The sequence below is a fragment of the Phasianus colchicus genome, chromosome 11 (assembly GCF_987193195.1).
Source record: "Phasianus colchicus chromosome 11, bPhaCol1.hap1.1, whole genome shotgun sequence".
NCBI lineage: Eukaryota > Metazoa > Chordata > Aves > Galliformes > Phasianidae > Phasianus > Phasianus colchicus.
The window spans coordinates 11714166-12833377 of NC_143446.1; the positions used below are offsets into that span (position 1 = coordinate 11714166).

Consider the following 1119212-nt stretch of genomic DNA (forward strand, 5'->3'; position numbering starts at 1 on the left):
TTGCTAGAGGAGGCAGTTGGGATGATACCCAACATTACCTGCTCTTGAAAACACTTTGCTTTTTCTTTCAAGGTTGTGTTTAATCATTAAGATTAAAGAGTCTAAGGTGTGATATAATTACCCAAGCTGCTAATGCAGTTTAGTACTCTGCAGGAATGGGCATTGCTCTGGCCAGCAGTTGGATGGCACTGACCAATTCTGTGTGTACAGCAAATAACAGCAAAGCAGAGGTCAAAGGTCTACGTAGATTAAAAATGGGACTAAGGTAATTTGTGGAGGGTAGGTCCATTTGTGATTGTTAAACACAATAACTTTGTTGTGTGATCTCCCAGTCCAAAATTGCTAATTGCTGGAGAGTAGGAGAATATCCCTGGGGAAGAATTGCTCTACATACACACCCTGTTTCTTATTTTCTTTACCCTACTATAGAAAACAATACACTGGGCTAAAGGGAGCTGTCAGCTGACTCAGCAGGATTGTTTTTACACTCTTATGTGTTCCAGGTTCTTGGAAATTTCTGATTTCTGACACAAATAGCATTATTAATCCTTCTTGTATTGCATTCAAAGCCACACAACCCTTCTTAAACTCCCTAGCTCCTGTCTCAGCATGTCTTCTGTTGAATTCTCAGGATGGTTGGCCTCTAGACGCTACCAAATCCACACATAAAATTCTCATTTCCCTGAGTCCGTGACAAACCTTCAGTGGGACTGGAGATTCACTGGAGATTGTTCAATTTCAACAGCAAAAAAAAAAAAAAAAGTTCATTAATCTTCTTAGCTGTCTTCTAGCTCTCTCCAAAATGCTTTGGCAACAGGCAGTTTTGTGGTATAAAACTGAAATATGGCTATGAAGTGATGTACTCAAGATACAATGGAAAGAATTGTGAATGAAAATTAGGATTATGTACACATAGCAAATGAAGTTTCTGGGCAAATAATATATCATTTTCTGAGGGCTTCTAAATCATGTAATATTAAGGATCATCTTTACAGCAACAGGCAGGTTTGTGATCAGCAGAAAAGATGTGCCTGCTTTCTTCCTTTTCTTTTCTTGAGCTGTTACAATTCCTAGTCTAATATATTAAGAGTCTTTAGCTAAATTCAGTTTATATGAGCAAAACAGGCTGTATTGTGGGATATCTGAATAGGACTACATGTACCATTCAGTCCTGCCTGTTGTGGGACTGGTGAACTCTGTTGCAAAAAATGGAGTAAGCAGATAGGAATTGTAACTGCTTCATCTCCCACAGCTCCATGCACCCCTGATCATAAGCAAAAGACCTTCTGATAGAAAATCATTTGGGAGTGGGACAGATTCATCCCATAGGATAGATACAGTCTGTAGGCTGTATCGCTTTGTCTTATCTAGATATCACAGAATCACTAAGGTTGGAAAAGACCTATAAGATCATCCAGTCCAACCATATCCACAGTATTCAGGCCTATCTGGATGGCCTTAAACATGCTAATTTTTCTTACTTATTCTTGTTCATTTTCTGGTAGTGATTAGAAGCCATAGCTGAGATTGGGGCTCAGCTATGTTACGTGTGGTGCTAATATACACACAGTGTTCCCTTCTCAGGCTGTTCTGAGTTAAGCAAGGAATATTGAAAGGAAAATGGAAATTAAAGGTAAGGGGGGATTGCTGATATACATTGTCATTGCTCCAATGAAAGCAGTGGATGTTGTCAGGTTTGTGTTTAACCAAAGCATTCTTCTCACTTTTCGAAATAACTTTAGATGTGTTTTTTTATCTGTAATACTTATGAGTTGATATAAATCTATCTTCACATCAGAGCTTGAAATTAGATAAGTGATCCTAGCATGATTCTTCAACTCTGAGTGGGAGAATTGAGTTGCACTTTATCCAGAGCTGTTTTCTAAGTTTACTCTAAATAGATGTTTAAAAACAAGTGACCTCCTGAAGGCCTGAGGATTCAAAGAATAACTCAGAAGTGTCCTATAGGCTCACGTGACTGAAAGAATATCTATTACTCATTCTTCTTCAACTCTAAGATAGCAGTGCCTTTGTGTGCACGTGTCTCTGGTGCTTTTTTTTCCCCTGCAACTCGAAGGCAGTAACAGGACCTGTGGCTTTGTTCCATGCATGTCACTGCTTGCCAAGAACAGCAGGCAAATGAATACTAATATTCCTCCTTTGAAATTCTAACCTTGAAGTGAAATTAATGAAAATCTTTACCACGAAAAAGAAGAATCCAGCTTTGTAGAGAAGCAAAGGAAGGTTTTAAGTGTAGATTGGTTTACCCTATTTTCAATTGCTATTTGCGACACTGCTACTGTAAAAACTAGAAAACCTGAGGGAAAAGGAGAAGACGACCTTAAGAAGGCAAAAAGTGTGTATCTTCTGGCAACTGATTAGAAGCAAAGCTAGGCAGGACAGCAAAATACAAAAACCAGACATAAAAATACCTCTCCAGTCTCTGATGCTGAAAGAGTCAATGGTACCAATTTCTGCAGCTAAAACTAGGAGGTTTAGAATGGGACTTTGTAAAGGCACTCTCATGAAAGAACAAAATCCATTCACCACCAAGCTGCTATACTAATTCTTCAAGGGTAGGAGGTAATCATATAAGCAGGTTCTACAGTGCAGAGGAAATGAATTGCAAAATGATTTGCTTCTTTCTTGTTAAGCAGTGTTCTCCACTGTTTTGGTGGTGTTATCATCAGGCAAGTATTCTCTTGTAAAGTTGATACCTCCCAAGCTACTTCTTATTAGTAATGTAATAGCCATGTTGAAGTCATGGTGGTCTAAGGATAGAATAGAAGCTAGGCATTCATAAAGAGATGATATCTTTTATTACTTACTTGTATGCACATTCTGCCTTCCCTGAGAGACCTTAGAAGAATCCAGTAGACAACTTTATAACATAGACTGATGAATGGAAGGAATTCTTTCTCAGCCTTATACTTCTTACTGAGCACAGTGCAAGAATGATAGCAGGGTAATGTAAAGAAACTTCCACTATTGTCTTCTGCACTGCATTTGCTATGTGAATAAACAAAGGACTTCAATCTCTAGCAGTGTTCTTGCTATAGTGACTGCTTTGTAAATGCTGATGGATGAATAAGGGTGTAAAGATAAAAGTCTGACATCTTGCCAGTACTGAGTTCGTATATGGATCAAAAGTGAAGTGTAATTACCACCCAGATCAAATTCTTTCAAGAGCCAGAGCTGTCTAGACTAACAGCAGATATTTATTTTTAGGGTTGATCTTCGTGGGTTTTATTAGCAATGCTGCTTTCCCTGGGGTAAAAGCGGGGGAGAGAAGAACACTAAATCCTCTTGAGCTTCCATTGTTAAAAGAAGCTATGTAAAGCTTATAGGAGAAGCCCTAATTCTGAGAGCAAGCTTTATTTTTGAGATAAAATGGCTCGAGGTATTGAAGAATTCAGAGAAAATAAAGTTTGAAATTCAGGTAAAGGATATATTTTTTTTTTCCCTTCTACTGAGACAATTCTGAGCAGCTAATTTCACTTGTAGTCGTGATGTGTAGATAATGAGATTGCATGTTAACTTATTCCTAGGTTTGGTTCTGTTAACTTCAGCAACGGAGAAGGCAGCATTTGGACCCATTCCACTAATAGTACCTCTTCATCAAATTGGTTAGCCACTGCTAGATGCTGTTAGGCCTTACCTCTGTATTTGGGTTTGCACTTACAAAACACCTGCAGACAAGTCTTTCAGACGTAGGAAACATTGGCCTCTTCATTATGTTCAGCTGGATTGTGGGGAATGAGCAATCAGAAGGTGTGTCATGAAGTTTTCCAAGCAGGTTACTCAAATTGGAAAGCAGCAGACAAATTTGAGTGTTTTGTTAAACAACTCTTCTAAAGAACCTGGAGTGGGATCCTAACAGCATGATTTCACCACCTGGCTGTGGGCGGGTGTTAGTATTTCTCTTTGTCAGCAGGAGGGAAATAAGGCTGCCTCAAGTCTTTCAAGATGTACTAGGGGTCTCGTACAGAACAATCTCTATACAAAATTAAGTTTTTATTTCTGCAGCATTTTGTATGTGTTCTGCCCAGCAAAGCTTGGTAACTGCCTATTCAAAACGTGCTAACATCCCAGCCCTGGAAATTACTTGCACTTAACGATGCTGAATCACTGACCTCCAGCAGTTGCTCTGAAGAACCTTCCAGTTAAGGCAGAAGTAAACACATTTATTTCCAATACCCTCTTCAAAGTGGGCGTATGGGGGAGGATGAAAATAAAAAAGAACGAGCAGCATGGAATTCCTGCTTGGTATCTGAGCAGCTTATAAATGGAAGAAGCAAGTTCATTTTTAGTTACAGGTGGGTGGCAGCTTTTTTCCCCTCCATACCAGCTCCTTAGCACTGCAGCTCAGGCGTTGTAAGAGTAGTCAGTTCCCTGCTATCCAGACTCGCCTCCGCTAGATGACGGTGTTGCACAAAGACTGAGAAAGCCTGTGCCCGGCCCTCCTGCAGCCCTGTGGGCTTCGCTCGTGATACTTGGAGCAGAAACAGGTCTCCTGTATTAGATACGGGCTTTGTCTGGTGGGTTTGCTGTGTAATTGTACAGTTGGGTACTGAGAATGTGGAGACACTCATAGATGTGCTGAGAATGTGTCAACTGGCTGATGTGGGCAAAGAAACGATTCCGGATTCCCACATGTCAGTGGAAATTTCTATACTGGGAGGAATACTTTCAGTTTTGCTGTGATGCTTTTAGTAACAGCTCAGAGTGCACAGCTGCATAACACAGAGTTCTCTGTGTTCCTCTCCATGCATGTATATTCCCATATGTATACACACACAGATCTGTTGTTGCTTACATTTGGCTCACATACTACAATGAGCTGTCTGTAGATTTGAAAACACAGACATTTCCCTCCAGGGAGAAGGCCTTAGGTATTAAGCAGATGTGGCTTCCCAGGCATCAGTAAAGAGCATTATCCATGTTCTCAACATGGGGAATGGGATTCAGTGGCCAAAATTAGGATACTGGAGTTTCTGGCTGCTGATCCAGTGGAGATAAAAATAGAATAGAATTTATTTGGCTTTTTTTTCCCCCAATTACATCAATGCCCTTTTCTTCTGACATGCTGCTTCTATCATTTCTGAACAGTAAGGTTTGTATGTAATGACAAACGATATAACACAAGTGGATCAAGAGCTTCTATCCTATGTCTCAGGACTTATAAATAAATGTACATAACTTTTTGAAAGCTGATGAATTTATACTGGATAAAAGGAAATACTTTTAGCCCCATTAAACAAAGATATTTATTATACAGCATGGAAAATGTTGCAGGGGATCTTTCTTATTGCCAGGTTCTTTGGGATAAATTACCACGTAAAAGAAAATTTTGCAACTACATTAGATTCTGTTTACATTTTTAAGAGTAAGGACTTTGTAAAAGCAGTCTTTCAGGAGCATGCATGTGTGGAATGGTATGATTCTGTCTCAACCACGTGTTTTCTTACCACCTCGTGAATATTCTGTTGTTTGTATATCTGACAGTTTACGAGCAGGCAGCTTGGGCGACAATGCAAATACGAATGTTTTGGCTGTGTTATGTGAAATGGCACCTGGACTATTGATCATCTGTGGCTTCACAGGGTGCAGCTGAGGCAAATCTCAGGGTGATGCTACTACATTCTACGACTGCAGGTGCAGCTGTATGATTTGTCTGCTTTGAAAATGAGATCTTCCACATGCATTCTGAGATTTCTCACCTCTTTATGTCTCTGCTTTTCCCATGTTCCCTGTGGGCAGTTGGATGGTAGTTGTTGCCATATAGCTTCTTATATTTTGATTGATACTAAACAAAGGGTACACTTTTCATATAATACTCCTCTGTGGTGCAGATGTTCCCATTGCTTTTCGTTAGGTTTTCTCCTGTCCACCGTTTTGATGTGGTTGGAGGTGAAGTAGGAAGTATAATGAGAAAGCTTGAAATGCTTCAGACATCTCATGTTCCAATCGGGCTGCATCCACTCCTGCTCCATCCTGTCCCATTAAAGATGTCTCATCCTTCTGATGCATCTCTTCTGTCCTATTCCTTGAGTGTAGTTCCACAGGGAAAAATACGTGTTCTGCTCTGTATTACCCAATATGCTTAGGAAAACCTATACCTACCACATTTATTTTAATTATGTTGTCCTCTACATTTACCAAGAATAAGTAGAATTTAATGGCAGGATTCATGTTCCAGTATTTTTAAAGGTCAAGATAATGAAGAGGTCCACGGAAGCACTCCCCATCTTAAGGAGAACAAATCACAGTAAAAGAAGGAAAGAAGAACTAACACTTGATTAGCACTGAAATTCAAGAACATCTGAATCCAGATGAAAAGCTGTGGTCATTTTTCTTCTCTAAAAAGAAATGAATCCAGATACCCTTGGACTTTGTGTTGAGCCAGTTTTGGAAGCCAGCACTTCTCTAATCTTTATTGACCTGTGCCCCCTTCCATGGGGAGAATTTGGCATTCTAACAAAGTGGCTAAGCCAAACACTCAAAACTTGAAGAAAAGCGAAAATGGAACTTGTTGCTACAAATTCATATAGTCTTTGTGTGCATGCAGTATGGTATTGTCTTCATTCACAGGCTCGTGTGCTGTTAAACAACTGCTTCGTTTTTAAAGTGCAGGATGGATGCAGCTCACTTAATGAGCAGCTATTTAATATTTTATATTCATTGTTCAGTGTGTACCCCAGGGCTTATTTATTGCACACTATTCAAAGCCTTTTCTCAATACAGAATTATTAATTTTCTTGTGAGCTTTCCCTCAGCAGTCATCATTATTGTATCTGGGTGCATCACTGTCATGAAATAACTTATTTTCAAAATGCCTCGATGAAGTGAGGGGATACTGCAACCCCACTTGGACAGATGGCAAACAGATACAAAGATGAAGCAAAAACATTGCCAAAGATTTTTGAATGTCTGGGACTTGTTTTTTGTTTCTTGGGTGGGTTGTCGGTTTTTTTTTTTTCTGAGTTCATGGCACTGCAAAATATTTTCTATATTCAGAGCATAGTTCCTAGCAGTATCAGTTGTAGCTGTGAATGCTCAGCACTTTTGCAGATCAGACTCTAGGATCTCCTGCTGAGCATCTAAGAGGATGACTGACATGCTCCAAAAATGTGGATTAACTGATTTGCTTAGCAACATGTATGAAGCCTGTGGTGTGGAGGGTAGGATAGAGTTCAATTCTGCAGTAGTAGCTCTCACCCATCCTTAACAGAAACCTGGACTAATAAGTCCATGAAGAGATTCTCTTCCCCTCTTCACAGATGGTTTCCCAAGCCCCACTCTCCAGATGAACCCTGGCAATGAATCTTCTCTCACCTTTGCCTTTGCATAGACTCTCTTCCATAAGGTCTAGCTTTACCTTCTGCAGGCTCGCTTCCCTAGCAGAAGGGTTTCTTCAGAGAGTGACTCAAAGCAGGAGCTTAGTTTGGTCCCCCTGACCAGCAATCCAATGGCACAAGAGCTTTCTCCATTCGATGAAGAGAGACCTAAAGGAGAATATCTTCACTAGGCTGAAATTTGGTGTAAATGATCTACCTGTGTGATCTACTGCTGCTATGTGTTCCTAAGCCCCTCTCAGTGCATTTCTGGCCTCTCAGCTTCAACAGCTGTTGTCCTCTTCTTTCTTCATCCCCAGTTCTTACTTCAAAACAGCCCTAAACTCAACTTTTGGCCATCCTCTAGTCTTTGCCTTTCCAAACTCTGTTTCATGCAGTTTCTTTCCCTTCCTCCCAGTCCTGTACTTTTAACTTTCTGCTTCAAGTCAGTTACCATCAGTACTACTGGCTTGGTAGCAAATTGGTCATTAAAAACACTGGAGAGTTATAGACCTTCCCTTTCCTTTAAAGACTGGGATATATCTCAAACAGATACGAAGGAGAGTAGACAGGGAAAAACAAAACAGGCAAGCAAACAAAATAAAAAACTCCCAGCTCCAACAACATTGTCCTGAATGCTGTGTGCTCAGCTTAGAGGGAGAAGTGAACGGGTGCACCCAACCATACCAGTAGGTGCTGCTGGGGAATGGAGTTCTTTACTGAAAATGAATTTTATTATATTCTTGCGAACTTTAACCTGCTACTGCAGATGTTTTCCCCTACAAAAAATACTAATTAAAGTTTTTGAAACAATTTCTGAGTTTTGCAGGAACAGCACAAGGCACATATTTAACAAAAACTCTCTTCTCCTTCAGGAGCTTTGGTGAACTGTACAGATTTCCAGATTTTTGCTTTAAACATAGTGAAAGCAATGGATTTTTCTCCAGTTTTATTCTTGGAATAGGCAGAATGTTTTGGCTAAAATTTCTCTTTAAGTAAATAAATCAGACTAAGAGAGGCACTCAGCATGGAAAATTTCAGCCTGGCTAGCTAAAGGTTGGCAAAGTTTTCAGCAATTGAAAATAGGATTTTATAATGAATAGGAAATGTCAAGCAACTTTTGTAATAATTGATGCTACCAGCCCTTGCTTATAAGAAGTGCAATTATCAAATGTTTCAGTAAAATCATCTCTGCCCCAGAAAGAAGCTCCATTTTAGTGCCAAATCCTTCAGGCTTAATACCTTTGTTACTAAATGGAGCCTGCATTGCCAACTCCTAAGTACTTAGAAAGGAATGTTCTACTTAATTCCCATTCATAGCTGTAATTCACGACTAGTCTGAACTCTCAGTGCACCTGTAAAGGCGCTGTTTGTGTGCATTGTATTGCTGGCAACAGTGACTGTAGTAAAATATATGGAAGAGATGCCACAATTAAAGCGTTTTCCTAAGATAATGGCAATGTTAGTCAATTAGAGCAATCCAATCTAGATCAAAATCAGTAGACAGGTAGGAAGATGAGGTAACTGGCACTGCTATTACCTGCATAGTGTTTTCTGGTGAAACAGAAAGTGTCACTCACCAGTCTTAAGTAACACTAATCTGATGGTGAGAATATTAGCAGTGAGAATGAACACAGCGTATCTGTGGGTAAAAGTTACTGAAAGCTGAGTCTGTCTTAATTTTGAGGGTGTGTGTGGATATGTGTAGGTGACGATGACTTCTGAGATTGATTTTCAGATAGAATTCAGAGACCAACTGCAAAGAAACCAAATCAGTCACGAGCTGTATTCAGTTAAAATGCAGCTGTCTTGTATGTGGGTATGACAGGATGGGACCTTCTCACTCAGCTAATTTCTGGACAGAAATTACGGGCTCAGTAAAAGCAAACATGTTTTTTCTGCCTTTTGCTGTATTCTTTCTTTAAAAGCCAAAGCAGTGCATAGAGAATGGGGCAGAATTCCTTCTTTACAATTCTGTTTATTAAGGATAGGGCAGTGGCACAGCTGCCCAGAACTGTGGGTGCCCATCCCTGAAGGTGCTCAAGACCATGGATGGGACTTTGGGCAGCCTGAGCTGGGGGGGGCAGCCAGCCCACGGCACGGGGTTGGAGCTCTCTGGTCTTTAAGGTCCCCTCCAATCTGAGCTATTTTATGATTCTAAGTTATGATTGGTTTCACTGTGATAACAGTAGGATTTATTCTCAAGACATAAGAAGTGGATGACTGTCTTTGAAAGGCTGGTTTCGCCTGCAGAATCTTTGCAGATACTGAGAACAAAAGGATCCAGTCAGAGTCCAAATGTTGCACAGTCGATTTGCAGAGCGAATTAAGAAGTTATTTATCCAGCATTTCTTTTCTGATTTTGCTTTTAGGAAAAAGAAATGAAAACCAGTAAGGAACAGCTTACAAGAGAAACTCTGCCTGCAAAACTGCATTCATAGGTGTGATGCAGACCATGTATCTTGACACTTCATCAGATCCTTAACTTAATTTCATTTCTGCAACTTGTGGCAACATGCCGGGGTGTTTATTTCCCATGAGCTTTAGTGCTGAATCTAGTGTATATGTATACATATATAGAAAAAGTCATCTGATGAGAGTAAAGAAAGTCAAAACAGAAACACAACACAGTAGAAAAGAATGGTGAATTAGGAAATTTGCTGTCTGTTGTCCTCGCTGTTTGCCAGCAGTTGGCAGAAATATTTCACATAAACGTTCCCTTAAACTGCTTTAAACCCTGGGAACAGCGGTTTTGTTGTCTCTACCTACCAATTTCATGTGATCTTAACAAAATATTGACTTCAAACACAATCTTTGTCCCTGCGTTGTACTTCCCTGACATTTGGTCTGTGACTCCTGCATTCTAAGTATGTTGTCTCAGAGCACTGGATCTGATCTTCATCACATGATAACAGTGATAATTATTTAGTTCTAGGAAAATGCTAGTTAACAAAAATCAGTGTATTTTGCCAGTACTTCATCAGGTAAACAGGAATCAAGAATGTCCCTTTGTAAAAGTATTTAAAAGAAGCCACTTCAGATATGTTGTCATTTTCCTGTTCAAAAGAAGCTTTCTTTTACCCTACATGGGTCATAACTGGAATTATTACTTTTCTCTCACTGATCTTCAACCACTTCTTAAAAGAAGGTAAGATGCAGGGGTTCCTGACCCTTTGTTTAATATCCTTTCCATTTGACTATGTGGCTGGTACTCCGCTTGTCAGTAAAAAAGTCCAAATGCCACGTGTTGTGCTATGGGAGATTACATCTACTTTTCACTGGCACAAATCAGTCAGGGTCAATTCTATTCTCAAAGAGTACAATGGTAACACACCCAGTGAGGGGCAGTCAGTCCTGGGAATCATTTGCTTCACCAAATATCTGTTCAAATTGCTCTCTAATGTCTCCAAATATATCCCTCAGTTTCATCATGCTGTTTCATCTGTTGCCTCACTACACATTCTCCTGCAAGGACAGTACCAGATCTCTTAAGATACTTGTAATCCCATTGCAACATTGTGCTGTTTTTAACTCTGTCAGTAGGAAAAATGGTATATTTACTGGATGTGTGTAGCCATATCAATCTATTGTTTGTAAGAGATCTCTGCCTTCTTATTTTATCTTCTTCCCTGGACTGTGCTCTGAAGCATTCTAGTGTTCTTAACTATACATTACTTGTTCTCTGTTTGATTGGTATTAAATATAATACTGCAGCTGTCAGTGAGCTGCTTGTGGGCAGGGCCTCATTTGCAAACCAGTTTAGTATTGGAAAAATTGCTAATATTTAAATCAAACCATTCATCCATGAGCAAGAGAAGGCTTGGAAATCTATAAATCTCTTCTCTCATTCCTTTCTGTATTTTTCAAAAAGTAATACTGTATTAAAGAATATCAGAGAAATTATTTGTAAACCCTTAATAATGCAAGAGACAAAGCACTTAATGTTCTCCCTCTGTGGCTGATTGAGTCAGCCCATGTGAGGTAGGTTTACAGATGCCACATAAGTATGTTCAAGAGCAATCCAAGGTTTTCATTCTCTTATTATAAAAAGTATATTTTCTTCCTTTAAGCTAATTCTTGAGTGTAACCCATATTACACTTCTAATGTTCAATTTTCTCAGTAGCTACAGGGAACCCTAAAAGTGTGAATTACTCCCCATGTACTGCTTGTCACTGTGATGCTTTCTAATATCATCTCAGAGCCATTACCTGCAGAGTTTGGAGCTGGACACCAACACTGTCCTGTATTATGTCATGTTCTGTCCTTGTTTGTAGTTACCCTAAACTGTACCCAGTGCCAAATGTCACCTAGAAACACGTTGCTAGGAAGGGTTTGAGCACAATATTTAGCTTTCGTAACTATGATTCTTTTTTAAATCTGCTTTGGATTGATGTAGGGCATTTGTAGTATTTCAAGGCCACATCTTTCTAGGGAAAAAGCGAAGATAGTGATATGGCTGAGCTATAACCATTTGTAATACGTGACGTAAGTAAATAAAACTGAGCTGTTTTCCAAGAAGTGCAAGTTTGAGGACTGAATCCTGTAGCTAATGAAGGAATCCTGTGCATCATTTGCAGCTTACACTTGTATACTCAGCCATCTGCATTTGAGCTGCATCTCCACAGAAATAAAAATCCGATGACTTTCTGAGACTTATGGCTTCGAGTCGCCTTCTATAAACAAAAGAAAAACTTAGCCAGTCTAGAATGGTCTGAGCCGGATGAAATAAAACAAAGACATCATCAACAGAACAGTGCTTTAAAAAATTAGTTTGAATAGACTAGTGTGTTATCCTAGATTTATGGTGATTGTGCCCCTTGAAGCAATCACCAAGTTTATAGGCAGTTTGTGTGTGGTTTTTGAATGCTTGGCACAAAGTGACACTGAGAGGTTTTTTTCACATGTTCTGCTTCTCCCGTTAATTCTAATTCCCTGGGGCTCCTCATAGAGTAATTTCAGATATTGTTAGCTAATGTGTTCATCTGCATAATTTCATCTTTAAGATTTTCTCCCTCTTAAGTATGTGATCAGTATGAATGTTTTGGGGAGGCCATTATCTGAACTGTGATCTTACTGAAGAGGACTAAGAATTTGTGTGTACATCTTGAAGAGCTCCACTGCAGTGCTGTGATATTTAAGAACTGCCTAAGGCAGTTTTGTGCCAAGAGACAAAGTGAATGATTGCAGGAAGAAGAGGTAAATCAAAGGGTCCAACTGTTGCTTATTATGCTCAGGTCAGGGTGAAACAAAAGGTTACCTAAAGAACATTTATTGCATTTGGAACATTTTGTCTTTGACTGACAGCAAGAGAGCTTCCATCATCAGAGCTATTACACTAATTACCTCGGTTTTAAAGATAAAACCTGCCTTAATTTGTTAAAATCCAAGTGTAAACTGCGCTTTCACTGTGATCACAGAATTGTAGGGATTGGAAGGGACCTCTGGAGATCACAGAATCCATCCCCTCTGCTAAAGCAGAGGCCTCAGATATCTTTGTAGCCCTCCTTCAGTAGTTCCCTGAGCTGGGGAGCTCAGATGTGGCCCCAGCAGAGCAGAGCAGAGTGGGAGGATCGCTTCCCTCACCCTGCTGACCATACTCATTTTAATGCACCCCAGAATACCACTGGCCTTCTTAGCCACAAGGAGCCATTATTTATACAAATAAATTAAATAAAATAGATGCTCTCTAATAGAAAGACTGAGTCAGAAATGTTTTTTTTTAAAAAAAAAGTCATAGCATTTAACTTGGATGACCCAGGGACAAGACCCTATGCCTTACCCAGGCATTAGCAAGGGCTTGGATTTGTGTTTCTCTCATTTCTGGTGAGTGCACAGAGTGCTGAGCAGGTGGAATGCTCTGGAGATCAGTATTTTCCTTCTGCTCCCGGCCTTGACTGCTGCAGTTTGTTTTTGAACCCCTACAAAGAGAAGGCTTTGCTTTACTTCTGTTTGTGCAGTGCCAGGTACAGTGAGACCCTGACCCTGATCGGGACCTCTGGCTGAAAATGCAGCACATCACTGGCAAAGTGTGTTAATGCCCTCTGGAACTGAGAGTTTGCCAGCAAACAGCCACCTGCTATCACTTGAAGAACTTACCCTACAGCTTCAGCGTAAGAGAGCAATCCAAATATCCTCTAGCAGACTTAAGAGCATGGTAACACACTGGAATACATGCAGGATGATACAGCCAAGGGACTTTGTATGCCCAGACAGAAATCTGTTGATTCTAGGGAAGAAGAGCAAATTTTATCATACTTGAATCTCTTCAGTGGTTCAGACAACAGAATACTGAGAGGGAGAAGGAACAAATTCAAAGTAAAGAACCTAAGAGTTCCTCATTTTTGACCCACATCATTTGTTTTGGCAGGCTGGAATTGATTGTACTGTAGGATAGGTTGTTAATTTGGGCTTTCCTTTTGAAAGGCAAGTGATCAAAGAGGCAAATGAGAAGGGCATCAGCAACTGTCTTTCAAATTACATTCCAGTAAAGAAATGGAGAACAGTACTCAAAGAAAGGGAGAAAGTACCAGCTGTATATTGCACAGGGGAGATTTCAGTGAAGCTGAAAGATTAACAGTGTAAAAAGGAGGGCAAATCCTACCCTGATAAAAATGAGATGATTTGGAGTGAGCGGCCTGACATTCCTTGTGCTGCTGGTGAAATTGCAGCCCTTCTGTCAGCTGCATCCCATGTAATTATGAATGTTGATTGTGAGGTTCAATATTTTGACCATTTGGACTGACATCATAAATGGCACAAGTTTCTCAGCGGCAGTTATTCACAGAAGTGTAAATTGCCTGCAACATTAATTTAACACCAACAACTGAGATGTCTCCTTTGCAATCTCATCAGAATGGGAAATGGGTTGTAGTTGTAAGTTTGGAGGGAGCTGAAGTAGCACTGTTTAATGTGAAATTTTAGCGGGGAGCAGCTTGGCGCTGGTCTAAAAGTTATTGATTATGGCATTTAAAATGTGAAATTCCATGGAAAGCTATTCCAAAGAAAGTTGGTTTGTGAAAACCATCAGCACTTTAATATGTTGGGATATAACAGAAAAATGGTTTCAAAGCAAGCCCGCAAGGAGAAGCAACAATGTCTCTTTACATGGAAAAATTGTTTCGGTGTAAGATCACAGAGACCTGTAACAATACTGTATGGGTGGGAGATTCTATGGGAAATGAATTTCAGAACCACTGTGTTAAGCTGAATAAGGTCATTAGATTATGATGAGAAAATCATTTGAAGGAAAGAAAGCTCAAACAATAGAAACAGAACAGATCATCAGCATCAGTAAGCTTTCATTTGAGGCAGCAAACAATCCCAATCTTTCCTGTCCTTAAGCAGCACAGACTCAGGCAGGGCTCCCAAAGGAACTGTGGATTTTAAGCACTTGGTGATCTCACTGGGTCTCTGGGATGGCTATGGAGCAGGCAGAAGTCTGGGCATTCTCCTTTACCTCCCCATTCCTGCCTGCCCCCCATCTCTGTCTCTAGGATGGGGAGTGCACAGATCTGTTCAGAAATCCTTAGCTACTGCTCTGGGGCAGCTACCAATCTGTTCTGCAAACTCAGCTACACAAAACAGCCCAAACAGGTGCCATGGAAACAAATAATGTCAGGGACGTTGTTTTTTTTTTTACCTCATTTTGTCTGTGTACAGTTGTAGCAGGCCCAGTGGGGCAGGTTTGATCCAGGTTTGTTTCAACAGCCCATGCTGCATCACACAAGTCCGTCACTCACTGTGCCTAAACATAATCACAGTTTAGAGAAATGTGAGCTCAAGTCATCCTGGCTGCCTACAATCTTAGGATTTCAACAGCTTATAAGATAGCTGAAGTTTGCATTCAGATCTAGATTTCTCAGTTCCAGCCAACTGCTTCAGCATGAAAATGAACCAAAATAAGATTTCCATTTTAAAAGGAGAAGGACAATTTCCAGGCAAGTGATTCACCTTGAGTCCTGTAAGTGCAAATTCTTGGAAGACAGCATCAAGTGATGTTTTTAACAGATGAAGTTATGATGAGACAACTTGAATGTTCTTGTGCATTTCCTATGCATGTTGTATACAGAAATAACTTTTAAGTACCAAAGTCATCAGCACCCAAGAAATACCATAAATAGTGGGGGAACAGGTTTGAAAGAATGGTCGTATTTTGAGAATATGTTCTGTAAAGCCAGATTTTATAAAACTTTTAGGCAGGACCCTCCATAATATAAAAAGCTGTTTGAAAATCTGGTGGTGCTTGTTGTATTAGCATAAAGGTTACTAATATGACAATAAAGTAAAGTGTTACTGACTTGCTGGTCAACGTGCAACCTTTTCTAAAGTGACAGCTTTGCACAGTCCTGCTGTGCTCAGCAAATCATGGTTGGCTTCTCTGACTGAAGCTTGCTTAGCAATCTCTTCTAAGGCAATCCATCTGTTCACCAGCTCTTTCACCTTCCATTCCAGTGAGACAGCTAAATGGCTTTCATTTGTCCTCAATTGCTGTATAAAATTATCCGTATTCTGAGTAAGTGATGTCTCTCTTCCAAAAATTCACAGCAAAAGTAATCATTGTGCAGATTGTCGAGAAAGAGCTATTTGTCTGAAAGGGAGAAATCAACATCTCTGAGACAAGCCCCTGTCACAACTGCTGTCTCACTGTGTGCTGCACAGTATAAAGGCAGGTCCAAATTTGGAAGGAAATTCAGATGTAAAAAATCAACTTGCATACATCTTTGGTTCTCAGTAAATGTTGCTGTGAAATTTAGGGAAGGCACTGTTTGCTGGTTTGTTGGGTTTTTTTGCTCTGCAGAAGCAGTAAATCACATTCAGAAGCATGTAGTCATGTCAAATGACTCAGTTCCTTCTCTCGATAAGAGCAGAGGCTTCAGTTCCTGTCTTACAGGAGAGCTGATTGATTTACAATATAACAGCTTCTCTTTCAGGCTTCCCACTAGCTGTGTGCAAATAGATGTGGAATGGGAACTGATGAAACCCAAAGATAAGGGAGATTGTGATCTTAATTGCTTCTGAGAATGGATCTTTTCAGATTTTCTAGATTATAAAGGAGGAAAAGCTAATTTATAAAATCTTTTAACAATTCTCTGGAATTTTTTATCGTTGTTTGAATTAATCATCTGCCTATCATTAATCTTGATCCTTTGGAGAAAATGAAGAGTCTGTGTCCCATTATCTTCCAGCAGAGCTCTCTGGGCTTTCAAACTTTCTCTTGAAAGGGCAGAGGAAATCTTATCTGTTGCATTTCATCACAGCCATGCTGGCAGAGGATCTTGGGGAGGTTCACAGCATGGTTGGAAGTAACTTAAAAGCAGAGCCCCTTATTATTATAGATGCTTTGGTTTTAGATGTATCCTCCCAAGATCTTGGAGCAGCAGCAGCTTATTCTTGCTTTGATCAGCCTTGAGTTGATTCTTGCATCTTGAGTATGGGAAAGCAGCAGCAAATCTGCTTTCCCTGGGGATGTATTTAGAGGATTCTGCATGTGAGAACCCTGGGAGATTTTCCTCCCATGTACTTGGAGGCACTGGGCCTCATTTACACAAAGGGTCATTCTACTCAGAGAAACTGTAGAGACTGAACAAAATAATTTCCCCAAATCCCTATTGTAGGATCTCTGTACATGGATGTACTTACACTCATTTGGTTTAACTGAGTAACAAATCAACTGCAGTTTAGCAGAGTCTTGCCAAAGGAAAAATGTTTCATAAAAAAATAGTCTATGTATTTTTGTACAACAGTTGGGATTGTAACCCAGATTCTGTTTGCCCTATCTTCACCCCAGATCTCTTTGTAATTAAAGGAGTCAAACTGAATTTACATCCAAAGAAGAGTAGGAACAGAATTTAGTTCCTTCAGAATCCCTCGTTCTCTGTTGCTTGATTCCTCTGTTTCTGCAGTGGATCAGCATTAATCTCTTACCTTTAATTGTTTATTGCTCTTTATTTTAATACCTAGTTAGCCTATCCTTTTGTAACACACTATATTGGGAAACATTTTATGCAACGTTCTGCTACTACTAAGAAAAGTGAGTGAAACATCAGTTATACCTGTTAGTCAATTAAGAGGGAATAGAAATAAATTGACTTAGGCTGTAGCAAGGTAATTTAAACTAAACATTAGATAAACCTTTACATAGAGTACTTTAGCTGTGGATCAAGATGCCTAGGGAAGTTGTGGAATTGACATAATAAGAGATCAGAACTGATTGGACACCTGGATCTTAGGGGATACTAGGAGAAATAAATCAGTTGTGCCGCATGTGATGTAGTGCTTTTTGATTAGATGCCAAGCTACTATTTCATTTCCGTCCAAATGACCCTATATCCACTCCTCTGCAGAATAAAATATCATTTGTGGAGTCACTGTGCAGAAAGGAAATCAGGTGAACAGCTGAAATTAGCAGATTCTCTCAGTACTGGAAAAGTTCTGTTTCCCCTTCCTCCAAAATACACACATGAGAGGAATGAGAGATCTACTCTTTGATGTTAATTCAAATCTATACAGTCTAGAGCACAAATACAAATCAGTAATCCTTTGTGATTCTCAAGCACAGATTTCTTCTCATTTCTCAGCGGTAGAACAAAGAATCCTGGTGCATGTCAGAGACCCATCAGAATGGACTCTACAGATCTGACTTCTGCTGTTCACTGAGTACCACACGCAGACCATCACACTGAGAGCACATGCAACCATTTCTTTCCTTAAAACAGCTAGCATTATTTTATTATTCCAGAGACTTACATAACTGCGTGGTGAAAATGAGAGCACAGATCTGGGCCGCAAAGCGTTCCAGCAATTCTCATTGCAAAAGAACTATAAACTTCAGCATCCATCAAACAATTCTCTCTCCAAATGAATAGTGAACATATAAACCCACCATCTCAGCTTGAGTTCCTTTGCAAAAGAAAGCCCTCTGGACTTATTAAAAATAATAATAAAGTAATCCAGACTCCCAGCAGACAGCATTTGAACATCATGTCAAGTTCCTATGAAGTAGCAGCAACACCCCCTTTTACTAATTTCCCTTAATCCCTAGTGGCGTCCTACTGCCACAAATTAATGTTACATTCCTTTCTGTAAACCTAGCAAGAACTGCAGTCTTAGTGCCCCCCTGTGCACAGCTCTTTGAGGTTGGATGCTTTGGGTTGTCTGGTTGTTCCTCAGCCCTCCCAACGCAATGCCCAGAATTTCCCTGCTCCATCATTTTCCCAGCACCCCACAGCTTGTTACAAATGGCTATTCTTCTGCAAGATGTCTTGGAGAATGACTTTGTCAGGACAATGTAGGGTCATTGACAGCATCAGGAGCGTGTTGAGTGATCTCAGAGAGAGGGAGCACTGTTCCACTGAAGGGAGCAGTCTTCTGCCTTTCAGTTTAATTGGATCTTCTCTCTGACAGGTTGGCAAAGCCCAGCCCAAGAACTGTGCTGTGCAGATGTGGTCATCTGTATTCTGTTTCTCTTTGTAATTCTCTTTAATCTCAGTTTTACTTTCTTCTGTTCATAATTTCCTCTTTATTTCATTGTTACCCTCTTCTTTGCATGTACCTTATCAGCCTCTTCTGATTCCTTACAGGAATGCCCCTTCCCTGGAGGAGTTCAAGGCCAAGCTGGATGGGGCTTTGAGCTGCTTGATCCAGTGGAATATTTTCCTTTTGCAAACAGTACTTCATAGAGTGCACTATTTCAGTGATAGAGACCAGTGGCAGTGTTGAGAATCAGTATGAGAGCAGCATGCTTTCAGGGTAGGTTTGGAAGTATCCATTTTTTTATCAGCTTGGGAAATTAGGTATACTGACTAGAACTAGAGATGGCAGCATTCCTGTTAGGTTCTGCTCTATTTTCTCCACCAGTGTCTTCTGCAGAAATGTTTCATTTTGCTATAGCTCATTTTTTCCACACTTGTCTTCATAAAAATAAAGAGAAATAAATCTCCCCCCCACTTTCTGAAGCATTGTCATGACATTGGATGAAAGACACAGTACCAGCATAAAGTGTTATGGTCATTACTATTCATTCAGTGAGCACACTCAAGGGAAGTTTGTTTAAACCAGTGTTGCTTTGCCTGGTTAAATAGTCAGCTGTGAATGAAGCAATCAGAGATGGATCTTTGGCCTGGTGCCACGGTCACTAGGGGTCAGAGCAAGGGCAAGCAGGGCTCCTCTTTCCCCATGCTAAGGTGCAGCATGGCAGTGAGCACTGATCAGAGCTGAGCATTTCATTCACAGGCAGGTGGCAAAAGTATGCAAGAAACCCAGCTTCCAGGACAGCATGGTGTCAGAACCCTCAGGGACAGGACAAATATTTAAATTTGAAAGTAAGGAAATCAACAGAAAATGTTACAGACACTAGCATTTAGAATTGGTGGTGGCACAGTTATAAGTGAAACTGCAGGCCTAGAATAAGTTTACTTGTATTTTCATACAGAGCACAATTTGCAAGTGAAGCAGGGAGAGGCAGTGCCCAAACAAGATTCCCCTTTCTTTCTATTCGCGACAGGTATATTTACTTACTACTCTGTTTTGTTTGTAGAGGCTTCTAGATAAAGCCTGGTCCTGTGTGAGTGTTAAGTGAAGGCAATGGACCTTCACCATCCTTCTGACCACTGCTTATAGGCTCACTGTGCTCCTACCACACAAAGCTCTGTTTTGTCAGCTGTAGTTATTGCTTCATCTTTCTGCTCTAGGCCTCTGGAGACGTAAATACAGTTACTCTACAAATGCATTAGCAGTGAAGGGTGTCTGTATGTCTCCTCCTTCCACCTCCTCTAGCCTTCTTGACATAGGGCAGGACTCACTTTGATCCTATAGCCCCAAAGCTGATTTAGCATGTGAAGCGGCTCCTGTTAGATTTTTTTCCTGGACAGATTCCCTAGTCTGACTTAGGTGCCCAGAATGTGTGTCACAGGTTCAGCAGATCCCATGCAGGCAGTGATTTAATCTGACAGCTATACTTATTCATGGTGACATCCCGAGCAGCCTGTAGCCACACAGAATGTACAAGCAGTTTGGGGAGGAGGACATGGGATGGATGGGTGCCACCACAGCCACCTGCAGAATTCTCTGTCTCCAGCATGTTCCCTTCCTTTGCCCGCGCTCCTCAGAAAGGAGGTGGGCTGCCTGTCCATTTGGCTGTACCAGTCCAGCTGTAGGCAGACAGATACATACTCAGTAGGCTCCCCCATGCAGAGTAAATTGTGTGCTTGGAGAGAAGGGGGAAACAAGTGCAGAACAGTCAGCATGATGGGGCTGTTGCCTGGCTGCTCTTTTTAGGATCACAAGTGTCCAGTCAGCAAGAAGAACTAGGACATTATTCTTTGCCCTAAGATACCCACTGCAAGTTCCCACTGGGAGCCTGGCCTTGTACCCTGTTTTCACACGCAGACAGCTTCACTGCAGAGTGAAGGGCTGCAGGGTTGGGAAATGGGGTTGTGGTAGGCCATGGCAACTGATCAGGGAGACCTCAAGTATCTTGAAGTAAAAATGGGACTTCCAATGTAGGTGTGTGTGGCATGAACATGCCTGTCTTCCTTTGGGCCCACGATGCAGGCCTGTGAGTGTGTACACAGCACATATTTCCCTTGGCATCAACAAGAGAGAAAATGTTCTCTATGGTTCTTCAGGGCCTTGGTCTGAACACATGATGTTAGAGTTGTCAGGCATCTATTTTAAATTCATAGAAATGGTGCTGCTTTGCTAAGAACAATTACAAGTTTGATAGAATACTTTTGCTTCAATAAAAGACTGATTTGGCATGAAAGTAGGTCAAGCTTCCTTTGCTATCTTTTCTTTTTTGGGAATTGGAAAGAAAATGTATTTTTGATATTAGAAATACAAAATTGTATCTTGCTCTGGCATTGATTGGTTGTTCTTAATATTTATTGAACAAGCAATCTAATTTCAATTTCCAGAATTCATTGCAAAACTGCCACTTCAAACTTTGCTGGAAAGTGAGCAATTAAAAATCATGTGTTTTATTCCAGTTGAATTATGATTACTGGTAGTTAGGAAAGATGCCATCTCAGATATTAATACAATAATGCCTTATATGTTTAAATAGATACCCTAGAACTTTCCAAAAAAGATTTGTCTTCCTTAGAAAAAAATAAAAGCAGATGGTTAAGATGAGCTAAGATCCTACTGAAGAGGACAGAAAGATTTTTCCTATTTGTGTGTTAACAAGCCAAGTACAAATGGCTGGAGCCAAAGCTATGTCATGACTGGTTGATAGGTGATAATTTCAAACTGCCTTCTCTGCAGTAAGATTTTTCCATGTGAGAAGATTACACATGGCTTTATGGAGGAGAGTGAAGGTACATTAGGGAATACACGTAGTGTCTACGTTAGACTGCTGTAAACATACAACACAGATTTTCAAGGATAAACATTGGCTCTTCAGGAATCACTGGAGAAGGAGCGGATTAAGCTGTCCTGTGGTGAATTGAAATGGTCCGATGAACTTGAGAGATGTACCCAAAACAGTCTAAATGATCCAATGCAAGTGTTTTCTAGGTGCTGCTTTGTTCTTCATGTTATATTTTGGTTATGTCAGTTTACACATGCTAGCAAACCCCATCTTACGCTGCAGCTTTGTCACGTGTTGCTATATGTGCTGCTGCTCAAATGCTGTGACATCCCTAGTGTCCATGTGAGCATTCCTGCTTGTCTGAGTGTGGAACCTGTGCCTGCAGACTTGGCTGGAGATCTAGAGTAAAGGACATGTTGCCCTTTCAGCTCCACTCCTAATTGCCACTTTGGAATAGGGAGGCATGTGTGAAGCCAACAGCTGTCCAGGCAGTAAAATATATAGCAGTGGCTCAAGCCTGCTCTTGGTGAGAGCCATCACCAGAGCTCATTCCAGCATCTGCAGGGCCTGCCCACAGCTCCGTATCTGTCCCTCAGAACCAAAGGTTCAGAGGTGAAAGCAGAAAACAATAAAGCAGATCTCCAGATACAGCTCTGTGCGTCACAGCCCACTGCCCAGCCTCTGTGCTCACAGCTGCCCTCGCGCCAGCTGGTCCAGGGGTTAAGGCAGAGCCGCTGCGGGCAGAACACATTTTGTGCCTTTAAGAGGTTTGGCTTATCCGGGCTGGGACTTGTGGAGCCGTGTGGGCTGACAAAGAGCGCTTGTCCCTTCCCCCATCCGCGCGCTGCCAGAAAATGAATTTGTGAGACACAAGCTCCTGCCTCCAATCTGCTGCCATGCGGGAGCCCAGCGCTCGCGGGCACCGGGACACATGCACACACACACGTGCACACACACGGGTCCTCTGAAGCACAGCTCCTCCGGCAATGTGCGAGCTCACGTGGAGCGGGGTGAGCAGCCGGGCCTGCAAGCCTTGCTGCCACAGCGGGTCACCCAGCAGCCTGACCCTGCATGTCACCCAACTGCTTGGCCTTGCATAGGGAGCTCCGACCAGTGAGGTGCTGCTTGTGGCCCTGGGCTGGGTATCACAGTGTTACCCTGAGAGCACTTGGGTCCTTCAGAGGCATAAACAGTGGGGTTAAAGGAGAGCCTGGTTATGCAAATAGCCTGGTAGCCCCAAGCGTGTTTGCTGACAATGTCTGTCAGCACAAGGACTGCTGGAGCTCAGTGCATTGCTGTCTGCACCTTTACTGGTATGGGTGCTGCTGGGATGGCAACAGCATGTTTCTTTGGTTTCACTGGGACGAAATGGCACCTGGCTTTCCTCATCCCAACTTCTTAGCATGTGATGACTGGTCAGGTGCCTTGGGATCACAGAGGATCTATAAGCTCTCACAGGGCCCTGCTTGATGCGGGCTGTGTGCACTGCTTGTTCCCTCTGCTTGCGTTGGCAAGATGATGGATCCAAGCACTTCCAGCTCCTGGACACAATATGTTGTTTTCCCCTAAACTGAGTTAGTGCGGCCTGAGCCGAATCTTTAATCTTTTCTCCGGAGTTGTTCTAAAAGACATTATCTTTCATCTGGATTACTATTGACTATAGGACTGAGCATTTTACTTTGACTCAAAGGCAGCTACTCCCCATCAAAGCTCTATCAAAGCAATTCAGGAGGGGCTGTGGCTCAAAGCTTACATTCGAGGATATGATTTAAGTCTATGCAAAATCATCTGCTACAGAAAGAGTTAATAGAGAGGGGTGTGGAGAGGGAGGGTCTGAGGAAAGTCACAGTATCAGGTTTTCCGCTAAGGGGCTCTCAAATGATCCCCAGCCCTGCCAGAAGCTGTACACCTCCTCAGTGAAGTCCAGGGTGTCTGTCTTTTTGACTCAGCTGCCAGAGTCATGTTGCAGAATTTGATCCTTCTGCCGGTGTCCCTTCTCCCCTCTACTGACCAGCCTCTGCCCACTGCTTTTCTGAAGCCTGTAAGATTTCAAGACCATGAAAGTGCAAAGCGATTTCATCTGGCCTTGTGGGCAGTGCAGCAGGTTAGGTTCTCTCTTCTGGTACGATACAGTTTCAGCCTTAGTGCTGTCCTCTGCTGTAATGCTAGATGGGCTGAACAGATGGGGAGGTACTGTGGCAGGGCTCAGGGCTGACAGCTGCTTTGCAATTATAAATCTGGAATGCGATTTGAGGGGTCTAAGATACTTAGTGCTGGATCCTTAGTGCAGGAGCATATATCAAGTAGGTCAGTCTCTGCACCAGAGGAGACCAGGGAGTGCTGTGTGACAGGTTCCAGTCCTCCCTTATAGAGTTTATGTTTTGGTGTCATTCTGAACACTGAGATTTTAATGGTTTTAATGGTTGTTGGGTTTTTTTGTTTTTCTTTTTTCTTTTTTGGCTATTTATTCATGTCTTTTTTTCCTAGGTGTAACATAGTAATACCAAATGCTTCTTAAACGTGACTCTGAATTTCTCAGTGATTTTACAACTTAACGCCAGTTGGTCACACTTGATCTTGGAGCTTAAGTGAACTACATGTAGCTTCTTTCTGAGGAAAGGCAGCATTTATATCCTAGTTTCTTATGTGGGAAAACAGAGATTTCCAGAGATGGAGATCAATGGGTTTGTTCAAAGCTTGGCCTCACTGGAAATTCACACGGAATTAACCAAAGAAACCAAAGCATCTTCCTCCTCCTCCCTGTAGGCACATAGATTTTAGACTGATTCAGGGTCTCCCTAAGCTTATATGAACTTGATTTTGCACTACAGAGGAGTAGTTGTGAAAGGAAACTAATGGTATGTCTGCCTGGCATCTCAGTTAGCTCCATCCATGCTAAACCACAGTGTGGACGTAGCATGTCAGGTGTCAGTGAGCTGAGGGATCTCTTCATGGTTCCTCATTGCATGGCATAGATGCTGGGCACAGGCATCCTGCGGGTGGGTGCAGTTTGCATTCAGGGACCATGGAAATAGGACAGGCTGTTTTGTGACCGTGGGAAAAAAAAAAGAAATGTGAGATCTCAAAGCCAAAAAGCTATGCAAAATGGGCAAATCACGAACTCTAGCACGTTGAAGCTATGTTAGAGAACATGATAGTCAAACATATTTTTCTATTTTCATGCAGCAGCTGAGATAATTTACTGCTGCTTCCTCTATATGGCTCTTCAATTTTGGAACAATCATGTAATTATGACTTGGTTTGTCTATGGATGGTTTTGCTTTGTCTGTCCTGTTACCTCAGAGAGGTTACCAGGGACTTACATATGACAGCATGATATATGCTCTCTTGTCTTTCACAGGTAAAGCTCATTTATGCAAACCCAACTGTATCTATATTCAGCTGACATGGAGTTTTCAAGCTTCCATCCCTGTGAGCTCAGTGTGTAACTGATCTCTGCCACTGGAAACACTGTTACATAGTCTGAAAAACGGCTGTGGGCACTAATTGAATAAATAAAAAAAAAGAAAAAACATGACACAGTAAAAGCAAGCTACACTGAATGCATTGTACAGGTGGAAGTAATTGGTTGAAGGCCTTTTGACAAAGGGGTCACAGCTCTGTCTTCTGATGTTCTCTAACTTTGCAAAGCTCCTTTTATAATGAGTCCAATGGTGTGGCATGACTACGTTATTTTCCAGCTTCCGTAAGACAGACATGAGGGATGGGAGACGATGCCCAATAAGGTATCCTGGTGTAGCCTCATGGTCAGAGACGACTGGGAGGCCAAAATTAGAAGACTCTGGTTTGGATATTAGTTTCACGATCTCTCCCTTGTACTGTGATATACTTCTATTTCCAAAAAGTAGTGATAAATCAGAGATCCGGAGGATTTTCACTGCCATACTTAGACACGGAAGACTTGTGATATTCTACAACCACTGCCTCTAGCACAGGGCAGGATTAGTGCTGCAAAAAAACGTGTATGAAGCAGGAGCTCTTTTGGGAAATGTTTGTGAGTGTCATCCTCAAATCTTCCTTGTCTGAGATCTCTGAGAGAATGGGCTTTGGATTGCCTGGAACTGCACATACCTTGATGTTTCCATCAGACCTAGAAATAAGCTCGCTTTTACTGGAGGAATGTTCTTGCCCAAGCGGTGATTTACAAAGTACGGTTCTGATATTAGTAAGACCACCTAATTTCTGGACTTTAAATAAAAAACAACAAACTCAAAGTTTGAGAATTTTTGCCTTTGCATGTAAATATTTTACCCTTCAAATTATGGTAAACATACAGAGCAGTTAGATTTCTCAAGTGGAGAGTCTCCATTCTCCAAGTAAAATTCTTCAAGGGGAGTGTGTGGGAGACTAATGTGATCTAACTTAAGGGGAGAATTTGGCATGTTGCCCTTAGCCTACATGAATATATATTGCTATCTCATAGTAATGGCATCCCTAGTATTACCAGTCTGAAGCATTTAAATACTTTATATTGGGTCTTTCCAAATGCTGGAAAGGCATAAAAAGCATCTTTTTTTTTTTTTTTCCTTTTTTTTTAAGCATGTTTTGTTATTTGTCTTATAACAACTTAGTTGTTTTTTCAAGTTTTTTTCCTGATCTTTTGGAAAGGGAAGAGGGAAGGGGAAGGGGAAGGAGAAGGGGAAAAGGGGAAGGGGAAGGGGAGAAGGGGAAGGGAAAACAGAAGGGAGGAGAGGAGAAGGGAGGAGAGGAGAGGAGAGGAGAGGAGAGGAGAGGAGAGGAGAGGAGAGGAGAGGAGAGGAGAGGAGAGGAGAGGAGAGGAGAGGAGAGGAGAGGAGAGGAGAGGAGAGGAGAGGAGAGGAGAGGAGAGGAGAGGAGAGGAGAGGAGAGGAGAGGAGAGGAGAGGAAAAAAGAAAATTAGAATTCATAGATTCACAACTTTTCAAGATCTGGAACTGACAAAATGGAAATGTTGACACTTCTGTATTATTTCTGGTCATGTCTTGTTTGGTAGGCAGTACCAAACAGCAGGTGTGCAAAGTGCTCACCTTGGACCCTCATCCTGAACTTCATGTTTACATATAGGAGGGGATCTCTTCAAAAGCTTGAAACTCAGGTCAGGTTTATGATAAAGTTATGGGAAAAAATCCAAATTTTTCGGTGATGAGACAACAAATTGGAGCATTGACCTTTTATTGTGAGGTGGGCAAAAGAATAACATGTGTTGCAAGAAATGCTGAGACTTTCAAAACATGTGTGCAAACCTTGGCCTAGCTGACTGTGCATGGGCCAAATCCAGCTCTGTGGTGCTCAGCACCACCATGCAGTTATTATGCCAGCACGGCATTATGTATGGTGTGATCAGCTCTGCTTCCAAATTGAATCTTTGCCTGCATCCTCAACGTGTGCAAGGGTCAATTTTGCAATATCCCCTAGAGTAGTGACTACCAAATTGGGTGCTGAGTTATGTCACTGCCCAGCATCCCTGCCAGTGCCCCTTACCCTCAGATTGGGAGAACAGTCTTTGTAGTGTAAATATAGTAAGCAGATCTACTGGATTTTTTGCCATAAGGAACAGCAGATGGTGCCAAACCTTGCTACTCAGAGGCTTCCCATCTCCTGCTTGGGTATTCAGGAATTTCCACTTAGAAAATCTGCATCAGTTTAGCCATGGTGTTAATGCCATCTTTGAACCTACCTGATCCAAAGTATTTTCCATAGGTGCTCAGCAGCAATCTAATCTAAATGGCTGGTGGCTCCAGAAATGTGAGTACTAATTTGTGAAGTTAAGTAACTGTCAATCGCAGTGTTTCAGGTCCAGCAAGAAAAACAGCAAATCCCTGGCAGTGTGAAAGACAGCACTTTATAGCTTTATATATTTCCAGCATGTGTGTGAACTGTATGAAACAGTAGCTGCTTACTCAGCCTTACACGCAAGGCGGTTTGCTTTCCAGTATCATAGGAGAAGTTCATCTCAAATTAGACTTCCTACGTTAGCACAAGTGCAGGGTGACCAATTTCCATGCCTTTGAGATGCGCCTTCCCTGCAGTGTACCATAATCCTGCAGTGCCAGCCTCCGACTCTTGCTGCACACAGAGCTGTCTGTGACAGGCAGGGGACACAGGCAGTGCCAGCCTGCTTGGTGCTGGCTGCCCTGCAGAGCTGAGCTGCTGTGAGACAACAGGAGACCTAAGGGGTGATGGTTACTATCGCTAAAGGAGGTCTCTGCTTCACCTCTTGTCCTCATAATTTTTCCATCTCTTGGGCAGCAGCCATCCATGCCTTCATGGTGTTGTGGGCAGACACTGAAGAAATTGTCCATTCAGGTTCCTGTTCCTTCAGGCATTCCCTTCATCCCAAGAGAAAGGCCAGAGGGATGCATCCTGGAGCTCACTGCCTGCTCTCTGCCCCTGTGAGGCCATCCTACAAGCAGCAACATCAAACCTGTCCTTTCCACTTTCTGTTTGTAGATCGTTTGCCTCCACCTCCATTCTTTTTCTCACATTAAAAGCACAAATATGGTGATTTCTTTTTGCTCTGTGTAAGGGGGGAGCATGACACCTGTGTGGGACCTCTAAGAGCTTCTACTGGTGCTGGTCAGAAGTAGGTCATGTCACACTAGGTGAAGTCAAGTTCTCAGATTTGCTTTCTACACTGTTGTTATAAGGTACCCTTCATCTTTTGGACCCCTCTTTTAAGCATTTTTTCCCCATTCTCAAGAGACCTCTACCTTGTATATCAAATCCAGAGAGACTGGTTCTGCTCAGCATCCCCCTCCACCATGGAAATCTGGAGTAGCTCCATTAACTTAAACGAATATGCTCATGATTTGCATTGATATAACTGAAGCAAGTCTGGTCATTGAGCTGAACTGCAGTTCCCATGGCAACAGGCAGTTTTGGAAGCTAAAGCAGCAGGCAGAAGGGATGCTGTGTTAGCTGGGGGACTCCTGCATTCAGATTTCGGCCATGGGATGGGAATGTAGGCTATATTTGGAGCACGAGCCCAGGGCTCAATTTCTGACTGTACCAACGAACCCTTGGGAAAATCTCCTCCCGCTGCCATAATTTACCTTCCAGTAAAATGGGGATAGCATTACACAGGAGTGTTTTGAAAATTGATTCAGCCTCCTAAAATGCTTTGGGAGAGATCCTCAGATGAAAGGCGCAGTAGATCACACACTATTAATAATATCCCTTTCTGCCAGCATCAAATAAGTGAGGCTGCATTGTCAGTGAGTAAGTTCCTATACAAATGTAGGCATTTCCAAGGCACTGCAGGGAATGAGAGCACGACATGGGAAGTGGAGAGGAGCTTTTGTTCAGGTGTGCTGACGTATCTCGGGTTATTTCCATCTGACCCAATGGAAGGTTTGGACACAGTTTAGTCCCAGCTCAGGTTCAGAAGCAGCCAATAAGCGACCTAATTGAGCTCCAAATCCTCCTCTTAAATTGGATAGAGCTCTGAGTATTAACTGGGCCCTCTGAATCCTTGTCTAACACCAGGAAGGAAGCAGTAGGGTTGCAGAAGTATTAACAGCTGAGGGCTTAAATTCATTATGAGAACAGTATAAAAAGCAGTTCAGTGAGGAGGCTGGTCCAGTTCAGGTCGTGCCAAAGGTGTGACCTTGTCAGAACCAAAATAAAAATGCCTGAGTCGAGGATTTTGATTTGTATATTCACAAGAGAAGCAAGCAAACTTTGTGACAGATGACATGAAAAAAAAATAATAACCTTGCCTTGCTCTGGGCATGCAAAGATCTGTTTCCATGGCTCTGGGAAGGCACAGCTGAAGGATTTCAGAGCGTGTGCTTTTCCTGTGTTTTAGTTACAGCAAAGATTTGTGGTAACAAAGCTCTCAGTAATTGCAAAAGGGAAAAAGGCAGCAGTAGTTTCCAATGAGTAGATTCTGTAGACTCCTGAGTTTTAATATCAGAGGATATTAATATCAGAGGATTGTGACTTCCCACAGAGCTTCTGTCAGAGAACTGTGCTGCTATGCTTCTCTCACCGGTGCTAGAAACACTTTTACAACATTTCCTGCCATTGTTGAATTTACCTGAGCTCCCTTTACTTGCAGCATTAAAAGCTTTGTGGTAACTGGAAAACTTGCCTGCTCACTGTTGTACTGGGGTTTTGTTGTATTGACACTGGTCTGAGTTACAAAGGGAGGATTAAATTTTTTTAAGACCTTAAAGGGTTTATTTTCTTAGATTTTTAAAGACATTTTGAATTTAAGAAAAACAAACCCCAGTTAATTTCAATCTGATGAAGAAAATCATCCTCTGACCTTTTTGTTTTTTACCTTCCTCCTCTTGATCAAGAAAAAGACAGGTGAGTGGAGAACGTACTTTTTTTACTCAAAAAAAAAAAAAAAAGTAAACAAGAAAAACAAGATTTTCCTGATGAAAATGTAACTAAAAATTTGATTTTTTTTTTTTTAATTTAAAAACATCATTTGGAAGTGCTTACTCAAAAGAAGCACATTTAAAAAACACAAAACCACTTTTCAAACACATTTTTGACCAGTCATAGTTAGATGACAAGTGCTGGTGCCAGACCATTTGCTCTAGGGTTCCCATTGTTAACACTGCTGGAACTGTACTGGTAACAATGGTGGAAAATATGTACTAAATTCTATTAATGAGAAGGCGACATTCTCACACAGTCATTTTTTAACATTTAAAAGGACATTCAAAAGCACAATATATAAAGCAAATTCCAAAAAGATTTATCCTGGGAGAGAAGGCTGAAGCAGAGAAGAAAGGCTTTTCATTCCACCAATATTAATACAGAGAAATGCATTTGGCATCAGGATTAAAAAGTTCTGAATATCGAAGAAGTAGTGCAACATTTTTTCCCAAGAGAAAACAGTGTCAGAGCAGCCAGGCCAATTAGTTTTAGTTTTCCTGTTTCAGAATATAGTGTTCTTAAAACCAAAAAGCATTGTTTTGGATTGTCTCCCTGCATTTCCAAGGTATAAGGTAGGTGAAGGGCTATCCTCCATCACTGTGGTCCACACTCATCTGTTTGTGGAGGTGAGAGGTCCCTTGCACTATGGGTACAGAGTGGGGAAGGTGGAGGGCTGTTTGGTATATGCATCTTGCCTCGTGGTATAGCAGCTGAATAAAGTATGGTCAATAGAGTTAGTACCCATGGCCTAGCTCTACAAGATGATTAAAAGGTGATTTGGAAACCATCTGGCAGTGTTTGAAGGGAACTGGCTCTACGAAGGGAAAAAACTACTGATAAAAAGGAGAACAGAATTCAGGGCTTGATTTCGAGCAAAGGAAGACTCATGCTGGGCACCAGAACCTTGCTTTCTGCACAGGAAAGGAAGATTAAACAAAGACAGCATACCTCTCCCTAGCTGTCAAGTCCAATCATTTAGTCCCACTTCCCTGTGGATTTGTAGGCCGAAAGCTGCTCCACTAATTCCTCTGCTGCCTTCAGCTGGGATCTTTCTGCACATCAGATTCACCTGCAGAGCCCAGGTCCTGGTTTTCCTAGGTGTGGCTCCTCGCACTTTGTTTGGAAAGGTTCCTGCAGTGGCACTTGTGGAATGCAGAGCAAGAGTACCACAAGCAGCAACAAAAAGCCCTTTCAGCATCAGGCGCTCTGATGAGACATGGACACTCAAGTATGGCTGCTTCAGCAAGTCATTGCTAATGACAGGTGTTATTTATTTTTAGAGCCTGAAAATGTTCCAATACATTTGCTTGCAAATCCTGCCTCTGAATCCACAGGTGCAAAAAAGCCTACAGACACGAGGGCACCAGCATGTAAGGGCAGGCAGCAAGGGCAAGGCAAGAGCACCTGTAGGGTAACTGCCAGCACCCCTAAAGTGTGCTTCTGGTCAGGTGCTCACTGCAGCTGGCATTGGAAAATGACTCACAGCATCTTTTGTCCCTGCTGTGGACCATGGTGGTATCAGACTGGGAATGGTACCCACTCCCTGACAGCCTTACTCCTGGGACTGGAATTATTTCCCCTCTGCCTCTGGAGTTCACTTGTGCCCAGGATAATTAGCTGGGCCAGTAGCATTTAAAAGCAAGCGCACGTGACTGCATCTCTGATAATGACCCTAGAAAAGTAATGGAATCTAATTATAATTAGAAAACGACCCCAGCAACACCCCCAGCATCACAACAACCATCCTGACTTTGCCACAACAAGAATAAAAATATAGCAGCATATTTATAGCTTGGCATCTCTGCATTTGCAGCCCAGTGACAGGCTTCCTCCTGCCCTATTCTGTGTAGCCTGCTGTGCTGCACGAGTAGCAGATAACAGAGTGATGTTTGTATGGTGCCCACCACCCACAGATCCCTGCCTTTTTTTTCAAATTACAGCTTTATCTCAAATCTGCTGGATCTCAAAGATCTATAAATTGATATATATTATTAAAAAAGTCTTATAGGACACCACAGCAAGCCAGTCTGAGAGTCACTACAGGAATCCTAAGGTGCTTTGAGCTCAGAGGTGGAAGAGGGCAGTTGCTAGATATCCACATGTAGATCCCAGAGCATCTCCTGAGCTCACAGGTCATTTTTTGGTGTCTTCATAAAACATTTCATTGTTATAAAATGTTAAACACAAACTAGTTAAAAATTTAGAAGCATCCCAAGATCTTTGATGTGTTTCCTCCTAGAACCTTTATTTTCATATCACAAGTTATTAAACTGACTGCATGGAAATAAAGGTCTGTCCTACCACCCTGTCCTATATAAGTGATCCCTAAATTGTTGCTGGAGGTTTGCTGATACTTTTTCTTGGAAAGATGTCCTCAGACACCAGTGGTCAGATTCTTGGTTATCTAAGTGAGTTAGATCAAAGTTTGGCTCATGGAAGAAGACAGACAAAAGTAACATCAGCTTCTTAGTGATGTAATTGATATCTGAATCTGATGTAGTGAATATACCACATCTCAGGTGTTGGTTTTTTTTTAATTGCATAGTAAAGGTCTGACTGCATGTGAAACAATTTCTGCCTGTTCTCAATCAGCTGTCTCTATCAGCACTGTTGTTGGAAGAGGCTGATTTACTCTTAATAAACTTGAGCCAGGTTAAAGATGAATTGCAGTGGTTCAGAACTAGGCATTTTAATTCCAAAGTAGGAGTGAACAGAGAGGGAATTAATTGGGATGAACTGTTCTGCTTTTAATCCATACCACTTGAAACCAAATTAACCTCTCTGTGTGCACAGTCCTGAAGGATTTAGCTGAAATTGCTGAAAAGCCTCCAGATTTGCATGATAATTTCAAAGGGACTATTTCTCTGATCAAATGGCCTGCAGAGTTGAGTCACAACTCCTCCTCTGTCCACAAATACCAATCTCCCTTCTTGTCCTTAGTACCTTTATGTTCATTTTTGATGTTAGAGGCCGTTACAGATCAAGTATGTCCCTGAAATTTATTTTCTGCCCATACAGCCTACAGGAAAAGCTGTCAGTTGAAACCAGCCTTTGTACATGATGAAGTAATGCTAATGCAATTACAGCATGAGACTGGACACAGCTCTGGCAGATGGGGATCGAGGGAGCTTCCCCTGTTCCCTCCTGCCTCCGGACCAGCTGCTGTGATGCACACTCTGATGGCAGCTGAGGAGGGGCCAGCTGTGCTGCCTGGCCCTCACCCCGGCCTGAACAGGGTAGGACTCACTTCTGCCTGGTTCTCAGCTCAGACTCTCACTGCTTGAAGATGCAGGGTTGTCAAATGGACTGCAGCGTTTGTGTTTACACTGTGTTGAGGCAGCACCCCTCCGCTCCCACATCCTGTGCATCTGCTTCAAATGAAGCTTAGTTTGGGACTCTTGTCTGGTCAGCTTTAGGCTGTCATCCCCAAGTCAAAGAATCACAGAATGGCTCAGGTTGGAGGGGACCTTAAAGACCACAGAGCTCCAACCCCGTGCCGTGGGCTGGCTGCCCCCCCCAGCTCAGGCTGCCCAGGGCCCCATCCATGGCCTTGAGCACCTCCAGGGATGGGCACCCACAGCTCTGGGCAGCCGTGCCACTGCCTCACTGCCCTTTGAGTACAGAATTTCTTCCTAACATTTAACCTATATCTCCTCTCTTTTACTTTAAAGTCGCTTGCTGGAGATGGCTCCATACAATACAGCCTGAGCGCTCATTTCCTATCAGTTCATACAGCACAGTGGAGCCATGGGTTTGTGTTGTAGAACAGTTGAGAGTAACACATAACCAATACTGATAGCAAATAGCTTTCAAGCACTACAGGCAGGGAGATCTGAAACATCAATCAATATGGGAAAAGCCTGAAACCCTTAAGTACACAATTTCCTATTTTATGAAAGTAGAGGCAAATATGGATGGACTTACACAATGATTTGCTTTGCTCTGTTCGATCTCATACAACTTTCAGAATCATTCCTACTAGCCAAAAGTCAGCTCAGAAGCAGCCTTCACACACCGAAGTGAACTCACTGGGGTGAGTTGCTGAAAGGGAGGGAATGTAAAAGCTGGGAATGTTTGCAAATTCAGTCATTCTGTGTTGTTCGTGTAAGACATTCCCCAGATTTTGAGGGTAGAGGTTATGAAGGGCTCAATAATAAAAGTTCTTAATCTAAGCAATCAGGAGCTTTGCCAAACAGGAACAATTCTGGGAAATAACCATTTTATCTTTGGTACCTAACTGTATTTAAAAAAAAAAAAAGCCTTTTATTATGATTAATTTCTTGTGCTCAGGAAGTTTATGCAGCTGTCCTTGATGTGGGGTGCTTGTCCCTTGGTTTTTCAGATCCTGTGAAGTCCAGCACTCAAAGAAAAATGTTTTTCAAGTGGAGCTTTTTTTATTTCTCCTCTGGGCACCTTAACTCAGTGGCAGAATTAACCAAAGGAACTTACTGTGAGAAATACAGAATCCTGTAAAGGGATTTAGAAGGATTTGGGAGGTTTAGAGATTTTTCATCATCATGATTTGGAATGATCACATTTTTTTTTATTTTATTTTTTTAAACATATTTTCCCATGTTAAGCTCTTGAAGAATATGAAAATCCTATTAGAAGGGTGAAGCAGCCATTTCTGTTCTTACAGGATGCAAGAACCCACCTCCCCTAAGGGGTGGGCTGTGAAGGCTATCCCATTTCTCTTGCTTCACCCCTTCCATTGGAGTCACCAGGTTCCAAAGACATCAGCCAGCCCTTCTGTGTCATTGCCTCACTGAGACAACTACACCTTAGCCCAGCTTTCAGCCTGTGATGCAGCTGTTGGCACTGTGCAGAGTGTGGCACAGACTGAAAGTGTTTGGCTGTAGAACACCTCCTCTTTGTCCTCAAGCCACTGCTCACTCTGCAGAAAGCATTCCCTTTTATTTTGAGTCCTTTACTTATTTTATGTAGATCAATTCATTTTATTATCTACTGTTTATTATACTTACTACCTCTACTATTTATTATTTAGTGTCTATTTTGTTAATCTATATTCCATTTGACTGGAAGGGATAAGAAATCCTTCAAGTTCTCCATCCAGGGCAGCTCAGTAAACTTCCAAACAATCTTGGTTTGAAATAAAATCCTCCAAAACATGGCATTGTTTTTCCCCTTCACGAGACGAGTGAAGCAGCAGCCATTGCAAGGAGACTGCAGAGAGCTCCTGAGCAGGGCAGGAGCAGGAAGCAGGAAGCAATCAGAGAAGCCAAAGCCAGAGAGAAAAGGAGCTAGCAAAGTGAGCATGAGTCTTAGGAGCAAGGAAAGAAGAATGAGTGATTTTGATCAAGACAGCTGCTAGACTGAGGGATGCAAGGAAAATAGGACAGGAATGAAGCCTAGGTAACAAATGAATTGGCAGTGCATCATAAACTGTACTTCTGTCCAAAACTGGCCCTGTGTTTAAGCCATTGAAAGAGCTGTAGAGTGAAACAGAGTTTCTGTGCTCTTGAAAACCACAGACCTGGTGGTCATGACCAGATGCAAACAACATGCTTTACCAGGGGATGGGTCCCCAGTCACTGGCCATTAGTCCCCTTTGCATTCCTGCCATGTCCTGTTTATTCCCCTACCAATTACGAGAGGCTACAAAAGCCTCCATGGGATTTTTGCGTATAGCATCCAGCAATGCCATGGCTTGTCCCTGTAACTTCAGGTCATGTTGGGCTGTGGAGGTGAAAACACCTCCATGTGAGATGCTCACGTGGATTGAGCAAGGTGCATAGAACTCCTTAAATGAAAGGTGTGACACAAGCACCAACAGGTATTCTCACTTCTTGAAGAGAAGAATGTGTGTATGGGGGTGACACAAAGGCAAAAATTGTTTGAGGGAACCTGTTTATCTGAAAAACATGCCTTGCTGTTCCAGCCTGAATTGTTTGTCTTCCTTGGAATGAAAGAATGTAGAACATGGAGGGGAGGCTGCCAGAAAAGCCCTTTGGAATTGCAATGAAATGGCCATGTTTGTGCTCAGAAGGGTCTCAGGCTCGTGCTCACATCTGCTTTAAGTTATCCTGATGTTGTTTTTTTAATTTTTTTTTAATTGAGTTTAACATACTGAGAAATGCACAAAGTTCTCTGGCCCCCAGGCGCAAGAGGAAAAACCTCAACAACATCCACTGACCCCGCCACCATGTGCTTCCCAACAAACATTCCCAAACAAATGCTGGCGATGACAAATCAGCCTGGGAGCAACGCGATGGCGGGTGCTTAATTGTGCACTGCAGTGCTAGGCGCCGCGGAACGACGAGGGAGGAGAGCAGATAATGAGGGTCAGATTTGCTAACAGTGGGCATCGGCCGCAGCTGGCAGGTTTGGGGAGCATGGATGGAGGCAATTAGCACGTTTTGCTCGGTGATGGATGCTCGGCTGCTAACCAGGCCCAGCGTCCCGCTTCTCAACAAAGGTGGCTCTGAGCTCCTATATCTTCAATTTTGTATTATTTCTGGGCTGAACTGCCAGCAGTTCTCTGCGGTGCCTTCTGCACACACCAGGTTCCCATGGGGCAGGAAAGGAACCAGCCGTGAGCCAATCTGCTCTGGCCTAAAAATACCAGAGGTTTTCACTGGGGTGGTTCCTACCCAGTTCAAAGAGAGAGAGCACAAAAGAGATTGGGCCCTGTGGGTGTTGGTTGGCCTAGACAACAATTCAGTTGGCATGGCTCTGGTCTGCGAACAGCAGTTTTATCATGTGAGCCTAAAAGATGACAGGGGCAATGGTAGTGCCTAGATATCCCGGTGGAATCGCAGGATCTCCACCCTTTCCTTTTGCACATGAATGCCTGTGAATAGAGACCCTGGAGGAAGGAGACCAATGGCTGCAGGTCTGTTTTCATGTGCAAATATCTGCTTGTTTGCATGCAAGCATGCACAACAAGAGGGCACCTACCTGTGTGCATGTGTGCACTGTGTAACAGGGACCACGGTTTTAACTGTAAAGCAGATATAACGCCTTCACCTTTCCAGCTTTGTGGAGCTGCTCCACAGCTGCCATGCTTTCAGGTAAAACAATTCTGAGTTTGGGTGCCTGGAAGCATCAGGTTGTAAAGTGCAGGGGGATTTCCCGAGCAGCTGAGCAGGGATACAGCAGGCAGAGCAGAGAGCTGTGCAGCGTTCCCAGCCCACATACAGCAGTACAAAGTTGGGGGAGGGTCACCCCTCCCCCCCCCAGCTTCGAGACTATGGGGCAATGGGGTCAGCTGTAAGCACAGCAGACGCTGTGCATGTGGATATGCACTACTGGCGTTGCTATTGCTGCCTGACTGCCAGGGATAGTGCTTTAATTAAATCAAACTGTGCAAAGCCAGGTGCCTGGACAGGGCTGGGCACAGCTGTGCATGCACTCACAGAAGAGGACTGTGAATGTACTGTGGCACAGCCGTACGTGAGCATCTCAGTGCACACAATCTCACTGTGTCCAAACTGCCCCCACAGGCTCCTCCTGCATGCTTTTACACATTATTGGACTCGCTGGGCTGCTCTCAGGTGTACTGAGTGCTTGCCAGTGAAAGAGGCCTTCTAGACATGTCAAGCTGACCAGCTTCAACTCTCGCTCAGCTCCAGGGGGGTTATCACAAGTCTGGGACAGGCCTTATCAATAAAACATTTTCTCTGCAGGAGGGTAAAGAAAATATGTAGCAGATGATTCAAGCAAGGTCTGTGGGAGAAGGGGAGCGCTGTCTTCCTGTCCCAGCTCTGATGTTCTGTGCCAGCAAGGTGCCCATTGCTTCTGTCCTGGATTATTTGTTGTTAATGATGGTTTACTTTTAGATAGAAAAATCTCAATCTGCGATGGAGTTTTATTTTTGCTTGTGGGTAAAGTCTGCTTTTCTTTTGGGGAGGGCTGCAATTTAGCATTAAGCTCTTTTGGCATCTGAGGGACAAGTTCAGTTAAAAAAAAAAAAAAAAGAAAATGCCACTCTATCAGCAAATAAAGCAGGAGGTTATGTAAGAGGAATAATACGGACCCGGCCTCAGTGCATCTCCCCCTCCTTAGGTGATTAAAGGTTTCAGCGCTCCCAGGGAGGGGGCTGGCATTGCATAAGAGCCTCTTTGCTTCCAAGCTTTTCCCCTCTTAAATCTAAGAGACCCAGTGGATTTATGACCAGCCTGAGCTTTTTAAGCAGATGGCTGGGTTTGTTATCATTTTGTATGAATGATGATAACACTGCAAACTGAGAGGATTAATGCAAGAAATGAAAAGCAGCAACACTTCTTTTATTTTCTTCCTGTGGTGTTTTCCCACATTCAAGGGGCAAAGCACACAGCACCAGGTCTACAAAGTGTAATGCAATAGGTCTGCACTGACAAGTGCCATAGGGCTGGCTGTGGGTTTCCATAGGATGAGGACTCCTTTGTGGAGTGCAATGAAACCAGAAGTATACTGGGATTTGATTTTTAAAGGGTATAAGCATATATATGAACAACTCAAGCCCTGGTTACCTCAGAGAAGACTGAGGACAGCTAGAGAACTAATAGAAAAGTTATGATCTCCAAGAGAAGAGAGCTATATTGAGTTTATATTTTCTGTTTGCACTAACATCTCCCTTTGTTCATAGACCCATAGAATCTTTTGTGTTAGAAGGGTCCCTTAAAGGCCATCTGGTCCAACTCCCTTGCAGTGAACAGGGACACCCACAGCTCCATCAGGTGCTCAGAGCCCATCCAGCCTGACCTTGGCTGTCTGCAGGGATGGGACACCACCACCTCTCTGTGCAGCCTGTGCCAGTGCCTCACTGCCCTTATTGTAAAAAACTTCCTTCTCACAGCCAATCTAAACTTTTCCTCTTTTAGTTTGAAACACTTTCCCCTTGCCCTGTCACAACAGGCCCTGCTAAAGAGTCTGTCCCCTTCCTTCTTATAGCTCCTCTTTAGCTATTGAACAGCTGCTCTCAGGTCTTCCAGGAGCTGAAACAAAAAGATGAAATAACAATGTTTATTTGTCACATGGATTTGGTTATTGGGAGTGTATGAACACCAGTAGATTTTAGAATCTTGTGACAGAATGGGGGCAGCTGCCAACACTTTTGAGCTCTCCAAGCAGCTGAGAGAATCAGAATCACAAGCAAGGAGTCATTAAGGTTGGAAAAGACCACTAAGACCATTGAGTCCAACCATCTACCCACCCCCTCCATGCTCCTGACCACATCCATCAGTGCCACATCTCCACGGTTCTTGAACACCTCCAGGGACAGTGACTCTACCACTCCTTGGGCAGCAGTGCCAGTGCATCACCGCTCTTTCTGAGAAAAAAAAAAAACATTTCTAATATCCAGCCTGAATGTCCTCTGGTGCAATCTGAAGCCACTACCCCAGAAGAGTATCTTGGCCATGCCTTGGACTGAAAACCAAGCTGAAGGTGAAGACCAAGCTGAAGTGAAGCTGAGGTGGAAAACAAAATAATGTTTTAGAGCTTTGTTATAAATGCTGGAGAAGAAAAAGAGAGTGAATGAGATAGAGAAACAAAACCACAGCCCCAGTTTAAAGCATGCCTCCTCTCCATGAGGAGAGGCACTCTATGAGGCTGCTCTACTGTCCCACCAAGCTGCAGAAAGGCCACTGTGTCCTCAGGGACTTACTCAGAGGCAAAGGCTGGTAAAGAGCTTTGTGTGCCAGGTTGGGAGAGGGCACTGGGGCTGATTCTAGGCATCACGGCTGACTCATGGGTAAAGTTTGCTGGGAATTCTCTGACAAAATGTTTTCTTCATCAGAAAGCACTGATTAATTGAAAACAAACAAACATTGTTTCATCTGAATGAATAAATTTCCACTGAAATACAGGCTAAATTCCCCTGGATCTGTTCCTGGTTGCTAGTAGGGCTGGCAAAAAGCCACCATGCACTGGGGGTCTGCAGCTCCCATGTAGCTCCAATGTGCTGAAGTGGGAACCTGGAGCTCCCTAGCTTCCATTTGCACATCCAGGAGCCCAGACAGACTTGTGAGGCCTGCAGCTCCCAACGTAGGCTTCAATATTCTTCCCTGGAGCAACAGGTTTTCACCAATACCAAAAAATATCTTGAAGTGTTTCTGAAGCGTTACATAATGTGATGAATGCTGGGTAGCACTCTGTTCAGACACTGTCCTCCAGCAGAGGGAGGTTGGCTGGTTTATTTGAGCTATCACATCTTGCTTGGAAAAGAGTCTTTTCTTCACCAGGGTGTTTTAGGCACAGGCACTTTGCAAAGACGGATTTAATCCTGTGAATGGCTCAGCTCCAGAGGCAGAACATCTTTGTGGGGCAGCACCTAGATAACCTGTCTTCACAGTGCTTAGGAGAGCCATGAGGATCCTGTGGCACCTCCATCACATTTTCTGTAGGATAAGGTTGAAACAAAATTTACATAATTTGCTCTTTGTTACTGCTAAAATGTTGAACATATTTAAAACTCTTTGAATTCCCATGGTGAAAGGTATTATGAAAGCAGTGTTCATATTTATTATTAGAATGAGGTTAGCAAGCAATCTTGCCTGCACAGACATCTGGCAACAAACCCATCTGAACTGAGCGGAGGCCACTTACTAATAAAGTTTCTAAGTAGGGAAAGGGACAGGGAGTTCTAAAAGATCCTGTAGCTGGAATTAAAACAGGGACATTGAGCTTATCTGGTATGATTTACCTGTTTCACTTCAGGACCTTTCCTGGACATTATTATACATATAGCTGAGATCATGTAGTAATCTAGTATAACCTTAGTTCCAACTTATGGAGCTAAAAATGAACTGCCTGCACATGGTCCAGGAGCGTTCTGCAAAGGTGTTGCCAGCAGCCTGAACATTTCTTTCCTTCCAGACATCAGAGTGGATAATCAGAATCAGTTCCCTGCTGGCTGTAGGAGTTATTCCATTCTCTCTTTATATAAGCTGGTATGGGCGATCTACTTGCATATGAGCCAACAGTCAGCAAACGGAGTTGGTTGGAGACAAAGATTTTTTTTTCTTCCTTCTTATTTTGAATGAAGAGAGGAAGAAAAAAAATACAAGGGTGGCAGTAGAAGAGGGAAATCAAAGCATCAGTGCTTTGATGCAGAAAATTGTGGGTGCATTTAGTTGTTTTTTAGTGGATACTTAACATAACCTATCTGTACACGATGGATGGTGGAGATTACTAGAATGTGTGCTCCAGGGCTGATCCAAACATGAAGTAGGTATCTTGTGATGATAGCAAATGTGGCAAAAAACACAGCGTGCTTAACTGACTCTCCAACCACAACTTTTGAGAGATGTGATGCATAAATTACAGGTTAAAAAAAAAAAAAACAAACAACCTTTTTTCATGAATCCGTCACATGAAAGAATAGAAAATATGGCACTTTTCCTTAAGATGGAGGGAGGAAGCAATGAAGAAAATTATCAGACTGCAATAGCTTCTAAGGCATTTAGAACAGTTTTTGAGAAAAAGAATAATTAAAGACAATAATTAAAGAAAGTAAAGGGAAATCAGAATGAAATACAAGTGTTTATCAAAGATAAATCATGTCTGACTAACCTCATGGTTTTTGTTTGTAAGATCTTGACAAAGGAGATAAGGTGGATCACATCTGTCTAGACTTCAGTGAAACAGCAGAAGTTTAACAGTCACAATGGTGATTTTTTAAGTTAAAAAGCCATCATTTAAAATGTTAAAATAACCTTCTCTTATTATACCTAAGAGTAGGAGGCCAAGAGGGGATGTAATTGTTCTGGCAACACAGAACTGGGATGTTAGAACCCTTCCAACTTGAAGATAAATTTTGGCAATGAAATGGAAGGGTATGAACTGGCCAAGAATATTATTATATCCTACTGAAAATACGTTTAGCCTGGAAATTAGAAGTTTTCAAGCTTTCAGAAGAGTGCAGTTCTGCAGTGATTATTCAGTAGAAGTAAATAATCCATTTCTGAGATGACATTTGGTCATTTTATGAAAGGATTTTTTTCTGATGCATGAAGACTGTTCCTGTCCAGTTGTCCATCTTTTCTGTCTTTGTCTCTCCTCCTGGGAGAGGGAAATTCTGAACAACTTTGGGTCACAGGGGCCTGGAAACATTCCTCCATTTACTGGTGTGTATTAGTTCACTTCTGACAGCGTAGATATGAGTCACATGCAGTGTATCTGGGAAATAGAGCCCTGGGACACAGGAAATCTGGGTTTCATTCCCATCCTACTCCGACTTGAGTCGGAGTAAGGATCACCCAGTAAGGATTTAAGCACCTGAGTAAGAATTTTGGTGAGGTGAAGACTCCTGCTGCCTGCTGCAGGTCACCTAACAGATGGAATCATAGAATCATAGAATCACCAAGGCTGAAAAAGACATCTAAGATCATCCAGTCCAACCATCCTCCTATCACCAATAATTCCCACTAAACCATGTCTCTCAGTACAACATTTAAATGTTTTTGAGGACCTCCACGGTTGGTGACTCCACCACCTCCTTGGGCAGCCCATTCCAGTGCCTGACCACTCTCTCAGAGAAAAAGTATTTCCTAATGTCCAGCCTGAATCTCCCCTGGAACAACTTGAGGCCATTCTCTCATTCTATTGCTAGTTACATGGGAGAAGAGACCCACCTCACCACAACCTCCCTTCAGGCAGCTGTAAGGAGCCGTAAGGTTTTTTCTGAGCCACCTCTTCTCCAGTCTGAACAATTCCAGCTCCCTCAGCCACTCTCCATTGGACTTGTGCTCCAGACCCTCACAGCTCTGTTGCCCTCCTCTGAACACACTCCAGGAATCGTTTAAACCTCATCTTCTCATTTCATCTGAAAGCACCTGAGATACTTTTTATAAACGTGTTCCCACTAGAAGACCTCATGACCCATTTTCCATTCCTGCCAGTCACATATTAAGTACTTGCCAGCATTCTCCCACACCTCTCCTAGGTGAGTTTCATGTTCATCACACCAAACTCCAGGAATGAAACGCACTCACTTTGACTTTGTTATAGCGCCTATTATACAGCCTGGCAGGTTACAGTGTGCCTCCTCAAGGCTGGTGGAATGTTGATACTCTGCTTTTAGGCTCCAGATGTCCTGCTTATCTAGACATAAAAGCTTTCCCAAGGCAGAATGTCTGTTTGCTGAGAAATATGAATTAATTGCTGAAGGCCTTGCCAGGTATCACTGAGAGAATTTTTCATTTGTAAGCTGGAGGGAAAGAAAGAAGGTAAGAGCCTTGAAACACTGGTGAGATGGGCAGTATGTGCTCTGAACCTCTGGGATTGATCCTCACAATGAACTAAAAGAATAATGCTATAACCTCATCTGGGAAAGCTCCAGCATCTTGGGTCTCTCACAAGACACTCACCTAGGATAGGATCTCTTCTCAGCAAAGGATAAACTCATTTTCCAGAGAAAACTTACACAAAAATAGTTGCTGAAACCTTCCTTTTTTTTTTTTTTTTTTTTTTTTTTTACTTTTTTCTTTGTCTTGAATTCCCACAAGCTTTTCCTGAGGTTTTTGTTTCTGAAGTCCTCCTCCCTACTAAGAATTAAGAGCATGTGTGAGGGCTGCCCTCTGAGCTACCACATACAGCAGGGGAAGCAGCTTGCTTTGGTCTCTGTGCATTGCGCCGAGGAGGCTGAAGAAAGCAGCTGTTCTAGCTGTGGTCTTTCATTTTGGTCCCCATGCTCAAAACAGAGTCTGTGATTTCCTCCAAGTCCAGCTAAACACTGGATCTGAATGACAAACCATGCAAAGAATAGGACGCTCACAGAATGTTTTTGCAGCTGCCAGCTTTAACCTAGAGCAGATGACAGTCAGGCAACTCAAATCGCTTGGTAGTGGGACTACAAAGACCCCATCGTCCTCTCCTCTTCCAGACTGCGTTGGCTTGCTTGCATTGACTGCTGTTTGTACTGAATGCACACTTGCCTTGGCTGTGGAGAGTCCTGCCACACGTGGTTCTCACAAGGCTCCCAGACAGCATCCCATATCTGTCATCTTCATTTGTCCTTTGATCAGTGCCATCATGATGGTCATGGTTATCACTGTGGAATCGGTCACATGGCAGCTTGCTGCTCCTCTCTGAAGTCTGCCACTCTCTTTCAGGTCACTTGAGATTATGTGCTGCCTAGTTTTCTTCAGGAAATGCTGCACCATATAAACACTTAGATTTGCAAATTCTTGTGTACACAGTGGCTGACAAGGCTCCCAAAAACCTTCTGAAATGTTAACCTCTTTCTGTAGCTGGGAACAGCAAGACCAGGGTGGGATTCATCTCAGGTTCTCAGCCAAGTTTATGTAGGCACATTATTACTAAGCTGAGAAGTACTGGGCTTTACGATATCAATTATACTTCTCTAACCATTAGGCTAATCTACAAGGAATTTGAGGTCAGGCATTAGAAATAAATTGAGGGAATGCCCTCTAGATTTTGATTATTGACTGACTACTCTTCTGCAATATTTAAGGCTAACACACAATTAAAGACACCGATTGCTCCTGCTTGAAAACCTACCAGCTTGCCTAAGATGTGATTCAGAACCTCAAGAAAAGACAGCTATGACAGAAAGCAAGTACTTTTTTGCTTGTATACTAAACGATGTAGTGAGGGTATGTGGACATCAGTGAAGCCAATGCACACATTTCAGAGAATGAATTCAGAGAGAATAACAGAATAACATTATGCAACATAATTGTGTCCTCCTAGAGCCAGGAAGATCCATGCACTCTCAGAGTCACAATTAAAGAAGGCCACCCAAAAGCTCATAGCAAACATCCTTCTGGAATGATCTTGTGTCCTGGATTCTCTCTTCCTTTCTCCCCCTATTTTTTTCTCCTTTCTTTACTTTTTTCTTCATAGATTTGTTTCTATCAAGGTAAATCTCCAAGAATTGCAGTCTTGGTTTCATCCATATGGGCCTCCTGTTAAAAACACAATTACACAGCTGTATCCAGAACAGAGAACTCAGGGCCCTGCTGCACTTTAACCAGTTCCTTGCTAATGATGAGCAACATTTTCAGAGAGGATTAGGATTCTGGGTGCCCAGACACAAATAAAAGGCTTTGTCAGCTATACAGTGTTCCCAGAAATTGAATTCCTTTGCCAGCGGCTTCAGCTGGGGCATCATAGATTAGAAAAAGTTTTGAGAAGCTTTTTCCAGGAAGATTGCAATAAATAATTAATCTGCTTTTCACAGCTGAGTCCACAACACATATACTTTTATCAGTTATCTGCAAGAGAAAAGGAGAAATTAAGATAGCTTTTCCCAGTTCATGAATAACCACATGAATCTGCTTCAAAGATGATCTGGCTTTGTCTAAGAATTTGATTTGCTAGGAATATGTGAACAGAACATTGTATCAGTATGTTTCTTCTGCTATATATATATACATGAGTATGAACAGAACAGAGGAGCAATGCCAAGAAGTCCATGCACAGCACTTCTGGACTGCAATCTCATTTGTGCCACTGTCTTGCTGTAACACCTTACGAAATTCCAATTAATCCCACTGCTTCTGTAACAAAAGAGTTCAATTACAACTGGAGAGTTCTATATAGTGTCAGTGGTCACAAAGCTTCATAAATGATGGTTTGCAGAGCTCAGAGGGCCTGGATGCTGGAGGCGTTGAGAGCTTTGGCCATGCAGTACGCATTAAAAAAGGCAGAGAAAGAGATTCCTGTGTTTAGTGTTCATTTATACAAGCTGAGATGAAGACAGGCAAACCAAGTGGAGCTGCACACTGACCACGAAAGCGGTGTGGCCTGGGAGGAAGCACAGGGAGCCTGGGATTGATTTGTCCCACGGAGGAGACAGGCTGGCTGCACTCAGATACATGAAGAGATGTTCTGAGGGAGAGCACACATCAACAATCCTCATTAGTAAAATGACAGAAAATGCTGTTATGGCTTGAGGCTGCAGCAGGGAACATTTAGTATAAATATTAGGAAAAAAACTTTATAATTCCAAGAAGAGTTACTGCAATTGGAACAAACTATCAGGGGACGTTGTGGAATCACTTTTAAGCTTCCAGCCATCGCTCTGGGAAGATTAAATAAATCCTGGTCTATGACAGTGTTTGGGGTGGTCTGCACGATCCCTAGCACTCCCTTCAGCCCTAATCTATTCTCTGGATGGAAGCAATGGTTCGTTTGTAGAGCCCACAGCTTGGGCAGCGCACCGACCGCTCTCGCAGTGACACACGGCACTGCAGGGCAGTCTCGCATTTCTCCCTGCCTTTGGAAGGCACCCAGCACACATTAGGCAGCACCACAATATAAATAATAACAACCACAGTCCCCCACAACGGGACAGGCGTTTTCCTCAGCCTTCCTCCTGTGCTGTGAGCTGCAAGGCCAGACAGTAGCCTCCTCCAGCTGAGCACTCATTTAAGAGTCAACCGAAGGGCAAAATCCCATGGGTACAGCACACATCACGCAGAGTTGATGTCAACACTGCTCAATAACTCTCCATCCCCTTCCCTTTGCTTCTTCTCTAGCAGGTAGCAGCCCTAAGAATAGGACTGTCACTGTCCAGAGGACAATTGCTACCTGACCTGGGACTCAGGGCACCACCTGAAGCCAGAGCTTCTCTCATTCACACCAAGAGGAACAGAACAGCCAGCTGAGAACCTGCAGGGGTGCCAAGAAAGAGCATGCCCAGGGTGCCTGGCTCTGCTGCAATCATTGCATAGATGGAAGGTGGCTCTGCAGCATTGTGAAGCTGCCTTTGGCCCCATCAACTTGGACAGATGTTCCTTGCTCTCTCACTTCTCTCTGTAAAGGGGCTGTTTTCCTGTGGTAAGCAGTTTTCCAGAGTGCTCTTCATGCTAGGAAAGAAAGTAAGAGTGGTAGCTGGTCTTGGCAGGGGAGGAGGGGAAGACTGAGAACACACAGACACCTCCATTGACTGCCAAGTACATCTCTGCTGGGTGTCGGGCTGGGGAGTGCTAATACACATTGTCTCCTGGTTATTTTTCACTCTTTTGTTTTAACGCTTGAGCAGGAAAATTCATTTAGGTTTGGGGAGATGCAGAAGTCCCTCTTCAGGTCCTGAGTGGCTCCATCAGGTGTTCAGTATGCCACATCTGTCCAAGTGAATTACTCCAGCATGTGTTCCCAAACTGGAAGCAGAGCGGGGAGCTCTGCACATTTTTTTGACACTAATTCCTACTGCAGAGTGTCTGCAGATTTATAGAACTGTTGCTATACTATAGCAATAGTATTGGCCACAAAACAATACTGGCTATAGGACACACTTACACTGATACCTAATAGCTTCAAGCCAGAGAGAACGTTCCCAGGAATGTCAGTAGAATCTCATTTCCTAGTTGGAAGGTGTTGAATGACTTACAGCTTCTGACACTGGTGCCAGCAGATAATTCCCAAAAACTCAGGTTTTCAAAGCACTGTGCAGACATCATTCCTCCTCCACCCCCTGCAGAGATGGAGAACTGGACTTATTTTCAGTATGAAGAAGATGGTCTTCAAAAGGAAAAGGTGCAGAAACACGTACTGATTTTCTCCATGACATCAGAACGATGCCTTACCAAAATATGAAGAGCACAGCTGCAGTGAAGAGTTGTCCTGAAGCCCACCCCTGCAGCCCCCAGGTCACGGTGGGGAAGGTCAGAGCTCACTTGATCAGCCCCACAGGCTGCACATTACTGGCCTCGTTAACCCTATGAGGTACAGCTATAAGAGGCCCTGCCCAGGAAGCTTTTGCTTCTCCCACCAAGCCTTTGCAATTTTTGTTTGTAAATGTGGTTGAAAGGCAGATATACCAAACAATGCCACTAAACAATGAAGTGGCTGTGTTGTGAAGGGTGAGTGGTGCTGAGAATTTCCTATGTTTTATTTATTTTCTTAGAAAAGCTGCAGCTACATGTTATGTGTTTTGAGGACAAGGTGTTGCAGAGCCTGGTAGCTGGCTGTGTATTTCTAATAAGCAGAAGATCAGTTGCCTAGGAACTGGGAAGAAACTGATGGCTGTGGTGAGGCCTTTAAAAATTGTCTCTTACCATGGCAGCCTGCAGCAGCTTTCTTCTTCTGCAATGTTAAAGGTGCTGCAGCCTGAGGCTCAGGTGTGAGTTCATTGCCTTTTGTATTTTCCTGCTTTCTGGGGTTTGTTAATGTGGGATTGTAGTGTTGCTGCACTTTGTTGTATTGATAACTTGTGTTGATCTCAGCCTTTTTAACTTTCAGATATTTAAAAAAAAAAAAATCTAAACAGAAAAATCTTCATACTGAAGTCTCCCAGCAAAATAAAGGGAAAGTGCTGTTTGGGGTTTAGGGCAAGATGTTAGGGCTTATGTTGCTGGGGAAGAGGTTTTGGTGGGATCCCAGTGCAGTGGATCCTGCAGCATGCTGTTTGCAGAGCTCTGAGGGCAGTCAGGAGGAAGATGGTAGGATATGGTAAAGGGAGAGCTGACCTTATGGTGTGGATGAGCTGGGGTTTTTTGTTTGCTTGCTTCTGGGCTTGGGGCTTCTCATTTATTTACATCTGCTCCTACTGAAATGTATCCACAGCTCACTCTTCATCTCCGTGGGAGCGAAGTTAAACCAGTTTTGCAGATCTCAGCCTTCCTGGTCACTTCACATGAGCACTGTTATGTAGCTTTGTTCCCTCTGAAGTGAGGAGGTACCACCCTGGACAGCAGATCAGGGAAGGTTGTTTAGGTTTGCTTTTCCTTGTTAGACCTTTCTTATTCTTTTTGTTGTTCTGAAAGACTCTGTGGCAGATGTTACTGTTCATCTCCAGCTTATTAATATTCCTATACCATTCAGTAACACGTTCTGCTGCTGCAGTGCTGCCTGACAGCTTCCACTTGCAGTACGCCGAGCCAAGATGCGTACAAGTCCTGTCTGGCTCTGCTCCTTCCTTATGGCCTGATTCAGAGGGAGGAGGAGAGAGGAATAATTATGCCAAGACAATGTGTTTGGCAAGAGATTGCTGTCTTCCTCCCATAACAACTACATGAAGTGTTTGTAAGTGAGCAGAAGTATTTTTTTCCTATTCAGGCATCTTCCTTTCTCTGGATCCTTTTCTGCAGAGGGGATTAAGCAGAGTGTGTTTTTCTGCTTCTCATCAGGAGCACCAAAGCTAGGGCTGGTGTTTCCAAAACTAGGGGGGTGTTTTTGCAGGGCAGGATGCTGGCTTTGGAAGACCTGACAAAGGAGAGCCAGCTGACTTGGCTATCCACCTTATGCCAGGCAGAACAGAAATAGCTAAAGCATCTGGACGTCTTTCAGAAGTGCCATCCTTCTGAGTGACAGCTTGGAGCTGAATCCAGCATGAGGGTTGAGGAGGAAGAGGATCAGAGCTGTGCTGGGTGTAGGGGGGAAGCAAAGCCAAAGGGAAAAGTTCTGCTGGTGCAGGAGGTGAGCTGGGAGGGAAAGCAGAGGTGCAGGAGGACTTTTCTGGGCCTAAACTGCTGGTGTGCATCTGAGCCTCCTCTATGCACTCAGTGCTGGGCAGCTGGCGTGGGGCCACCGGATCTAATTCTGGAACACTTCTCAGGTTTTCTTGCTTTCCCAAATTTCTCAGGAGAGGCACACAGGCATCTATTAACCTTGGGACAACTGCCGCTTGCCAGTCCCAGCTGTGCATCTCATTAGCAGAAACAGCCAGACTGCTGACCCTTTGGGCTGAGGAAATACTCGTGGTCTGATGACATGATCCCACCTCCCAGCACCCGGCCAGTCGAGAAATGGAAACATCGCTGCAGCTGAGGCTGTGCGGACACGGATCCGTTTGTTTGTTTGGCTTTCCTAACTCCTGGGCAGAGCTGCCTGGGCCGGTTGGTGGTTCAGATGAGCCCCAAAGAGGGAGAAGGACCTTGAGGGTTGACTTCCTTCCAACTGACCCGTCGCTTCCAAGAAACAGAAACTTTCCATGCTGTATAAAGCAACTGGCCCTCTGCTTGTTTACAGGCTCTCGTGTAACTCCACACATTGCACTTTATAGGATGTAAATCAAAAATACATAGCAGGCTTTCATCTCTGGGCTTGTTGGGTAGCACTGCCACGTGGACCTGCACGGGGAACACCTATCGTGTTCAGTAGGAGGGGGGGGGTAGAGAAGTAAAGAGAATAAGGCAGAATTAGGGCTGATTTAAGGCAGAGGTTATTAGGTGAATTTATTTGCATGTTTTAGGCTTAAGATGATATCTGTGAGTAGGTCTTAGAATCATAGAATAGAATCATTAAGGTTGGAAAAGACTTCTAAGATCACCTAATCCAACCATCCACCTACCCTCAAGATTGCCCACTAATCACATCCCTCAGCGCTGATCTCCACATTTCTTAACACCTCCAGGGATGGTGACTCCCTCACTTCCTTGGGCAGCCTGTGCCAATGTCTCACCACTCTTTTGGAGAAGCTTTTCCTAATATCCAACCTGTGTGTCTGCTTTACCGTGTGTTGGATGACACTGCAGTGCTCCTTGAGACATACTTACTGTATGTATGGATATGTACATACAGATGGGAATGAACGGAGGGGATGAAGAAAAGTGGTAGAAATGGAAAGAGGAAGTGAAGGCTGGCTGTAAATAAATAAATGGGAAAAAAAATTGTATGAGAGATGAAGAGAACTTGTTACTTCAAATGCTGTAGCTTCAAGTCTGCTGTGTCTGCTTGAATTTTGCTGGGAAAAAGGTTGCTGCTGAACCCCGTGATCGAAAAGGTGTTTTATCTCTGCAAATGGCATTGGATTTTTTTTTTTTCCATTTATGAATAACCACATTAAAATGAACATACTATTCAGTCTGAGAGAATTTTTTAAGGTAGGCTGATACTCGAGAAGTGGAGATCCAAGTAAACACTATTGATAAGGGAGACTTCTGCCAGAAAGAAAGGTGACAGATCCTTTTGGAAGGTGGTGGCTGCTGGATCTCTGATGTCTCTGACCAACTAACTCCTTTTTCCTCGTATAAAGCAGGAGGGAAGGCTGCTTGCCCTTGAGGCTGTTGCTCACTGCAAGTTGGCTAGCTTTGGATGTAAAATCAAACCCAGTGGGTTTGGTCACTGAGCAACATTGATTCAACATCTCCTTGTGCAAGCAACAAAGTTGGCAGCAGATACCTAGTGCCTCTCTCACCATCTCACAGTCTCTGTGGGTTGGGGTGGGAGGAATTATATGTCAGCACTCTTTGACAGCTGTTTAATGGCCTGCAGAAATAGAAATATTGGGCATGGTCCAGTTTCTGTGCAGTCATATGTCAGCAATGCAGATCTTCCCATCACGACTGACGCTAATTGTCACCCCACTGGCATTCTCAGCAGGATGGCCAGGGATGAGGGAAACCTTGATGGCTAAAGTTCAGGTGTGCTGGCAGAGCAGTGTGGTAGAAGGGTAGAGTTGCTTCCTTTGCTGTAGTTATTTCAGTAGAAGGTAGGATGCTGTATTGCTAATCTTGTATCTTGGGTCTGTCCTGTTTGATGGACTGCAAGGTGTTGATAGGAATCTTGGTTCAATTCTGGGTGCTGAAATAGGTAACATGCCTGGAGCAGAGTAAATTTCATTCCCAGATCTCAGGATACAGGTAGAGGCTCTTAAGAGAATCTCTTATTTTCTGGAGCAATGAAGTTTGATTGCAGGTGTTAAACAGGTGACTGTGTTCAGTTCAGCTTGTTGGGAAGGGGTGATGGAGAAGGTGAGCAGGGTTTCCAACTCCACCATGGCCTGATAGAACACTTCCTTCTTTGTGAAGAATAGTATGATGTGGGTTTAATGGCTTAGATGCTTAATTTACATGTGGATTTACCAGGACCCACAATCAAACTGGATAATTCGGTTTGCACCATTGAATGAATTTAAACTGTAAATTTACTGTTTAATTAACTGTATGTAGCAGATGGTGCATATGGTCAGTTCAGACCTTTGGTGCAGAGGGTTCTATCACAGAGAACTGCAAAGTTGTGAGGTGAGGAAGCTGTTGATTTGGCCATTAATTGTAATATCACTGCAAGAGGGAAAAGCAACGTATGGCCAAAACCTTTGGTGTTGCATACAGAACGGCACCATTTTTATTGGGAAGACATGCTTTCAAGAGTTTGACATGAAAGATCACTTTCTGCTTCTATTTGCATGAAAATCTTTATAAGATCCAAAACTTAAATATCATACAGTTCTCCTTTTGTGACTAACGTCATTAAAGCTGGGTATGTTTTGTACTCCTAGGCAGATGGGGGCAAAAGTTTGTAGAGAAAGGAGGACAATTTACATGCAATTATTTGCAGGAGACCTAAAATCTAGCATTTCCTGACAGTGCATCACTTTCAGTTGGAGACATGCTGAAGGTTAGTTGTGCTTCAAGTGCAATTTTTCTCCTATCTATTGGCTGGAATAAAAGTGCTGTGCTGAAATACCTATGGGCCTTGAAAATAAATACCTGGTGCTCGTATTCATACCACACTTTAACATGGCTGATTTTGTACTTCCATGCTCTAATAATATTTTACCTCCCTTCAGGAATATAACCCATCTGCTTTTTTTAAAACCAGGTACTTATGAGCAACCTTACAGTCATAAAACTCAGTGTGCAGCAACCATTATTGAACAAAATGCTGTGTGCTCTAGAACAGCTCTGCCATAAAAACCCAGTTCATCTGGAAAGTGTCTGTGTGGTGATGAAGTGCAAACACCTTAGGAAGGAAGCAAATAAGTTGTTGGTTTTGGCCATAAAGAAACTATTAGAAACAGGAATACCTTTTAAAATAATTTTAATATGTTTTGGTGATGCTTGAAAAAGGCCATAAAAGCTGGGGTAGTGTGGGGAAAGCTCAGTGAAATACTGTCCTTTGGTGACTTCTTTTTTTTTTAAGTCATCTGCCCTCCTGTGTCCTGCTCTTCAGATGTTCTGTGAAGGTGCTGTACCCTCTGCATGGTGTTAGCTCGAGGGGCTCCAATGTTATAAGACTCTGAATCCAGTGCACTTAACTTAAGCCCTCTAAAATCACCATCGACCAAAAGCGCAGAGGGATTTGATAGGCATGACGTCATAGAACCAAATTTACCCTGACCCAAATTGCAAATATGGAATACAGTGTGGCCATGGGTCAAAATGGTCTTCTCGCTTCTCACACTGTGCAGTTCTGATCCTCAGCATATATAACATCTTAAACCTCAGCTCTATGCTAATTTTGATGTCAGTCATTCTACTCCATAGTAGTAGAGATGCCAAAATCTTAAGCAGCAGAATATCCTAGTGTTCCCATCTAATGTGATTTGTAACTTGTGATCTATTCCAAGCAAAGAGATTTGTTTCACAAAATAGGGACCAAACAGGAGAGATGTGCTGTCTGTCACTGACAACATGCTGTCAGATGCTTCCTGGCTCTTGATGCAAGTCCATGTCAAAACAGTAAATATTCCTGCAAGAGGGAGAAGGAAGCACAGAAAAGAACAAGAAGTGAGGGTGGAGGAAGGTCCTATCCATGTTTCTCTTTCAACATGAGATAGTGGCACTGCCCACTAGCAGCAATTTTGGCAGAAGCATTTGGGAGGTGTGTGCATAGCCTATCATAGCATAGCTTGCAAAAAGACCACCAAGATCATGGAGTCCAATCATCATCCCACCCCCACCATGCCCACTGACCACATCCCTCAGTGCCACAGTCCCTCAGTGCCACTTCTCTACAGCTCCTGAACATCCCCAGGGATGGTGACTCCACCACTCCCTGGGCAGCTGTTGTCAGTGCCTCACCACTTTCTGAGAATAAATTCTTCCTAATGTCCAGCCTGAACCTCCCCTGGTGCAACTGAAAGCCATTACTTCTGGTCCTATTGCTAGTTAGCTGGGAAAAGAGGCCAACCCCGACCTCAGAGTTCGTTGCAGCTTTCTGTAATTTCACCTTCTTTGCCAGTTAAGTTCTGCCATGGAGCTGAAACTGACATTGCTGTTCTAGAGCAGCTTCAGCACCAGCTGAGACCTGGAGCCCTGGGGAGCCTGGGACTGCAGAGATGGAAGGGCACAGCCAATTCATTAGCTGGACTGGGGGTAATGAAATGAAGCCTCTCATGTGTCTGAGCTGAATTATGAGCTTTGTGCTCTCTGGGCTGCTGATGCTGCTGAAGGCACTGGACTCCAACAGTCATATCGAGTGTAAAACTCCATTTTTAAGAAAAACTTTGAAATATCATAGAATGGCTTAGGTTGTAGGGGACCCTAAAGATATTTCGGTTCCAGCCCCCCTGCAATAGGCAGATTTGCCAATTACTAGCTGATCATTCTAAGACCAAAGCAAAGCAAGGAAAGCTGCCAGTGATGGGGAAACAGCTGATCCCAGGTTAAGATACACTGATCTTCCAGGAAGAGCTTAAAACTACTGTGGAGCCCTTGTGTTGACATGACTCAGGAAAGATGCTTTGGAAGGAACAGGGAGAGCAGGGAAGCAACACAAAGCTGGCTGGCTGTTATTTTTGGCTCTTGCTGACAAAGCTGAGATCCATGCTGGAGCCACGTGTGGACTGTTCTCCTCCCTCCTGCCCACCATGTGTCACAACAGGGAATTTACTGCAGGGGTGACCCAGGCTGGACACCCACAGCAGCAGGAACCTGCTGCCTGGTCATCCTGCTGCAGTGACTGCTACTTCCTTCAGGCTGGCTCACACCTCTGCTGGCAGATTTATGGAGAAGGCAAACCTTGGCTCTTGAGGAAAATCGCTGCTTTTCTTTCCTAGATCTTTTTTTCTTTAACCTGGCTACAGGTGCCTGGACAGTTACCATCACTGGGGCTGCAATCCTGACGCTCTGACCAGTGGGATGGTTAATTAAGATCTACCAAATCCTGTGTTTTTGGAGTGGTCCTTTTAAAAGGCCATCTTATCTAGCCTGCAGTCACAGGGCACACAAGCCATGTGTGGTAGGGATGACTCTGCTTTCAGGCTGAATTATAACCACATTACATGCCACGCAATTCTTGCTGAAATTAAGTCAAGTTTGAGTCTTTAAGTTGGAAGGGAATGAATAGACCACATCTTCGGGGAGTCTGGGCCAGCCAATGGCTCAAGAAACAAAACAATTAAAAACAAAACAACAACCCAACGTACCAAAACACGCAAAACACAGCCAAGGAACTCCAAACCTACAGTGCTTTGTGTACAAAGACTGAAAAGATAATTTGAAGTGACTTGTTTAAAATCCCTTCATGGCATGGGTAGCTAAGAGCCATTGGGTATTTTGTTTACTTGCCTATACAATATGATTCTGTGCAGTCCTGGCACTGCTTGCTGCTGCTTGTTTAAACGTGCTTAGGAAGAGAGGCAGTGTGAAAACACTCTTTGAATCAATAAAAATAGTTGTAAGACTGAAGAAATGCTCCGGATTAGAACAGTCCACGATCTTCAGGATCAAGATGTGATTTTTTTTTTAGCTGATTGTGGATCTCTGCACCTACTTTGATTGGAAAATATGCATGGTTGTGAAGGGGAAAAGGGAAAACTGACCTCTGCTCCCAGAGAGTGCAGGTGTAAGGCTACAATCCGCTGCTCAGTGGGTTTGTTACCTAACAGAAGTATTCTTCTCTTTAGGGAAAGTTAGGTTTTGGAATTCTTAATGTAATTTGTTTGCAGACGCATTCAAAGTGTTCTGTTTTTTTTTTTCCACACACTGGGATACTTTCAGGTATTTCTGTGTTTGAAACATTCAGGTTTATCCTATGTTGTATTCGTCATTTTCCTCATACTGAGGTTTGCGTGTAAAAGATGAAGTTACCAAGTAGGAGAAAACGAGGAGATGGATGAAATAGTCCCTTCAAACATGATGCTGTGTATCACACAGTGCTGGCCGGGCCCAGCCATTGATACAAGGCTTACAGTGCTAAATCCCAAAGCTGCAAAATTACTTTCAGTTTCTTCCTGCTCCCCTCCCGGGAAGAGTCTGAGTGCTGTATGCCATCATGCCCACCTGGAGTGCAGACCTGGGCAAGTCTTCATGAGCAGCCTGGGCAAATAGCGCTATGGGAAATGAAACAAAGAACAAATGAGGAAAAATGTCATATCTGTATTGCTTGTAGTGAATGGGCAAAATGCAAAACCAAGTCAGTGTCATTTCTCCACACCTATCACCTTTTGGCTTTTACCTACAATAGGAGAAATATAAATTCCCTGCATGTAGAAAGCACCTTATTATGAGAAGAACAGCTTGGTCATCTTCCAGTTAAAGCTGGAAGGTGTCCAACCCAATTGGTGCATCTCCTGCCGAGTATAGCACTGCTACAATGCAGTGTATTTTGGAAACAGCTCTTGATTAACAGTGCTCACTGGAGTGGAAGTGAAAATAATTAGAAAACATTTTAAAGCTCCCTTTGAATGTAATCTGTGGACAGTGATTTTACGTGACCTGTCAGCTTCGATACTCTTGGAGATGACTCATGCAGGGATCAGTTCAAGGGTAGCAGTATCACACAGCACCTGGTAGCTGCTGCTGAGGGGAGGTGATTGCTGGGCCTTTAGTTCCCATGTGCTTTCTTTCCCAGGAGCTGTTACTTGTCTTTTCAGCTTGTGTTAAACAAACACAAAGAAAGCACTTAGCGTTAGATCCTCAAGAGGTGAAAAAAAATCTTATCTGCACTGATTCATTTCAGCTACAGATGTTCTGCAATGCAGGGTTTGGGCTTTGCAAAAGCGCTGGCCTGCTTCCAGTGGTGTTTCTGCACGGACTCGATGGTGCTAAGCATAGTGTCAGTGTGTGCACATGTATGCGTGCACACAAATGTATGCATGTACAGATATACTTACAGCCTGTATAGATATATTTGTCTTTGGTTTGAAGCCAGGTTTTGGAAAAAACAAAGGCTTTGCCCCAAGCAGTCATACAGTTCAGCCCTGAGTGGTCTGCATGTGCTGGGGAGAAGCAAGCCATGAAAATACCCATACAGGGTAGAGCTCAAGTGGGAATCTTCAGCCATGAGATTTGGATATGAGTCCAACTTCATCTGTAAGCACCCAGGCCCTGCTTCTTGGAGCAGCTGGCTCCTTGATATCGACTGGATTTTGGAGGCTCTTACTATAATTCGAAGTGCTGTGGGACCTCATGTTATATATCAGAACTGCACTTTTTTCTCATGTTTTTTATATGGATTGGGTAGTTTTGGTTAAGCTCATTGTGAGAGCCTGTGTGAGCTGTACAGATGCATTTAAATATGAACATGCACAAGGGAAGATGATCTTATCATGAAACATGTCAGCAGACAGGATGGAGCTGACTGCTTTGAGGACAACTGCTGGTGGTATTGAGGTCACATCACCCACAGCCAGTATAGGACCTGATCCCCAGAGTTACTGAGATCTGTTGAGTTTATGCCTTTAATGTGTGCTTTCCTCTCAGTTTTATTTGTATGTTCCATACTGTGGTAGCTGCCATGTGATAATGATTTAGTCTTGTGTGCTGTTCCTGAGTGTTTGAAGTCACTCAGTGTGCGCTCGTGTTTTTTACACTGATTGTTGCTTCCTGGAAGTGTTCAGAGTTGTATTTGTGTGACACCAAGTGACCAAGTCCTGTGGCCCTTGCAGCCTATTGCCTGACAGAGCATACGGATCGTATGTTGTCTGGTGTATAGTACACAATGCTATGGGAAATAGGTCTGCTCTCCTGCTTTTTTTCCTTGCAAGGCTGTAATGCTTAGGTAGTGTTTCTTTTTCTGTTCCTAATGTGATAACTTTGGATAACTGCATCTATTCAAACTCAAAATTTCAGAGTGTGTTTAAATAGACAACCCTTAATTTAGAGTATCTGAAAGGAAAGGAAGAGGAATGTGTACTGTGTCTGTCATGAAGCAACTGATCGATGGTCCAAGTGCTGTAGGAGGCTGTGATGGTTCCCAGGTCCTGCTTTCTGCTGGAAAATGTTTTGATGCCTGCATAGCACCAATCTTTGTCCATCCTCTTCAAAGAATGGCACTGTGCTAACAACCAGCAACTATTGGTCAAATGGTGGTGGTATTCAGGAAAGGAGACTTGCTCAAATGAGTAGGATGAGGGTAAATAAGTATCTCTGTGAAAAGAAGAGCAACTGGGGCTGCTGGAAGCTACTTCAGGGGCTATGGAAGTTGGGGTGAGTGGGGCACAGACATAGCCAAGGACCCCCTGTTTGCGGTAACTGATCTTTCTTTGGTCAGAGAGGGTTTTGAAAATAGAAATCTGCTCCTTAACTCAGTTCTTAGCAGCCTGGAGCACAGGGTTGTTTTCAAGCACTCAGTAAGCGTAATCAGATCCGTGGCCATAGATTTGCTTTCTATGCCTTTGCTGTGAGGAAAGGTCGGGAAGGAATCGCTTGCTGAGTTTCTGCAAGCAGCCCCGACAGATCCCAATCCCGGTGGCCTCAAGCAGTGACCTGTGACTTGCACACTGCCACGTCTCTGCCATCACAGACACGTGCTTAAGGCTGCCTAAAGGTTTCAGAGAGGACTTAGTCATCAGAGTACTTGAATGGAGTCCCGCTGACGTTCATTCCACTTTTTCCAAGCCATGCAAGGGGTTACCTTTAGCCAAGCGAGCCTCTCACTTATTCCACTCCACCTGCTTGGTGTGAGTGGAAAGTAACCAGCAACCTCAGTAACGCTGGGAGAGCAGCCCGAGGGGATCTGAGTTACTGAGAAAATGTGATCCCGACTTCCTCTCCGTTTCTGGATATGCAAAAGCTGTCTCTTGGAAGAAGTGTGGTTCTGTGAATATGACTCATCAGTACTTGAGAGATCCAGGCAGGCTTCCATCACTTATCTCTCTTTTTATGAAAAAGATGAGACTCTCCCACCTTAACTAGCAATCATTGGCTTTTCCCGTCCCTCCCCTGTTGCCTGTTTGGGCTGTGAGCATGCAAGGCATGGCTTATCCGCGTGACGTGTTTGTGTAACGCGCTGCCCGTGGTGACATGTCCACATCTGTGCCCGATCTGTGGAGGATATTGGTCTGTTATTGCCCCCAGCTGCTGTCCTGGCCTCCTGCTCCCAGCCGCAGAGCCCTGCTCTCATTGTTCTGCCAAGGACAATGATTTCTGCCAAGATGGCATCTGCCACATTTGCACAGAGCAGGGCAAAACTGGCCCTGATGTCTGTGCAAGAGACTGTGGCAGTAGAAATAATGGGAGCAAAAGCAGAGAGTGGGAATCTGGCCTGTGAGGCATGACTTCTACAGATCTCTGATGGAAGCGTGTATCATCCACTCTGCCAAGCGGTACTTTTCCAGCATACTTCACTACTTATTTTTCTTTCCCCTTATCACTATTGAGCTGCATCTATAGGAATTCCCTCCCCTTGTCTCTGTTGCTCCCAGACGCCGGCTCATCCCCAGCCCCTTTGATGGGCAGCTCCTTTTGTGCTTGCTCTCTCGGGCTTACCATTCCAGCAGAGCAGAATGCCAGTGTTGGTTTTCTTGCTGGGAGTGACTCAGTATAGGATTTGTGTGTGGCCAGGTGCCAGGCAAGAAAACACACTGTCAGTGTACATTAGTGCAGTGCCAAGCCCTTCCTGGGCACGGTAACTTTCCTCTCTTGGGGCTGTGCCTGCCAGGAGGGGAAGACACTCTGGACGAAGGAGGAAGAGGCAAATGGCAGTGAGTCGTTCTAAAAACTGACCTGGCAGACTTGGATGAGCTGCGTGCCCTTCTGCTGGCACCAGGAGGGCATTTCTCCAGGAGGCAAATAAAGGTCTCTGCACTGTCTGGCGATTGTTCACGTTCCACCTGGTAAATGCTGTGTCTGCAGATTTCATGACAGATACCTTTATTCTCTCCCACATGCACTTGCAGGATGCTGGGGTGTTTTAGGTAGAAAATAAATTCTACACATGAGAAGAGAGGCTGTTGTACTCCGAAGGAAGCTGAGCATTTTCACTCAGTCCAGTTCTGCGTGCCCAGGACTCATGGATGGATGGGAGCAATGCAACAAGTTTTATGGATGGTCTATGCAGAAAAAGTGATCTGTGGGGCAAATGAGGCATTGGAATTTTGTCTGGTGAGAGTGGCAGACTTTTACCCTTCCTGTCTGTGACACATGGAGAAGACACCATTGGGTTCAATTCTTTTCTCAGCACTGTGTAAAGTGGTGTAGTTTCCTACCATCCCCACTGTGAGTTGTGTATCTCAGAAGTAAGGTAACTCATCCTAGTTCCTCTTCTTATCATTCTGTGGATCCTTGGTCTAAGATGCTGAAGGGGCTGTATGCTCATGTTTATTATAGGAAGCATAACTGAGTTTAAATGTTTTCCTTGAGGTTAGTCTGTCCTTATGTGGGTCTCAGGTGTTTGGCATTCACTCAGGGCCAAATTCAGTAACAGAATACCATTTATTGCCTTGCCTTGCTGGCTCTCTTGGTGCAGTGATGAGAGGTATGGGCAAGCAGTCAGGATGGAGGACACCAGAGGACACCACTAGCAGCTGCAAGTGAACAGTCTTAAGAAAAAGAGCATTTCTGAAATAGGAGCAAGTTGTATTTTCAAAGACTGATAGATATTAGTTGTGGTGTCCATAGGTACCAGAGAGACAAACCTTAGGGTGAGTGGTAGGGATAAAAGTGGGGCTGCTCACAAATGCATTATAATGGACAGGCAGCAAAAATGAGGGTATATGCTTAGCTTGAGTGTTCTTCATAAATACCTGTGATGCAGGTGAGATGTTAAACCACTTGATGATCCTCACCTTGCACATACTGAAAAAAGATGTCCTAACATATACCAGCTTCAGGGATGGTGAAACTTAATTATGTTTTCAGAGCACTTAAAAATCTGCAGGAGGAATGTTGCCATGTACATTCCTCATATAGAATATCTTGGCAGGAGAGAATGTGTGAAATGTTTGGCTCCACTCTGATTTAAAGAAAATTTACTTACAGGTCATCTCTGGTGTCCAACAAATAGAAAAGTGAAGAAGGGAAGCAACTCTGATACCAATAGAATGTGGTGCAATAGATTCTAAGAATCTAACAGTGTCCCTGCTGATGGCTGAGATGTCTGGAGTGAGCAGGGTGATCTGGCCAAAACTGCAAACCCTTCAAGACCCCCTGCAAGAGCAAACAGTGAGGATTAGGTTGCCAACTTTGTGTCTGAGTCAGAAGCCCTGTGGGTGAAGTGCAGGCAGGCCAGCACGAAGCCTGGCTGGTTGGGTGGACAAAAGGAGCCACATGTTTGCACTCCAAAGTCCTATCGATCAAGAGATGAATAATAATTGCAAATGGCAGATCGTCATTTTCATGCAGCTGCAAATACTTGTTTCTCACACACTTTCATCTCATGACTGGTTTCAGAAACAAGTGTTTTCCAAAGCTGTTCTCCATCTCATGCAGAGAGGAAATGCACAGTGTGTTTTAGAAGCTGGCTGTAGGAAATGTTCTTAGCTTTTTCCTGCCTTTTCCCCTTGTGGCTTCTTTCCTTAGCATCCAAGTCTGTAAGAAACACTCAGATTCTAATGTAACAAAAATATAGTTCCACTCTATTTTTAGGAGTTACATAGATTACACAAACAAGTCTAATGAACAGAGTGACTGTGTTCAGGGAATTCAAACTGCCTTTGGATATTGAGCAGAAATAGATTTGGGCTTACCAACCTAAGATCCCTTGGAGCACATTTCTTTCAATCTATTTTTCTCTTTTCCTGGAACTATTATGATTTCAGGATTTTGGGATCATGTATAAATAGATCTGGCCAGCAGACCTGGCCAGAGGTTTGGAAAGATCGTACCATGCACTTCTTTGGATAATGACTAAAATTAAGCACTAGAAGTTTTACTGATAACTGTAAAATATTATTGGCTGATCTTTTTTATTTTTATTTTTTTCCAAAGTTTCCTAAACACTGAGCTAAGATCCAGTAGTCACTGGAACATCCAGTTTCCCATTCCGAGGAGGACAAAGAAAGCCTAAAAACACACTGAAGAACAAACAAGAGCAGAAGGGCATTTTCAAGGGGAAAAAAAGCAGTGAAAGCAATACATAAGATGTTTTTTGGCAAAGTCTTTCTTGGTTGTTTGCTTGGTCCATCTAAACTCAAGGAGCTTTGGTGTTTGAGGCACTGAAAGCCAGCACAAGGCTTAGGGGAGAAGAAAAATAGTGCAGAGGGTTTAGAGGGAGGATGTTGTAGGAGCCAATAGATGTTCCTCCATTTCCAAGATAGCACCGCCCTTGGACCAGCTCGCTGGTACAGCTCTTCCCAATCTCAGCAAAATGCTGGGGTGAGTAGGATGTTCCCCTGCCAGGAAGCTATCATCTTAGCTGATAAAAGCAAGACCTGAGAGTGTTAGGTTCCTGATCCCGCTCAGTTTGCAGGCCTTTAGATTCTACTTAAACAGAGATATTGGTCTCTAGGAATTGGTGAAGTGTGCACTAAATAAAAAGGATCCTGTGTCAGCTGCCAAAAATATAATAGATGAGAAAGCCGAGGGAGGTGGTTCAGTGTTTTCTTTGGTTGGTACCAGAAGTGCTGGGTTTGCAGTGGGACACAGGCTTTGCTAAGTACACACACAGACACTGGAAAGCTGGAATCAAGCCCCAAGCCTAAGCTGGGAAACTCAGGGTTGAATTCTGCTTTCCCACATCCTGTAGCATGCTCTTGCCCGCAGTTACTGGCTGACCTGGGGACAGGAGCCAGGCAGTGCTTGCTCTCAGCACTGTTCCTCTAGCTGGCGTTTTGTGGCAGGCCCAGCTCTGGGATTTTAAGCAAGCATCTCCTTTTGTAGGTTTTAAAGGAGTGTCTGAGGTTTCTCGGCAGGTCTGTGGTGTCACATTTAAAGCATGTGTAACAGCAGAAACTCGTGTACCTATGGTGGTTGTTGGGTACAAGCAGACACCCTGAATGCTCCTGAGCTGGAGCAGGCAGAGTCATACAAGCTGAACTGACCCCTAAATGGAGAGACTATTTATACATATGCAATGAAAGAGAATAGGCTGTACTGTATGTAACAGCTTTACAAAGTGTTTGAGATATAAATACATTCATTCCTTTGGGTCCTTCCTCCCAATGACAGCTTCCTGATGAAATCTCTGTTTGTGTCAGGGCCTGGAGCTCAAAGTCATAGGTATAAAGGTTAGATCAAGGTTGCATTTGGAGAGAAAATTCCCTGCTTGGAGACTTTTGGGAAAGCGAGGTCAGATGAAGGCTCCTTCTCTTAACTAGTGTTCAGTTCTGGCATCCTTAGCCTCAGAGATGCTGTCTTGCTGCAACACTGATTCCCTCAAGAGGACACAAACACATCCATGTGCACATCATGCACCCATGGATGCTCAGTAGGGGGAAAAAAAAAAAGACTTAGTAGTTTGTGCAAAAAAGGTGCCAGGCAAGCTCCTCCTCAGCTGTTAGCAGGTACACTTTTGTATGGGACCCCTGGGCACTCTGAAAAAAAATGCAAACCGAATTCACTGCATCAGGTGATGTGGCTCTATTAACAGGGAAGATAAGCTTTTCAAACCCGTGTTTTATGCCTGCCATGTGTGTGCAATATTAGACAGATGTCCTCTGCGTGCTCTTGTTTGTGTTAAGCAGAGGAAGGAATCCCAGGGCAAGAGTTCTTGAGTCCTCCTTGAAATTGATATCTCCTCTGTCTCCTTACTTAGTCATAAGGAGATGCTGGGTTTGTCAGGAACTTGGGTCTTAAATTATTGAAAAAGTTTTGAAGCCCTTGATAATGTACTTGATCGATATCAATAAAACACAGTTTGTTTATCCTCATGATGACAGGAGGCTCCTTGGCCTCTACTCATGCTACTGAGCAGTATCATGATGTATTTATTCTACGCCAGCATAAACAGTATTTTCCAGATAGCTTCACCACTTGAGCAAAAAAGATTTTGAAAGCAGAAGCTAAAATGTTCAGAAACATCCTTTCATTCATCTGAAACCTGCCACTGGTCGTTTCATGTCATGTCAGTATAATCTAAATATCCTGAGGACAGAATGCTAATGGATAGCTTGGTGCCAATGTCCCAGACTCCTGATGCAGATTATGAAGTTGGCTGACCTGAACGAGGAGTTCTCCAAGTTCTCTGTGGGTTAAGAAGGCTTTGAATAAGCATTGGGGCTTCTGTAAAAACAGCTCATGAAAGAGGAGAATGAAGAAAGGGCAGAGAACTCTGTTTCTCAGCACTCACAATGTGGACCAGTTGATAATTCAGAGCCTTCTGTCAGAGATGCTACCTACCTGGCTGATCTCATAGGGACACCACATATGTGGCAATGACAGCTTTCTCCCTGCTGTTATCTGCTCTGTCTAGTTCTGTCACATCCTCTGGAATTTGTCTTAACATTGAACTGCCTTTGTGTGTAGAAATCTCTTACATTCTCAATGCGTATTTCTAGACTTCCCAGGTTTGCTGCAGGGCTGGAATGGGATATTTTGGGCAGGAAAATATATTAGTAAGAATTAAAACTTTTAAATTTAATACAGTGATAAATTTAACTAGACTGCTAGACAGCAAAGAACCGAAAGGAAATAAATCCCAGCAGTTGCAATAGTTTGTACCAATTGTATTTGTTGCTACCAAGCTTATAACCAGATGGGATCAATTTGGTCAAATCGTTTCTTTCATAATCCAAATGGAGACACAAGGTTGTGCCTTGGACGAATCTGCTATATGGACCCAGACAGCTCTGCAGCTGGTGAGGTGTCTCTGTCTTGTATGTTTTCCTAGTTTCTTTCAAACCACTTTCCTAGATGCCACATTTTTAATGGAGGAGGCTAGAAAAGCTCGCATCACCAGTGTGAGTTGTGTTATGTACACTTAAGGATCTTGGAGAGATGATTTTGTGGAGAGGGAGTGACTGCTGGGAAATCCCCCATCACTGTGCACAGGGTCAGTGGATGGGCACACACCTGCTGTGAAAAGAAGGAACATGCAGTTACGTGGTATGTTTGGAGCTGAAGTGGATGAGGATTGCTGCTAACAGCAATTACATTTTCCTACAGATACATTAGCCCCAGATCACTGGCTGAGCATGCAAAGACAGTACCTACTCACAGCCTCCAGTCCTCTGCATCATCCTCCCCAGGTGTTCTTCCTCCTGACAGTGTGTTTTGAAGGGCATGTGTATTAGTCCTTTCAGTAGGAAAAGTAGCTCTGCAACCTGTCAGAGTGCTGCTTGGAGTCCCTCTGACCCCCCAGCCCTTCCCCAGGGGCAGCCTGGGAGGTGCTGGACCTCCATTCTCCTGCTAACAATGGCTGGGCTCTGGCAATTCTCTTTTGGGTGACAGCCATTCTCTAAAAGGAACATTTTCGTGATTAAGGCCAGCCTAATCTAGTCAGAGTTTGTTGCTTTAAAATATGCAGCGTGGATTCCTCACATGTTATGAATTGTCATGGTGGTATCCAAGTCACATTGCCAATCTGGGCAATCTGCTCCAAGTGGTGCCCCTTGGGTTTGTGTCCTTGATTTACAAGTGTTCTGTGGATTTTAGTCCTGACCTTCTGGAGTTATAGAGCTTTGATTTCACCATCAGCCTGCTTTAGCAGCAGTTGTCTTTGTGTGACTGGGGAAACTCGCCGCTGCTCTGTGAACATGCCCATTTGCCACCCTCCTGGGAGCATCTGCCAACAGCAATAGTAAAAACCAGCAAGGGGAAGGAGTCGGTCCCTCTTGCCAAACTCTAGGTCACCTTTCCCATCCTTTCACTTTCGATGGATTCATGGCTTCTCTATCCATTCATGATTTCATTTCTAGTTAGCCTCCTGCAGCAGGTAAAGCTGAAAATAATTGACGGTCGTCCATTTTTTCACTGGGCTTTGAAACCAGCCCTGCTTGAAGACTCGGTCCTATTTTCAGGAACCAGGCTGAGTTATCTGTGGATGTTGGAGAACAGAGACACACTTGGCTCCAGTACCAGGCACTGCTGCTGGAAAAAACTTCGGGGTTTCAGAGTGCCTTCCAGTTTGCAGGGAAAGGAGAAATGATACCAGAGCCTGTAGGATGGGGCAACCCTACCTGTACCCATCTGGGGGATGTGGAGTGACTCCCAGGGCATAGGACAGAAATGCTTGCTGAGTTCAGATAAGTGGAGAAGCATCCTAACACACTGCCTTGACCCAGGCAGTATCACACATTCCTTTACTTAGGAATCTCCATTTTGTTTTGGGAAAGTCAGTTCCTCCAAGCTATTATTTTGGCTGTCTGCATTATTTTTGTTAGGTTTGTATTTGGATTTTGGGCTCAGAGTTAAAAAGAAAAAGAAAAAAAGAAAAAAAAAGGGCAGTTATTCACTGAGCCCCAACTCCTATGTAGATGCTTTTTTCTTTAAGGGGAGTGAAGTCATATTTATGTGCAGAGGTAACCCAGAAATGTGAGCTTCTGCCAAGACATCTGTTTACCCAGAGCTTAAGGGAGGTGATGTTTATGTGTGTCCAAAGCTTGAGCAACCACCTTACGTTAGAAGGAAGGTAGCTAATGTTTCAGCCCTGATCCTAGGAAGAGAAAATCTCTTCATTAGCAGAACGAGTATCCCTTGCCATCCCGACGTGCCTGGCAGCACACACAGCTCAGCCTTGTTGCTGTAAGTAACAGTTTGAGTTTCTGTTATGTTGTCCAGCTGAGATGGCAGAGTACTTTAAAAACACCTTTTGAACTGTTTCCCTTCCATTCTGGCTAGCTTGTTTGGTATGACTATCTTTGTTTAAAAGAAAGAAAGAGAAATCAAAACAAATGAGAGTACTATGCAGAAGCTGCCCCGGAAGTGTGAACAAGGCTGTTGACTTTCTGGCTCTGTCCTCTGTTTTATAACCACAAGAACTTTGTTCCTTTTAACCACTGTTTACCTTGATATATGGCAGCAGAGTAATAGGAAATACACTGCACTGTCTGAACAGCCAGAGGCCTTCAGAAATTATTTGTTAGAAATACGCTTTGCTTTACTTGAGTTATATTATTTCATTAGTGAATAAGAGGAAAATGGCATCTAACCCTGATTATAGTTGTTCTCGTTATAGCTTTGTTGGTATTTTACTACTGCTGTAATCAGTTCCTTGAAGATTGATGTGTTCAAACAGTGTCTTTCTTGTATTGCTATTATCTGTGCCACTATTTTATTTGTCCAGCACTTCAAAACTGGGCTAAAAAATCAGTGATGTTCTCCTTACCTTACCACTGGCTCTAGATTACTGTAATGTAGCATCAAAGACATAGAGCTTGATTTTTCAGCTAGCAACTGACAAACGATAATGAGTGATTAATTGTTCTGTTTCATCATCAAGATTCTGTCAAATTCTTTAATGAAACCATTAGAATTAGGGAACTCTTCAAAAGGAAAAGAAATCCCTGGTGGTCATTACTTGCTCCATTTATGATTGGACTACATGATCTTACTCTCCCAGCCTTACTGATTCTGTGAGTGGCCGTGGTGGTGATGAGTTAATGTTGGACTAGATGATGTTAGATGTCTGTTCCAACCTTAATGATTCTGTGATTCTTTGAAATCACCCCACGGGGTCAAGCAGGAAATAATTATCTCAGATATTCACCTGGTCAGGAACATGCCAACATTTACTACTGAGGTGAACAGAAATACTGGGACTGTGAAGGCCATTTCCTCTGAACACCAGGGCTTTGAAGACTCATTACACAGCAACTCTGAGGCCAAACCGTTAACTCTACTCCCTTGCTGACCTCAGCTTCTCAAACCCTGTTCTCAGCATAAACAACTCCAGGAAAAGCAACTTGCTCAACAGGAGTCTGTGTTCACCAACTCAGTGTCTGCCCTGGCACCCATTGCTTCCTTTCTGGTGAATGGAAAGGATGCTTTGCTGGGAGCTTAGTGGCCTGGAAAAGGCAACGTTCTGGGCACTTGAGATGTGTCAACTACTCCATACTTAAATATGGCAAGTTAATTTCCAGCCCTTCCTAATGTCAAGCTGGTTTTCCTAGCTCATCTACGTGACCCTCAGTCTGCAGAACCCACAGAGGCAAAGCTGTCATTTAGGAAGTGGGTTTTCTGTAGGGGAAGTAAGAGTGGATTTCATAACTTCAGTGCTCACACGCTGTTTAGCTGCATAGCTGCAGATAGTTGGAAAGCACTGAGGTTACAGTCTGAAAAATGGCATGAGAATCTTCAGATCATTTTCCTTATTTTCTCCTTCCCTCCTCCACCCCAAAGGCTGAAAGTGATAAAGATTTCTGGGTTTTTTTTTTTTTTTTTTTAAATGAATATTTCAGTATTATTCAGATTAAAAGAAACACTTCAGCTATATGCTGTAGAGCACTCAATGAAAAGAGAATGGCACTTAGTCAGGGAACGTTCAGCAAATAGACTTTTTACTACAACAGAAAGCTTTAACGGTAGGAATATAGGTTTCTAATCAGAGTAGGAAGCAAAAAGGTGAAATTTTGAACTATATAACAAAAAAAACAATATTCCAAAGAGATTTTTCAAATAAGTACCACGGTATTGTAAGGATTGGAAGAGACCTCTGGAGGTCATCAAGTCCAACCCCCCTTCTGAAGCAGGTTCCCTACAGTAGATTGTGGTATCAACATAAAATGCCAACATTTTCTATGAAAATAAACTCAATATATCAAAGTAACTATTTTCATTTTGAATTGACATTTTGAAATGTAAAACACTTCATTTTGAGATGCTGGCTTTGCTCCAAAGCTTTCTCAATAGGAAAATTTAATAAAATTGATGTTTTCCTTTGGAAAAACAACAGTTCAATATAACCTATGTTCTCTGAGGGAACAACTTCTATTATGAAAACTTCAACTACTGTTAGGTGGGATACAACAAGCTGCCTTTTCTGCTTGCTTTAGTATCTGTGTAAATACTTCTGTCTTCCTATGGTATTAGCATTTGGAATTGATTTTGTTTCCAGAGTTACAAGTATGTTTGAGAGGAGTAACGTTCAGGTGCTCTTGTGGAATTTTTGCTCTTTTTCCTTCCTTCTTCATGCCCTAAATCAGAGTTCATTGCAAAGCAAACGTCTGTGCCTTGCCGCTCTTAAAACGAGCTTTTGCGTGGACTTTAAAAGGGAAAAAGGGAACCGAATCTCCAGATGATAAATACAAGTAGCGCCTAGTGGAAAAAGTCAAGGGGGGGAAGAGGAAATAGCTGTGAAAACACTTTTTGAACAAATAGCTGTGCTTTAACTTTGTGTTGCAGAGTTGCCTGGATACACTGGAAGAACAGGGATCTGTCTATATATATTAGCTAGTTTAGTGTTTACTGCTGGAACTTGGAATGTAACTCCAGGCACTATTTACAAATGTTTGGGATGAAGTAGTTCCAGAAAACCAAACAAAGAGTGGAGAGAGGGAAATCATCCCCAAACTCTGTTTCTGTTTTCTCCATCATGTTGCTATGCATAATCTAAAAGAGTTGGTAGGTGGCAGCTTATACAAGCTGAGGTGGAAGAAGGGGGAGATTTACGGTGGGTGTTGTGAACCTAGAATAGATGTGCATGGAAAGGTTTGTGCAGGAGGCACCTGGAGGCACACGTGCCTGTTGGATGTCCTCCATCCTCTCTAAAAAGGGATCTCCTAATCAATCAGGAATGCAGATAATGAAATCTTTTTGGAGGAAGAAGGGAACAGTCCTTTCCCAGCTCCGATCTGGGATGCTGTTCTCTTTGATGGATGCTCGGAATCCTTTTAGTTACGTTCTGCTCTGCGATTGCATCTAACTGTGGAGAGGAAGGGAGGTATATCTGAAATGAGATACTCTTTTTGATCTTGGCATCATTTTTCTTGTGCTTGGAATTGCTCCACTTCGCATTTCGTTTAATGTGTTTTTATTGACTGATCTTCCTTGGTGTGAAAAGGGAGTTCTTCCATCTAGCTCTTAAATTCACACTTGAATTGAGACTTTTTTCAGTGCTGATACACTTGAAAAATGTCAGGGTCATGAAGAAGCTTCACAATCAGTTCTGTGCTATATATCATAGCCATGCACATCTTCCAGCGAGCAGAACCACACAACAGATGAATTCCTCATGCTCTGAAGCCACAGATCCCCACCAATCCAGCCAGGATGAATCACCAGCAGCTTTCTTCCTGCAGTGCATTATAACATATGATGGAAGATGCTGATTCTGCCCAGAACAACGATGCGTGCTCACTGATTGCTTTGCTGCAGCTTCTGGAAGTCTCTGGGAAATATTATTGGTAGTCAAGTCAGTGAAGAGCCAGTGAGATGTTTACCTCTGACAGGAGAGCACATGCTGCAAAAAGTAAACTTCATCAATGTTGTCTTTGTGGTCGCAGCCAAAGCAGGAAGATGGTTTTTGTTTGTCTAAGCGTGCCTCGCCTACATACCTTCAGCATATCAGTGCCTGCCTGTGCTGCAGACTGCAGCCTCACGTGGAGGTGCCCAGGTTGGCCAGGCATGGCACGGAGCTCACCGTGACCTCACGTACCCCACACCGATGGCTGCAGCCCAGCATCCTGCAGGGCTTTGATGGCTCCCACACCAGTTGGCCCCGGGCTTCTGGTATACAGCATCACAGGTAAAGTGATACCGCCTTGGTGGGCAGGGTTCAGTTGGCAGATGCTTATGGAGTGGGTGAAATTATCCTACCAAAAGTCAATCTTCAGTGGTAGGCATTAATGCTGCAGGGCATGGAAATGAACGCAGAGAATGGGATGGTTTCAACAGATCAATACAAAGCACAGCTTTGATATCACCAGATGCACTTATTCTGTGATGCCATGCTGCCAGGGATGTGTTCTGGCACCTGATGTCTTGGCTGATTGCACTGGTAATTAAGTGTTTCTATTTTCATTTCATTGTGGACATTTGTGGCATGCACTATCCCAGCACTAGGAAAGATCATCCAATAATTAAACGTAATACACTACAGAAAGCATTTCATTAATTTTTGTAGGGACATTGAAACATTATAATTGGTTTTTCTTCCACAATAACTTAGTGTTTGGACACAGGAGGTAAGGGCACTGGCAACACAGGTTTAAAAGGCTTCAGGCAGGTTGGGGAAATAATCAAGAGAAAGGTGAACTGCTATGAACGGAGCACGGAGGCTCCTGTTCAATGCCTGGGGAATTGCTTTAGTCAGATTCTACTCTTCAGTTTAATTCTCTGCTTTTATCTAAACAGCCTTTTCTGTATCAACTGAAATGTTTGCCTCCCTCGCAGTTCACATCACCTCGAGAGCAAAATCACCCAGAGAAATCTTCAGCCTCAGCCAAGGCAGAAGGAAAGGAAAAAAGAGGGGGAAGAAACTTAAAATAGAGAATGAAAAAGGAATATGTTTGGGGAAACTCAGGGGAGTGTTCTGTGTGTTAGCCAGTGAATCTTAAACAATATTAACTTCTTAGCAACAATGATTCTGTTTTGTTTAACTAACAAAGGATACTGTAAGCAAATACATGCATCTGGGGCAGATAAGGTTTGCGTTGGACAGTTCTTTTATTGGCCTGGCTTTTGACAATTAACTCAAATTTAGCAGTAAGACAAGAATTATGCATATTTTTTTCTGAAGCAGAGGTTAGAGGTAAGGCTCCCAGAGATTTTCCATTCCTTGCTAAATTTAAATCTTAATAGAGTGGGTCACTGCCCGTCATCTGTATTCATGCCAATTCCAATGGAGTGGGAATGAAAAGGAGGAATGAAACCTGTCTCTTCCTCTCAACAGGAGTGTGATGCAAATGCTTCCATCTCTTTTACATCTAAGCAAGTGAGAGGAAGCTGAAATATTCCCTTACATCGATGGACAGCCAGGTTCTTCTTGCCAGTGAAATCCTGTTCTATTAAAAAGGAGGAAAAAAGTCATTTTTCTGTGCTCACCAGTGGAAATGAGTGGAAGACATTTTGTAGAAATGAGCTAAATGAAGGTAAATACGTTACATAAAGCTGAGGAGACAGAACTTGAGAGTCTAAGATTAGTTATTGAAGTGCTGTGTTAAATTCCAGGGTTAGGTACAAGAAGGATGTGCCTCTCATGGGAAAATACCTCTTAGGCTGCCAGTCCGAGGGGTGAGAATTCTCAAAATGGAGAATTTCTCTACTGTCCGTGTGCCACACACCCAAATTTTACTGAGTCACACCTGGACCAACTCCAAAACTTCCAAAGCTGAGCTGAAACAGAATTTTCTTAGCTTGCCATCCCAACCCTGTCAAACCACACTCCTCCCACAATCTCAGCATGGATTTCCATGAAATCCTAAATCCCAATTTGTCTGGTGGGTTAGGTTGTGCTTCAACGTTCAACATGATGTTGATCTGTTTTCTGCTGACATGAAAGCCAATTGAATGGGAGAGCATCAGAAGATGTCTGACTGAACATCAGCTCCTGAGGCACTGACAAAGCACCTAGGCAGGCGCTGGGCACTCTCACTGTTTGCTGAAATACATCTAAAGGGTTTATATTAACATATCTCACCAGGTTTTTGTGAGGATTAGTTAATATTTGCAAGGTGTTTGCGGACAGGCAGCATATTAAATATTGTGAGCCAGTTCCTTCCTACTTACCTCACATGACCTGAGAAAGGATTCTGGTTTTCCTCTCCACTCTATGCATTCTAATACAGCAACCTTCTGCTTTGCTTCTTGTAACTTCAGCAGCTGGACAGGAATGACAGTGCCTCAGCCCTGTTCTTCACAGAGATTTGTCTTCTTAAAGGTGGAGGAAGGGAAGCCTGTGCAGAAGAAAGCGTGCAATGCAGTTCAGGCCCTGAAACAAGCAGAAAATTGCCATGCACAGGAACATGGAACAAGGAAGGTGGGAGTTCACCTTTCCAAAAAGTGCATTTCTGAGCACGGATATAAAGCTCAAGCAGCCTTCCTAGCCTAGGTTAGGGGCTTCTGCTTCAGGGGGGTAAAAGGGCTTGTGTGCCTAAACACAACGTTTGCTTTTCCATTTGTATCAGCTGATATGCTATAGTTGTTATTGTTCCTTGAGTGTGGTATTTCTAGTAGTTTGTGAAATAATTATGTGACTCAGTCACTGAAGAGACCTGCCAAGGAAAAGGGTTTTCAACAGGGCTTTTATTTCCTCGTATGCTGTATGATGCAGTGTCAAAGGGTGAATTTGCTCCCTGGCATTGATCACAATTGATTTGTATCCCACCACAATAAGATTTTTACCAGTCCTTATATTTTTTTCTTCGTACAAAGTTAAATGCTTCTTCTGACTAACCTTGAACTGAGTTGAGCTGGATCAGGATTTCAGCCTGATATCTCCCCCCAGTCAACACTTGCCTTACTGAATGAAGTGAAGGAACTGAAATAATTGTAATAAAATAATGAAAGTATGAATAAAATAATGAATAAAGCATCACGTACAGAAATGATAATGAAGAATATGCACTGATGTTTCTACGGCTCTTCAGCCCATTCCTGACATACATCAGCCATCAGTGTTACTTTCTTGGGGGCTATATTTCAGACCAACATATTTCTATACTACACCATTTTCTTTCTGGACAACAATGCTATTTCTTACTTCTTTTTTTCCTTTCTTTTTAAACCCCCAGAGCTTGACTCCACTTATTTAATTTTGCAAATTCTTCTTTCATAGCAGCTTTGCTTAGCAAGCTCTTGCCAGCCTTTCTGCTCCTCCTCCTGTCCATCTGCCTGTGCCACTCACATTTAGTCCTTTATATCTTTCCTTATAAATCCATGAATCTTTGAGTTTCCTTTTACCCTTTGGCTGTACTTCTGGTCTGTGGCATCCTGGAAGAAAAACTGAAAGTGGAGGTGTGTCTGCCTCTGTAACAAACTTTGTTTCTTGAAGTTCTGCTTTCATTTATACAGTATTCTACTTCCAACTTTTATCTAATTTTCTCTCTACAGACTGTTTAACATCAAGGGTTTGCGATGATTCTACTATAAAAATATCTTTCATGTTCTTCTCCTTCTCCCAAACATTTGTTTGCACCCTCACAGATTTTTATATACTCTTTTCTCTCCTCCACTCAGTCCCTGGGTTTATGAACTCCTTTTGAATTGTGCTCTCCTTGTGCTCTCCCTGTCCTCCCTGATGTTCACAGCACCTCCTGATTTAGATTAAACATCTCTGAATTTAATTAGTGTGCTCTTTACTCTCATTCAGATCATTAAATTGGTCCACTAGGAGCAGAGTGAAAGGATGAGCCTGGAGCAATGTATGCCTGTGCAGAGGATCAGACAAATGAGCAGCAATAAGCATTAACAGAGAAATTGTTAATATCAATACACTGCTTTCCTGGGGAGAGTGTTGATGGGATCTAAAGCCAGGCAAAATGATACATGAATGTTTAGTCTCAGGTGGCATTTTTTGCAGATAAATTTGGATTAAGCTGCAATAAATTCATGGTCCTGCCTGTTAAAGCTGTCAGCAAAGTGTGAGGAGCCCAGCCAAGATGTAACACAAGAATGGATTAGCATCTCTCAGTCTCCCTGGGATAATGCAAACTAGAATCTAGCTGCATTCCTGGGATAGAAGTAGGACATCTGAGTGATGGAATACAGTTTGTCATTTAAGCACGAGCATTGATTAAAGGTAGCTCTCAGGTTCTGGAGCAACATACATGGATGCTCTGAAAACCATCTGAATGGGACTGATAGAAGAGGTAGAGGCTGGAAGATTCTTCACTGGGATTTGGTGTGTGTTTTGGTCCTTTGGGCCCTGGCCAGGCTACTGCCAGTGCTAAGAGATCTGTGCTGTGATCAAATTCGGTGACAATCAATAGTTTACAAGAGCACATTTTTATGTTCAGCAAAATAGCAGGTGCCATTTGTACCTTCTATCCACATGTGCTTGTTACATGTTCCATTATTTATGTTCTTCGCAGACAGATCAATAGAACTATTGATCTGCTAAACAAGTATATTTGTTTTCTCCTCATTATCATAATAAGACTTGGCTGTCTTTATTGTTGTTTTTCTGTGCAATATTTTTAACTTAAACTTCATTCAGGAGTTAAAACAGTAGCTAATTCAAGCTCATCTGTTTTCACTTGGAAGTTTTGAGCATCTATTTTGTGAATGAAAGCACATAACCTAACAGATAACCTCACGTGCCTCCTGATGTCTACAGGAGTTATCTCAAGTGCAGCACAAACAGTCCAATGTCAGCAGAATATAAAAATATGGGCCACAGGGACATATTTCTAAGGATGCAGATCATGGCCTTGCCCTTTAAATATAAGCAAGAATAGTGAGAATATGAAGTCACACAAGAAAACCCCAATGCACCTGTTTTTACAGCCACCATCCATTATACCAAAGTTGCTCTTGCTTTGGGAGCTCTGTTTTTGTTTCCATCTGCTTTGGCAGCAGCAGACACTAATGCTATGGCTCAGGGTTAGCAAAAGGAGAGAACTGGCTTACTCCATTGTGTGGGGTGGAGGAATGAGGGTCCTAGAGGCCTGTGGAAGTAGTCAGTTAAAGAGAGATTATTCAAGGTAATAGTAGAGGTGATATCACTGAGGCAAGGAAAGAACAAAAAACTTTGTCTGTTCCGCATGGTTGCCTGGTGGGAATGACCAAGGAGTGTGTTCTATGCTCCTCCGCAGAAAGCTGTAGTTAAAGCTTGTGGCTTGTTAGAGGTTCAAGTGAGGGGAGCAAAGGATTCTTTTTATTCTGTGGCTGTGATGAGGGAAGGATTTGGCAGCAAATGGGCATGTGGTAAAATTGCAAAGTGATGGAGACAAGACTGGCAACACAGAGTGAGTTGAAGGAAACTTTACTTTAGGCTTAGACTGAAAATATGGAATGGAAGTTTAACAGTCTCTTTTGTTTTATTTCTAAAGTGGATTATTTTTTCCTCCAGAGATTCTGCAGAAGATGAGTAGATTGAATTTGCATGAGTAGCAAATGCTCCAGTTGCAAATTTAGAGGGCAAACTGTCTACTTACTCTACAACTTATTCTACAACCAGCACTTCAGTTCCCATTCTTGGAGAGAAATTGTAAGGTTTCAGCATATCTCGTTTCCTAACTTACCATTGGAGGAAGCTTCCTAGGCTGGGAATTCAGTTTGCAGCACAACTGCAACAAGAAGAGGAAAGTGTGATGCATACAGACAAGATGAAACAAGCTGAAGGCTTTCCACCTGCCTGTTATTAGCTTGCATTCTCAAGCAAAATCAAACCACTACCAACACCTAGAGACTTGCATCCTTCAACACTCCCCCCCAGATTTTTGGAGAGGCTGCACCTGACCTTTGTATGTGCTGACTCTAGACGTGCCAAGCAAGCAGTTCAGTAACCAGCTAAGTGGAAGTAATTATTTTAATTAGTGTAATTGGATTACACCAAAGTATTTCTGAGGACTGCTGTTCTGCTTCAAAGAAGTTGTTCAAACTGTCCTGGTTCCATGTCGCTCTTAAATCAACACATTATGTAAGGGTTTAGTCAGGAAAGGGAGATCGGTTGGAAAAAATGCTCAATTTTCTTCAGAATTAATATTTAATAGCACAATGAACGTTGTATAGACTGCAGTAAGTTTTACTAGGACAGAATACCGGTTTTTGTAAGCTATCATCATGCGTGCCTTTCTTTCTCAGGAAGTCATAAGGTTATAGGTATTTTCTTAACCTTTGTTTCTTGCTTGTCATCAACAGCTGAAATCCCATCAGCATCAACTGTGGGCATCCAGAGCAAAGCGGCTGTTTCTGTGGGACCTCACCTTTTAGAAGGAACAGGTCATCGATCAGCTGTCTAGAATGTTGAATGTTCTCAGTCAGCTCAAATTATAGATAGCAGGGACTTGAATAAGACATGCCTGAAAATTGAGGTATTTTTCTTTTGTAGTGAAATAGTTGCATCTTGGAAGGTATTTCACTGCAACTGATTACATCTGCTTCCAATTAGCAGAGGAAATAACTAGCAAATCATTGGAGTTATTTCCTTCTGCAGCAGTTTTCTCAGGCAGTCTTCTATAACATTATGTACTCGGCAGCATATTTTAGCACTAACACTTGGTATGACTGTTTCTACTCCTGAGAAGGAATGTGATTGTCTCTAAGGAAACCTACTGAATACAATTAATTAATTTACTGTAGCACAATCCATTATGTCTCAACAGATCAGAGTTTGCCACTTGTCCTTGATGGCTGAGATCAGTCAGCATCAACTGTGAGCAAACCCAGCAAAGACTTGGTTTCGTTCCTTGGCTTCTGTCTGTGCTGTTCATGTTGAGATTGAATTTGACTTTCATGTGTGCAGTCCTCTCATTCCTGTAGATCCTCTAATGGGTGACACAGCTAATACCTCCTGACCTCAGTGATGTTGTACAGCTTACTCAAGTTCTACCTGAAAGGCAGTTTGCAATGGCCAGAGTAAACATTTGGTGATGATGTGTAACTCGCTGGTGAATATAAATCCCTGCTGGTTATTGAAGGAAACGCAATAGGGAAAACCTGCTGGAGGAGTTGTAAGAATGGTTTATTCATACAGACATACAGTATTATATTAAACATGCTACATTGGGTGTACTCTGTGGCCTCTCCTTTTGTTATACCCTTAACAGTGAAGTGAACATGGTTTTAGAAGAGCGGAATGTTTTAAGCAAACATTGCTGACCTAGATTTTCAAAATGGGTGAGCTTGAGGACACTGCCTTCATTTCATGCCTCGTTAACTTAGCCTGTTCTTCAGTTTCTATGGAAACTACCTCTTCTTTGGTGACAGATAGAAACTTTTGATGGTTCAAGTAAGTAGAAAGTAGCACGAGGCAGTAGGGCAGAGGATGTGTTACAGGGCTCTAATGGAAAAAGGCAATGAATGAACTCTGAACATAAACAAAAGAGTGATAGCAGAAGACCATAAATGTCAGCACAGTGACAGCTAAGATGACTCAAGTTACTAAGGGATGTGAGAGCACAAACTTAACACAACGTGACCCTGTTCTGATGGTTAACGCAGTTAAGCTGGGCTCAGGATGCAATAACAAATCTGTCTGACTTTTTTGTTATGGACGAATGAGCAGGGCTCCAACCCAAAATTTCAGATATGTTGGTGCTGAGGGAGTATTCACATTGCACTAAGCCTGATTCTGCCTTGTACATAGCACACCTGAACGCACATTTATGTTAAAGTGTTTTTTTTCCTCTGGTTAAATAAACAAACCCTATCTTTACAGTTTCAGACTAGAATTTTTCCATTTTGCTTGAGAAAACTTTACATTGAGAAGCATTTATTGTACTTTTACATCTTACTAAGGCGATCTCATAGTTTATAAGCCAAAAGTGATATCAGGCATTTAGATTCTTGTCACAACAAAAGATTTCAGCAGAGCCAGACTGAAAATTATGCAAACAGTTGGGCATTAGTTAGAGAATAGAGCTGTGGATGTGATTCTGGGCTTTACTGCTGTGGGATTTTGACAAGCTACCTGATAATATTCTCAAGCCTGTGTTTTCCAATCTGAAAAGCAGTATGATGATAACTTTCTTTTTATATGCAATTATTTAAGGTCTAGGAGTTGAAAGGTCTGTGTATGTACTACGGTTTATCTTGAAGAAATTATTACTAGCCAAACAGTTGGACTAACTCAAGTCAGAGGCACTTGAGTGACACTGTGGTTCAGCTATAAATTAACCCTACTCTTTTGCTTTCTGTCTTAAGAGCCTTTTATATCCTGAATTTAGAACGCATTGTAAACAGAGCGACATCAGGCTGCTGTGTTATTTCATGGATCATTCAGAGGTCACCTCCAGTTCCAGGGAGCCCTCTGCTCACTGAAACAAAACCCACAAACCTGAAGGGTAGTGTGAGGAGTTTGGGGCAGGATGCCATTTCTACTCTGTTCTGTCTGTACCAGACTAGGAGGCATTTGGGGAGCTTGGCAGATGCCGTGCCAGATCAATCGCCCTTTTAGTCCGGTGGCCAGACCTCTGTGCTGTGTATCGGTTCATTCACTTATAAAGTTATCTGGGGCTAACTGGAAGCACACAGTAACAGAACTAGGACCAGGCTGCCTGAGATAGTCTCGTGAAGAGGGTAACCTGCTTTAGGGAGAAGTTTCCTGCAGCCTTACACTGTCTGGCCTCACACTGCAAGGGTTTTTCCCTTGCCTGTTCTTTGATGTAGTGCAGACAGGATATTTCAGGGGATTCTTGTTTTGGAGCTTTCAAAAGATCACAAGAACACACTATTTAGTGCAGAGGTAAAAAATAGCCTGCACTCATTTAATGTTACTGAGTACATGGAATTGCAGAGTTACCTGGGCTGCATGGAAGGGCTTCTGTTCACGTTTTCATAATTTCCACAGTTATTTGTTAAGCTCAAATGCTGTGTGCAGCCTTGAGGATCAGATGCTGGCTCTGCAGTGCTTAAGCTTAATTAAAACACTGTCAGGCTGATATGTTAAAAATGGTGCTGAAGCTGCTCTGGTACTGTAGCGATGCACCTAGATGTGAGAAGGAGAGAGAGACATGAATGCACAGTTAAGGGGAATGCTAGGCTGGGGCACTGCAATGACAGTTAAGGTGCTCTCAGTGTACTTGTTGCCATGTATGTTTTTCTTATGTTCTGAATAAGCCATTTCTACCTGAGCACAGTCTTGGCTTGACTACTGCCCAGCATCCTCTGGCTGCTGGTGCTTCAACTTCTGCATCTGATTGCAAAAGGTGGATGTTTTCAGGGACCATCCCTTCTTTCCGCGGGTGGGAACTAACAGTGCTCCGAGTTCTTGGAAGTCAGGCTTGAGGTGCAAGAGGATTGTGAAAGAGAACCTGGAACATGCTGTTTTACCAGACCTCCTCCCTGTCTTCAGCCCCATCCATAGGCTTCTAGAAGGGATCAGGAACCACACTGCACCCTTCCCAGCCCTGCGGGTGGGGGCAGTGGGATCTTGCAAGAGCAGGAATTGGTTAGCACCAACGCCTCTGCAGTGCAAACATCTACTGCCCAAAGGCTATTTAGGAAGAAGTCGGTCATGATTGTAAGTGAATATCAAAAACATCTTATGACCAAGTATTATGAAATCAGCAGACCACAAGAAAAATAGCTGTAGTTGCTGGGGCAGATTCCTCCTTTGCTTTCATGTGACTGTATCTAATCTACCCTGACCTGCCAAATTATTTGAAAGGATGTTAGTGTGTAAGCTCAGAACATAAATATTATAGCACCTCTCTGTATTTGCTAGTGTGGGTACAGTAAGGAAATCATACACCAGCAGGAGATTGGTGCTGGGAAGGTAATTCACTGTTATGGCTCTTCAGAGGCAGAGCTCGCTGTAATGATCTTGTCTGAGTTTTGAGAAGATTAAATCTAGGAAGCCTTTAGGAACTAGACAAGGCTTTTTTTATTATTATTAGTTCTGAGAAACAAGTACTTACTATTAATGGGAGCTGCCTAACTTCATCACATCTGACAAGGAAAGAGTACCTGACCTTCTTTGTAAGACGTGTAATGCAGAGATTATCCTTAATTATCCTCAATATTTGGCCTAGATATTGTTCTGTGGAAGCTCCAGGCGTGCCTGAGGCTGTGGTGCTGGATGGGGTGCAGGGAGGAGTGCCCCACAGGCACACTTCCCTTGGGCAGCCCTGGGAGGCACTGTGTGCCCACGGCAGCTCAGATGGACTTTGAGGTCAAAATCCCTCTTCTGCTTTCCACTCTGCCCTGAGATTAGTAACCAAGTGCTGAGCTTTGCCACAAATAATCCAATGCTATCACCTGATGTCTCGCTCCGGTCAAGCACAAGGCAGGGGCCAGGACTGCCCTTCGCTCTCTTGTGCCACAGGGGATGAAGGCCAGTTCCTGCGCCCAGCTCAAGGTCCAGAGGTGGGTGAGGAGGAAGAAGGAGTGCCATGTTTCCCCATACTCACCCTGCGAGTGGAGAGTCCAAGTAACAAGTGAGCAATCGCAGCTACCCCCAGGCAACTTGATCATTTCCCAAAGCTCGTACATAGTGATTAATTATGTGATAAGGACAGAAAATAGATCAGAAGAAAGCAATAGCTTTGTGGGGTCATTAACCATGTAAGTATGTCCTTTGCATGGCCCACACCTCTGATGTTCTTCAGCTGCCACAGACTTGTGTTCTCAGGGACTCCACTGATACCAGGGTAAGACAGGGCCTAACGTATCTCTGAGATCTAAACTTTTGGACTTGGTGTTGCAATTTCCGATAAGCACACTGTATCTTGCCTTTCTTTTTCAGGCTGAGGTGGTTTCAGAGTAGGGCTGTTTACATCTGGCACTACCAAACACCCACTTAAGGGCCAAAGTGGACGGAAGGTGGTGACAGGCAGCCAGAAGTGAACGTGAGTTGCAATCATCACAGTGATGTCATTGTACTGCTTGTAAAGATTACAGAGATAAGCAGATTTGTTACCTTTCTCAGATGGTATTTCAGTAACCGAGGAGTCTGGCTTGACACATTCAATTTCCTGGAGGTAGAATCTCACCTGACAGTAGATCCACCCTCGTCAAACATCTGTCTTCTCACATAGCTGTGGTTGTTTTAGAAATGTCCTCTCCTAAGCCATCAGGAAAGCATCTTTCCTTTCATGTCCAGAATCCAGCCCTGTCCTGTGCAAGCAGAATCCCATTCTGCAGAGCCGCAAAAGACGTTTTATTATGAGTTTACATAACTTGAAATACTGAAGAAATAATAAAGGGGCCTAAAATTGGCAGTAGGGAAAACTTTGCAGTGTTACAAACCAGCCCTTCAGCACACAATTCTCCCCATTATATGACCTCACAGGGCCAGCAAGCAGTGCACAGCTCTATCAGTTTTCATGATCTTTTTGGACAACATAATGAGTTTACCAAGAAATAAAATATCACATCTTCAACCAGGCAGAGGTATTTTAGACCAGCTTTGACACAAACTTAAGATTCTCTGTAAACTCTGATTTTCAAGTGGAACATGGTAGGAAAACAGGTGCCACTGCTCTGTGAGGAAATGAAGTTTAACTGAAGTTCAACTGGCTTAAGGTATTCAAGCTGTCCTTTCAGACCTGGAAATCAAAATCCAGCCGTCAACCAGCAATTGAAGTACAAGCTTTCAAGGGCAAGGGGAATTTCTTTGTCTTCCTAAAGCAATTGCTGTGTGCACTGAAGCATGAGGTGGTCTTATTGGGTAATTCAGTTTTTATTAAGATCCAGTAATTATACCCAAATCCACTGTTTTCCTCTTAAGGAGTTGACTGAGCAATTTCACCAAAGCTTGCTTCTACCTACCAAGCTCCCAGGGTAATTTTAATCAAGTTCTCCATGTCAAATTATTTTGCAGATTGTTTCTGTGTGAAGGTGTCATCAAGTCCATCTGTGCCATGCCACCTGGGAGGTACCCATGGCTTTAATTTGGGAAGAAGGTAGGGAGCATAGGATTTCTTGAGGAAGCAAGGATTGTACTGTTCTGCATTCATGTGTTCTGGGACAAACAGAGCTGGGGCTGGAGTAGCCACACCTTACGTTGTGTTCTGGAAGCACCAGTGCTAGAGTAAATAAACACCATCTGGTAAGCCTTGGTGAGGGAGATGGAAGCAGAAGGCTTAAGAAAGGTACATTCTTCTCTTCTCAGTGCAGGGAAATTGCAAGGGGCACAGGATTCCAAGATACCCTTCTGGGTCACCAGTTCAAATTCATCCTTTATCACTATTTCCCCAAAATAATTCCCCTCTTTACGCACGGTGCCACTGCACCATCCCATATCATGACTGGGGCCTGTGAGAGCCCAGTCCCCAGTGGCCCCCATCAACTGCTTCACAGCTGACAGAGAGCACCTTCTCCTCCTCAGAAGTTCAAACTGAATAATCGTGAAGGGACACGAGGGTCTGTCCACACGAGTTGATACTGTGGCCCAGGACCATGCCAGAAGCACTCTGTGTCCCTTGCTGTGCGTTAGCTCACAAACCCAAGGCAACCCTCAAGGCAGTCCCCTCAGATCAGCTCGATGTGCGTGCGCTGGCAAAGCATCATGGATGCTTAGGCAACTCTTATCAGATCTCTGTTTATAAATACAAGATTTTGAATTTGGCTTCAGTGCTTAAGCTCACTAGCAGGCAGGCTCTCCACCACCACCAAACAAAAGCACAATAACAACGACCACGAACAATCGCTGTTTCACCTCTCCCACATTAGCTATTAATAATGTTAATTTACTTCCTTTGAGAGATACCATATGTTCCCCTTCCTGATCCCTCTACAGGCATAAGAAAAAACTAAGGAAATTAGAGAGACTCCATAACACTGATGGCAACATCCAATGTCTTATCAGGCTTCCTGTTGTTGGGAGTATTGTTTTCCTTTAAAGATTAATATTTACAATGGTTACTTAGTTATCTTAGTTCATTCGGTGGCCATTAAAGATTCCAGCCCTGAATGCAATGAATGAACCTCCTTTTATTTGTCCTTGATGACTTATTTGTCTTGTGCCTCGTCTGGCTGAAAATCAAGGAAAATAATAATTGGGTTGGGCTTTTACTGCCATTTCATATGAGGGCTCAAAGTGCATATCTCTGTTTATTTTAGAATGGGAGCCCTTACCCAATGTTTCTGCTGATGTATGCATATTTAAGAGTATATCTTTTGCGATTAGAAGCAAAGTTAAAATAGATATTTTCCACTATTTTTCTTAAGTTGTACGTCTGGTTTTTGTGCTCTTTGGGAAGAAAATGAAGGTGTTGTGCATGTCGTCCATGAGCGCAGCAGTAGCCTGGTGGGTTCACTGGAGCAGTCTTGAGTGGAACAGAGGCAGCACTGTGTGCCTGGCTGCTGGGCATGGACTGCAGAATCATAGAATTATTGAATGGCTTAGGTTGGAGGGGATGTTAAAGATCACGGAGCTCCAACCCCACCAGCTCAGACTACCCAGGGCCCCATCTAACCTGGCCTTAGGCACCTCCAGGGATGGGGCTAAAGAAGTAACAGTCCCATCCAGTCTGGCTCTAGTTTTCTCCTCTGCATCATCATGAGAGGTCATTCTCTGCAAGGGGAAAAGACACAAACATTTTTCTTTTTTCTTTTTTAATAAAAGCCCAAGCACAGATGATTGAGCAGTCCCTCAGTGTGATACAGATCACGGTCTCAATCTGGCCACCTGCTTCCGGAGGTGCAGAAGTATTTCTAGGCCTCTTCTGGGCACCAGGGATTTTGAGGTCACCTTGAGCTGTCCTGGTCCCTGTTAATGAGGAGCACAAAAATATCTTCATATTCACAGGGGTCTTGGACCCAGCCCCAAAGAACAACAGCAGTGGCAACCATGGCCCACATTACAAATCACTGCATTGGAGATGTAAGCCACGTGCAGCACTGCAGCAGGGATGCACTGTGGGCCCATGGGCTGCTTTCAACCTGCCCTATCTTCCTCTTCAGTGTGGATGAAGGATGCACCTTGACTACCCTCGAAGCTGAACCCCCCATCAGCTCATTATCACCTCCCCTTAGAATAACTTCATTTCCATCTGTGAGCCCAGCGTCTCCCGTAAATGCACTGCTGCTGCTGACCCCCACACTGTCTCCCTCCCATGCAACCATTCTCCCTGTTTTCTCAGCTCAGATCCTCTGACCACAAAGCCCAGTGCTGTGCCCAGCTCTGGCTGCAGCCCACAGGAGCACAGGGCTCTGCATGCAGCGACATGATGCTCATTTTGTGGAACGTCTGCATGCTCTGCATGTGAACCATCAGTCCCCCACCAGCAAGCCCATTCTCAGACACATTTGGCTCCTAGAGAAGGGATAATTTATAATTGTGACATTTCCAAGGTTTCTCTCTTTTTCTCTCCTTCTCCCAAATGGTTAAAAAAAAAGAAAAAAGAAAAAAAAAAAAAAGAAAATGGGCCAAACCATCTGAGCTTTAATAGGGGCAGTGTGTGTTTCTGCTTTCTTTGCAGACTGCTGTCTCATCCTGAAACTGCACATTTGATGTGCTTTTATAATGAATTCATTTGCGCCCTGACAGATGTTTTTGATACGATAAGGAACGTGGCCCAGGGGCCAGCGGCGCTGTGGAGCCACTCGTGTTCCTCACCTGCATTGCAAATGAGCTATCGCTTTCTTATCAGTTAAAAAACATGAGCAACTGCACATATAAATAATATGCCACTGACTGCCAGCTGTTGGTGCCAATGACATTCTTCATAAAAGAATAGATCCCCCCCCATCATCTGTTCTCTTCCCTCTCGCAGAAAATCAGGAGTTCTTTTGCAAGCACAGCAGAAGAGAATTTTCTCTTCAAGCTTCAGACAGAGCAGTGAAAATGTCACTTTAAAGTAATTATATATTAGCAAAAAAATAACTTCCATATTTGACACAGGTAATAGTTGATTCTGGGGAAGGGGAGTTAATTCATCATCCTATTTCTGCATATGTCTGTAGGCAAGTGTCAGTGCTGCTTTCTGTTTCTTAGGGATTCCTTTTTAAAGAGTTTGGTGTCTTTCAGTGTTTTCAGGGTTTCCATTCTGAATTCTATGGAATAATGTTACTCTGCTTAAAAACAGCCCCTTCTTTCCACCCTTTTTCTCTTTTCTCTTCTTTCCCCCCTTTTCCCTTTCATTCTCCTCTTTTCCCCTTCTTTCCCTCTTATTCCCCTTCTTTCACCCTTTTTCCCATTCTTTCCCATTCTTTCCCCTTTTTTCCCCTTCTCTCCTCTTCTTTCCCCTTCTTTCCTCTTTTTCCTTTTTTTTCTTTTTCCTTTGTTTTAAATCTGACGGATAACACTAAGTCACCTTTGTCTTAAGGTTTCTAAAAGATTGGGTTTTTAGCTTTCTTTTATTCAAAGTGAAGTTAAAAACACTCTTAGAATCTCAGACACAGAACCTTCATTACCAAATATTGCAATCAACAGAACTTAAAAATACTGCAAGGTAAAATTGTTCTGGTAATTGCTTTGCTCTGTGTAAAATTGAAAAACACTTTTCAGCATTTTGCCAGCTACAGGCAGAGATGTATTTCTCTTGCAAATGACCTTCTGGGAGAGCCTGACTGCAGGGACATGATTCATTGGCAGCGTGCTGGTGACAGGCATGTTCCCATTGTTCTAAAAGTCTGGTTTCACATTTCTCCTGTTAGATAAGCTGCAACCATTAACTACACAGCGAGCTACAAACAAAGTGTGATGTAAGAATTCAGCTTATTATCTGATTGGCAGCATGGGGCTGCTCTTCCAGGTTAAGGATTTGAGCAGATTTTTTGACAAAACTCTGCCTTTTCTTACAGTTCAGAAAGCATTGTCCTCCCAAAAGATGAAATATGCTTTTGGAAGCTGCAGTGTATATATATAGTGTGAGCTATAAATAGTCCTGGGCTCGTTCTGCACAGTACCATGTGCACAAGTATTAAGGATTGATTCTGAACTTCGGTTCCACTGAGATGCACCACTTAAACGCTGTGGCTTTTGGACTTAACTCAGTGAGTTGAGATTCACAGCAAGATCAGAATCTGGTCAGGGGGTTTGAATGTGTTTTGAGGAACAAAGGAGTTCAGAGGCCTTAGTTTAATCCTAGTTTTAGTTGGAGATTACATATCAATTTCAGGAGCTGTTATTTGGGCCTAATACAAAGGCAAATGGATTCGTTCCTAAATGAGGAACAGCTGACTATCATGCCAGCTGAAAAATAGTTCAATCTCCTCCCACAGTTCAGCTACTGTAAATGGATGTATGGAAGGATTTGGAAATGGTTGCTGTTAGGATCCTTCTGAGGGTAAGATGACTTTCAGCAATGGAATGATTTATGATGATGTTGATATTCACACAGGCTATTCATCTGACCACGGTGGCTGATGGGTCTCTGTTTCCTTGGCCATAAACTGGTTACAGGTGCTGGAAATAGGTCATCTGGTGAAAGCATTATCTTCCCTGCTGCAGAGGCATGAGGGTGAAGGGGGGAGAATAAAAGTACCTGTTTATAATGGGTTATCGACTGTGTGTTATCTCTTCTACTGTAAAATCTTAGTGGGACAAAGCTTGGTAGTGCTACTAAGGGCATGTGAGGCAGGGTCAATGCCAGAGTATTAACCTTACTTAGCAAATTGGTGATAAACTTAATAGGTCTCTTGTTTCTGCAAGGAATTTTACAGCTCCTGGTCATGCATTAGAACTGATTGCCCTCCCTTGTAGCCTCGCATTTTAACAGTGAGGAGAAGGGCTGTTTGCACCTCTCGTTTGTGCCCTTTACTTCTGTGCAGTTTTGAGACCTAATTCTGGGTGCCTGTGTTGATTGCAAGAGTTATAGTCAAGACAATGGGCTGCAGGATTTGGCAGAGTAGCTCTTTCACATCAGTAACTTCATTGTGGCTTTTGCAGTATTTGCTTGAGGTCTGTGATGGTCTTGGACGTACCTGAAATGAGGGCAGTGCTGGGGTAGGTGAACGGTTGGTTGGACCAGATGACCTTAGAGATCTTTTCCAACCTTCGTGATTCTATGCTTCATGATGATCTGTTCTGCAATACCACGCTCCTTTTAAAGGAAAGACATCAGCCCTCCCAGTCACCTTTACCAGCCTGAGTAGGCAGTTTATCTAACAAACCTCTTAGTCACTCTTGGGGCAGGACTTGATCCCTACTTGTGGTTAATCCGATGTCCTGACAGCTCTCCGAGTCCGTAGAAAGGGGGCAGGAGAGGCACAAACAACTCGTTCTGTAGCTCCTTTAGGGAGCACTGCCACTGGGTCAGGCTGAAACACTCTGTGGTTGGGCCCATCGTTGGCTGTGGGGATCAGAGCGCATTTCAGAGCTGCTGCAGGATACTCTGATTCATGCCAGACGGAACGAAGGGACCTGAAAGGGTCCAAAAGTTGCTTTCTGCTCTTTGTCTCTCTAAAAGTGTCCTGTCTTCTTTTTTTTTTCCCCCTGTATTTCTCAAAGCAATAGTTCAGTAATAATCCCAGCAGTCCCTTCCATTTCTGCACCCTAGCCTTGTGAATATCTTTACTTGTTTACTTGTTTTAATCCATGGACTATTTACTCTGGCCATTCTGCTCGTTAGCAGTAGCCTTCGAGTTCAAGTTCACAGGTGAGCACCTTTCATCCTTAGCAGCAGCTCTGGTGCTGGCTGTGGAAACATCTCCCCCTATCTTCAGTTTGTGCCAGGCAGAGAAGGGAGCCTTAGTGAGAGGCACAGCTCTATTTATCTGGCCAAGTCCGAGCACTTTCCCAGAGAATTTGTGAAATACTGAATGACCAATGGCATGAGCATGTGACTACAAGTCACTGGATAGCAAGCTATGTAAAAAAGCATCCACTAAAGAAGAAAGTCTGAAAGACTATCTGGTGATAACACTCAGTTTAGAGAAGTGCCTTCCTTGTGAGTGAGTACTGAGTCATAAGGCAGTATCACAGCTTTCCTCAAGGTTCCTCTTTTGCTTGCAACCAATCTGGGTAATACTTCACTGTAAGTAAACATGTTCAGATGCAGCTTCAAATACCCATGGCCTATGGTCTCTTTTTCCTGGCTGCTTGACCCCAGCATCCCTGGGCTGCCCTGCTGAATCATCCTCCTGTGCAGTTCTAGTTTCAGGTTCCCTGGTTTGGCAATTGTGCCTTTCAGCACATTAAATGAAAGTTTTCTCAGTTCAGCATGGGAGTTTGCAGAGTTGTCATTTCCTAGATGCGGATGCAACATTTCAATCTTTGAACCTGTGGACATGGTTTGATCAGTTACCATTATAAAATACAGTTAAGCTTATTTTGAGAATTGGTGGAGTAAGACTTACTCTCAAGTAGATGTCAGGTGGCACTTGTTTTTCCTGGGCTGGCTTAGGCAATAATGTGCCACTGAACATCAAGAAATAACAAACTGACGTGAATTATTCCTTTTCCATCCTTCATTTCAAGGAGTTCATCCCTGCCTTTCAATGACTATAGGGATTTATCAGTTTTCACTAACAGGATCCTATTTTGACTAGATCCTTCGTTATTTAGTGGTTACAAGATGATATAGAGGAGGCCCCTTGAACCTTGTTAGCCATTTTTATTTGGAATTACAGCTTTTCAGCGAATTCCCTGTGGTACTTTGCCAGATTCTCTCACCAGCTGTTTTTCCCCCAACCATTATATGGTTAATGGGCACAGATTCAGAACTGAAATGAGTAAAATGAGCACAGATGGTTATCTTTCTTGTATTCAGCTGAACAGAATGTGTCCCTCAGTGTCACTCGATGTACAGTGCTTGGCAGTGGGAACTTTACCAAGAAATGCCAGCTCAGCTCTCCTTCCTCTGGGAGGGCAAGCAGAGGAGCCTGTAGAGCTTGCTTTAGATTTTCTCCCTTGCTTTGCTGTTGCTATTATTGCGTGCAAGGTTTATTCGGCTTTTCTGTGACTGAAAATCTTGAATGTATTTGACATGGAATCTACCACTTTCTAACAATTCCATGTGCTGTTTGGTTTCTTTGGATCCACAGGAAGAGCCCAAGTGTTAGCCAAATTGTCTTGACATCTTCAAGAGAAGAACCTCTGTTCTAAGCAAGGGGAGACTTATTAAAAGTACAGTTCTTCCTTTCCACAGAACAGTGTTCACAAAGGTAGATGTTTTCTGTCTGTGAGGTACAGTTAATACCTGCAGATTCAGGATCTGTCTGATGCTCCATCCATTCTGGGAAAAAAAATATTGAACCAAATCTGAATTTATTTAATTAAAATAAAAGTTAAAAACACCCAAAAACTTGAAATCACCTGTTTTTCTGAAACACCTGGATGAAACTGAATGAGTCTGGCAGCAAATTCCCAAACTGTACAGCAGCTCTGTAGCAGAAATCACGCCAGCTTCTTGAACCTCACCCCTTTTATATCTCCACTGGCTTTCCATTTTTTTAACAGCACAGAAGAAGGCAAACCTGACCTTGGTGAACTCTTGTAAGCAGTGTGTCAACAGAACAGGAAAAAAGAGAAAACCAGCCCCAATTCAGCAGGAATCAGCAACCTTTCTGAAAGTGCTGCATGCTAGAAGAGGGGTGATCATCTCATGCAAATCACTGCAGGCTCTAACAGGAACTTCTCAGTGCTGCTGTTATGCTCTGGCTCTCAGTAAGTTTCATTCTAACAAAGAATGACTTGGTTTTCTTCATTTGCTGACTTTCACTATTAGTCTGTGGGTCTTCGCCCTCATATTTGAGGGAAAGAGAAGCCCTGATGTTGGCTTCAGTGGTTGCCTTTCATGATGAAACATTTTCAGCCTAATATATTTTATTGGCAGCAACTGAAGTCAGATGCTTAAACCTCATATGGAGACTGAATATTTGCAAAGAGGGGTTGTACCCAACTGCCTCATGTACTTGCACATGTCGGAATGGCAGTAAGCCACAGACCCCAAATGTTTTTTCTCTCTCTGTCTTCTGGTCTTCAGTAATTTAATCCCTCTACTGCATGGATGGTGGTAGGTTCTTTCAGAAATTCATATTAACCGGTCCCCCTTGAGCTTGAGATTTCTCTTCTGTGTCTTCCCATGGCAGGTATGAAGGCTGGCTGCTTCCAGGTGCTGCTGGCACTGCTTAGCTTCCACTTCACATTCCCCAAATTCCATCCTGGGGTGTCTAGGCAGATATCTCTTGGCTGCTTAAATTGAAAAACAATAACATTCAAATGCACAGGGGTCAAACAGAAAGCCAGGTAGGAGAGATTCTGCGAATAGTAAAGCTAAAAGGACTGGCCTTGAATGCAGCAGTGAGGGAGCAGAAGCAGCCCTACAGAGAGACAAATAGTCTGAGCATGGATATGATGTGAAAATGTGAGAAACAACTAGGTGAAGCAATTTCCAGTAGTTTTAACTCCAAGGAATTGGAGAGCAGGACTAGCAGTAGCACAACCAAACTGCAAACATTCAGAAAGTTTTGTATTTGAGGTAGTGTTTTAAAGATCTCTGCCTATTTCGCTTTTGTTTTTTCTCACCCTTTTACCAGTGAGTGTAGATGACAAGCAGAGCTGGAAATCACAATATTAAATTCTTTACTAGCCACAAATTCTCTATGGCTATATAGAGAAAGACAAAGTGATGTGAAGAAAAGAGGCCACTAGAGTTCATCTAATGACAGGCATGTGTGAGGCAGTCAGGATGCTCTGTGTAGTAAATGAAACCACGTTACTGTATAAGGAAAGATTTGGGTATAGTGACTGTTATATCTGAATGATCATGGCATGCAAGTACAGAAGACAATGATCTTTCCAGAGTTTGTGGAGAAGCAAATCCTTGCTTTATCTAGGCACAATTGAACTTTGCAGACAAGTGCATTAATGCCTCACCAGGTCAGCAGGGCTATAATTGTCTCTAACCAGAACAGTCAAAAGTTGCAGAGTTCACTCTCTGCTGGGTGAGTGACACCCAGAAATTCTTTCTAGACTTAAAAACAAGCAAAGAGACAAGTCTGAACCTGAACTTCAGTGTAATCACGCCACTCAGCAGCATAAACAAACATGGCACCGATTGGAAAATTATTCTTGAGTAGTCAGTTTTGACTGATCCAGATAAGAAGTTCCCAAAGTTAGGGTCATGCCCCTGAGGAGTGCTGAAGGAAGAGAGGTCACAAGCCCGGAAAGGAGGTTTCAGGCTGAAAATCTTGGAAACTGCTGATCTAGACAAATGAATGGTTATGCCAAGGGGGTTCCCCTAGAATATCTCTTTTCCATTCTCCTGCCTTGCAAGCAATAACTGGAGGGACTTTTAAAGCTGGCAAGGCTGGCCTGTTTGTAACATGCTGATGTATTTCTAAAAGCAGATCTCTGGAAATGAGCCTGAGATCAGGGAGATGAGAGCAAGGCAGGCTCTTGAGGGAAGGATGTAGAACAAAGAGAAGGGTGGGAAACAGGATCTGCAAAGGAAAAATAAGATTGAGTGGAAGAGATGGAGGCTTGTTAAGGTTGTAAGACAGCTTTGTAGTCTAACTTGGAAGGTTACATTAGTCTCACAACAACTTTGAGCTGCATACCATCATGTGGAAGCTAGTGTAATTTTTGGTGGAATTAATGTGTGACCAGAGTAAAGTGTGTACAACTGATGCATACACAAAAATAAGGCAACATCTTTGAGTCTCCAAATGGCTGTCTTTACTCTCCTTGTGCTTTGAAAGCTACCAACACCAGGCTCTGAATTGACTTACATCAAGAGAAAACCACTGTTACTGGGAACTTCTGCAGATTAGTTTATAATGAAAAAATTGGAAAATACAAGCAGACCAAAAAATTAGCATGGCTTACACTCTTCATTTTGTCTCATCATTATTTAAAAAAAAAAAAAAAGTTTTAGCAATATTTGGTAAAAGTCTCTAAACATTGAATATTGGTGATTTGTTTTGCCAGCAAAGTGGTAAGTAGTTGTTTGTGGCAAAGATTTTCAGCTCAGCCAAGGGCTGAAAGTGCAAATTTCTCAGAAAGACCCACAGAACCTTTCAGTAACTAAAGGAAGGCTGTAAGAAAGAAGGAGACAGACTCTTTAAGAGGGCCTGCTGTGATAGGACAAAGGGAAATGGTTTCAGACTAAAAGAGGAGAGACTCAGATTGACTATAAGGAAAAAGCTTTTTACAGTAAGAATTGTGAGGCACTCAAGATCAGGCTGGATGGGCTCCGAGCACCTGTTGGAGCTGTAGGTATCCTTGTTCATTGCAGTGGAGTTGGATCAGATGGCTCTAAGGGTCCCTTCCAACTCAAATGATCACATCAGGCTGCTGTCACAGTCCTGTGCTGAGGTCTCAGCAGGCCGAGTCTCCTTGCAGCTAAGGTTTGTGGGAGCCTGCTGAACTCTCCCCTGGGCTCTGCAGAAAATAAACAGAGCACCTGCAAGTCATGTGGGCTTTTATAATACCAAATTAGTGTAAGGATAAGAGGGGTGTTGGCACCATGAATTGGGCATTTTGAACAATTTTGTCTACAGCACCCTACTTGCTACCCAAGGGCACGGAGGATGAAAGCAATAGATTTGGGGCAATTAGGAGGGAGTAGAGCAATCATGCAAGTTCAAGTCAGGGACGAGAACTAGGCCTGGAGGTTAGTAAGCCAGCACAGGTCATCATCATAAAACAAACATCAGGTCTGTGTGGTGCAATACCTAGCTGAGGCTATGTGCTAGAAACAATGCAGAGGTAAAGTCAATAACATTGTGTGGTATTTATTTAGTAGCGTTATGTTGAGAGGTATTAATGGACCAGGAGATCTTTGCAGGGGTTGCCTGGGTGCTGTATTTCAGATCTAAGATGGAGCTGGCCAGGCCTGCTCCCGCGCAGAGCCCGCAGTGCTGCAGGGACGAGGCCGCAGGGCAAGGCGGGGACAAGTTGCCCTGCTGCTCCAGTTACTGCTGCAGGAAGCAGTGCTGACCCACAGCCATAGGTGCTAGAGGAAGCCCAGAGGAGGTGTTGTGCTGAAGACCCTGAGAACAAGGGAAGGCAGGCAGTCCTGAGCCTTAACCACACTACTGGGGTGGATTCTTGAGCAAGGCAACTCTCTTCTGCTGCTTGTTTTTAGCCAGAAAAAAACTTTGCGAGCCTCTTTGTGATTAAACGAACATATACCAAGACTGAACCTGTACAGCTTTGAATAGCAACAAATTGGTCACATGAATGATACCTAAATTTCAGGCCTCCGTGTCAAGAGCCATGGACACTTTGCTCTCGAAAGAACCTGATTTTGCAGGATGCTCCAGACTGAATTTGTCGGTAAGACTTAAGACTTCTGTGTGCTTATCTCTCAAGTGCGGGAATAGTTTTAGTGAAGCCATAGCAATCATTCACATATAAAGTTACAGGCATGCTTCAGACAAGACCAGATTGGTGCAGAACCAGTCCTTATCTCCTGTTCTGGTGATCCAGTCAGGACCAGTCCCTACAAGTTTCTCTTCAGAGTTTAAACTAAGCCTTTGGTTTGAGAATTGTGAGGTTTTATTTTCATAATTACCTTTAGTTTCAGAGCTGCCCTTGAGGCTATTTGGAATCCATTGAAATATGCTGAATTCTAAATCAGATGTTTCTGTATTTCGTGTCAAAAGCACAAATACGAGGTTTATGATACCTTTTGTTTGATGCTGTGCTCAGAATCTATCATTCCAGCCAGGGTGATTTTTTTCTTTACATCAAAGCATATGACTTTGGTTTCCCAACTATTTCCTCAAATACCTTTTCCAGTTTTCAGAATAACTGATGGGGAAAAAAAGTACATATATCATCATGATGCTCAAAATTGTCATAGTCTTAACATGTGACTAGTGACCATACAAAGTAAAGAAGGGGTCCAGGTTCATGTTACAGGACATTCATGTTCATCTTACACCTTGACTCCAGTGGTTGCTGGCTTTAGTACATTAGTAATCCAGTCCTATAGCTGGTCCAGTTCATCACTGTATGTGCATTTAAGTTCCAATGTATTTCTGGTAGTCAGATTGTTTTCATGATGCTATCCATAACCATCTCAAGATACATGGCATTCTTTTTGCAAAGGAAGTTTTCTAGAGAGCAGACAGGAATTTTTGGTTCTTATATTCTTCTAAATATTCTTCATTCTTCCTATTACTGCTGATTATAGAGCTCATTTCTGTGATACCACCCTTAAATTGTTTGCAGGTTCACATGCCAGTTGCTGAAACATAACATAAGGGCTCATTTATACCCCAATGGAGCTCCTGTGTACTGAAGGGAGCTTTTCCTGGACAAAATATGTTTTCAGCCTATCCAAAATCTTTAAGTCTTCAGAAAAAGTCCTTTATGTGAAATGTAATGCTCTCACTTGAAAGCTAGGCATGATAAAAATACCAGAATACAAGATGGGAGGGAGGAGGGGGAAAAAAAAAAAAAAAGGATTTTCTTGCTACAGACTATTGGGGAGTATAGCTGTAGGAACAGATGAATTCACTTAATGAAGCAACTTTGGAGTATAAGTTTTCTATCTGTAGTCAAAAGACAGTTTTTATATTTCAGTAGTAACAGAGTGTTTTCTAAGAAGCTGTGACCTTTAATATCATTATGTATGAATTTGTGTATGTGAATGTGATATACAAATATGTTAATGAATCAAACAACTTGGGGCCTTCCAAGTTGATGAGCTGATGCAAATTTCTGAGTCATCGCACCCAAAACCATGTTCTAAATTTTTACACTATTTTGGGATGCAGAGGGAACATCAGATATTTTATCTGACTGATACCATCAAGTGCCTTCCATTAAGTTTCCTAATGTATATTCTAGAGACAGCCAGATGCACACACACACCTGGAAACGAATGGCACTGAAATAAAGTGGCACTTATTCAAATTTATCAGAGATGCGAAGCAAGTCAGCTAACTACAGCAATTAATGTGTAGCAGAATAAGGCTTCAACAAGTATTCAAGCTTCAGTTAGTTTGCATCATCTCAACATTTCTCTTCTTCCTTGCTCTTCCCTTGTGCTGCATTTCCTAGTTCATACATACACTGCTACATACAGATTCCTGTATGGAACTGGGCAGATTCCTGGCAGATCCAACCAAGGACAGTACTGTCAGCACAGAGAGCATTTGTGGAATGGCCTGGGTGATATCTAATGTATTGTAGTTTCTGCTGAATTCTTATTCCCTTGTTTCTAATCCTATATAATAGTGACAACTAAGTCCTGCTATTCTGGAACATTGCCTTTAATAATAGGGAATTGAAAAATGGCAGGAGAGTGCTTTCCGGTCCTGCATTTCTTCAAAGTGTACTTTAACAATGCACAGTATTTCTCGATGCTGCATAATCCTATTTCTGAATTCCAGCTGCAGTTCAGGCTTTCTTCTTGGTCCTGCTGGAGTTGCTGGCATTGTTTCATCTGATATGAGGGGGAGTATGTTCAAAGAAGAAAAAACACACAAAAATGTGTTTAAAGCATTTCCATCCAATCTGAACATGATTTTTCAAGATCTTGCAGTGTCTGTAGCATAGGCAGCTACAATATCAATAGCATTTTACTAACAATGTACCAGAGCCTTGTAACTCTCCTATAATAAATGAATTGTAAATAACACTCTCAGCACAAACAATTAACAGGATCTATATTGCATTCTCTCTATAAAGACTGAGTCAGTTCCCCCATGCTCTGAGCATGCTGAAATTCTCAGAGAAACTGCAACTGAGTGCAGTTGTTATTGGATCTAAGTATTTTTTGTTGTTGATGATGTCATCATAAATGATAAAATGTATGAAATTTCATACCTTCGTGACAGCACATCCAAGCTTTACAAAGGTAGGCTGTGGCTGAGTAGTGCAGTTTTTAATGTTTAGCATAGGTTAGGAGGATCATTTGCATGAACATCAATTTCTGTAGGGCAAAAAGTTTACTAAGAAGCACCTCACTTTTGGTTTCCAGAAATGAGAAAGTGAAATTCTGACATATGTTTACAAGAATTGGAAGCTGAACTTCAGGAAGTCACATGATTTCCAGTTACACCCCATATATGGGCATTTAGATCATGAAAGCAATAAAAAAAAAACACTTGCTGTTACAAGTCTGAAGCTGACATGCATTATCTCTGTGTAGCCATGTTCCCATGCGTATGGCATTAGGTTCTTCCCCCCTTGTTCCAAGAAATTATACCACTAGGTAGTTCAGAGAAGTCACAGTCCCAAACTGAATGTGCAGTGGCTGATATGGGGAGGAGTTTTCTTTGGAAGCTCAGAAGGACAGTATCCAGTAGAAAGAAAAGCACAGCCCCTTGTTTGACTGTCAATAGCTGAGTAAGTAACTCCCAGGCAAATAACCGCGTGCGCGGGGGAAGAACCTTGAGGGGCGTGACTTAGTGGGCATGGTGGTGATGAGTTGATGGTTGGACTATATGATCTTAGTGGTCTTTTCCAACCTTAATGATTCAATGATTTAACTTTATCTGAGTAAGAAAAGTAGAATCCAAGAAAGGAAAAATCTACTGTTAGCTAAACTCACAGATGTGCATTTTCTACCAACTTTTCCTCAGTGTCTACAAACCCTGCTGCTTCCATCTCCTGTAGAGAATGGAATGGTTCAGAAGAGGTGTATTGGATATATAATACAAAAATATATTTTTTGTTGTTGTCATTAACTTTGCCTGCATTGGTTGAGTTGTTCACCTCCAATAAAACAAGTTAACTCCCTAGATTTAGGCTACTCCTGGTGCCTCATCTGACTTTTCCAAGGCAGCTCTGAGTCAGATCTTTCTTTCCCCTTCTTATTCCTCAAGTGCGTGTGCTCTCTTTCTATTTGGACAACCATAAATGCAGCATGGGGAAAGTGTTTGTGTAGCTGAGGGTAACTTAGCTGACTCCCTGGGCAATGGCAGTTAAAGGAGAATTCAGAAATTTGGAACAGAATCATTACCTCAAATATGTTCCAAAAGTGCCGTCTATTTTCCCTCCAGAGAAGGAAACTGAGCTGAATTGCAATAGAAGTAACTGGGATTTTTGGAAGACAGTAAATGGAGTAAGGATAAATCTATGTGTTGCAAGTGAGTAGATCCGTCCTATGGGTACCAAATTCTTGCATTCTATACAGCAACCAGTTTCTTTAGCCAGAAGCTGCAAGCTTCACCCCAAACAGCAAGAAGTTCCTGCTATTGTAGAGCCCAAAAAGTATCCTTAGTACCATAGAAACCCCTCTGTTGCTTATCAGCATAAATATAATTAGGATGCCTTTACAGTAGAACATTTGCTAAGAGAACTGGAGTTCAGTGCTGCCCATACTCTGCTTTTCTGGTTTGGTATATTTTTGCGTGATGAATCTTAACCAAAATCCATATTCAAAGATTTCCTCCAGACAAACCTTGGGCAGATGACCTCTGAGGAGGAAGGAGCCTGATCTATGTAGAAGCAACAGCATTGACTGCAGGATGCAAAGTAACATCTGAAATATAAGGAAGACCTTATATCAATGTGTGATGAGGCCTTTCTGTTCCTATAATTAAGACATTTACATGGTTGAGCTCCTCCTTTCAAAACACACCCCTGTGATGACTACCAAAACCACTCCTTCAGAGGTCTGCAGACAGTTACCCAGGTAATGAAGAAGGGCAGGGTGAAGGAGGAGGAAGATTAGGCATGGATAATAGAAAATATATGTCAGTGACCTTGTGACTATTCAGGGTGTTCATCTTTTATAATGTGGGAAGTGCATTTCCTTAGAGCACCAGGAAAATGCTGGCAGGTGTGAGATAATCAAGCACTGGCCATGTTCGTGATATTATTTTGCTGTTTTCTACATTAAAGCATCCATTGTCAACCAGCCATAATCAAAAGTGCTGCCACGTTGATATTCTTCCACATATATTCTAATTATTCACTGGATTTGGAGGTGGTCTTAGCATAAGTTACCCTATGTAATCTAACATGTAGTATATATTTTTATAATATAAAATACAAGGGTAACACTGACCAGGAAGTGGAGATGCTACAAAACTCTTTGCAGTGCATAGGAGTGCAGCTCACAATCATCTTTTGAAGATCACTACACTGGCAGTGGAAAAGACTTATTTTCCTGTCAGTAGAGACACTCCTCCGCTGTGACCTAATCTCACATTTTATATTGGCTCATTTATTCTTTCTAGAAAGAAAAATAAAATGTCCTATAGTGATCAATACATCTTGAGTCTGTAGCACTGAGTCTTTCATGATGGTTTCTAAGATGTGTTGATGGAGGACTTTCACGGTTCTTGTAACAACTGTGCGTCAGCTTTAGGATTTGAATCTGCAGGCTGAAATCCCTTACCCCAAAGAAGAGGCAAACCCTTCCAGAGGCACTCAGCAGTAGCTGCAGGATCAGACCCTTCCTGCCTGATTCAGCACTGTTGATGCCAGTGTAAGTTTTACCCAGGATTTCACAAGGCTCCTAATCAGGCCTGAGGACTGTGGTCCTTTCTTTGCTCCATCTCTTTGCGCAGTTAATGAGCTTACACTTACATAAGGTGTGTAAGAGGGGCTTCGTGCCATGCGTGATGGGAGCTTTGCCCCAAAGCACTGACAGCGTGAGTTTAGATTTGGCACAAGGAGGGAAAGTTATAAACAAAACGTGTCATGGCAGTGAGATCAAGGGTTGCTCTAGTTTGGTAGGTGAATATCCTGATGGCCACGCTGATTAAATAGAGTGAGTCACAGCTGTAGGCTGGGAGGAAGAAGTGGGGTGGCAGAATGATGTGGCTGTGCAGAGACCTGGTGAGCAGAGATTAGGAGGGCAGTTTGTGCCCAGAGAATAGCTTGTCTACTGGTGTCATTGTTTTAGGCATTTAAAACAGACTGGGTTAATCACTAACAAAGATGCCCAAGGGAACAGTGCTGTATCGGTTATCTTCCTGAGAGTTTGGCTGTTTTGGTTCTCTTTATTCTATACAAAAGAGCTTATTCATCTTTAGTTTGAATGTCTCTAATTTGGACATCCATTTAATTTGGAAGGTTTCCACCAGACACCAATGAGACCGTCTGATTAAAGTCATGACTTACAACCAAACTCACTCCATGTTGCTGACCGCAGTTTGGTTATGAATTGTGAAAGAATGTTAAAATCCAGTGTATTTTTCTCTCTGTGTGCTCTGTTTGTTTTTAACATTTTGATTGGGCAATGAAAAATGTCAGTGATGCTAGTTGCATGTCTTTAGGTACAAATTTGCCTTTTAGCTATTGCATGGGAGTGATTATTTGCTTTTAGAGACTACATCTGTGGATTTTTAGTTCATTCTTCTTAAGTCTCTGGAAAAAAAATATGGCATTGCATAAAAGCCTGCAGTATGAAAGGTAAAAGCAGAGCCAATATGGGGACTGCAAAATCTTTTCATGTCTCTGACTTCCAGAGAGCAACAGCAACAATCTGACTAGAGGCTGATAGAAGCAGCATTATTGCTGCTTTCTCCTGAATTCCTTTCATCAGCCTAGTGACTGCATGTGTCCTGATGACACATTTCTGGGTCACATGTCCCCAAAAGATGGGCTATATGGAGACACACAGCATGGAAAGTATTCTGACCAGAGAATAGTTATGTTGACAGGTTCCTCGTGTGACGTACATTTCTATATTCCTCACATGGACTTTATTAATAGCACAAGGCTGAGACAGGGAGAGCCAGTTATTATTCTTTATGTAAATAAAACAACAGAAATAAATACTCTCTTGTTCCTTATCGTATTAAACCTGCAAATAGCTTATCACTGTATAAGGCAGCTTAGGCTGGCATATGAGAGCGCTGGAAAACACAGAGCAGGCGCCAAGATCTGCCCAGCCAAGTTGTGCAGGAGAGGACTGAAGGCACAGTCCAGAGCTGAAGGAAGAATAGGAGGCTCAGGTAATTACTGTAAAAGCCACTCTCAAGCATAACCAAGCTGGATGCTTGTTTTGGTTTTGGTCCAGTGGAAATGTTGCAATGAAAGAGCTGGATAGTTTTCTTCCTTGACAACATCAGAGATGTTGCTGCTTTTCCCAGTCAACTGTCTCCCATTCATTGGGATCTGGACTACCCACTCTGCAGGACAGTGCTCTGGTTAGGAGGTCAGAGACAGAACATTCTGCAAGTGTAAGCTGTTCTTATTCAGATACTTCTCAGGCTCATCAGTCACTTCTACTGAAGTAACAGTTCTTCCAGCTAGCAGTAGCAGAAAACTGTTGCCCTGGTGTTATGAGTTAAATACATGGAGGTATAAAGCAGCATTAGAGGTCGTGTATCCTGTCCTTTCCGTTAGTGTTTTCTTCCTGACACTGAAAAAAAACACCAATCTGGGCGGGAAGAACTTTTATTAGTTGTGACTCTTCCATCCTGATCGCAACCAGTTCCTTTTATCTTCATCAACATGGAGAAGTACGGAAGGCTGTTGCAGTTTGACAGAGGATGAAGCTATAGCTCACATGATGAATTTCAACTAAACCTGGAATTCAAAAACACGCAGGGCCTTCAGCCTTGCTCTGAACTCATCATTGATAACTATTAAAAGGGATTGCATTTTTACAGGTTCTCTCCAAGATATAAATACTTTTCATATGTAACATTCAGAAAATTCCTCTGTGTTCTTAAGTTCAAATGATGGAAATAAATTATAGAAATGCTGTTTAAGTGCTAAGCAGGATGTGGCAATAGAGTTATTTCATTTACATCTGCACTGTGAGCAAGAAATTCATCATAAATGTACCAGGTCAATGTGGTTTTCCACCATGCTTATGAGGGTGATTTACCTCCTGTGCAATCAAAATAAAGACACATTAGTGGCTAGGAATATTTTCTAAGTCATCCAAGTTGACATGTTTTAGCTGTAGGGGAGAAATTGATTTTGAATTCTTCTGATTTCCTTTCCTTTATGTCTCAGTTAAACACACCACAAAATAATTTCATGAAAATTTTCTGCCGCTGTTACTTGTAATGGCTCGGAAATATCAGAATATCCTTGAAGTAGAGCAGCCTTCTCCAAAGCATTTTGCATAGCTTAATTAGTGCAGATCTTTCTTTCTCTGTGCCTTCTCTGAGGGATTTCTTCACACCAGATGTTTCTAGGTATTGAGAATCAGAGCCAGAGGTCAACCGATGAGCTGCTGATGGCTCAATCTGAACGTGACGTAATGCATCGGCTCACAAGAGCCCCTTTCAAAGAAACTTCATCTTCGTGTATGTGGTGCTGCAGACAATCCCTTTTACCAAGTGAAGCCTGATAGCCATGTGTGTTGATTCAGATTCAGGACTCCACAAAGCCTCTATCTATGTCTGCCTGCACTGTCTGTTTGCTGCAGCTTTCCCTTTATCAGATCCCACATATACATGCTGTAGGACCCTGTTTTATTAGTATTCCATATAATGACATCATGCAACAGGATGTTGGGTGCAGAGGCACAAATAGCTGTGGAGTGGCAACCAACGAGGCAGGGATGTACTACAGTATGTCAGGTAGGGGAACAGTCAGCTGTGGGATGCTGCTTAGTGGACAGTGCAATCTGGAGATTTCAGAGGATTGTGAAGTGTAAAGGTATTCCTAATCCTAAACTGGCAGGCTGATAAAAAACAAACAAACAAAATCCAGCCAATAGCAGACGATGCATCTTTTTGCTGTTAAGGGCAGACAACCCCAACACCCAGTCCTCAGCACATCCTTTTTTTAATCTAGTCTGGTTCCTGTCCACGTTTCACAAGTGCTCCCGTTGAACTTCCTATAACAGCATGAGGTACTTCTCAGATGCTGTGCATCTGGGGGTTGCAGAGTCCTTCCTGGCTGTAACAAAGGGAAGAGATGTTGTGTGGATTCTTAATCAAGTCAAAGCGGGGAAGAAATTGACCCACTGCATTCCTTTTAAATATACGTGGGCAAATTGAGGTTTAGGCAAGGCCATGTTTTGACCTAGGAACAAGGAAGTCGCCTAGAAAACACTTAGGAAATAACCCAAGAAATTCCCCAAGTACAGTAAAATAATAAAGTTCAAGTCTGAGCCTTCATCCTGTGAGTTGTCTGCAGGACCCCCACTCACTTGTATGGCACACACACAGCTGGATTGGTCACCGAGCGCTTTTTGGAATGAGTGATTTTAGAAATAGCCCTCTTGGTGAGTTTAGGCAGAGGAAGGCAATTGCTCGCTGCTCCATGTTCTGCCTTGGCCGGGCTCTGCGTTGCTGTTTCGTGCGATGCGTGATGTTACATGCAGAGGGGTGAAGGCTGGGCGCGGTGCTGCCAGCAGTGCCGGGGCTGTGCTGCAGCTTGTTGGGAGGATTGTTGCCATTCCTACCACTTCTCTCTCTGTGGTCTTTCTGATACAACACAAGCATAATGGTTGTGTTATGTAATTCATTTAAGAGGGAAAACTTGCTCATAAAATTTATGGTCCCATTCTCTTTGAGACAACCCAAGAGATGAGACCAGACAATGAAGACAAAAGCAAACGAGCTGAGAATTCACTGGGATGCCATCACCCATCCTATGGTCATGGCACGACGCTTCAGCCAAATCTCTGAGCTCTGCAAACTGGCTCTGAGTTGTGCAAAAGCACGGCCCTGTGGCTGGGTGTGCCCAGGCTGCGTGTGGATGGTGTGGCACTGCAGCAGGTGTGGAAGCATCCCTGGATCATGACTCTACCTGCACTCCCAGGTGCTGCAGAGCACTGTCTTGAGAGCTAATGAAATGGCCTTCCCCCCCAAAATAAATACCAGGCAAAGCGAATACTTATCTGTTGGGGCCTGCTATTGAAAAACGGATCTCTGTTCACATAAGCAGGAAAAAGACATGGAGACTTATTTGTATTTCTGCCCCTGAGCACAAAGGGGCTAGAAAGCAGGCGGCTCCCACCGATTGTGTGCTCCTCCTGTTTGGAGATGTAATCGGAGTCCACATACTGTGCCACTGCCTTTCCTCATCGCCAGGGGTTGGGGCTGGGGAGGGTGCATGCAGGGGTAGAGGACTTCGGCATCAGGGCAGGGAAAAGCCCCAAGCTGCATCCGTCCCCCTTCTCCTGATGTGCAGCTCGGTGCTAAGAGGAGTGCTGATGAGGACAGGTGGAAAACAGACTCACCGTATTCACTCAATCCCAACTCACCAACTAGAGAAATATGCTGTCTGTAAACAGTGCAAATGAAACGGATGTTTCACTCTGCTGCTGATAAGTTTATCAGCACAGGCAATGCACGCTCCAGACCCCTAGGAAAATACACAGAAAATGTGTAAAGAAAGAGAAACTGAGGGTCCTCAGCTAACCTCCAGCTTTACCACACCCCAGCTATCAGTGTTTGTGCTTTAGGGCATCGCTCCAGTCCACGTGACTGCAAGGTTGGGACTTTGTGAGTATAACCATGAGGCCCAATCTTACCTGGATTCTGTGTGTCCTACGTGCTATCAGGTTGGACTCTGTAAAAGTGAACACATAGCAGAAGGAGGCCATGAGAGCACTTGCTCATGTGGAGCAACATAGTAAGGCTGTGCTGGATGTTGGGTAGGATGTGAGGCAGGGGCCTCTCCAGCTGGTATTGTCCCTGAATAGGCCATTGTCCTTTGCAAGGAGCAAATAGAAAACTGCCTCTTCTGCAGTGGCACTGAGCCAGCACTGCCTCACACTGGGCTCCACTCTCCAGCCTGGAGGTCTCATGGCTTCAAAGTGCCTCACCCGCATTGCCTCAAGCTCCTGCTCTGGCATCCTGTTACACACAGGGCATTCTGACCGGCTGGATTTTGTTCCCTGCAAGTGAGTGGCTGGGAAGTAGGTGTGTACCAAAGAGCCTATAATAGAAAGCTTGCTTTGACCTCCACAATAGAGATTAGCACCATTCCAGAATGATACAGTATGCGAGGTTTTTTTAAGGGTCCAAAGGTAATTCCTGTTTACAGAACTACTATCTGCAGAACTGAAAGAGCTTCACAGCATTCAAGCTAGGGCAGCGGCTGTCAGGCCACGGAGATCCCTTCCCTATTCCTGCCTTTTTGCCCTGCTGAGGGAGAACTTGAAATGCCCTATGGATGGCTGAGCTTCCTTTAGTTATTCAGCTCTGCAAATGCAGTCTTAAATGCTTTGATCCATTTGCCAATCCTGGTTAGGATTCCCATGTCCATTGGCATGTGGGCCCTGAGAACTGGACCTGTGGTTCTGCACCCCCCAAGCCTGCTTTGTCAAGAAGCATAAGGTCTCTTCTTATGTCTATGAGGAACTTGATGTAAGTCAGTCAGCTGAACCTCAGTGAGCCAGTGGAAAGTCAGAAGAAGCATTGTCTTGGCATATTTACTTGTGCAGTCTTAGAGAGAAAACACAACAAGGTCATAAAGCCAATGGGGTAAATTCATCACTTCGCTGATAGCTGGATTGACCTGATTCTGCTATGTTGTGACTTGCCTTCTAGCTTGCAGCATGTTCCTCTGAATTTTATTTGTCCCTTCTTGACTGATACCCTATTTGAAATGTTGTTGTTTCTCCAAACTGCAGCACCTGATCTGAGCTGCATGCCTGAGTTACGCACGGACCCATTTCGAGGGCCAAAAAATGTAAGGTGGTTTTTAGAAAATTGGCCTTTTCTAAAAGAAAAGTGAGTTTTCTTATATAATTGTAGTCTGACACTCAGTGGCCCATGGATGCTCCTCTTTGTGACATGTATTTAGCTCACTATTAGCTACTGCCTTACAAAAAGATATTTCAATTCATGCACGTCAAGGTATGTGAACATGGAAATCAAGCACCTGGGATCTTAACAGCATTGGACTCTCTAAAAGGAAAGTGAGGGACACACTTGGCACACACAAAGCTGTTTTATTTGCCCCAGAAAGATCATGCTGCTGGTTGATGACACACCTTCCTTCCCCCCTCTATTTCTCATTTTCTGTACATCTATGCCCTCCAATCCCGGAAACTATTTACATCTCCCTTGCAAACCATGATATCCTTTTCTCTCAGTCTCTTTTTTGCACAATCCTTTTTGCGCGTCTTGTCCTGTTGACCTCGACCCTCTCCCACCAAGCACAGAAGTGGTGATGGTACAAATCACCACTGCCTTTCTTGGTACCTAGGCTAACACCATCCAGCTGCTGTCTGGGATTTTCCAAGGGATCCTGCAGGTTTCAGGCCGATTGAGACATGTTTGGTGGTTCAGCAGAGTTTGCCACAAGGGGGGGTGAAGAACAGAACCCAGCTGTGGAAATTTACTGACTCTCTGCAGATCTCATGACTTCTTGCTAAATCTGAAAATTCCCTGAACAAGAACAATTTTGTTCCTAAACCGCCTGTGCGGCCTTTCATCTTTCTGTGATTACCTGAATGTTGCATGGTCACTGGCATTTTTCCTATAGGCTCCAGGCAGCAGTCCATCATTCACTGAAAGGGCAGAAGATAAGGAATTCATTAGTGAAGCCACTAGTTTCTGGTACAAAGAACTTCCACGCAGATGGTGAATTAAAACATCTATATATTCAACAAATTAGCAAACGGTGTGCCAACATTTGTGGAATATATGCACATTAAGAGTGTGAGTGGCAGCAAATAAGGTTGGGAAAAATCTTTCTCAGCTTCTGTTTTCAAACAGCAACTTGCAAAGAAGTCTACTTCTCTTGACTGTGTTTTAAAGGTAAATATGTGCAAATTTCTTTAAATCGTCTGAAGTGGATGATGGTTATGACTGAAAGATAAGGAGGGATTTGTCTGTCTGACAAACTTCCCCTCCGTTTTCATAGGGCTGGTATTTTGAGAAGTGGTGAAACACTGTTCAGTGCAAAACATGGGGCACATTGTGAACTGGAGATCTGCCAACTGATGGGCTGAGCAGAACTGTTGAAATGCAATGTGCTTCAGGGCTCAGCTCTGTTTCCTGCCCTAGAAATCCTCCCCAGTGATGACTCTATGTAAAGATCTCCGTCTCCAGCCCACAGGAGATCAGTATAATGCTTACTACAAAGTCAATAGGAATTTTCCATTAGTACAATCAATTGTTTTTAGTCATCTTTACACTGGACCATATCATCTGCCCATCAGAATTAATATTATTTATTTAAAATGTCGAGGAGGAAGAGTGGAAGAAACCAGAGAAAAATACCCTGAGTTTGTGCCGGATGGGGCACAAAGTAAATCTGAAATAACGTAATTTCTGGACAAGCCATGGTTAGACATAGAAACAGCAACAGTGATAAGAGATGACCAGTGCAATCAGCTCAAGCACCACTGGAGGTAGCAGCCCAGTGCATGGTGCAAGGCCCTGATACTGCCAGTAACGCCATGCAGTCTGGTTTTGCTCTAGTGTTATCAATATGGCTTTGTACAGACAAACAACTCACTCACACACAGCTGTACTGCAGGAGTCCATGCAGTCTCCATGCAGACCAGGAGATCTGCCTACTTAGAGCTGCTTTTAGGCTAGGGATGAAGCAGTGAAATAAGAAGCTGGGGCATCCATTTTCACGGAACCATAGAATCGTTTGAGTTGGAAGGGACCCTTAATGGCCATCTGGGCCAACCCAATGAACAGGGACCCCTACAGCTCCATCAGGTGCTCAGAGCCCATCCAGCCTGACCTGGGTGTCTCCAGGGATGGGACACCCAGCACCTTTCTGGGCAAAGATGTATTGAAATAGTAATTCAAATAGTAGCAAAGCCACAGCAGTTTTGGGTGGCAGCAGGGCATTTGCAGGTGGATAATTAGCTAACTCAATAATGATAATCCCTGTTATGTACAGCCAAAATCTTTGTACAATACAGCATTCCAACATACTGAAAATTGACATAATGAAAATTCTCTGTGTCTGTGCAGGAAAGGGTAAAGAAGGTGATCCCAAAGACCCCAAGAAAATTTAAAAGAAACACAAGATCTGAAAACAAAACCTGCAGAGAAAAGCAAACGCATTAAAGGCAGCAAGACTGCAGTGCTGCAAGTCGTACAAAATGAATGCAGTTCATCGTGCTGAACTGTTCGTGCTCAGACCATATATGTTCAGTTCTTGACAAAGTAATCTCTTTGCAAAGCTACATAATGCAGCAGAGTCAGCGAGGAACGAGTTATAAACAAAGAACCTATTCAGCTGTCAAAGCAATTTTCAGCTATATTAAAACAGAATAAGATGGGACAGATTCTGCAGAGCCTTCTGCTGCGTGCTGCCCCGTGAAGCCGGTGGCGTTGCATGTGTGTGGATGGTGCAGAACAAGGCAGTGCGTGCGTGCACAGGCAGGCGCCCACGCGAACACATGTACACACACGTGCACAGGATAATCACCCACTGCCTTTCTGAGCTCATGTTGTAAATTGCAAAACACTTATTCAAATTGCATTTTCGCTCTGCACTTAGGGATGTCACCAAGTTCTGGCCATTCCAATGACGTGTTTTGTTTCCATAGAAACCCATGTACTTTGGAGTGGGAAAAGCAGAAGGAGACTGAGAAAAGCAGAAAAATAATGCAAAATAAGGGATGTGTGTGGTATGAATAGATCATCTGGATTGCAGGGCTTGTAACAAAGAGACTTGCCTCTTCAGCAGGGAAATGCCTTATTTATTTGTCACTTCGGAACATTCACAGACTCAGATTTGTGCCAATTAAAAGAATGCACCATCCTATTTTTTCCATATATGCTAACCACCATTAGATGAACTCAATCTGTATTGGAGAAGCCAGGCTTTCAGCGTACTTTCTGCTGACGCATGGCTTTTGCTGTTTGCTATGTCTCTGGTGTCATTAGCAGGTGTTTCCTATCTTCATCCCCAAACTGGGGAAGGAGGCGGGGCCTGGGAAACTGCAGACTTCAACTAAGGTTCAATGAAATACCTGTCAAGTCTCCTATAAATAAAAACTGTGTATGATCTGTACCTCCCAAGGGGTGGGTAGGGAGAGGCATGCTGGAGCTATTCTATGATTCTTTCCTTCTTAAAACAGCCAACTTGCCATTGAATCATTTAATCGCTAATTAAAAATCCTGGATAAAACAAGCTGTCTACAGCTTTCTGGCAAACATCCTGCTGACTTTGGTAGGGCTAAGATTTTACCCTTTCCTTGACTGCAGAGCTTGCTTGTTGTCACTTCTTTTCCTTAGCTATTCTGTGTCTCACACCAGATTTTTCTTTCCCTCTTAATTATTCAGTTTCTTTCCCTTTTAATCATAGAATCATTCAGGTTGGAAAAGACCTCAAAGATCGTCGAGTCCAACCATGACCTAACCATGCTACCCTAACTAACAGCCCTCCACTAAATCATGTCCCTGAGCACCACATCCAAATGGATTTTAAACACATCCAGGGATGGTGACTCAACCACCTCCCTGGGGAGCCTATTCCAGTGCTTAACAACCCTTTTTGTAAAGAAGTGTTTCCTGATATCCAACCTAAACTTACCCTGGCGCAACTTGAGGCCATTTCCCCTCATCCTGTCACCAGTGAGAAGAGACCAACCCCAGTCTCACTGTAAGCACCTTTCAGATATTGGAAAAGAGCAGTAAGGTCTCCCCTCAGCCTCCTTTTCCCCAGACTGAACATCTCCAGAAATTTTCTCAAACATTATTTCACTTCAGCTCCAAAATATAGGGTCTTAACATGATGGACCCCAACAAGCAGTCTGTGACCAGGCTAGTTGTGTTTTACCCACATCCTCTTCCTCTGTGGTCTTGAAGAGGACAGGGAGTAGTTAAGAGGATATTAAGTGTTTCAGCAGCTAAAGACTTCCTCTAGCTGTGTGTGGTGACACGTAGACCTACAGGTCCACATTATCGGAGCTATGTGTTGCTTCTGATGTCTGACCAGATGGAAAGAGGTTGGACCTGGAGCATCCAGCCATGTGTGCCAGGACTGAATGCTGGGAGAAAAAGCAGAGTCTTATATTTTAGAATGCTGTCAGTAATGTAATGAAATTACTGTTCTGTTTCTGAATATTCTTCAGTGTATATTTGTCATGTCTAACCATTTGGTATTTACCAGTCATATCTTCTGCAATTTTGCATTCAGAGTCTACATTAGAAGAGACCTATTCTGATTTTGCCTGGAGCTGAATAACTCTTCAATGTACCTCCACTGTCACCCCTGCTGGCTCCCTGCTTTAAGGTAGGAATGTGCCAAGAAACCATAGCTTCCAGCAGGTTTTTGGGCAAAGTGCATTCGAATTTCTACTGTGTTCTTCATGAGAAGCTACTGTGGGTCACACAGGGCCTTAAGTTAACTGAAATTGTGTGGACTTACTGCATTCTTTGGGTACCAGAGTACAAAAATATGGCTAGTAACCAAATTCCTTACCAACACGTGTTGCCTGTAATGTTGACATGATTCAAGCCCATACTCATCAGTTGATCTTTGTTCAACCAAATCCATATCTAACACCCAGTACTGACTTGTAAGAGTCTTGTTTGCTAAGTAAAGGAACATTTGACTTTGCTGATCAGCTCTTACCTTGGTTGTTTTCCTTGGCTTTAAACTTTGAATTTTACAAGTTTTACAAGATGAATGCTCTGTTTCACTTCTTTGTGTACAGATAGAAAGAAGAAGTTTGTAAACCGTGTGCTTTGTAGGTAATATTTTTCTCCTCTGGAGTCCATCAGTGATGATGCTTACCATAAATGTATGAGACCCCATGCAGATCTTTAGGCTAGGATCTCAGAGGTTCATTCCCTTGCACGTCTTATTCTTAACATTTATTATTCTGTGTCAGAACAATGAAGAGGGCTTAGCTTGAACTTCAGGCAAATCTCACATCACTCTGCAAATGGGTTGCACGCAGGACTCAGCAAGATTTCATTCAGCCTTTTCTGTAATGTTCGTTGCAATTCTCTGGAGGCGGGATGAACAGGGAAAATTCTGTTTGGCTTTAATGTTCTGTATTAGTTAGTGTTTTGTTTTCCTTGTTCCAGAAGCTGGATGTTATCTTTGATAGCATGCCATTGAGTATAGCAATCCTGAGTGACAGAGCATCTCTTGCATGTGCTGCTGCTGATTCATTGTGTGTACTTCCTGTGAGGTAATGAAATACCTCAATCACATCAAAACTGCTGATTTTTAGATAGTAGCTGTTATGTAAATATTATATATAATGTGACAAGCTTGAAGGCCAGATTTGGATCGTAATGTTCAAGGGTGATGTTGGTGCACAGAAAAATAATCTTCTGGAGGTCACTGTAACTTCATGCAAGAGTAAGGAGAATTTGCATGATGGTAAGCTCAACATTGAGCTCTTAGAATTATTCAAGTTCAAAAATGAATAAGAAAGGTAGGAAAAAAAAACCAACCCAAACCCTACTAACAATAAATCTGTGCAACCTTAGTGTACTATTTATTATCTTCTTGTACCAAAACAAAGTTGGTGATGTACTTTGCCTTGAGCAAGCATTGGTATTTTCCAGACTCAGCAATGTGGTACTGGTTTTCAGCTTCTCTGGTCTTGCTGTTTCCTGTCTTCCTTTCCCAGACTTTGAAGTTTTTCACCTTAATTTTCCTCTTTTGCTTTTAATGGAAAAGCAAAATAAAGTTTGTGATCAGAGCCTTCTCCTGCACTAGAGGATTTTAAATTCCTAGATGAGGCTCAGCAGGAAAAGATGATAGTGTAATTTCCTTAGAAATTTTATAGTTTATAGAAGCATTTATAGTAATAAACCTTTGAACACTGAGACTCTGAAAGAGGTATCTGAACCAGCACGTTTTGAAAAGTGTTTCCTAGATAGAAACCCAGGAGGAGGAAGAGTCGCAGGGAGCACAAGCAGTGCAATCATATAACTGAGACATGTAATTTTAAGCAAAAGAATTTCCTTGTCACATTTAGTGTTTTTGTTTCTTATGACAAATTGTTTGTGTAGAAAATAAAGTTGTTCAGTCTCTGTACTGTTCCAAATTTTAAGCCTTTGGTTTTCTTGATGTGGGTTTTTTTTTTTTTTTTTACATCACTTGGTGGTGATGAGTCTATGTTCACTTGGCGTGATTGGTTAGCTCAGCCACTCTTAATGAGTTTGACCTTATAAACTATATTTGACTCAGAAAAGTCTCATCCTGTTGTTGGAAGGAGAGTCTGCCTAATTACTCAGCTGCTGAAATTTACTTCTAATGAAAAAGGTTTTGTCACAGTAGGATTCAACAGGACTCAGGTGGTACACGTTACTTATGCTTTTCTGTTTCACTGGGCTGAATCCTGCTCTTAGTGTGTCTTTTGAGTATGACAGCCATGAGTTTTTGCTTTTTTACAGGGATTGTTGTCTCTTTCTAAGTAAGAGAGCAGGCCTCAATGCATAGGTCAGAGGCATCCTTTGCAGCAGTCAGTTGGTATAGTTGGTCCAAGCTACCTTGTAGTGTAATTCATGCTGTTAGTGCCACTCGAGACTTAGTTTGAATTCTTGTTGGATGATAGTTTCTTTTATATAATGGTGGTGAGATGTTTCCCTGCTCTTCAGAGAATCTGGGTTATACTCAGTGATTGCTTGTTTTGCTGAAAAGTTAGAATTCTCATAAAATCTTTATCAACAGGTAGCTCCTTCTTCAAAAACCTGGTGCTGTCTCCCAGGGTGGAGATACCCTCTAGTATCTAGCAGATTAAAAGCAGCTGTGGTACCATTTGTTTTGTATGAACACTGGTGGGTCAGCTGTTTGCAGGAGCTTCCCACTGCAAACAAAGCCTGTGAGCTATGTTTTGCTTTTTAAATAAGTAGTTTTTTTGCTGTTAAGGAATTGCTGGAGACAGCCCTGTTCTCTTTCAGTAATAACTATAATTAATCTTGGTTATCATGTAATCCTGATACAAAATGCATCATTGCACGTTGACAAATGAAGTATTTGGCACCAGTGGTGTTTACACTTGCATTGTTGCTGTACTCCTGTGTGTACTGGAAGGTAAGGTGAAGTATTTCCTAGATTTCGAGATTATTCCTAAGAAAAGATTCATCATGGAGCTGAATTTCAGCTCCACTCTGTTTCAAAGGAGGCTTCATAATCAACACAATTACAGCAGTGTTTTATTGGATGTCAGTGGCTGTTCTTTCATTATCTTCACACTGGTTATACCTTGATTTCCTTTTATTACAGGGCTTTCCAAGTTTCTACTGTCTGAGCACTTCACGAACCTCTTTGTGCTCCTGCTTTGTGTGAACATCCATCCATCTTAAGAAATTTCTCTGTCCAAATGAAGTAGTGACAGAAGTCACAGCTGGTTAATTCACCCCACTCACTATCTTAGCTCAAGTCACTAAATGATACACAAATATTATTTATTTTTAGTACTCCTCATGGCTGTATATGTTGCTTCCACTCTTCCTATGTTCCTGGTGCTTCAGTAAGAAGAACTTAGAAAATGGTGAATTTTAGGATGTGTTGAGAAACTTGTATGGACCTTGCTTCCAGGAAGAACATACTTTGTGCTGATAAATAGCAACTTATCTAAAAAATACTCAGGAAAGTATTTCTTAAATAAGAGCACTTCTCTGGAGCTGAGCACTTGGTAGCTGGCTGTTGGGCTTTTTTTTTTGTTTGCTATTTGTTTTAGTATTTCAGCGCCCTGCTGATAGTGTTGTGAAATCCTTGCTGGGTGTTTGCCAATTAACTGAATAAACTTTTACTTGCTTGATGATTTTATAACTCCTCTGTATGAAAAAAGTTTGTCATTTGTTTGACTTCTCTCCTGCATTTTGTGTAAAAATGCTCTCACAAAGAAAGACTTTGAGACTTAAATTCTTGCAGAGTTATCAAATACAGCAATCAGAGTCTGAGCACTTAACAGAGCACTCATAATATTTTTTGTGATATTTTTAGTATTATTAAAGATAATTACTGTTGTATTATTAAATACATCAAGCTCTCTTATATTCTGTAATGTAATTTTCCACTTCACTTCCCCTATTTTTACATGTATTAATACATCTTCCAGTTAAGGTCTTTTTTCATTGCTCATTGTCACACTTCAGAAAACAACTGAGATTTTGCAAATTGGAGTCCCATAAACTGTCCTTCTTTCCAGTGGCCACCCAGCCCCTAGAAGCCAAGGGGTGGGTGAAGGTCAGAAATATGACAGTGACACCAAAGACACCAAATTAATGAGCAGGGATATTTTTTTTTGTTACCAAAGGATTGAATGGGAACAAAAAATATTCCCCACAAACTGCAGACATTTCCACTCTGTGATTGTTGGTATTATGTTAGATATTTTCAAGCATTCAGGTAATAGATACAAAATTGGATGTATGAGATAATGTATAGAAATGATATCTGGAGGCTACCTTAGCTGTGAGAGAATGGAAGAATTCTTATTCAGTACAGATGAAATAAATTTCTATCCACAGGGCATAGGCATTGAGAGGAAAATAACTTATTTGAAACCAAGGGCTATAACAGCCTAATTTTGTTCTCTAGACCCAGGTAAATTTCATCCTAACACAATAAATAAATACATAATATAAAGTACAGTGCTATTTCCTGATTCATGATCTTGTTAGACTCCAAATAAACATATATCATGCTGGAATTGCAGTAACACAGGCTAAGTACATAGATGGGGAATTGCATCCACCTACTGAACATGAGGTAGGCATACCAAAGGCAAATAATTTAGAGGAGAATGGAATTCTCCTTTAGACTCGGTGATGATTCTGTTGTGTTTTCCCTTGGAAGATGGTCCTTCCCATGTGCAAGTACTTTTAGATATTTCTTAAGCAAAAAAAAAGAAAAGAAAAGAAAAAATAAACAAATTTCAGATATTTTGCTATACATTATTGTTATTCTATAAGCTGAAAAGCAACTTCAACAAAATAACTTATTAGGATTGGATTGGGATTTAGAATTAGCAGTATTACCCACAGGGTTCTTAATCCAAGGATGGAAGTTGAGCTAGAAGGCATCAGTAAGCAATTTATGGAAAACAAGCACAAATCAGCAAGCCAACACCATAGCAGTCATAGCACAGCCTTTGCAGGGTTTGTGTGGAAGGGATTTAGCAGATGAGCCTTGGGTGGCTGAACAAGGTTTAGGGTTTGGGCCAAATCTGTAAAACTGCTTCTCACCCAGCCTTAAATCTCATTTAAGACCTTGAAATATATTCAGGGGTATTATGCTGAAAGAGTGATTTTCACACATCTAGAAAAATATCACAGTATCATGTGTTGAGTTACAGTAGGGCTCAAATGTTGCAAGTTGAGGAGGAAGATGAGAAATAAATGGCCAGTGGCTCTTTAAGAATCCACAAGAGCAAAGCAATAAAAACGAAATACAATAACTCAGATAATAAAAACATTATCTTACAGATTTCATACAAACTTTGCCTTAGGGAAGCCACCTGGTTTGTGTTTTACTGATACAGCTGTTCAGACTTTTTTGCCTTTTGCTACATGAAAAGTAGAGGAATTTGAACAGCTGTCTGGGTTAATTTTTTTAATGCCTTCAGTAAGTAAAAATAAAGGCAAGTGACATGAATAAGTGATGTGAGATTGCCTCTAAAGATGCTTTAAAAACTTTCCAGAGTAATTCCTGGACCTCATGTGCAGTGAATGAAGTTGTGTGCTCAGTAGGGGCTGAGCAGGGTAGATGCTGCTGGACAGTTTCTCCTCTCTCCATGCAGATGAGAGTTGCTCAAATTGGGGCTAACTGGCAAACTCATTTATACTGGAATCTGCCCAAGGTAACCCCGTTGGCTTCACTGAAATTGCTTAGAATTTCCATAACTGAAATTAAAATAACTCAACAAACCCAAGCAACAAACCGAGCCAACTAATTTTGCTGAAAAGCATCCGTAATTCTGTTGCTTTCCAGGGATGTACTCCTCATTGTGAAGGGAGAAAGTGAACAGAAGTGGTCAGGATGTCTGAGCAGACATCATTTCTCAGAGAGGAAGGTTATTTTTGCTCTTTTCCAAATTGCAGTGTTTTGGTGGGAGGAAAAAGCCAGTGCTGATCCGTGCTCCCTGCTGACACACAGCACACGAACAGCATCCCAGCAGGTTGAAGTCTGGTCCAGTTTGACCAGGTGATGGAATGAAGCAAGTGGGAACCGCTTTGCTTTTTGTTGCCCAGTGTTTCATACACCTCTAGCAGCAAACCCTCTTTGTTGCCAAGACAACCCCAAAGAAATCCGAAATCCAGAACAATACCCTGTGCACGAGACGCCTCGTATTCGATAGTGCGTGCGTTCATTTTGAATGTCGAGAGGAACACTGCGCTCCACATCACCCCAGGTAAGTCCAGGTGAAGGTGTAGGTGCTGTCTGGAAGGTGATAATGGCTTGCATTTATAGATTCTTTTGTCCTAGCGGCTGCCAAAGCTCCAGGGCTGGCACTGAGAGCCTGCTCAGTGTAATTCCTGCACTGCAGCACTACCTGAAGCTTGCTAGGATGCTTCCTGGGGCTGTCCCAGAAATACTCCAGGGCAGGAGCACTGACTGCTCTCCCCAGCCCCTGCTGCATGTGAGGGTGTTGCCATGAGCACCAGGCTGTCATGATGTGCTTTTGCAGTGGTTTCTAAAGATTTCTCAGGCAGCTGAATGCAAGTTAGTGCAGCCATGAAAGCCTTTTCACTTAATAATTGGGACTGGACAGAGCTGTGCTTGGCCTCTAGGTCAAAGGAAATGTACGTGTGACTTAAGCCTCTTTGCGTAAGGTCTTGGCTCCATGCAGGACAGTGCTAGAGCTTTGGGTTTTTTAATGCTTATTTATTTATTTAACCCTGGTGAATGTAAATTGGACAGAGGTCCAAGAGGTCAGATTGAACACCTCCATTGACTATTAGGGTTAAGAGATTTTTCTGTTTCTTTTTCTGTTTCTTAGAGAAATGCTACGTACAGTTTGAAAACATGTCTCACTTTTCTGAATTCTCTCCAGATCATCTTTTCCCATTTTATTGTCAGTGGTAGAAAATAAGAGAGTTTCTTTTCTTTTCTTTTCTTTTCTTTTCTTTTCTTTTCTTTTCTTTTCTTTTCTTTTCTTTTCTTTTCTTTTCTTTTCTTTTCTTTTCTTTTCTTTTCTTTTCTTTTCTTTTCTTTTCTTTTCTTTTCTTTTCTTTCCTCTTCACTAGGAATGGCTGTGTATTTACACACACAGGTGTAAATAGGTTGACAACTGGACTAGATGATCATAGAGGTCTCTTCCAAGCTTTTTGTTTCTATGATAGCATCGTAAGAGCAAACCAGCCAGTGCTTAACAGGGAATGTTGCATATTGACCATCACACTGAGAAGCTCAGAAGCAGAGCTGGTTCTGCTTTAATGGCTCTGTCAGCTTGTCCATGGCTTCTACTTTCCTGTATGGTGTAATTTCTCCCTGGCTGTGCAAGGAGCCCTGTAGATGAAACGTGGGGATGTACTTCAAGCAGCAATGCTGGAAGCAACAGTTCTGCCCTTGTTTGCCTGTGTGAAGTACAAACTCCACAATGTACCGAGAACCATCTCACCTCCATCTTCTTGAAAGCCAAATCCCTTTGGTTTCAGATGAAGCATCCCTGAGCTCAGGCCGCTGTCTGCTCCTGCTTTAACACCTCATAAACAAGGAACAAAGGAGGCATGTGAAAGAACTGCAATTTCATAAACCGTCGAGTGGGAGTTGGAGCTGTTATAGAACATCCCGTTCCAAAAGGAAACAAATGATGGTCTGATGCTGCCGGGTAGTAGTGACGTATGTGGCTGCAGTGTGAGTCAGTCAGTGTGAGATTCAGATACGGACCAAGAGGGAAAACATTTGTGGCAGCGGGACCAATCACATGCTCATAGATAGAATTACCTCAGCTCATTTTTCAGTTGGGTATTAATATATTTGCTGCGCTTCTTGGGCAGAAGGCAAATAGCACAGAGGAAAAAAGCACGTGTAGGAGCTGTTCTATCTGTCTCTTCTTGCAGCCTTCCACCCACACTCCTGCACAGGCAGTGATAATGTATCATGAGTGTTTTGGTATATCACTGTTTTGTTCAGTAAAATGGAATGCCTTGATGTTGTTATTTGTGTTCTTTGGAATCCCAAAGCATTCCCCATTCCAAAGGCACAGGTCCATGAATGGGGCAGCTAAGCAAATTCTGGGGAAAATATTTTGTTTATTGCCAAAGTGGTGTCTTGTTTTAATTGCTTACAGCTCGGTCGAATGCTTATGGTCGTTTAAAAATTAAAACTGAAGCGTAAGGAACCTTTTAAGGCTCTAAAGGAGTCTGTAGAGCTGATTTTCTGGTATGTGGGGGATGTGTCATGATGTACAAATTGTGAAATGAATTGGCTGTTTACTGGAAAGTTACCATTATCTCGTGGGTAATGTCAATCAGAGATAGGAAACTCTGGCCGCGGACTGAAGACAAGGAAGCTTCTGTAGTAATAGTACCTGGAGGTGTTTCCATCCCTGATGTTTTCACCAACATTTCGCTCTAGCACAGATCTCTCCCAGTTGTGCCCAAATAACAATTTCTGTGACTGCAGCGAGCCATACCAGGAACTGATAAGGATCAAAAACCATGAACAAAGCACCCTGTAAAATAGGAAGGACCTTCTTCTCTTTTCTTTTCTTTTTCCAATTCATTTCAACTAGCTCGGTTTCCTGATCAGCATGGCTTTAAAGAGCCACTGCACAGGCCTGGCCAAAGGGCCCAAGAGTTGTGTGGCAGAGAGGCTGATGGTGGCAACCCTGTGACAGCCACCAAAATCTGCAAATCAGTAGACTAGCTGATGAAACCTTACTTCATTCAGCAGTGTGTCTAGAATTCAGCTTCTGTGTGTCTAGAAGGAAAAAAATAAGGGGCTGTTGCTTGGCTACAGATTGTCTTAGCCAGGGTTGGAGGATAGGAAGGATTTGGGTTTAGGCAATAGAAGTGTTGTGAATAAAAAAAAGGTCTCAGAAAGCCATAGGAGCCATCAGGCTCTTGTGTAGGAATCTCAAAAACGTGTTTGACCTTTTCATGGAGGTTTAGTCAAATCTAAAGCAGAACTGCAGGTTGGAGTTGTATTCTAAGCCAAAATAGTGGGCTCTGAACAGTGTTTCAGAGAAAAAGCAGAACTCTTCTCACTGGAACTGAGATGTTTGGTTTGTGCCTCTTGACCTGTGATTGCCTCATTGTCTTACTTGTGTTCTAAAGCAATGTCAGATGGAGGGAGTTCACCTGGCACCCTTCCTTGCTGGACACTGAGATGGCTGTGCTTTTTGACACCTGGCCCTGGTGGCAAACCCCTCTGCGCCAGCACTGACCTACAGCAATGCTCAAAGAAGCAAATGGGTAAAAAAAATGCTTCACTGCAAACGTTGTCTGTAGCAAAGCACTGGCAAGCCAGGCTGGCTGCTTCTGCCACCAGGGGAGGGGACTGGCCTGAAGTGTGTACAGTGCCTATCTCCTGAAACGGCAGCACCAGAGCTGCACGAGGCTCCCCAGCTCACCATTATCTGCTGCATCCTTCTTCCCCCCTGCTCTGCCCTGGCACGGACACCCTCCCCTCTTATCACTGAGGTGGCAGCATTTTGTTTGTACAGCTGAGAGCTCTTGAGCTGACTCTGTGTGTCCTTCAAGGTCATAAAGGCATTTGATCTCCTGACCGAAATACCTGTGCCAGCCTCTGGTCAGAGCTATGGGGCTGCACTGCTGCCGGTGGAAGAGCTTTCCTGCGGTACTACAAAGCAGCTTTCCTGGAAGAGGGAATTGTTCACCGGTATTGCAGAAAGGTAATTTCAAGCCCATAAACAGCTCTTTTTGTAATCTTGGAACACAGCCGCACCCTCTGTGCCCTGGCCTCAGGTGGAGCACCAGCCCCATGGAAGGAAGAGGTGTCTGCAGCATGTGCTGATGTTCCACCACACGGTCCTGTCCCTCATACCCAGCACAAAGCCCCAAACAAACCCTTGGCCTGCTCGGCCCCACCGAGGGCTGATGTCACCGTCCTGCAGCCTGCTGGCATGACTCACAGGAGAACACAGAGGGTTCTTCATGGGCCGCAGGAAGGCAGGAGCCGCGTGGGAGGCTGTTGCTGAGGGAGGGGTGAAGAGAAGGTGCTGGAATGACCCGGGGTGCTGGAGTGGGGGGCCACACCTCAGCCCCCACCACCCAGGGTTGGAAGGAGGTCAGCTCCTGGTTGGATTTCTTTTCCCTGGGGATGTTCTGAACAGTTCTGCCCTTGTTTTCTCACAGGATTGGGGTGGTGTAGGAACGGTTTTATTTTAGAGGAGTTTCCCGTGACTCAAGCTGCCTGAATTAGTCAGGAGTAAGGGAGGGTAGCACATAGCCAGAAACAGAGCCCGGGCTCCATGAGAGCATGAATGGCCACGGCTGAGGCATGTCATTTCATTAAGGCACCTTTTTGGGGTGTCTCGCTGCCCTGAGTCCATTGATGTCTGTTCTGTGTCAGCAAAGTTGATGGAGGCATGTAGCACAGGGGCAGCGTTTCCAGCAAGGTCAAGGTGATGCAAATTACGTGAATGGGCACAAGTACAAACTAAGCTGCTGCTGTCACCAGGGGCGGGAGGCATCTCTGAGTGCCTGCCAGAGCTGTTAGGATGGGAGGATGCTCGGGCTTTGCTGCAGTGCTGACTGCCTCTTGGGAAGGACCTTATAACTTGTGACGTCCAGTTCCTAGAAGTGATGGCACCTGTGAACACACTGACATGCATTGTGGTTCCTGAGCATTTTCAAAAGCCTCTGAGACTGCCCAACAAAAAGCATTGACCACCGATGATGATAGAGTATATTATATCTAAATACATGAACCCTGGAATCAGTTATTTCCCCTTTCTTCCATCATTCTGATATAATTGGAAGCAGGAAGGCACTCACAAATTAAATGTTTCTGTGAACCAATCCAGATTTTTGCTGAGGATTCAAAACCAACAAATTGAAATAACTGGACAGACTTTGGCTTACTTATATGAAATCCTAATTTACCACTAGCACTGATTTTTCTTAGTGGTTCTTTTATGTCTGCAAGGAACCAAAGAAAACCTCTAGATTTAAATATCATTGAACAGTGGGAATTTGGAAATCCAGATTCAGCAGTGGATGTTTCAAAGCGTGATGTTAAGATTTCTAGTGTGAGGGCACATACTAGGAATCAGGATGAATAGCAAACATGCAGATTCAGTATTTAATTAGGAGTCAGATGGAATTAAAATAGACAGCTAGTTACACTAATAGAGAGGCAGACAGAAGCACTGAGCGTGTTTTCCTGTGGGTGTGAGGTCACACTTGAGTAAGTTGATATGGCTGTCAGAATGTTATGAAAATGCTCACAAATTGCAAAGCTGCCCAAATTTTCTTATGACCAGAGGTTCACGCCATGTTTACTCTTTGTGATTCCCTCCTATCACTGTCCTCTGACACAGTCAAGAAAACAGTGTCAGGTGGCTGGTATGATCGATCACCATACCAAGTGAGCAGCCAGGACTCAATAGCTGGACCAAAGGGGCAGTGAATGACTCAGAAAGTGGTGGGCCGTGATTTTTTCTGGATAACAAGTTCCAAAAATGCCCACTTTAGTTTTCAGATGATTTGCTTACTAAGATAGTGTGCTAAATTTGCAATTAATATTATTTTTTAAAGAATAGATCAAACAACTCTAGTAGATTTCCTTTAACTGACAAGTTCCATTAAACAAGAAAGCTCATTCTTAGTAGGAGATTTTAATATAACACTGAGAACAGGGAACAAAACAATGAATGGAAACATATCAGCAGTCAATTTCCTGAGTATTCAAGCCTGCATTATACTTTGTTCTTTGCTACAGCCACAGCTCTGTAATTATCAGGCGTATTCATGGGACTTTTTCCTATTGACACTCAGCGTGAGTGTGGCTGGAAAGAGATTAAGCTTTTGTGGCAGCCATTTGAATTTGTCTAACTAAAAACAACCTGCGAGGCTATGGGGAACTGTATGTCTCAAGGGATTTGTGATGGTCTGCAGAACCTATGGGTCACAGGTTCAAATGCATGTGCTGGTCAAAGAGGACACACAGCTCTGAAATGACAGACTGACAGCTGGCAGGCAGTGGTGCTTGCTGGCAGATGTGGCACAGTCATGAAACAATGGTTGGTGATGGGGAAGATGCTGGAAGCTGTTCCTCTGTTATGTGACTAGGATGTTCTTGGTGGGCAGTGGATAGGAATGCTGGACAAGCCACTGCCCACTATCTTTTCTTGGAAAAGAAGCTTTGTTGATCCAGGACTTCATGGAATCATAGAGTGGCTTAGGTTGGAGGGAACCTTAAAGACCTTACCAGGTTCCAATCCCCCTGCTGTGGGCTGGCTCCTCGCACCAGCTCAGGCTGCCCAGGACTCCATCCATGGCCTTGAGCACCTCCAGGGATGGGCACCCACAGCTCTGGGCAGCTGTGCCACTGCCTCACCGCCCTCTGAGTACAGAATTTCTTCCTAACATCTAACCTGAATCTCCCCTCTTTTAGTTTAAAGCCATTCCCCTCTTGTTCTTCACCTAGTAGTTCCCACAGGCACAATAGCTGCTGCTTAGCTGATACATCAAGGTCACACCAGCCAGGTTATCCCTTACCTGTATTGTCAGTGTCATTTTACTGTTAACCATTAGCTTCATACTTCGTGTGTGCCCTATGGTTGGGAATTCCTAGCAGCATGGGAAATGGACTTTCCATAAACCAGTCTGTGCACAGCTTTCCATGCAGGCTTGCCTCTCCTTGCAGCAATGCAGAGAGGAGAGGTGGCAGTGGGGAGTCAGGAGGAAGGTATAGGAGTGGATCCCACAAAGCTGCAGAGTGAGCTGGGAGCACATCCAGCCTTCAGGTGGGTTCCCCATTACTTAAGTAAACAGAACCTTGTTTTTATTTGCACTAACATGGCGTTTCCTTTCTGCAGCCGAACAGTGCTATGCTGGCACACAGCTCCACTGTTCAGGCAGGAAGCATTTCCTCCAGGTAACATCACGTCTCTTGGCCACTCAGTGCCAGTATGGGTGGGAATTCAGCTCCTCAGCTCGCAGCGCCAGTTTGTTCCTCAGAATTGAGCACACCCCATGTCTTCTTACACAGCTCTCTGTTTCTGTGTAAACAACCATTTTAGCCAAAGATGGAAAACCAAAATCCTGTTTACTTAGGCTCTTTCACAGTCCCATAGAGCAGGAGTGTTAGTGTTGGTGTACTGGCCCAGCTCCAGCTCAGGTAATTACCGTGCATTCTGCCCTACTTACGCACCCCCTGTAGTTTCAATTAGAGCAATTGTTTCCATTTTTCTTTCCTGCCCTGTCAAGTATTAATACAGTTGCTGGTAAGCTGCTCATGTGGTCCCTTGCTTAGGTGTTGTGTTTCCATGGTAAAGGCAGGCATCCTCACACACATACCTGGACCAAATCCTCATTGGCAGAGACTGAAGTAATTCCATAATGGAGCTGTGCCAATTTACACCACGTGAAGATATGGCCTTCCTATGTAGACCATACACTATTCTATCTATTTAAATGCTCTGTAAGAACATTTTAACATATGCTTCATTCATTTTTCTACTTGCTCTTCAGTTGGGTTTGCAATTAACCTGAGGTTTGTGCAGTCATTTACATTTATGGTCATAGTGGTGGTATGTAGAGAATACAGCATACAACTTTTGCGTGCGCTTTTCTCCAGGTGTTCAAAAATAGATCTACAGGGATATCTGAGCTCTTCCAGTCTTGGCTGTAGTCAGATAGAGAGAGTTCACAACGTGTGATGCTTTATCTTGTGAATTGCTGGAAAATGTGTTCTCTGGAAAAAAAAAAAAAATCCTTCCAAATTTACTAAGAGAATTACATGAAAGGATGCCTGAAAGCTATACAGCAGCTTAAGCCACCTGGTGCATTGAGTATTCATGTTCACAGCTGAGGGCTGTGAACACTTACTGTGCTGTTTATCTTATCAAGAGAGCCTTCCTTTCATCTGGTAAAGAACTTGGCCTGAAATTGCATGTATTTGTGCTGGTGGGCTATGAGACACGCAGTGAGGTGAGTTCTGCTGTCTGATTCTCCAGTCTGTCACGTGGCCCATCACATACGTGTGCTGAATGAATCAACAGTTGGATGTGTGCAGCCTGGAGTAGTTTGGGTGCGTGGCACAAGCTGCTCAGTAGTTTAGGGCCATGGGAGCTGGAGTAATGGAGACTTTTTAAGTGATCTCTCTGAATGTTAGGCCCTCATACAGAGACGCAAATAGTCTGTTTATGATATTCTTGCTGAAACAAGCACACATTACCTTTCCAAGAGCTCCTGTTGGGCAGTTTTTTGAAATGCAAAATTCTCTGGGAATATCTGGATGCTGACCCTTATGTATCTGGCCCTGAATGACACACTGTGATATATTACAGTGCCTCCCTGTGTCCCACATGCGCTCCATCCATCCCTAAAAGAGGATGTTGGTTTCCTGTAGGTCCTGCATTTCATCTGTCAGCCCCATGCAGGTGTCTCAGGTGACTCCAGGTATTTAAGATATTTCCAGATGTCTGTATTCAGACACCTCAGGCCCACCCACGGTAGAGTCCAGCATGTTGTGATGAGTGCATTGCAGTGATACATGAGGTCCCTGCACATTTCCTGGTCCCATGGCAAGTGCAGATCAGCTAAGCTCTCCAGTCCAAGACCTGTGTTTCATTTTTTCTGAACTACAAATTGTGGTGATTTCAGCTTAGCCACCGTGTCTTCACCTGTTCTCTCACACTATTTTTTCTCTTAGTAATGTCCTTTTATCTACATAGGGAAACATTTTGTCTCTTTAACACTTTCCCAGGCTTCTGAATTTCTAAAATGAAGGTTGCACTGCAGGTTTAAAATGACAGCGTGACCCCGGAGCTGACTGCCACTCTCTCTTCCTTGTGCAGTGGCAGTTTGCAGAGTCAGTGTAATCCTTTATGTACATTTTTTTTTTCACCCCCTTCATGCAAAACAAAAGGGTTTGGTTGTTTTTTCCAAAGCAAACAGTCTGTGTCAGCTGTGTCAGCTGTCTCTCTCTCTCTCACACACACAAAAAATACCCACAAGCTTTTGCAGCCATAAGTGCTAAGTCGCAGGTTCCCTGCAGCAGTGATGGGGAAGGTAAAGAGCTCAGAATGCGTCGTGTTTGCCATGCCATTCCACAGTGCAGCAAAAGCTATCTCCAGTCTTTCATGCTCTTACACAGCAAGTCATATTCTGCTTTGTAAATAGCAGTTGATCGTCCTGCGTTAGGCTTCTGTTACAGCCTTCCCAAGACTTTGGGTCTTGCATTAAAGTCCTGTAGGAATTCATCCATCGTGAGCTAAGTCAGTGGAGGTTTTAAATCTTGGCAAATCAAATATGAAGGAGTATGCCTTTGGTATCATGTTCTTCCAGAGAAAAAAAAGCTTTAAGGAGACTAAAGCAGGAGTGCTCTTCTTTTCTTTGTGCTATTCTCTATGCAGCCAGTTATTACCCTATTAATTGTTTGTGCAGCCACTGTTGACACAAGAATATGGCATATTGGAACATGCACTGGCAGCTTGTGTCCCCTGATGTGCCCAGCAGAAGCCCATTGCTCCCTGGCGCTCCCATCTAACGTTTGCAAAGGGTGTCATTGCAGTATCCAGCTTTTGTGCAGGCTTTAGCAAAGAACAGGCAGATGGAAATCAGGTTTAAGCTACCCACGCCTCCTTGCAATCACTCTTAAGAGAATTAACTTACCAGGTAGTGAGTGGGCAAAGTGCTCAGCACCGTAATGAGTCAAAAGATTGCTGAGAGCAGCAGGGAAAGGGACAGTGTTGAAATCAATTTGATATCTAACCAGTTGCCAAGGTAGTGGTTTTAACAGAACGGGTGAGACTGGCCCTTCTTAAATCCTGCCGGCCGCGTTTCACACCATCTGGAGTTTGTGCAGAGCCCGATGTGGGAAGCTGGCCAAAAAAGAACTACAATAATCTAATCTTGCCATGATAGAAGTGTGAATAACCATTTCAGAGTCTGACTGGAAAATTACCACAACCTGTCAATGTGCCTTAGGTGGAGGCAGGAGAAGAACCGATGACACACTGAAAAGCACTTCTTAGAAGATAAACAGGAGTTGGCTTGTACCAGCCTCTGAGCTGAGAACAGTCACATTTCTATCAGCCAAAACAAAAGGCAGAAGGAGAACGTAACTGCTGAGCTTAGGAGAGGTACCAGCCCCATCCACACTCCCCATAGCCACCAAGGCACTCAGCACTTGTTGAGAGGCTGGCTGTGTCTTATGGCAGCTGCTCCAGACCCACAGTACCAACTGAGCCTCTGCAGCAGTCTCTGCTGGAAACCATTGGTTTCACACTTTCAGTTGTTCCTCGAATGGGATGAGAGTTGGCCTAGCCTTTTTTTCCAGCCTTGTGGAGTTCCTAGTGGCATTTTTTTTTCTCCCACCCTGAGAATGGATTGCCACATAGTTTTTTCCGTGTTCTTTACATCTGGTGAAACGGATGGCTTCTAAAAGTGGACACTAAAAATTTTAAATGGCAGCTTTTGATGCTCACTGGCACCTGGGAGGTATTTGCTGTAGTGGTGCTCATGCATTTAAATAAATCTGCTTTTTAGCATCACCTCGGCAAAAGTCCCGGTCTCACTAATGTGAGCAAGAGCCCCTAATGTGACACTTGGCCACCTCCAAATCTCTGCACTGTGCTTTATCTTCTCTCATTTGGGTGCATTTGGATGCTTTCTATTTCTGTCATGTCTCCTCTTTCAGTCTGGCTGCTACAGAGTCAAGAAAAACTGCAGAAACCTGTTTGAATAAGAAATCTGCACTTCATGGTGCTTTCAGAAAAAATCTGCCTCTTTTTTCAAAAGATCTTCCCAGAACAGACACAATTTGAGACAAAAAGGAATGATTCTGATTGACACACAGAAGCCTTTATGCTGCTCTGTGGTACGGAAGAATGATGTTCTGAGGCCCTCTCACCCCAACCTACAGGTGAAAAATGTGGCCAGCAACTTGCCCAAAAATCTACTTATCCAAAGCTGGCCAGACCTGGCTCCATCTCCAAGTAAGTGTTTCATTTTCTATGTAATTCCACAGCAGCTGCTGGATAATTATCGTGAAAGGGTCCCAAAGCAAGGTTTGATGTTTCTCCCTGTTTAAGTTAAGGGTTTTTCCCTGTTATTACTGGCACTGAGCTGTGTGGTTGCTTCCAAGGCAGGCTGCTCCACACACAAGGTGCAATGATGCACGCTGTGGGTTGATGGAGAGCCTTGCTGCTCCCCACTCAGTGCAGGAAAGGGACCGTGTTTCAGCTGCCTGGAAGCTGTTGTGGGGTGAGGTACAAGGACACAGGAGTAAATCACTAACTTCAGTGATTTCAGCATTATTTTGCACCTCTCCCATTTTTACTTCCATTGCCATGGCCTCTCAAGGCCATCTTTTAGGCAGTAGGTTTGCTAGGGCAGAGATCCAACCAATTTTTACAAACCTCATTGTGTGGTTCAAACCAGAACTAACTTGACTTTAGCTAGTTCAGTTCAGAGCAGTTACATCCCCAAACCAAGGACAATTGGGATGAGAATAGCCACTGCAGCACACGCTCTCTGCAGCCCTTGCACAGGGATGAGAGTTATAAAATAATTCAGGTGAAGTTTTCCAGAGAGCTTATCATCCAGTCACGTACAGAAGGGCTGATCATTTAAATCCATTTTAAAGTGTGGCCTTTAAAGGAAACAGCCACATGGCCAAGGTTCTTAAAAAATATCATCGCTTGATGCCCAAAAGCCCAGTGGCAAACTGCCTGAATCCTTTACGTAAGAGCGTGCAGAGCAGTCACCATCATTTAAACTGCCCATCTTGGACCACTTAATGCTTCAGAAAAGGGCAGTTTACACACATTGCCTGGAGACAGAGGATGAGCCCTGATGTGCCATTCATAACCATTGGTGTGGCCTTTATGGATTCAGCTGTAGGCAAGGGCTGGGGTGAAACATGTCGTGGGAAGGCAGATAACGCAAACATGAAAGCAGCACAAAACATGAGAGCCTATAAATAGCAGGAAATAAAGAACAATACTGTGATAAAATCCATAAGACAATAAAGACCAATGTGGCAGAGACCGTTTCCCCCCCACCCTTCTCCAGAGTTTCTCTTATTTCCCAAAGCTGCAGAGATCATCTGACTGCTGTGTGGTGAAGTCCAGTCAGTTAAGCACCATCTCATGTGCTTGGAGCCTTACACAAAGTATTTCAAAATCCTGTTTCTTTTTCTTTCTTGATGTCCTGCCATGGATATTGTGGTATTTTAAGCCATTCCCTACTCATCAGCTTGTCAGAGCAAGGAGAAAAGAAGGAAGAGGAAGGGAGAAAAAAGTCTTATGGAGATTTAGACTCATTAACGGACTTTATAGGGTTTCAGACATTTTTGTGGTACTTCTTTGGAAGGGACGTGTCCATGACAAGCTAGGGTTTATTTTGCCACTGGCATAAAAAATGAAACTGTCTCCAAGAAAATGTTAGCTATTTACCAAGGAGGGGGCAAACGTAACTAGAAAATGGCAACGGATGTGAAGTAGGAACCTTGTTTAAATTTAGAGTAATTACCAGCTCCTGACCTGGCCCCTTTGAACTGGATTGAGAACCAAACAAGTCTCTGGCTGCTCCTCCATAAAGTTAATCTATAGCAATGTGGTGGGCACTGCAAAGCTCCCTCCCTTCTCTGGCAGCAGCAACAGGAGACGGTTAATTATTTGGAGAGATATCCATCTTCAGCCTGGATCTCAGAGGAACATGTCCTGTCAGGAGGTAACCACTCTGTGGGCCTGAAAAATCATGAAAACAGCTCACAATTACATGTCTTACTGTTTTGGCTTGCAAGCATCTCTGGGGATGAGGTTTTGTTGCTTATTTCTGCAGGACCCGGCTCCGCGGTGCTCCAGTTTTTGTATTAAATCTTCAGGTGGTGTAACACTGACTTACATGAAAGTTGTTAGGCTGATTTATGGCAATGGAGGATTGAAGCCTTACAGTGGGAAACAAGAGGATTATACTGGCTTCAGAGTTCGTGTTGGAGCTGGGACTGAAGCTCAGGAGTTACTGAACATGTTTCTAAATTGCTTTTGTTAGCATAAAAGATGTAGTTGTGCTGAGGAAACCCTCCAAGAATATCTGTTTTAATGGCAAATCCACTCATTTTGTTCCCATGGCTGGTTATGATGCCTGCCTGCTAATGAACACGGCTTTTAGTGCTCAGATAATGACTGTTGCTCCTCCTGGCCCACCCAATCCTCTTACAGGATCCCACCAGGGAGATGTGAGGACAAGATCAGGGGATGCAAAGGCGGTGACACCATTTCCAGATAACTGCTCCAGTTCACAGAGATCAGAAATGACAGTGAGGTCAGAGCAGCTCTACCTGAAAAGTTCATTCCTCCACACCATGCTCCAGAGTGAGGCATTTAGAGGAAATCATCCAATTCCTATCTGACTCAGTGCTTTAACCTATGCCGACCCTTTCTCCTGTACTGCTGCAATATTTGTAAGGGTTCCTGGCATCCAGACATTTAACTTCATCTGAAGTATGAAATTTTGCTTGTTCTACCTTAATTGATCATTATCTCTTGAAGCAGCTTGAGTGCTTTTCTGTATCCAACACTTCTTTCTGCCTTTTTTTCCCCCAGTGTTTCCAGAAGGACTTGTTCCTTAGAACAGATGAACCACATACTGAGAAAATGAACAGGCCAGATTGTCTGGTGCTCAGCACCCACCATTGAGAACAGATTTTCCAGGGAGCTCCGTTTCCAAGGAGGCATCTAAATAAATGACAGATACTAAAAGGTGGAAATGTACCTCCTTACTTTGGCGCTCAACTAGTGCCACAGGTGCTTCAAAAAACTTGCTCTCCTGTGGCTGTTCTCCTTAGCTTACCCTACATGACTCTGTTGTACTCTATTATGTCCTTCTTCCATGCTTACCTTCTTGCCACTCCATCCCAGAGGTCTGGACTGGCCTCCTCCTGCTGGTTGCTGTGTCCTTCTGCCATCATCAAAAGGTCAGCATGTCCATACACTCACATTTCCTCCAAGGGGCCCTTCAGGGCTAATGCCTCCAAATGTAGAACATATGTGTGACATAAATTAATTGTTAAGGCCAGTGCTGATTGAAGTTTGGTAATTCAGCCTGCAGGATATACCATATGTTTGAAGTGTATTGTCCAAGTTTAGATTTTAAACTCCCAAGGGCAGGGACCACTCCTTCTTCTATGTTTACATAGCATCAATAAGACCAACAGTGCTTGAGTCTGAAATACATTAACCTTAGCCAATACATTGTTAAGTTTAATAATGACTAGTTAACATTAAAACACAATGGATAAAATATATAGACAAAGACATATTTTGGCAGAGATTTTGTCCTGTTTCTTATGCCAGATTCCTACCCAAGTGAATGGTTGCTGGTCATCTGAATCATAGACATTGTCTTGGAAAACTCACCCTTTGTATTGCACCATCCTGGTTTTCCCTTGTTCATCAATTGACAATAAGCCATGGACCAGTATTTAGGGTAACTTAGCCAGAGTCCACATAAGTGAGAAGTCTGGAATAAGAAGGCACCTAAATGAGATGCCAGACACTAAGCTTTGGCAATCATAGAGCCAGGGTGTAAATAAGCAAAGGAAAGCAAAGGTTTCGAAAAGGGAACTTAAGTGTCCTTCCTTATTACTTATCTCATTAATTTGTAGTCTCCAGAAACCACATTCAAAGGTTACTGTGTGCAGGCCCTCCAGTGGGAGCATAAGAGAACTATAGGAATAAATCCAGAGGCCATGTGAGCTGGCAGGCTGTTTTTCAGTGCGAGTTATGCAACATGTTAGTACCTCTAGGTATAGGACCAGTGGGATTTAAACTTGTGCAGCAGATGGTCCATGCATCATTGCTGGAATGTGCCTGCTGACCTTAGGGCAGAGTCTGAATGGACTTCAAAAGAGAGACTGAGCATGCTTCAAAGTGTTATTGTTTAAATGTTCCACTAAAAGGGGACTCCGGAACAAAATATCTAGCAGAGGTCAGTTTGAAAAATGTCAACACGCATAATGAGAAAACAGCATGTCGTGTGAGAAAGAATATTTCATGGGGATATTCTGACTATTTTGAGTTGGGAAAGCACTTCTATCATGTGTGTCAGCAGGTTGTCATAATTAAGTGTCTTTCCTCATGAGCTGGGAGCCGCATTTACTTTTGTTGGAAAGAGCAAGGCTGTTACACGAAGGTCATAAAGACTTTTGGAAATGTGGTTTGTGGGCAGGCAGGTACGCTGGGAAAGCTGTTGGAGCAGAGGGTATGACGCAGGTGTATTGCAGTACAGCACTGACAGCCTCAGCAGCCTCCATCCCACTCATTTTGAAGGGAAGCTTGTAAGACCCAGAGTCTGTTGTAAGAGCGCGATCCTGCATTATATAATTGTGTACCATTCTCTGTTCTGTTCCTTCCAAAGCCCATAATGCCCACTCTTAGCATGTTCTTTCACTGGTGTAATCCACAAGGTTTGGCTTCTCCTAACTCAATTCAGTGGGAATTTCAGTAGAAAAAAAGATTGGGCTTGTGTTCCAGTCATTAGGACTAATATCATGAAGAAAGTTTTCTCACGAGACAAACTTAATGAGATCAAGTCTTCAGTGAGAAACTTAAGATTTTGCCTTTGTTTTCATCATTTGGCTGGGCTGCATCTTAGTCTTAAGTACCAGTGGTCCAGCAGCTTTCATTTGGCAGAAGGGTTTTGCATTGGCTACTGGCAATTCAACATGGGTGGCTGAAAAATAATTTCCTTTGCTAGAAGCTAACAGCAGCAACCTGAACTTTCACAGCACCTTGTCCTGCTGAGGCATGCCTCTGTCTTGATGGAGACGTGTTAGAATAACACACAGATTAAAGGCTAACCCTCCCTGCAGACATAATGCTCATCCAGTGCCGGGAAGAGCAAACAAGACCCAAGTTCAGTCAAAGGAAAGCTTGTTCATGTCATAGAATGGTAGAATTTCAGGTATTGATACTCATTGCAACCAGCTGGCTTGGCAGTCTGGGATGAGAAGGCCATCACACAGTGTGAAAAGCTAAAGGGCTTTGGAAACATCTGAGAAAGTGAGGTGTCCTTAAATCAGGAAGATAACTCGGGCCTGTTTGTTGAGTCTCTGTATCATGGTAACGTAACTGACACAAAATGTGAAAAGCAGTCACTTGAAGTGGGTCAAAAATAGCATCCACACCCACTCTGGAGCCCTGGTTGTTCCTCTGGGTATCACCAGTCAGCTGTTAGCTGTGGCCAGATTAGGGAAAACTGCAAAAACGTGCTCAACCAAGTATGAGCTCAGCAAAGCGTTCAGGCTTATGCTTATCTTCAGTGTATGCTTAAGTTTAGCAAGTATAGAAACTCTTTGTTCAGTACGACTTTCAGACTGGCAAAGAACTGATACAAAATCATTCGATGTTTCACCTTTTTTAATCTGTGTGCTGACTGCTAGGAATAGCTGATCTCGGTGTGTAAACTGTTGCAGGTATTTAGTTGTCAGAACTTAAAGTGTGTCAGTAAGCTAAAGGTAACCTGTTATCACACCATTCCCAAGGCAGAGGAGTTACAACACATTTCTGATTAACATAATTGGTTTTAGGAATCCTGGTTCCCTGGAAATGATGTCCCATTTTCACCAACACAGATACACTCTGCAAACTCTCCAAACTTCAGCTGTTGCAACTGTTAATGGGGAATAAAAACTCAATGTGAAATGAATTTGTTTAAAAATCTGGATAAAATTTTGCACAACAGGGAAATAAACTCAAGTAAACCAAAGGAGAAGATATTACATCCATTACTCAGTTCACATTTTTTACTCGAGTATAATAGGACTATAAACATTTTCTGTCAACAGCTTACAAAGAAACTTGTTCTAAAAGCGATGCATGGTGAGAACTTGCATCTAAATTGGGTACATCTAAATTAGACTCTGAATACAGAACATTCCCAAAGGTAGCTTTTGGTTGGAGCTGGTTGAGTAATGCAGAAAAGAATTCACAAATACTGAAAGAAGAAACACCCCCAAACATCACAGGAGTCCTCCCCACTTGTGTTCATTGTGCAGAGTATTTGGGGGAGGCCGCAGGGCAGTGCCCCGGTCTTACAGAACACATGCTCTTTGGTATTCTGCTTTTAGCATGCAAAATGTGGCCAAGTGTTTTGCTGAACAAGGAAGGACTTATACATGCACTGGGTGAGGCCTACAACACTGCAGTTCTCGGCTTCAGTAGGTGGTGGAGATTCTTTACATTCTCTTGCTCATTTACATTAAACAAACAAACAGAATTCCCAAACCACAAAGCCCACAAATTATGTATGTAGCTAGTCTACGTAATCACAAGTTCCTTTATGGTTACTTTTATCTTCCATCTCTCTCAAGCTTTCCTCTGCCTGTATTGCTGCTGGTCTTTTGAAGCCCCACATTCTGCAAACATTTATGTACGTGATTTGCTTTATGCTCCTAAGCAGAGATTTCAATAGCTGTTAAATAGATAATGAACTAGAACATAATAGAACTGCATATCTGCAGAGACCAGACTGAGGCAAGTGTAGTTTCAGCTGTACAAAAAGTTCAGCACATGGGCAAGAGTTTGCAAGGCCTTCATTTCAATGATCTCTACCAGAACTGGCACTGGTTCCTATGCAGCTCCTGGCACAGTGGGGCTCCGAATCTGACTGTGATCCCTGGATCCCAATGTGCTGTAAGTAAGAGCTGCTATAATGAATACAGCTGGGCACCAAACATCAAGTACCCAAAGTTCAGGAAGGCTGTAGCACAGGGTATTGCCAATACATCTGCTGATCACAGAATCATAGAATCATAGAATCATTAAGGTTGGAAAAGACATCTAAGATTTTGTAGTCCAATCATCCACCTACCACCAATATTGTCCACTAAAAAACGTCCCTAAATGCCACAAGAGCCTGTTTTGGGAATGCTAAATGATTTCCACCACCTATCAGCTGCCACCTGATCTCTTTAAAATAAACTTGTCTTAATGGGCATGTGGCAGGATCGCCAAAGAAACTATCAAATTTGGCACCGTGCTGCAGTGGGGAAGCCAAGTCCGGGTGGGAGCGATTGCTCTACATTCTTACTCTCAGATACCCTATCACCAGGCCAAGGTTGTGCACAGTGATGTGGGGCACCAAGCCCTCCGCCCATCCAGTGGATAACTCATGGTTATTCCAGCCATTTGTCACAAGCTCACCCTCATTATGTGGGGGTACACTTAATATCAAGTAAAGGAAAGGAGAATGGCCGTAAGCACTTTGTTGAGGCTTTAGTGGATATTCAGCAGCGACAGCGGCATGCCAGGCTGAGAGGCACAGCCAGCAGCTGGCAAGGAGTGTGTTATGTAGCTTTGTGAACACAGACTGTGCAAAAAGATTCAAAGGATGTTCCAGAGGCAAATTGGTTGCAGCTAAATTTGCCCGCCTACTCCTGAACTTGCTTATTAGAGCCCTTAGCTTGGAAATTAGCTGGAACTGATGAGCTGAGTCGGAGCTGACTAAAGAATCTTTGCATATTAAGGAAACCAGAGCACGATTTAAATGTGCTTGTGTCTATGTGGCATGGAAATTCAGCCCTCAGTGCCTCCTCTTGCTACTCCCGAGAGGAGAGTTCACAGCTCTGTAGAGGGCTCCAGCCGGGAGCAGGGGAACTATTTTGCCTTGGATTTGTAAGCTAGGAAAGAGTGAAAAGATAAGTTCTCTCTTCTCTCATTGTTTTTGAGCTTTGTACCTGCATTTTGTTTTTCATGCACAGGCATTCCCTGGCAGTGACCTCACACCTGTTATATATTCCATTACCAAAGGTGAATAATCCAGGCAAATATGAAGAATGAGAGAACTATGTGCTTGCTTACTCAGATAATGAACTTAAAGGATGAAATCACCTCAGTCTTGAATTCAAAACAACCTTTTGGGATCCTGTTATGGTGGTAAAAGATACCGGAGGAAGGTGGAGTGTGTTGTGTCAATGGCAGCAGCACTTTTGCTTCCTTGGACTTCTTCCCTTATAAGGGCAATCATTGAAACCTTTCTATCACTTGAATATTGACTTTATGCCCTAAGAAAGAAAACTGCGGCTTGAGCAGTGGTTTAATGCCATCTGCCTAAGACCACTGGAGCAGGTCTGCTCAGCCACGGGCTGACTGCACATTTCCCCCATCTGCATCCATCTCTACCATCATTTGAGAGAAGCGGCTCTGCCACCCCCTGCCTCTGTCACCGTGTGCCATATGTCAGCTCGGCTCAGGCTTGCCCTTACGGCAGCCACACTGCGCCTGACCCCTGCATGGGTGTACAAAGGTGGGAAGAGGGTGGGCCGTTTCCTGCTCTTAAACAACTGCACGCTGTTAGCTCGGGGACAATTGAGCCTCTGGTGTTTATACTGTCTTTGTCTGCACTGACTGTGTGGATGCAGTCCCGATGCAGCCGCTGGGAGATTTTCTTGCTGATTTTGATGGTGCTGGCATTTCACCTCTGATGTTTGTTTAGTCATCCCCTTCTTGAATCAATATCTCAAGCTTCTTAAAACTGCATCGTAGCTATGTTTGGGTTTATTTGCATTTCTTTTTTTTTCTTTTCTTTTTCTGAGTAAACGTAAATGGGGAAGTCTTATAAAATACAGTCTTACTTGGTGCCCTACAGCAAGTAAATGTCACCTCCTTGTGACACATTCAGAGATCCCTTTGCATAGTCTGCTCACATAACCAACATGAATGTCCCAAGTGTTTGCCCTCCCAGTGCCACCTTCCAGGATCCAAGCTCTCAGCTCAATGTAAACCTCAAAATGTTGCTGGACACTCAGAGACATTCAGCATCTTGCACTTTAACAGAACCCAGACGTATTTTGTGCACAACAGCTATAATGCAAGGAGCTTGTGTCAAATGGAGAATTTTTCTTTTTCAATCTCCAGCTTTTCTATTTGCGTTACACTGATTGGGCTCCAGCTGTGAGGAAACACAGAAAACTTCTTATTTAATAACTTTTTGATAATCCTAAAGAAATTATTTGCCCCTGCTGGAATGGCTTAGTCTGCATGTCTTCAGAAACATCTTGATAAATAACACCAGGCACTGAAAATATTTTTTCAACCCTGTAGAGCTGGAATACAACTCATAGCGTAGCTGCATTGACATTCCGTCAACACACTCACTGTTTATAGATTCCTCCTTTCCTTATTCTTGATGATGTCTCGGATCTGCTAACACAAGAGAAGGTCCAGTAGAGGTGAAACCATCTTGTATTCGGGAGAGACTGAGACAGACCTGTCTGGATTTCTTGCTTGCCTTGCATTCAATTTGAACATCATCCTGGGTCTACATGCAGTTTTTCACTCTGAAAAACATCTGGGAAAAGTGCTTAGGAAAAACAGCAGATTCAAAATAATAACAAGCCCTACCAAACAAACAAAATCCTGTATTTGCCCCTAGATCTTAGTGACTGAAAGATGATGACATAGAAGGTTCCTGGCTTTATCCGTTCTCAAATAGCTTTTTTTTCTTCAATAGCAGTTATACTCCTGAGAAAAAAAGTCAGAGTTGGTCAGATTTAGCCCTGGCATCTTTGAGCAGATTATTCCTAAAATAAAGAAGCATTTCCAAGCCTGGTGGTTTCGGATGTTATGATCAATGTTTATTCATTTGTCCTCTCTTTCCATGGAACTGGCAGTGACTGCTATTTCTCTATCCAATACCACTGTTATGTCTGTAGCTCTAATCTAGCTACTTATATGGTCTCCACCACCATAATGTTTGAGAACATCCCAAGAAATTAAAAAAAAATAAAAGAATAAAAACTCTAGAACAATAAATAACAGACTCTTCCATCCTTCCCAGCTTGATTTTAAAAGCCTTGAGTCTTCATGTTTGTATGTGCGTGAGGAGAAGCTGAGCTGAAGAAATGGTTTCTACTCTGGGCAATGAGAACAGTGTGGGGGAAGCTGCCATGGGAGAGGCACACGAGTGACCAGGGCTGCTCCAGGAGCTGCAAGTACTGGATGTGCTTCCCCTCGGTTTTCTCCTCGTTAACCCCTGGCTCCATATTGTTTTACATGATTCCTGGAATTCAGCAAGTCATAAAAGTTCTGAGAGGCAGAGGGTAGATGCGGGTTTTTCTTTTGATAGAGAAAACTATTCTTTCTGTCTGGAAACAAGTTCCCTGCCCAGCTTCCAGTGGAGGTGTTCCCTCTATTTGTTCTGAACTCATTTGGACTTAGGTCAGAGTTTCTGTGTCTCTTCTCTGTGTTTGCTTGGGGATTGTTGTCTGCTATTCCTGTGGACCCTGAAGTCGTCCGAGCTGAAACTTCGGCTTCTGGTTTAGATAGTTTTCCCTCTAGAAGACTGACTAGCTACTAGTGGGTTGCTGGGAGCCCAGCCTTATCTCCTCACCCACTGCCCAGTTTTGGTGCTCTGGACTTGCAGCCAGGGCAAGGAGAGGCTGCTGAGCCTTCAGTCTGTTGGCTCTGGACCTCATTTGTGGGGAAGAAAGCAAACCCTTTTGCACAAAGTGGGCTAGGTCTGTGGGAGATTCAAAGGAAAAACCTCCTACCTGAATAGAAACAAGCTAAAATTCTTGCCATGTTCTTTAAATCCAAGAGCAGCAAATGGACAAATTACCAATGTATAAAAATACAAGTAAACACATGCCAACATTAATTGGAGGAACATGTCCTTCCCTGTGACCTTAGCCTGTGTGACCGTACTTCTGCTATAAGGGACCTGAACACTTGCTTCCTCCCCCATAAGCAGCAGACAGAAACCTCATTTCCAGCTGCAAAATTAAACTGCACGTGAGGAAATGATTGAGTACATTCTTGACACACCTTTTTTTTTTTAAGACCTGGATCAATGAAAAGAAGTATCATGATGTCTCATATTTGGGCTGGAAAATAAGCAATCTGCGTACTTGCAGGAACGAGATACAGTCGTCTCCAAAGCTTTTGTTGGCAGGAGGACAGGCAGCTGTCAGCGCTTCAGTCTAGAAGTAGATGCAGCTCATTAGGACGGTTGGATATCATCAGATTAGCTGGGCTTGGAGATAGGGTGAGACAGGAAAACACATGACAAGAACTGGCACCTCAAACCCTCTCCCTTCAGAAATACTACCTCAAAACCAAGGAATGTTGTAGTCGATTGTAGCCAATATCAATAGGATATATCCTAATTTATGGGCAGACTCGCCAAGTATTTCAGCATGGATTTCAGTGCCCCTGGTACACATAAAAGTTATGGCACCAGTTCTGGATTAGTTACTGGGACTCTGGTAATGATGTTCCTGGCATAGCACTCCTTGCAAACACGTACTTTGGAGGAGTTCCCATACATTTTTTTATTGTCCACCAGAGCTTTGGTGGTAAACTGTATGAAATCAATCCAGAAAACTGGAAAAAATCAAAATTAAATTGGGGGGAGGGGAACCAAGTAAAGATGGCAAAGCCTTTCTGGTGTAGACTTAAAACAAAGCCAGGAATCAAATGGCTGTGGCTTGACAATACTGAAGTCATGAAGGAGGGAGTTTTAGGCTTTCTTTCAGTGCCCTTAGAGGACTGCCTGAAATGCTGAGTTCAGTTCTGAAAATGCTTGCTGACTAGAAACAACTCACAGGTGAATGGCAACAAAAGCAACGACAACAAAAAATAGCTGAGGGGCAGCAGGGACTAGTTTTGAAGAAAGATTAAATAGGTTTGGCTGGGTGACAGACAAAGGTAGCCAAGGTCCTTGACAATACTCCATGTGTGTTTGAACGTAAACAGCAGGAGGCAGATAAAGTGTTTGTCAACATGCACGGCCACGGTTTGTTTTTGTGTTCAAAACCTCTTTGTTCTCAGCACACTTCTCCTTTCAGAGCTTGCACCTCAGTTTCACAACCCAAGCAGCAGGGATACCACGCGTTTCTTTGGCGCTTTTCATCCCACGATCCCCAAACACTTCACAGAGGTGAATTGAAGGAGCCTTGGATAAAGCCAACAAACAGAACAATTAATTTATTCCTCCCAAAATGCAGTCAGCTGTGGTGTAAAGTCAAAGAGGACCTGGATTCTCTCTTTATGTTACCGCAGAGTTGCAAAGGATGTGGTATCCGTGCTTCGCCCATTTCTGGGGACACTGTGAGCAAAGGCACAGTGAGAGTGCACTGCAGCAGGCAGTGCTGAGACTAGAAATTTTATCCGAGGAGATGGAGGAATAAAAGAGGCAGAATTGCAGTTTCTTTCCTTCAAGGATATTGAGTTTGATCAACTTGTCTCAGCCTTTGTTCTTAACCATTATGAGGATGTGCAGGCAGAGCTGGCTGTTATTTCTCTGCTGAGCAGTGCCTCTGCTTACTCAGTACTGATTGAAGGTTGCTAGAGCAACATTAAAACCACTTCCTATAGAGAGATGTGCTCTGTTGGCCTACACAGCTAGCAGAAGTTATGAAATTTCATGGAGGAAATACAATGCAAAGAACTAAGTGGTGTGGAAACCTTAAATGGGGATGTAACTGCAGCCACTTCTTAGTCAATGCTAAGGGAAAATAGGAGTGTAATGCCCTTGTATTTGAAAATCTCTTTATTTTTGAGACAACTTTTATTCTGTTTGTCATCAGTGCTGAAAGAGGAAGCTGATAAAGAAAAGAAACAGTTTTCCGATGATTAAAAACTGTATGAATGGCTTCTACTTTATCTGATTACTGGATATTGTCAGATGAATCCCGAGGGCTTTGCAATAAGGAAGATCTGCACTACTTAAATTATGATTCCAGGGGTAAAGTTAAAATAGGGTGTGAAAACTAGCATTCATTAGTATTCAGACAATTCTCAGTGCAGAGCATACCTTCCACAGGTAATAAATGAGGAACTCACATCTGGGCTATTTACTAATAAAATCCCCAGCCATTTCTGTAGAATTTGATTTACTACCCAATTATATTGGTGTGGTCCTGGGAAGGAGAGTTCAAGATATCCTTATTCTGGATGTTCCTTTCCTGTACACTTCCTTCTGAGTTCTGTGAATCAGAGGTTGTTTGAGCAGTGTTCCTGCTGGAAAACATTTGCAGTGCTTTTGATGCAGACCTTTTGCTTCATTGCCTACTCCATGTCCTTGGCTGTAAAAATAATATAGCAATTTCTTCTGGTTTCCCCTCATACTCTTAGAATAATTCAGGGCATAGGATATGCCAAGAGAATTGTGAAAGCCTGGACCAGGATTTTGTGGCCACAATTCTGCAAGCAGAGGCAATGACATTACTCCTGAAGTATTGCAGCTGGTTTAAACATCACCTTGCTAGAAAGTGTCAGCAAACAGAGAGAGAGAGAAAGCAGCAGAGCTTCAGAAAGTCACCCATGATGAAAGATTAAAAGTCTTCTGACTTTTGAACCAGAAAAGAAGTGGGGGTTTTGGCATCATCATGAAAACTAAGGTCAGTGTGGACTATAAAATACAGAAACGTGAAAGATCTCATTCACTTCATAGCTCTAGCAGAGTCAAGGGAAGTAGTTACAACACATTTATCCCCAGATCTAGACGAAATATGGCCCAAAAGATGTGTTGTGTAGCTGGGATACAGTGGGGTCAGAGTCCCTTACAGTGACTTAAACCAGTTCCTGGCACCAAAGCTCCCTTGGTACCCCTATGTAATGCACCAAGAGGAAGGCAGCTGTCTTTCTCTGACCCAGCAGCAGCTGAATGAAGGTGCTGGGCTAATGGCATGACATTGGTGACAAGAAATAGCCCTCTGACTATTAAAAAGGCAATTTCAGCAGTGTAACCTATGAGGCTGGGAAGCGGGTACCATGCCATGCCCCACTGCTAACAGGTGGGCTGCCTCTAAAACTATATTGTGCAAAATACTAGAGAATGTGCAGTTTGTAGGAGCCTGGTGCAGGTAGCGAGGCAGCTGACCTGTCAGATGATGGGGACCTGCAGAAAGCTGCATTGGTCTTATGCTTCTTTTCCATCTCTGATTTCTGCCCTGCTGATGTTTGAGCACATTACTGTCCAGTCACGTGGTTTGTTTTATAACCAAAGGGGACAGCTGAGTTCCTTCTACAGCAACACTGGGTGGTTTTTTTTTTTGTGATGCCAATGCCATGACCTTTATTCATGAAAAACAAAGTACGAATGGGGAAAGCAGGGTGGAGCTCCATCAGAAATGTGATGTAAACAGCTGCAAAGATGTGGCTGTGCACCTCCAAAGACATTTCCCATCAGGTATGAATCTGAGCAACACGGATTGCAAACACAGCAGAGATTCTATCTGATATTTTGTTAAGCTAATTGCCTATATCTAAAAGCAAGGTCTAATAAAATTGCCAAACTGAACTCTCGGTCTAATTAGACAACAATAGCTTCCAAAGGACTTAATGGAAACAAATGCCCATTCCAGGTACATGCTGACATTTCAGAAACGCCAACCTCTTTCCAGCGTTCAGGAAGGTAACAGGGTCCATTCACCAGGAGAAGAGCTCCTTTTTAATGTGAAAACCCATTCTCCCCAGTACCCTTGAAATCTCATCCTGAGGCAAGTTTAAAATAATTCACGCTTTCCCTCTTACAAAAATATTTTCATATTTGAAGCAAACAGCTGTGATGCTGGTGGAGAATGGCAAAAATATGACCTGGAACAGGCTGCTGGTGCCTAGTGGGCAGGAGCCCACGCGTTGCTTCCCTGTGCCATGGGAGCAGTGAGTGGGTGCCTGGCAGGGAGAACACGCCCGGTACACGTGTGGTCCCAGTGAGCGTGTAGCTGCCAGACGGAGAGGATCCCGGTGTGATCTGGGTGGGTGGATCCCTGTGAGGCAAGCATCCCTGTTGTCAGCACTGTGTGCTGTGCTTGATGTAACAGCTGCAGAGCCAAGTGGGGCAAAGGGGCTGGGGGCACCCCATAGACCTGAGACAAGGTCACTGAGGGTCCTGCGCTCGTTTTGTGACTGGTTTAATGTTAACACAACTCTGTGATTACATGCTACGCTGTATGGACAGGAATTTTACATGAACTGTTAGCACAGTGAACTGCATCTAAGGGGGAGATTTATGTTGGATATAAGGAACAAGGTCTTTACAATAAGTGTGGTGAGGCACTGGCACAGGCTGCCCAGAAAGGGGTGGGTGCCCCGTCCATGGAGACAGCCGAGGTCAGGCTGGATGGGCTCTGAGCACCTGATGGAGCTGTGGGTGTCCCTGTTCACTGCAGAGGGGTTGGACCAGATGGGTCTGTAAGGATCCCTTCTGACTCAAATAGTTCTATGGTTCTATAGAACATGGTGGTGATGGGTTGATGGTTGGACTACATGATCTTAGTGGTCTTTTCCAACTTCAATAATTCTGTTTCTATTATGATGATGTGGGTGGATTTCTGCCTAGCTTTGCTCCATGGATGTATGGCTCCTGGTGGGTTTTGCCCCACACAGGCAGCCCCTTCTCTCACAGGCTCCTTACCAAAAGCTTGAAAAAGATCAGAGCACACATCCTGCTCACTCCAGCTTCTCGTCCCCTTAAATGGGTCAGTCTTTCAGTAGGTGGGGAGGAAACATCTCATAAAAACACCGTTGTCAAGGCTGCTTCTAAACAACAGGGCAGATACGCACGCCATTAGCATACAGGGACATGCAAGAAACTCCCTCAAATTCTGCCCTTGCTGACAACACCACCGTGAGTCACGTTGGCTTGGGGCCAGGCCAGGAGCAAGCTGCTGGGAAGCACCCGGGCAAACTTTCCACAGCCGACGCCTGCCCAGGTCAGGAACCAGCGTCAGGTATCCATGCAGGGATGCCGTGCTGAATGCTGCTGACTTTATTTTGGGCACTGGAGATTCTGGCTGAAAGATCATATGAGAGCGTGCCAAAGGCCCAGAAAAGGTAACTGCTTAGGAAGGCTCAAGGTCACCCAAGCTGCCCGCCTCTCCACAGTGACATCGCTGCCCTCCGGAGCAGCACTGCCGCAGCGGTGGAAGCCCAAGCATCCTCCACAGGGCACGTGGGGATGGCTCCAAGTGTCTGTGCCCAAGGGCAGTGGGCAGGGACGTGCCAGGAGCTGTGTGACATTCCGCAGAAGGGCAGCACAGTGCTCTGTGGGTTAACCACGAAGCTCCCTGTGCCGGCTCCCCTGCCCCAGCCACCAGACGCAAGCAGTTTGTTTTGCATTTGGGCTGGTAGGCTGGAAAACCAAAGTGCTGTGTTTTTAAGTTTATGTTACAGGCTTGCGTTCCAGTTCTGTTAATTAAAATCATGTAGCTGAATGAGCAGTCGCTGGATAGCTCGCGGGGTTTATTTTAAATTTTCTCTCTATTTTTTCTGGATGCTCGAGCATTTGATGCTCTTCCTCTCTCTGCTTGAAGCGCATTAATTCACCTACGTAGAAACTCTATCTGTCTGAACCAGTAAAAGTGTGCATTTGGGAATGGTTTTGTTTCTTATGGTATTTTCTGTTAGTGTTTGCCTACAGCTGCCAGTGTAATTTGTCAGAATAAACTAGGTACTTCAAAATCATTTTTTATACACTCTTCCTAAGTGTTCCACCATCATTTGAGAGGGAAGGGAGCAAGGGGACCCCCAAGAAAATAGAAAGGAATATGAGCATGCAGGAATATACTTGGGTGATCACACTTCTTCCTCTTAGTGGGTGTGATCCATCACCTTGCCTGGATCAGTGGCACATAGGTGGGCTCACCACCATGCAACTCAGCACTGCCTTCCCCTGCAAAGCCTACTGTCACCTGGCACGTGGTCAGGGCAGCTCAGCATGGTGACTGGTTGCAGATGGAATGGAAAGGGATCTGCACAGCAGCCTCAGATCCTGCTGACTTTTTTATTGCTGTCAATGCATCTGCCACAAGTTCTTCCCCGTCTCCTAGCCTACGTCCTCCCATGACTTCTCATCTTTTGCATGGCCTTTGCAATGCCCCGTAACCGCCCCAGCTTTGCAAGAACTGTTCTGCTTGCAAGGCTGAGGAAATCTCTCTGCAGGCAGAATACAATGGCAGAGTACAGTGGGAGTCCAATATTTTAGATCAGCTGTGTCATTGCAGCCCTGTTCTGCTACAGGGCAAACAGCATCACCTTCAAGCACACCTCATGCCACTGGTGTAGTGCTGGTGCAGGACTCACTCCACCAGGGGAATGCTGCTTAAACTGCCCAGAATTACAGTGTTGCTCTCAGGACTGCAAACTCAAAGTGTAGACATGCAAAAGGCCGTGCCAATACAAGCACAATTTACTTGGTCTGCACACAGAGCTCCTTGCAGCTCAGCTCTGCATCCACATGCTTCTGTCACGCAGGATTGAGCATCACCTTAACCCAGCAGAGCCCTTCTATGCAAATCTCTGCCTGCTCTGCATTGTGCAAAGTATTGACTCCAGAATTAGATCCAACAAGATGACATTTTTCTGCAGCAAGCACATTCAGACTTAGTCTTTTCAGGCCTCGTATCTCGGTTATTAATAGTATTGTTTGCCTTCTTTTGGAAAATTGAATTCATGTGATAAAGAGGAACTTTATATATTAAATTCTGATGCACAACTTCTGGTATGAGTGCTCTTGCAAAATACAGAAGTGGAAAATGTAGGTTATGTGGTGGGAAGTTGTTTTCTTTTTTGTTTGTTCATTTGCTGCTGTTGTTGTCTTTTATTTTGCAAATTTCATATGACAAAGCCAGCAAAGAAGAATAGCAACATTTAACAAATCCATTACCTGTCAATCTTGTCCCATCCAATCAGGTGACAAATTCAGGTGGGCATTGCAAGGTTTGATAAGAGCTCTTACATAGCAATTATTTCAGGCAAAAAAGAAATGATTAAAAGATGTAAGCAGTACAACTGCCAGTATACACATAGCTCTAGGTAAGCTTAATTAAAATAGAAGAACTTTCTGGGAAGCGCAGCCATTGGATTTCCTTCTGCAGCAGTAAGTGAAACGAAGAGCACAAACGTGGATTTTTGCACAGGACAAATGTTGCAGAGTATTTCTCAGGGACCAGTTCTCCCCTGGAAAAGAATGGTCAAACAGAAGCAACGCATCCTTGTTGTACTTCATTGCTGTGACTCTGTTAGCCCAGCATTTAGCATGTGGGACGCAGCTGAACAAAAATGGGTTTCTTGAATTTTTAGTGACTGACTGAAATCCACACATGTACCGGTTATTTTAATTTAAGGAAAAAGGATTTTGTTTCTTTATCCTGTTACATAACTCTGGATCTATTCTCCCTTGAATACACAAGTGTGTTTATCATTAATCTTAAAGGGAAACAGTCACCCTTCAAAACCTTTGCTGAGTTTATATGTTTTTTAATGTTGGATCCCAAATGACCGGCTGTGAATTAAAGATGAAAACACATTGTTTATTTTCTAAATCAGATTACTTTAACCTCATTTTATGCACGGCTCTTTTACTGCTTTTCCCCAATAGCAACAGCGAAGAAAAAAAAAAAAGATCATTCTTTTGGACATGACTTCCAAAATGCAAAACATACAGCTCATGCAGCACCCAGCAGAGCTGAGTCCCTGTTATTGCTTTTAGCTCACTTTTATGAAGCCGGCTGCCTTTCAGCTTGAATACATTCTTTAATAATACCTATAGCTTTCATTCTATGCCACATTCCACTCAAGGGTTTTAAATTGCTCAGGAGCTCTTGAAAATCCTATGGGCACAGGAGAGCTTTTTTATTTCCAAACAGCTGTCAGTTAACCTGAGACACCAGTGTGACCACTGGCGCCCAGTTTGGTCCCTCTGGGTTTGCCCCTCGCTTTAGGGATCAGCTCCTGTAAAGGAGGAGGCATTTCTAGACCTGCCTGGTGTTTTGGAAAGGCTTCAGCCTTTCCGATTTGCAAAGTGCCTCAAATTAACATGTAATTACCTTGACGTAAAGAAACGACCAGCGGAAGCAAGCCTGTAATGGCCAAGCAGTTTCAAACATAAGCAAAATAGGCCACCAGTAGTATTAAATCACATTCCTAATAGAATGGAAAACCATTGAGGCTGCTTTTTAAGAATTCCCGTGGCTTTTAGTTTCCTGGTGTGCATTGGTTCCATCATTGGCAGATTCACATGATTGGGGTGTACCAAAATCACAGGTCGCGCTTTGACTTCTGTTTGATATTTTATGTATGTATGTATGATTTAAAGAGATAAACTAAGAAAAATTAAATGCCCAGGCTTTAATTTCATCTAAAACAAATACAAACTAAAACTGCAACAACTGAGTGGATTGCATGGATTAGTGAAATATCCCAGTACATAATAGCAATAGAAACAATTCTATTCCCTGATTCAGTAATGCTTTAAATCTGCAATGCGGAGTCACTGCATGATGCTTAAATCCCCCACCAAATCTGCTACCCTTTTTTCAAGCTCATGGTCCTTTGCCATACAGAGGAACCCCGAAGGCTGCCCTTCTATAGGGGTATTTATACAGGAAATCTTTGTTTGGAGACTTGTTAATGCACTGGGCTTACTCAGAGCATCTTTTTACCATTCTTACCTCCGTCCTTCTTTACAGATAGTGAGTGCTCTTAGAGTTCTGCCTGGAATAAATTTTGCGCTTTTTTAATTTTAATCTTTATATGTAAAATCTTTCCAATCCTTGCAAACCCTGTCTCTTGTTCTCGCCTTGGTCCTGAGTTACATTCCCCTGAGCAGGCATAGGAGAAGAAACAAGGTTTTTTTCCCTTAAAAAGGAAATCCACTTCAATTTTCAAGGTTTGCTGATGAGCGTATCTGAGATCCTGGAGTGATATCTCCCCTCCATCCCCCTCACATGATAGAAACATGATCTACCTCTGCCATACACTTGCGTTAATACGCATCCATGTGCGAAATGAGGCAGTCCCATCACTGCCCCTTGAGATCTCCTTCCCATGGTGCAGACACAGCGAATCTCTCCCGACTTCTGTGCCATCTCAGTAGATTTCCACACGCCGGAGCCAAGCTGGGGATTTGGCCCAGTGTCTTTTTTAAAACCTGTGACCCAGACGTGGAGATTAAAGACGAGTTCTGTTATTGGATTAAACAGATACAAGAGGTGCTCACAACATCAGCACCTAACACCTTAAAACTCCAGTCGGGAGATCTGCGTGCAAATGGGGAATATGTTCTGTAGGAAGGAGGCAGAACGCAAAGGAAGAGCACTGCTAAGCTGTGCCTTGGACAGGTGTGAAAAACCCAGCCATGCTGGGTGATGTGCAAAGCACAGCAGCGTTGTATCCTGGCTTTCTATAGGATCATACTACTGGATATGCTGTAGGCCTGGTGTACAAGTCATTCAGACTATATTTACCTGTAACCAAAGCAGTTTGGGCTGAATTTATTTCAGTTTGAATGAACATTTTCATGGTTGAAGGGGAGACGCTTGGCTCTGCTATTCATGGCACCACCACCTATTGAAATGAACGGAACTGAGGAACTAAAAATAGCAGTAGATTAAAGCCAGACCATCAGTAAAAGGACAGTAATTTAAGGCACTGTTTACATGCTTAATATGATGCACATGCTTATGCTTTGCAATTTGGGCTCTGACTTGTGATGTTGGTTACATAAGAGCTGGAGGAGGCATTAGTGGTGCCATTCCCCAAACACTCTCCAAGCTCCATCACAGAAGTTGTGTTGTCTCATATTGAAACAGCAGGCAGCGATGCACATATTTATGACACTAAAGTATTAATTAATATCATTGTTCCCCTCAGTTCCAGGTACTGTTTACATGCTACTGATTTCAAAACAGCTTGGGCTGTTTTTTTTCCTTCCCTCAAGCATTTTTTTTTCCCCAAACACAGCGAGCAGCCACGTGCTGCGTGTGGCTGATTTATTTTTTTTTTCTAAAGAACGAGGAACAACAGAACAAGAGAGAGAGCCAGAGACAGAAAATACAGGCTTTGATTCCTCTAGAGAACTTGAGCAAAATGTTCCGCTGCTGTCAGTGGTACAGCTGTGCTGGCAGGAGCTGCGGTACAGATGAGGTTCCAGCCACTACTCGCGTTTTGCTGCTGCTTCCTCATCGGCATCGAGGCATCCTCGCTGCAGCTGAGCAGGTGGGAAATGCTCTGCCTCGTTCCCCAGCACGGCCGTGGCTGCCTGGGTTTGCGGTCCCTCGTGGAGTCTCACAGGGATGCGCGCGGATGCTGAGCTGCAGTACAAGAAACCTGATTCATAAGGCGTAGGTGGCAGCATGCACTACATCGTGTAATTAGTTTAAACCAGTCTGTCAGAGCAGATAGCTTTTCAATTAGCTGAGTCTATCTTACACCTGTATCTATCTTTCAGTTTGAGGTCCATTCATTTTTCCCACCAGCTCGGTGCTGGGAAATCAGGGAGCGCTCTGAGTTGTGATGCTGTGGCTGTGGCACACTGCACCTGGTGTCCTGCCTGCAACCAGTGCATCTCCCCGAGCTTCTGCACGAACCAGCCGAGGAAATCAGCTTTTCCTAGAGATATCCCTAAGGCTGATGTGATGGAATTTGGTTCCCTCACCATCCGGGCAGTAGGTGAGAGGCTCCATAGGTGTTACTCACCCAGCACCATCCTAGTGGTGTGGGAAGATCGGGTCAGTGTCTGGGAGAGCCTGACAGCAGGGCTGGGGGGAATGTTTGTTCCTTTTGGCTCAATCCCTGCTGCTCGCAGCGTGCGAGGTTAGCACAGAGGGATCTCTTTATCTGCTGCTCTGCAGCGTGAACGGTATTTTACAGTGCAGTGCGTCTCAGTTCTTTGCAGGGGCTGTATGAAAATGCTTAGCGAGCCTATATGCTGCCGTACCCTTTATTCACAGAACGACAGCAGATGAGGGTAGAAAAGCAGAGAGACATCTCTGAGCCACATCCCCGTCCGACTCCATGAGGAAAGCACCGCAGGCTTTCGGAGAAACGAGAGCCAATGCGGGACAAACCGTTGCTCCGCTCCTTTCTCCTGCGGCCGCCCCACCGCACTTTGTAGTGCGGCGAAGCCGGGCGGGGAGGAGGCAGAGAGCGGTGCCGCCGGGTCCGTGCCGCTCCCCAGGCACCTGCCGGCCGCGCTTCCCCCAGCAGGAAAAGAGTCGCCCCGAGCACATAATGCCCCCCAGCCAACTCGGAGCGACACCGACCGCGGAGTCCGAGCGCCCGTCGTCCTCCCGGGTAGCGCGGCCGGATGCTTTGTCTGAGAGAAGGGCTCTCTTTGTGCGGGGATGGAAAAATAGCGACAGACGAGAAACGAAACCCTCGCGCGGAGCCCTCGGGCAGCGGGTGAGGCTGCGGCCGCGAGCGGGGCGGAGCGGGGGGGGGAACCGGTCCCGGCCCCGGGCGGCCGCAGCCGCTGCCCCGCACCCGCCCGCCCCTCCCCGCCGCCCCGCGGCCGCCTGCCAGCCCGAGCTCCGCCGCCGTGTCTGCGGCATGGCCCCTCCTCCCCCACACCCCTTCCTTTAGGCTCCCCCCTCCCCAGCAAAGAAGAGGCCGTGCCGGTGTTTTTCCACTCAGCAGGATGGGTGATGCTCAAAGCTCCCTCATTAGACAACAGACACGAGAGGTCAGGAAGAAAGCGCTTATAAATTACCGTTTCCTCCCGCTCGGCGCTGTTAGTCGCGCCGCACCGCTCCGCCGGACGCTCCGCACGGCCGCAGGGGCGCAACGGCGCGCAGGCACCGCGGGCAGCAGCGGACGCAGGTAGCGGCACCTCCCGGGAGGGCGGGCGGTGGGGCCGGAGCGGAGCTGCGAACAAAGGGCAGCCGAGCTGAGCCGTGCTGCGCCGCGCTGCGCTGTGCATCTCCGAGCGGAGCGGAGCCGAGCTGAGCCGAGCCGAACCGGGCCGGCAGCGCCCTGCCTTTGTCCGCGCTGCCTGCGCGTTCCCTTCCCCCTCCGTGTATTTATTTGCTCTTTCTTCGTCTCTTACCACCTCCCCCCCCCCCCCTTCTCTCCCTAGCTGTCTCGTTACCCGAGTGGTTTTATTTCTTCCCCAGCGGTTATTTTCATCCCCCCTCACCCCTCCCCATCACCACCTTGCGTTAACTTTTTTTCGAGATAACAGTTTGTAGCGGTGTAATTACCCACTTACTGGCGGCCCTCCAGCGCATCTACGGAGCACGCTGCTCTTTTTCGCCCTTTTTCTCTCGCCTCCCCCTCCGCTCCCACTCTGCCCGCTGTGTTTTTTCTGGCTGCCGTGCACTAACCTCGAGTTCAGAGGCTGGTACAGGCGATGCTGCATCTGATGCTCGTGGGCCTACCTGGTGGGTAATACCGCTGCTGCTCTTCCTTTGCTTTTCCTCATTTTTTTTTTTTTAATTTTTTTTTTTTTAGTTGCTCCTTGGCGAGCTCAAATGAAAGTTGTGATGGGTTTGGGGCTGCACAGGGCAGGGTGCGGAGCTCAGTGTGGGGCGGTGATTCTGGAGTGAGTGGGATCCACGTTTCCCCCAATGGTTTTAGGATAACGGCTGCCCATCTCGCCTCTACCAGGCAGCGTGTGAGAGGATTTGTGAGGTTTCCATATAAGAACATGGGAGAATTTATTTCACACGGGTAAAGAAATGTACGGATTGTGTGTTATTTAGGAAACAGAAGGCAAGCTGTGTTGTTCATAGGCAGCTGTGAGAGGGGCACAAGTTTGTATTCAGAAACTGTAAAAGCTGATTTCTGCTGTTTAATAAGAGCTATGTTTAAAGGAAATTGCTGATGGAAAAAGTAGTGGGGAAAGATGCAGATAAATGTGGAGAAAAAGCTCCACATGTATTCCAGCATGGTTTGTGCCGAGGTGTAGAGATGGAGTTTTGGGTTCGTTCTCATTCTTTTAACCGTATTGGGAAAGGCATTAAGAAAATGCTGCGAGAGGAGCTGGTTACGTTGGAAGTGCTATTTTGGTAACTGCAGTATTTTTTTGCTTGCATGACAAAATGTTTTGGGTTTTGTATTAGCAGGAAAGCGAGGCAGCCCTGTCTGTAGGCTTGTCAGTGTAAGTTGGTGCTTGGGTGACAGTTGCTACTGGTTTAGTTTGCATGGGGTTGGGTGTAAAATAGCCCATTAAAACCTGCTGCTGTGGAGTTTAGAGGGGAGAGGCTTTGGTGAAAGCCTTGATTTTTCTGATAGCTGGCTGTTTACTTCAGGGTTAGGATTTGGGTGAGCTCACTGCTTATTCTCATTGTCTATTTTTGCATGAGTATTGCAGAGAGATTTCCCTGAAGGCTGTCACAGAAGTGCAGTGGTGGGGTTGCCCAGAGTGTAGTTTGGTTTGTTTTTTATTAAAGAAAAATGTGAGTAACGGGGGCAGGCAGAACCAGGACAGAGTCACTCATCCACAGTGGGAGGGAATATGGTTGAGGCTGAAGCACTGAGTGTGCCTGGAGGATGTCGTTGTTGCCTTGGTTGGGCTGACACTGGAAACTTTATTTTTGGCACTTTCAGAGATAGCATCTTTGTATTTCCTCTTCAACTGTCTCTTTCTTTTCTCTGCTTTGCATGTATTTTTTCTCTTCATTTGCCTGCATCTCACCTTCTCTTTTCCTTCCCCTTCACACCTGCTTTGCATTGCTTTGAGGCAGCACCCACTGGAGGGCGACAGACACCTGTCCCCGCGCTGCCCCGCGTGGGAAGGGAGCGGACCCCACAGCCCGGGGGACAAAAGGCCGCTTCTCGCTGTCATTTATTAACCCACATCTTTTATGTGTGGTGCCAGGGGTGTTTGCTGCCACACTTTGCAAAAAGCGGGAGCTCGCAGGTGGCACTGTGACGTTGGGAGGTACTGGGAAGGTGGCTGTGTGCTTGGGGTGCTGGGTGAAATAGCCTGGGGCTTCGTCTGTGGGGATTTTGGTCTGGAGTTCAGCAGAAATTCGGAATAATTCAGGTGCTGCTATGTTTGCTTTTATTTGACTTTGCTGTAGCTGAGAGCAAAATGCTGTTGGCAGTGACTAATTTATAGCTTTTGGGGGGTTGTTTGGATGTTTCTTATATGGCAGAGGTGAAATGTATGGACTGTGGCTGGAGGCTTTGGTGCATTTTAAATCCTGCATGGGAAGAGGTGCAGCACTGCTAGGGAAGAGAGGAAGGCACTTTGGGTTGGCTTGCTTTTTCTGCACAGAGTTATGGAAGCCCCGTGCCTGAGCACAGCTGTTTTAAAGCCTCAGGGATGGATTTGTCTTACAGGTGATCATTGCACATATTTCAATGAGTTTCCTCTTAAATCAATACTCTGCAGAACCAAGACTGAGCTACATCTTGGTGGTCTCTAGCCAAGTCCTGTTGGCTGAGTGTCTCCAAAGAAACGCTCAGGCAAAAGCCTTTAAACAGGCTGCTGTGTCTCTCAGGCAGTGATGTCCATAGTATTTACCCTAACACTCAGCAGCAAACCCCTGTTATTTTAATTTTGTCCCTTCTCAATTTTCCAGTACCCTTGGTTTGGATAGAAACTGCCTGTTCCATCAGAAGGGTTATCCCTTTGCACTGGTGCCCTACCCAGGCATTTAATCATGTTCTGAAAAGCTTATGCTCATTTGTTTCTTTTAAATTTAACCATATTGCAACACATGAGAATGGATGGGAAAGCAGTGGTAGTTAAGGCCTTTTGCAAGTAATGCTTGTTTGATTGCTCATACTAATAAACTGTAGATCATTGAAGAAGTGCATCTTAGAATAGATTAACTACTGGGATTAGTGCATTTGACTTCTCATCATTGACTTCACTCCTGTGAAGGGGGACTGCTTGCAGGGCTGAGTCCTCATTTGGAAGAAAAGCTTGAGGATGAAAATTCAGTGATTTAACATTTGTTGAATTTCTCCCATAAATGCATACTTACTTGAATCCTCAGCTGTTGTAGTGCCATGGATTTAATTGATTTGTGCTAGCTGAGTATCATCCCAAGGCATGTAAACTCTAGGCGATACTCTTTAAATTACTTACAGAGTAGCTAATATTGATATAAGATAATGTGGTAGAAATTAAATGAGGGTTGCCATTGTGCATTGTTCTTCCCTTCCTCCCTTTCCCCCGAGACAGCCGTTGGAAGGTCTACCATGCTGCCAGGCTGTGATTTGGAACTGTGTCTGGAGTCCTACAGCATCTGCTGCGTTTCTGTCAGACTCATTTTTGTGTGCACGTCTAGATTCACACAAACAAAAAGCAGATCGGTACCGACTCTAAACCCTGCTCCAAGAGCATCCACAAATCCTCCCAGCTTGGCTGCTGGAAGGGGAGAGTGAATCAAATTCTGCAGCCAGCTGTAGGTGGGAAGCAGCAGGCAGATGGCATGCGGCTGTGTGAGGGTGGCTGGTAAAAGCCATGTGCTGCTGGGCATATTTGTTCATTTCAGCAGTTACTGGATTTCCTGTTGTGGTTCTTTGTTGCCCAGCCCAAAGGAGTGCCTTTGGCTGCAGGACGTGGGTCTGAGTGCAGCTGGTGCTTGAGTGCTGGTGTGGAGAAACGATGATGCTGTGCCAGAGTGCAGCAGCAGCAGCCAGGGCTGGGGTGTGGGGTAGGTGGGCTGCACACAGGTAGGAGAGCATGAGAATGTAGAGCCGTGGGTGTTGGTCAGCTCAAATGTTAAAAGCTCCCTCTTTTTTTTGCTTCAGATCACGTGGCATTTGCATTTTATTTCACTGCTGCAGTGTAGTTCCCTTACTCTTGAAACTGATCTAGGCAAATTTTCTGCAGTGTTTTCCATTGAATGAAACAGATGAGAAACAATCTGATTTGCCACTGTTACTGCCTTCATTGTCCTGATGTTCTTCAAAACTAAGCTCACACAGAAGGAATTCAGAAAACTCTATGCATGCTAATATTATAACATGCCTGACTTGTCTTCCCGGACCCTTTTTTTCTTTTCCTTTAAAATATTTTTTTTGCTTTTTCTTTTTTTATTTCCAAACAGGAAGAGAAAATCCACTCCGGAGAGACTCTTCTTCACGTAAGTGTTATTTACGCTTGTTTATAAAATTACAAAAGGCTTATAAAGATGATTAAAACGTTCCAATTCTGAACATTTGCCATCTGTTCATAGAAACCAAGTGTAGGCATGTAAAGATAGGCTGTAGTTACGCTGCAATAATGCTCAGCAACTGTTACCTTTAATCTATCTGTGCTGTTCTTCTGTGCATATCACTGCAGAATTTAGAAACTCTGCAGTCATTTAAGTAGCATGCCTGTAAAGTTGGTGTGTAAATCCTGAAGGGGCAATATTACAGTGGTAGTGGAGATCGATGGGTGAGAACTCATGTTAGCACCTCAGAGTCCCCGACCTCCAGACTCCATGACAAGAATCAGCTTCTCTACCTTGGATTCAACAAAATCCAAGTTCTGTCTGTAGAGCCATTTGTGTGTGTGCACGTGTACTAGCGTGTGCATGTCTCTGTGTGAGTAAGAGAGAGTGTGTATATGTGTATTTGGCCTCAAATAGCATATAGAGGTATTTCAGGCCTTTTCTACAACCCGTGGTGATACCCGTTAAAGTCACACTAAATGCCACTGTTGATTGGTGAATACTGTTGCAAATGTTTTGTGAAAGCATTTGGCTCCAGACTGGACCCTCAGTCTGGAAGAGCCCAGTACAGTATTCTTTGTGGGGCAAAGAAAGCTGCATGTCGTAAAGATTAAACAGTTTTCTCCACACCACGTAGTGGTTTGGTTTCCTTGCAGATGTCTGATTTGAAAACTCTGAGTAGCCTAGTTAAGCTCTGCTCTGGTATTTCTTCCTAGTAAATAAATCTGATTAAACGTTTTAAGGGGCTGCATAGATGAAGAGTCTCATTGCTTAATGCAAAATTAGCTTAGCAAGGAAAATGACTGCATTGTTCCCAATGCAGGGCCCGCTTTGCATAACCCCAAAGCATGTACTGTGTCAAGTGGCATGGCAAGCCCACGAGCGCTCACGTCAGGCTGATTTCCCACAAATCAACATTTTTTTGGAAAAATAACATACATCTCTGAATTGCAGCACTCCATTTATGCTTGCATAGCAACTGCTGGTTAATATGTAGCAAAACGCGGTGTGGTAACAAATGTTTTTTTGCTATTGTTGAGCTGGAATGTTAGTTCAGCTTCTAGATAAAAGTGGCTTGCGCAAGGCGCCCTGATAGACCATGATTTCTGTGGCTTGTATGGTAGTTCTGTAGGCAACCGTGGTCTGCTGTTCCCCTCCCCTTGCTTCCCTTCATTTTCCATGTCAGAGAGGTGGGGTTAGGTGAAGGCAGAGAGCCGGCGGCCCTTTGAACCCAGCAGAGCACGAGTGTGCGGCCCACTGCCAGTCAAGCATCTGCAGCAAGCACTCTTTGTTCCAGTTGTGTTTGTAGGAGAAAAGTCGTAAGGCGCTTTAATTAATAGCTTTGAACAGTAAGTGTTCTTTGGCTGGTTTTATGGATATCATAGGGCCATCTTTCTGGAAAGAATAAAGTCAATAGTAAGAGAAAGGAACCCCCAGAAAGAACTAAGGGATCATCCTTTCTTATGGCTTGAATCCTAACTGAGGTTAGTTCAGGGGGCTGTGTGTTTGTCAAGGTACATGATCATTTTTTAAAGGCAACGGAGAAGAAAAAATTCCAGAAAGCTTTTTATTATCATTAAGATTAGTATTTCATTCTAGCATAGGAAATTAAAATCTCCAAATGTTTTCCAGAGATTTTATGGGGAAAAAATAAAGAAAGGGAAAAAAAAAAACCCAAAACCCATAATAAAAACCCAAACTAACAAAAAATACCTTTAAAAAAAGAAGCTCCCTACCAGAGAACCCAAACAGGTGAACCCTGCAGAAGTGGCTGTATGGTGCCTGGAAACTGCAGAATGAGTGTGCAGCCCCATGCAGCACAAGTCTGAAGAGTTTTCTCTGGACATGGCAATATAATAAATAATCAGGAGCCTCCTAAGTCCAATACATGTGCTCCAAAATGAATGAGCAATGAAAGGTTTGTGGTCCATAGGCCATTTGTGGTGCAACCTTCCATCACCTGCTGTGGCTTTTTGACAGCTAACGGCAAGCTTTAAGCATCAGAGCCTCTCTCTTCTGGTTCTGTGCATGAAATATTACGACTTTGACTCAATAACTCTACTTGTGCCTGTCTGTGCATCGGCTCCCTTTGGCTTCTTCAACTGTGTGGGCTTCTGAAAGAGTTAAACCCCAGGGATGGGCCTAGCAAGGCTGTTGCAAGATGGTGGCCTTAATGGGCAGCCATGCTCCTCCGAGCCTAGTCAGATGGGGCCGACTCCTGAGGCACCGAATGCACTGTGGGGGGTTAGCCCTCAAGACAATCACTATGACAGAAAGGACTTTTTGTGCCAATAACCAGCCTTATGTAGTGGTAATGATAAGAAAGGGACCATCTTATTGTAGTCACTTTGCGACAAATACTACCACAATTCATTACTTTCCATCAGTGCCTCATCCTATGGAGGAATCACCACTGCCCATCTACATTGAGGAGGGGACAGAAGTCCCGATTGGTGAGTGCAGTTGGGATGGGATCTGTTTAAGGGGGGGTATAATGGTACTTGGGGTTTATATTCCTCACGTTTGTGTATACCCATTTGTCTTTGAAAAATTCTAAGGCTTGTTGCAAATGTTTTGTTTTTATTTTCTCAATGCAAGTGTATTTTAGAGCTCCTGAGAATTGACAAATACGACAAAGTGTTCCCATTCAATCATAAGACAAAGCATGTGATTTATGCAGCAACTTCCATGCAGATGTCTTAACACAACACTGGGGATGGCCACAAATATCAGAAAAGGTAGTGCCCACATCAGCCTTCGACCTCAGCACTGAGATATTCAGAATATTTCAGAATATTCTGCCAGTTGGGTCAGCAGTTTTTGTCTTGCTCACACTGTCCTGCCTGCAGACTGACATTGCATATCCTGCTGAAAAACCCAGAGAAGAGTTAGATACGTTTGCCATTACCTGTGCTGCACATCAGAGTGCTGCACACCCCCATGTCTGAGGTCTGGTGCAGATGTATCATCACTACGTGTATACCTAGGTTCAGTTTTGTTCTCATTTTATTTTGTTGTGTTAGTGGATTTTTTGTTTATTTCTTTGTTGTTTGTTGGGGTTTGTTCTGTTTTGTTTTCAAATACAAAAAAGCAGTCTTTCATATAGTCCATTAAGAAAGATACTAAAAGATCAGTAAGTTGGTCTGTGGTGATCTGTTTGGACTATAGAAGGCTGAGACTACATCATTTCTCATAGCCACTTATTCTTGGATGCATCCAGTAAGTGTGCCTTGGCCACCACCTGCAGAATCTGTTCTGTTGAGCAGTTGTGTCTCTTCAAATAACTTTTTCTTACTGTACATCCTGAATGTTTCCATCCCAACACTTAAGCAATTGCTCCTTGTCCTACTGTCTTTTGAGCTAGATTAATTATGTGCCTCTACACATAGTGCATTGAAGGTATTTATAGGTGGATCGCAGCCCAGGAGTCTTCTTATTTATAGACCATTTTAATTTATCTCCCTTATGCTCTCCTTAGATCATTTTTTGTTGTCCTTACTTGTATTTTCTTTACTTTTTCTATCTCCTTGGTAATCTGTGGAGGCTGAACAGTTCACACTATATATCCTATGCAGTTGTTTTGACATTGCAGTATGCTTTAGATTTCTGTATCACCCCTTCATATGTACAGATCCAAAAATAGCCTAGCTTTGCTCCTTCTGCATCATTCAGAAGCACCACATATAGAAACTGAATTACATGGCTAATCTTACCTGCAGTCACCTTTAGGTCTTTCTTGGGTTCACAGCAATGTCACTGCTCTTCTGAGATGTAGGGCTTTTTATTAGCAGCAAAGCCCCATCCCATTTCATGCTACTTGGTTATTTTACCTCAGATTGATTTAAGACAGTCTGCCTACATATTGATATTAATGCTCTGGGATTTTTTCATTTTAAAAAGAAGTTGTTTCTGTTCTATGATTTACAGAGCAGAGAAATACTAACAATTTTGTAATTTGATACGTATCACATCTGTCTTCTGCAGATTACCCTAGGCTCATTTTCCAGCTCCATCATTCCTGTTTGCATACTTTCCCCTAGTTTTTCTTCTAGTTATAAAAATTCATAAAGTAAAAATGGACAGGTCTAGCTCTCTCCTTTCCTTCATGTTGTATGTTTTCTTCTTGTTAAACAGCTGAGATGTTGTTACTGTGTTCCTTTTGTGTATGGTATAGTGTGGCCTTTCCTCGTCACAATTAACTTTTTTCTCACCTCCTCTGGGATTGCACTCAGCTGAACAACACTGTCCCCTCTGGTAGAGCCATCTGGTAGAACTCCTATGGTTGAACCATAAAGCTAAGTTCTGTATTGGACCACGATATTGTCAGCTTGTCTGCCCCACTGCACTGAGGAAATGTTGATTGCTGAGGTGTTGGTGTCTGCACAAGATAAAAACAATAAGGTTGATGAATGACAAAAACAACCAACCAAAAAAAAAAAACCAAAAAAAAACCCAAAAAACAGTGAAACCCTGAAAAACATCCCTGAGAGTGGAAAACTTTTAAGAGGATGTTTATTCGGTGTTTCCATGAAGGAAATTTTGTTGGATCAGGATCTGTGATGCAGTAATAGCTGTGAAGTGCCCAGATTGGGTTGGGAGGTGCATCATTTCTATTTTAAATACGTATCTGGACTGTCAACAGTGCAAGTTGTAGTTGAGGGAGAATGATTGGAAAAAATAAATGATACAGAAATGAGAGGAAATCACAAGCTCTGGGTTTGGAATTTGAATACCTGGCATGGGTCAGGGCTTTTATAATAGTTGCACACAGTATAAATGGTCAAGCTAGGAAGTCAGCTGCAGAAGTCTGCTCTGGGTTTGGGTCTCCGTTCGTGTCCTGCTTTCCACTCAGCTTGCTGGAATGATCCAGGTTCAGGGTATCTGTTCACACTTGTGTAGATCAGAATAGGAGCTAAAAGAAGCCATTCCTGAGTTCAGGCTGCAGAAAAAGAACACACAGTGCAGTTGTTAAAACTATTTAGCACAGTTGTCATTTACTTTTAAAGCATTTGTTTGGAGAACTTAGATCGTTTCCTCATCTGAAACACATTTTGGATAGTATACAGCATGCTATGCTATGCTGTCCCAAGCCGGACCAGTAGTTGTAGAGGGCTTTGTAACTTCTGTATTTATGAAAAAAATGGAGAAATCAGTTCTTTCCAAGTGTAAATTTAACAACCCTAATTATTTCAAGCAATTTAAAAAGGAACATAAATCTCACTTGTTTATTACAGCTGCTTCTTGAAAACAGCAGCCAAAAATAATAGCTTATAATGAAAATCCAGCTAACGCTATCATGAAATAACCAACAAAATATCTGGTATATGGGATCTGGCCAAAGGCAGCATTTCATTCTCTGGAAGGAGGGTGTTTGCATTGAGGAGAAGGTGGTTATTACATAAATGCTGTTTTTATCTCCGTGTGTGAAATGAAGATATCAGCATCTCAGCATAAATGAATAAATCTTCCGATTGGAAGAAGGTCTGAGCTCTGCACACTTTCTGCATACTTTTAGCAGTTTCTCAAGTACATTCCTAGAGAAAGGTAGGTAAGCTAGGTGCAAACAAGCATCCCACTAAAAGATAAGCAGTTCAGAAGATTTTAGGTGAATAGGTAGAACAGACTATTGTTCATCATGGCTGGTCAATAGTGGGAAATGGTTTCAAACTAGAAGAGGAGAGGTTTATAAGGACTGGCTATAAGGAAGAAGGTTTTTACAGTAAGGGCAGTGAGGTGCTAGCACAGGCTGCCCAGAGAGGTGCCCCATCCTTGGAGAAAGCCAAGGTCAGGCTAGACAGGTTCTGAGCACCTGATGGAGTTGTGGGTGTCCCTGTTCATTGCAGGGGGGTTGGACCAGATGGCTTTTAAGGGTTCCTTCCAACTCAAACGATTCTATGGTTCTTAGGTTCTAAAGGGGAAAAAAAAAAAAAAAAAAAAAAAGGGAAGAAAATATTTGTACTGGCAGTTGCTGTATTTGAGCCATACAGAACATCACTGAGGGAGTAATTGCCTCCTCAGGGATCAGGGAGCAATAGCGCTGTAGGTTGAGATGTTTGTTTATGTTATTCCTTCCAAGTCACATTTTGAGATCTTAGTGTTGTTTAATACTGCCTGTCAAATTAGCTGCAAAGGCACACAAAATCAGAATCTAATTCTCCACTGATTTACTCCAGCAGAGCTTTGTTGATTCCAGCAGCATTGCTATTGCTTTATCACAGTACAAATAGAGTCAGAGCCAGTTCCCCTTGTTCAGGGATCAGTCCTGCTGCCCTTGCACCCTGAGGCATGTCTGCAATAGATCTGAGTCCCTGCGCAGGCAGAATCCCAGCTCCTGATCTTACTGATTCACTTCTGCTAATGACAAGTACTGCCTGAGCGGACTTATTTAAAATGTATACGAGTGTTACATAGAACTTGTCTATGTAGGATATTTTCCACCATTAAATCATCTCACTGTGATGGAAAACCCCATTAGCACTATGAAACCATATTCTTCTGGTGGTACTCAGAGGTCATGGTGTAGCCCAAGCTCATTTGAGTGATCTTGATTAGGGAAGAAGAGTTTTCTTGTAATTGCACATACTTTCTTGTGCTGCTGCTCAGTCCCTGCTTTTAAGCATCTCTGATGTCTCATTAGTGGTAAAATCTTTCCTGCATTTCCAGTGTCTTCAGACTCACTGAAAGATGCTTTGTTATTTTCATTTCATCCCTTGATAAGACAGTTTTGTGGGGTTATTTTTAAGCAGTCAGCACAGGAGATGAAACTTTCTCAGGCAGGGAGAGCGTTCAGCACCTTGAAGAGAGTTGGCAATGTCTCCAGGAGGTTGCCTTCCCTTGTTAAGGAAGAGAACCATTGCTGTCATACACACTTCTGGGTTTGCTCTTTCACGGGGTGCTGGCACGTGGAAAGCTTGATTTTTTTGCCAGGTACCAAGTGCTTTCTGCAAGGTATTGAGTGCCCTCCTGTCCTTTGCAGCCAAAAAAGAATTGATTGCTCTTGGCATCGGGCAAATCTGGACTCAGAAGACCGCAGGTAGTATTCACCAGTTATTTATGTGCTTTGCATGCCAGAGTTTGTCTGAATTGATTTCCCTAGAATACAAGAGACTTCAGGCATTAATGATGCTTGCCACTAAAACCATTATTTTATATTTTGAAAATAATAATACAATAATAAGCATGAAAATTATTACATTGCCACAGGGAAACTAGTTGTTTTTTTTTTTTTTTTTTAAATCAACTACAGTCCAAGTAACTATTAGCTCTTCAGATTCATTGCAAATGTGTGAGTTATACACCCTGACTGAGCAACATATTCCAATTTACTGTGGCACAGTGGGTCGCAGGACACACTATGGAAAGCAATAACTGGCATGCATTGTTCATTTGGGTGTTTTTGTTTGGTTTTCTTCAAGGAATGTGTTTTTAGCCTGACCATAAAATGAATATTTTCAGCTGTGGTGTCAGTAGGGACCGTTGCTTGTTTTGTACTTGGCCTGGAGCTCACTCATTTGTTGCTCACAGCACACACCCTCTGTATCTGCTTCTTTCTGATGACCTGTGTTGTATACATGCAGTGTCAGAATGTGAAGGCTGAGCTTTCCACTCAGTATTTTCACTTTTCACTTTGTGTCAGTCCTCTTCTTCCTTTAAATTCTAGTCTTCTTTCTTACCCCAATAGGAAAATTCAGGCTTTATTAGGAAAAAATTGTTCACCTGGGAGGAGGGAAGCACTGGGACAGGTTGCTCAGGGGCTGTACTGGCTGCACTCTTGGAGACTTCAGAGCCTGACTGAACAAGGCCAGCTGTTGGCCCTGCTTTGCTAAGAGTCTGCTCTGCACGTCCTCCGGAAGTCCCTACATCCTAATTATTTTATGGCTCTGTTCAGTACCCACTTCCCGTTCTGATTCAGCCATGCTGATACACGTGTCATTATCTCCTAGTGAAGGTCAGTGAAGTCACAGAGGTTTTACTCACAGGTGATCAAAGCCAAACCTCCAGTGAGGTTAGTAAGTGAAATTCAGGTATCTCTGTGATTAGTTCAAGCAGCCTTAAAGAGAATTCTGGAGTATCTGGGATTTAGCAGTCACCAAGAGCCCTCACTCTACCAGTACGTGCTGCTCTCCTCATGCAGCCAGGGCCACGTGAGGGACTTAACGCTGCACAGAGCATCTGCTTCTCAGCTCAGCGCCTTCCCAGCCCTGCAGCTGTCTGCCAAAGAGCTTGTGGTGTGCAGAGAGCTGTTGGTGAGCTCCATAGGACAGCAGGTTTCCATGTGTCAGTCCGTATGCAAGCAAAAGGTGCCCTTTCTCAGAAGAGCGCTGTGCTCCCTAGCAGCAATGAACCAGATCTTACCTACAACATGTGAGAGACCTCCAGTTGCTTAAAAAAAAAAAAAAAAAAAAAAAGAAAGAAGAAAAAACATGGAAATAGTCTTATAGAGTTGCTCTTTCCATACAACCTACCTGGATAATGTGATTTATTTATTTTTTATTTTTAATCATCAAGATTCTCTCTATTATGCATCCTCCTTAACTGATGTAGTGGGTTGCTCTTTCCAGTGTGCAAAAGGGCCTTGTGCCATGCAGAGGCATCCAGCAGCATAACAAACCACACTTGATCAGTAGAGTTGAGGATCTTTCTCCATTCCTCCCACAGTACACAGACAACAGATTGCAGTTCCTACAACATTTGCATAAAGAATGTGACTGAATCACCAGGCTTTCTGCTCCTCCTAAACTTAGCTAGCACGAAGATCCACTGGAGGATGTCCTCCTGCTTTCTACTGTCAGTTTACATATGGAGAGTTTATGTGGCTCTCTCAGCTGTTTGCCATGCACACATCATTTATGGTGGAACTGCAAACAGTTTCCCACCTGTCTATTTTTAGCTCTTTTGCACATGAAAGAAAGTCATGAAAAACAGTTGTTGTCATGATGAAAACAGCTTTGGATACTAAAGGTTAATGTGCCACGTTTGTTGTAAGCATCTTTGCTGATGTGAGATTGCACTAAGAAAGCATTCGTCCTCAGCGGTTCAGCTTTATGAACTGTGTCTGAACTGGTAAACAGGAGTAGGGTAGGTTTACAGTAGTGAAGATGGAACTATAAAAGCAACGTGCAATGAAAGCCATCAGCCAGATAAGAGCTGGAGAAAACTGCTCAGGTTGTTTGTATATTGTCATGCTCTGTTGGGGATGCTTACCTGCAAAATCCAGCAGAAAAGCAAGCAGCTGTAGTCCACGGGAGTGACAGCGGTTGTGCTGCAGTACCTGTGTCACATTGTGTCAGCTTTGCTCATAGGAAATTCCCTGCAGGGGCAGCAGTGCCAGTGTGAGTTCAGAAGGGCTGTTGTCCCAGAGCTGTGTGGGATCAGGGCGTTGTTTGTGCTTGGTGTGGGCTCGGCACTTTGCAACCCGTGGTATGCAGAAGTGGTTTGTAAGTTCTTTTCCCTGGAGAAGTGGAATATTTGTTCGGGTGCTGTCTGGTTTTCATATCTCTTGATGTAAAAAACGAACTGAGCTGATGTTAAAGATTGTCCGTGCTAAACAGAACCGAAAGTACACCCTATTGGAAATCAGCCCGAACCTCATGGTGTTTCAAAGCATGCTGGTTTAGCGGTCGATACAGAAGTACTTACTTCAAAGAATAGATGAGGAGTGATCAAAAATGTGCGGATTTTGATCGGATCCTGCCCACCCAGAGGCCTGTAGGAACCAGTGGCCCTGCTTCTGACGTGCCCTACGTGCAGGGGCTGCAGCTGGAAGCCGTGCCAAGGCTGGGCTGCATTTGCACAAACCGTGCCAGCGTCCAGCCTTGCAGGCAAGCACCTGGCACCAGCTGCACAAAGCAAGCAAACAGCACAGCGTCTGCACAGCTTTACTTTTTCCTTTTTTTTTTTCTTTGTTTTGTGCTTGTTAATAGACCTGTTTTTCAAAATTGAGTTCTTTCTGAGCTCGTTCATCAGTGCTGTCACTTCTCTTTTTAGCGTATCCTCAGCAGAAATCCCCCGCTCTCTGTTTTGCCCCACCATATCAAGTAGCTTCAGATTCATTTCCGCTGCGAAACTTCATGTGTCTCAGGTTTCTGTTCCATTTATTTTTTCTGGAGGGGAAGCAAACAACAACAGTATATTAAACCTCCGGGTGATTAGGAAGTGTTATATGGCTGAAGCCCTTGCATGGTGATTCTCAGCTCAGACACTGCAGCCCCTCAATTGTGGCAGTAAGGGCTGCTGCCCCATCTCAGCCCACATAGACATCTCCTGCTGGGATGTAGGTTGTGAGAGGAGAGGACTGTGGGACCTGCTTAAGGAGATGCCACAGGTGGGCTTAGAGATCTATCCTCTGCTGTTATTGAATTAAGATGAATGGAGAGAAACAATGAGAACGCAACCTAGTCTTTGTATTGAGGTGTCCTGTGCAGATAAGGCACAGGATCTGTGAGCAGATCAAAGCCTTCAGTGGGTATGGGAAAGAGCTCATTTTTCCAAAAATGTGTTCTCTTACACATATATGTATTTCCCCCTATTTAGGGAGCATACTGAAAAAGTGCAGCAGTCTTCAGTTAAGAAAAATCTGACCACCAGCACTTTTACTAGTCAGTAAATTAAGGCTAAATTTAGAAGTAGTTGGGAAAAAAAAAAAAAAGCACCAAACCAAAATAATAATTAAAAAAAAACAGGTGAGAATGGAACGATTTATTCCCCAGAATAATGAAATAATGAATTCATACATTGAATTGTTCATTTTCTTCACTGAATGGCTACTTTATTGTTTCTCCTCCATGTACTGGGGCACTGCTCTACTGTTGAGGCACGGAGATGGCTCTCAGACATTAACATGCATTGTAAGTGCCTTGCAGATGTGTCACGTACAATCAATACGTTATTAATTGCATAGAAAAAATTCAATAGGCACAGCACACAACACTGACTATCCAAGTTCATAAGCTTTGTGTGCTTTCAGATTTTTTCTTTTTTTATAGGAGGATGAGAGACATGTCTTCTTAGGTTTTTTGTGTGGTTTATTAGTGGTAATAGAACTTGTTTAATTAACACCAAGACTTACGTGAGAATTGCAATCCTCCAAGCAACAGAGCTTTTGAATCAAGAATAAGGCACAGAAATGCTTGTTCCTTTAGTTGAAAGTTGAGTAAGTGCAGGATGCAAGCTGGTTGAAAAGATGAAGATGCGCAGAGCTCATTGAGTCATCTTTACAATGCCCATCCTGCCTGCAAAGCCATCACCTTGGATACACTTGGATACACTCCTGTGTTTTGTTAAGAGCCTTCTCTTAAAGATTAAGGCTTTGAGAGGTGGTATCACGCAGAGAATTAATGTTTTTTCACTTTGACAACAGGAGAGCTGCTACAGCAGAGAGCTCAGAGGGAAGCAGCAGGGTGCTGGTGCAGCTTTCCATCCTCCTGACAGCCAGGAGCCTGCTTGCTGGTGTGCTGGGGGGCATTAAATTAGGTCAGCAGTTGGCTTCACGTGAACAAAACCAAGTGATCACTGGATATTTTCCCACACGTAACTACCAGTGCAGGGTGCCAGGGGTGAGCACTTTCCATTTGTTCTCCCTCCTTCTGCCAACCCTCACATTCTTAGACTCCTCCATGTGCCTTCTTGTGATTTGGTCTTGGGCTTTCTTCTTTGAGGGGTGGACAGAACAGGAGGAAAGCAGCTCTCTGGTGCAGAATGCTTGGGTTTGGGCTACAGGAGTGCTGCAGCTTCTGGTTTCCATCTCTCTGAGGCTGGGCAGCATCACCTCTGCCTCAGTCCCAGTGTGTAGGGACTGGATCATGTTCCTACTGGAACCAATTGGGGTTTGATCTCAGTGGGTCTTCACTCTTCTTCTTTCCACCCCACACAACAGGAAGGGAGATTTTAGTTTTCTCCCATTGAGCATATCCCCTGGGTTGGTTGTAACTGTTCTATTCTTTCATATAAAGAAAGTATAGCAAAATGAGTATCTAGAGCATTACATGATGACAAATTTTCTGCTGCTGAAATCCCAGTAAAGATTCCAAATTTTACAACAGCTCTGAGCTGTAAATAAGTACCTATTTGAAGTATTTGAAGAACCTGAATAGAAACATCACAGAGAAAAAGAGTGTGTGGGAAGAAAGATATCCCTTGTCCAAATCACTACTGATGAAAAAGAAATTGCATTAAGCCTTGGGCTTTCCTTTCAGAATAGACCTCAGCCTTATGAAGGAGTGCGTTTTCCTCCTGGAAGATTTTCAGTAGCAGATTTTTCAGTTCAAACTTAGAAAACCAAAAAATGTGTGGTAGTGATAGAAAAAGGAAAGATGAATAAATGAAAAGGGAGCTGGCGAAAGCTGGAGGGAAAAGTGGGAAAGAGGAAAGATGAATTGATAGATGATTAAATAAATATGCTTACCCAGGGAAAAACAACCAGGAAGAGAGGAGTCCATTAAAGACAAGGAGATTGAGTGAGAGGGAGCTGAGGCACTGCTAGTGTGTGCACTAAAGGAAACGATACCATTTTTCAGAAGGCAAAGATATTTTGTTCGATGAAGGAACTTGGATATGAGTTAAGGACAATAAATGAAATCAGGTGCTCTTTAGGTACCAGTGTGGCCTCCAGGGCTGCCAAACATGCAGGCTTTTTCTTTTCAGGAAAACTTGCACTAAGGCCATAAGTTTGATCAAGGGGCTGTTTATTTTAATCACGTATTGATTGACTTAACCGCACTGCTCCTTGAGGGGGGGAAAGCTGTCAGCATCAAAATTTACAGCTTTCAAAGTTCCAAGTAATCCTAGGAAATGAGCCAAACATAATAAATGCGGTTTTATTCGGACCTGGTCCTACTACTGTTGAATTCAATACCAGCTTTTCCCTAGCTCTCAGCAAGAGTTTGAAGGTGCTTACTCAAAGAGCAACTCCTCTGATCCAGCAATCAGGGCAGCTGGTTCCGAAGTAATCGTGAGTATCAATATGAAACTCAAAGAAAGGTACTGACCAGCAGATACTGGAAAGCTCTGTTTTTAAGGGAGCATTATGTTGATTTCCAAGATAGGAAAGAAAAAATTGGTAGAAAAATTCAAGAAATGATGATGTCCAAGGAGGTAATGAGTAGGGTTAGAAAAATTAATAATAATGTGATAAATAGATGTTTTTCAAAAAACATTGAGATAGAAAAGAAGGAGAGAGCATTGAGAAGCTCAAGGTACACAGTCTGCACAGGCTGAACTTGGTGGAAGAAGGTCCTTGAAAGTAAAAGCAGTGCATCACGCTGCAAAAATAGTCCCAAAATCAGCCGTACAGACGTGCAGTCATTGCTCAGACAGAATTCCCATTAAGGTCAGAGCTACTCTGAGTATATACTTTGCTTTTAGTTTTCTAATGAAAGAAGGAGCTATAAAACAAATATTCAGTTATGATTCTAGTCACAAATTGAGTATATCCAATCCCTATTCAAAGTTTATAAGCAGTGACCGAAAAAGAAGTAGCTCCTTTGCTGTGGTTTATGAACTGCAGATACAAGACAAGACATGCATTTTTAGCACGCACAAATATTTACAAATGCCTATCTGTGTGTACAGGCAGACTTTGATTTCTGTGTATCCATCGGAGCTTGGAAAACCACTTGTTTGAAGACTTGATTTGTAAGGATTATTGAGTGAGGTAAGCTCCGTGATGAGTTTGTCCTTGGGGCTCCTCCTGGGAGGTGTTACCCTACGTCGGTCTCCTGTCTCTGGCTGTAAGAAGCTTGGAGGGGATCATTACTGTAATCCCAGAGCAGAAATCGAACGGTGTATTTTCAGATGTGTGATCTGGGGGTTGTCTATCCAAAAAAGTTGGTGGTTCAGCAGTAATGTGAGTTGTGTCATTCTGACAACCAACAGGTCGTGGTGGCCTTCCTCCATGTGCATTGCTAACTATGAGGCCCCTGCCCTGCCTCCCCCTTCCACTACCCCTCATTTTTTGCATGTTACAAAGGATTACATTTCAATGCCAGTGTTTTTTAAAGGGTATGGGTTATCTGAGGCACAGGCTGTACGTGCAAAGATACGATGGCTGTATCACGGCAGATGACCCAGGTCAAGTTAGCTGTGAGAGCTCTCTCCTTATGGATAATCTCATAGTATTTTCAGGGACTGCCATGGAGGTCAGCAGGAGAGCTGGGGTTGGCACAGGGGTGTTTCCCATGAGGAAATCCTTGCCGCAGGCACACAGGGCAGATGTGTGATTCTCCCGAGGAGTCCTGAAGATCTTCTGGCCATGTAGGGAACAGACATTTGAGATGTGCAACGAGGCCATGCTTGCTCCCTTGTTCTGTTTTTCCACATTTTACCAGCATCGATTTGCTAATCAATAACTTTATCCTCAGTTAATTAGGATTTGTATCAGTGTACGTGAGAGCAGACTCTGGGCCTGGCTCCCTGTGCTGTTGGGTCAGGCTCTGGCTGTTGGGCTGCCCTCAGCCCAGCAGCACACTGCAATGGGCAGGCCTGACTGCTGCTCTTTATTTATCCCTATTAAGTTCATCAGATGCAGACAGAGCTTCCTGGGGCCATCCGAAGCTTCCTGGAGGGGGTACTCTCACAGGCAGCCGTGTCTCTTGGAGGCAGACGCGTGTCTCCAGAAGGCAGACATGTGCCTCTAACTTGGATCGCTCCTTTTGGACTATGTGGTTCTAAGAGCATTTTCTTACAAAATATTTCCTTGGGGGATCAGATGGACTTAGATCTCGGATACCATCCCCACTAAGTGATACAGTAAAAATAACCTATTATTCTCTGGTTCTGACCTGGGCGGTGACAACATATTGTTTCAGCATCTCTGTCAGACTGTTTCCCTTAAGAGCCATTTTAACCTCACCCAGTGGGACATAGCTAAAGGAAATGAAACTCCAACCCCATTAAGGAAAAAGACAATGCCTTTCACTAAACAAACTTTATTTTCTTGGCTTTTCTTCGCCAAGGAGAATCGCCCGTACCCCCCACCCTTGCAGCCTTTGTAGACAGTTCCTGTAATTGGGAATGGCTGGGTGGACACCAATGGTTGGCAGCAGAGGGGGATAAATCCGACATCCCTTGAACGTGACATGGACTGGGACTGCAGTCCCAGGTGGCTGCTTATCGTCAATTCCTATGGTACTGGTCGGCAGTACGTGCCTGCCAGCCACAGCTGCCGGCCCTCAAAACACAATTGGGTTTTAGCAAGACTAGATAAGAGATAGAGCAAAGCTGGGCCGTAGCTAATTTTGTGCAGGCGTTAGATCACTACTGTGCTGTGGCCCGCTAGCCACAGCTCGTGACTTCCAGCAAAACTGTGGTGGTCTTCTGGCATCAGGTGAAACAGCCACCCCAAAAGCAAACATGGGTTTGAGGATTTGCCATTTGCATGCTAAGAGAGGGATCACTTCTGTCTTCACCCTCTAGCTAAGGCTGATACAAAATTTACACTCAGTAATTACGTTTATGAGCATATCCATTAACCTGGGGTGTTTTAAGACAAATTACAAATCTCTTCTTAAAAACTGCAGTCCCATGCAGTTACAAAGCAGGCGTCTGAGAAAGCGCCTTTTCACACGTGGTGTGCAGCTAATTATGACGAACCACAGGGCGATCAGCTTGTCCCAGGGAGAGTTAGGGTTACAGGCTGAGAAATGCTGCACTTTCTGTGCAGCACCAAGTAGCATTTGGGTCAAACTCAATCTGCAGTGAGGAGGATTAGAGCTGGTAAAAAGTAAGTAAAGAACTCTCTATTGCAGGATAAAAGTTGATTGCAAAAAATTGCAGCCCAGGCACAGTTTTTCATCTTAGAGGTGGCTAATATCTGTATTTCCCTTGTTTTCTGACATGCAGGTTCTCAACGTGCCCAGTGCCCTGTTTCAGGATATTTCCAGTATCAGTCCCCATGGGGAGCAGCTAAGCTCCAATTTCAAACCTTAATCCTGCAGGGATCTATAAATGTATGTGTCTCTTTGCCCCATTAAGCAGGTTTATGGCTATCCCAGCAGCTCACCAACAAATTCTGACAAACTAAAGAGTGTCCTAAGCACTAGGTGTGAGTTGTGCTCTTTTATATGCTTTCTTCCTCTGCTGATGGGTGCTTCAGTAACCCCTGTGAAGAACAGCTTCTGTGAGAGCTCATATGGCCTCCTTTCCTGAACCCTGAACACTCAGTTGCCTGATGGTTACGCCATTCTCCTGCCAGATGAAAGATATGGATTTGAGCAGCACAGGCAGCAAAAGGAAGTGAAATTAGATTTTCTCCATGCCAGCTTGATGTTCCATTGGGGGCAACATCGATCACCTTGTCAGTGCCTCCTTGAAGAGGAGTGTGTACACCTCCTTTTTGATTTCTCCCACAAGTGATGACTGCAGGGGATGCTGCCAGGTGAAGCCTGTCTGGGGCTGGCAGTGAGGTGCCAGTGTCCCAGGGAGGTGTAAGCTGGTGTGGATCCCTCTTGGCTGAACCTTGCCCAATACTAGGAGCATGAGTTAGCTGTGAGACAATTCCCCAAAGCAGCTAGGTGCCTGAAGGCTCTTGCAGAGCTGGCTTTACCGTTTGCATTCAGTCACTGCACTGCTTTGCCCCATACCTTGTCTCTAGCAGGAGTCAATAGGAGTTGTTGGAGAGGACCCAGTGTCAGCCCCATACCCATAGTAGGTGATGGAGATCCACCACTCTGTTGGTAACTTTCTCCTCCTGTGAGCTCTCTCTGCTGTTAACTTAGAGGCATTACAGTTGCTTGTAACCGCAGTCAGCAGTGGCCCGTTTTAAAAACAATAGAAAGTCATAATGATTAGCACTGGGGAGATTAAAGTTCCTTTTTAGATCATGGCCTGATAGGCAGCTGCTGTCGCAATAAGCGCTTTGCGAAGCCCACAGATCTATCAGTGGGTGAACGTGGAGCTGCTGTGGTGCTGAAATGTTAGCCTTCTGAATCTTTCCGTGGTGCATGGAAAGATTTACGGGTACAGTGATGCATATCTATCTCAGAATCATGTTCGGATTAAAAACTTCCTGCAGAGCTAATGTCAGCACAGGTTTCAGGTCACTGCTACAAGCTAAATCAGGTTAGAGATCAAAACCAGCAGGCAGGTAGGAGGCTTGCAGCTATCAACTGGGATAATCTGAAGCATGATTTTTTATGACTGCACCTGTAATGACATGTACAAGCAGGGAATGGTTGTGGTCTGGAATAAACTTGCTGGCTTGCCTGGATCTGGTGAAAATTTCACATGCTTTTCAGCATCAAAATACTATGCAAAAATAGCTGGTTGAATCCAGCTGAAGTCACTTGAGTTATAATGAAGAATGAATTGGCCTCGTATGCCTGAGTTCAGGTTTAACATAGAAACTACAAGCTGTTCCTAAATTATTTTCATTAGGCAACCTGTGTAAAGAGACACTTGTTAGATATAATAATTCTAGCTGTTATTATTTACGCAACCTCTGACTTTTGTCTTTTACAAATTAAATATTTAAATCATAAAGTAGGCAACTGTTTAATATGGTTTGAGTTTTGCATCAGGTGACTCATGCCACTGGATTTTTAATTAACTAACAAGCCATCGTTCTTGGCCAATTGTTCAGTTGCTGCATAGGTGTGATAATTGAATCTAGAGGTTTATTTTTGTCCATTTATTGATGCCGAGGGAAAACAGCACAGTTATGAAAATGGAATAAACTGCAAAGGTTTGTTCAGTTCCTGCAGGCTGATTGGGACAAATGACTTTCCATTCCAGTTTTTATGAATATAGAGTTTTCTGAAAGCTTTACAGCGCTACAGGGAAAGGAAATTGCAGGCAATAAATGATGCAGGATGGTTCAAGTTATTGGGAAATAGAGGTTTTATCTGAAAATGTGAGAGGTACTGTTCTGCTGTATTTCACTTTTTTGAGCAGGGATCAGATGCAGTGATTTGTACCTTATTATGGACATGGAAGCAGCTTGAGACATTTGCCTGTATTGCAGACAAAATCTATAGTGCAGTCAAGGCTCAGTGCAGCCATTTGCTGTGCAGCTTTGCTGCACTGTTGTCTGTGGCCAGCAGGTAGGCAGTGGTGTCAAGCCTTTGCTGTCCCCTGCATTGCAAGGACAGCAAGGAGGTGGCCACAGAGTCCCATGATGGTTTGTTTATTTGTCTTGGTCAGTGAAGGCAGCAGGTGTACGTGTTTCCATACCTCAGTTTGATAAATAACACTGTTTTTTTGTGGAACTCAGTTTGAGTAAACAGCTCTTGCAGCATCAGACAACCCTACCTGGCAAGACTTTTTAATGAACCCAGCGTATTTGTTTTTTTCTATGTAGAAAGCAGAAACATGGCAACAAAGGAAAAGCTTCAGTGCTTGAAAGATTTCCACAAGGACATCCTCAAACCTTCCCCCGGCAAGAGCCCGGGGACGCGGCCTGAGGATGAGGCAGAAGGAAAGCCGCCCCAGAGGGAGAAGTGGGCGAGCAAGATTGACTTTCTGCTGTCCGTGGCCGGGGGATTTATTGGCTTAGGCAATGTCTGGCGGTTCCCGTATCTCTGCTACAAAAACGGCGGAGGTGAGTATTTTTTTCCTGCTCGTGAATCAGTCTCCCTGCCTCACACTTGCTCTTTTCAGTGCCTTCTTCCCATTTTTAAATAGAGTCATTCAGCATTTGTTTTCTGCCTTTTTCACCAGTCTTTGGGAGAGACTGTTTTATTACTAAATAGATTTTGTTAAAACTTATGGAAAACCAACAGCAATTTGAGTTTCATACTGCTCAACCTTTTGTACTCTTTTGTTCTGCTGCTATTGAGCCTGACTCTGATACGCTATTATCATAGACTCGTATTCTGTTCTACAGTGCAAATAGAGTTACACAAGCTAAGAGAGTGACTCAATGTTAATAATCAGACTAAACATCAAACAATGGTTTCTGTTGGATTTCAGAGTAGGAGCATTCTGAGTCACGTGAAATTGTTGTGTGCCTAACCCCATTGTTATTGCAGATTTTCGTCTTAAGAAGGTAAGACAGTGCCCTTCCATTTGCATGCACCCATTGCACTTGCAGTGTATGAATATGAGAAAAATACCTCTGAATCAAAATTGTTGAATACTGATATTAAAGTATCAAATATGTTTCTTTGTTTATATATGTCTGTTAATAATTTTTAAACTATTCTGTGTAGTCACTCACTGTATCTCCATTTTATGCTGTTATATTTTCTCCACAGGTGCATTTCTTATTCCTTATTTCATTTTCCTGTTTGGGGGAGGTCTTCCCGTTTTTTTCCTGGAGGTGGTGCTAGGACAGTATACCTCTGAAGGTGGAATTACATGCTGGGAAAAGATCTGCCCTATTTTCACTGGTTAGTACCTCTAATTGTCCCTTACTGCTTGAAGACACCTCTGTAAATCAGAAAGAGCAATGCAGTTCCCCTTATGTCCATTCATTCAGCTATTTGCTCTAGTAATTGAAAATACAATGTTGGTTCCTGGAAAGGCAGAAGTCAGAGAGTCTGAAGGACAGTGTTGTATTGATTTTGATGCAATCATCTTGTTAACTGGCACAACTGCCAATAAGCGAGAAACAGATTGCATATTTTGCCTCAAAAAGGCAACTGCACGTTTTATTCACTGGTATCAGACAACGCGTTGTTTTGGAAAGCTAGCACCTTTTACATGCCCTTCTGCAAAAACATCTTCAAAACATTATTCTGGTCTGGAAGTCAAAATGCTTTGGCCGTGTGAGAGCTTATCACTGGCGTCATTCGTCTCTTACTGATAACACCAAAACCTGCATGGCATTTTGTGCAGGATTCAGAGACAGGACTCATAAGACTCATAACTGAGGTTGTCCTGGCAAACAATCTCTCCTGTTATTCAAGGGCTTTTGCTGGCAAATGAAGAATCATTCAGTGCTCGCAGGAATTATATGAACGCTGCTCTGAAAGTTAAATAGAATGAAAAACAAAGGGCAGGTTAGCAGAATTACTGGGAGTGCTGCCTTATCTGTAGATTCCCCTCTGCAGCCTAACAACACAGGTAGAATTATGAGGAATAATTGCATTAAGTAGTGGGGCACTCTTCCCAATTACATTCAAAAAGAACAGGCATTTCTCACTGACGTGTCTCTGGCTCTGCCACTGCTGCTGTTACAGACATCCCCCAGCCCTTACATCACTCCGTGCAGCAGGGAGGACTTTCTGCAGGGCTTACACTCCCACCTAATACTCAGAATGCTACTGAGCTCTATGTACAGTGCTGCTTTAGCTCCATTTTCTTCTTCTTCCTCCTCCTCCTCCCACTTCCATGAAACCTTTTCTCTAAAGGAGGAAGAATGAATGTTCCTAGCTTAAAGAGCAATCTCCCATGCATCCATAACAAGACACTGTTGCTCTAGAAACGTGGCTAGCTGTGTATCCTGAATGAAGTGCAACTGTGTGGAATAAATAGCACTTGCTCTGATTGCTTTCACCTAGCATAAAGATGATCTCTGCTGGTAGTGACTGCTGTTACAATAAGGTTTGAAACTATGAACACGAGGTAGATAGCCAGGTGTTCTGATAGCCACTGGGATGTTGTTAAAGGGACCCTCATTGGCCTTTCATCCTTTTTTGGGAGTCTGCTCTAAGTTTTTGTAAATGAAACCTTTTTTTTCCCTGTCGTTCCTAAGTGCCAAACCTCCCTCCTGGAGGTTAATATGTTATATACTATAGTATAGTCTATATACTAAAAGATTTTAAGAAAATGAGGCTTCTCAGAGTTCTTTCATTTTGTATTTACAAAAATAGTGACTGCTTCTGACTTAACACATAGTATGGATCTGCCAGCAGGACTTAACTGCCAAGGTAAAAGAGATAGCAGCTTCAGGAGAACAGTTGTGGTATTTAATTAAAGCCTCCACCGGAACAGCATTCCACCACCTCCCTAAGTTGTATAGCACTCGGCCTTATCTGCCTATGACCCTGCTTTTAAAAACAAACAGGGAACATTTTTTTATCGTCAAATATTGATAGCAAAGTTAAACATTGATCTAATTAACCATAAAAGCTACAAATATCGTGCTTCTTTTGCACAAGTGAAATTGGGGCAGAAATAGCAGCTTTCACTTCGATAACTCTGGAAATTTCCTTTTTAACTCATTCAAGAGTTGTCCTTTGTTGCACGTATACAGAGCTGAGCCAGTTGATACGAGTGAGTGGTGCCCGAATGCATGGCCAAGATGTGAGATTGTGTAGCTCTCAAATAAATTAAGTGTGATGCTTTAACTTTCTTGCAATAGAGCCTGAAACAGCTGGGTTACTGTAAAATCGGGTAGATTCCCTGCGTTTCTTCCCCTTCAATCTCAGCAAGCCATAGCTCAAAGCTCAGCCCTGAGTGCCAGTAAAGTCAAAGACAGTAGCAGTGCTTATGTGTGAGTTCACTTTCCAACAGCAGTGTGGGAGAGAGGGATACAAGTCCACAATGCAGGAGGAACTGCAGTAGCAACAGGTCCTTGACCTCACAAGGCACCCTAGCAAGGACCACATATCACATCTGTGCCTATTTCCTTTCTCTTCCCTCTCACCAGGAATTGGTTATGCTTCCATAGTGATTGTGTCCCTTCTGAACGTGTACTACATTGTGATCCTGGCCTGGGGACTCTACTACCTGTTCCAGTCGTTCCAGAGCGTCCTGCCGTGGGCACACTGCCACCAGAAGTGGAACACGCCGACCTGCGTGGAAGACACTCTCAGGAAGAACAAAACCCTCTGGATATCACTGAATGCCACTAACTTCACCTCTCCTGTCACAGAGTTCTGGGAGTAAGTACTCCATCTTCATGGCACCTTTGGGATGCTGTGGGGAATGTCAATGGTCATGCCTGAGATTTTGCAGAAGTTTAATGGGGAGTGCTAGATAGGAGAAGAGAATGGCTCTGGATATCACTCATTTGACAGACCGATAAGTCTGGGAGTAGTGGAGGAAGTTGTTAGATGTATAACCACACTCCGCCTAGAGAATATGGGGAGCCCAAACAACCCAGTCCAGTTTGTAATTTGGAGGAAATCCTGTTCATTTCTTCTCTGGGCTTCTCCAAATTCAGCAAGAGAATAGTAACAAGTCACTTCAGATGTCCTGGTGGCAGGGATTTAAAACAGAAGCAGTGACAAATCACCACTTCTGTGGTTGCCTCTTCCTTTGTAGTTGTCATCTGCAGTGCACTTTGTGAAGCTATAGTGTATATAACTTTGACAAAGATGCAAGGCATGACCTCATCAGTAAAACTGACAGAGGTGTTGTCCCGTATTGTAAGTTTCTCTGGTCATCTTTGTTCCATCGTTTTCTTCTGCAATCCTTGAGGAGTTCTGTTCTACTTGATGCTTGGATTTTGTCAGGCTTAAGCTTCTTATTTCCATTTGTCTGTTATTTTTCAAGTTTAAAATTATATTGCATAACTTATTTCTGAGCAGGCACGACCTCAAATCTCTGAGTGTTTATACAGTTGTCAAAACATAGCAGCAGAGGAAGACACCTGTAGGGAAACTTAAATCCAAAGGTTCTATATATAGCTTGGGAAGAAAATCATTCTTTTTTCTTGGCTTGATGTGATAATTGATTAGCAGTAGAATAAGTTTCTGATCCAGCTTATCTTTCAACATGTTTAAATTCTGTTTGGTTCCCTGATGAACTTGTACCTACTTCTCTATTTTTAAAAGGAAGCTTCAGCCAATAGCCCCAGCGGGAATTATGTTCATGCCAAATGTATCTGGCATGCATTAGGTTTACAAAAAATAGTATTACGAGCTGTGCTAAAATTTGTAATGCAAGAGCCAAAGTACAAAGTGCAAAGCAGGTCTTGATGAGCAGTTTGTCAAAATACACTGGAGATCAATGTGAAGGATGGGGTGCAGGCTGAAAGAGCAGCTGTTTTCCCCATGCCATAAGCACTGCCTTTCCTTGCTGACTGGCTGATACTTTCCCAGGTGTTTTCCTCCCTTGTGAGTGGAGGAGAAAGTAAGGAAAGATTTGGTAAATGGCATCTTTGGATACTTTGGGAAACTTGAAGGCAAATTATGGGAGAAGAGGAAGCAATTCTTACTCCTTTGTACTCTCCCACTCTGGTACTCAGGGTCTTGAATCCAAGTGAACAGGTGTTTTTGTAGGATGTTCAAAGATTTCAAGGCCTTGGTGAGAAGCACGTACTGCCATGACATACAGTTGCTCTCCCAGGATTTTAGGAGCAGTGTGTCCATCTTAATTTTGTGCTGTAAGTTTGCTCACTGATCCTCTTGTACCATTCATGAGTTTAGGAGCTTTCTGATGAAGCCGCAGAATTGTCCTGCTGTCCCAGGAACTTCTGTTTCTGGAATGCACAGACTTAGCAACTAGCTTGTCTCCATGAGGCCCCAGCTGGTATGTTTTCTTTAGGAGACTGAGAAGGTAACTGATCCCATGAAGAAGAGGGAGTAGGGCTTGGAGTGGGAAAGTGAGTGGTAAAAGAAGCAGCATGATAAAAGATTGAAGAATCCAGCAAGGTGGAACAGTAGTAGGAGGTAGGGCAAGTTAAGATGGGAAATGAGCTCAAAGGCAGGAGAGCAACAGGGTGTAAAGAATATGTAGAGAGCTGGTGGGCCCCTTCAATGGGATCCAAAACTTTGGGGGACACCAGACACCATGGGTAACCCTACAGCAGGTACAAGGTGGCAGGGCAGCCTGCCTGTGGGCTGGGGGAATTATGTCCCGATGGACGTGGAGCTTTTAGTTAAGTTCCCTTTACAATAAATCAGGTTTTTGCCCTCAAAACTGTGAAAGCTGAGCCAAATCCTCCAGTAGGCACTGCCTACTGCATGTAGTCATGCTGGGGGTGCCCAAAGCCAGAGAGGAAATTCTCAGTTCTCACAGTGCTTTCCCTTTCCTTCCACCTTCCCCAGGCAAAAAGGTTTGTGCCCCCACATTTCTTTAGCACAGTAGAGCAAAGGTTGTTCAGCAGCCAGTGCTTGTGCAGGCAGCTTCCCACGTACTCTGCAGTCACTTTAACTTTTGTCCTCAAATAGCGGTTTTAAACATCATGAACTAAACTCCTCCCTGGAGTTGTGCCAGGAAGGGATTTGGCTCCATACTACTAATAATACAGACATACTGTCCATAGCTCAGAGTTTCATCACGAGCAAACTGTCCTTAACAGATCGAGCTGCCTTCGGGACTCATTGCTCTTACAGAAGTATTAAAAATAGCTGTTCTCTCTGCATAAACAACTATTGGTGTCTTCAAGTAAGGACAGAGAGAGATCACTCAGCGCTGCTGTCATTAAAGTAATGTAGATTTTACAAGGCCATACTACTATACTTTATGGTTCTGAAATTAAAAATAATCTCAAGAACTTTATGAGCACTTTGCCATCATAGACAATGCCAGCTGCCAGCCAGCCAGCTACCCGCATTGAAAGGACAGGTCAATAAATAGCCTTTAACTGAAGATATCCATCTGCTTTGTGGCACAATTAATTCCAATTTAATTTAGGGGTTTCAGTATTTGGTTTCTGAAACTCAATGCTGTTTTTATTGTGGGAGATTTATGTAGTGTCCTCATCACTCCTGCTTTGTAAGGCTAACGCTGCAGAGATATAATTGACCACACTGCTGCATTAACCTCTTCGTGTTGAAGAACACGTGTCCTTCTCAGCCTGGCTGGACATATAGTACAGCCTGACATTTCAGTTCATTTGAATTAATGTTCTGTACAAATCACATGCTTGCTTGAGCAGCAATAAAAGGGGGTTAAGCAAATCTGGCTTTGTATCAGGGACTTACCTCTTGGTATCACATGCTTCAGGTCTTATTTCTGAAGATTTTATTTTAAAGCCCCAAACCTTAAAAGCTTACACACACATTAGTGCATAAAGGATAATTGTTATGGGGTAATTATCGTTGAACAAAACCTCTGATTGTCTGGTGCTGGCCAAGTGTTTATAAATATTGGGTAATCAGCAGACTTTATTCGTCCAAATCCCAAGAAAGACCATCACATGCTAATGGCATGTAATCTTGAGGGGAGCAACACAAAACGAGGTAAATTGAGGGCAGCTGTCTCTGCCTTTGGGGGTAAATGGAGAATTTTAACAGTTGTTTCATGTTCTCCCTTGTAATAGCTTTCTGGTACATACTGCTTCAGTGTTAGCTATTCATGTCTGTCAGGGTGCTTCACCTTTCCTGGTATGTAAGTTCTGGCTGCATTCACTTAATTAATGAGCTGGAATATCCTTCAAGGATTGCATAACTCTCCTTGTTTTGTTTTTGTTTATGTTCTAAAGCCAGTTGCTGCTCCTGTTACATTTCCATGCTACACATCACTAGAAGATTCAGGAGCATGAACAAAGTTCAGGGATTCATGGTTGCAAAGAACTCGGCCACAGGCTGTTGCCCCACTGATATAATATTAAAGACAGTTAATGACAGCATCATGACTATAAATTATAATTAGCAACAACTTCATGAATACATAGTATGAAGTGAGTTGAGAGAGTGAGGTGAGTGAGCTTGACTCAGTCTAGGCAGCACTGGGTTGTGTAACGAAACTGAAGAGCTATTGTCATAGCCTGGCTCCTGCTGCTTCCTGAAGTTGAATTTTCAGGACATTGCAAATTCAAGTTGAGTGTTTTTTCTGCAAAAAATGTTGGTTTAGGTTTCATGAAACAGTTTGAACTCTGACACCCCACTGGTAATTCTGAGTGGTAACTGAGCTTTTGTGAGACCAGATAATTCAAGAGAGAGAAAGGCAGCACATCACTTTGTGTGCTTGCTGCCAGGCCACAGAGAAGTAACATAGCTGGCTCTCAGTGACCCATGGGGTGTCTTCCAGGAGAGCTGGACAGGGCTGCTGGAGCATATTCTGGGTGAGACAGCCATTCATTTCTAGTTCCCCTAATAAAAAGCAATGAAGTCTTAGCTGAATGCATTCATAGATATCCTTATCCCAAAATGTGTTTGCAGTTAATTATTCATTGCTTCCTGAGAGCTAGCTCTATAGACTGCCTTTTAAATTTTAGTATGATCTGCCTGCAAATTGGAAAATTGGCATCTATTTCTTAAAAAGCCGTGACAGGTTGCAGCAAAAATTTGTCTTATAAATTTGATTTCTTCTTTTGTGTATTCACACTGAGTTTTCCTTGATTTCTTTAGTCTCAGGTGAAGCAGGACTGCAACTCTATGCCAGACATTGATTACTAAGGGGTTTTTCGTAACTGTTGAATAGCTGTGCTGATTAGGGCAGACTTAGCATGTCTGGTGCCATTAGTCCTTTTCCATAGCAAAATGCACACACATTCAGGGAGAATAAAGTGTTTGATGTGAGAACACATTCACACAGGTAGTCTGAGTGAATTTGGCAAACAGAGTCACAAAAACAGATGGATGAAGGTTTGAGTCCTATTAAGCTAGTCAGTTCAGGTTTTTTTCCAAAAACGTAATTGCAAATTTTCCATCAGTGACTTCATTCATTATTATTTCCTTTCTAGTTGAAACAAACAAAAATGTTTAATTAATTCAAGGAAAAAACTGGCCCTGGCCCTGATCCTTAAGACCCATCTTAAAACAGGAGTCTCTTTTTATTTATTAACCTAAGTGACAGAATACAGTTCAGCAAATAGTTTGTGCTAGTTCAGGCTATGGAAGTGGTCACTGAGTGCAGGCAGTGCTTGTGTGCAGGGCCATGGGGGGTAATGGAAAGAAGAAAAAGGGTGTAGGATAGTAAGAAATGTCTGTGGTGGAGCTAGGAGTTAGGCAGTGATGGGGTGAGTTTATCTTCAAGTCAGCAAGTGCAAAAGCCACACTGATTTCAGAATAGTTTCTTACCTCATACTGAGGTAATTGTGGGCTGCTAAAAGAGCTTAAAATGAAATGCTGCACAAACGTATTAAACAAAAGAGTGCCACAAAGCTAGGGGAGATCTAGGCATGCAGAGCTTAGTTTTGTTCGCTTAAGCTGTTCTGAATTAGCAGGCAGAAGGCTGAGATCTACCCATGCATGTGCTGCCCCAAGCACCATCCTGTACTTGCAGACATCACAACAAGACTCAATATCACTCTGCTCATGCATCTTTCTCTTCTTTTGTTTCCTTTCATACACTCAGGCGCAATGTACTGAGCTTGTCCTCAGGGATTGAAGATATTGGTATTATCAAGTGGGATCTGGCACTGTGTCTCCTCCTCGTCTGGGTGATATGCTTCTTCTGCATTTGGAAAGGAGTCAAATCCACTGGGAAAGTAAGTGCTCGTTCACCCTTTTAATAATCACTGTAGTTAGTAGACGGCAGGGATACAAAGTAATGTTCTTCTGAAATATGCTCATAATTTCTTTGCAAATAGTTGTATTTTTGCACTGAATAAAGCAGGGATTTGGATTCAACTGCCACTGGAAAGCTATTGCCGTGCCCAAAATGCCTGTGAGTCAAGTAGCTGTTCCTGGATTGGCATCAAGAAGCAGACACTGGCATGTTTTGCTTCTCTGAGGACAAGCATCCTACTGATGCACGTAATGAGCTTGGAGAGTCTTAGGCTTATGATGCACAGAGCTCTGCACTCCCTGCCCGTGCTCTCGCACCAGCCAAGTTCATTCTCAGTGTAATGGGGTGGATGTTAACATAGCTGTGGTAGGGATGTTTTAAGCCAGTGGAAAATGCTGGATGCATAGCATTTTTGAAATGCCGCTTGCTTACTTAAGAGCTCTGTGTAGACAGAGAAGACTAAACTTAGGTGCTTGTTTACAGGCACTGTCCTTAACAGAGATCCTGAATATTCTTTTGATTTAGGCTTACTATGTGCTCTTTGGAGTCATGTTTTTCTCTAAAGGATAACAGTTACATCATTCCTGCACCTCATCCTACTCCAGTGCAAGAAACAAATTATAGCATTCTTGGCCAATCGCTAAACAATTTGAAGCATGATGTTATTTATCCCCTTGCATACAGTAGTGCTTTTAATCCTAGTTCCCTGAGAAAACGCTGCTGAAGCCATGTCACTCTCTCCTAACTTTCAAACCTGTTGGTTGAGTCAGTTTTTTGGGTAAATTAACAGAGATAGGGAGGTCTCAGGATATGAAGCTCCACACGTTTCTGGTCAGCTGGATGGAAGGGAGCAACTCTATTTGTGTCCCAGCTGAGAAGAAGGTAGAGTGTGAACTCATCTTTTGTTAGACCTTAGGGAAGTTGAGAGCAGAGAGCAAACGTGAGCTCCTCAACTGCAGAAAACGTGTTATTTAGCAGTTTTATCTCCTTTTGTGTTGCAGAATGAACAGGGAGACAAAATTCTCTACGAAACTGGTCCTTATTAGTTCCACTGTTGACTAAACTGCTTGTTTTACTGTCGTTTCTGTGTTGCTTTCTGTGATTTTATCACGGAGCCTCATTAAAATCATGCTGGTGCCTTGTTCTGGATTCCTGCCAGTTCTGTCCACACCTCTAAAGTACATGTTGACAAAAATGTTTGCTTCTCTGTTCCTGCTGATTGATGTGACCCGATGAGATGATGGTGTAAATTTAACAGTAAAGGAGAGCGCAATAAACCTCCCATAGCAGCAGAGCGGAAGCACACGTTGCTGCAGTACTTTTTGTGAGCCTGGTTTCTGCTTGGTAAAGGTTAAGGTAGCTCTGAGGGATTTTCCAAGTTCCCTATGGCACATATTATTTCACATCCCTGTGAATTTAACAGGTTGAAAACGGGTCTGTTAAAATGAGCTATCGGCAGGTTTTACTTCGAGTAAACCCAGCAAAATTTTCATCTTCTAAGACAAAGTTTGCGGTAGGAATTCACTGCCTCCTTCCCACAGTGCCTGAGCTCATGGGGGAGTGGAGCCAAAGCCCAGCAAAGCCATTGGAAAGTCTCTGGTTGACTCCATTAACTTTGGGTCAAACAAAAGTAAACCGTAAACTCTAATGGAGCACTTGAATTATTTGAGAAGTCTAGTTTACTTTAGCAGATCACTGTTTATAGCACTTCCCTGGGTTCCAGTGTGTTAATGGCTCTTTGGAGAGTAGGGGGAAATAATTTAAATCCCGTAGTAGCATGTTGGACAAATAAACACTAAATTATGGGGAAAAATAATAGTTGTGTTTGATCTCAAAAATTCCTTCAGTGTTACAAGAGAATCCTTACCTGGAGGGCAAAGGCCACTTTGTAAGTGCTGTGTGTTCAGCTCTTGTGAACACATATGGGGATGTTTTTCTGATAAGAAAACTTTAATTTATTATAGGCCTGGATCACGTTAAAAATTAGAAAGCAAAGAAAACCACCTATTATCCATCAGCTTTGGTGAAAGTGGGCTAATGTGTAAGGCATATTATTTGTCAGGGGCAAATATACAGAGATTTCAAAAGAGGGATTTTAAAAAGGCCTGTGTGAAAAGGTTTCCTTTCATTTTACAAAACCAGTCTGTCACCATGAATTACTATGGCCATGGAGGCTTTGAGTTCTCCTGGTTGCTCTCAGAGGACACACTTAGAAAGAAAAATGGTGCATCCCAGGAGCTTTGCTGTAGCTAAACAAATTCTGGAAAACAAAAATATGTTTTAAATCAAGTCAGCAAACTGCAATTACCTGGGGGGATCATCTGACTATGAAAAAAGACCTTTCATGGACTGTAGCGGTTCTTCACTGTAACACAGCAGTTATATGAAAAATGAGAGAAAACACTGATGAGCAAAGAAAACAAGATTTAGTGGTCAGAAAGTGTGGGTCTAAAGATAGAACTGTCCAAATGCATGCTAAATTAACCCTCGTGCTGGAGATTAAAGCAAAGGGCTCTTTCATCAAATAAACAGATAACAAAGAAAAGAAGCAGGCTGTTATTTAAATAGAATAAGAATGCAAGTTAAAGATAATGAAGACATTCTCAAAACTGGGTGAATGGAACCTTAGTTTACAATAATGGTGTTGCTGAGTAAGCAGCAAGGGCAAAAAAAAAGTTATGGGACTGGAAATTACCACTGTTGAGGCTGATGCCAATCTGAAGAAGGGTTTAATGTCTTCAAGTTGAAGGGAAGGGAGATGCAGGAGCACAGACCAAATTATCTTCATCCAAATGAAGCGCTCCTTGAAATTGCCTGTAGGAGTGGTGGTGAGGCAGCACAGCAAACAGGGTTAGCAGCAGAGCCACGCAGCTGGAGAAAACCAGAAATGGTCCCTGTATTGAATTCCTGTTGTTGGAGGTGTAGCATCAAGTGCCACAGACTAACCGTATGATTTCTTTGTATTCCAGGTAGTGTACATCACTGCCACGTTCCCATTCATCATGCTCCTTGTTCTGCTCATCCGTGGTGTGACCCTGCCTGGAGCTGCAGAGGGCATCAAGTTTTATCTTTATCCCGATATCTCACGGTTAGCTGACCCACAGGTATGGAACCAGGAGTGGGGAGCGGGATGATTTCCTGCACAAAGAGGGATGGTGGAGGGTAATGGTGGTGATGTAATGGCAATAGATTTTTTCCGCAGTCTTTTGAGGTCCAAATATAACATGAACATTAATGCTGGGTTGTATTTTCCAGAGATCTGCTTGAGAAGGTCACTTGTTATATGTGTTAATGCATCTTTCCATGTGTATGTATGTGTGTGTGTGCATGTGTATTTTTCTTTTTGTGTCAAAGGACTCTGAGGCTGTAAATTCTGTCCTGTTATACAATCTCAGCTTTCTTATTGGTAAGGTAAGGGAGATGCATTTTTTTAATGAGCGTAGTCTAGTTTCAAAGGAGAGAAACATGAGCTTCACAGATGGAGCAACAAACAGCAACTGTGAGTACCAGTGTCACCTTAGTACCTACTGCTCTGAAGGAGGAGATTGGGAAAGACATAAATGAAGTAATATGATGAGGTGGAGAATAATGCTTTCTGAGGGGCAGAGAAGATAGTTTGCCTTGGTGAGTGGCAGCTAGACTTACTCCATTTTTGTAGGCTATGAAGGTAAAGAGTCCGTGCTCACAAAGGGCAAGTATGGGGACATTTCAGCACACCAGCCTATAGGAATCATGTGAGAAATACAAAAGAAACCAACCCAAAACTAAAAACAAAGTAATACATTTGTCCCTAACCAAAAATAGAAAACTAGGTATCCTTGAAAATAATGAAGTGATTATCACAGTGAGATAGAATGATGTCTTTCCTTGCTATTTCTTTCTACTGAGTATTTGGTTAAAATAAAACTCCAATGGTAGGAAAATAACTGAAGTAGGAAAAGTGTAATTGAAAGAAACACTGTGGAAATTTGTTTCATTCTCTAGTCGTGCCCTCTACATAAGATACCTTGTTTATAGGAGACATTATATTTTATGAATGCATCATCTTTTATGGGACTCCATCATTTTTATGATCTACTATTAGCCTTAAACCCAGACTATTAGCTGATAATGTAAAAGAGATTTGTGTGAGCTGGCAGGTCCCCTCCCTCAGTCTAGCACAAGCATCATCTCCAAGGAGATACCACCAGTCAGGAGGGTTCTGGAAAGCAGTGGTGGGGGGGAGAAAATAATGGTTACAGTCTTGATTCTTACTTATTCCATTTCTTTGGTGGTTTCTACTGATGTTAGCAGGCTTGCGTTTGCAGAAAGAAGTGAACAGATGTAATTCAGTGGATGCAATTTGATGTCTTTCTATGTATTTACTAAGCTAGCTCATATTGTAATGTTATTTAATTCTGTATATGTTTTTAAAGTATAATCAGAAGAAAGAATCATGAGACCGAGGTCAGATATGCATCTTATACAGTGCATTGTACTTTGCTTGTTTTTCCCCCACCCCTGTGGCTTTTTATCTTGCATTTGAACAGTTACAAAAACAGCTAGAAAATTAAGAAAATAAACAAAGTAAAAGAAAGTGTTTCTCAAGCTTTTCACATCCTCAGTTTAGTCACTGTCAGCTGATTCTAATTGAAAGGACTTAAAACAGAAATGAGCAGTTTTATAAATACTTCTGCATTTCCTATTGCTCTGAAGCACAGTTATTGTTGCACCAACAGGAAGGATCAGCTGAATGACTAAGAGACCAGAAATATTAAGCCTCTCTGGGGAGGGAATATTGGAACTGTTGAAGAGTTGATGTTCTTCTGGGCTGTGATGCTAACAATTCTCTTTTCCCTTCAAAAGCCAAGTTTGCAAATGTGATGTTCTCTTCCCCACCCTCCCTGATCCCATAGCTATCACCCTCATTGGAATCAATTATTTTGTTGATACTGTATAGTTTGAACTGTGTATTTGTGCTGAGGGTTGCAATGCAGCAGTGCTGTTAGTAACAGTCTTTCTGTCTTTCCCTTTAGGTCTGGATAGATGCAGGGACACAAATCTTCTTCTCATATGCAATCTGCTTAGGAGCAATGACTTCCCTGGGGAGCTACAACAAGTACAAATACAACTGCTATAGGCAAGTTTCCATCTAAGGGGGTTTAGTGTTTTAGCTAAATGATGTAAATAAAGTAGGGACAATGGGTTAATTTTTTTTTAATTAACTTGCTCCATGACATATGTGTGACTTAGGGACTGTTTGCTGCTGGGATGCCTGAACAGTGGTACCAGTTTTGTGTCTGGCTTCGCAATTTTTTCCGTCCTGGGCTTCATGGCACAAGAGCAAGGGGTGAACATTGCTGATGTGGCAGAGTCAGGTACGATGGTATTGGTGGCAGTGGTGGTGGGCACTGCCGCCTAGCGTGTGAGCAAAGTTCTGCAGACTCAATCAGCTAACATCTAAGCAATAAAAACAGAACAAGATTTCACATAATCTCCAGAACAATAAGCACACTGTTGATTTGGGCTTTCATCGAGGGCAGTGATGGTTAGTGGGGTTGTATTAATTACCCTCTTGATTAACAGAGCAGTGATTATATTTCCTAGAATGTTCTAATCCATTTGAGTTGAGATGAGAGGTACAATAACCACACCATTATCTAGGGTCCAGAATGTTCATTGACTCAAAAATGTATTCCATCCTTCTTTTCAGACTACCTTTATTTTCATTCAAATGCAAATAGCCAGTACTGATGCATTTTTCATAGCTTACTTTTGCTTGCTCACAGTGGTGGGAGTATTATCTTGGCTTTTGGAAGGGACATACATGCATATATTCCTGAGTCTCACTGAAAGGCAGAGAAACTGGAGAGCTCCTTCTCCTGTGTTCTGTGGATCATGTCATCCACAGGAACTCTAGCTGTCACAGTCCTGCACTTGTCCTCTGTAGCTCCAGGATGAGGTTGATAAAACTGTGAGAAGTTCTTTCTGGAACTGGATGTACACTTTCATTCTTCCAATATTTCAGAAGTGTTCTCCCCATTAATGTTCAGCCACGCACGTGCAGCTGAAGGAGGCTAAATCCTCACAGCTTGTGACATTTGTGACAGATGATGGTTTTTCCCCACGCATGTCTTGTCTGTGAGGGCAGGCGTAGCGATGTACTTCACACAGCACAGGCAGGTTAGATGGGAATTACAACTCAAATATAATGAACAGCCATGATGCAATCTTAAAGCTAATCGGATTCAAATAACAGTAATGTCATTTGAGTGCACCTTCGACATTTCTTTCTCATTCTTTTATTTTTTTCTTTCAATTTTAATTCTCCTGCGTAGTATTTGAAAGCTTTTCTCTGGAAGCATGCTCTTATGAAGAAAAATTCAATATATCTCCTAATCGTATGACTCCAGGAGTTAAGTCTTTAAGAAAAAATCTCTCAGTTGACAAAAGCTAATGAAAAACGAATGACATTGGTGGCACCACTGGATTCTTGGGTGGCTGCAATTGGCAAACCTCTTGCGAGTGCAGTTAGTTAACGCTTTTGGCCACAGTGCTTATTTTGATCCCGAGCTGATTGCTTTGTTTGAAAACAGGAAGCAAGGGAATAATCCCATTGAATGAATCATAAACAGCACATTTTATTTTATTTTATTTTTTTAAGATCTAGGTGGACCAGTTCCAAGAGTAGCATTTTGAAATGGTTGTAGGTTGTTTTTTTTTTGGTCAATATTTATGCTAATTTTGATTAACTAAACCTCTGATGAACAGGCAGCAATGTTCCTGTTGCTTGGCATTTTTAAAAATTAAACAATTTTGTAGCAGCATTGAATTATTAACTAATTTTTTTAAATGCAAATTGACTGTTAAACTTAGTGACTACCTAGTATTTTTCAAAGAAGATCAGTATGATAATCCCATTTTTATAGCTGAGACGATGAGGGCACTGATTGGCTTCTAAACTTTGCTTTTGGTTTCTTGATTATTTTTGTATTTATTCCTTAAGGTTTTCTAGTTCATTTCAGTTCAGCCCTAGTTGCTGGTGGCCGGGCATTGCAACCACCTCAGCAGTTCATTGAGTTGTCCATCATCTCTAGCTGAGCTTTGGCTAAATAGTAAGCCACGTTTTTACATGATAGTAAACATTACTGAAATTATCCAAACCACTTCCCATGGCCTTCTTTGCTGCCTTCCTCAGCAAAAGTCTGGTGTGGAGGTGCTGCAGACCAGTTAGTTCCCCCGTGACAAGCATCCCAGGCCATGGAGGAAGCCACATCCAGGAGCTGGGGCAGACTTCTCAGAGCAGATACATTCAGCAGGTGGTTCAGCCTCTTTTTTGGGCCTTTTCTTTTTCGATTTTTCATGACACGAGGTCAGAACCACTCCCTTGGGTCAGAAAAAAAGGTGAGCAGAGGCACTGCTGTTTGGCTCTAGCACTGGGGAGAGGATACTGTCCACAGTGGCAGCGCCTGCTGCTTGCCCTCATCTCTGCCCAGAGTGTTAAGTCCCCTGTGACCTGTGCATGACACTGTTTATTTCCTTGTTTGCCCTTCTGCCATCCAGGGAACATCAATAAATTTGCTAGCAGAAGAATCTCATGGCCACATTTTTTTTTTTTTTTCACCTGTGCCAAATTCAGCCTTGTAGCAGTGTTCCCAGCACACCTTGTAATCAGCAAGGAGTGGCTCCTGCTGGCTTCCACTGGCTTTAATAGGCTTATACCAGAGTTAAATTAAACCCCCTTTGGCTTCCCAGTGAAGTCAGACCTTTAATAAATAACATCTGATTTTAAAGGGAGAAAGCAAGGCATTGTAGGCACAAAAATATCATAGTGAGTCCAGTTTAAATTATCCTGCATTTCTAATGACTGAAAGAAATACTTCACCACACGTGCAATAACATAAAAGCTGAAGAGAGATTAGGGCACTTGTTACTTGACTGTAGTGCAGTACAGGGACACTTTTAATGGCCAAAGCATACAGAATTGCAGCGGGTTTTGAGGAGAGCAGTTTTACATCTGTCTCATCAATTGCACAGATCAACTGCAAATGCCATCTAGTAGCAGTTCTGCCTGAGGGAGCATCTCCTATGGCCACTGAGTTGGGAGAAAAATACAACTTCTCCCCCCCCCCCCCCAGTTTGATACATTCACCATTTTTTGGTATCTTCGGTCATATAAAATCTTAGCAGTGTTTCATTTTAAATAAAATTAGTTGCTTGATTGTTGGCTAATTTGTATTTATTTCTGTTCAAATATTTTCAGTGACTTAAAGTTTTCTTTAGTTTGAAAAAAAAAAAATCATCTTTTTTTACCTCTTTTTCTTGCTTTTTCCATCTCTCTTGTTGGAAAGGAAAAGTGGGAGGTAGGAAGAGCAGTCTTACAGATTTTTCTGTACAGGTCAGAGATCAGAGTTCTGTCCCCACACTGCAGCGGTTAAAAAAACAAATCATTTTTAGCTTTGAAAATTACTTAAATCCACTTCAAAATTGGGAAGTGTTAAATCTTCAAGGCTTCTTAAAGCTGAGCTAGGTATTTCTGGGTTTAATCTGTATTTAAATCTGCCCTCAAATGCAGTTTCTACGGCCAATTTGAGAGCTTGCCATAAATGCCTGCTTCCCCTTGTTCCTGTCTCCCACTTGGAGAGGGCTCCTTCTCTCTCAGTAGAAGCTCTCCCAAGCCATAGCTGAAAGCACACAGCTCCACGCCGATCCTTTGCAGATCAGTATGTGAGAGCACTGCATGTATGCTCGGTGTGTGGGTGTGAGTGGTCCATGGTGCAGCAAGAGCCAGTCTAGGAACAAGCATTCAACAAAAAGCCTTTGGTTTCCAGGGCAGAAAAGCCAGACTCTAGTCCCAACCCCCTGGTGACCCCAGACTACATCAACTCATCCTATAGCTGTGGGTCATGTTACTCATACTCAGTGTCACTATGGTAGGTCTGCCTAAGCTGGCAGAAGGCATTTGTTTCAGGAGCTTCAGCTGATAGAACTAGAACTAGCCTGATCAGTGCAGCAGTAAAGGTTTGCAGAAGCAAAGGAGCAGTGTGAGAGTGCAAACCCCACTCTAGAAAAGCTGGTTTTGGAAGTTGTGTCTGGAGTGAGGCAGTGGTTGCCTTAGTGAAGGCCCCTGGGAATTTTTGGAGCAGAGTCCCTTCCCTGCATACAAAAGGGTTTCATCATCATCACCTTCATCACGACCACGTGGGCTAGCTGTGAGGGTTCTGCCATTCCCCTGGGTCACCCCTTCTCCCCCCAGCCCCAAAACTGACCTGTGTCCCTGTGGGCAGGTGTAGGAACACCTTCATTACTGACATGTTTGAAACAGATGTTAAAACTGGTGATCAGTTAGCAATGCCTCGGGGGTTGGCCTATGGTTTCTGCTTTAGTCATGCGTGCTTCGTTTTCAGATAAAAGAGCCAAACTGTTTCACTTCTGGTATTTCCAGCCGCGTTTGGATTTATCTGAACGGAACCAGGCATTCCTGCATTTGAGTGTGCTACCTTTACCAGAGAGCTGGTACTTACTGTTTTTCTTCCCTTCCCCTCCCCCTTTCCTATTTTCTCTTTCTCTAGGTCCAGGCCTGGCCTTCATTGCCTACCCAAAAGCTGTGTCCATGATGCCACTGCCCACCTTTTGGGCAATCCTTTTTTTTATTATGCTTCTGTTGCTTGGACTGGATAGCCAGGTCAGTATGGTGGGTAAGAGGTGCATGGCTTCTCGTCTCATTGCTGACTGGGCAAAGCCAGTTATACTGGCATGAATTATGGAGGAGAATTCCTCTAATGCTGCCCATGAGGAATTCATCTGTGTTGCTTTTTGATGCAGGGACTATGTGTGATAGATCTGTGGCTGTTGACTGATAGTCAGCATGATGTTGCATAGCAAGTCTTTGCCATCAGGAGCTGGCTGAGTGCAAGAGGGACAGTATTTTCCTACTTTGGAGAAGAACTTCCTGAGTTTAGGAATTTAGAATCATTTGAGTTGGATGGGATCCTTAAAGGCCATCTGGTCCAACTTCACTGCAATGAACAGGGACCTACATGTCCATCAGGTGCTCAGAGCCCATCCAGCCCGACCTTGGCTGTCTCCATGGACAGAGCACTACTATCTGTCTGGGCAATCTGTGCCACTGCCTTGCCGCCCTTATCACAAGAAACTTCTTCCTTATATCCAAGAAGACTGCAATCTGTTCCACAGAGTATTTTGTGCCCTTGTGATCTTCTGCAGTTAGTATACACCACCATGGAAACGCTCTGTAAGAATTAACAGCTTCATGGAGTACTGACTTCAAAAGTTACTAAGAGTCAGAAAACCTCCTCTAACTGCAGTGTCATCATGAGACACAAAAAGCACAGAATGTCTCCCTGTGTCCATGGTGGCATCATAAACAGTCAGAGGGCAAAACCACTCCGTTTTTTGGAGGTCTTCTGCTCAGAGGTGCCAAGCAGCTTGGGATCCTGCTGACTTTCACATCATGCACATCAGTGTGCATTCAGTGTCTCTGAATGGTACTCCAGTAAAAGCTTCTGAAAAGCTGAAAAGCTTCCAGTGTACTCATTGCATAGCACGTGCTGTTACTAATTAGTGACCATGAAAAAATCAAAAAGTTTAGTCCAAGAAGTTATGTTACTTTTCTCACTGGTCACTTATAGGAATGTTGAACTAAATTTCCCAAGTGAGCCTGTAAATCATTTCTAGATGGTTCACTCCAAGGAAATATATGTGGCAAAGGATTATGCAGTAACTGCACATTCAAAATTGCTGAAGTTTTCAGGGCAACAGACAGCTTTCTGCACTCAAATGGAAAACAACTGAGATTACAAAAACTCAATTGTTGAGGGTGAAATGTTTATTTGTCCTCTCTTGAATGAAGTAAATATTTAAATAGATTTTTAGCCAGTTGTTCTCTTACATTTTTGATACTCTGGCCCAAATCGCTATTTATGTTTTAATCTTTGAACTCTAGTGAGCAACTTTCAATCACTGCAAAGTGAATTTACAAGTTCCCAATGCTGTCGTTCAGCAAGCCTGTGCTTATGCAAATTGGAAGCTGTCTGGTAATTTTAAAAAGCTCTTCAGTGCATAGAATGATTAAAACTAATTGGAGCGCTTAATTTCTCTCCTCCACCCCTCTGGTTTGTTGGGTTTTTTTTGGAGTGCAGTCAAGCAGGTTTCTGGAATGCCAGAGCAGGTTAAGATCAAATCAGACCAAAGGGTTGTGTTTAGGAGGAAAACCAGTTTTCAGAAGTCACAACAAGACAGGAGGCTACAAAATCTAGTGGAGTTATTGCTGGACAGCTGTGTTTTCAGCAAGATGTTTCAGCTCATAGTCAAAGAGGGAGAGTTGCTATAAGGCACTTCTCAGTCTTAGATAGATACTGGGTAGGAAAAGATACCTGTTTTTGACAGAATGCTATTTCATAGACTCCCCATGAAAAGCGGTTGGTTTTAAGAGAATGTATCCACTCAAAAGGAAGATCCTTTCTACAGAGGCAGTCTTGGTTGTCCACGGTACCCTTGTGCCTTCAGTACTCTTCATGCTTTTGTACCTTGCCAGGTGGAAAGTGCTGAATGATCTCTGTGGATTTTTTTATGAGCTCAGCAGTCACTGTTCTCAGTGGGTGAAATGCATCTGATTTCCAGTAAACTTTGAACTTTTATTCAAATTTGGTTACTTGGTTAACTTGGGTTACAAACCTTGCGTGTGATTTTCAAATGGCAAGTCAGTACAAAAGCTGGTTAGATTTTAGCTAACCTGTTCAGGGCTTTGTTTTTGTTTTACCTGTGCAAACAGCTTACCAAGCCTTTGTATGGGAACTGTACCAAGATTTCCATCGTGATTGATGAAGTGCCCCAGAGCCTCAGCCAGAAGAACTCTGCTCACCAGTTCAGAAAATACAGGTTCAGGCAAGAGGGGCTGTTAGTTCACATCAAAGCCTGCTTTCCCTTGGCTAGATTTGCTGTAGCAAATTCAGGAATAGAATTATATCCAACTGTGGAATTAATCTAAATAGTACCTGTGAGGTTTTCTAGTACATCAAAAAAAAAAAAAAACTGATTGGTACCCTCCTAGCTTGGGCAGCTCGGGCTTTTAGAGTGTTTTCTCTGAGCCTCTCTACCAGCATGCCTTGCGTATTCATCTGGAACAGCTACAACATAAAAGCCATAAGTGCCTTCCTGTCATCAAATTAAGTTCCTTTATCCTTGCAGCTTGTATTCACAAAGCCCCTTCAGTAGTTTGCAAGGATACTAGGAAACAGATATCAATTCTGAAAGCTTATTCCAAACTGAAAACTTCCCCCAGCCTTTAACCTTTAGGTTACAGAGAAATAGCTCCTGTTTTCTGCAGCATTTTGCCACAGACTGAGATTGAAGCTTTGCTGTGGAGCGTTTAATTCTGAGCTAGGATGAAAGGCATGGCAGATGATTTTTAAGTCACTTCTTTCTGTTCTTTCCCTCTTCAGTTTGTTGAAGTTGAAGGACAGATCACGTCATTAGTTGATCTGCACCCATCCTTCCTAAGGAAGGGTTACCGACGGGAAATCTTCATCGCTATAGTATGTTTCCTTAGCTATCTTCTGGGACTAACTATGGTGACTGAGGTATGTAACAGCATTGCTGGAAATTGCTTAAATTGCTTTTTAATTTTTTTTTAAAGCCATTTTTAGATCTATTTTAGTTGTGACTCAGAATTAACCACTCAGGAATGACACTCTTTAAGTCTAGAGAGCTTCTTCCATCCCTAGATCTGAGGAACGGAGTAATGAATTCTCATTAATTTCATTCTGATCTAAGGCTCTAATCAGCATGAGTATGAATATTAACTACAGGCTCCAAATGATGAAACACATGGAGATCCTTTAGTAGAGCAAATTAAGAACCCATTCAGTGCATGCAGGGAAAAAAAGACTTTGTCTTAGTTCAACTGATTTGAATCAATTAAATATTCTTGAATTGATTCTGTTATAAATAATAATATGTTCCAGTGGCTGCATTGTTGTGTTATTTAACTTGAAAATAAAATCTGAGCAGTATTTTTAAAACATCTGGAAGAGGGCAATTGTGGGAATTGAAATAGCACCTGTAACAGAGATGCCTAACAAACTTCCTTTTTCAAGTACAAGTTCAGGCATACGCAGTTCAGTGTGGTAAAAGGAGGAGGGGAGCAGCACAGTGTAAATAGAAAGGAAAAGATTCCAGTGAAAAGAAGTCCTTTCACTCAGACTGTAAATACAGACCCTCTCTGATGGCATTTATAGTGCTTGCTTAATGTTAAAAGACCTACTGGTTCTTTACGTCACTTGTTCCTATAAATGACCATCCTAAAATACTTCTAAGAAGGAAAGACTTAAGTGTCTCAGTAGATTATACTAAATGGCTTAATTCTGTTTGATTGTCATCTTGTTTAGAATGCTTCCTATAGTAAACAAGCACATGCCCTGGGGAAGGTAATGTCACTTTCTTGCTATTTATGCTTGTTAGGCAGCAGTCACCAAGGTCTGCTGGCAGATTTTACTGGGAGCTGGGCTTGAAGTTTTCAGATCTTTTTCCTGATGGATCCTAATGCATTGTGTCTCTCTGTTACAGGGTGGCATGTATGTTTTTCAACTCTTTGACTACTATGCAGCTAGTGGTGTATGCCTTTTGTGGGTTGCATTCTTTGAATGTATTGCTGTAGCCTGGGTTTATGGTAAGTGAGAACCCTTTCACCTGATGCTTTGGGATGTTAGTGAGAGTGTTGACAGCCAAACATTTAATCAGCAGCCATCCCAGAATCACCCTCCCAGCAGCAGAGACATGCATTAATATAAATTTGCACTGACCACTTAAAGACAAATGTGCACCTGGGGTGAAGCCAGCTTTCAGTGTTTTTCCACATGAAAATGAATGTTTTTTTCACTGCTAATTAATGAAGGCACAATTAAGTGTTTATGTGTGTTATGTTTAGAGAGCAGAGTTGAAAGTCTGGCCAGCCATGAAAATTTGTGCTCATCTCTGGGAGTTTTGTTTCAAAGCAGCAATGTCTGCAAAGGCCAAGCCAGACAAACAGAAAATACAAAAAGAAAGCTGAAAATATATTCTGTCCCCTTATTTTTAGGTGATGTTGAGTACCAAAATCTGAAAGCAGCCTTCATTGCTGCCTGAGATTGTAGCTTGGGAATGATCAGTGTTCATCACTGGTTGTTTCCCTGATTCTTCATATACTCCCATCTTATTAACAAAGCAGAATAAGCCAAGCTTTCTTTTTATGCCAGTCCAATTTCTGTAGAAGCAGGGTACAGTACCATTTGCTGTTGTGTTCTTCTCCCTATGATCTCTCTGGCAAGTTCAGTGAGACTTTGGAGGGAGGAGAATGATTATGACAGGGGCAGGAGGGATTAGCATTGCACTCCTGCATCTAAATAATGAGTGTGTGGGAGGAGAGACTCCCCCAGCCTTTGAGCTTCTGAGGGAGAAAATCTTCTTAAACTTCACAGCTGTGGTAATTTGGGCAATACATCTGACACCCTTGTTTTAAATACCCCCTGGGGGCCAAGAAAGGCAGCTGTAATTCTGCAGTTCTTACATGGCTTTTATTTGTTCAGTTCTGATCAAGATACTCACTGTCCAATACAGGCGCTGATAATATTTATGATGCCATTGAGGATATGATTGGATACAGACCTGGTCCCTGGATGAAATGGAGCTGGATTGTGATCACACCAGTTCTTTGTGTGGTGAGTTCTATTCCTAGGCTGATGGGGCAGCTTTAAGCATCCTCTTATTGCTTCTCTTTAAGTGAAGACTGTATCATTGAGAGACCAATTTACAGAGCTGCTGGAGGCTTGGTATCTTCTCAGACATTGTCTGTTAATGTGACTGCCCACAGAAATTGTGTGTTACATTTGTGACACACACAATTCACTCCAAAGAGCATTACTTTGAGTAATAGAACTATTAGGCCATTTTAACAAAAAGTCCCAAGGCAGGACTGCTAGTCTGAGGCAGACACTCAACATGGATTATTTCATTTGCTGGGAAGGACATTCCAAGTAAGCTCCTTGCAGTGTTTAGCAAGTGTCTGAGCTCAGAAAAAGGACAGGCAATGTACTGCAGCTGTTCAGCACTATCACTTAACACTCTATTGCCAAGCAAAGGTTTACTTATGAGCAGATGTAGATGCTCTTATAATAATTTAAATGGAAGAATAATGTCCCCGTTCATTTAAAATATATATCTGTCAACTCTGCATCTTGCTACCTGTCTTCCTTAGGACCAGTGATAGCATCAGAGCCATGCTGCTTTTAACCCTTTTTGAGACTCATTTAATTCTACTTTCTCACCAACAGGGGTGCTTTGTCTTTTCTTTGGCCAAGTACAAACCACTGACCTACAACAAGGTCTACACATACCCTGAGTGGGCAATCGGCCTGGGATGGGTTCTTGCCCTTTCCTCCATGATCTGCATCCCTATGGTGATGGTCATCCGCATCATACGGTCAGACGGGTCACTCATTGAGGTGAGAGAAACCACCACCCCCTTAAAGTCAGAAACTGCCTTGCACATGGGAGAGTGAATTCAGAGCAGAGCTGCCTTTGGGGATCTCGGCAGGTTCTTTGCATTTGACTTCTGCTTTGAGCAATGTATTTTAACATTAAAACACATTCTTTGGAAAAGAGAAGTTGCTTGAGGTAGCCCTCACTTCTCCTTACTAAAAGGAGGAGGGGACTTGTAGAGAAAATAGGCCACAACATGCTGTTGTTCCTCACCAGTTTGATAAATTGGATTATAACATGACCAAACACACAGCCTTTCTGCACAGTCAGTATAGAAGAGGAAGAGTGCGTTTAAATTGCTCTGTTCTACGCAAAATGAGCACAGCACTTGGAGAACTGCCACCTTGTCCAGGTAGGGCAAAGTTGGATGCCTCCCCTGCAGTGAATGCAGATAAGACTGTTAAAGATCACCTGTCCGTTTGGCAAACACAAAGGTTTCTGGCCTCAAACAAACACCAGGTGATTTTACTTGCCTACCACTTCTGCAGTTCCCAGCTAGGAAAGCTGTTGCCTCCATGTTTAGACAAGCATTCAGTCCAAGGTGCTTCTCAGTGCTTGTCAGTGCCAGGTCTCTCTTCTCCTCCCCATGGAGAAAGGAAATGCCATCCTAAAAATCAGTGAGAAAACAGAGAGAAATACCTGGATCGAACCCAGCTGTCTGAAAACTCTCTTAATTTGAGGGAAATTTGGATCCAGGTATGGACTGTGGCTCTCAAGCATGGCTTTTCTCTGGGGGACTGAATGCAAGTTGAACTTTCCTGACAATGTGCTTCACATTTTAGGTTGTTTTGGGTTGTTGATGTTTTTTTTGTTTGGCTTAATGAGTCAAATCAAAACACTGGATCAAGATTTTTCTGATCTTTGGAAAATCTGGGTTCAGAGTCAGACTTGTCAGTGCAGATTCTCTCAGGTTCAGATAGATATACAGGCAAACTCTTGCCCTTCACATTTCAGCACCAGTTCTCCTGGTTTGTTTTTCTTCCTGTGGAAAGTTTTTAGAGACTGTGCAAACATGAAACTTAGCACTTCTCTTCCTAAGGTTGCAGATTAGTTTTGTTTTTGCCTAATGAGATGGTCTTAAATGCAGCCCAGGGTATTCTTGGAGGAGAAAGTGGGACACTTAGAAAAAAACCCAACAGAATAGAATAAGAAAGGAACATTTCCCAGGGCACAAACACTTGAATTTGTTTTCCTCCCAGTGCTAATGGCCTTTTTCAGCCGTGGCCAGAACATTTTCATGTGTCTATTTTCTTGCCTACTTTGTCACCCATCTATTGAAAGACAAGTCTAAAAGTAGCCAAAGCACTCTTCAAAGACCATGTTAGGAAAGAGAAGAAAGCAAACACTGCTCAGATGCCATTTCATTCTTCCTTTGTGAACTGAAATGTAGAAGAGAAGTTGCCACTTGGCAGTGAAAGGCAGCCTAAAAAGTAGAGTTGTTTCTAAATGAGGAAGGCTAAGAGGCGTAACTTGAGCAGCAGCTGCAGCACTGAAAGTCCAAAGTGTTGGATAATGCTGTGAATGCCCTCTGAGGTGCCTGCCTCAAGTCAGGCTCCACTGAGGAAATCTCCACCATGGTACAACTGCGCAGCCCTTGCAGAGCTCTGTGCTTGAATTGCCACGTCCTTCGTTCTGCACAGGAAGGCATGTGGTCTGTGTGGTTTCTCAACCTTTGCTTTTTTTTTTTCCCTTTCTTTCAGAGGATAAAAGCAGTGGCTGCCCCCAAGGAAGTGAATCGGTGGTCCAAAGAAACAGAGAGTGGCACTCCCTTCTGCCCCAATGGAACTTCGAATGGCGGATTGATCAAGCCAACTCATATCATTGTGGAAACCATGATGTGAGCTCTCTCTGTGAGAGGATAAACCTGCTTTAACTGCCGTTTACTAACCATAGATTCTCATAGGACCAGGTTTACAGAGCTTTATATTTGCACTAGGATTTATTTTTATTTCTCACAGAGAAAGTTATTTTTTGTGTGTGCTTTTTTTTTTTTTTAATATTTTGTAAGGTAATCACAGCAGATGTCTCTCTGTAGAGGGAGAGCATTCATATCAGACTAGACATATTACAGGAATTTACTATTATTGTTTTTTTAAATATATATATATCTTTATCTCTTAAACGTTATACACCTTACCACTTGAATTGATTGTCTTGCCAGCAATATATTCAAGTCTCAGAAAGCAATTTTAGGTGCTGGTGTGGTTGGGAGCAGGGTAACCTAAGAACACACAAAAGGCGCTCTGTTGAGAGATATGAGGAAAAAAAAAAAAACAACAACAACAAAATACAAAGATGCTGTTTCAAGAGAATTTTCAAAGGTGTAGTATTTTCACCCTCTGGTTCAGTTGTAGTGAACGACAGGCTTCAGGGTCACAAGAATGGAAAAGGGTGCAGTTGTGTTTAGCACAGTCCCTGAATAGAAATAGCAGCGGGCAGCTGGAGCAGGGTGTGTGAGTGGGCAGAGGAGCTGGGTGTGAAGAGCCTCGCAGCCCTTCCTGCAGGCACAGAGCTGGGATCCAGGCACACAAACAAGAGGAGGGCTTGAGGAAGGTGTTTCCAGGACTTGGCAAGGCTCGCTCTTTATTTATTGTTATTATTTTTTGTTTAGGTGAAGTGCCTGCTGCTTGTGTGATCAGGCGGGTTGAGCACCTGCTCTTTAGTGTTCCAGCAAAGATTTTAGCAGAGATGTCACAGGGATAAGCTTGAATTCTGCAGCCTGTCCCCAAGCAGCACAGAGCAGCACCTGTGATCCTGGTGCTTCAGGTGTTTGCCCACTCACTCATTTGCATGTTAACTATTGGACTTTGTTTGGGGCAGAAAAATAATTAAAAAAAAAAACACCAATCCTTTGCGGACTCTGACTGTCCAAAGGTGGGCACAGTGCAGGTCATCCCCAACACCAGGAGCAGAGCCACTCACCTACACCTGGCGTAAGCACTGTTTATAGCCTTGTTAATAATAATAGTGATGAAGATAATAATATCAGCCAGCAAACATGTGCTTTTCATCCATGTATTCCGAGAATGCTTTGCTGGGTTTGATAACCAGGATTCTCTTTGTTTATTTATTTGGAGGAATTGGATACTGTTGGGGGAACAGACAGAAGGATTGTGTTTCTTAAAGCAGCAGTGGATCTGGTGTGTGCTAACTGCTGAGTCACAGCCTGAACCACTGATTGAGCACCTGGGAAAGGACCGGGTCAGCCCTGGGAGCACAGGTGAAGGCAATTCAGCTGTGTGACCAGAAGGGGTGGAGCCTGGCTGTGCCTCTCTTAGACCCCATTTAAGGGCTGACTGCCATTCCAGAAGGTTCTCTGGTTGGAGATCCTTCCTTTGTGGAGTCTTTCCTGTCAGCCTAGAGCTTCGGAGATGGGTGAGGACCTTTCCTTTTTCACTGTAACACCATTTCATCTATGTTGGTCCCTTTGCTGTTAGACTTCTGTATTGCTCTTCCACTGTGTTGATCTTTCTGATGGTAACTTTCTGGGTTCTCCATCTCCTTGCCCACCATTAGGTTAGATTGCCGTTTCTTTTGGAGGGTGGCAGACATATTTCTAAAGCCTATGGATATGTCTGTTGAAGAAACAGCACATAGGGGACTTTGAGTTAAAGCAAAGGAAATGTAACACTGCAATATTTTATATTTATTTGGTCCGGAGGAATTGTGCACCGTTCCAGGTTGAGCTGAGGAATAAGGAAAACACCACTGGGAGGAGTGTGGCAGTGGGGGGTGCAGCAGCTTTGCTGGGTGCTGCTTTGTGTGGGCCAGGGGGATGCTTCCATGGGGAGCTGCTCCCTGAAGACTGTACAAGACATGGACAGAAGTCTTCTTTTGTTCTGTTTTAAACTTGAGCAGGTTGTGCTGGGAACAGATTCTCTGGCAAAACTCAGCTTTTTCTTGTGGGCATTCTATTTTGAGAGAGGGTTTTTTTTCTTCTCATGATACCCCTGATATTAGGCTATCCAAAGGTATCTAGGGGAAATGACAACAGCAGAGCTTGTATCTGTTGATTTTGCTGTCAGTTTAGTCTGTCAGGGCAGATCTTGTCATTTAAACAGGAACATATCCAACTTGAAACATTCCTACAGAGAAGGTTTGGTTTGTTTGTTCATGTCCCATGGACTAACTGGCTGCAGCAGCACACTCGTTGAACAACTTGTTGGTATTACTGTAAAAGGAAAAGGGTGATTTAAAGCTAAAAGATGGACCAAAAAGCAAAACAAGATTTTTTTTTTTTTCTAGCTTGAATTTGTATGTATTTTTACATCGCATGGCTGAGTTGCAGCAACAAAACCAGCCATATCAGCATTGCTTGTGTTTTCTTTTTCTGGTTGCTGTATTACAAGAGTTATAAAGGAAACTTTTCCACAGCTGGAGATGGCAAACTCTTTGATTTCAGCTGCAGGGCAGTGGCAACTGCCATCCCAAAAGCAGGAATTCCATTGGGCCAGGAGGGTTCTGGCTGGAATTTGCCATCAAATGTGTGCAAAATAAGGAAACAGCTGTTTTTGTTTTTTAATCTTTTAATCATCAAAGACGAGGAAATGTGATTGTGGATGACTCTTTTGGTGGGATTCAACATGGACCCTTGTTTTTTCGTTACGATTAATGTCTGCAGTGCACAGGCATGCTTGCCTGGGTTAAGATTGAAGCATGAGGTTTGGGTGGGGGGGGGGGAGTTTAATGGTTTATGTGAGCGTAGATGAAACACTGATGCTTAATTTTATATTTAATTTTCTTGATATGTTGTCATATGGCTGCATATGAGATTTGTTTGCACATCAGATTTGTACTATAGAGCTCAGACAAGCTTTAGGTAGGGAAAAAATGGTTTGACTACATCAGAAATGTCTGGTGGGTTCAGTTAGCCATCTCCCGCTTGTGGAGAGCATCTTTGTGCAGAAAACCAGAGGGCCAATACTACACCTTTAAAAGTACAACAACCAGAGAACCAGAACCCAGCCCCATTTCGATGTGAACTTTGTGCCATTCAAATCAGTTGCTTCCATGTACCACGTGAGTGAGTCTTGCACGTGTGCAACAACCTCACTGAAGTGTTCTCCAAGTACACTGCTCTGGCCCTGCTGTGCTCATCAGCATGACTGCAAGGGAGGACTGGGGCTCATGGAGAGCTAAGAAATGTTTCTGGAAAATAGTTCCCCTCTCCCCTCCAAAATGATTCTTTTTGTTTTAAATGGGGTCTGAGCTCCAATGAGCACATGCACATTTTAAAGTGTTTTTTACCTGACGTTTTTTATCGGGTTTCTGAACTTTTCTTGTTGAATATTGATAAATTTGCATTTCAATGTGATCCTCTGCCAAAATTATTAAAAAATAATTTTTAAGTCTGTGTTTCCTACCTATTTATGATTGCAAATACAACTGATTTCTTGTTCCTAATTGTTGAAACATTTGTGACTTATTTTACCTGTTTTTTGTAAATGAGGAACTCTATACTGAGTTATCATGGCTAGTCATAAGTGAACTGGTTTGGATACTGATAAAAAATGTGTGGCTTTTGGCATGAGATCTTTAGGATGAGAGCATTGAATGTAAAGACAGCAGAACAAAACAAAAGCACACCTCTCATTTCCCACACAGCTTTGTATTGCTCAGCTCCTGTGGGATTGGAAATGGCACATTTCAGCAGCATTCCTTCCCAGCTGAGCTGAGACTGGGAGATGGCAGAACTGCAAATACATTTGCACCACGAGACTCTCCGAGTTGTTCCTAATCTTTCCCAGTTTTCCAAACATCTGTTGTAGTTCACCTGTGACTAGTTATGATCTTATTGAATGGGCATCTATTGTAAGGGACTTTACCAGTATTCTGTATTTTGGTATTTAAACAATATGATTTCATAAATAGAACTGGTTTTTATTACTATTATTGTTGTTGCTACTGTTGTCATTTACCTTTTCATCTATAGCTTTCCTTTTTATCTGGTCCAAACCGATCCATACATTTAGAAAAGTCTTCTTTGAAGTGTGAGATAGTAGGTCCACCATGGATTTGTTCTTGTGTAGTAAATGGAAATATCAAAGCGTGGCAGCTGTATTTACCACCTTAAACAATGCTGGTGTTCAACCTGCAGCAGCAACGCAGGTGTGGAGAGTTGGGTGAAATCAGTCTTGGAGCAGCAAAGCTGATTTCCACTGTTGTTCTTGGGGAGAGGAAGAAAGAGAAAAGAAGGTGCAGCCTTATGGTTGGTGTAACACACATTTAAAAAAAAAAAAATAAACCCATGCATCTGCAGAACCTTTTTTGCCACTATCAGGGCAGCATCTTCTGCAGCACTTTGCACTCTGCTGTGTATCCACCTTTCTCAACTGCAGATGTTCCTGTTCCTCTTCCTTGCCTCAGCGCTAGAACAGTTCAAACAGCTCTGAAGACACATGAACATTTCCACTCAATAGGCTTTTTACAAGTCTCTTCCAAGTCTGTTTTTATTTGCCAAGGAGACTTGCAATTTTGGTGAGGCTGTGCTTGTCACACTGGGGTTCAAAGCTCCCACTTTGTGCCAATGGCAGTACTCCATTGGTGGGGGATTTGAACCCTTTGTATAACTGATTATTAGCTTCCACATCTGCAGTCACTGCAGGATCATGTGTGGGGCCATAGTGTATATAAAATGTTAAATAAACTGTGTATTGAATGGAGTGGACTAAGTTAGCTAAGCAGCTCAAATATACTTGGAAGAAAGATGACCCTGAAATCATTTCCAAAAGATTCAGTGCAAGTTGCTCACCTCGAGTAACAGGAAAATAAAAAGGTCTTTTCTTACATAGACTAGTAGATGAAATCTTCCACCCCTAAGAGCATGCACACAAGTGGGGACATAGCTTCCTTTCCAAAGCTGCAAATTATGCATACGACTTTCCAAGCTATTGGGATGGGAGCTGAGATGGTTTAGGCACTGCTTTCTTAGAAAGTGCTGACCTCCAGGGCATCCAAATGGACTTGGCTAAACTGAGATACTGAAAGGGAGATACAATGCCAAAATGCTGGGCCTTGGCCCTGCTGAGGAATCCTCGAGGTTGGACTCCTGGCTCTGTGTAAGTACAGCTCCTGCTGCTGGAGGTGGGAGCGCTGAGGGCTTGGGCAGCAGCCTTGGACTTGTTTCCTCCAAAATCAGCATCCAAAGCTTTTTGTGGTGAGGATTAACATTTAGTTGTGTATTTGTATATTTGCATGAGCAAAGGTTGGGAACTGTCAGAACCTAAGTAGCTCCTTTTTATTTCTTGTAATCAAAGATAAGCGTAAGAAAGAAAGTTCTCAGTGGAGAAACCAATGAACAAAAGCAGCCCCTCCATCCCAAACTCCATAATTCGGTCACAGAAAATGATCTGTTGGTATCAGTGGTTAATTTGAGCTTGCTGGAAGATTTGCTCAAGAATTACTTCTGGCATAGGCAGCCTGAACCCCAGCTGGAAATCTGCCCCTTTCCCAGAGCGTGCCTCTTCCATCCCCAAAAACAGCTGCTCCTGCACAATGATTCTATGCTTTAAAAAGTAATAATAATCTGAATTCGTTCGTTTCTATTCAAAAAGTAAAGAGAGGAAATAACTTTTTGCATGCTTCTTCCAGCTGTGAGCTGGTGATTTCAGCTTACCCACATCCTAAAGGTGCAAAAACTTCAGATATGATTTGACAAAAAAAAAAAAAAAAAGAGGGAAGAATTTTTCAGGCTTAAAACCTTAAGAAAACAAATAATCATTCCCACATCCCCAGTAGAGGTGAAGAAGTTTGATTGCAGGGTTTGCCATTGGAAAAGAGCCTGACCCTGCTGGGTATTGAATGACAGCCCAAACACGTCCTTCTTTGTTTTGTGGCTTCGTCCTAATTGGAAATAAACTGTAAAACTGTCAGAGTGTAATTGCTCCATGCTTTACACAGTTCTGTGCTTTAGGAGCAAAGCGAATTAGAAACACTTTAGAAAGGGGTGAGATGATTGTGGAGGTTTCCTCCCTGTGTTGCAGCTCTGCAGCACAGCGCTGCTGCTCGTGTTGCCATAGAGCACAGCCAGCCTTATGTGGAGCAGCTCTCTGTGCTCCGAGTTAGTGGAAAAAGTGGGGAAAAATATGAAAAATTAAAAAAAGCAAAACAAAAAAGCGTTTTGGTTGCGCTGAGGAGCTGTGCATGTGTGCTTTGTGTGCGTACAAGGGAAGGCTTTGGGCACGTAGCATAGTACATGTTAGCATGATACGTATGGTTTCTAAATCTCTTGCATCTACTTCTGCGGTTGAGATGTTAAAAAGAATTTTTTATTATTATTTAAAGAAAAAAAAAAAAAAAAGAACAGTAGCAAACTCGTGTTGAGAGGCCAAAAACACCCTTGGGGCACATCCAGATGGTGTCATCTGCTCCTGTCCTGCAGGGCAGCGAGGTCTCTCAGCATCACAGCATCCCAGCACTGTTCTGAAGTGCTCGTTGTTCAATAATAGGCTGTTGTTTTCCCAGTGTGATGTGGTGGCTGTTACCTGATAATGTTGCCGGGGGTTTCATGTTGTGAGAGGTGGTCCATCTCCTTTGATGTATTTGGCTGAAAAACAGTGGTGGTTTGTTTTTTTTTTATTATTTAAATTCCTAGCAACTGTGACTACAGTACGGTGATGAGTAGCACATACAGAGAGGGGGTGGTGATGATAACCTCCTCAAAAATGTCATCTGGACTTTTTTTTTTTTAAAAAAAGAAGAAAAATATTTTTAAAACATTTTAAAACTTTGTGTGTGTGTGTGTGTGTGTGTGTGTGTTCCAAGATGGAATATTTGTATTTGAAAATTCTCCTGGAGTGTAATTTAATCCTATGACCCCCCTAGCCTTTGTGTATATGGTAAATGTTTGTACTTTGCAGTTTCTGTTTTGCTTTTTAGATAAATGAAATGTATATGGATATTTTTAAGTCATCTTTGCTTTTTTAGATGAGTTTGTAATCACCTTATATCAGAAAATAAAACTTTCCTTTATAAACCAGCTGTGCTCACTGATGTTTTCGATCTCTGAGCATCTCAGCTCTTCCTTTAAGCCCATTACTTGCTGCGTTAATTCACTCACAGACAAAGGGAGCAGTGTGAAAGTATGGAAATTATTTATTATTTATTTATTGCCCAGTTTTCTTCCTTTTTTTGCCCCACTGCTGTGGTCGCAGCATAACAAGGTTACAAGGTAAGGGAGTCAGGTGCAGAAAAGCTCAATGAGAAGGGAAAAACAAGAACAAAGATAATAAATTCATGTATGGGATTTGTCATTTAAAGGGCTCTGATGGCCCCTTCAGTTGGACAAATGAAAGTTAAATCAGAAATGCTTTTCCCTAAGCCATGCTTGGAGAGGGGGAAAGGAAAGAAAAGGAAAGTCAGTTGATTGATGTTTTTGAGAAGCAGAATGGCAAACTGCACAGCATTTGTGGTCAGGATTGCTGCTGATAATCCAGCTGGAGCTGAGGACATGGACCATGTCCAGCAGCCCCCCAGCCAGGTTTCCCTGGTGCATCTTGAAGCTTTTTAAGTTGTGTTGAGGGAAATGGCTTGGTTTTGACTTGGTTGCATTACTGTTTTGGTGGGTGAGAGTTGAGGCCTTTGTGCCAAGGCACAGCCTGCAATGCCTGGGCTGAGCAGCCCAACACCTGTACGGACACTGCAACGTGTCTCAGATATAAAATAATCAGCCAGAAGTCCCACAGCACTACACAAAGCTGCTGAAGGGCTCCATGCTCTGGCCATGAGTGGCTGTGAGCTGCCCTGGGCTGGATCCCTCAGCCGAGGCCTGCAGGCTGCGGGGTGCCATTAGCAGGCAGCTCCCCACTCACCCGTGTGTCCGGGCTGCACTGAGCTGCCCTTTTCTCTCTGTGTGAGGCAGAGCCCCGTGCTCACGTTGCATGGGTGTGCGTTCAACCTGACATGGCCCCAGTGCCTGTGCTGGCGCCGAGCGGTTTTGGCACGGCCCTGGTGCCAGACATGTGAAGGGCTCTGCTTGGCAGCCCGTGCCCTGAGGACAGCCAGAGATGACCGATAAGGTTTGTTTACATGGCAATGATTCCCAAGCTCTAACCAGAAGTGTTTCCGTGCCCGACCTCCGAAAATTCCTGTGCTACCCACTTGGTGGTGAAGGGTTGCAAAACACAGCACACCCTTTGCTTGCCAGGGAGCAGCACTTCCCGATAGTTGTATCTGGGGAACGTAGAGCCTGCACTGCATGTGCTGGAAGTGTAGCAGTGTCCCTTAATCCCTCTGTAAGCAAAGGGAAGAAAGCCTCCCTGTAAGGATGTGAGCTCTCCCAGTGGCTTTGTGGTGGTTGTCTTTTAGACGCCTGGCTCCAGAGGCTGGATAATTTGGCTCCTGTAGTGCAGCACCCCACTGGCTTAGGTTGTGCTGGGGAGATTCAGGTTGGACATAAGGGAAAGTCTAGCATTAGGTGGAATAGTTGGTGGCCCTGCGTGTGGCAGGGGGGTTGGAGATTCATGATCCTTGAGGTCCCTTCCAACCCTGGCAATTCTGTGATTCTGTGATAAGAGTGGTCAGGCACTGGAATGGGCTGCCCAGGGAGGTGGTGGAGTCACCAAGCCTGGAGGTGCTCAAGAAACATCTACATGTTGTACTGAGGGATGTGGCTTAGTGGCTGATATTGGTGATAGGTGGATGGTTGGACTGGATGATCTTAGAGGTCTTTTCCATCCTTGGTGATTGATTCTATGATTCATGCATCTTGGGAATCCAAGTGCCCATCAGGTCACCTCCTTATCCCTTCCATTGGGGACTACCCACCACTTTGCAAACACTGCTACTTCACAGCCACCATGTGCAATGCCACACCAATATTTTGTCATGAAGTAGCCAAGGTTTGAACCAAGGAGGCTTCCGGTGTGGCCAAGTTGATGTAAGCAATATTATAACCATGTAAGTATCTCCACAGCCATGGAGCATGGGCAGAGAGCTGCAGAGAAACAATCCCCTTATCTGCAGGGAGGAAAGCAAGTGGTCCCAAATCCTGCTGCTGGGCAGTGGCAAGTGCCAATCCGAAGACTGCACTGGGAGCCCTAGTAGTGGTCCCACCAACCCTGTGTCTTCCTCATTGCCTTAGAAGGGGTTCTCTGGGAAGGGAAAATAGGGCTGGATGCAGAGTAATGCCCTACTCCTGTCCTCTAACAGAAAGAAACAGACCCACAACACATGCATTTCCTTTGTTTTTATTTAATTAAAAAAAAAGTCAAAGTCATTGCAATGCCATTTAAATACAGAGATTTACAAATAGGTCCAAAACAGGACTAAAATATTCTTTGAAATGCTGTACTTTTAAATATTGTGCTTTCATAGATACATAAGAAAATCAGCATATAAAAATACTTTACAAGGAATACACTCTAATATATGGATAAAAATACACATTTAAGTAATGCATTTCATCTTCATATCATTCAAAATGCATAGGAAGGGATACAAGGACCAAGTTTTTCTTCCTTTTTTTAAAGCCTTTAATAAAAGTCTTCATTAAAAACCTATGAGAAGCCCCAGCGAGCTTCCGCTGTTCAGAATATTGCATATAAAAACACTTTCGGCTGCACTGTCAATGCTCCACAGTATCAATTATGGCACATTATCTAGTTGTGGCAGCAATGGTATGGGATATTGCATACTCGAAGAGAAAATGGCTACACTGACAAGTAGCTGGATGGGGCTGGACATACCTCAAAGAAACACCCCACTATACTGGGCCATCGTGGAGGGACAGAGCTGCAAAGTGGGGATGGATGCAGGAGTGAATCCTGGCTCAGCAAAATGAGAAACGTGCTGCATATAGCTCTATGGCACCTGAACACAGCACTGCTATGGGGTGGTGATGGAGGAAATGAAATGGTGAGTGGGGGAATGGGGACAGTGGTCACCAGGGCTGCAGCCCACAACCATGCAAGTTTCTCACCTCCACCATACCACCACACCTGAGCCTTCATGGGCAAAGTGATGCCAGGATGCTAACGTCATCATAAAGTGCTAAGACGTGGAACACAGAGCGCAGCTCACATCTGCCACAGGAGAAACTCACAGCAAAGAGAGGAGGAGGAGCCCGCAGCCAGATTCTGACCGTCTCCTGCAGATGGGGAAGCTGACACAAATACCTCAGCTGCCTCCTCCCCATGGCCTGGGCACACAGGGGCAATGGGGACAAGCAGGGGCACCATGCTTGGAGGCCATGAGAAGGCCAGCAACAGGCAATGGGGTTAACAAAGCAAAGCCACGTAGGCACTGCTAGTGCAGGTGGGGGCAGGGGATGCACGATCTCCATCTACCGCAGGACTTCTCACTTCACTGCCTGGCAGGGGACAAGAAGGTTCCATTAATTCAAAACATCAACCACCCTGGATAACAACACTTCTGCTTTTTAATTGCATTAACTCCATAACATCCATCTGAAAAACAGGAGTGAGGGATTTGAGCAGGCATTTAGGGTCTTCAGCCTTGGGCACAGCCTTCTGCTCTGTAATACCATTGTGTGGCACAGACGACTGCACTGCTGATGGTGAGACGAGGTGCCCTGGGCAGTGGGCACTGGGCTGAGTCAGCCCTGCTGGGGCAGCATGGAAGGGGCTGGCGTGAGGCAGCTGCAAACATAGATTTCTGAACAAGAACTGCACCTAGACACCATCAAGTGCATTTCAAACTGTCTTTAAACAGGGCCCTCCATAGCCTGACAGCAGGAGAGAAAGGGACTGCAGGAATCAATGTATCAGGAGTGTGTGTATTTGGAGGGTGGAGGTGGGTACAACAGAAAAAGAACAACAGTTCAGTCTTGCTGTATGTGATAAACAGAGCAAACAAGGATAAAAATAGCACCATGTGTGTTTGTAGGATGGCCAAGGCCTGAAGAACGAGGAGGTGCTGGGGCAGGACCCCATGCACCACAATGCACTGGGGATGCAGCAGCTCACCCCAGCCCCAGAAACGCACATCCAGCTTCAACCTTCCCAGCAGCGTTGGTTGGCCTACAGGTGACAACTCACTGAAGACCCACCTCCCCCCTTGGAGCTGATGATACACACAGCATTTACAAAAACCAGTGCAAAGAACAGGAAGAACACCCCAAATACCACAATGGCTCAGCAGAGGCCCCAGGCATCATCCGCTGCGGCTGCTCACAGTGTCTGGACGCTCGCCTTGACCTCGGCGCGGGCTGCCTGTGCCAGCAGCTCCCCATTCCCCTCCGGAGGAGCGTTGGCAGCCAAAGGGTTTCGGCTGATCACCAGGTCCAGCTTGTCTCCAGCCTCTGAGATCAAGGGGACAGTCAGACAGCAGTCAAAGTCTCTCGTTCGGACACGATTTACCTGTGGGGATGGATTTAGGATGTGCCATAGGGAGGAACAACAGAAACACCAGGTTTGTTAGTCAGAAAAAAGAAGGCTGGTGCTAAACCCACACCTGTGAAAACACACAGCGCTTGGGGGACTCTGACTGAGGGGTCACAGCAGAGCAGAGCACTGGCCCCCTCCTTTGAGCTGGGCATGTCCTGCCTTAGCTGAGGAATGGCTCCATAACTGGTAGAGAAAAGGGGAAAAAGCCTGGATCAGGCAGAAATCCTCACCCCTGGAGTCTAAGACAGTATTACACCTTTTGAACTCTACAGGGCTCAAAAATAAATTCTCTAGGTCAAGCCTGTGGGAGGAAAGGTTGCTATATGATTTTTTGCCATCATGGCTTTTACTGGCCTTAAATCTGTGATGTAGGGCATTCAGCACCTAGAAAACAAGCACAGCACAGACCCTGAGGCTTCAAATGACCATTTTCCAGCTCAGCAGGCAGTAAATCAGGACTATACTGAATAGTTCCTGCTTCTCCTCACACCGTTTACATCTTTCATTTTGGAGGAGTCCAGATGCATTTCACATGGGCTCAAGAAGGTGGCTGTGGAGGCTGCAAATCCTCTCTGCAGGACTGAGCAGTGAAAGCACTTTTCCTGCTCATTTGAGCATCTTGAAGCATATTTCTAGGCTGGGTCACTTGCAGGAGCCATCCCAGCTCTCCTGCCTACAGCTCCCAGAGCACCTGGGCTCGGTGCCATGACAGCCCCAGGATGGAGAGGGCTGGCAAATAGCATGGGGAGGGAAAGCAGGGAGGGGAGAAAGGAATTTCCCACCCACCTTTGGAGTGAACAAAACCCCTCAGGCCAGGCGTTGATTCCTTCTCAGGATAAGGGCTGGGTAAGTCCATGCAACCCTTGCATCCAAAGCCCTTTCTCAGGATAAATGCATGCCCATGGAACTGGGCTCTGTAATGGCAGCAGTGCCACCCTGCCCTAGCTGGCAGCTACACAGCCAAACTCAGTACTGCTCTTTATAGATGAGTGATCAGGGACAACTTCCAGGTTGCACACAGACGAGAAGAAATAAGCCATGAGCTTGCTTTGCCTTTATTCCATGCTGGCTGGGCAGCTCCAGTGCAGAAAAGCCATTAGTGCAATGCTGTGCTCCGGGCAATCCATCAGCCAAGAGGCAGAGGGTCCTTTGCAGGGACATCATGTTTTGTGGCCATCAGCATTGGAACTTGCTTGCAGACACATCATCATGCCCGTAACCAGCAGCACTGTGAAGCAGCGTATCGCCGTGCTTCTTGCTGGGATTTGCCTGTACCAGGTCTGCAATCCCTCATCCATCACTGCTGCACACAGCAACGCAATGGCAACTGCCTTGTCCTCTTGTAGGTAGAAGCTGCGTGGCACAGCATGTGGGAAGGGGGAGTCTCAGAAGTCTCTGCTCTGCTCTGTTTGGGATTTCAGGCACACCTCCCAGAGCACTTGGCACTTGCAAAGACCAACACATCCAACATTCAATAGAAAGGCAGCCTACAGCCTAATTAGCTTCTTGTTCATTCTTGCACCATCTTTTATTTGAATCCGAGAAGGAATAATTGTATAGCAGCCAACTGGCTAGAGATCATAACAAGCTTAAACAAGGTTCCCCACAGCGCTGCCAGCTCTCCTGTTACCTGATGTACATAATATATTGGCTCTGATCCTGCTGCTAACAGCCACCGCCTAGAAAGTAGCAAAACTAAACATCTTTCTGAGTGCTTCCAAATACGGTCACAATATCTGCGTTTCCAAATGGTGGCAATTTTTCCATCAAAGCCACACTTTCTCAGTCGCTATTTGAGTCGCTCCAAAGCAAAACTTGTTATTTTTCATCCATATAAAGTTGCTTTCCAAACTCCAGAATGCACCGTGCTCCCATTGTCCCTCTGGCAGGCAGATATGACCAAGTTACTTTTATTTGATCAGAGCTTTTATTCTGTTTCTGCGTCAGTTGTTTCAGATTGAGTGTCTTTCGGAGGAAAATATCCATGAAAAACACTTTGCTTGAAGGATGGTTGTTTCTTAGAAAACTTTTAGTTGTCAAAGGCATGCACAGAACTTCATGAACACTGCTTAACTCCACGGGGGATTCACAAGAACACATATTGGTCCACACGGTCTAGTTTGTCCAAAAATCACCCTCTTTCATGATAGGAAAAGGATTGAGGGCGAAGAGGGAAAGCGACACGGCTTTTTGGTTGTTTTGGTTGTGAGCTGCCCACGCTCAGAAAGACAGTGCTGGGACAGCTGTGTGTGGAGGTGCTCCCTGGGCTGGGTGTCAGCTAGGGGAACCAGCCTTTGCTACCTAGAGATTTCTTATACAAAACACAGGTCTCATTGAGAGTTAGGTGGTAGGTGCTCGCCTAGTTGGCTAACTATTACCTTTCATTAAAGTTAGTGCTGTCATGGATGGGTCTCACTTCTCTCTTCCTCTCAGCCACTCATTCACTCCGTCCCAGCCTCCAGAACTGCATTTTGCATTTATTACCTGAAGCACTCTGTCATATGGCTTGAGGCCACACTGATCTGCTGGCCCATCCGGACGGACCATATTTACATAGACACCTTTTTCTAGCAGGCCATCCGACACACTGAATCCAAAGTCTTCGCTCTCTGGGTCTTTGTGAAGTGTCATCTGGAGGGGCAGAAGCAGAAAACACACATTGGAATGCTGCAGAGACAGCACAAATATCTATACTGCTTAATACTGTTCATTGGTTCTGGCTTACTGAGGACAAGAACCAGGTAATCTAACCCTCTTCCCTAGATCACAATCACACTCCGGTCTCTAAAGGAGATGTGTGCTGCTAGAAGTGCATCTTGCCACAAGGCAAGGCAGGAGCCAATGGGAGAAAGCAATATAAGGAACAACTGTTTCCCTCCACCACAGTCCCCCTTTTCCTTCCATGAACTGGGAGTGCATCTCTACCATCAGACTCGGACTGCATCAGGGGTGCTGGTGGCTGGGGAAGCCCCACGGTGATCCATGGGCAGGACAGTGCCCAGGGTGATGCCCAGGAGCTGCCCAGGTGGCCCCAACCTCATCTCCAAATACCTCCAGCACCAGATGCTCCAGCAGAAAGAACGCTCACCCTATAACACACCTAATTACTCAGCTTTCCTCCATCAGGAATGAGTTTTATTTAAAGGTGCATTTGCCATGCCCTGAAGGACAAAAGCAGATCAAACAAGAAAAAGTTGTTTTTCCCAACTGCCCTAACTGCAGGTTTCACTGTAAAATCACTAGGAAAGAAAAAGGAATCAGCTTTTGAAACCTCTCCAGCTCCCTTCCCTGCCTGCATTCTGCATCAGCAGCTTCTACAGCTAATTACTCCTTCTAATTACCATTGCCTTGCACCACACTTAAACTGGCTGCAATCACCCACGTACTGAATTCAAACAAGTACCCTGTCACTCAGGTCCTACCATTTGCACCCCATTTAGGAAAGGCTGGGAATGAAGAGGAATGGGACAGAAAAGAAATGATTTCTCAGAAAAAAAGCAGCTTACTGAACAGTGTGTGCCACTGGCAAAGGGTCAACAGGGAGCATTATCTATGGGGCTGCAACACATCCATCAGCTTTTCCCATCGAGGTACCACTGTGCCAAGGCAAACCAACCCTTGGCAACACAGACCTTGTGAAACTCGAGGGGGGTAGGGGACATGATCTCCTGCATCTCCTTCTCCATCTTCTTCATGTCCAGGTTCCTCTCATTCTTCTTGGCAGGGGAGCTGCTGCTCTCAGTCTGTCCATTGTCACAGCTGGAGTTTGCCTTCCTCAATGGGCTCAGCCCCGATGGGTTGACAGAGTCCAGGAGAAGCTTGCTGCCCTCCAGGCCCAGGTTGTGCACGCTCCCCGTCATGATGGATGCCTGCGGGGCAAGGGCACAGAGTCACTCTGCTGAGGTGGCAGCAGGAAGGGACAGACAACACAGGAATAAAAATGGCAGAGAGGACAGCAAGGGAATCAAGGCAGATGAACATGCTGACCTCAGAGGAGCTCCCACAGGAACTGGTGGATCCCCAGCCTACCTCTGTGGGCTGCAGCCCGTCATCAGCATTGCGCAGTGCTGGCAGCGGCCCCAGGAAGGCAGCAGCACTGCTGAGGCCAAGTCAGCAGAGAAATTATCATTTTATCTGTCAGTAAATGGGAGCCTTCAATGAGTCAAACTGAGTTAAAAAATATGAAATTAAGTAGTTTTTAAGCCTGGTCATCCTTGATAGCATCCATTAAACGATGCCCCTAAGTAGATTCTACTCCATTTGGCAATGCTTTTCGCTAATGAAATTGCATTGATCAAAGCTAATGAAGGAGTAAAGAATCCAGTCTGTGGAACCTCAACCAGTTCCAGAGTCTATTTAAACAGCATAATGAAAACCATCATTATGAAGTTCAGGCTCCAAACATCTGCAGTCCTACTAAATGTCAAAAGGAAAAGAAAGGAAAGGAAAAGGAAAGGCAGGGAGCAGACAGCAAAATTCAGCAGTGTTAACCAAGTCAAAGAGCTATTGCTCCTGCACACAGGGGAAATATCACCTGACTAAATATCTAATCAAGGCCTCTGGCTCTTTTTTGCAAGCTGGAACAATATAGGTAAATAAAGCAGATTCTGGTGGCAGTGATGAAATGCCAGCACTACCTACATAATCTCCCAAATGGAGATGGAAAAACACGGAAATCCTTTGAGTGTGTAGCAGGTTTTTGAGTGTTGTCCAAACTCAAGGTGATTAATTTTTGAGGGAAGACTCCTCAAAAATGCTAGGAAACTCACAAGCTAAAAAGATTTCCATATTTTATCCATCACTTCAGGATAATGTGGGTAGTGCTAGAGGTTGTCTGCATTTAGCAAAATTTCTTTAAATTCTTTTTAAAAGCATTGCTCTAAACATATCAGCTCCAAAGCCTTTAAGCAGCATGACTCAAAAGCCCACGCATCCCTGCAAAAGGAATGGGCAGAAAGATTATTTTCTCTGTCCCAGCATTTCACAGTAGCCAAACAAATCCCTTCTTTTGCATTAAGATCCACCATTATGGAGAAGAAAATCATCATTTCAGAGTGGTACTTTTTCTTAAATAGCCACTGACAGTAATGGAAATTTTACACCCTCTGCTGAGGAAACAAGCACATGGGTCAGATATGCCCAGAAAACCATTTCCAACCCAAACCCAGTGTTACTGGACTGGAGTAGTGTGACAGTTGGCATCTCTCCAGCCACCTTATCAGGCATTGCATGGGGATGCCATCCCTGCACAGTCTGCTGGAACAGCAAACCAATTTCCATATTCCTCCCTTCTCCTCCAACCCTGGAGAACTACTTTGCTACCAGTCCCATCTTTGGGGTGATGGAGAACCCAGCCCCACAAGCATTCCCCAGACCTCCTGCGTGCAGGAGGCGTAAGGAGGGAGCAGCTCATGGGGTTGCACTGCTGGGTCCCATCCCACCAAGGCAGATCTGCTGCCCACTGCTCTGCAGTCTCAAGGGAGGCCTTTATTTGTGTCCCACAGCTTAGTAATACAGGCTCCCCATCCAATAACCGGACACAATAACACGACCTCCAAAGCATTTTGGATGAAGAAAAGAGAAAGTGGTTCGTGAAGAGAGGAAACACCTTTATTTCTGCAGGAAGCAATTACTTTCTCAGATTTTTCCAGGGGAAGGCTGGCTGAAAAGCTTCCAATTACCCATTTTACTGAAACAGTTTCCGGCAGAGTGACAGCTGAATGCAAGATGCATGTTGTTCCTGTCTATACTTAAAGCAAGTTTTGGTCCCAATGGGTTTTTGGGAGGCTCATTTTGCTTGGCCTCTAAGTGCTTGTGACAGACAGTATCTCCCCATGTAAGGGCTTATCATCTGATAGGGGAGCTTTGCAACAGTCAGGTGAAGATTGTTGGCCAGCAGCAATTTGCAAAAAAAAGCACAAAGTTACTGGTTGGTAATTTTCAGCTCTGGGGGAAAGTATGTGCAAGCAACTGCCTGATGAGGTGTAGTTATCCATGGGCACATCCCTGAAATGCCACAACTAGAACCCTTCTTCACACCACTAACAGCACAGGGGTGCTGTGAGCAATCGACACACCTGGGCAAACTGCTTAGCATTCGAGTCAAGAGCAGAACAGATCAGCAACAAATTCGGAAAGTGATTTACCTCAATCTCCCTCAAAAGTTCAGACTGGCCGCATGTTTCCAAATCCTCCAGAGCTTCTCCAAAAACACGCCAAAAACTATCCTCGTGAGTGGTCTCAAGGCCATTTTGGCGGTTGGGGTATCTGTTGTAACGTAGGAACCAAATATTGTCAGCACTCTTCTGCAGCAGGATGAAAGCCGCGAGGCTACAGCAAGCGTCTCACCAGTAAAAGCAGAGACTTGAAGAGTCTTCATATACAAAAGCAAACAATATGAACTTTTCAGACAAGAGTCCGAACACGAGACCTCCATGCATTTACTAACGGGGCAAGCGTCCTTCAAAGGAAGAATTAAGTTGGTGTAGTGATGTCAAAGTTCAAAGGGTAAATTAAAAAGTGCCTGTAGGAAGATTGTAGGTTTAGGAAGACGTTTTGGTGAAATAGAGAAGTGAAAGAAAAAAGGATGCGTTATGGGTAAACCAGGAGCCTCAGAGACTGTTAGTACAAAGGCTGATGGGATAGAGCTCAGATCTGAGACACAGAACACCTGAGAAAAGAGAGAAAAACACAGAGGGTAACAGACATGGTGAGAAAATGGTAAATACATTAGGTCTCTATGAGAGTAAATAATGCAAAGATGTATATAAAAATGATTGCCCTAGGCTGGACAAGTAAATGCACACTACAGCCAGCAATATTGACAGTGTCAGCATATAACCCATACAAACCAAGTTTCATTTGCCTTCGGATGGCCAAGGAAGTGAGCTTTTACATTCAGGAGGTCTCTGTGCTACACAAGTCATTAACAGCTGTGTACAGACTCTCTCCAGTTCTCTGGCTACAGAGGAAGGGAGTACTGACAACCTCTCTCTAGTCTGTACAAACACATGGTAACGTGAACAACATCAGATCATCAGCACTCATTTTTAACAGAAGCCTCTTGAAAGCAACTTTCAGTGGTGCTAAAACAAGGTCACAATACGCTCACTGTGCCATGGGAGGATGGTAGCATTACAGCAGCCTTAATGCATCTTCCATGCATCCTATTAGGAGCTGCACAAAGATCCACCTGTGCAACATCTGACAGCAGCCTGCATGGCTTAGTGGTCATCAGTGACACGGGTGGGAGGGGACATTTCTCCACCAGAGCCACTTAGCAAAGCCAAAACATTGTACTTGAGTACAAATCAAAGAGAGGTTGGCTTCAGTTATACATATAACAACCCTTTGGGCTATCAATAGCACACCTTTTCCAAATCTGTATTATAGCAAAGTCTTTAGCGCATGCTTTGCTTTTCATCCGTTGCTTTAAAGGAGAGTCTATAGCAGGCATAACCTCAAACATGCACACTTTTGGTCCTTGTGGGATCGTGGCCTGCCTGGAGAGTGGTGTCTGGCATGGCTTATTTTAAAGCCATCTAACATGGCTTCTATTTTAAATTCACCCCCTACCACTTTTAAAGCAGCAGCTTTTAACACCAGGCAGAGAGGTCAAAAAAACACCCAGCAAGACTTCATAAAAACAAACCAAAATTCCCCCCTGAGAAGGAGTTTTCAATTCTTTTCCCTTACTCATTTCCTTCCTCTGCTCCAGGTTTCCGAAGAGGCAAAAGTCCCTTCCAGTTACGGATTTCTTGCCTCTCAGATACAGCAAACACCCAGGAATCAGCCCTCACACCACTGGGTCAGCAGGTTTTTCCAGGCTAAGGGCAGCCAGGGTTAGAGAGGTTTTGTTTTTCTTCCTTACGAAAAGGGCTCGGCAGCACGAACTGTTTCACTTGCACTTTGACATCAGGGCTCAGAGCCCTCTTTAGGGACACACGGGGTTTCGAGGGCTCAGATTTGCTAACTTCAGCTGCCAGTGGCAAGGAAGGCCACAAGAGAGCAGCGACCTCTGTGAGCCGGCTCTCGCTGAGAGGCAAAACAAGAACAAAGTCTCAGCCACTGCCAGCCTTCCTGCCAGCTTGATCATCTTTAAATAGGTGGAAATGGCCATGAGATGTTCTAAGGGTTTTGTCTGGACAAACAAAAATTAAGGGAAAATAATTAGAAAAGAAAAGAACTGACAGCAACAACACGACACACACAACTATGGGGACTCTGAAGGATGTGAAGGGGGGGGTTAAGTTACGGGGCAACAGGGCTTTTCCACTGTGCATGATTCAGAGAGGGGCCGGGGCAGATTCAGCAGGATTTTCACCCCAAAAGAGGGGGCAGCTGCAATCTGCTCTGTGGGCCTGGGAGGTGTTGTGGGATTTCTTCCACTCTGGCTGAGCTGTGGGGTTAACTCAGCTACATTCATGCAGCGTGGTTTTGTCTGTGTGTTGGAAGGGCCAAAGTGTGGTGAAGAGAGACATCCAGCCACATCTTTAGGAGATTTTATCTCAGATACACAACCTCATACTAGTCCTCCAAGAGCTTCTGTTGGCCTTTTTGGCTTTGTGGCATCAAGCTTTTGAGAAGCTACATCCTCATTCAGAAGTCTTTAGCCAACGCAACAGGGAACAGCTCTTGCCATGCCCATTTGTAACACCTGAACTATGAAAGTACTGCAGCCTTTACATGGTATAAGACGTGGTAAGAACATGGTCCATGCAGCTGAGACTATTCTAATTCCAGACATAAGTGCCAAGGCCGTGGCAGAGATGCCATAGAGCATCTCTGTGGAGGTCGTTTGATAGAGCAGATCACTACTCCAGCACCCACCCCACAGATGCCTGATGCCACAATGGGGCACTGCTGACCTCTGGCTAACCCACTCCATCACAATCAGTGCCCTCTCATCCCCACATCTGCAGAAGGGCCTCCCTACCTCCTCCCACCCCTCCGCACCTGCTGGGCTTGTCCCAGTCATCTTCACTGAAGCTCCCATCCATGAAGGGGTAACTTTTCCTGGGGTCCGTAGGAGGGGTGCTGCTCTTTTGCCTGCTGTGTCTCCATTCATGCGGATGAAGGGCAATGCCTGCAGCCTGAGGTATGTACGTACCTAGGCAAGCCAAGAGGTGGGGGGAAAAAAGAGGTAATATCTGGTTAGAAAACCCAAGAGGAGTAAATGCCAGGAGAGCTTCCATCCCCAAACCCCAAACTTGAAGCAATTTAGGTTACATACTGCTTTCACTTCAGTCTTTCAAAAGGAGATATTCTTCCCATATTTTGTTCTTCTAACCAAAACAACTTCTCAGGATCAAATGAGTCCATTAAGAGGAAATCGGACAAGTTTAGCTAAGTTTGCCCCCAAGGACTTTCCCATACTGTGGGATGTCTTGTTCCAGAGATGCAAAACCAACCCTACCAAGTCACAAGATTTCCAGGTCTCACGAGGAGCTGTCTGGACAGAAACCCTTCAAAACAGAGCATTCCTCAGCAATGTTGGTGCCAGCTGCCATGGAAATAAATCTCCCAAGTCCCCTGTCCACCTCCTCCTGCCCATTGAACACTTCAGAGAAATCCCCACAGCCTTTCCAAGAAACATCGTTCACTTCCATCGCCCCCTGTGCCAAGCGAACAGGAAGAGGTAACAAGAAACACATAATTAAGGGAGACTTGACCTCCCGCATGGCTAAGAGCACTGGAAATTCCCGAAGACATTGCCAGAACTTCCTTTCAAAATGCCAAAGCCTGTTACTTCATTTAGCTGAGAGTTTCCTCTGTGTGTTTTTAAAGGTTAAACTGCTCTGGAGAGAGCAAAATGCTGGCCAATGTTTTATACCAGGCAGGAGCATTTGCTGCTTGCTACAGCATGGGAACAAGGTCCCTGGGTGCAGCCCTGCAGCGGACTGGGCACAGGGATGTATGCACAGAGCTGGCCCTTGAGTGCCAGCACTTTCACCTCCTCCTTAAGGAAACAAGGGCTGGATCCCTGGGATTCAGAGCCACCTGGTGGTACGTTCCTGCCAAGCCCAGCACAGCTCCCTGCTCAAACCTGAGCAGCGTTTTGCAGAGGTGCTTTAGGGTTTTATTTTCCTTCAACACAGGCTAATACAAGCTTACATCACTAAATCTGAACTGGACTGTTCTCTAGTGCATTCCTCCAAGTGAAAACTTACTCCCATGATGGAGCATCCTCCATCCCAATTCCATATGTCCGCCAGAAACCACAGCTGAATAGATCTGGCCTCCAAGACATCTGATCACTCACCGGGGAGTCAGAGATGCTGTCTCGTAGTATTACCTTAATTATTTTGTTAAGTGAGAGCTTCTAGTCACAAGACATTCTTGTGGATTTTAAAACATCCTGAAGAGGATTAATACAGTCTACACGGCCTCTCTGGGGAACTAAAAGTGAGCTACAGGCCAAATACTTTGTAAGACATATGGACAGCAAATACTTATCTGATTGTGTGAATTGTAAAACGTTTCAATGGTTTTGAAACTGCTGTGAATGTTATGATGCTATCTATGTAAGCCAGAAGAAACAGTGCCAATAAAAACCTAAAATGGATATTTCAACTTAGAGCACCACATGAATGCATTTTAAAATACATTTTGTTCCTTGCTGAAAGGGAGAAGCCGTGCTAGCATGGTCAGACCATGGCCTCTAGCTTACATTCAGTCTCCAGACAGGTTTGGAAGCTCTATCTGTCTTTGCCTTGACTCACAGACCCGTAAGAAAAGTCATCTTACCTTGGCTTCCATACCCAGCATCAATGCCGGAGCCATCCCAGGACTCCATAGCACTGTCTACACTAGGAATAGTGGTAGAGTACATCTCAGACAGCTTGCTTGTTTTCTGGGAGTCCGTCAGTTCGTCTTCGGGGTCACTCACTTCATTTATACTCCCAGACTTCTTGGGATAGGATTCTGAAACCAGAATAAGACACTTTAGAAGGCACAAGGAAAAAGACCCAGGGAAAGACTTAAGTAAGCAAGCTCAGGTACTCCAAGGCTATTGAAGAACCCTCTTTAGCTCTTCAAAGGTAACTGAGAAAGGCCTGAGCCAAACTTTCTATTCCAAGCAGTTTCCATTTCTCAAAGTTTCAGTGAGATTCCCACAACAACACAACTTGGTACCAAACTATGGAGCTGAATTTGTAACCCCTCATCAAGACTACATGTACCAATTAAGGGCTGATCACCATCCAAAGAGCCTCCCACACAGTCTCAAGACAACAGTGGAATTCCTGGGCTTTGTACTTTGAGGCTGAATTTTCCTCTGATTACTGATGAGAAAATGGAAAGCTGAATGGGGATGATGAAGCTCAGACCTTTCCTTTCATTATTTTAGTAATAATAGGCCCTTATTATCATTAGACCAAGTTCCCTTTCAGGTAAAAGCTATACAGGGAATGGTTTCTCAGCACAAGCATTCTTGTACTGAATATTATAAAGTCCCCATTGATTAAATATCCTGTTAGTCATCCACACCCTGGATCTCCAACTCATAGAACTTAGCTGGGATAAAAATGCTCACTGATAGCCTGCATCTGTCAATGAGGACAGATTATTTTACCAAACGAAGGCCAGTATTCTAGAAGTCCCTATTTTCCAACTATTCAGAAGATTGCTCATCATGATTAACTGGCAATTACCTTGAAATTTCAATTACACCTGCTTCAATTCTCAGAACGATTAATGAGTCTCCAACTGGCACTTGCATGTCAATTAATTCAGCAAGTGACTGTGACAGTTCTAAGTCTCAGAAGTGGAAAAAAGAGTATTTCATAGCAAGGATCAAGACACTTGGCTTCAGAGAATGAGATGGGGTTTCTTGAAAAGACCCTACTGTGTGTAAGGTCTCTTGCAGACTCCCACCCCAAAACAGGCTCCCCAGCTTACTCTCCATCTGTTTCTTGATCTTCAGCGTTACCGTCTCCCCTGCCATCTGCAGCAGGTGGATTGCTTCACTCAGTGGCTTGCCCTTGAGGCTCACATTATTGATTGCAAGTATTCGGTCACCGATGTGGATGGCTCCGGTTCTGGAGAGGAGAGGTGCTGTTAGGGACTTCATAGAGGCAACCCTCCTCAGGCCATTAAGCTGCTGCTTCGAGCAATAGCAAGTTAGCTCTCAACACTTTAAACATGTCTGGGTTTCCTCTTGGCATACTGAATACTCCTGCTCATCAACACTACCGAGAATTTGTCTTACACCAGCTTTTGCCTGTATGTACGTACATATAGGTACATGAACGTATGCCCACTTCAGTTTCTAGGACTCTTGGAAGCTGGACATCAAACCAGACTACATTTTAAACTCTTTGAAGTCATGGGGGGGTGTACATGCATTGCCAGTGGAGCACTGTCTACAGGTGGAACTGATGAGCAGGTTTCAGAGGATGGACAGAAGACAAAGCTAAACTAACAAACCAACAAAAGACCCAGCCTAGCACACACAGACTGTGTGGGCACAGATGAGCTGAGCGAGTTGCAAATCAATTTATGATATCTTTTAAGTTCCCTCCGATGTTCCCTAATGTTGGCACGCAAGAGCAGCAATCCTTTCCTCCAGCACTGCTGCAATGTTCAGCTATCAGAGACCTTGCGTGATCAAGCCAGGAGATGCAAATCTGGACAGTCATATCTTTTTGCCCACAGCAACGTGCTTCTTTCCAAGGCTGTATCCAGTCCAAATTGGACTCCTGCTCCTGCAGAAATGGGATCTGATACACTGTCAAAACAGCAGGCAAAACAACTCCTTGTGTTTCCCCTTAACGTGGAACTTCAGAGGCATGCTGCTGCGAAATATCTACTACAAAACATCTTGGATGTGGTTTAGTGGGGAATATTGATGGTAGGTGGATGGTTGGACTAGATGATCTTGGAGGTCTTTTCAAACCTTAATCATTCCATGCTTCTGTGATTTCACAGCACACAAATTAAACCAGGAAACTACACAACAACCAGGCAGGACTGCTCGCTCTGCTGCTGCTGAGGTATGCAGTCTGTCATAATGGTCCTGCACAGCCACTAGATGTCCGTATTGTCCCATCCTAATCAGCCCAAAAAAGCCCTCAGGAAAAACTAAAGTATTCAAAGTATAGATCACACTGCAAACAGAGTATTTGTAGTTTCATCTAACATAGTCAAAAACAAACCAAGCTGAACTGTTAGCACTTTAATGCGACCCTTCCTGGCTGCAGTGCCTTTGATTTGAGGTTCTGCCAGAGCGCTGAGCCAGGGCTGATCTCTCCTCTCATGAACACTTCTCCCCACTGCCAGACCCTGGACAGCACTACTGCTCTGCAGGAAAACACAGAAAATATCAAAGAGATGTCATATCAAGGGGGAAAAAGTAATTCAATCCCCTCCACTGTCCACTGCATGCAGGTGGCAGGGATTTACCTGGAGCATGGGCAGAGTCCACATCCCTTCTCCCATTTGCCAACACATGCTGGTGCTAAGTACAACTAGACAAAACCCTCCTGCAGCTTCCTATGTCTGTTTGACCAGGTGGCGTCAGAGGAGACTGCCAAGCTCTTGAAATCCTTTAAAATATCAATCACCACTGAAAATCACTCTTGGAGAACTATTAAACCTCAACCGGAAAGGAACAGTATTGATCCCTTCCCCACATAGGAAGGAAACAAGTCCCACGGCCAAGGGCAAAGTCACCCACAGGCACTGAAGAAAGGGAAACAGAGAAGCCATCACTTGACATCAACCCAACAGCCCGTGCTGCCTTTCTAGGTTTCCATAGGATGGGACACGTACAAGGAGAAAAATGCTGAAGGTCAAGATAAAATCCAAGTCATCTGCATCTGAAGCCTTTCAGCTAAGACAGCTTGTCACTACTGTGACAGACATGTGACAGGTCCTAGAGGACACCCTGCCTTCCCCAGCACAGAGCTGCAGTGCAGATTATCCCCCTGTGCCTCTCCAGGAATGGCAGCCCCGTCCCCATTACCAGATGCCAGGATCCGGTCCACCCCAGCGCTGCTGAAACACATGCTGTGCTCCAACAAAAGGCAGGCACAGCTTTAACTCCTATCCTTCAGAAACCCATCACACCCTTCAGAGCCCAGCTAAGAGTGCCTCTGGCATGGAGCTGGGCACAGTTGGTAGGAAAGGGACAAACCAGGATAAAACTAGGAGCATCCCTCTTCCCTTGAGAAGGCTGAGCCAATCCTTTCTGTCAATCCCAGGAGAAAAATGCGCACCATCTCAGCAGAATATGCACCTTTCTGCAGGCAGGCTTCATCCCAGCACTCTTCTCCCTCCCTGCAAGGAGCCAAGGTTACCAGGAGAAATCCCCATGCCACTCCATCCACACACTGCTCCTCGGCACAGGCACCACCATTTGTCAGCCTGCTACAGTGCCGAACAGCTCTGTTGCTCTCCTCAAAAGGCTTTTCATTCCTTGCTGTGTGCCAGTTCCTGATCAAAATTCAGTAGCACCGCAGCACTCGCCTGTGCTACGTTTCTCTGCAGAGCAGTCACTGATGCGCATCTGAGTTTGAAGGAAGAACAGCTACAGCACTGCAAAGGGAACTGGGAGCAACAAAGGTACAGAAGTGCTTCCATTGCCTGGCAGCATTTGAGTTTCATGTCCTGAACATCTCTTGTGCTACCAGTACAGTGCAGCACTGCTATGTAGACAAACCTCAGATACTGCATGAGTAGTGTTCCCTAGGGAAAAAAGACTGCATCCTGGTGGTGGGCAGTGATACAAAATCCCCAAAGAGAAAGCCAATTGCATCCCTTTTCCTTACTTCTTTCTTGGTGTTCTGTACCAAAGGAAAGCAATGGAAATGAGCAGCACTATGTGTACTAGGAGCTTGAGGAGCCTGAGACAGAAAGGTGCACCAAAACGTATTACAGTTCAGCTCAGAAGAAGCTTGGTCTTCAAGCAGAAAGAACCAAAACACCAGAACAGAAGGCCAACTTCCACAAGGTCCAGCATTTCACATCTATTTGTTTAGAGGTTTTTTGCAGCACAGAGGAAAGCAACCCCATGAGAAGCATGAGTCAGGACTGCTGGAGTCATCTCTTACAAGTCATAGCACCATACAGACAGAATAATTAAGATACAGTGTATGACTCAGTTCCACCTTATATTCTCAGCAGTGTCCTGATCTTTTAAATCCCACGCATGCATATATATTCAGACCCAGGCACACACAGAGACAACCTCCCTGGCTTCTGAAGGTAAATCTGCAACTACCTTTATGCAGTATAAATGTCTGCTGCTCTGAGCAGCCCTACACTGAGATTCTTTCATACAGAACAAACTAAGCAACCAGCAAGGACCAGAAGAGCCCCAAGATCTGTGGTTTCTGTAGGCCACACCACTGCCATGGCTATCAGCTGCAGTTTAGCAGCACGTGAGCATTGACTAGATGGATACAATGCTTTTCAGGGCAGGTGGGCACTCTCCCAATCAAGCTGTGGCATACAAGATCACAGACTAAGAAACATCTCAGTGGAAAAGAGGCAGATAAATACATTCTTTCAGCTGCTGTGTTCAACCAACACACTGGCTCTGATTCTACCAGTAGTGCCCTGCCTAAAACCTCTCTCACTGCCCCGCAATGGCACAGTCCTGGCCACCCTACACATCAAGCACATGGGTCTGAAAAGCCAGATGGGCAGCATCACCCTGGCCTCAAAGCTTTGCAAACATCAAAATCCCTTCCCACACTGATTTGACCCTTCTGACCTCCAAACCTCACCTTTCTGCCAGCCCTCTTTTTGTCAGGCCCGAAATGACAATGGGATCAAAGGGTTCCTCGGTCCCAGAGATGGTTATTCCCAAGGGACCACCGTATCGCTTCAGTTCCACCGTGTAGATTATAGCACCAGTTGTCTCCTGCTCATCTGAAAGAGAAAACAGCAATGCAGAGTTTTTTTATTTTGCCATATCAAAAAGGTCATAGGAAAGACTTGTAGCATTTAGAAGCACAAGCTTTCAGTCTTCAGCTGTGCTCATTCCAAACAGGATTTTAACCTTCCAAATTCCATTTAAGGGCAGAATAACAAAAATAGACTATAATCAATTGGAAAGTGGTGACCGGAGAGGCAGCAGCCCTTATCTTTGTTAGTCTGCACTACCTACTGGGAAATGTCATTAAAGTGGACAGGCACCAGTTTGCATCAGGATTTCTGTACCAGAGTTATCTTCATCCTTCCTAATCTTCAATTTGACCAGGTCTTCACATTGCCTTAAAATCTGCACAGCATCCTCCATTGAGCAATTGTCGAGTCGGATGTTATCAATGGCTAACAGCTTGTCTCCCGGCTCCAAGGTGCCAGTTCTATGTGGAAAGGAAAAGAAAACAGAAGTACATTTGTATTTGTCTTTCAGATCCTGCAGTGCATTCAGTTCTGCACTAGTGATGACAATATTAGCTTTTTTTCCCCCCCTCTTTGGTCTTTTCTGGTAAACAAGTACAAGCAGGGTCTGAGGCAATTATAATGTACAGAGAGGAAGTTCACATAGAGCATGCATCAGCACAGAACAAGACAGGCACATCAGCTTAACACTCTCACCTATATGGATATATAGTCTGGGTAACCTACAGCACTCAAAAATGTGTGATCTTTAACTGACAGATATTCTGCCTTTTCTGAAAACTCACAAGTGAGTTCACTTATAAAACAGAGCCCTTCATGAGCACTAAATTCCCCCGAAAGCCTTGCTAGGAGGTGCTGGGATCAGAGGAGCAGCCAAAAAAGGCTGAGTTATTGGCACAGATCTCCACCAGTGCCCACAGTTCACTCACTCAGTTTATCCAGGCAGCAGCTGAAACATAGCAAACTACCTGAGGAGACATGGCACATGCTCATAGATGTTAAACATCCATCTTCAGCAGACCTCTGAATCAGTGCCCCAGCCATTCTCTCTATTAGCTTAACTCTACTTGCTTCAATAAAAAGAGTTTTCATTCCAAACCCTACTGTGGTCAAAGAGAGACTTCTAGGGCTGGCATATGCTTGGATAATGGCAAAATCCATACCTTAGTGCTATGTCACATGGGAAACTTTCTACCTAACCTCTTGTTACTGGACTGGATATTTTGCCATGGGTTTGGCAGGTGGAAGTTTGTGCACTCACCTATGTGCTACACTCCCCTTCTTGATGTCAGAGATGATCAAAGGCTCCCCAGGCTTTCTGCTCGCAGCTGCAAGAGACAAACAGGAGCAAAACTTAGCCTGCCATCTAAGATGGGAAAAGAAGTAGGGAGGAAAGGAAACGTCCTCTAACAAAACGGTGCTTCACACTTGACTTTCTGGAAGCCACAACCAGGAGAAAAAAAAAGAAGTAAATCCCTGCAAATTCTTGTTGGCTGCCCTCCTCTGATGTTGAAGTAAAAGAGGATGGGAAATTCTCAAGGTGAAAAACAATCCAGTAAAAAAGAAAAATGTTTTCCATGAGGTTCAGCTACCCAGATCACTTTGTCATTCAACCAGAGAACTCCAAACTGCTCTCAGGTGGAGGAGGGGTCTCTAATCCTCCTGTCCCCCCACCAGACTGTGGACATTTTCAGCCCATGAGAGATGCAAGCACGCATCTCTGGGAACATTTGCATTTTCCAATTTGCCTGCAGGACCTGCAGAGAGATTTATGACTTGACTCCCTCCTGACCCCTCTGCTATCCATATAACAAACATACACCAAGAGCACAGTTCCCACTCTCTGTCACTCCCTCCAGCCACGCTACAGGAACTGCACCATATCGTTTAAGGCTGATGGAGCTTCTCAGCAAAAACTGCGTGGGAAGGAAGAAACCTCACAGCATCTGAACGTATCGGGTGTAGGTCAGAGATTAAAATATCTGCAAGGTACGTGGCATCAATCACAGAGATCCACTGCCTGAGCGGGAGCGAGAGGGTGCCCTAGAAAGTCAGACATAAAGGAATAAGCGCTTTTACTTGCCAACATCTCTGCTCTGGATTTTTCTATTTACATTCATTTGTAAGATATAAAAACATACGTACTGTGCCCGTCACCTTTAAGGATACCCTCTCCCATATGTAACCAAACCTTCTGCACCAAACAGTGTGAAACGACTGCCAACCTCAGCTGCAACACAGCTGAGTGTAAAAGTCGGGTCAGAGCAGACTGTTACTGATTTCATACAAGTCATGGCAATGAGACTGCTGAATGATACGGCGCCTGGAAGAATTATTCTCCCCACGCCTTACTGGCACACAGTGCCAGGCAGTTCTGATCTAAAAACTCACATGCAGCTTGCAGCTGTGGATCAAAGAGAAACAGATGGATTGCGGAGGTTCACCAAGGGCTCATGGCTGTATTCAATCTGTATTCAATGCACGGCCCAACCAACTCATTCACCAATGTATGTCAAGAGGTGCGAAGGCTGACGTGGCTAAAAATCAATGCAGAAAGACCTGCTCTGCCTAAGAAAGTCGCTCGCCACGGGCAAACAGTGCATAGAAACATGCTGCTATCACTACTTCTGTTCTCCTGTTCAACACAGGATGTGTCTTTGGGGCTGAGAGAGGTGCCCTGGGCAGTGGGAGTGGCAGTGACGGAGACTCGGCAGCTTGCAGGTACTGAGCCCAGCACGCGGCACTGCGTGCTTAATCGCGGCCTAGCCTGGTTCTGTCAAAACATCCAGATTTCCAGAAGTGCTTTTCACCGTGAGTTTTGTTTATTAGATTCAAAGCAGAGGCTGTGTGACAGAAGGGGGTTAGAGAGAACCACAGTGCTGGCAGAGGGCTGGGGACAGCCACCTCTGCACCTGACACAGACAAACAGATTTCCTTCAGACCTGTTAAATGGAACAAGAGAAAGCACAATGGCATATCCCTCTCCCTACCATCAGAGTATCCAAACTGTACTTGAACACACGGGTTGTCATCTGTGTTAAATAACCACTTAGTCACCTAGTATGATATTGGAAGGCTTTACTATTTACATCACTATTAGTCAGCACCCATGAGGCTGACGGGTAAGTTAAAGGGACTTAATGAACAACCATTCTCTGTAGAGGCATAGGATTCAAAGAGAGAGAAATCTCAAAGCACTGAACTGTCACTCCCTGTTCAATTTAAATACAGTAGTTACTAACATTCCCCTTTGGCATCCCAGTGCCCTTCCCCGTGAACATCCAGCCTTGCCTCCAGGCCTTGTTTTCCCATCCAAAAGGGGAGATGGCAGACAAGGAAAGAGGGGAAACAGAGACATCACAACAGAGACAGAAGCTGTCGTGTAAATACTCACAGCATCTCCTCAGGAGGTCTGGTTGTAGCCCCCACCTGCCAGGACAAACCACTTGGCGTGCAAGTAAGCTCTTTTTCAGATGGATTTGTGGTTTTGGTGGGTTTGCCAGTACAGAAGATAGTTGAAATCTCCCCCAGTGACCCAGAGAAAGCTTCATAAATCAACAGTTGGTGAAGGCAGAAACGTGGGGTGGGGGAGAAACTCACCATGAAACACTGCTTGGCGGTGCTGACAGGGCAGTGATAAAAAGGTGAACTGATCAATACTGTTATTTACTTTTTATAAATTGCTTTCAGTCTCTCGCCACCTCTGCTGGGATTCTGGCTCGCTCGGCATTTACTCTCTGATGGATGACAAGGCCAGAAACACATGTCCGTTCTGTGTTTTTAATAGAATGCATAATGACTTGCATTGGTAAATTATTCCCCTCCAAGGAGCACAAGCACATATCTCACACGCATCAGCGCTTCAACCGGTTATAAATGCCCTTCGTTATTGATCAAGCTGAGGCAGCACTCTGCCAACATGTAATTAAAGAAATTGTAATAACGCCAAAAAATACATTTAAGAAAGCAAACTCTTATAAAGGGGAAAAACAAACAAAATCTGAAACCCAATAATCTCAGAATAGCTAAGGAATGAGAAAAGGATAAAAGCAAATCAGAATTGATTACAAAAAGCAGCAGTGACAATCCAGTCCCCAGGACCCAACTTTTTGCTCTACCCTTCATTAGTTTTAGCAGCAGCTGGGTAAATTATCAGTGCCACCAGCAGGACGCTTACACCACCACAGATCTATATCCTTTCAAACCCTTCAGGTAGCAAAGCCTGGACAGAATACCTCACTTTGGTAAAAGCATCACAGCAAATCAGTTGCAAATCTGTGGTTGTGATGTCGGTGAGGCTGTGGGGACATAGTGCTGCTCATGGACACACTGCCAGGCAAGTCCCAGGCTAATCCAGTGCCAGTAGAGCTGGACTGGGTCAGCTCACAGATCCATCTTCTCACTAGGACAGTGATTACACCGCTTAAGAGACTTAATCAAAGTTATCTGCCTATCCAAATTCCGGTTTTATCATCCACAAGCAGATATAGTGCTTACTCCTTATCTGCAGTACTTCCCAGCAAGGGCACAGGAATTGATTTGTAAAGATATATAAAGGTAATTTGATAAACATGCTATATAAAGCATTAATGTACAGCCGACACGACAGGTAATTTCAGTGCCTGTTTAAGCAGCCCCAACACCCCTATGCCCTGCAGTGAATTTCACACTTGGCCTTTGGAGGGGGTGAACGAGCAGACAAAAGGAGGAGAACAGAAAAGCTATCTTTTGTGGAATCAACTACCATTTTCCAGAGGCTAACAGCAAGTGGATATCTAACTTTAAGAGGTCAGGTGTTGGATGCACAAGAAAACACGGCTATTCGCTTCTCGCTGCTGGGGATTTAAATTTGTGAGAGATTTACAGAAAAAAATCTACAAAGGCATAACTGTGTCACTAGAACTGAATGCAGCCAGAAAGATCAGAGCACTGCGTGCCGTGTGTTCTGCTAATGGAGTCGCACGGTTCAGGCTAATGAAAGCCAAATCTTCACACCATTGTGTCAGAAACCTCACTCGGCACTTCTTTGCATCCCCACCACTCAGAGCACCTCAGAGGTCTCTACAAACAACTGAGCATCACCACCCACACGTCCCCCAGCCAGGAGCAAGCCCAGACCCTCTCTGTAGACCCACAGCAAAACCAGCAGAATCTGCCCTCCTCATACACAAACCTCTTGGGTTTCCAGCCCTTTTATGAGGCTTTCCAGCAGATTTATGATTCTTCTAGCTGCTTTATATGATTTTTTTCGGCGCATCCATCAAGAACCCTGCTCTCCCCCAACTTTGCTCAGCCCATCTCCCGATTAGCTCTGAGAGTCACAGCACAGCAACAACTCGATTGGTTTTATCTCTGCAGCACTTCTCTGATGAGGTCATAACATTTCTTGCCCACATAACAAGGCAGTCACAAACCTTCCCAAACTGAGGAATTAACCTCCAGTGAGCCTGCTGAAGCCAAGAGGTAAAACTCAACAAAAACAGCTCATGTTTCATACGATTCCCTATTAATCGCAGAGGAGTTGGACTGGATGACCTTTAAGGGTCCATTCCATCACAAATGATTCTGTGATATTTCATTTACAGCGTGCCATATACTATGACATTTTAGAACAAATCCAAATCTGTGCAGGGGGTCTTGTACTGATCCAACCAGTTTGTCACCTAGTTAATCTGCTCGTTTCCACTTTAAGCAGTAGCTATATGCCTTTCTTTGATAGAAAGAAGCTATAAAAGCTCTTTCTAGATCTCAACAAACATTCAAATCAGCACAACTTGGAGGAACTGAGCAAAACAGAGATGGGTTATTTTTACCTCTCCTCTCTCGCTGCTTGCATCACACTCCTGCATGCACATCATGTCTCTGCAGGAGGTATTTACCATACATCTGCTTGCTTTCATTCTGACGTTTGACACAGGCATATTTATCTGCCTGGTCAGATGCAGAGTGACAAAATGATGATATAATTCGCTAGGGTTCTTGTGGAAATAGGTTTATGGGGACTGATTCATGAAAGCAGAATTAGGATTCAACTTTCATCCTTGCTCCTGCATTTTCTGCTATCTCTTGCTCTGATACAATTTTAGCTTTGACTCAGCAAACAATGAAGTATAATCTTAGGTTTTCATGTTTTCATTACTTAATGAATGTCCTGTAAACACGTTCAACAATCAAGAAGATCAGATCTATTCCATCATTCAGCTTAATCACTGACAGTGGGCATCTAACTATTTAAAACACAGGGGTTGCTGTCTTTTTTATTTAGCAGTGATTTCCAAAAAGAGCGTGAAATCAATTTTTTAAACACATTTCAAACGAAAATATTTTCAACATAAAAATATGTTTGAAGTGTAAATGCACATTTAAGTGAGACTCCACAAATAAAAGCTCATATTCTTGCTAGCAACCTCCAGGTTCATTTTGCTCTCCGGTCCCAAATCAAATCTAAACTTTGAAGCTTAATAGGGGTGAAATCCTCGCCATACTCAGGCCAGCAGATCCTTACTAACAGTTCCATCATCCTGGGTTTCTACCTGACACTGCAATGCCCATGCAGAAGGTGGGGAATGCAGGGTGAGCTCTGCCCCACTGGGTCCCACTCTGCCTACATTGACAGTCATTATGGACACCCCACTGCTTTTGGAAAGCACTCTGGTGTCTTCAAACAGTAAATACCAGCAAGCCAAACATTACATGTTGTGAGTATTCACGTGGCACAAAATGGGGAAACCGGGAGAGGAAATGACAAAGTAATCACCCTGTAGATGTAGATGTCTATTCTGGGAAACAACCCACTTAGACCACAACATCTCCAATTAACTCAGCAACTAATGCTGCAAATGCCAAGAAGTAATTGCAAATAGCTTATCTACTTTAATGAAGCTTACTATTAAAGTGTTGTTAGCAACTCAGAGAGGTGGTGGACACCCTGCCTCTGGAGACACACAAGGTCAGGCTGGATGGGCTCTCAGCACCTGATGGAGCTGCTGGTGTCCCTGTGCATTGCAGGGGGGTTAGACCAGGGTTCCTTCCAACTCAAATGACTCTTCTGATTCTGTGACTCCATTCCCCAGTGACAGCCAAGTCTGTGCTCCTGAGGCTGAAACATAAGCTCCCATTACCGTACTGTCACAAGCTGCTTTGTCTCATCTGAGATACGGTGGCTGCCTCCGGGCATGGCCAGTTTAAGATGATTCAACTCAGGTTACCCAGCAGTGAAAGAAGGATGAGTGATACAACACCATTCACATATGCATATGGGAAAAATTACTGGTGCAAGTCATAAGAAGATTTCAGCATACCCGAAATTTGAGATAGAATCATAGAATCACTGAAGTTGGAAAAGACTGCTAGGATCATCCAGTCCAACTGTCTACCTACCAACAATATTGCTCACTAGCATGATCCTCAGCGCCACTTTACACATCTCTTGAATACCTCCAGGGACAGTGACTGAACCACCTCCCTGTGCCAGTGCCCCTTCACCACTCTTTCAGAGTTTTTCCTAATATCCAGAATGGATGGATCTGCCTATGGCATCTCCTTACAGTATCCTCCTCAGAGAAACCAAAAGGTCTTTAAATTAGAATAGACTCCAAAACAGAAACAGAGATAATTAACCAAGAGCTAGGAGAAGAGAAGAAAGAAAAAGGTGGATGCCTTGTTCTCTTGAGCCCACCAAGGCCTGGAAATAAAAATAATATTACTAATAATATAGCATAATATTAGTCTGTGGCACACAACAACTGCTGAGCGGCCCCTCAGAGACGCATCCTTTGCCCTGACCCTTCAGCAGCTGCTTTTTCTTTTGCAGTTGCCAGCTTTTGGAGGCAAAAGCCACACATCCAATTCAATTTGGAACAAACTGAAAATGCTGTGAGTGCTACCAGAAAACCCCACATAATCTTTTTGCTCTCTGCTGGGCCTCTCTGATGTGCCATGTTGGAAAGCAGTGGCTCTTGCAACTGCTAGTGCAAGGCTGAGCAATACTTACAGCTGATTGTAATTCCAAGCTCTACACCTCTTTTCTTGGGCAATTTAACGTGGAAAGTGCCGCTGCTGGGTATGACAGACTCTATAAAACCAGAAACAGACAAAAAGAAAATAGGAGAAAAGAGTTTTCAGTGGCATGGATGGTTTCTTTGGAACCAAGAAAAAACAAGCCCAAACTCAGCTTTATAGGTTCAAATAAGGTTGTTATCTGATGGCCTGAGGACTTCAGGTTAAAATCTGGATTCTCATTAAAAACACATGCCCTGAACATCAAGTGAATTGCTCATATCATGCTGTACTTCAAATCTGTGGCATCTTTGTCAATGCAAAATGAAAAAAACCTTTTTCTTTTAATACAAGGCTGCACACTTCAGCCAATAGCTTCAGCTCCCTTCTTGCTTCAAGGCCATAGATTAGTACAAATATTCATATTAACGGTTGAATGCTTAAAGAGTAAGTGGCCTCTTCATCTACTCACTATGATTCTCTCAGCCAAGTTGTGAGAAGAAGGCATTTATGGAAGGATGAGAGGAAGGACTCTTCACTTCAGTGCACATTAGAGAACAGAAAATGGGAAAGGCCCTCAAAGGGTCCTCTCAATCTAGCAAAAACCTCACATATTTTTGTAAGCACAATCCCTCCTACAGGTTAGCAAAAGCACTGGTAGAGTCCAGCAGGTGCCGAGGAGCAGCAAGTCCTTTGCAATTACCTGCAACATCAAATTCAATTTCGAGCACCACTTTGTTCGTCAGCGCAGCATCCCGCAGAAGCTGATTAGCTTCCTCCATAGTCCCGTCCTCAGTTGCAATGCCATTGATAGAAAGGACTCTGTCTCCCACTTGCAGCAGCCCACACCTGCAGTCCACATTGGGAAAAGAGGGAAAGGAGGCAGGGATAAAGGAGGAAAGAAGAAAAGAAACAACCCCACAACCAGCCATGAGTTACTTTTTGACAGGTGAATCTGTTAGAACACAGAAAGTAGTGACAAATCCTGCAGAAGTGGCCCCAAACATGATAATTCATTCTGCAATGTGCACCCCAGGGTGCCCAGTATACCCTGGAAGGTCACAGGGCATGAAAGCATTGTGGCTGGCTTAACTTCAGACATACTTCATTCCCAAACAACATTTTTTGTCATATTTCTTGCAACTTCCAAAGAAAAAAAAAAAAAAAAAACCAACCTTCCTCTACTGAAAGTCAACACCATGGCCAAGACATGCAAGTGATAAGTTGCAAGGACATGTGCCCTCCTACCCTACCTAATTGTATACATCTCATTCTGTGTACCTGCACCCACTGGAAACCAACCTAATGGCACTGAAAATTGTGCAGAGTCTTCTGCTTAATACATGGCTAATACTGAAGCTACAATCCAATGAACTCACTGAAACATCTCAGCAAATTGGATAATCATTTATCCCTTGTAATTGCATTTCTGGAAGCTAAATGTACATTGATACTGTTTTAACAGCCCTGAAAGGCCAATATTATCCTGACATGATAGGCAACCAGTAGAACCACAGCTGGCACTGGGCTTTTTGGTTTAGACCCACTTTCTTGAAGAGCACAGATCAGCAGGGTTTTTTTTTTCCACTTTGGAAGTAAAATACCAACAGCAAAGCTGCTATGTTCAAGACACACCATTACAGTATGGTTTGTCTCCTGAGACTCTTCTGCATTTATAAGCAATGTTTGTTCACACATGAACCACTACATTCACTGTCCACCCTCTTCTTCATCAGGAAGGCAATCCTGTACATCACCTCCTGCAGCTATAATCTGAACTGCGTGATGGCTCTACAAAGACAAGAGCGTAGAGTTCCCCATGACTGGCCATGGGCAACAGGTTGTTCATCCTCATCCTCCTCCACATTCTTCATCAGAGTACATCTGTTCAGACTTTCCACTTGTCACCTATCTGGAAGGCTGCCCACTTAAGCTGAGCATGAGAAAGCACTCATCATTAATGTAAGCTACAGTGTGGTTTCCAAAGTAGATTCAGAATTATGGGAACAAGATTCACCTCTGCATTTGGAGTTGTTTTACCACAAAGTTTTCCCTTAAAAGGATCAGCTATCCTCTTTTAAGCCTTATCTAGAGAACCTTTATTCCCTTGCTGCTTAATGATCAAACACATTCTTTGCCCTGACCTTTCTAGACATCAACTTCATAGATATTTCATAGAAGACTGTTTATTTATTTTTACTGATCCTTTCATCCACTCTTTATCACTCACACCTGTTGCCACTGTAAGAAAAGATGGTACTGCAGCTCCCGAGCACATGAAGGAAACATCAAAGGCAGTGGATATTGGCTGTATTATTCACCTCCAAACAACAGGATGTATATGAAAGGCCAGGTATCAAGACAAAAAACATTCACATCCAAACTGGAGAAAAACGCACAAACAACAGTTTTTGTCTGTGGCCCATCAAAAGCTGAGATATGAGTAAGTTTGGAGAGAGCCCAGGAAGGTTATCTTTGTAGTGGGAAGGTATTAAACTTGCAGCACGCTCACTCTGCTGCCTGAGCTCATGCTACCCATGGAAAACGGGCAGCTATTTTAAGAGATGTAAATTCAGAAATGTTTGTTCAAGGAGACCTGGATTAGGACACACAACTCCACAGAGGATATGTGAATCCAACCTTGTGAATAATTTCATCGTTTAATTACAGTCCTTTCCTGAGCTTGCAGATATATATGCTGCCACAAAACCACATTGGAAATACCAGCTCACAGATACGAAGGTGATGAGTGGCACAAGAGAGAGGTCTCCTCCAGCACTGAGGGGTTTCTTGCTATGGTCACTATGCACCATTTGGAAAGGAGGAACCAACACGCACATCTCTTCATCATTTCAAGGAGGACACAACCTGTTTCAGCCACAAGGACTGGGAGATTATGGGAATCTTTTACACAGCAAAGCAAACATTTACTACCTTTTCCAGCACAACTGCCCTCTCACAAAACATGGTACTTCTCCATTCAAGACATATTTGCTGTGGTGTTTTTCAAGCTCTGTTAGGTCAGAAGAATTTATTTCTTTTAATACTGATTGAGTTGATCATGGTGGTCTAAATCCCAGTCTTGCAGGTTAATAAAAGTTTGTGAAGTGAAGCCATAACCTCCTAGCTCCAACTACAAGAGTGAGAAGACCTGATGTGCCTTGTTAACTCTACAATTTCACCATCAGTTTCCAACTGCCACATGTCTCTGTGCTGTGAGCAGGGCCCTGGGAGTCAAGGCTCCTGCAGACCTTTCCTTGGCTCTGCTGTGGGATCCTGCATGAAGTGCACAGAGGGCTTCCCCACACATCTCAGAGATGGGCACTCTTTCAGGAGACCTCACAAAGTACTTTGAGATCATGGGGAGAACTGCTTTGAAATCAGAACAAGAGTTCAAGCACTATGGATGTGTTGGAGTCCATGATGGGAATATTTCCTTGCAGAGATTGCATTTTGTCATGGCTATTTCCTTGGGCACAAAGACAGAAGCAGAATAGCAGAGGTGCCTTGCCTGACACTGAGCAGCACAAATTCAAGCTCTGGGCTGAGTGTGTGCCGAAGATCTCCTTCACTGTCATTAGTATGTGTGGTCACTCCAGCTGCAGAGCAAGCACATCACTGGCTGCAGAAACCAATGTGTTGTGCCCTTACGCACCCCTGAGCTGACCTGTATGGATTAGAGGCACACATCCGTGGGTGTTTGTATATCTGTGTCTGTTTGACATCTTTGTGAGCACACTGATGGCTGAGTCACAGCCCCCAGAAGATGAAAGCCGTGCTGATAGCATTACGCAGCTGCTGAACTTTCCTTTTGCAAACTCTTCACACTCAAAAGCCAGAAATATGATGATCAAACAGCTGTCTGAATAGAGCTAGGAAACATGTAACGCAGCAGGAAGCATTGATTTTGGATACCAAGATGGACAAGGCAGATATTCTTGCATTGCTGTCTATGACAGCTGAGGGAAGATGGACAGACAGCTGTTTGTTTGGAGGCAGTCAAGAAAAGAAGAAATGTGCTGTCCCATTTGACCCTCCCTGCTGATAACCGGGGACAGACCACTGTCTCACTCTGAACCCAAAGGCTTCATCTTGCACCCAGGAAACAAAACCAGGGTGGAGTGGGAAGGTCTGTTAGAGACAGGGATCAATAAAGTGTCTACCTTTCAGAGAGGAAAAGCAGCACAGTCTAGGAAAGGAAGAAATACATTGCAGAGATTTAATCCCCAAATCAAATCCATACTGCAAACACAGACAGGATTGCTCCCCTCCACCACAAAGCAGAGGGCAGCAGCCAGGGGAGTGTGAATCCTGCTGGGTGGGAGCCATGAGGGAGAGCAGTGCATGGCACATTGAGACAGGCCGGGCTGTGCTATGAGGCTTTGCTTTCACCCCAGCTTTGGCAAGGGGATAAAGCAAAGCCAGGCACCTTCCAGCACATCTCCCTTCTTCCCTGGGACAGCGGGCTTTGTTGCTGCCTGATTTATAAAAGAAGTTCAGTGCTTTGCAATGTGAGCCGACTTCACCCTGGTAATAGAGAATGAAAATCCAAAATGCCACCACTTTCATTGTTGTTTGGAAGCAAACAAACAAAAAGCATAAAAGGCTTTTAAAGCCTCTCTTAACCTGCGTCACTTGGGACAGTGCACTTTCCTATGCCAGTTCCATGCCCCTGTGCTCCCTGTCTGGACTCCCATGCTGCTACCACCCTGTCACAACCAGGGATCAGATGGCACAAGAAGTCAACACCAGTCCCATCCTGGGACCTGGTCTATCCAGCAAGAGTAACATCATTCGAGGGCATCTACAACAGCAAAGACTTTGGAAAAAGTTTAACCAGGGCTCCCACACTTGAGCCTGCAGGGCTCATTGCTCTCAGTATCCTCAGGGTCACACACAGCAGTAATGCTGCTCCTTCACTCTGCTATTTTCCAGCATTTTCTGCTATTTTTCCAGATCCTACACCAGAGCTCTCCTTGGTGGTTCAAAACCTTTAGGTCAATTTATATAGCTGGATTCTGCTACAACAAAACCAAGCAGATAATACTTTCCAGGGCTCACTTATATACCTTTGTTCCTCTTTCTGCAACCAGACAAAAGCTTTATATTTCAATGAGAAAGAAAAAAAAATAACAAAACAAAAGGGATGGGAATGGTGCTCACACACAGACACACACTCCCTTCCTCTTCTGAGAACAGCCACGGCCTGGTGCCAAGACGTTCACCTGGGATGCGAGGGAGGCCGCGGTCAGCCGACGAGTGCAGAAATGGCAGTGACAGTAAACCATGCCCAGTGAAGAATGGGAGATATTACAAAGATGACAGTAAATATCTAAATGAGCCTCTGAGGAGAGAAAACAAACCAAACCATGAAATGGTCAGCAGCAGCAGCATCAGCATCCAAGGGCAAGGTCTCTAACCTCTCTGCCGGGCTGTCAGGCTCAATAAAACGGACGAGAGGTGGGGAGGACAGGGTTTCAGTAGCAAAGATGCCTCCCTGGAGCTGAAGTCCGAAGCCGTTCAAAGGGTCTCCCCTGAGCACCACCTCTGTCGTCTCCGTGTGGACTATCTGCCCGCCAGGACCCACCGTGCTGGAGGCCAACGATACTGAGAGGAGAAGAGAGGCAGAAGTTAGGGCAGCCACAGTCACAGGCAGTGCCATGGGGTGACCAAGGCCCTGACTGCTGTGATGAGCAAGGCCTATGCCAGCCAACAGCCAGCAAAGTGAGCACAGCATCATGTCCAACCCGTCTCCAGCCCACCATCACACTTACATGAGCTCTTGTGCTCCTTCTTCTTCTGCCTCCTCCTCAGCATGGTGGTGCGGGGACTCATGGGGTGGGAGCTGCGAGGTAGCGTGTTCGAGTTCTGGCAGGGGAAGCCCTGCGCGTTCATGGTGGGAGATGAGAAGTTGGCAGCCACCAGAGCTGGGGAGATACAGAGCATGTTAAGGGTGCAGTGTGCTCACCTAACGGGTGTTCACTGAACTCCTACTGGTTTTGAACTACCTCCTTTTCAGCTTCAGGACTGGGAAACCACAGCTTCAACTATCTGCTGAGCAATGAGGCTTGCTTCCCAATTCTAACATACATCTTGCATCAGCAAGGCTGAGCTGGGTGCATTGGAGTTCCACATCCCTACATATCACCACAGCTACCCTCCTTGGTTCACAGCAACTCAAGTTTTTCCCTCGCCTATATGGAAGTGTGGGACTAAAGGATGAGAACAAAGGGTCTGCCCAGCATTCTGCTCTAACTGAAGTTAGCAGCTCTGTATGTGGGCTGTAGGTACCAATTTTGCACCAGATTTTGCACTTCAGCAGTGCACCTATGGGGAGAGATCCAACCAATCTTGAAGGAAGTAAGTGACGCCCCAGGCTACTGAGATGGATGTGAAGCAAATGGAGAGGCACAACACAAATGAACACACGTAAGGATGGGGGCAACACCGTGCATAGAGGTTACATTTGCAATAATCCTGTCCAGATGTCTGGTTCCATGTGGGCGTCTTGCAGTGCCCAGGGTGGTGGGTGTGACAGTAGTTGACACAGGGGTCCCAGCAGTGGTGGTGGTCACTCTTCTGCACCTTGACTGATGTCACCCAGGAGAGCAGAAATCATCATAGGCGTGGAGAAATGAGAGAAAGAAAAGGTAAGAAGCTGGGAGACCGTAGAGAGGAGACTCACACTGCTTTTGAACAAGTCAGGGAGCAAGCACAGAGTGTCAAGCACCAGCAGCAAAAATGCATCCCCATGTAACCTCATGACACTTAATGCAAAGTGGCAGAAATTTACCCATTCCCCTCAAAAAACTCCGTGTCCTGAGCCAACAGCCTGACTAAGCCGTGCTGGCAGCACACAGATGTCATTACCATTTGCAGGCTGCTGTGCGACGTGCAGAAGCTGCCTCCAGCCACGAGTTTCCAACAGAGGCCATCAGCATTATCCGACAGCACTGGGGAAACCTCCTCGTGCTGCTTCCCACCTTGCTGCTCTCCCCAGATGAAGCTCAATGCCAAGTGGTGCTTCCAGCACTTTGCTTGGCTTCAGCATTTGGGTGCTTAGCAGCTGCTCTTGGCCAGGAATCCATGGCAGGGTGCACATATGGAAAAGGGAGCAGCAGTGGGCCAACTCCAGCTTACTAGAACAAAAGGGATTTTATACACTGCTGCTTAAAGGCAATTACACAAGGCCACCAACACAGAAAGAGCTGCCAGTGCTATGGCAAACAATAAATTAAGATGTGGCACCAACATGGCAGACCCGATACAAGGCCACACAACTGCTTTAGCTTCCACCCTAAATCCACTCCAGCACATGTTAGCAGAGATCTTCTGCAGCGTGACATCCACTGCCCAGAAATCCCTTGTCCCAGGGGACGTGGCTTTGTTTTCATCAAGTAGCGATGCCACAAATCCTCTCTCAGTGGCAAAAACAAACCCTCAGACACAGGTCCTTCCTCTCACTGATACCCCTTTTGCTCATGGATAGCGTGGAGTCAATTCAGTTGCCCTTGCCCATCCCTGCACCGTGCTATCAAGACAGCTCTCAACCTTCCCACTACTGGTGCTTACTAGCAACCACCCTTCCCAAATGAGACCTCCTCTGTGCTCTCCCTGTAGGTGGGAACTCCCCCAGCACAGGCACTACTGAGCTTTCTGAGGGTGCAAACCAGGGAGAAGGACTCAGCTCAACCCAGAGTGTCAAGCCAGAGAGCTCTTCTAAAGATCATCACTTGGTGCCTTTATCAATGAAAATCCATCTTGTGTACATGCACCACAGGCATCAAATCACTTAGGTCAGATTTTCTGATCGAAACAACGATTATTTTAAAGTCTTTGTTTTAGTGACTTTAGCATTTACTCTATCAAGTAACTCTATTTACTCTAAAAACATCCACTTTCAGCTCTGGCATTTCTATTTTGTGAATTCAAAAGCAATCTCAGAGTCAGGAGGCTTTTAAAAACAATCATCAAATGAGTAAATGGAGCTGAATCCAGTCAAAAAAGAGAATTCTTAATAAAATTAAATACTTAGAATACGAGTGACAGAGCTTACGGGCATATATATAAAACGGTTTAATCCATTCATATCCATTTGTCTTTAAGTTCTCAGCCCGTAGCCAACACAACAGAAAAAAATGCCTATGAAACTCGGATGTCATTGCAAAGGGGAAGAAAATAGGTTTTGGACAATCTGGGGATAAAAACCCACAAGAGCCTTCCCCATGCTTGCCTTGCTTTTCACCAGCCATCCCAGCGCTGCTCCTGGGCACCATCCGCTCCTGCTGATCTTGTGAGCATAATCCTCCCACAATCTTTCCAGATGCCCCCGGAGCAGCAGAGAAAGCTAACTCCATTTGACAAATCCTGTGCTTCAGCATTAGACCACAAAGACTGTACTTTTTCCTTCCCTATGATCCCTCACGTCCTTAAGAGTTTAACCAAAGTGGGGACACTGATCTGATGTGTGGAGGTATGGGAAAAAGCCTCTAGAACACACAGAGCAGTCCTTCCACAGATCCTCCTTCTCCTGATGCTGCTGAATGCATACATCCTGAATGGAGATTAAGAGCAGGGCACAAATGGAAGAAGTAGAATAGTTCATTTTAACAGCCGTTGAAAAAGGATTATAGCTTTCCATTTTGTCTTGGGCACAAAGGTCAAGTGATCTGTCCCCTTTGTTAAACGGCTTTAATTCTGCACAAATGGGACTGGATGTGTAAGAGATTTATTTCTAGACACAAAGATGTTATTAGATTCTATGTTTCACTGCATCATATTAGAGAAGACAACACAGATAATTTCTTCCTTTCACCAAACCTCCCTAGAAGAGAACAGAAAAGGAAGTGGGCCCCGTAGCTCTTGTGCATCAGTATTATTAAAATCACAGAATCACAGAATTGTAGGGGTTGGAAGGGACCTCCAGAGATCATCGAGTCCACCCCCCCTACCAAAGCAGGCTCCCTACACCAGGTCGCACAAGTAGGTGTTCAGGTGGGTCTTGAATATCTCCAGAGAAAGAGACTCCAATGCACACACGCAGAGGAAAAGTGTTGGAAAATGGTTACGAAAGGGGCTGAGACAGAAACAGCTGAAATACAAGATCTCCAATATGGACAATAAGGGTGGTGAGGCACTGGCACAGGCTGCCCAGAGAGGTGGTGATGCCCCACCTCTGCAGACAGCCAAGATCAGGCTGGATGGGCTCTGAGCATCTGATGGAGCTGTGGATGTCCCTGTTCACTGCAAGGGAGTTGGACCAGATGGCCTTTAAGGGTCCCATCCAACTCAAAGGATTCCATGATTCTATGACTAACAAAACTGCAGGCAAGAGAATGATGTTTGAAATTCACAGGTATTTGGTGTTTGATGAGCCAGAATTTGTTTCTAGTATTTCTCTGAGGGGAACAAAAAACAACACAGCAGCAGCCCTCATTCAGACAGGCTGGTCCACACAATGAATGCTTGTGTTTCAGCTTTGTTTCCTAAGGAAGTCCACTGGAATCCTGTCTAGCTGCTGACATATCCTTTACAAAGCCTTACTAGGCAAGTAGATGAAAGCTGAGCTTGGAAACACATTTGCCAGCATCAACGCTGTTTTCCTCCCTCTCCATTAAAGTCTCTTATCTGAGGTACTAAGAAAGCGGCTTGCACAGCACTCAGCATTGCAAAACTCTGGGATTCCCAATGCCAATTTTCCTATTCAAGCACAGATGCTACCTTTTTTTTTTCCTATTCACATCGTTGAACATCATCTAATCACACGCATTTCATCAAAATAATTTTTTTTCCCTTCTACAGATGTCTGTCTTTGGAGTTTATTACCAGCATTCAAAAGCAGTGAGAGCCACAGTAGGGACCTCAACTGAGTTTTGAGGGCAACCAACAGTGTTTGCATGGAGGACACACCTGTTTCCGGGGGCTTCAAAGGCAGCCTGCTTTGGTGAACAGGTAATATCTCCAGCTTGACGTTTTCTGAGGTGGCAGCTAAAAGCTGAGTTGCCTCTAGTAAGGAGCAGTGCTCTGTGCTTGTGCCATCGATGGAGAGAATATGGTCACCAACATGCAGTGCTCCACATCTGCAAAGGAAATAGCAAGAGTAATTATACACACAGTCAAAATTCACATCCTTGTGGTTGGGAGCAGAAATGGACAAATTCCACCTGTTTTGCTTCATCTGAATGTATTTCCACATCTCATTTTTTACTTTCAGCTTGAACATCAGGCTCAAGCATTGAGAAAAATACCAACTCCAATGGTCCAAGTCTGCATCAGTGATGCTGGCGCCTCGTGAAAGATGTTTTAAGTTTTCAGTAATGCATGGTCATAGCTGGGTGTTCGACCAACAGGACAGTAAGCCCTACCTACCTGCTCTAAACAGGATGTTCCACAGCTCCAGGACAGTCAGATCTGAGGTTTTTAAATCAAATCTCAGCTTATCCATGCCATGAACTACATTCATTCATGGTAAAGAGCGTCCACCCATGTTAGGTCAAATATTTTTAGCATGCTTAGAGCTACAAACACGTGGACATGGCCAGTTCAAAGTGAGGTGGGGAAGAATGACATATGACTGAAAAGGGGACTGAAATGCAGTGAAGGATAGAGAACTGGAGCAGTCTGTTCAGCTCTGTACCTGTCCACCACACTGGCCGGCTTGATCTTATCAATGACAATGACCTGCTTGTTCCGATGCGTGCTTGTTGTCAGTGTGATTCCTAGCGTCGATCCTGGAGTCTTTGCTATTTCAACTAGTAGAGGTCCCGAAGCATTCGTTACAGTATCTGCAAAACAAGAGAGAAGACTCTTCTCGTACAGCCTTTTGCAGTAGCAAAATGTAAAACACAGAAGCGAACAAAGGGATGGCCAATTCTGTTGACCTGATTATACTTGATGGTTTGGACATCCTACAACCTCACAACTCTGCATCACGTAGCAAGTTAACAAAGAAAGAAATTCAAGAAGCAAAATTGCTTCTGCACAGAGTATTTATGAGAGTGAAGAGAGATTACAAAATTCACTCATAGAAACCACCCTCTTGCCTCTTGTTTTTAGGTTAAATAACAAGATCAAGGAAGAAAATGCTCAAAGTCTGTGCTGCCGTCACATCAACCATATTAAAAGAGAAGCACAAAAAGGAAAGATCACAAGGACATCATTATTTGAGAGTTCTTTTTAAACAAACTCAAAAAGGCCCAAAGGAAAGAGGATCCCATTTCCTGAGGCATTCAGAAGCTTCACATGCTGAAGAGCAGCATAAGTTAGCACCTCCTGGCTACTCCAGCATCAACTCTGCAGTTTATCACTGCACGTTTCTGCCTGTGGGAGCAGGCGCAGGGCTTCCTACCACATGCTTTGTTTAGTTTGAGAGCACTTCATGGAAATCCAAACATCCACTTCAAAGGAAAGGCTGCCAAAGCCCCCTGAGATCCTGATGCCTCCTCAGCCCTTCATTATTCATGGTGAGGCTTTTCTCTTCCAAAGCTCTGCTCCACTAAAAACACTGATGCTACTTGGCTCCAAAATGTGATGCATGGCTCATTCTAGCACTCTGATAAATGGGAGCATTGATGAAGATCCTGGAAACCAAGCTGCAGCAAGATCATTCCTGGGATTTGTTGAAGATTCTGAGTCTCTGAAGACAGCTTTTTGGTTGTCTGGGGATCAGCCAGGGGATCAATAGACTATGGTCTACTCCTAGCATCCTTTTTCCAGGGGGAGGAAGAAGAAGGAATGAGCAATAGTGAAGACTAGGCAAGGCTTTAAATGAAACACTATTTACACTGAGCTGAAAAGGACTACTGGACAGACCTGCAGGCCCTGGCTCAAAGCACAGCTCCATCTCAATAAAAAAGTGCCCAGAGTACTTGGGTAAAGCCTGTGGAAGGTGCACTGAAGCTTTAATTAGCAAGGAAGCACCAATAGACCAAGGACCTCCAACAGCATCAGCTACGTTAGTACGGCAGCCCATGTGCATCCAGCACACATCCTCTGAAAGTGATACATTCAAGGCATACATTCCTTCAGCCAAAGGGAGGAAGACAGGAAAACTGGTCGTGGAAACAGAATGCTGGGGTGCTAGACATCAGTTATGCTTGCAATGAAAATAGGTCCCTTCCTTCAGCCCGTGGCCCTTCTCAACCCTGCACAGCACGGGCCACCCTGACATTCCTTTAATCTTCATCGCTGGTGCCACAGACAAAGCAACACATTCAAATACATTTTATTGAGGCATCTGATTGAGAAATACCAGCTGAGCCACTAAGGTTTGACTCAAATCAAAGGTCAAGAGCCTGCAATTTAGCAGTATTTGTGAGGCTTGATTAACACAGGGCTATTACAGCCAAACTAATTTAAAACGAAATGCTGAGAGGACAGGGCAGGGCATGCAATAACCTTCCTGCAGGGAGTCAATGCACACTGCTGCTTTGGCACCTGGCCCATCAGGCATGTCTGCAACCTCCTCAAGCATCCATGGCAAAGGCACAGCTCTTCTGTGTTCCAGAAGAAAGGCATCTGCTTATTGCCATGTTTATCTGGCATCAGCCAAGGGCCACGTGTCCCCCAGCCCAGCCCCTTCGCCAAGAACTGGTTTTCTAAGTGTAGCGCTCCCTTCTGGCTGCTTGCATTCCCATACTGCTTCCAGTAGCTGCTTTTCCCTTCCCTCATCATTGTCCCTCAGTTGGTAAAGAGAATATCTGTACTAATTGTGACCTGGGGACAAAGCACTCATCTCTGGTTGCAGTTATTAGCTGTTGCCTGGCAAAATCAGCTGCAAATATTATTAAGCTACAAATACTACATCATCTTGCTTTACGGGGGTGGGGAGAAGCAATCTATGAAGAAAATAGCTAAAAAGGGGCTGTTTTACACCTTCTTGGGAAGCATCTGGTCGTGGCCAATGTACAGCAGTACAAGAAGAATCACTGCACAGAACCTGACTTGGCTTGTGTTCACTCAACCCTGCCAGCTTTAGGTGGAAGAGTTACTCAAGAAGAAATACCGAGACACTTTAACTGCTATTTTTGCTTCAAGTCAGGATCTAAAACAATCAGCTTTCTGCAGCATAGGCATCAAGGGACCATACAAACAACAAAATTCCAAAAAGCCCATTACCCATGCACCACTAAATGTCTGCTTCTATTCAGACTGGAAAGCTCTGTGCTAACTGCTGCTCTCCAGAGGGAACAGCCCTCACTGACCTCCTGCAATCAAAATCATTTCCAAACATAGAAAATAGAGTTTAGGTATTTTTGAGAGGGTGCAAGTGCCCCATCCCTGGAGGTGCTCAAGGCCAGGCTGCATGGGCAAGCTGAGATAGTGGGTGGCAACCAGCCCATGGCACAGGGTTGGAACTCAAAGATCTTTAGGGTCTCCTCCAACATAAATTGTTCTATGATTTTCTGTTTTCCATAATTTAAGGCTTTCCTCTTTTTCTTGAATGCCAGCCAATCTCTAAGGAGCAGCTGCTCCCATAACATGGCAGAGGCCAGGCTGCACACAGATAGCTGCAGAGACATTGGGTTTTCCTTCCAGCTCTCCCAGCAGAGCACGTGTCAGTGTGATACACAGCTGCCCAGCTCCTGGCAGCCTCTCCACACAGGGACACAGCTCTAAAATCAGTACATCCATCCTTGCAGTGTTTGTTGTGAAAGGAAGGGCAGTTTGGGGGAAAGAGGCTGAGAAAGAAAGAGAAAGCCTTCAGGAATTGCAGAAGGATTTCCATTACTCTACAGTATCTCTCCTGCACGTTGCATGGAACAAGTTCTGGCATTCTCAGCTCTGTTTGCTCAGCAGTGGGGAGGTATTAAACTCCTTTTGATTTGCTTCCTCGCTGGTAAATCAGAAAATAACCTGATCTGACTCCTGTTCCTCGCTGGATCTCAGGCTCCCACGTGCTGTGCTGGTTTGTGAGATTTGCAGAAGAGACTCCAAACTACTCCAGCTTGCAGCTCCAGCAGAGGCAGAAAACCCCTCTGGAGACAGAGCTGCAACATCAAATCTGAGCACACAGCTCACTGAGCTTCCAGAGCCAGCACAGCTTCGGACTCTGTGGTAACCTAAAACTCATTAACTATGCTCCCTGCAGTAACAGCTGTGTGTCACAAAGCCAGCTCAAAATGACTTTATAGTAGCTAATAATAAACTCTTTCCCAGAGCGTGAATCTGAAAATCAAATGGAAAAAGAAATATAATGCCCTCAAACTTGGTATCCACTGTGTAGATAGATCATTTTTAGAAATAGCCATCCTCTGCCCTCCAGTAAGTTCTGTCTTCTCTGGGGTCAGTCAGTTGGACACTCCTCATTTATTTCAGAAGCAGATCCGAACTGAAAGTTCTAAGAAAAGAAACTGCTCTAGAATTAAACAGGGTCAAAATTCAGAAGCCAAGCTACAGCCACAGCAATCCAATGCCTGCTCACAGCTCATTGCCCTGCACACATCTAATATCGGCATTTTCAGTGCTGGCAGAGCACCGACATTCCAGCCCACTTCAATTCCGACTTCTCCTACATTAGAAACTCCTCTTTTTCCTCCTCTTCTAAAATCAGTTAACATTCCCACTGGGACACATCATAAGATAAGGGCATTTCAGACACCTTCAACTAAGTCAGCTTTGAACTCTACCCCCTACTCCCATGTAGGCAGCAGCTTTTCCACTGAAATCAAGTGACCCCACAGTTGACTCTAACCCCACACACTTTGCAGGCGGTCAGAGCAAATGCCACCGCGGTCATCCTGGCCTTACCCATGATGGTCACATCATATTCGATCTGGAAGAGTGCCTCCTGGCTGCACTGCCGCAGGATGTTGAGGGCGTCAGCGTGGGTCACACTGTGCAGAGGGATCCCATCAACGCTCAGCAGCCTGTCCCCGATTTTCAAGGACCCTTCTCTATAGGAAACCATAGGCAGAAGTTACATAAAAGCAAAAAAAAAAAAAAAAAAAGAAAAGTATTTCTATATGTGCGTGTGTGTGTATATATATATATATATATATATAAATATCAATTAATTTGATCCCGAGGAGTTGATAGCCTGGGTTATTTATAGTGTCAGGCCCACCATGTTAAATTAGCAGCATGACAATACATAGGCTGCTTCTGGCTTTCTAACATAACATCAGTTCTTCATCTGCACAGGTTAATTAGGTGGCTGCCTGTGGAAGAGGAGCCTCTGATGTTTCCAAAGATAGGTCACCCTAACAGCATCAGATCCATTCTCCCCTGCACACCAAGGGTTCCACTCCACCTCTGCAGGACCAGCATAAAAGGCCTTGGGGAGACCCCAGCAAGGAGGACAAGAAGGATATTTGTCCAAAAGTGCAATGAAAGCTGCTAGTCTGTTTTGTGACAGCAAACGCTGGAGGTGCAGTACCTGTCTGCTGGGCCACCCGGCCTCACATAGGTGAGCACAAGCGGTCTGGACTTGTGCCAGTCTTCATGGGCTCCCCCTGTAAGCAAACCAGGAAAGCTGTAAGTCACTGGAGGTTTGAGACTCTGAATGAGAGTGCTGAGAAAGTAGAGACATTTATCATATAACAGCTGACACAGCTCGAAAGCAAAGAGTGCCCTAGATTAGGAAGCCTTCAAGCTGCACAAGCTGCTCTCTGGGGCACACTTTTGCTTCTCATCTGTGGTATGACATTCACTGTCTTTCTTTTCTTCTCCTGCTTCCTAAATCACCTCTGCCAGTATTCGTACCCCATTCATTTATCAGCGGAGAAGCCACTAACCTCTGAGCACAAAGCCAAAGCTGTTGCCTTCCTTGTAGAGGGACACCTCAATGGTCTTGGGAATAATGCCAGCGCTGCTTTCTGGCACTAAAGGAGAGAGAACAACTTGGTTACCCCCAGACAAACCTTCTCCATGCCACTCTGCAAGATAATAACAAAACTCAGCCAAATAACACTAAAATGAAAAGTCCATCCCTTATTCTATCTTCCCTGTTTAGAGGCACAAAACCCAATCTAGACAGTCTAAATCTTTGCTAGAGTCAACCACCATGGTCGGGGATGATTTGACCAGCTCAGCATTGTGTGTTTCCTCTCAAATCCGTCTTGGCTAATACTCTGACATTCAAGTAAAACCCTCCCGTTTATCAGCCGGCTTTAATGTGTTCAGTATTACTCAAAGCCCAGAAGCTTCTGCCACGGATGGAAACTTACTTTAAAAAAAAAAAACCAAAAAAACAGAAGCAGTGTAAGGAGTCGAGCCACCGGTTGACCTTAAAGAAAATGAAAATCCCAAATCCTCAGTGCAAAAGGTTGAGGATTTTTTTCCCTTCCCTCCTACATTTTGACTTTAAAAAAAGATTAAGTGAATCCTTTAAACTGATCCTAGGGGCAATTCAGTAATTTTATATTAAATACACAGTACTATTTAATGTACAAAAGTAAAGAGAAAAAGAAAGAAAATTGTTTCTGCCTCTTGCCATCTGCTGCTATTTAATGATTTATTGAAGTACTGCTGTGAATATGAGACAATTTTCCAATCTTCTCCATCCAAAATGGTGCATGGCATTTTAGCCTCATCCACTCCAAAAAGATCAATTCACAGTCTTCAAACCAGCTGCAACAAATGGCCGCAGGGATGACCAGAGAAGCAGGAGGCATTCAGGCACATCCCACGCCAGCCCTTTCCCTGGCTCAGGAAGGGTTTTGGAAGCCAGTCTCCCTTCTGTGCTCAGTGATCAAGTTGATCCTCGCTGCCAAGCACCCCAAGGGCTTGGGACCTGCCCCAGTTAGGGTTAAACTCACCCCAAAGATGCACAGCTGAGGCACAGCGCCCACGTGCAGACAGGCAGCCCTGGGGACCAGGCTGCAGCAAGGCCAAATATACTCCCAAACCAGAGCCCTGCTCAGCTGCTCTGCTCCTGCACTGAGTGCTGATGAGGATGCAGCCTAGATATACTTCAAAACATAAAAGCTTGGGGCACAGGAAGGCTCCCATACCAAGAGAAGGGCATAAAGCATCCACAAATGAGTTAGGAAACAGTCCAATTTCTGTCCTAAGCATCCAAGCATGAAGTTCTGCAGCAGTCTTTCATAAGAGCAGTGGGAGCAGAAAAACCTCAGCTAGAATTAATTCAAGGCTTGGTTTATTCAAGAAAGAGATGATATGACACAGTGGCCTGAAAACTAGACTTAGACTTGGTCTCTTCCAAAGCAGGAAATTATAAAGTGGGGAGAAAAATGGAAACACACATACACAAGTTATTGAATTGCACTACAGTTCTGCTTTTTGCCTGGGGAGAAAGAAGCGAGTGCACACAGCAACAGCAAGCCCTCACCACAGATAAAAGCACACAAGCAACCAACAATGAACTGGAGCCAGGCAACAGCGGACAATTCCTCGTATTTTGCAGTGTGTCTTTGTTTGGATTAGTCATAAACAGCATCAATAATCCCATCTGAGAAAAGTCGCTATTTCAGTGTGTTCTTCCTGCTCAATCAGAATGGAGACATTTTGCCTCACTGCTATTGATTGAGCTATGCAGTATTGGCACTGCTCCTCAGCTGGAAGGACAGCTGATCAGATTCCTAATAGCCAGGCTCACAGCTAAGCAGAAAGGTTAAGAGTTGTCATCTCCAGCAAGCATGAGATCATGGAAAACTTGAACCAAGGGGTTTGGGTGTTGGGTTTGTTGGACGTCATTAATATATTCTGAATTTTAAGGTAAATGCAGAAACTGCAGCAGACCTGTAAAGTGTAAGACAGGTTCATATCTGGGGTAAAACACCTAGATTTCATTAGTTTTGTTTTTCCCTTTCTGTTTTTTTCTACTCCTTCTGCCCAGTCATTCTCTGTTTGACCCTCTGAATAACAATAATAACCAGAGAGATCATTTTCACAAAGAAAAGATTGTGATGAGAAGGTGAACTGAGGCACTTGTTTGTTATAATCAGAACAAACGAATCAGTGCAAAAGCACACTGTGTCCCACAGCATGACACAAGCCCTGTTTATGTTACCCAGGCTTGCCAGCCTCTGCCCGAGGCCCCTTAGCTAGAAGGCAGATTGCTTCAGCTCCATCTCATCTGAAAATGCCAAACATTTCAAAAGCATCTTGAGCAATAACAGCACTTTCTGCCATTCAGAAAATAGTATCTGGCAATATATACTTAGAACTGAATAAAACCTCCCATTGCCACACTCCAAAAGGGAAAAAAAAAGACAGAAAAGCTGAAGTAGCATCAGGAGGCAGATTGGCCTGTGCTACCAAGTCACTCTGAGGCAAGACAGATCTAATCAGCCATCTCCTGCCGGCGTGCATGAGCAGGCACCCACTGTGCTGGAAAAAGCACTCTGCTCCAACCCCACACAGCGCGGCCGCATCCAGCGAGCACACGAAGGCAGAACAGCACCATGCCCCCAAGTCCTGCTTCGTCCACAGTGACCCAAGCACGAGCAAGCCCATCTGCACCCCAGGTCAAAGCGTGGCTAATGAAAGAGAGCAGGGCTGTCACGATACCCACCGGCTGGGGGAAGTTCATACTCGACTTCCAGCACTACCCTTTCACCCACGTTTTTCAGCAGGCTGATGATCTCGTCGTGCCGCAGCTTGGTCAGGTTGATGCCGTTCACCGACTTGATGTAATCCCCAACGTTCAGCTGGTCACTTCTGTGAACGAGGAGGGAGAAAGCAGGGGTAGCACAAAGCTTCCACCATAGCCAGGCTGGCAGTGCATAGCAGCCTTTGATAACCACGAGATCTTGTGAACAAGGCACCAGGCAGGGCTGATCTTAGCTGTGTGATTGCACGAGCCTGTTCTCAGAGAGGAATGCTAAAATTGAAGCCATCTATCTTTCCTAGTGGCAAATGTTCAGATCTGTACATACAGTAACAATTGCCACATGCACTTTCACAACCTTCTCTTTTTGTTGCTCGATTCCCATTCACGTAGAGCAATCACTCAAAGAGAAGTGTACCAAGAGCTGTCTGAAATAAAATTCAACAGAAGAAAAGAAAACATCTTGCTTTTTGCCTGTTTTCTACAAAATTGTTCAATTACTCCCTCCCTTTCTCTGCTTCTTGGAGCCTTTCTTCTCTCATTCTTTTCCTGAGCCAGTAACATTACTTATATACTCAGTATTCAGAACAGATACAATATTAAACCACTTAGCTTGATCAAGATGTATTGTACCATGCAGCTCTCCTGACAAGGCTGCCTAATTTCACAGAATCCCAAATATCCCTACACAAAAATTCAGAGCATAATTGCACAGAACATGGGAAACAGCTCAAAATAGAAGGCATTTGATTTACTGAAGCAACAACTTTGCATTGAGACAACTGGGGAAAAAGAAAAAAAAAAAAAAAAAGCTTTGTGCCAATTATTTTAATTATAACTATATTTGCAGAACATGGAACTACTCTTCCCCAGCTTTCCTGTGCCCTCTGTGCTCTATTTCCATCTCTCACCTCGCTGCCAGTCCTCCTGGCCTCAGGTTGGAGACCCTTGGCTTCCCATCTTTGTCCGTGCCACCCGAGATGGTCAACCCCAGGGTGCTTCCTTCCTTCTTGATCAGCTCCACAATGGTGACCCCTCTGAACTCCTCTGAAACATCAGGAATAAAGACAAACTCCTCAGTGTAAGGCATATCCCTCCCAGTCCTAAGGACATCCTTATCCTACAGCTGGTGGGAGAGCAGAGCTGCAATTATTTATACAATTCATAGAATCATAGAATAATTTGAGCTGGAAAGGACACACAAAGGCCATCTGGTCCAAACTCCCTGCAATGAACAGGGACACCCACAGCTTCATCAGGTGCTCAGAGCCCATCCAGCCTGATATTGAGAGTTTCCAAGGATGGAGCATCCACCACCTCTCTGGGCAATGTGTCTGTGCCAATTAGCGGGAACAGAAAGCTCCACTTTCTTCAAAGCGATGCTGTGATGCAGAGGTGCGTGCTGGTAGACCCACATGAAAAGCATGGAATGCAGGTCTAGAGACAAGAGCAAGCAGGGCAAGGCAGGGTAGTGAGGGCTTGTGAGAGAATGAATTCATTGTGCTTCCAGAGTGGTGGCATCTAAGTCCAGGGAGATTACCTCCAGAGCTACGTTTTATATGGACCAGGGCAGGTGTTTGGAGGGCTGCATGGCAGGCTCACATTCAGCAGGTGGAAGGATGTTGTGGACCTGCAGTAGCTGCCTGCATGAACAGAACAAGGGAGAACTTAAATGTGGTGATTTTAAAAACCCCTGAGATGTCAGTGTAGTCATGAGGTAAAGAACATAAGGTGGAGAGGTGGGATCTTGCCAGCAGGAGGGAAAGGAGGAGAAGGCATGAACTCATTCATCCAGAGCAGTTTCCCCACACATCTGCATCTGGTCTAAGCAAGACTTCTTCAGTAATAAGCACCTTCTCTACGGCTGCAGCTGAAGCCACAAGACACATTTAAAACAAGTGGTTCAACACAAGCAAGCCCCAGTGCATTTTGCAGGGTCAGGTTTAGGAGATGCACATTCCACACCTGCTGCACCAGTACTGCTCCTCCATTTTGCCTTCCTACAGTCCAACAAGACACTCTTGTTCACCCAATACCTATGAGCCAAACCTGACCCAATGCCAACTTCAATCTCATTACAGCTCGCCTACGGGCTTTACAAAAACAGTATCTCTGAACTATTTCAGCCTAAGACGTGGAGAAGATGGTGAGCTTGTGAGGAGCCAGCACTGGCACAAGGAGAGACCAAGAGTTCAGCTGACTCAGTGAAGGGCAGCTCTGTCTTCATCCACACGACGGCACTCACATTGCCCAGAGGATGAGCCCTGGGACAAATCAGATGACTTTCATGCCTTGCCAGACTCCTCTAAAGCTGCTTTTGAAAAATTTGTCTACATTATGATCCATCCACCTCCACTCTCTCTGGGTGCTGAAATCCCCCCACTGTTTTACAGGACAAACACAGCGTTCCTCATGCAGGGCAACTTATTCCAAAACCATTCAGGGGAAGGTGGTGATGGGTGCTGGCAGTGAGAGCAGTCCCACGCCTATGGACTGAAATTTACACTGCAAACGACCCAAGTCCTGCAAGGCTTAAACAAGATGCTCTGCTTGGAGAGGGAATATTTGAAATATCTTTCATGCTATGATTTCCAGACCAAGGCAGGCTGCCTTAAATGACATACTGACATAGCACACCTGTGGTCATGGGGGCTTCCCTTCTGTATTTCCCTTTCACTAGGAGAGGACACAGTGTTATTAGGAACCATAGTACCTCATCACTAGCATTCTGCTCCTCATGTAATGCCATCATAACTCTAGCAATTGCACCTCGCTACATCCTTCCATGCTCTACCTGCTTGGTGAAGCACTTCCAAGAATAACCCATGCACCTGATTAACGCAAGTGGAGGACATCTTTGCAATCTGGCAACAGTCTGGAAGGCATTCAGGCACTGCTTGGTTCCTATTTAACGTAGCAACAGCAGCTTGTTGAGAAACATCAGGTCCATAATGCTCCTGCTCTTTAATCTCAAACAGTTTTGGTCCCTTGCCATCTCAGTAACTTACTCCTCAACACAGTGACTCAGGAATTCAGGGGCTGCCAGAAACTTTGTGGGGGCTCCCGACCATGCTGGAAGGAATGCCATCCAGCACTATCCTGCACATTTCCTCTCAACTACAGACACAACTGATCTGCACAGATGGTGCTGAAAGGAGAGATCATTAGCTCTTCAGCGGGGTTTAATTTTGATCCTTGATGGGTGATTAAAAATGAGAACTCCCAGAGCACAGTTACCCATCGTTGTGGGTTTGAGGAGGTATTACTGCTCTGAAAAAAGGCAAGTTCCTGAGATCAGTCTATCAGGATAAGCAACACAGCACGTTGGTTAGTGCCTTTATAAACCTACTGCCACTATCAGAGGCACACACAGACATGGAAGTGAGCTGGTTAAGCAGGACCTGGTCCTTCAAGCCATGGCCTTTAAACATCTGATGAGAATAGTCTTGGATTTCTCCTATTAGCATGGGTGTATGGATTTTGCTGTTCAAACAATTAAAGGGCTCTGTTCCCTCCCCAGGCTCTACAACACACAAAGCCAAATATGTGATTAGGTGTTAATGGTCAGAAGTTAAAACCTTGTCCCGAGCTTCATTAGGAAGGTGACAAGTTGTCTAGAGCAGCCCTTCCAAACCTGCTGGCACACTGCTGGCACAGCAAGCCCAGCACCCAAAGCAATGATGTGTTGGAGCAGGAGCCAATCCCCTCCTTTACCTGGGATGCTTTGCCTCCTGGAGACCAGGGCTGAGTCCATCCCACCGGAGTCCTTGCTCCCCTTCGAGTAAGGGCCATCATCTGGAAGCAGGACAAACAAAAAACACACCAAAATTAGTGCCCAAAGCAAAAAACAACAGCAAAGCCAGATCACTGCAAGAAGTTTGTCCATGTTAACACTGGAATTGGGATCATAACCCCATCACAGATTGTAGATGAGAAAAGCCATTACCGGCCCTGGCTTCACACTGCATTGTACAGACTATCCTGCATTTTAGAGAGGAAGGAGAAGAAACGTGGTGGCAGTGGTGCAATAGCATTATCTGATTTATTCCTCTGGGAGATAATCCATTAGGAGAGAAGAAAATTCCTTTGCTCCTGTAATTATGTGGCACAGCTGAGGACAGGGAGAGCTGTCACATTCATCTCACAAGTTTTAAGCCTGTCATTACGCTTGTGAAGAAACTTAGGGTTTTTGGAAAAGGAGTTATACATCAGGACGCTAACAGGGCACTAAATCACTATACTTGGATGAAATTGCCTATTCTTATAGATGCCATTATTTCAAAGTCACATTTTCCTGCTGCTGTACAGCCTCTGTACAGTATAGAGAGCGTCTTCTTTTAAGTGACTTAAAAAAAAAAAAAAGAAGAAAGAGAAAATAGTATTATGCACTCTAAAAGCACTGTGCAGCACAATTTGAAATTTAAATGTAAAGTGTTTAAATATCTTTGTATTCTCCTATTGGAAGACATATTGCACAGAGGTTACTTGCAACAAAGAGAGCATCCTTCTACACATTTCATTGGCATCTAGCTGGTGTCTGTTTGCTGGCGTTTCCTAAAAAGCTGGAGCTTTGTCAATCAATTATTTCCAGTGACTGTGCAATATCAAATAACTCCCACTTTGAGTGACCACATTCTTGGATTGCCCTTCCCAATCCTTCAGCAGCTGTGAAGGCAACTTCTAAGTTGCCCATGACGGCATAAATACAGGTTACTGAAAACCCCAACCCCATCCACATACTCCTGTCCGCAGCCCTTCAGTAACTTGTATTTAAGATACAGAAGTGTTTGGGTCTCACTGTGTATGAGTGAGCCTCATTCAAGACAGTGGTCTGTACACTGTGTAATTAAAACTGAGGTTCAGTTTGCTGGCAGCCCACTTTCCCCACAAACAGAAAAATGCTGGTAAAAATTGAATCGTGTGGGTTACATTTAAATGCAAAGAGTTGGATTCTACTCGAAGGCTTGAACACTTTTAAAAAGTAAAATGAAACAAGTTTCCACCTAAAGTAATTTCCAAAAAGGCAAAGCACATATATATACACATTAGTTTTAATTCTTGATGCTCCAGCTGAAGTAACTTCACAAGTTGAACAAAACTCAGTAAACAATTTAGTTGACCCAAATCTACATTTTCACAAGCATTAAAAGTTTCAGCTGAAAAATATGCACCCTTCACTTTTTCAACCTGTTTTGCAGCCAACAGAGGGATAGCATAGGTGTTCAGATCTTGGACTCCTCTCCTGCACGAGCTTTTCCATCACCATTAAACCAAGAATTTCTAATAGAGGAAGAATTAGCACTTGGCAGTAGACCATCACCAAACCATGCCAAGTCTCTGCTGCCAAAGCACATTGAACCTTGGTACCCAAGCAGCCAGGACTGCTGTGAAACAGGGGAATAAAGCTCTGCTTTCTGAAAGGAGGAAAAAATCAAGCATTCTGACCATGGAGATCTCATAGCATTACTCAGTGACAGCTATAGCTACTACAGCAAGTACCAAGTCAAGCCATTGATTTCTGGTGCTGCCTGGCATCAACTTTCAAGCAGAAAATTCAAATTACATTTTTAGTGGCAGTGGTCTCTTGGGTGATGTGGAAGTCAGGGACAAAGTTAATTCGGGCTTAAAGACTATGGAAAAGTTTAATGTACTTGGGATAGTTAAGTTCCAGCACCTAATTTTTTAAAAACAACGCAAAGCCACCTGCCATCTCCCCTTCAGCAGAGGTAAAGTTCCAGAACTTTCATTGTCTATCCATATTGGCCATGTCCATCTTAATTTCTCTCTCCAGCAAGTTTTCCCTACATCCAGCCTTTCTCTCTCTCTGCCATCTTATCTCTTGCACACCTGCAGGCAGAAGACAAGGACACCTCGGGAGCACAAAGCAGGCATTTCCAAGGGGAGCATCAGGGCAATGCTGGTCCAGCAGTTCCCGATCCACATTGGCCAGCCCAGCAGCCATAACCTCCTTTCATTGCTTTCTCAGATGGAGGAGGTGTTGGAGGAGGGACCTCAAAATGGTAGCCCAGGATATCAGCATGAGATGTTTCTGGAAGGTGAGCCTGCAGATGTGCTTGCGAAATTCACTGGGATGTACTACAGGGAGCCCCAGGCAACAGCCTGCCTTTGGTCACACAGGACACTAACGATGACAAGGACCACCCCAGCACGCAGCTACTTTCCATTCAAGAGCATCACTGCCAACTCTACCCAGGTAACATGCTTGAGGCAATACTCTGCTGCAGGTGGGAACTCAGAACTCCCAGGGAGCCATGGAAGATGATCTGAAGCAAACTCCATAATCTGCTGGCAAAGCAAAGCAGCCAGCCATCTGCTTCCCATCACCACACTGCCCTGGACCAGACAGCTACCAGCACTCTCCAGAGCTCCGTTTCCCTACTGCAACCCCAATCACTATTGATATGAAATCCCATTTGGCTAAGTTGCCCTCCCAACAGCTGTTTCAGGACATGCCCTGACTGCCATTTAGGTTGGTGATGAGTTACCAGCTCCTCCCAGCAGCCAACACCCATAGCCTGATCTGTAGCCACTGTGTGCAATTAGCACTGAGCCCCCCACACAGTGCTGCAGCCAAAGCAACAGCAAATAATTAGCACCACAGTTCCCCTTCTTCTATTTCTTCTCCCTTGAAAACGTGGTTGATTATGCTAAAAATGTTGGGTTTTTTTCAACTCATTATCTAGCTAAAATGTTTGAACAGGAAGGGAAGCTGCCACACGACGCATGCTGAAGTGTGAATTGGCATTTGCTTGCATTAGCATCCCTGCCGCGTGGCTCTTTGTTCATTTTCAGCCAGTTTCCTGCTCTGCCACTCAAGCTGGTATTAATGGAGACGCGTTAGAGAGGAGGTAGGAGGTTATTTTGTTTTTTAAAATAAGAAATCCAGCTCTTTTTGCTCTCTCTCAGTCCTTTCTCCTGCCTGGCACAGCACCCAGCTGGGGGAAGGCTGGTAGCCTGACGCTCAGTCAGACCAAAAGGAGTGCCAGCCCAAGCACTGAAAATTCATGAATCTCTTTCACTCCCTCAATTTGGAAAGGAACTTTTCTCTTAAGCCTATGTAGTTCCTTTTGCAAGCTACCCATGCTGGAGTCATCAGAAGTATATTTTTCAAGCTTTTCCTCTCACACACAGCAGGCCCAAATTTCTCTGAAGAAAATATTCTGTAATTAGTGATTTTCAAGCAGCAGTGTTATTGCCAGCTCCAGATCTTTCAGAAAAGCTCACCAAGTACATTAAACTCTCAATAACACTGAGCATGCAATGCTTTCTGCACAGTTATCCCATGGGAATTTGTGGCAGTACAAAAAAGCTGCTATAAATTCTTCGAAAACATTTTTTGCTATTTCAGCACCACACCACCAGCAGGGAGAGAAGTGTTCCTTGTTCTTCTCTATACACATCCAGCCATGAGCTCTTCTTCCCTGCAGCAAGTGTTTCAGAGTAGGAGCGTACATCACAAACACTGACGAAGAAGAGTTGATTAATAGAAAAGACAAGAACTTGATTTCCCCATTTCCCATGGCTGCCCCTGCTGAGGATTCTCTTAGGTCTCATAGAAGTTTGAGCTTACTTTCCCACTCATACCTTCTGCCTTACGAGTCTCTCCTCTGACCAAGATACTTATTAGACCATTGATCATCCAGCAGCCAGATGGCTGATTTGCAAGGCTCAACTACAAAATTAATTAAATCAATCCTAACTCATAGAAAATTCACAGTTTTCCTGTAAGAGGAATTCCTGATCTTCCAAAGCAGTTTGATCCATCATAGGACAAGATGTAATGGCTTTCTGAAATGCCAGGGGAGGTTCAGGATGGATATCAGGAACAATTTCTTCTCACAAAGAGTGACGATGGAGTGGCACAGGCTGCACAGGGAGTGGTGGATCACCATCCCTGGAGGTGATTAAGAGCCATGGAGATGCAGCACTGAGGGATGTGGTTGTGGGCATGGTGGGGGTGGGCTGGGGTTGGACTTGGTGATCTTAGTGGTCTTTTCCAACTTAATGATTCTATGATTCTACAATCTCTTGCCCAAGCCAGTGAAGGCTGACTTGCTGCCTTTCTGAAATGCTCCTCCAACCCTGTCCTGTGTGGTATGCAGCCAGTGGGGAAGTCCTGGGCAAATTCCCAGTAGCATCCAGCAGCCAAACTGCTCTCCAAAACACCACGACTTTTCACAGTTACATCCCCCATGGGATGTGAGAACAGGCATCAGGAACCTCTGGCATCAGTCAGATCTGAAGCCAACCTCTGCAACAAAATAAAAAGCTTCCTCAGAAAGAGCACTGATTTAAGAGTTCATTATCCCTGCCTGCAGGAGGGAAAGAAAGGTGTTTTTTTCATTTAGAGAAGTTATTAGTCTATGTTATTAACAGAGATCACCTTTTAATGAAAATCGTCATTGGCTAAATAAGATTCTGTGACAATTAAGCTTGCTGTCTGCAAGCATTCAGGCTCCTGCATCGTCTTAAGACAGTTCCTGTAGAGAAAGTGCATTAATCTTGTGGGAAGACCAAGAGGTAAAGCCTCCCATTTGTTTAATGGAAAAAAAGACAGTTGGAAACAGTTTTTTAGCCATACGGTAATTGCACTCCCTATTTAGAGAAATGAATACTAAACCAGTGTTAAGAACCAAATGCTGTTCATGCTAACGCAAGACAGTATTTTTTGCTAGCATAGAAGCTCAAGGTTGGAAACAGGAACCCAAAGGACCAAAATTGAGTGTGATTTGATCCATTTTGAGAAGAGTTACTTCTGTAAATCAGAGGAGAAATCTGCCTGCAATTAAATAAGGAGCAGAGCATGGGTTAGGACAACCCCAGCTGCAGACACTGGGCCTGGTCTCCATGGCATGGGTTCTTCAAAACTAGATTATAACCATCTACTTCAGGCACTTAATTACCTTTAAGACGACCTGCCTCTGATAGCTTTGGAAGACTTTGTAAGTTACCATATTACTAGCTGGAGAATGGAGGAAGACATATCATGAACTCCATTCTGAATCTCAAAATGAGATTTCACTCGTGCTACAGCCCAGACAGGGGCTGAACCACTGATGCTGGAGGACAGCAACAAAAAGCCAGTCACCTCTCGTGACCCAGCACTCCACATGGCATTGCATACTCTTCAGTACCATTCCCTCTCTAGGAACACAGCGCTCCAACTTTGCATCAGAATCAGCAAAGTTAAAGAAAACAAACAGAAAGATCCCAAATAAATGGTTAAAAAAATCTGTTGGCAATCTCCAGGCTGCATTTCCTAGAGCACTGCAAAAACGGAGCCAGAGTTCATGATTCTGCCCTACATAAAACCAGTCCAAGTGTACAGCAACAGACACACTAAATCTGTACTGGCAGGGCAAGGCAAGCCATGATTCTGTAAAGTGCTTAAAAACATGGGAAAAGAAATCACTTTTGCTTTGGGGTTCTGCAGCACAAATTTATTTTTATGACAATGGCCATTTTGCTGACTGCTTCCAAAATAAATAAATGAATAAACCCTATATTTTAAAAGACCCTGAACTTTCAGGTTGGATATTTGGAAAATATTTTTCTCACGAAGAGTGGTGATTCACTGGCACAGGCTATCCAGAGAGGGGAGTCACCATCCCTGGAAGTGTTCAAGAACCACGGAGATGTGGCACTGCGGGACACTGTTATGGACATGGTGGGCATGGGTTGACTGCTAAACTGGATGATCTTAGTGGTCTTATCCAACCTTAATGATTCTATGATACTGTGATTCTTTATTCTCCAGGATTTGAGAGTACAGGTGAAAAACCCAGTGCCCATCCCAGATCTCATCCCCACCTCAGTCAGCAATGTAACTCCCAGACCAGCTGCCCAGATCCAGCAGGAGCTTGGAATGCTTTTCCTCTTTTCTGTACCAGGATCATTATCCAAAAAGTTTCCTTATCAGTGAGCTCAGACTGAAATAGACCGAGTTATTTTGGGAGCTGCCCCTCCTTAATTTCATAAATCTATGTACCAATACATGTGGCACAAATGGCAGAGGCTGCCTGTTGCTATGAATGGCCTCGTAATTTTCCCTTCACTGGCAATAAGTGTCCTTACAGCACACATCCACCAGTTACACAGAAGACAAACGAGGGCTTGGGGAAACGTTTTTTCTTTGACTTCCCTTATCACAAATTTTCTGAAAGCAAAGCCAAAGAGGATAGCTGTGCCGTATTCCAGTTCAAGCAAGCACAGTTACTACATCCTCACCCTGAAGATTACTTTTTTCTCTCCCATTTTCCCACCTATTTCTGGTACACGTCCCTAAAGTGCTATAAAAAAGCACCAGTACCTGCACCAGCCCCACTGCAACCATGCTTCATTCCCTTCCCTGGAATAGAATGGTGCCAAAGCAGAGGTTGCTGTGGCATCTTCTCCACCCTCCTGTGCTGCTCCCATCCAAGCTGGGAAGAACTTGTCCAGATGTCAAGGTTATTTCAGGAGAAAGTTGTATGTCTGAATTCACCCTCCCTACTACACACAGAATGGATTTCTTCTTCCCACACCCTCAGCATCGCCCTTCTTAAAGCCTGTGTTCATTTATCTACTAACTCTTCTAAGGCACGTATAATTTCATTACCACCTGCTGCTGTATTCACAGGAAACAGATTTATAAAAGATACAATAGCCTATTGTTCAACAAAAAACTACATGCTTTGTTCCTCCATTTTTTTTCTTTTTTTAATAAAAAAACAAAATTACTTTTAAAGGAACAATTTGTTTCAAGCAACTGTTTTCAGCCAGAAATTATGTACGTAATCATGTGCATATCAGTAGCCTTTGTGAGACCAAGGCATGGGCTAGAGGATGCCTCTGTTATATGGCAGGGTGTCTTTCTTCTCCCCTGCAAACCCTGCACAAGACACTGATGTAGGAATGACAGAATGGTTTGGGTTGGAAGGGACCTTTAAGGTCACCCAGTTCCAATCCTGCTGCTATAGGCAGGGCCACCTCCCACTAGACCAGGTTTGCTCACAGCCCCATCCAGCCTGAGAAGATTCCTGCTTTCAGAGAAAAGGATGGAATTTAAACATTTAGTAAATCAGTAGAAGATATAATTAGTGTACGTGCTCAGTTGGCTCTGCAGTGAAGCCAGAATTCAGAGAGATTTAACTAATATCAGCTTTCACAGGATATTAAAAACTGCCCAAAGTCTGATTCAAGTCCCATCTGATAAGAATGAATGCTGGACCTGCCTTGCAATGCTGAGATGTAGTACTCCTTTTTTTAAATACATAGCATTCCATTAAAAAAAAAAGGCAAAAAGTGAAATGAGGCAATTTAAGAACCTGCACCCAACCTGCCATTATTGTCCTGCTGTTATATATCAGAGACACTGTGACAGTGCATCGTGTGCCTCCCATTCCTGCCTCGGAAGCCCTCACAGACTAACTTTATCTAATCAGCAAACCTCAGGGAGCACACAGTGGTGGACCTGTAAGCAGTTGTTAGTTTCCACTCAAACTATACTGAGAAAGGAAGGGAAAGAAATCTTCAAGAAGTGATTTTTGTCTTGTTTCTCTATGAAAACTAACTGTCTGTCCATCCATTCACCTACTGTGCTTTTGTGTCTCTGGAACCCAGTGGCCAATATCCTTTAGTGTGGGGACGGAGAGCAGCTAGAAAGAGGATTTTAGTCTTGTAACCTTTCTCACAACTATTTTGGGTAGAAAAGACTCAAAGTCACGCTCTTGGCAAAGCAAAGAGAATTGCTGTGTAAACAGCTTTAGCCTCACCACCCCCTTTCTTTTGCATGGTAGTGAAAAGAATAAGGGGTGATGAATGCAAAATTGAAAAATATGGTTTATTTGGTCCTCTGCTCATGAAGGAAATTATACTGTTGTTCTTAAACATCCCAGGGTTGCTTTTCTTCCTCTGATTTAAAAATATCAAGGACACCTCTTTCCCTGTTCTGATGAGGTTATGCTTTCTGCATTACATCAGCTTTTCAACCACTACTTGAAGGACAGACAGGTTGGGCCTTCAGCACAAACAGCATTTCCCGTACAAAACCAGAACATCTCCTCGGTGCATCTCTTCCAAAGCACCCCCAAAACGCCCATACCCAAAAGGTCCATTTCACTCAGTGAGCCCTTTCCACTTCGCTTTTCTTACACACTCCCCCAGCAAGATTTGAATTTCTAGTGTTAAAGAATAAAAATAGAGAAAAGGAGGGAGGAACTTCCCTTCCTGCAGCCCCTCCCGCTCTCCTAGGCATTCTTATAGACAGCTTCATCCGTTTGTATTTATGAGCAAAATGGAGGCACACAGACTGCACACTTCCTCAAATCCTTGCAGGTCACATCTGCACGTGCACACACACAATATATGCAGTAATTTTGTTCATGAGGGACAAGAATAGTGCAGAAACCAACTCAATGAGATTATTATTTCTCAACAGCTCCAGTGCTTGAAATGCTGTTATTAAAGATACATTTTCCAGTCAATTTTGCAATTTCTTTTGTTAAGCAGTGCAGACTGTACTGGGAAGGGTCCAGCAATGAACTAGGAAGATGAAATATTGCTGATATACAGATTGTGTTATCTAAAGAAACCACCTTTCAAAAGTAAAAATCAAAGCTGAATCAGATACATTTGCAGACTGATCTCTCATGAAAATTATCCAAGTGAGCCATTGTAATATGGTGAGAAACAACCAATAATGTCTAAAGCCATTCCCAAGGAAGAATGCCTCCTGGATACAACGGCGTTTATTAATCTGGGCAGCAGGCAGCAGTAAATCCTAACTGACAAGGGAACACAGTTCTCCCTATTAACTCCAACCAAGCTCCCAAACTTCTCTTCAATATGGAGCTGGATAAGAACCTGCTGAATCCAGCCTGCTGAATCCAAACCCTGGGGACTTTCTTTATTTTAAGCAACAAATGCCATGCTAAATAACTGTGGAGTGAAATCAAATAAAAAAGACAGCTCTATTGTGGCTTTTTAAGCAGATGAAATTAAAAACTGACAGTTTATTAAACCATAGCACTCAAATAACTGGTGCCACTTAAACCTAGCGGCCACTATTCCCTGCTTGTTTAAAAGCCTGAGTTAGTCAAAAAGTGATTGTTTTAATGACAAAACATCACAACAAGGTTTGTCTGTGGTACACTCAGACAGGTAGGCTTTTACTTTCAATACCTCAAGGGTTAAAGCAAAAAAAAAAAAAAAGAAAAAAAAAAATTATACATGTCCATAATACAAAATGTTTTGCTTTGTTTCTGAGCAACAAAAAAATCTCTTAAGGAACAAAACCAATCAATCCCAACACCTGGTTAGCCCTTTTGGAACAGATCATTTCTGCAGTGATGCTGACAATAAATTCTTTAACCTACTTTGCTTTTACAAACTCCAGTTTGGTCCCTATGGTCTCTGCATTAAAAGTGGTACCCGTTGGCTTCCATCCTCCAAGGATGCATCAGAAGCTCAAGGCAGCACTGCATTGAAGAGAAGGGGAGAAAGCAATCTGATTTATAGAATCATGGAATCGTTAAGGTTGGAAAAGACCTCTAAGATCATCGAGTCCAACTGTTCACCTACCACCCACTATCCCTAAGTACCACATCTACCCTTTTCTTGAACACTTTCAGGGACAGTGACTCCACCACCTCGCCGGGCAGCCTGTGCCAGTGCATCACCACTATTTCTGAGAAGAAATCCTTCCTAACATCCAATCTGAGCACATGAATCATTAATGGAGAGATAGGAGAGCCAAGAAGTGGGGAGGAAAGCTGCAGAGATTCAGCCTAGGTGTGGGAACATGTGCGCCCTCCCCTCCTACCCCAGGAGAAGGATTAACCTTCTGGACATTGTGTCACTGTGATTCTTATTGTGACAAATGGGAATCTTTCTAAAAATCATTTTGCACCATTGACAGGGGATTTGGAGCATGATTCACAGTAATTGGACTAAGCTCTTTGACCTGCATTATGCAGGGGGTGATAATGGACTGTGAATGGCTCATTTTGGCGCAAAACAACCCAGTCTTAAGGAAAAAAAATAGGAAAAGATGTAATTTGGGCTAAGGTTGGCTGAAAAGAAAAAGTACAGTTCAGAGAAAGGTCATTTTCACCCATAACAAAATATGCCTGCGATTCTGGCCAGCTCAGAGCAAGAGTTCCCACCCCCACTTGAAGAATGAGGACACATCAGGAGGACGAGGTGGCAACAAGGCACTGTGCCATCACTCAGCCAGGTAATCCCTTCTGAAGAGACACTCACTGAAGCTGTAATATGGTTTTTTGTTTTACTCCTACAGCACTTCCAGGAGAGCCCACGTTACCCGTGTAAAGTAAGTACTCCTAAGAGCACATCAGCATCTGTGCTAAACTTACAGCGTGCAGCACGGGGATCGGCTAGGAGTGGTAAGCCAGTCTTAAGGAAACCTTCCAGAAAACACAATTCCTTAGACAGTGATGAGTTGAGGAAAAACCCTTCCTACCAGTGAAAAACCTCCTTCTGTGCTAATCTCTGGGAGCAACAGCAGTTTGACAACAGCAGCTCCGGCATCGAGGAGACAACAGCTTCAAGTAGAAAACCCGTGCAAATCACAAGAGAAGAAAACAAAGCAAAAAAATAAAAAAGAAAAAGAAAAAGAAAGAAAAAGGTAAAACCACAAAACCCAACAATGGGCAAAAAAGGCACAAGATGCACTTCAGTGCAGTAACATCTAATAAAAGCATGAGCAAGGGATCTGCGGGTGAACTGAGAAAACAGATACAGACAAAACCTAAAGGACCCCATCAACACTAGCATGAAAAAGTCAGAAGAGAAGCAAATACCAAAGCTGTCTGCGACCTCTTTTGCTACTGCACTGATCTTAGAATCGCAGTAAGGCTATGGCTCCAAAAGGAGCAATGAACAATCACAGAATTCACAGCCTGGTGAATCAAGTAACCCTGGCTCACTGCAGCCTACAGCTGGGCGTGCACTCCTTCTTTTAAGCAGGGGTGGCCTACATCTTAAATCATAGAATCATTTGAGTTGGGAGAGACCCTTAAAGGCCATCCAGTCCAACTGCCCTGCAATGAACAGGGACACCTCCAGCTCCATCACCTTGGATCAGCGCACCAAAATATCTCACAGCCAGATTTGCTTCTGCACTGCAATAAGACAACGCTCCCAGGTCGTGATGGCTGGGTTCCTCTTCCAGGAGGACTGACTGCTGCTTAGGAGAAGACACAGTAGGTTGAAAATAAGGTGCTTTATCCTGGATTTGTACTGCATTCCGAAGCAAAGTGTTTAAAAACCAGTGGGAGTCAAGAAATAAGGAAGAAGTACCAGACAGCATTAACTGTTTTAAAAGAAAGATTTCCGGCACCCCATTTAGACTCATTTCCAGCTTATCCATGAAGCTCTGCTAAACCTTACTAAGACTTAATTCCCATAAATGTGATTCTCCCCTCCGTGTTTAGCTAAGTAGCAGTGCTTCAAAAAAAATAAATATCAAGTCGTGGGTGTTGGATTATTCATTCATGTGGTAAAAGCCATTATATATGAATATATACAGATGTACCCACTTCAGAATTGATCTAAACATATGTAGATTTTAGACTCTGACACACAAACCATCCATTATGCAATGGCCCATGTACGCGTCTGGGCTGCTTTTATCCTCAGCTGTGTCAGGAGGATTCGCAGTGAGAGATGGAAGAAGCTTACAGTTAAAAGACTAAAGAAAGTCTAAGCAAGGGGCTTGCTTAAAGTGAAAGGAGAGAAAGGGAAAGAGAGAAATCAAAGGGCCAGGCAACATCAGATTCAGCAGTACAAGATGACGAAATAAGAACGTTTCAAAGCCCAAAGTTATTTGATGTTGGAAATGGTGTGGTCTGATCCCATCAAACCAGCTGTTAAAAATTTACCTGAACTGCCCATTAAATCTCACTTCTTGCAAACCCTGCTTCCTTTCTGCCCTCTTCTCGCTCCCCTTGCTCCCCAGAAATCATCACAGCACCACCATAATGGAAGACATCATCTGGAGCAAAAGATAGTTAAGACAACACTCCAGCAGTTACTAATGCACGCCGTTTTGTGCAGCTACCTCCATGCAAACAGTTGTTTGATTTGCTGTTGCTTCACACTGTATAGGAAGCAGAAGTCATTGGGAGAACACAGTCTCAGCTACAACCAGCAAAGAAATTCCCAAAAGGCGTGGGAAATCCCAGTGCAAATCAGAATGTATTGCAGCAAGCAGGGCTCTGCCATCCTCCAAAATGCTCGCAGGGATTCCTACAGCTTACGGAGGGTAGGAAGTGGCAGTGAGCTCGGGAAAAATTGAAGCATAACTGTATGGTTTTTAGTACTGGGGATAGAGGAGACTCACGTCAGGAACACAGACCATTAAGTGTAATGCTTCACATTATGCTTCCCAAATACGCACTTAATTCTGATTCAACAAGGCACTTGTGCTAATAAAAATTAAAACCAGCAGGTTCTGTCGAGTGTGTAATGGACGGGTAGAAGAGCAGTGTGTGCAGGTATTTCTAAAATTAACCAGAAATACAAAACCTGATTGCTTCCCAAACCCCCATGGAGCTGGGGATATGCTGCATCAATCACTGCCCAGCACTGGATGGGCACTGCACCATTACCAGCCCAGCTCCTCACTGCTCCTCCTCCACACTGGTGTAAAACGGGTGCAAGAAAGCAGAGCAGGGGCACAGGGAGAAGAGAGAGAAAAGATCAGCTCCGTGAACACTGGATGCAGCAGATCCATTTAATGATTAAACAGACACGATTGTTTGCTTATAAAATGCAGCGGCACATAAATCTGCTAGGAGCTAATTGCCTATTATATTGCTCATGGTAGTGCTCGAGTTGGCTGCTGAAAGATAAAGGGACAGTTAGAAAGAGCAGAAAGCACCTTCTTCCCAGGCTCTGCGAGGGGAGCATTCATCCCCCAACAACAGCAGGGTCCAGAGCTCACCTGAGTGTAAGGTATGGGACTGAGACACAGGGAGCACTGGGTGACATGGGAAATGCATTACATTATAAAAATAAACATCGAATGAAATAAAATGTGTACATTCTTCCTATGCCAAGAGGTTAATCCTATCCAAACGGGAATGCATTCCACAAAGAAATTATCCCCTATAAATCACTGGGGCAGGAACAGGCCACATCCCTCAGACTTCAGGCTGTGCCATCTGCTGCGGTCATTATGCTGTTCGGATCTGCCAGCGTGGTGACAGTGGGACCAGAAGGGATCTCCACTGGTAGCAGAGGCATAGCAGAGTCATACTGCTGGGTCTGCTCCTCTGGAGCTGCAGCACAACGTTGTTCATGAATCGAAGGTTTGACTCAGACATCCAACACTTGTACGGTCACACAGGTGGTTGCTCAAAGAGAAGCAGGGCCACAAGCTAGCTTGGTGATCTGGCTGGGAAAAACAGCTGATGGAGTTGCACCATCACAGAGTGCTATGGCAGAAGATCCCCAGGGCAGGTGGGCCCTGCTGGAGCAGGCTGCTCACATGGCATCAGTAGGGTGCTGCAGAAGGAGCAGAACCTGGCAGGAAGTTACTCAAAAAACTGAGCACATCGGCTGGCTCAGAGGCTGAGGATGACAGTGCTCAGTCCTCAAAACAGCAGCAGGCACAGGACCAGAGAACGACTCCCATCCTTTAGGAAGGAGGAGGATGCAATGAAGCTGGTCCACCAAATCCCATTTTCATTCATACACCAGAGCAGCAAGGAGCCAGATCTTACTCTTAATGGCACAAGTTCCTGCCTCTCAGCATATTTTTATTCATTTCACAACTGCTCCACAGCCCTTCTCACCCTAATGCCAAAGGAACTCTCCCCAACATTACCAGCTCTTAGCTTATAGCTCCGTTAGGACGCACCAAGTGAGCGCTCGTTACACACTGAGATCAGAAGCTAAAGAACTGCTGGGGTGAAAACCACAGCTCCTCCCATCTTTCCAACATCATTTCATGAACTTGCACAACAAGAAACAGAGCAACTGAGGCACAATTAAGTGGGATCATCTCTTCATAAGTTGGCTATGCTAAATAGCTTTAAAGGCCATTTTGGGACTGCTATGCTGAGCAGTCTAACACTGATTTAACAAAAACGTATATCTATATATATTCCCCATTCTTTTATGGTTTCCAGGTGTTGGGACCAATTTACTTCACAGCAATTCCTGGGCCTTTTTTTCACCTCCTCCCCACAAAAACCTGCAGCTGCCAACTATGTTGGCATCTACAGCAGCGAGGAAACGAATTTCCCTGTGAAGCAAATTCTTCCAGGATGAACTGAATGAAGGCAGAGCTCATAATTACACATTACTGAAAACATTTCTGATTTAAAAAAAAAAAAAAAGATATTTTTATCCACATCTCCAGTTGAAAATTGCTAGAAAAGATGCTTTTGAAAAGCCATCATCTCCAAGCATGTAATTATCAGATCCTTCAACAAAAACACACGGCCAAAGAAAAACAAAAAATACTTTCATTGAAATAAAAAACTGGGGTACAGCAATTGTTTGGAATGGAAGGAGAACTGCTGGGAATGGAAATTCACATAACACCCTGTCTGATTTTACATGTCTCTGAAGTTACCAGACTGATTTGAAAATCCAGAGATTAATACATTTGGCAGCTGAGAACATCAAGCTTGGTTAGTAATTTTTCTTGTTATGAACAGAATAATAATATTAAAAAAAAAAAAAAAAAAATCAGAAGCAGACTGGCAGTCAGGCTGTCACAGAACCAGAATTTCCTAACTCCCACGTAAGCATGCTCGTCTTTAAACAGCACTCTGCCACCTCGAACAGACAGCCATACAATGACCTGGGGGTCCTATCCTATCACGGCTTAAGACCATGCACACCCTGATGGGATTACTCACATGCTGAAAATTATGCAGTAGCTGAACTGACAGCTGAAAAGAGCCTTAAATGTTCTTATGCCTGGTAGCACTCAATTGTCAATTGATGAACATTGCTAAGTATTTATTTTAGCTCTACTTTCTCTCCTTCCGTTCTCCAACAACACGTCTTTCTGATTATTACTTCTTTCCCATTGTTTGCAACACCCTCTCATGCATAAACATAAAAATAAAGGCACCTTCCCCTCCAAGTTGCCCAACACCTTCTTCTGACCTTCCAAGCAAAATTTCATATTGTCTACATAAGGATGGAAACCATATCTTAAGTATCAATTTTAACACTGATTTTCAAAATAAATCATAGCATCACAGAATCATTAGGGTTGGTCAGGACTGCTAAGATCACTAAGTCCAACGCCAACCCACCCCCACCGTGCCCATAACCACATCCCTCAGTGCCACATCTCCACAGTTGTTGAACACCTCCAAGGACAGTGACTCCACCACCCCCTTGGGCAGCCTGTGCTGGTGCCCAACCACTCTCTCTGAGAAGAAAGTTTTCCTAACATCCAACCTGAATCTTCTCTAGTGCAACTTAAGGCCATTACCTCCTGTCCTATCGGTGTTACCTAAGAGAAGAGGCCAACCCAAAAATCAAATCCTGCATGCCTCAACACACAAAAACTCTTTGGCAGTTTGGCTATCCTTGGCTTACGTGGATTAACAAAGTAGAACATACATTATAAAGAGTAACAAACGTGGACAAAAAGCCAGAAGCCAGGTATAACACAGCACATAAAGTCAGTATCGTACTATGGTCACTTGAGGCCTGAATGCAATGAGATTTGCTTCAGCCAGTTGGCAGAGAGGTACATGTGAACTCCAATAATTAGCGATGGAGAGAAAGCCTAACAAGCATGTGCTCAGCTGACACTACGGACCAGTATCTCACATAGCCAAAAAAACTTCAGAGTCCTGGACACCAAAGTCCTGTGCCATCAGCAGGTATTCTTCAGGTCTCATGGAGGATGGGTAGGATATCACAGGACAGCAAAGGAGCAAGATGGAGCGTTCAACTTGGGAAAGCATAACATAAAATGAAATAGAAGCAATATTAGAGTGGGAACAGGAGAATGACAAATTTATCACCTTATCTTCAGTTCCCAGAATGGACCATCTATGTGTGAGGTGCTGAAAGAAAAGAAGGACGACTAACCACAATCCTGGATCTACCACAAATAAGCCAACAGTAAGCCCACTCAACTTCCTTCTATAACAGAGCATCATTTCTGGGTAGGCAGAAAATGCAAGTTCTTATATCTCAATTTTAGAAATGCTTCTGACACGGTTTCACATGCTATTTTTATAAGCATGTTTGGGAAGTAGGATATAGATGATTATAAAGTGTACACAAAATTGATTGGAAAACCACACACTGAGAAAATTCATCACTTACTCACAATCAGAAGGGACGGATGTATTAAATGAAGATCTGTGGGGCCAATCCCAGCCTGGAAAGGCTCCAGGTTTTCACAAAATGACATGGATGACTGCAGAGAGATTGCTCTTATTAAGTTTGCTGATGGGCACCAGTTATGAAGGATTGAAAGTAGGCTGGAAAACAGATTTTTGAATAAGTTGGATATTACAAAGAATTTCTTCTCAGAAAGAACAGTCGAGCACTGGCACAGGCTGCCACGGAGTGGTAAAGTCACCAATCCTGGAGGTGTCCAAGAACCATAAAGATGTGGCACTGAGGAACATGGTTCAGAAGGCTTTATTGGTGGTAGATGGGTGGTTGGACTTCATGATCTTAGAGGTCTTTCCAATCTTAATGATTCTATGAATCAGATGCTATGAAACTGGAATGATCCAGTTGAATCCAGAGGTGCATTCAAGTAAACAAAACTGGGCAAGAATAATCAAATTAACAAATTCAGGATGAAAAAAAAAAAAAACAGTTTTGCAATAGGCTCTTCAGGTACTGTGGATCACAAATGAAACAATTCTACAAACACCCCAGTGGCATCTAGAAAGATGGGTATAGCACAGGAAGTCTGTAAATCCTTTCTTTTTTCCCATCTTACAAAGAGCCTCACCTTGAATGCAGGGCCTAGATTTGGGTACTACAACTCAGAAAAGCAGAGAACAGACCAGACGAACTCAGACTTCTCTAACTCTCCATCCATTTCGGCTTAAGGAAATTAAAATCACTGTGATTCAACTCCAGACCCCAGGAGCCGTCTTGGTACATGCACCCCAGCTTCTTTTCCTCTTCATCTTTCCTTTTGCTGCCTCTGAGGCAAAGCTGACAAGTGACGTAAACAGGTTGATGAGCAGGAGTTATATTAAATAGTGCTATTGTGCTAAATTCTTTCATAAGAAAGATAAAATCTTTACTTGTAGAAGATTTATCTGTAAAGATTTCCTCCTTAGTCTAACTCCACGCTTCAGTTCTCCATCCTTTCAGACGCTGTCTCTATTTCTCCCCGTGCCTGTTTGGAAGTTGTGATGATCTGGGGCCATTTCAAGGAAAGCACAGCACAGAGCAGGAAAAAAATCAGCAGGCAGGAGGAGGCAAAGATCTCTTAGATCTCTTCCCTTGGTCATTTTCATCCTGCAAATAAGGGATGCAGCTTGCAACCCAGTAAGAAAGCACAGGAAATTTGCACTGCTCTTCTTCAATATCACTTATGCTAAAAGCACATCTTCTGAAGGGAAAACAAACAACAACAAAAAAAAAAAACACAGAAGGGAAAAGCACAGAAGGACATATTGATGTACTGTATTTCTTCTTTGTCACTTATATATGGGAAACTCAGCTGGTCACCTGCAGCAGCAAGAAGATTGAGCTGGCTCCACTGCTCTGCCCACTCTGCAGTGATCCTGCAGTAAGGACTAACTGAATGCAAAGTTTACTAGAACAAAATACAGAACTTCTCCCCAGACTTCAGAAAGGCCATAAGGCATTTCAGGGAAGTCCTACAACTGTAAGAAGGATTTGATTACCGTGTCTTTTTTGGAAACACACTATAAAACATTGAGAAATCAGCTGAGTAGCCAAGACAGCTCAAATAAGCCTCAGCAAAATCAAACCCAAAATCAAACCGAATGCACTGTAATCAGTCCCCCTCAAAGCTTTTTTCTATGCACAAGGAAAAAGAGGGATGGCAGACACAAAACAAGACAGCCATCATTCCCTCTCTCCATCTTTGCCCTGTGCCAGGTGCAGAGGATGGCTCCATCTATGGGCTGAGGACATCAGACCCTACAGGCAGCTGAAAACTCTGTAAGTTACGAAGTTTGGGGCTGAGACCAAAAATATTCCTCATTACTTCACTCAATTTGCAGCAACACAGTGACCATGAGTCTTGCATGAATGTAGGACCAGATGCCTCCAGTGACATGGAATCAGACTAATGATTCTCCTCCACAGCTGGGATTCCTCTGGCACAGCCAGTGCCAGCCACCCCTGAGCTGGGGCCCACTTTATGGCTCAGCCCCAAGAGCAGTGGAACTCCTGCCAAGCTGGTTTTTGATCTTTCCATGGAACAGCTGCATTCCTGTCCTGCTAAGTCACGTGTTTGGGCTTCTTCTGCCTACTGGGACACATCGCCACGGCTTGGACAGCTTTGAAACAAGCCCCAGCCCCCTGACTACTCATTGCTGTGCTGTTACAGCAAGTGGGTATTCCATCCAGTCACCACCCGTAGTATTAGGCAACACGACCAGGATGAACTGCTCTGAACTGGTTTATTTCACCTCTCAGATTTGGGGGGGGAGGGGGAAAAACAATTTTCTAGAGTTAGGTTCGTGTTTTAGGACATCGAATATTTGTACACTAAGGAGAGCGCAAAGTCAGTCCTACTCTGCTTCAGGCAAAGTAAAATGCTTCCAACGCTGTAAATTACCTCTGTACTTCCAACTCCCCTGTCTTTGCTTTCAGAAGGGGAACACTTGCAGCAGAGCAGAACAACAACTCCATGCAGTATATTTAGCTGCAACAAGCAGAGCTACAGCATGCAACAAAGTACCTGAACATCACACCCAGCTGGAAATAACAGAGCCTATCCATGCTGGAGAGCCTGGGGCCGGGATCTGGTTCTTGTGCCCCTTGCAGAAGTGCCTTTCTACACTAATCTACCCACTCTTGAGCAGAGGTTAAATGGCTACATTAAATTCCACAGAAAAAGCAAACAACCCACCCAGGCTTCCAAAACAGGGATCGGCATCTCATTGAAAAGGCAAATTTCTAGCTTAAGCCAAATTATTTGTTAGAAAACGTAGCAGTGTATTACACTGGAGGGGGGGGAGGGGGGATGGCAACAATCCCACCACATTCAGCAGTTCCTTACCTCCTATTTCCCTGCACCAGCCCTCTTTCTACCACTGCTAAATGCTCAGCCCATTCACATGCTCATCTTGAAAAAGACAAGAGCTATCATTAGGTTTCACTAAAATAGAAGAGTTGTAAAGACTCCGCAGTATTTGGAGTCTGGGTCTGCTGATCCTCCAGCCCAAGGTGGTGAAGGCAGAAAGCAGCCTGAAGGGTGCTCGCAGTGGTCACAGGGAGAAATTCTTTCCAGAGAAGCAGAGACACATTTTCATAATCAAAGCACTTAAGTCACAGCTTGGATACAAAGGTTTAGATTTTTAAACCTCCTCCTCTGCTTTCAAACTGTTAGTGGTATTTAAGGTAGTTAAAGGAAATCAGAATAAGTAAAAGCAAACTGTCGGAGAAGGGGAAAAAAAAAATAAATAAATAAATATATACATACACACACATATAGGCTCACTCACCAAAGTCTGATTGCAAATCCTTTTTCAGTCCACAAAGCATGTCTGCTATTAGCTATCAAACCATTCAACTAACTGCAGCAGGCACTCCTTGCTCTCACCCCGACTGCTCTGGGATCACTTTTCGCTGCCACCCGCAGCCGAGCTGGGCTGCAGAACACACTGCTCCTTGCTTCACCGTAGGGACAGAAAAAGAAATCGTTCTGGACCACAAACAGTCCAGTTTGCAAGAACTCTAAAAACGTTGCAATCCTTCTGAAAGAAACGTCTTTACATGGCTCCCCAGTTCTGTATAGGAATAGGAAAATGAAGGCTATGGTCCTAAAATCCCGTGGTGGTTGGCTTGAATCAAGTGGCCATCAGGCATTGCAAAGCAAAAGTTAGGAGCGCAGTGATTAAAGGGAACAGCTGGTTGGAGGGGAGGCAGCCGGCCAGCCCTGACTCCAGCAGATGCAGCGAATGCAGAGCGCTTCATTCCCGGCGGCATTGCCCCTCGTGCTGTGCCGGTTGGGAGCAGGCAGCATCCCACAGAGAGCTGCCAGCCCACAGCAAGAGCCCTTCTGGGGCTTCCATGGGGAAGGGGGGGGGGGGGAGAATTAAAAAAAAAAAAAAAAAAAAAAACGTGGGGAAAGGGGGGACAAGAGAAAAGGCAGCAGCTGGTCCTGCGGAGGTACGCACAGAGCTGCGCACACAGCCAGCTGCAGAAGTTGGCTGCCGGCTGAGCCTCCAAGTTGCAGCAGCAGAGGAGGCTGCGGCTGCAGCGCTGCCTGACACACTTCCCTCTCCCCCACCCCCTCTTGGCAAGTGCTTGCAGAGCCTCCAGCACCTTTCAAGGCAATGTCAAGCTGCTGTCAAAGCATTACGCTGCCTCCCAAACACATGCCGGGTGCTCGTAAGGGAGCATGAAGCTGCAGTCTTATGGCCTGCCTGCAGCGCTTTCTGAAAACTCAGCTTAACCCTTTCTTAGGAAGGGCAGAGCAACCGTCACCACACGTGCAAGCCCTCTGCTGGGGTCTGGGCAAGTGGTGGGGAATTGGGGCAATGCTGGGACATGGGGACAGGGCAGGATGCTCCCTGCTTTACCCTTAAGCAGTTAGTCCTACATTGGGGATGAGCATACGGCACTGGCATGGAAATTGTTTCAATAGACCAGCATCTGCTCCCTTTGCTGCACTGGAGATGCAATGAGGTGACCTCCCTCGGACGCTCGGCAGAGCAGGCAGCAAAGCTGCAGCACAACACAGGTCCCCATCAGTCATGCTGTGAGATACAGACTGCATTTACATTCACCAGCCTATATCTCACATCCAAAAGGCAGCTTATCCATAGGCACTGCATTCCCCCGGGAACTGACATCACCTATAGAGGCAAGGTTGTATGCACAGATGGTGCAGGAGGAGCACAGCAGCACAAAGGCTGCTTCTTTAGTAGAGCCAGATGAGTTTGAGTCTACTTCAGCGTTTGGTTGAATTTGGCCAAGAGCTTGGAACTTTTGAAGGAAACTCATGGGCAAGACACAAGGTCTCGTTTCCTTAGGAAAATGAAACCTGGATAGCTCAGAAGGGCCCGAATACAGCTGGATGTGCTAGCAGGAAGTTCTAAGAACTGGGGACCCCACACTCAGCGTGGGAACTGGGTTTCAGCCTAATGCCAGAGGTTTTTGCTTGGATTGAAAGGCTCTAACATCTTTACTTTGGTTCAAACTCAGCTGTTTCATGTACAGATAACTTAAACAAAAGCAATAAAATTACTAAGTGAGAAAAAAACACTTCCAAAAGAGATATTTTGGTCCATAATTTGTTTTTAAGAATTTGTTCAGTCTGACAATGGACTTAATTAGTAATTGAGCTGAAATTCGTAATTAGAAGTCTTTTCACATGGCTATTAATGTTTTTCCTGCAAAGAAATCTCATCTGAAAGGGGGAAAAAAAAAAATCTACATTTGCACCATAAATATAAGGAGAAGATGCTAATTTGAGAACAGCACATTGCTTTGGATGCATGAAGTGGACATCACCATAGGGTGTTTTAAGGCAAAGCTCAAAGCAATCACTTACACTCATGCCACCATAGAAACCTTCCCAGGATATCTGCTGCACTGAGAATCAGAGCATCATTAAGGTTGGAAAAGGTCTCTATGATCATCAAAGCCAACCCATTCACCTACCACCAATATTGCCCACTAATCCATGTCCCAGTGGAAATGGTAGGAGAGGACAGGTCTGCTACACAGTTTAGCTGCATTGGGTTGTGGTGAGAACTGGGCAGAGCTGTCCCATCCCTCTTCTACCATCAGAAAATGAAAAGGCATGTTGGAATTTCCAATCCAGAACTGTTTGTGGCATTTGCTAAACTGGCACAGCCTAACAGGAGAGGATAAAGATGTTTACTCTGTGGTTGCTGGCCAAAACCCATAAACACAACGCTTGCTTCCTGTTTCAGGTAGCAGTATATTAAAACCAGTTGAAGTAAAAAGACTGAGTCTCTCAAGGGGAAGGAAAAGGGCACGCCACACACATCAAAAAAAAAAAAAAAAAAAAAAGGCAGCCAGAAAAGACACATTGTGACATCAAAATATACAGGTGTCATAAAAGACCATGAGGCACCAACCTAAACCATCCGTTTTTCAACAGTCTGTACACTCTACATTTTGGCATTAACTTTCTGCTTGTATGCCCTGAACTAAGAGCTCTCTAAAAACACTACTAAACAAGCCTCACCTAAGAATGAGTTATTGACCCAAACACTGTGCCTACTGGAAACAGGAGCAAATTTGGGGGATAGGCGGTGTTACAAAGCCTTTCAACACTGAGTAAAAAAAAACCAATGAACTCCATTCGGTTTTCTTGGCACATACTGCTCCCCAGGAGTAAAGAGAGCATAGAAAATGCTTTCTCTTATTTCCATTCAGTGTAAAAACTGAGCTGAGAGAATGGGCTGAGGAAAGTTCATGTTGGAACAGCTTCCCAGTGGTCCCTACTGGAAACATGTGGGCTTGTGAGGGGAACATGCAGCTAAAGAGGCAGCCATCAGTCCAGAGAAAAGGTTATCTTTCTTTTCTAGAACAGGCTGACCTTTGAGCAAAATTCATCTGGTGCAAGGAAGCTACCTTTATACACATATGTATACTAGCACCTGCTTTTTCTTGTACCTAACAAATACCGTGCTGCTTTTGAACTTGTTATCTTTCCCCAGAGCAAACTTTCAAGTCCTCCCAGAACTTTGGTGGGAGTGGAGCTGGAAACTTCACATGGCCCAAATTGACTGGGATGACATTTACAGAATACACTTTTATGCAAAGAAGACAGGGAGCACAGCAGAAGGAAGATCACAAGCTGTTCAAAATATTAGTGATTTAGTCCACTGCTTGATGGATATTTGTTCCTGTGACTTTGACCATTACTTATTTAATCGCCTCTAAGAGTATCTTCATCAGAAGTCACAGGACTGTGCAACACTACAAGATCCTGCAATGGACCATTTAGCACTGAACATGCTCTGAGCCTGGGAGAACACACAGAGCATCTTACATCACTCCACATTAGGAAGCCTCAGGAGACTCTCTGAAGCTGAATGAACGTAATGAACAGTCAGAGAGAGAAAAACGAGGAGGAAAAACACCCAACCACACGCACTTACAGTGCTCTGAGAAACACCGAAGTTCCAACCGCACAGAAAGATCACATTAATAGCAACAGAAATTGCTTTGGGTTAGGGGAGGTTCAGAAGAGACTGACGCAGATGCTTGCTATTTCTTTTAAATTCAGATCTTAAATAGAGATTTTACGTTGCCATCCCCTTCTCCCCACCTACTTCTTCAATTTACAAATGCACCCCTACACATTGCGGTCTGCTTTGGGCTGCAGTTCTCTCTGCCAGCCCATCTCCCTCTCAAGGCTGGTTTCTGGCACAGCAGACCTGGTGCTCCCAGGAGGATTGCTGGGAAAGCTGGTTTTAATTGGGAACTCCAGCCTGGCTCTGCAAAATCAAGAGGTCTGGGGAGCGTATGCCCCTCCTTGACTGATTTTGGGCTACAGCTGATGGGGAAGAGGAGGAGGGACAAGAAGGTCCATTACCCTCTTGGTGAAAGAGATTTCACAGCTGATTACCCAACTATCCATGGCCCCACACTTGCTCCATTTAATCTGCTCCAATTTTCCTTAGCTGTGCTTATTCAGAAACCCCAGACAACAGCACGGCAGCCTGAGGCTTGCAATGGGGCTTTTCTTTGGCCTAAGCAGATGCCCTGTTTTTAGGAAGCTGACTCAAAGTGTAACAGTTCTACACTTACATATTTCTATGGGAATATGAAAATGGACTTTTTAAAAAGATTTTTTTAAGAAGTCTGGAATTTAAATCATTTCATGAACCAGAGGAAGAACTCTTTGATTATTCTTTCCTTTAAGTGCAAGTTCCACCAGCCAGTCCTAAACATTAACTTATTATAGGTAATGAACACAGCGGGATACATTTACCCATCCAGTAGACAATCAAAGCCATACCTGCACACTTGCACAGAGATGGAGAATGTTGGTAAGGGTACTTCCAAGACCTCCACCCATCCCCTTCATCTCTAAGCACACTAGAGCAGTCACTGTACATTTTTCTGCTTAACCATTTTCAAAAGAGCCATCTGCATCTGTCACTGCCCATCAGCACAGTGGGGAAGTGGTGGGGGAGAAGTTGGCAGTGAATGCCAGCAGCCTCCTGGAGTTCTGAGTAATGGGAAGAACCAAGCTCTGCAGTGACCCCTCCATGGAACACCAGCAATCTGGCACTCTCCAGTGATGGATTTTGTCTGTGCACCAGCATCACTGATCTATCTGAAACACATGTTAAAGCAGCACGCTCCCCATTCTGGAAAGAAAGCCAAAAACCACAGGGATTGGATGTTCCAGTTTTTAAAACCCAAAACTCTTGATCTCTTCACAGTGACCAGTGTCCCCCAGGCAACCTCCCTTCCACTCCCTCCTAAGAGCAGGGGATCATTTCCTTCCATATTCCATGTAGATGTTAGCACAGGCACTTTCACCTGCCAAAACTACAAACAATGTGTTTTCTTGAGGGAAAACATCCCAGCCCTTAGTGAGTCCATCCCTAGGACAACATTGATTGTTTCTCTCCAAATCGGTCTATTCTTCTTCATTACAAGACCAGAAAATGAATCATAGCCCGCAATGGCTCAGCCATTTCTTTTTGCAAGCATCTAAGAGACAGCTGACTTAGCTAGAAGATTTTTAACTAAAAGGAGAAGCAAAAAGGTGCATCTTGAGTCAACAGGAGTCAAGAGCCATTGCCAGAGCCATGCCTGAAGCTGTGCTCTTGCATCACTTCAAAGCATTTTCCAGATTTTGTGGGTTTAACTTTAATGGTTAACCTGCCTCCTCCAGGCAATTCCTCCTGACTGCCTCCTTTAGCTAACACTTCAGTTGGTGAGCCCAAGTTGTACAAACAGGCCCAAAACTCCAGTATAAGAAGATCAGACTGAAGGAGGCACTGCTCTGAACTACGGGGAGCAATTACACTCGTGGGTCCTTCACTTAAATCCCTACTTCATGTTACGCAAAGGCTAAGAGCAGTCGTCCTCAGGACAGTACGGAGCACATCTTTCTCCATTAAAGCTGTATATATGCTATGCAATTATTTTCTTAATCACTGAACGTAAGGGGAAATCCTACCATTTATCTCAAACTGGATTTTTGGATTTGAGTATTCAGAACAGGAATAATTCAGGGCTGTAAAATCAGGAGCTGCTAAGAGGAGCGGTGGAAGAGAAATAGGCTGAAGCAAAGTGCAAGATCCCCTACTGCCCAGCCAGCCCTAATGATGCAAAAGAGCTAATTTGGGGACCTTGTTAGCAGAGGTCACCCCAAACAAAACTGCATCTCAGCTGTGCAAAGACACAAGAGAAATCATCCTGAGCACACACACTGAAGCAGCCCAGCAGGGAACTGAGCAGAATGAAGGAACCATGCAGAAAAGCAGAGTCACACCACAGAGGGAAACCAAAACACTTAGCAGCTCCCACCTTCTGGGCCAGTAGGGATCAGTGCTTTAGCATGAGAGCAAATTGTTTGCAGCTACAAATCCAGAAATCTTTGCATCAGAATACTGGAAAATTGCTTCTCTTGCTCCAAAAGCATCTGGCACTTGAACCCAAAGTCTCCTTCCAGTAGCAGTCCCATGGGCTCTGGCATATCTCACCCCAAAGAGGAGAGCAATGCAGCACTACAGCTTACAGTGGCTGGAAGGACAGGTCTGAACACTGAGTCAGAATCCAACATCACTCTTCTCTGTGGAAGGAAAACCTCTGCATCTTCCCTTAAAAGATTTCTCCTGGTATTTTCAGAGACACCATTGCCAGCGCATAGGGATAAATAAGCAAGTGGGTCATAAGTTTTCACAGTTGTCACACAGTTTCTTTTCAATGAGTAGCAGTGTAACAATGCATTAACAATAAATGAAATGCCATGTTAACACTAATTTGCATAGTACAGAGCCACAGTGCTTTGCTTCCTGTATTCTCCCTCCAAGCTCTCCTGACCTGCATATGAATCGAGAGGAAATTTAATTGCTGGGGCATCCAGCAGAATCACTGAATTCCTGCTTAATGAGCCTTCATTTGTACTCTCCTGCATCAGATGCCTTCTCTCCAAGGTGCTGTGTTAACTAGCTGAGATGTGAAATGTTTTGCAAGGCTATTTTCATATGCATTTTGACAGAGGAAGAAATAGCAGGAGGAGCTCCAACTGCAAAGAGACAGTGTTGGTATCAGTCACACGATAAGGCTAGCGAGATCCCAAGAGTACTGAGCCATATTCCTTACAAGCAAAAAAACTGTAACAGCTTTTATATCCACTCTTACACCTTACAGCATCTATACGAAGCAACTCTTCTAGAAGAGACGCAGCACAGCAAGGTGGGATGTGGCCAAGGTTTGCCTGGGAGACAGCCAATGTGCAGAGCAATGCCATCCACTCCAGTGACTCAGAATAGCACAGCCCACACCGCCCCCAGAAGTCAGAGCCTCTGGGCAGTTTTGCATTCAGACAGCTCATTGAGCTTACCTCATTCTAAAGTCCTTGGCCGTGGTCATAGGGCTAATTTCCTTGCTGGGCACCTCAGCCTACACAACCTGAAAGTTGCCTGAAAAAACAGCCTTGGTGCCTTCTGTGTGGTACTGCCAGCAGCACGGGTAGGGCTGGCCACAGTCCTGGGAGCAAAGCTTCAAGCCTACTAGATGATAACCCTGGGCATCAGCCACGGGAAGCGCAGAGGAGAGGAAAGATGATAAGCAAAGAAGGATGACCCCAAAGGCCCTGCAGTGATCAGTTTTCTGTCCCAAGGCGGGCCATAATGGAGCCATACACAGCGACAGGCAGCCTCCAAGCAATGGGAACAGTGATAAATAGTAAAATATTTCGGCTTTGGAGTGCTCAGAGCTCCCCGAGGGACTGCATTTTGTTTCTTATTGTAGGCTTGCAAGATGGGATCAGCCTTCCCCTCCCATCTGGGCCCCACAAGAACAGCACACTGGTAGGTAAAGGTTTATCCTTTTTCTTACAAGTTATAGGAACCTATAAAAGCACTGCTTACAGCTCATCACTGATGTGGGTGTAGGCAACAACAGTGGGTCTGTGCTGGTTGCAACGGGCAGAAGATGGACCACAAAGTCTGTCTGCCATTTGTATTATAAGGGGAAAGAGTGGGGTATGGCACAAATCAGGCCTAATTATCCCAGGGTAGCTAATTATAAAGGATGTAAATTGGCAGAAATATAACCACATGGTCAATAATAGTATTTTTAAAAAGCTGAAAATTTTAGTCCATTATCTTTCCAGCTGAAAAGCTTTAATTGAAAATGGCTAATCTTCCAGTGGGTTCAGAAACGGTTTACAAGCTAATTGCTCTCTTTTCTTCAGGATTAACACTGTGTTCTGTGAATAAGGGTGGAGGGCAGCAGATGTGCAGCCGTTACTCTCTTTAATCCAAATGCCCCCACTGCCACAGATGCTCCCAGTGCTGTGCAGTGGCATAATGGAATCGCTTTCTCACACATAAAATGGCTGTTCTGAAATGAAATTACAGCCATCTATTAGGAAGGGAACAATAAATTTCCTCCGCCACACATCCTCATCATGAAAGACACAGCATTAGCCTATAAAACCCATGATGGAAGTAAATCTTGCAGGAGAGAGAGCAGCTAACAGGCGAATTTACCATTCTCCTTTCGTAACTGGCAGTCAGTGCCACTTGGACGTGGGCAGAAAATACATTATCCCAAAATGAGTGCATGCTTCCACAAACTTCAGGGTGGCCAGGACCTGCCTGCTGCTCTCTGGGCTCCTTACAGGAGCTGCTCAAAGAGCAACTTGCATTTAAGCTGAGAGAGCGCAAATACTTTTGCTACAGGGCAGGGAAACCTGCACCCAGCCTCCTTGGAAAATGAGGCATGCAATGCCTCCTTGAAAGATCCAGGAGGGATAACCAGACAAATATTTTTCATATTCCCGTTATCAGATGGTGGGAAGGCCACACCATCCCTTTTAGCAGTGGGCCTGCCTGCCCCACCCAGACCCTGCCTTCAAAAAGCCACAGAGCTCCTGGGGCCACAGCAGTGGGGAGAAGGATGAAGCATTTGGTGTTTGAATTGGCAGGAAAGCAAAGCCAGTGTTTGCAACAAAAGCTCAGCAGTGCTGTTCTGAGTAAGAGCAGTATTTTCCAGGAAAGGGCTAAACAAGGGATCGATCCCATCGAGGAGCAGTGCCCCACAAACAGGAGAGCATCACCTGGGCTTTCTCCAGAATGGTGGAGAAAGATGCCTTTCCCTAGAGAACAATTCATCTCAGCTGTTTGGAATAAAGTGTCTAACTTTAGCAATCTGTAAACTAGAGAGGAGATTCATCTCTTGAAAGAACAACAAATACGGCTCATTAACTGCTTCCTCTATCCCTCCTCCTCAAGCCTAGAGTTCCCTGCTGAATCACTGTCACAGAGAACATACCAAAACCCAGCAAGACAGCATGGCAAGCACCACCCATACAAGAATGTCTCAGTCGAACACATGGCAGTGGAAGACACGAGTCTATGGAATAGGCACCAGACAGAGAAATCTTTCAAGCTCAACTAGGTTCTAGAAATTGAATGTATACACATTTCGGCCAAATATTCACCTATTCAAACCCCTGTCTTGAACAGTCACTGAATTGCTGCCTTAAATCAAGTCTTTCACAAGCTGGACAAGTTGAGTATTTAGCGTTCAAACGAAGATGAACTGCTGCCAATCATCACTCTGCATTCAGCAGGGATCTCTATCACACAGAGCACGTCCTCAACTGAGGGAGGAAACCGAGCATGCAGATGACAACCACCCATACAAATGGGCACATGCTGGAATCAAAATCTAGATGGATACCGATGGTAAATGCATGGGTTAGGAGGGGGTGTTCTCACAACTCCATTAACTCAGCGACCCAGTGTGTGCGCAAGAAACCCCTTCACGTGCACTCCTGGATGACACCAAGAAGCAAGTGCATACTCTGCTGCCTCAACTACACGTGGCAACAAGCACCACAGTTAGCTGTTCATTCATTGTCACCACAAAGTTCAGAGCAATATTTAGGGCAGAGCTGTTCCCTCAGTATCTCATTTCCCTGTGCTATCCATTGTTTCTGCTGTTCCAAGGAGCAGCGTGCTGTAGAAGTTCATGTCTCAGTGCTGCATTTCCTACTCCATTGGCATATTTCTGTGCAAGGGGAATGGAACAACCCCAGGAGCCTCCCGGCTGCAAGCTGCACTACTGCACAAAGGCAAACACACAGAATCCAGGCCAGAATCAACACTGTAAGAATTACTGCCAAGAAACGACGTTTAGAAGCTGCAAACTTGGCAAAAAAAAAAAAAAAAAAAAGGAAAAAAAAAGGTTTGACTGCCTCTTTTTTTTCCCCCTCAAAGAACAATAACTTTTTTTTTTTTTTAAAGGCACAAAGAGAAAATGTGAGTGTTTTCAGAAGAACTCTGAAGCCTTGCTTTTGCTGTCTCCCACCTTCATGCTAGCTGACATCCCTGACACCAGTAATAACCAGACTTACTGCACAACAGGAGCTGGCACTACAGGTTGAAAAGACATTCCTAGAAAAAGTTTCTTCTAACAGAAATATTCTCCCCAGTTACTCACAGAATGGTAATTTAAGAATATTCATTCTCTAAAATATATTGTACTGTAAAGCCCTTTCTCTCAGCTATTAATTTGTTGCTAAGAAGCAGTGCAAGGCTTAATAGGACACAGAGATTTGAGTGAAAATTATGGGCTTGCTCTCTACATAGCTGTGAATTGATGCGTGTATGTTGAGAGGTGGGGGGGAGAAAAGAGGAAAACAGGCTTTGATCAAAAGGTTCAGAGCAATAAAGCTTACAGGTGCTCTGAGCCAACACACAGCCCTGAGGATGGCAAAGGGCCATCAATGCTCCCTTGCAGGACTCCAGGTGCCACCAGCAGTAACTCCATGCTCCTGAAGAGCATCGTGTACAAGGCAGATGGTGACCCAGGGATCTCTGGTAATGATTACCTGCATTTCCTGTCATTTTTAAGTGTAATTAAGAACCAGATTCCTTTAGAAGTAGCATTTGTCTCAAGCCTGTGGGGTCTTTTTTTTTTTTTTTTTTTTAAAGGCAGCAGTTGTGCCATTGCAATGGATATTTGTGATCTGAATTGCAGCTGTGTTAAATAGTCTACTAACTGTACAAAGCATAGATAGCCTAAGTAACCCCTGGAACAACTCATTCTGCACGTGAAGTCCTTTGGGCAGAACGGTGAGTTGGAGGAATAGGAAGGCACAAGTGCCCTTCACCAGTCAGTCCTATTGCTGCCACATCAGCCACCTCCCAGATGAGCTCCCTCCTCTCCCACCTTCCCCTCCTCCAGGGACAGCCTCCACACAGCCCCACTGCAAGCACTGCCACGAAGAAACCAGGATTCACTGCGTGGGGCAATCTGAGCACACCAGTAGCCCTCACTCCCTGTAGATGGCATTTGACTGGATTTGGCAGTTGAGCAAAAGAGCATAATTCCAAATAAATCCAGCCAGATTGAAGGATTTCAGCACAATTAGGAGTATAATACTGTATTTAAAAGCCTCATAAATACCCACAGCTAACAGAGGGCAGCAAGCTCAGCAGAAGCCCATCCCTCATTCTAAGGGACCAAAGCTGGCACTACATGGATGCAGATCCTCATATCCTTTAATGCCTCAGCAGCTGCAGGAGACAGAAGTCCTTCCCTGGACCTGCCAACCCTGCAGATCTCTTTGACCAGATGCCCCAGCTTGGAGGCATCCAACATTCCCAGTGCTGCACCAAGGCTGGGTATATATCCAGGCTTTGGGGAAGTTCCCATAGCAACAGGATGCAAACATCTTTTAGGTATTCATATTGCAGAGCTGATTTGCACCATCTTGACCACATTTAAGTGACTGAGGCCAAGGAAAAGAGTCTGTAAAAATAAGATGCTACTCCTTCATGGATGACTTTGGTTGCCTTTCAATTTATCCATACAACAGTTTTTAAGCCTCAGATTTTGGGTTGATAAGTCCTCTTCCACTACCTGATCTTGGGAAAGCTATGACTATTCCCAGGGAGGGAGCCTTCCCTCCACCAAGACAATATTGCCACCCGTTCATTGCCACAGCTTCCCACAGCACCCCTTCACCCTCCTGAAAACAAAAGGTGACTTCCTGAGGACTAAACTTTGACTTTTGCCAACGAGGAGTTTCACAGTCTTTGGCTATGAAGCAGCAAAAGTTTCAAGCAAGTTGTGGACGACAGCTCCTATGAGATCATAGAATCATAGCATCACTAAGGTTGGAAAAGACCTCTAAGATCATCAAGTCCAACCATCCACCTATCACCAATATTGCCCACTAACCCATGTTTCTAAATACCACCTCTCCATGCACCTTGAACACCTCCAGTTTACTCCACCACTCCCTGAGCAGCCTGTTCCAATGCATTTCCACTCTTATGGAGAAGAATTTTCCCCTGATGTCCAAGCTGAACCTCCCCTGGCACAGATGGTGCCACCAAACCTTCCCACTCCCTCCCCAGGAACACCCACTGGAAGGCAGCAGAAACTTTAAACCACAAGAAAAGAAGCAGTGAAAAGGATGGGCAAAGAAGGGATAGCATGAGGATTGAGGAGACAGTGGATTAATAGCCTGGCATGTGTGGCAGTTTAATAATAGAGCTGTCACAATAGGAAAGATTTACTAATTGCAGAGTCATTTGCTATGGATTCCCATCAAGCTGCCATTTAAATCGCTGTGCAGTTTTTAAGATGGCTTTCAAAAGAGGGTGGGGGGAGAAGAGACAACACCCATAGTACTTATGCAGTTAAATTTAGGAAAGCATTGTGTTTCCTTCCAGAGGATCAGGCAGACAGGGACAGCCAAGAGGGAGCTGGCAGCACAGTGACCCAGAGGAGCCGGAGGCAGGTGTGTGCCTGTGTCTGCACCTCTGGGAGCAAGGCTCTGACCTCGAACCCAGCCCTGGCAAGCTTTACACAGCTTTAGTCAATGACCTACTAATACTTCCAACATCTCCCCAGGCTATAGCTCCAACATGTCCTTTTGTAGAATTAGTCAGCAACAGTTTTAGGTGCAAAAGTCATTTTAAAACACAAATATGAAAGCCCTGATCTCCTGGGGTAGCCAGCAGAGAGACCAAAGTTGGCCCTTCCTCTGACTGAGTTCAAAGCGAGCTGTAAGCTCATCATTCATGCTATCTCAGCATGCACATCTTAGATTACGCAGTGCCCCAACCCAAGACACACATAGCTGGTTGAGCCTCAAGCTTTAAAGCTGGAAGAGTACCCTCATCCTTTTGGGAATTAAAAGGGGCTCTTGGCACAGGCAGCAGCAGTTCTGTACCCAGCACTCCTCCTTTCTTTCAGCATCATGTCCTGGGACTCCTCGCAGAATAAGAGGGGGCAGCTACCCTTTGCACCATGGTTCTCACAACTACGGGAGAGGAGGCTGTACCAGGACCCACCACCAGCATGCTGTCAGGATACAGGGTCCCTGCAGGGCTGCACAGGGGAAGGTAGGGGAGACGAGCCACTAGGGGAGCCTAGGGCAGCCCACCCACCCCACAACTCAATGCCTTCTGCATGCTATTACAGCTCAGCTGAAATGCCAGAGCTTTCTCTGGCCATTTTAATCCTCTTTTTCATTAGGGAAACAAGGAAGTTAGGTCAGAGCTTTGCAGATGATCAACAATTAGCAATCTACGTGAGAGCATGGTTGGGGCTTTCTAGGCATTTCAATTCTGTTGTCATTTATTAACCAGCAGTGACTCAGAGGCTGCTTTCCTCCCACATGCTGTGGCCCAGAACTCCAGATCTTTTTCATCCGTTTCAATCCACTGGTACAGAAGATAGAAATCTATTAAACAAGACTGCTTTGGCGGCGCATCTGCAGCTAATCTGACACATCATGAGCACAATTTGATCAGGTATTACGTTTGAGGTTGTTCCCAAGACTGTTGTTCAAATGATCTGCAAAAAGGATGCTGCATTAAGGTAATATAGGATACTTCCCAAATCAGCTTTTAGGGCAGAAGGCGGCACCAGGTCCCATTCAGCCTCAGTGTCATGCTCTTGCTACAGCTGTTTTTAAGTGTTTTTGGTCTACCAGGAACACATTTAGGTACAAAGGAGTTGTGTTACATGGCATTTTCTTCTCAGAGGCACAGTCCTCACTTTTTACTTAGTGGGAATAAGATGACTGAAGCATAAGTGGTTGTATTTTATGGGATGCTCTACTGTGAGTATGCTTAAACAGAACTCAGCTACAGTGAGCATACAGGTATGAGATGAGTCTTCACTGAAGAAGTGTTGTTGCCTAGGGACAGGTTTAGGTTTAAGCAATTTCAGAAGTGTTGCTCTGCATATTAGACCAGGCTCTTCAGTCTTGTTAAGACAAGCCAAGTCCAGCATACAAATGTTCCCTGCACATTCCCATTAAGGTGAGGGCAACATTTACCCCCAGCTCCCTTGTTAATTGAATACCTCCCAAGAAAAAGGTCTACTTCTCTTGGGAAAACACCTAAGGAAAAGCATTCCCAGTCACCTCATGTACAGTACCTTGGGAAACCTCTCTTTGGAGATCAACAGAAGAAGTTAGTATCATTTGATGTTGCTTCTGTACAGAATCCTGAAGAGCTATCACAGTGTCCAGGTGCAGGATCCCTCTTGTGCTGCTCGAGCTTGGAACCCACAGCCAGAGACCCCACCATCACTCCCTCCTGAACTGCCATAAGCACCTCTGCTACACACTGGCAACAGAGAAGAGCATCTGCTTGTTTAGACGAGTACACGCTGTCACCCTTGGCCCGGCTGGCACCACTGGGAGCTGGCTGTGCTCCAGGAGCTATTGAGGCATGCTTGCAAGCCTGTACTAGCACGACCTACCTTATGCACCATTTGTGTGCTACCAGACACCACCTCCCTGCAGATTATAGAACCCAAGGATTAGGCATCCAGCCAGCAAACCAGGGAGCAAGCAGCTAACCAGTGGAATAAGTTTTTAATTTCCTGTGAAAATGTTGGGCTCAGGTAGGGCCAGAAGAGAATTAAAGCAATATTTGAATTAAACAAATGAGGGAGTGAGGGTAAATTGGGGAAAAATCCATTTCAAAGCAACTCCTAAGACTGATAAGATAGAGGTATGGGGGAAATACAAAAGAATGACAAGAACGATACTGAAAATGGGTGAGTTCAAAGACACACAATCTAGCATGCTCTTAGTTTTCTTTTACTCTATTGGCTGCTTCTGGCTGGATTCCCTCCCCCAGCCCCTCTGTTTTACCTTCTTTGCATACAATACAAGGGAACAAGATTAAGAAGAGAAGAGTTTGCTGGAGAGCAGAGCTCATGGAATGGAGTTCAGCCATCACCTACCAGCACAAGAGCAGTGTCTGATAAGAAAGTAAGTAAAGAGAGCAGCCAAGAAGGCTAATGCTACGTGCCATCTGCTATCACCTCATTAGAGGTGGATCCAGGATGCAGACATAAGCTCTGTGCCTAACTAGCACAGACACACACCAGAGTAGCCTGACAGATCAGCAGAGCCAACTACAAACCCTAACAAAGCTGTGTAGGAGGGCTGTTATTCAGTGCTCTTTACAGCAGGGAAGAGCCATGGGAGATGCCAGTGTATTTTGGATGGTGCCATGGTTCCGTCTTCAGTTTTACAGCTCTGTTTCATTTATTTATTTTTACAGGAAATAGAACTGGAATGCCACCCTATTCTCCCAACCCAGGAGAACTCCCATAGTATAGAGTAGTACATTTAAAATAACCAGGAATACAGCAGTATAGCCCTGTTGGGTGTTTCTCTGCCATGTAGCTTCAAAAATCCTCCAAAGGAAAAAAAGCTCCCTCTGAGATAAGCTCCCAAGCTGCTGACCAGCTGCCCCTCCTGTGACAGGTTGCCACAAGCAGAGTAATAACCTGAAGTGCGCAGCACTGCCTCATTTATTCTGGGAACAGTCTGGATTCCCTTGTATGAAGTCTTGAGGTTGATGCTGGTAGACAGGGTGTACAGTGTCCCTTACCTTCACTGACCCCTCCTGGGGAGTGCTGGGGAACCTAGGATGCAGCTCTATTGGACAGACTTGCATACCTGTGCCGAGAGAATGGGCAGCACAAGCAAGAAGCCCATCACTCTGGAAAGAGGACTTCCAAAATCACTGGCCCTGCATTACAGGTCAGCCTCCAGACAGGTTCCCTGCAGCAGCAGAACCAGTTCAGGTAACTGCTTTCCCTGGAATTGAAAGAGATGACACAAGTTCATCTCCTTCCATCATCTAAATCTAAAATCTGTTTTAAAACTTCAAACTCTGTACTTCTGCATTACCTGGAAGTGTCAAGAGCAGCCATCAACAGGTGATCAGGAGTTAGATCCTTCCAGCTCCTTCCAGGCAGTACCACAACAGACACTAGCACTCTGCTAGGAAGACATGTTCATTAGCAATGATGCCTCCACAATTTTCAGTCCAGACTGGACCCATGATTTGCGTTTATGCCATTTGTGTATTTTAGGTCAGACGTTGCCTGGGAAGCCCTATTACCATGTACCATTACCAGCACTGCTTGAGCCACCATTCAGCCACTAATTAACAATCATGATGCTTTCAACTGATGCTTTCAATTCTAACATCAATATTAATACGAAACCTTTATTAATGCTACATTGAGATTCCCACAAGCACAGCACGAGTGCAGCTGCCAGAGAAGGGTCACAAGCAAGGGTCTCATCTTACTCACATATTCCCCCCCAGTAACACTGATGCAGAAGGTCAGGGGCAGAAGGACAGAGGCACATTCATGCTCACAGCCCCATACCTGTCACATTCCTGACTGCCACCAGCACAGGGCAGCAGGCTGGCTCCTGATGTCCCTTCAGTTCCATGGCTGGAGGAGTTCAGGAGCGCAAGCCAGCTCTGCCCTCTTGTGATTGCAGCCCAGCTTCAAACCTTCCCTGCTCCCTGTCCTTCAGAGGCAACAAAGCTTCTCTCTGAAATGGTCCCTGCTTTTAGCAGACATGATAACCACTGTTTATTCAGCAAAGCTTCCAAGAGTCGCAAAGACAACGTTGGGATTCAGCAGGTTCCTCAGTAGAGCTGCAATTCCTGTTCCCCTCTGGGAGCAGCCCAGATCTCAAGTCTGCTCCACTTCTTGCCTTGTACTCAGCAGGGACCAGTACCATGACTTTGCCTCATGCTGTGACACAGCAGGCACAGGATATGCAGGGAGTATGCTGGGCATACAGGCAGGTTTCTAACATCCCAATTAGGTGGGCCGATGGCACATCAGCCTCTCCATGCCAACTCAGTTCTGAAATAGAATGGAGAACCTTTCCCAACTCCATCCTTCCTCACTCACCCATCCTCCAAAGCCAAGCCAGCTCCACAAACGATTCCTCTGTGCTACATCCCATGCAGGGAATATAATTTTGCACAGGAAAAACCCTCATTTTCTCTCCTGCAAATCCCGTTTCCCATTCCCAAAAGGAGCATCACTTGTTTCAGAGGCTGCTAAACCAGGCCCTTCATGCACGGCAACCCGCCTAAGGCTGCAAGGCAAGCAGCCTGCTGCGAGCTGGGCTCAGCCTGCAGTGCGTGCAGCTCCACAAGAGAGCAGCATGTGCTCGCATTTGGGAGGGCCTACAGCTCCTGTAAAATGGCTAACGCAGGGCTGGGGGAGGAGAGCAGGGACAGAGAGGGATACAGTTTAACGTTTTTATTCCCTCACACAAACACAGGGTCACAGCATCACCCTGCAAGAAAAAAAAAGAGCTGCTGCAATGCATGGACTGTTTGTTGTTGTTGTCCACATAGGCTGATCAGAACAAATAGCAGCTGGACAATTAAAAATAATAATAACCATCACAAGAAACCCATGTATCAGGCAGAATCAGGCACTGCACCAAGTCCTTCAGGTTTGTAAGCCAGGAGAGAGCCTGACCCAGTCATCACAATAATTCATTCATATTCCCAATGAATCTAACACAAGCACAAGATACCCCTTTTATCTTCTCTCTCACCCTTTCAACATGAATAGAGATCCTCGTTTGACATTTGTCCTTGCTGCTCCCCTCATGCAAAATTCACACAGTAACTTAAGTTTTGCAAAGGCTCAATAAAGAAAAAGTTAACGTAGCAAAGCTTTGCAGCTGGTGGGAACCTCAGCAGAAAACAATGCGTTGGGTTTGCACGTATGGATGTGTGCATAATGCCATGGAGGTTAAGAGAACAAAACAGCACAATGCCAGGGCAGCACAGCTTATTAACTGACAAGGCAATACTGTTAAGAATATTTAGGTATATGCTGGAAAAATGAAATATGACCATTAACGCATGAAGGACCTTGTAGCTACAACTGATTATGGAAAGGAAAATACAGAAGAAAGCTGCAACATGTCTGTCTGTGAGCTTGGGGATGGCCCATGAAATCCTCACCATAAGTGCTCGCTGCACAGGCACAAGAATATAGGAGAAACTGGTTACATATCTCAGCATTAGTAACATATACACACGTGTACACATCGATCACCCTCAGCAGAAGCTTGGCACGTGCCATCTCGGTCACATCACATCACTGCTGCGTGTCACCATTTAGATAAAATGACACAGACTGACTTGAGAAAGGGTTCTGAAGTTCTGCTGGGGATGAGGGCAGCACAGGATACCCTTATCAATGTCACAAGGACAAAAGAAGGAAAAAGTCATATCTCAAGAAAAAAAAGTCAGTGCTCCAAGCAAAACACCTTTTCTCAGCTCTGCTATTTTCATAGCTAACTTACAGGCTTTTTTTTTTTTTTGGATATACACTAAAAATACGCAGTTTTGCATACACTCTTTGACCATTTTTTCTCCCCCCCACACAGATATGCTGGGAAGAGATGGAGCAAGAACTTTTATTGCTTACTAACTGCCCTATACCCTACAGACAGGCAGACAGAGATGCCATGCAGAGCAGGTCCGCAAAATAGCATCAAGTCCCAGGTGTGTCAAACACAATTGATTGATATAGCCTTCTAATTAACAGATTTTGTCAGGAAAAAAAAAAAGGAGGAAAACTGCAACACTGCCCCAACTACTGCAGTGGCTGACGCAGACTAAGTCAGCTTCCTCAGCCCCTCTCCTCCCAGAGCCAGCTTCGTACAAAGCATATCTTAACATCCCTGGGATGCATGTTGGTTATCCTCCAAAAGCTGAACGCACACACCAGCAGCTCCCAGCATCAAACAGCAAGTGGACAAGTTGTCCTGGCAGCCTTGTCACCTTCCTTTCCTGGAGGACAGCTACAAAGACCATCACAGCAAAATAGCTTTGGCCACAGCCCAACTCAAGCCAGCACCAGCCCATACCAACAAGGATATTCAGAGTCCAGTATCTGAAGGTTCTTTTGATTGCTCCCTACAGCAACAGCTTGACTGGAAAGTCCAATCTTAGAGTTCCTCCTTACCCACATGAGGTAACTCTGATCTCAAGGCAGAAATAGGAGAGGTGAAAATCCATCAAGGAGTGGCTTGGAAAGGACACAGCCCATGGAGATTTTCAAAGTGAATTCTGCTCCCGTTGGGTCCCACAACTGCAGGACCTCAATCAGAGCAATACACTATTTGCCATACACCATTCCTCCATGGACATGTGTGTGTTTCTCTCACATTTTGCACCCACACAGACAGTAGGAAATCTGTGGTCTCCCAGGGGCCCTGCTGGCATCCAGAGCATTGTTCTCCTCCCCAGTGGCACCAACACCTGGCTTTTAAACTCCATTAAGCAAAGATCAGGCCTACAGCCCAAAGGTTCCAGACTTCCTCAGGCTACTGAGTGACACAGGTGCAAGAAGGTCAATATTCATTTGTAACCCTGCAACCCTGCCTTGAGGAGCAAACCACAGGCAGATTGCAAGCAAACCTGCTATAATGGTGTGCACGCTATAATGCTCTGCAACAGCTTCATGTAGGAATTGTTTGGGAAATCTAATGTCCATAAGAAAGTATTAAGTAGCAATTAGTTGGATAATGTACCCTTACACACAGCCTGGAGGCAGAACCACAAAGGGTAAGGGTAATTTTCAGAAGATACAGAGGGAAAAAAAAAAAAAAAAAAAAGAACAAAACACATACAGAAAAATCTACTTTGGCCAGTTTCGTTAGGAAGCAAGTAGGTTCTTAGTGCCCATGCATTTCAAGAGAAGTAAGAAAAATTTGCTGTCTCTAAAGAGTGTAGATTTGGAAGGATTGTGTGGGTTTAAAATAAAGGCTATTTCTATTGTAGCACTGCAGTGAATTGGGATTCCTTGTCTTTCTGGAGGTGTCTTCTGTTCCCAATAAGCAGCAGGCAAAAGACTTAAAGGACTAGAAATAAATCTTAAGCTCAGGTTCAGCAATACCCTATTTGTTAGAACAATGATCCTCACTTCCAAGCTCTTTGCAAATCCAAACTGCCCCAGTATTAGCAAGGGAACATCTCCCCATCCCCACCTCCTGCTCTGGAGGAAGGGATGACTGCAGTCCTTGGTCCTCAGCTCACTGTGCTTGAGCCAGCTTTCCCTGGCAGGAAAAGGGTATGGGAATGGAAAGTCTATGTAATTTAAACAAGTAGTAAAATGTCCAGGTGAAAAGATTACTCAGAATATAACTATGGCAAGCCTTCCTGAGTTAGGAAGTTAAAACACAAGGGGAATTGAAGATCTCCAAAGGGAGCAGTCCGGTTTGGCTTCCAGCACAGCACATGGATGCTGGCCGTAAGAATGATGGCAGAGACCTTTGTCAGAACAGAGAGGAACAGGCAAAGCAAGGGGCAGCTCTCTGCGGTTATTTTGTTAAAACCTGTGTATTTCAAGTCACCTTTAAACATGATTCTTAAGGCTGTTCTTCCTTAGCCTTAAGGACTGCAGGAACCAAAGGATTAAAGCAGAAGAACCAACAAAAAGCAACGTGCATCACAGCTGAGCGCTCAGCACTGATCTGCGCGCAGATGAGCTACCAGGAGCAGTTAGTGACCTGGGTCGGGCAGGACATGCAGTTCCTACTGTTCCAGTGAAAAATAAAAGCACAGCAAACCACTTTGTTGTGGGGATGATTCAAGCCCTCACAGCAGTCTCCCACCTCACAGCAATTCATTCACTTTAGACAAAGCCATCGTGTGCCACCATGCTCAGGGTACACCGCCATCCCCAAATCCCTCCAGGTGCACCAAAGGAGACAACTTCCCCCCGTCTGCACAAAGGAAGCATTTTCCCACCTGAGCACACTCAGCTTCACTATGCTGCTGCCTTCCAAGCACTTCACTGGGGCCACCAAATAAGCAGGTGTCCCCTGCCACCAACAAAGGGAGCTTAAATCCAGTTGGCTTTAACATGCAAACCCAGACTCATTTACAGGAATACACTTCCAAAGAAAATAAGCCTTTTTATTAAAAGCACAAAAGTAGGAGAGACAAAACACATCACCTCCTTTCCCCTCCCCAACTTGCTTGGGCAGCACACCAGCACAGAGACACCAGGGGTCACCCAAGTTTCTGTTCCATTAATGAAATAATCAGCCCAGACAGCCCTCTGCCAAGCAGCTCACAACCCACCCTGCTCCCTCCTAGGGAGATTCAAAACCAAAGGAAAAAGGAGCGAGCAAAAGGTTAATTAAGCCACCGAATCGACAAAGGCTCCAGCCAGGATTACCTCGGAGTGCCCTCCACCGGAGGAAGGTCTGCAAGAAGTGCATGCTCTTTTTCTTCAGTCCCAGAGGAGGCGGCAGCATCAGAAGGGCCAGGTCTGCTCCGTGTCCACTCACAGCTGCTCCTGCATCCCCAACCTCCTGCCACCCCCAAGCCCCACCTTGATCCGACTCTAATGGAGTGCACCTGGTCTGCTCTGCTAATCGCTGATGTGGAGTCTGGGGCTTCACTCTCTCATTCTCTCTCCCTCTCCAAATAAGTAATTAGCATGAATAATTACAGCTCTGATGATAATACCCAGCCACCTTTGAGCAAAAGGGAGAAGGCTGTAATTAACTCTTTCTTCAGGATCAGAGGAAGCTGAACTAGCACAAGCCTAATTATCTTCTTCTGGGACACCCCCTGGCTTGCGAGGAGCTTCGCAAAGGGTGGGTGCCAGAGGTTGGGTACCATCCAACTCAGTTTTGGGCATCCGCTGCCCCAGAGGCCATTGGAAGTGCACATTTACACAAAGGGGAGAAGATCTCACCATTCCCCCTTGCTAAGAGGGTCTTCTAGAGACACTGAAATGGAGAACATTGTGCTGAATGGCAACTAAAGCACGCTCTCTTCCCATTACCAGAACTGGTTATTAATTGAGTTGTTAGACAATGCTGTCATGCTGTATCACTATTGCGGTGTCCAGAGGTGCCATTAGAGTGCTGCAGTGTAACAGCTGGGTACTCTGCCCTCTAAACGCTCTGCTCTCTCAATAAAAGAGCACAGGTTTTGTTACCTCTTGTACTCTGTTGACCTGCAGTGTTTAAGAGTGGAAAAATGCGTGTGTTTATGAACCCGTATCACTCGCTTTAGAAAACCTGCTGAAATTTTTATAAGACTCCAAGCACTTAAGAATTAATTTTCATATTGTAATGACTGCACGTAATAATTCTTTTATTTATGAATTCAAGGTGCTCAGGTCGTGATGCAATATAATAAAGTGAATTAAAACACAATAAAATATTTATTTAGATAATAATTTGAGAGATTTAATAATTTTATAAGGAGGACTTTACCAAGATGTTGTACAAAATGTGCATTTTAAACATTTGATCAGTTCGTATGCTGCTCTGTTGCAAAACTGTCCTTTCCTGCTAATTTCTTGAAAAATGAGAGGGCAAACATTCTTATCTCCAGTTTCCCACAGACTGTTATGTATAGCAATTTCCCTGCAACACATACAATTCCAGGGGCACTAACAGCATTAGGCGACAGTATAAGGCAAAGCTTACATGTCAGGACCCAATCCTTCATATGGAAGGGACTCTGGGTTTTTGAATTTCACTTTGGCTGTGAATGCTTGCCCAGGCAGTGAGTCCAGCCCCTGCCCTGGATCCCTTCCAGCTGATGTGTTATCCTCAACATCTCTGTCCTAGCGGGTTATTTATGAGCTATTAATGGACACTGGAGGTGGAAGCACATGCTATGATTCTCTAACCAGAAACAAGACATCATTCCCACCAGCTGGATCCCCAGAGAAGGGAGCAACCTGACAGTGATGGTGAAAAGTCCCCACCACACTAAGCACCAGCAAAACAGGGATAAGCCAATTGGAAAATTATGGTTGGTAGGGAAATTGCAATATAGATAGCACTGAGGGAGAATAAATGGGTGCGCAGGCAGGGACCCAAGCTTTAGAAACAAAGACCCAGGGCTCTGTGGCCCCAGCACTCGGCCATTTCATTAACATGTTTGGTTACTGCTGAACAGCAAGGTTGTGAGTGATGCAGCTCCTCACAGCTGCACTCAGTACTGCTGCCTTCAGGTGTTACTGCTAAAACTTCCAATGCTTTCAATTAACACGTAGCAAAACCATTAGTCATGATGCCTTACCGACAAATAATGGCTCTCCTGGGCTCCTTTCCTCATCAGCGTAAGTTTCTGTTTAATTTATAGATCCTGATAAAACATAGAGAAATCCAGCCTAAGACTCCATCAGTGTCCTAGGCATCAAGCAATCAGCTTTCCTAACACGTTCAGTGGGGAGCTGGCACTTGGCTACTTCATGGAGTGGCAAGATGGCCAGGGGCAATTGTAGTGAGGCAAAGGCTGGACCCAGAGCACCAAGCCACATCTGTGGGGGCAAGGCATGAGCCCTCACCCCCGTGCTCTGAGCTTTTGCTCCCTTCAGCAGAGCCCCCCAGATTTTCCACAGCCGCATGAGGCACCTATGACAGGCAGGAGATGAAAGGAGGAAGATGCAAACACCAGAGGAACCGAGGAGACTGTCTTGTAATGAAAGCACGGCTAATTCCTTCCTAATTATTCAGACCTCAGGCTTTGCCATATCCAGCAGCAGGGGCTTCATGCAGGAAACAGGCAAGGATGCTCAGGGAGGGAGGAAGGATCTGACAGCCCCCAGCTGCATGTGGTGAGAGGTTCTGCAGCCCCAGAGGACAGGCGATGGTTCGGCTGTTGCTGAGCACTGAGCTCACCCTTTTGGAAAAAGAGCTCTGGTACCCACCGAGCACAAATTCCCCCTACTCCCATGCACACACCAGCACTTCAGGTGGGCACTTCACCATGGGCAGCAGCTTTGTTACGTGAGCACTGGGCACAGAGAACAGGGAAGCATCTTTGGGTCTTTGCAACATGTCCGAAACAAAGCAGCTGAAGGAGCTACGCCTGGGTGATTACAAAAACTTGAACTGAAAGCTGTTCAAAGGCATCCAAAAGAGAAAGGGAAGAGGGTTGCCAAGCCTGACTCCTGAAATAAAGTCTCCTCACTGACACGTTCACCTCCAATTTGTAATTATCATGTCTGACAGCATCTGGAGCCAAAGCCATCCCCATCCAATGCCTCTCCATCACTCAATCCACCTCACAGCTAGCAGTTGTGTTGGCATCACGGGTTGCTCAGGGCTGACTGTCCCCACATCCCCTCTGGAGACTGCAGCACTGGATGGACCCTTCCAGCACTGCAGCCCCGGTCTCTTCGTGCTGTGCTTCGAGGTGGCTCGCAGGGAAAACTGTGAATCTCAGCAGAAACGGGGGATGCACTATTCTACCCTGGTACTGAGGGAGAGGATTAAATAATTAATCACAAAAGCAAGAGAGTGTTAACAAGTCAGGCAGGATCAAACCGCATGGAAGATGCACAGCCCGCCCCCAGCTCTCTTCGGGGTGCTGACAGCCTCATTTTAATAACACACCTCCTAGAGCTGAGAGGACATTGCTCAGATATACGAATCCCAATCCTCAATGACTTGGTCATCAGCCTGAGACCTCCTTTGTTAGCTGGCAGGGCTAGAATCAGCTCAGAGCCATGCTTCCATGGGAGAGCAGTGTTCTGGCTTTTGGGTGGGCTTTACACACTACTAAAACAAACACACAACAACAACTCCAATTCAAACAGACCCAGCACAGATGCTGTGTTACTGTGTGGGAGTTTGCTATGGCTCCAGTGCCTCTATTCTGTAGAATCTAACTTGCATGCAGCTGAGTGTGGGTCAAGACTTTCTCAGGACAAGGACACGACAAGCAGCAGGACGCTGCAGGATGTGTTCACAGTCATGAGAGGCGGATGGGGCAGAGCTGAGACATGGTCAGCAATTCAGAATTTACTCAAGCGCTCGCTGCCTTCGTGAGGCTTTGCTGCAACACTTGAACGATACACGTGCTGAATATTTTGCATTTCTGCACATGAAACCTCACTCAGCCAGAATGAGGTTGTGTCCCTTGTGGCTCATCATTTACATTAAAATCCCCTCCACTTCTCAGCATGACTTTCATGTCCCCCCATCATTTAGATAGCAAAGGCATATGTATGTATGAGGATAGACAGGAGGGAGAAATAGCGTTTTTAAACATTCATTGAGCCAGAAGTGTGGAAGATGCCAGCACACGAAGGGTTGAACTGATGTGGAAATGCGGCTCTTTGAAAAGAAGGAATTGAACACCAAAACTGGTTCAGAGCAGCTAAATTGGTCCCCTAAGGGCCAGTGGTAACAGAAACCTTCAGTCTAAATAAGAACAAGTGAAATATTCAGCAAACAGTATGCGATGCTTACATGCAGGGGAAAAGAAGTGGTGAAACTGTTGGAAAATGAAAATATCACATTATACCAAGCTCAAGTAGAGGAGACAAATAAAGCGGGTTCCCAAAATCAAGGTGGCTTTAACCACCAGCACATATGCACTGTTTGCAGCCTGAACCCAGCACAACCCACTGAGCCAGGTGGTACAGCCTTTGTCAGACAGACACACGGACAAGGCCTGAACTTGCTCAACAAATCCTCAGTTCTTGACTGTTTTCCAATAAAAATATATCAGAAGTACTATAATCATTTTAATTTACCCTCCGAGGGATGCTAGAATTGATTTTTGTTGTTCGAATCAGTCTGTTTCATTTCCTTTCAATATTTCCTTGCTTTTTGTTCTTCCCAGAAAGAATTGTATAAATGCAGGTTCGCTAGTACCTGAAATTTCCTGAGTCATTTTAATATCTATTATTATGATCATTGCTTGAAGACAAAACTGTAAGCAGCAGCTGCTTCCAGGGCATGAAGGGAGTTCATCAGAAAACACAAGAATAGATTCAAAGAAAGAAAATGCATAAGAAATGAACTGTTCAGGGAAGCAATGCTTATTTTACAGGGGGAACACAGACACTGTATCACTATTTAAATTCCTTGCTTTCTGAAACCGTCTCATTTTTATGAATGTTCAACTACATATTATGGGAACAAAGAGGAGTTATTTCTTCTTGTTTCACCAACCTGGGATGAGTTTGTCAAAGGAAAACCTTGCCAGTATCCCCGGGAAACACAGACATAGGTGTTGGTAATATCTGGGGATATTACAGCAGCTGAAAACTAACTGGCCACTGATTTATTTTCCATGGGATTGCTGAACAGCTAATGGATGAACCGACGCTCTGCCTTGGAGCATTCCCTTCCAGGCACAGGAAGACAGCAGGAGAGACCTGTGTCATCAGATCCATCTCTCTGAGCAGTTCATGTTGCACTAGCAGCAGATTTGAGTGGGAAGTATTTTCTTGTGTTGCTAAAACTGAAATATTTTTGTGGTAGAGGTTGTACATGTTGCAGCTGAAAATCTAGAGGAGCTGAGAGGTCAGCTCCAGCCCCAGGCCTCCATCGGGCACAGCAGGGACTTGCACAGGGAGCTCTGGCTGTGTGAAATGTCCTGAGCACCCGGCCATGCAGAGAAAATGCTGAATCTCAAAACTTCTTGCTTAGGTTGAAACATCTTGGTGAAGAGCACACACATAAAGATCTCAGCAAGTGGTGCTCCTCAATTGCTTTTACTCTTATGCAGTGTGTTTGGCCCCAGTACAATGGATGACAATCTATCATAGAATCATAGCATCATTTGGGTTGGAAAAGACCTCTAAGATCATCTCGTCCAACCCACACCCACCATGTCCACTGAACCACATCCTCCAGCTCCACATCTCCCCTCTGCAGCCTGTGTCAGTGTATCACCACTCTTTCAGAGAAGAAATCTTTCCTCGTATCCAACCTGAACCTCCCCTGAGGCAACTTAAGGCCATCACCTCTCATCCTGTTGCTGTTATCTGGCAGAAGAGGTAGAAGCAGTACAATCACAGCAGTAGCAATAGTCCCAGCAAACTGCTGCAGAACTCTGGACAAGTGTCCAAAGCACTTCATTTCTGCTCAGGCACGTTTTCGTGGTGGAAAAAGGCCTGTGTGTATGAGGAAAAAACATTATCTCATGACTTCTCCTTTACAGCCCAATGCACTCAGATGAGAAGGGACGTATTGGTCATGAACACAGACAATTTATTTGAAAAGGCAGTTAGCTTCCTTTTGGTTTTGTGTTTCCTGAAATAGATTGTGAAAAAGGAATCAAAGACAGACATCCTAGGGATTGATAAATCGCGTGGTGATTTCCAAAGGAAGGAAATGCTTCCCTGTGCCCTCCCATGACCAGTTACCAAGCCCTGAATTACCACTGTTAATTTCCACAGCTTCGTGTGATTAATCTGACTGTACTCCGTAAAGCAAGAGAGCAAGAGGGAGAGAGAGGAAAGGAAATTGCTCACAAAAAACTAGGTTACAACAGCCCTCAGGGTCTGAGTGAAACCAAGAAGAGGAGAAAAGTTCAGCGCTGGGCTGCCAGGCTGCCAAGGACACAACCTCAGCTCCAGCACACAGCACATTTGGAAAAGAAGCTTTTATAAATGCTTATGAAAAGGAAATAATGAAAACCAAATGTTTCTTCAAGAATTACACTAAGGAAAGGTCTTTTACAATAAGGGCAGTGAGGCACTGGCACAGGATGCCCAGAGAGGTGGTGGATGGTGGATGTCCCTGGAGACAGCCAAGGTCAGGCTGCATGGGCTCTGAGCACCTGATGGAGCTGCAGGTGTCCCTGTTCATTGCAGGGGGGTTGGACTGATGGCCTTTAGGGGTTGCTTCCAACTCAAATGATTTCATGATGCAACAAGCTCATATAAGAGAGGACAGCACAAAGGGAGCCCGCCCTGCAGGGACACAGCCTGAGCCTTTCCCTGCACCCACAGGTCTGTGTAAGGCAGCAGGGAGCCAGGGGAGCTGGTGGGGCACTGCTCCTTTGGGGCTCTTCGCTGCAAAGTACAACTGGTGACCACCAAATTCATTGGAAATAATGGGAAAATGATCCTAATTTTAGCCTACAGCAAAAGCCAATCTCGTTTAGTTTTCTGTTTGCATCCATAACTCACAAAAGCATTCTTTTTTTTTTCTAATTAAAATACAGATCATTGTACCTTACTAACACAGCACCTTGGTATAATCTCAGGATTCCACCAGAGTCAGAAAGCTGAAAACTCACTTCACATTATTTTTGCCCTCTAATCCTTCTGCAGTGCATTGCTAAAATATTTTGTTTGTTACTAAAAACACTTCATCTTATCCATCACAGTAAATCCACTGAAGAAAGAAATGGAAACCTCATTCCAGGTGTTTACATCGAGGCAGGATAGGAAACCTAGAAGTACCAGTAAGGGTATAAAATACTTCCCACCAGCAACAACAGTCTAGAAATCTAGAGCTCCTACCTTTCCAGCAACTGATTTTGAACATAGAAAAAAAATGTATTTATGTAGGTTAATATAGCAGAAAGAAGGAAGAAAATTCATTCTTAGTGCTGGGAAGCTCTAATTTTGTCTGGTTGCTTCAGATGCCACAGTGCAGGGCAGCCTGGTGGGCATCCTGGCTTCTGAGACTTTTGCTGGGAGGGAGAACAGCATTATCCAAATTTACCAGGGTGCCCACATAGCAAATTTAGAATTTCAACTGTCAAATGTGGGTGGATCTTCATGATAAAAACAGAAATACTTCCTGCCACACACACTGAGAGATCAGAGCAACGGAGAGGCTAAAAGAGGTAAAACAGCACCGAGTTCCCTGTCATGGCCCTTGGGCATTTGAGCAGATTGGCCTCCAGACCGACTGCATAACCCTGCATCAATTCCAAAAGAAATGAAGAAGTGTGATTTGGCACATCCCTGTGAATATGCAGTCTGATGCCTGTGCACATGGGAAGCAATGACACAGACAAAAAGCTCTACTGGAGCAGGGGAATAGGAGACAAAGGTGTTTCCTCACCTGTTCTAAGTGATTACTTCCAGGCTGCTTCATGTTATTCACTGACTTAGAAATAAGCACCAATCTCACAGCTGGATGTAAGTCAGTAACAAAGTAGCTCAATTACTTATCAGGGAAAAACAACTTTCTTTGATCCATGCTTTTAACATCCAAACCCCCTCTGGTGTCAAGTCCACAATAGACTCAGAGAAATCCCAGACACAGTTTGCAAGGAGAAAGATGCAATGTCTGAAATAATACTAAAAAAAACACCAAAACTATTTATACTGATCCTGGGCTCACTATGTCTTATGAACATCTGTAAATGAAGTTCTATTTAAAAAAAAAAAACCAACAGTTAAATGGCAATTGTCAAACCACACCGTCATCTGAATATGTGCCTGTCTCATGTACTCTGAGGATGAGCCTGGAGATGGGTTATGAGAGTCCTGTAGAGCCAGATGGGTCAGTGACAAAACCAGCGCTCAGCAAAGGAGCTGAGTCTGCACAAGGTTCTATATGCAAAAGCAGGAAAGGAGGCACAGGCATACACAAGCAGCACAACTTATTGACCCCTTTTTCTGCAGTAGTTTAGAGCTAGTAAAGCCCAACCTCTCCTAACCAGGTCTGATTTCTGTCAGACACCACGCAGCAAGTTCTGTACAAGTGGCCATGAAATACCATGGGTACTCTGTGTACTTCATGTCCCTACACACACTCTGGTTTTAGGACACTTTTATGCTGCTGAAAGACAATGATTACTGAAAGGAAAAGCTTGTGACTTCAGCAGCAATGAAGCAAAGCCACAACCAAAACACCCTGGGACTCACAGACCTGCACAGTGGCTCTACTGTAAGGATTCATTGACAGCCTCCAGGCAGCAAGGGCCCTTTTTCATTCAATTACCCCCCTAGGAGACCAATATCCTCTCTGCCACTGGAGTCTGGAGAAAGATGAGGGATGAGCTGAAGCTGAAGGAGCCGCACAGTGCTCAGAGCAGGTGGCAGTCACCTGGGATGCTGTGACACTAGGCTGAAAAATGGGCTTCATTAAGAGGCATAAATAAAACATGCCTGATCATGAGTTATTCATGAATTATGGAAAGGGCTGAAGTGTAGCCATGCTGACAGAAGAGGAATCGTGGTCTTCCCCAGCGTGGTGGCTTGGGCTCAGGGAGCTTTGCTATGCTTACCACTGCCAGGCTTTCCTGGCTGCAGAGAGAATGAGCCCATCAGTATTCACTTCAGCAGCCTCTGAGATATTTTCTGCTGTGGAAAGTGCAGTTGAGGATAAACCCCAGGAGGCAGCGACCATCGGGAAGAACGGGTGGCCAAGCAAGGGTACAGCTGAGCTTTCAGCCTTAGCTCAACCTCTGCACCATGGCTGCATTTTGGGCAGAAGCCTGGCTTCTCTGTGCATTGGCTGTGCATCAGCTAAATGAAAACTGCTTTGTTTTTTACCGGGTACTTCAGGACTGGAGGATGAATGCACCAGTAATGATTGCTACCTGCTCCAGGAATGGATGCTCCATAGGACCTTCCAATCTCAACACTGGACTGTGCAGCACTCTGGACTTAGAACCGCTCCAAAGTTGGAAACAGCATTTGCACATTGGCCCATTCTTCACCTCTCTCCCATTTTTTATGTTCCTTTTCAACAGGAGATCCAAACTATTTTAGTAACTCTTGTGGTGACAAAAACCCAACTGCTGAAATGCTTTTTGCTATGAAGCACAGCCAGGATGCTTTATGGCACTGTACTGCTGCATGGCAAAAACACCAGCACAGCATGAGAGCTTGTTCCCAGATCCTGGGACTGATTTCATGGAACTCCTCACAGCAAAATCATGCAAAAAAAAAACCAATGTCCTTTCATGAACAGGACAAAGTAACTTCTGTCCAAAGAACAAGTCAGGATGCCGAATGGCACAAATATGGTGTCTGAAAAATCTGGATCTCGGTATAGCTGCTGTACCAAAATGGTTTTATTGCAAGTCTCCCATTGTTAGACAGTTTTTCTGAACACGTTCTTCTTGTTTGTTCATTGGGTTAGGGGTTGGGTTTTCTTTGCTTACTTTTTCACAATTTGCACTCAAACACAAAAAAAGAAAGAACAAAAGTAAAAGGACACATTTAATCCAAACTGAAAAGAAAAAAGGGTAGTAAACATGCCCCAGTGATGCTTAAAAGGCTGAAAAACCCAGAGATAAGTAAAAGGAAAACAGAACATCTATTTTCTTTCACAAATTTGGATGTCTGGCATGTTCCAAATGACAGCTTTTGACAAAGTAACAGCAAAATGACTCTTATTACTCTAACATCATTCACACCACACACTGGGAGGAATCAGAGTGGACAAAAATAAACATTTTAAGCTCAAGCACCTCAAACCTCCTTTTTTTTTTTTCAATGCAGCAGCAGATCCAGGCCTCTGTGTGCTTCTGCAGAGCCCCTGCCTCAGCTGAAGGCGTGGGGGAGCAGCCAGCTCTCACTTAAATTGCTCTAATTTGCTAATTTTCAGCCAACACATGTATCTGGTTAATAATTTAGAATGTCCACCACTTCTGTTTATTTATTTATTTATAAAATATAGTTGATTTGCTGCAGTAACCGGAGACTATAAGGGAAACCAGCCACCACTCTCCAAATAGCCCAATTTGAGCTCAGCTGAACATCAGGCACGGACACACAGAAACTGCAGCAGTGGGATGCACGGTGGTGACACGGTTATGGGGGGAACAACCCTTCCAGCAGATATTTGCTTCATGGCATCCCTGGCATTTGCTCATGTTATTTGGCTTTTCCAACGGGAAATCCCACTAGTACTGAGGAAAGTTGAATCTTTGTACAGGACAAGGGACTGTTCCCTGGGGGCTGCTGGCAGCGCCCACAAGGGATAAAGGGGCCCTGAAGGATTTGTGGGCCCTGCGGCAGGGAGGCACTGCCTATGGGATTAACTAGCATCCATCATGCCAGGAAAAGCTCAAGGGCTCAGCAAGAGAGGGAAAGCAGGAATCCAAGAGGACTGACAGCAAAAATTTCTCTCTGAAGTGAGGGGATTAGCTGGGGAGGAGCAAGCAGAGCTCGAGGCAGGGAAAGGAAATGCAGCTGGAGGAAAGCTTGCCTAAGATGTGCCTGTGAGAAGAGCTCTGCCAGGGCCCCTTCTGAGAGGATGAGAAAACTTAAAGCTATACAAATCTAATGGCAGCTGACAGCTGAGATTCCAACATGTGTCACACTGTGATCGCAGCTGAGCAGAGGGGCAGTCCCCTAGCAGGCAGTGCCACGTGCTTTGGGGACACGGGGTCACCTTGGTGCCCAGACAAGAGGACAGACAGACAGACACTTGGGCTGGGACACCTGCCACTCCCTTTTATACATCACTTTACAGACCCTTTGCTCCATTTTCCCTCCTCTCTTAGAAACAAAAGGTAGCTGGGCTTTTCAGTGCCAAGTGACAAATTTCCCCAATCCTGGCCATTGCTAGGATGCAGCAGATAGCCAGGAGGTTACAGCCAGGAGATGAGAAATGCAGCAGGGTTCATTACTTGCTAGCACAGCTCACACTAGCTCCCATCCTTGCTTGCTCCCCAGACGTTAATAGTCTCATCCAGGTGGCAACAGGCCTTAGTTCTGCTCAGTGTTCTGGGGATGCTCTTTAAACATCAGTTGTCCCACAGCGTATACGACAAGTGTACAGCATCTCTCTCAGGCTGTGTATTTCAAAGCTCTAGTCCCAACAGCCAGTTTCTGCTCAGTTTAATCCTTGATCAAAGCAGTACAACTCAGTACTGGATTAGCAATTCTCTCATTTAAATCTGTCTCTGAGATAGGCAGGCAATATAAGGCAATTCTAAACAACAGAACCAAAGCCACCTCAACTCATCAGGTAGACCAAGGAGAACAGCTTTTTAACCTTCATTACAATCCCAAGCTATATTTCCAGTGTTCTGCAGGCAGAAATGAACTTACTCTTCCCATGTCTCAAGTTATAACAGTCTTTCCTAACTTCTTTGGAAAGCTGCCCAGCAGCCTGGCGGACAGGTCCAGGAACCACAAACTGAAGAGGGATGAGGGGTCACAGGACGGCACGAGGAACTTCTCTATTTCTCAGTGCACACAATGCTGCAGGGTTGTGAGCTGAGTAACTGTCCTGCTTCAGAGTAACTTATGCTGAGATATACTTAATGCAATGCTGCTTCTCACTTCCCAAATCATCCTGAACTCAATTTTCAGCCCAGGCGCTGCCCCATTTTCCTCCCCATTTTCTCATCCTTTCAACCCATTCCCCTGCTGGAAGGAGTGAGGGGGACAAACACCGGATGGCCGGGCAGCACCACAGAGCCAGCTTGTGTCCCAGCACCTCCCCCAGCACAGCTCCAGCAGGAGGAGGGAAATCTTGCAAGACCCCGCATGCACCTAAATCTGCTTCACTGTAATAACAGCCGTGGCAGATAGATAGACTAAAAATCCTAAGAGTTGGTCAAATACCTCTGAAAAATGTACAGCATGCAAGAAAGTAAAATAATCCTATTGCCCCGAGCCCCTGCCAACACATATGCAAACAGAGCCACAGAGTTCTTCCCTCCTGTCCAGCAAAGGTAAAGCAAGTGTTCCGGTGGGTCCCCTCCAAGTCCCTGCTGCAGGCAGGAGCTCTCTGCTCTCACCATACCTTTATTCCTCCGTCTCACCACCCCGAGCCGGCACTTGAGCGAAACAGCGAACATCTTCCGACCGCAGCCGCCAGCTCCCGCTCACATGGCTCTAATGCTGCTTCTCCCCCCGCACCTCTGCCTGGCTCTGCGAGGGGCTGCCGGCTCTAAATTAATTTATGATTACTGTGAAATGGAGCCGTGCTTTATGGAGTTGCAGAGGGACTGAGAGGGAAGGGTTTGGGAGGAGGACGGCAAAGACAGCGCTAGAGGGGATGCGGACCCTTTCCATCAGGAGTTTTGGTGTGGGGCTGTTTTGTCTTGTTATCTTGTCTAGATCAATAAAATCACCAATTAATGTATATAAATCTATCTCCAGCCTCCTGCTGGGAAGCTGGCACTGCATTAACATATTCATTTGCAAAGTAATGTTGCTCCCTAGCACATACGGGGGTATGTTTGCACTTCACAAAGCTAATCCAGAGCTTATCAGAGCAGAGAGCACAAGAGCCCTGAATTTTATGGGACCAGCTCACCACAACCCCAGCCCTGATGCACACGCTGAGTCTTTAGCACAAGTTGTGTGAAAGAAACTCTTCCACAAAAGAGTGGTGGTGTACTGGCACTGCTGCCCAGGGAGGTTGTGGAGTCACCATCCCTGTAAGCTTTCAACAGCCACAGAGATGTGGCACTGAGGGATGTGGTCAGTGGGCACGGTGGGGCGTGTTGATGGTTGGACTCAATGATCTTCATGATCTTTCCAACCCTAACAATTATATGACTCTATAAAGAACTTTTTGTGTCTGCAGAAGCCAGTGACAACGTCCCATAGGACGTCCCAAGAGCAAAGCAGTCCTGGGGACACACAGACCACCAGGGAACTCCAGCTCCCCAGTGCCTGACACATCCTGATTCTCTCCTCCTCCTTGCAGAACTGAGACAACAAATTTACTAGAATTATAGAATATCCCAAGCTAGAAGCGACCCATAAGGATCATTGAATCCAACCTCTGGTTCCACATAGGACCACCCAAAAATCAGACCATGTATCTGAGAGTGTTGACCAGATGCTTCTCATCTGCTTTCAGACCCAAATGACACCAGGAGTAGTTCTCAGACTTTGTAAAAGTCTAGAAGAAGGAAATATTCCTTGCCTTCTCTCTGGGGACTGACACTATGGCTGAAGTGGTTCTTCTTAGCACAGTCCTGAAGAGCCTTCCAGGAGCTCATGGGGAAACTCTGGGTGCACAGAAGATATCCCCACCACCAAATCAATGGCCAAGGGTCAGAGGGTGCCCACAACAAATGGACGCTTGGGAACCGACTAACACAAAGTCTCAGATCGCCTTCTCTAGCAAACATTTCTGCTGATGTCATAGCTGACTTCAGAGATCACAACTTCTTTCCACAGATCAACCGCTACAGGCAGCAACACACTGCATGGCTTCAGGAGACTCTTTAGAGACATGGCCCAGAATAATTCCCCTCTGACACCTTCTCTTAGCAGAGCTCTGCTTCTGAGCCTTTGCACTTCATTACCGGGTCACCATTCACCTTTTCAGGCTGGAAGGACAGTTACACCATTTGGTAAATTCAGACTGAGAGGTACCAATGTGGAGCCAAAGGAGAGCCTAATGCACACCAACCCAGAAAGCTTTCCCAGCAAGCAGAGGGCTGAGAGCTGCTTTGAAAACAAGTGGCACAGCACAAATAGCAGTCCCAGAGGAGCCGAGGCTGCATTTCAAATTCAAGAATTCCAATTACAGCCCTCTAAACTCAATAAACCCTCAGTGCTTCAGAGATCAATCTTTATGTAACAGCACCAGAGATTTCCTTCTTGACTCAATCCTGTTTTCTTTAAAATACAGAGTTGAAAGCATTGACAGGTGTGTACATATAGATTAAGTATAGATAAATTTAGATGTAATGTACGTATTTAAAGCCTCATACAGAAGATATGCCTGAGCACATCTGCAGTGTGTGAGAAACGGGCTGCTGTTGGTACCCAGCCCATGAGCATTGCTGAGCTGGGTATGAGGGGCTGATGTTGGGGTCAAGGATGGGGCCAGGCAGCAGGGCTGACCCTCCTGCACTGCCTCAGCTGTAGGAGCCCAAGGCAGCTGATCTCTTCCCTCTTCCTCTTGCCCCAGCTGTCCATCTTTTATCTCAGAGAACTGGACACTCTTTGCACCAGGGACTGTACCCACTGCTGTGTTTCCTGCCACAACATACTGTCTGTGCTGCATCCCTGCAGCATACTTCTCCTTCCTAATTTTTGCTTTCCTAGCCAGTTGTGGATATCCTTTCCGCCACCATCCCCCTCTTCCTGCAGAGAAGTTTGTACCCAACATTTCAGAAGTTTTGCTGGGCAACTGAAACTTAAGCTTTGCTGGTATTATTTAACAGCCAGCAAGCCTGGAAATATGGATGTTACTGGGTAATGTATATCCATGCTGAGCCCTAAATGTTCTGGTTTTTGAGACAGAGAGCTGATCCCTTGCTTCCTACCCACAGCTACTTGCTTTTTTCTAAGTTCCTCTTCTTTCTCTCACCTCTACTGAGAAGATGAGTCTCCAGTTCATTTTGCAGGAGATATAGCAGAGGAACTTGCATGGTTTCCATGGATGAGGTTTGTCAATGGAGAGGTTCAGGTGGGATATCAGGAAACATTTCTTCTCAGAAGGAGCAGTGAGGCACTGGCACAGGCTGTCCAGGGAGTGGAGGAGTCACCTGGAGTTGTTCAAGAACCATGGAGATGTGGCACTGAGGGACATGGTCAGTGGGCAACACTGGTGGTAGGTGGACAGTTGGATGATGACGTTAGGGGTCTTTTCCAACTTTAATAATTCTATGATTCTATGAAAATATTATTTTGCAGACTGTACCTGCTGTAATGATGCTGAATGCCAGTCAACAAATAAGACCAGAGGAAAAGTGCCACTCCTTCCTCTCTCTCATCACTGAAATTTAAGCGCATTTGGATGCAAACCATTAAGTTCTGGCATTCCCTCCTCTGAGAGCTGCAGAGAACTTGGCCAGCCAAGGGAATTGCCTGGATGTCCCAAGAGAATTGGCTTAACCTCAGAGGAAATTCCAGTCAGAAACAAAACACAGCTGTTTTTCCTTGATACTGAAACAAGCGTGTTTTCAGCTCTCCTGCACATAAATCCAGCCCTCATTTCAGCTAAGGAAATGGCTGTAGGGACACTGGTCATCAGAAGAACACAACAGAAGGAGTGAGAAATGCAGCAATTAAAGTAAGAGGATAAAAGAGCATTTGTATAATGGGAAATCTATTACCGTTTATCAAGGCTGGTATTTGAAGTGGCTCTGCCAAGCCTCAGAATCCATTGCGAATAATGCCAGAGGATAATGAAAACTGATATACACTGAGTATCACAAAAATAAAGCAAAACACAGTGTGATTAATGAATATACAGTATTCAGAAGAGATGTGTATGCTTCTGTGCATATCTGGTAATGATTAGACTTTTTTTATAACGGCAAATTGTAGAGGAATGGAAGGAAAGAAAATAGTCCTCTATTCACATAAACATTCAAAAATACCTATCAGAACAACATTAAAGGAGCAGTAACTACTCTGAGTAGAACTTACTTTAAATTAGTTCATTCCTTCCTAGAAGTTGCCGTACAGTTTGTTCCCTTCCTCTGCAATAACAATGCAAAGCCCTGTGTGTCTAATCCATATCCCGAAAATTACACATTGTACTCAGGGTTTTAAAAGGCAGCACGTCTCTTGCAAACAGGTGCAGTTATGGATGAACACATTACCATTACAAATACCATTGGTGCTGCTGTTGTGAATTTCTTCCTATTATTTTCATCTCCTCTTCACTAGTTTGAAGGATGTTCTGAGTTCATTTTATATGGGCGCTGTTTCTTTATGACTACGGGTGCTGTCAGTGGGAAGACCAATATAAGTGAGGGTTTTCTTTTTCTTTACCTTAGATATTTGTACAATGTCTGCAAAAATGTATAAAGAGACACTTATTGGTACCAGGCTAACAGCCATTTTATCATTACTGTAAATCAGAATGGGTTGGACTGATTCACTAGTGTATACCTTTCATTAGAAAAGAAAGGAAAATAAAGTTCACTGTGATGGCTGTGCTCAAGAAACGACACGAGTAACTCCTAATTGGAGTGATTTCAGGTATTGCCAGAAAAAGCTATGAAGCAACCTGCGCTCTTTTAATACAGCACTTTGTTAAAAACTTACCTTTAGTAAACAGATTTTGTTGTACGACTGTCTAAAAAAAGAATATGTAGAAAGCCATGCAGTGACAGACTGAAGATCTCTCTCAAAAATATGAATTCAGTAGTGCACATGGAGATGCACCCTGCAATTAGCAGATAACAGATCTCCCCAAAAGAATTTGGGAGCTCTTTGAGAGAGGCAGAAGCAAACAACATTGGCCAAACGTGGCATTAAAGCACTTGGAGACGAGCAGTCTGTCAGATAAGCAAAGCTGGATCAATACGGAAGCAGCAAATCCAATGCAGTAACATCTTGAACGAAACTCGGGCTGAGTCGATCTATCACAATCAGATATTCCATGCACTCCTGGAGATGACTGGGCCGCATGTTAGGGATGTAGAATGTTAGGCATGTAGGATGTTAGGCTGGGGGTTCAGACTGAGAGCTCAGCAAGGCTGAACTTCTCACATGCTCACTCTGCCCATAGCAAAGGCTGGGGAAGACACCCTGACACACTGACACCTGTGCTGCTTTAATTGATGATCCTTAATGAGTGAGCCCAGTGACAGCATGAACAACAAATGATCTCATTGAAACCATGCTCGATTAGTAGACAATTCCCAAAAGGAAATGGTCTAAATTATGCTTTACAAGTACATAGCCTGGCCCTAATTAGCAAGGCTGCAGCCTTCCCCTGCGTGATGCCACAGCGTCCAATCGAGCAACAACGGGGGGGAAGTTTGATCTGGCACCATTAGGTTTAATTATCCTGACAAAAACTTAGGAAAGTGACAGTCTGCCATGAAACAGATTTCAGCTAAATAGACAAACAGGTTTCAGTCATTAACCTTCACCCTCGGGGTTCTGAAAGCCTTTCTTCTCTTCTGTACTCACGGGTGAATTCTCTGACACATTCTCTGAATATCTTGTGCAACTTTTTACAAATCCAGCAGCTCCACAGAAGGTCCTGTGGTAGGAATTGAGCAGCTCGCTTTCAGCTATGTGCAGCCATGTCCCTGAATTAGAACTTCCCAGCCTCTCCAGCTGCCCAGCACAAGTTTCATGGAGCAATGCCACAATCTCATCAGTGTTTCAAAAGTAACACGGGGACTGCACGCCAACCCAAATCACTGGGACGCTCATGATTTGTATCACTGGGACTAGAATTCAGTGAAGGTGATGTAAAGACAAGGGAAGGCTAAAGGTGGTGGCTGTGCGCTGCTTCCTAGTTGTCCTCTCCATAACTCACACCCCACCATGACAGGAAGGCTGAATGCGTACAATTTTATGGGCACTTTTCAGCAACTCAAGTGGGAGAATGACGTTTGGATTATGTTCCAAAGCAAAGAAAAAGGCTAATTTACATATTCACATCTCTGTTCTTTTTTTTTTTTTTTTTTTTTTTTAACTTCTAACTTGAGCCCTATCAGTATTTCTTAGCGATCTCTTCATCATCAACTTATCAGCTAACAAGAAGTTCCCAACAACTCATCTGTAAAAATATTCTATTATTTTTCGCTGGAAGTGTTTCAGAGGTGACGCCGCAGTCTAATCAGCATCCACAGCAAGCCAAAAACTCAGGTCTTGGATGCTCAGCATCTGCACAACAGCAGAGCATAAGAGCAGGTACCCACTTGGAAATGCTACAGCAGTAGCAGTAAATAGCAGCTATTTAATTGCAAGAAAAAACTGCAGAGATTTGAAAATTAGTTAGGATTGCAGTGAACAAAGTGGTGCTGCCTATTTCCCCTGGTAAGAAATGTGGCCTTGCAGGTGCCCAGATTCATCCAAAGCCTATATTATATTTTTTCCTGAAAATGCTGAAGCCATTCTCTAATAATTAAATGGCACAGTATGTTTGTTCAATCTGCAAATCCACGGACAAGGCATCAGTCTTTCCAAGGAGACCGCTGAGTCTCCTGAAGCAAGAAATTAAAATAGTCTTATCTCCATGCACTGCACTGCTTGCTCTGACTGCCAATTGAGTCAGGAGAATGAAAGCCTCTTGCAGACGTGGGCTGCAGATGCCAGCATAGACAGGGTCACACTGAGCCTTCATGTATGTTCTCCCAACAGCTTTCTCACTGTACATTATGTTGCTGCTGTGCTAATGAAGTAATTAGTTAGTAACAGCCTGAGACAAGTTAGCATGCCAAAGGGCAGAAGTCATTTCCTTTTAAGCAGGTTCTCATTACCCTGCTTAAGTGCCAGCTGCAGTCTTTTAACTGAGTGCTGCAAGGAGGCAATACACAAATGCAGCCGTTACTTACAGAGCACCATCGCTCCTCCCTGCCCAAGAAGGATGCCAGGAAAGCTCTGTGGTGACTGGAGCATGCAGCTTAGCTTTGGAATTATAAACTGCACCACTTCAGGCGTGTTATATTGGGAAATGTTAAATTATCATGCAGAATCCATACTGTTCCTGCCAGGAAACATAGGTAGCACATTTTGCTGTGGTCTTATTCAGATTACCGGGGATACACTGATGAAGTTTTTGGCCTGTGTCATTACAGGACATCAAATTAAACTATCTTTGTCCACCATCAAACCTAACGACCACGTTCAGTGTGGCATATAACTGCCATTACCTTCTTGCCTGCAAAACTGCCACACCAGTTTACTCTGGCAGAAAACTTGCTCATCAGTGGTTTGCCCAGTATTGCACTGGGAGCCAACAGTAGGGTAGGGAATTGAGCCCAGCCCTAATTAAATGCATACATCCATCTGAAATCTCATCATTAACTTTTCCTGATTTAAGCATTCTTCCATTCACACAAGGCCTGATTTTCTTACCCCATTCAACAGGAGATGCAGATTTGCCAGCCCGTAGTTATCAGACCCAGAGCTGCACTGCTGCAAGGTGACCCAACGCTCGCTCTTCCAAAATTGACAGCACCCGTAATTAACTACCGACTTGTTTGTAAATGCCTAAATCATAGTAATTACCATCATGATGGCATAATTAAAAATTGATGTAATCTCACTGACAGGTGGTATTTTGAAAAGCACTTACCATCAATTTAATACTTTCTACTAAAAAGGATACCTTACTTTTGCCATCCAAGGGATGCTTCAAGAACTTCAGCTCCCACGTCAGCAATCTTCAGGCCTCATTTATTATCCCTACTGCTGAAGTACCCTTCACCCCCAAAATCCCCCTCACCCAGGAACTGCTACACACATTTCCATAATCAGCAACGTCAAACTCACTCCCAACCCATTGCAAAGGCCACGATTTCACTACATGAGCATTCACATACATGCTCTTGAAGAAAAAGGCCATCTGTCTCTGTTACACATTTTCACTCTTGTCCACTTCCTGAGTGTATTTGAAAGATGTGTGCGTTAGAAGGAGTGGACTGACCGGACCACATCTGAAAGCACAAACCTGCAGCTGTGATTTAGCTTCTCTCCAGCACTCCGCACTACATGAAAGGTGAGCAAGAGACACACAGAAATTTATGGCAAGCTTAACGATGTGCAAGTATATTTATCAGGGCAAGATTACAGAGATTTAAGGAACTCATCTACTTTTTCTTTTTGCAAATATTAGCCTTCAGCAATGACATGAAAACATTTGTCTTTATTCTAAAGAGGATATTATCAGCTAATTAATTTCTAGCACCAAACAGTCCAGATGAAGAAGGGTTTAATTGCTGAAAATGTTGAAACAGAATATTTTCACAGCGAAAGTTATGTTTGGCTACAGCGGCTTGATTCTGTTTGATCAAAAGCTTTCTCTGTACAACAGCCCTTGCTGGAAGGTAGATATCCCATAACCAGACGTGAGCTTTCAGTCACCTCTGAACCCCCAGTGTTTGCCAGCAATCCCCTTTCCACAGTGCAGGACATGCAAGTGGGGTGCCCAGGAGGAGCTATGAATACTGCAGCTCCATGACCCTGTTAGCAAAGAGGGAGATGCTGGCGCTCTGAGAGGGCACCACACTCCACTTAGGAAATACAGCTTTCTCCTTCTACTGGTCACCACAAGGGAAATCACTTAGAAAGGTGGGAAAAGGGCAGCTCTTTTTAGCTCAATAGACCTGTTTACATCCTGTGATATGAACTGCTAATAATTGCTTCATTTACGGTGAGCACACTACCATGGGGCATAGCATACTGATTATTAAAGTCTCCAGCCTGCACCCTTCTTCAGGATCCTTTGCCTTTAGCTACACACATCCCTGCCTCAGTGCTATTAACCCTGACTTCTTCATAGAAGTAGTAAACCCCTGCTTTGAGGTTTCCCCCTTCCACCAGCACAATCCTGCTCCCACGAGCAGTGCACTCCTCAGTGCCACATCCCAGCACTGCAGCAGGACCTGCAGCAGGCTGCACCTCGGCTGCTCACAGCCCTCCAGCACTATCCCTGGACAGATTTCCATATAAAAGCAGCAAACATTTATTTAGAGGTTCCACAAGACATTCTTTCAGCTACCACCACTTTTAATGAACAGCATCTCCACACTTGCGAGTATGTGGAGCTATTTAAACAGCTGCATTTGAAGAAGAGAAACAGGGATGCAGAAATCTCTTCTTCTAGCATCTGAATTTATTGCTGGAAATGAAGTTATCAGCTCTGCAATGATTTACTGCTGTACAACAAAACCCATGAGATATAAACAGAGGAGACAACCCTGCAGGACAATAAATTGCCACAAACTAAACTGTCATCACAAAATGCTTAAAAACCACATGAAAACAACCCCAAAGATGGGACACAGAGGAGCTTTTGGCAGCTGCTCTTTTGCTGGCAGAGGGTGCAGGCAAAGGGGAGATGGCAGTCCCTGGCCTCCTCCCAGCCACAGTTGGGATGGGATGGGGGCTGGAACATCCTGTGGCTTTTCACAAGCTTTCATCCATGGTGTCCAGAGCTCAAACCTCTAAAGCCCAGATGTTTCCAAAGGTAATCAAGATTTATCAGATCCAAAGGCACCTACAGCACCCAAACACTTTGGATGCCCTGGACACATAGCTTTGTATTCTGTTGGTATAGTCCCACTGGTGACCAGTGACCCACATGAAGGTGTTTGCTTTCACCCCCAAGGAGCACAAGATTGGCTCTGAGAGGAGACCAACAACAACCACTTTGGCTCCTGATCTCCTTTGCCTTCCAGGGCCATGTCTCTGAGGGTCACTGCATCCCTCCAAGCCTGAGCTCTCCTGGACTTCAGAGCCACAAGAAGTGCAGGAACAATGCTGGGCAGCTCAGCCAGTGGCTCCATGAGGATGGCTCTGTTTTAATTATGTGCCTGGGGGATTTCTTGAGGGAGGATGAAGAAAATATATCTGGCATCACTTAGCAATGCAAGTGTGGGGATTTAACACATGATCTGAAAGGCTTAGCATTGAACTTTTGAATGCATTTATTTAAACTACAAGTTGAATAGCTCTATATTTCTAAGGATGGAATATACATTGGTGGGGTATTGGCATAGGCTGCCCAGAGAGGTGGTGGTGCCCCATCCCTGGAGACAGCCAAGGTCAGGCTGCCCTAATCTGACCACCTGATGGAGCTGGGGGTGTCCCTGTTCATTGCACGGAGGTTGGACCAGATGGCCTTTAAGGATCCCTTCCAACTCAAACAATCTTATGATTCGATGAACATCAGAAGAAAAACTACCTCAGCTCTTAGAGTGGTTGGAATAAAAATGAATAAATTTTAAAAATCACCTCCAGTATAGATTTAAATTCCCCATAATATTACTGGGGTGTGGATTTATATTCAGAGCCCTAGTACAGCATAAAGAAAGCAACTGTAGACCAGTTCCCCATCCCATACCAAATTTCTCTTTCTGTTGAAGATAGTGGGAGATTTTCCAAACAGTCCCTTTGGTGTGTCTGCCTTTCTGTGTGGATGCCACAAAGCCAGGCAACTCAGCGCTGCTTTGAAACGGTGGGAAGAAAACAAAGAAATCCAGAGAGACTGTCCATGGGGAAAGGCAAGGAGCCACAAGAAGATAAAACGAGAAGCAAAGAGGAATCCTTATGAAAATGCATGAGATGTGCAAAACTGACAGGCCAATTAAACAAGCCTAAATACGATCAGAGATTATCCCAAGCCACTGTCATGTCCTATTGTTCCCCACGCTCCTTCTGTCCCCCTCCCCAACATCTGCAGGAGCAGCTCAATGGCCACCCCTGCTCGTCTCCCCAACCAGAGACAACTGCACGAATTGCAGCTCATGGCTCCTTGCTTTTATCTCGGTGCACGCTGCTTCCTTACCCGTCCTAGGCCAGCTGCTGACATTTCTGCTTTCTGAGCACTGCTCCTGCAGAATGCACACAACTGCTGAGAGCCCGCGGGGAGCGGAGGCTGCCTGACGCTTCTGCAAATACCGTGCTAATCTGTTTAAGATATTAGACTCCTATATATGTGTTTTTAATAATAAAGGCAACATTTAGATGCTGCCAAGGTATCAGAGAGACAGTGGCATACACAGAGGTGCCACCTCCACCGTATAAACAATAGAAAAAGCTCTCTTATCTTTTCATAGCACTAGGCCTCCAGGCTGCAAAGTAAATGATTGCATTCATTTACATTTTATTGTGGAGATATAACTGGCTGGAATAACTGCCAAAGAGAACCCAACTGCAGGAATGCATTATTTTTCTCCCCATTTGCCTTAACAGATGGTTTTTTTTCCTGGCAATCCATCTCTATCACTGCTGGCGAGATGGCAGAAGGGGCATTAACCCACTGCCTTTCTTGCATTTAGGTTAAAAAAAAAAAGCAGTTCAGCTTCTAGCAAAGCCTCTCAATAATGAGTCATTACAGAGAAGAGACTGTGAAGGGAGGGGTCTCCACCTGAATCACATCCAGGCAGTAAAGCTGGCACATTTACTTCCCATGAACAAGCAACATATAGGACAGAAGCCAGCCCACCCAAGACATCCTCAGCTTAGTCAGTCACCCCTATTTCCCTTACAGCCAATAGGGAGGAACGGGCTTTCTGGAGAATCACACATCAACTTGAGTTGGAGATGTCTGCTTTGGGCTGAGAAGCACCAATTCCTCCCCCCTCACTATTTCCTTCCTTTCTTATTTGTTTATCAGTTCAAAAACGATGTGAGAAATATCACAAGAAGTTCAAGCAAAAATAATTGAGCTGTATTTCACTGGAATAAATGGTGGCACAAACAAATCTCAGACTCTTGAACTACCTGACAAGGTTAAACAGGAGAAAGTCTGAGCAACTGGAAGTGGAATGAGTGAATAAAATCAGGTCAAATGAAGTCCTACTACAAGCAAGGATGACCCAGTCAAGGATGGATGCTCTATACTGTATAGTAGGTATACTGCAAAAAGCAGAAAGACCTCAAAGAGACCACAGAAAGAGAAGATTTGATCCCACTGGGGTAACAGCAAGCCCCGTTAACTGATTTCTATGCCAGCTTGCTTTAGGCCTGACCCAGAATGCAGAGAAAGATGGCAAGGCATGATGGACTGCAATTTCCTGATTGCTACGATGCAATAAAAAAGGCAATACATCCAAAAGCAAAAAGTTGTATGTGCCCCCTTCGCCCCAGAGTTTGCTGGCTTTCTACCACTCACCCATATCATCTGAAATGCTTTTGCAATACAGATTTAGCAGAAACCATTTTTTATGTGGAAGCTGAAGCAGACAGCAGAGATGTCACCAGGATGGACTATCATTACACAGGCCTGGGCCTCGAGCTCAGAGGCCATGCCCAGCCCTGCCCCAGCCTGTGCAGCTCTGGGCAAGCTCCCAGGTCCCCAGCTGCCAGCAAAACCTTGCAGCCAAAGGGATGCTGCTGGAGCAGGGCCATAGGGCACTTCAGGGCAGCACTCATGAAAGCAACTCAGAAGAGCAAGGTGGATGAAAAAGAACAAGACCATAAAATGTTCAAAAGCTGCAACACTACTATTGCAAACAAACTATCAAATGTGACAGTGAAATGAACAGTGACCTACATTCAGCATGAGTGTAGCTTCCTCTCATGTAGTTTCATAAGCGTTCTGTATCCCTTTGAAGCTGGCAGTGTGGAACAAAGTAAGTGCAGCCTGATGACCAAGGGCACAGCCCTTCACATTTTCCCTCTGCTGGGTCACTGCCATGTACAGAGTTTAAGCACACTGGGGCCATGCCAGTGGGTACAGTAAATGCCCCTCTCTCAGTTCTGGGCTCCTCCTGTTCGGCTGTTGTACAGAGAGGCTAAAACTAGAATCATTTTCAATGATACTGCATCCACAGCACAGTTTACTTGAAAGATAAGGATGGATATAACAGGACCTGGGTCCAGACCAGCTGTGGCTTTACCACACTTCTGCAGACAAAAGCATTCCTCAGAGAAACAATAACCTAAATGTATCCATTCCCCACTGCTCTTCTATCACACAAATACACAAGCAGCCAAATTTAAATCAAAGCAACACACGTCAGACATAAACCTCATTGAGCTGCACGCTTTCCCTGCACTTTTAGGAACACCATCTCACCAGAAGACGACTCTCCACTGTTCTCATTCCGCAGCTGAACAAAACACCACCCACACAACCCACGGAAGGTTCCTGAAGGGTTCCCAGCCATCCCAGCTCCCTGCCCGCACCACTTCTCCAAACGATATTTTTAAGCCCTTGAGAACTGTGACAGCCCTGGCTGGCTGTGGGAAGCTCTCCTGTCACATCAGTGATGGACATTAAGCACAGGCATGCTATATCCAGGCAACCAAGAGCATCCCTGTTTCCTTACCACCGGTACAGAGGTGCAGGTGGCACAAACCACCCGGGTCACAGAGCTCCCGGCCTTCCCCTTCCTCCTCCACCCTCAGCTCCTCTCTCCATCTCCTCCTCCTCCTCGATGACTTCTTAATGATCTTCAACACCTTGCTGACTCGATTCATTTGGTCCCACGGCCACAGAGAGGGGCTGGGATTGCCCTGGCTGTGCTTCAGCAGCTCCCCGTGAAGCAGGACAGGCAGAAAGCAGGCAGGTCACTGGGAGGCACAGAGCGCTCCGCGTGCACACGAGCCTCTGTGTCAAAAGCTGCTTTCCACCCAAAGAGAGAGTTTTGGGTGCCGATGGGAGCGGGGGGGGAAGGAGGGAGAAGGATTTCTTTTGCCTCTGTCCATCCACAGCTCTTGTAGACAACAAGAGGAGGCATTTCTTATTCTGACGACTTGGGAAAGCTCATAACTCACAGGGGCAGCAGATCCTGTACAGGGCTTTCAATTTCTGGTTTTGACAATACATGCATTCTGGCAGATTTCAAATGCTCCTCAGGCAAGAGTCAGCATCAGCTCAGAAGCAGCAGTGATTCTTAAAGAAAAAAGGGAAAAGAATTCTGGCTTCATTTCAAAGATTAGAAATAGCTAACGCAGACAGCAAATAATAGCCGCAACTAAGGGAAATGCTAAAAACCTGTACACTATGCAGGAAAGAAACTTGGCCTTCCTGGACTTTAATAATTACTTACATTTATCCATTCCCTTTCAGCAAGCACTTTCCCACTGACATCTTTGCAGAACAGTAATTTCTCCAGTTTCCTACAGCCACAGAGAGGTGAAGCGGCTCCATTTTTGCCAACAGCCGAACAAATCCCTGCAAACAGCCTCTCTCCCTGCTTTAAAAGTGAATCAGACTCTCTAAACTTTTGGAATGGTTCAGAGTCATGAAATATTTTCAACAACCCTCCAGTGTTCTTGAGCAGACTTTAGCAGGTGTCCATGGCACCTATCCAGCCCCATAGCTGTTCTCAGATGCATTCTTCTCTCCCTCATTTGGGTGGCAAGAACTTCCCAGAGCAATCTCCCATCCATGGCAATGTCCAAAGATTGAGAGCCTCAGAGTCCTGTCCACTGTTACTACGTTGGTATTGCAGACCAAATATCCATCTGGGTTGTCTCCTGGAGAAATGAAAGGTCTTCTTTCTGGGCACTGACCAGGAGGAGCCCTGTCCAGATGAGGCAGTGGGGTTAATGGAATGGAGAGATTCTCCAAGCAGCCATGTGTGGGATAGGCATTGTTCTGCTGGGCAGAAGGACCAGGAGCCCTGTAATGTACCTAAAACTCCTCTTAGAGCAATACAATTAAGAAAAAGCCCTGCAGTAAACACTATTAATGGATGTACAAATTAAATTATCACGCACTTTAAGGCATTATAAATAGAGCCATTCCTCTCCCTGCTGAACAAGGTGCAGCTCACACAGCACTATTCCCACCAGGTCACGGCCAGCCTTGCTCAGCCCTGAGCCCATGCACACACCCACAGCCATGTCAGCACTGCCGCAGAGCATACCCCAGCAGTAAGCTTCAGTAGATACACTCTTGTCAGCTCATTAAGCCCCAGATTTTAATGAGACAGCCCCAAACAAGCAGCGCTGTGCAAATTGCAGCACCCCAGGAAACTGTAATGCTCCCACGCATCCCTCAGGGGCAGAATTCTTCCACTTCCACTGTGGTGATGGTCCATGATTCCTGCTAACATTCATGTCCTCTACAAATGGGGGCACTCATCCTTATACAATCACAGAATGGCCTAGGTTGGAGGAGACCTTAAAGACCATATAGTTCCACCCTCCCTACCATGGGTAGGGCTGCCACACACTAGATCAGGCTGCCCAGGATCCCAGCCAGTCCAGTCTCAAAAATGCCTCCAGGGCAGGGGCAGGCTCTACCCCGAGTCCTGCTCCCCTCTGCATACTGGGAGAGGTGGCACAACTCAATCCTGTCCTTATCCAGATGTTCCCCATCTATCTCAGTCCCGCTTCAGACTTGTTCTGTTTCCTCTCCTTTCCTTTGGAGGATGGCTGCAATCATTCACATATTCTTCATCAGTGAGATTTATGAGTACAATTCCATTTTATTTTGATGGTTAATACTAGCACTAATGCTGCTGTCATGTCTACATAATTAATAATGAGACTAATAATGCCAAACCAATCTAAGAGTAACTTTATTGGCCTTCAATGTCATTAGTTAGAGCTGACAAAACCAATTCAATTTGTCGTCCGTACTGAATCACCATTCCTACTTACTCATATAAACTGGATTTGGACTGTACAGAAGCCTGAATTCTACATCCAGTAAGCAATACTACAGAGGTTCATCTGAGGGTTATGCTGTAATTAATATTCTAGAGAACTGCAGTAATACAGAAAAACAAGACAGCATTGAGCAACATAAAGGATTTTGCTGGGATAAGCTTTTGGGGGACCAAGGAGTCCTTGTGCCACAACCTGCACGTGCCCCAGGTCTGCAGGCACTACTTGCACTCAGCTCAATCCTCCCTGCTGCAGCATCGCGCAGGACAAATGGAGAAGGAAAACCGCCTTTGGTTCAACGTTGCTGTCTGCCTTAGTGTTCCAACATCTACAGAGCTGCTGCTCTCTGCAGGTCCTGTTTTCACAATAAAATAACCAGGAGATCTCATAATAGCCTGTTTTGGAAAAGTTCTTTATGGCCAGCCTGATGGCTAATACTGTAGATTGCACTCTTACTGCTTTCAAACTTTATTCTACAGTCAAGGCAGCAAGTTGTGCCTTTTTCATCTGAAGGTTGAAACCAGTGCTTCCAAATGCTAAGGATTTAAGGGTTGAAAATTGTTCAAAACCACTCACTAAGTACTGTCAGGACTGGAGACATTTTGGTTTGCATTCAGGTAATCAGGTGCTCTTTCATGTTCTATTCCCGCTTTTCTTCACCTTCAGTTTCTCACAGATGAGCTCAAGTCCTCTGGTTTGAGCCAAGATTTGGGTGGAATTCAAGAAAGTTCAATAATAACAGTTTAATATCTCTAAATTAATCCAAACTTTACTTTTCCTTCCTTTTCCAATCACAGTCCCAGAGCTGCAGCATAGCAGCCATTAAGTGTTTTCCAAAGCAAGCCACACATCTTTCAAATCGGTCTCGATATAGCAGTTTTATTTTTGTGCTAAATGATAGGGAACAGCATTAGCACAAGGGTCATTACGTGAGTCAGCAGCACGCAGCAGCTGCCTCTCGCCCAACAAGAGCGAGAACAGGCTCCTGTCTGCCTCAGCCTGGGCAACACTTCTCTCTCTGAGCTCCTGTTCAGTCCCATCCCTGGCAGCTGAGTCGCCCTACACACAACAGAATCCCAGAACATTCTGAGCTGCAGCCCATGCACAGGTGGGTCTGCTGGAGGCACCACAGGGGCCCTTGGTCAGTGCTGAGCCAACTCGTCCCAAGCGATGGGATGCAGCCTCCTCCCAGCACTACTTGACAGCCCAAGCCTCCTCTCCCACCACAGATTTTCCTGGTTGCATATGTCCAAGATTCTGCTTGACACTGGGAGGCTAAAGACGGCACAAACTACCATGATGCTTGCTACAGTGACTGCTCACACTGTGCAGGGCTGCAGCAGGCTTCCTGCTATGAAGGTTTCCAATACTTTAACAAAGAATCCACAGCCCTCACCCCTCTGTGGGTTTCTGCTGGCTTCCTGTCATTTAACTCCCCCCACATTTCTAACATTCTCAAGAGGCACCACTTGGTAACGAAGCCATGGGCTTATCCCAGTGGTTCAGGGCTCCACTCTCCTGGTCTGGCATCCAGGGAAACAAAACACGCTGAAAAAGTTGGTACTGCAAAGTACTGCTGGTTGAAGGAGCTGAGTTACCTCATTGTCCTCTTGGATTGTTAAGAAATGAAACATTTCCGGAGCAAATTTCCTCTGTTGTTTTCTGCAGTTCAGACCCAAACCTTAATGTGATTTCAACTTTTTTTTTTTTTTTTTTTTTTTTTTGACTCTCAACCATCAACCTGCCTTTGCTTCCACACTGAAGCCACGTCAGCAGGTTGGTTAAGGAAGGACACTTCTGTACCATGCCCTGTCTGTGCAGCTTATTTCATACCCTTAAGCTCCTTGGGGGTCTCATTTGCAGATAGCCCAAGTAAAGCAGATAGCTCCACAAGCCTAAGGGTTTAGACAAGTATTACTGAGTCCTGGCACAAATGGCAGTGAAGTTCAGCATCTTGTCCCTAGATATTTAGGCTCGCTCTTGCAATCAGTAGAGATACACCCAGGTGATGCTGGAGCTCTTACTGAAAAAATAATTAATGCATGGCAGCCCTGAATAAATGACAGTTCTTGCTAAAGAACTTTGTGATGGTAAAACCTCCCTGGATTTTATCAGGGCTAGATTTTGGGTGCAAGGTTTTCTCTGTGCCCCCAGAGAAATGTTCATGTTTCCATGCTATTATCTGGGCTTGGACTTTCCCAAAAGAACATGTCAGCTCTGGTTGCTTGCAAGGGGCTGACAGCCCAACACCAACCCCTGTACCACAACCTTGGGGTGGATGGAAGAAAGGAGCAAAGAGAAGAATGGGAACAAGGATATGGAGTATAGAGAGGAGGAATGGCAAGAAAGGACTCTTCTGATAAAACATATTCTGTTCCAAACATCTGCATCCATCTAAATAGAATCTAAAGAACACCCTTGTTCTGATGAAGGAGAAAGCTTTAAACTTCAGGGGAAAAAAAAAAATTAAGAATAAAGCCTGTGGCAGTTTAGGCTCATTATCACCAACAAACAGCCCCAGAAGGCATACTCAAAGGTTTCTGGCTGACTCAGCTGTCAAAAGCTGCCATCCTAATCAAGGCTCACAAGAGCATTTACACATAGTGGAGCTTCATCCAAGTCAACAGTCCAGCTCTTGGTATTTAAGCAGAACCACACTCCATGAAAAAAACACCAGCATCACCTTATTTCAAGAAAGACACGCAGGGTGAGTCAGACTTACATATGGAAATATTGGTTCAAAAACTTAACTCACTGTACATTGTTCTGGAAAAGAATTGGGAGGAGAAAGGGATAAGTGAAGAGAGTCAAAGAAGTCTTCTTAAGTTTTGGTTGAAAGTAAAGATTAATTTACCAATTGGGAGAGTCTGAGGGAGAAGCAAAAAAGGCACAAGGAACTGCACTTAAATTGTTATTTTTTGCATATTTTGGGAAACAAATGAGCACAACAACTTACCTGTTTGGCTTTTTGATTATTCCTGTTTTGAAAAAAAATATCTAAAGTATTTTGAGCTTCTGGGTGGCCAACAGACTTATTTAAACAGTTTTAGATCTACAAAATGCTTTGCTGGAAGTTAACCTGTGGGTTGCAGGGAATGGCTGTGCTGGTTCCAGCTGTGAGCCCTGCCAGCAGCTGATGGACGGGGCTCTAGGAGGCACCAGCAGGGATCCCCAAGCCCCAAGGCCACCCCACTGCACCATGGCATGACACATGGTGCTACCAGCACGGCATTAATTCCTGGTGGAACAACAAACCCATCACATAATTGTGACAAAAAGCATTAATGGCCTTGCCTTTTCGCATGCCAAAGCAACCTTAATGCATATAACCACCGCGAGTGATCGACAGCCATATACAAGCAAAAAAAAGTCTCCAGTCAAGTGAATATGGCTCTGTTATTCCAGAACTTCTGACAGCATCCCATTATGTCAGATTGCATTGGCTAAGGTCATATAATCCATCATAACTTGACTTAATGAGGCAATTAGAAACAAATGCATTTCATGGACAAACTACTTGCTATACAGCCCTTCCCCGGATTCCACTTGGCTTCACATTTTCTTAGGGGTGAAGAGTTTGAACTGAACTAAAGAGCTGTTTATTTAACTTCCCTACAAGCACATGAAGCAGAAATCCAGTCGGGTTGTTTTTAAAGCGATACTCTCCTCCTAACAGCAGTTTAACAGCTACGTACCAGAGAAAGGATGAAACAGTTCCGAACAGACAAATGCACACAAGAAAATAGAAGGCATTTTGATCCTTTGGAGGTGTAGGAAGAGAGATAGAGGGAAGCAGCAGTAAGAGCAGAATGATTCCAAGGCTTTGAAAAAGGACTAAAATAAAGCCAACAACCTCCAGAAGCATCACTTCAGGCTGGGACTGCAAACGCACATGGCTCCCTGAGACCAGAGTGCATCTGGGAACCCAGGGCTCTGCCATTTCTCCCAGTACAGACAGTGCAGGAGGCCGTCAGCAGTCTGAAGAATCGTCCTGCACTCGTACAGGAGGCAAAGTTGCAGGCCAGAGGGAATCTGTCTACTTGGACTGAGAGAACCCGTCCCCCTCACACAGCACCCCTGTGAGTCAGTACATCAGCAGACAATTTATTTTTGCCGTAAAGCATGGGTTATTAGTCACCATAAGAGACAAGGAGTCATGCTAGTTGGGCTGACCACCGGGATTTATTGCGCTTTTTCTCATTTAAAGAAAAAAAAAGTCACCTCTGGCTCCTATTTCTCACTAGTGTTTGGCATACCCCAGTGGAACCACGCAGTCCTGGGTGCCTGGGCCATTTGGAGATGCACAAGCAGCAGTGCAACTGCTCAGTATCAGAGAACATCAGGAACTACATTTCAGGCAATTACTAATGGAAGATTTAATTTCTAAGTTTATCCATCACCTCAGTGGGGTGCTGAAGCAGGGGAGCATTCTGAGGCACACTTACCTCTTGCAGTTTCATTGGCCATTTCTAGACTACCATATCGGGTGTGATATTACAAACATTTCTTCTCAGAAATAGTGATGATGCACTGGCACAGGCTGCACAGGGAGTGGTGGGGTCACTGTCCATGGAGATGTCCAAGAAAACAGGAGATGTGGCACCGAGGGATGTGATCAGAAGGCGTGGTGGGAGTGGGTTGATGGTTGGACTTGGTAATCCTAGAGGACTTTTCCAACTTTAACAATTCTATGATTGCTGGCAAGAGCTCATAGTGCTAGCTTATTTCCTGGGCCATTCACTGGTACCGCAGGTGACACCAACACACTGCTCTTCTGGTGAAACACAAGAGCAAAACTCACTGAAGGGATACACAGCTCCTCTCTCATCCTGAGCAGCTTGAAAGGAGCAAACATGCATTCAGCAGCAAGAGCAACATAGATACAGACTCCAAGGAGAGCCGTAGGCATGCAGTGTTCATGCATACACAACAGGAACAACAGTTTTGCATAAGCAGTGTCTATACATAGCCAAAATGGATATCCACTTTGAAATATGAATCAGACCATTTTGTGAAGATGCAGACCTGGAACAAACTGGTTTGCATTTGTAAAGCTGAGGCCTCTTCTAACATTTTCTGAGTTTGAGGCTGCCAAAGCAGCACTGAAAAGTTTGGTGCAAGGGGTTGCTTTGGCAAAAAATGCCCAGGGAGGTGGAGTACATCACTTCATCCCAAATAAAGGCCACTTTAAGGTAGGAGAAGCTGCAGGCTTGCATGGGGCACTTATTTATATTTGGGGATATGTGTGAATTAGGCCAGGGCAGCTGCACATACAGCAAGCAGGGACTGTTAACAGACCACACTGTGGAAGAAATGTATTGCCCTCACAGCAGCAAGTTGCTGCATTTATTTTGCCCAAGAAAAAAAAAAGAAATCCTACAGAACTTCAAATGAGGAAGAATCCCTGAGTCCTCAGATATCTTCACAGCTATTGAATTGGGTGACCTGAAAACTATACCACTCTCTCAGTAGAAAAATGGGATTTTTATAAATACGTGTATCAGCAAATTAATATTTGATGTTTTCTGTATGTATCAGTGTTCGGGGCTTGCAATATTTAAGCAGTAAGACTTGTCAGAGAGTGTAGTAGCCATGAGATAATTACATCCCTGGGGTATTTTGATGCACAAAGAGCAGACAAGTGCTTGTACTATCTCAAGTGTGTGATTATGTCACCATTATAATTTCATATGGCAATAGGTTATTGCCAGTTAAAAAAAAAAATCCTACATGATGACCACTCCATACCTTTCTTGGCTTAAAATGAGGTAATAGTTTGTTCTTTCATTATCAAAATAATAATTACACCATTGTATTAGCAATGCTGTCATCACGATTGACAGGATATTTCATCAGAGGCTGCTTTCCACATTTAAAAATGCCATTTAACACACAAGAAATTCTCAGCCTAGAAGGTGAGAGTCTCATGTTTGCTCCTGCATTGAGACTGCTGCACTGCCCATCAGAAGGAAGCCATTTCAGGAGTGCTCATTTAGTCCTTTCTAACATTTCTGAATAAAAATAAATGTCCCCTGTCAGCAAAATGCTAACATATGGGCTTTAGGATGAATTCACCCGCATTTAAGTACTTTGATGAATCAAGACCTAAGACATTTCTTAGATACCGTAAGCCTAATTCTGCCCTCCTTTTATACTGGTGTCAATCTAGACTAACCTCATTCCCTTCAACACGGCTAAATCCAGACTGACACCAGCTCAGGCAGCCCCATCCTCCTGCTGCCAACACAGCTCCTGCTCACTCCTTCAAAGGCTTTCCCACTACAAAACCCAGCTGAAATGCATCACTAGGGCAAAGCCTCCCTTGCAATTCCCAGTGTGGTGAAGTCTTGCCTTGCCGGTGTCAGGGCTGAGCGGGGCTACAAGGAGAAAACAGAAATCATCACCTGCGTAAAGATTTGCCAGTGCCATGGATTACTGAGAAATGTTTGTCCCTGGTCATTGCTGGGGTGCTGGACTGGATGCCCTTTGGGAGTCCCTTCCAACTCAAACAATTCTATGATTCCACGATTCCCATTCTTCAGACTACAATTCAGGCAAAACATGGGAAAGGCTTATTTTATGCATGCTTCCGGGGTGGACCTGGAGAGAAAGGGTCTGCACACAGGGAGCAATGCAGCCTCTGCTTCTCCTTTTGCTAGCCCAGGTGTCTGCAGGAATGCCATCAGCCATCCTGTGCTGCAGGAATGCAACACTATCAACTCCACTGCTATGGCACGAGCAGTGGGAAGGCTGTTAAGAGGCACAGAGCTGTGATTACCCAGAGTATTTCTCCCTGCCCTTGTAAATAAATGACTTAACTGGCTGTATGACCAGCAAATTGGTACTCCCCATCCCTTTCAAGGTGATTTTTGCCAACCCTCTGATGAGCCATAAGTCACACCCTGAGCAGGGGAGGAAAGATTTACACAAGCTGTGTAGAGAAAAGCAAGCAAACAAACCATTTACAGCTTCCTATAGCAGCATAATAGATTGCAAGTAGCCAAAGAGAACAGCCTGAGTGTCACCCTTGAGATGGTCTTGAGACTACAGCATTGTTTTTCAAAAGCAAGAGACCGGGACAAGTCACACTGGAAGACGAGGTTGCAATCTCAATGGGTTTCTAACCAAATAAATAAGGCTAATGAAAGGGACCAGACATTCTGAAAACGGACACAGCTCTTACTGCTTTGTTTCTCTCTGCCCTGTTCCTTTACCCTTGGCTCAGGATCATTTTCCCAAGAGCATCTTGGGCAGAGAATAATAATATTAATTAAAAAAATATTCTGCCACAACTCCAAGCATACACCACAGCAACACATTTTTTCCACAACATAAGAAAGCATCACCAAAAAAACAATGTTACTGCAGAAAAATGTTCTCTCCCTGAAAGCTATTTGGATGGGGAAGGCATGAGAAGACCCAGTTTCTCAGAAAAAAACGTGAAACCTTTCAATTCCCCCATATTTGCAGGTTGCTTTCTGCTGATGTCAGGGCAAGGAAGTTTGGGGCAAATCCTTCAAGATGTACCTGCAGAATACCAAGCTGCACGTTAAGACCTCGTGCCCCTAATTAATGATTAATTAGGGCAGTAAAGTGTTCTGCCCTCTCCAGTGAAGTGAAGAGAGTCCAGCTGAGATTCAGCTGAAGCAGTGATATGCTCAACCTGCTGGAAAAACATGCCTTGTGTGGAGTGGGCTCAGATTGGAATTTAGCGAGGCGCAATGGTGCCAGAACCCAGGAACTGGGTCTGCAGGCAGACACATTGGCCCCGAGCAGCTCGGCAGCTGCCAGCAAGCATTCCTCTGTGCTCAGGGAGCCGTGTGTGAGCACTGTCATTGCCTGCACCCCATCCCCAGCCACTCCAGACAGATTGCGTGCTAGAAAAACCCCATAGGAAAACAGAACCAAGTGCAAGAATATTAAAGCTATAAACTGTGTGATGGAAGCGTTATGAAGTGTGCATTTAAGAGGGTTTGTAGTGCATTAATTCAACCTGACTGCATAAATATGGAGGTAGAGGGTTTAATTATATGACTCACACTGTTTTTAATTCAGGGTCTCTTCTTTCCCTCCAGTGGTGTAACGGTGCTCACCAAAGAGGCAGCCCTTCTGCTGTCGTGGGTCTCAGCACCCAACTCACTGCACATTTCCACCTCACAGGCACGCCTCTTCTACAGGATTAATCACTATAGCATCCAAGCGCTTCGCTAACATTAAGGAATTAATCTTCAAAACTCCCCTTTGCTCTCCTGCAACAGAGTCGCGGAAGGCACAGCCACAAAGGGCCAGCAGAAAGGCTTCATTTCAACACCCTGTTCCAACTTAGACCCACCGAATCTTTAACATTGGAAAAGAACTCCATGATCACCAAGTCCAACCATCAGCCCATCCCCTACTGTGCCCACTGACCATGTTGACCAATGCCACATTTCCCCTTTAATTAGACACCTCCAGGACAGTGACCCCACCACTCCCTGGGCTGCTTATGCCAGTGCCTCACCATCCTTTTCCAAGAAGGACTTTTGAAGTGAACATCTAACTTTATCCTTGAAGCCCTCGGAGAAAAAGTTGCCTTGTTCTGGTTAGCAAAGGTGCTGCAGAATGAAGGGAGCAGGTTTAGAGACCACACACTCAGAGAACTCTAGGCTTGGTGCGTGCAACTAAACAAGCTTTTCCCTCTGACGAAATATAGGCCAGCATGTTCCCTGCGCTCTCTTTCTCAAGAGGCACAAATCATTAATTCAGACATTTCATTAACTCATACTTTACATATCAAAGAGAATTGCTCTGGGTTTGCTTCTGAATGGGGCTGAAGATGTTGCAAACACCAGAACCCAGTGGGAGAGGACACCCAAGTCCCAGCACAAGCAGAGCATCGTGCTGGCAATGGCCTGCAGATGGCAAAGGCTGCACAGGTGCAGGTCAGCACTTTGGGGATGCTCAGCAGGGAGGCACGAAGGGAACTAGCTCACTAAAAGGTGAGCAAAATACAAGTTCATTTCATTATCTTCTCCAGTTTATGGTTCACCTTTTTATGCTAAGTAATGATACGCTACAGGCTGCTTGTGCCCTGCCTGACAAAAAAGGAGAATCCGTGAGACACCTGCCATGCTTTCCAGCTTCCCACATCTGTGGAAATAATGCAACAAGTGCACTCAGCCCCTCATATGGTGGGAGGTCCTGCCCAAGGAAAAGCTTTGTTCCCAGGGGCTGGCCCTGTGTGACTGGAGAGAGCAAATGGAATGATTAGGGAAGGCACACGGCAGGTCTGGCAATCACTGATATTCAAGCAGAAGCAACACGTTTATTGCAGAAAGAATTTCAAAAAAGAAAAAAAATGCAACTCATTCATCACACTTGTGTACCATCAGCAGGATCCTTGTTCATGCCATGCATCCTTGTCCATGCTTTGCAGTGGCTGTGCTGCTCAGTGCTCAGACCAGGCAAGGAACAGTAAAGAATAAAAAACGAGTCCAGGGAGTAGAAAAGCTGCTTAGAGAGAAAATTCATTTCATTCCAAGAGACTCCTGAACTTACTGCTTCCTTCTTGCCTGCATGAGGGAGAAACTGCTGCCACACTACCTATGCTGAGCGAAGGTCTCTGCTACTGCCAGTACAAACCCAAAGCTGCGGTGACACGGCACTGGAGCTGCACTGCAGGCACAGCAGTCACCCCACTCATAGGGAACAGGGCTGCATAGGCTATTTTCAGCATTGCTGGGATCACCTGTGTTTCTAAAACCCCTCCTGGTTTGTGTACCTCTCCATCCCCTGCTTTCTGTCATCTGGGATATGCAAAGCTTCTGTTGCTGACGTAACACTCAGCCTCTCTGAGCACAAAGCTTTCCAATACCTAAAATCCAGCTCCTGGAAAATGCATCAGCCTATGACCATAAATTCTAATCCTCACCTCATCCAGGCCGTTCATTCTGCCAACTGCTGTGGCAGGCAAAGAGTGAGGAAGGACCATTTTATAAACATATGTTTTCCCACCTGAATTCATCATTAGATCAACAGTAGAAATAGTAGGGGAGGAAAGGAGTCCTCCCAGAATTATTTCATGGACCACACACTTGCCTTGGCTGTGAAAAAGACTGACTTAAGCCCATGCCCTGGCCAGCTTAGTACAGCGAATTGAACCTGGATTTCATGCACATAATGCACAGTTCTTATGACAAGTTCTCAAGCCTTTCAGCCTTCCCCTCCACTTTGACCAGGAATTTCACCCAGGATCAGAGAAACACTCCTGAGCAGCTCTCCTCCCAGGTTTTATCGCATCACTACTACACACTCTGCAATCCACTCTGGAATATAGCAAGCAATAAAAATACAAGTGGTACAGTGCAAAAATCCATTGGAACGAAGAGCTGAGGAACAGAAAGCAGAAAAAAAGTCATAAAACACACACCAAAAATCATTCTATTGAGGAAAGCTGATCATGAAAATGAAAATAAAAACAAGCTACAAAAAACTATGTTGAAACAATCTCATTCTTCCAAGCTTCCTCATACTAGGACTTCCACTTTCTCACACGAATAAGAAGCTGGAGAGCTGAGCTGAGGCTTGAAATGGCCTCATTTTACATGGGGAGGAAGGAATTTAAAAAGTCAGGAAGAAAAAAAGCTAGGTTGGAGAAAAGTAATTAAGCATTTCCCATCAAACTGACATTTGGCATCTGCTAAGGTGCATGCTTTGTTTCCACTTACGTACAACATGATGTGATTTAGCCTTAAGCTAAACAACTCACAGAGCCCACACTCAGGCAGGCAGGTGGGCAGGGGGTGGGAGAGGGGAGTCAGAAGAAAGCAAGGTGATCACTTCCAAGTCCATCGGGAAGGCAAGAATCTTGTAACCCACATCCTCTTGCAACCCACAGTTTTGCCTGCATTTTCAATGTGTCAGTGACATCACAGTGAGCTCTGCTTGTTTGCTGGTGTGGACATCGGCCTCTTCCAGCAACAGCCCAGCAGCTACATCTTGCAAAAGGTTGGAAAGACCACTAATATCATCTAGTCCAATCACTGATCCACCACCATACCACTAAACCATGCATCTCATGTGACACCTACCCTTTCCCTGAACACCTCCAGGGACGGTGACTCCATCACTCCCTGGGCAGCCTGTATCAATGCATTAACTCTTTTTCTAAGAAGAAATTTTTCCTAATATCTAATCTGATCCTCCTCTGGCGCAGCTTAAAGCCATCGTGGACATGGTTCCATAGGAAGACAACAGGGGCTTTAGGTGCAGAAGCAGTAATACAGCAGTGTTAGACTAAGCTACTCAGATGAAAAATAACTGCCAGCTAAGAAAAAAATTGCAATTAAGGGTCTTACCATGAAAAATAGAGATCAGCCCTTGAAAGGTCCTAAACAATTACACAGGAGACACGTCCAGAGCAGAGTCCACTACAGACTGGTGTATGGGTGCAAATTGGCTGGCGGTCCCCATGCTCCTGATGTGTGTGTCAGGGAGATGTGGGACCGTGCAGCTCTTCCAACCTCAGCCATGCCTGAGGGCCAAGTTCTCTCTGCAGATTCTGCAGCCTTTGCCCTGCCTGGAGGTATGAGGCCTACATCCCCCTTCCTGGGCTGCCGGAACATGGACTGCGCATCCCCCAGAGCAGAGAGATGCCTAATTAAAGCCATTTCCCTTCATCTTCGCCTCCTTCCCTGCTTGTGCTGACAAATTTCTGCCATCCATATTTATGACTCCAGTTAGCAGCAAACACACGGGACCGGCACAAAGACATTTTTTTCTGTGGCCCGCAACTGCATAAAAGGGGCCAGCCACAGACCCACGGTAGATCTAAGGCACAAGAGCCCAAAACAAAGATGCATCTCACAACAACAGTATTCACCAGTGGCTGAGATGTGAAGGAGAAAGGAATAAGCCGCGATAAAAGGGAGAAGTGCAGGATTTGCTCCGAGGTGCTCGCTGCAGGCTAACTGACAAGTCTGCCCCTAGCCCTCCTGAAAGTGTCTCTCATTTGCATTTCTGTTAAATGTGTGATTCTATTTACATACATCCAACTAATTCAATCAAAACTGAACTTCAAATTGGTCCTCGAGGGAATCCTTGAAAACACTTTTTATCTTTATGCAGAAATGAATATTAGAAGAAAAATTGGGCTGGAGAACTCTCTCCCAGCAGCTAAATATATATATATATCATTATATATATATATAAAACATAAATTGCGTGCAACAAAACCTACCTTAGCTTCAGGCAGAAACAGAGCTCAACACAAAAATCACTGAGTGCCAGTGAAGACATGGGCTTTAATTTTAATTTCATGGAGATCCACTGAGGTGACAAATGGAAACGGCCACCTCTTCTACTTGCCAGCTCGTTCTCCAGAGAGGTCTGGGCACGACACTCCCCTGGCTTTCAAGATAACTTTCTCGTGCTTCACAAAAGATTTGAAAGGCCAGAGTGATGAGAAAGGAGACCAACCAGTGAGTTAAAACCCACCTCTTACTTTTACCAAACTTTTCCCTTCCCAATAGCATCAAGTTCCCCCTTGCTGCTCACAAAGCCAAAGTGCAGAGGATGGTACTTTCTCTTCATCCATGGGATGATAAGCTACATAAGAACCACTCTCCCTTGACAGCTCCTCCTTCTTCTTCCTTTTAACGATGGCCCTCAGCCTGCAACCTCTGGGTCACAGGGTAACTTTAAGAGCAATTCTGTATAGCAAGAGCAGAATTTCCAGTTAAAAGAACATAAGGAAATTAATGCTAGAAAAGCTTCTGTAAAAAAGACACTGCTATTTTAAGCACTGCTCTATTTGGGCCAGCGCAAAAACATCACAGAAAGAAAATTTCATAATGAAGAGGAAAGACAATTCTGGATAAATGAATTTCCTAGGGAAAATTATATAGGCTTTTTTCACATAAGGTTCTTTTCTCCAAGATGCTGGTGAGAACTGTTGTTGGCTACACAAATTCTCCATCTTTCTCAGTTCTTCCTAGGAACAGCCACCACAAGGGCACTCCCACCTAGAAAGATTTGAGATGCAAATAACAGCTCTTTACATGACACTTAACCCTCTACCAACTATTTCCCCTGAGATGAACTGAACTTCTCTGCCAGTGAGAGGGAAGCTCCTCTGCCAGGAGCCCAGCTGAGGTAGAGGAGTCATTGGTGCTCAGCAGCGAAGAAAAAAAATCCTACACTCAATGACCAAAACCCAAACGAGCTCATTCTTCAGAGCAGCCAACAGTTGTTGATGCTACATTATGAGCCAGACCAAGGATCCCTGTAGCCTGGCATGCCAGCAATGACACAGAAGCTATTCAATCAAGAACAAGTGCACAGGACACCTCCAACCAGCCTTCCAGGCTCCAGATATCTTCTGGTCTGGATTTTTCTGAGTCTGATCTAGATCAACACATCTACCACTCACTGCAGGGTGTATGGACAGGAGGTCCATCGGGGTCTATAAAACATTCTGCATTTACAGCATGCATTGGAAGCACGTTCTACAAGTTTCCTATGAACCACTTCTTTCTATTTGCAGGTTTTGGCCCATTACCCTCAAAAAACACGTATAGGTTGAGTTGGGATATTCTGAAATGGCCTCAAACAAGGCTTGTTATGAAACAGCAGTCGGAGTCAAGTAAAAGACTGCATAACCAAAATTCTGAAGTAAAAGGCCACTGCATTTAATGAAGTACAACTGTTTTACTATTACCATTAAGTAGTTATTACATTTCTTTAGAAGTCAGGCTGATACAAAGCAGCTGACTCTGCTGCAGGAAAGAATATCGGATGATGGAATTTGGAAATTGAAACCTTATAATGCAACATTTCTAGTCATTAGCTAAATGGGAGCATATTGAACTCCTTAATCACTAAGAATATGTGCAACAAAGACAACAAATTGAAACAGACTTTGTCAGTCGGATCCAAACAAAATATATTAAAACAAATCCAGTAAGTCTGCAATGACAGCTGCTATGTGGACTTAAGCAAATAATATTAGAATGGTAAAAGGCTTGGAGCCACAGATCACTGAGAGTCTCCATTCGCTTTAATAGGAACAAAAATCAACAAGAACAACAACAAAACATTCTTAAAATTTCCTTACAACATCTCTACCCTAATCTTAACCACATTTGCTACCAAGTACTCCAGACAGAACCACCACACTCTGTTTACTCCCACCCCATGTACTTAAATCTTCCTAGTATAGCGTTTATGCCAATGAATACTCAAACTGTAGTTTAATTTTCCCCTGTATTATCTTAGAATTCAAAGCAGAACCAGCAACTTAGCAGGGTCAGGGCTTTCACCACTACATGGCCAAGACTGAAACACCCCCAAAATCTGTGTACAGTACAAAGCACATGTATTGCTCTGTTCTTTATTCAGGAGTGTTACCAGTCACAAGGAGAACACAAAGCACGTGCACAGCCCCACCACAGTCATCGAGGTTAATGGATGCCTTTAGCAGCAGCAGCAGCCCACTGGGCAGCTGAGCACACCAGCCCCTCCCGATGGAAAGCTTTGCCAGAACACATCAATGCAGAGCACTATTTGCATACCGAAGAAGCACAGAGGAACTCTTGCTTTATTAGTGCCAAAACCTGTGTGAGGCAAGGAATGGTTTTATTAATTTTCTCTCTGTGCTCAAGGAAAAGCTGACCAAAATCTGCCCAGTGATCACAGCAGTGCCAGCATAATTTCCCTAGTGGCATGGCACCAGTTTGCTTTTGTGTCTCTACCTGCCTCGGAAGAGGCTATGTAGGTGCAAGAATGGAGTTTATGCTCCATGCAGAGTCCCTCATACTCACTCTGCTAGGACTGTTGGTAAAAGAACTGTCCCAATCTACTTACAGCCGAGTTGAGATTTCAGCTGAGCTGCCAAGACACCACAAGTTGACAGGAACTGGCCAAGAGCAGGTGAAGATGCACATCCCAGTGTAGGCTGAGATTTGCCATCAGCTGTTGGTCATCAGTGACCCAATGACACCTCAGAGCTCAATGGCAAAGAAAACTCATTTGGCCCATAACAAAAAAAAAAAAAAAAAAAAAAAAAAAAAAAAAAAAGGTTCTTGGGTCTACCAAGATAAATTATATAAAACTATAGTAGAAGTATCTGCCTCTCACTTGTTCCCCTTCTGTGTTCACACCATCATCTATGTCTGCTATGGACCAATCATCTTCCCATGCTTTCACCAGTGACCAAGGGAAAAGCCACAGAAGAAGGGACAGGAGATTCAAAACCCATAATTGGGCTCTTTGCTGACATGGCTTAAATCACTCTGCCAAGGGACCATACTACCTCAAATTCCAGAGAGACAAAATACCCAGGCTGCTTAAACGAGCAGCAGGTTGGATGGTGTGAGCATCTCCTACAAGGACAGACCCTACACCAAGCTGGCAGTTATGGCTGTATTTATCAGGAGTGGTTTGGGTTTTCATTCTTGATTTGGGTTTTTCTTATTTGTTTGCTATTCTAGCAGAGATTTGGACTAATTAGTCTTTTCTCAGAACACCTCTTTGGCTGTCATCAATGATGATACTTTTTAACATGCCAGAAGCAAGACAAGTACCTTCTGTAAAAAAGGCCAAAACTAAGAATGAAATCAAGGCATGCATCACCAATTGAGGAAGAGGACCCCTAAAAGTCCTATGTTATCTCCTACAACAGATGTGTCCTTGAGGACACATCTCATTTCTGCAGCTACTGATGTGGTTAGGACTCTGATTAGGACCAGACTCAACCAGATCGCACAACCAATATATAAATGTTCTTTGTCATTCCAGAAACCTTGACTTCAACCAATATAAACTGTGATTATGAGGGCCTGTCAGACATTGCTACTTGCATCTGATACCATCTGGTAAACTTATCCAGTGGTGTTGTTAAATCAGGTTGGGGATGACACAGAGCACTCAACTCAGTGATTTCTGGATGCAGCAGAGCAGAACACGAGTCTTGCAGCCAGCCTGAAGCAAGCTGGTGCATAATGTAGCTGACATCTCTCCACACTCAGCATTGCTTCCCTCCCCTTCTTGGTGGCCTTTCCTTCTACCTGTAGGGCTTCTTGCTGCCCATGCCCTGCTCACCAGTACGCTGTCACATTGCTTTCCAGTCACTTCAAATCAGGAAAGACTCCCATGTTGAACTTTAAAAGGGGAACACATTGCTAATGAGACATCCTCCCAAAGAAGCTTCCTTCAGGAAACAGCACACATCCTTCTTCCCATTAAGTGGAGAATTTCAAGCTGAAAACGTACCTCTTATTTCTTTTGGTCTTTGCACTCTCTGCCTGTATCCCTGTGCGAATTTAATATTGAGTCTCAAGTATTTCCTAAACATCTTGCTTGCAGGATTGAGGATATTCTTGGCACATTAAGGTAAAGTGCCCAGATGCTTCAGCTTAAAGCTGTAATGGAAGTTATTCTTAGATTTCCAATGAGCTGTTTGTAAGACAACACTCCATGGGACGACCAGTGGCCTGCTCCAGGCAGCCATTCCTGCAGAGCTGTCATAGCATTCAGACAGATGCCAGTGCACCAAGGACAAAGGAAAACCCATCTAATCATTATGTATGTATAGTACATTTCCAAATAGATATCGAGGAATTTATCTTGCTGCCTGTTTCTAAAAAATTGCAACTGAGCAGAGCAGCTTCTTAGACATAAACTAGCTGATCTGACAGCCACAGCAATACAGTGCTCTGGACACAGAGACATTTCAGTGCTCATCCTCACAAACAACCCCCCTGGTATTCAATTCTGGGTTTTGATGATCAGTATCACCAAACAATTCTAGAAAAAAAGAAAAAAACCTGCAAACCACCCCCACTCACCTAAACCCAGCTTCATGTCTTAAACCATTCATGGAAGCTTTAAGCAGATTCTATTTTAAAACTAAGTCATTCCCCTCCACTGTCAAAGACACATCTTAAGAAATACAGAAAGCCTACGTGAAGGGCTAAAGGAGACAGCAGTCATGTTATTTAGTGCAATTGAATTTCCAGCTGAACACAGCCCAGAGAACAGCACCAGTCACAACCTAATATGGCAGAGCAGGGGGGAAAGGAGCACTTCTACTCTTTCTTCAGAACAGCTTTGCTGTTTAGAGAGGTATAAAAACGAAGACAACTGGTGATAATTTCTGTTCTTGTTTTTAGGAGATAAGGAATGAAAAAATAGAGGCATCTATATTTAGAGAGTCAGTGAGACCAACTTGGAAAGAGCTTAAAAATAGATCATATTGAGGCATTATTTTTGTGTTTACTCTCAGTCTGTCTGCACACACTGATAGTGTAGTTTCCATGCCTTCCCATCCCCTTTTTGGGGCGACCCCATATCTGGAGCATGCAGTGTGACCCCACACGTGTCCTGAGCACAGACCCCTCCCTAGATGCTCACCTGTAGGAATACAAGGAAAACTGCTCAGAGCAGCAGCAGTGGAGCAAGATAAACAGTAAGAGAACCAAGGACATCTCTAGAAGAAGAAAGAACGTCTCATGGCTGTGACTGGATATGCACCTGCATGAACGGTTGAAGAGTGTTTTGAAGAATGGTCTGTTGACTTGTAAAGGTGGATGGGAAAGTTGCAGGGGCAGATGAGAAAGCTAGAAAAAGAAAACTTGAAGATATATAAGCGATGAGAGAACTATAATAAAGGATTTAGATCGTTCACATCTGAGTCCATGCATCAGACACTGCACTCACCCACCCTCAAAGTCCCAGCTTCTAAAGTTTCAAACCCAGACACCACTCTGGCCACATGCAGATGACCTCCTGTTACTAGGAGAGCTGTAATTCTCAGAGCTACCTCTCCACCACTGCAATTACTCTGCAGCTGTTATTCAGAGTTATATTCTTCCCCTCTAAGTAAAGTTACCCTACTGCTATTATATCAATATGGAGACCCTCTGACTTATATATTATATTTACATCGTGGCTATTATTTGCATGTTTATGCTTTCCACTGGGCATAGTTACCTGATGCTATTATCTGTGTAGTTAGTTATATCTTCCTAAGGGTACACTTACTTCGACAGCTGTATTTAAATCGTCTTCCACGACTATAGTTACATTGTCAGAATCACATAAATAGTGCGGTTACGCCAAGCAGTCAGCAGGCAACGCTCGCAATGCTGCTATTATTTATACAGCACCAGGATCCCACTGGTATAAATACCTCACTCACAGCTGAATTACCTTGCTCCATGTATAAATAAATTGAGGGAAGGTGGATCTCCATCGCATCATGCCTACATCAGAGTAGTGAGCAGTACTGAGATTGCAGGCAGCAGAAACTGGAGCCCATGCACTCACCATGTTGGCTTTACAGCTCAAAATTTCATTACTCAGACACAAAATTCCTCGCTTCATTTTAGTATCATAGTTTTTCGTGTGAAGCACAGCAGATGCCTATAGGACTTGTATTATTTCCATCACTGCAATATCGAAATGCCAAGTCTTGCAAGTAAAAATTCATTAAATACAAGCCTAACTAGGAGCAACAAGGTATGGGGTGACAGCCAGCCAACACCCTTCCAAGACAGCAGCCATGCAACAGTGCATGAGAAAAAAGCACCTCTAGGTATGGCAACAGGCAAAAAACCATCAGCCCTTGATCACACTTCCTGGGTCTCATGATCCATCTCATCTGCATCTCTCCATCAGTCAGCTCTGCAGGCTGTGAAGTCTCAGCACTCCCCAGCATGTCCTGCCCTCAGTCCCTCTCCACCTCTGATCCGGTCCCAGCCCCTCCAACCCAGCATATATATCCGTTCATCCACTGCCTCAATATCTGCTTTGCAGGGCTGCAGGAGTGGGCTGTGGCACTCAGACATCCAGGGCAGGAAGATAAGGTTGGACTCCACCAGCAATTGCTATCCAGTCACTTTCTGAAGGCATCGAGCTCTTCTTGTCTACCAGGGGAAGGATTATATTGAGCAACACCTGCTGCTCTGTCAGAAGCATTTTCTGCTAATACGTATAACTGTCCTTTCAGAAAATGCTCGGATCCACGCTCCCTAGGAATTGGCAGAAGAGATTATTGTAGCAAGAAAAGCCAGCAGCTCTGCAGAGATTTGATGGTTTGACAGGAAAGCTCCTGAAGGAAGCATCTCAGTGAGAAAATGCAGGAGTTCAATATGATGGGCTCTAAGAGAGAGGCCTTTAATGTTGCACTTAAAAATTAGATGTGAAACAGTTTGGGGATTGTGTCCCTGGAGCAGAAGAATCAAGAAACCCTCCGCCAGGAGCCAAGGAAGAGTATTTCCAACTTCTCCACTCAAGGCTCCAACAAGATTCCTTCTTCAAACAGCAGTAAAAAGAAATCCCCTCTCACTTCCATGTGAGCAATTCAGGCACTACTCAAACCTCAAACACCCAGGACTCCTCCTGGCTTCACAGCCTCTTCCACTGAAAGGTCCTCAGGGATAGATACCACCTGCTGTAGCAGATGGGTTTTTTATAGCACAGGATTTCCCCTTGTGATGCCTTCTGCCTATATCAGATTTTCTACTTGAGGTTCTCAGAGCAAACCAACAAATCTTTATAGAATTAAATAATAAAATTGTAAAATTTAATCTTTGGAAAATAGAGGCCCTCAACAAACGTTCATCAGTCTACAAAGGAGCCATAAATTATGATATACTTTGTATTTGAAATAAGACCAGCAGCACAAGCGATTAGTCCAGGCTCATCAGGTTTAACTCACAACTCAGATGATATTTAGCTCCAGTATTTAATTTTAAGCACTAAATGCAGACGTTACCGTTGTTATCAGCAGATGAAGTATGTCTAATTTTAAAGTCTTCCTCTTTATCTGTCACACCATATCCCCAAAACCTGAATTAGAGCTGCAAGAAAAAAGCAGAACTGAAATACCATCCAACTTTCAGCCTAAGTAGTATTAGAAATATTACAAGAAAACGCCTTCCACAGCCAACCAAACTGTGGCTACCATGCACCAAGTCCTAAACTCCTTCAATTCACAGCAGCTAAGGCCAGAATGGCTCTTTGATAACAGGTGGCAACTCTTACCTAACACAGACCATGACTTTTTGCCCAGTTATTGCTGGGCTGAGCTCAACAGTGCATAATAACTTTCAGGAAAACATGCAGGCATGATTTGAAGGTACCCAGAGATGGTAACTCCACTGTATTCTTTACCTCTGTGCTCTTGATGATTATTTAAAGCTACTCTTTAAAACATTCATCTTCCTCTGCTTTAGATTCACATGGTGCTTTAGATTCTCCATCTCTCCGCTGTTGGCTCCTGTCACACGTTTCTCTGCTAGATTCAAGGGCTTTTCCATTACCCACTGTTTTCCTATGTGAGAAGTATTTATTTGTATACTGTAACTAAGCCACTACAAAATCATTTCAATAAGCAAGCCAAAAGGACTCAGAAATACAATACCTAGCCAAGAGTCACGAGCCCTACAGTCTTCCAGACTACAGAAAACATTGAACATTGCTGCCACACAGCAAGATGTGCCTCATGACCCCAGTGTGGTTCAGACCAACGTGGCACCGTGGTGTCCTCCAGCTGCTACAATTGCTTTTGCATGACCCTGCAAAGATGGGAAGAAAGTACACAGAGCTCCCAAGGTGTCAGAGAGCTCCTCACCCAAACTACAGCACTTTGTACATGAAATGGTTGGTTCAAACACGCTGAGCCTGATGGTCTGCTCTTTCCGCAGCCATTGCTGCCACTGACAGCACATGACAGCATGAGGAAAGCAATGTGGTGAAGGACAGCACATGTGGTGAAGGCAGCAGATGCTGACAAATGGCCTAATCTCAGACAACCAAAAGCAAACAAGCCCAGGGGAAGCTATCAATACAGTACCCACACTGAGATCTTCCTGACTGAAAAACCTATGATTTGGGAAGGAAATATTTTACAAATCCACTGTCTGATATTTGTTCAGCACAGAGGAAAACAGCTCCTGACTGCAGAACTGGAACCTTCTTCTTAAGGAATGCAGGCACCGCAGATAAGGCTGATGTCCACTGACACCCAAGGTGATTTTGCTATTGGCTGAGATGGGGTGATGCTTTCCTCTACAGGTAAAAATTATTGTAACTTCTGGATGTTCAGATGGTGCTGGCCAGTGCTGGGTTCACTCAGGTTCTGTCTTGGCTCATCTCCGTTTCTCTTCCTGTTACTGGACATGCTTTTCCAGTACGAAGGTTTACATTCGCAAACCTCAGCACTCGGTTTTGGGGAAATAAAATCCCAACAAGCCTCTTAAAATTCATTCCTTTTGGATGAAACACAGAACTCAGAAGACTGTCAGTGCTTAACCTGTCAAATTAAACATCTGAGAATATTCCCAGAGTGGCCAAGCCTTATGATTTCACTGGGAATTATACAACATTTGGTGATTCTTTTAAATCCGCAGTTCCTGAAGGCAAGTAATTACGTGAGAATCTCAGTTTTCATTTTCAAAAAGGCTGTGCCTTTAAACTTTAAGACTGCCGATGAAAAACTCCGAAAACATAAACTGACTGTCCCTCAAAGGCTAAGGAATCATAATTCACATCAAGGCCTGCGAATGTATTATTTATAAAGAAAAATAATAATTTGACATATAGACTCAGATGTTGAAGCTAGGGACAGCAAATGGAGATGAGGAGAATTAATCGAGGAGGATATTTTAGGAGAAGAAAATGAAAGAAGGAAGAGTCAAAGACAACACCATTTTCATAGAATCGTTAAGGTTGGAAAGGCCTCTAAGATCATCAAGTCCAACCATTCGCCTACCACCAATGCTGCCCACTGACCACATCCTTTAGTGCCATGTGCACACAGTGCCTGAACACCTCTAGGGATGGTGACTCCACTACTTCCTGGGCAGTCTGTGCCAGCACCCAACCATTCCTTCTGAGCAGAAATGTTTTCTAACATCCAAACTGAACCTCCCTGGTGCAACTTCAATTCTGCACGTGAATGAATTGCCTTCAGAGTGTAATTTGAGGTATTTTCCCCAGCTCAAAGGTAATAACAAACACAAGAAAGTACTAGAGACGCCTAAGGTGGCACAGCAAGAAAGGATAGAACAGCAGGACCAAGGCACGCACTGTGCAGCCCACAAGGACTGTTATTCTGTAGTTCCAAGCAAAGGCAGATATGCAAAGATGCTCATGCAGCATTTGTGCGTTGAAGCCAGAGCTCACACAGCCAGAAAAGGCTTAGGGGTTTCAGCAATGCCATGGCCAGAACAGCGAGAGCAGCAAGTTCATTTTTAATTTCTTTAGCATTCTTACAAGGCAGTGACAGAGGATGAGGTGCATTCCTCAAAAAGCATTCGCCCCGTTAAGCACCCAGAAGTCCTCATCCCTTCTATAATTATCAGCCACGGTGTCCCAGCAGAGATCCCAAATACATTTTCACGTACAGCCAGAGGATAAAACATGTCAAAAGCTTTGAGATGACTTAGGTCCCTGCAGCCCCTTGCCACTCCGTGCCACCTAGGTTCATAAATCGCCACTGCGCTCCTGCAAACGCTGCTTTTAAATCAGGATTTGTGGGGAGGTTGCAAGCACAGCAGTAACGCTTAAAACCATCCATTTCTCCTCTGCCGCCCACTGTGGATCCCCAAAGCTGTCCTGCAGGCACTCACCCCAATGACGGTGCCAACACCAGGTCAGTGGGAAGAGGCTCGTTAAACCTGCAGCAGCTCCTGACCACTCATGGAGCGGTAATTTCAGCTTAACGAGACCCTACCACGGGCACACAGCCTGCCACCTCACCAGCCCGAGAAGAGCTCTGGAAGTAATGAATGACTCCTGTTGTTCCTCCCAAAACAGGGCATCACTCATCCTGACAGCACAATGGATGTGTTCCCCACAGCTACGCAAGGCGCAGAGGCACCTATGCAATTCACAGCCATCTTACAGCGGGTGCTAAGGGGGTTATGTCTTTATTTATTTAAGCAAACTCTTTATTTCTTTATTGTTCATTTAACACTCAAGTGTTTACCCAAGCACATTTGCTTTAAGCCCCTCTGCTTTGCTTGTCATATTAAAAATAAAACTAAGCTTTCTGGCTCCTTTCACACCCCTGAAGAATTTGAAATCCACAAAAGCAATGGAGAAGCAGAAGAAAAGCAGCTTCATTTACTACTTTTCAAGGTGAGAAGGTAAGGGCAAAATTAAGATATCAAGCCTCATTCAGATGAGAGGCCCCTCCGCATTTGATCCAGTTTCCAGTAATTAGCCAGAGGCAGTAACACCAGCATCCCTCAGCTAATTAAGATGCACCTTGGTTCCCTAGGACCCAAAACCATACTGTTTTTCATAACAGCAAGTGCCAGCTTTCCCATGCAGGTGTTCGGGAGAATACTTGTGGATCTGAATATTTCACAATTATTTGCCAACAGAGGAGTAAATAAAGAATAATGAATTGGTAAAAGGTTCCCTACAACAGGGTAAGATTAGTTGGAGCACAGCCACCATCTCCTGAACTGCAAAATCTTGCCTAACATGGAGACATGCTGACCAAAGTGGGAGTTCAGCAAAGTCTCACATTGTCCTTGGAATAACAGCCGGAACAAGCAAAGGGGGACTTGAAAAATCTCCTTGAAAGCCAGCTGATTTTGTTTCTTTATCTTCTTTCACACTCTGTGTTGTTCCTGATTGCCTTTCAGCTGATGCTGTGATTCTCCTGCTGCCCTGTCCAGGACCATGAAATTGTGAAAAAATTGCAAAGAGAACAATGCAATAACACCATTCTATCTGATCGACCACAGCTCTCACGTGACAGCTGCTGCTTCCAGGCCTCTCTTTGTCCTTCTGGCAACAAACATTAAAGAAGCATCCTGAAAATCAAAGAGATTTGCACAGCTGGGAAGGAAACCACTGCCAACACAACCACAGCAAACCAGAGAGTAATACCAGCACAATGATCTTGGCTGGCTCTTCTGGGTCCTCCAACCCCATTGCATTGGTCCTTCAGCATCCACCACCAGCAGAAATGGGGACGAGATGCCACCACGTCCCCTTTGTGAGCAAATCCAACACCCTCGGACCACTTGGTTCTTAAAGAAATGAAAATCTGTCAGTTGCTATTACAGCTCCCTCTGCACCACATTAAGAGCATTAGGCTGTTGTGTTTACTCAGCAACATATGATTATGGGATTGCTCAGACACAGGGTGGGCGGAGGGAGTTGGAGCGTGGGGAGGAGAGCAAGGAGGAGGAATTACATTTATTTTCACCTCTTGGACAGAAACTCGTTAAGCTTTAACTCACATCCCTGTAAGCAATCATAGCACATAAACATAATGTAATACACAGTGCAGAGGAAGTTCTTTGGGGGAAAAAAGCCTGGGCATAGTCCAAAGTGGGTGGCACTGTGCCCACAGCTCCCACACAGCCCCTTGCATACTAGTGGTGATGTACCACAGCGGCCCTCGTCCAACAGACAAGAAGCCAGAGCATGTCCTCCACAAACCACTGTTTTGCCCTTGTCCTTGGTCAGTGCACAGTGGCTGAGCAGACAGCCATGCTTCTCGATGTCTCTGCTGACAAAAGTAAGACCCATCAAGGAAGAAAGTGGGGACTGGACAGAGATAAAACACTGCAATAATATCACCCACCGCAGAAGTATAACCTATTCCTGAAATTGCTCCAGCTTGTATGTAAAACCAGACGCAATGCAAACTTGCCTCAGGCTCAGTGAGACATTTGCATGTCAGGGTTTGGAGGCATAAGGGGAATCCCCACCTGTGTGGTTTCAGTAGTTGCACAAGGGGAGGACATCGGGGTCCAGAGAAGAGCACAGTCACACAGAGCTCTGCCTGCCACAGTTAAACCTGGGCGTCCCAATCAAACCAGCATTCCCCCAAGTGCCATTCTGCTTTCTTCTGACCTTGGGAAGGAGTGAAGTCTGAGGACACATTCTTTTTTGACATCAAGGGAGTAGCTGCAGAACACAAACGCTACATGTGTTGTTGGGTTTGTTTTTTTTTTTTCTTCTCATTCTCACTGTTGAAACCCAAGGACAGCAAAACAAAACCTCAATAAATCAGACACACAGAGACATGGTGGGGCCATGTAATCCATGTAACCGTGAAAACAGAAGATGGAAATGAAAGCAACAAGGGTCATTGCAGAGGGTACAGAAACATGACAATGGCAAAGCCCAACCTGACTCCAGCATCCAGTTCCTGCACCTAGGAAGTCCTGAGGCACCAAGCCCAAAAACATGAGACCCTTTTGCTTAAATGCGTTTTAAAACTATTGGAGAATTGTCATAACTGCATGCCTACCAAGGTTTTCTTTGGGTTTTGGGGTTTTTCTTTGTTTGTTTGCTTTTTAATTTATTTATTCCTTCCTGACACTAAGCAGCTCATTAAACCCAAGTGTTGCACGGTACAATTTTAATTAGCCCTTAGCTGTCTCTGGTGAAAAAGGACCTGCTGAAGTTGGCAGGGACTCTCTCTTGGCCCTGAACAGGCTGAATCCCAGAGTAATTGATGTTGGAAATCAGTACACGCTTATTCTTTTCCCTGTTTCTCCCTTTCTAAAAACTGATTTTCCTTCTTAGGTACATTACGAGCCAGTGTGCTGGGGATGGGGGGTACTGCCACAGCCAGGAACATCAGAAACATGGATCGCCCCCCCAGCCAGCCTCACTGGGGTTGGATGCAAAGGTATTTGTGAATACACCCTCGCTGCCATGGTGCTCCATGATACAGCCTTAGCATTTTTCCTAACCCTAAAGCTCACTCCCACCCTTTATCTTCCCATCTGCTATTTAAGCCAGTTCCTTCTCAACCCATTCACCATGGAGGATGCCCAGAGTCACCTCTGAGCCAGACCTGTAGCACATGACAGATGATGCAGCTGCAAACAAAGGCAACAACAACCAGAAGTGGCTTCAGGATTTAACAGGAAGATTTCATTCTGTATGTGCTCATAGCAGCACTACTGCACTCCAGAAATGCACACAAGGGCAGACTTCATCATTTAACAGATACAGACGTCTTATCCCTTACTAAGTAAAACCATTGAAGAGGACACTAAGAAAAGCAAACAATCTATCTGCTCCCTTCAAAATGTAATGAGCCCTCATTGCCTGACAGAGAGAGCGGCTGCCATGGCCACACCAACAAACAAGAAAATCACCAGGGAAACATCCTTAAACCTGCACCTTTATAAATAACATCTAGCTCATTAACATAGGACAGGATAAAACATTAGGACCCTTTCATTTAATCCTTATTTACTACGGATGTAAAATCTGGGTCTTGCAGTACAAAGATCCTCCATTCCTAGGGCCATTCCCCTTTTGCTGTACACACACCACACAGGCTGTGCAACACGGCCAGCTGCATTAAAGAGGGTAAGTTTGCAGTGCAGAGCACCTACAGCCCCAGTCTGGGAAGAAAAAGAGGGTTGTGCAGATTACCTCTCACTCATTTCTCTCCTATAGAGCAAACAGACAGCAGAGGTCCAACCAGCTCCAGAGAACAGACAGCCCTGACTGCTCACTGCTCCTTCCTGCACAGCAAATATCTCTTTTCCTCCATTCCCTCTCACCCTAAAGCAGAAAACTTCTATTGTTACCCTGAAATTAGCAGCCTTTCACACTGGGCAGCCCGCTGCTATTTGTGCCCTGCCATGAGCTCAGCCTACTTTCACCTGATCACCCACAAAGGCTGTACGCTGACTTAGCAAATTACATGCTGAAATGGGAATGCTTTGGAATAAATCTGGTTAAAAACTAACAAGTGGATCAGAGAATTCAAGGAACGACCGAGCAGCATGCTCTGCTGGGACACTGCAGTCCACTATTTAGAGCAGGACATCACCGTGAGCATCCCAGTGTGGGGCTGGGCCATGCTGCTGAGTGCCAGGCTTAGATCTGCTTTCCCACAAGCACTGAAGGCTGAACCCACAGACAACAAGGGTTGTCCCTGTCACACACAGGAGACAGATGCCACACGAGGAGACAAGTGAAAATGTTGTAATCAGTTTGCTGGCAATAACACAGCAAAAATCAATGTTGTACTATTCCCTTCCACATTGAAATGTATCATGTGCAGCTCTTGCAGCCTGTGTTCTGCCATTTCTGCTTGTTCCCTGTGAGCAACAATTACCACACCATTACCCCATTGGTTGAATGGCAGCCTTCAGAAACTCAGCAGCCAAGCAGGCTGCAGGGCACAGGTCTTTCCACTTTTTCCTCTTAGTCCTGAACAAACAACGATGCAAGTGAAAGGCAGCACCAGGTGCCTGAGCAGCTCCCCAAACCCAGCTGCTGCAGCCTTAATCAAAGGAGACCAAAAAATGTGTTAGTAAAACAGAGCTGTCCCAGAGTTGATTTGTGGCTGGCTCCATCTCCCAGGCTCCTAGCTCAACACTGCGCTGTCTGGAAGGAAGGGAGGGAAAATCTGCTCCCACAAATGCTTAGCAGATGGCTTTCGATTTTTCCCAGGTGCTAAGCACACACAGACCCATTAAAGTCTGCTCAAACTGTATGAGTGCAGAGCTAGACCATAAATCCCAGCTTCCAGGTTCCTTCACATCCAGCTTAGTTATGCCTTGGCTTATTTTGTCACAATATTGACCTTAAACAATAAGTGAAAAAATAAATCAGTATGGCTCAGCCGTGCATTTAATCTTGTTCCTGGTGGGCTGGGACCAAACTGGATTCCACCAAGCCCTCCTTCATGGGAGCAGCAACCACTCCATTAGATGATACTAAAAAAGAACTAGTCCAGAGGAGCTTCCCCAGACCTCCTCTCCCACTGCCACAGAAGGGCTGCTTTTCGCTCTACAAAGGTGTGCTTCTGTTCCCTTCAACGGCAGGAGAAACATCAACCACTGGAGCCAGCACAGGTGTGGGGGAAGCTTTGAGGAGTTCTAAGAAAATCAACATCAATGAGGCTGGAAGAGATGGGAGGAAGGAGGGAATGAGCAGATTCATTACAGCTTGTGAGGAGTTCTTTTCTGCCTTCAAGAAGAGCAGAGAATCACAGGATCTTTTGAGTTGGTAAGGATCCATGAAGACCATCTGGTCCAACTCCCTTGTGGTGAACAGGGACACCCACAGCTCTATGGACAGAGCCTGTCCAGTCTGACCTCCAGTCTGACCTTGGCTGCCTCCAGGAAGGGGGCACCCACCACCTTCCTTCTTACAGCCCCCTGTTAGATACTGAAGGGTCAGGGCTGCTCTCAGGTCTCCACAGAGCCTTCTCTGCACCAGTTTGAACAGCCTCAGCTCTCAGCTGGGGGCAATACAGGTGGTAGGGTAGATGGTTGGACTTGATCTTAGGAGTCTTTTCCAACCTTCATGATTCACTGATGCTGTGATGCCTCCCAGCACATCCTGTGACACCACAGCTGGCAGCGAGCAGGGGGCACGCTGTGCCACACCGCTTTGCACAAAGCTGGAATTTCTTCCTCCCCTCTAATTCTGTGTAAAAAACAAGCATACATTTGTACACAATGCACACTGCTGTAGCCACTGCAGATGCATGGGCATCCTGCAGGCATACAGGGTTCTGCTCATCTCAGTCTCTCTCTGCAGCTTTGGAAATGCATTCCTCCAGACCGTTCAAGTGCCATTAACATGCATGCAGAAAGGCACACAGACAATTTAACTGAGCAGCAAAATGCCTAAAAAATCTAGTACAGGAAGCAAAAAAATACCACTTGCAAGTGTTAATTAAAAGTATTTGCTACATTAGCAGCATTATTACAGTACTCACAGAGCGTACCTGGACAGCTACACTCCATGGTATTTATGCAGGCACTATAGCTGAAGGACTAAATCAAAACAAGGCTGTGCCTCTTCTGGAACCTCCCAAAAAAACACCCCCAGGCTGTGTTCCAGGCTGTGTTCCTGTGCCACATGCACAGGCAAACTTGGGCTGGCTTAAGAGAGTTGACTCAAATCAAGTCAAACTCATTTTCAAAATAGTTTATAGCAGAGGGAAGCAATCAGCTTTTGATTAAAACAAGACAGACCAAGATTGGGCTTTGAAGCTGACAACCACAGCACTTTTCGAAGCTGCTCAAAGATTCCAGCACAGAATTTCTCTTAACTTGTGGGCAAGTCTTTCAAAGCTCCGTGATCTTAGAGTGCAAATCTGATTGGAAGCTCTGTAGAGAATGTCCTTTCACATCACTGTACCAAAAAAAAAAAAAAAAAAAAAAGAAAAGAAACTGAGACAGGCGCAAATTAAAGATTTATTCAGGTCTGAAGTGAACAAGATAAATGCCCACTCAGAGGCTTCTCATCCACTTGTCTGTGGTTGCTAGTGAAAGACAACCGAGTCACTGCACCTCCATTCATTTAAAGCGGTTTTCCCCACTGGCAATTTCTTTTCACCTTTTTACAATGTACCTTTTCATATACCCTGATACCTGCCACTGCTTTGCAGAGACCAAAGCTTTGTAAGATTTGAGCTCTCAACGAGACACACAGAAACAATGAGCCTGTACCAAAATATTTGCCTCTCTCCCCACCAGCCAGCTCTCCCCTTCCCACCACACCCCAGCCTGGCTTGCAGCAGGGAGTGCTCGGGGACCCCCATACACCATGAGAGGTTGTGCTGCTCCTCCTATTCCCAAATTAACCAGCACATGAAAGACATCAAGCAAGGCCAAAGCCTCCTGACACAACGCCTGTGGAAATAAAGACATCTTTGCAGTATCCTCATGGCTCCCATCAGACATTGGCATGACCATCTACAGGTGCCTTTGTTTGCTGTTGCTTTCCAAACACTGAGTGATTGGCAATCCCAGAGCAAAGTTTACACTAATTCAGTAATCACACTGTATTTATTGAAAGGCTTATAATCCTGCAAGTAAAGACGTTCAAGAGGCTTAAGGAAGGGAAAAGCTGCTGACAGGAGGGCATGCAAAGAGTCACTCATAATGGCATCTTAAGTGGGTCTGTAATCAACAAGATACACATGGCACAGGGAGCCAGATTAAACATGGCCGTCTTGCTAAAATGGTTTGAACTGTGATGTGGGCATGAAAATGAGGAAGGCAAATAAAAGCTTGTTAAAAAGGGGGGGATAAAGAGAGAGACAGGTCTGCATAATGATTTTATTCAGGTCACCAATGAGCATTTCAAGGCTGAAAGTCAAGCTGTCTGTTTCCTGGAAGTCCCTCAAATGTTTCAACTAAATGGGAATTTTCTCATCATCTGCCAGCATGTGGATCTGATTCTCCCCTGCCCTTCATAGGCACTACGTAAGCTTTCATGGGCATGAGTGCCTGTGCCTAAGCACACATTCATACAAGCACATCCACACACTCTTGGCATACCCCACAGTTATTCCAACCCCCAAAAAGAGAATTTTGGCCACAAAGTAGCTACAGACCATTCCCTGGCAATGCAATCTTCTCCCACTCTGTTCCTCAAGGTGCCTTACATTTGATACTATGAAATCACAAGACATCATCGCCTCTAGAGCTGACGAGAGAGCAGTCTTCACAGTCCATTTAACCTCTCTGTTCAAATGGCCAATCAATTTTTGTGATGCAGACATCTGTCCCAATAGGGACTAAACCAACACTCACCAAATTATTCTTCACAGATTACAGAGGAGCTATCAGATGGTAAAGACTTCTCTCCCAGTGACTCAGGCTTTGTTTGAGTCACTGATAGAAAAATGAAAGCCTTCCCACTTCACCAGACAAAAATGAGAAAATCATCCCTTTGTGAAGAGCAGAGCATACAAAAAAAAATAAATAAATAAATAAAAAATCTGTCTGCTGCTTCCCAGGGCACATACAGTGCCTATGAATGGGCTGGGAGCCGCAGTGCTGCGCAGGCACACTCATCATTCCTGAGGTTGTTCCCAGCATCCCAAAAATCTGGGACTACCAATGTGTTAAAAATCACACGGGAGGTTTACTCAGATTTGCAGATCTCAGAATAGAGCGGAATTGTGTCCTTGCTGCACCTGGAGGGTAAAAACCAAAGGAAGATCTTATCTTTTATTTTTTGGATGGGCTCTGCCTTGGGGTCTTCATAGTTCTAAGGGAAGGGGCCACACTGCCTCTTCTCCTACCGTCTGCACATTTATGTGCCTTACCTGGTAATACTCTGGGGGAAGAGAGCAGCTACAGATGGTAGATGAGTTGAGATGAAGCAGTGCTCATTTGTCAAAGCCTTAAGCAGAAAAATCTATTCCCCTTCCCTAGGGAAAAAGACTCAGAGCAAAGCAGTAAATTGCTCAAGGTCATAGAGCAGCTAATTATCCTTATTACACCTGATGATTCACTGAAGCCCAGAGATGATGGCACTATTGGACAAGGTGCTACGCACAACACAACAGTCACCCCTTCATCAGCCTTTTTGTTGCAACACCACTTCTCTACCTCATCATCTTCAATCCATTTATCCTTACAGATTCCCACAGAACAAGAGAATGCTGTAAGCTGTCAACCTTTATGTTGATTCAGCCCTACAAGTTTCCACATTTCACATTTCTTACAAACAATACATCCCGAGAGATGTGGATCCAGCCAGGAACAGCCCCTGGGTACAAAATCTCTGTTGGGGTTGAGGTTTGCCTTGGTGTTTTATTCAAGGTCAGAGGGAACTTGGGAAAAAGAAGAAAATTAAACCAACTTCTCTAATGGATCAACTAGATGATCTTTGAAGTCCGTTCCAACCCAAGTCACTTTATGATTCAATACAGCTGGTATAACCTTAATGTAATAGTGACCACTAGTGCACTCACGTCTCCTGACAGCACAGGATGCACTAATGGAACCCGGACCCAGCTTGAGTCTTCATCACCACTCATAATACACCATTGCACCACTGCACACAGCCACACGGGGAGTGGGATTTCCTGGAGATGGTTTAATAGTCTCAGGTGATGTGAATTTTGCTCAGGGACCATCCTGCCTACAGAAGACATGAAGAGCAGAGCACATCAACCCTGACTTACCTGTGTTGAATCACAACTTTCATTCTCAAGTGGGCCCAGTGGAAACCATTCAGCAGCACCACAACTGCTCAGCCACACTCCACAACTTGTCATCCTGCACACATGCACTTTCCAGAGCTAGTTCCTCGTGCTTCCTTTTCCCTCAATTTAAGCTTTTGCAATGGATTTTGCAATAAAAATGTTAATATCAGCAAACATAGCTCAAGAAAACATTTGGGAACAGGACTTCATTGGTAGGCAGAGAACGAGCATGGACAAGAGCTGAAACACATCCCTTCAGTGTCTAAAAGTGAACAGCCTGTCATTGGGAAGGCACAGCATGTTTTCACCATCCCTTGAAAGAAAATGTTATAGACTTGTTTCAAATGCCAAGGGTGTCAATCAAATGAGGTAAATGCAACAAATCAACCAACCCTGGAAATCTACAGATTCCCCAAACTTCCTTCTTAGGCTTCTAATTCACGCTAGATTTACAGGAAAAAAATGTGCTGATGCTCTCAACACTGGATGTGAAACACTTCCCTCCAGTGGAGAGATTCAGGATTGCTTAATTTTTTTTTTTATTTTTTTTTTTTATGTGTGTCATACACCCTCTCCCTCTAATTAGGCTCAACCAACATGTTTGTTTTTCCAGAGACCTCCATCTCACCTGTGCCATATGAAGGACCTACAAAGTGAGTAGAGCATCCAATTATTGAAGGGCAAAGTGGTCAGAAGATTATTTCACAGATGAGAAAGATAAAAGGCCAGCTAAACAACCTAAGGACTTCATCGCATCTTCACTATAGTATATGAACCAACCAGTGCCTTGTGATCTGTGCTAGAACATGAGAATAAGACATTTGCCCTCTTTCAAACTGACAGCTGAGTGCATCCGTTCAAAATGTTCTGAAACAGCTACCAAATTCTTCAGTTTTACTTCTTCCCCCTAAGCATTTCGTCTCAGGAACTGAAGTGCAGGTGCCAAAATACTCCAGCAGATCACTGTTCTCCTGCAGTGTCTCTTCCTAAAGTGCGTGCTGTGGGCTCTCCTTCAGGAATCTCTGTTGATGTGCACTCCCAAACAACCAGCCCTAACGCTTAAAATCTTATACTAAAGCTCCAAATAGCTAGTATGCTCAAAGTGGTGAGAAATTAGATGAGAGCTAATCTTACAGTGACTTTTTCCTGAAATCATCCCTAGTTTCAACTAAACTGGCAAGAACCTTTCTGGAAGGGGTAGCACCATCTGACACATTAAAAATGGCTCAGGCCTTCAGTTGAGTCTATGGAAATAAGACTGTGGCTGATGTTAAATGCATAAGCTCCTCTGGGGTTCCACTACCATGAATAAATGCATCAGTCCTAAGAGGGCTCTGAGAAACATGGATCTAAGCCTACACACAGGTGTTTGTCTATCACTTTCAGAGAAGCATGCCAAACCTTTATTCCCCCACCACAATTTTGAGCTCTGAAGGTCACTGGGGGCTCCTACTTATTGTTATGCCCATGCCCCTGCTACATCACACCATCATCGAGTGCTTTGCCTATCAATTATCCCCTAGAGGTTCCTATGTAAACACATTCTCCATTGCAGAAGCAGTCACAGGCTCCTCCCCCACTGATTATTCCTGTTGATAGCCTTCCTGGCAGTTGGTAGCATCCTGATTACTGTCAGAACAACTGGTATGTCAACAGAGGATTTATTATGGCTTCAGGTGGGAACAAAAGATGAACTGTTACTTGGGATCTGCTTTTCATACGGTGTGACTAAATTCAGCCTGGCAACCCACAGAGGAAAGGCTCAGTATCTCATTACTAGTGCCTTGAGCTAATAAGGTCCGCTACTCCTCAGTAAAATAATGAGCCTTTTCAGTTTACTTTAAATCAACATTAAGTACACTTTAAAGTTTACCAAGTTCTTTTCATGGTGGCCAGACCCGGTTTAAAAAAAAGATTAGCACTACATGGGCAAAAACAGGACTGAACATAGGATTGAACACTCCCCTGTTCATTGAAGAGGAGTTGGACTGGATGACCTTTAGGGGTCCCTTTCAACTCAAATAATTCTATGATAAAAGCTCAAACGATCTTACAAAAGCTCAGAAGAGTGACCATCACTGAGTTCAGAGAAGGATCAGAAAACACAGAGTTCTCTGTGGGTCAGGCATCCCTACAAAACAAGTGGATAACAGTGTCCCTTCTTACTAAAACATGATCCATTCCCAACTACTGTCTTCCCCAGTGAACCTTGGGGAAATCTGACTATTTCCCCTATGATCCATTCAGAGCCAGAAGCCCATGTCATCTCTCCGGAGCATCACAAGAAGGATGCGATGCCCCAGAAGGAGCAAAAGCCACAACTGCAGGAGTCAGCAGCTTAGGCTGGACTTTCTTCAGTCCAAGAAACCACCTGGACTACAGACTGTCCACTGCCCGGCACCAATACATGTTTAGAGAAACAGGAGAGTGCAAGCTAGAATGCTGCTGAGTCCCTGATCAAAAGGCACAGTGTGACCACCTGAGCATAGTTTCGGGATGAACAAAATCCCACTCCCCCATTCACTACTGTAGAATAGCCTGAGTGCCCCCCCACTGATTGCAATATGCTCAGCAAAGAAGTCATCTGCAGCCACATCTCTAAGCTTTGTGCCTGGTACAGCCCACTGTTATTTCACTGTGGATTTTGCATTCAGCATAGCCTTTAAGCAGAGGGTCTCTGTGCAATCTGCCCTTTGCTTGTGCAAGCTAGTAGAACATCAGTGCACTTGACATTTGGTGTGGCATTATGACCAGATTTCCCATTCTCAGCGACAAAGTCCAAAGGGCAATTGATGCAGGAGAGGTGCAGGAAGTGCTATTCCAATAGGTTAGTCCTTTCAACTGCCAAAATGGGCTTTACTGAGTAAAATTATTGCAAAATTGAGCTAAATTAGTGAACAGGTAGAAAGAATGAACTGATGTCCCTCCCACCTACATCTTTGCCTTCAAAACAATTCTCCTAGCTGAGTCAGAAAATCGAGCAACTCATCCAAATTAATAATCTCTCTCTGAAACAACCTGAATGGCCCTGCACACTACAAGTGAGGCCATCCAGAGAACACAGCACTGTACAGGAATATTGCTGGTACCCACATCAGCATCTCTACAGTTGGCACTTCCAGCACTCACAGTGTCTCCCCACCCAGTCCTCACACCTGATGAGACATCACCACTGTATGATTCTAAAAACAATGAACGCTAAAGCTGTTTGTGTTTATTTCTTTCCCTTCTATTCTCTCATCTTATTTGCTCACTGCAAGTCTCAGCATGATTTTTCCCATTGCTGACAGCACACAAAGAGCTAAGGCTGTTGGAGGAGAGGAGGAGGGAAATCAAACAACTTCCTTTTAGCTTCATGCATCACTGCTGAACATTACGTTAAAAAAAAAAAAAAAAACAGAGCCCCACTAGCTTTGGTTTTGATATATGCAGCAGAAGAGAAGCCAGCCTATCCTCCCACACCTCCAAGACTCCACCTCCACTGCAGTGATGAGGTTGGATGAGCAGGCCTGTAATTCTGCCTCTAACATCAGCTGAACCACTGGAGTTCACAACCAGATGAAAGTATTGGCATTCTTCTGCTATTTCTGTGTTTTTCCGTTTTCTCTACATTCTACAGGACTATCTAAGGAAGGAAATGCAAAATTGTGGCACGCAATCTCGCTGGCTAATCTTTTACTGCTCCTTGGGATCAGTTTTCCACTTTCCCTCCTTGGCCACCACAACTCAGAGCCAATCACCCACACAACCCCAGCCTGCCTTACAGCACGGTGAGACAGTTGGGAGAGGTCAAAAAGTGATGTGCCACAGCTCTGGATTGGACAGCACACCAAAGAAAAATCAATGATGTTGATCTGAAATGACCACGTCCTCCTGGGAGAGCTAAATAAAACATCAGACTTAAGTTCACATGCTTCATCCATCTTCAAAGAACACGGAGCAAAGCCATCTCCCCCCTTTGTGATGAGGGCAGGCCCTTCAGAGGACACCCCACTATTAGTATCAAACAGTAATCAGAACAGGTTCTTAAAGAGCAGGTTGTGATGTGGCACGTCACAGGCACCTCATCTTGGCTTCTTGGCTCATCTCTGTCACAAAAGCTGCTGGCACAGGACTCCAGTGGCCACAGAAAATAAAAAGAAACTAACATTAGAGCTGAACCACTTCAAGTTTCAATGTTTGGAAACCAGATTTAAGCCTGCAAGTTATCTCCATTGCCTTAGTTTCATGCTATCAAGCTTCATCTGCATCCCAAAGAGACCATACTCCTGAGGTTGAGATTCATCCAATAAGACTTCATGTGCTGCATGTTGCACAGGGACAACTACACCTAAGAAATTCCTGCTTTAAGCAGAGATTGCAGAAGGGTTGTGCAATGTTCTGATGTCACTGATCACAACATCTAATAAAACTATCCAAATCTGAATACCATATCCTCTGCCCAGTTCATTTTAGGTACATTCCAGCCATGAAGACTCAATACTAATAACCAGAGTTGCCTTTGCACCTTCATTCTTTCCAGGACTGTCTAAAAATTCAGGAGACAGAACATTTTAACAGAAGAAGGTCAAATCTTTTGATCTTTTATTATAGAATGGAAGAAAGGTCAGAGGACAACAGAGAGACAATACCAGAATTTTCCTTCTTCCACCTGAAGTATGTAAAAGCACTCTGCTTCAACATCCACTATGCCACTGACCCCTCAACATCTTCCCTATAAAGAAGGCATACTAATACTTTGATGTATTGCTATCAAAGCCTCTGATCACAAAACAGAACCATTCTAGCATAGAGCTATCTTCTATTAAACAAAGCAGCAAAGAAATGTGCCACTCATTTTTACATAAGTTGGGACATCTGAGAAAGGCAAGAGCCACCACCATGCTATGGAGATGGAGAACACAGCATCCTTTGGCTAAAATCTACATAGACATGAGAGGTTGGAGTCCACCTTTTTTTTTTTTTTTTTTAAAGAAAGATTGAGTTGGGAAGACAGATTGGAGTTCAACTCCATGCTGCCAAGGACTGGGGGCTTGTCCAAGGGCTGCTCAGCTGAGTGGGCAGCAAGGACAGCCCCTAAAGGAAGAACAAAAGGGGAAAAACACAGCACCAATTCCAGCCTGCAGCAAAGTGATGACAGTGACAAAGCTCTTAGCAAGCTCTTTCTCCTGGTATTGAACAAACACAGACCCCCCCCCCAGGAAAAAAGGGAACAAAATCATCCAGAAATTGAGGAGCAAATGGCAAACACACTCCTTCCTTTCTTTGGGAAGCCGGTGATTGCAGCTTTAGGCTATGGTATACAAACTGGCAGTTAAAGGAAAAGGCAGTAATGGCGAGATGACAGTTTGCTGTAGTTTACAAAGCCTGCAGGGATGATGATGTTTTGTGTTAGGTGATGCACAAGAACAAGGAGACAATGACAGAGGCAGAAGAAATATCACCCACTTCTTCGGCTATCCTGAAGCTCCAGTGCAAGAGTCAAAGCAATTACTTCCACAGCTTCACAAACCTTTGCACCTCTCTGTTAATGTGTCAGACTTTGTTACATTAATTGTACCTTATTCTGCCCCAGGGAACAAAAAAAAGAGTCATTTGTTTAGAGAATAAACAAGGGTACACTTTTATTTCCCTCTTTCACTCTCCATCCTTCTGTTCTTCCTGTATTTTATTCTCTGATCAGATGTGCTCCTGCAGTGACATCTTCTATTCCATATGCCCTCCTCCCTCCAGAGACCCTACAGCAGCAGGGCAATATCCATTATCTTCACAAGTGCCCTGTAGTTTTACAGCAGATGATGCCAAAACATGTCATAAAAGGAGAATCAAAACTCCTCTTCATCCCGGGGAAACAGGACAGCTAACAGAGCTGCCCAAGGAAGCTCAAAAGAAGCACGCAGATGCTCTCTGTGGGATATTCCCCATGACCAGGGTCTGAGCCATCCTCCTCCTCCTGCTCCCCATCCTTCCTTCAGACTAAAGTCTTTCTCACAGCACCAGCTGTAACACTCGAGCTCTGCAGGTGTGAACACTCCGGCAAGAGCAAATTTTACACTCGGCTCCACATTTGCAGCCACACAGCCATCCCTCTGCAAACACTGTGTTCAGACACACTGCTCCAGGTCCACTCTGCTGCAGTCACACGAGGGGAGAGCACAGCACTGCCAGGTGATGTGCACAGCAAACTGCCACAACATGAAGTGCAAACAGCTTTAAGGAGTTGTTCAATTAACAGCTCCAGGCTGGGAATTACAGAGCAAGAGTTTGCCATGATATGCATGCACTGAACAAACACATGAATTTTGCAATTTCTTTGCAGAGGAAAAAGAGAATGGGAAGGAAAATGCATAGAATGAATTGTGTGATAATTATTTTGTCCTTTTTCCCTCCCACATCTCCTCTCCCCCTGTTGAGATATGTAATTTGTGGGTGCGTTCCCTCCAGCCTTCCAGAGCTCTCGCAAACTTCTGAAATGAGTTTCTTGCTAAACCTCTACAGCACAACTACACTGAGATTGAACTGAGCCATCTGGTTTCTAAAAGAAAATGATTTCTTTTATGGTTCGTGGGTTGCCAAATCAAGATTATTCAGGCACAACAGCATTTAGGGGTTTGTTATTTTTAGCAGGATATGCAGAGATTTCTTGTTTAGGATAACTAGAAGCTACTATTAAAGCAAACAAACAAGAGGAACAACTGAAGCCCAGTTGCACACTTCAAGACAGACAGAGATGCTCCTCCAAGAGAAACTGTCTATGCTCAGAAGTTCTGGAGGTGCTGCTCATCTGTCTCATGGCAAGGACCATGCTCACAGCCTGCTTCTCTGCTAAAGGGAAAAAGAAGATACATGCAACAGAATCATGTACCATTCTGACAGCATATTGAGAGTCTTAGACAGGATCATGGTTGTTTACAGAGGGTTACAGCTCTTGCTTGAGAACAGGCATTTCTGTAAGTGCAAAACTGCAAAATCTACCACGAACACTGAAGGTTCATAATGAAGATACAAAGGTATTTGCAGACAGACATGTGCAAATACATGCAGGAACACCTGGGGACAGATCTCAGCATTGTCACTGCATATAAGACAAATAAAGAATTAAACCAGAACATGGCTCAGAGAGAACACAGCTCTCAGCTATGCTGCAGAAGAAACCTGCAGCCAGGCACGCTCGGCCCATTTTGAAAAAGCACAAAACAACTCTTCAAACATAAGGATGCCTCCTCACAAATGTCTGCAGGCTCCAAGTTGTGCAGAATACTACCAGCAGAACCTTCACGCAGCACCACGGCTTGAAAACCTTCAGCAAAGATCAAGGATGGCAAAAATATTTCATAGAACTCCAAATGCTCCAACATTTGGGGAAGCAGTGATTTTCTTACAGCTCCATGAAAATACTCATGGTTAGTCAAGCTCATACACTTCAATTAGCTTTTTTTTTTTTTTGCTCCTTAATGACTAATATACAGTAATTAATGAGTTCCACTCCATGTATTTCCTCCTTCCACTCTCATTATTATTATTTATACGTTATGCCCATTAAAGCCAGCTCGTAAAGCACTTCCCTTCCTCAACTGATAGGTGAAAAGTGATAAAATATAAATATGTATCAGCCCCCTAATCAAACCAGAGATGATAGGGATGCTCACAGCCAAAGAAAGGCTGTGTTTCAGAGGGGGTTTATCAGCCGCCACGCAAACCAGAAGATCACAGCTGTCACGTGCACGTGTAATGTACCGTACAAAGGAACTGCACATTATTCTGCAGCTTCTCCTCATGCATCCTGCCCGTGGCAGGCTCCGTGCAGCAGGGAGGAGGCCGGGTTGGAGTTGCAGTGATGCACAGAGGTGGTGGGTGCTGCTGCTGCTACCTCAGGGCTGGCCCAGCAGCTGCCTGCCTGCCACGCCCTGCGCATCCATCTGTGCCCACTGCCAGCCTGAGCCGATGCGTGCCAGTAAGCACTGGGCTGCTGCTGGGCGCTGAAGAGCAATGCTGAGCATCCATAACCTGCTCTGTAGCAGCAATGGCTCACTGCACTCCGTACATTAAGTGACAGGTAGACTACCCCATAGATCAGTAATAGTGTTACCCAAAATGAGTCCTCTCCCTGCACAGCACCATCCTGCATGCCCCAAGGTCCAGCTCACTGCCTTAGCCACAAAACCAGCCAACAGCTATGCAAGAAATGGCACCCAGAGTGGGAAGGCTGTTGGTTGTGCAAGCACACTGCTTGCATGGTTGCTGCCTCTGGCTCACATCCCAGTGCCACAAATCAAAACCTACATGGAAACATTTCCGCTAGAGAAAGTGATCATCGCTCAGTTTCAATGGCACCAACCTCATACTTCACAGTGTTGCGCTGGATATCTGCAAAATGCAAACACACCAAGCAAGGAAACTGAGAACTACAGCAGGCAGCAGATGATGCTAGTATTTGCAGTAAGGAGTGGGCACAAAGTATCCTTAAAACCCTCAGAGCAGGTTTTCTCCCTTTGTTAGTCACACATCACGCAACTTGCTTGAACAAACTATGAACTTCAAATTACAGGCAGCGGGACTCCTAATTTATATTTCCAAATAGGAAGTGTGTGCCTTCAATGCATCTCCACCATGGAAATGAGAGGGACAAAAGAAGAATGAGGAGCCTACATTCCAAAAGCGAAGTAGTGGGGACGGATTAACATAGGGCAAAAGAGATTTGGAATAGCAAATGCCAAGAAATTCACTGCAGCAAGCCACCTTAAAAGAGCAGGACTGTGTTAGCAGCAGATGGTGCATTGGACTTCCAAGGATGCTTTATAGAAGATCACCTCAAGCACCCATGGGAGCCTTGACTTGGAGCTCAGACCTTGACAGCCTGGAAACCACACTAGATCAGGCCAGTGAAAGGAATCCAAAGAGCACAGCCTGGTTCCTGAAAACAAATCCATCCTTTTAACATTCTTAAAAACCATTTCTTGTTCTTAATTTTTGTTTTGCCCATATTTCAAATGTGGCCAAAATTCAAGCACCATCTTCTCTATTCAGGGGGTGCACCCTCAGCAGCAGCTCTGCTGTGCCCAGCTCCCTGCCTGGCACCAGTGAATTTGGGAAGCAAGACAGCTAGGACATGTCCTTTAAGGGTATCATTTCCCTGCCCCCTAATAATGATAACTAAGCCCCTGGTGCTCAGGATAAGGCTGTCATCTAGTGGCAAGCAGGAAGCCTGCAATTAATTCTCTCCATCAAGACAGCAAAACCAAACCCCGCGAAAGTCTACAAGTTCTCTGCTATTCCCCACTCCTCTCCTCTTCCTGCTGACCTGCATCAAGAAAAGACAGTAAGGTCACTTTGCATTACTTCTGCAAAGAAAATTGATCTTGTAATACTCTGGTCTAGTAGATTCATCTCTTGAAATCAAGAGGCACTTTTCCTTATGCTGAGGACAAAGACAGATTAAATCCTTCAGGATTCCCCATGGAGATGCCATAGGCATCTTTAAGCTATTCTGAATAGCCCCACTGCAGTGGGACAGCAGCCCCAAGCATCCTAGCTCAACTATTTGCAGAACAGCCTGAATGAAGGGAGGAAATTGGGATTTTTTTCTCGTTCCAGCACAGGCTCACCCCACAGACATTACTCACATCATTAAAACAGCATCTGGTTCTGCACCTTAGCACAGTAACAACTCCTCACTCACCTTCGGTGTCAATAAGACAGCAAGAGTGTGCTAAGCAACCCCCCGTGCCTCCCAATTCACACCAACTGCTTTGTGGCTGCCAGCCTTGTTACTTCACAGCACCGTTTCCTTGATAGCATGCTTTACTAGTAGTAAGCCTGTCATTATTTTCCAGCCCCTTGCACAGGTAAATTGACTCTACCTTCAGTACAAGGACAAGCAGCATGGTTCAGTGCCCCTATTTTGTAGTCAGATACATCAAGAAGCACCCCTGAAATCATCTCTCTTACTTCTTCCAGGTCATACAGTGCTTGTATTGTAACATCAGGAGTCAGCAGGTGCTGGGAATGGAGGGAAGCACACTTCAGGATATTACACACCTGGTTTTATGGTTTTTCTGTATATCCTTTCAGTGTTTCTGGAGACTTATGGTATCATAGATGGTGTGACCAGCTGCTACACCTCCCTGTACACACCAGCTAAGGGGTTAACAGTGACCCCACAGCATCCTGAAGGAGAAGTCCATTAATGAGAAAAGTAGCAATCTTCATTGTAATAAACCCCAGTGAAACAAAAGGACAGAGAAATTAAACAACCTCCCCACTTCTCAGGAGCCACTTCCTCCCTGCAGTCTGAATTCATTTCATTTCTCTGACCCTAGCACCCCATCCCCCATCACCAGGGCTTTGTTCACATCCCACCAGGCTTCTGGAGGCAACTCAGGATCGAGTGCCACCTTCACTTTGCCTTACAGAGCAAATAATGTGACACGTGGGAGCTCCAACCTGCCCTCCCCCCTCCAAAGATGCAGATCTCCTTGTGTTTGGGTCCAACAGATGTTGGCAGCAGTCAGCTGACGTTTCTGAACCTCTGCAGTGATCACATCAGGCAAAGAAAGCTCTGAGGCATGCACAACCGAGAGCTCACGCAGTCAGCACAGACACACATCACAAAGTTATACCTTTCTAAGACTGGTCAACATTTTTCTAGCATCGCATTTGATAGATAATTGTCCTTCAGATCCTTTTAGTCAAAAGTCTCTCCCATCCATGAGTAAGAGGTCATGATTTCATTGAAAAGAAATCAAACTGGCATTCAGGTTCACGGGAGAATTGAAAAGAGAAACGCACCACTTCTGCAGAAAACATCAACCAAGACATATTTCCCCCCATCTTCCACTGCCATTCTCTATTGGAAAAGACAATTTCCATCCAGCTCCAGTCATTCTGCCCCTGTCAGGTCAAATTGGATCAGCTCAATGAGCACCACTTTTATTTGAGGTCACATTTGAAATGGATAAATCAAGCTATACACATCAATGGAAAAAATCCCAATCAAGGGGGCATCTAAGAAGAAAAGTGCACATTACACAGAGCAGCAGCATGTGACTACATCAGCAGGTTTCTTGCTTCCTACCAGAAAAGAGGTGTTTCTGCACTGAAGCAGGTCAGCTCACCGGTCTCAGTGGGGAGCTCTACAGCTCTGTGTACAGAAATGACAAACAGCTACACAGGATGGCAGCACAAAATCCAGGTTTACCCAGCCACCCCAAAACACACCCACAGCTGAATTAGGCCCTGAGCTCCCGCAGCTCACAGCAAAGGAGCAGCCCAGCCTCAGGGCTCAGATCTCAGCAAGAGTAAAGAGGATGTTTGTTTCTGTTGCGTTTTCACTCTCCTTCAGTAAAGCAGGGGAGAACCACAGCGCAGTGCACAGGAGGGCTGTATGGTCCCTAATACCTTAAGGCATCATTCGAGGGACCTATATGCACATCCAGTATATGTAACAGCACTCAGACCCATTTGGGCTATTAGGGACTGTCCTGAGCAGCAACTATACCTGTCACTTCCACACCTGAGCAACAGTCCCCACAGTTACTCCAGCACAGGCTGGGATCCAGCAGATTAGAGTAACCTCAAAGAACTGCAGCTGTCGGGGGAAAGCACACTGTTTGTCATGGAGCAAGGTCCCTGCGCCTCTGTGTGCAAGAAGGGTAATGAGGGGAGCAAGAACTGGCTCTGCTTCGGGGCTGGTTTTCTTCTCTTGTCCCTTGTCATTCCATCCTCAGTTAAAAGACAATGGATCAAAAACCATACAGCTAAAAAGCACATTTCTAGTGTACACAATAGAGACTCAAGTCATTGAACTCAACAGCATCCAACATTATGAAGTGAGAAGCTTAGCAAGAAAATCAAATCTCAGCGTTTCAAATAGCAGATTTCTCTCTGCTTTCCTGCTCCCTGGAGCAGAAACACCACGTTAGGAGCCCAGTGCCCCAGCTGCAGGGTGTGTGTGGCGGTCACTAGCTGGCATGAGGCTGGCATTCCCTCTGCAACACATATAAACAAATATTAGGTGCTTCTGCAATTTCATAAAGAGTTTTCAAGCCATTCCAGATATCAGCCAAGCAGACAGACCCCGAGTCCACTGTGCTATGGCACATCACCTCCTGTGCGCACTCCCAGCACTAAAAGCACAAACACATTTCCTAACCCAATGTGACTTCAGAGGGCCGAGCTGCGTGCTATTTCTGGAAACATGCCCTGAGCAACACTTTCATTAATCTACAGCTGTTTGAGCAAATTATTAAGGCTACAAAGCTACAGATCTTTTCCTTTTAAATCAGACGTAATTGTAAGTGAATATTTCTTGTGGGCTTTAAAAGTCTGCTCCCGGAGCAGGAAATGTGTAACAGCCACTCCAAATACAATTTTATGGATGGATTTTTAAACATGAGTAAACAATGCAGACACCCTACATGCAGCACAACTGGAGCATCAGCTTTAGATGCTCAGAGGACAGTCTTTGTGCTTTGCATGTAATAAGTGGCCACTGCAACAGATTCCAGCCAGCTCCACATCCCACCAGGTTCACTCTAGAGCCTTCCCTTGAACCCAGTGTGCCAATGTTTACTTCCATGAGATGATGCACTGACAACACAACAGCCCTTCTGTTGTGGAGCTGTGTCACACACTACATTTTTATTTATTTATTTATTTACAGCAGATCAATCTCCTCGGGGCAAAAACCATTCCTATATTCTTACATAGCACTTGGCACAACAGAGATTTAATTTATTCAAAATTTCTGGGTGTTGTGATTACAGAAGGAATTACATTAACAGAAAGAGTGCAGAGCTATTAACAAGTGACACCTCGAAAACCCGAGAACTGGCCCCAAAAGCCAACAACACTCCTGGAAAATGACAGTCCTGAATTTTCTACAGTTCAATAATTTCAAAGCATCCTGAGTAAACCCAACTTTAACAGCTGACTATCAAAGCCTTCTCTTGGTCAGCCTTGTACCACCTGAAGCAGGTGAGAGAGAGCCCGCTCTGGAGCAGGGATGCTCCAGAAGTTTAAAGCTGGAAATCAACACCAGATCCATTCCGGGGATCTTTCAGTCCTTGCACCTCTGCTACCAGCCAAGTCTCACTGGCTTGTACTGCCTGTTTCACTCCCTCCCTTCCACCCCCCCAACACATCCCTCCCAGCCTCATCTCTCTCCCTTTCTCTGCTTCACTCCCAACTCTTGCCTGCCCAGGGTGACTTTAATCTCTGTGATGTGATGTCACACACAGGCAGTAACCCCTGCTCTCCCCTATCAAACGCTGTGGGTGTAATCCTTTCCACATTTCAAAGGAGCTGCAATCTTCCTCCTGCACCCCTGCCTTTCCTCCTCCTCCCATGGTCACACAGCCATTTATGTAAACACCAAAGGGCTCAGAGAGACTGGCACACCACCTTTGGATGGGCATGTGGGATGCTTATGCTTTCCAGCATGCTTGCTGCAGTTCACTGCAAACTCACAGGTATGTTTGGCCAATGCTACGCTCATTGTCAGCCTCTACAAAGTAAAGCTGAGGTTCCCCATGAGCTGTGCTGGCTCAAGAAGATGAGCAGGCCTGTGTTATAAAGCAGCAGCAGCACAGCTCACACAGGGGCACCCACCACAGCCTCACACAGCTCAGAGTGTATCAGCGAAGAGACTCGTTGGGCACAACCCTCCCTGCTCTTTTGAAAGCCTTGTTGACTAATGAAAGATATTACATTCTCAGCAAGGGTTATGCACTGTTTCCTGTCTGATCCAACCGCTTGCTGCTTAACCAACTGGATGAAAAATATGCCAATGGAGACCTTGATCCAAGCTTCACTGAATGTAGTGAAGTCATACCAGCAGAGATTTTGGCCAATAGCTAGCAAATATCTTAATAGCCCAGAAGAATAAGGAATTTATTCTGATTCCAGCTATGCTAGCTTAAATCCAGATTGTTTCCACAGGATTAATTCTGTAAAGCAGAGGAGGGGAAAATACTCTTAATGCTTTCTACAGTCAGTTTCAATCACGCAAGTGAGAACACGTGCCCCTTCTCTCAAAGGATGCCATTCTCATAGCTCTACTAGCCTGCCAGCCTCCCCGGTAGCCACAACAAATCTGATTCTTCAAACTTTGCATGTTGCCACAGGGAGCACAGCCTGCATACACCATAGCTTGAATCATCCCTTGTAGTGCTGAGCATGTAGTCCAACAGGATGCAAGGATGAGAGGGAAGAGCCTCAAGTTGCACCAGGGAAGGCTCAGCTTGGATATTAGCTGGTGGAGTCACTGTTCCTGGAGGTGTTCAAGAACCACGGAGATGTGGCACTGAGGGACACCATCAGTGGGCACAGTGGGGGTGGGGTCCGTATCATCCTACTGAATTAGTTCTGGTTCCTTCACAGGGGGCTTTTGTTGCTACAGTGGTAGCATCAAGCCAAGATCTCATTCAGGTTCAAGACTTTTTTTTCCTACCTAACCACAGACAACAGCCAAACATTTTCCAAAGCCCTTGCTGAAGGAGTAAAAGCTTTCCTGACAAACAGTGCTCTCACACCTGATTAAGGACATTGTACAGCACCTGGATGCTCTGAATGAGCAAAACAAGCAGCAATTAGGTACTAATTAAACCCTTTAAGACAAGAGAGAATGAGGGCAGAAGCAGAATCTGCTCACAGGTACATACCACACAATAGGCAACCATGAATCTAATGTCCTTAGATATACTGGCTCTTTCCATTACTCCTCCCTCCTCTTAAAGGTTTCTCTACAGCCCAGGTGGAGCACTCAGAATTTGTCATTATCCCATATCTTTACCCCTAAGACTTATACATTGCAAATCAGAGCCCCAAGCCTTTCAGCTAAGGATGTATTCACTACTTTTTCTTGTTCCTTTTGAACACCAGCTAGAAGGATTATTAGCACAGCTAGCTTGTAGCACCTGGACCCAAATTCTTCAGCATACCTGAGGAATGAGATCAACTCCAGGGCCCAGACTTCCACCTTCAGTATCCTCCTTTTTGCCTCTCTGTCTGCATGGCCCTCACCACCACAGTGGTGGCTGCAATAAACTATAGCAAAAAAAATTCAAAGCAACGTCCCAGTCCCAGTGCTGCAAGGTTCAGGTGTAATAAAACCTTCAGCCTGCTCCTCCTTCCCATGGCTTCACACAACACTGCACTGCCTTTCTTCCATGGGAACACCTTCATGGGCACTCCATTTAAAAGCAGCACTTTGCATCTAGTTCCAGGCACATTTTTCAGCCCACTCTTGGAGCAGGGAAGGTACTCTAATGCATCCCTTCCCTGCAAGGTGGCCCATTGATAAAGACAATAGGATTAACAGTACTTCAGTGTCTGCTGGGCTTTGCTAGAACCTTTGGTCCCTGGCTCAGGATCGCTCTGCTCAAGCCTTAATCTCTGCTTTCTAGGGACTCTCTGCAGGGAGGGAGGGGATTTAAGCAAGCACTTTTCTCAGTGAAGCAAATACTCCATTTACTTTCTTTCTGATAGTATCTGCTAATGAGGTACCGTTGTTTCAAGACAAGTAGTGCCAGCCTCTTGAAAATGTTATTTTGATCCCTCCTGAGCCTGTACATGCAGCTCTGAAACTGCATACAAGCCTAAACTGAATTCAGATTTGCCCATCTCAGAAAAAATGGGGTTGCCTTCCTTCCTCAGTGCATCAGCTTTTTGAAGCCCAATTTCCCTCCCTAGTATATTTCTCACAAAGTCTGACACATCCTCTACATGTCCCTAATAGACAAGCCACTTCATATGTCCTAGGGAAATGTTCTTCCAATTTCCCAAAGCACAGTCATCAGCAGCAACGTTCTCTAAAACACAACAGACAGGCACAACATACTGTCCACAGCACTTTTACGAATTACAGACTCAGTGGGGAATGGAGCTTAGAGTATTTCATTCCACTAGGACAGTTAGATCACAACTAAGCAGCCCTAGCAGTATTGCCAATATGATTAGTAAAGAGGTATTAACATTTAAAGTGGCCATTAGCACCACCAGTGTAGGAAGGAACCCAGGTAATAGCATATGGAAGGTAAAAAGCTGTTGGGAAGAGACCACTCATGACTAATATCAAACAACTCAAAGGCAAAGGAGAACTCAAGCAGTGGAGAACTATAATCAGTTGTCAGCTACCCCATGTGATCATACAGCAGAGAAGATCTCGCCCCATCTGTGCCCAGCAGCCTTGTGCACAAGGCTGTATTCCTGAAAGCACCATCCCTTCCCACTCTCCTGTAAAGCACCTAGGCCTTAAGTTGTAAAAGAAATAATCTTCGCACATCTTAACACTCCCATGGCCATGCTCAGGGACCTGCATAAGTCCTGAGTGTCTCATTAACTCCCTTGCTTATCCAAAGGGAAGCAAGAAGCAAAACAAGTCGTGTGCCTACTCACATTCTGTCCTGACTATTATTTATTCAGGTACAGGTTATCTGTTATATATTATTTATGTGTCATGAATATTTACTAGTAATGGAGAAGAAATAAATTACCTGCTGTCTGCATCTATGTGCTATGTTAAATCATCCCTGTGCTCCTTAGCAGTGAATGATTTCCCCACACTGGTGCAGCAATCCAGCAGCCCCCAGAGACATCATCGGTCTGTACTGCCTAATTGCCCTAATGAGCAATCCCCAGATGGGGCCCTAATTTTCCTGGAATCATTTCTGGGACTTTCTCACCATGGTGCAGGTCAAAAGTAAAACCCAAGCCCATTCATAGAATCATAAAGGTTGGAAGGGACCACTAAGACCACTAAGTCCAACCACAACCCAGCACTACCATGCCCAGTAACCAGGGCCACATCTCCATGATTCTTTAACACTTCCAAAGGATGGTGACACCACCGCCCCACTGTACAGCCCGTGCTCATGCCTCACCACTTTTTCTGAGATTAATTCTTTCCTAATATCCAACCAGGAGATAATTCTAGACAATTTTTCTCATTTTCGACCACTACTGGCCAAAGCCCGCTACAAAGAGGCCAATGATCTAAGCACATAAAGTGATGCACAGATTCTGCAGAAGATAGTTCACGTGTCATCCTCAGCCCCACCTCTGGCCATAGCCTGACAGGCTGTAACTGCACCTCTGCGTTGAGGCCCAGGATTGACTCTCCCTGTACCAGGGAGAATATAGAAAACATTGGGAATTTATGGCCCTCCTCGCAACACAACTGCAGTTGCAGCCTTGTGACAGAAGCCACAACACCCAGGACAGAATCCCTGTTAATTAAAGCCCTCTTGATCCCCTGAAACTATTGCATTCAGCTAAACATCACCCTTCAGACCCTGAACAATTGCACTTTCCAATGTCTGAAATCCTGCTTGGCAGGCAGCAGCAAGCACTATGGCCTCTGCACCATGCAAAGCTACTGCTTAAGGGCATGCACATTGTCCTGCTTTATGAGAGCTTCTAAACCTGCTGTGCCTGAAGAGCACATCGAAACCTAACTGTCACAATTCAGAAGGAGCCATCAAAAGCTGACCAGAAAGGAGAGCAAAGAGGTTTTGCTTAATTAAAGCTGGCTTTATAATGGAAATTATCATGGTTCATATCAAACATCAATTAAGAAAGCAGGATGTGACTGCTGGCTTTGTTCAGAACATTTGGATTTGCAAATCCAAACAATGATGACTTAGCCCAGTGTGGAGTTAACTACTCAGTGCTGCCTCTACAATTTTATCCCTCATCTCTATTTTCTCTTTAGGTCTCAACAGCTTCTAGCTTTTCCCAAACAGGCAACAAAAAATCTTGAAAACATAATCCAAGTGCACATAAACATTTCAAAACTCTCTGGCAACTAAAGAAGAAAGGAAAACTTCTGTTGTTAAAATCCCTCCATTTTAAGCCCATCTCCTGACTTTTTAATGCTCCTGCCACGAGCTTTGAGCTGGTAGCCTGGAGGAGGAGGACCAGACAGATGAAGGGCAGGAGCTGCAACGATCAGTCTACTGAAAGCACAACTGCTGCTCCTCGCCAGCTCTGTTAGTAGGCTTCAGCCTATGCTGAGGTAATCACTAGAGCTACACTGAAGCCCCAGAACTAAGCTGATTTACATCAGGTAAAATCCAGCCGTAGCTGCTTACATGCCTGTCCACAGTGTTACAGGTCCCTCAGCTCAACCCGTCTGAGGAGCAGCAGGTAATTACCTGGATCCAGAACCTCAGCAAGGCTCAGTAAGCAAGCCATTCAATATGGCTCAAGAGGCATTTTTCTCAGTTTGCTGAGCTCCACCAGCTGTGCTAGAGCATCTATTTTCCATTACAAGGCTGTCTTTTGTTGCTGAAGTCTCCACCAAATTTGAATGGATTGGGATGACATTTTTCACATTGTGTGTCTGCCTTGGGCTATACAAACACTCACACATACATACCTGTGTGAATATGTTTGGGGGAAGGTTTTTATATGAAGCAGTTCAGCTGTCAGGCTACTGATAAAAGGGCTGAGTCCAACCATGTCCTACCCACGCCCTCCCATACCTGATGACTCTCATCTCCCATTCCCTTAACACATGGCTTAGTGGGCAAGGTAGAAATGGGTTGGTAGTTGGACAAGATGACCTTAGAGGTCTTTTTTAAATTCAATGATTTTTATGATTCCCCAGCTTCCATGCAGCACTAATTCCTGCAGATTGCCTCACTCTCCAGCTATAATATGATGCAGCATGGCCATCGGACCAAAGCATTCTTACCATCTCAACCACCAGCTGGCTAACCATAGTTCTAAGGTACCATCTTAATTTCTACCAACAGCTGAAAGACTAAGTTCAAGTGTTAAAATATTACAGCTGGGGCATGACAGTGACGTACCACAGATGTAAAGGATGAAGTCTTCCTAAGGAAGGAAGAACCCTCTGTCACTCGTGTTGTTTGGGCTTCCCTGGGTGAGGGCAGTCTGGGACACATGAGGACGTCTCGGAATAGCCCATGCTCTCCCTCTCTTCTATGAAAAAGCTAATAGTGGAGGCAAGTCTTGCTTCCCTCCCAGTATAGTCTACCACACTGCCTCATCAACAGCACTTTCCACACCTCTCCACCACTACAGGAGCTCTATGTTGCTGCTCAACAACAGGAAATTGTGGCCATTTGAGGAGATGGATAGGAGACGGAAAGGCAGGGTTGTTGAGAGGCAGATATTAAAACATGTGCAAACTTCTCAATAGCAAGGAATCCTTTAAAAATCATATACAATTGCTTTTAAAAAAAAAAATCATGACCATTGTAATTGGAGGAACAAAAGTATCTCTCATCTGCAAAGATCAATCAATGACCCACAGTACACATTTACCTAACAATCTGCTTTTTTTCAGGAAAGAGGAAGTCAATTACATCCATAGTCTCTCTCCAATCACAGGAGGATCCCGATCATGTTCACAGTTCACAGCTTTGGAAAAGGGTCCCATGTGATGCACAATTATGCCTGAAGAGGTGGAGTTGTTCCTCTAACAACATTCTCTTGCCAGAGATTTTACACATTTCACAGAGGGACACATGGCAAGGATGAGAACTCAAGTGCTGCTGATATTAATTCAGTCAGCTCTACAACATTTTAACAAGGATTTAAAATCTTTTCCAGGGCATCACATCTCCCCTGCTCATTTTCCTTTCCTGCAGTCCCCAGGACAGGCAGCAGCACCCAGCTCTGTAGCTTGCATTATGTCAAATTGCAGCCCTAATGAAAAAAGCATTTGTTCCTATCTCACTTCTCTCTGCTGGCATTAGGACCCACCCTGTTGTCCTCATGCACAAACACACACAGATGGGAGCAGACCTCAGACATGGATACTGAAAAAAAGATAAGAAAAGCTATATAAAGAATTAGAAAAAGCAGGTGATGACTTTTTACATGATTGGATTGGAAATTAAGATCTCAGCCTTTGAAACGCCCTGGGTGCAACAGACACCTGCAAATTTCCAAAGTCAGAAAGCAACAAGAGCAACTGTTCCCACGTGGCTTCAAGAGCTGCATCAGACACAAAGATGCAGCCAAGCATCAATGAAAGCAAGGTTCAACCACTTCCACTTTGGGCCAGGTAGAGTTCATCCTCTGCCCATCACAGTGCATGGAAGAGCTGGGTGTATCTGCCACCTCACTGCTGCAGATGGAACTCCCAAACACCTCCTCCAGCCTCACCATCCGTCCTCACATCCCTGCCTGCTGTACCTGCTCCTTGCCTGTTGAAGGCATGCACATCCCTGCTGTGTGTGGGACACTACCACGAGGCCAACATTCTTAATTAAGCTCATTTTGGAGACTCACTGTCTTGTTTTCAGAAATCATGGTAGCAGACAAAAGCAGCCATAAAATGCACTAAGTGTAAGCAGAGATTACATTAGAGAAAGAAAATCCAGCAATCCAAATAACCAACATAAAATACCCAAAAACCAAGTGATTCAAACAGTGAATGGAAAAAGCACGTTCATGCAAACTGACACAAAGACTCCCCACGGACTGCAGAAGGCAATGAAAGAACCAAAAAGGAGATGCAGGCTGCTTTGAACCTTGTTTTCTCTTTTTTAAGTTGATCTTTTTCCCCTCAGGTTTCAAACATTCATTCACTAACACACACACACAGGGCACTGGCTGGAGCATGGAGAGCAACCAACCAATGGGCAGACTAAGCAGGATGGCCATGCCCATGGTGCTGCATTACAGTGTGGCTTTGCCACCCCTACCTAACCAGGGGCTGGAGCAAGGAGAGGGAAGGGTCCTGTCCCACCTCTGTACGTCTCAGCCTGGAAATCTAGGCCTGACCTTGCAGGAATTGTTACAACTTGCTCATCTTACGGTGTCACATGGTAAGTAAATATATCCCAGTTAATGCAAAAGGAAAAAGATGTAATCTCTGAAACGTTCACACGAGGAAGCTTCTGTGAAAGTCAAGATTTCAACACAGCAGAGAGCAGAACCAAGCTTCTGCTTTTCTGTTTTTGATGAAAAATCATTTTGCTTAAAGACTCCGCATCTCCCCAGGCCCTCCAAGTGCTGCAAGGTGTGATGGCCGACCAAACTGAAACAGCTAATAACTGCTCGGTGAGTCAGAGACGGTCGTACTGAGCATTGTGTCTTTCTGAGGTCAGCCCAAACACAGGGCGATGAAAGGGAAGGTTTAAAATAATTAATGGGTCTCTTGATTTAACAAAGGGAAAGGAGTAGAGCACATGAATGCAAGGTCTCTTCTCTCAAGGCTCACCCTATCTGCCATCCCACAGTCATATTCCTGCATTCCCATCATGCTGGAACAGCACATCTTCCCCCAGCACGTCCTATTCAACACCCCCCAGCATCCGTGCTTCCCCATCTTTATTCAGTTTCTATCAGAAACACTAATTATCAATCACGTTGGGCATAAGTCTTGCAAATTTAAAGGAAGGTATCTCACATTATTCATCTTCCCTTTGTTTGTCAGAAATATAAAGTGAGAAATGAAAGCAACCCCATCATATTTGTCAGGCCCTTCAAAAGCCATGCAGGAAGCTCATCCATCACTCACTTTAAACGACCAAAACAAAATGGAGACAGAGAGGCACAGGGGAGCCCTGCTGGCTCGTTCCCAAAGCACTGTGGTTTGAGGACAGCACTGTAGGCAGCTGCCACCTCCACATGTCTGACCTCTTTCCCCTCCGTTCCCTCTCCCCCCCACACACAACAGGAATCCTACGTACACCCAACAGAAGGCAGCATTTTATGAGAACACAATCTTTGTTGTCAGTATATTTTGAATATTCCAATTTGGTTAGTGGTCTTCCACCACTAAATGTGTTATCCCCAAGGTGTTTTTGTAATAGGAAATTTTTAGTCATTACTGTTTTCTTCTCAGACAAACTGAATTTTCAACTAAATGCTGTTTTGATGGGGAAAAAAAAAATTGCATCATTATTACTCCCACTTAAATACATTCTTGCAGAGCTTCAGGGCAGCTCTGGTTTCCTCCTCTCCTGTCCCCTTCCTCTAAGGACAGTGTAACCTTGGAGGTAGGGGACCTGTGCTATTGTGTAACACGCTGAAGCAGAGCATCACTTCCTTACTCTCATTTTGTTTTGCTTTTCATCAATTTTCTATGAAAAACATCTCTAATTGGTTCTGCTAGGTCACACACAGAGGCAGTTTCTCTGTGCACTGATAAAGAACAGTTAGAAAACTGGGAAGGTTATTCCATGGCAAAACCAAAGTCTTGAATGTCTGACATCTTGAACGTGTGACATTTGAAAAAAGGCACTGACAACTGTCTCAGTTAAATAGGAAAAACAGTGCAATAGCAAAAATTCTGAGTAATGTTTTGCTCCTTTGGAAAAACCACTTCTCCTAGAAAAAGAATTGTGATGAAAACGTTGTAAACCAGACAAATGGCCTTTCCATGAGATGCAAGCCATGCAGTACATTAAAGGAGAACGACTCCTGCCTTTCTCACTGGGGCTTTCTACAATTTTCTTTTGCTTTCATTTCAAATAAAGGTCAAAATATATAGAAAAATATTGGAGCTGCTCTCTTCATGCGGGAAAATGAAAAAGAAAAAAAAAAGCATTACAGATGTCAAGGTTCTGGCAGAAAAAATCGATGAATTAAACACTGCTCTGTGTCTGACAAGTGCCTACCTGTCCTGGTCTACTGTCTGAGCTCCTATGGGATACCCACAAAATACACGGTAAGCAATAACAACTCTACCAGAAGAGCCTAACCCCTTCACTTCTGAATACCTCTGGCAGATGAACAATCATGGTGCTAAAGATGACCACCGCCAACAAACGCCCCCTGCTTGCCACTGGGATGTCCCATTCTCAGCACTTCCGAGGCCAGCAGCATCAGCAGCCAAAGCATAAGCAATGCTGGCCCCAAAAGCCACTTTTCCTGGCACAGACAGCCCCACATCCCTGTCGGAACAGGGAAATCTTGGTCAGCTCAGTGCACTCCTCATCCCACTGCTGGCAGGGTGCCCACGTCTGTGCTTACAGCTGGATGCTGCTGAGAGGCACATGTGAGTTATGGGCCACACACAGCCAGATTTGGTTTGGCCCTCTACAATCTTGGTCAACTGAAGCAAAAGTATCCCTGAATAAAGACATCAGTGATCTTAGCAAGCCGGGTTCATTAAGTCGGCCTGAGCTGTGGGCAGGTGGATCATTACCTGAACATTAACAAATGGAGAAGCAAAGACTCAAAGTGGTAGAGTTTGGAAGACAGAGACATGCCTTTGTTATGTAAGCTCAGCTTCAGACAAAATCCAATAATTAATTTCCACTCTGCAAACAGAGCTCTTTGCAATTCCATCCCCCTAAGCTCAATACCACTTTCCATTTAATTTCCTCTGTGCTCAGGATGTCCCTCACTTTCTTCACCCTGCAGTTAATTACTGTAATACATTCCTCAGTTCGTAGGTTTTTGTTTTTTTTCCCCAGCCACAGCAGTTTGCAGAAGTGCAGTCAGCTCCCCCAGCTCCAGTTCTCCCCCATCACATTTTGAGATGTGTCAAAACCCTTTAAGCACTATGCTGGGACATTCTAGTGGTTGGCGACCCTGCCCATGGCAGGGGGTTGAACCTAGATGATCATTACAGTCCTTTTCAACCCAGGCCATTCTATGATTCACCCCAAAACTCCCACTATCATCTCCCACACAAGCCCCAGCTCCTCCATCGCTGCCTTACTCAGCCGATAGAGCATGGGATGGGAACGTGGCACGTGCTTCAGGCAAGGGCAAGGTGAGGACACCTCCAATTTCCTATCACAGCAGAAGCACACTCAGGTCACGATGAATTTTCCTCCTTTCACACCCACGTTGACAAGTGCTCAACACAAAGGGACACATGATGCTGGGTTGTGTGGCAGCACCTCCAGCACCCAGCCATGCTGCCAAGCCCAGGTGAGATGCAGCATTTACTCCTGTAGCCGCCAGAGAAGCACTGACAGCACACTGCACTGCCTCTGCAGCATCTCATCTCCTCCAGCCCAAATTTGTGCCATTTTCCAGGTCTCTGAGAGCAGACAGCTCTGGTCCTGCAGCAGGACCCTCCCAGAAGGACTCACTGCTGCTCTTCCCCATAGCAGCATCCACCAAGATGAAAAGGGAACATTGCCTTCTCCATTGCCTCTAGTCTAGCCCTCACCTGACCCAGCAGGGAAAGGCAATCTTTCAAGAAGAATTTAAGCTCAACCCTGATGAGATGAGACAGTTATTTCCTCCCCTTTTTCCAGCTCAGACTTCGCTCCCCATCTCTGCTCCCTGGCTCCTGTTCTCTCGCTACTTCATCCTGCACCAGCCTCCACCATCCCCAACTGCCTTGCACCAAACTGTGTGTTGGCTGTCCAGGGAGGATGCTCTCTGTGTCTGTTCCTGGACACGGCCCCTCTGCTTCCAGGCTGGGGATCTCCGCATCCTTCTCTCATCCACTGGGCAGGCACATCCCAGGTTGGACTTCTTTGTACCACTGGGTTGCATGGCTATAAGAATGCACAAGGTTCAACCAACTCCATCCTCTCCTCATGCCAAAACAAACCAAGGCTGATTGTTCCCCTTTATTTTATTAGCTTGACATATACACACACATTTGTCAAGATCAAAGTTAAATCAGCCCAGAAAAAAAGAAGAGAAGGATTCTCTCTCTAAACAGAAAAAATAAATCAGGATATGAGTGACACTTTCCACCTGATCCAAGCCACCTCACCCACCAGCATCCCAGCTATGGATCTGAAGCCTGGCACTTCTGCCCTACCTCAGGGTGAGCCCATAGGAATCAGGGAGAGAGCAGACCACTCTCCTGCCCTGACAGCTCCTGAGCAATCCAGCAACATCCCCACAATACTGCTGCCTGACATGTAGTTTTAAACACAATCCATCAACTCTGTTTGCAGGTTAAATGTCAAGAATTTAATTAAACTCAATCCCAAGCAGCAAAGTCTAATACCCAGAGAACAAAAAGATAATATCCGTCTTTTCTTTCTGGGAAAACGGGAACCTATTATTTATTATTTTTGAAGTGTATATATTTAACAACTGATGACTTTGCAGGAATGTCATACTTATTTTGTAAGTAGAGGCAGGAGTGGGGAGCAGAGATACCCATGAAGGCAAGGGATGCACAGTTACAAGCCAGAGATACAGAGACCAAAATTCAGATTTCCAGCTGGGAATTTGCCACCAGAGGGAGTTACAGCAATTGAAGAAAACACGCTTAATTAACAATGCAAAAATTAACTGAAGTGCTGTAGATCCCAAGATATGGATTCAAGAAAAGCACCTTCTTTCTCCACACCAGCCTTTCCAAGTCAGAAGGTAACAGCTGGACAGCAGCATGTTAAACTCAGCAAGTCTCTCTTTACTCATCCTTTTAGCAAGAGATCTTTGTCAAGGGCCAAAAACTCATACTAATGCCACCAGGAAGACAGGTGTAGCAGCTGCCCGCTCTGTGCCATGTCCTTCTGCACAGCTGCTCATCCTCATCTGCAGGCTCAGCCACCCTCTACTTCCTTATTCTCCTGGCTCAGTGTCCCAGTGGGATTCTCCAAACCATGCCCAGCACAGCAGAAATCTGATCACAGAGGCCTCTGAATGCTGCTGCGATACGGCTCATAAATAATAACTGATGGAGAAAGCAGAGGACACAGCAACAAAGATGTGGATTTACCACCACTGTTTCTATGAACCTGCACTCTATTGTTAACATGTAACACTGCTCTGCAATATCAGACATCGATCTACCCCAGAACAGCTGCTGGTTGGGGTATAAAAACAAGGCCAGCCATCACCCTTATAAAAAGGAAACCTCATTAGATACAATTGGAAAAAGCAGGATCGAACTTAAAGACATACATAAATGACATCTGGCTACCTATTTCCATTTCTAAGGGAAAAGCAAATGTATTCTACTAACAATTAAAGAAACATATTATTAATGTACTAATTTCAGTTTGAATAATACAAGCAGCATGAATGCTGGGCTGCAGCAGGCCACAGGTAATGCTTCTCACAAAGCTCCAGCACAGCTGAACACCAAACCCACAGCGACCCTGCTTGGGTCCCTTCTACACCCAGACTGGAACTGCTGCGAGAGATCAGCGGCTGGACATCCCAAATCAGCCCCCTGCGGCACCTCAAGTGGCTGCTACCCAGAGGGGAGCACGTCTGCTGTCATCGAATCATTGAAGTTGGAAAAGATCATCCAGTCCAATCATGTACCTACCACCAACACTGCCCACTAACCATGTCACTAAGTACCCTACATCTACTTGTTTCTGGAACAATTCCCTGGACAGTGGCTCCACCACCTCCCTGGGCAGCCCATTCCAATGCCCAAACACACTTTCTGAGAGGAAAAAAAGAATTCTTCCTAATATCCAACCTGACAAGTCCTGACACACCATGAAAGCTCTCAATTCCACTGCTATTCTGCTCAGACCATAAAAGTAGGATGGCAGGGATGGAAGAAGGGAAGCACACAGCAGTAGAAGCGAACCAAACCTCTGCCCAGCACAGAGACGTTTTGCAATTACTTAGCATAACAAATTGAAGCACGCAACAACATGCCCTCTGGGTAAAACCTAGAAGAAGTGCATTCATCTCCAAATGTCATCAGCTGAAAGAATATTTGCATCCACATTCTGTATCTTTATCAGCAAAAGGGCCTCGAATGAAATTAAAACAACCTCCTGCCCTACCACAGTAGTGTTGTGTGTACCTTCTGCTGCTCTGCCACCACTTCCACTGCAATCCTCACACCTTCTCATTCCTGACATCTTAATGCCTCACCTCCTTTTACCAACAAACAATGCAAAAGACAGTTAATTCACCCCAAATCTCTCATGGAGGAACACTGCAGTATTAACAAGGCAGCTCCAGCAGCAGAGGGAACACCTCTACCCAGCACTGCCATCAAAAGCAGCACAAGGCACTCCCTGAAAGCTGTTAGCAATCCACATTTTTGAAGGACCCAGCCCATTTCAAAGGATGTGCGGAGGAGAGACTTTTGCACAGCTTGTGTTTCAGAAGTCTAGCATGGAGGTGGGGCTGCTTGTCGTTAAGCCCCTGGGGATGCATCAAATTCTTGACATTCAGGGACGCAACACATTTAAAGCAATCTGGTGTCTTACGCTTCACCATCTGAATTACAAAATTGCCTTCCAGGCTGAGGCTCTGCCAACAGCTCTTCCACGCCTTACGCTGCAGATCTTCTGTCCCTCTGGGTCACCAACATGATTTAGTGGTGACTTGGGACCACATCACTGCTCTGTAATAAGAAACTAATCTCTTATTTCTGACCAGCTAGTGACCTTCAAAGTCCCTTGCCATAAACCACAAAGATGTCTGATTGCAGTAATTACCCTTGGTAAATCAAAAGGTCTCAAGACTTTTCTAGACAACATCATTTTTAGCAGCCATCTGTATTTTGGATTTATTGGAAGGCTAGAGTTGTTTCACATGGCTACTCAACCATGCATCCTAGGGCCATTTTAGGATATTTGTGTTCAAAGTAGCAAAGTACAAAATAAGCTCTGATTAATACTGTAATCGAGGGTCCTGGTGTCTCGAGCACACCAGCTGCTCCCAAAGTGACAGAGAGATATGGGAATGGCAGTACCAGTGGTGAGGGAGGAAGTACTTCAGTGTAAGTAACCCAGGCATCTAGAAAATAGTCTAAGGAGGAATTCAGCTCATTAGAGATGAAGAATTGTTCAGTGGCCAGAGAATTCAGGTTTAAATCTCTACTTCAATACCACCATTTAACACGACTGAGGATAAATCACAACAGGCACTTTCCTGTGAAAGAGAAACAACTCCTCCCACCTTTGGAAGCTACACGTGGCAGGGCATTACTTGAAAGGTCAGAACAGATGGTGAGGGAGGCCATCAGGTGGATGGACAACAGACCGATCATTTGATTGCTCTGAGCAAAAAGCATCAGGCACCAATTAGAACCATGAGCACGGCCTATGCAATACACACCTCAATGTGTTACATCACCTGAGTTACAGACCAGAGTCACAAATCTTTGCATGCAATCCACCTTGGCTGCCTTTTCACGAGAGCTCAATTTGCAAAATGTATCTGAGAAGATTGGCCTCACCAGAAAGCCTTCCACCAGTGTCGGTTTGCATGTTCCCAACATATGTGCTCCTAACAGCAACAGTGGATGCACCTGAAGAAAATATAGCTTAAACATCTACAACATCGACGTTCTCATTTTAATAACCACGAGCATCTAAACCCCCAGCTGGAGCTGGCCACAGCATAGAAAATGCTATGCACCCTTACTGCCATTCACAATTTCAACCCACAGATTAAAGAAGCCGTTGAGAAAATAAGACTAACTGAAGAGTATCCCTTCAGTCTTTTCAGTAGAAATAGGTGACAACAGGAGATTATTGGCTGAAAGCTAGCAAAAACTACCTGCAGCAGACGATTCCACCCAAAGGCACAAATAAAAAAAAAAAAAAAAATCTATCAACTGTTGATCCACCACCTTCGTTTTCACAATTACTTCTTAGAACACATTCAGCTTGCTTCAAAGCACCCTCAGAGCTAGAGCTCCCACTCTGAGTTCCCCAGAGATCAGCTGCTGTTGAAAGCAATCAGAGTTGTGGAAGACTTGAAGTTTGTCTGCTTGACTTTTAATGATGTGCATCGCTGTTCAGATGGCTTATAAACCAGTTTCACCATTATCAATCATATCAGGGGGTTAGTCAGCCCAGCAAAGAAACATCAGACTCCTTTGTTTAGCTTTGCTACACTTGAAGAAAAAAGGCACTGAAGTGTTCTCAAGAAGCACTCAGCAGAGGGAAGCATACATTAAACTGTAAACAGAAATAGAACTGTGAGAGCAGATTCGTCAGTCACTGAGGCTCTTATTGGGGTTTATCAGCCAGCCCCAAGCTGGGTCAGTGATTACCCCAGCACAAGACTCGTGCAAAATAGCAGGGGATGGGGACAGCGTGAGCCACCTTGTTATTTTCTATCAGCAAAAAGCTTTAGAAAGAAAAGTCTTGAACTAAAACAAGCAATGCTTGAAAAAGGAGGGGAAACGAAACCAGCAACATGAGAGGCCTGAGGCTCCAAGAGCTGCTGAGTTTCTGTTGTACTCTTCTAGGAATTCAATGGAAGTCATTCAGCTCCGTGACTCAATACCTGCACAAGAGATTCAGGCCCCCCACTCATGCCAGCAACTGGCTCACCACCATGCAAGGCAATTATGTCAAGAGGGTAACGAAACTCCACTCCCTGCTGCCAGCCAGATTGTGGCTCTCATTTGTCTGTGGGTCTTACATGTTGTCCTGATGGTCAGACAGCCACTGTGAGCCTCAATGTCACTGCTCGAGGTCTTCTCAAGGGGTATCAGATGTCATGGTTAACCCCATGGATCTCAGCCAGCTCACTGGGAGTCTCTCTCTGTGCTCGAGCAGCAGCAGCATCGCCATCCTCACATCACTTGCTGCACATCTTCCCCTCTCTTCTTCTACACAGCTGCGCCAACTCTTCCTTAAAACCTCACCTGGCCTCTGAATGGCTTTTTGAGAGATCCCGTTACATCTATCTGGTTACATTCCACATCCTGCATGCAAACCATGCGCTGCTCCCCACAGCTCACCAGCTGCCACCTCCCCCACTAGCAGCACAGGAATGCTGCTGCTACAGAGAAGTTCTCGGACTCATTCTGCATCCATACAGGATGCCAACTGCTTGGCAAGAGCCTACACGGAAGCATATTATATTTATGATCTTATTACAGCTTAAAAGATTATCTCTGTGTCATTTTCTTGAGTTACAGAATCAGGTCTGTTTTTAAATGGAACCAAGCACACAGCCCAAGCTGACTTCTAAGCTTTAGCAGATGTTTGCTGGAAGGCCAAAGCACAGGTAACAATGAGGTACAGCAAAGGGCAAAAATAGAGAGATGAAATACAGCCCCCCCAGAGCTCAATTACTTCTGACTCATTCTCCCAAACGAGTTCCTTGCCTTCATAAATCAGAAGGAACAGAAACACTCATGCTGCTGCTGAGAGGTTAATTATTCCTGTGCAGTGTGAGGGGAAAACACGCACACTAACGGTGCCAGCTCACAAGACTGTGCTCATGTTGGCAGTGAGAAAAACATGCATTTAGAGCTGCACAGGGTTCTGCTGCAGCCATACAACAGCCTTGAGGCACCACACTGTGGGCTGCAGGAGGACTTGGGAACTCATCCCACCTGTAATCCAGGAGCTGCAGGAGACAGAGCATGGGGATGTCTGCAGGAACAAGCCCCAAGTACCCTGTAGTGCCTACAAGGGCCCAGCACCCTCACTCCTACCTCCTGTACCATGGGACTACAGCGTGTGGTTCAACTAATTCCCTGACAAGCACCACGAGGAAGGAGCAGTGTCAGAAATCTTAATGATCTCTAGAGCTCTCTTTAAAGCAGGGCACTCTGGAAATCCAGGATGTTTCCATGACTTTTTGTAAGGTGCGTGGATTTGGATTTTGGAAAACAGAAGGTCCACAAACAGCACAGGGAGGGCACATTGCCAAATACTTTCTTCTGCAGCAGCCCAACCACACACCTCAGCAGGCTAGCGGGGGCATTTGATGGTGCTGCAAATTGCATCATCTTGAGCTGTCATCCCTGGATTTACTCATTCAAATTTAGTTACTGGTAGATCAAATTCTTGTTATCAACTTCCCCCCCCCAACGTGATTTTTCTTATTAGGAACAACTTAAAGCCAAGAGCAGAAAGGCCTTTTAACAGTTAAAAGGTACATCTTTCTGCTTTTAGAAACTCGGCCTGGTGAAGAAAGTTACACTGTAGATTTTCTCTGAGAGCAAACTTTGCTTTCCTTAGGAGCATTACAACTATGACTGCCAGCAGCTGCTCCAGCTCTCCTGTCAGCCCAAACCTACAGGGGCATTTAACAGCAGCAACTCACAGGAGCTGATCAATGAGAAAGAATAGAAGCTAAGCAGATACTTCTAATGGACACCAATATCTGAGGTTATCCAAAATTACAAGGTTAGAAAAACAGAGATAAACTAATAAGCAAACACAAGTGGTAGATACAAGTCTGACCAAGGGTTATATGTTCAAAATCAATTACGTTCTAAACAAAAGACTGATGTTTCAAGAATTACTGTTTTAATCCTCTCATCTTCCAGTAATTCGGGGCGGGACAGGGGGAATAAAGATCAACAGCAATGAAAAGAGGGGTAAACCCAAAGAACATCAGCCTCATATGAAAACAGTCACAGCACGAGCCTTGTACAAAGCCAGATGCACAGAACATCCGTTTGGTCTAATGTTCAGGTGAACAGACAATAAACTCTGCTCATTAAAACACTCATTTCTTTTTAGGGCAGCCATCTGTCCTTAGCATAGACAATATTCAATGCAGATACCTCTACCATGCCTGAACAGCAACCAAATGCCATGCAATGGTTTCTAAACAAGACCTGGCATCTACCTGGCCAGTTTTGACCCAATTCCATTTCATTTATCTATTTGATCCTCACTGACAAGACCTCAATCCATGACAGAGACACCAGAGCTACTCCTGGGGCTCCTAACAGTGAGCACTATGCCAAGCATGCTGCCCCGGCACAGGACCGCCCAAGTCAACCCACTGGTAACTGGAGTTAAACCACTGGTAACAGAGACCTCAGCCACCCATAGAGGTGTTAGGGGGCACCAAGAGGCAGCACAGGGTATGGTCACATCAGTAGTTACAGGCAGGTGAAGGGATGAAATTTTGCATAGTAATCACATGGAGTTAGGAGGCCAGCAAAGGAGGAGCAAACAGGACAGCGCTGCACACTGGGAGTAGGCTAGTTTTGTGTCACTACACTGCAATCTCAGGGATAGTTCACAAAATGCAGCCAATTATATTAAAAATAAAAGACTTCAAAAAATTCTGTTGTTGTCTGCAGTCCTACCTCTGGTGAGCACTCAGAACCCAGAAACACTTCATTTTGACAAGGTAACCTTGTTTTGATCAAGGGGAAAGGTCTCACCTGGATTCAGCCACATAGCTCATCTTTGAGATATCTATCCAACTAGAAAATGAAATTAATTAATTAATTCAAAGACTGTTCTCCCATCCAGAGCTTCCTTTAACTTTAAAAAAAAAAAAAAAAAAAAAACCAGAGATAAAACCCAGATGCACTTCCAGGAACAGGATCTCACCAGCTTTACTCCTCTGGTGCCAACACTGCCCTGAAACAGGTGGTCATAACAAACAAAACCAGCAGAGCCACACATTTTCCAGAATGCTCCGAAGATCTCCTGACCAGGTTAAGAAGAGCAGAGCTCAGCAGCACATATGCTCCTTCAGTAGGGCAGTGCTGGCACTAAAGGAGAGTTGACAAGATCTTGTTCCTAGAAACACACCTCGGTTTATGGGAAAATGGGGTACGTTGCCAAAGGAGTGACCTGTCCTCCTGCCACAATGATAGGACACAGACGCTGGCTGAACTGTGACATCTCAGTAAGCACAGTGTACAAAACCACACAAATTACCATCCTATCACCACACAAATTAAATCAATTTGTCTCCATTTGCACTCTCGACCTTTTCTCTCAGCAACACCCTGTTCTCCCTGTACACCTCTCTGCCAATCTACCACCCAATTAACCTTTCATTAAAGGCTTCCTAGACATTTGCAAAAAGGCCACAAGACCCGTGCTTAGCACTCTATTTCATATGCATTACAACAACCACACAGCCCAGCTTACACTCCCTTGCAGAAGCAGGACTTTCAGCCTTACCCTTTGGCACCAGAGCACAGGTGGGACTCCAGAAATCACTTCTTCCAAAAGTTCTCCCATAACCTTTACTCACGACCTTGGCATCTTCCCTTAGCTGCTTCTTTCTCAGCCTAAGGAATCCCAGTTTTCTTCCTGAGCCAGGAGATCAAGAGCAGCAGGTGGTACAATCATAGGCTTACACAGCTGCATCATGTTTTCTTCTATTGCCTTTGCTAATAACTCCTAATGTTCCAATTGGTTTTGATCAGCACTGGGCTAACATTACCACAGAGCTCTGCATTATAACCCAGGACCTGGAGCCCCAGGAGCCTGCAGGCACCTCACAGCTCATCACCTCGCGTGATGAGCACCTCACAGGCACCTCACAGACAGAATTGTTGTGTCTGACTTCACATCTCCCACCCATTAAATTCATCTGTCATTTTATCATCCCGCCATTCCATTTCAGAACACCCTTCTGCACATCTTCACACTTCACCCTTGTATTTGCTACCTCAAATAGCTTGCTATTTTGCCAAAACTCATTTCTCTTCTATTCGTTCCTCTTGCAATTCACTGATGTGCACCTGAAGCAGCCAAAGGTAGCAGAATGAACGTTACAGAATTCTACCTATGACTAGGTTGGATAGTAGAAATAATTTCTTCTCAGTAAGAGTGGTGATGCACTGGCACTGCTGCCCAGGGAGCAGTGGAGTCACCATCCCTGGAGGGGTTCAAGAACTGGGGAGATGTGGCACTGAGGGACGTGGTCAGTGGGCATGGTGGTGGTAGATAGACAGTTGGACTAGATCATCTTGGAGGTCTTTTCCAACCTTAACAATTCTGTGATTCCTTCCACCAGGAAAGCCAATTTACTTCCACTCTCCATTCCTCTTGCTTTAACTTACTACTTCCCTATGTTTTCACAGCAGATCAGTTTCCTTAAAATCTTCTATAAGGAACTTAGATAAAAGCCTTTGAAAATCCAAGCAGGCTTTATCAACAGAGCTCTCTACTCCACACAGCCGTACGCCCCTTCAAAGCAGCATTTTGCCCTTTGCTTTCCGACGTATTCATTTGCAGCTCTTCTCACTTTGAAAGCAAATTCTGAGTTTCATGGGATGCTTTCAAGAGCAAAGCTTTTCTAGCTGCAGGTATTTTAAAAATTCACACAGACGGAAGAATTATGTCCCAATGTGCCTCTTCTGTAATCTCACAAACACCTCCTAGACCCATTTTCCCTTTAAGTAAGACAAAAAGAAATCTTTGCCCAAACATCACTATCAATACTAATGCAAACCTTTTCATCTCATCTGTTTTTCTTCCACCTCTTTAGAGAGTACAAGCCAGCCTCAGACTAGGTTCAGCAAAAGCTGGTAAAGGTCTTATTGCAAATATTTATTCAGGTGTTGACCCCTAAAGCAAATCAGATTAACTTGAAGTCTCTACAAAACTCAATGCTTCCCAGTGGTTTCTCTCATTTTACCAGCTGCAGGACCCCTCGCAGCCCCATGCCTCCCTCCACACCCAGCTCTTAGTGCCCACTGCTGATAGCTCAGTGCCAGGGCAGAATGCAGTAGTGAGAGGGGAAAAGCCAGTGCTGTCACACACTGCTCTTACAGAGGTGCATCAGCACCATGCACCGCTGGAGGCAAAGGGATGTAGAAAGGCAGCTAAAGATCTGGGCACACCCTGAATCCCACCTCATTCAAAAGTGTTTTGCTGGCCACTTGATTTCTGTTTGTTTTCCCTCTCACCCACCCCTCCCTAACAATTATTACAGTCAGACCCTTCTGCAGAAATTACCACTTTCCCCTGGAGTCACATAAAAACATGAACCTAAGTGCCATTCCAGAGCTATTTATGAGAAAACAAAACTATGCAATGCACAGTTGGGACAAAATCTTTTCAGAAACATTTACACTGCAGGGCAGGCACCTTGATGTTAAAAACATACAGAAAGCTGACAAAGGGAAAACATTTCTGCAGAGCAAACATTGAATAGAAACAAGGAGTTTGGTGGTTCAGAAATGCAGTGACGGCCCTCAGAGAAATCTGTATGTCCAAAACACATTAAGTTCATCCTTCATGATCCATTCAATGCAGCATGCACAGCTGGACAGCACAAACCACACACATTTGTTACCCAAATTGAGGGCTTCAGAGAGGCTCCAGATGTGAAAGCTATGAGTTTACAAACCAGAGGAAGTTTCTCCTACAGACTTGACACCAAACAAAACTGATAATGTTTTTAGAAGTGAGATCTTGCACGTGCTAAGGGCTTAGTAAACACAGCAAAGAACACACTACTGTGGTACTACATTAAAATTCAATTTCCTTCCCTCATTTAACATCTATAGGTCACACTGGGTGTAATCCCTGGAACACTTCAGATCTGCAGAAAAACTCCTGGAGGTGTAACTGCTAAGGAATAGGGAGGACGTGCCTCAAAGATGCTCCCAAGCCAGGGGCTGAGGAAAGCTCACAGAAGAGCAGCTGCTTTGGTGTGGGGACTGGACCTGTCCCTGACACACGGGATGTGCCCAGGGATGTGCTGCCAGAGTAGGCTGCTGGTCAGGGAGCCCCACAACAAATCTGAAGCATACTGCTGTCCTCAGCTTCCAGCACTTCCTATCACCACAGGGCTACAGGAGCTGGCAGCAGACAGCATTTGCCACAGCACTGGGACACGCAAAATTTCTGCACTATCAAAGGGCCAGTAACTTGAGGTATTTCTCATTCATGCTCACATATTTCATAGAATCTTCTGAGATGGAAGGGACCCTTGAAGGCCATCTGGTCCTAATCCCCTGCAATATACAGGAACACCTACAGCTCCATCAGGTGCTCAGGGCCCATCCAGCCTGACCCTGGCTGTCTCCTGGAATCCACCACATCTCCGCGCAATCTGTGCCAGTGCCTCACCACCCTTATTGTAAAAAAAGGTATTTCTTACAGTCAATGTAAATCTCTTTTAGTTTGAAATTATTTCCCCTTGTCCTATCACAAAGGACCCTGCTAAAGAGCCTGTCACCTCTGTTCTTCTAGTTCTCTTTTAAATACTGAGAGGCTGCTATCAGGTCTCCTCAGAGCCTTCTCTCCTCCAGGCTGCACAGCCCCAGCTCTCTTAGCCTGTCCTCATAGGAGAGGTGCATTTCTTGGATAATTTGTGGCCCTCCTCTGGAGGCACTCCAGCAGGTCCACAACTCTCCCGTACTGAGGGCTCCACATCCGGATGCAGCATTCCAGCTGAGGCCTCACTGCACAGCAGAGGGGCAGGATCACCTCCTTGACCTGCTGGCTGCGCTGCTTTGGACACAGCCCAGGGTACAGTTGGCTTTCTGGGCTATGAGGGCACACTGCTATCTCATATCCAGCTCCCATCTGCCATTTCTCAGGCAAGAAGTATCTCCATGTTCACCTTGCAAATGAACATTTAACAATCAGCAGTACGGCCCCATAGCTTATTCTCCTTGACCTTCTGGACCACCTATGGTCTGTGGATGGTAATTTGGTACTAGCTGGTTGGTGGGAAATTGTTACAGTAAATAAACACAAGGATTATGTAATATCACCCTTTATTACCTCCCTTGGGGAAGATAACACAGAGAAGGAAAAGAGGCTTCCAGTATTGACAGATTTCTTTACAGAATTTCTATTTTTGACAATTTTCCACTTGGTCTGTTGCCACAAATGCAATATTGAATAATTACGGTGCTCCCCTGCACTTCTTCCCTTTTCAGCTAATCACCCAAACTCCACAAGCAAACATAAAATCAGTGGGTTTACTTAAGTCATCCCAAATGTGTCCTTTAGACACCGCTCTCACTGCAGCATCACAGTCATTTACACATTCAAAGTCAGGACGTGACAGTGTGGTAGCAGCCCTGCAGTTTCAGAGAGGCTGTGCCAGATGCCCCACACACCAACAGCAGCATCTCAAGAAGGGCAGAAACACTTCAAGTGGAGCAAAACCTGTACATGTGTCAGCACAGGGAGACGTGGAGGCTCCCTGCTGCTGTTAGGGAGGAGGAGCAAACAGTCTCATCCAACAACTTCTCACCTGAGTACATTATTTGAAATTCACTTCCCATAAGACACCTTAAGAACACATTTTGCCTCCCTTCCCATTTTTAATATCCCCTCTTTCAGGCAGCTGATGTATTTCGCATGCTTTCATCAAGAACAAAAAGTCCAAAAGGAGAAATATACAGACAGCATAATGTTGACATTTGATGTTGGTATTTAGCCATAATGTCAGCTTTTCTAGCTTCACAATTTGTCAGCAATAATCAGAGACAGGGATCTTTTTACATTAGGAAGTAAAAGTCTCTTTGAATTGTGTTATTTAGAGTGTAAGAGCACACACGGCTCTCTCAGATACAGTGGAGGAAAGACCTTACCTTGCATAAGGATTTGCAAAGCTTTGGGATGGAAAGGGAAAACAGCATGCTGTATGGTACAGCAATTTAACTCCCCAATAAGGGCTACAAAGACCAAGTGTGTGGCATCAGAAACCGTGTCAACACCTTTAGATCTACACACAAAGCCCCCTGGCTCTGCAGTAAAAGTGCACCTGAACTTCCTCCCCAGAAAGCAGCAATTCCAGCACTTCCCACATGAAGAATGCTTTCAGGCTGTAAAAGCAGGTTACAGTGAATGGAGCTGATGGCAGCTGAGAGAGCGAGCAGGGCAGTTCATCTCCCAGCCCATCAAATTGCAGACTGCCAGCAGAAGCCATTTCCTTCAATTCAGAATATTCCCTCCCTTTTCCCCCTTTAACAATGGGCCCAGAAAAAGCCACAGACATCTGTCAAACCCAGATGGCTCACTTGGAAATCGACCGCATGCTTATAAGGAAAGCCATAGAGCCAACAGAGCAGGGCTGAATATTTATGTACATTGGAAGCTGCTCATCTCTGAGATGACAACTTGAACACTCTCTCAGCTTTGTTGCAGGCAGGACCAGGAGCTACTGCTCCACTGTGGGCCCTCAGGCACTGCATGCAAGTGATTTGAATCCAGGAGGTGAGACCTTGCAGCTCTGCCTGCACTTCCCATATCTCCAGAGTTTCTACAGATGGGAAATTGCACTCAGGAAGAGGGATACCCACAGGACTATTCAGTAACTGTACACACAGCAGCAAGAGAGTACAGGTTCTGAGCTCAGCTGTAAGTGAAATGTAATTCTGCCCTTTAAAAGAAAGAGTCATGAGGGAGATAAAAAGGAAACATAACTCCACACTGAAAAGTGTAATTTCCAGGGGATTAAGCTATTGTGCTATTTGCTCATCTATTTCAGCTGCTGCTCAAGATGTTAACCTCACTACTCCCAGTGAAGCAATGAAAACAATTATTGAGCTGGCAATGTGATTTTCAGCTGAGAAGAAACACGTATTAAGGAAGGAGCAAGGAGTTCCACTGGGATCAACCGCTTCCAGTCCCAGCAGCACCCTGTGACCTGCAGGAAAGCAATCAGACCTGCAAGGCAGCATGAGAGCAACAAGCAGAGAGGGGACAATACATCTGCCAAACCACAGAGCCCACAGGGGACACAGCATTGATGACCCTCAGAAATGGCACTACCTTTTCTCTGGGACTTTCACTGTTACCAGCAGGTGCTACTAAAAGCAACGCTATGATAATGGAACTATCACGAGGAGCTCAAAGCCCTCAGTGCCTCTGTGCATCCAAAAGCTAACTTTTCTTCTAATCCAGCCTCATTAAGAGTTCACTGGAAGACAGGGGAAAAGAATCAGACATGCCATCTGATCCCAGGAGGTGCTCCAATCAACAGCAGCGCGGTGCAGACGAGGCACCACGCAGTCAGGAAGAGTGCCTGGTGTTCCAGCGGGTAAATGACGGGGATCTGCACTGAACACAGCACGCAGCTTTAATGGCCTTTCAGAAGCCCTCACGCTGTGAGCAGGCAACACCAAGCAACTGCACTCACAATTCCACTGCAAATTATGTGAATTTAGCACTTGCAAAAGATGTCATACTTACAGGGTGCAAAAATGGAAGCACCTTGCTCATGGGCAGAAATACAGCAAACATATTTCATTTTTTCTGTTCAAACCCCCCTTCCTCTTGCCTGCCGCTCACTCCCATCAGTGCCCACAGGCACTAAGTTGGAGATGGGCAGGCAGACAGAAGCACAGAATTGACCTTTTGCTACATCTTGCTTGTTTTCCTACTGTTAGCAGAAGTCACAGCAAAAGGACACTTCAAGCTGCTTCATTGCGCCCGGTGCACTTTTGCAGTTCACCAATGAGGCTGGAGAGCTGCTGTAAGCTACTCACTTCGCCACCATTCTTGCTGCCTGTGCTAGAGATTGCAAAGGAAGTGGCATTGCTTCTATAAAAGAGCATTTTGCAGATGTCTTCCCCTGAATCTTTCTTTTTAGCAAATTTCAAGAGAAGAGAATTTGCAAAGTATTCTTTTATTAGCCTGTATAGAGGCTAAGGAATCTGGTGCCACTATATTCCCAGAAGTTTGTTTACTTTGAAAGAGAATCAACTCACCAGCAGGGCAATCGCTGAGTCGCAGCTGGGCACCTCCTCTGTCCTTCACCCTTCCCAGGTACCAGGGCAAAGCACCAGGTTACAGGTAGCACAAGACTAACAAACGACAGAATGTGATGCAACAAAGAACGCTTCCACACCTCTCCTGCTCCAGCTGTGGTGACGTAAGAGCAGGAAGGACTCACCACGTGAGACCCTTGAGACCACCCCACAGTTACCAGGGAAGAGCACTGCAAAATGCTCCCTTCCCCTCCCAGACCAAGCTACTCCCAGACCTCTCTAGCACACAATCCCTGAAAGCCACCAACAAGCTGAGCCCACGCAGTTCAGGTTCTGGACACAAAGTGCTCCCAGCCCCAGGAGCTGAGGCCTGCAGGGTTCAGTCAGATCCAATCCAAAGAAACATTTATTTTCCAGGGAAACTAAAGATTCACCATTCAGAATTACATTAAACTAAGAAGATGAGGATTCCATTAACTAATCTAATTTAACCCGATCTGTTTGAATTTCATTAGATGTGGCTGCACTGGAGACTCAGTAATGAGACTCCAGCACATTGGGATCCTGACTGCCCTAACTCAATCTCCCAACCTGATGCGGACAGCTGTAATTGTGCTAATTAGCTGCAGAACCTGTGATGTACTTCAGCTGTGCTCGGGGTGAAGAGATTAAAATAAAGCCAAACAAATGAGAAAGTGCCAATGTACTTGCATACAATTTACAGGCAAGGAATAACACACCGTGTGTGCAGACATCTCTCAACCAGGGTGGGGGAGGGCACAGCACAGGAGCAAAGTATCCCTGGGTAACGTTGGTTAATTGGCTTGATAAATTAACAGGATGAGACTGAAGGTAAAAGAAGAGTCCTCTAATTCAAATAGCCTCCCTACAAGTTCTGCCTGCTGTTGGAAATTACGCACCAAAGCTATTTTGAAAAAAAACAATCAGAGCCTTGATATTTTCTAAAGTTAGCCTGCTTGGTTATTTTACATCCAGAGAAAGCCTCACTTGCTCTTAAATTTGTCAGTACTCCCATAGAGATCAAGAGGATGCCAGTTTGTGTGAGCAGCCAGACAGCCCAATGGCAGCACTCGGCCCCAATCCCAGCTCAGGGAGATGAAGGGCTCGTGCTGCTCTCTTGATCAGGGCACGCGTCACTTCAGACTTCACATCAGAAAACCTTTGAACTTCAGTGTCACAGAGACAGCCTGCGGAATAAGCTATGCTTATTGCTGTGGCAATAAATGCAGGAAAGCAGAAGCATAGGTGAGGCACACAGAGCATTCAGACATCACCTTTTCCTCTGCAAAACCCACCTGACTGCTGCAGAAAGGGATGAGGGTCCTCCAGCCAGCAAGACAGAAACCAGGACTGACAGTGACAACATAAAGATCCATCTCTGGGCTCTTGGCTTTCCTCCCCCTTGGAGCTACAACTGCTTGAGGAGAGGAAAGTAGGATGTCAGAGTTGGCTGGACTCTCCTAAGAGATGGGTTCCAAGGCCAGAGACAGGCCACTCTCCTGATGATACACATATTTGCAAGGCCCATAAGCAGAAAAGCCCCTCCATCTCCTGCCCCTTTCTGGGGGGCACATTTTCCTGTGCAAGAGGAGGATTTAGACAGGGAAAAGTTTTGGAGTCTGCCACAGCTCCAAGCAGCACCTGAAGCAGTTTGTGGGGCACAGAAAGGGCTTGAAACATCAGAAGCCTTTGAGAAACATGACCTCACACAATGCAGAAACATTAGGTGCACCTAAACAGCACCAAGATCTTATTTATATGACTAGAGAAAGAAACTGGGTCAAATTCATCCCAGTGCCACACAGAGCAGCGGCTCCCAATGAAATACAGGACTGCTAGTGGCTGGACTGCAGGCTTTCCTGTTCCACACCATGCCATGTTCATATTGATTGCAGAATTACTTTCAAATTACAAGTGCGAGCAATAAAATTAACTGCATGAACTCCAAGCATTACATTCCTCTTGCAATTTCAATTATCGATTATGTACCGTGGCAGAAGCATTAAGTCTTGAAAACGTTAAAAGCAATTATTACTTTGCTAGTGTGGGGCAGGTTGTTTTTTTTTTGTTTTTTTTTTTTTTTATATATACACACATACATACATATATATTTACAAAATCTACTTATTTTAATTTAGGGAGCAAACCTTACGCTGCCTACCCTGGCAGCTGTAATTCAGACGCCATCCCACTGACGTGGGTGCCTAGAGGATAGAAACCTGGTTTCAGCCTCGGAACTTGGTTCCAGTCAAGGCAAGTTGAGAGTACTGACAGCAAACACAACACCCGAACCCCAGTGGATAAGCATCATGTTCAGCTGGGCTGGCTGAAAGAGCTTTGTAACGAGCAACATTCTGACTGTTTCCAGCATCCTGGCTGATCTGCCAGTATTTACTGGAAGGAGCCACCCATTACACCCCAGAGGATTGGGTGAAATGAGGTTTTGACAGAACGAGGCAGACTTCATACCCAGCCTGCTGGTCCAAGATGGATGTTGTGGTTTTGTTTTTTCTGAAAGGAAAAAGGAAAGCCCTCTTTTGTTGGTTTGTGTTTTTTGTTTGTTTGTTTGTTTGTTTGTTTTGTTGTTGTTTTTTTTTAAATAAACCCTAAGAGGCAGTTTTGGTGTCATCTGTGATCCCTGCCAAACATCCACACATTTCATGAGCTGCACTGACAGAGGAGAGCAACAGTAAAGGGCTCCAGGAGCACCCCATAGAAATATGGCAGCCCCGTTGGGCACATTCCTCCCTTCAGAGCAGCAGTGGGGCTGCTTATGCTCACTTCCTGACAGTCATCCCAAACACCCAGCAGCTTTCAGTCTGGAAGTCTCCATCTCCATAATTAATGCAGTGAATACAAAGCTAAACTGGGGGGGGAAGGAGGGGGAAGCGTGACAATGCTTTAGCCACATCTCCATTTATCTTAATGGAGCAGGTTTGGAGCTACCTCAAGCAGTAAAGCTGTACTTACCCAGGGGTGCATGCCTGTTGACACCTCTGCAAAAGGATGGATGTGGTCAGCAGAGGGTTCTGTGCTTGTTTATCTGCAGCAAGCGACTTAAAATTGGAGCCAGGAGGATTTCCAGTCCTGCTCCACTGCATTCAAGTTGTGTACAGCTCCGCCTGGCAGCTGCTCCTCTGGCAAAGCCAGTCTCTGAAGGTTGGCCTCCAGTATTCAGCTAATTTCTGTTCCTCCAAACTACACTAAGCTGATAAGCTGTGCTGAACGCCACTTCTCAAATCACTCAAAATCTCACACAAGAGTAAGACAGAGTTCTGAAGTTGTCCCAGTGACTTCAATTTCCATTTTGTTCACATCATTTCATTAAAATGATTTGCACAGATATCCAGGGCCCACTCCTCCACGTTTTCAGGCAGCACTGAGTCTGACTCAAACACCAGCCTGGCAACAAAGGCTGCTCTGTGAACACAGCAGTGGGGAACACAGGTCACACATACAGGGCCATGGCACATCCCCATGGACATGAGCAGCTGTACCCCAGCAGTATAAGCCAGTGCCTCCCCTTTGAGTTCAGCATTGCAGTCTGTAAGCACACCCCAAACATAAACCCCAGGGCCAGAAAACTTCACAACATCCTTGCAGAGATGCAGTGAGACACTACATCCTGGGATCAGCTCACATGGAGGTGGGACACTGAGCAACAGCATCTTGGTAGGAGGAGGGGCAGCACCAGCTGTGCCAGCCTGGAGGCCCAGGGCAGGATCTGGGCTGCTCCCGCTTCAGGAGGGAGGAAAGCAGCCTGTGCCAGGACTCCCCTTCCTGCACTTTCTCTTGGGGTAGATGGCTTGGCTGTGGTTCACAAAACCTTGGCTGTTTCTTAGTGATAAACCCAGCTCAGAAAAACAGTGCTTACTTCAGGAATCAGCAGCATCAAATCTCAGGGGTGAGCTCTAAAGGGCAGCAGAGCACATCGTTATCTCACCAGGCACACAGCATACAAGACAAGCAGCAAGCATTCATTCAAAAGCTGGGTGTTGGAGCACAGGTTGATCTGAATCTGCATCCCCCTCTCACCTCTTTGGTGAAAAACCAAACCATTTTGCCTACTCTATGACAAGGCTCTTGCCATTTCTGCACCTTCCCAAGGTAGTTTTGACCTTCTAGCAAGAGACAAGTCCCCTGTGGATTTAGGGTACACACAAGGACATAACATTTAAGCCAAACAAAGTGAGGCTGGTGTTCTTACACAAATTACAGCTGCGCTACATAGCTTGCAGCTGAAGAAGTCCAAAAGCACAGACGGGTTTCAAGAGGACATCAATTCAAAGCTAAATCTCAAGCTGTAGGAAGCCCAGCTGGGAGAGAGAAGCATGAGGAAGGCTACAGCCAGGGAACAAATACCCAATGCGCGCACACTGACCCCATCCCCTGGGCATCCTTTTGCACCACCAGATTAGGACACTGGGACTGATGGTTTGACCCAGTCTGGCAAGCCACCCCTTCTAGTCAGCTGAGTCTATTTACTAATTCATTCTTAACCCAGAATGCCCTAATTCTCTGAAGCGAAGACAGCAACATCACATTTGAACCTTTCTGGTTGATAAGCAAGCTACAAGACTGGCCAAAATCAAATTTAAATCATCCCAAAGAACATTAGAGCTACTATAAGTCCACTCTATAGTGGGGGATGTCAATTTGATTCGTTTCTGAGATATTAACGCACCAATTAGCTCTGTTTCTCTGGGGAGAAGTCATCCCATAATTTACATATTTTGGCCATATAACAGGGAGGAAAAAAATTACGAAAACATGCGAAGCATTTGGATGTGTTCAGCTACCAAAGATTTCATAATGAAAACAGTCGTGACATTAGATTAGTGTTTCCCAATGCAAAGAGGATTTTGTTTAAACTAGGAGTGTAACAAGGAATTATAGCAGCTGTGCCTATCATTATTCTGCTTAGCCTGTTAATGGAATTGGTTTGCTAGAACCAAATTGGTTCAAAAGATTAATTAAAAGCAGGTGGTTCTGCTCAGCAACTCCTCCACACCACGGAAAGAACTTTTTGTGGCCAAACCAGTTCTGCATTTTCTAATGACTTGCAGAAGTTCTCTGGGGGCAATGAAACAATAAGGAAATTAAATTCAGAACGCTGCCTGTGTGGCAGCGTGTTGCAAGGCCCACCTGTGGAGAAAGTGTCCAGACTGTGAGATGCCCTAGTGAGCTTTCTCCTGTACGTCTCAGGAGGGATTGTGTTGGCATGAAACATTCCTGGGGACTTAGCAATAAGATGTCAGCCAGCAAGGGCTGAAAATCATGAATTAGCCTGAAAATGAGAGGTGGGTTGGAAGTGGAGTCTTCAAGTTACGCATTTGGAGCTTTTTCTCATCCTCTCTGTTGACCACATGCAACTCTCATCCAAGAGCCCAAGCCATGGCAGCACCATGCTGGTTAAGTGTCTTTTGCAGGCAAGGAGTTTCAACACTGCTATGCAGCAAAACCCAGCTATATAGCAAAAGTCTATTATTTCGGGGGGGGGGGGGGGGGGGATTTTGGATCTAAGAATGGACTGGGAGTCAGAGAACCATGTGAAAGTCCATGGTGAAAGTACCTAAGGCTTACATAAATTCTTAAAAGCAAACCCAAATATCCAGTTGTTTGTTTGTCTTTTAATCTAAACTGCAGTACAGATCCAAGCCAAATACTGTCTTGTCTTTAGTTAGAAGGAAAAGATGCATTGAATATTTGTGAAAGCACAAAGCTCCTTAACCACCTCTCCCAAATCATCCTTATGGTAGATAGGAATCTTGTGCCTAAAGCAAAAAACACCTTGGATAACCAGTGCCATGTTTTACAACAAAGAACCAGGAATATTTTTGGCTTGCACAGCACTTGATATTTGGCTGAAAGCAAGTCCACAGGCAATAAAAAAAAAAACAGTGACTATTTGAGTCTCAATACTTTTTGCAGTCTTTTCAGTAACTCTGCCTTTGGACAGCATTATTCAGTGACTTTTCTTGCAAACTGAAAGAACACTGATGCACCTCAGGGATCAGCACAGAAAACAGGCTCCCAAGACTACTGGCCCATAAGCTGCTCCATTCCAACGCTCTCAGTGAGGCAGAACTGGAAGCACTTTTCACTTGTTAGATCAAGGTAGCCAGAGCTTACTCTGCAGAGCATATCAGAACCACACAGACATGATGGACATCACAAAAACAGCATTTGCAAAAAAAAAAAACAAAAAACAACACAGAGACATACAGCTGGGGAGTACTCATGAGTACATGAATCTCTTTGGAGAGATCATTAAAACCCCCTCACCTGTGATCTTCCAAACACCACTTGCTCCTAAGTGCTCAGGATTGCTGTAGAGCCAGACTCACCAGGCTTGAGCTCCACACTGTTCTCTCACTTTAACTCCCAGAGGAGCAGAGGGAAGAGGGAAAAGTGCACCTTAACAGCAATTTTTATTGTTTCTAATTTGCAGTGCTTCTCCCTGTTAGGTCATCTCACAGCTAACTTCCACGCCAGTCCAAAACCCAAAGCAATAGCAGCATTTGGAGGGGATGAATAAGATGATGGATGCACATTCCTCAATCAATTGCTGGAACCAGGTACTGTCAGGTGCCTAGGAAGTCACCCACAAACCACAGCTGAAACACACTACACAGCAGCTCTGTTTTCGCCATGGGTCAGCAGGGTGCTCACCTGCCTCTGCAGTAGGAAAGGCTCTGGGGACAGTGTCATCACGCTGCCACTCTTCTGTTACTGACCAGAAACCCCAATGAACTACTCTCCCCTGCTACCTGGTTCCCAGACACAAGGCTGGAAGAGTAAGACACCAAACTGATTTTGTGATTGAGGACAGAGCACCATTGATTCCCAGACTTTTTTGGGGGGAGGGAGGTGGAGGACTGGGGGGAAGGGCTGCAAATATAAAGATTCAGGGAGAAAAAAGTCTTCATAAATGAGGAAAGACTCCAATAAGAATTTTAAACATCCAAGTGTTTCACAGTGCCACTCTGCAGGCTCTGTCCTTGCTGCCACGGCTCATCCCTGCACCAGCAGCCCCACTGCTCTTACCTCGTTTGTTCAGCTCTGAGCTGCTTCCGCCATTTAACCACTCTCAACTTCTCCCAGAGGTGCTACACATACATAACACACGTATGCATTGCACACGGTATGTGCTCATCTCATGCCTCTCAGCTTCCTTCCTTCACTTCAGTGCTGGATAGCAAGACAGCTGTGATATTGCTGTACAACACTCCCTGGTACAAGACAGGCTGAGAAACGTTCCAACCCCTTCCTTCTCTCCTTCATTAGTTTCTCTGCAGTATTTCTTTCAACAGCAAAAATAATCAAAAGTCACTTTCCAATTTTTTTCCCCTCCACTCATTAAAAAAATGAATCTAAACTCATTTTTACAGATGAGCACATGGAAAGAGAGTTTGAACAAATGAACAAAACAAACATCTTAAAACATTAGTTTTTTTTCTTTGGAAACTATTTTTAGTTGCTTTGATACGCTCTGCTTAACACCTAGATGAATGCTTATGTTGACCTTTCTTTAAAGTTACTTTCCTTAAGCTTCATTGGAAAAAAAAAGCATTGTGTTTGTTTTGCTCCTCAGTGCCTTCCAGCAGTCCCCCTGTGCTGGGTGATTCAGAAGCTCACCTCTCCTTTGCTTGGCTTTTCTCAACTGTCATGCAAGATGTCAGCTTCACCAAGGCCATCCAGTCTGGCCTATTTCCAAAGCTCACCTGAAATACATCTGCTGAAAGGTCCCCTATCTTCTCTGGCACTCTAAGATTTAGGACTTAATCAGCCTTCAGACACTTGGATTTCACAATCAGCTGCTCTTAAAAAAAAAGAAACACTCCAAAAAACCACACAAACTTCAACTCCCATCAGTAAATCCATCCCCAAAGAGTTACTTCTAGCGTATCTCTTACTGCATTCCATGTACAGTCATGCTAAGAAGTTACTTATCTTCCCCCCCTACACACTCTTTCTGGCCACAAATCTCTCCAGCCGATGCTCTCTGAACTCCAGCTCCCACCTCACCTCCCAAACAGAAAAGTTCATGTGGCTCAGACACAGAGGCACCTCAGTGTGCTTTCCTCTTAGGGGCTTTCTTGAGCTACTGACTTGCTCAGCTCCCCAGCCCCAAGCACAGCAGTCTCACTGCTCTCACAGGCACAGCTGCCATTAAACACAATAGGACACAGTATGGAAGGGGCTCTGCTCCACCAGTAGACCTGACCCATTTCCACGCTATTGCAGAAGACACCAATCAACCACATCTGCTCCTCCCGAACCAACAAGGGAGCAAGAAATGGTTCTATCTGTGGATTACAGAGCCTGAGACCTCCAGTGTCCCCCAGAGAAGTCTGGTGATGCCCCAAGCAAAGGAAAGGGAGGTGAAATAAAGGAAGAAAGTCCAAAAGCAAGATGAGCCTTGGCATCGCTGGAACCAGGGAGAAGAGCCCCCCCAGCTGAACACCTGGCAGCAGAGGCTTAACACTGCTCTTTGGAGACCCTGAGAAGGTACAGACTTGAGCACTGGAGCATAAACAGCCCCACCGGAACCCCACGGGTTTCTCTTTGTTTACAACACTGTCACTTAGTATTACATCCACAGATGGCACCTTCACTCATGGAGGGAGTGCTCCACAGAAGTCAGCAGATCTTGTTACAAGAGACGCAAGCAGAGCGTGAAACTCAGAGGCTATTAATGTTTTCTTAATGTGTGAACTGAACTGGAAAGAGAGCAGCAAAAAAAAAAAATTAAAAGCTTGCATGGGTGTGGATGGTGCCTCCCCTGTCCATTCCCTAGCTACCCAAACTTTTGAGGAAGTTGGCAGCAGGGGGTGGGAGAAGGGACACCCTCCTCAGCTTTCCCTTCACTGGTATCACTGCAGAAATTTCAAGCAATACTGAGAAAAAAGAGCAGGGTGCTACAAACCCACTCTGGCTGCTCTCTCATCTGGGCTTCTTCTATCACTCAGAGGCAGAAATTCACATGAACACAGGATCTTTGCCCCCTTGGACAGCAAGGCTCTTGGGTGCAGATCAAAGGCAGCCTTTAGGGTGTAGGATCTGGCTGTCGTAGGAAAGATTACAGCGTTACAGACCTCTGGCTCCAGTTTGAGAGAAAGAGCAACACACACCGAGCAAAAGCGTTCAGAGTAACTTGTTCTTACACGGTCAGTTAAACACTCAGAATATTGCTGTCATGTTGCTTGATTCCATCAGTGAACCTACAGAAGCTCACGCTGAACAAGAACATCCTTTGTGAGGTACCAAGACAAGAGAAGCCTCTAGACCAGTCCCTATAGCTTTAGACTTTTCAGGGGGTGACTCTGGATGCTGAAGGAGGTTAAAGAATGAACCCAACATTTCACATTCCCCTGTTTTTAAGCAGGTTATTTTTTCATCTGGAACAGCAAGTGACCCAGCACTATTCCCCATAAGGCCATCAGGGCACAAATATACAACTGCAACTATGGAGGGGAAAGCTAGCAGGGGGGCAGAGCTGCTGGGGCAGGGAATGCATGGAACAAAGCCTGGCCTAGCACCGCAAAGCTCTGCTCTGGGACAACAATCAGAGGCAGAAGTGGGGAACAGTGAACAAACTGTTTTTAGGGGCTAATGGGAACATGAGATGGGATTTCCTGAACACCCTCAGGGCTTGTCTTTATATAAAAGCTGCATGCGTTTAATTACAATCAGTTACATTAGCTACATCAGTCGATTTAATTAAATTGCAAGGACACTCATAAGTTGATTTAACTCTGTCTCAAATGGATTTAGCAAAAGTTGGCAAGAAACTAAATCAACATAAACCAAGATTAAATCAACTGAAGAGCATCCACACAGGATTTTGCAGCTATTTAACAAAACGGATTTGAAGACTCATTTTAAATGAAACAGGGTAACCCAGGCACAAAGAAAGATGAACTTTAGGGAAGAAAACGAAGTGTTCGGCATCTCAGTAGCCTGAAGAGGGGAGCTGAGAACTCCCATTCCTTTTCTCCACTTCCTGCACTTCACATTTTATCTTTAATATGTATTTTTGGCGACATATAGTTTGTTTTATTCATCATCTTTGGAAGCATTTGCCCAGGAAACATCTTATTTTCTACTGAGAATGGAGTGATAGGAAGAAACACAGTGTCACTTTTATATGTGGAAAAGCATTACTTGGCAGAGCACCGAGTGGCCATGGGAGAATCCATCCCCTCCTCCAACTCAGAGGTGCTCAGGAACAACAGAGCCTGGTAAGGATTTGTATGCTCATTCTCTTTGATTCAATTGCTGACTTCAGTTCTGGATTTGCTGGTTCTGACCTCCCCCTGCCACCACCACCACCCCCCTCCAACTGCACAAGCCATTTATTTTTAAACAGCTGCGTTTAAGCACAAGAGAAACCACATTTCCACTCACCAACCAAGTACCTCTTTCAGGAGATAGGAAGAGTCCTACCCTTCCCTGAGAACCAGAGTGATTTATGACCACTTTAATGCCACTTTCTATACTGATATAAAGTAGTCTTGCAGCTCCGTGACTTCACAAGACTGAAGCTAACAGTCATAGTGCTACAGTGACCACAATAGTAGTCCTCCAAGCAATGATATGGATGTCAAAGGTTAAAGACTGCCCTTTTTCTTCCCACCTCTCCAGCAAGAAGACTTTCTTAAGCTCTGCAGAAACAGGGGGAAAAGAGAAGATGCAATGGAGATCTCTGCTGTACACACAGAGCATGTACTGTGGTCTACCAACCATCTGTAGTATTGCTTGCTTTGCAGCATTCCTGATATCTGGACTCTTCTGGATGGTTATGTTATGGTAGGAAATTAGGGAAAGCCAAGGGCAGAGCAGCTGTTTCTGTCAGTGGGTGATACCACGGATCTACACAACACAGTCCTAACCGTGAATGGGCTAAAGGATGGAACAGTTGTGAACCTCTCTGCCAGATCAGGTTTGACTTGATATGGCATGTCTATCAGCTGAAGCCATTTCGTTGATTTTCATGGGAGATTTACCAGGCTCTGAAGGATGAAAGCTTTTTATGGCTTTTATGCAGCCGATGGCTTTCTCTTCTGTTTAGAGCAGAAGAAATCTGCCTTCCTGTTAAAGAATGTGCAATGGGCAAAGAGGAAAACAAGATACTGTGCATAGAAATGTGCCGTTGGCATGTATAGCAATGGCATTTCTCAGCATCACTGTTACTGCAAACACCTCCTTCCTCAAAATAGCAAGGGATATTGCTGAGAACCCAAACAAGCTGAATAGTGGCTCAGTACAATGTCACAAAGTAGCTCAAAGGTACTAAAACAGGAACAAGAGAGCAAGGCATCCAGCTTCAGACGAGGGACAGGAGATCACCAAGCATCCTACGTAACATTTTAGTGACTCCCTCCCAGTTTTTAGATATGATATAGACAATATGAAAAGCTGCAGGAAGGCATGTCAGCCCTGCTTCCAGGTCACCATTAACAGAAGATATGCCAACAGGCAGTGCAGAAACACGTCCTCGTGTTGGACCCACTGCCATGAGGAAATTCATGCTGGGTGGCCCCACATCCTGTATTGAATTGCAAGATGAATTTCAACTACTTCCACAGTAGCCTACCCATCCTTGAATCCTAAGAAATAAATTCTTGCCTTTCATGTCGTTTCAAGGGATGGTCAACTCCACAGCCCCACCACGTGGATGATGCATTTCCCTTTACTAGCAATGAAGGTGACATTTGAGGCATTTTTACATCCCCTTCATTGTTCCTCTCCTTTGTTATTTCTCTATTGACAAAGTAGAATACATCCCCACTTGACCTACTCTGGGCTGGTTATTATGGTATGTATTTTACCAGCATCCTTTCTTACAGAAGTACTTTCTAAGGTAGACTCCCTGTCTTCATTTTCTTGCTTTCTAAAAAAAGTTTTTCCATGTAATTAACTGTTCTTCCATTCTCTGAATATGCCCTAATTCTACAGAGCTTTCCTCAGTGGAGTGACCATCACCACTATCCAAACAAAGGTCCAACACAACAACATAAGGTTAGACATCTCATACCACTCACCATAGGAGGTTATGCTTTGTAACCCAGAAATCGCTCAAGAAATCCTAGCAAGTCAGGAGCAGAGAAGCAGACTGCTGCAATTAATAGCTATTTCACTCCTACAGCATCACCCAGGGGTTGTGCTCACTGTCACAGCAAAGCTGCCTGATGGGGAGCTGTGCAGGCAGCCAGCCCACGATCCTGGCAGATCCAATGTTCTTTCTGGCACTGGCTTTGCTCCTGGCACCTTCCTGGGGGGCTTCGTTTGTCTCCCCTGCTCTCATTGTGCAGGGAAGTGTTAGTTATCACAATGGTATTTCTACATCTTTCCTGAGGGGATTTTTTCATTAAGTAACCCTCTAGCATGAAAGGCAAAGAGCTGTCAGCAGCACAGCTAATACAGTCATCATCCAAAAGCTGGTAGCCATGCTCTACAGAGTCATTGGTAAGTTATTAACTCATCTTAGACAAGATGTGCAAGCAGTGAAGAACTGAGACTTGCATCAAAACCCACAAAAATTCCAAGAAAAGGTAACAGAATGACTTTCAGCTGCAAAACCCACAGGAGGGAGGTGAGAACAGGTGTGCTGCAATCTCCTGCAGTTCACAAGTGGCAATATAAAATGCTCCATCATGCTGTGCCCAGCTGAGTCTCAAGGCACCAGTGCAGGTGTTCCCTGTGATGCTGCTGCCCCTGCAGCAAGCTCTGTTACTGGGAAATCCATCCGTGGATAGCTTGCATACACTTCCCCTCCACTCACCCAGCAGGTAATCTTGCTGTGGGGTTCTCTTCCAGTTCCACTTCCTCCATCCCCAGTGAGGTTTTTGCTGTTGGCTCAAAGCAAGAAAAAAAATCTCAACAAGCCAAAAAGGCAGCCCTTCCCTCCTATCACTTCACTGCCCCTTAGTGCCTTCAGGAAAGCTTCAGGAACACAGGGCTGGAGGGCAAGCAAAGGATAAAAACCTGACTGTCAGCACATCTGTACCAGGCACAGAACACAATGGTCTGGCGAACTGGGGCTCTGGGCATCACATCACAGCATCAGCCTCTGCTCAGGACCATACAAGCTGAGCTGCTGCTCTGAACACCTCCACCAGGGAGCCAGAGGCTTAGAAATACCATAGCCCAGCTCAACCACAAGCTTATTTTATAGGAGTGAGGAGAAGCACTGAGTTAGACAACTTAACTGGTCTCACAAAGCTCAGACTGGGACAATGTCATCTCTCTGTAGTGAGACTTTGTTAGAGCTGGCAAAGAAGCACAGCCCTGCTGCTACTGACCTGCTTGGTTCCTACTGACCACGCAGTGTAGCACACTATTGCTGAGAGATCCGTTCATTTTGGAGGAGACTTCCATGGAAAAAACATAAACAGGAACAAATCTACTACCCTTACACAGACTTGCAAGTATGCTTGTAAGAGAATGAAGAGAGTCCCCCTCTGCCTCCCAGCTTATCCCATGCAATGAACTCCTGAACTCTTTACCTCTTTAACACACACAATTCCCTAAGGCATAGAAGCAACCAATATATTGACTCTCCATTTCAAGGTGGATTCTTCATACTTTATGGAGTATGAACTATTAAAAAAAATAAAAAAGGAGAAATCACCCAGCTGGCTTTCAGTGCTGCAAACACACATGGGAAAGAGGTCACACTGTCTGAAAAAGAAGGCTCCTCATCCAGAGTGGGCTCAGCAAAAGGGATCTATGCTGTGGGTGGCAAGCCTGGGGATACCCAAATCAGCTTCCAGCAGGGCACAAAGAAAGGGAACACATGGCTGTTTATGAGGCATCACTTCTGCCCTCCTGCTGGCAAGGGGAGCTATACAGCAAGGTTCAGTCCTTAGGAAGAGCCAAGAAAAATCTCACCTGCCCACACCTGAGCTGGCTCCACCCAGGAACCAGCACCTAGGAACAGGGCTGAGCAGTTTTTAACAGGAACAGCAGCCATTCTACTAACAGCTGCACGCATATTAATTGCCATTACTGCCAAATCTGACAGATCCACTAGAGACCACGCTAATCAATTTTTATTTCTAATTAAACTGATGCCTGCAGTATGTTGGAGGAAATATGGGCAGAAGGGAATACCCTACATCAAGATCTTCTGGAAGGAGGAGGCAGGGGAGGACTTACACCACATGGTTGTCTTTGGGGTAAGCCAAAGGTGAGAGGCCATCTGCCAGCCAGCCAAGTTGCAGCTTGGGATGCCAAGTCTTCCTCTCATTCATTTTCTCCTGCTCTCAAGCACCTTCTCAGGACCCCTACTTTGAAAGTTAGATCTCTGAGCACTTGGTAAGCAAGATTCAGGTTTAACAGACTGACTAGCTTGTCTGCATCACTCACAATGCTCACCAAGGGGCAACTCAAATTTCACTTCGATTGAATCTCCAGATCAATTTCCCCCTGCCTAGAGATCAACAAAGGCTATCCCCAGCTGGGGATACCCACCCCCTCCATTTACTTTAGGGCAAGAGCCCTGGGCTCAGCAGAGGATCCTCTCTGTTATACCCATCACCCTTATTGCCCATCTGCAGAACTGGGCTCTGCCATGCCCTCTCCATCCAGGAGACACTTAACAAGGTTGTGCCCAGCTGGCACAGAAGGGGGCATCTGGAGCCACCAATTTCCTTGTTAACCCAAACAAGAATTACTTGATTGACAACACCTCCAGCAATGATGAAGGGAGGCAAAGTTAGGCAAACAAATCCTATCCTACAGCATTTTCATTTGGAGCTTGCCAACAGAGAGATTCTCCAACTGTCTGCTTAAAATGAAGTGTTAGGGAAAAATAAAGGAAGCCGAGAAGTAAATATTGCTGACAGCGAACAAGAGCTGCCAGTGCTGGAACAAACATGCAGCTGATGAGCTGAAAGCAAGATGGTGTGTGAGGTCTCAAAGCCTCACCAAAAAAAAAACAAAGGGGAAGCATTACTAGAGTGGGGGGAGAGCAGTGAGGTCCAGATAAGCTCAGGCTGGCTGTGCATTGGGAGACCAATGCTAAGCAAGTGCTCAGCAGACAAGAAGCCCTAAATGAAAAAAGAAAACTCCCCACAAGAGATCCGTAAAGACCTTGAAAATGTGAGGGAAGTCACCAACACTCACTCAAACCCTACCAGGGGACGTAAGCAGTTGGCTGCAAACTCTCAGTAGGGAAAGACTGCACAGGTTTTTTGGTGCTAAATTTGTTTCATTCCCTACTCCAACAACCACAAAAAAAAAAGAAAGAAAAACCCAAACAAGCAGACAATCCTGAGACTAAACAAGCTGTTGCTGAGCTGCTTACAAGGACTGATTCCAAGCTTTGCAGGACAGCTTATTTCAGTGCTCAGGTGCGAGCTCCTCTTTTGCTTGTTGGCAATGCAGGGATTTGTGCTGCTGGGAGCTGCATCCACTGCAGAGGCAGCACTCAGGAGTAGTTTAAAGGTGCTTTACTATTCTCTCTTTCTTCTTGGGTTTTTGGTGGGATCTCTGTTTTGCTTGGGACAGCCTATGTATATAGAGCCTCCTCCTCACCAGTGCTGGAGTTTATTCCCTCTCGTACGTATCTGCAGTACCCAACCAAGCACTGACATCCCTGCAGGAACCCCACTGTTCAGGTCCCAGTGACCCCTCCTGCAGATGGAATAAATGCACAGCCCAAGGAGCAGCTGCAGTTTTCTGAGCAAGGCTTGAGAGCAAAGGCAGGAGGATAAAACACAGGTAGGCACGTGCTTGCCACAGCCGTTGGGCTAAAGATTATGCTGGCAACCAACACCACTGCTAGAAAAGAGGATTTCAGGATCTCTATTGAGAGCTGCCTGTACCCATACAGGTAGTGCTGTGCCCATAACAGCACTGCACCGTAGCAGTAAGACTGGCAGAAGACCTCTGCTGCTCACAGAAGTGCTTTAATCTGAACAAACACTAGGGTTTACATTCCATTATCACTTATTGAAAGAGAAGAACAACAGCTTCACAGATGACTCGGCAGCCTGAGATGGCTAAATGGACACTTTCCATACGTAATTTGCAGGACTGCAACCCAAATAATGCAGCTTATTAGATCTAAAACACTGCAAGAAGTCCAAAGAGAAAGTTCCTCTTGTGCTGTGTTGTAGAGATTGGTATTCCAGTGGGTTTAAAGAAGTAGGAACTGAGCTAGCAGTGTCATAAGGCTTCTAGGTGAGGTGAAACAGAGGAGCCCTTTGTAAACATTGCTTCTCAATTCATTTCAGTTCCACAAGCTCTCAAAACTGAACTTGAGAGCCAACAGCACTAAGGCCATGGAAATTAGCTAGAGAAAGTGTGTTGCTAACACTAACAGGAGGAGCTCATCTATCACTTCTGGGGTAATCCCACGCAACAGGGTCTTTGTGGTGAGCTGGGGGAGAAGTTGGAGAGACATTTGCAGAAATGCCAAGGAAGCTTTAAACACCAAGGAAGGCAACAATGAATTATAGCCCAAACATCACAGTCCTGGTCATACACCTCAAACCTTACTCAGGTTGCTGTGATAGGGAAAGCTGGAGGCCAGACACAGAGTTCCTACATCGCCAGAAGATGCAGCACAACAGCTTTGCATGGAGCAGGTGAGCAGCAGTGGACACTGGCTGCCAAAACTGTGATGAACCAATAGCCAAATACCCCAGCACTCTCTTCTCTCCCACTCACGTCCACAGAGACAGCAGCACAGTAGAGACAGAATGACCCAGTACTGCTTTGCACACTGCCACTGCCCTCCATTTAATTACAGTACAGCCAATATATTTGCTACTGATGGCAGTAAGATTGCCCATACATCAGGCACAGCAGACAAGGAGACAGTCCTTCATCCAGGTGACAGCCATCTCCTGCAAATGCAGGTGTCTGCAGGCAAGGGTTGTAACACATTCATGTGCAATGAGAGAAATCCCACTACTGATTCTTACTTCCAGTTGTACAATACTGAGACAGCTTCAGAAAACTTGTCCTTGTGGAGCTGCTGTTGAAGAAATGCCCACCCCAACACCTCCAATCACATGCAGTAGTTAGTTCCTCCTGGAAACAAAAAAGCTGATTTTTTTCCCCCCAATGAATTTTGGCTGAGAAATGTTCTCTCTCAAAAAAAATAAAAAGGAACAATATAACTGTTTTCTATTTGGCAATTAAAGAAAAAAAGACAGTGAGGGCCAAGTTTCTCCCATAGAAATTAATTTTAAATGCACTTTTTTTTTCTGTACTGTTCTGCTGTGTGTTGATACAAGTACAGCTAGCAGCATTTGGGATTAAGTTTTCTTAGGAAAACAGTGGTGCAGGGTGGGCAATTGGTTCTTTATACCATCACAAATAGAACAAAGGAAATACTAAGATTTTCTAGAACAATTTGTTTCACTATTAAAAAAAAAAAAAAACAACATTACTAGGAAAATAATAGCCATGCCAAGAACAAAATTGCTACATTACTCCCACTTCTTGATTTGAGGCAGCAGGTATCATGTTTCTAAAATAAGGAGCGTTGAGGTTTTGACTGACAAGTTAACTCCCAGGTCTGAATGACTCCTTGGTGCCCACAGGACTGGAATCATGGGGAAGGGAATCCCAGGAAACACAGGAACAGGAACAGAAGCACAGACAGCTCAGCCTTTACATTTAGAACTTCAAAGGATTGGATAAATACAGCTTCAAGATTTTGCTCCATTTGATGCATAAATGAAAAACAAAAGTTTTTCAGCAACCCCACTCATCCTTTCCCCCTTCCACCCCTCCACCCCCCCCCCCCTTTAAGTACCAGTGAATATCGGGGGGGGGAGGGGGGGAAATGGAAACCTTGATTGACACTTGTGGATAGAATTTGATCCATGTATCCTTGATGTCTTCTGCTCACTGTTTTCCCTATGAAGTCACATGAATCAGCACATTTTCCTGAAGGCACCTCTAGATACATTCAAGTCCATGCTTTCCATCCACGCTACCAATGCTGTAGCAGCTGGCACCCTGGTGCTGCTTGGAAACACAAGCATGTTCTCCTTCCTTTCAATGGATCATCAATGAAAGCATTGACTTGTATCAGACTCACGATAGATGGGAACCTCAACCCATCTGGTTTCCTACTGACAACAAATCAGTGAAACTAGACTGAGAGGAGCTTTCCAGACACCACAGAACAGTGTGATAAAGGTTGGAAAAGACTGCTAAGGTCATTAAGTCCAGCCATGCACCTGACAGCAAAATCACCCACTAACCACATCCCTCAGTGCTACATCTGCTCTTTCCTTAAACACCTCCAGGGACGGTGACTCCAGCACCCCCTGTGCAGCCTGTGCCAGTGCCTCACCACACTTTCTGAGAAGAAGTTCTTCCTAATATCCAACCTGAACCTCCCCTGGTGCAATCTGAGGCTATTTCCTTAACCCAACCTGCATTTACACAGCTTGCCTTCCCTAACTCTTCAAAGGAGATGAAAAAAATTAGTATGAAAGTGAGCTCACACAGAGAGCGCGTTTCTGGTAATTTACAAGCTCAGTTTTACTCTTAGAGAATTGGCCAATATTTAATATATAACCTTATCTTAGCACCTCCACAGCAGAGCTTCATAAAAACACTGAAAGATAACATTCGTAAAATTTTGAATACATAAATTACAGGCCCATAATGGGAGGTTTTAGTCTCCAATTCACATGAAAAAGAAGAGTAGCTATAAATTAGAAGAAATACAAGCTCCAGAAGAATACCTCTGTGCTAGATCTCATTTTATATATCTAGAATAAATTTCCATTTTAGACAGAGGCAGATCTGTTTACTTATTTTCCTGAAAAACAGATGTCACAGTATATCGATCTAGAGCCCAATATATTATTTTTCTACATGCCTTGCTATATGGCAAGGGCAACATAGTTAGCATCAACTCCAAGGCCAGCATAGACAGCATCAACACACCAAGGACTGGAAGATGCACCACATGTGTTTTGCTAAGAGCAGGAACAACCACTTCACACAAGGATCCAGATCCTTGAGATCACTCAGCTGAGCCCTGTTAGGAATCCCCTTCTCATCTCTGCTCTCCAAAGCCATAACTCCACAGCTCACGGAGAAATCACTCATCTTGAAATGCAAATAGTTTTAAAGCAACTAAATAGTTCAAACTCCCAGCAGGTGGAAAGAAAAAGTCATTATTTTATAGTGATCAGAGGTGTCGAGGTGCTTCAGAGAGCAGGCAGAAAAGCACAGTCCCTCTAGACCTTGCAATCCAATTAACTTAATTAACCATGTTATTTCCCTAGTTCCTGGTAACTCCTTAAATCAATGAGCTAAGACTTAACGGTGAAGTACATAACTAGGAGCTTTATTGATCATACCTGCACACAACACTGACTGAATTCCCAAAGTCACGGCTTGGCATAAAACCTATAAAAGATATTCTGGTAGCCAGCTTTCCCCTTGATTATCCCAAAGCCCTGTGCAGGCACCAAAGACAGGAAAGAAGAGATGCAGAGCGTGGCAGAGGGCAGAAAGCCACAAACAACTCACCTATGGTCAGTCAAAGGAAAGCACACCTAGAGCTGGATGCAACTGCTTAGAGGGATAGCAGAAAGCAAACAAACAGTGCCCAACATACACGAGCTGCGGTGTAATGTGGAGACCCACAGGGAAAAGCCAAAGGTGCATTAGCAAACAGAAGCGACCCCAAGCACACTGGAGGGTTCACTTCTATTACACCATCGATATATTACACTGTCAATATATTTTTGGCTTTCATCCACTTGTCCTTCCTCTTCCCCCACAGACAGACAAGCGCCTGCGCACACCAGCAGTCACACAAAACGCAGAGTGCAGCAGGCACGAGGCTCCCCAATCCCCCCCCAAACCCTTTCACCAGCTCTAGACCAGGATGATCCATTATTGACTCCTAATGACACTGAGAGGAGGTTGTTCATTTTCAAATAGGTCAGTGACTCATCATTTTAACTCACTTCCCTCCACTAAAAATCAATGAGCTCCTGAAATAGGATTATCTGGGATGATTGGGGTTTTAATATCTCTCTCACAGGGAAGGCAGACCCTAGAGGTCCCTGCCAGTGCTGGGTCGTGTCCTTCGGCCAGGAAGCAGCCATCAACTGTGAAGAGGACATCTTTCCACAAAGGATTTTTGCAACATTGGGCAAATCTTTGTTTGTTTCCTCTTCCAGCCAGGCAGCAATATCACACACCAGGAGAGCCACACCGTGCCTGGCCATGACACAGTGAGCTGCCTCCATTCGTTTGGCTGAATAAATGAGTTTTCTTGCTGCCCCTGCCCATCCCCAAATCATTATTTATTGCTTCAGCAAGTTCAACAAAACAACACCCCCACTGTAAGGGGGTACAGCTCTTGCACAGCTAGAAGAGATCGGGTGCCTACATAAGGGCTATGGAAAACAGCACTGTCCCTGGACTCACTCCACCGGGAGTTAGATGCACATCAAAAAGACTGCACACATTCACAGACACAGGATATTCCTCTGTTTTAGAATATCACAGAGGCCATCACCACCTGCCTCTGTAACACAAGAGCTGCTTTGTCAGCAGTTCTCCCTTACACTCTGCTGCAAACATCCCTGTTTCCACACATGGGGTCGAGAAACCTGAGCACAAGGGATCTCCCAGCTGCACAATTCAGCACAGCTCACACCACGCAGGAGGATGAGCTCCCACAGCCAGCTGCACACAGCTGGATATCTGTAAGCAGCTCACAGCTGGGACAAAGCCAAGAGGTGAAAGAAGCTCCTCGCTCCACCACTACACTCCAAACCATGACGGCACCCAGCAGCAATGCTGCAGACTGCATCAGACATCACAGCATGGTTTTGCAGGAAGGAAGATGTAGGCAAAGGAAAACAGCACCCTGAGGACTTAGTGCTCACTAGGGAAGTCAGGGGCAAAGCAAGGAATCATGGCCAGGAATCTGCATCCCCATGCCCTGCTGGGCAGCCCCTAGAGGCAGCAGGGGGGAAACAGATGGGTTACAGAAGTTGGCATTCCTTGGCCTAAAGCCATCTGCTCTCCATTATTTAGAGGCAGAAACTGGATCGTGTTCATCACAGTGTTGCCTGTCACTGAATTGCTTCAGGGCAACATGGGACCCTTGGCAAGAGGCAGCTGGCTGGCATGAAGGACAGCAGAAGCAGCACAGGGCTCACAGAGCATGCCACAGGCACGTGGATGCTGCTCAGTCCAGCTCCAAGTGAAGGGACACCACAGCCAGCAAGCCTTACCTTATTGCAAGCCCCAGAGACTGAGTCCCAGCTAGCTTGCTAATTCTTATTTCCAGTCCTCAGCCCACTTATTAAGAACCCCCCTTGTGAGCTCAGTGACAGCATGGACTAAAGGAACAAAGAGTAAGACAGGATGCATTAAAAAAAGAAAAAAAAGAAAAAGCCAATTACAATGGCCAGTCCAAATAAAACCAGAAGCTACCTCCATATGCAACCAAACACCCTCTGCAGGTGGTAGAGGAGGAAAAGCAGAACAAATATGATTTAAAAAGCAAGAGTAACAGATGAGCTTCGTGCTAGGCTTAAATGGGTCCTCCAGAGGCTGGGGAAGCATGGGACTGATGAGGGAGAATTGTGACTGACATCCCTCAAACACTGCAAAACTATTGCAGAGCAGAGATATACTCCTCATCATTTTTGGTCTTTTTCAAGGATGCTGCACAGCTGCCATAATTCCAGCTGTAAAAGTACTAAGCAGAGGAAGATGGCCATGAAGCTACATTCAGTAACTACACTTTCATATCTGTTTTGAACAGAGCATCACAACCTTCACTATAGTCAGTACTCATCTTCCAGATGTGAAGACTGAGGTCAGCAGTCCTGTTAATTTCAGCTGACAGAAAAAGCCCCACTGCCCCCAAGAAATCAAGCAATAACTTTGTCCAAAGCTACCCACAGGGACCTGCAGCTCCAACCCCAGCCAAACCTGCTGAGGAACACAGCAGCTATCTAACGCAACAAGGAGTTCACACAGGATGCAAAGGGGACAGCCCATGAAACATAACAGGAATAGCAAAGCATGACCAGTAAGCAGCACAGCCACAGCATCTCAATGCACAGCTGGAGCTCTGCAGCCTGCCTGAGCCTACTTCTGTGTGAAGCCACTCAGAAGCAGCATGCAGCCCTACATGGGGACAGAGGTGGGTTATTCACAGGCACCTCACAACCCACCAAGGAGCTCTCAGAACTTGTGGGTCCTCTGTTAAGGAACAGTTTAAGCCTTTCTGCTAGCCTGAAGCTGTTTCAAGTGTTATTTAACCAAAAAAAAAAAAAAAAAAAGAATGTGGTGTTCAAGTCTTATTCACTCTTCAGCTACTCGTATTGATTTCTGCATTGCAGAGTTAAAGCAGCTCTTGCCTTGCTGTTATACAGCTCTGCTACTGGACCTCTGCTGGCTCTTCCTGGGACTGAGCATTACAATTCATTCCTCCCCACCCCTCATTCCTTCTAATCAACCTGGAAGCACTTCCTGATGGAATGAAAAGCTTCATGCAGGTCCCAAGGGAAAAGGGGACTGACTGCACTGCAGCACCACCCCCAGCCCCGAATCACAAGAAAGAGAAGATCAAGGATTAATGCAGAGTGCTGAGGAAAGACAAATATTTACTAACTCATCCTCCCACTTCTTTGCTAAATCTGTCCCATTGTGACAGCCCCAAAACACTTCCCTGAATTCCTGGTAGCCAAATGCAGTGGATCAGGGCAAGCTGTTTTTATAACTGAGCCCCCACACCTGGAAACATCTTTGGAAGACACACAAAGGTCTGAGTCTGCATCATTAAAGCACACTGGGACCAAGCGAGAAGTGAGCAACTCAGCATCACCAATTGCTGTAAAACTGTCATGCTGCCTGGCAGTTTGCCTCATCTTATTTTTCTGCTTATTTCTTCACTTCTTGCTTGTTGCTGGGGCTTCAAGGCCTCTGCTGCAAGGGGATGCAAATTAACAGCAACTCCCCCCTACAACCCAAGTCTGTGGGGCTGGTGGTACAGCAACAGCATATCACCACTGTGGGGCCAAAGATAAGAAAGGCACAATACCCAGCACAGCCCTGTGTTGGATACCATACAGTCACCTACATTTTGCTTCAACAACAGATTTCTTTCTGGATTTAAATGGAAAACAGGCAGGGAAGAAAGAATCCGGAGTTCAGAACTGAATTTATTTTGCAGCCTCAGCAAGAGGCTTCCACCCATCAGAAGAGAGCAGCATTACTGGCAGGGTCACTGACATTTCTGCTCCAACACATAGACAAGACATGGATCTGACCACATCTTGATGCACAGTGCTTTCTGTAGCCCCTTCTCTTTAAAGCCAGAGAGGTCTCAGCACAAGATACCTGAAGCCACCGGAGAGAAGTGCGTCTGAATGAACTGATTTCCCAAGGGAAAGCAGCATTCCCAGTGCTTGGTGGAATCAGCAAGTTCTGCCAGAGCCAAAACCAATAATTCTGGCTCTAAAGTAGGAGCCAGTAATTACTAAATGCCAAGTATCTGACATTAATGAGGGGGAAGTGAGAATTATGGCGATCTCCCTGCTACTACAGTTTGTTTGGGTTACTTTATCTGAATTTCTTCATCTTCCAAATAGAAAGAGGAAAAAAAAAAAGGGAGAACAGAGGAAAGGTAATTTATTCCCTTGACAAATGAAAGTGCTGGAAAAAAAATCATCCTACTTGAATTTTATATGAAAAGCTTCATTACTTTTCCTCTCAATGAAACAAGCCCATGGAAGATCAAGTGCAACCAGACAGAACACAGACCCAGCCCTGGGGAGGTGTGTTCACACAGACCAAGGGCTGCAGAAAAGAGAAGCTACCATCTCCCATGGAGGCCATCATCACAGGATTTATTTGTTGGACAAAATGCCCATGCTAAGAGCATTAAATAAGATTTTACTCACACCACGGTCAAGCCACAGAAGTTTACTGGTTCCAGGGGCACAGAGACCCTAATGCAGTGTAACCACATTTGGCCCAATGCATGCAGACAAAAGCACTGCCCATACACAAGCTGTCCTCACCAGTACATGCTGCAGGAGATGCCTGGTCCTGGAAAACAAGACCACTGCAAAAAGATGACAGTAAGGGATTTTTTTTTTTTTTCCCCCCCCACTTGCCCTAGATGTTACACAAGTCTTCCAAGCCAACATCACTGTTTTCAACTACAGGGGTTGGGTCTGGCTTAAAAAAATTTTTTAAAATAAACTGTTTATGTGATATATAGCTACAAAAATACCTGATTTGCCATCTTAGGCTCTTCTACAAAACTATGAGCTGGTAATTATTCCACTAGAGTTACACCTCTGTAAACCTGCTTCTACTCCAAATAAGAAATTTTAATGAGTCAAGTAATAAACAATATAGTCGTTTTTATACTAAATCGGCCCATCCATAGGAAGGTCTGCAGTTTTAGCCCCAGAAAGATGGCCTGCCATAGAGCACATGTACTTTGGCTATGCCACCAGCAAGAGCCTGGCTGCAGGGGCAGCTGAGCAGCTTCCCAGTGCTCGTGCCTACTAAAAAGAGATTAAGCAGTGAGCTGGAAAAAACAACCACAGCCTGAACCCCAGTCACAAAACCATTCTGCAGAACCCTAGTGGCTTTGTCCCTGCTGTTCAGAGATGAGTACTCCAAGAGCTGAAGCACAGGATCACATACAGCAATGTGAATCCAGCATACTGTGACAGTGAGACAGCCAGTGAGGAGAGAGCAGGCAAGCACAGCAGCTACTGCTCCCTCATCTGATGGGCACCTAAATCCACATCAACATATTAATGAATAAAGAAGAGTCCATCAAAGTCTAGCAGGATTTGCTGTGGCTGTCCCATCAGTTTGATGAATGAACATTATCCCTTAAGCACTACCACCACAGCCTTCAAGCGATCCTAATTCCCCACCATACTTCACTCGAGGGTCAGATCTGCTCTTCTTAAATTTTCTTTGAAAGCACTGGCCTGTAGAATTAGCATGACACCAAAAGAGCAGCCCATAAATTCTTGAACACCATGCATGCCAGTCCTCATCTCCAGCAGAGCCTGGATGTGCACTATACAAGCATCACATGCAGGAACACCTTAACATGTTGCATTCAGCACAGATCAAACAGCCCTTCGAGTATAACTGCACGCTAAGTGACAGCTACGGAGCTGAACTTTGTAGCTGGAAATTAAGAGCCAGTACAGTAGATCATGTTATCAGAGGTTCGGACAAAAGGACTCTGCATGAAAGCTCAGCAGACTCAAGCCAGAATGAGAGATGGGTCTATGAAGCCTTGACAACTTCAGGAGCTCCCTTCTGAATGACTGTTACTACTGATGTGGAAAGCACACCTGATTTTAAGCAGCAGAGTATTCCAGCTGATTTCAAATTACGCACACTACAGTTCACAAGATCAAAACGTTTATGGGTAAGTGAACAAAAGGCAATTCATATGATTTTTACAGCGAGCTCACTTGAGTTATTCTACACATTACTTGTGCATCTCAAACAGCACGACAATGTGAAAGATCTTATTTTCTGTTAATTGGGCAAAAGCACACAATTTTTCATTTTCTTATTGGGACATCTTTCCTTGATGTCCGTGATTTAATAATAAAAAGATTCCCACCTCCAGCCATAACCACAGTCCCACAGCTCTGGAGCTAAGCACCCCGCTGCACCGCCCTGCAGGCAGAACACAAAGGCTGACCTTACAGCCCTCCCCAAGACAGACCACCACGATACTTTTTACCTTCCCACTATGAACATTTAAATAACTCTGCCAAAGGCACCAACCACCACTTCCTGCCAGACGCTCCCAAACTGCTCCTGCAGCAAGGCCAGGCAAGACCGGGACATTTTGTAACTGGTGTTACTTTGTCACCTTTGTCCCTCAATGCAGCCCACACTGCACCCTCTTTTTCCCCCCCACACACCATGGGACACTTCAGCCCACAGTGTCAGGGCTGCACAGCAGCGCTGTGCCCCTATATGCTCCTACAGCTGTTTCCAAGGTAACCAGTGCAGAGCCATATACAAGGGAAAGAAGAAAACAGCAGCAACACAATCCTGTGATATTTCCACTTTTTTGAGTTGCTGCCTCCCCCCCCTTCCCTTCCCTTCCCTTCCCGCTGCCCTGTGATTCACGCAAGGGTCAGTAACTTGCTTCAGAACATCAGGCTTCCTTAAGGAGATGCATAGATTTTAGAACTAAGGATAAGGCATCATATCAGGGTTTTAAGGTATCAGTCAAATGTTCTGGTTTTACTGAGGAAAACCACCCGGGGGAGGAATGGATTTGATATCAACAAGCTAAATTTACACCCAAATCCTGCATTCCTTCCCAGTCAAAGAAGGAAAGCGCGTCAGGTTCAGCAGAGGGTGCCTGCCCACCACCGAGCCCCACATTGCACAAGTATGTGCAGCCAGATAACATCTACTTCCATCAGTGCGGATAAAAACATCGCTGCTGCTCAGTCTGCAGATAGCTTATCCTTTCTAGGCATCCAGGTTCCACATCCACTCAGATATGCCAAAATCCCCAAAGATTCGCCCACCTGCCCACATTTCCCAAAGCAGAAATCAGCCTGTGATGCCTTTGCTACTGAAAGCCTGGGAGCAGCAAGGATACAGTCCCCCCAGCCTTAATAGGAAGGTGCACATCCCATGCACAGCAACAAAGATGAATTAGAGAATGCAGCATTGCTGCACCCTGGTCAGCAGTCACCCCCCTCCCTTTACTGGAAGGAAGGTTTAAGGCAGAACACACATGGAAAAAAATCACTGGGGGTGGTGTTTTGAAACAGCAATCATCCTTCAGTTCAGCTCATGTACATCCTGTGTTTTCCTATGGGATTTACCATGGCTGACCTTTTCAGTACCAACTGTGATTAATGAAGCTTCCAACCCAGCACCGAATGGCTGCAAATTGCAAGAGATGCTCATCACATTAACATGCAGTAAGTACTGCAGTCTTCAACAAACACATGGATGGGACAGGGAGCATCCATGGGGAGAAGCTCCCTGCCTCACATGTTTGGAGTAGAATTATCACATCTGCATAGCCAGGGAGATGCCAATGAGGCAGACCCAACTTGTTTTGAATAAGAAAAATTGGAAGTTGGTATTTCTTTATAGGCTGTTTGGAGGTTGGCTTCCAAAATCTGGCAAACTGCAGAGATGCCCTGGCAGCATTAGGCATAACGCGATGCAAAACTTTCTCTAGAGTCCAGTTAAAGCTCATACTGTGCTTGTTAGTGCTGCAGTGCTACAACAGCCCAGCAAAGGGCTGAACTGTGTACTGCATACAAGCATCAAACTGGTTGCCTTGGGGGAAAGCAGAAAGTTCTCTACAAATAGAGCAAATTCTTCAGCAGATGCATAGCTTCTCCCTTAGACATAGCATCACCTTCAGTCCATGAGATTTATCCTCTCCAGAAAAACCGCTCTGATTAACACCGACTTCCAACTACGCAAGCCACCCAAAGAAATCAATGCAGTGCCACCAGGTAAAGCATCCAACGTCCCTGAAGGGATGCAAGGTGGAGAGCAGTACATCGGTCAGAGATGTGCTGCAGTGCTGGGGCTGAGGTCAGTGCAAGGGAAGATGAGGAGGAAATGCATTACACAGCCCCCAGAGATGAGAGCCAGTGCATACAAATCAAGTAACGTGACAAACTCTACACAGCTGCACCTCAGAGCTCCCTGCTATACCTATTCTGTAGAGACCCCGGTCCAGCAGTGCAGGAGCATCCCTATGAACTGCAGCAGGGCAGCGTTATACAGCACTGCACCAGGGCTGAATTCATGCAGGCACGTCTCAGCTTGCAGAACAGGGGATGGATTTTCTCTTCTATAGGACAAGACTTCTGATTCCTAACAGCGCTGTGCCTGGAAGCCGAGATCCCGGAGGGGTCGAACATCAGAAATAAACAGTGTTCTCCCAAAGCAGCGGGAGGGAGGAAGCGGCGACAGAAAGGCAGAGCAGCTGAACGACTCAGCCCTGACCCCGCACGAGGCACCAAGCAGCACGGTCTCTCCGTGCTTACTAACCAGCAGGACCAGAGAATTCCCTGATCCGTGCATCACTCACGGTGCAACAGTGCTGCTTCAGATCTTTACTATGTCTGCTTAGCACGGCAAGGCCTGGGGAGGCAGGTGGGGAAAGGACGCAAAAGAAAAAACTCAACTCGCTGTTAAACACTCGCAGCAACGGGCAATAAAGCTGAGGTTCAGTTTGCTCGTGCCCGTCCCGTTCCCCGCACCTCTGTTTCAGTAGATCAGAGCAGAACCGCGCTTTCCGAGGCTGAAACTTTCCCACCGCTGCCCCCAGTTCCACTCCGGATCCGCCGTGCGGGACTCGGGGCTCCGCCACGCGGTGCCACCCAGCCGGAGCCTTTTCCCGACCTCTCCGAGCCGCAGATCCGGCGTTCGTTTCACACCTCGCTCCACAGCACGTAAGCAAAATCATTCGCAGCCGCCGCGAGTAATAGTAAGCGGCACAATAGGAACGAGATTATCGCCACGCGTTCTCTGTGCGATTCGCAAACCATCTAATCCCCATTTTGGAGTTGGGAGCTGGGAAGAATCATTAGCTGAAGGCAGCAGCACCGGGAGCTCGAAAAGTTGCAGCTCAGAATGCCCCCAGCAGAACCGGGTAACGGGGCGGCCGGCTCCACTCGGGCTTTCTCCCACCGCTCGGAGAAAGAGAAGCGAGACCGAGCGCCAGAGCTCACCCCCGCCCGAGGACGAGAGGACAGATCGGCTGCAGCGAAGTTTAACGGCATTCAGACACCCTCCCCGGTCGCGGAGCTCCGTGCCCGAGCTCAGAGAGACTCTCCCCTCCACCTCCAAAATAACGTTAATAAAAGCAAATAGACGGAGAAGGAGAACGAGCGCATCCCTCAGCCCTCCTTCCCCCAGCCCGCTCTCACCGTCCTCTTGCATCCGCTGCAGGCACAGGGCGAGGCTCTTTCTCCAGCCCGGCATGGCGGCGGGCGGCACCGCCGACCCCCCGGGGCAGCGGCACGGCTCGGGAGACCCGGGGGGGGCCGGCGGGAGCGGCGCTGCGAGCGCTCCGGACTCCCCGGCGCTTTATGGCCGGGCGGGGCGAACGGCGGGGCCGGGCCGGGAGCCACGGGAACCGCCCCCGTCTGCGCGCAGCAGCGCGGCCGAGGGGCGATGGGTGTTCGGCCGCCCCCGCGCCGCCGGTGCCCGGGAGGACGCTCGGCTCATTTAACGCGTCGCTTTCTCTTTCTGCTTCAACCCCGGCGCCTTTTGCAGCGAACGCCCAGCCCTGGCGCGGGCGCGCTCGTGGGTTCACGTGTTCGTGCCCGAGTTGGGCTTTGCTGGGAGGGAAGTTGCGCGACGGTCGGACTGCCGGGTTTCGTCTTTGTCATGGCTGCGTGCGAGCAGGTGAAGCCCACGAGGGGGGCTGGATAGCATCTTTGTCATTTCTTTATATTCCAGAGGTTTCGGTGCTTTTATGCGAACACAAAGGAGATGTTTATTGCGTGTGCCGTGGTTGGCGTGTTTTTAATTTCCTGGGAGCAGCATATCTCTGCAATGACTAGCTGCTGCTTTTTGTTCTTTGTCGGGCCTTTCATTATCTGGCTGGTAGGTCTCTGCATCTCTGCCTCCCTTTGCAAGAGCGATAACATTATGTGCAACAGCTGCTGTAAACTAAAATATTACAGACCAAGTTGTCCTCAGGATAGCATGAGCTAATTCCAAGGTCAGGATGCACCTGGACCAGCATGACAGCTGCAATGCCATCTACCTAGAGATGCCTGCATGGACTCCAGCTTAGTTTTAAGAACAGCTTTTCTGTATTGCTGTAGGATAGGCAAGGGTCAGCCTTATCCCTAGCTCATGTCTGAGAAATGTTTGCCATTTTGATTACGAGCACCCAGGTCTGCAGGGCACATGCCAGGCATTGGACTCAGACACATTTCTGCAGCCTGGTGAAAGCTGTAGTGCCATAGCCCAGGCAGACCTGGGAGTGGTCCTGCTCAGAACACCCTCCTGCAGCTCCTCTTTGCCTTGGAGAAAACCAGCTTCAGTAGAAAGACAGACCTACCAAAGTCAGTGACTGTAGCAGACACTGAGGAGATGAGAATCCTAACAGAGGTACTTGAGTTAAACAGCCACAGTTAGATCAGCTGAGTATTTCTCATTACACAGAATCACAGAATCACAGAATCACTAAGGTTGGAAAAGACCTATAAGATCATCCAGTCCAACCATCCACCTGTCACCAATGGTTCTCATTAAACCACATCCCTCAGCACAACATCCAAACGTTCTTTGAACACCTCCAGGGTCGGTGACTCCACCACCTCCCTGGGCAGCCCATTCCAGTGCCTGACCACCCTTTCAGAGAAGTAGTATTTCCTAATATCCAGCCTGAATCTTCCCTGGCGAAGCTTGAAACCATTCCCTCTAGTCCTATCACCAGTTACACGAGAGAAGAGGCCGACCCCCAGCTCGCTACAACCTCCCTTCAGGTAGTTATAGAGAGCAATAAGGTCTCCCCTGAGCCTCCTCTTCTCCAGACTGAACAATCCCAGCTCCCTCAGCCGCTCCTCATAAGGCCTGTGCTCCAGACCCCTCACCAGCTTTGTTGCCCTTCTCTGAACACGCTCCAGGGCCTCAATGTCTTTCTTGCAGTGAGGGGCCCAGAACTGGACACAATACTCAAGGTGCGGCCTCACCAGAGCTGAGTACAGGGGAACAATTACTTCCCTACTCCTGCTGGTCACACTGCTTCTGATACAAGCCAGAATGCCATTGGCCTTCTTGGCCACCCGGGCACACTGCTGGCTCATGTTTAGCCGAGCGTCAACCAACACCCCCAGGTCCATTTCCTCTACACAGTCTTCAAGCCATTCCACCCCAAGCCTGTAGCGTTGCTTGGGGTTGCTGTGGCCAAAGTGTAGGACCCGGCATTTGGTCTTATTAAACCTCATCCCATTGGCTTCAGCCCAGCTCTCCAGCCTGTCCAGATCTCTCTGTAGGGCCTCGCTACCCCCAGGCAGATCGACACTTCCAGCCAACTTGGTGTCATCTGCAAACTTACTGAGGGTGCACTCAATGCCCTCATCCAGGTCATCAATAAAAATATTGAAAAGGACAGGCCCCAGCACCGACCCCTGGGGAACACCACTCGTGACCGGTCGCCAGCTGGATTTAGCTCCATTGACCACCACTCTCTGGGCTCGACCCTCCAGCCAGTTCCTTACCCAGCCAAGAGTGTACCTGTCCAAGCCACGGGCTGCCAGCTTCTGCAGGAGAATACTGTGGGAGACAGTGTCAAAGGCCTTGCTGAAGTCTAGGTAGACTACATCAACAGCCTTTCCCTCATCCACCAGGCGGGTCACTAGATCATAGAAGGAGATCAGGTTGGTCAAGCAGGACCTACCCTTCGTGAACCCATGCTGGCTAGACCTGATGCTCCAGTTGTCCCGCACTTGCCGCGTGATCTCCCTCAAGACAATCTGCTCCATAACCTTCCCTGGCACCGAGGTCAGGCTAACAGGCCTGTAGTTCCCCGGGTCCTCCTTACAGCCCTTCTTGTAGATGGGAGTCACATTGGCAAGCCTCCAGTCTTCTGGTACCTCACCAGTCAACAAGGAGCGCTGATAGATGATGGAAAGCGGCTCGGCTATCACCTCCGCCAGTTCCCTCAGCACTCTCGGGTGAATCTCATCCGGCCCCATGGACTTGTGACAGTCCAGTTGGAGTAGAAGGTCTCTGACCGTTTCCTTCTGAATCATGGGTGGTTTAGTCTGGTCTCCAGCCGAGACCACCTGGTCGAAAAGTGGAATATCCTGAGGATAACTGGTCTGACCTTTAAAGACAGACGTAAAGAAGGCATTCAGGACCTCTGCCTTTTCTTTATCCTCAGTAGTCACATTCCCGGCTTCATCCAGTAAAGAATGGAGATTCTCCTTAGTCCTCCTCTTACTGTTGATATATTTGTAAAAGGATTTCTTGTTTCTTTTTATTCCAGTGGCCAGGTCGAGCTCGAGCTGGGCTTTCGCCTTTCTGATTTTCTCCCTGCATATCTTAACAACTTCTCTGTATTCTTTCTGAGTTGCCCGTCCCTTCTTCCACAGGAGGTAGATTCTCTTTTTCTCCCGGAGCTTCAAGAATAGTTGCTTATTCATCCACGCCGGTCTCCTTCCCCGCCGGCTCATTTTGCAGCTCAGGGGGACAGCCCGCTCCTGCGCCTGTAAGACTACCTTCTTGAAGAGCAACCAGTTGTCTTGGACCCCTTTACCCTCTAAGACTGAATCCCAGGGGACTCCCCCTACTAGTCTTCTAAACAGTTCAAAGTCCGCCCTCCGGAAGTCCAAGGTAACAGTTTTGCTGTTCTTCCTCCTGGCTCCACCAAGAATCGAGAACTCTACCATCTCATGGTCACTCTGTCCAAGACAGCCCCCAACCTCCACATCTTCCACCAGACCTTCTCTGTTTGTGAACAGCAGGTCTAGCGGGGCAGCTCCTCTCGTAGGCTCTCTCACCAGCTGCATCAGAAAGTTATCCTCTATACACTCCAGAAACCTCCTAGACTGCTTCTTCTGCGCTGCGTTGAATTCCCAGCATATGTCAGGGAAGTTGAAGTCCCCCATGAGGACAAGGGCTGGCGACCTCGCAGCTTCTGCCAGCTGCTCATAGAACACCTCATCTGTCTCCTCATCCTGGTTCGGCGGTCTATAGCAGACACCCACCAATACATCTGCCTTGTCAGCCCTTCCCCTGATCTTTACCCATAGGGATTCAACCTTATCATCCCCAGCCACAAGCTCAGTAACATCAAAACACTCCCTAACATACAGAGCCACACCACCACCCCTTCTTTCTTGTCTATCCTTCCTGAAGAGCTTGTAGCCATCCATTGCAGCACTCCAGTCATGGGAGCAGTCCCACCATGTTTCCGTAATGGCGACTAGGTCATAGTTTGCCTGCCGCACCATGGCTTCCAACTCTTCTTGTTTGTTGCCCATGCTGCGTGCATTGGTGTAGATGCACTTCAGCCGAGCCCCTCGCCTCATCCCTAATCCCATTGCCGCTCCCCCAGGCTCATCTCTAGCAGGCCTGGTTTTATCCCCTACCCCCTTCATATCTAGTTTAAAGCCCTCTCTACAAGTCCTGCCAGCTCTTGGGCAAGGATCCGTTTCCCCCTTCGAGACAGGTGAGACCCATCAGCAGACCCCAGGCCAGGAGCCGAGTAGACCGCCCCATGATCAAAGAACCCAAAATTCTTACTTTTGCACCATCCTTTCAGCCATTCCTCCTCTCACAGATTCTTGAAGAGCAACTTCAGAGCTGGACTGGAGAGGATCTGTTTTGAAGTTGCCATCATTATTTTCCCTGCAGAGTCACACTCAGGTAATCACAGCCCCATAAGAATAGCTCTCTTCCTTTAAGCATAAGAGTTTGCAGCACTGCAGAAAGCGGCATGTCACACCTGAGCACTGCACAGGAGGTTCCCATCACAGCAGAGGAGGTCACAGGATGACTCCCCTCCATGATTCTGAGCAGGGAGTTACCCATCAGCTTACAGGGCAGTGATTGGAGTGATGGCACCTGCAGGCTTATTGCAGCCAGCTGGAACAAGTGCTTCCAGGAGCTTTCCTGAGGAGTTTCAGCAACAGGAACAGAGACTCAGCCCCTGCCCATCTTCTGCTAGCAGAAGAAATCCCTCATGCAAAAATTCACAAAAACTTTTTTTTTTTTTTTTATTACCACGTCTGTAATTAGAGTACAAGCAGGGATTGACTCCCCACTCAGCCAGAACTTACACAGAGATGCATGAGAACTGAGGTAGGTCAGGATGGGGGTTGCTTGTATTGCTGAGCTGGGACCTGCTGCCATTCCTTCTCTCCCCTAAAGAGGAGACCTCTTCTCAATCTCTTCTCAAAGAGATCCTTTCATTAAATTGTGACGTTTTCCTGCAGATTGCTTCCTGGGGGAAACACAGCCCTCTGCAATTTGATTGCAATGTACGTGGTACCTTTGGGACTAGCAGCAAATCACAACTCCATGGCTGGATTTGATCAGGGCACATCACACTGTTCACAGGAGGTTTGTGATGGACACATACTATTCCAGCTGACAACAAAACTCCAAAACTTTTTTTTTTTTTTTTTTAAGAAAAGAGGGAGGAACCAGCACTTGATCAACAGACAAAACACAGCAGGTGGGGCCAAGTGTTGCTGGGCCCTTGGTCTGACTCAGCCACCCACACAGACCCACCACCTGCCATGCCGGGCCTTTGTTCCTCAGCTGTAATTTGTAATTGCTTGATGATGTGCAAGTACTGTGTATGAGAACAGGGTTCCCAGAGAAGGAATCATTATTGATCTAACGTTGCCTCAGTAAAAATTCTGAGAGTCTGAGGATAACAGGACAGATGAAGGTGCTCTGAAAATTAAGGTCAAATTGACACTTTCTGTACCTAAAAGTTTGCCTGTGTTGCCATTTACACTGGCTGCTCTCATAAAAACCTTTCTGCCTTAATGTCTTTAGACCATCAAGGCTACAACAGTGCTACTTTTAAAGAACATTAGTGCCACAGAAATAATTAAACATGAAAACAGCAAGCACAATACTAGTTGAAAATATAGCCTAGGGCTTTTAGCAATTGAATTTAACACCTACATTATTGTAGAATGACCTAAAGCTAGTATGGAGAGGCTCCCTAAAGCACTCCCCATTAGCCTAACTTGAGTACTAAAGTGGGAAATTGGACCAGAGATAACAAAGCAGTTGGTCCTGAACAGCAGGATTGCTCCCAACAAGTTTGTAAAGAGTAATCTATGCAGCTCTTCAAACGCTGCACCTTCCACCCAGCAGCTTTCTTTGGCACACGAGGAAAGAGTTGGGCCAATTGTGCTTTAAATCCCATTGCAGCTGTAGGAGGAAAAGATGAAAGCACAAAGTTTTTCAATCTCAGGAGCTGGCTGTTGAGCAAAGGCTTGGGTCTGTTGCCAAGTGTGCAAACCAGGCTTTTCAGATCAGATCTATTTATTGTTACTCTGTTGCACGCTGTATGCACAGAACAGTGAGCAGACACTGATTTCACCCTTTTGTGAAAGGAAGTTCCCAGATACAAGGCAAATCTCATTTTCCTGAGAGGGTTAAGGAAGAACATCCAGGCTTTTTTGTCCTGACCTGTATGTCTCTAGGCTTCTCCAGCAAATTCTCCTGTCATGCACTCCCTTATCTTGGAGGTCACTGACTTTGTCAGCCCCCAGTGACTTTGTACAGCCAGGAAAGTTAGGGAAAACCAGACAGCTTTTCCTACCAGCCCCAAAGCAAGTGATTTTAGAGGGCCCCTTTACCATTTCTGAGCCAGTGAGGAACTAGCACTTGGGAGACTCTAAGGAGCAGCATTGCTGTCCACTCCCACCAGCAGCTTGGGTGAAGATGTACCACCACTGAGGGGCATCCTCCAAAGCCACACTGCTTTACCACTGACATGGCATCATGAAACACTCTGGGAAAATGGGAAGTACATCTCGATGCAGCTGGGGTTTCTGTTGTTCCAAGTCTACCTACTTAAGCTATGGGCTTTGCTGCCTGTATTGATTTACAGCTATTGCCTGGCAGAATTCAATATTAAGATCAAGCTAGATATTACTTTGACCTCTGTAATCCTACAAAAACAAGATCTACTTAGGTATCTAAACTCATCTCATTTCTCTCTCCCTCTTCAGCACTTACTTTATTAAGAGAGAAGTTTCCTTTCTCTGCCAAGGTTGGGCTGCTGTGAGTGCTGATGCAGTGCACCCTGTATCCCTGCAGCTCTGCATGGGACAACGGGCAGCCTATTTCCATCCTACAGTGACAGGTAAGTGGCACACAGCTACTTTAACAAAGTCTATTTTCACCTCCCAGGCACGTAGAGACAGAAGGATAAATATTGTCACAATACCATCAAGAGGGATTTGTTTCACTGATGGATGCTACCTCTATGCAGCAGTGTCCTGTAGCCCACAGAAGCAGTGAACAGGGTTGAGATCATGGAATTTAGAAGTAATCCTGTCATGCTGGAAGGTTAAAGGCAGTTTTAAAATGGATTATTTTTGTTGCTTCCACCAAAGGTTGATCAATAGCAAATTCACTATTAATCCCACTTGGTTCTGCTTTGCCTCCAACACAGACAGTACAAACAGTTTATTGAGTTTGATGTCTGCTTCTTGTTAGGAACTTCGAGGCATACATTCATACTACAGATTTCTACAGAAGTACTCACATCAAATTAGGTTTGAGGGCTGAAAGCAGGCTGTCATTCCACCTTTCCTGGGTGATTCTCATCCCTCTGAAAGGTTGATCATCTTTCAGAGAAGCAGAGCATGTCTGTGGAATTTACTGACACAAGAATAGACCCCATTTATAAGCACCATGAGTGTGTGGTTACCACTGTGTTCCATCCCTGCTGGAAGGAAACTCAGAAGGGCTTCTTGTTTCTGCCCCACAGATGTGCTCAGAGATCAACTCTGAAGCTGGTTCCTCACATCTTTCCTTGCAAGTTACAGCACGAGCACAATGGAGCTCAGACCAGCCTTGCACCACTTTCCAAAGTCAGCCTCACTGCTCTGTCAGAAACATCAGCATTCAAACAAGACAGAGCTCTGTCCCTCCCTTAGAGGGATGCTCAGGGCCATGCAGCACTCAGCTCCACTGCAACCGCTGCACATTGATTTCCTGCCTGCTGAGGCAGGTTTCAGAAATTCAGGACCATGTTGCATGTTACTCTGCATAGCTCCCAGCAGTTGGCACAGGGCCTGAAGTACTAGCAGCTGATACAATTGCTTAACAGTATCAATATTTGCTTGCCAATGTACAATGCAAAAAACAACAGCCATTCTGTGTCTAAAGCCATGTTTGGTTGGGCAGCTGACAGCTTCATCTGGGTTAGAGTGAAGACGCCATGAGATGTGGACTGCTCTTCAGGTGGACCGCCTGAACTCAGTCACAGCAGTGTAAGAGCCACTTTTTTAATTTGATTGAAGATGCTGCTCTTGGAAACACATTCCTTCCCCTTCCAAAACTACCTGCAGGTTTCCCTCCTTTCCTTTTTTGCTTCTGTTAATTTCTGCTTTGTACATACCATCTTTTCCCCTAAACACACACATTCAATACTGCCTCAAAGTCTTTCATTCCAGGCAGCAAGATCACAGATTGCCTCTGGCTGCACAAGGTTTCACCCCTGCTCCCCACTGCAGAGGTCCCTCAGGAAGGATTCACCCAGATGAATGAGAGGATCTAGATGATCTTTGAGATCCCTTCTAATCTAAGCCATTCTATGATTCAATCACTTCAGAAGGAAACCAGAAGCTGTGTTAAATGAGTTTGAGGTGAGCTTCAATGGCAGATGTTTTGGCACATGAGAACAGGCTCGGGCCCACCATTCATTCCTGCAATAATCTCAGGCTCCCTCCTGAGTCTTCCTGAAATCAGAACTAGCATTACATTCTCATCTATTCCATTAAAGATGCTTCAAGCTACTGCCTTTGGTACAAAACAGGGAAACACCACCTATCCATCTTTCAGTAAGGACCATCCACGCTGGCATTTCATGAAGACTACAGTCAATATTACCACAAGATAAGATTCAGTACTTTCCTTTTTTTCTGGTCAGTGAACAGAAGTTGAGAGAAAAGTGAACAGGAAGCAGAAAGAAATGCTACAGCTCCATTAAGATATGTTAACATCCTTACTGGGACCGTCTTGCTTCCTTGTCCTTCTCATGGCAAGCCAGCCCCAGCTGTCAGTAACACATTAACGACTGCAGTGCATTTCAGATCAGGAAAGGAAGAGAAAGACAGTTGCAAATCATTGCAATTGACTGTTAATCTTAATGGAAACACTTCATGTATTTGCAGGTACATTCAAAGGGGATAGAGAAGAGATAATAATGGCCATTGCAGTGTTTTGCCACACACTTTCAGAAAGCAAAGCAGCTGACTATTCTGGCTCATCAGGTTAGGCTTGGGTAAGGTTGAAAGATTTGTTGATCTCAAAGGTCTTTTCCAACCTAAATGACTATGATATCTCCCATACTAGCTAGCAAGAAAATCTGTGCTTTGGGCAAGAAGGAGGGAAAAAAAAAAGGAAAGCCCCCTTTACCTTCAAGTAGCGTAGACCCCCTCCTCTGCTGTTTTATGAAGTACTGGAATTGTACACTTTGTACAGCTCCCTGGTATAGATGAGGAGTTGCTTGGCACTCATCAAGGCTTTAATAAAGCAATCACTGGACTTATGCCTGATGTAATTATTCATTTTGAAATATTATTCCACTTCCCATTCCACTTGTCTATATTTGACTAATGGCAGCAGTGCCACACACATTTCCATGTTCTCTATGTGCAGACACTCAGTATTTCTTTTCCCAATTATTTCTAAAATAACATCCATAATCACTGAGCTTTCTTTTGCAATCCATATAGCAACACTTCAGTGCCTTCTGGGCTTCTATTTTAAGTAATCTTTGTATCAGGAGCTCTGTTCTGGGGGACTGGAATCTGTTCAACAGGACAGGAATCACACAGGAAAAAGAAATGTGTTCCCCTTTAGAGCGAAAGGGTGTCTTAGTGTTCCTTCAAGGAGCAACGCTTTTGGAGAATTCCTTACTTAAACAGCCTCATACTTGCAAGGGCACTGCCAGCTGTGAGTTTGATAGTGACAGCTGCTATGCTCATGCTCACTTATAAGCACTTGTCCAATTTTTATTTCACAGAGCTGGGTAAAGCATAAGCCAAAACTCAAGTCCCACTAACCCATGTACAATTTGAACTCGCGACCTGAGAATCCAAAGGGAGCTCCTCTTGAAATTCTGGGTTCTCCACTTGTCCTGTTTCCTCACACTACTTTTCACATGTGAGACTGAAAGAATGGGGAGAGGCAGACAATTTGTTCCTCAAATGCTGGAGTGATGACAGAATTGCAGGGGAGAGATGGTCATTTATGGAAGGTTACTTCTGCAAAGTGCTCACAGTACCACAGAGAAATGAGCTACGTGGCTGCAACAATAGTCTTGTACTGCCCTCTGCTGCGCTGCAATCCAGCTGCCAGCACAAGCAATTCACCGCTGGGACTTGCTGCTGAGAGGGAGCCATCCTCAGCTCTCTTTCGTCCATAGACACAGGTTCTTTGTACTAGGAAGATTTTGCTGTATCACCTTTTGAGCATCTCTTCAAACATACACAACCAGAAAGACAACGTACCACTTCCACCCTGTGTTTATTGGGCAACTCAGGGTGACAGATGGTGAAAGAGCACTTCATTGCAGATAAATTGAAGTGTTAAAATAAAGAGGAATTTGAACTAGAATGAATCAAAGTTTTTAGCTGCAGTGTAAAATGAAGTCCTATGATTTTAGGCCATCCAGCAGCAGCTTTCCACCGCCAGAATATTAGAGAAGGAATACATATAGAGTAGCTTTGTTTTTTCAAAACAAAAAGCCATAGCTGCCACTCAGCCATCCAGGCAGGCATGTGGTAGATAACTGCTAGGTAACCAAGGCCCCTGTGCTGGAAAAAACCCATGCTCAATTACGCTGATTTGAGTCTCTCCAATGCATCAAGGTAGAAATGATTGTATGCCATTGTATATTCGAGTATGCAGATTTAATCATTCCCATGCGTTAGGAAATCACAAGCAGAGCTACAGTCTGCTCAATTACACCAGCCTGCCTCCTGCTCAGTGTCAGGAATTAGACCCGCCGTAACCACAAAGGGTTCTGAAGGGGTGCTAGGCCCTGTAGTACATATTCCTGCCACCATGCCAACTCAGAATACCAGAATTAGCTGCTACAACCCTGTTGGTTTAAAATAATTCAACTCAAACCATGGCATATAAACAGAATCATTTCACAGGCAGTGAAGGTGACATAAATATGGGTTACACTATCACCCTGACACTAAATGAACATAAATAACAGGGTTTCAACTAAGAGCTAGAAAGCAGCCTCTGCAGAAAGTTACAGCCACAATGTACATGCGTCTGTCTACCTGGCATGATCAATAACCAGAGATTTCTTTAAAAGAAGAAAAACAGAGCATGAAGCAGGTATGCAATCTTCTAAGACTCCAAATGTTATGCTCTCATAGCAACCCTTTAAGGGACACACAGCCTTAGCACTGTACAAAGCTATGTCTGCCAGCCCAAGCTCAGAGTACAGGCAGGGCTGTAAGCAGAGCAGGCATGAATTACTAACAGCATCTTCATAGATATCTGGAACAGTGCTTTCAAAGAGAAATAGATTGTAAGGAGAAGATCTGCTTCCAAAGGGCAAAATTATACTGTTGGGTTTTTTTGTTTGCTTTAAATATCTGGTCAAATGTTTTGGGGATTCCAGCAGCATCAGTGGGAAGCAGCAGCATTGAGCCTAATTCCTGTGAGCATCCTAGATCACAGCCCCCCCATCATATTCCCCTCTTGCCTTACCTCCATCCTGCATTCTCTGCAGACAAAAAGCAAGGCTCTTCCTCCAGCTCGGCATCCCAGACCCAGCAAGAAAGAAATAAGTCTGTAGCCTCCTGAAAGGGCTTGCAGATGTGCAGCTGGAATAGAAAATCCAGCTTCTTTACAGGGCTGTGCCTTGATAAGGCAGCAAGCTCATCTGTGCTTGCAAAGACAGGAAAACTTCATGCGAAAGCCTGATTGCAAACCATCCAGGCTGCATCTTGCTGCAGGGATGGAGCAACTTCACATGACCACAGTGAAAGAAGCAGATGGCAAGAGAAGAGTGGACAGATGAATGGGTAAACCTCAAGGAACTGAGCAGTTCCTTAAAGGGCAAGTTTGTCTTTTACGACAGCTGCGTAGAAACTACAAACAACAAAACATTCACAGCACAATTCTATTCCAATAGGTTCAAGCTCCTTTTCAGGGAATGAACCTATCACCCTGCCCACTCCCAATGTAACTGATGGGCTAAGTTTTCTTTGGAACTATCTTGCTTTGTACATCACTAGTTCAGACAATTTGTATCTCTTGGTACAGGAAATAATGAGAAACATGTTCACCTTCTGAACTGGCACTCAAACTTTTTCTTATTTTTCAGATTTAAGAGCATTTACACATTCCCTGAAGAAGGAATCATCATTATGTCCATTCTCAAAGCTTGCTAAAATGTATATAAAAGCACCAGTCATCAATAACAGCTTTCTAAATTCATTTCACTTGCAATAACTATGGCCCTCCCACATGCTGTGGAAAGATGGCATTAAGCCTATTTCTGATCTAAGTTGTTATCTGCTTTTAGGGAATCCCTTTTTTCTGGCTGCATCAGAAGAATTACAATCTGTTCCCAAGTAGTGGTACTCTACTCCCTTTCTCATAATACTTGAGAAGAAAAGATGTTGTTGACACTAAACACAAATGAGCACCTTATTCTATGGAACTGGCATTTTATAAGAGGCTACTTTAGACATGATTTCAATTTCTCATTATCCAGCCAGAATTGTATTCTATACCTATTTTGTAGCTTGCAAGAAAAATAAGCTAGCACAAAAGCAGGCTGGCACTGCAGCTTGTGACACAAGAAGCAAAGAGCAGTAGAGCTCTGTGTGTACCAGGGAGACATTACAAGCACTATTATTACGCACCATTTATGCCTTTGATTTTCTGTCCAGGATCACACAAAAACTTCAAGCATTTAATCAAAGCATTAAAATTCTTCTCCTAACCCACATACAACTAATCCACAATGCGCATCTAGATTTATGAACAGCAAAGTTTTGGGTTTGTTTCATGTTCCCTCCACCTGTTCCTTTTTGCTGCACCAACTCAGCATTTCCATAAATACAATGCTAGAATACAAAAAACTTAGGTCACTTTTCAGGTTTCTTGTTTCCTGTGTTCCTTGAGTTATGTTCCTTGTGTCAAGTGGCTATGAAAATGCATAAAGACAGTGTGCTAGCACCAACATATCACAAATATCCAACTGTTACTTCCCACATTTTTATTTCATCTTAAAGCCAAGATGCAGAAAGTAAGTCAGGTTTCATCCTACCCCAGGGCTTTGATGTTCTTAGTATCTATGATAAGCAAATCTGTCTCAGAACAGCAAATCCCCCAGACATCAACATAATTTAATCTTGGATTGTGGCAACCAGGCACAGACTCAGATGTGAATGATCCAAATTGTTTGTTACAGGTTCTCACATCACCTTATATATTCACAAGTTTTCTTTTTTGTATAGGCAGATGGGAAAACTAACTTTCCCATCAACAAAGTATCCACAAACACTTCCTAACCGTGCATGCAGGCACTTATCCAAGCAGAGCCATTCCTTCTGCTTTTCTCTTCTAGAGGTAACACTGGTTCTCAGCCTTTCACATGCTGTTTGTCTTGCTCTACAGTGCCTGTTCTGAATAGTCTCTCTCGTATTCCCACATTGGATTCCTATTTAAATCCTTTTTTTTTTTTTTGTACAGGGAAAGCCCACACCCAAAATTTCCAAGTAATTTGTTTTGAGTTTGTGCAACATCTCTCACTAATCTTGCAAGTTGCTGAGATGCCACTGTTTCAAACAAAATCCCCTTCAAACGAACTGCTGTGATCCCCCATCTTTCTCAACAACAATAAACAAGCTTTTTGTGTTGATGCAGCTTTGTGGAAGTAAATACAATTAAGCCTCGTGCTAAAATGAGCAGCATACTAACAAGAAGAGCTGAATCAATTATTCCCCAGGAATTCAAGGCTATCAGCAGTCTTAGATCAGACACAGTAGCTTATACAGCATTCACTGATTCCCTCTAAGACACAAGCATCACACAACTACACTGAATCTGTATTATACACATAGTTACCCTGCTTCCTCACCTCCCTTCTTTAGGTTAAGCTGGTTTTGCTTCCCACCCTGGAAATGTTCTTATTCCAGCTCCCCCCTCTCATTCACATTTTATTAATGCCTGTTGGCTGGATTAAAAAGAATCCCCAGATCAGCCTTCTACAAATTAGAGCCAACACTGAGCCTTTCTGAGGGAGCTACAGATGCAAAAACTTCTCAGCTCTCAGAACTACCGAACCAATGCTTAGTAAGCGCTCTGAAAGCCACGTGCCTGGATGCACACTGATGCCAAGTCCCACACATAGGCAAGCACAGCAGCACACAGAGCAGCCCCGTGTTTCTAGGAGGCAGGTGGGAGAGCAGCACTGCATGTGCCTCTGTTCCTGCCTACTGGCCTTGCTGATGTTAACTGAGGAAGAATGGAAGTTACAGTTCCTCATAGCTTGAGCTCATCCTTTGTACAAAGCATCAATGGCACCGATTGACTCATTCTGAGTCAGGCATGTCCAGGTAGAGCTTTACTACCCACAGAATCACTTGTTTCTTGCAAGCACAGAATCACCAGCTCTGTGTGTCTCATTCTACATGTGCTGGCCTTCATCTTTTAAGAGCAATTCTTTTTTCACATTCAGTCACATAACCATTTAGTAGCACAGACTTTCCCTGCAATCCTGGCCATGCCACTGAACAGAAAGGATCAGTTTTAGACAGATGCAGTCACCTCCAGAGCCTTACTATCTTTGTGCATTCACTAGAACCACCTGCATAATACCTGTGACATAGAGAGCTGCTGAGATATTGCTGAGACATTTTATACAACACTCAAAGCAGGAAGAATGCTACTCCAGTGCAGTTTGGACAGGTAAACATAAATAGTGTCAAGGAAGGAAGAAATATGTTGAAGATGTTTTTTTCTTTTTCCAAGTTTGCAAACTCACATTTTTAACACTAGAAACAGATGGTTTTCTTGTAAGAATTGAACATCAGAATGGTGCAACAAGCAATGAAAAGATATGGGCAGATCATAGAGGAAAAACAAAGCAGCAAGGAAAGAAGACAGCAAGGAGCTGCCTTAGAGGAGCCATGGGCTGTGCCAAGCAATAAGGTCTGATTCCAGACCTAAGAACAGGACAGATGACAGCAAGATAGGAGTGGCTCCTAGAGTAGTGGCCTGATTCAGCATTTGAATCATCTTTCCTTTCAGTCAGAAAAGACAAAGAAGTACTGAAGTACCCACACAGCTATTCAATATCATATTTCTAAAACCATTCATGTAAGATTCTAGAGCCTCAGACACTAAGCTTAGGAAACAGTCACAACACCCTACAAGTCAAGTTTTGAAGAAGTCAAGATTTCTCAAAATGTTTTTGCGTCTGCAGTTACAAGGGCATATACAGGTCCAAGTCTGACTATCAGCTCTTCAGGAACACTTCACATTATGAGACTCTCAGGATAAAGAGGCTCTTGAGCTCCTGAAAGTACTTAGCACCGACAGCACTGGCAGTTCAGAAGGATGAGCAAGCAAGTCCTATCACTATAATGTGGAGTATGAGCAACATGGAGGAGAATCCATGAACTTCAAGGAGAAAAAGATAAAAGTCAGAAATTACTAAATCAGAATCAAGCCTGGGTTGGGTTTGAGCTGTTTTGTTGTTGTTTTTTTTGTTTGTTTTTCTTCTTCTCAGTATTGTCACTAGGTGAGGTTTGTAAAGGCACTTCATATGGTTTGTTGGAGTGAGATTTAACTAGAACAGCACAGATGTTTTCATTCCTTTGTTCTATTTATCAGCAGTGCTCATGTCTCTTCTTACACTGCAAATTGAAACAGGAATTCTTGTTGCTCTAACATGAGCTACCCTTCTCTGGAGATGTTGTCTCCTATCATTTCTCCTTATTTCAAGAAGCCAAAAGGAAGTCGCTTCACTAAGGCCACAAACAGCTTTTTCTGAACTACCTCTTTAATACTCATGGGCATACAGGTGTAACTACTTTAGCTATCGAGTATGCGTGTCAGTAATCTGCAATTCTGTGCCAATGAACTACTCAAGCATGGGCCAGATCCAGCTTTCCAAACACAAAAGCAGCACATTTCAAAAAGCCAAAGAACTGCATCGAGACATTTCTATCAGCTGTCACACTGCCAAGCAACAACATCAGAGCACTGTATATTTAACCACTTTATTGAAGACAAATGAAAGGCAGCTTCCCCTTGTAACTCTGGATAATTATGATCTGAATCACTCCGAAATTAAAACATATCAGCCAATCCTTTTATCTCACAGAGAGGATAAAGCAGATAACGAGCTACCCAGGGAAGGCACAGCAGCAAATCTCCGAGACCAGCCTCCGCTCATCTGCGAGGCTCCAGCACATGCAGGTGGGTTTGTATTGGGGCGTTATGGACAGGGCTCAGCCCTCATCAGCTCACATCCCTCAGCACTGACCCACGAGATCCAACGACAACCACCGCAATTCAGCTCAGCACAGCTTCAAGCAAGGCAGCGGTTACAATGCTAAATCCACCAACAAGCAGCATTTCTGCTCTCTAGCAGTCACTCACCAACTAAACCAGAACTGAAGTCACTTTTGCTATGCAACCCCCCACAATCCTTCCTTGCGCGGCCCTAAACTCAGCACCTACGCCACGCAGACTCCATCCCCCCTTCCGTCCAGCAAAGCGGCAGGGAAGGACCCATCAGCCCGTACCAGCGCTGTCGTAACAGCGCCGCACTTTACGACCTCGCCGCGCTTTACGGCGTCGCCGCAAAGCAGGGACGGAAGCGGCCGGCGGGAGGTTGCCGGGGAGCTCAGGCCGCCATGGACCGGAGGAAGAAGCCGCTGGACGTGGCCGCCTCCTCGGTAAGCGAGCAAGCTCTGCCGCGGCTGGGAAGCAGAGAAAAGGAGCGGCAGCATCCGCAGCAGCGCCTGTGGCTCGGCTTACAAGTGGGGCTCGGTGGTGCGAGGCCCGGCCGGGCAGCTCTACTGGGCTCCTTGCTGGGCCCGCGGTGCGCTGAGCCAGGGCCGGTTAAAGGGCCTGGAGTCTCATCGTGTCCGGGCGCGCTGTGAAGTGAGGGCGCGGCAGGGAGGCGTCTGTTTGTGTGCCGGCCTGCTGCCCACGGCTCTGTCGTGGGAAGTGCACGCACAGCTCTGCTTGCCGTGAGTGCTGCAAGCTTAGCAGTGACCTTCTCGATCAGATCGCTGCTTTTTGGGTCCACACATAACTGCAATTCAATGCTCGCATAGCTGTTAATAGTAGATTATTTTACTACATAGAGGAATAATTATTTCCAGTCACTGATGGTTGGCAATGCGTTTGTTCCTTTTGCTGATGATGCAGTTGGTAGATCTCAAAGCAGAGCTCTTCCGCAAACAAGAAGAATTCAAGAAAGAAAAACTACTGAAAGATGCTGGCATCTTTGCAAAACCCAAACCCTCCAATAAGGTAGAAACAATTTTCTGTTTTTGTCATCCTTTCTCCTTAAACTAAGGCAGTTTGTAGACATTTAGATCTCAGTAAAAAAGAGCTCTATTGCCATTTGAGTTTTCACCATGAGGAAGTTTTGATTTCTCAGCACATTTCCAGGTGAGAGTTTGCTGCTGTACACAAAACTGCTGCCCATGCCTATCAAAGTAATCTCTGAAGTTTCATTCCTCAGGAGCCAAAGCTTTTTTTTAACTACAGAGAAAAATGCTGCTTTTTCAATTCAGAGGTTTATTCACTTCTCTGAAGGAGGGAAGATGGTAAACTCATCCAGAACCACTGAGCTTTCTGATAAATGCCATACTGGGTGCTTCTCTCTATCACAGTGAGCAGACAATTCTCACTCATTTTTACTCTTTACTGTATGTTTTCTATCTGTTTTGTGACTTCCTAGTACTAGTCACTATACTTGAAGGCTGTGTTGCACTGTAAACTGAAAAGCTGTATTTTTAATCTGAAATGAATGTAGGAAAGATGAGCAGTTCATAGTTTTGTTATTTAGTTATTCATCATTTTTTCCATAAAAACTTTGCCAGAATAGATTTTGCCTGATATGTATTTCCTTTTACTTCTCAGTCTGACCTTCATTATCACACTGTACAGCAGTGTGTCACTTTAGGACATACTTGCTGTGTTCTACAGCACAGCAGGTAGAGTCTCAAGTCAAATGCATTTAAGAGCCTATTTAAAAGCCTTACTCGATTGAGTGATGTTTATCATTTCATGATTGTTTGTTGTTGCAAAATTGTATCCCACAGAAACCAAGCATCTGGACTAAACAAAACACAGGAGTTGCAAAACGAGCTGAGAAAGATGTTGAGCAGAAGATAGAAGAGGATCAAACCTTAGATCAATCAAGGTAATTCTTAAGCTCTAGAAGAAAGGAATGTTTTGTAGAATTTGTTTTTCAGTACTTAAAAATAATACATCAAAACTTACATGCATTCTAGATGAGCAGTTCTCATCAGATCAACAGGCATCAGTCCCATGCTCTATAGGAGCAATGTACAGACTGTAGCAAAGATCTCTTATGCTCTAAAGACATCTGCCTGTACATCATCACAACTATCTAAATGTATAAGGCTGCTGAGATTTAAGTATCATCTTTAGAAGTGAAATCCAGAGCAGTGATGCTTTAGAAGTCACATCGCAAACCATTTCTTGGACTAACAAAAGATGGCTCTGTAGATTTGGTTTGTCCTCTAAATGACTTAGCTATACAGTAAAGTATACAATGGAAAATAGAGCAATAGTAATAGGGTAGCATAATCCTAGGCTGTAACAAATGAGAACAATCCCAAATCCTGTAGCAGACACTAGAAAAAACTGCTTACCTTTGGAAGCCCTTCAGTATGCAAGGATCTCTAGAAAAATATCCTTAGCTCCACTGCTAACTGATAAATGAGGGCTGGGAAGGGCTGGATCCTGTCTCCACCCCTTCCAGTCACTCAGCGCCATTGCATGCACCTGAGCTCCCGTAGGTTGGCCCTGCCTTCCCACCAGGTGCTCAATCACTGCTTCAGGCCGTAATTTAGCATTTCCATTACAGATGAATATACAATTTATAATCAATGTGCTGTTGTTCTATAAGTGGATTCTAGTTCTTCAGAATTGGTTTCTACTGTTCCAGAAATCAGCTAGAGTTTTCAATTAAAAAAAAAAATCATGTTTGTATTATAACTGCTGAGTCACAGCCTGAACCACTGATTGAGCACAGGTGAAGGCAATTCAGCTGCGTGACAGGAAGGAGTGGAGCCTGGCTATACCTCCCTTAGACCTCACCGAAGGGCTGACCGTTTGGGGAAAGGATCTCTGGTTGGAGATCTCTCCCTCTTAGAGTCTTTCCTGTGAGCCTAGAGCTTTAGAGGTGGGGTACCTTTACTTTTCTTTCGGAATACCATCCTCTCTGTGGCAGTCCCTTTGCTGTTACACTCTTGTATCACCCTTCCACTGCATCAATCTTTCTGACTGTTACACTGTTATATCTTTTTTGAGTTTTTCTTACTTATTTTTTTCACTATCTCACACCTGTAAGTAGTTTTCTAGTATTTATCTGACCAACCACAATAGTTGTGTGGAGGTAGAATACTAGTGACTTTGTATCCCTGCCTTCTCAGTATGTTACACTGAAGACTGACTCTGTAACTTCAGCTGTGATTTCAGTTTATTTTTCAGTATAAACTCTGGAATAGGATATCTGTGTTTCTTCAGAAATGTCATTTAAAATTTAAGAAAAAAACAACAGATAGTACTCTGCTTTTAGTAGATATTTCAAGTGTTCTTAGCATTACTTTTCTCATTTACCTAAGCATAAATAGTTTGTTATGGTGTTTGGAATTAGTGAAATTACAAGTCTGTTTGTTTGTTTGTTTCTCAGAAAGAAACTTGAAGAGAAAGCAAAGCTGTATGAGAAGATGACAAAAGGTGATTTCCCAGGTAAACAAAGCTAATCTAAAATAAGTAGCTATGTGTGCGCTTATATATAAGATAAATTTAAATAATTACTTTTTTGTTTTGATTTAAAACTGAATTATTTTTTTTACAATGTTTACTATTAATCAATGTAGTATATTTAAGGATAGAGATAGGAACTTGTTTTCAAAATTCACCCTAAGGATTGGCCTATCACTGTGGCTTACAGCAATGTAAATTCCCTGCTTGTCGTCTTACTTAGAAGTGGTTTTTTTGGAGCTGTTATACAAAGTGATTGACAAGGGCTATTTTGCTATCAAAGAGAAAATCATGTAAGTACTAGAAAATATGAAATTACTTTTTGAAGGACAGTTTGTCCTAGTAAATCACCATGAGCTTGTTTCATTCAGTTAGTCATTAAGTGGGTGGAATGTATTTTGTTTTTTCAATATAGAAACTTAAAAAAATAATGTATTCTCCATTATGCAGTCTTTGCATTTCATTGCTATTTTTCTGTCCTGCATTCTAATTCTTGGGATTTATGAAGTGAAGAGCAGCAATGTGTCATGCAGATAATAGAGTTAGAGAATCCTAATCTGTCCCTTTCTTTTTTCACATATTCAGTTGCTTGCAAGAAATAATTATTAGACCAGAATCCAGATGTCTTTGCAATTCATATCTAATGTTTCCTTTAGTGTCCCAACTTTGCCACGTGTGACATCATCACTGTTCTCCACTTTTCAAAAAAGTACTCTAGTGACTGTCTTCTGCTAACACAGGAAATGCTAAGAATCAAATAAGTGGTGATTTAGTTTAGTGAGAGCTATTGGTGATCAGTGGATGGTCAGACTGTGTAATCCTGTGGGTCTTTTCCAACCTTAGAGATTCTGTGATTCTAAGTATTTTTACTGTTGTGTAACAAACCCTTTGAAATAATTAATGAACATAGAATACTTTAGTGTGGAGAGGGATACCTTTTCAGTGTTCCACACATAAATAATTAATTGGTTTTAAAAAGCATACAAGTTGTATTCACAAATAGATGTTATTGTTGTGGAGCCAGCTTACAGCTCCAAGTTTGTTTGACCTGAGGTGAGATGGAGGTATTACCAATGGTTTGGTCAGGGGCATTGCTGGCAGCTGCGGAGCTGATCGTGCCTGTGATGTATGTATTGATTTTTGTGTTGAGTTCTGTTCTCTTTGTGGTTCTTCTCTACAAATTGATTTTCTGCCTTAGATGAAGAAACTGAAGATTTGTACCTAGTGGATTTCACTCAGAAGATCATAGACAAACAGCGAGAAGTACAGGAACTGTATCAGAATGAAGCTGCTAGAAAGACTTTAGAAAAAGAGACAGATGATGAGGAAATTGAACCAGAAATGGAAATACCACCACCAGAGGACCCAGATGAAGAATGGTTGGTACTGCTGAGTGGGCTGCTGAGGCTTGGCAATTGCATGAGAAAAGAATTCCATTCTATGGAACATGTGCAGTGACAGTTGTTGGGTTTTTGTTGGTTTGTTTTTGGTTAATACTATAGAGAAGAGGTTCTTTCTGTTTCATGTCTTATAAAGAGACAATACTTCGTGTTATCACAAAGGCAACACTACAATAGAATCCACCTCCAGGATTTTGAGAAATACTGGTGAGGGAAATGTATTACAAATGAGATGTGTTGCAGTAGCCTCTCTTCTTTAATGGCTTATGGAAGTTACGAAACTGGTTTGACTAAATGTTTTCTTTATCAACATATGAAGAATGCTTATGGAACAAAGATTTTAATTGTGGTAATCAGTTAAAACAGCAATAAACAATATGAAAAAGAGCACTGTGGCTTTTAGGCCACAGTAAGATTGGTAGTATAATTTTCCAGAATAAAACGCTAGGCTGGAAGGGCAGATAATGTATAGTGCTACTGGTATCATACTGAGATTTGAGATGGAACCATCAGTGATCCAATGATGAACTTAGCAAAAGTACAGATCCCTTAAAATTTGGTTTGGGGAAACTAGGTTGTCAATCCTATGCTTTCATCTGTAATGTTAATTCTCTAACTTGGGATAATAGAAGCAGCATGATGCCAGATAGCTCTTAGCAGCATTGAACAGTATAGCACTTTATCAGCTTTGGTGACAACTGCAAATTAAGTGTTTGGTGCTATGAAGAGTTGCTAAGAAGCATGTTATATGCTTCAGAGGAACGCTTTGCTTGCATTTTAGTCAGCCTTTGTTACGCATGTTGAATGAACACTATCAAGCTCTTCTAAATGGGCTTTAGATTAATTGAAGTATATTGTAGCAGTTTCATATCTGTAAGAAGTCAATGCTGTGCCATTATTTCCACCACAGGAAGCAAGTATTAGAACTAGTTTTATTTGGTGTGAAAATTAGATGATGTTTTAACTTCTGAATGTCTCTTTACACCACCTTGTTATCAGAGCAGATGGCTCAAAGGGAGATTGAGTAAATGTCTCTGTAAAACTGTCACGTGGCCTGTCCAGAATGTGACCGTGGGAGTCTGACGGTTTCTTCTACCTTTCAATTAACATGTATAGAGAGTCTGAGAGATGTCAGATGCTTTTTGGAAAATGTCACTGCTGCTATTGTTTGTAAGCCTGCAAGCAGAAGTTTTGTATGAAATGTCCTTTGCTTTCATTACAGGGTTGATTATGTTGATTCCTTGGGCCGATCTAGACGCTGTATGAAGAAGGATTTACCAAGTATACTTAAAATGGATCAGGAACTTCAAGGGAAAAGGTATTACCTATTCTTAATCCAGAGTTGTTTAATCTACTGCTTTCTCTAGGTTTGCTCTAGGCCAGCTTCTGCTGGTTTCTGCATTATGCCTTAAGAAACAGCCAGAGTAGCCACACAGAAATTGTACATGACAATAGTTTTATCAGTGTTTTCTATTATAAATTCAGACAGTCTGCCAAGTATTCCTTGGCAGCTGACTATTCGAATGATGTGGCTGGTGTGGTGTTCTTAAATTGCAAGGGAATAGAGGCCTGTTATAATAGAGGATATGAAATAAAAGCATAAATGATATTTTTGATAACCTTGCTTATGTAGTTTGTAGAAAAGAGTTCTAAAGACAGATTTAGCAATTTCTCAGATACTTGATGCATCTTTTAAAACTGTGGTCCATGTAAGCTAATTGTGGTTTATTACAGCTTCCAGAAAATACCAGAGAATTGATTCCTGGTTCCAAAAAACCTGAAAACTGATCGTAGTCCTTCAGCAAATGCAACTTTGTTAGATCTCTCTTGATTTTGCTTTTGTTAAATGGCACTTTAACTGGTTGTTTTTTCCTATTAAAATTATTATGGCAGCATGGAGTTGTTTTCAGAATATAATCTAAGGGTACCTCAGCAGAGCTGCTGAAGTGAAGATACTTTCACACCAGCAGCTTATTAGTGTTTAAAATAAAAAGAGAATAGGAGTGTTTTGAAATTATAGCCTCTGGATTGATATGGATGAGCATCTATCAGCAAAGCTTGCTTTAGCTAGACAAAAAGTGAGAAATGTTGCTGCTTCCCTTAAGAAAACAAATATTTCCTGTGCTGAGTACTAATTGACTTCTAGGGTAACTGATTGGCTTTGTGCTATCTCAAATGGCTTTCATCTTCTTACGTCAACTTTGAGATACTTCTATATGTGGTTGCTAATATCCAAACAGATGACAGTAAGAGTGAACATCTAACGTTTCATCAGCCATTCTGTGTTTGATTAGGATTTGATAAAGCCTCAGAGAAAGGATAGAACTTTAACTGTTTTAATAACATGTTCTACTGGTACCTTGCCATACTCATCATTGTATAATTTCTAAGTGGTGCCTACTGTGATCTATTCTGTAAAAGCTGCAGGAATCGGTTAGACCCAATCATAACTGATGTAACATACCATGGAACCAATAACTTTGTTCTCCCTAATTCCCCCCACTTTTCTTTTCTTTTTTTTTTTTTTAAATTAGACTGGACCCTGATGGGAATACACTGTTATCTGAAGATATGAAAAGAGAACTTCAGAGGCAGCAGTGGGAAAAAGAAGAAGAAGAAGCCCTCCGAAAACCCATGGGGCCCATTCATTATGAGGATATTCGAGAAAATGGTATGCTTCATGCTTTGTGTCACTTATCTTCACACAGATTAACTTTAGAGGAAGCAAGGGAAAGGTACTTCTTGTTGCCCATGTGGCAGACTTCACATGTATGTTAAACCATGTTTGTATTAACTATTCAAACTACTGGGACATTCTTCTAGACCTGTTTTTCAGTAAATTGTTTTTTCTCTCCTTCAGGAGGCTTCACTTCCTACCTCATCTAACTAAGCCTATTTTACACATTTAAAAAAAAAAAAAAAAAAAGATAATGGTGTATGTTGTAATTCAGTGCCTGTATCCTATCAGTAAACTGAGGATAACTTTGACTTTTTCTTCTCAGAGGCCAGACAGCTTGGTGTTGGTTACTTTGCCTTCTCTCGTGACCAGGATCTTAGGCATAAACAACGGGCAACACTGGATATGCTAAGAGAGCAGGTATGGCAGCCTCCTGACTTGATGGTTTGGGTTTTTTTTTTTGTCTTATGCTCAGTGATGCCTGCATTTGACTCAAAATTGTCTCCTTTTCTCTGTTGAAACGTGTTGCTTTCTTTCCTTCAGCAAAGGAAGATATGTAGTTGATTATAGTAACACAGGAATGTTAATTCATGTTTTTCTTTACTGTTAAGACACTGGATCAAAGAACTAAACGTGAACAGTTAAAAGAAAAAAGGAAGGCAGCTCTAGAATCAAGGCTGTCTAAACTTCGAGCACGGAAAGTGAAGAAGTTAAGGGAAGAAGGATTAGAAGAAGAGGCAGAAAAACTGGAGAATGGAGGTATGAATATTTGTATTTTTAAGATCAAAAGTTGCTGTGCCATCTTGTACCTGACCAATGGGTGGGCATACAAGTGGTACAGGCTTAGAGATTTAAGATATAGGTATTATATTAATTGTGTATATAGAGTATATAAGTTAAAATATGAGAATTCATATAATTATGTGAATGTACAATCAATAGGTATGCAGAGGTAAGGCTTAGTAAGATTATCACGGTGGAAAGATAAAATAAATGGAAATGCTCACCAGTGTCATGTGCTTGCAGTAAACTCCACAAGGAGTGATCTCCAGAAGGAGATCCTTCCTCAGTGGCAGTCAGCCTTAAATGGGATCTAGGAGAGATGGGGCCAGTCTCCACCCCGTCTGGTAGCACAGGTGATTTGCCTTCACCTGTGTTCCTGCAAATGACTCACTGCTTGCCTCAGGTGGTCAATCAGAGGTTCAGGCTGTGATCAACAGTTTCCGTACAGTGAGGATATAAAATTGTGCCAGAAATAGCTTGATAATGCAGGAAGAAAGGTGGGATGTCATGCATGGACTGATTCTTTTTGAATCAGTCATGCTTGACAGCAGGAGTTGTGCAGGTTAATGAAGCATGGCAGAGTTGCTGAAATTGTACTGGTTGGCTTTTAAGATAAGTGAGAAGAATATTAGCAAGATTTCAATATTATGTATTGACTCAGAGTTTCAGTCCCGTCTGTAAGCAGGACTTGAGATGATGAATTTGAGTTCTAATCCCATCTCTGCCTTGTCTCCCTTACGACACTACTACTCACTTGTCCTGTCTTCTATTGTAGCTAATATTTAACTTGTCAGAAGTCTAGCCAAGCCATTAACTGTGAAGCATTTTGGAAATGATGAACAGTAATGTGCTGCTGCAACTGTTACTGTTGTTTAGAAGAAAAAGAATGAAACTGTTCCTCTCTAGGATTGCTGAAGTGGAGATGCATACTCATGTTCTTCTTTTTAACAATTCTCTAGTGTCAGTATAATACTCAGCACATTGCTTTTTGGGCTATTAGACAATTGATTTTTTTTTTTTCAGCAGTCTTGATACAACTAGAAAACTCATGAAGTATGCTGCCTCACTATCTGGCTTCCCCATTAACTCCTCTGAACTAACATGAAAGAATTAAAAGATAAATGCCTCGCTACTAGGGTTCATTTCATTGTTAGAATGAAATTAGATGGCTACTGTAAGCTCACTACATATAACTCTATATAGCATTTCTTCCTATTCTGCCTATGAAATTCATTTAAGAGATTGTATCCTATCAGTAACAAAAAAATGTTCTCTCCTGCAAAGTAGAGGTGAAAGACACCACCAGTCCAGTACAAGCTGAACCTGAAGTTCCAAGACCAAGCAGAAAGGTAGAAGTTGTCATCCAGGAGAGAAGAGATACAAAGCCTGGCGTGCCTTATGTCCGTGAGTGGGATAAAGGCAAAGGTAAGGAAAGAAAGGGTAAACAAAGTTCCTCACTCTCTTGATGCTTTTCTCCTTGCTATTTTGTATTTTTTATTTCTACTGGAGCAATGGGAATTCTGCTCTGTTTTCCTACATTGGACAAATATGTAGTCTTACTGTACTAAAATTTTCTAATTAACTTCTTACTGAAGTCATGTTAGCCAGTGATAGACTACGTGAAAGTAACTTCAGGTGGCTTTAAGAACTGCATCTTCTGTTTCTTTGTTTCCTCTCTTCTCACTGAAATCAATATTTAAGCTACTGTTTTCCCTCGTTCTAACAGAGTTGATGTTTGGACAATGGTCGAAGAAGCAGGAAGAACTCAGAGATGAGCGAGATCCTGAATTTGCACCACCTTCTGATTACTTTCTGGGGCAAAAGAAGGACGATAGTTACAGCAGCCAGAATTTGAACAGTCCTGAAACCTCTCCTGGAAAAACAGAACCAGAAATATCAGAGGACCAAAAGAAGTTATCAGTGCAGGCCAGTACCCACAGAGCTGAAGTTGTGCCACCATCTGTGCAAGCATATAGCAACAATGTTCAAGGTGGGCCAGCACCAGCAGAGGCCTCAGACAGTGATGCTGAAGATGGATCAACATCAGCAGAGACTGACAGCAATGATGAGCAGGATGGGCTGCCGTCAGCACACCCCTACATCTGTGGTGCTCAGAACATGCTGCCACCAATGCAGCCTTATGGCTATGGCGCTCCACATATGATGCCACCAATGCAGCCTTATGGCTATGGCGCTCCGCATATGATGCCACCAATGCAGCCTTATGGCTATGGCACCCCGCATATGATGCCACCTATGCAACCTTATGGCTATGGCACTCCACATGTGCCATTTTCAATGCACGCTTATGGCTACGGAACCCAGGATGTGCCACCACCAGAGCAGGCCTGTGACTGCAGCGCTCAGGATGCAGCACAGTCAGGGCAGGCCTATGACTGCAGCGCTCAGGATGCAGCACAGTCAGGGCAGGCCTGTGACTGCAGCACTCAGGATGCACCTCCTCCAGGGCAGACATACACTGGTGACAAGCAAAATCAGGAACAGGAACCACTTTACCAAAGTTTAGATGATATGCTGTCTTATTACAGACAAGTGACTTGAACTGAGTAAAACAATATACAAGAAATGTAATTTAAAGATCTGGAGTAGAATTATCTTCAGAGCAAGAATGTCATTTTCCTATGTCTGGGAAAAACAAGGTTCTATAAGTAGATGAAAATTTCCTGGTGAACTAAGCTACCTTACATCACAGCTGTACTTCTACCCTGTCTGTTCTTTTTTTCCTCCTCTTTATTAAAACTATGTACTTTTTTGTCACTGCTTAATTAGTTTAGTACGTGTTCATGCCTGTACTTTTGGGTATAGCTTTTGCTTTGGAGGTACTGAAGGTTCAGTAATATCTATAGAAACAGTATTGAAATGGCAGACCTTCTGTTGCTAAATACAAAAAGGTTTTAAGAAATGTGTTACCCACTTTATCACCTGTTATCACCTGACTTCAGGGACAGAGTGCAGAATATTAGCTAGCAAGCAGGTGAAGGGGTTACTCTCTATGGTCATAATGCCTTCTGACTTCCTGAAGTCTGTATCTAACTTGTAATTCTGTGAAGCAGATCAGAGTTAGAGGAGGGCAGTACAGAAAATGATAAATGATGGTAAGACTAAGAATAAATGCTCCACTGAATTAGAAGCCTTGACACCTGAAATTACTGTCTTACTGGTTTAGAAAATGCTCTCTTCCTTCTTCAAGTACATTCCTGCATCATTCTATTACATTTAAGGCTTTATTTAATGTTTTTTTTTCTGAAATCTGTGTATTGTGGTGATACATAAAGCAGGCTAACCCACACCAAATAAACTTATTGCAGAGTCTCAGTAAATGACAGTTATATTTAGTAACCATTTGGAACATTTGGAATTGTGAAGGTAACTTAGGTACCTCCTTGTATTTTAAAAGCTCACAAAAAGAAAAACTAGAGAAGTTGGTTAGAACAGGCAGTTGTGTATTTTCTGTAAAGTTAAAGGGCAGTGATGTTGAAGTGGAGTCAAACAGAGAATGAGCAAAGACACAGGTGCTCCTGTGGGACCTCAGACTGCTCTGACCTGAGCAGAATACAGTCACTGTCCATCAACTATGTTTTAACCTCAGCTATTAAATACTTTTATTTCTCCTTTTTCTACTATTGCTGACATGAGGAATACCACCCAACGCAAGCGCCATTGGAAACAGTTGAAAGGCACAGAATTCTACAGTCTTGTATTGTTTCAAATGGTTCTGGGACTGGAGCTTTATGATAAGGTGGGGCTTCTATTTCTCTGAACAGACCTAGAGTTTAAGGAGGGAGAAACACAATGCCAGCATCCACCTGAAAGGCACGAAAAGCATAGCAGTAGTGCCTGCTGCTGCTGTCCTGAACTTAGCTGGGCAGCATGGCATTAGAGTTTATACTTCTTCCTTTGCTTGAAACACTTCAGAATGAATAAAGAACCTGAAAATAAACAATGACTGTATGCTAATTACTAAAAGGAAGAAGTTATAAATCTGTCTTTTCGCCAAGTGTAAGAGCACCAACACTGTTTTCTTTCCTCTTTAATTTGGTACAGTCTCAGGTTGTCAATGTCCATGGGGTGATGCTCTAATCTTACACATTTGCTCTGAGAAATCCTGCCAGTATGTATGTATTTACTGCGAGGTGTTTGTAGTAATGCTGAAGTAGTCTCTGATTATTCTGATCCCAGGAGGGGTTTTTCAAATGCTGTGTCACCTCACGTTTAATTCTAAGTTGAAAGTAGTTGCCCTGTGCTTTAGGAGCTTTCTTCTGTAAAGATAAGTTCTCATAACACAATTTCAAGAAAATGGGCTTAAATTTTTTGTGCATTGAGTATGACAACAGTAGAAATGAAGTGGAAGTTTGATGCTTTTAAGTCATTATCTGTGCAGCTCTGTTAGATGTGCACACAATCGTGGGGTTGCTTGTCAGAATTAACCGCATTTGAGTAGAAGTGAAGCATTTTAGGGATATTAGAGAAGTTTCATGTTGAAGACCTCACATAAATCAATTAAGTGGGTATGACTCAGAGTAGGGTGTGATGTTCATAGAACTAACTCCAAAGAGTGAGCAAAACACTTTAAATCATTAGAGCATGACTGGAGTTCATTATAGCAATCACATCCTTTAGTAGACTGCCATATAAACAATATTTCTATCTATTCTGATACTATTTTAATCATTTGCATTCATTTCCTACTGCCTTGGAGTTTTGTTTTCTCTCTGCCCTTCAGACTGGGGGTAATTTTATGTACGTGTGTGATTTAAGAGCTATACAGTCTTTGCATTAGTTTAACACTGAGCTGCAGCTGTGCTAAGAAACGAATGTCATTCATAATGTAGCATTATGTAGAAACATACAATCAAAGCGCTCCTTTGTCAGCTTTATTTCCATAGCCTGATATTAAACACAGGAGGACTCTTGGCCAGAAAGGCAGTTCAATGTCTGCATTAAACTGAAGCCTGCTGAGAACAGCTCTCACACAGCAGCAGTCTGTCACTTTGCCATTTGGTCTCCTTCCCTCTTGCCTTGGTTTCTGGGTGAAACACTTGTGTGTATTTTCTCATGCTGTGGAATATATGTTTCTGTTCACTCTTTATTTCACTTTGGACCACCTCAGTAACTTTACTCTGATCAGCAACCTAATTCATTTCATTTAGTAATTCTTGGGTCAAACAACTGTTTATTTGATACACTGCAAAGGTCACATTCCTCTTCCCAATCTTGATGATGTCTCCCATTCCCTTTTCCTGCTCATTTTAACCATTTCCCCAGAAAACCTACTTTGATGCTGAAGGAAAGTGAGCATGCACTTGGGCTGTTAAGGATCTGCTACCATATTTCAACCTATGACTGATGTAAATAACCTACTTAACCAGCTACCCTGCATAAAAAAGAATTCCACTTGTAATTTCAACCCTCTTTTCACCTAGCTCTGCTCACAGTCATTTAGCATATTTCAGAAGTTTATGCTATCGCTACAGCTGTGACTCCCCCTGGTAAGCATCCTCCTCAGTCTTACTGCTCCTCTCTCAAACACTTGTACCCACATCTTCACCTCCTTTTCTGCACTGTTTGTGTGCCTTTTGTGTGCACCTCAGGTTTTGCTTATCAGCAAGAGCAAATGTTACTTTGCTCAAAATAAACAGATAGGTAAAATAAATAATGTAGCCTTGCATGAAGTAGCCTGCTACTATATGAGTTGTTTCCCAAAGCTCTTCCTCACTTTCACAGGAGTTTACTAACCCATTTTCAATTGTTTGGTGTTAATTGTGCCAGCCTTCATACTCAGAACTCGTGATTTCCAGCAGGTGTTTTTAGTTCTCGTGTGTCCCTTTTTAGGTACAGCTAAAATAAAAAGGCTTACCTACCAGAGAGAGGGAAATATGTCAGCACAGAAACCAAACAGCTCAGGGAAGGTCGTTCCCCTCATTAGCGCACAGCTTCACTTCCACTGTTCTTCTGCAGCAAACGTGAAGCTTCAGAGAAGTGTTCATTTCCTAGAAGAGTCATTTTCACTAGTACTGGACTGAGGAATGGGAATAATCATGAAAATGGTGAAATGTTGGTGTTGGGTTTGGACCAGCTTGTCCATATCTTAGTGCAGGAGCAAATGTGCTTTGGGAGCTTTGACTGTGGTACACACTGAGGGCAGCCTGGATCCTCTTGTGATGCTGTGTGAGGTTACTGTGACCTTTACAGCCTTGCTCTGGTTTCAGCTGCGGGCTGTCTGAACTAAATCCCATGTAAGTAGATAATGGACATCTCTGGCAGCGGTGAAGAAGTCTCAAAACATGTGAACTATGCAAATATGAAATGCTTTCTTATGACTGCACTGGAAGTTTGCAGCCATATTTTCTTCATGCATTGCAGGAAATTTTGAGGAACCTTCAAACAAAATCTGAAGCAAGCTCGCTATCCTGCTAGCAGCTTTGTGCTTGCTCAGCCTCCCCTATTGCTTTGAATTTGCAGGATAGTTCATCTGTGCTTCCCAGCCTGCAAACGCACGGGATGGCTTTTCATTGCCCAGCCACCAGCGTTTTGCTGCCGTGTAAGCTACTTCTCTGAGGTGGGCGCTGCTCTGTGAGGGGGTACCGCGCAGCGCCCACCCCACGGCCAACGGTCACCTCAGGGCGAGGCGGGAGCCGACGGGGCGGGAAAATCGGCTACCAGCCAGCGCATGCGCGGTGCGGCGCTCGCGCTCAGCCCGCAGTGGTGCGGGCAGCAGCCCCCAAAGGCGAGAGGGGCATTGCGCGTGCGCCAGCCGCCCTTCTGCAGCTAGAGAGGAGCGCCGCGCGGACGTAACCAATGCGCATCCTCACGCGCGGCGGCCGGCAGCGGGGCACCGCGCATGCGCAGGATAGCGCCGAGCGAGGGCGTGCGACCGCATGGCGGCGCCATTGCACCGCAAGGCGCGCGGCTCCTGCCAGAGCGCAGCGCTACCGGGGGGCGCGCAGGAACGGGCAGCAAAAGGCGAGCTTTTGTTCTGGTACCTCCAGCTCCCGTATGTCGGTACAACCCCATCTTGGACAGCTGCAACTAAACCTGAGCATCCACATTAACCTTTTTTAAAAAAGCTACAGTGAAGAGAGAAAATATCACCTCTTAACAAAAAAGTTTTATTCTGACTAAACAAAATGTACAGTGCTTCCCAAGAGCTGCGGGTTCTCCTCGTCTTCTGAAGGCTGCGGATCCATTGCGTAAGTTGAAGGTGTCTTATCCTGCAGCTCGGAACTACTTTTTGCCAGACTTCTTTATCCCACCGCTCGCTGCCAAAAGAAACCAAACCACCACGGCTCAGACACCACAGGTTACACAGCTCCTGCAGCTTTGACAGCCCCACAGGCTGCCCGTGCAACTCACATCCCCACTGGTGAACTGCATGCGGTACTGTTTGGGATCTTACGTGTTTAACTTCATGCTGAAAACCAAAGCCCCTCTTGGAACTAAACACACCCCAGATTTACAAGAGCACAAAGTACTTCAGCAGTTCTTTGCTCCTCCGTCGATTACTTCTTATACAACAGTCTGATCAAATCAAATTTAAGGCTGAAGGAATAAAAGCATCAGTATTTCTACAACAACCAGAGCACCAATGAAGCAGGCACTGGAATTACCAGAGCATCTGTTCTTCGCAGTCCCTATTTCTGAAGACAGTAAAGCAATGTGAAAGAAACAACATATTAACGTGGCACTGAGTGCAGCACTTTTTGTAAATGCTGTTTGGTTTTGTTTTACAACACGTGTCATAGCTGACCTGTGGAAAGCAGAAAATGACAGTAAGGGCTGATAGTCAACAGCAGACTTTGCACTGTGATATAATGATTCTAACAGCGTTGCCTTGCTGAGGCTCTCAGGCACAGTCTAGCTTCTCCAACAACGGAACCTCTGTCAGCTCTTGCAAGCATTGGACAAGAACCAGATAACTGAAATTCAACCAAATAAAAAGAAGAGTGGTGATGGCAGGACAGAGCTATCCAGATGTGCAGAGCTACTCACACCCAAAGGGCCTGATAGAGAAAAAGTTCAAGGTAGTTGGGACAGAAGGAAAGCTCGGGGAATTTTTCTGCATGTCTGTAATGCCAAAGACATTCCGTAAGTCCCACACCCAGCACATTTTTTGTAAGCAGATAAATCAGAGCAGCTAGATCCCTTCGAGATAAACAGACAAGAAATAACCCAAGTCAGTGGGACTGGATTGTATTCTACCCCAAGAGCACAAACTCACATATGAAGCTGCAAAACTGCTGGCTAAGATTTGTAATTTATCATTACAGCCACTGTGTCAGAGGACTTTATTGTATCTTATTCTTCTATTTTGGTGATCTGCCAGCTACACTGCCAGCATAACTCCCAGGTGCAGAAACAGTTCTGGGATGAAACTAGAGAACCTGAGAGTCTAACCTCGATCTCTGGCAAGATAACAGTCTATAATAAAGGCAAAAATGGATAAATGTAGTCTTGTGAAAGTTGGTAAGACTTCTGTTAATGACAGGGTTGAGTGGACAGTCAGTATTAAAAGTATTTCCTACTGCCATCATTTGAAATATAGAGCAGGCTGGATGAACCATCACAATGCAGCCTGCAAAGTTTCTTCTTGATAAGAAGCTGTCAGACAGCTTTGTTGACAGAGCATACTTTAAATTCACTTAAGCAAGAGCACTGAAACCAGTCTTATTTCCAGTCACAGGATTTTTTTTTTGTGAGGTTTTTTTCCCCCCTTCTGTCATGAATCTTCTGCTCTTGAATTTCACCCTCTAAGATAGCAAGTAATGAATTTGTTAAAATTTCACAATTGTGGCAAAGCCTGTATTTCTTAATACACCTGGAAAGCAAAAGATGGTATGCTAAAATAAGAGCAGAAATCTCTCTGCACCATCCCACTAGAACAGCTTATCACACCTGGCATGCAGTTACACCTCTTAAAATATAAACTGTACCAGTAATTTGGACATTAAATTGCACAGTAAAAATAATAATAATTTTAAAAAATAACCTCTATTTGTTACTTATCATCTACAGCTGCCATCAGCCTCCCAGTGTGTGCTGAATAATTTACAGGTACAGCTCTTTTTATGTTTGTCAAGCAAAAACATTAAACTTTTGAAGCCAGCAAGCCACTCAATTTTTCCTGTCAGCATGGCACCTCACTTACTGAGGGGCCCTTTTCCAGCAGCCTTTGCTTTCATCTCCTCAAGTTTCTTTTGCTCCTCCTTCTGCTTTTGTTTAAATGCCAGATCTGTCTAAAGAAAAGAACAACAGTGTGTTAACATCTCCTGCCTCAGAGAAGTTGGAAAACAACTGAAAGCAATGAGAAAAAAACATTATCATAGAATCATAGAATCACAGAATGGCCTGGGTTGAAAAGGACAACAATGACCATCTAGTTTAAACCCCCTGCTATGTGCAGGGTCACCAACCAGCAGACCAGGCTGCCCAGAGCCACATCCAGCCTGGCCTTGAATGCCTCCAGGGATGGAGCATCCACAGCCTCCTTGGGCAACCTGTTCCAGTGTGCCAGCACCCTCTGTGTGAAAAACTTCCTCCTAATATTTAATGTAAGTCTCCTCTGTCTCAGTTTAAAATCATCCCCCCTTAGATAGTCCTATCACTATCCACCCTCATAAACAGCTGTTCCCCTTCCTGTTTATATGCTCCCTTCAAATACTGGACTTATGTTCCAACAGCAATCAAAACCTAACAGACTAAACTGATGCAAGATGGCTCAGTGCTAGTAAATAAGCAAAACCTCCCAGAACAATGACAAAGAGTATTGTTTGGGGCTTTATTTGTGTTGCACCACAACACAGAAATTGACCAAACTTTCACTTTGTGTGTTTGATTTTTCTAAAATTAAGAAAGTATCACCTCCCTTAACATCATCTCATTCTGCCCTCTGAATGATGTCTGCATTAAAACCTTTAATTCCCACTGCTACTGTGAATCTAGTGCAAAAACACAATAAATCTTGGACTACTTAGGACACAAGAAACAAAGCTTGCTTTTACCTAAAAAAGCGTAACTTAAAAATCTTTCCATACACATCACTACTATTCACTTTTTAATGCATTTGTATTAATTCTGAGAAATACAATAAGGCTGCTGGCAAACCGCACAGGCAAAGCAGCCACTGCACGTCCCTGCTAGAACATCCTCTAGAATTCAAGAGAGCTCAGACTTGCTCTATCTCTTCCATACGTACTCTTCATAGGCAACACCGCTGAAAGGGATTATAGGAGTTCTCCTCAGCACTCAGGATTCTGACATTGCTCACCAATCCAATTCACGTTTTTCTTTTTCAATCACAGCTTACACCTCCACTCTGAGCCCTCATACCCGGGGATCCGCAGCAGGAGGCTCAGGACAATCTCCAACGCATTCCCTTAGCGGATCGCCCACGGTTTCCGTGCCCGTCCCCGCATCCCACGCACGCCGAGGCGCTGCAGGAGCTCCTCTGAGGAAAGATGCTCGCCTCGCCCCCCCCACCGCCCTACCTCATCCAGGTCCTTCGTCTGCTTCTTCGGCTGCTTTAGCGGCTTCTTCTTGCCGCCTGCAAAGAGAGGGGGCGGTGAGAAGCGAGAAGGCGGCACAACCGGCGCCTGCAGCCCCCGGGACCGGCCTTACCCTCTCGGCCCGACATGATGCCAGCACCGCTCCGCTCAGCACCGCTTCCGTCTGACCCCACGCGGCCGCCGTAGCACTTCCGCCGTAGCGCTTCCGGAACCGCTACTTCCGCTTCCGGCGCCGCTCCTCGACCCTGCGGGCAGGCGCGAGGGAGGGCGTTGTGTGAGGGGTTGCCCGGAGGCTGCTGCCACGCCAGGTAGGGCCCCGCGGCCGGGCTCGTCCGCACCGGCGGTAGCGCGGAGCGAACGTCCTGGCGGAGCGCTGCCCTCGGGGCGGGGAAGCGCGTTTTCCTCGCGCTGCACGACGCGGCGATGTCGGGGCGCGGCCGAGAGAACAGCGCGGCTCCGTCATGTGGGCGCGATGAGTTGCGTCGCTTTGTCTATAATCGAGTGGTGGGGCCGTCACGGAGCTGGTGGCTGCTGCTGCTCCGTGCTGCGTGTGCCTCACCTGATACAAGTGGGCCTTCAGGGTGAGGAGCCGGGTTAAAAAAATCTCATCGCAAATGTCTTCCACTGGGGAAGCCTTTTGTGTTTGCACACAGCCGGCTAAAGTCAGCACGGGTAACCGTTGCCAAATAAACAAAGCAGAACAACTGCAGCACTGCTCGAGGTTTCCTGTATGCTGTGGGTTTATAATATTGTTCTGGTCAAATCCTGGCCTAGCCTTACCCATACTTTATAAAAATTAATTGAGGCTTCATCAAGCTTCAGTGAAATTTTGCCTGTTTATGCAGTCTTCAGAGGAATGTGCTAAGCAGAAAATAAAAATTTTCCTTGCACGTCAGCACTGGTGTTAAGCAGCAGCGAGTGTTGTTTCTGCAGGGTAAGCAAGGATTTTAAAACTCATTTTAAAACTCAGCCATAACGATGCATTCACTCCCTGATGTCTGTATGAGCATTTGGCTCCTCTTCGTGGCTCAGTTTTGCAGGAAGGTTCCCAGAAAGACCCATGTTCAGTTTAGAACTGCCGTGTTTTCTCTCTGTCCGTTATATATTTGCCTTTCTACTCTTCAGTGATTTGGAAGTCTGTGGAGTGTGAGGCACAGGGAATGATGAAAGCCCATTTCTTTCCCTTTTCAAGCTTTTTCTTTTTTAATGCCTCTTTCTCATTTCTTTTTCTGTTCTTTTCCAGGATTGTTAGCACCTGTGATATTGTATGCCAAACTCAAATGTGAAAGCTCAAAGCAAGCTTTCATATGGCGGTCACGTCTGTGCCGAAGACTTACGTTACTCTGCAGCTACTCCTGCTGGTATCTGCACACAGTCACTATGCAGTGAGTTAATCAAGAAGTATGGCAGAAGTACTTAATTACAGCAGAAAAGCGGGGATCTGTGGTACAGCCGTCCTTTGCTGAAAACTGGAAAGTTTCCTGTGTAAGTAATGGTGCAAAACTAGCAATGGTTTATCCATCCTTGAATTGTATTGTTCTTTTTGGCATGCATGTTTAATTTTAAGAGGCATTTACCAGCCTTAGTTTAATAACGTTTTTCTTTTTCTTGCAGCACTTTTCTTCGGTGATTGAGTACAAGACATGGGGCCAATGAAGTATAAATCAAGTGTGTCATCGGTGTCCTGTGGGTTGCAGTATCACCATTGTTTGATAAAGCGGAGTCAAAAAATGAATGTACACTTAGTGAGGACGTACTGTGCATCCGGACCAAAGAGGCCCGAAACCAAATCAGCCATAGAAACTGCTGTGGGCATTCTGAACCGGGTGGCAGAAGCTGGGGCTGCTGTGGGGAAAAACTCCCTGCAGAAAATATCTGCAACTGGCAAGAACTGGTGGGACAAATACGAAGAGTTCGTTGGGCTCAATGAAGTTCGGGAGGCTCAGGGAAAAGTAACAGAGGTAAATGTGGAGATAATGTAAAAAAATAAAATTGGAATTATGACTTATGCCATTAGGAAGACTGACTGTGAGGCTGAAGAGGGCCTCCAAATAGAACTGTGTCTTTTTTTTCTGCTTTAACTGGCTGTGCAGATACTCTGACAGAGTTCTAGTCTAGTAAGCTCAGTACACGTAGTGTATCCCCTATATTGTGATGAATTGTGTTGCTTTTATTTTCCTCCCTGAAATCATATGACTAACAGTTTACATCTATCTGTTAATAAGGCTCTAAAATAATCTCTCTTCCCAGGCTGAAAATGTCTTTATGATAGCTCGAGGGATTGTACGACAGGCTCGTGAAAATGTAGAAGCCCAGCAGATAAAGCTGAAGGAAGTCCGGGACCGCCTGGACAGGGTCTCTCGGGATGACACCCAGTATTTAGAATTGGCTACACTGGAACACAGATTGCTGCAGGTAATTTCCTGATCTGAGTGCTGGCAAACACAAAGAAAACATATGTGCTTTGTTTCTGTCACTAGTGACTGGTTCTGCAGACGTGCTTTAGTATATAAGTACAGTAAGTTAATTTTTATGATACTTGTTTTAATTGAAGCAATGTGGGTGACTTGATCTGATGTGGAAATCATGTTTATCTTCAACAGGGTAGTGCATTTGGAGACAAAAGCTGAAAAACTTAGAACATTGTCTGAATGGTGACAGGTGCATGGAAAAAAAAAAAAAAAAGATGGGATTCAAGCAATTAGTTTCCATGTCATAAGAGAAGTGCATTTCCAGTTGTTAAGCCATCAAAGCCATTCCCCTTTCACCTGGCTGCAGCCCCCACATAGTTTACTAAGGCTTTTGTCAGAGAGCAGTAAGGGCAAGACTGCTCCATGAAGGAGAACAAGCAAGAAAATGAGGGGGACCACAGCACAGGCAGGGGCAATGTTCTGCACCAACAGAGTGCAGTCCTCCTGCACCTCATCAGAAGGAGCCAAGCAGGGCTGACAGTAGGAGCACAGTCATCCACAGTCCATCAGTCACAGATAAAGGCATGGTAGCAGCTAAACTCAAGCCAGAGATCCAGGTGACACTGCAGGAAACAGGCCTGGAAACTGGCACATCTATGGCAAAGCTTGGGCAAGTAGTTAATAGCTATGCCTGAGCCTAAATGGATCTTCTGAGTCAATAAGCAGAGCAGCAGCAAAGAACTAAAAAGAGCTGTCCAAAAAAACAGATCAGGTCTGTGTAGATGAGATTTCAAGAAGAGAGCTGTGCATCACTGTGGAGAAAGATAGAACTAAAGTCATCACTGTATGGTGGTACTGCTGCCTTACAAAAGAAATACATGCTCAAAAGACTGAGATAGTTTGGGGAATGCAGTCAATTGACAGACAGGTTCACTATCAAAAACACTTCTTCCTTTGCTAAAATTACAGAATTTTACTGCAGGAAAATAACCATAAAGTTTCCACTGTTTTGCTGAGATAAACTGGCTTACAAAAGGAACTGCCACACCAAAGCCAGGAGGGGCAGAAAAGGAAGATGTATGTCTTTAAACAGGGGAAGAAAGAGAAGGCAGAGGAGTGAAAAGTGTATGTGATCATGAGATGAGCCTTTTCAGAACTGTTTTCAGTTCCTGTTTTAAGGGAATTACAACTGAGATGAAGAAGTGGGGTAGAGGTGGTGTTTGGAGAAGTACAGAGAGCCAGAGAAAGCTTTCTTTATGGGGAGAGAAAACCTGTATGTTCATAGCACTTTTCTATCATCACCATGTGACAGATTATGATTTAGACAGTCTTCAAATGTAATTGTTGATGATCTTTTCCATTTCTTAGCTTTGACTTAAAATGATGTCTCACCAATTTAAGTAGGATTAATAAAGAAAATCATACATTTAAAGGAAAAATCTACAAAACAATTTCTGAAACAACTGATGGATGCACTTTTTTCTTTTTCTTTTTTTATAATCTGAAGTTATAAAATGGTGTAGCTTTTCTTTCAAAGTGCTGTGTTTCTTGCAGGAAGAGAAGAGGTACCGAGCTGCCTACTTAAATGCAGAAGAATCTGAGCGAGAAAAATTTTCTCTCTTCTCCGCTGCTGTAAGGGAGAGCCACGAGAAAGAGAGGACAAGAGCTGAAAAAACGAAGAACTGGTCTATTATTGGTTCTGTACTGGGAGCCATTATAGGTGTTCTTGGTTCCACCTACGTTAATCGAGTAAGGCTGCAGGAACTGAAAGTCTTGGTGCTCGAAGCACAGAAGGGCCCAATAAATCTGCAAGAAGCCATCAAAGAACAGGCATCCACCTATGACTTGCAGCAGAAGGATCTCAGTGATGTCATAGCAGACCTGAAAAACATTCTGCAAACAAGGACGTCGCAGGGAATAAAAGAAGGTGTTTTATTGGCAAGAGAAGACAAGAGTGACTCCATAAAAATAGATTCTCTTTTAATTCCTCTAAAAGAACAGCTTAACTACACTAAACAAGTCAGTTCATGTCTCGGGAGTTTACAGCAGCAGTTTACCCATCTTCAGGAAAGTATAGCACAAGTCATTTCTGAAGTGCAGAGTGTTAAACTTGCGGTTCATTCTAGACCTGTGGAAAGAGTAACAGCCAGGTCCTCTGGGGAGAGTAAGGGCCAGGCTGCTGCTGTGAGAGATGTGATTTTAGAGTTGTGTGATACAGAGCGGAGACTGGAATCACAAATCAAGAGAAATTCTATTTACAGCACTGCACTGACATGTACTATGTTTGCTGTTAGTCTGCCAGTACTCTATATTTTACTGAAAGGGAACTGATCTCTAATGAATTGCCATAATTTACTAGATTAATAAAAGTAAACTTGCACTGTGCTTAGACTGTAACTCCAAATAAATTTGTGCTAGCATTTCTCATGCTTTCTGCTGTGTGCTTGGGGAACTTGTCAGGGCTAGCCATCTACTGCTGTAGGCTCCGTGTTAACTCTGTGCTAAGGCTTTGACTTGCTGTGTGGCTTTTAACTCAAGTGAAAGAGAGTCCACTGTTTCATCTGTTGATTTAATTTGCTGATTGACTCTTCTGTTGTTTAGTATCATGTATTATGCCAGTCGGTGAGCTTCATCTGGAGCTTTATTTGTGGTTTTCAGTTCAAATGATTCTTTCAATCTGTCTGATCTGTTGATCAAAGTACTTCATGTGCAATCCTTTATAATTTCATTCCTGATTTAATAATTTTGCAGTTTGTCTGTACACAAAACACTAGAAGTCATTTTACCAATCAGGTAGAGATGTTTTTCTCTGATGTTTTTTGGGTTGGGGTTACTTATTTTTGGTTGTTTTTTGTTCGTTTGTTCATTTTTAATCTGGATGCAATAGTTTTCCATGTAACAAACAGCAGGAATGATACAGGCAAGGAGGACTGAAGTTATCGTGGTATAACATACAGCTTCATGTGTCTGTACAGTCAGGTGGTACCTTTAAAATATATTTAAATCATATGTGGTTACTTTCTGATTATGAAGCTTCCAAAAGCATTTCTGGAACTTTGGCCACGTTACTGGCAGGTGCAGAGATGTGTTAAGTGCAGTGATGTTTATTCTGCAGGTACGAGTCAACTGTCCTTTCTCTCCAGGCTCCTTGACCCATCATTCCCTAGCTGCTTTGTGCTTGCAGTAAGCAGCTTTGGAAATCACTCTTTTATCCTCAGTAGCTTGGAGTTGTTTTTAGTCATGTCCTGTCTGGAAATGCTGTTCTACAGCAGTATTTCTAAGATGGTATTTTATGGTAACGGTGCTATGCAAACTACTCCAAAACAGCAACTGGAAAGAAGTGAGGTCCAGCTGTTTTTCTTGAAAGGGATGAAGAATGGCTGGCTGAGGAAAAATGCTCTCTAAACAGCTAAACATGAATGTCTGTGTATGGCCTGATGTAGTCGTTGGTATTTGTTGGTATCGTTTTCTCCCTGTGATGGTAGCAGATAAACAAACCAAACTTGGAGCTCAGGTTCTTCCAGGCTTCACTTCTGTGAAACCTTTGCAAGGCACTGACAACCTGACTTCACGCTTAAATGCTTTTGTGTGAGCATTTCATAATGACTAAGCTATGTTTAGTACACAGTGATACGTGAAGCCCTTTCCCAGTAACCATGGGAAAAGAGCTGGAGGTTCTGATTGTAAGCTTCCAAGCCTGAAAGTCATTTGGGGCAGGGATGTTTGCTCTGTGGCACCGACATCATTTGGTACCATTGGGTACTATTATGACTGAATAAACGATGTTAGGAAAGGTCTGTGCTGATTCAGTGCTTAGAAGATGAAATATGCAAAGGGTGGTTTTGGGAAAGATTTCTGCTGATTCCATTTGGAGTGTAGAGCTTGTTGGGGAAGCTGTTTGATCTGAGGGCTTGAGAGCTGTGATAAAAATTCCTACTCAGCTGCATCAGGAAGTATATATACAGATCAATGCAACTTTTCAAATCTGTAATATTTCATTTTCTCATTTCACAAAGGTTTCTACAGGTTATACTTCTTGCAGAAGCTTGATGAAAATCAGAGACGTGTGCAATTAAAGAAGCAGCGATAGTACAGCAGTTCTGGTTGTATCTGAAATTTGAGATGAGCTGCACGGGGTGATACGTATCAAGGTGAAAATAATGATCTCATCCTCTGTAGGGAGTTCAGAGATTCAGGAGTACATTCTGTGTGTGCAGTGCCCTACAGCTGACACAATTCATTGGTAGAGCTGCTTACTGTGCTCGTGCTCTTTGTTGATAATCTTCTTATGTAAAGTGACAGCAGAATCATTACAATGAGGAGGACAGCAACTTGTAACAGCACTTGGGAGGACAGATGCGTGCTCCCTGTGTGAATCATCGCTCCGTTGTGGCAACGGTGTGCAGCTTGGTGCTCTGCCACACGTGCACCCCAGAGGCAGAAGGTGTGGCTGTGCAGTGCCAGCTGTACCTGGAGCTGAGGGCAGTATCCAGGACGACAGCAGAGCACAGGCTGTACACCTCATCTGGGAGCTACTTTGTGCTAGTTCTCCTCATGGCAACACAGACAGTAAATATGCAAGTCTGAACAAAAGCAGCCCAGCTATATGCTGAAGTATTTATTGGAGTGCTCCCACTAGTGAGGTGTGTTTGCAGTACTGGCAGTGACTTACACTGCATACAGTGACATCTCATTGCATTTCTCCTGGCAGTTCAGGTACAGCCAGGTGAGTGGTTTGTTGCTTGTGTTCCTCTGGGCTATTCTAGAAAAAAAAAAACAAAAACCAAAACCAACAACACAAATCAAACGGCAGTGCTCCATTGCATACCTGTGGATTATTAACAGTTTACATTGATGGTTGAGTTTTGCTTTTGGGAATGGGGTCTCAGCAGCAGCTTTCCTTGTGCAAGAGAATTCTGCCTGCTAAGCCCTTCAAGACTGACATTCTTGCACTCTGTGAGCAAAGTCCTCTCTGGGTAGGATGGCTCAGCCAGCCGTGTTTCCCAGGTGCTCACCAGCTGAGATGATGGTTGCAATCCTTTTTGCAAGTGCTAATGAGGCCAAGGGCTGACCTGTGTGTCTGTAAGTCAGAGAAAGGCAGTGCAGTTTCATGTTATTTCCGCTGCTAACCAAGACACAGAAGAGGGAACAAGTAACAGCAACAGGAAGCCTGCGAGTGGACAATGACTATAGAAAAACAAATGGCAGTTGTCTGAACTTGGCTCCTGCCAAGCTATTTTGAGTTCTTGCTGCTCCATGAGAAGCCGTTCTTAACTGCAGAGCAAACAGCCTAGCTAGTGGCTATGGAAAATACAAGGAATGAGGTCACTGCTGCCTTCTAACAGTAGGTGCATTCTGAAGAGAACTTGCCATTTCTTCCAGAGAGGAAAGGAATATCAAACATCACTTATGAATACAAAACAAAGGCGATTACATGTGGTATCACAATCAGTGTGTGTCTGTTTATTAGTACTTATGGTTTGGATGTTCCGACATCCTGGCATCCTGGTTGGAAGCTGCAGGTGTTCCTGTTGATCTGGTTGTAACTATGTTTGGCAAAGACAGTTTCTTGCATAGAATACCTTCTAAAAACAAATACTTCCTTCTGTGTGGCGCTGAGGAGCAATAGAACAGTTCTGCTCACTTCAGGAGAGGATGGAGATGTGCAGTAGGAGGGAGGATTGTGTGTGGAATTGAGTGAGACCCTACAAGTATCACATCCACAGCTATTTTTCAGAGTCAAATTTGTGCAGTGCCTCTCAGCCAGTTTTGAAATACTATACAAGGAATTAATTTTTAAGGCTGCTTTGCACACTTCTGCACGCTTTAGTTTTCAATGGCTGCAGCCTACAGTGGCCTTTTGGTGAGTGTGCCTGAAGCAAGCTCCCCATTAAAGACTATTTGATTTGAGTTTGGGAGCAGGCCCTTCAACATCGCTGTTGCAAAGGCAGAGGTGCCCAGATGCAGGGGATGAGGACCGTAGTGCTCTTTCTGAATGTCCTGACAAACTGAATCTCTGAAAGCTGCAGAGCAGGGCAGATGCGGCCGATGTTCTGCTGGTCCCTAAATTGCTGCTGTAGATGCAGTTCATGGCCAGGAGCTATAGACAGGACTCACTCGTGATTTCCGAACCAGTTTCATCCCCTGCTCGGAGGGGAGGAAGAGCAAGAAGAGAATCAAAAGGGGTATAAGCAGCTGCTGGTCTTGTGATTACCACAACGGTTACGTAAGAAACTCAGCTAACCTGCTTAGAAGCAGCAGCGAGCAGGGGCTTCCAGAGGGGAGGATCCTGTATGGATTTGAATATAAAAAAAAAAGCTTTCTGAATAAATGGGAATCAGAAGCTGCTGAATGGACAAATTAGTGCCATGTTAGCTCTTTGTGCCGTGCCGTTTACAGCCGTGCCCTGCCCGAGAACAGGCTTTGATGGTTCTGGGAGCGGGATCGCCGTGCAGGGCGATGGAAGCTCCTTCCTGCAGAGGGAGCGCGTTCCGCTGCACCGCTGGGATGCACCGCGGCTGCGGGAGGCCCCGAGAGGCGGAGGGGTGCAGCCCTCCAGCACGGCTCTCCGCACTCTTTTCCAGCGTGTTCTCCCGGCTGCGGGATGGGATGGGTTGGGTTGCGTTGCTGCTTTTTAAATAAAGCTTTCCGGTGCGTGTTAGGGGGTGTTTTTTTTTTTTTTCTTTTAGGCAGACTGAAGGGGCTGCAGGTCGGGACTGGCTCTGGAGGAAAGGTAGGCAGGGGATTAGTGTCTTGAGTCAGGAATGGGTTGGAACAAAGGGGAAAAAATATATATATATATATATATATATATATTTTTTTACACTCTTAGTCACCAAAGCTGGATTTTGGTGGAAGCAGTGCGGGTGCAGCTGAAACGTCTGATTTGTGAGATGATGATAAGTTGGCTGAATGAGACCCAACCTTAACAGCGATGTAGAGCTGGGAGGGTGGCAATAGGATGGATTCCTCGGCCTGGCGAGGTGCAGTAATGCTGTGTCCCCAAGGTGTCCCCGTGTGCAGTGAGCAGCCGGGCCTCCCTACAACCAGTCCTTCCTCTGCGGGACCGCGCTCACAGGCATCATTTCTCCCTCAGAAAGCAGCAGTTCGTTGGGTGGGAGCCGGAGATGGGCGACACAGTGCAACAAAGAGAGTGGATGTTCATTGACACTTCGGGACGTGGGACTGTACCAACAGCGATCCTCTGAAATGTCAGCAATGCACGTGGGAGGGAAGCCGGCCCCGACCCTTGAGAAAGCGGCTTTGTGCCTTCAGCAGCTCTGTAGCTTCTCCCCCAGCAGAGAAGCGGGAGCGATGGGGACAGGGAGCGCTGAGCACACGGCTCGTTCTGCGCCCATTTCCTCCTCCCGTGAGCTTGCTGCAGCTCCCAGCCACGTCCGCGTCCTCCGTGCTGCGCTCGGGGCTGGCTGCTGCCGGCACAGCCCGTCCTTTGTGAGGCCTTTCCGCACATCTGCCCGTGGCTGCAGCAGACGCGTGGCCGCCGGCCTTTGTCACCGCTCTCTGTCCACCTGCAGCGCAGCGCGTCACAGCCAGCCGTTGTGTGGGGACGAGGGCAGGCGGCGCGGCACGGCCGGCACGTCTGGGAGCACAGAGGTCGCAGTGTAAGCCAGAAAAATGGGCGCATTAACGGCGAGGCCGTGCGGTGCCGTTACCGACGGCGGGCTTTGTGCCGTCCGGCCGTCCCTGCGGGGCGACGCCTGGGGCCCGCGGTCGAAGCGTGCCACGTTTCGTTTCCGTGCCGCCGTCCCCACCGGCTCCGGGCCGCTCCGGGGCAGCAGATAACGGCGCTTTTGTTACGATCCCGGCTCCCCGCGCAGCGCTTCCCAAATGCCGCGCGGAGCCGTGCGGCAGCCCGGCCACCTGCTGCTGCTGCTGCTGCGGCGGGCCGGCTCCTCCGGGCAGCGCTGCGCGCGGTGCCGCGCGGCGGGCTCCGCTCCGTGCCGCCAGGACCGGCACAAAGGTGAGGCGGCCGACGGCGCCTCCACCGCGCGCCCCTCGCTCGGGACGACCCGCGCCCCTCCGCCCCGCTCCTCGCTCGCCTCCACCGGCTCCCGGGGCCGGCCCGGCCCCCTCCCGTCGGCAGCCAATGGCGGCTCGGGGCCGCCCGAGGGCTCGGCGCTGCCGGCGGGGGGGTCCCGGCCTCCGCTCGGACCCCGCGGGACGGGAGAGGGGCGCGGCCTCGGCGGGCGGCGGGCTGCGATTGGGTGGGGGCGGGGCCGGCGCTGCGCGGCTCGGTGCGGGCGGCGCGGCTCGGCGGGGAGCGGAGCGAAGCGCGGCGGCAGGTGAGGGGCGGCGCGACCGGCGGGGGTCGCGGCGGGGGTGCGTCGCCGGTACGGCCCCGTCCGGGCTGGGGGGGGGGGGGGCGCTGACGACGCGGTGCCGGGGGCGGCGGGCGGCGGCAGGTGCGGCCCGGGGGCAGCGCTTTGTCTCCGCGTGGGGGATGGGCGCGGCCCCGCGGGGACCGGAGTGCGGTGGGGCCGCACGGGGCCACCCGCAGGGGATGAAGCCCGCCCCGGGCCGAGCCCAGCGCCTGGCGGCGAACCGTGGTCCCGGTGCGGTGGTTGGAAGGGGGGGCTCCGGTAGCGGACTCCCGCGGAGGGGGGCGGTAGCGGGGCGGCCCCGGAGGGAAAGGTGGGAGCGGGGCCGGGCCGGGTCCTGGGCCGGGAGCTCCGCCCGAGTGCGGGGTGCCGGGAGCTTCCCAGCCCCGCGGGGCCGTGCAGCTCGGAGGGCCGAAGTCGGCATCGTAGCGGCTGGAAGGACCCGAAGGGGCGCGGGTGACCCGGGCCCGGCAGACGCGGCGGCGGCTGGAGCGCCGAAGTGTACGGCACCGCTCCTGGCGCCGCCGTCCTGTGCTCCGCCGTTAGACCCGTTTTGCTGAATTACAGCCGGCTAAATCGCGGGCTGGAGGAGCTGAGCCGTCCGCCCCGAATCCCGCGCCGTGCTTCTCCGGTACCGGTGGCACGCGGCAGGAGGCGGCTCCGTCGCGGGCACCTCCGGTACGGGAAGGCCGTGTGCTCCGCGCTGGGGCCGTGCCCTCTCCTTCCACCAGCCCCGCAGCGTTGTGCCGTGCCGATGTCGCTGGAGCTCTTCCCGTCGGAACTTTCTGCGCTCGGTGATGCCCGGCACGGCGCTGATCGCGGTGCGTTCGGTTCGGGAGTTGCCGTTTGAATGGAGGCGGCCGTGTGCTTTGTGTATGAATTGCAGGAGTCAGTGGGTGCTGCTGTGGGTCAGGAGAAGGTCGGAGCTCGGAGCACTGTCCTGTGTTCTGTGAGGAATGGGTGCTTCCACCAGTGCAAACTGCACGGAGTCGTGCAAGTGGTAATGGATCGTTTTGGAGGCAGGGATGTCTGGCAGAGCTGGGATCTGCAGGGCTGAGGCTGGGCTTGGGCTGCCGTCGGGCCAGAAAGGTCACAGATCCCAGGGCCACCCATGGAATTTTCTCTTTAAATGTCTTCCAACATGTGAAAAGAGTTAAGTTAGTAATACGATTAACGATATTTAATCAGATTAAAATTACCAGCATAACTCTCTCGAGAAAGGTGGGCACGGACTGTCAGTGGCTGAGCTGTTCCCTCTGCTTTGTGCCGGGGTGAGGACGGTCCTCTGAGTGCTGTGCTGGCAGTGCTGGTGGGACCCAACGCACCCACAGCAGGTCTGTGCTGTGGGATGGGGCTGCCTGCCCAGGGCTGCTGCCCAACTCTGTGCAACAGGAAAGGAAAGGAACTGCTGCTGCACGCTTCCCGGAACAGCGCTGGGTATGGGCACAGCGTGCTTCATGCTGCGGGGTCACCTGCTGAGGGGGCGTTCCGATGGAGGTGAGGCAACCCCAGTCCTTCCTGCTTCTCAAGCAAACCACAAGGACTTCAGCTTCTCTTCCTCACTCGTACATCTAGACACAATAGGAGCAGAATTGGAGCCTTCCTGTTGCTCTTTGGTGAAGCCCCGTGTTTGATGCTCATCTGTCTGTGGCTCCTTCATTACCTATTGCAAATTACTGAATAGATTCATCTTTTGCTGCTCATCAAAGCCACGGGGGAGCTGCTTCTGCCTCCATGGGAGCATGGCAGCTGGCTCTTGTTGTGCTGGTATTGTTTTCCTCATCCTGACATCTCAGTCATCTCTGACCTGGTGGCTGTGGTGGTGTCTTTGCAGGAGGTTTGCATTGCTCTTTATCTGAGCACTGTCACATTTGCCCTCAGTGCTGGCAGGGAATTCTTAGAGAGCACAAGCACATGCTTTTTGGGCTCTCCCCAGAGCCATACGGGCTTGGCATTGGTGCTGTGCAGCCATCCCCCTGCCCCATAGCCTGGGCTGCAGGCGCTGGCACTGCAGCATTGCTGAGGATGCACCGACCTGTGCCGACATGTGCTGTGCCATTGCCAGGAGAAGCATGGGGGTTTGCTGTGATGTCTGGATGTGCTGCTGAAGTAAGGATTTGTTTTCACTGCTAATAATTTATATATCTTTTTAGCCAAGATTAACCAAGAGATCAGAGTGATTTTTGAGGTTACAGGAAGCAATTTAGGTCTCCATCTCGTTAACTACAAGCCGGCACTGCCTCCCGATGCTGGTGGAAAAAAGTGAAAGGAACAGATGGTGTCAGCTTAGGTGGATTTTATTTTTGTCTTCCATTTGGCAGAAGTTAAACTCATTTCGATTCTGAATCGCTTTTAAAGTGAGGATACAACTTTCTAACCCCTTATGTCACCGCCTCAGAAAAGAAGGGGAGAATGAAGCACAGCAGAGCTTTGTGTTGGTGTGATCTGATAGGAAGGTTTTCGAAGTCAGTCGAAAATAGGAGGTGAATCTTCAAATGGTTCAGATCTGAAGGAAATTCCCAGATACCAGACTTTAATTGCACATGAACTTTACTTGTTTGCTTTCAGTATAAACACCATGAGCGCTGCAAAGAGCGCTTCTCCTGTGCCTGGCAAGTGGGTGAGTCTCACATTGCTTTTGGCTTTGAAGTTTAACTTTGGAACGGCGCGGAGTGGGTGGGCTGAGCTCCTGCAGCCTCTGCTCTGCACTAGGGCTTCTGCTTTCAAAACCACTTCTGCCCCATAGCAATCCTCTATTAGAAAATGGTGCTCGTTTCCTAAAGCGGATGGTATCTTTTTATCTTGCTGCTGGTGTCTGTTCCCGTTCATCTCATGTCTGAGGTCTTTTGTCCGTGCTGGGGGGGCTGAAGGTGTCACAACTCAGGGTGAAGCTGTTGCAGCAGGACGCTGCTTGCTGGGTTCTGTGCTTCAGGGAGGCAGAGGAAGGCTGTGCCTGGCACTGCGGAGGGGGCTGGTTGTGTTCAGGCATCTGTCTGTACTGCTGGAACGAGCTTTCTGGCCAAATTGCATTTAGCTCTATAAATAGAGTGGGTGTATTTGACGTCTTTCCCCACTGTAATCTTTCTGAAAATTACAGCGTTAGCAGAAGTGTGTTCAGCTTAAGGTTTCTACACATGCGTGCATCCGAAATGGTTTTTGTTTTGAACACTTCCCATAGCTCTCCTGTCTTGAGCCATATTGCGCTTTGTGCAGTGACATCGCTGCTCTGTATTGGGTCATGCAAAGAGCCAGAGGGCACATGTCTGTGCTCTGCTCCTGGCGAACGTGTGCTCTTGGTATCAGAATCATTTGAGTCAGAAGGGATCCTTAAAAGCCGTTCTGGTCCAACACCCCTGTAATGAACAGGGAGACCACAGCTCCATCAGGTGCTCATCCACCCCAGCCTTGGGTATCTGCAAGGACAGGGCACCCGCCACTCTGCACAACCTGTGCCAGTCCCTGATCCTGCTGCTGCTTACACTGCGAGGAGTCCTGGGCTGCAGTCCCCATGCAGTGCCAGCCTCAGGGAACAGCTGGCTGAGCAAGCACAGGAGGAAGTGCTCCCAGTAGTGCTCCCCGAGTGCTCTGCTCAGATGTGCATCTTTGGGACAGGAATTTGAGATGCAGAAAGGAGCCGGGATGTCAGAGATGCGCTTGTATCTAATGGCCCTCATCAGAAGTCATGTTAGCACTGAAGGTGTAGTGTTTTGGATAGCTTGGGCTTAACAGCCTTGAAGCTACTTGTTAACACTTTCAGCTTTGATTTGAGCCTTATTGTGTTGCATGTTCCCCCCTGGAAGTGCTGGAGAAAGCAGATCTGTGGATTACCGTGCAGGAAGTTTTCATGTGAGGGGGTTTGGTAACTTCTGGCATCTCCTCTCTGCTGCCTTCCCCAGCCCAGAGCCCTGAGCTCCTCTCACCCATAGCCAACAGATGGCTGTGCTGGAGAACTGAAGCACAGAAGCAGCTCTGAGCTTCTGAATGCCACTGTCAGTGTTTTGATCTCCATTTGCATGCTGTTCTGCTTCCTGCATGCAGATCGCAGCACATTACTGATTGATTCTGCCCAACAGAATGGTAAAACAGGCGTGCGGCGGAATTAATTGTATGGGAGCGATGCGTGCCGCTGTGGGAAACAGAGAAGTAGGAACTGGAGGCTCTGTTTATTTGCCAACTCTTGTTTGCTAATTTACCATTCCAAGAGTCGTTGCTGAGATGAACTGTGGAAATACTGAATAGAGGGGGAGACTAATTGTGAGTTTCTATTCTGACCCTTAGCTGGGATGCATCCTGGCTTGCATTTCGTGTTAACCTGCAACTGTTAAGAGAGATTCAAAGCAAAGACTATGAGGACTTCTGGCTTTTGTCCTCCACGTGGGTGCAGCTTTCTTGTGGCTCCAGCTGAGTTGTGTTTTCATTGCTGGGCTTCCCAGCTGAGCTGAAGTCTCTGAATTAAGGCTTTAAAGAGTAGAAAGCATAGGCAAACTGGTAGCCACGTTGCAAGCCCGTGTTGTTGCAGAGCCAACCACTGAAATGCACCCACAGCATCCTGCAGCATGGACCGCCTATGGCCCCAGCTCTCATAATGAATGCCAAGCTCATTAGCTACAGACAAATAACATCTAAATAGAGGTTACCTTTTAGATAATGACGATGGTGAGTTTCCTGCTGGGGGGTCGCGTGTGCTGTTAATGTACAATTTGGTACTGATGATTTTTACCACCTATTGACCCATAGGCAGATCTGTCTGCTGTTCATCTCCAGGCTGGTCTTCTGCGTGTGAGAGATGTTGTCCCTTTTGGACAGGAGGTTTGGAAGCTCAGATGGGGGAAGGAGCAATGACCTTCTGGCAGCTGCAAGGAAAAAAAAAAAGTATTACAGAACTTGCTTTCTGAGAGAGCAGTGCAGTTTCTTTGAAATGAAAACTCATTGTGTACATGGGTTAATTCCCTTTGTTTTCTGTGGGATGTAAAGGTCACTTTGTCTGTATCTAAACTATGACAAAATCAATAGTCTAATCAATTTCTATAGTAGATTTAGTCTAAATGACTTCGGTTGTGTGCTGTGAGCTTTGATGTGTGAACGTGTCCCAAAAAGCCATAGAACAGTCAATGCAGAGCATCACGGCAAATAACCTCACAGAATTTGCAGGGGAGTTTTCAGTCCCATTCACTGTGTCCACAGGGCTTTTTTTCCCCTGCCCAGTCCCAGCACGGCTTCCTCCTGCTGTTCCCACTGAAAGAATGGATCCCTAAGAGCAACAAAAGCAGTCACGCAGTTCACTTGAGCAGTCATGCATAAAGATGGGCAGACTTTCTGCTGTGAAAACCGAAGGGCAGCCTCCCCTGCCACCAGTTTTCCATGGGTTCTGAGGAGGATGCTGAGGATCTTGCACAGGAGGACAGTGTCCCTGGCATGCACCGGGTGCTGCTGTTCCCCTGGGCTGGGGCTGTCGCAGCAGCCAGTAAGTGTAAGTGTATCGCTCTGCAAATAAAAAGGTAAGGAGGCCTCATCCCTCACTGCCAGCTCAGAGTTGCTTTATTTTGAGAGATGTGAAAGGTTTGATACATGTGTCTGTTTTCTACTGGAACAGCAGCAGCGAGAGCTCTAGTCCTCGTGGCATGGGGTGCGTGGCTGACACGCACAAAAAGCATTAATCCTGCGTGCAGTTATCTTGAATAACTCCAGTGAGATTTACAAGGGATTATTGTTATTGTTTTAAATGTACGCTGAGGGTTCAGTTCATTGTTGGAGCAACTGGAAAGAGCCAGGTTAGAACACGGCAGCAGGTGGCTGCATCCATGTGATGTGCTTCTTCGGGAGTTTGGCTTGGAGCTGTGCAGCAGTGTAAATAATTCATCTGTGCTAACACCAACAGCATGCCTCGTGATTATTAAAAAAAAAAAAAAGGCTGATGCCTCTGAAATCATTGGTTCCAGGGGATGTGTCAGAAAGTGAAATATTTCTAGCAGTTGTCCTCAGTGTCAGCGCTGCGCTCTGTGTTGTTCAGGACTTGTCAGCTTTCCAGAAATTAAAGTAACTGCTAGCATTGGTCCAGCAGACAGTGTGATGGCAAATCCAAAACCGTGGCTGGAAGTGACAGGTCTGTTGGGATTTTCTTGCTTGAAAAGACTGAATAGAATGTACATCTTGGGCAGAATGGGAATGGGGTAGATGAGTAGTGAAGGTTTCCTTAGAGCTTCTGTAGAAATGCTTCGGTGGAGTCTGAGAAAGCTCCTTGCACTCAGATAACTGACTATTAGCTGACTGATTTAATCTTTGCAGTCTGTGATTCCGCAGCTCCCTCCATTATTCTGCAAAACAGGTTCAGTGAAGGAAGGGTCATTTGATGCAGGTGAGTATAGGTGTCTGTGTGTGCTGGAGATGCTGATTGCTGCCCAGCTGGGTTTCACCAAAGCAGTGCCTCTGATGGTGATGTGGGTTTGGGGGAATGGCAATAAAATTGGTATGTAGGGGAGAAGTCCAAAGCCATTTGGGAGCCAAAGAAAGGTGCCTCGTGGCAGCTGACCTGACGAGACTGACCTGCTGATTGCCAAAGCCTATGCAGAGGTGACTTGGTTAAAGCACACACGTAATTGACTCTGAGGGACTTCTCTGCTGGATTAAAGAGAAAAAATTAATGGCTCAAGGCAGAAGGCAAATAAGAAATTAGACTGGCCTTATTGCCAGAAAGAATGATGGAGCCATCGGAGTAAACTGTTAGGATGTGCACTTCTGTTTTGGTCTCCAAACATCTTTGCCTAAATGTTGCTAACCGCTGTTGCACAGAACTGCTCAGGGGGTTTTGTGGCAGTGTAAGCAGAACGGTGCAATGGTGTCTGTGCTTTCTGCAGGAGGTTAGAGTGGTCTCACATTGAATTACATGGCTCAGACTAGTCCTATTGCAATTGGTTTCAGTTGTTCTGTGCTTTAGAAGTAACCTCAAGCCTAATGCAGCTGTTGTTCCTCACCCCTCTTTTTTAACTCCCAAACTTTGTTTGTGTCCAAATGTTTTATGTAGTGGGATCGGTGCATCCGAGGTGGGAAGAACCTTCTTCACCACAGGAACATTAACTTGATGCTTGCACTTCAGGGTTACATCCTCTTGATGCTTCTCACGGTATTTCTTACACTGTTACTGCCTCTTTATCTTACTGTTCTTGCTTTACTTAAACTTTCTACAAAAGTAGAGTTTTTATTAAGCATGTGGTATATAAACCGCTGTCTAAAACGAGGAGCAGTGTTAAATTCCAACTGCTTTTAAGGAATTTCAGTCCGTTTCATTAATCTCCTGTATTCAGTGCTGAAAATCCCATAGAAGAAAATGTGATAAACTTCATAGTTTAACCCATGATTGTCTCAGAATAACTTGTGATTGTTTGCAGGCTGATGGCTAATTTACAGTTCTGTAAAGCTGGTTAAATCACTGAGGCTGTGCAGCCTGAGTGTTTGGGTGATGCAGGGCGGTGGATTTCCCTCAGTTTATGCCAACCATCTAAGCTGAAACTGGATATTAAGTGCTGTGTGTGATAGGTGCTCTGGGGACATGGTGGGCATGGGTTGATAGTTGGACTGGATGATCTTAGAGCTCTTCTCCAACCTTAATGATTCTGTGATAGAGGACTTGCCATACCGAGTGCGTTCTAAGACACCTCCAAGAAAAGTAGTTTGGAAAACAGACCTGAAGTCTGTCCGTTCCAGGACCTGCAATTGGCAAATCATTAACTTTGTTCTGAATAGGTTAAGTAATGTGGCACTCGTTTTGTTTGGCTTCTGATTGACTGTATAATGGCCAACATCAGCAGCCTCTGTCGTGCACTGGACTGCGAAGTCTGCTAATTAACGCACTGGCAACATGAAACCAATGTTTGCACTGAAGAAATTTGCTTCTTGGGGCCATATGGTGGGTGGGAATATCGGGATTGTGTTGTGACTCTGTGGTCATTCATGTGTGAATGCCTGGAGCTCTGGTGTTCCCCCAGTCATGTAGCCAGGCTTGGGGCTGAATGTGCTGCTTCGGAGAACCTGGTAACTGGTAGGCCAAAATCAGCACACGGGCTTGCTATCTCTTGCCCCACTACGATACCTTTGTTTCAATAAATGACATTTATTCGTAAGATATTGATAGGTTTTTGCCAGTTTGAGAGCACTTGGTGCAGCCAGCTCTTTGCTTTCCTTCTGCTGTCTCAGCCCTACTCCTTTCCTTTACTCGCCAAAAGCAACAAAAAAAGAGGTATTAAAGCAGCCCATCTAGTTGTTCTCATGCAATCTTGCAACTCTGAGTGCTGGAAGTTGGCCTCCTCCTGCTGTATGTCTGGTAACACTAGCCTCTGTTGTTTCCTTGTGCTGCTTTTGAAAAATACTCTGTTTTGGTTTCTCTGTGAGAGAGATGGTTGGCCCATAAGTGTATGCCAACCCACCTCATTACTCTTTTTGAAAATCCTTCATCGGATCTTTTCTGTTATATGGTTTAAAAGGGGAGAAAAAAAATTCAATTCCCTTACCCCTGGAAACAGCAGTGTCCTTGTTCTGCTGAGCTGACTGCTGGCCACACCAATCGGTGCCATTTCCTTTGTCTTCGTTTACTTTAGAGTTCAGCTGTAAGTTGCTTCAGGCTGGGCTATTTCTGTTCTGTATCTTTTGTACAATCTGTTACATGAATATCCCAAATGCTGAAGGAACTGCTCTTTAACAGAAACAGTCTGGTCTTAAACTACCAAGCATGGCAGGAGCGAGATGGTTGTTGCCCTCCAAGTGAAGCTCTGCGTTTTTGCTCTCATAAAACACTTTGGCAAGAGCATCTCCGTGCAAAAGAATGTGTAGGTCAGGGCCAGAACCATGGCCATCTTCTGCCTCCAAGCTGGCATTTGTCAGCCACGTGCCTTCTGCTCTCCACCTTTCCCCATTCCTCCTTGGCCCTGTGTTCCCCAGGGGCTCTGCAGCCCTGTTTGCTTTAACTGGGAGGCGTTTGCCTTCCCTGCAGAACTTCCACTGCCAGCTAAACCCGGAGCAGCCATGTGGATTTATGAAGGCATAGCATGCCTCAGGAGTGCCCCTCTGAAGGAGCTGGGAGTGATGGAAGAGATCCTGCCTGATGTGGCATGTAGCATTCTCGCTTCTCTTCACAGAGACGCAAAGCAGGAATTCCCCGAAGCGAGGTAAGAAAAACAGCTCTCTCAGCTGACTCAGAATGAGACTCCAGTTAGGCTGCCTGGCATGGAATCAAGGAGGTGGGTGATAGGCAGAATTACAGGAGTGCAATTTGAAGTGAGTTTTTGGTGGGAGATGACATTAAATTGCAGGAGCAGAGGGTTGTGTGCTTTTGGTTAGTGCTAAGAGCTGGCATTCCTGAGTTACTGACTGGGGCTCTTTTCTGCGCCTTGGCTGTGGGCCATTCGAATGCTTTGCACTTGAAAGAAGAAAAGTTTCAATCTCTTTGGGTTTGCAGACTTCTCAGCGTTTTCAAATAGAGATATGCCAATGGATTTATTTTTCTAATTACCTTTAATTACGTTTGTAGACAACTAAAGTTGACAAACTACAAATTAAAAGAAATCACCAACGCAAGTGGCGAGCTCCGTGGAATACCTTCACCTCTCCGTGATCCCTTCCAGCCATCTGAGCACAGCCTGCACTTTCCTTTCTTGTCTGGCGTGCGCACACAGGCGTGTCTGAACTTTTTCTTTGATTTCTTGCAGATCTGAAACCAATCCTTCAGAAACTCCTGGGTGTTTGCACAGGGCAGGGTAGGTGGCTGGGCACTGGGGCTGACCAAGTGCTCGGTAGGCGCAGAGCGGGCTGCGTTTATGGGGCATTGGTGCTGGGAAGGAATTTCCTTTCCTGGCTTAGGTAGAAAGACTGTCCAACGTACAGCTTTCTTCCTTTGCTTTAGCATTCTTTGAGGTTGTTTCCTATTTTACGAATGCATCTTTTGAGAACTGCCAGGAAAATGTCTCTCTCAAATGGAAATGGAAATTTCTGAGCTCAGAGGGATGAAAACCTTTGGGTCTGAGCTCACCGAGTGAAAAGAGGATTACCAACCAGCCATTCTTTGGCGTGCAAAGCAGCGGAGCAAAGTCTGCAGAGGCTCTCCGAAAGTTATTGGCTTTCCTCAGGAAGGGAACTTGTGAACAGAATTAAATGAGCTCAGTCCCATCCCATTCCCCACTGCAAGTGGAGAGAGCAGTGCAACTTTTAATTTGGTAGGTGCTCAAACAAAATGGGAAACTTTTCAAAGCAGATATCTTGGAAACCCGTGTAGAGCCAGTGTTTCTGGAGATAAGTGAGTTAATGGTTTTGTGGCTGCGTCTTGACCTGACAGAACACAGGGGAAGGGAGGCAGTGCTGCTTTTTCCAGAGCTATTCGAAGAGTTCTGAAAGGAGGATGGGCTGCTGGAGCAGATGCAGATGGCACGTTTTCTTTGGAGGGTGTAAAGCATGCCAGCGTGTAAACTGCATCTAAACAGAAAGGCATGAGACAAGGCCTGCGCATCTCTGCCCTGCTAATTACTGCAGCTCAGCTGCTGCTGTCTCTTACATATCTGAAAGGTGATAATGACACTGTCTTGAATGGCAGAGCAATAGCAGGGAGACTCCTTTTTTTATTTTCTAAGCTGTACTCTGGAACAAAGAAATGAATCAAGAATATCCTGGGTTGTCCTAGGACATGTTACCGTTTCAAGAAGCTGGAAGATTTCTCCTCAGTGTTCCATGAGAAATGGTGCCTGAGATTATTGGCAGTAGTTCCTTTGGGTGCCAAATCCAGAAACAAGGCTTTCAGACCTCATCACTCGCAGCACCTAAAGATGGAAAAGGTGGTCAGTTTGGAGTATGAGCTCCTCTTGGAGAAACAGGGACTTCAGGGGGGTGAGGATAATGCTGTGGTTGTGACTGCACTGCAGTGGTGAAGAAAGCTTGGAAGCAACCACAGCTCCCAGAGGGTCCCTGGAGGACAGTTCTGGATTGGGTGTTTGTCTCTGAAATCTCATCTACTTGTGGTCTCTGGCAGTTCTGCTGGTTAGCTATTAACTTGTTCAATATCCCCTCACCCCTGGCCCTGCCCTGTTTCACTGTATTCCTGTAAAGCTGGTTTAAGAAACAGCTTTGTCAAAGTTTCTCTTCCTGCCTCTCCTCGTGCTCTGTCAGTCTCAGGAGAACGTGCTGGCACTGGTGCCTTTGCAGTCTGGATTCTCTTGCCCTTTTAGCTCTGTCCCTTCCCCTGTGAGCAGCCCCTGGGGAGCCCCATCCTGGGGCAGGATGTGGGGTGGCTCTCGGCTGGGAAACTGAGCAGCAGGGGAAAGGCAAAACTGTGCTGAATAGCCCTCCTTTTTTTAGCCGAGAGGAGAATGTCGTCCTTCATACGCAGGCTCTTCCTGCTCATGCCCATGCATAGCCCCTTCCTGCTCACCACGTACTGCTTTCTCTCGCTGCCTCGGGGCGGCATTCAGGTTGGAGCAGATCAGAAAGAGCAAATGGCATTAAGAGAGCTTTCTGCAGTGGTGTTTGCCCTCTTTCTGCAGAGGACTCTGCTTTTTATGTGCTCAGCTACCTACTTCTGTTTCTTCTTGTAGGATGTTTCTTAGAGCACGCATCTTGTAATTGTGGTGGGCCGCACAGCTCTTCCGTTCCCTCCTGCAGCAGCCGGCTCCCTTGGCATTTTCACAAGGGGGGAATAAAGTGGAAGCAGTGGGATGCCTGTCTGTTTCTATCAGCCTGGGAAATGGTAGATTTGTCTCCAGAACCTTTTGCCTCAGGCACATTGCCAGAAGGCATCTAGATGCTGTTCTTCAAACATGTGCAGTTCCGAAGCCAGAAATGTGCAGGAAGCTCATAAACTGCCATCAGCTGAAGGCCAGATAGTGCGACCTGCTGCCTCCTGAAAATCGATGAGCTGAAGAGCTGTGACTCCTGGATGCTCAGGAGATGTGAGCAGGCTGCAGCCCCGGCTGCACTGCAGGAGGGTCTGCTCAGAGGTGGATCTCATCTGTATTTGGAGATGTGGTACTTAAGGATGAGGTTTATGGTATGTTGGTAGTAGGTGGATGATTGGGCTAGATGAACATAGGGGTTTTTTTCCAACCTTAATGATTTTATGATTCTACTGTAGGAATTTATCCAAAATCTGAGTCAGAAGAATTAGAATTTGCGTAAACGTTTTAGCGAGGAAGTGATTATCTTCTTTTCAGACCTTGTGTGCAGGTTTCCTTTCTTCAGAGCATGAGGAATGTAAAGCAAATTTGAGTTTGGAGCTGAAAGGCATGTTTTTAGCAGTGGCATTGGGATGGACTCCAGCTCTTTGGTGCTCTCAAACAGCAGCAGCGTTGGACTCTTGGAGCCAGCAGCCCAGTCCCAGCTCTGGTTCGGCCTTCCACAAGTGACCTCTGTCCCTGGATGAGAGCATAAAGAGCCTCAGTGAGCTCAGGCTGAGCTGGGCTTCTGCCTGTCTGCTCTGGGGAGAGAGTAACCTCAGTGTTCCTGGCCCCTGGCTGCTCTGAGACCGCTCGCTTGGCTTAGCTGCCAAAAAAAGACATCTGAAAAGCATACATTGCTCTCCTGTGTCCTGACTTCTGTAAAACACAGGTTGCAGTTGGTTCCCGCGTATGGTGCTGAGTAATTTTGCAGAAGAGAGAATGGCACTGCTGCAGCTATCTGCACAGTGCAGAACAGTGAGGTCTTGGTTGTGCTCAGGCTCCGCGGTGCTATTCTGGGCATTATTAACTGGGTTATGTTACACCTAGGGCTCTGATGGTGCAGAGCTGCTCTCAGGATGTTAACTGTTTCTATTAAGCTTTGTGTTTAGAGCTCTATGTGGCAGAGGGTGATGCTGGCTGAGCGTTCCCACAGCTCTATGGCCTCTGTGTCTGTAAGGGCATGGGAGGGTTTGCTTTTGGCTTGCACACTTGCTGACTTGTGGATGCTGTGTGCATTAATGGCTTTGGTGCAGCAGTCGTGTAGCTGCAGGTGCTGTAGCAGAGAGGCTTTATATACAGAAGTGCAACAGAAACCTTCCAACGTGCCAGCAGTTTGTCATAAGGGATAAAGCCCTGAATGAGCGCTGCTGAGATTTGGTTCAGTTTAGGGTGAAAGCAGCTGTGGAGATAGCAAAGGGCCTTCCTGGATCTGTGTGGTTTTTGTTGTTTTGCTTGTCTGCTTTCAGAGGGAAGACGGATATCCCGGCTTTTGTGTAAACAAAACCAAAACCCAAACAATCACAAAGGAAACCCTCTGATAGGTTTGGTGACCCAAGCAAACTTGGTGCCTAATTAGTGAGAAACCTAACAGTTTTCCTGGGATCCATGCATCTGTTCACCATCAGAAGTGCAGGGAGAGGTCAGAGATGGTGTGCAGCCCGGCCCCGGCAGCAGCACTCTGCCAGCATAGCTGTGCTGAGCGTGGGGCACAGGTGGCCATGCAGCAGAGCTGTGGCACTGGGACAGGGGTTGTGGTTGTGCCAGTGGGAGAACACTCCTGGCCTCGAGGTGTGGGTGTGCTTACTTCTGCTGCTTTGTGTTAAAAACGGAGGGGGAACTCCAACGAGGGGAGGCAGTTTGCACGGTCGAAGCCATTAAAACAGGAGGGAGCGCTGGTGGTGGGTGGAGGAGGTAGAGTCAGATGGGGCAGCAGTGGGAATCAGTACCAAAAATGAATTTTGCATGAGTGGGGCATGAAAGGGTAAATAGTCCTTCAGATCAAGTTCTGCTCCTGAGCCCTTCTCCGCAATTTCCTACAAAGTAAACACCAGATCTCCGAGCGTGGCAGTGCAGGGGGTGAGCTCCCACCCAGCCACTGGGCTCCTACTGGGGAGCTGCTCTGCTGGGAGATCCCTCGGCCCCCAGCGGGGCTGCGTGGCTCACAGGAGGCAGCAGGGCTGGGGTCCTGGGGCGGAAGGTAGGAGGAGGGCTGTGCCTGCTCTGCTCCCCCTGCCCCTGGGTGCCAGGGAGTGACAGCTTGTGGGCAGGCAGCCAGGCTGGGAAAGGAGGAGTGTGTGAGGCCTTCGGCTTTCTCATGCTTTATCAGGCTGCAAAGAATAGCTCGATATTCAGCCGGCGTTGGTGCGGGTCGGAGAATGGAAATGCGAACTTAACTCCTGACACGCCGGGGGAAGGCCTGACTGTCAGAGCGCGGGCTGCTTCCTGAGGCTTTCTGTGCACCGAGAGCCTTTCTGAGCTGTGCCCTCATCTCACCCGTGTCGCAGGGGATGCTCCCAGCAGGGACACGTTGGCTGGGGGCAGTGGGCCAGGGACAGACCCGCTGCTGATGGAGCTGGCACAGCACTGCACGTCGGCGCACAGGGAGTTAAGTGCTGCCAGCGGCTGAGCTGAGGGTGAGCCCACCTCGGGGTGCCGAGCTCCATTCCCACGGCTGAGGCCGGGGCTGGGGGAGGGCTGGGAAGTATCACCAGGCTCCTGCAGGCCTGTGTGGGGCTGGGAGAGAGCTGAGCCGCCAGGCAGGGACTGCTGCGTTGTCACCACTCGGCTGCGTCCCATGGGTGAGACCCTCCTGGGGGCAGATGGAGGTGGCCTGCGGGCAGACACCCAGGCAAGGTGTCTGGGAGAAAGGAGAGCAGGGTCAGAGCACCTGTCCAGCCCCTGGAAATGCTCAGAAGCCCAAGGCAGTCGGTGTGAGTGGAACCCTGCGGCAGTGTCAGGGAGAGATGAGCCCTGGGCTCAGGGTTTAATTCTGCCGGGCTGTGCCTGTGGTGTGGCCAGAGGTTGGGTTTTAGTCTGTGCCGGGCTGACTGGCCTTGCTCACACCCCGGATTCTCTCTGGAGAAGACGAATTGCTGCAGTCCTCATACAGGCTGTGCTGGCACCAGTATCTGGAGGACAGGAGCTCTAGGAAGTGTCTGTAAGATGAAAGCTTGATTTTTTTTTTTTTTTTTAATTTTTTTTTTTTGTGCATGGCCACAGGAGTCAGCAGCTAGCAATGAGACAATAAATACACTGTGAACACCAAAACAAGTAGAGATTCCCTTCTGAGTCTCATTGATGGTTAACACCAGCACCCTAACAACACTGTTAGGCAGCAGTCCTCATCCAGCTGCCTGCACGCAGCCGAGCTTTGCTTTGCAGCATGCTGCAGCTCTGTGCTCTGTCCTTTCCCCCCAGCAGCAGGGATGTGGCTGACGCATGCTCATGGTGCAGGGAAGCACAAAGAGCGGCTTGGGGCTGTAGCAATAGCTTGGGACCCAGGTGCAGTGAGAATGCACCAGCTCCTGCGGGGATGGAGGGTGTGTTCCTATTGTGCGTGCTCCTGTTGGCTTCTGTCAAGCTTCCCCTCATTATTCCTGCCTTGAGCTGTCTCAGCCCCAAGGCAAAGCGTCCAGAATGCTCTGTAGGCTTTGCCCTTGAGAGACGTACGGTCCTTGGAGAATGGCTGTTCAAGAGAGGCACGGCAGTGGGCTGAATTGAGGCTGTTTCAGGCTGCACAGCTCTGAGCTAATCTCCCAGAGGCAGAGACATTACTCACCAATCAGGAATGTGTCTGTATTTTTCCTAATGAGAACAAAACATTTTATCCCTGTTCATTAGCGAGGAGTTAGGGTGTACTGTTGCCATGCCAACAGACTCCTCTCCCCTGCAGACACACTGGGGGTGTCCTCCGTGCCCTGCCGTGGTTGGAAGGGTGAACGGGAAGGCTCGTTCTGGCAAGAAAAAGATCCCATTGTTTTCCCAGGGCCGCCTGGACTTTGTGCAGCTGGCCAGCCCTTGCCTCCTCAGGGGGAAGGGAGCCACTGCAGGAGTCAAGTGCAACAGAGGTTTAATTTATTGGAAAAAGAGTCTTTACTTCATGTTATGTTGTTTTTTCCAGCTTGAAGCATACTCTTCAATAAGAGAAATGAAGGTGTCTCAACGTTCCCAAGAGTCCAAATGGTAAGCAAAACGCGCCGGAGGTCAGCACTGGGACACCCATGGACTGCTGCAGCCCGTTGGGCTCCTCTGTGTTCCTTATTGGCCCTTTGTGCAGCCACTGTCATGCCAGGCGGCCCCTTGCTGCTGCTGTGTAATGAATAAGTTTACCTGATGGGCATCACCACCTGTGGTTAGTGGGCAAGTGGGTTTACCATGCATGCGGTCCACTGGAGAGAGAAGTGGCAGCATGTGAGAATGCACACTTGTTCCTTTTATGTACGGAGCTCCTACCAAGGACAGAGGATGTCTCAGAAGATCTGTAGGGCTCTGGTGTAAAGAGAATTATCAATTCCAAAGGTTGCCTGCCCATTCTCTTATTTTGTCTTGGTTCTTCATCCTTCCCCCTGAGCCCGTGTCCCTTTCCCAGGGGACCACTGGGATGTGTGGACTGCAGCAGTGCACGTAGGGCTGCTGTACACCTCCTGCTAGTCCTCTGCAGCTCTGGTGCTACAATTCCACCCCTACTGCAATGTAAAGTAACTTGCAAATTAGAATTCTCTGTACGAGGTAATGAGCTTAATCTGCAGAAAGAAACAAACAAATGTCCCACTTTCTGATGATGCTCTGTGGCTAGAAGTGGGCTGGTGAGTGTGACTAAACCTGAAGACAGTCTGCTGGAGCAGGGTGATGTGCATATCTGGCTGTCAGTCACTTTGCAGCATGGTGAGGTGCTTTGTGCTGGCTGAGCTTGGTGGTGTTGACAGCTACAGACCCTTGAAGAAATGTCTCCTGAAAGTGGAGTTCTCCTTTCAGACTGCATGCTGTTCTACTGCCTAGCTGCAACTCCTATTCCCATTCACCTGGCAAAGCACTCTGAGTGAAAGTGTGGAATTTGAATACTGGAATTTGAATATCAAATGGAGGGTGGTACAGCAGAGATCCCAGACTGAATGAGCTGCTGGAGATCTGTAGATCTGCATGAACTTCTGCTTGGGGAGTGAAACCCTGGCACCTGGACACTAGCTGCTGGCTTAGATGAGTCACTGACTATTGCACTGAAGAGATGAGTATCACTTGAGAGCACGGAGCCCTTCATCAGAAAGTATTTTGCTTGTTGGACTTGCAGCTGTAGCAGCAGGAGGGTTCCATAAAAACAAAAGCGGTGAACAAAGCCAGACAGCATCCTCTAGCCCAGGCTTCTGTGTGTGCAGCTTGTTTGATTCCAGTTTGGTAGTGGAGCTAGATTAAAGTCTTGAATGTTAAAGAGCAGGCTTTATGAAAACCTGTTTTGATCTGGAGTCTCTGTGAATAAATCTTGAGTGCATGCAGCACATGTGCAGGGATTGGTGAGTCGGGTTTCATCGGCTTTTTGCTGGCTCTGGGTGGTTCAAGTAAAACCACTAAATCACAGCTGTTTGAAATAGAGAAGGAGTAGTAAGTACTTGAGATGATTTGAATTCAGTCTTTTCTGAGTCTGTGCTTTTAGGGTACATAAAATTAAAGACCATAGAGAGGACTGCATGCTGCATATATGTGATTGTATTCTTTGAGATAGCCAGCTGATTCTGTCCAGACCTTACTGAAACAGTGCCCCAGCAGAACTGCACTGGAAGAAATGGTTTTTAGTCCATTTAAGTGCAAAAGATCATGGCTGAACAAACTAACTTCTGGAATGTGAGTTACGGTTATTATCCAAGTCGCGCTCTGCTTCATTCTTGTGCAGCACGAGTAGCAGCTCGGTGTTACCTAGGAGAACGCTGTTTGTTCCCTGCTCTTCTCTCCTCCTTTTTAAACAGCATAGGGGGTGATTTCTGCCCTACTTTGTGTCCCATCTTTTTTTTTTTTCCCTTTAGATTAAGGATAAACATACAACTGATGTGCTGTGGGCAGAACTAGAACCAGGAACCTTTGCTTTTGGGGCAGGGGGCATGTTTTTCCTCATGAGGAAACTGTGATGTTGCATTTTGGCTGTAGACATTCCTTTCTCATTGCTTCCCATGCCTGGCAAGCAGTTGTGTATGCTGTGCTCTGCACAGTGCTCAGAATAGTGATATTTTGGGTATTGGGTATTTCTAGGCCACATACTTCATCTGTGATGTAAAGCCTGTGTAAAATTACCTCAGACTCCTTGTTCAGTTCAGTGTGACGTTTCAGTGAAAGACAGATCCAGATAGTTTTATGGTCTTGCATCTTATTGTCTCATAGTTCTGTTTTGAGATGTCCACTGCATGCTGAGCTGCTCTTCACAAGATATGCATGCTCTCTTTGTTTGATTATTACTCCTTGTAATAACAAGGATTTTGTTTCAAAAGTGTGTGAGCATCTCTGAGTATAAAAATAATGCAGATGTACATATACTACAGTGGGATGAAGGACAAAATTCCAAATATGTTCCTACATTTTGTTTCTAAAAGCAGGTGATACCTATACCATGTCTACGTGAGAATAAACACATCTGTTATGTTTCAGTACAGTTTTTATGTAACTTCCAGGGCTGGAATGATTTGGTGTCACCAAAGATGCAGACAGCACTCCCATACTGTGTTCTAGAAGCTCAGCTCATAGGGAGAGCCAATTACTTTACTCATTGGCAGAAGAGATGGGAATGGTTGGGCTCTGCTTTGTTAGAGGAGCACTTGAGTTCTGTGTGCTGTTTGGTACCCACCACCTTGGAGGGTTCTCCCCTTTGGTTGGATCCAGTTGTGGGTTCTTTGGGGAGTGAACTGGTCCTTCTAGCCCTTAGTAGCCTTAAATTGTGAGGTAGGTTTATATTTAAAAAAAAATAAAATAAAATGTTGTCAGCACTAAGCATTGTAATTTTAAATAATTCATTGGCTGTCTTTTGAATTGTTTGGTTTTAATGACCTCACCTCTTTTTCTCTAATTCTCTAAGTGCCTCTAAGAAGAGACACTGCTACATTCCTGTAACTTAAAAAGGTTTGTTTGACTCCTAATAGTGAAACTGGTGAAGGGCAGAAAAGCCAGATATTTCAGCCTGACAGGAAAGGTTAGGTTGCTTGGTAGGAGACACATACATGGAGAGTGAGTTCTTATATCTGATAATCAAGAATGTAGGAAGCAATTAGGATGGATTGCTGCACTTGTAGAAAAAATCACACAGGATTTTTCAGGAGTTGTGATTAAAAACAGTGTCCAAACCCAGGTATGTTGGTGTGATTGTAGAAGAACAAGGTCAGGTAAGGGTATTGTTATTCTATATAGTATCAGGAAATCACTAAATACTGTGCCTGTAGTCGAGGGAAAAAATAATGGATTAAAATGTTCATAAAGAAGATGTGATAGAATAAAGATGGCAAACAACCTCTAGCACAAGGATAACCTTTGTTAGGGTAGGTGAGATGAAGTATAAGGATGTCATTTGTATTTTCAAAGTACTAATGCAGAGAGAATTCTTGACAAATGCACACTATTCTGGAGGAAGAGGATCATAGAATCATAGAATGGCCTGGGTTGAAAAGGACCACAGTGATCATCTAGTTTCAACCCTGCTGCTGTGTGCAGGGTCGCAAACCACCAGACCAAGCTGCCCAGAGCCACATCCAGCCTGGCCTTGAATGCCAGAAGATGCAGTTGAATGCTGTATTAGAGGAGCAGCAGCTATTTTTTGCCTCTTCTGTGAGTGTTGGAGAAGCATAAGCATTGAATGGTGTAGTAGGCTTAAAAACAAATAAAGACTCAGTCCTTGATGTGTGCAGGTAGCCTGGGAAGCTCCCTGCCACAGGATGTTGTGAATGCCAAACATCTGTGTGTGTTTGAGGGCACAGAGCAGTTCCACAGAAGAAGGAGCTATTGAAGGTTCCTAAATGCATGGAACCCACCTCTGTCCCAAGAAGTTCCTGAGCTGCACATCACTGCAACCAAGGAGAGAGTTCAGGGAGGCAAAGTGCTGCTGTGTGCTTACTTCATTCTTACGGCTTCAGGCCATCACTGGAGCTGGAACAACTGCAATCTGGTTTGTCAGAACTGGGAAGGGGGAGAGAAATAAAAATAAAACTTGTAAAAACAGAAACCAGCCTGGCTTGCGGCTCAAGTTTCAGCTGTGCTGGTGGTGATGTGCTGCGTGCACCTCTGCCTTGCTGAAGGCATTGCCTGTGAGATATTACAGCCTGCGGACTGTTGACTTGGGTTTGGAGAGTATATACTGGGAAACTTGCAGCTGGGGAGAGTGATGTGAAGGTGCCCATTCTAAGCAGGGAAGCTGACATTTTCCCTTCCCCTTTGGTGTGTGCTGTTCCTTGCTGCTCTAAGATACTGCATGTTTTCCTAAGTTACAGAGAATGTCTTTCTGCTGATAGCCTGAATCTTCTTGGTGTGGATTTCCCCTCTTTAAATAGTGTTTCTTGCTCGGTAGTGCGCTGTAACTTAATTTGAACTAAAATGAGTGATATGCAGACCCTTAAACAATTCAATCTCTTTTCCAATTGTTTTCAAACTCACATAGGCCATGGTTGATTTTAGGTTCAGAAGTTCTTTTTAGAAGTTCTCGAAAAACTCATCTTATTTTAGGACTTGTCTAAACATTTAAAAATGACAGGGCTCAATTCTAGGTGCTTCACCTTTGCAAGCCTGGCCTTGTACTTGGTTTTAAATGCTTACCCAAATCTGCAGAGAATGCAGTGCAGGATGAGATGTTTCTTTGAACATTTCCTTTTCCTTTCAGTAGGATGAGAGCTATGCCAACCTGACCGTCCTTTTGTCCGTAGGCTCTCTACTGTTGGATATTGTCCCATTTTTCTCTTCTTTGCTGAGTAACTTCGCTCTTGTGATCCTTGGGGAACAGCTATGGAAGGCTGACTGGTAGCAGAATATACAGTTTAGATCTTTGGAGGTCTTAAGACTCAAAGCTCAGCTCATATATTTGGTGAGATCGGAGCCTGTTTGCAAAGATGCAGAAACCAACGTGCCTATGTCCTGTGTTCTGTAGCAGAAGTCACTCCATGGGCTGGCAGAGAAGTCGTGTGCTCACTGCTGTTCCTAACAAACTACTGTAAATCTGGTTTTCCTGTTTACTGGGTGCTTTAGCCCAGGGGTCACCCTGGCAAGATAGCACTTTATTGAAATGCCGACAGCTGCAGTGCCTGCTTGTAGGAGTTTGCATTTCCAGACTAGCGTTGCAGTTTATGCAACAGACTTGTTAGTGCATCTCTGTGTCCCTAGGGTGAAGATCTGGGTTTCCTTGAAAGGAGAGGGAAGAGCCAGTCAGTCCTGTCCAGCTAGTGGGTGTCAGACTGCTCAGGTAGGTGGATTGCAAAGCAGATGGAGAACAATTTCAGCCAAAAAATCTTTTAAATTCATGGCTGCCTTGAAGAGGTAACCGGTTCTGAACCACAGAGCTCCTAGGACAGCACCAAAAAATCTTTTTCAGCCTGAACAGGACTTGGAGCTCTAATATCTTAATAGAGAAAGTTAGGATGTCCTCGATTTGAATGCAGATAAGAACAGAAGCTCACATTACAAAGCCACGGAGGGTGAATTTTGTCTTGTAATTAAAATTCCTTGTTCTGGATAAGGTGTGAGGACCAGTCTGCGTGACTACATGTTAACAAAGTGACTGCAGAACTCTTGCTCCAGATGGCTTATTTCTCCACATACCAAATCCTGCAGCATCCTGGCCTTCTGCTTCTTTTGCCACTCAGTTTTCTTATTGCATGCTTCCACTCCTCTAGACCCGTAGAAGTATGAAGGAAAGGCACTGACTGATGGCCCATGGGCTGCAGTAGTCCTACCTCTATATGCAGTCTGGTGCTCTGAATTTTATTGCTGAAATGAGAATTTCCATGTCTGGACAATGACTGGGGTATAGGGCTGTGATGGTAGGGCAGAAGAGCACATTGCATCACTGTTGCTAGCCTTTAGCCTTCTGGTTCCTTGACCACAGACACCTTGAGAGCTCTTCAGTTCATGTACCAATGCTCTGTCTTGGACTAAATTAGAATGGGCAGAATGCTAGATAGCAAAGATCTCAGTCTGTGTAGGAAGACAGTTGCTTGGGGCTTGGTGTGAAGTTGATCCTGGCTTTCAAGTCTGCATCTTGTTCACTCTTCTGCAGTGGAAGCTTGGGAACTCCTGTGTTTTCTACGCGTTATGAGCAACTTGGGAAGTTCCTCAGGCTTTTTGAACTGCTTGGTGCTCTGCTTTCTGATTTTGACCTTACAGAAGCTTTGGTATTGAGTGTGGAGATGGGAGAAAACATCCAGCTCAGATTGTTATCTAGGAGACCTGTGTAACCCAATTACCAGAATATTGAGCTGGATAGTTCATAGCTGACTGCTGATAGTCTCCCAGGCTTAAGTACTAATTTATGGAAGATTAATTGATCAAAGCTTCATTTCTGATAAAAGGAGTTGAGTAATACGAGATAGAATGCAACCAGCTTGGTTTGAAGGCAAACCACAAGCAGATTGTGGTGGTGATGTGGAATTCTGTTGATTTTGCTGTCTCTTCTGGGTGGGAGGAGATAAATGCGACTCGTGCGGTTGCATTGCATTAAATTTATTTGCATATTACTGACTGTTTTCAGGGCTGTAGTGAGAACTGCTGACGCTGTTGGAGTGATGGGGGAAGACAGTCAAAGTGCTGTCAGGCTGTGTGCTCTCTGGAGAGTTACTGGAGAGGGCAGAAGAATGAATCTTATTTGAAATGAAGGAAAACTATATGGAGAACAATTCATTCCTTCTTGGCTGGGGTGCATTAACTCTTCATAGAGCTGTTGTGGTACTAAACAATTTGAAGGCTCCTGAGGTGCTGAGCTACGCTGCTCCGTGTTTTCAGAGTGAAAAGGTTAATTTGAAGCAGGCTGCATTATGTAAGGACTCTGATTTGCTTCTTGACAAGGGGATGGTGGGCTTTGGGATGCAGTCCTTGTGTGCTTGCTTGTGGGCTAATGCTGCTAGCAGGAGCTCCTTGTGCAGTAGAGCCCTCTGGTCTCTCTCCCACCCTGCAGTCTTGCAGGGCTGCTGCTGGCATAGAGACCGTGGTTTTCTCTTGTGGTGCAAGTGTGGAGCCAGTGTCATTTCACAGGGATGAAATCAAGGCAAGATGCTGTGTGAAATGTAATGAAGAACAGTGAAGCCTACCTGTGTTGGGTACTTGGAGCTGCCTGTCAGCCCAACGAGGCAGAGGACAGGAAAAACTCTCTTAGCTGTCAGTTCCCAATTTCTCCAGAGTTCTAGGGCTGGAGTAGACTGGGAGCTGCCACTGCTTGTGCAGGAAGCACCAGGGACGTGCTGGAGAGCTGCTACACTTTATCACCGTGGGTTGTCCTTCTGGAGATGGTTACCCATTGGCTCTACTGAAGGCACCGCAAATCCCCCACAGGAAGGAAGCAGGTTTGAAGGGTGTTTGAAGTTCCTTTCCTCCCTTGTGAGGTTATCCCGAGATAAGACCCCTGGCTGCATGCAGGAGAGTGTGGCTCTCACCATGGGGTGTGGGGGGGGTCCCGGTGTTGGCCCCTGGGAGGCACGTGCTGTGTGGTCTTGTGGAATAACTGATGCAGCTAATGCAGGACTCCAGCTTCCCTAGCAGCCCTGCGGAGCCACAGCTGAGAGCAGGAGGGATTCTGGCTGGGGCAGGGAGAGGTGCCCTAATGACAGGGCGGGCGGTGCGGTGGGAAGGCGTGCCTTCCTGGAGGTGGAGGCCGGTAACACATGAATCACGGCTGTTTGAAGTAGTGATGAAATCCCCGACGAAGGATTTCTGTAATACCTAGCCAAACAGTCTGGTGTGCTTCAGTTTCCTTTCTCTCTGGGCAGAACGGATGGTCCTGACCTACTTTTCCCAATAGCAGTTCTGTTAAACACTACCCAGCACTATACGTACAGCATTCGTGTTCTCTGTGTTGTTCACTCGGCTGCTGAGCAAGAAGTTTCCATCAGGCGTGCAGCAAACAGGGGAGAGCTGGCCTGGGATGGGGCTGCTTGTGCTTTAAACCCACAGCTGTGCCACTGCTATGCAGCACAGCTTGGACCTCTGCTTGGGGCTCCCGGGCTGCAGAGGGGGATGCTCTGCTTCTTGCTGTGTTGTGCGTTAGCTTTATGCGGCGCTGTCAGGATTCAGCTAGATGGTATCTAAATGCTAATAGCACAGATAATGCCTTGAGAAATAGTCAATGAGGTTAGGCTTCCAGCTTCCTAAATATGCGATTAAGAAGGGCTAAAGTTACATTCCTAATATTTAAAAGTAAATAAAATCTATAAATGTACCATTAAAATAAGAAGTTTAAATATAACTGTCCTCCCGGGGCAAATTGCAGAGCGCTGTCTAGCTCAGTATCCTGTCTTTGACAATAGCCAGAAGCAGATGCTTAATGAGTACTGTAAGAGATGGGGCATGTGCGATGTGATTTATTTATTTTCTCTTCTCCTCCTCTCCATTTGATGCTCCCAGCTTATGGCCATCACCAGTTTAGGGCCCTCCTTGGCTTGGAGCTGAATCTGATTATCAGATCCCAACTACATTAATTTTTATAGCCCCTTTTAACTTGTTTTTGTTTCTAGTCTCCATGACGTCCCACAGCAGTGAGCTCTACAATTTAATTGTGCACTTAAAACGTTATATAAAATATTTTTACATCCAGTGAAAATTACCCTTGAACTGACTTAGAAAAGTTTAGAAAAGACGTTTAACCTTGTCAGTGCTCTTGTTTTTCTGCACTGATAGAAGTGGTCATTAATTATTCCACATTTCACTTCCTAATTCTATTTGTTGTGTCTCAGATCTCTCGTGTTTTCCCTATCTTGTCCTGATTGCTTCTTTGTCCATCTGAGGTCCTGCTCTGCTCAGTCTCTCCTTATATGGAAGCTGTCCCATGCTTTTGATCATCTTTGTTGTCCTTTTTGTCATTCTGTCTCCTTTTTCAGATGTGGGAAGCAGAACTGCCTGCAGCATTCAACAACAAGATGGTGATGTGTTTCCTTTCCTATTCACAGCGAAGGCTGTACTTGCCTTTTTTGCTTGATGCTAAATGCTGATCTGACATACCAAGTTTCCAAAGTTATCATGAGTGATAACAGCTAATTTGGGTCCTTGAATGCTTATGTAATTAGGATATTTTGTGTTACTCTTGGTATTAATTGACATGCAAGATACTGTGTAGTTACTTAGGAGTGCATGAGTTCTCTAACTTTTTGCAGTCTCCTCTGTATTTAATTGTGCTGAATAATTTTACTCTCAGTAAGCCCTGCCAGTTCCAGGCCTATTCCACTTTGTAGATCATCTTATGAATATACTGAACAGCACAGGTTGCAGAATGAATTCTTGGCAGATCTCGCTGATAACCTTCCTCCCTTGGGAAACTCTTCCACTTATGATTTCCTGTCTTTTAACTACTTATTAAATCATGATAGGGACTGTAATTCCACCAAAGCTTATCTTTTCTTTTTCCAAGAGCCTTAGCTGACAGTTCTTTCAAAGTCAGTTTAGTTCATATTAAACAGATTAAAAGCTGTCTCTTGGATCTCAATTAACTGGAAATTGGAAATGTGCTCTTGGAATTTCCTGGGTACTACAAGGCTTTCTCTCTGCTCCAGTATTACCCTGTATTTCAATGATTCTCTGCCTGGACTTCTGTAAATGAGCTTACTTCTGCGGGATGATAGATTTAGATTTGCCTGGATTTGTATAGGAATGGTAGGTTTGCTCAGCAGGCTGAATCAGATGGGTAACTTTAAATGAGCTCTGCTCTCCCAGAAGGATTCTGTCACAGCTAAATTAAGCTTATCTGGGTTTCCTGGAACTCCTCTACACACTGGGACGTAGAGAACTGGAGAACTGACCTTTTTTTTTTCTTCCCCCCCCCCCCCCCCCCCATTTAATTGCCTAGAAGAGTGTTTGAGTCTCAGCTGGTATTTGGGTGGACATGGTGTTGGCATATGATGTGACAGCTGGTGGGAGAGCAAGAGGTTCTTAGGTAGGTAAATGAGCTGGGGGCTAAAGACAACATTTGCTCTGTGGTAGCATGTCTGGGTCAGGCTGTGGACAGAGGGTGCTCAGGTGCTCATCTGAGTCAGGTACGTTGTTTTATTTTACTTTTTCTTCAGAAAGACTCGAAGTGCTACAAGAGAAATTCTGTCTGAAGAAGTTCAGGTCACCTACTGTATCCATCCTGAAGGCCTGAAGCTGGAATGATTGCCTGGTGCTTGTCTGCCTTCACACTTCTCCTTAGGCATCTCTTGTTGTCTGTTGCTGGAGACAGGATTTCTGTGTAGGTGGACTTCTGTCTGACTTAGAATAGCTGTCCTTATCTTCTTGCCCAAGGAGGATTAAGAAGGATTAGTTTTGGAACTGTTCATGCGGAAAGTGACTGGAAGCTTCTTTGACTGAAAGTACTGCGATGAGCGAAGTTAAATGAAATGACAAGGCAACTTACTGGGGTTAAATACCCTTGGGGAAGTGCTTGTAGGGTTGAGGTGGTAGTTTCGTTAACTTAGGAGCCCTAGGAAAAAATCCTGCTCTCATTGAGATACGTTGGTTTAGGCAGGAGCTCGGAGGCTGAGGTGAGGAATTGCTTGCTGGTGTTCCTTGGCTCGATCGCACAGCAAGCTGGAGCTGATCCTAAAGGATTCAAATCTTCAAATGCATAATGTGGGCAGAAAATTAGCCTTTTGTTGTGCTGAAATAACAGGAAGCTAATAGCTGACTTGATTTTCCGCTTTTTAAAATGTATATAGAATGTGATACTTGAGTTCTCTTTTTGTCAGTGTTTGGGAAGGGGGCTCAGTGAAAAGCTTAAAATTATGCAGTGGCTATAGAGAAAACTGAACTGCAGGCAGCTTGTGATGCTTTCTGTTCCTTGTAAATGTTTATGTAGTTGAATTCATAAGAAGCTCACGATTTAGCTGTGTTAAACATTAACTCTTCATTAGCCATTGGTACTGGAAGTTTAAACTGTTGACTGTAGCATATCTTAGTATGTTCAAGAGGAAAAATTGGATGTGCTTGAGGTGTTAGAGGAAATGCCTGTCCGCTCCCATCAATTAATTCTGGTATAGCTAAAATTAATACTTGGTACAGCCCACAGGGAGTAGAAGCACTTATTCAGTTTTTCCAGGGAACCCTAACAATGCATGAAAGTATCATTGAAATGTTAGTGGTATCAAAAAGTAGAGAAGATGCTGGAGTGGCACTGGCTCAGGTTGCACAGAGAGGTGGTGGTGCCCCGTCCTGCAGACAGCCAGGGTCAGGATGGACTGTGAGCACCTGATGGAGCTGTGGGTGTCCCTGTGCATTGCAGGGGGTTGGACCAGATGGTCTGTAAGGCTCTCTTCAACTTAATTCTGTGATACAGTGCGTGTGTAACATTGTTTTTGTCTAACATCTTCCAGCCTGAAAAGTACCCATGTTCAAACAGCCAGCAGTAATTATCAAGGGTTTAGAAAACATCATTTGCTCAAGTGTTTATCTACTAATGCAGTTAATTCTGTAGGCTGAAAGTGTGGGTTGTGCTGCCTTCTCCTGCCACTTCAGATTTTCTGTTTTGTCTTTGGAGTTTTCTAGTTATTTTAACCTCAGCTTTGGTGTTACTCACAGCTGACCTAACAGAGCTGCCTTGTCTGCGTCAGCCCTGCTCTGATGGGATGTGCTGGACAGGGGATTCTCCTCACTGTTGATTTTATTTGGAAAACAGAGGTTTGTGTTCATCTCTGCAAGTGTTCTTAAACAGAGCAGCAGGGAACTGGCTTGGTTGTAGTAAATAAGACTCCAAAAGAGATGTATTTATTTAATGGGAATGTCATCTTCCATGGTGGAAAACAGCAGGTCTCTGTTGAGCATGTGAAACTTAGAAGGGGGACTGCAAGTCAGCGCTTTTGTGCAGAAAACACAGCGCTGGTGTTGTTGCTGACACTGCCTGACTCTGACGTGCCAGAGCCCAGGGGTCGTTGTGCAGCTCGAAGAATTATGCCTTTACTTTTTGTGTCTTGCAGGGCCTCCCCATGGCTGGATCTGTGAACAGTGCAGTGGGAGTTGCAGATGCAAATATCAGGGGCCCAATTTTTCCAAGGACAGTTCTGCTGGGACTGGTAACCAGTATGAAAGACAACCCAGAGGCTGCACTGTCTGACCTCCCCTTTTTGGGAGGGGTTAGGATATCAGAGAGATAACTTGTAAGGATAGAAATAATCTTTACATATTGATATGCTGAAACATGCCCAAGAGAGCTGTTGTTTGTTTCTTTAATGAATGAGTCAAGTCTTTGAGGGGGATACGTGAGGTCAGAGGTAAAAGTAGTGCTACTGAAGATGCTGTCTTACTCTGATTTCCAAGTAATAAAATAGTGCTGTTGCTCCCACTTACTGGTGGTTGTTTTCTGGATGCCATATAAGTATTCTGTGGCAGAACTGACTAATCCTGCAGTCCTTCTGTTGTGATCCAGATTAAATAAATGAAACCCAGAAGTATAATTTGGATATTAATATTTTACAGTGCGTTAAAGCCAACGTTCGGAGCACTGTGTGGTGCATTTTCCTATTTAAGGGGAATTCATCAAAAAAAATTGAATATTTAAAAAGAATCCCTAAGCCGTGGCAGTTGCCTTCAGAATTAATTAAAGGCTACACACTTTTAGTGCAATCTGTCTGTAACAGCTGTGTTGTGCGCTAACAGCAAGCACAGGAAGCTGAACGCTTCAGTAAATCCATAAAGAGCTCAGTAGTGTAGCCTGTCATGAAACTATCAGATTTAAATGTAGGTTATCCTCCCTCTTCCTGTCCTCCCAGTATCGTTGTGATGGGCTGCACCGAAGAGCGAGAAACAGAGGCAGCAATGCTTGTGCTTGAGAAATAATTGGGGAAATTGAATCAAAAGGCCTTGCTGGCCTTTTTCCTCTCCATTTGCAGGTAGGATGGGAATGCTTCGAACCACTGGTAGCCACGCACTCGGGTTTGTTTCTAATGTATGTGTTTGTTCACTGAGCGGTAAATGCAAGTTCATCCGTTAATGGCTGTGCAGCAAGGAACAAAGAGCACAGTATTCAGCGTGCACCCATCGCTCAGTGAGGAGGGCTGGCTCACAGAGCTTTCTCTATCACCCTTCTTGGTGTTTGTATCTTCTCACTGCCCTCTGTTCTTCCCAAGCCATCAAGGCTGGGTGCTGGCTTTTTACCTGGAGCGCCTGTGGTAGGAATAGCTCTTAATAAAGCTACTTCTAGAGGGATATTGGCAAGTGAAATAATGGCTTCAGGATAGAGCTCTGACCGCAGCAGGATCTGCTTTTGGTTGTGGTATGCTGGAACGTAGGGTGAGTTGGCTTTCCATCTCTCCTCCAGGACAGGTGCTGCAGTGTGTAAAATGCTTGCTGTGAAATGCTGGCGATGGGTTCAGCTACAGATCAGAGAGCTTGGGAAGAGGCTGTGTGCTGGAGTGGTGTCGTGCACTGGGCTTCAAATTCAGCTGCTGGTGGCATGGATGTTAGTTCTGCCCCAGCAGTTGTCAGCGATGATTAGTGGTGAGCAGAGTCTTGTAGCTCATAGGCATGACCTGTAGCCAGGAAGCCAGCATTTCAGAATTCATGAATTCCAAAGACACATACTGGATGTACTGTATAATTGCTGCCTGGCATAGGAAGGTTGCTTTAGATAGAAAGAAGATTACAGATTCTTGTAAGTGGTGTAGTGTGATGTCTTTGATCTGGAGGCAGCTGAGAATCACAAGACTCTCTTCTCCATGTTGGTGTGGCTCTGTCGCAGTGTAGTCAAGCTCCTGCTGGTGGATGGCCATCAGTGTATTGTTTTGTTTCCAGGCATATAAAGCCTTGAAACTGAGGCAGAGATGTGCAGCAAGCCATCGTGACAGCTGTGTGATGGCCGTGCAGGGGGTACCAAGCAGTCATGTGGTTCAGGAGTTCCTTGAATAAAGTATTCTCCAATAAAAACAGTGGAAGAGCATAAAAACAATTCATGTTGCATCTTGGGTGAAATGCTAATGTGAACTGGAGGTGATCCAGTTATGTTAGAGCTCTGTCCTTCAGTCTGTATATCTGCTGGCTGAGCTTTAGAGATCCCTCATCACTTCACAGATACAATCTCTGCTGTAATGAGGACCTCTGTCAAGACCCAGGACTCTCTCAGCACCCTGGCAAGAGACTGCATGGCTGGCTGTGAGTCTGAGTGAAGCAGAGTGCATCAGCTGCACTGAAGCAGAAAGCAGTAAGCATTCATTATTGGCGTGAACTGAAGCTCCAGTGTGCACGTAGCCTAAATGTCCTGTTGGTATGGTGTGAGTTGGTGGCTGTGTGCTCGGGGAAGCTGCCAGAATTCCCACGTGTGGGCATTTCCTGACAGCGCTGCCTGCTTACCTACAATAACCGTGTGAAGTGGAGCCTATCCAGAGCTTCACAAAGCCTATATTTAATAACGTATTGTATTTATAATACCTTCCATCCGCTGGATTTCCCAAATAGACTAATCCTCTCAGCTGGTCTTTTGGTAGAGCAAAGATGCCTGTTTAACTGACAAAGGAGCTGGAAAGCAGATTTTCGTGGTGCTTTTTTTCTGCAAAAGCAGTGAAACAAGATAGAACCAGAGTCTTACAGCTACTGTTTTCACCATTGTTGTGTTTTCTGCATGCCATGTGCTGGAAGTTGTACAGAGCTAGTGAAAGGCAGTTTGTATGGGGAGCAGTTTGTGACCCAAATCGGATAAGTCACCAAGTCCTGCTGTATGTGCCTGAAGTGCTGCAGATCTTTTACACCTCTGTGCTTTTAAGCACTTCTGAGTTAGTAGTACTTGGAGCTTACCCTGAAGATCCCTGAGGGCTGAGGCTGTAGGAGGGAAGGGATGAGTTTTCTTAGCTTTAACTATACAATTAACATCACTCCTCAGGAGCTGAGTTGCCAAAATGAGCACGGCAGACTATGGGGCAGTTCTGGAGGAGGCTGTGCACCCCTTGGCTTTGCATCCCACAGCCCAGCTTTGTGTAGTTTTGATGCCTTGTCTTGGAGAGGAAGGAGGGGCAGGGAGTAGATTAGAGCTATATCACCCCCTTCCTTCTCAGTTCAAATAAGTACTTCTTGTAGGCTCTGAGTACTTGCAGCTGTTGTCCTTTCTTTGTGCCCAATTGGTAATCTTCATGTTGCAGGTACTTATTACTGCATTCTCACCTTGCTGTGGAGAACAGTTGTTCCCACCTGTGATGTGGCTTGGGTGGATTGTGGTGGGTGTTTAGAGGGATTGAATCGAGGGTACTCTGAAGAGAAACACTTTCCCAGGTCTGTGCAGTGCCCACATTGCATGGGTGCCTGGGAGCTACTGTAGGTGCTGCTCTGAGGCCTCTTCTTGGCATTGGGACAGAGTAGGCTTGCTTGTGTGGGCCATGCTCAGCAATGGCATGGGAAAGTCCATTATGAAACATTGATGACACAGTGGTAGACCCAAAGGAGGTTGTTGATAGCCATGTGATGGAAAAAAACAGGAAGGATTGTGTTAATTTTCTTGAAATACAAACTTCACTTTATATCAAATACAGAACAAAAGGGTTGTTAAGTTTCCTCTGTGTTAGATCCTAGCTACGGCTTATTTAAACAATGGTCCTGCAGGTTGTGTTTGTCTTGGATGGTGGTTTGTTTTACTGTGGTGTTGCTCATTAGCAACGTATGCGATGTTCTGGATGTTGTTGGAATGTGGTCCTGTCCTGGAGAGCTTCCAACATAGCATCATTGGAAAGAGTTGTTCAGGATTCTGGTTAAACGAGTCTCCTGCTTTCTGGTATTACAAGAATAGTGATTTAAATTCAGTATTTGAAACGTATTTCGTTGCAGCATAGGTAGGACCTTCCTCTCTGGGTTATGTCCCTGAGCTGATGACAGCTTTGTACTGCTCAGTCAGTTCAGCACCAGTCCTGGGCTTTTGAAGGGAACTCTCCCCAGTACATCCCAGCAGGCTCTGGGAGAGTCTTTAAGAGCATTATTCATAGTATTCCATCTTCTCCTGAAGATGTTGTGCCTGTCATCTTGATGTCAAGGTGATCAAATAGATTCTATCATACGGTGTCTTTCTGAGTTTTGTTTGTTTGCAAGTTCTTCTCCACAAACACCCCATGTGACTGTGTATCTGGTTCTGTCCCTTCTGGTTGTCCTCTTTGCCCACCTTTCCTAAGAGTGTTGTTGGAGGATTTTGATGTGTATTAATCTTCATTTCTGGCTTCAAGGTAGTGATAACACCTTTTCCTCTCTTGCAGAGTGTTTACCATGCCTCTGGGAACGTTCCTCCTTCCTGTTCTCTGTTTCTTGGGAGTGGCAATTCCAGGGGGACTGCAGTATGTCACATTCTCACGCAACGCTACAAAATTCCTCCACCTGTCCATGGACTTAGAATCAGGGACCATTTACGTGGGGGCTACCAACTTTCTCTTTCAGCTGACGTCTGACCTGCTGATGGAGAACATGGTTCAAACTGGACCTGTTTTGGACAGCAAAGATTGTCTGCCCCCAGTCTCAAAGCTGGAGTGCCCTCAAGCACATCACACTGACAATCACAACAAGCTGCTTCTGGTGAACTCGGTGCAGAAGGAGCTCATTGTGTGTGGCAGCGTGCACCAGGGCATCTGTGAGAAGAGGAGCCTCACCTCCATTGACCATGTTCTCTTCCGCCCAGAGAGCCCCGGTGACACTCAGTATGTTGCTGCCAATGACCCCAATATCACCACCGTGGGACTCGTAGCCTTCTCGAAGGATGAGGTCCCCCTGCTGTTTGTGGGGCGGGGGTACACTAGCCGAGGAGTTGGAGGAGGGATTCCTCCCATTACTACCCGAAATCTCAGGGCCCACGGTGGCGATGTTCAAGCAACAGACTCTCACTCTATTTTCTCCTACGAAGAAACAGCCAAGCTGGCAGTGGGGCGGCTCTCTGAGTACAACCACCACTTCATTAAGTCCTTCACTTACCGCTCGAGCGTCTATTTCCTCTTCTACCGTCGAGACCTCAAGTCTCAGTCACGCGAGTACAAGACCTACATCTCGCGAATCTGCTTGGATGACTCTCATTATTACTCGTACGTGGAGTTACCTCTGCTGTGCCAGAGCAAAACCAATACTTACAGCCTCCTGCAAGCGGCCTACGTCACCCAGCCGGGGAAGGACCTGGCCCGGGGGCGGCTGGACACCGATGGGGAGGTGCTGTTTGCAGCCTTCTCTGCCTGGCAGGCTTCTTCAGGCAAACTGAGCGAGGAGTCTGCGCTCTGCATCTATGCCATGGAGGAGGTGGACCGCTTGACCAACTGGACGAGGGATGTGTGCTACATGAGAGATGGGAAGTCAGAAGATGGAGCAGAAGTGGCGTACATTGAGTATGATGTCAGCTCCAACTGTGTCCAGCTGCCAGCGGTAAGTGACTTTGCACCTTTGCCAGGGTAAAGAGAAATTTGTGCTTTGTGCTCCTGGAGTGAGCCTGCTTCCCACAGCCGTGTGATGAAATCTTCTTGGGCTAAAAGCCTGTGGGCTCACTGTTTCTTTGCTACTGCAGCAAGGCGATGCTCTTGCATTCCAGCTCGGGTCTGCCTTGTTCCTGCTGCAGTGTTCTGCTTCGCATAGACAGGTTTGTGCTGTGCGTGGCAATGGGGAAGCCATCTGGTGTGACCTGGCCCTGGTGCTTGTTTCGTGGCAGTACTAGGCAAGAACACTGAAGCTGCAGTTCAGGTTGCTCTTCATATCTTCATGTCCTGATCTAAAGGGGTGTGCTGGGTCCTTGTTGCTTAGGTTGAGGTGCGCCTCACAACAACTTCCAAGAAAGAGCACCCAGCAACCAAAAAAACTCAAATGCAAGAGTTAGCAAAATCCTGTCCTCCTGAAGAGTGCATTAGTCCTGCAGAATTTTGTATGCCAGGAAGACTTTTTCCTGACCTGGCTCTTCTCCAGAACAATAGGGAGTGAACATGCAAAACTTGAATTCTGTGGCAAAGGCATGATGGGATATTGCAGGATAAAAATGTAAACTGGGACTTGGCTGTGACCCTGAATCCCTTTCAGTTTGTCAGCCACACTGGCTGGTGCTGTGACAGCGGGGACACAAACATAGAGCAGCAGTGTTCTCCTGGGGCAGGATGCAGTGTCCTGGCATGAGGTTCCATGGCTGTGAGTAACCTGTTCTTTGACAGAGGGCATTGCTGGTCCATAACAGAGCACTATGCTATCTTGTTGTCCTTCTGCAGAACGGTAACTTCAGGTAACTTCCTCTTCCCAACCTCCTGCAGGGCTGCACCACAGAGCTTTGGGAATATCTGCAATTGGATGTGTGGTCCAAAACCAGTTTTGAAATTATGGTTTGTGTTTTGGCAGCTGAAGCAGACTGTAGAATAGCTGTGGGACATCAAAGGGGTAAAGAGCAGGCTGGGAGCAGGACAAACGTAAGATCAGGAAGAATACACTGACTGGGCTGTGATGTCCTGCTTTCACTGTCCCTTAGCTCTGTCCTGCGTGTCCCCTGCAGGCCAGCATGGAAGGAATCATCATGAGTTCATGCAGTATAGGGGATTTCCAGTCAACCTGGTGTCAGCAGCTTAGAAAGCAGCACGGAGAGTCCCCCTGTCCCATTTAGTCCAGCGGTGAAGTGGGTGCACAGGGTGAGAGCAGAAGCCAGGCTGTGCTGTGTGATTCCTGGCACGTGATCCCAGGCCCCAGCTGCACGCTTTGGCACTGGTGGGCTTGCAGAACTGTAGCATCTTATTAACAAGTGTGTCCAATGCTATGTGAGCGTCCTAACAAACTTTATCCTTCACCATTCAGTCCGTGGTAGCGGTTGTCGTTCAGATTGTATCTAACAACACGCGGGGGGCTGTGCCAGCTCCAGCCTGCTCCATTCAGCACTAAGTGGAAGCGGCTGTCAATGAGCATTTTATGCAGGAGCGGTTTTAACTCAGTTTCAATAGTGGCAGCTTGTGCTTTATATGGGAATAATGCTAATTTAATTTCACGTTTTTCTGCCTCCAAACCAGCACAAGGTATGCTCTTTTCCTCAGCGCTGCCTCCTTATTTTTAGTGCAGAAGGGGAGGCTAGCATTGAGTTGTACAGCTCAGTGCCATCTCTTCAGCTGGAACAAACACTTGTTTTTTATAAAGACTTCAGAACTAGCTCTAGTTTGTTGGAGATCTGAAAGCGTATCCAGTTTTCTGTTTGTCTCCAGATGCAGGAGATGGTAGATGCTGTTGGTGCCTTGATAATTGGACATGTGAAGCAGGTTCCTGTGAGGCTGCATGTCTTCCCAGGGTGTAGTTTTCAAGATACGCAGCTTTTCTTTTTGCATCAAGCTTTCCATCCTTATCATGCATTGATTCAGGTTTGTCCTGTTGTTGTTTCTCATGTGTGAAAGGTAGGAAGAAACACCAGAATTCAGCTTTGGTTCTGGGCACTCCAAACTTGCTCTGTCACAGTATGATGCTGGGTGATTCCTGTAGAGTATTTGCTACTGCGTTGCCAAGATGGTATTCACTGAAAACAATTCGCACAGCTTCTATGTAAATTCATATAAGTACTTTTTACAATTATCATGGTCTTAATCCCACGGCACGGAACGTGTTTCAGCTCTTGCCTGTGATTAACTTGCACTGCTGACAGTCCCAGGGAGGCAGTGGGCAGGCTGTGCCAGCACTGGGAGAGCTTGCATGGTCACGTTGTTCTGTAGCAGCCGACCCTCAGTGTGCAGTGAATTCCCCTGGCATCACGTGTGGGCAGCAGCAGCGCTGGGCACAAATGGAATATACAACCATTTATGTCTTGTATCCATTTTTTTAAAGTAAACTTTGAAAAATCAGCCTCTAGTAATATGATATTTTTGGCTCCAGTGTTTGTCTAAACTGATATAAAGCTTGCAAAAGATATCTAGAATCCCATTCTAAACAAAGGCTTGGTGCTTTTGAGTGCGGACGTCTGGCAATGGCTCACTTCCTATTAGATCTTACAGGGACTGGGGCTGTATAAATCCAGCCCTGCTGCCTGGAGCAAGGGGAGCTGGGTTGGTGGGAGCTGCCCAATAATACCTCAGTGAGAGTAAAGAGCTTTGGAGGAGAAGGAAGATATTATCCATGGTGATCCCATGGTGAAAATCAGTTTTTATACACTAGCATTCTTTGAAGACAAGCCACTAATTGATTAAAAATGGCAGGTTTAATAGTATCAAAGGATACTCTGATGTTAAACTAGGCACCAAGTGAGGTGTCAGGAAGCAACAAACTGTCCTACACAGATTGTGCCGTTATTTAGGGGAAAAAATGAAGCATCTCCTTTCTACACATACAAATAGCAAATAAGTTGGCAGCTTTTATTCTTTCCTTTAGAATTCAGCAAGTGATGCTTTGGTGGGTACTGGGAGGGATCTGGCTGGAACAGAGGGATGACTGTTTTTGCACAGTGCTGTGGAGTTAATTTTCAGAAGTCTGACAGAGCTAGGAAGAATTGAAGCAGTGTGCAGAGAGGACTTGTTTGTATTTTGTGGGTCTCTGGCTGCACGCACTGCACAGGTTTTGTGTGTAGCTCTTTGGAGCAGGCTGTGTTCTGTCCTGTGTTCGTGTCTGTCCTGGTACTGGGGACTCCACCTCAGACGTGGAATTCATGAGTGATACAACAGAACTGTGCTAACTGTTGGATGTAATGCTGGTGGTGTGGGCAGCCGATTCCACTTTGCAGCAGAAGCAGGCATTTTCAGAAAAAAAAAAAACAACCAACAACCAAGATGAAAAATACAGGAGTCTTCCCAGAGCTGTGCCGTGGCAGTATTCAGCAGGAGCACTTTTTGGAGATGGCTCTTAAGCAGAATTTAGGTGCATTTTGTCAGCAATACTTCTGCTGAATGAGCTCAGGTGGAACATCTGCAGGATTCTGTTAAGCTACAAACAACCGATGTACCTTAACTAATTATTAGAAGCTGTTTGCTACTCTCATCAAAAAGCCTAGAGATTCAAAACTAAATTCACTGCAGGGGCATTTCTGTGAGAGACAGAAGAGAGGATGGGAAGCGTGAAAGGTGATAATGTTCTCTGTATCTCTTTGGTTTTGGTAGTGATTTCCCTGTTCTTTTCACCCCCCCACAGGACACCCTGTATGCGTACCCCTGTGGCTCTGACCACACTCCCAGCCCCATGGCCAGCCGGGTCCCCTTGGAAGCAGCCCCCCTCCTGGAGACAACAGAGTCCCGACTGACAGCTGTGGCAGTGAACGTGGAAGATGGCCACACCATTGCTTTTCTAGGAGACAGCAGGGGGAGACTGCATAAGGTATGGTCTGGATGCAACAAAGAGGGTAAAACTAATCAGGGATGCTCAGGGGGGGAGTGGCAAGAAAAGCAATTTCAGTTCTCCTGTAATTCCTTGGGTAGGACAGATGTCTCCCACTCCTTTTCTGATACTTTGCCTGTATACTGCTGTGAATCTCTTGCAGGTATATTTAGGAGCAATGGGAGATGCACACATCTATGCTTCTTTAGCTATCCAGTTGAACAGCATGGTGAGTGGAGACCTCCTGTTTGACCAGTTGCAGGAGCACCTCTTCGTCATGACCCAGTCAATGGTAAGAGCAATTAAATCCCTTCCATAGAAGAGCTGACAGGATTTGAATTCCAGACAAACTGCCGAAGGGAGTGGAGGAGTCTTAAGAAATGTGGCAGAGGTTTCTGACCTTAACGTGTGGCACGTATGTTTTCATAAGTCGCTCAGGTTGCCTTGTTTCAGCAGTGATTGCGTGATGAGTTTTACAGATAAAAGCAAGCTGTGTAAGGAACCATGCAAGGCACATTTCCTCTTCTTCTTCAGCCTTCTCTAATTCCTTTTGTGTCTGGTGGCAGCAGGAGAAGCAGCACTGTGATGGGGCTGCTAGGTAGAAAATTGAGCTGTGGGTTTTTTATTTGAGAGGATTTGCTGAACACTCAGATCAGCTTCTTGAGCTAGAAAGAAAAGGATCCTCCTAGTAAAATGAAAGCAGCCCCTGTATTACTCTATCTGAAAGAAAGGGCAAACTGAAAATGAGAATGTGCTTGAAAACCACTGCTTCCCTTCATTCAAATCCTCACGTGCAGTTTGAGATGCTCAAATTTTGTAATACTTCAAAGGAGGAGCTGAAATCTGTGAGTGGAAGACGATTAGGGGAAATCTGAAGTATCTCCCTATAAGTAATTGTTCCGTCAATTAAAAAAAAGCAAAATTCATGATGTACTTAGCAAAAGTAATAGGCTGAGGATTAGAAGGTGATAGTTTAAAGTGACTGACAGCATAGTAGCTAAAGTGTAGTAGCCTACTTAAAAAAAGGCAAAAGGCTGAAATCAGCAAGGATGGTCAGTTAAGGCAGGCATGTGCTGCAAGTCAAGCTTACCCCAAATGCTGCAAGGTTGTGTCCCACTTTCCTGAAAGCCGATTGCTCTACTTTCACTGCAAGTGGTAGCTCTGCCCGATAGAGCTGGGCAGTGGGGCAGGTGCATTCAGAGCCCTCAGCTGGAGCTACCACGTCCAGCTTCAGCCTGGTGAGCTGTCAATAGACAGCTCTGATACACAGTCCAGAAAAGCAAAAGAACAAATGGCATTGTCTGTTGTGTATCACTAAATAAAGTGTTATTGCAAGAAATGTCGTGGATAATGTTTCAGCAGTGTGCTGTTTGCCTCAGTGTCTCTGCAGAGCTTGAAGTTAGTGTCCTTCCTTAATATGTAAAATAGGCATTCAGGTGGGCTTTGGGAATGTCTTCCTTTTTTCTTCAGTTCTATGCAGTATTAGGAATTAGCATGAAATTTCAGTGAGTATGCTGATAGTGGGACCTAACTAGCCTGGGAGAAGTAGCTGTAGTTCTGGGGCCTGCTTTGTGTGTGCTCTGCTTTCAAAGATTTCTTTTTCTGACAGGTGCTAAAAGTTCCCATACTGGAGTGTTCCCTGTACTCAGACTGCGAATCCTGTCTGGCACTGAAGGATCCTTACTGTGGCTGGTGTGTCCTTCAGGGACGGTAAGATGAATCCTGCATGGTTTTTGGAGGAATAATGCTTAGGAATTGTCCCCATTTACTGTCTTCCATGTGTCTGTGTCTCCATATATGTCTAGTGTCTGGGTTTATTTTTAGCTCCTTTGTGGGATATATTTGGCCTACAAATTCATTCTGATTTACCGTTCTTCTGTCTGCACTTCTAAAACACCTCTCTAAGTCACAATTGCACAGTATTGTCTTTCAGTTGCTTTCTGGATCTTTGGTCACTTACAGTGTTCCTGTCCAGTGGACTTCAGCCAGGTTTTAGGCTGACTACAGCTCAAACTGCCCCTCTTCAAATTTCATCACTTCTTCTGGTGTTTCTGTTGTATTTGGTGCTTTTTTACTTCTTGCTCCCCTTCTGATATTGCTTCACAAGAAATGTTTTTTCCCAGCATGTCTATCTGCTTGCTGGCTGTCTCCCTGTAGAATGTCCTAGGACCTGGTTTATGGCCCTTGAAGCTATAACTAGCAGTTCATCCTTTGCTATGGAAGGTAGTGAGAGGCTGGGACTTCATGGCTTGTGTAGCAGCTTCTCTGAGAATCTAGCAAGGGTTTCAGACAGCCAGCATTGGCTTGGGAGTTGGATGTGTGCCCTGCTAGGGCTGTGTGGATCTCTGATAGGGCTTTCTGCTGTTTCTCTGCAGGTGCAGCCGTCGCTCGGAGTGCTTGAGGTCTGGATTGAGTGAGCAGTGGCTCTGGAGCTTCAACTCTACACAGCAGTGTCTCTCTGTCCAGTCACTAACTCCAGCCAATATCAGCCGAGAGGAAAAGAGAAATGTGAGTAATGATCATTCTCTTTGATAATCTTCAAGCATGTAGAAAGAATCCCCTGCAAAATCGTAAGGGCCCACAAGTCTTTCTGGTGCTTTCAATGAAGTATTGAGTCACTGAGCTTTCAAGCATGCCTGCCTCACATGAGGAACTTAAGTTGGCAGTCTCAGGAAATATAATTGTTTTCCCTATAAATCCGAATGTCCTTGTCTCCTAATAGAAAGTTACTAGATATTCTGGAGTATTTGATGGCTGCTTGGGTGAGGACCTTCCTTGGCTTGATATCTATTATGTGCTTCTGTGTGTGGGCTCAGAGTGTTTCTGACTCTGCCTGTCAGGAATATCTAAAAAGAGCTACCCGAATATAAGGCTTCAATCTGCCACCAGAGACCTGGCAGAAAAGCTGAGGTATGGCAGTATTTTGAAGTCTGTTAGGACATGACTAGAATCTGTCTTCTGCTAAAGACTTGAGCAGAGTGGGGAAATTGCCCATTCCTTGGTGGATGCCAAGTTCAGTGGGCGAATGGCAGGAGATGGTGGGTGAAGCAGCCAGCCCAAAAAAGATATAGAAAAATGGATATGTGTGTAGATAACTGCTTTACACAGCTCTTGCTTTGAAAAAGTAGAACCAGAATATTAGATGAAGTAGAAGAATGTTTTGTAGAACAGAGTATTTACTGTATGCTATTGAATTGGCAGATATTCCTGGCTATCTCAGACTTACCTTCTCTACATGAGGAAGAATTTTACTCATGTTACTTTCAAGATTATGAAAGCTCAGCAGTTCTGACAGAGTCAGGAATCATGTGTCCTTCACCAGATCCCAACCAAACACCAGCCTTGCCAGCAGGAGCAGGTCAGTGAAATGCTTTAAATGGGGCATGATAAGCTCAGATAGCATTGTCAAGAGAAAGTACATTTTGGGTCAGAGTGCCAGGATTAACAGCGATGGATGTACACGGTCTGTCAGCAGGTGTTCATTTCATTCTGTCACAATATCTATTTGCTTGCTACTTGTGTGTCACGCACATCCTGTGCTATTCTGGGCTGTTGCCAGATTCCAGTGCCAAATTCTGGTGGTTGGAAAGGAGCTCCCCCTTGAAGGGTTTTGTGAAAATCTGAATATGAAATGCAGTCTGGAGTGGTAGCTGGTTTGGCAGCTTTTGTCATAAATCTGGAAAGAGGACTGACTTAAACACTGCTTTTTTTTTTTCTTTCTTTCTTTCTTTTCTTTTTTTTTTTTTTTTTTTTTTACAAAATAAGTTTGTTTGTAAAATTATAAAGTAAAATAAAAAATTAAACAAAATGCAAACCTTTTCAAAATCCACACATGAATGGGAGAAGAAAGCACCTGTAAGAAAAGTGAAGAAAGGGCCCACAGCCATTAAAAAGATTAAAAATCAATCTGCAATGCAGCAAAACCTCAGAAAATACAGTCAGCCTATTACTGTAAACAACTGACTAACTATTGCTAATTGGCCACTCCAAAGCACCTGGAAGGTTCTCTGGCTATAGCCTGTGTATTGGATGTTGCCCATCCTGTTGGTGTGAGTTCTGATGAGTTTCTCTCTTCAGAGAACTTGTTCAGCTGAAGTAAACACGGCAGGTGCTGGCTGGGAAGGAGTCCACACAAACCACCTAAATAGCTGTAGAGATTTTGCCATGTATGCACACAGCTGTCTGATAGGTCTGAAACAGTCTCCATGGTTATAACATGACAGCAGAACCAAGCTAGCTCTGCTGTTCAGACACCTTGATTTTTGGTATTTGTCTGCTGGCTTTCATGCTGCTTGGAATAAGCCAACCAGGCACCCTTTTCTGTCAGGCACAGAGAGGGAGGCTTCGTGCCCTATTACAGCAGGCAAAGTGAACAGGATTGGTTTTGCCATTTAGATAGCAAACATTGACCTGAATTTAAACTGTAGAGGTCATAAAGGTAAATCCACAGTCTAGTTTTCACTATACTACACTTCAGATACTTTTAGCAACTCCTTTGTAAGCTAATCTTGCTTTTATTTCAACAAGTGTTTTACCTGTGTTATTTTCATCTTGCTTCTCTGAAGCAACCTGCCTCTATTTTCTAACCTGAGCTTATCAGACAAGAACCATCCAGGAATCTTATCTGTGTTGTCCTTCTGCTTCTGTAGGAGTTCTTCCAGTCAATGAACTATGGCCAAGTGCTCTTAGAAGGGTTTTGCTGTGTTAACTGTGCCAATCTTCTCTTCATATTTGTTGTTACTTAGGTTTTCTCTCTCCTTCGCTGTATTTGTAGCCCTTCTTTGTGCTATTTTTATACTCTGCTAAGAGTAATTTAAAGTTGGTAATCAGAACTATACAGTTTTCTAAATGAGATGTCATTAGAGCCTCATACACTGGTATTTTCCTATTCTTACTTAAAAAGCTTTTCCCAGCTTGCTAAAATATTTTCCTTTTTTCAGCTTTACTTTAGAGGTTGCATACAGCTCATCTGTCACTGCTGACGAGTTACATGTAGGTAGCAAGATCTCTTAATTTGCAAGTGCTCAACCTTGTCTTCTCTGCTGTTGAACAGCACCATTGGCAGCCATGGGAAATGATTGGCTTTTTGGAGAAAAGAATATTTATAAATACAGCATCATAGTCCTGAAATCCGAGAGGTGTTGGCCCTTCCAGCACTGCCAGATGCAGTCACCTTCGTAACAGATATAGGAGCTGGCAGCACTGCAGTGACTCCTGCCTTCAGCAGCATGTGATACCATATTTTTTCTTAATGCTGGTTTTTCATGACACCTCATCGCCTGTTTTGCTAGCATCACGTCTCTCTTGTCACCCTGTTAGGAATCCAGTTAAAGCCTGAGGAATCCTCTGTCAGGCAGATAAGCTACTTTGTTGCCTTTCAGACTTTTGCAAATGAATAGATTTTTGCATGCAAAAATAAGACTGAACTCTCTTAGAGGAAGGTTGGGGACCTTCTTGTTACTTATTTTTGTAACAAATTATCTTGGACAAATGGCAGCTCCTGGAGTTTGGCAGAGCATGCAATGTTTCCACTCGTTAGAAATCTAATGCTCAGTTCTAAGATTGAGGGCATTTGTTTGAAATGAGGTTAATTGGCATTCTTAGAACTGCCATATGCAAAACATCTCCTTCAGGTTCATGCTATCAGATATAGTTAGCTATGACCATTCCTGCAGTTATTTGGTCTATTATAAAGCAATGATAATTCTTTTCCCAAAGAGAACCTGGCTGTCCTGAAGCTTGTAGTTAACATGAGACATAGGTTTGAAACAGATAAGTCTTTGGTCACTGCAGGTGAGTTTACAGGTCTTGTGAACTCCTTCACTGACTCACCTCTCTGTCTGGACATACAGAGAAAGATCTGGAGGTAATAGCTGCATGTGAAGCACATGTTGGTTCTACGGGTTGGGTTTTCCTTTGGGTCACGAATGAAGACAATCATCTTTGAGTCTGGAATGTCACCTCTTCCCATAATACAGAGGTGTCAGTGGAATTACAGCAAATCTAGATGGAGCGATCTTCAGTCATCTTCCTTCCCCTGGGTTGGCAAGAGCTGTCATAAACTACCCCGATGAACTTGCCCAACTTGTTTTTAGTGTCCGTAGGATAATCTAGTGATGGAGATGCTAGCAGCATGGAAGGGAATCTGTCTCCAGGTTTGATAAGTGTCTTCCGTAGAGCATGCTGTGTCTTTTAACAGTGGCAGTCTGAGTGGCACCATTGCTAAGAAATTTTTATTTTCACTTTCAGATCATGTCACCATAAAGCTTGTAGTGCGTTTCCATGACATCTTCATTGCTTCTGTGGACTTCTCTTTCTATGATTGTGCTGCAGTGGCCCTGCTATGGAAATCAGCACCGTGAGCACCTGCTTTTTCTTGTCTGTAGTTCTAGGGAGGGTGGCTGTCCTGTTCTGGATCAGCATAGGAACTACTTTTCTATCACTGTTCCAGGTGCCAGAAGTGTGTGAGCAGTCCCTGGGGATGCAACTGGTGCGTCCAGCAGCACCTCTGCACCCACAAAGCAGCCTGTGAAGAAGGAACCATTATCTACAATGAAAGGGTGCGTTGCCTGTCAGTCCTTCAGTGGTGAAGCATCCTCTTGTGAACATAGCTATGGGGACAATATGGAGTGGTTTTGTCCTTGGGTTTTATTCTGTGTTACTTCTTTTCTCTTACCCTGCCATGTTGTTTTTCTTTAGGCCCAGATCCCAACTTCAAGTGTGTTCCCTTCTTCAGCAGCTCCCCTCACTAAGTCCTCTACCATAGCCCCAACAGTGGCCATAAAACCCATCACTCCCCCTGTGCATGCAGTATCAAGCACTGTGCCCCCCACAGAGCCCAACGACATCACGTTCTCTGCTTCATTCTCCAATTCAATGACTGAGTCTACAGAAATCATCAGCAACCCATACTCAACACTTTCAGCTGAAGCAGCATCACTCCAGGCCATCACAGAACACCCCCTGCCACCACCAGCAGACAAACCTGCTGTCACTCTGCCAGGCACAGCTTCTCCTGCTGCATCTATTCTCACCAGCCCAGGCAAAAACGTGGATCGCGCAGCCTTGCCAACCATAGGGCCATCCACTGCCCAGGAGCCATGGCACACTGAGCCACCTACCACTGTAGCAGCTACTCCTCTGTTCACGTCTTCGCCAGCAGCGACACCTTCCCCTCATGTCAGCAGTTTCAGATGGCCTCTGAGTTCTTTTCCTACCACGGAGGCCCTGACGTCTGCCATCCCATCTCTCCAAACCCCTGGCCAGATGCCAGAGGACCCTTCTGCCTCTAATGATTCTCCTGCCATGCTGGGAACTGAAATACCTGCATCAGAGCCCCCACCATCAGCTCCCCAAGACTCGCTGCTGGGGGAAGACACAGAGCTCCAGGACACAGAGGATTGGATGGATTTGCTGCAGGCTGAAAACGACACATCTCCCTTCTCTGCTTCTACTCTTTTATCGGGTGATGGTGATTCTTCAGAGAGGGATGTCCCTGACTTACCCAGGATCCTCCACCCTGACCTTGACTATCAGTATGATGCCCCTGGATTTTGGGAGGTAAGCTGCTGAACTTCAGAATCTGCAGTTTTAGGCTGTACTTATTTGAAATTTTGATGTGATTTGCTGATCTAATGTTTCAGCATGTAGAAGAAGTTGTGCTCTCTGAGAAAGTAGGCAACCACTGTGATGTGTGGGATGAGAAGTAGCAATCTGAAATTCCCAGGTCTTGTAGAAACGCTGCTGATCTGAAGGTGGCAGCTGCTGTGATGTCCAGAGTATTCACAGCTTTCTGCTATTCACTACTTCAGGCTTGTGCATCACTTTCTTGTAACTCCCACAGATGTTTCTTTGTCCAGACAGGGCTTTGCTTCTCTGTTGGCCTATTGTTTCTTTGATTTCCTGTCTGAGAGATGTGGAAATCTCTTTCCCTAAAGATGCTGTGTTTATTTTCAGAATGAAGAGCTTAGTTGGGGTCCTGGTGCATGTCCCTGTGTGCAAGGAATCCAGGGATCTTCACTGTTTCCAGTCAATGTGGCAAGGAAGATAACCCTGCTTGGAAAGAACTTCCACCTTTATCGGGTACTTAGCTGCTATTTCACATTAGCATTAAGAAACCATATTAGTGCAGAGCACTGTTTGGACAGCCAATCCACTGGACTGCTAAAAATAATTGTCTAAGAAAGTTGTGTCTGTGCTGAGGTTTTTCCTGTGTCCTAGCAAAAAACAGCTAGAGGAGTACCTGACTTCTGTGAATAAGCAATTGTGTCCCTGGATTTCTTCCTGGGTAGGAGAGCATGCAGGAAAAGGGAGACCACAGGTGTGCACCAACCTGCTGGGGATCTGAAAGTATTTGCATTAAGTTGCACCTGTGCTGCAGTGCAGATGGCAGTTCTTGGAGTAACTTTCTGCTGGATCTCTGCTAGTTGTTTCTTCTCCGTGAACAAAACACAGATCATCTGTTCTCCTTCCTTTCTGGACTGGTAATGCTGATGTGACTATTCCTGTTGTACCTGAAGCTTCCATGGTGGGGAAAACCGGCCCTGGAAAGCTTCATTGCCAGGGTGTGCCTCTGATTAAAAAAAAAAAAAAAAAAAAGTTTGCTTCTTAAGATGGAATACTGCTTTGGCAACCCTTTACAAACAACTACTTCAGAACACAGCCCACAGACTAATTGTTAGTTTGTATGTTAAACTCGACTTCACCACTCAGGGGAGCTGAGTTAGTTACAGATACATATCCTCCTTTTTTTGACAAGACATGCATAAGCAATTTGAGGAAAGGCTTACAGGAGAGTGTAAGAATACACTTAGTATGTCCAAGATGCACTAATCTGTGTGCTCTACCCTTGTTTCCAGGACCAGCAGTGGGACTATGAGTGTGTCCTGAATTTGGAGGGGAAGATGATGATGATGGATGCTTATGTGGAAGGGGATGAAGCAAACCAGTCCCTGTGTTACATCACCTGCCAGCTGAACCAGGTGAGTGCCTGAGATTTGTGGTGGCATTTCATGGTTCATACTGGTACTAATTTTATTCACCTTGTTTATCTAACTGGCTGGGAGGTGAGGTTTCTGAGGAAAAAAACACATTTTGCTAAAATATTTGTAGAGTGTTTAACACCACACAGATCTTGTCTGGGGTGCTGCTTCCTGGTGGCACTGGCATTTCAGGCTGCAGAAGGATTGTGTGGTCTGAGCCACAAGATCTGTTGCTGTGTTTGACGTGGCACACAATGGTGCTGTCTCAGAACTGCTGCTCATTGCAACCTGCCACTTCTGCTTTAGCTTGAATTGCTGCTTAGCACAGTTTGCAGATCGTGACTTCTGTGGCAGTGGTTCTTTTGAGTGGATTTTATGTAGGGCAAGGTTTATGGGCAGAGGTGGTGTTCTTAGCTTGCAACCTCGCATAGTCAAAAGAAAAGGAATAACATCAGCTTTTGAGCACAGACCAATTATAATCCTACATCCTGAAATTGCAGAAATGCCAGCTTGAACAATTTTCTGAGCAGGTGGCTTGTAATTAGAAATCAGACATTTAGGAATGCAGTTAGGAAGTTAGACAAGCATTGCCATGAGCACACGCTTGTTTGCAGTGTTCTTCCAATGTCTGTTTCTCTTTTTAGAACTAAGTGGTGACTGAGTGAGCCAGTAAGGACAAGCCCATGCTGCCATCACCTGAGCTAATGCTCCTTTGACTACATTCATAGAAGCTCCATTTAGGCTGTGCATGATGAATGTTAATTTTTTTTGTTTTTCCAGCCTGTTCAGCTAGTGTGTTTGTGCTTTACCTTGATGCTTTCTGTCTTCGCAGTACAGCTACACAGCACCTCAACTCGAATTCAATGCTGTGGTGTTTGTGCAGAGGCGGCAGCACCTTCGGGTGGACAGTGCTGCAGATCTTCACGGTAAGAATTCAACACTTCTCAAAGGGACAGCAAAAGGAATGGAAGGGGAATTCAAGAAATCCTCAGCTTTTTTATATATGTAGATCCATAGATATCTTGCATGTGTAGTAATCCTATCACAGGGCAACTGAAGAAAACATACAGCCTTATTTCCATCAGTTTTCACAGAGCAGGGAGGTGGAGGGGTGCTATGTAGGACACCAAATTGCTGGGTTATTCTATGCCTTAGGGGCTGTTTTCACACGCTTCTGAATGTTTCTCTTCCAGTGACTTTCTACAACTGCTCTGTGGGACACAGTGACTGCAGCCGCTGCCAAACAGCCGACTCAAAGTACAACTGTGTGTGGTGTGGTGGTGACAAGCCCAGCTGTATCTTCAGGGGCTCCTGCAAGGAAGAGATAGAAGACCTGTGCCCAGCACCTCTCATTCACTCTGTGAGTAACCATCTACTCACTAGTATATGGGATTCTCTAGTTGAAACCAGAGGTCTGTGAACTCAGAGTGCAAACAGTGTAGTTCAATAGTATGTTGGCACATTGAAGAGTACATTAATCCTATTCCACTGTAATTCCTTGGTGATGTGAGGATGCTAGACTTGTGCTGAACTTTTGTTGTACTGATAGAGAACACTGGGGAATTATGTATTTGTATCTCATGTGAGCTGAAACTGATATACCAAAAGAAACATAACCATTTAAAAGCTGGGAAAGGATCTGCAGACTGGATCCTCCAACTGTTCTGAGCCAGACTCTGAAACAGATTGGCCCAACTGAGCCTGGGGTAAAGGAGGGCAAACCCTAATGATAGTGGCACAGTGAGGATGTGAAAGGTGTGACAGGTTACTGGGATTAATTATTTTTGTTTGTTTATTTTAAGTGTTTCTTGCTAACTGCCACATGACAGGTGTCTGTAGCCATGTGTCCCTTTGCTTGTCAGCTTGTCCTCCCTCCAGTGGCACACAACGTCCATGTGCTGCATCTTGTCGTAGTTCATCTTGGATGCTGCTCAGGGACAGAGCTTTGAAGTTTGTGCAGCATGTGATTCATTGTCTTACTGATGCTGAGGGGGTAATGGTGCTTGCTGCTTCAATACAAGTAACACGTACCAGCTTGTGCATTCCCATTCTTCAGAAGAGATGCTCTACAGAGTGGTCAGCATGTTGTTGAGGTCAAGCAGAGTAGTCCTTGCCTATAGAAGTCCACAGTGGATTAATACCCTCTGGGGAATGCTGGCAATGGTGAGGAATAGGAAAGAAGGCTCTGACCATGATATTCTTCATGATCTCTCTTCTGAGGATGCAGCCTGCTACTAGTCCTGGTTACCAAAGTGAATCCATAGCAGTGACTGGACCAGGCAGTTGGTATCGGGGCAGTCATGAAGGGCTCTGTGCTGTAGATCAGGTGCCAGACTGAGGAGGTCTGAGATAATGTGACATTTACACGTGCGCGGATGTCTTTGCAGGTGTACCCCCTGTCTGGACCAGTGGAAGGTGGCACTAGAATCACCATCACTGGCTCAAACCTCGGGCAGAAACATCAAGACATTGCAGAAACTGTCACTGTTGCAGGAATTCCCTGTGCCGTAGATGCTCAAGAGTATGAGATCTCTAGCAGGTAGAGTATCTGCAAACCTCCTCCCAGAGACAGGTGTTGGCTTTTCCCTTGGCTGCTGACACCAAGCTGAGATTTTGTTGCCTTTTCTGTAGCAAGTATCGAGCCTTGCCCATTCTCTAGGGAGTGCCTCTGAGTACAGTTGCCTTCTGATTAGTTTCTCCCTAGGCAGTGACCTTGGAGCGATAAGTTTGTGTACAAGGCAATGACCAAACAGTGCTGCCATGCACCGAACACACTGCTGGTGTGGGGCCTGTGGGCTAGCATGCTCAGGGAGTCACAGGCTCAGAGCCACGCAGTTTCATGCGTGTGTTCCCAGTCACAGCTTTATTTCAATAAAGCAAAGGACGTGGCTTTTGTAAGTGTCACTGCTAGGGAAATTTCGTATTAACACATGGCAAGGATGAGAATGCGTGATTGGAGCTACAGCACAACTTGTTGCCTCTGCTTGAGTGAGCATATCCTTAGACTGTTATTTTTCACTTGCTGGCTAGACATCAACCTCCCAAAAACAAATGCAGTGAAAAGATCCCCTTAGCTTGGGACTGACAGCGGAGTCTTGCTGGGCACTGTGCCACACTTCTGGTTAGCAGTGCCTAGCAGTTACACAGAGCCTGTGAAAGTAGTGGCTAGGAGGAGGCTGACAAGGGGCAAGAGATGTTGTGCTGAATCCAGCTTATGTTAGTAATAAAGGTAACTGAGTAACTGGTGTGCCTGGTCAGGGAAGGGCTGTATGACAGGAAAATATAGTCAGGTTTGAGAGACTGTGGCAACTAGGAAACAGGGAGAAGGAGAAAAGAATATTTTCAGGGCAGGTAAGTGGGAGCCTTGGACAAGGGAGGGAAAGGAGCCAAGCAGCCAGCAGGAAATGAGGAGACAAGAACAGAGCAATTGTGAGTAACCTCTCATCAGAGCTATCACAAGCCCATTTTTCCATCCCATGGTATCTGTAGCACCCTTCCCCCAGGGAGCCAGGTAAGTTCCTGCTGGGAAGTGCCCTGCTGTGTTGAGCAGTGTTGTCTTGTCTGTGCTCTTTGTTTGTCTGAATCCATCTGCTTTCTGTTTTCATCCTGGAATTAGAGTATAATCTTCCTGGGGTAGCACTGCCTTTGTTCTGGCACCTGGCATCACAGGAGGTTGGCTTGAAACTGGCTCCCTGCAGTGCCTAGTGTAAAATTCCCGAGCCTTTTTGGTTGGGGGCATATAGCTGTGTATGTGGAACTCCTGAGCAAGGCGCCAACAAAATTACTGTGTAAGGAAGCTGGCAACAGTCTGCTGCAGGACTGAGGTTTTTTTATTAGTAAATCAGTGCCCTAACACGGGACTTCTTGCTACTGTATTTGAAGTATGACCTGATTTTTCACCTTCTCCCATGCCAAATTACAGTGGAGGGACTGGAAAGAATGAGGGGGTGCATATCAAGGGAGCTGGCAGGTTCTAGAGGCTGCTGGCTGAAGAGCAGTGCCAACTGGACCTCTTGTCTTGACTTTTTTGTTCTGCATCAGGCACAGTGCTACTGTGTGGATTGACCTCTGCTAGCCTAAAGTCACTCTGGAAGTCACTGTTTGGATCAGCTCTGGACTGTAGTGGAGTTCTTGGCCTCTTTGTGCAACTGCTACAGTGAGCTTCATCCTTTCTGTCCTGCTGTCAGACAGAGTGGCTCATTTGAATGGCTACCTGCTTTTTTCTGCCGCACCTAAACAGCTCGTAAAGGAGTTTTTCCATGTTCAGTTGTGTGTTCTGAACACGTGATAAGACTGCAAGAGAAGGGAGCTGAGGCTGCTAGGTGGTTTTAGAACATGGCACAATGGGTACAGCTCATCGTTTCCATGCTGTGACACTATTGCTGGATTGTCCTGCAGCATCGTGTGCATCACTGGTGGGAGCTGGACAGAGAGATTTGGGCACATTGTGGTGGAAGTGCCTGGAGGAGGACGTGGAGTCTCTGAGCACATTTTCACCTACCAGGTAATACAGCTATCCCTTCTTTAATACCCCTCTGTTCTTTCAGTACTTCTGCTGTACAGGAGCATAAGACACCATCAGAAACTTGATGTTGGTGTGTTTTCTTCTTATTTATCTGCTGCTTGTGTTGTGTGGGGTGTTTTTTTTCCCTATTGCTAAGATTATAAGAACAGCTGTGGTGGATTGTACCGAGGTGTCTTTCTGATTTGGAGATTTTTGTTTAAGTCCTTATTAGGACTTGTGACTTTCTCTTAATTTGAAAACTAAGAACTTGAACACTGCTTTAACAGTCTTTACTTCTGACCTTCAGCAGCTGGTGGCAGTGAGTCTGGAATTACTGTGCATTGCATGGAGAAGTTTCCTTTATTTTTAAACACTTTTCTGATAAGTTGTTGATATCTTAAACCCAGTAACTATGAAATATTTAAGTAAGATACAATACTCACTTTTCTACCTTGCTGTACAACTATGAATTGTATGTGACTAGTTGCATATCTCCATTTTCCTTGAAGGAGGAAAGAAATGCCTGAAAAGTCTTGGGCTATTACATTTTGGCCATATGTCTTGTGTGTTGGATTATATTTGTTGTTGTTCTTTGGTTCCCTGATGACCATCTTTAGGCAGGGTGATGGGGCTGCATTCTGTATTGAAGATATGAGTGCAACAGCAATTTGTACTGTGTCATAAAGATTCCCTTATTATATTCAACCCATTTCACAGGAATTCATAATGCTTGATGTGTTTTTATTGAGATCTGTGCTTTGCAGGCAATAGAATTGTCATAGGCACTCCTGAATGGGCATTAGCTATTTCAAAGCTCACACCTGGGCTGCTTTACTGTTGTTGTCTCCCAGCTCCTTCTCATTTAATCTATCTCACTTGTCATTTATTAATAGTGAACTACTTGTCCCAGTCTGTTGCCAGGCCCCCCTGAATGTTTGTGCACCATGTCAGTGGACTGAGTTTTTGTTGCTGTGAATAATTTTATCAAATTTCCTTTCTCCTTCCCAGGTGACCTAACAACATGTTTAACTGCACAGGTCTTAACACAGAGTCTTAGGACTCCCTGCTGGTAATCTCCTCATCTACTAGACAAACAGACAATTTATTTACTACCTCACATTTCCTAACTTGAGTTCTTAATCCAGTTAGTGATCTGAACAATCCCTTTGAACCCTTTGTTGATCCTAGGGTTTGTGTGTGAGGCTTATGGCTTTGCTATTTGCAGCACCCATCTGCCTTTTGTATTTGGTGGAAAAATAAGTTCCTAGCTCACGTTTCTTGCTGGTGTGGTTGGTCCCCTCCCTCTGCTGCTACCACTCCACAGTAAGAGGAGCTGCAGGATCTTAACTGAGGACTGCTGCGATTAGGAATCTACAACTTGTATTTTCAGAGTCCTGGAGATCCCTGTTGCTTTCTTTCCTTGCCTTATTTTGTGAGGTCCTTGTTACTCAAGCACTCAAGTTCTCTTTTTTTTTCTTTTTCCTTCCAGAACCCAGTGCTGAAATCCATTGTTCCAACTCAGGGCCCCAAAGCAGGAGGAACCTGCCTTACACTGCTGGGCTCAAAGCTGCTAACTGGACATCCTAATGAGATCAGTGTCCTGCTCGGAGACCTCCCTTGCCACATGTAAGATCAGAGCCTCCCAATGTGCTGGCTGTGTGCTGCCCAAAGTCTGCCCTAGAGCCCTGCAGGGTTGTCAGCATTAGACTTAGAACCTTTCATCATTAAACTTAGGAAAATGGGGGAAGAGGTTCACAGGCTATCGGCAAGGAGTAAGGCATTGTGTTATAAAACCTGTCACTTCAGTGGCTGTATGAATCCCTTATTCTCTTTTTTCTCTCTCCAAGCCTCTCTGAGATGACAGAGGATCAGTTGGCATGCCAGACAAGTCCCAGCAATGTGTCCACAGAACTCCCAGTCACTATCAAATACGGAGACCAGGAACGGAGGCTGGAAGGATCCCTCTTCAGATACACTCTAGATCCCAATATCACTTTTGCAGAGCCACCCAAAAGCTTTCTCAGGTACAGAGACAGTGCTTGCACCTTTCCAGGGCTCTGTGCTGTGGTAGGCAGGTACTACAGCACTGCTGGCATCTGTTTGTTGTGTTGTACTCTGGAGTAAAGCCAGGCTTGTAGGAATGGACATAAGCAGAAGGGTGGGAGCATGAGCAAGACAGAGCTAGCGAATAATAGGTGCTTTTCTCTTCCAGTGGGGGGAGAGTACTCAGAGTTCATGGATACAACTTGGATGTTGTACAGAGCCCAAAGATTCGAGTCACAGTTTCTCCATCTGAACGCCGGCGCCGAGGGCTGGGGAGATGGCGCAGAATCATCCCAGACACGGAGTGCCCCGAAGATGCTCTGTGCAGCATCCAGCAGGTGATGTGGCAAAGGGCTCAGTGGGGCTGTGGGTGTGTGAGAACTGGTGTGTTGCAGAGGTGGACTTTCTGTCACTGGGGCATCTGGACCCGTTGCTCTCATCTGCTTGTGTCCTACCAACTAAGTCTTGGCCAAATGAAAGCAATGTCTGCCAGGTTAAGTGCTTTCACAAACAATGACATGAGTTGGATCTACTTTTGCTTAGGGATGTTCAATATTTTTCTGCTCTCCAGCTGCCTGTCTTGAGATGTGTAACTGTGGAGATACTGATCTGATGAAGACAGCAGATCTTGCAGCAGAATTTGCAGAATTGAGAATATTTGGTAGCCAAAGTACAAACATTTGTATTCATAGTGCAGACAATAGAGGGCTTCCTGTACGTAAACTTGGAAGCCTTGCTGAGGTATAATTATCTGACATATCATCTGACATTTCATCTGGCATTCCAAGATACGTGGCGAGGACGATGCTTTTCATATTCTTACATGTACATGAAAGCTTCTCAAACCATGAAGGATGCTTTTTTTCCATACTAAATCCCTTTCAGGTTTTATTGCACAGATGTGGACATGCACTAGCAAAAGCTGTTTCTCCAGTATTTTTTGTGACTCTGAATTCCTACTGGGGAAGGGGGGAAAAAAAAATGACTCTAATACTTTCACCACATGTTTAAAATGTATGTAACCCAACACAGAACACTTCTTTCACAGAAACGTTCAGGTTAAGTAAGTCTGCCTTGTGTTGGAGGTCTTTGATCTAAAGCTGATACTTCTCCAGAATTTACTGCTGGGCAAATGTCAGAGCTAATTTCCACTGTTGAGAATTCGGTACTTGCAGCAAAACCAGTGCTCAGAAGACTGTCCTCAGAGGAACACAGGGAATTCCTCAGATCTTGTGTTTTTCTCTCTACAATTAGCAGTTTCTCTGGCATTGCTCCAGATAAAAGGAGCACAGACTGGCCCCAGATTGCTCAGGGCTGGGAAGTATTGCAGAGCTGCAGGAGAAGTGCTGGTGTTTCCCCACTGACGTTTTTGTCTTTGCTTTTAGTTTGAAGAACCATGTCTTGTTAACTCCTCCTACCTGATCCTGTGCAAAACTCCAGCCATTAACCTGCTACTGCGGAGTGTCCGCATCAAACTGGAATTTATTCTGGATAATCTGAGCTTTGATTTCAACTCATTGCATCCCATGCCCTTCTCTTACGAAGTCAACCCCATCCTCAAGCCGCTGAATGCTGAAGATCCTGCCAAGCCCTATCGTCACAAGCCTGGAAGTGTCATTTCTGTGGAGGTAATGCAAGAAATAACATACGCTGTACAGAATTCTTGCTAACCTTAGACTGTTTTAAATTGGTGTCATGCAGCACCCAGTGTTCTAAGGCATTTGACAGGCTTGCAGCCTGTAACAGCACATCTATTTCAGCCCCTGAGAAAGGGCACATAATAAGAGGGGAAAAGGACTGCACCAAAAAAATTCTCTTGAGCCCATATGGATTCATAGGGCTCATAGAAAGTTCCATACTCTTATTTTTAGTCTCAGTGTAAAAGTAACACTATTCATGTTTGAGATACTAGTATGAAAAAAAAGCCTGCACCTGCCAAAGCTGCCAACCTTTTCGTGTCATCCTAGGAGTAAAAAGACAGGGCTCCTCTCATCTTGCAGTGCTGGTCTCCTTCATTGTCTCTGGAAATATGGATAATGGAGATGGTTTTTAGTCCCATCTGATGTTCTGTTCTATTTCTGTTCCAGGGGGAGAATCTAGATCTGGCCATTTCTAAGGATGAAGTTATGGCCATGATTGGGGAAGGAATCTGTGTGGTGAAGACATTAACAAGGAACCATCTCTACTGTGAGCCTCCCTCTGAGCAGCCAGCTCCACGGCATCGCACAAAGCGGGAGGGCACTGATCTGCTCCCAGAGTTCACGGTAGGGAATCAGCAAGAAAGCGTGTTTTTAGTAGATGCACAAGCGAGATGTGGTGCTAGAAGCAGAGGGACAGGGAGAAGAAAGGCAGAAGCCCTAGTGGCAAGGAGCTGTTCTTGTTCTTAACTCTACCTGTAAGTGCCAAACGCTGCCTGAAAACAAATGGAGCAGCTGCATTCAGAAGTTGTGCTGTGGGACGTTGCCCTACAGGAGAGCTTTATACCACCTGTAATCATGATGGAGAAGCCATTTCTTTGCTTTTCAGTGCTGCACTGAGCTTATATCACAGTGTATGCTTTCTTTACAGGTGCAGATGGGAAACCTGAACTTCCTCCTGGGCAGAGTGCAGTATGACACAGAAAGCCAGCTCACCTTCCCGCTGGAGGCACAGATTGGTCTGGGTGTTGGCGCATCCTTTGTGGCACTGATTGTTCTGGTCATTGTCTTCATATACAGGTGAGAGGCTGTGGCATTGTATGGGAGCTCCAGTTGCCCTGGTGTCCTTGGCAGCAACACAACAGCCGGTAAAGGACAATCCTGGGCTAAAATCACTGGGAACAATTCTGCTGCTTATTACAGGAGGAAGAGTAAACAGGCTCTGAGGGATTACAAGAAAGTTCAAATCCAGCTGGAAAATCTAGAAACAAGTGTTCGGGACAGATGCAAAAAGGAATTCACAGGTCAGTCACAGAGCTCCTATGTTTCTGCAGATTCGGGGAAGTTTGAAGAATCGCACTGAGCCCTACTGCTTTTTCATTGCTGCATATTTGTTTGGGTAACTCAGGACAGGCTATAGCTTTCATCCTATGCCAGTGCACTGAAGCGTGGCCAAATGTCTTATTTAATGTTTCTTTTTAATTCAGAGCACAGTGATCTGTAAAGACCCCTATGATTCTCCAGTTCATCCTCCAGACTCAGATGAGGAGCTAAAGGTCAGGACAGCACACTTGGAGGGATCTGAAGGGCAGCTGGTCCAGTCTGTGTGTAGAGCAGGTTAAATTACACCCCATACATATCCTGAGTCTGCAAACCTTGAACTTCAGCTGCTTTCAGCTGTGAGCCCTTGTGTGGGGCATCTACAGCTCTAGAACTGTGCAGGCAGCTCAGATTGTAGTCTGCAACTGATGTGGGAAGGCAGGGAGGTGCAGGAACTTTCTAGTACTTTGTATATAGTTAATGCCTATGACCACAAGATCAGTGCCAAACTGTGGCTTCCTCTTTATAAAACAGCAAACCCGCCCCTATCTATAAAAGGGAATAACCACCAAATTCACTTACTGGTTCCTAATGCAGTTCTCCCAGTGCCTAGTCTATTGATAGATGTTCTAGTAATGGGACCCTAGCGTGACTCTTCCGATAGGAAACATCCTTCATCTTCCCAGCACTCTCATTATGCTGGCTCTAATTCCTGCCTAGACTCACTACATGTTCTGTACTGTCATTTGTATGATAATGGGGTTAAAATCACAGGCATTTCCTTTCCCCCAGACCTGATGACTGAGATGATGGACCTCACGAGTGACCTTGTGGGCACAGGCATCCCCTTCCTGGACTACAAGTCCTATGCAGAGCGCATTTTCTTTCCGGGCCACCGTGAGTCACCACTGCAAAGGGACCTGGACATCCCTGAGTGCCGTCGGCAGACTGTGGAGCAGGGCTTGGTCCAGCTCTCCAACCTGCTCAACAGCAAACTCTTCCTCACCAAGGTAATGTGCCTCTCTCTGCCTGCAGCATGCTGTGGGATCGGGGTTGTATTGCTGTCAACTGGTGGCAGGAAGCAGGCAGTGCTCAGTAAAGTTCATTCCTGTGCAGTCTCCTGTGCAGCACCACTGCTTTCAAGAGCCAGTAGTTGTGGCTGCCTTGTTTTCAGTGGATTCACACAGTGGTTTGTCTCTCCTCCCACCAGTTCATCCACACTCTGGAAATCCAGCGCACTTTCTCCCCAAGAGACCGGGCCTATGTGGCATCGTTGCTTACTGTGTCACTGCATGGGAAGTTGGAATACTTCACTGACATCCTCAAAACACTGCTGAATGACCTTGTGGAGCAGTACGTGGCCAAGAACCCAAAGCTGATGTTGCGGAGGTGAGCCAGCCAGACGTGGCCCCACCATTAGTTACCTGAGGGGACGGAGCTTTTCTGTCCTCATAGCAAACTTTGAAACTGCTGTGGGTAAGATAACATTATGGTATGAGCTGCATTTGTAGAACCAGTATGTGACCAGGCAACACGTGCCAAACAGGAGGAAGCAGAAATGATGGTACCCCTTACCCCAGCCAGCAGCTGGCAGGGAGGAAAAAAGATGAGAGAAGAAGCTGGCATTGCCCACCCCAGCTTCCTGTTCTTTTGCAGCTGCTGTATGTTAGTGCTCTTCTTGAGAACAAGTACTGGGACTGCCAAGTCTGCTAGGATCTCTTGCTGTATAGAGGTTCCTAGACTCACAATCATGCCATGTTTGGAAACGAAACTGAAATATCTTCTGTGTTCAGATCCCCATTAGCCTCCTGTCCAGTGCATCCTTCTGATCTGAATGAATTTATTTTGTTTGAGACCTGCTGGAGGCTGTCCTCTCTCCCCTCCTTGTCTGTCTCACTTCACTTCTGTCATTTGGTGCCTCCTTCAGGCTAAAAAGTGCCTCAAATAAGAACTGGGATCGAAAGGATTTAACCTGACTCATCCCTAAAGTAATTTACTTTTTCTCCCTCTTTTTTTGATCGTTTATCATTATTTAGCATTTTCTTTTCTCAGAAGGGGTGATCTTCATTTCCAATTTCATCCTTGCTGTGCACTATATGCATGTGACCAGCCCCATGCTCTCTTTCAGGACAGAAACAGTGGTAGAGAAGCTGTTAACCAACTGGATGTCCATCTGCCTGTATGCATTTGTGAGGGTGAGTTCTTTGTGTCTTTCTGGAATAAAATGGCCAAGAGATGAGAGAAAGTCAAAGCTTTGCTCTGTCTCTCACTATTAGCTGAAATAATACCAGAGGCATCCTGTGTTTCAGAAGTTACTGGGGAAGACAGATGCATTAATGCCAGTCCATGTTTCAGGATGCCTCGCTAGATCATGGAGAGAGCTCAGTGTAGCTCCTGTATCATCACAATGTAAGGCACACTGGCCATAGGCTGCTCTGTGTGTGGGGAGGATGCCCCCTGATTTAATTCCTCTCCTGAGAGTGGCAAGCAGTGTCCTTCTGATTAGTGGCATGGAGACAGAGCGATGCCTTTGTCTTATGTGTCCAGCGTAGTCCCTACATGTTCCCTGTGCTTGGAGTGGGAGCTGTTGGCAGAGACTTTCTTTGCCTGCAGTGGTAACTGCTGTATCTCCTGGCGTCCTCTGACCCACTGCTCCTCTCTCTACCTGGGAGTCTGTGATTCCAGGCTGTTGGGTTCTGCTGGGTTCTGTTGGGGGAAACAAGATGAATTCCTGACAGGTGAAACTCCATCCCTTCTGTGCCAGGACTCTGTAGGGGAACCACTTTACATGCTGTTTCGAGGAATCAAGCACCAGGTGGACAAGGGGCCTGTCGACTGGGTGACAGGGAAAGCCAAATACACCCTGAATGACAACCGCCTTCTGAGGGAGGACCTGGAGTATCGCACTCTGGTAAGCACCAAATCTTTTGTTCCCTGTGGGCCCTCTGGTGTGAAAGGCTCAGAGTCTCTCCTCATCAAGGCAGAAGTACAGTATCCTGCCACTGTCTCCTGGCAGCCAGGTTTCTCCCAGTAGCACAGTGGTGTAGCTGAGCGAGAGCTCTGTTAAGTCGGGCATTTTTGCCCTAGCTGATAGGAGTTACCATCACAGTAATCTGGTGTATGAGCCACTCTCTGCGTCTGGAAATAAGGGGATAAAATCACTGATGGCAATGGTGGAAGCCTCTCCCCAGCACAGTTAAACTGGCTTCCAGCTTTCAGGGCAAGGTCAGGAACATGGTGTTCAACGATATGTGCCATTTTCTGTTCTGAAACCCCTTCAGTGAAAGGAATAGATATTAACTTGCTTTAATGCCAGACGTCAAAAGTGTAGATGTGTCAGATGTGTCAGAGTAGCTGTGACCTTTGCTTTTGTTCCACAGACTTTAAATGCTTTAACACAAGCAGGAGTTGCTGCAGGAGGGGCAGAGGACTCCCAGGGGATTTCTGCTAAAGTGCTAGACTGTGACACCATAACACAAGTGAAGGAGAAAATCCTAGATCAGATTTATAAAGGGATGCCGTACTGTCATCGACCAGACCCAGACACCCTGGATCTCGGTGAGCAGAACTCCTTGGTGCCCAAATTTAATGAGGACATGGAAAAGTGGTTGTTTGTGCACAGCACCCACGTCTGCATGAAGTTTGTCACTCTCTGCTGAGTTCCTGACTGGTGACCTTGTACTTTTGCTGGACCCAACATGGCATGTCATAGGAAAGGCTATAAATGTAAGAGGCAGGGGTGGGAAAGAAGCAACTGAAGTCCAGCCCCTTCCATTTCATGGTGCTTGGGGTTCTTTGCTAGATCTGAATCATGGCAGTGGCTTGAGAAAGAGGATGTGGGGGGTGGGGGATGGACAGAGAATGTGTATGGGAGGGGAAGACTATTTGAGTGTAGAGATGCTGTAGTCCTAAGCCAGCTCTTGCTGCCAGTGGAGTCAGTGGTGTAACATTTAAATAATGTCTATCAGAGAGGATTTTGTCTCTTTTCTGTCTTAAAGTTCCACTAGTTCAGGCTGAAGTGCAGTGGACTTTCAGAGATGCCTCAGCTTAACTGCTGTTTTCTTCCTTCCATTTCCTGTGCTTTAATGGCTGCAGAGTGGAGATCGGGGCTGGCAGGTCATCTGATACTGTCTGATGAGGACGTGACATCTGTTGTTCAAGGAACTTGGAAACGCCTGAACACTCTTCAGCACTACAAGGTCAGAACTGACTCTACTATTGCTTCATCTGCCCTTTCCTCTTTTACACACAGTTATATCCCATTTATGACTCTGGCTTCTCATGGATTACTGTAAAAGTACTACAGCTTTCGTCACAGTGGCATATTCAAATGAAGTCAGTACTGTGTCCTGAACTGTAATTTCTCAACCAGCATAGTCCTCTGCCTAGTCTGCACTTGAGACCTGACAGGTCTGGAGCTTGAGGGCAGTGCTGCTAGATTCATTAATGTTCCAGTCCAAATCAGTTAGCAGGTGATAATGCATTGGTCTGCGATGTAGCTTCTAGGATTGGAAAGAGGATTTTTGACCTACCTTGCACCAGTATGTCATACTTTTTCTGAATGTGAATGATGTCAATCCCTGAGCACTGCCATTTTCTCTGTATGTCAGTTGTTCAGTCTGCACAAACTAGATTCTCCCTCCATCAGGACAGACAGTGGTGATGCCCCAGTATCCCTGCTCCTATTAACACTACAGTGTGTTCAGAGTTTATTTTGCTCTACAAGCACTTGACTGTTGTGCTGATGGGAAACATGCTGTTTGTTTTGAATGTTGACTTTTGCTTGTGTACAGGTGCCTGATGGAGCAACAGTAGCTTTGGTTCCACGGCTGACCAAGCATATCCATAGAGAGAATCAAGATTACATCCCAGGAGAGAGTGAGTTTGATGTCTTATTCTTATAAAATAATTTCATAGTGCCTGTCAAGTTGGTGGGACAAGAGTTGCCATAGCCCTAGCTTTATGCTGCTATAAAAGGCTGATGGGCAATTTGAAACCTTATAAGATTGTCAGGAAATTGGAATTTTGAGCAGAAAGGTGAGAACAGTACAGAAATTGTCTTTAAATAACTGCCTGTTTAGAAACACCTATGCTGGAGGATGCAGATGAAGGTGGGATAAAACTTTGGCACCTGGTAAAACCAACAGAAGAGCCAGAGCTTCCCAAGCATCGCCGTGGAAGCTTGAGAGATCGGGAGCGAGCCAAGGCAATCCCAGAGATCTACCTGACACGTCTGCTCTCTATGAAGGTGAGAAGAAGCACAGATTGTGTTGCACTTAGGATCTTACCTTCTTTCATATCTCCCTGAAGGACTGCAGGGACATATATGAAGATAAGAGCCTAGCAGTGCAGTACCAAACTTTTATTCCTACTAATGCATTAAGTTTTGCAGAGCCTCTAGGAGAATGAAAAGTGTTTATCATCTCTGGGTGCCACAGATAAAAGTAGGTGCTTAATGCTTGGCAGTAGTTTTTGGTAGCATTGGCAACGGGGTTCATAGGTCTGCTTGATTTCCACTTCATCAGTGGCCCAAAAGGTAGCATTGACCTGATCACTTCCTACAGCAAGATGATGCTAACTACACATCAGCCATGCACAGACTCAGCTGCAATCATAAATCAGGTATAGCACCTGTTTACATTCTCCTTTTTGCTTTATTCCAGTATCACTGTTAAAAATTGACCCAGGAACTTGTTCCTTAGTCTCTGTTCTTGAGAAAGGATCAGCTTTCAGCATCCACTTTCCTGCTTGCAGAAGTGCAATTCCTCAAGGGACAGCTGAGGCACTTTGCCAGGCAGTGCCTCTGTTCTGCCCACAACCTTTTTTTCTAGCTGCTGAGCAAACAAACCCTTTCTCTTTGCTCCTGTCTGGCTCAACACAGCAGCTGGCAGTCGGCAGTCCCCCTCCACTGGTCAGTCTCTACACTGCAGTGCCAACCCATAATGTTGCAGGCGCTCTCTCCTGTAGTAACTGCCCAAACTGGCTCTGAGTGGGTCCAATTGTCTTCTGTGTTTTGGTTGTTCACAGAGTTTAGCCTGGCCTCAATTCCAGGCATCTCTGAGGCCTCGTTTCTCCACTGTTGCTTCCTGCAGTGGATGTGACATTGATTAGGATCACTGAAAGGACATTGCTGAGCAAAAAAGGGTAACCTGGCCTGGGCTCTCCACTCTCCTCTACCTGTGATGACCATGTCCTGCTCGTATCTCTACAGGGCACTCTGCAGAAGTTTGTGGATGACTTGTTCCAGGTGATCCTCAGTACCAGCCGCCCTGTCCCTCTGGCAGTCAAGTACTTCTTTGATCTGTTGGATGAGCAAGCATTACACTATGGGATTGCAGACCCTGAGACCATCCATATCTGGAAGACAAACAGGTATGGTCTTCCTGTGGGCCGTGGTGGAGGCATTGCTAACCTATTTGGAGCTACCCGCTTTCAAAGAGACAGCCACTGCCTACTGAGGAGAAGCATAATGAGAGTGCAGGGCAGTAAAGTACAGTGTGAAAAGCTGGTTTTGCTGTGAGGGCTAATCTGGGGTATGAGCAGTAGTATGTGCAGAATATCTTCCAGCACAACAGCCATTTTCTGTGCTGATAAGATGTCATGCTTCCATCTTCCCTGCAGCCTCCCACTGCGGTTTTGGATCAACATCATCAAGAATCCCCAGTTTGTTTTTGATGTGCAGACATCAGATAATGTAGATGCTGTGCTCCTGGTCATTGCACAGACCTTCATGGACTCCTGTACCATTGCTGACCATAAGCTAGGGCGGGTAAGTATGGAGGTAGCAGCATGTGGCTGGCACAGCCTGTGTGAGCAGTGCTGGCTCAAGAAGGCAGCACCTCTGTGTTCTGCAAGGACAGCCTGCCGGGCCTGTGCCTTCCTCTCACATGCCACTAGAGCACTGGAGAGTAGCTCAATGCAGACACCTGTGTTGTGGGGAGTTTTGTTTAGAGCACAAGTTATCCTGGGGTGCTCTGTATTTGCAGCTTGCATCTACTTAGGGTACAGAGCACACATGCTATGCAGCAGACAGTGTATGTCACAGAATGCATCTCAAGAGTCAGGTTGGCCATTGGAAAAATACTTATTTGCCTCCACTGTTCTCCCTGTGCCAAGAGTAGAATAGGTCACCAGAGATGAGTTGGATCTCTGGAGGTTTTCAGAGTTAGTCTGTGTGAAGCCCTTGACCAATGTGATACCATGCTGGTCCACAGTATGGTAGAAGGTAGACTGGAGATCCCAGAGGTCCTTTCACCAGCAAACTTCATGGTTCCTCAGACTGTGTTACCAGAAGGAAGGCCAGTATTTGAAGTGCCTCTGCATGAAGGGCCAAAGTTCCAGATCCTGGACAAGTGACAGAGAATAGAATGGTGTCACCTGCTAAGGTTTGTACGCTGTGTGGTGCAGGAGCTATGTGTAAAAAGTTCTTGTTTTGGATGTTCAAGGACTCTCCGATCAATAAGCTGCTCTATGCCCGGGACATTCCTCGCTACAAACAGATGGTGGAAAGGTAAGCAGTGGGTGTGGGGAGTATAGTTTAAGAAGGATGCTAGGAGGAACATGACGGTAATTGCCTCTGTACCACTGTGCAGGTATTATGCAGACATTCGCCAGACCATCTCTGCCAGTGACCAGGAGATGAACTCTGCCCTGGCTGAGCTATCACGGGTAAGTAAACGTATTTATTTCAGAAATCACACCAGCCATTCATCTGTGCATCTAATAGGAAGTTAGTAATGCCAAGATCAAATATTCCAGCTGTGTGCTGTTCTACTCAGAAATACTAATTGTTCCCAGTGGCTGCTTTGCTTCATGGTATCACTGGGGAGAGAACACCATAGTTAGGGCTTCCAGGCTAGGAGTATGTTTGATTATTTTTTTTTCCTTCCCTAGGAACTGCTGGTGAATTCTCTTTCCCATTGCTTTGTGCTGGGAGTGACTCCAGTACATTTCCTTATTAGTTATGAGGACACAGAATTTGCAAGAACAATTGTTAGATGTCACAACTTTATCTAACTTCCTCTCTTATTCAGAATTACTCAGGTGACCTCAATTCCCTGGTGGCTCTGCATGAATTGTACAAATACATCAATAAGTACTATGACCAGGTGAGTGTGTTCCCAACAGGTATGAACACAACCTTTTACCATCCAATCAAAAAAAAAAAAAGCCCCAAATTATTAAGAGCAGACAGTTCATTGTAATGCTGCGTATTGTTTCACTGACATAAATAACTTCCATGTCATAAGTTTAATTTATTCTTGTCAATGAGGGAGGGAGGACATCATGCAAACAAGGGACTTGACTCTAACCCAGGGGGCTGTTAGCATTTCACATGCATTTTTTTAATATTATTATGTTTAATATTATCTCCAGCCAGCAGTGCTGCATGCTGGAGAAAGACAGCCAGTGAGCTCTTGTCTTCTTGCAGATCATTACTGCTTTGGAAGAAGACCCAACAGCACAGAAGATGCAGCTTGGATATAGGCTACAACAGATTGCAGCAGCCGTGGAGAATAAAGTCACAGATTTGTGACAGGTGCAGACAGACTGTTCTCCCCTGGCTGGACAGGGACAGTGCTCGTCCTAGCTGTATGCAGGGTGTCCTGCTGTCATTGGAACCAGACTCTCCAAGGAGCCAGCAAGTGACATGAACGGGGTTGGCCAAGGCAATGCCAAGTACAAGCGTCCTTGCATCTCAGAGAATATTTTTTTAAAGTTGTTTGTTTTTTTCTTTTCAAAAAGCGAAACAAATGAATTTCAGTTTTCCTCTGACAGTCTCAGGGGACCAAGCAGCTCCTTCCTACAGATATTACGAGAATGTGCCAAGCTTCTAAATGCTGCTGTTGAAGAGCCAGGTGGCAGCACCAAGCACCGTGTCTGTGGAGTCCTTGGCCTTGTGTGGGTGCCCTTGCCTATTGCTGGGAGGCTCCCCTACTGTGGCTGCTCATTTTAATGGGGATACAGGAAGCTTTCCCCTGATCTTAAAGCTGCACTGACCTTCACCTCCATCTGGACGGATTAGTGAGCGCTCCTGCTCTATTCCACCTGAGAAGCTTTTTTGCAGCAATGTTTTCACTGGTTCTGGATGTTGGATGTAAAAAGGAGAGGGACCAATGGCAAAGGTCTCTTGCTGCCCAGTGTTCTGGTCTTACTACTTGGGTGCAACGTCTGTTTGGATGAGATACGTTCACCAGCACGCAGGCTTGCCCAGGAGCCCACTGTAAATGGGCCACCCCCTCGCCCTTCCCCTCAGGACAAATTTAGTGTGCGAGGAGTCAGCTGTCTGGCTCATCCCAATCTCCACTGACCCAGCCCTGGATCTGTCAGAAGTTCAGGGGTTGTCCTGCTCTTTGGAAAAGCACAATGCCTTGTGCCACTTCCCCTTTCCTCTGGTATCTGGTTGTTCTGCTGCTCTGAACTGGACTTGTAAATACTCTCAGAAGGATAATGTATTTAAATACTAAAGGAGAATGTTTAACTTTGTGGCTTTGAGACAAAGCTTTTCTTGGAGAAGCATCTCTGTGCACTTCTACTGACAAACGTCTGTCAGCACTGGAGCAAAGTTTTCTCCACTGCTTTGTCTGCAGGGATAACTTGTGGATGTCTCCATTGTCATAACAGCAGCTTGCTTTTCCCCACAGCTCAGTTTGATGTTTAGCTGTGTGTTCCTGTTAGACTTGCCTTACACCTCAGTTTCACCTCCCAAACTCTCCTGTTGTGGCACACAGAAGGGTGATTTGGTGAGCTGTGAATTCAAGGGAGCCATGAAGCACAACCACATTCCTGAAAAGCATCTGGTGTCCTGCAAACAGCAGTGACTGATGCAAGGAAAGCAAGGCCAGAGCAGGTGTGCCGTTAGCCTCTAGCTGTAGCTGGGAATGCCTCTGCTCCCTCCTGGAGAGCTGTCAGGAATCTCACAGCACTCTGCCCATAGTGATTGAATTCCAGTTTTAAAGGCTATCCTTCGCTTTCTTATCCCCCACTGAGTCCAAGCTGATGTCCTGCATCTCTGAGGCAGATCAGGTCTGACTCCTCTGACACTGCTGGTGGTGGTTGTGCAGGCCTGGAGGGACTAGAGCTAGATCAGGGCAGGATCATGTCCCTGCCTCTTTGCGTTGTGCATAGCAGCATTTCCAGGCCTGTGAATCAGCCATGTGGCTCTGTGTGAGCACTGTGCAGTTGCAGGATTTTTTCCTAAGCAATATAACCAGCTAGTGTTGGCATCTCTTCCTGCAAAGCCAGTGCTTTCCCGTGAGCTCTCCTCTCAGCAGAATTCCCAGGTACTCTGTGTGCTTAGGGTGCTGCTGTCCTGCTGTGCAGAGCAGCTGCTGAGCAGGCCCTGTCAAGAGCTCAGTGTCTGCCAGCTTCCTTTCCCAGAGGGCACCAGTTTGTGTCTGTCTCTTGCCTGACCACCCCATTCCATAGGACTGGTGGGAACTTTGCTTCTCTGAAACCTCCGTCTCAACAGAACCCAGTAAAATTAGTCCCCAAAAAGCTGGGTGGAAGAAAGGACTTGGCAGTGTCTGCCAGGAGCCGTGTGCTGTAGGCTGCTGCTGGTTTTGTGGGATTTCTCTCTGCTTTCCCAGAACAAGGTGGCACAGGACTTGATTCTAGATTCACCTCACATGAGTAAGGGAGGTAGACTCAGGAGCTCTCCTGGGGATCCAGGTCTCTCCTGCTCTGCACTGGCAGCTCTGTGTTCTGTTGTGTCTCCTCTGCTGTTACTTGCTGTGGTCGGATGAATTCCGTCCACACAGCTGGCTCAGGCTGCCAGGGAGGCGGGCTCCACATCCTCTTTACTTCTCAGTAGTGCTTTTGGGTGTTGGAGATTATTTACTTTCTCTGAGCGTATCTGTGAAAGTTTTATCAAAGCAATAATCAAGACGTAAGAGTAGAGCTAAACGTGATTTCTTTAACATCCCAAGTTTGTCCCTATGCAGCTGACCGGGAGGCGCTGCCCAGGACAGGGGCAGTGAGTGGTGCCCATCTCTCCCCACTGCTTGTCTTTGGAGTTCTAGGTAACACTATCCTCCTCACTGTGGGCATGTGCTGCAGCTCCCTTCTGGGTGCTTAGGCTTGGCCCTGTTTCTCTCCGTCCACACCACGATCCTGTGGTAAAATCCATTACCACAACAGGGTTCTGTTGCATTGAAATTTGCACAAAACAGCTTTTATTATAAAATTCCCTAGTGCAGGGAAGACTTATTTATTATTTCTCATAATTCACGTTTCTTCCAGTCTCTGCCTGGTTTCTTGACCAGCTTGCTGGGTGTGCTGGGGATGGAAGGAGCCCCTCTGATGCTCCTGCAGGCAGCAGGCTCTGTGGGAAGCAGCTGCCTCTCTCTGGAGAATGTAAGTGCTGTGAGGGATGTCACCATGTTAATCGTGTCCTCAGAAAGATGATGTTCTTGGATGGCAGGTTTGGGGTCTGCTTTGTACTACGGTCGGAGAAATAAATTTAGTTTCACCGTGGTCTGCATGAAACACTGATAACTGATCAGTATTAAGATGTGTCATTAGTGAGTTTGAATGTCTCCTGTCAGTATGGCTAGGAGTAGCCAGCACCCACACAATGTAGATGTGAGAGTGCTTGCTTTCATCTGTTTGGTGGCAAACGTAGGCTGTATCTGGAAGCTTTTTTCTTTAGTAGAAAAGATGGGTAATTTCTTTTTAAAGAAAACAAGAGGGCTGTTAGATCCTGCTGCCTTGGTGGAATGCCATTTCTTTTTCAGGGTATGCCCCAGTTGCAGCAAGATGCTGCTTTTTTGGTGCCTTTCTTGTCAGAATGATTGTTTTGGTTTCCAGAATACCTAGCTTGTTCCCGTAGCCCTTCCTCCTGGTCTTGTCCAGGTACCTGCCCTTTCCCAGCCAGGCAACTTGGTGTCTCTGTTACAGTACGATCTGATCTGCTTTTGTGCCCTGCCACACCTTGAGTTCTGCTCAGAGCACCTGAGGTACTGTCTTTCTCAAATTGGAATTAATAATTAATATAAAAAGCTTGAAAAAAATCTGAATTTTGTTACATAGTGTAATAACTGTTTGTAGATACTGTTCTGAGATGTAGGAATCTTTTGGTGATATAAGAGGTTTTGTCTGTAAATAATCAGTTTAGAGTTCAAATGATTTTAATAAAGAGAATTCTTACACAATAATTCAATAAATTTTAATATACAATCTGTGTGTCACACTTGTGTTGAACAATACTGTGATGACCCACAATGTGTTCGCCTTCTGGGATGTGAGTGGGGACAAATCTGGTCCCAGGCAGCTACAGCTCTGGCTGTGTTTTTGCAGGAGTGGTGAGCGAGATGCAGACTGAGGCGTGCTTCATCCTCACTGCTGGTGTTCGCCAGGGTGAGGCAGAAAGCAGAATTTCTCTAACAACTCTTAATTCTTAAACTAATTGCAGCTGGCTCCTTTTCTTTACTAGCAGTTATAGATGGTTTGCTTTATTGTGTGTGTGTGTGTGTGCACATAAAACACTACTGTGCTTAAGTCCCGCCTTCACCTATGTGTGTGTTCTTCCTGGCCTTTTATGGGTTACAGAGCTCTCCTCCTGTGAAGCTGAGCTCTCTCCCTTGCTGCTGCCCTGCTCCTGGCTCTGTCTCAGCCCCCTCCCACGATATTTTTAGTGCTGGGGGCGGCAGGTGAGAGGAGAGGGGCACAGGCAGGGGGAGAAGTGAGGCCCCGGCCTGGGTTTGGCAGCAGGGCAGGATTAACCCCTTGCTCCGGGGCTGGATCTCTGCAGGCTCTGCAAGGAAACCTGAGCTGCGCAACACCAGGGCCCCCAGCCAGGGGAAGACTGAGGCTGCCAAGCTCTGCTGCACGTGGGCGTAGGGGGAATGTATGGAGTGGTTTCACTGCGTGTGGTCCCTTGCTCATAGTGGTGCAAGGGTACTAGGTGCCTAGGCTCACGGTGAGGCTGCAGTCCTTTCCCATTCCTTCTGCTGGGTGGGGGTGGGGGGGTCACAGCTGTTACTGCACTAAAACCTGCGAGCAGCTGAGTGGAAGTGCTGCCAGCACATCTGTGCAGAACTGTGCTGCCTCGTCCCCAAGGCTGGAGAGCCGGTGTGACTCACAGGGTGCTGAGGCAGAGGTGCCTTGAGCACAGGCAGTGTGGCATGTAGGGATGTGGCAGCGTGTCCCCTCTGCCAAGCACGGGCTGGTGACCGCTGTGCCGGGCAGAGACGGGAGGTGGTGCCACTGCTACGAGGCTGGGCCATGCAGCATGCTGCCATGCTCCCGGGAGCAGCGGGAACCACTGCAGAGGGGAAAGGCTTTCCTATTCCCATCTCAGCAGAGTGGTGAATTTTCCTCTATAAATAGTTGCTGTGAAGACCGTGGAGCTCCAGCAGGGTGACAGACCTGCTGCCAGGGCAGCTGAGGCAGAGGACTGCACAGACAGGTGCAGTGAACGGCAGTAAAGGAAACTCATCGCAGCTGTCCTGGGTCTCCTGCTACCCTGCAGCCAAGGTTGTTCCCAGAAACGGTGCTGAGATCCGATACCCTGCGCCTCAACACATCTACCCAGTGATGCAGAAAAGTTTGGTTGGCCCAAGGACAACCCTCCCAAGCAGTGCAGACTAAAAGGAGAGCAGGACCAGCTGGTATCTCACTTTTGGGAGCTCCAGCACGAGCCAGATGATGAGAGGGGTGGCATCCCCTGCCTCCTGAGCTGCATGGTAAGTGCGCAGGGCCACAGGGGCTGAGCCCCACGTGCCCACGGGGCTGCTTTTATGCTGTGTGTTGTGACTTGCAGGGATGCTACACTCAGCCAGGACTTACCACGTCTGTGCTGGATGAAGATGAAGGCATGTATCACTCTGCTAAATACTCCAACTCCACAGGTCCAGGTGCTGGGGTGCATAGCAAGTCGTGGGGCGGCTCCTTGCACCCTTCTATGCAGGCAAGGTGAAGCATCACTGCTCCCTGCTGTAGCTAACACGGACCAGTCCATTTTTGGGCTGAAGTTCTCTGACCTGGTCCAAGCCTGCAGCAAGTCAGTGTGTTCTGCGTGATGTAGCTTTTAATGAAAAAAAAAAAAAAAAAAGGCTTTAATATATCAACTGATAAGTACTTACAAGCATTGTTGGTTTTTTGTTGTGGTTTTTTTTGTTGTTGTTGTTTTTTATCATAAAGCTTAGAAAAGTATGTTTCCGTCTTCTATACTAAAGTACAAAGCCATGCTCTTTACCTTATACTGGATTATCCACATCAGTACAGTGGGCAGAAGGTGAATTCTCACACGCCTAAGGAAGGGCAGCAGGGCACTGTGAGCTCAAAAACTCCATCAGCCCAAGTGCTAGGATGTGTCTGATGTTCATGGAGTCTGACTTTGGATCCTAAGCAGTGGGTCACCGTATCGTTCTTTCCCACTGAAGACTCTTATTATCACAGAAGTCCATCTAGGGAAGATGCTGAACCCTCATGTCCCATTTTTCCTTTGGTAGGTGACTGGTGAGTGACATAAGAAACAAAACCTTCAGGGCTTTTGCCTAGCTCTTAGAGATCAACTCCTTGTTCTAATTATGTGACAAAACCTGAAAAGATGTGACTGAAGAGGTATCTGTTGGGTGCTGCAGGGGCTTGCAAGGTTATTGATAGGCTATGTCTGTGCACAAATAAGGACAATTCTGATTTCACCTCTGTATCATAGCTAGGACTCCAGTAAATGTTTGCCAAAGGCAGTGGCCATATGGGCATGTAGCACCCTGCAGGTTTAAGCCTAAAAGAGACCAAGGTTTAAGCCCAAAAGAGTGTGTACAATTGCTGAGGTTTGAGGTGCAAAGGAGGAAGAGGGATTCTGAGCTCCTTGCACACTGCTCCATGGGGTAGGGTGAACAAAGAAATCTAAGCTCTGGCAGTTCTGGGTATCCCTGACTACACAGCCATCCCAAGCCCATTCTGAGCCTAAATCAGAATTGAGAATTCACCTGGTGCCCAAAGGCAGGCTACAGGTTCTGTTGCTGTGCTGGAATAGGAAAAGTTTTTTGAGGAAGTTGTGCTTCTTTTTCAGCACCTGTAAGATGTTACTGCCCCAGAGCAGCTCCCAGTCATGTGGTTGCTGCTATGAGGCGTGTGACAGGACACGCACCAATGCTGCCAGCACGTTAGGACTATTTCTGAAAGTTCTGCAGTGCGTACAAGCTCTTAGCTTTGGCAACTTGACTCTGAAGGATTTAAAGGTTGATATTTCTACTCGTGCTAATGGCCTGCTTGGGTTATTATCACCTGTCACAAACTCTGGCAACACTTGTTCATATGAAGCTTTGGCCATTACAGCAAGTGACATTTCTGAATTATGAAATGCTGGGTTGCAGTACCCAAACTGAGGCAGCGTAAATCTGTATTTCCATTAGCAATGTGGGGATTGGGGGGTTCTATTTCAGGTGACTTGCACTTGAGCCAATTCCACAACAGTGCTGTGGAGTAGGGAAAGAGCAGTTGTATCCGTCTGTCTGCAGTGCCTCCATGTTTGTACCTTTTGCTGTCATAGAAACATGCTGGGGAGCAGCCTTTCCCCTCCCTCATGGCCTCTTTGTAGGGAATCATGCGACTCTCAGTGACAAATCCCTGCTTTTGGCCCCATGCTGCAGACAGATGTGCAGGATAGCTTCTAAACTGCACGCTCTGCTTAGCATCCAGCCTGAGATGTGAATCTTCTACTGACAGTGAAAGCCCTAAGTTGGGGTACAGAGTGCCTTCTGCCCAGTTGGGTGTCACAGCCACTGGAGGGGTCCCTGCAGTCTCCACCGAGCCACTGGAAGCCTGCCCAAGGCACAGGGAAACCTGAGACTTCCACCTGAGAGCCAGGAGCCCTGCCCAGCCTGCCAGCTTTCCTTCTATGAACTTCTAAAATAATCCTTACTTCTCTGAAGTGCCAAAAATGTTCCTATGTTCCTAACAGCTCAGTTCCAGGTTTGGACGAAGCAGGTGGAAAGGAATAGGGTGAGGGAGAACAGAACTAGAAGAACAAATGGGAGCTGTGTACATCAGTGTGTGCAGCTGCTCTGCAGCTGTCTCTCTTCTAAGGAGTAAAAAGCTGGAGATTGCCCTGCACATACTGCACAGCCTGGTTCCCCACTGCTTCTGTCCCCTCTCACCAGGACCTGCTGGGACACTGCCATGGAAGAGCAGGTGCAGGAGGATGTGCCGGAAGCGCAGCACACAGGTCAGTCCTCAGACCAGAGCTGAGATCATACCAGGCTCTTCCCATGCCAGAGGAGGCCACAGAGACCCATTTGGCCGTTCCTCTGGGAGAGCTGTCCTCAGTGGTTCCTGCAGGGTATCAGTAATGTTTCTTGGTGATGGTTCCCACAGGAGGCCACCGCCCAGTGAGGGAAGGAGAGGTGTTCAATGCACGATACCAGGCTCTGCGCGAGTTGGGCTGTGGGGCCTTTGCTACTGTCTGGCTGTGCCAGGACATGAGGTGAGGGGCTGATGCCATATGGGGCAGCAGGGAAGGACGGCCAATCTCCTGGGCAGGACTTGCCCCCTTCGTAGGCCAACCTGGCATGCACTGACTTACAGCTGTGGTTCCTTTTGTAGGAAGAAGAAGAATGTAGCTGTGAAGGTCCTGAAGAGTAGGGAAGGCTTTGCTGAGGCTGCCCAGGATGAGCTCTCTCTCCTTAGATGTGTATGTATCTTTCCAGGCTCTGTGCCTTTCTCTGGGGAGGTGGCCACTGAATTCAGATAGAGGTGTCAGTTTCATTGTCCCTTCTCCTTCCAGGTCTGTCTGAGGAGCAAGGTTAGGGAATGGAAAACGATGTCAGATAATTCATTAAATCACCTTTGCTTGGCCATGACCCCTAAAAGAGGCACTTTCTCCTTCCCTCCTCTAATGCTAGGACAGGTGGCTGTGTCTCACTTGTCCTGTTGGCCCTTTTTTTTTCAGCTGAGACTGAAAAAAACGTAAAATTCAGTAAATAAGAGGAACTTGTAGAAATACAGGGTGGAAAACCACCAGAACCAACAAGAAAATGTGGCAATGTTGTTCTTAACCACAGTTGGGAATGTTTTCACTATATTTGTGTACTTCCTAGCTCGGAGATCATTGCTCTATCACAACATAAATACTGAAGCAAAAGGAAGCATCTTCAAAACAAATGCAGGACAAAGCAAACATAATATATAACCTCTCAACTCAGAAAGCTTCCTTCTGCTTTTGCTAATGGATGCAGTAATTAGGCACGCGGATCTGAGTCTCAACTAGTTGCCTTTGAAAATGGCTTGACCTGCTAGTTCTAGAATGCTCATGGTTATAATTCTTAGAGTTTACATAAATGTGAAGTTACATCAGCTGTATGTGAATAAAAGTCATTAAATTTTACCTTTCAAATTACTTTGAGGCCTTTCTCCAACAGGTTTGGGAAAAGCTTGGTTCGCATCTGCAAATCTGCAGGCCCTATCCAAAAGGATATGAGACAGACTTAGTGATGCAAGAGGAAGTAAAAAGTAAATGTAATCAGAGGGTGCTTTTCTACACATCAGCACAATTCTACATGTATACCAAGCCTTACCCTTAATTTATTACTAATTCTCTCAGAAAGACACGCCTTCCATTCAACAGAATAGAGCTGGTTCCCAGGGTCAATTCCATCAGAACAGTGGTCCGTGCCCACAGTACTGCCAGAGGAGGCAGTTGGGACCTCCCTGGTTCCACAGTGCTCACTTCTGTTGTGAGAACAAACCCCCTGCTGCTGGCACAGATAGATCTGGCAGCTGCACAAAAAGCAAACCAAAACCACCCATAATTATAGCCATGTCAGAAAGAAAAAACAAATACATATACAATTAATACAAATATATATTTATATATAAAAAGTTATAGATACAGTAGCCATTGCTTTAGCTGAATCGGTGCTGTATGGGAGCAAACTCATGGTACAGTCTGCCATGAAAATGTGTAGTGGTGGTGCAAGAACTGGAGATACCAACAGCACCTGTGCTGGGGCAGAGTGGGGTGTTGCCTAACCAGGCACCCTGAATCAGCAGCAGACATCCATGTGGGAAAAAGACAAGCTAAGCACGAGCTGCTGCTCCCACTGAATACTACCCTGGCCAAGAACAGTTTACAGCTCAAGGTTTCTTGGGCCAAGGGTGATGTGATGAGCAGTAATTCTCAGTGGATTTATTTTCAAGACTCCTGCCCCGCTTTCCTGCAAGCCAATGTGGGCTTCAGCACCTGAAGCATTCTGTGACAAAAACTGCTATCAATCATCCATGCACTGTGTGAAGGACCACCTTCTCTGGTTTCTTTCTGACCCTTCAAAGTACCAGGTTTATTGATGTCTCCTGGTTCTTGTATGAAAGATCTGTGTTCACTTTTTCCCCCGCCACTCAATATCAGAGATCTCTGTTGCACCAAAAGCCAACCCTTTTTCACTCGACTGCTCCAGATGCAGAAGCTGCTCTGCACCCTGGTAGAACAGAGATCCTTCAGTTGACTGAAGACAACCACAGTTGTCTGAGTTATTCAGGTGCTATGAAGGTGATGCTGTCACATGGTCAGAGGAAGACAGCACACAGAAATTAACTCCATAGTAACAGTTTGCTTGTGTTCTGGGAGTCTGGTTTGCTTGATATTGTTTTCATGGGATTTGTTATAAAGTGCCAACTCCTCGAAGAGAGCCTGCAGAACAGGATAAAATGGGTGCAAGATGTTCTTGTGCACATATATGTTCTCTAATTGCAGTTTTCTTGGAATCTCCTCCTCAGGTGAGCAGTATGAAGAAGAAGGATCGGGCAGGAGAAAACGTCATCTGTTTATTAGATGACTTCAGAATGATTGGAGAGAACGGCTTCCATATCCTTCTGCTAATAGAACTGCAGCTCTCAATCAGCTAAGGTTGTGCTGGGGAGTCACAGGATAACAAAAATCCAACTGCTGTGCTCTGACAAGGAGGATGAACAGGGCAATAGCTAGAGCAGAGAACATGAAGGTGGCTGGAGGAGGGGAGGCTGGCTAATGAAATGTTTGGCTGCTCTGGTGAAGGGCAAGAAGCTGGTAGCAGCATATTCTCTCTGTTGGTGAATCCATGACTCTTCCCCACATACGTGCTTGGTATTTGAGGCGCTGGGTCCTTCTCTGCAATTTCTGATGGGTAACTATGCAGCCCAGGGATTGCCTTTGCCTTTTGTGAAAAAATCTTTACAGCAGGTGAGAGAACTGAGTTCTATTTGGGTGAGGGCACTGTGGGAGTGCTGGCTGGGGAACACATCATAGTCTTCATCCTGGGGTCATCTGCCATGAATCTGCAAAGAGACAACAGAATCAGTGCCAAAGACATACCATTGGAAGGAAAACAGTAGCTATTTATTTTGGGTGGGAGGAGAAAAAATGTCAAATAGAATGCAGAATGGGAGGTTAACACAATCACAGTAATACAATGTGCGCTACTGCCTATGGCGATCAGTCTCAATGGATTTGGAAAGGGGTCAGGACCACTGATGTGAAGAGTCAGGGACCTGCAGATCTGCACCAGGGGACTCAGAGTTGGCACTTATGTTTGTATCTCATTCACACCTCAGCAAATTATTGAATTTTTCAGCAGTTCGGCTGTTCACAAGACGAACAGACTGCCACAGACACGTTTCTTGTTGAAAAAAAAAAAACAACACATGTATTTCTCTGTCCTGCTGCTATCATCAGAAGTTTCCTATGGTAGTGATGCCAGCCTGCTAGCATTTGCCCCAGTGAGTTCAGCAGGGCTCTGGGCTGGCTTCTGCTGTCTGCCCAGTAATTCCAAGGCTGCTGAAGGTCTGCCTCACAGCTGATTCCTTCCCACAGCTTTTAAACTGCTGGTTCAGTTGGCTGGTCCTCCACCCATATTGAGGTTTTCCTGCTCAGAGCCAACACTTCCTTCATCCCCTGTAAGGATATGGCATGGTGATCAAACAGACTGTGAAAGCTGAGTTTCTTATGCATTGTCTGTGAATAGCGAAGGAATAGGAAACCTGAGTGAGTCTACGAATAATTAATATTACATTTTGCTGCCAGTGCCAAGGTTTATCAGAAATCTGCAGACTTGCCAAAATGAAGATTTGCTACCTTGATTTCTGTGCCCTTCTAGGGACACAGAAAGAAAACTCTTTCCTCTTCCATCCTTTTCCTGGAATATCTGCTTCTTCCTTGAAAGAAGCTCCACTAACACCTGAATAAGTTAGATGAAAATGTAGTGGCATTAATTGATATGCTCTGTTTCACACCCAAGCCTTTTATTTGATCTCTTATCTGTGTAAACTGTAATTTTTTTTCTTTTTTTCCCCTTTTGGATCAGCATTGGGGCAGCATTTACTTCTGATTCATTCCAGTTTAGCTATTTAAATCTTTCCTTGTGTTTCACAGTTACCATTTAAGGTTGGTATTTTCCCGGGGCTGGTGTTCATCCCAGAATAGATTTTGATAATACAGAGAATATTTGCCAGCCTTTATGACTGACCAGTGTTTTAAAAGAGCAACTTAACCTCCTAGTAGCCTTTTCACTGTTATTGATTTCTGATAGAGAGTGTTTCTCTTGCACGCGTTGTTTATCTCTCCCCTGTGACAGCCAGGCTCTCCCTGCTCCACCGTGAGCTGTTCTTTCCCTACATGGCTCTCCTGCAGTACCCTTAATTCCTCTCTGCATGTACTCACTCATCATCCCTGCCTCCTCCTGTCTGCGTTATGATTCACCCCTTCTCTTTCCTTGCATGATGGGACTCCCTCCTGTGCCACGTCAAACACCCTAGAACTGACTCCCAACTTCCATTCCAGTGATAATGCTGTATTAACAGATAGGCTTGGTGGACTGAAGACGTGCCAGCCATGTGAACAAAAGCTGCTTTTCAGGAGAAAATTCTGCTTTGTGATTGCAATGCCTCTTCATAGCCCTATCTCATCCTATTTCCAACTCTCCATGCCTGCCCAGCTGTGCTGGCACCTGGGCACTCTCACACTGTGTCCTTTGCCAGATCTCCATGCTCTGTCACTGGCTGTGCCGAGTGTGTGGGGCTATGGCGCTGGCCATTCTCTGGATGAAACCACTTGTGTCTGCTTCTATAGGACCACTCCGCCAACACTACTGCTCTTCAGGGTGCAACTGCTACACCCATGCAATATCTGTCACACTGCTGATCTGAGTGCTGTTCGGCTCACACAGGTGCTAGCAGGCCTGCACTTCCTGCATGGGCGCTGCCGGATTATCCACGCAGACATCAAACCAGAGAACGTGCTGCTCTACATTCACGACAAAAACCTCCAAAGGTTTCTGCTTGATGCTGCTGACTGTGGCCAGAGAACAGATTTGAGGCTAAAGGCACCAGGTGAGCACTGAGGGTTTTATTGCAAGAACAGAGACTTAAGAGGTTATTGCCAGAAGTGGAAACAGCAGAGTAGGTGCAAATAGCTTAAGAAGCGTTCGCATCTCCCGCAACACCGGTACAAAACAACACAGACAACCTGCACTGCTGAGACCTCTCCTGTCTCTCTTACTACAAACCTCCAAGTTACTCAGGGCACCAACAGAAAAGTGGCCTTGCACAAAGGTGTGCATGCAGAACAATGAAAAATCATAGGCACTTGTCAATAACCTGAGCACAACCTCAGAGCAATTCTTACAGCTTCCAGTACAGGACAGTTCCCTCACCTGGTACTTTCAGCTACTGAATAGGATACATACCGACTGGTTTGATCAAAAAACTGTATGACGCATCTACTCTTTTATTTCCTGTATTCCTGAGGTTTGTGGGAGACTTGTATGTCTCTTTGAGGCCTTTTGAGACATGATTTATTTTCAGAGAATGATGTGAATATATGGTAAGCCATAGGCTGGAGAGTTTCTCAAGGGATTTAGTCACCCAGCAATGAGACTCTTCATATTTTCTACCATAATATTCTCCCACAAGCATTTCTCCCATGATGTTGCTGTTTTGTCCCTCAAACCCTGGGGTAACCGACAAATGCTAAATTATGGAGTCTTTTGTTAGGAACAAAAAGGCAGGATACCAGACATAAGTTGAGAGTTACAAAGCAATAAAACAAAAATTACCCTTTTCCAGGGTCTGTATGTGAAAATGCTACCTTGACAGTTCTTGCCAGGCAGGCACCTTTCAGCAGGAGAGGTGCATGTTGTCACACCACTCCACTGCAAGCTGCAGTTTTCCATAACATTTTCTTAGACTGTGACTGGTTAGCAGCCCTTCCTTTGCACTCCCTCAAAAATCAGAAGTGGTATTTTATTGGTGATAAAAGGAATCACCTGTCTAAAGCATTTTTGGATTGCTAGATTGAAAAACTTCAAAGGCAGGTAGGTCTACAAGTACCTTCTGTGGTAAGTGATGCATACCTGTTGGTTTGGAGAAAGACCTGATTTCTCTCCCTCCTTTCCATATAGGAGGTGATCCCGGCAATCAACTAGAAGATTCTGATTTAATGAGCATAGAAGTGAAAATTGCTGATCTGGGCAGTGCATGCTGGACAGTGAGTCTGCTGCAAGTCTTGGTCCTGTGACTGTGAGATGCTTTGCACTTCCTTCATACCTTGCATGTCAGTCCTTCTACAGCTGAGCAGTTATCCTAGAGTGTACTAAAGTAAAACTGATTCCAGGTGTTACATTCATCACTGCCAGCTTAGAGTTGGGCAGTACACTCCAGAGATATGTCAGCTTTGGATCCTTCTCCAGCTTGCAGTTAGTCCGTAAACCAGAAATTTGTAAACAAGTTCACTGTGAAATGTTGGGAGGTAAATTTAGTGAGGCGCCAGTAGGGCTGAGAATGGTCTGATGTCTCCTGCACGCACTTTACTACACGCCTTCAGTTCTTCCTCGTGATTGCATGGACAGCTTGTGGCCACAAGCATCACTGTTACTCGTTTATGGAAGCTAACCAAAGGGTGTTTGTTTCTGTTACAGTATAAGCCTTTTTCTAAGGAGATACAGACCCAGCCATACCGCGCCCTAGAAGTGCTGCTTGGATTAGACTATGGCACTCCTGCAGACATCTGGAGCACAGGCTGCCTGGTAGGGCTGGAGGCAGTGCTGAGCATGCATGGAAGGCGACTGACACTGGCAGGTCCAGGGTAGCATGTCCTCAGCACCCATCTGCACACTGCATGTGGAGCACAACTTCCTCGCCATTGCTGAGTCAGAGAAGGAAAAGCAGGCTGTCTGCACTCCTTCACTTTGGACTGAAAGTATGCTGTGGACATATTCACTGTAATTAGTTTATGCTTAAGGCAGTTCATGCTGCAAGTACGATGCTAGCTCATGTATTTGACTGAAGTAGGCGTATACTTGTTTCCATCCTGATGCAACTAAAGGTGCTGCTTCACAGTGGTGTATCAAAGTAACATGAATCTTTTCATGTTTCATTATCAGTTTTGGGTGATAGTACCTGTGCCACTTCCCCTTCCCATCAGGGTTCACAAGGAAGAAAAAGTCCCAGTTGGTCAGTGAATTAACAATGCTACTCCTTTTCTAGGCATTTGAAATGGCAACGGGGGAATGTCTATTTAATCCTCAACCTGGGAAATATTTCTCCAGAGATGATGGTAGGACTCCATCAGTTGTATTCATTTCACTGACAGAAGCATCATCATCTCTGTACCTAGACATGTTTTCTCTTCCTCTGTCCAGATCATGTTGCTCGCATTATTGAACTCCTGGGAAGAATCCCTCCCCAGATTGCTTTCTCCTGGAACAAGTCAACAAAGTTTTTCAGAAGGCCAGGTAAGAATTAGCCAAGGGAAGTTTACCCTAAAAAACACTGTGGATCTCTGATACACTCCTTGGCTACTACTGAAAAACACCAAAAGTAATGTTATACAGCACAGGCTACAGGCAGGACAGAACAGAGGTGGAGATTTCGTAAAGCGCAGTAACGCTTCCTGCACTGCCACCTGTGCAATCCAGAAGCATTCCAGCAATAAATGCAAATACAGAAGCCTCAAAAATGGTCATAGTAAATATCCAGCAAGGAAAAAATGTCTATCCTTCCTCCCTTGGAGCTGGAGAGAATGGAAATAAGAACAGGAAACAGCTACATGGCAGGAAAGCTGTGAGTGTGCAACTGGCTGGATTTCACCCATTCACTAGCAGAGAACAATGATGAAGAGGAATGGGACACTCATATCCTCTCATCCTTCCACCGTGGCTGCTATATTTAGTCTTCTGACCCAGCTGTAATGTCTTTTCTGTTTTAATCTCCCCAATTCCTTTGACTCATTAAGCTGGAAATTGTCGTCTTTGACTTCAAGGCATTACATAACTCCATCCTCCTGCAATTCAGTCCATCCTCCTCCTCACTCATGTTAACCACCCATACCACCTGTCTAGGTACAGTTCCTCTCATGTTGCACACTAACAGCAGTGCTGTAGATCAACAAGCACCTCCCTGCTCATTCAACTCCTTTGTTCATTTATTCCTTCTATGGTGCTCAAAAGATGAGTCAAAAACAGTCCTTGTTTTATATTCATTCTCCGTGAGAACCAAACTGGCCTAACCACACATGCCTAACCTGACTCACTGCATTTACACCACGCACCCGAGGGACAAGGCTCACTTCCTGGGCAGTAGTGGCGCCCTTAATCTCACGGAGTGAGCAGGCACAAAGCAAATTAAACATGAGTGGCTCGTGTCTGTGGCAACAATGCTCTCTGTGTTGTGCACAGGCAGGCACAGGGACCACAGGAATGACTTTGGTGTTGCTATCCTGGGAACGTTTCATTTGTGCTCGATGCACACGGACTGATCCTTCAGGAGGATCTGGACGAGTTGTGTGAGGGGAGGAGCAACAGCCTACCGCTCTCGAGGGTGTCATTAACGTACTGTGCTTACGCACTGACAGGTGCTCTCCTGCGGATCTCCAGGCTCGTTCCCCGCAGCCTCCACGCCATCCTGGCGGACAGGCTCAAGTGGAGAAAACACGAGGTGCCTCCATTTACCAGCTTCCTGCTGTCGGCGCTGCGCTACGCCCCCGAGAAGCGCGCCACGGCCGCGCAGTGCCTGCAGCACGCCTGGCTCGGCGCCCCGTGACCGGCCACGCGCATCGCGGCGGGCGGGAGCCCCGGAGCAGCTCCCCGCGACCGCTCGGCGCCGGCCCGCCCCGCTCTCGGGGCCGCCTGCCCGCCGCCGGCCCTTTTCGCGGCCGCAGCGCCGCGGCGGCCGTGGGGGCTGAGCACAAGATGGCGGCGCTGCGGGTCCCCCCCCCCCCCCGCGGCCATTTCCCGCCCGGGGGCGGCGGTGCGGGGATCGGCGCGAGGAAACGGCCCGGAGCCGCAGAGCTGGGCACGGCGCCTCGCGAGGCTGCGCGGCCGTCACCGCCGCAGAGCCGCAACGCGCGGCGGGCATTAAACGGCACGGACGGCCGATCACGAAATCCCTTCCTCTCTTCCCCCTCGCGCCGTTCCTCGGCCCGCTCCGCTCCCGGGCGGTGGCTGACCGCGGCCCCGCGGCTCTCGAGGTCCCGCCTCGGCCCGCAGAACGACCCCCCCCCCACCGCCGGCCCTCCCGCTCCCTCGGCCGCCCCTCCTCCCGCCGCGGGCAGCGCCCTTTGTGCGGGGCGCGGAGCTCGCTCCCCTCAGGCGGCGGAGGGCCCGGCGCGCCCCCCTTCCCCTCACCTCAGGAGGGCCCGAAGGGGGAGGGACGCGGCCGCCCGACGAGAGCGGCACCGCCGCCCCGCGAGGCCGAGGGCCGCCCGCGCCGCCCCCCGGCGGACCCCTGCCCGCCCCCTCCCCCCGCAGCGCGGACGTGCCGAGCGGCAGGCCCCGCACCCGGGGCAGCGCGCATGCGCGACGCGCCTCCCGCCTTCCCCCCCTCCGCGCTCTACTCACTCCCAACCCGCGCACGCGCGGCGCCGCGCGGCTGCCGCCCAGGAATCCCGGCCGCCCGCGCCGCCCCTTCTTTCTGCCACGTGTCCCGACGCGGGAGTTACCCCGCGGAGAGCGGCGCCTCGGAGAGGGAGGAGCCCGGCGCGGCCGGCACCGCCCCTCGGCACGTAGCGCGCCTCGCCCGGCGGGCACCGTCGCGGCCCGCCCGGCCGCACCGCGTCGGCACTGGCGACGTCCCGCCCTCCCCCGCCGATTGGCAGCCTGGCGAGCCGATGGGACGCCGCGTCCGTGAGGCGAGCGGCGGGGCGGGCGGGCGGCTCCCAATGAGAAAAGAGCGCGGGAGGGGCCGGGCGAAGAGCCCGCCAATAGGAAGCGAGGGAAGGCGGGGCGATATCGGCGGCGGGCGGCCCGGCGGGGCGCGGCGCGGCGCCGCGGCAGCCAACGGGGAACGCGAGTAGGCGTGGCCGGGGCGCCCCTGGCGCCGGCGCCGGGGATCCCCGTGCGCGCAGTGCCGTTTCCGCCCGGCCTGGGGAGCAGCCGTCGTACCGCTGCCAGGGGGAGGGGCTGGCGCCGCCGCCGCGGGCTCGCTGCCGCCGGCCGCCCAGGAAACGCCGTGGCGCTCAGCCGGGCCTAGTGCCGCGCGGGGCCCGGGGAACGGGCCGGCCAGGTAGGCGTGGGCCGGCGGCGGGCGGGAGGGAGGACGGGAACGCGCGGACGGGTGCGCGGCACCGGCGGCCCCAGGAGCGGGCCCTCGGCGGCGGTGCGGAGCTGCGGGGCCGCTGCCGGGAGAGGCCCGGTGCGGCGGCGGGCCCGGTGCCGCGGAGCCGGCCGGCCGGGCCGCGGGGCTTCGTGGGCGGTAGCGAGCACCGGGCCCGCCGCGCTCTCCGTCCGGCGCTTCGTCCCTCGGCTCGGGGCCGCCCGCTCGGGCGGCGCGGCGTTTTCTGCTTTCTCATGGTGCCGGGGCTCGCCCTGCCGGGGCCGCTGCCACGCGGGGGGCCCGGCGCTCGCAAGGTCACCGTTGGGCCGCCCTTGGGTGTCGCCGGGCCGCGCGGCCCCGCCGCTCTTCGCCGCCGCCGGGGGAACCGCATCCCCTCCGCGGAGCGACCCCCGGGCGGACCTTTTCCCGCCTCTCGAGGGGTTCCTACCTCCGTGCCCCCGGAAAGGGCCCCGGTCCGGCCCTGCCGCGGCCCCCGGCCATTATGTAACGGGGAGCAGCTCCGAGCCTCGCCTTTGTGCGGGATGCGGCCTCGGAGCTCGGGGCCGCCGTGTTCCAGACGGCCCCCCCCGCCGCGAGGCATTCTGGAACGGCTGTGCCTTACGGCCCGAACCCAGCGAACCGATCTCCTTTTCCTTCCTTAGAAAGAGGAGGTTTCCCTTTTCGCTCGTATAGGAAGCGCCGGGATTTTATTTTTCTTTCTTGTTGCGGTTGACCCGGGAAGTCCCCGGCCCCGGGGTGACAGCAGCGCTCCGGGTGCTGGCTGGGAGCTGGGCAGGGCTGGTGCTCCCCAGTCCCCCATTAGCACAGCGCCATGGGCAGGGGAGGCCTCGGGTTCTTCAGGCCTGTCCCCAGGGCCCCGAGCAGAAGCAGGAACGGCAAACCCATCGAGGTATCTGTCGTCGTCATCCCACGTTGGGCGAAACTGCAGAATACGGGCTGCGAACCCTGGGTTACCCTCTGCAGATATTCTGATCTGTGTGAAAAGTAGGGCAGCGAGGATTGATAGGATCTTCCTGTGAACTGCGGGCTGCAGCCGCCTCGCCTCTGAACTCCGGCCTCCTTCCAGCCAGTCGCAGAGCCAGATGCTTGCCTTATTGTTTGTGTGTCTCCTTCCTCCCCTTCCACCGGCTGGGCCCCACTCGCCTTATTGACTGGAATTTCTGCTGTGCGCGGTGGGTGTGTGCAGCAGACAGCAGCCTGCGAGTGCTGAGAAGGGATTTTCCATTCACAGAGTGGGGAACAGTCAAACTAATGGCCTAGCTCAACTTCGGGGCTGGGAGCAGGCTGCGGGCAGAGGAGTTTCCCCCTGCTGCTGCCTGCAGAGCACCATTTATCTGCTGCTGCTTGCAGGGCTGTATGGCACAACGTGCAGCAAGCTGCCGTGCCGCGGTGAGATGTCCTCTGGTAATGGAAAGATTCCTCTCCTTGCTCGGTGAGGGAACAGTTTGCAGGAGGCCATTTTTGACGTGACTGTATTGTGGAATCTGCCAGCTCCCATCTACACACTGTCTGCTTGAATGTAATAGCTTCCTTTTTTTTTTTTTTTTTTTTTTGTTAAGGAAGAATGAGTACCTTTCTTATCTGATTAACTAACCATTTGGCACTGGCCGCTGTCTGGGTGGTGATGTGCTGCTGGGATGGAGCTCAGTATCCCGGTGCATTTGTTAAAGGTGGAGCTGCTGGTTGAGGCGTGCAGGATGTGACATGGGAACACGTTAGCGTCAGTGCCATCTTTGGGAACCACACCTCACGGGGAGCCCTGCTCCATGTCAGGTCCTGGCCTTGCTTATCAAACCCGTAACGCTGTTTTCTGAAAGCAAAAATTCCAGGAGCAGAATAGTGTGAGAGAGATTGAAACGCTCTGAAATCCTCTTGGCTGACTGCAGCCATGCTGAGGGTGTGGAGCTCCGAGCAGCCCTCACACATAGAGCACCAGCTGGTCTCCAGTCATGGTTCTGTGATTCCACGAATGGTATCCAGCATTGGGGCAGAACACAGTGGGACAACCCCAGCAGGTTGGGATTTCCTGGTGGTACCAGAACCATTTCCTTCGTGGACTAAAACACAGCAAGCCATCTCCATTGCCCCTTAGCCTTTGTTCACTGTCTCCCTGTATGTTTTAATGGGGAATTATCTGGTGCCTTGCATCCTGTTGAATAAGTGATGCTGCTTTAGCAAGGCTCTGGCCTGCTTTTTACTGTTATATCCCAAGTGACTTGAAACCAGCATTCCTGCTGGTGTTGTCTGAGATTATATGGCCTATAGTGATGTGGTGAAATCCCAGGTATGTTTAATCCCCTTATAGGAAGAGTTCTCCGTGGTAGCCAGATCTTATTTTGAGAAGTTATAGGTCGCAGTTGAGAAATCCCATTGCAAAGAAACGGGATTGAATGAGCACCTCGGAGCCCGCAAAACCTTGTGCACTGCTTCTGGGCAAAAAGCATAAACTGAAGGAACGGTTCATTTAAGTTTTTTAAATGCTGTGTGAGGTTTTGGTTGTCTTTTGTTTTTTAAAAGGTTATTAATTCCAACATTGAGGTTGGAGAGACCTGAGTGCTCAGTGCCCAGCTGTGTGGTTCATCACCCCACCTGGCCTGTCCGTCCTTTCCTTTTGGGCACCCAGCCTTTTTCCAACTAGTCTTGGATGATGTGACGAGATAAAAATGTTTCTGTCTACTCTGGCAATAGTAAACCAAACGTAATGGGCACCCAGAGTTTTGAACACTCAAGGATCATTGTTCTTGTGGCAGTGTTGCTGCATTACAAATGCACATTTGTGTTCTTGCTCCGGTGCTGCTTTTGTGTGTAGTTGAGGACCCGACTGGTGAGATCTCGTGTTACGCTGCCTGCATAAAGGTTGCAGTCCGTGCTGTTTTTTATGCAAGACGTAGGAGCTGTACTTTTGTTGAGAGCGTTGGATGTATGCTTAAATCTGTAGTGCGTGTTAAATCTCAGGTGACGTGAACATAAAGCCATTTGATTGAAAAATAAATATTTTGTAGCATCATCTTTGGCTGTTTATTTTTTACTCTGTCAAAATTAAATAAAATCCTGCAAAACTATGTGTGTTAAAGCTGTTAGAGATTGAAGGCAGCCTTTGGCTTACGTGACTGCTAGAGGCAAGGGTTAGCGCACAGCGAGTTTGCACTTACATTCTTAAATTAGAGACAGTTATGTATAAATCTGGCTTAACCTAAACCTTTTGCTCATTTTGATCGTGGAAAGAGCCTCAGACTGTAACGCAGCAAGGGTTCCACCTCTTGGAATTCTGGGAGCTGAGGTTTTTTCACTTCTGAACTCCTTAGTGAAGTTTTTGGGGGCTTTTGGTGGTTGTTTTTTCTCCCAAGATTTATTGTTTTGGTTTCCCAGTATTGCTGCAGCCCCTGTCCCTGCAGATCAGGCAGAGCGTGGGCTGCTCCTGGGCTCCCCACGGTGCTCTGGGGGTGGGACTTGCTGAGCTGCTGGCAGCACAGCCCATGGCCCCCAGCGCGCCCAGAAACACCGCTGCAACTGCTCCTGCTTTAATTTTTTGCTGTAATTAGTAAAGATGCTCTTTGTCTTGGAGGATGATCCGCATGGCAAATCAGGAGGTTCTTGTTCATCAACCCCTTCCCCCGCCCAAGCTGGTGGTGAAGTATTATTTTCCTGCAACAAAAATAGCTAAAGGGATTTTTCCCTCACTTCAGCCGATGAGTCTAAACTTGAAGAGCTGGAGTCCAGAAGAAAACTGTGCAGTGGATCCCAGCCTAAACCCGGGTTTTGTTGACAAACTCTATAGGAGTGTCAGTATTGTTGTTTAATTTGTGAATGTGACTTCTTGATCCGTACATCTGATTGAAATGCTTAAACAGTGGAACAAACGTAAAATAATTTGGGAAAGAGAAACGTTCCCAAAAGTGAGTTTTCTTGTTTTCCTCCTACCAAACACACACAGATACTTTATTGAAATCATCTGCAAAGTGTGTAGTGATGTGCTCAGACTTCAAGGTGGAAAAATGCAGGACGACTTGTCCCCTCTTGGAGTGGGAGCTGTGGGTGAGCAGCAGGAGTGATTTCTTTTGTGGTCAGGAATCTGATAGTCCCACACTCACCCAACCTTAAGAAAAAGGGGGAATAAAGAGGGAGGGACGTAGAACAGTGGCATTGAGAAATAGTCAGGAATTTGGCTTTCAGAGTGAAGTGTAGAAGGGAACTGTTGTTTATGCTAAAGTTTAATCCGTATAAACTTGATAACATAGACAGGTCTTGCATTCCTTCCCGAGGGTCATGGAAGGGCTAAGTTTAGCGAAGGGAAGGTATCCAAAGCAGGCGGATCTGTGCAGTTTTTAAGACTGTCGACTATTTTTCTTATTCATCCCATTCTAAATGAGTTTTTTTCCTACTCGCAAGTGGTCTTTTGAGACACAATGTGAGTTAGTTTTGAAAACAATGCTTAAGCCCTTGAATATTTCCAAGTAATTTTAGAGTAGAAAGGTCACAGTGCTTCTGATGTGTTCATATTTAGAGGGCGATTACAATCACAATCATATACATTGACAATGAGACACTGTCTTCTTTTGGTAGCTGCTCATTTGCTGACTCAGGCGTGTTCCTGCCATCCTTACGGAGCCCGTGGTGTGAGGCTGGGCTTTCCTCTGCAGCCTTATTCATTTTCAGGGCTTAGCTTCTCGGGTGCTGCACTGCTGGCACAGAAGGCAGTGTGAGGTTCTGATACTGGGAATCCTCTTGTCTTGGAAGCGAGCAGTTTGAAATGCAAGCCTTTGATAGGGAAGGAGTAGGAAGGAGATCTCTTCGTCAAACTTTGTAGCAGAACATATCCGTTGGTGATGATTCAGTAAAAAAAAAAAAAAAAAAGTCAAGCTGCAGCTCAGTGTTTCAGTTAGTCAGTGTCAGATAATGCAGTCTCATGGTTGTGCATAGACTTTGTGTCATGGAAATAAGTGGCTGGTGTTTTGGAGGATTGTGTTGCATGGAAATATTTGGATAAGGAAGCCATGCACGTCAGTGGTGCTCAGCCTGGAGGAGGGGAAGGAGCTTCCCTGGGAGCGAGTAATGGAGCTGCAGAGTGGTGCTGCTGGGAGGTGGGAGCACAAGGCACAGCATCCCAGTGTGGCTCTGGCCCAGCTGCACAGCGCAGGAGCAGAATGGTCCTCAGCATGGCCCTCTTTCCCTGCTCTGCCTCTGCCTGAATTGGATCTACAGTGAAGCTGCTCCTTGGAAGCTCTCCTCAGCTCATTTGTTTAGGGAAAATGGGGAAATGAATGTATATCTTTTTACAGGCAAGGTGAAATACGCTGGGAAAAGTTTGAGAACCACATGGGAAACTGAAGTGTGCTGGGGCTTCAGCATGGAGCCCTTAAAATGTCAGCAGATCTCACCCTGACTTGCATTGCCAATGTATAGGCACTTGTCTGTTACAGTGAATTGAATAATATAGGAACCTTCTGAATTTGTTTTGAACTTCAAGCTTTTGGCTAAAGGCACCAAACCAAATGATTTCCTGTGTTTTAGTGGCATCAGGTTGAAATAACTTGCAATCATGCTGCAGGAATGTTCTCAGTAATGAGGCTGTAGATTAACTTTCGCCACAGCAAAGATCTGGAAGCTTCCTGCACCTACAGCCCCAGTGAACTTGTGAAGAGGAGGTGACTGCTGATCTCCTTAAGTAGGATCTGCCTGGCTGCAGAGAAGGTCTGTGTTTGGATTCAGAGTTCCTTTTGTGGCTTCATGAACGTCAGGGATGTTGGGGATCAAGGCTGCCTGGAGGTTAACAGGGAACAAGGATACTTGTGGGGTAAGGTCAGATTCTGAGCTGCACAGTTTCTCCCCAGCTGTGGCATGTGCCTGTCCCGCAGCAGGCTGTGCAGGCAGGCTATCTGGCAGCACCTCCCTTCTGGAAGTGCCTTCCTGCTGGCTGCTGCCCGAGCTGCTTGCTAGCAGGGCCAGGCCGGCACTGGTGCAGCAGGGATGTGGAGGCCGCCTGACGCTGTGTCAGCTGAAGTCAGCTCCAAACTATGGCAGCGCTGCGCCCTGCGGGGTTACTTGGGGTGAGGCTGCGTGACACAGCCCAGCACATCCAGCCTGCTCCTCCTGCAGTTCTGCCTTTGTCTGCAAGCTCTGGTGCTCCTCGAGTCCCTCTTCTGAACTCACCCAGCAGAAAGCTGCTTTAGTATTTGGTTTTTTTTTTCTTCAGATTTTGTTTTTTGCTAGATTCTTCTTCTTTTGCCAAGATAGTGAATTGAATTGGCTCACAATGAGTTTGACAAGCTTCCAGAGCCCTCACAAAATAAACAGGAGAAAGCATCTGGGTGTAAGTACAGAGGTTGTAGTGAGGAGCGACAGAGGGGAGCAGGACTGGCTCCAGTGGCTTCCCTCTGCTACCCAAGGCAGGTGAGCTTTGGGGTGGCATGGTTGGGCCCTTGGTGGCTGTGCGTGCAGCTCTTGGGATAAACCTTTGGTTCTCTGGATGGAAATTGGCAGTTTGGTCTTCTCTGCCATTTCTTGAGCAGCTGTTATGCCAGAAGTTCTGATGTAGGCTGGAGCCGTGGTGGTGGAGTGGTGGTATAACCCAGTAGTGCTGCTTAGTAGCAAACTTCTGTAGGTATATTTTTGCAGAAAATAAGCACAACAGAGAGCTAAAGAGATGTCTCGTCTTGTAAAATGACAAAATATCAATTAGTGTACAAGTACTGCAAACATATGTATAAATAAATGTACTGCACCATGCTCCTTAGTTTGGTAGCGAGTCTGTATTTTGTATTGACTTGTGGGTCATTATGACTTGTGAGATATTGAGGTATGCACCAAAACATGAATTAGGGAGGATACGTTGTCAATCAGATGTTTTAAAGAATTATGTATGTCGTGTATTCCATATGGCTGTGTTGAGAAGAATGTGTAGAAATGTCCATGAGGGGAACACAGCAAAATGTGAATTCAGCCAAGGCTGCGTGCAGTGGGAATTTCGATGCCATCTCTTTTAATGTGGAGGACTTGGTTGGAGCGTCAACTTCTTGATGTAAAGCAATTGGCCGTGTGCTGCACATCCCAGTGTGAGCTGCTTCTTAGTCCTTATATGGTGGGACTGGGGGGACTAGTGAAACCAAAGGCAGCATCTCGGCCATTAGAGTTGGAATAAAGTGATTTAAATGCTAACGTGTGGTGGCACCTCCGAGTGCATACTGCTGTGCAAAAAGTCATGTTGGGTGTGAGTAGTATATCTTGTGGGCAAGAATTCTCATCTGTTACAAGGGTTATTGTTACAAGAGCTATCCTTTATTTCATGAAGACCTGTGCAAATAACCCCAAATCAAACAACGTACAGTAAGAGAAGAAGGTGGGAAGTTTCATCAAGCAGCAGACTGTTATATTTGAGGGTGCACCATTCCCAAACCTGCCCCTTTTTGTAAAGCCTTGTCAGCAGGAGGGTCTGTGTGGAAATCAGAGCAGCCCTGGTGTAGGTCAGACACGAAGGAGATGCCGTGTCCTCCCAGTGGGGCTCTGTGCAGGGAGGCTGCTCTGCAGTGAGATGTTCTTGGGCCAGAATCCCAAGCTGGCAGCAGCCCTTGCGCACACCGATTTTGTCTGTGCTGTCAGAAGAGCGGTACTGCTGCTTGTCTGCCTTAGCTGCCAAGAGACGGAGCACAGCCTGGGTCGGAGGGTGATAGGGTGGGTGGAGAGAGCTTGTGTGCAGTGGTACAGGTCTGTCATTTAGCAGGGTCTCTTCAGCCGTTGCAGGTTCAGAATGCCCTTTGTGAAAATCTCATAGAAGGGTATGCATTGAAATCTGCTGTCACTGGTTCTTTCTTTGGTGGAGACTGGGACTGTTAGCTTGAAACTGTGGTCAGCAGAAATTCAGCGAATTGCAGGAGAAAGGTACCTGGGAGGAATGGAATGGCTGGGCCAGGTGTTGGCACTGCTCCTCTGGTTCTCACAGAGCTGCATGGAAATGCAACAATGATCCTCTTGGTGAAGTACTGGGACTGAACGTCCCTTTTCTGCAGTACTGCCCAGAGGAGATGGATGGGGTGATTTTGGAGCAAACAGTTGTGAGCAAAATTTGTAGCTTTCTGTTGCGCTTGTAGTGTCAGAGTTTAAGACTTCCCTACTTTGTGTGAGTGATAGCAAAGCAGGCTGCTCCCACGAGAGTCACTGTGTTGGGGCAACATTTTGATGGAATTCTGATGCTTTCAGTTTTACTTGCCAAGAAGGTTGTGAGGGAGGAAATAAACGGCCTTGACATATATTTGAAACATGATGGAAACTTTTTCTGCGTTCTGTAAAACAAAATTACCTGGGTTGTTAGGAAAGATGGTTTTACTGAAATAGCTTGTGGGTTTAAAAAGTAAAAATTGGTCTCTTGAACAATGGGAATTGCTCTGGAGTTGTGTTAGTGTTCAGTAGGTATAATTCAGCTTAGGTTAAAATCTCTGCAGTTAAACTGCTGATCTCTGCTTGTTGGGATGGTACCTATTCTCCTGGATGCTCATCAGCCTGCGGGGGCTGAGAGCGAACAAGCGAGGCAGCCATGGAGGCAGTGGGGCAGTTGTCTCACCCATAACAAGCCACAGAATCAAAGAACAGCTTAGCTTCTGAGAGAGGGACATTAGAGATCATGGAGCTCCAACACTGTGCTGTGGGCAGGGCTGCCAGCCACGAGCTCAAGCTGCCCAGGGCCCCATGCAGCCTGACCTCCATCACCTCCGGGTTGGTGCTCTGCAGGTTCTGCACATCCCTTTTGTGTCTTTCAGCAGTGCAGCAGAGCAATACTGATGTTAATAGCTGTGGTGGGAGTGCATTGTGTAGTGGACACAGGTGAGAAAATCATCTGAATTGTTGCTGGGGAAGTCTTGTAATATGAGCCATGGCATTTTTCCTGCTTGTTTTCACCAGCACTGTAATGCTACAAGATAGTTCAACTTAAGAACAATGTTGGTAATGATTTGTATCTGTCAGGATTGATAAACTATGTGAAGGGGGCTTTAAAGTGACTTTGACAAGCTGTTTTTGGATGCTCCTGCGTTATTTGGGCAGATAACTTTGTGCTGTGTTCCTCCTGTGCTGAGCTCATTCTCCTATCCAACTGTTATCCAGCTGAGGTCTTGACAGTTCTCAGTTTTTCCATAATGACAAATTAAATTAGCCCCAAGATGACTGCTGCATGTGAAATTCCTCTTGGTTAAAGCTTGCTGGCCTGAATTCTCTGGCTGTTTTTTTTTTTTTTTTTTTTTCTTCCCTGAGTGTATTCAGGATCTTGTGCTTGAAAAGGAACAGAGAAAAGATGCAGATGAGGAGATGCTGGTGTTGAAGGTACAGGGAAGAGAACACAGCTTTCTTCTAGAACAGAATCTGTCCAGCTGTGAGTTACTCATCTTCAGTCTCGTACAGAATGCATCCAATCTGAATAGCTGAGCATCTCCCTCCTGAATGCGGCAAACCAGCATCTTTTACGCTTCTGTGAAGCTGTACCAGGCACAACCCATCTTAGGAGCGCCTTCATACTCATGAACCTGCAGCATCCATCATTCTGTCAAGCCTCATTTACTCACGTGATGGGATTTTTTTTTTCTTCTGTTCCACAGTTTTCCAGGTTTAAAGAGGTTCCTTGCTATTGGCAGAGAGTGTGGCACTGAGAATCCCAGACAGGAGTGAGAGCGGTGAATGTAATGCAAGAACAAGAGTGACTCCTGAGTGGGACTCAGGGCCAAAAATTGGTGCTTAGGGAAGAATGTAAGGTGAGAAGATTGCAGGATTTGGGCTAAGATCTCTAATTTCAGTGTAGTAGTTCATGCTGTTTTATTAAACACAGCCCTGACTGTAGTTGTTTTAATTTCATGTTGCTGTTCTTTAAGGAAAGGGGAACAAGTTGACCATTGTGACTTTCTTTTGGTTTGGTGGTGTTTTTTTTCCCATACGGATAAACGTGTGTCTACACTAATCCTTTGTATGTAATTGTGGTTTTTTGAGGGGAAAGGTGGATTCTTGTTAGTGACTGAGGCAGGAATGGGTGAGCAACTGCCCTGTGGGAGCTGGAAGGTATTCTGTGCTGGTAGAACATCCTTGTCTGAGCACTCAAGAAGACAGATGCTGCAAGTGTGTTGGTAAATAAAAGTACCGATAAAGATAGGTGCTGGTAAGTCGTAGCACTGTGAATGTGAAAGAGAACAATTAAAATTACGTCAGTGCATTGGCTGTTAATACATGTTTTATGAAGCTGTGGGGAAGCTAACACCTTCAGCCAACATCTATTTATGCCAGGCAGAAGCAGGCTCCTTCAGAGGAGCAGTTAGAGCTGGAGCTGCACTGGGGTCGTTTGAAGCATTCTCCAAAGGCTTCTGAGAATGTGTTCAATGTAGTTTTAGTTTAAAAAAGGTTTTACACTTTTTTTTTTTCCTAAAAAAGCTACACGTGTACTTTGCATGCTGTGAAGACTTAATGGCTTGGGTTGATGCTGCCTTGGGATCTCTAGGCTGTGTGCAGTCTGTTACATGGTTTTAAACTTCCCCCAAAGAGTTGTGGTAAATCCATGTGCTGTGTTTCAGGCCGTGTTCAACAAACACAGTCTCATTCATTTGTAAGCTGTGACGCCAAGTATAAAAGCGACTAGGTGAGATTTTCCAGTCTTTGTTAGGTGGAAAGTCAGTTCATCAGAAGGTTATTTTTGGCCTTAAAATGCATATTTTTGACCTTAAAACACACACTAGTGGCCCTGGCAAAGAAATGGGCAAAGGTCTGAGCAACTCGATCCAAATTGGCTCTGCTTTTGGGAGAGAAGGGGGTTTCAGGCAGCTCGCCTCCAGCGGTCCCTTCCAGCCTGTGTAATGTGTGGCAGGGGAAGCCGGGGCGGGTGTCACTGCGGGGACATGGCTGCTGCGAGGGGGGAAGGTGGGATGCACTGCAGCTGGATGTGGTTGTGCTGGAGAAACTGCATTGACAGTGGAGATCTAAAATATCTGGGATTGTAACTTTGAGAGGACACACCTAGCTTTAGAGAAGGTTGTGAGATGAAATCAGCTTTTAATTTACTGCTCTTTAGTATCTTTTTATCAGCATAGAATAAAATATTTGATAAAGCTTGCGTAAGTCACACGAGTAGGATAATGAAGTATTATTAGGGAGCTCTCAATTGTTTTTGCCACCTTTCAATGAAATGCCTGAACCCACCCAGTTGCAAGGTGGTGCATTTGTTAGCAAAACTGGAAACCCAGCCATGCATTGTGAAACGGTGTTTTGGAAAGCTGCAGCTCCAAGGGCCTTAAGGTCACCTCAGCTAACTGCCTCTACGTGCTGCTTGGGTCAGTGTTTTGTTTGAAGGGTTAATGTGATTCTTGGGCACATTCAAAAACTAAAAAATTTAAAAAAGAAAAAAAAAAAAACAACAGAGAGAGGAATGTCAAGGAAAAATAAATAAGTAATCTTACAAACAGTAACGTTTAGACTGATACTGATAGAATTGAATTTTGGTTTCCATGCTTCAAGAAGAATGCCAGTGTATTTGGAGAGAATTCAAAGGACAGCTGCAGAAATGATCCAGGGACTGGAAAATAAGCCTCATGATGTGAGGCTTAAAGGAGCTCAACTTACTCAGCTCATTGAAAAGACAATTGGGAGAGGACTTGATCTTTCTCTAAAAGCACTTGTGAGATTTGCTGGCAAAAGCATAGCAATATCAACGGAGATTGGACAAATTCAGTCTTTCAATACAGTTTCTCAGCTATGACCATAATTAAACGCTGGCACAGTTCACAGGGAAGGGGAAAGGAGCAAACGTTCATTTTAGCCTTTTAAAATATGTCCAGCTTGTTTCTTTCTGGAGGAAATATATTGTGTGCTTAAGGAAAAAGCAACAGAACATTAATAGTCCTTTCCTGACACTGGTGTTTAAGATCTTTAAAGTTGGAGCAAGTTCAGATGTTCAGTCAACAACAAGGTCATGAAGTAAAGATTAATTTAGAGGAGAAATAGTTAACCTAGTGCTAGCATACTGCCTTGCATAAGACACACAACATGTGAAGGGAGCTCTGAAACTTAATGCTTTGTGGCTTGCATCTTTGGAACTCGGTTCTTTCCCATACTGCGCTGCTTCAGATGTTTAAGATATGATTAAGGCTTTCTGAAATCCTCTACAGAGAAGCACTGATGTAACTGTGTGCACTCACTGTATTCAGATGAACGTTTCTGAATTCCAGTTGACCACAGCAGAAGTCTAAATCTTTTTCATCCTTTTTTAGAAGCAACTTTAAAAAAAAAATAAATCGTACAACGATAATATGATTACAGCTCCTCTGAAAGGCACAGCAAGCAAGCTGTCTTGGCAGATTTGTTCTTAATGGAGGATATTCTCTGTCTCAGGTTAGCTGGATGCAGGCTGGAGGTTTATTAGTGCTTGAAACAATATTAAATAATCATCAAAAACAGTATTGTAATGGCACTTGTTTGCTGTTTTTTCGTGCCATTCAAATGAGATTTCTTCGGCAATCCTGCACCTCCCTCGCTTTGTACATTCACCTGGGAAATGCATGACTCAGTTGGGTGATGGCTCTGCATTGCACTTGTGCTTTTTATGTGTTTGTCCATTCCACCACTCCCTTGATGGCTGAGTTTCTATGTTTTCATAGATTACCTTGCCCCAGGTGCCTTTGCAGATGTACAGGGCTTTAAAATCCCCTTGCAGGTCCTTCCCAGCTCTTCAAACCTGCTGTGTGATGCAGACTGAGCTCTCCCAGCCAGCTTGACATGCAGAGGCGGTGCAGGGCTCTTTCCTCTCTGGCATGGCTGCATTCCTGCCTCTCCTCTGCTCCAGGTCCTGCCCAGGAGCTGCTCAGCCTTCTTTCTCTTTGCTGCTGTGCACTCAGAGCAGGAAGCACTCCCGTGTCCTGGGAAAGAAGGCAGCTCAAAACCCTGTAGCTTCTTGCACATTGAGCCTATCGATTTGTCATAGAAATGGAGCTGTTTTGTAGCTGGGAAGGAGGTTGTCTAGCAACTGCGAGTTCTCTTGCTTAAGGCTAAAGAGATAGCAAACTGCAGGAACGTGTTGGGGCACTGCGCAGTGCAAAGCAAAGGCCTCCAGCTCCGCAATCCAGCACAGCAGCCCTTGCTGCTTACCTTGTCCAGACAGCCCTGTCTGTCCCAACCTGCTGAAGCTTCTCACAGAAAGTGCCCTGCGCAAAGGATTGTAAAGGATTGGCAGTGAAGAAATCTCTCCTTCCCCCATCTTCCTGCTGTGTCATCGGCCCTTTTCCCGTCTCTGGGAGGCTGACGGAGGCACTGTGTCCCTTTGCCTGCAGAAGGGCTCTGGGCCTCTCCTCCGGTGTGAGCAACTCTCATGTTTCACCACGTGGCTGCACATACTTGCGTGCAGTTGTAATCGCAAAAGTCATTAAGATGTTCTCGTTATACTTCTCATAATCCAGCATTCAAAAATCCAGTGGTTGTGGTGGCAGGTAGAATTTCATTATGGATGTGTTACAGAGCCATTTCCTCAGCATCGCTTCCGCACGAGCCCTAGAAGTAGCACTTTGGCAGCTGTTTGATTTGAGCCCTGCTGTGTTACCACCCACCTGTACTTCACGTGGTGGGTTGCAGTGCTGTGTGCTCAGAAGCTCTTTTCAGAGGAAGAAATTACTAATTTTTCAGCAAGCCACCAAAACCGAAAATGTTCTAAGTAGCTTTTATCTTTATTTAGTCACAAGTTGCAGGTTGTGTCTGCTGATTTCTGGACACGTGCATTTAGCTTGAAGATGCGTTCAACTCGATTATCCACTTCTCATCCCATTAACAAAAAATGGGCAAGTTGAAGAAGTGACGATGACCGGAGGCACGCTACTGCTGAGCTTTGCGTTTCTGGCTGCTGCTTTGGAACAGGTGTTGGGAGCTTTCTGAATAACAACCACACTTTCATCTCTGCAGTTCTGAGCAGGTTCAGCTTGGATGTTAAGAAAAAAATTCTTAAAGAGAGTGGTGAGGCACTGGCATAGGCTGCCAGGGAGGTGGTGGGGTGACTGTTCCTAGAGGTGTTCAAGAAGTGTGGAGATGTGGCACTGAGGGATGTGACGTAGTGGTCATGGACTGGATGGTCTTAGTGGTCTTTTCTAACCTTAATATTTCTATGATTCTGTGACCAGCTCTGTCTGCTCACCAGTGCGTCCTGGGCTGTGTAAAGTCATCCTGCAGGAAATGTGCGAGATTTGCAGGGGGAGTGGGGGCACAAGCTCCTGGCAGATCCTGGAATGCCTCTGGGCTCCAGGCCTGGAAGGGCAGCAGTCAGGTTTCCTACTGAGATCTCCCTGACAGAGGCATGATGTGGGCCCCAGCACTGGAAGATTGTGGAGATCTCTCCTGATCTCCTTACTGTGTGAAATTCACTGGGTTTTAGTGCTTCTCAGTGATTACGTAGCTTAATTACCAACTGGATTTGACCGTCTCTCTGTGTGTAGTGCAGGCTGCCAATCTTCCCGTGGCCGAGTTTCCCACTCAAAGCACGTTAGACAAATTGCTGTTTGTTAGAGCGCGGCAAACGAGCGTTACATAAGCCTCGAATAACTTCCAGTTCAGGGGAAAAACATATTTGCATGATCTCAGGGCCAGGTGCAATGCTGCAGGTCTGGAGGAGGGCCACAGAGCTGCTCAGGGCTGTGGACTCCTCTGCTCTGAAGGCAGGCTGAGGGAGCTGGGCTTCTGCAGCTGGGAGAAGAGAAGGCTGCGGGGAGACCTCGTGGCCTTCCAGCACCTGAAGGGAGCTTACAGGCGGGAGGGGGACCGGCTTCTTACAGGGACACAGAGTGGCAGGACAAGGGGGAATGGCTTTAAAATAGAAGAGGGGAGATTCGGGTTAAATGTTAAGGAGAAATTCTGTACTCAGAGGGCGGTGAGGCAGTGGCACAGCTGCCCAGAGCTGTGGGTGCCCATCCCTGGAGGTGCTCAAGGCCGTAGATGGGGCCCTGGGCAGCCTGAGCTGGGGGGGCAGCCAGCCCACGGCACGGGGTTGGAGCTCCATGGTAAAGACCCATGAAGATCCTCTCCACTGAAACCATTCTATGATTGAATGAAACCCTCTGGTTGTGGAGAGGAGCTGGGAGGGTGCTTGGTGATGGGGGTGGGAGGGAGGAGGCTCAGATCTGGACTTGTAATGGAGAGTGGGGTTGACCAGGACTGTGCAGGAGCTCCAGGGACAGCTGTGGTGCTGCGTTGTGCTTGTCTGCTGAGACTGGGAGTTCAGCTTCTCCCCTCCCTCTCCTCCAGTTTGTAGAACAGACTGATTTTCCAGGCTCTTAAAACACCCTTTTGCACTTTCTGGATATTGTAGTGTCCTATTTCCTGCCTGAAACCACCGCAGGAGCGAGAGGTGACGCTGCGAAATGGAGGATTCCCGGGGAGCGCAGGCAGGCCGAGGCTCAGCGCTGGGATCTTCAGGCTGCGCTGCCATCTGCCTTGCTGTGAATAGTTTGCTCTGGCGCAGCCCCTGTTCCTCAGTGTTGCATCATCTCTGGGAGAAAGGCCAGGCCCGGAGCCCCAGCACAAAGGCTTTCTGAAGGCGATGAAGCTTGTTCTGTGTGCGAAGCGCCGCGCTCCTTCCTGTCGTCCTTTCCACGGCATTCCTGAAGCGGCCCGGCTCTGGGAACCCCGCAGTAAATCGTCGCTTTATCCCCCAGCTTCCTGCACACCTGGCTGATGCAACGTCTGCGCCGAGCCCGGCTGCGGGCTGCTCTGGAGCCGTTTTGTTCAGCCTGGCAGGGAGTGGCCGGGCAGGCAGCCGGCATCACGTGGCGGCCTTAAATAGATGTATAAAGGACGTACAGCCAGACTCGCGAAGCAGAGAGCATTTAGTGGGATTACGGGGGAATCTTTTCCAATTCTAGGACGGGAGGCTGCAATCCTACTCCTTGGCAACTCGTTTGTGGTCAGCCCGCCACTGGTTGCAGCTTCTGGCCTCCGTTGCCTGCCAGTAAATTCTGCTGATTCTCCTCCTATATTCGGCGACTTCCCGTGGCTGCGGGGACCGGCCGGATTCTCGTGGGAACTGTAATTCCCTCAGCTTGGACTCGATCCTAGTTATTGCCCTTTATTGCTCTCTTTCCCTCTGACCTTGCATGTGGTGTAGGATTTTCTCTCAAATCCCTTCATAACACAATTTCAAGGTCTACAGCTCTTTATCTGCGGGGGGGTCCCCGACAGCCTTTTTAATTTAGGCTGTTTGCCTGCTTACATCACTGAATTGTTCACGTGCTTGATATTATATTTTCAAGCAACAAAATCTAGAACAAAGAAACCTTCTGGCCTGCTACAGTTAAACTGATGTCACTTACATTATTTAAATTAACCTTATTTTAGCCGTAGCCATTTTCTGGCTTTGGTGGGCCTCGTAAGTTCACTCTTAAAAGCGTAGGACTTGTATGGACAAGGTGTGGCAGGCAGCTGTAGGGCTTTCCGTATTACCATTCCTTGTTGCCTGCTCTGCCCTGTTGCAGGAATTTATTGCCCTTATAACCATATTTTACCTGTTTCTGCTCTTACTCCCCTTGGGGGAGTTCTTGGCGCCAGTGGTGCTCAATGAGACATGGCAGCATTTCCTTCCTGCCAGCCGTTTTGGCAAAGGCTTAGAGGAGACAGTCACAGTAGTCACTGCCACAGCTGGATTCACTGGAGGTTACTTGTCAAGCCCTTACATGCAAAATATCGATTCTGATCTGTTCTGTTTGCATTTTGTTATTTTTTTGTGACATACAGACGTTTGCCTGTTCTGCTTTACCCCGTGGGAAGAGAGAGCACAACCTCGCTGTAGAACCAGCACAGCAATTAGGCCGTGTTCCTCTTGCCATAGTGCTCTTCCCCTGATGCTGGCCCAAATCAGATATTTGTAGAACTGGAAGAGAATTTTTTTTCCCCCTGTTTTCTGTATAATTTCTGTGGGGTTTTATGTATAATACACTTTCTTTTCATCGTGTATTGCTGTTATCTTTAAAGAAAAAATAGAAAATAAAAGTATTTTCATCTTCTTGAATTCATTTTTGAAAATACTTCAGTATTTGAAGAGTTTGTCATCTTCAGCAATGACTTGGTATGTCATGGGGTGCAGGCAATGTTATTCACTGTTTTAATCACAGAAATGGCCATGAAATATTTTTTCTGTTTCTTGAGGTTTTTTTAAACTTCTCTACTATTACCACACAATTATTTTTTTTTCCAGTTTTATTTTGATTATTAACATTTTTGAGGTTCTAGCATTTCATGGAGGCTGCTAGATTTCCAATGCATCATCTGGTGAAGTTTTCTTAAAACAAAAAGGCTTATCATTTTACAGCCCTTAAAGTCAGGAGGGCTTTGCTATCGAGTTCTCTGCTGCGATGGCCCTTCTTTCTCTGCGTTGAGGTTGTTCTCCTAGAACATCACCTCTGTGCAAAGGCAGCCAGGTCTGTGCCCACCAGTGTGGGGCACAGGCAGGTGCCTGGTATCTGCCTGCCATCTCATCGTGTAAATCCACCTTCACATTGTTTGGTCTACCGCAAGTTGCTGCTACTCTGTAATTTGCTTCCCCCTTTCTAATTTGGTACACATTTGTTAACAGAATTATCCTTCTGTGTGACTCTTTGACCACTTTCAAATCAATATAAATTAAACTTTCCAGTAAGGTTTTACGATGGTAGGGAGGTGTTCTATGAAAACCCAAACAAACCCAGCCTGACACCTCCACCTCAGTGCACTGGGCTGTAAGGAATGCAGTTGGCTTGTCATGCAGAAGGTATTTCTGGAAGCGGTCTTGCTTACTGTTCCTTTATCTCTTATTACATTTTTCTTCTATTTCTTATCATATAACTTGAAGCCATCAATGATTCCAAAAGAAAAGCACAAACTATTTTTTCTTTGTCTGCAGAACAAAGAGGTTTTGCATAACTTCTTGACTGCTGCTTCAGCAACCAAGTTTTGAGGTTATTCCTTCTGCTTTTCTGAGGAATCTCCCCAGCCCCAGGTCAGCTGCTGAGAGCACTTGACTATGCATTTTGTAATTTCTTTGATGGTTTAATTTCTTTCAGTTGTTCACTGTCATCATCAGCAATCCCTTAGGGTTTAGTTTGCAGATGAGGTTAACTAAAACCGATGTTTTCTGAGCCAGATAAACTGATGGAATCCTGTGGATGGATGAAAATTGCCATACGGTATCTTAAACCTGGTTTAAATGATTTAAATAAAAATATTTTTAGTTTCCAGCCTCTTACTGAGTTTTATCACAATCAGGTTAGCTTGCTTGTACCTCGTTTTTAAACATGGCTGACGTGACCTGAGCTGAACAGCTTTATCACACTGACTTTAGCTAAGTAGGTGTATTTGTAGACACATGTTGAGATACCTGATGGAAGCATTGGAAGCTGCTTTAAGTATGATGGGAATTCTCAGTATGGTTTCCTATCTTCTATGGAACAGCATACTGATGCATTAGCCTGTGGATTCCAAATGCTGTTGGGAATCACCTGTGAGCTAAAGGCAGTGGTCTCACCTTTCCCCTTGACTCCAGGTCTAATGCAGCACAGCAGAGCAGGCTCTGGCCTACCTGGGCTGTTGCGTTTTGGCACATCCAACAGTTCTTAAGTGTTTGGTGCACATTGGTTCTTCATTATGGTTTTCCAAATCCCAGACAATAGGCTAAACTCTGAAACAAACTTATGCATAGGAGCATTTATTTTTGCATATTGATAGCAAAATATAAAAGGTGAGAGTCTTAAGAAAATGATGATAAATCTTTAACCATTGTACTGAATTTGCCAGTAAGCTGATGCCCCGTCCCTGGAGGTGTTCAAAGCCAGATTGGATGGGGCCCTGGGCAGTCTGGTCTAGCATTAGGTGGAATGGTGGTGGCCCTGCATGTGGCAGGGGGGTTGGAGATTCATGATCCTTGAGGTCCCTTCCAACCCTGGCAATTCTGTGATTCTGTGATTCTGTGATCCTGGTGTACGTATGCATCATGGATAGTTGTGTTGCCCATTACTTTATTACACGCAAGGACTGAGTCCTGTCAGACCCCGCAGGATGGATGGGTTGCAGCCCCCCCCTCTGTCAGGCAGCTCTCAGGTGATGCATAGTACTCCAGTAATGGTAAATGCTACAGACAGTGCTTTTGCTTTTGCTTTTTTTTTTGAAACTGGCATCATCTTTCCCTCCCTGCTTAGTGAACCTAGCTAGTATTCGGAGCAGAGCTAAGCATTTGCTTCGGTAGGCTGAGGCACAGTTCAGGTAAAGCAGAACAAATAGGAGTTAAATGACTTACAGATCTGTCTCTTCTGTCTCTGTGTAGGTGTCTTCATGGAACAGCATGTCTGAACTTCTGGGAATTTGATGCTTTTTTTTTGAGCTAAATGTCTTAAACTGGCAAAAAGCCTTGATCTGATTCTGTTTGCACTGAAGGTGCTTGCCCTTCTGTGACTATCTGCCCTTGACAGGAGGTTTGTAGGTGTGCTGGGAAGAACAGGCAGTGCTTGCTGAGATGCAGGTGGACTGCTCTCGTACTTGGGTGTCACCAGGTGACGTGATGTTTGGAAGGAAGACCTCAACATGGCAACTGAATCACTTAACGTTCGTTTTAGATGACCATAGATTTTTCAACAACAGCCTTTCCGCAGTGCCAGTAATGAGGAAAGTTTCCAGCAGTAAATTTTCTGTGTCTGTTTGATTTGTAACATGGAGGGCAGTGCTTGTGGAAGTGAGCCAATGCAATGCTTCTGCTGTTGCATCCTAAACAGTTTCGAAAATTAAATTTACTGTTAGAGCAGGTGTTACCTAACCTTCGCTTGGCCAGCTCAGATTTATTGCAGTCCTTTCTGTCGATACAGAATGTTACCTGGAATAATGGAATAGCATATATTTACATTTAGCCAAGGCAGTTTGTGATTTTGGCATGAAGATGGTGAGTCCTTTAGAGTGTGACCTGTTCCAAGTGGAAATTTGGGACTGCAGAGCTGTGGCAGTGGTGCAGGTGGATGCTCATCTCAGCTGTTGTGATGGCACTGGGGAGGACCAGGTGTCCTTATACTGGTATGACTGGTTAAGGAGGTAGAAGTGTAGCCTGGGAAAAATACATCTTTAATGTGTTTTCTAAACCAGTTAAGTGCTATATACCTATTGAGCCATCAAAATTGCTGTTTCCATTTGATTTTGAGAAGCGTTGTATCCCACAGGAGGGAGGTTTGCGCTGTGATCTGAAGTTCACCACATTTACACTAAGATATGGAGCTTTAGGAAAACTTCCAGTGGTGCTGGGGAGAACATACTGCATTTTTTTTCCTCCTAACTGTGTATTTTAGGGGAGAGAGGTTGGGAGGAGTTTGATATTGCATATACAGGAAACCAACCAGTGCAGTGGGTGAATGTTTTGATCTCAGCCCCTGTTTTCTGTGCAGACTGATGTTTTGGGTGTTGCCAGAGCAAGTTTCATGAAGACCACACTGTAATCTAGCCTGAAGGTGGTGTGGTCTTGGACAGCACTTGAGATTTGTCTCAGCAATTCATTTTGAATTTTATATTGTCAGAGTTGAAAGTACACAGAAAGCAGCAGCAGCAAACAGCAAGATCTGAGTGCTGGTGATTGTTGGGCAAGTAATGCTGGGTCAACACAAAAGCAATTGAACTGGAATTCGCCTCATCTAACCTTTTTGTTTGGTATTTCGCGTTTCTCCAATCCTCTCTTTCCCAAAAGTGGGAGTTACTGTTGCACAGAAACTGCATGCTGTTTGTTGGAGGGAGGCTTTCCAATGCAATGTGACCCAGAACTCATCCTTTACCTCTGGAGTGGCACAGTGTCCTATGAATCTCTAATCCAGAGACCACACCTGAAACCCTTCGGTCCTGCTGAGTCACAAGTAGGCAGGGGCTGGAATTTGTCCTGGTTACATCTTGGGCTGCTGCCAGCTGGGGATGGTCATGGCAAAGGTTGAGGGATCAGTAGGGTAAAGAAACCTGTGTGAATACTAAAAAGATTTTTTAAAGAGGTTCTGTGTCCTGTAAAAGGGAAGAGTCCTGCAACACTGTGAAACTTGTAGCTTTTTCTTAACTTTTAGTCAGTTTTATGCGACTCTGGATTGAAGCAGGAGTTAGGCATTTCAGCAGCAGTTTCTTCTCTGGTGTCAGTGCAGAAACCACAGTTCTGTCACAAGCACAAGAAAGGATGAGGCATTCCTGAAAGGGCCTTTTTGTTCTTTTCCTCCTGAAGACTCAAGGACATCCGTCTGTCCCAGGTTTGAGCTGCCTCTGAGCTGTCCTGCTCTGTTTGTTCATCTCCTCGCCTCCGTGGGAGATCATCGCTTTGGGGCATAACAGGGAATTGCCACTTAGATATTGTTACACGCCGTGTCTGAAGCTCGCTGCATGCCTGTCATGATATCAGGAAGAGATTTCTCCTAGGAATGTGTGTGAAAAAGAAAAATGTAACCCGGTGATGAGAGAAGTGGCCTGCCTTTGAAGACAGAAGGGAAAGGCACTAGAATGCGCGGCATCTCCTCTTGCGGGGTGAGCTGGTGCCTGTAATGGAGGTGCAATGCTTTGTTTCTCCCCATTAGGTTTCCCCATGTCCGTGACGTGTTGGCCGAGGCTCTGCGGCTCCTCTCCGCCCTCGGAGCGGCCAGTCGCTGCCCTCTGGACTCCGTGATCCCCGACGGGCGTCATGAGCATTGCAATCCCTCTGGGAGTCACCACACCAGATACGTCCTACTCCGACATGGCTGCAGGATCGGAGTGAGTGTTACCCGCGGAGGAGCAGGGGAGGGTGACTGCGGGCTGCGTGAGAGGTGAATGCAGAGATGGACTCTAACTGTGTAACACAGATGGTACTGTGGAAATCGGTGCATTTGCCCCATGACATGGGCATAAGGGGAGTTCTGAGAGCGTGAGGCACTCGTCCCTGCTTTTTGGATCTGTTTGGCTGGTCTACGTGCAAGTACAGGCAGTTGTGCATTTGCTATACCTATGCTTGATGTTGGCAATGTATAGGCCAGCTGCTTTTCAAAAGCTTTTTTGTGAGAGGTCAGTACGTTGGACTCTGCTAGCTCAGGTGCAGCACCACTGCTTACATGACTGATTTCTGAAGCAGCATGGAGCTTGGCTGGAGATGTGCAACAGCATCAGCTTTGGTGGACGCCTTCATGTATGTTGTTTCTATTGCTGAGCACATTCCAAGAAGTGCAGCTTAATTGTTAGTCCTCGAGGGTTCCCGACACAGGACTCTGCCTTAATAGAAGTCAGGGAAGTTTCAAATCCTGAAAATACTTTACTGTTATCTTTTCTTAAAACCCTTGTCATAGAATGGTGTCAACTCATACGAGCACTGGTTTTGCTGGGTAGAAGAGGAAGGGCCCATGTTATTTCTGTGTGCTTCTACCTCCTGTTTTCCTGCATCTTTCTTTGAAGTATGGACTGTAGCATCTACTTTTCTGTGGCATTTTTTTAAAGGCTTTTTGAAGATCTATTTCTCTCATGCATTAATTACAGGTACCTGCTGTGCAAATACCTGCATGTCAGATTGATCACTGTAGAACAGAATGCTCCTGTTTCTATTAATTTTGAGCTGTAAGAGCAGTTTTAACTACATGGAGTCTGACTACACAGTGGCACTCACTGTGAGACTGCTAATGCACTTTCTCATCCGTCCTGGCACTGGCCTCACTCTAGGCATTCTTTGTGATCCTGCATTCTACCATAAAGTCTGTATTTTTGCAGACTGTTCCAAATGAGGAATTGAGCATGTAGTAAGTCGTTCATCTGGAGTTGATATCTAATCCTTCGCTTTTCAAGACTTAATGTTCAGTGCTGCTTGTCACCATGCATCTCCCACACCACTTTAAAGACTCAACATCTAGGAATTTCAAAGTAGGAGAGAATGCTCACTGGTGTGCTATGTGCTTGCTTTCAGAACTGAGTGGGATATACCTATGCGTGTCCCTTGTAATATTTAAATATTAAAAAGGCTGTCTGTAAACCTTCTGCAAAACATTTTTCCCACTGATTGTAAAGAATTCGTAGGTCCAACTTTGGGCTAGGCTGGAGTGCTCTGAAAAAGCCTTTTCAAGATTTCAGAGTTGACTTCTTTCTCTGTTTTCTAAAAACTGGCAAAGTCAGGACTTTATTTTTCTGGCTTTGCATTCACTGCTGCTTTACTGCTGAAGTGTCCCTTGCTGAGTCTGTTCAAAGCTAAGGCTGTCTTCCACTTCTCCTTTGAAATTCTACAAATTCAGTGCATATCTGTGCTAACCGAGCTTCTTGTCTCTTACAAGGAGTTTCGCAGATGTGCACTATGAAGTAAATGAGAAGGCAAAAGGAAATCTAGCTGGTCCTCTCTTAAGGCTGAGCTTTAGCATCCCCCTCTGGCCTCTGATGCAGAGGGGAGGTGAAAGTGCTGAAAGATGTTTGTGTTCAGTGATCTCAGAGGGTGATAAGACTGCGGAGTACTTTTGCATATTGGAAGTTGTTGAAGCTCTTTAGAGGGTTGCTGATGAGGGAGCAAGGGCCTCAGCATTGTTGCCCCTGGACACCGTTGCACCAACAGTCATGAAGTTTTATTGCTAATGATTGTGGCAGCGCTGTTGGTATTCCGGGCTGGCTGCAGTTAGCAATATGAGAGACTTGGGCAGAGAGCAGACCTGCTGTTTGGGCTCTTTTCCTTCTAATATTTCAGCTAAAAGTGTAATGAAGTCATGAATGGTTTTAAACTCATAACAGTCTGGAAATCCTGACCCTTGTTGTGAAGATGCAGCAAGGCTAGATAATGTGCCAAGTTCTACGTGCTACCTTTTATTAAGAGCTATCTCTCCTTGGAGATATCACCACCTGTATCTTCAGCTTTTGACTACGTAGCTGAGAGTAGCTGTGTTAAAAAACAACCCAGTTTATGGTGTCATGCATCTAAATCCTGAGCTACAGAAGCGAGGCTTACGTAGGCAAAAGGCCTTCTTGTTTCTGCAGTTCAATAAATCACTGTTCCTTACAACTGAAAAGACAGATCCACCTGACTCCAGAATAAGCCAGAAGCCCAGGAAGTCAGTGCATTAGAGCGTGTACCAGGTTTAGTGGCAGGGTGGGGCAGACTCAGTGCTGCAGAGATTTCAAGAGCTAATAGGAAGTCCAAAGGGCACAGGGGTTAGTGTTCTTGGGTGGTGCCTAAATGCTCCCCCACGCGTGGCCAGTGGCCATTAGTGTCTGAGCACTGCCTGATTCACACTGACAGCATAAGACCCACTGAGAATCCTGCAGGATCTCATCAGAGCGGCAGAAGTCCAAGGTAAAGTTTTCCTTTCCTGCATTTTTCTTTCCTGCTTGCTCAGCTCCCTGCTGTATTTTTTAAGAGGATTTCAGCTGCAGATATGATTCGGTAATATGCTGCTGTATTCTGCTGCTTCTGATCTGTGCAGAGGTTAGCTGATATCCATCTCCTGCTTGGGGAAGCTCCTAAGAAGCAGTGCATTGCCTTGCTGTATTCTGTCCATAGCCTCATTATCTAATATTCCCTGCATTGAATTGCAGCTGTCCCTTCTCTTAGCAGGGTTTCTGCAGCTTTCTGCAAAGGATATACCTTTCATTTTGAGCAGTTTTTTTCACCACCGTGTGGTGGAATAGTGCATTGTACCTCAGCAGCAAATTTCTTATTCAGCACATTGCACACCGTTTTGCTGTATGGAAAGAATAGGGAGTATCTGATTGGAGTGTGGCTGCTGTCTGTCCAGGTCATGAATTTAGTTGCCCCTTTGTAGCAGTAATCTTCAGCTCCCACGATGCTGTCAGGACAGCTGCAGGTTTCATGCAGACATTACTGTGGGACATTGGACTCTGCTAACAATTAGTATCCGAGAGAAACAAGTGCAGATGCAGGAAAGCTGCTTAGCTGCTGTTTGAAGTAAGCTGTTGTGGAGATAACATGGCAATACTATTCAGTGACTTTGAGATTAAACTGGATGAGTTCAGATGTGAATGCTGAACTATACCCAACTTCCTCAACTATAAGGAAATAGAGCTTCTTACGTGTTTCTTAATTGTTACTATTTTTTTAACTTCTCAGACTGAGGCAGGTTTTATATAAGACGTGTTATCCAGGGTGGCCCTCACTGAGCTGCTTCCCTCTGTTGAAAGCAGGTTCATCCTGTACAACTTCGGCACGCATAGTGCCTGGTGAAGCACATAATACACCTTTATTTCATGAAGTTTCTTCATTCATGTGGTGAATAGAAAAGAGCTGTGAATAACTGGCGCTCAAAATGATGTTCTATTGATGGGTTTTACTTCTGGCCCTTTCTGCAGCCCAGAGTCTGTGGAAGCTAGTCCAGCTGTCAGTGAGAAGAATGTGTACTCCAGCCACGGCTATGGGGCCACCCAGAAACACAGCTATCGCGGGCTGCCTTACGCAGTGAGTACTCTCTCTGCAGTGAACCAGCTCTTTACTGTCTGCTTCGCTCTTTTTTCCTTGTTGCATAGCTTTGCCTGTTCAGCCTTAGAAGTTTTGGCTTACTTTGTGAGGGAACGCTGAGTTACAGCTGAGTTGTGCCATACGTTTTGCATTTGTGTGTTTATTATTTGTGAAGACTTGCATACATTATAGCAAGTTTTATTAGCGTTCTAGGTGACATTTTTTAAAAACTGAATGAAGTGTGACTGTATATGAATATGAAGTACTTTTCTGGCAGTGCCCTCTTTGGTTCATTTTACATTATTTGTGCTTGTTTAAACTACACAGATTTTCATATTGATAATTTATGAGAAATAAGGAGCAGTAAGAAAGAATGGGAACATGGTTTGAATGTGGATTGAACAGAATGTCATAGCATCCTTGAGGTTGAAAGGGATCTTTTGAGATGTAGCCTAAACCCCCCCCTTGCTCAGGCAGAGTCAGCTGGAGCATATTGCCCAGAACTGTGTCTGGTAGTTTGAGCATCTCAACAAACAGACTTCACAACATCTCTGGGCAACATGGTCCAGTATTTGACCACAGATGTCATCTCAGATTGACAGTTAATGATGAAGTAGCTTAGTTGCTTATATAGATTCTGAATTTTATTCACTGATGAATGTAATTCATGAAGAAAACCATTCACCTCTTTCAGAGCTTTACCTCCTTGGTAGATTGAGGAATTCAGATTACTTAACAACCGGTGTAAAACAATAATAACCTGGGAAGTTTCCAGACATCATATCTTCACATTAAAAGTAGTACTGCCAATACTCATTTTCAGGATCATAATTATGGAGCCCCTCCTCCTCCAACGCCACCAGCCTCTCCTCCTGTCCAGACCATTATACCTCGTGCAGAACTGAACGGCTTGCACTCACCTGATGAGGAGAATTCCGGGGACACTGAGAGCTCCTCAGAAGGAGAATCAATTCCCACTTGGTGCCACTGCAGTGTTTCTCAAGATGGTTTCCTCCTCAAGTGTGAGAAGTGCAGGTAAGCTTTGGTGCAGTGCAGATCTCGACTGCTCTTTGTGCTGACTTCTCAAGCCAAACTCTTTTCTTGTTTGGGCTATGGGACGGACTTCCTTTTGCTAACTGGAGCGTTCTTTCCAGTGCTTTACCTAGTATTGACCCTCCTCCTTTGCGTTGTCAGCCTGACAAGTGTTGGTGGCACCAGGAGTGGAGATGAGGATGTTAAATCGATGTTCTTATCATCCTGGGCCCCACTGAGGGCACGCATCTTGTGACATCCTGTTGAATTTCAAGTGACTTTACTCCTACAAACCAGCTTCAATTGTGCATTCTCGTTTGGCAGAGGAATGAGCAGGGGGAAGGTGATCAGACTCCGCCGCCGGAAGCAGGACAACGTGTCAGGTAAGTGAGTTTGTAATTCTGATGATAGTGACTTTTGCTTTCCTTCTACAAGACCTTTGTCTTTTGGCTGATGTAATCATCTAATTGTGATCAGCACCTGCTAACGTTCTTTTCCTGCCAACCGCTGGGATTTTCTTCGCCTCAGTTAGTTCTTGGGACAATCAGATTATCTTATGAACTAAAATGTATGTTCATCAGTGCTATTCTGTATCAGAAATCCCGTTCTCAACTTGAGAGGGAAAACCTGAGTGGTATAGTTTTCATGGGGAAGAACTGTGTAGAGCTATTGAGTCATCTTGATGGAAGTAGTTGTAAGGTTGAGCTGCTCTCTGTGGGATGAATTATAAGGTTGCTAATGAAGCACTCCTCTCTGTAGGTGGGGACAGCAGTGCAACTGAGAGCTGGGATGAAGAACTATCTCCCTCTACAGTGCTGTACACAGCTACGCAGCACACCCCTACAAGCATCACGCTGACTGTCAACCGCGTCCGCAGAACCAAACCGAAGAAGAGGAAGAGGAGCACAGAAAAAGCTCGCACTGCTCCAAAGGCCAAAAAGATCAAGGTATGTGGAATGAGATGAGCTTGCTCTAATTCCTATCAAATGCTACGTGGAATAGTTTTGAGAGCAGATTGTGAGCTTGTTAGTAGACAAGCTTTTGTCCTCTCAGGAATTGCTCTTTCTGTTGTAATAATATGACTCCTTTTATTTGTGATCTGCTAGAGTGTGTGGCTGTTAGTTTAGAATTACCTTACTCCAACTCCACCTTTATTTCCCAACACTGTCCATTCATGTTCAGAGATTTGAACTCTCATATTTTCCCTTCTGCTCTATTAGGATTTGGGGAAATAGCTCTTGGAGTCTGTCTGCTTATGCCAAAAAAGCAGTCTGTGAATGGAATGAAAAATGAAGTGAATGTGGCCTTTTTTAGCAAATGACGTTACACTGGGCTGCAGTGCTTCTTGGCACTGTTCTTCAGAGTCAGAGATGGTGTATGTGTGGAGAACTATGTAGGTAGCAATGAAGATTTACTAAGGGATGACATTACTGACTTTATTTGTGAGGGTTTGGTGACTGAAAAAATTGGAATGGAAATATGTGTTCTTTCTGATCACTACTAGTGTTACCTGATTTTCCTCACGTTTAGGGTTCCCTTGAAGTTATTATGGTAGGCACTGATTAAATAAAAGAATGGGAGCAGGAATCACGTGAAGTGTTTGAGTATGCTGTGAAGTGGTTTGATTCTCTTGTTGACCCTTTCTTCTGTCAGAGCAAATGGTTTCAATCAGGACAGTATGGCTTTTGATCCTGAGATTTTATACTAAGCATGATGCAGGACTTTTCAGTTCAGAAGTCTTGGCTGACAAGACTTCCGCTGGATTTACATTGCAGAATCTCTTTATGAATGTCCACTGGGTCTTCTGTAGGTCTTTCTGTATTTCTTGCCATCTATTGTTAAGAGTTGATCTGTTGCATAAAACCTGCCATTCCAAAGTGCTAATTCTGAGGAAAGGTTATAAAATACTTCTTTCTTCTCTTCTCTCTCCTTGTTCCGGGGGCAGGCTTTTCGAGAGGGCTCACGAAAGTCTTTGAGAATGAAGGTGAGTGGAACTGAGAAGCATCTATGATAATACTGTTGTTGTTGGTTGGTTGGATTTTTTACCCTCTAATTTTGTGCCTCTCATTGTTTGTCTGGGGAATTTTGGACTGTGGTATCTATGTCAAAATAATCCCAATCCTTTCCACACACTACAAGGAGGCCTGCTCAAAAGGGTATCCCATGAATCACCCCTTGAACCTTGCTTTTGCTTCAGATGGCTCATCGCTTTCTGTAAGTTAGTATCATCCTGTTCCAAAAGATAAGACTGATTCATGACACCTTAGAGTGAGGTGTTTAAGATGCAGAACTGGTTGTGGCTGCGCTCTTGTGAGGTCACTTATCATTTGATTGCATGGAGTTAAGTGTTAGTGTCTCTAGTAGTGTTGCCTTTTTTCTCTCCACATCCTCTTACTTGGGGTGGATGGAATGGTATATTTATCTCTTTTTTGGCAATACTAATAGGTTTGGTTATACAATATAAAGCTTATTTGACCAAAAAAAAAAAAAAAAAGGTACAGAAGAGAATTTTTGCTTAGAACTAAATATCCCTACATACACAAAAGTTACCTTGAAGTTCCCTCAGATTCCATCTGACCCCAGTACTATAGCTGGGGGTGATCCCAAGCAGTTGACTCAGAGGAAATGGGGAGATTCTGTGGTGTGTCTGTCTAGGTGTATACTTGTCTCCATAGCACTCGAGTGCCTGGAGAGGGTAAAAATATGTGCAATTTTTATGCTTTTAGTATGTATGATGAAAATGATCATTTTTCAATGGTTCTGGTTACTGATGCTTCAGTATGTCATACATCTTGGTCCTAAAAGCCAGTTAAGTTTTTTACCTCTGGAATATTACTCACTGATTATTTCAATTATTGTCAAGTAAAGAATGAGGCTCGATTTTTTTTCTACCAGCTTTTTATCTCCTCCCTTACAAGATGATATAAATAGATTACCTGATTTTACCCTCTCTTCCTTACACTGCTTAGGACTTGCAGTTTTAACCTTCCGGGTATTATCTTGTGCAGTACATTCAGTTTCTTGAAACCTTGGTGACCATTTAGCCAGTAGGTTTTTTGGAAGTATTTTGGGATCAGTCACTGCAAAGATTGAGATACGATCAGCATAATCTAGCATTATGTTGGCTGTGAGTGGGTTGACTATAAGACAAGCTTGCATGAGATTTACTTGCATTTGTGTGTTCTGTTCCTTTGCTTTTTTAATCTGCATAATTATTTTTTCCAAAGTGACTTGAAAAGAACTTCTGGCCAAATGCTGGCTTAATTTTCTTGTATGTAACAGTGCCAAATACCCATTCTCAAGAGGCCTTAGTCTGACACACAGTTCTTTATAGATTCCTGAGTGCACTGTTGAACAATATTTTTGAAGAATGGAGATTCTGAAAAAGGTGTCATCATAACCAATGCTTTCTTAACTTGGAATATATGTGCCTTTTTTGTAGTCTATTCATATGCCCAGAGCACTGTGGATAGGTTTTTCCCATTGTTTGCTAGTCATTCACTCGTTGCTCTTTGGTGCAGAATTCCCCTTCTGAAGCACATGCCTTGGATGAAAACACAGCTGAAGGGTGGGAGAATCGAATACGACTCTGGACAGATCAGTATGAAGAAGCCTTTACGAACCAGTACAGCGCTGATGTACAAAACCTGTTGGAGCGTCATCTGAACTCTAATAAAGACTACATGGGCAAAACTGCTATGCTAGACACAATCAACAAAACAGAGTTGGCCTGCAATAATACTGTTATTGGGTCCCAGATGCAGGTAAGAACTAACATGAGAAAAGAAGTGGGGTGGGTGAGATCCTCTGGATGTGGGTGTTGGGGAAGCAGAAACATAGCTGGTCATGGGAAGGACATGGCACCTTGGAGTATAGATTCGAGAACACTTGTATTCAGTTACATCAGCGTTCTAAAGTTGGGGCCTTTTGTACAGTTCTGCAGTAAGATTCACTGGTATTTTACTGTAAGTACTTCTGGTGACCGAATCGGGTAGAACCAGATCTCTTGCTTCCTGGAAATAGGAAGCTTCCTGACTTCTAGCTGAGATTTCATGGGTTTTGGGTTTTTTTTCTGATTCATACTGTGTGTGAAACTATTTTAAGAAGCCTTTCAACATTACTTCAGACTTTTTGAAAGATTACTTGGACTCTGATAACTTTCAAATACTGCATGATTACAATTGATTTTAGGGAACTGTGTGTACCTAATGTCCCTTCTGAGATATGCAGTGGTTAGTGTCTTGCCAGCTTTGTGGAATGCATGTAGACAAGGAAGAACAGTGAAAGGATGTTTGTGTTGTGTCTATTCACTCCTTCACTGTTCTGAGCTGATGTTTCATCTGGTCCGTGAGTTCTTGAATGGAGAGGAGCATTCCCACTCAGTTCAGGTGTTGTGGGGTTTCCTAGTTTGGAGAAATTGAAGATAGGTGGAACTGAAAAGGACAGGCTCCAAAAACAGACGTGGAGCACCTCTCCTTTAGAAGGGGAGCACAGTCAGAAACCTGAATATCAGGTATATGTTTGTGCTTGAATCATTCTTGTTTATATCAGGTGACTCACCTCTCTGTGAAGTTCATGTGTTCCCTCCCAACTTTCCCTGTGTTTTCAGGTAGGTGAAGCACACCAGGCAGAGCACAGATATTGCCAGTAAGAGAGAGTGCAAAACAGGGACTTTAGACTCCTTCCTTCCACTCTTGTCTCTAGATCTACAGTAATAAAACATAGGAGGAGAAGGGAATAACCTTTCCGTATGGCTGTGAGAGTGGCCTTTTTAAGTGGAACAACTGTGAAAAAAATACAGGGAGGGAAATGTTCTACTTTTCTTGAAGATGTAATATTTTCTGAGTCTTACATGTAGTTTTCTAACTCATTCACATTAATTTTAGGAGAAGACCTGAAATAAATAGTAAAGCATATGCTATTTTCTTTTTGTCACCTTCACAGCATATAGCAGGACAGATGGTTATAAAAGAGCACCATACATAAGAGTGCTTGTTCTTGCCATGCTTTCTTGCGTTTTCCTTCCCCTGTACGGGTGTAGATTTTCCCACAGGGAAAAGTGACCAGCATTCCAAGTCAGAAGGTTCCAAATGGAATCTATCACAAAGAAATAAAAAGATTAAGTTGCAAATCTTCATGGTGAGCTGCAGTTACTCTAAACAAGCTGTAAGTAGGTAGCTTTCATTCCAAATGCTGGCAAAGTACAAAGCGAATGGATGTCTCTGGTATCTCTTGGATACTGAGGAAGGCTGTCCTGGGCTGCCACTTGTCAGCCCTTCTGTCCTTGTTTTCCCTGCTCAGCAGATGGCTGCAAAGCGTTGTGAGGATGCTAGCTGGCACAGGTGTGGAGTGACCAGCCAGGAATATGAGGTCTCTCATCCTGTGCTTTATGTCTTTTATTGACTTATTTGTCTCATCTCTGATAGGTAAACTGAGAAGGTTTCTCAGTTTGCATCACCTGCCATTTCACTGAATATCATTACTGGACGTGAATATAGCTTTTCTGGATGGTGAAAAAAAATAGATACTTCAAAATGGGTAAAAATATGCAAATACTGCTCTACTTGGCCATGAAAACTCTCAAGCATGTAGAAAGGAATAAAAATAAAATGTCATACATGTCCTGTGTGCTCTTACAGTTGATTAGCTTGGGTAAACAGTGATGTGAGTGTAGTCTGTGTATTCTTCCAAGGGGAAAAAAAAAAGGGGGGGGGGAGAAGGAAATGGTGACCTAAAAGTCCCTCCAAACTAGAATGAGTAGGAAGAGGTGGGCTAAGAGTTTCACCTGGGATATGAGATTTTGATCGTTGGGATGGTCTGAATAAGCTAGTTCTCAACCATCCAAATGATGCAAAGGAAAGCTTCTGAAAACCTGAAGCTGCTTAGACCAGGAATAAAAACAACTAGATGGCCAGATGCCTGACAGTTTGAAAGCAATGAAGCGCTTTTCTGCCTTCTATTGCCAGAGCAAACCCAGGGTCATTATTTGCCCTTTGTTGCCTCTGATAGTTGCTGACTTGAGCTCAAACCCCTGATTGATTTCACATGCTAAAGTGAAGAGCCTTTATAAAATAAAGCCACCGAGTATTATGCAGATGTTGCTCTGCAAAAATATCAGAACGGTTTTGTCTGATTACCAGTCAGCAATCCCTGGCCTATGACGTACATAAAATCATTTGTTCTTTTCACACATGAAAGCATGGCAGCTAATCCTCTTCATATTTCTAAATTCAGAGAATGAAAAACAAGCTGAGCTAGGATCTTACAGAAATGCTGAGATCATTCCTGTTGTACCAAAGTGAGATAATTGTGAAGCTTTACAGATGCACTGATACTCTCTCCTCCATGGGTTTTCTTTTCCTTCCACCATCTCACTTCATCCTACTGGTGTCACAAGCTGTTTTCAAAAATGAGGTGCAAAGCAGTCATGGACCAAAGGCAGGAATGAAGGCCACCAGATAATAATTCACATTTCTGAAAGATACAAAGAAGAAACTATAGAATTGTGGAATAATTAAGGTTGGATGGAAACACAGAAGCTCAGCTGGTCTATGCCTCCTGCACATAGAGCCTGTTTAGATAAGGAGCTGATTGTAACAGAAAATAAGTGAATGTGACCACAGAATACTGCTGTTCTCAGGAAAGGAAGGCATCTTATCTTAGAGTTGACTCATGTTATGGAGTTGTTGATCAGAAATCAGGGCTAGCAGTGTGACTTCTTGGTCCTAAAATATTTCTTCTATGCCAGTTTAATGGGTTTCCCTGGAATTGGGAAATGATCTGTGCACTCTAGGCCGGATTCAAGATGTGACACTGCAAGGCTTTTCATAGTCTCTCTAATACATACATTCAGGTTTTTCCAATTGTCTGCAGATATATTGGTATGAAAATGTTTGCAAGAGTTGTGCCCTGTAGGCATGATAACATAGCACTGGATATATCTCTTCAAGGAGATCTGGAATAGCAAGGCCATTATTCCCATCTGCATAGATTTCAAATGAATATTTTTATAAAGCTATTTTTATCCTGGAGACCTGAGTGAGACAAGTCAACTAATAGATCTTACTTTATTGGCTGATCCAAGATTTGTAGTGTACTGTCATATTAAAACAATGAAAGTCTCCTTCTTCCCAAAGAGATTTATTCAAAACACATGTAAGATTGCTTTAAAAAAAAAAAGAGAGAGAGAGAAGGGTAAAGTCTGTGATTCAGAACTCTCAGCATGGTCAGTATGGAGGGCTTTATTTGCTTCCCAGTGCTGAGTGCTGCCTTAGGGCACAAACTTTTGTTTTCATGAGGTTAGATGTCATCATTCTCCTGTTTTTCAGATTGAGCCCTTTCTTAAGCTGATGTGATTTTTATTCAGATGAGCAGACTGCACAGTAGCTGTTTCTAACGAGTTTCATCAGGAAAAGTTGGGAGCTTTCCTTCAACGACATCATGTGGTTTACTTCTAATTTAGATAGATGGATGTTACTATTGCTGAAGCAAGAACACTTATGTCTCAGTTCGGTCTGGAAGAGTATCAAGAAGCAGTCCTTATGAACAATGAACTACATGCTTAGAAAGGAGCACACACAGTTCTTTTGCAGTGAGGCAGCCAGCCATCTTCACATAATTCTGCAAAATTTCCCAAATTTTTATATGCAGAGAGATGTAACCTGCTAAGCAGGGAAAGTTTTTGTTTTTATTTTAAAAATCTTTTCTATGTTCTAGTGTTTATAATATCCTCCCGTTATGCCATAAAACATGTCATTTTTTGATGCTTGTGCTTAAAGACTGCTGTGCTTTCATACTGTCAAGACATGCTGTTGTGAAAATCCATTGTAATAGAAAGTAGACTTGAACATGAAGGAGATTCACTAAATTGTCAGCACCTGCTTAAAAATGTATTTCTTCACGTTTCAAAAAAAAGTGTGATAAAATCCTCAGCACTGGTTGATCAGGAAGATGAAGAAGATTCTGGATCGAGATGGAAATTGACAGCTTAAGTCTTTGCCTTGTTAGCTAGAATTACCATCCTCTGCAAAAGGAAAAGCTTCTGTTTTTCCTCTGAATGTGTGACAACCCACAATTTAGGGAAGATTTGAGTTATTCTGTCTGTGAAAGTGGCCATAATTGCAGAGCAGTTCCCTATTAGCAGCAACTGACAGGTCTGGTTATGCCTCCTAGCTGCAAGACTAAAACCCTCCATCTGATAGATTTGCGAGTCTGTTGAAGGAAAGAAATAAATATTTTGTTTTTGATAAATATTATCAAGGTCATTGGTTATCACTAAACCATTACAGGATAACAGGATAAACAATATATTGACTGGATGTATGTGCAGTTTTTGGATGTTTTTGCCAGATGAATTTTTCTCTTCTTGTAAGCACTATTCTCTCCATGAGTTGCAGACCTTCGGTTTAAGCACTTGTATTTCACTCTGTTTTGTTACAGCTGCAGCTGGGACGGGTGACTCGGGTTCAGAAGCACCGGAAGATCCTGAGGGCAGCAAGAGACTTGGCACTAGATACCCTTATAATTGAGTATCGAGGGAAGGTTATGTTACGACAGCAATTCGAGGTCAATGGGCATTTCTTCAAAAAGTAAGAGTACTACAAAGTGATTAGTTTGAGAGCATCATGGCACAGAGAGGGCTAATGCACACTTGCAGGGCCTTTGCCATCTGTGCCATCCATAGAAATGTGAAATCAAATATATAGCCTCAGCTTGATGCTCTGCTTATGAACCAAAACCCACTGAAGTAAATCTGTTCCATCTTGCTCATGGAAATACATAGGCCTCCAGAGCAGTAGTACTGATTGAAACACTGCTTCCTGTTTTAACTGCCATGGGAATTGAGTATTTGGGGATTGAGACATTCTGTTACTTCTCCAGGCCATACCCATTTGTGCTGTTCTACTCCAAGTTCAATGGCGTTGAAATGTGTGTTGATGCCCGCACCTTTGGTAACGATGCCAGGTTCATCAGGCGCTCCTGCACTCCAAATGCAGAGGTAAATTCTCTTCACCATCACCAAAATTGCAGATAAATTTTACATAAGTCTGATGCATTGACTTTTTATGAATATTCAAACTTAGAATGCAGTAAACAGGGTGAATACTCTGCATCTCTTGCTCATTTGATGGTTTATATTTGGAATAAGAGATCAGCAGAAGGTTGGGAAAGTGAGTTTTTTCTTGAAGGGAAATGTTTCTTTTAAAGCTTTCATCTGGCTGCAGGATGATAGGATAAGCAGGTGTGAGTGGAAAAGCATAGGATGAGACACAGCAGAGAAACAGGCTTTTCCCTTTAGCAATTTTTGGATAATTATTCATGTAATATTTCAGAGCTTCTTTACTGAAGGAGTCTTCCCTCTCAGAAATAAGAAGTGCAACTTGTGGAGATGTTAGTTTCTCTCTACTTTGTTTAACAAGGTCCGTCATGTGATTGCTGATGGGATGATCCACCTGTGTATCTATGCTGTTGCCACCATTGCCAAGGACACAGAGGTTACCATCGCCTTTGACTATGAGTACAACATCTGGTGAGTCCTTCACCTCGCCCAGGAGCTCTCCACTGCCCTCCTGGACTGGACATCCTTCCTCCAGCCCTTTCCTCGCATTCTACATTTTGCTCCGTTTTCTACTGAATTGCATTTTCCGGCTATTCTGTCCAGTTCTGCTGGCATATTCTACAGTAGAGGCCATAAGGTAGCCTGCTGTCCTTGCTTTGGCACGTGGTGAGATGTTTAGTAGGAGATGCATTGAATGTCTCTGTGCAAGGGTTGAGAAATGAAGAGTGACACGAATTATGTTTGTGTTTTGGAGCAGCAACTATAAAGTGGACTGTGCGTGTCACAAGGGGAACCGGAATTGCCCTGTGCAGAAACGTAGCCCAAATGCTGCAGAACACCTACCTCCACCTGTTTTAGGCACACTGATTGGGGCAGAAACACGCCGACGAAAAGCCCGTCGAAAGGAACTAGAAATGGAACAGCAGAGCGTTGTATTGGATGAGAACATCAGTCAACAAACAGAAGAAGTTCCAGAGGGCCCTGTGGCAGTCAGTGACAATGAGGTAGAACTCCTGACACTTTGTCAAATACCTTTGTTGTTGAATGTTTTTATTGGTGGTGTGGAATCTCATCGGGGATAATTCTGTGTCTTCAGAACAGAAACTGCCTGAGGCCTTTCTTAAACCCTAGATTTCTATGAGAATCTTGAAAAGTTTAAAATGCTGCCAGATTTTGTTTGCTGTGCTAAGTCTTGACTTCTCTTTTAGGTTGCAGATAAGGAAGAGAAACAAGAAGAGGAGAAAGAGGAGTCTGTAGATGAACAAGGAACCTTGGTCCACAGCAGACGGGCAAGTACCTTTCTGTTTATCATTCTTCTTAGGACTGGCTTCATGTAGTGACAACAGGTCCAGTTGGTTATTTCATTTGTTTCAATATAAATTCCAGCTGCTGGTGGTCATCAGTTCACTCCACACAGTAGGATTTATATTAAGGCACTGCAGTTTCAAAGGTAGAGACAGATTTATTTCCTGGTTGAAAGGTTTAACTGTTAGTTTCAGGGCTATTTTATTGTCAAACTCGTACCACTAAAAAGACAGCGCTAGGTTCAAAAAAGGTAATTGCACCCTTTTTATGTTCCTGCAGTGCCCCTCATTTTGCCAGCCCAAGAATTTATGGAGCCATATGATGAGCCAGAACCTTGACCCTTTTTGATGAGTTAGGTTTGTTAACCTGCATCTGCTCCATGTATGAGTTGACAAACGGTTGTACAGATAAGTTGCCGTGAGGGAAGGGGATAGGGTGAAGTGGCAAACCTTTTCAAGAGGGATGGGCTACCAACAGCATTTCTGGCACAGATCAGCAAAAGTTGCTATATTCTTTATTATGAAATCCTTTTGTGCACCCACTATCTTGATTAAAATATTTCTTAGTGCTTTTGGTTCTAAGTCAATTCTCAACTTTCTTATATTGTTATTTTTATTTTTTGGTTTAAAAAAAGTCGGTGAAGAAAAGGGACTTCCATCCTTCGGCCAGGCAACAAATGTGTCAGAGTTTCTTGTTTTCTTTGTTCACTAAATACCCTATCCTCCATGCTTTTGTCTAATCAGAGAGATCAGTCTTCTGTGCAGAAATTTCCTGAGAATATTTTAATTGTTAAGATGGTACGGTAAATTGCAGAGCCAAGAGCCATCCAGCAGAGAGATCCTTGGATTATCCCTTGGATTTTTTTGAAGGGGCAAGGTAAAGCAGTTAGTTTCTGCTCCAGTTTGAATAAAAGCAGTTTCCCACCAGACTGGCCATAAGCTTAGAGGGAAGATGCTATTTTTAATGCAAGGAAACTGATCTCGTTCTGTATAGTTCAAGAAATGTATCCAAGTGAAGTGTTAGTTTCCCATGAGCTTGTAAGCCCTGTTCCTGTGCGTGTTTCACCAGTTAATCTCCTCTAATGAGATTCGGTTTTCTATACTTGGCACCAGTTAAATACCTGTATCTGCGATTTTCTCAATCTTAAACATTTATTTTTGTGGACTGAATATTTTTGAAACGTAGCACTACAGTGGCAGGGTTGCTGTGTGTTAGTATTGCTGTGTACTTTAAGACACTTCCTCCCCCATGGCAGTTCCTAGAAGGCACCTGATCCCACCTGCTTCTTCTTGAAAAATTCACTTGCCTTGTCTGCCAGGCTCTGCAGCATTATTGTACTGGGTCTTTTACATTTGGAATTAACAATTATTTCTGACACAGCTAGGTGATAAGATTTCCTGTTGTCTGTTTACCTAATAAATATCTCCTTGGCTCCCTGCTCTTTTATGTTCTGTTTTTCTTACCCGCTGTGTAAGCTGCTTGGACATAAGCTTTTATTTTGAGCTGGATGATCTCTTGGCAATTTGTGTGGTAGTTTTGTGCTTGCTGAAAATTACTGATTCTCTTACTTCTGTTGCCTCTGGCTTATGTTTGCTTCTAATGTTTTTTCATTAGCAAGCAGATCCATTTGTTTCCAGGTCATCTTTTCACTCCATTCTTTCTCACAGTTTTTAGTTCTTAAATCGCATTTCCTTTTGGCTATTTTATAAATGTAACTCAGTAGTATATAAGTGATCCTATTTAAGAACAAAATCTAGTTCTTATTACTCTATGAATGCATAATTACATTGTCAGTATTCTATGAAATTTGCTACATTAAAAAACACGAATACTTGAAGGAAAAAAGAAAAGAAAGCCTCGTCTTTTCCCAATCTTGCTCTTGGTTCACTGCTGTTCAGCAGTTGTTCTCTTGGCTGCTCTGCATCCCATATCTGTTCTTGCATTCTGCTGTGTCCATGATTTGCAGTGCTAACTTTGATTTACTTTTTTGTGTTCTAGTCCCGGGAAGATAGGAAGGTAGAAGCCATCATGCACATGTTTGAAAACTTGGAAAAGAGAAAGAGGAGACGAGAGCAGCCATCGGACCGGAATAGCACTGATGCTGAAGTCAGCATCAATTCTGAGACTCCTGAGCTGGAGGAAGTAAAAACAGAAACTCCTGAAACTGAGGATGCAAGTTCAACACTGAGTGCCACTGCTGCTTCAAATGTCTCTAGCAGTAACAGCAGTACTGGGGTGAACACAAGGCGGTCTTCACAAGTAGTAGCGGTAAGATAAAGATGTGTTAGAGCCTGCATACCAAACCCATAAGCAGCTTGTCTTATCAGGACTGGGAGAAACTTCAGAGTGTCTCTAGACTGTTCTCACCCAGACAGGGCTGGCTTTGAGGTCAAATCATGTAGCCCTGTGTTTTACCCTGTCTTGTCTTTAATACTTCCAAGGATGGAGATTGCACGTCCTTTGGATCCAGTCATCCAATTCTCGTGGTGAAGAACTTTTGCCTTTTATGCAGTCTGAATATACGTATATATGTTATCTCGTCTTCCCACTAGGTGCTGCTGCAAAGAGCCTGCATTTTTTTGTGCCCTCAGTTTGAATGTAAGAAGGCTTTTCTTAGGTGGCACTTTTATTTGGGTAGATTTAAGCCTAGCTCCTTCACTCAGTGGGCAGCATATATTAGGAGGTCTTTTCCTTTTTCTTTGTGCTTGTTTTTTTGGGAGGGTTTTTTGCTTGCTTTATTTTTTTTCCTGTCTACATTCAGTGCGTGTGTTCCCATTATACACCAGATGTTTTACCTAGGTATTTTCACAGATACTTGCCTAGAATGATGCTTGCCAACTCAGATCAGAGGTGAGCATAGTTGCCTTAAGACAAATAGCAAGTTGAATAATGCTGCTGTCTTACTTAAGACCAGTATATTAGCTGACCTCTTAAGAACACAGCAAAGGAAATAATAGTGTGTGTCAGTCTTTTAGAAGAGAAATAGAAGGCTCCTAATGGTGCTTGGACTGATGACAATTTATTTTGTAGGATGTTGTCCCAGAAAAAACAGTTACTAAACCTGCTCCAGCAAAACCCTCCAGGCCGCGACCAAAAAGTCGATTCTCTCGATACCGGACCAGTTCAGCACAAAGACTGAGAAGACAGAAACAAGCCAATTCCCAGCAAGCTGAACTTGTACAGGCTGTCTCAGAGGAGGGAAGCACTGCCAACTTGGTAACCACAACAGATGTCACCAGTGTAGAAGGTCCAGGAGAAGGCAGACAGTTGATGGGATCTGACCCAACTGTTATCCTGGCTGCAGGATCTCAATCTAATCGGACTGCAGTGAAGTACCCCAAAACTAAAAAGGTAAATATGATCAAGTACTCAAACTGGACAGGGAAAAAGTAGGTGCTTTGTTGTGGACTTTAGGGAAAAGTTGGCTCAGGGGAAACTCTTCTTCAGAACACTCAGAATGATCTGATTTTACATTGGCTTTATTTTTTCTCTTGTAGTGTCTAAGAGCCCTCATCATGAGTCAGATGGCTGCTCAGTGCCGTACAAAGACCAAGAAATGAGTAGCAGATCAATGCAGTTAGTCTACATAGAACTTAGATATCAGCAGGCTGATTGAGGTGCAGTAGAAATGGTCTCACTATTGGGTATAGCAAAGAGCCTAGAAAGAGACAAATCGTACAGCTTTATCTTTGTGGGGAGGTAACTACTTCCAGCTTGAGGGGTCCTGACAAAAGGGTTGTAGGGGGATTGTCATTATAAGGAATTGGGTGGTGGAGGGTGAGCCCTGATTGAGAAAGCAAAAAGTAATGTCTGGTAATGTCTGTGGTAAGGAAGAGAGGCTGAAGAAAAGACTGTGCTCTTTGGGGGCACACTAAGCTTGAGGTATTACCCAGTCATTTGTAAGGTGCTAGGCAATTCTCGGAGAAAACAATTCATGAACTGCATGCATACAGTCTTGAGAAGTTTTCTCCATGCTTTCAGTGTATTGGAAGCAAGGAGGAAAAGGCTGTCAACCAAGAATTTTACATTAAATCAAACAGCACAGAGATGAAAAGAGACTTGCTTAAAAAAAAATAAAACAACAATAAAACCACCAGAATTAATTATAGGTTATTGCATCCTGCAAAGGATAGTAGAAATTCTCTCGTGTATACTGCCAAGAGGATGAAGAGAGAAAAGTTGAGCCATTATGTAGTAAGAGTTAGGAGGAATATAAGTTTAGAATAGCATAGCAGTATATTGGGTATGGAGATCAGAGGCAGCATCTTTTATGGATGGGTGGGGACAGCAGGATGGGGGATATTTGTTTAGAACAAAATGGAATAGGTTAGCTTTCAGCTTGGTAGAACTGAAGACTGAGAGGGAAATGTGACTGCAGATTAAAATGTGCAAGCTGGGAGAAGTTTTTCAGGGAAATGAGAGATTGCAGAAGATAGAATGTACTGGGAATAAATAAATAGCTATGAATACAGTTAGGCTTGCAGCTAGAAACTGGCTTAGAACAAGGCAGTCAAATTCTAGGTGAACCTTCTAATAATATTAATGAAGGTAAAATTGTGCTACTTCTATAAAACAGGATTAACTGACGCTGTGCCTACAATAGATAAGAATTGTAACTGATGCAGCAGAATTGTGGCTGTGTTCTTTCCTGTTGAGGAATATAAGGAGGTTTTAGCATACAAGCTGACCCCAAGATTGCTTTCCTGTGTGCCTTTGTGCCATATCACCTTTCTTCTTCCTCTGTGCTAGTTGCATTGACGTGTGTTTTCTCCTTCAGTATCTTGTTACGGAATGGCTGAATGACAAGGCAGAAAAGCAGGAGTGCCCTATTGAATGCCCTCTGCGCATTACTACAGACCCAACAGTTTTGGCAACAACTCTAAATATGTTGCCAGGTCTCATCCACTCCCCGCTAATTTGTACCACACCTAAACACTACATTCGTTTTGGATCACCTTTCAACCCGGAGAGGCGTCGAAGGCCCTTTCTGTTGGATGGAATTTACAGCTCCTGTAAAAAGGTATGTTTGCTCATGTCTTACCTTTGGGGGCTGTATACTCATCATGCTATTACTGGCGTGATCGTAAATCTGTCCTGTTCTCTTTGAGCCTGTTTCCATGTATTCGTGCTGAGCTGGCCTTCTCTGGTGTCTTGAGGCAGTCTGTAGGTGGTGACTGCTGACCCTCTCCTATCCAGGGTTCAGGTCTTCATCCTTGCTTTTTACTGTAGCAGAACTGTTCTGTGATCTCCTTTGAAGCATTTATTTTTGCACCTGTAGTGGCTGTTTATTATCCAGCATACCTGATTTGAGGGGTTTAATTGTTACCTTTAGAGTGCATTTCCTCACTACTTTCACAGCCAGAAGATGATTGGTGTTGTGGGGGTAGGACAGTGTTCCAGAACACCTTGGGAATATAGTGCTTCAGTCAGGTTCTGCTCTCTTTGGAGAGCCTGTGTTATTTAGCAGAGCCTTTCACAAGAGCAAGCCCATGGCTCTCTTTTTGGGATCACAAAATAGCTGTCTATTTGTGGCCCTGTAGGAAGCCTAAGCTGAGTCCAGCTGAGTATTTTGTTTCTCCAGAGGTGGTATGTGGCCAGCAAATGCTAGCATTTACCCATCTACAGGGAAACAGTAGTTCAGTCACATTACTATCTGAATCCATCTTGCTTGTCACCTGTCAGCTTTGCTCAGAGGCTTTTCCAGTTCCTGTATAATTAATTACCTGAGAGCAACTTTATGGAAATCCTCTCTGATCTCGCAGTCTTGGTGGCCCTCAAAGTTAGGCACCACGTCCTGGTTTCCTTGCCCTCTTTTGCAGGAGTTATTCCAAAGAGAAGTTTTGGACTTCGCTATTCTCACCTCCAGCCAATTTGTTGCCTTATGCTAACACATGCTTAGGGAAAAAAAAAGTCTCTCCTCATTATTTCCTTCGTAGATACAGCTCTGATGGTTCATATATACTCATGGGAACAAAGTCCTGTTTGCTTCCATGGGCAATCTTCCCATGCATCTTTTGTTACCTTTGGCTATTTTCTAGTCATACAGTAATTGTGACTCCTTGAGAGAGAATGGAATAGTCTCACTATGGACTTCTTTCATTTGCTCCACGTCTTTTTGAAGTCAGTGAACATTGTTTTGCAGCTCAGGCATTCTCAATGCTGAATAAAGCAGAAAGCTACTTTGTGTCATGTAGCCTATACCTATTTGTGCTTCCCAGTATGACAACTGAATTTTCTTTTGACAGGTTGATTTAGACCTGTTCAGTCTGTGATTTACCATGTTTGTTACAAAAAATCCATTTTTTTCAGGGCCATAATTTTAGAAGTGATTGTTTCTGCCTTTGTATGGTATTTTCTTCTAGTCTGTATTGAGCTGTGTCCTGTTTTTTCCCATCCATTTCCCAGTTTGCAAAGAAAATGTTGAATGCTGTCTCCTAGCATGTTCTTGTTCCTCCTAGGCTGACATAATCTGAAAACTTAAGCACACTGCCTGTTCTGTTACCTAAATAATTAGTGAAACATTGCAGGATTCGGTGTCCAGAACCTATGTTGCAGATTTTTTAATACATTTCTACTTTTTGAAATAAAATAATTTATAACTGCTCTAATAAGGATTTTCATCTGCTTTATAGGAGTTCCCCAGTTTTTCCACGGAAAAGACTGCTTGCTAGCATTTGGTGTTTTTATCACTGCTACTGAGAGCCTGGAGATGTAGGAAAAGGTCTGCTTCTCGTGCTCAGGAATGTTCAGAAAGCTCTCACAAGGAAGACCTCCTTTTCAGCTAGCTAAGGTCTAGAAATGGTCCAGAACTTGATGATATTACTCTCCTATGACCTGATCTTTGTTGTTTCTTCTTGATTATTCAGTCAGGAATGATGATTTATAAAGGTCGCTCAAATAGATCACATGTATTTTCTTGGATTGTCTGCAGGTTTCTTCTTTAATCTACTGAGAACTGTGCCAAAAAACTAAGCTGATCTCAACTTGCATCCAAAGCATGCCAATATCTGAACCTTACAGGGAAATTGAACTGGCAGATCAGATGCCACATTTGAGGTAGCAGTGCTCCACAATGACTGGCTAGCACTCCACACCCTTTGTAGTGGCTGCAGTGTAATTCGCTGAGATAGATTTGAACAAAGAAAGTGTCTGCTGCACGGTAATGAAGGCCATCAGAATAGATCCTGCTCTTCACCTTTACTTTAAAGAATTGTGACCACTGAGTTTCTGACACACTTCCATGGTAGCTTGAGGAATCATACACTACATATGTGTAACTCTGATAAGACACATTGCTGATGTACAGAAGAACTAACTGGGTTACTGAAAAGCAAAGTTATGATCTTAAACCTTTCTTGGAGAATAAAAGACTTGTGAAGTGAATCTCGTGGGTAATCTGCCTCCTGTCATCTGGCTGAATTACCTTTTTGTTCTCCATTTTGTATTTATTTTTTATAATAAAGTAACTGAAGGTTTCCTGCCTGCCATCAGGAGTTGGTTTGGATCAAGACATGGAGCTAGCACAGCCACTGTAACAGCTCGTTTGATGAGTCTTCAAGTTCACATCCATGTTCTAAAGACCGCCGTGATTTTTATCTCTTTTATTAGTAGCTGAAGAAAAGATTCCTTTTTTTTTCTTTCTTTTTGTTCTAACCCCCCCTTGAAAACTGCTGCTTGTGTTTTATCAGATGTTTCTGTTCTTTTTTTTCTGCCTGGAAGCAAGCACAGTGCTGGAAGAACTATGTGACTAAGCTCAGCCATTTCTCAGGGGAATTGTTAGAGCAGAATCTATGTAAGGCGCTAATATGCCTTAGTGAGGCAGTGTGCTCATGCTCCTTAGCAGGAAACAAGATTTTGCAAAAAACAAGGTTTTAAGATACAACTCATTTTTATTAATGAAGCTTGTTTCTAGTAGCTCTTGGCTGCCAGCTTTTTAAATTTTATTTATAATTTGTTTTTTGTTTGTTTTTTACTTTTGTTATTGCTGAAGACTTGTCGCTAGTATACATTTCATCAAGAGCACGTAGTCAGATCCATCACAGTAGCTGTTAGTATGTGTGAAGAAGGTAATCTCAATGTTCTGAGCAGTTTGCCCCACTGCACAGTAGTGTAGGAGTTGAAGTACATCCTGCAAGATTACATGGAAAGTACTGGAGGGGTTGCACGTTTATGTAGTCTCGTTCCGTTTCAGCGCTGGATCAAACAAGCCCTGGAAGAGGGGATGACTCAGACCTCACCAGCTCCACAAGAGAACAGGACCCAATGTCTATACCAAAGTAACGAGAACAGCAGTTCTTCCAGCATCTGCAAAGATGACACAGGTGAGTACTGAGCACCATGAGGGCACTTGAGTGAAGCTGGGGAAGCTGCTGAATAACAAAGGCAGTTTTACAGGTTGACATCTTAATGTGTACTGCTGCTTCATGGTACATCTTTCTGACAGGTGAGAATGTTACTTTGCCATTCATTCAAATTTCTGTAGACGCATTCTAGCTTTGAGCATCATATGTTAAATTTCTCAGTATTTTCCTATGAAAAGGCAATCACTTTATCTTGCATCATTGACCCCAGTGTCACGTAATCATTTGTCCAGTGGTGGGAGGGGAAGTACAATTTAATCTCTTTTCAGCAGGATGCTGTTAGATGGACAAAAAATCTGCTGACTATAGAAAGATGTAGCAAAGTCTGAGAGGCATGTATGTAATGAGCAAATCAATCTCAAAGATGGAGGAGCTCAAATCTGTGAGGAAAGCAGCAGGATGGTTAAGTATTTTGTCTGAATCTTTCTGCGGAGAAAGAAGTTGAGAAGATCCACCTGAATGTCCAAGAATGACAGGCAGGAAGCTAGATAATATGCAGATAATAAAAAAGTGATTATTGAAAAGTTAAATTATTGAGAAACGAACAGAGTGCTAGAACCATTAAAAGCACATCCCTGAGAAATACCTGAAGAAGCAAACAACTAAGCTGCAAGATTTACTTAATTGTTAGGTTTTTTTTTAACTGCACATCAAAAAAGATATTATGGAAAGGGATTAATCTTTTGTGGGAGTAAAATATGTTTGAACTGCATTGATATTTCATATAGGGTTGAACTTGAACTACTGGGTTCAAGTAATGAAAACTGCTGTTTGTGATTTGTTCATAGCAGTGATACTGACGTTTCCTTCTGACCCTCCCCTATACTATATGCCTTCCTGGCTCCTGTGCCCCTAGCTCCCTCTTGTGCTTCTTTTCTACTAGCTGAAATATTTTCTTTTCTTTCATGACAGTGTTGGAGATTCATGGGCTCCATTTGGGTTGGGAGCAGGGGAAAGGAGATGGTGTGTGATTTGCAGTTGTTCATGGTGCAGTCTTATCCTCAGTTCACTTTATTTTTCAGATTTGCTGAGTCCCCTGAAGAAATGGAAGTCTCGCTACTTGATGGAGCAGAACGTTAAGAAGCTGCTGAGGCCTCTGTCTCCTGTTACCCCTCCGCCTCCCATCCCTTCAGTTCCTGGCTCAGTGAGCCCACAGCTGGCTACGCCCTGCTCATCTGTGCCAGGAGAGGAGGAAAGTCGCAATGGTTATGGTGTGATGTTCTCACCAATTCCTTCTCTGGCTGCTAGTCGCTGCAATACTCCACTACAGTTTGAGGTAAATCCAACTGGAGGCTCGAAATGCCAAAAAGAGAGGAACTGGAAGATAAGCCACAGAGGTAGCATTAGACGCACCTTCCTTTTTTAGTATGCAACTATCTTCCTGAGCAGCATCATGATGGCAGACTCAAGTACTGCTGCCTTTTTCTTCTACTCCACTTCTGTCCGTAGCAAATTTCTTTCTCCATTAAATTTCAAACCTCGTAGCAGCCCAGCCTCCCCTCACATCACATCAGTAATATTAGATTGGTTCTTTTCTTCATTTCTACGACTCCCATAATTTGCAGGATCTTCAGTGTTCTTCAGTCATCTTCCCTCCTTCATCTCTCATTGCCCATGTGGTTCCCAGTCCTCCATGTCTCTTCCAAAGAGTGTAACAGTGTTCTAGTTTCCGTAGGCTGTCTGACACATCCTCAGCTTCTTTTTCCCTCGACAGATTTCAATCATCCAAAATATGGTAGAAATATTTTACATCGCTTTCCCCTGTGTTCTTCATTTCTCCTTTTTCTTACTGGTGTAGCAAGTCAGTACTTTATGCCTTTGATTTCATGACAGCTTCCTTATGTGCAGAAGTACTGAGCAGGCTATTTAGGTGGATTTCCTTGCTCTCAACTGAGCGAGAGTTATGTGAATCTATCCAGCCAGGACTTTCCACCTCCATTTTGTGTTGCATTTCTTTATGTGAATAGGAATTGTGCTGTTTGTAGTTTATTTTTAGTTTATAGTATTGCATATTTTCATTTAAAAATTTGAAGAAAAAAAAAGTCTGCTGCTCAGACTCTGCCATTTAAAACTATTAAAAATAATTCTGTGCAGTGACAGACTGCTCTATACTGGAGACTGTTTTGCTCCCTCATCTGCTTTGCAGCAGAGCAAGAAGTCCTTTGTGGTATTTTTAGCTTAGTGTGCTTCTGATTATTTTCTTTGAGAACTGTTTTTTTGTAAGGTGTCTGAAAGGCATATCTGTGGAGGTCAGCAGGGAAGATTGTGGAGCACTGAGGAGAGAGATGAAAGGCTGTTTCAGGCACAGAGCTTAATTGTAAATTGTCCTTACTTTTGCTGTGGTTGAGGTAGTAGATCAGAACAATATTTCTGCACCTCCACAGTCTAATCACTGATTTTCAGTCTCACCTTAGCATGTTGGTTGCAATGTTAGAAGCCTGTATTTCACTATGTTTGTATATGCTTGCCCCATTTACCTTTTTTCCCTCTAGACCATAGGCAGCTTTGTTCAAATTTCCGCATTTCTCTAAACACAGCTCGTTCATAACAAGTCTGTTTTAATGTCATGTCTGTTTCATTTAGTTCTTCATTCTAACTTGAGAGAATATGTCTCACAAAATAAACTCATTCAAAGGTTTTTACTTTAGTCCTGTGGCCGTATAGCATTGTGAGAAGAAAACTACAGTGATTCTTTTATTGGTTTACAAGCCTCCTCGAGTGAGCAGGTGATGATGTACTGCTGGCTTGCTGGGGAATCATCGAATCATAGAGCCATAGAAACCGCTGAACTTGACAGAGTTAGCATGAATTATGGGCCAGTTCCTGGGATAGCCTTTGCTTAGAGTAGCCACTGCTAACCTCTATGCTTGTTTTTAATTGACTTCATTTTGCTTCTTGAGTGCTCATCTATATGAATAACAAGATGCTTTCCCTCCCTTCAGAACGTATCCTCCCCTGAGAGTTCCCCTGCGCATAGACCTGAGTCCATGTCACCTGAGGTAGGTATCACTACCTCAGTTGTGTTCGAAATGAAGAGCATGTGTGCTAGTGTTTATTTGAGGCCTCAGTGAGATGGGAGGGGTGAGAAGTTTGGGGCTGTTGGGAACAAGGGTGGAACATTAGTTGTGATAAGACTGAGCAGGCTTTTCAGGATTATCACTAGAGAGAAAACAAAGCAAAATGAAATTAACTGAAGACGAATTATTCATTTGTTTGATTATTCGTTTGTTGACATTGGTAGGAAACAGGTTGTGTAAAGACCTGGTATACCTCAGTTACTGAGATATAGACAAGAGATGTGGGGTTGCTGGAAATAGCATCAGCCCCAGCCCAGGAAATGAGTGGTGTGTGATACTTAGTAAGTAGCAGCAAAATGACAACTGGGGAAGAAATAGGAAAGAGTTGGTTAATTAGACTAGCTTATGGAGGCAGAGTAGGGGCACCTGACCTGCCCTTTTCAGCCTTGATTTATGTCTTGTTCACTTGCAGTCTTAAAATGTTGAAGAGGCATGAGATAGTAGTACTTTATTTAGCTGCTGGCCTGTTGTGAAACACGAGGTGAAATAGTCTGAAACTGTTTCACAGTGGAAAATACACATTCATCTCTAGTGTGGCAGATTATTGGGGCTGTAAAACAAGAGGAAAAATACTTCAGCAGCTGCAGTAGGGCGGATCTGGTGCCTGGTGCTGCTGTGTTTTCACTAAGCACTGTAGTCCTGCAAAGAACATGAAGTCGTGTCAGTTATGTTCATTGTCTGAGATCTTGACGACACGGTGAAGGAGACCATCATTTATTCCTTTGCCTGGGAGGTTTTTGGCACTTAAAGTAGTAACATGGATATACCATTGTATCAGTGCCTAGTGTTCAGAAACTATGACAGTGCAAAGATGATGCCGTTACGCCTTTGTTAGAGAATGTAAAATGTAGAAATGCAGTATAAATTAAATGAATGGACTATTGTTAGAGATTGCTGAAAATGAGATGTGAAAACAACTGGTTTGGGGATTCTGGACATCATATTGTTAGGGAGTCAGTAGTGGTTGCCTTGGGGCATTCAAGAACTTGGCCAATAAAACAGCAAACGAACACCAAATCTCTTCTGTTTTCTCCTGAGAGTGAACCTAGCTAGCATGAACTGTTAATGTCAGCTCTGGGACATTTGGGGTGATCAAAGATGCTTTTTTTTTCCCTTTCATTGACTGGACAGGGATAATGCTGAGTCTTGCCCTCTGCTGCGTTAAGACTTTTAAAGGGAGAAAGGGCATCTTGTACTAGACAGCTAAACTGGATTACTATTTAGTCCCAGTCATTCCCTTCTAGAACAAACAGAACAGTGCCGCACAGTGTCAAAAGGGTGATTAAAAACAAAAAGCAGCTGGAAAGCAGGAAATTCGCATTGTACAGAATGTTTTCTGACTTAAGTTTCTCTCCCAATCCCTGCCTGATCCTGATCCTTTTCCTGACTTCCTACCCCATCCTATGGCCTTCCTGGATTTTGTAGCTCTGCCTCCGATCTGATGTGGATTCCAGTGCAAACACCTGCCCGGAACGGCCGTCGCTGCTCAGCTTTGGATCCTCTGATCTGGCTCCACAACCTTCCATAAACTCTACTTCAGAGACAAACTTCCCAGGAAAAAGTGGGGAAGCACAGATGCTGCTACGAAGCTCTGATCAGGCTTTTCGGACAGAGTTTAATTTAATGTATGCCTTTTCCCCATTGAACGCTATGCCACGTGTAGATGGCTTGTTGCGGGGATCTGCCTGTCTGGGCGACAGGAAGCCAGTGAACTCAGAAGCAGGATGCTGCAGCTCTCCTTCTGAAGGATATTTCAGCAGACATGAGTCAGGACTGCTTAAAGAGACAGCGCATGGATCCATGTCTCCCTGCAGCGAGAGGGCTTGTGAAGGCGTCCGATCTGCTCCCCAGAATCCACCACAAAGGAAGAAGGCAAGTATTCTTGTATGAGACATTCTAGGGCTGCAGAAATTCTTTCACGTGAGGAAGGCATGCAGGGAAAGATGAAGCTTTTTTTTTTTTTTGAGGAATATAACTAAAATAAACTTGGCAAGTAATCCAGGTGTCCAGTGCCTGGGCGGAATCAGTAAAGTGGTTAAAAGAAAGGGAGCTACCATTTAGACAAGATTCTGATGTGAGAGTTCGGGTGAGGGCTTCAAAATCACATCAGAAATACCTCTTCTGGGGAGCACAGAAAGGGAAGCGTAGTGCTGGTAGACTTCATAAACAGCTGTTAAAGAGAGGCAAGAGCCAGAGTAATAACAAAGTGCAAGTTGTTTTATTGGTGGAGGTGTAACTTGGAAGGAGAACCCAACATTTCGAAAGAAAATATGGGCTGTTTGCTGGAAAGGCTTAATAATATAGGAAGGTAGCACAGGAAAAGTAGGTGAAGATTGTTAGTAAACTTTAGCACTTTGAAACTAGAAGCATGGGAGTATTGTTTAATAGAAAGTGAGTACTGGTTTCTAGTAGTAAGCCAGTGATCCACAGGGAGCTAAAACTGAGGAGAAGTGATAATCAGACATTGCTGTGATAAAAACAGATACTGATAGGACAGATAAACATACACTTGTGCAGGTATTTATCAGTGCCTTACCCTGTGCTCAGACTTTTCTGGCAAGTATGGCAAGTTGGGTCAAGTCTCCAGGTGGCTGGAAGATCTTTTTTATGATTGATTTTTTTGGTTGCACTTATCTTAAAAACTTCATACATTGAGTTACTTTTGGAAATACCCTGTTCAGCACTTTAACATTGCAAAGATTTGTATGCAGACATTGAACTGTAGTTAAATTCTTCAGCAGTTTCCTTCTGTGAGTCTTTCATGAGGGACTATGCCTCATAATAAGGGGAGGCAGGCAGAAAGGTAAGCACTCAACTGGAAATACTTGTGTAGTTTTGGTCCTGCTGTCCTGTGATGCAAGACAGCATCATGGGATACTTTAATCTGTACCTTTTACAAATCTGAGACTGATTTGCACAAAATATATACCATCTTTATTAGAGGAATATAATTTACTTAAGTAATAATGTTGGAAGTGTGCAACACTGACTGCTGAACCACCATAGTGTGAACCTGCTCTAAGCAGGCTAGAATTCTGTGCTGAGCTCTGCCAAGTCACAGGTCCCCTACACAGTTCAGTGTGGCTGAAGTGGTACTGGTGAACAGGACTCTCTAAAAATCAGTTCAGTGAAGAAGGCTCTTATTCTCAGGTTTCTGAGATGTACAGGTGTACTGATATGCATTGTCTTATGTCACAAACCACGGAGTGCTGGAGAAGGTGAGAAGCAGTATGAAATTTCAGAAGCAAACCAGCCATGTATTTCTTCTGAAGTACCAGTTGTAAATGTGGGTAAGTGGGGCAGTGGTCCAAATTTGAATCATTTAGCTCTTTTTCCAGATTGCCTGCAGATTCAGGAAGATTTATAGTCCCAACGTAACTTCTAAAGTTTCATCTGCAAAGAGAAATAATTTTTAAAATGATGTGTAGGCATGTTCTTTCCCCTAACCTTGTCCCTTGCTTTCCCTGACTCATAGCTGCATTTTCCTTGCAGGTATCTCTACTAGAGTACCGCAAGAGGAAGCAGGAAGCCAAGGAGGGAGGCGATTCAGTGCGATGCACAGGGACTCCTACCCGGCAGGGCAGCAGTGGTTCTGGGACTGACACAGATGCCAGCAGCCTGCCAGGCTCTGTAGTACGAACCCCGTCCTCCCCACAAAGTGGCTTCTCCCCTTCTCATCCTTCCTTGCCTCATGTAGAGGACATCAGCCCGCCAGACTCAAGGGGGACTAGTTCCTCAGCATCACTCTGCAAATCCCAGGAGAACATCAGCAGCAGGTGGTGAGTGTTATCCTTCCGAGCAAGGCTCTGCAGAGATGAACCAAACTCCAGGGGGGGGAGGGAGGAGGGCATTTCTGTTGTTCTGTAATTGCAGTGGGATGGATTCTGTTGAGTGTCTTGGCATAGTTCTCTTTCTTAATTGCTAAACTGAAGAATACCAGCAGCCTTCTCAGCATGCCCTTTAGTTCTTAGTTTAGATATCAAAAATCTGCCTTGAAAGATGAAGTTAAACAGTTCTCTGTTCCACCAGTTTCCTTTTAAGGTCCCAAGTTTGAAGGACTTAACTTGTAATGAGAATTTAATCTAGGTCTAGGTTAAAAGGTCTTTTGTTGTTGAATTTCCACTCTGTTTTAGACGTATGTGAGACAAAGTTGGTCTTTTCAGAAAGGGAAAGCTGATGGAGCCCTCCGCAACCTCGCGTGTGAGAAGCAGGGACAGGGGAACAGCCTCAGCTTTCCTGTGCCTTGCACAAATAGGCTGCAGTTAGTTTGCCCAAAGTGTAACAAAATCTCCCTGGTGTGTTCCAGTGTGAAGATTTAACATGGGGAAAGTTTTCAAAGTTTTCAAAGACTTTTAATAGTAATGCCTGATCACCAAAATGAAAAACTGCTGTGCTGAAATGCAGAGTATTGAGTTGTATAGTCTGTACATATGGTCTGTATACGTGGTGATGGTTGGAATTTAGAATGTTCTGCTAGCTGGAGTGATGTAGTACAGTGGCTTTGCTGCCTTTTATTCATGGTCTGTTTGTGGAGAGTGCAGGTGTACAGGCGTGCCATTTGTAGCACTCACTTGGCACATGTGCAGCTGTGTCACTGCTTGTGCCATGGCAGGGTGTGGGAAGATAAAAAAAGAGGCTGAGCGGTGCTGAAGACTGCAAGAAATGTGAGGTGCATAGTATCTGAGAAACATTGGTTTGGATGAATTTACAGGAATCATAAGATGTGCTTTCTTCCTTTTTACAGACCTTCCCCACCCCAAATATCCACACTCTTCCAGTGAAAATTTAAGAGAAATCATTTATCTTGCGATAGCACTCTGTCTACCTGCTGACCTTCTGCCAGGAGTCAGGACTGACAGCAGCTGGGACAGGCAGCTGATGATTAGTTCATGATTATTTTGTGGAAGTGTTGTTATCACCTGCCCTTTTCCTCCCATGCCACCTTTTTCTGCCAGCAAAAAGGTGAAAGAAAAATCCAGCTGAATGGGAAAAAAGTCTTAGTTGGAGATGAAGTGTCTGTGGTAACCTTGCTCCAGCATGGGGCTTTCTGTTCTGTTTGCTTCATCTGCTTCCCCTCAGCAGATGCTCTGGCTTCAGTTTATCACATGATTTCAAGAGTTGTGGGATTCAATATGATATTGTCGTAGGACTCTGAATATAAAAGTTGAAGCCATGCTGATGTGTTTTGAAATAGGATTAAGCAGCTGTGCTGCCTTTTTTTTTTTTTTTAATCCCTGTTCTTCTGTCTTTTAATGATCAAGGCTAACAATCTTACAGTCCCCTTCCACTTGAAAAAGAAACAGGTATTAGAAGCTGCATGTTACAGAGTTAAACTTGCAAACCAGTCTCATCTTTAACTCTGGGCGCTTACATTTCTGATACATTTCCAGACATTCACACTAGTGTAATACAAGGGAAGAAGAAAATGGTGGGATCTAAAATTTCATGCCTTAATTTTCATTTGTCCGGATTTTTGCTGAATTCTACACTATTTACCAATAGCTTTCATTTAAAAAAAATTAAGTTTCTGTCTCTTTCAGTTGCCAAGATACAGCCATCACAATGTAAACAGATGTGCTGCTGCCCAGTAAACCCAGCCTTGCAGAAAACTGTCTCCAGCAAAACAATAGCAGCAACGAAGGTGTGAATTCACCCCCTCACCCCATTCACCTCCATGAGGTGTGAACTGTGGCCCCTTCTCCCTTCTGCTTCAGTGAGGGGTGAACTTCAATATCTGGGCTATTAAATAAATTTTTAAAAGCTAATGTAAAGCACAGTTTTTAATATATCTTTAAAAATATATATTAAATACAGGACATACATTCTTAGACTGCATATTTGCATGATATGCAGTATGTTTGATGTAATGTTTGAATATAATCATATAATATTTGGGCGTTTTTAGGGCACACATTTTTCAGTGTCTGGGATAAGGCATCATGAATCCCTGATGGAAGTTTTTACAGGTTAAAACATATAACATTAAAGAGATTTGGATGGTCCAGTGCGTGGTAGGTGCGTGGCAGGGAGCTGGGGTGTGTCAGTGGCTCTGCTTCTGTAGATTGGCTTTAGGAAAGCCACTTCACTTCTGTTTTCCAGCTTTAGACCAAATGCTTGTAACAAATGACGAAATGAGGTCTAGCACCAATCTTGAGAGTTTTTACACAAAATAAATGGGACAAAGTAGCAGTAATGGACAGAATGATCACAGTAGCTCTGCTCCAGGAACAGTGCATTATCTGACTACTATGTTGACATTTTATTATCATAAGATGCTGGTTTTCCTTCTTTTTAGTTTGAATAAAAGTAATCTGTGTAAAATAACTACACATAATTTTAAGACAACAACAGGTTTTCAGAATGCTGTTGAATCTTGGAACAACTTTCTGGGACAGAGTGTCCTGTAATCAGGTGATCTACTGAGCTGAATGTTTATAGCATACTTCTGATAAAAGATCTTGTTTTTCTCAGGGCAGCATTATCATAGTAGCCAGTGATGAAGAGTCTAAAATTCCACAGGAGCTTATCTGTGTTGCAAAAGCAGTGCAGAATTTTATTATTCCTCCTCTGTCTTAGAGAGCTGGTATTCTCTGATCCCTCCATTCCATGGTATATGTTTGCAGCTGCAGTGACTTCATATCAGTGAATTTCAGTAGAAATCTTTGAGACTTCAAAGACAAACCTATCTTGTAAATACACCCAGGACCCCCCCAGCCCCCTTGTGCATTGGTCACATTGGTTTCAACTGTGTAACAGCAGTCCTCAGCCGTTACTGTTTTTTTTGTTGCAGGATGGTCCCAACGTCAGTGGAGAGGCTTCGAGAGGGCCGAGGTATACTTGAGAAGGTGCTACGAAGTGGTGCAAAGGTATCCCAGAGAAATGAATCCTCACCTACCTGTGACAGCGCTGTTGAGAGAGATGCAGGTAGGAGGAGCTTCTGAGTTCCTTGTTGGTGGGGAAATGATGGGCTCACCTTTGTAACCTTGCCTATGAAGTCGTTTGTACCTTCATCTCTAGTATCACCAATGCCTGATAAAGGCCTTCTGCAAACCATACTCTGTTACTCGGATGATATTGCCTGAGCCTGTAAACATCTCCTGTTAGACCTGGAAAGTGTCCAGTTCTATCCAGAGTTTGGATTCAAGATCACCTGTATTTTGGCTCTGGCAGTGACAGCTTCTTTGCCCTTGGATAGATGAGTTAACTGGCATTGCCTCAATTGTACCTGTGTACTGGGAATATGAGGGTATTCTAGTACCCTAGTACCCTTAATAATTCTAGTTGGCTGAACATCCAAATAAATGTATCACTTGCTAAAATGCATGTTTGCTTCAGGCAGGGGTAAGAGCTAATGTAGCTTCCATACCTTACCTCATCTTTGTTTTGAAGTTACTTGATTCCTTGAGTTGTGATGCTTGTCAGTTTTGTGAGATAAACTTAATCACTGAGATGAACTCAGTTCTGCCTTGCTGTTCCTTCCTTCTGTGACTTAATGGGTTGTTCTCACTGAGTAGCACACAGGGTCAATGAGTGCTTGTGACATGAGCTGAACTTACATCCCTCTGTTATCCACTCAGGATTAAAGGTCAGATGTGACTTCCTGTAAGGTGGGCAGATCACTTTATCATTGCCCGATTTCTTAGCTGTGATATGGAGTTATTTGTCTTCTATTTACAGTCCCATTGAATATGATTGCAGTTTTTCCTAACAGATAGTGCCCAGTATGTAACAGAACCCTGCTCTCCCTTGTGATTTATGATGATGGATCATCATGTTTAAATAACTTAGTCTGTATTGTATTGATCTCTGCTTCTTCACTGTTGAGAACTATTAAGGACTCTCTCACTGATATGGTTATAGCTTGCTGATGATCTGTAGTAGGGATCTGGATCTCTCTGCAACATCTCCTTTCGATGCATTTTCTTCATGTAGTCTTAAGAGATTCTCTTTGGACTTGTCAAAAATGCCAGTGATTTAATGGAACCCAACTGTAGTTCTCTTTCGTGTCTTTCTCATTCAAATGGAGGTGGAAAAGAAGCACTTCTCACTCCTACTTTGTGTCCTTCTTCCTTGTGCAGATATTAAGAAATCGTAGAGGGAAGCATTGGCCACTTTGTCTGGTTAAGATTGCATAAAGCAAATTCAGGAAAGTTTACAGTTTATTCATCTTCTGTAATTTAGACTCTCTAGGTAGCCTTCACTCCCCAAGGATTATTTTGTGTGTAAACACTGCGTCTAATATCTGCAGCACTGTTTATGTAATTGGCCTTTTAAGAAACAATTTCTTCTGGAATCTTTAGATTTCTTCTGATTCAACTTCTGATCTCCTGGCTTGAATAGTTAGTCTCTTCTGTGCAAGACTGCTTAACAAAACATGCCTTGACTGCAATCTTTGCCTTTCTGCAGTGCGGTACTCAGAATGTCACCCGCAGCAAACAGCTACTCGGTGCTTTGGATGTGGTTTCAGGAAATGGAAGGTGCCACAGGATATATGGTGGAAGCTTCTTGTATCAGCCTCTGTGCAGGTCTTGTGCCCAGGGGAAAGATGTCTGATCCTCAACAGCAGAGAAGACAATTCCATCCAGGTTCCTGTTCGGCTGTGCCAGCAACCATGATGTAGCACAGGACAACAACCACAACAAAGCCATGGGCACTGCTGGCACTGATGCTCATGCCAGTGCATCTGGTACAAAGCCAGACCTGCCTGGCAGACATACAGAGCAGACTAATGCAGCGTGTCCTGTTTCAGGACTGAGAGACATCTGTCATGTAAATTTGATACTAACACCAACACTATTTCACCAAGGCATTTCAAACGCTGCTGCTGAGAATCCCTGAGATGCTGCGGATAAACAGCTCCATCTCATCAGACTGCAACATCATAAATCTGATGTGAAATCTTCTGGTCCCACTGGTTTCCCTCTCTTCAAAACAAAGCATGATCACTTGCTAAATCCCATGGTTATAGTAGTGGCAACAGACAAACACACAGGTCAGAGTGACTGGGTCACTTGCTGAACTTACTTCTTGTCTGTCTCAGTTGAGGTTCAGTTATTTGCTGGGACAAAAAATTCACTTGCTCTCTAGGATCAGGGCGTTGGAAGGGCTTGCTAAGAAAAAGGTTATTCCTTTTTCTCTCTCATGTAGCAATGATGCATCAGTGCTGCTGATACCTTTTCGCCATCTTGGTCAGCATTTTCTGAAATCTAAGAGTAAGCTGGTTTGGAGCAGCCCGCTGGGTTCTAAAGCATGTTCCCCAGCATGGCAGCAGAGGTGCAATCAGCCTTGGCAGCGTGGGACTTCAGTCTTGGGCAGTGCCTGGATCTGCCTTTGAGGAGAGCCAGTGGCAGGAGCCTGCTGACAGCCCATCTAAAAAGGGGTAGTTTTATTTCTCCAGCTGTAACTATAGCCAGTGAGGATTCCTATGGCCAAAATTGAGTGGAGAACTGCTGAGTCCTTAGAAACTGTCTTCTGCCTCTTGTGTCATTCTGGAAAGCCCCAGGAGCATGCGCAGCCCGTGAGCTGTCACTGATGCAGCCATTCAGATAAGCTGGGTCAAGACAAGTGAGCTTTGCACTAAACCAGAATCAGTGTAAGGGAAGCAGCAGTGCCTAATGTGTGTGACTGTTGTGAGTCACGTGAATGTTTACAACTGCCTTCTGTTAGGATTCTTCAGCTTCCAAAAGGCCGCTGACTGGAGGAAGCCACTCTGCTCTCAGCTGTAGCTGGAGGCAGAACAAGACAGCTGCAGCTTGCAGGTGTCACTTGAGAGGGAAGTGTGGTGACCTCAGTCCAGGGGTGAAGTGTAACACGTTGCCTGTGCTGTGCATTGCAGATACAGCAGGAGGAGACACTCCAGAAGCCCACAAAGGACCAGCAGTTTACAGTCCTTCTCGATACAGCTACCAGGTAAATTCTGCCATTTGTTATCTGCCCATTCAGAATTAAAGCTTTAGACAGCATTAGCAGGAAGGAAGCTGTATTGAGCTGTCAGTTATTCCCAGTCCTGATGTACTAAGCAACTAGAGTATGATGAGGTAGGAAATAGGGAATTGTGTCTGATGTCTTTTCTTTTTTCTCCCACCAACATGTTCAGCTCCTGCAGTCTGACAGTCCCCAGGCAGAGTCGCAGACCCTTCTCCAGCAGAGTTCCTCCCCGTACAGAGGACACCTGACTCCTTCTCCTGGCTACAGCTACCGAGCGGCAGCACAGAGGACAGGACACAGCCTCTCCCACAGTTCCTCAGAAACATCCCTCTCCTCTTCCTCGTATTCCAGCCCTGCCCACTTGGTTTCCACAGACTCCTCTGCCCTGTTTGCAGGGAATTCGGGGTATTACAGCAGCCAGCAGCATTCTGGCAGTGCCGGCAGCAGCCTCCTGAAGAAGAGCTGCCCAGCTGCTGCCAGCCCAGCACAGCAAATGGCGGTGGACTCTCTTTCCTCAGAGTCTGGCTCTCAGCCCTGCACAGGAGCGTCCAGCTCCACCTCAGCCCCCCAAAGCTCTAGGTCACTACAGTCAGACTTGCGGACTATCAGCCTAGCGAGCTCTGGGCAGTCAGTTCTCTACCAGGGCTCCCGGGGGGCGGTGATTTCCAGTGCACAACACTACCCACACCGAGGGGGCAGCAGCGTCCATCAGTACAGACTGCAGCAGATTCAAGGTTCTGGAGTAAAGACTCAAACAGGACTTTCCTAGGGCTGCTTGGACTCCAGGAGGAACAAAACTGCCCATAGCTCCTTCCAGTTACCTCTGGAAGTGGCTCCTGGGCCGGTGTTGGGAGGTCGCACCCGAGGCTGGGTGCCGGGGGTCAGAGGCTGAGGTCTGAATGCACGGGTGAGATTTGTGAGCAGTATTGGCCTCTGGCCTTGCATGAGAAAGCAGATTTCTCTGAGGCAGAGACTGTAGCAAAGCTGTTCCCTGATGTGTGAGTACATTGCAAAAGGAAAAAAAAAAAAAAGAAAAAAAAAAAAGCAAATGGTTCAAGTGCAATGACTGTGGTGCAGCCTCTGTCTCTTGTCCGTGCCCATGGCCATAGTCACTCATGCAGTACGGACATCTTTTTTGATACAAATGCAGTTTAAAGAAATCATTGGGGAAGTTTAACTCCAATCCCAAAGCTCTCTTTATAGGTCAGGTTCTCAGTGCGTTCTGGGGAGGGCTTTAATCCGTTACGATCATTCCAGTCACAAGCAGATGAGTGCACACTGCTGCCTTGGGCCGGGCGACGGCTGCTGCAGTCAGAGCATTTCCAGGACGAGTCTCCACCGATGTGAACGAGCAGCAGGGAGTGGGAGCAGGGAGTGTGAGCGTGTGTGCCCATTGCTGCAGAGGAGCTGGGATGTGCTGTCACTGCGTTGGGCGCAGGGCTGGGAGGGGTGGAGGGGTCTGACTGGTGGTGCAGACACGCTGGGGTCAGGGACCCCACCGAGCCACGCAGTGGCAATGCTGTGGTGTGCTGGGGGCTGGCAGAGGGCTGAGCAGCTGCCAGGAGGGTCATGGTGCTGGGTCAGGGCTGCGACGTGCCGGGGGGACCTCTGTGTGTGGGTGGCACATGGGATGGATGTCCCTCCCACCTGTCTGCCGAGCGGGGCAGAGCCAGCCCGAGCACAGTGCGCTGTCTGCTCGATTCCATAAGATTGCCAGCTTCTTTCTCACTTGTTTACTGTAATATCGGGCGTGTTTTTATTTATCTAATTTTATATTCAGTTATAACCATAGTAGGTTAGCTAATATACGACAGGTGTCATCCCTGGTGCTGCAGTGGAACTTCTCCTTTCTCTTGGATAACATGATGCTGTGAGTCTGTCTCCCCCGTCTTTTCAGATGCACAGTCTTCTTCCTTTTTTTTTTTTTTTTCTTTTTCTTTTTTAGGACTGTTACAGGTTTCTCTAATTCACAATTGAAATCAGGTGTTTGTTCAACCTAGGGGAGACTTTTAAAATATTGAATCAAAGAGTTAACTTTCTCACACTGTCTGGCTGTGAGCATGTTGGGATGGAACTTGTCACCCTGCAGTTGGGTGTCTGTATACTGTATAAAATTAGGTGTAAACTTCGCTCGGCTTAGCCCTGGGTGTGCAGCCTCCCCTTCCATGCTACGAGCAGCACGGGGCAGGCAGGCTCTGCCCTGCAGGGCGGCAGGAGGGGGCCGGGGGAGCTCCGTGCCCAGGCACCGGCATCTCTGGTCACAGCGGGGCAGGAGGGAGGGACCCTGGAAAGCTCTTGGAAAGGTGGGGGCTGTAGCTTCTTACTCTAGTGGAGTTTTTACACCGTGCTGTAACATTTGAACTTTCACAAGAGATGTAATAATTTTGATAATAAAAATACTTAACTCGAAAACCAGCGTTTCTGAAATTCCCTGCTTTTCCCACCGCCCTGAGTGCTGTGCAGGTGTGTGTTGGTGTTCCCAGCTGCCTCCTGCAGGGCGGCTGTGCGATGCGGCTCCCGCTCCTTCCCAACTTTGTGCTCCCTTCTGTGCCCGTATTTCAACCAAAGTCAGGTGCTGTGCTGCACTGGGGAGCCCCAGTTGTTGAGGAGAGGGCAGTTCCCAGAGGTTCCTGGCTGTGAAAAATGTTCTGTGCTGAGCTTGGTAAGAGGACAAAAGCCACGTTTGGGGAAGAGGCCATTGGTGGGGGATTGTCCCAGCATTACCTTCTTCAGAGCCCGTTTTGGGGCTTTTGTTTGGTGCTTTTGACCTGCGTGCAGTTTTCTGGTGCACTGACGCCCAGTTTTACCATCGCTTGCCTTTTCCTGAGCTGGGCCTGGAGTGAAGCCACACTTCGGCTGGGAAGCGTGAGGTGCCCGACACCTCCAGTGTTTGTCCCCGCACAGAAACTGTTCTTTGACGCCTCGCGGCGCAGCAGCCATCAGGGCAGGTCCTTCAGCCGCGTCCAATCTCTGCGCTCCCCTGGCAGCACCAACCCTGCTTCCCCGCCTGCTGCTGACCCCGACCCTCAGCCCGGCGGGGCAGGGCAGACCTTCCCCCAACCCCCGCCCGTCGTTGCAGCCGGCGCAGGTCCCGCTCCCCACCACACCACGGGGCTCAGAGCTCGTCTGGTTTGAATTATATTTTTCAATAAGGTTTTGTGAAACACCGTATCAAACTTTGTACTAAAATACAGATATATTACAGCTACTGTATTCCTTTCTCCACTGATTTTCTTGGTTTTCCAATTCAGCGATGGGCCGCGGGGCGATGGCGGGCAGCGGCTGCCGGCGGAGAAGCGCCGATCCCCGCCGCATCCCGGGCTCCCTGGGCTGCCGCTCGGCGTCCCGGCACGGCTCGGTCCCTCGCCGCCACCCCGCGGGGCCTCAGGGCGCGACTTACCGGCTCCGCCAGCCCCGGCAGCGGGTCCCGCACGGCCCTTCATCGCCTCATCCCCACGGCGATCGCCCGGCTCCGCGTTCCCACCGGCGGCCCCGTTCCCGTTCCCGTCCTCGCCCTCCCAGAGCCCCACCCGCAGCCGGGTGCCCCTGCCAACGGCCCCCGGCTACCGGCACTGAGACGCGGCCGCTGCTGAGGACTTTATTGCATCGTGAGGGCTGCGGCGGGCACCCGGGGAAGCCCACGCACCGGTCTGGCCAGCAGAGCCGCGGCCGGGCTTCGGCTGCCTGTGCCCGTGACCGAGTCCTTCGGCTGCCCCGTGCCGGTGAGCCGCGGCCGGGCACGTGGCTGGGACAGCGGTGCGAGCCGAGCCACGGGTGGGAGCCCGCGTGGCGGGGAGAGCCTCGCTGTCACCAGTGGAGATAAAGCACCGTATGGGGATGGGGAGGTTTGGCAGGGGCTGGGGCTGGACGAGGGGGGTTTCCTCCTGCACCCGCCCGGGGGGTTTTTGTATTTCCGGCTGCTCCCACTTACCGGGGCTTACATTCAGCGGTGGTGCGAATCGGGCGGCGCGGCGGCCGGCGGCAGCGAGGCCCTTGCGGTCCCCACGCTCAGGATGGAGCGAGCGGCAGCCTGCGGCCCCGGCAGCACTGGAAAGCACGCGGTCCTGGGGCTGCGCTGCCGGGCGGGGGGGGGGGGCGAGAGGGCTCGAGTCACTTTACCCTGTTTAGAGAATATTAATTTACACGTAAAAGTACGGGCGGGCCCCATCCCAGCCACGGGGCTCCCCGGCCATGGAGACAGGATCACGAAGCTGTACAAAATGGGAGCGGGGAGGGTGCTGGGGCCCGGAGCAGCCAGCGCAGGGCGTCACGGGGCGCGCCGGGGTGGGAGGTGGCGGGTCCGGAGTCCTGGGGATGTAGAAATCTGTTTAAAAACTTGGAGACTGTTTGTTTTTTTTTTTTCCTTGAAACAAAACTGCCGTTCTCAGATGAAGCAGGTTTGGGGCATCCTCCCTCGACGGCGGCGGAGGTGCGGGGCCGGTGGGGTGCGTGGGATGGCGGTGTCAGTGTGGACGTGGGCGCGGCAGGCGGCCGGCACGGCCCCGGTGCGAGCGGTGGGGCCCGGAGCGCTGCGTGGCCACCGGCAGCAGAGAAAGGCAGGACAGGGAGGGAGCGCCCAGGCTGCCGGCCGCGGGATGAGGTCCTGCTGCGGGTGCTCGGCCTTATATCCTCTGCAGGGAGAGCACAGCGCGTTGGGTACAGGCGCCCGGGGGTGGTACCGGGTGGCTGCAGTCATTTGTGCCATACACGTGCATGCCTCAAACCTGCCACCCCCACTTATTGCCCATCCACATGGGGCCACCCAGCACGGTCGCACCCAGACATGCCACGCAGGAGGAGGGGACGGGATGCTGAAACTCAGGACTTACCGCGGTGCCGACAAAATCTGTCAAAACACAAAGAGAAAGTGTCAGCGGTGCAGAGCCACTGAGGAGGGGCTCGGCCGCCCGCACCCTCCTGCCCCAGCCTGGTCACTGCTTGGGCTTGCCCCGTGTTTCAATGGCCCCAGAGGCTCAGCAGGACCCTCCTGTGGCCAGACTGCAGTACGGGGTCCCCACCACCACCTTGTTGTGTTCCCACCCAGCAGCACAGCGCCCACCTTTGCTGTCTGTCTTGAGCTCCTCGTGCAGCAGGTCGTTCTGCCGGTTGCCGAGGACGAAGGCCAGGAAGGAGAGGATGAGGGCATTGAGGATGCCGATGATGGCCAGGATGTAAGCCCAGCGCACGGAGCAGTCGCCCAGGGAGTACTTCCCCGTCTTCTCCCCGCACATGTCCCGGATGGTCTCCGCATCCCAGCCGTCGGGGAAGATCATGCAGCCCAGCACCAGGCAGAGAGCTGTGAGGGAGAGAGCAGAGGGTGACGTGAGTGGGGAGGGGAACAGCGAGACAGGGCTCTGTGTCCCAGGACCTCGCAGGGTGAGCAAGAGTCACTGTGGGATGCAGGACACATCCGGCATCCCGCTGTGCCAGGAGCTCACTGGAAAAAGGCAGGGCGCAGCAACCATCTTGTGCGCTCCCAGCAGCACGTCACACCCCCTGTCACAAGCAATTCCCTCTCCCCGCTTGTCCCCAGCCCGCCCCGTGTCCCTGAAGAACCTCTGCACATGCTGCCAACCCGACCTTTCCCAAATGCTGGCAGCGATGTGCTGGGAAATGCAAACAGAGAGGGATGATGAGGGGGTTCTGCTGCCCACCCTGCACACATAGGTGCTCAGAGACCTGCAAGAAATTCTCATTTTTCACTTAAAACAGCCTCTTGTCCCCCCTCTCCCTGCCAGCCCCAGCTGTCCACAGGGAATGTGTGCTCAGGGGATACTCTGGACCGGGAGAATTGGCGATGCTCAACCTTTTTTGCAGCTACAGCATGGTTTTGTATTCCACCGTGCTCCCTTATCAGGGTCCTGTCAAATTCAATGGGCTTCAATATCTCGGCAAAATGGATGAATTGAAGAGAATTCAGCTGTGTGACTCAGGCCGCAGGCACAGAATGGCCGTGGGCAGGAGAACACTGCAGGAGGCACGCTCAGCACGTCTGGACATCATGGGGTGGCCCCAGAGTCGGCACAAAGCAGAGGATTCCCCTGCACCCACCTTCACGGATGAGCACCAAGACTGAGAAGCAGAAGGTGTGAGGTAATGGTGGGAGCAACAGCAATGGGCTGGGCCCCAGGGGGCTCCTTAAATCCAGCCTGGGCTCTGCACCACCCCTCCTCAGGTTCAGCTGCTGCCCATCACGTGCACCCACGCTCGGGGACTCCCTGCAGCTATAAATAACAGTGCCTCCAGCACACAGCAGCCAGGGCACCACCTCCCAGAACAGCCTCAGTGTCTCTTCCTGGCCTCACCACCACATTGGGGAGCCCCAGCAGGGACAGTAGGGACGCTGGGGGCTGGGGTGGCTGCTTCTTGCCAGAAATGAATAGCAGAAGGAGAGTGAGTGCACAGCCCTGTCCTAAAAATAGCAATCCCACGGAAATCAATGGAAATGAGCGGTGGCACAGGCAGGAGTGCCTCACGGCACTGCACTCCACGGGCTGAGCAACAGAGCAGCAGGCTCAAGAATAGGGCTACACATCGGCACGAAGCAGAGCTGACAGCTGCTTTGTCTTGGAGCACAGGGAAGGGCTGCGGGGCGAGAGCAGTGCCCACGTGCCTGGCACTGCCCATGGAGGGCTTTGGAGCCTGGGGCTGCACAGTGCGAGGGCTGTGCCATCCCTGTTGCAGGATAGGGTTGGGAGAGAAGGGAGAGGGAAAGCCTCAGGGGAACTGCTGGGGGGCAGAGGCTTCTCCATCCCATGCGCTGCTTTGGGTGGCAGCTCTGTGCCCTCCCCTGGCACCCAAGTGTGTGGCATGTGGGGACACCACGGGCACGGTGATCCTTGTGTGCCCGTCCCACCAGGACACCAGTGACGTCCCCACGTTCAATCACGTTCTGGGTTTTGTAACAGAAGGATTTAGCAAAATCTCCAGTTTTGCGTTGCTGGGATTTTGAACAGGGCAGATGGCTGCGTTTCTATTTGCGCTAAAGCAGTCTTTCCTCTTAATTAGATTCGGTTTACTCCTAGGGGGGCAGCGGCTTTTGAGCTGGGGCTTTCTGTGAGGCTCTAATTAAACCTTTCCCTGATTGCTGTCCACTAATTGGACGCTGAAGATCTAAACACTTTTTTTTTCTGGACGAGATGCTGAACTCCAGCCCCCCTCCCTATTGTCCCATCTCAGAGGAGCCACACACTCCTGCAGCAGCCCTGTGCCAGCACTTGGCCATCCCATCCCCTCCTTTACACATCTGCTGTGAAACCAGGGGCCTCGCTGCTGCTTCTGCATTCCCCTGCCCACATCCCAGACTGCCTTCACGGTTGTGCCCATCGCCACACAGCAGCTGGGTGTGCAGAGCCCCTTGATTAAGCTGCTGCTGCTGATCGGCAGGATTTGGGCTCTGAGCTTGCCTTAAACCAGTAAATCTTCGGGACAGGGAAAATTAAAGATGAAGGAATTTCCCAATAAGCCAAGGCAGCTCCGGGCTGAGCTGCACTGGGGGAGGAGAGGTCAGGATCTCCACAAGCCGGGCCAGCTGTGAGCTCCCAGTATGAGGACAGACTCCACAAGGCCCTCTCCTAGAGGGGATCACATTGGGGGTCTTCTATTGGTAATGGAGACAGCACTGGGTTCTGCTGGTGCAAGCTCTGAATCAGGACATGCTCACTTAGTGTGCAGGAGGCAGTATGGAAATGGTGTTCCAGATGTGGGAAAAGCAGAGAGAGGAAGAGTTACAGGCTCAGCATCACTTTTCATGGTCTGTCCTAAAAGGAGTGAGCCTCTAAGAGGAGAGCTTGGGGGATCCTTGTCAATGTCCTGTCTCATTTCGAGAAAAGTTTGGGTTCTGTGCATGGGGGGGTGTTGAGCTTCATCTATGGTATCTGGAGTTCCTTTTTTTTGTGGAGGGGGCTAAGGAGGACCTTAGGACAGGGCCACTTTTAGGGAGAATATTAGAATCCTTTGAGTCGGAAGGTACCCCTAAAGGCCATCTGGTCCAGCCCACCTGCAATGAACAGGGACACCCACAGCTCCATCAGGTGCTCAGAGCCCATCCAGCCTGACTTTGGCTGTCTCCAGGGATGGGGCACCACCAACCCTCTGGGCACCTTGTGCCAGTGCCTCACCACACTTACTGTAAAAAACTTTTTTCTTACATCCAATCTAAATCAAAGTAAATGCAATACCCCACTGTACGTAGAGCTGTTCTCAAAGCCTTTTTATGGAAAGGGAAAAGTCAGCATTTCTGACCACTTCATGATGCTGAGGCAAGGGACAGGACAGCACCTTTTATAATGCCTTCATCCCCACACCTGGTGCTGATGTCCCACTTGGCCCCACACACCCAAAGCCACCACCCAGCACCTGTGCCGCTGCCTGCATCTCATACCCAGTGAGGCTGGGGTTCTGAGAAGCCCTGCCTTTTGCTGCCCAGTGCCCCAGGGAGCCCCTTGGGCATCTAGGGAAGCCCCCAGTGTCCAAGTCAGTCTCTGGCTCCAGCATCTGGTAGAAATCCTGGTGCTGACAGCTTGAGAACTCCCAGTGCCAGCACCCTGAGTACAGAGGAGCCCCCAGCTCCGGTGCCAGTGGCCTTAACACCAGCTCCCAGTGCCAGGAAAGTCCTAGCACCCAGCATCCAAAATACTCCAAACACGAGCACCCAGTGTATGCAGAAGCCCCAATACCTAAAGCAGCTCTGGCATCAGCATGCACCAGACAAGGCAGTGCCCAGTGCCAACCCCTAGCATTTGGGGCAACATCCAACTCTGGTGCAGTGCATTGATAATCCCCAATGCTAGCACCCAGTATCCACAGAACCCTCACCACCAGCACCCAGTACATAATGGACAGGCTACTTTGGTGTCAACACCCTGATAACCCCTAACACCAGCACCCAGTGCAAAGGGAAACCCTAGCATCTAGCACCAAGTACCCAAAGCACTCCAAACACCAGTACTCAATGCATGGAGAACCCCAGCACCTAGAATTCAAAGAAGCCCTAGCACAGGCATGCACCACACAGGGCAGTCTCGAAAGCCATCCCCCTAGCACTTAGGGAAGCCCCTAGCACTGGTGTCAATACACTGATGACCCTCAACACCAGCATCTAGTATCCAAAGCAATTCCAACACCCAGTGCCTGCAGAAGTCCCAACACTCAGTATCCAAAGAAACCCAAGCACCAGTGCCCAGGGGACCCCCTAGCTTTGATGCCAGTGCCTTGGCCACCCCTCACACCAGCAGGCAGTGCATGGGGAAGCCCCTAACACTGATGTCAATGCCTTGATACCTCCCAGCCCCATCACCCATCACATGGAGAACCTCCAGCACCCAGTACTTGAAACACTCCAAACCCAAGCACTCAGTATCCAAAGAATCCCCAACACCAGCATGCATATGGGGGGCAGTGTCCAACACTGGTGCCAGTGCATTGGAAAGCCCCACCACCAGCATGCACTATCCTACAAACACAAGCACCAGCAGCCAGCGTCTAGGAGATGCTCTAACTCTAGTGCCAGTGCCCCGACAACCCCTACACCGGTACCCAGTGCCTCACTCAAGCTCTGGAACCAGTGCCTGGATGACCCCTTAGCTCTGCTGCCAGCACCCCGACAACCCCTACACCAGCACCCCGTGCCTAGGAGACTCCGCAGCTCCGGTGCCAGCGCCCTGACACCTCCCCACCACCAGCCCCCCGCCCCCCACCTGCCAGCAGCTGCATCCAGGCGCAGATCTTGTAGACGGTGGCGGTGTTGCAGAAGAAGAAGAGCGCGAAGCAGGTGATGCAGCCCAGCGTCAGCACCATGGACAGCAGCACGAAGAAGGCCGCCGCCTGGAAGGCGCCCGAGGGGATGGTGCTGAAGTCGGTGAAGGAGCCGCGGCACGCCAGCTCGCGGCCCGCCAGCCCGCTGCCCACGCAGTAGTGGAACAGCCCGAAGTAGCCGGGTTTGGGCGTGTTGACGCTGTCTCCCACCCAGTAGGGCTGGATGAACACCACCACGTTGATGATGGCGAAGCAGATGGTGAAGATGGCCCACAGCACGCCGATCGCCCGCGAGTTCCGCACGTAGTTGTCATGGTACAGCTTGGAGGCCTCCTGCGACGGCAGCATCCTGGCGGATCGGGCCGCCCCGCCCGGCGCCGGCCACCACCCGCGGCCTAAGGGAGCCCGAGGGCTGCCGGCCCCTGCGCCACCCGCGCCGCCATCTTGGCTGCCGCCTCTGCGCCCCGCGCGCGCGCTCCCGACGTCGCCGCGTGCGCGCGCCCCGCCACTGCGGAGCCCGGCCCAGCCCGACCCGCCGCGCGCCCCCGGCAGCGGGACGCCGAGATGAGCTTCGGCTCCGCCCGCCCCGGCTTCGGCCGCGCTCGGAAAGGCGCTCGGCCACGCCCCGCCCCCGCCCGGCGCGGCTCGGAACTGTTCGGAGCGGTTCGGGAAGGTTCGGAACGGATCGGCTGCGATCGGCGGGGCCGAGGAGCCCGAGCGAGGCGCAGCTCGACCGCGCAGCGCAGGAGGGGTCACCGCGCAGCGAGGGACGCGGGGCGGCGCCCGGCCCCTATCCCGATGTGCGCGTGCCTGACTGGGGCCACGGGGCAGGAGCGGGTGGCTGCGGGACCGCGGCGGTCCAGCTCCCGGCAGGGCCGTCCAGCGCCCGAGCAGCGGGTACGGAGCCACCGAAAGGCTCCCCGCGCCGCCGCTTGCTCAGGAGCCTCACGTGAGCCACGGGCTCCATCCGCGCCGGAGCGCAGCTCCCATCGCCCCGCCCGCGTCGCGCGGTGATGACGACGGCGCCTGGCCGGAAGGGGCGTGGCGACGCCCCGCGCCGATTGGCCGGCTCGCACCGCGGGGCGGGCGGAAGCGGCGGCGGGCGGAAGCGGCGCCATGGGGTGGCGGCCGTGAGCGGCGCGGGGATGGCGGCGGCCCGCGGCTGCCCCCCGGCGGGCTCCGGGGACCGCGGCCTGGCCGAGCTGCTGCTGGAGTTCTCCCGCGCCCAGTACCGCGCTAAGGATGGCGGGGGCGCCGCCGCCGCCAAGGTGAGGAGCGCCGGGGGGCCGCGCGGGGGGCTCGGCGCCCGGTGCCTGAGCGGCGGGCGCTGAGCGGTGGCTGCGCGCAGGTGGAGCGGATCGAGCGACGCTGCCTGGAGCTCTTCGGCCGCGACTACCGCTACAGCGTGATCTCCAACGCCCACGGCGAGGTCTGCGCGCACTACCCGCGGCACATCGTCCTACTGGAGCGCGACAACGCCGCCGGCCGCGACCCGTAAGGCCCCGACCTCCGCCCCGCTTCGCTCCGTGCCCCGAGGAGCTCCCAGGCCGCCTCCCGGACTCTTCGGGGCTGCGGCTAATTATAGCCGCCCCGTCAGTCGCTTCGTGTGCCTCTCCGCGCTCTCTGCCTCCCTCGGGGAGCCGTAGCCCTGCGGCTCTGAGCACCGCGCTCGCTCCCGATGGTGGTGGTGTTTCCATTTTCCCAGAGGTGTGAGGAGCTCACGCTCAGCAGCGTGGCTGCGGGGTGCTTGCTGCGTCTTCTCGGAGGGCTGAAGTTAGAGGAATCGTAGTCTGAAAAGCACCTCGGGTGAGAACCCCCATAGGGGCAGTGCAGAGCGAGGCAGTGTCAGCAGGTGGGTGCCCACAGCACGGATCTGAGGGCATTCCTGATCAGTAACCCGATGGGAGACGCTCCCAGCTTAGCGCAGTCCAAGTTAGCTGGTGTGTTTCTGGACTTTGACCCGCAAGCTCAGAAATGCTTCCACTTCAGGCTGAGCGATATCTGTTCCCTGTGGCTGTAACAACAGCCTCTTTTTTAGATTTTAATCTCTTCTCACAGAACGTAACACAGTTTTGCAGCTTTAAGTCTGATCAGGACAAGATGTGTTCAGAAGGGCAGCAGTAGTGACGTGCTTTGTGCTGTGTTGGCTGCTGAACAAAACCAGTAGGTGCTGGAGGGGGGCTTGGAAACAGCACTGCTGATGTTGGCTGGGAGTTTCTGTTTAAAGGTTGGACCGGATTGGAAAAGATTAAACCCCTTGATGTAGGCTGCAGAGAAGAGGGAAACTGAAATCTGGAGCTATAGACATAACTAGCAGCATCTTTAGGGGAGAGAAGGAAGCTGCTTCTGTTTTTTTCTGTCCATGACAATGAAGGATATTGAATTTTTCTGTCGTTTTTTTGAAATGAGAGTGTTTTCCTATTTTCTTCTCTGCCTTTGCAAGTCATGAGTGGCCACTAACACTTAAAATACTGATTGCTTTCAAGCCCAGATTTATTCTTACAAGAAGTCATGGGAATAGACTGCCCTTCATCATGCCTTTCCTTCTGGGTTTCTGGGCAATAACCTCTGTGAAAGCTTCTAAATAACTTTTCCACGAATACAGTTTTTTGTTGCACCATTATATTCTATGAAACAATGATGAAATACTGAGCAAATGTTAACAATATAGAGAATGTTGCACTTCTTGTGTTACAGAACGCAAGAAACCTCTTCCAGTGAATGGAACAATCCCTCTAGGACCTAGTGTCTGGGGCTGCCTTTCACCTTTGTAATGTTCTTGTTCAGCTGGTAAGATCTCCTTGAAGTGTGCAAGACACTTCACACTTCTGAGAATGCCACATTTTTTTGGAAGCAATTCTAGGCTGTGCAAACTCTGCTGCCCCACGAGTTGTGCAGGTGCAGCTGTTTCTGAAGCCATGTGGAGAACTAGTTTTAAACCCAGACCAGTTTCTGATCCTGTTCAGGCAGCTGGGGGATGCGAGGGTCTTGCTTGGCTAACCAAGGTGAGATCCGGGCTGGGCTGGTGGAGGAGGTAGTGAAAGCGTGGGAAGAATACGGTTTGTGTTTTTTGCTACCAACCACCATAGTGGTAATAGCCCTTTGTTGTGGTGCTGCTCAGTCAGCTGCACGAAGTAGCAGAGGGTGTCTGACAGCCAGGAGCACCTGCTCTGTGGTCAGAGACCTCTAATGCCCCCCCCCAGCAGGAGTGGGCAGGCACTGCAAAGGCTTGGAAAACATTGAGATGTGCTCAGTTTTTTGTTTCCTGTCCTGTTCTTTGTGCCTGTGCTTACATGACAACTTCCAGAGATCAGACACAGGCTGCATCTTCGGCTTCCCTGCCAGTTCGTGTGCATGTCTGCACTCCAAACAATAGTTCTAACACTGTGAATAAACACTTAAGTTCCAATGCTACTGTTGCTAGCCATTGAGAAACAGTTCTGCTTTGGACTTGTATAGATATACTGTTACCAAAACAGTTGCTTACTCCTAGAAAATGCTTCCTTTGCATTTAAAAAAGAAACTCAGGCTTGGAAGTCTGATTTGGAGGGTAAGAATTAACACAAAGGTAACACAGAGACAAGGTTGCCGGCTAGTATCCTCTAGAAAACCAACTTCTGAGGAAGCAATACCTGAAAATCCCAGGAGCTATGAGTTAAGATTCACTGCATTCCTCCCACCCTTGCCTTCACTTGGCCAGGAAGCCGTAATGATGTTCTTTCAGATGGCTGTTGAAGTCAGCTCTGATTTCCAAAGTAGACGTTACTCCTACCTGTGCAACTTTTTGCCCCTTGTCCCTGTAAGAGCATTGCAGCTGTTCATCAGGGCAGATCTTTCCCCTCCCTGCAGCATCTCCACTGCTGACCCTGTGTCCTGTCCTGCTGACACTCGTTCCTTGCTGCTGTTTGCCTCTCCTGGGAGATGCAGTTAGTGTGCAGAGTGCTGAAGCCTCTTGGCCTGTCTGAGCTCCAAGCATTGGATTTTTGCTGGATCCCATCTTTTTAGATTTAGAAGCCATGCTATAGAGCTGTTAACACTGTAATAACGTTCTGTTTTCCTTCTGTATTTCCTTTTACCAAGGAAACAAAGACAGCTGGAGCAGAACGCAGGATGCCTTTTGGTTGCGTTCATTCACTTAAAAACAACCTCAAAACGCAGATCTGTACATCAGAACCTCTTAAAGGTTCAAAATAGATAGGGACTGTGAATGACACGTGAAGCCACCTCAAGCTGCTCGCCGCCTGTTGTTGTGTGTTACTCCGTGCTCTCTGAGGAGGGCGTGCTAGGAGGGGAGCAGCTCCTGGCTGCCTGCAGTGCCAGCAGCAAGCAGTTCGGGCTGTGCTCACTGGGCACGTGCTCTGTGTGCAGTGTGCTGCGCTGGCATTTAGCGCTCTCCTGTCCGTGCTGTTTAAAGATTGGCTTGGCTTCATGCTCTTTACATTCCAGTAAATGTTAACGCTTGTCGGAGCTGGAAGAAGCCCTTTTATGTAGGGAAACACATGAGAAATCCTGAGCTTCCACTGTGGATTCTGGGAATTAAGTTCTTATAAAACTGTAGGACTGGAAGGTTTTGCTTGCTGCCGCCTTGCTTCCCCCAGCAGTACTTTGTGTTGTCTCCTATAAATGGATTGACTTCCATGTTAATAGTAATTTATTTTTTCTAATCCTTGCCTGAATGCCTGCTGCAGGTAGATTGCTTTACACTCATGCTGGTTCCAAAGCCTAGAAACTTTATTTTAATTTCTAGAGTATGGTATTAATTTCTTCTTTCTTTTTATTAGTCACCTTTTGGTTCTTCTCCTTCTCTGTTGCTAAGTTCTTTTACTCACCCAAATGCACACATTGTTGTGCCCTCTCTTAATCTCCATTTGCTCAGTCACTCAGTTTTGTTGCAATGCTGTCCCTGGCCATCCCTGTGAGTTTGCTGTGCCTCGCTGCACACATGTGCACCTCGTGGCTGCAGATGGCTGGAATCAGATGCTCATCTCACCCAACATCTGCTCTGCACAGCAGTGCTGATACTTCTCCATCCCATGGAGAATTTCCCACGGTCGTTGTTGTCTTTTTGGTAAGACTTGCTATATTGATAACTTAAAGGTATCCACAGGTCAGTGAGTTCATCTGCTGAGCTTTGCTGCTGGACAGGGCTAACTGGAAATTCTTGTTCCTCTTCTCTTCTCTGAGTGCATGATCAGGCAGTTCTGTGTCACTGGACTTCATCTGGTTTCTGTAATGTCAGTCTGGATGCTTCTCCAATTCCTTGTGGAAACTCTAGTTCCCCCTGCATTGACCTTACCTCTGGAAGGTCTGTGTCATTCAAAGGGCAGTTTGAATTCCTGTCAAATTTAGACTGATACTTGGAAAAATTATCACAATTTAAACTTGCTTCCAAAATATGTCTCCAACTCAGAACACATTTCTGTTTTACTTTAACCAGAAAAAAAACCAAATAGAATTTAGTGGTTCAGTTGCAGCTGACATTAATCTAACTGCCCTACACAACCCGCTGGCCGGTTTACAGCCCGTTGTCTAATCACCCAGCAGTGCACGTGCTCAGGTGACTACAACTACTCCAGTTCATTGAGTGCTCAAACTTTGATTCTCCGTTTTATTTATTGTGGCTTGCAAAATTCAGTCGTGTTGTCTAGCAGGGCAAACCATTCCTAGAGAAACAACTTCTTGCTTGCTAAGTTCAGAGCTGCCTTTTAAGCCAAAGGGATGGGGATCACCACCCAGGGGGCCTGCAGCTGCTTCATTGAAGGATAAATGGGAAGGTGCTCTGTGTACTGAACTGCATCTCTGTCCGATAGGTTTGAGAGCACCGTGCAGGTTGGCAAATTGCAGGACCTCATCAACCGAAGTAAGATGGCAAGGTGTAGAGGACGATTTGTCTGCCCAGTCATTCTGTACAAGGGAAAGGTAAAGCTTCGTGGGTTACCTGTCCTAACTTAGAAAATGACCTTTCTCTGTGCCATTTGAACCATGCAGCCACATCTTCAGTCAGTTGTCACCTTTCCTAATGCTGTAAAAATCTAATCTTAGCTACAGGCAGACAGCCTTAGTGGTAAGTAATATTTGCTGTCTAGGCTGCATAAATCATATGTGGGGACTTGAGGCTGTCATACTCCACCCTGTCACAAACACTGCACCAAGGATCTCATGTTTTTTCTATATATGTGTTCCTTCTGAAGGACCAAAGTTATTTGGCCTTTGAGTGGGGAAGGACAGCTGTTGTCACTTCCTGCCCCTTCCTCTTTCCAGCAGTGAGCTCCCTTTGAATAACTTTTATCCCTGAAGAGAAGTTCCCCTTTAATGTTCCCTGGGGAGGCAAGATTGCATAAACGGTCTTATGAATGTGTGGGCTTGCCTGCAAGGGGATCTGTAAGGAAGTGGAATCAGATTTGTTTTTATGTGGATTATTTAAACTGTTCTGAAGCCCTGTAGGAGTAGTCTTGTTTAGAATTTAAGTAGTTTAATTCAATTTTCTCAGTTAAGTTTAGAAACTCTGTATGAATAGCAAAACCATACCTATGACAACATTAATCTGGCTTTGCTGAAGCCATCGTGGGCTGAACCTGCTGACCTTTTCCAGCAGGAGCGAACTGCCCGGGGTGGTAGTGGGACCAGCTGCAATCTTATCCACAGGAGTGTGGAAGGTAAAGTTCAAGGAGCATTAACAGAGCATAGGTGTTGCTAATTTTAGCAGGAATTGTCTGTATTAGCGCACTGGCAAGTGGAGATGGAAAAAATGGCAGAAAATCAAGCTACAGATAAAGACACCTAGGAGTCTTATGTGTTTGGGGTGTTTGATCTGGATCAGGGCTGTGGGGGAGACTGCTGAGAGGCAGATCTGTGGGTACCAGCCATGTCTGTGGAATGCAACAGCACGTGGGTGTGGGGGGAAACTCTTAGAGTGCACGTGGTTAACAATGAAATCTTCCTCCAGCATATTTGCAGATCAGCAACACTGGCTGGCTGGGGAGAGCTCTACGGGCGCACCGGTTACAACTACATCTTCTCAGGTGAGTGAGGAGCTGTGTGACACTGGCTGCCTGATTAGGCTTCTCAGTGCTGAGAAACAGGGCACAAGACCAATCTGGTTGGGAGGACAGGTGCAGAACTCTATCATGGACCTGCTTGTGGCAGGCCTGAACTGATAGGGGAAACTCTGAAATCTGGTATCTGTTTCCAAACACCATACCACAGGACAGAGTGCTGTACTCATAGTGCAAGAGGAAGTAGCTGAAGAACTTGAGGCTGAAGAGCGAATTGCAGGAGCAGTAGCATAGTAGGCAAGTAAGGCAACCCAAAGCATTCAGGGTACTGATTCCTGAGTGCTGATTCCCAGGCGCTGAGAGTGGGAATAAATAAGACTTTGCTGTTGTTAGATAGTCATTGGGAATCAAATCCTCCTACTGGGTGCTATGGAGAACTCCTCAGGAGACTGTTGGGTGTCTGTAGTATAGGCTCTGGAGCTTGGTTTTGGCAAAGAACTGTGTGGCACCATCAGGGGTGTCCTTCTAGCTGTCAGTCATGGGTTTGACCTACTTAGGTCTTTTGCAAGGATAAGGGAGGGATGGGCTACGTTACAGAATGTGCCCTTCAGGAGGGAGAAATGTGGAGAATTGTTGAGAGAAGCATGGAGAAATGGTGCCAATCCATAATGTTTTCAGACATCATATGCCTGTAGAATTGGAGATTGTGTCGGTTTACACAAGTCTCATTTCTTAATGCCTTCTTTGCAGGGGGTTCTGACGATGCTTGGGCAGATGCGGAAGACATTTCAGAGGAAGATTCTGCACTGAGGTTTGTATGCATCACTGACATGAGTTCATTCCTTGCTTTTGAAAAAACCTTGAATGCTAGTGGCTGGCTGAATCCAGTATAACTGGTACTTGCTAATCTACTGCCAGAGGGAAGAGTCAGAGACAGAAGGATATAGGGCCATTTGAAAGAAGCTTGAATTACACAGAAATTTTTACTTCCCTATAAAAATTAGATCTCCAAGGTGGAGAAAATATTCTGCATCTTACTTGCTTGTTGCAGAACAAAGCAAGATATGAGGAAAGAGACCCTACGCACTAACTTTGCAGTATCAGCTCAGTGCAGAATCTGACTCTTACCCATGGAGACGAGGCTTTTCCTGTGGGCCTTTTTGGCTAGAAGCAGTTCAGGGAAGAGCTATGGCAGTATCATGCAGGCAGTGGTCAGTCTTCCTTGCTGATCTCACTTTGCCTTGTTCTGTTCACAGAAATGCAGACTCCCAGCTGTTTGACAAGGTCAGAGGACACGACATCAAGCTGCTTCGGTACCTCTCTGTCCGATATATCTGTGATCTGATGGTGGAAAACAAGAAGGTGAAGTTTGGCTTGAAGTGAGTCTGGATTCATTTGTTTTTCTACAGGCTTTGAGTTGCAGCTAGCAGCCCTTACTGGGGAATTGTTACGGGGCATGCACTCAGCATCCTAGGAGTAGGATGCTGACTGCTACCAGAAGGGCAGTGCAGTAGGATCTGTTGGTCAGTGCTGTAGAGAGAAGCCCAAGGTTTTATTCCAGAGAAGACTGTATCAGTGAGCAAAATAACTATTTTAACCCATCCTCTGCAGTCTGAATAGGCTTTCTCTGTAGAGCCTGAAGTAATTTTACCACCCCTTCTCAGAAAGGGGAGAGTTAAAGGAGTGCTCTGTTTGTGTATAAGAGTAGGTAGAGATGTTTCTCCTGGTGTGTCCCTTGAAAGAAAGTTGTAATGTTTTGGGACTACACCTATTGATCTGAATGTGTTGCATAAGTTTTGCCCCTGATGATTCCTGAGTCGAGTCATTATGTGGGGTAGTGCAACAGGTAGCTTTTGGATGCTGCATCTCCTTGGAAAATACAGTACAAATGTCTGCTGTTTTCCTCTCATCCTGTGCAGTGTGACGTCTTCTGAGAAGGTGGACAAAGCTCAACGTTATGCTGATTTCACGCTTCTCTCCATCCCATATCCAGGTACAGGACTGATGTCCAGAGGGACTCCCAAGGGACAGGTGACAATCTGCTTCTGGGGACTGGGAACTACTTGTGTGTGTGGTGGGATGACTGTGGCTTGCTTAATGTTTCCTTTGTTCACTCTGGAGAGGATCTCTTTTAAACAGAATGGTACGTTGAATCGGATGATGTGGAAGTGTGAGTCTGCATCAGGCACTCTGGGGTGGCAAAAGAATTTCTTAGTGTTTTTAATGAATTCAAGCACAGAGAAAAAGTCTGAGTGGTAGAGCTGAGGTTAAGATGGCCTTTGACTCCAACCTACTACTTGATGCAAAACCTACTACTTGATGGCACAAAGCAAGCTATATATAAGAAACAACAATTCTTAGGAATTTTTCCTAGTTTTAGTGCTACCAGAGAGCCTCTGTAATATATTCTCAATGCTAGGCAGAGCTGTTAACCTGAGCCTGTAGTGTATGATTGGGATGCAGACCACTCCAGTCCATCTCCCTGACTAGATCAGTCCCTGTGCCTAGCAACCACTGCTGGGTCACTTGCTGCACTCTTAAAGATGAGCTGAATATTGCTGGCTGGCTGCTGCTCTCAGGCTCAGTAATGTGATTGGATATGAGGTTGCTGTGTTTGAAGTCTGTCTGTGAGATAGAATTTTTCTTCTTTGCACACAAAGAAGGAGAAGGGGGGCGAAAAAGGAAAATGGTTATGCATGATCCAAACCCAGACCTTTTCTCTATGACTTGTTGTTGCTCTTCAACACCCAGGGGGTGGAGTACATGGAAAGAGGTGCTTTTTTTTTTATATAGAAATTAGTGACAACTCAGAGAAGCTGCCTTAAGATTTCTTTTGAAGTTTCCTTACCGATGGCAGAGGTGTACAGAAATGAGTATTTCTGATTTCTGTAGTGCATGCTGTAGGTATGTATCACTGCCATTTGTCTTGCTAAATGCAGATCATGGGAGAGACAGTAAGTACTGATTCTTTGCATTTATAAGGAATGAGGAGGCAGTAATTCTATAAAAATAAGCTGTAGAATTTTTATTTTGTGGGGACCTGTTTGGTGTACTCTCCTGGGACAGCTGCTGTCCCTTAGTGGCTCTTCAGTGCTACACTAGAGATAAACCTTATCGAACTGGAAACTCCCTGCTGGTGTTGCCTGATTTTAGCAGTGCTGTTCCAGGGGAGAATACTGTCATTCTGTTAAATCTGAGTCATACACGTCTACAGATCAGCAAGCCCTCTGGTGCCTGGCAAAATGCAGTGGTATCACACAGTGATATGTTCTTACTAATGTTTCCAGATTTGCATTGGAAGAGTTTATCCCTGAGATTGTGAGATTCTCTTATCATAGATGAATGAACAAGTGTGCAACCGTAAGTTAGGGTGAAAGATTTAGGTTAAAACAGGATATCTGTGGAAGCTTATGTGGTCTCTGGTGCAAAAGCCCTCCTTTCTATCTGACTGGTAGTTGGCACTTGTGGGTGCCAGCGTTTACTGCTATAATCCCCTGTTCTTTGCTTTAAACCAGTGTTTAATTGGAGTTAAATCTCAACTGACAGTTTGGCTGTGTGGTCTCTAAAACTAGTCTTGTCCTTCCACATATCTGTTTTTCACCACTGAAGTTACTTATGACTTGCAGACTAGGAATTGTTGCTTGTGCATGCAGTGCCTGGCACAGGGCTGACTTGATGATGTGGAAACTGTGAAGCTTATGTGGCACACACACTATCTCAGGAGAAGAGTTTTGTGTAGCCTGCGGGCATCCGCAGTGCTAATAGTGTTGCTCAGCTGTGACTAAGTGACTGCAGTTTGCAGCAGTGACTTCAAATAGTTGTTTGAGGAAAAACAGGAGCCAGAGGGCAGAAACTTCAGGAGGGGAGGGCTTGGAAGTGGTTGTGTAGCTGTGCTTCCTTCATATACAGCAATTCTGGTGTTTGAAAGGAGAGGCTTAAATGTGACAGAAGCCACAACTGCCTCTGACAGAGCCCTTTCTTGTTACCTGCAGCAGATGCTGTGTGAAACTTGGCTTTCCCCAGGCCCTACCAGCACATCTTTTGCTGTTTCCTTCTCACTCAGGGTGCCAGGCCTGGGAAGCGTGGGTCCTGGATGAAACCTGTTGTTTGAGAAACAATAAACCAGTCCCTCAGACTCCCCATTTACTGTGCCTTTGGAGTTTGCTCTTTGTCTACTGTGTGAGTGTGCTTACTGCTGAGTGCTCTGAGCTGTTGCTGCTGGGAGGCAACTGTACTGATTACTGCTCTTCACTTCCCACAGGCAATGCTTTTGATTGGTTCAGTGCTCTGGAGCCCAGGGCTGCCAGCACTTCCAGTCCCACAGGGCCCTCCAGTTGTTAGATATCAGTTAGCTGAACAGTTGTTCGTTATCTCTTGTCTTGCAGGCTGTGAATTTTTTAAGGAGTACAAAGACCGGGATTATACAGCTGAAGGTCTCATATTTAACTGGAAACAGGTACAAAATGGAGAGCTGTGGGCTTCACTGAGCTTTTAAGCGTTGGTTGTTCTTTTTTTTCCCCTAGAACTTCTTGCCTTCAAATCCTGTTGTTTTTTTTTTCTCTCTCTAACTAATTGTTTGTTTGTTCTAGGATTATGTAGATGCTCCATTAAGTATCCCAGCGTCTGTGACCCAATCTCTCAGTATTGATTGGAGTGAGTACCAGGTGAGGAAAGTAGGCATCCCTGTGGGAGGTCAGAGATTTAATCAGGAAGGATCATTAAAGATCTGAAGTCTGTCTTGTTGCCGTCTCAGTAATCTGGTTTACTCCATATCATCCCAGTGGGAGTGAGGCTGCAGACTTGATTGTTCAGAATAGCAGTGGAAATCCTCTCCCCAAAAGCTCTGTGGCTTGGCATGTCCCAAGGCAGCTAACGTTAACATCAAATCTCTTTCCGTAGCTTGTGTAAGCTAGCAGTCCATTAGGGAGATAAGGCAAGGAATGTGCCAGGAAATTAAAAGCAGTATTGCTTGTTAGCAATCTTAGCACGTGCCTGCAATAGGCAGACTTTCTTGGCTATGGAGAGACTGAATAAGGGTCAACTTTCCCTTATGTGAAAAGTAGCCACATAACTAGCCACCTTCTTAGTGAGTATGCTATGTATTTATCCTATTACAGCAAAGGAGAGAATTGTAACTGAGCATAGTGTGTCTCCATCACTTATTGCTGCCACAGCATCACTGCTGGCAATTAACTCTTTTATGTTTGTCCTGATTCCCACAAGGGAACATCTCCTTAAATCAATCAGTGCATGCCATTTCACACAGCAGTGGACCAGCCAGTCCCCCAGGTTTTGAGACAGCAGGCCATGTGTGCTCTGCAGCTGGAAGCACCGCAGGACCAGCAGAGCTCCAAGTGCTGGGGCAGTGTTTGTCTGTCAGCATGAAAATAATACATGAGTGCTGCAAGCACAGCGCACAGAAGTAGCTTGCAGTGTTGATGCAGAACTAATGGGACCTCAGCTTGTTTATGACTAGAAAGTTGTTCAATAAAATACTAAGCAGCCAGTATTTTAAAAAGGATATTAATAATTGAAGAGGGTATAAGAAATAGATGCAGAAATGAAATGATCTGAGGATTGGAGGTGCTTCACTTAAGGCTAAAGTTCTTGGTCTGTTCAGCTAATCACAAGGGTGATGGGGAGTTGACTTGATTAATGTATAAGTACATTTACAGGAAGAAAATACACATTCTAAAGCACCCTTCAATCTAGGGAAGAAAAGCTGTACAGGATGCAAAATCTGAAGTCTGAAATCAGACATAACATTCAATACTGCTCTTCCTCATTTGTATTTGTGAAGATTTCTGTCAGAACAGGGTGCTCAAGGTGTGATGAACTGCTATCCCCAGAGTAGGTGTTTGTTGGGCAGTGCTGCTGCTGAGCACAAGCTTCAGGTTGTGTATGGGGTAGATGAAGGAAAGTTTCTGGCTTGCAGTGTAGAGGGATAAAAGAGATGAAGGAATAATTCCTTCCAGCATAATCACAAGGTTGGGTCCAATTGGGCAGATAAGACCTTAGAAGGATGTGTTTTCTGCCCTGGGTTTCGTATGTGTCCCATTTCCCTACTGTTTTTGTTGCATAGGATTTAGAGCAGGGTAGGTATGTTCTTCTTAGTAGAAGTCACGAGTGTAGTTGCACAACATGCGTGCGCACAGCAAGGTGTTCTGTTGCTGGGGGTCAACATCCCTTACCCCAGCAACACTGTTCTAATGAAACATTTGTCCCTCTCCTTGTCTTTTTCTTGCTCATGCTGTCCCATTTTCCTTGATTGAGTTCTGGCTTTGATCAGACTGCTAAAATTCCCTGCATCTTCTCACAGCACAGTGCTTGCGGGTGATATGCTTGAGCATCTTCTTATGTGCTCCACCTTTTTTTTCTTGTAGTACTGGAGGTCTTTGAGTTCAGAGACCCTCTGTGATGTTGCTGCCACTTGGATGTTACTGCAGAAGCCCAGTGCCTGCCTGGAGCAGCCTGCAGCAGTCAGTCAGAGAATTCAGAGTGAAGTGCTCAGGTTGTGGGGCTGGGCTGCTGACCTTGTTCTGCTCACCGTCTTTCTCCCTGCATTGCACACACAGCTGTAACATGGCTGCCAGAGCATTTTGTAAAGTGCACACGTGTGGGGGCAGAACTGGGTCAGCACTCCGTGGGTGTTTACCAGCTCGCTTCAGTCTCTGAGCACGGTCTGCTTGGAGCTTTGGGGCTGCAGGCAAACAGGCTACGTGCCAGCCAGATAGTAATGATAGCTTTTAATTTTTTTTACTTTTTATATTTCTGCCAGGCCAAAGGGCCTTTTACAGAGATTGGGTGGGAGTGCTTAGAGGAACAAGGGGAAACTTGTCACTCCAGCAAATGGAGTTATTTGTCTGGTAGAGAAACAAAGAGTATGGCAAGCTCTGAACCACAGAACAACCTCCTACTTATCTTCAACATTTCTCTTCCTGCACAGAGCTGGGATCTCGTACAACAGACACAAAACTACCTGAAGCTGCTGATCTCTATCATCAATAGTGATGGTAAGGCAAACTCCTTTCTCCCAGCAGTCCAGCTGGAGCAGTTGCTTTCTCCAGAAGATCAGCTGATAGTGCAGCTATGGGTCAGTTCCCAATACCAAAGAGTCCCTTCATGGAAAGCTTCACTTTTCTCTCTTCAAAAGAGGATGATAGTCCTCATATCTCAGTGCTCCAGCTTCCTTCTTAAAGAGATATTTGCTGATCTCTTGAAGATTCCGCAGAACTGGAGGGATGTCTCAAAACTAAAGTTTTTACTGATTTAAAGCTGAATAGAAAAATGGCTGCTCCTTTCCTAGTTGCTTCTCACTCATTATTTTTTGGACCACCTGTGTTTTATCTCCCCAGTCTGAAGTCTCATTAGGCAGCTGTTTTGGAGTTCCTTTCATCTTTTGTCACTGCATTCACCCCAGCCTTTTGAAGGGGATGTATTGTCATAAGTTGATATCCCGTTCCCTGTGGACATATAGTGACTTTATAAAGTCGGCACTGTTGGTCAGATAGAGCCATGGCTGGTTCTGCCTGCCCAGCCCAATGCAGACTCTCCTACAGATTGGGACACACTGCTGGGACTTTCTCTCTGGAGAGCAGTGGAGTGGTGCCCCGTGTTTGCCTCTGCTCAGTTTGTATCAATAAAAAAGCTGATGAGACCGAGAGAAAGTGTTGGAGCAGTATCTCTGATATAGGGATAGTGATGGTGGGTTGTAACTGGGTGAGTATATACTCTGGGCAGCAAAATGAAGTCACTAGGTATGAACATCATGTCCTGAGCAGCTGTCAGAAACAGGACAATCCATCAGCCAGGGTTGCTGACAACCCAGGAGGCTCTGTGCAGTTTGTTTGCTGCTCTATTCAAGACAAAATGTTCTGACTTGGTGATTTAGCTCTGTTTTTGAGCTCAGGTTGTGGGGACAGAGAGTAGCTTGTCACTACAGATTTGCCATAAGGAAAAATAATTACTCTTGTTATAACATCCATTTGTTTCCCTCTCCTTTCTGCTCCCACCTGGACCAGATGACAGCGGGCTCCTGGTGCACTGTATATCCGGCTGGGATCGAACTCCTCTCTTCATCTCCTTATTGCGCCTCTCCTTATGGGCTGTGAGTACCCAGCTGATCTGCACTGCTTATAGTGGCAGAGGGTGAGTGACAGTGTCACACAGAAAAAGCTGGTGGGAGCAGTAAAGGTTCATTTTAATTATCTTGGCTTCAGAGAGTGTGTGGGCTGGCTTTGATGTGGAGTCCCACACACTGTCCTGCTATCAGACTCAGTATCACAGGCAGGTAGAACAAGGTATTTGCAGCTTGCTCAGGGGATTCTCTGTCCTGAAGACTGCCAAGATTGTCAGGGTTTGGAGTCCTGTGTGCAGTAACCAGGAGAGTGTCTGACTCGTTCTGCAGGAAGAGCAGAGCAGACTGGGCTTCTTGTTTTGCCACGAGTTTTCTGTAGATCACACTCACTCAAGTCCCAGTCTCCAGGATTGCTGCTTGAAGACAGTCTCTCATTTGCTTCACAGGATGGACTGATCCATGTGTCCCTGGAGCCATCTGAGATCCTCTATCTGACAGTGGCCTATGACTGGTTTCTCTTTGGGTAGGCACAATAAGGATTATGTCCACAATCAAACTTGTGCTCCTCTGCTGATCCTGGTGTGTGAGTGACTTCTCTTCTTTGTTCTCTTTCCAGGCACATGTTAGCCGATCGACTCAATAAGGGAGAAGAGGTGAGTGTCTTATCTGGGACAGTACCTGAACTTTCTGTTTTCAGGGTACTTGTTTAAGATAGCAGTGTTCGTTGCCTGCTTCCTGCTAACATTGCTAGTTTGGATGGGCTCCAAAAGGACTTCTGAGGTGCTGGAGATGCGAGGTCAGAGCCTTGCCTGTTCTTCTTGATGCATAAGCTGTGAGAATGCATCTTTAGGACCACAGTTTGGTTGGTTGGTGTCAGTCCTCCTGGTTCCACGCTTCAGCTATTGGTGTTTAGGCCCCTGGGTTGCCAGAACTTGCTCAGCAACAAGAAGGGAGTCCTAAGACTCCTAGAAGTTTGTAGTGTTGTGTGTTAGTCCTGAATGCCTGCCTTCCTGCCTAGGTGCTGCATATGGCATGTGTGCTATCACAGATGCATGGAGTTGCTTGTGCTGGTTCTGGGATGTGTATCTGGAGTTGCACAGGTGTACGAGAAGACCAGGATGGAATGTTGGCAGCCCTTGGCAGTTTGGTAGCTTCAGATTCCTTGCTATCTCCTTCCTGCCAGCATCTCCTCACCAAGATAAGAGGCTGCATGGAGCCTAGGATGAACTGCTATTCCTGAGTTGCTCTTCTCTCTCTCTTTGCTTAGATTTTCTTTTTCTGCTTCAATTTTCTGAAGCACATCACCTCTGAGGAGTTCTCTGGTGTGAAGTCACAGAGGTAAGGAGCCTGTGCTTGATGCTGCATGGGCTGCAGAGCCAAGGAGCTCGTTAATGCTGTTCCTTTGGGGAGATGGAAGCCCTGGTGTCCTGGCCCAGTTTTCCTTAATTTATTCAGCACTCTGAAGGCTGCAAAATGGGGCCGAGGCTTGTGAGGTGCCACGTTGTGCTCTGAAAAACTGCCCATGCTGAAATGTGCTCTCTGCTTAATGACTGTATGGCTGCTTTAGCATGGATGGGCCAAAAGATGTGTGCACTGTCTCAAGCACATCCAGCACTGCTGGGGGGAGTGGGGTGGCTGGGTTTTAACAGGCTGCTAAGCATTAACCTCTTCCTAGTTCAGGAGATGCAAGAAGAAACAAGCTGTACCCTGCAGAAGTCTGCTGGCTCTGAATTAGCACGTGATGCCTGCAGCCTGTTGCCAGCCTGTCAAAGCATGGGGTGTGCGGGCTGGGACTGTTAGGAAGTGCTGCACACCAGCCCCAGCCCCTCTCCTTTGCCCCTGTGCAGCTGATGTCCCACAGCTGTGTGCAGCAGAGATTGGCTATGGCTATGGCCATGGCCAGCCTCCATGCAGCACTGGAACATGGCTGAAGTAACCCTGTCTTTTCTTTCCCAGAAGGAAGAGTTTGCCACCTGGCTTCACCTTGGAAGAGATCTGCATGCTCAGTGAGTGCTTCTGCTGAGCATCAGCACCCTGTGGTGCTGGTAATGGTTGATCACTTGAGGGTTTGGGTTGTCAGCAACAGGGTGACTACAAATGGGTATGCTTCCCTTGGACCTTGCTAGCATGAGGCCCCCAGGGCAAATGGAAGGAGTAGTGCTTTAGGGGAGGGAGAGTAAGTGAGACCAGGCTGGTTTTCAGATAGTTCTGTTTGCTTTCTTCTAGAGCAGAGAGACCGAGGCAGCACCACAAGTCTGAGCAGCGACTTCTCCCTGGGGATGGAAAGCTCCCCTGGAGCAGCAGGGAGCTTCACGTATGAAGCAGTGGAGCTGATGCCAGCAGGAGCACAGGCCCAAGCAACATGGTGAGAAAATAACTACTCAGTGGGATGCAGAACAAAAAGATCAGGTGCTGTGCACTGTAGAAAAAAGCCCTGAAGTCCCTTACCGTCCAGGTCTGCTCTCTGTGGCATGGGTACCCTACAGTGGGGAGAAGAATTCAGTAATCAGAGGAGACCACTCCACACCCATGTCAGGGTGTCCCCAGTGAGATACAGCAGCTTTTGTTCATTTTCAATAGCTTTGCTGTTCAACATCATCCAGAAAGCATTTCATCACTTCTAAAAGTGATTCTGAACTACAAGAAAAATGACATTTGGCAGCAGCCTCCCCAGGGATCAGCAGAGCGACAGAAAGCTTTGTTGCCCTAAAATGAAATTTAATCTGGTGATAAAAGAGTTTATCCAGGAGATGGTGCAGTTAGTGGTAGGTGGACTATGTGGCCAAGAATCCCCTCAAATCTTAAATCCCTCTACCTACAAAGTGTGTGAGATGGAAACAGATTGCTTCTTCAGGATACTTCTGGGAGAGGCTATGAAATAATGAGTGTTCCCTGTTAGAGGGTCCTGTAAGAGTCTGCTGGGTATACCAGTGGCTGTCTGGAAGCAGGGACAGGGGAAAGTGTCTGGTGGCTGCTGTGACATGGATGTTGTACTTGTGGAGTTTCTGGTGCTGTTTGGGGATTTCAGAACCTTTCTGTAGAGTTGCCCCTCTCAGTTTAATTTTTCACTCCTCTCCCTCAGCACATACGAAGATGCTATTTTATATTGCAATTATTTTAAATTAAATCTGGGTTGTGCCTGAGGCAGCTGGAAATCCTCTGGGACTGAGCCTACAGCCATGCTAGTGGCAGCAGCCTTTCTAAAGCATTTTGTGAGTCAATTTATAAAATGCTGAAGCAGGGAAGAGAAAATCTTCCTGCAGAATCACAGGACAGTAATGTTGCCCTCCTCCTCCCCCCCCCCAAACCATATTTGCCAATTTTTAATTACAGAGTCTTTAACACAAAGAGCCTACCTATCCGCAGCAAAAATTCTGCAGGAAGTAGAGAAGAGTTTTCCATTTGCATGTCTACAAAGCAAGAAACTAGAAGTTTGCATTGCTCTGAACTATGCTATGGAATGCTCATGTGGACTGGATCGTGCAGCCCAAAGCATATGTGTGATCTTGAAAAGATGTGACAGTGGCTAGAGCACACTGCAGGATATCCCATCTTGTATGTATCAGAGTTTGATTTTGTGATGCATTGTGAGCCCTGCACAAGTGCTAGTGAGGGAGCTAGGCACGGATGTCTTGCTGCAGCCTGTTGGGGCTGGGTAATCTGGAGAGCAACCAGAACTTATACAAACATTGTCATCAGTAGGAAGTTGGGCTGCACAAAGCTAAGAGGGGTGTACATCTTTGTGCTGTCCTGAAAAAAGTGGGCTCAAGGCCTGCTTGCACAGAGAGGCATTTGTTTTTTCGCTTTACAAACCTGACTGCAGGCTGTGCTTGGAGATGTTGGCAGCTATGATAACGTGAGATGAATAATGCTTGAGAGAGTCTGTGGTGTGATTTTTGAGGGTGGACACACTTCAAGAAGTGAAGGGAGGATATCATGCTTCCCACTGTATGATGAGCCTGTCTTTAGCTGCACTTGCTGACAGTTCTTGATCTCAGTGAAAGCTCAGGGGCCCTTTTCAGGAAGAACTGTATCTTCTCTTTGTGTTAATTTGCCTTAGTTTTTTCCTATTTACTTGTGTACATAGCAATATCTTTGCCCATTTCACTGTGCTGTTGAAAGGGGAAACGTTCTTGGGACTTTTCCAGGAAAAAAAAAAACTAATGTAAAAAAGAGAACCTTCTGAGTGTGGAGCAGCAGTGATGTGAATTAGTTCCAAATACGTGTGTTTGTTTAGCATGTAGCTGGACAGTAATGTGAGCTAAGATCTGATGCAGCAGTGGAAAGCAAATTGTGCACAGGAGTGAATGCACTGGCTGGAAGAGAAAACAAAATTGTGGGCTGTTCTCACCCACCAACAGGGAGAAGACTGAAATGTACCTGCATCTGGAGAGGAAAACAACACTGGTGTTGTGTCCCTGCAACCCTCATCAGTAGGCAACAACACCCACCTGGGCTGGGCTCCTCAGCTGGTACACTCTGTAGAGTTTAGAACAGAATGAAATGGTCTTTCCCTGCTGGGAGGCCCCTTGTTTGAGGTGTTTTTACAGCTAGACTAAACAAAGTGCTCACAGTATGTGTGTGGGCTGATGTGTTCTCCTGTCTCTGATTTGCAGGTCACATGGATGGTGATCTGTAAAAGAATAGGTTAAAAGGGGTTGAGCTCAGTGTACCCCAATCACTGTGCAACCTGTGACTCCTTGAGAGGAGGGCAGATTCGGGGGAAACATGAGTTTGTAGCTGCTGGTTGAAATCTGGCCCGTTCTGGAAAGGATTCCTACTTGAAAAACGTGAGAAAGCCAGCTTTCTCAACCAGGTCTTCTGTCCTGCAGGAGGAAGAGCAGTGCATCATCACCTCAGGCCATGCTCTGGAGCAGGGCACAGCAGTCTGAAGACAGGCTGCCTTCTGCAGGGATGGTTGAAGTCAAGTCCTCCAGCTCCTCCTCATCAACCCATTCTGATAACTTTCTGAGGATTGGAAGCAGCCCACTGGAGGTGCCCAGATCCAGGTGAGATGGGATGAAGCAGAGCATTTCTCGGCAAAACAAAAGTTGGGTAAGGAGTGCTCGACTGCCTCCGTACAGTTCTGAGAACCGTGGAGCAGATGGGTTTGTATATACAAACAGGTTTCAGGAGGTCTGTTCTTGGTGAGCTTGACCTTGTGGGAAATGCTTGCCACCTAACACCAAGTCCTGCCTCAGCCCATCTAGAGGATTGAGGAACTGTGCCAATAACAACTGGGTGTTTGTTCTGCCTGTCCTTACACCTGCCTCAATTCCACAAGATCTGGCTTCTCTGCATTCTGCATGCTCTCATAGCACTCCTTCTGTCAAATGCGTTTACAGGGATTTGCAATAGTTGTATTTGGGGGGGAGGAAACATTTCAAGCCAAGCTGACCTTACTCTGCACCTATCCAGGCCCCTTTTCCATTCAGTGATGTTTCTGACACTGCAGAGTGAAAAACTCTGGATGCTGGTGATGAGCAGGGAGGCAAGCTGTGAGTGCTGGGACAGCCCTGAGGGTTTCTTCTGGAAGGCCGTGTTCTGTGGTGCAGCTGGGAGATGGGGACTGGACCTGGGTTGCGGTTGAAATAGATGATCTCCAGAGATCCCTTCCAACCCCCATGATTCTGTGATTCTGGGCCTAATCTCATGCCATATAACAAAGGATATCTGGCACCCTTCTGAAGTCTGCTGCTGCAGTAGGGCAAGGTAGAGCGGTGAGCTAAGCTAGGGAAGAAAGAACAGAGCCTGTGGAGCAAACACCACGCATTTAGGCCGACAGGGGATAAAGAGGCTCTTAGATAAGAGGTTGCTGTTAACAGCATCAAACACTTGTGTTGTCTCTGCAGGTTTTCTGATGAGTCTTTTTCTAGAATTCCCTTCATAATAGCCAGCAGCCACATTTTAGTACATTCTCATCACGTGGAAAATAGTGACAAACAAGTAGAGCATTGAAAATTTATATGACTGTTTACCAAGGTTCTTGATTTCAGAGCAAAATCACTGACAGTTATCATACGTGATGCTAACTGTTCTCCCCAGGGAAATAGATCAATAGGATGTTTTTCAGTTGTTGCTGGAGCCCACCTCTGCATTCACTGTCAGATGAAACAAGTCTTCCAAGAAGAAAGCATAATACTGGAGAGAAAGCAGCTTGTCTTGCAGTCTGCTGTTGTTCATAACAGCAATGCCACTGCTGCTGCGTGCAGTCTCATGCCATTCCCAAGACATAGCTGGCTGCTCAGTACTGGGCTGCATAAACTGCCTGGTAGTGAGCTTGCAGCAGTGCTTTGGAAGCTGTTTATCATGCTTCAGCTGTCCTCTGCTCTGTGGGAGTGAAGGAGGGAAACAGAGTAGGCAGAACAGCACCACAGGAAGGGGCTGATCGCAGTCCCTGGGGTTTGTGTTCCTGGGGCTCAGAGCTAGTAAAGCCAGTAATTAGCTTTCCTGTGGCTGTGTCTGGTTGAGGAGTTTATAAGCTTTTGGATGTTCAGTGCCTGTTGCTGTCAGGTATTTAGAACTGGCATCCCCAGGGCTCGAGGCAGCAGGCAAGCATAGTGGAGAAGCTTGTTACTTCCCAGGCCACAGTCTCTGGGGATAACTTTTCATTCTCCCAGTAAATAATTCTGAAGAGAATTTGCAGTATTCCCATTATAAGAGGTAAATGTTTTCTGGATTCCACTCTAAGCATTCCTTTATGACCTTTATACTAGTTTCTGTTGCAACGTAAAGTTTTTATAACCTTTCAACACAACAAAGGTGTATCAGTCCATCCGTGGTCCCTGTTGACTTTTGTGAACAAGGCAGCATGAAGGGCTGAGCAGGGGAAAGATGTGCATAGGGTGAAACAGAAGATAAGAGGGAACCTCACTCGATCTGAATCAAGAGAGCAGAAGAATCCATTGCGAGGCCAAAATGGTAAAGTCAACTGATGCAGAGGTGGTTTACCTGCTAGCCTCATGCTGGGTGGAGATGATGTACATTTGTATGCTTTCGTCTCTGGTGTCACCTGGGTTTCCTCTACTCCTCTCTGTGCAGGCTAGAGGAAATGAGCCTGGAGACCCTGCTGAGAGGGTGGAATTGTCAAGGCAACGGCTGAACTGAGCTCTTTGAAACCAAGTCTTCTGGCACCATTGTGCTCCTTTGCCTCGTAGTCCCTTGCCAGATCAGCTAGACTCTGATCTCTGCCCTGCCTGCCTCCTCAGGATACATAACACTGATAGCAGCTTTGCTAGCTGAGGACTTGAGCAGTGCATTGCCTTGTTGAATGATGACGTGGCTTACATCTATGTGGCCTGAGCATGGTACGGCTTATCTCCAAAGAGAGATTTCACTCAGTTTGGTTGTGTCAGTCTGAATTTGCCCAGCAAACTTCATGCAGGTAATGGTTATCACAGTATCTTCAGCCACCGTTTTTCATCTTGAAGGAAAAGCAGAGTCCTGTTTTGTGGGGAGAAAGAATATATCTGTGATGGAAGGAAGAGTTAACTTCTCTCACTGCCTGAACAATGCCAGGACTGGGATGGAAAGGCTGTAGCACAAAGACTAATCATGATGCCAAAAATACCTTTATCTCTGCAATACTGCTGCAGGTTAGCACCCTAGCCACTTAAGATGAAGAAACTACTGTACTTGACTTTCTAATCCTCTGGTTGTGTGGCCATAGCAACAAAACACTTAACCACTGCAGCAGCAGTAGAGGAAAAGTGGTTGCTTGTAAAATGCCAGCAGGCACCCTCCGGGCAGTTCGCATAAACAGCCCAGTCCATGTGCTGGCAGGCAGGGAACTCAGCAGGGAATGAGAAGGGAAAGCAAGCTGGCCAAGAGATGAGCAACATGTGAGCAGCTGCTGGGCAAGGAGCAGGTGAGCCAGTAGAAGCCGAGCCCCTCTCTTAGCTGGAGTGTGACAGCAGCCTCCTTATCAGCGCATCCTTTGAGTCCTGCTTTTCATCCAGATGTCCTGGGTGCCCGTATGTCCCCGGGTTATTCTCGTTAGGCAAAGCAGTACAAAGGCAGATTTGAAAGGCAGGCTCTCACTAGGCAGCCTTTCTAGCTTATCCCAGTGGTAAGATCAATCTGGTGAGGGCAAACGTGCGTGAAGATGCAGCACAGATGATTTACAGAATAGGACAAGGTGCATCTTGTTCTACAAACTGAGAGCTCTGAGTACAGCAGATAGTGTGTATTGACTCAAACTCCTTGCCTGTGAATGGGCACTGTTAGATGCAGACACAGGACATTGTTTGCAAGCCGCTAATAATCTAAGCATCCCATGACACTGCAGAAAAACCCTGTATCTGTGTCAGGGATTTAGTGTGTGTGCACATACTGCTAACGTGGATTAGCAGATGGATAATCTTTGGTTGAATGTGCTTTTGCTAAGTCAATTAAACAAAAGCTGTAGTACAGTAGTCTGAAGAGTTAAGCCATGGAGGAGCTGCTTTGGTCAACAGTCACAAAGAGCTCCCTTGCTGAAGGGCAAGACGTGCTTTGGTCTGGAGAGGGTGCAGCGAACACAGGGAGGGGCAGGGAAGCTGCTGTTCCTTAGCTTTGGGTCTTTTGTAGCGATGAGACTGCATGTGCACTGTGTGTTTTGCTCCTTACATCTGCCTGCCCTCGGAGCTGTATCTGCGATGCGACAGCAATAAGACTCGGGACAGCAACCGCAGCAGGACAGGAACTGCTTACAAGAACATTTTCTGGATCTATTGCAAGATGATGCCACCAAAGCAGCTTGCCAGGACTCTGGTTGGCACGTGACTGTGCTCCAACACGGTTGTGCTCACACAGCGCTGGCTGCTTGGGCTGCTACAGCACTAACAGCCTGCAGATAGCGGACTGGGATCCAGGCAGGGCCGTCAGCATGGCTCCCTGCCAACTGTTCCCACGCACAGGTGGGAAGGGCTGCCCTTTACTCCAGGTTGCCACAGTCTGCCTGCGCGTACGGTACCTACTTCACACTTGCATTTGAGGCACAGAGCATATGCTGGCAAATGAGCTGCTTCCTAAACAGCTCTAGGTATGTGGAAACATGGCAGGTGAGCGGGGGCAGAACAGGGCAGGATGAGAGCCTAGCTGTTGGGTGCTTGGCACTTATCTCTCTTACGTATTAAGGAATGGAAGGATTCCTGATTGCTGCTCTGCCTCCGGTATTGGCTCTTCTCTGGTAAGCGGGTGTCCATGTGCTCTGAAATACTCTATTTTGTGCAGCATGTTGCATGGGAAGCGCTGACCTAATTAAAAGGAAACATTTCAGGCTAGGAATTGCCAGTTTATGGACTGCTAAAGGTCCTTCCTTCTGTGAAAGAACAGCTTGCAGCTCATCTATGTTTTGCTAATCTAATTTTGTTAATTTTGCACTTTTGAGGGAGTTTCTTCCCACTCGTGGACCTGAGGAGGTGGGTGTGTGAAGCTCACTTTCATTCTCTTTCTGTCTGCCATTGGATGTCTGTGGCAGATACAGCAACTCGAAGCCTTGCTGTATCTCCTCTTTGCTAACCGTGTCAGCTTTGCTGTAGCTGTCCGGCTGCTTCCCAAGCCCCTCTGTGCTGTCCTTAGAGCTAATCAGCCTCTGGCAGAGCTGTCATATGTTACAAACCTGTTGTTCTTACAGGCTTGGGGCCTGGGCCTTTTATCCCAGCATCAGCAGCTTGCACTGAGGCACCAGTGAAGCCTTTTTTGGGTCTCTGCAACAAACCTTTGCAAGAAGCCTTCAGGGGCAGGAACACCCGGAAGATTTTCACCTCTGGCATTAACTAGATTGCACTGGTTAGCCTATAGATCTGGTCTTGTTCTCAAGCTCAGATTTTAAGAAACTCCACCACCATTGCAGCAAGCACAAGGTTTCTCATTTTGTCTTCCCATCCTTTCTCTCCCAGCCTTCGCCCCTGCTGTCTCGAGGCTGTTTAAGGTGATTGTTGGTTGTGATGCTGCCTCAGGAGCCTCCCTTGAGAAGAAGTTGGAGATAGAAGAAAAGTGCATCATGGTGCAGTTCTGTTGGCTGCACTCAGATATTTAAGCAAGGAGGAGTGACCTAGACTCAATGCAGAGTTGATCAGTTTATTCACTTAATCAGGTGTTTATTCTGCTGTCTGGAAGAGAGAAACCAAATCAGCTGACTTGAACTCATAGATTCTTGTGCCATTAGGTTAGATGCAACTTTCCAAAGTCTAGCTACCTGGAGCAGAATGGAGAAGCAGCACGTGCTGTCTGACAGTTTGGTACTGGTGGATTCCGTTTCTGAAGTCTGTGCTTTGGGATAGGGTTCCCTTTCCCACTGCAGATGGGTGAGAGATGGGAGCGTGGGAGCACACTGCTCCATAGGAAGGTGTCATACATCCACACCAGCCCCTCTCTGCTGCGTGGCCAGCGCTGAGAAGGAGCAGATGTGTTTGGGTGGTGTTTCAGCACTGCCACTTTGCACAGCTGCTTGACAGGGCCAGGGATGCTAGGAAGGGTTGGAGGGCTGCAGAGCCACGAGTCAGTCTTGTGGGAGGTATACAATGCTTTCATCAGCCTGTCAAAGAAGAGACTGAAGAGGTGACTTGGTCCACCTCCAGGAAATGTGTAAGATTGGTCTGCTTCTAGCCAACAGCCATGGAAGACAGCCCAGCAGCTGCAAGCTGAGGCTACGTACCCAAAGCAGAAAACAGTCGTTCATCCTCTTTATCAGAGATGAACATGACCCATTGAATGATACTGGACAGTGACATTTCTGATGTCCCTGGTGCCCTGGATCACATATTGTTCTTTTGCTTGCCACATGGGGCAGAGGCACCTCCTGGTACCACACTCTCCTTTTGCAAGAACTGCAGATTTCCATTTCAGCTCCCTTCATCTGTATATGAAGATCCCATCCCAAGCCCATCTCCACCTGCTCTGCTGTTCAGGCTCCCCACCTTCAAAACCCTTCTTTCTGCTTGGACCCAAGCCTGTCCTCTGGGCAACTTTGTACATTTCTGATGGTAACACTGTCCTTGTCTCCCTTCCTGTACCTAAGTCTGTTGCTTATAGATCTCTTCACTGCTTTAGCTCAAATTCTTGTCGCTCCATGTGTACCTAAGCTGCTCCTATTTTTCCTGTCTGCCTGTCCTGCACTTAGAGCAGTGAGAGTCTCTTCTTTCCACACTGAAGCACTGTTTCTCCAGTCCTGGTGTGCTTCTCTCTGGCTTCCTGCACCGTGCTTCCAGCACTGCACTGTGCTGTGCCTGCTTTCCTCTGCTCTATCTCCCAGAGGCAGGGAGAGGGATAGATGTCAGTAAAAAGCTGCTCCGTTTGCTTTATGAATTCCTTGTATCCCAGGGAGGGTTATCCCTGTCTCATCTCTACCAGTATGTGCCGCAGCTCCAGTTCCAAGGTAGGAGATGCCCTTGTTCCTACTGCAGTGTTACGTGCTCTAGGAAAATCATCTTTTTGGAAGAAAGCATTCTGCCAGAGCTAGGCACTCACAGCTGCTCTCTGAACTCACTTAGTTCACCTCACAGCCTGAGGACAAATGCTGCACAAGGCAGTCAGTACTCTGCTCTTCCCGTTTCTTCCTGTGCTGCCCTTCCAGAGCCTGGACCTGAAAACAGTGGCATTACCCAGCCTGCAGCTGCAGGATCACCAGTACTGCCAGGGGAAGCTTGTGTGCAGCTCGGGGCTGTATTTCTCGAGCTTGGATATATCGATCAGGCTCATTAAATGCCAGGCTTAGATCTGGATCACAGATAGGTTTCACCCTGCGTTCCCCCCTCTTGTGCTGTTCTCACCGAGGCCCTCCATGCTGTGGCAGATCCTGTGGCTCTGGCTGCTCTTCTGGCCTCTCGGGGAGCAGCTGCACTGCGCCACTGCTATTCTTAGCTGTGAAGACAGCATGCGAGTACCTGGCCCAGCAGAGCTGGAGCTCTTGCACTGCTCTGTGCCCGGCACATCTCAGATAAATTATCCACAAGATCTTGGTAGTGTGTAATTGAGTAGCTCTGCCACAGGCTGTGCTTCCAGCAGTGTGCGTGCTGCTGTGCAGCAGAGCACAGTAACGGCTCGCTCCCAGAAAGCTGAGACTTCTGGGTTCCACTCAGGTGATTGTGCCCCACTGCTTGGAGATTTTGGAGGGACTCCTCAGGCTCGCTTCTCAGCTTTCTTGTTCCCTGCTTTCCTGGTGGGGAGGTTACATCCTGCAAGCCTTCTCCTAATTATGTTTCATGTCTTAAAGTTGCGCCTCCCCAGCACAACCCGCCCTCCTAATCTGGGGATGGAGCTGCAGGGAGTGGGTGCCCCAAGGCACAGGGACAGTCCTGCTGAGCGCTGGTGGTACTATCTCTGCAGACTGTGGGTCTCTAAATCTTCCTCAGCAGCAAGGCAGTCACAGCCACAGCTCTCCATCAGGCTTTGCCATTGCCCTGGGATGCGCTCACAGCTGAAATGAGCAACAGGTGGATGCTCCACATCTGTGTGGGATTTGGGGCTGCTGCATCTCACTGAAGGGTCTCACCGTTCTGCATGGCCATCTGCTTCTCGCTAGCTTTGATCTGCCTGGCTCCTGGGGCACCTGTGCTGCGCGGTTGCCTCACCAGCTTGGCTCTCCTCACGCTTTCAGAGGAAAGGCCTGGCCCGGGGCCGAGCCAGCGCTGCATGCTGCCCTGCTGCCAGAGACCAGCACTGCTGGCATCGGCGCTGCTGGCGGCCGTCCCCCTGGCAGCGGCGCAGCGGGAGGCGTGTGGCTGATGACCTGACTGATGGCCCCCGTCTCCCTCTCTCTCTGCCCCAGATCGGCGGACCATTCTCTGCCCGGATCTTCCGTTTCCACAGACTTTGGCAGCTGGCAGATGGTGACAGGGTGTGGCAGTATTCGGGAGCAGGCAACCCTGAGCGCAGACGCCTCTCTCCCTTGCAGCTTCCCGGATGAGTTCTCTAACACTTGCCTGTAAGTGTCTACAATGCAGCATCTCCCCAGGCTCTCCCAGCTGGCTGCAGGCTCTGGAATGTTATCACCTGGTGCTCTGGAAGAAGCCTGGCAGCCTGTAACAAGCTGTCCCATCTTCGCTGCCCTGGTGCTTTCCATCTGCACGTTCTCTCACTGAGCTCTGAAGGAAACCCACATCTCTTCCATCCAGTGATGGGGGGCACGACGCTTTCTGTAGGAGAAGGCTTTTCTTTATCTTCTTTAAAGACAGTGAATTTGGGCATCCGTGGAAGTGAGCTTGACGGACAGGACTGCTTACCCAGATTTCTTGCTTTTGGATCTTGCTCATCTCCATCTCCCTGCTGGGTTCAGGTCCTTGCTGCAGCAGGAGAGGGGCTTTAATTCTGTCACCCTGCTTTGTCTGGTGGTGTTTGCAGGTGCTGCATAAGGCTGAGGCAGAGCAGCAGACCCTACATTGTGCTGTGTGGTACTGTGCAAACAGTGGGGAGGCACACAGCCCTCCCTGCATAGAAAGTCACCTCTGCAGAAGCTTGAAAGGCAGGAGCTGTGCTTTAATTGCTGTTAGAGCAGAGCCTTGGCGTGTGCCTTCAGGCTGCAAGCTCTCAATCAAGCAGCTGAAATGGCAGCTCAGGGGCTGCCACTGGCTGGCTGCACAGGCAGCGTGCCGCTAAAGCTCACAGTCTCTTAATGGAGATCTGAGTATATACTTTGGAGGTAGAGCAACATGAAAACAAATGTGTGCTGTGAGACACTGCCTGGTTTGGCTCCTCTGGGAGCTGCCTGCTATCTTGAGTAGATCCAAGCCCCATGCAGGGTGAGATTCACAGGGAGTGTGGGACACTTCTACTACCAGATCCCCTTTCTGCCTTGGCAGGGACACACTGTGCTGCTCCTGTAGTGTCTGGGCAGTGCTGGGGGATGGGAGCAGGAAGGAAGCAGAAGGGACCAAGGAGCAGATGTGTGATGCAGTGACTGCTTTGTGTCCCCCCAGCCCAGCAGTGCTGTCTGGCTGCTGAGCAGCAGCCAGGAGGTAACGTCAGAATGGGGAATGTGGCAGGGAGAAGCTAGGCACAGAAGCTATCTGGAGGCTCTTGCTGTTTGCAGTCTGGCTGCTTGGGAGATTTAAAGGGTGGGGAACAGCAGTGCTGCCTCTCCATTGGGAGTGCAGCTGAGGCCATGAACGCTTTGCCCCATTCAGCTCTTTGCTTGGGGTGCTGGGGGTAGCAGGGCCAGGCCCAGGCTGCTATTGAGAAAGGAGTGCAAAGATGCAGCACTGAGCCTGCCCCAGCACCGCCTCCTGCTCCAGTGCTGCTCAGGAGCCTGCTGTAGCTTTGTCCTGAGTGTTTGCAGCCCAGCACAATGTGAGTTTGGGGAAATTAAATTCCAATTAAACTTCTGCTTTGCATCACAGGGCAGGGCAAGGATGTGGCACTTAGGGACACGGGCTGTCAGTGGCCCTGCACTTCTATGCATACCACTCCATAAAACTGTCTGCATGTTAAGCTGACCCATAAAAGATGTGAGAGCCCAAAGCTGCAGGACCTGACTGCTGCACACACTCCCTTACCTCCGCAGTTTCCATCTGAGATCACTGAATATGGGATATAAGCACGCTCTGCTTTCATCCAGCTTCTTTTTCATGCTAGCAGCTTTGCAAGTTCCCCATCCTAATGAGGTTGCCAACGAGCATCTTTTCATGTGTTTAGAAACGTCGCCTTTCTTACTTCACCCTCTGGCTTCCCTTCATTACCAGACCCTGCACAGCGGCCGGGCGGGCTGTCGCAGCAGTGCTCACTGTTTACGGGCCTCCCACCATATCCTCTTGCTGCCATTTCCAGACTGAAGCTGTTGGCTGTGGGTGGTGAACGCTTCCATTCAAATGAGCTGTGCCAATTTCGAAGCGGCCCAGGCGCTGGGGAGATGAAAGAGAATTTCTGATGGGGAGGTTTGAGCTGTGCCCTTGGGGCGACCTTTGAGGAATGCCTTCCTCTCCGGGAGCCGCAGCGAGGACAGGTTTGAGCCATGGCACGTGGAGCTGCTGGCTCTGAATGGCCGCATTGCTTTTTGCCACTTCCCTCGTTGGGAACGTTTCGTCCTCTCCCTGCTGCACTCTGAGCCAGGGGCAGAGCTGAGCTGGAGAGGAAAGTGGGATCCGGGGAAGGCACTGGGGGCTGTGTCCCACTTGTGCACCGCCGCCTCCTGTCCCTGCTCTTTGCCCCAAAGCTACTCCCTGATGTGTGTGCAAAGGGGCAATGAGGGCTGCCTGCAGCTGAGGTGGAAGTGGCTGTCCAAGCACAGCACACGTGGCCGGGCTCCTTCTGGAAAGGAGGGCAGAGCCAGCACGGGAGGTGATGTCAGCCAGCACCGTCTGGGCAACGACCGCGATTTCTATGCGTCTAGGGTAGGGGGAGAAGCCAGGGGGCGGTGGAGGAGGAGAGCTGGGGGGAGCTGCTGGGAGGCTGCAGCGCTGGTGCCACAGCCGGGGCATTTCAGGGCTGGCGCTGCCTTACTGCAGGCCCCGCACGGCCGTGGGGCAGCCGCAGCGCTGACCTCCCGATTGTGTTTCCTAGGCTGGTGTCAGCGAGCGACCGCGAGTCCCGGCTGGAAGAAGTGCGTTCCGCCTTCCTGGCCAGCTACAGCCGGACCATCGGCCTGAAGGCCGTGCCCCCCAGCCCCTCGGGGGCCATCGGCGGCCTCCTCGAGCAGTTCGTGCGGGGCGTGGGACTGAGAGGCAGCAGCACGCTCTGAGAGCCGCCACGCTCCAGGACGGATGGATGGAGAACCGGGGTCCCCTGGCCGAGCCGGGACCCCCATCCTCGGGGGGGACGCGGGCACGGAACCGAGCACCCGCTTGTGATTACCCTGCTCGGGGCTGGGGAGCGGCGGGGGCTCCGAGGCGGCCCCGCAGTAAAGACCTCCGTGTGCCGACCCCTGGGCTGCGTGGTGCCTGGGCTGCGGGAGGCGGGCGAGCTGGGAAGAGCCGGGGGGCGGCGGCGCGGAGGAGCCGGGAGCGGCTCCGGCGGGGGAGCCGCCCGCTATAAATAGCGCGGCCCACGCTCCGGGAGCGGCGGCACCGAAATAGCAGCGCGCCGGGGCCGAGAGCTCCTCCGGGCGGGAGCCCCGACGGGACGGGAGTCGGCATCGAGCGGCCAGCGGGGCACAGCCCGCCCACCCGGCGGGAGCCGAGCCGGACGGCGTTCCCCCGGCCCCGCGCGCCGGTACCCGAGTCCGAGCGCTCCCGTTCCCGGGGCGGTGCCGCCGCCGGGGCCGCCGTGCCCGTGCCCGCCCCCGGGCGCGCCCGCTTCGGCGGTGCGGGAGGAGGCGGCGCGGAGCAGCGGCGGCGCCCGCGCGGGGATGGCGGCTCCGGGAGCGCTGGAAGCGGCGGCCGGCAGCGTGCCGGGCACCAAGGTGGAGCTCACCGTGTCCTGCCGGTGAGCCGGGGCGCGGGGGGATGCGGAACGCGTGGGGAGATGCTCGGGGAGTCCCGTGCCTGCTCTGCTCCGGGAACCCCCGCTCGCCGCCTCGGGCGCCCCCGTGCCCGCCGCTACCCGGTGCCGGCACTGCCCCGCTCCGAGACCGGCTCAGTGCCCGCGGGACGGGAGCGCACCGGCGGTGCCTCTCGGTGCCCCCGGCACAGATCGGCGGCCGAAGGGGGCCGAGCGCAACCCTGCGGGGGCCGCCCCGGAGACCCCCGGACCGGCGGGCAGGTGGGGGCGAATCACCCGTCCTGCCCGGGGCTGGCGAACCGCGCGGCACCAAACTCCTGCCCTGCGGCTGTGGGGCATAGCTGGGCCGGAGGCTGCGTTCTCCCCTTGCCGTCTCCCAGCCCCGCAGAGCAGCAGGTGGAAGGGCTGCGGGGCCGTGGGTACCCGCGCCTTTGGGCAGGGACCGGGGCTCGCTCCGGGACGCGACCGAACCTCTGGCTTTGCAGCCCCTCCGGGGCTCAGCCGCGCCCAGAGGCTGCTATCCGCGCTCGGGCCAGGGGTGCGGAGCCCCGCGCTGCGGGACGGGCCCGGCGGAGCCGCTGTCAGCGCGCTTCCCGCTGTCCGACCGCCGCGGCGGCCGCGGGGCGATGTGCGGTGCCCCCCCCGCTAAGTGTCCGCTTTCTCCTCACTCCTGCGCTCTCCATTAGCCGCTGCCGGCGGCACCGGGGAAGGTTTCGTGCTGTAAATGGGTTCTCTGTCACGTTCAATCACTGTCAGCGCCGGAGACGCTGCTCCTCTCCGTCCCACCGTGCCGCCCCTGCCCGGCCACCCGCCTGCCCCACGGCTGTGTGCAGCTCTCCTGCGTGGTGCCATCCCCCGACGGTCCACGCACGGGGGACACGAGGGGGACACGCGACAGGTTGGGTGCACACAGTCGCTCACTCGCAGCTCGGTCCCCCCAGGAACCTGCTGGACATGGACACCTTCTCCAAGTCCGACCCAGGTGGGTGGCAGCAGTGGCACCTCTGGGTGCAGGCACGGCTCAGCGTGGCACGGCTCTGCCCCTCTCTCCACAGTGGTCATCCTCTTCGTGCAGGGCACGGGGAGCAGCGAGTGGAAAGAAGTGAGTTCTGCACCTCTCCCAGTTCCCCGCCGTCCCCAATGCCCCGGCTCCTGGCTAATCCCCGGCTCGGTTAAATGGGCCCATATGGCCACCCGCTTCCACCCTAATGATCCCTCCCTGCCGCTAATCGGGGATTAGTGCCTGGGCAGCTGCGCTGGGGAGGGATGTGGGGAGATGGGGTTGCCCTCACAGAACCATCCCTGCAGTTCGGGCGCACCGAGGTGATCGACAACACCCTGAACCCCGACTTCGTACGCAAGTTTGTCCTCGATTACTACTTTGAGGAGAAGCAAAACCTTCGCTTTGACGTGTGAGTGCCTTGGCACCAATGGGGAGCACAAGGCTGGGGGGTGCCGAGCCTGTGGGTAACCTGTGGGAGACCACAACATTACAAAGCATTGCAGTGTGGATGGGCAGAGGGGTCAGAAATGGGGCGAGCAGGGGTCCCAAAGCTCTGTGTGGAGACAGGGATGTGCCCAGATGCCAGCTCAAAGCTCTGCTCTACCACTGCCAGCTACAATGTGGACTCCAAGAGCTGCTCCATCTACAAGCAGGTAAGTGCTCCGGACACCCCAAAGCCATGCCCTGTGCGGCTGCTCCTCGGTAGGACAGGCACCCCCAGCCTCAGGGGGCTCAACCTGCTCTTTGTCTCTCCATGCCACATTGGGTCTGGCAGAAGGTAGGCATCTGCCATGCTGGGGAACTGGTGCCTGTTGTGGGTGTGCGGTAGCCCTGGGGTGAAGGAGGGCTCCAGGACACACGGGGTGCCTCTGGAGGAATGTGTCTGGGACACATCTGGGGGGATACAAGATGAGTCCAGGGCAGCGGGCTGGCTCAGGGGCACAGGATGGGACCGGGACACAGGGTGGGTGCACGGGTTGATTGTAGGGCTGCAGGATGAGCTCAGGGATACGGAGTGGCCTTGGGAGTGCAGGAGGGGTTGTGGGCTATGGACGTGGGCTCCTATAGGGCACCAGGTGAGCTCAGGTCATCTGCAATCCTGTGAGGAAAGAAGGCTGCAGGCTGGGGATGATGAGAGGGTGAGGGGGCTGCAAACAGGAGCCCCCAAGGATTGAGCATGCTCTTCCTGGGTGCAGGACTTCCTGGGGCAGGCATTCGTGGCACTGGGAGAGGTGATCGGGTCCCAACGGGGCCGTCTGGAAAGAGCCCTCACGTGAGTCACATCCTGTGGCAGGGCTGGGGGTCCCACACTGTGCCCCTGGCCGCCCACCCCGCTTCAGGACACCCTGCTGGCCATGCTGCCCTATGTCCCTATGCACGGCTGGGGACACACCTGCAGCATCGGGCCTTGCGGAGCGCCCTGCATCCTGCCCCTGTGCTGTCCCCACTGTCCCCACGCTGGGCTGTTGTCTCAGGGGGGTCCCAGGGAAGCGGTGTGGGACCATCCTGCTGCTGGCCGAGGAGCTGAGCAACTGCAGGGTGAGTGCTGCATCTGCACGCTACCTGAGTGTGTGGCAAGGAGCAGGCTGGTGGTGACAGTTCCCATCCCCAGGACATCGTCACCATGCAGCTGTGTGCCAACAAGCTGGACAAGAAGGACTTCTTTGGGAAATCCGACCCCTTCCTCGTCTTCTACCGCAGCAACGAGGACGGCACGTGAGCGTGGGGATGTGGGGTGCAGGTGTCCCTGCACAGCATGCCCTGACTCTGCCCTGTTCCCGCAGCTTCACCATCTGCCACAAGACGGAGGTGGTGAAGAACACACTTAACCCAGTGTGGCAGCCCTTCACCATCCCCGTGCGTGCCCTCTGCAACGGTGACTACGACCGGTGAGGATGGTTTTGTGGGGCAGCCTTGACCCACCCCACACTTTGGCCCCATCCTGCAACCCCTGGTCCGGCCCACAGCCCTGGACACATCTTGTATCCCCCAAAATGTGTCCTGGCCACATTCCTCCAGAGCTGCCCCATATATTGTGAACCCATTCTGCACCACAGGGCTACTGCTGTGGTGTGTGCAATGGGGCAGCAGTAGGACAGGACACAGCATTTCCTCACAGCCAGCATGCAACTCTAAGCTGGGTTCTTAGTGGTGTTCTTTTTTTTTTTTTTTCCTTTTGCAACCCAAATTACAGAAAAGCTTCCCCTCCTCCCCCCACCCACCCCAGAGCTCCACTGTGACCCAAATTTCCTGTTCCCCTCCCTGGGCATGCAGTGCCACTGATGGCACACTGAGCCCTGGGCACGCACTGTGGGCCATACCAGCAGCTCCCTCAGCCCCACTTTACTTCCAGCACAGTGAAGATTGATGTGTACGATTGGGACCGGGATGGGAGGTGAGGCTGTGCCCCAAAGGGCAGCAGAGAGGCATCAGGGTGTTCCTCATCCCATGACACATGCAGCCCCTGCGCTCCTCCTGCAGCCACGACTTCATCGGGGAGTTTGCCACCAGCTACCGGGAGCTGTCTCGTGCACAGAGCCAGTTCACAGTGTATGAGGTAGGGCAGGGGCCACAGTGGGGCAGCTTTGGGGGCATGGGGAGCCCCACAGCAGGAGCTGCCTGGTGCCCGCAGGTGCTGAACCCTAGGAAGAAGTGCAAGAAGAAGAAATATGTCAACTCCGGCACTGTAAGTGAGGCTGGGGTGCTCCTGCAGCTCGCACCCACTGCAGGGTGCCGGCTCTGATGCCCCATGCCCACAGGTGACTCTGCTCTCCTTCTCCGTCGAGTCTGAGTTCACCTTCGTTGACTACATACGGGGCGGGTGAGTGGGGCCACGTGACCCCAAGCTCCCAAGGGACAGGGACAGGAAGGCAGTGATGGTGACACTGCAGCTGGGGGTGCCGAGATGGCGGCTGCAGTTGTGGGGTGGGCAGTGGGGCTGGGGGAGTGGGCGGAGGTCACGCCGTGCCTGGGGCTGGCAGCCTCCTTCACTCTCCCTCCAAGGACACAGCTGAATTTCACCGTCGCCATCGACTTCACGGCCTCCAACGGTGAGCGTAGTGGTGGGAGGGACCCGGGCAGTGGCACTGGGTGGGAGCTGATGGATGCTGTGCTGCAGGGCTGCCGTCGCAGCCCACGTCGCTGCACTACGCCAGCCCCTACCAGCTGAGCGCCTACGCCCTGGCACTCAAGGCCGTCGGGGAAATCATCCAGGACTACGACAGCGACAAACTCTTCCCTGCCTACGGCTTTGGTGCCAAGCTGCCACCCGATGGCAAGATCTCCCACCAGTTTCCCCTGGTGCGCCCTGGTGCAAGGCTGAGTTGAACATTTTGTTGCCGGGTGTGGGGCAGCCCGTGGGGTCGGGAGCAGCCAGCCTGGCCGCGTCCTACCCAGCACCATGGGAGCATCCGTCCCATCCCCAGAACAACAACGTGGACAACCCCAGCTGTGCCGGCATCGAGGGCGTGCTCGAGTCCTACCTGCAGAGCCTGCGCACCGTGCAGCTCTACGGGCCCACCAACTTCGCCCCCGTCATCAACCAGGTGGCCGGGTGAGCGCTGCAGGGCCGTCCCCGTCCCACGGCCACGCCGTGAGGGATGATGTGGGGAGGCTGCTGGAAGGATCCCACGCCGTGTCCCCACAGCACGGCTGCCCAGGTGACCGACGGCTCTCAGTACCACGTCCTGCTAATCATCACCGACGGCGTCATCTCCGACATGATGCAGACCAAGGAGGCCATCGTCACCGTGAGTGGCCACGTGCCACCGGCCCGGGCGCCGCGCAGGGCCTCAGTGCCGCCGGGCGCTCCGAGCCTACGGCTGCCGCCCCTCCGCCCCACAGGCCTCCGCGCTGCCCATGTCCATCATCATCGTGGGAGTGGGGCCGGCCGAGTTCGACGGTGAGCGGGGTGGGCCGGGGACAGGGAGGGGCCGGGGGGGCCGCCCGCACGCAGGGTCTGACGGCGCCCCCCAGCCATGGAGGAGCTGGACGGGGACGAGGTGCGCGTGTCGTCGCGGGGACGCTACGCCGAGAGGGACATCGTGCAGGTGAGGCTGCGGGGCCGGGCGCGGGGCGGCACCGGGCCCTCGCTTCCGCACGGGGCCGCCGTGCGGCCGTGGCCGTGGGGCAGAGCTCGGGGCCCGGCCCCCCGCTGCCCCCAGTTCGTGCCGTTCCGGGACTACGTGGACGAGGCGGGCAGCCAGGTGCGGAGCATGGCGCGCCTGGCCAAGGACGTGCTGGCCGAGATCCCCGAGCAGCTGCTGTCCTACATGCGGGGCCGCGGCATCGAGCCCCGCCGCAACGCCGCGCAGTGACGGGAGCGGCGCGGCCGCGTCACCGCCGGGTCCGCTCGCGGAGCGCCGCGCGCGGGGCTGCGCCGCTGTCACCGCCCGCAATAAAGCGCTCCGACCGCACCGGGCCGCTGCGGGGCGGCTTCTCGTCCTTGAGATTCGCGTCGGCAGATTCGCCGCTCGCCGTGCGGCGCCGCGTCCCCTCCTCTTCGGGGAGCGCGCTCCGTTCTCCTCGCTCCGCTCTCCGCCGCTCCTCCCGCCCCTCTCCGCCCGCCCGCAGCTCGCCCCGCCCGCTTCGCGGGCGCGGTGGCGAAAGTGCGGTTGCTAAGGCCGCCGCGCGCTTTACCCAGCGGCGCCCCGCGCTCCTCCATTGTTGCGGGCCGGGCCATGGCGCGGGCGCGGGGCCGCTGAGCGCGGCGGGAGGCGGCAGCAGGGCCGGGCCTCGGCGCCCCAGCGCCGCCCGCACGAGGCCGAGGCCGCGCCATGGGGGTCGACTTCGACGTGAAGACGTTCTGCCACAACCTGCGGGCCACCAAGCCGCCCTACGAGTGCCCGGTGGGCAGCTGCCGCAAGATCTACAAGAGCTACAGCGGCATCGAGTACCACCTGTACCACTATGACCACGACAACCCGCCGCCGCCGCAGCAGCCGCCGCTCCGCAAGCACAAGAAGAAGGGCCGGCAGGGCCGCGCCGGCGCCGCCGACAAGCAGTCCCCGAACCCCTCGGAGGCGTCGCAGTCTCCGGGCCGCGAGGTGATGACCTACGCGCAGGCCCAGCGCATGGTGGAGGTGGACCTGCACGGCCGCGTGCACCGCATCAGCATCTTCGACAACCTGGACGTGGTGTCGGAGGACGAGGAGGCCGCCGAGGAGGCGCCGGAGAACGGCGGCAGCAAGGAGAACGGGGAGAGCCAAGCGGCCGCCGCCGCCGCCGCCGCGCCCAAGTCGGCCAAGCAGAAGAGCAAGGAGAAGCGCAAGGACTCCAACCACCACCACCACCACAACGCCTCGGCCGGCGCGGCCCCCAAGCTGCCCGAGGTGGTGTACCGGGAGCTGGAGCAGGACACGCCCGACGCGCCGCCGCGCCCCACCTCCTACTACAGGTAGCGGGGTGTCCCCGGCCGCCCGGTGCCGCCCCGCGGGATGGGGGCCCGTGGCCACGCAGCTTTCGGGTGCCGCCTGGGGGCTTGCCTGCGCTCTGGTGCCGGTGTGGTTATAAGGGCTGAAGGGGAGCTCGTGGCAAACGTGGGGAGCGACTTCTTGCGGTCTCCTAGTGATGGGGTGAGGGGGAATGGGTTTAAACCGTTTAGGTTGGACGTTGGGGAAAAATCCCTTCTCGGAGGGCACTGAGTCACCCAGAGCTCTGGGTGCCCCATCCATGGAGGTGCCCGTGGCCAGGCTGCTGTGTGGCAGCCAGCCCGCAGCAGGGATTGAGCTGGGTGGGCTTTAAGGGCTCTCCCAACCCAACCATTCCGTGGGAGAAGGAGAGAGTTGTTCTGCCTTCCCCACTGCGTTTTGGAGACGCCCTAGGATAAGTCAGGAGCCCTCCAGCAGCAAAGTTCAGCTTTAAGCTGTGTGCATTTGCAGGCTTAATGTGTTCTTGTGGCCCTATGGGTTTTCCATACGTGGTTTGTTAATTGGGCAAAATAAGCAGAGCCAGTACTGAGCATTGAAGCGATGCTCTCACAGCCATCTCTGCCCTCTTAGCCACCATGCTGCCTGGGAGGCTGGCACCAAGCTGCAGGCACAGAGGAATAGTGTGGGCTTGTGTCACGCTGCTGGAAAAGAGAGCTCTCCATAAGATGTCTGCATAGTGCTCAATGTTCTGCACTGTGACTGCTGGTCATTGCTGGATGGAGCAGGACAGATGGAGCAGGGTGCAGGGCCTTCTGGCTTTTCCCCACAGTTCACTTTGCTTTACCCACAGGTGGCAGGAGGCAGAATTACCAAAACACGGCACTGCCTGCACTCCGTTTGCAGCAGGGCCAATGCTCTTGTGTCTGGGGAACAAGGTTGCTGCCTCCAGAGCACTGAGTGCCTACTTGCTGGCTTGTGCAAGTTCCTGTCTTGAGTGACAAGTCTCCAATGTCTGCAGCTTGTTATTTTGTCTGAACACCCAGCTGCGTTGTTTGATACCCCAAGCAGTGCAGCAGCACCTCCAGCTTCTGAGCGCTGCTGCTGCTTTCCTGTTTGTTGGGTTTTTTTTTGGCTGTAATATGCAGAACTCTCACCCTCCTATGCTTTCCCCTTCCAGGTACATTGAGAAGTCAGCAGAGGAGCTGGATGAGGAGGTGGAGTATGACATGGACGAGGAAGATTACATCTGGCTGGATATCATGAACGAGCGGCGGAAGACAGAGGGCGTCAGTCCCATTCCCCAGGAGATCTTTGAGTACCTGATGGACAGGCTGGAGAAGGAGTCGTACTTCGAGAGCCACAACAAGGGGGACCCCAACGCCTTGGTTGACGAGGATGCCGTGTGCTGCATCTGCAATGACGGGGAGTGCCAGAACAGCAATGTCATCCTTTTCTGTGATATGTGCAACCTGGCCGTGCACCAGGAGTGCTACGGGGTTCCCTACATCCCCGAGGGACAGTGGCTCTGCAGGAGGTGCCTGCAGTCACCCTCTCGAGCCGTGGACTGCGCCCTGTGCCCCAACAAGGGCGGTGCGTTCAAGCAGACGGACGATGGGCGCTGGGCACACGTGGTCTGTGCCCTCTGGATCCCAGAGGTGTGCTTTGCCAACACGGTCTTCCTGGAGCCCATAGACAGCATCGAGCACATCCCACCCGCGCGGTGGAAGCTGACCTGCTATATTTGCAAGCAGCGCGGCTCTGGGGCTTGCATCCAGTGTCACAAGGCAAACTGTTACACCGCTTTCCACGTCACCTGTGCCCAGCAGGCTGGACTCTACATGAAAATGGAGCCCGTCCGTGAGACGGGAGCAAACGGGACCTCCTTCAGTGTGCGCAAAACTGCCTACTGTGACATCCACACCCCTCCAGGTTCTGTGCGCAGGCTTCCTGCACTTTCCCACAGCGAGGGGGAAGAGGAGGATGAAGAGGAGGAGGAGGAAGGAAAGAGCTGGAGCTCTGAGAAGGTGAAAAAGGCAAAAGCCAAGTCTAGAATCAAAATGAAGAAAGCGCGGAAGATCCTGGCAGAAAAACGAGCTGCAGCACCTGTGGTTTCTGTTCCCTGCATCCCCCCCCACAGGTACAACTCGTTGCCTTCCCCTTGCTGTGGAGAAGCCTCTCCCTTCTCACCATCTCATGTCCCACTTTGCGTGCAGGCGTTATCTTTTTGCACAAATGCTTTTCACATTGCTCTTCCCCAGGGCTGTTTGTGGTTTCCTCTGGCTTTCCCGCAGAGAGGAGTGAAATGTGCAGCCCCACGAGGTGCCTGTACAGGAAATAGATGCCGCTGGCTTCATGACAGCAACCGAGCTTGGCCGGAGGTGGCAGGAAGCAGCTGGGGGCTCCCAGAGCTCTTCTGTGTGTTGGAGCAGGCTGCAGGATGAAAGCAGAGGCCACCTTTTTGCCACAGCTGGCCCCACACAGCCCTGCTGTTTCCCAGCCTTGTGGCATGCCTGTGGTGCACAGCTGGAGCTGGGCAGGGCAGCATTTGCCTTTGTGGCCATGAGTCACCAGCTGGGTGCTCCTCACTGCAGCTGGAACACCACACTGGAGCTGTACTTGCTGGCCCTCAAGTCGCAGCTGTCACGGCACGGGGCCACTGCCTCCTGGCAGGGCTCCTTCAGGGCTCCTGTGGCTCTGTGGGCAGTTTGGGGGACTTGTGTGGGCAGTCTGTGCTGCAGGATTGATGGCTCCGTGCCATGCTGTTTGTGTGCCAACCATATGGTATGGCTCACTCGCTCAGGGTATGCTCCATAACCCGAGCCTCTCTGTTCCCACGTGTGGATGCACTGGCAAGCTGTTCGTAGGCTTTTTCTGCTACCCTCAGGCTCACGGTGAAACCCACACTGAGATAGAAGCTGTTAACCTCACCCCAGGCCTTCCTGTTGGGATTAATTATTCTTCAAGGGCTGTTGCCAGAATGCCAAATGTCTTCCTGTAGAAGCTGTGCGTAGCCAATGACAGCAGATGAGGATGCTGTCTGCCTTCAGCTGAGGCTGATGCAGGTCAGATCACCGTGTGTGAAGAGCTGGCCCTGCAGGACATGGAGATACGGGGTCCACACTTCAGTCCCACCTAGCAGGGCATCTCTTAACTGCACTGGTGGAAGAGGCTGTCTCAGTTACTTCAGGCTTTGCCATTGTAAAGAGGAGGAAAACCCCTTTTGTTTTGTTTGGGACTGTTCAGGGTAGTCCTTCCTTAGCTCCGACAGCAAGCTCTGTTCTGCTAGCGTCTGCCTACCCCTCCTCACGCTTTCCCAGATTTGTTCATGCTACAAACTCCTCGGGCTGCCGAGCTGTCTGGTAATGTTTGAATAGGGCCTTTGTCGTCTTGGGTGGCCCCTCGTTGCCAGCATAATAAGCCGGGTGAATCACAGCTTTGGGACAGCCGTGCCGCAGTCTCGGGGCCGCAGGGAGCTGTGAAAGGCCCAGCTGCCGGTGCCCCTGCCTTGCACCCCAACCTGGAACAGTCAGGAGGAAAGGAAAGAAAGGAAAAGGCCTTTCAGAGAGACAAGGCTGAAAGTTTTTTTAGTGTAGCTGTCGCTGGTGTGCTGCTGCCCCTTGTTCCTTGGCCTTTCGGGGATTTCTGCTAAACAAACATGTGTGCTCAGTCTGAGGAGCTCATGGGTGGCCTCACTGCTACACTGGGGCTTCTACTGTGGCCAGGTTTGCTTTGCTGATTGGGTTTGTGGTTCCTCCTCCTTCTTCAGGCTCAGCAAGATTACCAATCGTCTAACTATCCAGAGGAAGAGTCAGTTCATGCAGAGGCTGCACAGCTACTGGACTCTGAAGAGGCAATCCCGCAACGGTGTCCCTCTGCTGCGCCGCCTTCAGACACACCTGCAGTCTCAGAGGAACTGTGATCAGGTATGCACTGCTTTTTGGGGTGCTGAGGGGCATCCTGGGTGTCTGCGTGTGCTTCCTGCGCCTTTGCAGCTGTGGGCTCAAAGCGTTTGCTGCATGTGGTGGTGCCTGTGGGCTCAGAAGGGGCTGGAGAAAAGAGCTTCACCTCCCGATGAGTAAAGGGCAGCCCCAACTGCCTGCTTTTGCTGCTTTACCTTCTCCTCCACTCTCAGCATTCAGAGATTTGCCAGACGGATCCGCCTTTGGCAGCCTGCCATGGGAAGGGAAGCCTGCCCTGTTGTGTGCAGGAGTTAGCTCATTCCTCTTGCTGACATTAGGCCAGCAGCTGTGACAAAGTTGGCAGAAGTGGCTCTAACCTGAGGCCACTTGTGTCAGTGGGCATTGAGAGGGGTGGACAGGAATCCCCAGACATGGTCTGGAAGAAACCAAGGCCTCACAGATCCTGAAATAGCTGTGGGAACGATCCCTGTGGGTGGTGCTGTCAGCCTGCTGTTTGCCTCAGCCTTCAGTCAGTGCTTCACAGATGTGAGGTTTCTCATGCCAGAGGAAGATCTTTCCTCTGACTCCCTGTATAAGCCTTTCTGAGCCCTTTGAAGACTGTGATCAGGCAATCCCACTTTTGCCTCCTCTCATTTTTATTTGCTGGAGAAGAATTGAAACTACTTCTGCTCGTCTTTGGCTACATTAGCAGAATAAAAGTCAGCATATTTTTTGATTCTCCAAAAGTGAAGGTAACCAGAGCTGTCTTCCCATTTTGCCCTGTTGCCCTTCACTAGAGCTCTGGGCAGCTGCCTGGACCCTGTTATTGCTGCTCTGTGGTCCTGGGCAGCTACCTGCATGTGGTCATGTTAGGCAGAGTGTTTCCAGAGTTCACTTTCTCACATCCTCAGGGCTGGGTGACCATGGAGCAGATACTGAGCTGTAGGCAGCATTTGGGCTGTCTCTGTGTTACCCACATGACAGGGGAGCTGGGATGTTCACTGAGGCAGCGGGTCAGGCGCACTGGTTCCCTGTACAAGGGAAGAGCCCTCGCACACAGTCAGGAAGGAGGAGATGGGAACACTTCTCCTATCAGCTCACAGTCTCTGATGTTCCTGCAGAGAGACACTGAGGATAAGAACTGGGCCCTGAAGGAGCAGCTGAAGTCATGGCAGCGCCTCCGCCATGACCTAGAGCGCGCGCGCTTGCTGGTGGAGCTGATACGCAAGCGGGAGAAGCTCAAGAGAGAGACGGTAACAATTGTTTGCCCCTCCTTGGGGAGCTGCTGGGGTGGGCGTGAGCACGGGCTCTCCTGAGTGCTAGTCAGTTGCCCTCTGTAAGCTGCACGGTGGGCACAGGGTCCCCTCGGTTGCGCTGTGCCCTGCCCCGGCAGCTCTGCATGAAGGTGGCTGCTGTGCAAGGCTGATGTGGGAAACGTGGGTGCTGGGGCCTGTGCCTCACCTCTGCTCTCTAGAGATGATGTTGAGGTGCATTGCGTACCCCCCCCCCATGCAGTCCCTATTGAGGAATGCGGCCCCACTGCAGCAGGGAGAGGTGGCACTGTCCTGTGGGTCTGCTAAGCTGCTCCTGGAGGCTGTCCCTGGGGCAGGATGCTCAGTTGTGCTCTGTTCTTCTGTTTCAGATCAAGGTGCAGCAGGTGGCACTGGAGATGCAGCTGACCCCCTTCCTCATCCTCCTCCGCAAGACGCTCGAGCACCTGCAGGAGAAAGACACAGGCAACATCTTCAGTGAGCCGGTCCCTCTGTCTGAGGTAACAGAAATCTACGAAGTAAGAACCCCCTCACCCAGATTTCTACTTCACTCACACTTGTCCCTTGCTCACACTAAGGGCTGCCCATGGGGCTCTGCTCCAGAAGCCCTCTGGGCAGCCTGCTGATGGTTTCCAGTCCCGACACCACGCACTCAAGGGGGATGTGTGCAGCACTGCCTATCCTAGGAGAGCCAAATGCACAGCAGAAGGGGTGGTGCTGGCAGCTGCTGACGGCCAGCAGCACAGCACTCAGCTCCTCTGCTTTTGTTACTGGTGATTTCCCACTGTCTGTGACAGGTTAGGTGCTTCTGCTGGGAAAGGCAGAATTCCTGCACTCAGCCCCAGGCAGGTGGCATGCTCTTATGTGTCCTCCTGCAAAACCCTTTGCTTGGTAACAGGCTGAGCACAGCACAGAAATGTCCCTTCTGGGGGCAAAGGAAGTGATTTCTGAGAACATCAGTGGTGATTCCCTGCTTGGGAAGATGGGAGAGGGAGTGCTAGTGCTGTGCAGCTCTTGGCAGCTGGTGAGCTTGGAGGTGTCCTGGCTGCGTGGTCCCACCCACAGCTATTACTCCCACCCAGACCAATCTGTTCTACGTGTCTGTACTTACCCTCATCCCTGAGAAGCTGCACAAAAATGTTTCAAAGTGTGTGTCTGCTCTAATAGGTTGAGTACAGCACATGGACTCTAGTCCAGAGGCATTGCTGGGCCACAGCTCCTCTAGCTGCAAAGGCAGGCAGCTTTTCCAGATGTGCATTTGGACAGAGCACTGGGGAGCAATACCTGATTCCTCTAACAACTGTTTTCTTGGAGCAGGTGGTACTAACGGGGGTCTCCAGGCTCTTTAGCACAGGCTCTTTTCTCAATACAGGTCCCAGACTACCTGGATCACATCAAGAAGCCGATGGATTTTCAGACAATGAAGCAAAACCTGGAAGCGTACCGTTACCTGAATTTTGATGACTTTGAGGAAGATTTCAACCTGATTATCAACAACTGTTTGAAATACAATGCCAAAGACACTATCTTCTACCGGGCAGCCGTCCGTCTGCGGGAGCAGGGAGGCGTGGTTCTGCGGCAGGCTCGACGGCAGGCGGAGAAGATGGGCATTGACTTTGAGACAGGCATGCATTTCCCACACTGCGTGACTGTAGAAGAGGCTCAGGTCCAGGACATCGAGGATGGTGGGTGCTTGTCCCCTGTCCTCGTGTAGGAGAGCTACTCAGAGCTTAAGTCCCAACAGTTGGGCGACTTAAGGCTGTTCTTGCTGTCTCCTGCTGGGCAGTGGGGAATGCCACCAGGAACAACTCGCCTGAGAAGGGTCATTTTAGGGTCCTCCTCTCCCTGTTTGAGCATGTGAAGGGCTGAAGGTGCAGTTGAAGGGTTCAGGCAGTAGAACTTCCCTACACTTGAATACTTCAGAGTCACTTCAGCTCATGTATTTCTGCTGTATCCTTCCTGTTACAAATCCCTTTCTTTTTTATTGCTGTATCTTGCCTCAGCTGATGGGAATCCTTAGCATTCCCTGTGCTGCAGATCAGCTTGCCTTCCCCAGTAGTCCCAACTAGCTTGCTTTCCACAGGGCTCTTTCTCAGGGTGTCTTTTGGTAACATTCTGTGCTCATGGGTGTTTGGTACTGCATTATTTTCCTACTGAAGGGAAGTCCATGCCCTTCTATGTAAAGGGTCTCCAAAAAGTTTCTGATTCCTTTCATCTTCTTTGTGCCCTCAGAAGACATGCGACTGCTGCTCTCGGAAAATCAGAAGCACCTGCCCTTGGAGGAGCAGTTGAAGATCTTGCTGGAGCGGCTGGATGAGGTCAATGCTGGCAAGCAGAGCATAGGACGGTCCCGCCGGGCCAAGATGATCAAGAAGGAGATCACAGTCCTGCGGCGGAAGCTGGCACACCCCCGGGACCTGGGCCGAGATGGGTTGGAGCGGCACAGCTCCTCTGCCAGGGGGGTCCTGCAGTCACACAACCCCTGCGAGAAGGACCTTCAGACAGACAGTGCTGCTGAGGAGAGCAGCAGCCAGGAGACTGGCAAAGGTACTGCTCCAAAATGCTGCTGTTTGCTGGGGAATGGCAGAGAACCACACCTGGACAGGCTGTGTAGTAGAGCTAAGGCAGGGGGCCCTGCACACAAACCTCACCCATAGCAACTCCTTAGGATCCAGGCAGGCGGTCTGTCTGGAGGATTCCCTCATCTCTCACCACTTTCCTTGCTGCTCACTTTCCCCAGGCTGACTGCTTGCTTGCAGCAGGGAATGGCCACGCTCCAAATGCTCTGCAGGGGCTGGGAGCGAAGTACATGCCAGCTGCAAGCTCCCTGGTGCTGGGAGCTGATGGGAGCAGGTGCTGAGCCACGCTCCTCAGAGCGCACAGCTCAGTTGCCACCTTGCAAAGTCCCTAGGCAGAGCCAGCAGGTGTCACTGATGTTTGTCACCTTGGCATTCTGTTCCCCTAAGACCTGAAAAAGCAGGCTCTCATACAAGCAGGAGCATTTAGGAGCATCGGTTTTCGAGGTTGCAGTGGAGCTTTGAGAAATGAAACTGTTCCTTTCGGCCACTGCCACCCCTTCCCTGACAGGTCCTGCAGGCTGTGGCTGATGCCTTTTCCTGATCCCTCCTCCAGGTCTGGGTCCCAATTCTTCTTCCACTCCAGCACATGAAGTGGGCAGGAGGACCTCAGTGCTCTTCTCCAAGAAGAATCCTAAAACTGCAGGACCTCCAAAACGTCCAGGACGCCCCCCCAAGAATCGAGACAGCCAGATAGCTCCTGGGCATGGGAACAGCCCCATAGGCCCCCCTCAGCTCCCCATTATGGGGTCCTCCCAGCGGCAGAGGAAGCGGGGGCGAAGCCCACGGCCCAGCTCCAGCTCCGATAGCGACAGCGACAAATCCACCGAAGACGCTCCCATGGGTGAGTGCAGCAGCCACAGCACTGCAAGAAGCACATCAAGGGCACCGTGCCCTCCTAATGCTCCTCTGTTTGTTATCTGCAGACCTGCCGGCCAATGGCTTCAGCAGTGGGAACCAGCCAGTGAAGAAGAGCTTCCTGGTGTACCGCAATGACTGTAACCTTCCACGCAGCAGCTCCGATTCCGAGTCCAGCAGCAGCAGTAGCAGCAGTGCTGCCTCAGACCGTACCAGGTATGTTGTCTGCCTCTGGGTGTGCCACTGCCACGGGCATCTGCTGGGTGAGGTGTGTTACTGTGCCTCTCCCTTTCACTCTCCTGCTGGCCAGTGCTAGAGGGCTGCAGGCCTGGGTGTGGGATTTGTGCTTTTTTTTTTGCTCTGTACCATGCTTGGGTGAGCGTACACTCACCCAGGTGAGGCAGGGCTACGGGTTCCAGGCAGAAACACCATTGGTCTGCCTTTTGTACGCCTGCTGAGTCCATGGTGCTGGGTGAGCTTTCTGAGCCCTCACGATGACACTCAGAAAGCAGTTTCTGGAAGCTCAGTGTGACTGCTGCTCACAGCTCTGCTCCCTGTCTTAGCACAACGCCCTCAAAGCAGGGGAGGGGGAAGCCCTCCTTCTCCCGCGTGAACTTCCCTGAGGACAGCAGCGAGGACACATCAGGAACAGAGAACGAATCCTACTCTGTGGGTGCCGGGCGAGGCGTGGGGCACAGCAGTAAGTGTCACAGCTTTCCAGCCACACACCTGCCTGTTCTATCAGCCGCAAGGGCCGTGTCTGAGTCCTCTCTCTCCCTTTTCTTGGTGCAGTGGTGCGGAAGGGCATTGGCCGTGGTGCAGGGTGGCTCTCTGAAGATGAGGATTCTTCCCTGGACGCTTTGGATCTGGTGTGGGCCAAGTGCCGGGGCTACCCCTCCTACCCGGCACTGGTGAGTGTGGCCACCTATATGCATGTCCCAGAATCCCATCCCAGTGCCAGGGATAGTCTTCGTACCATCAGTGGGATGAGAGGCGGGCTCACAGCTCTTGCTTCTGGAGGAACGGAGCTGTGACCAGGGTGGGTTTAGTCCCCTGCCTCAGCATCGGCCCCTCCTCCCTGGCAGATCATCGACCCCAAGATGCCGCGAGAGGGCATGTTCCACCACGGCGTCCCCATCCCTGTGCCGCCGCTGGAGGTGCTGAAGCTGGGCGAGCAGATGACTCAGGAAGCGCGCGAGCACCTCTACCTTGTCCTCTTCTTTGACAACAAGCGCACTTGGTGAGGCCTGGGGGGGTCGGGGAGGGGCTGGGAAACCGGCGGTGCCGCCGGGGGGAGCGCGCAGCCGCCCGTAACCCTCAAACGAGGTGGCTCCCCGCTCCCCGCAGGCAGTGGCTGCCCCGCACCAAGCTGGTGCCGCTGGGCGTCAACCAGGACCTGGACAAGGAGAAGATGCTGGAGGGCCGCAAGTCCAACATCCGCAAGTCGGTGCAGATCGCCTACCACCGCGCCATGCAGCACCGCAACAAGGTGCAGGGCGAGCAGAGCAGCGACTCCAGCGAGAGCGACTGACGCACCGCGGCACCGGGCCCGCTGCAGCTGGCCTGCGGCCTGGGGGGGCTCCCCCCGCCTTCCCGGTGCCCCCAGAGCTGTAAATACTGTACAGCCCTGCCCTTTAAATTATTCCCCCCGGGAGGGGGGGGGCGGCCCCGGGAACGGAACGGGGGCGGCGGCCCCGCGCTCGGACGTGTTTGTATTTATTTTGGAGGAAAAAAAAAAAATCTATTGGTTCGTACGGAGCCGCCCTGCCCGCCACCGCCGTAACGGGAGTGGGGCGGAGGGAGGGACAAGGTACTTCCGGGGTTGGGCCAGCGAGAGGCCGGAAGTGGGCCAGAGCGGCGCCAAAAGAGCGGGAAGCGGCGCTCTGCGTGCCTGGGTGGGGGGAGCTCTATGGTGGTGGCGGTGGCTGGGGGTACCGAGCGGGGCGGGGAGCGGGCTTTGGGGCGGCGTGAGGACGGGAGGGGTGAGAGAGGATATGGGGGGGTACGTGGGGTGTGCGACGGGGGCGGAGATGGATGGGGGTGCGGGGCAGGGGGCTGTGGAGCACTGTGGGACAAACGGGCACCTGCGGGCGTCCTCACCTGGGTGTGCCATGGGTGCAGGTGGGCGTCATGGCGTGAGAGTGCAGCCCTCAGCCTATTGCCTCTGCGGGGCCATCAGCCGCCCCCATGGCGCTGCGGGATACCCCCGCGGCCTGCCCGGCCCTGTGGCGGTGGCTGCGCTGCCCTCCAGCTGAGCTGCGCCTGGACCTGGTGCTGGCATCCGGGCAGGCCTTCCGGTGAGACAGAGGGCCTTCCGGTCAGACGTCGGGGCCGTATGAGGCCATTCGGCACAGCCTGACGCCCGGTGCCTGGCAGGTGGCGGGAGAGCAGCCCCGGTGCGTGGACAGGAGTGCTGGGTGACCGCGTGTGGACGCTGCGCCAGGAGCGGGACCGCCTGTGGTACACGGTGTATGGCAAGGAGACGCCTGGCCCTGAAACTGACCGGATCCTGCGGGATTACTTCCAGCTGGATGTGGGGCTGGCGGCCCTGTATCGTGCCTGGGGGGCGGCTGACCCCCTCTTCTGCCAGCCAGCCACCGCCTTCCCAGGTGGGACAGCTCCATGGGGTGATGGCAGCGCCTGCCTGCTGGGCCCCACTGACCCGTGGTGCCACAGGGGTGCGGGTGTTGCGGCAGGACCCTGTGGAGTGCCTACTGTCCTTCATCTGCACCTCCAACAACCACGTGGCCCGCATCACCACCATGATCGAGCGCCTCTGCCAGGCCTTCGGCCAACAGCTCTGCTTGCTGGACGAGCAGCCCTTCCACGCCTTCCCCTCCCTGGCAGCGCTGGCAGGTCGGCAGCCATCCTTTTGTCCCCGCATTCGTCCCCTCGTCCCCATTCCACGGCTGTCCTCCCACAGGCTCTGAAGCAGAGGCCAAGCTGCGGGCGCTGGGCTTTGGCTATCGAGCCCGCTTTGTCAGCGGCACAGCACGCGCCATCGCCGAGGGAATGGGTGCCGAGGGGCTGTGCCAGCTGCGGGCCATGCCCTATGCTGAGGCCAGGAGGGTGCTGTGTGCCCTGCCAGGAGTGGGGGCCAAGGTGGGTGATGGCGTGGGGATGGGGACAGGGTGGTGGCAGGGCTGATGGTACGACACGTGGCAGGTGGCTGACTGCGTGTGCCTGATGGCCCTGGACAAGACAGAGGCAGTGCCGGTGGACACCCATGTGTGGAACATTGCCAGGCAGCGCTACGGGGCAGCACTGGGTGCCCGCTCCCTGACTGCCCGGGTGCACCAGGAGATCGGTGAGGGCACAAGCCAACAGCCACAGCTTTGTGGTGCACGGGCTGAGCCCCCATTTCTGGTTCTGATCTCTCCACAGGTGACTTCTTCCGTGAACTGTGGGGCCCCTATGCAGGCTGGGCACAAGCGGTGAGTATCAATCTCCCCCACACACACACCTGGTTGTCCCTCCCAGTTGTGCCCACCCAGCACCTCTCATTCCCCCCCACAGGTCCTCTTCTGCGCTGATCTCCGCAAGGACCGGGACAGTCGGAGCCAGGCCAGGAGGGGCCGCAGCCAGGCAAGCCGTGGGGCTGGGTGCTCCTAGGGAAGTGGGCATAGGGGGGTCTGAGAGCAGAGTTTATCTGTCTTCTGCCCACTGTATGCTGGCCTCTGGGAGACAAGCCAGGCCAGGCACCATTTGTCTATTTCCTTTATTACAAGGAATAAAATAGAAATGTCCATTTGGAAAATTCTCTTTGAACATGCTGGGGGGCAGATGTAGGAAGGGGGGAGGAGGGAGCTGGGCTGCAGCCCCCATTGGCTGGTGTGGGGGGGCTCCTGGGGGCTTCCCATGCATGCTCCACAGCCATGGGGCTCACTCCAGGAGATGGTGAGGAGCAGGGCAGGTTGCCCTCCCTTACTACCACTCCCTCCCAAAGGGAGCAGATGGGGAGGCAGCAGGACCCCCGTGGACCCACCCCATACCCTGTGTTGTGCCCATGGGATCTCCAGACCCCCTCAGTCAGGGGGCAGGCGGGGGGTTCTGTTTGCTGGCACCCGCTCACAATCCAACCCTGTTTCGTGGGGAGGAATGTGGGGTGAGAGCCTTGCAGCATCCCCAGACCCATGAGGGTGCAGAATGGCACAGAGCGGGGGTCAGGGCTCACCGGTGCTGGAGCCCCCCCCCAGCCACTGGCCATGGCAGGGGCTGCTCGGTGTCATCTGCCCAGGGCCCTCCTGGCTCGTTCCCAGCTGCAGCTTCCGCATGTGTCGCACCACAGCCGTGGCGTTGAAGGCTTGCTGCCAGGCACACTGCCTCGTCACTGCGCTGCCCCCAGCACTGCCGTGCTCCCCCCCCCCCCAAAGCCCTGTGCTCACCTTCCACTTGCTCTTAGCAAAGTTCTTCTTGATCTGCTCGCTTACTGACTGGTGGATGTTCTTGTCCAGGGCTGTGTCCCCAGCGATCCTAGAGCGAGGGAATCAGTTTGGGGAGGCAATCCTTTCCCATTCATTCACCCCCAGGGGGAGTGCTCCCATCCCTTACCAGGGGTGCTGCAGGGCCTGCTCGCACGTGAAGCGCTTGTCAGGGTCCTTTTCCATCAGATGTCTGATGAAGTCTTTGGCTGAGAGAGGAGGGCAGCTGTGAGCCCCTACCCCATGAGGACCCTCCCCCAAAATTGCTGACCCCCGGGTTCACCTGACTCCGAGATGTCATCCCAGTAGGGTGAGTCGAACTCGTACTCAGCCCGCAGGATCTGCTCGAAAAGCTTGGCATCGTTCTCGTCATAAAAGGGGGGGTACCCACAGAGCCTGGTGGGTGTGGAGGATAGCGTGGAGGTCACTCAGTGTCCCCTATGCGGCCGCAGCGTGTGGAAGGGGAATACTTACAGGATGTAGGCGATGACCCCGATGGACCAGCAATCCACTGCCTTGCTGTAGGGCTTCTGTGCCAGTACCTCAGGGGCTGGAGGGACAGCACAGTGAGGGGGGACCTAGTGCTGTACCACGGGAAGCACTGCCCGGTGTTGAGCCCCCCAGGCTCACCCACATAGCCGGGTGTCCCGCAGGCGGTGGACATGACACTGCCACAGCCCTCGATCTTGGAAAGCCCAAAGTCACTGATCATGATCTTGGAGTCTTCCTCCAGGCTGTAGTACAGCAGGTTCTCGGGCTGCAGGAGGGCTGATGTCAGAGAACCTCCAGTTTTGATCTCCGTGCCCCCTCCCCTTCCTGCACTGCTCACCTTCAGGTCCCGGTGCACGATGCCCATGTCGTGCAGGTAGCGCACAGCATCCAGGATCTGTCGGATCAGCGTGCTGGCATCGCGCTCGGTGTAGAAACCCTTCTCTACGATGCGGTCAAAGAGCTCCCCTCCCGACACCCTTGAAGGGCCACACAACACTATCAGCCCTTCCTCATAGGGGCGATCCCTATCCAGTAGCCCCCCCGACGCGTTACTCACAGCTGCATGATGAGGTAGAGGTGGCTGCTGCTCTCGTAGATGTCATCCAAGGCCACAATGTTGGGGTGCTTGATCCTACATGGTGGGGTGAGAATGGCTGGGATCAGCCCCCCCAGCTGGCAGCAGAGCAGAGAACAGCAGCACCATGTGCCGGGCTATTTAGGGCCGTGCTGATAACACCCAGTGCTGGGTGCTGGCAGTGGGGCCACGCTAGGGTGGGGGCATCACAGGCCCCCTCTTCTCCCATCCCAGAGCAGCCCCCCTACTTGTGCAGGACGGCGATCTCATTCTCAATGCCAGCCTCCTTCCCCTCCAGTGCCTTCTTGGCGATGCACTTGATGGCCACCAGCTTCTGGGTTGCCCTCTCCTCTGCCAGCACCACCTCAGAGAAAGCCCCCCTGGAAGAAGGGGAGCAGTGTGAGCCGGGGGGGCACTGCTATGCCAACATTGCTATGGTGACAAGCGGAAAGTTGGGCTATTTATAGGGGAATGGTGAGCGGGAGGGGACGGCGGGGCCGTGGGACACGGGCAGTGCCACTGCTGGGGGCACGCGGTTCACCCCAGGGACACGTGGGCTCTGTGGAGCGGCGGCGCCCAGGTGGGGCAGGTGGAGGACAGCCCGGCCCTAAGCCCTGCTGTAATTATCCCGGTAATCCGCCCTAAGAGCCTTACGGCGCCTCAGCAGCACCGGGCCCCGCCATGCGGTGCCACCGGGACCCACCGGGACCACCGCGGCCAACGCGGCGCGGGCAGTGCCACGTCCCCTGCGCGTCCCCACGCCCCGCGTGTGCCCATCCCCTGCACGTCCCGACGTCCCCGGCCTATCTCTGTGTGTGCCGCCCCGCAGGGCCCCCGCCCTGGGCCAATATTTGAGCTGGCCCGGTTCCATGCAGCGCCGTTGGCCAGAAGATGCCACGGGGATGGCAGCCATCCCGCAGCCGATGCCGCCCGTCCCGTGCCCGGTGCCACCTGCGACTCACGTGCCCAGGACCTCTCGGAAGTCGTAGATGCGGCGAATGTCCTCGGTCCTCTTCTTCCAGCCGTGCGCGGAGTGTCCCAGCGGCATGGTGGTCCTGCGGCCGCGGGCTGCGCCTTGAGGGAGACAGGGACGGGGCGTCAGCGCGGCAGCGCGGCAGCGGGATGCCGCATCCGTGGGGCCACGGGCAGGGGACGGCGAGGCGACGGGATGGGGCTGCCGGGATGTAGCTCCGGCTGACGGAGGGGACGGGTGGCGGGGACGCGGAGACGCCGTGCTGCGGGGATACCGGGCCGCTGCAGCCCCCCCGTGCCCATCCCACGCGTGACACAGCCCCACCGCGGGCACGGCCCGCGCAGCTCGGGCAGCGGGGAGCCCCGCACATGGCACCGAGCCGCGGGGTCGCGCACCCTACAACCGCGAGTGGGCGCGGGCGTTACCCCCGCGTGGGCCCCGCCCCGCCGCGCCCCGCCCGCTCTTACCGACGGTAGCGGCGGCCCCGGCCCCGGCCCCGCGCGGAGCAGCGGCGACTCCTCCTGGCGCGGCACCGCCGGACAGCGCTGACGTCACGGCGGGGGGCGGGACCCGCCCGCCTGTCAGCCAATGGGGGGGCGCGGGCCGTGAGTGCCCACGCGTGACCGCGGGCTGCGGAGGGGCAGTGAATGACGGGGGAGCGCGAGGGGCAACCCGCGGGGATGGCACGGAGCGCGTGGCGGAGCGGCGGCATCCCGCAGAGAGGACAGCCCCAGACTGGGGCAGGGCACCGCGTGGGCCGGAGTCCTGCCCCCTCCCTTGCGTCCCCGCAGCCTCCAGCAGCGCGCGACTCCACAGAACACCGCCAGTGCCAATTCTTTATTGCCCTCTCAGCCACAGAACCCGCGGCTAAATCCCGAACCCGCTCTGCCCCCTCCCGCCCTCCTCCCTCCGCTGACACCAGTGTCCCTGGCTGTCCCCAGAGCGAGCGAGGCACGGGACAGCTCCCAGCCCAGGGCCTGGCAGAGGTCCGGTGCCCAGAATAACCGCGGGAGCGGAAACCGGAGGGCGGCTATTCCCAGGAACGCTGTCACCAGGTCCCCGCGCTCCAGCTGCGGTTTGGTGGCAGTGTGCAGGAGCTGTGCCCTTGGACCAGGAGCAGAACTCAGCCTCCCAGTGAAACGTCACAGCGCTGGGTCACAGCACAGGACCGTGCACCTTCTGTCCCCAACCCGCAGCGATCCCAGGCAGAGCACAGGCGTGCCAGGAACCCGCGGGGGACAGGGGCACCTCCTCCTCCTCATGGTGCCTCCGCCGCAGTCTGTGAAATAAGGGGATGGCAGCAACGTGCAGCCCTGTCCTGAGCACCCTGCTACCCATCCAGCAGCTTGAGGATGCTCTCCCGCTCCTTCAGTGTCTTCCACGCCTGGTCCTTCTCCTTCTTGGTGGGAGTGCGCTTCTTCTGCCGGGCAGCCATGATCTTGCGGAAGGCGTCCATCACCTCGTTGTCGGCCATGCGGACACGCTGCCGCAGCTCTTGCCGGTGCAGCTCCTCCTTGGCCAACCTGGGGACAGAGGACATCAGCTCGTGCCGCCAGCACTGCACCTGGCCCCGTGCCCTGCCCACACTCACCGCAGCAGCTCGTGCTTCTTGGCGCGGTTGTGGGCGCTGAGTGCCTTCAGCTCTGCCTGCCTCTTGCGCAACTCGGCCAGGACCTCATCCTCTGAGTCCTCGGCAGGACGGTCCTCTGACTCCAGCAGGCCCTGGGCCACCAGCTCCTCCTTGATCCGCCCCTCCAGCGACTTGGTGTGGGGCACGCTGAGAGGGGCGGAGTGGATGCTTTCTGAAGCACCCACGTTCTGCCCCAATTTCGGCAGAGAAAGTGCCAGGCAGCACTGAGCCTCATGGCACCACAGCAGCTCACCTGAAGGGCTTGTTCTGGCTGCGGGGAGAAGTGCCAGCGCCGTCGGCTCCTGAGTCCTTGCCAGCAATCTCAGGAATGGGCGAGTCCTCCACAGGGGAGATGATGTTTTCCTGGCAAGCAGAGCATGTGGGAAAGGTTCACCTCGCCCTGATGCAGTGACAGTGCCTCACAGGGCCACTGCACAGAACCGGCCCCCTCACCTCCACCAGGGCCTGAAGGAGACGCTGTGTCAGGGGCCCAAAGGGACACCCATCCTCAGGCTGCTCATGCTGGGCCTCTGACTTCTTCAGCAAGGCATCGACGTCTGGGGGGATGCAGGAGGAAGAAAGTTGTGAGTAGACCTGGTTCTGTGAGAGCTGGATGCCAGCCCCCTGATCTCACCCCACAGCTTCAGTGCAGTCCATTACTGCTAGGGAATGGGACAACACCTTTGGTGTCCAGCTCAGTCAGTGGTCCCAGAACACCCTTCTTTTTGTCAGCTGCCGCTGCTGCCCGGGCACCATCCTTCTGCTCCTCCAGCAGGTCCTCCTGAGCCCAGCGCTGTGAGTAGTGCTTCCCCAGTGGTGGGATCTGCAATGCAGGATGGGCCAGGGGCTCAATACGGGGCTGGGGTTGTGCTTAGCTGCACCACCTCAGAGGCCATGTGCAATGTTCACAAAGAGGTGAGACTGCTCAGCCTGCCCAAGAGTTGAGGGATGGACAGTGAAGGGTAGGGTATGGGGTGAGGGAGCATGGGCTGGGGGCTGTGGAGTTTGTCACCTTGTAGTGCTCAGCCTCATCCTCTGGAGGCTTGAGCAGCTCCTCCAGGACCCTGACCTCCTCATTCGTGAGATCGGCGCAGTACGGCTCCACTGATGCCCAGAACCTGTGAGGCCAGAGCGGGGAAATAACGGTGAGGGGGAATGTGAGGGGCACTATGGGAGCAGCTCGTGCCCTCCCGCACTGCAAGGAAGGAAACAGCCAATCCCAATGCCCCCCCAACTCCCCATGCACCTGTTCGGAGCATCGTTTTTAGGAATCCGTGGCACATCAATGGGATCATCCTGGAACTCGTACTCCTGGATCTTGGGCTGCAGGTTTTTGGACTTAGGCCTGCCGGGCCCAGGCCCTGTCCCGTGGCCCCCTTTGCCCTCCAGCTTCTGCTTCTTGGGCTTGCCGTGCTTGACAGAGGTGCCCACATCGTGGTCCTTGCTCAGCTTCAGGAAACGCCGGTCGCCCTTCTTGTCCTGCCAGTCCGTCAGGATCTGGAAAAGAGCAACAGCATGTTGGGACCCGCGTGCAGGATGGTGACGGGGACACGGGGGTCGCGGACACGGACAACACACCTGTGTCTCGGCCTCCAGGACACGGAGGCGGCGGCTGGCGGAGGAAAGCAGCGTCTCCAGCTCCAGCTGCAGCGTGTCCAGCTCCTCGATGCCGATGCCATCGTCCTCGGAGCGGGCCAGCACGGCCGTGTAGCGCGGGCACACCTTCACGTGGTCCACCGACTTGAAGTCGTGGAACTGCAACGGGCAGTCCTTCAGCTCGCTCATGGCGGCACCGGAGGGGGGAACCGGAGAGCGAAGGGAGCGGGGCCCCGGGGCTCAGGGGGCGGGCCGGAGGGCTCGGCGGGCCGCGCGGCGCGGCGGGGGGCGGGCGGGGCCCGGCGGGGGGCAGGACCGGGGCGCGGCGCCGGGGGGGGCCGAGCTCCACATACGGCCGCTCGCCAACTTCCGGCCCCCGCAGGCCGCGCGCCGCTTCGCCCCGCCCCGCGCTCCCCATTGGTTCAGCCCCGCCCGGCGCACGCCGCCCATTGGCTCGGCCGGCTCTCCTTCTTCCTTTCCTAATATGGAAGCGCCGACAGGAGCGCACCAAGACCGGCGAGATCACGGGGGGGGATCTCGCGGGACTACGCCGCCGCCGCGAGGCCCCGCCGCCGCGCTCCCTGACGGACTGCACTGCCGTGCGCCGCGTAGCGCCCAGAGCGTTCGGTGCGGCGCGGAGGGGCCTTGAGGCGGCCGGGCGGGAGCGGAGCACGGAGCGGGAACCTCCCTCCTCCTCCCACCTGTCGGGTTGGGGATTCCCCCGCATCCCGGAAGAGAGGACCGGCCACTTCCGGTTCCGCTTCCCCGGACCGGACCGGAGCCGTCACCATGGTGGGGCGCGGGCGGGAATGGGCTGAGGGGAGCGGGCAGGGCTGGGCTGGGGCCGGGAGAGAAGGGGATGGGCGTGGGGGCGGGCGTGGGGGTAGGGATGGGGATGGGGATGGGGGTAAGGGTAAGGGTAAGGGTAAGGATAAGGATAGAGATAGGGATGGGGGTAGGGATGGGGGTAGGGGTAGGGGTGGATGTGGGGATGGGCCCAGGCGCTGACGCTGTGCTGTGCCCCGCAGACCGCCACGCTGCGCCCGTACCTGAACGCGGTGCGTGCCACGCTGCAGGCCGCCCTGTGCCTGGAGAACTTCTCCTCGCAGGTGGTGGAGCGTCACAACAAACCCGAGGTGGAGGTCAGGTACGGCTCCCGCCAGCCCCAGCCCCAGCAGACCCGGTAGCAGAGGGACGCTCCCTGCCCCGGATTGCTCCCAGCCCAGAGCTGCCCTACAGTCCCCATCCTTCACCTCTTTCACCCCATGCCCTGCAGCCACTGCCACCCACCGAGTGCTGGGGGAGCTGTGGAGCAGGAGGGGGATCCTGATTTGGGAGTGAAGGAAACGCTCTGCGTCTCTGGGATCCCTGCAGCTCCCCACCCACGTGCCAGCGAGCACTGAGCTGTGAGTGCTTCCCTGCTGTTCAGTTGTGGCCTTTTTTTGCTCCCACAGGAGCAGCAAGGAGCTCCTGTTGCAGCCAGTGATCATCAGCAGGAATGAGAAGGAGAAGGTGCTCATCGAGGGCTCCATCAACTCTGTGCGCGTCAGCATCGCTGTCAAACAGGTGTGGGGCCGGGGTGGCTGGGGAGGGGCAGTGGGCTGGCAGCTTGCGCTCGTGTGAGGAAGCCTCATTTCCCTTTCCTCTCCGCAGGCCGATGAGATCGAGAAGATCCTGTGCCATAAATTCATGCGCTTTATGATGATGAGGGCTGAGAACTTCTTCATCCTACGCAGGAAGCCTGTGGAGGTGAGGGGGTGGCAGCAGAGCAGCTCCCAGGTCTGCTCCCATGGGCCTGCAGCGCAGATCTGGGCTGCACTGGCACTGTGCATTGCTCTCATAGCTCTCATACTGCTCCTCTCTTCCTCAGGGCTATGACATCAGCTTCCTAATCACTAACTTCCACACGGAGCAGATGTACAAGCACAAGCTTGTGGATTTCGTGATTCATTTCATGGAGGAGATTGACAAGGAGATCAGTGAGATGAAGCTCTCTGTCAACGCCAGGGCCCGCATCGTGGCAGAGGAATTTCTCAAGAATGTAAGGCTCTGGGAATGTTCCTTCTCTCAGCAGTGGAGTACGGTCCTCATAGGCAGAACCCATGGTTGGGAGGTGGCGGTGCTTTGGTGCAGTTTGTGCCCATCCTGGGACATGGGGGGGATGCCTGTAAGCATTGGTGCTCACTCTTCCACTGGCGTTGAGACCCTCCAGGTGGGCTGAGGGTGGGCAGAGCTGGGAGATGTGGTGTGGGACGTTGCAGTGCTGATGGGCACCTGCCCTCTGTCTTGCCTTGCAGTTCTAGGCCGTGCCGTGACTCCGTGGCTTCCCGGTGCCTGTGCAGAGCCGCATGCCGGGGCTCTCCTGCTCTGGAGAAGGAAAGCTGGGCCCCTGGCTGTGAACCCGTCTCCTCGCTGGCCGGGGCGGGGGCGGACCGGGCTTGTGCGTGCGTGGGGCCAGGCGGCCCTGCTCCCTGTCCTGTTGCATTGTGTTTTATAAAGAGTTACTTGCTGTACGCCCCGGCTCCCTGCTGTATTGCTGGGGAAGGAAATGCCGGGGGGCGGGGCTATAGGGCAGGAGGGGGCGGGGAAAGGGACGGGGGGCGGGGCCCGGAGCGGCACCATGACAACAGTAAACAGTGAGGGCATCCCCGCCGGTGCTGGAAGGAGTGGGTGTGGTCCGGGTGGGTGCTGGGTAGGATGGAGCACAGAGCGGCCTGCGGGAAGGGTTTGGGGGTGGCGCAGGTTCAGGTGATGGGGGAGCAGCTGGTGTGGGGCCACAGGAGAGGATGTAGAGCTTAGGGGTGCTGGAAGCCCCCTGCATCCCCCATTGGGTGAGGACACAGCGCAGGGGGATCCCCTGCACTGCATGGAGTGGGACAGAGCTGCTAGCAGCCTCCCTCACCCCCAGGTTGCCCCACACCTCACCCACTCGAGAGCAGGACCTTGGGCACGCAGCCCAGTGAGGGGAGTTCCTGGTGGGCACACTGCGAGGCTGTGGTGCTGGCATGAGGATTGAGAAGGTGGCAAATGCTGCAGCAGAGGCATCCAGCAAGGTGCAGCAAGTGCGGGCAGGTGGGTGCCTGCTCTCTGCCCTTCAGGAACAAGGGAACGTGAGGGTATATGCTGCCTGAGTGGGGCTCTGAGGCTGTCCCACGGGTCTCTGGACTCTTACAGACTGCAGCCGCCCCTGGCTCTGCCCCAAGCAGCTGAAGCTGGCCAAGCTGCAGGTGGAGAAGGCTATCAAGGTGAGGGCCTGCTCTTTGTCAGAGTGTCACCCATTTTCACTTGGCACAAGGGCTGAGCTCCCCGGGGTGGGAAGCTTAACCACAGCATTTCCCCACCTAGGAGAAGAAGATCTTCATGGTGCAGGGCCGCTACCCTGTGATCCGCCGCCTGCTACGCGCACGGGGCTGGGTGGAGAGAAAGGCACCCCGCAGGGTGCAGCAGCAGGAGGCAGGTGGTGGCAATGCCAAGCTCAGCACAGAACAGCATGGGGTGCAGCCGTCCCTGGAGTCCCTGTGCTCCATGTGGCTGCCCAACGAGGAGGAGGAGGAAGAGGAGGAGGAGAAGGAAGAACAGATGAACAAGGACGACCCTGATGGCATCCATGAGCTCATGGTAGCAAGGAAGGCTGCAGTCCCCAACACGATGCAGGGGGATCCCTCAGTGGGGTGGGGGTGATGAAGTGGGGTGAGGGAGGGTCCCACCTCACTCAGGCTCTTGCCCCCCAGTCCCGCATGGTGCAGGACCAGGTGCCCTACTTCATCTGGAGCAGCCGCTGCAGTGCTGCAGAGAGATGCGTCCTGCGGCCGGACCAGATGGTGAACCACTATGCCCGAGGCGGCTGCCTCACCACCAAGGTGGGGGCACGGGGACCTTCCCCAGGGGGGCACAGGGTGCATGCTGGGGCTGCCATCCTTTTCCACACAGGAGGGGCTGTGCCTCACCCTGCGCAACCTGCCCTGGTTCGACCAAGCCGATCCTGACACCTTCTTCCCTCGCTGCTACCGGCTGGGCGCTGCGGATGAGCGCCAGGCCTTCATTGGTGAGCTGGGGGCTGATGTGGTATGGGCTCACAGTTCCCACATCCCCAGCATAGCTTTGGGCTGGGCAATGCCTCCTCTCTTACTGCAGAGGATTTCCGCCTCACTGCCGCGCGCAGCCTGCTCAAAGTGGCCCTGGAAAGGGCTGAGGCTGAGCATACAGTGCTGGACCCATCCCCAAAACCCAGTGATGCTCCAGGTGAGGTGCCAAGGCCCCCCCCCCCAGGCATGGCGCAGTGCTTCATCATTCACTCTGTGCTACCCCCCTAGCAGAGGGGCCGGCCCCCCTACTGCCCCCACAGCTGGTGGAGGAGGCGCTGCGGGTGTGCAGGGGGCACCTGGACAGCATGGCCCACCAAGACATCGATGGGGACATGCAGCCCCACAGCCCCGGCTGGGACAGCTTCCTGCAGGGCTACTACCGCGTGGTGCAGTGAGTGCTGGCAGAGGGGTGGGGAAGGGTGGAAAGGCAGTGGCTGAGCCCCCTGTATCTCAGCGAGGGGGCCGTGCTGCAGCTGAGCATGGCACAGCAGGAACGGGGCCGCAGCCTGCTCCAGGGCCTGGCGGGGCAGCTGCCCCAGCTGCACATGGAGGGCGAGCGCAACGTCTGGATCCTCAAACCCGGGGCTGCATCCCGGGGCAGAGGTAGGACTGGGGGTGGTCCGGGGGTCCCCATGCGCCACGGGGTCCCCACATGCTGCCGCATCCGCAGGCATCGTGTGTGCGGCACGGCTGGACCAGCTGCTGCAGCTGGCGGGCAGCATGGGGCGGGAGGGCCGCTGGGTGGTGCAGAAATACGTGGAGCGGCCGCTGCTCATCTTTGGCACCAAGTTCGACGTGCGGCAGTGGTTCCTGGTGACCGACTGGAACCCGCTGACCATCTGGTTCTACCGCGAGTGCTACCTGCGCTTCTGCTCGCAGCCATTCTCCCTGCACTGCTTGGATGCGTGAGTGCGGTTCCATGCTCCGTGTGTCCGTCCCTCCCTCCTCCTGCTCTCTCAGATGTCTATTCCCACCACAGCCCACCGCCGTACCCATAGCCACGACTCTCAGTGCCACACATACGCAATCCTTGATCACCTCCAGGGATGATGACCCTCCTGGGCAGCCTGTGCCAGTGCCTCACCGCTCATTCTGCCACAGAATTTTTCCTAATACCCAACTGAAGGCTGCTATCTCTCCCCCCCAGGGCCGTCCACCTCTGCAACCAAGCAGTGCAGCGGCACTGCCGCCAGGGGTTATCCCGACACCCACAGCTGCCAGCAGACAACACGTGGTCGTGCCGCCAGCTGCAGGCCTACCTGGCACAGCAGGGCCAAGCCGGTGCCTGGGCAGAGGTGATGGTGCCGGGCATGAAAGCGGCGGTGGTGCGGGCGGTGCGGTGCTCGCAGGGTTTGGTGCGGGGCCGTAAGGGCAGCTTTGAGCTCTATGGGGCCGATTTCATTTTCGGTGAGGATTTCCATCCCTGGCTGCTGGAGATCAACGCCAGCCCCACCATGGCGGGCAACACGGCAGTGACGGGCCGGCTGTGCGCCGGGGTGCAACGCGACACACTGAAAGTTGTCATCGACCGCCGGGATGACCCTGAGTGCCCCACAGGAGCCTTTGAGCTCATCTATAAGCAGGTGAGGTGGGGAGCCGAGGGGGGGTAGGGGACTGTGGGGAGGGCGGCACAGCCCTGTGCTCCCCACATCCCCCCTACAGGCAGCCGTGCCCACCGTGCACTACGTGGGGCTGAAGCTGGAGGTGGAAGGCAGCTCCCTGCGCAGACCACGCCGCGCTCGCTGCTCCCTGGCTGCAGCAGGAAAAGCAGAGGACAGGGCCCCCCCATATGCTGCGGAGATGCGGCCCAGGCAGCCCCCAGGGGTTCTGCCCCGGCTCAGAGGGCTGAGTGGCCGTCCCCGTGTGCCCATCCAGGGAGCTCTCCCCCACCTTGGCCCCCTGCCCCTGCTGCAGGGCACTCGGCCCCATGGCACGGAGGAGGGATGGAGGGCTCAGGGGGGGACAAAGAGGAGTGGTGATGGCCCACTATGCCCCCACCCCTCTTGGCAGAAATAAATCTGTGAGTGGGAGTGAGCTGTGAGCCTTCATACTGGGGAGGCTGTGGGAGGGACATGTTGTCAGCCCCCCCAACCTGAAGCAATAGGGCTGTGAGCAGGAGCTGGGGCTGCCAGAGAATCCCCCGACATCCGCTCCAGATGGGAACTGGGTCGTGGGGAGGGAGAGGGCTGCGGTTACCAGCGCTGACTCAACCCCCGGGGGGGTTACACAGGAAAGATGTGGGGAGCGCAAATAGGACAGATAAATGTTGTTTGTTGGCACGCCGAGATTTAATGGGGAGGGAGAGGCGGGGAGGGCAGCCCCAGCAGACGTAGGGTGCGCAGGAAGTGGGGAGGGGGGGGAGCACACAGCACTGTGTGGGGCAGCACCAGCTGCTGCAGGTGGAGGTGCAGGGGCAGGCGGTGGTGTGGGGACAGCTGCAGCCGGGACATCAGCTCTGCATCCAGCACCTGTGGGGAATAATTTTTTCTAGTAAAGTGCAGCACAGGGCAGCAGTCTCCCTCCACCGTGCTGCTCACCTGTGTGCGGGGTGTGGTGGTCTCTTGGGGGGGCAGCAGGAAAGGCTCCCCAAGCACTGTGCCCACGCGGGATGCGTGCTTGTGGTCACCCAGCGCAGGGCACATCAGCAGTGCGAGGTGCACCTGGAGCTGCTGGGGGAAAGCTGCGAGGAGGGATGGGTGTGGGGTTGGTGGCACTGTGGGGTGGTGGTACCGGGGGAGAGTAGGGGGGGCACTCACCCGTGCGAGGCTGCAGCTGGAGCAAAGCGCAGCCCCCTGCTGCTCCCAGCAGGCGGTAGCGGGTCAGGGTGCTCTTCACCTCTCTGCGGGACAAGCTGCGGTGTCCTGGGGATGGCACTGCCACCACCTGGGGGGGTGGGGACACAGCCTCAGCACCACCCTCTGCTCCTCACTCCTCCCAGATCCCCCCATGTGCCCCTTACCACAGCTGTGTCCCCTTTCTGCTGCCAGCACAGCCCCACACGGATCTCACCCTCTGCCTCTGCCGGGACCCTCACAGTGACAGCACTGAAGGGACACAATAAGAGGGAAGAGCCTCACGCTTTTGGGGAGGGAGACACGTGGGGGGGACACTCACCTGTAGGTGGCTGGGAACTGCCCCCTGCGTCGGGCGGCAGTGAAGGAGCGCTGCAGCTGCTCGGTGACACGGTGGCAGGCAGACAGCAGCACGAGGCCGGAGCATTCCCTATTAGACATGGTATCTCTGAGCCCCCCTGGGACCTCACCATCCCAAATCCCAGACCCACCCCCAATACCTGGCAGGTGCCTTCACCACGTGCAGCTCTGCAGGCAGCCCCAGGCGTCGGCGTAGTGCAGGCAGCAGCGCGGTCAGGCTCAGCTCCCCGGGGTGCCCTGGGGGTGTGGAGGTCAGCACCAGATGTGTCTCCTCCTGGAGAAATCAGCCCCCCCAGCACTCACCCAGAACAGGCAGATCAGTGGGCTTGCTTAGAGCCAGCAGGGCTCCTGCGGGGCGGCAGAAGGTTCAGTCCCCACTCTTGATCACCCGACACCCACCCGTGTCCAGCCTCTCTCCTCCCTTACCTTCCCGGTGCACAACCGAGGCCTCCAGTAGCCCCAGCGCGGCCTCAGGACCCAGCGGTCGCCCCTTCCTGCGGGGAGAATGAGATGGGGCACACGCCAGACTCCCCCGCCTCCCCCCACGCTCCGTGTCCCCACGCGTGTGAGCCTCCGCGTGTCTCCCGTGCCTCCGAACCTTTCCCCACGGAGCCCACGACTCCCGTGCACCTACGTCAGCGCACCCACTCGTGTCACACCGTGTCACCTCCGCAGCCCCGTGCACACACAAGCAGTGCACACACAAGCAGTGCACACACGCAGCAGTGCATACACGCAGCAGTGCACACACACAGCAGTGCACACACACAGCAGTGCACACACAAGCAGTGCACACACAGCAGCACGCCCCCCCCCCCAGCTCACCCCGCGGCGCGCGCCCCCTGCCCCACGCGCGCCGCCACGCGCGCGGCACCGCCGCAACCCGCCATGGCCCGCAGTGCGCCTGCGCGGCGGGCGGACCGCAGGGCGTTACGCCCCGCTTTGACCATAGAGCCGAGCCTCCGGGCGTATAGACCGGCCGCCCGCCTGAGGCCGTTTGGGCTGAAGCGGCGGTCATAGAGAACCGGAAGTGCGGGTAGAGCGTCTCAGCCCGGTGAGCAGGTGGGGTGCGGCGGGGCGCGGCGCCCGCGGCGAGGTGCGGAGGGCGGGTCTGGGGGCGGTGGCAGGCCGGGGGGTACCGCGCCCTGCGGTATCCCTGCGGCTGTCATGGGTGGGTGGTCACGGGAAGGTGGGATGGAGGCCATAGGGGTCCTCCTGGGGGTCCCCTCGCTCTGTGTCCCTGCAGGCAGCTATGGCGTCTCGAGGTGGGCCCCGTGCTGCTGGCACCGATGGCAGCGACTACCGGCACCGGGAGCGCGTGGCTTCGCACTACCAGATGAGGTGGGTGTCACGGAGCCTCTGCTCCCCAAACTGCGGGGCTGTGCCCTCATCGGGGCCGTGACAGGGTGATGCCCCTCCGAGCTGCGTCCCCATCACGGCCGTGACAAAGCCGTGTCGACGCCGCGCCGTGATGGGGCTGTGACCTCACCAGGCTGTGACAGAGCCGTGTCCCAGCTGTGCTGTGACCATGCCGTGTCCCCACAGCGTGGCCCTGAAGTCAGAGATCAAGAAGCTGACCTACGTGCACGTGGGGCTGTGGCTGCTGCTGCTGGCGCAGATGTGTGTGGGGCACCTCAAGTTGCTGCCCCATGACCGCGTGGCCATGCCCTACCAGTGGGAATACCCCTACCTGCTCAGCATCCTGCCCTCGCTCCTGGGCCTGCTCTCCTTCCCCCGCAACAACATCAGCTACCTGGTGCTGTCCATGATCAGCGCTGGGCTCTTCTCTGTGGCACCACTCATCTACGGGGCCATGGAGATGTTCCCTATGGCTCAGCAGCTCTATCGGCACGGCAAGGCGTACCGCTTCATCTTTGGCTTCTCCGCCGTCTCCGTCATGTACCTGGTGGTGGTGGTGGCCGCCCAGGTGCACGGCTGGCAACTCTACTACAGCAAGAAGCTGCTGGACTCCTGGTTCACCAGCACGCAGGAGAAGAAGAAGAAATGAGGGAGTTGGGTGGAGGCTCTGTGTGCCACGCGTGGAGCGTTCGGGGGCCGCTGGCGGTGCTGCAGGGCAGCTGCTGCGGGTGCGGAGGTCTCCGGGGCTGAGCCCGGTGCTGGGGCTGCGATCGCGTGTCACCGTACGGAAATAAAGCCCCTCCCGTGCTTTCCCACTCGTGTCTGCGCCGCCGCAATCAGGTCGCGGGCGGGGCCGCACGTGCTGCCGGAGGAATGCGGCGGGGCCGGCCCGGGGCGGGGAGCCGACACCGGAGGTGGGAGCGGAGCTCGGCTACGGCACTCGGCCATGGGCTGCCCGGTGCGCTCCGTCGCTCTCCTCGCCGCCGCCGCGTTGTTGCTGCTGCCGCCGCCCGCCCGTCCTGCCGTGCCCCGCCCGCGGGTTTCCGCCAACTTCGTGAGCGCCGGGGCAATGGGAACGGGGAAAAGGGAACGGGGAGCGGGGGTTGGCGGGCGGGGCCGCGCTGATCCCCGTCTCTTTGCTTGCAGGAGTGCCGGGCCAACGGTGAGTGGGGCCGCGGGGCTGTGCTCCCGGTGTGCGGAGCGGCGGCGGCGGGGCGGGCCAGGGTGGGGGCCCCCCGGTGGGGCCGAGATCGGAGTCAGACTTGGAGAGGGGCGATGCGGGGCTGTTCCCGGTGCGCGGGGTTCCCCTTTGTAAGGGGATCTCTGTGTGTGGGGATCCCCCTCGCCGGGCGATTCCGGTGCGTGGGGATCCCCTTCGCGAGGACTCTCCCGGTGCGAGGGATGGCCCCGTGCACGGCTCCTCTCCTCTCCCGGCAGCCGACAGCATGCTGACCCGGCCCCGCTGCCGCCGGGAAGACCCTACCGGGCCCCCGCTGACCCCGCCCGCCCTGGCGCTGAGCACGGCGCGGCTGTGCCAGCCCTCGCTGCCCTGCCAGCCCTGCCTGCGGGTGCGTCTGGCCGTCTCGGCCGCAGGTACGAGCTGTGCTCTGGGATGGGGCCCTCCTTGTCCCGCTGGGGGAACCCTGGAAGGGGACACCCTGGCTGCGGGATCGTCCCACCCGTGTCAGCAGCTGCCGGTGTCCCGCAGGAATACACGGGCTGCAGCTCAACTTCCTGGAGCTGGGCTCTAACCGGGCCGGCTGGCTGCAGGTGTGGCGGCGGCACCAGGCACCAGGCGATGTGCTGGTGAGTGCAGGGCACGCCGCAGGGATGGGGATGGGAGGTTGGGCCGCACTCACCCCCTGCACCCCATAGTGGCAGGTTCAGTTCGACTGCTTCCCGGCAGAAAGTGGGCGGCGGGTCCTGGTCACCCTGCATACCATCCCTGACAGAGGCCTGGCCATCAGCCGCAGCCACGTGGTTGCCATCGAGCTGCAGGGTAAGGCTGGAAGGGAATGGGGTGCTTGTAGGGGTTGGCACCGACTGACCCTCCCTGTGCTCCCAGGGCCCGTCTTCACCCACACCTGGCTCCCTGAAGTGCGGGCCATCGAGGTGGCCGTGCCCGAGGGCCCTGCGCTGGTGGTGCGGCTGTGCCATCAGCTGGCCTTGGAGTGTGAGGAACTGCCACAGCCCTTCCACCGCCAGGTAACAGCCAGCAGGATGCAGTCCCCAGGGGTCTCTGCACTCCCAGCATCCTCACATTCCCTCTGTGCCTGCAGCTCCTGGTGCCGGGCGGCCACCACGTCTCACTGCCATATGAGTTCCTGGTGCCCTGCCTTTGTGTTGAGGTGTGTTCCCCGTTGCACCCCTGTGCACACCCATCCCCACAGCGATGGGACGTGGGTGGCAGACACATGGTGCTGTGCTCTGCTCCCCAGGCCTCCTATCCACACCATGACAGCCTGCGCAGCAAGCGCTGCCCCTTCCGTGAGCGGCCAGACGCCTGTGAGTGCCGGAAGGGACGCTGGGGAGGGCACACTGTCTCCTGGCCACCCTATTGATCTCATCCCCACAGATGGCCCTGACCTGTGGTCCTCAGTGCACTTCCATGACTACAGCAGCAAGGACCAGATGGCCATGGTGCTGAGTGCCAGCTGTCCCCTGCATCCCCGGGCCACCCTGTGCTGGAGGGAGGCAGCAGCTGAAACTGCACCATGCCACAATGTCCCCAACTCCACAGCCAGTGAGGAGGATCAGGTGAGGGGACATGACTGCAGGGCACCCACTGGACCCCGGGATGTCCAAGGGTGCAGTGCGTCCCTAGGGACAGATGGTGACACTCTCTCTGTTCCTTGCCAGGCGTACACGCTGGACAGTGTGGATGTGCACCCCCTGCTCTGCTTCAGGGTAAGCCCCCGGGGTTGTTACTGGCTGGGGAGGTGCCAGGCAAGGTGCACAGCTGACCCTATGTCCCCTCCTCAGTTCTCCTATGGGAACAGCAGCCACGTGGAGTGCCCCCACCGCACAGGTGAGCCCACGGATTTGGGATGTTGTCCCTTCTCCCTCAGGCACCCCATCATGCTATGGTGTGTGCTCTCTCTTTACCAGACACTGCTTGGAACGTGTCCCTGAGTGCCTGGGGACTGCAGCTCCGCCTGTGCCTCACCTCCCGTGTCCCCGCGTCCTTCAGTGCAGCACTGTGCCAGCGCCGGGGCGGGCGCTGTGAGCCCGAGGCTCCCGTCTACACCGTCACGCGGGTGAGTGATGTAGGACAAGGGAGCTCAGGGGGACAAGCATTGCCACGCTGACCCTGCCTCGTGTTTTGCAGCCGGAGAGCTCTGCTCCAGGGGAGCTGGCGCTGCTGCTGCCGGTGCAGGTCCTGGGCAGCTGCGTGTTGGTAAGGTGACCCCCAGCCCCGCTGTGCTGCCCGCATCAGGGTGGGAGGGCCAAACCCCAAGTCCTGTCCCCCTCATCCATCTCCTTCCCCACCCAGGTCTGGCGCTCAGATGTGCGCTTTGCCCGCAAGCAGCTGCTGTGTCCTGATGGTAAGCGAAGCCCCGGGGCTGGCAGGGATCGGGCAGGGTGTCGTGGCTGCCCGCTCACTGCCCCTCTCCCAGTCTCACACAGGCACTTCGGGCTGCTGGGGCTGGTGCTGGCACTGGGGCTGGTGGTGACCGTGCTGCTCCTGAACTGCCGCAGCACCTGGAGGATGCCTAATGGTGAGGAGCAGCGGTTTGGGCAGGGGCCGGGGCACCCCGAGGGCTGGGACGCTGCAGGGACAGGGAAGGTCCCGGGGCAGTGGGACGCTGCAGTTCCACCGGGGCTGCTCAGAGCAGGGCGGTCACTGCTGTCCCCTCTGTCCCGCAGGTGAGGCAGCACGTGGCCGCCCGGTGCTGCTGCTGTACTCTCCTGACTCGGAGGAGCACCTGGCACTGGTGTGCGCCCTGGCCGAGCTGCTGCGCGTGGGGCTGGGCTGCGAGGTGCGCCTGGACCTGTGGGAAACGGGCGGCGTGGGTCGGGCGGGGGCCCTTCCCTGGCTCTACGCTCAGCGCAGCCACGTGGGCCGCGAGCGCGGCACCGTCCTGCTGCTCTGGAGCCGGGGCAGCTCTCGGCTCTTCCGCTTATGGCGAGGGGGTGAAGGCGGGGGGGAGCCCCGCGACGCACACGATGTTTTCGGGGCGGCCATGGCGTGCCTGCAGGGGGAGCTGGGGGCGGCGGAGAGAGGCCGGGGCTGGGTGCTGGTGTACTTCAGCCGGCTCTGCAGCCCCCGCGACGTGCCGCGGCCCCTGCGGCCCCTGCCCACCTACCGCCTGCCCCAGGAGCTGCCCGGCCTGCTGGGCGCGCTGCGGGGCGGCCCCCCGCCCTCCTGCCGGCACCTCCGCGGCCGGGCCAAGGGGCTGCTGCTCCGGCTGCTGGAGGCTGAGGCCGGCAAGGGGGTGGCGGGGGGCGGCTCCGGGGGGGGGCCGGGCTCCCCGCTTCAGCCTGCCGGTACCTGAGCGTCTGCAGCGGGTTTGAGCTTGGGCAGAGCGCGGGCCGGGGGCCACACGGAGGACCGAGGCCCTGGGTGGAGCCGGGCCGAATGAGCGGCTGCGGGAGAGCGGGGCTGGAGTGCGGGCACAGCCCTGGGGCTGGGCAGCCGGGCTTCCAGCGGGACCTGCCACGGAGGAGAGAGCGGGCTTCGCACGGGGCGGCCGCGGCTGAGAGGCGGCTGGGCAGCTCCCGTCACGTCGGGGTGCCCGGCACGGCCCGGACGGGCTCCTCGCGCCTGGTCGTGGCTGCGTTGAATGGAATAAAAGCGCTGTTTACGTTTCCCTGCGTCGCTCTGGTCTTTGGGGCTGCCGGCCGGGTGCGCTCACCCCAGGGCGGGCCCGGCAGCACCGCAACCCCGCGCCCGTCTGGGGCAAACCGGGCCCCGCCGCTCCACGCCGCTGCGGGAGCCCGGTCTGCGGGACCCGTGCGGGGCAGAGCGGGGCAGGCCCCACCCCGGGGCGGTCCCGGGAGCTCGGGAGCAGAGCAGGAAGAGGGAGTCGGCGGTGGTGGCGGCGGCGGGGCCCGTGGGCTGGGAGCGGGGCCGTGGGGCCGGGGCCATGGGGTGCCCCGGCCCCACCGGGCGCGCCCCGAGGCTGCTGCTGCTGCTGCTGCTGCTGCTGGCGGCGGGCGGGCGCGGGTCTCCCCGCGACGCCGTGATCTGCTCGCAGGTGTGCCGGCGTGGCGGGGGCAGCGGGGCCGCGGGGCTGGGCCGCGTCCTCACGCCTCCCGCCCGCAGGGCCTCGCCTGCCGCCTGCTCGGTAAGTGCCCGCGCCGCGGCCCCGCTGCCGGGCGGAGGGAGCGGCGCTGACGCGGTCCCGCTCTCCCCCCGCAGACGCCGACGTGCTGTGCGGGACGGAGCCCGCGGCGCCGGGCCCGGGGCTGGCGCTGCTGGGGCTGCGGCTGAAGCCGGCGCTGCGCTGCCCGGAGTCGGGCAGCTGCTCGCCCTGCCTGCGGGCCCGGCTGCGCCTGGGCCTCGAGCCCGAGGACGGCGCCGGTGACGCGGGGACGGCCGCCTCGCCCCGGCGCGACGACGCGGCGCTGCTGCTGCTCTCCGCCCACGGGTTCGCCTCGTCCCGCTGCGTGGCCGTGGAGGTCCGCGCATCCTCCGCTCTGCCCGGCCGGCGCCTGGTACGTCTGCGCCGCGGTCGGGCGCGGGGGTGTGGGCCGGGGCCGTGGCACGTGGGATGTGGGCACGGCGCTGTGGTTTTCCTGCGCAGGGCTCGGTGCGGTTCCGCTGCTTCGAGGCACCGCTGGGCTCGGAGCTGCACGTCGCCGCCTACAGCAGCGCACGCGGCCGCCGCCGGCTGAGCCAGAGGCAGCGGCTGCCAGGTGAGCCCCGGCCCTGCTGCGCCGCCCCACGCCCTCCTCGCCCCCTCACCCTATTTGCTATTCCTACAGACTGCTCGTGGCCTCCTGCCCGGGCCGCCATCCCGCAGTGCCAAGGTAGGTGCCCGTGGCTCCGCGCTGGGCTCCCAGCTGGCCGTGCCGCTGGTGTGGGAGGCATTGGGGTACCTGGCACAGGGTGCGCTGAGCCGCCCGCGTGCAGTGCCCAGGCTGCAGGTGTCCCCGGGGCTGACGGCGGTGCTGGTGGAGGTGCGGGTGGCCACGGTGGAGCTCAACTACACCCTGCGGCTCTACCACAACCACAGCCATGGCACCGGTGGGTCGGGACGCGCAGTGACGGCGGTGAGTGCCTGCCCCTTCTGTCCCAACACTGCTACAGTCACCCCGCTGTGGGGTAGTGTGCCGTGGGGTGACCCACATCTCGCTCTTGGTCACAGAGCGGGCCCATGAACTACAGTGTGCCACTGGAGGAGGTGCTGCCCTGCCTCTGCCTGCAGGTAGGAGTCGGGCTGGGCTCTGCAGGGACACGGTGGAAAGTGGGAAGTTGTCACCATCCCAGTGGGGCCAGCTGGGTGTGAACAACATGGGCACCCTAAATCATTTTTCTGCTCTCTCTTCTCCACCCACAGGTCTGGCCAGAGATCCAGGACCCGCTGCGGGCCACCCTGTGCCCTTTCTCCCATGGTACCCACACTGGGGTGGAACATCCATAGGGATACTGGGACATGGACAGACACTGAGATGCACCAAGACCCCCGGGGACCCCCACACATACCTCTCTCCCCATGCAGATGCAGCGGCATGGGAGCGACTGTGGGTGCAGACCCAGCTGGTGCTGCATGATGTGGGGCAGACATTCACCTGCTCCATCTCCGCACCCTGCGACCTCCCAGCTGAGCTGGTGCCCTGCTGGAGCCCGGCGCCTGCTGCGCCGTGCCAAGCCCTGCCTGGCTTGCAGCAGCCTGTCACCGGGCAGGTGAGCATCCCCATGGGGCCAGGACACTCCAAAGGGATGCATGGCACTGATGGGCTGCCCTCTGTCTGCAGGGACCACAGGAGTTCCAAGCGCTGCAGCCACACCTCAATCTCTGTGTGCAGGTAGCAGGCACCCTCGCCCCATAGCCGCCCTAAATCTGCCCCACGGCCATCTTCTCCAATCAGTTCTCTCCTGCAGGTGAGGAGCAGCGGGAGGGTCCGGCTGACACAGTGCCTGCGGGACCATGAACACCTTGGAGTGCTGCCCGGCCATGCAGACGACATCCTGTTGATGGAGCCTGGAGGGAACACATCACTCTGCGCCCTGCAGCGGGGCAACTGCACACCGCTCGCCAGCTTCGCTGCCGTGGTAAGGGTCCCCCTGGTCCCCGTGGGTGGGGGTACTGCCACCATGCCTCTGGCTCAGCTGTACCCCCTGCAGGAGACCGGCCGCCCGGGGCTGCTGAAGCAGCAGCTGCAGGAGGACGTGGCATCGGGGCAGTGTATGCAGGTCAGTGCATGGGCAGCGTCTGGTGGGCACTGATGGGCTGGCACGTGACGGTGTGTGATGCGTTCTTGTGCCCACAGCTCTGGCGCCCTGAAAACGGCAGCGGGGTCACACTGTGGGCTTGTCCCATGCAGAAGTGTGAGTAAATGGAAGGGATGCTGCAGGTGCCAGGGGCATGGGATGGGTGCTGACGGTGTGCCCCACAGACATGCGTGCCCGCTGGGCGCTGGCCTGGCTGGGGGTGCTGGTGTGTGCCGCCTGCATCCTGCTGCTGCTGCTGCTGAAGAAGGAGGACGTGAAGGGTGAGCACAGTGGGGCTGCATGCGGGCAGAACTGCATGCTAAGCACTGTGTCACCCTCTCTGCTTCCTACAGTTTGGCTCAAGTCCCTGCGCACTGGGTGTGGTTCCAAGGGTGAGTAGTGGGGATCACTCTATGGGGCTGGATCCCCTATGGGGCCACCCCCATGGAGCTTTTGGGAGATGCCACTGATGCTGTCCCACAGCCCCGCTGCGGGGACGCCGTGCACTCCTCCTGCATGCGGCAGAGCCGGTGGCAGAGCGTGCAGCCTGCGCGCTGGCAGCAGCCCTGCGCCCGATGGGGATGGTGGTGGTGGCCGCGCCGGGTGGTGGCAGTGGGGTGGCGGCGTGGGGGCCGCTGCCGTGGCTGCATGCACTGCACCAGAAGGCGCTGCGGGGTGGGGACACCATCGTCCTCCTCCTGTCCCCGGCGGCTGAGGCTGCTGCCAGGCGGTGGGAGGATGCCGCCGGGAGCGTGTCGAGGGCTGGGGACGCTTCTAGTGGCCCCAGTCCCCTGCACGACCCCGGCAATGAGGTGGAACCATGCGAAGCCTTCGCCGCAGCCCTGTCCTGTGCCATCCCGGTGCTGTCTGCGGGTGCCGGTCGCTACGTGGTGGCCCGCTTGGAGCCCGCGGTGACATCAGTGCCCCAAGTGTTGCGGGCAGCCCCAGCCTTTGTGCTGCCCAGCGAGGCCGTGGGCTTCCTGCAGGCGCTGGCGGGGCGGCGTGGTTGCCGGCTGGAGCCCCACGCGGCCGCGGTGGCCGAGAGGCTGCGGAGGGCGCTTGGTGAATAAAGAGCGATGCGGCCCGAAGTCTTCGGTGTGGCCGTGAAAAAAGGGCGGTGGCGCCTTTAAGGCGGCTCCGGGAGGGCTGTACGGATTGGTTGCGGGAGGAGGGGCGGGACTTGACGCGCGGCGCCGATTGGCGGAGGGAGATGGGAGCTGAGTCAGCGGGCGCGGCGCACGCCGAGGGGCGGGGCTGGAGGATGGGGCCGCGGCGGCGCCTGGCGGCCGCGCTGCTGCCGCTGCCGGGCGGGCGCGGGGGGGCCCGGCTCGGGGCCGCTCTGCTGGGGGCCGCGCTCCTCGGGGGGGTCCTCCTGGGGGCAGCGGGCAGTGAGACCCCCCCGGGGGACGGGGCCGAGCCCTGCCGAGCCTGCCGCGGCCTCGCCGAGAGCTTCAGCAGGGTGCGGAGCTGGGGCGCGGGGGGGGGGGGAAGGGTGAGGGAGGACAGCGCGGCGGGGAGATGGGGAGGGGGAGCAGGGGGGTGGTGCGATGCGGTGTGCGGGGATGATGGGGGACCTGGTGGTGGAGGCACGTTGGTGGTGTTTGGGGGGGAGGTTGACAACCTGTGCTGGGGTCTTACAGGGAGATGACATGGGGATTATGTAGGCGGTGCTGGGAGGGGGAAGAACGGGGTGACGGCGTGGAGGGCACAGGGGGTGGCATGGTTTGGTGGTGGCATGGTTTGGTGGAGGAGGACGAGAGACATGGTTTGGGAGGGGGTGGGTGATGTGGCTGGGGGAGACACAAGAGGTGATATGGCTGTTGGGGGGAGGCAGGGGGATGGCCTGGGAATGACAGCAGTGGTGCCGGGGAGGACAGTCCTGGGGAACTGGGCTGGGGGTAACCCTGCGTGGGGGCCATATCCGTGGAGGGGGGGCTCAGTTGTGGGGTCCTACGGTGTCTGGGCCACCCCCCTGCATGCCCAGGGAATGGAGCGAACAGAGCACGAAGGCTTCGGTGGGGGCAACACGGCCTGGGAGGAGGAGAAGCTGGCCAAGTACAAGCACAGGTGAGCTGGTGTGCATTGTGAGGACAGCCCTTGGAGACCCTCTGTAACCATCAGCATGACCCCACAGTGAGACACGGCTGCTGGAGGTGCTGGAGAGCGTGTGCCCCCCCCAGGACTTTGCTTGCCACCAGCTGCTGGAGCGCAGCGAGGAGCACGTGGAGCAGTGGTGGTTCCACGAGTGAGTGGGGGACACGGGGCTGAGGGACAGGGTACGGGGGGGGGGCACAGGGCTTGAGTGTTGTGTGTGTGTGTCCCCAGGCGACAGCAGCACCCCGACTTCTTCCAGTGGCTGTGCATGGAGCGCCTGGCACTGTGCTGCCCGCCCGGCACCTACGGCCCTGATTGCCTGCGTGAGTCCTGCAGTGAGCACGGGGGAATGGAAAAGGGGGTGCCCATGTTCTCACCTTCCCCCCCATGTCCTTGCAGCCTGTGCCGGTGGCCCCCAGCAGCCCTGCAGTGGCAACGGGCGCTGTGATGGAGAAGGGACACGGGGTGGCACCGGGCTGTGTGTCTGCAGCCCTGGCTATGGCGGTCCTTTCTGTGCCGAGTGTGGAGATGGCTACTATGAGGCATCACGCAACCAGAGCCAGCTGCTGTGTGCCGGTAAGCTCAGTGCTGTGCTGTACTGGGGGCTTTGTGCCCACCCCTTTGTGCCCACTACCCTGTGCTCACCACCCTATGCCCACCCTTGCAGAGTGCTACCCGGCCTGTGGGCGCTGCACGGGGCCGGAGGACTCCAGCTGCCTGCGCTGCAAGAGGGGCTGGGTGCTGCACGAGCACCGCTGCATCGGTTGGTGCACGGGGATGTGGGGCTGGATATTGGGGTGGGAGACCTGAGAGAGCGCGATGGGTTCATTCCCTCTGATCCACAGATATTGATGAGTGCGGCACGGAGATGGCACACTGCAGGGCCAACCAGTTTTGCGTCAACACTGAGGGCTCATACGAGTGCCGAGGTGCGAGGGCAGCAGGGTAGCAATGGGGTGGTAATGTGGGGTGGCCCCCTTCCGCTGTGGCAGACCCCCATCTTCCTTTTTGTCCCCTCCTGAATACACTGCAGATTGCTCTACTGCCTGCATCGGCTGCATGGGCGCAGGGCCGGCGCGTTGCAAGAAGTGCAACAAGGGCTACCGGCGGGATGGGGCCAAGTGCCTGGGTGAGTGCTCTTGGCACGCCTGTAGGGGGGATGTGGTGCCCAGTGCCCCCACGCCGCTACTTGGGCGCTCCCTGCAGACGTGGATGAGTGCACCAGCAGCGAGGAGCCCATCTGCACGGGGCTGCAGGAGGTGTGCGAGAACACGGAGGGCGGCTATCGCTGCGTCTGCGCCCCGGGCCACGTGCGCAGGGATGGGCAGTGTGTGGAGGACAAACCCCCTGGTATGGCACGGGTTTGGGGAGGGGGGCACAGAGGGATGCCTTCACCCACCATTGTCATTCTTGCAGACACCCCGGAGAAGGGATTCTTTGATGACGTGACGGATGATGAGGTGGTGGTGCTGCAGCAGATGTTTTTCGGGGTGATGATCTGCGCCCTGGCCACGCTGGCTGCCAAGGGTGACATGGTGTTCACCGCCATCTTCATTGGAGCCGTGGCCGCCATGGCCGGCTATTGGCTGTCTGACCGCAGCGACCGCGTCCTGGATGGCTTCATGAAGGGCAGATAGCTGTGGGTGGGGGGCTGTGCATGGGGCCCTGCATGTACCCCCCCAATGGTAAGAGTAGGGACCTCGTCCTCCCCACCTTGTCCTATGCAGAAGTGGGGTCCTGCAGGCGCAGCGCTGCTGGGGGGGCACAGCATGCTGCCCCCCACCTCTCGCGTGTTGGGGCACTCTGCCGCAGGGATTGGGGTCTCCCCTCCCAGCACAGCACGGAGGATAGGGAGAGGATAAGGGGGGGCAGGGTCCCCCCACCCCAAGCTCAGCTCCCCATCCCTAAATCCCCTTCCTTGTGTTCCTAGGGCAGAGCCCTTGTGCCTCCCCTCCCCAGCCCGTGTCCCCAGACAAGGGTGAGTGTGGGTAGTGGGGTAGCAGTGGCCCTCAGCCCAATGCTGCTCCTGGGGGGGGTCCCTCTGGATGCATGCACGTGGCTGTCGCATTCGTCCGTGGTCTGTCCGTCCATTGAGGTGTGCTCATATCAGTGTGTGTATCTCAGGAATTAAAGCTCTGCACACCCACCGTGGCTGCTGGGGGGGCACAGGGTGTGGGCGCGGGGACCTCCTGGTTGGGTCATAAACTTTATTTCTCTTTTTTTGGCACAAACGGAGCTGGCTGAGGGTCACAGCAGGAGGGGATGTGGCTGTGCGAGGTGACACCTCAGAGCTCAATGGTGTCGCTGGAGAGGCTGCGGGCGTCCACCTGCCTGCTGAGCGCCAGGAAGCTGCGCCGCGCCTCGGGCTCGGAGCCTGGGGGCTGCAGGGCCGGGGGGGTCTCCTGGTGGGCCAGCAGCTGCGCCCGGCTGGGCGCCTCCTCCAGCGGCAAGCTGTCGGGCGAGGACAGGCCGTGCCGCCACGGGTTCCAGCTGATCTTCAGCGAGAAGCTCTCCATGGAGCTGACGGACACATCGGCCTCTCCGCGGGGCAGCTCGGTCAGGGAGCTGCAGCGCGCCATGCCGGTTTGGGGCTCAAAGGTGCGGATGGAGGCGCCGGAGCCGCGGCGCGGCCGCCCGAACAGCCCCTCGCGCAGCAGGTGCCGGCGGCACAGCGCCTGGTCGATGCTGCGCCGCAGGTCGATGGGGGACGGCGGGCGGAAGACCAGTTCCCCCAGCGAGGCCGAGGAGCCGTGCTCGCGGATGGCTGCCACCGCCACGTTGGGGCACTTGGGGCTGAGGCCCGGTGTCCCCGCAGCCACGGCTGCGTTGCTGTCCTTCAGCGCCCGCAGCGGGAGCTGCTCGGCCGGGTTGCGGATGAGGCTCTTGGAGATGTCTCCGGTGGGCGCGTGCTCGTAGCAGTTGTTGGGGTATTCGGGCGCTTGGGCCTTGCGCCCGGCGCAGAAGTACCGCACCGCTTTGGCCCAGCACGAATGCCCCGCGGCCTCCTCCCTCCGTCCCCGCCACAGCGGTTCGGCCGCCCCCAGCAGCACCGCCAGCCCTACGCCCGCCTCTCCCACCCGCATCCATCCCATTGCCGCCCAGCAGGGCCACCCGCAGCGCCCGGCCGGGCCCACGCCGCCCCGCAGCCACGCGGCGCTGAGCAGCTGCAGCGCGCAGCACGGCACCCCCAGCAGCCCCGCCGCCAGCAGCGCCCGCGCCCCGCATCGCAGCCCCTCGCGGCGGGACCCCCGCCAGCCGCCCCGCAGCCCCCCCAGCAGCAGCAGTGTGGCGAACACGCAGCCCACCCCGTGCAGCGCTAACCCCGTGCCTAAACCCCATCGTGGCCACAGCAGGTCGGCCGCCACGGGGGCCAGGCACTGCAGCACGGCCGTCACCCCGAGTGCGGGCAGCCCCCCCAGGGAGGGGGGCAGCAGGCAGAGCTGTGCCATGCGCTGCAGGCGGCCCAGCAGCAGAGCGAAGGCTCCCACCAGCAGCGTGAAGGGCACGGAGCAGAGCAGCAGCATGCAGCGGGGCGGCAGCCGGCCCCGCGCCCCATAGGGGTCCAGCAGCAGGAAGGTGCCCCGCAGCAGGCTGGCGGCCAGCAGCAGCCCCATAGTGCCCAGCAGTAGGGCGCATTGGGGTGGGCGCTGCAGGATGGTACCCCCCAGCCCCACTATGCAGCCCAACGCCAGCAGCAGGCACAGCGCGGCCCCCACGTAGGCGTGCACGGCCCAGGCGATGCGAAGGGGACGGCGTAGCTCAGCCCAGCCCGCTGCTGTCGTGTTGGAGTTCCCAGCAGCACACGAAGCCCCCGTACAGATGCTGGGCTCTGTGGGGGGCTTGCTGGGCTCCAGCTTCATGGGACGCCATGGGGCACGCTGTGTTGTCACCCACACCACTCCATGCTGCCACGTGGCTGAGGGCACTGCGGTGCTGCTGGCGGCAGGGGGCTGCGTCCCTGTGGTGTCTGCAGGTAGAGAGGGGGTGGTTCATTAGTGGGGTTCCCCATATGTGGGTCTATTGTGATGGCCACAGTCGAGTGCACTGTCTCTGACCCCACAGGGAAGCCCCCTCCTGCCTGGCTCTAACTGCGATAATCCCTATAGGCAGTAGATTAGGGCCATCGCCTGGCACAATCCTGATTGAAGGTGGCACCTCAGCCCAAGATAGCTGCCATCCCCTCGCCCAGCTGGTGGTCACCCCCCGGACCCCATGCTGGGACGGTGCTTGTCCAAGCGCAGCTCACCTGAGCGCCTGGTGCTGGACGGTGTCCCTGCTGTGGGGCGCACTGTGGGCATGGCAACCTCAGTGGCATTGGGGATGCTGCCGTGCCCCACAGCACCCCGGACTCGCTGCGGGGAGCCAATGTCTTGCTCAGGGAGCAGCCCTGTGAGAGAGAGGACAGCTGGCACCCAGGGCTCAGTCACTGTGGGGTGTCCGTGCACCTTGCCAGCTCCTACCTGTAAAAGGGGTGCCAGGGGGGGACGTGCTGGAGGTGGGCGGTGGTGTGATGCTGGTGCTGACGGTGGGTTGGGGGTCCCGCAGTCTTGTTGACCTGGCAGGTGCCACATCCCCGGTGGTGGCATTGCTGAGTGGGGCTCTGCGTGTGCTCCTCTGATGTGCAGGCAGCAGCCAGGTCCAGGTCTCAGCCCTCACCTCCTGTGCCATCTTGGGTGACAGTTCGCGGGATGGGGCTCTGTGCTCCCCGAGGGTGGAGGCAGGGGCAGTGCTGAGGTGACCCCATAGTCCCTGCTTGCTGCTGCCCGCAGCTGCTGGCTGTCCCCAGGTGTGCATGGCTGCTGTCACTGCTCCAGTCCCCACTGCTGGCTTTGGGGTCAGAGCAATGGTGGACATGGTTGGCTGAGGGCTGGGAGTGCTGCCTGGCAGAGATGCACTTTGCTCAGATGGGAGCGTCCTTTGACCTGCCCAGGGTGGCCCTGTGTCCATGGGCACCTGGGGGGATGGCATCCCTGGTGTGGAGCTGTGAGGCAGCTCTGTTTTCCCCCTGGGGCTGTCCTGGCCTTCAGCCTCTTGTCCTTGCCAGGTGATGAAGGACTCCTCCACCACAGCCAGGGTTGTGTCACCTGCCAGGCTTGTCCCCGTCACCCGAGGTGTCCTGGTGACAGTGCCCATCTGTGGCAGTTGAGACCAGTGCACGGGGCTGCCACCTCTCCAATGCTGACTCTCGATGTTCCCAGCACCACTCAGCTCCCCTGATGCATCCCAGGCTGGGGGTGTCCCCAGGTGTCCCCAGGATGGGACATGCAGGGGTACCCTGCCCTGCTGTGATGTCTCATCTGGGGTCAGTGCCTCCTGGGCCGTGGTGGAGACCCTGTCAGCCAGGAGCAGTGCCCAGGTGATGAGCCACACTGCAGCCATGGTGAGCCTTCACCTTCACCCTGCGGGGACAGGGGGTTGGTGAATGGGAGTGACACTGCCTGGGGGTGGGGGCTGTCCCTGTTTCCCTGCACTGGGGCCTGTGCCCAGCTGTGCCCCATCCCGGGTGGCTCCTGGCTGCATCCCAGCTGGGCCTATTCCCGGTGTCCCCGGTGCCAATAGCCCGCGTTCCCAACGCTCCCATTTGCAGCGGCCCTGGTGCCGGCAGTCTGCATCCCCAGCGTCCCCATCCCCGGTGCGGATGCTCCATGGTGCCTGTGCTGCCCGCCCACAGCATCCCCGGCGTCCCCGTTCCCGGTGTCCCCATCCCCCGTGTCCCCGGTACCGGCAGCCCCTCTCCGCCGCGCTCCGTTCACCTTGCCGCGTCCCCGGCTGCCTTCCGCCGCCCGCCGCAGCCCGGGGAGGCCCCGAAGCCCGTACCGCCGCAGCCCCCGCTGACCTGCCGCTGCCGGTGCGGGCCGGGCTCTGCGGTGGAGCGGGAGGCGGCGGCAGGCGGTCACGCGCCGCTCCGAGCCGCGGGCACCCGCACCGGGAACCCGCCCGGCACTGGGGCGGGAGGGGCGGTGCGGTGCGATGCGGTGCGGCGGGGCAGGGACGAGTCTCCATAGGGGATGCTCGAGCGGGGCAGGCAGCGAAGGCAGCCTTGTGCCGGTGGTACCCAAATCTGGGGGTGATGCTGCGTCCCGGCGGCCCCCCGCACCCGTGGGGCTGCGTTACCGTGCGGGGCGCCGTCCCCAAAAGGTGCCCCCAAGAGGCGAAGGGTGGCACCGGCACCCCCTGCCCGCTGCCACTGCAGCACCGCTGCGCCGAGCGCAGGGCCGCGGAATTTGGGCAATGCCGGCCCCACAAAGGCAGCAGGCAGGCGGCTGATCCCGGGATTAGCGGTGGGGAGGCTGCGGGGGGAGCGGAGCAGTGCCGGCCTCACTCTACGCACGGGCGGGCTGTGCCTTCTGCACCCCCATATCTCAGCCGCCTCGGCTCCTCCGGCTCCGCGCAGCTCCCGCATCCCCGTGCCGCCGGCGCTTCCTGCCCGGTGACTCAGGGCCATCTCCGCAGTGCGTGTGCGTGTCTGTGTCCAGTGCCACCTGGGTGCCACCGCACCCCAGCGCATCACCCCCACATCCCCACGGAGGCGGCCAGCACGGGAGGAGCACCGCTCACTGCTCTGCATCCCAAAATGTTGCTCACGACCCCTCCGTGCCCGTGGGGTCCCCAGCACAACCCCGCTGCACTTAGGCCTGGGGGTGTGCCGTCCTTGGGGCTCGCAGCAGAGGTCCCTCCAAGCTCAGCAGTGTGCTGCCAGGCTGGCAGCAGTGCAGAATGGAGAGCACCAAGTCCTCCTATCCCCAAAACGTGTGAGAACCTCAGCCCCCCACAGCGAGTTTTACCCACTGCAAATTGCTGCACTCTGGGGAGAACAGCTGCAGAAGGGAAATGTAAAAGGAAGAAGGGCTATGGGCAGCTGTCACGCTGTCTGTTCACCTGCTGAAATGGGATATCACCTCTCCTGAAAAGAAAAAAAAACACCAGTACAGAGAAATGAGACATTTGCAAAGAAACAACGGGTTTATTAAAGCCAGACAAACGATCCCAGCCTTCCCCTGCAGGATGAGAGCACTGCGCCTTGTGGGTTCGTGGCAATAGACCGCTTGTGTCAATATTGAAACGCTTCTTTCACCAGCTGCAGCTCAGATCAAAGATCAAAAGGGCAAAAATATTTGAAGCTGTGGAAACAGATCCATGGCTGGTGACCCAGCAAGATCTGCTCTGTTTGCTCCTGGGGTTGCCGAGGGCTCAAGCTGCCATGTATCCCAGGCTGGTGGTGAGGTGGTCCCTTCTCACTCAACATCTGCACAACTGGGATGACCCTGAGCCAAAGAACTACATCTAAAAGATGAGAAGTATCCATCAGATACTGAAGGTGTTGAATTTCAACTTTGCTCCTTTGGGCTTCTGTCTGAGAGTCATCTTTGAAAAGTTTAAGATGGACACGTCCTTTATTCATGAAGATAGACATGAGACTACTATGACAGAAACTAAACAACATCCTGAATTTCCTGAAACAAAGTTCAGCCTCAAGGGAGAAGAAGCACAGCAGTCCATGCACTGGGTTTCTGGGACTTTGCTTTCCTCAGCCGAGCCTGTATCCACCCAAAGCTCAGAAACAGCTCTTGGGGCAAGTCTTAACCTTAGCAAAACCAGCCAGAAAAAGACCCCTACTTTCTAGGGAGCCAAAAGTCAGAACTTTCAGGCATAGAAACCAAAACAGAGACTACGAATAAGAAAGGAGTGAAAGCCTCCAGCTACAAAGACGTTATTAGAGGTGTAGGGCGGAAAGTCTCAGCTGAGTGCAGGCACTTCTCTGCTGCATGAACACAACAGTAAACAGAGCCCAGGGCACTTCTATTGGGGGGTAAAATAACACAGACCCAGGCAGCTTTCCAAGCTTCAGATCCTACGCTGTCCCTGAAGATGGATGTGAGCAGGCAGTGACATGCTTGGGCGCCAGGCAGGAGCCCTGTCTGTTTTCAAGGGGCTGTGCTCACACTCAGCCCTTCTCAGCAATCCCAACAGGAGCTCCCAACATCAGCTGCAGGAGACTAAACAGGAGGAATAAACAGCAGTAGAGACAGCCATGTCTGCACAGGAGGCTTTGAAAATGAAACCCCTCAATCTGAATAATCACTATCAAAAACTAGGGAGCAACATTCTGTGCCCTGCACGTTGCCAGGACATGGGTTGGTGGAGCCTGAGGAGCAGCTCTCCTGTTTTTCACCTGTTCTGCACAGGGAGAACAGACTTTCCTGGGGAGAGGAATCCCAGAAATCCCTTCTCACACTGGAGACTATCACTCTTTTTTTGTTTTCCAAACTTCTCTTTCTTTGGTCTGCAAGTTGGAGCATGCTTTTATTGGAGCACGGCACTGGCAGGAAACTCCTTGTAAGCCTGGGCTGAGCACTGCTGAGCATCTGTTGATGGGGAGCTGCAGAAACTGGGTTAGAGCTTGCTAAACTGAGAGCAACTGTATATCTGGGAAAGGAATTTTTTCTTGTGCTTCCCAACCCGATAATCCTGTTTGCTCTTACTTGCTTCAGCCCACCGTCAGCACACCTGGCGAGCTCCCCTTTTCTCTTGCCAGGGTATGTTTTCTTCCTCTCCATTACTTTATTCCAGGGGATCCTTCCCAGCTTCAGCTTTGCTTTGTTCCCTACGGCTATGTTCTCCAGCTCCTGGTCTGTGGACGAGCTCCCATCTCTTTGCCCAGACATGTTGCTTTGCACAAAGAGATGGCACGCTTGAGGCTGTCTCTGTTGCAATGGTGTCATGGGTTTAAATCCTCCGGTACCTCTGCGGATTGCCTTCCTCAGAGGAGTGACTGGGGATATCTCCTGCAGTACGGGAATGTGCTTCTTCCGACCATCCCCCAGAAACTGGCTGTTAGCACTGCATGCACACGGATGGTGAGAGCAGCTCTGTGCTACCAAAGCAGATTCCACCTCCCCGCCATACACAGCTGTAGCAACGGGGCTGACTTTGCTTTCAGAAGGTGTATTGAGGCCACCCCGAGGTGTCACGTCCCCAGTGACTCTGTGCTGCTTCCCCGCAGCAGACAGACCCAAGGAGCTGCAGCCCCCCATACCATGGTAGCACAGCCAGTGTGCTTTCTGCTGATGTGGGGCACAGTCCTGGCATGTGCCAGGCGAGGTCTGGGAGGAGTTATCCACCGTCCTGGGGGGGACTTTGGCACTGGTTATGAAGGTCTGCAGCTCAGCTAAGGCACTGGGGAGCTTCAGGGAGCGTAATTCTTCACACAGTTTCAGGTGGTTGTCACTGAGCTGAACTGGCAGTGACTCCAGTCCCTCCTTCAGCTGCAGGACACTGGATTTCACATCCAAAATCTCCACATCTTTCTGGGGGAGCAGTGAGCAGAAGCAGTAAACAATGCATTACAAAGTACAATAATAAGATTCAAAGAGGAAACTTTGGTACCATGTATCAGTGAGACACTTTAAGTTAAGACCCAATCTTAGCGATTTGTACCACTCTATGTGAAACGTATTTATTGTGACCCAAAAGTGGGCATGCACTGCACCATCTCCAGCAAGGGCATGTGACAGAGCAAGAAAGCAGTGCTTCACCATGTGCCTGCCACCACAGGGCACTGTTGGGCTCCCTTCTCTCTGACCACAATTCCATCAGCGCTGACAACACTGTGTACAGGCTCCTGGGTAAGCATCAGCTAGTATGTGGTTCAGAATTTGCATTTTAATATGCTTTCCCCATTCATTACAATAGAAACGGTCTACTTTGTAAGCCTCTGTCTGAAGATAATTTAATATTCAGTTAATATTTTGAAGAAATTGGAGAAATTCGGAATGAAGATTCAGAATAAAAGATTAATTTCCCCACTTACAGCCGCCAGCCTCCTCTCCATCTCCAGCAGTGCCTGCTCCATTTGGCTTTTATCTTCCAGGGCTTTCAGCACCACGTCACTGTGACTTTGAAGAGCATCTTGCACTAAACAGGCAAATCAATAAAAAACACATTTGGTCTTTCATTTGTAAATGTGAATAAAGCACTATCAATACTATTGCTACTTCTGCCACAGCTTGGCATGAAATACTTCACTGTGCTATGCAACCACAGCTGAGCTCTCCCCAAGCACCAAACAATGAACAGTGGGGTACATGCTTAATGCAAAGCACTTGGAATTTATAAGATGCTGAGTACAGGCCAAATCTCATTTACTGTGCTCTATTAATATGGCAGCTGGAGATGAAAGGCTGCGTGAAGCTGGAACACTTGGTTAGCTCAGTGCAAGGAAGTCTGAGGTAAACAAAGATTGCACTGGGAGAGGGACCACAATGTGCCTGGTTTACAGTTTACATGGAGGGGGGAAGATCCTTAGCAATCTTATAGAATCATAGAATCATTCAGGTTGGAAAAGACCTCTGTGATCATCCAGTCCAACTGTCCACCCATCACCAATGCTGCCCATTAACCATGTCCTTTGGTAACACATCTTCCCTTTCCTTGAACCCCTCCAGGGACAGTGACTTCACCACTCCCTGTGCAGCCTGTGCCAGCACATCTTTCTGGGAAGAAATTCTTCCTAATATCCAAATGAAGTATTCCTTTAAAACCATAAATGATGAAACAGAGGAAGAGATGCTTTCTAACCATGTCTGCTCTTCCCTTTGAACAGCATAGGAAGGTGTGGATGCGTGGCTGGGGCAGAGCACTCACTGGTTCTCCCAAAACAGGATGCAGGGCCCTCCTAAAACAAAGTGTTCCCAAGCCAGCTGGGTGGGATAACCAAAACTTAGGAGTCCTGGAATGCTGCTGTGTGCCCAAGAGAAAGATCAGTGCAGAGTGACGTTCCAACAAGTGGCTGCAAGAGCTCTGCAGTTAATTAATCCTCTTTTCCTGCAGATCCAATACGTTTGATTGACTGTGGTGTCTGCAGAGCTGAGAGCCCTGCTGAAGAGGTTCCTGCACATGGTGTATTTATATCAGCTCCTCAGGGCAGCTCCTCTCACCCCAGGGATGCTGTTTCCCTGCTGCAGCACCGCACGGTGCTCAGCATCACTTCTTCTCCTGCCCTGCTATTTTCATTAAGCTTGTGGGGACTTAATTATCTTGGTGGCTCTGCCCTTCTGTCAAACTTGTGATGGAATTGGCCAGAGTTAAAAACTATTAAGGAGAGACGGGCAGAAGGGATCGTACATGCTTAGGTTCGTGTAAAAACAGAGACTTTTGAAAAGGTACATTTGGAAGGGAGAAAAGAATGAGATGTGAGCAATTATGGGCTGGCAGGTTTGTTCTCATGCTGCCCAAGGTTTTAACTAGACTTTAAAGGAAAGAGCAGTCAAAGATATGGAGGAAAATGGAACAAAACAGAACAAGACTTCATGAAAGGCAGATTGTGCCTGACTAATGCAATACTCGATGATAAGAGAGGTGAGTTGTTAGACAAAGGCAAATGCAGTGGCCTTTGTGTAGATTCAAACAAAGCTTTTCATTGGAAATCATGTCATACAAGAAAAACTGTGAGGTGCATAAAGGCTCTGAAGAGTGGTGGCAGAAGGGGGCAAACTCACGGACCAGTCCTGCAGGAACCTGCCTCGGTGAGCTGGGTGCAGGTGAGGCAGTGGGCAGGCAGCAGGTGACACAAGGCTGTGTGCTGGGTCACAGAGCAGTGAGGTACGGCTTGTGCAGTGGGTTTGTAATGATGGAAGAGGTCTTTTCAGTGGCTCCTTTCAGAGTCTGTATCTCCCTGGTTAGACCCAAGTGCTACTTGCACTATGTTTCTGGGAGGCTGCTGGCCCCCTGCAGGCCTGCAGCCCCACTGAGGGGAGGAAGGCAGCAACAACTGAGCGAAGAAAGCCCCTCACGTCACTCCAACCCATTCCAGCTGTACACAAGGAAGGCTTACCTCAGCTTGATGCTCTTCCCCATATGTTTTCTTTTAATTCTGAATTATTTTTAAAGCTTTCTGATTTCCCCTGTCTATTTGTTCTTCAGTGTGGTATCCTCGGTTTAAAAATAGCATTGCATCCTCTGGGCTTGTGATCTGTACATACGTTTGACTCAGCACAGCATGCTGCGGGCAGGCTCCCAACAGCCTTTGGAACGCGCTCCATTTGTACATGTAGGAGTGTTCTGCAGAAAAACCTCAGTACGGAGGAGGGGCACTTTCCTCCCCCGCTGCCTTCTGCACCAAGGAGCGTTCAGACTTGTCAAACATTATTAAACACAACAGAAATGGGTGTTGATCTACGCTGAGAAAAAAAAGGCATTGAGATGGCTGAGGTATATCAGATCGAGGATCCTGCTAGTCAAACCTCTTGGCTTTGAAAAAGATCAAGAACAGCTGCCTCAGAGAAAGTCTTCTTCAAATAAACCCTGCAGTGGATGGTTATTGAATAACTCAATCATAGAGGAAAAATCTTTACTCAGTTAATGAGTGGATTATGCACGGGCTTGTGCCTCTCTTCAGGTATTTCACTCCAAGCCAAACAGCTTTTTCCAACCTGGAATGTTGCTATGGTTGGGTTTGCTATACCATTGTCTTTGAATGCTGCTGGTTTGCATTAATAACATAAGGAATGTGAAATCCATCAGGAGAGAGAATGCTGCAGGTCCTCAGGGTGGGCAGTAGGTGAGCCCGTCCAGTAAGCCCACCCTGCTGCCCAGTGCTGGGTTTTGTCAGAGATTTGCATTGGCTTGTACCTCTCTAAGGGAAATATTGCCCATTATTCACCATCTTTGCTGGCAGGAGGGGCAGACTGTCAGCAGTGTGCTCACTGGGAAGATGCAAAGAAGTGTTGCAGAGGATACGGCTGCTGTGAGTTGTCACAGCTGGAAATGACAGATACCAGAAAAGCAAGGCAGTTCAGAGGGGGCTGAGCTGTGAATATGAGGATTTGTATATATATGTATAAGAAAGCTTTGATATAAATGTGAGTATATAAATGAAAATGAGGAAAATAAAAAAAGAAATGAGTTACAGCGGTTGAGACCAGAAAGAGCGAGCAAATGGTAAGCCAGCAAGTCAACCAGAGAAACTCTTTACAAGGCAGAACTGAGAACACAGGTCTGCTTCCTTCTTTACATCCCAGTGCACAGCACACTGAGATGTGTGCAAGGAACAGAGCAGCTGTGCTTCTCTGAAGGCTGCTCAGGCAAATGCTATCTCACTGATGGTGCCAGACGCAGCTCTATCCGCTGTGCATGCACATATGAACAAATGCACAAAAGAGAACAGTTTTTATCTCATTGCAAAGAGCATGCTAGCACAACAGCATTTGGAAGGATATTTTGAAAAATATTTTCTGTTTTCTTCTCACACTGTGGCTATGTAGACTCTGCCAAATGTACGTGCTGCTCACTGCTGTAAACGAGGCCTGTGACACTCCTGAAATGCTTCTAATGAGAATGGACTTAATTTCAAGTGATTTCTTTACTTTGCAGCATTGTTTGAATGCCCTGTTGTACAACTTGTGTCTCTGAAGAGAGCCTCGTCATCTTCTGCATTCAGCTCCTCACGTCAAATCCTCAGCCACCAATTGCTTAACACCTCTACCATGTCACCCACATCCCACGGTACTGTATCATCAACCACTGCTATTCAGTGCTTCATTGGCTCTGAATTTAGTTCTTTGTCAGCTGAGTTTAGGAATTTTAGATGGCTTTTTTGAAGGAATTACCTCAGCTGGGATCTTTTCAAGGCACAAGTGTGGGCATTTATGTGGTGGGAACTTAATTATCCATCACCGTGACACCAGTCAAATGGCAGTGTTTATCAGCAATTAACCAGTGACAGATGAACCTCCCAGAAATATAAAAAGAACAACATTGTGGAGTGTGTGATGATTTTCATTATATATTCAACATTCTGCAGCATGATACATTACAGAAAGTGCCAATTTCTCTTTTCAATTGCTTTGAAAATCTAGCAGCAGGCACCTCTGGGAGGTTTCTCATTTCATTCAAGGCACAGTTATTTAAAATGGTTATGGAGAAAAAACAGGGCAGATGAGCAAATGGCAGAGAAGGACGAGGGGGATTCATGAGCAATAGATTTAATTTTCAGTGCCATGACAACAGTTTCTGTGCTAGAGGTGTATGAAATTAGGCAAAGTCCTGCCTCAGAGTGGACAAGCTGAGACACTGAAGCAACTAGGGGATGGGCAAACGCAAATAGGAAGCTTGCTGTGCTGGCCAAAGCAGACAGATTCTTGCTTACATTGAGGCCACACAAAGAGCACTTGCCAAGCACAGCAAGGGAGTGTTCTTGCCCCAACAAGATTGATATTTTGAACACATGTGCTACCACAGCCTTGTGAAAAATGCATCAGACTCTACTCCTCTTGCCTGAGAGGGCTGTGTTGATTTAAAGGGCAACTGTCAAAGCTATGCATCTTAGAAGCCACATTTTGCTGCACAGATAAGATTTGACTGCTTTTGTGAAGGTCTTTTCCACTGAACTCAAAAGGTATATCACACGTTTTGTACATGTTTTGAAGCCGATTCCTTGTTCTTGCACAGAGCACAGTCCCAACACAGTGCTGATAAAAAATAATGGCACAATTAAAAATTACTCTACTCTCAAAAGCTCAGATCTAAGTCAAATTAGAAACAATTTCAGCAGTCTCCCTCAGTAAAGACTGCTGTGACTAGTACTTGCTGTTCACAAGAATTTTACATTATTAGCTTTTCTGGAAGATCATCCTTTCATCACAGTACAAGTGCACCTCATGACTTGCTTTTCACCTAAGAAGAATAGTACCAGAGACAGAAAACTGCAAACTACAGTGAAAACTTGAGAAAACCTTAAAACCTGGATGTGGAAACATAGGATATAAGTATCAACAGTATTTTTAGTGAGTACTTCATTAGTGTATCAGATAAAGCCTAAAAATGTTTGAGGAGATCACAAAACCATAGAGGTGCCTTTATCTATACACATATGGTGTCTGACCATACAGCACCTAAATTCTTTGACAGAAGAGAGCAGAGAAAGGGTAAGTATAACAAGAATGGAAAAACCAAACCCATGCTGTGACTGTGAGCCCTTCTTGGCTCTTCACCCTTACGAGGAGCAGCTGTGAATGGCATGAGTCACCTATTTCAGCCCAGCTTGGAGACATTCAGTAGTTTGACTGTGCCCTCTGCTGTTAACAGAAGCACTGAAGGGACTCACGTGTCTTGGAAATGGTCTCCAGGTGAACAGAAATTGATTTGTTTCTTGAATTGAACTCTTTTTCAATCTTGTCCAAGCATGCTTGCAGCTGTAAGAGTGAAGGTAAGTGAGAAAATTATACGTTGTCTTTTATTTGTTTGCAAAAATGCAGCCTTAAAAGCCACAGAATATTGGGCAACTGTCACTTCAAACAGTTTGTTCATCCATTGGTTGCAACCCCAAAAGAGACCTGGAATGGCTCAAAAGACAAGTGAAGGATTGCAGAAGTCTTAAGTTATTTTATGATAAATATATTAATCTGTTAAAAAAAAAAAAAAAAAAAAAACACTAATGATAACAGTTAAATTATTTATAAAAATTAGGGGGGAGAAGAGACTTTCACCTTCAGACTGTGATTCTACAGTGGATTACTTGTTCCTGAGAGAAAGGTACTGTCTTCAGGCAGAAGGAAAGAAGCTTTTGTATTTGCAGACAGCCATTGCAGCCTGTTCTTGCTCCCAAGCCCCAGAGAAATTCCATTGCTGACTCTGAGGCAAGGCCCTATGGCCTGTAACCCTAAGGATTGGCCACAAAGAGCATGGTATGTGCAAAAGCATTGACATTTGTTGGTCTGAGTATTTGTGTGCTCACAGCAAACAGTAAGCTAAGTCAAATATCAGTGAAGAAAGTGAGAGAAGATGAATGTTGAGTAGCATTTCTAATTCTTCCTTCTCCTGAGCTCTGAATTTGAATTAACTTACCCCTTGAAGCCTGTCATTGATGCTGGAAATAAAGGTGCTTAGCACTTCTCTAAAATGAAAAAAACAAAAGACAGAGCAGTTTATACTTGCTGTGTTTCTGGCTTTTAAGACAGACATGTAAGCTACTGAAGTAGTCAGAAATTGAAAATATCGCAGTAAAAAGAAAAGTTTATATATATATACACATATACATCACACACATGTATATACTTTTTTTTTTTTTTTTTTTTTTTTTTTTTTTTTTTTTTAACTCTCCTCATCTTGGCCCAGCATTTCTGCCTCTCATGGAAGTTCCAGGCCTGTTTGCACATCTGCATGTTGGCTGCTGGGTGCTGTTGCTGTGCTGTCTGGTCCAGAAGGACCCAGTCTGGGTGGAGGTGACGTGCCAGTTGCTGAGATACATACATATTATATTTGGGCTAAAATAGTTGTGCAGGAAAATAGGGAAAAGCTGCAGCATCAACAAAGGAAGAACATACAGCACAAATCCTTTTCTCCTGAGATTACGCCTGTGGTTTCTGTTATCCATCCTTTGGAGTGGAGTGAGCCTATCAAGAACCAGGCTATATTCATGATTAACCTATCAAGCCAAAATGCACGGAGTGTTGCTAAGCACAGTGCCAGCCTATTTCCTCTCTGGAGTTTTGGGTCATTTTAAATTGATCATTTAGTCATCCAAATTACAGCAATCAAAAAGGTGGAGGCCAGGTAGAGTGTAACAGTGAGAAGTAGGCCGCTGGAATTCTTTTCAGCTTTATGATAAGAATAAGTTCATTTTGATCATCAAACATGCAGGAGATACAAATGGATAAATTATTATTATTATTTTTTTTTTAAGAGATAATACAGCCACTTCTATAAGCATGCTTCAAATCTGAGATGCATCTGTAGTATGGAAAGAAGCATAATTAATTTAAAGAAGAAGTAGAGGATAATTAAGATTTCTGTCTAAACATTTAAAAATGTATGTTCATTCCTCACAATTCGGTTACAAATACAAAAATCCTCCACTTTTCCAATAAGCACCAGAGCATCACATTTTTGCAGTATCAGAATCACAGTGCCTGTTGCAGAAGAGAAGGAGATGTGCAGTCTGATCTGATTAAAGGCTTTTAAGAAAAATGTGTTTCACTTTGAATGTTACTTTACAAAATGTACAGAATGAAGAATTATTTATGGGTGTGCTGGGAGCTTGCCATCTTTCATTTCTGAGATTGAAAATATTGGCTTAATCCTTAAGTCCTAGAGGTCTGACAGCTACATTTAATTCTTAATGCTTGACAGAGGGCTCATCATCAAATTACACGTGTGTTATAAAAAACACACAAAAATCCTGTATACAAGAAAAATTCTAGGGGTTTGTGCAGGTTTACGTTACAATCATGACATCTTCCTCTGCACACAAGTGTACTTGGCTTTCTCCTCACCTGTCTCAAAGGTAAATGTCACACCAGGAGTCCCTTTGATCAGTCCCAATACATTTTTTACAACCACAGGCTTTCACAGAGAATCAACACAGGAGAAAAAAACCAACAAACCCCTGCTGACTAGAGAAAGAAGACAAAGGTAAATTCAGGTTATAGTTTTGTTGTTCCTTGTGGCTTATGGCTGGAAGCGTTATGCAACTCTCACTGCAAATAAACCCTATTCTCTTATCCTGCTACTCTCTGCAATGAGAGATTATCTAAAACCTGAAATATGCAGCTATGCCATATATAACTTTTAAAGAGGAGCTGCAGGGAGTGATAACAGACTTCACAGGAAGTTTGCAGTGGGTACATACCGATCGTATTTGTCCTTTATTTTGTTGTTATTCGCTTTGAAATTTTCCAGGACTCTCTTCCCTTGTCCTGCACCAAAATTAAGCAACCCTTTTTCTCTTGTATCTTCATCAAATAGCTGTGGTTTTGCTTGGTATTTGGTAAAAATACTGGGCTCGCTCTGTTGCACAAAAAAAAAAAAAAAGAAAAAAAAAGAAAAAAGAAAAAATGTTGAGGTATAAAAATAATCAGAATGTTAATTAGCAAAGACCATTTGTGTACCAAGTACTTTTTAGAGGTATGGTTCACAGTGATTGGATGTTACAGATTGGATGAGGATGTTGAAGTGTCATGAGGTTATTGCTCACTGAGTCTGTCCTGTTAGATGGACTCAATGGGTTGATGATTGGACTGGATGATCTTAGTGGTCTTTTCCAACCTTAACGGTTTTATGATTGTGTGGCTCCCAGTGGAACTGAAACCCAACCTGAATTTCTTCAAACTTGGGCTTTTTTCCTCATCCTGACTCTTTTCAGTTGATTGCAGTCATCAGGTGCATTGATATTTTTCCCTGCATGCTTAACACACAGACTATAAAATTATTTCAGGGAGCTCCCTGTACATTAATCTACAGAAAATCCTATTGAATTTCCTGCTAGGTGACAGGCTTTGCTGCCAAGCATCATCAGACTGTAGCTCAGTTTTTCACACGTTTCAATGCTCTTTCATCTTGAAGAGTGAATTTTCTTTCCTGCATCTGATGAAAAGCTACACAGTTAAAGGACAAGCTCTTCAGCAAAGTGCAGGGGACAGCGGATAGGATCTGGGACTGAATGGCTGCCTAGGGCTATGGAGCTGGCATGACTGTTTTTTTCTAATCTTTGCTCCCAGGTGTCTTTATTTGGATCTGGCACTATCTGCTAGTGGTGCAGGAGCTATTTTAGTGAGGCTGGTAACATCAGAAGCCACGTGCTACAGGAAGAACATTTTGAGCATAGAAGCTTTTCATCCATGAGCATTCAGGGATCTGCTGCAACAACAGTACTGAAAGGTAACTTTCTGTCAGTGGAACTGAACACTTCTGAATACCTCTGTTGCTCTTGTGGAAAGCTAATCACAATTAACACAGAACTGTTCAAAGAATAGATGACATATTCTACTTTACCTAGGGAGTCTAAAGACTTTAGCTTGAGACTAACTTCATGTTATGTTGGTAATCAAAAAGAATCAAAGAAAATAATGCTTATCTCAATAATGATCATTGATTAGAAATGATAGTTGTTTTAGCTAACCGGGCTGCTGTCTAGTTGCTGTAAATGTATGCTTTTCTTTCTGTATCAGAAGGTAACTGGATTTGGTGAACGTTAGTGCCTATTTCAGTATTCACCGCTAATTTTGGATGGTGGCTGTGTGCCTGGGCAGGGCTGAAGGAGGGAGCAAAACTCACGTCCTGGGAGTTGTGCTGGCCCACAATACCCAGCTCCAACGGTGCTGCTGACTGCACATTCTCTGGGCAGAACTGGGAGCCGAAGAGCACCTGGGAGTCACTCAGACTTGAGTAGTCACTCAGAGCGCTGCTGCGGGCAAAGAGCTTGTTTGGCCTGAAATGGAGTAGAGAGGATTGTGAATATGAATAGCAAATAAATAGGCAGTGTATGGCTGGACACGTAGATCTGATTGTTAGAAATATTTCAAATGTAATGACACTACTCAAAAGATGTATTGCTGCCTTTGGTGCTGTTTCTCAGTAGCAGTAGATGAAATCTGTTCTTCTACTCCATCCAACTGTGTCACTGTGCATAGACTTACCCCAGCCTACCCACAAGAACAAAAATCTCACCATATAACATCCTAAAATGGGTCAAGGAAGAAACAAGAAAGGGAGGAATAATTGCATGCACTGGTACAGGTTTGGGGATGAGCTGCTGGAGAGGAGCTCTGCAGAGAGGGACCTGGGTGTCCTGGTGGATGACAGGTTGGCCGTGAGCCAGCAGTGTGCACTTGTGGCCAAAAAGGCCAATGGCATTCTGGGGTGCATCAAAAAGAGCGTGGCCAGCAGGTCGAGGGAGGTGATCCTCCCCCTCTACTCTGCCCTGGTAAGGCCTCATCTGGAGTTCTGTACAAAAAAGATGGGGATCTCTTGGAAGGAGTCCAGCGGAGGGACACAAAGATGGTGAAGGGCCTGGAGCATCTCCCCTATGAAGAAAGGCTGAGTGAACTGGGTCTGTTTAGCCTTGAGAAGACTGAGAGGGGACCTGATCCAGGTCTATAAATATCTAAGGTGTGGGGGCCAGAGTGACGAGGCCAGACTGTTTTCAGCAGTGTGTGGAGACAGGACAAGGGGAAACGGCCAGGAATTGCAGCATGGGAAGTTCCGCACAAATGTGTGCAAGAACTTCTTTACGGTGAGGTGACGGAGCACTGGAACAGGCTGCCCAGGGAGGCTGTGGAGTCTCCTTCTCTGGAGATATTCAAGACCTGCCTGGATGCCTACTTGTGCGACCTGGTGTAGGGAGCCTGCTTTGGCAGGGGGGTTGGGCTCGAGGATCTCTGGAGGTCCCTTCCGACCCCTATGATTCTGTGAAACAAACTGAATTAGTTCAAAGCAAAATGTTTGCTAATAAATCACAAAGGCTTTCTTCTGATCAAGCCTGGCAAAACAAGGATAAACAAACTGAGAATTACAGATCAAAATTAATGATGTAGGCTCTTAGGCAGGGTTTTCCTTCTATATCAAATCGTATAACCAAAGGAAAAAAAGAACAGGAGACTAATTTTTGTTTCTAACAAAAGATCATCACCCCAGCATTTATTAGCAGTGACGTCTTCAGTTAATCTCCACTTTTGGAAGGAGCCCAAACATCATACATACAACAGAGAGAGTGTTTAGTGGGAGTCTGCTCAGCCTCCTTCATATAGCAATGTTGGTGACAATATCATTTTAATGCTTTTGGCTTTGAGCTCACTGTGTACTCTGAGCTGCAGGACTTTGGCTAGCAATGTAAGTATCACATCTCCTGCACTGTTTTTCTAAACCCATCCATCTTTTAGCTGAAAAAACTCCTCCTTAGTTTGAGGAAGGGTTTTTATGATCTTTGTATATTGACAGTAAAGCACTTAGTTCCATAATCCCCTTTCAAAGTGTCTGGTACAGTAACTGGAGCATATCACATCCTGTAACCTGCTCCTCTGCTCAGAGTCCCTTTGCATTACCTAACGTCTGAATTACAAGATTCCAATACAAAGAGTTCTATTGCTGACATTCTGAGGAGCTCAGAGGACTTTATGAGCCATGTAACTCCCCAGGCTCACTCTGTGCTGATGCTATGACCAAAGAAGGCTATTGGCAGCCCTGAAGCCTCATTTTTCTGTTTTAAGTCTGCTCTCTTGGTGGTCAGTTTAGGAATGATGACACTTTTTGCAAACTATGGGGGGAGATGAAACAGATGCCTCTTGGAGCACATTCACTCCCCTGAGCAGCGGAGTTCTTTCTCCCCTGCTTAGCACTGCTGGCAATGAATTTACTAATGAGGCCATCTGGACAAGGCATCAGCCTGGCCACACGTGGCCCAGAACTCTCTGTGATGGTGAAATCAGACAACCACCTGACTGTTTCCTTCAGGATGCCAGAGCTTCGTGGATGTATGATCTGCTCTAAATATAAACCCTTCTTTATAAACAGCAAGAAAACATCCCAGCCATTTAATCCTGGTTAGCAGTCCCTCTTAGGTGATGCAGTAGTTTATCTCCAGAGAACTTTCAGCCTTCTGCTAAAATGAGCCATTCCTGTGCTGTTGGTGCATTTGTGCCAGAAGCTCTCCTAAACCACTACTGTATGCATTCAAAGGAAGGAAAGATTTAGATTTGTAAGATAGGCACCATCACAAGCTCCTGTCAGCTCCAGAATTGCTAAATCGTACTCTGTTGACCAATTGAATGGTTTCTTCTTCTCACCTAACTTTACACAAGGTACTGTGATATTGGCAACCCCGACATTTAATATGAGCATGACCTAAAAAATCTGCAGCCCTCTGCATAGCTGGGGGGTCAGCTGGTCCTCTGCTGTCTCAGTTTCATTGCCACCAATGGGAATTCCTCCTCGCTGTCCCTCAAGATAAGTTGGATCTTTTTGGAGCTTCTTGCTTGTTCCCGAGTTGCAGTTAGCACATCCAAATACTTCAGCATGGCCACACACAAACATATCACCTTTCGTTTAAAGGTTCTGCCTTGCCCCAAAATAGCTGTCAGATGTAACACACAGGGACATGTAGCGTGCAGTAAATCTTCTCTTCTTGTGTTCTCTAGATGTTTCTAGAATTGCCATGCCAAATCTTATAAATTGTCCTAGGCCTTATTGGTCTGTGAAAACAATTTTAATTCTGTTATTGGGTCCAACACCAAATGCTAAGAGTCAGCTGGAAAAGCAAACAGTCTTCTACAGTTTCCAAAGCAACATTTATCTGTGGTGCTGCTGGGATTGTATTTAGCCCATCATCCACACCAAACCCGTGCCAATGTCCCTCCTCTTACACAGCTCTGTGGGTGAAGCTCACTTACGCTTCCTGACATATTTAAAGTGCAGTGCTTTCCTGAAGAGATCTTTCTGTCCTGACAGTAATCTCAAGTAGTATCAGTGCAGTACTGTTCCTTTCCTCCTGCTTTCCATCCAAAAACCTACCTGCCCTTTCTGCTCCCTCTCATTTAGCAGTTAGGACTGCATCACAACAAATCCAACTGAAGAGCTCCGAGCTGCTTTTCACCTGCCCTTCCTCACAGCTTTAGTCTGTATCTGTAGGAACTGTCTGTATCTGTAGGAACTGTCTCTATCTCTGCCGTGCTGCTCTTGTTGTTACTTTTTGCTGCCTGCCAAAGTGTTCATCAAACAAGCAAGGATCAGCATTTGCTTTGGTGCAGAGAAGGGACTTCAGCATCCAGAGGCTTGGAGGAGTTTAAATCTGTGATTCTGTGAAATCAAGGAGGTTTAACTGCTGTTTCTTCTCCCAGCCATCTACCATCTCTGCTGGAGACTGCCAAAGCATAACATTATTTTTCTGTTCTCTATCCTTTGGAACTCAGTGACCTGCTTGCTGCAAATCATTTGTTTCATTTCTGCATTCATATCCTAAAAGGAATTTCTACAAAGAGATTTTGGCAGTGACCCCAACGCATTAACCACAACAGGATCTCTTACAGCCGCTGCCTCCAGCTTCCAGGTATCAGGCTGAAAGTCTTTCTGCTCTTGCTTTAATTCTTCAAGGTCATTTTTACTTTCTACGAGCAACTCCATTATTCATTCTAATGTGATTCAATACCACCCAAACATTCCTCACCTTGGAAACCGTGTCGGTTCTTTTGTCCTAAGCGAGGAGCCAGCAGGCAGAGATTGCTGCGGCACAGCCGCGTTTACGTACACATTTATTCTTGGCCATATTAGGAATTAGACCTCTGGAGACAGTTTTTGTCCCCCACTCTGAAGCTGTCTTCCAGTCTGCAGAGTCCTGTAAGGCTCAGGATTTTTTTTTGAGTCGCTCTCTCAGTCATTGTCTTGTCTATCTCCGTCATTTTCTGCTAATTCTTGGACATTAAGGTGACTTCAGAATTTGTGGTTCTGCTATATGGAATAGAATTTAATGAAATAATGGGTTGAATGAGGCTGTTAAACTCTGAAGTCTTTTCTCAAAGCAGAAATATGCCATGGAGAATAAATGGTACAAGTGGACTTCATGTTATGGCATCTTTTTTTTAATTTAATATTTCTCTTCGGTATTTTCATAATGTCTTGGCCTTACCCACTCTCTGGCTTTCTGCTCCTGATGCCTTTTGAAATTGGTTTATTAGTAGTTATTATGCCTTTAGCAAGTTACTGCTTTTCATGTGGAACAAGAAAATTATGGTAACTTCAATTTAAAATTATAATACATTGCTTCCCATTTTTACATTTTTAATGCTCTTTAATTTCTTAAAGGGTGCCTTCTCATTTTCTTTACCATGCTATTTAACCGTGTCAGTCTGGTACTGGTCCTGTTCACTCTGCTCTGATAGCTGCTCTGCATTTGTTCTGTGTTTCAGCTCAAGGTCTAAATAATCTCTATGCCTCAGGCGAACCTACAGCCCTTTCTGTCACCCCTTTAAATTCCTTTCTAACAAGCTTCTTTATTTCTACGTCAATTTCTTTTTGGAAATTAAACATTTCTGTAGTGGATTTTTGGCTCCTGTTTCTCCTGCAGAGATGCTGACTCCAGTTCATTACTGTCACTTCTATGGCAGTACAACAAGAATAATGGAGTGGTGCTCTAAATGAGGGTCTTGTGCCCAACCCAGGACCAAGGCAAGATGTGATTCTTCCCTGGGAGTTCTCTCACTGAGCAGGTCTTAATGGTGCTGAAAATCTGGTTTCAGCACTGTGACTACCCAGTTGATAGAAGGCTAATTGAAGCATTGCTGCTTTTGTGACCACTGTGCTCAGATGCCCTGTGATCTTCCTCCTTGTGCCCTTCTGGCCAGGCAGTCAGCAGTGCAGCTCTAATGCGACACATTCCCTAATTGTGTCTGGCATTTCAATCCCCCAGAATTGTGTTGCTTGTTGGTACACTTAAATTGACTCTTAGCTTTCTCCACAGCATAGCTGTCACTTTATCAGCATGACCTCTTCTTACCTTCTCAAATAATTGGCACCCTGATATTACAGTGTCCAACTAGATAATCTTCCTTCTGATGAGTCTGTAGGATCTCTACTATGCCAATATTCACATATAAGAACAGGTAAAGTGGGGACTTTGGCTCCCCCATCCTATTTCTCAGGCTGCCAGCAGTTGCAGACGAGAACACGCATGCTTGATGGATTATGAATCAAACCCCAAGTCCCCGGTCTGTTCTGAGGTGCAGGCAGAAAGGAAGTACAAGAGGTAACAGTGCAGAGCAATGTTGGGCTTCTGCAGAAACTCTGTTCTGGCCTTATTACATCACTGGAGTCCTGTATTACTCATGGACCTGGTGGCAGCTGCTCTCAGAAGTAACACTTTTCCTCAAACGTGAAAAGAACTAACACATTGAGGCATACCCTGTCAATATTATCTGTTGATTTTATGTTTCATCTTAGAAGCTTTCTGAAAGGCAGTACTATGCAGTCTGTGTATCATATCCTGCTGTAGTGAGAAAAGGATCTAGTAACAGGAGAAGTGAGCTGGGAGAAGTCGTTAACACCTTTTCTCATATCTCAGTTTTATGCACACACTATTAACTTTTTTTTTCCTTTAAAAGAATTTAATTTGCCTTCTGAGTTCTCCTTTTAACTGCTCTAAAAGCTCAGCTTCATTCTCAGTATTGTTTCATGCTCTGCTTGACCCTCTCAACTCACTTGCAGGAAAAGTGAAGTGCTGAGGAGAAGGTGTTAAAATCTTGTCTGTGTTTCAATTGTGTGTTATTAGATTAGTTAAGAGGGAAGGCTTTAATAAAAGCAAAAAAAAAAAAAGGTACCAAGAAGACAATAGAATGATGCAATGCATATTTATAAAGGCTAAATCATGACAGGTATAAACATACTTTTCTCTGAATTGGGTCCTCTTTGACCCCTACATCTGTGCAAAACTCAATTAATTCATACCTATGCGACAAGTACTTTTATAATGGGAAAGGTACCTGCTATTATATTTTCATTATCATCCATCATCATTGTAACATCAGGCCACATCGGAGACACTATGACTAAAACTGTGAATTTGAACAGTTAGTTATATAAGTGGTTATTTAACTACCAGAGGATCAGAGGACAAAATTAATCAATTAGCTTCTCCAGAGTTAAATGAGGGATAAATCTGGCACTGCTTTTAAGCCAAGTGATGCAAAGGCTGATACTCTGCTGTTTATTTAAAAAAAAAAAAAAAAAAAAGAAGAAAAAAAAAAAGGCATGTTTTATACATTTGTTCTCTAGATGTTCAATACAAATAATAGTTGTTATTTCATTATATATTGTAGATGTGGGGAGTTATAGCTGCTCTTTGACTTCTACTGGGGAAAAAAATCATCCATGTGTATAAATGCAGTATATGGAATAATTTTAGAGTTACATAACGTGTAATGATATTGCAAATCATGATTCATTCTATCTATCTTCTATGCAAGGCAAGAAGGGAGCATTTAACTTATCTAATTAGACATGTTGCATAAGATAGGCCATAGGACTCTCCTGAATAAATCCCTGCTCGAAGCACAGAATAGCTTTCAGCAGAGCATCCAGTGTTGATTTTAAAATTCCCTACAATGGTAAATCTATCACAGTACTTAGTAAGCTGAGAGTAATGTAGACAGAAACAGAGTAGGTTTATCAGCCATAATTCAGCAGACCATGATTAACCACAGATTAATTTTAGGCATATTTCTTATCATTCCTGCAGTCATTCCCTGCTTTGGCAGTACAGTGACTGTAATTATGGCAGTTTCTCCAACAATTTCCGGAAGAAAGGAGCTATAACAAAAAAAAAAAAAGGTGGTAACTCCTGTTCCAGCTTATATCCTCCTAGCTTATATCCCTTATATCCCTTGCAAAGATCCTGCCTGTTCCTATCCTAGGCCAAGCCAAGGGAACAGTCTGAAAGCCACCAAAAAGCTGGGCATAGGGCAGGCACAGCAGATGTTCCTCTTTCCATATTTCACTCTATTATACCACAGTATATTCAACTCAGGCAATATAACCTGCTGCTCACCATGATCCCTCCACTTATATGTCCTGAATTCAAGTAAGTGGATCACTAAAATGTTTTTAATTTGAGTAAATGCTCTTAAACACTCAAAATGTTGCCAGTCCCAGGAATGCTTTATGTTAGCAGTGCAAGACCTCCAAACTATTTGGTACTCTAACCTATTACACGTCAGGAAGGAGCTTTTTTTGAATTTATAACTCCCTCATCATCTTAATTCCTCAGAGAGGCTGTTGTACTTAAAGGCTCTGATGGCTGCAGTGTGATGGGTGTGAAAACGCACGGCACTTACCCAGAGGCTGTGGGAGTGCTGAGCATCTCCTTGATATTCCAAACGTTGAAATTCATTTTTTTCCCCCCTCAAGATTAACTGTTAGAAAGGAAAAATACAAGAGCTATTGATCCTGCATACAGCCACCTGTGGGGCTGCTGGCTGCACTGCAATGGCAGCAGCCAACCTGCAGTCTGGTCACCCTGCAGCCGGTGTGTTTTTGGGGCTGGGGTGAGAAATGCCTCCCCTGGGCTCTGTCCCCAGGAAACTCATGTACTGCCTGAGCCAGGGGCAGTTTGTGAGCGTTGCAGAGTTAAGGCTCCCTTGGGACACAGCACAGCTGCTGCAAGGGGAGCACGGCCCAGCGTGGGGCCTAGTGAGGCCTGGTCAACATGGCTGCCACGGCCAACATGGCTGCCACGGCCGGTGTGGCTGCTGGAGCTGGGCCTGCAGGCTCCTCACAGAGCTGGGTTCTCTCAGGCTGTCCCCACACAGGCGGGACCCACCCCAGTGCTGTGTGCAGGAGGTGCTTGAGCCTGGGGACCCTTGGCTGTCTGTGCAGCACACTGGGGCGCTTCATGCCCAAGGGCTGTGCAGTCTCCAGTGTCAACAGCACTCTCGGAAATGCAGAACGGCTTAATTTTACTTGCTAGTCTGACAGAAATAACCCATGATCTAAACGTGCCCTGCAGAAAAACTCTCAAATATGGTTTCTCTGGAATTTTTATGCTCCTTGTCTTCAGGAATGGAAAATGGGCACGCTTGCTTGCCTATTTTTTCCCCCTTTAACTCAAGGCAATTTTAATGCCTGTTAAGCTGTTTGTTTGCAAGTTCTGAAGGTGCTCCATAAGCAACGAACTGCTGCAGAAATAAAGCTGCTTTTAATTTGAAGATTGATTAGAGGGGTTCATCACATCTCCTTCAAGCCCCTCTTGCCTGGAGGGAAGTTTTAGCATTAATACAGCCTGGAGCTCTGAGGTGTCAAAACAATAACTATGCTGTGTTTCCTTAACAAATCCTGAAGAACTGAAGCCTTGACTTAAAGAATTACAGACTTTTACCCTTCACAAACATTTTGGAGCAGCTCTAATGCATTGTTTTTGCTCGTAATAACAGGGCTGTCTGTATAAATAGCTCAAATTTATCTCCATGACTTGTTAACTCTTGCCTGTGCGATGATTCAGTGGTAGGAAGCTTTTCTAGGACTGAAGCAGAGGCTGTGCTCCCACTGCACTAATATGATAGTCGACCACCTAAGGATGGAAGCCCAACCTTCCTCTAGAGAACACTGCTGCAGGGATATCCATGGTTATGGCACCATTTGAGTAAAGGAAGGCTTTGGTCTGGTGCTGTGCTTTGTACAGCTTGGGTGTGCAGGCCAATGCCCAGTGCTGCTATTGCTGTGTTGAGGTCCACTGTGGTCCTGCATCATAAACAGTGTTTTTCCATCTTTTTATTGGAAAATCTAGAACTGCATTCATAGGAGCCCACTGGGCCTTCTACCCATTGCAGCACTGTTATTTGGAAAGGATTTGCTGGCACTTTGTGCATGAGCTATAGGATTCAGCGCGTTATTTTAAGTTATTATGCAGAGCAATTCATGTTTCTGATGTGGCTGGAGCTTTCTGGTTTGAGTGTCTACCAAATTTGTGGTATATGATAAATGAGATTTTGTATTCCTTCTCTCCTGACAACAGAAAGAAATTTCTATAAGAAAACACATTTTTTTAATTATAGGTTTGACAGCTAGCTCCAGTCCCAGTCTCCCTCATCCATAACGCAGCTCTGTGGAGATCAGAAGTGTTGCCAGGTGCTGGCTTGTAGAATTCCTTCTATCTGGAGTAACAGACTGTGCTTCTAGCATTAGGGAGTCCGGCCAGACACTTGAAGCCTTTCATTTAGTAAAAATTAGAAGAACATACCAGGAGATAGACAGCAATATATCTTGTATGTCCCTCAACTGCTTTTCTTCAATTTGTTAGCATTTCATTAGCAACTCACATGAGCTCTTAAACGAACAATGTGTCAGTCTTAAGCACAGTCAGGGTCATCATTTGTTTTGCCTTTTTGCCTGAAGATTTCTCCATCCATCCCAAGACGTTCTTGGCTCTTGTCTTGGATGCTTTCTTCCCCTCCTTTGGTTGGGATCCTGCTCCAGTGCCCAAAAGTGGAGAGACAAAAGAATGAGCAATCCAGACTTTTAGGAAAGATCACAGATTCTTCTCAATTGAAACAGTCAAGTCAAGCGGTGCTGCGGTTGGTGGATGCACCCCAAATTCCCCAGTCACATGCAGGAGACTTGAGTGCTAATGAAAGAGGCAAGCTGACTGTAGGGGACCTGTAGAGCTGCTGGAAATGTCACCGCAGTGGGGACACACAACAGCAAGGTGCTAAGGTGCAGCTGGCATGGCCTTGCATTTGGTAAGAGCAGTTCCAAGCACTGGCACCCACTCTGCAGCCTGCCACACTGGAAGGGAATGCTGCAGGGGAGTATCAGCCTGCTGGTGACTCAGTGCCTGATTTATCCTGTCCACACCATGCTCCCATGGGACGAGTTCATTAATCAGGTCTGCATTTCCAATGCAACTCTGTGATTTAGGGTTGCGCATGACAAAAGTTGTGGTGAGTGAAGTTCGTAGGAGCCTCGGTGGCTTCTGGAAAGGGCTGGCAGGCTGTGGAGGGGTACCATACCTGTCCCACCAAGGCATTTCAGGGGAGCATTGTGAAAGTGCAGTTTGCTGCAATATTCACAGCAGTGTGCCAGAGCCCTGCATGTGCTGTGCTCGGAGCACAGGATCCCTCTTTCCAGCCCCCCAGACCTCTCAGCATAGCACAAGTCACTAACCTCGTTCTGCTGCTGGTGAGTCCCCCCCTGCTGCTAACCTCAATCCCCAGTTTGGGGCCCCATGTTGATGCTGGCTCCAGCACAGGAGTGTTTCTATGGCAACTCCAGAGGTGGATGCAAGGATGCTTCAAGCATCAGAGGTACCGCCAGCCCAAGGATCCCAGGATATTCCTCCCAAAACACACCAAGTGGCTCTTCTCTGAACCATGTCCAACTTTTTCCATGCAATGCCCTGGCATGTGCGCAGCCTGATGCAGCAGCAGCACACTGGCCATCCTCTCTGAAAGGTCAGGTTCTCACGTTTGATATTTACCCCGGCCCATGAGATTTTTTCTAATGTCATCTCATTAAAAGACTGAATCTCTCGCCTGTATCTATTCTGGTCTGTCTGTGCTTTAAAGTGTGTGACTTTGCATGAAGCTAAAACCAATAAGGCTCAAGTGCTAAGCAAGCTAGGGCAACCCATGTCCCCCCCACAGCAGAACGACATGACTGCAGTAAGCTAAAACTTCACATTTCATTTATTCGAGGTGCTACATCACCTCCTAGGCACTGAGCTACAGGGCACCTCTGCGCTACATGAGACATCGACTGGGTCTACAACGACACAGCACTCACTGCTACACACATGGCACGGACATGGGGCCAGATGGGGCAGCATGGCCAGCGACAGCCCTACCTCCATGGCTCCCCATGCCAGCAGGCTTGGCCCTCCCTGGGCACTAGGATTTGCCCCTGGACTCTGCTGCTGTGGGAGCCTGGAGGGGTTTCTGATGCGTCGCAAGAAACCATGGCTGCTGCAGTACTCAGTATCGTGGGACGGCAGCTTCCTGGAGCCCTGCACACCCTGTCCCCGTCTTCAGGCACTTGATGCTCTGCTGGGGCTGCTCCCCAGGCTGAAAAGCCCATTGTCAGGGTGCATCACGCAGGCAGAGAGCCTCAACAGCTCCACTGGGGCCCTGGGCCACCCCACCGATGACGAAGAGCAGGTCAGGGGCTGGGCAGCTGGAGCAGGAGCAGCGGCCAGTGGGCATGGGGGGCAGCAGCTCCCACCTCTTCCGCGTGAGGCTGAACCCTTCCACTGAGTCCAGCGGGCATGACTGGTTCCCTGCAAAAGATGGCATGGCCTCAGCCCTCTCCATGCACCCTGGGTTCTGCTGTACTGGAGTAACTATGCAGGGGCTCAGCAGGATTAACAGCATCCCCTGGGAGAGGGCTGCTGGCAACAATGCTGCACCATGGTTCTGCCCCTGGTTGGCACTGTGGCATCTCAAGTGTGCCCAGAGCCCACAAGGCTGGGGTGCTGCAGCTGCCCTGGGAGCCCTCTCCACAGCTTTCCTGTTGCTGAGCAGCAGTACTGACCTTTCCCCAGCTCTCCTGGGAGCAGGTTGCAATGCTGCAGCTCTGCAGATGGAGCCCAGGAAGGACAGGTTTTCATGCACTGAGAGCCCATTCCCCACCACAGCCACAGCAGTCAACATTACCAAGGCCACCCATGGCCACCACGTATCTTCCCAGACAGCCAGCAACAAAGTCAGCTCTCTTCTCCCTCATGCGGATGGCACGGCTGGGCTTGCTCCACGCACCTGCCAAGGAGAGGCTGTCAGCATCACTGTGGACCTCACAACACAGGCAGCATTCCTTCCCCATCTGGGCCTCACCCTGTGTGGGGTCAAACATCTCCACGGTGTTAACAAAATGGGGTCGGGAGTAGAAGTTGTGTGGCCCTGGCTGCTGCAGCCCCCCTAGACTGAAGAAGACGCTGTCAGCCATGGCGCAGGAGGCGAAGGCGCGGCGGCTGGGCACACTGGGGTAGCGTGTCCAGCTCTTTGTCTCCAGGTCAAAAGCCTCAAAGGCAGTGACGGGCAGCTTGCCCTGCCGACCCCCTGTGTGTGGATGAGATGCAAGGGCTGGTGGCACCGGAGAGGCAGCCAGTACCACCAGTGATGCCCAGCAAAAGGGTCCACATGGAGCAACCCTGGGATGTGCCAGGGCCTTGGGGCAATGCACCCATCTGGGCAGGCTTCTGGGCTCGCCTACCTACCCAAGACGAAGATCTTGTTGCCCTGCAGGAAGGCAGAGGCCCCATAGCATGGTGTGGGCATGGAGGGCAGCGGCTGCCAGTGGTCCTTCGCCGGCTCGTAGACGCGAACCAGTGCCTGTGGAGAGGTATCTGCTCCCATTCCCCCCAGCACATAGACGGCACCATCTGTGGAACCAGCAGGGGTGAGGGAAGGACAACTAGCACAGCTGGGCAGTGCCCTGACCTCGCTCGGACCCTCACCCACCCCATCCACCCTGTGTGGAGCAGAGCACCAGGGCCATCGGCTCTAATTATTCCCGGCAGCACCATCTCCCTGGAGACACCATGGCAACGCTGCCATGCTGCCAAATCCTGCTCTGCTGCCGGCACCCCTGCCTGCGCCCATCACAGCCCCACCGGCTTCTGCCCCAGGGTGATGCCACCGCATCCCCAGCCCAGAGCAAACACATGCATCCTCCACGGGACTCCCGCACAATGGCTGCACTGAGGCTCAGAGGCAAAGTTTGGGCAGAACGTATCACCTACCTCTCTGCACGGCCGCGATGCCCATGGAAGGCTGTGCCAGCGCTGCTGCCTTCTCCCACCTGCCCTCATCCACATGGTAGATCTCAACAGAGGCGAGGGGGCTCTGCGAGGCATCCACACCGCCCACCGCCAGGATCTGTTTGCCCACGGCAAGGGTGGCAGCACCAGCCCGTGGCGTGGGCAGCGGAGGGAGCGTGGTCCAGCGCTGGGCCTGGAGGTCAAGCACCTCAGCGGCTCCCAGGGCTCTCCCACTGCCTCCACAGCCACCCAGCACGAAGAGCTGCCCGTCGTGGTGCGCAGCGCTGCAGTACACGCGCCGTGTGGGCATGGAAGGAAAGGAGACCCACGCAAAGGCACCTGCACTTGATGCCGCCATGGGATGGCTTAGCCACCCCGGGGGTCCCCGGGCCCAAGCCCCACCGTGCCACCCATCCGGCCCACGGCAGTGGTGGGACTTGACTCGGCTGCTGCCCGGCTCCTGCAAAGAGAGCAGTAGGGTCAGCATTGGGCACCAACTGCTGCTTCGGTCCCCGCGAGCCAGAACCTCCGGTTTGGTGTGACAGCATGCTGCTGTGCTCCCAATGCACCACCCGCATCCTCTGGGGCTTCCACACCTGGAGGATCCCAGCGGTCATCCCGCACACCCGGCCATCTCACGCTCCTGGGCTCCAGTGCCCAGCCCATCTCCGCAGGGCACCCGCTCCCCGTGGCTCTGCTCGTCCCCGTGGGGCATCCGCTCCCGGCTCATTTCCCTCACACTCTGATGCTCTCGCTCCCCCGGGCTCCCGGTGCACATCTCGGACCCCCAGTGCTCCCTCTCCGCATCCTCCCCTGGCTCCCCGTCCGCATCCCGCACTCCCGGAGCTGTCCCGCCCCGTACCGGTCCCGCCGCCCGGGAGCGGGACAGGCACCGCGCCGCGCTCACCTCGCCGCCCGTTCCGCCGCTCTCCGCTCAGCGCCGCCGCTCCGCTCCGCGCGGGGCCCGCCCGCTGCCGGTGGAGGCGGTGCCGCGCCCGCCCGGCCCCCCCGGATCTGTTCCCGGGCCCCGATCCCCGATGCCCCCGACGCCCTGCGCGGATCACCAGGTGGAGGCACGAGAGGGCAGGGCGTGGAGCCCACCCTGAGCACCGGGGTTCGCCCGCAGGAGACCCCCGGGGTCGGTGTCGCTCGGCGGCGGCAGATGCTTGCCGATGCCATGCTTCTTATCCTTTTGCTCCTCGCTTTGCCAAACTCTGAGCAAGTGAACACGGAGGGCAAGGCGCTTCCCCTGCTTGCACAGCCCGAGTGAGGGCAGAAAGGGAACTCGCACCGGAAACAAGGTAGAAAGATTCGCTTTAAAATCAGGTGGAAGTGGCATGGAACCAGCTCTGCTAGGGAGCACACCGTACCCATGGTGCCAGCTCTAGGCCGGCTGCCTCTGTGGGATGTGGGAGTGGGAATGGAGACAAACACTGGCATGGCTGCGTGTGGCTGCAGGAGCAGAGGGCACAGAGACCCAGCCCAGGGCAGGAGCAGGCACAAGGCACAGCGCTGCCTGCTGAGGGGCACCAGCTCCCTACACTGCGTCTGAGGAAGGGGAAGCAATTTCCTTAAGGGATGCCATCACACAAACTCCCAGGACATTTGTGTTTGGGCCTGGCAGTTCTCGGTGGGACAGGGTGGGCACACTGCATGCTGGAAAGGGGACAGCTCAGAGCAAAACCCACCCAGGACTTTTTGTACAGCAGGAAGGAAGCAGGGGGATATCCTCATTCTGAGCACCTTGGCCCCAGCCCAGCCTGCCTGGTGGTATCACTGTCCATCACTCTGCTCGCTCAGGGAGCCGCTCTCCATGCGGGCCAGGTAACTGTCATAGTTCTCCTCACACCTCCTCACGCAGCAGAGGAAATAGTCCTCATTGGCGATGGCTTCCAGGAGGTCGGTCTGCACCAGGCAAACATCATACAGCTCTGAGGTAGGAGCATACCTGGGGTTGCTGCTGCCTCGCTCTGAAAATACCTGTGGGAGAAAACAGAGTATGGAAGCACTCATCCTTTGTGGACAACAGTGCCAGGGCTGTGCCCGGCCCAAGTGAAGAGCCTGGCAGCAGTGCGTGCATCCCACTGTGCATCACAATGCCTCCCTCAGCCAGGTGCTGCCAGCTAACTGAGCATCTCCTGCTGAGCAAGCTGGTGGCAGCAGGAAAGGGCTCCCATTTTCACTCTATCGGTAGAATATTAAGTTTCTCCAGATTTCCCTCCCCTCCCAGATGGCCCCTTTGGATCAGAACCAGCTTGTCACAACGTGTGGCTGGGGCTCCCCTAAGGAAAGGGCCACACTGGGCTGTTGGACGAAAAACTGTGCCATGATCAGCCAACCCCAGGAAAGACTCTGCCGCCAGCTCTGCCATTGCTGCCCAGCCTGTTGCCAGAACTGGTGCAGCCACATGGCACAGGAAGGGTCAACAGCTTCACCATGCTTTTGCCTAAGGCTGCCTGATAACCTGCTTCCTTCCCAGCCAGCCGTGCAGCACTCTGTCACTGTCACTGACAAAGTGGATGGCCCTGCAGAGCTAGTGACACAAAAGAGGAAGATGGTGTCTAAGCGACCTACAGGCTACAGAGCGAGGCCAGACAGCAGCACTGAGCCCTGCTGGAAAACTGCTCAGTTGCCATCCAAACTCCTACTGGGTCTGCTGCCAAGATAACTTGATCCCACCTGTCTGATCTGGTGCCAGGGGAACCTTGAGGTTATCTTCACAGCTGCCCCAAGACAAGCTGAGCAGCCCAACTGACCCAGCTGTGCTGGCTACAGATGGTGACAGGCAGAGCTCTTTGGTCAGGGACACAGCCCAAGGCTGAAATGCAGCAAGTGGAGCTGCACGAGCCGTGCTTTGGCTGCTCTAGACATGCAGAGAGCAGCTGCTGCAGAGAAACCTCGGGCTCTCAGCAGAGCCTTCTGCATTCATTCACCTCAATCAGCCCAGGCACAGAGCAAGCCTTTCCTCTAATAGGTCTGCTCTGTGCAGTGACAACTCCTGTCACCAGCTACAAATCTGAGAGTGCTTGTGTAGAAGTGAATATCTTCGCCATGCTCCAGGTGCCCTGCAGACCACTGCAGGCTTCTTCGTGTGCTGCTTCCTCCTGGATGGAACCCAGCCAGAGTTAAGACTCATCTGTGGAGCTGCAGCTCTTGTTTGATCACCAATAGTTTGTCCAGTTGCTGAGTGCATTTTGGTCTGCATCAGTGTTCCCAGGCTCCACCACAAATGCCGCCCTTTAAATACAGTGCCACAAGACGCTGCAGCCACACAGTGAGGCTGGCTGGCTGCCGTGCTGGCAGGGAGCAGGGATGACTCACCCCAGTGGAGCACAGGAGCTTGGCAGCATGCACAGGCATTGAACGCCTGCTGTTCTGTGCTGACAGCCAATTTCAGCCTCCCCACCGGCAGCCCCAGTCACCTGGGGAGCAGCAACACTAGCACAAAGCCTTGGTCCCTCTCTGCACACTCGTGCTAACACAAAGGGAACAAAACATGTCTGCCTAAGCAGGGACATCCCAGCTAGCTGAGCACCAGGGGGTGCTCAGCCACCTACCTGAGGGTGGACAATGGTGTCTGCATCATCCAGCCGGATGTTGTCGTCAATGAAGATGTGGTGAATGCTGGGATCATGGGGATCTATCCACAAGGGCTTCCCACCCTGGGAAGAGAACTGATTTCTGGCCCACCTGAAACAAAAGGTGGTGCAATGCATTGTCAGGCAAGGGACAGGGTGATGGCTTGCATGTAAGGGCTGTCGAGTCAGCACCAAATTACTCCTAAGAGCCAGGGAAATGGGACAATAGGCAGAGTCCTGTCTCTCTGCTTAATGTTGTCTCCTATGAAAGAGAAACACTTTGCAGCCAGGAGACAAATTAGAAGGTGTTTAGAAAAAAGCAAGAATTACACCAGGGGATGGAGACAGAACAAAAAATGCAAGAGTACCATCAGCCTGCCTACAAGCAAAATGGGGAGCACTGAAGTTATTGGAGCCGCAACAATGCAAAGGCATCAAAACTAGGAGCTATCTCAAACCAGGACAATCACAGAGGAGGATAAAATGCCCAATCTGCTTTCTCAGTGCCCTACTTCTCACCAGTCAAAGTGGTCTTGGAAGCCTCCAATTCCCTCCAAAGAGCTGAAGTAATCGTACAGCTTTCTTCCATCCTCCCTGGTGGTGAGTCGTTCTGCTCCTCGTTTCAGCACAACCTCTCGCTTACTGCAGCGTATTTGGCCAGGAGTGAGGACCACAGGGAGCTGCAGTATTATTGAAAGCAGGAGATGAGAGGTTTCCAAAGCAAGCAGATTGTTTACTGCATTGTAACAGACAACAAACAGCAGGGTGGTAACTTTTCATGACAGTGTGGGAGGACAGCACTAGGGAAAATGAGATGTGGAACCCACACAACCCAAAAAGCTTTCTGTATGCTGGGGAATGGAAATGGAGACCATCTAACTACACCCTTCCATCCTTTCAGTGCCTGGTTGTTGTCAGCTCTCTGAGAAACAACTGGAGTAACTTCTGATGGTTGAACTAGATAATCTTAATGGTCTTTTCCAAACTCAGTGATTCTATGATTCTATGACACTTGCTACTAGTGCTCCTGCCCTGCCTCCTGGTGTGGCCAGCTTTGGGCAAAAGTCCTGTTGTGCTGTAGAGGCCTCTCCATGCCCAGCTCAGCCACCCTGCCAGCAGATCCCCCACCAGCACATGGGGACACACTCACCGCCAGGTCCCGCAGGGCAGGGAACTGGGGGTGCTGCCCAGCCAGGGCCGAGCGCAGGGCCAACAGCGTGCGGGGCAAGTCGGTACCAAAGGTCCTAAAGATAATAGTGAAATCCCTGCCATCCCGGTGCAGGGCATCCAGCAGGCGGAAGAAGGAGGGCAGGATGAAGTGGTAGTGCTTGCCGTGCCCATCCTGCACGGAGAGCTCCCGGTGGGGCTCACCCGGCCACTCCAGCAGCCGCAGGTGCTGCACGTGGAGGCTGCTGAAGCGCTGGCCGGGGCCGGATTCGGTGAAGGCCTGGTCACGGCCATAGCGACAGTAGTAGCTGACGGCTCCGGGGCAGGGGGCTCGCAGCGAGGGGCGGTCACTCATCCACTGCCATTCACCTGCAAGAGAGAAAGCCGCCGCTCACTGCCTGCCCACCGGCCCCGCGCAGGCACGGCCCCGATTCCCCGGCTCCTGTCCGGCTCCGGCTCCCCGATCCCGGCCCCCGCTCCAGCCCCGACCCCTCAGTCCCGTCCCTGCCCCCGGCCCTCGGCCCTCGAGCCCGGCGCTCACCGTCAGCCCCCTCCCGGCCCCAGGTGGCGGTGCTGAGGAAGATGTTCAGCGCCTCCCGCGGGCCCAGCCCCGACACCGCGTCCGCCGCCACCACCGTGTTGTTCAGATCCACGTGCAGCACCAACCGCCGCCGCCCCGCCCGCCCGCTCATGGCCCCGCTGTCGGCACCGGAACCGGCGACACGGAGCCCGTTGCCTGGAAACGGCGCCGCTTCCGCCCTCCGCAGCCGCCCCGGCGGCGCCCCCTGCCGAGCCCTCCCGGGGCCGCGGCTGTCGCGCTCAGGGGTCGGGAGGGGCGTGGCCGAGGGATGGGGGGTGGGGAGGCGGGGGCTCGACGCGATGGGCGTGGCCAAGAAGCCGGAAGCGGAACTGGGCGGTATTTCCGGCGCTCCGCGGGCGGCCATGTTGGAGCGGAGAGTGCGGCGCAGAGGCGGGTGCGGGTCTGGCGGCGGCCGGTAGGTTGGGGCCGGCGGTGCCCGAGTCCCGCGCTCCCGGGCGGGGGCACTGCCGAGCCGCCCCGGCGGGGAGCGCCTTCCGGGTGCTGGAGGCGGAGCCGCAGCTCTGCGGGCCCCGCCCCGGTCTCCGCCCCCTCCGGGTGCCGGGAGCCGGCGCGGGGCCGCACCCGCTGTCTGCACCAATCACCTCCCCGCAGCCCCCCCGGGGAGAGCACCGAGACCCGGCGGGGCTGTCCGCACCGGGCTCCTCCGGTCGGTGAGGCCGAAGGCGCACGGTCCTGGGTCCCGCCAGGCCGAGGGAGGATGTGAGGAAGCGAGGGTCGGGCCCGGGGAAGGGGCATCGTCTCGCTACCGAAGGGAGGCAGCGCCGAGAGCCTGCCCGCCCTATGAACGTTCCTGGTCGGCCCTGCAGAGCTCCTGGGGCACGGCCTGGCCTGGCCTTGTCCTGCTGACAGCCGCCCCCGGGCTCCTCGAGGCCTCTAGGCTTTGCTGCCGGTCTGCTCCTGGGATAGCAGAGCACCTTGCTTGCAGGGTGGCCACACCAGCAGCTGTGGCCATCGGGCACTTTTGCTAGGACTTGTCCCTGAGTAGGGCACCAGTCGAACAGCCTTGCTTTTGGGTGGGCCTTTGTCCACACTGCAGCTTGCACTACACGAAGCAAGGCCGTGTGTCTGGATGTTGGGATGTTCTGTCCATGTGGCAATGAACACTGGACTGCACACTGCTGTTGGACACCAAAATACATGCCCAGGTGTCCTGGCTGCCCCTGGGCACTCTGCAGCCTGAAATTCTCAGTGGAAGATTATGAATTTTGCAACCTATTAAGAGCGTGTTGTTAGTTGTGCTTCTCTGCTGGCTTCTCGCTCTCTACTACATCAGGATTAAGCTCTCTGTCCTTGTTGGCTTCACAGTGCCCGCTGCTGCTTGGTCATTATGGAGATGGCAAACCTTGCTGCTGGGCACGGGCACCAGCCTCAGTCCTGTCCAAGCGCTTCCCTCCTCACCCGTGGGAGGTATCCTGGGCGTTGCAAAGCGACTGCATGATCCTCCTTCAAATCCTTCTTCTGCTGTGACGTCTGCAGAACACTTGACATGGATTAGTCTGTCATGTGGCAGCTCTTAGCCCCTCACTGACCTGTGCTTCCCTTCTATCTACTTTTGGCTGATATTAAACTGTGGGCTTGTGTATTTTCCCTGTCTGCGGGAGCTGCCCAGCCCTGCTGTGCAGCTGCACTTTGGGAGGAATCCAGGCTATGAGCAGTTCCTCTCTCTGCCGCCTCAAGTGCTCATTTTTCCAGCTTTCTTATCTGCATACTGCCCACTCCTCTGGCGCCTGCCACACCTTCAGCATGTCCCTGAAAAGATTGTTCTTTTGATTCCTCTTCGCTATTTTGAGAACAATGCTGCAGATTTTTGCTTCCAGCTGAGGTGTTGGCTGGGCAGCCAGATCAGCATGAGAGTTTGAGTTTTCGCAGTCACACTACGAAATCCCACCCTGCTCTTTGGTATCTTTTTGTTTTTATTTTGTGAGCCAAAATTAGTGCTCTTGTTGCACTGCAGCTGCTTTGTGCCACTAAGTGAGATCTGAGTGTTGTACTACTAACCATTGTGCACATGGCCTGCTGATGCCCATTTCCTGCCTGCCACTCCACTTGAACTTCTCACTTCCTCACTTGGCAGCGGACGTCCTTGGATCGACAGCAGTTTGCTGGGACAGCAAGTTGTAGACTGTGGCTGAAACACAGGGACAGCAAGGAGTGGCGTTGTGTTGCCCTGATGTTCAGCATCACTGGAGCATGGCTGAAATAGCCTCCAGTTCTGCTGTCAGTGTTTCAGAAGGATGCTGCAGATTTGGAAAGGACTCGGAATCCTTTTTTGAGCAGAATCAATTCAAAGCTGAAAAAATTGAATGTGACACAGGAGTAGAGTTGAGATGCTTGAGCTGCTTGGTTCATCAGTGAGAGTGCTGACATGGTGTGATCATGTTGTCCTCAGTATGTGCACAGGGAAAAGCTTAAATGAAATGTTTCTTGCAAAGGCAAAATGAGATCTGGGTTCCAGATGCTGGGGCATATCAAACTCAAACTGGAAAAAAGCTGTGGATGTCACTAAGTTAACGACTGGAACTGTTCATCTTGGGATGGGTTGGATGGGATTGTCAGAAATCCTTGTTTAGGACTGAGTGTATTTCCGTTAGATATGTGTTAGTTTTGCTGCAGTGATAAATCAGTGATGGAGTGTTTGTTTTTTGCTGCTAGCTGGAGTTGAGCAAAGATTCCAACCTGATGCCTGTGAGTAGCAAAAGTCTAGGCTTAATGGTTTCAGGTCCCCGCTTAAAAATGTGAGATGATTTCAGTTGCTGTAAGCTAACTATCTTCTCTCTCCCTTTGAGGTGCCTAGGGTTGTTTTTCCAGTAATTTTGAAGCACCCGATTGCCTAATGCCATGAATATTGCAGTGAACAATGTGGAAGAAAAAGCTGTCCATTCCTGGTCGAGAATTTACTCTGCAGGACAAAAAGTGCTGGAGGAAGCCCTCCGAGTCTTCAATCCCATGTCTAAGGACCTTTCAGACACAGAAACCCAGCTGGTGGCCTTCATTCAGGGCCTCAAGGAAGAGGGCTTCCAGCCCACAATTCTGAGGAGCAAAGATGTGTATGGGTACAGCTCGTGCACAGCAGACACACCTAGCCAGGCAAAAGGGAGCACACCGCACAGCTGTGCTGCTGCCACCACCTCCGCCCCCCCTAAGACTCCAGCTAGAAGCACTGCAGCCATGGCAAGAACATCTGCTTCCCCCACCAGCATTTCTGTGAACTCTTCTAAAGTCTCTCCGCCAGTGTCTAAAGGTGATTCCACAAATTTGCTGCTGAACTCCTTTAAGCAGACCAGGTCAGGCAAGTCCAAGGCCTCAGCAGTGGGCTTTCCTGCAAGCATGTATCCTGATGTGTATCCAGCAGTGAGGCTGTCTGTGGTTCTGGAAGCTCTGGTGCCACTGAAAACCCCCACATCCTGTTTGAAATCCAAGTACGCACGTGGGCCTCTTGGGGTATCACCCTCAGACCTTAAACTCCTTAAGGTTTCAAGCCAGACAAGGCAATTTTCTTCAGGCAAGACCACTAAAATAAGAGAAGGCAAGCGATGTAAGCGTGTGGGAAAGAAAGCACCGGATTCTGCCACCCTCGCTTTAAATCTTCTGAAGGGACTAAAGGGTGGAGTGCTGCAGGAGAGCAATGCTTGCAAAGCCTCAGGAGTCCTGAACGGAAGAATCGCAGGCAGCTCCTCCCAAGGCTGCACCACAGCACCACAGTCCAAGGCCTTGAAAATCAAAGCTAAGGAAGCTCCAGTGGGGAAAGTGGAGTGGAAGGATAGCAGCACTTACCAGGAGACTGTTGGGAAGAAGAGAAAAAGAGTTGCAGAGGCGAGCGATGCACCACAGAGAAAAAAATCAAAATCCATTCCTGTCCAAAATAAGTCTCGACGAGCTCGGAGCACTTTGAACCTGCTGAAATTTTGGGCCATCAAGGTGGGCAACTCTTCTTCCGATGATGAAGTCAGAAGAAGAGCACAGAAGATTCTTAGAGTCAACCTGTCCCCTGTGATCCGAATTCAGCCCTTGTCCCACTCTCACAGCGTCCCCTGAGTTTCTTCACTTGGTCACTTTTTTGTAAGTAAATATGATCCTGGCACTGGAGCGTGGTGAAGTTTAAAAGCAACTTTGGATTTCTGGTGTCTGGTGACTATACATTGACTAACCTGCAGACAGAGCAGCCTGCTCTTGTGCTGCTTCTGGCTGTCCACCACCACTGTGCAGAACTGGCTGCACAAGTACAAAACCATGTTTAGGAATACAGGATGGTGCCTTTGGCCCACCGTGAGCCGAGCAGGTCAGAGCGCCCGCTTTCTCTGGTCTCTCTTCTAAATGTGGCAGGCTGTGCTCTCACTGCAGGGTCAGAACACATGACTTTCTCATGACATGGATGCACTGTGATATTGCTCTTTTTCAAGCTGTACATTTACTGGTTTTATTTTGATCAAATTTTATAACTTTATATATCCATATATGTGCATATAGCCCAGGAACTGCGGGAAGATGCACTTCCTCCATCCCTCTGGGGTTGGGTTCAATAGCTTTTGTTTCCCCTTCCCATCAGCCAGTCCTTTGTTGAAGGTGCTAGGATTTCATTGTGTTTCAGTGTTGTGACAGTCTGACCTGGGTGCTCTTGGAACAGCTCAGAAGCAGGCAGAGTTATAACCACTTGAAAACACCAAGCAATCTGGAGAATTACCAGCTGGTAGTTGGTACTATCATACTTTTTTATCATCGAGATCATACTTCTGGTATTACCTCTGCCTGAAAGTGGGGGAGTGCTGCTGGGCTGTTGCTTGCAGTTTTGCTGGATGTTTCTGGGTGCTTCCTCTATTAAATGTAGCAGAAGCTCTGAACTCATCTAGGGGGTTTGCCTCCAAAGAGCAATCCTACTGGAGCCCAGTTTTGTTCCCCCCTCTCGTACCTCTGTTGCAAAGGTAGAAAATGAGCTATGACTGTTACAGCCTTAGGGCTGGAGTTGCTGATCAGAGTTGCTTAAAGTGCCCTGCCCATGATGTAGCTGCTGTTGCTGGACATGTCAGGAGCAGGTTCTAGGTATTGGTAGAGAAGATACTCGCTGTGTCTGAATGTATTAGATAAAGCCCACCTGTCCCAGAGTGGCATCTGTGAGCCTGAATCGCAGCACAAGAGATGAATTATTGAAAGGTATATCCCGGCACTTAAGTGTGGAAAGTTTGTAGAGATGTCTGTCAGTTTGTGGGGATGAAGCAGTAGGAGGGGAGAATCACTGCATAATGATGGATAGCAGCTTTGCCACCCTCTGGGATGTTGGGAGAAGGTATGTAGCAGGCGTGACAGCTCAGCAAAGGCTCTGCTGGTCCCCAGGAGCACCACATGCCACTGCCAGCGGGCTGTGCTGCTGCCTGTGCTGGGGCAAATTCGGGTCGAAGCTCAGTGAGCAGCACACAGCACCTATAGGGACAGTACATGGGGATGTACACATGGCTAGTGATGGATGTCAGTGGGGTACGGCACTCTGGCAGCCTGGGGAGAGGGAGTAGTGCCTGGCTGTTTGCTGTGCTGTGTTCAGGTCTCTGCAGCAGCGGGCTGGTAATCCACTCATTCTCTCACCAGCTCAAAATACTGATTGTCTGACCTAGTAATCTCTGGGGACATTGGTTGAAGGGATGAGCTCTTCAGGGAAGCCACAGCTTCTTATGCGTCACCTCTTCTCTAGCACCAGTCTGGATTTCAATGCTAAATAAAAGGGGTTGGTGTCTGATCGCCAGCTCAGAGAGCAAAACTGAGGCGGGGAGAGGAGAAAGGAGTTTCACTAGGGAGTGAGAGGGCAGAGGAGCTTGTGTTCTGGAACACAGCTCGGGCTCAGCCTGCTCTCACCCTCGGGAGATAATGGCTGGCCCTGCCTCACATGCTCTGCTTTTGGGCAGTTTGACTGTGCGCAACTGACCTGCTGTCAGAGATTATAACTTGCAGTGTTCAGGACTGACCTGTGAATGCCGCTGGTTGGCTGCAGAGCAGGAGGAATGTTTTCTTCTCCTGTGTTTTAAAATGCCCTGGCAGAGAATTCCCTTTCCTGACATGATTCTGGATGAACAAGAACCTTCCATCACTGCTAACTGGCCAAAAATTACTTTGTCCCTTTTGTTCCCTCCCCTTCAGACCCTTCTCATTCCCACGCTCTCAAATGCCAGGTCTCAAAGTCCTGTGCTGGAGTTTCTCTTTCTGGCAGTGTCCCAGGAAGGGCCCTGTGGTATCACTGCTCTCGTGGCTCCTCCGTTCCCAGCCCCATATAAGGGCACCAAGAGCTGTCCTGGAGCTTCTTTGTGCAGCATGAGACCTCCCAGCAGTGTGTCTGGATTCCAGTGGGAAAAGCAGTTGCTCATCCACAGGGCTGAATTTATGGTGACGTTTTTCCTCCAGTGTGAGCAGGAAACCGAGCACCTGAAGCCAGCTGTCTGTTGCATCCCTCACTTTCCTTCTGTTTCTCTGCTGCACTGCTCTCTGCTTCCCTGCTCTTCTGTCACCTCTTATTTCATGCTTTGAGTATGTGCCAGCTGAGGACTTGCCTTGTACTACGTTGCACATCATGCAGAGCACAGTGCCTCAGCTCCACCTTTCTAGGCACTGAGCTGGATAGAGACATTATCTTGCCCAGCATTCTTCCCCAGCCACCAGTGCAAAGCTCTGCTCTGCTTGAAATGCTTTGTGCTAGGGCTGCATCACAGAATCCTGCGAGGAAAGAGAGCACCCTGTAATGCTGTGCTCAGGGACCTGCAGATGGTCAGTCCTGCCTCTGTCAGCATTTCTGTGGCACAGAGCACCAGGCCTTGAGCTTGCAGGGCTGTGCTGGAGCTCTCAGACTTGCTTTGCATTTGCTGAATTCACATTGTTAACACCGAGTCTCTGCCATCCTGATGTCTCCTTTTCCCCATCACAGATGAGTTTGGAACTTGGCTGGAAGAATGGCAGCTCATTATTCATGGAGGGACTTTGTGGCCTCTGGTGCCAGTGTCAGCCAGTGCAGCCTGGCTGTTACGTCCTGGCAGATGCGGTGTTGGCTGCAGGCTCCCCACAGTGCTTGGCTCTGCCATCCTTTGTCTCACGCTGTATACACGGCTGCCTGGAGCTCTGGGAAGGTCCAGGGGATATCAAACCTCTTGGCCCTACCAGAGATCTCCTGAGGTCACTTCCACCCTGTTTGTTCAGTGACAGTGGCTGGATCGTATGCCTTCCAGGGACTTGCAGCAGCGCTGGCTGTGCAGCATGTGGAAAATACACTGCCTGCAGTGTCCTGGTCTCCTGAGCATGCCGTATGCAGATTGCTCAGACCTGCTTCTGTATTAGTCACTTTGAATTCATCCAAGTGCCTAACCTGGCCTGTGCTGTTCCTGGGCACTGTGACAGCCAAGGGCTGTGGAGACTCTCTAAGGAATGCTTTTACTGTGTGGATTTCTGCCACTGTCACTTCTAGTAACAATTCAGGCAGCGGTCAAAGGGCTGTTCTTCAGACTGAGTTTGTGGAAATCATTTTTCTTTTATTCAGCTGCCAAGAAGCAAGAGTTTATGCTTCGCTTCCACCAGACAAGGTCTGTGAGCTTCCTGCATGCTTCAGATGTCTGTCAGTGAGGTCCTTGGGGAGAGCAGCTTGTACAGCGGGGAGCAGACATCAGACACCAGGCTGAAATCACAGTGTTAATTGGTAGAAATGTTTTAAAGCTCGTGTGCGCTGTGATCAGATTTCACCTTCTGCTGCTGCTTTCAACTGGAGAAGTTTCTCCTTGGCCTCTTCCCTGCAAGCCATGTAGCGTGGCACTGCTGCTTCCAAACTGTTTGCTTTCCCCCCAAGTGCCAGTTGCAGTAGTGTCCTTGTACAGAATTTTGTAAGCACTTTTCTGTGAGATAAGGGATTATTATTATTACAAAACTCCTGTTTTGTAGCCCACTGGTGGTGTTTTAGCATGGAGAGCCGTGCTGGGGAGTCCTTAGAGCTGCACTGGGTTGGACGGGGATGGCCCTTTGCCTTGTCAGCTGTGCAGGCTGGGACCATCTGAGGACAGAGCTCCTGGGCTGTGTGTGAGGCAGTGCTGATGGCTGTCAGCCATGGCTGAGCATCTGTGGATGTGACATTCTTGCGCTGAGCTGCCTGCAGAGCAGTAGTGCTGAGGTTGGACCCCTCAACTTGCTTAGGAAGGCAGAGGATCCCTGAGGCAGAAGCTGGAATTTGGGGAAAACAAAGATGCCAGCAGTGCCTGGCCAGCCAGCTTCTGCTGCCAGAAGAGATCTTCAGGGCAAGGGAGCCACGTGTACAGTGTCCCCACAGCAGAGCTTCCACTTACCAGCCAGCAGCACGATGCTGGGCACAGGAGCTGTGGTTCTGCAGGACCCTGTGAGGGTGAAGCCAGCACTCTTCCTTGTCCTCCATGAGCTGCTGAGCTGTGGGGCCACAAGGAAGGCACAGCTGCTCCCCGAGCTCCCCTGGCACCTGTTGCCTGCTGCCCTCTGGAAGAACTGGCAGGGAGAGTGAGCATCTGAAATGACTTCCCCTGTGGGGATGATTAGGCCTTGCCCCTGGGGAGTCTCTTAAAGGCCTTATTATCCTTGGGGACTCTCTCCTTGTCTTAATTAGCCCTTCTGGTTCCTGTTGCTACAGGCAGCCTCTGTGCAAGTCTGGTGATTCCCACGGACAGTGAGGCACGTTGTGCTGCTGTAAAAGAGTGGGTGCTGCAGAGCTACCCCCAAAACCTCCTGTCATTCCCAGGGCACAGCCTGCAAAGTAGGGCAGTGGGAGTGTACCCCATCCCCATCAAGGCCTGGGACGAGATGAAGTCAGGGAAGACGGCATCTGTGCTGGGAAAGACACACTGTGTGGTGTGTAATGACATTCCCTCCTTGCGGTTCCCAGTGCAGCATTGCTGGGAAACATTGCTCTTGGAGCAGGGCACGGCAGGGATGCGGGGGTCTGTCTCAGTGCTGCCTGGCTGCAGCGGCTCCTTCTCCAGCCATCACCTCTGAGAAAACCACCTCCACAGCTCAGCACAACCACCCTGCCTTTGCCAGGACTGGTGCCACCAGCGCAGCCACCAACGGTCCCCAACATTTGGGATCCCCAAATGACACTGGGAGCAGCGATGTGTCGTGCCCAGGCTGCTGGTGCAGCTGCCTCATCCCCATGGCTGGGCACACAACAAACTTCGGTATGGTGAATTCACAACAACCGACCATCTTGTTCTTGAGTGAACTTTATACTGTTTCATTTGTTTGTGTAGAATGTTTCTGAAGGTATATTTAATGTTTAATATGAGGCTGGGCTGCTCCACACTCAGTGTTGTATATTTTGGAATGGCATTGTTTGGTGAAAAGACAGCGTTAGTATTATTCCACTCTTAGGAGGGAACAGGACAAAAAACAGACTTGTCTTTTTTCTTAAATGAAATGAACTTTTGTTATGAAGTCCTAGCAGTTGTCCAGCCCTTCAGTAAATGGTGCTCAGAACCACTCAGCGTGTCTGCCTCTTCTTTGGTCCCTGCCAGACGGTGCTGCAGCTCTGAGCCCGTGGGGATGCTGCAGGGTGGCTGTGCTCTGCCTGGCAGTGTGCCACCGCTGCTCTGTTCCACTCAGGCACACCCGTGCACCCCAGTGAGCTGTGGGGTCACCCAACTGCTATGAAGGAATGCCTGGCTCAGGATGGGAGATGCTCCAGACGAGTAGCACTGGTGCCATACTGGTATAAACTGGCATAGATCTGCATTCCAGGTTAGTTCCCGGGTCAGCGCTGCGCTGTTGGCACCCCGCCAGGTCCCGCTTGCCTGCCCCCCTCCCTCTTCCCTCGGGATCCCTTTCTGCTGGCTAATTCAACAGCAATGCCATTGTTTGCTGCTGTGTGATCTGGCTCCGTTTGTCCCGCCGGGCCATCGGTGCGCTGACCTGGCACTAACGGTGGTGGGACTGCGGCCCCAGCCGAGCGCCCGCTCCTCCCGGTGCACCAGGAACAGCTGGGAACTGCCCTGAGAGCGGTGAGCTGCAGCACCCTGGTGAGTCAGCTCCTGTGGCACGCAGGGTGCCCGAGCAAAGTCCTCAGGCAGGAAAGAGGTTAAGCAGCTCTGCTTGCTGAGGATGTTCAGGGAAGCGTCAGCCGCCCGCTGGGCGCACTGAAGTTGGTCCAGCAGGGCTGGCCAGGCGTGGGAGGCTGCACTGCACACCAGCTGCATGCTTCGGGAGTGGAGCTGAGCTCGCTGCCCCCACCTGTGTCATCCGCCAGGCTCAAGCTGCTCTGGGTGGGAAGCCAGCAGCCTTTGGGAGGCCAGTTTATACCAGTGGCCTAGGAGCACTGCTGGCTGCTCAGATCCTCAGAAGGATCTGAGGATCCCTCCCTCTCCCTTTTCCAAGGTCGGAGATCCTATTACAGCCACCTTTATCGGGCCACTGGCGATCTCCCCAAAGCAAATAAGATGTGCTTGGCAAGATCCTGTCCGTACGGACATGCTGGCCTGTGCTAATGGCTCTTTATCAGCTCATCTCCTCCCAGCTCTCCCATTACCTCACCAGAGCCAAGGTCGGTGCCCGGTCACTGCCTTGGGAGCCTTGCTGAGCACGGCCCTTCCCTTCCTCTGGGCTTCCCCTGCACGGTGTCTGGCCACTGGGCCGCACATCCACCCTGCCCTTAGCCCTGGCATCCCTCACCCAGCCAAAGTGTAGGGGATGAGCTGCACTGGCATATGCTCAGTGCTGCTGGGCCCTAGGGGCTGCATTACCTTCCTGCCTCTCTGCTCAGCGGCATGCAGCCAGAGCACGGCCTTGGTGCAAGCACGCGGGTCCTTTTCCTTCCTTCAGCCTTGGCTAATAAAAGGCACCATGTGACAGAGGACTTTGTTGGGCTCCAGCACACTCGGGGATCCCAGGCAGCGCCGGCGGGCATGGGGTGAGTGGGGCTGCTTAGGGCACGGCAGCACTTGCGGAGCTGGGTTTGTCGTGCAGGGAGGTGTGGGGAAGCGTGCTGCCCCAGGGCCCGCATTGTGCTCCTGGAGACGCATCCTATGTAGGCATGGGTGCCCGCGGGCTGCACGGCGAGTCGCAGCCACGGCATGCGCTGACGGGGCCACGCGACCGGGCATGGCTGTGCCGTGCGTGGGCAACCACCGCCTGGCACCCGGCCTGCGCCTCACCTTGCTGCACCTCGGCGCAGGCAGGGCCCTCCCTCCCTGGCACGGCGCACGGAGGAGGAGACAGGCACCGGCCGCCCTCCTCCAGGAACAGGCGGCCGAGCGCAGCGGGGCCGTGCCGGCTCTGCTTGTGGCCCCCAGAGGGCACGGCCACCTGCCCGGCCCGCCGGCCCCACGTGCACAGGTAGGAGCGGCTGCGGGGCCCCGGGGCGCGGCGTGGCCTTACGGCTGGGCGCGGGCAGCCGGCACGGCGCAGCGTGTGAGGAACGGGGCCGTGGGTCCTTGTGAAGAGGGGCTGCATCCTCCCACAGCCACCGGGTGCTCCCCAGGGTGGGTGCGGGTCGGACTTTGCCCAGCGAGCCCCGTGTCCGCCTGGAGGGCCGTGTGCCTGCCGACACCCAGCACGGCCCCAGCGCTGAGCCCGGGCGGTGCCGCGCGGCATCCCCAGGCGGGGAGGTTATGGGGCCTTGGCTCGGCCCCGTGGAGGATGAGCCAGCGGTCTCTTGAGGCGCCTTTGTTGGCACCAGGGTGTGCCCGGTCTAACGACGCCTGGCTGGGCTGCACGGCCAGGCCTGGCCCCACAGCCCCACGGGCGGGCGGCGAGGGCCTCCAGGCAGAAGGAATCGGCAGTGACATTCCCGTAGCCTGGAGACCGCCGTCCCATTCAGTGGGCAGCGCATTTGAATAAGAATCGTGTGTGTCTGTGTGTGTGCGGGGGGGCCGGACGGCTGCCCGCTTTCCCATCGCCTCCCATCGTCCGGCTCAGTTCTGCACGCCCGGATCGGGGCGGTGGGCCCTCGCCTCCAGCCTCGCACATCACTGCGCTACCCAGGTACTGCCGGGCCGGGGTCGGGGCTGGGGGAGCGCTCGGTGTTGCCTCTCCAGCCCATTGGCACAGCACTGAATGGGACCGGCGCCAGGCAGAGCGCGGGTGTCCGGCTGGGATGGGCCCATGGCGTCCCCCAGCCCCGGGTGGCTGCATGCGGGGACAGGAAGGCTGTGCTGGGGCAGCGCGGAGTCAGGCTTTGATCCAGTGGTGATTGCAAGGTTGGAAGGAGGCGGTGACGGCAGAGAAGAGAGCGCAACAGGAGCCTAAATTTAACAGCCGGGGCCAGCTGCAGGATGTCCTTGCCTGGCCTGCTCCAGCCCTGCTGACTCCTGTCCCCAGGTGTCCCTGGTCCAATGCTGGGATCCAGTGGAGACACTAGTGCCAGAGGTGGACATGGAGGCAGGGACGGGTGCTCCCTGACTGCAGGATGGGGTGTGGGGATGCAGCCACGACAGCTGGGGACATGGTTGAGAGATGGGTGATGTGTGTGTGGGACTGGGAGAGGTCCAGGCAGTGCTGCCCCATGATGCAGCCCCATCTCTGTGCCCCACAGGCAGGGCCCGTGGCTGCCCATGGATGTCCTGGTTCTCGCTCTCCTCCTGGGTAAGTGCTGCTCCCACAGCGTCTGGGGCTGCAGTGGCCCCAGGACCACTGCCTTGTGCGGGGGCTGTGGGTTGCAGGGCCATGTTAATGCGGTGAGGGCTTGGGCACTGCAAATCCTAGCGAGGAATCCAGGCTGCACTGAGCCCTGCAGGATTAGCAAGCACCTGACCTGGCTCCCGGCTCCCCCTGGCACCACTCTATGAGCCGAGTGTCCGCAACACCCACACTCCCCCTCCCCATCCCCTCCTGCCAGCAGCCCCCAGCCCTGCGCCCTACTTGCTGGTGCTGCCCTCCTGGCCCGCTCCCTGCCCCCTGGTCACGAGGCCAGAGCCACACTGCCAGCATCTTTCCGGGTCATGGAGCTTTGTGCTGCATCAGTGGGTCAGGATGTGGGGATGGGTCAGGATGGGGGTGGGGTAGCACAGGGCTATGGGGTGTGGGTTTGTGGCGCAGCCCTCCCAGCCCCTGCGCTCTGTGCAGCGGGGGTACCAGCAGCAACGGCCTGGGAAGAGCCAGATCCATCCCAGGGCTGCGCCCGTGGCAGCTGCTACCCGGCCACCGGCAACCTGCTGGTGGGGAGAGCTCGGCAGCTCAGCGCCTCGTCCACCTGCGGGCTGCAGGGGCCCCAGGAGTACTGCATCGTCAGCCACCTCCAGGTGAGCCTATGGCACGGCATGGCACAGCACAGCACAGCATGGCAAAATGTGCCGGTGCAGCCCCTGGGGTGATTGATGCTCCCCATGTAGGACTCTGAGAAATGCTTCACCTGTGACTCACGAAACCCGGCCCTGCGTGAGAGCCACCGCATCGAGAACGTCATCTACCTGCACGGCCCCCACAGCGAGAGGAGCTGGTGGCAGTCGGAGAATGGTGAGAGCATGGCCACCCCATGCGTGTGTCCCCACGTGGGCTGCATGCCATAGCCAAGACCATCCGTCCCTGCAGGCGTGGAGCACGTCAGCATCCAGCTGGACCTGGAGAGCGAATTCCACTTCACACACCTCATCATGAAGTTCAAGGTGGGTGTGCAGGGCACAGTGGGATGGACCGCATGACCCACTGGTTCCTATCCCACCCTGTGCCCCCATCTGACTGTGTGCCCTGCAGACCTTCCGCCCCGCAGCCATGCTGGTGGAGCGCTCAGCTGACTTTGGCCGCAGCTGGAAGGCGTACCGCTACTTCGCCTACAACTGCTCCAAGCTCTTCCCCGGCATCCCCACGCATCCCTCGGGGCACATCGGCGAGGTGCTGTGTGAGCAGCGCTACTCTGAGATCGAGCCCTCCAGCCACGGCGAGGTGCGTACGGCTGGGTGGTGTGGGGAGATCGGGCTGGGGAATGCGCTGACATGCTACATCCCACCTCCAGGTCATTTTCAAGGTGCTGGACCCCTCCATCCCAGTGGTGGACCCATACAGCCCCAACATCCAGGGTGAGTGTCCATAGGGATGGGATGCGGTGCTCTGGGGCAGCACAGTGAGCACTTATCATGCCACCTGTGCTACCCAGATCTGCTGCGTGTCACCAACCTGCGGGTGAACCTCACCAAGCTGCACACGCTGGGAGACAATCTGCTGGACTCGCGGCGGGAGGTGCTGCACAAATACTACTATGCTGTGGATGAGCTGGTGATGCGTGGGAGCTGCTTCTGCCATGGCCACGCCGCTGAGTGTGCCCCTGCACCTGGTGCTCCGCCATCTGTCCCCGGCATGGTGAGATGTGGCACGGAACGGCGTGGCACAGGGTGACTGCCTGGGCTGATCCAGATGCTCTCCCCCAGATCCACGGGCGCTGTGTCTGCAAGCACCACACGCAGGGGCTGAACTGTGAGCACTGCGAGGACTTCTACCACGAGCTGCCCTGGCGCCCAGCTGAGGGCTCCAGCACCAACGCCTGCCGCCGTGAGTGCCACGCACCCGCAGCCGGCACGGTGTGGGGCCATGGTGTCCTGCACTGCATGCTGGGGTTTGGGGGCCTGCACTTGGTGGGTCAGGGTTGGGTACCAGGGGTGCCGTTCTCACAGGATGCGACTGCAACGAGCACTCACGGCGCTGCCACTTCGACATGGCCGTGTTCCTGGCCACCGGGAACAGCAGCGGGGCCGTGTGTGATGGCTGCCAGCACAACACCATGGGCCGCCGCTGCCATCTCTGCAAGCCCTTCTACTACCGGCACCCACGCTCTGATATCCGCGCTCCTACCGCCTGCGTCCGTGAGTGCCCCTGGCTCTGTTGCCCCCAACCCTGTGTCTCCCACTGCCACCCGCCCCAGCTGTCACGATGTCCCCGCAGCGTGTGACTGCGACCCGGCGGGATCGCTGGATGGCGGCACCTGTGATGCACACACGGACGTGGCGCTGGGCATGATCGCCGGGCAGTGCCGCTGTAAGGAGAATGTGGCCGGGCCACGCTGCGACCGCTGCCAGCACGGAGCCTACGGCCTCAGCCAGGGAGACCCCCAGGGCTGCCAGCGTGAGCTGGGGCTGGGGTGGGCATGGGCTGTGGGGGTGGATGTGGGGATGGAAAGGGAGGAACATGGGTGAAGGAGTGGGGATGAAAAGATTGGATGAAGGAATGGAGATGGGGACGGAAAATGGGGATGGAAGGATGGGGATGGAGGAATGAGAATATGGAAAGAGGGATGGGGATGGAGGGATGAAAATGAAGGGATAGGTTTGGGAAAGGAGATGGAGGGTGGAGCTGAATGAGTGAGTAGTGATGCAGTAGGGATGGAGGGATGGGGATGAAGGAATGCAAATGATGGGGATGGGGATGGAGATGGAGGAATGAGAATATGGAAAGAGGGATGGGGATGGAGGGATGAAAATGAAGGGATAGGTTTGGGAAAGGAGATGGAGGGTGGAGCTGAATGAGTGAGTGGTGATGCAGTAGGGATGGAGGGATGGGGATGAAGGAATGCAAATGATGGGGATGGGGATGGGGATGGAGATGGAGATGGAGGAATGGGAATGGAGATACAGGGGTAGGGAGGGGAGTAGAGGAATGTAAATGAGAATGGAAGAGTGGGGATGGGGAATGAAGGAATGGGGATAGAAGGACTGAGTTGGAGGGTTGAGGCCAGAGATGAAAGTGTGGAGGTGGGTGGGTTAGGGATGAAGCAATGGGGATGTAGGAGTGGGGACTGAAGAAGAATGGAGATGAACAGATGAGATGGGGAGATACGGATGAAGGGACAAGAGATGCAGGGATGGGGATGGAAGGATTAGGCTGGAGGGCTGGGGATGAAAAGGTGAAGCTGGATGAGTAGGTGATGAAGCAATGGGAGGGGATGATGGGGATGGAAGTAGGATTGGTATGGAGAGTTGGAGATGGAAAGAGGGAGGGAGAGTAAGGGAAGGGGGGATGAGCAATAGTGCAAGGGATACTCTAGGCCACGGGACAAGGAGGGAGGGCAGTGGAGCTGCTGGTTGAACATCACTGAGTGCACTGGGGGCTGTGGTGGGTGGCAGTGCTGTGTGGCAGCCCACCATGTGTGTGTTTGTGCGTGGGGCAGCGTGCCGGTGTGACCCACGGGGCACGGTGGCGGGCAGCTCCCCGTGTGACCCCATCAGCGGGGACTGCTACTGCAAGCGCTTTGTGGCCGGGCGCTCCTGCAGCCAGTGCGTGGTAAGTGCCCCAGCTCCACACCGTGCTCCATTGCCTTGGCTCTCCCCAGCCCCATGGCATCCGCCAGGGCTGGGATGCCCCCACACCTACTCCCTATCTCACCTGTCTTACTGCAGCCTGAGTTCTGGGGCCTGAGCTATGATGTAGGGGGCTGCCGGCCCTGCTCCTGTGACTTCGGGGGAGCCTACAGCAACCGGTGAGGCCCCACAGTACTGCCCAGCAGGGCATGGGGACACAGAGATGGGTGTGGGGACAGGGTGGACTGGAAGTGATGGGACCACTGCTGGAGGGATGGGGCAGGGCTTCACCGTGGAAACAGACTGGTGTGGAAGGAGGGATCTCAGTGCCTGGAGGTGGAGGGCTGGGGACAGGGAGGGATGGGTGAGGCACAGTTGGACAGAAAGATGGACGAGGGCCGTTCCCCAGGTGCTCCATGGAGGACGGGGCCTGTCCCTGCCGCCCCCACCTCATGGGCCGGCAGTGTGACCAGGTGCAGCCCGGCTTCTTCTGCGCACCCCTTGACCACTACACCTACGAGGCTGAGCAAGCCACGGGCCACGGGCCCAGCCACCCCCAGCTCCCAGTGAGTGTCCCTATCCTGGGCTTCCACGGTGCTCCATGCCTTGTGTATGGCCGTCCCTACACTCCATGCATGACTATCCCCACGCATGGCCATCCCCATGCTCCATGCATGGCCATCCCCATGCATGGCTGTCCCCATCCCTGCAGGGCGCTGTGCGGGTAGAGGTGCCCCAGGACTGCCCCCAGCACCGCAATGGGGACCCAGCAGGGCGGAAGGCACGTGCTCGACCCCAGCGCAGCCCTCCCCGCTCCCCCCAGCCCCGCGCAGCCCCACGTCACAGCCTCCAGCAGCCCCCCAAGGTGAGCACCGGGTTGAGGAGGGGGCACGGCAGGGCACAGCCTTGGGCTGGGGCTGAGCCATGCGGTGCTGTGCCCAGCCCGACGTGGAGCCGGTGCTGCGAGATGGGGACGGGCGCATGGTGACGTGGACTGGACTGGGGTTTGCTCGTGTGCGGGATGGAGCTGGGCTGACATTCCATGTAGACAACGTGCCTTACCCCATGGAGTACGAGCTGCTGCTGCGTTACGAGCCTGAGGTGAGAGTGGCTGCGGGATGCCTGGTGTGCACAGTGTGGCACCGCCGGTGCTGATGGCCTTGCATCCCTTTGCAGTCAGCCGAGGACTGGGAGGCTGTGGTGAGCATCAGCTCCCGGGCGCTGCCCACCAGCCCACGCTGTGGGAACCTGCTGCCCTCAGAGCAGATGTACCGTGAGGGCCTGCCCCACAGCCAGAGGTGGGATGGGGTGGGGGTGGATTGGATAAGGATGGAGATGGAGATGGAGACGGGGAAGGGGTGGGGTGGGATGAGAGGGAATGGGATAGCGGTGAAAAGGAGATGGAGATGGGAATGGGGTGGGATGGGATGGGGAGAGGGAGGAGGTTGGGGATATGGATGGGGATGGGTTGGGTTGAGGATGGAGATGAGAATGAGGATAGGGATGGGGGTATAGACAGGTTGGGCTTGAGAATGGACATGAGTTTGGGGATAGAGATGGGAGTGAGAGTGGGTGTAGAGATGAGAATGGGAATGCAGATAGGATAAAGGTGGAAATGTGCATAAGAGGATGTGATGGGATGAAATAAAGAGATGGAATGAAGATGGAACTGGGAATGGGGTAGGATAGGATAGAGATGAGGATGAAGGTAGGACCAGGACAGGGAGATGAACAACACTACCACACTTCTAGAATTGAGGGATGGGCATTGGATATGGCTGGTATGGGAAGGGGGATAGTCCTACCACACAGGTCAGGGAATCAGGGTGATGAATGTGGCCAGGTCCTGCTACATTCTTCTGGCCATCTCCCTGTGCCCCGATACCTTCCTTTCTACAGGTACGTGCTGCTGTCCCGGCCCTTCTGCTTCGAGCCCAGTACCCCATACGAGGTAACTGTGCGACTGCAGAGGGCCAGCGTCACCCAACGTCACCCCAGTGCCTTCATCCTCATTGACTCAGTAAGGGGGTCCCAACACACCCCACACCTGGTGGGGAGATGGGCAGGGGTGGGTGAACCACACATAGGGTGGTAGACAGAGATGGGACAGGGTGGAGAGGGAGATGAAGGGGGTATAGATGGAGGCGGCAATGGGATTGGTGTTGCAGCTGGGTCTGGAGTAGGGAATGAGGATGGAGATGTCGATGGGTTGGGGCCATGCGTGTGAATGGGGACATCGGTGGGGCTGGGGATGTCAACGGAGTTTGGACCTCCCCGCTGTCCCACAGCTGGTGCTGCTGCCACGTGTGCCAGAGCTGCCGGGCTTCCACGGAGCAGCAGCGGAGGCGGTGCAGAGGCTTGAGGAGCTGGAGCGTTACCGATGCCTGGAGGCTTTCCATATGGCCCCACCGCACATCCTGGCTGAAGCCTGCGCCCGCCTGATCTGCAGCGTCTCAGCCATGCTGCACGATGGAGCTCTGCGTGAGTCGGTGGCCGCAGGGATGAGGGGCCATGAGTGGGTGGGTGGGTGAATGGGCTATGATAGAGCCATGCTCAGCACAGCAAGGCTGGATAGTAGCTGGTGTGGGAGAGGGCAGGGGATGGTGGCAGCGTGTGGCACGGCATTCCCATCCCCAGTTACAACCCTGCCGCCCCACAGCCTGCCAGTGTGACCCACAGGGCTCCCGCAGCAGCGTGTGCCAGGTGCTGTCAGGGCAGTGTGAGTGCAAGCCCCACGTCCTCGGCCGCCGTTGTGACCGCTGCACACCCGGCAGCTATGGCTTTGGACCCCTGGGGTGCAGCCGTAAGTAACAGGGTCTGCTAGCATGTCAGGCACGGCGGGATGGGATCCCCCTGTCTGTCTGTCTGTCCATCCCACTGGGATGGTTGTTCTCTGGTTTGAGGTCATCCTGACGTGAGCTGTGCCATTCCACAGCCTGCACCTGCTCTCCGGAGGGCTCTGTGTCCCAGCTGTGTGATGCAGGCAGTGGGCAGTGCCGATGCCAGCCGGGCATTATGGGTCGGCAATGCGACCGCTGCCAGCCAGGCCACTGGGGCTTCCCCAGCTGCCAGCCCTGCCAGTGCAACGGGCACGCCGAGGAGTGCGACCTGCGGACGGGCAGCTGCCTGCACTGCCGTGACCACACCACCGGCCGGCACTGCGAGAGGTGAGCGTGGTTGGGTGAGACAGTTTGGCATGGCATGGCATGGCATGGCATGATACTTATAGCACTGATGAGGTGGGGTGGGACGGGATGAATGGGATTGAACAGGTTTAGATTGTATAAGATGGGATGGGATTAGAAAAGATGAGATGGGACGGGATCAGGTGGGGTTAGAATAGATGGATGGGATAAGATGAGATGAGATGGTGTAGGATAGGGTAGGGTAGCTTGGGATGGGATAAGATGAGGATGGGATGGGATAAGAGAAGATGGGATGAGATGGAATAAAATGGGGCGGTGGAACTGGATGGGACAGGTTAGGATTAAGGGGACAGGATGGGATTTGATGAAATAGATGGGATGGACGCCTGAGACCTCACTCCTGCCTTGCAGGTGCCAGGACGGTTACTACGGAGACCCGGTGCTGGGCTCAGGGCAGCAGTGCCGCCCCTGTCCCTGTCCTGGCTACCCCGGCACACGGCACTACCACGGGAGCGCCTGCCATGCTGATGAGGAGACCCACCACATCGTGTGCCTCTGTGCACCCGGATACACCGGTGAGGGGCAGACAGGCACCGTGCTGTGCTGCAGGACCCCAGCAAGAGGGCTGAGATTCCATCAGCTACACCCCATGTCCCCACAGGGCCCCGCTGCGACCGCTGCTCCCCGGGCTACTTCGGGACGCCGGAGATGGAGGGAGGAGTGTGCCGGCCCTGCCAGTGCAACAACAACATCGACACCAGCGACCCGGGGGCCTGTGACCCGCACACAGGGCACTGCCGCCGCTGCCTGTACCACACTGCCGGGCCCCGCTGCGCCCAGTGCCAGCCCGGCTATTTCGGCAATGCCCTGCAGCGCAGCTGTCGCCGTGAGTTGGGCCAGGGGCTGTGGGCATGCGAGGTCTTGGGGTGGCGTGAGGCTGAGCCCCCTGCCCCACATGGCTGCCCACCACCCATAGGCTGTAGCTGTGACCCGCGGGGAACGCTGTCTGCCCACTGCACCGCTGGCACCTGCAGCTGTGACCGCGCTACGGGAGCCTGCGCCTGCAGAGCCAATGTGGTGGGCAGGAGCTGCGACCGCTGTGCACCCAACTTCTGGAACCTGGGGGGAACGGGGGGCTGTCAGCCCTGTGGATGCCATCCCATGCACGCCACACACCCCACTTGCGACGAGGTGAGCATCCCAGCATGGGTCATGAATCCTCCAGGGGTGAGATTGGGTGGGCTGAGCACGCTGCTCTTGCTGCAGGTCACAGGGCAGTGCCGCTGCCACCTTGGCTTTGGTGGCCGTGTCTGTTCCCAGTGCCAGGAGAATCACTGGGGAGACCCTGAGCTGCAGTGCCAAGGTAAGAGCATGGCCCAGGGATTGGCTGTGGGGTGTACAGGGACATGGGAACCCTGAGAAAAGAGGGGTCTTGGGGATACAGGCTGCCCTTGGGACAAAGGTTGAGCTTTGGGGTACATGGGGGCTCCTAGGAATATGGGAACCTTGGGGAAGGAGGAGTCTTGGGGACACAGGAGGTCCTGGGGACATAGGGTGAGATTTTGGCTACCCGGAGATTCCTGGGAACATGGAGAGGATCCTGTGGATGTGAAGGACCTTGGGGACATAATGAGTTCATGAGGATGTGGTGGGACCCTGGTGATAGAGATGAACCAGGTGCCATAGTGTGATGCCGGGGACATGGGATGGGTACACAGTGAGTCTCTGGGTACATGATGGCATCCTGGAACCATGGGTGACCCAGGGACACAGTGCCACTCTGAGGACACAGAGGCCTTTGGAGAGTTCAGGCAGTGACAGTGCCCATCTCCACAGCCTGCGAGTGTGAGCCGCTGGGCGCCGAGAGCCCACAGTGCGACCGAGCCAGTGGGCAGTGCCAGTGCCGGCCAGGCTTTGGGGGGCTGCGCTGCGACCGCTGCCAGCGGGGCTACCAGGCCGCCTTCCCTCACTGCTCTCCATGCCACCCCTGCTTTGGGCGCTGGGATGCAGCGCTGGGCAGCCTGCAGGATAGGCTGCAGCACCTTGGGGCACGGGTACGGGCGCTGCGTGAGGGAGGGTCTGCAGCCCCACTCAGCCCCCGCCTGCAAGCACTGGAGGAGGCCCTGAAGCATGCAGAGCGGCTGTTGGGTGAGGGGAGCAGCCCCAGTAGCCCCCTCCTGCAGGAGCTGGCCGGGCAGCTGGATGGCACCAGGCAAGTGCACGCGGTGGGCTGGGGGGGCTTTAGGCATCCAGAGGTATTTGAGAGCTCTATGCCCTGTAGGACAGAGCTGGACAACTTCTGGAAGAGGCTTCAAGAGCTGGAGCAACACGTGGATCAGCTGGAGCAGGCTGACGTGCTGCACCGCGGCCGGCTGGCCAGCCTGAGCCATGAGTTGGGTGGGCTCAACCAAACCACCTCCCACCTGCAAGCTGTCCTCGGCACCGTGACAGCAGCAGGATTTAGGGGTAAGGGTATCCAGAGAGGGCTTTTGGGGATATGGGGGCTGGGAGAGCCGTGTCCTGATGCTGGATGTGTAGTTGAGACTGGGAGAACTGTGCCCTGATGCTGAGTGCATGGTAGGACTCTGGGGATGTGCAGGGTCCTAGGAATAGAGGGACCCTGGGAAAGAGGTGGGACTCTGAATATGGAGAGACAGTAGATACTTAAGAGATTCTGGGACATGGAGAGACACAAGGGACATGGCTTATCCTGGAGCCATAACAGGATGCTGGGGACATGGTGGGACTCGAGGGACACTCTGTACCCGCAGAGTCATACCAGAGCATTGTGGTGGCAGCACGGGACTCACAGCAGGCAGAGGTGGTGGCCAATGGCACAGCAGGTGAGCTGAGTGCAGCACGGGCCACGCAACGGGCAGCTGAGCAGGCACTGCGGCAGCGGGGCGATGCGTTCCGCCGGAGCATGGCTGCACAGAGGAAATCCCTGCGGGAAGCACAGAAACGGGTGTCAGGGCTCAGCGTGGCCGGGATCAATGAGAAGGTGAGAGTGGGACAGGGGGAAAAGGGCTCAGGGGGTGATCACATCACAGGTGACACACGGGTTACTTGGCTCTTGTGCCAGCTGGGATGAGTCTGCCCATTCAAACTCCATCTTTTGGATCCCTGCAGATTTGTGGGGTTCCTGGAGACCGGAGCTGTGCAGAATCACTGTGTGGAGGAGCTCTGTGCCGGGACAGCGCGGGGATGAGGCACTGTGGGGGTGTGGGATGCACAGGGGCTCTGCCCGTGTCAGCTCAAGCCCTGAGCAGCGCCCGCAATGCCTCACAGCAGCTGGAGGTAGCCCTGGGGCAGCTGAGTGCCGTGACACAGAAGGTAAGGATGACGTCCCCATGTGCTGGGTTCCTATGCGTGGCCCTTTGTGTCCACTTGAACATCACACCTGTGCCCACTCCTGGCTCAGTGACAGCCCCTTGCACATCCCACCTGTAAATCCTTGGTGCCCCTTGGTTACACCCCAGATGCAGGAGGTGCAGGACCTGGCACGGGGTGCCCGCAGCCGTGCAGAGGAGGCATTGGAACGCTCACAGGCCGCCCGCAGCCGCACAGAGAAGGCGACAGCACAGTTGCGGGACTTCATCCGCCGCATCAAAGCCTTCCTGTCAGGTAGGGCCAGCAGTGTGTGGGCACCAGGCATGGTGTGGGGCATGGAGCCCACCCTGAACCCACCCCGCTCCAATGTCCTGCAGAGGAGGGTGCAGATCCAGGCAGCATCGAGCTGGTGGCGCGGCAGGTGCTGAACATCTCCCTGCCCAGCAGCCCCGCACGCATCCAGGAGCTGCTGCGGGAGATGCAGGAGAGCATCAAACAGCTGGATGGGGTGGATGCGGTGCTCAACGGCACGGCACAGGGGCTGGAGGCTGCACAGGGGCTGCTGGCACAGGGACAGGATGCCAGGTGAGTGGCGACGCACTGGATGGGGAGTGCGACAGGGCCCTGAGCAGGGCTGGAGATGTCTGTATCACCACAGGGAGCGAGCGGAGGGCATGAGGGACGAGCTGGCGGGGACGCAGCTCGCACTGCAGGTGGCACGGGCACAGGTGATGGCGGTTGGGAGCACCCTGCGGAGTGCTAAGGATGGCATCCGGGCTGCTGAGGGCAAAGCCAGGGAGGTGAGAGGTGATACTGGAGATGGGGACCCTGGCACACCCCCTGGGCCCTGTGGGTAACGGAGTGGGCACACAAGGGGAGCACAGCCGATGCTGTGGGCGTGGTGTGGGCACGGCACGGGTACCCGATGGACACGCGATGCTCACCCACCACCTATGTCCTATGCACCCAGGCGGAGCGCAAGCTGCAGGCGCTGCAGGGGAAGGAGTCACGGCTGCAGCGGCGGCTGCGGGAGCTGGCACAGCGTGTCACCGCCCTGCAGCAGCGCGGACGGGACGCCCGGCGTCTGGCACAGGATGCCAAGGATGGGGCGCAGCGTGCCACCGCCGCCTCGAGGACGCTCAGCCAGGTGAGCTCCGGCCTCGCAGCAGGCGGGGGGCGATGCGGGGAGCTCGGTCTCACCGTGCCGTGTGCCCCCAGGACCTGGCGCAGGTGACTCAGCGCTACGTGGTGCTCAAGGACCGGGTGAGCGGGATGGCAGGGGTGGCCGGCGGGGCCCTGCAGCGCGTGACGAGGCTGACGGCCGAGGCCAGGGACCTGCTGGATAAAGCCAACAGCAGCAAGAAGCGGCTGGAAGGTAAGGGGTGGCGTGGGACGGGGGCTGTCCGCCCGGTGCCCGCAGCCCACCCTGCACCCCGTGCCGTCCCGCAGAGCTGGAGCAGCACTTCGGGGCCAACGAGCAGGCGATGGCGGCCAAGGCGACGCGGCTGCAGGCGCTGGAGCGGCAGGTGTCGGGGCTGCTGCAGGAGATCCGCGAGCGGGCCAACGCGTACGCCACCTGCTAGGGAGTCCGACCCGCTCGGGACGCGGCCCCGCGCGGCGTGGAACAAACCCGCGGGGTGTGTGTGTAGCGCCTGCAAATAAAACGCTGAGCAGCGGCTGCCCGTGTCCGGCCTCTCACTGTCACGCGTGGCCGAGTCCCGCGCGTCCCCCCGCGGTACCCCCGGCCTCCGGCGGGGCGGTGCTGGCCCTTCCCGGCCCGGCGTGGGCCGCCGTGCGAAGGGACCGCCCCGCGAGTTCCGCGCAGCCCCGAGCGCCGCCACAACTTTGCGAAGGGGCGGCGAGAGGGAACTCCCCCCCCCCCAGCAACGCGCACCCACCCACGCGAGACCGGACCCCACGCGGCGGCGGCACCCCGAGTCCCGCGCCCCGCCGCGATGCGCGGCCCCGCAGCCTTCCTCCCCCTGCTCCTCCTCCTCCTCCTCTCCCTCCTCGTCCCGCTGCCGTCCGGTGAGTGCGCGGCCCCCGCTCGCGGAACGCCCTCGGGTTGGGGTCCGGGACCCGCGGGGCATTTCCGGGCGGATCGCGGAAGAGCCCCCGCTTCGGGGCCGTGCGGGACGGGAACGGAGCTCCGCGTGGGGTCCGGCCTCATCCACCCGCTGCCCACGCAGGGCCGGGAGGGGCCGCGTGGGCCGTTTCTTCTCCCGACGCCCCCCATGGCTGCGCCCGCGGCAGCTGCTACCCGGCCACCGGGGACCTGCTGGTGGGGAGAGCCTCGCGGCTCAGCGCCTCGTCCACCTGCGGGCTGCGGCGGCCCCAACCCTACTGCATCGTCAGCCACCTCCAGGTGAGGCGGGGGATGAGGGACGGGGGACGGGGATGTGGCGGGGTGGAGTCACCGTTGAGCGCCTGCCCGCAGGAGGAGAAGAAGTGCTTCGTCTGTGACTCGCGGAGACCCTACGATGCCCGCAGCAATACTGACAGCCACCGCATCGAAAATGTGCTGACCACCTTTGCCCCCCGCCCCAAGAAGGCCTGGTGGCAGGCGGAGAACGGTGAGCAATAGAGCGTCCCTGGGGGGCTGCTCTTCCCGTCCACCCACACTAAGGAAGCCGTGACTCAGCCCTGTGCTGCTGTGGCCAAGGCTGGAGTCACACGGGTGTCCCCCCCAGGCGTGGAGCACGTCAGCATCCAGCTGGACTTGGAGGCTGAGTTCCACTTCACCCACCTCATCATGACCTTCAAGGTAGGCGCAGCGGGATGGCACAGACCCCATAACCCCGGCTGCCATCCTGCCGTGTGTCCCCACCGTGCCACGTGCCCCCATCCCTCCATGTGCCCCGCAGACCTTCCGCCCCGCAGCCATGCTGGTGGAGCGCTCGGCCGACTTTGGCCGCAGCTGGAAGGTGTACCGTTACTTCGCCTACGACTGTGCTGCATCCTTTCCCCACGTCCCCCGCGGGCCCCCGCGCCGCATTGATGATGTGATCTGCGAGTCACGCTACTCCGACATCGAGCCCTCCACCGAGGGGGAGGTGAGGCTCCGACAGCACCGAGGGACACTTGGGGGACCCCGCTATTCCCTCACCACCCTTCTCCCTCTTGCAGGTGATCTACCGTGTGCTGGACCCCGCCATCCCCATCCGCGACCCTTACAGCCCCGCTATCCAGGGTGAGTCGCCCGCCCGTCTGCCGCCCTGCGGCTCTATTTTGGGTGCTACTATTTTGGCAGCTGTGTCCTCATGCCGAGCCCCACTAAGGGGCTGGATCCGGGAGTTTCCAGACCCATACAGAGGGGATATATAGATGAACGTGGGGCAGCATAGGATGCCAAGCAATGGGAGATGGGACCGTGCCAGTGCCTGGTGCAGCGACTATAGCTCCACAGGATGGAGCTGGGGGTGTGCAGATGAACGGCACAGGACACAGCGGGTTAATGGCTCAGGCTAAATTTAGGTTGGGAGCAGGAGCGGAGGAATCTGCGGGGCCCGGCTGCTGGGAAGCTGCTGTCCCTGGGGAGCCGTCCTGCTGGCCCCATGTGCCGTGCAGCACCACCAGCACGGAGCAGTCCATCCCCAGCCATGGCGCAGCCCGGTGCGATGCCCTACCGCTGGGCACAGCCGCGTTCAGCAGGTACAGGAGAGCTGAGCCAAGCTGCCAACTTTCTGTGCAGAGCTGCTGCGCGTCACCAACCTGCGGGTGAACCTCACCAAGCTGCACACGCTGGGGGACAACCTGCTGGACTCACGGCGGGAGATCCGTGAGAAGTACTACTATGCACTGTATGAGATGGTGCTGCGTGGAAATTGCTTCTGCTACGGGCACGCCTCGGAGTGTGCACCGCTCAGCGGGGCCACAGCCACTGTGAATGGCATGGTAAGTAACCCCTGTGCTGCACTGCATTGGGGTGCCCATAGCACCCAGTCCCACAGCTCCTCACTGTGGCATCCCGGCAGGTGCACGGGCGCTGTGTCTGCAAGCACCACACGCAGGGGCTGAACTGTGAGCGCTGCGAGGACTTCTACCACGAGCTGCCCTGGCGCCCAGCTGAGGGCTCCAGCACCAACGCCTGCCGCCGTGAGTGCCACGCACCCGCAGCCGGCACGGTGTGGGGCCATGGTGTCCTGCACTGCATGCTGGGGTTTGGGGGCCTGCACTTGGTGGGTCAGGGTTGGGTACCAGGGGTGCCGTTCTCACAGGATGCGACTGCAACGAGCACTCACGGCGCTGCCACTTCGACATGGCCGTGTTCCTGGCCACCGGGAACAGCAGCGGGGCCGTGTGTGATGGCTGCCAGCACAACACCATGGGCCGCCGCTGCCATCTCTGCAAGCCCTTCTACTACAAGGACCCCAGCAAGGACCTGCGGGACCCTGCTGTGTGCCGAGGTCGGTGCTGGGGCATGGGGTGTCAAAGGGCTGCATCCAGTCCCGGTGCTGTAGGGCTGGCACAAGGGCTTTGGTACTGACCCTGCCTATCCCCAGCCTGCAACTGTGACCCTGAGGGCACCGTGGACGGAGGGCTGTGTGACGGTGCCGATGACCCGGAGCGGGGGCTGATTGCGGGGCAGTGCCGCTGCAAGGAGCACGTGCAGGGCCCTCGCTGCGACCGCTGCAAAGCTGGCTTCTTCGGGCTCAGTGCTGCCAACCCTCAGGGCTGCCAGCGTATGTACTGGGGCATGGGGTCACCCAGCGGTGTCGGACACCACCACAGACTGCTATCTGTGCGCAGGGTGTCGGTGTGACCCCCGTGGCACGGTGGCCGATGGCAGACAGTGTGATCCCATCAGCGGTGACTGCCTCTGCAAGCGGCTGGTGACTGGGCGCAGCTGTGACCAGTGCCTGGTGAGTGGGGACGTACACGGTTCTCAGGGCTGTGGCACCACGGCTGGCCGCTCGCTGACCCCATTGCACTCCACAGCCCGAGCACTGGGCTCTCAGCCATGATCTCCCTGGCTGCCGGCCTTGTGAGTGTGATGTGGGAGGTGCCCGCAACAACCGGTGAGTTTTGTGACAGCTCAGGGTGGAATGGGCAATCCTTTAGCCCTGGGGGGCTGATAATGTGGTTGGATGCCAGGTGTGCTTCGGAGACAGGGCAGTGCCAGTGCCGCAGCCACGTAGTGGGACGGCAATGTGAGCAGGTGGAGCCTGGCTTCTACCGCATCAACCTGGACCACTACACCTACGAGGCCGAGGATGCCCGGCTGCACAAGGTGAGGGACAGAGCTGTCCCTGGTGGGGGCATGGGCTGAGCAGGGCACCGGGAGGGACATTTGCAGGGTCTCCAAGCCAGCTGGCTCCAAGTGGGGGCAGTGAGGCTGAGGTGCATGCCGACCAAGGCCCCTTTTAGGGTCCTCCTGCTCACCTCTGCCCCTTTCCCCAGGGCTCAGTGGTGGAGCGCGAGCCTCACGCAGGTCACCTGGCCTCCTGGACAGGGTCAGGCTTTGCCCGCATGCAGGAGGGTGGCTGGGTAGAGTTCCACGTGAGCGACGTGCCCTTCTCCATGGAATACGATGTCATCATCCGCTATGAGCCCCAGGTGAGCCGCCTGATTGGGGTGTTGCACCTACAAAAGAGGGCATGGAGGGCTTATGGTGCAGTGATTTCTGCCTGTTCTTTGCATGCAGCACCCGAAGCCCTGGAAGGAGGTGAGAGTGCAGGTGCTGCGCCCCAGTCCTGTGTCTGCCAGCAGCCCGTGTGGGAACACCATCCCGGCTGATGACCAGCTCTCCACCAGCCTCCTGTCTGGCGCCCGGTGAGTGTCCCAGCAGGGCTGAGCTGAACAGGGCTGGCAGGAGGCATCCACTTCCCCTTGCTCTGCTTTGTTCCCAGGTATGTGGTGCTGCCCCATCCCATCTGCCTGGAGCGGGGCGTCTCCTACACCATCCGCCTGGAGCTGGGCTGTGCCACAGGGCAGCAGGACCCCACCGCCAGCGTGCTCATCGATTCGGTGAGGTGTCTGGGATGGGGCTGCACGCTTCAAGGGGCACAAAGGATGTGGAATTAAGGTGACATCCTGCTGACCCCCCACAGCTGGTGCTCCTTCCCCGTTATTCCTCCATGGAAATGTTCATCGCGGGTGACCCCGCTGCCATGGGACGTCTGGAGACCTTCGAGCGGTACCGCTGCGCTCAGCATTTCCACACTGTGGTGCTGTCACCGGTGGCAGAGCCCTGCTCCCGACTCCTGCACAGCCTCTCAGCCATCCTGCACGACGGGGCACTGCGTGAGTATGGCCCTACACACCCCACACCCCATGCTGATGACCAGTGCTCACTGTGTCCTGCCCGCAGCCTGCCTCTGCGACCCACAGGGCTCGCTCAGCGCCGAGTGCCAACCCCAGGGTGGGCAGTGCCGCTGCAAGCCCAACGTCGTGGGACGGCGCTGCCACCGCTGCTCCCCGGGCACCTTCGGCTTCGGGCCCGGCGGGTGCCGACGTGAGTGCCTATCCAGAGCAATGGATGCAGGGAGAGGTGTTCCCTGTTTGTCAGGGACTTCAACACATAGATACTTCGATGCCTTGCAGCCTGCCAGTGCAGTGGTGAGGGATCTCTGAGTGCCATCTGCGACACCGTCACAGGGCAGTGCCCCTGCCGCCAGGGTGCCCACGGCTCACGCTGTGACCGCTGCCAGCCGGGCCACTGGGGCTTCCCGGCCTGCCAGCCCTGCCAGTGCAACGGGCACGCCGAGGAGTGCGACCCACAGACAGGCAGCTGCCTGCACTGCCGAGACCACACGGACGGCGAGAGATGCCAGCGGTAAGCAGGGTGCTCACTCGCCTGGAGCGTGGCAGTGCCACACTCAGCCCTAACCCCGCTGACTGCCCACCCCCAGGTGTGCGGTTGGGCATTTCGGGAACCCGGCACTGGGCTCCGGCCAGCACTGCCGGCCCTGCCCCTGCCCCGACGGACCTGGTGGCCCCCGGCACTTTGCTGCTTCCTGCTACCAGGATGGGCGCTCCCGGCAGGTTGTCTGCCACTGCAGCCCCGGGTACACAGGTGAGTGCCTGCTGTGGCTTGCTCGGTGTCCCCAGCCCTGTCCCCAGCACTGCCCAGTACTTTGTGCCAACAGGTCCCCGCTGTGATGAGTGTGCGCCTGGGTACTACGGGGACCCTCTGCAACCCGGTGGGCGCTGCCTGCCCTGCCAGTGCCACAATAACATCGACATGACAGATCCAGAGGCATGTGACCGGCGCACAGGGCAGTGCCTGCGCTGCCTCTATAACACGGCAGGGCCACACTGTGCCGAGTGCCAGCCTGGGTACTATGGGGATGCCATGCGACACAGCTGCAGGCGTGAGTATACACAGACATGCTAGATGTACCTTCCTGCCCCGACACTTCCAGGGCCCATGTGCACACCACTGTGGGGTCCGTGTTCTGCTGTGGCTACCTCCTTTGCCCAGCTCCAGCACTGGTGCCATGTCCTGTTCCATCTACATCCTCATCTTGTGCCCATTCCTATCCTCTTCCACTCATTTTCACCCTCACAGCCTTCTTGATTCTGTCTTTGACCTGTCCTTATCCCATCTCCATCTTGTTTCCACCCTATCCCTGTCTAGCCTGTCTCCATTTTGCCCCATCCTATCCCTACCTGTACCCTTAGCCCACCTAACTGTAAGCCTTGCCCCATCCCCATCCTAATTCTGATCTCCTCCCTATGCAATCCCCGTCTGCATCTTAAATCCATCTTTTCCAAAACCTCCATCCCCACTCAGCTTCCCTCTGCTTCCAGGTTGTTCATGTAATGCACTGGGCACCGACCCCAGCACCTGCGGGCCGCAGCAGTGCCACTGCGACCAGCGCAGTGGGCAGTGCCACTGCCTGCCCCACGTGGAGGGACAGAGCTGTGACCGCTGCAGCCCCAACTTCTGGAACCTGGGCAGTGGGCAGGGCTGCGAGCCCTGCGCCTGCCACCCCCAGCACTCCTTGTCACCTGCATGCAACCAGGTGAGATGCCCCAGGGATGGGGAGGCTGAGGGGATGGCGTGGGGACGGGGTGCCAGCTTTGGCTGCGCTATGTCTTTCAGTTCACAGGGCAGTGCTCGTGCCGGCCAGGCTTTGGGGGCCGGACCTGTGCCGACTGCCAGGAGCAGCACTGGGGTGATCCACGGTTGCAGTGCCGAGGTGAGAGCTGGGTGGGCAGGGGCTGTGCTGTGCCCTGAGGCACCCTAACTGCTTTCTCCCCACAGCCTGTGACTGCGACCCCCGTGGCATTGCGAGTTCCCAGTGCCATCGTGGCAGTGGGCACTGTGACTGCCGGCCTGGCGTCTCAGGCGTCCGCTGTGACCAATGTGCCCGGGGTTTTTCTGGCACCTTCCCGGCCTGCCAGCCTTGCCACCCCTGCTTTGGGGACTGGGACCGCGTGGTGCAGGACCTGGCCTCCCGTACCCGGGCTCTGGCGCAGCGGGCCAGCCTCCTGCGTCACACTGGGGCTGCCGGTGCCTTCGAGGGCACCTTCCGACGGCTGGAGGAGAGCCTGGCCACCGTGCGTGATGCAGTGGCCGCCCGCAATGTCACTGCCACCACTGCCATGTTCCTGACACATGCCACAGAGGGGTTGCGGTGAGCACAGGGCGTGGGGCACAGCTCTGGGGGTACGGGGCAGAGCTCTGTGAGCGTGGTGCCTCCTTGCTTTGCAGGCAGCAGATTGGGGAAGCCACTGAGAAACTGACACGGCTGGAGAGCGAGCTGACAGCAGCACAGGATGCCAATTTCAATGCCAGCCACGTGCTGGGCATGGTGGACCGCGGAGCCCGCGCCCTCAACCACAGCCTGCAAGAGCTGGGGCAGCGGCTGCATGCCCTCAAGACCTCAAATTTCTTTGGTAGGCATCACTGGGGTTCCCACAGCAGTGTTCCATAGTGGCAGATAGGGGTCTCATGTAGTTCCACTGCCTCCAGGTGCCTTTGATAGCATCCGCCAGTCTCACTGGGAATCGCAGGATGCTGAGCGCCGAGCGGATGCCTCCACCCGTGTCATACCCAGCCCCATCAGTGCTTCATCAGCCACACGGCACCGCACTGAGCAGCTCCTGGCCAGCAGGAGGGATGCCTTCAACCGGCAGAATGCAGCCAGCCGGCGGGCACTGACGGAGCTGGCGGCCAGGGCGCGGGAGCTGAGCCTGCACCCGGTCAACAAGAAGGTGGGATGTGGGATGGGAGCGGGGCATGGCAACTGGGGATGGCTCAACCCCACCGGCCTTGCAGGTGTGCGGTGCTGCTGGGGATGTGCCCTGCTCTGAGAGCCCCTGCGGAGGAGCCGGCTGCCGGGATGAGGATGGGGCACGACGCTGTGGAGGGCTGAGCTGTGGCGGGGCCGTCTCCACGGCTGACAGTGCGTTGGACCGTGCACGGCACGCACAGGAGGAGCTGCGGCAGGCGGCTGGCGAAGTGGCCCAGCTCTCCCATAGGGTGCGTGATGCGAGCGGAAGCGGGCAGTGTGGCCACGTGTGCTGGCACTGAGGGTCTCTGTCCCTCTCAGGTGGCTGAGGCCAAGGGGAAGGCAGATGAGGCTCGGCTGCAGGCGCAGGCAGCCTTGGACAAGGCTAACCAGACCAGAGCCCGTGTGGAACACTCCAACAAGGAGCTGCGGGAGCTCATCAGCCACGTGAAGGCCTTCCTGAGCCGTGAGTGCAGCATGCTGGGGGGCTACTCCCGCTGCCCCCTCTGCCCTGAGACACAGGGGGTGATGCTGATGGCTTCCACCTGCAGAGGAGGGGGCTGATCCTGAGAGCATTGAGGTGGTGGCCAGCCGTGTGCTGGAGCTGTCTCTGCCTGCCTCACCGGCCCAGATCCACCGCCTGGCCGAGGAGATCAAGGCACGGGTACGCAGCCTGGCCAGTGTGGACGCCATTCTGGAGCAGACAGCTGGTGACGTGCGCCAGGCTGGGCAGCTGCTGCAGGATGCCCAGCGGGCCAAGTGAGTCTGGGGACATGGGGACACGGCCTTGCTGCAGCCTGAGGTACTGAGGCCATGCTGATTTGGCTGCAGGGCACGGGCGGAGGGCGTGCGGGGCACAGCTGAAGCAGTGCAGCAGGCACTGGAGGAGGCGCGGCAAGCACAGGGCATGGCCGGGCAGGCATTGCACAGCACTGCTGCTGACATCCAGCACAGCGAGCGCACCATCGGCACGGTAAGGGCACCCTGTGCTGCCATTGCACCCGGCAGTCCTGTTGCCTGTCCCCACCACAGGGATACCCCATTGCCGCCTGTCTCCAGATGCGGGTGCAGACGCTGGGCGCAGAGCAGCAGCTGGCTGCTGCCATGGAGCGGCTCGGTCTCCTGGAGGGACAGACGGACGCCTTGAAAGTGAAGCGTGCCAACAACAGCCTGGCGGCAACACGTGCCCACGATGCAGCTGGCATCGCGCGGGACCGTGCCAGCGAAGCCAAGCAGGTGCTGGAGGGGCCGCTGAGGGACCGGTACCGGGCAGCCCAGGAGCTGGTGCAGCACCGGGCACAGGGAGCGCAGCAGGCAGGCGGCCGGGCCCAGCAGCTGCGCGAGGAGGCCGCTGGGCTGCTGCAGGACGCCCAAGGCAAGCTGCAGAAGCTGCGAGGTGAGGCCAGGAAGGGTGCTGGGGTCGGGGGACGTGGTGTGGGGCTGTCCTCACCCACTCCTCCCATCCTCCTCCCTGTAGCACTGGAGGAGGAGTATGAGCGGAACGAGCGGGTGCTGGACGCCAAGGTGGCCCAGCTGGATGGGCTGGAGGCCAGGATGAGGGAGGTGCTGGCCACCATCAACCAGCAGGTCCAGATCTACAACACCTGCCAGTGATGGCCGCCCTGCTGCCCACAGCTCCTCCTGCTCACCTTGCCTCTGCCGGCCCTGAGGGTGCTGGGGGCTCAGAGAGCCCTTGCGATGGGCACCCCGCGTGCAAATAAAGCTACCCAGCAAGATTCTTGTCTCCGTATTATGGCTTCCATCTCCACCCTGCTGGTCTAGGGCTGGCTGTAGGGCTGGGCCGCCACGCCGGGCTGCCGCGGGTGCCACGGAATGGAGAGGTGACACCGGTGGCGCGGGCTCGGCACACGTGCTGCAGACGCAGAGCCCGGCTGGGAGCACGGGTGGAGAGACGGCACGGTGGAGGCCGAGGGCTGGCTGACGAGGCGGGGTGGGGACGGAGCGCAGCTCGGGACGCTGCGGACGCGCGGGAGGGCCGGGAACGCAGCCGGACGCGGCGGGCCCCGGGCGCGCGGCAGGCCCGGCCCGTCGCCATGGAGACGCCCCGCCCGGAGCGCGCCCTTGCCCGCCCCCGGGGGCGGATCGGCGGCGCGGTGACGTCCCGCCGGGCGTCGTTGCCATGGGGACGCCCCGAGCCGGGCGCGGAGAACAGCGGGGGTCGAACCGGCGGCCGGGCCCGGCTCGCGTCACGTGACCCAACCACGCTCCCGCGTCACGTGGGCCCGTTCGCCGGCTTCCGGAAGTGCGTCACGGGCTCGGGCCTGTCTCCGGAGTGGGCCCGCTCGGAACTTCGGCTCGGACCGGGGCAGCGCGGAGCGGCGGCCGGGCCGTGAGTGCGGGCGGGCGGCGGCGGCGGCGGCGGCCGGGGCCGAGCCGGGCCGGGCCGGGCCGGGCCGGGCCGGGCCCGGGGGGCGCGGGGCGGGCGGCGCCATCTCCCCGCCGCGAGCCGGTCCGAGCCGCGGGGCCGCCGGGCACGGCCGGAGGCTGCCGCCGGCACCGCGAGGGGCTGCGTTCCGCCCCGCCTCCTCCTCCCGCGGGCCCTCGGGCGGTGCTCGGCGGGGGAGCGCCGTGCGCGGGGCCGTACGGCGCGGCTGCGGACTCGCCCTGCGGTTGGAGCGTGGGCCGGGCCCGAGCCTCGGGGCTCTGAGCCCGCGGGGATGAGAGCGGCGGATACCGAGAGCGTCCGTTCGCACGAGGGGAAACGTTGCTGCCGGCTGGGCTCGGGGTGTGTTGGGGGGAGAAGGAAGGAGATGATGGGGGCGGGCGGCCCCCTCCCCGCTGCTCCGTTAAAGGCTTCCGAGGGGCGGGTGCCGGGGGCTGGAGGCAGGAGGTGTTTCCCTGCCAAGTGCTGAATGCAGCCCCGGCTCCTGGGACAACCCGCATCCCGTTGTGCACCTCCTGCTGTCACTGCCTGAACGCTTACTTACTTACTCACCCCCTGCGATGGGACGAGGTGGCCGTGCTGCCCAACCACTTGCTGCTCTTTCTGTGTTCACGCCTTACTGGGGTTGGCTACAGAGTGTTTGTGCAGCCTCAGGATGAGCTGGGCTGTGGAGCTGATTTAGGTTGAAGTAAACTCTGCCATCATCCGGACTTCAGTCTGCATGGCTTCTTGGTCTGATGCACCCTGCAGCACGTGGATGCTCACACTGACACAACACATGAGAGGAAGGAGAAGCACCTACTCTTATAACCACGCTTTCCATACTTGAAGTGCTCAGCATTGTGGCTCACGCACCCACCCGGTGCCTCCCAAAGGTTCAGCCCTGGTATTACCTCCTCAGTACCGGCCCCTGGGAGCAGCAGCACCCAGAGTGTTGTGTTCTGGACAGCTGGCTGCTGCCCCATTGCTGCATGTTTCCTGCTTGTGGAGAGGGGGATAGTCCAGGATTAGGAAAAACCAGTGAGAGTAACTCGTGTTTATCTTGCAGTTGGCTCAAGCCCTGAGGCACCCACAATGGCCTGAGGCTGTGATCAGGATTCCGGCAGCCAAAATCAGGCGGAGTCCCAGCCCTGCTCAGTTCCTGCCAGCTGTTAGGTGTAACCGGTGGCTGCAGACCCACTGAAGCCAAACCCCAGCAGGCAGACGAGTGCCTGGCTTCCTTGACAGAGCAGCTGCAAGCATGCCTTTCCTCTTTATTCTGTAGGACCCTACTCAGAGCTCCCTGTCTCCTTTTTCTTGGTGCTGCCCCTTTGGATGTAATGTGGCCTGGCCTGGCCATGCATTGAGCAGTATCTCCTTTTCATTTCCTGCTCCTCTGGGATTTTCCCACTGGAAACAAAAGTAATTCAGCAAGCACAGCTTGCCCACATTTGCCAAGCTTTGCAGCAGTGCCCAGTACAGTACATTCAGCAGCTCAGGACTGGTGCTGCTGCTGTTCTGCATCTGTTTTTTTCCCTCTCTTGGAGCTTACTGCAGTCTCCTGCTCAGCATTCCCTTCCTGCCCGGTGTGAGTTCTGAGGATTCCTGTGCTGGGCAGCCAGAGGCACTTGAGCTTTCCACTCTGTTCTGTTGGTTCTTGGTGACTGGGGCAGGTCATCCTGGTGAGAAGTGGTTTCAGTGTGGGCTTTGCCATGGGGCTGGGCCTGCTGCTTCTGCACAAAGGGTGCCAGCAGTTTTGATATGGAGTCTGCTGCAGTTTGTGGTTGTTGGTTGCCATGAGCATTCCTGGAACACAAACCTGCTGGCACTGCTCAGCCTGAACTGGCGCTTTCCCTGAAGATGTCCTGCCTCTGACTGTGTCCGAGCAGAACTGTTAGGTCTATGCTGGTGCAAGGGTGGCAGGATGATGTGTGGCTCCTGCTGCTGGAGAGCCAGGCACAGCTGTGAGGGCTGCGGGGCCAAGATGCCGTTGTGCACAAGGAAGCCGTTTTCAGCAGGTCGCGCCAGTTCTCTGTTCTGAACATCTCAGGGCAAAACTGAGACCCACGGCCTGGGTGGCGGTGGGAGGCCATGCCCAGCCTCTCCAGCACTTGGAGCAGGGGTGTCTTGTTTCCAGCCAGGCCCTGCTGGTGCTGTCTGTAAATCAGCGGGAGATGAATATGCAAGGTGCCGCTGTTCTGGTGGGTGGAGGGAGGAGCTTCCCTCGTGCCAGGGAGCTCTGCTTTCTGCTGTCACGGGAGCCTCTCCCAGGCCTTCTGCTTCTCCTGCTGCTTCCTTCTTAGGGTGTTTCTCTCTTCCATTCCCACCTTCTTACATGGAGTGCTGTTTTGACCTGCCTGGTGCCCTGTGCTGTGGGGCCGGCCTGTATGGGACAGGGATATCTCTTTGTCCCCCTTCACTCTGCCTTTGGATGCCATTAGAGCCAACAGTGGTTCTGGGTGGTGTAGCGGGCACTGTGAGCATGACAATTGCTTTCCAGGTTTGCGTGTCTTGGGAGCCCGTGCTTTTGGCTGTTGTAAGGGCTGTGAGGGTTTCCCATAAAGGCTGCAGAGAAGGACGTGTGAGGGCAATGGGAGTGTGGGGGCAGTAGCTCCTGATGCTGTTGGGCCTTCTCCATCTACTCCTCCTGCCATGCTTGTTCTCTCTTCTCTTTAGGCCACTAGTTCCTTGCCAGAGAGTTTGAGCACAGAGAGTCGCCAAGATAGCTGGGCCAGGAAGAAAACGTCGCACCCCTGACCCAGACTCCATTACCGACCCTGGTGGGCCGTTTGTGTCATCCAAACGGCTGAAAATGTCCAGCAGCACCAATGCCCCCGGCCAGAGGAGAGTGTCTCGGGGCTTGGACGATACCACCAACAAGAAGAAGCAGAAGGATCGAGCCAACCAGGAGAGCAAGGAAGGTGAGAGCCCCCAGGCAGTGCCGCAGGGAGCAGGCCCAGCAGAATGGTTTCTTGGCTCTGTGGGTGGGAGCCTTGTAGCCATCTGTTGCAGGATAAGCAGATTTAACTAATCGCTTCCTATGACTGATTGTAAACCATGCAGTGGGATCTTCTTTGGCACTGTGTCCTCCCTGGACCTGTAACCTCCTTTCTTTTGAGCTGCCTAGCCCCAGGGATGTGAGGAAGGTCCGGTCCGGCCCGTTCCCTTGTTAGTTTAAGGCTGATGCTCCTCACAGTGCTTGTTTCCAGTCACTGCTTTCATCTCGGCCGAGGTGCCTGACGACCCAGGGGGAGTAGGATCAAAGCCTGCAGGTGCCTGGACACACTTCTGTCTTTCAGCCTGCATGCTGCAGGCTGGTACTGGAGGTGCTGACAGCACCCACGGGGTGCAGGGCCTGTGGATGGGGCTGTTGCTTCACCTCTTGCACCAGGGCAGGGTGCGGCTCAAGTGAGACATTGCTCTGTGGTAATTCCCTCCATGGCCACTGTGTATCTGGTGACAAAAACATTGCTCCAGGTTCAGGCTGCCATGCTGGGCAGGGAGTACCTGCAGGCAGGAGGCAAACACAACTTCCTGCTTCTGCAGCACAGTGTCCCTGGCAAATTGCTTGATTTCTGTGCCTGCTCTGTGCTGACTGTTGTAACCTCTAAATAACAGCCTTTTGTAGGCCAAGGTGAAATAGCGTTTACTGATGTCTGTGCTTGAACAATATGCTGCAACCCCCAGTGCAAAACACCAAGGCACAGAGAGTGTGACTTTGCTGCACCTTTACGCCTGTGATTGCAACACTCAGCAGAAATTCCCTGCTGTTCTGTGGCTGTTGAGGAGGGAGCCCACAGTCCTGTAAGCTCTCTAGAGTGGAGACCACAGCTCCTTTTGCCACTGGTTCTTTGCTTCAGGACAAGGTGCTGTTGCACTGACCCCTTTGCCTAGCACAGCACATCTCCCTGTGGGGGTGGAGCTGACCCTGAAATGTTTCTGGCTCTTGGAGGTAATCCTGCAGGGAGCAGGGATTAGGTGTCAGGTCAGTTTGGTCCCCTGGTCTGATCTGGAAGGAAGTTTTATCTCTGGCAGGTTGTGCAGTGATGGGAATGTTAAAGTGCAGCTGGGCTGCCTGGTTCTCTTGTTACAGCAAAATTGGTTTGAGCACAACCTAACATCAGTTTCTCAGTGTAAGATCAAGACAGAGCCTCTCCTATGTGGGTGGAGGCTGGGAGCTAGTAGAGACTTGGCATACTGAGTGGGGCACACAGCCCAGTTACCACAAGCTTCACAGTGATTCAGGCCTTGAAGCAGCACTGTCTTTTTTGGTGCATCAGTGTTATTTTGCTTTTGCTGCTGAACTGGGGTGAGGAGTACACAGCACCCATCCTGGATTCTGGCTTCTGCTGCTGCTGTGGAAAAGCTCAAGGGAGGTGGGAGGAAGCCGAGGGAAATGAGCAGCACATACACAATGAAAAGGATGGACAGAAGTTTGGTTTGATGTATAAAATTTTGGGTGTTGGAGCACCAGCCTGTGCTCTGAAGTGACTGAATGAGAGACCCACCTGTGCTCTGCTTCTCTGCCCACCAGTGTCTCGCCCTGAGCTCGAGCAGGCTGAGACCTCCCAGGAGAGGGACTTGGAGGAGGGTAAGTTGAGGTGTGCGCTAGCTGCCAGTGCATGGCCACCAAGCGCCCTCGCAAAGGATTTGAAGCTCTTGCCTTGTCATCCTGTGCTCTGGTGATCAGCAGAACTAACCTGAGTGCTCCCTTGCCCTTGTGCTCCTCTTAACAGGGTGCAGCCTTCCCAGAGAATGTTACACGTGGCAGGGAACTACCCTCTGCAAGGGAGAGGTTCAAGGCACATAGCAGACTGCTTCTGGACCAGGTGCACAGTGCCTATGAGCACTGCCCTGGGATATCTTGCTGCTGGCATCCTCCTGCTTGTTTCGTAGCAGGAAGCCTGCCAGGCTGGGAAGATTCCAGGCCATGTCACCCATCAGGTGCTGGTTGGTTTCTGCCTTGGCTCAAGGTTCTCACTTTGAGAACAGACGGACTAAAATCCTGACAGCTGAGAAAGTATAACTAAACCAACTGGAAATTAAGGAAACGTCAAGTTTTTCCTGTAGAGATCTTAGGATGCTGCACGGGCAGACCTAGAGCCTGGTGGACACCTGATGGGATTCAGTCTGCCGTGGCTTGACACTGCTGCTGTGTTTTTTCCCTGGATGAGATGTTTGTGCCAGGCTGGCTGGCCCACCTCTGTTTCAGCTGTGTTAACTGTGCTTACCTATCAGGAATACAGTGCTCTTTGTGACTATAGCTGAGCTATTCATTTTGCATATGCAAAGGGGAAGTGGCAATTTCTGGTTGTGTTCAGAGTCCACTTGTATCCCCCAGAGTAATTCTGTGGCTTCCTTGTTCGCTGGGAAAGCAGCAATTGCTTTGTAGTTGGCAGGAGCCACCCCTTCTTTCCAGCCCTGCTGCTGCACGTGACTGGGCCAAGCCTTTCTGCCTCATGATCTCTCTGGTTCCCGCTGGGATTCACCTGACCTGCTGCAACCTGCTGCTCAGGTCCTTGTTTGTGACCTGATAAGAGTAGATTACAATTGTTTCCCATTCACTGCCATGAGCTGTGTCCTCTGCCCTGATGTCCTCAACCAAATGCGCGTTTGGGCTCACACTCCCCAGCTTGGGCGTGGGCACTGTGGCCATGCACCCTGGCAAATGGCTGATGCTTTCCTTCCTCTTCCTAGAGTTGCTGCTGGACTGGAAGCAGAATGCTGATGAGATCATTGTCAAGTTGAACTTGGGAAGTGGATCTCTGAAGGTGGAGGATGTGGATACTTTTTTCACTGATACTGACTGTGTGATCAAACTACCAGGTACAGGGAATGGAGTGACTGCTGCAAGTGTTTCTCCAGCAGGGCTTGGCATGTCTCTGGACTAGATGTGGGCTGATCCAGACGAGCATGAAACCTTTCCTTCAGAGGCAATGCACTGCTGTCAGCTGGCACAACTTCAGCCAGCAGGCCAGGCTGATATGAGAGCAGTGTAAAAGAAGAAGGGTGTAGGGTTGGAGAGGACAGGAGCTGGCTTCTCTCTGCCAAGTGAACAGGTGCCCACTGCTGTGCTGGATGCATCTCTGCCCTGCCCTCTGAGATGATTGAGTTGGTGCTGGGTATCCCTTGAAATAGTGTCCATGTCCCTAAGGGCAGGGAGACCCGGTGCCTTCCCTCTGGGAAGGAGGCCAGCCAGATGTACAAAGCAAATCCAATGAATCTGGTATCATCCTGGAGGCTCGTGGGATGTGGTGGCAGCCTGCCTGCAGCCTCTTTGGCTCTCAGACAAGAGCTTTCCTAGCCCCTGAGGCAGGTGAGGGAGGGCTATGGGTAGAGTAGATTGCTGCCTGCTGCACAGCCTGAGGTCCCATCCCCCTTTTCTTGCAGATGGGCGCCAGTGGAGCTGTCAGTTCTATGAGGAGATTGAGGGCTCCTGCAGCAAGATACAATGCAAGAAGGGAAACTTTCTGCAGCTTGTGCTTCAGAAGAAGATCCCGCTCCACACCTGGTCTTCGCTTCTGGTGAGGGCAAGGGGACCTCTGCCTTTCAGGGGACTGTATGGAGCCTGACAGAGCTGGGTGAGGGTTTCAGTCCCTGCTCTGAGCTGCCCTGACCCAGGGAGCATCTTAGGACACATCCTGCATCCCCGTGCTGCGTGGGGGCATTGAGCCAACCATCTCTGTCCAAGGGAGGGCATGTTGTTATGTCCCTGTCCTGCCTGCCACAGCCTCAGGTTCTGGAATAGAACTCTGGTGTGCCTCGGGAAGGAGGAGTAAGGGTGAGGGGCTGGCGGAGGGCAAGACAGGTACTGCTGCCTGGCTGTCTTCCCACTATGCTGCACTACTTTTCACAGAAGAGAAAGAAAGATGGATCCAAAGAGCTGGGCAAGGGGGCCACGTGCTGGGAGAACGGGAAGGAGAAGGCTGCTTCTGCAGAACTGGCCCCTGAAGAACCACGGACTGAAAGCACTGAGCTGCCAAGAACCCGCCGAGAGCCCTCCAACCCCAAGCGCGCTCAGGGAAGAAGCGAGGCCCTGGGAGGGAAAAGCCCAGCCAGCCCAGGGACACAGAGTGGCCCCAGCGCCAAGCGGGCGGTATACCTCAAAGTGGCTCCTGCTGAAGAGGAGCCGAATGCCAGAGTCACTGGGAGTGTGGAGCCCAGCAAAGGGCATGGCGGGAGGTCAGGCAGCCGTCGCAATGGCAGAGCCAGCCAGGGCGATGCGCCTACAGCCCTGACTGACCTCGCACCGCCACTAGAGAAGGTATGTCTCTATGGGATGCTGTTGAAGAGATGGCATGAGGGTTAAGTTATCTCTTTTTCACTGTCATTCTGTCTTAAAAGGCTGTGATTATGGCCAAGGAGACTGTTCCTGTGGAGGTGCCACCACTTGCTGCTACCACAGAGATGTTCCCTCACCGTGTTGCCACCTGTGTGGAGAAAAGAGTCCTGCAGCCAGGTAGCCCTGTCGAAGCCTCACGGGGCCGGGAGAGTGCACCTGTCTTGGGAGAGAGCTCTAAGGCCATCCCATCAGCCACACGTCCCCTAGGCAGAGACGGAGAGAAGAGGGACTGGTCTAAGGACGATGTGGCTTTGGAAGCAGCAGCTGATGGTGAGTGGCCCGGGAGTCAATGTCTGTAGACTGGCCTGGCTGGGAAAGTCCCTCTGCTCGGGACCTCTCCTGGGCCAACCTGCAGTGCTGCCTTGGAGTGCAGTGAGGGTGATCTCTCTTCATGTCTTTCCCTACTCAGAGCCAGAGCCTTTTGTGAGCCTGACCTTTGTCAAGAATGACTCATATGAAAAGGGCAATGACCTGGTGGTGGTGCATGTATATGTGAAGGAGATTCACAAGGAGACTTCCAAGGTTTTCTTCCGGGAGCAAGACTTTACACTGGTGTTCCAGACAAGGTACAAATGCATTTTCGGATGGCATCAAACTGATATGGAGCTTTTGGCTGCTGCCAGGCTACTTTGTTCACCTCTTCTCACTTGTTCTATATTTCTTTGCAGTGACATAAACTTCCTTCGCCTCCATCCTGGCTGTGGGCCCCACACAGTGTTCCGGTGGCAGGTGAAGCTCAGGTATGACTCCCGTCCTGCCTGCTTACACTGAGATGAGGGAGCTGAGAGCAGGAGCTGGTCCCAGCTGGCTGGTTTGTGCAGGACATACTCATTTCTGCACCTGAGTGTCTCCATCACGACATACTGCACTAACACCACGATCCTGGTATGATCGCAGAGAAGAAAACTTCATTATTTGCAGTCTTCCCCCAGCCTGATCTAGAGCTCTTGGGGACAGAGCCAGACCAGGCTGTGTGTGCTTTAGCTGAGATATCCCACTAGAGTGGGTATGTGAAGCCAGGCAGAATGGATGCCCAGGAAGGCAGATTTCCTCCTATGTGCTCAGTGTGGCTAGACTTGAGGGTGTCTGTTCTGCTTTGTGGAGCCCCCCTCAGGGTTGATGCTAACTGGGAAACTGTGGCCCTGCCTTTCAGAATTCAGCATCTCTGTGGCTGCTGGAGCGACTGAGGCAATCTTCACTTTCTGTGTGTTTTGCAGGAACCTTATTGAACCAGACCAGTGTACATACACCTTCACAGCATCTCGCATTGATGTCTGCTTGAAGAAACGCCATAGCCAGCGCTGGGGGGGGCTGGAGGCTCCAGCCACACGAGGTCTGCACCCTGCCTTCTTTCTGTGTTGACTGCCTGCTTGTACCTAGTGCTTTCCTTGCCACCTGCAGTGGCTGGAAGGCACTGGGTCTTCTGACATGGGATCATGGGGAAGGAAGGGTGTGGGGCAGGCCATCTGGGCACTCCGGAAAGGCACTGCTGCTCGCCTTCCTGCACTGGAAGGTGGGAGTGGGCAAGAGGCTGTGTGTGAGCGTGGGCCGAGCAGCTCAGCCCCACTGTGGGCAGTGCACAGTGCTGCTAACCACAGGCCCACCCTTCCCCCTTTTTAAGGTGCAGTGGGTGGTGCAAAGGTTGCCATGCCTACAGGCCCTACCCCTCTGGATAAGACCCCTCCAGGCAGTAACCAGCACCCCCTGTCCAGCAAAGAGGAGGCTCGAACCAGTGAGAAAGAGAAGCCACGTGTCGAGGATGGGAGTCTGGATGGTGTGGCAGCCCGTACAGCCCAAGAGCACGTGGCAGTGAAGCAAGAGCCACACATCCCCTCAGTGAGTAGAGCTATATTGTGTTTGACTTTGCTGGGGGGAGGTGGCATCCACTTGTCCCTCTGGTTGGACTCCACCTTCTTGGTGCTGCTCTGGGGTCTGGCAGACTGTTCTTGGAGGAGGAGTCGGCAACACTCCTCATGCATAGCTGGCAGAACTGGGGACAGCAGTTGTCCTGGTGGATGATGGCTCCAGCCCAGCCCTGTGTGGTGTGGCTTGGATAGTTGGGTTCCTCTGATGCTTCCGGAGACCCCCTCGTGCACAACGTCATCACACCTAGTTCTGCTTTGGCAGCCCAAACCAACCTGCATGGTGCCACCGATGACACACAGCCCAGTGAGTGCTGAGAGTGTGGAAGATGATGAGGATGAAGATGAAAAAAAGAAGGTGTGCCTGCCTGGCTTCACAGGGCTGGTGAATCTGGGCAATACCTGCTTCATGAACAGCGTCATCCAGTCATTGTCCAACACCCGGGAGCTGCGTGACTACTTCCATGGTGAGCACAGGCCTGGAGCTCAGCAGAGCTCTGCCACTCTGTGCAGCCAGCAGCCACCCTCACTCTCTTTCATATCTTACAGATCGGTCCTTCGAGTCTGAAATCAACTACAACAACCCCCTAGGGACAGGGGGACGCCTGGCCATTGGCTTTGCCATGCTATTGCGAGCACTATGGAAAGGCACACACCATGCCTTTCAGCCCTCTAAGTTGAAGGTAGGTACCAATGTTCTGTGGGAGCTGCTGCATTGTCCTCAGCCGTGGGTCTCAGCATTTCTCTGTGCCGCTCTGCTGCTTTGGGCGCAGCCAGGCTTTGGGCATGAGCAAGCAGTGTTGCTGGTGGGCTGATGACTGTGCTCCCCACAGGCAATTGTGGCCAGCAAGGCCAGCCAGTTCACTGGCTATGCTCAGCACGATGCTCAAGAGTTTATGGCGTTTCTACTTGATGGCCTGCATGAGGATCTCAACCGCATCCAGAACAAACCCTACACAGAAACTGTTGACTCAGACGGGAGGCCTGATGAGGTGAGGATGTCCGTCTCCAAGGCTGTTGTGAGCACTGGCTGCTAAAGAGCAGCTCTGGCCTGTGTGATTTAGTGTAGTGCTGAGCCCTTTCTCTCCACAGGTGGTAGCTGAGGAGGCCTGGCAGCGACACAAGATGAGGAATGATTCCTTCATTGTGGACCTATTCCAGGGCCAGTACAAATCCAAGTTGGTGTGCCCAGTCTGTTCCAAGGTAGAGCAGCCCTGGAGGTTGTGCCCCTGTGGCAGGCTCCAGCCCCAGGAGCACAACATAAAGGACATGGCTGGATCTCCAGTCTGATAAGACTGTTGTCTTGCTGATCTCAGACACAACAATTCCCAATACTGAGTGGGCTTTTCTTGTCTGCAGGTATCCATCACCTTTGATCCCTTCCTGTACCTCCCAGTCCCACTCCCACAAAAGCAGAAGGTGCTGACTGTTTACTACTTTGCAAAGGAGCCACACAAGAAACCCATCAAGGTAAAGGACACTAATTACTCTGGGGAGGTAGCCTGAGAGGGCTCTTGGAGGTGCCACAGGCAGCTGGTCCTGTGTGAGTGAGCTGAATCTTGTGTTAAGCCAGGGCCTGCATGTCTTGATGTGGCATTACTAATGTGGCACTTATATTGTGGCAGTTCCTTGTGAGTATCAGCAAGGAGAACTCCAGTGCCATGGAGGTACTCGACTCGGTGGCCCACAGCGTGCATGTGAAACCAGACAACCTGCGCCTAGCAGAGGTGAGAATGCTAAAACCGACCACCAAGCTGTGGGTTACTGATGTGGATGGCCCTGGCTCCCATAGTTGTGCGGAACACATTGCCAGCAGCAGTCACTTGTCCATGGGATGAGCTTTGTCCATGGGTGGTAGTGTCATGCACGAGGTGCTGCACTGCAGAACCCTGCTTGAGCGGGCTGGGCCTCTGCAGCGGGGCAGGTGGTGCTATCCTGGCAGGATGATGGGCAGAGCACACGATCTCTGTGATGCTACTACTGCCACAGCTCACCATGGGGCTCACGTGGCTTCCTCAGGAGAGGAAGAGTTGGACAATCCTCTGAGCATGAAGCAGCCCCTCACACAGTCCTGTTCCACTGCTTTCCCGGCAGGTAATCAAGAATCGCTTCCAACGCATGTTCTTGCCGTCCCAGTCTCTGGACACAGTCTCTCCCACAGACCTGCTGCTCTGCTTCGAGGTGCTGTCCCCAGAGCTGGCCAAGGAGCGGGTAGTGGAGCTGCAGGTCCAGCAGGTAAGCAGCAAGGATTGAGACTGATAGGAGGCTGAACGGGATAGGGAGAGCAGTGCTAGAGCTTGCACAGAAGGGTAACACACAAGGCTGGCATACTGGCTAAGTGTGCCCAGCGTATGGCCCTGGCAGCCCTCTGCCTGCAGGAAAGGGCTGCCCATCTTGGTGAGTGACTCCTATCAGCTGCAGCAAGCACAAAGGCTTGACAAGGCTGCCTTATCTTGCTCAGGTGCCTTGCCATGCCCAATGGGTTCTTTCTCCTGCAGCGCCCACAGGTACCTAGTGTCCCTGTCGCCAAGTGTGCAGCCTGCCAGAAGAAGCAGCTGTCAGAGGAAGAGAAGCTTAGGCGCTGCACAAGGTGCTATCGAGTCGGTTATTGCAACGTGTGAGTTGGCTTGGTGCCTCACAGGGAGGGAGGGTCTCCAGCTGTGGAGGGTTAAGTGGAAGCACTCAGCCCACTAGGAGGAGGTGGGATGGGCTTGGCCTTTGGGAGGGAGCCAGTTTGGCTTGCAGCACTCCTCTTGTTCCAAACACATCCCTTGAGCCCCACCAAACTCCTTGCTGATGTCCTGCCTGTTTTTGTGCAGACACTGGATTCACTGGGGTTCTGTGTGTTACAGGACATGTCAGAAGACACACTGGCCAGACCACAAGGCTTTGTGCTGCCCTGAGAACATCGGTTTCCCCTTCCTCATCAGTGTGCCGGAATCCCGCCTCACTTACGCCCGCCTGGCCCAACTGCTGGAGGGTTACGCAAGGTGAGGGTGCAGGGAAGGGAGGTGCATCTGTTGCAGCAGCAAGCACAGCCAGGAGCTGAGCTGAGCCCAGCCCTGTGCGGGGCCCGCTGTGACTGACAATTCCTTGTTCAGGTACTCGGTCAGCGTGTTCCAGCCTCCTTTCCAGCTGGGACGGATGTCACCAGAGCAGGGGCTGCAGCCTCTGCTCCTAGACAAACTGGATCCCCTGGCCAAGGGCAGCTGTGCCGCTGCTACCCCTGCTCCTGAGCTGGGGGATGGGGACAGGGCTTCTGGCCTCCTGCAGGAGCCTCCCCTCTCACCAGCTGTGCCTGAGCTGCACCCAGAGATGAGCGACACTGGCACTGTTCGGAGCAAGGTCCTGGCTGCCAGGAGTTCCCTGCTGAGCTTGGATTCGGGCTTTTCTGAGCACATGGATTCGCAGGGCGACAGCTGTTGTGAGAAAGAGCCATCCTATGAGAGAGCCCTCAAACCAGAAGGTAGGAGGTGCTGCGGTGCTAACCCTGTCTGTGCCAGGAACCCAATCCAGGCAGCCCCCAGGCAAGGCAGGGAGCAGTTTTCCCTCCTTGGCATCACCTCTTGCCACAGTATCTGTTTTCCCCGTGCGGCTTGGTCTGTTGGATATACGGGAAGCTCTGGAAGCCGTGTTTCAGAAGAGCAGCTCCACCTGAAATGCCTAACAGCCCACGCTCTGCCCTGCCCTGGCATGGCCTGTGAGGCAGAGCAAAGACCTGACTTGGAAATAGTCTGGGCTGTTGGAGGGGTGGGGAGGCAGGGTTGGCAGAAGCCTTGAGTCCCATGGGAGGGCAGAGCCCAGCGCCGAGCCCCTCGGGGCTGTGAGCGCAATGTTTCCCTCACTCTGACTCAGCTGCACGGGAGCAGCTTCTTGCGCTCGGCCGCCCAGCTGTCACGTTTCCAGACACTTGTCTCAGGATGGCAGCAATGTGCAGTGAAGGGGCAAGGCAGGCAGAGGAGCGCGGCTTGCCAGGGGCAGGCGTTTGCTAAAAATAGTCAAGGACACTGGGCACGTGGTTGTGTCCCTGCAAGGCCGTAGCATGTGAGATGGGGGTGGGGGCACTGCAAATTCTTGGCCCCTACGCAGGGCAGACAGGCAGTGCCACCGAAGATATGTTCCTGCCTGTCCACAGCTGCCATCCCTGGGTACCAGCACACTCCAGACTCACTGAGCGCCCGTGCCACGCAGTTCTACATCAACAAGATCGATGCTGCCAACAAAGAGTATAAGCTGGAAGATAAAGGTGAGCCTGGCGTCCTGGGGAGATCCAATTTCATCCCTTGTGGCCTCTAGCAAAGAGTGGATCTACGTGGCCAGGGTGTAAGAGGCTCCTAGGGCCAGAGCAAGCCCAGGTATGCCATTTGCACCAGGCAGGGCATTAAAAGCTGTGTCTGGCGTGGGAGAGCAGGGCTGCACCGTGCAGAGCTCGTGCCTGCTCCCTAGAAGCTCCTACTCCCCTGAGCAAATAAACCGGTTCCTTTCAACCTCCCACACTCCTAGAGGAACAGAGATCTGTGTGGCTGGATCACCTCATATCTGAATAGATGCTGATTTTATTCCCCGTGAACCTAGCTTCGGCAGTGAGGGTGTGTGGCAGGACCACTCGCACCATCTTGGCTGTGCTGCGTTAAAACTGGGCTGGACAAGATTGCTCCTAGTCCAGTCAGGGTGGACTTGGGGGCCAGCTGGCTGAAGTGTGTGCCCCTTTGCAGGTGACACCCCCTTGGAGCTGACAGATGACTGTTCCCTTGCCCTGGTGTGGAAGAACAATGAGCGCCTCAAGGAATTTGTATTGGTGGAGTCCAAGGAGCTGGAGTGTGTGGAGGATCCGAGTTCAGCCAGTGAAGCAGCCCGAGCTGGCCACTTCACCCTGGAGCAGTGCCTCAATCTCTTCACCAAGCCCGAAGTCCTGGCCCCAGAGGAAGCGTGGTGAGGAAGGCGACGTGGCGGGTTCCAGCCTGCGGGCACAGGCAGCAGTGGGGGTTTCCCAGGAGCTGCCTGGTCCTGCCTGACATTTCTCCTGGCAGCCAAGAGCACTGAGGAAGGAGGCCAGATGCCAGCAGGGAGCAATGCCAGCGCTCTGCGGGGCTGTGCTGTCCTGCCTCTGGCAGGGAGGCTGAGGCCTCCTGTCTCTTCTGCCATATCTACACACTGGCGAGCTTAGGGCTGGGCTCAGAAACCCGGAGCTCTCTACATGCTGATAATGAACACATACTTTCCCCAGGTACTGCCCCAAGTGCAAACAGCACCGTGAGGCCTCCAAGCAGTTGATGCTGTGGCGCCTGCCCAACGTCCTCATCATCCAGCTCAAGCGCTTCTCCTTCCGCAGCTTTATTTGGAGGGACAAAATCAACGATATGGTTGACTTCCCTGTCCGGTGAGAGCTCAGGGGATGGAGTGCTGGGATAGTACTGCTTGTGCTGCCTTGGCCGTTCCCTGACCATCCATGTGTCTATCCTCAGGAGCCTGGACCTAAGCAAATTCTGCATCGGCCGGAAGGGTGAGCAGCAGCTGCCCATGTATGACCTGTATGCTGTAATCAATCACTATGGAGGCATGATTGGCGGGCACTACACGGCATACGCCCGCCTGCCCAACGACAAGAACAGCCAGCGCAGTGACGTGGGTGAGGATCCGCCGCCCTCCCCTCCCCTGCAGCTGTGGACGGTCTCCTTGCTTAACCCTTCTCTCCTCTCAGGCTGGCGGCTCTTCGATGACAGCACAGTCACCACCGTGGACGAGAGCCAGGTGGTAACCAGATACGCGTATGTCCTCTTCTACCGCCGGAGGAACTCTCCTGTGGAGAGACCCCTGCCAGGGCACCCCCCAGACCACCGAGCCGAGCGCACCCCCTCTGCCGAAGCTGCTGCCAGTCAGGTGAGAGCTTGTGTCCCTTCCAGCGTCGGAGCCACAGAGCCTTGAAATATGCATGTGCCCACCTGCTGGACCCCACGGAGCCTAGCACCACTGCGGTGCTGTGCTGCCTCCCTTTGAGACTAAAGAGCGTGTGCCAGATGGGCTCTGGGGTCTGTCTTACCTTGTTCTGGCTGTGAGCTTGGAACAGTCCTGTCCCTAAGGGGTGGTGGGAGAGCTGGTTCCAGCTGCTGGGCTGGGAGTGCTGGTGGGAGGGCACAGAGCTGCTTTGGGGCACAGGAATGGGCAGGAGGGGGGCTGTGCCCTGCTAGGCTCTGTACTAAGGCTGAGAACAATGGAATGGGAGCTGGCTGTGCCAGGAGGTATGGCCTCCTGCGGATAGGGGGGGATGTTTTCTGCTGTGGCCCAGTACGGGGCCACTCCAGTTGCAGAAAAGGTGAATACAGGTACTGAGCCTGTGAGCTTCTGCGGGATGCTGATGGGAAACTCCCCCAGAGCACGTTGTGCTGCAGGAAAGGCGAGGAGGGTGCGCTGGCAGAAAGAGTGCTTTCAGCACTCATCAGTAGGGCATGGTTGAACTGATCTTTGCTGAAGTATCAGAAAAAAAGGCCTGGGCTAGTGTTGTAGCAAATCACCTGCTTGCCAGGTTCCCCTGAGTCCCCTCTGTGCTGGCCTCGTTGGATCTGAGGACGGTGTTTGGCTGTGGCACAGCTGAACACGTGTGCCCCATAGGGACCTTGTGGTTGGCCATCCAAGCTGGCCTGGCTCACGTGGGCTGGGCATCCTGGCTCAGCCTTCTCTGCTGGGAACTGGGGCTGCTCCCATCACAAGAATGTGTGTGCTAGAGCAACCACAGCAAGGCTGCTCTAATTGTCCTGTGCTGGCCGTGGGATCCCTGCTGTGCTGGAGATCACTGTGTGCCCCATAGCACCTGGCCTCACTGGATCCCCTGGGGCTCATCACGACCTCAGCAGCACTGTGTCCCACGTGGTGATGGGATGTATTGGATCCCACTGGGGCTGAGTGGTATCCAAGTGCCAGGAATCACCTGCATCCTCCAGAGATCCTGCATCCTGATTGGCTGCCCTGCGTGATCACCGGCGCAGCGAAGGGCTGGGCTGTGACTGCAGATAATGCTCTTGGAAGCTGGACTGTGATTGGCTCTCAAAGGATCCCAACCCACCAAAGGAGAGCTGGGACTGGTTGTGCGACCGTGCCTCCTGCCATGCAAGCTGCCTCTGAATTGGCCGTCATCTGAATAGTCACATTGGGATTGCCAAACTTGAGCTGTGATGAGCTTAATACCTGCTCCCTCACCTGCATGGATCCATCAGTGCCACAGAATCGACTCCAGAGGGATCCAGCGCTGGCTCCTGCAAAGACTGCTCTCCTGTTGCATCGCCTGAGCCCACCAAGGCAGCCCCTAGGAGCTGTGGGGGCGGGCATGACCATGCTGCATGGGGAGGCGGGCTGGTGGGGCACGGGACTGGGCTCGCAGGCAGCCGCCTGCCCCGGGGGATGGCGAGGGGTGTTGCCAGTTGTGTTCTCCAAGTGCTGACGCAGGTTTCCACATCGCAGGCTTCTCTGATCTGGCAGGAACTGGAGGCTGAAGAACAAGAGCTGCAGCTTGAGGCTCCCCAAAGGCCTGTGAGAAACTCCTGGAGGCCCCGTGGCCAGAAGAGGAGTCCGGGTACCCCCCAACACCCAGATGAAGGCTGCGTCAAATACTTCATCCTGGCCACCACAGCCGCAATTGTGGCTCTCTTCCTGAACGTGTTCTACCCACTCATCTACCAAACCCGCTGGAGATAGGTGTGGGCACACAGCCAGCTGCAGAGCAGGGCTGCTGGGGCACGCACTGTGCCAGAATGCTGCACGGTGAAGACGTCAGAGCTGCCAGGTGGCCAGACAGCACCCTCTGGACAGCAGGACGGAACCCTGTGGGAAAGACATACATGCTGTGGGCACCAATGCTCTCCAAGGGAAGCATAGAGCCGTCGGCTCCTGTCTGTCTGCTCTGGCATCTCCTATGCCAGCTGGCAGGGCTGCGTGGCCGGTCCCCAGCATTGCCAAGGCACAGCCCAGAACCAGCATCCCCTCAGCCCGCCCTCGCCCTGGCTGCCTTCTTGCATCGGGGCTGGCCCTACTGGTACATGCTGCTCAGGAAGGGACAGTGCCACTGGAAACATCCTGGGAACAAGCAGAGCCCTGCCCGGAGGCTTTTGTGAGAACAGGATGCCCTGACATGATCATTGGTCCCACTGCCTCTCCCTGCTTCAGGAGCCTCACATTCTTCAGAGCTGGCACAAGCTGTATCCCTCCAGGCCAGCATCATCTCCTGTGCTGGGACTGGATGACTTGTCATAGAGTGCTTTGTGCTTCCTTGCTCAGCCAGAGGGCTTGGCCACAGCGCTGCTCCTCGCCCCAGGGGGCATCCACAGTACTTACTGAACTGTGTGGGCTACCCCTGCCTGTCTGGGAGTCCCGGTTTACATTGTGTGCAGCTGCCTGGGATGGGTCTGGGGGAGCATGGGGCAGCACCCCGTTGGGGAACTGGTGTGGGCTCGGGGAGCAGCAGGCAGGATCTAGGCTGCAGGAGGCCAGCGGGAGGCTGTGCTGGCAGTGTCGCTTTCCTGCACGTTGTGAGGTGTGCCAATAAAGGCAGGTTTTCCAAAGATCTGCAGCACCTTCTCCGGTGTGATGGGACTGTGGCAGCAGTCAGGGGCTCTGTACCCGAGCCTGCTCCAGGACAGGAGGCAGCTGGATGGAGTGTTCCTTTCCTGCCCCCTGAGCTGGTTCCACAGCCAACACAGAAGCACTGCCCTATGCTCAGCTGGGTGCAGCAGGCTGCGGGCAGAGCTCTGCCTGCCTGTGCCGTGGGGCAGCAGTTGTGGCACGTGCAGGGCGCTGGGTGCATGGAGGGCCTGGCAGCATGCAGTCCTGCCGGGCTGGGGCAAGGGCTGTAGCGGCAGCAGTGTATGACATTGAGACACGTTGCCCTTGGCTGAGCGAGGCTCAGGCTGCTCGGGAATGTTTGGGTTTGAGAGGTGACTTCAGAGCCCTGTGACTTCCTTTTCCGTCTCCGATGCCGTCCTGCCGGCAGTGCCCTTGGCTGTCTCAGGAAGGATGCTCAGTGGGAATGGCCGGGGCCCCGTCGGCGCTGGGGGGCTTGAGAGGGGCAACGCAGCCCCTAGAGCCCACCACCCTGCCCCCGTCGCGCAGCTGTACGGCCGTCCCCTTGTCCCTGCGCACGGGTCCCTGCACACGGGTCCCAGCCCGGTGCTTCCCGCCGTCGGGACGTGCCTGTCCTGGAACAGTCGCCTCATTGTCTGCGGTCTGGGGCCCCCACGCGCCCACGGCGCTGCCCTCGTGGGGCTGAGTCAGCGCCCGGCGCCTGCGGGGTGACCTCTGCTCCGCCTGGCGCTGCAGCCCTGGGCTCGGGGCCACGCACCGCTCCCTGCACCTGCCTGCCCTGCAGGTGGGGGTTCCGTTCCCGGAACCTCCCCTCCTCTCCTGTGCTGCTGCTGCCCACCCTGCGGCCCCGCAGCCGTGCCGGGCGCCGTCCCGATCACGGCGGCGCAGGGCAGCGGTGCCGGACGGGCAGAAGCGGCAGCGCCGAGCGGGCTGTGCCGAGCGTGCCGCAGCCTGGCTGCAGCGCTCGGGCAGGTCGGGGCCGTCTGCGGGGCTGCTCCGGGCTCGTTGCCTTCCACCCGCCCCGCTTCTGGGGCCTTTGTAGGGAGCAGAGTGGGAGTTGAGAGGTATGCAGCATCGTGCAGTGTCTCACGGCCGCCTTCTGCTTGCAGGGACTGACTCCGGTGCCGTTTGGATCCGGCCTGGCCCCCGAAGGAGCCCCGCCGCTGGCCGCGGAAGGCCTTCCCGAGCGCTTCACCAGCCCCGCCGAGCGCCCGGCCCCCTCCTACAGCAGCATGGAAGAAGTCGATTAGGGCAGCGCGGGCACCCGCCCTGGGGGTGCGGGCCGGGCTGGGCACCGGGAGGGGTGGGGGGCGGGCAGGGGTCGGGGTTTGTCTGCTCTCATTAAACTCGCTGAACTCAGCTCGCCTCCGCTGCCTGCTGGCTGCCCCGGACCTCCTGCTGCCCCCGAGCCGGGTGCGCCCTGGCTGCTGCGTGCCCACTGCGCTGCCTCCGCTCCACGTCCCCGGTGCTCCTTGCAGCCCTCGGTGCCGGGCGAGCCCCGTGTCACGCAGCGTCCCGGCGCTGTCACCCGCCGTCTCGGTGCCTCGTGGCACTGCTGTTGGGAAACACCCGCTGTGCCCTCGTGCCCCGTAGTGCCCCGTAGTGCCCTGTAGTGCCCCGTGTCCCCGGGTGCACCCGGGTGTCCTCTGTTGTGCCCTATGGCCCCGAGTACCGCGGTGGACGTGGCGCTTGGGGACGGGGCTCGGTAGGCGCGGTGGGAGTGGGCTGAAGGTTGAACTGGAATCGGAATCACGTTAGGTTATCTCAGAGGTCTTTTCCGACCTGAATTTCATACCGGCCAACGTTCACCAGTGTGTCCGGGGCGTTCCGTGTCCCCGGGTGCGCCCTACTGCACCGAACACCCCGTGTTCACCCCGCGTTCCCTCCCGTCACCCGCTGCGTCCCGTTGCCCGGTGCCCGCGTCCCGGTGCCCGTGGGGCGGACTGCAAGTCCCGGCAAGCCGCGGGCGGGCGGCGCGGCCAATGGCTCTCGAGGGGCGGTGCGGCCCGGCTCTGCCTCCGCCGCCGCCCGGTGCCGCGGCGCAGAGAGCCCCGGAGCGGCCGCGCGGCGCCGGCCCCGCAGCCCGGCTCTGAGCCGCCCGCCCGGCCCGGCCCGCCCCGCCGCGCCCCGCCGCCCTCAATGAGGTTCTTCCGACTCACCTTCAAGTGCTTCGTGGATTGCTTCTGAGCTCCCCCCGGGCACGGAGCCGCCCCCGAGCCGCCCCCGGTCCCCGGCCCCCCGCGCCATGCCCCCCGTCCCCGCCGACACGGCCGCCCCGCAGCCGCCCGCCGCCCCGAGCCGCGACGCCGCCGCCCCGACGGGCTCCGGTAAGCGCGGGGCTGAACCGGGCCGGGGAGGGATGCGGTGCGCGTCGTGGGGGGTTGGGGGGTTAGGGGCTTGAGGGGGGGCTGCCCACGGCCACGCGCGACCGCGGCGCGCCCCCTCCCGTCCCGCCGCGGGGTGAGTCACCGCTCTGCATTGTGACGTCACGCGCCGGGCTGACATCTGACGTCACGCCCCCACGCGCGGAGCGAGGGGTGCGGGGGGGGATCGCGCGAGGACCCCCCCCCCCAACCCACGCGCGCTCCCCCTTTCTCCCCACCCGGGGCGGAACCCGTGTGCGCTGGTGACGGCGGCGCGGCACCCCCCCCCCCGTCCCTGTCCCGGCAGAGGGCACCGAGCCCCCCGCGGCGGGCGAGGAGCGGACGGTGACGGCGCCGCTGGTGGGGGCACCCGGCCCCCCCAAAACGGCCGCCCCGGAACGGGAGACGTGGACCCGGCAGATGGACTTCATCATGTCCTGCGTGGGCTTCGCCGTGGGGCTGGGCAACGTGTGGCGCTTCCCCTACCTGTGCTACAAGAACGGCGGAGGTGAGCACCGGCGCGGGGTGGGGGGGCCGCCCCACGGGGCCGCCCTTGGGGCTCGCGGGGTGGGGGTCCGCCACCTGCCCGCCCTGACCTACATCGGCGCGCGGCGAGGGGGAGTGCGCGGAGTGCCGCTCGCCATTCGCTGCGCCCAGCGGGCGGCGCGGGGGGGACCGGCGAGGGGGGGACGGCACGGCTGAGCGTACCCTGAATGTCTGCGTCCCCCCCCCAGGCGTCTTCCTCATCCCCTATCTGCTCATCGTCTTCGTGGGCGGCATCCCCGTCTTCTTCCTGGAGGTGGCCCTGGGGCAGTTCATGAAGCAGGGGGGCATCGCAGCATGGAATATCGCTCCGCTCTTCAAAGGTATTCACCGTTCCCCCCCCCCTCGGTGCCCTGCGCGGGGCCCCTGCAGCTCCCTGCCCACACCCCGTGTCCCGCAGCCAAGGATGGCGGCTCCCTGCCCTGCCCTGCAGCTCCCCATTACCGTCCCTGAGAGCCACGAGTCCCCATCGTGCCCATGGCTGACCCCGTGCCATCCCCCCACCCATCATCCCACTTCTACACATCCCGTCCCCGCCGTCATCCCACATCCTGTCCCCCTGGCTCACCGTGGGTGCGTGGAGCCCCGTGCCAACCCCACTGCCGCTGTTCCAGGTCTAGGCTTGGCCTCCATGGTGATCGTCTTCTTCTGTAACTCCTACTACATCATGATCCTGGTGTGGGGGCTCTTCTACCTGGTGCACTCGCTAACTGACACTCTGCCCTGGGCCACCTGCGGCCACGCATGGAACACTGAGCGGTGCGCAGAGTTCTTTCACCTGGAGCTGTGCCGCAACGCCAGTGCCAACGCCAGCGCCGCCGTCACCGCCCTCAATGTCAGCTGCGTCGACATGGCCGACAAGCGCTCACCTGTCATCGAGTTCTGGGAGTGAGTGCAGGGACGGCGCGGGGCGGAGGGGACGGGGATGTGGGGGTGCTCAGTGCCACCCCACTGTGCAGGAACAAAGTGCTGCGGCTGTCGGGGGACCTGAGTGAGCCCGGGGAGATGAACTGGCAGATGATCCTGTGCCTGGTCACCACCTGGATCATCGTCTACTTCTGCATCTGGAAGGGCGTCAAGTCAACCGGGAAGGTAACATCGTCCCACATCGGTACGGGAGGTGCCACCCATGCTCGGGGACGTCCAAGCCCCGGCACTGATGGGGACACGTGTGGCACAGGGCGTCCTGCCCCATAGCACCTCTGCCCCACGGGAGTCTGACCAGCACCCCATCCGCAGATTGTCTACTTCACGGCGCTGTTCCCTTACGTGGTCCTCATCCTGCTGCTGGTGCACGGCGTGACGCTGCCCGGCGCGCTGGGCGGCATCATCTACTACCTGAAGCCCGACTGGTCCAAGCTGGCCGAGGCGCAGGTGAGGGCAGGGGAGGCAGTGAGGTCACGGGGAGGGACACACGTGCCCCTAAAATCCCAGCGCCATCCCCGTGCCCCAGGTCTGGATCGACGCCGGCACTCAGATCTTCTTCTCTTACGCCATTGGGTTGGGCGCACTGACGGCGCTGGGCAGCTACAACCGCTTCCACAACAACTGCTACAGGTAGGGCTGTGCCGCCACTGGGACCCCGCAGAGCCCCCGCAGAGCCCCCGCAGCAGCCCATAACCCGCTGTGCCCGCAGGGACGCCTACATCCTGGCCGTCATCAACAGCTCCACCAGCTTCTTCGCCGGCTTCGTCGTGTTCTCCGTGCTGGGCTTCATGGCCTCGGAGCAGGGCGTAGATATCTCCAAAGTGGCCGAATCAGGTGAGTGGTGCGTGCTGCGGGCCCTGTGTATCCTACAGGGGGTGGCACCACTCACCCTACTGTCCTCGCAGGCCCTGGGTTGGCCTTCATCGCCTACCCCAAAGCCGTGACGCTGATGCCCCTGTCCCCGCTGTGGGCCACGCTCTTCTTCTTCATGCTCCTGGTGCTGGGGCTGGACAGCCAGGTACAGCAGTGGGGACGGGGATGGGGATGGGACGCCGTGCCTCTGCTGACCCCGCTGTGTGCTGCAGTTTGTCGGTGTGGAGGGTTTCATCACGGGCATCCTGGACCTGTTCCCCCAGCCGGGGGCCGGCTCACTGCGCCGCGAACTCACCGCCGCGCTCTGCTGCCTCGTCTGCTGCCTCATCGACCTCTCCATGGTGACACAGGTGGGGACGCGCAGGGACACGGGCCAGGGCCGGGCTGTGCCTTCCCATGGCGTGGGGCTGGAGCTCCCTTGGCTGCGTGGGCTTCCTCTGCTATCTGGGGGGTGTGTGCCATTGGAGTGCCCTTGGCACTGGGGGTGTCTGTGACATTTGAGGTGTCCGTGCAGTGTGGGGTGTCTGTGCCATTTGGGATGTCTGTGCCATTGGAGTGCCCATGGCATTGGGCTGTCCGTGCCATTTAGAGAATCCACACAGTTTGGGGTGTCTGTGCTATTTGGGATGTTTGTGCCATTGTAACTGGGGGGTCTCCGTGCCATTTGGGGTCCCTGTGCTATTTGGAATGCCAGTGCCATTTGTGATCTCTGTGCTTGGGGTCCCTGTGCCATTTGGGTGCCCGTGCAGCAGGGACACGCAGCACAGCCCCATGACGTGCTGTGCTGTCCCACAGGGCGGCATGTACGTGTTCCAGCTGTTTGACAACTACTCGGCCAGCGGGATCACGCTGCTGTGGCAGGCCTTCTGGGAGTGCGTGGTCATCGCCTGGGTGTACGGTGAGGCCGTGGGACGGGAAGGGATGTGGGGACGGGCACCCTGGGACCCCGCTGACGTCCCCGTCCCTGCAGGCGCTGACCGCTTCATGGACGACGTGGCCCGCATGATCGGCTACCGGCCGCTGCCCTTCATGAAGTGGTGCTGGGCCGTGGTGACGCCGCTGGTCTGCGTGGTGAGCGGGGACGCGGTCGCGCGTGGGTCGGGGCCGCTCGGACGCCCTCTCGTGGCCCTATGCGCGCTGCCCCGGGCGGCGCTCCGCGGGCTCCGGGCTCCCCCCGGCGGCGGCTGCGGGCACGGCGGTGGGGTGGGGGTGGGAGGCTCGTGCGGGGAACGCGCGTGGGGACGGCCGTGAGAGCTCGCTGCCGCTCCGCCCAGGGCATCTTCTTGTTCCACGTGGTGAACTACAAACCGCTGACGTACAACAAGACCTACGTGTACCCGTGGTGGGGCGATGCCATCGGCTGGGTCCTGGCGCTCTCCTCCATGCTCTGCATCCCCTGCACCGTCATCTACAAGCTCCTGCGCTGCAAAGGCTCCTTCCGCGAGGTGGGGCAGCACCGGGCCACCCTCGTCCTCGTCCTCGTCCCCATCCCTTCCGGATCTGACTCCATTCCCTGTCCCTTTTGGCATCTCCATCTCATCACCTCACGTTGCTGTCTCAGTCCAATCCTGAGCTGAATCCCATCCTCATCCCGCTGCCTTCTCCCCATCTCATCCCTGTCCCCATTGCCATCTCACTCAAAGCCAACCTCATCCGAATCTTGTCCCTGCTCTATGGTTTTCTCTGTTTGAATCCCATCCTTGTCCCCATCCTCTCTCTCTCAGCACTGTCTCAGTTCCCATCCCCACCTTGTGCCCCGCTACCCTGTCCCTCCCTCAGTCCCATTTCAATCCCTTCCCCAGCCCAATCCAAATTCTGTTCCTATCCTACGCCCATCCAAACTCCATCCCTGTCCCCATCCCAATCCAAACCCCATCCCCACCCACGTGCCATGTCCCGTGCCACGTCCCCACTACTGACCCCATGTCCCTGCAGCGCTGGCAGCTGCTGACCACGCCAATCTGGGGCCACCACCACCTGGAGTACCTGACGCCCGAGGCCGAAGCCAAACTACTGGCCCCGGAGCCCCCCAAGGAGAAGACGACGCTCTTCGAGACTGTGATCTGAGCGTGGGGAGGGTCGCGCTGCTCCCGCCCGCCATAGCAATAATGCCAGCACCGCCTCCCACCCACGCAGCCCCGCGCCCGGGCCCCCCCCACCACGCTGCCCCAGCCTCGATGCAGGGAGCAGGGAGTGGTGGGAACCGCTCGGGGACACGGGGACGGGGCGGCCATGGGGGTCCCCAGCGCTGGGAGGGGGGTGTGGGATATGGGGAGCGGGTGGTGGGAGGGGGGGAAGCGAGTAGGACAGCCCCTCCCCGGCCTCCGTCCCTGTGCCCCGCTGCCCCTCCAGCCCGGCCGCCCCGGCCGGTGGCACCTCGCTCACTAACCGCTTCTGTAGCGTTTGTCTGGTGTAACCCCAACCGCCCCGACATCTGGCAATAAACTGGGAGACCCTGGCACACCCCGGCTTGGGATGGTGGCACCTGGTTGGGAGGAGCTGGATGGGGGTGGTGGCACTGAGGGGCTGTGGAGAACCTCTCGTTGTGGGGTTATAGAGGCAGCTGCTGCCCTGAGCCCACCTGGCCGTGGGAAGATTGTGGGGCTGAGAGTTGTCTGAGCCCCAGGGGGTGTCAGAGGTGTATGCTCCCCAGGAGGTCCGTGGGCATCCTGCCCTGCAGTGAGGTTAGGGATGTCCCCACCATGAGGGACAAGGAGGGAACAGTGGCACTGCCTGCCCAGGCCATCCCTGCGTCATGCCTTGTCACACCACCACACCGTGTCATATGGCTCTGTTGTAACACCCTGTGCCGTGCCATGGTGGGTGATACGCTGTGCTGTGCCAAATGGCTGTGCTGTGCCAAGTGGCCGTGCTGTGCCAGGTGGCCGTGCTGTGCCAGGTGGCCATGCTGTGCTATGCCAGGGGCCTCACTGAGCTCCAGCAGGACTGGAGTGCAGTGGGGTCTCAGTCTGGGACACCGGTTGGTGCCACCGCTGCACCCTCTCACCCCACCACGGTGATCCAGCCATTCCGGCCCCACCACCATCTCACACCATAATTAGTGCAGGCAGGGCGGAAGCACCCCTGCTAATTGCCGGTGACTCGTTAACGCTGGAGCGCCATGTGCTTGGGGTGCGGCAGGACTATCCGGCAGGGCTGGTCTGCGGGCATCCCGCTGCGCCGTGCGGGTCTGCGGGGCCGTGGCAGGGCCCTCGTGTCACGGCATGTCACAGCCCTGCGATAAAAGCGGCGGCTGCGGGGCGGCGTTGGGGCACGGCGGCGGAGACGGTGAGAGCAGAGGCAGCGGGCCGGGCAGGGAAGGGAAGCGGGGAGAGGAGGTGCCAGGGCTCTCGGCCACGCAGCGCCATGAACAAGATCACGGTGTACGAGCGTGCCGACTTCGAGGGGTTGAGCCGTGAGTTCACCTGCGACGTGCCTGACCTGCATGAGCTGGATTTTGGCGACTGCATCGCCTCGCTGAAGGTGGTGGGGCAGCCCTGGATCGCCTACACCCAGCCCAAGTACGAGGGCGAGCCGCACGTCTTCGAGGAGGGTGAGTACGCGGCCGTGGAGCGGCCCAACAGCTTCTCGGCGCTGCGCCTGGTGCACCACGACCTGCTGGACCCACAGATCACCCTCTACGAGCGGCCCCACCTGCAGGGCGCCTGCAAGGTGGTCAGCGAGGAGACCAACTTGGCGTACGGGTACTTCAATGACCGCGTGGCCTCGCACGTGGTGCAGCGCGGGGTCTGGCTGCTCTACCAGCACCCCAACCGCGGCGGCTGGCACTGCTTGGCGTGGCCCGGGGAGCGCGTGGACGACTACGGGGCGCAGCTGCACTTCCAGGCCCGGCTGTCCCACCTGCGCCCGCTGCGGCCCGGCCGCCCCACGGTCACCGCGCAGCTCCTGTGGGACCAGAAACGCATAGAGGCGGAGCGGGAGGTGCTGGTGGATGAGATCGTGGGGGTGAACGAGACCGAATCGGAGCAGGCGCTGGCGGCCGGCAGCACGCGGGAGTACAGCACGACGCTGTGGCAGAGCTTCCGCTTCAGCAACTCCACCAGCCTGCGGGCCGGGCTCTCCTTCACGCTGGCCGTGGAGGCCAGCAACGTCTTCACGGTGCAGAAGGACCGCAGCGAGTCGTGCACGCGGAGGGAGCGCAGCGAGGTGGCCCTGCCCGCCAAGGTCCCACCGCGCACGCAGCTCACCATCCACGTGCTGCGCAAGGAGGTGACGCTGTCGGTGCCCGTGCTGCTCACCATCACGCAGAACGAGGCGGTGCGCACCGAGATGGGGGAGTACCGCAGCGTGTCGGGCACCAACGTCTGCGCGCGGTTCAGCATGAGGCCGCTGTCCGCCGCGGGCACCAGGAGGGAGGAGCAGACGGGGGCTGCGGCGGGCACTGAGCAGGCGCGCGGCGTGGAGATGGGGCGGGTGGCGGGCGTAGGGATAGAGCCAGGGGACAACGTGGAGCAGGTGCCCACCAGGTGCTGAGTGGCCGTGCCAATAAAGCCCTTTCTGAATTGCAGTGCTGGCAGTGGTGTTGTGGACGGGAGTGGGTATCCTGGGGTGCCACAGACTGAGCACGGCGCTGTGGGACGGCTGCAGTGGGTGGGTGTGGGCATAGAGGTCAGCTGGGGTGCTGGGGCGCGGGAGGGGACGTGGGAAGGGACGTGGATGGCTGTCCCCGTGGATGGGGACCTAAGGAGAAGTACAGGAGGATTGGATCGCCGTGGGAACACAGTGAGGGGGGACATGGGTGGCTGTGAGGGCGTAAGAGGGGTGCAAGGAAGAGAGAAGCGGCTGTGGGGACACAACGTGGAGGACACAGGGGGCAGGGGTGGCCGTGGGGACGCAATGTGAGGACGAAGGGAGGAGACGGGTGGCCGTCTGAAGCATAGGGTGGACATGCGGGGCCGCAATATGCGTGCCCGTCGATGACAAAAGAGACCGAGAGCCGTCCTCAGGGTCCGCCCCCCACCGCCCCCCGCAGCTCCGGGGACGCCCCTACCAGCCCCCGGCCCCGCCCCGGGCCTGCCCCCCACGTGTCCTCCGCGGGCAGCGGTCCCTTTAAATGATGCAACCATCCTTCCGCCTGGCCACGCCCCCCTGATCTCCGATTCGCGAAGCTTGCTAGGAGTTTCCTCATTCCATTGGCCGAAACGAGGGGCACTCTCCATTGATTGGCTCGTCGGGGAGGGCGGAGCGGCGCGAGGCCCCGCCCCAGCAGGCGGGCAGCGGCAGCATGGCGGCGATGGCGGCGGCGGAGGAGGCGGAGGTGCTGAACTTGTTTACCGGCATCGGGCTGACCGAGGCCAAGGCCCGCGAGACGCTGCGCAACGCCGCGCTGAGCGCGCAGCTCCGCCAGGCCGTTCTGCAGGCCCGCGCCGCGCTGGGCTCAGGCCTGGATAAAGCCACCGGCGCTCTGCTGTACAACGCGGCCGCCCGGCTCCGCGACCCGGACCGCTTGGCCTTCGTGGTGGGGTACATCGGGCGGAGGGAGATCCGCACCGACCAGCAGTTGGGCGGTACGGAACGGCCTGGGGGGTGGGGGAGCGGGGCAAGGTGCCGGGGGCTGGTGCTGAGCGCGCTGTGGCCGCAGCCGCCCTGCAGTACCTCCGCAGTCACCCGCTGGAACCGCTGGAAACGGCCGACTTCGAGCGGGCGTGCGGCGTGGGGGTGCGGGTCAGCCCCGAGCAGATCGAGGAGGCGGTGAGTGGGGCCGTGGGGGGCGCGGAGCGGGAGTGGATGAACGGGGAGGGTCGGGCCGTGCTCCCCGCTCAGCCCCCGGGGTCCGCAGGTGGAGGCCGTGGTCAGCCGGCACCGGGAGGAGCTGCTGGCGGAACGGTACCACTTCAACACGGGGCTGCTGATGGGTGAGTGCGGGGCTGGGGGATGGAGGTGGGCCTGGGGGTCTTCTTGAAGCCCCCTGGGCCGCGCCCCACGCTGCGTGCCCCAACAGCGGAGGCGCGGAGCCGGCTGCAGTGGGCGGATGGAAAGAGCATCAAGAACGAGGTGGATCTGCAGGTGGGTGCTGGGCACTGTGGCACGACGTGCCCTGGGCCGCCCCGAGCACGGGACGCCCCGTCAGACCGCCTTCACTCCACCCAGGTGCTGCATTTGCTGGGACCAAAGACAGAAGCTGATCTGGAAAAGAAACCAAAGGTGATGTGGAAGGGCCGTGTGCTGGTTCCTGAGTGGCCGTAGCCGCCATCACAGGACAGTGCTATTGGTGAGGTGGGCAGGGCTGGAGGAAGGTAAGTGCGCAGTGGGTGCTCAGGCTGCTGTGCTTGTCCCTGCAGGCTGCCAAGGCCCGGCCAGCCCCAGTGGAGAAGCAGAAGGCGCCCGTGGTGGAGAATGGTGAGTGGCTCCGTCGGAGCTTCCCCAGCCCTTTGGTCCCAGCAGCCCCCGGGCTGTGGTCAGGCATCGCTGCACTCAGTGCAAGCACAGGCTGTCCTCTGTCCCACCGGGCAGTGCTGGCTCAGCCCTGTCTCTCCCCATAGGTGAGGTGGGCATGGAGACAAAGTCGCTGCTGGAGCAGCTGCGAGGAGAAGCTCTGAAATTCCACAAGCCAGGTGAATGCGAGGAGGCACTGCCTGCAGGCTGCCAGGCTTGGCACAGTGCTGCAGCACTGACCACACCGTCCCCACAGGAGAGAACTACAAGACGGAGGGCTATGTGGTGACACCCAACACCATGGCTCTGCTGAAGCAGCACCTGGCGGTCACGGGTGGGCAGGTGAGGTCGGGTCTTCGAGCACAGTGACTCCCTTGAGGGTGACATCGTTGTGTAAGGCTGCAGCGGGCACTGGGGAGGCACAAGGCATGGGGATTGTGTCAGTGCCTTCTCCTTTCCCCATGCAGGTGCGGACGCGGTTCCCTCCTGAGCCCAACGGTATCCTGCACATCGGCCATGCCAAGGCCATCAACTTCAACTTTGGTTATGCCAAGGTGAGCACTGCATAGCCCTGCAGCCTGCTTCCATCTCAACGCGTCCTCTGGTTGTGTCCAGGCCCTGTGGGGAGCAACTGCTTACTCTTCTCACTTCCCCAGGCCAATGGGGGAATCTGCTTCCTGCGCTATGACGACACCAACCCTGAGAAGGAGGAGGAGAAATACTTCACAGCCATCCGGGAGATGGTGGAGTGGCTTGGTAGGGCTTGTACTGGGGAGAGCAGGATGGGGCTGGCATGCTGATGGGAACATCTGTGCATGCAGCTCCTGCTGCCAAGCCCTAGTGATGGCTCAAACCTATCCTGTCTCCCCCAGGCTACCAGCCCTATGCTGTGACCCATGCCTCAGACTACTTTGACCAGCTCTACACCTGGGCTCTGGAGCTCATCCGCAGGTGAGTGTACTGTGGCGGTGCCCAGGGATGGCTGCCCCTTGCCCGGGGTGGGCTGCTTATGTCCACATGGCCACATGTCCTCCCTGCAGGGGACAGGCCTACGTCTGCCATCAGAAGGTTGAGGAGATCAAGGGCCACAACCCACCACCATCACCGTGGCGGGACCGGCCTGTGGAGGAGTCACTAGTGCTCTTTGAGGTACTCTCAGCCAGGGACCGTGTGCCCATGGGGTGCAGGGCCCAGCTGATGGCCTTTCCCCGCCCTGCAGGACATGCGAAAGGGGAAGTTTGGGGAGGGGGAAGCCACGCTGCGAATGAAGCTGGTGATGGAGGATGGGAAGATGGACCCCGTTGCCTACCGTGTCAAGTTCACTCCGCACCACCGCACCGGGGACAAGTGGTATGGAGAGCCCACAGCGTCCCACAAGATGTGCCAGGGACGGGTCTGTGTGTGCTTGGAGCAGGGGGGGATCTTGGGAGAGGAATGGGGAGGCTGGGGCAAAGTTCACACGCCCTGTAGGTGCATCTACCCGACATATGACTACACACACTGCCTCTGCGACTCCATCGAGCACATCACGCACTCCCTCTGCACCAAGGAGTTTCAGGCCAGGTGAGCACCGTGCACAGCCCTGAGCAGGGGTCACCACGTCCTTGTGGCTGAGCCGGGCTGTGCTTCCTCGCAGGCGCTCCTCCTACTTCTGGCTGTGCAACGCGCTGGACGTGTACTGCCCTGTGCAGTGGGAATATGGCCGCCTCAACCTGCTCTACACTGTTGTCTCCAAGAGGAAGATCATCCGCCTGGTGGAGACTGGGGCTGTGCGGTAGGGGTGGACCAGCAGACAGAGTGGCTGTCGCTCAGGGCGTGCTGGGTTGTCACAGCAGTGTTTTCTCAGGGACTGGGATGACCCGCGGCTCTTCACGCTGACTGCCCTGCGCCGGCGAGGCTTCCCTCCTGAGGCCATCAATAACTTCTGTGCACGGGTAGGCACTACAGAATGAGGCATGTGGAAGTGTCCCCCTAGCCAGCAGAGTGACAGCAGAGCATTCCATCCCACAGGTTGGTGTGACAGTGGCCCAGGCGACGATGGAACCGCACTTGCTGGAGGCGTGTGTAAGGGATGTGCTGAATGAGCAGGCCCCCCGCGCCATGGCTGTGCTGGAGCCTCTCAAGGTCACCATCACCAACTTCCCGGCCCCCCAGGTGAGGCTGCTGTGGTCTGGGCTGGGTGCAGGGGTCCTGGGGCAGCGTTCACCCCCTTCCTGTCCCCCAGACAATCGACGTCCTCGTGCCCAACTTTCCTGCTGATGAGAGCCGGGGCTTCCACAAAGTGCCCTTCCAGTCCATTGTCTACATTGAGGAGACCGACTTCAAGGAGGTGAGTTGGGCACAGTGCCACTGAGTGTGGCAGCAGAACAGGGAAGGGGACACAGTCATGGGGACTGAGCTGGAGGGGGGGATCTGTGCTGCACCCCCTCCTGCAGCAGTGTATCCTCTCGCAGGAGGCGGACAGGGGCTACAAGCGCCTGGCCCTCGGGCAGCCAGTGGGGCTGCGGCACACCGGCTACGTCATCGCCGTGCAGAACGTCATCAAGGTGCGTGGCCCTGGGCAGGGGGGCTGTGGGCCAGAGCTGTCCCCTGATGGCTCCTCTTCCCCCCACCCCAGGATGCCCATGGGCGTGTCATTGAGCTGGAGGTGACCTGCACCAAGTCGGATGCAGCGGAGAAGCCCAAAGCCTTCATCCATTGGGTGTCAGAGCCGCGGGTGTGCGAAGTACGGCTGTATGAGCGGCTGTGAGTACCGGGGCAGCACGGCATTGGTGTCACCTGGCCACTGTCACCCCACCACGGGGTGCTGCTGCCCCACAGCCCCTTTGGCTGAGTCTCATTGCAGGTTTTTGCACAAAAATCCTGAGGACCCTTCGGAGGTGCCGGGTGGATTCCTAAGCGACCTCAACCCCGTGAGTGCTGCAGCCCTCATGTCCTCAGCATTGGCACAGAGAGAGGCTGAGGGTGCTGACAGTGCTGTTCCCCCCCCTTCTCCCCCAGGACTCCCTACATGTGGTGGACAATGCCCTGGTTGACAGCTCTGTCTTTGAGGCCCGGCCTTTTGATAAGTTTCAATTTGAGCGCCTGGGCTACTTCTCAGTGGATCCTGACAGCACTGACAGCAAGGTGAGCCCTGGGGCGGGGGGCAGCACACCGGGCAACCTTGGGAGGCTGCGGTGCTCTGAGCCCTGCCTGTCCCCAGCTGGTGTTCAACCGGACTGTGACGCTGAAGGAGGACCCCGGCAAAGCCTGACCCCTGCTGCCACACTGCTGCCTCTGTGCTCCCCAGCCAGGGGAAGGCTCCTGGGAGAGGCAGGATGGAGCCCAGCCCCACGCCCTCTCACCAAGAGCCGCAGCTGCCTTAGCACAGCCCCGCGGGGACGTGCCGGTGTCACCTCAATAAAGTGGAGCATCGCAGCCTGGTCCCTGTGTTCAGCCCTGGGGTCAATGGCAGTGGGGGGGCGGGGACACATATCCCGTGGGCCGGGTGGTGCTGCGGCACGGTGTGCCGCTGCGTGGGGATACAGACTGCAGCGCTGACGGGAGGTGCGCGCTGGGGATGTGTACAAACAGCGGCCGCCGTCCCGCGTTAAGGTGGACTCGAGTGGGGCGAGCCCTGCCGGGCCCTGGGCTGGAGGTCCCCGGGGAGGCCCCGCGGTCCCGGTTCGTCCCCTCGCCGCTCTGTATCCCCGGCCCCCTCGGGGCTGGCCGTAGGGTGTGGGAGTCTCCGTCCGTCCCCGTGGGCCACCTTAAGCAGCCGTGGGGCCGCACCGCGCACACGGACGCGTTAAAGCAGCCTCAGGCAGCGTTCTCCTCCCGATCCCGGCGCGGAAACAGCGGGGCTGGGACAGCCGCGCGGCCCGCGGCCGGCACCGACACCCGCCCGTGGGCGCCCCGTGGGTCGGAGCCTGCCCGCAGCCTCGCGGGTCGGCCCGCAGCCCCGTGCTCTGCCCCGGCCGGACAGGAGGCGCTGCGTCCCCAGCCCCGCAATGCCGCAAGCCGCGGTGCCGGAGCCGTCCCGGTCGCGCCCCACGCGCGTCCCGGCTCCGAGCGCGCCCCTCCCGCCGCGCAGCGCGCCCCCCGCCGGCCGCCCCCACCTCGGGAATGCGGCCCCTTTAAGGCGAGGGGCGGGTCCGAGCGCCGAGCTCTCGCGGGAGTTGGGGACCGCGCTCTCGCGAGGCCGAGGTAGCGCGCTGATTGGCTGCGGGGGGTTGAATGTAAGATGGCGCCCAGGGAGCTGTGAGGGGAAAAGACTCGGGGCCGAGGCGGCGGCGGCGCGAGTCGGCGGCGGCAGCGGGGCCGGGGTGAGGCGGGGCCGGGCCGCGGCGCGGCGCAGCGGGGCCGCCGGGCCGGGGAGAGCGGGGGAGCGACGCGAGGCGGGGGGACGGCGGGGCCGGGCGGGGCCTACCGTCGTGCGCAGGGGGGGAGGCGGCGGCGGCGGTTCCGGGGGCGGCGCGGGCCCGGCGGGGAGGGGGAAGGGAGGGGCGGCCCCGCCCGGCGGGAGCGCGCGCGGCTTCTCCGTGCTCGCGCGGGGCGCGCCCCCCTCCGCGCCCCCCCTTCCCTCCGCCTCGCTCGGGCGGCGGCGGCGCGCACCGGAAGGCTGCGGCCTCCGCCTTCCCACCGAGCCCAAACATGGCTCCTGCGGCGGGGCGGCGGCGGGGGCTGCCCGGGGCCCGCGGGGAACAAAGGAGGGCCCCGGCGCCCCGCCGCAGGTGGAGGGAGGCCGGGCCGGCGGTGGGGCCGGGCGCGGTGACGGGGCGGTTTGTGCCGGGGGACCTCTGGGCTCTGTCAGCGCTGCTGCCGCTGCTGCCTTGTGCTGCTGCCTTGTTCTCAGCTCTGCCTTCCCCAGCCCGGTGCCGTGACAGGTGCGGAGGGAGGGGTCCCGTCGCTGCCTTCCCCGGAGCCCGGCGATCTCTTCCCTTTCATATTAAGTGGCAAAGCCTATTGAACGTAAAATGGTTTTAATAAAGAAAAAAAGGAACCGGGGATGGAAAGGGCTTCTTTGTTCTGTCTTCTCCAGAACGTTACAAGTCTAAGAGCTCAGGACAAGAGCAGCAGAAATACATGCACCATGGTGACTGGTGAGTCCGGATCGTCCACATGCTGCGAGTCGTGTGTGTGTTCTCAGTAACCTCGAGCTGAGTTTACGAACTAACCGTGTGTGTTTGCGGTCCTCGGAGGGTTTTGTGCCCTCATTTCCTGCAAGACAGGGTCGTACTGAGCAGGGAGGGCTTACATCCACTTAGCGAAGGAAGAGTTCTGTCTGGGTGCTCTGTTGGCTTAAAAATGTGCTGCTGAGGCCTAAGTAAGAGTTTGCTGTTTCTAACATGTGTCTGATGGTTCAAGGGAACGTATCTTGGTGAAAGTGGCAGCTGCAGCAGTGAGCTGCGTGCTGCAGAACCTCGGCCTGTTGAATGCACTGAAAGGTTTCTTTCTGTTCAGAAACGTGGGTGAGTTTAGTTGTAACAACTGTGGTTTCTGTGGTTACAGTGTTATTTTCCTGAATCTTCGCCTAGCCCTGCTACCTGTGCTTTGTGCGGCTGTGAAGCACAGCCTGAGCCATTCAGTGCTCTTAGTTAAATTTATCCTCAAGCAGCCTTCGGGTAGATGGGAATGATTCTGAGAGAGCCCAGGCTGCTCTGTTACCTGTGGTGCCTTCGGCTCTTTTCCGTTGGCTGGAGTTGAAAGGAAGGTCCTGTTGCTGTTTGGGAGCAGGAACGATGCTCTCAGTACCACATGGCACAGCGGGGTTCTGCTCCATGCTTGGGACTGCACATGTTGCAGTGGCTCACAGAAGCAGCTTGGTGCTTTATGTGTTAGTGACTCCTAGTGTAGTAATTTCATGCCAATAACAAGGGTTTTTCTGTGCTAGGTGAGATGTTCCTTGTGACAGCTTTTGTCAGGGGAAGATTCACAAGCCCAGAATGGTAGGCTGACTGTGGTGCTGATTGGGATGGAGCAGCTGAGCAGGGTCAAGAATTTGCATGTAAGAAATTCATGTTATTTGTTCTGATTTCTGGTGGTCAGAAGAGGTAGGTGGTAGTTTGGTGGTGGATCTCCTGCTGATCTTTGAGCCTGTTGCTTCTGTATCTGGGTTTCTGGTAGCTTCTGGCCTCTGCTGTGGGAGGAGCATGATGTGTGTATGAGCAGCTCTTGGGAGAAGGGTTGGAGTTCCAAAAGTTGTGTATGAGCCTTAATGGGGTATAGTTCCATGACGTAATCTTATCTGTTTGGGGTAATGGATAACTATTGACATCCCTTGACAAAATTAACAGAAAGTAAATAACCTCCTAAGACACAATTGATTCCCTAAGCCCTTTCAGCATAATAAGTGCTAGTGCAGCAGCAAGGAAGAGGGCAGGTCTTTGCCAGGGGGTGAGCTCTCCCAGCTCTGCTGCAGCTGGCTGTCACATCAACAGCACTAAAGTCAAAGAGCAGCTGTTAGTGTTCACTGCTGGGCTCCTGGCGTGGCATCCTTGAGGCTTCCTCCCCAGAAGTCTCCCCTCTGCAGGCTGTGTCTGCTAATGCACCTCCAGGTGGCTGTGCACTGTGACTGTGCTGTTCTAAAAGCTTCACCATGGTACTTAAGCAGAAAATGTGCAAGTTCTAAGTAGAAAGTTGAAACAAGTTAATAACTCAAAATGTGTTTACCTGCTTGAGAGTGTCTACCAGAGCTTCTTACAGTTAGGTGCAAGATGAATTTGTGTGCTGAGTGTAGGTCCTGTCCAAGTCCCTGAAGATGCATTAGTAACTTTAATCTCCTATTGGTGTCACCTTGGACATGCAGTCATTGGTCACCTGAAATAGGGTTGATGGGGAAAAAAAGGTGCAAAGCATCAGCTGAGCCTCTTCAGTGGGAAAAGCTGAGCATCGAGCTTAGATATGCTTAGCTTTTCCTTGGGTGACTCCTGGAGGAAACCTTGCTGAGTCAGCAACTGAGTGAGTAGTTTTATTGGCTCTGTCATGCAGGCCTGAGAACTTGTCAGAGCAGAGTCACTGGCAGGTAGGAGAACTGTGTCTCTGTCCAGCTCTGCACTTCATGGGAGCTTCTGTATGCTAATTTCTACAAAATTGTTGTATTTAGCAAGTGGACGCTGTTATCTTCTGCTTTGTATTGCTGAAGACTGATACGTGTTTTAAGTAGTAATTCCATAAATTGTATATTCAGCAAGTTGCCTCATGTTCCCTTACCTGTGATGTTCATTCTTTCTCACGTGAACCTGGTCAAACACGCTAGCTGTGAACCTCCTCCATGTAAACAACAACTCTGTGTGTTTAGATTGCTGTCACGTAACAGTGAAGAGTGGTTAGAGATCACTGTAGGGCTTGCTGGTATTGGTGGGAACTGGGCTTGGACTTGGCAGTGCGGTTACGCCACTGACAACCTTGAACTTGCTCCCATCTTCACACGGTTGTTGCAGTCTTCTGTTCAGTCAGAAGCCTCTGTCCTGGTTCTGCTTGGTTAAATCACTGTGAAATGTTGCAGAGTTCTGCTTTTTGTACTTCTGTTAAGGACTGCAGTCAGTATGTGCATACAGTGATGTTATCTGTTTTTCTGCTTCTCCGCCAGTAATACCAGATCTCCTCTTCTGTTCTGAATGCTGTGCCGTTTCATGTCTTTTCACAGCCATCTCAGCAGCTGGTGGTGTTAGATCTCAGATCTATTTACCCTTTATCGGGACTAATGAGTACCTTAGAAACAAGCAGTATGCTTGCTGCAGAAACAATTTGTGGGTTTAAACAAGTTAAGTCAATAAGAGAAGAACGCTGCCAATGTGTACCCTAGAGCTTTCTAATGTTCTCAGGTGTAGTCATCTTTTGTTTTTTCCTCCTTGCACTCGCTTTCCCAAATCATCTGACTGCTTCTGTCTCTCTTCTGTCTTTACACATTTCTCGTTAACCTCTTCCTGTATTAAAAAGATATCAGGAACCAATGCTGCTGTTGGTTGCTTCATTTCCAGAGCTCTGCTTCTCTGTGTGTGTAGTTCTATTTGAGGAATCTCCTAATTCCAATGCTCTCCTTTCACTTGCTGTGTTCAAATCAATAAGGCTGTGCTAGTCCTAATAGCAGAGGGATGAATGCTGCGTCTGCTGCTCTTCTGTTCTGCTTCCTATTAGCTGCCTAGAGTAGAGCTGCATGGCCTGACAGAACACACTGCTCGCTTCTCCCACCTCCGTGGCTGTGAAGCAGGGCCGTGTGTATTGATTTCTGAGCTTCTCTCGCTAGTGTTGCATGCTGCAAACGAATGAGATCTGTGATTTGATTCAATCTGTGATGAGGTTTGCCTGGTGTGGATGAAGTATAATTCTGGAAGGTGTTAACGGCAGTGAGCTCTTTGAAATAGGTGTCATGGTTGTACCTGGTGTCATCCAGGCTTCTGTGAACTGCTGAGGGTTAATTCGAAAGGAGTGTAGCACTGCAAGGTGCCTCACAAAGCTGAAGCATCTGTCTCAGGGCATCTGGCCCTGCATGTTTGCTTGATTTCATATGGTGCTCGGTATGAGAAATTAATTACTGGAGTTGGGAATATCCTTGCACCAGAGGAGCACTGTAGTTAAGAATTTTCACTTTCTCTTTCCTTAAGGAACCCTCAGGACCTTACAATATGAATAATTCTCTGGAGAACACCATTTCCTTTGAAGAATACATCCGTGTGAAGGCACGAACGATCCCCCAGCACAGGATGAAGGAGTTCCTGGACTCCCTGGCTTCCAAGGGGCCGGAAGCTCTGCAGGAGTTTCAGCAGACGGCCACCACCACGATGGTGTACCAGCAGGGTGGCAACTGCATTTACACGGACAGCACAGAGGTGGCTGGATCTTTGCTTGAACTTGCTTGCCCTGTGACAACCAGTGTCCAGCAGCAAACTCAGCAAGAGCAGCAGATACAGGTTCAGCAACCCCAGCAAGTCCAGGTAAGCATCTTAAATCATCTTTGAAGGTATATATGACTTGTTAACCCATAAAATAGTGTTCAGAGCCAGCTACTAGCTAACCTGAAACCAGAGGCAAGCGTTTAAGAAGCAGGACCAATCAGCTTCATATAGAACAGTGTTTCCCTCTTGTTTAAGGAATTTGGTAGTAAATTTGTCTTGCTCTGCCTCCATTGAGCCCTGCTGTAGGAGGAGTAACATACATAGCAATGTAGTGGTGTAACCTATTTGAGAAATGGTTGACAGTTTTGGCATGTACACGGCTCCCTGAAGCCTTGCACTCTGTGAAGCAGCTATAAATACCCTTCCTCCTCTGCTGGTCTTGCTTTTTCTCGTTGTTTAGAGTGGCAGTGGGATCTAACTCTTGTTGCTTTTTTTTTTTTTTAATTAAATCAATATTCTTCAAATTTTACTTGAATGTTCTAGAAGTTGCAGTTCTTGAACTGCTTTTAGAGCTGGAGAGAAATGCACAGAAGTTGACATAAGTTGTGAACCAGGGGAAGATGCTTTTCATGAAAGGTGTTCTGAAAGGTGCCTGTGTGCCAAGGAAGCTGGCTCCTTTGCACAGTGGTAGGAGTCTTCTGCAGCTCTTTTAACAGATATTAAAATAATTTGTATTAAGTATTAAATGAGAAAAAAACAGTACCAAGAAAAAATATGTCACTTTGAGAATCAACTGCCTTGGTCCTCAAACACTTCTTAAAGAGCTCACAGGTGGCAGGGTTCTCTTTAAAATGCATCTCCCAACAGCTGAACTCTGGCTGTGATTTTAATACGCTTCAGATGGAAAAATTGCTGACATGTAGCCTGCATCTAAGGGTGTGAGCTTTCTTCTTTTGCAACAAATGAGGTACCACTGCTGCGGTACAGACTTGTGCCAGCATCTCACTTGTGTGCTCTTATTCTATAGTAAAGACAAACTTTCCTCTTTCATTGGGTAACTTGTCGCCAATTTCTCTTCCTACTGAGTAACTGAATGTTCAGCTAGGACTTCTGTAACCTGTTGGCCTACAGTAACCTGTAACACAAGGCTTTTGAAGAATAAAAGCCTCTAGTCTAACAGAGAGAGGCATCAGATCTCTGCATGAGTCTATTAGAAGTGGTCAGGGGTGGCTTTGGTTCTGCCAGCTAGCACGTTTTGGGGGAGAAGTTTCACTTCTCAGTTCAGCAGAAGAACTATTAGAAGAATTAGGGCTTTTTCAGTGCCTCAGCCTTGAAGATGTTAAAGGCCCCATACCAGTCTTAAAACCGACGAGGAACACATATGTATGGATATTCTTCTTACTGCTGCCTCCTTTTGGAACTCCTCAAAGTTCAGGCTTGACCCTTGCAAGCCTCCTAGTAACAGAGATAGAGAGGGAGGTCAAATATCGTACGCTCCAGAGAAAAATAAACTCCTGACCTTCTTGAAAATAACCATAGAGTTGCTGCCAGAGTTATGTTCCTATTTTGTAAACTAAAAGGATTGCACTTTATGGAGAATGAAAAAAATCTAACAAAAGTCAAGCTCTCAAAAAGCTTTCCTAACAAACATTGTGTACTTTTCTCCTTTGTTTTTAATGCGACTCTGCTTTAGAATACCTGCTTTCACATCTGTCAGTACAGACAGTAGTGTTTGTATTGCCTCCTGTGTAGCCCTCTTCAGCCTGTTACTACCTCCCAGCACAGTCTGGTGGCACATCTTGTACCTGATGTAGCTGCAGCTTTTGTGCATCAGCAGTGCCACTGGATTTGTCCGTATTTGAGCATCTGGCTCAGAATTATCTTTGAATTAGCCTTATTTTTTTTCTCAGAAATTGGGTGGAGGAATGTCTTTACCCATCTGTGAGAGTTCCTCAGTGTTTTTTCAAGATTTCTTGTCAAGATGCAGTTAAGGTTAAACCTGTGATGTAGCATGCACGCGGTTCATGACTGTCTTTGTGGCAGCACTGGCAAAGCCTGGTGGCTTTGTGTGAACAAACCCCCAGGTTGTGTTGGGGCTCTGGGGGTGTCAGTGTTTCACCAGAACAGTGTGTCTGATTCCTCTGGCTCATCTTGCTGTTGTTCTACAATAATTTTTGGTCATCCTCTGAGATCTTAATCAAACTTAAATCATCCCAGTTCTTGACCTGATAATCCTTTTAATTCTCGCTAATCCAATTGCAAATCAGAGAAGACCCTCTGAATGACTGCACTTCTATCTGGCAGTGCAGCAGTGTTGCTGAAGGTGACTAATAATATCACAGGTCAGATGACCTGATGGCTGCAAGTGCTGATGACAGCCCTATGATCATAAAGATAGACAGTGCTCGGGTTTCATCCTCTGTCTTCATTGCTGAAGACAAAGACAGTGCATGACTGCTGCTGCTTTTATTTGTCCTGGCAAAACATGCTTCCTGTTTTGAAGGAAAAGTTGCCACCTTAGGGTTTTCTTGCCTAAAAGATTCAACAAACTGTTGCCTAACATTTATTTCAAAGTAGATGCAACTGTTCAGTTAGGTTATATAGTAGTTGGTGCTACAGTGCCAGTGTCCTGGAGCTCCTTCTGTGCTCAGTATCACAGCAATGACGTTATATCTTAATAAATGGTTTAGCATGTCAAGCTGTCAGTCCTGTGCAGTGTTGATCTAGGTGAGAAAGACTGTGTTTTGCTCCAGTCAAGTAAGAGTTTTATCAGCTTGGCCTCTGAGATTCTGCTAGCTGGTTTTGGTCATTGAGGGTACAGAACTGATGACACCAGCAAGAAGAGGTGTTAACACTGACTGACTTAGAGAACACAGTATTTGTGCAGTAGTGAATCCCTTCCTCCTTTCACTTCTCATATTCACCTGCAAGATGTAGCTGGAAGGGTATCAGCGAAGAGTCAGTATCTGTGCAGGGTGAATTCTGTGCGTGTAGGGAAGTTCATCCATTCTCACCTTTCTTAGGACAGTCTGATGGCAAGGTTGTAGGAGCTCCTTGGGCTGGGGATGAGGTGACGATGGTACAGGTGAGCTAGATTGCTGAACTATATAGGGAATGGTTACATCACTGTATAAATCGTAAAGGCTTGTGCCCTTCTAATTCCCCAGTTCCTTGAGAATGTGAAATGTGTTCATTTCTTACTGCTTTAGCCTTCCTCTGGTCTGTTCTCTGACTTCAGACCAGCATAGGCATTGTTTGTAACATAGAGGAGGGAAAGGTGCACTTCAGTAGTTCAGAAGATCTTATCCTTGGCTCTGCAGAGAACGTACCTTTCCTTCACTTCAGGTGGAAATGGCTGTCCTCTTGTCCCTGTCTTGGTTCTGGGTTCAGCCTGTTCTTCTAACACAAGCTAGGGCTCCTGTTTACTTATCTTTGGAAAACATCTAGTAAGAGATATTAGTGTAGCAGCTAGTATTAATTAACGTTTGCTAGGGTGGACTGTGCCACTTCAAAGAATGGCTGTAATAGAGTGGTGTTTTAAAGATAGCTCCTTCTTGTATATGGAAATAGGCTCCTTTTCAGGAAAGGGAAGCTGCTTGTTTTCCTTGCTTCATGTGTTCTGACTTAGATCTAAATCCTACCTCAGAGTGCAGCTTGACAACATAATCTTGACATGGTAACTGTTGAAACATGCAAAATACCTGTGTGGTCTATGGCATTGTGTCAGTGATGATGAATGAGCAGAGGAAAAAACCTGGACTGAATGTCTGGTAGTCATTCTGAAAAGTTGACTTGTGTGTTCCCTATAGACGTTATTTACTTTGATAAGTAGTAAAGGACTTCCTGTAAGGCAGTTGAATAACAAGTTCACCATTTCCTGCTACTTCAGTGATCAGTATTTTCACCTATTTTGTACTTGTCTGTATGCTGTAGCTACCTTCTGACCTAATGTTAGAAGGAGCTCTATATTACGGTGTTGGTTCTAAGTGCTGGAGTCACTGGTTTTGAGGGAAGTGCATTTTAAGCCTTAAATATGGCTAAGAATAGTTTGGAAACTGCAATTCTGCTTGTCAACGTTTTTGACCAGGTGGTTTATTTCCATTGGTTTGCTCAGGTGTGGAAGTTCAGGGTGCACCTACGTTGCTCTTGCTGGGTTTTGGAGTATACTCGTGCAGCGGGTTTGCTGCTTGTCCCTTCTTGCTTGTCCTGGGTTTCAAGCCTAATTTTTGGGATCGCCTTCAGATGGAGCTAAGGTGTAAGCTGTAGTCTTGTTTTGGCTCAGTGTTACTGAGTGGCTGCTGATCTTGTCTTTGTATGTGCTCGGTTCTAGACAATGTGTGTTCCTTTTTTATTTCTCCTTAAAATGGCGCAAGGTTCCCCCTTTAAGGGATTTAAGCTTGGTTCTACCCTGCTATTACAAGACAGGGCAGACATCTAATGCTTTTGGTTCTCTAGTCTGTGAGTATTTGGCCAACTTCTAGCTATTTTATGGTAAAAATAAATTTCTCTTTAATTGCAGCGTGCTGGGAAGTGATTATTTTCATGCTGTTGCATCCAAGCTTATGACAATATGCAGTCTTTTAGTATTGGTGACTTGGTGTGCTGTTCTATTGCACCAGTACAGTCCAGGTATTCCCAGCATAACGTTCTTCCTTCACCTTGATGCTGAACATTGCTGACTGTGTTGGTCTTTGCCTGCAAATTTAAAACACTTCTTTCTGTACAGAGTATTTTAGAAAGTCAGCCACTGATGCTGTTTAATTCATTGTCCTTTTGTCTCAAATGAGTTAAGTCTTTAAATCTGAAGTGTAGGCTTGCAGCACTCCTGGGTGCAAGGTACTTGAAAATGGAGAGAGAGTTGCTGCAAAATATGGTTGATAAAAATAGATATGTAATTCACAAGGGATGTGTAATGTGTAGTAGGTAGAGCTTCAATATTCCTTTAAATAGGAGCAACCTCTACTCGGAAATGTGATGTCAACAGTTGGCAGTATGAAGAACTTGCAGTGGTTCTGGAGTCTGACTTTTACAACATATTTGGGTCTGGGCTTATTCTCTAGATGTTTAAAACAAACAAAAAAACAACTCACCTCTGAAAGGGATGGAAGCTGCCCATGGCTTTTAGAGATGTGAGCTTAGGCTGTAAAAGCAGACAGAAGAAAGTACTGGTCTGTTCTTAGGCTGTGCCTCTTGGTTAAACCCATTTCACAGCCTAACTGCACTTAACACTATGAAATTGTCTCCTTGCAGGAGCAAGCTTTCAAGTCTTTTTGCTAGTGACAGAAATACTGATTTCGTACATACAAAGAGAAGAGGGTAACATACACGATTTTACGTTAGAGTTTATACTGAAGGTGGGGGTACTTCTGAGGTATTTTCAGTCGTGTGCATATTCTTAAAATGCACTGCAGAAGTACAGGATAAATGAATACTTCTTTCTGACGTGATTCTAAATGTCAGAAGACAAAGCAAGTGTTTGTCACATTAAACTGAAAATCTACTGTGCTAATGCATTTTAGATTGACCCATCTTGTGCCTTGTCTTGCAAGTAGTATTTTGAATAAGGGCTTATGTTAGTATTAAAGATTATTATTAGTAGTGATTAGTGTTATTTTGGGGAATAATTGCCTTAGTGGTATAATTACAGTCGACTTCCCTAAACTGAAGTCACGTTAGGGACCTGTGCTTGGGCCTGCTTGGTGGGCACTGCTGGTAGTGTGGGGCAGTGTGGTCTGAGTATCAGATGGAACTGAAGAGCTGTCCCATAGGTGACTTCATCTTTTTCAATTAACTCCTGAGCAAATCACTCGCTGATGCAGCTTTTTAAGCTGCCATGCTGGTGCAAGGTCGTATGTGTCTTGTTACCTTGCAGGAAATTATATAAAGTCCACATCATTTGGATTACAGTATACTGCACACAGCTGTCAGCAGGAGCCTCTAAAATTCACTGTTCTTCCCAGGAACAGAATGAGTTGCTAACAGGAGGTGGCTTACACAATTGGTTTGCAAATGGTGCATTTTGCAACCCCACTTACTACTTAGCAATTCTTAATTGGCTGCAAATGAGTCCTTAGTGTTGGGTGTTTGTTTTTTTTTTTAAGACTTTTTAGAGGTGACTGTAGGGGTTGAGATTTCATATAACTGTGCAGCATAAACCTGAGTGTAGAGTCTGCTCGGATGTTACGTTTACTTGTCAGGCTTTGATAAGTGAGATGGAAAAGGCTGAGGGAATGTGAGCAGGGAGACACAGTTTTATGACTAAATAAATCAGTGTTGGGTTCAAACATCACGTTGTTGTAGGTGCCGCTAAAGCTCTTGTATTTGCAAGGAAAAGCTGAGTGATTAATGCCCCCTTCAAGATAAAGCTTTAGGGAAGCCTGGAGAAGCTGGTGATGGTGGAAGGCTGGGATGTTACTTCTGAGAACAGGGCAAATGCAGCAAATTGTTTGGGGAGGAGAGCAGACCTCTCAGTGTCCTGGGGGTGAGGACATCAGCTGGGTTTGGCATAGGAATATTTATTTCCCTTGGAGTTCAAACAATTCATTTTAGTTCAGGTACTAACGTATTTTGTCCATAATGTTCAGCATTGAGTTAAATGCATGAGATGGAAAATGCACCTGAAGGGCTTGGGCAATAAATGGAATTGAATGGAATAAGTAAATAATAAAAAGTTAACTGGTTTTAATTATCCTTGTCAAATAAATACCTCTAACGTTTGGAAGAGCAAATGCTGTAGTGGTGTCCCTTAGCTCAAGACACAGATTTAGTTGAAAATTGCACTGTTTCCTGTGTTAACACCTGGTTATGTAGTGCTACAATTAACAGTTGGTTTCAAAGCAATAATTCTCTGCCTTGTATGGAAGGAGCCAAGTGCTGATTTCAACTTCCCCTCATTTCCTGCTGCCTGTCCCAGGCTCCTGCAGCCATTTAGGGGCTGGCGGTGAGAGCAGTAAAATTGGTCTTTAGAGCGTAGTAAGAATGAGGCAAAAACCCATGCATCTTGTGGCAAGATGCACAAATTACAATTCTGATGTTGAGTTTGACCTAAAAATCTCACTATAGCAAGGCCTGTGCTGAAATAACACTTTGCAATGGAAGTAGCTCTGAAGACGAAAGTGCTGTAATCTGTTGGCTTGAGCCAGCAGCACTTTGAGGATGGAGATGCAGCTCACATGTTGTTCTGTCTGCTCATGCAATACCATGTAAACACAGAACCTGCCCTGCTTCTTCGGCTGGGCACTTCTGCAGTGGCTCAATCTGGTTTAATTTTCCTGAGATCTTTAGTAGTAGTTTATAACTCCGTATTAAAACTGAATGTGGAAGACGTGGAGCACAGCTACACCTACAGTGATGTGCCGTCTCTGCCGGTGGCCCCGCTGCTGGTTGCTGCTGCTCACCATCACTAACTGCCCCATTGGTGTCCTTGCAGGTTCAGGTCCAGGTCCAGCAGTCACCGCAGCAGGTCTCCGCCCAGCAGCTCTCTCCGCAGCTCACTGTCCATCAAGCTTCTGAGCAGCCGATACAAGTCCAGGTGCAGATCCAAGGCCAGGGGCAGCAGCAGGCGTCCCAGACAATACAGAGTCAGTGTCTTCAGAGCCCCAGCCCATCTCAGCTGCAGGCAGCTCAAATCCAAGTGCAGCATGTGCAGACTGCCCAGCAGATCCAGGCCGCGGAGATACAGGAGGAGCACATACAACACCAGCAGATCCAGGCACAGCTTGTGGCAGGACAGGCCATTACTGGTGGTCAGCAGATCCAGATCCAGACAGTGGGGGCGTTGTCACCTCCACCTTCTCAACAAGGCTCTCCACGAGAGGGGGAGAGGAGGATCAGCACCGCCAGCGTCCTTCAGCCAGTGAAGAAGCGCAAAGTGGATATGCCTATTACTGTATCATATGCTATTTCAGGGCAGCCGGTTGCCACAGTGTTGGCCATTCCTCAGGGCCAGCAGCAAAGTTATGTCTCTCTAAGGCCAGACTTACTAACAGTGGACAGTGCCCACCTGTACAGTGCCACTGGGACCATTACTAGCCCCACTGGAGAGACTTGGACCATCCCTGTTTACTCTGCTCAGCCACGTGGTGACCTTCAGCAGCAAAACATAACCCACATCGCCATCCCTCAGGAGGCCTACAATGCTGTCCATGTCAGTGGCTCCCCAACGACACTGACCACAGTGAAGCTGGAAGATGACAAGGATAAGATGGTGGGAAGTACTTCAGTAGTGAAGAACTCTCATGAGGAAGTGGTGCAGACTCTTGCTAATTCACTCTTTCCAGCGCAGTTTATGAATGGCAACATCCACATTCCAGTGGCAGTGCAGGCTGTGGCCGGGACATACCAGAACACAGCACAGACAGTGCACATATGGGACCCGCAGCAGCAACAGCAGCAGCCCACACCCCAAGAGCAGGGGCAGCAGCAGCAACAACTACAAGTCACTTGCTCAGTAAGTTTAACTTGTTTGGGTCTTGGTCCTCAATTAACAACTTGCAAATGTTCTGGGGAGAGGGAATGTGAGCAGACAGCTTGTATCAAGGAAGCAGAGATGCCTCTCTTCCTCTGCTCTGGGTGTGACATACAGCATTTGTCTCCTGATGTAGGACTGCCACATATTAATACTGGTACATAGAGTACAAAACTTTCCAAAAGAAAGTTCTGCGTTGATCTCTGTAACAGAAATGAACAAATAAGTGCATATTGCTAGCTTCCCCATAGCAGGTATTACAGGGTCTGTAGTCTTTTCCTAAACAGTTCAAAGGAAAGATGGGGACAACGGAAACAAAGTCAGCCACATTAATGCTCTAGTGGTGTAGTCATGGTTACTCTGCATTATGTAGCATTTGGAGTTCCCAGCAGGTCCAGTGCCCAGGTAAAATGTCAAAATCTGGCTAGTTGTTGGAGCAGACTTTGTGGATCAGGTGTACCCATCTGTAACACCAACCTGTTTCCAGTAAATGCCTGGTGTGCAAGAATGTCATAATGACCAGTGGCAAGTAACTACCTCTTTGTCATGACAAACATAGCAGCTAAATTTGCTGATCTTCTTTTTTTAAAAGGATTTTTAATTGGGTTTTAGGACTTAAATGAATAGGGCGATTAATGACTTGTCTTATAAGTGCAAATGAATGTAGTTTATCTTTTTTTTTTTTTTAATCAGAACGCGTAGAGATTGATCTGTGTCAGAGCCTGTTCTTGCTGAATGGAATGAGAGCAAAAATACCCACGTCTGCTAGCACAAGTGTTGTTACAAATTCCTTCCAGTTTATAAATAACACTTTTGGCTTTATAAAGACACATGTGCCCTCTACTTCATCAGTAAGCAGTGGGACAAGGAGGATTGCTTTTTGGTTATCACATCTGTGTTTCTGAATCGAGTCATAACCTTGGTGGGCTGCAGCACGTCTTCGATGAAAAGGGTTCCCTACATCTCTGGATGAAGTCAGTTGCTGGGCACACTCTTCTATAAATCTGTACTTTAACCTACAGCCTGTAGGTCATGTAATACATCCGTTGTTTTTTTTTGCTGTTTGTTTTGTTGATTTTTAAAGAGCTTTCAGTATCTTCTTTTTTTTTTCCCCCTGTATTGGTATATTAGAGAGAACTTTATTCCTTCCAATTACTCAAAATAAGTTGACTGAACTTCTTGCCTTTCTGCTGAACAGGTGTTTTTTTTGGGGGGGGAGGGGGGAATTATTTCAAGGGTCTTTTGAAAATACATTCACTGAATCTTTTCCAAAGTATAAACTCCATAATTTCTCTAATGATTTCTTGTAAAGCTTCTACCAATGCCTTATATTCCTGTATGTAGTGGTCCACAATACTTGTGTATCAAGACAGTATTCTGATTAAAAGTCTTTGGAGTTCTGGGTACTGCATAACCTCCTAAACATGGAGGCAATCCTAGAAGGTATGTGCTCTTCCTCTGGGAAGGATGATAAAGCTGCTGTAGATGAGCATCTCACTTTTGGGTGTTGTCTGTCTCAAAGCTGTGAGACTATGTGGTACTCCCTGTCAGTCTCAACTTAGCTTGGGCAAGCCACAAACAGCATTTTGTTCTGTTTTTGAAAAAATGTCATTTAAAAAGCAACTTTCATTCCAGTGACTCTGGCCTGTGTGTCGCCTTCACACCAGATGAGAGAGCTGTGAGGTCAGGGCAGCAGATCCCCATCTAGCTGGGGCTGGCAGAGGTGGCTGCCTCTGAGCAGCTCTCTGTTGCTCGGAGGCTGATGGGGCAATACTCTGGAGGGGAGTGGGGGCGAAATCCTGGCTCCTATGGAAATGGAATGTCAGTTCTCACCCTTGGGCTCCTGTCCTCTTTACAACAGAGGTTTGATTGACAGCTTCAACTTTATTGTCGTCTGCCTCCATAAAAGTTGAGGCCTTTCAGCGATAGTCTCCCTCTGCAGCTATGGTGATGGAGAGGCTGATACACAAACAGTTGTGAGCCGGTGCAAAAACAAACAAAGCAGCAACAGAAATAAAACAAATCAGAGGTAGACAGCCTGAGGCTCTTACAGGCATGCCTGTCCTGTGGGAGCTTTTTTTTTGGTGGTGTTTTGTTTTTGGTTACATTAAATTACAGGTATTACTGACATCTACAGTGTTTTCATCATGGACTCTTAATAGTGCCAGAGCAATTGGGCCAGTCTTGCTGTAGTGAGGTGGTGGTCTTCTGTGGTGGCTCAGCATGGCAAGCTGAGTAAAGTCAAGAAAATCAGTAGTTCATTTTGCTGTTGGAGAAGAGACCAGAAGTCTGTTTTTGAGAGGATTTCAGCTGTTTCATACAGTTTCTTGTCAGTGAACTAGCTTCTCTGTGACACTGCCGCAAGAACCACTCATGGCTGCTAGGTCTCCTGTGATGTTCTGCAGGACTTTTGAATGTATCAATCAGCAAGTAGTGTGGATTTGCTGAAGGGATTTTAGATATGTCCATTAAAAAAAAAAAAAACAAAAAAACAAGAACTTAGAGAGGCAAATGTTCTTTCATGAGCAGTAAGTTAGACAGCAAAGATTATGTGCCTTGGACTAAACCAGAGTGGGTGTTGCAAAAGACTGATGTCCTGGGGCTAGGGGTAGCACTGCAGTTAATTGTTTTCTATGCAACTGTTGTATTTAAAAGTATATACAACTGAAATATTTTCTTTCATAGGCTCAAACTGTTCAGGTTGCTGAAGTAGAACAGCAGCAGCAGCCACAGACTTCACCTGAACTTCTACTTCCAAACTCTCTGAAGCCAGAAGAAGGGCTTGAAGTGTGGAAAAGCTGGGCACAGACCAAGAATGCAGAGCTGGAAAAAGAAGCCCAAAATAGGCTAGCACCTATTGGAAGTATGTGTCATGGCAAGAGCTTTCTTTTCTTTCAGTCATTGCCTAATCTCTACTTGAAATAGTAGCCGTTTACCGTTCCTCTTGGAAAGCACCTTTTTGTCAGTGATTATTTTTAAGTTTAAACAATTATTTACTTTGCACAGTGCTAATTATTGCATGATCCAAATACCAAAGGATGTGTTCCAAGGGAAATATTATAGGTCTGTGCTGAGCCGACTTGAGCAACTAGTCTGGTGGCTGTAGAAAAGGATATTGTATGACTGTAATGTGTGGCCGAACAAAATGGCTGCGTGTGCCATCCAGTCTGGTAGAGCAGTCATGGAGCTGCTGTTTTCCTGTCGCTGCAGGGCAGCGTTTCATTGTACGTGGTAAAAGAAGGCAGTCGTCATGCAGTTGGCAGGGCACAGTCTTCCTCTTGGATTCCTGCCCACTTATCTTTTTGGTAGATCTGACAGCTTAGAGTCTTGATTTATTTTGGTTTTCTTTATTGTACTGGGAGAATGTGGTACTACTAGGACTGCCAGATAGACAGCAGAGCTGGAGATGTGGGAAATCATTCCTGAAAGGTCAGAAATAATATGGCTTTATGGCTTAAATAATACGGCTTTGTTTTGTTTTCCAGGACGTCAGCTGCTGAGGTTCCAGGAAGATCTCATATCTTCAGCTGTGGCTGAGCTGAATTATGGTCTATGTTTAATGACACGAGAAGCGCGGAATGGTGATGGTGAACCGTATGATCCAGATGTGCTCTATTATATCTTCCTGTGTATTCAGAAGGTAGGGGGAGGACAGTTCTGTGTGTAGCAGAGCTGTGTGTGTTTTCAGAATATATAGGGAGGGTTCTCCTTTATAGAAAGGGAGTCTTCCTTCTAATGAGCTTCCCAAAGATTTCATAAGAAAGAAGTCTTTGCTTCTTCAGTGTAAGAAGGAAAAAAAGATGCACTGACTAAATGTAATTGATTAACAGCAATGTGTTTCTTTTTCCCTGAAGTAATTTATGAAGAATTGTTAGTATTAGTTCAGTGTCATGGTGAGAATAAGAAATCCTTTTAAGTTTGTCTTTTGGGAGGAAGGAGGAGCAGGGGGATGTTTGGGAAATCTATGAAGACTTGATCTAGCTGAAGCTTTAACAGGCAAAAACTTAGCTTTTTATGGTGTGGGAAGTCTAAACTGTTATGTTAGTGCACTTCCTGGAAGAGCTGCAGGATCAGAACTAAACTGATAGGAGAATTGGCATCTCCCTCCTTATCTGGAAGAGTCTAGAGTCTACGGGACAGTCGTGTGAATTAACTTCCAATGGACACATCTAAAATAAGAGGTGAAATCCAACCAACTTTGCTGGCTGTCTCTCCTTTCTGTCTTTGCATTCCCTTGATAGTAACTGAGATTATTTGTTCTCAGTGCAAGGGTCCTCGCTTCCCTAGTATGTATTAGTCTTCAGTACTATGCTATGAAGCGTTTGATTAACCAGGTGTGTGGGCTCTTAGGATAAAATCTTGTTCGAGAGGAACGTGCTATCACTGTACTGGACTGTGTTGTGAATCTTTTACAGTATCTCTTTGAAAATGGGCGAGTAGATGACATCTTCTCGGATCTCTACTATATTCGCTTCACTGAATGGCTGCATGAGGTTCTCAAGGATGTACAGCAGCCTCGTGTTTCCCCCCTTGGTAAAAATTTTTAAGAACTTAAAAACTTTCTGGAGTTTGGAATGTTTAATTGAAAGCTACAGCAGGAGTGTAGTATGAATAGCAAACCTGTCAAAATAAATAAGTGTCTAAGACAGCTCATACTGATCAGGTAAAAGAATGTTTCATCTATAGGGTGTAGGCCCGATTAAGGAGTGCTTGCCTATTCAGAAAGCAGGTAGTGGAGACTTAAATTTTTATGAGGTTGACTTACTTGGAGATCTCTGATCCCAGTTGAGTTTCCTCATCTGAAGTGCTAATACATCTTGCTTTGTTGCTTTGGGAGATGATGCAACACTATCATGTTGCCATATAGTCAGATGGATATGGTCTTTCTGTATCCAAACCCACTAAGTGTAGGGGTTGTTGTTGTTGTTGTTGTTTTTTTTTTTAAATAAAAGCACAAATAGAGCCTCTGCTGCTCCAATCAAAAGCAGCTCATCTCCACCCTGTGTTAAGAAGATGATGGTGACAGGGGTGAGAGGACAGTTTAAGATAAGGCAGGTTTTGTGTACAAAAACTAGAATAAAAATTGTGTTTTTAGAGCACAGAAATGTTTTCTTGTGACTTTGCTGCCTTTGATCTGATTAGAAGTCAGTGAAGAAGCTATTGCTTGTGTTCAGATAGGCAGCTGATGTTACAGGCTAGGTGGCTATGTAGCAGTGTGAGTTTTGGAATTCTTTTGTTTTCGCTCTGGCTGTTTGATCTGTGCTTTGTCATTCCACAAGCCCTGGAGTTTATAGAGCTGTCTGTTTTTTCTGTTTATCTGTGTATTTGGAGTATAGTATTTCCTCTTCTACACAAAGGGAAAAAAATCTGAGAATCAAAGGATTACTCATGTGTCCAAATACATCACTTGGCACTGAGTACTGACTGAGGCTGTGCACAGGGCCAAGAGCTGATTTGTTATACTGGCCTGCCTGCTCTCACATATTATTGGATTAGGAGCATCTGCATTGGAGTTAGGCCATTAATTAAAAGCTGTTTAAGCACGTATTTATTTCTGACTGGAATATCTAGACATTGCAGGAGTATATTCTCTGCAATTTGAGGTTGATGTGTATATATACAATTGTTTTCCTAACTGTACCTGCTATTAAAGTTATTTCTGTGGTAATTGATCTTAACATCATTAAGGATGTCCTCCTTCCCTTAGAGAACACAAATCTTTGTACTTACGGACCAGAAAATGCTGCCTTTGTTCCTGCTGTAACTGTCTCCTGGCATGATGCTGATTTTTGATTGTTGCAGGTTATGTCCTCTCCAGTCATGTAACGGAAGAGATGCTGTGGGAGTGTAAGCAGCTGGGAGCTCACTCCCCTTCCACCTTGCTCACTACACTGATGTTTTTTAATACAAAGTAAGTACTTGTGCCTGTGAGACTTTTGCAGCATAAAAACTTCACTGTCAGGGTTGTTGGGAAACTGCTGTGCTGGATTAAAGCACGGTTGTGAATTTTGAGTGGTTGCAGACAAAGCCCTCTTGCAACCCTGTCAGGCAAAGAAGATGCAGCGCAACAAGGAAAGAGCTAGCAGAGGGGAAACTAAACTTTTGCCTGTTGTGTGCTTTGCAGGAATAGTCTTTATCTCAGTGTTGATTTGAGCTTCGACTGGCTCATGATGAATAAAGATACCTGTGTTGCTGTGGAGACTGTATCCTCTGAGTATCCTGTATTCTCTTTTCTGATCAGATACTTCCTGTTGAAGACGGTAGACCAGCACATGAAGCTGGCCTTTTCCAAGGTATTGAGGCAGACCAAGAAGAACCCTTCCAATCCCAAGGATAAAAGCACGAGTATCCGCTATCTGAAGGCTCACGGTGCACACCAGACAGGCCAGAAAGGTAGTGTCTAGAATTTTCTTTGGAAACAATTTACTTTCTGGGCTTGAAGAGATATGGAGATACCAGCAGATGGGACTGTGAGAATCCTAGGCTCTATCAATTATTATCAGCATAAGAGAATGAAATGTGTGCTCCCTCTGACAGAGCATAGTACCTTTTATAAGAAGTATGTTCTGGAGGCAAACCTTACCTGAGGTGGTCAGGAGCTGAGGATTACTTGCTTGTTTTGTTTTTGTGGGCAAGGGGGCAACTGTTAGTGTTTAAGAGCAGGGGGAGAAGCTTCTTTGGAAAGGCTTCTCTTTTTCAGAGTGTTCAGTGCACATTAACTGTGTAGAATTACTACATAAATGTGGTCTGGCCCCTTAAAAGCATGATACTGGAATTTGGCTCAGACATTGCATTCTCACAGTGAGATCTCTGTCACTTTGGGCGCAGATAGAAGTGGAGAAATGGCTATGGGCTGGTTGTATTGTTCAGTATGCCTGGGTTAAAGTAAGCCTTCCATGTGATACTTTGAGTACTTGAAACCAGGCAGCTTTGTCCTGAACAGCCATGTCTCTTACTAACTACTGCATGGTGACAAAATGCTTCAGAGACTCTGTGGCACTGCTCAGTTTGTTGTGCTTCTCATACAGAGTGTCTGACTGACTTTTTGGGGGTTGGTTTCTAGTTACAGATGACATGTATGCAGAGCAGACTGAGAATCCAGAGAACCCCCTGAGGTGTCCGATAAAGCTGTATGACTTCTACCTCTTCAAATGGTGAGAGCCTCCATTCCATGCCTATCATTGCTTGTCTTCACTGACTGGGTTGTACAGCGTTTTGTAGCTGGCCTAGTTTTCAGGGCAGCATTTTACTCCTGGCACAGATTCTGCATTTGCATAAATTTACATAGATGGGGAAAGGTATTGATTATGAGAGGGTGGGATTTTGCTATATGGTCACCTAACTTAATTTGGAACTTTTTATGGTATTTAAAGAGACAAATTGTAATTTGTGAACTGGCTGCTTTTAATGTCATACTTGCTTGGAAGGTTTGTTGCATTGGCATGAGCTCATTGTTCTGCCTGTGACTTGCAAGCAAGTAAACTGGAAGCTGCTGCTTGAGATTAGGGTCCTATTCAGATTGGCTTCTGAACAAAAATGAGAACTTGGAATTGGAGGGAGTGTCAAAGGACTCATTTATAAATTATTATGGTCTGATAACTAAAGTGTGTTTTCTTAATGGATTGCTCTGCAACTAGCCTGCATGTGAAAAATATCCTAATTCTGCTTCACTTTGATCTTTAAGGCAAGCGTTTGTTATACTTACCAGTGGGAAATAAAAATTACTTACTTGTAGTTGCAGCCATGGCTTTTTAACTGTGGCATGGCTTAAACATTTGGGACCACCGTTGTCCCTAAGAGTAACTCCATACCTACAGAACAAGTACCTTCGTGTCTCCTCAGCCAGATGTTCACTGTCAGGATTTGTGAGGCTTGGGATGAGGACAGGGGAGGTCTCTCCCTCCTAGGACATTCCGTTAGTCTGGTTATTTCTGATCTTCCTCATGCAGCCCCCAGAGTGTGAAAGGCCGGAATGACACGTTTTACTTGACTCCGGAGCCAGTGGTGGCCCCCAACAGCCCTATCTGGTATTCCATCCAGCCGATCAGCAGAGAGCAGATGGAGCAGATGCTCACCCGGATCCTGGTGATACGAGAGATTCAGGAAGCTATTGCCGTAGCTAATGCCAGCACCATGCACTAAGGCATCCTTCTTGGCTCAGAAGGGGTGGGGTGGGGTGATGGGGGAGGGACAAGCAAAGAATTGTACAGACTTTTACACTAAAGGAGATGCCTAAGTTTTTGGTTTTTTATTGGTGTAGCTATGAAGCCCTTTTAGGCTTCTTCTCTTTAAAAGAATCTAAAGGAAACCTACCCATTGTGTATCCTACCCAACACACCAAACTGTTGGAATCATTGGAGGCTGCATTTTCCCTGCAAGCTGGGAGCTGTGGAAAGCTGCTGGTTGACTCTGATTTTTTTTATGATGTAGAAAATATGAACTACAGGATTGGCCTGGATGACTGGGGCCTCTGTCTCCTTGGAGCACGTGCAGCCTAGAGGGCACAGAATGATGGATGGACCTGCTCAGCCAGTGGAAGAGAGGCAGGCATCTTCTTTTCTTGTGCTTGGACGTTAATTTGCTGTTATCTTGGAAGGAAGAGGAGAGAGTGAACTACAATTGTCATTTATACAAAGAAAAAAAACAAACAAACAATGATTTCTATTCAGACCTTTAAGTGACATTTTTAGATGTTAAAAGTACAAACTTTACCACACTCTTCTTTTTTGGCCTAATACTGAGGCCTTAAACCTTGAGGCTCCTGTGCCTGATGGAATTCTTGTAACATACACTTGTGTATCATATAAAGATACCACCCTGTTTCTCTTATGTATTCTTACTCTAGTTGTTTATTAAGAATGATGAGCACGTCTTTTCAACATGCCATTGAACAATGTGTCTTTATTTGGGGAAGAGTGAGCTGTGAGGGTGGGGGGGTCGTTAAACAAAGATCAGTATGCAAACTGGTTGTTTTCATCCCTGTTGTGCTTTCCAGCTTGAGTCTGCTGGACTTCTTTCACCCTGACAAATTAGGAAGGTAGAAGGGGATTACATTCTATTAAAGAACCTGGCTATCTGATTGCTAATGGAAGCTTGGTGTCAGGCTAGGAACATGGATCTGTGAGAACCAGATCAGGCTGTCAGTCTGTCCTAAATGTTCTGTGGCCGGCCTGTCAGGCTTCACTCCTAGGCAAATTCCCCTCTCCCCTTTACAAACACACCATACCAACTGTGTCGGAGGGAAAAGGGCCTTCCAGGGCATTCTGGGAGCAGCTTGTGGCTTACTCCTGCCATGTAACAGCTTTTTCAGAGTTTAACACAGCTGTGTAGCTTCTGGCATCATTCATGATCATAAACCCCAACCATGTAGCCTTGCCTTCCTGCATCTTAAATAGTCGCTGTATTCTGTATTATTAACAAATAGTCTGCTCTTTTGAAGCCAGTGGGTAGCCAACTGTGCTTGAAATGGGAGATCACTCTAGCCAGGCTTGTGATTTGTGCCACCAGCTTCTTGGATGCAGAGAGGTGACTCTGTTTCTTGAACTTGTCTTCCCTGCTTTTCCATCTCATGTCCCTTCCCTGTTCCAAGATACATAGATAGATATATACTTATATATATATTACAATAAAAGAACTTGTTTACAGGCGAGCAACTTTTTTGAAGCTTCTGTTGGCCAACACTTGTCTGTATTGAGAAGGAAGATTTGCCGTCTCCGTTGGTTGCACACAGTGTAAATCTGCACATAGGATGAGAATAGGAATAATGTTGTCTGCTTCTGTGCTCTTGATCCTTGTAGAGGTGTGTGGGCCTAGCAAGACTTCAAGCCTCTGATGCTTCATGTTGATGGTGTTCATGAGAAGGCAGATGTGCTTGAATTGGTTGCATGATTAGTTTGTTCCCTGTATAGGACTCTGTGCTTAAATAAGTGCAGAGAGGTGAGGTAGCAACTCACTGTTATTATTGATACCTGCACTCTAACATAGACTTATAGCTTAGTTTCCCACCTCAGAGTTATGCAAGGGGAAAATAACATTGGGTTGGTGTCCACATCCCGGTGGGTAAGTTGAGAAGATGGTGTCTGGATGGTGTGCCATGTTGACAGCATACACCTTCAGTGAAATCCAGCCATTGGGAGCCAGCAGCTGCCTCCTGGTAGGGCAGCTGTCAGGATTGCTAGTGCCATTTCAGCTGTCAGAAGCCTATAATCCCTTTACCATACCATCGATACTGGCCCTAACCTAAGTATTTAAGGATGTGGTGAGGGGCCAGCTCCCACTGTTTCAAACAGCTGGGTGTGGTTGTTGTTCAGGATGCCGCACAGGCTTGCACAGAGCAGACTTCCCATTCTTCAGGGCAGCTTGCTGTATCTTCAGAAGAGAGATACAATGATGTGAGAGAAACTGCAGACTGACCACTTGTGCTCGAGTCCCAGTGTGTGCTCTGCAATACTGCATGTGAAACTAGCTCCAGCATGCCTGCACTCATGTGAGCCAGCTGCTTTCTCCATCTCCATCAGAAATGCAGTGGGTATTCAAGTCATCTGCCAGGTACTAAGTGTACAAGCCACTTCATTAAGTGGCTTTGGAAGTCACCTTACTCTAAAAATTGCCAGAAGCTGGAATAACTTAAAAGAGTATCAGGGCAATTTCAAGTTAGGGCTGAAAAAATAATTCAGTTGGAGTTTCAGGAGAAACAAAATTCCGCATTACCTAAAAAATCTAGGCAGTGTGTTCTCCTTACTGCCCTTAACAGCATGGTGATCTGAAGTCTTCATAAGAGAAGAGTCCTCCTTGGTCTTGGACTGTACAGCTTAAGAGTGGAGGAACTTGGCCTGTACTTAGCTCTGGAGATCTCCTAGTGATTGGCTGTGTTCTAACAGACTGAAGTGTTTCCATTACTTTCTCATTGTTTGGACATATATGAGATGAACTTGCTGACTTAGAAGTGGACTGCTGTACTGTTCTGTACCGTCTCATCAGAATGTCCACCGTGTTAATTCATTCCCTATTTTTAGAGACAATCGATATACTGTGACTTAAGGTTTATTTTTCTGGGCCTGGCTTCTAGTCTGGCTCTCTGGAGCTAGTTTAAAAGGTACAGTATTTCTAGAATATAAATACTACGTTCTTTGATAGTAAAGAACAGGATCTGCTCCCTTTTAGGGGCTCATAGGAAGACGTGCACAGAGTAGCACAGGAGAGTGCTGTGGCTTGGGGTTGCTATCCGAGTTCTGGGAGATTTTCCCAGTCAAACATGTAAAATAGCTTTTTAACACTTTCCTATAACCAGCTTGTTTGCTGCTTAAAGGGCATTCCACCTAGGCTCTGAGAGTGCCAAATTGCTAGCTCTTGTATGTGTGTATATATTAAATGAGAACTCTCCATGCCCTATGCCTTGTTTGAGACAGGCTGAAAATGCATCAATCTTTAAATAAGTAAAGCTGAGGAAGTCAAGCTAGAAGACCCTGCGTTGTTGGTTTTATGCCCATCTTGTCTCTCTGATATGAAAGGAACTGTAGAAGGCAGAGTATGACTGACTATTGTAAGGCACCTCACACTCTGACATTAGACTCGTGTATTGTCCTACCTCTTGACACTAATAGAGTTGCTTTCTTACAGAACACTGTAGCCTCTCTTACACACTTGTCTGTGGCAGCATTAGATTTTCATTTACTTTCAAGAGTTCAAGTATTTCCTTTAAGTGGTAATGGCTGAAATGGCAGAGAGCAGACTAGAGAGTAGTTCTTTACCTTTGCCTGAAGTGGTGAGTGAAAGGAACAGTCTAAGAGTGGCCTAAAATGGCACTTGGCTGATGGCTGCTTCAGAGATTTCCTTAGTTTCAGATACTAGGCAAGGTCTGAAGTAGATCCTGCTTTGGGCCAATGAAAAAAGACTTAATCTGATCCCTAAATAAGAATCCACTTCTGCACTGTTGCTCTTAGGGCAGAAAAAAGGTCTTTTTCTCTGCTGCATCAGGGCTACTAACTGCCTCGGTGTACTTTGAATGAATTAGGCCATCTTCAGGCCTCCCACACAGTGATAAGAACAGCTTCAGAAATGGCAGAAATGAGCTCTCTGAGCATATGTGGAGTGGAGGCCTTCCTGATACTGCAGTCGCTCATCTTCTTGCTGGTCTGAGTGCTGCTAGATGCTAATGGACTCTGCACAGTCTAACTGAACTGCGTTGTCATCCAGTTTTAATAGTGACTTACTTGCAATTAGTGTTTGGGCTCTTAAATCACTGTTAAAGAGGGATATAAACTGTCTTCCACCCTATATGGGACTTTTCTTCCCATCTTCTTGCTGGAGCTGCTCCTCTCAAGTACTACAGGGAACATCCCTTATCCAGCTGTTTCAGCCTGTTCTGTCTCACTTGTGCCAATGCATAGGAAATAACCCTCCTCAACTGCTGGCAGTGCTAAGTTGAGCATCTTCCTACCTTACCAAGCATCTTAAATTTTCTTCCAGAAGTTTCACAGACGTGCTGCCTCCAATCTGTGCAGCGATTGCTGTGTTCCCTACCTGTCGGTCCTCTTCTGTTGTGCAGCTGAAGCTCAGCTCTCAGCACTGTGGCCACTTTATGCCCTGTATAACCTCATGCATGGCAGCGAGTTTGCCTGCTTCTCTGTTCTTGTTTGAGCTCATCGGGATGGGGAGGCAGATTGAACCCACTTACAGCAGCAATAAAATGTGTCTAGATCTCAAGAGGGAACTGCAGGAGAGAACAAGGTGGAGAGGATGTCTCAGAAAGGCAGGGTCCAGTTGCAGCCCAGAGCCTTGCTTGATAATGAGTGTGCAGCCTATATGCAAAATACGTCTTGTCTGTCCCTCCCATGTTGACCCTGATCTAAACAGCACATGTGATTGGCATCCTGCAAAGTGACCTTCAGAACTCTCCAGTAGCTTTGCCCCGTGAGTAACTCACACTACAAATCATTTTAAAGAGATGCACTCAACTATTTTTTTAATTTAATTTTACTCTTATATTCTCTGCTCTTTGTAATCTGCTTGGAAATAAAATGTTTTTCCCTGCAGCCTTTGTCGTAGTCTCTTTGAGAATCATTCATCTTTGCCTGGTATTTCTTTTGGAACGTGAGGCTGACTTCACCTACTTATGGCTGTGCCCGTGCTGTAGTGGAGCACTTGAGATCAGCGTGTGCCTCCTAGGTAGGCTTAGTAAACCTTTGCTAGCACCATCCTTTATAATCAGAATCACAGAATGGCTCAGGTTGGAGGGGACCTTAAAGCCCACCCAGCTCCAACCCCGTGCCGTGGGCTGGCTGCCCCCACCAGCTCAGGCTGCCCAGGGCCCCATCCACGGCCTTGAGCACCTCCAGGGATGGGCACCCACAGCTCTGGGCAGCTGTGCCACTGCCTCACCGCCCTCTGAGTACAGAATTTCTCCTTAACATTTAACCCGAATCTCCCCTCTTCTATTTTAAAGCCATTCCCCCTTGTCCTGCCACTCTGTGTCCCTGTAAGAAGCCGGTCCCCCTCCCGCCTGTAAGCTCCCTTCAGGTGCTGGAAGGCCACGAGGTCTCCCCGCAGCCTTCTCTTCTCCCAGCTGCAGAAGCCCAGCTCCCTCAGCCTGCCTTCAGAGCAGAGGAGTCCACAGCCCTGAGCAGCTCCGTGCCCTCCTCTAACAGACGGCACGCGAGCCGCTCTCCCTCTGGCCCAGCGCCTGCGGTTACGGGACCAGCAGAGCAGGTAACGCCGCGCCCCTGGGCTCAGCGGACCCCCGCCGGTGCACAGCGGTGACCGCTTCTGGCAGGGCGGGAAGCGCTACGGCCAGCAGCGCGGCGCCGCGTTACGTCACGGCACGCGGCGCTACGTCACGTGGCGTTCCGTCGCGCCGGGCAGGCCGCGCTCTCGCCGCGCTGGGGGCGGCGCCGCGCGATCCCTGCCGGCCGCCGTAGGGCCGCGTGTGCGGGCGGGCGGGGCGGAGCGGGCGGCGCGGGGCGGCATGGCGGACTACCTCATCAGCGGCGGCACCGGCTACGTGCCCGACGACGGGCTGACGGCGCAGCAGCTCTTCAGCTGCGGCGATGGGCTCACCTACAAGTGAGGGAGCGGGGCCGCGGGGCGGGGGGCGCGGGAAGGGCGTCGGGCCCGGCGCTGAGGCCTCTCCTTTTCGTTCCCGCAGCGATTTTCTCATCCTGCCCGGGTACATCGACTTCACGGCGGACCAGGTGGTGAGTGCCGGGGGGCGGGATGGGGGCCGGGGGGGCCCGCGCCGCTCACAGCCGCTCTCCCGGCACGCAGGACCTGACCTCGGCGCTGACCAAGCGGATCACCCTGAAGACTCCGCTCGTCTCCTCGCCCATGGACACGGTGACCGAGGCCGGCATGGCCATCGCCATGGCGGTGAGTGCCCGCCCTGCCCTGCCCGCACTGCGCCGCGCCGCCGCCCCGGGGGATGCTGGGGGCAGCGTGGCGTGGGCCTCTCGGGCACCTGAGAGCCCTCTGGAGCTCCTGCGAGCAATCTGCTTCTCCCCGTCGCCCTCTAGAGCAGCGGGAGGGGCCGATCCTGTGCCCTGATCCCCGGGCTGCTGTGCCCCAGGCAGCGCTGCGCATCCTCCTGGCGCCCCCATAGGGAAGGGCCTCTCCGCATCCATCTGTCAGTCCCTTCGGGAGGGTCCTCTCCGCATCCACCCGCGGCCCTTTAGGGAGGGGCCGTACCCCTTCACCCACAGCTCTCATCTGCCTCTGTGTTTTCAGCTCACAGGGGGAATCGGCTTCATCCACCATAACTGCACCCCTGAGTTCCAGGCCAACGAGGTGCGGAAGGTGAAGGTGAGCAGCAGGGTGTTTGGGGTGGGTGGCGGAGCAAGGATTGCCCCGACGCATTGCAGCACCTTGCACGTGGCCACACGGACCTGTGGGATGGTTTAGGTCTGGAGACCTCCCAGCCTGCTGGAGAGCTGGGAAAGGAGCTGCAGCTGCAAGAATGAGATTGCAATGTGTGCTGGATCTTTTCAGAGTGGTGGTGCTGGTGTGGTTGCCTGCACAAACGTCATGCTTTTGTCGTACGTTATGTTGAGCTCAGTGTGGGTTTTAAAATGTGGGTGGGGATGTTGCCCTTAATTTCAACCAGGAGGTCGGACTGGGAACTCCTTCAAATCTAATGCTATCTGAGTGAGATTTAGTGCTGTTTTGCATCCTGGTGATGAGCATCTGGCCAGGCTGGGAGGCTGCAGACCTTTGTGCCTGGACACTGTCTGCCAGGTGTTGCTCAGCCTATCTGCTGAGCCTCTCTCTTTTCAGAAATACGAGCAAGGATTCATCACAGACCCTGTAGTGCTGAGCCCCAACGACAGAGTGCGAGATGTGTTTGAAGCCAAAGCTCGTCATGGATTCTGTGGGATTCCCATTACAGACAACGGGAAGATGGGGGGCAAGCTGGTTGGCATCATCTCATCTCGAGACATTGACTTCCTAAAGGAATCAGAGCACGACTTGCCCCTGGGCGAGGTGAGCACCTGCTAGATGTGAGTGTTATGCTAGGAAACCCTTGTGCAAAGGGGAAGGATCAGAGCTTGGCTGTGAGAGGCTGTGTCAGCAGGAGGTAGCAGTCTCTATGTTAGCTCTGCCAAGTCAGTCTTGTCTAGGGCTGAGCATCTCCTGCATTTACTTCCTCCTGCATTCTGAAAACCATCCTCTCTGCAGCTGGTGCTTTCTGTTGGTGCAGGAGTTCCCAGTGTTCTTGCTTGCTGCTGCTGTCCCATTCTGGTGTGGGCTGGGGTTGCAGCAACTGTCCTGTGCCCAGCAAGCCTTCCAGCCTTCCTTTCCTGGCCTGCCTTTCTCTTCATGCCTCATCTTGACTACTTACTTTTTTAGAATAACACTCTGAGCATGAAGATGAATAAGTTGCCTTTTATAACGCTGCACACTCAGACTTCCTTCTTGCAAGAACACGTTCTCTGCAATGCTGGTGTTGATTCCTTTTAGGTTGGCTGTTTGTGTCACTTGAGCTGTGTAACTGTACACCACGGTGGGTTCCACCAGCGGTGCCTCGGGGCCAGTCACTGCTCTTGGCTCAGGACTATTATTAGCTCTTGGTGAACAAACTTGTTGTCACATGCTCATCCTTGTTCGCTTTTAAATCTCCTATAAATACCCGTAACAAGAGTCCTGCAACAGGAGCAGGTTCTAAAAGCGTGCATGGCCCTTTGATGCAATGCTGACCCATTCAGAAGAACCTGAAGAGAACCTCTGCTCATGCTTTGTGTGGCTCGTTCAGCATTGTGGAGTTGGAAGCTCACTGCTGTTGGTGAAGGCAATGAATGGTCTCCTAGATCTTGCCATGTTTGCAGCCCAGCAGTGGTCTTGCCAGCCCATTTGGTGCTATCCAGTTAAACACAAGGGTTTCTTGTGGGTCCCACCGGATGTTTCTGTGATGTTTCAGGCTTTTTCTGAGAGGTAGATTTTGTCAGAGACAGGATTTTAGGTGGATGTAGGCAGGCTGAATATCCTCCCTGATGCAAAATGTCTGTTCTTATGGTATAAATAGCTAAAGTATTTTATCATTTCTTTCGCATGCAACTAATTGACCTTCCTTGAGGTTCACTCTTCCTTTTTAGCTTAACCTGGCCTTCCTGAGTAACCTTTTGTGAGAACATCACATGTGACCTTTGGGATCACTGGGGTGGGAAGGGGCTGGGTGGTCTCCCCAGCCCTCTGCTTGTTGTTCAGCTGCTGCAGGTTGCTCGGGGCTGTCTGTCTCCAAGGGACGGAGGTCTGACTGCTTCTCAGCTGCTCTTCTGGTGTTTGGCCACAGTCACGGTGAAAGCTGTTTTCCATATCCCACATCAAATACGCCTGCGTTCCAGCTGTGCCCGTTGCCCCTTGCTTTTCTGCTGTGTTTTGATGTTTGTTTGTCATAGTGAGCGTGGGTGAACATGTTTGTTTGGATTCGAGTGACTCCTTTGCCCCAGTGACCTTCCCAGCAGCTCGCTATTCTGAGCAGAGCCCTTGCAGAGCTGTGTGCTGGGGCTGCTGGCTGCACAAAGGGCTGGGCACGGCATTTCTGCCAGAGCAGCAAGCAGTTCTGGAAGCATCTCCAGCCTTTCTTTGCCTGTGCCCTATTAAAGAGGAGGCTGTTGGTTTGGGTGACATCTTACAGAGGGTCATCTGAGAGTTGTTGCTTGCAGGTGCTCTCCCTTGGCTTGCTGAGGCCCTCTGCCAACTCTTGTATTCACTGCACCAATGGGTTTGGGGGCTGAATGTGACAGATCCCATCTGGCTGCTGCTCACATGGGGAGCATTGGAGGCTGTTCCTGTGTGTTGCTGGAGGTGTGTTGCTGTGCTGTGGGATCCTTTGTCTGCAGAGCACTCCCACTGCGCTGTGGAGCATTTAACGTGGGCAGAAGGGCTCAGTATTTTCAGATCACTGCGAAGGAGTTCTTATGACTTTCTGTCTTCTCCCTCCCACCAGATCATGACAAAGCGGGAGGATCTGGTAGTGGCCCCAGATGGTGTCATGTTGAAAGAAGCAAATGAAATTCTGCAAAGAAGTAAAAAAGGTACGTGTGAATGTCTGTGATGCAGCAGAGCGGTGGGAGCGCAGGTCTGGGAGGAGCAAGGGGAGAATGTGAGCACATCATTTGTGAGTGGGTGGACCATGGAAAGGCCATGTGCCACAAGGAAGGACAGCAGGGAGAGTGTCCCGAGCCCTGTGCCAGGGGATGGAGTTCACGTGTGTTCATCCCAGATCTGTTTGAAGTTGGGGGCAACCCAGTGGCAACCAGAATGCCTGGCTGTCCTGCCACACCTCTTCTATTTTGTATCCTGGCCGTTGTGTTTTGGCACCCAGTTCAGCTCCGTTAGGGTTTGATAGTTTGACTTGAACTCCTAGAATTCTCTGTTACACAGATTTTTCAGTCATTTGGGCCCTCTACAGATCAGGTCGAGTTCAGTAGTTGTAATCCACTCTGACTGTACCTAAAAGAACGTGAGCCACTCGCTCCTCTGAGGAAGCAGCTGATGGTGGAAAACGTCCCTGGCCCTTGGGAAGGAAATAGTGGGGTTTGCTATCCAGCTGCAGTTCTGTCCTCAGTCCCACTTAGTCAGTTCATCCTGGCAGCCCAGCAGCTGGGCTTTGATAATGCTGATGGCCATGATCACCCTGTTAATGGGTGTGCCTGCACCCGGGCAACAGAAAGGAGGAGGGAGGGAGGTTAATACTGAGCAGCCTGTTTACATACACTGGATGTTTGCCTTATCATTGGTTGTGCTAAACATATTGCCAGGATGCAGGGGGTATCTGTTGTAAGCCAAGACAGGTTTGATAATGCAGCTCTGGGTCAGCACCTTGTACCAGTGCCTTCTGCTGCTGCCCTGCCACATGGCTCCGGGCTGCTGTCTGTCTGCAGGAATGTTCTCTGTTTCTCTCAAGGCAAGCTGCCAATTGTTAACGAGGATGATGAGCTGGTGGCAATAATTGCCCGCACTGATCTCAAGAAGAACCGGGACTACCCTCTGGCTTCTAAGGACTCCAAGAAGCAGCTGCTGTGTGGTGCTGCTATCGGGACACACGAAGATGACAAGTACCGGCTGGACCTCCTTGTGCAGGCTGGTGTGGATGCGGTTGTGCTGGTGAGCTGCTGCAGGCTGGAGAGACTGGGGTGGGCTGAGGATCTGATTTGAAGATCCCTTGGCAGTGAAACAGCAGCATGGCAGATACTCTCAAGGTGCTCCGCCTCTGCTCTTAAAGCTTTCAGGCACAATAGTCAGTGCTGGTGTTTCCACGTTTTTTCTCATCGATTGTTAGCCTGCAGGTCTGCTGTGCTCTGAGGGCATGGCTGAGCTGTGCTGCAGCTGGAAATGTTTAACAGGCACTGTCAGCTGCCTGGGTCACTGACAGTCAGCATGGCCTGATCTTGAGGTGGTTGACATCTGGTATTTGGGCTGTTCTGCTGCATAATAGAGAGAGATGCATTCCTCCCGCCTTTCTGTTTCACCTGCAGTCTGAGACAAGGCAAACCGTGTCCTGTTGGTAGAGTAGCTGGTTCTTAGTGCAGACAGATGTGCTGCTTGTTGCCTACCGGTGATAAGGAGGGGAGCTGTGGGATTGAAGTGGGAAGGATATTACTGAAGTCTTTCTGATAAACTGCCTTGCACAGGGAGGTACGTTACTGTCTTGATAGCAGCTTCTGCTCTGGTTCTGTGCTCAGTTTGGGGTGTTATTCTGCCCACTTAGCACGTTCAGCAGAGATCTCTGTAAGCAGAGTGAAGATCTGAGGTTCTTCCAGAGCTGTACTTACACTCTTTTACAGAAATTCCAGTTGAAATTGGTTTTCTTTCTGTTGCAGGATTCCTCTCAGGGGAACTCCATCTTCCAGATCAATATGATTAAATATATTAAGGAGAAATACCCCAGCCTACAAGTTATTGGAGGAAATGGTAGGCATGTGTTGAAGAGTTCTTGTTTCTAACGTATGTTTGCTCTCTTAGACATAGAGGGGGCTGCAGGGACATGAATGAAATAATAGAGTCATAGGATAGCTTGAGTTAGAAGGGGCCTGCAAGGATCACCAAATCCAACTCCTGGCCCCACGCAGGACTAGCCAGTATTTAAATCCTATGTCTGAAAGCAATGTGAAATGAACCTGTTGGTAAATGTCTGAACTTAATGGTTTCATCTGACTTGTGGAACAGAGCAGCACCACTCTGGAGATGCTGAGCAGTATCCCGCTGCTGCCACTGTTGCAGGTATTTCTGAAACCTTTGTTCTGCAGCACAGTGCTCTGCAGTACTTGGTAGCCCATTACATGTTACCCTCTTTTGCACACTGTTTTAAAATTTTTGGTTAATAATAATGAATATTGCTTTATGAGACAGTCCAGTGGGGACTTTCTCTGCCTTTTGACTACAAAGTACAGCAGTCCCTCTTGTTACCTGGTTAGCGTGTCACTGGTGCTGCTCTTAACCTGTGCTCTGCCCTCACTGCTCGGTGTGGCCCAGAGAGTGTTTGGCATTATGTAGTGCCCTGCTACCTCGGCCCTTGGGTATAAGGACCTGATGAACCAATGTCATCTCATCTACTGAGCATGGCTGGGACCCTTAACTCCTGCTTTTGCAGGTAGCAGCGGGCAGGTGGCTCTGGCACAAGAGTCCAGCTGAAGCCCTGGATAGGGGAAGTTTGCAGCCACAGGGGCAAGCACCAGGGCAGAGCAGCATCATGCACAAATATGCTTCTCTCTCTTCAAATGAGTTTCTGCTCCCCACAGTTGTGACCGCTGCTCAGGCCAAGAACCTCATTGACGCAGGGGTTGATGCCCTGAGAGTCGGGATGGGCAGTGGCTCCATCTGCATCACGCAGGAAGGTGAGAGAGATCAGCTGTCTCCCAAATAGACTGAAGACATCTGGTCAGTAGAGGTATTCTGCTGAAAGCAGAGCAGCCGGGACAAACTTCTCCCATCGTAACAGCTGTGTCTCACAGCAAGAGTCTTCCACCCCCTTTGCCCAGGACACTCTCATCACTGGGGTCAAACCTTTGAGGTTGCAGCAGCAGCAAAGGCATTTCCCAGTACTGACTGAGACTGAGTAGAGCAGGTGTGGCACGTGCGGCTTTGCCCAAGGGAGCCACTGGCATGGGGCAGGGTGGGCTTGGCAGGCAGCCCGGCAGCAAGAGGGGCTTCTCTGCTCTCTCTTGTGTGCTGACAGAAGCAGCAGTGGCAGTGGGTTAATGCACTGGGCTGTCTGTGCTCCCCTTCCTTCTGGCACTAGTGTGCGTGGTGGTTGAGTTTTGGTCTGCTGGGCTCTGTGCCTTCCTGCAGTTTCCAGGCTGAAGAAGGGTTTCTGGCTATTGTCTCTGCAGTTAGTGGAAGCTTGTGCTGGGGCAGTGTCACCCTTAGCTAAGAGGCGCAGAGGGAGAGTCCCTAACGCCTGGAAGAGACTGCTTTGTGGCCAGGCTCAGTCCTCATGTTCTGATTCTGACAGATGAGGTGCACAGGGGGTGGTGCGGCACTGCAGCCTGCGAGCACAGCCTCTGCTTTGCTCCTCAGTCCTTGCCAGAGGAGATGGCTGACAGATGGAGATGTTGTGTTAGTGCTCTGCCAGTTCCAATGTGGAACATCCGAACTGCCCTGGACCTGGACTGTGTTTTTGCTTTGCCTGCTGGGCAGCTGTGGCTGCAGGGATTCTGTGCCTCACAGCCAGCATTGGGCTGATGCTCCTACAGCAGGAGCAGAACCGAGATGTGCGTGTCCTGCTCTGCCCCAAGGCAGAGAACTGACCAAGGCACGCTTTGCTCTGCAGTGTGGTGAACATCTCTGGGGGTGCTACAGGAGGTTGGGTTGGGTGCTGGCTTGGGGGAAGGACAAGAACATGCCACTTTGCAGCAGACAGGGTTGCTAAGCTCTTTAAATGCAGCTCCCCAGGCTTTTGGCCCTGTTACGGCAAGAGCTTTGGTTCTGGGGATTGATGGGTTTACCTTCCTGGATGGCTGCTGGGGTAGGGTGAGCATGCGCTGTGCACAGCCAGCCTGGCTGGCTTGGAACTGGCCTGTGGCTTAGCTCAGAGTAGGCAGGATTTGCAAGGTCAGCTCTGTCCCACACCGTATGCTCTGCCTAGTAGCAGGTCACTGCTGGGGTCCTTTGTTCTGCTGCTGTTCTTCTGTCTCTAAAATATATGTGTTTGTTTTTGTTTAGCTGCTCCAAAGATCCCTCCAGACCTAAAGTCCCACAGCCCCAAATGCCCTTCTACTGTCACGGGCACCTATAGTAAGTCACTTGCCCTGTTCCCAACCCTAATTATGTGTCTTGAAGCAGGACCCTTATTTGGCTGCACATGGCCCTACTGCTTGTTTGAGAATAATTTAGCTGTAGATGCACTTGGGGTTTTGTGGCTTTGGATACTGGTTTTTAATCTGAAATTGAAGCGGAGAAGCCTTTCTGAATTCCTAAAGCAGGGTCTGAACTGTCAAAATAAGGGGCATTCAGGCCAAAAGCCAGTTCAGGAGCCTGGCTGAGCCTCCTGGCTGGATCCTTGGCCAGGCAAGCACCTGGTAGTCCAGCCCTGGGAGATGATTCCTGAGCAGTCCTCAGTCCTGCTCCAAATCTGGGCCCGGTTGTGGGGAAGTTCTGCACTGGCTGAGCTTGACTTGAAGCTGACTCCCCCAGGGTTACAAAGGGACGTAACAGCATGTTACAGCTGTGTATCAGAAGCACATCTCTCCCCACTAATGCCTGATTCTTGTGGGGAGAGAAGAGGCTCACTCCTGCCCAGCACAGGGTGCAGCTTGGCTCTGTACTTCTCTGATGGATTGAGCAGACAGCCATGGTAACCCTTGGTTTTTGCCCCTTCTTTCTGTTTTGAAACACCTCGATGGGAAAGAGGTTTCTGTTGAAGATCCTGGAAGGTTTTCTCTAGCGGTTGATCTTTTAGGGCCACCTTTTGCAGATACACTAAAAAAAGACAAACCCTCACCCTGACTACTTGGTGTGTGTGTGCTCTGAACCCTGCTTTGGAAGCCTTGAAGCCTTGCACTTGGAATCTGTGGTGCTGGGCCCTGGGACATTGGGAACGGCGTGATGCTCCCAGGAGCCCCGAGCCTTAAAGGGCTGGTCTCTGGTTGCTGGTGGGAAGTTTTTGCAGGCTCTTTTTCCTGGCATGATCCTATAGGTGTCAGGCTTTAGGCCCTCCCAAATGACTTGTTTCTTTCCATTGAGCTCTTCCCTTGCAGCCTCAATATGGCCTTTAGTGGCATGCTACCAAGTGAGACCATCTCTTTAAGACTAACAGCATTCATGTTGGACCTGGCAGACCTCCCTGGCTGGCTGAGCCCGAGCTTAATGCAGTTTTGTTCCATTCAAATCAGTTCCTTCATGACCTCTACCTGGCTTCCCTCTCTCAGCAGCTGGTGCTGAGCCCTGGGAAAAGCCTCTCGGCCTTGGCAGATCTGCCAGGGAGGTGTGCTGCCAGTGCTGCTGCCAGCAGGCTAAACCACATCTGGAGTTTGCACTCTGAAGTACTAATCATGCATGTCCATAATCTTATCTGCTGTATCAGACTAACTGTGACTGGCAAAAAGGCTTCCGGTTAATTGTGAGGAAGCCTTGGTGAAAGAAGCTTATGGCATACTTGCATGCCTGCAGCTGACAAATGTGTTACAAGACATGCCCTGTGCTGATTTTCCCTCAAGCCTTCCAAGTTCAGTGGAAAGCCTCTAACTGCTAGCGACTGGGAAGTGCAGGTAAATCTGGAGCTAATAACTTCCCTCCTACGGGGCAGCTAAAAGTGACAAAATCCTGGCTGCATTGCAGGGCAGGAACAGAAATTATTTCCTGTGAGCTATCTGATCATCCTGCCCACTTCCTTTTCCACTGCTGCATGTTTGTGTGTGTGTGTGTGTGGTAATGCAGGTGTGTAAGTATCTAACAACATATCTATACCTAGCTATGCATATTGACTGTCTCCCAGCCAGCTGCCTCTCCACACAGGAGGCACAGCAGACAGCTGCTGGGTATACAGAGAAGGGGTCTGGCACTGCTAGAAAGGGGCGGGCAGTGGGACATGGCCCATGCTAGGGATGCTCAAGAGAGGAGCATTTGTAGTCCACTCCACTTCCTTCCCAAGCTCCCTGTCTGCCCGCTATGAGCCACGAGCCTTGGCTCATCCCAGGCATTCCATCAAAGGGCCCAGTCCCAAGATCATCCCCAGCCTGCAGAGCTGAGGGCCACGAGGATGTCCCAGCAGGTATCTCCAGACGTGTGCTTCTTTTGCAACTCGGCCCAGGGAAGGAGCCCCCAGGGATTTGTGGGTTCCTGAGTACTGGGGCATGTGTGTGCTGGAAGCCTAAAGGGCCTGCTGGGGTGGGGAAGCAGTGCTGTGTGGGAGCTGACTCTCTTCCTGCTCTCTCCCCACCTGTAGTGCTGGCGTGCGGCCGCCCCCAGGCCACGGCTGTGTACAAGGTGTCCGAATATGCCAGGAGGTTTGGTGTCCCAGTGATTGCAGATGGAGGGATTCAAACAGTTGGACACATCGCCAAGGCCCTCGCACTTGGTGCTTCCACAGGTGAGCAGAGCACAGAGCAGCTGAGTTGTGCACGGAGTGCCACGTGTGGCTCCTTATGGCATCAGATTTGGCACAAGAGCGTGTGCCTGCAGAAGGCTGTGAGCACAAGGGACCAGCACGGTTCAGGAGCTGTGTGCTGTCACTGAGGATTTTGGCAGCCACAGCCTTCCTGCTGCTGACTTGCTGCCCTTGGTGATTTCTTGCACTAGTGATGATGGGCTCTCTCCTGGCTGCCACCACGGAGGCCCCAGGCGAGTACTTCTTCTCAGATGGAATTAGGCTGAAGAAATACCGTGGCATGGGCTCACTAGATGCCATGGACAAGAACTTGGGTAGCCAGAACCGGTATTTCAGGTAAGAGATGGTGCTCTGGGGCAGCAGATCAAGTTGTTGGGATCTCTGACTCACAAATTTTCTCATTTCTGCTCCCATGCAGCGAGACAGACAAAATCAAAGTGGCCCAGGGGGTCTCTGGCGCAGTGCAGGACAAAGGCTCTATCCACAAGTTCATTCCATACCTGATTGCTGGGATCCAGCATTCCTGTCAGGATATTGGTGCCAAGAGCCTGACCCAAGTCCGGTGAGTGCTCACCTGCACTTGTGCTTAGGTTAGGCCATGGGGTCTCTGGGCAGGCTGTGTCCAAGCTGCTGCCTTGCTGTAGCCCTCGTCTCCGTTAGGCACCGGGTGGTACATCTGCCAGCTCCAGAGGTGCAGGAGCATGGCTTCTCATGAACTTTCTGTTGGCTGGGCCTGAAGCATCGTGGGGTTACCTGGCTCTGAGGAGCAAAGCAAAGGTCGCTCTGACCGCACCTGGAGGAATCGCTGCCTGCCTCATTCCAGCTGCTCTGGCTGAACACATGTCAGAGCACTCTGCCCTGGGCTCTGGCTGGCAAGTGACTGCCTGTCCTTCCTCCTCAGAGCCATGATGTACTCGGGAGAGCTGAAGTTTGAGAAGAGGACAACATCTGCCCAGGTGGAAGGAGGGGTTCACGGCCTCCATTCGTAAGTGCTCCTGGCTGGCAGCTGCTCCTAGCTGCATTGTGGCCCCTTCTTGGGGTCAGACAGCTCAGTAAAAGGGCTGTGTTGCTTTTGTTCTCACAGGTATGAGAAACGTCTCTTCTGAAAGAGGCCCCTCTGTGTCTGTCATTGTGCCACTTGGCCTCACGCTACCCCCAATGGGAGCTGCTCATGCTGCAGAAGTGCCATTTCTCTGTGGGCTGCCTGGAGCTCCCTGTATCTGTTGGCTGCTTTATCCCCACCTTCGAGGGTCCATGGGCCACCCAGGGACCGTGCTCCTGGGCTGGTGCCTGGAGTCTCGTATGTGTTGGCTGTGTTTTACAATAAAAGAGGAAAAGATGTGTAGTTGGTGCGTCCAGTCAGCACTTCCCTCTGTCCTGCCCTCTTATTCTCATCTTTTGCTGCTGTCCTCTGCCTGCATGCTCTCAAGAGTGCAGAAACAGGCTGAGGAGAGGTGAAGAGATGTGGATTTTTTTTGTTTTGGTTGGTTGTGTTTGTTTTGTTTTGTTTTGTTTTTAGTGACTGGAAGTCCTGGAGGCTCTCACAGCTCCAGGAGTTTTACTGACAAGTGCTGGATCTTACACCATGCTGCCAGCAGGGGAGCTGATGGCCCCAAAAGGGGAGGTGTGTCGGGGAAAAGGAGGAAGTGACAGCCCCTTCAGTGAGTGCCTTATGGCTAAGGCAGCTCGTGTTAGCAAACCAAACTGGCTCGTGCAAGAAAACAAATGTGTATCACCATCAGCCACTGTGAGGAGCTGCCAGAGCCAGCAGTGAGGCAGCAGTTAGCTGGTGAGGTGACAAACATGCAGGTGCTTGTGCACATGCATGCAGACAGGCGTGCACCTGAGCAAGCACACTGAACTGCCCTGTGTTTGCATGCTTGGTGCTCTCAACAACACAGTATTTCTCCTCTCGGTGGCCTCCCCCAAACACATCCCAGAACACCTCCCACTTGCAGGCACTCTGCTGCAGCCCAAGCAGCAGCCCAGGCTGGAGGCTGCCATGGGAGCCCACGGCACTGGAGTGTTTGCAGGGGCGGAACGAGCCGGTTGTTTCCTGGAAGGCACATGGACAATGAACTCAAACATGGGCTCACAATCAAACGACAGCCTGTGGGCTTATGAATGCTGCAGAAGTTTGCTTTTCTACATGACTGCCCACAGAAACAACCCTTGCCTGGCCAGGATAGCTTGCAGCACAGCACTGGGTGCTGAAGATACTTTACATCTAGATCAACACCCTGCCCCTAGCTAAAGACAAGCACTGCTCCTGCATATAGGTGTGTAGTGAACAACAGCACTTCTGTCGCTAACACTGCCTGAAAACACACCTCTGTAGCACAGTGATGTCAAATTAGATTTGCAGATGCTAAAACCAGGACCTGGAATTACATGGCAGCCAAGCACTCATTCACCCGCAGGGAGGTGGGGAAGCACCACAACATCCTGCAGCAGCTTGGGATTCAGCAGGGAGCCACAAACCCCAGAGGAGAGCCTGGGGCAGGCGAGGTGCTGCTTCCAGGAGGCAGCCCTGACGCCTCATGCCCAATCCAAGGAGCTGCTGCCCTCGATCCACAGCCCGTGGCCAGCTCTGCAGGGTGGTGAGCACACCAAGCCTAATAGCTCATCACAGCCCACCTTTGCTGAGCGTTAACCACTCCGTGATTGCTTTGTACTTCTGTTTTATGTGTATTCTCCTTGTGCAGCCCCCAAGCAGGGCCGTACAGCACTCCACAACCGAGAGGCAGCACTGAGCCAGCAGCTGGGCTCCGACTGCCCATCCTGCAGCGTTTCTTCGCCTGCTGCAGCGGCGCTCGGCGCGGGGCAGCCCCGGCGCTGCGGGTGGGAGAGGGCAGAGGCACTCAGTCCGTGGCAGAGGGCAGGGCCGGGAGCCCCGTGTAGGTGCCCTGCGGGGGGATGAGGCCGGCGGCCGTCAGACGCTTCTCGCTCGTCAGGAAGTTGAAGGTGGCACACGCGTTGGGCTGCGAAAGGAGAGGGACGGCGCAACGGGTCATCGCGTGGAGAGGGACGGCAGCCACGGGGCGGGACCCCTCCTCACCGTGTCCTGCACCTCCACGGCAATCCCGCACAGCCGCATCTGCCTCAGCACGGTGGGATGCAGCTGCTCCACTCTGTCCCCCGTGCCCAGCACCAGGATCTCTGCAACGAGGCGCAGAGGTGGCACAGCGGCAGGCAGGCTCCTGCGCTGCCCCGGCGCCCGGAGGGAGCCCCGGGTCCCATCCCGATCCCCGTCCCCGTTTCCCCGCCCCGTGCCGTACCGATCCGCGGCTCCAGCAGACGGAACAGCGCCAGGCTCTGCAGCGAGATGTCGCGATGCGATCCGACCTGCGGGCACAGCGCGGCGCTCAGCGGGGCGGCCCGGCCCCCCAGCGCATCCCCGCGCCCTGCCCGCTCCCGCACTCACGTTCCACTGGAGGATGGCGCGGGGCAGCACGGCGCAGGGCCCGACCACCACGCTGCCGCTGATGCTGAACCCGCGGCTGCTGTAGCCCTCGATGAAGGCGCTGTTGGGGCTCTCGGGCTGCAGCACCGTCACCCGCGTCCGCTGGTACATCTCGTCGTCCGACGGCGTCAGGCGGTGCCCGCGGCGCGGCGCCCTGCGGGACCGGCGGCGGCTCAGCCCGCTGCGCCCGCACCGGGACCCCCGCCGCCCCACGGAGCCGGCCGAGCCCGCAGCCCGCAGCCCGCAGCCCGCAGCCCGCCCCGCACCCTGTGACGGCCCGCGGACCCGCTCGGCCCAACCGCCGCAGCACCGCCGCCGCCGCCATGGCTCCGCCGCTCCCGGAAGCGGCGCGCGGCCCCGCAGGGCGCCCCCTTGCGGCCGCCGCCGGCGCTGCCGCCGCGCCCCGGCTCCACGCGCGGGTTCGGGGCCGTGGGGCGCCCGCGGAGGCGGCGCGAGGGCGGCGGGACCGTGCCCCGCTCCGCCCGAGGCGACCGGCACCTGCGGGGCGAGCTCGGCGCGCCCCGAGCCGGGGTGGAGGGGCGCGGGGGGCGCGCGCGGGGGGCTCGGCGGGCGGCGCGGCCCCGCACCGCGGCGTGGGGTCGGGGTCCCGCGGGGGCGGCCCCGCGCCGGGGCTGCGGGGGGTTACCGTAGCGGCGGGAGGCCCCGCCGGTGCTGGGTCCGCCCGGGGCGGGCTTTGGCCCCGGCTGCGGAGCAAAAGCGAAACCGGCAGCGTCGGGAAGGGGAAGCGGGCGGCACCGCCGCGAACGGGTGAACGCGGAGCCCCGCTCCGTCCGGGGGTCCCCCAGCCCCGCTCCCCCGGGGACACCACGGAGCGGCCGCGCCGGAGCTGCGGGTGCCGCCGTGCGGAGGTGAGCGGCGTCGGGGCGGCCCCGCGGGGGTCCCTCGTGGGCGGCCGAAAATCCGCGGCGCTCCGCCACGGGGCCGCGGGACCGCAGGAACGGGGCAGTGCCGCCGGGCTGCAGCCGTGCGAGCAGAGCCGTGCCCACGCGTGGACTGGCGGAGCCCCGCATCGCCCCCGCGGCGCTGACCCCGCACTGCCGCGGGCTCCACGGTTCCCTCCTCTGTATGGGCTCAGCGGGGGACGGGGGCGTTGGGTGACTCGGAGGGGCACCCACTCTGTGCCAGCCCCGGGCAGGTGCCGCGAGCTGTGCCGCTGTCGGTCACCGAGCCGCTCTGCCGCGGGGCCTCACGCAACCCGGGTGGGATTCCCCGCTTGGCAGCGCGCGGTTTCGATTCCCCGGACGCTCCGAGCTGAGCGGTGACACAGGAGGGGCAGCGGCGGGGCTGCGCCGTGCCCATCTCCGGCACCCCCAGCACAGGTGTCCTCCCTCGGGGGCAGCTCGGGTTTCCGGGGCTGCTCCGGTGGCACCACACGCCACAGCCCCACCGGGGCTTTGCTGGGAGCCATTTCCTCACGGCCCTCCCCACGGCACCCGGGTAAGTCGCGCTCTCCCCCTCGTTCCGTGGGTGAGCAGCAACGGGCCCCGCGTGCGTCCCTCTGCAGCGCCGGCACGGGCAACGGAATCCCAAAAGCAGCTGTCCCCGCTGCGCCCAGCTGCCCTGGGATTTCGTTACCCGCGCCTCCGCCTCAGCCGCCGCCGCCGTGCACTAGAACGGAGCCGCTGCTCCGGGCCCTGCGCGATGGGGCACCGCGGGCAGCATCGTGGCTCAGCCCCACGCACCACAGCCGGGGGTTCCCCATGATCTCACGCTCCTGAAGACAGCAGCTCGCTTCCTTGGGACGAGCCGTCTGTCTGCGGGGCCCCGGCTGGCTGCGGGGATGTGGCCGCCCGCATTGGGCCACGGCATGCCGCACCAGCTCTGTGCCACCACCCGCCCATGCAGCCCGGTGCTGATGGGTAGCGGGAGGGCAGGATCCGGCCCTCGGAGAGAGACGGCTTTGGAATGACACGATCACTCCCGCTGAGCACGCAGCCAGAGAGCCATCGGGGATGTCGTGTCTGTCCTAAGCTCTTTCTGCACTTCTGAGCCCCCTCGGGCTGTGCCAGGAGCCCTCTGCCCCTGCCGCAAGGAGCCGGGCGTGTCAGTGCCGCCACGTGCTGGGCCACAATGAGGCAGCCAGCCCCAACCCCGCTTCGCCAGCCCCAGCCAACGGCTCTGAGGGCTGCAACCCCCCGGGCAGGGGTCCCGGGTGGCTCCTGCCCTGCGGACAGTCAGCAGTTGGTCTGTGTGAGCAGCCGTTCTCAGATCACCTCTTGGCTGTGGGTGGTGCAGGGAGCGCCCCACCTCGGGGGCTGCCCGGGGGTGCCGTCCCCACGGCCGGGCTGCGCGCGCCCCGCTCCGGCTCTCAGCCCCCCGGGAAGCACAGGGGAGCCGCCAGGTCCTCGAGGTGCCCGCGGCGAGGGGAACGCGAGCCCTGGAGGAACCGGTTTGGGCCTGCGGGCAGAGCGGCCCCCCCGCAGAGGGGGAGGGGGGGCACGCGCCGCCAAGGGCTTCGGGCGCTTCCCGAATGGCAGCAAAGCAGCCCTGCGGGCTGGCACGCGGCCCCGGCGGGAGGGAAGTGAGACCGAGCGCGGAGCAGCGCCGCGGGACGCCGCGATCCAACAGCCGCCATCGTCCCGCGCCACGGGGCCCGGCCGCAGCTTCCCCCGGCGGCCACGTGCGCCGCGCCCCCGTCCCGTCCCGTCCCCGCCGTGCCGCAGCGGTGGGGCGGCGCTGCCGGGCCTCGCTTTGCCCTCGCGTCGCCCCGCGGCTCGGGCTGAGCTTCGGGCACGGCGCGGCCCCGAGACGCGCTGCCGCGTTTCCCTCCGGGCGCGGCGCGGCTCCGGGCCGAGCGGCCCAGGGGACGGCGACACCGACACAGCGCTCCGCCGTGACGGCGGCTCGGCGACGCGGCACGGAGCGCCGCACGGAGCGCGGCCGTAGCGGCACGCGCGCCCACCCCCCGCTCGGACACGGGCGGCCCCTCGCTCGCCACACCCAGCGCGGCGGCTCCCCCCAAGATGGCCGCCCGCGCCCAAGATGGCGGCCCGGGGGCGCTGCGTGCCGCGCTCAACATGGCGGCTGCGCTCCTCCGGCCGTACCCACGTGGGCGACGCGTCGGTGACGCCACATCCGCCCTCTCGCCGGAAGCGGCGGCCGGGCCGCTATGGAGACGGGCGAGGAGCGGCCGGGCCTGGCGGCGACGCTGCGGGCGCTGAACGTGGCGCTGGGGCGGCCCGCGTCTCTCTGGGTGAAGGAGAGCAGCGCCCGCAACCTGCGGCACCGCGACTTCCTGGCGCCGCGGGCCGCGCTCGGGGCCGCCTTCGCCGGGGGGCGGGTCGGTAGGCCGCGCTCGGGCCGGCAGGCGGCGGGTAGGCCGCGGCGGGGGGCGGGGCCGGGCCGCGTGCTGACCGCCGCTCCTCCTCGCAGGTTCCCTCCGACGTCGTCGCGGCCGTGACGGCGCTGGGCGGCCCGGGGGTGCTGGCGGTGCGCGGCTGCCGGCAGACGGCGGCGGGGCTGGAGGTGCAGCTGCGGCGCTGCGAGGCCTTCCGGCGCCTGCTGGGCCCCCCGCCCGGCCCCGGCCCCGCCCCCCTGCCCGGCCCGCAGGCGGCGGTGGTGCTGCACTGTCCGGCCCTGCGGTGCCCCGGAGACCTGACGCCCCGCCGCCTGCGCCCCGTGCTGCTCGCAGACCACCTGGCCCAGCTGCTGCGTGCCCAGGGGTGAGCGCCCCGCCCTCGCCTCCCGCCCGGCCCGCGCTCCCCAGCCCGTGCCCACATCTCGCCCTTCCGCAGGGTCAGCACGTTCCAGGTCCCCGCTGTCACTGACAAGCGGAGCCGGGAGGTCCTGCAGCAGCTCCGTGTGGAATGGCCTTCCGGCAGCACGCCCAGCCCTGAGACTCTGTCAGCCTTGAAGCAGTCTCTCAGCCAGTGCCCCTATGCCACACCCTGTGAAAGGGGATCAGGTGTGGCCTCGCCGCCTGAAGACATCATTTATAATGTACACCTGAGGAGCTTCGTGGAGCAGCAGGGCCTGGAAGGCTATGATCCCAACCTGGGAGTCCTCCTCGGTGAGTCACACATGGAGTGTTGCTGATGTGACAGCAGGGGAGAAAGGCTGCAAGTGGGTCTGGTTCTTTGTTCCCCATTGTTATTAGAAAGATTGCTTCCTTCTTTTCCTCTGGTTTGAGCCATAAATGGAGGCAACCTGGGACAAATCCAGATGGTATGGAATAAGTCCTTTGTCCCACTGAGTGCTCTTCCTTGTTTCAGTTACAGAGGAAAAGCTGCAGTCCCTGGCTGAACTGCAGCAAGCTGTGCTGCAGGGCATGGTGAGTGGTGACCCCCTGGTGCTGCCTGCTGCTTTCTCTCCTGATGTTCCCTTCTATCATGCAACAGTGTTAGAACTTGTTGCTGTGCTGTGCTGCAGGCAGGGTGCCAGGGGAGCTGCTGCAGTGTGGTGCATGTGGTGAGCTGCGAGGAGGAATTCCAGCAGCAGCAGATGGATCTGCTGTGGAGGATTTTGGATCCAGGAGCCTGCATGGATTTGCAGGTGAGGAACTCCTACACTCTGCACTGTGTTCCATTCTGCGTCAGCCCATCTTTAGCACCTGCAGTGAATGCTGAGGCCCAGCCTTGTGCCTTTATGAGACTTCCCTTAGCATCCAGTTTCCTCGGGATTTTAGCATTAAAGAACGAGGGATAGGAGAAAGCTGCAGAGACAGAGCTAGAACAGGACCGTCTTTAACTTAATGCAGTGCTGTTTTAGCAGCCTCTAACTCTGGGTTCCTCTTTTCCTGTGGTACCCACTCCCAGGATGTGAAGAGTTTCCTGGTAGCTCTGTAGGCATGGTTTTTCCTGCATTACAATGGAGCTTCCGTCTTCCACCTAGCGCTTCCTCTCTTTCAGAAGCACCTTGTCTGTGGACCAGTGAAGGTGACAAACCCCTTATCCCCCATCAGTGCAGACCAGTACTTTCAGTAAGTTGGTATTGAGCAAGGAGCCTCTCATGCTGCGTGTCTGTCAAGTCTTGCCTGTGCTCTTTGGCCCTGAAGGCAGCAGTCCTAGTGTGTCCCTCTCTTCTGCTTCTCTAAACGTTGGGGCTTTTTCTAGGACTCCAACAATGCTTTTTCACTACTGCCAGCAGCAGTGCTGCTGTCTCTGGCCTGCTTCAGGCAGGATTTGCATGCTCGTGGTTGGCTGGCTTTCTGTTGCGGAAGGAATGATGCCCCATGCAGCCTGCTCAGCAGTGACTGTCTGTGTTCCTCCCAGGCTGAGAAAACGGCAGATGTACGAAGCCTCTGTCATGAAATATGGAGAGCTTGCACAGGGTGAGGGAAGATTTGCTCTGCAGGCTGTGGATGGGAGAGGTCGGGGCTGGGGAGGTGCCCATACACCAGCTTCAGCAGAGCCCCCTCACTGCAGTGGGGTTTTCCTCCCTGGGGCTTTGGAAATGGCAGGGACACGGTACCACACAGCTTGCTCCATCTCCACCTGTGTTCTCTCTGCAGATGAGGCCTGGACTGAAGTTATTGATATCCTGACGGTGGCTGCCATCAGGTTTGAGATGCTGAGCACTGCCCACCGGAGCCAGGTAGGACAGCCCAGAGCTGCAGTGCAGTGGGAGGCAGGCAAGCATTGGGAGCACTGCGCAGGGAGTTGTGGATCATGGCATTGTTGGGAGATCAGTGGGAGCAGAGGGGACAAGTAGCACTGGGTGTGAGGAGGCACTGCATGGACTCTGGCCACCCCAAGCCCAGTCTGGGAGTGGTTTTTCTCAGGGTAAATTACATACGATGTCTGGGCTGATGTTCTGGTAGGCTGTGCCTGTCAGCCCTAGCAGGGCATGATGCTCAGCACACTGATGGCCACACTTCACCTGGTGGGAAGGTACTGCTCCCCAAGCAGGAGACACAGGGATGCACCAGGAATGGTCCTGGACCAAGCCGCCTAGACTGCAGTTGTCTCTGCCTTTAGATCACCCTGGACCTGGAGAACAGCAGCATTTCTACAAAGGGAACCAAGAGTGGTGCTTTTGTGATGTACAACTGTGCCCGGCTGGCCACGCTCTTTGACACGTACCAGCGGGCTGTAGAGCGAGGTGAGCACTAGCCCTGCCTCTTCCACCTCTAACAGCTGTTCCTGCGCTGTCCTCATACCCAGTCACAAAGGCTTCCTTGGCCACAACCACAGTCTCTCACCACTTTTACAGGCACATACCCACCTCTGCCACCAGCATCAGAACTGAACTTCTCCTGCCTCCGGGAAGAAGTGAGTGCTGAGGGACAGGGTCTGTGGAAAGCAGTGTGCCCTTAGCTCTCGGGGATGGATGCTTCTGGCCCTCTGACAGGCATAATCCTTTCACAGGGTGAATGGCTCCTCCTCTTCAGCTACCTCTTGCCCTTCCCAGAAGTCTTGCAGCAAGCAGCGCAGCTGCCCCCACCCAGCAAGGGGCTCCGAATCACAGCCAACACAGAGGCAGTAAGTGCTATGTGCCAAAGCACCTGTAGGTGCTGAGCCAACAGTGCTAGTGCAGAGCAGGGTTGCTCTTCTGCAGGGTGCTGAGGGGTGTTCCTGGGAAGAGATGGTAATGCCCTCGCTGCTATTCCTGCTGTGTAGGATGGCCCCAGACCATGCAGCATCAGCTCAAGCTGTCTGTGTTGCAGGTGTGCAAGTTCCTGATCCAGCTCAGCATGGATTTCAGCTCCTACTACAACCGGGTCCACATTCTGGGGGTGAGTCAAATGTTCCAGGCCATTTACTAAGGGCTGCTCCTGGATGTCAATAATGCCAGCCTTGCAGCAACACGATATGAAGGAGGGTGGAAACAGCAAGGTCAAGAAGTAGAACCACCACCTCCCCGCCTTTCTCCTTGCAGGAGCCATTCCCTCACCTCTTTGACCAGATGTTTGCTCGCCTCCAGCTGCTGGGAGCAGTGAGGGACATGTTCCATAATGCCCTGGCAACTCTGCACCTCCCTCCTCTCAGCCAGATCTGAGCCACCACTGAGGACTGTTGCCACAGAGTGACAAACAGCAGTGCTACAAGGGGCAGAACAGGGCAATTCCTCCCAATCCAAGCACTGGGCTGCTTGTTGGTCAGACTGGGAGCTGAGATCCATCTGAGTCTCACTGTAGGGCTCCTCCTGCCCAGTGCCGATGTTTTAAGGGCATACTTAAGTTCAAAGGAAGGAAGCACAAGGGACCAGGGCACCCATAAAGCCAGGTACCAATCTGTTCCCTCAAAGCTGTTTATTGAAGGGGAGCTCTATGCTGGCAGAGAGCTCCTGAGCCTCAAGGGCTGCTGCCCTGCCTTGTGCCAAGTCCTAACATCAGGGCTGAATACAATTATTGCTGGACAAATCCTGTGTTTTACCTAGTAGTGATAACTGAGGAGGGGGAGGGAAAGATGGGTAGAAAAAGGGTCTGTGCTGTACAAAGGAGTGGGAGTACCTTGCTGCAGGAGCAAGGTTAAGCAGTGCTTGGAAGCAGCCCCATGGTCCAGTAGCACAGTGCAGCCTTCCTGGCCGAGGGCTGTGTACAGCTTCTTGTCCTTACTGTGCCTTGGCTGCCCGCAGGCCTGCTGCTGCACAGGAACAACCCTGCCAGCCTGAGGAAGGCACTGAAAGACTGCTCTGATAGGGCTGGCCTAACCCAGCTCTGTACCTTTCTTGGCCTCCTGCTGCCCTCAGTCCTCCCAGCACTGTGGAGAGCCCTGACTCTCCCTGTGGGACAGAGGGATGTCCATCCTCCTTGAGGAGGACAGCACAGCTACATCGCTGCACATGCACAGGGTGCCTGGAGCAGTGTGCTGGGACGTTCCTTTGGCTCTCATTGTCCCCACGCAGGTGGGGAGCAGGGACTTTGCTATACCCCCTTACTGGACAGCGCTCCCTGTGATTGGAGCTTGCAGTGGGTGTCCAGGGCAGCACAGCGCAGGAGCTCCAGGCCCTGCCCACAGAGCACGCAATACCAGCACCGCTCCCCACCTGCCTCCACCACCTCCCAGCAGTCCAGCTCCGCCAGGTCAGGCACGTAGAAGAAGGTGGTGCTCAGCTCCTCCAGGCCGTCCCAGCTCAGCCGCCACAGTGTCAGCCGCTGGTCCACGGACGCAGAGAGCACCAGGTCTGGCCGCAGCACTCTGATCCCCGTCACGTGAGCAGCGTGGGTGCACGGCCTTGCCACACGCTCCAGGATGTGCAAGCAGGTCCCTGGCTCGGCCTCATCACCACCCCGCGTCACCTCCAGCAGGCAGACATGGATGGAGCCATCATCACTGCCACTGGCCACCAGGAACTGTCCCTTGGGCAGCTCCTGGATGTGCAAGCTGTTCACCCCACAGCTGTGAGCCACAACAGTGAGCAGCGGGGTGCCCAGGGCTGGAAGGAGAGGCTCAGTCAGGACAGCAATGCAGAGAGCTGCTGGCACAGCCTCCCTCCCCATGGCTGTACCCACCCAATGGCTGCATCTCTCCCTCTGAGTGCTGCAGGGCATCTCTTGCATCTGTGATGGTACTGGTGATGTCCCAGAAGGCAACGCTGCCATCAGTGGCCGCACTACACAAGAGGTGGTTCCTGGAAGGAAGGTGTTGGGCAGCTTCCAACCCCACGCTGATACCCAGGGCAAGCAGAAGGATGGCCCCTGCTGCCATCACTGACCAACTTCCCCCTTCCCTTCACCAGCTCCACTGCCATCACGCCATCACCCTTTCTTGCTGCGCAGGCATCACAAGGATGAATGCTTCCCTCCCAGTGCCATGCCCAGGGCTCACCTCTCCTCTGCCTGCATGTGCAGGAATGCCTCCACTTTAAGCACACAGCGCTGGTGGTGGAACGACTCTGCAACGAGCAGCAGCTTCTGGGCAGCCTCCAGCAACACAAAGAGCCTGGGCAGAGGGAGATGCAGCTGATCCTGGAAGAAGGAAGTGCCTTGCTACAAGGTACCACCTTAATCCTGCTCAGAGCTGGCACCTCTAGGTGTCTGAGCCCCATGCTCACTGCTCACCGGACTGATCCATCGCTGCATGCAGCAACCAGGAACGTGCAGGGCATGGGCAGCTGCTCACTGTTGGTCCCACACACGACTGAGAGGGACATGTACCTGGGCAAACACAGAATGCTTGCTGCATGCCCCCCCACCACCTGCTGTCCTGTAGGAGGATGGGGTGGCAGCAGCATGAGCTCAGCACAGGACACTGCTCTGAGCGCTCTGGGGGTTCTGAGAGAAAGGACTGAGCCAAAAGCCCCTCAAAGGCTCAGGCAGCCATCGAGCATCACCTTGTCTCCGGGTCCATCTTGACAAGCTTGTGCCTGTTCTTCATGCGGTCCCAGTGCTCAGCCAGCCGGTGGGAGGCCACGTGGGTGACCTGGCAGCTCACCATGCCCTCAGCCCCCAGATCCGCAACGCACTGCAGCTGGTAGCACTCAATCTGTGCGCGGCCGCCGGCTGAGAACAGCAAGGAGCAGAGCTGGGTGCCGTTATGCAGCACAGTGCCAGCCAAGGCCAGCGCCCTGACACTGGAGATGTGGTCGCTGAGCCTGGTGAGGGGCACCGCCGCACGTGTCAGCTCGCTGAGCGTCAGCACACAGGCCGTGGTGTCCTCGCTGCCGGTGATGAAGACATCGACAGGGCGGCATCCGGGCGCCCGCACGGCCCCCAGGTGCCGCACGCAGGTGATCTCGCGGCCATGCAGGGATGCCAGCAGCACCCGCTGCTCGCAGGGCTCGGCCTCGCTGTGGTACAGCATCACGTCCCCACGCTTGATGAAGGTGAAGGCATCGGCCTCCGGGCTGCTGTGGTAGCTCCAGGAGCGGTGCCCTCCGCCGCAGGGCACGCAGTGCAGGTTCACCCCGCTCCTTGTGCTCCACACCACGAAGTTGTCGGCGTGGAAGCCCAGCACCAGCAGGTCCCCGCTGGGAGTGAAACGCAGCTCTTCAATCCACTGCAGCCCTTTGCGGGGCCGGTGCTTCTGCAGCACCTCCAGCTGCTGGTCCCGCAGGCGGAGCTGCCGGTAGCAGCCGTCCCGGCCTGTGCTATAGATGTAGTCCCCACGGCAGGTCACCGAGGTGACCCCTGTCTTGCCGTGCAGCCCAAAGAGCACAGACACAGGGTCCTCGAGGGGCACAGCTTCGCCGTGTAACAAGCAGGAGGGCTCCGACTGGCTCGCAGTGCCCTCGCTGCCCGGGGTACCTCTGTCGGTGCCGTCAGAGCTGCTGCTGCTGCCGCCGCAAGGGAAGAGGAGCAGGGAGCCGCGGCGGTCCCCACACAGCAGCAGCCCTCCCTGGGGCAGGAAGGCGGCACACGTGTGCCAGCGCTGCTTGCAGGGCGGCAGCCGGTAGCGCCCCATGAGCTGCACCACAGGCACCTGCCCGGGGCTGCAGGTGACGTCCATCCACAGTACGGTCCCGCCGGGGCCGGAGACCACGAGTGCGGCGGGGTGGAGGGACGGCCCGTGCCGGGCGGCCCAGCTGAGCCCCAGCACGGGTCCCTCGAACGGCCTCAGCCTGGCGGGGCGCTCCGGGGCGCTCAGGGCGAACACGAGCAGCCGCCCGTCGCCGCCGCCCAGCGCGCAGAGCGGCTCTGCCGCGCCGGGCATCGGGGCGGCCGCCAGCAGCCCGCGGGGCCCGCAGGAGGCGGCGGGGCCGAGCAGCGGCACCCAGCGCCCCGCCGCCGCCTCGTAGTCCGCCAGCCCGCCCGCCTCGCCCAGCGCCAGCACCCGCCGCGGCCCCACCAGCAGCACCGCCCGCGGCCGCTCCGGGGCCCCCAGCGTCTCCGCTTCCACCGGAGCCTCCTTCCGCGGCCGCCAGAGCCGCGCTCCCCCGTCGGACCCGCCGGTAGCGAGGCAGCCGCCGGCGGGCCGCAGGGCCAGGGCGCGCAACGCCCCGCGGTGCCCGCGCCGGACGCTCCGCACGCCGCCGCCGCCGTCCCACTCCAGGCAGGCTCCGTCCTCCCCGGCGCTGACCGGACGCGGCCCGCGCAGCCCTACGGCGGCCACGCGCGAGCCGTGCCCGTAGCACACCAGCAGACAGACGGCCTCCCCGCCGCCCCCTAGCTCGCCCACGGCCCAGAGCCGCACGCTGCGGTCCTCGGAGGCGGAAGCCAACAGCCCCCGCGGCTCCGCGTAGCTCAGCGCCAGCACCGCGCCCCGGTGCCCCGGCAGCGTCCTCCGCGGAGTCTCCGCCTCCGCCGCCCTCCACACCGCCACAGTACCCGCCGCCGTGCCCGCCGCCAGCGCCAGCCGCTCCCAGCCCGCTCCCGCCAGCACGGCGCAGCGCAGCGCCCCGGCCCCGCCGCACCGCGCGCTCCGCAGCCAGCTGCCGCCGGCGCGCCACTCGTACAGCGCCACGGTCCCGCCGCCCAGCGCCAGCGCCAGCCGCCCCCCCGCCGCCCAGCGCGCCTCCCACACCCGCGCCCCCAGCCGCCGCGCCGCCCCCCCGCCGCACGCCTCCAGCCGCGGTGCCCCGCCGCCCGGCCCGCCCCGCCGCACGGCCAGCACCGCCAGCCAGCCGCCGCCGAACGCCGCCACGCGCCCGCCCGGCTCGGCCCGCAGTCCCCGCACGGTGGCCTCACGCAGCGCTCTCCGCCTGCCCGCCGCGCCGCCGCTCAGCAGGAACGCCGCCACCTCCGGGCCCGTGCCTGCCGGTGCCGGACAGCGCGTCAGCCGCCGCCGCGCCCCTCGGTCGCCCCCCGCCCCGGGCCCGCCCCCTCCCTGGCCCGCCGCTCACCCGCCAGCAGCACGTCCCCCGCGAACTCCAACGCCGTTACCGGCGCCACCAACGCTACCGACTCCATCTCGATGCGGCGCGCCGCCCCGCCCCGCACGCTTTATTGGCGCGCCGCGTGGCCCCGCCCTCCCCCCCCAGCGCGGGAAAAGGCCACGTGCGCCCGCGAGGTTCCGCGGCATCCCCGGATCGCGCCCTACAGCTCCACGTGCACCCCGCTGTACGCTTTGTCCACGGTCCATTCGCCCGGGGCTCCGGCCCCGCTCCCCGCGTAACGCTCCATCTCCTGCTGGAAGCGCTGCTGCCGCCGGCGATTGGGGTCCACGTTGATCCAGTTGTTGGCGATCCACTTGGTGCCCTGGGTGACCAGGCAGCCCCCGTGCAGGGCGAAGTCGTCCAGCTCCCCCACCCAGCCTGCGGGAGCAAAGCACGGGTTGCTGCAGGCTGCTGGGCACAGCCCGGGCAGCACTACTGAATACTGACACCCGATTTTAGCTTGGGGGCTTCTTACAACGGTCCCTCCCGACGTCCCCACCCCCTCACCCTACCCTGGCTGAGCACAGGGGGTTCCCTGGTTGCAGAGCAGGCCTGCCTCATTGCCTCCTCAGCATTTTACATCACAGCTGCCCTTTTCCTCAACTTTTCCCCAAAGGAGAGGATGGAAGCCAGAGGTTTGAGGCCAGACCATACATTATGCGTCACCAGTTCCAATCCTTTATAGAGATCTCAGATTTTCTGTGACAGATTTCAGCAGCTTTTTTCCATTTGGGAAGAATTTGGTCATAAAAATACAACGGGGTTCCTCTGACAGGACAGCAGCAGCACTGATACTATCATCCAACAGCCCAAGCAGAGGCCTCATGACCTCCTCTGTGGCTTTTCTCAAGATGGAAACTCTTGGGCTACTCTCAGGAGACCTGGCACACTACATAATTTCATCAGCAGCCGGGAAGGCTGAAGTTAATGCCCCAGCCTGGCTGCCAGGGAAAAACACAGCACTCTGAGAAGTGCAGCCTGAGGACACGTATCACAGAGCTGCAGTTGCCCCATAGCGCGGCCTCAGCCCCACATGGGGCACAGCACAGCGCAGGGCAGGGAGGACCGCGCCTCCCCACACCGCAGAGCTTGCAGCCGTGCCTTTGTCTGCCTCCCCTTTCCAGCCCTGTGGGCAACACCACATCAGTGAAGCATTTTGAATTGCAGCCCAAGCTCCAGCAGGACTTTCAGCTCGCACAGCAGGGCGGAAGGCAGCTGGCGATGGCTCAGTGCAGCCAAGGGCTTTGTTAGCTGGCTAGTCCTGTCCCCCAAAGACACCAGGAGCCACTGACCCATTGCCTGTGAACAAAGGCCTCTGTGAGCCAGGAAGCTCCTGCTCAGCTGGTGACAGGGAGGCTCTGCAGATCCCACTAGCAGGCAGCTACCCCCTTAAGGTCTCTTCTGAGCCACAGAACCCCTGGAAGATGGTTGTCTCCTTCTGCAATCCTAGCAGGACTTGGCCTGGAGCCGTACCTTCTCCGTCCGACAGGTAGTTGTACCAGAAGACAGCAGTGCCTTGCTGAGGTTTCACTCGCAAATTGCCCTTGTCACAGTTTTTCCGAGTATCTCGCAGATCAACATCATTCTGGATCAAAGACTAACCAAAATCAACAACAAAAACACAGGTGTCATAAAGGGGCTGGAACAAAGCATAGAGGCTGTGCTGTGCTGCCAGCGTCCTCTTGCCCTGTGCTGAGTCCCTTAATGCATCGCCAGACAGCATATGCCTACAGTTATCTTAGTCTGAGGAAAAGTGCCCAGATTAAAGCAAGCACAACCTGTGTCAGGGCAGCAAGGTCCAAAGGCTGCCCCTCATGCATTGGAGTGGGGGAACTGCCAAAGCCTCCTCCCTTGGCCTCTGAGTGAAATCACTGTGTGTGAAGCTCAGCCTTCCCACACGCCAGTTCAGAAGGCTCACATCTCCAAGCCCCCCTTCTACAGTGAATAGTCACAGTGGGACCCAGAACCCCCAAGAACGACAGAGCCACTCACCATCTCTTCGTATGTCCTGTTATCAGCTATAGGAAAGACAGTTTCTCCTCCACCTGTGACATTGTTCAGGTAGAACAGCACTGTCACATACCTGCAGGACAGGACAGAGCAGCTGTCAGGGGACACACTGGAGCAGGAGGAGCTGCATGGGGCTGCCCACCCCCTGCCGATTGTACAGCACTCCTCCAAGACAGCAGTTTACATTGTTGTTTTTTTTTCCAAAGGCAACAGAGAGTTGCACCAAAGCAGCCCTTACCGGCATGAGGTCTCAAAGGGAGCGCTTTCATTGGCAACCAGCTTGGTGTGGCTGCAGGCAGTCTCAGGGAAGACGGGGCCGCTGTCCATGTGGGCATGGTAGTGGCCCCCCTGGTCGTAGCGCACGACCTGCAGGGGCTCGCTGTGCTCCACAATCTCTGGGGGCAAGCGAGTCAGGCGCATTACCCTGGGGAGACAGCACAGCAGGTGAGGAGAAGACACATTCACCAGGACAGCCGCTACTCCCGAGCACCAAATGCATCCAGAGAAAGAGAACCCCCTTCCCCAAAAGACCGGAGAGACGGATGGGCTGCAGCAAGCATGCCAAGAGATAACTAGGTTCCTTACAGATCTGTCAGACCATCAGCATCAGCTCAGAAACTCCTCCTCAAGGTTAATAAAAAAACAAAAACGAAGGGTGCATCTCCAGCAGGACTGCTCTCATGAAGACCTTGCTTGCTCAGAAAGATCCCTCCTGTGTGTGTCCCTGGAGCCTTCATGTGCCATCTCAGCGCTTCTCTGGACTCCTGCACACCAGCTACAGACCTCGGGGACAGTTAGCAAAGCACAGGGCCCCTGCTGAGAGTGAACGAGAGACTAGCTCTAGGGATATTCTCATCACCTAACTCACCTTTCCCTGTTGCCTTTCAAAAACCTCCCCCCGGGGCAGAGGGGCACAGAGGGCTATGGGTTTTTTCCACTGCTACATCTGAGCTCATCCCCAAGGCAAGCAGGTACCTCTCAAGACCTGCCAAGAACACTCAGAGCTCTGGGAATCCCGAGCTGTGAAGCCCTAGGGGAATGTGGCACCAAGGCAGGGTGGCCGAGCTCCTCCAGGCCCCACAAGATCCCACTGGGGATCACAGTCTCCTTCAGCACCACGCCTCCAGGTCCGCAGGGGCTTTCTAACACTGGCAAACTGAAGAGCATAAATGCAATGTGCCGATGCCTGCATGCGCCAGAGAGCTGGCACAGAGAAAGTGGCAGCCACAGTCTGCTCTAATTAAGGCAATATGCGACCCCATTCTCCCTCTGGAATGTGCTGAAGAAAAGGAGTGGCCAGCAGCTGTTTTGCAGCCTCGGGACAGATTTTCCCCACCCATGTCCTGGGCGAGGACCAGCACCACAAGAACGAGGAGTCTCCAGCCAATTATCTGAAACTCACCACGGCTAAGCCATTTGGCCTGCGAGCTGGGTTAACTCTTCCCAGTACCAAAACCAAGGTGAAGGGAAAGACAGGAGGTTCTCCCATCTGCTGGGACAGGCCCCGTGGTCATGTGCTCCGATGACCGACCTACCTCGGCGTGCTTGAGATAAAGTCGTGCTTATTATGAAGTTAGTTCTGAACAGCTACGACAGATCTCAATGAAATGCATGAGTAACTCAAGCAATTGACAGTAACTACTGGCACCTAGACAGGGTTGGAAATGGGCAGTTTCTCCCAGTAAGCTCGTTTACTAATTGGAATGAATTATTTCATATAATGCCAAGTCTTCTTGGTTTTATAGGGCTGTTCCCAAAAGTGAATGGCTACACTGAAAGGTTTGATTTTTCTTTTTCCTTTTGCAGGGGACAATACAAATCCTTGTTCTAACGAAAACATTCTCTTCCCATTTCATGACTGAGCTCATTGCTCTTCATACTCCAGACTTCCACGGAATTAGGAAGCATGAATATTAGCATGTCTGCATCTGCATCTCCCAGCACAGGTGGCCCACGTGCCCACACCCCCTCAGCCCTCACCTCTGTCGTATGGCTCTCATGACCTGGTGTGCACCCTCGCCCTGGTACAGCCACGTGTGCTGGCTGTTGCGCACCGCGTCACTTGTCTTCACTTTCTGGCTCCCTATGTACTTGTGGAAGTCACGGATGTTCAGTCTCTTGAACTCCTCCAAACTCAGCACACCTGTGGAAGAGAGCAGGAGCAGGCTGACCTGGGCACCCCACGTGCATGAGAGTGCTAGAGAACCTTCAGCTGCAGTGCAAGGTCAGAATCAGAACAGGCAAAACACAGTCAACTTGCTACTCACATATTTAAATGGAGCAGAGGGGGACACCTCAGGCCACCTTCCTACAAGACCTTGCAGGGCAATTTAAAAAACCAAACCCCAAACAACAAGCAGTTTGTTCTTCTGCTTTTGTGCAGTTCCAAAACATGAAAGAGATACACAACACAGTACGATCCGATATAAACAGAAGACAGAAAAACAAAAGGTAAAAGGAGGTTTCTACTAGAACAGATATTTCTTGTTTGCACTCAGCTGAGCTTGGCAAGGGATGGATTTTTGCCTCTCTTAGCTTCTGAGAAATCCTTACCGTTTGTTGTGTTCCCTTTCTGGAGAAGCAGGGAAGCAGCACACGCCCAGCAGCCAGCACACATCAGGGACTGTGAGAGGAACTCAGGGAGACAGCATACACACTGCTGTTTGTGGCCAGGGGGAAGTCCCAGCCACCAGGGTCAGCTCAGGGCAGCTCCTCAGGTGCTGGTAGTTGTCAGCAAATCACCCACGTCACCATTTCTCATGCCTTGCTCACATCTCCCAGTTCCCCCTTCCCCTTATTTGACGTGGTCTTTGATAACACAGTGCCACATCCAGGTCGTGACCTGGGCCCTCAGTGGCACACACCGATGTGACAATGGAGGAAAGCAGCACTCTGGAAGCAAGGTCCTGCCAAAAGCACTTTAACAGGACTTTTCATTTGTAAACATCCGGAACGGTGAAAAAGCCATTGGCAACTCAATCATATGCTCCTACCCCTGCCAAAAATGTCACCAGCGTGGGTGCTCGGGGTGCCCTCCGGATATTTAGGCATTCACATGGGTACTGCTTCATCTCCAAAGCAGCTCCTCTATGGCACTCTCAATGCCAGGTCACTGGAAGAGAGCATGCACAGCCTGTGCATTCACTTAATTTGATTAGGAAATGGAGAGTTGCTTAATTGAGGACACTCTAATTAGAGCAGCAAAGGTTAGAGTGCACGTTGAGGCCAGAGGGAGACCAGGGTAAGGGGAGTAATACAGAGAACAGAGCAGTGGCAGAGATGGAATCAGCACTAAAAGCTGACCAAGACCACCCCGAGTCCACCGATGCTGCACTCCCATGCCTGTGAAGCAGCTCCCTCAGACATCTGTAGAAGTCCCTTTGAAAGCAGGGGGGAACACCTTAAGAGCTGCAGCCCACACAATGAGAGCTACATGGTCAGAGCCAGAGCAGCTTCTGAGAGGTCTACACCAATTTTACTTTCTGCAAAGGTCTCTAAAGCAGTATTTTCCTTGGAAGACCATCTACTACAACAGGCCTGGGCAAGGACATGGCTTTTGCTTCTCCCTGCATGGCTATGTGCAGCATCCCATGCTGAGGACGTGGGGATTCCTGAGGAGCTGCTCTTACCATTCCCATCAGGATCAGCCTTGACTGCAGTGTACATCTCTCGGATGTTTTCAGGGGTCATCCACCTGCCGTTCCCAAGGCGGGTGTGAGTCAGCACCTGAAATTCAGAAGCAGATCAACGCTGGGCACTGGTTTCTAGCACTAATGCAACCCTCCTGGTTTCCTGCTTGAGGCCTGGCCAGCTCTCCACTGCAGTGCATCAGTCAGCCAGGCATCAGCACATCTCTGCACACAGATCTGAGTGGAGATTATCGGGCAGCCACGCTGTGTGGCTGATCTGCATTTTCATTTCCAGTTTAGGTGATGGCAAATGACTGCTGAAGCTCAGTTAACCAATTCTTAGGTGGATGAGGTACAGCTCTCAGCAAGCTCTGACCTCCAGAGGAGCACCTGAGAAGCGACATCCTTCTACCTACTCCGATGCATGCTGCCCTGCAGGATAGGCTGCTGAAGAGCTGTGGACAAGGTGCTCCTTATCCCCCTCCCAGGTTTGATACTGTGGATGATTCTGAAGCAGTGTCAGCTGCAGGAGGGCACAGCCAGCTCTACTGCACAAACTCAGTGTGCTGGGACATACACAAGAAGAAATGCACTCTACCTCTTTGAGCTGCAGCTGCCCATCCTGATTGTGGTCCAGCAGATTGAAGAAGTCCATCTGGCTGATTTCTATCATTTCCATGGCTTCCTCGTAGTCATCTGTCGGTAGGATCTGGCTCTTCTGCAGCCCCTTCAGCTGTGCCAGATGGATGATGAGTTTGCACTCCTCCTCTGTCAGGAAGTCTGGAATTTCTGCAGGAAAATGCGAGCAGTAACAGAGACTGAGGAACTGTTACATTAGGACAAGCACTAACAACAGGCCACTGAAAAGAGAGGAAAATAGGAAAATTTAGAAACTTCCTACCAAGCCAAGGGGGTAGGACAGTCAAATACATATACCTTTCTACCCAAAGAGCTCTACAACAGCACACACCTCACACCTGAGCTCCAGGAGATGGGTATTTTTACAGCAGCCATTCCTCAATGTTTGGACCCTGGGGTCAAGCCCCTTATTTTCTTGCAGATCACCACAATGGACAAAGGAGCGAACAAACACAGGCATATCACTGCGTTTTATCACTTCAAAGGTTACATGTGGATCACAGTCTGGAACTGCTGTTTTACAGGAAGGGAGGGCAGAAGTCCTTACAGGGGGAAGCGAGGATGGCTAGGGTTTCATGCTCCTTTGCTCTGCCGCAGAGCAGGCAGCACCTAGCAAACAACCAAACTCCTTTTGGGGGTACCTAGCACACTGCTCTACTGGGAAACTCAAAAAACTTCCTGACTTAGTCCCATTCATTTCCTTGAATGAAGGGGGAAGTAATACAGCCATCAGAGCAGGACAGGCTTAAGTGTATATGGCTGTGATGGGCTGGATTAGATGATTTTAAATGTATTTTCCAATCGTAATGATTCTGTAAATGCTTTTAGAGACAAAGTCCTGCTCTCTAAACTGCGGCCCTGCAGGTGTGTGCTGAGGACACATCACATCCCAGCTGCAACAGCAATCCTCAAAGGGGGAAAGAAAAAATAAAAGTTAATTACTTCCACGACCTTAAATCAACCCTATCAGCCCCGACTGTCAGTAAGCAGTTGGCCTCTTAAGTGCATACCAGAACTGGCCCTGTAGAAAACACGATGCTCCTGGGAAGCCCCGGGGACACAATGCAGCTGTATCCCTCTGAGGACACAATTTCTGCCACCAGCAGAACAATGTCCTTGTAACAGAGGGGGCTTTGGGGCCAGAGCTTCCGCTGTCCCGAGCGTCACGGCCTCGCACCGGGTCAGAGCCAACCATACCCACTGGCAAGCAACGGTCCCAGGATCTCCAGTTCCTCAAACCAGGCTCAAATAATGACAGTTTCTGGAATCTTAATTACGTGCTGGAGGAAGGACAATCTCTCTCTTCAGTGGTGGTAATGGGATTTTGTAACGAGGTAGAAATCGCATTAGCAGGAAGCGCTTTCTGCCAGGCAGGTTGCAAGGTGAGGGGCTTTCCAGCTAAGAGCTGGCAATCCGCAGGGCAAACAGCCTTCCTTCCCAGCTGCAAATTGGTTCCTGTGCCCACCGCTCTCCCAAACAGTTAACTTTGGCTGTGAGACCATCCTATCTCTCATCCCGCTCAACAATGGGTCCAGCTAAACAAATGCCTCCTAATTGACTTTGAGCAACACTTGATTGCTTTCAGAAGAAAAAAAAAACAAAAGAGAGGAAAACATTGGGGTTTATGAAATAATGACTAATCCTGGAGCAAGAGAAAGGGGCTGGTTGGAGCACTGGTGTCAAACAGAGAGCCCCAAGACACGGGGCCAAGGCATTCACCCCTCCCCAGCTGCCCTCATTTCCACACCTGCTGATCTAAGCCAAACCCCTGCTAAAATCCAAACAATCGGGGCCGCTGGCAAATGAAAATTGGAGCATTGTCTTCCCCAAGAGGGCTCTGAAAGGGCCGCACTTAATGAGGATGGATTGCCACGGAGGTGGCTCGCAGGCTATAAAAGGCATTCTGCGGGCTGGAGCAGCTCAGTCTGGGTGTGCTGCGAGCCCACTCCGAGCACCATGAGGGCTGTGAGCACAGAGAAGGCGTCCCGCAGGCGGGGAGCCCCGTGGCTGCCAGGCCTGCTGCTGCGCCTGCTGCTGTGGGGCTGCCCGGGGGGGCGGGCCAGCTACCTGCGCAGGTCCTCCAGCTGCACCGCCATCCCGCGCAGCATGGCCCTGTGCTACGACATCGGATACTCGGAGATGAGGATCCCCAACCTGCTGGAGCACGAGACCATGCCGGAGGTGATCCAGCAGTCCTCCAGCTGGCTGCCCTTGCTGGCCAGGGAGTGCCATCCCGACGCCAGGATTTTCCTCTGCTCCCTCTTCGCGCCCATCTGCTTGGACAGGTAAGGCATCTGCAGGAGTTCTTTGCGCATCGCTCCCCAGCAGCGATGGCATTCGCCTCCTGAGAGAAAAGACGTGCGATCTGATCACAGCCACTTTCAGGCAGCACAGTGAGGGGACGTGGGATTACCCAGCAGGGACTCTCCCCACTTCTGAGGGAGAACAGAACTCCCGTCCAATTTCCAAAACAGCCTTTTGTTGCTTGCTTCCCTGCTTCCCCCCCCCCAGGCTCATCTACCCGTGCCGCAGCCTGTGCGAGGCTGTCAAGAGGAGCTGTGCACCCGTCATGGCTTGTTATGGCTATCCCTGGCCCGAAATCCTCAACTGCAACAAGTTCCCTGCAGACCACGAGCTGTGCATCGCTGCCGTCTCCACGGATGAAAGTTCCTCCAGCAGGAGAAGTAAGGGCTTTTTTTCTCATATGTTTTCCCATGTGTAATGCTGAATGCTCACAGGGATGAGCCTATGCCTTGCCTGTGTTCATAGAATGGCTTGGGTTGGAAGGGACCTCAAGGATCATGAAGTTCCAGCCTAGCTCCTAGAGCTTCTGGCTTTAAGCTATATTTAAAAAGAAAAGTGGAAATTCTAGTTTTTCCTCTATGGGAATTGCACTGTGACTAGAAAAGGAGTGTGACGTTGGCTGAAGCTTGTTCCCTCAGCTCTGCTCATCACTACCTGGGTGCCCTCAGACAGTGGGGCTTGGGGCAGAGGGAGAAATCTCAAAGACATGGGAGCTCACAGTGTGCCTGTCCAGGAGCTGAAAAGCAGCAGACATTCATTAAGCAATGTCACGGCAACGTGCAGCAACGAACACAGCCTACACAAAGCACAGCGAGCTGTGCCTGCCCCACTGTGAGACGGGAGCTTAACATTCCTATCCTGGGGCTGGATAACTCAGGAGGAAGCACCATTTCAAAACTACAAGCCACCACTCGCAGATGTCAAAACCATATGATGCCTTTTCCAGCAATGGGCGTTCTAACCAGCTTTCTGTTGCAGCAGTGCCTCGAGCCAGCTGCAAGGACTGCGAGCTGGAAGAGGCCAGCACTGCCAGGGAGATCCTGGACAGCCTCTGTGCCAACGATTTCAGTGAGTACACCCACCTGCCCTCTCTGCAGCTGGCACGGCCTCCATCAGTGAAGCTGTGACACGCACAAAGAATGGCTTGGCCATAAGAACTGACTTGGAGGAATCATGCCTTTATGAGCAGGTTCCAGAGATGATCAGTTCTCAGTGTACCTGTTAAGTAACAGGACTTGCTGCTTGTTCCATTGCTCCTTGGAGGCACTCTGCCTGTGCCACAGTGCTGCTATGCCTTCTCCACTCGTGAGAAAAGCAGGATGGAAAGAACAGTGCTCAGTGCTGGAAGCGCTCAGCTCAGCTGAGAACTCTTCCACAGTCACTGCAATTGCACAGGCTTGGATGCATGTGTCACCACTTTAGAGGAGCAGCACAAAAGCTCACGTTGGCTGTGCGCATAAGTTGCCAAAAGCTATGACGTGCAAACAGAACTAACAACTCTTTTTCTCCACACCAGCAGTGAAAATCCGAATCCTCAGGAAGAACACAACCACAACCGTCTCCGACTTCGACCTGGACCCCTCCAAGGTGGAGGTGCTGAAGCACGGCCCGCTGCTCAGAACCGAAATCCCAGGCAGGCTGCAGCAGTGGCTGGACATCGATGCTACCTGCGCCCACAACATCATGAGAGGCACTCATGCGGGGGTCTTTGTCATCAGCGGAGAAGTGCAGAGCGACAAAGTGGTGGTGAACAAGGCCTACGCTTGGCAGAAGAAGAACAGGAACCTGCACCAGGCCGTGAGGAGATGGAAACATCACCGCTGCCCCGAGCAGGGCGGCAGGAAGGTCTGAGATCTCCATCCTCATGCTAAGAAATGGCTCCCTTCCCCACGGCTAGAAAACTCCTTCCCCGGGCAGTTGGTGTTTTGGAGATGTGCATTCAGTATTTTTAGGCAAATCAAAGCAGTCATAGTCAGCAGGTAGGGCCTCACTACAGATCCCTGATCACTAAAACCCTTTTCCCAAGACAGAGCTTAGGGATGCAGACTTAACATATTCCTATGGCAAGGTCCTGCAAATCCAGGACTTAGAGTGGATGGCTTTGTGCAGCATCAGTGACTTGACATCCGCAGGCGAGCAGACTAGAAGAGACCTTCAATAACATGGGCATCTGCACAGGTGAAAGGAAACAACCCCTCTTGAGCACACAGCAGACAGCTGAGGATTTCTGCATAACTGGGAATGCAGTTTTGACTTAAGGTATTCAGTTTGGGTCAGAATGTTCTGGTAACTGTGGAGCTACTGAAGATACCCCCAGAGCCTTGAGAGAGGTGGCAACAACACTGGGAATCACACTCACCGGTGAATATAGTCACAGCTCTACATGAGCAGAAAGCAGAAAACTGCAAATCCCCAAGTGAGAAAATGAGTTGGATTTCTACTGTCTAACAAAGCACTGTCCATGGAAAGTTTTCTACACTGGATTAAACTTGAGAATGAAATAAAAATGACAGAAAAAAAGAAAACCACACAGCTTTGGGGATAAATATGTTCTTCCCTGTGCTCAAAGCCTGCAGCCTCAGTTGTGGAGAGAACCGCCAGCTTTGATGGAGACACATTGCCTCCCTGTGCTCGTAAAGCACACCAACAACCCAGCCAAGACTGTCTCTTCAGATTTAATATGGGCTGAGATTAGCACTCACAGCACTCACACTGCAATTCAGCTGCGCTCTGACATTTGTGTAGCAATTACTTCTATTTCCCTGAGGCTCAGAAGAAAAACACAGAGAGATTTCCTATTTTTATTCCTCCCCGCTGTCTCATCTCGCAAACTGCTGCCCGACCCGCAGGCCTGCTGCCAGGTGGTCCCTGTGATGGCAGCATCCTCTGAACAGACTGCGTTTTGAAAACACAACAAGTAAAAGCTCTGAAGGTTGAAAAAGGTTTTGTCTGATATTTGTTTTCCATTAATGGGATTATTTGATTACTGGTGTTTCCCAACTAAGAAGCGCACAGATGGTCTGACTTACAAGCTTAGAAATGATGTCTCATAACCAGAGGGGGGGGGAGGAAGGGGGAAATAGGGCAGGGACTTTTTCAGAGCTCCATGAAATACTCGAGTTCAATGCAGTGACTTACCCACATTTAAAACAACAAACTGTGCACTCCCTGTGGTGCCCAGCCCCAAAGCGCAGAGCTCCCATTAAGCCATCAGCCAGCTGCCCACAGCCCCACACCACCCTGCTCTGCTGAAAGCAAAGATCACAGCGCAGCCACTTCTCCCTACATGGGCTCTCGTTCAGCAAAATCCCCTTCAGGACTTCAAGAGCTCTGCCAGCAACTTCTGGCTTTGTCTAACACCACCCCATTAAATACACACCTCTGTCAATTTAAACAACAGAGACGCAATAATTAGATTTTAAAACAGTTAATTTAGGTCGGTGCTGTTTGCGTAGATAGAGAGGTCTCTGGAATTCTTTTTAAGTCACAGCTGGCTCCTGGCAGGTCCATCTGGGAGATAAGAGCTGTCTTGCGAGTCAAGGTTTCTAAATTAGGGCTTCCCTATCAGAGGATAAAGGAGAGCAGTCTGGGTGGGATCTGAAATGCTGCCTGCCTAGGGCTGTCCCCAGAGCCAGCATTAGAAGGCACAGCCTGCCCCAGAAGCTGACAGAGGTGCCCAAGTCATATCAGGGGCTGTGGGATCACTGCTGCCTGTGGGTGCCCTCCTGCCAGCATCAGTCCAGCAGAGCAGCACCGGTGGGGCACAGAAGGTTGCAACAGGATCAGGAAAGCCACTGCCCAGCCTGTGTCATGGGGCTGCTCACTGCACCAGCAGTATGAGCTGCAGGCCTGAGTTCAATGAATGCCTGATGGAGAACCTGCTAGAAACGAGCCACGAACTGCATATGTAGAAACAACAAAACAAGTCTGTATATTTCTTGCAGGTACTTACTACGTTAAAGGAATTTAATAAGAAAATGCTCTGACCTGTGTCCAGGTTTTCAGTCTGTATAATCGATTTCGAATCAGAGAACAGCTCAGGTATTGGCAAAGCATCTCAAGGCCCCCAGCATCACCAGCTCAGAGCCAACAGGTCTGCTCCGCCTTTGCAGTAATACGAGCTCCACCACCAAATTAATCAGTGCATTCCCAGCGGATTTCCACAGCACGGGGACCGGGGCGGGGGCGGCAGGGGCGGCAGGGGCTGCACTCACCCCAGGGAGCATCGCAGCGACGCGGGGAAGGCTGCAAACCAGCAAGAGGGGAACGCGGTGCAGCCGCGCTGCAGAGCAAATCCAGAGGAGGGCACAAAGCCGGCGGGAACCGGGCACCGCCACCGCCTCCCGCCCCGCGCTCTCCCCGGGGTCCTCGGCCGCCCCTCCCGCCCTCGGCACGCGGAAGGGATCCGCGCTCCGATCCGCGGCCACTCACCGAAGAGCAGCGGCTTGAGGCTGAGGGTGCGCGCGGCGCGGGTCCGGCCGGGCCCCAGCTCCACGCGCTGCGTGTGGCCCACCTGCGGGGAGAGCGGCGGTGAGCTGGGGCCCGCCCCGCCCCGAGCCCCGCGCCCGGCCCCGCGGCCTTGCCTTGATGCCCTCGAGGCGCGGCAGAGCGCGGGCGGGCGGCGGAGGAGGCGGCGGAGGAGCGGCGGCGGAGGCGGGGGGGCCGCCGCCGGCGTCGCCGGCGCTGAGGTGGACGAAGAGCAGCAGCCCCAGCACGTTGAGGACGTAGAGGTGAGCGAAGACCATGAGCACGAGGAAGTAGGGCCGCGAGCACACGGGCCGCGGGCGGCCTCCCGGCGGGCCGGGCAGCGGGGGGCTCTCCGCCCGCGCCGCCGCCGCCGCCGCCGCCGCCGCCATCGCGCCCCGGCCCGCCAGGCCCCGCGCGTCACCACGGCAACCGCGCGGCGTGTTACGTCATGCGTCGGGGGGCGTGGCCGGCGCGCGTGTGGCGGGAAAGGGGCACGTGCGGCGCGCGGGGGGGCGGCGCATCTCCAACCGCAAGGAAGAGCCGGGACACGTCCGAAGTTAAAAAGTCACGATTTATTGCAAATAAACCAAGGGCGCGCGTCCGGCAACCGTCTCCCAGGCGGTTTCCGCCGCCCCTGCCCCTATCCGGTGCCTGCAAAGAGAAGCGAGGAGGATACAGATTCGCGGCCCTCCTGCGGCGTGCGGGGGGGTACGCGGCAGCCCTCCTCCAGCACTGTCCCACGATCTCAACCGGAGTGGGGCGAGGACAGGAGCTCCCAGAACGAGTGCCTCATTTAAAAATAAAGTTCTATTTTTCACCTGCTTAAAAAGTCTAAAATTTAGAGTGCAAGGCTATAGTACAGAAACCTCCTGCTGCCTCCGGCCCTATGCGAGGACAGAGCAGCAGTCATGCAGTTTATATTATCAGTAAAAAAATTTTTGTTACAGTCTGGGAAGCCTGAGGACCATCAGAGGTGAGGCAGCCAACGCATAACACAAGCAAAGCTGAAATGAAGAGCACCAGATGCACGGATGGAGAGATGGCAGGCAGGCAGGGAGAGACGAATGCAAAAAGAAAAAGAAGAGCAAACATTCCACATCTGTAGCAGCAATGCATCAAAGGGAATTTTGTACCTCAGAGTGAATGGCTCCTGAGCCACTGAGCACCTATGGTCACATAACCCTGCTGACTCGAATAGGGCTGTGTACCCGTTACAGGGGAAAAAAAACTAGCCTTGTCTTTTGATACTGCAACTCCTTCCTGTTGTAGCCTTTCAAGCAGCGTCACTTTGCACAAAGAGCCAACACTCCCTGCGCTCTGCTGGAGTTTACAACTCTGCATGACATCGATACAGCAGTCACCCTGTCTGGGCTGCAACAGCAACAAAGTGCTGTTGTTTTCCCAAAGAGCATGGAAATGGGATTTGTGTGTGCAAACCAAGACAACCACCACCCTAAGAAAGGGCGTGATTTGTTTTAAAGCAAATAGAACTGCTGGCTAAAACTTGAGAAATTGTGAAAGAATTAAGGGGCACTCAGTGCAACATGTAGTACTGTTCCTCAGCCAAGCATCTCAGCAGTCTGTTCAGCACATTTGGCCACAGCTACATAGTCTAGTTTTTCTACAAACAAGGATTCATGGCAAAGCATTTTGTGGGGGCAACGGAGAGAGGCAAAGAGGAGGTGGAGAGAGACAAAACCCCATTCTAGTGTAGCTCAAAGCCTGGCAATTATGTAAGAAAAGTGAGACCTCTTCGGGATTAGGAAACACCGAGTATCTGTTCTGCAGAGAGACTGGGCATTATGCTAGTTACATTTAGACAACAAGAACACCAGCTTTTATCCCAAATTAGAACTTTGCACATTAAAATCTTCAAAGAACAGTTTAAACGTTGGCTCAGCATACTGCAAACCACTGGGTCTCAGCAAGCTCTCCCCTGAGCTATCCCTTGCCCTGTGTCGCAAATGTTGACAAGTATTTAGGAGGAGGAGAGAAAGGTACATTTGGCCAATCTCTGGAATATATTCTGAGCAGGGCACAAAGATGTCGCTGCTGGGAGCAGAGGAGGGAATGAATTCAGAAGGCAGTGGCTGGAGCAATCTACCCCCATGGCTTCAGCCTAGATGGGAGCCAAAAGAGCCAAAACAGCCCAGAGCAGAAACATAAGAGACCTCGTACAGGTGCTGCTTCTGTTCCTATCCCTGCTCCACTGCCAGCAGCTCTTTGGCAACATGTTCCTGAGGATACATCCTACAGCAGGGAAGGGAGATGGAAAGAGCAAGGCCTCTCAGATGGAAATTTTCCACCGTGAGCAAGCATGGCCACAGGATTAGCTTTGATGGCAGCTTTTCTCTTAAACCGAGCTTCTCTTGTTCAAGTCCATCTACCCAATTATACATGCTGCAAAAACTTGGCTCACGCATCTCAGGTACATGAAAAAGGCTCCAACAGCAGTTAGCTTATTTGGACATGCAGGAATTTAGTACTTTGTCCCCTTCAGTTTAATCTTTGTCAAGTGAAATTGTATAAAAGCAATACGCAGGGACACGTCAAAGGTTACGCTTCCATGTACAGCATGGAAGAGAATCCCACGAGTCCCCCACAGAAGTGATTTCCTCAAATCAGACACTCCAGCTTCACCTTCACTGGCTGTGTACAGCGTGTTCCTGGTGCAGGTGACATACATGCTTGTGAAATCTTAACATGTGGCCTGCTTCCTATAGCAAAGAGGCAAGCATCAGCATTTAAGTAACCTTTTTCATGTTAACCTCTACTAAGATGAACTAGGTTTTCATATTTTTATTTTAGTGTATATTTTACATTAGAAAAAAGAATGTTAATAAAAAAGTTCCACATGCTCCTAGCAATCAATTTTCTGATAAGTTCCCATCAGTATTGATACTAATATACAAATAAATTAATTTTGCAAGTTAATTTTCTGCCTGGCTTGGTGCAGGCTCTGCACAATCAGTGCATCTGTATCCTAGTGCCCATCCAACATGTGCCAGGGAGTGTGTTGTACATACTATTTGCTCCTCGTAAAGTAGCGGAGTTCAGTTTCACATCAATTAATGGGATCAAATTTTCTCAACCATGTCACCCAGCAGGCACAAATATTCTTTACCAGATTGCATGGCACTGTTATGACATGGATTGCTTCACTCTGCAAGAGCCCCAAGCTTTGATTAACATCTGTATGCTACAATTCCCTCATCACTCACTTTGGCAATACAACACCCTCCCCACAAAAACAAGTAAAGCAAAAAATCTATATGGAAGACCTAAAATTTATCAAATGCAGAATCTGACCTGCTTAGTGATAACCTGTTTTCTCCCCTACAATTCCTCTGCTTGTTTTCGTTTGTGTAGCAAGATTTTGCACAGCTGATTTTCAAGAAGAGATGTCACATGTAATCGGACTAAGTCACAGACACTGCTGGTACTGCCAGATCAGACACAGCAGCAGCCATTCTTAGCACCAGCCACTCTCCTCATGCAATGCCAATGCTACAATCTCCTGGTTGAAAGAGCATCAGGAAATCTAGGTGAGTTATTTTGCAACCTCCTTCAGTGCCTAGGAGGATTTTTGGTTCAGAGGAAGGAAGGAGGAGAGAGGGAAAAGCCCATTAAATTTACAAGCAGATTAAGGAAAAACACTCCACTGCCAATTTATTTTTAAAAAGGGTTGTGTGTTATTCTAAGGTTTGTCTGTATAATTGTACAACCGTTGAAAATTACATAAATTGTATTGATCTAATACTATTAACAGCCATTCAGAGAAAAACTCCCTCCCCTTCTGAAACCATTGAGGGCAGGAGGGAAATGTCCCAGGAAATACGCCAATCTGAACTCTGGCCTCTAGCATGGCGGAAACAAACAGAAAGATAAGAGAACAAACTGGACTAAGATGTGATGTTTGCATGTGTCTGACTTGCAAGGGGAGGGGTGGCTCTGTCCTTGGCCGTGTTCTCCCAGAGGCAGTGCCTGCTTATCCCGGTGAAGCTGCCATCACTTCACTTGCTGCTCTCACCCCTGCACTTTGTCATTTTCTCCTGTTTTATGTGTCATGGAAGTCTTTCAGCAGGGTCCTCCGTCTCTGCTCTGCTATGTGCATCTGATTCTCTAAGTCCTAGTAAAACAGAAGGCAGAAATAGTTAGTGTGAGATCCCCAGAGATGAGTTAATTTTTTTTTCTCAGGGATTCAAATAATCTGAGAATCACCAACCTTCATACTTCAAATATGCTCTGAATCACAAGATTGCAGACCTCATTTCTTTTAACATGGGCTCACTCTGCAGTTACCTGGCTCTCGCTTTATCTAAAAAGCTACATGCTTCAGGAACCCATACTTAACCAGAGGTCTATTATGGGCAGCTTCCTCCAAATCTTTCTTGGTTCTGTTTCCAGCCCTGCCTCCTCTCCCAAGCAGCAGTGAGCACTCAGCTTCCACAACATCCACCAGCAAGAGGAAGAAAAGTGAGATTTTGAATCCAGTATTTCAGCACTCTCACTTAACTCCTTAGCTCTCCCACAGTGGTGCTAAGCCTGATATTAACAAAATCTGGCCAGCGGGCTCAAGCAAGCGGAACACTCACCCCTCTGTCATAGCTGTCTGCTCGCTCCACCTTCCATGAGAGATTTTCAATTTCAGCCTCCAGCTGGGCCTGCTGGTATTCAAACTGCAAGCAGCAAAATTAGAGTTAGCATCAAGAAACTAGTTTAGTGGAACAGCTTCGTTCAACCTTCTACACTTGAGGAGCAAATAAATGTGTTCTGCTGACAGCAGTGCTGGAAGAGCAGGTTTGTCTCTCCTCCCCATCCATCTTTAGCTATACATGCCTTGCAGGAGGTTCCTAGTGTGAACACTCCCCAACCTGCATCACTCAAAGTTAATCATATCAGTTCAGAAACACTCGAAGTGACAAATATCTGCTAACTCAGCTCACTTTGCCAATAAGCAGGTCAGGAAATGCTTTTGTGAGCAGCTCTGCATGCAGAACAGAGGGACTGCTAACCACTGCAGGGAGCAGTAACTTGTTCCACCAGCACAGTCAGACAGAAAATAAAATGTGGCCAAAGCCTGAGAGAATACACATGCTATGGGAAGAAATTGGAGAACAGGTTTTACTTGACTACTGAGTCAAAGAATCAACATTCAATGAATTCAAGACTATTTTTGGACATATCCAGCCTGTAGAAAGTTCCAGCTTGCAAGGAACTTGCAGTAGGAATCAAAGGCAAAGCTACAATCTGATTCCAGGCTGGAAAAACTATGCTCCAGCAGCAATTTGTGGGAAATAGAGTCCACAGCACTGTGATAGTCCCACCAAAGAACAAACTCACATTTTCCAGCTTCAAAACTTTTTGGATAAAGTGCTTATTAGTTAAAATGCAGTGTTGCCAAAGGAAAATAACGATTGAGCAGCAGATCACTGTGAAGCAAAGAGGAAAAGTGCAAAAGCACACAATCTTGTCCTGCCCTTACCTCAAACTCAATACTTGTATTTCAGATGCACAAGCTCTGGAATTAAATAGGGATGCTTGGCTATTCATTCAGCCTAGCATGCTGCCAGCTAAACAGCCCCAGACAAAGAGTAAGTGAAAAAAGAGCGAAACACCTTACCAGTTTCTTCCTGGGACCAGACTCCATGTAGTAGGCATATGGATATGTGTACTGCAGAGTGTAACGACACTGTTGGGGTCCAGAGAGAAGAGAGAGAAAACAAGAAGAGTCTCAGGCTTTGAAGTCAGCACAGTCAGTTGCATAACCACTACAAAGAAGCTACTTTCTGATAAGGATGACTAGACATTTCATGGTGTAGCTCCTCTCATCATCCTTGGGAAAATTCAGTTATACTTTAACTTCTCAGAGGTCACTTCCAGGTGATTTTTGCCTAGTTCATGGCCTAGACTAGAGGTACAGTTTCACATACCCATAACCCCCAACTTCCCTTCCTCTCACTAGGTGCTGTGAAATTAGCATTCACGTGCATAGATTCTCTTCTCTGCTAAAGAAGCCACAGCTACCCACCTTTGCGAGTAGCTTTGCAGCATTTTGAAGGTATTGCCAGTCTATCCACGTTCCCAAGTTGTTCATAACTCTTTCCTGAATTTTCTCCTGGATTCGTTGGTATGTCTGTGCCTCCAGCTGCAAACTTTTATTGTGATTCTCCCACTGCAAAGGGTGGGGAGAAGGGAAAAGAAAAAATGGTATGAGACCAGAATACTTTGCTATAAAAGCACAAGCTCTTGCAAGCGGAAACTGAAGTGGGGCAGGAGTCCAGCAAGGTAAGACATGCTGTGGGAAAGAACAGCAAGGCAGCAGCTCCAATAGCAAGGAGTGGAAGCTGTATACAACAGACTGACAGCAGGAAAGAGCAAGAAGCAAACCCAGCTCCTCAGAGTAGGAATGCCCTCTGTTTGCACAAAGACTGTGTGTACAACAAGATAGATAGTAATGGTGATTCCTCTACTTAAACAATTTCTATAGAAAGGGCAAGAGTTGAAATTAACACTTAATGTGGGTTCAGTGAACTCCAACATCCACATGCACACTGTAAACATGACCATGTCCCAAAGCCTGTTTGTTCTAGTGAGCCAAGAATGAACACGTTTATTTTATCACAGGAGTTGGCTCATAGAATGAAAAAGAATAAATTCATTTTAACGGAGAAACAAGTGCACTGAAAGGCAGCAGCACTGTACCTCTATCACATTCTCCTCTAGAGATGCTGTTCTAGAAATACACTGTATGTCCAGGTGCTTTGAAACATCTGTGTGCATACAGATTATGTAATCACATTTTTTAAAAGTTGCACCCAATGCTCTGGGTCCTTTAGGAAAACTTTGCTACCGCCAATGGAATTTGAACATAACAGTTTGTTTATTCTTTGTCTCAGTGAAAATATGCTGCAAGTAACAAAAGTTCTGCAGTTCTGAAAGGAAATGATTGGAGTAATATTAATCTACTGCAGGCACTCAGCCTGCAGAAAAACAGTATAGTGGCACACAGGTAATACCAATATTCTCTAGCACGAGGAAACACAAGAGCAAGTATAATTTGCTCTAGGGATGACACTACTGGTCTGAACAGGACCCACAGGGCAGGACTTAGAGTAAGAAAGAACAGGGCCTGAAAATTCAGCACAGATTCTCTTTGGGCAGTTTCTTGCATGGAGATTGCTGGCAGTGACCTTTGCACCAGGCAGGGAGCATTAAAAAGCTACAGCAGCTCTGGCCAAAGAGATGTCTCCTACCCTCTCAAAATAGAACAAGTACTTCTTAAGGGCCTCCCTGGCCTGTGCTTGCTGACTCTGGTTTACAATATCAGGATTCTCTTTGTACCGACTGCATTCGTAGTACTCGCTGCCGTGAGTCTTCCAGTCTCCCAGACACATCCAGCAGAAGTCTGCAGAAAACAGTGAAATTCCACTATGATGCACAGAATAAAAAAAACATAAGTCTGAGAAAGAAAAGCTTCAGGAGACATAGCTCATCTGTTTTCATTATTTCTGCTAAGCCAAGAAACATATATTTTGTATCATCTTGCAAAATAGAACACAACATTGAGCCAAAAATACCAGCCTGTCTGGAAGATTTTCGTTGTACAGCCTCCTGTGCAACTGCACAAAGTAAACCTTGAAGTGCTGTATTCTGTACATCAAGACCAATGCACAGAACTTGTGCTCTGCACAGGCTGTCACTCCAGGTTAAAGAAGAGGAAGGCTATTGTCTTATTTGTGAATTGCATCCACCCCACTGCTGGCATACGGCACCATGAGAATCTCTGGTTGAATAAAATATGAACAATCAAATACAAGAGTGAATTAATTCATGCAAATAAAATCTGCCTTCAGCTCTCTCCAAGAGAAAACTACCTGGATGACTTCAAATATCAGTGGTCAATGACACTTCAAGTTAGGAGCCACTGAACTGGGAAGAAAGTGGAAGAAAGAGAACAATAGCAAAACCCACATAACAGTTTCCTGATTTCAGAGTGAGGCTGAGTGTTTTGCTGGAAAGGAAAAAAGATGGAGATTAAATTGCTAAAATAATAATCACTTTGTTTCACTCATTTTAAGGGACTGAAATTGGCATTTCCAGAGTTCACCAGCCTTCTTGAATGCTAGTCACCATGGTACCTTGGCACTTGCTTGCTCACTCTTGTCACAGAGCTCCATCAAATCACATCCAGTGCTGCTGAGGACCCCAAAGCAAAGGAAATGAGAGAGGACAGCAATCTTTAATCATCATCCAAATAAGGTTCTGATAATATAATATTTCCTAGCAGCACACTTAATATAGAGGGCCTGAACACAAACTATTTTGCTCCAAGGCAATAGGAATTACTTCTGCCATGAAAAGATCTACAGAAGAACAGGCTGTTGTTTTAGAGTAGCACACAATGGTCCAAAGACATTCTGGCTGCTCACTGCACAGGGTGGACTAAGAAGTCCAATAGAGAATGTTATGCAGAACAATTCACAGCTCCTGCAGTTTCATCTGGGTTGGGTCTCATTATTTCCATCAGTGATCAGAAGGACCTAAACTGATCTGAGAAGATAGCCAGTATCTTCAACTGATAATCAGATTTACAGGGAAAGCATTTCATGTTCTCCTCTGGAAAATGTTTTCCATTCTTGGTATTATGGCAGAGATGGAGATTTGCCTATACAATGGATGTCAGGGAGAAGGAGTTAAACTAGCACTGAATCAGAACCTAATCAAAATTACAGCCAGTGGGGGGAAAAAAAGGCTATCACAAATCTGTAATTTAATACCCTGTCCACATTTTATGAGGGGAAAAATATTGCAGTCAGCATTCACAATTCATCTTCATTATACACAAAAAGAGAACATCTCTAAAACACATTACTGAAAAAACTGTTTCCAAATTCTCCTTACCATGCTTGCATTTGGAGCATTGCTGAAAGAGAAGACAGGAGGCACTGGTTAGTGGAAAGTGGAAAAAAATTCTGCTTAGAGCAAGAAAGATCTTATGTGTTCAGGGAACAGCTCACCATGTGATTGCAGCCTCCATTCTTTTCAATACAGATATTGCACTTCGGACACTGGGGAAACATAAGCATTTGTTAGACCCAACTTTATCTCCAGCAGACTTGCTGCGAATGACAATGTTTGCATGACAATTCTACCTGTGTTCTTCATTTTATTTTTGTATGCATGTATGAAAATATTTAGAAAGGAGGCAGAAAGCCAGGGATGTTACACAGCAGCACCGGACTGCTTGCTCAAGAAAACAAGTTTGCTGCTGTTACACCTTGTAAAACTAAAAATCTCACCATGTTACCAATTAGCAGTTGATCAGGCACAGAGACATAAATGAGATCACATATGACAGTAGCTTCCACAGCTACTTTGACTACAAGATAACCAGCTCTGTATCCTGCCACTATCAGATGACAACTAGCAGAGGAGAATCTGTAGGATCACAGTGAGAGCTGCACACTGATTTGCTGCAGCAGTGGTTCTCTGATGCTCTTGAGTGATGAGTTCAGAACTTTGCTTTGGTTGCACAAGTACAAAGAAAGAAATGAGTTTTGTTGCTTCTTATAAATTTCAATGACAGTTAAAATGCATGCTGAATATAAAAGAGCCTGATATTTACAAAGATGCATAGCAGAAAGACTGTCATCACATGTTAACACCTCTCTAAAGAAAAAATGGTATTTAGGATCTCCAGTCTAAGTACTCACTTTCCTAGCACAACTGAAACTGGTGCCAGTTAGCACGGTCACTATTACTATTACTAAAAACAAATGCCAGTCAACTACTGTCCTACTGAAGTTGGGACACAAAATCCTCCAAAAGACATTAAAAACCCCAGTCTGCAAACAGCTAATCTAAAAGAAATACATCTGTGACCTTTAAAGATATTTTTACAGATAGAGTACACAATATGTAATAGTTTCTTTTTCTTGGGTTTAAATCTACCAGAAGTACTTCAAAATACAATTTATCAATTTCATCCACCCTCTTTTGTTGTTGCCAAATCATAACCTTATCTCCCCCACCCTCCCCCGTACAGATGTTGAGACTAGAGCACCTCTAGAGTTCACTAACTGCATTTACTACACCCTCTCCCCCCATTTGAAATACACCCTCGCTGTGTATTCCAAGCAGTCACAATTCTGCCTTTTGCCCGTGGGAGGGCAGCACAGCTAGTTTCCAAAGACATTCACACATGACCTGGAACAGGGACCAAGACCACCATCCTGTCCTTACTGCAGGAGGGCAGCTGGACCGTCTGCATTCCCAGTGCATTCAGTTGTGTTGTAACACAGTCCCCAGAGAGCTGTGAGGATTTATAGCCTATGAAAATGCTACATATATAAAGAATTGTATCCCGCTTCCCAGGTAGGACTAGAGGACGTGAAAAGACATGCCAGTACTTGTTCTTACATCTTTAGTGTGAGCACTGATGTAGTTGGCTGTTTCGGAGTCATCTGCACATTTGGTGAGCCATTTCCGGATGGTAGCACAGTCTGTGGGTGCGTGGTACATCTGCCGACACTTAAAGCTAAACAGGAAAAAAAAAAAAGACACGATACATCCATTTCCATAGCAATTACTCAAGAATTGAGGTATTCCTGATGACCAAAATCTGTGAAGCAGAGTAAGGGTAAGGGATGCCAGTGTATTCACAGTGTATTAGCAGAATGCAAAAATGAAGGCTGAGGGCTGCATAGTGAGAGCTCTAATAAACCACCACTCTCGTGTGCAGAAATCAGCATCAGGATGGATGAAGGGGCCTCCTCTGACATAAACGTGACCAAAGACACTTGAAAGCCAACAAGGAACATTAATGTTTCTATTTAGTCAAAATTTATTCTCACACTAGCCTCCAAATACACCAGATACTCTGGTAACCAAATACTTGTAAAAAACCTAAAACCACCAGACCAGCAGATAACTTAAAGGTCTCTACATCCATTACCAGAATCTCTACCACTCGCTCTGGCTTTACCCGAATTTGTAACCTAGCCAACAAAGGACAAAAGATTTTCAACTCCTTCATTACTCAAGATTGGTGTTGCCTGATTGTCGTAACACCCAACTCCCACGGAGTTTTGGGAGCAAGGGGAAGGCTGACCACCTGCAGAAGTCAGACACTACGTGTCCAGTTACTCAAGTTAACTCAGGTTACAAACAACTTTAGCAAAGCATTTGAGATGCTTTCACACACTGAAACTATTGGCAAGCAAACGGAGTAGCTCTGAGGACAGCAATTTCCCTGTGATCTTTAACCTTTTCTGTTTCTTACCAGAAGACCTCATTGCAACGATTGCACTGCACTCGCCGGGCTTTTGGCTCCTGTACCTGTATGACCATAGGGCAATCTGCACCAGGACACAGCTGCAGCTGGTAATGGCTCTGTGAACACACCAATGTGGTAAAATCAGCAAAGGGTGCAGAAGAGCATTTACCTGGTCAATCTAGTTACTCCTATCCATAAAAACACACAAGACAGCGTTTTCTTATTGCAAAAGATATTGAAAACTGTTACTAGATCTTGGCTAACAGAGCAGCTGAACCTTTCCCACATTAGGAAGCTACTTATCACAACAGGGAGTTCAAACGGAGGACTATAGACCAAGTAAGCACAGCAACACATGTGGCAGTGAGCCCACGAAGACACTGAACACTTTTACTCTATTTGAGCTCTTTCCCCACGCTTATTTTATAACCTAGAATGTACTCAGTTGCTTTTCAGTTGCTCAGTGGTGGCTGTTTCCTTCTACATATTAAAGAGAGGAGACACTGTTCATACTGTGCCCCTGTTTCTTTTAGTCACCCGAATACTTTCTACAAATTTAATCTTATATGTCTGCCTTAATTTCAATAAATCTCTAATGAAATGTTATTAAGCAAACCAATCCAGTTGGGCTTCACTGCAGTGAGAGACTTATTTGCCAGAACCTAAAAAATCTACATAAAAGTAAGGAGGACATCAAAACTCAGACTGAAGTTCGAGATTCTCAGCTGAAACATTCTGAGAATTCTACTTCAGGAAAAGAGTCAAGCACCAGCCAATGAGTTCCTGGGTGACCTTACAGAAGAATTTACTTTGGCAACCTGCTAGAGCATTTCGCCAGGGAGGCTGCCCTACAGAAGCAGCCACATCATGCTTATGAAGAATTTTATTGTAGTCACTGCATCTCTAATCAGAGATGCAAGACACTTCAAACAAGATTTCTACAAGTCATTGGTGAATCGATCCAGGATATTTTAAATCTGAAAAAGACAGTACCTCCACATAGTCCCTGAAGAGGTAGCGCCTGTATTTGTCTTTCAGCTCTTCACTAGGCAGCAATGGAAAAACAAAGTCTTCTGGTGTCCGAAGTAGGCAGTCCTGAGCCATGCAGGAGACCCCTGAGAAAAGAAGGCAACATTTCAGCACAGTGCAATGTGTACTAAATAGCAGAGACACAGAGATAGCATTCAACACTGTTTCCTAGGTGCCATCTGTTGTTGTAGTAAGAGGGACACAACTGTGGAACAGATCAATCGAATGTATTAGGGCTGCTGAAAAGTTGAAGCCCAACTGTCTTTACTGAAAGATGATAGGGCACAAATGTGTTCAGGAGCAGTAAGTGTTTCAACCAGGATTCAGCTGCATGTTACTGTCATATCAGCAAGAATAACAGGCCAGGAGAAGCCCAAACCAAGCCTGGCAACTACAGGCTTCTGCTCAACACAAATGGAACAGGTGTTTGTATCCACAAGAATTTCCAGGGTAACAAAACAACGCATCATAGAGATGCAATCTCAAAATACAGCAGATTTCTGACTTCTAATTTGTTACAGTCATGCTCTTGAGATCAGAAGAGGGAGAAGAGCAGCAAATGGATCTGTAGAATTGCAGGTTTTGTTAGGCAGAAGTAGGCCTTTCCAAGCAGTATGCCAACACCAACTAGGGATTCAGGTAAAACAGCTAGTTAAATTTATCGCAAATATCCATTCCATGCCCATTTTCTCATTACTGAGAAACAATTCAGACAATTACATGCAGATCAACCAAGATGTCAAACACAGATCCACTACCAAACCTGCCTCGAACTTACCAACTCCAACACCATCCTTGACAAGCACGGTACAATGCTGCTCCCAGCAGCTGCGACAGAACTGGTGCTGACAAGCCAGAGAAAGCAAGTTCTCCTTCCGGACAAACTGCATGCACACCGCGCAGTGATGGGAGGAATGTACCATTGCCTGGGAGAGATAAATCAGCATTACAGTGAAATCAACTGCAGCTCTGAGTATTCTCACCTCATCCACAGTTATCTGCAGCACTTTCCTTGTGACAACAGTCTCAGATGAGCTCTAAGCCAGAACAGGCTCCTGAGTGACCCCAATATCAGCCCTTCTCATGAACCTCTTCAAGCTCATGAAGCACAACAGATGAACAGTCACTGAATAGCTCCTGTCTTTCATCTAGTGCTACCCAAAGTTTACCTTTGTTTTTCTAGTTCTATCATCTTCCTTGTTTGAAAAATGAGTAAATACATCATTGTGTATGTCCTTTTTGTTCAGTTCTTTCCTGAATTTACTGGGATTTGTTGTTAGCTGGGTCAGACTCAATAGCTGTTCCAGAGGCCTGGGAGAGCAGCTATAGCTGGAAGCAGGCTTAGCACTGTCTTTTTACTTGATTGTAATTTTGGGTATCATATTGGAGACACAAATGAAGGTATTGCATGCTGAATGTTTATAAAGAGAAAAGGCTGTTTATGGACCATCAGAAAGTTCAGGGACTTTCTTGCTTCACTTAACTTCTGCCTATACTACACTTGGCAGAATAGGCCTCATCTCTTCAGCTGAAAAAGATGCAAGGGTTTGTTTCAAGTTGGACACAATTCCGTTACTCTTTCACTGGGAAGCTCTCTGGTCTCCCTGTGGATAGTGTAGAACTAACCCCCAGAAAACAGACAGAGCCTCTCACACATTTTGGCTCATCCTTGGGACCTGAAAGACTATGTCTAGCACAGCATTACAAAAAGTGAGGTTCTACAATGCTATTAGCAGGAGCTTGAGCTCCCCTTCCCCTTTCCCCTTCCACAGATCACTTTTCATCTACTTAAATGTGTGTTACTCTTTGAAAAGCTAGTGAAACAGCAGTGAGCTTCCATGAGTAGCTCTCTGCATCAGGGATGCAGCAGCATCAGCACCCACCCAGCCACATGACCAGTAAAGCTTGTTTTGTAGCATGACCACATGAAAAAGAAATAGAGCAAGCAGACCAAAACAAGATTTATCAAGTTGGCAACCGTGTTGATTGGCCAGATCAACTGCTCAACTTGAATAGCAAGCACACTACCTCAAAACTTTGAAAGCTGTCTCTCCGAGCTTACCACGATAGTTTCTCTCTACAAGGCCAGATGCTCTATAATATGAGCACACACCCAAAGAACTCCCCAGAAATTTCAGTATTTTGCATTAGGAGCTGAACCACAGAGCAACTTGCCATAGCACGTACAAATAGATCTTAATGTATTGCCTATCAAACCAAATTCACCAAACTTAAATTAAACTGTAACTTCATTCCTCCAAAAATGAAATCACCATTGCAATGAGGAGTACTTAAATGACAAATGATTCAGACAAATCTCAAAATATACGTACTCCTTTTAGGTATGTCAAATAACAAAGTTTTTTTTCTGGACTCCAGGCAGATAATTTGAGTCCATGAAGCTTACCACTGCCAGCTGCATTAGTGTTTGACTCTATGTTAGTTACAAGTCAGCTCAGATGCCAAAGCAGGCTCTCAGGTCCTTAAAAACCCCTCTTTTCCGCAGCCCAAATTGTGTTTCTCAGATGTAACATTTTATCACTCAAAATGCAACACATTGTAATGTGTTCCTGGAGTACTGGACCACACTCTGGGAACGAATTCTGTAAACAAGTAACAGAACAGTTCTATTTAAAGGAAAAAAAAAAAAGTATCCAAGGACCCCGCAGCCCCAGCTGCAAAAGGCAAGCTGCTGGTTCAAGTATTGCTACTGCTCACCTCAGCCAGAACACCGCTGGGAGATCTGGCTTAAGCATTCCTAAGCAGAGCATTACCCTTTAAAAAGTCAACCCCAGAGCAGATTCAGGGTGTAGGATCTTGAGTTTGCAAAGAGTTAACATGGGACAGACCCGTCAGTAATGCAGCCCTCTAATGAGGTGGGTCAGAGGTTTCTCTGCCAAGGGGAACAGACCCAAATAGTTAGCATACTTACATGTTTGGATGAGGTGGGCTGAACTCGTGCTTCTACTAGCAACTGGGCAGCATTTGACTTGTGCCTGAAAAGACAATTAAAAGAATGACCAAATCCACTTCTGAATATATTTTGCATTGTTCCATGACCATGATAGCATGGTCTGGTGAGGCTCCTGCCTGTCTCCTATTCCTTTGCAAAATCAAGCTATCATGCGTAGGTCTCACTTTGGCTCCTGTCTGCTATATAGCTGAATATTTACTTTACAGATTATCACCTTTTAGGCATATGAAGCTGTCTGTCAGCAGCCTTAAACACATCTTGCTGTTTGTGACTGCTATCACAGAGCAATCTCCAGTTAAAAAAAAAAACAAAAAACCATCAGTGAATTCAAGGATACAAAGCTGCATCAGAGGTATGACTAGGCTGTAATTTGATAATGCTACTTCATACCAAGACAGAAGTTTGAGGACCAGATCAACAGGAGAACAACTTGCAAAGTCACTGCTGAAGAAATAAGCCCTTCCCTGTGCTTTCTCCTGACTAAATCCTGTTAGCCAACCTGCAGAATCACCCTGACTGCTGTGCGGGAATCTCACTCTCCACACTCCCCAGAGAAAAGCTCTCACAGGATGCATAGCAACAGACAACTCAGTTACCAGAGATGCTGCAACAGTATCCATACATGAGATGCATTTCCCATATGTTCTCTGGATGAAGTTGGTGGCTAACTGGGCCAAAAATGGCACAGCAGAATGAGTCAGCCTGATGTGCTCTCTATTTTCAGACAATGTTCAGCTCTGAGCCAGTACTTTCAGGAGGAGCTGCCAGACAGCAGTGCCTCCTGACACACTTCCCATGTAAATCTGGGCAGTCTGAACTCTCCTTTTGAAATCAGCTAGAGGACTTCACTGCAGTGTGATGCTGCCCAAGCAACAAAGGGATTGCACTCAGCAGTTCTCTCACAGCATCTGCTCCTGCTCTCCAAACGCTAGTGATGTTTTTTTTCAGCTTGGAAAAAAAACCATCACTTACGTTCAGAAGGAACAAAAACCTCAAAGCAAATGTATTAATAAACTGTACACTCAGTCCTGCTTTATGATTTACAGATCATATGTTCAAAACAGACCATATGTTATCTCTATATTTTCTAAATAAATATAGCAGCACTCTCAGTCTTGTTGTTTAAGCTCAGCATATCAGTGGAGTTTCCAGCATGTCAATAATTCCTTGGACTGAAAGACATTTGCTGACACTGCCCCCTCCTTATTCACAAATTCTGTGCAGGCAGCACAGCAAACAGCATTTCTCCTCTGCTCCCTGACTTGCCCATGCGTCCTGCTTTCAGGTTCAAAGACACTTGTCAAAATACACTACAGGAACCCTAAGCATTCTTTCAGAGAGGGAAAAGCACGAAGCACAGAATAAATAAGGTTACTTACCTTTCCAAAATCTCTGAGATTTGCCAGTGGAAACTAACTAACACAAGCTTTGCAACAGCATGCGATACCTAGGAGAAAAAACAAAAAGTGAAGCATATTTTGAGGACAAACTTTTGTGCATTAAGGCTTTTTCTTGTAAGACTAACAAAATGTGCAGACAGCAAATCAGTGATACTCAATTCCCATTAAACTAGCAGACATAATTTTTACAGCCAGTGTACCTGCGGTGTACAAGTTGGAACGAAGCACAGATGTACCTAAAGTAACTCACACACTTAGCCACAACAGCACCAGAAGAAAGGAATCAAGAAAAGGCAGGATGAACTGAATAGCTGCCCTGGCTGCAGCCATCCCTCGACAGGACCAGGCCAGCTGGGATCAGGTCCTCGCTCAGCACAGTGCAGCTGACACTGCTCTCAGAGCTGGGGAACAGCAACAAGCTGCAAGCATGCATGTGCTGTGATAGCGATGGGAAAAAAGTTCTCTCTCTCTCTACACAATCTTTTTTTTTCCCCAAACTTTCATTGTAGAAGTTGTTACACACAAGGACAAGGAAGATGGAAACATCCTCTGGCAGGGACTATTGTCATGCAGACTGGCTTACATTGCACAGGCTCCTGGCAAGCATTAGCACAGATCGTGCCAGCCAGAAGCACCTGAGCATTCTGAAATACTGCAACACAACATGAGAAGTCATGTTACAATGGTACAAGTGAACAAGTTCTCCTTTGGTTCTATGTATTAGCTGATTTCAGAAGAAAATTGGCTTTTGGACTCTTTGTGCTTCAATGACCCTCCTAGAGCTCTGCTTCCCCTGCTCTGAGACAAGCTGTCACCACAGCATCCATCTGCTGCACATACAGAAAATACCACTTCTTCTGTCCCAGCTGCAGGAAGAGATTTTTTTTATTTTTATTTTTTGACAAGCTGTCAGTCCCAATCACCAGCTGAGAAGCCATAAGCCATCTTGAATCCCACTGCAGGTGAATCGTGGAATCTGACATGTTTGTAACACAGCCACACAACGACTCCTGCACAGCTCCGGAAGGAAAACAAGCTGTGCTCACTCCTATAAAACAGGCTCTGCTCACCTACTGCAACATATCCATTACCCTTCTAAAACCAGCCCATCGAAGAGGTGCATTTCACAGCACAACACAACTGACCTATTCCTGCCATCAGATATGGCCATGACCCTGCACTGGCATCTGTCAATGTCAGAAGGCTGGAGGGAGAGCGTCCTGAGGAGGCAGCTGGGTGCTGTTGTGAGGAGAGTGGGGCAGCCAGGCACCTTTCTGCAGCCAGCAGGCTAGCCCTGCTCAGTGGAAAGCATCAGCAATGTGGTCTCTACAAGACAGGCTTCCTACAAATGCAAACCACATGCTAATGAATCACTCCCTAATGGTAACTAAATTGTTTCCCAGTAGCAGTAAGAACAACCATCCTGACAAAAGCAAACAAACAAATAAGAACACCAGACTTAAATGGGAAGTTCATCTGTAACACATGAGAATGGGTACTCTTCAGTTGCATTTTCACAGCCTGAGGTACATCATCACAACCCCATGAAAAACGTACAGAGCTGTTTCTTCCCAGAAGATATGGTAATTAACAAGTCCTTCCGAGAATGAGAGATTATAAATACAAACACTAGCATTCACTCCTTACATCTAACAAACTAGCCTAACAATGAAATTTGATTCAAAATTGTTCAGCAAGACACAGAATTAATGTTCTAGAAGGATGCCAGGTTAACAGATCCAGAGGCAGTCTATCTCTGAAGAAACTCAAAATCAAGAGCAAGGATTCTGCAAAGCTATTTCTTTTTGTTCTACAACATGTTTCAGAGAAGTCCTATCACAAAGAAATTCTCTTTTGGCCCTGTCTGTGAACCCACCTCCTCCCAGCAGCCAAAGTCTGCTCCCCAACCATGCATACATTTGTTCTTGGTAGGGGACAAAGAATAAAGCTTCTGTGACCATTCCAAATTTGCTCTACAATTTGCCCTGATGGGACCAGCTGTAATGCTCATTTTATTGCTTGCATCATAAAAGCACCCAAGAACAAAAGTCATGTTTGTGATATGTGTCCAGTTTCACAAAAGCCCCAGCACACAGGATTTTGGTACTTTCCCTCTGAAGCACACGAGGTCTTGCAAACAGTAAGTCCCAGAGCCACTCTGACTGGCATGGAAGGACTTGTTCTTACACACTACAGACAGATGGAAGAGGAACAGGTAACGTATGAGGTTGGGCTCTGCCTGTTGATTACAGCAGGTGGAGTCTCACCACAAAACAGCCCACGTCCTGCTCACCAACAAGACTGGTAATTCAGACTGCAGATGTGGGAACCACTGGGTGCCAACAGTACTGGAGAAACTGAGGAAATCAAGCATAAGAAAAGTAGGGGTTTTTTTTTACAACAAAGATCTCCTGGACAGAAGTTTTATACAATGAAAGACCTCAAACTTATAAAACAATTCAGAAAGAGCTGTGATCCCCTATTAGCAGCTGGGTGACACAAGAGTTTTACATTATCCAAGAACAGTAATGCCTCATCTCAGACATAAAACAAATTGAAAAAGTTATCTTTGAAACACTGCCACTTTGTTCACACTTCTCTACTCTCTTTTCAGAAGACACAAAAAAGCTGTGGGATGGCCCACTCAGTGTTCTGCTGGCAGCAGGCCATTACAGAAAAGCACTTCTATGGACCATGGTGTAGAAAGCAATGCATTCTAGATGCTGCACTTCTATTTTAGCTTTTGTCGGTGATAGCAGAACTGTGCCAATGCTTCTGCTTAACTTAAATACTCCAGAGAATTTTGAAATCAGAACAATAATCATGCTGTTTTTATTTAGAATCATGTAATTATATAACCTTTCACATTTGCTAAGACCTTCAAGATACCAAGCCCCATCACTGCCCCACACCCCCCTAGTGCCACATCCACACAGCTATGAAGCACCTCCTGCCATGAGGACTCCACCACTTCCCTGGGCAGCACGTTCCAATGCTTGACCACAATCTCGAAGAAGAGAAATTATCCTCCCATCATTCAGCATTTCCCCATTTTCTCACTATTACAGATAGCAAGCTGAACACAGATCAGCTCAGACAAAAACTGAACTTGGAGAAAATTCAAGACCAGGCTTCTTTCTCCGCATCCAAGGTGGGCAGAAATTTGAAACAGACTGGCTGGGAAGCACACCATCCAGTTTCACCTTCCAAGAGGAACGTGGTCACTTCAGAAGCCTCTTCCATCAGCTTAAATCTGTCATCCTAGTGACAGAGGATTGCTGGTTGTCAGAAATGGGCTAAACATGACCAATGCTCATGCTTAGCACTGCAATGAAAAAGCAGCACAGTGTCAATAATGATAGGAAGAGTGCCAAGAGGAAACTGCTCTGCCTTAAGGGGAAGTCTTCCAGAGTTATAAAAGAAGTCAGAGAAATTTACCTTGTGCTGGATAAAATTAGATTCTGAAGGTAGAACAAAGAAGAAACATCATCACGTTAAACACGTCTATTTGTGTTTTTTTTGAAGTAGAGAATAGTGATTTTTCTGTCTCAAGGATAACCTCCTGGGGTCTCCATTCTCCAAGATAAGCAAAATTCTTACACTTCAGAAGTATGAGAAACAGCATAGCACTCTTGGACAAGACAACATCAAAAGGATTTGCAAAGAAGCTCTGCAGGTACCTTGCTGGGTCTGGAAAGCACAAAGACAACTACGCCTCAACTTGCTTCCCTGATAAGCTATGTTATTTGAAGAGCTGAAGTTTCATCTCTCTACAGAAGAAAAGCTTTTCAACCACGCCACTTTGACAGTCACTCATTCAGACAGAAATGTTTCCTAAAAGCTAAAAAAAACACCATCTTTTGTAGAGCTTATATCCTACAGAAATCACTCACGCATATTGATGTAGCATGCATATCTTATGAGCTCATTTCACTTTTCTCTAAGGAATGGCCTATTTTTTTAATTTTTTATTTTATTTTATTTGGAGGTCTGTTTCAACCCACACTTCTGCAGAGATCTGGTATCAGGAACTTTAAAACAAAAAAAATTCTCACATGATTCTCATAGAGAGTCATGTCAGAACGAGTTGGTGGTACGATGAGCTGCTGGAGCTGACACCCCCTGGCTTCGCATCAGGCTGACAGTTCATGTTAAACCAGGGCTGCACTGAAATGCCTGGCCATGATGAACACCACCTCGGCATAAAGAAATGCTATTTCTATTTCTCATGTTTCCCCTTGCCAAAGGTTTTTATACAAATACAGCTAAGCAAATAGGATTAATCTTGAGCGGCATTTCTTCTAATCCAGAAATAGTTTTCTGTTAGGTCTACAAGAAAAGGAAGAAATTACGAAAATATTAGTTTGTGTGTTGCATCAGAACTTCTAAAAGCACACTCAAGTCTACAGAAAAGTGAGAACAGAGCAAGAGCTTCTGAAATTGTTGCTGTTGGTGAGCAGATGGGGAAAAAGAGAGGAAACTCAGCTGAGCTGACAGGGAGGAGAACAGTAACACCTCAGAAAGAAACTGTACTTTGAATGGAATATTGTTGAAGAAAAAAATACCTTCATACTTAATGATACTGAAGCAAAGAAAGTGACCCACAAAATGGAAAAAGTACTACTTGACACTCATTCCTCGTGTGGAAAGGAGATCTGACTCCCTTCATGCTGAGCTGGAAAAATCTGTTTGACTGCCCTGTTTTTATTGGAGGATTTCTCAGAAAACTGCAGAACTATTAGGAATCAAGAAGAAACAAAAAGGGCCAACCAAAAAGCTTTCCTTTAGACCACATTTTCATCTTTGCTTTATCTAATGCTCTTTAAAGCAGGCTTCCAACACACAATCCTGGTAGGAAAGTCTCAAGGCTGCAGGGCTTGGGCTGCCACAGCCACCAGCTGCTGTAAGCACTTGATGTGTTCAAAGGCTTGTAGCAAAGTCCCTTCTCACCATCACAGGTTTCTGGCATTAGAACGCTGCTTTCAAAACAGAACTCAAATTAATACACAGGAAAAAAGACAAAGTTACAACAAAACAATTGTTTACCCTGCCCAAAGATTTGCGTGTTCAGTCATGGTTAAAAAACATGAGAAAAAGTCATTTCTCTTCAAATATCACTCACAGCATTGCTTAGAATTTGTCTGACATTTCAGTCCCTCTGCTGACCGCAGATGGCAGGCTGCACTGGTGGAAGAGATGCAATTTGGAGACCCGGGCAGCACGGTACCACGGGGCGGTCCTGATGCACAGCAATGCACCAGCCCTGCTTCACTGCAGGTCTGAGTCTCACCTGCAGGCATACAGAGACCTGGTGCCAGCCCACACCACTGCAGTCATGTTCAGGAGGCAGAGAGCAGTTTGGGAATGAGAAATACCACCAGTGCTACTGCATAGGGTTCACGACGCTGTCAGTGCACGACATACTGAAGAGAAGAGATCTCAGGTTAAACTCCAAGTCCTGCTCCACATAACACATGGCTCTAATCCATCTGTTCTCCTATGGACGACAGCGAGAATTTCAGCTGCCAGCAAGTGGGATCAGTAGGACTCAGCTAGGAAATCTCTACATACGTATTTCTCAAGCTGTTAGGCTATTCTTCCTGAGGAGATTCAGAAGTAAATTAAAGAAAAGATTTAAGCAAGACAGCATGCCAGAAGGCATTATTACAAAATAGCTACGAGATTTCTTTGAAAGATTTAGAGTGAAGGAAATGTAGCAAGTAAGCTATAAGACAGCACATGAGGTTCAGATTGACACAAGACTCCCAGCTGCACTCACTGCAGTCTCTCTTTCCAGGCAAAGCCCCAGCAACGTGCCACACCACGCACCCACCTCAGCCCTTGTCTGGGGGCTTTCCAGCAAAATACAGGAGGAGTGGGAAATCCTTTCTGGCCACACAGAACGCACAAGTAATAACCTGAATCCACACACAAGCTTGAGCAGTGGCTGAGAGGTCTCTGCCCAGAGAGGCTGTGGATGCCCCATCCCTGGAGGTGTTCAAGGCCAGATTGGATGGGGCCCTGGGCAGCCTGGTCTAGCATTAGGTGGGATGGTTGGAGGCCCTGCATGTTGCAGGGGGGTTGGAGATTCATGATCCTTAAGGTCCCTTCCAACCCTGGCAATTCTGTGATTCTGTGGGCATGGCCCGTGGGGCAGCTCACTCAAGCTGTACTGTGCCCTGGTGTGTGCACACAGACACAGCAGCACACACATGGTGAGAACATGGAGGGGTAACTGGAGTAAGCCTGGTTGGGCTCCAAGTAACACGGCCCTCTATGGACTAATGCTAGTTTCCAAGGGCATTTCTTTTCTTTTGCTATAAGATGAAGAAGAGGAACATCTGCTTTGTGAAACTGTTTCATGGTACACAAACTGGCTCATTTCTACCCTGCCATCTGTAATAGCCACAGCACACAGATTTGGCAATGAACTGAGCTGCATTGTGCCACTCCTTGCAATCAAATTGTCCAGCTGGAAGATTGCAACATGAAGTAGTTACTGAAATGTTGTTTAGACATACTTAGTGACTCTACCTCCCACCAAGATCAGACTCACTAGCAGCTGTGTGGAGCTTTCCTGCTCCCTGCAGCGCCATGCAGGCTGTAAGACACTCTTTACGTGTGAATCACAAAGAAACAGGAGGGCTATAATCACCATCCATGTTTTCAGCTCATTTTTCCAATCAAGTTGAGAATTTTAGCACATCTAAGGAACAGGGAACAGAACTAATTTCTCTCCCCAAAGGACTGCATAAAGTTGTGACAGCTCCAGGCACTCCAGCTCCCCTTATCTTGCCAACCAGAAGCCTAAGAAAACTTACTGTGCTTTTAAAAAAAAACTGCTTGGGCGTAAAAATAAAGTACACACTGAGGAGAGTTACCAACATCTTCACAACCTCTTGATGTTTACTACATTACTAAAACACAGGCATTGTGAATCTGACAGCTAATAACACAGCTTTTGTACAGCAGAACTTCCAGGATCTTTCTGGGAACAGAAAGCAGTACAGAAGACAGAAACACTTCTCAGCCATGTGTTCCTCGGGGTTAACACCCCACATAACATTCTCTAGATATCAAAACACAGAATATAGTACAGGCAGAAGCCCAGCTAATCTAGGCCTTATCAGGACTCATACAAAGCATCTTATCTTTGCCACACACCACCCCATGGCTTTCGTGAAGAAGTCACATTTGCCTGCCTGGATCTACCACTGAAAATATTTAAATATTGACTAACTTTTCTACTTGTATATATTAATATTTATCAATTTTGGTCAACCCCACATCTCCTTAGGTTCTTAAGAGCATTAACCGAACATGTATTTTCTGTTCCTATGAGCATACATTTGAATATCTCAGCTTTAGTACATCTCATGTACTTAGGTAGGGCTTGGTCTCTTGTGATTGCCATTTTACATTGCATATTAAGTTCCATTAAGTCATTATGGTGTCAAAAACGACAACTCCACAACATCACAGGCTGTCTCAGATGAGCAGCCTGCACAGCACACACAGCTCTGGTTCACACCGTGACACAGGGAGGCAGAAATTACTCATCTGACATCTTGCTCTTCCCAGACTTTTTGCAATCACATCACACAGGCATTCAGAGAGTGCCAGCTCCTCTGGGTAGAGCTGCTCCACCGCCTGCCAATCTGCACGCACATGACTCTGGTTCTGCTAAAGATGGTATTTGAGAGGGACGGCTGCCAGCAGCTCTACAAACTAACTGTTCGGTGTCAGCACAATCTGAGCGCGTGGAAGAGTTTGAAAGGACTGTTTTTATGAGCAAATGCTAATTTGGTTGTATTAAAAAAGTACAACATCAGTAAGGTGAGCGAGAACATGCAGAAAGGCAAGTTTAATGCTGAAAGATCAGCAGTGATAACACAGATTAGTAGATCCAGTGCTGTGTCATGACATGGAATACTTTTTTTCTATTTGTCAGTTTTATTCTTTAGAGGACATGGTTCAAACAAATGCCTCAGAAGCGTTTACTTTGAGAATCAAGGGAAATAAGCTTTTTGCTGCCTGATAAATATTAACATATTATCCACACTAATTAACTGAAAATGTTAAGTTCCTCAGTTTTACAGTTCCTTCATTTTAGTGGAAAGACAACGTCAGTATCAACTGCCTGTAAAACAACACTACTCTCTTTCAATGTGCAAAGGTATCTTAGCCTCCTCGTGGCTGACAACCAGCTTCTAAAAGCTCCTGAAGTCAAAGTAACTTTTTTTTTTCATAAGCTGTAATAACAATTGCATTACCTGGTGATTTAGATGACCACTATGAAGAAGCTGGTAGAAAAAAAAACAACAGAAAGATTCATTTAATCACTGAAACAGAAAAACTACTGCCAGTTATCTGGAACATCACAGAAATTCCAGGCTTGTACAAAGACTCTCAGCAGCACCAGGGAGTGTCATTCACCAACAAAAACAATATGACATCATCACACATTTATCTGCTTGCCAGCGATGGGGTCAACTTTGTTTGTACAACAGTTGAGTATCGTATCATTCGTGTGCATCTCCTGATTTCTGCCACTCTAGAACCCATAATCACTTCATGTGGATGTGACAGAGTTGTCTTCAAAAGAGGATTACTACTATCCAACGTTAAGTTTTATTTTTTGAAAGATACTGGATTTTATAAATATATCTACTTCTTAAAAAGGACTGCTACGAATTCCTTTGCTGGTCTGCAGGCAGTAGATGTTGTGCTTTCAAAAGCACTGTCCTCAACAGGTGCTATTATTGGATTATCTGACCTTGTGGGGAACTGACACAGGCCTTCCTGCTTTCATTCACAGGCTTTTGGTCAGAGAACCAATTTTGGATACTATTACTTTGAGATTTCTTCAAGCATGGCTCAGCAAATACTCTATTCTAATTTACTCAGGTTATTAATTGAATCCCCCACAAACAGATCTGATTCAACAGCACTCCCCAAGGAGAAAACATTTTCTCTCTTTTCCTTAAAAAGTGAGGACCTGCTCATAGTTCTCCCTGAAATGAACCTAAAAAGAAATTTTTAAACACATCAGAGTATTCACAATTGACCTGCCAATGCCAGGGTTAGCTTCATTAAAAGCAAGAACAAGTTATGCTGTAATACACAAGGAGTGAAAAAAGGGTAGTCATGCAGGTTTCCAAGGAAGAACACCCTTTAGCTCTATGCTTTAAGAAAACAAGACTTTGACAGAGCCAACCTATAACAGCTGAACAAAGGAATTTAAAAAAATCTGAGCGTTAATGAGCAGAGTAAGTGAAATACTTCTTAGATAATTGTTAGCTAATAACAGTAGAGATTCCATGTAAGAGAGTGTAAAGCTCTGAATACCTGTTTTTGGTCTTAGAGCATAGACAAAATGCCATGGAGGAAACACACAAGTCCCTTCAGTTTAACCTTCAGAACATGAATCATCTAATGGCAGTATATAACAGCAGAACATTCAAGCACGACTTTGAGCTCATTCATGGTATTCATTTGTTTCTTTGCTTTAGGGAATTGTATTAGTCTAAACATTTCTTGGGATAACAAGCTGTTCCAATTCCACGAAACAAATTGCCTTCAACTCTGCTCCTCCAGAACAGTCTTTAGTTTACCTTTTTCTTTTCCTGACAGGGGTGAGCACTCTGTATAGTATAAGCTAATGCTGTATTAGAATAAGCTAATGCTGAAAAGCAGTACGTAACCACTAGACACAGTGTACAACCCTGGAAAAAAAAAGGAGACAAAATCATCACAGTTAAGCATGGCGCTCCAGAAGAACAATCACAAATACACAAAAAATCCCTAATGTATTATGAATGATAGTATTCAAAAAGAAAAAGAAAGTTTTAATGCTCAAGAAAATTAGAGAAAAAAAGTTAATACAGTTCTGACAAAAAAAAACCAAAAAAAAAAACAAAAAACCAGCCCCTATTTATGCTTCGCCATTAAGAAAATAACGATTACAAATAGGTCCTATTCCATCCAATTTCCTTAGCTTGCTAATGTCACCCAAATTCTTCTCCCTCCCTTAAGAGAAGTAACAAAATCACAGGTTTCCCTAGGAAAGAGGGAGGAAGGAAGAAACGATTGCTCAAGTATTAGTCAGAAAAGATGTCAGGAAACCAAGAGCACATGCTACCAATACACAGCACACTTCCAAGTTAAGAAGTGTGTAATTCTTGCACCACCATTGCTAGAAAACAGTGTTAATGTGGCATTTATAGGGCTAAAGTAGCTTACAACATCAGTTTTCCAGGTTCCTACTCAGATTTAATTTTATCTTCTCATGCAGAAACCAAAATGCATAGCACTTCATTTTTAAGGAAATACACAGGCATACTCTTGATGTAAAAGGAATCTAAAATGGGCTCAGAAGAGACAGGTTTGGGACTAAAATCTATCTAGCAGGTTACTATTATCTGGTAAACTATAGTTTTTGCTGTTCTAACATCAACGACACCTCCAGAATTCTTGGGGGAGGGAAAAGAAAAGATTTTAACTTCAAAAGCCTGATTTTACTAAGTATTACTTTTGTTAATTTAATTCACAAGGACAAGATGGCAGGCGTCGTCCTTCTGAAGGGTGCTTCACCTGAAGGCAAACAGTAAAAAGGAGCAGAAAAGCATTTCTAAATCATTACTTAATTGCTGAGAACCAACAGCAACTGGCAGCTGGCTCAGAAGTACTGACCAGCTACTCTCATCTACTCTTTTATTTTGCCTCCCAGCCTGCAAGGAAGAGCCAGTATTCAGAGCTCGAAATGCACATCCTGAAGAAATAAGTCAAGAGTTTGACAGCTAAGAAAGAGTAAAACATCTCACTTTATAGACAGACTATAGGCTTTAGTCTTCAGGCTTCATGTTTACGCTATTTATGTAAGAATCTGGTGTGCAATTAAGAATCAAGATCTCTCTGATCAACATAGGTTCAGATCTAATTTATTGAAATCAAAATTCATCCCACATGGTTTTCATGTGCTGTAGTTACCTCTGTCCTGCTTTCAGGAGTTTCTCCAGAGAACAACCACTCCTAGACCTGCTACAACGTCAGCACATCACTAATTTCAGCCAAGTGCCACCATCTCCAGCTTAGGAAACCCAGCTTTCCCCTGACCAGTGCTGGGACCAAAGCGCACTGACGTGGCAGAAAGGGAACTGCCTCCTATTGCTGGTATACACTAGAGTCATCACTGGCACAAAGAGATGAAAAACTTCACAGAGGTCTCACTGAGCACAATATCATGGAGCTGACTTGGAGTGAGTATCTTCTGCAATGAATTAGTCACTACAAGAGCTGGCAAGTTCATTGTACTTTAATTGCTTGTCACTGCAAAGTTAGGGTTAATACCTGACATGACAGCTAATCTTTCTTCTTTGGAAGTCTATGATTATTCTCTCAGAACCAACAGACTAAGGTGTTTTTGTTAGAATTTTAGCACATCTTCCTATCTGTCAGTTAGCATCTCAAACACGGCTGAACTAATTTGTATCATCTTTGACTTGACTTGTTTCTTTTCTATATAATCCCTTTGCACAGACACAATGCAACAAGTTTTAACTCAGAATGCACATGAAGCTCAGCTCTGCAAAAAAAAATGTTGTAAGAAACAACATACAGTATGAGAGATTTTCAGGCCCAAGAATCAGTATGCAACTGTAAACCTTTGAGTCAGTTCTGAACAAAGGATCTGCAGTAACATCCACCACGCTCCCCAAAACAGTAACACAGCCACAGCTTTTATTTCAAACTGTGTGTTTGGCATTCGCCTTTTCAATCACAGACTTACTTCGCCACTGTGTGAATGTGGAAACCTTTCCTCACCTTTAACGTGGCAGCCAAGCTGGCCATGTGTTCATTCAGAGTGCTCTCCGACTCCTTGTAAGTCAGGCAGGTGAACTGATATTCCTCTGGATCAAAGGCATCTGCTCCCTGCTGCTCCACGTCGTTAGCTACCCCATCATAATAATCCTCAATATCCCCCGGATCCTCATCCTCTTCCTCCTCCTCGCAATTAGGGTCATAATCCTCTTCATTGCTGTCAGAGCCCTGGCTGTTCATGTCCACGGACATCTTAATGCCCTGCCAAACTGCAGAACAGGAAAGCAATTGCAGCGTCTTGTTCTCCTCCACACTTTATCGTTCTTTTGATTTCATCTGAGCTCTGTCTCCTAAGGAGGGAAAAAGAATTTTTTTCTGTTGCCTAATAAATGGTAAGAGGCCACGTCAACATCATACAGGTGACCCAACAGACAGGAAAAGAGCAACCCAAGACCAAAGATTGTGCTGCACAGGTCCCTGGTTTGGATCTGCTGCAACAACTCACGCACTTGCAAGGCCAGGGCTGCTCTGACAGGCGATGTGTAAGACCTGAGAGAGGGTGTTACTATATGGCTGCACCACCATCCATGAGGGCCCCAGGATTTCATCATTTGGAAAGGGGCTCCATAACCTTCATCACATATCTCTTCAGAAATACATCTAGATTTACAACATTATCTTTTTACCAACAACCTGCAGCAGCGCAGAAATCTGCATTTTGTCAACAGAAAAAAACAAACTCCTTAGCTATGATCACTGGAGCGAGGAAGGCAACCTCTGGTACCCTGTACAAGTCCATATTGCTTCAGAAACACGGAATTCAGTGGGACTTTGGAAAACACAACAGGCAAATATACTTATCTTATGCACCCAATTTAACAGTCTTCAATACCATCTCAAAGAAACAGTGAAATTAGTTAATCCCCTTAACGAGGTTTTGTTTGACATGATGTGCTTTGGGCCTTACATCTGAGTGGGGAAGTAAAATAAGTGCTCTCATGTTGTTACCTTCTCAATGTACTTACACATTACCTTCTGAATATAAAAATTGATATACTCAAGTGGTGGGAGCTACTGCTCAAGAGAAATAGGAACGACCAACCTATTTGTTACAGTTCTCACCAGTACTGGAAAATTCACAGATTTGACTTGACTTATCTGAACTCCACCAGCAGATGGTTTGTAACTAAAACAGCAAGAAGTGGAGTTCTGAGAGTGCCAGCAGGTCGAGCACTTATCAGCCTTAGACTGTGGTCATCTCATATTTAGTCACAAATTTCCATTTTATCAATTGATTTAGTTTTTATAGAGAACATTAAATAAATAAAGACAATTAAAACACAATGCTACAAACAATTTTTTATGTACAAAAATTCATATATGAAAGTTGTGTTTTCTACAGGCAGCATATGTTCAGTTTCTCTTATATATATATATATATATATATATATATATATGTATGTATGGCATTTCACATCATTACGTTGTTAACTCCGATCCTTGCACATATACACCCACAGTTTCACAATTTGTAGCTGCCAGGGAAACCATAATGAAGCTCTGACACTCCTGACTTCAGAGCACAGGAAATCTCTACCATGAGTTTTCATTACTTTGCCTCAACTGATTTGTTTTCTGGTTGCACTAAACCGAGCAAGCAGCACAAATAAACCATGAAGAGATGTGATGTACCTTCAATCTGAGAAGCTGCAGTGACTTCAGCAGACAGAAACCTCCTCCACTGAGTGAGGCTGAAAGCCAGGAGCTAATTATATTATTCCAAGAATTCTGGTTTCCAATTCCTTTGCCTCTTGATTTCTGAGCTACTCACAACAGAACATACAGATAATTTATATCATTGCCTCCTGCAGAAGTCCAAAGGAGCAGAGGCACTGTCTCTCCATATTGGAAGGCTCCAGATGTGAAATCTAATTTTGCAGACACAAGGCAAACCTGTACTGTCCCTCTGTCCATCTTGCTAAGGTTCACAGTTCATCTCTGGGTTTAACCTGCATCAACACAGACCTCTTGCATAAAAGATGCAATGGATCTTTGCTGTTAAATCCTATGTTAAAGGAGTTACCCATGTGAGAACCTAAAACCACTCTACTAAGAGGTAACAGCAGCTAAACGTGTGACAGTTCTGCTCAGCAAACCTCAAAGCATCACAGAGTCCAAGCTTGTTTCTCCAGTCAGAAAAGTCAGACTTGATCAGATCATCCCACGCTTCAGAGACAGAAGAAACCACCACATTTAAATCACAGCCCTCAGTGTATAGCAATACATCTCAGAGCAACAAGGTGCCCTGGGAAGACAAGGGACCTGCAAGCACCAGAGCAGTTACACACCAGCCCCACTGGGGAGGCACAGAGTCCTTTCTCTGTGCCACATTTACTTGAACAAACGGAGGAACTGTTCGCATGGGCAAATCAGACACATCATGCAGAAAACAGCCTGCAGGCTGGACGTCTTTTGTGAGCCCTGTCACAACATTCTGGGAAAGAGTTCACTTCCAGCATAACTTACTGACAGACGGATGTGTGTGAATGACAGAAGACGACTACAGCTTCTGAGGAGAAAACAAAGGAAAGAAAACAAGCAGTGTAACTCGCCCCACTCAGCCTAACACCCTCAGATCCAAACATAAGCTCTCTGAATACAAACTAAGACGAGACATAGCTAATACTGATAGCACTAGTTTAAGACAGTAAATACGATAAACTCAAAAGAGAGGGTCAAAAGAACAAAGAGAATTTGGAGTAATTTAATTAATATCATAATCCTAAAGATCAGATTATAAAATTTTAAACAATATTTGGGTTACTTTTCTATGCAGAAAATGAGGTCCTAATGTCACCTCCATCCAAAGCACTCCTCATCCTCTTTAACACTGATGCAATCACCCAACCTCTCCTTGCCTTGCTCCAGGGGCACCCACAGCCCCAACTCGGCACCTATCAGCCCCGCAAGGATGCCCCATGCTGAGTTCTGATTTGAAACATGCCTCGTCTTCAGCAAGATCTCTGGAAATAAACACTTTTGGCTGTGCTACCAGCAGTCTCTAACCCCTCCGCTACCAGGCACTGAATTACCACATCCCACTGTGCATCTCACCTCACTGCAACACTCTTCTCTGATTCGCACCCTCTGTATCTACCTCTGCAGGATTCCTCTAACAAGTCCTTTGGAAGACGCTCCTTTTTCTGTAGCTATTTCACAAGATCCACATATTTCTGTGGATATTTCTTCTCCCATTTCCTCAATAATCATTCTGAAGCAAGCAAAGAGCTATCCTGGCCTGCCTCCCGCACCACCTCTCTGTGTAACTTCACCTTCTTTCCTCCGAACCCCAGCACAGCCCCAGCTGCTCAGCACCATCGATGTTAATCACATCCCTGTCCATGTCACCCCAGCCCGTAATCCCGGGATCATCTTCAGCCGCTTCCTCGCGCACACGGCGGGCGCAGCTCTCCGCTTCCTTCCCCGCTGAGATTTCCGACGGGATTTTTTCATCCCAGGAGTGAGAAAGCAGGACAGCGGCCCCCGGCTCCCTCGTACGGCTGACAGCAGGGATCTCCCCGCAGCCACACCGCATCCCCCCGGGGATCCGCCCGCTCCCCAAACGCCCCAGGCTTTGTTCGTTCCCCCGCCCCAACGCGAGGGCTTCCCTCCTTCCCGGCCTGCCACCACTCGTACCAAGTTACCTCACGCGTGCCCACACGAGCCTCCCTCCCTCCCTGCCCCCCGCTCGCAGCGCCCTATGAGGGACCAGAGCGCAGTTTCATCCTCCCCGGCCCCTCGCCGCGGGCGCAGGAACGGCCCCGCACGGCCCCGCGCGCCGCTGTCGGGACGTCGCGGCCACCCCGCGGCCACCCCCCGCCCGGGGCAGCGCCGAGGCGGCGGCGGGCCCTCCGCCCGGCTCGGTCCCGCCCGGCAGCGGCAGCCGCTCCCCGCCCCCCGCCGAGGCCCGCGGGCCGGGCGGCACACTGCGGGCGCTCCGCTCCCCGCGGCTCGGCGGCCCCGCACTTACCGGCGGCGCGGCGGGCGGGGGAGGCAGGGAGCGGCACCCCGGGCTCCTCCTGCCGGGCCGCCGCCGCCTGCGCGCCGGAAGCTCCGACCTCCGCGCTCCGTCACTTCCGCCGGGCAGGGCCGCGGCCGCCGGGCCGCACCACCGGCGCGGGCCGCGGGAGGGGTGGACGGCGGAACCACCGGGGCGGGGAAGCGGGAGCGAGCCGGGGCTTCCGCTCGGCGCCCTCGCGAGCCGGTGACGCGCGGCGGCCGCGTCGCTGCCGGCGCCGGATGGGACGCCCGCACGGCCCGCTCCGGGCCCGCCGCGCTCCCGCCCGCCCCGCGCCCCCCCCGCGTCCCGGCGTGCCGCGCGGCTCGGCACTGGGGTAAAGGTCGCGGGGCGGAGGGGCGGCGCTCGCTCGGTGGGGACGCTGCGCCCCGGTTCCGTTCCGCGCCCCCTCGTCGACCGTCACCATGGCGGAACAGCCGCAGCCCGTCAGCCCCGTGAAGAACTTCTTCGCCGGCGGCTTCGGGGGCGTGTGCCTGGTGTTCGTGGGGCACCCGCTGGACACCATCAAGGTGAGGGACGGCGCGGAGTCGCCAGCCGTGCGGCGGGAGCGGGCGGGGAAGCGGCGGGAAGAACTACATTTCCCGGCGGGCGCCGCGCGGGGCGGTGGCACGATGGCGCGGGAGGACCGCGCTTCCCGACGGGAGCTGCCGAGGACCGCGACTCCCGGCGTGCCTCGCGGAGGGGCTGTGCGGGCCTCGAGCGCCCCCTGCCGGCGTGGAGGCCCCGCGGTCGGCGCCCGGCGAGCGTTACCGAAACGCGGCGCTAATTCCAGAGCGTTCGCGTGGGGTCGTTAGCTGATATCGTCTCAGCAGTTAATTAGCTGAACACGTTAGCTATTAAAGAAGTTGAAGCTCGTTCTCTTAACTCCTGCAGAGAACAAACGATGCTAATGCTCTGCAGGCATCACAAAGTCATTGTGCTGCCCAGCGGTCACTGCAGCGCTCTCCCAATCACGGCTGGGGCAGCAATACAGCAGTGCTCAATAAAGCGATGCCTTCTTGTCCCCTGCCGCCAGGTCAGACTGCAGACCCAGCCCCGGCCGCAGCCCGGCCAGCTGCCGCTCTATTCTGGGACCTTTGACTGCTTCAGGAAGACTCTGAGTGGAGAGGTACCGTCACACTAGTGTGCCATCTGCTCCCCTGCCAAAAGCGTCAGTTGTTCTGTACGTCACAGCAATGGAATTGTGTGGGAGTGCCCCCCTGCAGGCTGGCAAAGCCCCGGGTTATCGGTTGGATTGACTCTCATAAAAATTTTCATCAGTTTACGCAGCTTGAAGGGGGATCTCGTTATATCCACTCGTTCCAACTCTCTCTTGTGGTTCAAAATAGCACAATGTTAATGTCTGTAGAGTTCAGGACTAGACTTAATGTTGGCTCTGTCGTAGGCAGTGGGCTTGTGCTGTCTTTGGTATTTGGAGTTGGCAGTGGAAGTTCTAAAATAGGCAGTGACTTCTCTTGGTTCAAGCAGTGCTTTTACTTTCTTCCATGATGTATTATGCCATCTGTGAGAAGGCAGAGGAGTGTTCATTTGAGTTAATAGATACATGTATATATATTTTTAGTGGAGCATTTACAGTAGTTTCGTTTAGCCTTCCAAAGGTAAACAAAGGCTTTCAGTCCCAAATCAGTTGTATCATGTGATTGAACCGTAGTCTGTTTTGTTTTTAGTAAGGCACGCAGCCTTGGTTTAAAGACATGAAGTGACATGGAGTCCACTTAACTGTTTTCTAAGATTTTCCAGCAGCTATTTGCCATTGGGAAATAATGACGTTAAAGCCCTGGCGTTCATTTACTCGTGTTAAGTCTGATTTCTGACCACTGGATCTTGTTAGGTAACTCTCCACGAAATGAACAATGTCTCCTATCTGAAATCTACTTTTGTGGCAGTATTTCACAGGTTGTTATATAACCAAAACAAGCCTCACTTCCATGGTCTCTCCCACAAAGCACTGAGATGCTTTGCTAGCTCCGAATTCCACGCAGTTTTTAACACCCCTGCTGAAGCACGGACGTCAGAGCTGAGCTGTAATAATAGCCTTCTGATGTCGAGTTCAGTCGAGTAAAGCTGCTCTCTACTCCTACTCAGTGCTCATCTGTTTCTGCATGGAAAATTGCTGAACCTCTGTGCCTTTTGTTTCCAGTTGTTCATGGGAAGACTGAGCAGAAGAGTCTGATCTTCGTCAGCCAGGCTGGATTTCATTGCAGAGCCGGCTATGTCTCTGCACATACAAACACCCATTGAGACATACTGACTTATTTTGGGGAGGGGAGAGGATGAATGGAACTAGCAAATATTTAACTTGTGCATATAGCTTTTATCTAGAAAAATAATTCCTTTTTATAAGAAAAATATTCAGTTCAAAGGTAAGATGAAGTAAATACTGCTGCTGGGATCTGCATTAGAATTTTTCTGTATGTGTAACCTTGTGAAGAGAAACATCAAGGATGTAAATGTTTATGGTGAAAAATTTTTGACTTATGGAAGGGAAAGAAAAAGTTTGCTCTTGAACTCATTCTGAATTGAATTAGTAGTTCACATCAATGTCCCTGGCTCTTCCCTTACCATGGATTTGATCCAACACTCTTAGGCTCAGCAATGGGTGTTCGCACGACTGCATTTGATGTCTTAGTGATAAAGCACATTGCATTTTTTGTATGTTTCTGAAAGGGAGGACTTTCAACACAAACCAATAGGACTGTCATTCAGGTGGCTTTTAATTCAACTTCCTTGTACTTGAGATGTAAGTACAGGATGAGTAGTGTTGGAACAGAAAGGTGTTGAAGATTACAGTATTTCCTGGAAAGGATAGCTTTCCTCTGAAACAGTTAAACGGGTATAATCATAAATGAGCAATAGATCCTGTTATTCTGATTAGTATGACTGCCTTGCTGATGCTATCCTATGCTGTAGCATTTTGCTTTTCAGTAAACGGAAATGTGCACAAAGCTTTTGCAAAAACAAGTAATTCTTGTAATAATGTTTCCTGCAGGGAGTCCGAGGCTTGTACAGAGGAATGGCAGCCCCTATTGTCGGGGTGACACCCATGTTTGCTGTGTGCTTCTTTGGATTTGGCTTGGGAAAAAGACTCCAACAGAAAAAACCTGATGACGTTTTGACGTGAGTTCCTGAGTTAAGCGGACAGTTGGGAAAGGCACCGTAAAGCTCCTGCAGCTTCCTGCATTGTCGTGCTTTGATTTGTGGTGTAAATTTGTCTTTTCTCCTAGGCTATAAATATAGTTCTAAAAAATAAATCACTTGTGTGTTTTAACGCTTCTGGAAGCGTGGGACTGATGGCATGGGCTAAAAACAGACGCCAAGTGGGCAGGTGCCATGCAGTTCCCCTTCTACGCAAGAAAGAGCCATTAAGGAGCAATTCCATTTTAGATGAGTACAGTGTGAGTTATATAACAGTTGCATTTGAACACTCACTATTAGTGGGAACTATAGAATAAATAAATTCATGGTCAGGCAGTCTTGACAAAATTGACATTCCTGAATCCCATTTCTTTTCCCTGCTGGTTTTTGACTTTTGCTGCTTCAGTTTACAGTAAAACAGTAGCCATAGAAATGCTTTGTTATTAATTTCTGAAAAGCAGTGTTTATGAACAGCGCTCCTCTTAGGCACATCTGAGAGAAGGGAAGCTGAGAAAACTTCATATTGCTCTCTCCAGGTGAACTCAGGCTTGAGGAAAGCCCTCACCCATAAAGTGCTCCCTTAACTCCTTCGCTGTATTGTGATTTATAGCTCTCCAGAATAGGACTGTAGCTTAGCAACATTTTATTCTATTATTTGTGCAATGCATAGGAGCCCTGTCAGAACGCAGGAGTTCAGCGTGTTGAGCCAAGCAGGGTGGGGAGGAATGGTTTCTGTTGGAACCTTGACTGGACAGGGCTGTTGCTGGGTGCACCTGGCTCTGCAGCTTGAGCTGCTCTGATGGCGAGGAATGAGCTCCTCCATCACCCTGAGGAGGCAGGGCAGGGGTGCTTGGTGCCACTTGCTCTCCTTGCTGTCCGGTTTACCAACTTTGCAGACAAGGCTGAAGGGTAAAACCAGGAGTGTGGGTAAGGAACTAAGAATACAGGGAAACAAAGGGGCTGTGGGCTTACTGCCAGCGGCCCAGACATTTCTAGAGCTTTGTGTTTTGTACACACTGTATCAAAGGGAAGTTTTAATGGAGAAGGTGAAGTGCAGCATAGTCTTTGGACTGTTCATGTAGAGCTCTTCCCAGGCAGAGCAGCAGGAGAGAGAGAGCAAAGGTCAACAGATAAGAGGTGGATCTGTCATTGTGTACAACTGTGCTGCACCTTTGGTGCTGCCTTGGCACAGTGAGATACTGCATGCCAAGGATGGCCAAATAGAAAAGTCAGGCTCTTAGCACTGTGGTTGTGGTTCTGAGGCAGGCAGGATGGCAGTATTGATTTTGAAGGGAGGTTTTGGAAGGAAGGAGATTGAAAAAACCTGATGAGCCTGTTCTGTCTTTTCTGGGGCTGAATAATCTCAAGGTGAGTAAGAAAACTCAAAGCTTAGTCTGAGCAGGAGATACGTGTAGTGTGGCAGGTGAAGTTCTGAATGGTCTGGAGGATGGGAGTGGAGAAAACTTAATGGGAATTTAGGAGTAAAGAAAGGTGTAAGGACTGGAAAGCCTGAACAGAATGCCATCTCTTGGGCAAATGAAGGGAAGTGAAAGGTGTGGAATTTAAATTAAGATATTAGATCTTTTTCCTAGGGAGGGAAACAGGAGATTGGATGTCAAAATTGAGATAGAAAAAGTCAGCCTCTGTAAGGGATTTCTATAACAGACTTATTCATGAAAGTAGATGCAATGTGTGTGGGGATGATGGCAGGTTGGTAGGGCAGACTTGACTACGGCACAGGCTGAAGGGCTGAGAGACTGAGATTATGGAAGTGAGGCTGCTGGCTGTACAAGCAGGAATAAATGTGGAAACTGAGATAATTAAGCATAATGTGGGAGACTGCAAGAAGAAGAGAGTATTGAGAATAAAAATCAGTGGAGAATGCTGTAGCAAAAAATTCAAGTGCAAGGAATATTAGCAAATACGATAGATGTGCAGACCTGAATTAATGGTTGCTGTGGGAACCAGGATTTCGAATCCCAGAGACCTTAAATGTTTAGGTCTAATTATGCATTGATGAGGTACTTCTGCACTGATCAAAAGCAGAAGACGCATATCTATCTACTACTATCACTACCAGCCTTCTATAAAGAGAATAACTTTGTGATTCAGGGGTCTTTCTGCCCTTTGTTCCCTATGTACTGTGTTGTGTTAGTGTCTCACTTCTGTTTTTTTCTGCACAGATATCCTCAGCTGTTTGCAGCTGGCATGTTGTCAGGAGTGTTCACAACAGCAATCATGGCTCCAGGAGAGAGAATCAAGTGCCTTTTACAGGTAAGGCATTGGGTGTGGTGACAAGAATTTAATTTTAGTGGTCTTTCCTGAGAAAAGTATTACAAAATCGATGGAACAGGTTTTTAATGTTTGGGTGACTGCTGGCTGTACACCTCCTGAAGGATTTTTAAAACATTAGAGGAAAACATAGACCTGAACAAATGAAAATACTGTCTTCAGCAGAGATGAGAAGGTTTGCTTATGTCAGGCTCTCTCGAACTCCATTAGCATGGTGATGGGCGTTCACATTAGTTCTGACAGATAGTATCACGAAAATGTTATACACAAACAAATTGTTTGAACTTTACTAAATTATTTAGAGGCTACTTTTTGTCTGAGTGTAAGATTACCTAACTGTCTTCAGTTGCTTCAAACTTAGAGTGGTGAAAAATAAGGGAGAATCTAGCTACTGCATGGAACAGTAAACATATCCTCAGCTTGAATGAGAGAGTGCTTTTTGAGGAAATGATGCAGAGGCTTCATATGTAGGAGTGCCTGAAGAATGAATATGTGCTCTTTCCTCTCTGGAAACATGCACGTGGCTTTCTAATTATTAGCTGAATGATTGTTCACCAGCCAGAAACCTTCACAAGCCAGAAACTGTCACTTTAATCCTTCAGATCCAGGCAGCTACAGGTGAAACTAAATACAGTGGCTCTTTGGACTGTGCAAAACAGCTGTACCGCGAGGCTGGGATTCGCGGCGTGTACAAGGGGACAGTACTCACCCTCATGAGAGGTAACTGATGGAAACGTTCTGATGCTGTTTCAGCTTGGGGTACTTGAAGATAAGAAGCCTGACATAGGTCACTTTAGCCAGTTGGAGATGCTTTCTGTCACTCTTTTATCCTTTTCTGCAGTCCGCAGTTATTCCAGTGCCTCAAAGGGACTGAGAAATAAACATGTGATTTTCAGTGAGTGAGGGAGAGATTAGATGACAAAGATCAGAGGGATGTAGGAAGTAATTAAGATCTGAGAAGCAAGAGGAATTAAAGCCCATAGGAGCTGAGAACAAAAAGAAAAGAAAAATGCAGAAGGGGGCTTATTTTTCATTCCTTGGAAGAAGAACTGTGACTTTTGTCTGTGACTGCTGTATAGTGCTGATTGATTTAAAAGACATGATGATAGCAGTTTGCTTTCTAGCCTCTTGAGTATGGGTTAGACTTTTAGACTAGGATGTCGTGACCCCTCTCACAAAAACAGCCACAAAGTAGCTATGCCAGACAGTGAATCTTTGGGCACTTTCTCCTGCTGAACAAGGTTAGACTGTTACCTGTATTGAGGCAGTGCTTTCCAAGTACAAGGTGAAATTTCTGTGTTTTGATATCTCAGTTGAGGAACTTGCTCTGTCATCTGCTTCTCATAGTAGTAGGAAAGCTAGCAGCTCTGTCAGGGTCTGTAGCCTGAGACTAATTGCCTAGTTTAGGTATAAGCTAAGAATGGGCTATGGAAGTATCTTAAAACAAAGCAAAATCAAACCCATCAAGAACAGAAACGTCTGGCTTCATTAGAACAAATAGTGTGCTAAACTGCTAAAGTTTCTGAACTGATCTAGTCTGCTGTGGAGCAGTTAAGAAAGCTTGGAGCTCATGGATTAATGGCCAAATTACGATCTTATTTGAAGGGCTGCTGACAGAAATGCTCAAGAACAGGTATTTTCCCAGTTCTTGCCTTTTAGCACCTGCTCTCTTTGGGAAAGTTTGGGTTCCTCTGTCTAAAATGACAGAATTTTTTTGGTTTTAGAGAATGCTCAGAAGAGCAGTCTGGATATATTCAGTGTTGATGCTGAGCTGGCGTGGGGCTCCTGTGTCTCCAGGCTTCGTTTTGTTTTCCAGCACTCACAGATTTTGTTGTTTACCCTCTAGATGTCCCAGCCAGTGGAATGTACTTCATGACATACGAATGGCTGAAGAACATTCTGACCCCTGAGGGAAAGAGGTTAGTAAAATCCTAAAGTCAGTGTTTCCTGGACTTGCTATTTAATTTTCCTAGTTAAGAAGAGATTTAGAGCAACATCAGTAAAAGAAAAAAAATTTAGTCACTCTGTGTGATTAGAGCTGTTTTGGTCTGGAGTTAACAGACAGAACGATATTCTGAGTTTCGCTCAGAATTTTAGGCCTGGATTTTATTAGCCAAGTAAAGAATACTTGGAGTAGGTCTGTTTGCTCTTCCACCCCTCTGTGTGTGCAGAAGTCTATTCTGTTTTTTGTTTAGTGTCCTGTCCCTGTCTTCACCACCACTGCAGAGCATTTTGTTCGTGCTGCTCAATGAAAGGATTCAAACTTCTGGGCTGGAGTTGGCACATTTTGCACAGAGTGCTCTAATTCTTGGTCATCTTGTTCATATTACTGAACTCTTCTCTGTCTGCAGCGTTGTACAGCCTTCTGGCTATCAGCCAGACTTGTTGGTTGTCACATTAGTCAAAATATGCATTGTTTTTTCCTTCTTTTTTTTTCTCCTCTCTCCTCCATTTTCCACCCACCCCAACCCTGGCACAGTGTGAGTGACCTCAGTGCACCGAGGATTCTCTTTGCTGGGGGCTTGGCTGGAATCTTCAACTGGGCAGTTGCCATTCCACCAGATGTGCTGAAATCGCGTTTCCAGACCGGTGAGTAGCGTGCCAGATTGTCATGGCCACACTCAGCACAGTGCCCCTGGGGACAGGGTGGGCAGTGATGGAAGATGCCATTCGAGTATCTTCTTTGGTGGGAGGCAGCATATCTTGAGTGCTGCTTGAGACAAATACACAAAAGAACAGAGTGTGGTTCTAGCTTTTTAGTTGGTTTCCTTGTAAACTGTTGTCAAATCTGGCTCTAATTCTTTCTCTCTGCACCCCTACTAATATAATGATCCCCATTTTAGATACCTGTTTTGAAACGTAAGCATGGAAATCATCATAATAGAACCAAGTGTTGTGACTGTTTTATTACAAATGTAAGTCTTTGAAGGGCTTTGCTATTTCACTTCAGACATGGTTGTTGTAAATCCTAGTATGTACTGTCTAAAATTTACAGTAACTGTGTCTGCCTTGCTGAGAGTATTGCTTTTGGACTAACAGATCTGCTCTTAAGCATCTGTGGCTTAGTTATAGCAAGGATGGCCCCAGGCCTTTCCATGAGTTTAACAGTTTTTTTTGTTGGTTTCTCTGTGTTTTTTCAGTGCATACTTTTACTGAAGCTCACCCATAGTCTCTGTCTGCAGGCTTAGCTCTTTGCTAGACATCTCTTGTGAATTACAGATCATGGTGATCCAGTGCAGAAAACTTCTTTTTTTTTTTTCTTCTGTGAATAATGGCTGCTGTGGTCATTGGCTGTCATGGAGGGCTGTGTGTGAAATATGTCTCAGCCAATCTACAGTTCCACAGAGCTAATCTACAGTGCTGCTTTACAGATGGTGTGGTTTATCGTGGTTCTGTTTAACTGAGTTGCTTAGTGGAGTACTTGTTCAGAGGGCTGGCAGAGGGAGTGCTTTCCAGAGAAGTGTCAGGAGAAGGAAGAACCAGTTCCTTGAATAGAATTTTATTTTTTTTTTAAACAAATCTGTATAACATCAACATTAAAATACCCAGTGGTTTGTTGTGCTTTTTGGCTGGGACATGAAATAAGATCATTTTCTGTTTCTTATAAACTAGCTTCATCAGTTTTTACTGATAACCTTCCTGTCTCTCCTAATTGTGGCCTTGTGAGAGCTGTCCTCAACAGTGAAAGGAACATCTCACAGATCCAATCCTGACAAAAGTTGTTCTTCCTCTCTTCAATTCTTCTCCTCCTCCATCCAAGATGTCTTCATTATGTAGATTTTTTTTGTGTTGATGGTGAGCACTTAGCTTCTGTTTACTGAGCTGGTGGCTTGGTTTGTTTGCTTTTGACTGAAAAAGGTCATTTTCCCAAGCAGATGTTTTCACAACAAAGCTTCAAGCAATGCTTGGATTCTAATGCTGTTTAGATCATCTAGCAGTATGAACCTGATGAAAATCCTCGGGCTATCACTTATGCCTTAAGTATTTCTGATTGCTGCATATCTTAGCTAATGTGTTTTGTATCGTTTGCAGCTCCTCCCGGAAAATACCCAAATGGCTTTAGAGATGTGCTGAGAGAACTCATCAGAGAGGAAGGAGTTGCATCTCTCTATAAGGGCTTCACAGCTGTCATGATCAGGGCATTTCCTGCTAATGCAGTAAGTAAACTGCACTTCCAGATGGGTTTTGGGGACATTGCCACCATATTGAATGTTTGTAGTTTGCAGAGGAGATGACAAGCTGCTTATTGTTTTACCATCTCAGTGAGATTCTCATAACTAGGTGCTTTTGGCTGTTGATATCTAGGTTCTAAAATGTACCTTAATGTAGGGAGAGCACCAACTGAATCTTCCTTCTAAGCTGTGCATTAAAGCACAGTATTTCTGTCTCCTTGTACGTCCACCAGTAGAATACAGAAATGCATGGATAAATTTGGTCTGGCTTCTCCTTCAATAAATAATGAACCTAAAGGATTAGATGTTCTACCTGTGTATGAAGAGATATAGATACCAGGTGTTTATACTGCTGCATTCTAAAGCCTTGTTTGTAATAGGTTATGAGAATCCTTATTTGTTCTGTCCATTCTCTTTTCCAGGCATGTTTTCTTGGTTTTGAAGTTGCTATGAAGTTTCTTAATTGGATTGTACCAGGTCTATGAAGATTACGAAGTCTCTGGAAATTAGGAGAGGGAAGAGAGTACAAGTCTGCCTCAAAGGAATAAATGAACGATCACTTGAAGTTTCAGGAATGATTACTTGCCTAATACCTTTTTGCCTTCCTCACATTCTTTAGGTGGTGCTATGTGCCATTCAGAAAGGCATGACTCTGAAATAGAGTTGATGAAGAGCTAGAGGTGATACACCTGTATTCTGAGCCAATGTACCACAGCAGTAATGCTGCTAACACACACTACACCTTAAGTACTTCCTTATGGAAGAAGGGGAGACTTCCAAAATAAATTCTTTGTTTACTGAAGAGACACGTAGTTATTAATGCTAAGTTGCTTGAAATAATTGTTAGGCAGTGTGTGCTTTACTCTCAGTGCCTAAGTTAGCAGCTGCACATACTAGTATCTACAAGCAGTGTCAAGTAGTGTTCTCATCTTATGCAGTATTTTAGTTGTGGATGTTTGCATGGTGACAGCCATTTTAATGCTACATGCATATGATGCAGCAAATAAGGAACAAAGCAGATGAGATTAGAGTTATGTTTTGGTGGGTTGATAGGTATTACAGGTACTTAACACTATTACACACTGATCTTCTCTATAGAACTAGGGAAAAATGAATTACGCTCAGGCACTTGTTATAAACTTGACTAAGGTAGCCAGTGGGGAAATGTGTTTGACTCACCTGAACTTTTCTCTGAAACCCCTTTGTCACCTTCCTTTCCACTGAACATATCCCAAACGTAGTTTCACAAGTACAGCATGATTCATAGCAGCCCGTGATGTACCTGATTCACCAAATGCTGCATCCTGGAGGTTCAGTCCCTCACCTAAGAAATTTTAACAGGACTTCTAGGAACTCAATTACTCTGACACAAGGGGGAAATATGAAGGTGACACTGGCTCTGCAATCTCGTCTAACTTTATTCTAACTTCTGTTCCTCTGTTTTCTTGTAGTATTATTGAACATTATCGCATTTTAATTTGAGAAATTACTAATGCTAAGAGGCAAAAAAAAGCACCTTTATTTTCTCCTGATTTTGTTGCCGTGTTACCAAAACTCAATAAAGCTGGCTCCTGCTTGGCTTGAATGTGTGCTTCGGTTTATTTTTGTCTGGTCATGCGTGGTTAGTTTGGCAAAATTTTTCAATTCTTAATTCTTAGATGTCTATGAAAAATAGGCTGTGCCTTACTGCTTTTAATCTTTAACTGCTTGCCTTTTAGCTTTCAGGTTTTTGGTTCTTTAACGTGATACTGGAAAATGAATGTTCTGCACTTAGCAGGACTAGAAAGGCAAACACAACGTGCTGTTATAGCTGAAGCTCTTTAACTATAAAGCCAGGTGCTAAATAAAACCTCTTGTCCGAGGAAAGGATTTGATGTTTTTCAGGAAAAGGCCCGGACGTGGATGCAGGGCTGCTTAGGGAACGAGTCTGTACTGTTGCCACACAGAAAGGGCAGCTGAGAGGTTGTTCTTGATTTGCTGTGGCCTATTTGTCTATGCTGTAAAGAAACAAACTCACCTTGGCTTTCGACAAATGAGTTGTTCCTGAATACATCCCACCCAGTGCTGCTTCAGAATCGTGTTCTCCTTCCCAGTTCTTTGGAAGAGAGTCTGCCTCAGGGAGAAGGTGGGAGGTGTAAAACTAATGAGGAAGCCCCCCATATGGGAAAAGCCAGTTGCTTGGAGCTGCCCCATATTTTCCCCGCTTTCTTACCAGTGGCAGACCATCCCCATTCCTTGCTGCCTAGAAACCTGCTGCTACTCCTGCTTCTCAAAGTCACTGCTGTGGATGAATGAATTACTTAACACTGAGTTAATGCTAATTCAGAGAAATAGTAATTAAAGGATGTTATTCTGTGTAACTGTTTTAAACACAGCTCTCTAGGTTTGTTGAGGCTAAATTCAAACTAATGTCGAGAGGACTAAGTCTGCTTTTATGGATGTGTGTTTCCTAACCACCAAATGCTCTCCCTGGCTTTGATTCTCTAGTTATTCTGATCATCTCTCTAACCTCTGTGCAGGAACTGTGATGCCTAACAGCAATTTGTCTCAGCTTTACGAAGTGTCATAAAGCTTCAATTTTTTATTCCCTTTTACTTAAGCATTACAGAAATAGCAATGGTTCTTGTGAGGGACAGAAATGTGTGTACCATGCATCTCCTTTCAAAATTCCAAATACTGATCTTTAACACTGTTCCACCTGTCCTGTCAACTAATGAATGCTTCATGTTCAGCTTCTGATCTCATAGGAAACTAGAAAGAATGGAACTATAGTCTTGGTTGTAAGTGCTGTTCTAGACTGTTTTTTTTTTTTTTTTTTTTTTTTTTTTTTTTTTTTAAATGCTATTGCCCAGCAGATGGCTGTCTGGGGCTGTCAACAGGATGGACAAAGCAGATCTAAAGGCAAAGTCAGAGGCAAGTAAGCAAGAGCACCAGCTGATGCCTAGTGTTTCCAGTCGTGGCAGCTGTAGCTTTTTGAGTCAGGCTTCAGAGGTTTTATGCCTCTAGCAGGACAGACAGGCAGCTGGAAGGTAGGAGCCTCTTCTGCCCATCTACCCTTGTGAGGAAGACTGTAATTCTTTCATCTTGTGGTGAGGGGGAACAGGAGACTTTCTGTGAGCTGGGTTCTGTGAAGCCTTCTCTTAACCTATGGGCTGGCCTGCAGTCGAACCTTGGCTGTGCTGGTGCCAGCTCAGTCTCACCTGCCTGTAGCCTGAAGCAGGACTTGTTTGGAAAGACTGAGACTTCCTGCACTCTCTAATACTTCAGCTGTTACTAGTAACTATAAACTATCTCCCTTCTACCAAGCTGTCCCTTTCTTTAATACCTACCTTTTAAATGTAACTTTGTATTTTTTAAGAACTTCAGATCGTTTTTCCAATTACAGTTATCCTAATTGTATTATCCCCACCCTGATATTTTTACAGAGTTTTGTATTTTGCATTAAGAAATACTGTTTGTTTAATAAGATCGACTCCATATGGTACTTCTAGCGAAGTTAAATAAAGAAGAAGGAGACCAAGAATGAAGGGTTGCTTTGCAACAACAGCTGTGGGAGGAGAAATGTTTAAAGTAGGCTGATCGGACACATCTGCTTGTTTGTTCAAAAGCTCAAGAACTACTGAAAACTGATACGGTTATCTATCACTTCTTGCACTAGGAATTCCTGAGTTGCAGGTTGTTAAGAACTGGGAGTATGTGCTAGGGAAGTCACACAGAGTGCTTTACTTCTTGTGTTCTTTCCAGAAGTATCTGCTGTTGGCCACCGTCAGGTGCTTGTTGGGAAAGAATAGACAGAGCTTAGATCCAATTGTTGAAAGTTGAGCTGGGTCCAACTTTCCTGAGAGTTGCTCAGGACTGCCTCCAGTTGGCTTATGAATATCTCTAAGGACAGTGGCTCTGCAGCCTCTCTGGACAACCTGCTTCAATGTTAGTCGCCTTCACAGCAAAATAAATTTCTCTTACATTAAAATAGAATTTCCCAGTTTTCAATTTGTGCCCACTGCTGCTAGGAAGAGTCTGCCTCTGTCATTCGCTGAGCCAGTCATTTCATCATCAAAAGCTGCTAGGCTGGGCAGTCTTGAATTCCCCCCTTCCAGATCTGTGCTGGCAGCTCTCTCACTCACCTTCTTGGCCTTCCAAGGAAATGACGTCCTGGAGAATCTGCTCCATCACTTTCCCAGGGGTTGAGGTAGGGTTTACTGGGCCGTACTTCCCCAGATTTTTCTTCTTGCTTTTCTTGAAGATTAGGCTCACATGTAATTTCTTCCAGTCCTCAGGAACTTTCCCTGATTACTGCAACTTTTCAAAGACAGCCAAGAGTGACCTTGCAATGACATCAGCCAGTTCACTCAGTAGTTGTGAATGTATCCCACGGGGTCCCATGCACTTGTGTATATTCCATTATTATGTTTTTAATGTTACCTAACTCAATCCCCTTGTATCATGAAAGAATAAGTCCACGTTACTCCTGACTTTCACACTGGTCTCAGGGGTTTGGGTTTGCAGAGGACATTCTTGCCATCAGCTGTGGAACAACAACCAGAATAAACTGGTAGCTGGTATTTTGGGACTGGTCCTAGAACAAGTAATCTTTCACCATGGCCAAAATAGTCTCTTCCGGTGCTTCACAGCCACTGGGCAGGAATGTACCACATTCGTGCTGTGTGAGAAGGTTCTTCTCATGACACCTGGGTTCCAGCCATAATGCTGCTTCCTTTTACAGACCGCGAACAAAAAAGCCTGCTGGCTCAACAGTAAGAGGCTGCTGGTGCCATTGGATACACTCTGCACTGAAGAACTTCAATAATGTTGCTTAATTGCTCCCATTTGAAAATAGGCCCAGCTCCCTCTGCAGCTGCTTCACAGGGACGTTTGCTTCTCACCTAAAGAACTGCTAGGAGCTACTTCCCTCACAGTGTGAACTCCCCCATAGGCTGGGAAGCAAGGCTGTAAGGATCCCAGCCCTGCCCCAGTCCTTGGGACACGCTACTGGCAGTCCTACCTGTGATGGGCTGACTGCCTGCTCAAAGGCCCTGTACGTGATTCTGGCTGAACCTGTTTGATGTCCTGGTTTTATGCCACGCTTTGTCTTTCTGTCCAGTAGACTCTGCCTTGATTAAGCAGCCCAGTGAAGAAATGGGCCGCAGGGCAGAATACACTGCCTAACACTACAGTCTTGAAAAAAAAACACAAAGAACATTTCTAGTGCAGCAACTTTTGTGCATAACTGAGGACATTTTGCTCTGGCTCAGAGTGCTGGAACAGTTTGGCAATTATATTTCCAAACTTGGTAAAAATGTAAGCCCTTATTAGCAGACAGATAGTGCTTTTACTAACGTCTCCACATTTAGTTTAGTTTAAGCAGTCTATAATTCATAGGTTCTCTTACTGGAAGAATGGCTATAAAGATCAGTATCAAAGTTACTGCAAAAGGCTACAGATAAGCTTTATTTCCCTTTGTAGATAACAGTTTGAATGTAAATTTGCTAAAGTACATGATGCTGTTGCTAACTGTAGGTATTACTGCCTGGAAAGCTGAAATGCCCTGTTCTGTAATGACTGCTTCTTTGTCAGAGTGCTGAGTGCTGGCTTCTCTCATAGTGCTGCTGCTCTGCATTTGAGAGAAGTTGCACACAAGCTGTTGATATCTAAATAAATGTTGAGCTGCCTGGCTATGGATACTCCAACGCTGAAAGCAGATCCTAGCAGCAGCGCTTCTTTATGGCAGTATTTCCTAATACAGTTTCCTAATAGTTATTTATTACTGGCAGGTGTTTGCTCCTTCCTCTCCACTTTGTATAGTCAAAAAAACTCTGAACTTTCATTTAGCCTTGAGTACTTTTTCTCTGTCCTGGCTGAAGGTAGGAAAATCAATTTTCTTTCCCTTCTCATTTTTATCTCCATATAGATTTCAGCAGAACCAGCTGAAATGCTGAAAAGGTATAAAATGACGAGTCCTCCTCCTCAAGTTTAAGCTGATGTGATGGAGAAAAGCCCGCAACTGCCTGCATAGACAAATGCTAAACAAAAATACATCTCTCTGAAACACAACCCTCCCTGCTCATTCTTCCCCACTCACCCTTGACTTTGTATCAATCACTGCCAGGCAATTATCTCCTTTGCTGACTGCCTCCTGGCCTGAGCCAAAGTTCAGGAACTGGCAACTGGTGGGAGATCACTCCAAAGAAGGGAACTGGCTGTTCTCAGAGTCCCTTCCCTCACTTCCCAACAGCTGCAGGCATACTTAGTTGCAAGATACCACAGGCTTTTGTAATGCAGCTCAATTCAGGCGTTAACAGCAGAGTTTTCTCTTGGGAAGGAGGCTGAAGCTGCCCCAGGAAGTAGATAGGAAAGGAGGGAACATAGGGACCTGGTTCTACTCCTGCTTTGTCAGTGGCAGCACCCCAGAGAAATGGGCTGGCTACTGCTGCTGCTGAGATGGAAAAGGTGTAAAGACAGAAACTATTGTGCAGCTTTCCTAGCAGCAAGAGTCTTTGTATTTACCCACCAGGCCCTAGCAAACACAGGCACAGTAAGAAAGACTTTCCAAGCCTTTTTCCCAGGTACACACTGTTTCCATTCAGCAAAAGCTGTGCTGGGTCTGCAAGGTTGAGCTTCATCTGTGCCAGAGAGGAGCTGGAGGTGGCTCTGCTTCTTCAGGAAATGTCATGGGTGAGGCACAGCGTAACAGTACCCGTGCAAAACGTGTGTCTCTTTTGAGAGGAGCAATACCTTGTGATACAGACAAATTACTTCCTGTGCTGATGAAAAATTTCTTTTTTTCCCCCTCCATTTTCCTATTTATCAGGATGACTGAAGGAATGAACCACTCCTGTGTCACAAGTACTGCTTGTTCCAAAAGCAGAGTCACTCCTGGTATTTCATTCAGCAACAATCACAAAATGAACTAACACGTTCCATTTTCTATCAGTATTTGGCCCATGCAGTTAAGGACACAGATGGAATGGAGGGTGTCTGCATTTTTCACCTTCATGGGAATTGCAGCAGCAATTGCTAAAGCAGCACAACAAACACAGACTCAAGGTGAACTGTTCCTGGAAAGCTCAGAGCCAAAGGTTTCCTTCTCCTGGGAGGCAGTGCTGATGTTGATGGGGCAAATGAGGGAATTTCTCACCAGGTCTCCTGCAGTTCAGCAGTTGTGCACTGCTGGTGCAGTCCTGTGGAGAAGCCACTGTGTGCGCAAGCAGCTGTTAGTTGTCAGTAAACGTTTTGTCTTATGGTTTAGAAGCAAGAGTTCTTAGAGATGCGTGTAGGGAAAAGTCCTGGCGAGAGTTAGATCACAAAGCCTGGCCCATTCACCACTCCATGAAAGAGCAGCTCAGGCGTAAACGAAACAGGCAGGGGGCAGAGCCATTCGATGGACTGAGCAACTATCTTCAGGACATGTTGAATCATTTGAGGAAAGTGAGGTTACTGTGCCTCTTTTCCGTATCAAAGTATGTTTTTCCTGTATAATCTATCTACATTTTCCAACAGTACAGTCTGAAGACATTCTTTTCTTGTGAAATCTGCAAACAAAAGGAAAATTTGTCTTTTGTTTCCTAGTGAACTGGAATTTATTGTGGCTAATATTACTCTTTCTGGAAAATATAAAAGCATTCTGTGTCACTGGAACTGCCTTACTTAATCAGACCAGAGATCTCTTGGCCCAAAGCGCAGCCTGCAGTCAGCTAGAGGAGAAACAGGAGAACACAGCACACTGTACGTCCCCAGCCTGCACCTCCACTTCTGCCAAGCCACATCCACATCTGAGGGATGTACTGAGCTAGACCTTGCAGCTGTGCCTTTTCATTCTGGTACTCAAGGCCTCATTTTCAGCTTAGCCACCTTTTGGGCACCTTTCTGGTTTTGGCCTCTACAGTATCCAATAACAGCGAGTTGTGGTGTTTAATTGTGTGCTGCTTTTAGATTGGCTGAATGTTGATTTCATTGATGTCCCTTAAATCTTGTATCATAAGAAATAATAACATGTTTCTCCTTCATCTTTTCTGAAATTGTTTGTGATTTTCTGGGCTTTTCTCCTTTGGGTTTTCTTCCCACACCAACAACTTTTTTAACTTTTCCTTGTACAAAGCCATGATCTTCCTCTCTCTCTCTCTTTTTTTTTTTTTTTTTTTTTTTGATATTTCTTGTGCAAAGTGTATTCCAGGTCACAGTTTCTATAGAGCCATATCGACATTTTCTATTTTGTTCTGAAATATTTTCCCTTGGGAACTGACTGAGTTGATTAATTAAAATTGGTATTGATTTTTAAATATGCTTTAAAAGTTTTCTGATTGAGTAGTTGGCCAACATTCTGTCTTCTATAGGTTCTTCTACAATGAAAACCTCCTGGTCCATCATTCCTGATAAATTTAAATTATCTGGTAAGAAGTACTCCTACTAAATTGACAGTGTATTCTTTGCTGAAGGTAACCTAGCAACATTTACACCATCAATAAACAACTGGTGTTTTTCTGAGCAAAAGAATGCCCAACCCATTGTTCTTTATTCTGACTCAATTGGTAGTAATGGCAATATTTACAATGCCCAGCCCACTGTATTTAGAGTCTTTTTCTTACTTCATATTCCTTTTAATCACACTTCAGCTCACCTGCTAAAGCTTTGTTCAGAATAATTATAAGATTCTGAAGTGAGATATCCATGGAAAATGCTCACCTTGATTTTTCAGCTTAGTTTCCCTTCTCGTTGTTAAAGGTGTGGCTCACCATATGTCATATGGCTGGTCTAGAATCTCTGAAATTCAACTGCTAGGAAACGTGAGATCTGCTAACTGTTTGATCATGAGTATTTTCTGATGGAAGTACTGTGGTAACCATGGAACTTTTGAAATTTGCCAAAATTTACTTTGAAAAGAGGATGTTTTCAAAATCAGTGGTTTCCTGTGATGTTTGTTTTAAGAAAATGTGAGGGTTAACTGCAGTACAGAACCCCACCTAGATGATCACAGAGATAAAAACAGGAAATCCATTTTCATTAGGTACATAGATGCTTTCAAGTTGTCATAGGTAATGAGCTCATAGACTCACAGATGGCTTTCCGTGGCCCCAGGACAGCTTTGTCTGGGCTTTGTTTGTATCATTTAATCATTGAAAGGACAGAGGAGGAAGGTTCACCTGGGAGAGGACTTTGTACAGGAAGTTCTGTTCCAGTCCTTCACAGACTTTTCTGTATCAAATGATAAGAGAAACCTTTCTCTGTGATCTGGCACCATGAACAACTGCAAGTACTTTATGGGCATTACTTGGCATCTGCCAAGCCTCAATGAATTCAATTTGATCTCTGTTTAAACCCAGTTAAAAGACTACAGCTATGGATATAGTGTGGACAGAAAGAAATACAAACATCTCAGGATTCAGTAGTGGCGTCTGGCTCTGCCAGAGTATGAGACTATCTAAGATACCACAGAGAGGAACAGGAGAACAGAAAAAAAAGTTCCTCCATTTCACATGGCAGCACATTGCACATAGGATGTGAATACAAATACCTCTCAAAGGATTTTAAATACTTGGGAGAATTCAGCTAGGAAGACGTAATCCCTTGTGGTCACTAGATCTTACATTTGTAAACCACAACACATTAACATCTACTGCTCTTGTTTTACTTATTCCTTATGACCTTTTTTTCCTAAGACCTTCTTTGCACTCAGTATTGTTTAAATGATGTCTTTTCATAAATACAGAATCTACAACAAAATTTCCATTTTTGCTGAAAGCACTGGGCAGTCTCCATCAATTTCCGTGACTTTTTCCAGCAACCAAAGTATTAATTTTCAAGAGAGTGTTCTTGAGACTTCCAGCTATCAAATACTGCTCCTAAGGTTTCCTCCTGTTCTAGTAGCTCTTCCCAAATTTATTTCAATATAAATTTAGAGAGATCTGTTATTCAATATATATGATAAGGGTGCAAGCAAAATGTAACCTCATTTCTCTGAGACAGTTCTCAGCAGCCTGAAGGTCTGTATTGCCAATACAGTGGGTGCTTGTTGCCTTGTCTATTTTACCTTATTTGTTGGGTCTTTTCCTGTAAAAATACATACAGTTGAAGATGCCATTAAGATTTCTACCTTACCTGAGATACTAGAATATTTTAAAATACAGTTTAACTATTTGCTTTTGGTTGCGAGAAGAAGGCAAACACTGTGATATGAATAACTCAGCAAGCTACTGTGTCCTTTAAAATGAAAACCCGTTGCTTCTTCTTATATTCAGCTTCAGTCTGAAAAGATGCATACTTAACGAAGACTGCACTGCTCCCCCTTTGCTTTAGATGAAGAAAATAGCTGCTTTCATGTCTAGCACTTGATCCCTTGCTTTCTTGAAGTGAAATAACAGAGGTGGATTGTTTTTATTTTTGTCATTTCTGCCTTTCGTTGTTGAGTTCTTTGATCTTCAAATATCTCCGTTTAAAGGAAATGAATAATTATTTTGTTTTTCAAAAAGCTGCAGATGTGTTACTTGTGCTGCTGGCGGTGCCAGGCCCTGTGCAGAGGGGCTGCCCTTTCCCTAGGGCTGCAGGGATCTCCTCAGCTGTGGCAGCCTGGGCTCTGGTGCTCAGCTCCTCGTCCTCCAAGCAGCAGCAGCTGCCCTCTGGTCCTGGAAACATTTCTCATTGTGCAGACCCAGCTCACTCCTGAGTGCTTTGTGAGGATTCAGTTATTCCTTCTTACCTTTCCTGCCAGCTTATCTTCTCTGTATCTATTCTCTGTTCTTTTAAATAAACAGAAAACAACCACTGTGGAAATACGCTCTTTCCAACTCAACCAAGCTTCACGCAGCTTTCTTTCTAAGTGCCAACACTGTCACTGTGCAATGATTCATACTTGCTAACTCCCAAGAAAACCTCACTCTCATACAACCTTTTGGGTTGTTCCTCACATATTCAAATCATCTACTTTGGCTGTATTTCTGCTAATGCAATTACATTTTCCAATCTTTTGTCCTTTTCATCCCCTCCACTTTTCACTTTGCTGTGTTTTTTTTTTTTTCATCAGTTATCTGTTGGCTTTTCTATCTGGATTATTCTTTGGTATGTCTGAGACTTTTGGATTTTGATCCCAATCAGCTAAAATACATTTTTCCCTTGTTTAAATTCTCTAACTAGGTAGAACAAATTCTGAAAATCGAAAGACGATTTACAACACTATTCTTTCTGTAGAAGAGTTCTCCCTTCTTGAGAATCATTTTGTTTCCATGGTCTTTCTTTTAAAGTTAAGCAGCAAGGTCTTGAGAAAACAGCAGCACATTGCTTTTGAGATAAACTCTTCTCTCTTTTTTTTTACAATTTCATATCCCCGTCACTAGGTGGAAAATTTCACAGTCTGTCTTTGTGTCTGTTATGTAGCCCAGGAAGTAGCAATAACAGCCTACACTGCCAGTTCCTAGGACAGCTCGTTAAACAACTTTGCAATTAAAGGGTTTATATACTACAGTGCCTTTCCTCCCTGCTTAATTTCAGCAATTTCATCAATGAACTGTTTTCTCATTGATGTGTTTTTCTGTACCTTCCTAGCGCTGCCCTGCAGTTCAGGCTCACTAAGATTGCTCCTTGATACTTTCACTGTTGTTAGCCCTGAGTTGCCCCCAGAAGGCACCAGCTCAAGCCCTCTTCCTCAGTGTCAGGCAGCTCAACTGATCCTTTTTTGTGTCTTCCACTCCTTCTTGCCCTTGCTCTTTCTTATGTCTTCATTTTAGTCTCCAGCCAACCAAAACTGTGAGCTTGAAACACTCTTTTTATAAAATGTTTTCAGTTTTCAGAAATCATTGGCAGCAAATCTTAGGTAACCCTGTGCTGTGCATTAAAAGGGGACGAGAGTAGAAGTGAAGCAAGTTCACTTTGCTGTACAAAACTAAACAGAAAACAAATAGCTAAAATAGCTAAATAGAAATAGCTGTTCTCTGAGCCAAACCTCATTTTAACATTGCATCCTTAAGTCTAGTAGCATGCTTAAGAGTGATTTCAGACAAGGAGAAATTAGCCAGCTGTTCATGGGAAAAAAATGAAGCTAGCACTATCTGACTGGGTTGTCAAGTACACAGCGAAAACAAACAGAAAACATTGTGCTTCTAACATTGATCATTTTTTGGTACTGTTCGTGATGGCCACGATCCTCTACATGAAAGACGGCTCAGCAGGAAGCTGTTGTCAGATGGAAACTGCACAATGCGGAATGATCTGGGCAGAATCACTCCTCATCTGCCTCTGGGATGCTCTCAACTGCCAGAAAACCTGCATTATCACTTGCTTTTATTTCAAAGAGCTCAAATACTTAGAGATAGGGAAGAGATCGAGTGAGACAGCATAATTACATTCTTGTTTCTCACTTCATTAAATACAATACAGGAACAATTACAATGCATATCCCTTGCACTCAGATTCTCCTATAAACACAAATGAGCCAAACTTTGCCTCCAATTTTGCTGTTTCATTGACAAATCAGTGTTCTGTACATTGAAGATGGCTGCGAGCGACAAGGGAAATGAACTACAAAATCTGAAGAAGGACTTGACCCACAGGGTGCTTATTTTAAGAACACACACCAATAGTGCAAACACTAAACAATCTCTTAGGTTTCTGTAAGCCATAGGATAGGTCTAGGCTGTATCTTTTTCAGATGGTTTACATTAGCTGTGACTCAGAAAAGTCACCTTTAAAAGGGTGTGAAGAAAGATAAGAAACAGCCTTTTTTGTCTGCATGTTGCCTCTAGTTTCTTGCTGACTGCAAATTAAACAGCGGGGAACTGACATCAGTGCAGTGCGTTTGCAAGGGAACTCCTTTGCTAACAGCGATAAAGTGGAGGAACATCAGTGTGGGGACAAAGCAGCTTTGAGGTGACATTAGAATCACAAATGCATACATTTGGGATGCATTACTAGCAGTGCAGTTTAGGGAGCTGTTATTTTTCAGTGCCCGGAGAAGAACAAAAGACAAGTCTCCTCTCTGAGGCTTTCTAAGTTTAGGAATATGGCACAAGAAAGACGAATACCCCAGACAGGTGGGAGTGCACAGAGTCGGTGAGGCATGTTGGCCTCTGAAGGTGCTTCAGGAGAGCACTGACCAGCTGTGGTGGGGAGAAATGGCTGTTTGGAATGGTGATGGTGGACAACTCCGGATAAACGACTACTGACAGACTGCGAACGATCAGCTGAACAGAGGTCATGAAGGATCTTGATATGAGATATGTTTGATGCAGAGAGAGAAGAGAGAAGACAAAGAAAATCACTGCAAAGTAGTGAAATGAGCCAGAAAAAATGAACTTTGTGGCAGAGTTTATTTTGGACAAGAGTGAAACAAGTTTGAATTCACAGAAGCTAAAAAGCTGGTATGGCTGAGCCAGAGAAGGCTTGCAAAAGGGGACTATGTGATTCAGCTGGGAGGGGGTAGGTAAAGGTTGGATCTTTCCTGTATGTGAAAGGAAAATGTGAATCCCAAAACTACTGATGCAATTACCAGAGTCACTGAGAAAAACCAGCAAGAGGTCAGGGAAAACTGCACCCTTTCAAGGCTAAATGATGCAAAACCACCCTCACTGAGAAACACTTCTCACAGTTCAGGAAGCCTTTGTAAACACAATTAAGCATAGTTTTCATTGTGAGAATGAAGGCAGCTAATGTATTGCAGAAAATGTACAAAGAGGGGTGCAGAGGTTAGAGCTAAATATCAGAAATACAAGGCTATATCAAGCAGGAAGGCTACAATGATAAATACAGAAAGTGTTTACTTTTAAACATGTAAGTTAATACAGCTGAGACATTATGCTACAGCATATAGTGATGTTTCTAGAAGCTAAAAGAAACACTAGACCTTTTAAAGCAAGCTATGCTCTTCTGCAAGAATCAGTGCAAGCCTTAAAAGAACAACCAATCAAACAAATCAAACCCTAATTATAGCTAACACACAAAAACAGGACACAGAGGCTTGTGTTCAAAATACGCTGTTTATTCAAGAGCTAATTACAGTAGGCAATAGGCTTCTCAAACCAACAATGTGAAGGGAGAAAAGATTCCTACAAGAAAAGATAAGTGATAAGGAAATTACTTGTCTTGCTGTGCAAATTCTTCTGTTCTTTACCATCTTCTTGTTTTTCAAATTGCTCTTCAAATGCCGTGGATAACTGATGTCTATCTATGCATCAGATTTTGAACCCTTTTCTCTTATTAGCAGTTACACAGGTGGCTCCAGTGAAATCCACAGGATAAATTCTCGTGCCAATCACAGTTGTGATAAAGGACCTCTGGGCTCTTGGAAACCTGTCACCATTTTCCTACCAGTTGGATCTGACTGCTGGACTGCCTACAGTCACCTGGGTGGGAGGTTTTATGTCTAACAATCTTAACAGAGGTATTTGCCTTTGTAAATCGATATTTAATCCTCTGCCTACAAGACGCTTTGCAATGTTTATCCACTGTAATGCAATACTTGACTATTCTAGAATGAATGTACATGATTACCTCCATTCATAGATGCATCGTGTAACAAGAGACGTTGCTCTCCAATTATTTCTGATGTTGCAATACATTTGCAGGTCCTGGTTATATAAACCAAGAACGATGGCCTCAGCACTTGCTCCCTTCAGCTAATCCCCTCCTGCTGACATTGTCCTTCCTGCTGTATTATCTTAACACATTAAACAGTAAGCTCCTTTTGGCAATAGCCCCGTGTCATCATCTGCAATGAAATGCACACTGGTCAGTCTCATCCAAAACCAGGCTGTGAACAGTCTCACAGAGGGGCCACCCATCCCTGCTCACTGGCCCTTCCCCCCTAAAGACCAACGCTGCCCCACTTTTTGGGGGTAGCCACCTCAAGACAATTTGATCTGGCAGCATCTGCCCACCTGGTGTCGCCGAGGCAACGTGGTCCCTCCTGGGGGGGGGGGGGTGATGTGTTGCTGCAGCAACGCGATGCTTCCAGCTGCAGCCACTGCTGTCTTCCACAGACAGCATGGAGCCAGGATCTGGCCTTGCTGGAAGCACTGAGTGCCATGGCTAAGAAGTTAGGGTGGTTGATGGATCATAACAAGGATAGATACAAACATGTATTTGTAATTCTCACTATAAAGCAGTTTCAGATTAAAGCCTTTCTCAGTACCCACAGCTCTGAATGAAATCATTGTTACATTCCTTTACTGCTCTTGATGACATAGAGGTAAATTATGAGTACTCTAAGTAGGATACATTTTAACGATGCTGTCAGTCTTCTTCTGGACCTCTTGATTCAGCAGGTAATTTTAGTATAGATTCTCTGATAGTTGGGCTAACATAACAAGTAATTAAGTTAATATAAGACTGAAAGGAAGAAGAGAGTAAATATTTGACGGAGATCCACAGAAACTGATAAAAAGTACTTTTCCAGAAAGTGTAGGAAATGTTTTATCACCCTCCTCTGACCTTCACAGAAAAGGTTAAAGGCTGTTCTAGCTCTGTTTCAGCAGAAGTTTCCCATTTCTGCAAGGCAAACTTCATCATTTGTACATCAGAAATGTCCTGTTGTGGCAGGTATCACCAAAACAAGAGAGCTCTTCTAAAGCTTAAGAGATACCGAGACAAGGCTGGCCAGAAGGCTAAACACAAAACCAGCCAGGAAACAATGGAGCTCACAAGTCCCTTAGAGCACCCAGTCAGTCTTGGCCAAGAGCTGTACCCAGTGTGCACCTTGGACTTGTCCTACTTTTCTCCTGAAGCTCTAACACTACAAAAAGAGGTTTCTTCTTTTTTAGTTAACTGAAATTTTCAGATCACTTTCCTTGACTAATCATTTCTTTCCAAAGCCAGCTGGCTGTAATAAGGCTGCTGCACTACTCTTAATGATTTGGAAGCAGTGTTAATGGCTGTCACCTGCTATGCTTCACACTGCCAATAAAGACAAATTAACCATCACACTTTGTTGGCTGAAAGACTGGAGGACCTTCCTACCGCAGCCTGTCAGGGTACTCCAGCTGCTAGAGGGCTTGCTGCTGAGAAACTGAAAGCATTTCCCTGCTCAGAGGGTGAGATCTGTACCTGTACTGTTAGCTAGTCTTGGAAGGAGAAAGATAGTGTTGCAACTTTATCATTTACAAGATTGACAAAATATAGATATGCATAAGAAATCCTAGCTAACTCGCTCTGATATCATTATAAAATGGCAGAGCAAGTCCAAGGTTCTTGCATATTTTAGCCCTCTGGTGCTTTGAAAGTAAAAGTCAATGATCCGCCATACAAGTTTGCTAAATAAATCTGCAGCTAATGCCTATACGTGAATGTTACCAATTTTGATAACAAGTTCTTAATAGGATGGATTTTCTTCTCATGATTGAAGAGATAATGTATCAAATGTTACTTTTTAAGCTTTTGTAAAGAAATATATTTCAAATAACCTATTTTGAAAATGGATCCTGATGATAGAAATGCTTAATATGAACCTACAGGGAGTTTTCAGAGTAGGAAATGGCTTTTCTACATTGGCCTAGAGTCTGGCATGGTGGATTTAGGATTCCAGTGTAACTGTTGTGTGTGCTATCCCAATGTAAGCACCTAATGCTGACTGAGAGAGTAGGAAGTATTGTGAAGATGGAGTTCCTTTTGAAGCAAAGTGCACAGCAGCAGCACAACTAATTGCTTGCTGCTACTGTTCAACATTTTGCATAAGCAAATTCTTCTGTAGCAGCTTTGAATTTTTACCACGTTCTGGATAAATAGCAAAATAACTTGTTATCATTGTGAAGATAAGAGTAGATAAGAAGAGTTCTTTGTTAAACAACTCTTAGATATAAGATGGAGTTTAATGAAGACAGGGCTTAACAGAGCCCTCTATCATTGAAAGAAACTCTTGCTTATGAAAGGGTAATATCTGATTACAGAACTACAATACTTCATAAAATCTGTACTGAATACTGATTCACAATTGCTGTATGCTCTGAGAGAAGATAACAGACTAAAAGTATTTTGCAAATGTTCATAAGATAACTTCAAAAAGGATTGTGTTTTTATCAGTTTCTGGAGAAATTTGGAACACAAAAATATATGGATGTCACTGCATAACACAAAACGTTAGGTGTAGGAGGATTCTTGTGTTTTCCCCATTGGTATCACTTCCTGGCTGACCTGGTATTAAGACTTAATATTAACAGTAGCTACACATAGAGAAATCTTAAAAAGTTTATAGATAAATATTGCCAATATGGCTGTGAGTAATCTAAAGATCTTTCTGCATGGATGCTGGATGTCAATGCAGAGACATATCAAACCAGATTTAATAAAGGACTGTGTTGTTGCATTCCCTATAACCAAATTCTTCTCTTCATCTTTTTCAAACACAACTCTTTTGTGCTGAAAGCCTTGGGAATGAAAATCAGAAAAAGATGCAGGAGACGCATTCTACAAGCAACACCCATCAAATTAGCTTTTGCTACAGGCAGGATTTGACTCCAATTGTTGAAGCAGCAAGTATTTTCAGGCCTATCAACCAATCAGTTTTTTGCTGAGATTCACAATAAGGGGTTTAACTTGGTGAGGCAGCTTTATAGTCCTCTGGCTTGGAAGCTGAGGTTACCTGTTCCTTTAATGCAGACATTGAAAATGCATCAAATACATTTTTAAAACTCAAGAATCTAAACTAAAGTGGGGAGGGAAGAAAAAAAAAAAAAAACAGCCTAGAAGAGAGATGTTTCACGTTGCCATTATCTTCCCTGGAGACATATAATCCTCTATTACCATTTTTACAATGTATGCTCAAGCACAGCGTGTGAAGAATGACAGTAATTGGAAGTGCTTCCTAATTTACTCTAAAACTGAATGGAGCTCTGGAGCACTGGTTAACTAACCTGCATGCTGTGCAACGACTTTAATTAAAATAAGTGCTAACGCGTAATAGGGCTCGTAAAAAGATTTTCAGAGTAAAATATAAAATGCTGGGGATCTGATAGATAAAGCCTCATTTATTACAGTTGTAACTTACATCTAATACAGCAATTTTAATACCTGGAATTAGTAAATACACTGTACTGAGCTGGAAGGACTGATAAAATGCCCCCTTCACGTGCTGTGCAACACAGTACTATACCATCTTCATGTACTGCAATTGTATGCATGGTGCGGATCTGTGGGCACAAAACAGGAGGAACAGTGAAATTTGTTAATTGCTTTCCTCTCGCAGACAACATAAAATGAGGCTAAAGAGCAGAGGTGTTGTGACTCCTAACTGAAGAAGGGGGAAAGAGCCCCAGGCTCATCCTGAATGGAGGCTCAACCTGCCACATAAGAGCAGCTAAGCAGAAGGGGCAAGGGATACGCTATGTATTTGGGGTCCACCTGGCAGATGAAGTTTTAGAAATGGCAACTGGCAAGAAAGTAGCAGTGTAGAAAGATGATAAATGGGAAAATGCAAAGGTATCTGTGTAGCAGAGAAATGGTTAATCATATTTAATGGAAAAAAGTGACAATGGAGAATTGCAACAGTGACAGACAGAAACCTGTCTGAAGTACTATGCTGTTTATGGAAATACTGGTAGAGTTAACTGTGCAAAGTAGAAATGTGAGAAGATGAAGGATGGGACAAGAATGGGCATAAAGACAACCCCAGGTTAGTAAGCAAAGGCTCAAGGATGAAACAAATTGTAGAGCTCTTTTGTAGGGACACACTCCTGTATCCCAACAAAACCGTTTCAGGAGGGTTTGCTGACAAACGCTGATAGAAGCCAATACTTCAGATTCAGTTTTTGAACAAAATACAGGCCAGCTAATTAGCTGTCTTCTCTTAAAACAATCTACAAATCTTTTACCTCTGTTCAGTAGCAATGTCTGTGTATGCTAACACTGCATAACCATTGCAGCAGGGTTAGGGCTACCTTGTGACTGACTGCTATTCCCAGTATCTCCCTCTGCACAGAATTTATACCAACTTCACTGCAGAGTTCTGCATGTAATGTTTTCATTGCTAGGAACAGGAACTAAAGTACAACCAAAGTGGGTGCAGTTTTCACTTTGTATTCAGGAGAACCAAATGATTAGCTAAGTTCTTACTTACATGTTTGCTGTTTGCAGATCGGAGTACAGTTGCTTACAGCTTCTCTGATATGGAAATCACCAATTTTACAACTGCTAAGTATTGTTGTTCAGAGTACTTTAAACAACATGATTGTCTCCCGTGTCTTATGTCACAGAGTACTTTTGTCTAGATTCGTACGTCTGGCATTTATATTTTATGTATGACACAACTGATATTCAGAGGCATTTCTTTCTATATCAAGGTAATGTCAGGGAGAAATGTTTTACAAAATCAGGTATTTTGAAACTGATTTTTTCTACTACCTGAGTTGTTACCACCAGAATCAGTGTTACCAGTGTACAGTAACCAAATTATGTCAATGAAAATCTAGAAACTTATACAGATGCTTCTCCTACCTTGATCCTTTGAGAACTATCAATGACTGCATCAAAATGTCTTCCCAAGAACGATCCAAAACTGTTTGTTTGATTAAAGTTAGTAGCAAAGTAATATATTTTAGCTAAAACAAATGTTTATATACACTTATTCTGAAGGATGCTGTTTTTTCTCCTGCTTTGGTACTAGTGATAGACAGTTTTGTTTCATTTATTTGACTACACAATACTCATTCTACTCACTTTAGTAGCCAACAAGAAAAAATGCATATTGAATCTTGCTTACTGCCACAAGCAATCTGGATCATTAGAGTATCAAAGCTCTGGTTTCTTAGCTTTAGTACTTTCCTAAGAACAAAACCAAACAGACGCAGGAGAAGCTGTTTTTTCTTGTGCACTGTTTCGAAGGATCTCTGCATCCTGGTAGCTAAGCCCAGAATTGCTCTTCTGTTAGCATTAGATCCTGTGCTAAGATGACAACTCAGTATTGTGTACATTATGCACAATTAATGTATACTCACATTCACAGTGACAGGAGAAAGCAATGGGTAGAGCACTTAAAAAAACCAACCAACCAAGGTTTGAATATTAAACATATAAAATTTAAAAGGGAAACCTACTTGTACATTTTTTTTAAAACAGGTTGATAAACCACTTGAGAAACATACTGAAGTAAGAGGGAATTTTATTTTTTTATGTCTAAAATTAAGGATACCTTAATATATTACTATACAGCAGCCTCCCCCCGCCCCCCCCCCCCCCCCCCCCCCCAAAAAAAAACCACCCCAAACAACAAAAACAATAAAATGTATTAGAGAAGATAAAAAAGACACCATTTTTCTGCTATGAAAAGCATTGGTGAGTCCAGATTTTGAGATGTGAAGACCTGAGTGTGAGCATGAAAAGCACAGTAAAATTTGAGCAGATACAGAGAAAAAGTATTTAATGTGATCATGGGGATGAAGCAGGCTGGCTTTGGAGGAGAGACCAGCGAGACTTCAATGCCTTAATTTGGAGAAGACTGAAGAAAGATAAGCTCGAGGTTTATAAAATCAATGAGTAGCCAATAAAACAGACAAAGAAGCATTACTCAGGAAATCTTGCAATGCTTGTACTCACAGGCATTTGGTACATCTGGGAAGAGTGATTTAAAACTTATTAAAGAGAGATGATTATATGTGCACCAGCTAGTTACTTCCTCTAGGACTTGCTAATGAATAGCAGTGGTGTAGGACAAAGCACAAAAATGGCATCTATGGTGTTAAGATGCTCTGAACTCTGACTAGAGTAATTCATGGAGCTTAAAGTGGGTCAGACTAAAGGTATTGCAAACCTAATAACTTGTCCCAGTAATTAGTCAGAGATGACTGGAGAGACACTGTGAGATAACTATGGATGATCCTTCCTTCCACCTAAAACTAACAGATAATTAGAAATCAACCAACCACTGAATTTCAAAGCCAGTGCTGACCCTATTCCTCTTTTTCTCTTTTCCTCTTTTTCTGTCAAAAGCATCCCATGACAACGAACTCCACAATTCAGCAGGCCAAGGACAAGACTTCACTTTGTAAAAGGCCCTAAACTTTTTGCTTAGGACTGCTTTGGACTATAGCCAGTCTGAAAGAACTTCCTAGTGTGTCACCTACAGCATGCAAAAGCTATGCTCAAGGTAATAAATCCAGCTTCAGAATATTTAGTGTGTTCTTGCATTATCCTTGTGCTGAATTACTTGTAGGGGAATTTGAAGGCATGTATAATTAATCCAAGATGTACATATGTTTATGTAGTGTCTGAGTTCTGCTTGGTGTTGAAAGGTTTGCGAGAAGTAAATTATTACTTGTCATAAATGGATTTATTTTACTTTTCAAAAGCCAGTCTGGAGGGTTAATTTGATCATTTCTCCAGTGCAGAATTACAGACTACTTTGTTTTTACACTCTCAACTTTGCTGTTCCTGCTGGTATGACAAGCACTGAAGCTCCACCACTGCACGCATCAAAGCCCCGTAAGACCAGGTAGGACAGGTAAACTGCAAGGAAGAGACCTTGAAATTTAGCAGCATTGATACAGTATAAATATAGGAATAGAATCGCAGAATCAGAATATCCCAAATTGGCTCGTTCTCAGTTACTAACGAAGTAGCAGTATTAAATATGATTCTAAATATACACATATTTTTGGTCAGAATACTGTGAGGATCAGCTTTATCAATAACAGAATTCTTTCTCATTCCATACTAAGAGCTGAATAAACAACAAAGCCAGTGGAAAGGAATTGCATTGGTCATGCTACACAAATTAAAGATGTTATTATAAAGAGAATCATACTACAATTGCAAGTGCATTTGCTAATTTATTTTCTAGCATTCTTTTTATGGAGATGCTTATTACAGTAATGATTAAAACAAGGAATGCAAATTTAGGGTGAAGGAAAGCTTAATGTGAACTATATGTATGCACAGCAGGCAGCATTACAATTAACTTGTTCACAAATAAATCTCTTGCCTGTAAGTGCCATCAGTTCAGATCCTCACCAAAAGGAAAAAAAAAAAAAGAAAAAAAAAAAAAAAGTATATAAAGAAATAGGATAAACTATGGCATAAAATAGCTTGAAATTGCTTCAGGTGACCTTGATGCTTTTTGTTTTGTCCACTGACCTTCACTAAGAGGCTAACAGACATCTACTGTTTACGTTCCACTGAAGCTGATTAGTTGTATGTGGACATATAAATATCAGAAGGCTAACACAATGTAGCTCTTCAGGGACATAACAATATTTACTGGCAGCACATTTTTTCATGTAAATAACCAGATTTATACACACAGGCACAAATGAGAGAAAATTATCAACAAATGTTAGAAGCTAATACAGCAGCTGACTAATGCCAAAAGCAGGGAACTGTCATGTGACTGGCTTTTGTGAATAGAGGGGGAAGGAAAAATAATTGTATTCCCTTAGAATTACACGTTCGTTCTTCATTACTCACCAGTGTTTTTTATTTCATACAGCATCCATTCATTTTTTACGGTATTTTTTAAATTTCCTATACACTGAGCAGTTGAAATGTGCTGCTGTATTGTTTGAGACTATCAGAGAAATAATACGGTAGCAGTGACAAATGAAAGGAAAGAATTAATTGTTTTTCTTGAAAAGGGACATAACTGCTGTGGCTGCTGTAAAAAAAATACAATAGATATTAGGAGAAGCAGTTTCATACTAAACCTCCAGATAAACCAGTGTGACAAATCCACCTCCTGTGCTCGTTTTTAATTCATTCATTTTATACGGACACATGAGGTAATTTTTCTGGCATAAAAGCCCAGAAGACACATTACAAAGAAAATATTTTAACAGAGGCTGGGTGCTGTAATAAGAACCACAAGATTTCCAACTGGCCTTCCTCGCTGAAAATCAAGTCAGAAGAAGAACTGAATTGTGGTGGTCTTGGATCCTCAGTTGTGCCCTTTGCGCAACAGCGATGAAGAGAAAATCTTTGTGTGGGATTGTGGTAAAACCATCCGGATAAGCAGGGGAACATTTTGGCACGTATGCAAACAAAACCAAATCACAATAAATAGCCTCAAACAATTTTGAGCTTCTAAGTGAAATTCTGCGTACAAGTCAATTCCTGCCCTTTTATTGTTGAAACAAAGGAAGAACAAAATAAAAACATTTAGACTGACAACATGCAGTGGCGTCACTGAGCCAGCATCCCTATCATCCCCCTCATGTTTGCACAGGCCTATTTTTTCCAGGACCAGCTTTCCAATAACATCAGATTCTGAGGGCTCCACCCCACGCACCCAGTCGCCTTCCTCTGGGCACATCAGCAAACAGCAGCACCACATGGCAGGTTTTGTACAAACACAAGAGAAAATCAGAATAAAACACATTTAGCAGCAACGCAGGAATAGGCATCTCCAAAGCTCATGTATGTAAGGGATTAACGAGGTGTTTCACCTTTCCAAAACCCCACATCTTTAACGCTCTCAGGCGCTCTGTATTCAGCAGGTGATGATGCTGTGGGTTGCACAGCTCCAAAGGGTTCAAAGACTCACTCACTTCCCTGGAGCTTACTAGTTGTATGAGTGCCTTAATTCTGCTAGGAAACCAAGGCGTGGCAAAAGCCCACAGCACGGGGCTGGAACCTGGGATCTTTAAGATCCCTTCCAACCCAATGTGTTCTGTGTTTCCAAGAAAGCCTCCTTTTCCCCTCCTGCCGCAGCTCTGTGATCGCAGACCTGCAGGTCAGCAGAAGGAGATGCGAGTGGTGTCTGGGGTCACTAACCTGCAGGAAGCAGCGACCGCCTGCCCTCCTGCTGCGCACTGCCTGTGTCCAGCATCCTGGGCGACGGGAGGCAGGAGCTCCCACATTCCAGTTTATGCTTACTCTTTTACCACACAAAAGGAGTCATTTTGCTCTGACGGTAATTTAAAGGTCAGCGTCACACAAAAGCACTTCGCACCTCCACACTGCAGGCTGCTCTTTAGCTTTTCAGCCCTTTTTGCGCAGGAACAGGACCAGATCAGGTTTTCCACGACGTAGAACGTCTGGACAAACATCTCTCGCTGTCGGTTCCACCGCGGCAGCCGATGCACGGCGAGCAGCCGCAGACTCGGCCGCCTCAGCGAGCACACGGAGCCGGACCGGGCGGGAACGTCCCGCCTCGCCCTCAGCTCCCGCCGCGCACGCGCACGCGCACGCGCACGCGCACTGCTCTCCCCGCGCGCCCCCGCGCCCGCTCCCGCTCGGGCCTCGCCTCAGGGTGACGCACGCGCCGTTCCCGCTCGGCGCGTGCGCGGCGGTTGGCTCGGCGCCCGCTCCCGCGCCTGCGCAGTCGGGCAGCTCCCGTCCCGTCCTCCCCCCCCCCCACCTCCCTCGGCGCGGCTCGCGCGAGCGGAGCGGCGGGAGTCAGTCAGCGCCCGCGGAGGGAGGCCCGAGCCCGCCACCGCTACAGCCGCCCGCGGGGCGGGGAGGAGGAGAGGAGGCGGCGGCCTCCTCCTCGGTCCCGCCGGCACCATGAGCATCGAGATCCCGCCGGGCCTCACCGAGCTGCTGCAGGGCTACACGGTGGAGGTGCTGCGGCACCGGCCGGCCGACCTGGTGGGCTTCGCCGCCGAGTATTTCACCCGGCTGCGGGATGCCCGCGAGCAGGAGGCGACCGGCGACGGCCGGAGGGTGGTCAGCTTCGACGGGGAGCCCATGCAGACCGAGTCCAACGGCGAGGAGGAGCCCGAGCGCGGCGACGAGGACTCCGACTCCGACTTCGAGCGTGAGTAGCGCCGAGGGGTCCGGCCCTGAGGGGGGGGGCGGGACGCGGCCGCCCCTCGGCGCCCCGCGGTGTCCGGCGGCACTGCGCCTGCGGCTGAATGGAGCGCGCTGCCAAGCATGTGATGGGCGAGATCATGTGTTGTGGCGCGCTCTGCCCTGCGCCCGTCCTGGCGTTTCTGTCCTGAGCCGGAGGTGGGCTGGGTGGGCGACTTCTCCGGGCGCCGCCAATAACGAGAACGGAAACCCGCTCCGTTTGCACTGCGGCTCTCCCCGGTGTGCGCGACGAAACGCCTCCTGTGCCGCTCTGCCGCCGCCTCGTGCGGCGCCCAGACTCGGCACTCTGCTCGAGCTTCAGCGCGAAAAGTTGCTTTAGATTTTTATGAGCGGCTCTTGTAGGCACACGTGGAGTTTTGGACCCGTGATTAGTGAAAACTCGGAATATTCTCTTTGTTAGAGAAGGTCGACAAAAGGGGGAGGGACGGGTGAGAAAGGCGTGCGTTCCCCCAGCTGTCAGTCCTCTCATTGGAGGTCTTATGCCCGCGGCTTATAATGTGGGTAAAGATTTCCGCGCTGCCTTCTTGCTAATGATTTTCTTAATGCGGCTCTATTTCTTGATCAGCTTGTCTCATTTCAGGGTTTGAACTGTCTCCTGAGAATTAAGTGTGGAGTTTTCCTGGTGAATGCTGACAGCTGCGCTCCAGGAAGTTCTCTTAAGTTAAATGTTTTCAGACGAAAAGCCATGTGCCACCACAAATTCTACAGTTGTTCGAGCACAGCTTTATGTGGTGAGGCTTTCTAGTAGAAAAGTGGTTCCTTTGCTTCAGGTTTCTGCTCATCCTCTTTCTGTCTCAAAGGAAAAAATGAACAAGACCGCTCAGTGTCACTTGTGCTGGTCAGAGCTCTGGAGGCAGGCAGCACTGTCACTGCTGCTGTCCTGCTTCTTATCTGAAAAAATGCTCTGTTCCTTGCTCACAGCTTCAGTGACCCAGGGGAGGAATAGTCCCATGTTGTACTTGGTGGCAGGTGAGAGTCCCTCTGTGCAGTGAGAGAAACGATTCTTGCATTGTTTAACATTGCGTGGGGCAGTCAACCGTGGCTGTGTGTTTTTCAGGTTTCTGTTATGAATGTTGCCATAGAAGATTTTATTAACTGGAAAATGTTGGAAGTTAAGGGCTCTGGTATCTCTCCTACAGGATAGGAGAATACTTCTACATTACTTTGGGAGATTGTGTATGTATTGACTGCTCAACATCAAACAGATAATCTCTAAAGATAGAGAAAACACATAACTGGAGAAGTCTCAGATAATCCTGCTGGACAGGCTCTAATGCTGTGCATTTTTTCATCTTGGACAAGTTAGGGCAGATTTTAATTAATTTCACTTTGTTTCCCTAGGTCAGCTCTCTTTATGTACCACTGAGTTGCAAAGATAAGTCAAATAGATATTATAATTGTGCTTCCATGGGTAAATATAACAATGAAATCAGTTTCTGTGAAGTAAGTTAAGGAAATTTAAACCTTGTTTGAATGACTAATCTGGCTGTATTTTCTGGGTGTATGAAAGAGGTCTGCTCAAAATAATGTGGTTACCTTGTTTCTGCTTCTGGCCTCATGAAATTTGTGTATCTTACTGTTTTTGCATGCTTAGACTTAGAGAATGTAGCAGGTAAGTTACATTTTTGCCCCAGGTATTTTGAGTGCAGATGGTAAAAACAGGAAGAAGTAACTTAAAATCAGAGTCAACTCTGGGCTCAGCCTGTAAACCACGCACGTCTTTTTGTAGCTGTAGGGATATCAGTGTTTCTGTTCCCTTTTTGACATTATGGCATTCTGTCAGTGGAGCCAGTGATATTAAAGAAGAGGCATCCATTGTCTTAGAGCACTTAAACATAAATCTGGAGGTGATTTCTTATTCTCCCTACCTCTTAGAAGTTTCATCTCTGATTTGAGCCCTTGAATATGTGAATAAGAGGATGTTAGGATGTGGTTGTTAAGCACAGCGGAGCGTAAGGAATGTGTGGAAAAATAGTGATAGCAGAGGAAAAAAAAACCAACATCCACCAGAAGTATTTGTGGGGCTGTGGCAGAGTTGGTGCATACAAAGCTTTCCTGAGAGCCTTTGTGTTTGGTATGACTGCAGAACTGAAAAGTCGATAGAAATGGGAGAAGATGCGAAGTGGCAGCTTCAGAAATCAGGCCGAGGACATTGCCAAGGATTCTCAGAAAGTGTCCTTGACAGTGGTACTTGTAACAGGGAGTCTCTGAATGGTTGTCCCAAGGCTGTGAAATGAAGGCCACAGAAGTGTTCTTTATGCTGTTGGAAACTTAACTGTGGCTTTGGGAAACCTTCTGTTGTGAGTAACAAACCTGAGGGAAGTGAGGCGGCTCTCCTTCCCGTTGGCTGAGGCAAGGTGTTGCAGCAGTAACCTTCCATTTTGTCTGCTTGTTTTTCTTGATTTGTTTTAATTAATTACATAAACATACATATTTATTCCTGGAGATCTTAGGCAAAACTAGCAGTGGAACTAAAATATGAGCCTTGGAGAGTCCCTTCCAACTAAAGATATTCTGTGACTGTAACTTGAACAACACAGATGTTTTAATTACTTGCAGTTATTTTAGTGCAAGTTCCTTTTTTTTTCCATCCACATATATCACCATAATGTTGGAGTGTGCTTTTCAGCTGCTTCCTTAGCAAAAGGTAAGACTCATGTATATATGTGTATATATTTATATACATATGTAGTAAAACAGTCACTTTTTTGTGTGCTCTGTTGTTATGTAGAAAAATGGTGCATATGACTCTGAATGAGTGGGTCAGAAGACATTGATTAGTCCTGCACTGGACTTCTCAAATAATATTGAAGAATTTGCTAAATGTCACCTTTCAAATGTCAGTAGGAGATGTGAGCAGAAGGGGCTCAGAAGGAAGCATGGGAGTGGCTCTTTTGTATCATTGGATCTTGGAAGTGATGCTGAATGAGAGTTCAGTCCATCTTTGAAATGTTTATTTTTTGAATTGCCAACAGGAATGCCTGATGTTAATTTTAAAGTTTCAGATTACTTCTCTTCTTATTGGTGAGCATCGTTTGCTTTCTTATAATGATCTTGGCTGATGTGTCCTGTGGAATTCCTAGGGAATTACGGTATTACATACATTCTTTGTGATTGTTCTTGAACCTATGTGAGTTATCAGCCATAATATGCAACCCCCCCCCCACAAACAAACAAACAAACAAGGAAACAGATTGAATGAGAAATCGAAAGGATTGAATAGGACCAATAGTGGCAGTTTTGAAGAGTAGTGTTCAAATTTCCAGACCTCATTCATTTTGGTGAGTCATTGCAGGTGTTCCTGTGAGATGCAGTCACCTGTACAGTGGAAAGGTTTTAGGTTTTTCACAGTACTTCCACCTCCTTCCTCTGTAATTGTTAATTTACTGAACATAAAGCACAGTAGTGTTGTCCTCACTCTGAGGACTTCTTTGTCCTTAGCATTAAAAGAGCCTTCCTTTGCAGAACATCTTACAGTGTTATGGTGTTGTATGATGCAAATTACCTCCACAGAATAGCTATTCTATTAAAAGTCCAGGGAATTTAGGGGACACTTAGGTAATTACTAGCACTACATCTTCCCTTCTTCCCTTGGAATGTGACCAACTCGTGTTGATGCAGTTGTTGTGTTTGTAATCAGCTATTCCAGAGCTTCAAAGAGGTGGAAGGAAGGTCTCAAGTGTGATCTAACTGTTAAGCCATTGAGTTTAATATACAAATAAATACATGTTCTTTCTCCATAGTATGTTTAAAAAATGTGTATGTAAGCAAGCCTAGCAGTGTGAAAGTGTGGAAGTAACCTTACAGTTTTATTTATTCTTTGGTCTCCATCAATAAAATTAAATCAAATATAAAGCAAAGCATTAGCAATGAATTCCTGTTGACAGTGTTTCAAAAAAAAACATTTATGCATTAAATGTTCTAATTTTTGTTAGACCCTGGCAGCCCAGTGTCTGGGACTTGTTGAACAGAAAATATCAAGTGAAAGACTGCCATTGTGCAGCTGCTGCCCTTGGACGTGGCATTGCTTTTGCAGAGCCAGTTCTAACTGACTTAAATCTGTGGGATTAAATAGAGCAACTACTGTTAGTACTAATGGAACTTCACTCCCTCTATTTGTCATGATCACACAGAGTAACTTTGAAGGTAAACTAAGTATTAAAGAGTTCTGATTTCATTTTTCTTTAGTTACTTGGCCAAAATATGCAAAGCTTTATGGATTTTCTTCATTTTGATTGTGTTAGCTTATTACAGAAGACTTGCTTTTCAGTGTTTGTTCTTAGACTGTACTTATTCTACTACAAGATTAGACTTTTTTTTTTACCTAGGTGATGTAGTTCTAAGGAAGTCACCATTAGTATCCCAGGAGCCCCATAGGTAATCTTCAGTATAGATAGAAAATTGATTACAAGATAAATGTAGTACGTCTTTTTTTTTACCTGACAGAGTGAGAGAGCTGGAAGTACGAAGTGAAAGGATTCAGGTTGCTTGCTGGAAAACAGAGCTTTAAAGATGAGCTGCATGAAATTTGCAGTTGTGGCTGAATACTGCTAAATGTGTATTAACTTACATTCGTAAGGAGGAGTTTATACTTCGGTTTTAAAAGAGAAGTTCCTTGCAATTTTAGCATCATATATACAGGTGTTACGTGTATAATTCTGACATCACCACCATTATTGCTATAACGTCTCTTAGAAAGTTGTTAGAATCTATTGAGAAAGATATCCTCTTATTCTAGCTTGCTCTGAGTGCCTCGATGTAGTGATAGTGCTTTCCTTGAGTGATCTTTACATTCTAAAATGTGAGGAATGAAGGTAAGCAGTGCTTTTTTTTTTTCCCTTGGTACTTCCTGAAAGGACTCCTGATATTTCTTATGGCTGCACAGAGCAATTGAATTCTAGACTCGGTTTCTGCTCTTGTAGTATCCTGCTGTTACCTTGGACAAATAGGAACTGCATTACTCTGTGTGCTCACCTCTGAAAAGAGCATGAGTAAATATGAAGTGAGTGGATGGCTGGTTGTTGTAAATAATTGCTGGATTCTTAGAAGCTTCAGTTTCCTTGTTTAGGAAGTTTTCTATAAGGAAAATTGTATGAAAGTTATAAAGTTCGATTCTTCTAACTGGTTCTAAAATTAGGCTCAGGAATGGAGTGTATTGCAGTACTACGTATCATACTTTATAGTAACCTGTTAACTGTGCTGTTTTTTTTCTCATTTAAAAAAGCCTTGTTAGGGTGATGAGACAATTCTGTCAGTGTTGCAGAGTCCAATCTTCCCCTCCTACTAACACAGAAGTTTAGTTGTACCCCTTTACATAAAATAGTACAGTGGGGATTGTGGGGAAGAAAAGACAACAGAGAACAATCTCACTTCAAATTATTCACAAGCCAGTCATTAAAAGACATTAATGTTTAACAAAGAGCAGTTACTCATTATTCAAATGAAGACTGGAACCATAGCCAAGATAATCTGTGAATGTTTCTCACTAGCTTTAGTAATGTGTTCAAATTCATGAATGGTTGTAATTATTTTATTATGAAAAAAGGAGGAGACAATAGCAAATAAGGTTGCTAGGGCTCTATTTGTTCCTCATTTTGTTCTTTGTTGTATCTCTAACGTTTCTTTGGGTTCTTCCTGTAGCTTGCTTTGCATACACTACTGCACTTGCATCCTTGTGACCCATGGCTGGCTCTGCATCCCTGCTCACAGCACAGAACAGTTGCGTGGTGCTTTTGGCACTGCAAGGTTCTTTGAACTGCATAGGTTTAGCTTTCATTTCTTTTCTGAGGTGCCATCAGTTCCACATTAGATGCATCTGCACTATGCATGTAGTGCACTCAGGTGCTGAGTTGGCTTCTGGTATATTTATACATCACTGTAACATGAAACAGTAAGTCATAGCAAGTGTGGCTAAAAGTTAATGGAGAATTTGAGAAATCTGTCTGTGGGTGAAAGTCCAGTGTATAAAAGACTCTTGCACCAAAGTTTTGGTTCTTATGCTTGTGAGATGTTTTTAATGCTTTTTTTTTTTTTTTTTTTTTCCTTTTTAAAGACCTGAAAAAGACTTTAAGAAGAACCTCCAGAAATCCATTGCACAGCCAGTCAGCTGCTTTGGGCTCATCTCTTTTGTTTGCGAGGTTGTACGAATTTTGGTGATCTCTGTGTGCTTCAGCAGACGGAATACTTGGAGGAGATGTAGAGAAAAGCCTGTCTTGCAGTTTTCATACTTGTGGGATTTGGTCTGTATTTGATAAATATACATCAGCTGTCATATAATGAAGCCTGGCATTCTATTAGTAGCAGTTTTGCTGCAAGTCTTTTCCATACTGGAGCATTTCTTTCCTGTGTGGAGCTTGCAGACAGTGACTAGTGGGAATTCAGCTCTGAATGTTGACTTAGAAATTCCCTCCAGGAGGGAAGGCAGCACTGGAAACAGCTTGCTTTGATGGCATGTGGGAGGGACTGCAGGTATCCATTCTGTAGCACTGCTTTTAAGATAAACATACATAAATCTTTATTTTTGTTTCAATTTGCTAAAAAAAAAAAATTTCAAGCTACTGCTGTTTTTATTTCCTGTGGACTTCCTGAGGGTGGCTTGAAGAGCAGCTTTCCTTCTCTGAAGTGGTGCAGAGCCTGCAGGAACTCAGCTGCCAAGGGGTGCAACAGCAGGTGTGGTTCTGAGGTCGTGTTGCAGAGCCTGCAGCCCAGCACTCTGCTCTGGGTGCTGCTGCATGAGCAGGGGCTGTTCCAGCACAGTTGAGCAGTTTGTCTCAGAAATTCTTTCTAAACTGTTTTGTAAAGAAGGGTTGGGATTTCAAGTTGGAGGTGAAAAGGTAGTTTTGGTAAAATGATGTTCCACTGGTAACTTTCTGTACCGTGGATCCAAGTGGTATGCAGTGAAGGATTGCAAACATTAAGGTACTGTTTCCCTTGCAGAACATTCTAAAACCATGTATGGAGTTTGTGTGGAGAGGTGGACAGTTTGGTTTTTTGGGTGATGATTGTAAAACTTCTGTCACCCATTCCTTTGAATTTTTGGGTAAATTGTAGTGCTGAGATCCTTGTTCATGGTGATTGTATATTAGCGGTGTTATAAAGCAGGATGTCACCATGGCCCTTCATTTCCATTTTGACTCTTCCTCCCTTGGGGTAGCATATTGTTTTCTGTTTCCTTTTGAGAAAACTATATTCCAAAGAAGAGATCTTAAAAGGAAGACAAACATTTGATGGTGGTGGCTTTTTTGTTTTTTGTTGTTCTCCCTTTTTGGGGATCTGGTAAACACTGCTGTTTCTGTGGAAACACTCACTAATCCTCCTCATTGAGGAAGAATTGCACCTGCAATGACGTGCTGTAGTGTATGGATCTGGTCAGTGCTGGGTTGTCATGGGTGTGGAGAGCACCTCTGTATGAAGGGTGTTTCTAGGATAGCTCAGGAATGAGAAGCTAAAGCTGATGGAGTTGCTTTTTTTCTTTTGAATGGAATTGTCCTGAAACAGTTTATCATCTCATGTTGTCAATGTAGCTGATTAAAATTCATAAGTACTTGTAGAACTGAAAGACTTTGCAGTGATAAGTTATGAAGGATGGCTCATTAACATAGATTAACATTCACTGTTCTCTGGGGAAGGGTGGGGGCAGATTCCACAAGTATTCTTGTTTTAAAATACTGCTACTTAATGAAACTTAGAGTGATAATATTAATTCCATCTCTCAAGCATATAGAAATTTAACATCACCAGCTGTAGTTTCATAATGATTTCAGTTTTAGTCCTTGAGTTTGTGTAACTATGGTATGTTTATATGGACTTCAGTTTTTCTTGTACTGTGTGTAAGCATCTCATATCCTTGTGAAGCCACTTAAAGTTATTTGATTAAGTGTTTTGTGATGTCTTCATGTGAAAGCTATGAAAAGATACATTATTAAGCGTTCATAGCTCAGAGATGTGCAATATGCAGGATTTGTTTTGAAGCAGTGACTGTGGGGAGCTTTATGCTTTGTGCTAGAGGTTCTGCCACTAAAAATGAGTTCATCTGCTGCGGCTCACTTTGGACTTCTTTTTGTTACTGGCAAACTAAAGATGAGGTAGGTGCTAAATTGTGTCCTTTTGCAGCCACTAGAAATGTTCTTGAGCATAAAAGAGGATTTTTCCTGGGCTGCGCAGAACACAATGATTTTTACTTTTTTTAGGAAACAGGACAAAGCCATCTTCATTCTTCCTCTTTTCTTCAGAGTCATCTTCCTGTGAACCATGCAGGGTGCAGTTACTGGAAGTGTGTTTTGTTGTTGGCTTTTTTTAAATATTGGTTTCAATCTGAGGTTGTCTATCGAAGTAGTTCCTTATGTGGAGATGATTCTTTTTACAGCTATGATGTGTTTTAGGTAAGCTTTGTCCACTTTTCATGTGATGTCATTAGAAACATAAATCTGAAAGAAAAAAGGGTACAAAATACATTATTCTGAGGCATGTTACAGAAGTTAGTTTTGCTCATAATTTTGTATATCACAATTAGAGCATTGTCAGCTAGAACATTTTTTCAGTGGTGGTTATGTTTGTAGGATAGAGTCCTAAATCCTAGAGAACAGTGACTTGGAAGGATCCACAGGCTGTCACAGGTCATCAGTAGATGCATTTTCTGACATTGGTTGAGAGGGCAGATAATGCATTGAACTTGGTCCAGAATGTGGATGATCATTAACTTCTTTAAAGAAGATTTTATATATTATGCTGCCTCTCAGCATTGCTGGTAGCAGAGATGTTCTAGTCTCTCATCATCTTTGTGGCCCTTTTTCAGGCTGTCTCCAGTCCTCTGTGTCCTTGTCTCTTGTGCTGTTAGTACTGGTACTCCTCCAGGTGTGGCCTCACCAGGGCTGGACAGAGAGGAACCATGGCTTCCCTCAACCTGCTGGCAGTACTTTCCTAATGCAGTCCAGGATACCGTTAAGTTAGCATTTTTGTGCCTAGCGTATACAAGTTGTCTTGTGTCCTGATCTAAACATGGATGTGTGAGATTAAGCTCTGAATCAGCCTGAAGTCACACTTGATGTTGGTGTTACTAATTGAAATTCCTCTTGCTCTGTTACACAGATCAGATGACTGTACAATTCATTCCAGCTTTGTCTTATGTAAAAACATGCTATATTTATCACTCAAATCAGTAATGGCAGTAGGAATTGGTAATGAAATTAGAAGTGACCCAACCAAAGAGCCATGGGTTTTTACATGCTTTCTTTTTTTAGCTATAGGATGCTGTCTTAAATCCTACTACCTATGGAGCTATAATTACCTGATCCTGAGCTCTGGTTGACCTGACAAGTACAGCTGTGTAACAGCCATGCTAGGCATACAAAACACTGTGCCCTGTCTCTGTTGCCGGTTGTTTCTGCTTAGATTCACATCTTCTCTCTACCATATTTTTCTTTGAGTTGCTTGCTTCTGTAGAAGTTTTTGGGTTTTTTTTTTTTTACAGTTGCTTCTTTCTGTCTGTCACATGGCCTACAGCACCTGACAGAGTGATTCCAATCTGTTTTTTCTGAGATGGTAAATAGTGAAGAGGCAAAAGAAAACGCTTTTCTGCTGCCTCTCCTCTATGATTGCCCACATTAATTCTTCTTTTCTGTTTGAGTGCAAACATGAGCAGACCACTGAAGAAATGCTAAGTCTAACATTTTTTTGCTTTGCACTGAAACAATTTTGAAGCGCTGATGCAATCATTGGTTGTCTGTTGGCTGAATGTGTGCTCAGGTTTGGGACTGCGCTCAGGGACATCTCTGTTGTCTGATTGTGATTGTTGCACTTCTATGATAACGTGCTCTGCAATGGTGGTGGATGTGCAAGGTGTGCCAGAGTGTGAGTGTGGGCTCGAGCCTGGCTGTGTAAGTGTGCCCTGAGCACAAACAAGTGCCCTTCTGCTGCTGTAGGTCATGTATTTGTGCTGGGAGCTGTAGGAAAGCAGTAGTTAAGCAGTATCCGTTAAGCCAATTAGGCTGCCAGAGAAGGGCATTAGAGTTGGAGCTGTGGGATCACACTGATTTCCTGTTCTTATGTTGCCTGCGTTTGTATAATTGTTTTTGTGGAGACATATCTATATTTTAACAAGTGATGATCTTGAGATTATCATGGTATCATAATAAACATTTTTTGATAAATCTATGGCAAAGACAGTGTAAGAGAAATTCCCATTACAGTGTGTATTGCATAAAAAGCAAATGTTGCTGTTCTTAGCATCCCTATTTCCCATTTACCTACTGGTAAGATTGGTTTGCCAGCAGATCAGCTAGTTGCTAATACTGGGCATATATACACTTTTGTCTATAGGTGGCTGGTTGCTGCCCTGTTTGTTAGAAACTTTAGCGAAGAGTACAAGCTGAAAATATGTAGGTGATAGTGAAAATGTGATCTTATAGTACTGTGACTTGGCAAGGATTTGAAGCAAGTGAAGTTGCTATTAATTTCCTGTTGAAAAAGTAATTATATTGTTCATTCCAGAATAATTTGTCTGACATTATAAGAAAGTATTTTAAATCACTGAGCATAGTTGTTAATTGCATTTTTATTTAGGTGCTCCTACATGCTTAGCACTGCTAGAGTTTTAGATTATGTAAGTGCTTCTAGCTTGACTACACAAGTGAAGTTCAGTTTTCCTTGTCCTGTAAGTACAAATGAGATTTGCTTAATTACTGCTTGTAACAAGTGGTTTGAAGAACTTGTATCAGTTTGTTGGCTCTTTGAAACTTGACTATAAAAGACATTTTGCTTACAAGTGGTTGAAGGTGCTTGTAAACTATGCTAGGTATGGATGGTGTTGTAAAACTGTATCACAGTAGTAAATATTTGATTTTTCTAGATAGCTTTTTATGCCCCAATACCACGTTATTTAAAGACTGTCAGTCTCAGTAGGACTTTATAATAAGGCTGCCAAGCGGCTGCCAAGTGCAGATATCCAACATTTACATTCTGTGTTGTGTGATGGTAGCTGTGACATGATTCCAATTAAAAGCTTGGTCTGCACATTGCAGATGTCTTCTGAATATTAATATGTGCTACAGACAGAGCAGATGGGATCTCTTTTAAAATACAATGCAGTGAATGTAAAATTAAGGCCAGCTTTCTAGTGAAAACAGAAGCAATCAAACACCCCCCTCCCCCTTTCTCTGGTAAATTGCAAAGATATCTTTGTATCATCATCATCTTTCTTTACATATAAGAGGAAATGAATTCTTCTTTATAGACCCAGATAGAAATACAGCATTATGTCTACCTGAAGTTGTCTTAAACGATAAATGTGAAAAGTGTTAGGAATGAATACAACATTTGCTCTGTCTTAAAATATTCCAGTGTCTGAAAGACAAATACGAGGCAATGGATAATAGTTTAAATATAGAATGTTATTTTGGGGAGTTTTGTTGACAGAGACTGCATGGAAGTTTGTGGGTGTGTTTAATTGGGATTTAAAAATGTCACTTGAGGTGTATTAGGAAAGATTAATCTTGACAGGGTGGCCAGCAGGGACAGGAGGTGATTGTCCCCCTCTACTCTGCTCTTCTGAGGCCCCATTTGGAGTATTGTGTTCAGGTCTGGAGCCGCCAGTACAAGAAAGACAGAGAGCTGTTGGAGAGGTCCAGAGGAGGGCCACGAAGATGATCAGGGGGCTGGAGCACCTCCCCTACAAAGACTGGCTGAGGGAGCTGGGCTTGTTCAGCCTGGAGAAAAGAAGGCTGCGGGGTGACCTCATTGCAGCCTTCCAGTACCTAAAGGGAGCCTACAAACAGGAGGGGAATCAACTCTTTGAAAGGGTTGGTAACTGCAGGACAAGGGGAAATGGTTTTAAGTTGAGGGAGGGGAGGTTTAGGTTGGATGTCAGGGGGAAGTTCTTTACAGAGAGGGTGATGAGGTGCTGGAACAGCTGCCCAGAGAGGCTGTGGGTGCCCCGTCCATCCCTGGAGGTGTTCAAGGCCAGATTGGATGGGGCCCTGGGCAGCCTGGTCTAGTATTAAATGTGGAGGTTGGTGGCCCTGCATGTGGCAGGGGGTTGGAGATTCGTGATCCTTGAGGTCCCTTCCAACCCTGGCCATTCTGTGGTTCTGTGAGTGGGAGGGATAGTATAGTATAGTATAACCTGCAACAAAAGAGTGCCAAGAACATCATCAGCATTGTAATGTGTCGCAAAACCAAAGATAGCGTTTAGGAAACAGCAGTCCAGCTGTGAACGTGCATGGGCTCATTGTTTACTGCTATTCCAAGATGGACCTTGAAATGTGAAATAAAATTTTGGCAGCAGGAATATGTTAAAATTCTGGGAAACAGCAGCCTAAGGTGTATTTTTTGAAACAGAGCAGAAGGGTTTCTGTGTGAGTGGGAGCCACAGCTTTCCTCCTCCTGGTGCCATTTCATCCTCCCAGGCAGAATGCAGGAGCACGAGGATGGAGTGGTGGCTGTGCGGAGGGGGGAGGGAAAAGGCAGCGCTGTGCTGAGGGCTGTGAGTTCTGTGCCTCAACTCGCTGGTGGTACTAACGTAGTTGTGACAGGCCTGTCTCCTGCTCTCCTCAAATGTAATTTTAAGACAGCTTTTACTTGAGGCTGCATAAACGCTAAAGCTCATAGCAGCGATAGCGTTTTCTTCTTTAGCTGTGCTACTTCAATGCAGATTTTTCCCCAGGTATGAATTTGCACTGTGTTGGGCTGTGGCAGTTACTGCCTGGCTGGTGTTTCCCACAGCCATTGACCTGCCTTTAAAAGGAGGCTTCCAGCCTCAGCAGGGTGTCCTTGCTGCAGCTTTGTGTGCCTGCCTTGGCCATGGTGCTCTGAAATGGAGAGGCCTTCAGTGTGCCCTTGCTGTTGTTGCGGTTTCCATAATCGTGTAATGTGCTCAGGATAATGGTGGAACTTTTAATTAGGTTTCTGAAAATGCGAAAACAAATGATCACGACTGAGTTTGGCATTATTCACATTGTGTTTTTATTTCCTGTCTTTTCTACTGTTTCTGATGAGTGAGAAGTCTGTTAAGTAGAGAGGTGAAGCCTAAAGCAGGGCTGGTAGGGTAACAGGGCTCTGAGGGCTGGGAAGGGAGGAGGTGGCCCTTCCTTTGGCACTGCCCCGAGGCACTGCTGTGCGCTGCGTGGTTTCTTACAGAGGGAAGTGTTGCGAGGTACCAGAGCTGATAAGATTCAGTATCTTGTCCTGTCTGAGGCATGTCTTTTGAGGAGGCTTGCACTTCTCATTGCTATGGTTGTGCTACTCTGTAGTCTCTATTAATCTTTAACCCTTTCTAGTTTTTTCTTGACAAAGAATCTTTATACAGCTTGCCTCCAAACTGTTTTCAATTCTTTTACTTCTCATCATAGGGTTAATGCTTGCTTTGTAAGCTAGCAGCATTCTGCCTCTTAGTTTTTTCTTAATACTATTAATATGACTCCTATTATTTTCGTATTTCTGAAATGCCTTTCTCTTTACTTGGGCTTCAGCAGCAGGATTAAACTTCCCCTTTTCACTCAGCAGTAACCTGACTGCCTTGCCTGGCCTTGCTGTGCCTTCCAGGGCCTTGTGTCTTCTGGCAATACTTGGGCGAGCTGACATCCCTGCTTGTATCTCCTCCTCCTTTGCAGCAGCATCCTTCTTTTTCTGTGCAGTGTGGAACTTTATTAAAAAAAAAAAAACAAACAAATCCAGCCTTTCATTTCATACCCTGGCAGTTCTGTTGCAGTATTGGCACACTGTTACATCTCTGATCACTGTGAAATGCATCCTTTCACCTGAGATCACACCTTAGCACTGGGAATTTGTGTAACCCCTTTTCTGTAAAACAAATGCACGCATCATTGTGACCTGTTTGGTCTTTGTAATGTAGATCATGCTCATAAAAATCAACTCCAGAAGCAAGGAAGTGTGGTGTTTGGCTAGATCTGAACAGTCAGCAGGAAATAGGAGAGGGGTGTGTGGGTCAGCCATTGCCATGTCAGATAATGCTGAATGCTGCTCGATAGCTATTCGTTCTCCTGTACCTGGGCTTCAGTTAGGCTGTGTTAACTCCTGAATTGGGAGTGCGGGCTTCATTGCGTAGAGGACTGTGGTCCTTCTTGGTACTGAATTAATATCTGCTGATGAACATAACCAAAACCATACCATGCACCATAGTGCATTCAGTCATGAAATGGGAATGCTGAAATAGTGGTATATTTTTTCTGAAATGTCTTTGATATAAAAAAACAAAAACCTTTTAGTAGTGGCTGTTAAGATGTTATAACCAGAGGTTTCCCCTGATTCCTTCCATCAAGATTTATGGCTTTTTAAAATGTATCAGCTATTTCAAGTCTGCCCATCCCAGAGTACATCATATTTTTTCTTCTTTCTTAAATAAAACAGCTGACCAAGAATAGCAGAGCAGCTTTAATGTCTTTGTGAAACATCTTTTTTTAACTGACATAGCTGCCTTGCTTGTTCATCCAGCTTCTCCCTTTAGAAGTAGTCAATACTTCCATTTTGTCAGTAATTTTTAAATATAAATTAAAAAAAAAAATCAATTAAATTGGAGACCACATGTGGTGCTACTTTGGTTTTATGTTTTATCTCTAGCTGAGTTCTATTTTTAAACACTATGACTGAAAAAGAGTTAATGCCTATGTTTTATTGAAATATTTAATATTAATGTAATTTTGTGATTGTTTTCCAACTTAATACATGTAAAAGCATCTTACAGGAAGGCCAAGTGTTTGGATACTTTATTTTTTTTATCAGTACTGATCACAGAGAACTGCCTTGTACTACTTAGTTATTGAAAAACTTGTTTAGGTTAGCATTTATTGCAGTCTGATTGCATGGTGAAAGTCTTGATTCTTTTATAGCACACTGATTTAATTACTAGGTAGCCTTAAATGTTGATGCTTGAATCTTTAATTTTTCTCACAGCAGTGATGGCTCATATTCATGTTAGTCCATTAACATCTTGGTGAGTAGGAAAAGTCTGACAGCTGCAGCCTGGCACTTCCTTATCGTAACTTGATACAGCATTCCGTACAGACAGTCACACCTCGGGTTTATGCTTCACTCTACTTCTGGTATTTAAGTTCTCATAGTTCCTAGTGGCAGCTCTCATGTTGTTTGGTGATCTGCAGTGCTTTGTTCAAAAAGAGCAGTTTGCAATCAGTTTTTCTCTTTGTTCACACAGGATGATTTTGCCCCATTATTTAATGGGACAGTGCTCTGGAAGTGACTGATGTTTTGCTACTGCTGTTAGAACTTAGGGAGCTCCTCTACTGAATTCATGTGACCCTTCATAAACTTTGCTCCATCTTTCATGAGGGAACTTTCAAAAAGTATTTGAGTTGGTCAGGCTGTTGCCTGGAAGATCTGTGATAAAGGAAATCAATTTTCTGGGCACACAAGAACTTTACTTAGTCTGTCTGTATAAATTATAACCACTATCAGAAGCAATCAGTGTGCCTTTTTCCCCAGTTGTAATTAGAGAAGCATTCACAGATCCTGGTAAAAAAAAAAAAGCAAAGTCCTTTTGGAATAGGAGCAGTGTTTTCATTTAAGGTGTCTAGTACAGAGTGGTAACCTCTCGTACTCTGCATGCCTGGAATGCCAGTTCTTCCTTTGTCCCTGAGTTTTTTTTCCTGTGACCCTGGGCAAGTCTTTTGAGTTTTATTTATCCTTTCTGTAGGAATGTAATGTTCTTTGTATGTGGAGGAAGAGGATAGCAGTAGCTGGGGATGGCTGTTGTCGTTTGTCTGTACTTCTCAAGCTTTAGTGCTTTCTGTAACCTCACAGAGTTTGTAAACAGTGCAGACCAATGTCTCACACTATTACTGTGTTAATGCAGCTTGTAAGAAGCTTGCTGCTATTCTTTGCCAGTCACTTTTCAGTGCGATCCCACATGTTGTAGGGTTGGGGTTAATTCCCTTATATCCGTTTTGTGAAGTTGAAGAACAGTTTTATTGTCAATTGTTTATCCAAATACTGTAATTGTTGCTTTGGTTTTTAGAGCAAGGATAAAAGCAGGTAATATCTGTGTACTTTTTCACATATGGGGCTGAGTGTTCACACCTGCCTTCAGCAATGGTTGCAGATCGTGTAGCTCAGGCATGGCTAACCAGGCTTCACTGTTAGCTGACTGAAAGGAAGTCTCAGCACCAAGCAAACTGAAGAATGTTGGAGAATTCTCTACTTTTTTTTTTTACTTTCCAAAAATATTTTTAAAACAAAGTTGACCAAACCCCAAGAAGCTACCTCAGTGGTTCCAACAACACTGAATACCAGTCTCTGCCTGAGGTTTTATATCCCTAATTTTTGAATGAGAGATGGAGCCACTGAGAAGCAGTACTACAGCTGGTGGTGTGGTGATAGGGCTTTTTGCTATTGATATCAGTCACGTTTGTGGCTTTGACATACAGAACGTTTGATATTGATCTCATGCAAATATTCATATCAATTTACTAAATAAATGCAGCATACACCCTTCAGGAAGAATAATTGCACAGTCTTTTATTAGCAAATGTGTGTTGCTAATTTTTCAGAATTGGCTGTTTGAAGGTAGCTCACCAGTTTCAAAAGCATTTCTTACTGAGTGACTGCATAGGATTATATCTTCCTTGTGTGTACGTATATGGTGTCCCTGCATGTGAATGAACACTCACTACTAACATTTTCCTTAGTGCAGGAAGAGGAGAATATGAGTCAGGTTAAGTGATACCAGTATGAAGTTGTTAGATACTTATTAAATATTTGATTTAAGCTAGAGAACTTAGTGGTTTTAGAAATAAAATCTATAATAAAAAGAATCCCACAGCCAGAAACTTGGAATTTTCTCCACCAGCGAAACCGCCCTGAAGCGTTCCTGTCCTGTGCTTAATGAAGTCCGCGCTTCAGGTTGGTCTGAGAAACACGTCTGTGTTCAGCAGAGGTTTCTGACTTCTCCAACAGCTGGGGGATGTTGGTGGCCAAAGTCTGTTCTGGCAGAAGCGTGGGATGTGAGCACACAGCTTGATGCCTTTCTGCTGTTGATGTCACTTGCCATCGGTTGCCAGGGAGGAAATGGGGCTGTTCTGGTTTCTTCTGGTACAATGGTTTGATTTGCTGCAGTTTTTGTTGCCTTTCCCCAATTAGTCCTTGGCTGCCACAGCACAAGCAGAAATGAGCCCTGTGCCAAAGATAGGAGATGTGTGGTGGTTCTGCAGTGGTGAGCTTTAGTGCTGCTGCATGGGGTTTGGACCTAGAGAGAGTTACAATACAGTCCTCATAGCAACCTCTTTTTATTGTTCTGATTCCTTTAATTATCGTGTAACTGACCTGAGGCACAGCCCTGGTGTGCTGTTGGGTATTCTAAATCTGGATACAAATAGAATGAATTGTTTCTTTTCTTTAAAGTAGCGCTTTTTTTTTTTTTTTTTTTTTGTATTTGTTGCAGGCAGGGGCTTTTACTGAGGGTTGGTGTGTTGGATTCTGTGTCAGAGTGGAGAAGGATGCGCGCTCTGCATGCTGCGTTGGTATCAGAGGTTACAGTTGTAACCTATCAACGTGCTTTAACCTAATGAGTTATGCTTTAAATTAGATGCCCTTTTATGTTTAGTGTAGGAACTATTTCCATGTAGGCTGGGCTCGCTGTAATGTGTTGGTCCCTGCTGCCCTATCTAATTCACCCCTATCATATTCAGTGGCGTCTGCTTGCAGCCCAGCGTTGCTGCGGTGCGACCATCGTGAGCTGTGCTCTCAGCACCCCTCAGTGCCAGGCATGGGAGCGGCCGTGTGCTGTCTGTGCAACACTGGAAGTAGTCATAGACAAAGAGCTTTTCCCTGGTAAGCCAGAATAAAAGAAAAGGTAATCTTCAGAAGTAGGAAATGTCATGTTTTAGCTCCTTAGCACAGGAATAGTCATCGTCTGACAACGTATAAAAGTGATCCTGAAAGTTTATACGTGTTAAAACTGTCACAAGTGTGAGGAAAAGCAAACTATCGATTTAATCTTAAGTGCTTTGTGGAGGCAGAATAATAGCACTCTTTACTGTCCTTAAAAGGTTATGTTTTTTTGCTCGTTTTCAACACAGTGGAGTACTTGGTGCTGTGTCGATGGCACTGATCCCTGCTTTGAGATAAAATAACCAGTCTAAAAGAAGCGGTGGTCTCTGGAAAGTGCTTTTCTGTGGAACCCAAAGTATGTCAGAGCTTTCTGTAACTGTGTCATTCTTTTCAATGTTACATGCTCTTAGACATGAGTAACAAGTGTGTGGTCAAAAGTGGAAAAGAAAGATACTTGTGCTTCAATCAATCTGAGCTAACCAGAAATCTTGTTCAAGGGATTCAATCAGTAGTCAGGAAACTCATTTATATGCTACAGCTCCTAAAGAGAATTGGATTCTGTTTTTTATGTGATGTAATTTGGTTTTGTTTTTGCTAGTCAGTGGGGATAAATTGTATCTTTACATGCTTCTATAAGCTTAGGCCTCAACGGATGTTTGTTCATGATCTTAGTTTTTGCATTGCTACAATAAAATGTCATGGTGCGTTTTAAGTCAGGTTAGTCATTACTTGTGGCAAACTGAATTTGAGTGGAAAACTTTGGGCTAAAAGTATTCACATCAGGAGGTGAGACTCGTTAATCATTTAATTGGAATGATTATGACCTAGATGAGGTGTTTTTACCATGAAGATGATATTTTGTTTTGAAATTAGTATTTGTCTTGCATCTTAGAACCATGAATGGGTTGGGTTGGAAGAGAACTTAAAGATGGTCTAATTCCTCAGTGATTGCCTTCTGGAAGGTATTTCAGCTAAATATGTACTGGTTGGCAAGTAGGTGGATGAAAGCTTTATATTAAAGCACTTTTATTTGTTTTTAAGAAACTTTTGTATGGGATTTCTGTAGTAAAAATGTACTGTAAATTTTCAAGATGATGACTTTGAATTCTTGATAATAAATAGCATTTGTAATTTTGTTTTGCTTATTTTGCAGCTCCAGTCATTAACCGATACAACAGAAGAGTATCAGGTATGATTTCTTATTAAGAATTTTATGTCTCTGACAAAGTTCTGAAATGTTTATTTGACTGGAAGAATTATATTTAAAGCAATCTTTTCTCTTTATTACTATTTTATTTATCATGCTGCTTGTGGTATTTTTATTTCATATAAAATATCTTCAACATGTATGTAGTAGTTACAGATTCTCTTTTAGACTACTTTATTTGAAATTTGGAGTGATTAACCCAGACAGCTATGATTAGCTGCCTAAAGATAACCAAATGCCCGTGATTACTTGGGGTACTAATGCAGATTCTAAGGATATGTAAAACTGTGGAAGATGGACTTATTTATCCCTGTTGCTCCAAACTGGAAACAGCTGTGGAAATAGAGATAAGGAATTGTGCTTGTAGTTCTTTGTGTTTTGATACATGTAGCAGAGCTTTAAAGCCAGCTTGTATCGATTTTCAAACTGCAGAGAAACTTCAGTAAGGAAAAAACCTTGTTAATTAGTGAATTTTCACTTAGGTGTTTAGTTATTAAAGACCTAAACCAGGAGTTCTTCAGGTGCTTGACTCCACAGGCAAATGCTGCTTTAATTATTGTAAATACATAGCTGTCATTCTTGAAGACTTACTCAAAATACAAATTCTCCTTAACACACGGGTGGGATTTGGTCAGGAGGTTTATTAGTGCTTGTTTTGAAAACTTTGAGTAGATGAGTTTACTCAGTTCTGGCCTATGCAGTACTTCAGTAAAATTCTTTTAGAACATCAGGGCTAATAAGACTGCTTGAGAAAAGGTGAGCTGTTCAGAAGGTCAGGCAAACCTTTACGCTTAAAAATTACTGTAATTTTTCTCCGAAAGAACAGCAAATTTTATTTATCTGTATTTTTTAAAATCATTAACCAAAAGAGATATTGCTTTCATATCCCATATATGATAACTCAGTTTCACATGCTGTTGTTTCTTTCCTATCCTGTAGTGCTGAGACCATGCAGATTGATTGATGGAGATGGTTCTGCTTACTTGCACTCACTGTTTCTGCTATTGTTACTAGTTATTTATTTTCTAGGAAAATGTGGAGGGAGAGAGTGGTGACTTGCTTGGCATTAAACTCTTCCAGGTGCTTTGGTAGCTGAAAAGGCTCTGCAGGGAATCCCAATTGCTTCTTGACCAGAGAAGAACAGCTCTGTGTGCTGGTCAGAGGCACAGCCTGCAGAGCAGGTGGCCCTGGCTGGGAGGTAAAAAAAACAAAAACAAAACAAAACAAAAAAAATCCATAGGCTTTGCAGGAGGGTCATCCTGGGAAAAGGGAGCTTATCTAATCATGTTGGTGCAATTCATAGATGTGCAGAGTGGTAAAGCAGTGTTCTTTTGCAGAGAAACAGCCTTTTCCAGGAAGTGCTAGGAGTGAGAAAGAAATGGGAGCTCAATGTTCTCCTAGAGCTGATATAATGGATTTGTTACTTGTGTATGGCATGTTTGGCCACATAACATTGAGGTTCCGTGGCAGGCACACAGACCACAAGCAGTGTGTCTGTCAGTACTAATTTGGATACAAGCTAGTTGACTGACTTGATTAAAACAATCCTCTATTTAGAAAATAATAATCAGTGCCTTTGTAGAAAATAAAAAACAAAAAAAAACCCATGAAAACAACAAAACAACCATCACCACCATCCCTAATTTTAAGATCTATGGGCTGCAAAAAGCTGTGGTGCTAATTACCCACTATAACACTTGCTGCTGCTATAAGTGAATTAGCCAAGTCTGAGCCTTTTGCTGGTATACGTAATTCATGTTGCACTACTTGTCCACTGACTCAGTCTGCCCGGGCTTGGTTTGGTCAGCCCGAGAGCCATACCAATTCCTGCCTGCCTAAGAGCTGGATTGTGTTGAAATTCATTCTTGCTTGATTACATTTCTTGATCTTTTTCCAAGCGTAGGGGCTCCTCTCAAACTTGTTTTTGTTAATGAGGTCCCTGTCCATAGTGAAAGAGACTGCAGAGGATGCTGGTGTGTAGCCTGGCCCTTGGTTAGTGACTGCAGGCTGAGTGGGGGAGGTGGGAGACACCAGTGATCCCTCCTTTCACAAGGAGTAATTGAAGGGAAGAGAGAGCACTGTGATCAGTCCTACTATATGATATGTATGATAATAGTCCTACTAACTGATATGTGAAATTGAGGAGAATTTGCTACCTACAGTATATGAATGAAAGTTAACTGTGTTTTTGGAAGGAAGAGTGTCACGCCTACTTCAGTCTCAGTTGGGCAGTTTCTCCTCCTTTTTTAGTTTTAACATTTTTCAAAAAAGTAAACTTTTTTGCTAAATTTCTATATTGCCATTTCTAGACACCTTAGAGTCATTCCACAAAACACCCACTCTCCAGCAGGCTTGCTGACTTCCTCACAGGATTAAAAAAAAAAAAAATCTGACAAAATGACACCCATACTATAGACCTGTGACAGATTTTTCATCTATTTTCTCTGATTTCATTCTATCCAAGTGACCTGCTGTAGTTTGTTTCTATTGCATATGCATGTATTCCCTTCTCAATCTACTTCCAGTCCACGTGGGATTGGGATGAGATTGTAATTTTCACATTCAAGAACTATGTAAGTAGAATAATTAAATTGTATAATCTAGGGAATCTGGTTCTTTCCCTGGTCTTATGCCAACAAAACAACGTGACTGTCAGAATCTGTAACTATCTTCATGTTAATATAAAATGTAATAGAAATGGACAAGAGTTGCTTTGGCTAGTGCTTCAGTGGGGGCTGCAAGGTCTCAAGGAAGTGGAGAGGATCAAGTTTGCTGTCTGTGGAATTGTGTGCTAAGCCCTTTCTGAAGATAAAACTGCTGTATAAGTGTTTATATTTAGGAAGGATAATTTTGTTTAAATGTTATTGAGTCCTGTTTTACTGTGTATGGCCAATAAAAAAATCAGGGATTTGTGAAACCAAGTTAGGAAATTCATGGTTTACATGGTTTTTAACAACAAAAAAAAAGTGCAGTGTTTCTCCTAAGGAGAAATGCATGTTTTTAAGGTTCCGAATGCTTCCTGCTGAAGAACAATGACAGAATTTCATTTGTGCCCTTCTAATAAGTGTCATATCTTACAAGCATCTTACTCTTTCAAACTCCTCCAGGCACAGGAGTGGTCCTTCCTGATGTGCAGTGTCAGAAGGCATTGGGAGGCTTTGCATGGGGGAGCAAGGAGCAGGCTTCCCATACAGATTGTGGAGTTCCCATCCTTGGAGATGCTCGGAAGCCACGTGGATCCAGTCCTGGGGGTTTTTAGTGGCAGGTTTGGACTGGACCATCTTCAATCTTTTGGGATTCTATGGAACAGGAAAGAGTTATGTTTTCTCAAGTTATACTAGTTTTAAAATATTAAAAAAAAAAAGTCATTGTCAAAACTCATGGGAAAATTCTCCATCTTGATGCTAAGGAAAAGTTTTGAACTGGGTTGTTACTGTTCCACAGAATTAGGTTGAAAAGGAGCTCTAGAGGTCACTTGGTCCAGCAAGCCTCTGCTTGAGCGAGGCCATTCAGAACAGGCTGCCCAGGGCCATGTCCAGGTCGCTTTTGAAGATCTCTGAGCAGATGTTGTTTCTTGGTGCCGTGCCCAGGCTCCCTTCATCTTCCTGCTCTTATCTGTGTGCTTGCTGCCTTTTAAAGAGAGAAATAAGTTGAGAAACACTGAGCATGGGAACAGTCTGCACAAAGCAGAGGAGGCTGTTCAGTCCTCATAAGCACGTGCTTAGCCTTATTGAGGGAGGAAAGTTACCTCCTTTGCTCCGTGGTCAGTCCAAAAACCTGCAGTTTTCAGTTTGTGCTGCTTGTAGAATTCTTCTACCACAGTTTCAGCTCAGAAGTTTTCTAATTTCAAATACATTTTGTGAATTTAAATCTGTATTTGGTGTTTGCGAAGCATGTTTTAATTCCTTTTTGGTATGTTTTTTGTTTTTATTTCTATGGGATTTGCTGTAAACTATTTTCCTCTTTCTCACTGAAACATCTCTTTTGAATTACATGGCAGTATTTCAGAGTGAGCTGGGATTTTAACAAAAGGGCAGTTAGCAGCATTGGTCATTTCTTGAGCAAAGCTCAGGTTGTGTCACTGTCTCAAGGTCACAGCTTGTCACTGTGTGATTGCAAGGCATTCTGAGTCTGCAACTTGGCCCACTCCAACTGCTTTCACGAATGAAGAAATGATGAAATAGAATCATAGTTTTGCTTTTAATCAGTGTGAAGTCTTTTTTTTCAGCTTCATCTTACTACTTTTTATGAGCAGTCAGAGCACGTTTCAGCAAGTACAAGTGTGTATGTATATGAGCATTACTGTTTCTTTCATTTCCCTGTCCAGAGATATCTAAAATCCATTTCCTTTCATTTGAAAAATCAGCACTGCCTGGTGTAATTCCTGGATTCAAGTGCCTTTATTGGTCTTACTGTGAAGGAAACATTGTCTCTTATTTTATGATGTACAGTATTATTGCTGGGAACCATAGCAAAGTGCTTAGTAATGAATAAAGATTTTCTGTGTTGAACACTTGGAATTACTGCACTTTGTGATAGAAATTATCTACATTAATTCTTATGTAAATATTTTTATCAGTGTGATAATTGCATAAGCAGCTGTCACTCAGTTATTAATATTCAAAGAATCTGGCAGTGACCTTAGGATTGCCCTGTATCCCCAGCAATATTGCATTTGGAATGAGTCCTTGAAATTGCTCTTTTGCTTTTTTCTAGCAACATGAGACAACGGTAGGGATTTTTCATCTTCATGTAACATTTTAACATGGTGTTTTCACAGGGTGTAGGTATAGAATTTTATCCGTCAGTCATGTGCAAATTGATGCCCTGTGACAGTTCTTGACTTCTGTTCCTCACAAGGTGAACTTTCATAAGAGATTTACATGTTAGCTGATGCTTCAAACTCATCATTTCTTCTCCATTTTGACAGTGGGGGACTCTTCTTTCAATTCTCTTCATTTTTCAGTCTGCTACCAAAGATGAGCAGTCATCTCATGCAGTAGATATGTTATTTAAGTCTGATATCTCTCTGGGCTTTGCAATGAGGTAGAGCATTTTCTTCACACCCTGGCAAGCTGAGATGTCAGGATATGATAATATTATGCATAGTAAAATGTTCTGAGTAACTTTTATCCTTTTAAAATGACAGCTCTAAAAATCATTTTCTAGGAAAGCTCTTATATTAATTATTGCCATGCATCATGTTAGTGTTCAGTTAAAACAAAACAAAGCAGTTTAGGGATCCTGTTTAAAGAACAGACAAACAGAAAACACCAACAAAAACAACAGCAAACAACAAGAATGTCTAAATAACAGCAATGAAACAAGAAAACGAGGAAACACCTTTTATTTTATTTACTGTATTTTTTCTTGGAGGATGCTATCTCCTACTTCAGTGATAAAATCTCACCACCTCATATCATCAAGGGAGGATGTGAGTGTGGCTCACTTTCTCTTTGCGTTCTGCTTCCTAGACTTCTCGTTATCACAGGATGACTTGAAAATCACGTTCTGGTTCAAATTCCTGTATTGATTTTTCACTGTATTACAAACTTAATAGCATGATTTCTGCTGACAGGTTTTGAGGCAGGTGATGAATTTTTCAGCTCAGAAATCTTTCAGTTTACTTTTTTTTTTTTTTTTTTTTTTACAAATAACTTAAACAGCTTTCCTCCTTTGACAGCCTGATACCTGTTTCATGGTTTGTTTTTTTTTTTGTTAGCCCTAATGGTTGCAGAACTGGTATCATAACTAGAGTGAAAATAATTCATTTTGAAAAATGTTGATATGAGCAAAAGCCAAGTGTGTGGGATGACAGATGAAAGTGGTGATAAATTGTGTGGGTGCTCTCATGTAAGAAAGTGCTTGAATCATTAGTTGTTCAACATTAAAAAAAAAAAGCCTGTTTTCTGTTTGCAATATTGGGACTTGTTTAAAAATTCTTGGCATGTAATTGGCATTCAGTGAGTAATGAAAAGCTTATTTTTGGAAATTAGCAGTTGTGACTTCACAATTGCTTGGATCTCACACTGCTGTGAATAACTTTGTTTGTGGTTTTCTAGATATTTTTTAATGACACAAAGGAATACAACACCTAATGAGCTTCCGTATTTAAGGTTTAAGTACAGCATCTGGTTGCACCTAATCTGACCCAATCTCTACAATTCAGGTGTGAGTAAGTTGTGCTACAACAGAGTGGATTCTATTCAGGTTTTTTTGTTAAATCCTTCTAAATAACTGTTCATTCTTAGTGTGTTCTGTAGTGATTATAGTTGGTCCATCTGAAGCCAATATTTTAACTCAAATTAGTCCTTTTTATTAGTCCAGAGATTGTCATAACTATGCACATTTAATAAGCAGTTTAATTAACCAAGGATTCATTTTTTCAGAAGTACTCAGATGGCAAAAGGTGTAGATGATTAATTCTGTTACATTAAATGTCATTAAGCACATATGTAAATCCTATTCTGTATCTTTCATTGAAAGGTTACTTAAATGCTAGTCTATATACTGAAATATGGAAGTACTTTTGAAAATCTCAGCCTTCAGCTGAATTCTGTGTAACTTCATTGTCACTTTTTTGATGGGTTGTAATAGGGATCACATGGAGATTCTATAGAGGTTGCTTTTCTCTTCTGTAGAGCACAAAAGTTGTATTTTATCATTTGAATTAAAGCCCAAATTGAAGTATTCCCACGTAGTCTTGTTGTGCACAGTAAAAGGAAAGCAGAATGCTGGAGGAAATGTCAAAATGCATGTCACACAAAGGGAGTTTTATTCCTAGTGCAAAACATGATGCTGTGATGTGTATATTTGGGGTGGCCTCAGGAGTTAAATGTATCTGAGCACTGTATCTGATGGAAATCTGAAAGAGCGTTCTCTGTATTTTCAGAAGCCTCTCTGTCATTTTTTTAGCTCCAGAAGACCTCAGTGAGACTGAACACACTCGAAATAATGCAAAGCTTCAGAGATCAGCATGCTGAAAACCACAGGGAATATACTGTGCTTAAAGCCAGTCCCAGTTTGGAAATCCCATGACTGCTTTTGTAGTGGTTTCATTTAAAGAGAGTCTTAAGAAATCAAGACTTGACTGTGGGAGATTGCTTATGCGTAGGTATTTGGCTGCCTGAAGCACTTAGCTAATTCAGATCAGCGTGTTGGTGTGTATGTTTCCCATACCTCTGGGTTTTGGTACAGAATGGAGTTAAGTCTTAAATTCGCTAATCTGTGTTGGAAAAAGACGGAACTAATCGCTTATAAATGAAGTGTGCAGCTTTTAACTGACGAAGTTCTGCCTTCCTTTAGCCTTCTGCCAGACTAGCTCAACTGTGGATTTCCTATAAATGAAATCCATTTGTTCAGCGAGCCGCTAAGGTTGGGAGTTAGCTCATCCTAAAGGGAATTGCATCACGTCACAGAGCTGTGCATTCCCAATTACTAGCAATCACAAGAGCTGCTCCATGGTGACAGTAGATGCTGTTCTAGTAGGTTTTGGTATGGGTTTTTTTTCCCCTCAGTGGATTGAACGGTAGGTTTTTGCATTCTCTGCTTTGCGTGCATACTTGGACAGGGTGCGGGCACCAGAAAGCACAGGGACCTGGGAGCTTCCCCATCATAACTGCACACAGTTCTTTTGTGTCAAAACCGTGGGCATTTTAGATTGTTTGCATCTATACAGGTGAGCAAGGCAGTACTTATTCCTTTAAGGGTAATGGGATTTTTCATCTATTTGGACGTTGTCTGCAAATCCTTAAAAATCATTTGGAAGTTGCTAAGCCATTCATTTCTGAAATGCCTTCTGACACTGACATCATTTCTCTGTCACAGTAGGTGCTAGAAAGATGGGGGTAATTTTCATTGCTGAATATCTGCTCTCTTCTAACGTGCAGCACTTCAATGCACTTTAGCTAAGATCCTGGTGTTTCTTTTTAAAATATTAAGTGCTTCATTGCAGGCTGAACAGTTCATGTATCAGGATTGCAAGTATAAAACCAGAAAAGGACCTTGGTCTGGAAGTTGAAAGAGGGATGTACTTGAGCCATTTCTTGGAACCTGTAGTGTTTTAATGTAACCTAAATGTAAAATGAACAATCTCCATGTTCAGTTTTTAACTGAGATACGAAGTATTGTAGTGTTTATTGGGCCCATAGGCATTTCTATTGTTTAGTTTCTTGTTTTCCCTGCATCAAGTAAAGCATTCAGAAATGAGGTAAGATATATGTAACTGGCTAAAACAGAGAAGATCATGAAAGCAGAAGGCTTACTTGCACAATTGTGAAGCTGGGTGCTCTGAAATAGTAGTAGCATCATGTTTTCCAGGAGGCCTTTTTTTATGGGTGACTATCTCATCGGTAAGGCTCTCTTAGAAGGCCTGAACAAGGTCAGCAGTGTTTATCCATTTCAGTCTTCTGATTTCTTAACTTGCAAGAATAAAGTGTGCTTCTTTTAAAATTCTTGTGCTGCACCACACACAGTGCTGAAGTATGAAATACTCTGCTACCCCTTTGAGATTTTGTTCAAATGTATTAAAGGAAACAGAAGTAACAATTTCACAGTTTAAGATCTAAGGGATAATATTTTGGGTTTGATTGTTCCTGTGTCAGAGCTATAAGCTCCTTTGATGCTGCCACATGAAAAGCTTTCTTCTTTTTCCATCATTGCAATGATAGAAGGCTTTTTGCTGTTCTTGTTTTTCATGCAGACTCACTTTTTTTGCTGCCAGGTCCAAAGCAGATCAGTGACTGATCTGATGATTAAGCCTTGTAGATAAGGAGTTAAAAACATTTTTTATTGATCCAGATGAATTTAGGAGAAATACTTGAAAAACTCATTCAGAATATGTAAAATAAATGTGCATATGAAATAGATGTTTTCATTTTAAGGAGCTTGTTACACTGCCTGCACTTAGGCATCTTGGGAGAAAAGGTATGTGTGAATGTAGAGATGGATTTCCTATAAAGGAAAAAAGAAATAAACAAAACCCACACATTAAATGTCCATAGTGGGAATGGGTATTTTCAAGTTGGATTATGGAATTAAGCAATATTTTGGTGGAGCCAGATAAACATTTTTACCTTCTCTTCCCTTAAATTAACTGTATTTTGTATCTTGAGAGAAATAGAATAATTCTGCCTGTGAAGAATTGAGTAGATTTTATTTTACTTTTATAATTGTGAAGTAAGATCTTTCCAGAACTAAAAAATGATTATTTTTTCCTTTGCCACCTAAATTATTTCTAAATATTCCTCAAATAAAATTTTTTACATTTCATTTGACATATATGGTCATGCAGACAGTGCTGTGTTTGAATAGTTTGTGTCAGGATCTGACAGATCTGGGGGAGTTGGCTCTTTACATCCCAGTCACTCCAAGTTGAGTCTTGGCTTTGACTCCTGGAGCACAAGGGATGGATCTGTTGTTGTCTGTGACATGGTGAGATCTTTAACTCAGGAAGTAAAGTGTGATTTCTAAACTAAAAAATTCTGATCTATACAGAAACAAAAGTGAGGGGAAACTTTAATCTGTTTCCCTAAGTACAGCAAATCACATTGAGTGCTGTTGAAGACCCTTGTGCAGGTTCTGTATAAGCTTCTGAAGTTCATCTCTGCTACGTCATTTTGGAAGTGCCTGCTTTAGCAACTCAGCTGTGAAGGAGCAGTGAGAAGCCTCTGGAAGTGGTCACCTCTCCAGCTGCACATCCTTACAGGAGGGGCTGTACAAATACATCATCCCCTGGGGAACAGAAATGGCTGGAGCTTTGCCAGGTTCTGAGGCAAAGAACAACAGCCTGAAACATCATGTGAGATTACTGATCTGAATGAGTAGCTGGAAAAGTTGCTCTATGTGTGCTGCTCTGGGTGGGTTTTTAGTGATGGATTTTGTCGGACAGACTGGAAGTGATGCATCCTAAGGTTGTGGCCCTGCCTGTGGCCAAGGGGGGGTTGGAACTTGATGATCCTTGGGGTCCCTTCCAACCCAAGCCATTCTATGATTTAGTAAGTACAGGAGAGTAACAGCGATGCCCCAGCTGTGAGGGTGGTATGTGTTTCACACACACACTTTGCTTATGAGAGCTGAAGTCTTCTGAAATTTGCATGGAGTGTAAGGACTTTGATCTTGACAAAACATACTTCGCAGAATGATATCTTGCGATTGATTCAGGCTTGCATGAGCAAAGTGTTTCTACTGGCAACCTTCTCTTGCAACTTTTAATTCTTTCTCTGCCTCTTGTTTCCCCCCACCTCTGCCATTCACAGCTTACGTCACTGCTGCAGCCAAAAAGATCGTTCTTGCTTTCAGATGCTGTCACCTGCATAACAGAATATAGATCTGAGCCTTCAGCAGTGTTAACAGATGTGCCTCCTTGAAAGCCAAAGAAGGTGCTGTATGAGGAGAAAGCTAAACTAGCTGTAGAAGCTGCACAAGCAAAGAGGAAAAAAAAGTAAATGTTAGGTTAAAAGCTTGATTTAAAAATATATATATATATATCTTAATGCTTCTGAAAATTGAAAACTTTTATGCTGTTTCAAAGCTGTTTGAATTCTGTGGGTAGTTTTGGAAAGACACTTGGTCTGCATGTAGTGCATATGTGCTGATACAGCTGTGCTGTTGGAATCACATTCATACTTAGCATTTGCTCAAGGGCAGAGCTGTGCTGAAAAGTCTTACATAGGAAAGGTGTGAGTTCAGACATCACTTATTTCAAGACATTTGTGAGAATTAGGTTGCACATTAAGAAAAGCTTTTTCCCTGGCAGAGCATTGCTGTGCTGCGACTGGGAAGCCAGTGAGCTGTGGGATTTGTACCCGGGGAGGTTCCCAGGTCAGCCCTGGTCTGGCATTGAAGGTAGCTCTTCTGTAGGGCTGGTTTGGGCTGAATGACTTTCAGAAAGAGGTCCTTCCATTTGGTGCTTTGGTGAGTCTGAGAAGGCAGTACTGCTTCTAATGCTTCTCCTTTTGAGCTTGTCTTTGAGTACCTGTTTCACTGGGATATTGCAGTAGTTAAAGTGTTAATTCAGACACCTGTAGATAATGGTAGAGCAAGTATAATTTTGCTCAGCCAAGGTAAAAGATCAAATAGCTTTCCATTGAGGCTGTCTGCTGCCATTTGCAAACTGCTAATTTTTGGGAGCCCTGAAATTAACTTCCATGGGATAGTTATAAGAATTCTTTACAATCATAAGGACAAAGAAATGGTGCTGTTTCTGGAGCACAGAAAACAGGGATTTATTGTATGAACAGTAAGTGCTCTTAAGATAGCTAATGATTACATAGTTGGGGTTTTACATTGTGGTGCAATAAATGCAGTGCTTGTATTGTATTCCAGTCTGTTTGTATCCAGGAAAAAGAAAGGAATCAAGATGTGATTTGCTAGAAAAAACTTGCTTTTTTTTTTTCTTTTGCTGCCTAAAAGGTACAGGTTTTTTCTAGCAAATTATGCTAACTTTGCAGCTTTTTTTTAAACATGATGATGAGGTCAGTAGTTGCATATAGATTTTCAAATTATTTGCAAGTTGCTGAATTTGAGGCCTTTCTTTCTTTTCCAGTCTACTTATTTTTATTTATGCTTTCTAAGTCCATTCAGTTGTTACATGTCACTGCAGTGAGCTCCTGGGCATTCTGCCGAGATTTCAGTCTTGTCAGGATGCTGGGTATGGCACGAAGAAAAATGCTGTCAGTGTTTCCTTGTAAAATTTTACAAGTGCTATTTGGCCTCAGAAGTGAGGCTGTCCTTATTAGAGCAAGAGCAGGATAGATGAAAAGACACTCACTTTATCTCTGCAGGTAGTAAGAGTGTCGGGTTCACTTTGACACCTAAGAACAGCAAATGCCCATGAGTTAATGACAAAATCTGAGCTAGGGACCTCAGCTTTTGTTGGCCAAAGGAGAATATGTTTGATATTGTAAAACTGTGTAACAACTGTGAAGATGAGCCTTTTCTGAAGTAATAGAAATGGACAAAATTAATTTGAAATTTTAGAAGCTCATCATTATCACTGCATCTCCCACAATGGCTGGTAGGTACACAGTGGGTAGTTCCTACTGCACTTACAGTGGCTGGTTTGCAAGATCCTTGTTCCTAAGCACTGGGATTTACACAAATGTTCTCAGCCTTAAAAAAAAAAAAAAAAAAAAAAGGTATTTTTCACTGTCCTTTTCATATCAATTTGATATTCTATTCAAACATAGTAAGGCATAGGATCATATGGGAGGAGTGAACTAACCACTGTTTTTCATAGTCATAGAATATACCATAGTCAAGCTGCATTCATTTACCAGGTTAATTTGTGTAAATATGATTTCTCTGCATTAAAAAAAACCAGATAATTGCAAATTGGACTTAAGGTAGAGTGCTGCATGCCTCCTTGCACTCCTTACAGTTTTGCTGTATATTTTGTTCTGCAGAGAACGGGGCAATGTAGCTGCAGTATTTTTCACCCTGCTTTTTTGATGTGTCTGTCTAAATTAATCTGAATAGTGAGTTTTTTATGCTTCAGTAAGGATGGAAAGGAAACCTGTGTGCATGTATTGGAGTACTCACCAAGCAACATTACCTTCTAGGGCAAGTTACTGACCTCTTATGTGAGAATTTGAGAGCAGCCATGGTGTGCATGCTCTGAGAACAGATAGGATTTAAGTCTCTGACACTACCCCAGAGTAAGAAAAAAGTGGATCTTTTTCCTATAGGAAAATGCAGATGATAAACCTGGGGGAAATTAATTTCAACTTGATTTGTCTGATATTCTTTCACTAATTTGCACCTTTTTCCAGTTTGTGCTGAAGCTTTTAATCCGGATGAAGAGGAAGAAGACACAGAACAGAGGGTAAGAATGAATGAATTGCATCATGCATGGCTCTCTCTGCAGTTTGACAAACAGATGGCTGTGTGTCAGATTTTTCCTCACCACTTGTGCGTTTCTTTCAGAGAGGTTATGAGCTCTGCTGTGTCTGATGTGTTGCTCTGAAACTTACTGCCACTTTTGTCCCATGCACGTACTTAGTCATTGTTACTTTAACACGATTTTATTTCAGAGGACTTGAGAGCTTTGCTTACTTCTACCACCTCTGAAAGTTTTGGCCTTTTCCTTTCTTTGTTATTCTGAATACTTGTTGAGGCAATTCCTAAAGCACTAGTGCTGTTGCAGGGAATTAGTTAAGCTCAAGGACAGCTGCTCCTTTGTGGCTGCTTAAAATTCCATACATGCTTTACACTGCCTTTCTTGTCAGAGCAGTTCACCCTGGGTAGAAGAAATACTTTGTTGAAATGTTTTGAGACGCTGGCCACCTGTTGTTCTATTAGATTTGGAAGTTGGGAATTTCTAGGAATTTTAAGCCCAGATACTGTTAATGTATTGCTTCAGAGATGTTTTATGTGAGGAAATCCTGTAGCCTGGCTGGTGAGGGTCAGGGTTTTTCTCTAGGGACTCTGCTGGTGCATTTCCAGATTCCAACTCAGAGATGCTTACAATTCTGCCATGAAAATCTAGGTCTAATTTAATTTCTCTTAAAAGGAAATATAATTGATACATGAGATTCTACAAAAAGAAAAAAAAAACAAACCAACAATGGAGTGTATCTGGCCATCCAGTTATTTTTTTCAGACGAGTCTACATTTTTTCCATCCTGTACAAACAAGTTTTCTGTTTTTTTTTTTTAAAGTACAACTCCAGTTTGGACAAAGAGCTTTTGGAACAGCCTGCTATAATTGCTGTTTTTCAGAACCATTTGTCATAATTCCACCAAAAGCACATAAACCTGATGAAGGAATTATAACTGAAAAGAAGTAAATAAATCTCTTTCAGCTGAAATACGTTTTTTTGGTGGAAAAAAATGTTTCTTAGATAAATTCTATTATTAGGTGGTCAGAGAGACATGTCTCATACATTTCATAAGTTCTCTGAATCGCCAACAGTGAAGGTGTTGGAACTAATATAGGCAGAGTTTAGAAAGACAACTTGACTTTTTCATCTAGGTTCCAAGCCATGACTGTATCTGTGGCTGGATTAGAAGGGAAGGAAAAGAAAAGGCATCTTTTTCTTTCTTGTCTCTCTTTACTGTTATTTTGCATGTGTTAATTGTCAGCATAATATATTTCTTATGGGCTTTTCTTTCATTTTCTTTCACCTTCCCTTGCATTATATAATAGTATGTAAATACTGCTTGTGCAGACAATAAAAAGGGACTGTATACAATGATACCTGAAATTGTCTTTGTGTTTTCATTCTGAAGATTTAATTTATAATAATATTTCTTTGCTGTTGTGACAATTCATTTATTTTCACTTTGTTTTAAAGATAGTTCATCCAAAAACTGATGAACAGCGATGCAGACTGCAGGAGGCATGTAAAGATATCCTGCTCTTCAAAAATCTAGATCAGGTAATATTAGTTTAAGGAAATCTGAACGTGAATTGCTGTTTTGTAGTTTGATCTAACAGTCCAGACACTTTTTGCATTGTGATCGTTCATGAATTTTTAATTACATGCAGACTGGCTTGGGGCATGTGTTTAGAGATTGCCATCAATGAACAATACAAATAAGCAGGTCAGACTGCCAGTTACCATCACTGTCTACATTTGCTTGATTTCAGATTCCTGCACTTTTTATTATTTGCAGTGTGTCAGTAACATTTCTGTAAGTGAATGTAAAAGTAATGTTTTTGGATTGTCCATGTTCCTGCTCATCTTACAGACTTACTGCTGAAGTTAATTGTTCTTTGCTTCAGTGTTAAGTTTTAATGATAAATGTCTATATTGCTGGCACTGAGAAATCTTAATTGGTATTCATAGGATAGTTCAGATATGTTGGACGGTTCAGGAAAGGACCTTTGGGGTTCATCATATCCAGCCTCTGAAAGACCATAGAATAAGTGCTCCTTATATCTGGCTTTGTTTCCATCCATGTGGAACTGATATCTCCCCTACAGGATTGAATCTCTATTCTGGCCTCATAAAATCCTGGAGAAATAATGAAAGCTGTAATACCAGCAATGGTACCTGCAGCTTCATGGCTAGAATCAGAGCTTTTCCTGAGGTATGGAAGTACGTACTTCATGGCTTCAGAAGTACTGCTCAGCTTTCCTTGAAAAATAGGAATTTCTGCCAGTTCTTGGTTGCTGTAAAAAGTGAAACACATTTAAGAATATTCAGCTGAAGGAGTATGTACAAAATGTGATCACCCTTCAGACTGCTGGGAGCAAAATGACCCAGAAGCAGTAATTAATAATAAAGTTCATATTAATGATAGCTTCAAAAAACAAATTTGTGTCTAGAAAATGAGATTAGAAAAATACTGCTTCCTGAGAAGAGCTTTCTAACAGCTGGGAAGAGAAGCAATGGAGATAATCTTAACTGCAGCTGTTAAAGACTCAAGCTTCAAGATAGCATGTGGTGGAAAAGAGGACTGCATTGCGTACATTAATTACAGTGTGACAAAGGGCATTTAGCAGAGAGGGAAGAGTTTTTCTAGTATTGAGTAAAAATGGGGTATGGGACTTGCCTTCTTTTGCCCTTCATCCTGATAACTTCCTTTAAACATCCTCAATATAGTTGTAAAGCATGACTCATTTGCAAGGTTGGCCACACAGAATCTACTGAATATTGAAACATGTGGTGGCTGCTTTTGCTCATTGTATAATATCCTTTAATAATTGTGAGGAACGCTTCCAAATTAAGGCCCCAAATCTGTTCTTTTGCTTCTTAGCTTCCAAAGAGTGTGATGTAAAACTTTAAAAAACAAACAAAAAAAAACCCCACAAACAAAACAAAACCCAACAAAACATGTTAAACTCCTCTTGGGTTAAATGTGTTGATGTGACTTGAATGTCTTGGCCAAATTCATCCCTTTTCTGCTGGTTGCATGTAGATGAACTGTGTTGAATTTAGGTCTAGAGACTCAACTACCCTTAATGTTAAATGTCTTCCCTTGCATGAGTAGCTGTTGTAATATTTGATATTAAACACAAAGGAGCCAGTGTTCAGTGGATAATTTCTAGCAAGATTCATGTTGAATTTTGGACTAATATCAGGGTTTAATTCTGTGATAATATAGATAGAAGTTTTGGTCATGCCCAATGATACATCTGATTTATGTTTCAACCTAAAGTGCAGGGGATGTAGAAAATAGGCTGTTATAAACTCTGAATGTTTGCTCCACAGCATCTTATTTATAAGTTTGTAGAATTTGAGTTGTGACTGAATTTTTTACTGATGAGAATAACAATTGTTGTTCTTACCAGGAATGCCCCTGAACATCCTTAGTACTTGTCTTTAAACCAACAAAGCCTTACAGTTCAAGAATCTGACAGCTTAGTCCCTTATTAACAGAAGAGCTCATTGTTTCATTTCCTTGATATAAGTCTTTGCCTGTTTATCCTCCAAATAAAACATGGCTGAGTTTCTGTGTTTTTAGAAAGTTGTTTTTTTAGGATTTATATTTGTTTTTTTGACAACTGTTACTTAAAGGTGTGCTGTTAAATAAATGGTTGGAACAAACTGCTTTCAGGCAATAATTCCTAGTTTAGTTTAAGTATCGGGAGTTTTTAAAAATGTGATAATAAAATTCCATGAAAAACAGCAATATATTTGATATAGAGCCAAAGCCATCCAGAGCCAAGCCTAGATGGCCTGTGTTTGCAAGAGTGCTAGAAGCAGTATCATGTATGGTTGGTGCTGTCTGTCTGTGGGCTTTGACTTTCACAACTTCCTTGGCTGTGCTGCCTACAAAATTTAGTCATGGCTCAGCAGAGAAACTCAGTTTCGTGGTTTTTAGGCATATAATGAAATGTGTAGTGCTGGTAGAAATCGGCAAGTATCCATTGCAGCAAAGGTGTGGAAGGTTAGAAAGGAGACAAAGTCTTTACCAGGATCAGTTGTGACAGGACAAGGGGAAATGGTTTCAAACTAAAACAGGGGATGTAGATTGGCTGTAAGGAAAAAGTTCTTTACGCTAAGGGCAGTGAGGCACTGGCGCAGGCTGCCCAGAGAGGTGGTGGTTGCCCCATCCCTGGAAACAGCCAAGGTCAGGCTGGATGGGCTCTGAGCACCTGATGGAGCTGTGGGTATCCTTGTTCATTGCAGGGGGGTTGGACCAGATGGCCTTTAAAGGTCTTTTCTAACTCAAATGATTCTATGGTTCTATGATTATCCCAGGTGAGATCTGTGTGTACACTGCCATAGTGTGCGTTAAGTTAAGCAATTTGAATATGTATTTGAGATGATAGCTCTTCTGCAGTGGAAGTATCTTTTTGTATGCATTATTGAACTTACACTGATAAGCTTTAAACAAAGTGAGATACTTAAAAGTAAAAAATCAAAATTTGTCATTGAAATTACTTTCATTTGTGTACAGTAAAAATAGTGCAGTGCAATGCATGTTGCAGTTCACTATCCAGGTCAAGTCAAGTGAATTTGCCTTTTGTTTTTCTCCTCATTTGTTTTACAGGAGCAGCTTTCTCAAGTCCTTGATGCCATGTTTGAGAGGAAGGTGAAACCTCATGAACATGTGATTGATCAAGGGGATGATGGAGACAACTTCTATGTCATTGAGCAGTAAGCAGCTGTGCTTTGAAATACAAAATATGTTTCTTTTAGTTTCTGAGAAATGGCAGGGCTGGAAAGAAGCATATTTCTTGCAATCATTGCTGCCTTCTTTTCTTTCAGTTTTCTTTCCCCTTTAGGTCCCCGCTGATTTTTGGATCTTTTGCCAGGGATAATCAAATTTCACAGAGGTGCACCTTGCAAACTTGGCAGATTTTAGCACATTCTTTGTCACTGTATAAAAACTCAAATATCACTTTCCCTAAGGGAAGAGATACAGCATTAACTTTCATATAATCTCTTCAGTTTAACTTTTGTGCCAATCAGCATGTGCATGGATTAAAACCAGCCACGTTATATGCTGTCTCTAAACTAAGTTGCTCTTTTTTTCCTGAAGAAAGCAAGCAGCAAAAGGAAGAAAAGAAAGCGTGTGATGAGGGAGGGGTAGAGAAAAGGACATCCATGAGCACATAAATTGGTGGCTACCATGGAATAACTTACCTTCCCTTCAATTAGTTTTGGTGATTGACTTGGGAGATGTTCGTGGTTCTTTGCTTCTATTGATCATTTGCTTTGTATTTGCAGTTTAGGGTACCATTTTGCAGTATCTTGCATTGAGTACATATACTTGATAGTTTTATAGATCACATATATGAACAAAAAAGTGCATTGTGTATGTGTACATAGTGCATGCACATCTTGAGTGTCTTTCTCCCTCATGGGAGCTTTAAGGTGAAATTCCGTCTTACGTTACTTTTAATCACCGTATTTGGAGTAGAGTTAAGGACACGTTTATTTCCTTCTGTTAAAGTGTAACATTAACCACAGTATTATGGATGAATGTTAAATGCTGGAATAGACCTACCTACTTTCTTTTTGAGTCAGTGTGTCGTCATCCTTATCACTGAATAAGACCATTAATATTGTTTTTAAAGCAGTTATTTAAGACAGTGTGATGATATGTATACAGAACAGGGTTTCCTAATCCTGAGGAAATTTATGCTCAGTTTGGGAGCCTCTTAGAAATGCTAGATACCAGAGGCCACTTGGATCCATATTAATTTGTTTCTGTGTAAGGCTCTTAACCTGTTGCTTACTAAAATGTTCTTCCTGTTATGAGTTTTAACATTAAAGAAAAAAGTAAAATGCAACCTTAATTTGATATTAGGGTGTTTACAGTCTTTTCTACAGATGTAATGCTATTCCAATTTGTTTTCTGTTGAGACAGTTGAGTTGGAAGACTTCAATCTTTTAGGTTTGTTGTTCTTAAGGTATAAAATACCACAAATGTAAATACGTTGCCGAAAATATGTGGAAAAAATGGCTATAAATGAGGGAAACTAAACTTGGTGGTGTTTACCAATAGACTGTTCTGGCCTTTGCTGTCAAATACCAATTCAGCTGCAACTCTTACACTGGCTGTTCTGTTATTAGAAAGAATTCAAAGGTTATCAGCTCTCTGTCCTCCTCTCTTCCAGTCCTGCTCCTCTACCCCCCACCTCCTCATTTTTTCCTGTGAAAGAATAGAGAGATGCTGGTGCTTTGAAAGTTATGGTATAACAACTTGTCTTCAAGTGCAAATTCAGAGGACTTTGGCTCTTTCAAGGCATCAGTAGGCACATCTTATTATTCTAAGATAAGCCATTGATGCCTAAATATCCCTGAGGATTTTTCTTTCTGTGTGAGTGAACAGTTATTTTCTGTTGTGGATGTAACTCCTTAGCTTCTTGTCTACATAGAAAAATAGGCTTCCTGGTGTGGGCTGTTCTTCCAAAGTCTTCTGTTTCTAACACAGCTGTACCAGTCTGCTTTTGCCTGAGCCTCTTTCACCATCTGCGGATTGGTGCAACGTGAGGATCCAGCAGCCATTCGGTGCATCCTGCAGGGAAGGGGAAGTTAGGACAAATACCTTGTGCTGGTGTCCTCTGCTGCAGAGGAGACACCTGATGAGTCTCTGCTGGTCAGGCAGTCATCAGTCAGGAGAAGGCAGCACTGGCTCCTGCCTCCTTATTGTGCCGAGTTGCCCTTTCCTGTTTTTTTTTTTTCCCTTCCTTACACGAGTTTTATATTTTTTCATGTGGGTATTTTTCTTGTGAGTCCTTGAGCTACAAATGATTACCATCTCAACAATTACGCTTTGGCCTGTGTTGTCGTTCTTATCTTGCAGGGTTTTAGTTCACTGATTATCTCATAGCTCAGCAACAGTTTTCTCAGCAAGGCTGAACCAAGGTCACTCAGTGGTGCCTCACCCCTTTAGTCCCTGGGCTTCAGGCAGCTGAATGCTAGGATAAAGATTACATGGCTGTAGTTATTTAGAAATAAATGGTACAGTTAACATTCAGACTGGAAGGATGGGAAAGAGTTGTTGCATTTCATTCAAAGTTTTCCAAATGGCTCATCTAGATCAAAAGTACCTCTGAAGACTGTTGTTCTTTATGCCTCTCTGAAAATGACTAAATGAATACTGAATCTATTACAAGAATTAGTGGAGCTTTTCAGGAATAGTAGTCCATATTTCAGTAGTTTCTTATTAGTAATACTGTTGGTTGTTTCCCTGTCTGCTAGGTGTGATTAAGCAGTAGAGTGTAAAAAGCATCTGCTGCTAGGCAGTCTTCATGTGCACAGCTTCTTTCTTCAGCTTTCTGGGTGACAAATAAAGACCTTCTTGGATCTTCTAATAAGTCTGAATCTGGCTCAGCTAGTACTGATGCAAGAGCTTCCTTGTTTTGATGCTTTCTAATCGCATGATTGATGGAATTAATGTCCACTCTATGGAATCTCCTACAAGTGGGACTGTCATAAAGCTTTCCTGTAGAACTTTTTTTCTTCTGAATGCAGTGTTCAGAGAAGTAATAAACCCAGGGTTGTCCATCAGTAATTCTGAATGCCCTTCTGCTGTTAATGTGATGTAGATCTCATTAGAGTGAGTGTTCCCATGCTTGTTTACTATGAGAAGTTTCACCTGCTGCCATTCCCATTGATTTTTTTTCTTTCTTAGGTGCCTAATGATGTTCTGGGAGATAATACCATTCCTTCCAACAGAGGTGTCACTTTCTGGGGAAAATTAACGTGCATTCAGCTGCTTGAAGTGTTCTTTACCAACCTCTTACCAGGATATAATATATTTTGTAAAGCTTATAGTCCATTTTCTAATACTTGAGTGATCTCAGGTGCCATAGGCCAAAGTTAACTGAGACTGGTTGAGCTTTTTAAAATTATTTTTTTAAAGCTCTAGAGGTAAGACTGTCCTGAGGGTGTTAAAGGCACCTGTTTGGCATCTTAAGGGCTACCTCTCTACGCAACCTGTGTCTTTGCATGCAGTTGTGGTGCAGTTAGAGCCACATTTATGCCTTGAGCTTTATCTTGCTGAACTTGTACCTCCATCTTCATTAGATTAGTCTTGATTCTCACCAAATTTTGGGCTACTTATTCCTTTAATTTTTATTATAAGGTTGGAAGCTTTGCCTCTTAGAGAACAGGGTGAGGAGACCTTTCCAGCCCAGCAGCTTTCATTTAAAGCTAGTGTGACTAGACTATTTATATAACAGCGAAAAACTGTGTTTGTCATCTGTACTGGAATGTTGTGTAATGAAAAGCATCTATTCCATTGTTTTCCAGGGGATTGTATGATATTGTTGTAGCAAAAGACAACCAGGCACGCTGTGTGGGCCGCTATGATAATCACGGCAGTTTTGGGGAACTGGCGTTGATGTACAATACTCCTAGAGCTGCCACCATTGTTGCCACAACAGAAGGAGCCCTCTGGGGACTGGTAAGGAAAGGAAGTTGCTCTCATTTGCATACCGTTTGAAATACTAACTCACTGTGTCCAGCAGCAGGTGCTTCTCTCCATGTGACTCCTTGCATTAATAGCTTTTTTTATTATGGTTTCTTATCTTACCTTGTGGCATAGAGGATCCATTGTGCACCATTGGCTACCTTTCTAGAATAACTTGCCTGTAAATACTGTATTGCTAGTTTTATGTCTCTTCATTGTTTTGCATTTTTGTAATCAGGGCTTTTGTTAAGGAAAAAAACAACCACAGAATGGTGGAGGTCAATGCATATATTTTTAAAGGTGGGAAGGAAGTAATATACAAACAATATCTAAATAACACTATCTTCAGCTCAACCTCCTACCATTTTGTCTGCTTTAATATGGGTATGAACAATGTTAAATATCTTCTTGAGCGTGCCAGTAATATGAAGAGTAGGAAAACTGCCCAAAGCTTTGTTTTTACTCAGAATAAATGGTTATGATGTTCCTGGTCCCTCTTTTACCCTGAAAGAGGTTCTCAGGTCAGCATGGTCTATGAAATACCAAGCTAAGTGGTGGTGCTGCTTTGTCTCTAGTCCAGCGGTGTTGAATGTGAAGCTGTAGACATTAGTTTCCTATTTTAGTTCTTTTCTCTGTGCCATTTGGATAAGGTTATTTTTCATAGTGCTCTTACTCATCTGTGAGGCTCACATAATGAGCAGATTGTGTGATCAGTGAAGCCTTTGAAGCCAGAAGTGTTGTGTGCTCTCTGTGTGCTTTGGGCTCCTCGGCAACTATCACTGGGGGTTGGTGTGTGTTGGGACCTTGATTACACAACTGATGAACTGCTACACACAGCATGCCGATGCAATCTCTGTGCCTGCTGAAAGAACTGAGCTTTGACTTCTTCATGAGGTGAAGGAAAAGATTTTGCTCAATAACCAGAGAGTACTGTCAGGATCTAATTTCTTGAATGTAACAGCTATGTACCAAGCCCATTTATAAAAAGAAGAAAAGGAGGAGATATTCTTTGTTTCAGTTTGCTTTTGGAAAGAGATGCACAAATGGAGTTCTTTTATTTCTCTGATTATATTCACATAATTAGTGAGATGTAGTTGAAAGGGGACCTTGGTAGTGATCTAGCCCCATGGATATTTTATTAACTAATGCTGCATTTTCATGCCTAAAACTGGTTATTTCTTCTGCTTGTTCTGTTGTTGACGTATTTAATTGCAATATTTTCTGCACAATGTAATTTAAACATTTTTATTAGTCTGTAAAAGTCATTGCTAAACTTATGTGTAATCTGCCAGTTAACAAGTGTGGGTTACTCCTCCTGCAGTGCAGGCTTAGGCCAAGAAAAGCCTGGAAAGCCTAGGTACAAAGCAATCAAATGTGGGTCTCATATGGAGCACAAAAATGTCCCCTCACCATTTGCTACTGCATGTATCTGGGGAAAACCTCACAATCGTGCACTTTTCCATCACTGCTCTGTGCCTCTAAACAAAGGAATTGATTTTTTTTTAATGCTTTTCCAATTCCCATGATTGTTTCTGCACCTCTCTCCTCTTCCATGTATGTGCGTTTGAAGAGACTTCTAGCACTGAAAAATTTCTTTAGAATAGAAACAAAACAAAACACATGTAAACTCAGCAATCCCTTCAGGCTTTATCATCTCTGGTTCTGCTTTTGCTTAACATTAATGCTATTCTTCCCCTCATCTGTCACCTTCAACTTATTTATTCCACCAGTGTCACCAGTATCGGTCATTGTTTTCTTTCCAAGCAAGTGTAGCCTGCATTCCATAAAACTGTTCTCTTACCTGAACACACCTCTTCACCTCACAATCTCTCTGCTTGAAGTATCAGTTGATGTTTTCAGAAAATGAGATCCAGAGGACTGGCTGTTAGGGATTTCAGTTATTGCTGCTCACTGTGTCGTATAATTTTCTTTTTCCTGACAATGTTTCTGTTCCTTTCTTCTGATTTTTTGTTTCTGATTTTTTTTTTCGCTTAGGCTCACCTTGTGTAAGGGCCGTGAACATTACTGTTACACAAATGTTAATGAAAATAACTGGTGGGGGGAGTCCCCTTCCCCTTAGCCTGGATGTAGTGTTTATTCCCAGCTCTCTTGTGCCCTTCTTATCAATGTTCTACAGCAGTTTTCTGTGTACAAATAACAAGCATTGCATTAAGATCTCTAACAATAAACTTGCAAACATGTCTGCTGCTGCAGGTGCTCAGCCAGATGTTGCAGGCAATCTCGCCTTCACTCGGGTGCGTGCTGCCGCCTGCTGGCCGCAGAGCCTGCATGGCACGGATTGGTGCCTGGAGAGAAGTCGGGTGGGTGGTGGAGTGAGCTTGACCAAGATTTCGGCTTCAAAAACAAACAAACTCCAAACATTCTTGCATCGGGAAGTTGCTATGGTACCTGTGGACAGATGGAAGTGCAGAAAAAGCCATTCTCTGCAAAAAGCTGCCTCTTATCCTTAAAAGTGGAGGGGGGAATCAAAGCTGTTGCTGTTTGATATTCTGTCTGCTGATCTACTTGAATCTGAATCTCTGACTTGAGAACAACCCAGTTCAGACTTGATCCTGCGGTTGCCTTAGCAGGAGTTGCAAATTTCAGCTTCTAGTAGCTTCAGCAAGAAGAGCATAACTTCTTCATTGTATGTGAAAATGTAAAAGATGGAATAAAAACCAACCAAAAAAAAAAAAACACCTCACAAACTCAGCTCTGGAAAACAGTATGAGAGAGTAAAACTGGAATTCTTAAATGGCTATCTGAGAAGGACCAAGTTTGCCTTAGAGCTCCCTGTTTTTCAGCTTGGTATTTACAAGAAGTACTATCGTGAGGCCAGTTAAGATCACTGTGATGGTCATACCTTTTAATAACTGACTTCTTGTATCTAAATTCTCTTGCAAATATTAGATATTCTTTTTTTCAGATGTTAGATAAAGGTTCTTTAATCAGTAAGCATTTTAGTTAGGAGGAATAATCAATTTGTGCTGTTTCTTGCAGGATCGAGTGACATTCAGAAGAATTATACTGAAAAACAATGCAAAGAAGAGGAAGACGTATGAGTTGTTTATCGAGTCTGTTCCCCTTCTCAAGTCCTTGGAGGTAAAGTCTCTCAGAGACATTTGCATCGGAGTTTTCTGTTGGCTCCCCACTTGGTTTATACTATATCAGAAATCTGTGTCATTTTTTTGCTTGCATGTTTTTAAGAGCTGCTTTAGTATCCTATTTGCTGTACAACTGAATTTGTATTGTTGAAGTTGTCCAATGTGTTTTTCATATCCACTGTTCACAGTAGGCAATTTTTATCTCAGACTTTGCAAAGGCTTTAAAACATAAAGCAGGTAGAGAAGAGGTATTAAAGGGATGAAAGTGGAAACTGGAACTCAGGGTTTTTGGTTCTGTTTGAGGATGTGTTTTTGAAGTAACGATACGGTCTCTGGAATATTTGATTTCCATCAACTGTGAATGATTTTAAATTTCAAAGATATTTCCTTCAGCAGATCTTACTTTACCTTAACTCTTCTAAGCTAAGAATAAGCTAAAGGAAGCACAGCTGCCCAGGAAAAAAATAACCAGGCAGAGCAAACACGTGTTATATTGGTGTGTGTGGTGCATGATTTTAGGAATGATGTGTAAATTGTCACGTCTAAGCTATTGATTCAGCCTGTATTTTCAGAAAGGCTTTGGAGGCATGCCAAACTGCATGGAACATTGTTATGTGTCTGCCTTTGCCTTATGCCATAACTTATATTTTTCTTTGATTCCTTGTTATATTTTTCAGCTTTAATCTTTAGCACTTGGGAATAGTTCTCAGTCCTCTTGAGAGAAGATTACAAAATTGCAAAGCATCATAAATGTAAATAGTGGCTTCCAGAATATATTAGTTTGGACCTATGCTGATAGCTGTGGAAGGGGTGAATTACACAACATCTCCCTCAATGACTGGCTTAAACTAGTTTCATCAGTGAGATTTTTTTCTGAGCCCTAAATGACTCATAAAAGTTTAAGGATTCAAAAAAGAGAAAAATCTCATTAGCACTGGCTGGCTTTTTGCATGACACACTGCAGTTGAATCATGCGTGGATTGTAATTAACAGTTTCTCAAACATAGGCTAGATGGAGGTGCATTTGTGAAATGAATAGATTAAAAATGAATCATGCATTGAGGTAGTCATTTTAACTGTTTAGGATTTTCTTCCTTTCTTAATATATTTTTACACTGCTTTGAACCATTAAAATTGTTTTGTGATGTGCTAGATGGGCAGCAGGAAACATTGGAGATAAATTTAACTGTCCTTTCTCCCTTCCTGTTTGTGAAGGCCAAAGCACATTTCACTGCATGTCAGTTTGGTACCTCTTGACCTTGCTGCAGGGCATCCTGTTGCAGTGCTTGCTTACAATTTTTAGATCCAGTGTCTTTCTTATATCCCCTCTTCCTCTTGCTAATCTAGCAGTGAGCTTTAAGATGAAAAATAACCAACCAAAATAAACACAAAAAAACCTCCAACCAACCAAAGATGTTCAAGTGCATAGCAATGAAAATATTTTGAAAATGAATTACTAGTATTTTTCATTGAGGTTTCTTGGGAAGTACTTGGCATTTTTTGAAGTGCTTTCTTCAGATGTCAGCTGAATCTCACAGGAAGTGATTTTTTTTTTGTTCTAAAACAGCCAAATCAGTCATTTTTAACTTTAGGTGTGGGGCACTAGAATTTTTTTTTGCCATTGATCATTTATAGTCTTGAAAGTTGTGCTGCAGTATTATGAAGTCGTGTGGGGGCTGTATTTTTCAGTAGCCAGATTCATCATGTTTCTGTCTAGTGAGCACTTCTTAATTTCTGAGTTATGAAGTTTACTGTAGCAGATAATTGTGCTTGATTTTCTCTTCATTGCAGGCATCAGAAAGAATGAAAATTGTGGATGTTATAGGAGAGAAAGTGTATCAGGATGGGGAACGTATCATTTCTCAGGTATTTGGAGTATAAATTCCCATCTGTCATTCTCCCATCTTTGTTTTTGTTCCTATGTGGAATTTACTCACAGAATCATGTTAATTGGATCACGTTGGCATCGCTTATTCTTTTAATACTTTCAATTTGTTTAACCAGTTTTTGAATATGTGGGGAAGGGCCAGCATATATTTTGCTAGGTATTTATTCTACTGCTTTAGCTTCTGGGTAATTTCTTCTTTTGACCATTTGTTTTTTATAAATGGTCTTTGCAAGGCTTCAGGAGGAATGAACCTTAAGAAGCTGAGATCACATGTCTGTCTTTGCAATTTTTCATGAAAGCTCCGAGGTGCAGTTTTTATAGGTACCTGTAACCAGATTAAATAGGGAGTCCCAAACCACATCCAGAGCACCTCCAATTTCTAGGTCTGACTAAACAGCAATATCGAGCAATTCAGCAGGACTATGATTTGCATAGAGCTAAACAAGCTTGATAGGAAAGTTTTGCTAGTTGATCTCAAGTCAGTTAACCGTACTGTCAAAGATCTATCACTAATTAAAAAAATGTTATTTTTCCAGATGCCTTTAAAAAGTGTATTTTACTGTTAGGAATAGTCAGAATTCAGTCAACTGTAATGTCTGCTGTGATAGATCAAGGCCAGATTGAAACAAAGTTGGACAAATTCAATCAAAGTTTTTTGTTTTTTTTTTCCTGTGACAGAACTAACTTCTTGGAGTATTTTTACAGATGAAACGCAAGAATTCTGCATCAATCTTAGCTGGGGGGTAGTTTTGTATATTTATTTTGAGAAAGTGCTCTATTTTAAGCAGGGGTTAATGCAAGGAAGTCCTTGGCTTACCTGAAATGGTAGGTTGTTTGGTCACAGGTCTTCCTGTTTTATAAACAGAATCTGAATCCTTCATAGTGTCTTGAGTAGTTAATCTTAACTTGAACATCAGCTAACACAATGCAAGAAACGACATTTGCTGATAACAAAATACAGCCAAATCACTTCTTTCCAAAAAGACTCAGTTGTGTAAGCTGAAAATCTTGTTGCTTAAAAGCCTGAGAAAACTGGACTGTCAGCAAAATCAAAACTGTCTCAGAACTGGGAAGCTGTACCGTCAGTGATCCGGTTACAGGATTGGTTTAAATCCGTAACAGCTGAATTAAGGATAAGGATGTAATTACACATAAGGAAAATTACAAGTAGGATTAATATTCTGGATTGATCTGAGTGATTGTTATACACTGCTAGAGATGATGAAATTTTATGCTTGGAAATGATGGTGATAGCTCTTGTACTACAGCAATTGCATCAAGAGCGTGAATCTTTTTTCTCTCGTGGATAATTCTACATTTTAATTATCATTCTGGAATTTGATCTGTCAATTAGGGCAGTATGACTGAAAGCAGTAGCTTTAAATCAAACTGCTGGTGTTACATGAAGTCCCCATGTCTCCTACTCAGTTTGTTTTCAGTGTTTAAAAGTACTGAGTTTTCAGTGCGTTGTTAAGAAGTGTGCTGAGTGCAGCAGTTTGTGATAGCTGGCAACAGGAAATGAAAAACTTCATACTTCAATACTTACCACTGTTCGGAAGAACCACGGATAAGGGCCTAATTTCTTCTGTAACTCCATGGGACATTTTCTTAGAAACAGATGAGTGGAACTAAACCAGAAGTTTTTACTACAGCAACACGTTCCTCTATCTTTTTGGAACTTGATTCTAAATGGCTACCAATTTCTTTCTCCCATTTTCCTGATGTGATTGATTTTCCTTAAATAGTGTAATGTCATTGAATGCTTTATTCTTTTTTCACTATATTTTCAAGACTGTTGTGTAATTCTTCACGTGGATGGCTTGCACAAAGCCCAGTTCAGAATGAATAATACCATTCATAAATACTTTTATAGTAAACTAAAAATACATACGTATTTTTTACCTTTTCTTTACAGGGCGATAAAGCAGATTGCTTTTATATTGTAGAATCTGGTGAAGTAAAAATCATGATTAAAAGCAAGGTGAGTTTGAATTGGGTGATTAGATTTTAAATTAATCCCTGATTTGATTGGCTTAAATCATTGATTGGCTAACTGCAGCGTGCAAAAGTCTAACTTGACTGACTTTAAGACATTATTTTAAGTACTTGATCATTGTCACAACTGTGATGTATGTTTTAAATCCCCATACCTGTTCTGAAGTGGCCAGGAGTCAGTTTGATGAAGTTGGAAGGTTTGTTTCTTCTGTCTACTCCTCTGCAAACTGACCTCTTGTAGTCTTCCTGGCCTTACGGGTCAAAATGAAACTTTCTTGTAGGACTGTAGCAAACTACTACAAAGAAGAAACTGGGGTGTGTTATCTCCAGTATCCATTAGCATTTGAATAGATTCCTATACAGTCTGAAGCAGTCCTTTGAGATGAAGTCTCCTGTATGATAAAACTCTGTAGCTGTGTTAGGCTTGTGTAATAGCAGTTCCCAAGTTTGTAACAGTGAATAGGTCAAAACTTGTGGGCCAGCACACACTTACCCAAACATACAGTTGGACATGCTGTCAAGGCATTATACCATTACAGGGCATGATTTAGGAGCTGCTAGTTTGCAAGCTGTAAACCAATGGGCAGCTGCACATGTGCAATCTATCTGGGATTAACTTAAACCTTGTACAAAGACAGAACTGTATGAGAGTAATTAAAATGTAATGTTTTGCAGACTATGATGAGTAAGGAAGCTAACCAAGAAGTAGAGATTGCCCGGTGTCACAGAGGACAGTATTTTGGAGAGCTTGCACTTGTTACCAACAAGCCCAGGGCAGCCTCTGCCTATGCTGTTGGAGAGGTCAAATGTTTAGGTAAGCAAATGTTCTCTGTGTGCATCTAGTTTCCTGTTTCTGGTCTTTTGTTGTTTTGTGAACTACCCCTAACTGAGAAACTATTCAAAGCCTGGCAGCCTTTTGGCACCAAGTGGTCAGATTCTAGAAGCTAAGAGCGCAGCTTGAAGTGGATGACCATGCTGAAATCTGAGAAGCACCACTGCTTTTCTGCTCAGACATCTAGTTTCAGATGGGTGGGGATAACTGCATAGCAGGTTGGTTTTCCTGTGTGTGTGTTCTGTGCCCTTTGAAAAGACTCCAGACTTAAGCATTTACTTCTTATCTAGAGCTTGCTTGTCACAGCTTCCATGTGATCTGTTAATGACTGCATGGTGTGTATTTGACTTCTGTATTTATTCCTGAGATCAGGTGTGTGTTAATCTTGTTCCTCCAAGCGATAGTACAGAGGGAGATCAGCATCCATTGAAGCCTCAGAACCAAATGGGTTAGATTGAAGTTCTGTGCTTCAGCTTCAAGAAGTAGATTGCTTTATCAAAAAGGACACTACTTGACAATCTTATTTTTTGCTTCTCTGCAGTCATGGATGTGCAAGCATTTGAGAGGTTGCTTGGACCCTGCATGGACATTATGAAGAGGAATATAACGCATTATGAGGAGCAGCTGGTGGCACTGTTTGGCTCTAGCATGGACCTGTTGGATCCAGGGAATTAGGCACAGGGTACCTCAGTGCCTTCTTAGTTCAAGACACAAAAAAGCCTCCTATCAGCAACACAACTCACAAGGAAAATGGACTCTACGGAACAGTTAATGCTGCTGTCTTCTTGGGCATTTTAGAAACCATAAGCAAGTCTCAGCACAGATGGATTGCTCACTCCCTGCCTCCACTTTGCTGCTGATACTTCATTATTAGACCTAGATTAAAGATGGTTCTAACCTTGAGTTCACTTACTTGGTTCAGAATGGCATCTGTCCAGCAGTTCAAGTGCCTGATACGACACCCAAAGTGTGCAAGATACAGAAGCCTCCTTCCTTCTGGTGTTCCTGTTGGGATAAATTTTCAGATCAGATTTTGTGGCAGGAGGTTGCCTGTTCCTCAGAGGCAACCTGTGGAATACAAGCCTTTGATAGGTTTATCATCTTCTAACACTTCAATTACCCAAATTTGCTTTTAATTGTAGCAGCTGGATTTTACATTAAAGTATCAATGGAGCCAGTTAGTAAGGTGGCATTGAAACTTTCTTCCACCTGCTGAAAACTGCAGGTACTGCATTAAACCAAGTAAACTGAGCTGGGGACACAGGTGAGAGTCTGATTAGCAACAAAATGCAGAAAATGAAGCATTGCTAAATTTCAAGTGTTTTCTGAGCAGCAAAAAAAATTACTTCATTCTTCCCAAAAAAGTGCAGTGGTTCAGATCATATGGCTTGAAGGTGTCATAGTTGTCTTCTCCCCAGATTTGCTCCATGTTTCTGACACTATATTTACATATATGTATATATGTATGTATATGTATATATAGTGTCAAAATCACAATAGATGACCTCCTTTCATTTACAGAGATCCTTTATACTGCAAGTTTGCCAGGGTGCTGTTGTCTGACTCGATTTTAAAGCTTTTTAAGAATGAATATTTTGTAATTTAAAGGAAGACTACTTCTGTATTTATCTACAGGAGCTCCCTCCTTCCAGTGTCACAGTATTTTAACTTAATTAGACACTTGAATGCTTTCAAATGCCACAGATTTCATAAGCCTTTCAAAAGTTGTCAGCGTTTGTCTTTGCTAACTAGACAGTTGGTGTATTTGAGGAATCTTATGGTTTAGGTGATAACTAAGCTAATTATGTTTATCTAAAATACCTGTTAAATTTGCAGCATTTACTAAGTAGAGTGTTTCCACAGCTTTAATGAACTTAATTCTGCTGAGATTTTATCAAAGCACTATATAAATATGAATCAGATGATAAGAAGGACATTTATATGGTGTGAAAAAAAGTATTTATATAGAATCACAGAATGGCCAGGGTTGGAAGGGACCTCAAGGATCACGAATCTCCAACCCCCTGCCACATGCAGGGCCACCAACCTCCACATTTAACACTAGACCAGGCTGCCCAGGGCCCCATCCAATCTGGCCTTGAACACCTCCAAGAACAGGGCACCCACAGCCTCTCTGGGCAGCTGTTCCAGCACCTCACCACTCTTTCTGTAAAGAATTTCCTCCTGACATCCAACCTAAATCTCCCCTCCCTCAACTTAAAACCATTTCCCCTCATCCTGCAGTTACCAACCCTTCCAAAGAGTTGATTCCCCTCCTGTTTGTAGGCTCCCTTTAGGTACTGGAAGGCTGCAATGAGGTCACCCCGCAGCCGCCTTTTCTCCAGGCTGAACAAGCCCAGCTCCCTCAGCCTGTCCTTACAGGGGAGGTGCTCCAGTCCCCTGATCATCTTCGTGGCCTTCTCTGGACCCTCTCCAACAGCTGTCTGTCTTTCTTGTATTTGGAGCCCCAGACCTGGATGCAGTGCTCTGGATGGGGCCACACGAGGCAGAGAAGAGAGGGACAGTTACCTCCTTGTCTCTGCTGGCCACCCCTCTTCTGATGAACCCAGGATAAAGATATGAAATTTGTAGGTAGTAAATCTGTAACCCTTTGAATTTATGTTCTTCTGCAGCTCGTGATAAAAACTTAGTGGTGTTTTATGTGGATTATGATATTTTAATTGTGGATGCTGGTGTAACAATGTGCTGGCTTGATTCACAGCCATTTGAACAAGAATAGAAGGATGCTAATGTTGAATTTCTGCTTCTAGTTGTTACAGTGGTGGATATTTTCTTTAAGGCACAGAAAACTCTGCTGCATCTCTAAGTTGATTTCTGGGTGACTTTCTTTTCCCTAAATAGATGAGGTCCTCCCAGTTCCTGCAATATAAGTAAGATGGCAACTTGATGAGTTTGACTTGTTGTCCAGTTACTGTCACTGGAGTAATATTTTTATAAAATGCAAATGATAGGTAATGGGCACCACTGAATGGGGTGTTTCCATAGTATTAAAGTCCTGGTTGTAATGTGTAGCAGCTGTTCTAACTGCATGTATTTTAGAGCAGTGAATTTCCTTTGTTTTCCTGGGCTAGTTTTTCTTTCTTTCTTTTTTTTGGTGATAAATTACAGCCAAAGAAGCAGCAGGTACTTCATTCGTGTTTTCATGCTTCTGAGGCTTAACACCAAAGACAATATCCTTCTTTTAATTATGTTTTGTTTTTTTTTTTTAAAGAACAAACAAAAAAATGAAAACAATCCTAGATATTAAAGTTCAAGATGCTTTGGGTTCCAAGACAGAAGCCAACTTAGACTGTCCTGCAACCCAGACATAAACTGGTCTGCAAACCAGTATGAGTTAAGTGCTGCCTAAGCTGTCATGTGAACTAAAGAGAAACTTGCTGTGAATAATTGTCAGCTGGGCCTTTGTTGCTCCCAGGCAGAATATCCTCTATTCAGAGGGGCCTAGAAGCTTGAGCTGTCTCACAGATGGATTCTGTTTCCTACAGCCCTTGGTTCTCTGCAGGACAAGATTTTATTCCTCAGCATATGCAAACATTGGCAATTGTTTTGAAACATAACAAAATGCCCAGATTGATGTTAGATTTGTTGTAAGTTAGTTCTGTCTGGAAGGGAGGATTTCATGGCTTCTAGAAGTCACAGGAGAGGATGAGAACAGAAAATCAGTAGATTGGGATCCAAGAACAAGAATTTGAAGTTCTATCTTTCTCTAGACTCTCTGAAGCAAAAGCAAATTGGTCAATACCATTCTGCATCCAGGATCTGTGACCTTTTTCTGTAGTGTAAAGAGGCAACCTGGCTCAAATCCTTGAACTGAAGGAGAGTGAGTCTGTAAGAAGGCTTGTCCATGCACAGTGTTGTAGTTTGCAGTGTGCATGATTAGTTTGGTTTTACCATCATGTTTGGTGTGATCCTGAAGCATGAAGGCAGTGTCCAAAGTTTTAGTGAGATGCTGGATGTTGCCAGGTACCTGGCTAGCCAAACAGCACCAGCAGTGAGCAAAGTCAGAAAACATGCTAGCAATGATAGTGTGACTGGGGAGTGAAGTGCCTGGTTGCAAAGATCTGCCTACATTATTGCATCTCAGCTTATTCCTTTTCACTATGACTGCTCCTCACAAATGAGGAGAATGCACACAGCTGTTTTTGTTGCTGTTGTTACAGCTCAGTGAACAGTAAATCTGCTGTGGACACCCTGAAATTAACAGTGGAGAGAGGTCTAGTTTTTAATCAAAGAACTCAGCAGCAAAGTGGGTAAAAAGGACAGTGGCTTTGAGACTTGGAGGGAAACAAAGTTCATGATTCCCTGCTTGTGATTGTTGTGAAGGCAGTGAGAGGAGCTTTCAGTGGCTGAATATCCTGGCATTTCCATTTCTATTTAATGTCACTGCACACGTTTCACAATGTTTAAAAATGGGAGGGCAAAAGTGCTCTCTTCTAAAAAAAAAAAAAAAAAGGAAAAAAAAAGAGAAGCAAAACAATGTGCAGTTTTGCACAGAGGGCAAAAAAGAAATCCCTTTGAATGTCACTTCCAATCTTTCTTTTCCATTCGCTGAAAATGGACTCTTGTTCTTGATGTGTATTTGTAAACTAGTCTTGCCAAAATACAAACACTTTGTGTTTCTTTTCACTCCAGATAATTTCTGTTGTTACAGTTATTGCTGATCATTTCACTTCCTTGAAACCAGATATTTTATTTCAAGAGGCCTTCCTTGTGGATTTTCTCCTGATGTCTGCAGCACTACACTGCTGTTCCAAGGTGGAAGAGAAAGTTGCTAACCTCATAAGAGAACACTCAACTCCGCTTAGCTGGCTGGAGCTAATAATGCGTTACTAATTTTCCTCTGCTTTGTGGGGCAGGAGGGGAATTAAATTCTGCATAAAGTTGCTACCTCAAGGCTCCAAGTGCTTTGAAAGTCTTTCACTTGGGAGAATTTCATAAGACAGTTCTTAAAATTGGTCTGTTCTTTTGAGTTAAATATGTTTTTAATTGATTCGAGGGACCCTTATTCATTTTACACTTAGTATTTGATTCTCAAAGGGTGAACAGCTGCAAAATTTGATTCTTGCAGTACAGTGTTAATGTGGGGGAAAAAAAAGTATCTGCCATATAAACATATGGTTTTAAAAAGTTAAACCACTCTGGGGTTCGGCTTCACTTTTGGTTAATAAACTGACATGTTGTGTCCAGCCTTCCTGGTACAGTCTGTGTGTGCTTTTTATTGTTTGCTGCAGCTGACACGGCCCCCCCACAGCGAGTACAGCAGAGTGGGATTTACAGCAGCTAACCAGATTTCCCTGGAGTGCCTGAGTTCCTTCTCCTGTTATCAGGGCTTATGGAGAACAGCACTCACCCTACTGCAATAACTAGAACATATTTGTACATGATCTGACCACCACGTTTTGCTCTCCAGTGATAAAATTTTGCTGTCATCTTTAAAAAGTAATAGAAATTTCTATGGATGTTATTGCTCCAAATAAAACTGGCAGCTCAGGCATGTTTGCCAAATAACTGTAGGAAGATTATTTGGGCTCTGTGCTGTTTCTCTGTCCCTTGAAGGAGCACAGTATTCCTTGAGTTCTCACTTAGTGCTTGCTGTGTGGCAAGCTGCCTTTTTTAACCTTACTAATAATTTGATGAGAAAATGTTTGGTACATGTTGAATGTTGGAAGAAGATTATTTCACATCTGCTTTTGCTTAAGCTTTGTTTAAAGCATTTACTATTTTACAATCAGTTTTTAAATTAGGTGGGAGAGTAGTCCAGGAAAGGTGTCTGTTAGGAATCCAACAGACTGCTTGGGAGACTGGAATCTTTTGACGTGGTTGGAAATGAGCTCTGCTGAATGCTTACAGGGGAGGTGTTTCTGTTTTCTTATGAATATCTCCTTTAAAGCACTGAAGGCTTTAGCTGACATAAACATGCTGTGTCTGCATCAGCAGGAGGAAGGTGAGAGCAGGCTGCTGCCTGCAGCACAGGAGCCCTGCCTGACACAGGTGGGCTGTCAGTGAATGGGATGGAAGGGTGGCTCCCAAGGGGACAAAATCCAAATGTCAAATAGGGGAAGCTGCCCAGAACCTCGGAGTTGCTTTGCACAGCGCGGTCAGAGAGCGGTTAGGGAGATGGGAAATGCTTTCCTGTGAGCTGGGCCCTAACCCAGGCTGCACTGGATGGCTGTTAGGTCGCTGCGGTGCTGCCGTGCTGGCTCAGGTTAATTCCCGGAGAGGTGCAATTTTAGGAGAAGTAAGAATCCATCCGGTTCCTAAACTCAGGCTGTTTCATCTTGGGTGCTTTTTAAATTATTAAAGTTTTGGTTTATTTGCAGAGCGAAGGCCCTTCCCTCCTTTCTGCCTCTTTTCCACGCGATCCCAGGGCTTCGTGCCCGCGTGTCACCCACAGCCAGGACTCAAACACACCCAGCCAGCGGCGGCTCCTTCCCGCATCGCTGGGGCGCATCTCTTAACGTCTGCCTGTTCGTGCAGCTTCTAGGATCGCTACGCGTGTTACGACGTAGCACCACGCGCGCGGCTCTGCGAAGGGATCGCGGTGGTCCCGTTTACGGCCACAAACTTATTAACAAACCATCCAGCTGTTCACTAAGCTTTTAACCGGCGCTTCGATCTTCTCGGATCGCCGTGCCCGCCTCCACCCCGCAGTTCGGTCCCACGCGGCGCCCGCAGCCCCGCCCCGCCGCGGCCCCGCCGAGCCGCCGTAGGAAGGGGCGGCCTCCGCCGGGCGCATGGAGCGAACGGAGCCGCCCGCGGCCGCCTACGAGCGGCGGGTGCTGGTGAGCGCGGCGCAGCACTGCTACCTGCGGGTCCGCCTGTGCGTAAGACCCCGCTCCCCACCCCCCCCCCGCCCCGTTCCCCGCCGCGTCCCGACTCCGCTCCGTTTCCCCGCAGGGAGCTGCCCGACGGCGCGGCGCGGCCCGGCGCCCCGCAGCTGAAGCAGCTGGTGGTGGCGGCGCTGCGGGAGCTGCACGGAGAGGTAAGGCGGGCGGATCGCGCCGAGCCGCGCGGAGCCGGGCTGCGCCTCACGGCGTCTCTGCGTGCAGGTTGGGGCCGCTCTGCCTGTCGACGTCTTGGCGTACGAGGAGAAAAGTCTCTGTGCCGTCCTGAGAGTGATTAGCGGGTAAGGCGCGCGAGCGAAAAGCTCCATCGAGGAGCGGGCTGTGAGGAATTAAGGCTGGGTTCGGCTGTGTGCGTGGAGGGCTGTGAGAAAGGAGACTGAGCCTGTTGTGGCAGGACGGGGGGAAATGGTTTCGAGCTAAAGAGAGGAGAGCTGGCCGGCTATAAACTGCTCTTGCACTGGTGAGGCGCAGGCTGCCCAGAGAGGTGCTGGATTGCTGCAGACAGCCAAGGTGAGGCTGGACGGGCTGTGAGCACCTGATGGGGCTGTGGGTGTCCCTGTGCATCGCAGGGAAGTGGGGCCGGACGGCCTTTCAGGGCCCCATCCATCTCTTAGCAGTTCTGCAAAATAAAAAGTCCCTAAGGTTTTGTAACCCGTGTGCATCCGTACCTCGTTCCTGCTGTAGAACAGAAGGGTCCAGAAGGAGCAAAGCCCTGCTGGAAGGTGTGGTTTTAAATCTCTTCCTGTGAGAACTGAGGTCAGGTTTAAATGTTGGAGACAGCTGCAGGTGCTGTGGGGGAAATGGTGCTGAAAGGCACAGGAAGAACTTAAGAACAGAACCAGTAACATAACACGTCACCATTAGCATCTGCCCTGTGCCAAGGACAAGGGTACAGCCCTTATAACAGCCCTTCATCACACAGAGCTGCTACCAGAACTCACTGGTTACAGGTTGTCAAAGTCTGCTTCCTTACTCTTTGTGTAACATATTTTAAAAACATTTATGCTGCAGGAAAAGAGGGGGAAAAAAAAAAATTAATGTATTTTGTCTTATTTTTATTCAGTGGCCTCGTCAAGCTGTGGAGCGCTCTGACCCTGCAGGGCTTCTACCAGAACAGGCGCTGTGCCTTCCGGGTGCTGCAGGTAGGAGGGGGCCTCCCCAGCATCACTGCTGTGCTGTGTGTTTGTCTGGCTCCTTTCTTCCCATTTCTTCCCTTTCTAGTCAGTAATGACCTCACGTAGAAATGGATGCATAAACGTGTACCTCCAGAGTTTTTGTCTTTTCCCCCTGAGGATGCTGCTTAATAAAATGACTTCCATGAATTCTTTGTCTGTGAAGCCATGCTAAACAAATTTCTGCTTAGTCATAGCTCTTACTTTAAAATCTTCTACATAAATGGGAGGATTAAATATTTTCAACTCTAGGTGCATTTGATGATTTTTTTTTAATGCTTCTTGTTTTCTTTTTTTCTTCCCCCAAAACAAGACATCTCCATTTCTTCTTGCGTTAGCTGGGAACAGCAGGGAGCTGGTCTTGGACTGAGTGTGTCTGGTTGGACTGTCAGAAGGTCCTTGAAATGTTGCTGCTCTTCAGGTGTGGAATTTCTAGAGGGGATTTCCAACACAGAGCTTCGACAAAGCTAGTGGTTACCAACCTGTTGTTTGGATGTCCATTACATCAGAATTTACATATAAAAGTTGGAGACAAAGCTGAACTTACCAGAGTTTTTACACAGAATGATGTTCTTACTTTTTCTCATTTAACAGGTGACACAAATCCTTTGCATTTAAGTGAAGATTTTGCCAAGAAAACTAAATTTGGTAGAACTGTTGTACACGGAGTTTTGATCAATGGACTTATTTCTGCAGTTCTGGGTACTAAAATGCCCGGTCAGGGCTGTGTGTTTCTTTCTCAGGAGATTCGATTTCCAGCTCCTCTGTATACTGGAGAAGAAGTGATAGCTGCAGCAGAAGTGAAACGACTGAGGAGCTCCATTGCACGCATCTCAGTATCGTGTAAAGTCAGAGAAAGTGGAAAGACTGTTATGGAAGGGATGGTGAAAGTCATGGTGCCAGCAAGTTCGAGCTGTTGATCTTGTGTTTCTTCACAGTAAAGACAGAAGCGTATGCTTGGTTTTGACTGCCTTTGTCACGTTCCATCTAAACTTGCAAGAAAAAAACCTTTAGGATCTTTCATTGGCAGCAAACAAACACAGTCCTGAGAGTAACTGCATCAAGAAACTTAAACCTTTTTATTTTTCTGTGCAGTTCTAGAATTGGGCACTCACATCTGACAGACGTGGCCCTTTTAGACAAACATCTGCCGTGCCACAGGGCTTGGAGTGAGGCTGCTCCTTTCAGCCAATCTGCAGGTTACACTAGTTAAGTTCAGTCAGAACATTTTTGCTGTTTATAAAGTAGTTATATTGCTAACAAGCGTGTGAGAAAGGATGGTGCTGTGCATTTCACAAGTAATTTCACCAGTGGAAGTGCTGACACTCACATACTGCAAGATTTCTTCAGGTAATCTGCACTGTAGCTCTAGCTGATGTTGCTGCGGTGTGCTCTTCTGCACTATTCTAACTTCTACATAGAAGCTGTAGTCAGCCTTTATACAAGCAATATATGCTTTCTGATAAAGCTTGTAGGTGCGGCTCTTGCCATATTTCACCAGGAATAATGGGGAACACCTACTGAAAGCTCAGGCTCTTTTCAATGGCTGACCCATAATTTTATGGCCAAACATATGCTATCCTCCCATCTCCTCTGCAGCAGAAATGCATTCTGCACTGATGCAGATAACCTCAGAAGTTGTTTGCTATGTGCGTGGTAACTGCTGAGTCCTGGCCTGATTGAGCACCTGGGAAAGGACCCACTCAGCCTCGGGAGCACAGGTGAAGGCAGTTCAGATGTAGACCTCATTGAAGGGCTGATTGCCAGTGGGGAAGGGTCTCTTTCCGGAGATCCTTCCTTGGTGAAGTTTCCTTCTGTGAATCTGCAATCTTCTGATAACTGGTGAGCAGTCTTCTTCCCTTCCTTTATAGCACCTTTCTGTTATGCTGATCTTTTTGTCATCATGCCTTTGCTATAATGCCTTTCTCCTTGTATTGATCTGTCCAATTGCTACGCTATGGAGAGAAGGTTTGTCTTCAAACAGTGCAATGAAAGTACCAGTAAAATAGCTAAGCTATCCAGGTGCAGTGCAGCAGTGAGTCTTCTCAATCCTTCCTTGTAGCACCGACCCTCTGGGTGCAATGTTAGGTTTGTGCCTGCTAACACAATGAACCGAAGCTGAGTGGAGCAGCAGGAGCAGTTTGCAGAGGAGCTGTTGTGCTGCTCAGCTGCTCTGCTGTCAGCATGAAGCTGCAGCCAGGCTGTGTAAGGGATGGCAGGTGCATCTCAGTGAGCCTTGTTCCTGCACACAGCTCTCTATGGGAGTCACTGAAACATAGGGATCTTGGACTTTCCAGCTCGAAAAGCAAATGGTATCCTGGGTTCATCAGAAGAGGGGTGGCCAGCAGAGACAAGGAGGTAACTGTCCCTCTCTACTCTGCCTCGTGAGGCCCCATCCAGAGCACTGCATCCAGGTCTGGGGCTCCAAATACAAGAAAGACAGAGAGCTGTTGGAGAGGTCCAGAGAAGGCCACGAAGATGATCAGGGGGCTGGAGCACCTCCCCTGTAAAGACAGGCTGAGGGAGCTGGGCTTGTTCAGCCTGGAGAAAAGGCGGCTGCGGGGTGACCTCATTGCAGCCTTTCAGTACCTAAAGGGAGCCTCCAAACAGGAGGGGAATCAACTCTTTGAAAGGGTTGGTAACTGCAGGATGAGGGGAAATGGTTTTAAGTTGAGGGAGGGGAGATTTAGGTTGGACGTCAGGGGGAAGTTCTTTACAGAGAGAGTGGTGAGGTGCTGGAACAGCCACCCAGAGAGGCTGTGGGTGCCCTGTTCTTGGAGGTGTTCAAGGCCAGATTGGATGGGGCCCTGGGCAGCTGGTCTACTGTTAAATGTGGAGGGTGATGGCCCTGCATGTGGCAGGGGGTTGGAGATTCGTGATCCTTGAGGTCCCTTCCAACCCTGGCCATTCTGTGGTTCCCAAGTAGGGTCTCAGTACCGCTGTAAGGAAATTTAACTGATTTCTATGGGGGGAAAAACCCAACAAAACAGTTGTACAGATTTTAGATGAGTGAGGGGAAGATGTTGAATCCTAGCTGAACTTTTCCTGGTGGTTTCACCACCAAGAGCCAGAAAGAAGCAGGGAGCTGCCCGCATCCCACCCTGTGCCGGCGGTAGGGCGGGGCCCCGCATCGCGAGCTGCGGCTGCGTTCCGCATTTCGGCCCCGGCGATGAACTCGCCACAGCCGCGCTTCTACCGCGCGAGGCCCGAGCGGCGCGGGCGCCCCTGAGGGCCGCGCCCTGCGTGAGGCCGTCGGGGCGGCACGGCGCCCCCTGGCGGGCGGGCGGTCGCGGCGCAGGGCGGGCGGCGGCGCTAAGGCCCGGCGGGGCGGCGCGGGGCGGCGCGGCGCTGCCGTGTTGACAGCGGCGGTCGCGCCGGGAGCCGGCCGGGGAGGAGCGGGTCGGCGGCGCCGGGCTCCCGTCGCTCTTCCGCGGCATGGCGTTCATGGAGAAGCCGCCGGCCGGCAAGGTGCTGCTGGACGACACGGTGCCGCTGACGGCGCAGATCGAAGCGAGCCAGAGCCTGCACTCGCACACGGTGAGGGCGGCGGGCCGGGCCGCGGCGCTGGGCTGGGGGGGCGGCGATGAGGGGAGCCCGGGTGAGGAGGGGAGCGGGGCCGGGGGGAGCGGCGGGGTCCGGCCGCGGCGGAGCGATGCGGGGCGCGGCGTCCCGCCGGAGGTGCCGCGAGGTGGGGCGCGGAGGGCCGCGGCAGCGCCGTGCCGCCTCCGCCCGGCCCCGCGTGCCGGCGGCTCGGTGCCGCTCCGCGCTCCGCTGCCCGCCGCCGCGCTCCGACCCGGCGCGGCCGCCGCTGGGGCTCGGCGGCGCCCCGACCTTCGTCCGCCCGGAGGGAGGCCTCGCGCCGCCCGCGCTCTCCGCTTTTCTCGGGAGCGGCGACGGGTCCCGGCCGCCTCGTTTCGGTGGCCGAGGCGAAGCGGCGCCGCGATGTGTCGCGCCCTGTCGGGTGTCGGCGCGGTGCCGTCGCGCTCCCCGTGCCGGCGGTGCCGGAGCCGCCCGGAGCGGCGTCACGCGGCCGGCCCGGCTGCCTGCAGGCCGCCTTCGCGAGCGCGGCGCTGCCTGAACACCGACGACCCGCGTCTCGTTATCTGCTGCCCGCGGTTGTTTTGCGCTCGGAGAGCTGCGCTGTTAGGGGGCGAGCGGAGAAGCGGAGAGCCGGCTGCCGCTCCTGGCTGCGTCGGAGCAGCGATGCTGGGCCCTGCGGCAGCGGCAGGCCGGCAGGCAGCGTGCTGTGCACGGGCAGGGCTGAGCCAGGCAGGCTGCGCTTCTGCGGCGTTACGGCGTGTGTTACAGCGTGTGTTACACCGCGTGTTACTCTTCTTCTTATTCGTGAAGAGCTGACATTAACTCATGCTCCAGGCTCCCTCTGTTCATATGTGACTTCTCTTCAAAGTCTTCTCTTGTAGGTGTGGTGAACCTGGCAGGCCGTGGCTCTCCCCTCTTGCAGCTCCTGCTGTAAATGAGGCTGACCAGGTTTGTATTCCGGCAGGCCCCGTGCTTCTGTCTGTTCTGGTAACTAAGGGGTGTCTGCACCAGGACCTGCAGAAGTTGTGTGACTTCCAGCGTTGCCTGTTAGCAGCCCGGATCAGTTTCATTGTTAACTCATTTTTATTATGGCTTGTTGCGCTTCTTTGCAAGTGCAAGTGATGGTAGCAGCTTGTTGTGTTCCTTCAGCTTGTGTCAGTCTGATTAAGGGAAAAAAAACAACACAAAATCCTTTTAGAATGAGTATTTGGGAGGCTTTCAATCCAGTGTGCTTCTTGCCTTGGCTGGGTGAGGTTGATGGTAAATGTTAGCTCCCCACCTTCCATCTCTGTACTCTGTTACTAATGGATGTTCAGAAAGAAGCCTCAGCTGAGTAGTTCTGATCTTCTGTTAATAACAGAACGCTGAAGCACTGTGCCTTTTGGTTTAAAGTCTGTCTCTAAGATACATCTATTAGTAATTGTTTGTTTTACTGCAGAAGCCTTGTTGATAGTTGAAAGATGGTTTGAAGTGTCTGTAGCACAGATGGTTTGTAGAACAGCAGTGCAGGATAACCAAATGCAGGAAGCTGTAACGGAGCCCTATGTTCGTATTTGATGGCAGTTGAGTGTTTTGTCACTTTGGACACTTCAGCTTGTGTCACCGGTACCTGAGTGATTATTGCTGCTAATGCTGTCTCTTATTTGGTCTTGCCTGGTATAAATAATTCCACCAATAGATCCTTGTGCTTGAAGAGGTGCATAAATGAATCCTCTCTAAGAAATATCTAGCAGGTTTGGTATAGTAGAAATGTTTCTGCAGGACATCAGGACTGTTATGTTATAGTTGGAAGGAAATAAGTTGCCGTTAACTCTTTGGTTTTGTCCCCCATCCCACCTTCAAGTGATTTCCTAGCAAGATGTAGGTCTATTTCATTCTTTATCTCCCTAAGAACATCTATAAAACTAAGCCTTCATCTGCTAGGTGTTGAAAATAGCCTGTGTTCTGAGCAACCAGTGAAGGAAAAGGTGGGGAATTTCAGGAAGGGCTCTGTCGACACATGAGACACCCAGCAGAAGACCAAAGTGTGTGTCAACTGAATAGCTCGCTTCTCTATTGTTCTGAGCAGCTTCTGTTAGTTTAGGTTTGATACAACAGAGTGAGTGAATATAAACTGAAAGGCATTGAGTCAAGGGCTGTGCTTGGCAGGCACTGAGTTTCTCTTTCCTGGGGATGAAGATGAAGCTGAAAAATAAAACTGAAAGCAAAACTTGAAACTACTGCATAGTACCTGAACTGTCCAGAAACAGCAGGGACAGAGCTTGGAGCTGAAATGTTCTTTCGAGGGTTTGTGCTTTCTGCTCAGTAAAAGCATGGCAATCCCCTCTGTTGTTTTTAGAACTTGAGGAAAGCAGCTGCAGAATGCTGTGGTTTACTCACGAGCACTCTGTTCTTTTCCAAGTGAAAAGAGCTGGAAGTTCTTCCTCGTGTTGGTACATCTGAGCTGGGCTGTATTCTCCCTGCTTCTGCGCGGCAGCAAGGACATCGTCAGCGGCGTCTGTCATTCTGTGTGTTTCCTTCAGGGATGGCTGAAGGTGGAAACAGCTCCTTTTCTATGTTACTGAGTGGCACTGAGACGTGAGTGGCTGTGGGGCACCTGCTGCAGGCTGGGTTTGTGCTCCTGGCAGGGCCACGTACAGCCATTATGCAGGAAATGAAGTTTTGTCGCTGCAGCACTCCTTGCCTTCAGTGGGAGTGAGATGACATCCACTGTATGGAACTATTTGCAAGTGTCTCCTCCTGATGCCAAATGCACGCTGACAACAGGGAGACACTTCCAGCACCAAAGCTTTAATACACTTTCGCTACTGGAATTGCTTCGTGTTGCAGTTCTGTGTGCTCCCCATTTAAAGGTGGCTTTATCAGTAAGCTTCGGTAGGCAGCTGCATGCTTCCACAATCACCTGGCTGTATGCCACATCCGTACGTACACATTTCAGAGCACTTCAAAGTAGTAAAACCACAACTCCTAAACACCCCTTCATTCTTCAAAGCAATTTTCCTTTTTCATTCCTTTTCACATTGAGGTTGAAGTAGCCAGACAGCTAATTTTGCTCCAGTCCATCGCTGTCTGAACAGCACTTGGAAGCAACGGGCTGAAATGAATCCCTCTTGTAACACACTCCCAGAATTTTTCATTCTCCACAAGTGAAGATGACTGTTGATGCTTCAGAAAGCATTTATGTTTTTCCTGTATTATTTCTTTTTTTTTTTTTCCCACGCAGCAAACAATGGTGCCCTCTATTTCTGGAACTCTAGCATTATTTTAAAAGCTTGCAGAGGACTTTGCCCATCTGCTTTACAAGGAGTTCAATCTCTACATGTTTGCCTTTGCTTTGAAAAACAATTTCATCAAATTACCTTTAGAGATGGCTTTGGACAAGGAGCTCTTAGAGCTCGCTCACTGGGTGTTGGGACACACAGATCCTCCATAGCATGTGGTGAGGTTGACCTGTTCTTGAAAATGAGAGCGGTTTCATCGCAGATTATTTAGAGTATTCCAACCTTATGGTTTCCAGTAGTGAACGTGCTGAGTGAGGATGGCATCTGCATGGGCTGCAGGCAGAATATTGCCTCCTTAGAGATCCTGCAGCATAATCTTTGTTGAGTGCTGAGTCTTCCCAAGCAGTACAGCGCATTTCCCTTTCTGACAAAGGCCGTGGCACTGCAGCGCATTGGCTGCCCTTGTTTCTCTTGTTGCTCCCCAGAGCTTTTCATGCTCAGTACATTTCATGATGTGTAAATGCGTGTCCTATTTTTCCCCGTAGTCGTCCTACTTCATTGCTGTCCTTGCTGAGCAGCTCATGCTGCCACAAAGCCACACAGCCATCGTGGAACTGTGTGACGTCCCCAGACACGTGCAGTGCAGGTAAGCACCGCTGCTGCAGCATCAGTGGGGCTTGGTGCAGTGTGTGCTGTGCTGAAGGAGGACTCTGCCCTGCAGGGAGTGCTGAGCTGAGCAGTTTGCCTCATTTGGTTGCTGCTTTTCACATGGGAGACTTTCTGAGTAAACATTTAAAAGATCTTCTTATTAGAAATAGTTTCAGCGCAGCCTACTTACGCAGGGATTGCATTCATGCTTCATTAGGCTTTCCTCTCTTTAATGCTTATAAAATAAAGCCCTTTCAAACTTGCAGTTGATGTGATCTGAAGGTGAGCTGGATCCTTATAGTGGTTGGCTTTTCAAGCCTGTTGGATTACAAGATGTAGAGCAGAAATCTGTGAAATAGGCTGACTGTCCTGAGCCAGAAATTTGGAGATGATTTTTGTGGGAAAACAGACCATATTACCCAGTATTGGCCAGGGATGTTCTGCTTTTAATGATATGAACCTCTCATTGCACTATTTGTTTTTTCTGATTTCATCTCTACAAAAGCCTTCTCTTCCATTTGCTTTCCGTTTATGAACTAGGAAAGATGATAAACAACAGTGTTAAACATTTTGACATGTTGGGGTCACACAGCTTTCCCTTCTCCCTGCACTGTTTTCCTCTTTCTTGTCTAGCGGAGCAGCAGGAAATGATCCTATAGGTAAAAGTGCTTTGCTTGGCATCTTTAAGTGTGTGTGTAAATATGTGTACAGAACTGCTGCTGGCAGACTGAGCTGGTGGCAGGAACTGGCTCAGCAGTGCTGAGGAAAGCAGTGGACATTCAGACCTGACTGAATGGCTTGGGATTAGAGGAGAAGGTCTGTGTTGGACCCATGTGTTGGCTGCTGGTCATTGCTGTTGTGTGGGGTTTTGTGTCTTGTTCCAAGAGCCAGTCTGTGCCATCTGGCAGTCTTTGTGAAGTCCTTTGGTAAACTGAGTCCTGGAAAAAATGTTGAGCTGCTCACGTAGGAGTGAAGACATCGTGGGAATTTCTGCGTGACTCGAGGGAAAGTGCAGCTAAATTAGGCCTTGCTGAGCCCGGTTTTAAATACCCAACATGTTCAGCAGGATTGAGCTTAGATAGTTGGTAGCCTTTTCCGAAACCTGGTCTATCAGGTTTATCTATTCTATATGATGCAGCCAGTCAGTGTGTCTGTCTGGTTACGCTTGCATTTTTTCCTCTGGGCACAGTCTCTGACCCACTGACATCAGACCACCTCAGTCTAAAATTGTTGGAAATCATTCTTTTTCCTGAGTAGAATTTGACACCTTTTGTGTGCTGAGGCATTTTCCTTGCAGAGCTGGAAGCTCTTTTTTGGCTCTATGGACACATCCATTGGCAGTGCTGGTTGGGATCCCACAGCAAGCTCATCACCGCACTGAGGCAACTTCTCTGAACTCAGCGTGCCGCTCTGCTGGGCATGGCTAACTGGGGCAGTACTGGCAGTGGGGCTGTCCTTCTTATTATGGCTTCTCTACTGTAGCTATTCTTTGACTTTTGGTCACATCAGCACAAGACAGAAGACCATTCAGGTGTTGTCATTGGTTGTGTTGGCCAAGTGGTGCTGAGTGCCAGTTCTTCATTGCCTTCAGCACTGATGGAGGAGCATGCTGGGACCTGCCTTCTCAGTACACAGCTAACAGCCACTTCTACAGAGTGATGCTCTCTTGTTGTACAACGTAAACGAGGTACTCTGCTAATGCTTTAGGGCACCCAAGCAGAACTGGATGGGAGAACACCATGGAAAAAATAGTTGTGTCCCCATGATGTTTTTGTAATACAATCTTCCTGTGAAAATGAGATCTGAGTGCAGGGAAGGAAATGAGAGCTGTTTATCACTGTGCTGTGCAGCAGAGATGACTGTGGTATTGATCAGAGCAGCACTGTGCACAGGATGCTCTGACAGTCAGTGAATGAATGGTGTGCTCTGCTGTCCTGAGAGCGCCTCGTGGAGTGCAGCAGGGAAGGTTAATTGCTGGGTAACGAGGGATTGGGCAATGATTTTGCTTCTTTCAAAATACTAGAAGAGATGAATGACTGAGCGTGGTGAATCATCCCTGATGTGGGTTTTTCTGGAGAAATAGCCAATGTTCCTTCGAGACTTGCTGAATAAGCAGTTGCTGCGTTTTTTGGCAGCGAGTGAAACAGTCTCTTCCTACTTCCCAAAATGCAGTAACAGCCACAAAATAGGGAAAGTCGGGGAAAGTTAACTTCAGTTGTGGATCTTGGTTTCCATGTGTCCCTTTCCACATGTCCACATGTCACAGAATTTCCAAATGTGATTCTGCTGGTTGGGTTGGAATCGACTCTGTGGGGTTTTGTTACCACTTGTGAAGGTTTGTGCTTCCTGTTTTGCAGGAAAATAAAGGCAATGTCAAATGGGTAATAGGAGAGAATACGGGGAGCAGATAAGTGTGACTTGCTGAATGTGGGCACTTTAATTCTAGTATCAAAGTTGCATGCTTTGGTTTGTGACATCCTGGATTTCATAGACTCGTTAAAGTTGGAGAAGACATCTGGGATCATTTAGTTCCAGCCCAGCCCCGCCGTGCCCATAACTGCATCCCTCAGTGCCACATCTCCATGGTTCTCAAACACCTCCGGGGGCACTGAGTGCCCACCTCCATTTCTGTCACTTCTGTCTCAGCTGCTGGAATACTGAGCATTTTACATGGCTTTGATTTTCACGCTTACTGGTCTTGGATTTGTTCTCAGGATATGTGGCTCAAAATTGCAACTGATATTTGATAGCTGTTGCTGATAAAGGGGATTTTAAATAAGTTTGAGAAAATGAAATAAATAGCATTCTTGCCTGAGCAGCACTGTGCTTTGGAAGAAAATTCCAGTAAATAAATCCTGGATTAGTTGAGGCTGATGTGTTCCCCACTGTTGGGATTCTCTGGTACATTTTTGTTGGTCAGTACTCAAGCCTTTACCTTGGTTTCATTTAGAAGAGAAGAATTAGTTCTGTGTGGTCTTAGAGGCAGCTTCCAAAAACAGAAGACATTTCATTGTATCTGAAAGAGGTTACTCATAAATGCCCCTCTTGAGTTGTTAACTGCAAAGCTGAATGCGTAACACTGCCTGGATCAAGCTCCTGATGGAGTGATGTGTTCAGTATGCAGGTACAGGCCAGACGTGTAGCTGCAGTTATTGTTACATATTGGACAAGTTGGGCATAAAAACTCAAGGTGGTGGAAGTGCCTTTGTTTTTTTTTCCTTATTTCTTCACTGCTTGTTCATGGTAATTTGGAATGCATCATTAATTTTAATATCTGAAGAAACTGTAGTGCATAATGCTCTGCTCTGCCTTTCTGTTTTTGCAAAACTGAAGTTGGAAGATCACTCAGTGCTCGCATGAAGGGTGTTTGAAAGTTTGTAGTGGGGTGAGTGAAGTCATGGAACCTGAATAGCAAATGGTTCAGCATCTGATGTGTGTGTGCTGCAGGCAGTGGCTGGCAGGGTGCTCACACACCGCTTGGCACAAAGGCAGAGAGTTGTGCTTTATGAATGTAATTGAGGTGGGAGGATGATCAGTCTTTAAAATCCAAACGAGATTGGCTATATGTGCATATTTAATGTATAAATAAGTAGCATTAAGTTTGCCCTAGAAATGAAGAATTGCCGTCTTGAGAAACTGGTGTGTTCGAGTTTCACAGACTTTTGTGGTAACCTTTTTCATGCTGAACTAATGAGAAGCTGGGCAGCTGATGGGATGGCAGTGGGTCCTGTGGTGGTTGAGACAGTAATTCTCCAGGACCAGAAGCTGGATTTCTTGTTGTTGAGAATTCTCTTTCCTTAAGTGAGGGACAGTGTTGGGTACTTAATTCTGCAAGCTCTTGGACCTCTGCACAGCAGAGGGGGAGCAGCTGGCCATGGGTCTTCACCTTGAAGCTTAAAATCTGGATCTGAATTTTCTGCTTCTGAGTGTTTTCTAACTGGGATGTGGTCATACTTGGAGCCGAATCTAATAACGTTGTTCAGCTCATTAGTTCTTATTCCTAATAAGTTTTTTCTTTCACTAGGAATATATAATCCGTGTTCAGAGAGGAGTTTCAGCGGAAAACAGTTGGCAGGTAATTTCTTAAACTCCGGTTCCTGAACCATGATGCCTCTCAGGAAGAATTTGAAGCTCTTTCTAGCTTCTGAAATGTGAACTGGAGAGGGAAATAGTGATTTAAATTGAGAACATGAAGTATTTGAATGGTCAAAAGCTGAGAAAGTGTTATTGCCAGCTGCAGAAGGCTCTGCTGATGTGAATGTCTCGGGAAAACAGGAAAAGTCTCTGTCATGGTGTGATTACTGTACACTGGCACGCATGTCATTTTTAATTCAAATGCCAGTTTGCCTTCCTCAGTACTAAAATCACAGCCATGCTAACACACAGCCAATAAAACCTAGAAGTAGAGATGAAGGTGGTCATGAAAAGTTATTGCTTCTAATATAGTTCTAATACAGCAGAAGTGCACTGTTTGCAGGCAGCCGCTGACAAATATTTTTGGGAAAGCTGTTTGGAATAATATTGAGACCTGCATTTCTATTCTGGTCAGGATGTCATTGAAAACTCTTTTCTGTGCTCTGGCAGCACGTCATAAATCCATTTACATTTGTACAAAAATGGCTAAAAGATGAAGAGAGTTACAAATGGAAAATGCTTCTCTCTGATGGGTGGAAGAAGGGTAAAACAGTAATGAGAAAAGTGATGTGTTTCCTCAACTCATCTTTCTATCTTGCAGATTGTGAGGCGATACAGTGACTTCGACTTGCTTAATAATAGCTTGCAGGTAACTTTTACCCTGATACATGAATATAAAATGTCAGTTGAAATGATATATATATGACATGGCTTGTGTTGTTTTTGTATGCTACAGTAAAGAAAAAAATAGAAATTTGCATAGCTGTGAACTGCTTTCAAGTGTAACTCGAATGTATGCTTTTCACTCTCAGTTTTTCTCTTGTAAAATTATAATTTCAGCATCAATAGCATCGATTTACATAGAAATGGTGGAGACTGGCAGATAGTGAATCTGTCCCTTCAGTACTGCAGCTTGTTCCGGTTTGGTGTGTTATTATTTGTTCCTCCTTTGATTTGAGGAAAGCCAAGGCACATACCAACCTTATAAACTCAGCACTGAAGTGCTATGTGTCTCATTATTTATATTGGTCTAAAAGCACTTCCAGATGCTGCTTATCATGTGATGGATTTCTGTATCTCTGGGAAGTGTTCCTTAGTTAAACACTGGACTTACTGTGTGTTTCCTTTTGCTTTTTAGGACAATTATTTCTTTTTAGTTGGTGTGGGAAAAAGCAGGGGACATGAGTGTGTTTGGGAGAAGGGGGGTGAGCTGGCATCTACAGGAGTGGAACTTGTCACTTGGGATTTCCATAGGACTAGGCGAGCAAAATAAAAAGTGACACTGTGATTTGAGGGTGGATTTGTGTGACTAATTGCCCCCCATCATCAGGAGTTGAATACAGCTTCTGCTCCCCTCCTCACCCCCCGCCAAATCAGATCAGCAGCTAGATGAGCCTCCTTGAGCAAAAACATGTTGGAGTGTTGAGTTGTATATTCTGATAGGATGGGAATCATTTGAAGCAGATTAGAAGGTAGATGTTGGGGCTAATTGGTTGTAACTCAGTAGATGCAATGTGGTTGAGTTGTGTAATTATTTTACTGAATATACAGCAGCATACTGTAACTTTTGTCATGATCTAGAAACCTGTGTGATGTGCTGAATAAATGCAGGACAGAGGTGTCTTCTGCTCCAAAGGAATCCAAGAGTGAAGATTAGATAAGCACCCACGGGAGCACAAGGAAACGAAGTGGTGCTGCTCAGCACAGTGAGCATACAGTGCTCATTGGAGTCTTCACCACTGCCAAGTTTTGGTGGAGATATCTCAGAGAATCAATTTTGAGAAGGCTTTGGGGAGAAAATAGAGAGTTCTTTTTTTAATCTAATACAACAAGTTCCTCTTAACTGTGGGGAACAGAATGTTAAGGCATTACAGAGCTTTGTTACCTTCTTGTTTAACTTTCACATGAGCCAGGTCTGTTGGAAAAAGCATTGGACATTTGACTTCAAATTTAGGTGGAAGGTGTGATAAGCAAAGGTAAATAGCTTACATATGATGTAGTAAAAAAAGAGGCCTTTGCATCTGAGGCAGAGGTGAATGATAAAAGTGAAGGGCTCTGGGAAGTATTTGGTAGAACTTGCGGTATGGCCAAGGAAGAATTTGAAATGAAGGAAGGAGTCTGCAGCTACAAGGTACATCAGCTCCTTGGATGATTAGAAAAGATCAAAATGAATCATCAGGACATTCCTCTCTAAGTTAGATATAATGATATGTAGAGGGCAGCTAAATTAATAGCTCATCTTCATTAGCTCTTCATCTCCTTCAGTGAAAACTACTGCACGCTCCCTCAATCTCCAGCTCCTGCATTTTTCTGCTTTTATAGTCTGGAAAGCAAAGATGCATCTCTGCTTGGAGAAATGCCTGTTCTGGCTGCTATAGAGCCACTGCCTGAGGTGTCATTCTTCAGCCCAGCAGAGGTGAATTTAGAGCCTTTACCAAGGTTGCACAGCTCTGCTTCTGACAACCACCAGTGCTCCTTCAGACAGGGTTGGGAGACGACAGACAATAGGTGATGAGAAGCATGTTTAATTGCAGTTTTCCCCCACTGTTCTGTTCTTAAGCTTTTTTATAAATTGCATAAATTGCTCTGAGGTGCTGGCACTGAAGTTTTCTGATCCATTAAGACATTCAGCATTCCTCAGTTCTTTCCATCCAGAACTGTAAGCAATAGTATTTCATCACAATCCTCAGGTCCCATGATTTGTTTATAAACAGTGTAAACCCTCATCTTGTGCATGTTGAGATTGATTAAAACAACAAGAAAAGAAACAAAAACCTCCAGACTCCAAAAACAGTAAAAAAAATATTAAGTGAATGCTGGGTACAGGATTTATGACAAAGATGTCTGGCTTTCGTGAAGCATTTTATTGCAGCTTTTGAGCAAGCTGTGACTTGAAGATAAGAAAAGTTCCTGGTTCTGCTGTGGTACAACCCATCCAGAGCCACTGTGTGCTGGGAAGGTCAGGACCTCAGTGAGGTGGGGGCTGTGGTGGTGTTCTCACCGTGCTCTGGGTCTTGGAGATAACTACAAAAACCTGGGGGTGAACTCTGCTTTCTGCTGAAAAAATAGCAGATGTGTGGTTTATTGGAGGGGGGGAAAGGAGTGGTAGTTTGAAAACATGTGAACTCAAGTCCTTTTCTCTCTGATGGTAGCTAGCTGTCAGATAAAGGTGATTATGACTGGACGTGCTTTTCAAGTGAGTAATGTCAGAAATGCATTTAGTTTCTACTTAGAAGCTTTGCTGAATTGAAGGAGTGGTCTGCCAAATGCGGGCCTTGCATGCCTGTGGTGTTAGAGCTGATTTGGTGAATTGCAGGTTGTAAGTGATGCGTTGTTGCTCTGGGGTTTATTCCCAGATGCTTTTTTGCTTTCCCCAAGGGTGTGTAAAAAAAACTCTAATGAAAGCTCAGTGGACAGGATGATTTGGGTTAACATCTGCAGTATAGACATAGTTGTTGTTCTTTTTCAGCCTGTGGTTTGCAGTCAGAGCCAGAGGCAGTACCAGGGTTTGATGGGGGGAAGCAACTCGTGGGTTCAAAAGGAGGAAGAAAAAAGGAAAGAGATTGCTGCCTCTGCCACAGTTGGTTGAACTGATCCTTCCTCTCTCCACTGGTTAAAATGAGGATTGTTCAAGCCCCCCCCCGCCCTCCTCTGGGTGACTTGTTTGCTTTGGAAGTGGGGGTTATTGCACTGAATGTAATTGATTGCTGTGATGCACGTTTCTTAAAGATAACTCCTGTGGAGATTCTACCCCGGGCAGGTGCTTAGATCTGCAGGACAGTTGTGTGTTAGCAGTGTTAAACATTGATTGTGGCTACTCGTGTGACGTAATTAAATATAAACAGTGTGCAGCCTGCATTTGTTTTCTAAAGATGATCCTTTTGATCTCACCCACATAATGCTTTGGGCAACTTTGGAAAAGTTGCACTGTATCTGAAATTACAGATTTGATATACTGACAATAAGGGCTTTAAATTACCCATAAAAGCAGTAGAGGCAAGAGGAAAGTTGTTAATCTGCACTTCTTTAAATAAGAAAACATAAATCTTGCCAGGAGAAAATGATAAGGTGTGTGCACAAAGGTGTATAATAGCATTTGGCTGAAATGTAGCCATTTAGAGTCTGAAAGCTCTGTGCTGTGATCTTAAATGCATGACTCACCAGCAAAAATTGATCTTGCATTTTCAGTGTTGTTCCATTTATGAAGCTCTTCACACTGGGATGCAAGCTATTGTCTGACTGCCTCTCCCTGATAACAGTACTTTGAAACAAAACATAGGAGCTTACATATTTACAGTGTGGAAAGAATTATCTAGTAGTCAGCTCACTGCTAGGAGTCTTACTTTGTGTTGTTAGTTTACATCCCTGAGGCACTTTGAGAGCACCGTTAGTAACTTTTCTTCTCTGTTTAAGATCTCATCTCTAAGTCTACCTCTTCCTCCAAAAAAATTGATTGGAAACATGGAGCGTGAATTCATAGCAGAAAGACAGAAAGGACTCCAGGCCTATCTCGATGTGATTACTTCCCATCACATACTGTCTAACTGTGAACTGGTAAAAAAGTTCTTGGATCCAAACAGCTATTCTGTAAACTACACTGGTAAGTGGGGAACTGTAAAACTGCATTACAGCTTCACTGCAGCATGTGTGTGTGTCTTCCAGCTGTGCTGGTGGGGATTTTACACTGAAGCATGTTGCAGCAGAGGGAGGGGGAAACAACCATCACAACCATCACATATAATCACATGCACAGTATGGCAGTGTTTGCCCAGGTCTGTGAATGAGTTGTGCTGTAAGTGTTTAAATTAACATCTATATAATCTGAACCTGAGGGGGGGGGAAATGAAACTGAAATGTGTTTTCGCAGATGGTGAATGGGAGGATTGGTGTCTGGAAGTTATTTGTTTATCATCTGGTCAGTTCTGCAGGTTGCTCTCACCACTGGTCTTTTGAACACAGAATCTTGCAGTTGTAAGGGTTCTTACATGTTTCAAATCAACAGAAACAGCTGCTGTCATCTTGTCCAGCTCTCACTGCGACTTAGGGCTGCGATATTTCATAGAACTAATTGTCTGAGATATGTTTGATGTTTCTTCAAGGCTTGAGCAAAAGCCGTCCTCCCCCCTCAACTGGAAAATCACTGCAGTCCTTCAAATGATACCTCAGTGATCAGTTCCCTTCATTATTAAATGCCTCTCCTTTAAATTTCTCTGGCTTCAGCCACTGGAAACTGCTAGAATTTGTCTGATAGACCAAGAAACCCAACCGTAGATTTACTTCACAGGCAGACTGACTCTTTGCAGAATGCAAAGCTTGTTTTCATAAAAGCACAGCCTGCTCAAGCAGGAACTTATTGCTTCCTTTTTACTTGTCTTTTTGCTCTCCCTTTATGTAACGTTCTGTTTTCAACTTCAAAGTGCAAAGAACATTTCCCAAATGCTAATGATAAGCTGTGGAGGAGATGTAAATTGTTAGTAACTCTAAGGATGCAGTTTGTCTGGCTAATGCTGAGCAAGCAGTTTGAATCCGGTAGGAGATACAGTGACTTCTGTGTTAAATCTGTGCTTCCATCAAGAATATTTTTCCTTCTGCAATTTACAGGGAGGTTAGTAGCAGTGAGATAGTTGCCTATGGTCTTTGGAGGCAACATCAGTGTGTCACCTTTTAATACTGGAGCAGTGAACTGACATTTAGTGCACTGTTCCATTTTTCTTAGCATATTTTTAGATTGAGAAGTTAGTGTGCAGAAAGATATGGTGCATTCTTACCTTTTTGCAGTGTTCCTAAGGCAAGATAAGCTGTGTTTGACAAAACTCCTTGCTGGCATGATTCCCTTTCTGCCCCTGCTGTCATCACTTCTCACGGAGATTTCCCCTCCAATCTGCTCATGAATACACCAGTTGTATTCCCAGCTGTGGGAGAGCTCAGTAACCAGAAGGGCGTCCTTTTTTTTTTTTTTTTTTCCTTTTCTTTTATCTTTTTATCTTTTTTTCCATTTTTTCCTTTTTCCTTTCTTTTCCTCTGAAAAATGCATATTGGATCACAGTAGCTAGAAAAATATCCTATTAAATGTACAGTAAGGAGGTTTACAAGGTAGCACTTTTATAGGTATGGCAAAAACATTTTCTGATCTACCATAGGGTATCCCGTGTGTGGGAAGTCTTTGCTATGAGCATTAGATTTAGACTTGGGGATGCAGATCTAGTAGAAATAGAATGCAAACTCAGTAAGCCATGCTTTCTGAAGGCAGTGCTTTCTGTTTTCTCTGTGGATTTGAGTTCTCATGTTATAAATGCAAATGCCCTCTAAGTGTGGTTTTATCTGATTTCCTTTTAAAGTGATTTTGCTGACTGAGTCTGAAATCCTGCAGGCCTGATCCTTACCTTAACAATGTAAAAATCACATTAAATAGTCTCTCTTTTTTTTTTTTTTCTCCCCAGAAATTGCCTTACAGCATGTTTCAATGTTCTTCCGATCAGAGCCAAAGTGGGAGGTGGTAGAACCATTAAAAGATATAGGTAAGAAGAGCATGTATGCACAAAAACTTGCTGTATTTTTTCTAATGAGTTGTCATAATCTACCATTACTTACAAACTTTGTCCTGCACGTAAGCCATGTGATTTAGTAGGGCTTTAATTAAAACTGGTGATGACTCTTCTTGCAGGTTGGCGAATACGTAAGAAATATTTTTTAATGAAGATAAAGAATCAACCAAAGGAACGGCTAATGTTAAGCTGGGTATGTATACTTTCATCTTACTCTCAAGTCTTTCATAATGAACTTGCCTTATTTCATTTGTATTGGCCACCAGGTAGGAGTGACAGCCAGTGTTAAGAGTTCAGGCTCTGAAGGCCTTGAGCCCTCAGGTGGGTGGGTGATGTGGAAACTTCTTTGTGACATGTGTTGAAGAGTGGATATTGCTGAAGCCTGCAGAAGGGAAGATGGTTTTGGCAGAGGAGAAGAAGGTGGGGATTGATGCTCTGTTAATTCACAGTCCACACAGTCCCTCAGCTGGGGCTTAGCAAGGTTCATTCAGTGGTAGTAATATGGGTCAGCTACCAGGGAGGAAGCAGGCAATAATACATACAGTCAGATGTTTTGTATTGTGAAACCATGACCTTATTCAGCCCTTAATTTTTTTTTTTTTTCTTCACATAAAATTTCCTTTCTTGCACTTCAAAATATACATTGAAGCATTTGCCTTCATTTATAAGAGCAGAGTATAGATCAAATGTTATGGAATATAATATCAACTGTGACACCTTTCTTTTCCTATTTATTTTTAGGCTGATCTTGGCCCTGATAAATACTTGTCTGACAAAGACTTACAGTATGCTGTGAAACTTCTTTCTTCCTGTTCTGTGAGTATTAGTTGAAGACCTTTCAATTGTGCCAGCACAAAAGAAGTGATTGCAAGGGCTGACCTTGCAAAAACACATGTAGTCTAGTAGACATGGTTTATAATTTTAGAGTTGCTTTCATTTAAAGGTGTGTGAACTTTTTAATTAAGTTTCCCACACAGTATGAGGTAACGTGTTCTCAGCACAAATAATAATCCTGCTGAATTGTTGCAGGGCTTTCAGAGTTGTGGCTAATTGTATTCTTTTCTTCTGGTGCTGTCCTGTGAGATCACGTGCTTTTATTTCATTTTCTCAATACTTTCAGGCTGTTGGGATATCTTTCTAACCGGTATACTGGGAACATTCTTGGGCAGCAGAGGAATGAGTGTCATTATTTTTTCAGTTCTTTGAATTTTAGACAGAAACATCATGTTAGAGGTACAGGGCCAGATTATGAAACTCCCACATTAAGAATCCAGTAGGCATCTCTGAAAAACTGGACTGGCTGAAAATAATGGAATTTCAAATGGGTAAACCTCTGTGCTGTCCAGAAATTGGAAGATGCCCACACTAGAAGGGGCAACAAGGCTTTTAACTGCGAAACAATCTGAAGCTGATGCATTAAAATAAGATATGAATGAGAAATCTTTTCCTAACTAGCAATTTCAGTTAGTGTTTGTGTTGCACGTGTTATTTATTTCAGCATGTACTTCTCATTTGGTTTCACAGTGTTGCTGGAAGTCGTTAGAATGATTTCTAAAGACATGGAACTATTACAACAATTGTTAATGCTGGGTTTTCTTGTGTGCCATAATTGTATAAAACCCTGAATAAATTCATTAGCTTAGCATGGCTTAAACCTGCAGTAAAGCTGCTCACGCATTAAGGGTTAATTGAGATGGATTCTTCATTTATCTATACTGCCAGCCTTTTTTCTTTTTTTAATAAAAAATACAATGGATTTTTCTTGATTTTATGTGAATGTTTAACAGTGTTCTTGTGGAGTTTGATCTACTTTAAATTAAGAGTAACTAGAGCAAATGTCACTGGCAAAATGCATTTTATTGCTTACAACACGATTCAGACAGATCTTTCTCATGAATCAAGAAGAAATAAATTACAGCATCTGTCACCTGAAACTTACCTACAGTTTCTTCTTTTTGTAGCATCCTTATATTTACAAAGTCACTTTTGCCACCGCCAGTGAATCTTCAGCACTGGTTATTAGACCATTCAATGAAAAAGGGACGTTAAAGGACCTTATTTATAAGGTAATATCTTCTCTCTCTTTTCCCCCACCTCAAATGGTTGAATATTTGTTGGGATGTCCATAGTATGTATTTTCTGAAGCTGTTCCATCTATTGCTAGGCAAACTAAGACAATTCCTGGCTTTTCTGAGCATGATACTTGATATGTGTCATTCTTTTAAAGGCCAGACCGAAAGATCCCTTCCTGAAGAAGTATTGCAATCCTAAGAAAATTCAAGGTCTCGAACTTCAGCAGATAAAGACATATGGAAGACAAATACTAGAGGTATTTTTTTTGCTTTCTTTATCATACTTTATTTATCTGAGGGTTTTTGTGGTGGCTTTTTTTTTTTTTTTTTTTTTTTTGAGCACAACAAAGTTACTAGAAAAAATAGACAAACTTTTTGTGCAGGCAAGATTTTTTTTGGCAGCAGACTTCAAAGTTAAATGTAAATTGAGATGAACTGCTAGGAGCTGAATTTAGATACGTATGAGACCTGTTCTGACTGATGGGGAAAAAAAGGAAAGAAAAAATAACAAGGCAGCTATTACATGTGCAGCTGAGGTGGGAGAGAGGTGCTAATGTTTCAGAAAATTAGTTTAGCTGACTTCTATGCATCCTTTTATCCTCGCAGAAGTTTTTTCCAGTTGGGGTGAAAGGGAAAGAAATAATTCATAGACTATGAAAAATGGGCCATAAAGTAATTGTCACTGAATGTGTGGGCTTTTAAACTATAGAATATGGTAGAACTGTGACTTTTAGTTTCCAGGTCTCTTTGGGAAGTGTCTTTGAACTCTGAAGATAGCATCAGCTATGTGCTCTCTGAGAAATGTTACCAGTGAAATAGGAATGGATAGTCAGCCAAAGGTGGAGTAGATAGAAGATCAAGTTTAGCAGGAGCTCCAAACTGGAGGCTTATTATGTATCTGCTTTTGTATTGGAGCATTTGAGATCTTGAGATCATCAGGACATCTTGTGACTGTGCTTCTGCCTTGGATTTTTTTCAGGTATTAAAATTCTTGCATGAGAAGGGATTTCCGTATGGCCATCTTCACTCTGCCAATGTAGTGTTGGATGGGGACACGTGCAAGTTACTGGATCTAGAAAATTCCTTGTTGGGACTTCCATCATTTTATCGATCGTACTTTTCACAGTTTCGAAAAATTAATGTAAGTTTCAGAAAATGAATTTAACTTACTCTTACACGTCCCTTTATCCTCACCCTGAGTTTGTGGAGAATTTGTAGACTCCTAGCTATTAAAAGCTATTTTTTGCTTATTTGAAGGGTACGTATTTATTTGAGGCTTATACAGCAAAATATGATCTTCCTACAAAACTGTTTAACAAAATTTGCCCTGTTGTAGCCATGCTGTCTTTTAGCCAGCATCTTGCTTTGCTCTTAAATGTTCATTGCAATAAATTAAGTAGAGCATCACAAGACAGCTGCTTGCTGACCTTGTTAAACAAGTTCTACTGTGTTGTCAAAGGAATGATCAGAAGTTCATGGTTAGTCCAAGCTTGCTAGTGCCATCAAAGCTCTAAGCCTCCTCCAGTACAAGAAACCACTTCTGTCTAAACATGATTCAAAAATCTCTGAATTGTGCTGTCTGGGAACGTAGCTTGTACAGCTATTTTCACTAGGAAAATGTGCTCAGCTCTGATTTGCATCAATATACAGTTCTCTAAACTGCTGTCTGTGAGAAGTTTACTCCTTACACATTTTTGTAGAACTCTATAATGCTCTCCTGCTTGCATCATCACTAACTGAAATACAGCAGTAACTTCTTTGCTTGGGGTGTGAAGATTTCATTTGAGTTTCAAATTGTGTAGGCTGTGGTTGGAAACTTAATGGTTCCTCTTTTCAACATTCAAATGCAAAACCACTCTTTTTGCTACTATCTTATTACATGTTTTAAAAGAAGTTGTGGATAAACTGAACAGTTCTAGCAAGTTGTGTTTTTACTTTTTTCGCTTTTCTTCCTCTACAGACTTTAGAAGGCATTGATGTACATTGCTTTGGGCACTTACTGTATGAAATGACATATGGAAGACCCCCAGATACAATTCCAGTAGACAGCTTCCCTCCTGCACCATCAATGTCTGTTGGTTAGTATACGATCAAGACGGTGGCAGCCTCAGCTTCCTGGCAACTCTTACCTTGTGCTTCAGCAGAAGTGCTCTGAAATAGCAACCTAAAACCTTCCTGTGCCTGGAAATCGTTATTTAGTAATTTTTAAAAATAGAAAATGTTCTTCCTCAAATATGTAGCATATAAATATAGACATATTTTTAACTGAATGATAAAACAGTGTGTAGTAATTAGATGTCTGGATCCCCTGGCCTCATGTCTAACATTCTTGAGAAGTTTTTACATGTAACAATAACATTATAATAAAAACCACATGTCATAAAGCTTCATCACCACTTAGTTGATGGAATACTTAGAGGAACATAATACAAAGTGTCAGACTTTCATTCTAAATTGTTTGCTGTCCTGCAGCGCAAAAATGTGTCCATTCTTATTCTTTCTTTGATAGTGTCTGTGTTGGAATCCATTCTGACTTGTGAAGCTATGAAGAATGGCATGCCAACTGTTTCACGGCTCTTACAGATGCCGTAAGTTTTAATGTACTTGTTTTATGCTCATAATAATTGTATGACGAGGGAGAATCTTTTTGCTTGTTCTTTATCTGAAAGATGTGTTCCTCATTCTGAGGGATGTGTAGTGTATCCCAAGTGATGATTTAAAATTGACAGATTTCATAGAAGCCATCACTTATGAATATGATAGGTACTCACTTAGGATTTCTCTGTCTCTCAGTGTGCTGGAGGATGGTGCTGTGGTTTCAATTATCTGGCTTTTAAAGCAATGCAGGCATGGTTAAGATTATGTATTGGATCATTTAAATCATTTGGAATAAGGAATCTTTTTGTATGTCCCTTCCAGACCTAGTTCATTAGGTTTGGCTGTCCATTTACTTATGACATATGGCAAAATAGATTTTTGCTCTGCTCAGTGGCAACTTTTAGACTGAGTCAGAGTGTTCTGCAGAAGTTCTGTCAGGTTTCTTCCAAGGCTGGCTTACTGAAGCACAGATAGAAGAAAACTTCTTACATACTGTCCTCCTAGTGACACAGCAAAGTAGTAAAGGCAGGAAAGGAGAAATATTAGGATGTAGAAAGAAAGCAACGTCTGTGCATGGCTGAGCTGGAAATCATACTGTCTGCAGTGCCACCTTTCCTGCAACTAAGAGACAGTATTACCTGAGAAGTTGCTGACTGTCACCATGCTGTGACATGTCATCAGCAAGCTGAGAATAGAATCACAGTTTCTGATGGGCTTGCTTTTTCTTACTATGAGCTGCTAGAATCATGACCTCATAAATGACAAGATTACCCATACTTAAATCTGGGTCTGATCTTGCAGCGTACAAATTGCAGTGTCTTCAGAGCAAGCATCAAGAGTTGTTCCCTGCTTGGGATGAATGGCTGCAGTTGTGTCTCAATCTCCTTCCTATTCCTTCTACTCCATCCTTCCTCTATTCTTGAAGGAGGAAGGAGATAGAGATATAATGTAAGGAGTGGAGAAATTCTGTCAGAAAGCTGAATACAGGAATAGATAGGTGTTAAAGGATGTTGAACAAACAGTCCATGCCCAGCTGTATCTGATATGTAGGATATTGTATGACATTTCCTTCATACCCATACTCTTCACAGAAATGCTCATCATGTTGTACAATGCAAGGAATACAATTTAAATACTTATTAAGCTGTTCTATATAAAATATGAGTTTACTTGACTTTGCAAGAATATGTAATCAGAAAGGGTCAGAAAATTGCTCTATGAATAAGGGTGAGCCTTTTTTTTTTTTCTGTTACTTTAATTTTATTTATTTGATTGATATATATTCTTGGATTACTGATTTTATAAACTTGATTCTAGGTTTGAATTTGTTCTGTCTAGTATGGGCCTGTGATAATTTTCTGTCATGAACAGCAACAGGAATCTATGACTTACTTAACTTGGAGCTGGACTCATGATCTTTTTCTAGGACAGTTTTCTAGCACATTCTCCAGAACAAAGTACCTGGATATGGACTAATTTATTTTCAAACTAACATTGCCCTCTAGTGTCTTTGTTTTGGATGGAAAACTATTAATCACTTAAGCTCTTGCTGATGCCATAGAAGGGAGAGTAAAACTGTTAGCATAGCTGCATAGTCCCTGGCAATCTTTGGTCATTAAAGAATACGTGCAGCTTTAAGGAAAAGGCACTTGTTTGGGGGATGTCCTTCTCAGCCTTTGATAACTACAGGCATTCTTTCAGTTTTCAAAATACTGCCTCGAGTCTTGCTGGCTCTGCTGTCAGTAGTGGCTACATTCTGAGGGTAAGTGCTACTAACTTTAAAGCAGGGCTTGGAAAATAAAAAGCAGTGCATAAAAACAGACAGTGAGATGGGGGATGAGAACAGAGAAGATAAAGAGGAGAGAGGTGAACAGTATCAACAGTGTTCTCTCTGTGCTTCTGCCTGTCTCATAATGTTCCTTCTTTTTTCCTTTTTTTCCATCCACTTGCAGATTATTCAGTGACGTCCTGCTAACAAACTCTGAGAAACCACAGTTTAAGGTAGAGTTGAATGTTGATTTGCTGATGTTTGTGGAGGTATCAGGTTGTGGGTGGTTACGCATTAATTGATAAACAGTAGAGGACAGCTGGCTTTACTTGACTTTTCAGTGATTCACATCAGTATTTCCATTCCTTTGCTGAATAATACTCAAGAGCATTATATGTCAACCCTTAGAGTTGGGGCATGGTGTGACCCATGAGTGATTCAGGTGTAGTTGCTGGAGCTACCTTGCATGACCAATCATGGTGCTCTACTTTAGGAACACAGGTAAGCTGCCTACCTTGCAGTGAGAGGAAGCTAATCACTAAGGCAAGTGGGAGCTGATTTTGCTTGGTGAGACCATTGGCACAGTAACCTGCTTCAGAGCTGGGACTTCTAGGGAGCCACATCCTGCTTCCACTGGGAGGAGCTGCCCCAGGGCATTTCAAGTAGAAATGTGTTCAGTGTCTTGCGATTGTCAGACTTAGGGCACTTTGGGGATGTGAACAGAATACTGAAGTAGTTAGCTGTCCTTGGTGGTAGAGCATCCCTGCCATTACTCACTGCTTCTTTGTCTAAGCTGTTGGATTGGTTGCTAGGTTTGGAGTGGAAAACTTGCATCTAGAGTCCTTTTTCTCCTCCACTAAGGGAATAATGTTAGAAGTTGGATCTTTAAATGTGCAGCATAGTCAGATGAATGGTGAGTTTTGAACAGTGACGTTGTTTTTTCCTTTATCACATTCTGTTATTTGACTTTTTTTCCTCCATTCTTTATTAGATTCCTACAAAGCTAAAAGAAGCACTGAAAACGTCCAAGGAATGCATAGAAAAAAGATTAACAGAAGAACAGAAATCGGTAACTTCTGCATTTCTTTGCTGTCCTTCCTAGAGACATTCAGTTTCCTCTTATCTCTTCTAAATGTGGAAAGTGAGCTCTTACTTCAGAGTAACAAAGGTTTTTATCAACAGATGTGCTTTCTCAAAAATATGGTATTGAGCAGCTGTAGAACAGCTGTTGAAGGCATGGAATTACACTCTTTTGAGCGGTGCAGCTTCACAGGGACTCTTAAATTAAAGGATTATCTTAATTGTTCTGTGAGGCTCTGTACTCTATCAGCAACCATAAAGATGAGAGTTAAAAATGAAAAAAGAAAATTATACATGCAAAGTGACTACAGGTTTTTTTTCTTGTACCCCAAACATATGCTTGTTTGAGAACACTTGGGATTTTAACAGGGCTTTGTTCTTTTTCTTTTTCCTTTTTTTTCCCCTTAATTTTGAAGATTCACCAGCACAGAAGACTGACAAGAGCTCAGTCTCATCATGGCTCTGAAGAAGAAAAAAAGAAAAGGAAGATCTTAGCAAGAAAGGTAAACAATCTTTAAATAGATTTCTCACACAGAAAATTATTCAGTGTGTAGCATGAACATCTACAGCTGTGCTGCTGTATTCAGTCCCGTGATGTTCTAAGTGATACCACTTATTAAATGACTGCTGACTGTTTAACTTATTTGAGGTTACCTAATGAAAATGGGCTTAACTAACACCTGCTACTCAATGAAGCTATTAGAGCTGGGTTTTTTTTTCCAGTTTTCTGCAGCACTCTATCTGTTTCTCATCCTTTTTTTTTTTTTTTTTTTTTTCATCAGTTTTCTACATTTCCCTTGCAGTCAGAGCATACCGAAGTTGCCCTGTTTGCCTGGATACGTTTGAGCACAGTGCTGCCTTGCTGCTGTCCTAGCAGCAGCATGTGTTGGTTGGGGAAGAGACATGCTGGGCATTGATAAACCTTGTGTGATATATCAAATGGTTGTTAAAAATTCTCTGAGTCAACTTGATTTTCATCACGAAAGGGGTTATTCATTCCCACCTTCTTTTCTTCTTCTTTGTTTAAAGAAGTCAAAACGCTCTGCCTATGAAAGTGCGGAAGAACACTCAGCAAAATACAGCAACTCAAATAACTCAGGTAACTACAGAGAGAAGAGCTTGCTTCTACACAGATGTGTCAGTATTTTCATTGTTACTATAATTTTGTGGCTTAAAAGGTCCAGGGTCACCATCAGTTTGCACCATAGTATTGAACTACCAAATGCTTATAGTACTGTTCCTGGTGTTCAGTGATAGATAAATTGAGGACTTAGAGATACCACTAGAGCTAAATTTGCAGCTGATTCGAAGTAATGTGTCCTCTCTTCTGTGTTCTATTCCTCAAAAGGAGGGGGGAGGGGAAAAGATTAAAAAAATAACAAAAAAAAAACCATTCTATTCAATCCACGTGACATTTGACAGGAGTAACAATAGCATTGATTATTTGGATCATTTGCTAATGAAGACCTCAGAGAGAAACTCTGTGGTGATCTGTATTTTTTAGTAAGGCATTAAGACAAATGAATTATCTTTTGAATTGCTTCTTCATTGTTTCTAAAACAACAGAGTATTTGACAGGTCTTCATGTAGTTAAAAGGAATGGCCTGTACTACTGAACAATTCAATGTAGTGTTCGTGTGTGGCTAAAATGTGTCCAAAATCAGCCTACTGTGGAACAGTTAGGTGTCAGAGTAACTTGTGGGTATAGGAACTGACTAAAAATGATCTCTTAGAAGGAGGAATGAGGTGCCATCCATGCAGTGGCACAACTCGTAAGGAAAACAGAATTTGGACGCTGAAATCCAACAGCCTAAGCAACAGAAAAGAAGTGTTTCCCATTGAGGAGTACTGTTGACTGTGCTGGACCTCCTCTGATAATATGTACTGTAAAGCTTTTCTGTTTGGATCAGGTGTGAGTGACACTGTTTGTACGAATGGGAATCTTTCCCAAGTTTTCGTTGGGAGCAGGATTGGGTCTTCAGTCAATAAAGTTGGCCTGTTTTCAACAATCTGTCTTGTCTGATTGTGTGGAATTTTGCATCACAGCTTTAGTTACTAGACTGTTGTTTTATTTAGCAGGCTCTGGGGCGAGTTCCCCATTAACATCTCCATCATCCCCCACTCCGCCCTCTACAGCAGGTAAGCTCAAGAGTCATTATAATGTTTGTAGTGTCCTTTTTGTTTTACCCTCTGTGTTTAACCACAGGAACTGTATTGTTCCCAAAGATGATTAAGGGATGATGGTCTTAAATGATGGAACACAGAGATTACGTTTGTCTTTTAACAAGGTTGAGTGTGGACATTTGCCCTCTTTTGATGGCTACAGAGAACCTCTTAATTCAATTCCTTTTTTAATGCTACTTTTTCTGTGAAGTGCCCGGTATGATTTACCTGTAGAGTTTAAGTGTTTACTTCAGTCTTTGATTTTACTCCAGTCCTACTGAGACTGCTGTTTTCCAGACATTTTCTGAGCTTCACGTTGCAGTATACGTTTGTTCTAATGTTAATGGCCTGTGGGCCATGAAATAATGTTTGTCAGTCCCTTGGCTCTGTTTATTGTCTATTTACACCTCTCTTGCTGTGACATGATTTTGGAAGTTTTGGGGTATGACAAATTGAGTGGCTTAGGCCACGTAAATCTCCCCTATTTAGCTATAGCCTGTTGGTGACATGAGTAGAGCTGCTTATGCAGAGAAACAAGTCAGAAACTGGTTTGTGTTAAAAAGTAATCTCTCATTTTGACCAGATCCCACTTCCAACTTGCTGGGTAGCTATGCAAACAGTTTTGCTAATGTTTAGGACAAGTGGTGGGATGTGGTAGAGAAATCTGCTTGAGTGGGCATTGCCAGAAGCAGAAATACTTATGAAAGTTGGATTGCAAATATGAGTATTGAGCTATGGTGGACACGCTCCAGTCTGCATGGCTAGAAGAAGTGCACTAGCAAACATTAACAGCAAAAGATCTTAATGGAATATACACCTAGAAAGGAGGCTGTCTGTGGCATTTATGGTGACTTGTGTCATGTGATTCCTACTTGCAGGATCTTTCTATACCAAAGTGATGAAATCAAATTTGTGTTTGTTGTGGATGGTCATTTGTAAGATGCTACAGTCTACGTGATGTAATTTAAATCTTTTATGCTGAAATTTAAATTAGTCGTTTCTCCTTCAAGCAGGGAGTACATTGAAGTACGTGTTTTATGAACTGACTTCTTCCAGTTACTCTAAACAAGATAATTACTGTGATTGTGTTGCACAATAACAGCTCTGTTTTCTGGGGGCACTGACTCCTAGTGAGATGGCTTATCTTTCAGATTCTGTACATTTTAAAAAGAAAGTAGCTGAACAATGCAAAGGAAAATCCCCATGCCTTCAAAGTAGATAGATATTTAGAAAACTTTTTTTTTTCTTTCTGGAATAGAACAGCTTATAACTGGCGTTTCAACTTTAATGTGTATTGGAACTAGACTGAAAGCTCAGGCTCAGGTTAATTCATAAACTTGGCTCAACTGGCTTAAAATGGCTGAAGTTTTGGCTCAGAAACTTGGCTGCGAGTTCAAACCACACAGTCACAGTGTGTCAGTCATCCTGCAGGCAGTGTGCTTGTGGAGGCATAGCAATCTGCCCTGTGGTGATGTGATGCACATTGCCCTATGTGCAGCCACATCAGGAAGTGCTTTAATGGGTTGATGGTATTGGTGCTTTTTTGCCTTGCATAAAGACAAGTGTCACCATTTCAGGAATGCTTTTATAAGTAGAATTAATAGACAAAACTTCAGATATTAGCTCTAAGAGAAAGCAAGTGACATCATCAGTGATGATTCTATACAAGTGTGCTGTTGATGACTTGGTGAAAGACTCACTGGTCCCATGGTTAAGACATTATTTGTGACAGCTGATGCAGCTGTGGCTTCTGTTTTGTCCTGTATCATTGTATTCATTAAGGATATTTACCTCTAGACCAAAATTGCTTGTGGGCATCATGGTGAGATGACCTTCAAAGCAGGAATGAGGCTTTCAGTCTGTTCTTCTGGTTTGTGTTAGTATCATAGCAAGTCAGAGTCTTGCTGATATGATGCCATGCCAAAATGAAGGCTGATATGGAAAAGGATATCCTACAAAAGCTCTTGGCCTATTCCATCTCAGTCAATGTAGTGTGTGGGCAGGTGCAGAACTAGAGATTCACCAGAGGTAAACAGGCTTCAGGTTGTCATGCCCTGGGGAAGAAACACAGACTCTTTTGGGTGTTTCTTATTGACAGGAGTGCTTGTTTGTGACCAGCTGTGTTGCAGATACTTGGCTGAATACCATCTTTGAAATACATTGCTTAGATCATGACAAATGACTCTAACACAACTTCTGTCTTTCTGACATTCTCTTCTGAATATTTTTTATTTTTTTATTTTTCCCCATCTTCTTTCACACTTTTATCCACTTTGCTTCATTGAGAATCTGTCGTTTTCCTTTGTGGCGAGGATCAGAAGGGATGCAGAACACCATGGTGTGGGTTATTTAAAACTTCACTACATCTCTAAATCCAGTAAGCCCATAATATACCAGTGAGCTCTCCTATTAGAGAAGTTTGGAGGGTGCCAGCTCCTTTCTGAATAGTATTGCTGTCCTACACTTCCCAGAGAGAATAAGCTGAAGGAATTGTACTTAACTTTACTGTGCCAGTTGTTCTGAATACTTCACTACAACGTGTTTCATAGAGAGCCATGTGGAGCATCTTTTGAGCTCTTCACCTGTCTGTAAGACAACGCACAATGCTTTAGCAAGTGCTGTCCTTGATTGTTTCTGATTGATCCATGAGTGTAAGTGTAAATGCAGGTGTTAACATGACAGGAAATGTGCCATGAACTGAATGGATTTCATCTTCTGTGGCTAATCTTCCTGCAGATTTCTTGCTAACTATCTCTCAATGCACTGTAATCCTGTGAAGCCTGAGTTACAGCATGTGTAATTGAAAATATGAATGTTTTATTTGTTGGCTGAGTATAATAATGCTTACAGTGTGGAAAGTTGAGTTCATTATTCACAATCCAAGCATTGTATATGTAACAGGAAAAAAAAATCAACTGCTATTCCCATGTATTTTTCAGTGAATAAGAATGTATTGGGTTTTTTTGGCACTAACTTTTCAGCTAACACTCTCTGTTTTTCTTACTTTGACACGAGATCCGGATGATTAACTTGTGTCCTCTCTCTTTCTCTGCTGTCTTCAATAGAGCATGCATCATTTTGAACGTGAATTTTCGGAAAAGTAAGCTAATGCTGATTTATCTCTTTAAAGATGCTCTGTTTCTGTATGGGAAAGTTTAATGCAAATCTTAAACTTGCTTAGTATTGGGAGGGAATAGAAGGAAAAGATCTGAGCATTCTTATGGATTATTTTAATGAAATACAGCATCTTTAAAAACTCTATCACTAAAATGATTTTCTTTGTTTGCATCCCATTCTCAGCAAAGTTTTTAATGCTATTTGCACAATTACTGTCACTTTAAATTCATAATTAAGTTTTTGTTTCAATTCAGGCATCAAGTTTACAGCATCTGATTTACTTCCTATTCCTTTTAACACACTCCCTTAACAAAAATGTCCCTGTAAAAAAAAAAAACCTTTGGTAAGTTCTTGTTTGAGTGTTTTATTCTTATAACTGTGTGAATGAGTAAATGTGTTTGCAGTCAGCTGCTTCCAACATATGTATTGGAAAAGTTGTGTGATAATTGAGCACTTGCCTGAAGTATTTTCTGGGTAAATATGGGAAAATATTTCACTGTTGGGTTGATCAGTTTAACCTGCAGATGTAGCTGCATATGAGTCCACTGGAGTAAACTAAGATTTCCTTTGCACCATTCATGTCAAGAAGAAGAGGTAGCTTAGTTTTGGTTGACTGATAGGTTGATGGAAATGAATGGATTTGATTTTCAGAGTCGTGCTCTTACTTAACGTGTTCAATATGTAATGCTCATAACTAGTCAGATACCATCTTAAATCCTGTATTTGTATTTTAAGGCAGAGATCAAGTGTAAGATCTCCTAAGAGTTTCTTTCAACTGTATGATGTTGGCATCACAATTTAGAAATACTTGGTACTGAGGAACTTAACAAATTTCCAGGCAGAAAGGCAGCCTCTCCCCCTACCTCCCTGTCCTTAATGCTCCCATCATAAAATGAGCAGACCAAAATTTGAAGACAACACATGGATTCTTGGCCTAATAATAGCAATCCAAGCACTTAGGTAGTGGCATTTTTGCCTCCGTTTCTGTCAAATATGTACCTTCTTTTGCCAAATTTTGTTATATTTGTATTCCATATGGAGTCCTGGCCACTGTCTTCGTGGTCTCTCCTTATTGTATCTTGTACAACTGTGTGCATAACTTCTTCAGTTTCACCTTGTTGTTCCAACCAAAATCTTGTCTTTGTTCTCTGAAATTCTTGCATCTCTTTCAAGCCATCTCAGTTTTGATGAGCTGGCCTTGGCTCTTTTACAGCAGTTCATCTGATCCCAAATCCGATGCGAGCGTTGCTACGCCAGCCCTGCCCTGACCTCTTAACTCATCAAAGTGGTTAACTCTTCTTGGTTTTGTTCTTCTGTGGCAAAGTGTCTGTTTTGCTTTGCTGTGCTTTACTGGCAGTCCATACACACAGCAGAAACAGGACTCTAACTTAGGGAATGGTTTTCAGTATTTGTAATTACAGACTCACATCTTTGACTAGTGCAAAAACATGGGTTTGGTAAGTTAGATGACCCCAAGGCATCGATATGTGATGTGTTATTTCAGTTTGTACTAACATTGTGTAATGTTTTGATTACTTAAGAGAGTAGCTGATCCACGTGCCCCAGACGTGTTTTTTCATTTGATCTCTGACATTTCTACTAGAGCTTGAACATTACTCTACTAGGACTTGAACATTACTTCTGAAAGGGATGAGAGTGCAGACAGGAGCCCAATGTGTGTTTCTGTGTTTTCTTATCACAGAAAAAGGTTTTCATGTCAATTAGAATTTTAACACTTCTTGAATCCATGTCACATAGTTTCCTTTAACTGCTTAGTATTTGCTTAATTCCTAGCAAGCAGTTCTACCTCATTTGTCACAGTGTGTTGGCTGGCCCTGTGTTGTTTTGCTCTTTTGTCCAAAAGCATCGTAGTCCTTGCCACTTACTGTGTGTTCCTCGTGTAGGTTAGAGCTACCAAACAAGTATTGGACTATAGATGCCATTTCTCTCCCTAGCCATACTTGACATTAACTCATGGTCTAGACAATGGAATTAAAATTCACAATGAAATCTTAACTGCTAAGCCCCCCGTTTTCAGAATATGAAGGGGAAGACAGGGCCATCATTCACATACAACTGAGGGTATGCTGCAAATGCACCTTCATGTGGATGTCTTGTGGAACAGCATGGGGTCACCTCTGGCCTTTGCTCTTACTCCTGCCATGTATCTTTGATCCTGAGTGTAGAAATGATGATGTAACATGCAGCAGCTGAGAAGCACTGGAGCACATTGTGTGGAAGTGTAGCTTGGGTCAAATAGGGCCACCTGCCTGGATCTGAGCTTCCAGAACCTCAGTGCTGGGTTAGCTGCCTGCATGTACAGCTGGTTTCTGGCTTTCCAGCCCTCTCTCTGCAAGTTGTCAGGGCATGGAGCTTAAAGCATGATGAGACAACATGACTAGGGTAAAAAGCGATGGCCAGAGTGCAAAGTGGGAGCACAGAAAGAAAGCAAGTGGTGTGAGTGGTGGATTGATTCCTTCAGCCTGTGAAACAAGCATTTCTTTGTTTCTCCATGGTTGAAGAAAGTCTGACAGTACTGTGGACATGTAAAACATTTCCAGAAAAACTCTACCTGCAGTTAGTCATCTAAAACTAATGTATAATCTGATCAATCACCACAAATGCTACAGCAGAGTGGTCCTTTGTAAAACCTGTAATGTTCATCATGTAAATATGAACAGAGGGTAAGATTTGCTTCCCAGTCAGTATCACATTTGAGTCACATCTTGCATCCCTGAGAACTGATGACTTTTAGGCTTCTTCTCAGAGGTGTCTCAGGTGACATGACTCACCTGCAGATAGAGAGATTTGATCACATCAGCATTTTTTTCATTCTGTTCTGTTCTTCACATTCCACTTGCTTTCAAGAAGTGAAGTTCCTAGTGCAGCAGTGACACGGTCCAGCTGCGTGGCTGCAGTGCTCTGCAGCAGGACCTATTTGGCATAATCAAACATCATCTTCTCTCCTCAATCAACAGGAGCATCGTCGATACCCCCAGCACCACCACCACCACCCCTGCCACCAGCAGCTCCTCCTCCAAATACAGAGGTGCCAACACAGCCAAGCTCACAGCCTGCTGTCAGTGCAAGCCGAGGAGCCTTACTCAGCTCCATTCAAAACTTTCAGAAAGGAACTCTGAAGAAAACACACACGTGTGACTACAGTGCTCCCAGGATCAGCTGAGGCTACTGGTTACACCAGGATTGAATTCCCCCTCCCGCTCCTGTGCTGTCCAGCAACAAGACCCTTCTGATCAGCAGCTGATTCACCAGCGCATATAGCAGCTAGCCATGCAGTAGCTTCCTTTTACCTCTATTTCAGCTTTACACAAGTAGCAGCACTACCCCATCTGGATTGCATTGCCATGCTAAGTACTCCATTCTTTATTTGGTTTCAAGAATTTTGTTTTCTAGCTGCAGTTTCGGGTACAGCAACTTCTATATGGCTGAATAAAACTGAGAATAGGAATGACCATGATCAAGGTGAATTAATGCATTTTTTTAGTTCTATTCTTCTCACTTTTTTTTTTTTTTTTTTGCCAGATTACAAGAATCTACTTCTAACCTGCCCTTTTTCAACACTAGTCATCCAGCAGTAAATCATTTAACTTTACTGCACTGAATCAGCATATTTTGAGATAATCCAAAAAGAACCCAGCCAACCCCCAAAAGCAACCAACAAAACAACCTATAAAACATACTGCACAGGTGAGGGAACTGGAGAATTAAATCTTATTCCCACCATTTTTGCTGATGGACTTAAAATAGTGTCTCAGACTTGTTTAAATGGACATCCTACCTACAACTCTAAGGGAAAGTGTTTTTTAAATAAGGAAATAGTTGAAATGGGAGTTAATAGGGCACTGGGATATTATTCATGATTTAGTTAAATGCAAACTTACTTCAAGTTAATTTTACAGCTTATACTTTATTGAAAGATCATTTTTTGATTTGATTAAAACCTTAAACAAATTGCACTTTAAAGGATTATAGATAATCCATTTTTTTAAATTCAAGTACATCCGTGTTTGTTACTATGCAGAGAATGTCTGTACAGTTTCATGTAACCTGTGATATTCAGTCATTTTTATTAAAATGTTAATGGAGTTCCTCCAGCAGTGTGGTGGTGGATGTATTCAGCTAGGATCTTGCCTGCAAGCCTGACTTCTATGAATCGAGAAGCACTTCTACTAGGAAATGCCCTGAAAGGTATTCCTGACCTGTAATTGAAGTAGGACCTGAGCCCTTGTGTCTGCTTAAGAGAGGTAAGTATCTGCTTCAGAACGGTTCATTGGAAAGGCACCTTTTCTCTGGTTGTAGATCAAGCTGTGCTGCACTGACTGCTCTAGGCAGACTGTCCCTATCAGGACAATAACAAAAGTTGCTGAACAAAGAACAAATTCTCTGTCAGGAAAAGCTCCTTAGCTAAACCTAGGTACGTGGTTGCAGTAAAGGCTGGTGCAGTTGTTGCCCAGCTCTTCAGACATACCCAAACAACTGCTTTTGAATAGTTTATTACCTTATCCAGGTCTGAATAAAGTAACTTTTTTTCTTTTTTGCCTGTAAGAACTATAGTTTGTGCATACTGTTGTTAAGCCCCCCAAGGCAAGTTTAAAAAACAAGCAAATAAACAAAAAAGGCACAAAACCATACATAAAAACAAAACATCTGAGCAAGTTTTTTTATCACTGTACATGATAGCTGGCATACAAAATGCACGTGACAGTTAATAAAGAATAAATAGGTATTATTTTCCATCACACACTGAAGAGGATCAGGATCTTTAATCAAGCTCTTGGGCAGCTTTCCTGTATGACCAGAGCACTCTTTGAAGAAAGCACATGAGCCACCTCTTAACCCATACTACAAAGCCATTTTATACAGGTAGTTGTTAAGCTGCTGAATTAAAAAGCAAGGCTTCACTCAAGTTTGGTTTTATCATGTGCCTTTAGTAAGCCTTGCAAACACAGGCTCCTGGAGAGCTGTGCAGCATCCTAGGAGTAGACTCAGGGTGGCCCTCATTACTCACTATCATTCTGCACTCAACCACCATCACTGTCAGTTTAGCACAGCTAGTCTGATCATTACAGGACAAGCAGAAATGGAAGACCTCTTCTTCCCTCTGAATTTAGAACAGACAGAGAGATCCTAACCCAGCTGAAGTACAAGCTAACTTACAGACAAGCATTACCACATGGTTACTTAAACGAAATGGCTTAGAGGGAAACTCCACTAGACCCCATTGCAGCCGTATAAATATTCTGGGAGATCGCTGTACTTTACTGTACAAAAGTTTATGTAGCTATACAACAAAGTTATGCATACAAGTTGCCCTATACCATTAATACTTTTTAAAGCAGGGCTTTAAAACCATATTTACAACTCAGATATTCAAAGTTTTCTTCACTGCAAATATTATATCCTTCACTTGAGGTATGCAGTTATCTTCTAAAATTTTTGCATAAGGCATAGGAACATCTGCACCTGTAACACGCACAGCTGGAGCATCCAAGTAGTTGAAGGCAGATCCTGAAACAAAAAATGGTGGTCAGGTTGTTGCACAATCTGGTTTTCTCTCAAATCAGTTTCTGAATCTTAATATGCTTACAACAACTTTGTTCCTGTAGTACCAGAGACAGCTGTTCCTGCTTGTCTAAACTATAGTGCACAATGATAAACAAAAAGTTACCATCTTGCTTCTCAAATGGTTACCATCTTGCTTCAGTTCCTGGAATAAGAATTACACCACAAGATCATCTGGACTGACCATTTGAACATGTCTAGAACCAGACAGCTATTAAGCTCCTCAGATACAGGACTTGACATTTGTTGTCATCTGGCTTTATCAAGAAGTCACAAGGATTTAGATCAACATGCAGAGTGCAGAAGTCAGTACCTTCCATGATCCTGGCGCAGATTTCAGCTCCTACTCCAAACTGCGGCCAACCTCCTTCCACAGTTACAAGATGATTTGTCTTTGCAACACTGGCTTCCACTGTTTCAATATCCATTGGTCTAATGGTACGCAGATTTATAACCTTAAAAAAAAGGCACTGAGTGAGTTTTGCTGAGATCTAATCCTGACATTTACTGCTGTTTGGGCACAGTGTCCTTTAGCACTACGATCTATTCTGACTTTGACTGGAAGACTTAACGTTAATGAAATTACTTCTTATCCTGACAGATCCTGCAGAACGGCTTTTGGTGGCTCCTGGAAAATGCTTGATGAGTCTTGCTATATATAATCATGCTGCTACACACTGTCATTGTTTTGCTCATTGTACAAGTAGATCAATCTGAAAATCTTTAGTAGTTCTGATTTGATTTTGTGATGAAAAGGTCAAACACAGAAGCAAGAAATGCATGTACACTGACAGTTAAGGCACTTATAAAAGCTTGTAGTTTTTAAACTGATGTTCTACAGAGCCTGAACAAGGTGACCCTCTGCCTTCTTCCTAGTACAGGGAGAGAGAAAAGCAACAGAAACACCACACACCTCACACTCAACACCTTCTTTGGCCAGGATAGAAGCTGCTTCTAAACAGTGCCCAACAGGCCTAGAGTGTGCCACTAATGTAACATGAGTTCCTGGAACAGAAACAAGTGTTAAAAAGAAACAAATCCAGAAGAAAAAATAAACATAAATAAGCATTTTTCTTGGGATCTTTTGTAGGTAGCATTAGTATCATCTTGCAAATTTAAGTTCCATACATTTATTTGAAATGTTAAGTATTCTACACCTATGAAGAGTTGGCAGCAGGACTATGTGAAGACAAAAAACCTTTTAATTCAGGGATCTAAATAATGTTTTTAGTACTTTTTGGATTATCCTTTTTACACATTCATGTTATTCTGTGGTAAATTACAAACAGGCTGAAAAATTACAATGATCTCTTCTGCATTTTTAACAAAAATTACATACTAAGGTGAGGAGAACTTTCCTGCACATCACTTACACCACCCCTAGATCAAAGAAACAAAATCTTTTAGAAAGTTACAGTTTTAAATGAGATGCGGGGAACAAAACAATTGAGTGCAATACAAGATAAATATTATTTAACATTTTAAATATGCTTCTGTGTCCCCTGACAGCAGTATTCTGAATAGCTAAGATTCCCCAGGCAGCTCAGTTTGTAAGGATGCATACAGATATATACACCATGTTCTCAGCTTACCTTCCCTTTCTATTTTGGCCTTTCCAATTGGAACAACAAAGTCCTTTGACTGTGCCTGTTCAGACATCTCAAAGGGAACACCATACAGCAATTCATTTTCCAGCATCACAACTAGAACAAAACATACTTGGATTAATTTGTACTTCTGCAAGAACAGGCTGTACCTCTGATTAACAGTATTGCAGCAGAATATTTGCAAAAGCAATACAAAAAATTAAAAGTCAACTTCACTACTCAGTTATTTTAAATACTGTCTCAAATTTGTCTTAAGCGTGACCAGGTGTATCACAGCAATATAATTTTACACAAGATTTAAAGCCCTTCATATGATTTTTCCTTTAAAAAAATAAAAACCCCAACCAAATCAAAACAAAGAAAGTCTGGCAGAAAACAGGAGTTGAGAAGTCTGTGCTGACTTAGAAAGCCTCTGTAAAATTTGAGTCTATACACTCATCTCTAAAAGTAGGTCAAGAGAAAACTGGAAAAGTCATGGCTAAGAAATGTTTCTGTAGAACTGCTAGCTTCAGAAAAGTCTTACATTTTGCATGGGTGCCTGTGACAAAGAAAGATGAAGGTTGTCCTGTTTTTGGTTAATGAGATTCTGAATTTATTATCTAAGCTTCATCATCTCTAAAAAATGTGCTGTATCCTCAGGAACTTCTCCTGACTCATCTTCATCTTTTATAATGCCTTCACGGTGGGTGCATAAATGCATCTTTTAAAGCTTCTAGATGGGTTCATGGAAGCAGGTTAGAACAGCACAGAATTAGTCTGCTGCTAGCTAGCCAAGTGACCGTAAGGGGAAAGCAGTTAAGGTGTACTGATGCCGATGCTTAAGCATTGAATAATTTTTTATTTTTCACGTGAGGTAGGGGAGGAAAAGAAACATTCAGAAATGAGAGCTAAATACTGCTGTGATCTGACTGTGCTCACCTGGATTGTCGTCCCGGATCGACGCCTTCAGCAGCCCTTTAGCATCTTCTGAGCTCCAAGGACTGACGACTTTCAGCCCCGGGCAGTGCCCGTACCAGGCAGCGAAGCACTGCGAGTGCTGAGCAGCAACGCCAGCCGAAGCGCCGTTGGGGCCACGGAAGACGATGGGGACGGGGATGGCTCCTGCAGACATGTAGCAGGTCTTGGCGGCGGAGTTGATAACCTGGTCGATCGCTTGCATGGAGAAGTTGAACGTCATGAATTCACACACCGGCCTCAAGCCCGCCTATCAAAGTCAGATCACATGTCACGTTTTAACAGAAAGCAGCTCGTTTTGTATTTCAGTTCGGGAGGAAGGAGGGCGTACTGTACTGACCATCGCAGCACCGACAGCGATTCCCGTGAAGCCCATCTGGAAGAGGAGCAAACAGCGTGAGCGCCGGAACGCGGCCCACAGAGAGCCCCGCGGGGTGAGCCCCGCGCCGTACCTCAGAGATGGGGGTGTCGATGATCCTCTTGTCCCCGTACTTCTTCCACAGCCCCCTGGAGATCTGCGGAGCGGAGCGGCGTCAGACCCCGCAAAGCCCCCACCCCGGGCCCGGCAGCGGCCGCCCCTCACCTTATAGGCACCGTCGTACTGGGCCACCTCCTCGCCCAGCAGGAAGACGCGCTCATCCCGCTCCAGCTCCTCGTCCAGCGCCTGGTTCAGCGCGTCCCGCACCGTCACCTGCGGGACAGCGGCGGCAGGGCAGGGCAGGGCGGGCGTCCCTCAGCGCACCCGCACCGCCCCGCCCGTAGGGATGAACCGCTCGCCCCCGATCCCCCCCTCACGGCCGCTACCTGGATGGCGGCGGGCGCGGAGAGGCGGAGGCCCCTGCGCGGCGGGAGGAGGCGGCCTCGAGGAACCAGCAGCCGCAGCGCTCCCGCCACCGCCATCTTGGCCGTGTCCTCTAGCACCGGACGGCGGCCCGGCCCCCGCGCTCCATCGGCCCCGCCCCGAACTCTCGCGAGAACTCATGCCGGCAGCCGGCGCGCTTTTAGTGCGTCACTTCCGGTCTCCCGCTGTGGTAGTGGCGGCGGCCGGGCCCGCCGCGCAGGGCCGAGGCGCGCTCAGGGATAGGCGCATGGCCCGAGTTTGTGCGTGCCCACCGCGGCATCGCCTCCTGGCGCCGGGGCCGCCCGCGGCCTCATCGCCCCCCTGTCCCCGTCTCTCCGCTTCAATGATACGGCAGCCTGGCGCGGAGGCGCAGGGCGGAGCAAGATCTCTCCACCGGCGGCCCTGAGGTGAAAGGAGGCGGCTTCCCTCCCTCACCCAACCGGAGCGGGCGGAGAGACGGGGAGGAGATCGTGTCAGACCCCGCCTCCGCTCCTCCCCTCCCGCGGCGGCTGCTTTGCTCCCCGTTCAGTCGTCCCCATCCTCGCCGGGCTCTGCTCAGCGCCGGGAGCTGCGCCTGTGAGTGCGGGAGGGGCGGGGCCGGGCCGGGCCGGGCTGCGCTTCTGGGGAAGGGTGGGGGGGAAACGCGGGGCTGCGAGCGGCCGGAGCCTGCCCTGGGCGGGGGAAAAGCGGGGCCGGGCCCCCCGTGGGACTGCGGGTGTCTGGGGCTGGGGGTGCCCGGGTGTCGTTTGGGATTCTATGGGAGGGCGACAGGTGCTGGGCCCTCAGCTTGGGCGGGGGCTGCGTGGGGCGGGGTGCTGCACCTGGGCATGGCAGCTCCTGCTGCCCCTCTGTGCAGGAGGGCCGGGCTGGGGCCGGGAGCGCTATCCAGGCGCTGTATCCAGGCATTGGGCACTTGGGGGCAGCGGGTGGAGCGGTGCAGTCGTGTCCAGCATCCTTGCTGAATCATTGCGATCTCAGGGTGAGATTTCCTACTGTGCGTTCCTCTGGGATGGAAAGCTGCTGTTCCCGGCTCCTCCTGCGAGCCTGGGCATGAAAGGAGGATTCCTGCTGCTCGGTCCCTGTGACAGCCTTGTTGGCTGCACAGGATGCTCTGTGCTCCTGACACCTGCCTTCATCCAGCACTGCTTGGAGATGTTTCCCCATGCAGACAGCTGCCTACTGGTGCCATAGAACAAGATATGTGGGTAAAGCCAACTATTGACACTGTGCGGAGCATCTGGCTCCAGCAGGAGCAGGGAAGGTGCAGTTACAGTCTTTGGACTCCTGCATGAGGAGGGTCATATGGTAATAATGAGGTGGGATTTTCAAGCATCTGTGAGATAAATGGATGCTTTAGAACCCAGACCCAAACCAGGATGTTATAGAGCTCCTTAGCTGTGGGAAAAAAACTTTCAGAGCTTAGAATTCATAGTGAAGCAATTAGGCATAAAGGAGTGAGAATGCTGAGTGGCCACTGTTAGTATTTTGCTCTCTTGCCTGAGGTGAAAACTGAAATATTAACCAAAAGAAACAGAGAAAGTAAGGAGAAGTTACGTTCTAATAAACTGTGTTAATCATTGTAAACTTGACGTGTGTAGGTGAGGGATTCATCCTTCAGCCATGCCAAGCTGTGGTATTACTAGATGTTTTGGTAACCAGTTGTTTCCATAACATAGCTCATTGCTTGGGGTAGCTCAGCACTGTAGGGCCTTGGGTTTGCTCTGCAGACTATTGCCTTGCTCTGCATTTCTGTGGAGGACAGTCATTAATTACACTAGCTGAGGTATTGTCAATTCAGGTGAGTCACTGGTAATGATTTACAATAAAAAGTTGCCTTCAGATTTCAAGACTGGCTCAGGATTAGAGAGGCTGTCCATTTACAGTGTAGCTGCTGAGAGCAGGAGTTTCATTTTCTCATCTTTGGAGATCCAAATGTGAGAGACAGTGAGCTCACTAAGTGGGAGAGTAGCTTGAACCACAGGTATTTATCTGTATAAATACAGACTAGCTTATTAGAAGTCAACTTTATATTGACCTTGAAGTCTTCAGTACCTATTGAGACTAAACAGTTTGTGTAGGCAATAAACAGTTTGTGTCCTTCACTCTGAGCAAGGTAGCTGAAAAGCATTCAGAGCAGATCAGGTGATGTGTGCCTTTTGACTTGAGACTGCTGGGTGCGTTTCTCCTCCTTCATCTGACTGTGTAGGATGGTACAACCATTGTGGTTTTGTCCAGGTGCAGTGTGTGCAGTCTGTGCCCTTGGCCAAGTGTGCTGTATGCAGTCCCGGCAGTGCAAACACTTGGCAGTGCTGCTGGCATCCCCCCGCTCTGTCCTGGATGTGTGTGTGTCTGTTCACAGATGCAGACAATCAGCCAGCTCTCATTTGCTTTTTGTGAATTTCAGCTCGCAAAATGGTTGCATGTTAGTAGCTAACTGGGAGAAGCCCTGCTGAAGTTAATGAGACTACCTGTTGCAGTAACCTAGTAAATAGTCTTGTAATCTTCTGAGTCATCAAATATTAAGTAAGAGTGAGTGTTTTATAAATGTAGGTATCCAATTTGGTGTATTTATTACAAAATGGTGACTTCAGTGTTTTCCTTCAGAGGTACTTTCTCTTATTGCTCCTTCCTAGTGCTGGATATACTTGGACTATGGTGGCAGCATTGACAACCATGTTAGTGCTGTAGTTCTTCTCCCCACTGACAGGAAAAGCTTGGTGAAAGCAGGACTGGCTGTGAGTCCATTGGTGTGTTTGTGTTCTCACCAGAGAATGATGTCCTGTTTGGCTTAAATGGTGTCAGAAGTTGGTCTGGCTGAGAATTGTTTTAGGTGAGCATTTCTTATGGCCTTTAAGGCCAATTTGTCTTGGGATGATCTGCATGTCACCTGTTCTTTGCTGCCTGGACACAAGTAGCTGTGCTGGTGAGGTTCTGTATCTGGGTGATGCATACTGTGTGACATGGACCGGCGCTGGCTTGAGGCTGTTTGTCCTGGAGTACAGATGGAGTGAGGTTCTTCGTGCCCCTGCATCACCAACTTTCATTCAGGAATAATTTAGAGCATTGTTAAAAGGCAAATTGTTAAAGGCCCATTTCCCCACCCTTGTTATGATGTGGTTTGCTAGTCCTTATCTCTGGTTGTACCTGAACAGAGCTATTTTTGCCTTTGAAGTTGTCTGAAAATTTGGTGCTGCCAGGCTGACCAGGGAAGCAGCAGGTAGCTGTGATCACATCCAGGTGTTTTGCCATGGCCTCCTTGTAGTGTCTGTGTGCTGTGCTTCTTGCTGCGAGCTTTGCCAGGTAGGTCTGTGTAGAAGTCTGGACTCTTACACAAAGGTCAGTGAGACTTCTTGCTGCCATTTCTGTGTTGAGGGCTGGGTTCGTTTCTGCTAATTGCTCTCGTAAATTATTCATTGTGCTGCTACATAGCAGTGCTGTGATCAAAGATGAGTTCATGCCATCAAATGGACAGGCAGTGTAGTCAGTTTCTTCCCCTGTACAGGCATGGAGGGGGGGCGAAGTCCAGATTAATTTGTACTGGGGGCTTAGATATTGTCCAGAATAACAAAGTGTCATTCCATGTGTTCAAGTAACTGATGGACATCTACCTATCTTTGGAATATTCTGAGTGTGAAGATCCAGTTAAGTTTATAAAAAGACTGCTGATCTCTTACATTGTGATTGCCAGTGACATTTCTGGTCAGCTGCATTATTTCCTCTTCAAGTGAATGTTTTTCTTGCATGTCAGAACCCTAGGCAGTCTCTCCACTGGTTTTAATGTGTCTGCATGCTATCCTGGTGCTGTATTTGAGCAGCGGGCCAGCTGCAAGTACCTGTTCCTTAAAGGAAAAAAACAAAACAACTGGAATCAAAGGGATCTCAACTATTGGTAACAGGTGATGAGCTGTACTTGACTGACAAGTCAAAATAGAGAAAATCTGAATGACTTCACTTCTTGATCTGTCAGCAGTTTAAAAAAAAACCGAACAATTACAAATGTTGGCAAAAGAGCAAGCATTCCAGGTTTATCTGCTGTTAGGGGGTGTGTGATTTAATATGCTTTCTTCAGGCGTGCTGCATCTCTCATTTGTGAAAGTAAGATCCTGGTATGACTTGTTCTGTGTCTTAATTCCATAGGCTTCTGTTGTCTGACCTCATAATTTTCATACAGGGATTTTGTGTTTTCTTCTCTTAATACATCTCAGGTACCACTGAGGCTGTGCTCACACAGGTGGCTCCCAAGGGCCTGGCTTCTGGGAGCTGCAGAGCCCTGGCTTTGGCTTTGGGCAGGATAGCAGAGCCTGGGGATGATCTGCTGCATTGCTCTGTGGTGAATGATACCAACCTTGTTTGCAGGGAATGAGGAGGAAGAGTCATTTTTTTTGGCTGGGAATTAGCTGTGAACTGGTGCTTGAGAAAGCAGGACTCTGTCTTGGCTTAAATCTTCCAGCTCCTTTTAGCTGAGGGATGGTGCATTGAAGTTTGCCAGCACTGAGGCTGGGAGCAGAAGCCTCAGTAGCTGTGTTGTCTTTAAGATGTAAAAATAAACAAAACTACGAAGCTGCACCCTACTTCAAACAGGCTGACCTAAATTTCCAGCAGTTGTAGCAGAGATGCAGATTCTGGGCAGGGAATACAGGCTTGCTGCCTTCTCTGTCCATGGACAGCAGGCCACCTTTGGAAGATCTTCACTGTGTTGGGGGTCACTCGTGCCTTTTTCCCCTCGGGTTGCATAAGCCGGGCTGTGGGTTTCCCTTGCTATGCTTGTGTGCAGCCCATGCCCTTGTTATGCAAGCTGGTGGTTCCACATCTTCTGGGAAGTTACAGCGTGATCCACTGCTCAGATTGCTTTTGTTGGAGCATCATTGAATGTCCTCTTGCTTGTCCCTAAAGAGGTCTGTTTTGAGAGCACGTATGTGTCTGTGAAGTCCGTTCGTGCTCTTCCTTTGTAGATTAATGTTCTTGTTATCAATTGCAGTTCTCCACTACTGAATTATTAATTCTGCAGTGAGAATTCTTTTTCCTGCTGTTCATTGACTTTTGTGCTTGATTTAATCCGCACAGTGTGAAAGTGGAGCATGGGAATTTTGGCTGATGTTAATGGGTCGTGCGTGTTACCTGAGTGGTGAATAAATGAACTTTTTTAATTGAGAAAAGGACACATGTCCTTCAAAGGACTTGCAGTTTTCCTGGTGAGAAGTAGTCTGTAAACAGAATTTATTCTCAGAGGCACATGGCTGTTATTTAACAGGTCTGGGGTGGTCAGAACAGCCAGGAGAGTGCTTACCATGTGTTCAGGGGGCAGTGCTGTGGGTGGTGCAGAGGGAGATGCAGGGAAAAGCTCGTTTGTAGGTTCTTCTGCTAATATGGCTTTATAACTGCATGCTGTCCTGGCAGAGAGCCTGCCTTTGATTAGAAAACCACCTTTGGTGGTTCTTGTAGGTACTGAACAGTCTACCATGTTTTGTTCTTTGTTTTGTGTGCTTTTTTTGCAGGGAGCTAATAGGAGGTGAACTGCATACTCTTTCAATAACCTTCTGTTCAACTTGGAGTACTGTGGTTCAGCAACTGAACAGATGGATAATGGAGACTGGGGCTATATGGTAAGTGATCCCGTGTGAATGTGTGTGTACTGAGCAGCACAACTGGGCTTTCAAGATCTTGAGGTAAGATTCCTTGCTGATCTGTCCTGTGTAGATTGAGGCTTCACCATGTGAGAACGAAAGTTGTGCATGTAGTAACAGCTTGCTTACATTTTCTGGAGTGCTTTGTCGTATGTGCCATTTGTGGGATGTGCTCATGTTCATATATCCTAGCTAAAATCAGCAAGAATTTAACTGATGTCTTAAGCTCACTGTTACCATTTTCCTAACACACACAGACTGAAAATAGTTTGTGCTTCTTGCCTATAATTTTAAGGACTTTCTTGCATTATTTATAAGGAAAAAATATTTTTCCTTTAAGCCCTGTCTCAAATCAGACAAATACATCTTATTTTTCTCCTCTTCTCATTCTCTAAACATTCTGCTGCTGTGCATATGTCGCTTTTTTTTTTTTCTCACTGTCTGGCCTCAGTCCTGATTGTTAGGATTGGTGGCCAGATGGGATTTATATTGCTTTCTTCTTGCTTCCTCATGTACTATCTGGAAGCTGATGCAGACTGGTTTGCTGCTCTGCCCCCTCTTCTACGCAGCATGCTAATTTTCTAATAAATGCTTCTTCTGAGAATTAAAAGCTGGAAGGCTTTAGTTCTCTTGTTTTAATAATTCCTCTTAACCAATGCATGGATTATTTTGATTGTGAGCTCTTTGTCTTGTGCCTAAACTTGTACTGTCTTCCTCTTTTGAGGGTGAAAAAGTCTTAAGACTTGTTCAGCTGATTTGCTGTTATTCTTGAATGAGATTTTGAAAGCGAGGAGCACTGATGGACCTCATTCACGTAAACTTGTTCTTCAGGAAATGTCTCTGATTTCATTTCCTCTTCTGTAAAATATGAAAAAACTTGTTCCTCAAGTGCAGAAGTGCCTTCTGTGACAGTAGCTCTGTTAAGATTTCTAAAGCATTCTCAAAATGTGCTTTGTAAATGTTGTTATCCTGTCTAGTTGTGCCTTGTTGCTAGGTGGCTTGGATTTGTTCAGGTTTAAACATCACTGAAAGACTTCAATTGGGAGAAGTGAGGTTCCCTCCAGAGCCACCAGTTCTCAAACAGTATTTGCCATGCGTGTTGGTGAGCCTTCTTGTCATGGCTTGATAAACTCTGCGATTTCTCTCTTTCTAGATGACTGATCCAGTCACGTTAAATGTGGGTGGACACATGTATACGACATCCCTCACAACTCTCACCAGATATCCTGACTCAATGCTTGGGGCCATGTTCAGGGGAGACTTCCCCACTGCCAGGGACTCTCAGGGCAATTACTTCATTGACAGAGATGGACCACTTTTCCGTTACGTTCTTAACTTCTTAAGGACCTCAGAGCTAACTTTGCCACTGGACTTCAAGGAGTTTGACCTACTTCGGAAGGAAGCAGACTTCTATCAGATTGAACCTCTGATTCAGTGTCTCAATGACCCCAAGCCTCTGTATCCTGTGGATACCTTTGAGGAGGTGGTGGAGCTGTCCAGCACCCGCAAGCTGTCCAAGTACTCCAACCCGGTGGCTGTGATCATCACACAGCTCACCATCACAACAAAAGTCCATTCGTTACTGGAAGGCATTTCAAACCACTTCACGAAGTGGAATAAGCATATGATGGACACCAGGGACTGCCAGGTTTCCTTCACTTTTGGGCCATGCGATTACCACCAGGAAGTGTCTCTTAGAGTGCATCTGATGGAGTACATCACAAAGCAAGGCTTCACGATCAGGAATACCAGAGTTCATCATATGAGTGAGCGTGCCAATGAAAACACAGTGGAGCACAACTGGACTTTTTGTAGACTGGCACGAAAAACAGATGACTGACTCTGACTCCACAGGAGCCATTTCAGTTACTAGTGACTTAATTGAACAGTAAAGCCAAGAGAGTCTGGATTTTGGCTAAAGTAACAATGTGGGCTTTTTTTTTTTTTATATATGAGTATTTATTGTTTATCATTAAGGACTAGAGAAGTTTCATTCTCTAGCAGTTCTGTCCTTTCGTCCGGAATAAAAACATGCATGTGCCTGTTCAGTCAAGACACCTTTTTGTTTGAAAGAGGGAGTCCGGAGAATTAGTACAGTAGGGTATTTTGTGTCATTAACACAATTCTGACGCAACTTAAAGTGCTAAAATTACCTCAGTTTAAATGGTTTCTAATCCATCTAACTCTTTGCCACTGGGAGCAAGAAACAAACGGAATCTAAGAGGCAGATGGCGAAAAGCTGCTATCACGTAGACTAATTTAGCTTCTAAATCAATAAACAGTATTGTAATATTCTAGGAAAAAAAATCCCACCCTATAAAAGTACTTGATAAGTACAGTTTCGTACAGTTATGACAACTGTTTCTTTCTATGCATATAAATCAAGCAACCAAATACTATCTGTAGCCATGGAAATATGATTAGAAATATTTATATTGGATTCTGAATGCAAAATGTCCCTGTGGTAGAATTCATATTTTTAATGCCTGGTGCAATATTATTCCCAAGTGTAATGCCTGCCAGCAAGAAGCTAATAAAATGTGAAATATAGAATACTATCTTGTATTTTTTTGTCTTCTAGAACTCTAATACTTAATAAAAACCCCAAAGCCTGTTTTTCAGTGCTGCAGAATAGCACAGATACTCTGCTAGGGCTCCATTCTTTTTCACTATTGACATACTTCATTCCTTTTTGTCTTAACTAGTTGATCAAGCTGTCCTCATCACAGGAAAAAAAAAGTGTTTGGAAAACTAGGCATTTTGACCAACAGAAGGATGGCAAGGATTTGTACTTTCCTGTAGAGAGAGAGGGAACACAGCACCTAAAAATACTTGTAGCTGCTAAGCAGTATTATCCCATTTTAGTGATTTATCTGATAGCTGCTTATATCACGTATGGATTTTTATATATGTAATATGAATAAGATCCTGTATCTTTAACTGTGGAGTGCTGTTTCTGATATGTTCAAGTCAAGGAACTGAAGTTCTGTGTTCTTAGCTAATTTCATGTAGCCATTCCTGCTTCTCTTGGCCACTGTGTCACTGTTACTTACACAATTTCTGGTTATGTTCTAACTTAATTCTCTTGAGAGTAGAGATTCAGTGTTTATTTTGATTGAATGGATCACATTCTCCCTTGAAGTTCTTGTCACAGTGGTTTCTTACCACAGCTGGTTTGCTTCCTAAAGTGTGGACCGTTGCTCTTCAGAGATGTCAAAGAGGGATCAGGGTTCCTCAGGTTGTTGCAGCCTTCTGAAGCCTGGGGCCTTGCATCTCAGCTCTCAGTTAGAAGGCCTGTCCTCTGCCCTATTTTATCTCCCCCTTCATGTATTTTAGGGGTTCTGACTTTTGTATTAAGACATCGTGAAAGCTTCATTCTTCTGAAAGCAGAGAAGAAAAGCTGAACTGATGAAGTGCAGCAGAACTGCTGGTAAGAAAGTATTTGTGTCGTCACTGCATTATAATCAGTCACAAGGTGTTCCTTGCAACGCTTCATTTACTAGCAAATTAATGAGGGGCCTGGATCAGCCTCCCCTTTTCGTAATTATCAAGTATAATAACTAGGGAAGCAGTATTCCAAATAGACTTTATTGCAATCAAAGATTTATCAAAAGACAGTATGAATGACTCTGTTAATGGGAAAGTAATCTTTGCAGACAGAAGTTGACATCAGCTGTGTGTGATTCTTCGTGAGCCAGAAATCCTTGACTGCAGAGCAAGTTCAGAGCTCTTTCCATTCTCCAAACAAATGCATTTTCTAACATGCTTCTTAATCTACGAGAATAAGTTGTTCCTCAAAAGCAAGGACCAACAAGTAAGCAAACAACAAAAACAGGACTATTTCTGACTGGACTGCTTCAGAAAAGTGGGTACCACTCAGAGTTGTTTAGCTTCTTTCTGATTAAATGCAAATGGCTGGCTAAGGATCCTGTTTCATACTTGTCACAATTGCAAGTAAGTAACTGATGATTAATCTCTGATTAATAATACTGATGCTTCATAAATGCATTGCTGCAAAGAGCAGGTGTGATCTCACTTAGATCACAGTCTTCATAATTTCGATAGCTTGTTGTGAAGAAGTGGCTTCAAATACTTTTCATAGGCTGGGCTTATCTGTTTGGAAAGAGAATGTGGAAGGGAATTAATGGTAATTAAGGAGGAAGAGCAGGTTATACGTTTGTTTTCCTGATCTCTGAAATGCAGAAACTACATCATATTAAAAAACAACCCACAACACTAACTTCAGCTATGTGCAAGGTCTCTTCCCCTGTAATGTTCGCTGTCCTTCATAACCAGTACACAATACTTCTCATCCCAAATGTGACAGCATACTATTTAACTTCAAAAAATGTGCTTCAACTGGAATGTTTGCTAAAGGCAAGTTTTGTGTTCAGCTGTAGAATTTCAAAGGAATTGCTGATTACCACAGTAAAAATTTCACTTAAGGCAAACAGAGCAGTAGCCATTTGCATCATGAGGGATTTTACTTTTCTCCACAATATGGATGCATTAAGAAAGGAAAGTAAAATGCTAAAGACAAAGGATGAAATCGCTTTATTTAACATTATACTATTTCTGGATGAGCATATTATTAAAAAAATAATAAACACCAGTACTTGGAAGAACTACTGGTGAATGGAAAATATCCTGCTTTTGTAGCCATCTAGAATTGTAGTGTCAACCATATAAACATGCTTTTGTTTTAGTTTACTTTGTGCAATGTTACTTCATTGTCATACATCTAAATCAAAACCATACTGGTCACTGGGGCTGGTCCAGCTCCCTTGCTCAAGCTGTGGTTCATTGCCATCTAGCCCACGAGCTGCTTCCTGCCTAAGCAAGGGCTATAGGAGGAATAACTGGAGAATCAGGGTTCATTGTTCAGAGTGAGATAATGACAGACAAGAGGTCTTACTCCAATTACTTATATGCGCATGGCTTTTATTAGAAGAAAAGCAAATAATGTCTGCTCTGGCTCATACAGAATTTGCCTGGCTGTAATCCAGCATCCATACCTGCTTGTTGGTCGGTGCCTTCCGAGCCCACTCGTAAAGCCGCTGGTAAACCTGCCCGTCGTAACTGCCAAGTGCAGAATTCAGGTTCTTGTCTGTGAAGTCAAAAGCATCCACTAGTGGAACAGCATCCTTCCTAAGGAGTAGATGAAAAGAAAAAAGATGAATGTGAAAGTCAGCTACGCAAGTTCCTTGGTTTGAAATGCTTGTGCCAGTTTTTCCCCTTGCCTACGTTGCACAGGAAGCTCTGCTTTGATTCCTCAGAGGCATGTTCTATTAAAGCCCTGAGTAAAAGTCTTAAGATTGTTACTGCTTTAATTCCGTGATTAGTTCCAAAAATACTTGCTTGGTCCTGTTCAGCTCCTGGTTATGGTGTGTTCCTGTTTCTCTTCAGGTGACCTAAGTAGGATTTCACACACTTCTCATTTCTCTGCATCAGAAGCTAATCTGCTCTTAACAGCAATGAGTAGTGAAAAAGCCTTTGTGAGTGCTGTGGTAAGTTAAAACCTTATCAGATCTCAGAAGCCACATTGGTTAGTAATGAATGGTGTTGAGCAGATGCATCTGATCTGGCTGTAGTCAGAACTGCTTAGGTACCTGTTGCAAGTCAGCCATGGCAACAGAGTGGGCTATATTAGTGCAGCTAAAGCAGACTTAGCAGTGTATAATAGGTTGTTGTAGCTGTTTCCTTTAAGTGATGTTCTGACTGGGTATTTTCCTGCTTTTGCTTTGCTGCAGATGGTATATTCAGGATTTCTTGCTTTATACCTCAGGATTTCATGTTACTGAACTTTAATCTAGTGATTGTATGGGAACTGAAATCTTAGATGTATTTTGCTCTGAAAATGAGCTTTGTGTAGATGTTTTAGTCAATTTCTAAAGCTGCCAGGCAATGAAAATAAAAACTGAATAAGGTGAATTGACTCTGAGCATGTTGCCATAGGTACAGCAGTACCATTTTATATTTAATGCACAGAGAAACTGAATAGCTGTGATCTTATTGTGCTAGAATGGCTCACCGAATGATCCCCAAGAGGTCCAGGTATGATGCTGTGACCATGTCCATTTGAGCTCCAGTTATATATCCATCATGCAAAAAAATTCCCGCATTCGAGAAGATACCGTGTAACGCAAACAGATCACAAAGATGTTTCATAATGTTCTGGATGCCAGCCGTGTTCTCAAGTTTTTCCACAGTCTCTACAAAGTTTTTCACAGTGATGTAGTGGCAGTGAGCCTGGAAAACAAATACAATCAACAGTGAATGCACCTCTAAACACTTTTAGTAGGCCAAGTGACGCAAATGTTCTCACAAAGAATATAAAACCTTTTCATTTCACTGGCAGTTTTCCAGTCTGTATCCCTTGTCTGCTGGTTGACTAAGCATTTTGCTTTCATGTCTCACTAAAACAGTAGAGGAAAGGATTGGGGGTGTAAGCAGTCAATGCTGGTATGTGTAAACTTGAGAAATGTGCTTCGGAAATCATGGCAGTAGTTCACATAGTTTTGATGAATACCCCGAAGATTTTATATGATGGAAATGCATTAGCATGTGCTTGTGTCAATCTCTACCAAGTGAATTTTAGTTATATATAGCAAAAGAAAAATTTCTCTGTTGGGCATATGGTACATTGGAGTCGGTGGCTATATGGCTTCAGCTCTGAAAACATCGTCAGTGGAAGAACAGTCATACTTACCTCTTGCTTTTGATGATTTCTGGGTCAGACATTGACAGTATCTGCTCACTTACAGAAATACTAGCTCAGCACAGCCTAGCTCCAGAGTGAGTGAAACAAGATGACTCCACCTGTTTGTGGGGGTGACTTGTTATGCTGATATTTCTCTGGGTGGGTAGTAGTGTTGGTATCTGCATGGCTTCATTCCTTCGCTCTACAGTTCTCCTCCCAGCTGTGGGTGTATGCAAGGCACACCTGCACTGCAGCGTGGTCAAGCAGCGTGGAGGTCAGCGCAGACTGCAGAACCTGCCTGAGAAGCTGGGTGTCTATTCAAGCAATTAAAATCTGTGGAGACTGCAGCAAAGCCATCACTGGTGTCTGAGCCACCTTGCTGAGAGCTGGCAGGCATTTGTTCATACAGCTGCCAGGGCAGCAATGAGTCTCCATTGGTGTGAGTGGAAAGTAAACACAGAAGCACCCCAAGAAAGCAGCAGGCTGTCATGGGTTTAAAGCTATGGTGGAGACAAGATTTTGTTACTTTCCCTGAAGTATCCAAGAAGCAGTGGGGGCCCAGATCCTCTCCCTGTGTATTAAGCTCTTTGGAAATAGTTTCTTTCTAAAGAGTCTTGCTTCTCCTCCTCCTCTTTTTCTTCTGCTCTTTTTTTTTAATTTTGTTTCTATTAAGCTTACAGCATTGAATGGTTGCTGCTTCCGCTGAGTCTGTGTAATTGAAAATCAGCAGTGACACACAGCAGACAGATGATCACAAATAACGCTGTTACTGAGAACTTGTAGTACCAGCTCTCTCTTCTTGGTGAGTTCTTGTTTGAAAAGATTAAGTAGCTGTGCTTATAAGCATGACAGAATCAATACTTCTAATAGTTTTGAAACAATTTCACTTTTTTTGCTGAGAAAATTTGCCTCATCAGAGACTTCATCTTATTGACTGAGTAGTAGGTGGCTGTCCCCTCAGACACCTTCCTCTGTGGAATCATCTAGATGTTATTGCTGCGTTTAGGTATGTGTAGGGTTCCTCTTTCCCTTGGGGGACTTCTTTCTAAGTCCATTTCAGTTAGGGTTGGTTCTGGATGAAGCACAGGTTACAATAAGATGTTTTTCATTAAACACTGAATGAGGCTGAAATAAGCCATGGTTCTGTTTCAAAATCTTACCCTCCTCAGTTTAGGAAGAAAGGGAGACTTCCACCATAATTGCAGTCAAATTGCACGTAACCACATTAAAAAAGATTTTTTGCTTCCTGGAGTTACTGAAGTATAAGTGATTTTGGCTTTCTTTTATATTTAGAGTCCTTCTACCCTCTTGCTTTCTTTTCTGCTTAGTTCTATATTAACTCCTTGTTTTGGCAAACTAATACTGTTGTCCTGATCCTATTTCAGCTGAAGAAGAGCAGATTGCCTATCTAATCTATGTGAACTAGGAACTGCTTTTAGGTCTCTTATTTGACTTTGCTACTTTGATTTCTTCCAGTAGTAATTAAGACTGCACTTACCATCATTCTTAATTATTTTCCCCACTTTTATCTTTCCTTGTGAGAGCAGCAGATTAAAAAAAAATAATAATGCGCATGTTTCACCCTTACAATGGCTTTTCCAGCTTTTAGAAGGATGGCACTGGGGAGGCTTTCATCTGAAAGCCAGAAATACAGGGTTCTTGTAAAAAAGATGAGCATTAGCTGGAGATGGTATGCTCTAATTGCAGGCTGTGGAAAGTGCTGGTGGCAGCTTTTTGTTTCTGCCCTTTAGCCTCTACCTGGCCTAGCCTGATAGCCAAGTCTTCAGATCAGGAGTTGCTTCCTAGTGTGATTTTCTACCGTGCAGACCACAGTGGTGCCCTGATCTTTGTGGTGTCCCTTGTATGTGAATACACATCGTTAAAAAGCACTGAGACTTTAGGCTAATTGTGCTGTTTCCACTGCATACTGTATCCTAACAACAAATGTCAGATGAGCACAAAAACGTTGCTAACCTTTGCAGCCTGTACCAGCTGCACTGTGCACTGGTTCCACGCCTCATGCCTTTCGACTCCTGACTGAATCAAGTCCTGTAGTTTAGCTGCTGTGCTGCTTATCAGTCTGGAAAATTGGAAAAAAAACAAATCCAAAACACATCTGAATATAAATATAGCAGCCCACAATGCACTCGTTTCATACTCAGACTTGTGTGTGATCACATAGCAAAATGGCTTTCTGATATTTAAAGTTGGCTCAGTATGATGGAACTCTTATGGAAAACCAAAGAACAAATCAGGGAGAAGCACCCAAACTACTCAAGTACTAAGAGATTTTTGCCTTTAGCTTCCATTATAGTTTATTAGAGGCCTCTGGATTTTTTCTTAGGTTTTGTTTAAGGAGAGCTTGCAGAACAAAAGAAACCAATAGTAACATTAGACTGATGTTACATTGTTTTGCTGTCTTTCCAAACAGAGCTTTCACCAAAGCTTTCAGAGTAATGACTCTGCTTTTTATCAGTGTGAGTGATTGCAGAACTGTGCATCTGTTTACCTGGTCTTCAGAGATGACACCTCTATGATCCATAATACTTAAGAGACCATGCACAATACCATTCTTAATTGTGTTGAATAGTTGAATGAGTAGCTGAAAGACTACAGACAGGAATGAAAGGCTCCGTGATTGCTGTGTTATTAATTGAACACAAACATCACTTTCTCAGGCATGTAAAATTTTAACTTGTTGTATAGAATTGCACAAAGTTCAATTGCCTAAAGGTTGGCAACTCACTAATATGGTCTGGGATTTACTTAAACAGTGTCATCAGCTTTGTATAGAATCAGCTCTCTGTAGAATACAGTTTTTATGTAGCACATGGCTTACGAACTTTTGATGTTCTGAATATGAAAGTTTCCTATTAAACATCTGCCACAGCTATTAATCCTGTGGGAGGGGTTAACACACACATTTTCAGGAGTAGATGGTTCCAATTCTTGTGGAATTTATTATTTTACTTCTCTTTAAAGCAAGGAAGAAAGCTGAGCTCTTAACATATTTCACTGACCTGATTGCTGCATGTTGATAGGCCTCTGTGTAAATGTCCGGGCTGAGGAAATCCAACTTGTCCTTGGCAGGACACTTCCCGGGTTTCATTGCAGCCAGATAAGTGACAGATGGTGGCACGGGCTGGCCGGCACTAGCTGCTGTGAAGCACTTAATCAAGAACCTGGGAAGAGTGTAAAAATCAGATCAGGCCACGCTCATGATCTCCATAGCAAATAGCCAAGCCAGAGGTGAGGAGGGGCCTCCCTGGGTTGGGTGGGAAATAGCAAGGTGCAGCCTATCCCATCAGCAGCCCAAAATGGACTAAGTGATGAGCTTTTGTTTTGCATGGTATTTATAGTAGCCTGATCTGTGATGGGTCTTGGATAGCTTGTCTACTGCATTTAATGCTATAGAAATCTGTAGTGATGAACTTTCAGGATGGAATTTCTCAAGAAGAGGTGATAACGAGTGCAGAAGTGTATGCATACATACACAGAGGGATGTTGTAGCACCTCCGTCTGTGGGAAGTATGCTGGTTTTCTCCTTCTAGTGAAAGCACACATTATTAAAGTTAAAGTAGATGTGGTTTCTTTTTCCTGGATTTCATCTGCTATGGATAATCATTTGGTGTTCCTGAAGCATGACTCACCTAGAATCATATCCAGCAACTATGCCTTCTCTGAATCAAAGTCACTTCACCAATATCACGTAATGTCTGTTGCTTAGAAAAAAGAAACTGCAGGACTTGTATAGCAACACTTTTGCTGCACTGCTAGACAAAGAGGAAAACTAGGTTATGCAGAACAGCACCTGCCTATGTCCCCAAAACCCTAAGTAGAAGAGAGAGTCCAATTCCCACACACCCCTGTGCCTACTAGACAGAAAACTTGAATGGGTTATGGCTTGAGTTGTATTTTTAGAAGGTGCTGTGAGAAAGGAGTAGCTGGTTTTACTGGTTTTGGAGCAGAAGAGGTAGAAGTTGAATAAATTAAGGGGCAGGCTTTCAACGGAATGAATTTGAATTGTTACCTGGCAGTTTGCAGGAGCAAGATGGTGTTTTCCCCTTCATAAATACAAGAGGCAAGTATTTTAGTGTACAAGGAAGGCAGTCCGCTCAACAAAGAGTAACCGTGTCCCCCGCATGCCCTGAGGCAAATCTCCAGTCCTGACGTGCAGTACTGAGTAACCATGGCTTTAAAGCCTGACGAAAATGCATGAAGCTTTTTAAATAATTAAAAAAAAAAAAAAAGATAAAAAGGAAGAAAAACACAGTATGAATGATGAAAACGTTCTAAAGCAATCCTCTGAGTATGCTCCTAGGCATGAGATCTTTCTTTGCCTGCCAGTGCAGCACCCAGTCCCCATGCTGGCCTTTGGTTTCTGCTGGGATGCCATGCAGCCCTGTGTTGGGCATGATATGGTTGGCTTACACATTTTTGGGCTTCTCTCAAGCAGCAGTGGCTTTGGCTGTCTTTGTTCAAAGCATGTTTTTAGTTTAGGCTTCCAGTTGCCTAATCTTATGCTCTGTCTATGTAAAAAGCTTTGGTTTTGGCTCAGAAGTGAATATTTGCACGTGTTTGTAGATGAAGTTGTGAAATACAGCTTTGCCACACCAGCTACTGGGAACAAGGGCTTTATCAGGCAAACAGGCTTTTCAAGGACATCTCACTCTGCAATAGCTCCCAAAGCCAAAAATTTGGGGTGGTACAGCAGATGCTGTTGCTGAGTGGTTGCGGGCCTGGGACAAGGATACTAGATGATCTTTAAGGCTGCTTTCAAACCAAGCCATTCTGATTCTAAGGTGTTTGATCTTTTAGCACTTCAGCCTGTTACCTGGTGATGAGAGCAATGCCTGTCCAGTTTGCTAAATTACATTGAGAATTAGGGATGGGAAGAGGAGCATTACGTGCAGAATAGCTGTAGGAGCTGATCCCATGGTGGCTCACCTCTGGCAGCGAGTCGAAATTCCTCCCCTGGATTTCTCTGTAACCCCTGTTGAACAGCTCATGCAGGTAGTTGTTGATAAAATGGAAGGCATAGGCTGCTGCCAACTGAGGCAGCAACTTCTCTTGCTGGGTCTGGTAGTCAAGGATTTTTGCTTCTTCTTCCCTGTTGGGAGATAAACAATGAAGTATGGAAACACAGGCATGGTTACTGGTACTGAACTGCATTTTTCATTACCAAGAAGCAGTAAGTGAAAATGGATCTGGTCTGGTTTATCTCCCTACTCTCCCTGTCCCTGTCCTCCAGCTCACAAAGCTGGCAGACAAGCCTGATTAGGAAAACAGTCATTTCTCTGCTGTGTTGGTGAACTGGGCTGTCAAGTCAGAAAAAGTTCCACACCATCGGTCAGTACAGAGGGCAAGCAGGGACTGTGTGAGAGGAAGAGGAGAAACTCTTTTAGGGCAGCAAGTTGGTAGGTGGTGTAGCTGAAGTGGTGGCACTGCACCCTGAAAAGCTCTTGTTTTTCAAACTGGCTTCTCTGGTCAGCAAGGAGAGTGGCAGCCCCAGCTGATGCTCCTGCAAGGCAGGCAGAGGCAGCTGTGCTCTGACACTGCTTCCTGTTCAATGTGAAATGGAAATGACAAGGTTATAATTAAGCCTCTCTTAACAGCTGCACCTACGCTTGTTTTATTTTGTTTTGTCAGCAGCTTTAATTTTTTGAGCCAAATAGAAAACAGAAAAGCTTCTTGCAGCTAGAATTACTTTCTGAATGTAGAGTTTGGTTAAAAGTATGCAGTTCTGTGCTGGGTCAACTCCTGAGTTTCTTTGAAAACACTTCAGTCTAAATTATTTTCAGCTTTCTAAGCTTTTTATTTTATGTTCTTTACCTCTTCTGCTGTGTTCAATATACTTGGGGCTTCAACTGATGATATGAGTTGTTATAACTCAGCATGCTGTGCTCTTGTGTTTGGTTTGCACTGGAAACAAGCTGTGTTGTCACGAGGATCTTCTTGCTTTTGGAAGCAGATTTAAGAGGGAATTTAAAAAATCTATTCAAATGAAAGCATCTAAAAATTACAGGGATTCTTACTAAGAAAATTTACTGTTGAAAAATCAACTATGGATGCTGGAAGCTGTTTTAATGTTGCATCCATTAGTATGACAGAATTAAAATTCAGTAACTTGTCTGTTTTGACTGGGCAGTTCTGGGCAGGCTGGTTAAGGAAAGCCAGTTGTCTGTGTGAATTGCCGAGCTGTTCAGTGAGACAAGGAAATAAGCCAAAGAAGTACTGAAAGGGAAGCTGAAAATACAGAGTGATGAACACAGTGTCAGGTCCCTTCCCACCGCTGCAGACTTGTGTGGCATTACCCAGGCTTCAACTTGGACTGGCGGCGAACCACAGAGTATCTGATGGCAATGGTGCACGCTTTCATTAGAGGTAGAATAACTTCATCTGAAATGAGGGAAATGCGTACTGAAGTCATGGTGAAATAGTTAATCTTCTGTGACCCACGCCTTATATAGGTGCCATCTGGCTGAACCTAGAATAGAGAGAGGATTTTAGATGTCGTCTTTTGATAGTGCAGCTTCTCCCTACAGAAAGATGTGTAATCTCTATGCATAGTGTACGATTAACATTGAAATACTGCACTGAGTGCAGGGCTGAGTATTCCCTTGTGTGATGGATGGAACCAATTTGTTTGAAGAGACAAACTCTTCCTGCTTTTTATTTAGGTGTATTCTACCATCTCATAACCTTTGAATGTGGAATTCCAGCAGCACATTTTCATTTAGGATTTGGATAACTTCTACCCTTGATAAAACTTCAGAGACTTGCATACACCTCAAAGGGAGACTTTTGTCCTAAATTTAGGCACATCCCAGTCATCTCTCTGGCTGTGTGATGAGATTCTGACCGGGCAGTCTGTGATTTGAACACCTTACGTACCTCACAGAACTTGTTCAGCATGTTCTCTCGGGGGATGCGCACATTCTTCAGCATCAGGTAACCATTATCAATGTGCTCAAAATTCATTTTAGGACCAATGTCTCCTGCAATTACGCCTGCAACACGAGAAAACAGCCTATTTACTTCCGCTTGGCCCCTTTTCTCCCCATTTTGCATTGGATTGGGAATCTCAAAGGAAGGGCACATTCATCTCTTCTTCCCCAACATGGGTGATGTTGCCAGAGGGATGCAACAGTGTCTGGAAATGTTTACCTGGGCACAGTGAATGGTCCTGACGGCTGCGGATCTGCACAATGAAGGGATGCACACCGTAGCACTTCCCGTGGATGTAGAGCTGGGCAAAGACCACGGTGTGGGTTGCTGACCTTCCCACTGTGAGAAGAGAAACAGCCACGTTCCCTTAAGACTAGGCACAGTGCAAATGCTTCACAGCAGTTAATGCTGATTGTATATTGGGTATTGCCAGTACGTGGGTCAGGGTGGGTGCAATCGACAGGTGCTGGGAACTGGAGAATGCCTAAATCTGCATTCTGAGCTGCTCTGGGCTCTAAGGACGCAGCAGGTGAGCATCTGATCCAGCTATCAATGACTGACTGAAGTTTTTCATGTGAAACACCTTCCTGAGGGAAGCCATGAATTTCACTCTCAAATTCTTCATGCTGAGACTTGTCTGTTTTCAAGGAATTATCTGCCTGCAGGTTTTGGTCCTTTGAGTTCTATTTACAAAGATTTGATTCCTGCAGAGGCAGATGTTTCCAAGGGCTTTAACGGATAATGCTGACTTCCTTCTGGCCTTTAAAGTTGTACAAAACCCTTAGATCTCATTGCCCCAAGGTGTTTGCATTTCTTATTGAAGTCCTCTGCTGGCACCTGGACCCTCAAACATGGAGCTTAAGCAAAGCAGACTGAGGAACAGAAGGAAGCAAATGAGGAAAACAGAAATATCATGCAGGGTACTTACTGTCTCCAGGCCACCACTTCATTGCAGAGATTGTTGGTGTATTCAGTATAAACTCCTGTGTGCTGATATCAAAGACTGCTGTTGTTTCCAAACCCTGAAGATAAGTTCCTTTAAAAAAAATAAAAAATATCCTGGTGTATCATGAGGGTGATCAGACAGAGGGGAGCATCCCTAGAAGCTGCTATGGATGTTATTGAGCTTTTGGGATTTACCCTCCTGCTGAGAAGCATGGAATTCTGGAATTCCCCAGTGGCTGCAGGACACACCATCTGCAGAGATCTCCAAGGCAGACCGTACTGGGGCACATTGCCTGGCTGCTGGTGACCGACCCCTTCTACCACAAGGACCTACACTCACTCTTGTTATTTTTTCTGCACTGGCAAACCAAAGGCAAGCATCTCCAGCTTGCTGAGAAAATGTCATGCTTCCCTAGGATCCCCACCTGAGTGACACAGACAGCTTGAACTCGCATCCCCTGAGAATGTGGGCAAGAGCCTTTCATCCTACACTAACTGTGATTTCTCTGTAGCCTTACCATGTCCCAGTTCGGTCTGGGCATAGCTTCCTATGAGCTGATATTCAGTGGCAGGAGGAATCCATTTGGCCACCTGTTTGTCTGAGCCCAGAACCGAAATGCTTCTCATGAAGACCCGGTGGAGGAGAAATGCTACATCTCCTGAAAGCGCCCTGGGGAGAAAGCACAAGTGGTATTTTTACACTGATGAAGTTCCAGGGATGTGATTAATGAGGCAGTGACGTGGTGGCAGTTACTAGGCAGTACCACCTGCTGCATTTTGATTTCTGTGTTGTCATCTTCAACACAATGTGCAGCGTCAATACAGCATTGCGGGAAAAGTGATTTTTCATGCTGGTTTTGTTCCTTCTTTCATAACACACTTTACTTAAATGTCACTGGCTCATTATTTCATTTGCTCTGGGAGGAATTATCTGTTCTGAGGAGCAGATGCCGAGCTCCTAAAACACACCGCCCAGCTCCATTGGTCCCATGTCTCTGACAGCTTTGTGAATTCTTTGTGTCTGACTTGATGTGGTTTTTTTTCTTGTGGAAAAAGATTCAAATCCATCCTGGTAACACCTGTTTTATTAGCTGGTCAGACATGTGCCATGGGGTTGGCTGATAGTGCTTTTTAGGATGCACACAGCTCTATTCCAGAAGCTGAATATGTGCAGTCTCACACCTAAAAATAAATGGCACTGCTGTTCTCATTCACTTGACTTTACTGCAGTGCTCTCAGAAGCATCAAAGCAGACACTTCTCACTTTTAACAAATGACCGTGAGCATTTTTTTATAATGGACCCGTGAGAGAATCAGTCATGTTGAAAAAGCGGGGAAGAATATGAACAAAGAAGCAGTTAAAATGAAACTGCTTTGATTAACAGAGATAAACTTAATAAACCCCTGTCAGCCCGTCCAGAAATGTTACTTTAACTCATTTCAAAGCTGGCTTTTAAATGTCTGTCCATGATTCAGGCTGCCCGACACCAGGACTTTGGTTAATGAGAAGTTCCTGCTTGACTGGTATCTCATAAGAAAAGAGCTGTGCTTCCCTGCAGCCTTAATTGAGCAGAGCACGATCCTACAGGCCGAAGCTCCTGGCATGGGGGGTCTGAGGGCAGCAAGCAGAGGTGGAGTTTTTAAAATCTGGGATGTTTTTCTTCTGAGAGAGGGCTGCAGTAATTACCAACTCCAAGAGCTCTCGATGGAAAACTTCCCCTTTATCGGTGCCGCTCACCATAGGAGACCGAGCTTAACGTAACAAATTATAATCCTTCATGTGATGAAAGACTGGAAAATAACTTTGAGCGTCAGTGATGGTTTGTGAGGTGCAGGCATTGCTCTTCTGAATGAGGCTTTTAAACTTGCACCTCACCTTGATCCTACTGATTGTGTACCCCGCCGAACCGGCAGGGGAAGGAAGGGGGCAAAGAGTTACAAAGTGGAGCTCAACCCCCTGCCAGGTGTTAAGAAAAGAAAATGTTTAGGAAAGGACTGTGAGAGATACTTTCCTCCATTTGCTTACAAATTAAGTGGTGTGTTTGTTTGCTTTTAACGCAGTGTGGGTTTTCCAGATAAAGGAAGTGTCAGATTTGTCTGTAAACCAGTAACATAAGAGAAGGGCACCACTTCACGTTCTGACTGTGCTGAGCAGTGCAGTGAGGACGTTGCACTGCTGCACTCTCAGCTGTGTCTGTGTGCAGCAGCAACTTTCCCCTTCCCAGATGTGCTGCCCAGCTGAAAACTTGCAGTGTGTTTCTGTCAGGACCCGATCTGTTGCAGCGGGCCTCTCCCAGCCTGTGCTTGAGCTGATTCTTCCTGGCAAGGAAACCTTTCAACAACAGACGAGTTGTACGTTACAAAGAAAATCACCTGTAAATGTATACAGACTCAGGTCCGTCTTCGCTCCATCCCATCTCCTGCATCTTCTTCCGGACGTGAACGGCCTTTCTGACCGCTGCTTCGTACCGCTCATTCTGGCTCTGGAAGTACTGATTTTCTCTGCTAAATACCGGGTCGCTCTCGATAACGTCCACTGGAAGGCAATGAGAAGCGTTACCCCCGCAGCGTGCGCTGGGGATCAGCCGGCACACAGCGGTGCCAGCCCTACTCACCGACCGCCCGCCGCAGCCGCGTGCGCTCAGCCCCGCCGTCCAGCACGGCCGTCAGCCTCGGCACGCAGAAGGAGGCCGTCAGCCTCTCGCTGGCCAGGTCGGGGTTCACGCTGGCGAGGCCGGAGCCCTGCGTGTCCTCGGTGGTGTCCGGTAGGACCATCCCGGCGGCGCGGTGCGTTACTGGGGCTGCAGCGGGCTGGTGAGAACAGCGAGCCTCCTGCTGCTATCGCTCAGCTCTGCGGGCAGCAAAACAACCGTGCACTTTGAACGCAAACCTCTGTGCTGCTTTTTTTTTTCTCTAAAAAAAAAAAAAAAGAGACGCGATCTCCAGGAGCGTTTGGACGCTGCCCGTCCGTGTTGCGACAGTGGGGAAAGGGAAAGCGGAGGGCGCACTCAGAGCTCCAGGTGGGGGTCTTAGGATTTTTATAGCTTTACTTGCAGCACTTTTCCTGCAAGAGGACAAGGGATATTACACAAGCACATGCCCATGGTAAGGCACTCCCAGCGCCCGCCCCTTCCCGTCCCCGCCGGCTGCGACCTTGCGCTCCCCGTGCCAGCAGGGCTTGTAGCAGGGGCCATAGTACCAGGAATAATACACAGCGCGCATGGGAGCCCGTGCAGACTTCTCCCCGCCTCGCCACCTTTCCTTTACCCTCCCAAGGAACTGAAGCCCCGGGAGCTCCCATAGACCACCTCTCTACGCCGCCCCTCGCGATCCCGAGCCCGCTGCCCTTTAGCCCGTCTGTCCGTCGCTCCGCACGCTGCCGCCCACGTCTCCCGTTGCTCCGGCGCGGCTCCCAGCGCAGCAGCGCCCGCCCCGCTGACGGTGTGGGTGTGGGGCGGCAGAGCGAGCCGTGCTGTGCTCTGTTCGGGATTAGCGCAGAGCTCAACATGCTGTAGTGTCCCGCCGTGAGCTGCCTCTGTTACTGACTAGCAATAAGGCCAAGGTTACAGTGATAATGTGAGAGGTGATGTGCCCGGGCAGGCTCAGGTTGGGTATTAGGAACAATTTCTTCTCCAGAAGACTGGCAATGCATTGGCACATGCTGCCCGGGGAGCAATGGGTTCATCACCCCTGGAGGTGATAAAGAAAGATGTAGACATGGCACTGAGGGACATGGCTTTGGGCATGGGGGGTGGGCTGGTGGTGTGTTTCTTCAGAACTGTCCTCGTTAAGCAGTGTGAGCAGTGACTGCTAACAGTAGTTGCACAACATGCGTTTATATATCTGTTTGAACACCAACACAATAGAAACTATACACCACATGCAACGTACACCATGCAAAAAATTGTCTTCTGTCAATATTCTGATCATCTGCATCTTCCAGATACACCATGTTTATTTAGGAGCGTGTTCTAGGGACACAGGGGCTTAGGCCCCAAATTCAGGAATTCATTTAAAATGAAAGGACACACAAAGATATCCCAAAATCTCCTCCTGGGAGCATCCACTGGGGTTGTTGGAGTCCTGCAGTGTTGGGTCTTGCCCTCTCTGCTCTGCCTGTTTTGGACTCTGTTGTTTCTCCACATCTGAAAGGATTTTTTGGGGCTCTGTTAGCATAGTGTTTGTTAGGACAGTGCTATTTGGCCACCCCTTTCCCTTCTGGACACCTGACACCACACTGCAGCCCCTCTCCAAGCTTGATGGACACCAGGTGAAAGGAAGACACCTTGATTTTTTTCAGGTAATACCAAATATTCAAGAAGATAACAGCCAAATGTTCTCCACCTGCACTGAGCACTCAGCTTCCCACCCAAGGTCTTCTGTAAGTGCCCCTGTCCCAGGCCAGGAGTGCCGATAGCGCTGATTTCACCGGTGCATATGGAGTGACAGATTGTCTCTTCTGGAGTGCATTTCCATCTGTGGCAAAATTACAAATTAATTTGCTTAAGTTTTTGGAGCTCTTTGATCAAGGTTACTTGATCTGTGTCATAACTGCTCACAAAAACACAGCTCGGTATGTTCTGATTTGTTACTGAAACTGATAATCGATGGAGTATTGTAAAGCATTCTGTGCAGCTCTGTACAAACATCCTTAGCAAAATATTTTTCCCTTACAGGAATTTGGCCTTTTTTTCCTGCCTGAATAAATGCTCAGTGCTGCTTCTCCCTCATGGTTTTAATTACAGGCTATATGAAAAGCTTCACATTGGGAAAAGGCATAACAAATCCTGTCAGATCTTGTTTGATCCATAAGGACCATATGCACTGGATTTCTGAAATAACAGCCTCATTAGAATAAGCATGATGGATGAGAGGCTAAGAGCTGCCACGGGGACAGTGCTGTGAGATGGGGCTCCCAAGGGCTGAGACCAGGCCAAGGGTTTTGCGATGTGGTGCTGTCCAGAGGCCCCATACCTGTACTGCTGCTCATGATGTGTGATATGGCTGGACTTCAACTGCCAAGCTGAGCAGCATCCTCTGAAATGAAACACCCTGCTGGGCCAGCGGGTCTGGGGAATAGGTTAGTAGCTTCTTGACAAAGATGTGATAAACACTCCCTTTCCTTAATTCACATATAGATCCATGAACATGTGGATGGTGGACACTGTTTAACTAGGTACCACTTTCCCAGCTGACCATGCCTGTTAATTCTTGCTGTTTAAGAGCCAGTGTTTGAAGGCGGTCAGTGAGTTTTCCTGTTGAGGCTTTGTAGCAAGACTGTGAAAGAAGCTGGGATCTACCTGAAGGTGCGATTTTAGTTCTACATGTGGACATCTCAGGGCATGAGTGCCCCATAAATGTAATATGCTCCATCCATTCTTGGTGCAAAGGCACTGTCTATTTCAGCTTTGCTCTGTCAGCAGCAATAAGATGTTTACCTTTGTGACATGGCAACTGGAGTGAGGCAACACTGTCCTCTGGTAGAAGGGATGAGAAGCACTGAGAAGCAGCTTTGCAGCAGTACCTCCATGCCCTGTAGCCCACAACACGTGCTGCTGCCAGCTGTGACCCCTGCCAGCGTCCTGACACCAGCATGGCATCACAGGACAGGTTTTGCTGGTCACTGTAGTAGCTCATGTCCAGGGTGAGGGGCTGAGGCTCAGCAGGGAGGCACGAAGCAGTTCATCTCTGCTCCTCTTTGCCAGATCCACAGGAGCCTGCTGACTGCTCACTACACGCTTCCACTCATACCCATGCTGAGCCCCCAGATTCCTGCATGCAGCATTTGCCTCTCACCTGGGGCTTTCATGGGAAGTTCTGTGTATTTTATGCCTAAGCATGGAACAGGGCAAACAGCTCAATAGCTATTTACAAGCAGGTTTGAAATGCAGCTTAAAGATGCTCGTGAAGAACAAGTGGCACCTGGCCTTGCAATGCTGAGCTGATGTGGGCACTCAGGAGTTGATTTTTCTCGCAATGTTATGGCACTGTTTGTCTTGTGTGGTGCTGCAATGCCAGTAACCCGTGGGCTGTTCCCAGTGATACGTAGATTGTCCCTTTAGTCACCACGCTGGTTTGCCAGGAGATTTCCAAAGCTGCAGCCGCCCTCCTGCTGCCCTGCTTGGTGAGCCCACCTCCAGGGGATGCAGGTCCCCCAGCCCATGGCAATGCCCATCTCTCTGCTGACTGCCCTGGCTCACACCTTGGCTGCATCGTGAGGATTAACCAGGAGTTAGCTGGACGTTAGTGTGCTCCCACAACTGGGGAGGAAAGGGACATCACTTCACTCTGCACCACCTCGTGTGAGGATCTCTTCAGTGAATACTGCACCTTTTCGATCATGAGACCTTCCTGGGATGGGAAAACTTTTTTTGTGCCTTCTACTGGAGCAAGTGTTAATGACATGAGTAGCCCCAAAGATGTGGCTGTGAGTGTCCACCATGTACAGAAACATCAGCCTTGGTAGGTTTTGGCAGAAGCTACGCTGCTTTCTCTTCCCCAGTCACCGTTGATGTTCTTCTCAGATTTTCTTTGACTTTAATGAATTCTGGTGCATGGTCTTCCTGCTTCTCCTGCTCTTTCTCCAGCTGTAATAAGAAAGAGTCATCGTTATCTGCACAACCTAAAGAACAAAAGTGCATTATCTACCTTAAAAGCCTGGGTTCATAATTGCTGCATGCACTGCCCAGAACTGAATAACTTTGTGCTGCACATTGGTGCTCTCTTTTTCCAAAGCTGTGTTCACCATCAGTCACTTTCCTAGGTACACCAGCACACTAGGTTTTTGCCCCAGGGAGGAACATCTCCACTAGTCAGGCATGGGTTGCTTTATCTGAAGAGCAGTTTCATTGCCAGGATGAGGCAATGCAGCTGTGTGGGATGGTAGAGAGGGATGTACCCTGGCTCCCATTTTATGGAAGGATGCCAACACTATTCCTTGTGTGGAAGCTCCTTGAGCTTCAGCCACCCATCTCCTGGGTGGTTAGAACAGCCTGATCCTACCTGATCCAGTCGCTGGTGCCTCTTCAGTAACTCTTTTTCAAAGGGAGACTGCAACTTCTTGGCCTCTTCCTCTTCCTTCTTCTGCCTGAGGACCTGGTTTCGCCGTCGGTGCTCAAGCACCCTCTGCAACTCCGGCTTGCTGTCTACACTCAAGCCTCTGCAGACCAAAAGGAGACAAATGAGGAGCTGCTCACCCACCATCCCCCTGCCTGCCTGGCAGTCTCCAGAGCCCCCATCCCAAATGCTGCCACACTGAGGTGCTGTGCCTTTCTGTGCAGAAAGGGAAATGGGCCGTCCTACTGTCATCTGTGTAGGTGACAGCTCCAGCAGTGCTGAGGGAATTTATAATAATGAAGATTTTTTTTCCACCAGCAGGGGTAGTCATTGAACTGCAGTAATTGTACTGGCAGTTCAGCTTGCTCCAGAGCTGAGGGTTTGCAATCCCTGCCGTGCCTCAGTTTAAGCACTAATGTTTATCTCCAGCTGACCCCAGCCACTTTTCTACCTGCCTCTGCCCCCTAAATACATGTATGTGGCTGTGCACATCAACAAACCTTTGCTGACTTCTGGTCACACTTCATTGCAGCCACAGTTTTGTGTTGCTGAACAAGAAGTTATGAAGCAGAGATCAAGGCAGCTTTCAAATAGGTTATCTTCTGCAATAGGAACTGGAACTGGAATAATTTTGGAAGAAGTCACAGAAGTAGTTGGCTGTTGAGGAGGAGCTGAAGATTGCAAAGCTGCCACCAGACCCTGACCTCCCCTGGCCTGGACTGAACACTCACTGGAATCAGCAGGCTGAGGGTATTGGAAATCCCAGGGAAATATTTGCAGGAGAGGTGTTGTAACATGAGGGTTTCTGTGGCAGACAGGCCCTGGGCTTGACAGAAGGTAAGCCTGCTGTGGCTTGCAGGAGACACAGAGTTTGTAGTGTTGCCTTTGAATTTGTTACTGCTACTGGATTTAATCAGCCTGCCCTGTTAGTGCCCAGAGGCGTTGACTAAGATAAAGTTTTGTTGCACAAGCTGCTGATGCTTATTGCTTTCTGCTTCTGCCTAAGGGAGAAAGCAGAAATGGGAGCAAGCACAGATCCTCCTCTCTCCTCTCTTCCCCTCAGTATGAACATGCAGCAAACAGCAAAGCTGCCGGATTTGCTGGTGACTTAGGGTTGTGTATAGATGATGCTCCTCCTCCTCTCTGGGAGCACTGTGCCAACTTGCTGGCTGCCCTAAACCTGCTCAGGAGATGACAGCGACTGTGCCAGGAGATACTGGCCAAGGATGCTTTAACCAGGCCGTGTTTTAGGAATACCTGCCTGGTTCAGATGACTGCGTCAGTGCTGGAGAATGGCCTGGGCACAGTCCCTGTAATTCTCCTGCTTTTGGGCAGTGCCAGTACTGAGCAATGAACCCAATGAAAGGTTGTTGTTGGCTGAATTAACGCCTGTGTCTGACCCTCATGATGAGCACAGTCATTCTGAACAGAGGCTCCGCTCCTTTTTGATTAGGAATCAAAGTGTGGCTGCGTCAGCGTGTTTTTTAGGGCATTTTGAAAATGTTTGAAAATAATCTGTCACATTAGAGAAGAGTGTTTTGGTGGGTTGCACCCCATGTCTGTGTGCAAGTAGCAGGATTTATCCCTCCCTCCAACCACAGGTGGTGCTGGTGCTGGTGCTGGGCTCTGCACTGCTGTGACTGTGACCTCCCCTCACCTCTTGTGGTTCATCAGCAGCTCTCGGTGCAGCTCCTGATGGCTCTTGGAGGCTTTGACAGGGTTGACAAGCTTTTTAGGTTTGATCAGGTCTGGGTTCCCATCTATGTAGTCTGGGTGAGTCAGGATGCTCCCGCTGTCAGAGTGCTCCTGTTGTATTTCTGTGTACATCGATGCTGGAAGACAAGAGAGGTGTTGGTGGGTGGGGTGCACCCATGGGAGCCCACCTGTGCTCTGCTCCCTGGGTGAGAGCAGCTGTGCTGGGGTGCTTGGTGCACCTTTAAAAAATATTTGCTTTGAAGAGACATGTATTAATTAGATCACTTCTAAATGACTTGCCAGCCACTTGCTTCTGTGGCTGCAGCAATTGATGCCAAGGACTAATTAGTGTAAGATCAGCTGAGCCGGAACTGACAGCAGGAGCAGGGCTGGGCTGCAGGACTTGGGAGTCCTGGGAAGTGCTGCTGTGGCTGACATGTCGCATCAGCATTGGGTTTTGCTGATATTCTGCTGCCCTAAAAGTCAGGATTCTTCCCAGTGCTAAGGAAAGTGTAGTTCACATGTGCAGCCCAGGATCACGCTGTAATAATTGTGTGTTCTGGATGTAGGAACAAGGGCCCACTCTTTTCTAAGCGGAGGCAGGTTGGATTTCAGGCAAATCACAGGGCATGCTCACTGCTGTCATTTCCCAAGTGCTCTGCATCTCACCTTTACAAAAAAGCCCACACAAAAGCAGTGCAAAGCACAAATTTTAAGACAAGATGCATGCTGTGGACTGCGCTTTAAGTGCAGAGTGCAGTTGTGATGGCTGCAATTATGCCAGGGCATGGCCTCATCAGCGACTGGGAAGAGCCATTCATTCCTCAGGACTCACTCAATGAATTTGGGAGTTCAGTGGCAAGAACAAAAAGTACCAGAAAAAGAGTGTAGGCAGCTTCAAGTGCTCTGTTATTACAGTATTTTGGGGTACCTAATGGGAAGGCATATGGGTTGATGGAGCAGCAAGGAAAACAGCTTTTGTTCAGTAATGCTGTCTCCCTCTCTTATCGCAGTCTCATGTACAAAAGGAATAAAACCCTTTTAAAAGAGAAATCAATAAAATGAAAAGAAAAAAAAGCAAGTAAAGCAGGCTGGGTCATTCTTTCGTAGGCAGTAAGTACTCTGCGAATGTAAAGTGGATTGCAATCAAACAGAATTGTGTAAGAAATCATACTGCTGAAGAAATGATTCAGTATCAAACAACTTCTCATTGAATGTTAATGTGGGCAGTGCCCTGCTGCTCTGGGAACAAAGGAAAACAGATTGGAGTCCGTTAAGAGTGTAATTGGGGTGAATAGTTCGGTACATATTCAAAGGGCGTGGGGAAGCAGAGGTTTCCTGTACCAGGTTGTTTTCCTCCAGGATGGCAGGTGTGTTGGTGAGGGAAGGAGCTGAGCTGAGGCTGCACCTCGCCCTGCTTGTGGGGCACGTGGGGGTGAAGGCAGCGCGGTTTGATGGCTGATTGCTGCTCAGTGAAAGCTGGTTTTGGAACAGTGGAAAGTGCGTTGGGTGTTCACTGGGGTTACATTGCTGGAGTCTGTAATTCTACTTTGTCACTTTTCTGGGGGTCTTGTTTTCCATGGGAAAAGAGGCGAGCAAAAGGCAAGAAAGGAAGGTACAAAAGCAAAGGGTTGTTTTGCTGTCAGTGAAATGGGTGAGCTCCCCTTTCCCATGGCAAAGCAGTGGCTTTATTCTGCAAACAAAAAAAGGAACTTCAAAGAGCGCCGGGTGTTTTCAGTGAGAGCACCGCTTGCAGGCTGTGCTATGGGAGGTGATCTGGGAAGGAACCACAAACCTCTCGACAGGAACCCCACTTTAAATCTTCACAAGACATTCGTGTGGAGCAATTCAAGGAATGTCTGCATTTGCATTGGGGGTAAAAAGAAAAATGAGGCCTGGAGCACCGCTTGGGGTTATGCTGGGAGTAAGGAAGGGCATTCTTTCTGCTACAGGCTGGCAGAGAGAGAGCTTGGGCAAAATGCTTCTCTCACAGTAGATCTGTCATCTTCAAGACACAGTGTAATTCATGCCCATGTATAGGGAGACAGACTGCTATCAGGCTGCGTTTTGTCATTATTTATAGTGCCAGCAGTGTAAATCAGGGCAGGTCTCTGCAGAGGATTTACAGCAGGATGTCTGGTTTTGCATGATTCGGCCATAGATCAATGAACAAGCGTCAGCTCCGGCACCTCCTGGGCCACCGCCATAAATCAGCCATAGGTGCCAGGCAGTTTTATATTGTTCTTGGCAAGATATAAACAAAAAAATGCATGTGCGTTCTGACACCCTCAGCTGTGCTTGGAAAGACAGTGTGACCTTTCAGACAGATCTGCTTTGGAGTCTTGCTTTTCCAAAGTAGCTGTGTTTGCTTCAACACATTCAGCTTTTTGCTTCCTCTTAAATATTTTCCCTTTCCATGTTTCTAGAAGCCTGAGGCTCTCTAGGAAAGCTGTGTTTCCATGTGACTTCTGTGTACACACAGAGCAGGAGTGCCTGGACCGGGGGGCTGAGGCTGCTGATGGATATTGGGATGACCTCCCTGCCTTCCTCTGCCCCCATGGGAAACTCCTCTGGAGGGGCTGAGCTCTCAGGGGTGCTGGAGACCTACTGCTCCCTCCCTGGCACAGGGCTGCCAGGAGGAGAAAAATGACTTTTTAATAGCTTGGTCTGCTCTGACTTCAAGCAAAGCTCAAATTCCTGGAAATCCGTATAAATCCTGGGGGACTTTTGGTAAAATTGCAAGTCTGCAATCCTTGCCCAAATTGCTCAGCCCCAATCTTTTGAGAAGAAGAAAATCAGTTTTGGAATGACATTAAATGCCTTGGGGCTGCAGGAGGTGCCCTCTGTAGAGCATTTATGTTGAGTTTCACAACTTTGTCCATGCATGCGGGGCTGTTCCTCTGCACGGCAGCCACACAGCCTGCACTGCTCCCACTGCTGGGATGAAAATAATCCCCAGGAATGCTGTAAGGGGATTATAGGGCTGGGCAGGCAGGTAAATGGGGTGCTGCTCTGGCTGCCCAGCTCCAGCTGCCCTTCCTGAGGGGAAAGCGCTGAAGGGATCAGAAGGAAAATGGAGTGTTTTCAGTCAAAGTGTTGGCAGACTTTTATTTCTGCTGAGAACTGATTTCCTGACAGGAGCATCTGGGGAGAGGTTTTTCAGTAACTGCAGGCAATGATCAAACTGCTCTTGTTAAAAATATTTTATGGGAGTCCTTTTCTGGGCAAAGAATGAAACCTCCGTGAAATGTCATCCCTGTACAAATGGGCAGAGGGCTTTGCTCTGGGAATGGCAGCTGGGGTCAGAGAGGCACTGCTCGTAAGTCTGTGTAACCTGGTGCTTGGAGGAAGAGATGAAACAGGGGGGAATCACACTATCATAGAATCATAGAATCTTTTAGATTGGAGAAGACCACTAAGATCACCAAGTCCAACCACCAACCCACCTGCACCATGCCCATAACCATGTCCCTCAGTGCCACAGCTCCACAGTTCTTGAAGACCTCCAGGGACAGTGACCCCCCCAGTCCCTGGGCAGTATGTGCCAGAGCATCACCACTATTTCTGAGAAGAAATTGTTCCTAATAACCAACCAAAATGCAGACTTACAACTCGCAGCCCTGGCTCTGGGTTTGTAAGGCCACTTAGTTGAGGTTTTGTGGGCAGAAGTGACCACTGGGAGAAGAGCCTCTGGTTTCTGAGTACCTGGTGTTTGTGAATACATATTTTCAGGGAAGCAGCAGATTAACGACGGGCTGCTGAACGGAGCTGGGCAACACATCCCACAGGGAAGGAGACTGCAAGCCACCATACTTAACACAGGTTGCCCAAGCAGATTTAAAGCTACTTGCACAGGTAATCGGAGCTGTGCAATAATGTGAGTTTAAAAGCCTCATGTCACCTGAAATCAGTGATTTTTTTTTAAATGAAACTCCAAACAAAACTTTCTCAGCATCCCTCCATTGTGCTGCATCAGCAGCTCAGCAGTGTTGTGTCCCAGGGGCCTGGCATGCTCCTTTTGCTTGTCACCGGACAGCCACATCATCCATCAGAGATAAGCGTGGTCCGGAATGGAAGCAAAGAGCCTTTGTCTGCTTTTAATCTAGGGTTTTGAATAATTAAGCAGGCCGAATTCTGGTATTTATAATGCAATGAGGCAAATGTAATTTGATGTGGCCGCTGTGGGAAATGTGTCCCAGCCATGAGGTCGCTCCTCGGAGCAGTGGGTGCCGAGTCAGAAATAAACTCCATGGGGTCAGAAAGGTAAAGAACCACAGTGGTGCCTGCAAGTCTCTGCCCTGCCCTCTCCTCTAGCTGAGGGCTGGCATGTTGGTTAATGATTTCGTTTAATCACCTTGGACTGTGGTAAGCAAGGTGCTGGGGCTGGGATCCCACTGTTAACAATTACCAGGGACGCCCGCCCTCTGAGCTGCATGTGGAGCAACTCGATTCGTTTTGTTAAGCAGTGACAGATGCTCAGCAGTCCTTGCTAATCACAAACTTATTTTTAATATATCATCAAATATTTGCTGTGTGCCTTTCCCTATGTGGAGACACGCATCAATCATTAATGAATGTTTTAAGGTAGCTCAAAGGGATTTTCTGGAATGCAGAGAAAATCATTTCCTGTTGAGCTGCAGCTACATCAGCAGTACCCCCTGTCCCACCTAACTCCTTTCTAAGAACATCAAATTGTGCCGTGTGTTGTTTTAGGGAATATCTTGTGGGGATATGGGTCTGTTTTCTGGGCAGCACTAAAGTGCTACGGAAACCTAATATATCCCAAACTAAACTTAAAGCAGGGTCCAGAGACACCTGTGCACAAATAGGGGTGCGGTGCAGAACCCTGTGGGGCTCAGCAGTCCCTGCCCAAGGCAGAGAGGGGACATGGGGATGTGGGGACACAGGGATGTGGGGGCCTTTCCTTACCTGATTTCTGCAGTGTGCCCCTGGAGAGCCCAGGGGCCCCGTGCTGCCCCGTGTCCCATGACATGGGGCCAGGTGGCCGCTTCTGCCTTCTGTGCTCGCTCTGCTGGCCTTTGGGTCTGTGAGGCTCCCCGGCTCCTGCCTGGTCTCTCCAGTGGGGTGTGGATGGAGGCTCACATGGATGCTACCTCCCTGCCGCCCCACGGGGATCCCGTAGACCCCAAAAGTTGCTCCCTTTGCTCTTCACTGCCGGTTGATGTTTCTCCAGAAAATCAATATGCCAGTGGGTTTTCTCACCCCCGCAAAGAGAAGAGCTTTTGGTGTGCACAGCCTCTGAGGGGTTGTGCCCCTGCTCCACGGAAGGCGATTTCTCCCGAGTGTGCCTTAAACCACGCTCCCGGAGAAATCAGATCGGCCCAGAGGAAGCCGCACGCCCACTCTCTTTAGCAAAGCACTGCAACAGCAAAGCCCAGCACCAGGGCAACCGCTCGTGTTATCGTGATCGTTCCCGGCACGTTGCGACACCGCTGCGCCAGCACCCCAGCACCGCGCCGTCCTGGGGGCAAGGGCACGGGGGCAGTGCAGGGCTGGGAGCAGCCTGGCCTGTGCCCAGGGGCTGTCCTGGCACCCGGGGATGCGGAGATGGAGAAGGAGAGGAGTGGAAGTGCCCAGCAGCCCCTTTGGGCTCTTGGTGGGTGCTGGTGCTGCCCTTTGCCCCGTGCCAGGCTTGCAGATGCTCACTGGTCCTGGGAGGTGGGCAGGGGTGGTGTAAAGCCATTTCTATCCAGACAGAAGGGATAAGGAAAGTGGGGGCACTACCAGTTGTGGTGAAGGATGCTCCCAACCCCATGAGGAAAGAGGCCATGGTCCTCATTCCCTCATTTCCACCTCTCCACGTTTTGCTCCTCTCCATGCCCCAGTGCTGTCCCCCATCCCAGCTGTGTTTTCCATCCAAGGGATCAGTGATGCTGGATTCTTCCCTGCTCGCCCTGCAGATCCTCACTCACCTGAACTGCCACTTGTGGGCCTTCTGCTGCTGCCAGCACACTGGGGCTGGAGGGAATATTCCTTCTGGAAGAGAAGAAAGGAGGGAATGGGCAAGGACTGTGCAGGTATTGCCCTATTGCCCCAGAGGGTGAGATGGAGAGCTGGTGGCTCTGGCACCTCTGACATCACACCAGCACCTCTCTGACACGGCTCCAGCATGCCACCCAACAGCCATGGTGCTCAGTGCCATGCCAGGCTTTAAATGTGCTCAGCTCCTCTGGCCCTGCTGGGCTGTGTTGCTATTAAATCTCCACTCCCAGCTCTGGGTGGGAGGGAGCACCTCTGTCAGCTTTACTCAGGTTCCCAAACCTGCATAAGTGCAATGGGAACTGTGGTGGTGACCAATTCAAGGCAATTAGTGGATTTAAACACAGTAAAGCAATATAAATAGTAGGTAGTCTCACTTTGTATTTTATTGGTCTGTTACTCCCCATATTTCAGTGCATCTCCCCTGACATTAGGGACATTAGTGGGCACAGCACTGATGGGTTGATGGTTGGACCAGGTGATCTCAGTGATCTTTTCCAAACTTTATGATTCTATGATTCTGTGACTCCAATGCATGTCAGAGAGCTTCTGCATCAATTTATGGAGGCATTTCTGCATACGTAGGCTGCCTTGAACTTCTGGCTCTGGGCAGGAATCCTGCTCTCCAGCTCCAGATCCTGCAGCTTAAGGCCATCAACCCTGTACAAACCATTGATCAGTGGTCCTGCACGTGGGTGCTTTGATAGCTGGATGGCTGGTGATTTGGGATCATGTTTGTGCTGAAAGCAGTTAGAGAAATCTTGGAAAGGGAGTGGAGGGTGGCTTCAGATACACTAAGATGGATACAAGTGCCATTAAGGTGCAGCACCACAGCATTGATCTTGCACAGTAACCAAAGTCTGAGCTAATGAATGAGGCAAGAAATTGCTACAGTCAGATGGTGGCAATAAAGAGATAATAGCGTGTGCGAAGTGCCACCCAGACTGAGAACTGATCTGAGTCTGCCCTGAAGAAGCAGCAGCAGGGCCGGAGGTTGCCCAACTTGTGGGTCAGGGTGCTCAGAGCTTGGCTACAAGCTGCAACCTGGTGAGCTACAGCCAACACATCTGTCGATTGAACTATTGCTCAGCCCAGAGGCTTTGAAGGAAGTCGAGATGACCTGCAACTTGCTGCCAGATCAAAGCCAGCACTTCTGTGTGTGATGAAGCCACAGTATGTGAGATCTAGATTGCATCTAGATTGCATCTTACAGCTTCATTCTATAAACCCCAAACATCTCTGCTCACTGCTCACAGTGCTCCGTGTGAAAATGTCACTGACACGCTCCTGAATATGGAGGTTGTGTAAGCTGTTGCCCAAATCTCATGGATTATTGCTGAATTCTGCTCTATCTGTGCTCATTTGTAGCAGCTGGGAGCGATCCAGACCTTGGTGAAATCATCCACTGGAAGAAACTTCTGAGGATTAGTGAGACTTTTTCCCATCTGTGATGTAAACGCACAGCAATCTGCTGGGCTGATAGTTTGCTGCAGTCTCTGCCAAGCTGGTGCACATGCTTGCTGGGATGATCCCACTTGCTTTTTAAGGAGAAACACTGAGAAAATAGGCAAAGTGTCCCAACATAGCATGGCTTCTGCCTCCCATTGGATGTGGTTTGGGCTCTTCTGTCTCAAGGGCATAGTGATGCTTGGTGAGGAGTTTGGCTCTGCCCATTCTCTGCCTACCTCACAGTGGCACAGCACCGTTTTGCAGTTGGGAGCAGCTGTGGCATCATGCAGAGGGATGGGGCTGCCATGCAGGGTCCCTGTGCTGCAGCCTGACTAGCCCTCATAGGGATCCAGTGGTGCAGGATGCAGGAGTGATGTGGGACAGCCCAAACCCGAACCCTGCTCCCTTCTCCAGGTGGGCACACATCTGCCTGCAGGTGCTTGGGTTCACTACCCTGAGCTTGTGTTTCTCCTTGTCCCTACCCACGGTCATTCTCAGTATCATGTTGCAAAGGGCTTTAAGAAAGATCGAATTCTTGGTGTTATGTTTCATTCTTGTTGTTTTGACCTCCACAAATCTGCAGCATTTCTTAGGCTGGGGGCAAGCGGCCACCTTGGGGGTGGCAGGCACTCTCAGTCCGTGGCTTTGGGCATGCAGAGGGGGCTGGGCTGTGTCCTGCTGTGCCCATGCAGCTCCAGGGGTGCGTTGGGCCAGTGGCCACTCTGTGTCAAGCCAAGTGGAAAATTGTGGATGCTTCATGTAGAGCTTTTATTCATAAAGTTGTCTTTTATTCATAAAGACACCATTTGACAGGGATGAGCACCATACTAACCTCTGTGTGGCTTTGTCACAAACACCACTGTCAGTTGGGCAGCAACACAGCCCTCCTGCAGGGCAGGATGGGAAATGGGGACCGACTTCATGCAAAGAGATCCCAGTTCTCACCCTGCACTATGTTGGCAATACCAACATCAACCACCCAAGCATTGCTAGCAGTGGGTGGGACGTTGCAATGGGTGAGCAATGATTTTAACCTGTCTCAGGAGCTTGTCTTCACCCGGCGCTGTAGGGTTGGTAGTGCTGATGCTATTTCTGCTATTTCTAGGGGATGCTGCTGCCTGCATGGGAAGAGCATCACTCAGTGGCACAATGGGCTTTGGCAGCTGCAGAACAAATTGCTGTCATGCTGCAGAGAGACCATTAAGGAACACTGAAGGGCCTTGAAGGATGAGCTTTGCAGAAAGTGAGGCTTGTGGCACATGAGTGATAGGGACAGCATTTATTCCATACACTGTGCTGACAGCCTGGGAGCTCAGTGTCACATAAAGAGACTGCATGAAAGTAGGGAAAATGGTGTTTATAACGAGCAGGGCAGGAGGAAAAGGGCTGCAAGGGAGGGGGTTTGGCTGCAAATAGAGGAGGCAGCAGAGAAGTGAAGCATCCCCACTAGGGCAGGGATTTTGTGAAGGCAGCAGGTGCACTGGAGCGAACCCCCGGAGCAGAGGGCATCAGCAAAGCAGTGAAGCCTTTAATTTCATTAGTTCATTTCTATTTGGGGACCGCTGAGCCATCCCCAACCTGGCAGCTGCTGCATGGACATGCAGTGATTTCCATGCTCTCCCTACAGGTACACTGGGCACAGTGCTTTGGGACAAGGGAGCACTGTGGATGCCAATTGCCATTTGGGTTTGGATGTGCTCCCATGGCCAGTGCCACAAAACCATGTCATAGGGCTGCTGCTCCAGCCTTGTGTCATCGGTGTCACTGTGCCAGGATGGCACCATGCTGGCCCTGCTGAGGCCATTTCCTCCGTGTGCTCTGCAGCCCTGGCGTGGAGCAGCCCTTTCCCTTCCCATTGCCTCTCTTCTGCCAGCCACAAACACAGTGCCTCTTGTTTGCCTTATTTTATCCTGCACTTTCCAGTATAAGGGCCCAGGATTTTTGTAGTTGGGATAAGGGTTTCCAAGCTCTTGAATGGCAAGAGCCAACTTTTTCATCCAGTGGAGCTTTCATCTAACACTATGGACTTTTAAAATCTCCTTTTAACATTGCCCTGGCATTGCACCACTGCTCCTGTCAGGTGGGTTCTGCAGATGGTGTTGAGTGTGGTGCCAGCTGTGTGCCCATGTGGTGAGGTTGCTTTGGGTCTCACCTGCTTGGGGCTGGTCACACTGTTCAGTGCTCAGCCCTGGCTGCCTGTCCCATTCCCATGGAGGAGCTCAGTGTGGGCACCAGGTGCTGCTGTGCTGAACAAGGGCCATCCCCAGCACTGGCGTGCTGCCTCTTGTTGTTTTCACCCAGCAGCAGAGCAAAGCTCTCCTAATCTCAGCTCATCTGACATTAGTGTAAAGTGACACTCTTGGGAATTTGGGGACAGAAGAGACTTTCCCTGGGGAAATGGCTGCGGTGCAAACCCTGGTGCTGTTTTTGTGTGGTTGTTGGAAGGGTTTCTTTTGGGGGCTGATGCTATGTGGAGCAGTGAGGATCTGTGAGCAGGGAACCCTGGGCTGGCTCTGGTCCTTTCCTTGCAACACAGGGCTCTGGGCAAAGCCCCGTGTCCTGCTGTCAGTACTGATGCCAGAGGAGGTTTATGGGAGCAGCTGCAGCCTTTGAAAGCAGCCATGTCCTTGGAGCCCCGCTGGCAGCCTTTCCAGCCCCTTTTGTTGTGGAGCAGAGCATTGCCTTGCACTCCACATCCCTGCTGCTGACCCTTGGATGCTGCTCTGCTCTGAGCCTGGCAGGGGCTCAGCTGAGACTGCTGACAGGCAGCACTGGCGTGCAGTGCAGAGCCCTCCTCCTGTTTCCCCAGAGCTGTGCCCAGCAGTGTCCTGGGCTGCTTTCTTGCAGGGTCTGTGGGGAAAGCAGAGCTCTGCTGCCCACCCCATGCACCCTCCCTGCCCCTTGGGAAAGCAGTGAGCTGTGAGCCCTGCTGGCAACGCTCTGTTTGGAGAGAGGGAGCGGCAGCAAAGCTGCCCCAGAGCCATGAGGAGGATGGCATGGATGGGTGGGAGCACTGAGTTCTGAGCCAAGGCTGACCTAACCAGCTTATTGCCCCAGCCTCAGTAATGCCATGCACATGTGCCAAGGCCTGGATGAAGTTCAGGTGCCAGTTTTGGGTCACTGGGTGCTGCTTGTGTATAATTGGGGTCTCAGCCCAGCTCTTTTTTGAGGGATTTTCATTTAAATTTCATTTTAACTTTCTGATAGAGGGTGAAAGGAGGGAGCAGAAGTTTGGATTCCTTGAAGCCTTTAGGACACCGCAAGCTGCTTGAGACTGGACAGGAGGAAAGCAGAAGGACCTTCCTAGTATTGCTCCTGACAAATTGAAAATGCATTCTTAAAGCATTCTGTAATCCGAGTAGCTTTATGCAGGTCAGGAACTCAGACAGCCCTTCTGTTTTTCCTGACCTACTGGAGGGAGCTGGGAGGGGAGCTGTGGAAGAGCTGATACCAGAGCAGGGCAGCCCGACCACATGGTGGTGACATATCTCCAGGCAAAGTGACACCCAATGACATCCACAGCACAGCCACCTCCAGCACCTCTGCGTGGTTCAGGACCTCTCAGCACTGCTCCCTTTAGAGCTCTATGGCCCCTCTCCTAAGGGATGTGAGCTTGTCATCCCGTGCTCACCCCAGCTTCCATCAGTTGGGAGCAAGGAAGTGGTGATGGGGAGTGGGGACCAAAGCTGGGTGCAAGCTTAGTGCTGAAGCTTGCTCTGCAAGGCTAACATTTCTCCCCATCCTCTCCTTGCTGTCCCCAAAGGCCCAGCAGGGCCCCAGCACTGAACCATCAGGTGGCACAACTTAAAAGCGGCTCAGTCCCACTATAATCCCCTTCTGCTGTCACCACCTGTAGCACACAGCGAGCAAAACAAGCCCCACGTGAGCAAACAGTGCCCTCTCCCCAAACCCCCCATTCTATGCCGCACCCACGTACCTTCTTCCCATGCGCTCCTCCCATTGTTCAGGACTTCGGCTGTGCCCCACTGGCACCGTCCCTGCTATGCCTGTGGGTTCTGGTGGCCACGCAGCTCCCAGTGCCCCCACTGTCCCCACGGGGAGAGGCGGGTGAGCTCCAGCCCGTTTGCAGTGGGGCCGGCTGGGAGGGTTCCCTTCTCCTCCCTTCTCCCAGCACGTGGAGAACTCATTTTCTTCGTGCACCTCACGGCTGGCGCGCGCCCAGGCTCTGCCCGGGCACAAAGGCAGCTTTCATGCTGCGGATGCCCGGTTTCTAAGCTGGGCTCCGTATTTTGAGAGGCTGTGGAAGATTACAGTAATTGCACTTGACAGGGCAAGATGTCACAGGACGCGGATTCGCTCGGCTGCGGGGCCCCGGCACCCAGCAGTCCTCGCTTGTGGCATCGTTTCTGGCTTGTTCTCTGATGCTTTGCTGAAATAAATTGTTACCCCAAAATAAGCAGGACAGCCCCTGAGACCCAGCTCTGCAGCAGCACTGGATTTTGCAGATCTGATCCTGTGGATGCCCCCGGGGGCTGCAGCCACCGCTCTGGGCAGGGCCTGGGGCTGCGTGAGTTGGGAACGCCGAACTGCGACTGAGTGTGCTCACCCAGGTAGGCACTGTCTGCATCTCTGCAGCTTCCGAAGCAGTGGGGAGATGGAAAAAACAACCTCATGTGGGGCTTGCTGTCCCTCAGCCATCACCCTTAATTAGCAAATTAAATTTGCTAAATAATCACGGCATTTGAAGCCGTATTTATGACTCCCAGTAAACTGTGGGATTTTTGATTTATTTTTCAGGCTGCAGTGACTTGGGGAGGAAGCTCTGGCCGTGCAGTGAGGTCACACGGGAGCTGCACTTCGGCTCTCCCTATTGATCCAAAACTGCATGTGCCCCTGTAACACTCAGTGATGGGCTCAGATCTCTTTATAGCTGCCTGTAGCATGCTGAGACATACATTTCCTTTGGAAAGGCTTCTGGTGTTAAGCCAAAACAATACACAGTGCAGTGGGCCAGGAAGAGTTTCCCGAAGCCAAACGGGACTAGTTGTTTTCCCCTCTGTAGCTGCTGCTGGGTGCTGCTTTCCCCTTTGCAAAAGCCTTTATGGATCCCAGGCTGTTTTCAGTTTGGCTTACAAGCGAATCCAGATCCTTTGAGGGGGCTTAAAATAGTTGGCATATTTCTGCCGGCGGTGCAGCAGGGTGTGTGGCGCGAGGGCTGTTGTGTCTGCTGCGCTGTGCTGGTGCTCATTGCTGCTGCCCTGTGGGTGATTCAGTGCCTGGGATTAACGGCTGCTGCAGCAGCAGATTTAGGGATCGATGTATGGCAGGGGCTTCCCGCAGCATGGTCAGGTGCACGCTAAGAGTGCAGGAGGATAAGCTTGGATAAAATACTACAGCTAGCAGGGAAGTCCTCTGCGTTGGCTGCCTGGGGTTTTTGCTTTGGGTTTTTCCTTCTTTAGGAAAAATCTGCCGTCTTGCTGGTTTGGGATTGGAGGCATTGGGTTGTGGTGTTGTCTTGATCTTCGGAGGATTTAGCTTGGATTTAACCCAGAAAAAGAGCAACAAGGTGGGCAAACGTGCTTTGTCTGCACACATTGACCAGCAAGCCATCACCATGGCCTTAGTGTGGCTATAAGGTTTGGAGGAGGGTTGGCAATGGAGAGGAAGATTACTGGGGCCAGAACATCCCCATGTCTGTGGGCAGGGGACAGCCATGTGTGGTGCTGTGACAGTGGATGGGAAACCCAGCTGGTGGCAGAGGGATTGGCAATGCCAGGCCTGTGCTGTGCTCGAAAGCAGAGGGAAGGAGGTATTGCTTTATAATAAGGTATATTATTTAAGAAACAACTAGAAAACCTATCACAAAATGCTTGGTTTGAAGATAGAAACATAAAATGCCCCACTCATAGCCACGGACTAGGGCAGCTTGGCTGGAGCCTGGCTGGGTGCTTGCTCACCTGCACACTGCAGCTCTGAGCACCGTGTGTCCCCACAGCAGAATGCCGGTCCCTGGGAGCCAGCAGCCACCACCAGGCTTCTGTGACCAGGCCGGGGGTTTGGTCGGTCCAGAGGGGTTGGTGTCCCCATAGATCAGGTGTGCTGCCAGAGTGTCCCTTCTAATCTTGCTTCCTGGGGGCACAGCCCTCCATCTCCAGCAGCTCAGGCCAACCGTCATATTTATTTGTTTTCTGGTCATTTTTGATGTGCTACAGGAAAAAAAATAAGAGAAAGAAAACATGATGAAGTGAGTGTCACTGGGCATATCTGCAGTGTGGCAAAGCTTGCAGATAGGTGGGTGAGACATGAGAGATGGTGGCCGGGTACCTCCTCAAATGGGCTCTTGCCCTTCAGCCCCTTCGCCCCTAAGAAGACCCAGTTGTCTCGAAAGCCCAGCTGGTTCACGTGTCTGCTGCCCAGTGCTGAAAAAAGTGCCTGTACTTTGTTGTTCATCCTAAGGGATGGAAAAAAAAGCATCAGTATGGTGCTGGGTGGGTGGCTCCTCCTGTCATAGAATCATCATAGAATCATTAAGGTTGGTAAAGACCACTAAGATCATCACGCACCACCAACCTACCCCCACCACACCACTGACCCTCAGTGCCACAGCTCCGTGGTTCTTGAGCACTTCCAGGGACGGTGACTCTACCACTCCCTGGGCAGCAGTGCCAGTGCTTCACCACTCTTTCTAAGAAGAAAGAGGTGGCAGCACGTGGCTGTGGAGGTTGGCAGCAGCAGCACCCCCAGCCCTAGCACTGCTGCTGGTTTTTGAGCACCTAGGGTCACATGTGGGGGCAAACTCACTTTGTGGCAGCGTCGTCATAGGTGGCTACCAGCACGATGGTGCCATCCTTGATCTCTTGGAGGAAGGTCTCCAGTTGTGTAACATCTGGGAGGAGCGTTAGGAAAAAGAAAAGGGTTTTAGTAGGGCTGTGCATGATACTGGTGATAGGAGGGTTTGGGATTGCTGCTTGCCTGCTGTGCACGACTATAAGGAGAAATATACTGCTAATTTTGCTAACTAGCTATGAGACCTTGTTCACGTGAATTAAATTCCCAATACCAGGAATGAGCCTGGCTGCAGTGTTCCTGCCTGGTGGCAGCAGCTTCGTGCACACTGCAGGAGTTATTCCTCATCCTGCATCTGCTGCGCAGGATGCTTGAGTCCAATGCCCCATCTAGTGGCACAACAGCTGATTGCTGCCTGGGGCTCGCTTACAGACTACAAGAAATCTCACGACGTTGGTGTTCCTCCTTAAAATTCTGGAGTTACCAATATAGGTTTCATGACCAACAAACGTAAAGGATGATTGGTTTAGTGGGATTTTGTTCTTCAGGCTTTTGTAAGTGAGAAAGGAGCCAGAAGCCCAGCTCAGCCGTGACCGTGACGTGTGGGCAGACACCTGTACACCATCAGAGCCAGCCAAAGTCCGGCAGCCCTTATCTGCACACACAGCAGAGCTGCTGCAGTGCTGGTGACCGCCGGCACCGGGGGCACCGCGCTTACCTCCAGAGTACATGTCGAAGGAGCCCACCTTCAGGAGCTGCCCACTCTTTCCTAAGGGTTGAAAATTCCCAACACAGTCAGGGTGGGTCTCCAGAGAAGCTCCCCTGGGTCCCAGCCCCACGTGCACCTGATGCTGTCCTGAAGTTGGCTGTGCACAAAGCCTTTGGTCCACCGGGGCCCAACTCACCATTCACCAGCGCTATGTTCAACCCTCTGCCAATGTTGTTCTTCACGGTGCTCATGAGGCTGGAAAGCAGAGACCAGCGAGTGGCAGCAGGCCATGAACCATCCTCAGGCACAGAGACAACTCTTTCCACTGTTGTGGAATGGTCTGTGCTTGGCTGTCAGAGGCCAAACTTGCCCCGCTGCCACCCCACACCCTCCCCATACTGCTTACATCCTGTCCTCGAAGCAGATGGAGGGTCCCACCACGTTGGCAGCACCGCTGATGATCCGGAAGGCGAAGTGGTCGGCAGGGCAGTCCCTCTTGTTCTTACACTTGTAGCGGGGCTGTGGTGGGCCTGGGGGGAGCAGGGAGCTGTGTGGGGGGGCACAGGCCCTGGGGCTGGGGCTGAGACACGTGTCTGCTGTCAGGGTGTGCTGTGGGGTGAGACACGTGCCAGCCTTGTGATGAGCTCATGTTGGGCATTGCTTTGTGTGAACAGAGGGCGGGTGTCACAGGGAGTGTTCGCTGCTGGCACTCATTTAAGCCCAGCCCTGTGTGAGTTTTCTGCCCTGAGTTTTCCCATTTTCAGCTGGGGTGAGGCTTGCAGCCTCACCATGTGTATAGGACCACTGCTGGCTTCCTACAGCCCATGGCCTGAGAGCATTGTGCTGAGGCATGGGATGTGTAATGGGCCGTGTGCCCACTGAAGACACTGCTGTGCTGAAATCTACACAAGGGCCATAGGGAGATCCCCCTGCATTTGGGAGGGTGGGACATTTGCCTTGCAAGCAGTCATCATGCTCCGACCATTGCCCTCAGGCCCGGATCAGCGTTGTGTATGAGATGAAGCCAAGAGTGATACTCACTACTCATGGGCTTTCTGGTGGCACCTGCAGACACAAAGGAGAGGTCAGCATCCTACGGGCCCACCAAAACCTCTCCTCAGGGCTGTGAGTATCCCTGGACCCCTGCAGCACTTCCCACTCCTGTGTCCCCACCGTGCCCAGATAACAGAGCTGGTGGCTGTGCCCCAGCCAGGGGCCGCCATGCACTCACCCAGCCAGCTCCGCAGGCTGATGGTTCTCCCGCTGTGCTCAAAGTATGTCTGCACGATGAACCAGGAGCCCAGCAGCGTGGCCAGTGGCACCAGGAGCCGGATCACGCCTGGTGGGAGAGGAGCACATGGGTAGGGGGAAGGGCATCCCTAGGGCATCCCGCAGTCCGTGCATCCCCAGGTTCCGCATGCACAGAGTGGCTGCTGTGGCATGGCAGGTAGCCAACACTTTCCTCATCCTCTACAAGGACTCTGGTCTCTTAATTAATGTCTCCAGAGTGAGCGGTGATCCTCAGATCGGCATCACCCTTCCACTGGAGGACATTATTCATGTTCCTCTCTGCATTAAAGTTAATCTGAAAATTAGTTAGAAAGCAATGTAAATGCAAGTGTTTCCTATTTTCCCAGTGCTGGGAGGGCTGCTGCCCCCCAATTAGTCACCAACTACAGCCAAGCAGCTGCTAATACAAATGTGATTGGCATTTGGCTTTAAAGCAACACTCACTGGAGCAAAACGTTCCTGTCCTGCATGGAAACAGAGTAGAAAAATATACTTAGATTGCAGCTGAATGGCTCTTATGGAAGCAGGAACCTCTCAGCAACTATCACTTCTCAGCCTCTGAAGGCTTCACTGGGAAATACACAACAGCCTGAAATCTACACAAATATCATAAAAACCTGGTGCTTATACAAATGCCCTTTCCTGTGATGCTGGTGAGGGGAAGGCAGGGCAGACGGGCTTGAAATGGGCCATGCAAATGAGGAATAGGTATGAAGAGCTGTAGAAAATGGGACTGGGAAAAGTAAATGCTCGTCTCCATCCTTACCTGTCACCCGCATGCTGAGGGAACACAGCGAGGGGCTGTCACTGATCCCGCGTCACCCTGAGCAAGGAGAAACACCGTGAAGCGTGGCTGTAATCCACAAAAACCAGGCAGATGTTAGATGAAAAAGTAATTGCTCTGTTAAGCATATCTGCATTGACGAAGATCAGGAACCAAGCCACCATAAATGCGTGGATTCCTGTTGAGCACGTGCTTGTCCCCACCCTGACGTATCAAAGTCCTGGCTCCAGTGCATCAGTCATTCTGCAGCCCCTGGGCTATCCTCTGTCACTCACTGGTACTGTCCTTTTCCCAGGAACTCTTCTCTGTGCCGCTGACAAGGAAGAGCTCAAGTGGTGTATTTGTAGTCACAGCCCTGCGTCATTTCCTTCTGGGATGATGCAGGGTGAGTTTTCAATATTATGGACTGCAGAATGCCACTGACAGCTTGCAGTTTAGGCTGGCGTGGTCGGAGAGGTCTGCAGAGGAAAGTCCTCTCTTTAAATCAGAAGGAAAAGAAAAGAAACTGGTGCCAAGGGCTGGTGTCATTCTCTCTCTGTTCAGCAAGCACTTTTGTCCTCTTAATTTGCATACACTCTGTTGGACTCATGGTGATGCAGCTGTGGGCATTTCTAGCAAGAAGCAGAGTTTGGGAGCAATTCCCACATTGGCAGAGCAGCACCAGCTCTAAGGATGCGCAGCACAGGAGCACAAATGTTTTCCCTTTACCTGATCGTGCAATATCTTCACCCATGTGGACTGGGAGAGGTTGCAAGTGGAATCATGAACCATTTCCCACCCGAATTTGCCTACCTCCCTGCTGCCACCACGTCCCCCATGGACACACATCACTGATACCCACAGGGACCCAATCCTACCGTCCAAATTCGGGGTCACAGCATGGTGTGGTCCGTCCTGGAGCCCACCCTGAAGCTGGAAGGCAGAGCCTCACCTGCAGCAGTGTGCCCAATGCTCTGTGCTCGGAGATAAGGCTTGGTGTAGAAAATCTGTAAAGGAGCTGCTCTGAGAGTTGCTTTTCCTGTTTGAAGGGTAAATAAAAAGCAGTGAGTTGTAGCAGGGCTGGGCTGAAGGCTGAGTTCAGGTTTGTATGCAATGAGGAAGGAGAGAAATTTTCCTTCCTGCCTGGCGCTGCTCTGGGTCCCATTGCCAACATTTGTGGAAAATGCCCATAGCACTGTGTCTCTGCATCTCCCACAGCTCTTTCCCATTCCCTCTAACCTTATCCCTGCCAGCCTCACTGCCCCTTATCTCTGAAATCCCCCTCTGCAAGTAAGATCTCCAGGCTGGTACTGGGTTGCATTTGGAGCTCACTGAGCTTCCCTCAAATGCAACGAGTAAAGCCTGCAGCTGGCAATGACTTCAGACCTAGAATATAGAAAGTTGCAAAACGTCCCCATTGTGTCCCAGTCACTGTGGAGGCACACGCCTGCGTGTGTGTCCCCACTGCACAGTGCTTTGCCTAACTCGTGGTTTTCTATGCATGTATTGATTTCATTGCAGAGGGAGAGAGATGGAAAAATAAACCAATAAACACTACCACTTTGGGGAAGTCATTTATTTATTCGGGCTATTTATTTTCACCTTAATCCCAGGTAAAATTCATTGGGTGAAGTCCCTTAGCAGTGAAATTGATGAAACCTGATTGCATTACAAGAGGGCAACCCTCTCCTGGGATTTCTATTATGTTCTCTTTTAATTGTTTGGATTGATTTTTTTTTTTCTTTTTCTTTTTATGCTGGAAAGAGCACAGTGCTCCGCTGTCAGCCAGAGCCACTGGAAGAGAGGGAGAGAAGGAAGGAGCTGCGGAGGATGGCGGGCAATAACTGGAGGTATTTGTCTAATAAACCTGAAGCCTATTTGCTTAAAAACCATTCTCAGAACAAAAAGGTTCCTGTGTAAATATTGCTAAAGATTTCAGTGGTGCTTTAGGCGTAGGCTCCACCCAGAGCCTGCCCAGGGGCCCGGGAGATCTGCCTGTCTGTGCACTGCTGAACTCCTCACTGGAGCAGCACTGTTTGCCAGAGCGTTTCTAATTTCCTCGGCCCCATAAAAACATTTGGCTGCATGCTGGCTGCTCAGTCGGGTGCCTGTGGCCAGATCTCCCCCTGCAAGTCAATGGTTAACCAGGGAGAGGCCCTGCTCCCACTGTGGAGCCAAGCAGGATGCAGGAGGTGGGCAGGGCTGCAGGGCAGTGGCAGTGACCAAGCTGGGCCCAGGAGTGGGACCGTGGCCAAATCCCATTGTCTGCAGCTGTTGCTGGAGCACCACTCGCTTTCCCCATCTCACTGCCTTTATGGGGCTGGGAGCCCTACATGCCATGCCTCTGGCTGCCCCTTCTTTGCCAGAGGCTGGAGGCTTCCTTCTCTAATCAGCTGTACCATTAACTCCACCACTGGTAGCTAACTTTGCACACACACACAAGCTCCTTAACCGGCAGCGTTGGGTTGCCTGCGGGATGAATCACATCGGCAAACTGATAACGCATCTCATGGCTGTCACCCCAGTCGCGGTGGCCATCTGGAGGCATGAATCCTGGGAGGAGGTACGGGGCCACGGGACGGGGCGAGCGGCAGAAGTGCCACCTGGCAGCAGGAGCGCAGCAGTGGGTGCGTGCTTTGTGCCGGCGCGGCAATTGGTGGTGCTGTTGCGCAGCGCATCCATCGCCCGCTGCAGCCCTGGCGCAGCCCCCGGCGCTCGGAGAGAGGAATAAATAAGGGAAATCATAACCGCTTTTACCATTAAAAGAGAAATTAGCTCGCGCCGCGCTAAGCCCACAGTTTGCAGCTCTTGCACAGCCAATCCGCTGTTATTGTTCTGCAGGACTCCTCTGCAACCCAACGATGACAAACACCGGGAATTAGAAGAGTGTAATTACTCTGTATTAGCTGAATCCACGGTATAGACACAGATCATAAACATCCATTGATTATTCCTAATTTCACATTTTTAGCATTCTGAATTGCAGCAATTACGCCTGTCGGAGGCAATTAGCACATCTCCCACTTCCTCAGACCCTCAGTCGCTGCCCTTCCTCTGAGACAACTTGGTGACTGCTGAATGAGAACTTGGAGCACAAACACCTCCCCACTGCTACAACACCCAACCCCTCTGCAGCACCCAGCCCCTCTGCATTGCTCCTTTGGCTGCTGAGAGCCTCAAAATGCGGATGGATGCCCGTGGGGACCTCCGACCCCATAGCCACAGATTCCTTCTTTATGTGATTAACAGTAGGAGTGCTTCAGTGCTTGGTGTCCTCTGCCCAATGCCAGTGGTGCTGTGCTCAATATTTTGTTATAAAGCAAAAGCAGAATTAAAAAAAGGGTGTGGATGTAGATCATGAATGTTTGCATGGGAAATGTGTGGCTATATTAGTATCATATCATTAAATCTGTTTCTTAGGCACAGTCAGTGATTTCATTACAAAGTGCAGTGGAGCATAGTGCCAGCTCTGCAGCTCTGATTTGGGCAATTAATGACAAGAGGGGACAAATCCCAGCCTTACCAATGGCTGTGCCTTTGAGGCTTCCAGTTTGCTTCACACGCACTAAATATGGAGGGACGTTGGGCGAAGCACTGCTGGCCAAATGCTGTGCTCCCAGCTGTGCAATGGGACACGTAACCTCTTCTCCCAGGTAGTGTCAATAACACAAGAAGTAATGGCTTTAAGTTGTGCCAGAGGAGGTTTAGGTTGGATGCTGGGAAAACTTTCTTCGTAGGGAGAGTGGTGATGCACTGGCACAGGCTGCCCAGGGAGTGGTGGAGTCACCATTCCTGGAGGTGTTTGAGAACGTGGAGATGTGGCACTGAGGATCAGATGCTTCTATCTGCTCCTCACCTGCAGGTTTCCAGACTGGCCCTATATTATGGGAGGAAGTTGTCCTTGGGCCTTGTTCAGTGAAATGAGTTAACTTGCAGCTGCTTCTACTGCTTCTGTGTGGCTGAAAAACAATGTTTGAGTGAGTGTAGGGCTATCCTGCGTGCTGTGCTGCCCAGGTTTGCTTATTGCTTGTGGCAGGGCAGGCTTTGGGGATGCATCATCTGAGTGATGCAAACCTGCTGCTGCTTAGTGCACTGGGGCAGAACGAGACACTGGGGGCTGCCTCAGTGGGGGGACGGCAGAGGTGGGAGCCCACAGAGATCTTACCTCTGTGCTGTCAATGGGATCCACCAACCCAGTAAGGCATCACAGTGCCGACAGAATGTCTCTGTAAAAAGTGGAATAGAAATTAAAAGTCTCCACTGAGAACAAAGCCAGAGGAGCTTTTTGCATCTATTATTTTTATTATAGTCTGGAATGTTTGTAAAGTAGATTGCTTTCATCGAGGGAGCATAGCTTTTCTCCCAAGATGTAATTCTGAGGCTTCTTAAGGAAGATTTCTTCTCACAGAGGAAATAAAAGATAGAAATATGATGCTCCTTGACATTTGAACACGCTACTGAGAATCGGAATGGAAAGGAACAAACTCAGAAAGTATCACTTGTACCACGATCAACTTCAAAAAGTCACCATCTGCTGAGTTACTACCCAGTAACCACATTGTTGTTGTGATGGTTTGGGACTGTCTGCATCCATAGGGCTGCCCTGGTGCTGTGCCTGCACCAGGCAGAAGAAGGGCAGAAGAAATGACATTTCGTGGCATCTCAGGTCTCTGTTATTTGTCCTTGCTGATTTTATTATAATTCATTATATCAGTATCAAATTCTTTGCCCTATGTAACTCACATAGTGCTCACCTTGCAGTATTTTACTCAGTTTGGTCTTCAACTGCCCATGGACTCCCAGGAAGGTTGCTAACTTCTTCCATCAGCCCTTCTCCGGCTTCTGGTGGTGCTGAGCAGAATTTAACCCTCTCTGCTGTTAAGGTTTCACTGCTACCTCTCCATATACAAAAGATCCCTCTATGGTAATACAGCTGCATACACCAGCTCATGTCTTTGCTTTCCTGGGTGAACTGGGAGCCAAGCTATATTGTCAAGGCCACTGTGCCCTTTCTTCTTCTCAGTGTGTTCGTTTTTATGCCTTACCAGTGGCTGATTTTGGGATGGCAGAAAACCTTTGGGGCTGTGGTGTTTTGTGTCTGGTGGAGAAGCACCTCTGGCCATCTCCATCATGGCAAACAGCTGTATACTTGGCCCCAGCCTGGTGGCCCAAGGGGACCTTGGTGGATTGGTGGCCACGCAGTGGCTGGTGCCATGAGGTGTGAATGTGTCTGTGCCTTCTGATGTCTTTCTGCCATTGTTGCTCAAATTGCTTCATTTATTGCAAAGTGAAACAACTCTTTAAAAGCTGAATGAGGATCTGGCACAAAACTCATAAAACCAAAGCAACAAAACCCAACAGATCAGCAATTGCAAAGCATGGAAATGGTGGCTTCTCAGTAAGTTTTATGTTTTTAAGCTTCTTGTAAGTAGAGGATAACTCAAGAAGTTTCAGAAAGCAAAGGGGTTTTAGCAGGGTGACAATGCCTTGAAAGACACCAAACAGTATCTCTATTTTTCCCTGTAAATCACCTGCCTGGGGAAGCCACATTACCATTTTGTTGGTGACCTGCTTTGGATTTATCGCCAGGAAAAATCGACATGCACTGAATTGTCTATAATCCTTCCTCGGATGGAGGGGGATGAATGAGCTGGGATTTTGTTTCTTTGTTGAGATGAAATGTAATTACTTTATGGGGTCTGCATGGTGTGTTAAACTCTGCCAATATTAAAGCGTGATACAAGTTACAGAGCTGTGCGGGTTGCTGGAGATTTATGGAATAAAAGGTATAATTTCACACTTCACTGCATTTTATTTTGAAGTTGAATGTTGACGTGCTTTTCAGTTGTTTAGATGTGTTTGTTTAGCCTTTACTCTGGGCTAAGACAAGAGTGCTGGGGGATTTGATGAGCAAAGGGCTGTGCTGCTTTGCTTTCTGATGGAAGAGCCAAAGAGTCCCAGCCTCAGAAAACCTCTTGGAATGCTGTGTGGCTGTAAACCTATTAATTGCTCGGAGCAGCCAGAGGCGAGCAGAAGAGTGGTCAGGGCTGTTGCCCAGGAGTATTGGAGTCACCATCCCTGGAGGTTTTCAAGAGAAAGATAGATGTTGCATGAGTGACACAGTTCAGTATGGTGGTGATGGCTTGGTTGATGGTGGGACAAGGTAATCTTAGAGGTCTTTCCAACCTTATTAATGCTATGACTCTAAGGCATCATGAGGGATGGGTGTCAGGGAGGAGAGCTGCAGCAAAAGATCCTTAGCTGCTCTCCTTGAAGCTCCACATTTGCAGGATGGGGTCTGGGACATGGCCCTGAATGTGTCCCTGTAGGACAGAGCCAACACTGAGCTCAGCTGCCTCACTGGTGCCTCGATATTGGCAATGAGCAACTGCTTTTAGTATAATATTCGTGTTTCCCCCACTAATTCCCTGAACTCATCAGCCTTTTCTGGTAATAGGGTTTCTCCCTTGTGCTGATTTATTAATACTTCATGGAAGGAGGGACCTCCTTAAACTTCTTAAGGAAGACCTTCTTAAACTTGAAAGGCATTGCATTGCAACCAGAACAAAATGTGGGGTGTAGCTCTGAACGCTGTGCTTCACAGCCGTGTCTCTGTCTCAACTGCTTCATAAGGGCTCACGACCGATTTTTAGACAGTCTGTCTGTAATTATTTTCTTTACGAAGTAATTTTGGTTTCACAGGTAAATACCAGTCTCAGCAATTTCCACTTTTCATATGCAATTTGATTTAGAACTGAACATCCCCTGCCTGCTAAGCAGGTATTTATTGTGGCCGAACTCGCCTGACACATTCCTCACCTGCGTCTGCCTGCCCATGGTTACTCAGCTCTGCTCACACCGTGGCCGCCCTGCTGGGCTTTCCTGCAGACGCGCCGAAGGGCTGCAGCACGTCTGTTGGTTTTTCAAGAGGAACTTTGGGAATTTCCACGGAGACGTGGCAGCAGGTGGTGAGGTGCCCACAGGAGGGACGTTGGCGCCAGATGTTCATCCAGAACCACTGTGGTCAATAAACTGTGAATTAAGAAGGATTTACATGATTGTCCGTGAGAGCTGCGTGAGTCGTTACAGTGCGCTCAGTAACCCAGTAACAAAAAATGCCAATATGTGTGCTTAGTAAAAGACTGCAACAAAGACTGTAACTGCTTTAAAATATGATTATAGGCTATTGCACAAAAGAGAAGCAGTAACTTAAATATGCACAGGCTTTGAATGCACTTGACTTTATCATGGGTCGCAGTGAATTATGCAAGGCATGAAAAACAGTTGTCAAAAATATGGAAGAAAGATACAAAGCCAAAAGTGCAGCCATTCATTCTCAGTGGTAATGTGTTAATGCAGGGGATGGGAAACAGCAGCACTGGAAATGGGAAGGAATGCTCAGCAAACTAAACTCTTCATTGGAAAAACATTTCCACAGAATAATAATCATCCATGAGCTTTGAAATTATCTCGAAATGAGTAACAGTTTTCCTAGCCAGTCCCTGGCTACAGCCAAGGTCAGGCTGGATGGGCTCTGAGCACCTGATGGAGCTGTAGGTGTCCCTGTTCATTGCAGGGGGGGTTGGACTGATGGCCTTTCGGGTTCCCTTCTGACGCAAACGATTTTGTGGTTCTGTGATGACCCAGGGTTGAATGACAAAACTCAGTGCCACCATGTGCCCAATGCAACAAACCCATGGCACCATGGGATTCTTCCTTGGAGAGCCCTCCTGATGAGAAAGCAGCAGACAAACACTAGCACGGGATGTTTTCTGAGCTGTATGAACACATCATAAAATTACTCAGTGTGATAATAAATGCATCCAGAGCTTTAGTATTTTCCACCTCAGGTGGTAAGGCAGTCGCTGCGAATAGATTGCTGGAGCGAAGGTTTGTGCCTTTAGCACGGCGGTAGCAGATGGCCTAATAAATATGCAGTGCTCTGAAATGACGCCTGTAATTTGTGACCTAGGCTTTTTCTGGTCTCCCACGAAGATAAAACATGCAATCATCCAATAATAAACTTGTTAATAGATAAAAAACCCAAGCGGTGTAATGGAAGCATTGCTGGAAGCCCAGCAGCATTACAGTGTAGTGAGAGTGGTGCTGAGAGCCTGGCTCTGTGGTTTATGGCTATATGGGACTGTGGCTGCACCCGATGGAGCAGCAGCACCCCAAACCTATTCCTGGCTGGGGGAGGTGGATGAGGCATTGCTCAAAGTGACTGCAGTGGGATCCAGAGCATCAGAGGGAGAGCTCCTGCGCTGCTGCTAACAGCAACTTCAACAGGAACCAGAACCAACGAGAAGCACTGTTGTTACATTGACACACTCCCGTGGGTGCCATGAAACCAAGCTTTCAGTTTGTGAGGGAACTGAATTTCAATAGATTTTTTTTCAAAGTGCCAGAAAAGGTGGCAGCTGAGGATGCCGAGTTACTATAGTAACCACAAGAGAAGTGGTGATTATCAGAAGTACCACACAGGAAAGAGAGACTGGATTGTCTTTTTGTTCTGCACATAATTCATTGCTTAAAAACAATCTCTTTTTTAATATAAAGAAATGCTATGGAAAAAAAAATTGAGCATGAAATGCATTATGCAAAAGAATTTGCACGGATTTTCCAGCCTGTGCAGTCTTGCCATCTGACCCAAAGTTTCAGGATGCACCAAAATCGAGCGTCTGATGTCTGAAAGATACATGAAGAGTAAGAAGTACTTCTCATGTCTTCTCACCTTGTAAACATGGCAGCAGAGGGGAAAAGGCAATGCTGCTGTCCTGAGGGGAGGAGCTCTTTGGGACAGAGGTGCTCTGTTTGGCATCACAGAGCTCACACGGCTGCTGAGGACATACAACAAGCAATGCTAAGCAGAAAGCAGTTGTGTACATACAAGTGTGTGTGAGCCAGGATCTGATTTCTGAAGGGCAAAATTATGATTTCATTGAACTCTTAAACTGATTATGGCATTAGCAAGAACAGATATAAATCTTTCTGGGATAAACTGGCTAAGGCAGGGTAAGTAAATTATCTCCACACAGTATCTGTCTTCCTGCGGATTTCAGTGCTACTCGAATCAATTGGCGGTGATATGTTTGTACCTGACACAGAAGCCAAATACACAGTCTGATCCTGTGCCAAGCTGCTATTAACAGCTGCATTTTCAATTGATTCTTGGATATTCATTAACTGGCATCCATAATTACAAATAATTTACAGACATAACATTTTAAATCACTTGCCAGTGAGCTTCGTAAGCTCACTTTATGACATTCCAATACATTATTCTTAAAAATTCACTGAGTAATCAACTTGCAAATGATTACTGTGGAACAGCTCTGGATATAATCAAGTAGAAACTCAGAGCACGAATCGCCAGAAATGTCCATAGATCACTTCTGCCATGTGATGCTGACATCCACTTTAACTCCCTCCAAAAAACTGTTACATACTGAACTGCTGGACTCCAAAGCTGCTGTGAGCTTGATGCCATTACAACCAAACACTTTGCTTCTTCCACAGGCAGCCCCTGCCCTGTGCAGTTTCATGGACTGCATTTATTTTGAAATGCTATGAATGGTCTGCTCTATCTCCATAGCCTTACTCCATGGTCAACACAAATATGATACGTATAGCAGGAAGAAATCACACTATGATGCATGCAATTTCAGTCTCTAAGTTGGAACTCTGGGGCCCTCACTGGAAACTGCACTGAAAGTCAATATGGATGGGATACATAAGTTTTGTTCTTACGTTGCAAAGTATAACAGAAAAACTAACATAAACGTATGAGGACGTTACACCCTCTTGCCTTTACGTGGAACAAGGCTCCAATTTCTGAGTGTTGAAACGATCACTCCTTACTGCCATCTCAAATTACAGCAGGAAATAGAGGGCAGCTGGTACCAGAGCCCATCCTATATTTTTTTTTTCTGATGACAAAGGCAGCTTACAAAGTAGACACTTTTGAATGTGTCTTTTTGGGCCACAGCTTGTATGTACAAAGGAATCCAATAAATGATGAATGGAAAAAGTTTTTTTTATTTGAGTCAGACCGTAAGTTAGAGATGACCACCACAAAAGCTCTTGATTCGCCTTCATTCATTCCCATGTAGGAGTTTTGAATGCTGGAAATAAATGACACTAACAAATAAATGTCTTACCCACTGGAACTTCCATGCTACGTGATTTTCCACTGCAGTACAACTTAATGTGAAACTATAAAAATAAGACACTATGTACAAAATATATTCATTTCTTTGCAAAACTACTGGTTACTTCAAGACTTAAATTACATGATAAATTATACAGCCCAGTCACACTTCAAAAACGGTTAAAAGATAAATCTATTCTGAATACAAAACAGTGTGCCCTCATGATCTGACTATGCCAACTCATAGTACTTCCCAGAATTTGGGTCAAAGTAACAGTTCAGACATGGATCATACAGAAGAGTCAGGACTTCCTCGTCTTCTTCAGCATTGAGGTCATCTTCACCTGTGTGAGGAGGGGAAAGTAAGAGTAAATCACTCTCATTCTCTTTGAAAAATAACATGGAAATACCTCTCTGTCAAATGTGACATAATTTCTCTTTAAATTGTGTAATCTTTTGACTTTTGAATCGTGATCTTCAAGATAAATGCAGTTCAGTTTTTTTTTTTTTGTATACTTCTGAAGAGTTGCCTTCAGCTGAGGTGAAATGATGTCATTCAGTTTGCTGAACAGCTGGACTTCACAAAGTCCAAGAGGGCTGTTCAGCAGCAGTACCTTCACTGAGAGCGTATCGAAGTACTCCTAAGTGGCGTCTTTCTCAACATCTGCTTTAGTCCAACAAAGACAGTCAATCTGTTCCTAAGGACTGTAGGAATCCAACTGTGTATTATTAAAATATTCCACGTGGAAATCAGAAAATTAAGCAGCACAAACATTTCTGTTTGAAGACTTGCTGCTTGTTATGTTGGTCTCACAGCAACAGGATTCAAGTTTTTTAGCATTCATAGGGTATTTATTATTGCTGGTTATACACACATTAAAGGTAGCTGGTGAAGTATATTCAGTATATTTCATTGTTGTTAATGGGTTGAAGAAATCGTGTGACAAATAAGTCCAACAAGCTTACAGAAGAGTCAATATTGTTGCAATAAATGAGCTCATATTGACTTTTCTGATACAATGAGCTCTTTCACTGTAGGAAGGCTAATAAAAACCAAAGCAAGACTATAAGATATAGTGTTATCCTGAGACAGGACCTTTAACTATGTATGCAAAGGTATATACTCCAATTAATATTTTCAGATAAGGATTGCTAGTTGTAAATATAAATGTCTTAAAATTCTCCTAAAGTGGAGGACGGCAGTGTGGCATCCTAACTGCTCATAACAACTGAACTGTGGGACTTCTTAGAAATGCATTTTAATGTCTGCTATCTGATATTAAAACAAAAACAAAACAAAACAATTGTATAAGAGACCTTGCAATATCAGAGAGGAGATAAGACTTTTTCAGACAGTACAATTTTTAGATCTAGGCTGTCTAAAGCTATATAAAATACAAGAAACTTTTGAGGTTACAGAAATGAATTCTTAGCCTAAAATACACTGATGAAGATAGACAGATTTATTACAGATACTTTATATATACTGAGGCTCCTTTTTTAAACCTGTCTTTCACATAAGCTGAATGTAAGCTATGTGATCTTTTGATAACTTTTGAGAGGAACTCATTCACAGCTGCCCACAATCTGCATTGGGTGAGGCCCTCACTGTGCCAGTCATGCCTCCCCTTTCCCACAGCTGCTAAGATCACTAAGGTTCTTCTCTTTTACTTTAATAGGGAAGATTTTTTAGTGGCTCAGAAAAAGCCCAGACTGGGGATGAAAGGTCAGGGAACTGCTCTCTTGGTCTCTTATTTCCTCCAACTCCTGGGAGAAATGAAGTGTGATTGCTTCAACTACTATAGTGGGTTTTTTTGGCCTATTTTGAGATAGAAGAAAAATCTCCGTAAGTTAACAAAGTTACAAATATCATCGTATACGTGAATCAGAAATGAATTAGATTCAATGAATGTGCAAAACGAAAAGGACAAAATAAAAAGTGATGGTACACATAGAGATTTTCTTTCCATGACAGACACATCGTGAAAAGATTTCAGCATTAAGGAAAATGAGTTGAGGAAGAATTTACAAAACAGTTTGGAAAATGTGGTGTGAATTAGCAGAAATCCAGCAATTTTTCAAATGCATACATAGCTTTATTAGCTTTTTAGAGACAATCATCCAAATGTTAAAATTTACAGAGATTCAAGCTCTACTGCAGCAAGCCTTGGATTTCATAATTCAGACACCAAGACATCAATCCACATCAAGGCACTCTCAGAGACCTTTCACAAATTTATATCCAACACGTCTTTAACTCAAGGATTACTGTCCAATTCTCCTGGGCTTATTTAGGACCCTTAACAAAACATATTATTTGATTCTTCAAAGCAAGGTCCCTCCTGACAGCAGAATTCTGTTTTGCTGTCATAAACAATTACAAATACACATCTATGAAAAGATGGCCAATTTGGGGGCCATAATCTATTCTGGACTGTAAATCACTGAGACATCTTCATCCTCAGGCAATCAAAATACACAGGTCAGATTTATGAGATATCACATTGAATTCCCTGGACTTGAAGAAAAATGTAGGTGTCTACCCTATTTCCTAACACATAAGTAAGAAAAAAGAGGGTTTGAAGAAAACAAGATATATGTTTTATTCTGTTGCTGTCAACTTTCCAGCTTCCACAAAGTTCTTTGTCATTCTCTAAGCAAATGCCATTATGAAGAAAAAAACTGCAGTGCTTGAGGTGGTAACTCAGTAATTTTTTCCTTTGGAGATTGTGCTGAGGTTTCATTTAAGGCTCTATTTATTTATTTTTTTAATCAGAAGACAAGTACCACATAGATAACTGTTCTGGTTCTTCTGAACATCAATTTTAGTCTTTGCCTTCTTTCTTTTTCTTTTTTTTTTCTTTTTCTTTTTCTTTTCTTCCCCCATATTCACTATCACCAATTCCCAAATTTAAACAAGATGTATTTTTTAATGGGATTAATCTATATTGAACCAGAATGCTAAGAATCTACAACTGCATAAGTTATTCTTCTATCAGAGGCATGGAAAACTCTGCTAGTTTGAACTGAAAATAATACATGATGCTGAACTCAAAAGATAGCAGTATAAAAAAAACAACTACTGGAAAGCAGAACCAGCTCTACAGGAACAGCGTTCAGAAATGGTTTTCTATCCACTATCTTAACAAATTCCTACCTGGAATACTCTGATTTGACAAAGATTTTATGTGCTCTTCCAATTTCTGGCTTGCGGGAGTGATGGGGGGACTGAATGCATCCAACCAGTCTCTGAAAAACATAAACCAAATCAGAACTAAAGCACAGTTTGTGTTCCTGTTTGTGATTTTATTATTATAAATATATTATAAAACATATAGTTAATTTACAGCTAACACTGTTAAAAAAGTTAAGGCTTCCTTCCTTCCTTAGCATGTTCACACTGAAAATCTTCAGCTGGTATTACTCTCTCAACAAAAGGTGTGATCTATAATCCCCAGAGCTGTGCTCTGAAAGCTTATGGGACTCATCAGAGTCCTTTGCTGTGGAACAGACCTGGGAGAAGCCACCTGTGTTTGATGACACTGTAGAGGTCAAGCAAAAATCCTGGGGAAAAAGGCTTAATGGCAATTGCAAGAGCTGTGTTTGGTTACCATTGATTTGGCATTGCTTGGAGCCCGCTCTATAGGGTCATAGAATCACAGAAGCATAGGATTGTTAATGTTAGAAAAGACCACTAAGATCATCTAGTCCAACTGGGTGACCCAGCAAGTGTTAGTGTTATAAAATTTGTTATGTGTTATAGATAAAAATTTATTGTTGGCCATAACATAGTTCTAGTTGCTGACCATAAGACAGAGAACTCATCACAGCTGTCACAAATCTGTGTTGCTTCTAGAAAAAAAAAAGTTTTGATGTAATCTTTATCATAGATGAGAGAGTATGGGGCTTCTTCACCTATTTAATTTTATAGGCAGTTTATGCTTCTGCTGAACACTGCTTTGTGACAGCTTTTAAAAATGATTTTCACATTATCATACATTGATGCAAAGTTCAGTGTTCATTTCCGATATGCCACTTTATGATACACTGCCTTTGATTGTTACAGCTCAAAAAAGGAAAACAGAACAGTCCTTTTTATTGTTATTGCTATTGCTTTTTATTGCAAGCTGAAAGGTAGACTTTTTCACTGAGAAAGTGGGTAGGAAGCACATGTGTGAGATTTCATTCAAGTTATACAGTCAGAGAAACACAGCCCTGCAGGGACACATCCAAGTCACAAAGTTCAGGCAATCCTTCTGCAGTTGACCACGTCTCACAATTTTTTTCATATAAGAAGCTAATCTCTGTACGCTGTGCATAGCTGATGTTTCATTATGTTCCCATCTCTCCTGCTCAACAGTTAAAAGCTATAACACATTCAGGCTTCCACATCACCATTAACTAAACTCAGTGATTGAAATTTAACATTTGAAATGGAATTCAAGGGACCTCAGTAAATCATCTCATTCTGATGGAACCAGATCCATCCTTTTTGACCAATATATTTCACTGCAAGGCAAAGGAAGTAGATGGAAAAAGGGGTCATTAAACTCCCCTGTGTTTGCCTCATGCTGGTGGAACAGTGCAGCTCTATTGAGTTAAGTTAGTTTGGAGTTAATTCAGTTTGTCTGGCCATGGCTGTTCAACAGTTGGTACAAGAACATTTTGTATCCAACTTGTGCTAGAGGCTAGAAAGATCAGCTAGGGCTGTGCAAGTAACTTCAGCTTCCAAGGATTCCTCTAGAAAGGATGAATTTTCCCAAAGCTTGACAGATTTCTTTACACCACCTGACTGTATCAATTGTCCAAGAAAACAGGTGATGTACTTCTACTTTCTGAAAAGCGTTGAAGATTTCATGTCAGATTCGTTTCTGACAGAGAAATCTGGAAAGGCTTAGGCATGTGCTGTAATTGCTAAAATATGCCAGTTGCTTTTTTGTTGGTTGTTGTTGGTTTTTCTGCTACTTCTGGACTTGTTGTTGATTCTACATCATCTCCTGCTGGCATGTACACATAATCTGGGGTGAATTTGGGGACAACCACCTATCAGTTAGCAGTCAAAATGGAAAAAACTAATTTTCTGCCTCAGAAAACAGAACTGCTTGTGTAGAAATCCAGCAAGTAGTATAGGAGATTTAAAGGAAAAGATACAGATTTTTCCATCATTTCAATATGTCAAAAACATGCTTCACATTTTTTTATCCCATCATTCCATTTTCACATATATGTCTGACTTCCAACCATTCCTCCTCTGCTGCTCTGCCAATGAGAGCTGGTACAACCCAAACACACAACATGCTTGCCCAGAGAACTCATTATTAGCTTTCTCTGTCATTGTGTACCATTTTTGTATTCCATGAATACACCCAAAGATTCTTCATTTACACCAAAACTTTGAAAGCTTTCAGGAACAGCAGTTAAGTAAATGCACATGATATCCAGTGGGATGGTAGAGGAAGGATGGTGCTTGGTCTCAGTCTGATTAACAAATGTAGTTAGAAAAGTAAAGAAGCATTAGAGCATATACACAGTTCTGCAGGTTTGGAAGAGTTTGAAGATACGTGTTTTTCATATAAAATATATTCCAGATTATTTCTAAAGAAAAAAAGGCAGTAGGTACCTGGAAATCAGAGAGGTTATTAGTAGGAAGGAAGGAAGGAAAGATGATAGGATAGTTATCTCTGAAGGAAAAGACAGAGACATTTCTTTCACAGAACACAGAAGGAGGAAGGGTGTGCCATTAAACCAGTATCTCTCTTAAATTCATAGTTCTTAATACTCCCATCTCTGCAGGGTCCTCCTGAAAGATTAAGTCTGAGAAATCAGAGGTTGGATGATTTGTCACTAGATTTTGTCCGTTATTTAGTTCTTCAGTTATTTAATTCTTGTGTAAATAAGTTGCTCACTTTCCTCCTTATATTTCTTTTGAGGCATCTGGATCAGTTGATGTGTTATTATTTGTTCTAGTAGGTGCTAGTGTAAGAGCTTGGGATTTTGGTGGTTCCAAAGGGAGGCAGAGGTATGGATTTATGGTGGATTTATGATTGATGCAATGGAGATGTGTGGCAAGTTTATTATTTCCTATTAAAACACTAAATTATTGTTAAAATATTTCTCATTATTAAAATATAAAAAAATTTACAAAAATATTTCTGGGGCAGACTTCTTTAAGAAGCTTCTTTATCTCCTCAAAGCAGAGAAGCTAATCAAGCACTCTGACTAATTAAAACACTCTATTTATGCTATCAATGCCTCAAGCTATAACCAATACAATCAACATGTAATAAACTATCTAGAGCTTCTCTGGTAACAATGCTGAATGCTAAGTATTGTCTTTTGACATTGTGAGTTTTGTTGTCCAAAGGCTCCCAACAGCTTTCGCACACATTAAAGATGCTGGCACTGAAAGTCTCAACTATTTTCAAAGCTATTCTCCATACCAAGATACAGTAAAACGCACTTGATATGATCTTGCCATGCCATAGTCTTCTCTATAAGAGAAGAAAACCTTTTGGAGAACGAATGTCATATATTGAAAGATCACACGATAGCTGAACTGTGATGGAAAACAGGAGTAATCTTTGGGACTTATCAACACTTTTTCAGTTTTATGACAGAAGATTTGCAGAAAGTGGCGTCCATTGGTAAAATCTATTGAGAAAATTAGCAATGCTTTTTTAAGCAGCTCTTAAACAAAGATTTAATCAGAGACAATCCCATATTAAAACTTTTCCATGAGCAATAATACCATCAACAGAAGAATGAATAATCAGAGGCTTTGATTTTAATCTTGATGAATACCGCTGATACTCTTATTTAGTTACAGATTTCTTCTTAGGCTGTCCTGCCTGGCTGGACTGAGAAAATGGCAAGCCTCATAATAAAAAGATTTTAAGCATTCCTGTGAATGGAGATAGCGCACTTTATCACTTTTCTTTTGGATAAGATTTAATTTCTACTACTTTAATCAATGGGATCATTTAATTCACATTATTAACAAAATTAAAATGCTTTGAAGTTTTAGTACAACAGCTTTGTCTGATGGTCTGTGCAGGAATTAAAAGGAATATTAAAAATATGAGATCAACCCAGCAGTGCACTTAAGAAATGCAAGGTAAGTGCTGCACTGCATCAAACCAGGGATTGAAAAAGTGACATCAGTTTTGTATCAGGGACAAAACATGACGTGGACAGGTTACAAAGCATCTGAAGAGCACAATCAATAAAGAAAACAAAAGATGATATTTAGCTGCATAAAATTCTTAGGAAATTTTTATGAATACTGGAAGAGAACTTGGTCATGCCTGAGCGGTAACAAGAGGAGCACACCTGTGGAATTGGTTTTTTTTTACAATGAATAACTTGATTAACTTTGTGGAGGATCAGAGAATGCTCCTACATGAATCAAGACTACAAAAATATTTTTAGAGAAAAAAAGATCAGTTCTCAACAGGTTTTGCTACTGCCATCTAAAATCTTAGCACGTACTTCTGTTGTACTAATAAGATTTAATAACACTGAAACAGATTCTACTGCACATGCTCTAAGTAAATACCTTAGCAAGGTAGGTGAATGCAAAGTATGAGCTCCTATATAAAAGCAGTTCAGTGTAGCTTGGATATTTGTTATGGGTAAGATGAAGACTTATTTTTCCCCACTTTATTTGGATTTTTAATTATGTTTACTTAGAAGAGGTTGATAGAGATCAACTTAATACTAAAACAAGTCAGTCACCTAGCTCTGTGGGATAGCCCCTCACCCACTGCTCTATCTTTTTTGAAGACTCCGTTACTTTTAGGCTCCTATAGCAGATCTGGATTTTCAGTTGTGTACGTACCTGCTGAACTTCAAGGTTATGTGGAACTTCATTAACTTACATCAGATTGCCTATAAACACTGATTTGGGTTCTGCTTTGTAATATATTATGTATGGATGTGTAATGAGATTTTTTTTAACAGAAACATTTCCACAGAAAGCCTTCAATATTAGTTTCAGTAGAGCAGCAAGGACTTCTGAAGGCTATTAACATTCAGATGTAGAAATCGAATTTCATGTGCAACCTGTATACATCTGTAACAACTCTGAAGCTGTCTTAGCCTTATATTGTCCACTTTTGCATCTAAAAGCTTTAAGCAATTTCAGTTGTGAACATTCTTACAAATTCTCACAAAATATGCCCTAAATCAAAAAACATTCAGTATGAATTTTTAAATCAGTAACTTTTCCTTGCTACGCAGCTTCAGATGGGAAGCACTGAGTGAGTGTAATGCAGAACGGAGCGAGGATACGGAAGGAGAAAGAGATACTACTGAAGGAATAGGGGGTGTATTTACATACACAAATCAAAGATTTTTGAGTGAACACTGTAATAACAATCTTGAAAAATAACATAAATATGCATGTCTGTATGGCTTCGCATGAACTGAAAACTGTATTTTAAAAAGAAATATCACAGGGATTTAAGGTTAATCTGGCAATGTGTTGATGATTCAAAAAATGCAAGACATGAGCTGCATTGTATTATTCTCCTGGAGTGTTATTGTAGTCTCAAAATATCATTAAATCAGCACAAACCAACACTTATCATTTCCTGCACATTTTTCACAGTGAGCTACATTCTGACTATGAGTAATCTGTTAATCTGTTCTTTGCCTCACAATCCGTCAAAGTGACAGATTCATTCCATCCCTAATACATAATATCTTCATTTGCTGTATGCTTTACTGGAACTTTCTTCTTTTGCTACCACTAAGATTTAGAAAATCGTGAGTGTATTTACAAAATGACTTTTTCCTTTCTCCAGATCGCTTCAGCAAGTCCAGCCCACCACACACTATACTTCTAATGAAGGCAGAGATTTAATAAAAAAGCACAAAATCGCCTAATTTCCAATGAATTAATAACTAAAAAGAGATCATAAACAGCCCAGATGCAACCATGCATGAAAGACTTGAATCCGTTCCTCTTAGGGTCTTATATCAGAATATGTGTTTGTGTATTGGTGATAGGTTGCATTCAGGATGATAAAGGAAATGTGAATTCTACTTATTGAGCAAGATATTTGGGTGCTGTAAGTTCTGTTACTTGTGTGGCCATTATGACCAGGCTGACTGGTATCAGGTCAAAGTTTGGCCTCTTAATGCTTTCCCATTTTTCTTTTATTATGTGAGTTCAAATGATAAACTTGTGCAGAATATTTGAAACATACTGCTCATGTTCACCGGTCGAAAAACAAAAATGATCTGAATTTGGAGGTTTTACTTCTTTGTAATTAACATAATTGTGCTTTTTGGTCAAGTTTTCGTAGTTAAATACATCAAACTTCTATCACAGTTGGAGGTTTTCAAGATCAGGTTGGATGGGGCCGTGGGCAGCCTGGTCTAATAGCAGATGTGGAGGTTGGTGGCCCTGCCTGTGGCAAGGGGGTTGGAACTTGATGATCCCTGAGGTCCTTCCAACCCAAGTCATTCTATGATTCTATGATAGTTTCTGTTAAATAACAGTAACATTGTGATTTACTTAAAGACCAGACCTCTAATGCATCACCCTGTTGACTTGCTGGCTGCTTCATAGTTTTAATGTTCAGTAGTGATGTAAATGAGACTAAAAGAGATAGCCAGTTTTATCATCTAACTTAAGTAAAAGACTGGCCCTTTATTCTTTGCTGGTTTAGATTCACATATCAGAATACCTACTGTATACATCACAAGTAAAGAATCTGCAAAGGTGTTTTAAAATTCCAGTATATTAATCTAATCTTAAACAAGTGAGTTCTCATCATGTAAGTCAGATATTCACTGGTGAATCAACTAGATTTCCACACTTAATTAAGTATCTGTTAGGAAGGGTTTGCTTCTTTTTTTTCACGTATTTTTAGCAATTAAATAAACCATACATTTAAAAAATTATACTTTACTGTTTCACCATTCAAGAAACACCTGAATCTAGTACCCAATGAGTCTTGTCACAATTAAAGTAATTCCTTTTCTCCACAGTCAGCCGCTAACAGCACTTCACTGTTCTGCCCATCCTGAATGTAGGCTGCATCCCATTTAACTTTTAATGGATGACACGCAGCCAGAGGGCTTTTAAAGATCAGTGGAGAGAACATGACTCAACAGAACACTAACTTTAATATTATCAAACTTGTTAAAGGTGATGCAGCTGAATGTTCCCAGCCTGTGAAAATTACCTTTCTTTTTCAAGAAAGTGAAAAAAAAAATGCTAGGGAACTCTGACCTTCTGGTGTATTAATACAAGGAATGGTACAGCATGAAGCTGGAAACTTAATCATTACCAACAAAGTGAGAAGTATGCTACCTTGCTCTAATTTCTCAAAAACATCATGTTTTGTCACCGACAGCAAAATCACAGAAAGGAATCAAAAGCAACACTCTGTATGATGGATCAAAGCAATTACACAAATGATAGCGGGGCGGCAGGGAAGGGAGGCAGTGGGCACTTGTGCCCTTGGAAACCCAGGCAGTTTGGCAGTTTTACTTTGTAAGAAAAAAATACAGATCTCTTTCAGACATCCTGCCAGGAACAAGGGATGGCTAGTCAGTACGTGAACAGCCAGCATGTGCTGTGTCCTGGGAAAGCCTAGAACAGTTGTCTCTTGGCCACAAAAAGTTCAGCAATGCACAATTCCAGTCAGTAGCGCTACTCAAACACGGGCTGCTGCAGAAATGAACCGGCTGATTTGCTTTCTATGGGCAGCAATAAACAGAAAATCTTTTGTCTCACCTTAAATAGGCACCGAGGCTTTATTCAGGGAAGAGTGATGATGAAATGTGCCTAGCAAAAAATGCTATGGGGCCAAATACCATCACCAGTTCTCATAAAAGGCTATTCAGCCAAGCATCATGGAGATGCAAAGGACAGCATCCTAAGCAAATGCTTAGGTACTAAGTGTTGTTTGGTGCTGACATTTTGAAATGCCCTGTGTCAGGGTTCTCAAGCAATTCAGAGTACCCCTTAACTGTGAGTGTTTAGCAACCTCTGTCCCAGTGCAAGAATGGGAATACAGCTAGGAATTAAAAAAAAAAAAAACAACAAAAAGCAACAACGACAACAAGAAAACGTGTGCAGGGGACATGGGGGACCTAAAACATATCTGTTTAATGCTATTGTTCCTGCTGTAAGAGATTGTGCCCATTAACATGGGTGAAGACCACAAGAACCAAGACCAATGCAGGGTACGCAGCTCTGCATTTTCCTGTTTTATTCCAAGCATAGAACACATGGTTAGGAGCATTTTCCATGTTTTATATTTTAGTCTTTTAGTCTTCCATGCTTATGCTGCCATGACTTCATGTTCTCAGATTCCCATACAAGAGAAAGTCATTTCTGGATTATTTTAACAAGCTTTTCCATGTTAGCCACTCAGTTCTCAACAATCTTTCTGCAGCTAAGCTTTTTACCATCGTGATTAAAAAATTTAACCTTTCCAATTAGATGTTTCCTGTGCCATTTGCTTCTATTGTCATGTTCTTTTTCATGCATATTATAGCCTGACAAATGCAGCAGAACTTTGCTAATTCAGATTAACGACGGGGAGATCTATTGCAAATTACACTATTTTGTGGATGAGTAAAGTAACTGAACAAGTACAATGAAAAAGCAAAGTACATTTTATGATACGTTGTTCTTGTTCACTTATTTTGACAACTGTTGTGTAATTTCCTAATAGTTCCTAATGTAATAATTTCTGTTTTGCAGAAATAATGGGGTTGTATGACTTCAATCTTCTAATGAATCAAAAAAATAAATATGCTTCGTTGTTTGTAAAACTCATTCTTTAAATTCCCTTCTCAACTCTAAGCTATTAGACTATTTACGCCCTTGCCTGGAAATATGGGAGACAAATATGTTTTACAACTGAATTTTACAGCATGCATGGTAGAGAAGTTCTGGTGTAGCACAAATAAATGTTATAACTACAATCCTTCTTCTGCTGCTCACTTTATAGGTGAGCTTAATCTTAACTGAATATGAGTGGTAGGACGACATGCATCAGCTGCTGGCATATTTAATTTTCTTCTGGGGCAGATGAGAAACCTAAATGGGAGCCTAAAAACTGAATGTATCTTTAGTTTTTGTACTTCAGAGTTTGCAAAGTTTATGGTTGTGTGCTGGAACTGTTGATACTGTACACAAATTTCATGTGCTGTGATCATGGCAACATTTATGGCAGGAGTAGGTTATGAAAAAGACTGGTACCAGAAACTTTATAAGAAAGCGGGAAAAATAATTTACTTTCTAAAATTAATAGGGAGCAGTCATAAAAGGCAACTACTGCTCGTTCATTTTTTGTTATATGGATATGAATTATTTCCACTGGAGAGATACCTTCACCAAAAAAAGACAAGAAAATGTTTTTACTTTCTTCCTTTGGGTTGTATTTGAAGGAAGAAGACGACAGACAGATTCTAATGGAATGGTAGGTTACAATGACAGGACAGCTTGCTTTAGTCAGCCTGCACCATGCCAATGTCAGGTGAGGTCAATGACTATTCATCATCTGCCAATGACTGCAGGCCCTTATCAGCCTGTTATAGAGACAAAGAACTTCCTATCACATCCACAAGAGGCAAAGCTTCAAGGTGTACAGTGTGACACTTTTCATAGATAGCATGTAAATCTAGACAAAAAGCCAACCTGAACTGCATCATCTATTTCCCATAAACACTTCATAATATCATTGGATTTCCTTAACATTTTATGAACCAAATGTGTTCCTTGGTTTTAAGCTGATTCTTTTTGGTTTGTAACAAAACCATGATGGAAACTAAGGTAAAAATGAACATTTCACAGAAGCAGGAGCTGGCTTGCAGGTCCTGAATCCTATCACTTCAGAGCAATGGTAATGCTCTCTTCTCATAGCAAAACTTACAGAGATAATAACTGATGTGAACACAGGTCAGAGAATCACAGACAAGTACAAGACACTGGAAAGAGTAGATGGGAATATGGCAAAATGACATCACATAGCTTTGTCAGTTTCTTGCAGGATGAAGTCCACAGCAGAGCTATAGACAATGCTTCAAAAGATCATTTTCTTTGACTGATACACTAATGAACTTCTGCAGATTGCAGTCAGCCTAGGAAAAGCTGTCATTCCACACTTTGGAAGGTTGTTGATGTTGAGCTGTTAATATATGAAACCCACCAGCAACTAATTAAAAAAATAATAATTTGTGAATGAAACATGGCTTCATCATTCATTTTTTACTTGGATGCCACTGACAAATAAGCCTTCTCGTACAATGAAGCCTGTGTTGTATGAGCTGATCTCGTGTTCTTGGCCATAGCCCAAATCAGGCAGATATTTACTATCATCAAACCTTTGTGCCCACAATTCACTATGGGAATTCACATTTTTTAAACATATAGAACCAAATGTCTGGGTACAACCTAAATGAAAAATTGCCTGTGTACGTTTTATATAAAATTACTGAAGTAAAACATACTTCCTTAGAAAAGATACCTAATGATGTGCTGAAATATTTATGTCCTGCCCTCGCATGGTTTCTGTGAACAGCTGTTTGAACTTCAGAGGAACAAATTTAATTTGGTAGATTGGGAAGAGCTGAGCAGGATGCCAGCTGAGGAGCTGGTGAGGCAATGCTTATAAAGACAGATTTCAACTTAAAAAAATATCTCTCAAAGATGGAAAATCAGCTTTTATCAGAAATAAATTTTCTGAAGAGCATCTGTAGTTCGGAAAATCTATTCATACAATTAGGCTAAATATCTTTTTTACAGAACAGTTTCTCATTTTGCAGTTCAGTACTGCTGCAATTCCTCTCTGATATTAACTTCCTTTCAGCATTTCCTTTAATGCAACTTCCAAATCTACGCCACACAAATATTTTGGAGGACAATGCTGCTGAAATGCTTGCTAAGTAAGCATAGCAGTTTCCAGCCCCTGCTCTGGAGGGAGAAGTAACAGCTAATCAATTTCCTATCTGGAGGGAAAAGAAGCAGTTATGGGGTTCAGCTCGGATCAGTCAGCCTGGGGATCTGCAGAGCTAAGGCCCGAGACACCACACACCTTCTTCTCATCTGGCTCTGTAGCCTCTGCAGTCCGTCTGCCTCCTTTCATTCACTGGTTCTGCGCCTTGCAAAGCAGAATGATGTGGGCATGATTTGTACTGCAGCAGCAATATTCTTGGCAGACTTATGACCTTCACCCAGTGGATCCAATGGAAAATGAGCCTAGCTGGGTCTTTTTATTGACTGTATTTCCATTATCTTCACAGATGCTTTCTTTCCTGGCTTATCTTCTAATGGACAGAAGCTACACTTGCTGGACAATAGTGGCTACATTGCTCTCTCAATTTCCCAGAAAATACCACTGATATGACTTTTAAAGTTACTTCAGACTTGTCACGTTCTTTATTGTTCTTTACAACAAACTATTTGTTCTATCAGTAAGTACATAATGTAAATCCCTTCATACCATGACATTTATACCCACTGACCTACACGTGATACATCAGATTTTCAGATATTCTCACGTGTTTGCTTTCATAGCTATCATAGGCTTACCAAGATTGAGGTATTTTCTACTTATCCATACACTACTTGTTAAAATAGGCTTTTAAAAAATACCTTAAGTACTAAGTTATAAGATTACCATTAATTTGCTCTCTCTCTCACACACATACCCTCAGTGGAAAACATTACTAAGTTTTCCATTATAAATGAAAGTTAACAATGTGAATCATGATATTCCACACACATCTTTTCCAGTTTTTACACCATGATGCAAACTGACCTCATAATTTTGTCATCTTCTCTATTTACAGCCCAATAATACTTTTCTGGCAGTTCACAAGGGCTACTGAATTTATGAGGCACTTCCAAGTATTCAGGTACTTTACGAATACTTTGCCCGCATTTCTCGAAAATGACTTCTAGGTAAATTTGTCTGCTGTTGTACTGGATTAAAATAGCTTGAGAACAAAGTTGTAGTTTATGCCATTTTGTTTTAGATTTTATTATATGGAAATATAAGTTTTCATTGGTGATCATCTAAACTCAATACACTGAAATGCTTTATTTTTACAGATAATGGTGCTTCTTCTCTTTTTCAGTATATAAAACATACTGAGTGCCAAATTGCTTTATCACATGAATAAGAATAATAAAATCTGACTCAACCTATTGGCTGGAAATAGAAAAGCAATGCAGTTTGTGCTAAAATGTAGGCTTTTCTTACACCATCAGAATTGGGAAATCAATTCTGGAATAGGAGTCCTGGTCAGTTGCAAGGTACCAGATAACTTAACCTGTGGGCTATAGTCAAGTCTCTCCATCCACTCTGTTCACTGTAACAATTAGAAAGGATAGAGATAGCTCCTTGGGTAAGTAGCATGGAAGGTGGAGAGGTTTTCTAGAACAATATTGGCACTTAGGTTTACTTATGAAATGGGACAGGAATCCAGGCTTGTACTTTAACTCCAGTAATACACTGAGTGTACTAAGAAACATATGGCTGTATGTTGCAATAAGTGATGCATCTGGATGAACCTGCACTGCAAGTTTCATAGTGTTCACTCCATAAAATCTAACAAGAAGATAATAAAAACATGGATGGCAAGTAAAACAAGGGACTGAAAACATCTGTGTGAGGAGGAATGTATATTATGGTGCACAATTGGCTGGCGGTGCACTGTCATAAAATTTCACACTGTTGGTATCCTGAAAAGAAATCAAGCAAGTTATCTTGCAGTCATATCGAAAATACCCTCTCCTCATATCCCTTCCAGCATGCATGTATTGTCCAGCTAAAACTCAGACATGCAAAATCTGTGTTAATCACACCAGCAGAAAGGGAAGCTTTGAAATTTAAGTTCACCTCCTGCTGAGGCTATTCAAGAACTGGCTAAGTGATGCTGGGCTTTCACAGGTGCAAGGCAATTCTGAAACAGGACAGTTCAATCTGGCTGTCTGAATGTTCACTGCTTCTCTTTAGCCACCATCTCCCCTTGTCTTGACATCCCCATCTTATCTTACATTAAAGTCGCTGGGCTTTTGGTGCTGACTCCAAACAGAACAGATAAGACAAAAACGTGACATCCAAAATACATTGTAGACAGGATTGGTTTGAACTATCCCACAGTGTTATTACACAGCACCTTGTCCAGGCTGGGTTATCTATTGAAAAGTCCTTTCCAAGAAAGTAACAGTAAAATCTTTCCTAACAAATGGATTCCCTGACACCTGGAGTCACAAGTGCAATTTTACTTCTGAGCCTACAAAGCAGAGACAGACAGAGAAAGAAACAGGTGAGAGTGTATAGATGTCAGATGAAGAAGAGTTGCTGAATCACGCATCAAAGCACGTGTAGGAGCAAGGGCTGTGCTGGTTCCTTTAAATATACAGGGTACATCTCAACCATGCTGAATCCAACCCTGCATTCTGGGACAGTGCAGACTTACTGCAGCCTGTAGACAATGACTAAAAAGAGCAATAGTAAAGCTCTTTGAGAGGAGGCTGCAACCGAAAGGAGATTTAAGATTAAATCAAAGAACGTCACATTTAGTATTCAGAACACTCTGAATTCTTACTGCCTGGGCTATAAATGGAATCTTACCGTGGGTTGGAATGTGAAAGTGGGCTCATTTCTTTCTGATAGTGATGCTCCTGACTGACGGGCTATGGAAAACATAAAATAACAGTGAGAAAATAACTTTGCAAATATTCTTTCAGAACGTTTGAAAGTATGTAAGAGATCCTTTATAAGGATACGCATTTGCAGCTTCTGATATTGGAATTTTATGGTCTTTCGTCTTATCTGTGAAATTTAAAAGGGATATTCAGATCCTAACTGTGCAAGGGTATAACTTAACAGATGATTCTTATCTGGGTGGAAATACATATGGATGAAGGTGACCACGCAGTCATTTCTCTGCTGTCTGTGAGCGTGGGGACAGGGCCAGGACACAGAGAGGGAAGTGTGATGGTCATTTCTGATAAAAAAATGTTCGAATCTTACTAACAATAGTAATAATGTGCCCCCAAAGTTTTATATTAAATTATTTGGTGCTTCTGGCGTTTTTGTCAGAAATAATTTCATAATGATTTTCATAAACTAATATAAAAAATATAAAAATACACCTTGTTTCAAAATATATGTAATGTTTGCAGGTAAGACCCCACACATCATGCAGTGCATCAGGACAGCTCTAAACAAACCACTGAAGCAAATGCAGAAACAAGTGAGAATATGAGCATGCGTTAAAAGTACCTGTACAGATTAGTTAGTGTGATGTTAAATACTAAGTATTATGAAAGGAACTGCATCTTTATCAAAATTAATTAAAAAGAGAATGTTCTCATCGTTTGAGGAAGTGGGGAGAGATGGTATGCTTGGGATGAATGACATTCTAATTACTGCCAAATATACGTCACTGCCTGGTCATGGATGGTGCAGTTCCCAAGTGATGGCTAGTGGAAGACTATGGATGAGACAGAAGGTAAATTAGTCAGTCTATGAACCAAAATATCTGTCTAAATAATTTTTAGTCTCATTTCATAGTAAAGAATAGTCTGCCTCTGTTTTGCAATTTGACTTGATGTGAATAGATCCCTCCAGGGGCTGTCAAACTGAGCTCTCAGCTGGAATAATTCTGGGTTTAAATATCACTCCTCCTGTCTGTCAGACTTCAGTTCTGTCAGACCATTTCTGTGTTAAGTGTTTTCTTTTCTGAATCATCACAATGGAGGGCAGAAGACCTTCCCAAAATTAAGTGAGAACCTTGAAATTTCAAATAGTTTCTCATTCAAAACCGATTTGATTGAATTTACATTTAGGCAGTTGCTTGAGGAACAAGTAATTGTAGTGTTCAGTGTGTACTCCATACTTGAAAGACACATCTAAGTGGTGACCATATTCTGGAGTCTAATAACAGAGTATTACACCACTGTTAGCTTTTAGGGTTCATCAATTAGCAATCTGAGGCAATCTTCATAGATTGGAGCTGGCTGCCCAGGCAGTGGTGGAGTCACCGTCCCTGTTCAAGATGTGGCACTGAGGGACGTGGGCAGTGGTATGGTGGGGGTGGTTTGATGGTCTTTGTGGTCATTTCCAACCTCAGCAATGCTATGATTCTACAATTCATTGTCCTTTGCATTTCTGACTGAGAATAAGGGAGCACAGGAAGATATTCTGAACTCTCTTATATGTGATCTTGCTCCAAGATGGTTATGTTGCATCTAAAGTGATGTCTGATGTTGTCTGGACACAGCAACCCAAGAAACTGAATTTCCCTGACAGGGCAGGAAGATCTCACTGGATCTCCAAAACAGAGCAAGGCATTAAAGCAGAGTTATTTCCTAAGCTTTCCAACAATTCTTGGATAATACGCATATGTGTGGATATAAACTTCACATTATACTCTGCAATACATAGAACTGTCTTGCACGTTGTTGCAAAGCTAACACTGAACTTCATATATCTTGAAATTTCAGAAAGCATTCAGTCAAATATCATCTTCTTAAAATATTTAGTTCTACATATATTTATCATTAATTTGGAACTCTGCCCTGTGCCCCACTCACTTTTTGCACGGATTCGCAGTTCTCCTTTGAAGTAAAATTCATTTCAAAAAAAGAAGCAGTTTATATTTATAGCTGATAGCTATGCTGGGTAATGTGTAATATTCAAAGCTATTTTATTTCTTTTTGGCTGTCATGGTTTACAGCAGCTGCTAAACAACTTGCATTCCAACAATTTCTCCTGACAGCATATACTCAGTTCTTGCTAAGCCATCATAGGTTGTAAAATACAGTTTTAGTATATCAGTTTTATAGTTTTTTAAGGACATCTGTTCTAACTGCAGCTTAGCAATATGATGGATCTTTGTGCCTTTACTTCAGAAGCTTGCTGAAAATCATTAGTCAGTAATAAATGAAAATTTTCAATGAATCTGGAAATCACACTGACAGAGGCAAGTGATGGAAAAAACAAACTAACTAAAAATGTGTTTGATTTATAAAATATTACTCTTATGTATGTTCACTGTTAAACATGATTATATACTGCACTGCCTCACAAAACACTGTATGTATTTCGAAATGAAAGAGACACAAAAATCTGCCTTCTGGTGGTGCTGTTGCCATAGATTCAAACAAGGTACAAAAAGGTTCTATAAGATGAACGAAAATTTAGAATAAAAAATACTTTTTATTATTATCTTGGAAGACCACAAGGCAAAGCAGTAGATAATACTGATTTAAATAATCAGAAAGATACTACCTGGAAACACATGGAAGCATGAAAGGTTAATCATTACAAGAATTGCAAACTGTCCCTGATTTCTCAAGCTATGATATGAGGATTACCTCTCTTTCTTTCCTGTACGGCTAAAATCATTTGACAAAGCAACGGTAGATGGCTGCAGATACATACAAACTTTCCTACAGTTTGTATGTTGGATTTTGGAGGGATTGATCATCTGCAAATTTTCTCAATTCAGCTTGAACAATTGCAGTAGTAAAGATGAGGGGACATAAAAACAGAAGACTGAAATCCAGCAGGAACAACATTCAAACGTGCTCTAATTGCTCTGGATAGGCTGCATTTTGATCTCTCAGTTATTTAGTCTCTCTCTGCACAGAATAATACGTTTACTGCACATGTGAATGCTAAGTGTGGGGATTCACTAAAACAGCTATATGAAATTAGCAGACATTTCTAGACTTCCAAGCCAACAGAACACTACAGCTATGCTAAATTACAATTTAAACGACTAACCTATTATATACGAACACTTTTTAAAACTGATGTTATTTGTGTGAAAGCATCCAGAAACTATGAAGGCAGTGAGATCAAAGAGCTCTCTTGGCAATCAGCTTGTGCTTCACTAAGTACTAAATCCTTTAGAATCACAGAATATCCCAGACTGGAAGAGACCCATAAGGACCATCAATTGCTCCATGCAGGTCCACCCCAAAATCAGACCATACGACTGAGTGTTGTCCAGACTACAGGACTCCATCTGGGCTCTGTAGGTTCCTGGAGATAATTTGCAGCTAACATTTCAGAGCATTTACCCTACAAGAATTTATACTGGGGCACACAGCAGTGCTTACTCTCCTAACACTGGAGCTGCCTCTGAGAGCTGTGGGCTTTACTTAAGACACATTCATTATTTATTATTGTTTCACCTGTAATAAAGTAAGAGCTATTTTGCTGCGATATAAATGGAGTGTGAGGTTATCAAGTTTTACAGCAGCTCCTGCAAATACCTTGCTATAGTTGCTGGAATGCTCTGCCCTGATTTCATACATTCGATACTCTTCAGTGGACTGTAACAAATACTCTCCTTATAACAGCACTCTGTCACATAGTGCAGCTGTGAGATTTTGTAGCACTTTGGGCCAGGACAAATAATGATACAAGGTGTAAAATACAGAAGGATCACACACTAAGTGCTCAGAACTACTGCAGCTTTTTGACATTGCTCTCCTGCTTCGGTCCTTTAAACAGTTAGCTGTTCAGTAATGAGACTTTATCACTGTAAGAAGCAATTGTTCTCCATTACTCATACTGGAAAGCAATTGCTGACTGGTATGTATGGGTTTCATTCATTCCGAAGATATTTCTAAGTGCTGTATCATGCATCTGCAGGTTGTCAGCTGCTACTGACAAGCTGTACAGCCTACGTGATTATTTAGGATTCTAAGAAAGAATATAGACCAGGGCTGCTCTGAAAGTAATGCCTCCAATTTTATTATGTTGGCCTGCAAAGTCAGAGGTGGATGTTGGTGATGTGGCAACAGAGGCTGAACCTTCCCATCAATATTCTCTTCCATTTTGTTGCTGTGACAGATGGCAGCAGAAGGGCAGCCAGACAGAATAGCATCTGACATGGAAGCACATATGAAGCAAAAGTATGTCACTGAATTCCTCCATCTGGATAAAATGGCACCCACTAATATTCTTCAACGCTTGCAATTGTTTATGGAGACCAAATGATGGGTGTGAACACAGTGAAAGTTGGACTGTGTTGGCAACATTTTTCCTAGAACGATGTAATCATAGCAGCTATAAAACACCAGGTGAGAAGGCATGGCTAATCCAGGAGCACAGATGCAAGCAATGCCTCCTTAGTGACCAGAAGGGGTGGACACAGGGTCCACCGTCATTTAAGGGTTAGTAGCAAGGAACAATATTTCTTTTTTAAGATGGTATCCTTCTTGGGTCTCCACCAGTCTTTAGAAAGGGTAAGCTGCTTTTTCCTGTATTGCTTTCTAAACTAAATCCTGACTAATAACTTTATAATTGGGCTCCTGTCCTGGAGGAAGGCACTATCACACCTTCCATTGGTGCATGGGTTTTGATTTAACAAATAGTGTTGTGCTCTTGGTATGTGTTGTAGCTTCAATAGAAAAAAGTAGGAGGTATTTCTTTCCATGGTGGTAATATAGAAGCTGCTGCAAGTATGTTCTGGTTGTGTATTTTACTTAATGAGTTCTAAAAAACATCTGGTAAAGAAACCTTAGTTTTTAAAACTACTCAAAGAAACATTAATATTCAAAACCCCTGAAATACAAAAAAAAAAAACAACCTCAGAACTTTAGGGAAAATACTGTAGATTTAGACTTACTGGTGGGAAACAAGAATTCCAGGTTGTTGTATCATCACTGCTTGTACTCATGTTAACGTTACAGTTGTCAATCTGTGATGCGCTCAACCCATGTGAGATTCCTGTATCCTTCAATTCTTCGTTTTGTTGCCTTTTCATGCTAGCCAGCATCTGCAGTTCGGATGCACTCAATCTGTTTGACTGGTAGTTCTTCCAGTCATATTCCTGTGAAATAAAATAGAGAAGCCAACAATATGGACAGGATCATGGAGCAGAACATATGAATGAAATGAACGCCTTTGGGGATCTTTTGGGGCATCTTAAAGAAGCTACAATGCTAGAAGGGAATCAAAATGTTTACTAGAATAGGTTAGTTAACACATTTCTGCTCAGCTATGAAGATCAGGCACGTATCGTTACAGGAAGGAGGGCACAGCACTGTGACTGACCCCAGGTTGGGTTCAGGCTATTTGATGAAGTTGCTGTTCCAGTGTAATAAAAATATGATTATTGTTGTTATTATTCTAAAAGTTTGAAAATCCAGCAGCTAAAATTGCTTAAACATTTGATACAGGTCTTGAAATAAACTTAATCATAGTATCATAAACACTATCAACATAACAGTTAGTTATTTGTGAAGCACAGCATAAAATTTATCTGGAAAGCTACATGTCAGCACTAAATTTTAAAGACTACTGTAGTAATTTGCTAGTGTATACATATTTAAAAAGTAATGACAATGGTAGCATTTATTTTAGGCTCAGTGGTTGAATTGCTCTGTGCATGAGCTCCACGATTAGCTCAGCTGTTACCCTTTTTTTTTCTTTTTTTACCTCTGGTTTTTGAGCTCCAAGCTTCATTCCCGAGTCCTGTGATTATTACTACTTTTAATTCCAAAATAATACCTGACATGTTTTTCTAGACCTTTGCACATGTAATAGTTTAGCTACTATTACTTACTTGCTTACTATGCATTGAGCTTGCTATTTTCTATGTGGAAAGCCCACTTTGCTTTGGCACATTAGTATTCTGCTAGATCTACAGCTGCTAGAATTGTCATTGATCTTACTGAAGATGTTGACTTTCTGTTAATTTTCCTATGCAGAAACCTTCTGTAATTCATTTATTTAATTACAATAAGAGAAGCTTTTCCTTATTTTTCTTACCTCATATGAATCTATTGGCATGCAGTCCTTAAAGGAATGAACTAGCACCATGCAGAATAAATGCACTAGGAACTGAAAGGATGTTTTGCTCATCCTCTGTCTAATAAAGACAAAACATTCCCTGACTCTGATCTTGTCTCTTATGCCAATGAAGAAAGATGCACAGATCTTTAGATTTTCTTTTTTACAAAAGAACTCCTAGCACTGACTGACTTCTTGGCTTAACTCAAATGGTCAGTCTGTTTACATTTCTTGCAGTGGTCTCACTCTTGAAGTACTGTACTCAGAAATAAGAAGTGTCATAAAAGCTTTCAATCTCTAATATTCTGTACAACAAATTCCTTGTATTACAAAAGAATAGCTGGGACTGCACATTCTGCAGCTCCAGATGACCACTACAAAAAAGCCTCTTCACACACTTTTCATAATGTTGGATGATTTTCAAAGAGTGAATCTGAAAACTGAATTTGAGATGAAGTTTACTTTGAAATGTAGAAGAAACTTCTGATGTAAAAAGTAATTTTTTCGTGATACTTGTAAATTTGTCTAAAATGAATATTTCATTTAGTAATTAAAAGCTTATCTTGTCTTTTTGCGTATCTTCCCCTTATGATAAAAAGACATTTTTATTAAACTCTCAAATCTTTTGCTAGATTGACGAAACTTGTTTAAATTTATATATATTTTTCAAATATGATATTCGCATTCTTATGGGCTCAGATGATTTATTCAGGATTGTTTAATGTAGTTACACGTGCGGAAAGTTTAATTACCAGCTATCTACATGGTTGCAATATTACCCAGAGGGCTGCACTTCTTTCTTAATTAAAAATATTTGAACTTAATAATAGAGAACTCTATTAAAACATGAATAAAACATTCCAAGCAACTAGGTCCTTAAAATGTATTAAGCAGTTAGCAAATTGATTGCACTAAGAGTTGGTTAAACATTTTTTACTTTACCAGTTCTCTGCTTGAACAGATTAGAAGAGACTACTTCTATGTGAACACTCAGTCCAATACCATTTGTACAAAACTATTATCTTGTACATAATTCTTAAAACAAAGAACAGTGTTTTAAAATGGAAACAAATAATTTCATGCCCACAGCCAATGAAATTCTCCAGTGTTGCTTCACGTAGTTAGCAATATTTTTCATTGATGTCTTTATTGCTAATTTTATTAACTTCCTAACTGATGAAAAATACTAACCCAGTAACTATGTCCTGTAGGTCAAAGAGTGTACCATGTGCTTGGATGGCTGCTCTTATCCAGAAGTTCACAACATTGCCTTAAGGTCTCAATAATACTTATTTTTACCTGCATTACAGTGTTTAATTCCCACTTTTGTTTCCTTCACAAAGGAATCCTGTCTCAACACTCTTCACAGGAAAACATGTTGTATTTTTACAAAATCTGCTAAGCAACTTGCAGAGTATAGGAGGAGGTTCTTAGAATCCTTAGGGACTCAGAGGATGATGATACATAAACCCTTACACCAGTATTGGAGAGACTAAATTCATTAAAAAAAACACTGAAGTATCAGTGGCATGGCAATATCTGCATGTTAATACCAAAGATAGACTGAGACCTTGAACATATACTTTTCTAGATACTCATCTTCAACCTGTTGCCCAGTTTGAATTGCTTTTGTTGGAACAGGCTGCCCAGAGAGTTGTGCAGTCAGCTCCAGTCCTTCCCTGCAGGTTTTCAGGAAATGTGTAGATGTGACACCAAGGAACATCACTAAGTGAGCAGGGTAGGGGGGTACTCAAAATGACTTATTTCTTTCTAACACATAATTTCCAAAATGCAAGTTGCTGAATTACATCTATTGGTATCTATGAACCTCTGTGGTTTCTGACAGTATTGTTTTATACGCAACAAAAAGTAGAAAACCAACTTTCAACAGACTGAGCTTGGTAAAGACTGTTATGATAAAGTCAGAATATATCTGGGTGAAAGATGTACTGTTTCTCATTTCAGGCAGTTGGTTATATCTAATACAGCTTCTCTAAACAATCAAATAACTTAACTTCAAAGTAAAAACCACTTACACAAGTCTGTGTTGTCAGACACAAATTTTCTTTTGAGACTTTCTTGAGGGAGTTTTTGCTGACTGATGACTTTATTTGACCAGAAACTCCCTCAGATTTTTCAGTTTTTTCAGACACATCTGGAATGACTTTAAAGAATTCAGGTTTACTTCCAGTTGGAGAAAGAGAAAGAGTAGGCTTTAAGGTTCTCTGATTGCTGATGCGTTCTGTCTTTCGCCCAGTGGAACTCTGTGGTTTTGACACCATGCTTTCCTCAAGGTTTTGTTTGCTGCATCCCATATTCTTCCAGTATTCATTTCTCTGTGATATCCTCTTTAATGTGTTGTCTTTAAAAACTACTGAATCAGATGTTCCTTGTCTGCTGCAGCTGATCTCAAGGTTCTCAGTACTCTGGATGAAGTCGCTGTTGTTGTCCTAAATTCGGGAAACAAAGTAAGTGATTTTCCCTCACCATCACACAATACTGTTTTGCACAAAATATTTGACCTTAAGATTATAAAATGGCTCTCCAATTTCTACTGCTTCCTTTCAAATTGAAAAAATTCTGAGAACCATCTGCTCTTCCTGGCAACAACCCTGAGTACCCGCAAGCACTTCTACATCTTAAGAGAACCACAGGAGAGAGAGGGAGAGACAAAATCACACTTCTCAAAACATTAGTCCAGGTTTAGCATTCTGGTAACCTCTTAAACCTATGTGTTATAGAATAATCAGTTTCAAAAACATTTATAACAGACGTACAACAAAGTGAGCAAGAAGTCCATGATAACAATAAGTTTCCATTGAATTATTAGTATTCTATATTTTCACATTGCACTCAGAACTTAAAAATACAAGGATTGATTCTGGCTGAGATCACTTTACTCATCTCTGGATGATAGCTGAGTATCACTGAAGAATTTTGGCAGTTAGTGTATTAACCTTACATTCACACTCATAACAGTGTCTCTGCAAAACCTCCCATTAATCATGTGTGATGTCCTCTCATGCTACATCTCGATGGTTAACAGCAAATCCAGACATATGGGAAATAAACACTAGACTTGCTTCGTTGTTGCCTCAGTGTTCTTATTCTCATGGAAGAAAGGACGAGAGAGGCCTTATCTTCATCACATCGTGCTCCTTCTGTATCAGATGCTACCAGTCCAGATGTCAGATACTGCAAGACTCAGTAAGACACCAGAGCATCTTTAATACACCTTTCACTGCTAAGATCCAGTCCTACTGTGTGGTCCAAGTTTGCTACTGACTTCTGTGTGTCCAGGGTTGGATTCCACAAAATGCACATTCAAAAATTATTATTGGAAAAAGAATCTCAGTCTTTCATTTATGAAATACTGCAACAGAGAATGGTTTGCAGATGTAACATGAGCCTCCAATGCAATGCATTTTATAACACATTGAATAAGAAAATACATATAGTGGTGAGTAAGCATGGTGGATTCCTTAAAATATCACTGTCTGGGGTTTGCAGAAAACAAAGGAACAATGAATGTACAGCATGTTTTCTCTGAAGATACACCAATGTAACTATTTCTACAATATCTAAATTGTTGCACATTTTTTAGGCACAGCGTGAAATGTACAGATAGGTGAAATGTCTTCGAATTTACAGATGTTTTGTGTTGCTTTTGTTCATTGAATTTTTGTTGGATCACAGTTCAGAATGTTTGTAACAACAGGACAAGTTCTGTTCCCCTGCTTTCCTTGAAACGCACAACTCTATTTCCCTTCTCTACTTACATGTTATCACTAAATCTGTGCTGGAAGCCCTTATTAGGCTAATTTGAGGCAGAAGATTACTAAAGAAAGCACTGCATTTTTTACACTAGAGATAAATTGTTAACTTTGATTTATCTGAAATCTAAACTCTTCCCATCTTTCCATGTCTCTTTCAGCCATATTTAACAAATCATTCTAAAATCTAAATATATATTAAATCATGATATGGTGTCAGAAACATAAATCAAATTTGCTATGTTATCTACAGCAGAGCATATGCATGTATGTATAGTGAAGATGAGAATGATTTCCCTGAGGAGCCAGCACTTCCACTGATGTACTGTATTCCTAGGAAAAACCATGCAGATGGGCAGTTGGGCAATTGCTAGATACATAAAGCTGATTGCACTTGCTGAGATGTAATTTTAAGATCATTCTAATCACTCTTGAGGGCCACCTACGAGGAGCAGATGGGATATAGTCCCTTTGTATGCTGAGCTTTAACACTGAGGTATCAAAGTGAAATTGCCCACTGGCTTTGGTAAGAGCATATTATCTCACTATATTACTCTTTTAATTGCATAAGGATGGAAAGTTTCTTTGCTGAAGGCTTCACAGCCAAAAGGGAGTTTGGCAGCAGTGAGCCTTATAATCGTCGAGATGTAGCATGAGAGGACACCAACCACAGTCACCAGGAAGAGATTTTTATCCTTTACTGATTGACTCTCATAATTGAAGAAGTGTTTAACTATTTTAGTGACTCACTGATAAATGATTAAGGGAATTTATGAATATTTGCCATTGTCAGCTTGCTCATTGAAACATTTCCTTCCCACAAGTTACATGAGAAGTATAATTCTAGCACAGTTGTTATGCATATCCAACAGCTTCCAGTGCATGCAGCATAGAGTCAATATGCACTTATTTGAAATTTATCCTGGTGCAAAACCAATGGCCCGTCTCTTGTATTTTACAACGATTTTACTTTTTCATGGATTATATTGCTTTTCCACAGATTTAATCAAAAAGTACATAATTCTCCTTTGCAGCTCCACTAACTTCAAATGTACACTGTGATGAAACTGAGACTTGGCCTCTTTAAATGTAATTTTAGAACTGATGATAGAGTGATGCAAAACACAAGAAAAACTTTTGGAACTTTTGTATTTCTCTGCAGTTTGAGATGCTTAAACTATGCAGACATCCTATTTTAAAAATTATTTTAATCAGGAACTAAGTTTCACTTACATTTTCAGGAATAACAAAATATATGCTCATATGCAATTGTTTGAGTTGTAATTGGAGATATCTGTCTTATCTTGTTTCATTCAAGAGTACATATCCATGTATGTTTTACAGAAACATAACACATCTGAATTTCAAAGAAAGCTCCAGTATACTTAAAGATAATGAAAGACAATTGTACTGTCAAGAACCTGTAACAATGTAGCTTACTTCAACATGTAAGATTAACATGCATTGTTAAAAAAATCATTGCAAGATTCACTATAACTGAGGCAAGTAAATGTTTTGTCCTGTAAGCAAGATTTGGGAATACATTATGATTTGGCTAAAGAATTTGGGTAATTTTGCATACATATCTTAAATTGTGCTAAAAGAAGCTACTATTAAGTCAATGGTCTTATGTTTAACTATCATGGCTTTTCCAGGCTCCCATTTCCCATATTTTCAGTGCCTGAAATAAAAGTGTCTTCAGCAATTTGAATATTAAATAAGTATTCAGAATATCAGTGTAACGCTAGTCAGCTTTATAGCAAAAAGCAACAAAGAACACATCTGTACAGGGAAGAGGATGAACATGGACAAAACAGGTCTGCTAAGTAATTTGTTGGTTCAGTGAGTTCTTTAAGATGGTAGAATGGCCTAACTATAAATTATTAACATAGTAGTTAGATAATCAGCATGCTGTAGGTCTGTTTGCCACAATTATGATTTTTTTTTTAATGTAATATATCTCCAGATGCAATATTGACTTTATTAATGCAGTTTGCATCCCAAGACTGTGAATGAAACAGTCTATGCTCTATTCCAACTCCGGCACACAGTCCAAGAAAGTTTTAAGTTAGCAAAGCAGTGTAAATCTTTGTAGGCAAGATAGGAATACTCTTTCAGTCTCTCTTGCATCAGCCTTATAAATGATCATTAATGTTGTGCCACAATGTTCTTTCTGTGCTGTCAAGGCAGGAGTGTTTGGTCATTGCTTTTATCTTTCTGCACTTGGCACTGAATCTCTGGGGCAGGATGACAGTATGGCAGGACATTACAGATAACATGCAATGATGTGAGATTTATAGCTCCTTGTGAGGAGCAATAGATCTTTCGCAGTACTGGGTAAGGTAAAGACCCAAGAACACCACACACTGCTTCACATTTGTCACTGGGCCTTGTCTATCCATCAAGGACCTCGTGCTTTCCTGCATTACTGGTGATGTTATGCAGCATGTGGGCTTTTTCATATCCCAGGACAGTAAGCTTCTTGTGATGGATGATGGCATCTGTTAATGTCTGAATGGAAAAGCAATGAGTGCTTTGGATTTTTAGGATTTTTAAATGGGAGAGAAGCTCATCAAGGACGTAGCTCTTTTGCAACTCTGTTTGTTTTGCAGCAAATGAATCCACCAGCAATACAAGCAAACCAACAATGTGCCAGCCACCTGGTGACAGCCTCAGTCTGGTCTGCTGCAGCATTAACAGACTGCCAGATGAACTGAGGCCTAGAGCTTTTAGTGGGGCATGTCACAAAAATAAGCCACTGATTGTTTACATGAGGATAACTGACAATGAAATTATCTGAAATCCAAACAGTTCTGTATCTTCAGTATGTTATCACATACACAATACTGTTCGTGAATTACTAGTCTGACTAAAACTGATCTAACTCTGAAATTCTGAAACCTTGGTTGAAATAACAAAGCCTCACAGGCCTAAGTGCTGCAGATAGTGGGGAAACCCACAAAATCATAGGAAAAAAACCTGATAAAAATATTGTCTGTTGTAATTAGCATCAGGAATATAGATTCCCAGAACTGAAGAATATTTCTGTTTCGTGTGTCCTAGTGTTAGGTATCTTGGTTGTATTTTACTCCTTAGTATAAGGAAAAGATTGGAATGCTGGGAAACAGATTTTGTAATTAAAAATGAAATACACCAGAATGTGTGACAAAGTTGGTGAGCAAAGCAGTCTCTGCTTACAGTTCTGAAAGGCACAATGAAGCCTTATTTACTCATTCAAGCATAACAAACATGTCTTGCTAAAATCTATGATGCAGGCTTTCCTAAATTCTTTTATAAGGATGCTCAAAGAATGCTCACATCTGTGTACTGGCATAAGGGCTGACAGAGACTTAAGTTTCTTTTGTCCTCTTGTTACAGAGGGAATGCCTTCATTTTCCCCCCTGTATTCAGTTAGATACAGCAACCTGACAGAGACAAATCTACTTAAAGGTACATGGGGAAAAGATGATTTATCTTCCCTGTCTACATGGAAGACAGAATCTCAACTTAGGAGTTTTAGGACAAAGACTATTTTATCAAGAATTGCACGTACAAAGTGGCCTACCTCTTCACTACCATCAGTTCCTTGAAAGTTATCTTTAGTTTGGGTTTCACCCTGGATGCGGTTACTGTCTTGCTTCAAGTCCAGAGGGAAAATACAGTGTTCTGGTGATATATTTGGGGATTTCCCATGAGGAGCTGATCGAGGTCTTGATGAAAATGTGAAAATCTCTTTATGATTCATGTCGTGATCACCCATTTCATTGTGCTGATGTTCAATAGAGGTGGTCTCTGGTGAGGTTAAATCACAGCAGGCTGAATCTTGAGTGGCTGCGTGCTGCTCGCTCCCATCCAACTGAATGTTCTCAGTGAAACTTTCTGGAAACACCCATTCATCTGAAATGCAAAATATTTACTACAATGTAAAACACATAAACTATACTTTATACTGATCACTCTCTTTTCTCTAGAAGTCATAGGGAAAAATAAGGTTTTTTTTGTAATGCAGATATTCTGATGTATACATTTGGAAGAGTGATGAAGGTTCAATGAAAGAGATCAGGCTGTTTTCTAGGGAGGCAAGCTCAACCAAAACATTTCCTGATCACAGCTCAAGAAATGCACAGGATACAACACATGACATGCAAACTTGTAATTTTCAAGGCTGAAACTATCTAGCTGTTAAGATTTGAAAATGAGTTTCATTCCAGGAAAACATAACTTTATTAAAATTGGCAATTGATCTTTTTCTATAGGCTTATTTTTGTGGTTGACGTTTTCCTTTCAAAAATCACACATACTTGGTGGAAAGTTCATAATATTGCAATCTGCTGCTTCTTTATTATTGAATTTCTACACTTTCTTTTATGTCTAGAACCTATGGTTTAAATCTCAATTTCAAACTATAGCTCTATTGGAAAAACAGCATGACATGAAAAATGTATGAAGATATCTGTTTCACCGAGTTTCCCTGAACACTGACTGTACTAATCTGCCAATTTTAAAACAAACAATAAACTACAGAAATGGATTTAAAGATTGAGTGCACCAGATAAACATGAAAAGACCATTTTTACATTCTCATTGTTAGGTTATATTTTACTGTTTGGAATGATGACATTGAAAAAAAATGTCAATTTGATTGATTAAAACCAATCTCAAATAGCATCTGAGAAAAGGAGAACTGCTCAAGTATGCAATACTCCCTTGTCTTCATTAAAGGTAGTGTGGTGTGGATTATTCACTAGATTTGGAAACTTTCTGGCTCCATAAAACAAAGTTACCAACCATATTAAAAAAAAAAAAACAACCTCAATAAAAAATACTAAAAACCTAATAATAAAGTAGCACTGCAATAATAAAATGCCTGCTGTCACAGAGCAGAGTAAATTTACTATGGAATTTGATTCTTTCTCAGTTTTGTTAGAAACAGTTATTACTCTAGGCAGATTCAGCTTTGGAAAAAAAATAGATTTTGAACTAAATGAAAGCAAAAGAAAGAGAAAAATGAGAATGCTGGCAGGAATGCCTGCCTTCTTACTATGCTGCTCTGATTATTCCAGTTTACTGAACACAGCCAGTGAAGCTATTGAACTGTGGTTAGCATCCTACACAGCAGTTTGTACCAGGTGAAAAGTAGGGACTTAACACATCTTGTATATTCATGGCTTGCACCTACTTGTGCCAGAGGAGAAAATTTTTCAGTCTCTAAATGAAGAGCACCTGTTGTCAGAAGCCTCAAGGCTTTTCATGCAAACTCTTTTTAAATTAGATAATATTATACTGTACAATACCAACTGCATTTTGTAAATATACAGACATCACTTTTAAACTGTAAGGGACTCTAAGAGTTGCAAGCTGAACGTGTAAATAATGCCGTTTGTTTTAAGTCTCAAGAAATGAGTGATGCCATTCATAGCTCTTAAGAAGCGCCCTTTTCTTGTATAAATCCAAGGGCCTTTTGTTTTGATCAATAACTACAAGTTTGTCAAAGGATAGAAGAGCAGGTTCTCTCTTTGATCACTTTGTCACACTCACCTGAAAACATATCTCAATTAGCCAGGTAATTGGATTTACATGTAAAAGGCTGTATGCAGGTACAAGTGAAACCGCAAGAGAAAACTTTAAGTCTGGAAGGTTTTCAAATGACATTTTACATGAGGTATTGAGTTCAGCAACTTCAGTAACCTGTAATCACTGTGCCATTTTGTTAATGGTCTACATGAGAAAGATATGGAGAGTTTTCGACCAAACCAAATCCTATTATCTCTCAACTGCAAACTATACTGCACTTTTCTTTTATACTCAGCATTTACATGTCAATTGTAATGAACAATTTGGAGCATCTTCTTAGCAAAATATGTAAATTGCTATGTAATCACAACATTGCAGCAAACACGATAAATGCAAGAATGATCACCTAAACATCTAATTAGTTCTTCTACACAGTCAGACTTACGGTAAAGCTTCTAATTGCAGCCTAACATTTTAATGAAGGTTTCAACACTGCACATTTAAGATTGACAAACTATAAACAATGCTTACTCTTCTTTTTTTTTCTTGCTTAAAAATAATTTACCTTTATAAAAGTACTGTGTACCTGCTATGGAACGTTTGTTGATTTGAGCTCTGTGATAAATATAGAAGATACAGTAAATTATAGTGACCAATCTCTAAAGAAATAAAAAAAAATTACCTATGAAAGTTCTCCACTCACGAAACTTAAATTAGTATTTACTCAAGCTAATGGCACAAGTATAGTGATGTCCCAAGATGATCAAAGGTGATGGCTGCACAGGGTTTAAGAATACTAAGAGTCTGGTTATAAGAAAAGAGTTGTAAATGACAGATTCTTGTTGCTACAATTTGTTTTGTATAAATGGAGAATCAAAAATCATATATGCTTTGCACCTGTTTAGGGAATAAGGCTTTGTGCCAACAAATTGTCATGGGTGTATGTACATTAACACACATCAGAGGTGTGACAACTGTGCTTTTGGCTGAGTCAGTGCTGTTGAACCAAGCCTGTGGATGTTTGCTATTGGACAAGATCAGTTGCTAGGAGTTTCCTGACTTGAACATGAAATTCTGAGGTTTGTGGGATTACAATCCTGACATTGTGCATGAACAACTACTACAATACAAGTTATTACAGTAACTATTTATTTGCTTTTATTAGTATTAGGTATTCAATGTGAATGCAAATGTTAAATGGTTGGTAAGGATGAGTTAGGAGTGTTGGTTTTTTTTTTCTCATTTGATAATGTCAGTATATGTTTTACTTTCTTTTGTAAAGGACTTGTACAGTATTTTATGCAAATGTTGGATGGTGTAATTTTATTTAACATTAGTAGGGCCCTCATATTTTGTGTGATGTGCTTTTTTTCCCTGTGAACTTTTCCTCAAAGAATGCCTACCATTTTCCCACTGTCATCTCTGGAGAAGTTCAGAACAGAGGATAGCAGGTTTTCTTTAATGAATAATTTGCCTATGGGAAGTTCATCAGAACACATTCATCCAGAAATAATAATAAGAAAAAAGTAAACATTCAATGTTTGGAGTCTTTAGTGTTAAATTTAATAGAGATTTAAAGAAAAAAATATTTTTAGTTCTTTCCCTTTAATAAAGAAAGCATGGAATTTTTCTTTTTTATCCATTCATGCACTGGTACTCTGCTTAATCCTACAAATCTTTATCAGTGCTCAGAAGCACTTTTGTTGCAGGGTGTTTGATTTCCATAATCCCTACAGCACATACATTTTTATTTTATGTGAACTGCTTCCGAGTCCTTTGAAATTTACAACAAATAGTCCCCTGCCCCACACAGAACTGAGATGTAAAATAACATAAAATTAGCAACATACCAGTGGTTATCTCCCATGTGTTTTCTTCTGCATTTTTTAGACATAATCTTCTATGACTGTTCTTGTCTGTTGATGGATCTTGTGGTGAGGGGAGCTGAAAATCTGTTCTTCCATTCTCAGAGGTTTTCTGAGTCTGAATTGCAGAGTCTGAAATACAAGTCAGATGTATCAAATACCTGTGAACATGTATGCTTTTCCTACTTGAGGTATGGAAGAACAGCATAGGGCATTGCTCTGGGATACAAACATGTTCTGAACAGCACAGGAATTTGTGGGGCAGCAAGAATATGACAGACAAAATAAAGTCAAAATTTAGCACTGTGTACAGAAGGGCAAAATACAGAAGTACACAAAATAGTCTTGCAAAACCTGCAAAGTTATCAAGAATCACTGCACTAGCCCAGTTACATGCACAGCATGAGGTAGACAGGAATATGTTTACCCTGCAGCTATTGTCAGCAGGTGGTGGTCCTTGGTTCAAAATGCTTACAAAACCTTCAGAGAACGAGCATTTTTTCCAAGATCATATAGGAGAATAAGCCATAATTTCACATAAATGTATTCAGTAATTAACTGGATAGGTAAAGGATTAGTAAAATTGAGAATTAAGTCTTACACTCTGAAGTCAGAATCCTGAAAAAAATTTGATGAGTTCTTTACATATTGTTCCCTTTAGGCTCTTACCATTTTGATGAACACCTTTAGCTGCTTGGTGAGTATTTCTTTTATCTCCTTGACCTAAAGAATCACTGCATGGTGAGAATGACAGCTCCAGTCTCTCAGTGTTTTGTAGGGATTCACTTCTTTTTCCTGAACTTTGAAGTTGGTATGATCTATTACTTTTGCTACCCACAGTCTTTGTTACCTTGAAAGACATCATCATAAGAAAAAAATATTTACACACACACATACATATGATGTAGCCTCGTATCAATTCTGAAATACGTTTTGGGTGCAAGTCTCCTTCTTACTGGTCAATCTTTTCTTTGTAGAAGGGCAGAAGTTTTGTTGCAATGTAAGTCTTCTTACCTCTCCAGATACTCTTGTGCTGACTCTTCTGTTTGAAGATGGAGGTGGTCCAAGGATCTTTGATCCAAATGCAATATGTGACACATCCTGAGTTTTACTGCTCTTCTTATTGCCTTGCCTTCTATTAACCAAGCGAGCTAAGTAAAGAACAATCAGTTTTAAAAATATATTACAGTACTTAGAATAAATATTAATAACTTTAAAATCAACAGAAATGAAAGAGCTATCAGTCCTAGACATACACAAAAATTATGTTCCTTGATAGCACAATCCCCAGAAATTTGTACTCAAAGTTCACTATCTTTTTACTTTAAGCAAATAAGCATTTTATGGAAGAGTATCAACATACAAGCAAGAAACTTTTGGTCCATTATACAGACATATTTCTAATCTCCTTGCTTTAAAGTTTTGTTTAAAAAGAGGCTACACTGAAACACACAAGAAAACTTAAATGATTTCTGTAGAAATTCAATGGAAACCTAACCTGTGGCAGTAAGAAAAAACAGCTCTAATAAATAAGTAATAGCCCTTTATTGATATTTTTTACTATTTAAAATATTTCTGTTATCATTTTTTCAAGCAAAAAAAATGCCAGCTGTTCTGCAAAAAAAAAGGATTGTCAGTGGATTGTTCTTTCCAGAGCTACTAAATAAATTAGTGTAACCTCACATTAATTTAGAATTAAAACTTGCAATGTGTGAAGGTTCTTTTCTTGCTACAGCTTTAAGTGTAAAATTACTACCTTACTTTTGAGATGAGACATCTTCATGAAGAAAAGAGAAATCAAGTAGAAACACATTTTGTAGATTTTCTAAAGCCTTTTTATAGTATTGATTAATATTCATTCTAGATAAGTTCTATTTCCATTGCCAACACAGAAATGAAAAAAAAGATCATACATTAATCACCAAACATTGTAGATTACTGTACTAATAAGCACAAAAGAAGCCACTTTCTGCCATTAGCTTTTTCCTTTGTTTGTGATGTGACATTTGGTTCCTGCTAACAGCTGCCATCTCACAAGATTAGATGACCCAACATCAATTTCTTTAATTTGCTGACTACCTTGGGATGTTGTTAGCTCCAATTATAAAATCTGATTTGCATTAAAATTTCTGTTTATGAACACATTAATTGACTGCAATTAATTATCTACATCAACACATAACAGTGTGTTGATGGCATAATGAAATAATATGTGTAATTAAAAGTGGATGAGACTAAAAATAATTTGGTCTTTTGAATATCAAATAAACAAAATGTTTAGTGGCTAAAAAACCCATTCTCCAATTGAAATTTACTTAAACATACCAAAGCTTTCATTTTCAAGCAAGCTTGGTGTGTGAACTTTGAAATGCACGTCTGGAAGTACATGCA

At 47.0% G+C, this 1119212-nt stretch overlaps 51 protein-coding genes, 3 long non-coding RNA genes and 1 other non-coding gene across 159 annotated transcripts in view; 34 read left to right on the top strand and 21 right to left on the bottom strand.

Moving 5' to 3' along the window:
- Nucleotides 1–96352: 96352 nt before the first annotated feature.
- SLC6A6 (solute carrier family 6 member 6) lies at nt 96353–203927 on the top strand. 17 transcript variants are annotated; one of them, XM_090148260.1, is made up of 17 exons: nt 96353–96439; nt 109079–109174; nt 152783–152818; nt 155278–155343; nt 171183–171422; nt 172078–172212; nt 174417–174651; nt 179957–180089; nt 183079–183213; nt 185125–185228; nt 185342–185466; nt 189661–189773; nt 192553–192690; nt 193676–193778; nt 194705–194805; nt 195418–195588; nt 197326–203927. In XM_090148260.1, the coding sequence occupies exons 4-17, from the start codon at nt 155289–155291 to the stop codon at nt 197464–197466; spliced, it is 1929 nt and encodes a 642-aa protein (XP_090004386.1). In that variant the 5' UTR covers nt 96353–96439; nt 109079–109174; nt 152783–152818; nt 155278–155288; the 3' UTR covers nt 197467–203927. The 17 variants fall into 17 exon arrangements, with proteins under 17 accessions (XP_090004386.1, XP_031463168.1, XP_090004385.1 ...); XM_090148259.1 differs by lacking the exons at nt 96353–96439; nt 109079–109174 and adding exons at nt 148354–148458; nt 159867–159923; XM_090148258.1 differs by lacking the exons at nt 96353–96439; nt 109079–109174 and adding exons at nt 148458–148595; nt 159867–159923.
- Nucleotides 145110–148625, bottom strand: LOC116237897 (uncharacterized). Its single transcript, XR_004168825.2, has 2 exons — nt 148486–148625; nt 145110–147088 (listed from the first exon to the last, which is right to left on the bottom strand). It is a non-coding gene; the product is annotated as an uncharacterized LOC116237897 (long non-coding RNA).
- Nucleotides 203928–206850: 2923 nt separating the features above from the next.
- GRIP2 (glutamate receptor interacting protein 2) lies at nt 206851–455124 on the bottom strand. 10 transcript variants are annotated; one of them, XM_090148247.1, is made up of 25 exons: nt 423813–423956; nt 255041–255121; nt 252238–252373; nt 251291–251436; nt 248550–248636; nt 248192–248267; nt 247564–247709; nt 243452–243599; nt 242725–242894; nt 239280–239405; nt 238590–238742; nt 238236–238422; nt 233519–233664; nt 232811–232891; nt 226079–226145; nt 225133–225278; nt 224697–224841; nt 220867–221006; nt 219715–219891; nt 217924–218077; nt 215115–215235; nt 212601–212837; nt 211453–211599; nt 208757–208941; nt 206851–207932 (listed from the first exon to the last, which is right to left on the bottom strand). In XM_090148247.1, the coding sequence occupies exons 1-25, from the start codon at nt 423865–423867 to the stop codon at nt 207926–207928; spliced, it is 3264 nt and encodes a 1087-aa protein (XP_090004373.1). In that variant the 5' UTR covers nt 423868–423956; the 3' UTR covers nt 206851–207925. The 10 variants fall into 10 exon arrangements, 9 of the variants coding, with proteins under 9 accessions (XP_090004373.1, XP_090004371.1, XP_090004375.1 ...); XM_090148245.1 differs by lacking the exon at nt 423813–423956 and adding an exon at nt 296240–296484; XM_090148249.1 differs by lacking the exon at nt 423813–423956 and adding an exon at nt 274999–275554.
- Nucleotides 440443–452110, top strand: CCDC174 (coiled-coil domain containing 174). 2 transcript variants are annotated; one of them, XM_090148264.1, is made up of 11 exons: nt 440443–440546; nt 441025–441129; nt 441927–442027; nt 443546–443604; nt 444818–444998; nt 446242–446337; nt 447554–447690; nt 448022–448116; nt 448308–448455; nt 449767–449904; nt 450206–452110. In XM_090148264.1, exons 1-11 carry the CDS (start codon nt 440505–440507, stop codon nt 451039–451041), a joined length of 1938 nt encoding a protein of 645 aa, XP_090004390.1. In that variant the 5' UTR covers nt 440443–440504; the 3' UTR covers nt 451042–452110. The 2 variants fall into 2 exon arrangements, with proteins under 2 accessions (XP_090004390.1, XP_090004391.1); XM_090148265.1 differs by lacking the exons at nt 440443–440546; nt 441025–441129; nt 441927–442027 and adding an exon at nt 442935–443035.
- A 464-nt stretch (nt 455125–455588) lies between the features above and the next one.
- LOC116239593 (uncharacterized) lies at nt 455589–459189 on the bottom strand. Its single transcript, XR_016470125.1, has 4 exons — nt 459115–459189; nt 458985–459040; nt 457646–457729; nt 455589–455759 (listed from the first exon to the last, which is right to left on the bottom strand). It is a non-coding gene; the product is annotated as an uncharacterized LOC116239593 (transcript).
- A 6-nt stretch (nt 459190–459195) lies between these two features.
- CCDC51 (coiled-coil domain containing 51) lies at nt 459196–463837 on the top strand. The gene is made up of 5 exons (XM_031607200.2): nt 459196–459310; nt 460246–460487; nt 460617–460963; nt 461253–461417; nt 462968–463837. Exons 3-5 carry the CDS (start codon nt 460646–460648, stop codon nt 463742–463744), a joined length of 1260 nt encoding a protein of 419 aa, XP_031463060.1. The 5' UTR covers nt 459196–459310; nt 460246–460487; nt 460617–460645; the 3' UTR covers nt 463745–463837.
- A 5178-nt stretch (nt 463838–469015) lies between these two features.
- PLXNB1 (plexin B1) lies at nt 469016–536556 on the top strand. Of its 11 annotated transcripts, none has more exons than XM_090148271.1 (39): nt 469641–469716; nt 485563–485624; nt 499635–499764; nt 501794–502937; nt 506637–506819; nt 506983–507111; nt 508429–508529; nt 509195–509327; nt 510021–510177; nt 513069–513177; nt 513271–513379; nt 513519–514379; nt 514776–514901; nt 515678–515800; nt 516633–516726; nt 516994–517160; nt 518188–518339; nt 520199–520304; nt 521794–521930; nt 522152–522328; nt 522517–522685; nt 523733–523975; nt 524435–524611; nt 524916–525064; nt 525188–525288; nt 526097–526314; nt 526515–526693; nt 527433–527499; nt 528069–528215; nt 528685–528862; nt 529400–529503; nt 530098–530182; nt 530386–530552; nt 531516–531676; nt 531926–532073; nt 532750–532814; nt 532897–532972; nt 533338–533412; nt 533736–536556. In XM_090148271.1, exons 4-39 carry the CDS (start codon nt 501804–501806, stop codon nt 533838–533840), a joined length of 6612 nt encoding a protein of 2203 aa, XP_090004397.1. In that variant the 5' UTR covers nt 469641–469716; nt 485563–485624; nt 499635–499764; nt 501794–501803; the 3' UTR covers nt 533841–536556. The 11 variants fall into 11 exon arrangements, with proteins under 11 accessions (XP_090004395.1, XP_090004397.1, XP_031463010.2 ...); XM_090148270.1 differs by lacking the exon at nt 469641–469716 and adding an exon at nt 475118–475250; XM_090148269.1 differs by lacking the exons at nt 469641–469716; nt 499635–499764 and adding an exon at nt 469016–469035.
- On the bottom strand, nt 532576–551340 carry LOC149916443 (uncharacterized). 4 transcript variants are annotated; one of them, XR_016470131.1, is made up of 5 exons: nt 551116–551340; nt 542638–544561; nt 541836–542042; nt 539093–539330; nt 532576–532648 (listed from the first exon to the last, which is right to left on the bottom strand). It is a non-coding gene; the product is annotated as an uncharacterized LOC149916443 (long non-coding RNA). The 4 variants fall into 4 exon arrangements; XR_016470130.1 differs by lacking the exon at nt 532576–532648 and adding an exon at nt 536659–536745; XR_016470128.1 differs by lacking the exon at nt 532576–532648 and having other exon boundaries at nt 538980–539330; nt 551116–551339.
- Nucleotides 541419–550363, top strand: LOC116239584 (SRSF protein kinase 3-like). Its single transcript, XM_031609708.2, has 11 exons — nt 541419–541478; nt 541628–541736; nt 541856–541943; nt 544025–544112; nt 544360–544466; nt 546448–546610; nt 547681–547766; nt 548197–548304; nt 548765–548834; nt 548920–549012; nt 550131–550363. Exons 1-11 carry the CDS (start codon nt 541433–541435, stop codon nt 550316–550318), a joined length of 1146 nt encoding a protein of 381 aa, XP_031465568.2. The 5' UTR covers nt 541419–541432; the 3' UTR covers nt 550319–550363.
- A 276-nt stretch (nt 551341–551616) lies between the features above and the next one.
- On the top strand, nt 551617–612376 carry SETD5 (SET domain containing 5). Of its 3 annotated transcripts, XM_031607161.2 has the most exons (24): nt 551645–551779; nt 573373–573547; nt 577100–577205; nt 578029–578240; nt 578562–578620; nt 578997–579184; nt 580183–580221; nt 581759–582001; nt 586677–586825; nt 587118–587235; nt 587657–587766; nt 588053–588299; nt 588504–588584; nt 590599–590868; nt 591631–591951; nt 593378–593620; nt 596792–596921; nt 597983–598236; nt 599903–599959; nt 601463–601909; nt 603530–603816; nt 606828–606961; nt 609873–609946; nt 610134–612376. In XM_031607161.2, exons 2-24 carry the CDS (start codon nt 573477–573479, stop codon nt 610731–610733), a joined length of 4440 nt encoding a protein of 1479 aa, XP_031463021.2. In that variant the 5' UTR covers nt 551645–551779; nt 573373–573476; the 3' UTR covers nt 610734–612376. The 3 variants fall into 3 exon arrangements, with proteins under 3 accessions (XP_090004406.1, XP_031463021.2, XP_031463029.2); XM_090148280.1 differs by lacking the exon at nt 577100–577205 and having other exon boundaries at nt 551617–551779; XM_031607169.2 differs by lacking the exon at nt 580183–580221.
- A 688-nt stretch (nt 612377–613064) lies between these two features.
- On the bottom strand, nt 613065–620205 carry LHFPL4 (LHFPL tetraspan subfamily member 4). 2 transcript variants are annotated; one of them, XR_016470127.1, is made up of 5 exons: nt 619663–620197; nt 615024–615260; nt 614794–614810; nt 613896–614595; nt 613065–613768 (listed from the first exon to the last, which is right to left on the bottom strand). XR_016470127.1 is itself a non-coding variant. In XM_031607186.2 (4 exons), the coding sequence occupies exons 1-4, from the start codon at nt 620066–620068 to the stop codon at nt 614587–614589; spliced, it is 669 nt and encodes a 222-aa protein (XP_031463046.1). In that variant the 5' UTR covers nt 620069–620205; the 3' UTR covers nt 613065–614586. The 2 variants fall into 2 exon arrangements, 1 of the variants encoding a protein (XP_031463046.1); XM_031607186.2 differs by having other exon boundaries at nt 613065–614595; nt 619663–620205.
- A 608-nt stretch (nt 620206–620813) lies between these two features.
- Nucleotides 620814–650627, top strand: MTMR14 (myotubularin related protein 14). Of its 3 annotated transcripts, none has more exons than XM_031607061.2 (19): nt 620814–620988; nt 621069–621214; nt 625531–625639; nt 626667–626742; nt 627466–627526; nt 627972–628094; nt 628635–628708; nt 631101–631171; nt 631305–631379; nt 633662–633728; nt 634737–634822; nt 635239–635315; nt 635409–635445; nt 636060–636130; nt 636749–636798; nt 637019–637157; nt 639625–639801; nt 647544–647699; nt 650270–650627. In XM_031607061.2, the coding sequence occupies exons 1-19, from the start codon at nt 620866–620868 to the stop codon at nt 650445–650447; spliced, it is 1896 nt and encodes a 631-aa protein (XP_031462921.2). In that variant the 5' UTR covers nt 620814–620865; the 3' UTR covers nt 650448–650627. The 3 variants fall into 3 exon arrangements, with proteins under 3 accessions (XP_031462921.2, XP_031462938.2, XP_090004413.1); XM_090148287.1 differs by lacking the exon at nt 620814–620988 and adding an exon at nt 622418–622510 and having other exon boundaries at nt 621073–621214; XM_031607078.2 differs by lacking the exon at nt 647544–647699 and having other exon boundaries at nt 620816–620988.
- A 373-nt stretch (nt 650628–651000) lies between these two features.
- On the top strand, nt 651001–656464 carry CPNE9 (copine family member 9). 2 transcript variants are annotated; one of them, XM_090148292.1, is made up of 20 exons: nt 651001–651130; nt 652087–652127; nt 652201–652247; nt 652454–652557; nt 652762–652801; nt 653345–653421; nt 653624–653687; nt 653761–653864; nt 653933–654037; nt 654502–654543; nt 654630–654705; nt 654781–654834; nt 654908–654969; nt 655152–655198; nt 655267–655448; nt 655574–655701; nt 655795–655897; nt 655992–656049; nt 656124–656197; nt 656312–656464. In XM_090148292.1, the coding sequence occupies exons 1-20, from the start codon at nt 651054–651056 to the stop codon at nt 656462–656464; spliced, it is 1638 nt and encodes a 545-aa protein (XP_090004418.1). In that variant the 5' UTR covers nt 651001–651053. The 2 variants fall into 2 exon arrangements, with proteins under 2 accessions (XP_090004418.1, XP_090004417.1); XM_090148291.1 differs by having other exon boundaries at nt 654630–654834.
- Nucleotides 656465–656833: 369 nt separating this feature from the next.
- On the top strand, nt 656834–667845 carry BRPF1 (bromodomain and PHD finger containing 1). 3 transcript variants are annotated; one of them, XM_090148283.1, is made up of 13 exons: nt 656834–657543; nt 658695–659654; nt 661284–661440; nt 662538–662669; nt 663059–663187; nt 664060–664372; nt 664920–665234; nt 665820–666107; nt 666190–666337; nt 666685–666821; nt 666914–667032; nt 667207–667361; nt 667448–667845. In XM_090148283.1, exons 1-13 carry the CDS (start codon nt 656924–656926, stop codon nt 667650–667652), a joined length of 3678 nt encoding a protein of 1225 aa, XP_090004409.1. In that variant the 5' UTR covers nt 656834–656923; the 3' UTR covers nt 667653–667845. The 3 variants fall into 3 exon arrangements, with proteins under 3 accessions (XP_090004409.1, XP_031462903.1, XP_031462897.1); XM_031607043.2 differs by having other exon boundaries at nt 664923–665234; nt 667469–667845; XM_031607037.2 differs by having other exon boundaries at nt 656835–657543; nt 667469–667845.
- A 267-nt stretch (nt 667846–668112) lies between these two features.
- OGG1 (8-oxoguanine DNA glycosylase) lies at nt 668113–669878 on the top strand. Its single transcript, XM_031607092.2, has 7 exons — nt 668113–668418; nt 668498–668730; nt 668798–668977; nt 669045–669223; nt 669287–669428; nt 669506–669555; nt 669638–669878. The coding sequence occupies exons 1-7, from the start codon at nt 668309–668311 to the stop codon at nt 669731–669733; spliced, it is 990 nt and encodes a 329-aa protein (XP_031462952.2). The 5' UTR covers nt 668113–668308; the 3' UTR covers nt 669734–669878.
- A 17-nt stretch (nt 669879–669895) lies between these two features.
- Nucleotides 669896–673141, bottom strand: CAMK1 (calcium/calmodulin dependent protein kinase I). The gene is made up of 12 exons (XM_031607123.2): nt 673049–673141; nt 672571–672682; nt 671857–671988; nt 671591–671665; nt 671372–671510; nt 671173–671299; nt 671017–671092; nt 670826–670938; nt 670673–670751; nt 670507–670594; nt 670296–670428; nt 669896–670202 (listed from the first exon to the last, which is right to left on the bottom strand). Exons 2-12 carry the CDS (start codon nt 672654–672656, stop codon nt 670147–670149), a joined length of 1104 nt encoding a protein of 367 aa, XP_031462983.2. The 5' UTR covers nt 672657–672682; nt 673049–673141; the 3' UTR covers nt 669896–670146.
- A 259-nt stretch (nt 673142–673400) lies between these two features.
- On the bottom strand, nt 673401–676097 carry TADA3 (transcriptional adaptor 3). 2 transcript variants are annotated; one of them, XM_031609557.2, is made up of 8 exons: nt 675790–676097; nt 675458–675708; nt 675224–675329; nt 674893–675034; nt 674665–674768; nt 674465–674574; nt 674173–674358; nt 673401–674104 (listed from the first exon to the last, which is right to left on the bottom strand). In XM_031609557.2, exons 1-8 carry the CDS (start codon nt 675994–675996, stop codon nt 673912–673914), a joined length of 1299 nt encoding a protein of 432 aa, XP_031465417.1. In that variant the 5' UTR covers nt 675997–676097; the 3' UTR covers nt 673401–673911. The 2 variants fall into 2 exon arrangements, with proteins under 2 accessions (XP_031465417.1, XP_090004420.1); XM_090148294.1 differs by having other exon boundaries at nt 675458–676097.
- A 259-nt stretch (nt 676098–676356) lies between these two features.
- On the top strand, nt 676357–678320 carry ARPC4 (actin related protein 2/3 complex subunit 4). Its single transcript, XM_031607014.2, has 6 exons — nt 676357–676599; nt 676836–676954; nt 677262–677373; nt 677461–677556; nt 677678–677848; nt 678105–678320. Exons 1-6 carry the CDS (start codon nt 676597–676599, stop codon nt 678108–678110), a joined length of 507 nt encoding a protein of 168 aa, XP_031462874.1. The 5' UTR covers nt 676357–676596; the 3' UTR covers nt 678111–678320.
- A 75-nt stretch (nt 678321–678395) lies between these two features.
- Nucleotides 678396–682060, top strand: TTLL3 (tubulin tyrosine ligase like 3). 5 transcript variants are annotated; one of them, XM_031606957.2, is made up of 13 exons: nt 678397–678488; nt 678716–678879; nt 678982–679052; nt 679153–679425; nt 679539–679667; nt 679738–679852; nt 679942–680049; nt 680121–680283; nt 680347–680495; nt 680563–680797; nt 681040–681187; nt 681305–681475; nt 681555–682060. In XM_031606957.2, exons 2-13 carry the CDS (start codon nt 678813–678815, stop codon nt 681906–681908), a joined length of 1983 nt encoding a protein of 660 aa, XP_031462817.2. In that variant the 5' UTR covers nt 678397–678488; nt 678716–678812; the 3' UTR covers nt 681909–682060. The 5 variants fall into 5 exon arrangements, with proteins under 5 accessions (XP_031462807.2, XP_031462817.2, XP_031462782.2 ...); XM_031606947.2 differs by having other exon boundaries at nt 678396–678488; nt 680124–680283; nt 681040–681475; XM_031606922.2 differs by having other exon boundaries at nt 681040–681475.
- Nucleotides 682061–682148: 88 nt separating this feature from the next.
- On the bottom strand, nt 682149–683940 carry RPUSD3 (RNA pseudouridine synthase D3). Of its 2 annotated transcripts, XM_031606967.2 has the most exons (9): nt 683870–683940; nt 683471–683538; nt 683348–683392; nt 683185–683281; nt 683007–683114; nt 682852–682936; nt 682649–682775; nt 682430–682572; nt 682149–682360 (listed from the first exon to the last, which is right to left on the bottom strand). In XM_031606967.2, the coding sequence occupies exons 1-9, from the start codon at nt 683932–683934 to the stop codon at nt 682181–682183; spliced, it is 918 nt and encodes a 305-aa protein (XP_031462827.2). In that variant the 5' UTR covers nt 683935–683940; the 3' UTR covers nt 682149–682180. The 2 variants fall into 2 exon arrangements, with proteins under 2 accessions (XP_031462827.2, XP_090004425.1); XM_090148299.1 differs by lacking the exon at nt 683348–683392.
- A 23-nt stretch (nt 683941–683963) lies between these two features.
- Nucleotides 683964–685218, top strand: JAGN1 (jagunal vesicle mediated transporter 1). 4 transcript variants are annotated; one of them, XM_031606994.2, is made up of 3 exons: nt 683964–684098; nt 684291–684385; nt 684590–685218. In XM_031606994.2, exons 2-3 carry the CDS (start codon nt 684297–684299, stop codon nt 685050–685052), a joined length of 552 nt encoding a protein of 183 aa, XP_031462854.1. In that variant the 5' UTR covers nt 683964–684098; nt 684291–684296; the 3' UTR covers nt 685053–685218. The 4 variants fall into 4 exon arrangements, with proteins under 4 accessions (XP_031462854.1, XP_031462847.1, XP_031462840.1 ...); XM_031606987.2 differs by having other exon boundaries at nt 683974–684106; XM_031606980.2 differs by having other exon boundaries at nt 684067–684140.
- On the top strand, nt 685177–689312 carry IL17RE (interleukin 17 receptor E). 4 transcript variants are annotated; one of them, XM_031607028.2, is made up of 16 exons: nt 685256–685457; nt 685550–685565; nt 685841–685996; nt 686112–686209; nt 686279–686402; nt 686469–686608; nt 686683–686751; nt 686842–686908; nt 686979–687160; nt 687263–687310; nt 687386–687431; nt 687512–687660; nt 687732–687800; nt 687897–687948; nt 688021–688122; nt 688271–689311. In XM_031607028.2, exons 1-16 carry the CDS (start codon nt 685350–685352, stop codon nt 688897–688899), a joined length of 2055 nt encoding a protein of 684 aa, XP_031462888.2. In that variant the 5' UTR covers nt 685256–685349; the 3' UTR covers nt 688900–689311. The 4 variants fall into 4 exon arrangements, with proteins under 4 accessions (XP_090004412.1, XP_090004410.1, XP_031462888.2 ...); XM_090148286.1 differs by lacking the exon at nt 685550–685565 and having other exon boundaries at nt 685177–685457; nt 688271–689312; XM_090148285.1 differs by having other exon boundaries at nt 687897–688122; nt 688271–689312.
- Nucleotides 689313–689461: 149 nt separating this feature from the next.
- On the top strand, nt 689462–692869 carry IL17RC (interleukin 17 receptor C). The gene is made up of 16 exons (XM_031606896.2): nt 689462–689601; nt 689670–689691; nt 689766–690061; nt 690151–690262; nt 690332–690376; nt 690480–690619; nt 690715–690774; nt 690907–690961; nt 691069–691253; nt 691325–691375; nt 691452–691622; nt 691695–691763; nt 691841–691898; nt 691967–692062; nt 692135–692173; nt 692265–692869. The coding sequence occupies exons 1-16, from the start codon at nt 689491–689493 to the stop codon at nt 692849–692851; spliced, it is 2097 nt and encodes a 698-aa protein (XP_031462756.2). The 5' UTR covers nt 689462–689490; the 3' UTR covers nt 692852–692869.
- Nucleotides 692870–693027: 158 nt separating this feature from the next.
- Nucleotides 693028–696021, top strand: CRELD1 (CRELD disulfide isomerase 1). Its single transcript, XM_031606908.2, has 10 exons — nt 693028–693240; nt 693766–693848; nt 693916–694026; nt 694107–694198; nt 694275–694451; nt 694543–694638; nt 694721–694804; nt 694909–695004; nt 695082–695225; nt 695292–696021. Exons 1-10 carry the CDS (start codon nt 693043–693045, stop codon nt 695510–695512), a joined length of 1302 nt encoding a protein of 433 aa, XP_031462768.2. The 5' UTR covers nt 693028–693042; the 3' UTR covers nt 695513–696021.
- A 75-nt stretch (nt 696022–696096) lies between these two features.
- On the bottom strand, nt 696097–700236 carry PRRT3 (proline rich transmembrane protein 3). The gene is made up of 4 exons (XM_031609697.2): nt 699629–700236; nt 698336–699274; nt 698122–698262; nt 696097–697842 (listed from the first exon to the last, which is right to left on the bottom strand). Exons 2-4 carry the CDS (start codon nt 699252–699254, stop codon nt 696161–696163), a joined length of 2742 nt encoding a protein of 913 aa, XP_031465557.2. The 5' UTR covers nt 699255–699274; nt 699629–700236; the 3' UTR covers nt 696097–696160.
- Nucleotides 700237–700597: 361 nt separating this feature from the next.
- Nucleotides 700598–722089, bottom strand: IHO1 (interactor of HORMAD1 1). Of its 3 annotated transcripts, none has more exons than XM_090148290.1 (8): nt 721718–722089; nt 720467–720544; nt 712926–713079; nt 711502–711659; nt 709719–709767; nt 708979–709066; nt 703687–703790; nt 700598–703183 (listed from the first exon to the last, which is right to left on the bottom strand). In XM_090148290.1, the coding sequence occupies exons 2-8, from the start codon at nt 720520–720522 to the stop codon at nt 701942–701944; spliced, it is 1851 nt and encodes a 616-aa protein (XP_090004416.1). In that variant the 5' UTR covers nt 720523–720544; nt 721718–722089; the 3' UTR covers nt 700598–701941. The 3 variants fall into 3 exon arrangements, with proteins under 3 accessions (XP_090004416.1, XP_090004414.1, XP_090004415.1); XM_090148288.1 differs by having other exon boundaries at nt 720952–722089; XM_090148289.1 differs by lacking the exon at nt 721718–722089 and adding an exon at nt 720633–721015.
- Nucleotides 722090–722366: 277 nt separating this feature from the next.
- KLHDC8B (kelch domain containing 8B) lies at nt 722367–726888 on the bottom strand. 3 transcript variants are annotated; one of them, XM_090148297.1, is made up of 6 exons: nt 726785–726888; nt 725860–726337; nt 725335–725499; nt 724952–725176; nt 724775–724876; nt 723794–724398 (listed from the first exon to the last, which is right to left on the bottom strand). In XM_090148297.1, the coding sequence occupies exons 2-6, from the start codon at nt 726233–726235 to the stop codon at nt 724202–724204; spliced, it is 1065 nt and encodes a 354-aa protein (XP_090004423.1). In that variant the 5' UTR covers nt 726236–726337; nt 726785–726888; the 3' UTR covers nt 723794–724201. The 3 variants fall into 3 exon arrangements, with proteins under 3 accessions (XP_090004422.1, XP_090004423.1, XP_090004424.1); XM_090148298.1 differs by having other exon boundaries at nt 726740–726840; XM_090148296.1 differs by lacking the exons at nt 723794–724398; nt 726785–726888 and adding an exon at nt 722367–722594.
- A 50-nt stretch (nt 726889–726938) lies between these two features.
- LOC116237581 (uncharacterized) lies at nt 726939–731475 on the bottom strand. Its single transcript, XM_031606874.2, has 5 exons — nt 731164–731475; nt 730606–730991; nt 729975–730135; nt 729435–729567; nt 726939–727857 (listed from the first exon to the last, which is right to left on the bottom strand). Exons 1-5 carry the CDS (start codon nt 731312–731314, stop codon nt 727651–727653), a joined length of 1038 nt encoding a protein of 345 aa, XP_031462734.2. The 5' UTR covers nt 731315–731475; the 3' UTR covers nt 726939–727650.
- A 45-nt stretch (nt 731476–731520) lies between these two features.
- Nucleotides 731521–741565, top strand: CCDC71 (coiled-coil domain containing 71). Of its 2 annotated transcripts, none has more exons than XM_031606886.2 (2): nt 731521–731617; nt 734010–741564. In XM_031606886.2, exon 2 carries the CDS (start codon nt 734062–734064, stop codon nt 735256–735258), a length of 1197 nt encoding a protein of 398 aa, XP_031462746.2. In that variant the 5' UTR covers nt 731521–731617; nt 734010–734061; the 3' UTR covers nt 735259–741564. The 2 variants fall into 2 exon arrangements, with proteins under 2 accessions (XP_031462746.2, XP_090004421.1); XM_090148295.1 differs by having other exon boundaries at nt 731547–731617; nt 734018–741565.
- Nucleotides 741566–741726: 161 nt separating this feature from the next.
- On the top strand, nt 741727–755573 carry LOC116237510 (laminin subunit beta-2-like). 5 transcript variants are annotated; one of them, XM_090148278.1, is made up of 36 exons: nt 742033–742105; nt 742370–742530; nt 743729–743778; nt 744259–744434; nt 744525–744648; nt 744724–744797; nt 744886–745074; nt 745145–745208; nt 745286–745488; nt 745557–745677; nt 745800–745988; nt 746068–746247; nt 747290–747402; nt 747519–747598; nt 747829–747985; nt 748132–748284; nt 748362–748520; nt 748596–748717; nt 749319–749439; nt 749708–749900; nt 750079–750222; nt 750355–750586; nt 750977–751140; nt 751227–751451; nt 751542–751756; nt 751832–751928; nt 752402–752777; nt 752847–753031; nt 753337–753566; nt 753695–753898; nt 754045–754189; nt 754273–754480; nt 754554–754695; nt 754866–755042; nt 755114–755270; nt 755345–755573. In XM_090148278.1, the coding sequence occupies exons 3-36, from the start codon at nt 743748–743750 to the stop codon at nt 755476–755478; spliced, it is 5484 nt and encodes a 1827-aa protein (XP_090004404.1). In that variant the 5' UTR covers nt 742033–742105; nt 742370–742530; nt 743729–743747; the 3' UTR covers nt 755479–755573. The 5 variants fall into 5 exon arrangements, with proteins under 5 accessions (XP_031462582.2, XP_090004402.1, XP_031462601.2 ...); XM_031606722.2 differs by having other exon boundaries at nt 741727–742530; XM_090148276.1 differs by lacking the exon at nt 742370–742530 and having other exon boundaries at nt 741727–742105.
- A 145-nt stretch (nt 755574–755718) lies between these two features.
- Nucleotides 755719–764810, top strand: LOC116237520 (laminin subunit beta-2). The gene is made up of 32 exons (XM_031606756.2): nt 755719–755923; nt 756085–756260; nt 756333–756468; nt 756586–756659; nt 756760–756948; nt 757022–757085; nt 757587–757789; nt 757870–757990; nt 758113–758301; nt 758398–758577; nt 758645–758757; nt 758834–758913; nt 758990–759125; nt 759296–759451; nt 759540–759667; nt 759745–759862; nt 759946–760138; nt 760206–760349; nt 760439–760670; nt 760747–760910; nt 760984–761208; nt 761648–761862; nt 761943–762039; nt 762105–762477; nt 762555–762739; nt 762816–763057; nt 763122–763325; nt 763396–763540; nt 763626–763833; nt 763906–764047; nt 764134–764470; nt 764552–764810. The coding sequence occupies exons 1-32, from the start codon at nt 755851–755853 to the stop codon at nt 764686–764688; spliced, it is 5379 nt and encodes a 1792-aa protein (XP_031462616.2). The 5' UTR covers nt 755719–755850; the 3' UTR covers nt 764689–764810.
- Nucleotides 764811–765264: 454 nt separating this feature from the next.
- USP19 (ubiquitin specific peptidase 19) lies at nt 765265–784673 on the top strand. Of its 8 annotated transcripts, none has more exons than XM_031606782.2 (27): nt 765265–765424; nt 768134–768378; nt 769992–770048; nt 771155–771283; nt 771848–771981; nt 772314–772721; nt 772802–773069; nt 773209–773365; nt 773468–773539; nt 774017–774132; nt 774427–774635; nt 774927–775128; nt 775211–775344; nt 775495–775653; nt 775754–775864; nt 776021–776131; nt 776287–776388; nt 776756–776896; nt 777160–777278; nt 777514–777651; nt 777763–778127; nt 778797–778907; nt 779377–779593; nt 779889–780041; nt 780127–780290; nt 780363–780541; nt 782117–784316. In XM_031606782.2, exons 2-27 carry the CDS (start codon nt 768270–768272, stop codon nt 782348–782350), a joined length of 4299 nt encoding a protein of 1432 aa, XP_031462642.2. In that variant the 5' UTR covers nt 765265–765424; nt 768134–768269; the 3' UTR covers nt 782351–784316. The 8 variants fall into 8 exon arrangements, with proteins under 8 accessions (XP_031462642.2, XP_031462627.2, XP_090004408.1 ...); XM_031606767.2 differs by having other exon boundaries at nt 765266–765424; nt 774421–774635; XM_090148282.1 differs by having other exon boundaries at nt 765266–765424; nt 774421–774635; nt 782135–784316.
- Nucleotides 784674–785354: 681 nt separating this feature from the next.
- Nucleotides 785355–790399, top strand: SLC6A8 (solute carrier family 6 member 8). The gene is made up of 14 exons (XM_031606862.2): nt 785355–785559; nt 785903–786103; nt 786330–786461; nt 786753–787026; nt 787098–787230; nt 787378–787512; nt 787592–787695; nt 787775–787899; nt 787971–788083; nt 788151–788288; nt 788734–788836; nt 788909–789009; nt 789213–789383; nt 789874–790399. Exons 1-14 carry the CDS (start codon nt 785478–785480, stop codon nt 790003–790005), a joined length of 1944 nt encoding a protein of 647 aa, XP_031462722.2. The 5' UTR covers nt 785355–785477; the 3' UTR covers nt 790006–790399.
- Nucleotides 790400–790535: 136 nt separating this feature from the next.
- On the top strand, nt 790536–792487 carry LOC116239565 (epidermal differentiation-specific protein-like). Its single transcript, XM_031609687.2, has one exon. It carries the CDS (start codon nt 791305–791307, stop codon nt 792430–792432), a length of 1128 nt encoding a protein of 375 aa, XP_031465547.2. The 5' UTR covers nt 790536–791304; the 3' UTR covers nt 792433–792487.
- A 655-nt stretch (nt 792488–793142) lies between these two features.
- QARS1 (glutaminyl-tRNA synthetase 1) lies at nt 793143–797757 on the top strand. Its single transcript, XM_031606712.2, has 23 exons — nt 793143–793466; nt 793541–793650; nt 793739–793814; nt 793901–793965; nt 794050–794103; nt 794241–794298; nt 794442–794513; nt 794591–794676; nt 794802–794888; nt 794991–795090; nt 795207–795285; nt 795375–795483; nt 795554–795684; nt 795805–795897; nt 795971–796108; nt 796181–796268; nt 796345–796488; nt 796559–796663; nt 796788–796880; nt 796952–797079; nt 797180–797246; nt 797335–797460; nt 797537–797757. The coding sequence occupies exons 1-23, from the start codon at nt 793184–793186 to the stop codon at nt 797585–797587; spliced, it is 2343 nt and encodes a 780-aa protein (XP_031462572.2). The 5' UTR covers nt 793143–793183; the 3' UTR covers nt 797588–797757.
- A 748-nt stretch (nt 797758–798505) lies between these two features.
- QRICH1 (glutamine rich 1) lies at nt 798506–824651 on the top strand. Of its 3 annotated transcripts, none has more exons than XM_031606704.2 (11): nt 798536–798638; nt 799355–799415; nt 802920–803249; nt 810580–811599; nt 814303–814480; nt 815103–815257; nt 816033–816150; nt 817420–817528; nt 817859–818010; nt 818681–818771; nt 819567–824651. In XM_031606704.2, the coding sequence occupies exons 3-11, from the start codon at nt 802941–802943 to the stop codon at nt 819757–819759; spliced, it is 2325 nt and encodes a 774-aa protein (XP_031462564.1). In that variant the 5' UTR covers nt 798536–798638; nt 799355–799415; nt 802920–802940; the 3' UTR covers nt 819760–824651. The 3 variants fall into 3 exon arrangements, with proteins under 3 accessions (XP_031462557.1, XP_031462564.1, XP_090004428.1); XM_090148302.1 differs by lacking the exon at nt 798536–798638 and adding an exon at nt 799014–799199; XM_031606697.2 differs by lacking the exon at nt 799355–799415 and having other exon boundaries at nt 798506–798638.
- An 867-nt stretch (nt 824652–825518) lies between these two features.
- Nucleotides 825519–836996, top strand: IMPDH2 (inosine monophosphate dehydrogenase 2). 2 transcript variants are annotated; one of them, XM_090148303.1, is made up of 15 exons: nt 825519–825678; nt 825761–825809; nt 825880–825981; nt 826336–826410; nt 826882–827088; nt 829052–829139; nt 830012–830211; nt 830928–831018; nt 831846–831941; nt 833269–833340; nt 835490–835633; nt 835843–835987; nt 836070–836213; nt 836553–836636; nt 836736–836996. In XM_090148303.1, the coding sequence occupies exons 1-15, from the start codon at nt 825581–825583 to the stop codon at nt 836755–836757; spliced, it is 1617 nt and encodes a 538-aa protein (XP_090004429.1). In that variant the 5' UTR covers nt 825519–825580; the 3' UTR covers nt 836758–836996. The 2 variants fall into 2 exon arrangements, with proteins under 2 accessions (XP_090004429.1, XP_031462510.1); XM_031606650.2 differs by lacking the exon at nt 833269–833340.
- Nucleotides 836997–838315: 1319 nt separating this feature from the next.
- NDUFAF3 (NADH:ubiquinone oxidoreductase complex assembly factor 3) lies at nt 838316–839466 on the bottom strand. Its single transcript, XM_031606663.2, has 5 exons — nt 839381–839466; nt 839076–839268; nt 838930–838996; nt 838710–838810; nt 838316–838632 (listed from the first exon to the last, which is right to left on the bottom strand). The coding sequence occupies exons 1-5, from the start codon at nt 839437–839439 to the stop codon at nt 838513–838515; spliced, it is 540 nt and encodes a 179-aa protein (XP_031462523.2). The 5' UTR covers nt 839440–839466; the 3' UTR covers nt 838316–838512.
- A 2669-nt stretch (nt 839467–842135) lies between these two features.
- On the top strand, nt 842136–846695 carry DALRD3 (DALR anticodon binding domain containing 3). 3 transcript variants are annotated; one of them, XM_031606631.2, is made up of 14 exons: nt 842138–842415; nt 842508–842797; nt 842870–843144; nt 843347–843405; nt 843504–843626; nt 843983–844053; nt 844346–844404; nt 844585–844667; nt 845051–845174; nt 845286–845344; nt 845441–845554; nt 845631–845660; nt 845740–845808; nt 845952–846683. In XM_031606631.2, the coding sequence occupies exons 1-14, from the start codon at nt 842245–842247 to the stop codon at nt 846069–846071; spliced, it is 1647 nt and encodes a 548-aa protein (XP_031462491.2). In that variant the 5' UTR covers nt 842138–842244; the 3' UTR covers nt 846072–846683. The 3 variants fall into 3 exon arrangements, 2 of the variants coding, with proteins under 2 accessions (XP_031462491.2, XP_031462498.2); XR_016470132.1 differs by lacking the exon at nt 845631–845660 and having other exon boundaries at nt 842136–842415; nt 845693–845808; nt 845952–846695; XM_031606638.2 differs by lacking the exon at nt 845631–845660 and having other exon boundaries at nt 842214–842415; nt 845952–846670.
- Nucleotides 846696–846834: 139 nt separating this feature from the next.
- WDR6 (WD repeat domain 6) lies at nt 846835–850881 on the bottom strand. The gene is made up of 6 exons (XM_031609675.2): nt 850797–850881; nt 848349–850707; nt 848077–848172; nt 847844–847957; nt 847528–847646; nt 846835–847451 (listed from the first exon to the last, which is right to left on the bottom strand). Exons 1-6 carry the CDS (start codon nt 850861–850863, stop codon nt 846940–846942), a joined length of 3267 nt encoding a protein of 1088 aa, XP_031465535.2. The 5' UTR covers nt 850864–850881; the 3' UTR covers nt 846835–846939.
- P4HTM (prolyl 4-hydroxylase, transmembrane) lies at nt 850865–864282 on the bottom strand. Its single transcript, XM_031609664.2, has 9 exons — nt 863995–864282; nt 863843–863924; nt 857067–857257; nt 856469–856565; nt 854820–854982; nt 853078–853263; nt 852822–852912; nt 852303–852426; nt 850865–851207 (listed from the first exon to the last, which is right to left on the bottom strand). The coding sequence occupies exons 1-9, from the start codon at nt 864265–864267 to the stop codon at nt 850990–850992; spliced, it is 1425 nt and encodes a 474-aa protein (XP_031465524.2). The 5' UTR covers nt 864268–864282; the 3' UTR covers nt 850865–850989.
- LOC116237482 (secreted frizzled-related protein 5-like) lies at nt 857264–862656 on the top strand. Of its 4 annotated transcripts, none has more exons than XM_090148305.1 (4): nt 857264–859392; nt 859619–859791; nt 860390–860479; nt 860928–862656. In XM_090148305.1, the coding sequence occupies exons 1-4, from the start codon at nt 859064–859066 to the stop codon at nt 861260–861262; spliced, it is 927 nt and encodes a 308-aa protein (XP_090004431.1). In that variant the 5' UTR covers nt 857264–859063; the 3' UTR covers nt 861263–862656. The 4 variants fall into 4 exon arrangements, with proteins under 4 accessions (XP_090004431.1, XP_090004432.1, XP_031462543.2 ...); XM_090148306.1 differs by having other exon boundaries at nt 860931–862656; XM_031606683.2 differs by having other exon boundaries at nt 860393–860479.
- A 3323-nt stretch (nt 864283–867605) lies between the features above and the next one.
- On the bottom strand, nt 867606–896572 carry ARIH2 (ariadne RBR E3 ubiquitin protein ligase 2). 3 transcript variants are annotated; one of them, XM_031606612.2, is made up of 15 exons: nt 896410–896545; nt 892383–892729; nt 880539–880606; nt 879118–879181; nt 876964–877111; nt 876150–876271; nt 875163–875272; nt 874301–874418; nt 872899–872949; nt 872783–872804; nt 871135–871286; nt 869910–870053; nt 869502–869570; nt 868474–868557; nt 867606–868007 (listed from the first exon to the last, which is right to left on the bottom strand). In XM_031606612.2, exons 2-15 carry the CDS (start codon nt 892629–892631, stop codon nt 867936–867938), a joined length of 1473 nt encoding a protein of 490 aa, XP_031462472.1. In that variant the 5' UTR covers nt 892632–892729; nt 896410–896545; the 3' UTR covers nt 867606–867935. The 3 variants fall into 3 exon arrangements, with proteins under 3 accessions (XP_031462472.1, XP_031462479.1, XP_090004430.1); XM_031606619.2 differs by lacking the exon at nt 896410–896545 and adding an exon at nt 894072–894093; XM_090148304.1 differs by lacking the exon at nt 892383–892729 and having other exon boundaries at nt 896410–896572.
- A 147-nt stretch (nt 896573–896719) lies between these two features.
- Nucleotides 896720–907641, top strand: SLC25A20 (solute carrier family 25 member 20). 2 transcript variants are annotated; one of them, XM_031606600.2, is made up of 9 exons: nt 896723–896966; nt 897473–897565; nt 899447–899574; nt 901776–901866; nt 902487–902604; nt 903731–903803; nt 904364–904473; nt 905917–906041; nt 906479–907641. In XM_031606600.2, the coding sequence occupies exons 1-9, from the start codon at nt 896862–896864 to the stop codon at nt 906539–906541; spliced, it is 906 nt and encodes a 301-aa protein (XP_031462460.2). In that variant the 5' UTR covers nt 896723–896861; the 3' UTR covers nt 906542–907641. The 2 variants fall into 2 exon arrangements, with proteins under 2 accessions (XP_090004434.1, XP_031462460.2); XM_090148308.1 differs by lacking the exons at nt 905917–906041; nt 906479–907641 and adding an exon at nt 904728–904783 and having other exon boundaries at nt 896720–896966.
- Nucleotides 907642–930296: 22655 nt separating this feature from the next.
- PRKAR2A (protein kinase cAMP-dependent type II regulatory subunit alpha) lies at nt 930297–982121 on the top strand. Its single transcript, XM_031606587.2, has 11 exons — nt 930297–930711; nt 949711–949746; nt 962535–962587; nt 964058–964141; nt 967206–967312; nt 970919–971072; nt 974079–974180; nt 975974–976048; nt 977986–978051; nt 978741–978879; nt 979439–982121. Exons 1-11 carry the CDS (start codon nt 930459–930461, stop codon nt 979570–979572), a joined length of 1203 nt encoding a protein of 400 aa, XP_031462447.1. The 5' UTR covers nt 930297–930458; the 3' UTR covers nt 979573–982121.
- Nucleotides 982122–985619: 3498 nt separating this feature from the next.
- RPP14 (ribonuclease P/MRP subunit p14) lies at nt 985620–987384 on the top strand. Of its 2 annotated transcripts, XM_031606574.2 has the most exons (5): nt 985620–985738; nt 985816–985900; nt 985968–986044; nt 986827–986905; nt 987249–987384. In XM_031606574.2, the coding sequence occupies exons 1-5, from the start codon at nt 985653–985655 to the stop codon at nt 987303–987305; spliced, it is 384 nt and encodes a 127-aa protein (XP_031462434.1). In that variant the 5' UTR covers nt 985620–985652; the 3' UTR covers nt 987306–987384. The 2 variants fall into 2 exon arrangements, with proteins under 2 accessions (XP_031462434.1, XP_090004437.1); XM_090148311.1 differs by lacking the exon at nt 987249–987384 and having other exon boundaries at nt 986827–987241.
- Nucleotides 987340–987889, top strand: HTD2 (hydroxyacyl-thioester dehydratase type 2). Its single transcript, XM_090148310.1, has one exon. It carries the CDS (start codon nt 987340–987342, stop codon nt 987853–987855), a length of 516 nt encoding a protein of 171 aa, XP_090004436.1. The 3' UTR covers nt 987856–987889.
- Nucleotides 987890–990248: 2359 nt separating this feature from the next.
- Nucleotides 990249–1021293, top strand: PXK (PX domain containing serine/threonine kinase like). 10 transcript variants are annotated; one of them, XM_031606511.2, is made up of 19 exons: nt 990249–990472; nt 998369–998419; nt 999080–999127; nt 1002892–1003078; nt 1004919–1004996; nt 1005143–1005216; nt 1005765–1005839; nt 1006985–1007089; nt 1007251–1007352; nt 1008075–1008236; nt 1009056–1009173; nt 1009605–1009683; nt 1011646–1011694; nt 1012453–1012530; nt 1012958–1013044; nt 1013571–1013640; nt 1014618–1014692; nt 1015880–1015921; nt 1020817–1021293. In XM_031606511.2, the coding sequence occupies exons 1-19, from the start codon at nt 990371–990373 to the stop codon at nt 1020978–1020980; spliced, it is 1746 nt and encodes a 581-aa protein (XP_031462371.1). In that variant the 5' UTR covers nt 990249–990370; the 3' UTR covers nt 1020981–1021293. The 10 variants fall into 10 exon arrangements, with proteins under 10 accessions (XP_031462371.1, XP_031462378.1, XP_031462315.1 ...); XM_031606518.2 differs by having other exon boundaries at nt 1014621–1014692; XM_031606455.2 differs by lacking the exon at nt 1015880–1015921 and having other exon boundaries at nt 1014618–1014680; nt 1020800–1021293.
- Nucleotides 1021294–1021729: 436 nt separating this feature from the next.
- On the bottom strand, nt 1021730–1026903 carry PDHB (pyruvate dehydrogenase E1 subunit beta). The gene is made up of 9 exons (XM_031606530.2): nt 1026770–1026903; nt 1026549–1026656; nt 1026418–1026480; nt 1026306–1026341; nt 1025930–1026215; nt 1024997–1025107; nt 1024318–1024409; nt 1023718–1023859; nt 1021730–1023350 (listed from the first exon to the last, which is right to left on the bottom strand). The coding sequence occupies exons 1-9, from the start codon at nt 1026863–1026865 to the stop codon at nt 1023205–1023207; spliced, it is 1080 nt and encodes a 359-aa protein (XP_031462390.1). The 5' UTR covers nt 1026866–1026903; the 3' UTR covers nt 1021730–1023204.
- Nucleotides 1026904–1027242: 339 nt separating this feature from the next.
- KCTD6 (potassium channel tetramerization domain containing 6) lies at nt 1027243–1035951 on the top strand. The gene is made up of 3 exons (XM_031606551.2): nt 1027243–1027382; nt 1032302–1032409; nt 1033584–1035951. The coding sequence occupies exons 2-3, from the start codon at nt 1032383–1032385 to the stop codon at nt 1034268–1034270; spliced, it is 714 nt and encodes a 237-aa protein (XP_031462411.1). The 5' UTR covers nt 1027243–1027382; nt 1032302–1032382; the 3' UTR covers nt 1034271–1035951.
- A 157-nt stretch (nt 1035952–1036108) lies between these two features.
- On the bottom strand, nt 1036109–1050518 carry ACOX2 (acyl-CoA oxidase 2). Of its 2 annotated transcripts, none has more exons than XM_090148319.1 (15): nt 1050332–1050518; nt 1049639–1049874; nt 1049397–1049559; nt 1047542–1047693; nt 1047007–1047114; nt 1046298–1046417; nt 1046025–1046140; nt 1045445–1045617; nt 1044078–1044240; nt 1043161–1043351; nt 1042151–1042312; nt 1041105–1041210; nt 1038462–1038679; nt 1037446–1037578; nt 1036109–1036543 (listed from the first exon to the last, which is right to left on the bottom strand). In XM_090148319.1, exons 2-15 carry the CDS (start codon nt 1049796–1049798, stop codon nt 1036481–1036483), a joined length of 2028 nt encoding a protein of 675 aa, XP_090004445.1. In that variant the 5' UTR covers nt 1049799–1049874; nt 1050332–1050518; the 3' UTR covers nt 1036109–1036480. The 2 variants fall into 2 exon arrangements, with proteins under 2 accessions (XP_090004445.1, XP_090004444.1); XM_090148318.1 differs by having other exon boundaries at nt 1049639–1049936.
- Nucleotides 1050519–1051740: 1222 nt separating this feature from the next.
- On the bottom strand, nt 1051741–1067490 carry FAM107A (family with sequence similarity 107 member A). 3 transcript variants are annotated; one of them, XM_090148326.1, is made up of 5 exons: nt 1067161–1067490; nt 1061708–1061771; nt 1055737–1055911; nt 1054026–1054182; nt 1051741–1053610 (listed from the first exon to the last, which is right to left on the bottom strand). In XM_090148326.1, the coding sequence occupies exons 1-5, from the start codon at nt 1067182–1067184 to the stop codon at nt 1053503–1053505; spliced, it is 528 nt and encodes a 175-aa protein (XP_090004452.1). In that variant the 5' UTR covers nt 1067185–1067490; the 3' UTR covers nt 1051741–1053502. The 3 variants fall into 3 exon arrangements, with proteins under 3 accessions (XP_090004452.1, XP_031462398.2, XP_090004454.1); XM_031606538.2 differs by lacking the exon at nt 1067161–1067490 and adding an exon at nt 1063163–1063505; XM_090148328.1 differs by lacking the exons at nt 1061708–1061771; nt 1067161–1067490 and adding an exon at nt 1060704–1061686.
- On the top strand, nt 1063558–1080190 carry LOC149916445 (uncharacterized). Of its 2 annotated transcripts, none has more exons than XR_016470135.1 (3): nt 1063558–1063637; nt 1074497–1074582; nt 1075574–1080190. It is a non-coding gene; the product is annotated as an uncharacterized LOC149916445 (long non-coding RNA). The 2 variants fall into 2 exon arrangements; XR_016470134.1 differs by lacking the exon at nt 1063558–1063637 and adding an exon at nt 1067474–1067794.
- On the bottom strand, nt 1068680–1074386 carry FAM3D (FAM3 metabolism regulating signaling molecule D). Its single transcript, XM_090148312.1, has 9 exons — nt 1072736–1074386; nt 1071911–1072018; nt 1071721–1071744; nt 1071086–1071209; nt 1070876–1070934; nt 1070689–1070739; nt 1069986–1070070; nt 1069509–1069635; nt 1068680–1069390 (listed from the first exon to the last, which is right to left on the bottom strand). Exons 1-9 carry the CDS (start codon nt 1072746–1072748, stop codon nt 1069301–1069303), a joined length of 681 nt encoding a protein of 226 aa, XP_090004438.1. The 5' UTR covers nt 1072749–1074386; the 3' UTR covers nt 1068680–1069300.
- A 1427-nt stretch (nt 1080191–1081617) lies between the features above and the next one.
- The window catches only part of CFAP20DC (CFAP20 domain containing), a 62823-nt gene continuing 25228 nt past the window's right edge, over nt 1081618–1119212 (bottom strand). For 4 of the 5 annotated variants that reach the window (XM_090148317.1, XM_031606434.2, XM_090148313.1 and 1 more), the window contains 9 exons: nt 1117836–1117972; nt 1117491–1117671; nt 1116807–1116953; nt 1113008–1113339; nt 1107706–1108119; nt 1104504–1104707; nt 1099487–1099548; nt 1086040–1086131; nt 1081618–1083226 (listed from right to left, as the gene is read on the bottom strand). In XM_090148317.1, the coding sequence (XP_090004443.1) occupies nt 1083114–1083226; nt 1086040–1086131; nt 1099487–1099548; nt 1104504–1104707; nt 1107706–1108119; nt 1113008–1113339; nt 1116807–1116953; nt 1117491–1117671; nt 1117836–1117972 (1682 nt within the window). In that variant the 3' untranslated portion in view covers nt 1081618–1083113. The remainder of the gene's footprint in view (nt 1083227–1086039; nt 1086132–1099486; nt 1099549–1104503; nt 1104708–1107705; nt 1108120–1113007; nt 1113340–1116806; nt 1116954–1117490; nt 1117672–1117835; nt 1117973–1119212) is intronic. The other variant, XM_090148316.1, reaches the window with a different exon arrangement.

Coding starts and splice junctions, on each gene's coding strand:
- LHFPL4 (XM_031607186.2), bottom strand. CDS start 620,068: ATGCTGCCGTCGCAGGAGGCCTCCAAGCTGTACCATGACAACTACGTG. Junction 615,261..619,662: donor CTGGATGCAGCTGCTGGCAG/GTGGGGGGCGGG, acceptor TCTCCCTCACAG/CTCTCTGCCTGGTGCTGGGC.
- SLC6A6 (XM_090148254.1), top strand. CDS start 155,052: ATGGTGGCCTTAATGGGCAGCCATGCTCCTCCGAGCCTAGTCAGATGG. Junction 155,344..159,866: donor GGGGACAGAAGTCCCGATTG/GTGAGTGCAGTT, acceptor TGTCCTTTGCAG/CCAAAAAAGAATTGATTGCT. Junction 159,924..171,182: donor CTGGACTCAGAAGACCGCAG/GTAGTATTCACC, acceptor TTTTCTATGTAG/AAAGCAGAAACATGGCAACA.
- NDUFAF3 (XM_031606663.2), bottom strand. CDS start 839,439: ATGGCGGCGGCGGCGGTGCTGCGGCGGTTGGGCCGAGCGGGTCCGCGG. Junction 839,269..839,380: donor GGTCCGCGGGCCGTCACAGG/GTGCGGGGCGGG, acceptor CCGGTCCCGCAG/GGCGCCGCGCCGCGGGCACC. Junction 838,997..839,075: donor GCGCCATCCTCCAGTGGAAC/GTGAGTGCGGGA, acceptor CTGTGCCCGCAG/GTCGGATCGCATCGCGACAT.
- USP19 (XM_031606767.2), top strand. CDS start 768,270: ATGTCCAGCAGCACCAATGCCCCCGGCCAGAGGAGAGTGTCTCGGGGC. Junction 776,897..777,159: donor TGGAGCTGCAGGTCCAGCAG/GTAAGCAGCAAG, acceptor TTTCTCCTGCAG/CGCCCACAGGTACCTAGTGT. Junction 778,908..779,376: donor GTATAAGCTGGAAGATAAAG/GTGAGCCTGGCG, acceptor GCCCCTTTGCAG/GTGACACCCCCTTGGAGCTG.
- ACOX2 (XM_090148319.1), bottom strand. CDS start 1,049,798: ATGGTCCTACCGGACACCACCGAGGACACGCAGGGCTCCGGCCTCGCC. Junction 1,044,241..1,045,444: donor CAGTCCAAGTTGAAGCCTGG/GTAATGCCACAC, acceptor ATCTCCCAACAG/GGAAGAAGAAGCAAAAATCC. Junction 1,043,352..1,044,077: donor ATTTCGACTCGCTGCCAGAG/GTGAGCCACCAT, acceptor TTATTTAAAAAG/CTTCATGCATTTTCGTCAGG.
- RPP14 (XM_090148311.1), top strand. CDS start 985,653: ATGGAGCGAACGGAGCCGCCCGCGGCCGCCTACGAGCGGCGGGTGCTG. Junction 985,901..985,967: donor TGCGGGAGCTGCACGGAGAG/GTAAGGCGGGCG, acceptor CTCTGCGTGCAG/GTTGGGGCCGCTCTGCCTGT. Junction 986,045..986,826: donor GTCCTGAGAGTGATTAGCGG/GTAAGGCGCGCG, acceptor ATTTTTATTCAG/TGGCCTCGTCAAGCTGTGGA.
- TTLL3 (XM_031606922.2), top strand. CDS start 678,813: ATGAGGATTGAGAAGGTGGCAAATGCTGCAGCAGAGGCATCCAGCAAG. Junction 679,668..679,737: donor GCGGCTGCCTCACCACCAAG/GTGGGGGCACGG, acceptor TTTTCCACACAG/GAGGGGCTGTGCCTCACCCT. Junction 680,050..680,120: donor AAAACCCAGTGATGCTCCAG/GTGAGGTGCCAA, acceptor CTACCCCCCTAG/CAGAGGGGCCGGCCCCCCTA.
- LOC116237520 (XM_031606756.2), top strand. CDS start 755,851: ATGCGCGGCCCCGCAGCCTTCCTCCCCCTGCTCCTCCTCCTCCTCCTC. Junction 758,914..758,989: donor GGAGGTGCCCGCAACAACCG/GTGAGTTTTGTG, acceptor GTTGGATGCCAG/GTGTGCTTCGGAGACAGGGC. Junction 760,350..760,438: donor CGGGCCCGGCGGGTGCCGAC/GTGAGTGCCTAT, acceptor GATGCCTTGCAG/CCTGCCAGTGCAGTGGTGAG.
- CCDC71 (XM_031606886.2), top strand. CDS start 734,062: ATGAATATTGCAGTGAACAATGTGGAAGAAAAAGCTGTCCATTCCTGG.
- LOC116239565 (XM_031609687.2), top strand. CDS start 791,305: ATGAACAAGATCACGGTGTACGAGCGTGCCGACTTCGAGGGGTTGAGC.
- LOC116237581 (XM_031606874.2), bottom strand. CDS start 731,314: ATGAGCGGGCGGGCGGGGCGGCGGCGGTTGGTGCTGCACGTGGATCTG. Junction 729,568..729,974: donor TTCCAAGACCACTTTGACTG/GTGAGAAGTAGG, acceptor CTTTTGTTTCAG/GTGGGCCAGAAATCAGTTCT. Junction 727,858..729,434: donor ACACCATTGTCCACCCTCAG/GTAGGTGGCTGA, acceptor TTTCTCCCACAG/GTATTTTCAGAGCGAGGCAG.
- P4HTM (XM_031609664.2), bottom strand. CDS start 864,267: ATGGCGGCGGCGGCGGCGGCGGCGGCGGCGCGGGCGGAGAGCCCCCCG. Junction 863,925..863,994: donor CGCGCCTCGAGGGCATCAAG/GCAAGGCCGCGG, acceptor CTCTCCCCGCAG/GTGGGCCACACGCAGCGCGT. Junction 854,983..856,468: donor GGCTGATCCTGATGGGAATG/GTAAGAGCAGCT, acceptor TCTCTTCCACAG/GTGTGCTGAGTTTGGAGGAG.
- KLHDC8B (XM_090148297.1), bottom strand. CDS start 726,235: ATGGCGGCATCAAGTGCAGGTGCCTTTGCGTGGGTCTCCTTTCCTTCC. Junction 725,177..725,334: donor CAACAAGATCTTCGTCTTGG/GTAGGTAGGCGA, acceptor ATCCACACACAG/GGGGTCGGCAGGGCAAGCTG. Junction 724,877..724,951: donor GATGTTTGACCCCACACAGG/GTGAGGCCCAGA, acceptor TCTCCTTGGCAG/GTGCGTGGAGCAAGCCCAGC.
- CPNE9 (XM_090148291.1), top strand. CDS start 651,054: ATGGCGGCTCCGGGAGCGCTGGAAGCGGCGGCCGGCAGCGTGCCGGGC. Junction 653,865..653,932: donor CGCAGCAACGAGGACGGCAC/GTGAGCGTGGGG, acceptor CTGTTCCCGCAG/CTTCACCATCTGCCACAAGA. Junction 655,898..655,991: donor CCAAGGAGGCCATCGTCACC/GTGAGTGGCCAC, acceptor TCCGCCCCACAG/GCCTCCGCGCTGCCCATGTC.
- SETD5 (XM_031607161.2), top strand. CDS start 573,477: ATGAGCATTGCAATCCCTCTGGGAGTCACCACACCAGATACGTCCTAC. Junction 578,241..578,561: donor CTCAAGTGTGAGAAGTGCAG/GTAAGCTTTGGT, acceptor CTCGTTTGGCAG/AGGAATGAGCAGGGGGAAGG. Junction 588,585..590,598: donor CCTTGGTCCACAGCAGACGG/GCAAGTACCTTT, acceptor TTTGTGTTCTAG/TCCCGGGAAGATAGGAAGGT.
- IL17RC (XM_031606896.2), top strand. CDS start 689,491: ATGGGGTGCCCCGGCCCCACCGGGCGCGCCCCGAGGCTGCTGCTGCTG. Junction 691,623..691,694: donor TCGCCAGCTTCGCTGCCGTG/GTAAGGGTCCCC, acceptor TACCCCCTGCAG/GAGACCGGCCGCCCGGGGCT. Junction 692,174..692,264: donor CACTGGGTGTGGTTCCAAGG/GTGAGTAGTGGG, acceptor GCTGTCCCACAG/CCCCGCTGCGGGGACGCCGT.
- RPUSD3 (XM_031606967.2), bottom strand. CDS start 683,934: ATGGCGGGTTGCGGCGGTGCCGCGCGCGTGGCGGCGCGCGTGGGGCAG. Junction 683,393..683,470: donor CTCGGTTGTGCACCGGGAAG/GTAAGGGAGGAG, acceptor GCCGCCCCGCAG/GAGCCCTGCTGGCTCTAAGC. Junction 682,361..682,429: donor CCACCACACCCCGCACACAG/GTGAGCAGCACG, acceptor TATTCCCCACAG/GTGCTGGATGCAGAGCTGAT.
- OGG1 (XM_031607092.2), top strand. CDS start 668,309: ATGGCGCTGCGGGATACCCCCGCGGCCTGCCCGGCCCTGTGGCGGTGG. Junction 668,419..668,497: donor GCATCCGGGCAGGCCTTCCG/GTGAGACAGAGG, acceptor GGTGCCTGGCAG/GTGGCGGGAGAGCAGCCCCG. Junction 668,731..668,797: donor GCCAGCCACCGCCTTCCCAG/GTGGGACAGCTC, acceptor GTGGTGCCACAG/GGGTGCGGGTGTTGCGGCAG.
- TADA3 (XM_090148294.1), bottom strand. CDS start 675,996: ATGAGCGAGCTGAAGGACTGCCCGTTGCAGTTCCACGACTTCAAGTCG. Junction 674,575..674,664: donor TCCTTCAGGCCCTGGTGGAG/GTGAGGGGGCCG, acceptor TCTGCTTGCCAG/GAAAACATCATCTCCCCTGT. Junction 674,105..674,172: donor AAGAAGCACGAGCTGCTGCG/GTGAGTGTGGGC, acceptor CTCTGTCCCCAG/GTTGGCCAAGGAGGAGCTGC.
- SLC6A8 (XM_031606862.2), top strand. CDS start 785,478: ATGCCCCCCGTCCCCGCCGACACGGCCGCCCCGCAGCCGCCCGCCGCC. Junction 787,027..787,097: donor CCTGTCATCGAGTTCTGGGA/GTGAGTGCAGGG, acceptor CCCACTGTGCAG/GAACAAAGTGCTGCGGCTGT. Junction 788,084..788,150: donor TGCTGGGGCTGGACAGCCAG/GTACAGCAGTGG, acceptor TGTGTGCTGCAG/TTTGTCGGTGTGGAGGGTTT.
- PRKAR2A (XM_031606587.2), top strand. CDS start 930,459: ATGAGCATCGAGATCCCGCCGGGCCTCACCGAGCTGCTGCAGGGCTAC. Junction 930,712..949,710: donor CTCCGACTCCGACTTCGAGC/GTGAGTAGCGCC, acceptor CTTATTTTGCAG/CTCCAGTCATTAACCGATAC. Junction 971,073..974,078: donor AAGGAGCCCTCTGGGGACTG/GTAAGGAAAGGA, acceptor TGTTTCTTGCAG/GATCGAGTGACATTCAGAAG.
- PDHB (XM_031606530.2), bottom strand. CDS start 1,026,865: ATGGCGGTGGCGGGAGCGCTGCGGCTGCTGGTTCCTCGAGGCCGCCTC. Junction 1,026,657..1,026,769: donor CCGCGCCCGCCGCCATCCAG/GTAGCGGCCGTG, acceptor GCTGTCCCGCAG/GTGACGGTGCGGGACGCGCT. Junction 1,023,351..1,023,717: donor CTGCGCCAGGATCATGGAAG/GTACTGACTTCT, acceptor TTTTTGTTTCAG/GATCTGCCTTCAACTACTTG.
- KCTD6 (XM_031606551.2), top strand. CDS start 1,032,383: ATGGATAATGGAGACTGGGGCTATATG. Junction 1,032,410..1,033,583: donor ATGGAGACTGGGGCTATATG/GTAAGTGATCCC, acceptor CTCTCTTTCTAG/ATGACTGATCCAGTCACGTT.
- IL17RE (XM_090148284.1), top strand. CDS start 685,277: ATGCGGCGGGGCCGGCCCGGGGCGGGGAGCCGACACCGGAGGTGGGAG. Junction 686,210..686,278: donor AGGCACCAGGCGATGTGCTG/GTGAGTGCAGGG, acceptor TGCACCCCATAG/TGGCAGGTTCAGTTCGACTG. Junction 686,752..686,841: donor TGCCCTGCCTTTGTGTTGAG/GTGTGTTCCCCG, acceptor TCTGCTCCCCAG/GCCTCCTATCCACACCATGA.
- FAM107A (XM_031606538.2), bottom strand. CDS start 1,063,414: ATGCCCTTGAGACAGAAGAGCCCAAACCACATCCAATGGGAGGCAGAA. Junction 1,061,772..1,063,162: donor CAGTGGATGATTTCACCAAG/GTCTGGATCGCT, acceptor CTTCTCTTCCAG/AAGGAATATTCCCTCCAGCC. Junction 1,055,912..1,061,707: donor GCCCACAAGTGGCAGTTCAG/GTGAGTGAGGAT, acceptor CTTGTCTTCCAG/CATCGATGTACACAGAAATA.
- PRRT3 (XM_031609697.2), bottom strand. CDS start 699,254: ATGGCTGCAGTGTGGCTCATCACCTGGGCACTGCTCCTGGCTGACAGG. Junction 698,263..698,335: donor CCCTGGCACCCCTTTTACAG/GTAGGAGCTGGC, acceptor TCTCTCTCACAG/GGCTGCTCCCTGAGCAAGAC. Junction 697,843..698,121: donor GTCCAGCACCAGGCGCTCAG/GTGAGCTGCGCT, acceptor CTCTACCTGCAG/ACACCACAGGGACGCAGCCC.
- MTMR14 (XM_031607061.2), top strand. CDS start 620,866: ATGGCGGCGGCCCGCGGCTGCCCCCCGGCGGGCTCCGGGGACCGCGGC. Junction 633,729..634,736: donor CTCTATCATCAATAGTGATG/GTAAGGCAAACT, acceptor CACCTGGACCAG/ATGACAGCGGGCTCCTGGTG. Junction 636,131..636,748: donor TCTGGTGTGAAGTCACAGAG/GTAAGGAGCCTG, acceptor TTTCTTTCCCAG/AAGGAAGAGTTTGCCACCTG.
- CCDC174 (XM_090148264.1), top strand. CDS start 440,505: ATGGACCGGAGGAAGAAGCCGCTGGACGTGGCCGCCTCCTCG. Junction 440,547..441,024: donor TGGACGTGGCCGCCTCCTCG/GTAAGCGAGCAA, acceptor CTGATGATGCAG/TTGGTAGATCTCAAAGCAGA. Junction 449,905..450,205: donor TGAGTGGGATAAAGGCAAAG/GTAAGGAAAGAA, acceptor TCGTTCTAACAG/AGTTGATGTTTGGACAATGG.
- DALRD3 (XM_031606631.2), top strand. CDS start 842,245: ATGGAGACGGGCGAGGAGCGGCCGGGCCTGGCGGCGACGCTGCGGGCG. Junction 842,416..842,507: donor CCGCCTTCGCCGGGGGGCGG/GTCGGTAGGCCG, acceptor TCCTCCTCGCAG/GTTCCCTCCGACGTCGTCGC. Junction 844,405..844,584: donor ATATGGAGAGCTTGCACAGG/GTGAGGGAAGAT, acceptor TTCTCTCTGCAG/ATGAGGCCTGGACTGAAGTT.
- CRELD1 (XM_031606908.2), top strand. CDS start 693,043: ATGGGGCCGCGGCGGCGCCTGGCGGCCGCGCTGCTGCCGCTGCCGGGC. Junction 694,199..694,274: donor CTACGGCCCTGATTGCCTGC/GTGAGTCCTGCA, acceptor ATGTCCTTGCAG/CCTGTGCCGGTGGCCCCCAG. Junction 694,805..694,908: donor GGGCTCATACGAGTGCCGAG/GTGCGAGGGCAG, acceptor AATACACTGCAG/ATTGCTCTACTGCCTGCATC.
- LOC116237482 (XM_090148305.1), top strand. CDS start 859,064: ATGAGGGCTGTGAGCACAGAGAAGGCGTCCCGCAGGCGGGGAGCCCCG. Junction 859,393..859,618: donor GCGCCCATCTGCTTGGACAG/GTAAGGCATCTG, acceptor CCCCCCCCCCAG/GCTCATCTACCCGTGCCGCA. Junction 860,480..860,927: donor CCTCTGTGCCAACGATTTCA/GTGAGTACACCC, acceptor TCTCCACACCAG/CAGTGAAAATCCGAATCCTC.
- JAGN1 (XM_031606994.2), top strand. CDS start 684,297: ATGGCGTCTCGAGGTGGGCCCCGTGCTGCTGGCACCGATGGCAGCGAC. Junction 684,386..684,589: donor GCTTCGCACTACCAGATGAG/GTGGGTGTCACG, acceptor GTGTCCCCACAG/CGTGGCCCTGAAGTCAGAGA.
- CAMK1 (XM_031607123.2), bottom strand. CDS start 672,656: ATGCCGCTGGGACACTCCGCGCACGGCTGGAAGAAGAGGACCGAGGAC. Junction 671,666..671,856: donor GAGATCGCCGTCCTGCACAA/GTAGGGGGGCTG, acceptor CCCACCATGTAG/GATCAAGCACCCCAACATTG. Junction 670,429..670,506: donor TTGCTAAGAGCAAGTGGAAG/GTGAGCACAGGG, acceptor TGTGCCTGGCAG/CAAGCCTTCAACGCCACGGC.
- ARIH2 (XM_031606612.2), bottom strand. CDS start 892,631: ATGTCCGTGGACATGAACAGCCAGGGCTCTGACAGCAATGAAGAGGAT. Junction 879,182..880,538: donor ATCTCAGAGATTTTGGAAAG/GTAAGTAACCTT, acceptor TTGTCTTTTCAG/GCACAAGTCAAATGCTGCCC. Junction 874,419..875,162: donor CGTTGCAATGAGGTCTTCTG/GTAAGAAACAGA, acceptor TTTCCTGTTTAG/CTTTAAGTGTCGGCAGATGT.
- ARPC4 (XM_031607014.2), top strand. Junction 676,955..677,261: donor AAACCCGAGGTGGAGGTCAG/GTACGGCTCCCG, acceptor TTGCTCCCACAG/GAGCAGCAAGGAGCTCCTGT. Junction 677,557..677,677: donor TACGCAGGAAGCCTGTGGAG/GTGAGGGGGTGG, acceptor TCTCTTCCTCAG/GGCTATGACATCAGCTTCCT.
- FAM3D (XM_090148312.1), bottom strand. Junction 1,071,745..1,071,910: donor CAGCCTGCGGAGCTGGCTGG/GTGAGTGCATGG, acceptor TTGTGTCTGCAG/GTGCCACCAGAAAGCCCATG. Junction 1,069,636..1,069,985: donor TATGACGACGCTGCCACAAA/GTGAGTTTGCCC, acceptor TCCATCCCTTAG/GATGAACAACAAAGTACAGG.
- SLC25A20 (XM_031606600.2), top strand. CDS start 896,862: ATGGCGGAACAGCCGCAGCCCGTCAGCCCCGTGAAGAACTTCTTCGCC. Junction 899,575..901,775: donor AAACCTGATGACGTTTTGAC/GTGAGTTCCTGA, acceptor TTTTCTGCACAG/ATATCCTCAGCTGTTTGCAG. Junction 901,867..902,486: donor GAATCAAGTGCCTTTTACAG/GTAAGGCATTGG, acceptor TTAATCCTTCAG/ATCCAGGCAGCTACAGGTGA.
- HTD2 (XM_090148310.1), top strand. CDS start 987,340: ATGTTGCTGCTCTTCAGGTGTGGAATTTCTAGAGGGGATTTCCAACAC.
- LOC116237510 (XM_031606722.2), top strand. CDS start 742,229: ATGGGTGCCCGCGGGCTGCACGGCGAGTCGCAGCCACGGCATGCGCTG. Junction 742,531..743,728: donor CGCCGGCCCCACGTGCACAG/GTAGGAGCGGCT, acceptor TGTGCCCCACAG/GCAGGGCCCGTGGCTGCCCA. Junction 749,901..750,078: donor GCTGCACGATGGAGCTCTGC/GTGAGTCGGTGG, acceptor GCCGCCCCACAG/CCTGCCAGTGTGACCCACAG.
- PXK (XM_031606511.2), top strand. CDS start 990,371: ATGGCGTTCATGGAGAAGCCGCCGGCCGGCAAGGTGCTGCTGGACGAC. Junction 1,004,997..1,005,142: donor AGAACCATTAAAAGATATAG/GTAAGAAGAGCA, acceptor CTCTTCTTGCAG/GTTGGCGAATACGTAAGAAA. Junction 1,008,237..1,009,055: donor CACAGTTTCGAAAAATTAAT/GTAAGTTTCAGA, acceptor CTTCCTCTACAG/ACTTTAGAAGGCATTGATGT.
- IMPDH2 (XM_090148303.1), top strand. CDS start 825,581: ATGGCGGACTACCTCATCAGCGGCGGCACCGGCTACGTGCCCGACGAC. Junction 835,634..835,842: donor CGCACTTGGTGCTTCCACAG/GTGAGCAGAGCA, acceptor TTCTTGCACTAG/TGATGATGGGCTCTCTCCTG. Junction 835,988..836,069: donor AGCCAGAACCGGTATTTCAG/GTAAGAGATGGT, acceptor GCTCCCATGCAG/CGAGACAGACAAAATCAAAG.
- PLXNB1 (XM_090148266.1), top strand. CDS start 475,114: ATGGGTTCTGAGGAGGATGCTGAGGATCTTGCACAGGAGGACAGTGTC. Junction 526,315..526,514: donor GCAAACTCTTCCTCACCAAG/GTAATGTGCCTC, acceptor TCCTCCCACCAG/TTCATCCACACTCTGGAAAT. Junction 532,973..533,337: donor CCCTGGCTGAGCTATCACGG/GTAAGTAAACGT, acceptor TCTCTTATTCAG/AATTACTCAGGTGACCTCAA.
- GRIP2 (XM_090148245.1), bottom strand. CDS start 296,318: ATGCTGCCGCCTCCTCTGGGACTGAAGAAAAAGAGCATGCACTTCTTG. Junction 226,146..232,810: donor GCTTGGAATTACAATCAGCT/GTAAGTATTGCT, acceptor TGTCTCTTGCAG/CTGCGAGCAGAAAGCCTGGG. Junction 218,078..219,714: donor TGCTGGGTATGGAAGCCAAG/GTAAGATGACTT, acceptor TGGCTTGCCTAG/GTACGTACATACCTCAGGCT.
- QARS1 (XM_031606712.2), top strand. CDS start 793,184: ATGGCGGCGATGGCGGCGGCGGAGGAGGCGGAGGTGCTGAACTTGTTT. Junction 794,514..794,590: donor TCTGAAATTCCACAAGCCAG/GTGAATGCGAGG, acceptor CCGTCCCCACAG/GAGAGAACTACAAGACGGAG. Junction 797,247..797,334: donor TCCTAAGCGACCTCAACCCC/GTGAGTGCTGCA, acceptor CTTCTCCCCCAG/GACTCCCTACATGTGGTGGA.
- IHO1 (XM_090148290.1), bottom strand. CDS start 720,522: ATGAATTTCAACGTTTGGAATATCAAGGAGATGCTCAGCACTCCCACA. Junction 713,080..720,466: donor AGCACTCCCACAGCCTCTGG/GTAAGTGCCGTG, acceptor ACTCCATTTCAG/GCCAAACAAGCTCTTTGCCC. Junction 709,067..709,718: donor TCAATGACAGGCTTCAAGGG/GTAAGTTAATTC, acceptor TCACTCTTACAG/CTGCAAGCATGCTTGGACAA.
- QRICH1 (XM_031606697.2), top strand. CDS start 802,941: ATGAATAATTCTCTGGAGAACACCATTTCCTTTGAAGAATACATCCGT. Junction 803,250..810,579: donor AGCAACCCCAGCAAGTCCAG/GTAAGCATCTTA, acceptor GTGTCCTTGCAG/GTTCAGGTCCAGGTCCAGCA. Junction 815,258..816,032: donor TCTTCCTGTGTATTCAGAAG/GTAGGGGGAGGA, acceptor AATCTTTTACAG/TATCTCTTTGAAAATGGGCG.
- BRPF1 (XM_090148283.1), top strand. CDS start 656,924: ATGGGGGTCGACTTCGACGTGAAGACGTTCTGCCACAACCTGCGGGCC. Junction 662,670..663,058: donor AGAAGCTCAAGAGAGAGACG/GTAACAATTGTT, acceptor CTTCTGTTTCAG/ATCAAGGTGCAGCAGGTGGC. Junction 666,338..666,684: donor GCTGCCTCAGACCGTACCAG/GTATGTTGTCTG, acceptor TCCCTGTCTTAG/CACAACGCCCTCAAAGCAGG.
- LOC116239584 (XM_031609708.2), top strand. CDS start 541,433: ATGGAAGAGCAGGTGCAGGAGGATGTGCCGGAAGCGCAGCACACAG. Junction 544,467..546,447: donor TGAAAAAATCTTTACAGCAG/GTGAGAGAACTG, acceptor CGGCTCACACAG/GTGCTAGCAGGCCTGCACTT. Junction 546,611..547,680: donor TTTGAGGCTAAAGGCACCAG/GTGAGCACTGAG, acceptor CTTTCCATATAG/GAGGTGATCCCGGCAATCAA.
- WDR6 (XM_031609675.2), bottom strand. CDS start 850,863: ATGGAGTCGGTAGCGTTGGTGGCGCCGGTAACGGCGTTGGAGTTCGCG. Junction 848,173..848,348: donor AAGATGGACCCGGAGACAAG/GTGATGCTCGAT, acceptor GTGTTTGCCCAG/GTACATGTCCCTCTCAGTCG. Junction 847,647..847,843: donor CACATGCAGGCAGAGGAGAG/GTGAGCCCTGGG, acceptor CCTTCCTTCCAG/GAACCACCTCTTGTGTAGTG.
- CCDC51 (XM_031607200.2), top strand. CDS start 460,646: ATGGGGCCAATGAAGTATAAATCAAGTGTGTCATCGGTGTCCTGTGGG. Junction 460,964..461,252: donor CTCAGGGAAAAGTAACAGAG/GTAAATGTGGAG, acceptor CTCTCTTCCCAG/GCTGAAAATGTCTTTATGAT. Junction 461,418..462,967: donor TGGAACACAGATTGCTGCAG/GTAATTTCCTGA, acceptor TGTTTCTTGCAG/GAAGAGAAGAGGTACCGAGC.